An 888,818-nucleotide genomic window follows, 5' to 3' on the forward strand; every position below is an offset into this window, starting at 1 on the left:
ACCATCACCAAAATAATATTGCGCGAGTCTGGAGCCTGCTAATATACGCGCTCGAGTCGCAAAAGCGTTATTAGGCAATTAAAAGAAAGTATCCAAGTCTAATATATACACGACGGGATGCACACGGCTGTTTGTGAACGGACTGGTTCGCGAAAACGCCTTTATAATGCAAAGTGTAGCAACACGGGAAGCTATAATAATGTGGCGTAATTTATCGTGCACGTCCTTTTGTTTATATGTATTTATTTATATTGTCGTATGCCGTAATGCGTGCCGTACACCCCAATCTCAGAGCATAGCAATTGAGCTCTCAAACAACAACCATCAGTTGAACAATAAACGGAGTGAGATTAATATAAACTCGCTCAAAGACTCGTACACAACGCTGGACCCAAAACCCTTTTGCCGCCGACGCCGCGTACCGCGGTCACGAGACCATGGCTGCGTTCCAATACCTCGTGCAAGCGAAGCCGCCTGACTAGGCAGCTGAGTAGACCCCTTGGCTTGTCACTATTGGATTGGATTGCATTAACATGGCTGCACTTCCGGTTAGACCACTAGGCAGTCGACTAACCGGGGTATTGGAACGCAGCCCATAACAACGCCGTGGAGAGCCGCCACCGCGACATCAATGACGTCATCCGCGGAATGCGACAGCAGCGGCCCCTAGTGCTGAAGCGTCGCTCGTAGCGCCCTCTAATGGTGTACCCTACACAATGGCTAATCCTTCTATTCATCGGAGATAATCCGTCTATTGGGGGCTGCATTGGAAACAACACCCGGGAAACTTTCGGAGTGAGTTTGCCGGACTTCGTGCCCCTGACAAGATTTTTTTTTTTGCGTCTTTTATATTTCTCTCTACGTTGTCCGTTATGACTTGTACTTGAAACTAACAGCGAGATTGTATTGAGGAAGTTAATGAAGATGTATGGAGAAAGAAGTTATCAGGACTGCGCCTGGTTTCGTATAAATTATATGCAGAAAAATGAGGTACAGGTGGGGGCAGGTGAATTCGTCCTCACAAGGTGCTGCGAGTGTTCCAGGTTGACACCCTGAGGATGTGCAGGTGATATGACCGGGAGTCCCACTTTAACACGAAGGTAACACTAGGATGACCAGTTGATAACTGCGTGAGGATGTCATCGTCGTCCGGGGTTGACATCCTGGGGACGATCGCAGGGCGTTTCTGTGTTGTTGGGGGAGTCAGTTCCATATGGGCCGGTGCTGCGTTCCTCGCTGTCGAGGCAACAACGACTCTGGCCCAACAGTGCATGTGCTCTCGTTCCCAAAGGATGAAGCTCTCAAGGTATCATAGCTGAAAGCGATTCCACGCGCACGTTTTAAACTGAGCATTCGTTCCAACGGTATGTAAGTAAACTTGAAGCCACTGCCGCTGAAATGCGCTGTGGGATCTTGCTTGCATGTTGATTGTAATGAGGTCGTCCTCATTCTCTCGCAGGTTTGCGAACTGCATTTCAGCAATCAGAATTGTCGCCAAACCGATGGGGCCACTGGGAAGACGACTGAAATCGAAAGCGATCGACTACGATTGGCGCTAGGGGCTGTGCCTTCAGTTTATTCAAACTGCCCGGCCTACAGGTCATCTACACGTGCTCGTAGCGAATCAACGAATTCCAAACGCGCCAGGATGAAGAACACGGCCCTTCAGAAAGCCCTAGAAAATTCACTAGGAACCAGAAGAGAAGAAGCGATGAAGAATTCAGTGTCTTCTATGACGACCTAAAAAGCAAGTTAGGAGGCATCTGCAACACTAATTTTGGACAATGAGTGTGACCGACAACTGTGTGATCGAATGCAACAACTCATGTTACATGTTTGTGCCGTCCCTAAGTGTGGTCCGCCTCGGCCAAATCTCGTTGTTTAAGTGTGTGATGTTTGTCCACATTGAAAGCATCCCATCATCGCACTTAAGGTTTTATGTAACCGTTTAAGTGTTCGAAGGGGTAATGTAGTATTTTCAACGTTCAGATAAATATATAAACTTAGAAGTGCTTCATTCATCAGTTGGCCTTGTTCCCGAGTTGATGCTAAGTCCCATTACATTCGTAAAAAACGTCGCTTTCAAGGATAACAGCGCGACGTCTCTTGCTTAGGTACGCTCTGGCGAAAAACCCGGGCTGAGCCTCTACTGCAAAGAAAAAACACACACAAAAAAAAATCCCGTCAACAGTGGCGTGGTGGCGCATTGCCCAGAAACGCGTCATGCGCATAGCCACTTCTGGTTTTGGCGCGCGACGTCCTGCGTACTAGTCACTGTATAAGTGACTGTAGTCGTGCGCATAGCAACAGTCATTTATTGTGTGTTTTTTTTTTTGACAGGGCGTGCATAGAATCATCACTATGCCATCGTCGAACCTGTGGGCTGTTAATAATACTGGTAATGCGTTTACACTGAGCACAGCTGGAAACTGCTGGCGCGAGCTGCCACACCCGGGTGTCGACCTTCAACGCGTCTCCGCTGTGCAATCGGCTGCCTGGGGAATCGGCAGTGACCAGCATGTCTACACGTTTGTTCCATACGGCGATAAAATTCGTGTCCCCGAGGTCACCTACGAGAACCAGGTATACTACATTAGAAGCTGGTGGCGGCTTGTCGTGTGCACGCTATAATACAGTGTGATCATGTTATGTTTCCAGCGCTGGGGTATCAAAGAGGGATACTGCACACCGTTCCTACCGACGGACAGGCCCCACTGGAGCAGCGAAGATGGCTTATCTGCTCGACCTAAAGAGAGCATTACACTACGTTCCGGTAACTGGGAGTGGGAAGACTGCTGGCACATAGACGGCAAGCTTGACGGGGTACCATTAAAACCAGAGGTAAGACTCGACCCTTGTCCAACCAACACCACCTAGGTATAAAGCGCGGACCCCATAACACGCGACGCGCTGCAGAATTTGTCGCTGTCGCGTCTGGTCATGGCGCGACCAGGCCCCTATATAGCTCCCCCACTTCGCGGCTCTAAAAAAATGTTTGCACGTCATAAACACGTGGTATTACTCCGTCAGGCATCATAGTTGATACCCATTGGCCGAAGGACATTGCGCGCTCCGCTATTGGTTGGCAAAGTTTCAAAAGCGCATTCTTTCGCGGGCTGCCTGTCTGGCGGGCAGGTACGAGAAGAGAAGTGGCAGCGGCGTTTCGCCGGTTTCGCGACTCGACGATGTCAGTTGACACCACGACACCAACGTATGATGGCATTGTTCAAAGAGAAGACCCAGATTTGTTAGTGTGTCAGAGTGACTCAGCGCGTGTTGTGATGTTTCCCGACAGAAGTATCCTACGTACGAACAGTCTCTCGAGTTCAGAACTGGAATGCAGTGGTGAGCTGACGCGTGAGGAACACTTGTGAGCGCCGTCGCATTTTCATATGCAGTCACAACGGAGACAGGATTCGGTGTCCGTGCGACAAGCATTGCCCGCTTCGTTGAAACCTTCGCCAAGGGCCCGAAACTCGCCAGTTCCTTTGCGGGATAAAGTGAGGCGCTTCATGCGTTTCACGTCATCGGACGTCAGAAAACGTCACAAATTGAACGTCATGCAGACATCCGCTGGCTAGTGATTACTGATTGGTTCCCATGAGGATGAATTCGTTTTCTTGGCGATGATTGGCTGTTTTCAAATTTGTTCGCGAGCGCTCGAACAGGCGACAGCGCCAGCCGCCGGCTCTAAAGCGAAACGCACCGCCTCGAAAATATTGTCGCCACCGGCGTGCCAGCTCGGAAGATCTCTCATTGGCTGCGCATTATATGTATAAATATTTGGATGCTCATTGGTCTAAAAAACTGGCGTCAGTTTCCTTCGCGCTGATTGGGCGAGAGTCATTTGACTGAGGAGCGAGGAGCGAGCATCCGAACGCGCGAACCGCTCAACGGAAGACGGAAGCAGAGAGGAAGTCTGCACTCTTTCCGACGTACTGCAGGTGAACGGTAAGACAAGTTTGATTACTTTTTTGTGACTGAAGGAAGTAATGCAGGTTTATCACGTTAAGTGTATTACGTACAGCATTTACGAGTCACTCGGTACGTTAGCGGCGTTTCATTGTGCAGTGCATTGCCGTAACTTGTACGTTTCTGATATGCCGTTAATCAAAATATGTGTGGTTATGCTAGTTGCCCCTCATGCGCGTCTCAGCCGTTCATTCACTGTGATCTCCGAACATTCGTGACAAATGCCATGGTGTTCAAATACGAAATCAAGATAGATTGCCTATCATAGCAGTGATTTTCGTGCAGAGTTACTGATCATCAATATATTTTTTGTTTTGTTTTAGTTCTCCCGCAACCATCGGCAACAACGACGCACATAGCTCAGCATTGGCTTTTGAACGGCCCTTGGATGTCGAAGTACCTAAAGCTCCAGTGAAGCCTGTTACAAGACGTAAAAAGATATGTACTGTAGCTTTTTCGAGGCAGTTCCCAAGGACAAATAAAGTTGATTTGTCATACATCATTGCTTTTTGATTGTCTGCTTCGGGACAGCATGATCGTTGCTCTACAGCAAGACAACAAGCGCCGAAGACCACCGAAGACAAACCACAAACGGACGAGTCTGGGGGGGTAGGGGGGACGAGAGGAGAGACGAAAAACGAAAAACCCGAGAAGAGAAGGGGAAGGAGGTTGGGAAAGGAGGTCGGTCTACGCATGCGCACTGGGCCCCAGCTTTTTTCCCGCGCTGCAGCTCTGTGAGTGGCTCAGTGACGCTGTGAGTGGCTCCTCAAGATCACGTGGTTTGGGCGCCCGCCATTTTCCCTGGACCATTGCGTAAACGGCAGCTTCCGGCGGATGACAGCGCGGCGGCTGTGCCGGTTGGAACCGGCGTCCGTTTCGGACGGCTCGTATTGTGTAGCGGTTGTGTTGGACTATGAGTTCTGATTTTTCCTGTTTAAAAACGCAAGCTGTATCATGTGAGCATCCTCGAACAGTCACAGCTGCCAGGGAAGATGCCTGCGCAACATTTGTGCTCTGCTTCTTGGTGTAGAAAATATTCGAGCGTCCGAACGCCTCGTACCCGATACCTGGTCGACGACTGCCGAGAGGTAAGTCATTTGTCGTTGCTTGTTGCCTTACAACACCGCACTCACTTCGTGTATTGTGAATAAGTTGCTTAGCAGTTACCGGAATACGCGGTGACCGAGACAGAGAGCGTAGCTTTGCAGATACGATGGTAGACTATATTTCTTTTCGTAAAACAATATCATCTAAACGTTATGATTAAATACCCGTTCACGTCGTACTGTATAAAGGTATGACGCTACTGTAAGTCTGATTCTTCGTGATTTCGCTCGACAAGTTTCGTCAGAGGCGTTGACTTAGTAGCTGTTCTGTACGTAGCGCCAAAGCCAAGATTGTCAGGCTAATCGGTCCGAATATATAATTATGAAGTAGCGCAATAAGAAGTATTTTCGTACTAAGGTCGCCCATCACACCCCATGACTGCGAGCTTCTCACAACCCTACCACCGTTCTTATTTTTCGCGTTCAATAGCACCTTTATTCTTTCTATTTACATTGCAAGTTTCACATGCGTAACCGTATATCTGATACCAATTGTTTTCATCTTCCAGCCACTGAGCTCCAGTTCCCAGTAGCAGTCCTTGCCAGAGGAAGTTCGACATCATCAGGCTTCTTCAAGCAAATTCTGGAGCAATTTTAATGTCATCCTGTGTACGTCTTGCTTGCATAACCGTATGTCGCACAATAAAATACTTCATGTGACAAAAACAACCAAGGCTCAGTCGTATTCCTGTAACTCCCACTGCATTCCGACAAACGCGAACAAAAAAAAACACAAAAAAACAGTGCATGTAAGAAAAAAAGGAACAACAAAAGAGGACGGGAAGCAGAGCAGAGAGGAGGAAAGTAGTAAGAGAGAAACGGATAACACGTCATTTACGTCATTCGCGACATAATCAAAAAAGAAAAAAAAATAGGGTGGCTAGTCCTCAGTCATTGGTCGAGCTCCGGAGGTCACGTGAGTTTTCTGCTACAATAGATTTCTACTACAGCTTCGTACCCCTGCCTTCGCACTGCAACCAACGTAAGGAGATGCTCAGCGTGAAATCGCATGCACTCGTGTGAGCGTCGCTCACTTCTGGGAGTAGAGTGTGTGAGTGTTTTTCGAGTTCGAACTTGGTCAACGAACGCAGCGATTTGGACTCTGTACGCACGGTGAATATTTGTGTCAGACTATTGAATCAGTGTGATGTTTGAAATAAATGTGTATTTTGTCAAACATTTGCCTAGTTGTTCTGGAATACGGAATAACGAGCGTCGGGCATGAAAACCAGTAAAAGTAAAAGCCGATGGTAGCCAGTGCCGGGCCGAAAGGCGAGCCAAACTGAGAGACTCCTGATTGGCCGAATGGTAGGCATCATAGTTCATTTTCATTGGTTGCATGTCCAGTGTTGCCTGAATTATCTCAAACTATGGGCTTTATGGGGAGCTGTGGGAGCCTGGCGCGGCCGGGCGTTCCGTTTGCCGCGAAGCAAACGGAACGCTAAGTGAAAAAATGCGAAGTAGAGCTGTAGCCCGCTGTAACCTAACTACTGCGGTAAAAAAAAAAGAGTTTAACTAGCAGTTGTAGCTAGCATTTTTGCAAGTAGTTTCTAAATACTTTTTAAAGGGACTATGAAAAGATTTTTTTCTTCGTTTCGTTCGAAAGAAGACATTTTTCTGATTCTAGAACCGAAATTTTACTTTCGTCGCGCGAGCGGATTTCTCGGGAGCGAATTTAAACGGAGCGGCGAAGGGAGGACAGCTGGCGCCGCGCCGTGACGAGCTGCCGAGCGGAGACACAACGGGTAACTTGACGCGACCACGGCCGGCTCAGCAACACGTCATCGTGACGTGTTGCCGAGCCGAGGAATCCCGCCAGGAGCATGCGCCGTAGGACCCCGCGTATGCGTTCATCGGAAGTGGAAATCTGCAAGACAGCAGCTTTCGCGCGATCGGAAGATTTCGGCAGTGGCGGCAGCCACAGCGCGAGCTCGCGGCATTACTTGCCATTGTGCAACACCGGTGACGTAACGGGGAACCGAAGAGCGGTCCGTACAGTTACACCATCGGCAGGGAAATATGCGCGGGAGAGGAGGAACGCGGAAGAGACATTTCCAGCGCGCGCTCCTCGCAGAGTGGAGCGATTTCGTCCGGAAAAAATTGTGGCATATTAGTTTCTCTGCGGGAAGAACAGTTTCCATCGAAAAAAAGTATGGGGGTTCGGGAAATTTCATAGTCCCTTTAACTACAAGTACTTAAGTACTGCACACCCCTAGTATTTAGTCCCCCAGGCTCAATATTGAGGGTAAATGTCTCGCAGACAACAGAGGGATGAACTTCCTGCGAGAAGGTTGCATCCTTGTCTCGCAGAACTGCGTTTTACCTGGGGAGGACTTTAACACCTTCTCCTTTTATAGGGCTGGGCATATTGCTTGGGTTTTCCATACACATACACCCCTAGAAAGAAATGGAACTCGTTTGTTCGTCGCCGGAAGTGGATCAGGAACAGGCATTACACCGCCTTTGACAAATGGGCTAAGGTAACTGAACATCTACCGCATTCTGCCGACATAGTTCTCTTGGCTATAAAGTGTTTATATCGATGGTTTTTGATATCGCTCTTAAAGGAGCCCAGAAAGCCATCCAAAGATTTTCTGTTTCTGGCGAATTACGAAAGGACGTAACTTGACGTGACAACTAACACACAAAAAAATTCTCTGTACCCAGTATTTTTCTTGGAATAAAGCGCCCACGAACATCGACGCGCGCGTTCCCGCTCGACTCGCACTGCAGGCCAAAACGAGGAGGAGGAGGATTATGATGTCATCGCGGTTCCGAGAGAGACAGCGCTCCAATCGGGGCCGGCGGTTTTCGCACTTTTTTTTTTTGCTTTCTTCGTTTCTATACTTCCAGTTCTCTCTCTGTGTAGCAGACGACGCTTCTCCAAACAAGCAAACCAGTTAGCGGGTTGTAGCGCGATGACGTCAAAGCGACTCTGTCGGCTGGTTGCGGGCATTGCCACCGTTGCGCGCAGTCGCGATTTTCAGAATCGAATTCCGCAATATGTATGCATCTGTCGAGTGAATCACTTCGCATGGTGCGTTTTAGCAGTCAGGTTGACGGCTTGGTTTGAAAAATGGGCGTGACTGAAGCGCTTTCTGTGCTCCTTTAAAGATCGCCAACGGGGATCTGCTTGTCGACGTTGCTGCAGGCGGCGAGAGAGTTCCTGGTAGTGAACCAGACAGTTATGCTGTGTGGGTTGTAAACGATCAAGGCAAAGTAAGTTCGGAGAAATATCTCTACTACCGCGCGTGGCAGCCTCCAACCATTCACGTTTTCATGACATACACGCATTTCCCGTCTAGGCAGCATTTCGTTCAGGAGTCAGTCGTCTGAATCCGGAAGGCGACAGCTGGATTGATGCAGTTGGTCCGCAAAACATGGACGTGATCCAAATATCAGTTGGACTAACTGGGTTGACATGGGCTGTCGCAGGAAACGGCAGTGCCCTCGTGCGGACTGGCGTGTCCAAAGACAACTACATGGGTAAGTCCCAGTTTTTTCGTGGTTCTCTCATGTCTTTGACACGCGGTAAAAGTATGAATAGTACAATAATGTGAAGTTCTGTGACTTTTTCATCCGAGGCACGGGTTGGACTGAAGTACCAGCGCCCCAAGTTGACCAGAAGCTTGCACAAGTTGCTGTCGGGCCCAGTTCAGTGTGGGCCATCAGCCGCTATGGCACAGTGAGCATTTTTGTGAGATCCCCATAGTATACGTTTCTGAAGCTCCTGTCTGTTATTGTAAAGGTATGGTTTCGGTATGGAATAGAAGGAGAAGATCTTGGTTGCCTGAAATCGATTACAGGATCAGGTTGGATTGAGGTAGCTACGAAGATGGTTGCCATCACCGTAGGACCTAACAACCAGGTAAGCTGTCGTAGTAGCTTTAGATAATTGCTGAAAGATATTCGTATGCTGAAATCCATGGTGTCTGCGACCGTTCAGTGTCATCAAGGGCAGTTAGATGGCTGAACAGCAAACTATGGAATCACAGCATATACATAGATGCACAGCTGTATAGTTCCAATGCTGTGCAAACATGGTACACAGCATCGTGTATACATAGCATGGCAACATATACTAGCATATGTTACAAGAATACACAAGCAGCCCAAAGAAAGGAAAGGCTAAGGTGCCTGAATACGCCATTAGATGGCTGAGTACTAAGATGCCCTCTGTTCTGTGTGGGGTACTAGCACCCTTACTGGCAGCCGAACCCCTGTCCCCAAAGCACTATAATACCACCCTTTGCAGAAGTGATGCACCTCATGTCGCCATTTTGGCGCTTTCGGTCACCACGCCTGAATGCTGTGTTCCGCTTCCACCAAGTTCACTTACTGCAATAGTGTAGTGTGTAGACAGCTTTGTCAGCCCGATGCCTCCTGTGCTTTGGAGTCAAAATGGCGGATATCGTAGCAGACGACGGGGTTGCCCTTACGCTACATAGAGGGATCTAATATTCACGTACCCTAAGATGGGCACAGCAGAAGCAACAGTAGCGTCGTGTATTCAGCATCGTCTCATTCGGGGTAGCTCTAAGGTCATGCTGAAGACTAGTGGTTCGAAAGGTACCACCGGCCGAATACATCTGGGGCTGAATACGTCGGCCAAAAAATCCCATCGTGTGTAGCATAGACGCAACGTCAGTGAACAATGCAGGAATCAGGAAGGGGGTCATTGAAACCACCGTAGGATGCGTCAACCTATCTATCTATCTCCCTCCCGAGGCCGCTGCCCCGGGGCGTCTGACCTGGGTGATCTGGGGGCTTAATCGCTGCGCGAGCGAAACGAACCGGCATAAGGAATCGTTAGCTTACCGAAACGCAGAATGATAACGAAGTTGCACGCATAACGAGGAAACGAGTCTGTGCCAGCGGGTCTAGAGGGCCCGTGATTTGCTCCTCGTGACGCGTGACGTAACTTCCTCGTTTTCGTTAAAAGTGGCGCAATCTTTGGCTTAGGCGAACTGCGTATCGTGATCGGTATTATACGAGAGGGTAACCCAGGTGAAAAGACGTTAACGTTGCATGCGCCCACAGAGAACAAGAAAATGGCGGAAGGTTTCTTTGCCTGGAAGATAACGGAAGCTGCGAACCGTGAACCATGCAGCCGTAACGGTCAAGATGGATTTCAGTTAGATGAAGTAGATTTTACGAAGAGCAGCCCACGTACTATACTGTTAGAAAATTTTATGCCTTTTAGGGTATAAACGGCTTGTCCCAGGTAAAGTAGTTTGTCCCGGTGTCTGAGGTAAAGTAATTTTATACCTCCCTGAAGGTATATTATTTGCACCTAATCGTATAAACATATATCCCCTTGAAAGCGTATTTTCAAACCCGGGGTCAAATCTGGAAAACTGGTATATTCGATTTATTTCAGCGCTTTATACAGGGTGTCCACGCTAAGTGTGAACAGATTTTTTAAAAATATATCAATCACTTTTTCCGAGATGAAATCAATTGCAATATAGCATATGCTGAATGGCACTCCTTAGGGGGGCATTAACAGACTCCTAAGGCAATGTCTTAATTAACTTTCAATGATTACATTTTTAATTATAAAAGCTACGAAGTTGCTCCAATGAGAACATCTGATCTCTTCGGTCACCAGATACCAAAACCGTTTTCAGAACAAAAATCCGTTCGGTAGATCGTCCGCAAAAAATTCGTGAAGGAACGCCATTTTTTTCTTTATTTGGTTTATTGCGCATCTTCAAAGAAGCGGCTTTCCTTTACCCCCAGTGTGAGAGAGTGAAAGAGCACAGTGCCACCTCATGCGTCGAAGATTAGCTTTAACTTGCGGAAACAAAACAAAAACACAAATCTACCGGGTGACTCAATCGCGACTGCCCTTGTCTTTGGCTGCACTTTCTGTTTTCTTTTCATCTTTTTCCAGGACGCAAGAGGCGATAGTGTGCTCTTTCATCCTCTCGTATTGGGGGCGAAGGAAAGACGCGTCTCTAGAGATGCGCAATGAATAAAATAAAGAAAAAATGGCGTTCCATCACGATTTTTTTGCGGACGATTTATCGAACGGATTTTTGTTCTGAAAACGGCTTTGGTATCTGGTGACCGAAGAGATCAGATGTTCTCATTGGTGCAACTTCGTAGCTTTTATAATTAAAAAGTTAATTATTGAAAGTTAATTAAGACATTGCCTTAGGAGTCTGTTAATGCCCCCCTAGGGAGCAACCTTCAGCATATGCTATATTGCAATTGATTTCATCTCGGAAAAAGTGATTGATATATTTTTTAAAAACCTGTTCACACTTAGCGTGGACACCCTGTATAAGAGTGGCACTTTCATGATCTAGCTCGTAACAAAATTAGAACAAAATAATATTGAGCGACAAGTGCTTTAATAACATCAGCTACCGCGAGAAGGAAAGAAATGCCTGGAGACGAACGCACACAAACGTGCCCACAAACTCAATTCACAATGTGCAATGTGTAAAACGTAGAGGGGAGCTCTTGCAGATTACTCGCTATACAATCAGATGGGGTTGTTGAAATGCATATAAAAATGTTCTAGTCCACGGAGTTTTATAATTCTTACATTTCTATATCCAGTATATGAGCTTCTTCCACTTCTCTGCAATATTTACCTTCCTAACTCCTTCACTAATTTTTAAAAACGAGTGGTCCCGATACGAAACTACACCCTAAAATACCGGTGGTTTGCATGCATCGGGCCATAACCTCGAATTGCTGGACAGTTGTTCGAGCACTGCGAGAACCACGCGACGACGGCATGTTTGCTGCCTTCCAAAGCATAGTCGAAAAACTGAAGAAGTGAAGTGACGGAAATGACGTTGACGCGCTCGAGCGCAGGCGTAGTCAGCTAATACCACGTGCACGGCCGTATCGACACCGACAGCTTAACGACATCGGTTCAAATCGTCGTTACGTTTGTTCTATTGGGTAGCCTCTTGCTTCGCTTGCCGTGTTAGGGACGGAGAAGAGGATGAGAAGGACCGCGCGCATCGCTCGGGTTCTGTACCTTCCCCCATTTCGGTATGCATATGCAGCCGAGTATGTTCGGTCGAAGTTGTGGTCAGAGATTACGCCACTGTCCCATTGACGAAGCGAGCACGAAATAACGATAACGATACACGATGCTTTATTGCAACTTCCAGATAACGAACACAATCAGGGGGAAGCCAAAAAGCAGCACGAGGCTGCTTGACAAGGGCATTACCCCTTTAATATAATCGTCGCGACGGCGTTCAGCGAATGAACAAAATCATCTATGTAGTGTGAAATATGGAACGCTATTTTAAAACTAACCTACCTAACTACCTAATCTTTAAACACAACCTTTAAAACTAGCACAACCATGACAAAATACTACAATGTGTGCAGTTCGGTATGTACAATACTGCATAATACTACACAATACAATATGCACAACACAATACAATATACACAATTGTGTATAAAATAACAAGAAATTGAACTCCTATCCCGAAATATCAAATTAAATAAACAACGATCTTAAAGAAGAAAAGGAGAGGTCATTGATATATACCTTCTGCGTATGAAAACTATTCAAACCGTAGGGAAGGGTATAAGACAGGGACTGATGGCCGTAGTTGGTCCTAAACCAGGGTATTGTCCATTTGTCACAGTGACGAGTACGTTGTGATAAGTGTCGTAACGCAAACAAGGATAACATATAATTATTATTTTGTCGTGTGGCAACTAGAAAAGACTTGAACATATGATAGTTGTACATACTGGTTATCTTCATTATCTTGAAAGTGGTAAACAAAGGCTGTGTGTGTGCATCGTAAGGTACATCGGCTATTATACGCACTGCCCGTGCCCCGTGAAACAATGCCCGATGGAACATGGAACAATGCCCCGTGAAAAATATGCCCCGTGAAACCCGTCTCGGGCTAGTTTTAACGGTCGCCGTTGTCGTGTTCGGCTGATATCGGCAGATAAACGATCGCCCCTGGCAACTGTGGGATATTGCGCAACACAGTGTAACACGCTCTCAACGCGTCAGTCGCGCACAGACTCCCGTAATGGAAACTATGCTCCTATGTACTCTGATGTAATATCAATTAAACAGTTGGAAAATACAACAAATGGCGACGAGGATGGGATCTCTCACACCGATGGGATCTCCGACATCGATGGACGACTGATCGCATGTGTCTTATGACGTAGAATCATCGATCTGCCAACTGTGAGTACAGGAATTTGCTACTAAAATGAGTGCACCCCTTGTCGGAAGACTTGATGCCTTTGATGAAAATGTCGAGAGCTGGACCTCGTACGTTGAACGTGTAGAGGAGTATTTTGTCCTCAACAATCTTCAAGAAGACAAGAAAGTGGCAGCGCTTATAACCAGCATGGGAGCGAAAACATATAACACTCTCCGCAAATTGACATGCCCAAAGAAGCCTTCGGAGTTAAAGTTCAACGAGATCAAAAAGTACCTCACGGACTATTTCTCTCCGACGCCGTTGGAAATGTCAGAGCGGCATCGTTTCTACAATCGTGTTCAAGGACAGTCCGAATCAGCAAGTGAGTTTTTGGCTGAGTTACGTAAACTCTCCGAACATTGCAATTTTGGCACATTCCTTGACGAAGCCCTTAGAGACAAATTTGTCTGTGGCCTGCGAAGCACCTCTGTTCAACAGCGCATGCTCACCATGAAGGATTTGACACTGACAAAGGCGCTTCAAGAAGCGGTGTCATGTGAGCTCGCAGCCAAAGGTGTGGAGGTGTGGTACATACCAAAAGAGAAAGCATAAACGGAGCCGCGTCTAGTGTTTCGAAAGTTCGAGACGAGGAAAAGAAGTGCTTCCGCTGCAACAAGAAGGGTCATGTTCCTTCGAAATGCCGATACCTCGACGCTGTATGCCTCCACTGCAACAAGAAGGGTCATATACGTCCCGCCTGCAGAAATCTTGCAGCAAACAAGTCGTCCACTGAAGCTAAAACGAAGCAAACAAAAAAGAAGGACACTACAAATGCTTCAAAGGCTGAAAATGTTGGAACCATTCGCCAGGATGTTGACTCAGAGCTACTTGCGCATGTCACTGGTGGTGGATGTGAGCCCATTTGGTTAAAACCAGAAATTGAGGGCCATGTAATTCCAATGGAAATGGACACAGGGTCAAAGTATACTATTGTACCCCAAGTTGTCTACTCGAAGCATTTCAGCCACATTCCACTGGAACCTACCTCCATGAAATTTCGAACTGTGACAAGTGAATGCTTCGTACCTGATGGCGTAGCCACAGTTCAAGTAAAATTTCGAGAGAAATGTTCAAGGCTCCAACTCTATGTTGCAAGAACCCCAGGACCAGCACTGTTTGGCCGAGAGTGGATTCAAGAATTCAAGTTGCTTGAAGAAACAAATGGAATCTTCAAGACGTCGACTGCGACGAAAGCTTCTCAAGAAGAAGTCAAAAATAAGCTGAACCAGATTCTAGAAACTCACAAGGTCGTATTTGAAGACTCCATCGGGAAGTTGAATGGAATCAAGGCAACCTTAAACCTGAAGGAAAATGTTCAGCCCAAGTTCCTTCGTGCTCGTCAAGTTCCATACGCACTCAAGGAAAAAGTCTTTGCCGAATTGGACCGGCTAGAATCGGAAGGTATTCTGACCAAAGTCAATGTCAGTGAATGGGCTACTCCCATAGTTCCTGTAGTAAAACCCAATGGGACAGTCAGGATATGTGGAGATTTCAAGAGCACCATCAATCAACACTTAGTCGTGGATCAGTATCCTCTACCACTGGTTGAGGACATTTTCGCGAAGTTATCTGGTGGTCAGAAATATACAAAAATTGACCTCCGGCAAGCATTCCTTCAAATGGAAGTGGATGAGAAGTCCAAGCATTTGCTAACTATCAATACAGAAAAGGGACTCTTCCGGTATAACAGGATGGTGTTTGGCATTGCTCCCGCACCTGCGATCTGGCAACGCACCATCGAACAAGTTCTACAGGGTGTTCCTATGACACATGCAACGCAAGACGACATATTAGTGAGTGGTACTACTGAAGAGGATCATCTAGAAAATCTTTCAAAAGTCCTCATACGCCTGGAATCGTTTGGACTAAAAGCAAACCTGCAGAAGTGCTCCTTCTTCCAGGACAGCATTGTGTACTGCGGATACAAGATCAGCAGCGAAGGTTTACACAAGACCCAAGACAAGATCCGTGCTGTACTTGAAGCTCCAGCACCGCAAAACGTCAGCCAGCTGCGTTCCTTTCTTGGGCTAATCAACTACTACGGAAAATTTATTCCGGACAGCGCAAATCTTTTGCGACCTTTGCACGCACTTTTGGAAAAATCTGCAAAGTGGAAATGGACAAAAGACTGCAAAGTAGCCTTCCAAAAAGCTAAAGAAATTATTGCGTCTGACACAGTCCTTGTCCACTACAATCCGCAGCTACCACTCCGTCTCGCTTGTGATGCCGGACCACATGGTCTCGGCGTAGTTCTTTCTCACGAAATGCCTGATGGGACGGAAAGGCCAATCGCATTTTCCTCGAGAACCCTCAAAACGGCAGAAAAGAACTACTCACAAATTGACAAAGAGGCCCTGGCCATTGTCTGGGGAGTACAGAAGTTCTACGCTTATTTATATGGCCGACATTTCAGACTTATAACGGACCATCAACCATTGACGCAGATCTTCTCGCCAATGAAGGGTATACCTGCAATGCAAGCAGCACGTCTCCAACGCTATGCTCTCTTTCTCTCCGGCATGGACTACGACATAGTGTATAAGAGGTCAGAAGACAACGGCAATGCTGACAGTTTGTCACGGTTACCTCTACCGGATGTTCCACCGGAGGGCCCAGATGAAGCTGAGCTTTACCATTTAAGCCAGTTTGAGCAACTTCCTGTTACTCATTCACAACTGCGAGACGCAACCCGACGAGATGTTATTCTGTCCAAAGTATACTGGAATGTCATGAATGGCTGGGACAGTTCTAACTCGGACGAAGATCTTGTGCCTTACATCCGACGCAAAGATGAACTATCTGTGCAACAAGGAGTTCTAACATGGGGCACTCGCACCGTCATTCCCGCGAAACTCGTACAGTCAATTCTTGACGAACTTCACCGTGGTCACATAGGAATCGTTAAAATGAAAGCTTTGGCACGATCCTACGTATGGTGGCCAAACATCGATCGTGACATCGAAGCTGTTGCAAAGAATTGCGGAGGTTGTCTGAAGAACCAAAATGAGCCACCTAAGGCTCCATATCATCCGTGGGAAATTCCTAACGGACCATGGAAACGAGTCTATTTGGACTTCGCCGGGCCATTCCAAGATAAAATGTTCCTGGTAGTTGTGGACGCCTTCTCCAAATGGCCTGAAGTAATCGTCATGAGCTCTACTGCTGCTTCTTACACTGTAGATGTCCTACGGACGATCTTTGCCAGAAACGGCATACCCGAACGTATCGTCACTGACAATGGACCACAGTTCACATCAAGCGTGTTCAGGGAGTTCATGAGGAACAATGGAATTCAACATTCCTTGACAGCACCATACCACCCAGCAACCAATGGACTTGCTGAGCGTTTTGTCCAGACACTCAAATCAAGCCTGAAATCTATGCAGGGGGAAGGGAGTATCCACGAGAATCTCGCAAAGTTCCTTATTGCATATCGCACTTGCCCCCACACAACTACTGGGGAAACTCCATCAAAACTCTTCCTGGGACGCGAAATTCGCACCCGCCTGTCACTTATCAGGACAAGTGTTCAAGACAGTATACGAGACAAGCAAGATAAATTGTTCGAGCGGAACCATGGAAGAGAACGTTACTTTGAACCGGGACAACATGTTTCTGTTCGTGACTACAGGGGAACCGATAAGTGGACCACTGGTCTTGTCCTCAGACGCCACGGACCATTGTCCTATGAAGTAAAGGTTGGTGACAAAGTCTGGCGCCGGCACATCGACCAGCTGAAACCGGGTGCCTGCGAACGTCAAAACGCTCGAGAAGAAAACCGCGGACCAACTTCAAATGACTCTGCTGTTCCAGAGCCCATGGTAGCGGATCGACCACACCAACCAGAAGCAGAAGATACTCCTCCGAGCGAGTTGCACACGACTCCTGAGAATGTGCACACTCCGAATACAGCAGTCCCTGATCTAGGAAATGGGAATGCACAAGTCGCAAAGACGCCCCGTCCCCAACGAAAAAGAAGACCTCCGGAAAGGCTGATTGTGGGACTGGACTAAAGAATTTGGCGGGGAGGAGATGTCGTGTTCGGCTGATATCGGCAGATAAACGATCGCCCCTGGCAACTGTGGGATATTGCGCAACACAGTGTAACACGCTCTCAACGCGTCAGTCGCGCACAGACTCCCGTAATGGAAACTATGCTCCTATGTACTCTGATGTAATATCAATTAAACAGTTGGAAAATACAACAGCCGTTGCTCTCGTTAGCTCGTGAGGTGGACTCGCGATGAAGCCCCCTTGTCTCAATAGAGCTGGTTCCGAGCCCGTAAAGGACACAAATGCACACACGCAAGTGTGTGTGTGCGTGTCCTTTTCGTCCTCATGGTAAAGTTTCCATTGTGTTGCTACCCCCGGCCGCCTGAGGTTGTCTGTGGATTTTCCGGACAGATATCACCACAGTTCCCCCGAAGTCGGTCCAGGTCTCATACAATTTCTCCTATCTCCTTCCGGATGTTACTGTCCCATCCGTCCAATTCTGCACGCCACTCATGGGCACAGTTGCTTCTCGGCGCTGAGACGGAACGAAAAAAAACCCCCCCCCCGTTTTTTATAAAGTCCGAATGACACGTTTTTTGAAACACCCTGTATACAGAGTGTTTCAAAATACGTGTCATTCAGACTTTATAAAAAAAAAAAAAAAACGTGCGACGGAAAAATACGGGGTAAACGGCACTTTTGTGGCAACTGCATTTGTCATCTTGCAAAAATATTTTCATTTGATTTTAAATTAAAAGAAATTGAATTTCTTTAATTGAACTTCAAAATTTCCCAAGTCAACCTGACGTTTTTTTTACAGAATTAGAGAGCCTGTAGCGAACTTAGTCAGATCCACCAAGAAATCCGCTCGATATTGAAAGGGAACTGCCCAAAAAAAGTCCCGAAGTTGAGGCTTCAGAGTTTAGGGTATTCAACAGCGCACCAAATCAGTCGCAAAGATGCGCGGAGGGCAGGACATGCTCCTGGTCCCATGAAGCTAGAACAGTTTATCGCCGGACCGGCGTGCAGCACAAGACGCGCCGATAACAAGGCGGGGGACATTCCACCATACGTTGATAAGCGGCAAACAAAAATGATTCCGCCTCTTTTTTCCCGCCCTGTTTTTTTTCGACCTTCTATCTTTCATGGGGGCAGGAGCATGTCATCCTCTCCACGAACCTTTGCGTCTCATTTGGTGCGCCGTTGAATACCCGAAACTTTGAAGCCTCAATTTCGGGACTTTTTTGGGGCATTTCCATTTGCAATATCGATCGGATTTCTTGGTGGATCTGACTAAGTTAGCTAGGGGCCCGATAATTCTGTAGAAAAAACGTTAGGTTGACTTGGGAAATTTTGGAGTTCAATTAAAGAAATTTAATTTATTTTAATTCAAATCAAATTAAAATATTTTTGCAAGATGGCAGATTCAGTTCCCGCACAAGTGCCATTTACCGCGTATTTTTTCGTCGCCCCGTTTTTTTTGCAAAGTCCGAATGACACGTTTCTTGAAACACCCTGTATACCGGGTGTCTCGGTTAAATCCCCGGGCTAAATAATTCGCGAACGGGTGCACCAATCGACGAACTTTCTTTTTTACAAGTATCTGTCCGATACCACCTACAGGCTGCGCACCGTGTGAATGAGTGGGAGGCGCTCTTTATTTAAATAAAAGTTCGAAGGAGTTTCGTAAAAGAAAAAAAAAAAAACTTCTAAAGCATGGCGCTGCCGGCATTAAAATGGGTACTACCCCTTTTCTGACATTCAGTGGACACCTTTTAAAGAAAAATCTGCTACCGAAGCGGGTCATTTGTTGTTGTAGTTAATTGGTTTCGGTTTACATATTTTGTCGCAGCTGGTCGCTGTGAAGCGCAAAAGGACGTAATTCATTGGTGTATAATCCATTCGTGTAAGGACATAATTCGTTGGTGGATAAGGGAGTGGAAGAGCGTCCTTTTGCGCTTCACAAAAATATGTAATGATGAGAGATAGATGGCTTTGTACGTATTTGTCCTTTCTATATGTGCTCCAGTCTTAGAACATCAATTGTCTCATGTAAAAATATGTAAACCAAAACCAATTAATTACTGCAACAAATGACCCGCTCCGGTGGCAGATGTTTCTCTAAAAGGTGTCCACTGAAGGTCACAAAGGGTCGTACCCATTTTAATGCCGAGAGCGCTCCGCTTTAGAAGTTGTTTTTTATAGAAGTTGTAAATAATGAGCGCCTCCCACCCATTCACACGGTGCGCAGCTTGTAGGTGGTATCGGACAGACACTTGTAAAAGGGAAGTTCGCTGATTGGTGCACCCGTTCCCGAATTATTGAGCACAGGGATTTAGCTGAGACACCCTGTATATTGTCGTTTCAAATATACATATTCGTGAGGAACAAAATAACAAAAAGAGAGATTCTGCAGAGAGAGAGAGAGAGAGAGAGAGAGATTCTGCAATATTTCTTGCTGTAGGATTGGAAGACTCCTTCTGAGATTTCACGGGAGTTTTACGCTACTTGAGGGCTGCTCTCCGCCATGGCTTGCGTAGTTCACACGAGTCATCAGCTAACGTCGTTGTAATGTGTGGTGGACGACAAGGTTGGTTCGGTTTCGAAATGCAAATGATATTTTTCGGGGAAGGGACGCTTGAAACAAAAAAGTCGGTTGAACACCGCTCTTTCCCTTTCACTCGTACCACCGAATATTTGTATACTTGTTGTCAAGAAAGCCGAAATTTATAATCCCGGGGTTTCGGGAAATGAAGTTATACTGAAATCCGGGATTTTGGGATCTCGGGCTTCGTACCCTAGTCACAACTAGGGTTGCCACCAGGCCGGCCGGTCATTTGCTTGCTGCCGGTAGGAAGGTGATACCGGCAGCCTTTTGCCGGTATTTGTGGCTCAACACCTTTCATAGGGGTTTTAACGGGGCTTTGCTTTCAACGTTCCACTACAGCTTGAATAAATCTGGAGCACAGACCCAACTCCGTAGTCGACAGTCGTTTTCTTAGTTATTCATTATTAGTATCATTGTTGTCTTGAGCGAGTACGCTCGTTCTTTCTTTCTCTCTCTCTGTATACTCTCACCGCTCACCCACTTTCCCTTCCCCGCGAATATTTCCTCCTTTCTCTCTATTCCACCTCCTCTCCCTCAGCCGGTATTTGGCACTCCGAAAGGTGGCAACCCTAGTCACAACTAAAATATTTGCTATGAAAACATACGTACAATGAAGGGTTCTTTTCTTTCGTGTTAGCGCCGCGAAGCACCTGTGGCCATGGGCGGCGTAAAGACGTGGACACATGGAGAGAGGAATGTAGGGAGGAGACAGGGAGATTCCTAAATTCGTAGACTCGAACAGGCTTCAGGCTCTGCCCGACAGGCAGAACAGGGCTTGATATCAAGTCACATTGTTAAAGAGAAGGAATGAGAACGGAACGGGGTCGTCACCGAGGCACATCGTGTCATGCTATGGGCCTGGCACCATATGTACCCGTGTTCAGCTTAAGAACGGCACGAAAGCCTGTCTCCCTCAACAAAGTTACTCCGCTGAATAAATTTTACTGCAGCGCCACCAGGTGCCGCTTACAGGGCCCCAATAGTATTGGAGTCGTCGCACTACTTCTCGCGAGATGGAGTGATGCAGCTAGCTGTTGCAGCCAATAGGAAGAATTAAGCGTAGAAACAGCAGGCATACTGTATTCATGAGAGAACTGATGTTCTGAGGCTGGAACAACGTAGAAGGGACAAATAGAAGCAAAGCCCAAATTGAGGCTTTGTTTGTATTTGTCCCTTTGTGGGCTTCGGTAGAAAAAACGGTGGTGGCGGTAATCCCGACATTGTAGACGGTGAACGGAGAACGTGGAGGAGAATTGAAGCCGAAAGTCAGTATTCAGGAGAAGTTTTCCAATCGTCGCCAAATTAGGTAGCCTGTGGTATCGTTGGAAGTACGCATCCACCACCCGTTCCTCATTCCACACTTTTCTCTTCCCTGCCCCATGACGATGAGGCTGTCCCAAAACTCACGTGCACATTATATCACACCCTTCTATGTTGTTCCAGCCTCAGAACATCAGTTCTCTCATGTTCAGCATTTGCCGCTTCCGTCGATCAAGTCGTATGAATGTGTGTGTATGAGTGAGCAAAAATGTAAGAGGGAAAGGGAGGATGAGTGAGAGAGAGTGGCTGGTTTGTCCCTTCAGATGACGCACCCCGAAAGTCGCTGGGGAGGCTTAGCTCAATTTGTAGAGCCCTGGACCGGTAATCCAGAGGATGTGGGTTCGAGTCCTACAGCTGGCTAACCTTCTCAGTGACTTTCATCTTTCATCATACTGTGTTCGCTCTCTCCACTGTGTTGCGTGACAGGTGTGGGGTATAAGGCGATCTGACCATCGCATCTGTCTGCGAACCGGCGTAACTCGTGAAGAGCTAAGCGGACGAGGATGGAAGGAGTTAACCGTGACAACCGGAAAGCCTCAGAGCACGACCAGCAGCTTGCAGGAGCAGCAATCTGATCCAGATTCGGGTTTCTTTTTCGTCGTTGGAAGGTCACCACAGGTAACAACATTTCAGGGAACTTAAGTATCACACACCATTCATCGGAATATGTAAGTACAAAAATATTGACAGTTCGTCCGTTTGTGTGTTTCTGCCTCAGAACGTCTACCGACGGCGGGGTGCAGACTAAAACAGCGAGAATGGAAATTGACAATTCAAATTATTCTAATTTCATATTAATCGCCTTCATGTGGTGTTGGCGTCAAGCACATGCTGGTTTCCGTCCATGCCTGAGCATGTGCATGTCGAAATATTGAACACAGGGGGAAAGCCATTGTATAAAGACACGAAAACTATCAAATTTTCAAAGGATCTGCACACACGCCACGTATCGAAACAAAAACGATAATACAAGAAGGGGACGGCTGCGTGAGCAAATCAACAGCGCTTCTCACAGATAAGCAACTTGGCCTTATCATCTCAAAAACCTGGTATGGATAACACTGCCATTGGATAATCGGATGATACATGTTTGTGCCTATGAAGATCTTTCACATTTATTGTAATAAACCTGGTTGAAAGTGTAGCGTGCCTTCTGTGTCCGTCCTTGTTCCTGTTTCGCTGCATGGAGGGATCATGTACCAACCTGTCCATCTACACTCTGAGAAAAAAGGGAGTCAAAAACACTCCTTTGTCGGGGCAAAAAGCTGTAACTCCCAGGTGCAAAATTTTAGGCTTCTGAGGAGTTACCTTAACTCCAGGACAAGAGGGAGTAAGGTTAAAAACCCACAGCGGAGTTCCGTTAACCCCCTGTTGCGGAGTATATTAAGCACCTCTGAGGGAGTTGAGCTAAACCCTGTCACAGAGTATAATAAACACCCCCCATGGTGTAGGGTTCAACCTGTGACAGAGTATACTGAACACCTCTGACAGAGTTGGGTTAATCCATATGCTGGAGTATGATGGACCCCTCCAATGGTGTTGGGTTAACCCTTGTCACAGAGTATATTAAACACCTCTGATGGACTCAGGTTAAACCATGTGATGGAGTACACTAAACACCTTCAATGGAGTTAGGCTAACTCCCATGGAAGAGCATACTAAAAGCCTGTGAGGGAGCTTATCAAACACTTGTGGGGGAGTATATGAAATGCCAGTGAGGGAGTATAGTAAGCTCTGATGATGGAGTTATGTTAACCCCGATAGTGGAGTCCAACTAACCCCCAATAGACGATATGCATAAATCCCAGGCGCCAGTGCGATGCAGTGTCTTGGGAGCCTGTTCATTCCCTGGCGCTTCCTTCTCCTTCCTGATGGCATCAGGTTCGGAATGAGGGAGAGAAGGATGGTGCCAAAGGAACGAACAGGCTCACAAGATGTACCGCATTGCACTGGCATCTGGGATTTATGCATATCGTCTATTACAGGGTGAAAATAAACCTCTAATGACGACTAGCTTCCTCAAATTCTTCCAGGACGCACAGCATGACCCTACAGTGCACTCAAAAGCACCACCGCAGTCTTTAATTTTGAAAGAACGTTCCCAAGCAGCACAAAGGACCGGGGCGAAGCCGGTCCAGCATCGGGAAAGAATCCTACAAAGTCGGGGGCATGCCACCAGCCGATACCGGTCCTTCCTCCAGTTTGCAACACCGGGATGATTAAGGACCGACATCGGCAGCAAGTATTCGGTCCCAGCAGGTCCCCGGCGGATCCACGATAATGCTGGCAGGGGCTCCCCCCATGCATATTTACCCCCCCCATGCATATTTTGGCATTAATATGCTTATTTTTAATAATTACAATAATTTTGAGTGTAAACAGTGTGTGTAGAGCCCAACATTTTATTTTCGGAGAGGAAATAGACTGACACAACACTTGGAGCACCTCAATAGACTAAACGACGAGTGGTGTACACTAAGCAGTCTGCCTGCATCATCCAATGCATGCCAATTGTGTCTGAAATGAAAAACAAAAAAAGAGGGGTATACAGAAATATGCAGCATGTCCGCATAACTACTGTCATTGCCAATGTAGCCTGAAAAGAAAAGGGTGGAAATGGTCTACCGTAATATCCAGCCTGCCTGCGTAACCACTGGCCCTTCAATGGTGTCTCAAAAGGGGGGGGGAACGTACACAGTAAGAGGTGGTCTCTGAAAGGAAACAAAAAAGGTATGCAGTAGTAGGCAGTCTGCCTAACCACTTGCACTTCGGCAATGGCCCTGGAAGAAATGAACGGCTTGTAGCATTAATATTAGACGTAACGGTAAAATTGCTGCATGGTGGGAAATGGTATACAGTAATATGCAGCCTGCCTGCGTAACCACTCGCACGTCAACAGTGTCTCAAAAGAAAGAAAAAGTATACAGCAAGAGGCGGTCTGCCTGTCCAAGTGGTGGTGCCTCAAAGAAAACGAAGTTATGCAGTAATAGGCAGTCTGCCTATCTGCTCACGCTTCAGTACTGCCCAGACACAAAAATGAATGGCATGTAACATTAGACGTAACGAAACAATTGCTGCACTTCAGCACAAAATAGTATGTGCACGGTACGTGGAATGAGCTTTATCAAAAATGGTAAAATGCACAGCGTAGGGATTACGAAACTCAAGAGTTACCAAGAGAAAATTTAAATTATGAAAAAATGACAAAGCCAACGACTGGGAGAAATGCAAGTCCAGGAAAGAGAAAATAGTTCACATCCAGCGCCTTTGGTGCAAATGACTAGCAATTACTACAACGAAAACTGTAAAAAATGACAGCTGACCGGGACTAGAGCTGACAGTCAATGGTGTGCGCATATTCAGCGTTCCTTCACAAAAACGTCAATAAGCAAAAAAAAAAACATGGTCAAGGAGAAGCATCCCTATTGAAAAAAAAAGCGACATCAGGTCTGATGTTAACATCACAGCTGCTCTGATGATGTTAACATCAGAGCTGCGCTGGCTGATGCTCACATCAGAGCTGTCTTGATGCTGATGTTGACATGAGAGCTGCATTGATGCTGGTTATGGCAATCTTGAAAATGCTGCAGTCTTGGTTTACTGAAATGTTCTGCAAAGAAAGCCCCTCATGCCTGCGGTATATGAGTACCGACAAGAACCCTCACGAAACAGGAGATAGCAGCAACGAATCACTTCACCAGAACAATTCACCACTCCGGAGTACGTACCTTTTAACGCATATCCATTTATCATCAACATACCTAAGCGTTGAACTCACGGGGGCACAAAAACTGGTAATGATCGAACGGTGAACAACAGCGCAAAAGAGCACACCTAGGTCCTCATTTCCGGTCCAACTTGTCCTTCTTCCGAAAAAGCACTTCTAAGCGTTGTCATGGCCAGCAAGAGTCCCCACTGCATTTGAACACGGTGCTTGAGTTTCTCTTGCTGAAGGCCGCTGCGTCATACACGCTGAACCTGCAAGAAATATCGTTCCAGAAAATACGATGGCAGGACACCTATATGTAGAGCAGTGTAGAGACATATGACATACCGTCTGCACAAAGTACACAGTCGACTTCACTTGGCGTTCTATCTCCCTGTCGTTGCGCAGATCCCTGCAAATAGAGTAAAACGAACAATGAGAATGCATGGCGCAGTCGAACATATTACTTCAGAGTTATATTAATTACACACCTGAAACGGCAATAATCCTGAAGGCGAAGAACGATTTGGCTTCACATGCAAGGTAGCGTCTTCACTCTTTGACATGTCAAACGAGACCGACTGGTTTGCTCGCGGTTAGAAGAAACGCTTCCACTTACAGACAGTTGCAATATCAGACGGGTTGCAAGAACGACAGCACCAGGTGAGAACAACAATACAAAGCCTCTAAAACGCTTTAGACTTGCTGGAACGCTCGCAATTACGCGAACTACACGCGGCGACGAGAAACGACCGTTACAGCAGCCAAAGCGAAGCCAACAAGAACAGCGCATGCGCGACAGGCAGCGCGCAGCGCTGGCTGGTGGCATGGAAGACAAGCGACGACGCGCGAGCGAGCGCGGGTGAGCCTGTGTTGAAATGGGCATGGAGCCAACATCTCCGCGCAATGGCTTGGCGGACGAAATATGACGACGGGTAGAATCGTACTACCTCTTGAGATTGTGGCCGTTCCAGGATCTTTCAGAAATGCTGCTGTTTTCATAAGAATCCCTGAATGTTGTGTTTGAAGCAAAATTGCAACATGAGATTGGCCAAAGCTAAGGTATTAGTTAGTTATGATTGTGAACAGATCGGCAGTGCAACCTGACAGTGAGAGATCAATAGAATCAAAAACAACAAAACACTCACTGTTTTGCCGACCCTTTCTCTAGTGTTCTTTCTTTCTTTCTTTTTTTTTGTTTGTTATAATGAAGGAAAGCAAGGTTAAATGCTACATTTTTCTTGACTGTGTGCGATGGTGTACATCGCAGGTTCCTCATGTGCCATGAATCTACTTAAAAGCTGCTGATGGTGGCAGGGATTCACATTTATAACAGTGACCAGAATGCGGCAGGAGTACTTTTGAGGCACTCTGGCCACGTTGACCACAAAACGGCGTTCCATACTCCCTCCGAACCAAACTTTGCAAAACTTGTTGCTCAGAAACATTAAGAACACACACGCCGGCCATTTGCACCCAGCAATGACAACCAAAACAAAGATGATGGCGATGGCAGTCGCGGTAGCCCAAATGCAGGGAGCTCCAGCGTAGTCTTTGCGGGTTTCGGTGCAGCGGTTTTCGTCCGATCAGTTCGACTTGCTAAAGCTCTCTTCGTTTCGTTTCACGTGAGTTTTTCGATTCGGGAGATTCGGTCGTTTCGTTCGGGCGTGGCCGACTCTTCCCGAGTATCTTGTACTTGCGTGCTTTGCAGTGAGGCTCCATTAATACTTCTGTTCAGGGTGCTGCGTGTGCATGTTTTCCGTCATACAACACAACACAACACAACACATGAAGTGAACTGCAGCCCAATGTTTGAAAGAGTTACCTCATACCAGACAGCCAAATTCCTTCCTGAAGGGATGCTTCACTGTCTCGTACAGCTTGGGACAAAAGTTTCTGAAACACGGGTGTTTTGTATTTCACTTCTCTACGCCTCCCCTGCGGCCTAAGGGGAACACTTGTTGAACAGAATCCCCAAGGATTCTGCTCAACAAGCATTTCCCAAAGGTGGCTGGGAAAAGTCCAATACAGAAAACCCGTGTTTCAGAAACTTTGTCTCGAGCTGTACCATCCGATCACGTGTTACCGAATCTGCATAAACATCGGGAGACGAGCGGGAAGAAATACTTAGCCAGTACACCACAGCAGATCGGGACGTTAACGGGGATCCATCGGGAAAGAATCCTGGCCGGGACGCAAACGGGAATCTATCGGGAAAGAATTCTGACCGGGACACGAACGGGGATCTATCGGGAAATAATTTTATGTAGTTTCCCTCTCCCTCAATTCTTCCCCCTCACATAGTCGGGAAGCAGTCGGGCTCGTGACGGCGATATCGGCCACCTCGAACCCATCATCCCCGTTACGTTCCCAGCCGAATCCCAGTCCTTTGTGCTGCTTGGGTTTATTTAGTAGCCTCACCGTGAGGAAAATATCACAAGACAGCAGATACAGGTCTCAAACTCACTCGTATGGTATACATATCAAATGACCTACTTTCCTTCCACTTGGTTCATGCATGCTACAGATGCACAGAACAGACAAGAGGTCACATTTTGGGAAAATTGTTTGAAGTACGAGACAAACACGAAATGCTGCTATTATGTTGAGCCAAGGAATTTTCTTTTCGTCTACTCTCCTTTGCACACTTCCCATTTGAATTTTTTCAATTTGAACCCTGTCCCAGGGAAAGTAATAAGCTTCACATTGAACAGCCAGAGCAGAGGTACTTGCAGTAAGTCAAACCTGGTTCGCGCCATTCTCGTCCATTCTCAGGATTGGCGGCAACCCGAATTCTGGGAACGGGGACAAAATCTCGTCGGCGTAATATCGAAACCTTTATGTCATATGCAAGACAGCGACACAGTAATCGTGAAACAGGTTGCGCACCTTGCTAAAAGGCACTGCACTGAAAATCACGACAGAGCACAGTTTCGGTTTCTTTCTCATAGGCTACCATGTATAATTTTTTATTCGCCAGGGGAACAACAGAGATTAGAGGTAGGTGTGTGCTCCGTATTTTATTAAGTAAGTTACACGTCGAGGTAACCGAATCTGCTTGCGCACTTGCAAAAATTCTAACCGCTTTTCGCGAAAACGCGTTGTTAAGGAGCATTGCAGGGGAAGCACGCTTCCAGGCGAAATTGGCCGCCGATCCTGCTCGTTTATTATACTCTCATGACGGAGTACAGAAAGGGTCGAAGGAGTTACGATAACAGCAAGACGGAGTAACCGCGAGCGTGGGACTTTTCAATGGAGTTATCTTGACCCGGTGGGAGTAAAATAAACTTTTACTCCTGCTTAACTCCAGCTTGACTCCCTTTTTTCTCAGAGTGTACTAACGAGTTTAATTACTCAATTTGCGTTTAATTGTCGTTAATTACCTTTAATTAACTCTGGTAAGCTGCTGTTGCCTTCGGTAATCTTCAATTTTATTTAATCTTTCTCTTAATTACATATACGAGGGGTGTACAATGAACTTACAGGCGAGAAATTAGTTTTATTTTCCAACGTAATCTCCAGCAGCACTAATGCACTTGTCCCAGCGTTTCACGAGGGCTTGAATGCCAGCAGCGTAGAAATCCTTACCGGCGCGTAGCCGCCATGATCGGACCGCATTCTTGACCTCGTCGTCGCAGCTGATGTTGCGGCGTCCAAGGAACGCCTTCAGTGGCCCGAAGAGATGGAAATCGCTTGGGGAGAGGTCTGGACTGTAAGGGGGATGTGGCAGCAACTCCCAGCCAACTTCCTGTAAGGTACGTGTCGTGAGATGCGCGGTATGCGGGCGTGCATTGTCCTGTAGGAGGAGGACTCCTCTGGTGATGTGGCCCGGCCGCTTTTGCTTCAGCGCCTTATGCACATACCTGAGAACCTGGCAGTAATATGCACCAGTGATCGTGGTACCACTGGGCAGAAAATCAACATGAACAATTCTGGCCTTGTCCCAGAAAACCGTGGCCATGACCTTACCCGCAGATGGGGTGCTTCGGAACTTCTTGGGAGCTGGTGAGCCCGGATGCTTTCACTGTTTTGATGCGTGTTTAGACTCAGGAGTGAAATGGTTCACCCACGTTTCATCGCACGTGATGATCCGATCAAGGAACGGCTGTCCTTCGGTGTCGAAACGGTACCTTAGCTCTTGGGAGATATCCAGTCTTCTCTGTCGGATAAACACGGAGAACTGCCTCGGGGCACAACGGGCACTAACTTTCCAAAACTGGAGGTGTTCATGAACGATAGTGTTCAACGTTCCCACAGAAAGGTCCGTCTTTGCAGTCAGTTCGAGACATGTTATCCGTCAGTCCTTGAGGATCAGGTGCTCCACAAGTTGGATGTTCTGAGGAACTCTGACACGGAGCTGTTAGCCGCCCCGGCCTGATCGTCCTGCACTGATGTACGGCGGTCTCGGAACCGTTTGCACCACTCAAACGCTCTGCTGGGGCTAAGTGTATCGTGGCCATACTGAGCCTCAAGCATTCTGTGAATTTCAGATGACTTTACGCCTTCATTAGCGAGAAACTCCATGGGAATTCGCTGTTCGATGTGCGCGCTCACGTCGTTGTCGGCCTTCTTGTCCAGCACGTGTCTTCTGCTTTGCAGAAACTTTGGACCACCACGTGGTCAACGTGGAGGCCTGTCACGTGTGAAAATGACGAAAAAGAAGTAGAGCGAGCCACTTTGTACACATACGAGACAAAAAGTCCCGGTTTGACTTGAACACCCCTCGTATATCTTACATTCATTACCTTTAAACTCAACTTTCTTGTTTTATTTGCCTTAAATTACTCTTACCTCTTACTCTTAATTACCTTCAACTACTTCAATTTCAAATGATTTACCTCCATTTACATTTACCCTCTTATATCCCTTTTACACGTCCACTTATACCTCTGCCTCGGTGGGGCTTCACCATCTCATACACAGACACGCACGCACACACACACACACATACACAAACATACATACAGCTTTTTCCATTTTGACACTCCTAATGCTAACGGATTAGCAACTGTCCCGAGGCTGAAACACATGAACAGGCGAACACAACACAAGGCTAAAGGTGCCCAAGTACATGGACAATTGAAAGATGACATTGGCAGTAGTCGAACAAGCCAGACAGCGGTAGGATATGAACCACACATCTTTCGATTGCCACATACACGCACGCACGCACGCACGCACGCAAAAAAAAAACAAAAAACAAAAAACAACACACACTATGAGGCAGCGGCATCTGGAGAACGCGATGGAAAGTAATTGTTCTGATACTGAACACAAGCTTCAACGTGCATAAGATCATGAACATTTAAGGATGGCAGTCGTCGTTATTTTCGTCGTTTATGTGTTTCAGCCTCAGAACAGTTACTTTCCACCGTGTTCATCAGATGCCGCTGCCTCGTAATATGTTGTACCCACTGATCTCTATGTATAAAGGCTGGATCCCGCTTGGGAGAGGGGCTCGTGGGGGAGAGGCGTGCCTTCGGGCCGCCATGTTGGGAGGCCCTAAAGCGAAGTGTGCGCCCATAGAAAACAATGGGAGGCAACAGAGATTGTGAGTATTTATTGCGCTGCTAGCATTGATCGTTGTTTGTCATCACACAATTTTGTAAGGTAGCAGTATACTGATGTATCCTAACAGTGTTTCACAGGTGTCCTGCCGTTCGATTCGTAATTACGTTATGTTTTGCATTCCGAAACTAGACCGTCACTGCAGTGCAGCGCTGAGGATTGTACAACAGCACGTTTCCCAGCCAATATTTCAATAAGAGACGACTTGAGGTTAACAACAACCTTGTATATAATATCCCGTACTGCGTTCTGGACAAAAATTGTTCCATAAAGAACGGTCCGGGAAAAGATATACTCGCATGGCAGAAAGAGATCGTTCTGTAGAATCACAGCCGTTGTTTTAGCCGTGTATGCGTTTAGTATGATTTATATCAAGCATCGCCTTAGAAAGAATCTTTTAGTAAACGACAGCGGTGCTTTGCCTCGCAAATATGGACACACCGAAGCAGCCCAAATAATTACTTCACGCAATTAGATCACACTCGTTAGGACAGTTAATCGGAAGCTTAATCAACTAAGTTACTTAGAAAGTGGTAACACCTCCTTGAGACACAGGACTTATCTCTTTTTGAAGTACAGCCCTTCTATGTTTGTTTGCTTCTTCCTTTATTTGTTCTGATTATTTGCAGGCGCGGTTGTGCCAAACTGAATGTCCTTCTCCAGCACTCACATGCTTTTGTTGAATACAACTGCAGCGTGAGAAACGCTGCTTGGGGACGGGGTCCTGCTATCCAGTGCTGACTTTGTCATGCTTGTTATGTGGAGCATGTTCCAAAAGATGCAGCTTCACGCATGGTCTTCAAATTGCAACAGGACTATTTGGAGGTTGAAACAGTTGTGATTTTGTCATTTTGGCCCTCGTGTACCCAGTCTGTGAAACGCAAACAAAAAAGTCTAACACGATATGCTTTTGTAATGAAGATCACTGATGATGAGTAAAGAGAATATATGAGTTCAGGTTTATTCAATATTTTATATCATTCATTATATTATTCAACATTTTATGTCAAGTTTATACAACATCAAGTTTATTCAAGTTCAAGATTTATTTCTTGCACTTATGCGTTTCAGGATACAATGAACGTGCAGGGAGGTCACAAAAGACTACATTTATTGTTTTGTGCCCTTGCTACAATGGCAATATATATGTTAGGAATGACAATGGTCAGGTACGCTCTCTAAATTTGTAGCACTCAATTTTAGGTTGGAATGAGCAATGAATAGCAACTTCCCCACTGATATTTTCTCATATATGCTAAATACTAAATTTAATGTGATCGAATATGTGATAATATAATAATAATATATAAGAATATAATATGTGATAAATGAATGTGATCAACAGTAGATGTAAACAACATGAGTAGCCAGAGAAGTGCATTCTCAATAAATAATTGTCTTCTTATAGCGTATGTGTGCATGCCTATTAACTGAAACAATTATCACAGTTCCCTGACAAGTTTTAATTTCTGAGAGTGTACTGTAGAAGCTGCTTAGATCTACAACAGTTCATACAAGGTATTATATACTGTGAATGCCTTTAAAAATCCCATGTGACACATATCCCTTTACTTTCTGGAGGTGCTGCGGTAGTCAAAGTTTGCGGGCATTACGCAGGTTCTGCACCCATTTCTTGAGTATGTTGAGGCAGCTGTGAAGTAACCTGCATTGATGATGATTATTCCAACTTTTATGGTGCATCGACAACAAAGGAAATAATACATCAGAACATTGGTTTAGGTGCAACCAGTTAAAAATGAATATGTTGTTTAATAAATGCATTGGACAAATGTTAAAACATCAGTTTAAAACATGGTTTACAATCCCTGTATCTTCTAATAACTAAAAAGATTAAAAACTATTCTAAAAAGAATATGGGGAACTCTTCTAAAAAGAATTATAATCTCTAATTATTATATTGCTGGGTGAACGAGCCTAAAGTGTAAGGTGTGTTTCTGATGTGAACATGTAAGAAAATATGCAAAACTGAGAGAGGCTAACCACAGTGCGTGCACTGAGGTTGTTCCTTCCTGTAAAGTAGAAACCAGTGGATGAGGAACGTGATACTTACCTGTACACCCAGCCGTATCACACTGCACAGATTATTCACTGGGCAGCCCTCATGACGAAACCTGTATTGAGAGACCACTTTTGCCTTAAAACTGCTACAAATAGCGCGACACGCTACAAATTATTACTATCGTAACAAGCTGACGATACAGCTCAGACACAAAGGCGTTATTCAAGTCGCGCCACACCACCGTTACGTAGGATTCACAAATCAAACTTTGTCACAAATAAAAAAAAAAAGTCACAAAAAATAATCTTTGTCACAAATCAAACCAAGGCACAAAACAATACCAATACATGAAAAAAATGTGACAATCGTGGTCTTATTATGACGTAATACCGAACTTGTGCGCGAAGGTAATTCAAAGAAATGACTGTGGCACTTGCTTCCGCAGAGAACACCGTGTACCATGCTAGCAACGCATGCAAAAAAGCGCTCGAGTGCTCGCACATATATTGATGACAACACTACCTGTGTAGTATAACATGTTCTTTCAAGCATATTATGCACTCAAACTGTATTTGCCGCCGGGTAAAATGCAAGTGTGCTCGATTGAACGTCGGAAGAGCGATCAAGCAACCTGCATCCAGTGCTCGTTTTGGGCAAAAAAAAAAAACACTTCATAATGGTCAAATAAATGTACAGAATGGACGCCTATTTATTCCTTGATGAAGAGTGACTCACCTGTATAAGTTTAGGCCCTGTAACCTTGCCAGTACGGTTGGTACGACCGTAATTGCAAGAAGTTGCCATGATCGCTGCGGCGGCTGTTGTGGGCACCGTAAGATGGCGGTCGGTTTCTTCACGCTCGCGCTCCCTATCCGCGATCCAGCCTTTTACAATCGAGATCAGTGGTTGTACCTGTGTGTGTGTGTGAGACGAAGAAGAAATGTTGGACGGAATGTGATGAGAGTGAGTGGGTGTCCCGTTAGTTACATGAAATCCCTTGGTAAGCAGATGCCAGTGTAGCGTAATTGGTTATTAAAGGGGCCACCAAACATTTCTGAAATAATGACACCTCATGAAAGAACACAGGTCATAATACCCAAATATACATTTCGTTCGGCTATTGACTAATCGATCGGCTAATCGATCTTGCTTTCAGTCGACGTATACGCCCATGTAAACGCGCCTATTGACCCATATAACTGCTTTCAAAGATGAGTAACCAGCGAGCCCCTCTCCACCACGCATACGTCACATGGCTACGTAGTGTTTTGCCGTCCAATCGGGGGGCCGAGCTGCGCACATGACGTTTCGAATTAGCAGCCAATAAACATGTGAGTCGGAGCCACTGATCTCTATGTATAAAGGCTGGATCGCGCATGGGAGAGGGGCTCGTGGGGGAGAGGCACGCATTCGGGCCGCCATATTGGGAGGCCCTAAAGCGCTGTGTCTGCCCATAGAAAACAATGGGAGGCAACAGAGATTGTGAGTATTTATTGCGCTGCAGGCGTTGATCGTTGTTCGTCGTCACACAATTTTGTAAGGTGCCAGTATACTGATGTATCCTAACAGTGTTTCACAGGTGTCCTGCCGTTCGATTCTTAATTACGTTATGTTTTGCATTCCGAAACTAGACCGTCACTGCATGCAGCGCTGGGGATTGTACTACAGCACGTTTCCCAGCCAATATTTCAATAAGAAACGATGTGAGATTAACAACGACCATGTAATAATCTCCCGTGCTGCGTTGTGGACAAAAATTGTCCCACAAAGAACGGTCCCAGAAAGGATATACCCGCATGGCAGAAACAAATCGCCCCGTAGAATCACAGCCGTTGTTTTAGACAGGCGTATGCGTTGTGATTTATATCAAGCAAGAAAGGGTCTTTTAGTGAACGACAGTGGTGTGTTCGACGTAATGCCTCGCAAATATGGACACACCGAAGCATCCCAAACAATTACTTCACGCAATTATCACGCTTAGGCCAGTTAATCTAGGTAAATGTATGTAAACTTAGTCAAGTTACTTAGTAAGTGGTAACACCTCCTTGAGACACAAGACATATCTCCTTTTCAAGTACAGCACTTCTTTTTTTGTTTGTTTCTTCCTTCATTTGCTCTGATTATTTGCAGGTGAAATTGAATGTCCTTCTCGCGTACTCCCATGCTTTTGCTGAATAGAGCTGCAGCGTGAACAAAGCTGCGTAGGGACGGGGGCCTGCCATCCACTGCTGACTTTGTCATGCTTGTTATGTGGAGCACGTTTCAAAAAAATGCAACTGCACATCTGAAACTCCAATCATTATCATCGTCATCTAAAAGGGAGTGTGGTAGCACTGCCGTGAAACCAGGCATGATTTCTGAAGATCTCCTCTATGACACTTTCCGCAGTTTGCACACTTTTCTTCAGCGTGAGTCTCTCTCATAGGAGTCCAGTCTTCCATTTTAATGTGCGAGGGCTCTCTTGCACTACGAATATACGGTTTCCAAACTGCAACATGACGATTTGGAGCTTGAAACTGGAGCCCTGGTGTACACTGTCTATGAAATGATACTAACTGAATCATGTCAAACGTGATGTTTAGTGGAAGATGGCTTTCTTGGTTGTGCATTCTGCATGACAAAGATGTAACACGATATGCTCTTGTAAAGAAGATAAGTGATGTTATGCTCTGTGAATAAAGTGAATATACATTTTTCAAGTTCAACATTTATTCTTGCATATATGCATTTCAAGATACAATGAATGTGCAGGGAGGTGACAAAACAATACGTTTATTGTTTTGTGACCTCCCTGCAATGACAATATATATCTCAGGAATAACAATGTACAGGTAGACTATGTAAATTTGTTGCACCCAATTTTCATACATGCTGAATTTTAAATTTTTGTTTTGCTGCCTATGTGTTCAGTGTATTACAAATTGCTTAATGCAATCCACACTTTGTTAATTTCAAGGACATAAGTAGAGTAGACAAGCGAGCTGGTGTATACGATTGAACGGAAACATCTCCTTGAGTCTGAGGAGCAACGAAGGGGGGGGAAAACTACACAGGACGGACACGCTCCCATCTACGATATTCCTACCTTGAAGGAACCGCCACTTCGACACCATAAAATATTCAGTACAGAGAGTTCCAAAACTACAGAGAGTTCCAAGAGGCCGAAGGTAAACCTACAGCTGCATGAATGTTATCAAGAGTAGTGCATTCTCAAGAAATAATTTTCTTATAGCATATATGTGCATGCCTATTAACTGAAACAATGATCACAGTTCCCCAACAAGTTTTAATTCCTGAGGGTGTATACTGTAGAGGTGGGCTAGATCTACAACAGTTAATACAAGGTATTATATACTATGAATACCTTTAAAAATCTCATGTGACACATATGCTTTTACCTTTTGGAGGTGCTGCGGTGATCGAAGTTTGTGGGCACTGCTCAGGTTTTGCACCCATTTCTTGAGTATGTCGAGGCAGCTCTGAAGGAGAGAACACTGGTTAGGATGCAACTAGTTAAAAATAAATATGTTGTTTAGCAAAAGCATTGCATAAATGTTTAAAACATCAGTTTAAAACGGGCTTTACAATCCCGATTTCTTTTAGAAATTGCAACGTCTAAACGCTGTTTTAAAAAGAATTATAGCTTCATCACCAAGACAATGCTGGGTGAAGGGGCCTAAGGTGCATATAAAACTCTCTCAAGTGATGTGATTCATGATGTGAACATGTAGAGAGAATGGGCAAAATTGAGAGAGGCTCATCACAGTGCGTGCACTGAGATGATTCCTCCCCGTAAAGTAGGAACCCGTGGATGAGGAACACATGATACTTATCTGCATGCTCGATCGCATCACACTGCACAGACGATCCTCTGGGTAGCCCCCGTGAGGAAACTTGTATTGAGAGACCACTTTTGAAACACTGCTACAAATAACATAAGAAGCTACAAACTATTATTAACATTATTAATTATTAATAAAAATTATTATTATCGCAACAAGCTTACAACATAGCTCAGACACAAAGGCGGTATCTATAAGTCACACCACACCAACGTTACGTAGGATTCTTTGTCACAAATCAAACCAAGGCACAAAACAATACCAATACATGAAAAAGATTGACTCTCTTGGTCTCATTACGTCGTAATACTGAACTTGTGCGCGAAAGTGGTTCAAAGAAATGACTGTGCACTTGCATCCGTAGAGAACACCGTGTATACCGTGCTAGCAATGCATGCAGAAAAGCGCTCGAGTGCTCGCACATATTGATGACAACACTATCAGTGTAGTGTAACATGTTCTCTCCAGCATATTATGCACTGAAACTGTATTTGCCGCCGGGTAAAATGCAAGTGTGTTCGATTGAACCTCGGAAGAGCGATCAAACAACTTGCACCCAGTGCTGGTTTTGGGCAAAAAAACACTTCATAATTGTCAAATAAATGTACAAAATGGACGCCTATTTATTCCTTGATAAAGAATGACTCACCTGTAGAAATTTCAGCCCTGTATCCTTGCCGTTACGGTTGGTACGACCGTAATTGGAAAAAGTTGCCATGATCGCTGCAGCGACTGTTTTGGGTACAGTAAGATGGCGGCCGGTTGCCGCACGCTCGCGCTCCCTATCCGCGATCCAGCCTTTTACAATCGAGATCAGTGGTCGGAGCGCTCAGTTTGTTTGTGTGAAACGACGTTTTGCGCTCCATGGTTCCGAAATTCAACGTCATGACATCTTCAACATCTCCGGCTGGCGGAAACGTCAACAGTTGGGCTGCTATCACATGACGCGATTCGAACCCGGGCTCCTCCCAGTCACGACGTGACATGGCCAGCACGCTATCCACTGTACCACGCAAGCTGGTGACGCGATGCCGCGTAGCTCAAACCAAAGCACGGCAGCCCAGTTGTCAGAACCATTCGAAGATGACGAAGATGTTCCGTCGCGAACTGTAGTCCCGGATATTCATTCGCACTCGTGGCGTGCTGCGTGCTACTGCCCAGAAAACGTAGTGCGCGTATGATTCCTAAATTGAACTCATTTCTTTTTCAGTTTGAAGCTGTAACTGTTTAGATGTTGAATAGAAGAGGATCCAAGTTCATCTAGTCCAATTCCGCATTTGAGATAAAATCATACGTGGAACACTCGATCGTAATTGGTGAGGAAAGCGCGACGTCAAAATGATGTAAAGTTAGAGCGCGGGGCGGAGCTAAAATGCGGAAGAGTGCAGTGAATATTTCATCCGTATGCAAGCGCCTTTTGTTTTTGAGCGTTAGTAATTGCAAGGGGTTTTCACTGCATAAGTTTCAATAATATAACACAAAGAAATGTGCACCTTTTGTACCTGTTTACGGCCCTTTTAACACACTCGACTGGCAATCGAGAACTGCGTGACTCATAATCCGTCGCTGTCTGGCTTTTTCGACAACTGCCACATATCAACTTACATCTATAGGGTGCTGAGGACGTTGGCGACGATTCTGCTAATGCGTACGGGACCTCTGAACTTCAAGGTAATCTACGCTCCAGAATCCGCGATGACGGCAACATCACTGGGTAATACACCTATCTTGCTGCTGTCTTATCATTGTCTTAAAAATCACCTGTTATCACTGTATCACCTTCGATTTTACAGCAGCACTGGCAAGTTTGACCCTGCTGATTGCGTGGGTTCGATTAATTGGACGTGGGTCAGTGGAAGTGCTTGCACAATCGACTACCTTGCAGCTCCAAGTGCATGGTTTACTTCAGGTACCGTACCTCATATTGCCACTTCCGAATTGATGCAGACAGGTCATAAGGACAAATATTGAAATATCGAAATTCTCGAGAAGGAAATGTAATAAGAAACGACATCGCACGTTACTTTTGTCCTTCGTTGCAGTCATGTCGCTCGTTACTTGTGCTTCCTAATGTCGTTATATTGCTCGTTACCTTCGTTCTATGTAATGCCGTTGCTTTGTTTTTTAATACCCTTACGTGTTGGTCATGGTCATAATTGTCTCGCTGTGTTGAACACCGAATCTATTATTATTTTTTCGGCATTTTTGCCGGCACTCGGCATTTTTGTTTTCCAATGCCTGTCTTTGGTCATTTACTTTCGTTTTGATGGTATTTCTTTATGTCGCTACTTTGATTATATAACGTTTTGTTGTACGTTACAGCCGTTTCACAATGCCTTGAAGTCGCTCGCTATACTTTCGTTCCCTAGTGCCTTCGTGTCCCTTCCGTTCCTTAACGTTGCTATGTCCCTGGATACTTTCGCTCCTTTATGTTCTTATGTCGTTCCTTACCTTCGTTCCTGAATGCCCTTATGCGGCTCGTTAATTCCGTTCCCTAATGCACATGTATCGCTCGTTATTTTCGTTCATTTATGCCCTCATGGTGCTGTTTACTTTCGTTCATTGATACCCTTACGTCACTCATTAGCTCCGTTCCCTATAATGCCCCTGTGTCACTCCTTATTCTTGCGTCCCATAATGCACTAAAGTTTCTGTTCACCTTCGTTTTTTAATGCGCTTATGTCACTCGTTGCTTCCGTTCATCTATGCCCTTATGGTGTTTGTTACTTTCGTTGCTTGATGCCCTTATGTCGCTATTTACTTTCGTTCCCTAATACCGATATATCGCTCGTTACTTTTGTTCCTTAATCCCCGATGTCGCTCGTTACTTTTGTTCCTATATGTCCGGGTGTTGCTCATTCCTTTCGTTCCATAACGCCCTTATGTTACTCTACCTTCGTTCCACGATGCAGCTCGTTAGTCCCATTCCCCAATGCTGATATATCACTCGTTACTTTCCTATTCTCATATTTACCTATGTCCCTTAATGCCCTATTGTCACTGTCTACCTGTGTTCCTTAATGCTTTCATGTCGCTCTTTACTTTCGTTCCCCAATTCTGATATATCACTCGACACCTTCGTTCTCAGATGCTGATATATTCATCGTTACTTTCGTTCCCAAATGCTGATATACCACTCATGAGTTTCGTTCCCAAATGCTGATATATTACTCGTTAGTTTCGTTCCCTAATGCTTACATATCACTCGTTACCTTCGTTCCCAAATGCTGGTATATTACTCGTTACTTTCGTTTCCTAACGCTGTATATCACCCGTTACTTTCGTTCCGTAACGCTGATATATCACTCGTTATTTTCGTTCCTAATGCCTTACTATCACTGTTTACCTTCGTTCCTTAACGTCTTACTATCACTAATGCCCCTTCGCTGCTTAATGCCTTTCTGTCGCTATTTACTTGCTTTCCCTGGTGCCATATGTTTCTCGTTACTTTCTTTCCTTAAGGCCCTAATACCGCTGTTTACCTTAATGTCCTCATGTCTTTCGTTCCTCGCGTTCCTCGATACCCTTTGTCGCTCGTTAAATCCGTTTCCTAATGCCCATATATATCGCTCGTTATTTTCCTTCTGTTATGTCCTGATGTCACTCGCTATTTTCGTTCTGTTGTCGTTCTGTTACTTTCGTACCTTTGTGCACTTATGTCGCCGTTACTTTAGTTCCTCAATGGTCTAATCTCGTTGTTTACCTTCGTTCCTTAAAGGGGTTGGGACACTTTCATAGATATGGTTCATTATACCATGGACGAATTGAAAAAAAAAAGAATTCTTTTACATTTCGTCCTCGGCGAGATACAAGCCCTCGAAGACACTCCAGAGCAAAGCGCAGACGCCAGAGAGCTCAGAGTTGCGTCCATACTCATTGGCAGCCGTAAGCACGTCACTTCCAGTGCGCTGCCTCACAGGCGGCGGCGAGGGCTGTGACGTCAGAACTGCATGAGTTTCGGTACTTGCGGTGCCATGGAGGAAGGAAACACAGGAGCGGCCGTTTCGAACTGATTTCCGTGGGGCCACTCTGGCGGTCGCTGCTGTAAAAACAGCCATTACTTCCTGTCCACCATATTATCCTCTCTAAAGTTTCGGTTTAGCAACGCTTTGTTCCTCGCGCTGCTTTCCATGCTTTTATACTTTTCCAAAGTCATTTACTTGTACAATGTGAACACCATTGCGGAATCAACGTTCTGTTAACGTGTTCTTACCGCGGTTGCGGCTGTCATTCATCAGAAAGCAGCTCTGCCACGGGAATAACGTTTTCTTCGTAAGTACGTACTTGATCGGTTGTTTCGAACCCCTGTCTGCGAGAGAGTCATCTTGAATCGTTCGTTTGCAAGCTGGCGCTGTGCTACAGCTGCAGATTCATTTGATTCCCTCCATTGTTGTACAAGTTTGATTACTGGCATGCTTTAGCTCTTCAGCAAGAAACACACGAAACGCGGCCACGTCGTCACGCAAACGTCGCTGCCACGAATGATGTTTCTAGTCCTGCGTGCTTGTCCTGCAGACCGTGGCTGGTCTTTTAGAAGAAGGGTAAACCAAGAGTAAACATCCGAACACACACAAATAAAACTGGACGCGCGGCATTCATCACAATGCAGATATCTGAACTGCAAAACAATCACGACTCCCGTCGTCTGCTTTGGGAGCTGGCCTGCGCATGCTCTTGGGGTCACGTGAGCGGTCACATGGTAGACAGGAGCACCCCAGAATGCAATGCGAAGGCTTGCACGCCCGTCCCAATGGCAAACAGTTGGAAGGGCCTCTCCTATGTTTCTTTCCTCCATGCGCGGTGACCACTTTCCCCGCTTCTATTGCACTCTTCGCTGTGAAACTTTCAATGCACGTTCATATCAATGCAAAGAAACGTCTTTTATGTTGATCTGGAGTAACCTGGAATGACCTGTCGCAACCCCTTTTTTCATTGCCCGCATGTCGCTTGTTGCTTCCGCTCCCTAATGCCGTATACCGCTGCTTTCTTTCGAACCTCGATGCCCTTCTGTCACCTATTAGTTCCGTTCCCTATAATGCCCTTCTGTCACTCGTTACTTTGATCCTTGATGTCTCTTCTTACCTTCGTTTTTTGAATGCCCGTTCATCGCTTGTTACTTTCGTTTATCAATGCCATTATGCCGCTCGTTCTTTTCTTACTCGTTGACACCAATCGTGGGGGCAAAAGTTGCTGTGTCAACGGAATTTTTCGCAAGGCAACACAGGAGAACAGTGGGAAATGAGGATGCGACCATCTCTCAACCTGCCACGGGACGGTCAGGGGTGTGGGAGCAGCCCCGCGTTCAGTTCGACAGAACTGCTTTTAAGGTCCCAGGGTTTAAATCCAATTCCGAGGAACGCAATACATAACAATCAGACACCAAGCTGAAACTTCAAACCTATACGCCTGAAGCGGGACCCCTCAACCAATTGTCGTGTAAATGTTTGTGCTTTTTCTTCCTTATATGCTCTGATGTCACTCGCTACTTTCGGTCAGTTGTCTAATGTTCGTTACTTTCGTATCTTTATTCCATTGTGTCGCCGTTACTTTCGCCGTTGCAGGTGACCCTAGTAATAAAAGAGCTCAAGAAAGGCCACCGGGCAGAATCGCCGTCTTATGCCGTTTAGCGCAACGGCGCATCAGGGTAACGGATGCCTTAAAGGATGGCGACGCTGTGGATATGGTAACACTATTGCCTGACGCTCCTACCAGTTGATAACTCACGGCATTATGACGGCCAATGCTATTTCAGCAATCAATATGGGTGAAAACAGCGAGACCGCTCATCTGTACCAATCCACTAGAGCAAGTCCAGTGCACGTTGGAACTGGAAAGTTCGATCGTGGAAGGTGTGGAGTCTGTAGCGATACGACTGGAGTACACCAAGGGTGAACGAGAAGAGAAGGTATGGGCATAAGTTGTAGTTTTTACGTTTGTTTGTCTGTTTGTCTCGTAGTGTTCATGCATTGGCACGGGTCCAAATTCCCATTGAGCACGATTACAGCAAGCACTCGTTGTGACCATATTAACCAGTGGAGTGCAGCTGTAGCTTCCACAGTTTCGCCACGAAAACCACCGCCCCTCTTGACCACGTGATCATCCGTAACGAATCACGACAAATTAGCCGGAAAACGGCGGCAAAAAGCGCGCGCTGGCTGATCGAACTGCGCATGTGCGCTGCGTGCCCTCTCCATACCCTCTCACTCGAATTCTCCCCCCCCCCTCTGTTCCGAGCGCTTCGTCAGGCCATCTGCTAATATTATCGAGAAGCAGATAATGAAAATCCAGAAGGCGAAGGAATTCACGTGTACAAATTTATTGACACGGTAAACATATAAACAAGAAGCAACATTTGAATGCAAGTAAATGTACACGATTATTACAGAATACTGTAGCATAAATAAAGAATAAATAGTGCCGAGCAACAGCAAGCGTGACTATCATGTTATACAATCCTTAAGGGAACCTATTAGGTTTGGAGAAAGTAGATATTATTACACACATACATAGCACGTGATGAGTCGCAGAAGCCATCCTCTTCATCCCAGCACAAATGTAGAATTTTCAGGTGACAGGGGCCACATGCTCGCGAATCGCAAGGCCACGAACAGCTGTCGGCGTCTAAATTAAAAAACAGGAACCTGTTAATGATATGGTAAACCCGAGCACAGGCAACGTTAATTGGCTGAATACGCTATGTAAGACACGCTATCGTTACGCGCCTAATGACAAAATTCGAGGAGCCCGGCGTACGCGTTGCATGCTGTTTTCCTTTTCATGCACACCAGTGTATTAAACATAAGCATTCAAATCGCGCAACAAAACGCAACAAGTAACGCCACGCATAATCATCTAACAGATCATGAGTGATAACCGGCAGAAAGTGATGTAAAACGGGACAAGGCGTACCTCCATACACACAGTTAGGCGACAGTATTAAACGTCTGATCACTGACATGCATCATACGTTTGTATGCTTACCTTTCATTCAGGCGTTCGTCCATGGCTCGAACATCTTCGAAATCCACGAAACGAAATCACCGACTCCTCACATACGTAGACGCAGCTACACAACGGTCAGACGGGTCGGCGCCTTGGAGAAACGAACGCGGGAGAATCCACCGGTTAAATGAGCCTCAGCCAATCATGATCGAGAAAGGTCACGTGAGGAACCGGAGTCAATGGAAAGTAAATAGCCGGAATTTGGCGGGAAATGCCAGCGGCGACACTATTTTCGCGGCGGCGAAACCCGCTTACTGTGCCTCCTCTGATATTAACGACGTGATTTGGAACCTGCACCAAAGGAAGGTTTCGACATAAACGGTAGTTCGATAAAAGTGGCAGGAAAATGGAGACTCGAGAACATGACGATGGCTTTAGAACAAGTGCTGAAGCAAGCAAACACACCCTGTAGCGATGAGCGCCTTGGTAGCCTTTTAATTGATGTGTAAAAGAAAGAACGAAACGTCTGCATCTTTGGACATTCGGCTGAACTATATTTAAATGTGTTAACTTCATGGGGCCATCGTTGGCGGAAAATTCTTGGCAAAATTTGACACCTTGAAAGGGACTTCAACGTAATACGCTAGTCATAACAAAGCCATAGTCTAGTTGACACCTTCAAAGAGAATATAACGTAAAACGCTAGTCATAACAAAGCACATGTCTATTTGACACCTTGAAAGGGAATACAACGTAAAACGCTAGTCATAACAAAGCACATGTCTATTTGACACCTTGAAAGGGACTTAAACGTAATATCTAGTCATAACAAAGCACATGTCTAGTTGACACCTTGAAAGAGAATATAACGCAAAACGCTAGTCATAACAAACCACATGTCTATTTGACACCTTGAAAGGGAATACAACGTAAAACGCTAGTCATAACAAAGCACATGTCTAGTTGACACCTTGAAAGGGAATACAACGTAAAACGCTAGTCATAACATAGCACATGTCTAGTTGACACCTTGAAAGGGAATACATCGTAAAACGCTAGTCACAACAAAGCACATGTCTAGTTGACACCTTGAAAGAGAATATAACGTAAAACGCCAGTCATAACAAAGCACATGTCTATTTGACACATTGAAAGGGACTTCAACGTAATATCTAGTCACAACAAAGCACATGTCTATTTGACACCTTGAAAGGGACTTCAACGTAATATCTAGTCATAACAAAGCACATGTCTAGTTGACACCTTGAAAGGGAATACAACGTAAAACGCTAGTCATAACAAAGCACATGTCTATTTGACACCTTGAAAGGGAATACAACGTAAAACGCTAGTCATAACAAAGCACATGTCTAGTTGACACCTTGAAAGGGAATACAACGTAAAACGCTACTCATAACAAAGCACATGTCTATTTGACACCTTGAAAGGGAATACAACGTAAAACGCTAGTCATAACAAAGCGCATGTCTAGTTGACACCTTGAAAGAGAATATAACGTATAACGCTAGTCATAACAAAGCACATGTCTATTTGACACCTTGAAAGGGACTTCAACGTAATATCTAGTCATAACAAAGCACATGTCTAGTTGACACCTTGAAAGGGACTTCAACGTAATATCTAGTCATAACAAAGCACATGTCTAGTTGACACCTTGAAAGGGACTTCAACGTAATATCTAGTCATAACAAAGCACATGTCTAGTTGACACCTTGAAAGGGACTTCAACGTAACATCTAGTCATAACAAAGCACATGTCTAGTTGACACCTTGAAAGGGAACACAACGTAAAACGCAAGTCATAACAAAGCACGTGTTATTTGGCAACCTGAAAGGGAATTCAACATAACAAGCTAGTCATAACAAAGCACATGTCTAGTTGACACCTTGAAAGGGAATACAACTTAAAACGCTAGTCATAACAAAGCACATGTCTAGTTGACACCTTGAAAGGGAATACAACGTAAAACGCTAGTCATAACAAAGCACATGTCTATTTGACACGTTGAAAGGGAATACAACGTAAAACGCTAGTCATAACAAAGCACATGTCTAGTTGACACCTTGAAAGAGAATATAACGTAAAACGCTAGTCATAACAAAGCACATGTCTATTTGACACCTTGAAAGGGACTTCAACGTAATATCTAGTCATAACAAAGCACATGTCTAGTTGACACCTTGAAAGGGACTTCAACGTAATATCTAGTCATAACAAAGCACACGTCTAGTTGACACCTTGAAAGAGAATATAACGTAAAACGCTAGTCATAACAAAGCACATGTCTATTTGACACCTTGAAAGGGACTTCAACGTAATATCTAGTCATAACAAAGCACATGTCTAGTTGACACCTTGAAAGGGACTTCAACGTAATATCTAGTAATAACAAAGCACATGTCTAGTTGACACCTTGAAAGGGACTTCAACGTAATATCTAGTCATAACAAAGCACATGTCTAGTTGACACCTTGAAAGGGACTTCAACGTAATATCTAGTCATAACAAAGCACATGTCTAGTTGACACCTTGAAAGAGAATATAACGCAAAACGCTAGTCATAACAAACCACATGTCTATTTGACACCTTGAAAGGGAATACAACGTAATATCTAGTCATAACAAAGCACATGTCTAGTTGACACCTTGAAAGGGAATACAACGTAAAACGCTAGTCATAACAAAGCACATGTCTATTTGACACCTTGAAAGGGAATACAACGTAAAACGCTAGTCATAACAAAGCACATGTCTAGTTGACACCTTGAAAGGGAATACAACGTAAAACGCTACTCATAACAAAGCACATGTCTATTTGACACCTTGAAAGGGAATACAACGTAAAACGCTAGTCATAACAAAGCGCATGTCTAGTTGACACCTTGAAAGAGAATATAACGTATAACGCTAGTCATAACAAAGCACATGTCTATTTGACACCTTGAAAGGGACTTCAACGTAATATCTAGTCATAACAAAGCACATGTCTAGTTGACACCTTGAAAGGGACTTCAACGTAATATCTAGTCATAACAAAGCACATGTCTACTTGACACCTTGAAAGAGAATATAACGTAAAACGCTAGTCATAACAAAGCACATGTCTATTTGACACCTTGAAAGGGAATACAACATAAAACGTTAGTCATAACAAAGCACATGTCTAGTTGACACCTTGAAAGAGAATATAACGTAAAACGCTAGTCATAACAAAGCACATGTCTATTTGACACCTTGAAAGGGACTTCAACGTAATATCTAGTCATAACAAAGCACATGTCTATTTGACACCTTGAAAGGGACTTCAACGTAATATCTAGTCATAACAAAGCACATGTCTAGTTGACACCTTGAAAGGGACTTCAACGTAATATCTAGTCATAACAAAGCACACGTCTAGTTGACACCTTGAAAGAGAATATAACGTAAAACGCTAGTCATAACAAAGCACATGTCTATTTGACACATTGAAAGGGACTTCAACGTAATATCTAGTCACAACAAAGCACATGTCTATTTGACACCTTGAAAGGGACTTCAACGTAATATCTAGTCATAACAAAGCACATGTCTAGTTGACACCTTGAAAGGGAATACAACGTAAAACGCTAGTCATAACAAAGCACATGTCTATTTGACACCTTGAAAGGGAATACAACGTAAAACGCTAGTCATAACAAAGCACATGTCTAGTTGACACCTGGAAAGGGAATACAACGTAAAACGCTACTCGTAACAAAGCACATGTCTATTTGACACCTTGAAAGGGAATACAACGTAAAACGCTAGTCATAACAAAGCGCATGTCTAGTTGACACCTTGAAAGAGAATATAACGTATAACGCTAGTCATAACAAAGCACATGTCTATTTGACACCTTGAAAGGGACTTCAACGTAATATCTAGTCATAACAAAGCACATGTCTAGTTGACACCTTGAAAGGGACTTCAACGTAATATCTAGTCATAACAAAGCACATGTCTAGTTGACACCTTGAAAGGGACTTCAACGTAATATCTAGTCATAACAAAGCACATGTCTAGTTGACACCTTGAAAGGGAACACAACGTAAAACGCAAGTCATAACAAAGCACGTGTTATTTGGCAACCTGAAAGGGAATTCAACATAACAAGCTAGTCATAACAAAGCACATGTCTAGTTGACACCTTGAAAGGGAATACAACGTAAAACGCTAGTCATAACAAAGCACATGTCTAGTTGACACCTTGAAAGGGAATACAACGTAAAACGCTAGTCATAACAAAGCACATGTCTATTTGACACGTTGAAGGGGAATACAACGTAAAACGCTAGTCATAACAAAGCACATGTCTAGTTGACACCTTGAAAGAGAATATAACGTAAAACGCTAGTCATAACAAAGCACATGTCTATTTGACACCTTGAAAGGGACTTCAACGTAATATCTAGTCATAACAAAGCACATGTCTAGTTGACACCTTGAAAGGGACTTCAACGTAATATCTAGTCATAACAAAGCACATGTCTACTTGACACCTTGAAAGAGAATATAACGTAAAACGCTAGTCATAACAAAGCACATGTCTATTTGACACCTTGAAAGGGAATACAACGTAAAACGTTAGTCATAACAAAGCACATGTCTAGTTGACACCTTGAAAGAGAATATAACGTAAAACGCTAGTCATAACAAAGCACATGTCTATTTGACACCTTGAAAGGGACTTCAACGTAATATCTAGTCATAACAAAGCACATGTCTATTTGACACCTTGAAAGGGGCTTCAACGTAATATCTAGTCATAACAAAGCACATGTCTAGTTGACACCTTGAAAGGGACTTCAACGTAATATCTAGTCATAACAAAGCACACGTCTAGTTGACACCTTGAAAGAGAATATAACGTAAAACGCTAGTCATAACAAAGCACATGTCTATTTGACACCTTGAAAGAGAATATAACGCAAAACGCTAGTCATAACAAACCACATGTCTATTTGACACCTTGAAAGGGAATACAACGTAATATCTAGTCATAACAAAGCACATGTCTATTTGACACCTTGAAAGGGAATACAACGTAAAACGCTAGTCATAACAAAGCGCATGTCTAGTTGACACCTTGAAAGAGAATATAACGTATAACGCTAGTCATAACAAAGCACATGTCTATTTGACACCTTGAAAGGGACTTCAACGTAATATCTAGTCATAACAAAGCACATGTCTAGTTGACACCTTGAAAGGGACTTCAACGTAATATCTAGTCATAACAAAGCACATGTCTATTTGACACCTTGAAAGGGACTTAAACGTAATATCTAGTCATAACAAAGCACATGTCTAGTTGACACCTTGAAAGAGAATATAACGCAAAACGCTAGTCATAACAAACCACATGTCTATTTGACACCTTGAAAGGGAATACAACGTAAAACGCTAGTCATAACAAAGCACATGTCTAGTTGACACCTTGAAAGGGAATACAACGTAAAACGCTAGTCATAACAAAGCACATGTCTAGTTGACACCTTGAAAGGGAATACATCGTAAAACGCTAGTCACAACAAAGCACATGTCTAGTTGACACCTTGAAAGAGAATATAACGTAAAACGCCAGTCATAACAAAGCACATGTCTATTTGACACATTGAAAGGGACTTCAACGTAATATCTAGTCACAACAAAGCACATGTCTATTTGACACCTTGAAAGGGACTTCAACGTAATATCTAGTCATAACAAAGCACATGTCTAGTTGACACCTTGAAAGGGAATACAACGTAAAACGGTAGTCATAACAAAGCACATGTCTATTTGACACCTTGAAAGGGAATACAACGTAAAACGCTAGTCATAACAAAGCACATGTCTAGTTGACACCTTGAAAGGGAATACAACGTAAAACGCTACTCATAACAAAGCACATGTCTATTTGACACCTTGAAAGGGAATACAACGTAAAACGCTAGTCATAACAAAGCGCATGTCTAGTTGACACCTTGAAAGAGAATATAACGTATAACGCTAGTCATAACAAAGCACATGTCTATTTGACACCTTGAAAGGGACTTCAACGTAATATCTAGTCATAACAAAGCACAGGTCTAGTTGACACCTTGAAAGGGACTTCAACGTAATATCTAGTCATAACAAAGCACATGTCTAGTTGACACCTTGAAAGGGACTTCAACGTAATATCTAGTCATAACAAAGCACATGTCTAGTTGACACCTTGAAAGGGACTTCAACGTAACATCTAGTCATAACAAAGCACATGTCTAGTTGACACCTTGAAAGGGAACACAACGTAAAACGCAAGTCATAACAAAGCACGTGTTATTTGGCAACCTGAAAGGGAATTCAACATAACAAGCTAGTCATAACAAAGCACATGTCTAGTTGACACCTTGAAAGGGAATACAACTTAAAACGCTAGTCATAACAAAGCACATGTCTAGTTGACACCTTGAAAGGGAATACAACGTAAAACGCTAGTCATAACAAAGCACATGTCTATTTGACACGTTGAAAGGGAATACAACGTAAAACGCTAGTCATAACAAAGCACATGTCTAGTTGACACCTTGAAAGAGAATATAACGTAAAACGCTAGTCATAACAAAGCACATGTCTATTGGACACCTTGAAAGGGACTTCAACGTAATATCTAGTCATAACAAAGCACATGTCTAGTTGACACCTTGAAAGGGACTTCAACGTAATATCTAGTCATAACAAAGCACACGTCTAGTTGACACCTTGAAAGAGAATATAACGTAAAACGCTAGTCATAACAAAGCACATGTCTATTTGACACCTTGAAAGGGACTTCAACGTAATATCTAGTCATAACAAAGCACATGTCTAGTTGACACCTTGAAAGGGACTTCAACGTAATATCTAGTAATAACAAAGCACATGTCTAGTTGACACCTTGAAAGGGACTTCAACGTAATATCTAGTCATAACAAAGCACATGTCTAGTTGACACCTTGAAAGGGACTTCAACGTAATATCTAGTCATAACAAAGCACATGTCTAGTTGACACCTTGAAAGAGAATATAACGCAAAACGCTAGTCATAACAAACCACATGTCTATTTGACACCTTGAAAGGGAATACAACGTAATATCTAGTCATAACAAAGCACATGTCTAGTTGACACCTTGAAAGGGAATACAACGTAAAACGCTAGTCATAACAAAGCACATGTCTATTTGACACCTTGAAAGGGAATACAACGTAAAACGCTAGTCATAACAAAGCACATGTCTAGTTGACACCTTGAAAGGGAATACAACGTAAAACGCTACTCATAACAAAGCACATGTCTATTTGACACCTTGAAAGGGAATACAACGTAAAACGCTAGTCATAACAAAGCGCATGTCTAGTTGACACCTTGAAAGAGAATATAACGTATAACGCTAGTCATAACAAAGCACATGTCTATTTGACACCTTGAAAGGGACTTCAACGTAATATCTAGTCATAACAAAGCACATGTCTAGTTGACACCTTGAAAGGGACTTCAACGTAATATCTAGTCATAACAAAGCACATGTCTACTTGACACCTTGAAAGAGAATATAACGTAAAACGCTAGTCATAACAAAGCACATGTCTATTTGACACCTTGAAAGGGAATACAACGTAAAACGTTAGTCATAACAAAGCACATGTCTAGTTGACACCTTGAAAGAGAATATAACGTAAAACGCTAGTCATAACAAAGCACATGTCTATTTGACACCTTGAAAGGGACTTCAACGTAATATCTAGTCATAACAAAGCACATGTCTATTTGACACCTTGAAAGGGACTTCAACGTAATATCTAGTCATAACAAAGCACATGTCTAGTTGACACCTTGAAAGGGACTTCAACGTAATATCTAGTCATAACAAAGCACACGTCTAGTTGACACCTTGAAAGAGAATATAACGTAAAACGCTAGTCATAACAAAGCACATGTCTATTTGACACATTGAAAGGGACTTCAACGTAATATCTAGTCACAACAAAGCACATGTCTATTTGACACCTTGAAAGGGACTTCAACGTAATATCTAGTCATAACAAAGCACATGTCTAGTTGACACCTTGAAAGGGAATACAACGTAAAACGCTAGTCATAACAAAGCACATGTCTATTTGACACCTTGAAAGGGAATACAACGTAAAACGCTAGTCATAACAAAGCACATGTCTAGTTGACACCTGGAAAGGGAATACAACGTAAAACGCTACTCATAACAAAGCACATGTCTATTTGACACCTTGAAAGGGAATACAACGTAAAACGCTAGTCATAACAAAGCGCATGTCTAGTTGACACCTTGAAAGAGAATATAACGTATAACGCTAGTCATAACAAAGCACATGTCTATTTGACACCTTGAAAGGGACTTCAACGTAATATCTAGTCATAACAAAGCACATGTCTAGTTGACACCTTGAAAGGGACTTCAACGTAATATCTAGTCATAACAAAGCACATGTCTAGTTGACACCTTGAAAGGGACTTCAACGTAATATCTAGTCATAACAAAGCACATGTCTAGTTGACACCTTGAAAGGGAACACAACGTAAAACGCAAGTCATAACAAAGCACGTGTTATTTGGCAACCTGAAAGGGAATTCAACATAACAAGCTAGTCATAACAAAGCACATGTCTAGTTGACACCTTGAAAGGGAATACAACGTAAAACGCTAGTCATAACAAAGCACATGTCTAGTTGACACCTTGAAAGGGAATACAACGTAAAACGCTAGTCATAACAAAGCACATGTCTATTTGACACGTTGAAAGGGAATACAACGTAAAACGCTAGTCATAACAAAGCACATGTCTAGTTGACACCTTGAAAGAGAATATAACGTAAAACGCTAGTCATAACAAAGCACATGTCTATTTGACACCTTGAAAGGGACTTCAACGTAATATCTAGTCATAACAAAGCACATGTCTAGTTGACACCTTGAAAGGGACTTCAACGTAATATCTAGTCATAACAAAGCACATGTCTACTTGACACCTTGAAAGAGAATATAACGTAAAACGCTAGTCATAACAAAGCACATGTCTATTTGACACCTTGAAAGGGAATACAACGTAAAACGTTAGTCATAACAAAGCACATGTCTAGTTGACACCTTGAAAGAGAATATAACGTAAAACGCCAGTCATAACAAAGCACATGTCTATTTGACACATTGAAAGGGACTTCAACGTAATATCTAGTCACAACAAAGCACATGTCTATTTGACACCTTGAAAGGGACTTCAACGTAATATCTAGTCATAACAAAGCACATGTCTAGTTGACACCTTGAAAGGGAATACAACGTAAAACGCTAGTCATAACAAAGCACATGTCTATTTGACACCTTGAAAGGGAATACAACGTAAAACGCTAGTCATAACAAAGCACATGTCTAGTTGACACCTTGAAAGGGAATACAACGTAAAACGCTACTCATAACAAAGCACATGTCTATTTGACACCTTGAAAGGGAATACAACGTAAAACGCTAGTCATAACAAAGCGCATGTCTAGTTGACACCTTGAAAGAGAATATAACGTATAACGCTAGTCATAACAAAGCACATGTCTATTTGACACCTTGAAAGGGACTTCAACGTAATATCTAGTCATAACAAAGCACATGTCTAGTTGACACCTTGAAAGGGACTTCAACGTAATATCTAGTCATAACAAAGCACATGTCTAGTTGACACCTTGAAAGGGACTTCAACGTAATATCTAGTCATAACAAAGCACATGTCTAGTTGACACCTTGAAAGGGACTTCAACGTAACATCTAGTCATAACAAAGCACATGTCTAGTTGACACCTTGAAAGGGAACACAACGTAAAACGCAAGTCATAACAAAGCACGTGTTATTTGGCAACCTGAAAGGGAATTCAACATAACAAGCTAGTCATAACAAAGCACATGTCTAGTTGACACCTTGAAAGGGAATACAACTTAAAACGCTAGTCATAACAAAGCACATGTCTAGTTGACACCTTGAAAGGGAATACAACGTAAAACGCTAGTCATAACAAAGCACATGTCTATTTGACACGTTGAAAGGGAATACAACGTAAAACGCTAGTCATAACAAAGCACATGTCTAGTTGACACCTTGAAAGAGAATATAACGTAAAACGCTAGTCATAACAAAGCACATGTCTATTTGACACCTTGAAAGGGACTTCAACGTAATATCTAGTCATAACAAAGCACATGTCTAGTTGACACCTTGAAAGGGACTTCAACGTAATATCTAGTCATAACAAAGCACACGTCTAGTTGACACCTTGAAAGAGAATATAACGTAAAACGCTAGTCATAACAAAGCACATGTCTATTTGACACCTTGAAAGGGACTTCAACGTAATATCTAGTCATAACAAAGCACATGTCTAGTTGACACCTTGAAAGGGACTTCAACGTAATATCTAGTAATAACAAAGCACATGTCTAGTTGACACCTTGAAAGGGACTTCAACGTAATATCTAGTCATAACAAAGCACATGTCTAGTTGACACCTTGAAAGAGAATATAACGTAAAACGCTAGTCATAACAAAGCACATGTCTATTTGACACCTTGAAAGGGACTTCAACGTAATATCTAGTCATAACAAAGCACATGTCTATTTGACACCTTGAAAGGGACTTCAACGTAATATCTAGTCATAACAAAGCACATGTCTAGTTGACACCTTGAAAGGGACTTCAACGTAATATCTAGTCATAACAAAGCACACGTCTAGTTGACACCTTGAAAGAGAATATAACGTAAAACGCTAGTCATAACAAAGCACATGTCTATTTGACACATTGAAAGGGACTTCAACGTAATATCTAGTCACAACAAAGCACATGTCTATTTGACACCTTGAAAGGGACTTCAACGTAATATCTAGTCATAACAAAGCACATGTCTAGTTGACACCTTGAAAGGGAATACAACGTAAAACGCTAGTCATAACAAAGCACATGTCTATTTGACACCTTGAAAGGGAATACAACGTAAAACGCTAGTCATAACAAAGCACATGTCTAGTTGACACCTGGAAAGGGAATACAACGTAAAACGCTACTCATAACAAAGCACATGTCTATTTGACACCTTGAAAGGGAATACAACGTAAAACGCTAGTCATAACAAAGCGCATGTCTAGTTGACACCTTGAAAGAGAATATAACGTATAACGCTAGTCATAACAAAGCACATGTCTATTTGACACCTTGAAAGGGACTTCAACGTAATATCTAGTCATAACAAAGCACATGTCTAGTTGACACCTTGAAAGGGACTTCAACGTAATATCTAGTCATAACAAAGCACATGTCTAGTTGACACCTTGAAAGGGACTTCAACGTAATATCTAGTCATAACAAAGCACATGTCTAGTTGACACCTTGAAAGGGAACACAACGTAAAACGCAAGTCATAACAAAGCACGTGTTATTTGGCAACCTGAAAGGGAATTCAACATAACAAGCTAGTCATAACAAAGCACATGTCTAATTGACACCTTGAAAGGGAATACAACGTAATATCTAGTAATAACAAAGCACATGTCTAGTTGACACCTTGAAAGGGACTTCAACGTAATATCTAGTCATAACAAAGCACATGTCTAGTTGACACCTTGAAAGAGAATATAACGTAAAACGCTAGTCATAACAAAGCACATGTCTATTTGACACCTTGAAAGGGACTTCAACGTAATATCTAGTCATAACAAAGCACATGTCTATTTGACACCTTGAAAGGGACTTCAACGTAATATCTAGTCATAACAAAGCACATGTCTAGTTGACACCTTGAAAGGGACTTCAACGTAATATCTAGTCATAACAAAGCACACGTCTAGTTGACACCTTGAAAGAGAATATAACGTAAAACGCTAGTCATAACAAAGCACATGTCTATTTGACACATTGAAAGGGACTTCAACGTAATATCTAGTCACAACAAAGCACATGTCTATTTGACACCTTGAAAGGGACTTCAACGTAATATCTAGTCATAACAAAGCACATGTCTAGTTGACACCTTGAAAGGGAATACAACGTAAAACGCTAGTCATAACAAAGCACATGTCTATTTGACACCTTGAAAGGGAATACAACGTAAAACGCTAGTCATAACAAAGCACATGTCTAGTTGACACCTGGAAAGGGAATACAACGTAAAACGCTACTCATAACAAAGCACATGTCTATTTGACACCTTGAAAGGGAATACAACGTAAAACGCAAGTCATAACAAAGCACGTGTTATTTGACACCTTGAAAGGGACTTCAACGTAATATCTAGTCATAACAAAGCACATGTCTAGTTGACACCTTGAAAGGGACTTCAACGTAATATCTAGTAATAACAAAGCACATGTCTAGTTGACACCTTGAAAGGGACTTCAACGTAATATCTAGTCATAACAAAGCACATGTCTAGTTGACACCTTGAAAGAGAATATAACGTAAAACGCTAGTCATAACAAAGCACATGTCTATTTGACACCTTGAAAGGGACTTCAACGTAATATCTAGTCATAACAAAGCACATGTCTATTTGACACCTTGAAAGGGACTTCAACGTAATATCTAGTCATAACAAAGCACATGTCTAGTTGACACCTTGAAAGGGACTTCAACGTAATATCTAGTCATAACAAAGCACACGTCTAGTTGACACCTTGAAAGAGAATATAACGTAAAACGCTAGTCATAACAAAGCACATGTCTATTTGACACATTGAAAGGGACTTCAACGTAATATCTAGTCACAACAAAGCACATGTCTATTTGACACCTTGAAAGGGACTTCAACGTAATATCTAGTCATAACAAAGCACATGTCTAGTTGACACCTTGAAAGGGACTTCAACGTAATATCTAGTCATAACAAAGCACATGTCTAGTTGACACCTTGAAAGGGACTTCAACGTAATATCTAGTCATAACAAAGCACATGTCTAGTTGACACCTTGAAAGGGAACACAACGTAAAACGCAAGTCATAACAAAGCACGTGTTATTTGGCAACCTGAAAGGGAATTCAACATAACAAGCTAGTCATAACAAAGCACATGTCTAGTTGACACCTTGAAAGGGAATACAACGTAAAACGCTAGTCATAACAAAGCACATGTCTAGTTGACACCTTGAAAGGGAATACAACGTAAAACGCTAGTCATAACAAAGCACATGTCTATTTGACACGTTGAAAGGGAATACAACGTAAAACGCTAGTCATAACAAAGCACATGTCTAGTTGACACCTTGAAAGAGAATATAACGTAAAACGCTAGTCATAACAAAGCACATGTCTATTTGACACCTTGAAAGGGACTTCAACGTAATATCTAGTCATAACAAAGCACATGTCTAGTTGACACCTTGAAAGGGACTTCAACGTAATATCTAGTCATAACAAAGCACATGTCTACTTGACACCTTGAAAGAGAATATAACGTAAAACGCTAGTCATAACAAAGCACATGTCTATTTGACACCTTGAAAGGGAATACAACGTAAAACGTTAGTCATAACAAAGCACATGTCTAGTTGACACCTTGAAAGAGAATATAACGTAAAACGCTAGTCATAACAAAGCACATGTCTATTTGACACCTTGAAAGGGACTTCAACGTAATATCTAGTCATAACAAAGCACATGTCTATTTGACACCTTGAAAGGGGCTTCAACGTAATATCTAGTCATAACAAAGCACATGTCTAGTTGACACCTTGAAAGGGACTTCAACGTAATATCTAGTCATAACAAAGCACACGTCTAGTTGACACCTTGAAAGAGAATATAACGTAAAACGCTAGTCATAACAAAGCACATGTCTATTTGACACCTTGAAAGAGAATATAACGCAAAACGCTAGTCATAACAAACCACATGTCTATTTGACACCTTGAAAGGGAATACAACGTAATATCTAGTCATAACAAAGCACATGTCTATTTGACACCTTGAAAGGGAATACAACGTAAAACGCTAGTCATAACAAAGCGCATGTCTAGTTGACACCTTGAAAGAGAATATAACGTATAACGCTAGTCATAACAAAGCACATGTCTATTTGACACCTTGAAAGGGACTTCAACGTAATATCTAGTCATAACAAAGCACATGTCTAGTTGACACCTTGAAAGGGACTTCAACGTAATATCTAGTCATAACAAAGCACATGTCTAGTTGACACCTTGAAAGGGACTTCAACGTAATATCTAGTCATAACAAAGCACATGTCTAGTTGACACCTTGAAAGGGACTTCAACGTAACATCTAGTCATAACAAAGCACATGTCTAGTTGACACCTTGAAAGGGAACACAACGTAAAACGCAAGTCATAACAAAGCACGTGTTATTTGGCAACCTGAAAGGGAATTCAACATAACAAGCTAGTCATAACAAAGCACATGTCTAGTTGACACCTTGAAAGGGAATACAACGTAAAACGCTAGTCATAACAAAGCACATGTCTAGTTGACACCTTGAAAGGGAATACAACGTAAAACGCTAGTCATAACAAAGCACATGTCTATTTGACACGTTGAAAGGGAATACAACGTAAAACGCTAGTCATAACAAAGCACATGTCTAGTTGACACCTTGAAAGAGAATATAACGTAAAACGCTAGTCATAACAAAGCACATGTCTATTTGACACCTTGAAAGGGACTTCAACGTAATATCTAGTCATAACAAAGCACATGTCTAGTTGACACCTTGAAAGGGACTTCAACGTAATATCTAGTCATAACAAAGCACATGTCTACTTGACACCTTGAAAGAGAATATAACGTAAAACGCTAGTCATAACAAAGCACATGTCTATTTGACACCTTGAAAGGGAATACAACGTAAAACGTTAGTCATAACAAAGCACATGTCTAGTTGACACCTTGAAAGAGAATATAACGTAAAACGCTAGTCATAACAAAGCACATGTCTATTTGACACCTTGAAAGGGACTTCAACGTAATATCTAGTCATAACAAAGCACATGTCTATTTGACACCTTGAAGGGACTTCAACGTAATATCTAGTCATAACAAAGCACATGTCTAGTTGACACCTTGAAAGGGACTTCAACGTAATATCTAGTCATAACAAAGCACACGTCTAGTTGACACCTTGAAAGAGAATATAACGTAAAACGCTAGTCATAACAAAGCACATGTCTATTTGACACCTTGAAAGGGACTTCAACGTAATATCTAGTCATAAGAAAGCACATGTCTAGTTGACACCTTGAAAGGGACTTCAACGTAATATCTAGTAATAACAAAGCACATGTCTAGTTGACACCTTGAAAGGGACTTCAACGTAATATCTAGTCATAACAAAGCACATGTCTAGTTGACACCTTGAAAAGGGACTTCAACGTAACATCTAGTCATAACAAAGCACATGTCTAGTTGACACCTTGAAAGGGAACACAACGTAAAACGCAAGTCATAACAAAGCACGTGTTATTTGGCAACCTGAAAGGGAATTCAACATAACAAGCTAGTCATAACAAAATACATGTCTATTTGATACATTGAAAGGGAATTCAACGTAAAACGCTAGTCATAACAAAGCACATGTCTATTTGACACCTTGAAAGGGAATTCAACATAACAAGCTAGTCATAACAAAGCACGTGTTATTTGACACCTTGAAAGGGAATTCAACGTAAAACGCTAGTATAATAAAGCACATGTCTATTTGACACCTTGAAAGGGGTTTCAAAGTAACATGCTAGTGAGATAGCAGGTTGATAGACTATATTCGTTGAACGCCATTACGCGTCTAAAAAATCCCCAAACACGCACGTGCGTTAAAATATCCATCGCCGAATTTTCATATGCAAATGGGCCGAAATCGAAAAGAGACCTGTGGAGCACATCACCCTCACCGATGGTGGCTTATCGGGCCGGAAAGCGGTTTATCTGGCCGCCCGGTGGCACCTACTTCAATCATCTCCACCGCTCCAAATCACGTGACCGCTGACGTAAAATCTGACGTGAAATGAGCACTATACGGCATGACGGTGGTGTACCGGGCAATTTGGTATGGATCCATCTTAGTAAACTAGCATTGCAACGAGGACAGACAGGGCTGTGCTAGACTTCCAACAACCGAAAATTTATTGACACCTAAACATGGTCCTTTTATGAATATCTCCGTTGTAATCAACCACTTGTCACATTCTCGTCTACACATCCGATCCCTTTGTCCCACTTCTCCAGGAACATTACCTCCTTATCAAATAACGTCACGGATGTCTGGTGACCCCCTTTTTCTTATTTGAAAGGCGTCTACTATCTCTCTGGTGCGCTGATCTGCTGAACGCCCTTAAGCACTGTGTTATGAAATTGTGGAGTGTAACTGCACTTACTGCAGTGGACGGCCAAGTGGCCTGATAATGTTCCTCTCAAGGAGGCAGCGTGTTCTCTTAGCCTTACAGTAAGGCATCGACTCGTTTGCCCAATGTATGGTTTTCCACATGACAGCCCGATGTCATAGATCACATTAGTTTTGCATTCCGCATACATAGTAAGATGTTTTATGCTACACTGACTGGTATTCCTGGTGCCGCCGGTGATCTTGCACAATTTTCCAATCTTTCCGGCGCAGAGAACGCAACCGGGACGTTGTACGTATCTCCCAGCAACTTTCTTGAGATTGTACGACACTCTGTCCAAATAAGGCACAACAACCGACCGTCCTTTGTGAGGTCTCCTTTCCTTTTCGTTCCCCACCTGTAATAGACTTCAGGAGTGCCTCATTAACAACTACGAGTAGTTCTTGCGGGTATCCTGCCTTCCGAGCGCGTTCCATCTGGCTTTCGTACGCTTCCTTGACACGGTAATAGCAGGACCTGTCCAAGGCATTTTTTAAAGCAGTTATGTAAAATACCCCTCTTCACTATTTTTGAATGTGCTGATAAGTGAGGCAACAGCCCTTTCTTACTTCTGGGTGCATACTGCCAACACACGTGCTAGTCCTCAACGTGTAGCCTGATGTCTAGGTACTGCAGAGAGCCGTCCTCCGGGAGCTCACTTGTAAAGGTGAGACCTCCTCCATGCTTGTGGAATATTTGACGAATATGTTCGTCATTCAGTGGAAGAGAACTGCATCTGTTGTTTTTCCTGCACCACACTAGATAGTCATCTACGTATGTAGACAAGTGAACATCACCCAGAGGCGCCAAGGCCGTGCTCAGTTGACGGTCTACACGTGCTAAAAAGATATCGCTCAGAATAGGTGTCACGCACGACCCTATGCATATTCCTCTTGCCTAAATAAACAGGTCTTCGTTGTCCCTGATGTAAGTAGAGGTTAAATACATCTGTGAAATGCCCAAGAAGTTTTCCACAGATATATCGCACCGGTTTTGGAATGTGACCCTGTCGTTCAGTTCTATGCACTCCCTCACCGCCTGAAAGAGTGCCTCATGAGGAATGGAGTAATATAAATCGCATACATCGACAGACATGATGAACGGCGTGTCTTCACATGCTTCAGACACAAATTCAATGATCGGGAGAGAGTTCCGAATTACAAATGGGTCACTGACTTTCAGCTTACCTAAGTGCTTTTGCAGGTACAAGGAGACACGTTTCAGCCATGTATTCCTCACTGTTACTCTCGACCTCAGCGAGAGCTCGTCCTTGTGCGTTTTCACCGCAAAAAAAATATGTATAAGCAGTCTTTTTCTCTTGCACAGATGTTCTTAGCAAGTCGCTCCTCACCAGCCTGTCGGCATAATTCCAGAGCACGTGTCCGGATGTTCCTAAGGGACATGCTATCAGCCTTCGTGAACTTTTTCTTCAAAGTATCTTTTCTTTTCTTTTTTTTCTTGAGGAACTCTTCGTGGGACACAACAACAAACCCTCCTTCTTTGTCTGTAAGTAGGAGGGCATCGTTTTTTCCGACGAAGTCTTTTACCACATTGTATTCTCCTCTCTTACTCTGGGGTTTGTATAGCCTACAGAGCACATCCACACAATCGAGAATGCGTCGCACTTGTTCCTGGTGCTGTGCACTTGAAGCTATACTCCGAAGCAGGCTGATGCATTCCGCACATGTCGTCTTCGGGGGCAAAAGCACTCAGGAGACGCAAAGTCCCAGTTTGACTTGAACACCCCTCGTACCTAACATTAGCGCTATGTAGTCGTCTCTGCGTGTCTTCTCTTATTGCTTCCCAAGTGTCCTTGCGGTCATACGAGCAGGCCGGATGTTCAAATAGTACAACGCCACTATCAACTGTGTGTCTCTATAGGGTGATTGCGCTGAGAAAAAAAAAGAAGCAACAAAAACAACATAGAACTTTTTCATTTCATTTGCCGTCAACGAACGGTGCTCTTCATCACTTTTGCTATCAACTAATGGTGCTCTTAATCACATTTGCCATCAACAAACTGTGCTCTTCATCACATTTGATATCAACTGGTGGTGCTCCTCATCACTGGTAAGATACGGGGTCGTTGGTGAACATCCATCACAATCGCCACTAACTAGGACCACGCAGACGAAGGTTTCAGAACACATAAACGGCCGCAGCCACACATAAATATGTACATAGCAAACGTGTTGTTTTCGTGGACTAACCTCTCCATATTTTTCTTTCTTTTTCCAATCCAATTCCACGTGTTCTGTAACTCTTGTCTGCGTGTTCCTGCTGTCTGTCAACTGTGACGGCTCTTCATCACATTTGATATAAACTAACGGTGTTCTTCATCACATTTACTATAACCTAACGCAGATGACAATTAACGTCGCCGATGTCACGTGCGTCGCCATCCTGTCCCCTCGTGACCAGCGCACTCTTGGAGTCTGGATCAAGGAACTCAGTAAGGAGGCGTCATTCCTGAGATTTGTTTTCCTGTCGGATGCGGAGCTGGAGGACTGGGTAAGTTAGTGAGAATTGGGCGACTGAATCGTAACGCGTATCCGCTAAGACTTGTCACATATATGTCTTTCATAGACGGCGACACTTAACCTAGCAGCGAACAACTTGCGCGGCGATTCTGGTCCTGTCACGGAGAGAGCAATTTGGGGCCTCACACACTGTGGCGATGTTTACGTACAATCTATCCGCTTTGTGGGTAAGGCAGGACCTTCACTGAGCGGCAGGTGAGTGTGAGTTGTAACATCGTGTTGGGCTCGGTTTAAGAGGAGGAAGTGACATTCACGGCCGTATTCTTAAACGATCCTCGGCTCGACATCCCGCCTCTACTGCTGTGAAGGGGGCAAGAAACGTTCCTCCACTTGACGAGCCATTGGGCTAAGCGGAAACAAGGCGCTACCGCGAAGGATTTCCTCCGCTCGGAGGACGTTTCGTGTCAAAGGCGATTTTTGAAGCACACAACGGGTCCCCAGGAGCAGCTCGAGTGGTGGATAGAGTCGAGGGGAGATTTATCTGCAGGAAAAAAAAAAAGAAAAAGAAAATGAAAAGGAAAGAAGGTCCAGCACGCTGGCTTGCTATTCCCTAAGCAAAAAAAAAAAAAAAAAGAAAGAGAAAACACCCGGCTCACAGGGAGCCCAGGAGGCCCGTATCACGCAGAAAGCGGAGCATCGCCTTCGTGACACTCCACTAGCTACCTCGCTGTACGGGGCCAAGGAGCGTTGCGAGGGAAACGTCCGTGCACAACAAGCTCTGAGAGGCGTTGCCAGAGCACGGCCCGATAATGAAGGTGACGCCGACAGGTGACGCCGACCTTTCTGAAGACTGATTTTCTGGAAAGCGTGTTGTACTTTTTGTCTTCAGACTCAGGTATACAGATCCCAAGTTAGCTGCAATCCTTTGGGAGTTCTTCAATTTCGCAGAAGGGCGAATTGCACTATAGCGACCAATTCTGACTTTATATGTCCACGTGGCAAAGGAGGGGGAGGAGGGAATAAGCAGGCCTTCTGAAACCTAGGTGGCGTTGGCTAGAGGTGAATACTCCTGTTTCTCTTTCCCAGGCTGTGGCGTCACTTAGGGGGTGGTCATTTCCGTGTCGTCGAGTCATGCCCACATGGGATCACGTGGGCCCTGGGACACGACAACAGGCCGTGGGTATACACCGGGGGATACGGGGGTGGTGTTTATCAAGGTTAGTGCCCATACATGACAATTCCATTCGCAGCGAAACGATGATGTGTCACATTTTGAGTGCATTGAAGACACGGCTGTGTGGGCATTGTCTCCTTACACTTCTCAACGGCATTGGATCTTACTGCTTGCCGCGATGTTTGCCACGTAACAGGATTTCAGAATCAGGGCAACAACGTTCACCCGATGACGGACAGAAAGACCACTTATGTCTACGAGAACCAGCGCTGGAGTAGAATTTCTGGCTTTGCGGCAAAACATCTTCCAAAGTCGAGGCCCGAATGGAGTGATGACACAGGACTTGTGGAGTGCACTAAAGACAGCGTGAAGCTCGATTCAATTCATTGGCTGTGGGTGAGCGAATTATTTCCCTAGACGGTCCATTTGCGACGTCCGTCCTGTATCGAATTCCATTCTGCTGTACTTAGTCGTATGCGTATACAAATGCATTTATATATAGATTTAAATAGATATATTAGTGTGCATCAAATGCGACTTGATGTGGCTTTTACAGCTCAGTGGCGTTACCGCTTGAGTTTCAGTTACTATTTTTGCTGGAACTTTTTAGTAACTTGCCATGACTGGTGCGTACGATATACTAACCCACACTAATAACAACAACTTTATTTTGAGATGAGGAATGGGGAGTTTCATCGCCAGGGGCGATACTCTATATCCCATTGCTGTTGGTGAAGTAGGGAATGAAATAATAAGCACCTTCACAATAAGGATCGAAGTCCTGTGGTGTCCCAGAGCGTTGGGGGACTGGATTTAGCCAGGGACCAAGCAATTTTGAGAGACAGAAAGGGGGGGGGGAGGGTAACGTCATGGGTAGGTTACAGTTCCTGCAGGAATGGTAACAGAGTTACAGTTACTGTTTCTGCAGTGTAACTTAATTATCGTTACTTTACAGTTAGGCAGTTTAAAAAGTTGAATAAGTGTAACTAAAAAATGTCACGGCGATTGTTCTGCCCAAGGGTAATTACACCAAGTTATAAGCAGAGGTCTTCTCATGAGCGACTAGGGTAGGCCATGGGGATTAGTAAGCCCACCCTGGGTGCGTATGAGATGATAAAATTCGTGAAATTCTTGGAATTGCTTGGAAAAAAATTGCGTGGAAAATATTGCGGTACCCTAGTAACGTAGCTACAGTTGCTTTAACCCAAAGTGGTAACCAGTTAGTTATTTATGTAGGAAAGAAACTACATTCTTAAAAATGAAGTTCACCACATAGCACGCTCCTAGCCAACTATCACCCCGAATGACAACGTTCTCGCCCTAGATTTGTTGAAAACAGGAGGAGGAGCCTATTTTGTGCCGTGCATAATGGGCACAAAATAGGCTCCTCCTCCCGTTTTCAACAAATCAGGGGCGAGAACGTTGTCATTCGGGATGATGGTTGGCTAGGAGCGTGCTGTGTGGGGAAGTTCATTTCTAAGAGTGTAGTTACTGTAACTTAGTTACTACTCAGGGCTGGTACGTACACTACATAGACACCATGCTCACAGCGAGACAGCCTGACAAGCAAAGCGAGCTTTGCCTTTGGCAAAGTTTTGACTCAATGACGAAGTTCTTACAACTATGGTCCACTTAAAAAAAAGAAAGAAAAGAAATCTAGTCCGTCAACTACATACGCCGTTGGAGATAAGGAAACGGAATGGCGCGCCAGAAGAAATACTGCAGCGCCACCATGCGCCATCAGTAGGGGAGCCACATTCTGCTGCGCAGTGTCATGTGGCCAATCTTAGCATCCAATACGTAAACAGAGTGAGTACGATGGATCAGATTATCTGGTGCAGAGAGAAAGCGTGACCTCTCTGCGTTCAGCCATCTGACCTGCGGTGCAGTAATATTTTGAGAGCTGACAGACTAGATTTCTTTTCCTTCCTAGGTTGAACACGACTATAGTTCCATCGGCTGGGACGACGGAAGAGGCGATCGAGGGGCCACATAAAATCGAGATCTCTGGTCCGACACTTTATTTTGCATCGCTCTACGAGTATTGGAATACACTGCGCCATCTAACGATTCCAAAATGACTTGGTTACGGCTATATTTGACCGAAGGTTTCTTTAGTATAGACCTCTACCCGAGAAACGTCATCGTGACGTTGGTAGACAGACTGAAACCGAAACAAATCTGACGGGGAAGGCTGGGTTGCACGAATGGGCACTTGTTCGCTGGCTCCTATTGAAAGAAAGGTAGGATCGAAGGTCGCGTCACTTTCAGGGACCATCGTAATCCCCTCAAGACCGTGGATCTCGGGCGCGACTTTGTTCGCCCATAGCTTCGAGAGTAGTTCAGCTCTACCAAATTGATGGCGCTGTCAAACACTATGACGTCATCGTCATTTGTTTACAAAGAGGGAGAGTTCTATTGTGTCTATATTTCAGACTACAGACTGGGCAGTTGACAACAACGTTCCCGGAGGTGCCGACGACGATGGCTGGCAATATGCTTGCGCGTCATTTTTAACTGGTTACGTGGGTTCATATCATTCTGGTATGAGGAGTAACGACACTTACAGACGACGGCGCTGGTTCAGGTGAGAAAAAATAAAATCCATATCTTGCCCAGTTGAGAACCTCAAGGGGAAAGCCGTCGATATTTCGAACATAGACTAGTCTTCTTCAGGACCCTGCAGAAGAGCAAGTCTCTCGTCCTAAGCATTCCCTCGCCCCTTCGCAGGATTATTTATACAGGGTGTCCACGCTAAGTGTGAACAGATTTTTTAAAAAATATATCAATCACTTTTTCCGAGATGAAATCAATTGCAATACGGCATATGATATAGCATAAATAAATGAAATATGCTGAAGGGCACTCCCTAGGGGGCATTAACAGACTCCTAAGGCAATGTCTTAATTAACTTTCAATAATTAACTTTTTAATTATAAAAGCTACGAAGTTGCTCCAATGAGAACATCTGATCTCTTCGGTCACCAGATACCAAAACCGTTTTCAGAACAAAAATCCGTTCGGTAGATCGTCCGCAAGAAATTCGTGAAGGAACGCCATTTTTTTCCTTATTTGGTTTATTGCGCATCTTCAAAGAAGCGGCTTTCCTTTACCCCAGTGTGAGAGAGTGAAAGAGCACAGTACCGCCTCATGCGTCGAAGATTAGCTTTAACTTGCGGAAACAAAACAAAAACACAAATCTATCGGGTGACTCTATCGCGACTGCCCTTATCTTGGGCTGCATTTTCTGTTTTCTTTTAATCTTTTTCCAGGACGCTAGAGGCGATAGTGTGCTCTTTCATCCTCTCGTATTGGGGGCGAATGAAAGACGCGTCTCTAGAGATGCGCAATGAATAAAATAAAGAAAAAAATGGCGTTCCTTCACGAATTTTTTGCGGACGATCTATCGAACGGATTTTTGTTCTGAAAACGGCTTTGGTATCTGGTAACCGAAGAGATCAGATGTTCTCATTGGAGCAACTTCGTAGCTTTTATAATTAAAAAGTTAATTATTGAAAGTTAATTAAGACATTGCCTTAGGAGTCTGTTAATGCCCCCTAGGGAGTGCCCTTCAGCATATGCTATATTGCAATTGATTTCATCTCGGAAAAAGTGATTGATATATTTTTAAAAAATCTGGTCACACTTAGCGTGGACACCCTGTATAGTTGGATTATCATTTCTTTACGCTGCACAGAACGACTACTAAGTTTGTTCACATGCGTCGTAACAGGCTGAGCAAGTTGAATACCTCTGGGCCATGGCGCGAGGTCGAAGCGTCTCCGGGACCTATTAGAGATGTGACCCTGAAGTCCATTTCACTTCAAATGGACTACGGCAGCACTTCACAAGGTTCTGTAGCATTGTGGGCCGTGACTACCGATGGACGGGTCCTGTACCGTGGTGGAGTCACACGTCAGTGTCCTCAGGTAACTGGAGGTCTTCTTACTTCGTCTTTACGTATTCTTCTCCGTGAGTTTTCGCCATGTATTCAGGGCGAGCTGTGGCGCCACGTGCCTTTTGAGGTAGACTTCGAGTCCATCAGCGTCGGGTCTGGTTCCCTTGTCTTGGCAATAGACAGACACGGCATTGGCTACGTCAGGCGCGGCATTTCGGACGCAGAGCCAATTGGTACGTGTAATGTTCTTGGTTCTTATATCAGGGTTTCGTCTTCGTCGTGGTGCTCACCGAATTGTTCTGTGAAGTGCGTAAGTGACGAGCATCTCGTATATGCAGGGTGACCCAACCACAGGGGTACTCCAGCAAACGTTACATCTTTCGATCGCGCACAATACCAGGCGTTGCGCAGTGCGTTGTTTTCTTGTGTGTCACTTTGTGTGTTACTTTATATTACTGCGTATTGTTACACTGTGTTTTTGTATTTTGTATTGTAGAGAGAAAAAGACACTTAAGACACACACAAAAAAAGAGAGAAAAAAGTACACTTGCCAAGAGGACACAGAAACGCATACGTTGCAATTCATTGCTTGAGCTGAGCCGAAATGCTTCTCTTGCGATTGCCTTAGTCACTGCATCCCTGCTGCGAACTACAGTTTTTCGCGACACATGTGATAGGGCGTTATTACAAATTTATCCACGTATTAAACGAAACATAACTTGCTATGTTACTGAGATATGATCTGAGCTTTGGCGCATTATGGCCATAGATGTTGTTGCGCCATTACACCTCAAACATTTCGATCGCATTGTAAAAGCGGAAGACGAGGTTTATCCAACCGCAAACTCTGCAGACTGGTAGCGGCAATTTTTTGTGAACGTGTCATGGTCCCGTAGAAGAAAAATTAAAACCAAGCAAATTTTCACTGTGTGCATTTCCCATGGCCCATCGCACTCAAAAGCCGCAGTTTTCTCCTGTGTGCACAGGACCGGCGTCTATTTTTTGGTCCGGAACGCCAACGTGCAGTAGTAAGAGTAACAGCAGCACTTGACAGTGATAGGCAGATGCGAATTTGTTGTTGCAAAATGCCAGAGTGAAGAGTGCCGCCGAGTCTAGCAATGCGAAACCCCGAAAAAAAAAAAAAAAAACTGAAATTTTTGGGAAATAAAGTTTTGTTCGTTTTTTTTTCCTCGTCTCCGGTAAAATAGCCCAAACTTTCCAAGCGACAAAATTCAAAAATGTAAATTTTCGTGCCTCTGATGCGTTCCAGTCCGCCAATAGTACCTTAGGTGCCTCTAATCCGCCAATAACTATCAACTTAGAGCTCCGTCTGGCCGCTCCAAGCGATCGCCATCGCGTTCACGTAATGTCGGAGCAATGGTCGGAGTGTGCTGAATGGGCTGAGTAGACAGCAGTCTCATGGCATGCTCTGCTCTGCATTTATGCCTAGAGAATGAACACTAGTAACGTTTCTAGCTCATTGTATGCTGTGGTTTGGCCGGGAATGCTTCGACACAGCAGTAACCGCCTTTGCTTCCATTTTATCAAATTTTTCGAAAAAACCTTGAAAGACACGTTTCCTTTCCTTTTTTTTTTTTTTTTTTAGCGATTCAAAATTTGCGGAAATTTTGCATCTCTAGCCGAGACGCCTTCTGGTTGCTACGATGGCTGTATTCCGAAACAATAGCGGTGACCACGGCGCGAGTGGCAGCAATAGCAAAAGATTCTAAGGAGCTGGTATACAGGAGAAAACTACAAACTGTAGGCTGTCACATGGATCGAGAACAAACATTTTTCCTTCATCTACCACGTACTCACGTTGGTTTAGAACAGCGTGCATTTTATGGACCACTGCCATCGGTGTGACGGACGCCAAACACCGCGAACTCGCAGCCACTTTTGCGCCCCCTCGGCGGACGTCTGGAGGGGGGGGGGGGTGCTCTCGGGTTCCTTCTATGTTGTTCCAGCCTCAGAACATCAGTTCTTTCATGTTCAACAGTTGCCGCCTGCGTCAATCCCGTCGTATGAATGTGTGTATGAGTGAGCAAAAATGTAAGGGTGAAAGGAGGATGAGTGAGAGAGAGTGGATCGTTTGTCCCTTCAGATGACGCACCCTGGAAGTCGCTGAGAGGGCGTGTTAGCTTAGCTCAATTGGTAGCGCCCTGGACCGGCAATCCAGAAGATGTGGGTTCGAGTTCTACAGCTAGCTAACCTTTTCAGTGACTTTCATCTTTCATCGTTAATTTCTTAGGCAAATTGAGGCTTTGTATGTATTGGTCCCTTCTATGTTGTTCCAGCCTCAGAACATCAGTTCTTTCATATCAGAATGGGCATCTCACATCGTTGTAGGGAGCGCCGCCTATGTGAAGTGACTTGAATGTGAAGCAGACACAAGGAAAACTAGCACTGCTTGTGCGGGATGGGCAATTAAAAATGCATGGGGCGGGATTTTGCTCGATTTTTTCATTTTCTTTCTACATGACTAGAGCGCCTACAAACGTGCGGCCGCGTTTCAGGATTTTAAAGAAACCAAGTCGCTTTCCTACAATTCTGCTATCTCACATTTCTCTGGAAAAGAAAATATCTCTCTTAATTAGCCACCTTACTGCACAAGCAACCCTATGCCTAATGGTCACAAGGTCGACTGAGTTAATGACAAAATTGAAATTGCTCAACTGTATCCTTTTGAAAATTTTGTGCAGAAAAAACAATGACCAAGAAACACACACACGCACGCACACACACAAAACAGGCCGACTAGAGCGGCGTTTACATGAACTCCACAGGAGGGGGTCGAGTTGAGCTGTCGACTCATGTCGAGTCAACTCGCTCATGTAAACGCTGTCGGGCCTAGTTGACTCCGTGTCGAGTCGAATCGAGTCAACCCGACAGCAGAGGGTTGGTCGAGTTCAACTTGGTTCGACAGTCACCTCGACCCGCTCTGTCGAGTTCATGGAAACGCGGCTTAGGTTGCACGACCGCCAACATCTTTCCCTGTAATGTCTCCAGCAAGTTGTTGATATGGTACAAGTCGCTTAGTCTCGTTAGTAGTGAGGGAAGCTAAACAACTGCGGCGTTTATTGAAGTTCGCATAGAGTACTTACGGCCCGAGATTTCAGCGCAAGAACCAAACTATTCCAGTGACCGACCACTGTCTCGACGCACGTTATCATGGTAACCCCCCCCTAAGTTCATGAAGCCCCAAAATATTGGTCTCATTACTGTCGTGTAAGGCTATATTTACCAATTATGCAAACGTGATCAACAGGTACTATCTGGTCCGAAGTGCAACCGCCAACAGGATCGAGACTAAGCCAGGTCTCAGCAGGACATTCTGGGGTATGTGCAGTAGACACTGTCCGTCGCCTCTGGTACCACGCTGATGTGACGCAGACAGTTCCCGAAGGTGATACCTGGCATCTAGTCTCCGAAGGCGTGTCCCGTGTCTCTGTGGGACCGAACGATCAGGTATAGAAACTAGTGAGCTCAGCGAGGAGGCAATTCAAATGACATTTTCATTCCATCTGCTCTCATTGTAGGTCTTGGCCATCATAGATGTTGTGGAATCTGGGACGGCACTGACCAATGTTGTAGCTCGGCGGCTAGGAATGACGAGAGCGTGCCCTTCCGGAACGGGGTGGGAAACTGGTTTTGCGGTATGTATCGGTTATATCGATCCCTCATACAACGATGTAAGTTTTAGAAGGAGGGCTATCAGAGAAGTGTGGGTTAGAGTCCCGCCATAGGCACTCGCTGACTTTTCGTCAACCGTCATCTTTCCGATCATTGCTCGAACGTTGGCGACGATTAAAGGGGCACTAAAATGCAAAAAACACTTGCTGTCAAATGAAAGTCCGTGTTCCAATTAGTAAAGTCCAAACAAAATTAGTTCACACAGCGCTATAGTTAAGAAGAAAAACGCAATGAAAACAGAGCCGTTTTTGGCGGCATATCCATATCCCCAGGAGGCAAAGATTAGCAGCATCCAATCAGACAACAGGAGAAGCGAGCCCATACCTATCGTGCGTGTGTGGATTTGGAACGGGTCCGATCGTATTGTGTTCCGTATATGCACGGCATAACGCGCACTGCTGCATTTTTCTATAGCGATTCACTGAATTGTAGCCGACAACAGTTTTCACGAATGTTCCACTCACAACATTTATCTTCACGTCCATCGGACAGCGATGCCAGTCCGCTTCGCCAACGCGCACTATGTTTTTCACCGGAGCTGCTCCATGGCGTGGCCACGCGCATGTTGGACTAAAAACGCCGAAGCGTCGTTCATTTCTAAGCGCCGAATCACAAAAGAGCCCGTTATAATTTTGATTGCACCTTCGTAACGAAATTAACATAGCGTGTAGCGTAATTTGAGGTGAACTTGTTTTTGCATTTTATTGCCTCTTTAAAGGGACGGTCGTATCGAGAACCCATTTATGAAACCAATACCACTGTGTTCGGCATCGGCCGACAATCCACTTGGCTAATTTTTTCGTCAGAAAAGTGCTCAGATATTAAACAAACGAACTTTAAAAATCACCGCTGCTTCCGCAGCTGCGGAGGCTCCGGCGACAACGAGATCAGCGTGACGTCACTGCTACGTATCAAGTCACGCGTGGAGTCTCAACGGTCATTTAAAGCAAAGGCCATTCGACATAGGGTATCGAGGCACCCTAATTCGACGTAATTCGACATGTCTGTTAGTGCCACCTAATGTATGACGTGTCAACCTCTCAAGGAGCATTGGATCCATTGCTCCTTGAGAGGTTGACACGTCATATACCGGGTGGCGCTAACGCACACGTTCAATGGCCGTTAGTTTAAATGACCATTGAGACTCCCCGTGTAACCCCGGTGTAAGTCTCATCTAACTTGTCAACTTGTCTTTTAGGTTGAATGGAGCTACATATCTGCGCGAGGGTGTTCCTACTAGGAGGGCAAGCGGCAGACTTGTGACGTTTCGCGCCTCAACGGTGATGCCGTGACTCCTCCTGTGCCGCCACCTATTACCAAATGCCCCATGCTCAAAGTACATTTGTAATGTTTACGTCCAGTTTTTCTCTAGTGCCGTGCATAAAGCCCCCTTGGAGACATTTGCTTCTTTCTGTGACGTACCGTGTGACCACAGATGCCGCGAGTATGGTGTAGTGTTGATAAATCGTGTAAAAGCCCCAGCCTTGTTCCTGATGAGCAAGAAATAAACTGCACCCTTGTACACACTGTCCGTTCCGCAGACATCTTTCAGCATATTGGGGAATCGCTGCCATTGCTCTAGAAGGCACGTTCACTAAAGATGTCACACACACAAGAGAGAAAACACAATAGGGTGTTCCAGAATAGCGTACCCAAGCGGGCTTGGGACCCGAAAGAACTAAGGGGTCGTCACTGCGCATGCACGGAACGCATTCTTATTAACTACATAAATGAGGTTAGATGCCGAGACAGCAATATAACCCGCGTACGCACGAGGATCAGCAGCAGTGGTGGTTCCAAGGGAGGGCTTGGGCGATCTCTCCCCACAAATCATCAGGTTAAACATTAGGTTTCCCCCTCTCCCATTCCCCAATATGCGCTTCAATAAAGAAACTGCCCCGCCCCTCAGTTGAAGGTCTGGATACGCCCCTGCAGTAGTGGATACGAACCATTCGGCATTTTCACAATGTGTGAACGTCTACCGACATATTGGACGCGTGGTAAAAACGTTATCGTCTAACGATGAAATACAGTGAGTGAGTCCAACCACGTCGTGGCGTTAAGTACGTGACATGTATTTGCGAGAAACAGCGTGAGTCCAGGCGAAACAGCAGGGGCGTTATGACAGTCAGTCTTTCCACGGAACACAGAAGGGCCACTAGGTGCATCTTCCATTTCGACACTTGCCACTTTGCATCCATTTGTTGCGATCGTTGGCTCTCTGCAAAGAGGAAGAATCAAAGGAGCTGGAACGTGTCACATCTCGCTAATGTGACGCAGGCGAACAGTCGTCCCACTCTTGATCACTGCACGAGCCGCTTTCAGAGGACCAGGTCCGAGCCGAGCCCAGCCTTCCTTTGATTTAATCCTCCGAGCCTAGCGCGACGGCTCTATACCTGGCCCGGGTCCGACCCATGCCCGAGGAATTTATGGGTTATCCCGACCCGCCCGGCCCGGCCCAGTGTAGCGGGCTGTAGAAGTTGATCTAAGCGTGTGTTCTTTGGGTTAGCGCATTACAGTCCTGCTGCGCTTGCGCCGTACGCATTTCTTGCGTGAGCAACGAGATGGCGCCACAGGCGCCTCGGCTAGGCAAGCCTGTTCCAATAGTGACAAGCAAAGGGGTCTACTCAGTTGCCTAGTCAGGCGGCTTCGCGAGCGCGAGGTGTTGGAACGCAGCCCGAATCATCAGCACGCTCATCAATATCGATGTCTTTGGACAAGAAAGCAGCATCCTACATATCTCATTCTGCTCTGGTGCGGATGTAATATTGATTGACACAGGGGAGTCGATGCCAGGAATTTAATACGAGAACTCAAGCTTGTAACAGAAGTTGATGACACTTTCTGTAATAAATTTGCATGCTCATGCAGCATGTTTTAATCGTGGGTTTTATTTCCATACTTTCCTATAGGTGGCGTGCATATGACGTCACATCATAGTTTTACGCGTGCTTTCCCTCTTTCTGGTGAACCGGCGCACCCCGCCTATACGCGTGCTTCTTTTCACTCTTTCTTTGAGAACCGGCGCCCGCCCGCGCACCCCACCTATAGCCATGTTGACAATTAGCTAGCACGTTAAATTGGTTTTGTGGTGTGCTCAAATGCCAAACAAAGTTCCTCCAGGTTTTAAAGCTACACCAGGCATGGAAGCTATAGGCTGCGTTCCAATACCTCGCGCACGCGAAGCCGCCTGACTAGGCAGCTGAGTAGACCCCTTTGCGCCTGTGGCGCCATCTCGTTGCTCACGCAAGAAATGCGTACGGCGCAAGCGCAGCAGGACAGTAATGCGCTAAGTTTGTAGGACATCGTGCATAAACTGTCACCTTCACAACTAAACGTGTGTTGCAACTCTCTACGCAGTTTTAAAAAACATACCACTATGTGCAAGTTTACATTTAAAGCCAGCAGAAACAGCGGGCACGCTGGTACCGTCAACGCGCGTCTCCATCCCGGCTGTCAGATGGTCAGGCGTATAACTAGACTGCATCGATGCGCACTAGGCGGTAGCCGACTGAATAGCGGACTTGGCGAGATTTGGAACGAGACTTAACATGGCGGCACTTCCGGTTAGATCGCTAGGCAGCCGACTAACCGGGGTATTGGAACGCAGCCATAGTGTAGAGCAGGCGACAATAGCCGCAAAGAACGAGTGCAGAGCGACATCAGAAGGGGTTGTCTTACTCACTGGGAATGGGCCATTAAGCCTTGGGGGGGGGGGGCATCCGAGGCAGCGGATGACAAGGGAAATCGTTCAGTACGTTGTGCTGGGCAGGACTGACGCATCAGCCAGGCGTCAGTTCACCCCTGTGCTGCAACAACCATACTTAATTTTGTGGACGAGCGGGTCGTTTCGTGGCGACACGCCGCCTTTAAACCAAGGAAGTTGATTTCCTGGACAAAAACATAGACGACCCTCTGTTTACAAACAGGTGACGTCACCAGAAGACCGGTTCGGGGTATATATTTTGCTGTGGTGGGAAAGAAGCGGGAAAAATCCGTCGGCTGACAGACTGAAAAAGCTGATAATGCCCACCAGCATGCTTTGCGCGGCGGCGAAACGTAATCGACAATGTTGGGGCTCAGGTCGTCTGATAGGTAGAGACGGTGTGTGTTAGGGGGGATCGTCCCCAAAGCACCAGATTATCCGTTAGGTTTCCTCCTGTTCCCTCTCCCGTAACGTGGTTCGACAAAGACACCGCCTCCTCCCCTCCAATGGCGGACAGGATAGGCACATGACAGTCCTCCTTTACAATTGCATGTGTCTCCGGACTATGGTCACATACGCGTACATTCTGGGTGACCCCCTTTATGAGATCTCGTTTGGGTATTTGTTGAAATTCAGTCCGTCACCTTATGTGTCACCTGTTCCTCGGCTATGGCACATCCCGTTCGCGGCTTGATGATTGAGGTTTTATGGCGCACAAGCAACACACCCTTCGCGGCATCGGGACGAATCTGTATGTTCAATTGCGTGCGCTTATGGGTGAAGAGTTACAGTAAGAAACAAGATTTTTTTTTTTTTTTTGCTACAACCCAGTTTCCTTCTCATGAATGTTGTCTTACCTGCACTGGGTGCAGAACTGAATAAACCTCTGCCCGAGAAACGTCATCATGACGTTGGTAGACACACCGAAACCAAAACAGATCGGAAGGTGAGAGCTGGGTTCCACGAATGGGCAATTGCTCCCTGCCTCCTATTGAAAGAAAAGTAGGATCGAAGGTCGCGTCCTTTTCAGAGACCATCGTAATCCCCTCAAGACCGTGGCTTTCGGCGCGACCTTGTTCGCCACTAGCTTTGAACGTAGTTCAACTCTACCAAACTTGTGGCGCTGTCGGACATTATGACGTCATTTGTTTACAAACAGTACAAACAGGTAGAAGTCTATTGCAAGCAACGGAAGTTTATGCATATTGATTCTCTCTCCGATAAATGACGGTATTGTCCTTTGACCCTGTGCAGAGGATAGAAGCCCATTGCATTCATTGTCCTTTGCAAGCGCTTTTAAAGACAGCTACTTTGCTGGATATTCTTCAATATTGGCATCAGATAAGGTATGGCAAGTCCACTCCGTTACCTAGGGCTTTGGCCAGTTCATAATCGTTCTGTGACACTGACCTTTGTTGCATGCTTTTCCAAGCTCAGGCAAGATAAGCCGCACGGCAAGCACTTTCTTGAGCGTCTGTCATTGCCCCAGGCTTTGTCCAGTTCATCATTGGACCTTGGAACAAGCGGTGCCGCGCGCTCTAGCAAGGTACCTCGGGCTTTGGCCAGTACATCTTTCTTACCACGGCCCTTGGATTGCGTGTTTTGCCAAACTCACCACAGGATAGTCTGTCAGGCAAGCACCTGGCGCTACCTCGGGCTTTGGACAGTTCATCGTTCCTTGACACAGGCGTTAGTTGCGTGCTTTGCTAAACTACCCACAGGACAACTCCCACAGGCAACTCCCTTCCTACATCGCTACCGGTTCGCTGGATTTCTACCCATCTACCCACAGGACAGTCTGTCAGGCCAGCACCTGCTGTCACGTCGGGCTTTGGTCAGTTCATCGTTACTTGACACGGACCTTGGTTGCGTGCTTTGCAAAACTCATCACAGGATAGTCTGTCAGGCAAGCACCTGCCGCTACCTCGGGCTTTGGCCAGTTCATCGTTCCTTGACACGGACATTGGTTTGCTTGCTTTGCTAAACTAGCCACAGGATAGTCTGCCAGGAAAGCACCTGGCGCTACCTCGGGCTTTGGACAACTCATCGTTCCTTGACACGGGCGTTAGTTGCGTGCTTTGCTGAACTACGCACACGATAGTCTGTCAGGCCAGCACCAGCTGTCACGTCGGGCTTTGGTCAGTTCATCGTTACTTGACACGGACCTTGGTTGCGTGCTTTGCAAAACTCATCACAGGATAGTCTGTCAGGCAAGCACCTGCCGCTACCTCGGGCTTTGGCCAGTTCATCATTCCTTGACACGGACATTGGTTTGCTGGCTTTGCTAAACTAGCCACAGGATAGTCTGCCAGGAAAGCACCTGCCGCTACCTCGGGCTTTGGCCAGTTCATCGTTCCTTGACACGGACATTGGTTTGCTTGCTTTGGTAAACTAGCCACAGGATAGTCTGCCAGGAAAGCACCTGCCGCTACCTCGGGCTTTGGCCAGTTCGTCGTTCCTTGACACGGACATTGGTTTGCTTGCTTTGCTAAACTAGCCACAGGATAGTCTGCCAGGAAAGCACCTGGCGCTACCTCGGGCTTTGGACAGCCCATCGTTCCTTGATACGGGCGTTAGTTGCGTGCTTTGCTGAACTACGCACACGATAGTCTGCCAGGAAAGCACCTGCCGCTACCTCGGGCTTTGGCCAGTTCATCGTTCCTTGACACGGACATTGGTTTGCTTGCTTTGCTAACCTAGCCACAGGATAGTATGCCAGGAAAGCACCTGGCGCTACCTCGGGCTTTGGACAGCTCATCGTTCCTTGACACGGGCGTTAGTTGCGCGCTTTGCTGAACTACGCACACGATAGTCTGTCACCAGCACCTGCTGTCACGTCAGGCTTTGGTCAGTTCATCGTTACTTGACACGGACCTTGGTTGCGTGCTTTGCAAAACTCATCACAGGATAGTCTGCCAGGAAAGCACCTGCCGCTACCTCGGGCTTTTGCCAGTTCATCGTTCCTTGACACGGACATTGGTTTGCTTGATTTGCTAAACTATCCACAGGATAGTCTCCCAAGAAAGCACCTGGCGCTACCTCGGGCTTTGGACAGCTCATCGTTCCTTGACACGGGCGTTAGTTGCGTGCTTTGCTGAACTACGCACACGATAGCCTGTCAGGCCAGCACCTGCTGTCACGTCGGGCTTTGGTCAGTTCATCGTTACTTGACACGGACCTTGTTTGCGTGTTTTGCAAAACTCATCACAGGATAGTCTGTCAGGCAAGCACCTGCCGCTACCTCGGGCTTTGGCCAGTTCATCGTTCCTTGACACGGACATTGGTTTGCTTGCTTTGCTAATCTAGCCACAGGATAGTCTGCCAGGAAAGCACCTGGCGCTACCTCGGGCTTTGGATAACTCATCGTTCCTTGACACGGGCGTTAGTTGCGTGCTTTGCTGAACTACGCACACGATAGTCTGTCAGGCCAGCACCAGCTGTCACGTCGGGCTTTGGTCAGTTCATCGTTACTTGACACGGACTTTGGTTGCGTGCTTTGCAAAACTCATCACAGGATAGTCTGTCAGGCAAGCACCTGCCGCTACCTCGGGCTTTGGCCAGTTCATCATTCCTTGACACGGACATTGGTTTGCTTGCTGTGCTAAACTAGCCACAGGATAGTCTGCCAGGAAAGCACCTGCCGCTACCTCGGGCTTTGGCCAGTTCATCGTTCCTTGACACGGACATTGGTTTGCTTGCTTTGCTAAACTAGCCACAGGATAGTCTGCCAGGAATGCACCTGCCGCTACCTCGGGCTTTGGCCAGTTCGTCGTTCCTTGACACGGACATTGGTTTGCTTGCTTTGCTAAACTAGCCACAGGATAGTCTGCCAGGAAAGCACCTGGCGCTACCTCGGGCTTTGGACAGCCCATCGTTCCTTGATACGGGCGTTAGTTGCGTGCTTTGCTGAACTACGCACACGATAGTCTGCCAGGAAAGCACCTGCCGCTACCTCGGGCTTTGGCCAGTTCATCGTTCTTTGACACGGACATTGGTTTGCTTGCTTTGCTAACCTAGCCACAGGATAGTATGCCAGGAGAGCACCTGGCGCTACCTCGGGCTTTGGACAGCTCATCGTTCCTTGACACGGGCGTTAGTTGCGCGCTTTGCTGAACTACGCACACGATAGTCTGTCAGGCCAGCACCTGCTGTCACGTCAGGCTTTGGTCAGTTCATCGTTACTTGACACGGACCTTGGTTGCGTGCTTTGCAAAACTCATCACAGGATAGTCTGCCAGGAAAGCACCTGCCGCTACCTCGGGCTTTTGCCAGTTCATCGTTCCTTGACACGGACATTGGTTTGCTTGATTTGCTAAACTATCCACAGGATAGTCTCCCAAGAAAGCACCTGGCGCTACCTCGGGCTTTGGACAGCTCATCGTTCCTTGACACGGGCGTTAGTTGCGTGCTTTGCTGAACTACGCACACGATAGCCTGTCAGGCCAGCACCTGCTGTCACGTCGGGCTTTGGTCAGTTCATCGTTACTTGACACGGACCTTGTTTGCGTGCTTTGCAAAACTCATCACAGGATAGTCTGTCAGGCAAGCACCTGCCGCTACCTCGGGCTTTGGCCAGTTCATCGTTCCTTGACACGGACATTGGTTTGCTTGCTTTCCTAAACTAGCCACAGGATAGTCTGCCAGGAAAGCACCTGGCGCTACCTCGGGCTTTGGACAACTCATCGTTCCTTGACACGGGCGTTAGTTGCGTGCTTTGCTGAACTACGCACACGATAGTCTGTCAGGCCAGCACCAGCTGTCACGTCGGGCTTTGGTCAGTTCATCGTTACTTGACACGGACTTTGGTTGCGTGCTTTGCAAAACTCATCACAGGATAGTCTGTCAGGCAAGCACCTGCCGCTACCTCGGGCTTTGGCCAGTTCATCATTCCTTGACACGGACATTGGTTTGCTTGCTTTGCTAAACTAGCCACAGGATAGTCTGCCAGGAAAGCACCTGCCGCTACCTCGGGCTTTGGCCAGTTCATCGTTCCTTGACACGGACATTGGTTTGCTTGCTTTGCTAAACTAGCCACAGGATAGTCTGCCAGGAAAGCACCTGGCGCTACCTCGGGCTTTGGACAGCCCATCGTTCCTTGATACGGGCGTTAGTTGCGTGCTTTGCTGAACTACGCACACGATAGTCTGCCAGGAAAGCACCTGCCGCTACCTCGGGCTTTGGCCAGTTCATCGTTCCTTGACACGGACATTGGTTTGCTTGCTTTGCTAACCTAGCCACAGGATAGTATGCCAGGAAAGCACCTGGCGCTACCTCGGGCTTTGGACAGCTCATCGTTCCTTGACACGGGCGTTAGTTGCGTGCTTTGCTGAACTACGCACACGATAGCCTTGTCAGGCCAGCACCTGCTGTCACGTCGGGCTTTGGTCAGTTCATCGTTACTTGACACGGACCTTGTTTGCGTGCTTTGCAAAACTCATCACAGGATAGTCTGTGAGGCAAGCACCTGCCGCTACCTCGGGCTTTGGCCAGTTCATCGTTCCTTGACACAGACATTCGTTTGCTTGCTTAGCTAAACTAGCCACAGGATAGTGTGCCAGGAAAGCACCTGCCGCTACCTCGGGCTTTGGTCAGTTCATCGTTCCTTGACACGGACATTGGTTTGCTTGCTTTGCTAAACTAGCCACAGGAAAGTCTGCCAGGAAAGCACCTGCCGCTACCTCGGGTTTTGGCCAGTTCATCGTTCCTTGACATGGACATTGGTTTGCTTGCTTTGCTAAACTAGCCACAGGATAGTCTGCCAGGCAAGCACCTGCCGCTACCTCGGGCTTTGGCCAGTTCATCGTTCCTTGACACGGACATTCGTTTGCTTGCTTTGCTAAACTAGCCACAGGATAGTCTGCCAGGCAAGCACCTGCCGCTACCTCGGGCTTTGGCCAGTTCATCGTTCCTTGACACGGACATTGGTTTGCTTGCTTTTCTAACCTAGCCACAGGATAGTCTGCCAGGAAAGCACCTGCCGCTACCTCGGGCTTTGGTCAGTTCATCGTTCCTTGACACGGACATTGGTTTGCTTGCTTTGCTAACCTAGCCAAAGGATAGTCTGCAAGGCAAGCACCTGCCGCTACCTCGGGCTTTGGCCAGTTCATCGTTCCTTGACACGGACATTGGTTTGCTTGCTTTGCTAAACTAGCCACAGGATAGTCTGCCAGGAAAGCACCTGCCGCTACCTCGGGCTTTGGCCAGTTCGTTGTTCCTTGACACGGACATTGGTTTGCTTGCTTTGCTAAACTAGCCACAGGATAGTCTGCCAGGAAAGCACCTGGCGCTACCTCGGGCTTTGGACAGCCCATCGTTCCTTGATACGGGCGTTAGTTGCGTGCTTTGCTGAACTACGCACACGATAGTCTGCCAGGAAAGCACCTGCCGCTACCTCGGGCTTTGGCCAGTTCATCGTTCCTTGACACGGACATTGGTTTGCTTGCTTTGCTAACCTAGCCACAGGATAGTATGCCAGGAGAGCACCTGGCGCTACCTCGGGCTTTGGACAGCTCATCGTTCCTTGACACGGGCGTTAGTTGCGCGCTTTGCTGAACTACGCACACGATAGTCTGTCAGGCCAGCACCTGCTGTCACGTCAGGCTTTGGTCAGTTCATCGTTACTTGACACGGACCTTGGTTGCGTGCTTTGCAAAACTCATCACAGGATAGTCTGCCAGGAAAGCACCTGCCGCTACCTCGGGCTTTTGCCAGTTCATCGTTCCTTGACACGGACATTGGTTTGCTTGATTTTCTAAACTATCCACAGGATAGTCTCCCAAGAAAGCACCTGGCGCTACCTCGGGCTTTGGACAGCTCATCGTTCCTTGACACGGGCGTTAGTTGCGTGCTTTGCTGAACTACGCACACGATAGCCTGTCAGGCCAGCACCTGCTGTCACGTCGGGCTTTGGTCAGTTCATCGTTACTTGACACGGACCTTGTTTGCGTGCTTTGCAAAACTCATCACAGGATAGTCTGTCAGGCAAGCACCTGCCGCTACCTCGGGCTTTGGCCAGTTCATCGTTCCTTGACACGGACATTGGTTTGCTTGCTTTGCTAAACTAGCCACAGGATAGTCTGCCAGGAAAGCACCTGGCGCTACCTCGGGCTTTGGACAACTCATCGTTCCTTGACACGGGCGTTAGTTGCGTGCTTTGCTGAACTACGCACACGATAGTCTGTCAGGCCAGCACCAGCTGTCACGTCGGGCTTTGGTCAGTTCATCGTTACTTGACACGGACTTTGGTTGCGTGCTTTGCAAAACTCATCACAGGATAGTCTGTCAGGCAAGCACCTGCCGCTACCTCGGGCTTTGGCCAGTTCATCATTCCTTGACACGGACATTGGTTTGCTTGCTTTGCTAAACTAGCCACAGGATAGTCTGCCAGGAAAGCACCTGCCGCTACCTCGGGCTTTGGCCAGTTCGTCGTTCCTTGACACGGACATTGGTTTGCTTGCTTTGCTAAACTAGCCACAGGATAGTCTGCCAGGAAAGCACCTGGCGCTACCTCGGGCTTTGGACAGCCCATCGTTCCTTGATACGGGCGTTAGTTGCGTGCTTTGCTGAACTACGCACACGATAGTCTGCCAGGAAAGCACCTGCCGCTACCTCGGGCTTTGGCCAGTTCATCGTTCCTTGACACGGACCTTGTTTGCGTGCTTTGCAAAACTCATCACAGGATAGTCTGTGAGGCAAGCACCTGCCGCTACCTCGGGCTTTGGCCAGTTCATCGTTCCTTGACACAGACATTCGTTTGCTTGCTTAGCTAAACTAGCCACAGGATAGTGTGCCAGGAAAGCACCTGCCGCTACCTCGGGCTTTGGTCAGTTCATCGTTCCTTGACACGGACATTGGTTTGCTTGCTTTGCTAAACTAGCCACAGGAAAGTCTGCCAGGAAAGCACCTGCCGCTACCTCGGGTTTTGGCCAGTTCATCGTTCCTTGACATGGACATTGGTTTGCTTGCTTTGCTAAACTAGCCACAGGATAGTCTGCCAGGCAAGCACCTGCCGCTACCTCGGGCTTTGGCCAGTTCATCGTTCCTTGACACGGACATTCGTTTGCTTGCTTTGCTAAACTAGCCACAGGATAGTCTGCCAGGCAAGCACCTGCCGCTACCTCGGGCTTTGGCCAGTTCATCGTTCCTTGACACGGACATTGGTTTGCTTGCTTTTCTAACCTAGCCACAGGATAGTCTGCCAGGAAAGCACCTGCCGCTACCTCGGGCTTTGGTCAGTTCATCGTTCCTTGACACGGACATTGGTTTGCTTGCTTTGCTAACCTAGCCAAAGGATAGTCTGCAAGGCAAGCACCTGCCGCTACCTCGGGCTTTGGCCAGTTCATCGTTCCTTGACACGGACATTGGTTTGCTTGCTTTGCTAAACTAGCCACAGGATAGTCTGCCAGGAAAGCACCTGCCGCTACCTCGGGCTTTGGCCAGTTCATCGTTCCTTGACACGGACATTGGTTTGCTTGCTTTGCTAACCTAGCCACAGGGTAGTCTGCCAGGCAAGCACCTGCCGCTACCTCGGGCTTTGGTCAGTTCATCGTTCCTTGACACGGACATTGGTTTGCTTGCTTTGCTAAACTAGCCACAGGAAAGTCTGCCAGGAAAGCACCTGCCGCTACCTCGGGTTTTGGCCAGTTCATCGTTCCTTGACATGGACATTGGTTTGCTTGCTTTGCTAAACTAGCCACAGGATAGTCTGCCAGGCAAGCACCTGCCGCTACCTCGGGCTTTGGCCAGTTCGTCGTTCCTTGACACGGACATTGGTTTGCTTGCTTTGCTAAACTAGCCACAGGATAGTCTGCCAGGAAAGCACCTGGCGCTACCTCGGGCTTTGGACAGCCCATCGTTCCTTGATACGGGCGTTAGTTGCGTGCTTTGCTGAACTACGCACACGATAGTCTGCCAGGAAAGCACCTGCCGCTACCTCGGGCTTTGGCCAGTTCATCGTTCCTTGACACGGACCTTGTTTGCGTGCTTTGCAAAACTCATCACAGGATAGTCTGTGAGGCAAGCACCTGCCGCTACCTCGGGCTTTGGCCAGTTCATCGTTCCTTGACACAGACATTCGTTTGCTTGCTTAGCTAAACTAGCCACAGGATAGTGTGCCAGGAAAGCACCTGCCGCTACCTCGGGCTTTGGTCAGTTCATCGTTCCTTGACACGGACATTGGTTTGCTTGCTTTGCTAAACTAGCCACAGGAAAGTCTGCCAGGAAAGCACCTGCCGCTACCTCGGGTTTTGGCCAGTTCATCGTTCCTTGACATGGACATTGGTTTGCTTGCTTTGCTAAACTAGCCACAGGATAGTCTGCCAGGCAAGCACCTGCCGCTACCTCGGGCTTTGGCCAGTTCATCGTTCCTTGACACGGACATTCGTTTGCTTGCTTTGCTAAACTAGCCACAGGATAGTCTGCCAGGCAAGCACCTGCCGCTACCTCGGGCTTTGGCCAGTTCATCGTTCCTTGACACGGACATTGGTTTGCTTGCTTTTCTAACCTAGCCACAGGATAGTCTGCCAGGAAAGCACCTGCCGCTACCTCGGGCTTTGGTCAGTTCATCGTTCCTTGACACGGACATTGGTTTGCTTGCTTTGCTAACCTAGCCAAAGGATAGTCTGCAAGGCAAGCACCTGCCGCTACCTCGGGCTTTGGCCAGTTCATCGTTCCTTGACACGGACATTGGTTTGCTTGCTTTGCTAAACTAGCCACAGGATAGTCTGCCAGGAAAGCACCTGCCGCTACCTCGGGCTTTGGCCAGTTCATCGTTCCTTGACACGGACATTGGTTTGCTTGCTTTGCTAACCTAGCCACAGGGTAGTCTGCCAGGCAAGCACCTGCCGCTACCTCGGGCTTTGGTCAGTTCATCGTTCCTTGACACGGACATTGGTTTGCTTGCTTTGCTAAACTAGCCACAGGAAAGTCTGCCAGGAAAGCACCTGCCGCTACCTCGGGTTTTGGCCAGTTCATCGTTCCTTGACATGGACATTGGTTTGCTTGCTTTGCTAAACTAGCCACAGGATAGTCTGCCAGGCAAGCACCTGCCGCTACCTCAGGCTTTGGCCAGTTCATCGTTCCTTGACACGGACATTCGTTTGCTTGCTTTGCTAAACTAGCCACAGGATAGTCTGCCAGGCAAGCACCTGCCGCTACCTCAGGCTTTGGCCAGTTCATCGTTCCTTGACACGGACATTGGTTTGCTTGCTTTGCTAAACTAGCCACAGGATAGTCTGCCAGGAAAGCACCTGCCGCTACCTCGGGCTTTGGCCAGTTCATCGTTCCTTGACACAGACATTGGTTTGCTTGCTTTGCTAAACTAGCCACAGGATAGTCTGTCAGGAAAGCACCTGCCGCTATCTCGGGCTTTGGCCAGTTCATCGTAGCTTGACACGGACATTGGTTTGCTTGCTTTGCTAACCTAGCCACAGGATAGTCTGCCAGGAAAGCAGCTGGCGCTACCTCGGGCTTTGGACAGCTCATCGTTCCTTGACACGGGCGTTAGTTGCGTGCTTTGCTGAACTACGCACACGGTAGTCTGTCAGGCCAGCACCTGCTGTCACGTCGGGCTTTGGTCAGTTCATCGTTACTTGACACGGACCTTGGTTGCATGCTTTGCAAAACTCATCACAGGATAGTCTGTCAGGCAAGTACCTGCCGCTACCTCGGGCTTTGGCCAGTTCATCGTTCCTTGACACGGACATTCGTTTGGTTGCTTTGCTAAACTAGCCACAGGATAGTCTGCCAGGAAAGCACCTGCCGCTACCTCGGGCTTTGGCCAGTTCATCGTTCCTTGACACGGACACTGGTTTGCATGCTTTGCTAAACTAGCCACAGGATAGTCTGCCAGGAAAGCACCTGCCGCTACCTCGGGCTTTGGCCAGTTCATCGTTCCTTGACACGGACATTCGTTTTCTTGCTTTGCTAAACTAGCCACAGGATAGTCTGCCAGGAAAGCACCTGCCGCTACCTCGGGCTTTGGCCAGTTCATCGTTCCTTGACACTGGTTTGCTTGCTTTGCTAACCTAGCCACAGGATAGTATGCCAGGAAAGCACCTGGCGCTACCTCGGGCTTTGGACAGCTCATCGTTCCTTGACACGGGCGTTAGTTGCGCGCTTTGCTGAACTACGCACACGATAGTCTGTCAGGCCAGCACCTGCTGTCACGTCAGGCTTTGGTCAGTTCATCGTTACTTGACACGGACCTTGGTTGCGTGCTTTGCAAAACTCATCATAGGATATTCTACCAGGAAAGCACCTGCCGCTACCTCGGGCTTTTGCCAGTTCATCGTTCCTTGACACGGACATTGGTTTGCTTGATTTGCTAAACTATCCACAGGATAGTCTCCCAAGAAAGCACCTGGCGCTACCTCGGGCTTTGGACAGCTCATCGTTCCTTGACACGGGCGTTAGTTGCGTGCTTTGCTGAACTACGCACACGATAGCCTTGTCAGGCCAGCACCTGCTGTCACGTCGGGCTTTGGTCAGTTCATCGTTACTTGACACGGACCTTGTTTGCGTGCTTTGCAAAACTCATCACAGGATAGTCTGTGAGGCAAGCACCTGCCGCTACCTCGGGCTTTGGCCAGTTCATCGTTCCTTGACACAGACATTCGTTTGCTTGCTTAGCTAAACTAGCCACAGGATAGACTGCCAGGAAAGCACCTCCCGCTACCTCGGGCTTTGGCCAGTTCATCGTTCCTTGACACGGACATTGGTTTGCTTGCTTTGCTAACCTAGCCACAGCATAGTCTGCCAGGCAAGCACCTGCCGCTACCTCGGGCTTTGGCCAGTTCATCGTTCCTTGACATGGACATTGGTTTGCTTGCTTTGCTAACCTACCCACAGGGTAGTCTGCCAGGAAAGCACCTGCCGCTACCTCGGGCTTTGGCCACTTCATCGTTCCTTGACACGGACATTGGTTTGCTTGCTTTGCTAACCTAGCCACAGGGTAGTCTGCCAGGCAAGCACCTGCCGCTACCTCGGGCTTTGGTCAGTTCATCGTTCCTTGACACGGACATTGCTTTGCTTACTTTGCTAAACTAGCCACAGGAAAGTCTGCCAGGAAAGCACCTGCCGCTACCTCGGGTTTTGGCCAGTTCATCGTTCCTTGACACGGACATTGGTTTGCTTGCTTTGCTAAACTAGCCACAGGATAGTCTGCCAGGCAAGCACCTGCCGCTACCTCGGGCTTTGGCCAGTTCATCGTTCCTTGACACGGGCGTTAGTTGCGCGCTTTGCTGAACTACGCACACGATAGTCTGTCAGGCCAGCACCTGCTGTCACGTCAGGCTTTGGTCAGTTCATCGTTACTTGACACGGACCTTGGTTGCGTGCTTTGCAAAACTCATCACAGGATATAGATGGGTAGAAATCCAGCGAACCGGTAGAGATGTAGGAAGGGAGTTGCCTCAGGACAGAAGCCGCCGATATTTCGAACAGAGACTGTTCTTCTTCTGGGCACCGTCCTCATCATTGGCATGGTATTTAAAGGGTTAGGTGTGACGTGTTTAAAGGTTCATGCGAATTGTGGGTCAACAGCCCGGAGGGAAGAAAGGTCCGTACGGGTTTTTACAGCGGGAGTGAATGGCTGCTTTGTTAGAGTGTGGAGGGGATTATGTGAACTACGTTCACATAATCCCCTCCACACTCTAACAAAGCAGCCATTCACTCCCGCTGTAAAAACCCGTACGGACCTTTCTTCCCTCCGGGCTGTTGACCCACAATTCGCATGAACCTTTAAACACGTCACACCTAACCCTTTAAATACCATGCCAATGATGAGGACGGTGCCCAGAAGAAGAACAGTCTCTGTTCGAAATATCGGCGGCTTCTGTCCTGAGGCAACTCCCTTCCTTCATCACAGGATAGTCTGCCAGGAAAGCACCTGCCGCTACCTCGGGCTTTTGCCAGTTCATTGTTCCTTGACACGGACATTGGTTTGCTTGATTTGCTAAACTATCCACAGGATAGTCTCCCAAGAAAGCACCTGGCGCTACCTCGGGCTTTGGACAGCTCATCGTTCCTTGACACGGGCGTTAGTTGCGTGCTTTGCTGAACTACGCACACGATAGCCTGTCAGGCCAGCACCTGCTGTCACGTCGGGCTTTGGTCAGTTCATCGTTACTTGACACGGACCTTGTTTGCGTGCTTTGCAAAACTCATCACAGGATAGTCTGTCAGGCAAGCACCTGCCGCTACCTCGGGCTTTGGCCAGTTCATCGTTCCTTGACACGGACATTGGTTTGCTTGCTTTGCTAAACTAGCCACAGGATAGTCTGCCAGGAAAGCACCTGGCGCTACCTCGGGCTTTGGACAACTCATCGTTCCTTGACACGGGCGTTAGTTGCGTGCTTTGCTGAACTACGCACACGATAGTCTGTCAGGCCAGCACCAGCTGTCACGTCGGGCTTTGGTCAGTTCATCGTTACTTGACACGGACTTTGGTTGCGTGCTTTGCAAAACTCATCACAGGATAATCTGTCAGGCAAGCACCTGCCGCTACCTCGGGCTTTGGCCAGTTCATCATTCCTTGACACGGACATTGGTTTGCTTGCTTTGCTAAACTAGCCACAGGATAGTCTGCCAGGAAAGCACCTGCCGCTACCTCGGGCTTTGGCCAGTTCATCGTTCCTTGACACGGACATTGGTTTGCTTGCTTTGCTAAACTAGCCACAGGATAGTCTGCCAGGAAAGCACCTGCCGCTACCTCGGGCTTTGGCCAGTTCGTCGTTCCTTGACACGGACATTGGTTTGCTTGCTTTGCTAAACTAGCCACAGGATAGTCTGCCAGAAAAGCACCTGGCGCTACGTCGGGCTTTGGACAGCCCATCGTTCCTTGATACGGGCGTTAGTTGCGTGCTTTGCTGAACTACGCACACGATAGTCTGCCAGGAAAGCACCTGCCGCTACCTCGGGCTTTGGCCAGTTCATCGTTCCTTAACACGGACATTGGTTTGCTTGCTTTGCTAACCTAGCCACAGGATAGTATGCCAGGAAAGCACCTGGCGCTACCTCGGGCTTTGGACAGCTCATCGTTCCTTGACACGGGCGTTAGTTGCGCGCTTTGCTGAACTACGCACACGATAGTCTGTCAGGCCAGCACCTGCTGTCACGTCAGGCTTTGGTCAGTTCATCGTTACTTGACACGGACCTTGGTTGCGTGCTTTGCAAAACTCATCACAGGATAGTCTGCCAGGAAAGCACCTGCCGCTACCTCGGGCTTTTGCAAGTTCATCGTTCCTTGACACGGACATTGGTTTGCTTGATTTGCTAAACTATCCACAGGATAGTCTCCCAAGAAAGCACCTGGCGCTACCTCGGGCTTTGGACAGCTCATCGTTCCTTGACACGGGCGTTAGTTGCGTGCTTTGCTGAACTACGCACACGATAGCCTGTCAGGCCAGCACCTGCTGTCACGTCGGGCTTTGGTCAGTTCATCGTTACTTGACACGGACCTTGTTTGCGTGCTTTGCAAAACTCATCACAGGATAGTCTGTCAGGCAAGCACCTGCCGCTACCTCGGGCTTTGGCCAGTTCATCGTTCCTTGACACGGACATTGGTTTGCTTGCTTTGCTAAACTAGCCACAGGATAGTCTGCCAGGAAAGCACCTGGCGCTACCTCGGGCTTTGGACAACTCATCGTTCCTTGACACGGGCGTTAGTTGCGTGCTTTGCTGAACTACGCACACGATAGTCTGTCAGGCCAGCACCAGCTGTCACGTCGGGCTTTGGTCAGTTCATCGTTACTTGACACGGACTTTGGTTGCGTGCTTTGCAAAACTCATCACAGGATAGTCTGTCAGGCAAGCACCTGCCGCTACCTCGGGCTTTGGCCAGTTCATCATTCCTTGACACGGACATTGGTTTGCTTGCTTTGCTAAACTAGCCACAGGATAGTCTGCCAGGAAAGCACCTGCCGCTACCTCGGGCTTTGGCCAGTTCGTCGTTCCTTGACACGGACATTGGTTTGCTTGCTTTGCTAAACTAGCCACAGGATAGTCTGCCAGGAAAGCACCTGGCGCTACCTCGGGCTTTGGACAGCCCATCGTTCCTTGATACGGGCGTTAGTTGCGTGCTTTGCTGAACTACGCACACGATAGTCTGCCAGGAAAGCACCTGCCGCTACCTCGGGCTTTGGCCAGTTCATCGTTCCTTAACACGGACATTGGTTTGCTTGCTTTGCTAACCTAGCCACAGGATAGTATGCCAGGAAAGCACCTGGCGCTACCTCGGGCTTTGGACAGCTCATCGTTCCTTGACACGGGCGTTAGTTGCGCGCTTTGCTGAACTACGCACACGATAGTCTGTCAGGCCAGCACGTGCTGTCACGTCAGGCTTTGGTCAGTTCATCGTTACTTGACACGGACCTTGGTTGCGTGCTTTGCAAAACTCATCAAAGGATAGTCTGCCAGGAAAGCACCTTCCGCTACCTCGGGCTTTTGCCAGTTCATCGTTCCTTGACACGGACATTGGTTTGCTTGATTTGCTAAACTATCCACAGGATAGTCTCCCAAGAAAGCACCTGGCGCTACCTCGGGCTTTGGACAGCTCATCGTTCCTTGACACGGGCGTTAGTTGCGTGCTTTGCTGAACTACGCACACGATAGCCTTGTCAGGCCAGCACCTGCTGTCACGTCGGGCTTTGGTCAGTTCATCGTTACTTGACACGGACCTTGTTTGCGTGCTTTGCAAAACTCATCACAGGATAGTCTGTGAGGCAAGCACCTGCCGCTACCTCGGGCTTTGGCCAGTTCATCGTTCCTTGACACAGACATTCGTTTGCTTGCTTAGCTAAACGAGCCACAGGATAGTCTGCCAGGAAAGCACCTGCCGCTACCTCGGGCTTTGGCCAGTTCATCGTTCCTTGACACGGACATTGGTTTGCTTGCTTTGCTAACCTAGCCACAGGATAGTCTGCCAGGCAAGCACCTGCCGCTACCTCGGGCTTTGGCCAGTTCATCGTTCCTTGACATGGACATTGGTTTGCTTGCTTTGCTAACCTACCCACAGGGTAGTCTGCCAGGAAAGCACCTGCCGCTACCTCGGGCTTTGGCCAGTTCATCGTTCCTTGACACGGACATTGGTTTGCTTGCTTTGCTAACCTAGCCACAGGGTAGTCTGCCAGGCAAGCACCTGCCGCTACCTCGGGCTTTGGTCAGTTCATCGTTCCTTGACACGGACATTGGTTTGCTTGCTTTGCTAAACTAGCCACAGGAAAGTCTGCCAGGAAAGCACCTGCCGCTACCTTGTGTTTTGGCCAGTTCATCGTTCCTTGACATGGACATTGGTTCGCTTGCTTTGCTAAACTAGCCACAGGATAGTCTGCCAGGCAAGCACCTGCCGCTACCTCGGGCTTTGGCCAGTTCATCGTTCCTTGACACGGACATTCGTTTGCTTGCTTTGCTAAACTAGCCACAGGATAGTCTGCCAGGCAAGCACCTGCCGCTACCTCGGGCTTTGGCCAGTTCGTCGTTCCTTGACACGGACATTGGTTTGCTTGCTTTCCTAACCTAGCCACAGGATAGTCTGCCAGGAAAGCACCTGCCGCTACCTCGGGCTTTGGTCAGTTCATCGTTCCTTGACACGGACATTGGTTTGCTTGCTTTGCTAACCTAGCCAAAGGATAGTCTGCAAGGCAAGCACCTGCCGCTACCTCGGGCTTTGGCCAGTTCATCGTTCCTTGACACGGACATTGGTTTGCTTGGTTTGCTAAACTAGCCACAGGATAGTCTGCCAGGAAAGCACCTGCCGCTACCTCGGGCTTTGGCCAGTTCATCGTTCCTTGACACGGACATTGGTTTGCTTGCTTTGCTAAACTAGCCACAGGATAGTCTGCCAGGCAAGCACCTGCCGCTACCTCGGGCTTTGGCCAGTTCATCGTTCCTTGACACGGACATTCGTTTGCTTGCTTTGCTAAACTAGCCACAGGATAGTCTGCCAGGAAAGCACCTGCCGCTACCTCGGGCTTTGGCCAGTTCATCGTTCCTTGACACAGACATTGGTTTGCTTGCTTTGCTAAACTAGCCACAGGATAGTCTGTCAGGAAAGCACCTGCCGCTATCTCGGGCTTTGGCCAGTTCATCGTAGCTTGACACGGACATTGGTTTGCTTGCTTTGCTAACCTAGCCACAGGATAGTCTGCCAGGAAAGCAGCTGGCGCTACCTCGGGCTTTGGACAGCTCATCGTTCCTTGACACGGGCGTTAGTTGCGTGCTTTGCTGAACTACGCACACGGTAGTCTGTCAGGCCAGCACCTGCTGTCACGTCGGGCTTTGGTCAGTTCATCGTTACTTGACACGGACCTTGGTTGCATGCTTTGCAAAACTCATCACAGGATAGTCTGTCAGGCAAGCACCTGCCGCTACCTCGGGCTTTGGCCAGTTCATCGTTCCTTGACACGGACATTCGTTTGCTTGCTTTGCTAAACTAGCCACAGGATAGTCTGCCAGGAAAGCACCTGCCGCTACCTCGGGCTTTGGCCAGTTCATCGTTCCTTGACACGGACACTGGTTTGCATGCTTTGCTAAACTAGCCACAGGATAGTCTGCCAGGAAAGCACCTGCCGCTACCTCGGGATTTGGCCAGTTCATCGTTCCTTGACACGGACATTCGTTTTCTTGCTTTGCTAAACTAGCCACAGGATAGTCTGCCAGGAAAGCACCTGCCGCTACCTCGGGCTTTGGCCAGTTCATCGTTCCTTGACACAGACATTGGTTTGCTTGCTTTGCTAACCTAGCCACAGGGTAGTCTGCCAGGCAAGCACCTGCCGCTACCTCGGGCTTTGGTCAGTTCATCGTTCCTTGACACGGACATTGGTTTGCTTGCTTTGCTAAACTAGCCACAGGAAAGTCTGCCAGGAAAGCACCTGCCGCTACCTCGGGTTTTGGCCAGTTCATCGTTCCTTGACATGGACATTGGTTTGCTTGCTTTGCTAAACTAGCCACAGGATAGTCTGGCAGGCAAGCACCTGCCGCTACCTCGGGCTTTGGCCAGTTCATCGTTCCTTGACACGGACATTCGTTTGCTTGCTTTGCTAAACTAGCCACAGGATAGTCTGCCAGGCAAGCACCTGCCGCTACCTCGGGCTTTGGCCAGTTCATCGTTCCTTGACACGGACATTGGTTTGCTTGCTTTCCTAACCTAGCCACAGGATAGTCTGCCAGGAAAGCACCTGCCGCTACCTCGGGCTTTGGTCAGTTCATCGTTCCTTGACACGGACATTGGTTTGCTTGCTTTGCTAACCTAGCCAAAGGATAGTCTGCAAGGCAAGCACCTGCCGCTACCTCGGGCTTTGGCCAGTTCATCGTTCCTTGACACGGACATTGGTTTGCTTGGTTTGCTAAACTAGCCACAGGATAGTCTGCCAGGAAAGCACCTGCCGCTACCTCGGGCTTTGGCCAGTTCATCGTTCCTTGACACGGACATTGGTTTGCTTGCTTTGCTAAACTAGCCACAGGATAGTCTGCCAGGCAAGCACCTGCCGCTACCTCGGGCTTTGGCCAGTTCATCGTTCCTTGACACGGACATTGGTTTGCTTGCTTTGCTAAACTAGCCACAGGATAGTCTGCCAGGAAAGCACCTGCCGCTACCTCGGGCTTTGGCCAGTTCATCGTTCCTTGACACAGACATTGGTTTGCTTGCTTTGCTAAACTAGCCACAGGATAGTCTGTCAGGAAAGCACCTGCCGCTATCTCGGGCTTTGGCCAGTTCATCGTAGCTTGACACGGACATTGGTTTGCTTGCTTGGCTAACCTAGCCACAGGATAGTCTGCCAGGAAAGCAGCTGGCGCTACCTCGGGCTTTGGACAGCTCATCGTTCCTTGACACGGGCGTTAGTTGCGTGCTTTGCTGAACTACGCACACGATAGTCTGTCAGGCCAGCACCTGCTGTCACGTCGGGCTTTGGTCAGTTCATCGTTACTTGACACGGACCTTGGTTGCGTGCTTTGCAAAACTCATCACAGGATAGTCTCTCAGGCAAGCACCTGCCGCTACCTCGGGCTTTGGCCAGTTCGTCGTTCCTTGACACGGACATTGGTTTGCTTGCTTTGCTAAACTAGCCACAGGATAGTCTGACAGGAAAGCAGCTGGGCGATTCCACGCGAAATGATCCAACGGACCTGCTCGGCCCCCACAAAACGATCCGAAATTTTTACGAAAAATTTTTTAGCACTCCCTAATAGTGCAAAACGACACACCACGAAACATTTCTTCCCAAATCTCAATGTGGCGGGTGCTATACACGAGCAAAGTTCGCAGCGCTGGCGAAAACCGTGCCTGGCGTGAACGGCAACTGCGGTTCATAGAAAGCACCTAGAACTGTGCGGTTTTCTTTTGCGTATAGAGGAAGCTATGCTCTACACAGCGTCCAAATCCCGGTTGTCGTGCTGTAATCGCTGCAGGTATACAAAGGCCGGAAGTTTCGCAATTTTCCTCCTACTTTGCGATTTTTTTGTGGAAAATCAAACCATTAAATTATAATGAATATTTTTTCCTGTCAAGGCCCCAAGGAATACTTCAACAGGAAAAATCGCCAGACACGTAACTTTCATAGTCATTGCAGGAAAAAAAGAGGAAGTATGCGATTTTTCCAAAATTCGCTACAATCGAGCGTAAAACACGCAATGAAGAGGTCGGAAGAGACGCCTGAAACCAACGCAGTTTTATAGAACGAGCCTTCCTCTACAACATATTAAAAAATCTCGAGGGTGTTTTTTCGTATTCGGGAGAAAATAATTTTTTTTTTGTAGTAGAGGGTATTACGACCACAGTGACCCACGTTGCATGTGTCCAGTAGGGTGCTATATTTGTTTCTTGGACTCCTGTTTTAATTCTTTTTATTTTAAATTTTTCTCTAGTCTGGTTGTGTTTTAATGAGCAAGTAATATGCTGTGGCACAGCCATCTGCAAGGTTACCATAGCCTTTGCTTCTGTAGCACAACACGCGTATTGCAATCCTGGGTGGTTAAGTTTATGGCATTGTTTCCGGTGTGCACGGTGCCGGCAACGGAGATTAGGGATTAGCGGTGATGGGCAGGTCTAAGTAATACTTTTTGTCGTGTGAGCTAAAGCCCTGCGCGGATGAGCTTTTTCACATCCGCATCCTATCCGAAAAATCCGCGTCACGCAGCAATAGTTCAGTTTCTATGCTCGATATATCAGGCCAATTTTCCAGGAAATAAACGTTATTTCCCGTCAGCACAAAAGAGCAAAAAAAAAAAAAGAGGGGGAGGGGCAACAAAAAAGCTGTCACCAAACTTCATCCACACGGGCGACTTCCTCTCTCTCGTTCCGACAGTGAAAACCCTTAGCGGTATAGCTTTTGTAGCGAGGACAGGTCCTGAGCGTCCATGATGCTACCAAAGGATACACGACAGCAAGTACAGATTTAACTTCCACGAAAGATTATACGGCACCAAGCACAGCAACACATTTTGCACCAAACGGGATAAGTAGAGTTTATTGCAAGTGAAACGCAAGATCGGCGCTGAACGCGCACCTCGACTCGAGACGCCAAAGCCAGAGATCTCTCTCAGATGCGCGAGTGGCTTTCGTACACCTTGTACTCTATCTTCTGTACCTAGTGTGAAGCAAACTGATGGCAATCTCGCGGTTTATCCGAGTCTGACCCGCTCCTGATGCGGCGCCATCCACGTCCGATCCGCGGATCACAACAAGCGTCATCGTATTTCATCGTCGTATTTCATCCGAACCCAGAAGTTTCTTGCGGATATACGCGGGTATAGGCTTCTATACGCGAGTGGTGCAAGGCTTTATATAGCTGTGAGCCTCACTGGAACCTAGGACAGCATGGACGATGAACCACCACCACGAGATTCCGTCGTTTCCAGTGCTGCCATGTAAATGACATTTTTGCACGTTCGTCTTTTCCTCTAGCGTTATAATTTGTTAGACTTTTCGTGGTTAATATTTTTGCTGAATTGTTCAGCATTTAAATGTGGGTGTTAAAGGAAAGTTTCATCAACTGAACTTGCATCCATGCGCCTATAATATTCATACTGGTGAATTGGAACTCCACAGCGCTGAACTGGAGCCATGTTCCTTTGGTCCGGGTGGCTGTCATATTGAAAACCAACCAGAAAAAAAATCGGAAATACGAAGAATTAAAAAGGGAGCCCAAGAAACAAATATAGCACCCCACCGGATACATGCAATGTGGGTCAGTGTGGCCGTAATACCCTCTACTACAAAAAAAAAAATATTTTCTCCCGTATACGAAAAAACACCCTCGAGATTTTTTAATATGTTGTAGAGGAAGGCTCGTTCTATAAAACTGCGTTGGTTTCAGGCGTCTCTTCCGACCTCTTCATTGCGTGTTTTACGCTCGATTGTAGCGAATTTTGGGAAAATCGCATACTTCCTCTTTTTTTCCTGCAATGACTACAAGAATTACATGTCTTGCGATTTTTCCTGTTGAAGTATTCCACGAGGCCTTGTCACGGAAAAATATTCATTAAAATTTAATGGTTTGATTTTCCACAAAAAAATCGCGAAGTAGGAGGAAAATTGCGAAACTTCCGGCCTTTGTATACCAGCACCGATTACAGTACGACAACCGGGATTTGAACGCTGTGTAGAGCATGGTTTCCTCTATGCGCAAAAGAAAACCGCGCAGTTCTAGGTGTTTTCTATGAGCCGCAGCTGTCGTTCACGCCAGGCACGGTTTTCGCCAGCGTTGCGAACTTTGATCGTGTGTAGCACCCGCCACATTGAGATTTGGGAAGAAATGTTTCGTGGTGTGTCGTTTTGCACTATTAGGGAGTGCTAAAAAAAATTTCGTAAAAATGCGCGATAGTTTTGTGAGGACTGAGCAGGTCCACTGGATCATTTCGCGTGGAATCGCCCAGCTGCCGCTACCTCGGGCTTTGGCCAGTTCATCGTTCCTTGACACGGACATTGGTTTGCTTGCTTTGCTAAACTAGCCACAGGATAGTCTGCCAGGAAAGCACCTGCCGCTACCTCGGGCTTTTGGGTTTTCAAATCTCGGATTTGATTTAAATCCGGATTTAAATCCACAAAAGAGACTGGTAGGTTTGATTTGTATTTGATTGACAGCTTCATTATGAACAGAATATGAAAGTATCGTTCCAAGTTGGTACATGTGAAATCAATACGTTTTCGTTGTTCCTGGTGAAGGTTGAAGTTGAGCTGAAGTGTAGAAATAAGTGAAGGTGTACATTTTCCAACATGGGACACCACGCGTACCTGTCGACAAGGAAGCTGAGGAACCCAAGAAGGGAACTATGACAAGAGGACGCATCCCCTCCTAAGCGTTGCACATATTTGACTCGTGCTGCTTGTGTCGCGTGCTTGCTGTCCCCGACTTCTCATACTTTATGGTCAGAAACAGTCGTTCCGAGGGAACAAATTCACGAGAAATAGGATACCTATTGAGATTAGCCAGGGGCCTTCATTTTAGCCATCACAAGGAATGCTCGAGGGCACACTTTAAATGAGTTCAGGGGTCACCTTATCGAAACATTTATTTTCTCGCTCAAGTGTGTCATCCAAAGTGTGGCTCTTTCCCGTTCATTTTATTTTTCAAGCATGTCAAGCACTCTACGCCTGTACTTGTACGACCAATACAACATGTCCCATTAGAAATAATGATAGGAGGAACCTCGCGGTTGACACATGGCTCGAAAAAGACCTTTCCTGAATTGAAATGCTTTCAGTCGTTCGAGCACGTCCCGTCAACATTTTTATCTTTCCCAGACGAGGAGGACATTCTATTCTAGCATTTCGCGATAGATTAGCAGACTATGATAAGCGATGCCACGCCACCGAAGGCGGGCTGGAACAGCGCCATTTGGAAGCCAATCAAATTTTCCTTACCTGCTGAAGAGAAAATCTGACCTGGGGCTTTAAGGGTGGCGACGCCTGTACGTCAGTCACAACGATTGCTACTTAGATCGCGACCGGACGAAACCACTGCGATGTCATTACTTCTTGGTATTCAGACTGAGTGCAAGAACGCTTAGAATGGCTCGAAGAATCTAAGAGAAAAGTGAAAATAAAGGAATATGCATCCTTGCTAGTTGTTGTTGCTTTGTGGTAAATTAACTGAGAGGACGTGTCTAGTCAATTAGATGACTCTTTATTCGTGGGTAATTTTTTTAGCGATTTTTTTTCGTGGTCGCAAATAAAAATACGTTTACAGCTATCTTCGTATTGCATACAGAAGTTCAATTATGCGTTAAAACGACGAAAGAGGGCAAACAAAATAACGTATAATGGTTGCTATATTTCTCCTGACGTACGTTGAGGAGAAAAATATAGCAACCATTATATGTAATACGTCCCGGACATCCTGGTTCATTCGCAGCCGTACGGCATTACATTACACTAGTGAAATCAAGCACTCGTAGTTCGAGGAACCTCTTATCTCCCGCCTGAACGCAGGTGTTGTTATCGACACAGCTTTTGTTACGGAGGACGATATTGTTCCCCGTGCTAAGGATCATTCTTCGTTTAATCTGGATTCAGTAAAACCCTGAAAATCGACCGTCTCTCTCTCTCTGGCTCCTTCCTCTACTCTAACAGCTCTGTTTGCGTGACAAGCCTCGTGCGACAGGGCACGTGAACCGAACAGGAGCATCGCACACAACGATCAGGTAATGTTAATCCACCTTCGGCTTTCTTTCTGAAGCACCATGTGTAGCAATTTATTTTGTGTTTCTTTTGACAGGGCGTGCACCACTATGCCACCGTCGAACCTGTGGGCTGTTAATAAGACCGGTAATGCGTTCACACTGAGCACAGCCGAAAACTGCTGGTGCGAGCTGCCACACTCGGGTGTCGACCTTCAACGCGTCTCCGCTGTGCAATCGGCTGCCTGGGGAATCGGCAGTGACCATCATGTCTACACGTTTGTTCCAAACGGCGATAAAATTCGTGTCCCCGAGGTCACCTACGAGAACCAGGTATACACTGCGTTAGCAGCTGGTGGCGGCTTGACGTGTGCACGCTATAATACAGTGTGATCATGTTATGTTTCCAGCGCTGGCAAATCAGAGGCGGATACGGCACATGGCTCCTGCCGACGGACTGGCACCTCTGGAGCAGCAAAGATGGCTTATCTGCTCGACCTAAAGAGAGCATTACACTACCTTCTGGTAACTGGAAGTGGGAAGACTCCTGGCACATAGACGGCGAGCTTGACGGGGTACCATTGGAACCCGAGGTAAGACTCGACCCTTGTCCGACCAACACCACCTAGGTATAAGGCCGTTTGACGCGCGCCGTGACGTGACGCTAGTTGTCCGTCGGGCGCTTCCCTTCTCACCGGAGGTTACCCGTCGCAGTCAAAGGATGCATCCTAGAGGGTCGTTTGCCGCGCAAAACGGTTAGGTAGACCAGAAGAATAAAAGATAATAAAAAAATAAAAAATACAGGACGGTTACGATTGTGTAACGTGAATTTCAGCGGTAGCTGTTGTGCGTGGATGTTGACAGATTTATTGCTGATATACAGGGTGTCCCAGGAAAAGTGCCATTGAATTATAATTAAAAAAAAAAAACTACACCACCTAGAATCATGCGGTCAACGGCATTTGTTCTTACAAGGTTTTTGCCACCTCCTGATGTGAATATCGTGTAACGTAAGTTTAATTATGTAAATTTTTGCGAAATGAACTCTGAAATTTGCCAAGTAAAGGTCACTAGAGTAGCTTGATGGGGTTGTTGGTACATGACTCGGAGAACAAGGAGCAGTCAAAAACAGGGACAACGACACAAGAAGACACACAAACAGAGGCTCCACTATCAACAAGGTTTTACTGAACTACACAAGCACATTTATAACCAATGGTGTAGAGGGGGAAAAAAGGAGGCAAAAACGGAACATTCTGTGCTTACATACGGTGCTTACATTCAGAAAGGGCTACGTAGTTTACAGTTCGTGGATCCGTTTAGAGTACGTGACTCCATGGAAGTTGTGAAATTTTTGAAGGAAAATGAAGGGGTCGCTTTCAAATTTATGTCGGTTGATGTAAATGACTTATATTACTCCCTTCCTACTGAAGGTTTGAAGCACTGTGTAAAGCTTTGCATTGAACAGAGTGGTGTTGTCGGCTTTCAAGATGAGTGCGGCGTTAGTGTTGATGACTTTGTAGAGTTACTCATGCTGTATTTAAAGTCGTTAAGGGTCTCTTTTGGCGAGCAGATTTATACTCAGACATCAGGGATGTGTATTGGTTCCAGCATTGCTCCGCTTCTGTCAGATATTTTTTTGGGGCAATTTGATGTTAGCATTAATGAATCTTTGCAGAATTTAGGTGTAAAGAAGGTTTTTAGATTTGTAGACGATTTTCTTCTGTTTTTTGATAGTGAGTTGGAAGAGAATGCAGTTCTGAATGTGTTTTACTCTTTTGGACAGGGTTTGGAATTTACACATGAGAAACCTGTGGGTGGCAAACTCCAGTTTCTTGACCTATGTATTTCTGAAGGTTCAGAACATACTTGTTGGCAGTACAAACAAAGGTCCAGGAAACCTGTGTTACCCTTTGGGTCGAACCATTCAAAAGTAGTAAAAAATGGGATAGGATTGACCTGTGTTAGGAAGGCCCTCCAGAAATCTTGTGTGCATACCATGTCTGAAAGCGTTGTGCTACAGTTGAACCGCCTTGAAGAAGCTGGTTTTCCTCGGCAGGTACTGCTGATGATCCTCCGTAGGTTGCTTACAGAGGTTAAGGGTCTAAAGAGGTCCCATGTAAGATTGGAAGGTAGACCGGGGGTGATTCCATATATTCATAAAACGTCGCATCATTTAAAAAAATTGGCAGGGAGGTTCGGTGTAGCTGTAGTTTTTAAGTCTTTTTCTAGGCTATCTTCTCTCGTTAGGTTAACGAATCAAGAACAGGTATCACTAGAGTGCGAGAAGAAGCATAGGTGTCCTCTTGTGGAATGTAAAAGGTCTATTGTTTATGAAATCCCACTTTCGTGTGATAAGGTTTATGTCGGCCAATCTGGCCGGTGCCTAAATGAACGTTTAATGGAACATAAGAATTGTGTAAATAAAACGGGTGGGGGTACCTTGCATGAACACGTTAGGGTCTGCGGTTGCGTTCCAGAGTTTCCGAGAACAAAGATTAGAGGACGATTCAAATCCAAGAATGAAAGGGAAATTTTCGAGGCCTTTTTGATAATGAAGTATGGGTCCAGACTTGTACGTATTTGGAGTATTGTATTTAAAATACCGTATTTTAAATACAATTTGGGGTATTTTGGTACTCTACTCAATACTTTTTGTTTTGTGTATTTGTACTCTATTTAAAATACATTTTATGGTATTTTCTACTCAATACTCTAATTACATATTTTGGATCCGTCCCTCACAAACTTTCTGTGTCTAGTCTTTCAATTATCTTGCTTGTTCAGTGGAAATTTCCTGAGTCTCTCGGACTTGACCCGGACATTGGCCCTTCTTAGCGGTATCATCTCATCTGGCCCAAGTGTGCATAAGGCCCAAGTGACCAGAACGCCCAAATCTTCATAAGACCCGAAAAAAATTTGGGCCTTTTGAGCATTTGGGTCTAGTGAGAAGGGCAGGTTAAGGTGTCCAGAAGGCCGAAATGCCCAGAAGGCCAAAATATTCATAAGGCCCGAATGGTCATATGGCCCGAAAACCAGGAGGGAAGACTAGGAGTGACCTAGATACTGTATTTTCTTTGCACATATGCGCAATATTAATTAAATGCTGAATGCGACAGAAGAGAAAAAGGTAACTGAACTAAAAATATTAATAAAAGTACTGAAATGAAGAAACAAATTTTCAAGCAAATAAGATATAAATGTGACAAAAAGTAAAATACAAATAAATATTGGATCCTTACAGCGTTCAATATTTCGCTCGGTACAGATTGGTAAGCTCTGTGCCTAATATATTTATTGAACAACTGATTCGTTTGCCGCATTAAAAGCTTTTCAACTTTCGCTTGAATACTGCTATGACGCACAATATGTAGCGCTTTTTCTGCGAAGGTATCCAAGCCGGGCACGACAGTAGCGTAGCCAGAAAAAAATATTTCTGGAGGGGTTCAGGAGGAAATTTCCATAGGAGAGAAGGGTTTACTCCTCGTTTCTCTCTTCCAGATGCGCTACCAAAGGTACGATTTCGAGAGGGGTCTGAACGTCGCAAACCACGCCGACGCATGGGACCGTTTTTTCCGCTCTAACCCATCGGTGCAATTTTTTCCGAGACCATTTGTTCCGTCACCAAATTTTCCGGGGCCATTTTTTCGGGGCCGTTCGACCAAATGGCGCTTTATCAAATAGGCGGACACCTTCGAATTGATTCTGTAACTGAACTCTTTGGAGACTACATTTCACAAGGTGGAAAAAGCATTGTTTGTGTTCACGTGAGATGCGCGCTGCAGAAGGAGCATATTTAACTGAGTGACCGAGTGCAATTGTCCAAAATAGGCACTGCTTGATGAACATAATAAATCTCAGTCCCGAGCAAAATACCAAGCCGTAGCGATTCTCGGCAAAGTGTGGAATTCCTGCGAGTCACACCTGAAAAGCGATTTTACAGAAAAAATATTTCTCGCATATAACTCGCACTAATAAAATTACCGCATTTTTCTGTGTACAAGCTCCGTTATATATAAAGAAAAGTTCTCTGAAGAAGTCCTGCGCAGGATTATGACATTAGATGACGCGCAGGACTTCTTCAGAGAACTTCTTTCAATGTATAACGGCGCTTATACACTGAAAAATACGGTCGAAAAATTACACTGTTAGTCTTCCTTTCTGGTTTTCGGGCCATATGACCATTTGGGCCTTCTGGGCGTTAGGGCCTTCTGGACACCTTATCCTGTCCTGCTCATTTGACCCAAATGCGCAAAAGGCCCAATTTTTTTTCCGGGTCTTATGAACATTTGGACGTTTTGGTCACTTGGGCCTTATGCACACTCGGGCCATATGAGATATAACCCTTCTTAGCCGTCTCCATTTAGAGATCTTGCCCCGTGTGTACTAATCCCTGGCCAGTGAGGGTCCTATTATGTGTGCCCTGACGCGGTGACGCCGAATTCTGACCTCGCCGAGCACCTGACCTGCTAGAAGTTTGGTTTGTTCTGGGTCACATATACTTAGTCGAGTTATGTGGTATCTCTCTGTCGTCTTTTTGGGACTTGTGTTCAGATGACTCCTATCACACAGCTGCGGCTAGCGTAGTCCGCGGGGTTTAGGTGATTCATGTCACATAGCGGCGACTTGCCGCATTGACCAGTGACTTTTTGCGTTCAAGGATAATAGTACCTTAATTGTATTTCAAATACTTTTTGAAGTATTTTGTACTGTATCTTAATTACTTTAATTTTCACGTATTTATACACTATCTTAATTACATTCTAACATTAGTATTTATTATCTTATCTTAAATACAGTTTTGAGTATCTTGTACATGTCTGTATGGGTCTGATAGTTAATGAGCCGTCGATATCGCTAACAAGGGAAGAGTTTGGGTTCTTGGAATGCAGACTAAAAGCTGGAGTTGAGTAGTTAGATCCGGTTGTTCCTCGTGTTTTTATGGCCCCCACGTGTGTTCCGTTTTTGCCCCCTTTTTCCCCCTCTACACCATTGGTTATAAATGTGCTTGTGTAGTTCAGTAAAACCTTGTTGATAGTGGAGCCTCTGTTTGTGTGTCTTCTTGTGTCGTTGTCCCTGTTTTTGACTGCTCCTTGTTCTCCGAGAAGTAAAGGTCACCTTTTTATACCACCAATGTGAAGAGCGCGCTGAATTTACTCAAATTCAACGTAATTGACAGGAATATTGAGGAGCTATCCCATCGGGAAAAATAGCCGAATATCATGCTTTACGGAGCGCGCGACGAATTTTTCAGCGCAATCCTTGTCAATCCGACGAAAGGAGGTTGGAAACCCGACCCACACCGGGATAGTAGAAAGAGATAACACAGGCATGGCTTATCGCATAAGGCTTCCGCAGGGATCATGCCTTCCCTTTCCCAATTTCAGGAACTGTCACTTTTTCTCCTATAAAAGGAAAAAATATTGCAGTCACGAAAATAGAAGCGGTAACGGAAATGCGTGTGTTACCCTCAGAAGGCACTGTAACAGATAACCTCACATGGGGCGATGGATCACCATCACTGTGAAAAACATTAAAGACTGGTCGTCCACAATTACTGTCCATACCCCCACTACCACAACGACGTCTACTACTGCTACTACACGGATTGCCAGGGAGATTGCTGACGTCACGCGCTCATCGTTCTTTCGCAAGTGCTCATTTTATTCGTTGGAGAACACTCCGCACAGAAAAAAAAAAAAAAAAAAAGAAAAGAAAAAAAAAGAAAACTAAAGAACGGAAAACACTTTTGAGGGTCACCTCTGTGCTCCTTTAAAGGTGTACAGAACAGAGTCCTCGCGCATGCGGTGCCTGTCAACAGCGCTCGTCGTCGTTTCGGAACGCTCTGCAGCCAGTGGGTTCTTCGCTGCAGAGCGTCAGCGAGACACATACCTTGGAACAGGTGGTGGTGGTGGTACTGGTGAAAGGGCTAACCGTTCTAAGGCCTCATGGAGGCCTTGGAACAGGCCTTTGGCGCCAGTGGCTATAATGTCAGTGGAGGGAGACCTTCGGCCAGTCCTCATTCTTGCAAGCACGTGACCGCTTGGCGCCTCACTAGCAGAGATGTCGCACTAGGATGAGTCTCGGTATTTGTGACGTTGATGATCTATGCATCCATTGAGCTGCCTTCGTCGGTACGATGTTCTTTGCAATGCGCAATGTTCTTTCGGTGCAACGGTGCTGTGATGTCTAAAAAAGTAACTCGATGAACTGTCGTATTTAGCAAGGATGTGCTGTAACTACTTTTTTAGTAGTTTAACTATGGCTACTAACTACTGCGTCAAATTGTAGTTTAACTACTAGTGCAACAACATCATAGCTGCACTAGTTAAAACTACTTTGTAACTACGAGGATGTAGTTATTTAACTACATTTGTAACTACTCCGATATTTTGTGCGTGTTGTTATATCTGTGATCGCTTTAGGCGTAGAAATAGCGGCTGGGTGCATGGGGAGCTCCCACACTGGGAACAATGATAACATAGCACGCGCCCCTCCATACAATACAATGTCATGAAATGATACAGTCATGGCCCCTAATCTGACGACGGAGGGGGCGTGAGCTTCTTGAACGTGCTGTGTGTCGATCGTTATGTACGCTCATTTACACAAAAGACGTACTTTCTCCTCATGTGCCCTTGAAACAGAAAATGATGCAAGTGCGCTCTGTGCTAAGGCCGTGAAGCAAACGGAACGCTAAGCGAAAAAATGCGAAGCATAGCTGTAGCCCGCTGTAACCTAACTACTGCGGTGAAATAAAAAAAAGTTTAACTAGCAGTTGTAACTACCATTTTTGCAAGTAGTTTCTAAATACTTTTTAACTACAAGTAGTTAAGTACTGCACACCCCTAGTATTTAGTCCCACAGGCTCAATATTGAGGGTAAATGTCTCGCAGAACTGCGTTTTACCTGGGGAGGACTTTAACACCTTCTCCTTTTATAGGGCTGGACATATAGCTTGGATTTTCCACGCACATACGCCCCTAAAAAGAAATGGAACTCGTTTGTTCGTCGCCGGAAGTGGATCAGGAACAGGCACTACACCGCCTTTGAGAAATGGGCTAAGGTAACTGAACATCTACCACATTCTGCCGACATAGTTCTCTTGGCTATAAAGTTTTTATATCGATGGTTTTTGATGTTGCTCTTAAAGGAGCACAGAAAGCCATCCAAAGATTTTCTGTTTGTGGCGAATTACGAAAGGACGTAACTTGACGTGACAACTAACACAAAAAGATTTTCTGTACCCAGTATTTTTCTTGGAATAAAGCGCCCCCGAACATCGACGCGCGCGTTCCCGCTCGACTCGCTCTGCAGGCCGAAACGAGGAGGAGGAGGATTGTGATGTCATCGCGGTTACAAGAGAGACCGCGCTCCAATCGAGGCCGGCGGTTTTCCCACTTTTTTTTTCTTTTTCGTTTCTATACTTCCAGTTCTCTCTCTGTGTAGCAGACGACGCTTCTCCAAACAAGCAAACCAGCTAGCGGGTTGTAGCGCGATGACGTCAAAGCGACTCTGCTGGCTAGTTGCGGGCATTGCCACCGTTGCGCGCGGTCGCGATTTTCAAAATCGAATTCCGCAATATGTACGCATCTGTCGAGTGAATCACTTCGCATGGTTTTAGCAGTCAGGTTGATGGCTTGGTTTGAAAAAATGGACGTGACTGAAGCGCTTTCTGTGCTCCTTTAAAGATCGCCCACGGGGATCTGCTTGTCGACGTTGCTGCAGGCGGCGAGAGAGTTCCTGGTAGTGAACCAGACAGTTATGCTGTGTGGGTTGTAAACGATCAAGGCAAAGTAAGTTCGGAGAAATATTTGTACTACCGCGCGTGGCAGCCTCCAACCATTCACGTTTTCATGACATACACGCATTTCCCGTCTAGGCAGCATTTCGTTCAGGAGTCAGTCGTCTGAATCCGGAAGGCGACAGCTGGATTGATGCAGTTGGTCCGCAAAACATGGACGTGATCCAAATATCAGTTGGACTAACTGGGTTGACATGGGCTGTCGCACGAAACGGCAGTGCCCTCGTGCGGACTGGCGTGTCCAAAGACAACTACATGGGTAAGTCCCAGTTTTTTCGTGGTTCTCTCATGTCTTTGACACGCGGTAAAAGTATGAATAGTACAATCATGTGAAGTTCTGTGACTTTTTCATCCGAGGCACGGGTTGGACTGAAGTACCAGCGCCCCAAGTTGACCAGAAGCTTGCACAAGTTGCTGTCGGGCCCAGTTCAGTGTGGGCCATCAGCCGCTATGGCACAGTGAGCATTTTTGTGAGATCCCCATAGTATACGTTTCTGAAGCTCTTGTCTGTTATTGTAAAGGTATGGTTTCGGTATGGAATAGGAGAAGATCTTGGTTGCCTGGAATCGATTACAGGATCAGGGTGGATTGAGGTAGCTACGAAGATGGTTGCCATCACCGTAGGACCTAACAACCAGGTAAGCTGTCGTAGTAGCTTTAGATAATTGCTGAATGATATTCGTATGCTGAAATCCATGGCGTCTGCGACCGTTCCGTGTCATCAAGGGCAGTTAGATGGCTGAACAGCAAATTATGGAATCACAGCATATACATAGACGCACAGCTATATAGTTCCAATACTGTGCAGAACATGGTACACGGCATCGTGTATACATAGCATGGCAACATATAATAGCATATAGTACAAGAATACACCAGCAGCCCATAGAAAGGAAAGGCTAAGGTGCCTGAATACGCCATTAGATGGCTGAGTACTAAGATGCCTTCTGTTCTGTGTGGGGTACTAGCACCCTTACTGGCAGCCGAACCCCTGTCCCCAAAGCACTATAATACCACCCTTTGCAGAAGTGATGCACCTCATGTCGCCATTTTGGCGCTCTCGGTCACCACGCCTGAATGCTGTGTTCCGCTTCCACCAAGTTCACTTAGTGCAATAGTGTCGTGTGTAGACAGCTTTGTCAGCCCGATGCCTCCTGTGCTTTGGAGTCAAAATGGTGGATATCGTAGCAGACGACGGGGTTGCCCTTACGCTACATAGAGGGATCTAATATTCACGTACCCTAAGATGGGCACAGCAGAAGCCACAGTAGCGTCGTGTATTCAGCATCGTCTCATTCGGGGTAGCTCTAAGGTCATCCTGAAGACTAGTGGTTCGATAGCTACCACCGGCCGAATACATCTGGGGCTGAATACGTCGGCCAAAAAATCCCGTCGTGTGTAGCATAGACGCAACGTCAGTGAACAACGCAGGAATCAGGAAGTGGGTCATTGAAACCACCCTAGGATGCGACAACGTATCTATCTCCCTCCCGAGGGCGCTGCCCCGAGGCGTCTGACCTGGGTGATCTGGGGGCTTAATCACTGCGCTAGCGAAACTAAACCGGCATAAGGAATCGTTAGCTTACCGAAACGCAAAATGATAACGAAGTTGCACGCATAATGAGGAAACGAGTCTGTGCCAGCGGGCCTAGCGGGCCCGTGACTTGCTTCTTGTGACGCGTGACGTAACTTGATCGTTTTCGTTAAAAGTGGCGCAATCTTTGGCTTAGGCAAACTACGTATCGTGATCGGTATTATACGAGAGGGTAACCCAGGTGAAAAGACGTTAACGTTGCATGCGCCCACAGAGAACAAGAAAATGGCGGAAGGTTTCTTTGGCTGGAAGATAACGGAAGCTGCGAACCGTGAACCATGCAGCCATAACGGTCAAGATGGATTTCAGTTAGATGAAGTAGATTTTACGAAGAGCAGCCCACGTACTATACTGTTAGAAAATTTTATGCCTTTTAGGGTATAAACTGCTTGTCCCAGGTAAAGTAATTTGTCCCGGTGTCTGAGGTAAAGTAATTTTATACCTCCCTGAAGGTATATTATTTGCACCTAATCGTATAAACATATATCCCCTTGAAATCGTATTTTCAAACCCGGGGTCAAATCTGGAAAACTGGTATATTCGATTTATTTCAGCGCTTTATACAGGGTGTCCACGCTAAGTGTGAACAGATTTTTTAAAAACATATCAATCACTTTTTCCGAGATGAAATCAATTGCAATATAGCATATGCTGAAGGGCACTCCTTAGGGGGTATTAACAGACTCCAAAGGCAATGTCTTAATTAACTTTCAATGATTACCTTTTTAATTATAAAAGCTACGAAGTTGCTCCAGTGAGAACATCTGATCTCTTCGGTCACCAGATACCAAAACCGTTTTCAGAACAAAAATCCGTTCGGTAGATCGTTCGCAAAAAATTCGTGAAGGAACGCCATTTTTTTCTTTATTTGGTTTATTGCGTATCTTCAAAGAAGCGGCTTTCCTTTACCCCCAGTGTCAGAGAGTGAAAGAGCACAGTGCCGCCTCATGCGTCGAAGATTAGCTTTAATTTGCGGAAACAAAACAAAAACACAAATCTACCGGGTGACTCTATCGCGACTGCCCTTGTCTTTGGCTGCATTTTCTGTTTTCTTTTCATTTTTTCCAGGACGCAAGAGGCGATAGTGTGCTCTTTCATCCCCTCGTATTGGGGGCGAAGAAAAGACGCGTCTCTAGAGATGCGCAATGAATAAAATAAAGAAAAAATGGCGTTCCATCACGATTTTTTTGCGGACGATTTATCGAACGGATTTTTGTTCTGAAAACGGCTTTGGTATTTGATGACCGAAGAGATCAGATGTTCTCATTGGTGCAACTTCGTAGCTTTTATAATTAAAAAGTTAATTATTGAAAGTTAATTAAGACATTGCCTTAGGAGTCTGTTAATGCCCCCCTAGGGAGTAACCTTCAGCATATGCTATATTGCGATTGATTTCATCTCGGAAAAAGTGATTGATATATTTTTTAAAAATCTGTTCACACTTAGCGTGGACACCCCTATAAAAGTGGCACTTTCATGATCTAGCTCGTAACAAAATTAGAACAAAATAATATTGAGCGACAAGTGCTTTAATAACATCAGCTACCGCGAGAAGGAAAGAAATGCCTGGAGACGAACGCACACAAACGTGCCCACAAACTCAATTCACAATGTGCAATGTGTAAAACGTAGAGGAGAGCTCTTGCAGATTACTCGCTATACAATCAGATGGGGTTGTTGAAATGCATATAAAAATGTTCTAGTCCACGGAGTTTTATAATTCGTACATTTCTATATCCAGTATATGAGCTTCTTCCACTTCTCTGCAATATTTACCTTCCTAACTCCTTCACTAATTTTTAAAAACGAGTGGTCCCGATACGAAACTACACCCTAAAATACCGGTGGTTTGCATGCATCGGGCCATAACCTCGAATTGCTGGGCAGTTGTTCGAGCACTGCGAGAACCACGCGACGACGGCATGTTTGCTGCCTTCCAAAGCATAGTCGAAAAACTAAAGAAGTGAAGTGACGGAAATGACGTTGACGCGCTCGCGCTACAAGGCGTAGTCAGCTAATATCAATATCACGTGCGCCAGTCGTCAATATCAATATCGTCGTTACGTTTGTCCTATTGGGTAGCCTCCTGCCTCGCTTGCCTTGTGAGGGACGGAGAAGAGGATGAGAAGGACCGCGCGCATCGCTCGGGTTCTGTACCTTCCCCCATTTCGGTATGCAGGGTATGCAGCTGAGTATGTTCGGTCGAAGTTGTGGTCAGAGATTACGCCACTGTCCCATTGACGAAGCGAGCACGAAATATGCCCCGTGAAACCCGTCTCGCGCTAGTTTTAACGGTCGCCGTTGCTCTCGTTAGCTCGTGAGGTGGACTCGCGGTTGGTTATAATTCATTGGTGTATAATCCATTCGTGTAAGGACATAATTCGTTGGTGGATAAGGGAGTAGAAGAGCGTCCTTTTGCGCTTCACAAAAATATGTAATGATGAAAGATAGATGGCTTTGTACGTATTTGTCCTTTCTATATGTGCTCCAGTCTTAGAACATCAATTGTCTCATGTAAAAATATGTAAACCAAAACCAATTAATTACTGCAACAAATGACCCGCTCCGGTGGCAGATTTTTCTCTAAAAGGTGTCCACTGAAGGTCACAAAGGGTCGTACCCATTTTAATGCCGACAGCGCTCCGCTTTAGAAGTTGTTTTTTTTATAGAAGTCGTAAATAATGAGCGCCTCCCACCCGTTCACACGGTGCGCAGCTTGTAGGTGGTATCGGACAGACACTTGTAAAAGGGAAGTTCGCCGATTGGTGCACCCGTTCCCGAATTATTGAGCACAGGGATTTAGCTGAGACACCCTGTATATTGTCGTTTCAAATATACATATTCGTGAGGAACAAAATAACAAAAAGAGAGATTCTGCAGAGAGAGAGAGAGAGAGAGAGAGATTCTGCAATATTTCTTGCTGTAGGATTGGAAGACTCCTTCTGAGATTTCACGGGAGTTTTACGCTACTTGAGGGCTGCTCTCCGCCATGGCTTGCGTAGTTCACACGAGTCATCAGCTAACGTCGTTGTAATGTGTGGTGGACGACAAGGCTGGTTCGGTTTCGAAATGCAAATGATATTTTTCGGGGAAGGGACGCTTGAAACAAAAAGGTCGGTTGAACACCGCTCTTTCCCTTTCACTCGTACCACCGAATATTTGTATATTTGTTGTCAAGAAAGCCGAAATTTATAATCCCGGGGGTTTCGGGACATGAACTTATAGTGAAATCCCGGGATTTTGGGATCTCGGTTTCCGTAGCCTAGTCACAACTAGGGTTGCCACCAGGCCGGTATTATACCGGCAGGGCCGGTTATTTGCTTGCTGCCGGTAGGAAGGTGATACCGGCAGCCTTTTGCCGGTATTTGTGGCTCAACACGTTTCATAGGGGTTTTTACGGGGTTTTGCTTTCAACGTTCCACTACAGCTTGAATAAATCTGGAGCACAGACCCAACTCCGTAGTCGACAGTCGTTTTCTTAGTGATTCATTATTAGTATCATTGTTGTCTTGAGCGAGTGCGCTCGTTCTTTCTTTCTCTCTCTCTCTGTATACTCTCACCGCTCACCCACTTTCCCTTCCCCGCGAACATTTCCTCCTTTCTCTCTATTCCACCTCCTCTCCCTCAGCCGGTATTTGGCACTCCGAAAGGTGGCAACCCTAGTCACAACTGAAATATTTGCTATGAAAACATACGTACAATGAAGGGTCCTTTTCTTTCGTGTTAGCGCCGCGAATCAACTGTGGCCATGGGCGGCGTAAAGACGTGGACACATGGAGAGAGGACAGTAGGGAGGAGACAGGGAGATTCCTAAATTCGTAGACTCGAACAGGCTTGAGGCTCTGCCCGACAGGCAGAACAGGGCTTGATCATCAAGTCACATCGTTAAAGAGAAGGAATGAGAACGGAATGGGGTCGTCACCGAGGCACATCGTGTCATGCTATGGGCCTGGCACGATATGTACCCGTGTTCAGCTTAAGAACGGCACGAAAGCCTGTCTCCCTCAACAAAGTTACTCCGCTGAATAAATTTTACTGCAGCGCCACCAGGTGCCGCTGACAGGGCCCCAATAGTGTCGGAGTCGTCGCACTACTTCTCGCGAGATGGAGTGATGCGGCTAGCTGTTGCAGCCAATAGGAAGAATTAAGCGTAAAAATAGCAGGCATACTGTATTCATGAGAGAACTGATGTTCTGAGGCTGGAACAACGTAGAAGGGACAAATAGAAGCAAAGCCCAAATTGAGGCTTTGTTTGTATTTGTCCCTTTTATGTTGTTACCGCCTCAGAACATCAGTTCTCTTATGTTCAGCATTTGCCGCTTCCGTCGATCAAGTCGTATGAATGTGTGTATGAGTGAGCAAAAATGTAAGAGGGAAAGGGAGGATGAGTGAGAGAGAGTGGCTGGTTTGTCCCTTCAGATGACGCACCCCGAAAGTCGCTGGGAAGGCGTGTTAGCTTAGCTCAATTGGTAGAGCCCTGGACCGGTAGTCCAGAGGATGTGGGTTCGAGTACTACAGCTGGCTAACCTTCTCAGTGACTTTCATCTTTCATCATACTGTGTTCGCTCTCTCCACTGTGTTGCGTGACAGGTGTGGGGTATAAGGCGATCTGACCATCGCATCTGTCTGCGAACCGGCGTAACTCATGAAGAGCCAAGCGGACGAGGATGGAAGGAGTTAACCGTGACAACCGGAAAGCCTCTGAGCATGACCAGCAGCTTGCAGGAGCAGCAATCTGATCCAGATTCGGGTTTCTTTTCCGGCGTTGGAAATTCACCACAGGTAACAACATTTCAGGGAACTCAAGTATCACACACCATTCATCGGAATATGTAAGTACAAAAATATTGACAGTTCGTCCGTTTGTGTGTTTCTGCCTCAGAACGGCTACCGACGGCGGGGTGCAGACTAAAACAGTGAGAATGGAAATTGACAATTCACATTATTCTAATTTCATATTAATCGCCGTCATGTGGTGTTGACGACAAGCGCATGCTCGTTTCCGTCCATGCCTGAGCATGTGCATGTCGAAATATTGAACACAGGGGGAAAGCCATTGTACAAAGACACGAAAACTATCAAATTTTCAAAGGATCTGCACACACGCCACGTATCGAAACAAAAACGATAATACAAGAAGGGGACGGCTGCGTGAGCAAATCAACAGCGCTTCTCACAGATAAGCAACTTGGCCTTATCATCTCAAAAACCTGGTATGGATAACACAGCCATTGGATAATCGGATGATACATGTTTGTGCCTATGAAGATCTTCCACATTTATTGTTGAAAGTGTAGCGCGTCTTCTGTGTCCGTCCTTACCTGTTTCGCTGCATCGAGGGATCATGTACCAACCTGTCCATCTACTAACGAGTTTAATTACTCAATTTGCGTTTAATCGTCGTCAATTACCTTTAATTAACTCTGGTAAGCTGCTGTTGCCTTCGGTAATCTTCAATTTTATTTAATCTTTCTCTTAATTACATATACGAGGGGTGTACAATGAACTTACAGGCGAGAAATTAGTTTTATTTTCCAACGTAATCTCCAGCAGCACTAATGCACTTGTCCCAGCGTTTCACGAGGGCTTGAATGCCAGCAGCGTAGAAATCCTTACCGGCGCGTAGCCGGCATGATCAGACCGCATTCTTGACCTCGTTGCTGCAGCTGAAGTTGCGGCGTCCAAGGAACGCCTTCAGTGGCCCGAAGAGATGGAAATCGCTTGGGGAGAGGTCTGGACTGTAAGGGGGATGTGGCAGCAACTCCCAGCCAAGTTCCTGTAAGGTACGTGTCGTGAGATGCGCGGTATGCGGGCGTGCATTGTCCTGTGGCCCGGCCGCTTTTGCTTCAGCGCCTTATGCACATACCTGAGAACCTGGCAGTAATATGCACCATTGATCGTGGTACCACTGGGCAGAAAATCAACATGAACAACTCTAGCCTTGTCCCAGAAAACCGTGGCCATGACCTTGCCCGCAGACGGGGTGCTTCGGAACTTCTTGGGAGCTGGCGAGCCCGGATGCTTTCACTGTTTTGATGCGTGTTTAGACTCAGGAGTGAAGTGGTTCACCCACGTTTCATCGCACGTGATGATCCGATCAAGGAACGGCTGTCCTTCGGTGTCGAAACGGTACCTTAGCTCTTGGGAGATTTCCAGTCTTCTCCGTCGGATAAATACGGAGAGCTGCCTCGGGGCACAACGGGCACTAACTTTCCAAAACTGGAGGTGTTCATGAACGATAGTGTTCAACGTTCCCACAGAAAGGTCCGTCTTTGCAGTCAGTTCGAGACATGTTATCCGTCGGTCCTTGAGGATCAGGTGCTCCACAAGTTGGATGTTCTGAGGAACTCTGACACGGAGCTGTTAGCCGCCCAGGCCGGGATCGTCCTGCACTGATGTACAGCGGTCTCGGAACCGTTTGTACCACTCAAACGCTTTGCTGGGGCTAAGTGTATCGTGGCCATACTGAGCCTGAAGCCTTCTCTGAATTTCAGATGACTTTACGCCTTCATTCGGGAGAAACTCCATGAGAATTCTCTGTTCGATGTGCGCGCTCACCTCGTTGTCGGCCTTCTTGTCCAGCACGTGTCTTCTGCTTTGCAGAAACTTTGGACCACCACGTGGTCAACGTGGAGGCCTGTCACGTGTGAAAATGACGAAAAAGAAGTAGAGCGAGCCACTTTGTACACATACGAGACAAAAAGTCCCGGTTTGACTTGAACACCCCTCGTATATCTTGCATTCATTACCTTTAAACTCAACTTTCTTGTTTTATTTGCCTTAAATTACTCTTACCTCTTACTCTTAATTACCTTCAACTACTTCAATTTCAAATGATTTACCTCCATTTACATTTACCCTCTTATATCCCTTTTACACGTCCACTTATACCTCTGCCTCGGTGGGGCTTCACCATCTCATACACAGACACGCACGCACACACACACACATACACAAACATACATACAGCTTTTTCCATTTTGACACTCCTAATGCTAACGGAGTAGCAACTGTCCCGAGGCTGAAACACATGAACAGGCGAACACAACACAAGCCTAAAGGTGCCCAAGTACATGGACAATTGAAAGATGACATTGGCAGTAGTCGAACAAGCCAGACAGCGGCAGGATATGAACCACACATCTTTCGATTGCCACATACACGCACACACGCACGCGAAAAAAAAAACACACACACACACACACACACAATGAGGCAGCGACATCTGGAGAACGCGATTGAAAGTAATTGTTCTGATACTGAACACAAGCTTCAACGTGCATAAGATCATGAACATTTAAGGATGGCAGTCGTCGTTGTTTTCGTCTTGATGTGTTTCAGCCTCAGAACAGTTACTTTCCACCGTGTTCATCAGATGCCGCTGCCTCGTAATGTGTTGTACCTGTGTGTGTGTGTGTGTGACGAAGAAGAAATGTTGGACGGAATGTGATGAGAGTGAGTGGGTGTCCCGTTAGTTGAATGAAATCCCTTGGTAAGCAGATGCCAGTGTAGCGTAATTGGTTATTAAAGGGGCCACCAAACATTTCTGAAATAATGACACCCCATGAAAGAACACAGGTCATAATACCCGAATATACATTTCGTTCGGCTATTGACTAATCGATCGGCTAATCGATCTTGCTTTCAGTCGACGTATACGCCCATGTAAACGCGCCTATTGACCCATATAACTGCTTTCAAAGATGAGTAACCAGCGGGCCCCTCTCCACCACGCATACGTCACATGGCTACGTAGTGTTTTGCCGTCCAATCGGGGGGCCGAGCTGCGGACATGACGTTTCGAATTACCAGCCAATAAACATGTGAGTCGGAGCGCTCAGTTTGTTTGTGTGAAACGACGTTTTGCGCTCCATGGTTCCGAAATTCAACGTCATGACATCTTCAACATCTCCGGCTGGCGCAAACGTCAACAGTTGGGCTGCTATCACATGACGCGATTCGAACCCGGGTTCCTCCCAGTCACGACGTGACATGGCCAGCACGCTATCCACTGTACCACGCGAGCTGGTGACGCGATGCCGCGTAGCTCAAACCAAAGCACGGCAGCCCAGTTGTCAGAACCACGAGTCAGAACCACTCGAAGATGACGAAGATGTTCCATCGCGAACTGGAGTCCCGGATATTCATTCGCACTCGTGGCGTGCTGCGTGCTACTGCCAAGAAAACGTAGTGCGCGTATGATACCTAAATTAAACTCATTTCTTTTTCAGTTTGAGGCTGTAACTGTTTAGATGTTGAATAGAAGAGGATTCAAGTTCATCTAGTCCAATTCCGCGTTTGAGATAAAACCATACGTGGAACACTCGATCGTAATTGGCGAGGAAAGCGCTACGTCAAAATGACGTAAAGTTAGAGCGCGGGGCGGAGCTAAAATTCGGAAGAGTGCAGTGAATATTTCATCCGTATGCAAGCGCCTTTTGTTTTAATATAATATAACACAATAATATAACACAAATAAATGTGCACCTTTTGTACCTGTTTACGGCCCCTTTAACACACTCGACTGGCAATCGAGAACTGCGTGACTCATAATCCGTCGCTGTCTGGCTTTTTCGACAACTGCCACATTTCAACTTACATCTATAGGGTGCTGAGAACGTTGGCGACGATTCTGCTTTTGTGTACGGGACCTCTGAACTTCAAGGTAATCTACGCTCCAGAATCCGCGATGACGGCAACATCACTGGGTAATACACCTATCTTGCTGCTGTCTTATCATTGTCTTAAAAATCACCTGTTATCACTGTATCACCTTCGATTTTACAGCAGCACTTGCAAGTTTGACCCTGCTGATTGCGTGGGTTCGATTAATTGGAAGTGGGTCAGTGGAGGTGCTTGCACAATCGACTACCTTGCAGCTCCAAGTGCATGGTTTACTTCAGGTACCGTACCTCATATTGCCACTTCCGAATTGATGCAGACAGGTCATATGGACAAATATTGAAATATCAAAATTCTCGAGAAGAAAATGTAATAAGAAACGACATCGCACGTTACTTTTGTCCTTCGTTGCAGTCACGTCGCTCGTTACTCGTGCTCCCTAATGTCGTTATATTGCTCGTTACCTTCGTTCTATGTAATGCCGTTGCTTTGTTTTTTAATATCCTTACGTGTTGGTCATGGTCATAATTGTCTCGCTGTGTTGAACACCGAATCTATTATTATTTTTTCAGCATTTTTGCCGGCACTCGGCGTTTTTGTTTTTCAATGCTTTTCTTTGGTCATTTACTTTTGTTTTGATGGTATTTCTTTATGTCGCTACTTTGATTATATAATGTTTTGTTGTACGTTACAGCCGTTTCACAATGCCTTGAGGTCGCTCGCTATACTTTCGTTCCCTAGTGCCTTCGTGTCCCTTCCGTTCCTTAACGTTGCTGTGTCCCTGGATACTTTCGCTCCTTATTGTTCTTATGTCGCTCCTTACCTTCGTTCCTGACTGCCCTCATGTGGCTCGTTAATTCCGTTCCCTAATGCACATATATCGCTCGTTATTTTCGTTCTTTTATGCTCTTATGCCACTCGTTTCTTCCGTTCATTTATGCCCTCATGATGCTGTTTACTTTCGTTCATTGATACCCTTACGTCACTCATTAGCTCCGTTCCCTATAATGCCCCTGTGTCACTCCTTATTCTTGCGTGCCATAATGCACTAAAGTTTCTGTTCACCTTCGTTTTTTAATGCGCTTATGTCACTCGTTGCTTCCGTTCATCTATGCCCTTATGGTGTTTGTTACTTTCGTTGCTTGATGCCCTTATGTCGCTATTTACTTTCGTTCCCTAATACCGATATATCGCTCGCTACTTTTGTTCCTTAATCCCCGATGTCGCTCGTTACTTTTGTTCCTATATGTCCTGGTGTTGCTCATTCCTTTCGTTCCATAACGCCCTTATGTTACTCTACCTTCGTTCCACGATGCAGCTCGTTAGTCCCACTCCCCAATGCTGATATATCGGTCGTCACTTTCGTTACTTAATTCCCTGTTATCAGTGTACACCTATGACGTTCCTTAATGCCCTCATGTCGCTCTTTAGTTTCATTTCCTGATGTCAAATGTCGCTCTTCACTTTCGTTCCCTAATGCTGATATATAACTCGTTACTTTCCTATTCTTACATTTACCTATGTCCTTTACTGCCCTATTGTCACTGTTTACCTGTGTTCCTTAATGCCTTCATGTCGATCTTTACTTTCGTTCCCCAATTCGGCTATATCACTTGATACCTCCGTTCTCAGATGCTGATGTATTCATCGTTACTTTCGTTCCCTAATGCTTGCATATCACTCGTTACCTTCGTTCCCAAATGCTGGTATATTACACGTTACTTTCGTTCCCTAAAGCTGATATATCACCCGTTATTTCCGACGCTGACATATCAGTCGTTATTTTCACTCGTTATTTCCTTATATGCTCTGATGTCACTAGCTACTTTTGGTCAGTTGTCTAATGTTCGTTACTTTCGTACCTTTATTCCATTGTGTCGCCGTTACTTTCGCCGTTGCAGGTGACCCTAGTAACATAAGAGCTCAAGAAAGGCCACCGGGCAGAATCGCCGTCTTATGCCGTTTAGCGCAACGGCGCGTCAGGGTAACGGATGCCTTAAAGGATGGCGACGCTGTGGATATGGTAACACTATTGCCTGACGCTCCTACCAGTTGATCACTCACGGCATTATGACGGCCAATGCTATTTCAGCAATCAATATGGGTGAAAACAGCGAGACCGCTCATCTGGACCAATCCACTAGAGCAAGTCCAGTGCACGTTGGAACTGGAAAGTTCGACCCTGGAAGGTGTGGAGTCTGTAGCGATACGACTGGAGTACACCAACGGTGAACGAGAAGAGAAGGTATAGGTATAAGTTGTAGTTTTTACGTTTGTTTGTCTGTTTGTCTCGTAGTGTTCATGCATTGGCACGGGTCCAAATTCCAATTGAGCACGATTACAGCAAGCACTCGTTGTGACCATATTAACGACGTGATTTGGAACCTGCACCAAAGGAAGGTTTCGACATAAATGGTAGTTCGATAAAAGTGGCAGGAAAATGGAGACTCAAGAACATGGCGATGGCTTTAGAACAAGTGCTGAAGCAAGCAAACACCCTGTAGCGATGAGCGCCTTGGTAGCATCTTAATTGATCTGTAAAAGAAAGAACGAAACGTCTGCATCTTTGGACATTCGGTTGAACTATGTTTAAATGTGTTAACTTCTTGGGGCCATCGTTGGCGGAAAATTCTTGGCAAAATTTGACACATTGAAAAGGACTTCAACGTAATACGCTAGTCATAACAAAACACACGTATATTTGACACGTTGAAAGGGAATACAACGTAAAACGCTAGTCATAACAAAGCACACGTATATTTGACACCTTGAAAGGGAATACAACGTAAAACGCTAGTCATAACAAAGCACGTGCTATTTGACACCTTGAAAGGGACTTCAACGTAATACGGTAGTCATAACAAAGCACATGTCTAGTTGACACCTTGAAAGGGAACACAACGTAAAATGCTAGTCATAACAGAGCACATGTCTAGTTGGCACCTTGAAAGGGAATACAACGTAAACGCTAGTCATAACAAAGCACGTGCTATTTGACACCTTGAAAGGGACTCCAACGTAATATCTAGTCATAACAAAGCACATGTCTAGTTGACACCTTGAAAGGGAATACAACGTAAAACGCTAGTCATAACAAAGCACACGTCTATTTGACACCTTGAAAGGGAATACAACGTAAAACGCTAGTCATAACAAAGCACGTGCTATTTGACACCTTGAAAGGAACTTCAACGTAATATCTAGTCATAACAAAGCACATGTCTAGTTGACACCTTGAAAGGGAATACAACGTAAAACGCTAGTCATAACAAAGCACACGTCTATTTGACACCTTGAAAGGGAATACAACGCAAAACGCTAGTCATAACAAAGCACGTGCTATTTGACACCTTGAAATGGACTTCAACGTAATATCTAGTCATAACAAAGCACATGTCTAGTTGACACCTTGAAAGGGAATACAACGTAAAACGCTAGTCATAACAAAGCACACGTCTATTTGACACCTTGAAAGGGAATACAACGTAAAACGCTAGTCATAACAAAGCACGTGCTATTTAACACCTTGAAATGGACTTCAACGTAATATCTAGTCATAACAAAGCACATGTCTAGTTGACACCTTGAAAGGGAACACAACGTAAAACGCTAGTCATAACAAAGCACACGTCTATTTGACACCTTGAAAGGGAACACAACGTAAAACGCTAGTCATAACAAAGCACGTGCTATTTGACACCTTGAAAGGGACTTCAACGTAATACGGTAGTCATAACAAAGCACATGTCTAGTTGACATCTTGAAAGGGAACAGAACGTAAAATGCTAGTCATAACAAAGCACATGTCTAGTTGGCACCTTGGGAGGGAATACAACGTAAAACGCTAGTCGTAACAAAGCACGTGCTATTTGACACCTTGAAAGGGACTTCAACGTAATATCTAGTCATAACAAAGCACATGTCTATTTGACACCTTGAAAGGGAACACAACGTAAAACGCTAGTCATAACAAAGCACATGTCTAGTTGACACCTTGAAAGGGAACACAACGTAAAACGCTAGTCATAACAAAGCACATGTCTAGTTGACACATTGAAAGGGAACACAACGTAAAATGCTAGTCATAACAAAGCACATGTCTAGTTGACACCTTGAAAGGGAATACAACGTAAAATGCTAGTCATAACAAAGCACATGTCTAGTTGACACCTTGAAAGGGAATACAACGTAAAACGCTAGTCATAACAAAGCACATGTCTAGTTGACACCTTGAAAGGGAATACAACGTAAAATGCTAGTCATAACAAAGAAGATGTCTAGTTGACACCTTGAAAGGGAACACAACGTAAAACGCTAGTCATAACAAAGCACATGTCTAGTTGACACCTTGAAAGGGAACACAACGTAAAATGCTAGTCATAACAAAGCACATGTCTAGTTGACACCTTGAAAGGGAACACAACGTAAAACGCTAGTCATAACAAAGCACATGTCTAGTTGACACCTTGAAAGGGAACACAACGTAAAACGCTAGTCATAACAAAGCACATGTCTAGTTGACACCTTGAAAGGGAACACAACGTAAAATGCTAGTCATAACAAAGCACATGTCTAGTTGACACCTTGAAAGGGAATACAACGTAAAACGCTAGTCATAACAAAGCACATGTCTAGTTGACACCTTGAAAGGGAACAGAACGTAAAATGCTAGTCATAACAAAGCACATGTCTAGTTGGCACCTTGGAAGGGAATACAACGTAAAACGCTAGTCATAACAAAGCACATGTCTAGTTGACACCTTGAAAGGGAACACAACGTAAAACGCTAGTCATAACAAAGCACATGTCTAGTTGACACCTTGAAAGGGAACACAACGTAAAATGCTAGTCATAACAAAGCACATGTCTAGTTGACACCTTGAAAGGGAACACAACGTAAAACGCTAGTCATAACAAAGCACATGTCTAGTTGACACCTTGAAAGGGAACACAACGTAAAACGCTAGTCATAACAAAGCACATGTCTAGTTGACACCTTGAAAGGGAATACAACGTAAAACGCTAGTCATAACAAAGCACACGTCTATTTGACACCTTGAAAGGGAATACAACGTAAAACGCTAGTCATAACAAAGCACACGTCTATTTGACACTTTGAAAGGGAATACAACGTAAAACGCTAGTCATAACAAAGCACATGTCTAGTTGACACCTTGAAAGGGAACACAACGTAAAACGCTAGTGATCACAAAGCACATGTCTAGTTGACACCTTGAAAGGGAACACAACGTAAAATGCTAGTCATAACAAAGCACATGTCTAGTTGACACCTTGAAAGGGAATATAACGTAAAACGCTAGTCATAACAAAGCACACGTCTATTTGACACCTTAAAAGGGAATACAACGTAAAACGCTAGTCATAACAAAGCACGTGCTATTTGACACCTTGAAAGGGACTTCAACGTAATATCTAGTCATAACAAAGCACATGTCTAGTTGACACCTTGAAAGGGAACACAACGTAAAACGCTAGTCATAACAAAGCACATGTCTAGTTGACACCTTGAAAGGGAACACAACGTAAAATGCTAGTCATAACAAAGCACATGTCTAGTTGACACCTTGAAAGGGAATACAACGTAAAACGCTAGTCATAACAAAGCACACGTCTATTTGACACCTTGAAAGGGAATACAACGCAAAACGCTAGTCATAACAAAGCACGTGCTATTTGACACCTTGAAATGGACTTCAACGTAATATCTAGTCATAACAAAGCACATGTCTAGTTGACACCTTGAAAGGGAATACAACGTAAAACGCTAGTCATAACAAAGCACACGTCTATTTGACACCTTGAAAGGGAATACAACGTAAAACGCTAGTCATAACAAAGCACGTGCTATTTAACACCTTGAAATGGACTTCAACGTAATATCTAGTCATAACAAAGCACATGTCTAGTTGACACCTTGAAAGGGAACACAACGTAAAACGCTAGTCATAACAAAGCACACGTCTATTTGACACCTTGAAAGGGAACACAACGTAAAACGCTAGTCATAACAAAGCACGTGCTATTTGACACCTTGAAAGGGACTTCAACGTAATACGGTAGTCATAACAAAGCACATGTCTAGTTGACATCTTGAAAGGGAACAGAACGTAAAATGCTAGTCATAACAAAGCACATGTCTAGTTGGCACCTTGGGAGGGAATACAACGTAAAACGCTAGTCGTAACAAAGCACGTGCTATTTGACACCTTGAAAGGGACTTCAACGTAATATCTAGTCATAACAAAGCACATGTCTATTTGACACCTTGAAAGGGAACACAACGTAAAACGCTAGTCATAACAAAGCACATGTCTAGTTGACACCTTGAAAGGGAACACAACGTAAAACGCTAGTCATAACAAAGCACATGTCTAGTTGACACATTGAAAGGGAACACAACGTAAAATGCTAGTCATAACAAAGCACATGTCTAGTTGACACCTTGAAAGGGAATACAACGTAAAATGCTAGTCATAACAAAGCACATGTCTAGTTGACACCTTGAAAGGGAATACAACGTAAAACGCTAGTCATAACAAAGCACATGTCTAGTTGACACCTTGAAAGGGAACACAACGTAAAATGCTAGTCATAACAAAGCACATGTCTAGTTGACACCTTGAAAGGGAATACAACGTAAAACGCTAGTCATAACAAAGCACATGTCTAGTTGACACCTTGAAAGGGAACACAACGTAAAACGCTAGTCATAACAAAGCACATGTCTAGTTGACACCTTGAAAGGGAACACAACGTAAAATGCTAGTCATAACAAAGCACATGTCTAGTTGACACCTTGAAAGGGAATACAACGTAAAATGCTAGTCATAACAAAGAAGATGTCTAGTTGACACCTTGAAAGGGAACACAACGTAAAACGCTAGTCATAACAAAGCACATGTCTAGTTGACACCTTGAAAGGGAACACAACGTAAAATGCTAGTCATAACAAAGCACATGTCTAGTTGACACCTTGAAAGGGAACACAACGTAAAACGCTAGTCATAACAAAGCACATGTCTAGTTGACACCTTGAAAGGGAACACAACGTAAAACGCTAGTCATAACAAAGCACATGTCTAGTTGACACCTTGAAAGGGAACACAACGTAAAATGCTAGTCATAACAAAGCACATGTCTAGTTGACACCTTGAAAGGGAATACAACGTAAAACGCTAGTCATAACAAAGCACATGTCTAGTTGACACCTTGAAAGGGAACAGAACGTAAAATGCTAGTCATAACAAAGCACATGTCTAGTTGGCACCTTGGAAGGGAATACAACGTAAAACGCTAGTCATAACAAAGCACATGTCTAGTTGACACCTTGAAAGGGAACACAACGTAAAACGCTAGTCATAACAAAGCACATGTCTAGTTGACACCTTGAAAGGGAACACAACGTAAAATGCTAGTCATAACAAAGCACATGTCTAGTTGACACCTTGAAAGGGAACACAACGTAAAACGCTAGTCATAACAAAGCACATGTCTAGTTGACACCTTGAAAGGGAACACAACGTAAAACGCTAGTCATAACAAAGCACATGTCTAGTTGACACCTTGAAAGGGAATACAACGTAAAACGCTAGTCATAACAAAGCACACGTCTATTTGACACCTTGAAAGGGAATACAACGTAAAACGCTAGTCATAACAAAGCACACGTCTATTTGACACTTTGAAAGGGAATACAACGTAAAACGCTAGTCATAACAAAGCACATGTCTAGTTGACACCTTGAAAGGGAACACAACGTAAAACGCTAGTGATCACAAAGCACATGTCTAGTTGACACCTTGAAAGGGAACACAACGTAAAATGCTAGTCATAACAAAGCACATGTCTAGTTGACACCTTGAAAGGGAATATAACGTAAAACGCTAGTCATAACAAAGCACACGTCTATTTGACACCTTAAAAGGGAATACAACGTAAAACGCTAGTCATAACAAAGCACGTGCTATTTGACACCTTGAAAGGGACTTCAACGTAATATCTAGTCATAACAAAGCACATGTCTAGTTGACACCTTGAAAGGGAACACAACGTAAAACGCTAGTCATAACAAAGCACATGTCTAGTTGACACCTTGAAAGGGAACACAACGTAAAATGCTAGTCATAACAAAGCACATGTCTAGTTGACACCTTGAAAGGGAATATAACGTAAAACGCTAGTCATAACAAAGCACACGTCTATTTGACACCTTAAAAGGGAATACAACGTAAAACGCTAGTCATAACAAAGCACGTGCTATTTGACACCTTGAAAGGGACTTCAACGTAATATCTAGTCATAACAAAGCACATGTCTAGTTGACACCTTGAAAGGGAACACAACGTAATACGCTAGTCATAACAAAGCACATGTCTAGTTGACACCTTGAAAGGGAACACAACGTAAAATGCTAGTCATAACAAAGCACATGTCTAGTTGACACCTTGAAAGGGAATATAACGTAAAACGCTAGTCATAACAAAGCACACGTCTATTTGACACCTTAAAAGGGAATACAACGTAAAATGCTAGTCTGATGCTAGTCTGATGTCTAGGTACTGCAGAGAGCCGTCCTCCGGTAGCTCACTTGTAAAGGTGAGACCTCCTCCATGGTTGTGGAATATTCGACGAATATGTTCGTCATTGAGTGGAATAGAACTGCATGTGTTGTTTTTCCTGCACCACACTAGATGTTCACTTGTCTACATACGTAGATGACTATCATCCAAAGGCGCCAAGGTCGTGCTCAGTTGACGGTCAACACGTGCTAAAACGATATCGCTCAGAATAGGTGTCACGCACGACCCTATGCATATTCCTCTTGCCTAAATAAACAGGTCTTCGTTGTCCCTGATGTAAGTAGAGGTTAAATACATCTGTGAAATGCCCAAGAAGTTTTCCACAGATATATCGCACCGGTTCTGGAATCTGATCCTATCGTTCAGTTCTATGCACTCCCTCACCGCCTGAAAGAGTGCCTCATGAGGAATGGAGTAATATAAATCGCATACATCGACAGACATGATGAACGGCGTGTCTTCACATGCTTCAGACAAAAATTCAATGATCGGGAGAGAGTTCCGAATTACAAATGGGTCACTGACTTTCAACTCACCTAAGTGCTTTTGCAGGTACAAGGAGACACGTTTCAGCCATGTATTCCTCACTGTTACTCTCGACCTCAGCGAGAGCTCGTCCTTGTGCGTTTTCACCGCAAAAAAATATGTATAAGCAGTCTTTTTCTCTTGCACCGATGTTCTTAGCAAGTCGCTCCTCACCAGCCTGTCGGCATAATTCCAGAGCACGTGTCCGGATGTTCCTAAGGGACATGCTATCAGCCTTCGTGAACTTTTTCTTCAAAGTATCTTTGCTTTTTTTTTTCTTGAGGAACTCTTCGTGGGACATAACAACAAACCCTCCTTCTTTGTCTGTAAGTAGGAGGGTATCGTTTTTTCCGACGAAGTCTTTTACGACATTGTATTCTCCTCTCTTACTCTGGGGTTTGTATAGCCTACAGAGCACATCCACACCATCGAGAATGCATCGCACTTGTTCCTGGTGCTGTGCACTTGAAGCTATACTACGAAGCAGGCTGATGCATTCCGCACATGTCGTCTTCGGGGGCAAAAACACACTTGGAGACACAAAGTCCCGGTTTGACTTGAACACCCCTCGTACCTAACATTAACGCTATGTAGTCGTCTTCAGCGTGTCCTTTCTTATTGGTTCCCAAGTGTCCTTGCGGTCATATGAGCAGGCCGGATGTTCAACAGTACAACGCCACTATCAACTGTGTGTCTCTATATCGTGATTGCGCTGAGAAAAAAAAAAGAAAAGAAGAAAGAAGAAACACAAACAACATAGAACGGTTTTCATTACATTTGCCATCAACGAACGGTGCTCTTCATCACTTTTGTTATCAACTAACGGTGCTCTTAATCACATTTGCCATCAACAAACTGTGCTCTTCATCACATTTGATATCAACTGACGGTGCTCCTCATCATTGGTAAGATACGGGGTCGTTGGTGAACATCCATCACAATCGCCACACACTAGGACCACGCAGACGAGGGTTTCAGAACACATAAACGGCCGCAGCCACTCATAAATACATAGCAAACGTGTTGTTTTCGTGGATTAACCTCTCCATATTTTTCTTTCCTTTTGCAATCCAATTCCACGTGTTCTGTAACCCTTGTCTGCGTGTTCCTGCTGTCTGTCGACTGTGATCGCTCTTCATCACATTTGATATAAACTAATGGTGCTCTTCATCACATTTACTATAAACTAACGCAGAAGAGAATTAACGTCGCCGATGTCACGTGCGTCGCCATCCTGTCCACTCGTGACCAGCGCACTCTTGGAGTCTGGACCAAGGAACTCAGTAAGGAGGCGTCATTCCTGAGATTTGTTTTCGTGTCGTATGCGGAGCTGGAGGACTGGGTAAGTTAGTGAGAATTGGGCGACTGAATCGTAACGCGTATCCGCTAAGACTTGTCACATATATGTCTTTCATAGACGGCGACACTTAACCTAGCAGCGAACAACTTGCGCGGCGATTCTGGTCCGGCCACGGAGAGAGCAATTTGGGGCCTCACACACTGTGGCGATGTTTACGTACAATCTATCCGCGGTGTGGGTAAGGGAGGACCTTCACTGAGCGGCAGGTGAGTGTGAGTTGTAACATCGTGTTGGGCTCGGTTTAAGAGGAGGAAGTGACATTCACGGCCGTATTCTTAAACGATCCTCGGCTCGACATCCCGCCTCTACTGCAGTGAAGGGGGCAAAAAACGTTCCTCCACTTGACGAGCCATTGGGCTAAGCAGAAACAAGGCGCTACCGCGAAGGATTTCCTCCGCTCGGAGGACGTTTCGTGTCAAAGGAGATTTTTGAAGCGCACAACGGGTCCCCAGGAGCAGCTCGAGTGGTATGGATTGAGTCGAAGGGAGATTTATCTGCAGGAAAAAAAAAGAAAAAAGAAAATAAAAAGGAAAGAAGGTCCAGCACGCTGGGTTGCTGCCTAAGCAAAAAAAGAAAACGAAAACACCCGGGTCACAGGGAGCCCAGGAGGCCCGTATCACGCAGAAAGCGGAGCATCGCCTTCGTGACACTCCACTAGCTACCTCGCTGTACGGGGCCAAGGAGCGTTGCGAGGGAAACGTCCGTGCACAACAAGCTCTGAGAGGCGTTGCCAGAGCACGGCCCGATAATGAAGGTGACGCCGACAGGTGACGCCGACAGGTGACGCCGACCTTTCTCAAGACTGATTTTCTGGAAAGCGTGTTGTACTTTTTGTCTTCAGACTCAGGTATACAGATCCCAAGTTAGCTGCAATCCTTTGGGAGTTCTTCAATTTCGCAGAAGGGCGAATTGCACTAGCGACCAATTCTGACTTTATATGTCCACGTGGCAAAGGAGGGGGAGGAGGGAATAAGCAGGCCTTCTCAAACCTAGGTGGCGTTGGCTAGAGGTGAATACTCCTGTTTCTCTTTCCCAGGCTGTGGCGTCACTTAGGGGGTGGTCATTTCCGTGTCGTCGAGTCATGCCCACGTGGGATCACGTGGGCCCTAGGACACGACAACAGGCCGTGGGTGTACACCGGGGGATACGGGGGTGGTGTTTATCAAGGTTAGTGCCCCATACATGACACTTCCATACGCAGCGAAACGATGATGTGTCACATTTTGAGTGCATTGAAGACACGGCTGTGTGTGCATTGTCTCCTTACACTTCTCAACGGCATTGGATCTTACTGCTTGCCGCGATGTTTGTCACGTAACAGGATTTCGGAATCAGGGAAACAACGTTCACCCGATGACGGACAGAAAGACCACTTATGTCTACGAGAACCAGCGCTGGAATGTAGTTTCTGGCTTTGCGGCAAAACATCTTCCAAAGTCGAGGCCCGAATGGAGTGATGACACAGGACTTGTGGAGTGCACTAAAGACAGCGTGAAGCCGGATTCAGTTCATTGGCAGTGGGTGAGCGAATTATTTCCCTAGACGGATCATTTGCGAAGTCCGTCCTGTATGGAATTCCATTCTGCTGTACTTAGTCGTATGCGTATACAAATGCATTTACATATAGATTTAAATAGATATATTAGTGTGCATCAAATGCGACTCGATGTGGCTTTTACAGCTCAGTGGCGTTACCGCTTGAGTTTCAGTTACTATTCTTGCTGGAACTTTTTAGTAACTTGCCATGACTGGTGCGTACGATATACTAGCCCACACTAATAACAACAACTTTATTTTGAGGTGAGGAATCGGGAGTTTCATCGCCAGGGGCGATACGCTATATCCGAGTATGCTGTTGGTGAAGTAGGGAATGAAATAATAAGCACCTTCACAATAAAGATCGAAGTCCTGTGGTGTCCCAGAGCGTTGGGGGACTGGATTTAGCCAGGGACCAAACAATTTTGAGATCCAGAAAGGGGGGAGGGTAACGTTGGGTAGACGAGACTCCAGCTGATTAAGAGACCCGGAAAGTGCGGTTCGGGGAAGGTTGGTATAGTGTGGGCAATGAAGAAGAGTGTGCTCTAGATGTTCTAATTAACCGCAGTGTCAGCGTCTGGGAGAGCCTGACAGAATGGCAACGTTCTCGCCCCAGATTTGTTGAAAACGGGAGGAGGAGCCTATCTTGTGCCGTGCATAATGGCTCCACAAAACACTCAAATGGCTCACAAAATAGGCTCCTCCTCCCGTTTTCAACAAATCAGAGGCGAGTACGTTGTCATTCGGGATGATGGTTGGCTAGGAGCGTGCTATGTGGGGAACTTCATTTCTAAGAGTGTAGTTACTGTAACTTCGTCACTACCCAGGGCTGGTATGTACACTACATAGACCATGCTCACAGTAAGGCAGCCTGACAAACAAAGCGAGCTTTGCCTTTGGCAAGGTTTTGACTCGATGACGAAGTTCTTACAATTATAGTCATGGCCCACTTAAAAAAAGAAAAGAAATCTAGTCCGTCAACTACATACGCCGTTGGAGATAAGGAAACGGAATGGCGCGCCAGAAGAAATACTGCAGCGCCACCGTGCGCCATCAGTAGGGGAGCACACATTCTGCTGCGCAGCGTCATGTGGCCAATCTTAGCATCCAATACGTAAACAGAGTGAGTACGATGGATTAGATTATCTGGCGCAGAGAGAAAGCGTGACCTCTCTGCGTCCAGCCATCTGATCTGCGGTGCAGTAATATTTTGAGAGCTGACAGACTAGATTTCTTTCCCTTCCTAGGTTGAACACGACTATAGTTCCATCGGCTGGGACGACGGAAGAGGCGATCGAGGGGCCACATAAAATCGAGATCTCTGGTCCGACACTTTATTTTGCATCGCTCTACGAGTATTGTAATACACTGCGCCATCTAACGATTCCAAAATGACTAGGTTACGGCTATATTTGACCGAAGTTTGCTGTAATATAGACCTCTACCCGAGAAACGTCATCGTGACGTTGGTAGACAGACTGAAACCGAAACAAATCTGACGGGGAAGGCTGGGTTGCACGAATGGGCACTTGTTCGCTGGCTCCTATTGAAAGAAAAGTAGGATCGAAGGTCGCGTCACTTTCAGGGACCATCGTAATCCCCTCAAGACCGTGGCTCTCGGGCGCGACTTTGTTCGCCCATAGCTTCGAGAGTAGTTCAGCTCTACCAAATTGATGGCGCTGTCAAACACCATGACGTCATTTGTTTACAAACAGGGAGAGTTCTATTGTGTCTATATTTCAGACTACAGACTGGGAAGTTGACAACAACATTCCCGGAGGTGCCGATGGTGATGGCTGGCAATATGCTTGCGAGACACTTTTAACTGGTTGGGTGCACCCATATCATTCTGGTATGAAGATTAACGACACTTACAGACGACGGCGCTGGTTCAGGTGAGGAAAAATAAAATCCATATCTTGCCCAGGGGAGAACCTCAAGGGGAAAGCCGTCGATATTTCGAACATAGACTAGTCTTCTTCAGGACCCTGCAGAAGAGCAAGTCTCTCGTCCTAAGCATTTCCTCGCCACTTCGCAGGATTATCTATATAGTTGGATTATCCTTTCTTTACGCTGCACAGAACGACTACTAAGTTTGTTCACATGCCTCGTAATAGGCTGAGCAAGTTGAATACCTGTGGGCCATGGCGCGAGGTCGAAGCGTCTCCGGGACCTATCGGAGATGGGACCCTGAAGTCCATTTCACTTCAAGTGGACTACGGCAGCACCTCACAAGGTTCTGTAGCATTGTGGGCCGTGACTACTGATGGACGGGTCCTGTACCGTAGTGGAGTCACACGTCAGTGTCCTCAGGTAACTGGAGGTCTTCTTACTTCGTCTTTACGTATTCTTCTCTGTGAGTTTTCGCCACCCAGCAAACCACCGACGTCCTAAGGACATCCTCGCATGATCCTGTGGTCCTGGTCCCTCATGGATGTCCTAAAAATGTCTTTAAGATATCTTTAAAAATGTCCTAATTTTATCCAGTGGGATGTCCGAGCAGTATGTCACTGGGACTTCCTGACAACGTCCTACCTGGATGTCAAACTTAAATTGAAATGCATGCATATTTTTGTGCTGAAACTATTGCAGCTTCATACTACATAACACAGTTTTGAACAGTATGTTGGAAAGGCAGGTCCATAGTGATTTTGAGCATCGAACAAAAAAGTATGAAATCATTATTGAAGCGCACATGGCAGGTAACACATCAAACAACCAATATTTCACGAAATCTGTTCCTCATATCATTTTTCATATCACCTGTTCACGAAAGCAACATTGCAATGCATGGCCCAAGCTTACCTGAATTGAATGAGAGTGAGTTACTTTTGGAATGTAGAAACACATATTTCATGCTTCACTATACAAAAGTCTCGTACTCTGATAAAGTGCACCTATATAGGTCAAGTGACCAGATGTCCCTATTTACGTGGTAACATCCCCGGCTTTTTGTCCATTGTTTCTGTGTCCGAAGTTTGCAATGATCTACTTGTTGATCTAACACAAATACAGGGTCTTCATTTTTATCCTTCACAGCATTTTCTGAAAGGCTATGAGAGCAGCACAGATGCCGTTTTTGCAATTGAGTTATACGGCCATGCGGACATAATCTGGAAGAGTGTATGTCAGTACAAGATGAGTAAATACATAAAATTCATTAATTAACTCTTTAATTAGGGAATTTGACAAAAGCGAGATAGCAGAATAGGAGTCAATCCTCGTTCAAAGCCATTCTATCTTTTAAAAATCCAGAAAAGAGCGCGTGACGTGAAATATTCATCGCTGGATTTTGGTATGCAAATGAGTAAAAACGAAGAACCGCGCCTCAGAGCGCATCATCTATGCCGACGAAGGCTTCTCAGGGCCGGAAAGCGGTTTATCTAGTCAGCATATCGGCCAACTCCAATCATCTCCGTTGCTCCAAATCACGTGGCCTCTGACATGAAATGAGCGCTGTGCTCTCTGCGGTCCCAGTCACTGCGGTTTCGTGTCAAACTTCAGGGATGGATATTTTAACGCACGTGCGTGTTTCAGGAATTGCTAGACGCGGAATGGCTTTTAACAAGCATAGTCTCTCATTCTGCTATCGCGCTTTTGCACAGAATCCCCTAATTGCAGAGTTAATTAATGAATTTTATGTAATTAGTCAACTTGTAGTTTTATACATTCTTCGAGAGGATGTCCGCCTGGTCCTATAATTTGACTGCAAAAATGACATCTGTGCTGTCCTCATAGCGTTTTTTTTTATAAAAATTCTGCAAAGCATCAAAATAAGCACCCTGTATAGTACTTGGGCTTGTTGAAAATGGAATCACGCTAAAACTTTGGCAATCAATCTCACGAAGCTTGTGTTCCTCCAGCTCGGGCGTGATTACTTAGTATACGGGCTGTAGTTCCACAATCCGTGAAATCAATTAATAATGAGAGGATAGAGAGGTAGCAAGCGAGCTGGTGGTATAGATCCATAACTTAAACCCCCGAGACTAGGGGACAAAATTGAGACCTTGTCTGTGTTTGTCGTTTTTTTGTCCCCTAGTCTAGGGTTTTTAAGTTATGGATCAATTAATAATGTTGAAATGCCTTGCGCTGAGTTGAGGGAAGTATTTTGACTGTGAAACTACCCGCCTGCCAACTGCTGCGAAGATAGTGCAAGCATGAAACGGTGGGCCAGCACAAACCCTGCTTACTAAAATCAGTGCTTACTACTACTGCTTTGAATTCAGAGAGTTCTGGTGACGCCACATATATGTGTTCGATGTTGTACATGGCGCTACAGCCCTGTCAGGTCGCAAAAAGACGGTGAAAACGTATTGAAAGACGCACAGTAAAATTATATGAAACAACCTTAACGATCACAATGGTGGTTACGGTGGGTGATATCGCCCAGGTGAAAATCTGAACTGGATTCCGAAGTGGTTCCATTTGTATGCCAAAGTGGTTTGAAGTGGAGTAAACCGTCTCTGGTTCAGAGTAAAGTGCTTCCACTTGATTGCCAAGTGGTTTCCAACTGTTTGTTGGGTCCATATACCAGAAACATTCGCGCAGAGTACCGGAATCGAACTTTGCACAATTTTCACTTGAGTTTGAAACCGAAACTTTAATGGCCTCGTCGTCGACACGAGGAGCAAGACCGAGCGCCATCTGCATCAGTACGTGTTTTGAAATGTCGTTGCTGTTGGTCGTCGAGCTCGTCGGTTCGCAGTTTTCGTCTTTCAACTCTTCAAAACGGGCAAAAACGTGAATATTTAGAATCTCAGTCGTCAGGCACTGCATTATGTACAACTGCTTGTGTTACAACTTATGCACCAGCTCAGTCGGAAGAAACTACAAGCGATGCGCAGGACTGCAATTACGCTGGTAAGTAGTAGTGATTCGATATTTATGTACATATTTATCTCGGTTCTACTCCCCGTTATTACTGTTGTCTAAAATATCGTAAGTGCAGGCTACCTGTTGGGTAATCTCCACGCCTTCCTGCTCAGGCTTCTCTCCCATGGGGTTACTATTATTTATCTGAACTTTGTGTAGCCTGCTAGTGCTTGAATTGGCTTTGTTATGAATTGTCTTGTAGCTTGCAGTTTGTCATACAAATGGAGGAGACTTGCAGGATGCTTACGAATCATACAGAACAAGGGCCAGCTACTGAAAAGAGGTATGTGGCATATGATTGTTGCAGGAAAACATTTACGTGTACTTTTGCGAAAAGTTTTTCTACAGGTTTTCTCACTGAAACTGAATTCCCAGTTTATCGCTTCAATATGCACTACGTTTATGTAATTTTGTCCTCGGATGAGGAAAGAATGGATCCAGTCTCATCTGCCACGAGGTGTCCTTCAGAATGACGTAGGAGCAGCAACACTTCTTACTGGCTATCATGCTGATATAAATATAAACTGTACTTTTTGCACGAAACAGGATTGCAGATACTAAAGTAGCAATGTGGGTAGTTGGTGCTGACGGCTCATCTCAAAGCAGCAACACAAGACAAGGACGACGAGTGAAAAAGCAGTAAGTTCTTATCACTCGTCGTTTCTGTCCTGTGTTACAGCTTCGAGATGAACTGGGCTGCCGACTGTTGGTAAGACCAAATTATCTTCACGTAAAGCAGCATTGCCACTGGTGTGAATTTCTTCTTTTCGGTGATAACAATACATTCGGGTACAGGTGTCGTAGTACAGTCGGCTTGCACTTTTTCTATCATTGACTCCAGACATCATTTATGTCCGATTAACTAGCATATACACAGGAGTGTTATGAGAAATGATCTGAAAGTTGCCATGTTTTACAGATGCGGAGAAAGGTCACTTGCGCCACTCTCACTGCACCGCCGAATTTTATGGCAAGTCGAGTCCTTTCCTTCCAGTTATGCTACTGTCATAATGAACGCCACTTTGCCAGTGCTTAAGTTTTTTCAGTAAGCAAAGTTGCAAAGCAAAGTTCAGTAAAGTCAGTTGTGACTTGGATAGGTGAGCATGCGGATCTGGCTAGTTCTAGACGAGGGTATTATAGCTGTTGGCATTTCAGTATGAAGAACCCCTTGGCTCGGCCTCACATATGCAGTGCTGTTCCGTGAAACGTAGCCAGTACTCAACGTGTTCTTTGTGTGGATTATGGCCGTCGCACAAGAGGAAGATTTTGATGTAGCCGGTGTGTATGTTTCATATGAAATCAGATTAAAACTTGGGCAGGCTGGTGTGACATACTAAAAGCGTATGTTTCCAGGGCGCTGAGGAGCGTGACGTTGCGGGCAACGAGCACGAGCTGTGCAATGACTGCGACGACCTTTATGTGTGGTCTCATCTTGCATCTGACCCAATATGCCATTAAGCGAAACAGAAAACTTCGTGCCACTATTATGTTTGAAGTGGACACTGCGACAAAAAGGCGGCTACGCCACGGCAAAGAACTTGCATCAAAGGAATCAAGAACCGAAGATGCATCTCGCCATTAAATCGAGAACTATAGGGTACTGTGTGCGACTAAGTTAAGAGATAAACATTTTTAAGTGCAATATCAAGAGGTGCCGAAGATGTGTTCCAATATCATCCAGATAAACGTGTGTGACAGTGCGACTAAGTCAAGCCAAGACTGAAACATTTTTAAGTGCAGTATCAGGAGACGTCAAATAATCTGCATCAAAACAATCGGCAGCTGAAGATGTGTCTCAACATTAAATCAAGAGAACCAGGCAACGGTGTGTGACTAAGTCAAGTCAAAGTGAAACATTTTTAAGTACAATATAAAGAGTGAAAGTGTTTTCGTATTGTGTAGCATAAAATAAAGAACTTTTGGAGTCTTGTTATGTTATGTTGCTTGCCTGTGCTGCAGATAGACACTGATGTGCAGAGTTGAGTAGAACAAACCGATGAACTGACGTACAGGCAAGCTACTGGACAATCTATGATAAACATGCCTGAGCAGGTCGTGAACACTGAAGACTGCACAGGACAGCTGTCTTGTATAGTCTCCAGTGTTTACCCATTGCTCAGGCTTGTTTAACATTTCAGCAAGTCTGTCCACCAGATGCCTGTATCTGGCATTTTACCAGCATTCGGGGCACGACATGAAAGAAAACACAGTATGGGAGAAAGATCCATTTCAGGTCCGTGAAATGTAGTTCGGAACGTTATAATGACGTTTTCAGGAGATCCTGGGATGTGACTTTGGCAGTTTACAGGTAGTCCCACAGACGTCCCAGGGATGATAAAGGATGTCCGAAGGACGTTTCTATTGTCCGGAGCTGAACGTTCTGGGGACGTCCACAGGTCATTGTTGGTTTACTGGGCATGTATTCAGGGCAAGCTATGGCGCCTCGTGCCTTTTGAGGTAGACTTCGAGTCCATCAGCGTCGGGTCTGGTTCCCTTGTCTTGGCAATAGACAGACACGGCATTGGCTACGTCAGGCTCGGCATTTCGGACGCAGAGCCCATTGGTACGTGTAATATTCTTGGTTCTTATATCAGGGTTTCGTCTTCGTCGTGGGGCTCACCGAATTGTTCTGTGAAGTGCGTAAGTGACGAGCATCTCGTATATGCAGGGAGACCCAACCACAGGGGTAGTCCAGCAGACGTTACATCTTTCGATTGCGCACAATACCAGGCGTTGCACAGTGCGTTGTTCTATTGTGTATCACTTTGTGTGTTACTTTATATTACTGCGTATTGTTACACTGTGTTTTTGTATTACTAGAAGAAAGAGAGAAAAAAGTACACTTGCGAAGAGGACACAGAAACGCATACGTTGCAATTCATTGCTTGAGCTGAGCTGAAATGCTTCTCTTGCGATTGCCTTAGTCACTGTATCCATGCTGCGAACTACAGTTTTTCCCGACACATGTGATAGGGCGTTATTCCAAATTTAACCACGTATTAAACGAAACATAACTTACCATGTTACTGAGATATGATCAGGGCTTTGGTGCATTATGGCCATAGATGTTGTTGCGCCATTACACCTCAAACATTTCGATCGCATTGTAAAAGCGGAAGACGAGGTTTATCCAACCGCAAACTCTGCAGACTGGTAGCGGCAATTTTTGTGAACCTGTCATGGTCCCGTAGAAGGAAAATTAAAATCAAGCAAATTTTCTCTGTGTGCATTTCCTATGGCCCATCGCACTCAAAAGCCGCAGCTTTCTCCCGTGTGCGCAGGACCGGCGTCTACTTTTTGGTCCGGAACGCCAACGTGCAGTAGTAGGAGTATCAGCAGCACTTGACGGTGAGAGGCAGATGCGAATTTGTTGTTGCCAGAGTGAAGAGTGCCGCCGAGTCTAGCGATGCGTAACCCCGAAAAAAAAATTTTGGGAAAAAAAGTTTTGTTCGTTTTTTTCCTCGTCTCCGGAAATATAGCCCAAACTTTCCAGGCGACAAAATTCAAAAATGTTAAATTTCGTGCCTCTGATGCGTTCCAATCCGCCAATAGTACCTTAGGTGCCTCTAATCCGCCAATAACTATCAACTTAGAGCTCCGTCTGGCCGCTCCAAGCGATCGCCATCGCGTTCACATAATGTCGGAGCAATGGTCGGAGTGGACGGGTTGTTCTAATTACCTATCGCTGAGTAGACAGCAGTCTCATGGCATGCTCTGCTCTGCATTTATGCCTAGAGAATGAACACTACTAACGTTTCTAGCTCATTGTATGCTGTGGTTTGGCCGGAAATGCTTCGACTCGGCAGCAACCGCCTTTGCTTCCATTTTATCCAATTTTTCGGGAAAACCCTGAAAGACACGTTTTCTTTCCTTTTTTTTTTTTTTTAGCGATTCAAAATTTGCGGAAATTTTGCATCTCTAGCCGAGACGCCTTCTGGTTGCTACGATGGTTGTATTCCGAAACAATAGCGGTGACCACGGCGCGAGTGGCAGCAATAGCAAAAGATTCTAAGGAGCTGGTATACAGGAGAAAACTACAAACTGTAGGCTGTCACATGGATCGAGAACAAACATTTTTCCTTCATCTACCACGTACTCACGTTGGTTTAGAACAGCGTGCATTTTATGGACCACTGCCATCGGTGTGACGGACGCCAAACACCGCGAACTCGCAGCCACTTTTGCGCCCCCTCGGCGGACGTCTGGAGGGGGGGGGGGTGCTCTCGGGTCCCTTCTATGTTGTTCCAGCCTCAGAACATCAGCTCTTTCATGTTCAACAGTTGCCGCCTGCGTCGATCCCGTCGTATGAATGTGTGTATGAGTGAGCAAAAATGTAAGGGTGAAAGGAGGATGAGTGAGAGAGAGTGGATCGTTTGTCCCTTCAGATGACGCACCCTGGAAGTCGCTGAGAGGGCGTGTTAGCTTAGCTCAATTGGTAGAGCCCTGGACCGGCAATCCAGAAGATGTGGGTTCGAGTTCTACAGCTAGCTAACCTTTTCAGTGACTTTCATCTTTCATCGTTAATTTCTTAGGCAAATTGAGGCTTTGTATGTATTGGTCCCTTCTATGTTGTTCCAGCCTCAGAACATCAGTTCTTTCATATCAGAATGGGCATCTCACATCGTTGTAGGCAGCGCCGCCTATGTGAAGTGACTTGAATGTGAAGCAGACACAGGGAAAACTAGCACTGCTTGTGCGGGATGGGCAATTAAAAATGCATGGGGCGGGATTTTGCTCGATTTTTTAATTTTCTTTCTACATGACCAGAGCGCTTACAAACGTGCGGGCGCGTTTCAGGATTTTAATGAAACGAAGTCGCTTTCCTACAATTCTGCTATCTCACATTTCTCTGGAAACATATCACTAAAGAGTTAAATGAAAGAAAATATCTCTCTTAATTAGCCACCTTACTGCACAAGCAACCCTATGCCTAATGGTCACAAGGTCGACTGAGTTAATGACAAAATTGAAATTGCTCTACTGTATCATTTTGAAAATTTTGTGCAGAAAAAACAATGACAAAGAAACACACGCACGCACGTGTGCACACACACACACGCACACACACACACACAAAACAGGCCGACTTGAGCGGCGTTTACATGAACTCCACAGGAGGGGGTCGAGTTGAGCTGTCGACTTATGTCGAGTCAACTCGCTCATGTAAACGCTGTCGGGCCTAGTTGTCTCCGTGTCGAGTCGAATCGAGTCAACCCGACAGCAGAGGGATGGTCGAGTTCAACTTGGTTCGACAGTCAACTCGACCCGCTCTGTCGAGTTCATGGAAACGCGGCTTAGGTTGCACGACCGCCAACATCTTTCCCTGTAATGTCTCCAGCAAGTTGTTGATATGGTACAAGTCGCTTAGTCTCGTTAGTAGTGAGGGAAGCTAAACAACTGCGGCGTTTATTGAAGTTCGCATAGAGTACTTACGGCCCGAGATTTCAGCGCAAGAACCAAACTATTCCAGTGACCGACCACTGTCTCGACGCACGTTATCATGGTAACCCCCCCCTAAGTTCATGAAGCCCCAAAATATTGGTCTCATTACTGTCGTGTAAGGCTATATTTACCAATTATGCAAACGTGATCAACAGGTACTATCTGGTCCGAAGTGCAACCGCCAACAGGATCGAGACTAACCCAGGTCTCAGCAGGACGTTCTGGGGTATGTGCAGTAGACGCTCTCCGTCGCCTCTGGTACCACGCTGATGTGACGCAGACAGTTCCCGAAGGTAATACCTGGCATCTAGTCTCCGAAGGCGTGTCCCGTGTCTCTGTGGGACCGAACGATCAGGTATAGAAACTAGTGTGCTCAGCGAGGAGGCAATTCAAATGACATTTTCATTCCATCTGCTCTCATTGTAGGTCTTGGCCATCATAGATGTTGTGGAATCTGGGACGGCACTGACCAACGTTGTAGCTCGGCGGCTAGGAATGACGAGAGTGTGCCCTTCCGGAACGGGGTGGGAAACTGGTTTTGCGGTATGTATCGGTTATATCGATCCCTCATACAACGATGTAAGTTTTAGAAGGAGGGCTATCAGAGAAGTGTGGGTTAGAGTCCCGCCATAGGCACTCGCTGACTTTTCGTCAACTGTCACCTTTCCGATCATTGCTCGAACGTTGACGACGATTAAAGGGGCACTAAAATGCAAAAAACACTTGCTGTCAAATGAAAGTCCGTGTTCCAATCAGTAGAGTCCAAACAAAATTAGTTCAAACAGCGCTATAGTTAAGAAGAAAAACGCAATGAAAACAGAGCCGTCTTTGGCGGCATATCCATATCCCCAGGAGGCAAAGATTGGCAGCATCCAATCAGACAACAGGAGAAGCGAGACCATACCTATCGTGCGTGTGTGGATTTGGAACGGGTCCGATCGTATTGTGTTCCGTATATGCGCGGCATAATGCGCACTGCTGCATTTTTCTATAGCGATTCACTGAATTGTAGCCGACAACAGTTTTCACGAATGTTCCACTCACAACATTTATCTTCACGTCCATCGGACAGCGATGCCAGTCCGCTTCGCAAACGCGCACTATGTTTTTCACCGGAGCTGCTCCATGGCGTGGCACGCGCGTGCACGCGCATGTTGGACTAAAAACACCGATGCACGAGCGTCATCGTCGTTCACTTCTTAGCGTCGAAGCACAAAAGAGTCCGTTATAATTTTGATTGCACCTTCGTAACGAAATTAACATAGCGTGTAACGTTGTTTTTGCATTTTATTGCCTCTTTAAAGGGACGGTCGTATCGAGAACCACTTTATGAAACCAATACCACTGTGTTCGGCATCGGCCGACAATCCACTTGGCTAATTTTTTCGTCCGAAAAGTGCTCAGATATTAAACAAACGAACTTTAAAAATCACCGCTGCTTCCGCAGCTGCGGAGGCTCCGGCGACAACGAGATCAGCGTGACGGCACTGCTACGTATCAAGTCACGCGTGGAGTCTCAATGGTCATTTAAAGCAAAGGCCATTCAACATAGGGTATCGAGGCACCCTAATTCGACATAATTCGACATGTCTGTTAGTGCCACCTAATGTATGACGTGTCAACCTCTCAAGGAGCATTGGATCCATTGCTTCTTGAGAGGTTGACACGTCATACACCGGGTGGCGCTAACGCACACGTTCAATGGCCGTTAGTTTAAATGACCATTGAGAGTCCCCGTGTAACCGCGGTGTAAGTCTCATCTGGCTTGTCAACTTGTCTTTTAGGTTGAATGGAGCTACATATCTGCGCGAGGGTGTTCCTACTAGGAGGGCAAGCGGCAGACTTGTGACGTTTCGCGCCTCAACGGTGATGCCATGACTCGTCCTGCGGCGCCACCTATTACCAAATGCCCCATGCTCAAAGTACACTTGTAATGTTTACGTCCAGTTTTTCTCGAGTGCCGTGCATAAAGACCCCTTGAAGACATTTGCTTCTTTCTGTGACGTACCGTGTGACCACAGATGCCACCAGTATGGTGTAGTGTTGATAAATCGTATAAAAGCCCCAGCCTTGTTCCTGATGAGCAAGAAATAAAAACTGCACCCTCGTACACACTGTCCGTTCCGCAGACATCCTTCAGCATATCGGGGAATTGCTGCCATTGCCCTAGAAGGCATATTCACTAAAGATGTCACGTACACAAGAGACAAAACACAATAGGGTGTTCCAGAATAGCGTACCCAAGCGGCCTAGGACCCGAAAGAACTAAGGGGTCGTCCCTGAGCATACACAGAACGCATTATTTCGGGCTCAAAGGTCTGGGGTATTCTATAGAATTTTTTATTAACTACATACTATAATGAGGTTAGATGCAGAGACAGCAATATAACCCGCGTACGCACGAGGATTAGCAGCAGTGGCGATTCCAGGGGAGGGCTTGGGCGATCTCTCCACACAAATCAGGATAAACATTAGGTTTCCCCCTCTCCCATCCCCCACTATGCGCTTCAATAAAGAAACCGCCCTGCCGCCCAATTGAAGGTCTGGGTCCGCCCCTGCAGAAGTTGATACGAACCATTCGGCATTTTCACAATGTGTGAACGTCTACCGACATATTGGACGCGTGGTATCATCGTTATCGTCTAACGATGAAATACAGTGAGTGAGTCCAACCACGTCGTGGCGTTAAGTACTTGACATGTATTTGCGAGAAACAGCGTGAGTCCAGGCGAAACAGCAGGGGCGTTATGACAGTCAGTCTTTCCACGGAACACAGAAGGGCCACTAGGTGCATCTTCCATTTCGACATTTGCCACTTTGCGTCCATTTGTTGCGATTGTTGGCTCTCTGCAAAGAGGAAACAATCAAAGGAGCTGGAACGTGTCACATCTCGCTAATGTGACGCAGGCGAACAGTCGTCCCACTCTTGATCACTGCACGGACCGCTTTCAGAGGACCAGGCCCGAGCCGAGCCCAGCCTTTTCTTTGATTTAATCCCCCGGGCCTAGCGCGACGGCTCCATACCTGGCCCGGGTCCGACCCATGCCCGAGGAATTTATGGGTTATCCCGACCCGCCCGGCCCGGCCCAGTGTAGCGGGCTGTAGAAGTTGATCGTGGGTAACTAACACTGCGGTAGCGCAGGCTCGATCCCGACCTATTGGCCCGGCAATGTACGGGCCCGGGCCCCATAATGCTCAAACCCCCCAGGGCCCCAAAGACAAGGCTTTATCCAGCCCGGCTCGGCCTTTCGAGTAAGCTCGAGCCCGTGCAGTGCTTTATCCCACTCTCCCACACCGTTAGGCGTGACAGTAGGCTAGAAGGAAGGTAGGGTGTAAGATGGGAGAGTAACTAGAGCTCCTTATAGTCCCATACGTTGCAATTAGCCCCTGGTTGATGCTTCGGAGCCTAAACGTTACTCCCCAGCACCTACAAGCGCGTTTAGTCTCGAAAGGGCCCAATGGTTACATGTTGGTTGCAATGGTTGCATATATGCCATTAAAGTAGCACAGAAGTCATTTTTAACACCCAGTTTTCTTCCTATAAAACTGTTAAGTAGGCCAGTAAGATGCACCATGCGAAGTAATTTACACCACAGAGTCATAATTATCGCAGAAATTGAATTTAAAATACGCCGCAAAAGGCGACCGTGCGCAACGGTGGTGAAGAGCAGTACCAGCCTGTGATCTGCCTGGAAGCTCGCGCTGACGCTATAAGGAGAACGCTCGCTGATTGGCCTAGAGAAATGTCGTCTGCTACTCCGCTGTCGTCTGCTACTCGGCTGTTCGGGGTTCTGATAAAGCCTTTCTCCTTGCTCGGTAATGTTTCGGCCGCTCCTTCTATCCCCAATTCTCCTGGAAAACTGGCAAAACAGGTTTACGGCGGCAAAGGGACAAGGCGCTGACCCCCATTGACTGGCAAACCAGAACGAGTCTCGTTATGTCGTCATCGGTGACGTGCCATCATACCTCCTCATCCTCGTTATAGCTGGAGTGGCAAGTTAAGGGTGAAGGCGCGGAGCTATGTTTATGTGAGTTTTTTTCTGGGAAACAAATTGCACACATCAAAACCTTTCGCGCTATTCGGTATAATGACACACACACTTTCATCAAATGTCTTAATTTGAATTTTTTTTGGATGGCCCTCTGTACTCCTTTAAAGGACTAAAATTACATACCCTCTCTGTTTTTTCTTCTGAGAGTGCATTTTTCGGCACATTTCGGCAGGGCAGGCATTCGTGCAGGATGGGTGTAAAGGGTTCCGTGAGGTGATAAGGTATTAGTGAGCTACTGCTGTTCGTATTCACAAAGGGCAAGTCGTTATCAGCGGTATTACAGTTGGTCATTACAAATGGCAAATGGTTGTGATCGTTCAAAAGGGCGTTGTCATGAGGGTTACTAAAAAAAAAAAAACCTGTTTGATTTGGATTACAATATCAATTGCAGACTTCTCGCTCGTGTACAACATTTTAAATACCTAGGTTTGCTCTTCAGAGACGATTTTAAATAGGGCGGCCATATTAAGAATGTTTTGGCTAAGGCTAATAGCGGTCTATATTACTTAACCGCATATAAAATTCTTCTGTTACATGTAGAACTGTTCCATTGTAGACTATAGTTCCATAATTTGGTTCCCTGGTGGAGTTAAAAAACTGAGCAAATAGAGCAGGTACAAAGAAAAGTCATTTGTTTTGCGTTTAACAAGTATTCTCGATTGGATTCCCTGGCTCACATTCCAACACTAGCACGTAGAGTTAGGGTTCAATGTCTTAAAACACTGTGGTTAACCTTGCATAATCTTCCATGTATCCCCCCCCCCCCCCCCCCCACAGTGATTACATCAGGATGTCGTATGAAGGTTCATCTCGTACTAAACACATAGAACAATAAAATTTTCGCACTAATTGTTTAAGAGATTCTTTTTTCCCCCCGCTGCGATCGCAGACTGGAATCGATTATCCAATAAGGCTGTCGTTGTGTGATACTCTGTCTTCATTTCTCTCCTCCTTTTCAGCCTAATGCCTCACTTCTGACATGTTTCGCGTCCTTGGCATTCTGGCGATGCTCATTGCGCGTGGCGTGATTTGATTTTGCGTGAGTTTGTGTGATTTGTTTTTGGCTATGGTACTGTTGGGGACACGGTTGTCTAAAATCTCCAGCCCGTGACCGAGCAGTATCCTATCGGCGATGTCACGCACGAAAGAACTATACCATTACATAAGGTGTACTCCGTAACAGTACAGTACTCCGAGGTAAGGTCACGCAGCGCCGCCTGTCGGGAGAGAGTACCATCGCATTCTCAGCGTCGTCTGCTAGGGAGAGCTGTTCAGCGCGACCTCCCCTCGGGGAGGGTATACACGAGTTCAGAAAATCCCAGTGCTCTTTGCGCACGCATTGCATCCTGGGCGCTTGCTGAGCGGGGCAACAAAGAATAATCATTCACATTTCGCTTTCGCTGACCTTGACACGTCATGGACAATGGACCGGAAGGGAAGAAATCGGAACAGTTTGGAGGACACCCGTTTCTTTCGTATTAGTAAAGTCCCACAGTTCAAAGCGACGCTAAGCACTCTGGGATTTTCTGAAGTCGTGTATTGGTATAGTTCCATCTTGCGCAACATCGCCGATAGGGGACTGCTCATCACGGGCTGGAGGTTTTAGACAACCGTGTCCCCAACAGTACTGTCCCTCCTTCTACGACATACCACAAGCCAGAAGTATTATAAAAAAAAATCAGAAAAATATGTGTTTGCTGTGTGACATTTCGTGGTGGTGAGGGAGGTTATGGCGGTGTGTGAGGTACTACTACGAAAACACCTGCGGCAGGGCATCGCATTATGGCAATGGGCCAATGCGAAGCGACGTCGTCTACCACCACTATGCGGCCTAGCAGTGGGTTGGCTCCGTACATCCCGCTTGCTTCTGAACTGTTTCGTTCAGCAGCTGGAAAGCACCGCCCTTGGAGAACAGCGAGTCAAGAAAAATTTTTTACCCAGTATCTGCAGTCTTCTCCGTCCCGGTTCCTTCGATGCCATGTTTCTGCCGTCGAATACCTGCACCACTCCACGCAATAGTTGACGCGATCCTGAAAGGAAATGATCAAGTAGTAGTACACTCAAAATCCCACGTGCCGCCATATTCAAATTGTAAGACTATAGTCGTGTTCAACTTAGGAAGGAAAAGAAGTGTAGTCGGTGAGCTCTCAAAATATTACTCCGTTGCAGATAGGATGGCTGGACACGGAGCTCACGCTCGTTCCTCCGCGAACTAATGCACCCCATCATACTCACTCTCCATCCGTATTGGCTGCTGAGCTGGCCACATGACACTACGCTGCGGGGTGGCGCTGCAGTACTTCTCTTGGCACGTTATATGGTCTCCTTATCAGAGCACCGTACGGGCTGCATTCTTAGACCCAGGCCCGGCCCGAGCACGGCCTTCCTTTGATTTACCCGCACGGAACCGGCCCGACGGCTATAGCTAGCCCAGGCAGGGCCCTAAACCCGAAGGGGTCTAGGTTTCTCTGCCCAAGCCCTACTCGGGCCAGAGATCTCTATAGGCTACCCGGCCCCGCCCAGCCCGGACCACACTCTAAAAACTGACTTCACCTCATGGCACGCTCTGCGCCAACCATTGCCACAAATGATAGGTTTATCGCTTCTGATTCGAAGACAGAGGGGGGCGTACGCCTTTTTGTGTCAATTTGGATACATGGTAACTGACACAAAAAGGCGTACGCCTCCCTCTCTCCTCGAATCAGAAGTGATAAGCCTATCATTCCCGACAATGGTTGGCGCAGAGCGTGCTATGAGGTGAAGTTCAGTTTTTAGAGTGCAGTGCATCAGGCTGTAAAATTTGACCGTTGGTAACTCACGCAAGGGTCAGACAGGCTCGAGCCAGACCTAGGTCCGGCAATGTACAGGTCCGGGTCCTACCTGAGCCCAAAAATTTTAAACCCGCGCCCAGCCCAGGCCCTACATGAACGCCCGTAAAACCACACAAACGTCGCGATGGTAACAACAGCTGACGGTAATGCAATGCCGAGTCCACAGCCCACGGCAAGGGAGACACCCCCGTAGCACAAGTGGGACAGTCGAGACACTCCTTCCCCTTATTTCTCCTAACCGCCGCTAGGGTGGCTGTCTTCCCGCTCCGCAGATGGGAGGCGCGTTGAAGTTAACTGTACTTCGAGCTGTACCTATAACGCCGAGTGAAGTATAGAGGTGCTCACACCTTTCAGCGCCTATACGCTACACAAGAAGACCGCCCGATATGCCCTGCTGCGTTGTATATCTGTAGACGCTGCCAAGTCAGATGCTTACCAGTAATGCAGAGCAGGAGAAATAGTCTGAAAATCAGGGCTGCCATGGCACTTTGTTCCGGTTGTTCAAAAATTCATGCGAAGTGAGCTGCTTGAAATTAGTAGGCACGCGTGTGACATAATTTTTTGTCACAGCCATGGCACCCGCTGCGTCACCCTGCTGTTCAAACAACAACAACTTTATTTTCGGCCTTGGAGAGTGGGGAGTTTCATCGCAACAGGCGATACTCTACCCCAGTGCTTGGTGGAATGGGGGGAATAAAATAACGAGCCCCTTTACAATAACGATCGAAGTCCGATGGTGTCCAGAAATGTCAGAAGAGCTTTGAGCGCAGAGCGTTGCTGGGCTGGATTGGGCCAGGGACCAAGCAATTTCGGTAGGGAGAAAGGGCGAGAGTCCAGCTGACGAAGAGACTCGGAGAGTGTGGTTCGGGAAGGTTCGTAGTGAGGGCAATGAAGAAGAATGTGCTCCAGATCCTCAAGAGCACCACAGTGGCAACAGGTGGGAGAATCAATTTGTCTCAAGCGGTAACGCCACTGAGCTGTAAAGGCCACATCGAGGCGCATGCGGTGGATTAATGCAGCATCCTGACGAGATGTGTTTCGTGGCATGCGGAAAGCGAGCATGGGATCAACTCTGTTCAACATAGAGGGGGGAAGAATGTCGGTTGTCCGTTGGCGGGAAGCCAGGGGTGTCACTAGACGTCGCAGAATTGAACGGCGGTCTCCTCTGAGCAGAACAATACGGGTCCGGTTCCGAGACGAGAGTGCTGCTTCTGCGGCGCTGTCGGCCTGCTCGTTCCCCACGACACCACAATGGGCTGGAACCCACTGGAGAACTAGCCTGTGGCCTGCGGCGTAGATAGTGTGGTAAGCCATTAACACGTCGGTGACTAGGGGTGCGGATGGGCCTCGTATGCCGGAAGTTTCAATTGCTTGAAGTGCAGATTTGGAGTCTGTAAAGACTGCCCATTCCCGGGGTGGAAAATCAGCGATGTGTTGTAGAAAGAAAAGGATGGCATAGAGTTCCGCAGCTGTGGAGGAGGTTGGATGTGAAAGGCGTCTTCCGTGCACGACGCCTTCGGATGGAATGACGAAGGCTGAGGCGGACTTGTTGTTTCGGGATGCGCCATCAGTATATGCTGCCGTAAACGTAGAAAACTTCTCGTCTACCAGAGCATGAAAATGGGCTCGGAGGACTTGAGGGGGGACCTGATCTCTTCTTTGCAGAAGGTTTGGGAGGCGTACAAACGTGGGCGGTACCGGGAGAGACCAGGGGGCTTCCGGCGGTATAGTGTCCTTAGTTATGAAGCCAGTGAGAGTCTGGCGTGTCCTCTGCGCTACTCGATAGAAGTCGCTTCCAGGGCGGTATCGAATTTTCCTGAGTAGCGGGTGGCGGGGAATGTGAGCACGCAAACGGAGGTAGTGCCGAGCCGTTTCCCGTTCACGGAGAACTTCAAGCGGGAGCTCACAAGCTTCAGCCAGTACTTGTCGTGTTTCAGCCATTCTGGGAACTCCGAGGCATCGACGAAGGCTTCGAGCAAACAGGGACCGAAGCGTATTTAATGAAGTTGTTGATATCCTGTGCAGAATAGGAAGGCTGTAAAGCACAGTTGCCCTCACCAATGCCGCGTGAACCGCGAGCAGGGAACGCTGATCACAGCCCCATCCTGGGCCAGAAAGATGTTGGATTGCGGGGAGCCATCGCTGCACTTTAGTTTCAAGGTGTTTAATGTGCCGAGCCCAGCGCAAGTCCGAGTCGATTACCACGCCAAGGAAGCGGTGAAAGCGTACTGGTTCTAGCTTCTTTGAGCCAAGCCAAAGTGGGAAATTGGCCATCGAGCCTGCCTGTTCAAAGAAGGGCAAAGTCTCAGAAAGTTGGTCCCGCGCGCATGTTTTTGTCTTTTTGCAAATGTCTTTGCCATAAAGCAGGCGATGCTTTCGGACGGCCTGGACATTGACGTTCGCATGTGGATTTCGCCCGGTGGATACGGGGCACCTCTTCCGCTTATCGTCTACCATCTCTACCGTGTGCCCGCACACACCAAAAGCGAGCGACCTCTGAAGAAAAGGGAGTCAGACAGTACAGAATGCCCCGGTGAGATGTGACCCTTTTCCGGAATAATGCGAACACAGCACATGCCAGGGACAGCGGGCGTTGACACTTTTCCGGATAAGCGAGTCAGAATGACCTAGGCCCTGAAAGATTAGTCCCCGTACTTGCTGTCCGGATACGGCTAACGAATTCCGGATAACTGAGTCGAAATCCAATGGTAGCAGGTTCGTTTCCGGTCATGTAGTCCGGATAACGAGTTTTCCGGATATCTGAACTCCGGATAAGCGAGACACGTTTGCACTCCCATAAGAAGCAGATATTGTTGCACCATGTATTTAGAATGCGAGGTTTCGTTGATTAAGGAACCGCAGTTGAGCAGTACTCCACTATACTCGAATGTTTTCATTGGCTACGAAGCATGCTGTGCCACGAAGTTCCTCTCCCCGTCCATCACACATTGAACATTGCACAACATGTGCTACATTTGCAAATGTAGCACATGGCCGCTCATGCACCACACAACACCGCGGCTGCGTTCCAATACCCCGGTTAGTCGACTGCCTAGTGGTCTAACCGGAAGTTCCGCCATGTTAAGTCTCGTTCCAAATCTCGCCAAGTCCACTAATCAGTCGGCTACCGCCTAATGCGCATCGATGCAGTCTGGTTATACGCCTGACCATCTGACAGCCTGGATGGTGACGAGCGTTGACGGTACCAGCGTGCTCGCTATTTCTGCTGGCTTTAAATGTAAAGTTGCACATAGTTGTATGTTTTTTAAAACTGCGTAGAGAGTTGCAACACATGTTTAGTTGTGAAGGTGACAGTTTATGCACGATGTCCTACAAACTAAGCGCATTAGAGTCCTGCTGCGCTTGCGCCGTACGCATTTCTTGCGTGAGCAACGAGATGGCGCCACTGGCGCCTTGGCTAGGCAAGCCTGTTCCAATAGTGACAAGCAAAGGGGTCTACTCAGCTGCCTCACTGCCTCAGCTGCCCGACCCGGCCCGCGGGCCGGGCCCTATTGCACTAAACTTTCAGTACATTTCAGTACGAGTTCAGGAGATTCTACGTATACGTGGCCAACAGAGTCGAAACTCATCAGGCTGTCAAGTCAACCTGAACAGTGGAACTACGTTCCTTCTGAACAGAACCCTGCCGACATTGGCACCCGAATGGTCCCGGTGGATCGCCTAGCTAAGACGGCCTGGTTAACTGGTCCTGAATTCCTAAGCAGGACTGACGTCGCAAGTGCCGAGAAGGAACATCAAGGATTCGCTCTGATGAGCCCAGAAGCAGACGCGGAAATCCGTCCTGTTGTGACTAGCCTCGCCACCAACGTGTCGACGCGAACACAGCTTGGAGCTCATAGGTTTCAACACTTTTCAAGGTGGACAAGGCTGATTAAAGCTACAGCAAATCTGCAACACATAGCACGCTGCTTCCACCCGGATGATGCCGTGTCAGCATCTTGCGATCACTGGCATCTGTGCAGCAGGCTACGCACGAACGAAGAACTCTCCGCTGCGGAGAAGTTTGTCTTCAAAACAGTGCAAAGCGAATCTTTCTCGAAGGAAATTTACTGCATCGAGAACAAGCAAGATGTACCAAAGAACAGTCCTCTTCGGAGCGTGCACCCCTACATCGACGAAGATGGCCTTCTGAGAATCGGTGGACGGCTTAGCAACTCGACGTTAGATCAAAATAAGCGGCAACCTATCATCATACCGGGTCGACATCACATCGGAACGCTACTGACCCGTCACCATCACGAACGTGTAGCTCACCAACGTCGTTATTTTACCGAAGGAGCAATCCGAGCTGCTGGGCTGTGGATCGTGGGAGCCAAAACTGCGTTCGTTCAGTGATCTACCACTGCGTTAGATGTCGCAAATTGAGAGGCAGACCTCAAGAGCAGATCATGGCTGATCTCCCTCAAAATAGGCTGAGTACGGAACCTCCATTCACCTACGTGGGCCCTGACGTGTTTGGTCCCTGGGCAGTGCGATCGCGGAGAACGAGAGGAGGACTCGCAGCCGGCAAAGGGTGGGCCGTCATCTTTACCTGCATGTCTATACGAGCAGTGCACATTGAGATCATCGAGTCCATGGATTCTTCGAGTTTCATAAATGCTCCGAGGCGCTTCCTGTCCGTCAGAGGTCCCGTCAAGCAGCTGCGATCAGACTGTGGAACTAACTTCGTCGGTGCATGCAAGGCATTGAGGATCAACACGACCTCTGGTGGAAACACTGACATAGACAGATTTCTGCAAGACCAACCTGCACATAGATCTTCAACCCACCACCTCTCACATGGGCTGCGCTTGGGAGCGCATGATAGGTGTGGTCCGCCGCATCCTCAATTCGATGCTCATGGGAACCGACAGGTCAAAGCTGTCGCACGAAATGTTAGTAACGTTCTTGGCGGAGGTTACAGCGATTGTAAACAACAGACCGCTCATCCCTGTATCAACGAACCCGGAGAACCCCGCGGTTCTGACCCCAAACATGATACTGACACAAAAGATGGGTAAACACCATCCACCTGCTGGAGATTTCGATGCAGGTGACATCTATCGGAGGCAATGGAAGCAAGTACAATCCATGGCGAACGCTTTCTGGAACCGCTGGAAGAGAGAGTATCTTCCAACACTCGACGGTCGTCGCATGTGGCAGACACGTCAACGATATATCCACGAGGGAGACATTGTACTTCTCAGGGATAAAGACACGGAGCGCCATGAATGGCCAATGGGTCCTGTTATTAAAACGCTACCTAGCTGTGACGGGCGTGTTCGGAAAGTGGACGTCAAGATCAGTAGTAGGGTGTATCAGCTCAAGTATCCGGAAACTCACATCTTCGTCTGGACGCCATTAATTAGCAATTAGAGCTAATTGGGACCCCCCACATTATTCAGGACCCACCAGGGAGTCATTACACTAATTGGGGATCATCTAATACACGTCCAGACCACTGTGTGAGTTTCCGGCTACTTGAGCTGATAAAAAATAAAAAATAGGTAGAAAATAAAATAAAAAGATAGAGATAGAGTGGAGGGAAGGAGTTTAGTTGAAGATCAACGACGCCATCTTGTAGAAAGCGGTCCGGAACGGCCGCTGACTGTCGCTGGGCGACGGAGCACGGAGGCAGGTTGCAAAGCATCGCAGCACCAGTTCCGGACATCCTGTGACATCATCATGGCATGTCTGGGCAAGTTAGGACAGCTCTGGACATGCAAGGAGAAAAACACTCGTAATACAGAGGCTGGGAAAGCAAGAGTATGCAAACCACTAATAGCTAACAAGAAAATAGAACTAGTTACACAACAAATGATCCCACCACAACAGGAGCGCAGAACGATGCGACTGCTCCATCCGAGAGGCAGGCAGAAACTGACTCGTAATGCTTTTTTGTCCTGTATAAAGCCCCGTAGCTGCACCCCCTAGCGGTTACTTTCTCAACCAATCTCACAACAAAATTATTAAGAATCACGCCAGCGCTACTGCCGTTCCCAAGGCAGAAGATGATAGAAAATGCCGGGGATGCCCGGACAACAGCAACCAGCACTGGCACGAAAATCGCAAACAAAGCGGGAACAAAGTTGACGAAAGCATTAGTTACGCAACAAATCACCTCACCACAGCAGGAGCGCAGACCGATGCGACTGCTCTCCGTGACAACCAGCCAGAAACTGAGCGAGCGCGGGGAGCGCACGTCTGCTTTCTGCGACAGCCGGAGAGAAACTGACTGGGGCGCCGCTCCGCGGCCGCTACGCATAAGCGCTCCTAGCGCCCTCTGGGACGACCACCTCCGAGAGGCTAAGAGTGAACAGCATTCCTGCGCCCCCTGCTTGCCGTTCTCATTGGTCGTGAGGCTAAGAGAGAAGAGCATTCCTGCGCCCCCTGCTGGCCGTGTTTTAAACTGATGTTTTAACATTTGTCCAATGCATTTATTAAACAACATATTCATTTTTAACTGGTTGCACCCAAACCAATGTTCTGATGTAGTATTTCCTTTGTTGTCGATGCACCATAAAAGTTGGAATAATCATCATCAATGCAGGTTACTTCACAGCTGGCTCGACATACTCAAGAAATGGGTGCAGAACCTACGTAATGCCCGCAAACTTCGACTACCACAGCATCTCCAGAAAGTAAAGGGATATGTGTCACATGGGATTTTTAAAGGCATTCACAGTATATAATACCTTGTATGAACTGTTGTAGATCTAAGCAGCTTCTACAGTACACTCTCAGAAATTAAAACTTGTCAGGGAACTGTGCTAATTGTTTCAGTTAATAGGCATGCACATATACGCTATAAGAAGACAATTATTTATTGAGAATGCACTTCTCTGGCTACTCATGTTGTTTACATCTACTGTTGATCACATTCATTTATCACATATTATATTCTTATATATTATTATTATATTATCACATATTCGATCACATTAAATTTAAAATTTAGCATATATGAGAAAATATCAGCGGGGAAGTTGCTATTCATTGCTCATTCCAACCTAAAATTGAGTGCTACAAATTTAGAGAGCGTACCTGACCATTGTCATTCCTAAAATATATATTGCCATTGTAGCAAGGTCACAAAACAATAAATGTAGCCTTTTGCGACCTCCCTGCACGTTCATTGTATCCTGAAACGCATAAGTGCAAGAAATAAATCTTGAACTTGAATAAACTTGATGTTGTATAAACTTGACATAAAATGTTGAATAATATAATGAATGATATAAAATATTGAATAAACTTGAACTCGTATATTCTCTTTACTCATCATCAGTGATCTTCATTACAAAAGCATATCGTGTTAGACTTTTTTGTTTGCGTTTCACAGACTGGGTACACGAGGGCCAAAATGACAAAATCACAACTGTTTCAACCTCCAAATAGTCCTGTTGCAATTTGAAGACCATACGTGGAGCTGCATTGTTTGGAACATGCTCCACATAACAAGCATGACAAAGTCAGCACTGGATACCAGGACCCCGTCCCCAAGCAGCTTTTCTCACACTGCAGTTGTATTCAACAAAAGCATGTGAGTGCTGGAGAAGGACATTCAGTTTGGCACAACCGTGCCTGCAAATAATCAGAACAAATAAAGGAAGAAGCAAACAAACATAGAAGGGCTGTACTTCAAAAAGAGATAAGTCCTGTGTCTCAAGGAGGTGTTACCACTTTCTAAGTAACGTAATTGATTAAGCTTACATCACTACATGATTAACTGTCCTAACGAGCGTGATCTAATTGCGTGAAGTATTTAGGGCTGCTTCGGTGTGTCCATATTTGCGAGGCAAAGCACCGCTGTCGTTTACTAAAAGACTGTTTCTGGGACGCGTACACTGTAGACAGGGGACCTATTATTTATTGAATCACTATCCCATGATTATTTCCTTTATTCTTCTATAACGATTGCATAGGAAACTATTGCAGAAGAGCACCATGCATGAAAGCTGATCGTAGGAATTCCAAAGTCTTACTAAATGAGACTTGCAAAAGAACAAAATATCCTAACACGTAACTCCATCAACGACAAATAAGAGGACTAGACACTCAACAAATCAGCACAGAGTACGGGTAACCAGGAGCGCAGAACTCAGGGCAGCACTATCGTCAAGACAACAATGTTCCTTGTCAAAAGAGAAAAAAATACTAAGTGTCAACAAAGGAAAGCATGCATATCGGGGCATGTCAGGACACGTCAGGACAAATCGTACGACTGCTGGGCAACAGAGGAAAACAAACACTTGAACAGAGTGAAAAAGGCACTCACCATCATTTTTCCCGTTCACAGCATTCCCTCATTGTAAATCCGCTCGTCACAAAATCCACCTGCATCGTCGTACACCATTCACCAGTGACGAACCACACATCCGCACCCCATCAGAGGCAGACAGAACCCCACCGAAGCTACGCTCTTCCACTGACGGCCAACGCCAGGAGCAGAATTTGCGTGTCGAGACCCGTCAGTGTCCAAGAGAGAAGTGAATCCTTGCGCCCCCTGCTGGCGGTTCTCATTGGTCGTGACGTCATCCTATTGTCTCAGGGCTACCCTGTTTTTTTCCACTAATGCTCCTTTGGTCAATCTGCAGTGAAGCCACAGTATGACGTCATCATGCACCTGCGTGGCTCAAGGACGCGTGCGCTCTAGACAGGGGACCTATTATTTATTGAATCACTATCCCAAGATTATTTCCTTTATTCTTCTATAACGATTGCATAGGAAACTATTGCAGAAGAGCACCATAGACAAGAGGAGATTGTAGCATTTCATTCCCAAAGTCTTACTGTACAGGAAAAAAAAATGGTTCAGCAAGACATAAAGTCACACACCTGTCCCCCTCGCGGTTACTCTCTGAACTAAATGAATCGCAAAATTATTAAGAATAGCTCTACTCCCATTCAAGGCAGCACTATCGTCAAGAATATGCCTTGTACAAAAAGAAAAAAACTACATGTAGAAGGAAAGCATGTCAGAACAAGCCCAGGCATGTCAGCACATGTTTGTCAGACGAGGGGGGAAAAAGCGAAAAGAAACAAAGAAGGAAACCAGCATCAAACTATTTCTAAGCACACGCACTCCTCTTATTCAAAAACAGTGCTCATAATAAATCTGCCCAGCACAATACACACTATTTTTCTATTGCCACACTTTTTTCCAGTAACGGTCAATGCATTGCTACAGACCGCGTGACGTCATCACATCCTGTCTGAAGAAGACACCGACAAAGACTCCTATTATTTATTGAATCGCAAGATTATTTCCTTTGTCCTACTCTTAATGACATTGATTCTCTCATTAAAATTCAACAAAAAAGCACCCCGCATATTAACGATTTTCACCCCAAAGGCTCATCATGGTCATTAGAATTACAGTAAACTGCCACTGCTCTTTTAAAATAATAAGTGAGACCACTCAACATCACCTCCAGGCTTATGTAATGCGTGACCCTTTCTATGCTCATACATTCGTTGTCTGAGGCTACACCTGCGAGCAAAAAAGGCGCGGAAGCCGGGTGGGCAAAGTTCCATTCGCGCATTGCGAGCATAAAGGCGGGATAGCCTGGGAGCAAAGTTCTATTCGCGCATTCCAAAGCACAAGACAGAACGCCTTTACGGGAACACGATAGCATTCCTATACTATATTAATGATTATTGCATTGCAATTTAGAAAAACTACAACTAAACTATAATTTTAGGAGCCCATTAAAATTCTACTTTCTATGGAAACTATAATTGCCCTATTACTTGGATCGCTACTAATGAAGCGTTCCAAATTTTTCTCTCTTCCCATTTCAGCCTTGTCATGCAGGGAAGCAGACTCATATCCAAAATAATTAATTTACACTGAGGGTGCCGTGCTTCAGGAATTCCTATCCTGCGCTCAGATGCAAGCATTTCTTCACGGATACCTTTAACAGCTGACTTCCTCAGCATATCGAACACCCAACAAAATCAAACAAACAATCAGAGAAACCCTCTTCTCAGCTGTACCATGCGACTGTCTTCTTCGTAAAATTGGTGATCTGAGGAAGAGAGCAGCGAAAAATTGCGCACACTTGTGCTTGACTTAAAAAAACCTGAAGCATATGCCAATAAACCAAGAAAAAGACACTCATGTCTGGTATCTGATAGTGCCTCATACACAGACGCATTGTCGCAAAGAAAGCACAGGACAGGGATACACAAATTTCCTTAGGTGAGCAGGGAAAAGGCTTAAGACCTCAGGAATAATAGCAGAGTCACTGGACATCGCTACGCGGCTAACACAAGATAACAACAACAAGATAATAGCGGCGGGTAAAATTGCAACACTGCTAAACAAGCCCCAACATGCCATCATGACGTCGCAAACCAGGAAAAAGAAGCACGCGCGCGCACACAGCAGCTCAGGAATGCACAAGGAGAGGTGCTTTATAGGAATTTCTACTCCACACACTCAGATACCAGCATTTCTGCACAAATACCTATAACGGCTGACTTCCTCAACATATCGAGGAAAGCGAATACTAACACTCAACATATAACAAAAAACAAACAAATTCCATTCTCATGAACTCTCTCCTCTGCCGAGCGGCTTTCTCCTGCTCTACCTGGATGCTGACTGTTTCCCCTCATCTACATTCTGAGTAAAAGCCGTGAAAGGAGAAAAGAACCGCGAAAAATTACACGCATGTGTGCTCCAATAGCTGTAACTGCAAGAAACCGTAGCGCACGCCAATACACTGAGAAAAAGACACCTATTTCTGCCACCAGATAATTCTTGCATAATGCCACATACACAGTCGCATTACCCTTGCGTAAAGAAAGCACAGGACAGGGATACACAAATTTCCTTAGGTGAGCAGGGAAAAGGCTTAAGACCTCAGGTCACCACACATCGCCACGCGGCTAGCACAACATGACACCAACAACATACTAGCAGCGGGAAGAACTGCAACACTGCTAAACAAGACCAGACATGCCACGATGACGTCACAAATCAGGGGAAAAAGCACACGCACGCACGCACGCACAGAGGACAACGCATTAAACACACGGAGCGCTCTGGAATAATCGTAGCGTTACCGCACATCGCTACGAAGCTCAACGTCTAACACAAGACGGCAGCAACAAGATATTAGCGAAGGGTAAAAATTGCAACACTACTGAACAAGTCTAGACATGCGACATCGAATGCGAAAACACTGGTGATCGGGGAAAAGGCCTAAGCCTGCGGCGGATCATCATAGAGCATACACAACTTCATTTTTCTATTTTGCGTAAACTAAACGCGGTCTGCTTGGAAAACGACGTACATATTTTCTTAGGGAGCAGAGAAATATATAAATTTGTACTCCGTGCTCAGATACCAGCATTTCTGCTCAAAAACCTGCAAAATTAAGCTCTGCTTACTTCGTCAAGATATCGAACACCCAACAAAATCAAACAAACAACCCCACTTCCACTGGTAGAACACTATTCAGCTTTTACGCAGGAGGCTTTCTTCTACATAAAAAGTAGAGAAAATAAGAAAAGAGCAGCGAAATATTACACGCACTTTTGCTCGCATAGCTATAAGAGAAAATAAATAAATAAAAGAACGACGCACACGCTAATAAACTGCGACAAAGACACCCTTTTCTGCTATCAGATAATTATTGCATAATGCTAAATACTCATTTGCATTGGCCCTGCGTGAAGAAAGCACAGGACAGGGATACACAATCTATCTTAAGCGAGCGCAGAAAGTCACTTCTACTCGAACAGCTTAATACCATAAAGTCTGAATTTTTGCAAAGAAAATAAAGTCTGAACAGCGCTACGAAGGTGACAGACACATACTAACAAACAAACAAACACTTCTCCGAGTCTGTATTATCCTTTAAAAAATAACGAAAGCACACATAAAAAAAATCAAATCGGCTAGGTAGCCTACCAGACGTTGCGCCTTAAAGTTGGCTGCACGCAATGCGCGAAAGCATGCTGTGAAGCCAACTTGCGGTTTTGCTGGATGCACATGAAGTCCGATTCCAATTGGAAATCGCGCTAAGGACGTGCCAAACGTGGAATTTTCGCAAGATTAATCCCAATACCTGGAATTCTGTTCATTTTAGCGGGAATGCTGGCGCTTGTGCTCCATTATTCGAAATTTTCGAATATTCGAATTTCTCGATTATCAAATTTTCGAATGCGAATAAGGTTCGAATATCAACAATATTCGAACAATATTCGAAATTTCGAATATTCGCACACCTCTAGTGAATACTGACACTCAACGATATATAACAAAAAACAAACAAATTCCATTCTCATGAACTCTCCTCTGCCGAGCGGCTTTCTCCTGCTCTACCTGGATGCTGACTTTCCCCCCCCTCACCTACATTCTGAGTAAAAGCAGTGACAGAAGAAAAGAACCGCGAAAAATTACACGCATTTGTGTCACAGGACGGGGATACACAAATTTCCTTAAGTGAGCAGGGAAAAGGCTTAAGTCGTACCGCTCAGGAATAATCGGAGAATCACCGCGTATCGCTACGCGGCTAGCGCTTGAACAGCGCTACGAACGTGACAGATACATACTAACAAACAAACAAACAACAGCAGGACCGGCGTCGGGCACTCATAAAATACCCTGCCCAAAACAAAGACTTCGCCAGGTTCGCAAGGCAATTCCATTAAAAACGCTCGTCCTATCCTACAGATAGCAATGCAAACGCGACTGCCCTTATTTTTTAAACCACTATTTCACGCAATAGTACATAAATGTATCACTCGTGCCACACGAAAAGGCAAACACTTACTTGTCAAGTGGGGTCCCAGCGCGTGCGCGCGCGCGCACACACACACACAGGCACACACACACACACACACTAACATTTTCACACTCACAAACACATAAATCCATATTATTCCTCAGGTCAATAATTATCCTGCCATCGTCAAAAGACGGCACAGACATGTATGCTTACGCAAGACAATCGGTCCTCGTTCCGGATGTAATAGGATATCGTCACTCGGCCGGCGCGAACCAATAAAGAAAGAAAGGAATGCATGTTCGCTACGAAGAAAACGGTGCCGTGCTTCTACGCAGCGATCATTATACAGACGCGTAAATGTGAACATCATTCGCTACACACTGTAGCTCTCATCATTTTTAAACCAAACCGTGTTCATAGGTCTTCACTAAATAGGTGAGCCGATAATGACTCCAAATAAAATAAAATAAAATAATCATTCCAGCATCGCTGGCTGCAAGCTTGGGTACCCAACAGAGCAGCGCGCTCCTATCAACACGCCTTGGGCTGACCTTACACACCCGAAGCCTTTTCTGAATACATTCTGCCGGCGCTGGAATAAAAGATTTATCGCGAGGGTACTACGATGTCAGCTCTGTTGCTGTTTAAGTGATAAAACAGTGCGCTTACTCGGGCAATCGCGCGCGTCCAAACCGCGAGAACGGGTCCGCGTTGCGCTCGCGCCGCGGGGAATCGCACGTGTCGCGAGTCCAAACCGCGAGACCGGGGCCGCGCGCGCGCGCTTCGCGGTTCGTGCGCACTGTTTTATCACTTAAACAGCAACAGAGCTGACATCGTAGTACCCTCGCGATAAATCTTTTATTCCAGCGCCGGCAGAATGTATTCAGAAAAGGCTTCGGGTGTGTAAGGTCAGCCCAAGGCGTGTTGATAGGAGCGCGCTGCTCTGTTGGGTACCCAAGCTTGCAGCCAGCGATGCTGGAATGATTATTTTATTTTATTTTTTTTTGAAGTCATTATCGGCTCACCTATTTAGTGAAGACCTATGAACACGGTTTGGTTTAAAAATGATGAGAGCTACAGTGTGTAGCGAATGATGTTCACATTTACGCGTCTGTATAATGATCGCTGCGTAGAAGCACGGCACCGTTTTCTTCGTAGCGAACATGCATTCCTTTCTTTCTTTATTGGTTCGCGCCGGCCGAGTGACGATATCCTATTACATCCGGAACGAGGACCGATTGTCTTGCGTAAGCATACATGTCTGTGCCGTCTTTTGACGATGGCAGGATAATTATTGACCTGAGGAATAATATGGATTTATGTGTTTGTGAGTGTGAAAATGTTAGTGTGTGTGTGCCTGTGTGTGTGTGTGCGCGCGCGCGCACGCGCTGGGACCCCACTTGACAAGTAAGTGTTTGCCTTTTCGTGTGGCACGAGTGATACATTTATGTACTATTGCGTGAAATAGTGGTTTAAAAAATAAGGGCAGTCGCGTTTGCATTGCTATCTGTAGGATAGGACGAGCGTTTTTAATGGAATTGCCTTGCGAACCTGGCGAAGTCTTTGTCTTGGGCAGGGTATTTTATGAGTGCCCGACGCCGGTCCTGCTGTTGTTTGTTTGTTTGTTAGTATGTATCTGTCACGTTCGTAGCGCTGTTCAAGCGCTAGCCGCGTAGCGATACGCGGTGATTCTCCGATTATTCCTGAGCGGTACGACTTAAGCCTTTTCCCTGCTCACTTAAGGAAATTTGTGTATCCCTGTCCTGTGACACAAATGCGTGTAATTTTTCGCGGTTCTTTTCTTCTGTCACTGCTTTTACTCAGAATGTAGGTGAGGGGGAAAAAGTCAGCATCCAGGTAGAGCAGGAGAAAGCCGCTCGGCAGAGGAGAGTTCATGAGAATGGAATTTGTTTGTTTGTTGTTATATATCGTTGAGTGTCAGTATTCACTAGAGGTGTGCGAATATTCGAAATTTCGAATATTGTTCGAATATTGTTGATATTCGAACCTTATTCGCATTCGAAAATTTGATAATCGAGAAATTCGAATATTCGAAAATTTCGAATAATGGAGCACAAGCGCCAGCATTCCCGCTAAAATGAACAGAATTCCAGGTATTGGGATTAATCTTGCGAAAATTCCACGTTTGGCACGTCCTTAGCGCGATTTCCAATTGGAATCGGACTTCATGTGCATCCAGCAAAACCGCAAGTTGGCTTCACAGCATGCTTTTGCGCATTGCGTGCAGCCAACTTTAAGGCGCAACGTCTGGTAGGCTACCTAGCCGATTTGATTTTTTTTTATGTGTGCTTTCGTTATTTTTTAAAGGATAATACAGACTCGAAGAAGTGTTTGTTTGTTTGTTAGTATGTGTCTGTCACCTTCGTAGCGCTGTTCAGACTTTATTTTCTTTGCAAAAATTCAGACTTTATGGTATTAAGCTGTTCGAGTAGAAGTGACTTTCTGCGCTCGCTTAAGATAGATTGTGTATCCCTGTCCTGTGCTTTCTTCACGCAGGGCCAATGCAAATGAGTATTTAGCATTATGCAATAATTATCTGATAGCAGAAAAGGGTGTCTTTGTCGCAGTTTATTAGCGTGTGCGTCGTTCTTTTATTTATTTATTTTCTCTTATAGCTATGCGAGCAAAAGTGCGTGTAATATTTCGCTGCTCTTTTCTTATTTTCTCTACTTTTTATGTAGAAGAAAGCCTCCTGCGTAAAAGCTGAATAGTGTTCTACCAGTGGAAGTGGGGTTGTTTGTTTGATTTTGTTGGGTGTTCGATATCTTGACGAAGTAAGCAGAGCTTAATTTTGCAGGTTTTTGAGCAGAAATGCTGGTATCTGAGCACGGAGTACAAATTTATATATTTCTCTGCTCCCTAAGAAAATATGTACGTCGTTTTCCAAGCAGACCGCGTTTAGTTTACGCAAAATAGAAAAATGAAGTTGTGTATGCTCTATGATGATCCGCCGCAGGCTTAGGCCTTTTCCCCGATCACCAGTGTTTTCGCATTCGATGTCGCATGTCTAGACTTGTTCAGTAGTGTTGCAATTTTTACCCTTCGCTAATATCTTGTTGCTGCCGTCTTGTGTTAGACGTTGAGCTTCGTAGCGATGTGTGGTAACGCTACGATTATTCCAGAGCGCTCCGTGTGTTTAATGCGTTGTCCTCTGTGCGTGCGTGCGTGCGTGTGCTTTTTCCCCTGATTTGTGACGTCATCGTGGCATGTCTGGTCTTGTTTAGCAGTGTTGCAGTTCTTCCCGCTGCTAGTATGTTGTTGGTGTCATGTTGTGCTAGCCGCGTGGCGATGTGTGGTGACCTGAGGTCTTAAGCCTTTTCCCTGCTCACCTAAGGAAATTTGTGTATCCCTGTCCTGTGCTTTCTTTACGCAAGGGTAATGCGACTGTGTATGTGGCATTATGCAAGAATTATCTGGTGGCAGAAATAGGTGTCTTTTTCTCAGTGTATTGGCGTGCGCTACGGTTTCTTGCAGTTACAGCTATTGGAGCACACATGCGTGTAATTTTTCGCGGTTCTTTTCTCCTTTCACGGCTTTTACTCAGAATGTAGATGAGGGGAAACAGTCAGCATCCAGGTAGAGCAGGAGAAAGCCGCTCGGCAGAGGAGAGAGTTCATGAGAATGGAATTTGTTTGTTTTTTGTTATATGTTGAGTGTTAGTATTCGCTTTCCTCGATATGTTGAGGAAGTCAGCCGTTATAGGTATTTGTGCAGAAATGCTGGTATCTGAGTGTGTGGAGTAGAAATTCCTATAAAGCACCTCTCCTTGTGCATTCCTGAGCTGCTGTGTGCGCGCGCGTGCTTCTTTTTCCTGGTTTGCGACGTCATGATGGCATGTTGGGGCTTGTTTAGCAGTGTTGTAATTTTACCCGCCGCTATTATCTTGTTGTTGTTATCTTGTGTTAGCCGCGTAGCGATGTCCAGTGACTCTGCTATTATTCCTGAGGTCTTAAGCCTTTTCCCTGCTCACCTAAGGAAATTTGTGTATCCCTGTCCTGTGCTTTCTTTGCGACAATGCGTCTGTGTATGAGGCACTATCAGATACCAGACATGAGTGTCTTTTTCTTGGTTTATTGGCATATGCTTCAGGTTTTTTTAAGTCAAGCACAAGTGCGCGCAATTTTTCGCTGCTCTCTTCGTCAGATCACCAATTTTACGAAGAAGACAGTCGCATGGTACAGCTGAGAAGAGGGTTTCTCTGATTGTTTGTTTGATTTTGTTGGGTGTTCGATATGTTGAGGAAGTCAGCTGTTAAAGGTATCCGTGAAGAAATGCTTGCATCTGAGCGCAGGATAGGAATTCCTGAAGCACGGCACCCCCAGTGTAAATTAATTATTTTGGATATGAGTCTGCTTCCCTGCATGACAAGGCTGAAATGGGAAGAGAGAAAAATTTGGAACGCTTCATTAGTAGCGATCCAAGTAATAGGGCAATTATAGTTTCCATAGAAAGTAGAATTTTAATGGGCTCCTAAAATTATAGTTTAGTTGTAGTTTTTCTAAACTGCAATGCAATAATCATTAATATAGTATAGGAATGCTATCGTGTTCCCGTAAAGGCGTTCTGTCTTGTGCTTTGGAATGCGCGAATAGAACTTTGCTCCCAGGCTTTCCCGCCTTTATGCTCGCAATGCGCGAATGGAACTTTGCCCACCCGGCTTCCGCGCCTTTTTTGCTCGCAGGTGTAGCCTCAGACAACGAATGTATGAGCATAGAAAGGGTCACGTATTACATAAGCCTGGAGGTGATGTTGAGTGGTCTCACTTATTATTTTAAAAGAGCAGTGGCAGTTTACTGAAATTCTAATGACCATGATGAGCCTTTGGGGTGAAAATCGTTAATATGCGGGGTGCTTTTTTGTTGAATTTTAATGAGAGAATCAATGTCATTAAGAGTAGGACAAAGGAAATAATCTTGCGCTTCAATAAATAATAGGAGTCTTTGTCGGTGTCTTCTTCAGACAGGATGTGATGACGTCACGCAGTCTGTAGCAATGCATTGACCGTTACTGGAAAAAAGTGTGGCAATAGAAAAATAGTGTGTATTGTCCTGGGCAGATTTATGATGAGCACTGTTTTTGAATAAGAGGAGTGCGTGTGCTTAGAAATAGTTTGATGCTGGTTTCCTTCTTTGTTTCTTTTCGCTTTTTCCTCCCTTGTCTGACAAACATGTGCTGACATGCCTGGGCTTGTTCTGACATGCTTTCCTTCTACATGTAGTTTTTTTCTTTTTGTACAAGGCATATTCTTGACGATAGTGCTGCCTTGAATGGGAGTAGAGCTATTCTTAATAATTTTGCGATTCATTTAGTTCAGAGAGTAACCGCGAGGGGGACAGGTGTGTGACTTTATGTCTTGCTGAACCATTTTTTTTTTCCTGTACAGTAAGACTTTGGGAATGAAATGCTACAATCTCCTCTTGTCTATGGTGCTCTTCTGCAATAGTTTCCTATGCAATCGTTATAGAAGAATAAAGGAAATAATCTTGGGATAGTGATTCAATAAATAATAGGTCCCCTGTCTAGAGCGCACGCGTCCTTGAGCCACGCAGGTGCATGATGACGTCATACTGTGGCTTCACTGCAGATTGACCAAAGGAGCATTAGTGGAAAAAAACAGGGTAGCCCTGAGACAATAGGATGACGTCACGACCAATGAGAACCGCCAGCATGGGGCGCAAGGATTCACTTCTCTCTTGGACACTGACGGGTCTCGACACGCAAATTCTGCTCCTGGCGTTGGCCGTCAGTGGAAGAGCGTAGCTTCGGTGGGGTTCTGTCTGCCTCTGATGGGGTGCGGATGTGTGGTTCGTCACTGGTGAATGGTGTACGACGATGCAGGTGGATTTTGTGACGAGCGGATTTACAATGAGGGAATGCTGTGAACGGGAAAAATGATGGTGAGTGCCTTTTTCACTCTGTTCAAGTGTTTGTTTTCCTCTGTTGCCCAGCAGTCGTACGATTTGTCCTGACGTGTCCTGACATGCCCCGATATGCATGCTTTCCTTTGTTGACACTTAGTATTTTTTTCTCTTTTGACAAGGAACATTGTTGTCTTGACGATAGTGCTGCCCTGAGTTCTGCGCTCCTGGTTACCCGTACTCTGTGCTGATTTGTTGAGTGTCTAGTCCTCTTATTTGTCGTTGATGGAGTTACGTGTTAGGATATTTTGTTCTTTTGCAAGTCTCATTTAGTAAGACTTTGGAATTCCTACGATCAGCTTTCATGCATGGTGCTCTTCTGCAATAGTTTCCTATGCAATCGTTATAGAAGAATAAAGGAAATAATCATGGGATAGTGATTCAATAAATAATAGGTCCCCTGTCTACAGTGTACGCGTCCTTGAGCCACGCAGGTGCATGATGACGTCATACTGTGGCTTCATTGTAGATTGACCAAAGGAGCATTAGTGGAAAAAAAACAGGGTAGCCCTGAGACAATAGGATGACGTCACGACCAATGAGAACGTCCAGCAGGGGGCGCAGGAATGCTGTTCACTCTTAGCCTCTCGGAGGTGGTCGTCCCAGAGGGCGCTAGGAGCGCGTATGCGTAGCGGCCGCGGAGCGGTGCCCCAGTCAGTTTCTCTCTGGCTGTCGCAGAAAGCAGACGTGCGCTCCCCGCGCTCGCTCAGTTTCTGGCTGGTTGTCACGGAGAGCAGTCGCATCGGTCTGCGCTCCTGCTGTGGTGAGGTGATTTGTTGCGTAACTAATGCTTTCGTCAACTTTGTTCCCGCTTTGTTTGCGATTTTCGTGCCAGTGCTGGTTGCTGTTGTCCGGGCATCCCCGGCATTTTCTATCATCTTCTGCCTTGGGAACGGCAGTAGCGCTGGCATTCTTAATAATTTTGTTGTGAGATTAGTTGAGAAAGTAACCGCTAGGGGGTGCAGCTACGGGGCTTTATACAGGACAAAAAAGCATTACGAGTCAGTTTCTGCCTGCCTCTCGGATGGAGCAGTCGCATCGTTCTGCGCTCCTGTTGTGGTGGGATCATTTGTTGTGTAACTAGTTCTATTTTCTTGTTAGCTATTGGTGGTTTGCATACTCTTGCTTTCCCAGCCTCTGTATTACGAGTGTTTTTCTCCTTGAATGTCCAGAGCTGTCCTAACTTGCCCAGACATGCCATGATGACGTCACAGGATGTCCGGAACTGGTGCTGCGATGCTTTGCAACCTGCCTCCTTGCTCCGTCGCCCAGCGACAGTCAGCGGCCGTTCCGGACCGCTTTCTACAAGATGGCGTCGTTGATCTTCAACTAAACTCCTTCTCTCCACTCTATCTTTTTATTTTATTTTCTACCTATTTTTTTATTTTTTATCAGCTCAAGTAGCCGGAAACTCACACAGTGGTCTGGACGTGTCTTAGATGATCCCCAATTAGTGTAATGACTCCCTGGTGGGTCCGGAATAATGTGGGGGGTCCCAATTAGCTCTAATTGCTAATTAATGGCGTCCAGACGAAGATGTGAGTTTCCGGATACTTGAGCTGATACACTACTACTAAGATCTACAAGAACGGTGCGCCGAAGGTGTTCCAGCGACCAATAAGGGAAATTTTCCTCTTACTTCCTACAGAAAACGAGTGAACATTGTATGTGTGGTGGTATCTTGCGATACCAGACGGGGAGTGTTCTGCCTTCGTGGCTATGTGTCCCACTGTAACCAGAGCTACTATTTGAACTCCGTCTCGCCGCCCCTTACGCGGTGCCTCTCCGAGGTGTAAGATGCCTTCATGGGCATGCGCCACCGTAACTGGAGTCACCTTTTGGACCCCGTCTCGGGCGCCCCTTACGCGGTGCTTCTCCGAGGTGTAAGCAGTGTAAGGTGCAAGAATGTCAGTTGTGTTTTGTGAGGCGTGGCGGTAAGTCGCTTCCGAATGCTACAGTCTTTTTACCGCATAGCAACGCATTGCATCGACCGTCATATTGCATGAGCTGGATATAATCACATGTACGTCTATGTATGCTTACGTCGGTTCAAGCTGTTTCATTAAACGTGTGTTTTGCAACAAACGTGTGTTGAGATCGGACGAGAAATGTTTGAGAAATTCCAAAAATACCTAGATGAGCATGACAAATGTGCAAGATGGAACAGCGGTTTGCAACTTGTTGACATGTGGTCTGCCCTATTGTTGCTCATGTTACACCGGCGTGTTCAAGACCCAATACTGGCTCAAATTTTGATTCGATATCAGGTGTTGCACACTAGATGTCCAGCACGTTGAATATAAAAGATGTGGAAATGTTTGAGAAATTTCGAAAATACCAAGATGTACATGACCTACTGAGATGACTGTTGCAACTGCAATAATCTTCATGCTTTCCTTATTGCAAATGTGTTTGACTGCACATATCTGCATTTGTGTAGTTAAAATATGTTACCAGAGGCAAACCCAAGACCCGTTTTTTTTTGTTTCTGAGTGTGTGTAGATGGGGGGGGGGGATGTGGAAGAACTTGTTTTGGATAGCATGCACTACGTTAACATTTCTTCATACCTTGTCATATTGACATTTAGGAATCACAGATGGTATTGTAGAAGGTATCATGTTTATTGAGACTTGTTTGACTATAATCACTCACTTTCCAATATAGCAGACGACCGTCTACATTGAAATTGCCACAACACTTAACTGAATAAAAACGGCGCACTTGCACTTCTACCACTAAACTGAATCCCTATTAGTGACAGTGACCACCACAGAAAAGAAGGCACTAAAATTTTACAGATATCCACCCAGTGATTCCGCAGCCATAAGGTGCTTACAATATATCTTACAGCACTGTAGTGTACTAAGTTGTTTATACTGCAGTATTACTAATCGCTAATTAAATTTAAACTAGTATGTGAGAATGATATACTGAAGTGAATAAATACATAAAGCAAATAGGGGAACAACTTTCCTCCGCTCTTGTCTGAACATATGCACCATCACCAAAATAATATTGCGCGAGTCTGGAGCCTGCTAATATACGCGCTCGAGTCGCAAAAGCTTTATTAGGCAATTAAAAGAAAGTATCCAAGTCTAATATATACACGACGGGATGCACACGGCTGTTTGTGAACGGACTGGTTCGCGAAAACGCCTTTATAATGCAAAGTGTAGCAACACGGGAAGCTATAATAATGTGGCGTAATTTATCGTGCACGTCCTTTTGTTTATACGTATTTATTTATATTGTCGTATGCCGTAATGCGTGCCGTACACCCCAATCTCACAGCATAGCAATTGAGCTCTCAAACAACAACCATCAGTTGAACAATAAACGGAGTGAGATTAATATAAACTCGCTCAAAGACTCGTACACAACGCTGGACCCAAAACCCTTTTGCCGCCGACGCCGCGTACCGCGGTCACGAGACCATGGCTGCGTTCCAATACCTCGTGCCCGCGAAGCCGCCTGACTAGGCAGCTGAGTAGACCCCTTTGCTTGTCACTATTGGATTGGATTGGATTAACATGGCTGCACTTCCGGTTAGACCACTAGGCAGTCGACTAACCGGGGTATTGGAACGCAGCCCATAACAACGCCGTGGAGAGCCGCCACCGCGACATCAATGACGTCATCCGCGGAATGCGACAGCAGCAACCCCTAGTGGTGAAGCGTCGCTCGTAGCGCCCTCTAGTGGTGTACCCTACACAATGGCTAATCCTTCTGTTCATCGGAGATAATCCGTCTATTGGGGGCTGCATTGGAAACAACACCCGGGAAACTTTCGGAGTGGGTTTGCCGGACTTCGTGCCCCTGACAAGATTTTTTTTTGCGTCTTTTATATTTCTCTCTACGTTGTCCGTTATGACTTGTACTTGAAACAACCAGCGAGATTGTATTGAGGAAGTTAATGAAGACGTATGGAGAAAGAAGTTATCAGGACTGCGTCTGGTTTCGTATAAATTATATGCAGAAAAATGAGGTACAGGTGGGGGCAGGTGAATTCGTCCTCACAAGGTGCTGCGAGTGTTCCAGGTTGACACCCTGAGGATGTGCAGGTGATATGACCGGGAGTCCCACTTTAGCACGAAGGTAACACTAGGATGACCAGTTGATAACTGCTTGAGGATGTCATCGTCGTCCGGGGTTGACATCCTGGGGACGATCGCAGGGCGTTTCTGTGTTATTGGGGGAGTCAGTTCCATATGGGCCGGTGCTGCGTTCCTCGCTGTCGAGGCAACAACGACTCTGGCCCAACAGTGCATGTGTTCTCGTTCCCAAAGGATGAAGCTCTCAAGGTATCATAGCTGAAAGCGATTCCACGCGCACGTTTTAAACTGAGCATTCGTTCCAACGGTATGTAAGTAAACTTGAAGCCACTGCCGCTGAAATGCGCTGTGGGATCTTGCTTGCATGTTGATTGTAATGAGGTCGTCCTCATTCTCTCGCAGGTTTGCGAACTGCATTTCAGCAATCGGAATTGTCGCCAAACCGATGGGGCCACTGGGAAGACGACTGAAATAGAAAGCGATCGACTACGATTGGCGCTAGGGGCTGTGCCTTCAGTTTATTCAAACTGCCCGGCCTACAGGTCATCTACACGTGCTCGTAGCGAATCAACGAATTCCAAACGCGCCAGGACGAAGAACACGGCCCTTCAGAAAGCCCTAGAAAATTCACTAGGAACCAGAAGAGAAGAAGCGATAAAGAATTCAGTGTCTTCTATGACGACCTAAAAAGCAAGTTAGGAGGCATCTGCGACACTAATTTTGGACAATGAGTGTGACCGACAAGTGTGTGATCGAATGCAACAACTCATGTTACATGTTTGTGTCGTCCCTAAGTGTGGTCCGCCTCGGCCAAATCTCGTTGTTTAAGTGTGTGATGTTTGTCCACATTGAAAGCATCCCATCATCGCACTTAAGGTTTTATGTAACCGTTTAAGTGTTCGAAGGGGTAATGTAGTATTTTCAACGTTCAGATAAATATATAAACTTAGAAGTGCTTCATTCATCAGTTGGCCTTGTTCCCGAGTTGATGCTAAGTCCCATTACATTCGTAAAAAACGTCGCTTTCAAGGATAACAGCGCGACGTCTCTTGCGTAGGCACGCTCGGCGACTACCCGGGCTGAGCCTCTACTGCAAAGAAAAAAACACAAGAAAAAGAAACAAAACAATCCCGTCAACAGTGGCGTGGTGGCGCAATGCCCAGAAACGCGTCATGCGCATACCCTAGCAGCAAAATGTACTGAAAGTCGAGTGCAATAGGGGTGGCCGGGTAGGTGGAAGTCCTTGAGCAGACTCGTGAAACTAAAGAACACTGATAAGACACATACCGTCCACCCCTATTGCACTCGACTTTCCGTACATTGTGCTGATTGGGTAGTCACTTCCGGTTTTGGCGCGCGACGTCGTGCGTACAGTCACTATATAAGCTACTAGTCACTGTATAAGTGACTGTAGTCGTGCGCATAGCAACAGTCATTTATTGTGTGTTTTTTTGTTTTTTTTTTTGACAGGGCGTGCATAGAATCATCACTATGCCATCGTCGAACCTGTGGGCTGTTAATAATACTGGTAATGCGTTTATACTGAGCACAGCTGGAAACTGCTGGCGCGAGCTGCCACACCCGGGTGTCGACCTTCAACGCGTCTCCGCTGTGCAATCGGCTGCCTGGGGAATCGGCAGTGACCATCATGTCTACACGTTTGTTCCACACGGCGATAAAATTCGTGTCCCTGAGGTCACCTACGAGAACCAGGTATACTACATTAGAAGCTGGTGGCGGCTTGTCGTGTGTACGCTATAATACTGTGTGAGCATGTTATGTTTCCAGCGCTGGAATATCAAAGAGGGATACTGCACACGGTTCCTACCGACGGACAGGCCCCACTGGAGCAGCGAAGATGGCTTATCTGCTCGACCTAAAGAGAGCATTACACTACGTTCCGGTAACTGGGAGTGGGAAGACTGCTGGCACATAGACGGCAAGCTTGACGGGGTACCATTGGAACCAGAGGTAAGACTCGACCCTTGTCCAACCAACACCACCTAGGTATAAAGCGCGGACCCCATAACACGCGACGCGCTGCAGAATTTGTCGCTGTCGCGTCTGGTCATGGCGCGACGCGCGACTTCCTGGTCCATTTGAGCAGCGACATTTCGTCGCCGAGAAATTATGTTTTTCGTGAAGCAATGCTTATTTTATTCGAGCTAAGTTGTAAATTGCCATAAATATATAAAAAATAGTATTTCTTTCGTCGAAACGAGGAGAACTTGTAATGAAGGTGCTATGTAGTATTCCCCGAAACGCAGTGGCGCTGCGGTTGAAGTTCCCAACGCCCCGCCCACTTCTTCGTCTGCTACTTTTTTGGTTGCCCTCTCCACCCTTTCCCTTGCCCACGCGTTCAGTTCTTGTTTCATGCCGCCAAATCTAGCTGGTTTTGTCAAACAACAGGCAAAGAACTCAGCGACGTGCTACAAATATCTACCAAGGTATGTCTAAACTGGTAGCGTAAACAAGCGTAAATACCAAATCAGAGATCAGACCCATCGGCAAAGCCGCCAGCAAGAGGCGCGAGCGATCCTGGGTGTTGACAGTAGAGGTACGGTCGTAAACACAAAAACTTTACAACATGGGCGTGGCTTGTGTATGTACTAATAGGTTATTCATAATTTCAATGTAGAAAAAACTTTCTGTTGCCCTGCCCGTGCACATATACGAAATCATCTACCACCCGGGTACATTTCCGTGTCCTGCTCCTTTTGCGCATGTGTCACAGTGGGAGTGTTTATCCGTGCATTCCCATGCAGCACAATGTACTGAAAGTCGAGTGCAATAGGGGTGGACGGGTAGGTGGAAGGCCTTGAACAGGCTCGTGCAACTAAAGAACATTGATAAGACACATACCGTCCACCCCTATTGCACTCGACTTTCAGTATACATTGTGCTGCTTGGGTTGTGTCCGTGCATTGTAATACTGAGTTCAGTGAGTTGGTGCACGTTTTGGGTTAAACAGGAAACGACGTTCACATCTCGGAGCTGTAGACCAAGAACCACTTGTGTGAACAGATAAATACAATGCATCCCCTGTTGCTGGCCCCGCGAAAAAAAAATTCGTCATGGGACGAGCGGCTATGATAGCGTGAGTGTTAGCAGGAATGAGCTGTGCACCAACGCAATTTACAATAATATTGCAATACAATACAATTTTGCAATTTACCTATAATAGCCACTCACTGGATAAATGCAAACGTCTAACCACTACGTGTACGTGTAGCTCTAAGCAGAGTTCAAGGTAACTCGTTACAAGTAACTCATTACTGTAACTAAGTTCCTTTTTTTGGTAACTTGTAACGTAACTCGGTACTTTTGCGCCGTGGTAACTTTCAGAGGAACTCGTTCCTTTTTTGGTAACTTTGCCAAAGTAACTTAAGTTAAGTTGCAAGTTACTTTTAACTCGCTTTTCACGCACGTCCACACATTTTCTTGCTTTCTCTCCGGTTCCTTCATGACATATTTTGCCATAAAACGTGATATTCAATGAGTGACAGTATTTTATTAAGGAAGTAAGAACTGCTGCCATTGAAATAAAGCTGAACCGTTGTGCGCCCACAGGGGGAAAGATGCAAAGCGTTCGAATAGACCTCTACCAGAGAAACGTCATCATGACATATTGGTAGACAGACTGTAACCGAAACAAAGCGGAAGGACGGCTGGGTTCCACGAACGGGCACTTGTTCGCTGTCTCCCATTGAAAGAAAAGTAGGACCGAGGGTCTCGTCCATTCAAACGATCAGACCGACGATAAATTTAATTTACGATCATGTCGTAATCCCCTCAAGACTGTGGCTTTCGGGCGCGACCTTGTTCACCTCTAGCTTCGAGCGTAGTTCAACTCTACCAAATTTTGGCGCTGTGGAACACTATGACGTCATTTATTTACAAACAGGGAGTGGTCTATTGTTGGGCATAAACGAAAACGACCAAAGCATGTTGCACTCTTCCGCAAGCAACTCAAGGTCTAACTCAACTGCTCGCGCGCTGCACCTGCGTAATGCTATTTTGTGTCCGAAGTAACTTGGAAGTAACTCGTTCTTTTTGTTAAGTAACTCAGTAACTGCGAGTTAGATTTCATGCTGAAGCACTTTGTTATTAACTTAGTTACATTTAGCACGCGGTAACTTAACTTGTAACGAGTTCTTTTTGACGGGTAACTTCTCAATCTATGGCTCTAAGAGAGAAATGGAACTTAAGTGAATCTTCCTAATTACCCCATTGCACTTTTTCCTTTGTTGAACACGGCAGGGAACATAGCCTTAAGTACCTGCAACGTCTTCCCTTGTGACGAATTGTAAAACACTGATTGCCAGTCAAGTTTTTGAACTGCTTGAGCCAATTCCTGCCCAACAAATCTGGAAGCTTTACAGTGCATTGTTTCACCACAACCAGAGGCAATACTTCCATGCCTCGCTTCCCAAGCAGCAAAATGTACTGAAAGTCGAGTGCAATAGGGGTGGACGGGTAGGTGAAAGGCCTTGAACAGACTCGTGAAACTAAAGTACATTGATAGGACACATACCGCCCACCCCTATTGCACTCGACTTTCAGTACATTGTGCTGCTTGGGTTACTTTCAACAGATACATCAATCACTCCGACAAAAGGAACCTTATCTTCCGTGAACGTTTGTAACACAAGGTCACAGTGTTTCATCGTACCAGAAGGCTGCAACTAGCAGTACATTTGCTCCGGCATAAGCGTTACCGCTGAACCCGTACCGACATTTACCTTCGACTTTCAGCATTGATTTCACTGGTGGTATGCCAGTCACCGAATTACAACGAACAATGCTAACATCATGTTTTCTCCTTTGTGGTCTACTAGAAGCTTGCCCCGTAAACATTTCCTTTTAACGTGGCCTTTTTTCCCATACTTAAAACACTTTGCATCTATAAACGGATATCTCTGAGGCGCGTGAGCGGAAGAACCACATCGAGTCGAAGAAGTCCTGTCGTGAGCTGCGTAGACGGTGCACGTCCTCTGTCGTAGACGCCGACGAATGCTGAAGCACTTTAGATTGCTGCACTGCCAGTTCCTTGGCTAGCGCCACTTTGTAGACGTCGTCAAATTTGCTCGTTCCGTCCAGCTTCGGGAGAGATTACTGAATATCGTGTAGACGGCATCCGGCCACGAACATGTCGCGTAGAGATTAGTCGAGAAACGACCCGAATTCGCAGGTGTGGGCTAATCTCTTCAGGGCAACTGCGAAGTCGGCCAAGCTTTCTCCCTCCTGTGGAACCGGGTGCGTTCAGCGATGAGAGACCTCGACGGCGAGTCCTAGTTGCGGGAATGTCCGGCGCCGACAAATTCTTCAGGGTCTTGTAGGCAGTCGTGCCAAGATAATTTAAAAACGTCGCCGCTTTGTTTTCCGCTTTGACATCGTTGACACTGGCATAAATCTGGAATCGTTCCAGATATTCCCCAAGGGATTCTTCCTCGGGCCTGAACACATGAAACCTCGGCATCTGATCCCATCCGTCTTCGCCAATGTTATTCCGCCCAAGCAAGCACAACGACTGCCTCCGATGCCGAACAAGAACGAAGTGTGTCCCCAAGCAGCACAATGTACTGAAAGTCGAGTGCAATAGGGGTGGACGGGTAGGTGGAAGGCCTTGAACAGACTCGTGAAGCTAAAGAGCGCTGATAAGACACATACCGACCACCCCTATTGCGCTCGACTTTCAGTGCATTGTGCTGCTTCCCAAGCAGCACAATGTACTGAAAGTCGGGTGCAATAGGGGTGGACGGGTAGGTGAAAGGCCTTGAACAGGCTCGTGAAACTAAAGAACAGATAAGACACATACCGTCCACCCCTATTGCACTCGACTTTCAGTACAAGACGGGATACGCCCCCTTGTTCCTTATCAGTGGAACCCAAATTAATTTAGACAAACCGTGCCTGTCAACAAACGCGCGGTACAACAAGTTCAAAATCTTGATTTTCGCAAACTTACTCTGAGGGCCTCTTCCTTTTTCGTTCCATCTGGGGTGCCGCGGAAAGACAGAACCGCCCTACGTGGAAAGTGGAGGTGTACGTACTAAAGTATGTGCTGTCGTAACTTCTCCGCTAAACAACTAAAGGCCGGTGACTGAGATCCTACTTGAAGTCACGTCCCTAAAAGGTTCACAAACGCGGTAGGGCACCTACGATGGCAGAAGAATGGGATTCTGACCAGCGCACCAGATCCGGGGCAAAAGAATTGACCCTGGAACACTCAATGTGGGCGCAGCGCAGGTCATCCAGCCATAGAAAATGCCAAGAAAAGAAATGTAATAAAGGAAAGCCTGCTTGGCACGTTGGAACCTTAAACTGGGCACATGCAGCAATTTGTTGAGTTTGAGTTTGATTATAGAAAAAAGAAGAAGAAAGGAAAAGCAATTTGTCTGTCATGGATCCTGGAATGTTCCTCTGTATTCGATGTTTTTTCGATTAAAACCGAAAACGCAGAACCCTAACCATAACACAGCACGCGCCCCTCCATACAATACAATGTCATGAAATGATACAGTCATGGCCCCCAATCTGACGACGGAGGGGGCGTGAGCTTCTTGAACGTGCTGTGTGTGCCGATCCTTATGTAACCTGATTTACACAAAAGACGTACTTTCTGCTCATGTGCCCTTGAAACAGAAAATGGTGCCAGTGCGCTTTGTGCTAAGGCCGTGAAGCAAACGGAACGCTAAGTGAAAAGATGCGAAGTAGAGCTGTAGCCCGCTGTAACCTAACTACTGCGGTGAAATTAAAAAAAAAAAGAGTTTAACTAGCAGTTGTAACTACCATTTTTGCAAGTAGTTTCTAAATACTTTTTAACTACAAGTACTTAAGTACTGCACACCCCTAGTATTTAGTCCCCCAGGCTCAATATTGAGGGTAAATGTCTGGCAGAACTGCGTTTTACCTGGGGAGGACTTTAACACCTTCTCCTTTTATAGGGCTGGACATATTGCTTGGATTTTCCATACACATACGCCCCTAAAAAGAAATGGAACTCGTATGTTCGTCGCCGGAAGTGGATCAGGAACAGGCACTACACCGCCTTTGACAAATGGGCTAAGGTAACTGAACATCTACCGCATTCTGCCGATAGTTCTCTTGGCTATAAAGGTTTTACATCGATGGTTTTTGATATCGCTCTTAAAGGAGCCCAGAAAGCCATCCAAAGATTTTCTGTTTCTGGCGAATTTTCGAAAGGACGTAACTTGACGTGACAACTAACACAAAAAAAATTCTCTGTACCCAGTATTTTTCTTGGAATAAAGCGCCCACGAACATCGACGCGCGCGTTCCCGCTCGACTCGCACTGCAGGCCAAAACGAGGAGGAGGAGGAGGAGGATTATGATGTCATCGCGGTTACGAGAGAGACAGCGCTCCAATCGGGGCCGGCGGTTTTCGCACTTTTTTTTTTGCTTTTTTTCGTTTCTATACTTCCAGTTCTCTCTCTGTGTAGCAGACGACGCTTCTCCAAACAAGCAAACCAGTTAGCGGGTTGTAGCGCGATGACGTCAAAGCGACTCTGCTGGCTAGTTGCGGGCATTGCCACCGTTGCGCGCGGTCGCGATTTTCAAAATCGAATTCCGCAATATGTACGCATCTGTCGAGTGAATCACTTCGCATGGTGCGTTTTAGCAGTCAGGTTGACGGCTTGGTTTGAAAAAATGGGCGTGACTGAAGCGCTTTCTGTGCTCCTTTAAAGATCGCCCACGGGGATCTGCTTGTCGACGTTGCTGCAGGCGGCGAGAGAGTTCCTGGTAGTGAACCAGACAGTTATGCTGTGTGGGTTGTAAACGATCAAGGCAAAGTAAGTTCGGAGAAATATCTCTACTACCGCGCGTGGCAGCCCCCAACCATTCACGTTTTCATGACATACACGCATTTCCCGTCTAGGCAGCATTTCGTTCAGGAGTCAGTCGTCTGAATCCGGAAGGCGACAGCTGGATTGATGCAGTTGGTCCGCAAAACATGGAGGTGATCCAAGTATCAGTTGGACTAACTGGGTTGACATGGGCTGTCGCACGAAACGGCAGTGTCCTCGTGCGGACTGGCGTGTCCAAAGACAACTACATGGGTAAGTCCCAGTTTTTTCGTGGTTCTCTCATGTGTTTGACACACGGTAAAAGTATGAATAGTACAATCATGTGAAGTTCTGTGACTTTTTCATCCGAGGCACGGGTTGGACTGAAGTACCAGCGCCCCAAGTTGACCAGAAGCTTGTACAAGTTGCTGTCGGGCCCAGTTCAGTGTGGGCCATCAGCCGCTATGGCACAGTGAGCATTTTTGTGAGATCCCCATAGTATACGTTTTTGAAGCTCCTGTCTGTTATTGTAAAGGTATGGTTTCGGTATGGAATAGAAGGAGAAGATCTTGGTTGCCTGGAATCGATTACAGGATCAGATTGGATTGAGGTAGCTGTGAAGATGGTTGCCATCACCGTAGGACCTAACAACCAGGTAAGTTGTCGTAGCAGCTTTAGATAATAATTGCTGAAAGATATTCGGATGCTGAAATCCATGATGTCTGTGACCGTTCCGTGTCATCAAGAGCAGTTAGATGGCTGAACAGCAAACTATGGAATCACAACATATACATACCCCAAGAACACGCTGACATCCCTCACTTATCCTGAGGATGTCATTGCGGGACGTCGGTGACATCCTGGGAATATGCCCACATAATCCTCAATTTGTTAGAAAAGTGTTAGAATGAGACTCCAGAGATGGTCCTAGGGACAACATCTGGGGACAAGACTGGGATACTCTCAGGAGCATTATAGGATCATGTCAAATTCAACAGTAAATCTGCTTTCATTTCTCACTTTTAGCAGTGTGCAGACCTTTACAGTGGAAACGGACTCTCTCTCTTGCAGCTTGTCATTTTCCGTCTCTCCTTTTTGATTGTTTTTCGATAACGAACAATGGGTGTCATGGTATAAAAAGCAAAAAATGTAAAAGGTCATGTGCCACTAAGTGTAAGACTAAGACAGCCGACTTTGAAAGGAATATCCAACAGTGGCATTTCCTTTCGCAGATACAACATATACTATGTATTGCTTATCTTGCGAACTCTCGCATGTGCGAGAGTCCTCCTAACATCGCAGTCAAAACCAGTGGTGAGGTACCTAAGTTTAATTCAATATCATGTATAAGTAACACACCAGTAACAAATTCTTTGGAGTATAAGGATACAACCAAGGTAGCGTCCGTGTTTCCTACTTAGTTGATTTAAAACATCCAGCGAAAGTCAAGCACGCGCTGTAATATGCCATCACTTTTGTGTATCTTCCACGGAAATGTTCCGTGCAGAATCCTGTCAGGGACCTTGCACGGATGTTCATGGCAACAAGATCACAATGAAATGTCTAGCAAGCTATATTTTATCGCACATTGAACCCAGTGCATGAAGTATCGGTTGAAATCATTCAGTTTGTATCCGTGTATTTTTGTATTTTCCGTTTCTATTCTACTATTCTCTCTTTGTGGTATTTTGTAGTTTATACATGATCACTGCTGATTTGGTTGCATTTGGTTATGAGAAACAAACCGAAAGACTAATTAATGGGCACAGGCATAGAAATGCACATCGCATTATTAAACTAATTTACTTCTCCTATATATGTCCTCCGGCTGGCGGCCGCAGGATGTACGCAAATGACTATCACTGGAAGATCCTATGATGACACTCTCGGGATCTCCTCCGGACATCCCATCACGGACGAGGACGCGATGACACCTTGAGGACGTCCTGAGGATCGCGAGTGTTCTTAGGGTAGATGCACAGCTCTATAGTTCCACAGCTGTGCGGAACATGGTACACACCATCGTATATACATAGCATGGCAACATATAATAGCATATGGTACAAGAATACACAAGCAGTCCAAAGAAAGGAAAGGCTAAGGTGCCTGAATACGCCATTAGATCGCTTTCAGCATAGTGCGCGTCTAGTGTCAAGGAGCCTACCTCCATAGGTAGCTCTCCTGCTTGATGACAATACACGCCATTAGATGGCTGAGTACTAAGATGCCTTCTGTTCTGTGTGGGGTGCTAGCACCTTTACTGGCAGCCGAACCCCTGTCCCCAAAGCACCATAACACCACCCTTTGCAGAAGTGATCGACCTCATGTCGCCATTTTGGCGCTCTCAGTCACCACGCCTGAATGCTGTGTTCCGCTTCCACCAAGTTCACTTAGTGCAATAGTGTAGTGTGTAGACAGCTTTGTCAGCGCGGTGCCTCCTGTGTTTTGACGTCAAAATGGTGGATATCGTAGCGGACGACAGGGTTGCCCTTACGCTACATAGAGGGATCTAATATTCATGCGCCGCAAGAAGGGCACAGCAGAAGCAACAGTAGCGTAGTGTTTTCAGCATCGTCTCATTCGGGATAGCACCAAGGTCATGCTGAAGACTAGTGGTTGGTGGGTTCGAAAGCTACCACCGGCCGAATACATCTGGCGCTGAATACGTCAGAAGATAACTGAAGATGCGAACCGTGAACCATGCAGCCGTAACGGTCAAGATGGATTTCAGTTAGATGAAGTAGATTTTAGGAAGAGCAGCCCACGTACTATACTGCTAGAAAATATTATGTCTTTTAGGGTATATACGGCTTGTCCCAGGGCGCATACTTTTTGAGGTATAAAAGCGTCGAGCTAAAGTAATTTTATACCTACCTGAAGGTATATTATTTGCACCTCATCGTATAAACATATATCCCCTTGAATGCGTATTTTCAAACCCGGGGTCCAATCTGGAAAACTGGTATATTCGATATATTTCAGCGCTTTATATAAGAGTGGCACTTTCATGATCTAGCTCGTAATAAAATAAGAACAAAATAATATTGAGCGACAAGTGCTTTAATAACATCAACTATCGCGAGAAGGAAAGGGAGAAAGAAATGCCTGGAGACGAACGCACACAAACGTGCCCACAAACTCAATTCACAATGTGCAGGTGTAAAACGTAGAGGGGAGCTCTTGCAGACTACTTGGTACGCAAGAAGCAACGTGGGAGGATTTAATGGAGAACACATGTGTAATACATGGCTTCGGAAAATGTGGGGCCGCTTTCGCCGGCACGGTTTTCACGGCACCTCCAACAGCATTCAGCCTGGCTGCTAAGTCTTCCCAGTTTCTGTCTCGATGTTGGCAAGTATATGGTGGACGAAAATGCTCCTCGGAATATATTACGGACGTAGTTCCGCATCGGGACCACAGGCTTTTTTTAAGGAAAAAAGAATAAAAACAAAAATCAAACGCTTTTGCGTGAAGGAGGAGTTAATTTGTAACGAAATTAAACAGGAATGACCCTCGTATATTGCGCGAAACGTAAAACAATTTAATTTTACCGCCTGATATTCTAATCTTACCCGAGGCACAGTCTCGACGCCCGCACCGCACAGTGTGCCGGGGGGGGGGGGGGCAGACTCCCCCCCGCCCCCCAATCTGTAGAATTTAACCTAGACTAGCCTCACTAAAATGAGGGGGCGATTTAGCTCAATTCAACAACAATACCTCTTGCGAGATGCCAAGTTTATAATTTTACAGTTTAATTTTTATAAGTTTAGAGTTTTATAATTCTTACATTTTTATATTACATATATGACCTTCTTCCACTTCTCTGCAATATTTACCTTCCTAACTCCTTCACTAATTTATAAAAACGAGTGGCCCCGATACGAAACTACACCCTAAAATACCGGTGGTTTGCATGCATCGGGCCATAACCTCGAATTGCTGGGCAGTTGTTCGAGCACTGCGAGAACCACGCGACGACGGCATGTTTGCTGCGTTCCAAAGCATAGTCGAAAAACTGAAGAAGTGAAGTGACGGTAATGACGTTGACGCGTTCGCGCTACAAGGCGTAGTCAGCTAATATCACGTGCGCCAGGGGGATATCGTCGTTACGTTTGTCCTATTGGGTAGCCTCCTGGGGCTAGATTTTGAACTTTTCGCTATCCCGTAACGCTTGCTAAACGCTCGTGCTCTCTTCGTGCTTCGCTTGCCGTGTTAGGGACGGAGAAGAGGATGAGAAGGAGGAAGCCGCACGAGAAGAATAGGAAGCCGCGCGCATCGCTCGGGTTCTGTACCTTCCCCCATTTCGGTATGCAGCCGAGTATGTTCGGTCGAAGTCGTGGTCAGAGATTACGCCACTGTCCCGTTGACGAAGCGAGCACGAAATATGCCCCGTGAAACCCGTCTCGCCGTTGCTCTCGTTAGCTCGTGAGGTGGACTCGCGATGAAGCCCCCTTGTCTCAATAGAGCTGGTTCCGAGCCCGTAAAGGACACAAATGCACACACGCAAGTGTGTGCGTGCGTGTCCTTTTCGTCCTGATGGTAAAGTTTCCATTGTGTTGCTACCCCCGGCCGCCTGAGGTTGTCTGTGGATTTTCCGGACAGATATCACCACAGTTCCCCCGAAGTCGGTCCAGGTCTCATACAATTTCTCCTATCTCCTTCCGGATGTTACTGTCCCATCCGTCCAATTCCGCACACCACTCATGGGCACGGTTGCTTCTCGGCGCTGAGACGGAACTAAAAAAAAAAAAAAAAAAGTAAAAGAGTCGGCGTCACGTGGCACTGCGTTTCTAAAAATGAGACTTCAGGTCACGAGGAAAAGATTGGTATGAGACACACTTGAAAACAAGATCATCATGATTAAAAACCGCCGGACAAAAGGGAGGTCGACGCTGCTGCTGGTCACAACTAGGGTTCAGAATCCCGAGACGTTTTTACAATCCCGGGATTTTGGGATGTTAAAATGTGGATCGCGGGATCCCAGGACCGAATCGAGAGCTTTTCGAAACTATACACAGGATGTCGTACAGGACAACCATGCTGTCACAAATTGGGACATAGTTCGCGTCTTCTGACATCCCCACGGAGCACTCTAGCGGGAAAGAAAGTAAAAAAAAAAAAAAAAACTGCTGCTCACGGGGCAAAACCTGCCTATTATATTGAGCATTCGCACCATGCCGGCAATGAAATGCGTTTCTTCTTGTCGTCTGCTACGGAATATCTTCTGGCTGCACCCCAGAGGCTATTTCCCACAGTCAGTAGTGCACGAGAAGATACACAGCTATGACGCTCAGCAATGCTGCTTACGCAGCCGCTAAAATCAATGACGTTTCTTTGCATCATCCGCTGGAGTATTCTGGGGAACGTCGTATATGTTAATACATGGAACGCGAGTTTTGCTCTTCTTGCCCTTTATTCGTCCACAGTGACTGTTGTGTTCTAGACTGCAGCAGCCGAGTCTACAGTTTTCTGAAAAGGCTGTCTCCATTTTCTCTTTTTACTTTCATATATACAGGGTGTTTCAAAATACGTGTCATTCGGACTTTATAAAAAAAAAAGAAAAAACGGTGCGACGGAAAAATACGGGGTAAACGGCACTTTTGTGGCAACTGCATTTGTCATCTTGCAAAAATATTTTCATTTGATTTTAAATTAAAAGAAATTGAATTTCTTTGATTGAACTTCAAAATTTCCCAAGTCAACCTCACGTTTTTTTTTACAGAATTAGAGAGCCTGTAGCGAACTTAGTCAGATCCACCAAGAAATCCGCTCGATATTGAAAGGGAACTGCCCAAAAAAGTCCCGAAGTTGAGGCTTCAGAGTTTAGGGTATTCAACAGCGCACCAAATCAGTCGCAAAGATGCGCGGCAACAACAACAAATGACCCGCTTCGGTAGCAGATGGAGTGATGCGGCTAGCTGTTGCAGCCAATAGGAAGAATTAAGCGTAAAAACAGCAGGCTGCAGGCATACTGTATTCATGAGAGAACTGATGTTCTGAGGCTGGAACAACGTAGAAGGGACAAATAGAAGCAAAGCCCAAATTGAGGCTTTGTTTGTATTTGTCCCTTTTATGTTGTTCCCGCCTCAGAACATCAGTTCACTCATGTTCAGCATTTGCCGCTTCCGTCGATCAAGTCGTATGAATGTGTGTATGAGTGAGCAAAAATGTAAGAGGGAAAGGGAGGATGAGTGAGAGAGAGTGGCTGGTTTGTCCCTTCAGATGACGCACCCCGAAAGTCGCTGGGGAGGCGTGTTAGCTTAGCTCAATTGGTAGAGCCCTGGACCGGTAGTCCAGAGGATGTGGGTTCGAGTACTACCGCTGGCTAACCTTCTCAGTGACTTTCATCTTTCATCATACTATGTTCGCTCTCTCCACTGTGTTGCGCGACAGGTGTGGGGTATAAGGCGATCTGACCATCGCATCTGTCTGCGAACCGGCGTAACTCGTGAAGAGCCAAGCGGACGAGGATGGAAGGAGTTAACCGTGACAACCGGAAAGCCTCTGAGCATGACCAGCAGCTTGCAGGAGCAGCAATCTGATCCAGATTCGGGTTTCTTTTCCGGCGTTGGAAATTCACCACAGGTAACAACATTTCAGGGAACTCAAGTATCACACACCATTCATCGGAATATGTAAGTACAAAAATATTGACAGTTCGTCCGTTTGTGTGTTTCTGCCTCAGAACGGCTACCGACGGCGGGGTGCAGGCTAAAACAGCGAGAATGGAAATTGACAATTCAAATTATTCTAATTTCATATTAATCGCCGTCATGTGGTGTTGACGTCAAGCGCATGCTCGTTTCCGTCCATGCCTGAGCATGTGCATGTCGAAATATTGAACACAGGGGGAAAGCCATTGTATAAAGACACGAAAACTATCAAATTTTCAAAGGATCTGCACACACGCCACGTATCGAAACAAAAACGATAATACAAGAAGGGGACGGCTGCGTGAGCAAATCAACAGCGCTTCTCACAGATAAGCAACTGGGCCTTATCATTTCAAAAACCTGGTATGGATAACACTGCTGTTACAGGAAGGAAACCCGGAGACCCGCTGTCATGAATATGGTCCCACTTTATTCCAGAGGTGCGGATCCAAACTGCCTGAACGAAGGTACAGGCCCGAGTGCCTGGCTCGCGATCCCTCCTTCTCTTTCGGTACTCGCGTGGGCAGAAGCGTCCTCGTCGATTCCCAACATCCTCCCGGGGGCGGCAGTGGTGTCCTCGTGGGCCTCTAGCAGGTACAGACGCTGAGCAGGACGTGACGTTTCTCTTCCGTTTGCGAGTCTTATAGTGAAGCTCCGGACGATCCCGTCGCGCCCCGGGTGTGTGGCTACAACGATGGCGGTTTTCCACAACAATGGTGGGAGGCGGTCGTCTTCAACGATGACAAGATCACCAGGCTTCAGAGCTGTAGGAGATCCGCCAGCACCTTGGTGCGCAGAACGGAGCTGGAGGAGATATTCCCTTTTCCAGCGCTTCCAGAACACTTCAATGGCTTGCTGGCGTCGTTCGCTCCGTCTGCGTAACGTCAAGGGCGTGCTGTGTTGCTGGACGTTCTCGAGAAGCGGCAGCCTGGCAATACGACTCCCGACGAGGAAATGAGACGGGGTTAGAGGGAGCACCTCTTGAGGATCCGTGGATATGCTAGTGAGGGGTCTGCTGTTTACGGCCGCTTCGACTTCGTGAAGGATGGTGACCAGTTCTTCGAATGTCTTGCGACTATGGCCGAGGGTCAGTCTTAGGGATGATTTCACCGTGCGGATCATGCGCTCCCACCACCCACCCCACCAGGGGGCGGAAGGGGGGTTAAACCTCCAAGTGATGCGAAGATTGCTGGCGAAATCTTGGACGGGTTCCGTGGACAGGAGAGTGAGGAGGTGAGCGCATCGGTGGAACGTGCGGGCGTTGTCGGAGTATACAAGTGATGGAACACCGCGTCGGGCGACGAAACGGCGGAAAGCGAGAAGAAAAGCAGGGGCGGTCATATTTGTGACGAGCTCGAGGTGAATTGCTCGAGTCACCGCACACGTAAAGAGGGCCGCGTATGCTTTAGATGAGGCGCTTGAGCTGACTCGGACATACAGCGGACCGCAGAAGTCCACGCCAGTGACGTCGAAGGCGGTGGTCGGTGTTATCCGCTCGTGAGGTAGTGGGGCGACAGGCGCGGATTCTGGACGAAGTCTCGTGCGGCGGCACCGCAGGCACTGACGAAGTACGCGTTTAACAGTTTGTCGTCCCTTGAGCAGCCAGTATCTGTCGCGGAGATCGAGGAGCGTTGTATGAATGCTTGCATGGCAGAGGTGGAGGTGGGCATACATGATAATGAGGGCCGTGAGGCGGTGATGGCTTGGGAGCAAGATAGGGTGTTTTAGGTCACTTGGGTTGGAGAGGGCTTCAAGGCGGCCACCGACACGGAGAATGCCGTCATCGTCCAGTATAGGTCGGAAGAGTCTGATGGCTGATGATCGAGCGAGCTGCTCGCCGCGCTGAAGCGCGGAAATCTCGCCGACGAAGACGTCACCTTGCGACCGCCGAAGCCAGTAGATTTCTGCCTGATCAAGCTCGCGTGCGGTTAGGGGACCGCGTACGGGCGACGCCGTGTGACGAGCGTTAGCGACGAAGCGGCGTACCCAAGCGGTAATCCGGAGAACCGTGCTTAGATTGCCGTAGCGGTCTAAATCGAAAATAGCCGGTAACCTGAGCGAGGGAGCGGGGCACACAGTGGTCTGCGTGACGCGTTCTTCATCTTGCGGGACTGGAGTTAAGCTTGAAGAGGGCCGAGAAGGCCAGGAGTCTGCCTGCATGGTGAGCCAGTGTGGGCCGTGCCACCACAGGGGTTCGGCGGCGAGTCGCTGAGCAGACACACCGCGAGTGACAAGATCAGCGGGGTTCTCTTGTCCGGGGCAATGACGCCACGTGTGACCGGCAGAGAGGCGTTTGATTTCGGTGACGCGGTGCTGAACAAAGGCAGGTTTGGACGGTGGGTCGGCTGTGATCCAGTTCAATGCTATTGTGGAATCGGTCCAAAAATAAGTGGGTAGAGATGTGAGCAACGAAAGTTGCCGGATGTGAGCGGCGAGCCTTGCGGCGGCGAGGCATCCGATGAGTTCAAGGCGTGGAAGGGAGATGGTCTTGAGCGGAGCCACCCGGCCTTTGCTGATGAGAAGACTGCAGTTCCACTGGCCTTGGGAGGCGATCGTTCGAACGTATAGCGCCGCTCCGTAGGCGCGCGGACTGGCGTCAGCGAAAACGTGAAGCTCGCCAGACGAATTCGCGAGGTCACATACCGCTGTCAGGTGGCGAGGCAAGCGTATGGTGTTGAGGGTTGGTAACTGCGAACACCATTCGGTCCAACCGGAGCGTTGCTGGGGAGCAAGCGGGGCATCCCAACCGTAACCGAGACTCCACAACGACTGAAACAACAGGCGCGCGGATATGGTGAAGGGGGTCAAGTACCCCAGGGGGTCGAAGATGCGGGCTAGTGCGTGGAGAATGGTCCTCTTGGTGACCGGGTGATCGGCGATGTACACGACGACCGAACCGACGTCGAAGGTGATTTCGTCGGTGGGTCGATGCCAGAGGAGTCCTAGCACTTTGATCATAGGCTGAGTCGACACGTTGTCATAGGCAAGGCCGTCGTGTAGAAACTGACTATTCATAGTTGGGGAGTTAGACGCCCATTTGCGGAGCTCCATGCCAGCTTCGGCCAAGATTGAAACGGCGTCCTGATAGAGTCGGAAGGCGTCGTCGTCGGAGGTTGCTCCGACAATGAGGTCGTCGACATAAAAGCCATGTTTTAAGCGTTCGGTGGTATCCGGGTATCGGTCGGCCGCGCCTGCGAGATGATGACGTAGTGTGGCGGCGAGTAAAAATGGACTAGAAGAGGCGCCGAATGGAACTCGAGTCATTCGCCATTCCTGGATGTCCGGTAGGGGTTCTTGAGGTGAAGGTAGCTTCTTGATCCAAAGGAAACGCAAGGCGTCTCGATCCTCGGGACGGATCGCGATCTGCAGATAGGCCTTGCGAATGTCTGCAATCAGTACGACCGGATGGCAGCGGAACGCGATAAGTTGCACGAGGAGGTCAGCGTTGAGATTCGGGCCTTTGTGCAGAACCTGATTCAGCGAGAGTTCGCCGGGCATATGCGAGGAGGCGTCGAAGACTACCCGAACCTTCGTTGTGACGGCATCTTGGCGTATGACTGCATGATGAGGAAGGTAATAGAGGTTCGACGGTCGGCTCGACATGTTGGGCACCTCTTCTGCATGACCTTCTGAGAAGTACTCCGATATCGTGTCATGATATTGCTGCAGGAGATGGGGCTGATCGCGAAGGCGACGAAGCTGCGAAAGGAGTCTGGCCTCTGCAATCGTTCGGTTGTCCGCTAGTTCGCCGAAGTAGGAGTCCTTGATGAGAAGCGGAACTTGATATCGATTGCCTATCTTGGCCACCTGGTGCTCAAACTCATCCAACGCTGGATGCAAGTGCATGGGATCGGAGGGGTCATCGGTGATTCCGATGGCGTCTAACCGCCACATTTCGGCCGGGTCAATGTCGGATTCACATGGCGGTCCTGCGAACGAGAGCGCGGTAGTGACGGCAGTAGAGGCTGAGGCGGAGACGGGGTAGGCTCCTTGGACTAGCCATCCAAAGCGGGTTTCGACTGCGGTGAGACCAGGGGTGAGACGGCGAATATTGCCTGACACGAGTGTCCAGTAAATATCGGATCCGATGAGAACACTGATGTGGGCGTCGGCGACGCTATCGGGAAGCGGGGCATCGGCCGCAGCAAGCCCTAGGTCACGCAGTTTGTCGAGGGCCAGTATGTCAAGAGGCTGGGTAGTGACAGAGCACACTTCCGGAACTTCGAGAGCCTCTATAATGAGAGGACAATGAGCGTGCTGACTAGTCAAGGACAATGCCACTCTCCGGCAGTGGTATCTGGAAGGAGCCTTGCTTCTCCCAAAGGAGTACACAGTGAGGTCCTCGGTTCCGAGGACGGGACAACCGAGTCTGCGGGACAGGTCCTGTCGAACGTAAGTGCGATGGCTGCCGGTATCAAAGAGCGCGCGGACGAGATGGTTGGCTTGCCGTCCAAGTGCCCAGACGCGAGCGGTTTGGAGGAGGACGTGCGTGGCAGGTCGAGTGCACGTAGCCGTCGTGGTGGGGGTGTGCGAGGAGCGTTCAGAGCTGGCGCGTTGGATGTCGCAGAGGAGGGAAAGGTGATGCTCGCCGCAGGTGGAGCACGTTAGGTACCTGAAGGAACGGCATTCGCGTGAGACATGGTTGTATTTGCCGCAGCGGAAACAGCAACGTTTGGCTGAGAGAAGTCTACGCTTGTCGGTGGAAGACACAGCTGCGTGGCAATCTTGAATGGCGTGAGAGGGGCTGTTACACAGCGGACAATTACGAGGACGGTGATTTGTCGAGCGGGCTGCTAGTGAGAGGGCTGTCGGGAAACTGGCAGGCTGCTCCGGGGAGGGGCAGGATCGCTGCTCCCGCGGTTCCCGTTGGGATACACGACGCTGAGCAAACTTGCAATCCTCTAGGCTCTCGATATGACTGCGAAGAAAGGCCAGCAAGCTCGAAACTGTTTCGGAGCGTTCGTCTGACATCTGCCCCTCAGCGCCTGGCGGCTGAAGAGGACTTGAGGGCGCTTTCTCGAGCTGTCGCTGGCGAAACTCGACGGCCAGCTCTTCCGGTATGCAGCGCATCACTACTCGGTGCAACACGACTGCGTAACGGGACTGAGGAACTCCAAGATTCTGTAAGCAACCGGTTCTAAAGATGATGGTGTCGTAGAGTTCTCGCAACTTCTCTACATCTCTGGCCGAGGATACAGGGGGCAAATTGAGCAGCTTATCGATGTGAGCATCTACGAGCGCCGCTGGTCGACCGAATCGATTCTGTAAAGTCGTGATCGCCGTGTCATAATTCGCTTCAGAGATGGAAATTCCCTCGACGGAACGTTTCGCTGGACCCGACAAGTAGGACAGTAGATATTTAAACTTTTCGATTCTGGGCAAAGCTTCGCAGTTATGAATTGTGGTTCGGAAGTGATCCCAAAACGCTTGCCAGTCCTCCGACTTGCCCGCAAATGTGGGGATCTGCAACTTCGGAAGAGCGACCGTTCTAATGCTGGATGGAAGCTGGTGAGGATCACGAGGAGCGGGTGCGACGGTAGGACTGGGCGCGACACTGCGACGAGCTCTTGCCACGGCGAGGTAAATATCGTCCTGGTAACGTGTGGCTGTAGTATACTCATCTTCGAACGCGTCATCGCTGACTTCGTCCTGGATTTTGGAGTCCAGCTCTCGTAACTGTTCAGCCTTTTGTTCCAGCAGATGAGCGTTATCGGTGATCTCGCTGAGGTTTGGATTATCGGAGATGTGCAGGCCTTCCAACTTGTTGAGGAGCCGTGTCACCGCCGCGCGAAGGACGGTACGAGCCTTCTGTGGACGACTCATTGAAGGCTAGGATGGCAGCGATATCCGAGTGATTCCTTGACGGAGGAGAGCGGCAGGAGATTCCCGGGTTTCGGCACCAACACAGGAAGGAAACTCGGAGACCCGCTGTCATGAATATGGTCCCACTTTATTCCAGAGGGGCGGATCCAAACTGCCTGAACGAAGGTACAGGCCCGAGTGCCTGGCTCGCGATCCCTCCTTCTCTTTCGGTACTCGCGTGGGCAGAAACGTCCTCGTCGATTCCCAACACTGCCATTGGATAATCGGATGATACATGTTTGTGCCTGTGAAGATCTTCCACATGTACTGCAATAAACCTGGTTGAACGTGTAGCGTGCCTTCTGTGGCCGTCCTTCTTCCTGTTTCGCTGCATCGAGGGACCATCTACTAACGAGTTTAATTACTCAATTTGCGTTTAATCGTCGTTAATTACCTTTAATTACATTCAATTAACTCTGATAAGCTGCTGTTGCCTTCGGTAATCTTCAATTTTATTTAATCTTTCTCTTAATTACATATACGAGGGGTGTACAATGAACTTACAGGCGAGAAATTAGTTTTATTTTCCAACGTAATCTCCAGCAGCACTAATGCACTTGTCCCAGCGTTTCACGAGGGCTTGAATGCCAGCAGCGTAGAAATCCTTACCGGCGCGTAGCCGCCATGATCGGACCGCATTCTTGACCTCGTCGTCGCAGCTGAAGTTGCGGCGTCCAAGGAACGCCTTCAGTGGCCCGAAGAGATGGAAATCGCTTGGGGAGAGGTCTGGACTGTAAGGGGGATGTGGCAGCAACTCCCAGCCAAGTTCCTGTAAGGTACGTGTCGTGAGATGAGCGGTATGCGGGCGTGCATTGTCCTGTGGCCCGGCCGCTTTTGCTTCAGCGCCTTATGCACATACCTGAGAACCTGGCAGTAATATGCACCATTGATCGTGGTACCACTGGGCAGAAAATCAACATGAACAACTCTAGCCTTGTCCCAGAAAACCGTGGCCATGACCTTGCCCGCAGACGGGGTGCTTTGGAACGTCTTGGGAGCTGGCGAGCCCAGATGCTTCCACTGTTTTGATGCGTGTTCAGACTCAGGAGTGAAGTGGTTCACCCACGTTTCATCGCACGTGATGATCCGATCAAGGAACGGCTGTCCTTCGGTGTCGAAACGGTACCTTAGCTCTTGGGAGATTTCCAGTCTTCTCTGTCGGATAAACACGGAGAACTGCCTCGGGGCACAACCGACACTAACTTTCCAAAACTGGAGGTGTTCATGAACGATAGTGTTCAACATTCCCACAGAAAGGTCCGTCTGTGCAGTCAGTTCGAGACATGTTATCCGTCGGTCCTTGAGGATCAGGTGCTCCACAAGTTGGATGTTCTGAGGAACTCTGACACGGAGCTGTTAGCCGCCCCGGCCTGATCGTCCTGCACTGATGTACGGCGGTCTCGGAACCGTTTGCACAACTCAAACGCTTTGCTGGGGCTAAGTGTATCGTGGCCATACTGAGCCTCAAGCCTTCTGTGAATTTCAGATGACTTTACGCCTTCATTAGCGAGAAACTCCATGAGAATTCGCTGTTCGATGTGCGCGCTCACCTCGTTGTCGGCCTTCTTGTCCAGCACGTGTCTTCTGCTTTGCAGAAACTTTGGACCACCACGTGGTCAACGTGGAGGCCTGTCACGTGTGAAAATGACAAAAAAGAAGTAGAGCGAGCCACTTTGTACACATACGAGACAAAAAGTCCCGGTTTGACTTGAACACCCCTCGTATATCTTACATTCATTACCTTTAAACTCAACTTTCTTGTTTTATTTGCCTTAAATTACTCTTACCTCTTACTCTTAATTACCTTCAACTACTTCAATTTCAAATGATTTACCTCCATTTACATTTACCCTCTTATATCCCTTTTACACGTCCACTTATACCTCTGCCTCGATGGGGCTTCACCATCTCATACACAGACACGCACGCGCACACACACATACACAAACATACATACAGCTTTTTCCATTTTGACACTCCTAATGCTAACGGATTAGCAACTGTCCCGAGGCTGAAACACATGAACAGGCGAACACAACACAAGGCTAAAGGTGCCCAAGTACATGGACAATTGAAAGATGACATTGGCAGTAGTCGAAAAAGCCAGAAAGCGGCAGGATATGAAGCACACATCTTTCGATTGCCACATACACGCACGCATGCACGCGAAAAAAAAAACAAAAAACGCACACTATGAGGCAGCGGCATCTGGAGAACGCGATGGAAAGTAATTGTTCTGATACTGAACACAAGCTTCAACGTGCATAAGATCATGAACATTTAAGGATGGCAGTCGTCGTTTTTTTTCGTCGTTTATGTGTTTCAGCCTCAGAACAGTTACTTTCCACCGTGTTCATCAGATGCCGCTGCCTCTAATGTGTTGTACCTGTGTGAGTGTGTGTGTGAGACGAAGAAGAAATGTTGGACGGAATGTGATGAGAGTGAGTGGGTGTCCCGTTAGTTGAATGAAATCCCTTGGTAAGCAGATGCCAGTGTAGCGTAATTGGTTATTAAAGGGGCCACCAAACATTTCTGAAATAATGACACCCCATGAAAGAACACAGGTCATAATACCCAAATATACATTTCGTTCGGCTATTGACTAATCGATCGGCTAATCGATCTTGCTTTCAGTCGACGTATACGCCCATGTAAACGCGCCTATTGACCCATATAACTGCTTTCAAAGATGAGTAACCAGCGGGCCCCTCTCCACCACGCATACGTCACATGGCTACGTAGTGTTTTGCCGTCCAATCGGGGGGCCGAGCTGCGCACATGACGTTTCGAATTACCAGCCAATAAACATGTGAGTCGGAGCGCTCAGTTTGTTTGTGTGAAACGACGTTTTGCGCTCCATGGTTCCGAAATTCAACGTCATGACATCTTCAACATCTCCGGCTGGCGGAAACGTCAACAGTTGGGCTGCTATCACATGACGCGATTCGAACCCGGGTTCCTCCCAGTCACGACGTGACATGGCCAGCACGCTATCCACTGTACCACGCAAGCTGGTGACGCGATGCCGCGTAGCTCAAACCAAAGCACGGCAGCCCAGTTGTCAGAACCACTCGAAGATGACGAAGATGTTCCACCGCGAACTGTAGTCCCGGATATTCATTCGCACTCGTGGCGTGCTGCGTGCTACTGCCAAGAAAACGTAGTGCGCGTATGATACCTAAATTAAACTCATTTCTTTTTCAGTTTGAGGCTGTAACTGTTTAGATGTTGAATAGAAGAGGATTCAAGTTCATCTAGTCCAATTCCGCGTTTGAGATAAAACCATACGTGGAACACTCGATCGTAATTGGCGAGGAAAGCGCTACGTCAAAATGACGTAAAGTTAGAGCGCGGGGCGGAGCTAAAATTCGGAAGAGTGCAGTGAATATTTCATCCGTATGCAAGCGCCTTTTGTTTTAATATAATATAACACAATAATATAACACAAATAAATGTGCACCTTTTGTACCTGTTTACGGCCCCTTTAACACACTCGACTGGCAATCGAGAACTGCGTGACTCATAATCCGTCGCTGTCTGGGTTTTTCGACAACTGCCACATTTCAACTTACATCTATAGGGTGCTGAGGGCGTTGGCGACGATCCTGCTAATGCGTACGGGACCTCTGAACTTCAAGGTAATCTACGCTCCCGAATCCGCGATGACGGCAACATCACTGGGTAATACACCTATCTTGCTGCTGTCTTATCATTGTCTTAAAAATCACCCATCATCACTGTATCACCTTCGATTTTACAGCAGCACTTGGAAGTTTGACCCTGCTGACTGCGTGGGTTCGATTAATTGGACGTGGGTCAGTGGAAGTGCTTGCACAATCGACTACCTTGCAGCTCCAAGTGCATGGTTTACTTCAGGTACCGTACCTCATATTGCCACTTCCGAATTGATGCAGACAGGTCATATGGACAAATATTGAAATATCAAAATTCTCGAGAAGAAAATGTAATAAGAAACGACATCGCACGTTACTTTTGTCCTTCGTTGCAGTCATGTCGCTGGTTACTCGTGCTTGCTAATGTCGTTATATTGCTCGTTACCTTCGTTCTATGTAATGCCGTCACTCGGCATTTTTGTTTTCCAATGCCTTTCTTTGGTCATTTACTTTTGTTTTGATGGTATTTCTTTATGTCGCTACTTTGATTATATAATGTTTTGTTGTACGTTACAGCCGATGCTTTGAAGTCGCTCGCTATACTTTCGATCCCTAGTGCCTTCGTGTCCCTTCCGTTCCTTAACGTTGCTGTGTCCCTGGATACTTTCGCTCCTTTATATTCTTATGTCGTTCCTTACCTTCGTTCCTGAATGCCCTTATGCGGCTCGTTAATTCCGTTCCCTAATGCACATGTATCGCTCGTTATTTTCGTTCTTTTATGCTCTTATGCCACTCGTTTCTTCCGTTCATCTATGCCCTCATGGTGCTGTTTACTTTCGTTCATTGATACCCTTATGTCACTCATTAGCTCCGTTCCCTATAATGCCCCTGTGTCACTCCTTATTCTTGCGTGCCATAATGCACTAAAGTTTCTGTTCACCTTCGTTTTTTAATGCGCATATGTCACTCGTTGCTTCCGTTCATCTATGCCCTTATGGTGTTTGTTACTTTCGTTGCTTGATGCCCTTATGTCGCTATTTACTTTGGTTCCCTAATAACGATATATCGCTCGTTACTTTTATTCCTTAATCCCCGATGTCGCTCGTTACTTTTGTTCCTATATGTCCTGGTGTTGCTAATTCCTTTCGTTCCATAACGCCCTTATGTCACTCTACCTTCGTTCCACGATGCAGCTCCTTAGTCCCATTCCCCAATGCTGATATATCGGTCGTTACTTTCCTATTCTCATATTTACCTATGTCCCTTAATGCCCTATTTTCACTGTTTACCTGTGTTCCTTAATGCCTTCATGTCGATCTTTACTTCGATCCATTTCCTAATATCATATGTCGCTCTTTACTTTCGTTCCCCAATTCTGATATATCACTCGACACCTTCGTTCTCAGATGCTGATATATTCATCGTTACTTTCGTTCCCTAATGCTGATATACCACTCATGAGTTTCGTTCCCAAATGCTGACACATTACTCGTTATCGTTACTTTCGTTCCCAAATGCTGGTATATTACTCGTTACTTTCGTTCCCTAACGCTGTATATCACCCGTTACTTTCGTTCCGTAACGCTGATATATCACTCGTTATTTTTGTTCCTAATGCCTTACTATCACTGTTTACCTTCGTTCCTTAACGTCTTACTATCACTAATGCCCCTTCGCTGCTTAATGCCCTTTTGTCGCTATTTATTTGCTTTCCCTGATGCCATATGTTTCTCGTTACTTTCTTTTCTTAAGGCCCTAATGCCGCTGTTTACCTTAATGTCCTCATATATTTCGTTCCTCGCGTTCCTCGATACCCTTTGTCGCTCGTTAAATCAGTTTCCTAATGCCCATATATATCGCTCGTTATTTTCCTTCTGTTATGTCCTGGTGTCACTCGCTATTTTCGTTCTGTTGTCGTTCTGTTACTTTCGTACCTTTGTGCACTTATGTCGCCGTTACTTTAGTTCCTTAATGATCTAATCTCGTTGTTTACCTTCGTTCCTTAAAGGGGTTGGGCCACTTTCATAGATATGGTTCATTATACCATGGACGAATTGAAAAAAAAGAATTCTTCTTTTACATTTCGTCCTCGGCGAGATACAAGCCCTCGAAGACACTCCAGAGCAAAGCGCAGACGCCAGAGAGCTCAGAGTTGCGTCCATACTCATTGGCAGCCGTAAGCACGTCACTTCCAGTGCGCTGCCTCACAGGCGGCGGCGAGGGCTGTGACGTCAGAACTGCATGAGTTTCGGTACTTGCGGTGCCATGGAGGAAGGAAACACACGAGCGGCCGTTTCGAACTGATTTCCGTGTGGCCACTCTGGCGGTCGCTCCTGTAAAAACAGCCATTACTTCCTGTCCACCATGTTATCCTCTCTAAAGTTTCGGTTTAGCAACGATTTGTTCCTCGCGCTGCTTTCCATGCTTTTATACTTTTCCAAAGTCATTTACTTGTACAATGTGAGCACCATTGCGGAAACAACGTTCTGTTAACGTGTTCTTACCGCGGTTGCGGCTGTCATTCATCAGAAAGCAGCTCTGCCACGGGAATAACGTTTCATTCGTAAGTACGTACTTGATCGGTTGTTTCGAACCCCTGTCTGCGAGAGAGTCATCTTGAATCGTTCGTTTGCAAGCTACCGCTGTGCTACAGCTGCAGATTCATTTGATTCCCTCCATTGTTGTACAAGTTTGATTACTGGCATGCTTTACCTCTTCAGCAACAAACACACGAAACGTGGCCACGTCGTCACGCAAATGTCGCTGCCACGAATGATGTTTCTGGTCCTGCGTGCTTGTCCTGCAGACCGTGGCTGGTCTTTTAGAAGAAGGGTAAACCAAGAGTAAACATCCGAACACACACAAATAAAACTGGACGCGCGGCATTCATCACAATGCAGATATCTGAACTGCAAAACAATCACGACTCCCGTTGTCTGCTTTGGGAGCTGGCCTGCGCATGCTCTTGGGGTCACGTGAGCGGTCACATGGTAGACAGGAGCACTCCAGAATGCAATGCGAAGGCTGGCACGCCCGTCCCAATGGCAAACAGTTGGAAGGGCCTCTCCTATGTTTCTTTCCTCCATGCGCGGTGACCACTTTCCCCGCTTCTATTGCACTCTTCGCTGTGAAACTTTCAATGCAGGTTCATATCAATGCAAAGAACCGTCTTTTATGTTTACCTGGAGTAACCTGGAATGACCTGTCGCAACCCCTTTTTAATTCCCCGCATGTCGCTTGTTGCTTCCGCTCCCTAATGCCATATACCGCTGCTTTCTTTCGAACCTCGATGCCCTTCTGTCACCTATTAGTTCCGTTCCCTATAATGCCCTTCTGTCACTCGTTACTTTGATCCTTGATGTCTCTTCTTACCTTCGTTTTTTGAATGCCCGTTCATCGCCTTGTTACTTTCGTTTATCAATGCCATTATGCCGCTCGTTCTTTTCTTACTCGTTGACACCAATCGTGGGGGCAAAAGTTGCTGTGTCAACGGAATTTTTCGCAAGGCAACACAGGAGAACAGTGGGAAATGAGGATGCGACCAGCTCTCAACCTGCCACGGGAAGGTCAGGGGTGTGGGAGGAGCCCCGCGTTCGGTTCGACAGAACTGCTTTTAAGGTCCCAGGGTTTAAATCCAATTCCGAGGAACGCTTTACATAACAATCAGACACCAAGCTGAAACTTCAAACCTATACGCCTGAAGCGGGACCCCTCAACCAATTGTCGTGTAAATGTTTGTGCTTTTTCTTCCTTATATGCTCTGATGTCACTCGCTACTTTCGGTCAGTTGTCTAATGTTCGTTACTTTCGTATCTTTATTCCATTGTGTCGCCGTTACTTTCGCCGTTGCAGGTGACCCTAGTAACAAAAGAGCTCAAGAAAGGCCACCGGGCAGAATCGCCGTCTTATGCCGTTTAGCGCAACGGCGCATCAGGGTAACGGATGCCTTAAAGGATGGCGACGCTGTGGATATGGTAACACTATTGCCTGACGCTCCTACCGGTTGATCACTGATCACTCACGGCATTATGACGGCCAATGCTATTTCAGCAATCAATATGGGTGAAAACAGCGAGACCGCTCATCTGTACCAATCCACTAGAGCAAGTCCAGTGCACGTTGGAACTGGAAAGTTCGACCGTGGAAGGTGTGGAGTCTGTAGCGATACGACTGGAGTACACCAACGGTGAACGAGAAGAGAAGGTATGGGCATAAGTTGTAGTTTTTACGTTTGTTTGTCTGTTTGTCTCGTAGTGTTCATGCATTGGCACGGGTCCAAATTCCAATTGAGTACGATTACAGCAAGCACTCGTTGTGACCATATTAACGACGTGATTTGGAACCTGCACCAAAGGAAGGTTTCGACATAAACGGTAGTTCGATAAAAGTGGCAGGAAAATGGAGACTCAAGAACATGGCGATGGCTTTAGAACAAGTGCTGAAGCAAGCAAACACCCTGTAGCAATGAGCGCCTTGGTAGCCTCTTAATTGATCTGTAAAAGAAAGAACGAAACGTCTGCATCTTTGGACATTCGGTTGAACTATGTTTAAATGTGTTAACTTCATGGGGCCATCGTTGGCGGAAAATTCTTGGCAAAATTTGACACGTTGAAAAGGACTTCAACGTAATACGCTAGTCATAACAAAGCACATGTCTAGTTGACACCTTGAAAGGGAATACAACGTAATACGCTAGTCATAACAAAGCACATGTCTAGTTGACACCTTGAAAGGGAATACAACGTAAAACGCTAGTCATAACAAAGCACACGTCTATTTGACACCTTGAAAGGGAATACAACGTAAAACGGTAGTCATAACAAAGCACATGTCTAGTTGACACCTTGAAAGGGAACACAACGTAATACGCTAGTCATAACAAAGCACATGTCTAGTTGACACCTTGAAAGGTAATACAACGTAAAACGCTAGTCTGATGCTAGTCTGATGTCTAGGTACTGCAGAGAGCCGTCCTCCGGTAGCTCACTTGTAAAGGTGAGACCTCGTCCATGGTTGTGGAATATTCGACGAATATGTTCGTCATTGAGTGGAAGAGAACTGCATGTGTTGTTTTTCCTGCACCACACTAGATGTTCACTTGTCTACATACGTAGATGACTATCATCCAAAGGCGCCAAGGTCGTGCTCAGTTGACGGTCAACACGTGCTAAAAAGATATCGCTCAGAATAGGTGTCACGCACGACCCTATCCATATTCCTCTTGCCTAAATAAACAGGTCTTCGTTGTCCCTGATGTAAGTAGAGGTTAAATACATCTGTGAAATGCCCAAGAAGTTTTCCACAGATATATCGCACCGGTTCTGGAATCTGATCCTATCGTTCAGTTCTATGCACTCCCTCACCGCCTGAAAGAGTGCCTCATGAGGAATGGAGTAATATAAATCGCATACATCGACAGACATGATGAACGGCGTGTCTTCACATGCTTCAGACACGAATTCAATGATCGGGAGAGAGTTCCGAATTACAAATGGGTCAGTGACTTTCAACTCACCTAAGTGCTTTTGCAGGTACAAGGAGACACGTTTCAGCCATGTATTCCTCACTGTTACTCTCGACCTCAGCGAGAGCTCGTCCTTGTGCGTTTTCACCGCAAAAAAATATGTATAAGCAGTCATTTTCTCTTGCACCGATGTTCTTAGCAAGTCGCTCCTCACCAGCCTGTCGGCATAATTCCAGAGCACGTGTCCGGATGTTCCTAAGGGACATGCTATCAGCCTTCGTGAACTTTTTCTTCAAAGTATCTTTTCTTTTTTTTTCTTGAGGAACTCTTCGTGGGACATAACAACAAACCCTCCTTCTTTGTCTGTAAGTAGGAGGGCATCGTTTTTTCAGACGAAGTCTTTTACGACATTGTATTCTCCTCTCTTACTCTGGGGTTTGTATAGCCTACAGAGCACATCCACACCATCGAGAATGCATCGCACTTGTTCCTGGTGCTGTGCACTTGAAGCTATACTATGAAGCAGGCTGATGCATTCCGCACATGTCGTCTTCGGGGGCAAAAACACACTTGGAGACACAAAGTCCCGGTTTGACTTGAACACCCCTCGTACCTAACATTAACGCTATGTAGTCGTCTTCTGCGTGTCCTCTCTTATTGGTTCCCAAGTGTCCTTGCGGTCATATGAGCAGGCCGGATGTTCAACAGTACAACGCCACTATCAACTGTGTGTCTCTATATCGTGATTGCGCTGAGAAAAAAAAAAGAAAGAAAGAAAGAAGAAACACAAACAACATAGAACGGTTTTCATTACATTTGCCATCAACGAACGGTGCTCTTCATCACTTTTGCTATCAACTAACGGTGCTCTTAATCACATTTGCCATCGACAAACTGTGCCCTTCATCACATTTGATATCAACTGACGGTGCTCCTCATCATTGGTAAGATACGGGGTCGTTGGTGAACATCCATCACAATCGCCACACACTAGGACCACGCAGACGAGGGTTTCAGAACACATAAACGGCCGCAGCCACACATAAATACATAGCAAACGTGTTGTTTTCGTGGATTAACCTCTCCATATTTTTCTTTCCTTTTGCAATCCAATTCCACGTGTTCTGTAACCCTTGTCTGCGTGTTCCTGCTGTCTGTCGACTGTGATCGCTCTTCATCACATTTGATATAAACTAATGGTGCTCTTCATCACATTTACTATAAACTAACGCAGAAGAGAATTAACGTCGCCGATGTCACGTGCGTCGCCATCCTGTCCACTCGTGACCAGCGCACTCTTGGAGTCTGGACCAAGGAACTCAGTAAGGGGGCGTCATTCCTGAGATTTGTTTTCCTGTCGGATGCGGAGCTGCAGGACTGGGTAAGTTAGTGATAATTGGGCGACTGAATCGTAACGCGTATCCGCTAAGACTTGTCACATATATGTCTTTCATAGACGGCGACACTTAACCTAGCAGCGAACAACTTGCGCGGCGATTCTGGTCCGGTCACGGAGAGAGCAATTTGGGGCCTCACACACTGTGGCGATGTTTACGTACAATCTATCCGCGGTGTGGGTAAGGGAGGACCTTCACTGAGCGGCAGGTGAGTGTGAGTTGTAACATCGTGTTGGGCTCGGTTTAAGAGGAGGAAGTGACATTCACGGCCGTATTCTTAAACGATCCTCCGCTCGACATCCCGCCTCTACTGCAGTGAAGGGGGCAAGAAACGTTCCTCCACTTGACGAGCCATTGGGCTAAGCGGAAACAAGGCGCTACCGCGAAGGATTTCCTCCGCTCGGAGGACGTTTCGTGTCAAAGGCGATTTTTGAAGCACACAACGGGTCCCCAGGAGCAGCTCGAGTGGTGGATCGAGTCGAGGGGAGATTTATCTGCAGAAAAAAAAAAAAAAGAAGAAAATGAAAAGGAAAGATGAAAGGAGGAAGGTCCAGCACGCTGGCTTGCTAGTCCCTAAGCAAAAAAAAAAAGAAAGAGAAAACACCCGGCTCACAGGGAGCCCAGGAGGCCCGTATCACGCGGAAAGCGGAGCATCGCCTTTGTGACACTCCACGAGCTAGCTCGCTGCACGGGGCCAAGGAGTGTTGCGAGGGAAACGTCAGTGCTCTGAGAGGCGTTGCCAGAGCACGGCCAGATAATGAAGGTGACGCCGGCAGGTGACGCCGACCTTTCTCAAGACTGATTTTCTGGAAAGCGTGTTGTACTTTTTGTCTTCAGACTCAGGTCTACAGATCCCAAGTTAGCTGCAATCCTTTGGGAGTTCTTCAATTTCGCAGAAGTGCGAATTGCACTAGCGACCAATTCTGACTTTATATGTCCACGTGGCAAAGGAGGGGGAGGAGGGAATAAGCAGGCCTTCTCAAACCTAGGTGGCGTTGGCTAGATGTGAATACTCCTGTTTCTCTTTCCCAGGCTGTGGCGTCACTTAGGGGGTGGTCATTTCCGTGTCGTCGAATCATGCCCACATGGGATCACGTGGGCCCTAGGACACGACAACAGGCCGTGGGTGTACACCGGGGGATACGGGGGTGGTGTTTATCAAGGTTAGTGCCCCATACATGACACTTCCATACGCAGCGAAACGATGATGTGTCACATATTGAGTGCATTGAAGACACGGCTGTGTGTGCATTGTCTCCTTACACTTCTCAACGGCATTGGATCTTACTGCTTGCCGCGATGTTTGCCACGTAACAGGATTTCAGAATCAGGGCAACAACGTTCACCCGATGACGGACAGAAAGACCACTTATGTCTACGAGAACCAGCGCTGGAAAGTAGTTTCTGGCTTTGCGGCAAAACATCTTCCAAAGTCGAGGCCCGAATGGAGTGATGACACAGGACTTGTGGAGTGCACTAAAGACAGCGTGAAGCTCGATTCAGTTCATTGGCTGTGGGTGAGCGAATTATTTCCCTAGACGGATCATTTGCGAAGTCCGTCCTGTATGGAATTCCATTCTGCTGTACTTAGTCGTATGCATATACAAATGCATTTACATATAGATTTAAATAGATATATTAGTGTGCATCAAATGCGACTCGATGTGGCTTTTGCAGCTCAGTGGCGCTACCGCTTGACTTTCAGTTACTATTTTTGCTGGAACTTTTTAGTAACTTGCCATGACTGGTGCGTACGATATACTAACCCACACTAATAACAACAACTTTATTTTGAGATGAGGAATGGGGAGTTTCACCGCAAGGGCCGATACGCTATATACGACTGCTGTTGGTGAAGTAGGGCATGAAATAATAAGCACCTTCACAATAAGGATCGAAGTCCTGTGGTGTCCCAGAGCGTTGGGGGACTGGACTTAGCCAGGGACCCAACAATTTTGAGATCCAGAAAGGGGGGGGGAGGGTAACGTTGGGTAGACGAGAATCCAGCTGATTAAGAGACCCGGAAAGTGCGGTTCGGGGAAGGTTGGTATAGTGTGGGCAATGAAGAACAGTGTGTTCTAATTAACCGCAGTGTCAGCGTCTGGGAGAGCCTGTCTCAACATGTCTCTTGCGGTAATGCCACTGAGCTGTAAAAGCCACATCTCCCAATGGAACTCCCCAAATATTATCTCAAAATAAACGTGTTGCTGTTATTAGCGTGGGTTAGTATATCGTGCGCACCTGGTGTCATGGTCAGGTTACAGTTCCTGCAAAAATGGTAACAGAGTTACTGTTTCTGCAATGTAACTTAATTATCGTTACTTTACAGTTAGGCAGTTTAAAAAGCTGAATAAGTGTAACTAAACAATGTCACGGCGATTGTTCTGCGCAAGGGTAATTATACCGAGTTATAAGCAGAGGTCTTCTCATGAGCGAGGAGGGTAGGCCATGGGGAGTAGTTAGTAAGCCCACCCTGGGTGCGTATGAGATGATGAAATTCGTGAAATTCTTGGAATTGCTTGAAAAAAAATTGCGTGGAAAATATTGCGGTACCCAAGTAACGTAGCTACAGTTGCTCTAACCGAAAGTGGTAACCAGTTACAGTTATTTATGCAGGAAAGAAACTACACTCTTAAAAACGAACTTCACTACATAGCACGCTCCTAGCCAACCGTCACCCCCGAATGACAACGTTCTCGCCCCAGATTTGTTGAAAACGGGAGGAGGAGCCTATCTTGTGCCGTGCATAATGGCTCCACAAAACACTCAAATGGCTCACAAAATAGGCTCCTCCTCCCGTTTTCAACAAATCAGAGGCGTGAACGTTGTCATTCGGGATGAGGGTTGGCTAGGAGCGTGCTATGTGGGGAACTTCATTTCTAAGAGTATAGTTAATGTAACTTCGTCACTACCCAGGGCTGGTATGTACACTACATAGACCATGCTCACAGTGAGGCAGCCTGACAAACCAAGCGAGCTTTGCCTTTGGCAAGGTTTTGACTCGATGACGAAGTTCTTGCAACTATAGTCATGGTCCACTTAAAAAAAGAAAAGAAATCTAGTCCGTCAACTACATACGCCGTTGGAGATAAGGAAACGGAATAGCGCGCCAGAAGAAATACTGCAGCGCCACCGTGCGCCATCAGTAGGGGAGCGCACATTCTGCTGCGCAGCGTCATGTGGCCAATCTTAGCATCCAATACATAAACAGAGTGAGTACGATGGATTAGATTATCTGGCGCAGAGAGAAAGTGTGACCTCTCTGCGTCCAGCCATCTGATCTGCGGTGCAGTAATATTTTGAGAGCTGACAGACTAGATTTCTTTCCCTTCCTAGGTTGAACACGACTATGGTTCCATCGGCTGGGACGACGGAAGAGGCGATCGAGGGGCCACATAAAATCGAGATCTCTGGTCCGACACTTTATTTTGCATCGCTCTACGAGTATTGTAATACACTGCGCCATCTAACGATTCCAAAATGACTTGGTTACGGCTATATTTGACCGAAGTTTGCTGTAATATAGACCTCTACCCGAGAGACGTCATCGTGACGTTGGTAGACAGACTGAAACCGAAACAAATCTGACGGGGAAGGCTGGGTTGCACGAATGGGCACTTGTTCGCTGGCTCCTATTGAAAGAAGAGTAGGATCGAAGGTCGCGCCACTTTCAGGGACCATCGTAATCCCCTCAAGACCGTGGATCTCGGGCGCGACTTTGTTCGCCCATAGCTTCGAGAGTAGTTCAGCTCTACCAAATTGATGGCGCTGTCAAACACTATGACGTCATTTGTTTACAAACAGGGAGAGTTCTATTGTGTCTATATTTCAGACTACAGACTGGGAAGTTGACAACAACATTCCCGGAGGTGCCGATGGTGATGGCTGGCAATATGCTCGCGAGACACCTTTAACTGGTTGGGTGCACCCATATCATTCTGGTATGAAGATTAACGACACCAACAGACGACGGCGCTGGTTCAGGTGAGAAAAAATAAAATCCATATCTTGCCCAGGGAAGAACCTCAAGGGGAAAGCCGTCGATATTTCGAACATAGACTAGTCTTCTTCAGGACCCTGCAGAAGAGCAAGTCTCTCGTCCTAAGCATTCCCTCGCCCCTTCGCAGGATTATCTATACAGGGTGTCCACGCTAAGTGTGAACAGATTTTTTTAAAAATATATCAATCACTTTTTTTGAGATGAAATCAATTGCAATATAGCATATGCTGAAGGGCACTCCCTAGGGGGGCATTAACAGACTCCTAAGGCAATGTCTTAATTAACTTTCAATAATTAACTTTTTAATTATAAAAGCTACGAAGTTGCTCCAACGAGAACATCTGATCTCTTCGGTCACCAGATACCAAAACCGTTTTCAGAACAAAAATCCGTTCGGTAGATCGTCCGCAAGAAATTCGTGAAGGAACGCCATTTTTTCTTTATTTGGTTTATTGCGCATCTTCAAAGAAGCGGCTTTCCTTTACCCCAGCGTGAGAAAGTGAAAGAGCACAGTACCGCCTCATGCGTCGAAGGTTAGCTTTAACTTGCGGAAACAAAACAAAGACACAAATCTATCGGGGTGACCCTATCGCGACTGCCGTTATCTTGGGCTGCATTTTCTGTTTTCTTTTAATCTTTTTCCAGGACGCTAGAGGCGATAGTGTGCTCTTTCATCCTCTCGTATTGGGGGCGAATGAAAGACGCGTCTCTAGAGATGCGCAATGAATAAAATAAAGAAAAAAATGGCGTTCCTTCACGAATTTTTTGCGGACGATCTATCGAACGGATTTTTGTTCTGAAAACGGCTTTGGTATCTGGTAACCGAAGAGATCAGATGTTCTCATTGGAGCAACTTCGTAGCTTTTATAATTAAAAAGTTAATTATTGAAAGTTAATTAAGACATTGCCTTAGGAGTCTGTTAATGCCCCCTAGGGAGTGCCCTTCAGCATATGCTATATTGCAATTGATTTCATCTCGGAAAAAGTGATTGATATATTTTTAAAAAATCTGGTCACACTTAGCGTGGACACCCTGTATAGTTGGATTATCCTTTCTTTACGCTGCACAGAACGACTACTAAGTTTGTTCACATGCGTCGTAACAGGCTGAGCAAGTTGAATACCTCTGGGCCATGGCGCGAGGTCGAAGCGTCTCCGGGACCTATTGGAGATGTGACCCTGAAGTCCATTTCACTTCAAATGGACTACGGCAGCACTTCACAAGGTTCTGTAGCATTGTGGGCCGTGACTACCGATGGACGGGTCCTGTACCGTGGTGGAGTCACACGTCAGTGTCCTCAGGTAACTGGAGGTCTTCTTACTTCGTCTTTACGTATTCTTCTCCGTGAGTTTTCGCCATGTATTCAGGGCGAGCTGTGGCGCCACGTGCCTTTTGAGGTAGACTTCGAGTCCATCAGCGTCGGGTCCGGTTCCCTTGTCTTGGCAATAGACAGACACGGCATTGGCTACGTCAGGCGCGGCATTTCGGACGCAGAGCCAATTGGTACGTGTAATGTTCTTGGTTCTTATATCAGGGTTTCGTCTTCGTCGTAGGGCTCACGGAATTGTTCTGTGAAGTGCGTAAGTGACGAGCATCTCGTATATGCAGGGTGACCCAACCACAGGGGTACTCCAGCAAACGTTACATCTTTCGATCGCGCACAATACCAGGCGTTGCACAGTGCGTTGTTTTATTGTGTGTCACTTTGTGTGTTACTTTATATTACTGCGTATTGTTACACTGTGTTTTTGTATTTTGTATTGTAGAGAGAAAAAGACACTTGAGACACACACAAAAAAAAAGAGAGAGAAAAAAGTACACTTGCCAAGAGGACACAGAAACGCATGCCTTGCAATTCATTGCTTGAGCTGAGCTGAAATGCTTCTCTTGCGATTGCCTTAGTCACTGCATCCCTGCTGCGAACTACAGTTTTTCGCGACACATGTGATAGGGCGTTATTACAAATTTATCCATGTATTAAACGAAACATAACTTGCTATGTTACTGAGATATTTGTTTATTTATTTATATATGATCAGAGCTTTGGTGCATTATGGCCATAGATGTTGTTGCGCCATTACACCTCAAACATTTCGATCGCATTGTAAAAGCGTAAGACGAGGTTTATCCAACCGCAAGCTCTGCAGACTGGTAGCAGCAATTTTTTGTGAACGTGTCATGGTCCCGTAGAAGAAAAATTAAAACCAAGCAAATTTTCACTGTGTGCATTTCCCATGGCCCATCGCACTCAAAAGCCGCAGTTTTCTCCTGTGTGCGCAGGACCGGCGTCTATTTTTTGGTCCGGAACGCCAACGTGCAGTAGTAGGAGTAACAGCAGCACTTGACAGTGATAGGCAGATGCGAATTTGTTGTTGCAAAATGCCAGAGTGAAGAGTGCCGCCGAGTCTAGCAATGCGAAACCCCGAAAAAAAAAAAAAACCTAAAATTTTTGGGAAATAAAGTTTTGTTCGTTTTTTTTTCCTCGTCTCCGGTAAAATAGCCCAAACTTTCCAAGCGACAAAATTCAAAAATGTAAATTTTCGTGCCTCTGATGCGTTCCAGTCCGGCAATAGTACCTTAGGTGCCTCTAATCCGCCAATAACTATCAACTTAGAGCTCCGTCTGGCCGCTCCAAGCGATCGCCATCGCGTTCACGTAATGTCGGAGCAATGGTCGGAGTGTGCTGAATGGGCTGAGTAGACAGCAGTCTCATGGCATGCTCTGCTCTGCATTTATGCCTAGAGAATGAACACTACTAACGTTTCTAGCTCATTGTAAGCTGTGGTTTGGCCGGGAATGCTTCGACACAGCAGTAACCGCCTTTGCTTCCATTTTATCCAATTTTTCGGAAAAACCCTGAAAGACACGTTTCCTTTCCTTTTCTTTTTGTTTTAGCGATTCAAAATTTGCGGAAATTTTGCATCTCTAGCCGAGACGCCTTCTGGTTGCTACGATGGTTGTATTCCGAAACAATAGCGGTGACCACGGCGCGAGTGGCAGCAAGAGCAAAAGATTCTAAGGAGCTGGTATACAGGAGAAAACTACAAACTGTAGGCTGTCACATGGATCGAGAACAAACATTTTTCCTTCATCTACCACGTACTCACGTTGGTTTAGAACAGCGTGCATTTTATGGACCACTGCCATCGGTGTGACGGACGCCAAACACCGCGAACTCCCAGCCATTTTTGCGCCCCTTCGGCGGACGTCTGGGAGGGGGGGGGGGGGGTGCTCTCGGGTTCCTTCTATGTTGTTCCAGCCTCAGAACATCAGTTCTTTCATGTTCAACAGTTGCCGCCTGCGTCGATCCCGTCGTATGAATGTGTGTATGAGTGAGCAAAAATGTAAGGGTGAAAGGAGGATGAGTGAGAGAGAGTGGCTGGTTTGTCCCTTCAGATGACGCACCCTGGAAGTCACTGAGAAGGCGTGTTAGCTTAGCTCAATTGGTAGAGCCCTGGACCGGCAATCCAGAAGATGTGGGTTCGAGTTCTACAGCTAGCTAACCTTTTCAGTGACTTTCATCTTTCATCGTTAATTTCTTAGGCAAATTGAGGCTTTGTATGTATTGGTCCCTTCTATGTTGTTCCAGCCTCAGAACATCAGTTCTTTCATATCAGAATGGGCATCTCACATCGTTGTAGGCAGCGCCGCCTATGTGAAGTGACTTGAATGTGAAGCAGACACAGGGAAAACTAGCACTGCTTGTGCGGGATGGGCAATTAAAAATGCATGGGGCGGGATTTTGCTCGATTTTTTAATTTTCTTTCTACATGACCAGAGCGCTTACAAACGTGCGGGCGCGTTTCAGGATTTTAATGAAACGAAGTCGCTTTCCTACAATTCTGCTATCTCACATTTCTCTGGAAACATATCACTAAAGAGTTAAATGAAAGAAAATATCTCTCTTAATTAGCCACCTTACTGCACAAGCAACCCTATGCCTAATGGTCACAAGGTCGACTGAGTTAATGACAAAATTGAAATTGCTCTACTGTATCCTTTTGAAAATTTTGTGCAGAAAAAACAATGACAAAGAAACACACACACGCACGTGTGCACACACACACACGCACACACACACACACACACACAAAACAGGCCGACTAGAGCGGCGTGTACATGAACTCCACAGGAGGGGGTCGAGTTGAGCTGTCGACTTATGTCGAGTCAACTCGCTCATGTAAACGCTGTCGGGCCTAGTTGTCTCCGTGTCGAGTCGAATCGAGTCAACCCGACAGCAGAGGGTTGGTCGAGTTCAACTTGGTTCGACAGTCAACTCGACCCGCTCTGTCGAGTTCATGGAAACGCGGCTTAGGTTGCACGACCGCCAACATCTTTCCCTGTAATGTCTCCAGCAAGTTGTTGATATGGTACAAGTCGCTTAGTCTCGTGAGTAGTGAGGGAAGCTAAACAACTGCGGCGTTTATTGAAGTTCGCATAGAGTACTTACGGCCCGAGATTTCAGCGCAAGAACCAAACTATTCCAGTGACCGACCACTGTCTCGACGCACGTTATCGTGGTAACCCCCCCTAAGTTCATGAAGCCCCAAAATATTGGTCTCATTACTGTCGTGTAAGGCTATATTTACCAATTATGCAAACGTGATCAACAGGTACTATCTGGTCCGAAGTGCAACCGCCAAAAGGATCGAGACTAACCCAGGTCTCAGCAGGACGTTCTGGGGTATGTGCAGTAGACGCTCTCCGTCGCCTCTGGTACCACGCTGATGTGACGCAGACAGTTCCCGGAGGTAATACCTGGCATCTAGTCTCCGAAGACGTGTCCCGTGTCTCTGTGGGACCGAACGATCAGGTATAGAAACTAGTGAGCTCAGCGAGGAGGCAATTCAAATGACATTTTCATTCCATCTGCTCTCATTGTAGGTCTGGGCCATCATAAATGTTGTGACATCTGGGACGGCACTGACCAATGTTGTAGCTCGGCGGCTAGGAATGACGAGAGTGTGCCCTACAGGAACGGGGTGGGAATCTAGTTTTGCGGTATGTATCGGTTATATCGATCCCTCATACAACGATGTAAATTTCAGAAAGAGGGCTATCAGAGAAGTGTGGGTTCGAGTCCCGCCATAGGCACTCGCTGACTTTTCGTCAACTGTCATCTTTCCGATCATTGCTTGAGCGTTGGCGAGGATTAAAGGAGCACCGAAATGCAAAAACCACTTGCTGTCAAATGAAAGTCCGTGTTCCAATTAGTAAAGTCCAAACAAAAATAGTTCACACAGCGCTATAGTTCAGAAGAAAAACGCAATAAAAAACAGAGCCGTCTTTAGTGGCAACGAATGGTATCCCCAGGAGGCAAAGATTGGCGGCATCCACTCAGACAACAGGAGAAGCGAGCCCATACCTATCGTGCGTGTGTGGATTTGGAACGGGTCCTATCGTATTGTGTTCCGTATATGCACGGCATAATGCGTACTGCTGCATTTTTCTATAGCGATTCACTGAATTGTAGCCGACAACAGTTTTCACGAATGTTCCACTCACAACATTTATCTTCACGTCCACCAGCTCCCGTGGCATACTGGTTATAGTGATCGCCTTCCACGCCGAGACTGGGAGGTGACACGGGTTCGAATCCTGTCACCGGCTGTGCTGTCTGAGGTTTTCCCTGCGTTTTCCGAAGACTTTCCAGACGAATGTCGGCACAGTTCCCCTTGAAGTCTGCCCAGGACGCATACTAACCCCCTGTCCCCCACTCCTTCTTGCTGTCCTGTCTTCATCTGTCCACGTCTATTCGCCGCTCATAGCCACAATTGCTTCGCGGCGCTAACACGGAATTAAAAAAAAATATAGCTTCACGTCCATCGGACAGCGATGCCAGTCCGCTTCGCCAACGCGCACTATGTTTTTCACCGGAGCTGCTCCATGGCGTGGCCACGCGCATGTTGGACTAAAAACACCGATGCACGAGCCGAAGCATCGTTCACTTCTTAGCGCCGAAGCACAAAAGAGTCCGTTATAATTTTGATTGCACCTTCGTAACGAAATTAACATAGCGTGTAGCGTAATTTGAGGTGGACTTGTTTTTGCATTTTATTGCCTCTTTAAAGGGACGGTCGTATCGAGAACCCGTCTATGAAACCAATACCACTGTGTTCGGCATCGGCCGACAATCCACTTGGCTATCTTTTTCGTCCGAAAAGTGCTTAGATATTGAACAAACGCACTTTAAAACTCACCGCTGCTTCCGCAGCTGCGGAGGCTCCGGCGACAACGAGATCTGCGTGACGTCACTGCTACGTGTCAAGTCACGAGTGGAGTCTCAATGGTCATTTAAAGCAAAGGCCATTCGACATAGGGTATCGAGGCACCCTAATTCGACATAATTCGACATGTCTGTTAGCGCCACCTAATGTATAACGTGTCAGCCTCTCAAGGAGCATTGGATCCATTGCTCCTTGAGAGGTTGACACGTCATACACCTGGTGGCGCTAACGCACACGTTCAATGGCCGTTAGTTTAAATGACGATTGAGACTCCCCGTGTAACTCCGGTGTAAGTCTCATCTAACTTGTCAACTTGTCTTTTAGGTTGAATGGAGCTACATATCTGCGCGAGGGTGTTCCTACTAGGAGGGCAAGCGGCAGACTTGTGACGTTTCGCGCCTCAACGATGATGCCGTGACTCGTCCTGTATCCGCCGGCGCCTGTACTCGTCCGGCGCCACCAATTACCAAATGCCTCAATCTCAAAGTACATTTGCAATGTTTACGTCTAGCTTTTCTCTAGTGCCATGCATAAAGCCCCCTTGGAGACATCTGCTTCTTTCTGTGCGACCACAGATGCCGCGAAAATGGTGTAGTGTTGATAAAGCGTATAAAAGCCCCAGCCTTGTTCCTGATGAGCAAGAAATAAAAACTGCACCCTCGTACACACTGTCCGTTCCGCAGACATCCTTCAGCATATCGGGGAATCGCTGCCATTGCCCTAGAAGGCACATTCACTAAAGATGTCTCATACACAAGAGAGAAAACACAATAGGGTGTTCCAGAATAGCGTACCCAAGCGGCCTTGGGACCCGAAAGAACTAAGGGGTCGTCACTGCGCATGCACGGAACGCATTCTTTCGGGATCAAAGGTCTGGGGTATTCTATAATTTGTTTTTATTAATTACATACTACATATAATGAGGTTAGATGCCGAGACAGCAATATAACCCGCGTACGCACGAGGATCAGCAGCAGTGGCGGTTCCAGGGGAGGGCGTGGGCGATCTCTCCCCACAAATCATCAACATTAGGTTTCCCCCTCTCCCATTCCCCAATATGCGCTTCAATAAAGAACCATGACGAAAACCCGAGACTGGGAAAAAGACGAAAAACAGACGACACAACACAGTCTTGAGTGTGTTGTGTCGTCTGTTTTTCGTCTTTTTCCCAGTCTCGGGTTTTCGTCACGGATCTTAGCCACCAGCTCGCTTGCTTTTTAATCATTTTATCAATAAAGAAACCGCCCCGCCCCCCAATTGAAGGTCTAGGTCCGCCCCTGCAGTAGTGGATACGAACCATTCGGCATTTTCACAATGTGTGAACGTCTACCGACATATTGGACGCGTGGTACCAACGTTATCGTCTAACGATGTAATACAGTGAGTGAGTCCAACCACGTCGTGGCGTTAAGTACGTGACATGTATTTGCGAGAAACAGCATGAGTCCAGGCGAAACAGCAGGGGCGTTATGACAGTCAGTCTCTCCACGGAACATAGAAGGGCCACTAGGTGCATCTTCCATTTCGACATTTGCCACTTTGCATCCATTTGTTGCGATCGTTGGCTCTCTGCAAAGAGGAAACAATCAAAGGAGCTGGAACGTGTCATATCTCGCTAATGTGACGCAGGCGAACAGTCGTCCCACTCTTGATCACTGCACGGGCCGCTTTCAGAGGACCAGGCCCGAGGCGAGCCCAGCCTTCCTTTGACTTAATCCCCCGGGCCTAGCGCGACGGCTCTATACCTGGCCCGGGTCCGACCCATGCCCGAGGAATTTATGGGTTACCCCGACCCACCCAGCCCGGCCCCGTGTAGCGGGCTGTAGAAGTTGATCGTGGGTAACTAACACTGCGGTAGCGCGCAGGCTCGATCCCGACCTATAGGCCCGGCAGTGTACGGGTCCGCGCCCCATAATGCTCAAACCCCCCAGGACCGCAAAGACAAGGCTCTATCCAGCCCGGCTCGGCCTTTCGAGCGAGCTCGAGCCCGTGCAGTGCTTTATCCCACTCTCCCACACCGTTAGGCATGACAGCAGGCTGGAAGGAAGATAGGGTGTAAGATGGGAGAGTAACTAGAGCTCCTTATAGTCCCATACGTTGCAATTAGCCTCTGGTTGATGCTTCGGAGCCTGAAAGTTACTCCCCAGCACTACAAGCGCGTTTAAGGCCAATGGTTACATGTTGGTTGCAATGGTTGCATATATGCCATTACAGGACAAAAATTACATGCCCTTTTTGTTTTTTCTTCTGAGAGTGCATTTCGGCAGGGCAGGCACTCGCGCAGGATGGGTGTAAAGGGTTTCGTGGGGTGATAAGGTATTAGTGAGCTACTGCCGTTCATATTCACAAAGGGCAAGTCGGTATCAGCGGTATTACAGTCGGTCATTACAAATGGCAAATGGTTGTGATCGTTCAAAAGGGCGTTGTCATGAGGGTTACTAAACAAAAAAAAAAAAAAACTGTTTGATTTGGATTACAAGATTAATTGCACACGTCTCGCTCGTGTACAACATTTTAAATACCTAGGTTTGCTCTTCAGAGACGATTTTAAATAGGGCGGCCATATTAAGAATGTTTTGGCTAAGGCTAATAGCGGTCTATATTACTTGAGGAGAACTTTAAAAGATGTCAATTTAGAAAATAAGTTAACCGCATATAAAACTCTTGTCTGGTCCATTGTAAACTATAGTTCCATAATTTGGTTCCCTGGTGGAGTTACAAAAACTAAGCAAATAGAGCAGGTACAAAGGAAAGTCATTCGTTTTGCGTTTAACAAGTGTTCTCGATTGGATTCCCCGACGCGTATGATAGAAATGGCTTACATTCCAACACTAGCACGTAGAGTTGGGGTTCAATGTCTTAAAACACTGTGGTTAACCTTGCATAATCTTCCATGTATCCCCCCCCCCCCCGCGGTGATTACACCAGGATGTCGTATAAAGGTTCATCTCGTACTAAACACATAGAACAATACAATTTTCGCACTAATTGTTTAAGAGATTTTTTCCCCCCGCTGCGATCGCAGACTGGAATCGATTATCCAATAAGGCTGTCGTTGTGTGATACTCTGTATTCATTTCTCTCCTCCATTTCAGCTTAATGCCTCACTTCTGACATGTTTTGCGTCCTTGGCATTCTGGCGATGCTCATTGCGCGTGGCGTGATTTGATTCTGCGTGAGTTTGTGTGATTTGTTTTTGGCTATATACTGCTGGGGACACGTTTGTCTAAAATCTCCAGCCCGTGACCGAGCAGTACCCTATCGGCGATGTCGCGCACGAAGGAACTATACCATTACAGTAAGGTGTGCTCCGTAACAGCACAGTACTCCGAGGTACGGTCACGCAGCGCCGCCTGTCGGGAGCGAGTACCATCACATTCTCAGCGTCGTCTGCTAGGGAGAGCAGTTCAGCGCGGCCTCCCCTCGGGGAGGGTATTGGTATAGTTCCTTCGTGCGCAACATCGCCGATAGGGGACTGCTCGGCCACGGGCTGGAGGTTTGAGACAACCGTGTCCCCAACAGTACTGTCCCTCTTTCTACGACATACCCCATGCCAGAAGTATTATAAATAAAAAAAGAAAAAAAAAATCAGAAAAATATGTGTTTGCTGTGTGACATTTCGTGGTGGTGAGGGAGGTTATGGCGGTGTGTGAGGTACTACTACGAAAACACCTGCGGCAGGGCATCGCATTATGGCAATGGGCCAATGCGAAGCGACGTCGTCTACCACCACTATGCGGCCTAGCAGTGGGTTGGCTCCGTACATCCCGCTTGCTTCTGAACTGTTTCGTTCAGCAGCTGGAAAGCACCGCCCTTGGAGAACAGCGAGTCAAGAAAATTTTTTTACCCAGTATCTGCAGTCTTCTCCGTCCCGGTTCCTTCGATGCCGTGTTTCTGCCGTCGAATACCGGCACCACTCCACGCAATAGTTGACGCGATCCTGAAAGAAAATGATCAAGTAGTAGTACACTCAAAATCCCACGTGCCGCCATATTCAAATTGTACGACTATAGTCATGTTCAACTTGGGAAGGAAAAGAAGTGTAGTCGGTGAGCTCTCAAAATATTACTCGGTTGCAGATAGGATGGCTGGACACGGAGCTCACGCTCGTTCCTCCGCGAACTAATGTACCCCATCATACTCACTCTCCATCCGTATTGGCTGCTGAGCTGGCCACACGACACTACGCTGCGGGGTGGCGCTGCAGTACTTCTCTTGGCACGTTATGTGGTCTCCTTATCAGAGCACCGTATGGACTGCATTCTTGGACCCAGGCCCGGCCCGAGCACGGCCTTCCTTTGATTTACCCGCACGGAACCGGCCCGACGGCTATATACCTAGCCCGCGCAGGGCCCTAAACCCGAAGGGGTCTAGGTTTCTCTGCCCAAGCCTTACCCGGGCCTGAAATCGCTATAGGCTACCCGGCCCCGCGCAGCCCGGACCAGTGCATCAGGCTGTAAAATTTGACCGTGGGCAACTCACGCAAGGGTCACACAGGCTCGAGCCAGACCTAGGTCCGGCAATGTACAGGTCCGGGTTCTACCCGAGCCCAAAAATTTCAAACCCGAGCCCAGCCCAGGCCCCCGAAAATATGGCTTTACCCGGCCCAGCTCGTGGGCCGAAACACCAGAAAGTGTGGTCGACGCAAAGCGTGCTCGCCCTTCGCCCTTGCTCTATATCTGCTGCACACGACGGATGGAAGAGGCTTTACTTTTATGGTTCACTACCACAGGAAGTTAATGCTTCTTGGAACTCACCGCGATGCAGTCAATCTTCCTGGTATTTCCCCTGTCGCGGTAATCTCTGACCCTTGGACGACGTGTTGTCGTCGACGGGATATCCGTCTCGTCCTCGTAGTCCGGCAGTCTTGTCATCGGCGGCGGCTGCGTAATCGGACGCTGTCGCCTTGACGTCTTTACGGGTTCGTAGTCGTCCTCATCCTCGTAGTACTCATCGTCGTCGTCGTCATCTTCATCGTCATCATCGTCCTCACTGCCCTTGCGTTGACCCAATACGGCTGCACGCATCTGTCGAAGCGAAGGATAGCGTAGCTTCACTGCCGAAGCTTGGCGATGCCTTAAAGCGACGGACGCGTTTCCAGTTGGCTTGCAGCGGGCGAGGACCACTTGAGAAAGTGGGGAACGGATTGATTTATTGTATACACGTACACTCCAAAAAGAAATTGCAAAGAACAGTTCCATAGGTACGATCCTAACCAGTGCTGCACATATGAATGATGTATGTGGCACACCGACATAATGATTCTGAATGAAGCATGTGCAAGCGGTCTTGAAAGGCGCAAGTCATTCTCTGCCACACGGACAAGCAGACATGGCAATGAAACACGCGAGCAACCAAAGAAACATACGAGTCCTTAAATACCAATTGTGGCCCTTCCATGGCTACATATGCCCGAAGAACTGCATGGAAGCAGTCGTGAAAGTAGTCTGCGCGTAAGGCACCGTAACGGACCGTACAAGGATGGTTACTTTCGCCAACTTTTATGCAACAATTGCTGGATGAAATCTTCGCAAAGTTTACCGTGTCCAACAAAAATGTCCATAACAAAAAGTCCATACCAGAACAGGCAGGAGAGGCTCTCTCCTGGGCTATACATTGTGTTCCATGGGGGCGTCTCTTCAACAGAACATAAGATACAGAGATAGGTACTCTCAGCGTCAGTCAAGTTTGCAACTAAGCTAAAAATTCAAAAGGTACAGCTCGAAGCAGAGTTAACTAGAACGCGCCTCCCACCTGCGCAGCGGGAAAAGAGCTACCCTAGCGGCGCTTGCGAGAAGTGAAGGGAAAGAGTATTTGGACTGTCCCAGTTGTGCTGCGAGGGTGTCCACATTGCCATGAGCTGTTGACTCCCCAGGCAGCACAATGTACTGAAAGTCGAGTGGAACAGGGGTGGGCGGGTAGGTGGAAGGCCTTGAACGCACTCGTGAAGCAAAAGGACATTGATAAGACAAATACCGTCATCCCCTATTGCACTCGACTTTCAGTACATTGTGCTGCTTGGGATTGTTATCATTGCGACGTTTCTGTGGTTTTGCGGGCGATCACGTAGAGGTGTGTGCTGCAAGATGTCGCAAGGATGCCACGCCGTTATCTCATTGATACACGCGAAGGTGGTCGCGTTCGCTGAGTGGGGAATTTTCAGCATTGTGATAAAACAAATGAGATGCACGGACTCTAGTGGCAAATTCGTTGGATTTACAATAAATTAGAAAAGAACTGAGTGGACCTGTAATGATTAAAATCACTGCTAGTCAAATCGATCTGTCAGGCATCATCGAGATATCATGTCAATGAGATAACGGCATCGTATCCCAAGTAGCACAATGTATTGAAAGTCGAGTGCAATTTGGGTGGACGGTATGTGTCTTATCAATGTTCTTTAGTCCCACGAGTCTGTTCAAGGCCTTCCACCTACCCGTCCACCCCTATCGCACTCAACTTTCAGTACATTGTGCAGCTTGAGATCATTGAATAATGTCCTTGGATATCATCGTATCCTTGCATCGTACACTTGGCATCGTATCCTTGCACTCCTCTACATAGTCATCACAAAACCCAAACAAACGTCGCGATGATAATAACACCTGATGGTAATGCAATGCCGAGTCCACTGCCCATGGCAAGGCAGACACCCCCGCAGCACAAGTGGGACAGTCGAAACACTCCTTCCCTTTATTTCTCCTAACCGCCGCTAGGGTGGCCCTCTTCCCGCTCCGCAGGTGGGAGGCGCATTGAAGTTAACTGTACTTCGAGCTGTACCTGTAACGCCGAGTGAAGTATAGAGGTGCTCACACCTTTCAGCGCCTACACAGGAAGACCGCATGATATGCCCTGCTGCGTTGTATATCGGTAGACGCTTTCAAGTCAGACGCTTACCAGCAATGCAGAGCAGGAGAAATAGTCTGAAAATCAGGGCTGCCATGGCACTTTGTCCCGGGCTTTGCCCCGTCGAAGTCTATGGCCACATCCGTTGTTGAAGCAACCGCGCGAGTCACGAGACCTCGTTGCTTTTCTTCTGCCTTCTTTCATCGTTCACTGTCAGAAGCGTATGCCAAGGCGCTTTCACCTTGGATATGCACCGCCCGTCCATGCTGAATGACACACTATTATAATGCGGCGGAATATCGGGCAATGTCTGAACTGTTCAAAGATGGACGGGAACTATGGTCAGTAATCTACAGCAGAAGATTTCAGCAGATGATTTCAACGCAAATCCGGTCGATTATTGCTTGTTGTATTAGAATATTGATCCGAATATCGGCAGTTAATAGAGTCTCCGCGAACACTTCTGTACCACAGGGGCGATGTCACGGAACAGACTTCCTCCTTCTTTTTCCGTCGTCTGCAATCGAGCAGGTCGCAGACGATCCGTGGCTTCCGAAATCCGCAACTGGCACTTCATGGTCGGCTGAGTCCGTAAGGGATTCTAGCTTTACGTAGCTATGCAAAAAGCGCGCGCGCGCGCGCGCGTCTTAGTTTCTGCTTCCGTTGTCACATGCACTTCCCCGCTTGTTTGTTCTTGTATTTCTGCCGCTACGCGTGCCCGGGCATTGGCGGTGTGGTCTCCGCGTGCGGTTCCGCGTGGCGACGCCGTCTTTTTCTCACAGGGGGTCGCGACAGTCGCACACCCCCTGGTCACCGGGTCTTGGGAACAGTGTGGCACGGAGTCAAGGGTACTGTGGGTGATAGCGCGTTCTCCTGCTTGCGTGACAAATGTTAGCAGAAGGTGGATTGTTTTGGGAGGTAGTTAGGATTCTGAGAAGGAGGAGAAGAAGGAGAATAGTGAGTTCTTGAGGTGTGTCTTTAGGGCACTGTGTCCTTTATAGCGTGTTTGGTTGGATGTATGACTAATTAATGTAGGCAGTTGTAGATTACCTTCCTAACTAGAAACATAGTCCGACACTGCTTGCAAGATACTTGTTTCGTTTGTTACCCCGAACCTCATAGCAAATTCTGAAACTCTGACGGCAACTAACGCATGGTTGCTGTAGAATGTTCAGAAAAAAAAGAAAGAAAGAGAAAAGAAGAAAAAATAAAAATTAACTAACTAATTAAAAATAAAAAAAACATTATGGGATTTAGAGCGCGGACAAATATGCACTAAAAACTCTCAAAATATGCATGCAACTATGGAATGAAAATCTTCGAAATATGCAGTAAAATTCCTGAATACATGCAGTGTTTTTCTTTGTTCTTGGTACGAAAGCAATGCTCCAAATGCTTATATTTTAAAAGAAAGTGGGTATTTTGTTAGGGATGACACGGTAAAACAAAGCCGCCCTCGTTCTGCATCACACAACAATGAATACTTGCTCGCTTTCTACGCCGAGACTGGGAGGTGACACAGTACATGTATGTACTTGTTGGCTTGTACTGCGGCCTCCACAGGTGGCGCCGTCAACGTGGAACATTGACGTCTCTCCGAGACGCACTGTCAGCTCCGACCCAAGATCGTGTCACTTACCTGCACTGGGCTGACGAGCTCCCAGGTAGAGCGAAACAACTGTCCTCGGCTGGGAGTGTACGATCAAATTGTAAACATATGCTCAACGTGCAGCCACAGAGCTTCGGCTATTTTTCCTTTGTATATACGAGGGCTTTGTACAAATTTCTTTCGCTCCTTTTTTTTTTCTATCCAGCGCAGTGCCACAGAAACGATACGTCAGGGGGGTCGCATACTGAGCGGGAGATTCGACGTCCCCGAATGCATCGTTTCTTTTTTCCTTTCACAAATATGTGTGTCGCGCACATGTAGTCGTGTTGTGTGCGGAAAAGCTACTCACGCTCGGAAGTGACATACCACTGGCAGGACTCCTCGCAGTTTCTCCTGGTCTAGTGTTCGGGTAAACTCTCCAGACGCATATCGGAAAGCTTTCTCTTCAGGTCGACTACCCATCAGGAACTACCATAACGGTCTCCCTTCCGAGTTCTCTCTGTCTCTGCACATCAAATGAGCTTAGTTGGATCTCATCACTATAGTGAGTAAAACGACTACTCTTTCGTCCCACGCATACTATAGTTCGAGGAAAACAGCTGAAAGGCGGATACTGGAGTATGTTCCTCAACGAATTCATCAGCGTTTAAATTGCCGAAAGCGCGTTTCCTACCTGGAAAAATCACACCATCTTCCATGAACACGAAGCTGCGTATTTATCCCGCATTCGACGCAGAGACATATAATTCAACCTCAGAGCCTGGGAATCGGAGTAATGATTATGCAGAAAGTGCATATGCTAAGCATGACGGAGACCATCCACACTTTTGTTTCACCGACTTCAATGAGTGCGCTTTCGTACGAAGCATTGCGTTTATCTGGGCGTTTGGACCGGTGATTGTGGGAAGGAAAGTATGAAGCCTATATTGGGCATCCACCCAAAAGTACCACATGCCATAGAGCCCGTTATGTGGAGGTCGACCTATTTTTGGGTGTCCCACCATCAGCTCGACATTTTAACGTATATTCCAGAGTTGATTTTACTAATTTACTGAGCAAGTAACTAACTAATTCATTAATTTTAAAATAGCATTAATTCTACAGCTTTGCGTGGAACCGCGCAGCGGGTTGATTAACGGCACATGATCCCCATTTTTTTCTTCTATCCATCATCATCATGATCGTCATCAACGGCGCATGACAAGTAACATTGTAAAACGACCGTGACCATAAGAAATGAGATAGGTTAACTTTATAAGGTTAATTGCCGAAGCTGAATTAACAATTCCCTTTACTGTTCTTTACTGTTTCTCTCAGTGTGAATGCGAGAAAGCGTTGAAGAGTATGTAAGGTAAAATGGTAGCCGGAGTGAACGTGTATCGGTGTCTTTTTGAACGAGACCTCGGTATATGTAGCCGAAAGAGCTCGATGTCAGCATGTAAGCGTAATGGCAGCACATTTGTCCGGCAGAAATTCCCGCCATCCGACACTCGTTGACTTCTCGTCAACTGACTTCCAAAGAGTTGATGTTGCGCCGGCTGCTGATGCACGGTATAGGTCAGACTCCCAAATCTTCAAAGCGACATGCAGCGCGAAGCTGTAAACAATGCCTCACAATGCAGAACACACGTACGTATGCTGCATGCTGCATGACGTAATGATTATCTGGGCCCCTAATATTGCTTGACTGCTGATGCGTACACAACGGTGATCATCTGTCATCATAAACCACGCCTCGTAATCACGATTTTCAGAGCGCCGCACACGGGGTACTTGAATCGTGGAAGACGTCCTGCGACCTCCCACAAGAACTCTAGACGCCACCTGTATATGGCGAGATCAGGATCTAATAACTATTAATAACTAATAATAATGAGATAATAACAATTCACGTGAGATCTGATCGTCACCATTATCATCATCATCACTCGCGTCACATTTTACTGTCGCGCAAAACAGTTCAATTTTCTTTGCACCCGGGAAGTATTTGGAGTGGACGGTCTTCACGCGAGTCACTTTAGATAGTTATATTTTTTTCCGCTTCAGCACCGCGAGACAACTGTTACTATGAGCGGTGTACATGTATGTACAGACGAGGAGAGAACAGGAAGGAGTGCGAGACATAACGGGTTAGTATGCGTCCTGGGCTGACTTCAGGGGGAACTGTACTTACATTTCCTTGCAAAGTCTGTCAGAAAATGCGGGGGAAAACTTCAGGCAGCACAACGGGTGGTAGGTTTCAAACCCAGGGCCTCCCAGCCTTAAGCATAACCTTGGAAGTGGAGCTTTTGCTGTTCCCACGCGACCAAGACAACCATATTTGGGATTCAACGTGACTTTTCAGGCAGATGTTGCCGCTTTAAGCGTGGAACCCGCTCAGGATGTATCGCTCCTTTTACCCGATGTCGTCGTCTATAGCTTCCTGCGCCCGTATGCTGTCCTGTCCATAGCCCCAGTTACCTCGCCTTACATAAGCGGATAACGGAAAAGTTCCACAGTAAACAGAGCAGGCAGCGACGCCCAGAAAATTTAATTGATGCCTTCTCCCCCGCCGAATAAATCCTTGTACGTACGCCGTCATAAAAGTAGTAACGACGAAGATGTAATGTTGTTTCGTCCATCTTTTAAACAAGCACTCTACGAAAACACAAAACAAGAGGACTACAATGTCCACAAAATGACTCGTTTTATTCTTTTCTCTGAGTGTGCTTTGCCCAAGGTACCCAAGCTAGCTTAATGTACCGAAAGTCGAGTGCAATAGGGGTGGATGGTATGTGTCATATCAATGTTCTTTAGTTTCACCAGTTCGTTCAAGGTCTACCTACCCGTCCACCCCTATTGCACTTGACTTTCAGTACATTGTGCTGCTTGGGTACGGTCCCAAATCGGGGCAACCTTGAACAGACCCACTCCAGAACAAACGTACATTTGCTATCGTGACAGTTACACGGAAGACAATGGAACGCGCGAAAAATACACGAGGCACCTACACTAAAGAGCAGAAGGCGGCATAATCGCCGTGATTATTGCGTTTAAAAGAAAGAAGGATGCGCCAGGTATTTTCTGCGCTAGATACCACACTGTAACAGGAAAGAAATCAGAGCGGAGCCATTTCTATGTATGTATTCGCTTGGCGTTCACGTAGCAGACGCTTTGAGATGCGTTCGTATTGAAAGGCAGATCATTCCGAAACGTCCTCTGAAGAAGAGCGTCACGAATATTCACATTGAAACCTGATTCCGATCGTGCCGTGTTGATCGGTGCTGTCGTCTGCGAGACACTGTACGTGTGTCGTCTGCTTTCACTGATTTTGGGTGTCTGCTACGTTGGCTGCGTGACTACTGCATTTTCCTCTAATCCTGCAACTCGCTCAAAGGACTGCAAGTCACGAAGCTTTATTTGAAATGAAAATAATCTTGAGACTAAGCGCATGTGAAGCTCCCTCAGCAGTTTGAATGACTCGACTCAGCTTGGATCGTGGACGAAGGCGATAGCAAACGCGGTGCTGGTGCGTTCGCAGAAGACATTCGTGCCGGGTGCTGCGTGTGTGTGGATTGTCTTGGTGTTGCTCGGTGCCGTGTGTGGAGGTTGACGTTTCTATTACGTGTGGATTGCAAAGGCTGTGGATGAGGTATGTCTTGCTCGATCTGGTGGAAGAGACTCGCCTGGAGGAGACCCATAGCGCCTGGTGAGTTTCTCCGTTTTCTGCTTTGATGGCACGTTCGGTCAGCAGGAATACTGAAGAAATGCTGACTGCTGGCTTTACTGGAGTTGGTCTAGTATCACTAGAGCCTGGTGTCAGTAATATCGGTAATGACATATAGCTGACTGAGAATACATAACGTCCATATATCTTGTCGCAGCGTGAAAATATCTGAATTAATTGTCGCCGTGAGTGGAGGGACACTACTTTTTTTATGTGCGTCTTGCAGCTAACTGTGTGTATTACAAACGGCTTGTTAGTTGAAAAGCGTGTCAATGCCTTTTGTCAACTATGAGTGAAGGGCTGTATTAAGCTAAGGGCTGCCTTAAGTTGATTTTCATAAGAGCTAGATATTCTTACTGCCTCCGTGCATGTGTAAAACTGTACAAGGTTATTACATCTTGAACGACTTCAGCGTGATTCCACCTGATGCGTACTGTTATAGTACTGGATTCACAAACAGAAATTGCAGAAGGTGGTCTAGAATTCAATTCACAGCAGTTGTGCAGAGATATACAGGGTGTCCCAGAAAACGTGTCATTGAATTATAATAAAAAAACTACGCCACCTAGAATCATGCGTTCAACGGCATTTGTTCTTATTAGGGTTTTGCCACCTTGTAAAGTTAATGCAATGTACCCCAAGTTTAATTATGTAAATATTTGCGAACTGAACTCAGAAATTTGCCAAGGGAATGTCACTTTTTTACCCCACCAATATGAAGAGCGTGCCGAATTCACTCCAATTCACGATAATTGACAGTGATATTCACGAGCTATCCCATCGAAAAAAATAGCCGAATATCATGCTTTTCGGAGCACCGGACCATAACGCGCGATGTCTTTTTGAGCGCAATCGCTCGCAGTGCGACGAAAGGAGGTTCCGTAGCCAGCCCAAAGAGTGATAGTAGAAAAAGTAACAGTTCCTAAAATTGGGAGAGGGAAAGCATTATCCCAGCGAAAGTCGGACGTGATAAGCCATGCCTGCGTTATCTCTTTTTGCGATGCCGGGGTGGGCTGGGTTTCCAACCTCCTTTCGTCGGACTGACAAAGATTGCGCTGAAAAATTCATCGTGCGCTATTCTGTGCGACCTCCGTAGAGCATGATGTTCGGCTATTTTTTCCGATGGGATAGCTCCTGAATATCCCTGTCAATTATCATTAATTTGAGTAAATTAGACACGCTCTTCACATTGGTGAGGTAAAAAAGTGACATTTACTAGGCAAATTTCCGAGTTCAGTTCGCAAAAATTTACATAATTAAACTTACGTTACACGACATTCACATGAGGAGGTGGCAAAAACATAGTAAGAACAAATGCCTTTGACCGCATGACTCTAGGTTGTGTAGTTTTTTATTATAATTCAATGACACGTTTTCTGGGACACCCTGTATACGTGCCCGAGAAAGGCCGCTTTCACACTAACGTTTTTCTCGTCCGTGTTTTTCACGGAGCCAAAACGGACCCTTTCGAACCTACGGGGCTCGATTGCCTTTAGGTTCTATTTTTGAAGTAAACGAACGAGAAAAAATGTTGGTGTGAAATGGGCCACGTTAGCGTGAAACGGCCTAGGGAAGACACCACACACGAGATATCTACTTGCAGGCTGATAAGGGAGCGCCGGTTCATGCGTAAAATCACAGCGCGAGATGAACGGAATCTTATCTCATCTGGTAGGCACCCAAGCAGCACAATGTACCAAAAGTCGAGTGCAATAGGGGTGGACGGTATGTGTTTTATCAATGTTGTTTACTTTCAGGAGTCTGTTCAAGGCCTTCCACCCACCCGTCCACCCCTATTGCACTCCACTTTCAGTACATTGTGCTGCTTGGGCACCGTCTGGCACGATGAATAGTCACGTTAGAATGAAGCCCTGGCTGATAACCAGTATCATCCCAGAAAGAACTAAAAAGATGCAACGTGCTGCTTGGGGAAGCAGCACAATGTACTGAAAGTCGAATTCAATACGGGTGGGCGGTATGTGTCTTATCAATGTTCTTTAGTTTCACGAGTTTGTTCAAGGCCTTCCACCTACCCACCCCTATTGCACTCGACTTTCAGTACATTGTGCTGCTTGGGTACTGAAAGTCGAGTGCAATAGGGGTGGACGGGTAGGTGAAAGGCCTTGAACAGACGCGTGAAACTAAAGAACACTGATAAGACACATACCGCCCACCCGTATTGCACTCGACTTTCAGTACATTGTGCTGTTTGGGAAGTTTTATAGCCCTCGGGGATTACCTAGAACAATCAATGTTATGCGCTACTGAGATTAGAAGGTTTTAGAGCATCGTACACTATCCCTTTTGCGTACGGCAGGGATTGCGTTGATGGCTCGTAACAGAAAGAGAGCTTCGCGCAGTGCGCAGAACCACCAACGCTATCCCTTCCGTACGCAAAGGCGATACCGCACGATGTACCAAAACTCTCTATTGTTGTACCGTACTTTGTGTTTTAATTTTATATCTACATTTACTTTTACTCTTCCCGTCTCACCACTTTCTGGGCCGTGTTTCCAATGGCGCAATGTGTTTCCAGCACCGAGTACCAGAGACTTCGGGCACATGTTACATAACCCCCTACTGGCTGAGAATATCTGCTCCCCTACCGTGCGGCACATATGCGTCTTGTCATCACACAAATACAGGCTACCTCAGCTTAGGTATAAATCTGCTCCGCAATGATGAGAAAAAAAAATTGGGTCGAGCTTAGTCGTGTCCGACCCGTAGAGTTTTATATGAAAACGTCACGATCTCCGATTCCTTTGCGGGATTTTAGTGAAATAAATGCCAGTCTTTATCCATTTATTCGTTCCATTTATTAGTCATTTATTATTAGAGGGTAAGGGCTTGCTGTGCGCGTCGGCAGTCGAATTTGCCTCTGCCGCTAATCTTCTTCGGCGCGCCCCTAAAACGTTCGATCGCTCGGTTCCTGGACTTTGGAGGCTTTTTTGGTTCTTCTTGAACCATCCTTTCGTCTGATTGCCTTTTCCTTCGTTTCTGATCGTACTTTAGTTTCATATTTCCGTCTCTCTCGCACGCGCCTGCCACACCCAGAGATTTCGTTAGCCAGCGCAATGGCCTTGCTGGCTGGAATCTTACACGTGTAAGCTATCTGGATTTGACCGATTGGTTGCTATCGGTTTATTAGTCACCGAGCTATCGCGTCATGAAATCCGGCATAATTTCGTTGCATCGTAAATTTTGATCTGCCAATTACCTTCTTGAAACTCTTGCCGCCATTTAGGAAGGCTTTGGACAGTTCTTAATTGAGGGAAATTATTTTTTTTTTCAATTGGAGGTTTGAAAATTGCCAAGTGAACCTCACTTTTTTTTAACGGAAATATGAAGTCATCCACGGCTAACCACAGACCCAACAGAAACTATGCTCAGTATCGCAACAGAAATAGTCGAAAAAATTAGTAAAAAAATCCGCTTTGGCCCCGCCTGCTTGATTGTCGCAAAGAAGAGCGTGCGGAAGAAGGGGGGAGAGGAAGAAGTGTTCCCGCCTCTGGTTTTACCTTTATTTCCCCCACTTTGACCTTGATGCTGGGGACAACCTCTCCCCATCCCAAAGAAAACAAAACAACCGTTTTATCACAAAGAAGGCGAAACAAATGAAGGCGTGGACACTTAACGCTCTAGACGCACATTTCGCCTGCGCTTCTTTGCGAAAATCAAACAGGCGGGGCTAGCGCGTAATTTTTATTAATTTTTTTCGTCTTTTTCTGTCGCGATAATGTGCATAGTTTTTGTTGGTCCGCAGTTATCCGTGGAGGACTTCATATTTCCGTAAAAAGTAGTGAGGTTCGCTTGGCAATTTTCGAAGTTCAATTGACAAAAATAAATTTTCCGCAATTAAAAAATTTCCAAAACATTCCTCAATGGTGGCAAAAGGTTTCCAGATCGTAATTGCCGAAAGTTCCACAATCCTCCGGCGAGTGCGGCGGCAATGAGAATGTTTCATCACTTTAGGTGAAACGCCCTGTACATGCAGGTCAGGCCATCGTGTCGCTTATGTTTTCTCTTACATCCAGGGATTTCCCTACACCCACCCCCCCCATGGGGGGGGGGGTGTACACCCTCCCTGCATTTTTGCAACCCCCCCCCCCCCTGAAATTTCTCAGGTGACCCCGACCAGCTGGCCACCAACACGTTCTGGTAGTGAGTCCGGCGCAATGAATTACATCCTGTACTGTCAAACTTGGGCTGTAGGACCACAGACATGCAGATGATCGTACCATGCATTTGTCCAAAATCATTTGAAAGTGACTGTTCAATGCACATATTGCGCGCATATACGAGCAAAAATGCGTGCGGGCACGCAAACTCAAGGCGTGGATCATCAAGAACCATTTGCGCCTAACTCAGTCAAGTGAGGTATTCCGCTTTTTTTTTTGTCTAAGGTTTTCACCGTTGATTGCTAGGTATTCATTGAACTTCGTGAGACAAGGCGCTAGTCTTTTTTCTTTGTCGGTCGCGTGATTATGCATCTTAATGTTGAAATGCCGTTCATAATGAATCTGTATTCTAATGTACTGTGTTCTAACGTAATAACATGTGCAAAGAAAATGGGAAAGCTGTCCAGAAATTTCAGCATTGTGCAACGATTATTTCCGTGTCGCGGAAAAATTCCGCATGTGGAACCGTCACCAAGCATACCCCCCCCCCCCTTGAAAGCTCGGCACCCCCCCAGCAGTGAATTTCTGGGGAAATCACTGCTTACATCTCGGTTATCTACGAGTCTCAGAAACAGTGGGAGAAAAAAAAAAAAAAAAGAAGAGAGAAAAGAAGAATGCATTGGGCTTCCTATGAGATAATCTCTTTCAATCGCTTTCAATGCGTAGCGAGCTTCTATTCGAAAACAGGAAAGCATCTCCTACAAAAACAACGACCCTGCCCTGCCCTTGCAAACGGGAACCCGTTCTTCTAATCTTCTCCGAAAAAGAAGCAGCGGCAACATTTCTCATGCTCCGACTTTTAGAGATTACAGTCGAGCTTGCGCGCTCATTAAATTACCTAAGGATAACGGTGTTCTATACATAGCGAATTCGAAATAAAAGAAGAGGGTCAAAGTATCCGTTGAGGACGAGCCTGGCCGTGTATCTAAGAAGGGCGTAAGACGCGCTGCAAGGTTTCTGGAGTGCGTCGGGCCGTTATCTCTTCGTCAGACACAATTTGTTTTTGTTTTTAGGTGTGTGTGTGTGTGTGTGTTTCGGGTGTTTCGTTCGTTATAGGGTGGTGTTCGTTATAGCTAGGGCAGCATACAGAGAGCTTACGATACCGGCGGAGTTTAACAGCTTGTTGCTCGTAAACCCAGCGCTATAAGTTATACATGTGACGAGGAACGCTAAATATTAGTGAATTTTAGGGCATCGTACGCTATCGCCTTTGCGTACGTAACGTTGGTCGCCTTTGCGTACGTACAGGGATAGCGTTGGTGTTTCTGCGCAATGCGCGAAACTCTCTATGTCCTGCGCGTGTGCAGAACCACCAAAGCTAAAACCCACTAAAACGCACGAAAACCCACTATTGTTAATTTGCTACCAGCGGCATGGCCGAGCGAGATAAGGCTTTCCAGACGAACGTTTGTTTTATTTATTAGTGATCTGCACACTGAGGGGACCAAATCCCCGTCTAGGCAGAACATGTCGGCATAGTTCCCCCTGAAGTCGGCCCAGGGCGCATACTAATTCCCCTGTCCCCCACTCCTTCCTGCTGTCCTCTCTCCATCTGTCCACATCTGCACGCCGCTCATATGGCCACAGCTGCTTCGCGGCACTAACACGGAACAAAAAGAAAATGCTAAAAATTGCTGTAAAACGGCTCGGGGCGACGTCTGGTGGGAAATAATTTGTCGAGCAACGTTGATCTATCCGTGTATTCACACGAGCGACATTCCCCCAGAAGCGGAAGATGCGAAAAGTGTCATAGCTTTCTGCAGTCACGTGAGCGCGAGCGCTCAACGTCGTGTCTTCACGTACACTGTGTCGTGGGGAATACCCTCTTACACAGCCACAAGATATTCCGTAACAGACGACAGGAAAACACGCTGACGGTGTCTTCTGCTAAGTGTCGTCTGCTAAGTGCGCAGTACGCCACTCTATTCCGCACCGTGTGAATGCTCAACGTAACACGGGATGGAACTTGGGCTCTGTGAGCAGTGTTTTCGCCTTTTCTTCCACTAGCATCTTTCGTGAGGATGTCACTCGTGGGAATACACGGTGTGACTGGCTTGCTGCTCACGATGGCTACGTAGCCGGCTCCTTTTGGTTCAGACCCAGTGTTATGCGCATGCAGTGTAGTTTTGCCGCTGTTCTAAAAATAAAATAAATAAAAAAATAAACGTAATTCCACGTCACGAGGAAGGTATATTTTCTGGTGAACGCCAATCCAATGACGTTTGATAGCGCTCTCGAAGTTTCATATTTTTGTTTTGACCGTCCTTGCTCTTCGTTACTCCACCTCCATGGTGATAGTGATAGTGACGTGATAAAAAAAAGAAGAAAAAAAAGAAGAAAAAACGGGGATGTGAGTTACGACAAAGTCGAACTGGCTACTCCCAGTACGCTTACACCTCCATGGTCTTTCAGAGCAAGGGGATTCGTTACATTACTGGAACTCCTCCTTTCGCGCGCCGAGGGCACAAACTTGTATAGAGAACGAACTTATCTATTCGTAGATCTAACGAACTCGCGATCCCGAAAGCTAAGACATCTGCATAACGATTTCATACCAATCTCACTCAAGTATAATAACTGTTGGACAGTGAGTTAATGACGCTGTACCGAAACGGCCATAACTCACAAACCGCGTAATACTGAAATCGATCACCCGCCGCAATTAATTGGCAGGACACTCCCATTAATGAAAAGCAATTAATGCGTTCCACTTATTAACGACCACCTGCGAGTTCGCGACAAAAACCTTTTTTTTTTCTTCTATCACGTGACCTTGTTCCCCGAAAGTGCAACTTGGCGAGGAAACAGATGCGATCTCAAATCCTATATGGAGATCCCGGAAACATTTTTTTTTTTTTTTGCGTGCAGAGCCAGATTCAATAGCTGTGGATTATAATAAAATTTGCTGCTCCGAAAATACGATTTCTCACGGCTTTAAACGATATTTTTGCTGTAGGAAATTGAAAAGCGATGAAGCGTGTAGAAGAGTTCGATGTGTCGTGACATTGCTATTTGGCTCTGAATGTATAAATAGAAGAGATATGGGTTTTGCAGGTGCGTAGCGTGTGTGTGCATGTGTGCCTGTGACCTCTTATCTGTATTGTGGGTCTTTTCCTTTATTTGATAGATCGCGTGGAAGCCATTGATGCTTTTTTCTGGGTGTTGTCAGTTGGTTAGGACGGTGGACGTGATCTGGGATTTAGGTAGCTTGGAAAGTTCTTGGAGGCTTATCTGGGATAGGAGGTTAGTATGTGGAGAAAATTGAATTCGCTGACCACATCGAATAGGTTAATGGAGAAAAAGAGTCTATACGCCAGGCTTCAACTACATATATGAAGTGCCACTAGGCCTTAGTTTCAAGATTTTGTAATATATATATATATATATAATGCAGGGGGGAAAGCCATTAAAGGAACAAATAAATGATGCTAGACGTGTTTGTAATTCAAACTTACAGATTAACATGGCTTCTATGGCTGCACGCAGAAAAACAGATACTCATGGAACGATGCGGCAGCACCAGAGAACACGTGTTTCGCCGTGTTTGCGGCTCGTCGTCCCTGGGTAGCTGCGCATCGTTCCGAATTGGCAAACCAGGGGTTGCCCCTGGTTTGCCAATTCGGAACGATGCGCAGCCACCCAGGGCCGACGAGCCGCAAACACGGCGAAACACGTGTCCTCTGGTGCTGCCGCATCGTTCCATGAGTATATATATATATATATATATATATATATATATATATATATATATATATATATATATATATATATATATATATATATATAGAAAACGTTGTGGTTAAAAAGTTTTGACGTTAAATTCGATCGCGAACTCTAGTTTACGCAATTGTTTTGCTGTTTCATTTCATTTCATTTTATTTTATTACCCTCAATCGCTATCACATTACAGGGGGGGGGGGGGGGAGTGAGGCGAAAGAATACACAAAACTGCACATATAAAAATAGTATGAAAATAAGAATACAATAACAAACCACAATGTTATGACAACGGGAGCTGAGAGATTGCTTTGCGGAATGAATCTGGGTTAGTTATCTCAACTATGTTACGTGGAAGGTGGTTCCACTCAGTTGCTGCACGCGGGAAAAATAAATGAAAGTAAGAATTAGCGTTACATGAGGAAATGTGAACTTTAGCAATGTATGCGATTTTAATTGTACCTTTATGTGAATGTGAACAACGATCAGTGCGGGACGAGATGTAGAAGGGGCGAGAAAAAAATAAATCAAATTGTAAAACGTAATATAAACGTAAAAGACGTAAAACGTAAACGTAAAAAGTATAAACGTAAATTGTGTACTCAATTCGGCGTGCTGATAAATTTTATGAAAGAGACAAAGTCAAGATATTTTCCTGCGTATCTGAAGTGGCGGTAAACCCAGAGATTCTTTCATTGATGTGATGCTGCTAGTGCGATTTTGCTTATTTACATTAAAAAAGTTGCTACTTTTTGGAAAAATTATTAATTTCGACCTCGTAGTTTGTTGATTACTGATCAACATACAGCATATTTGTTATACTGAGCGGAGTAATCACTGAAGATCAAAGAATGGCCAAAGTCACACCATAAACGGCTCGGAGATTGAGAAGGTCCACCATGTAATTCACCAGTGTCACCCTGACCAATACTCGGGTCACTAACCAATCAACTCGAGCTCGCCACGACAACGTCCTTTTTACTTTCGAGCTGTCTCGCTTCATGCCTCCAGCCCGAAATTGCCTGAACCCATTGGGCCACGGATGGATTCTCACAAGATAAGCAAATAAATTAGCCCCAGTAAGAGGCCGCAGACTTGCATTCACCCGCTGTGAACTCAATCCATGCCCATTGCGGCCACATTTATTTTCTTCGGTCGCTAAATTGAAACGTTTAAAATCCGTGGAGCACGCCGCCACGGTTATCTCTCGCAGACAGCAAGGAGGAGGAAGGTCCCCGGGGGTCGCTTTGCAATTTTTATCCGCCGATTGCTTTTCCTTTAAGATACCTAGGCGATGCTTAGTTTACAATACATTGCTCGAGAAGTGGGCTACATATTCATCAGGCAATGGCACGCTCCAGGCTAGTTGACCTATGGTGTACGTTGTCGGGAAAGTTTTCGGTTTCACGTGGTCAGTGATATTGACGGAGGAAAGCATTACTCTTAAAAGTGCTATTACAACAGTGATAACAACAGTTGTGCATAGTAACGATAAGGAACACTTCTAATAAAATTTTATACGCATTTTTATTGATTAGTATACCTACAGTACCAAAGGTATTCAGCAGGGAGTACACACACGACACGAATAGACAGAGGTCTACGCAGATGCCGGTATACCAGCAGTTAACCGCGCAATTTTCGGATTTTCGTGTATAGACGATGTCACTTCATGCGGGTCGCAAGTACACCCGTGTTTCCCCAGCGGGTCGTGCGGGTACCCGCGCTACCCGCATCCATGGCAGTGCGGTGCCATGGTAGACCACGATAACGTGTTTCCTTCGTTAGCAGGGGCTGTTGCGTTTGTACACAGTATCCCTGCACCCAGTGCGCCTAGTGAAAGGTCATTTTCTATGGCAGGAGATATACTCCAAGAGAGGAGGACAGCCCTCAAGCCAACTAAAGTGGACGGCATATACGTAGAAGGTTGAATTGGGCCTATTGGTAGGACATCATCGTATTAGAAGCGCTAAAACCGGACGGGGAGACGAAAACACCGACACAGATAGCACAACTGACATCGCCTCAACTGGCATCGTCTTTCTCAAACGCTTTTTTCGTGAAATGAAAGCGGAAAAGACTAGCGTTCCGGAGCGTTTTATAATACAGCAAAACCTCCATAGTCGGACACCTCCCTACCTCGGACAACTCCCCATGTCGGACAAGATGTCATCGCACCGACGGGCTCCTATTGAAAATACATGGGGATGAAATTCCCTATGTCGGGCTCCTAGCTCCTTATCCCGGAAGTAGGACAGGGTTATCCCTGTAAAGTCGGACAGAAGCCTGGCCAAATTATCTCAATCTCGGCTCATCTTTGCACTAAAAAGACCCAAAACGAGCCAGTGCCCTTGACTTTCACATTTTTTTCTTTGCTTGACTAGTCTCAGCATTTTGTTGTTTTAATTTTGGTAGTTCAGAAAGGGGCACTGTCACTCTATATTGTAACTATTCTTTAATGTGAGCACTTGTATTCGGTTCGTCTAGAGCCATACGTGCACTGCACCAGAGAATCAAAAGAGGGCTGACGCTTCAGAGACAAGTTCTTCAGCTTAATTCCAAGTGGGTTTAAACTCTCAAGCAAGCAGCGTGCTGCTCGAAAAGCTCCAGAGGTAATGCCATTTAATGGAATCTGCACAGAATTGCGTCTACCGAAATCAGCAATAGTTATCAGTGTTGAGTGGGTAAGAGGCTCCAGGTGCCACTAATGACCATAAATTGAAGAAGGGGGACATTTCTGGCAACACAGCTGTGTTCTTTTCCATTTTTTGTTTCCCTTATATTCTGTAGCTCGGGCACCTCCGTAAGTAGGACACATTTCGGCTGCACAGCGGGTGTCCAAGATAGGGAGGTTTCACAGTAATTTAATGACAGTTTTTCTCAATACTTATATGTGCATTTTTCAATACAAATTTCAATACAAAACTTCGCGTGTGAATACGCTTTTGCGCTTTCCTATGTTTTGCTGGAGTTTTCTGACTTGTGCTGCTCGCTACACTACCATGTGCAATGCGGGTTCGCACCACCCGCGGGTGCGGAATGAGATGCCTTGTCTGCTGGTGCGGTGCGGGTCGTGATTGACGTACCCGCGCAGACCTCTATGAGTTCACAGAATTATTAACAGGACGACATAAACTACGAGCGCAACTATCGATACAACTTAGAATAAAAAGATGTTAGCGTTCGATCCAGAGACAACATTACTAGACAGACTGTTCCATTGCGATACAGTTCAGGAAAAAAAAAAGAATATTCGAGAACACCTGTTCGACAAGCATTATGATACAACGGGTGTAGATGATAACTAGAATGACTAGCCAAAAGATGGTCGTGCAACAAACACGACAGTGAGCGGTATCCCGTGATGGCTGCACAATGACACAGTGACATAACTAGCAGCGGTATATGACATTTACAATGATTGAGCCATGATCGGTACACATATAAAGATACAAACACTGGCAAGCGTATTGTCATCAAGCAGTTTATTGGCATGAAAATGGTATGCCGACATCTGGGGTCAGCTGAGAGATGGTAAGCGTTATTGTCATCAAGCTGGCAATGTATTGTCATCGAGCAAGAGAGCTACCTATGGAGGTACTCCAGCGTGTATTGTCATCAAGTAGGAGAACTACCTATGGAGGTAGCCCCTTTTACACCGACTCTATCTTACATGCAGGATTACAACGCTTCCAAGGCGAGCAGGAGTATGTATTGTCATCAAGCAGGATTTTAAGAAAAAATCTTCCCTGAAACAACACTGCAAAGGGTACTGCCACGACGAGCGTTTCGAGCAGGAGAACTACCTATGCAGGTAGTCCCCTTTGGACAGACACTAACTTCACGTTTAAAATCCTACACGCTAGATAGCAACATTTTCTAGGAGAGTTTGTTTTGTTTTTCGTGCTGGGCCATACCAAGCGAATAATCCAAACACTGGAGAGTCGCTGCGGAGGACAGTACAGTCCTAGCAAGCTGGCTAGAACGTGACTTGCCACTCACCCTGAACGTGGCGGAAAAGTCGACTAGGCGTCTGCCAGCGGCGAGAGCACCCCAGAGGACCGTACAGTGCTTCTTCACGGACGTTGTGGCTACGAAGACCTGCCCTGACGGCCTGAAATATAGCCGCGTCTCCGAAGTCTGGGCCACCGAAAGCCAGCCGGCAACGACGGATCCAAATTCGAAAGTTTATCGCCGCAATCAACAAAGCCAACTTGTATTGTCATCGAGCAGGAGAGCTACCTATAGAGGTAGGCCCCTTTACAGAAACAGGAACACTAGAAGCGCACTATGCTGAAAGGCAGGATAACAACGCTCCTAAGGGAGATTGCTGTTTGTACGGGCCATACCATGTGAACAATCCATGAGCAAAACCAACTTGTATTGCCAACTGTAGGATGGGACAAGCGTAAGCTTATCCACATATGTGTATTGGCATCATGGTGGAAGACCAGCCATATCTTGGCTGGCTCCCTATAACGCAACAAACGCACTCGTCTACAACGATCGCAACGCCAACACCCGAAGACGAGCTCACGGCAGGTCTGGCATTGATGTACGTGCTAGATGCCACCTCGCAACAAACCAGAACTGAGAGTTGCACGTTACCCACGTCACGCTATATGTATTGGCTGTATGTATTGGCTATATGTATTGTATTGGCATTGTGTATTGGCATCGAGGCGGAAGACAAGTCACAAGGCATGCTAAAGTTGTCTGAGCGTATACTGCAATTTCCGAAACGATTGCCGTAGTCTCAGACAGCCATAATACGTATGTAATCACCGCTTAGTTTTGACGGTTTGCGCGTGGATGCATGGGGTGCCATCGTCAACGACATGGTGGTGGTGGCTGCGTTCACACGGGGCAACTTTTTCCAGCAACTCACCAGCTCGCGTGACTGAGTGGTTACTGGGAAGTACTCTGTGAGGTACCCGGGTTCGAATCCCGGAGCCGGCTGTGGACCTGTGTGGGGTTTTTCCTGGGGTTTCCTCAGACTCTGTCAGACATATGTCGGCACAGTTCCCTTAGAAGTCGATCCGCCTTTGTGAGGCCCACCTTTGCCCACTTTTTTGAGGCCGACGCAGCCCTTTCAGCAGCTGCACCACCAAGCAGCGACTCGGATTCCACGCCGAGACTGGGAGGTGACCCGGCTCGCACCCGGGCATCGGCTGTGTGCTGTCTGCGTGGTCTTCCTGGGTTTTCTTCAGACGGTGTCTCTAAGACAATTGTCGGCACAGCTCGCAGTGAAGTCTGCCCAGGACGCACGTTCCCTCATGCGATAGCCGTGACATTAATTGTCCGCCTGAGCGTGGCTGACTACGGCAAGCAGTTTTATCATCACTACTACTACCACCACCACCACCACCGGGCCTACTCGAACCAATTACTTATGACCAGCTTCGAGACGGTGCAATATGCTCGTTCATATGTACGAACTTAGTAGTTCCACTCACAAGCATCCTTACGGCAATCGGAGGGTGCGGGTTCGAATCCTGCTAATGTTGCTTTTTCTTCAACTGCCATTATTCCAACATAAGTCGGTTTATTTCGCCAAAAGATCATCATTATCTCCAATACATGCCTATTGATATGTTTATGTGGTGTTAGTAAAACTAAAGGAAAAGTATTTCAATCCGTGCACTGTAGTACGGCACAAACGAAGTCACATCACCAACAGCGGCGGATCCATGGCGGGGTGAATCGGCCCCAAACATCAGTTTATCGCGCTCCGGCAAAGAAATCGCACCCCTCCCACACTCACACAAACCGAGGTTCTGGATCCTCCTCTCGCTGATTGACCGGTGCACGAAGAACCTGTCAAGACTCGTGAAGAGAGAAAGCTCTGCAAGCGACTCCCAGCAACACCAGCTTGCGTGACTGCAGCGTGCTGGTCATGTCACATCGAGACTCGGAGGTACCCGGGTTCGAATTCCGGTGCCGGCTGTGCTGTCTGGGGTTTTTCCTGCGTTTTCCTCAGGAGCCTACAGACATATGTCGCCGCGGTTCCCTTAGAAGTCAGCCCCGGACGCAGATTCCCCGATGGCATCAGTCGTGACGTTGCCCACCTCTGTTGTAGACAACCATCACCACCACCAGATAACCAGCATGTCGAGTTGGTGGAGGTTGCTGGTGTCGGCCGACTGCCAACAACTCCAAACAACGTCCCCTGTGAACGCAGCCTGAAGTCGGCCCAGGACGCATACTATTCCACCCTCCCCATATGTCCACTGCTCCTTCCTGCTGTCCTCTTTCCATCTGTCCCCGTCTGTGGTCTCCGCTCATGGTCACATTTCGCGGCGCTAACACGAAATCGCGTTTCCATGGCGGCGTGCACGGGCTAATATGATTTCGCAAGCTTTTCATCGCACGGCGTTCGTCTGGCTGAGACCATTATTTTAGAGTGGAAAATTGAAACCGTCTCTGCCGGTGGCGCGTCAGTCTTGACACCTTTTTTGGAAAAGAAAACGACAGCCTTTCGAGGTTTAATGAACGGCTGTCTTCTGCAGCGCGTTGAAAGGTTCGCCGCCGAAGAAACATCATGGGCTCGGCGCATACGCGCACACCGCGTTTCTGCTTTGTGTGTGGTGCAGTTTGCGAAATAGCACGTGATGGAGTGATGCGGAGCGTACCCGACACCTCGTGATGAAGTATCGCGGGGTCAGGTATCGCTTCTTTTTGTTTCGTTTTAGAGTGGACTGGCAGGTGCTGTTTTTCGGGCTTGTTCGTAGTTGTAAGGGGACTGCTGGTATTACGGGCACAGAAGGAATTTAGAAGGTGAACTGACGATATCCATGGCGATTCATATGAATAGGTTCGTTTACCGAGTCGACAAGCATGCATATATAATAGTCTGAATTCGCGGAGGAGTTCTTGCTACGACTAATTTCGTACTATTCCATATTGGTTGGCGACGTGTTACTGACGAGTGCCTACAGGTGCGGCGGCATGTTGCTCGGGGGATGTCCTGCGTCCTGGGCCGACTTCACAAGGAACACAATACAGACATTTGTTACAATGCGTTCGGCGGAAACCCACGGAAAACAGTCGGACAGCACAGTCTTTGCGGGGACTGGATACCGTGTCACCTCCAAGTGTCGGCGTGGAAAGTGATGGCCTTACCCACTAAGCCACGGGAGTCGAGAGTGACGAGAGCAACATCGCGAGTTATCGATCAACTGATCAATGAGCGAAGACTCTGCTTCCATGGCAGTCGTGACGTGTTTTTGTGGCATTAAATATTTAAATTACACGAGGCCCTAATATTTTGTTCAATTTGTGTCGCTGTTGAGCGTGCCGGGATTATAATGTTTATTTCGAAATATTTGGACTCCTTCCTTAGTATACGCTAGTAACAGTGGGGGAAAATGTGAACGAATTCGGAATGATGGAGTGCCTGAAGTGCCACTACGAACTAAATCTCGTGTCTTCAGAATCCTACCAAAGTTATGTTCCCGAAATCTCTCACTTTACATTCATGCAAAATATTTTGGCTCTGCGTGACGCGGCAGTTAGAGAGAATTATTTTATTTTATTTTTGAGAACTGTGACGTCATGTTAGGCTCCGACGGAGCGCTCGGCTCTCATCTGGCAACGTTGTTGCCCTTCGCGTCTTCCGGGGGGCTCATTTTTTTTGCACTCCGTTAGCGGAGCCCCACGTGACATATCCTCCGATCGCTCCGACCTTCCAGAAAACACAAGCAGGGGGAAGACACCTCCCCAATTTCCCTCTGTTTCGGTCAGCATTACGTGACTTCTCCACCAGGTGGCCTTCCCCGGACGCTGGCGTCGCTGCAAGGAGACGAGCGCTCTCTCCAGAAAATGACATCACTGCAATAGACCTCTACCAGAGAAACGTCATCATCCACGTTGGTAGACAGACTGAAACCGAAACGAATCGGAAGGAGAGAGCTGGGTTCCACGAACGGGCATCTGTTCGCTTTCCTTTCAGGGGCCATCACATAAGCCCCTCAAATATAAGACAGTGGTTTTCGGGCGCGACCTGGTTCACCTGTACCTTGGAGCATAGTTCAACTCTACCAAATTTGTGACGCTGTCGAACACTATGACGTCATTTGTTTACAAACAGGGAGAGGTCTATTGACCTCTCCCTGTTTGTAAACACTTGTCGTTTGTTGTCAACAATTAACAGTTCGACTTCAAGCGCAAGAAGTGCCATGTAGAGGTGCCGCACAGGTCATGATGTTATACCATCATCCGGGAAAGAAGCTTGCAGACTGCGCATTGCCACAACGTGTGCCTCCAGGTGGGGAGCCACGTACTCTGAACGTGAGCGTGTGTGTGTGTCAGCACAGAAAAAATAAAAAAAACGAATGTCGGGCCCTAACAGAAAAGTTAGTAGGCCCCGAGCAGGATGCAGCAATAGGCCGCCATCTACGCGAGGCTGATATATACGACCTCTTGATACCCATTCCACAGAACCCCCCCCCCAGATAAACTGAAACGCTGCACGTGTAGCAACCTGAAGACTAGTCCGCGGAGGGATGGAAATATTGGCTAAATACCAATATTTGCTGAGAAACCAAGACGTAGCAAGATGCGCTCTGCAGATAATGGGGAGTACGAGCTCTTTCAAGTCCCGAAGGACAGGAACACTACGCATATGGATACGTGCCCAGGAGCTGGGAGATACTCCGGGAGGCAGGAAATCATACCCGGGAACGCGCAGAGCATTCTTCACAGGAATACCAAAGGGTGCGGAGCACGACGGGTTGAGGTTAATAAAGAGTAGTGCGCTTTTTTCTCTATTGATCTGTGCATTTTAAACCCTACCGTAGCTCTCGATTACCTGGAGAACATTCCTGATAGCTTCCTCGTCAGTCAGGATGAGAGAGAAGTCGTCTGCATACGCGAAAAGTGGTAACGAGGATGTGCCCGGAAGGGCAAGCATCCGGGATGCATCCGAGGATGCGAGGTACTCCAAAACAGTGGCGGCTCCCGGAGGCGGGGGGCGATCTCCCCCCCCAAAAAAAAACGTCAGTTTATACATTGGATTTCCCTCTGCCCCACTACGCGCTCCGAAAAAGAAACCGCCCCCGACCCAAACCGATGGTCCGGATCCGCCCCTGCTCCAAAAGCGGGCTAAACACTAGGGCATACAGTGCCGGTGATAAGGGGCAGCCCTGGTGGACATCCACCTTTATGGGAAAGTTAGCAGAGGTACCCCCATTGACACAAATGGGGGTACCTCTGCTGACGCACCAGCATACAATGCTCGAAACCCCGATATGATCTCGCAATCAAACCCACTCGCCTCCAACACACGACACGTGTATTCATGAAGCACACGATCAAAGGCCTTCCTTTGGTCAAACGACAGTAGGCCACCGCCGACTATGTGCCCAAAACAAGGCGTCTCGTAAAGCCTGCGTATGAAGCGTGACGGACTGCTCAGGGACAGCACAGGCATGGAAAGGAGGAATAACTGTACCAAGAACTCGCGACCAGCGCTCGGCAGACTGTGCTGCCGCAAACTGGTCCCAGAAACGTAATCTCAGAGAGGCTAGCCTCCCTAGCACGTCCTTTATGACTTGATCATTGCCCGGCCGCGCCAGCCTGACCACGAGGCCTCGCGACCCAGGATGGCGCAAAATATACAGCACTTGCCGGAGGTCCACAAATCCCTCCCTGCTCTCGCTTGCGCCCCTAGCTCTCCACTGACGAAAAAGACTCGCGACTCGTAATTTGGTCTCTTCCCACAATTGCAGCGAGACTGAAGTGTCAGCACAGCGATTAACAAGGTACGCCTTGACGTAGTTACGAATTTCTGTGCCTCACAGCAGCTCGGCACAAAGCCTCCAGCAGCCGGATCCGCAGGGAGAACCTCGCAACCCAGTGAGCAAGAAACACACGCCCTCATGGTCAGAAAGATCTCCAGAGGGAAGCACATCACCATTTCAAAACACGGCTACCCAAACAAGGAGGAACATACAAATGGTCAAGTCGGCTATGTACACCCTGACCATTGAGCACGTGTACTGGTAAACTCTAGGATTTATGTGCGAAAATGCATCTCGTATAAGTCCTAGACCGCCAACAAATAGACCACCTCCTAGACCACCAGGCCCTGGTTTCCGGGCCTGCTTCCACTCCCATGATCGTTAATAGCGCAGTTAAAGTCCCCTGCAACCACCAGATTTGGGTGACCCTCCATGAAATAATCGAGACCCCTAAAAAATTTCGTACGGTCACCGCGGCGGACCGGAGCGTACAATTTCACGGTTCTGAGAACTGTGCCCGCTAGGTTCAACTCAACCGAAATAACGCGACCATCCCAATCGTAATCAAACCACTTTACCACGCCGCGACAAGATGGAAAAATTACTATAATGCCAACTCCTGACCGACGAGGTAAGCCACGACTAAAAAAGACCCTAATATGATGGTTCGCCTCTAAATTCCTGACAGCTTTTGCTGACATAAAATGAGTTTCCTGCAACAAAAGAATATCGATGGAATGACCAGAAGCCCACTGTAATATAGAAAGTTGCTTTGTACAGCCAGAGAACGCCCTACAATTCAGCGTAGCCACAGAAGGCGCAATAATGAGAAATAATGCCCTCACAAAAACTACCATTACACTTGTGTTGCTTGCTCTGGGGCAACAGCTGACGCCTCAGCCTACATGTCAGTGCCACCAGCATTTTGACCCAACGCTTCGTCGTCACTTGAGAGAGGTACGTCGCTCGGGAACCAGCGACCATCACCCATGATAGGCAAGCCTGAGCGATGGGCAAGACACGTAGACAAACACAAATACCGCAGAGTCTTTCTGAGGCACCTTCTCGCCCCCAACTGTTACGACTGCATCACAGTTATCATTGTCGCATTCTTCCTCACTTGAGTCGCTCGGAAGCGGCACAGAAGCTATACGGAGGACATCCCTGCCTCCACCCCATCCACTGTGTTAGGAGCGACAACCGCGACAGGCTCCAATGCCCAGAATCCGTGACCTCCGACACCGCATCCGCAGAAGGCGCACTCTCTGCTGGCGCAGACCCAGCTCCACCGGTCTCCGAGGCATTCGTGAATGCCCACCACACGGGACGCCCAGGTTTTCACCGAGCACGACTTAGCAGCATGGTCTCCTCCACACCTACGGAAGGGTTTCTTACAGGTAGCATGACCTACCTCCCCACACCTAGAGCACGCAGGCACCGAGCAGGACTTTTTAAAATGTCTTGACTGCCCACACCTAAGGCAAGTTCTCCGCATGCCTGGGTAGCGAAATATAAGTCGCCTACCCCTAACGCGGATGAAGTTTGGCACTGGAGACTTCATTTACATAATCACACGGCGGTTGCCGGTCTCTATGAAATTGGGTTCCGGATGGTCATATGTCCCGCGGACAATGTCCTTTACTGTGCCATACCGGCCCAGCACTGAGACACTGTGAGCGTTATCCATACTAGCCGGCGCCTTATGCACTGTAACTACGGTGGGGTTGCTTTCCAAAGAAACCAAAGAAATGGCAACACCATTCACATCTGCAAAGGCCAAACCTTTCAGGGTTGCAGCCACTTGGAGGGACATAGCTTTGAGCTCAAAAACTGACTCATCCTATAGTGCTGAAAAGATCAAGCACAGCCACCAGGAGCCTTCTTCACCGGAGCGAGATGGAATTCCACGCGTGATACTGCCGACGGCTGTGTTCCAACCTCCATGGAGCGAATGTACAGCGAAAAAGCTGCGAACTTCACTCAGCGTCGGACGCCCTGTGCAATGCGTCAAAAATGTGAGCTACATAAGTTTAACTGGGGTGTGGTGTATTGGAGCTAGGTGACTGCCCTTAGGGCGCCTGCAGCTCCAGTTCTTACGCGTTAATATATAGTAATTGGGAGATGATTTAGAAGCAGTCTTTTATACCGCTGTCTTTTAAGAAAGCGCAGTGGACTTTCAGTGCTTTGGATTGTTGTTGCTTTGTGTGCTATCTTCCGGCCATCTTGCAAACGGAGAAAGGCCTGTTGTCCAGTGCCGCTAGAGTCTGTTGGACTTGGTCTGACTTGGCTATATTCCGGGACGTGCATGATTATATGGTGTGTATCCTCTGGGACTTTGCATCGTTTGCAAAGGTTTGAGTCGCAGAGCCTTAGGTAGTGCCTTGTAGTTTCTGAGTACAGCGCTCCAAGTCGTGTATGGTTGTTTTGACTGATCGTTCACCGTTTGGAATTATGATGTCTGCTTCAGGGTCGATGAATACAAGATACTCCTTTGGTCTCATTGTTTGTTTCCATATTGTGTGCGATCTTCTTTCTGTACTTTTACGGAGAAGGCTCTTGGCATCTGACTTTGTAAAGGGGATTGCAGATGTCCTACTTTTGTTAAGGGCTTCCTTTGCAGCTCTGTCTGCGCATTCATTTCCGGGGATGCCGCAGTGAGACGTTATCCATTGGAGTGATATATTTTGTCCTAAGGCTTCGACTTCGCAGTGCGTCATCATGATGTTGATAAATGCGTCATTCATGTTTGTCATCATGATAAACACTAGAAGCGCACTATGCTGAAACACAAATGTATTGTCATCAAGCAAGAGAGCTACCTATGGAGGTAGGATAGCAAAAATCGACGGAAGAAAAATTCTTTCCCGGGACAGCACCGCACGCGGTACTGCCCCGTCGACCTTTCTATCGGCCGTACCAGTCAAAGACACGGCCCACCCGGGGGCGGACCGCGTTATCAAGTGCGTATTGTCATCAAGCAGGAGAGCCACCTATTGAGGTAGTCCCCTTTGGACAGACAATAACTTTACGTTACAGTCCTACAAGCTAGATAACGACACTCTCTAGGAGAGTTTGCTTTTCGTACTGACCATACCAAGCGAACAATCCAAACACGGGAGAGCCGCTGCAGAGTACAGTACGATGCTAGCAAGCTGGCTAGAACATGATTTGCCACTCGTCTTGAACGTGGCGGAAAAAACGAGTAGACGTCAGCCAGCGGCGAGAGCACTCCACAAGACCGTACAGTGCTTGCTCACGGACAATGTGGCTGCGAAGCCCTGCCCTGACAGCCTGAAATATAGCTGCGTCTCCGAAGTCTGGGCCACCGAAAGCCAGCCGGCAACGACGGATCCAAATTTGAAACTTGATATCGGTAATTAATAAAGCCAATTGTTTACGCTGAACGCGCGGAACAGGCAATGGTTCCAGGAACTGTACGGTGGCCCAGGCGACAGCCGACAGCTGAAATATCTGGGTTACTCTGCGCCACAGCAAAAGAGGAACACGACAACGCATGAAACAGTGCTCTGCGGTTTCACACATCCCGCAAGACGGGTAACTGTCAGAACGAGAGATGTGAAAACGGTGTGGTCGCTCGCAAAGAGGAAGAACGTCGTGGGCCAACCAGACTCCAACTCCCGGATAGCTGCATAGAAATCGCTGACAGCCCATAACTGGATGTCAGCGTCCGGAAGCTGGAGTCGCTAACGCCGTACAACATCAACACAAGTATTGATGAGGCAGGACTAGGCCGAAACCTAGGGCTCTCAACGAACCACCTTGTAGCACATCCCAGAGAGTACTAGACTAATGCACACGCTGGGTGTTTGTATTGTTGACTCTATGAGACGAGCCACAGAAGATTGTGTACTCATCTTCCTAAGCTTTTCCTAACCATTTATCCCGCTTGTTACCCCACTTGTTATTCGTATCTCGCCTATTTCTATCCTTGAGTCAACTTTCTTGAGTCAAGCAGAAGAAGTTCGGTGTTCGGGAGTGTGCAATGCCTCGAAAAGCCTCGAAAGTACTGAAAATGAATGTATACAATCACGATTTTGTCACGTCAACAACAAGTATTTCATGCGACCGTCAGTAGTTTCTCATCATTTACTTTGGACGGTGTGCAACGAGCGAAGATCCACTTCCCTGAGTGGTGGTGGTGATGGCGAAAGGGTTCGGTAGGTAGTTGATGATCCGTGTGCCTGGTAAGTAGCCGGATAATGTGCCGTCGTGTCTCTTGATGCCGTAGTGCTTCAACTGGAGTTTCGCGGGCTTCTACTAGGGCTATTGGCGTTCTGGCTGTTCTTGGTAGCCCGAGACAAATCCTGAGGCTTTTTCCCAGTAAGTCGTTAAGCTTAGTTTCTTGTTTAGGAGTTATGCCATGAAGATGCGGGGTGCTGAAGGCAAGTGTTTGTTTTATCACGGCCTGATGAACGTTTCGGATGGCTTTTCCGTTCCCTCGTTTCATGGCTGCCAGCATCCTCATGCCATTTGAGTATGTCTTAGTATTTCGTTGTAGTTTATTTATTTCTGGGGTCCAAGAAAGGTTTTGATGTAGGACTATTCCGAGAAATCTGTGGCTACGTGTCCTCTTGATTTGTTCGCGTCTTATTTCCAGACTGAAGTCCTTTAATTTCTTACGGGTGAAGGCAATGTAAACTGTCTTTTCTGGACAGAGGTCCATTGCACGTTCTTCTAGGAAACAAACGGAAACAGCACTCAATCAAAGCACTCTTCCGCTACGAATCTACAGCAGCTAGGCTGGCTATGCTGTCTTGTCGTCCGCACGTGGTCGTCTGCTCTCGTGAGTCATCGTCGTCGTTGTTGTCGTCCTCTTCTTCTTGCTATGGGATGCTGTTGTCGGCTCGCCTTTCCGCCTACTGCACCGCTAGAACGCTAGGCTTTCTCTGCCAAGAAACAAGTTTTTCTTTCGCAGGAGTGAATATGCCTTTCGGTACATTACTGGGCGCACTGTTGCAGACAGTTGTTTGAGTCAGTTGCAAAATTTGTGACATTAAATGCATTTTTTTCGAGCAACTGATTTCACTAAGCTTCCACCTTGTACTCTGGCAACAGTGACATCAGAGCATGACTTTCCGACGCCGTCCGCTGGTTTTTCGTCCCATGGAGCTGGTGACGGCGAACAACTGGCGGCGGAACGCGCGTGGCAGTTTGCCGCGCGAACTTCGTTGCAAAAAATTCGCTCATTGGAGTTTGCCCTTTAGGCGAAAATCGAGCGGCCGGCTGGCCATGGCACATACACAGGAAAACACGCATGGATATATAGATATTCAGAACAAGGACAGACTCACATAATCACTCACCGTAGCTCAGCTTCGTCGTCGTCCTTCTTCCGCCTTCTTCCGCGACGGCGATTAGACGGTGGTTTTGACGGCTACACAGATAACAACCTGTCATCAAACAGGTTAATTACCTATGGAGGTAGGCTCCTTTTAATTTCCATAAACACTAGAAGCGCACTATGCTGAAACACAGATGTATTGTCATCAAGCAAGAGAGCTACCTATATGGAGGTAGGATAGCAAAAATAAGTCTTGTATTGCCAACTGTAGGATGGGACAAAAATAAGTCGTATTGCCAACTGTAGGGACAAAAATAAGTGTATTGGCATCAAATGGAAGGCCGGCCACAGGGGCAGGCTTCCTGCAGCATCTCAAATAGACTCGAACAACATTCTGAATACCAACTCTCGCCCAGCGACTAAGGCTGGTCAGAGATTGCTATACGTGTCCGTTTCGCCATGCGACAGTCCATGGCATTGGAAAGCCGCAAGAGGGAGAACAACACGAGGATGTGGACATCTCATAGGTTAACATGGAACTTGCCATTGTCCACCCGGAAGAGAATGTTAGGGGTGATCCAGCGGCGGTGAAACTCAACTGATCCAAGCACAGCGCGCTCCCTGCAAAGAACTCCTGCGAATACCGGCGTTAACTAGCTGAATCACCTCCTGCACACTGCGGCTCTCCTGCGCGTGCACTCGTCGACAGCGTGAAATCCACACTTGGTAGTTGATTTCGACCACCAAGAGCACAAAATGCCGCCTATCCCGCTGCGAGACAGGGAGGGGGTACAGACCACGAACTGTGCTCCACTCAACATCCGTCAGGCTATAGAGGCCTGCTACACGATGCCACAGGGCACCCGGCAACAAACATAAACTGAAAGCAAAAATAAGTACTGAGAGAGAGTGTATTGGCATCAAATGGAAGGCCGGCCACAGGGGCAGGCTTCCTGCAGCATCTCAAATAGACTCGAACAACATTCTGAATACCAACTCTCGCCCAGCGACTAAGGCTGGTCAGAGATTGCTATACGCGTCCGTTTCGCCATGCAACAGTCCATGACACTGGAAAGCCGCAAGAGGGAGAACAACACGAGGATGTGGACATCTCATAGGTTAACATGGAACTTGCCATTGTCCACCCGGAAGAGAATGTTAGGGGTGATCCAGCGGCGGTGAAACTCAACTGATCCAAGCACAGCGCGCTCCCTGCAAAGAACTCCTGCGAATACCGGCGTTAACTAGCTGAATCACCTCCTGCACACTGCGGCTCTCCTGCGCGTGCACTCGTCGACAGCGTGAAATCCACACTTGGTAGTTGATTTCGACCACCAAGAGCACAAAATGCCGCCTATCCCGCTGCGAGACAGGGAGGGGGTACAGACCACGAACTGTGCTCCACTCAACATCCGTCAGGCTATAGAGGCCTGCTACACGATGCCACAGGGCACCCGGCAACAAACATAAACTGAAAGCAAAAATAAGTACTGAGAGAGAGTGTATTGGCATCAAATGGAAGGCCGGCCACAGGGGCAGGCTTCCTGCAGCATCTCAAATAGACTCGAACAACATTCTGAATACCAACTCTCGCCCAGCGACTAAGGCTGGTCAGAGATTGCTATACGTGTCCGTTTCGCCATGCAACAGTCCATGACACTGGAAAGCTGCAAGTGGGAGAACAACACGAGGATGTGGACACCTCATAGGTTAACATGGAACTTGCCATTGTCCACCCTGAAGAGGATGTCAGAGGTCATCCAGCGACGGTGAAACTCAACTGCTCCAAGTACCGCACGCTCCCTGCAAAGAACTTTGCGAATACCGGCGTTAACTAGCCGAATCACCTCCTGCACACTGCGGCTCTCCTGCGCGTGCACTCGTCGACAGCGTGAAATCCACACTTGGTAGTTGATTTCGACCACCAAGAGCACAAAATGCCGCCTATCCCGCTGCGAGACAGGGAGGGGGTACAGACCACGAACTGTGCTCCACTCAACATCCGTCAGGCTATAGAGGCCTGCTACACGATGCCACAGGGCACCCGGCAACAAACATAAACTGAAAGCATGTTCTGCTGACTCCCTGTACTCGCTGAGAATAAGTACTGAGAATGAATGTATACTATCACGATTTTGTCACGTCGGCAACAAATATTTCATGTGACCGTCAGTAGTTTCTCATCGTTTACTTTGGACGGTGTGCAACGAGCGAACATCCACTTCTTTGAGTGGTGGTGGTGATGGCGAAAGGGTTCGCCGTTGTCGGTCTCACACACGTGGGCAAGTCACGACTGACGCCCCGGGGGATGTGCGTCCTGGGCCGACTTCTAAGGCAACTGTGCCGACATGGATCTGAAAGCGTCTGCGGAAAACCACAGGAAAAACCCCAGCCGGCACCGGGATTCGAACGCGGGTACCTCCCAGTCTCGACATGACATGACCAGCATGCTAACCATGGAGCCACGGGAGCTGGTGAAGCGTCCCTGAGTGAAGCTTGAGGAAACGTGTGGTCATCCTGCACGGTTCGGTGCGCCGAAGGGAGATGAAGGGTGAAACAGGGAGGTGATGGCGATTGTACGGGACAGGGAGTACCGTGCAGTCCCTACAGCTTTGGGTTTCGGTTAGCGCAGCACGACTATTCACCATGGAAATAACGCCAGATTCCCTCAGTTGCTCGGTTCGTTGGAACGCCCCCTGCACCACGGTATACGGCAGTTTCATCAGCTCCTTGTGTTCGTTTCGGAAAATTTTTCATGCGGCAGAGTGTGAGGAAACTAGAGTGCCATAAAAAAGGAAGAGGGAAAGCTCACTTTTTGCAATGTGCCTGTCTCGCGATAAATTTTCAGTGTTTTTCGTTACGTAATCTCCGTAAATCTCTCAGTATCACTCGGCCCAAGCCGTACGGTTCACAAAGAAGACTCTAGAGCAGCATTTCTCAACCAGGGTTCCACGAACTTCTTCCACGCACTGTTAGGCATCCGCTCTTGTCACACGGGCTAATTTAGTGTCATTTTCGTGAAGTGCACTCCAGTGAAGGGAATGTGACTTTCACTACGTGCTTGCCACACGGCTTAAAGTGCCACTCCTGACACGGAAAACAGCGTTTATTTTATTTACTCCATAAGAAGGTGCCTCAAGGATTCTATACGCGAAATTACAATCCTGTTTACGAACGCTTTGCATTTCTGTCAATTTTTGAAGATCTGTTGAGCCTCCACAAGTTTCGATGGCGCCAGAAGAGGGTGACGTAATCATAACCCCACAAATTGCAATGATGTCATGTTCTGGAGAGGGCACTCGTCTCCTGGCAACGACGCCGGCGTCGGGAGGATCACGTGGTAGAGAATAAGTCACGTGACGCAGATCGAAAGAGGGGTAAATGTGAGAGATATCTTCTCCCTCTTTGTGTTTTCTCGAAGGTCGGAGGGTACGTCACGCGGGGCCCCGCAAACGGAGGGCAAAAAGTGGGCCGTCCAGGAAGACGCGAAGGGCAACAACGTTGCCAGACCAGAGCCGCGTGCTCCGTCGGAGCCTAACATGATGTCAGAGTTCTGAAAAATAAAAATTAATTTTCTCTAGCTTTCGCATCACGTAGAGCCAAAATGTTTTGCAGGAATGTAAACCGAGACAAGAAAATTTCAGTAACGTAACATTGGTAGCATTCTGAAGATACGGGATTTAGTGTTTAGGTAAGTGGCACAAAGGCGATGATGGCAATTACGATAGATAAGAATAAACGGTGGCAAAATTTTTAGGCGTGCGCCACGGTATCTTCCTCAGAATGTCTTTCTTTGAGTTAGAAACACCTCCGGCAAGTATTCTTCCAACATTAAACAAACTGTGCCTCAAACATGTGCCACAACAAAAATCGCCACCGCCGGGTCGCCGAGACAATGACGGCACAACTTTTCGGCACAGTGTCACGCTGTACTAAAATCAAATGAACACGCTGTTGAAAATACTCGTTTAAAAATATTGTGGCGTCGGGGCCCCTCGCTTTTCTTCAATATTTTGACCGGTATTGCAAAGCCTGCCGTCGAGGCTATACACGCTCGTCAGCCGAAGAGAAGGGAAGTGAGTTTGGGGAACTCACTAAATCGTTAGTGCACTTTCTTCCGAGTGTCGCCAAAAGAAGATGCCGTGTGACAGCACACGAATAACACTACATGTATGTGTCACTCCTTGAAAGTGACACTAAGCCCATCTGCTCGCCCAAGCCCATTAGCCCAAAGCTCGTTTCGGACGGCCTAGAGTCTCTCAGTGACTCTAGGACAGCCTTGTTATGGGACCTTGCTCGACATTTGATCGTTAGAATTGGGATTGACACAAAGGTCGCTGGACCAGGTTGCAGAGAGTGACAGTCACTGCAAAGACTTTTCCAAAGACGGACATTGGCTCAACAAGCAGCTCAACACGACAATTTCTCCGCGCTTTTGCTTTTTCTCTTGTGTTTCGAAAGCCCAAGTGACAAGCACTTGGAAAGTCGAAGCTACTTCGAAGAAACTTCGGAGCTACACTCCTGCTTACCTGCTTACGTGATTACTTGGGATGTACAAGCACAACTCACAATCCACAATGCATTATAGCGAGGTGCTATGAAGCAGTCGAATGAATCTGGCAAACCTCAAGCGATATCGTAAATGCGACGAAACAATAAACCATTAAATGAATGAGTATAACTAAACAATTCAATAATTTTTCAAGAATAAGTATTAAATGTGGTAAATAAAAGTAACAAACAATAAGTTTCAAATAACTATTTAATTATATATTTAATTAACTTTGAACAAAAAATTAATTATAACTTTAAAAAATCACTAAAGTAATAATAATTAATAAATAAATAGTAGTTCAAAAATTTAATAATAATAATAATTCACTCACACACTCCTATAAACTTGCCCCACACCAACGCAAGGCAACGGCTTCCACGACCAACGAATGGCGGTTCCCTTGTGGTAATGCTTCCTCGGCCAAGTCCGACACACCTTGCCCAAGCTTGTCGCGAACCACCGTTAGCACCGTCAAAAGACTGACGCCGCCACATTGTGACGCACAGTTGTCCGATCAGAATCGGTAAAGCCCGCTAGTCTTGGCGAAGGTAATCGTACGGGACGCGCACGAAGGAAATAAGAAAAGGAGGAGCCCCCAACGGCTCCTCAACGGCTCTTCGACGGAAGAGAGAAGCGTGGGGCAAGTGACGTGAGTGGGTGTGAGGATAGGAGATGAGCTCTAGCTTCTTTGGAGCCACGCGGGGGTCACGTTAGCAGAATAGCCCAATGAGGTCGCTTTGCACACGCCACTTTAGGGACAACTCCGGCGCGTTGCCAGCACACCTTGGGAGCTCCCATAGAGATGTATGTAACCGGAACCGGAAGGTGAGCGGTGATGTCATTGGAGTGGCCCCCAATCTCGGCTTCACTTCTCAGAGCAATAGGGCTCCTCCTGTGACGGTGATAGGGACCCGGTGACGTGTGTGGTCCCTTCTTCTAGTGCTGATACAAAATAAAATTTTCCAAACTAAGTTAATAAAACGATCAAAGACCACGTTGAGCCGTGCAGTGTTTACAGCTCCGGTGGAGCTTTTAGCGTTGGCTACTCCTGGCCACGGCAGCTCCTGTGCGGTGGAACTTTGATTGGGATATGATCCATAGCACAGTACAATCCGCTGTGTAAACATCGGAGCACAATGTACCCAGAGAAGTCCTGCTTCGACCCCGATTTTGGTGGGGCTAATGATAATGTCGACGGTGTTTCGATCAGTTAAATATGCTTGTCGTGACTTTGAAGACAAAATCCGGTAAGAGGTCTGTCCGGAACACATGCGACACACAGGAGATGCTACTACGAAGCAAACTTCTCCGAGTGGCGAACACCTATCCGTGTTCCTCTATACGTTCCTACTCACTATACCACCGTTTTACTCAAATCTATCACCGACAGGAAGGAGCAAACACTTGTACACCGAGCAATAATCGCCTTCCTTTATTAGAATGCATGCACCAATCACCATAGGTTAAAGGGGTTGGGACAGTTGCATATATGTGGTTCATTACATCGAGGGTGCATTGTACTGCACGCTAGAATACTGAGAAAGAAAGAATTATTCTTCTACGTGTCGTACTTAGCGATATATAAGCCCTCGACCATACTCCCGAGCAAAGCGCCGACGTCACAGAGCTCACAGTTGCGTCCATTCGCATTGGCAGCCGTGAGCACATGACTTCTCGTGCGCTGCCTCACTGGCGGCTGCGAGGACTGTGACGTCAGCGCCACACGCGTTTCGATATTCGCGGTGCCCATTTTCTTCGCTACTATTACCCTCTTCGCGGTGAAACTTTCAATGGAGGTTCACGTCAGCACAAGAGTAGATGCAAAATTTCTGGAAATTTTGAATTGCTCGAAAAAAAAAACAATTCTTTTCGGGTTTTTTCCGAAAAATTGGTAAAAATTGAAATAAACGTGGTTACTGCTGAGTCGAAGCAATGCCGGCCAAAGCACAGCATACAATGAGCTGGAAGCTTTAGTAGTGTTCATCCTCTAGGCATAAATGCAGAGCAGAGCCTCCCGTGAGACTGCTGTCTACTCAGCGATAGGTAATTAGAACAACCCGTCCACTTCGACCAGAACTCCGACATTACGTGAACGCGATGGCGATCGCTTGGAGCGGCCAGAGGAGCTCTAAGTTGGTGGTTGTTGGTGGATTAGAGGCACCTAAGGCACTGTTGGCGGGTTGGAACGCATCAAAGGCACGAAAATTTCCATTTTTGAATTTTGTCGCCCGGAAATTTTGAGCTATTTTTCCGGAGACGATGAAAAAACCGAAAAAGAACTGCTTTTCCCCCAAAATTTCCGGGGTTTTTTTCCCCGGGGCTTCGCATCTGTAGCTGTGACGTCAGCGCCGCATGCGTTTCGGTATTCGCGGTGCCCATTTTCTCAGGTACTGTTTCCCTCTTCACCGTCAAACTTTCAATGCAGGTTCACGTCAGCGCAAGAGACAGTCATTTACGTTTATCCGCGATAACCTGGGATGACCTGTCTCAACCGCTTTAATCAGAACCTGAGGTAACTAGCACGGATCCGAATTTATCCTCGTTCAGCCAGAGAGCCATCTATAAAAGAACCTTGGTAAGAACGCTTCGAAGCAACGCTACAGGTTATCGAGCGTAACATCAACCCGACTCTCGCCTATCGCGATTAAACGGCATTCGTACGCCATGCAATGCGTACTTCCCGTTGGTTCTATGTACCTCTTTGAACCTTTGGGAATTTCTTTACTTATCTTCATGTACTAGAAAAGAGTTTGCACAGAGAAATGTATCAGCCCGTTTTTTTGTGTGTGTGTGTTTTTTTTTCTTTAACTCTCAAGTGAAATTCTTTTCGGTAGCTCTCGTGTTACGCACCTATTTGCTTCGTTTTTTTTTCGTTTTTTTCTTTCCTATATTTCTTATATAGGAGGACAACATAGAATGAAGTTTTGCCTCTTATCGGAAGGATCTATTTGAACGACCCATTTGATTATCAGAAAGAGTACGTTCAGTGACTTTTTTGTATCCTGGAACGTGACTGGCGATAGCTTTCCTCAAAGTCCGGATGCTGCTATGCGTTTGTGTGGATTAAAATGTTCGCGCTGACCACTTTGAAGCGAAAATGTGCTACGCCTTTTAGTATACGGCGCCACGGTTAGTCATGTACAGTGTATGATGAAGCAGAAAGAGTAGTTGGTCCTTTTGAGGACTAGTGCACTGCCAGAACTACCCCTTTGCTGACTAAGTGCACGGAAACTTATGCAACCTTTTAACGGTTATTTTTCGTGGGGAGCATTGCAGACGAAACGTCTAAGATATGCAATTGTTCCCCAATTTACACGTTTTTTTTCTTTTCTTTGTGTGTGTAGGACTGTGGAAATGGTTAGGTGTCATGTGTGCATGAATAAGTTTTCAGTTTTCAGTTATTATTATTATTAATCAGTTTTTCGATTGGTGAGCTCGGTCTTATTTATTTACAGATGCAGGATGACGTGTCGTTTTCTATATGGATCCTCCTTGGTGATCCTGATGGACAATAAAATCCGTCGTGAAATTAATAAATGAAATGCTGGGATATACTCAGGGCGGGACTAGAGTGCTTAAGGTTGCCGTAACTGTGAACGATTATCGCACAATATCCAGATTTCAAATTCCCACGAACGCTGCATTCCATATTGTAATGCTCATGGTGCGCACGCTAATGCAAGACGTACGGATGATAGACATGTTCATGGCGCATATGCTCATGGTAGCCATGTCCGTCATGCAAGTCATATGCCACCGTGGGAGACGTGACATGTCCACCATGCAATTCAAGCTCATTCTAGACATGCTCATGGTAGTCTTGTCCAACATGCAAGACACGCCCATGGTAGCCATAAAAACATCGACTTTAGTTTAATGATGGTGGTTGGGGAGTTTCCCAATCCCAATACTCCCCAGCACTCCAGGCTACTCTCCCAGGGTATACTCCCCAGCAATGGGGAATACCCCATTGCTGGCGGTAACGCGATGATATGGAATAGTGAGTACCTTCACAGTGTGGACCGCGATACTACGGTGACCAAAAAGTGTAGAGGTGCTTTTAGGGCAGGGCGTTGGTGGACTAAATTTGACCAGAGACGAAACAATAGACTTCTCCCTGTTTGCAAATAAACGACGTCATAGTGTTCGACAGCGCCACCAGAGTTGAACTGTGCTCGAAGCTAGGGGGCGAACAAGGTCGCGCCCGAAAGCCACACAGTCTCGAGGGGATTACGATGTCCCTGAAAGGGACACGACCTTCGGTCCTACTTTTCTTTTTAGTAGGAGGTAGCGAACAAGTGTCCACTTGTGGGCCCCAGCCCTCCGCTTCCGTCTTGTTTCGGTTTCAGTCTGTCTGCCAACGTCATGACGACGTTTTTCGGGTAGAGGTTTATTTTAACATTGCGAGAGGGCGAGAGTTCAGACACTGAAAGTGTGGTTCGGGAAGGTACGTATGCAATGGAGAAGGATATGCTGTAGAGCTTCTAGATCATCGCAGTGACGGCATCCGGGAGGGCCAACCTGGTCGCAAGCGCTAATGCCACTGGGCTGTAAAATGTGTCGCATTCAACGAATTCATGCAGCGTCTTGACGAGAGGTGTTTCGTGGCATCCGGAAATCGAGCGTTGGATCAACTCGCGCAAGCATAGGTGGGAGGGAGAATGTCAGTTGTCTATTGGCGGGAAGCCAGTGGTGCCACTAGATGTCCAAGAATGGAGCGACGGTCTCCTGTAAGCAGTGCAATCCTTGAGATGAGAGAGCTGCTTCCGCGGCGCTGTCATCCTGTTCACACCAGAGCCGTCTATAGGGAGAGTTTCGTCATTCTTTGATCTTTCGCCGCCGCGAGGGAGGAGCTTGTTGACACGTCAAACGCGTCGCTTTCCGGCCGAGTAGTTCGCGAAAGTGAACTGAAGCCAAGCTGAGCCAAGTCGAGTTAGGATGGTGCGCTCCAAACCGGATGTTCCGCCATTATGTGACTCCTGTGAATCGGCGCTTCGTAGCCGATTGCTGTAAACGTTCAAAAAGTGGTTTGTGAGCCGTTTTTCCGACCAAAAGTATCGAGTCTATAGAAAAAAAGGGCTCCCTATAAACGGCTCTGGTTCGCCCTGGAGTCACTGAATAGGAGTACAGAGTATCGCATTCCTTTTCCGGGCCGGAGCTGCCGTCCGGTGTCCTCGATTGGTCCGACGTGTCACGTGGTTTCTCCTTCCAAGAACGTGCCGTCCATGTTGAGTTCACACCATCCAAAAGCGGTTTCCTCGGTGCTTAAGATATATACGAGTATGCTGCGCGTAGTTCTCCAGCGGAAAAGGTGGAGATTGGCGTCCCGTTGCTAGGCGACGCAGGCGCGCCGGACCCAATATGGCGGTCTCGCTCGCCGGCGTGGCTCAGTGTCGCTACTCTGCTGCCTATTTAGTGACTCTAGTTCACACGGTATAGCCATGTTCGGTAATCCACGCCCATTATAGACATGTCCTCCAATGATGCCATTAAAAGCCATGACCATGGTAACCCTCCTCGTGGTAGCTAAGTGGCAGCGGTCCCACTATTTACTATCATATCGTGCTCATGACATCATGTTCACAACACGGCTATTTTAATCGAAACTCTCGATGTCAAATATCCTTCACCCCTCAAAGCGTATAAACGAGTCGTTTCTTGCTATAATCGATTAATCCTGAGCATCCGCTTTACAACCCTTCCTTATCTGAAACCCACGAACGGGTGAACTTTTTTTACGACGATTTTATTGTCTCTCTTGTGACGTTTTCGCTCCCGGGATTAAACGTCTCACTCGCCAAAGTTTCGCCCGTTACAACATCCGCGTTCCGCGCGTAAAGTTTTACTGCCTTCTCCAGTTTTTTACTTCTTCCACTGTTTTTACTTACATTTATTCTTGCACGAAGAAAGGCGTAGCCGTCTTTTACACGTGCTTGCTTTACGACATCGGGGTCGCATACCGTTTTCAGGGCTTCAGATTCTCTGAAGTTGTTTTCGTTTTTTTTTTTTTTTTCGTCGACCGGTGCAGGGTTAACCCTTTCGCAGGCCGTTGGCTAATATTTTAACGATGTGGTTTCTCTCTGTTTATTGCATTTTTTTACCGACGTCGAAGGCATTTTGTGTGCTGTCTAATTATGAATGAGCGCACTCGGTGTACCATGCCACAACACCTCTGGTCGCTAGGGAAAGTTGCATAAGATGAATAACAGGGGTCAGGCTGTCCTTGCTTCCTGCAGAAGTTGCTCTAATGTGTTTAGCGGCGTTTAATGCTTTTCAGCACAGGGATTTCATCCCAGGTTCCAGCTTTTATGGGTTAGTTGTTTGTGTGTGCGTTTGTGAAATTAATGGCTCTGAGTATGTTTGTTGGTTGTCACGTGATTTCTGTGCAGCTTTCTTGGTTTTTCTCTCGAATTATAGCGTTCAAATTTACCTTGCTGTAAGGTGATATCTCTCGTGTTGTCAATTTTGTCTTGTATTATGCTCTGATACGCGGAATGTGGGGGTGTGTCTCTAGCGCCTGAGACACGCTCTTTCCAGTGAAGAGCATGCTGCAGAAGGCTTCATATTCTGAGATATCTAATGAGAACTACAGTGAACGAAACTCAAATCTTTTCAAGTTCTTCGACTGATACTCGCTTTTGGTCAGTACATTTGTATGTACTGCTGGGGACACAGTTAGCTAAAATCGCCTGTCAGTACTTCGCCGTCCCATATTACCTCGGTTGCGCTTGAAAATGTTGTGCCAATATTGTATTTGAAGGTGGACTTTGAGAAGAGAGAAACCACGGAGTGTTGATTCTAGACAGGCGAGTCCCCTACAATACATCGGATTGGGAATCACTTTTACGCATTACACTTGCGTGCTCAGTAGACTGAGACAGACATTTGGACAATACATTCGTATGCTGATCACATTGCGACGCACGTCCGGACGCCACAATGACATTTAGTCAGACTGAGACACGCATATGGACAATACATTTACGTGCTCCGCAACACTGAGACTAACCTTTGGACCATACGATCGCATCTTCCTCACATTGATACACAATTTTGAACAATACGTTTTGATGCGCTCGACACATTGAGATGCATACTTGGACAATACACTTGCGTTTTCATAAGCGATCCTTTTCGGTTATATTGGAGGCAGAGTTCAATACCTTCTCGGCGCATCAACTGTGCCAGACCATCTAATCACTAACCAATCCTGCAGTTGGCAATACAAGGTCTATTTCCATTCACTGAAGCCAGTAACGAAGGACAAGGCGGTGATGAAACATGGTAAAGAAACGTCAGTACGACCAGCGTGAACAAAGAAAACAAGAAACGTCAAGAGAGAGAGAGAGAGAGAAAGACGCCACAACATAACGGCCAGCGAAGCGCTCTCGGGCTGTCGAAAACACGGAAGGCGTTTGTGTGCAACAAACGGAACTAACGGTAATGTAGAGAACATCGAAGTCGGCATCTTTATCGCGGGAAAGTTGACGTTTTGAACGCAGCGACATGTTCGTTCTGTTTTCCTAACCTCCCCTCAGGCCCATCAACGCGAGAACTCCCCGTCCGTTACAGATAAAGTTTCCGAAAGAAGCGGCGAGACGGGGACAAGAAAGTCACTCAGGAACTTCACAGACCAGAGGGCGTTGGCTTGGAAAATATGTTGATGATCGATCTATTCCTTACCCCACCCAAAAAGCTGAGCTTCCGCAGTGTTCCGAGCACTATTAGCTATCGTGTTCGTCGACGTTGTGTCCTTTCGAAGCGGAAGGAGGACTTCGGCTTCGCGTGGGAGACACGGCTTTGCGTTACTATCAGCTCTGTTTTTTTTTCTCCCTCAAGTTTTTGGTTTTCAGAGTTCTACCGGAAATTCGGGGGTTGCGTGTGCTTTTGTTTCTTACTTATTTGAAAAAAATATAAAAAAAGAAAAGAAAGAAAAAGATGAAAAGGAAAGCGATTCACCAGTCCGGTGAAAGTGGACTGAAGTAACGGCGATATTATTAGGCTGTAGATAGTTGGACAGCTCAATTGTTGTGCTAACTTCAACTTCATTCTCATATCTCACATGTCATGTTTCGCGTATAATGGGGTAGTGTACTGCTCTCCAGAGGTGAATCATGCCGTAGTCACTATTTATTTGTTGTTGTTGTTGTAGATATTTCGAACCGTTCGGTATTTTGCCGGCTCCCACCCTGGGGCCTCTTCTTAAGTTTAGCTAAAAGAAGTCTCATTTGGCCAGATTGCTTTATTTTATTACAGTGCTATTCTTCAATAGTGAGACACTTCCACAAGATTAATCAGGCGCTTGTTTCGTTATGGGATTTGGTAGAGGAGATGTTGGCCAAGGTTAGCTGGCTTGCTACTCCTGCTGCTCCTGCTTGCCACTCCTGCGGCGCATGGACAACCATTCAAGGTGCGTTACGCTATTTGCTTGAGACCCCTTCGCTCAATTTCGTGCGACTATTTTTCCTTTGCTTTGTTGCTTCATACAAAACAGACACCTGATGTTACTAGTATTTGAACTTGTATCCGGCCCCTCCTTGCGGTCGTGTTTTTAAACTAATTACACATATGTCTCTTCCAGAACAGCATGCACCATAGCAAGCTGTGAAGGGGTGAGCTTAAAGCTCTCCTGAAGACATCCTGAATGTTCATAATATTTTATGACTTGTAGCAAATCGATATTCTGACTATACTGCATCAAAATTTCTGATTTAGAAAGATTCAACATCAGATTGACTGATCATGACTTGACAACAAAAACTGGAGTCCTCTATACACCGTTCATTTCATCCCAATCTTTATTTTGTCGCGTGCATGTAAGCTTTCATAATGGCGTACATGCATAGAAATATAGAAAACAAACCCGAAATATCATGGTTACTTGATGAATGACCGAAAACTGTTAATAATCAAGTAAAAAAGTATTTACATTTGCATAATGTTTAACGTATGGAAGCACAAGCTGTGTCAATGTACATAAACAGTAACGAAAGTTGGCCCGCAATCAGTCCCGCAGAACTACGGACTGTCGCAACCGGAAACATATATTAAACTGATACAACTATGTTTGGCATCGTTCGACAATTGTCCAGCAATCGTCGGGCAATCGTCCGACAATCGTCCAACGATCGTCCAACGATCGTCCGACAATCGTCCGAAAAGCGCTTAGATATCAGATAACCGAGCTTTAGAGATTAGAACTGTTTCCGCAGCTGCAGAGGCTCCGGCGGCGTGACGTCACTCCCTAAGTGGAGGAGTGAAAGGGTGGCACTGAGAGGAGGAAAAGCGCCGTCCAGTCCAGACTGCCCGTAACTCCCTGAGACGTACGCACGGTCGCGGCATTCCTTTTCTCAGTGTCGCGCACTTTATTGGTTCTTATGGGGGGGGGGGGGACGTTTTATCATTGTTCCAGAGAGGGAGCTCCGGAAAATTCTCAACATCCGGCTTCTGCTGTTGTCATGTATTCCATCGAATATCAGTCAGACTACACCGCTCTTTCGCGTGGGGTGGCCCGCGAGAAATCAAATGACACTATAGTCTCGAAAGAGACTGGAACCGATACCACCGCCCCTTTAATAAGCAAACGTTTTGCAACCGATGCGGTCATAGATATGGCATGTGGACACACACACACACACACACACACACACACACACACACACACACACACACACACACACACACACACACACACACACACACACACACAAATGTTCCTCTTTTCGAACACAAGTTTGCTCCTTTGTGCCTGTATTAAACGTTTAATACGTTTAATACGTTTAATAGACCATAATAATGATAATACACGACCAGTATGTGTGCTGTAAAATGTCCCAACAAAACGCTTTTGCGCACGTTTAAGTTTTTTTTTATTTATTGTTCATCCCCAGAAATGGAATTCCAAGACACAGAAGCACACCCACGCTCAGCGAAATTAAGTAAAATCCTCAGATATGGATGCTTTAAATCTGCGGTAACACGACAAACGCTGTCGTGTATTGGATACCTGCGTCTACAATGTAATTCATATGTCGACGGAATTTTAGCGAACAGCTCATGTAAACTCCCAAGTAGCGGGTAATTAAGTGAACTTTTACAATTCCATTTAGTTTAGTATAAATACTGCCATCCAGCAATAGCAGGCAATCTGTCCTCCGTGTGCAAGTCGTTTGTACAGTTTTCTTCAGGTTGACTCGTATCGTGTTCGTGTTACACCATCCCATCAGTATGCGCTTACAGATGCCTATCATCTCGGAGAACGACACGATCAAAATCTCGTGCGCCTGACAAAGAACGAAGACAATCAACGAAATAAATTCAAAAGAATGGGTATCGGAGGAGCGATGTCTTACTTAGACATGTCAAGAGCGCCTTTGACGCGGAGCTCTGTTTCCAAGATAAGTAGCTTAAATGTAAATTATAAGGTATTGTTACGTGCCTTGCGTGCGTGTGCTTCAGGGCTGTATACGCATTCCACCGAAGTCTCTCTCCGTGGAGGGCCAGGTGTTGCGCGCTATTTATTTTTACTGATCTGTACTAACCAATAAGAAAGCTATATGGATACACTATGATTACACATTGATACACTTCACGAGTTCTTCTATCCTTATCAGCATGACAAAGGAGCAGCTGTGAAACGGACTTCAGATTTTCCTTTTCGAAGTACAGTGCCGTGCCATTTCAGTCTTAGCCCGCAAAAAAAATACTTCCTAAAAATTTGTACCTAAACCGGTACACGCTAGAGTAACGTTCAAGCGATGTCGCGGGCGTTCTAGCCCAGAGGACACGCGCGCTCGCGCGCGCGTGCGTGTGTATGTGTCTTTAGGTTCCAAACCCAATTTGTCACGGTAGTTCGCAAGGAAGCTCGCAAGGGGCAGAAGCTTGTGAGCGAAAGAGTCTCTCTATGTCGTTTGCGCTGTTCAACGTCACGGGTGATTGCTCGTTTATGAGAGAGGGGGCGCTTCGCGCATCGTTGGACTTGGCTTGGCTTTTTAGCGAAAACTTGACTGCATTCTAGAGGGGTTGGAGAGGATTTTTCTTTTGTTATTATTTAAAGCGCGTCGCTTGTTCCGGGCTGACCTGCTGAACGCAAAACGTCAGGATGGGTGCTAAGCCATTTTGTGTTGTTTCTGCGGACCTTTTTATTGTTAAGGAAGTGGCTGCAAGGTCAGTCGTCCTCATGCTCTGCAAGGAGGAAGTTTTTGCTATAAAAATCGTTCCCGGTGTGAATGAGCGGCTCGTTTTCTATGAGGAACACGCTTTTTTGAACAATGTTTCGAACATCACGCCTGAATTCATTTCTAGTTCCGGTCTAAAAAAAATGCAACAGGCGAGAACGCCTTTTGTGAAGTTGCGGTCTGACGTCGAGTGGCAGTTTGGCTGCGGACCGTATACGATCATGCACCGAATCTGGCTGTATGACTTCGAACGTTGTGTAGCAGGCCGAAAAAACGTACGGGATTATTCGTCGTCGGAACAAGATGTCCAACCCGTTTTCGAAGCGAGCGCGAGCGCTGAGTCACGGAACCTATGTGTCCCACCGTCCTCGCGATGTTCGTCACGCCCGTTCAGCAACTAGGGGCCGCTACGCTATCCCCCCCCCCCCGCCGAGGGGTGTTCGCGCCCCGCGAAAGGTATCACAAAGGAATTCATATCGGTGAGGCTGTCCACACTCTAAGAAGAAGAAGAAGAAAAAAAAAGGAGTAAAACGGGGAGTAATTGGAGCTTCTAGTCCCCTAAACTGCAGTTACTCCTCATTTTAGTCACCTAACCCCGACATCTACTCTCCAGAACTGCAAATTGTCACTGAACTTTCCAAATGGTCTTCCGAATGCAATAGTCTATACGTAAATCTGCGCTCTTCGTGAATTTGATGGCATAAGGCTCATAACTTAGCCAACTTAGCAATTTCCCACCCACACAGAGCAAGAAACAGTTAGCGCTTCTTTCTTTCGGAAATTGTGCCCTATGTATGCCGCAAGATTTTATATCACTCGATATATCACGGTTGACGGTTTGATTCAAAGTATTTTCATGCATGCACACGAATTATGTACCTGGGACTCTTAGAACAGAGCGTGAAATGCAGTCTCCACTCTGTCACATTCATTTACTCCCACGCATTTACTCCCGAAAGGGACTATTTTTTGTGGCAACGCAATTAGTCCCCAAAAGGAGTAAAATTACTCCTGTTTTTTGTTAGAGTGCGTGGTGTCGGACTGACGGTCAGACGGATCGTCGGGTACTGCGCCGGTGCGATCTGGGGAAACGTCTGTTGAATCAGGAGAGAGTGAAGCATTTCTGGAGGGATCCAGGTTCTGATCCGACGCGGTAGGTGGAGTGTCGAGTTTGAATCTGAAGAGGTACAGGGCTTGAAGGGACCGTGTAATTGTCCTCTTGAGGTAATGTAGACTGTGTGTCGGAGTCAGCGGGAAAGTCGAGGAACAGGTCCGAATTGATATCTGGGACGAGGACCCGTTGGTCGTGAACACTAACTACCTCCATAGCCAAAATAGTCTTGGGCCTCCACAGGGGCATCCTGTACCGTCACCCCTGTATCACCCCAAGTGAGGATCTCGCAGGGCGTTCGTGGATAATACCATAATGGCATGGGACGATAATGACATTTGTTCTGCTGCCCGTGTGACACATTGTATTACACTAAAATAGCTAATGAATTCACCGCAATTCCACAGCTGATTTTTTTAAAAAAACATTTTCTTTGCACAGACATATTCGGAAACGATAAAACTGTTTTTACCCGGCTCCAGGTTTTATCGTAGCCGTGTACCAACTGGCCCATTCTGCACTTTTAATCAATATTCGAGTTGAATGGTGATTGATTGATAGATTATTTAAAAGAAAACCAGGGAGAAATTGAACTTGTCTCCTGACTAGTTGCTACTCCCAAAACAAAACAACAATCTACAAACAACCAAAAACAAACAAAGTACATTCCCCATCCCCAACAATTAGTGTGTTAGTACACTAGGTGCAAGTGAATAAATATCACTAGTGAATCACTATCACTAGTGAATAACTAGTGAATAGTTGAATGGAATTGAATTGAATCCATTCACAGTTTGTCAATGTTCCCTCGTATAATATCCGTTCGACTCCTGCGCGTCTGAAAAACAATACTACTCAGACAGTCGCTGTCAATGAAAATCCGACGTCTCATATTTTTCACGATTTTCTTTCCTATAACGCCGCCCGTCCTTGAGCTGTCGATGCCCGAATGATCGACGACGCTCTTCGGCTGAAGACAAAGCATATGGGCTCACACAGACATGCATGGGTGTGCAACTGGCGTGAAAGTGGCATCTAAGACAGTGTGCGGGTATCAAGAAATGAAGAAAGCCCGCCGTCGTGGGATGTCCGTGTGATGTCATCGAACGCCCATGCCTGAACGGCGGCCAAGGGCGGGGGCTGCTGTCGCTGCGTGGCTTCCGCAAGGGAAGGGTTGGCTGCCCTTTGAAAGGGAGAGGTTAACCACGCGTGTGGTTGTCTTATAGAGTCGAGGGTGTGATGATCTCTGAAAGGACAGCCGTCCTTCAGGAACGCAAGCACTGATGGAAAGGGTGCATCGTAATTGGACTGAACGCGATGTGGAAAGTACAAAGAAGACGTTGTGCAATAAGCCAAGAAAGAATCTAGACCTCACGTGCACCACCGCAATTAAAAGTGATATGCAGCTGGTGTGTAGCCTGGTGAAAATATTGTTCCAAGAGGGGAGTGTCCAGTGTAAAATGCAGACTTCGGATTCTGGAATGTTCCGAAGGTGGTCTTCCCCCCCCCCCCCCCCACCACCACCACCACCACCACCACTTGCAGCAATGGTGCACCAAGATCGTTTTTGTGTGTGTGGCAATAACGCGGCCAGAAAGGAAATATTTCTTTCTTTAATTACTTTCAAGTCTCAAGAAATTACAGAAGGGAGTGGTAACAGAAAAAAAAAGATATATATATATATATATATATATATATAATGCAGGAAAAAAAGCCATTAAAAAACAAATAAATGATACTAGACGTGTTTGAAATTCAAACTTACAGGTTAATATGGCTTCTATGGCTGCACGCAGAGAAACAGATACTCATGGAACGATGCGGCAGCACCAGAGGACACGTGTTTCGCCGTGTTTGCGGCTCATCGGCCCAGGGCCGATCCATCGTATCCATCGCCGGCATCGTTCCATGACTATCTATCTATCTATCTATATATATATATATATATATATATATATATATATGAAGCATACGCTCTGGAAACGTCGCCCACCTACGCATTGCTGATGAAGGCCCAATAAGGCCGAAACAGCTGTCCAATGCTGGTGTGGCTACGTTTGGAACTTATAAACACACACACATATATATATATATATATATATATATATATATATATATATATACATAGTTAAATACGATAATACATTGAAGAAGTCTGCAGAAGTAGAAGCATAATGCCGAATTTTCTTGCGTTCCGGGCAGCAATAAGAGCAGCAGGAAGATGGTTCCAGCCGTGTGCGGTTTTCGGAACAAAGGAGTTGCCGAAACTGTTGGTGCAAAAAGGAATTAGTACCTTCTCGGGGTGGTCCAACTACCAAGCTATGTAGTAAGGAGGGGAAAAGAGTGCTTGTCTAGGAAGAATGTTATTATAATAAAACTTGCGAAATAATTGCAAATGATAAATTTGTCTACGTTCGGATAGAAGCAAAAGTGGAGGTCTTTGTTTAAGGAGTGTAGTCACAGAAAATGAAACTAACGAGAAAATGAAACGAACGTAATTTGTCAGTTCCATAAAAACCTTCACCATTCAAAGGGCAAACAAGTTTGACAGCGTGGAAGAAATGGCCAAGGAGATTAAAGTAACTCGAATCATAAAAATTGGGCTTCAAAAATAATGACACCATTAACGTTTACAGCTCGAATTTTTATATCAGCATTTCCTCGAAGTTTGGTCTCCCCGATTTTCTGCCAGTATTCGATCAAACTTCTCGCACCCGAGGCTGTATACACCCGATCCATTCTGTCAGGTATACAAACGACTGTCTTCAGTCGGGCAAGTGTCGACATCGAAAAGGAAGGAGGGACGCCTAGCACTCTCCCTTCCCCCTCCTTTCTCCAACAGGGCACTCCGAGCGCTCCTCAGGTAGAGCCCAACTTCAAACCAGTCCTCCGCGATCTCACAGCGCGTGCGGACGACGGCTCTCGCATCTTCGTGGCCCCCCTCATCTTTCTCCGCATCATCCAGGATCTTTGACTGCGCCCGTCGGAGCCCAATTACCCCGGTCGACCGCGCAATGCCGCGAAGGGTCCGCCCAGCGTCCAGGACTGGTCTTGACGACGGTCGCGCGGGACTGCTGGCCCCGTGACGCCGACTGCGGCGTTTCGACGGCGGTTTCGCAGCTGAAGTGACTGGTGAAGGTATACAGTGTGGTGGAAACTGGTGAAGACGTTGGAAAGTAGCGGTGTGGGGTGAGGCTAAAGGAGGAGATCGCGCACCAGTGCGTGGCTTGCCCGGAGTTAATTGATTTGACAGTGTGGTAGTGCGGATTTCGAGGAAAGTTTGAGGAAGACGGTTTTTTGTGTGAAGTACTGAAGTTCGCCTAGAGTTCTTTTTCGAGGATTTGAGACTGTCTTTTTGAGGGTAAGTGAAACATTTCTGTACTGGTCCTTTAGTCTTTTAATGCATCGCGCTAGTTTTGTGATCTGTCATAGTTCTTCGACACTTTCAACAAGGATGTGTCGAGTTTTTAAAATTCTAGTTTGGCTATTATGAATTATTTTGTGGCGTGAATTCTACGTTTTGTTGGTTGCAGCTGTCACGTAGAAAAAGAAAAAAAAAGACAGAAAAACAAATGAACGCGGGTGATGCTGAAAAAGTTTGACGCGATGCAATGAGGTTTGTCGCTTTGCTATAGACAACCGGCTTTAGTGGATCAGTTGTGAACACGACCGGTCACTGGTTCCAAGGTTGCGGGTATAAGTGGTACAGTGTAATTTGACATGACATCTTTACGCGAGGGATGCTGAGTACGGAACGGAGTACGGAGTAGTGAAATTTCAGCTCTCATATGGGATAAATTGGATCATTACCATAGATATCATTACGTAAAATCCACAATTATTATTTCCCTTCACAGTCTTTGTCCGCGATAGCCACTAGGTATCTGCTTAATGCCTAAACGAACGTACGTAGGTTTGAATCCAAGCAGCACAACATCTTGACCCAATATTGGACCAATATTGGCAATGCCTGCCCGATATTGGCCCAAGATCGGAGCTATATTGGGCCAGTATTGTGCCAATGTTGGGCCAAGATGTTGTGCTGCTTGAGAAGTTACGTGTGAACGCTAGCAAGTTCAGTCCAGTGAACCACCCTCGGTGGATCAGTTGGCAGCGTGTTCGTCTATACTGAATGGACTGGATGGAAGGGTTCGACCCCGGCTGAGGTCGCCAGCAACCGCCTTCCGCGAGGGACGTTAAATACGGTGTGCCTTGCGCCGATATTTCGAAGCACGTTAGGGAACCCTCAGGTGCGCGAAATTAATTCACAGACTGACCACTATGGCGGCGCTCATGTTCATGGTTGTCTTGCGACGCAAAGACAGGCATTATCAGTCCGAAATTCTCAGCAATTCTGTGCGTAATTCTGCCGAAACTCAGAAATTCTTGCCGTAAAGTCGCTTATCGAAACGTTTTGCAACGTTGCATTGTGAATGTGATGTTTATTACAACGCATATGGTGATGGTGATGTGAGAAAAAAAAAAAAAAAGGGGGAGGGGGTGAGTCGTGACGAAGTCGAACTGGCTACCCCAGGCCGCTTACACACAGAAAATACAAACCGATGAACGATTTAAAGTGATGGAGTTCAACACGCAGTTCGAAAGTTTCAACCAAGCGTGTGTGTGCAAAATGTCGGAATCGCTAGGGGCACACACTCAGCAAGTCATAGAACGTCCGTTAGCCCTGCTGTGCATAGAAAATCTTCAACGCGTATCCTCAATGTCATCACACCCGTTGCATAACAACAGTGAAAACACCGCGCAACATTCGTCTTTGAGAGGCAACAAAACAAAAGCACAATCGTCTCTCTCTCTCTCTTTCCAGTACAGAGACTAACCCGCTAGCGAAACAACCCCCTTCACCCCCCCCCCCCCACACTCTTCCGAATGCCGGAACCTTTTCGTCACAGTGTATTCCTCTCTGTAATCCATTCTCAGCGCTTCTGCGTGTTTTCTTTTATTCGACTTATAGCGCATACTGCATCGCCACACGCGGCCGGAGACGGAACTACATTACCATCGGCGACCTAGACCGAACGCCGCAGTACCTTTTTTTTCTTATGTACACCACGCTGACCCCGGTGCTTGGTCAAGCGTTAACTTTCATACCTGCTCAAGCAGGAGCCCTTGAAATAGATGGCGCCTGGAAAAGAAGAATGCCCGCTATGGGTTTCCATCAACGCCATTTCCTCTCGGCCGTTGCATTCGCAACAAGAGCATTTCGCGAAAGAAACCTCGTACAACAGACTATAAAAAGCAGGCAGGCGCAAGAAACAGGCGTATATCTTTGTTCTCTTTTTTTCGTTTACGGCCTTCGCGTTTAGCGTTACGCACGCACGTACGTACGGTTCGTTGAGTTTTAGCGTAGCCAGCGTATTAGGCGTTATACAGCTTGTTGTTTGGCAGCTTCGTATTGCTTGTTACGGTTTTGAAGGGAAAGGTCACTTTGTTCCTTTATTTTTGCTTCGATATACCGCTGGAATTGGCGGAATTTTCGTAGCGGCTCTGATATCACTGAGGTCAGATCGGGTTTCGATGCCGAAGCCTGTTTAGTACGTGATGCGTACCACCCGGAAATGTGACTTTGATGCAGAAGCTCGACTTTTACGAGGTATCACTTGTCAGAGTGGAGCTAAAATCAGGGACGATAGAGAGCGAATTGATAAGAGAGTACGCGAGGATGGCATATTATACGGAGTAAGTACAGAGTAGGGTAGAGACGTTTCGAAGACGTGGATTGGATGTTGATCTCCAGATAGCTTGGTTAATAGTCGCTTACGCAAATAACGTGACTGAAATTAATTGCGGACTCTGCATGCCCTGACAGAAGAAGTGAAAGTTGAAGAAATGGCACCTTGAATTGGATTGGATTGGATTGTAAAATACAAACAGGGGAACGGAATATGAAGCGGAAATGTGCTGAGGGATAGTACACATGACTCTCTATCTCTTTGTGGGAACAAAACGTGTGGGAAGTTACCTGTAAGGCTTGTGGCAAGGCTTCAGGCCCCAAAGCCCACGGTTAACCCATTTTAAAATTAACCGTGAACCCTGTAGTTAAGGCAAATGTTTTTCGAACTTATCCCGGCTCGTTTAAATTGCAACCCGTGATTTTGTTCCTCGTGAAGTCGGCCCAGAGCGCATACTAACCCCCCTCCTCCTCCTCCTCCTCCTCTCACAGTTGTCATCTCACCATCTATTCACGTCTGCACACCGCTGATGACCATAGATGCTGCGTGGTGCAAACACGGAGCGGAAAACAATGTTAAACAACCGTATTTCAAACTAATGCAGCCCTTACGCGTAAGAGTATAGACATTTGGATCTTATATCAACTCATGGCTACTCTAGCGTCCGCCATCTTTATTCTAGCGACATTCGCTTACAAGGTTGAAGACAAGTACATAACGTGCGAACGAATTAAAAAAAAAAGCATTATCCGGCAAGTAATATATTAGTCGACTCTAGCGTTCCGAACAGCTTTTATATGGTACCGAGCCGCGGCACTTTTTCCTTTTATCCACCCTCATCTAATTGGATGACTGCCATCTTTGTTCCCTAGGCGTTCTGACGCTCCATGTTGAAAGTGAGAAGTGCCCACGTCGAAGCAATAAAACAAGAGCCATACCGCGACAGAAAGCGACTAATATGTGATAGAAGTTTCCGGTTCACGTGGGTGTCGACCTTATTATGACTACATGTTTGTTTCTTTTTCTCTTTTATTCCCCCCTTATTCACGACTTTTGGCAAGATCGCTTCGTTTGCATTTTTTTTTCTCTCTCTCTCTCTCGCACACTTTTTGATAGAGTGCAGTGATATAAGTTTCGCCTTCATAGACCAGACTTTCCTCTACGCAAGAAGCCTTCTAGGTCACGCGTAGGATGTTCGATTTAAGTGAAGTTCTGTGTGTGAATGAATTATGGGCTTCGTGCTGATGCATGGTGCGGTTCCATATATCAAATCTAGCGTACGTGTGTCAAACTTCGAGGAAGGTGTGAGGCAGGTCGATGCTTCCGATGAAAGAGAATAATGAGGATTAGGATAAATGATTGTAAAGTTTAAAGAGAGCGTGTGTTGGCGTTGTAGAACTGCGCGTTCCCCGACAAAGACGTCGTTGGTGCTTATAACGTTGTCGCGTCCGCCCTCAAATTCCGTGGGAGTTTTAGATCCTAGACAGCTAATTACTAGAATGCGCATCAATGTGATACAGTGCGCTGTAGATCAGCGCAAATTAAGTTGGAGAAGCTTTTACGCAGTTGAACTATTAATGTGTTACGTGTTTAGACACAGGAGTCAATGCTCGTATAGTCGTTTGTAGTAAAGTCGATATTTACCGAGCGATTTGTCTGCCGATATGGAGGAGCTTTTCATAATGGGCCGATTTTATATGGCTCTGTGCCGGTACTTACTTTACAGTGTTTGAGGGCTACCAGGAAAACCAGGCCACACAGGCAAGACAACGGAATACAAAAATTGTTCTTCCTTGGCTGGCTATACGTATCTAACGGTGCCTGCCTGAATTGTATCGTAACGCAATTTATGTTGACGAGGGCACAACGTCGACATACAGTATAGAACGGTACAACAAATCAGAGATCCGTCCCCTGCGCCCGCTGACTTTTCGTCAAGCGGCGTCCCTAACTAAACAGCGTTGCAAGTCTGTGGGCTGCTTTCGGCTACAAAATTACAAGACACGTGACGTTTTCTTCAGTTGTTTGCATAAGATCCTCTAAGAAGAAAGAAGTTTCTGTTGTGTCTTTCTTTGCAGACTTTACATGAATCCGTGTCCGATGAGCCATTGACAAAATCAGCCAGACTTGGCCTCCGCTTCGTATTCGCAAAGGATGTCGTACTTCACTTTGTTTTCCGACAACTGGAGTTGAAATTGCGAAAGCAGCCGTCCCTTTCACCTTCACCCGTCTTCACCAGGCACAATGACACCCGTTGCCAAACACAGTCTCGCTGACGTAACTCAAGGTCGTCGCTCCGAAACCATCGTATATACCCACTGAGCAAACATCGTGCCAACTGGCCTTACTTGACAGCATAAAACCGCACTTGAAAGGAAGCAAACATCTCCTTTACAATTCTTAAAAGGTCGTTCAGCTCGCCAGAACATATTTGCACACAGCACGAAAGAGAAGTTTGCGAAGCCCTCCTTTTTAGAACCATCCTTCCTTCCTTCCTGCGCTTGAGTGACAGATACATTTCCATGGTTGTAAGAAGGAATGCCCTTAGAACTGCCAGCTCTCTCTTTCTCTGCGTGTCTTGCACGTACTTCTTTGTTAGTGAGCGCTTGGTCACGTGATGTGCCAGTCGTGTGTCTTGTCCGGCTTCCTCCGCTTTCTGAAAGAGACGTTGCCTTGCCGAGCTCTGAGGTGTTCCTTTTTATACGTTTGCGTGTTTTATACGTACGTCATGTATGTGCATGTTTTTCATTCATTTTTTTCGTGATCCGCATCGAGACCAGCTGTCATGTATTTCTCTCTGTAGTGGGGAGTCTGACTGTGTATTTGGCTGACTTCGAAATGGCTACAATGGACTGGGATAGACTTGTGAAAGAGACGTGCGAATGTTGACAGGAAGACAAACGAAAGGAATAAGTACTTCGATGTAAATAACCTGTATATGTATATTAGCGTGTGATTCAGCATCTCGTACGTATTCTACATATTAATGTGCTGCGCCTAATACCTTGCTGTACTTCATGGACAGAACCGCATAAAAGATGGAGAATGTCTTGGATTGGATAATGCAACACATTTCGCCTCCATACTTTACACTTGTAAGCCAATAAATGCCTTTGTTTCTTGACGTTCTGCAGCTACGTCTACGCATTGGCTCATTCGGGACAATTCCACTCATCTGACGCCACAAAACGTTTCTTTCTCTGACGGGGTCCACTGAGACATTGACCTTTCCAATTGGCTACCGTGTGCAATTTTGCTCCCCCCCCCCTCCCATTATCATGTATGATTGCCATTCAAAGCACACTTTTTGTTTCTTCCCCTGTCAGATTTTTTTTATTTTACTTTCGAGAGCACACGTCGTCCGGCAACCTTGTCTGCGCTCCACTAAACAGCCGGTTGCGTCCCCTAGCGGTCGACCGCTCGCATTACAGCAGTGACAAAGGTAGCCATTATAAACCAAGAAAACGGAAACGAAAAACACAGGGTTGCCAAACGAAATCGTGTTTGAGGATAACTCGCGCCTTCCTTTTTCTTTTTGGTCTGCCGTGTACCTTGTCACGGTTAGTCGGTGGTCCTTCTGCGTAAGAAAGGGTTAGTGATCGGCCTTGAATTTACCTAATGCGCGCCGTCCAATTGCAGGTTTCTTTGGACGACGACGAGCGGTGACTCGGTTTCAATGTAGGATTGCGATATTCTTGCTGGACGAAAGCGTAGATTTGTAGAGGGCGTGGTTGTAGCCTCTTGGGTGGCGCAAGGGGGGGGGGGGGAAGGACAGACAGAAATGAAAGGGAAAATTAAGTTTTCATTGTTGGTTGGGCATTTTTTGGGGAAAAAAATTGCCTGGTCACGTGGTTTTGAGCATTAGTGCGACGCATATTCTGGGCACTGCCAGTGCTTGACGTATAGAAGAAGAAAGACGGCAGTCTAATGTAATGATGGCAAGGCAGCGTCCAATCCACCCTTCGTGTTTCATTCTTCAGCAATGTTGTGTTTATTACATAAGAGCAAATGATCCATTAATGTCTCGCAGACCACCACCGCTCGCTGTTATGTCACCTCCTTAGAAAAAAGAAGAAGAAAACAAAAAAACTTTTTGAGGGGATAACATCAATTAACCTGCTTCTGATGCAAGAAAGCTGATGTAATGTATCTATACCATCAAATTTGATGGGACAGGCTGTCACTTGCCGTAATAGACGGACGCAGGGTGTCACGCATTATATGTATATACCTGTACACGAAAGATATTAAATGAAGTGGACGTCACTTGTTGTGTAATCACCTGACGTCTTGCAGGTTAAGTGACATGTAATTGCTTGGCTTGCAAATGAATGCGGTTCGACGTTAATGTTTCGGATAGCCTTCATTTTTTTTTTTTTTTTTTTTGTACGGGTATTTCGACTCTTATATGGGTAATGCAGGTATATACATGTAGGCAGCTGCATGCTGGATAGGAAATTTTGCGATGCTTATTCGAAGTCGGTTCCAAGTGAGCGTGCCTGTTAGGCCTAGCGTCGGGCTACTAGGTTATGAACTCCTATCATGAATGGCTCTGCGTAAAGTGAACTGCAAGTCTGAAATGCTGTAGTATATGTGGTGTCGCTCAGCGAAAAGCTTAACTGAAATTCTTTCAGAATATTAGGGTATTTTTTTAATTTCCCTTGGTATGTTTTATTCTATACCAATAATTCGTGACTATAGAACATACGTTTCAGTGTATGATTCTATCACTATTGAATTCTGTAGAACTTGCTATTCAACAATAAAGTCCAGTTTCACGCAAAATAGCAAACAATCAGTATTTTCTCTTCTTTGCCTATTCAATTGCAGAATATTTGGTTCAATGTATTTTCTATTGAGTCGTCGTTCACGAGTAAACAACAACAGCAGCAACTTTATTGTATGAGATGATTGTGATTGGGGTGTTTCATCGCAAGGGGGCGACACTCTATCCAAGATTAAAGTATTAAATCTTATATGATCCCACTCAATGTAGCATTTTTATCAATACACTATAATTTATTTAAATCCCTACTCAAGAACAAAAGGTATTCCTTGGTATTCCATTCAACGTAGTTCTATACCTGCATATTCTACGAGCAACCTCTTGTGCTCTAGATCGCTATTCAATAAGGAGACAAAGGCCCCTTTACCGAGGCGACAATGCCGAAATAAATCAATCGGTATCTTCCTATCGTCTCCGAGAAAGCGGTACGGAACGCTATACACTATATACTACACGAACCCTACGATATTTTACAGTAAAAAACGAGACTTCTCTTTCCGGAATGACCCTTCCGTGCTGATCCGGAAGTGAAGCTACTACGTGCACTAAATGGTCGACTCATATTTCTCATAATTCCACAGAACATCAAGGTCATAAATATTCGTACCTCCACACTACAAACCTACAGCGTCGTCAGACGTACTTTTTGTACACGTCGTAAAAAACATCGTTACAGCGATATGTTGAAGCCATTCTTCAATGCAAGGATCGTGATTTAGATGACTCGGACGATCAAGCCGTTTTTGATGCGCGCTATACTGGCAACTATGACACCGGAAGTTGCGTCACGTACGTAACCCTTGATGGCTCAGAGCGCGCCAGTCAGCGTCGTCATTTGCTTGTAATACCTCAATCGTAGGGAACAGTACGGAACAAACGAAAAAGGAAGCAGAACGCTATTGTGCTGCTGAGTATGTTCAGCAATGTTCGTGGCTGATGTTGACCTCTGTCCGTGACCTTGGAGCCATCATGAACGGAACAAGAGGGTGATTCCAAGTTGGCCTTTTGTGATTGCCTGTCGGCCAACCCGTATCCCAAACGATTCGGCTGAGTGCAGTTCCATTGTGTCATGTGGGGGCGCTGCTAACAGCCGTTTTGTTCACCCCAGCCAGAATATCACTGCACGTGCACTGCGCTGCATTTACTGTATTGCCGGTGTTGTGTCCGGTTCCTGCTTGAAGATTGCACGCCAGGTGAAGTTTCATTCCGCAGCTTCTCCTTTTTTTCTTCTTGCGCGGATATCATAGCGGGCTTTTATGTTCAGCGTTTGTTGTCTTCCACAGAAGACGCAAAACACAAAGTGCAACTTAGAGCAACTTACAAATTACAACTTGTACAACTTATTTCAACTTTTTATAAAGTACAAAAGACAGAACACGAGTATCCACCCCAACCTTGAAATGTCGCTCGGTAAAACAGCCAGTATGGGTTACCTGACCGAAGTCCTGAAGTTACTTAACCTAAAGTTAACAAGGAGCGGGAGTGCGACCATTACAACGAGGCAATCTGGAAACTCGCAGGACAGTAAAGAATTTTAACAGGACAGTCTCGTTTGTAGCGAACCGCTTCAAGCACTACCCCCCTCCTTCTCTTTTTTTCCTTCTCTCGTCATGTCTACCCATGGATGTGGCTGTCGTGACACTAGTGCAATGCATATTGCGAAAAAAAACCAAAAAAGCTATGAAATATGAGTGAAAGGGGAGAGAGGGCGCTGGCAAGCTGGTACCGGAGCCCACCATCGAGAGACACGCAGACGAAGGCGTGTGTCCTTGTCTCTGTGCTCCTCGGTTGTCATCATGTTATGAAACATGGAAGAAAACAAATTCATAGCGACATGTTTTATCCCCATGTACCACTAATACATTATGCCACTCGGTCCGCTGTTCTTTTATCCAGTCTCAGCCAAGGATAATGAAGCAACAACGGGAACGGAACAAAAACGGCAGAGGTGGATTTGCGGAGATGATCGTAGACGAACACCGGGCGCAGTTTGCCCTGAAGTCGGCCCACGACGCAAACTAACCCCCTCTGCTCTGTCCCCTATTCCCTCCTGCTGTCCCCTCTCCATCTATCAACCTCTGTACGCGCTAATAGTGAATCAAAAAAATATCGCTGCCACGCCTAACTTAGGATGTGACCCGGCTTCGAAGGAAGGATTAGTGAAGGAGCTGTCTTTACTTGTATTTCTTCATAATTTTGCTGTGTCTCTGCTGCTTTTATCTTCCTTTTGTTTGTTTGCTTGCTTTTGGGAATAGCAAGCCTATGTCATGGCTAACCTTTCCCTTCCCTTTCCTTTCTCTTCCTTTTTTATCAGCATTAAACATATTCCCCTCCCTCGGGTTCGAATCCCGACACCGCTGTGCTGTCTGTGCTGCGCGGCATATGTCGTCAGGGTTCACCGTGAAGTCGTCCCAGGACGCACAATCTCCCTCGAGCAACGTGCAAGCTGATCCTTCGCCAAAGATGGTTTTGGTTTTGGAATAACACGCCACCAAACCAGTATCTCACCAACTTCACCGCTTCCACAACTTAGAGACATGTCAAAGTGAAACAGGAGACGACGACCGCAGTTTCTATTGAGTACAAGTGACGACCTCAGTCGTCATCATCATCATCATCACTGGCAGACGCACAATAGAGGCATCGCCCTCTGTCTGCCACTACGCCCCGGCACCAGGGGGCGTCCGACAAGGTGAAGGCCTTTCTAAACTACCCCAGCATTGTTCTAACCAACTGCGATGACGCCACGAAATAAATGCACGCTCCGTAGGTCGGATGAGTGAGGAAGTTTGCGATGCATGCAATCCTTTCGGTTGAATCCTCGCGACGCGCTGTTGCGTGTGAAGATGAAAGGATAATTTGAATGGCGCCGAATCTAACGGGTCATATTACTGTATTCAGACGAGATTCATGCGCGCAATGGCGTGCAGCACGCACGAAACGCATAATTATTCTGTAATCTCTCTGCGAGGCCTGATGATCATTCATTTTAGTAGTAGTAGTAGTGATTGCTCCGCTTGTAGCTGTCCTTATGCAAAGGCGCTGTCCTTTTAATTTCGTCCCCAGAACTGATGACAAGATTGCGGGAACGCCAGCAGCTTAGCTAGCACGGTAGGCTGCTGCAAGTCCGTACGGTATACCATTCGCTGCTACGTGCCACTCTGAGTAAGGAATGAGCGTGAGCGTGTTCCGTAAACTTTTGTCCAGCGCACTATACAAGACTGCGGGGGACTGTAAAACGGTGTGCAATGTGCTGAGATTTTAATGCCCATTAAAGAAACCTCAGGTGGGCAAAATTAAGTACGCCCCAATCCAACTGTGACACAACAAATATGTTCATATGTGTTATGTAAGATATGCACAAAGTTCCAGCAAGGTTCATTGTGCTCAATTTGCACATGGCGCCAGAGACGACATCACATTATACGCGAAGACGCCATCTGTTGACCGTATACATAGATTGACAAGTCACTTCTATAATGAAGCGACGCATGACATAACCAAGCAGGGGGCATGACTCTTCTCAGAATATGTTATCGGCGGACACGTATTATAGGTGGAGCCACTTGGCGCTCTCAAAAAAGAGAAATAACTTCTTTCAAAAGGGAAAGCCGTTCACCGATGGCTCGTGCGGAAGGATTGAAAGGGGACATTGATGAGTCACGTGGTGTAGAGCTGAAAAAAAGAGAGAGAGAAAGAGAGAGAGAGAGAGAGAGGAAAAAAACAGTTGATTGGCGCTTACACCGCGCCGAGGCGGCGCTCCTTAGAGAGACCACATGCCGACAACGTTTTTATTGATATCACGTCGTATTCGAAGCTTGACAGCTTTTCACGACCGTTTTCTTTCCCCGATAAAAGAGCATTGATAAGATAATTGCGGTGATTCTAAACAATGAGGGCCTCCGGTTTCTTTAATGTACCCTACGGTTCCGAGAGTACGTCGACAGGTATCAAACGCAAAGAAGATATCGCGGCATCATGTTTTGCTTCCCTTCTCCACGTTTTTTTTCTCTTTCCTTGTTCCCTTCGCCATTAAACATTCAGAGGATAATTCGTAGCTTTACGTCGCGAGACAACTAATTCAGAGGCATGACGTAATGACGTACGGTACACAATGTCGTGAGAACAAGTAAAGAAAAAAAGAAAAGGAAAAGAAGTCACGGAATGATGGTTTTCACACTTTTTTTTGTCGCGCACATCATATTTTTCGGTCTGTGTTTGATAATGCTCGCGTAACTGTCGCTGTCACTAATGCTGTCGTAGCTCAGTTCTGTCCACGGCATGCTTCGCGAATTACACGGAACTCTGCTCTCCCTCCCCCCCTTTTTTTTTTCTTTTTCTTGCACAAAAGGAAGGAAAAATGACGCAGACATTAAGCAAATGGACTGCTCTCTAATGTCATACGCTTTACTCTCGCACGGTGATGTGTCACTTTTTACTGAAGAAAAAGACAAAAACGGTGGCACTCAAGGCGCTGTTTCAGGAGAAACATTACGCTAATATTTCTTTTCCTCATTCGTGAGCTTTACTTTCTGAGGCTTCCGCATAGCGCACCCGGATTCTTGCATTCAACGTTTTTTTTTTCTTCTGCTTTTTAAAAATGCTGTCTCGGGCGCGAAACTCCGTACTGATATGTACCCCATTCCCCTCCCTAAACCCCCTCATCCCCTGCCTACCTTTTCACTCTCCTTCGGGCGACGTATACCGTCAATCGAGCAGGTATGGCAGACACATGCTCGTCTGCGTCCCTCTCCACCATAGGTAACCCCAGGAAGAGATTTTTTTGTAACTCTCAGTTCCTGATTTGGTGCTGCCCAGCCTTGTTGGCGCACTTAAAAAAAGGAAAAAAAAAGTTCGTGCTTGAAGAAAGGATGACTCGAAGCAGACGCGTTCCAAGTGAGGATATTTCGTGATGCAGACGATACGTGCGAGCGACTTCCGAAGCGTCGTAATGTGAGGAAAATCATAGTGTGATTCTGTTTTGGCGTGAGCCTCGGTCGTATAAGTTTGGACGTAGAGCGCGTGATTGCCCGTAAAGCGTAAGCTTGGTGCGTAAAGTCTGAAAGAAAGAAAGAAACAGGAAGGAGAGAGTGATAGGACGGATGAATTATTTTCGCATCACGAGGTGAATTCTTTGTCACTGAAGAGCTTCGCTCAGAGTGTTGTATTCCTTTTCCCCGTCACTATGCCGGCAGCCGTCTGGCAACATTGAGAGCGCTGCTCTCCCATTGGACAAAATCTACAACACGGCGGCATTTTGTTGACACGCCAGCGGAACTGCACACTTTTAAAAATGAGCTTCACCGTATAGCACGCTCCTAGCCAACTATCATCCCTACCCAAGCAGCGCAACGTCTTGGCCCAATATTGCAGCAATATTGGCAATGCCGGCCCGCTATTCGACCAAGATTGGAACAATATTGGGCCAGTATTGCCAATATCGGTCTAACATTGGGCCAAGATGTTGTGCTGCTTGGGTAGTGACATCGTTCTCGCCCCTGATTGGTTGTAAAACGGGAGGTGTACGCCTTTTTTGTGCCGCTTATGCAGTACATAATTAGTACAAGAAAGGCGTACGCCTCCCGTTTTACAACCAATCGGGGGCGAGAACGATGTCACTAGCCAAGCAGCACAACATCATGGCCCAATATTGGAGCAATATTGGCAATGCCGGCCCAAGATTGGACCAATATTTGGCCAGTATTGCCGATATCAGTCTAATATTGGGCCAAGATGTTGTGCTGCTTGGGCAGTGACATCGTTCTCGCCCCTGATTGGTTGTAAAACGGGAGGCGTGCGCCTTTCTTGTACTAATTATGTACTGCATAAGCGGCACAAAAAGGGCGTACGCCTCCCGTTTTCAACAAATCAGGGGAGAGACAGATGTGATTCCGGATGATGTTTGACTAGGACCGTGCTATGCGGTGAAGTTCATTTTTAAGAATGCAGCTTCTTTCCGCCCAGGCAAAACGACCGTATGCTGCGGCAAACTTGACGGCGAATTGCAGCGCGTTGACCGTAACAGCACGTGCGATTTTGTTTAGAGGGCCTTGATCCATTGTCGTCAAGGAAGACGCAAAAGCGTGGTCGAATGGAGAAGAAAAAAAAAACGAACGCTTACGGACGAGATCCGTCATTAACATTGCAGACGAACTTAACGGAACCAATATGGCGTCCCTACACGGCGCCGCCTGGCGTAGAACTTGAAACCGTTGATAACGTCTCCATGAAGCTACCGGACCTACCGGAACCAATGACAGCGTGCATGGTTCAGAATCTTATCCGTTGATTGCGTACGGTAGATACGGTTCTTCGGAAGCCAAGTTTTCAACGGTCTACTACACTCACTAATAGAGAGTCGTTTGTAGTGCGTCGTACGATATCGCCTATGCGTACGTAGGAGATAGCACTGGTGACCCTGCGCACGCGCAAAACATAGAGGGCTTCGCGCAGTGTGCAGAACCACCACGCTATCACTACCGTACACAAAGGCGATAGCGTACGATGTACTGAAACTCTTTAATATTTCGTGCGTGAATCAGGTGGACGAAAATGTAAGTGAGTGCAGCGAAGGGACTCGAACCCAGTATTAGTGAGTTTTAGTGCGTCGTATCATCGCATCTTCATTGTAAGCCGCTTCCGGTCCACCATAAACCCTCGTTCCCCGGTGTCGCTTGATGGGCAATTTCCTCCTGTGGAAGTATACCAGCAGTCACTATAGACGGAGCTTTTGTGGGCTTCCTTTAGTTTCATTCTAACGCTAGCGCTGTAAATAACTCGCGTCGCCTACCCTAAATAAGGGTACAAAACATCAACTGCGTCAAAGCAATAAAGCTGAATTCCGGTAGCGATCAATTCACGCCATCTTTAGGAGACCACGCCCGCCATTAAAGTCGAATACTTTCACACCTCCATCCGGAAGCGGAACAACAAAGGGAGCGATGAACGTATATTGGCATTACAAAAAAACGACATAAAGAACCGGAAAGCAAACACACACAAGAAAAAGGTGCATTGAGCACCTCCAGCGTTCGATAAATCGTATAGTTGCTGGCGCTGATGAATGGATCTATTGTCTAGAGAGGGCCGAGAGAAAGCGATACTCGTGAGAAAAATGGCGTGATGATGCCGATGACGATAGTGCCGCGGTGATGATTTGGAGGTGAGGTGTTGATTGGGTCGATAAGGCAAAGGTGGTTTTCTCGGGTTTTGCTGTTCTTGCACGTGCTTATGTGTTGGAATATATCCCTACCTTTCCAGGAGTAATTTCTGCTATGCTGTTGGAGTTCAAAGGTTGTGGTTGAGGTTGAGCCGGAGAAACTCTTTTTTCCGGCCGTGTTAAAGGGAGGAAGAAATTATAGAGGGGTGTAGGTTAGAGTGCGTGATTTCGAACAGTGGATTTGAACAGGTTTTCCTGTAAAAGTTCAGGAAAGTAATCGCCCTTGTCAAGGAAAGGGCATTGTACACTGGGAAAATTGGTCCTTGGGGTCTGAAGTACCCAGGAAGAGAGCATCCCAGCAGGTAGTCAGAGCAAACCTGGTGCTAAGAAGCGGGCGATGAAAAACAGCTGTCGTCACACATTATCACAAGACGTTTTTTCGTATTTAGTTTCATTTATTAGCATGCCCGTAATCAGCTTACAGCCTCACTCATGGCATAAAAGAAATAGCAAAATTCAGGAACAAACATTGCGTGCCGACACCTTGAAATCAGCAGTGCTGGAACAGAACAACGTTACTTTTGAATTGAGTTTATAAGAAAAGAAAAACATGAAGAAATAGGCACTCATTACGAGAGCCGGCTATCTACAATAAAACCAATGAGTGACAAAGACACTCAGTCACTCACTCACACACGCTGTCCACACACGCTGTCAGTCACACTGTGTCCACCAACTTGGAGTCTACGCAAAATCGCACAAACGCCTGCATGGCGCGAGGCTGATGGCCGGGTGTGCAAGGGCCAAGAACTTTAACAACATCAAAGGGTCTGCCGTCCAGCCGAGCTAAGGAAGCTTGTGGAGATCGTCTGTGCTGCTGATACCGTGGACAGGATAATAAGATATGTTCAGTGTCCTCAACAGTCCCACAGGTGCCACTATTGGGTGAATCCGCCCTTCCAAGCTTGTGAAGAAGACGTCGGCTGTATAGGGCACGTTGAGGCGGACCTGGTGCTAAAGTGACGCAAACGGCCTACGGAACGATGTCGGGAAAGTAGAGGCAAGCCCCGGGTCAACGCGGTGCAGCAGCGAGGCGGGAGCCCCGCCAGGGAGCCACTGTGCATCAGCCAGTTGGCGACACAAAGCAGTCAACATGGCTCTACTTACTTACTAAGCGTTACTTTCAATAGTCTCAGTGCGATTCGTTTCTGGTAACGTGGCTGATTCGAAGGTTTCGGGTTCGAATCCGGCTCAGGACGACAGCAACTCGATGGCGTGGCACACGTTACTTATATAGGGGTTCCTCTATGAAGATGTGACAAGTATACACTGTGTCACGCGCTGTGATTTCAACGTACATACTATAGAGGAGCCTCAGGTGGGCAAATCTCCATGTCATTTTTTCCTTAAAATCAAACCAAGTCAAATTGTGGCGTCGCCTATTATCATGCTTGCCTCGCGGAGTAAATCCTCAAACAATATGCTTTTAACATGTTGATCTTTACCACAGGACGGAGTTTCGTCCTGTATACTTTGTGTTCCGTCGTCGTCGTCTTGTATTTTGCCTCAGTCTCAAGGAGATGTGACCTTCTTTGAATCTACACCAGCTTTTGCCTCAGTCTCAAGAAAATGTTGTCTTCTTCGAACGTACATCACCTCAGTCTCAGGAAATGTTACCTTCTTCCAATCTGCACCACATGCTTGCATCCTAATTCTGTGTTAAACGATCTTTTACGTATTTGCCCACAGCAGAGCTCATGCTGAGATCTGTAACTCCACTTCCTGCGTTACCATTCTCATGCTAATCATTCACGTCTGCATAGAATGCATTAGCGGCGCACCTTCCAAATCCCCAGATATACATCTGCATCCTGTCATGTCGCGATGTCCACCGCATCAACCATGACACTACGGCACGAAGCCCTTTTGCTATACACTCCCTGCACATACATACAAATAAACAAACCACGCCACATGGAACTAAATCCTTCCTCCCCAGACAGACAACCCCCCCAAGCCTTAGCCGACATGCTGAAACCAATCAAACGTCACCTTGCCCCAGCATCAAATCGATGCCTTTCTTCCAGCCGCGTTGGTCAACAGACCGTGAGGTGGACACGACCTGACCAAACCTTCCTGCATTAATCGCCTAACGGACTTTAAATGACGTCAGCGACTGGCTCTGTTTTCCCTGCCGGTGGCGAAACGTGCGCTTCGTGATCGCCGGATTGATTGTTTTCTTTGGATTTCTCGGTTATCGAACGGGACGGCGAACACACCCCGAGGGAGATTCTAACCCGTTTCGCTTTAATTTTATTTGGGTCGAACCTCGTGGTCATTCTGCCTTTTCTCGCTTCCTCGCATTGTGCATGCAAGGCGCACGACGAATCCTTTTCAGGTTTGAATATCGATGCGTCCGCCGTGCAGTTTTCCTCGAACGTATACGCATATGCGATTGTATGACAGTTTCACTTTCGGATTCATCCGAGGAGAAAAGTAGCGCTGCGTTTCCTGGTTTCCTGGTTTCTGCAATGGGTTACGCGCACGGGAGATATTTTTAAAAAGGAAGTATTGGAAGTATTTATGAAATCGATTTTGCATTGAGGAAGAATGGAGAAAGCGTAGGGGTCTTACGGAGATGGAAGAAGTATCATATCCGGGTTATCGGTGGGAATGGTGCTGGTGGTGGTGGTGGTGGTGGTGGTGGTGGTGAAGGGGCTAGCCGTTGTCGGCCTCAATCGGTGGGAATGACAAAGTTACAAAGTGGTCACACTACCAATACGATCTCGTTATTATTAACGGGCACCGCATATGTTCTGTACGTGAAGCACGTAAGCTACTTTTGTGTGTAAATCAATATTCCCGGACGTTAATTCTTAGAGATATCTCCATCGCTAAAGAACTTGCAGAGCGTGAGATAACGACAAAGAAAAAAGAAAAAAAAGAAAAAAAAAGCAACACAAATCCTCAACACAGTTATCGGTGTGCTAGGTATCTCAACATTGAAGAATAGAAGGTATACGTCCGTCATTTTGCTTCTTCACAGAGTATAGTATGGTATAGTATATGGTATAGTATAGGTGGTTGCATTGACTGTCCCATTTTGTTATCTGCTGTAAACTTCCATGGCCCACCCAGAGGAGTCAGAAACAATACGTTATTTTATCCTCTTCCTGTCAGTGACATATCGCAGCGATGTCTCGGCTTCAGAATCTTTACAATCGAAATTTATCTCATATTGATATACTTGAACCTTTATAGCAGTTTTAGAAAGCTTGCTAGTAATGAGTACAGATACTTGCGTTAATATTTTTATATGCTTTACCTGGTATGACCAGTGTGCATCACCAGTATCGCATAACCTGTTGGTGAGCACAAGAACGTAAAAAATAAATGTATGATAATTATTATTATAAATGACGCGATAAAAAGATTGTTACGGAATCAATACATAGTCTGTCCACACTGCACACCGGTTCTCGTCTCGTTCGCAAATATTTATGTATTGCTTCGTTGAATACTATAAGAAACATTGTATGTTATTGTCACGCCATTGTCATTGTACGCCAACAACAACAGATGTATGATGACGACAATGTCAAGCAACGAAGACTCAAGAACAACAACAACAACTTTATTTCGAGATGATGCATAGGGAGTTTCACCGCCAGGCGCGATTCTTATGACGTTCTACTATTCTTATGAGGTTTCAATGCATGTCCAAGAACCCTCAGGTGGGCAAAGTCGATCCGCGTTCAGTCCACTGTGGCCTTGCTCATGGGCTTGGTTTCGACGCAAATCGTTCAATTGTTAGTGTTATAGAATTACTACAACGTGAGCACTGGACACGACATTCAGGGTGACCGAACTGCATTCCCTCTGCGTATCGGCAGTTATCATACATGCAAGAGATACAGGCGTGTACGTCTCACTGAAACGCCGCAAGGGAACACCTTTTTGGCTTGATGGTAGGACTCACCCAGGCACCATTTCAGAAAGGGGCTCTCGATGGCCATGTAGTATGCAATACCCTGTCCATAGCCTTAAAAATTTCCGGAAGAATAAGGACAGCTGCTGTTGGAGCAATAATAATAAACCACACGCTAGGGGGCAGTGCGAAAGTGAAATTGAGTTCACAGCGAACGCCCTATAGAGGTGATATAATGCCAACACACTTTGACCCCTGTCGAAACTGCCAACCCATATACTTCTCTTTCTCGACGAGTCAGCGCTTTCGACATCCCCATTCCTAACTCCAAGCAAAGACACTCACAGAGAACCGTTGCACAAAACAGGAAAGCGAAAAAGAGCACCGCCCACACGTGGTGATTGGTTTGATAATCAGATCAGCGACGCAGATAAATCTTATCTCTTCGCCGGGCGTTATTTATTTCCATAAAGATATCTGTCTGGCTCTAATGAAAGTGACACCTTCGCACCTGCTATAATGCGACTGAGTTACGTAAGCGGCATTTATCACAGCATTCGCGCGGAAGGTGCTTTGGATTTCGCGTCACGTAGGAGAAAAGACTCAGTGATTTACAGATGACTCGGCACCGAATGAAGCTTTTCTGTTTAGGGAGTTCGTAGATGCTGTACAATCTCGAACTTCAGGCAATGTATTTTACCGTGTATCCACACAAACACGGAAGATTCTACTGGAAGAAAACGCGAAAACACTGCTCACGGCGTCGAAGTCCCGTCCCGTGTTATGATCAGCATTCAGACGGTGCTGGAATATCGGGAGTGGCGTACTGCGTACTTAGCAGACGACACTTAGCAGACGACGCCGTACGCGTCTTTTCCCGTCGTCTGCTACGGAATATACTGTGACTGTGTCGCACGAAATTCCTCGCGGTTAGCAGTGTCAACGACACCTAGATACAGAAGTCCTGCTTATTGCCTTCTCTCCCTCCTTCGCTACGTGGTCATATAAAGTCAGAATTCCTGCTGCGATTCGCCGTTCTACGAATTCAAGAACTCGCAAATGATTGCACTTAACGTATAACCTCTAGACTTGAATCTGTAGACAAAAAGCGCAACATAATTTAAAGAAAGATATGGGACCGTTTTGCGCTTTATTTTGAAGTTTTTGCCGTTTAGTATACGCGGGGACGTTCAGTCACTACTCGCAGACGACAGTGGCTCGTCTCCATGGCTACAACAGCTGAAAGCACGTTCGTGATTGGCTACGGCCGTTGAAAACACGCGCTCACGTGACAGCAGAAAGCTATGACGTTTTTCGCAGCTTCCGCTGGAGCATTCTGGGGAATGTCGCTCTTCTGAACACACGGTAGCTGACAGGAGGAGCGCACGTCGTTGTAAAATTTAACAACACGTCATTTTATGTCGTATGACAACTAGCGCCACGAGCAACGCCACGGCCGTTTGTGCACTAGTTTAGCTCACCTGAGAGATCTTTTGAAGTGTTTCGTACTTTAACATCTAACGTCTCTCGTTGAGTCGTGACTTGGGTACAAATTTCACCTGTCAAGTTCCCAAAATTTCCCCATCTAGGGCACAGTTCCCTATCATGCAGTTTCAGGGCGCGTGGTACCCCTCAAGCAGCAGGGCGACGTATCACGCAGGAAAACCACCACTGCGACAACGCTTCGAAGGAACACCTATCGTGCCGCTAAGTTGCTCGGGGTGAATGCTGGGTTCGAACCTGCATCATTGGAATTAGTTATAAATACAACATCATTAAGTATTATTTTTTTTATAGAATATAATCGCATGACATTCTATATTATAATTCGACATATTCGATATATTCGAATTCGATATATATAATCGAAGATACCAAACGGTCCATCGGTGCTGGCCGTTCCACAAGACTGACCCTGGAATCCTTTTCTCGCTATCGAATGCACTGCCGCATATTCCAGAAAACGAGCTCTCACTCCGAAAACAAGTTCTCCTAATGAGCGATCTACCTCCCAGAATGAAAGTCATACGTAGATAAAATGAGATCTTATTGCGACCTTCGTCCACATCGTAATGATTGATAACGAACCAATCACTTCCGCGTTGGGTCACCGTTCAGAAAACAAGCACCGCACAATAAAAAGCGAAAACATGTACTGCCGGTCTCCACGTTGATCGAGCCACAACTCGTGGCGCATATTTATCAGACACACACACTTACTCACGCAGGCAATAACACGTATTCCTCCAACCTCCCTCCCCCCCTCGTTCACCTCCCCCCTACCTTAAGGGGTACCATGAATATCGGAGGACTGGTGGTACAATCACGACTATGCTCGCCTCGAATTACACTCGGCACAGTGATTTCTCTCACTATCATTTCCGGGCCGTAATCACGTGCGACGAGCGAGCCAATCGGACGCGTTTGGAGTGAAGCGTCACGCGCCGAAGAGTCAGTTTGAGAGAAAGGGGCGAGGGGGGTTCAGAACGGTGAAAACGAAGCGTCGGAGGTCGACGGCTGCGTTCAGTGGCTGGATGTCCCGTTAGGAATGTCTTGACGGGTCAGTTTTCGGTTTCTGTTTTGATTCATGCCCACTGGCCCGCGGTCGGTCCGCAGGAACCGGTTGGCAGAGCATTCCTCTGCATTATAGGACGTCATCGTTGCAAGTCTCTCTCTCTCTCTTTTTTTTTTTCAGTTTCGGTTTTTGTTTCGTTCTCCATCTTCTCAGACAGCTTTCTCAAAAATGATTTTTTAAATGACAGCTCAGCTAATGGAGAGAGCATTGCCACACCTTTATCTTCGAATTTCCTTTTTCTTTGTTTTCACGATTAGTTTTCAAGCGTTTTCACTTCCTGACAGCAGCACGACAGGTGCCGCTGCACTTAAGACTATCGATGCGTGGTCCTAGATTTTTAATTACTTTTTCTAGTTATTTTCTAACCTTTTACTTGTGATTCGGGGTGAATGTACATTCTTCGTGCACGCAATGTATCATTACATCTGGCTCTGTAGTTCGAATCTCTACCAAGACTTAATTTCTGGTTTTATTTCCCTCATTTTCATTTAAGAGTACTGAAACCTAAACTAAAAAAAAGGAAAAAGAAAAAGCTGAAGAAGAAGCCAGATAAAATCCCGTTACAATATAAACAAAGTTTCGATCAGGGATCGGAACCGTTTTTTTTTTCGGTTCGGTTCGGGTTCAGCTCCACAGCAGCGCAAAATATCGGTTCGAACCCCGTTCAGGAAAGTGAATTTTGAGCAGATTGCTATGGGTTATAAGCAAGCACGGTCTTACGATTCTGAAATAACACCAATGTACTTTTGTTGTTGTTGCCGACACAGCAGTGGTCCACAGCAACACTGCGTGTTACACATCGGCATTTCAGGTGCGACGTATACGGTAGCATACTGTACTGTCTATGTTCACTCATCGTATACACCATGTTACATCCTGCTCGGGGACCGGCAGTTATTTTCACAATCCAAAATGAAAACTTGGGATTGCTGGACGCGTACAAGGAAGCTTACAACAGCCAAAAAGGAAGACCTCAAAACTAACGTGACTGAATGAACGCAATGTAGCTGCGACGAGGAAATACCACACGCACTTGGGGTTGCAGTTTTGTTTTGTTTTATTCAGTTTCGGTTTCCAATAACGCGGCTCAATCCGCTGTGTAAATCGTTCTTACGATCTCTCACAACGCACATTACGTCTGAACCGTTTCACGAACTGGTAACCGCCTAAATTTATTTCGGTTCAGTTCCTGTTCAGTTCAACGTGAGAAAAAAAAATACTTTGGTTCGCTTCAGTTCGGGTTCGCTAAAAACCCGTATTTTTCGCTGGTTTTCGGTTCAGGTTTCGATCTAGATTCACCATATACTTGTGACATCACATGATTTCTCGCAGGTCGTCAATATTTGCATGGTGACGATAAAGAGCGCCTTCTTGACAAATCTTAACTCCTGCACGTGCAAGACACGTAGGAGGCGTGTAGCCCGCGAGATGTTAAATTTCAAAAAAAAAGAAAAAAAGAAAGGAACCAAGAGAACTTTTTGCGCACCTATCACCACTACGTCATTATGACGTCATTGGAAACAGCGGCGAAACATTTATGAAGCGGTATCTTTTTCTCTTATATTTTCTTTTGCTTTTTTTTTCCTCCTGCGTTTTCACACCGGCGGTGCTCACAAACTTTCGCTCACAGCGTATGGCCTAATTATCCGGAAAGACGTTTCGGTCACAGTGAATATTTCCTTAGAAAAAACCTAAATGAAAAAGTAATAGAAAGCTACCCTGAAGCGAGCCCGTTAAGTAGGCGGTGACAGGTCGTTAAAATGTAATTAACCAATTATCATTTTGCGCAATGGACGTTGGCTTCATCAATGTCGGCTTGTCATGTTGTACATCATCCCGTATAATTATTGATGGAGAAATAATTAACGTTTAAGCGACGGTACAGATCGCTTTGCATGGAGGGACCCGCCCGGCCACTAACCTCTGTATTCTTTCCAAAGTGCTGGTGAAAAGACATTCCACGCGAGGTACCTTGTCCAAGGTTGTGGTTAACCATCTCTTTGTGGCGGTATGATTAGATTAGATTTTTGGTTTGCGATGCGGTTGCAAAATACCACAACCTTGCCGCGGAAAAAAATTCTCAAAAAAATTGACGACATGCACGCCACTGTTATATCAGTCTTTGAACAAAAAATCATTACCCGATGCAATGAAACTCGATTCTTATTGCTTCTGATGGTGTCACTGAAGAGCGAGATGGGTCGTATTACTCGACGCTGTTTCGTTCGTTGACAGGGTGCGTAACATGTTACACGATTGAATAACTTTTCCTCATCTTGCAACGTTTCTCTCATTGGAACGAAATGTTTTATTATATTTACATTTTATTTATTTTTGAGCCTATGTGTGTTTTGTGGGTTCTGCTGTTCGACTGTTTGCGTGTTGCGTGTTTGCGCGTTCTGTGACATCTCAGTGTGTGTGGAATTGTTTTCTGTCGGAATCACCACTACCACTAATCATCATCATCAGCATCAGCATCGCCATCATCATTACAGGAGTTTTCTACCAAAATATCACTGGTGCAACTGATGTGGAGTTGCGAGCCTCATACTATAGTGAAGCCAAAATCTCCATTTTATTTTTTTTAAAGCCAAACCAAACCAACCAACATTTTATTTATCAGATCTCAACGTACGAATATATTTTTTTTTTCTGCGAAGGTATTAAATAAAGCGTACTGAATGCGCAAGAGTCAAAAAACAAAACAAAAAAAAATCAAAAGCTCATCTTGTCCCCAGAACTACTTCGTGCTGCTATTATAAACCTCGTTCACTACATTCATTTGTGCTACAAGGTTCATTACAAGAAACAACAACATCATCATCAACGATGAAAAAGCCGAGTACAACCGCCGCCGTTTCCATGGTGATGAAATTTTTCTGGAACACAAAAAGTTTGAGCAATGAATTTTCGCCCCGTGCGACTACAGAAGACGCCCGCTGTGCGTGGAATGGTCTCATGCATAAAACGGCTCTTACGCAACGCTATACGAATAATGCATAATAAGCTCTGCGCTGAAATATTGCTCGCGACAGAACAGTAAAAAGAAAGAAAGAAAGGTCCATTTTTCCGTGCGTCATATCTTTTCCTCCTCCGCAGGTCGGGTTGAAATATGCCTGTAAAGATAAGGCGGAAATAGTAAAAGTGAGAACGATCTAATTTTTCCCGTCATAGGTTAGGGACATAAGTGGGTTAACCATGCAGCATTTCTCGCATGATTTATAGCGACAGATGCGAGGCTGTGGAACATTGTAGCGACCTTCGCCGGTAGCGATTTCTTTGGAAAATTTTTTGTCGTTCGTGATTAACACGAACTCAATATGCACGAAAAGTGTATTGAGTAGAGATATTACGCCATTAGAGATACGAAATAAGTTTTTTAAAATAAATTATGCTATTTCATCCTTGCTATTCGCGTTATCAGGATGCGCACATGTAATTACTGATATAGCGGTGTTATGGGCGGTTCCTAGTTGATCCGAATGTGTCCACGGTAACGTTTCCGAGAACACGATAAGCCAATAAAGCCGATTCCTATCGCTGTCTGGCTTTTTCGACGACTGCCATATTTCAACCAATCGCTTTTTTCCTGTGAATTGGCTGACGTCACGATGCCGGTCCCCGATTTGACGCACAGTTCTCTTAGAAGTCGGCCCAGGACGCACGTTCCCGCAGAGCGTTAGGGGTGACATTGCCCACCTCTGTGAGATCGACAACGGCGACCTCTCTCATTTAGCACAACCCACCATCAACCACCGTAGAGCGCTACTGGATTATAAAACTCGCTATCAGAAACATATAATATGAAGGTCTCCTTCTTTGTTATTTATGAAGCATATTCGTTCCTATACTTTAGTGCCTTAATTGTTTAGTATGTGTACTTTTGAAAAGTACATCTACCACAGTAGGCACATACGAACGTAGATTAGTTCCATAAAAAGTAGACTACTTTATAAATACGCGATAAATGTAATAGATACGTGACAAATGCACATAACACAACGACAATAATAATACAAATATTTTCTCCTGGCGTACAGTATTCCAGAGCCTGTATTCGTGCTGCTATTTTTAATCCGTCATCTTATCATAAAGTCAGCCGCAGTTGCAAACGCACACGTATATGGACGCACGTATAGCTAGCACACAAAGACAGGAAACTGACTTATGCGCTGTCTATAGTCTGGAACAGTGGTGCACGTCCTTCTCGTGGCGCCCTCTATGTAATCTACAGATGAGTGGCCGCCATGACAGGTGATTACAGACGCTTACACACACCGTGATTTTGCCCCCACCAATCATCTCTCTCGTCACTCGCGTGCAGAAAGAACAGCTTTTGTTACTTGCCGTTTTCTCTCTTTCTTTTCTTTTACACTTTTTCTTAAAGAAGTTGAAAGAAAAGCAGGTGAAAGTATAGCCTTAGCTTTGGTGTGGCGGTTGCTTCTTTTGGGGGAGACGCGGTTTTGATGAGTCTCCATTTTTTTTATTTTTCTTCACACAGTTTCGGTTTGTTGTCGTCTGCTCGGCCTTGACCTCTTGTGGAAAGGAGGAAATAATGCGCGTAATGCCACCTGTCGGATGCAAACGGAAGAGCAGGCATTATTTTGTCCTTACGAAAAAGTTGAAAAAAAAAAAAACAAGAAGTCGGCAGGTGTGTTTATGGGGGAACAGGGTATTGGGAGGATTCCAGTGTCCGGTGTTGGTGAGGCTCGCTTTCGGGTCTGTATGTCAGTGGCAACAGGTAGCGCTTTTGCTCGTCCCTGTAGGTCTCGCTGGTAATAGACTCTTTCAAAGTACGTCCCATAGACGTCCACTTATAGATAAAGCATTCCAGTCGCTTTCGATATTTTTCTGTCTTACTTTAAGATTACAAAGCACACAGCATTTTTACCCGTCTGCGTTACGACGACGACGAGCACCATCTCACATGGTTCGTTGAAGTCGCGTAAGCACTGCACTTTCAGGCGAAGTATGCTTTGCGATTTACCCAGAGCAATTCTTTCCGGACGAAATCAAGTTATCATTGCCGTTTCTCCTCTTTATAAGTGACATAGAGCCCCATGCTCTTTTCACTTTGTACGCGTACTTCCACTTGTCTGTTGCTGCAGGGAAAAAACTGCAAGGAAATTGGGTATTGGTGCAGAGTTTTACGTGACATCTAAATTACGGGGAAATATCATTGAGGTCAGTCCATCAGTGTTTGTTAAAGCCCTTAAAGGAGACCTGCTTTTACAGTTTTGTTCTTTGTAAGAGCACTAGAGGAATGGAACGGCCTATACCTCTTAATTTATTTCACTGTGAGCGCAACGATCCTGTTTTCACGAAGGCGCTAGAAGAAATGATGTAAGTTCTTGTGAACTATGCGAAAAGTGACACTTGTACCGCATGTTTGCATCTTATGGTTTCCTATTATATAGTAAGCAACAATAATAAGCATACAAAATAACCACCAAAAACGTGTTGAGGTAACAGTGCGACATCAGTCCGTTCCGTATGATATTTCAGTGAATACAACTTCCCACCCCCAAGTGGCACAGATAACTAGAAAACGAATATTTTCTTTGGAATTTTGCGGACCTCCACGAAAAAGCAGTTCAGCAACACTGGGTATCACCTCACCGGTATTCCTCGTGTACGGCTTTCTGTAGGATTTGCACTTACCGCTGACCAATATTCTAGAAGGAAATCGAGGAAGCAAATGACTGGTCACCCATGTGACACGAAGAAGTTACATAGCAGCGTGCCCGAAAAATAGCCAGTGGCCCATTCGAGACTACCGGTGACGTCACGCATGGTGCAGGAGGTAAGAGAGGGAACCTACAGGAGTTTCGGTTTCGTTTTGAGCTTCCCAGCTCTTTCGGCAACTAACGAGTCACCGACTGCCGAACCAAGTTTATTTCTAAACCATTTCGGAAGAATATATCGAACTTATTTACAAAGCCATTATAATAGTTTCGGATTGTCCCGGAGTCTCTTTTTAAAGAGCGAATCGTACATCGGTTTCCCTTCCCGAGTACGTACTTTCAACTGTCGCCGTGCATGAAAAGCGTCATCCACATTCCCCTCTCACGACCTTTGCACCAGACATAGCGGCGACATGCGCTCAGTGCATCGGCGAACTCGCTCGCGTTGCTACCGTTAATTACGCTCGCAGCGGTTGCATCGCCCAGAAAACGGCGTGAACCTGTTCCAGCTTCTCCCGGCGTCCGTCTCTCCTGCCGCTCCCCGAACTCATCCATTTGAACCAGGAAACGCCGGCTCACGTGCTTAATTAGCGCCGAAAAAACGACGACGGACGAAACGCTAGGTCCCGCGGTGCGGTTAATAAACGGGCCCGGAACCGCACGCCTCGTTCTAGGCCTCGTTAGGCTTAGCTCAAGTTTCGATTTCAAAATCGCACGACACACACGTTCTTTTGTACGTGGATAGGTTGAAAAAGTGCTGTGCACGTAATTGGGTGCGGGTGTTTTGTATCTTGTATGTGTGTGTTGGAGGGGGGGGAGTGTAATAAATGCGGAGTCGATGGCAGCTTTGAAATGAAACTTGTCTTCGGCTCTAAATGACTCGTACTTCTCCGCGGAAGTTTTGTATGCGAGCGCCGTGCTCCACGATTTAGTGCATGTCTCTGGGGCTCTCTGCTGTGTGTGCGTTTGCGTTGGTAATATTTGCTTTGCTCGCTTTCGCGCTGTACTGATGCTATACAGTTCCGACGGAACAGGATTTCGGTAGACAGCAAGATACGTTAGTTCATGTCTTTTTTCACGTTCCGGCAATGACCTCCTATAAACTTCTGTGCATTGAACCTTAAAAGGACGGCCGCATCCGAAAACTCATCTATGAAACCAATACCACTATGACATGTTGGAACACTATGTTCGGCATCGGCCGACAATTAACTTTGGCTAATTGTTTCGTCCGAAAAGTGCTTAGATATTCAATAAACGAACTTTAAAGATCAGCGCTGATTCCGAAGCTGCAGGGGCTCCGGCGGCGTGACGTCACTCCCTAAGCGGGGGAGTGAGAGGGTGGCGATGAGAGGAGGAAAGGCGCCATCTAGACGCCCCATAACTCTGCGAGACGCGCCGCACGGTCGCGGCATTCCATCGCGCCCTCATTGGTTCTTAGGGAGTGACGTTTTCTCGTTTTTCTAGAGAGGGAATTCCGGCATGCTCCCAGCATCCGCCGTCCGCTCTTGTCATGTATAGCATCAATTAAGAGTCAAACTACGCCACTCTTTCGCGTGGAGTTTTCGATGCTGCGGTCAGTTGTCCACAAGGAATAAAGTGACACTATAGTTTCGAAATTGACTGGAACGGATGTGACGGTCCCTTTATTTGTTTATTTTATTTATTTTTTGATTCCGTGTTAGCGCCGCGAAGCAACTGTGGCTATGAACGGCGTACAGAAGTGGGCAGATGGAGAGAGGGCAGCAGGAAGGAATGGGGGACAGGGGGTTAGTATGCGTCCTGGGTAGTCTTCAGGGGAACTGCATGTGCCGATATTCGTCTGGAAAGTCTTTGGGAAAACCCAGGGAAAACCTCGCACAACACAGCCGGTGCTAGGATTCGAACCCACCACCTCCCAGTTTTGAGCACGACCTTTGCTACTACCAACGAGAGGGAACAACATGCCTTTAACATGTAGGTTCTCTTGCTTTTACGGCTCATATGAGAAAGCTGGTTCAGACCGGCCTCTGCAACGCCACCTACAGGTAAATCTTCAATCTTACCACGTTTAAGAGTGATTCTTAAAGAGCAGTATAGTATTTATTCACATGACGTCACTCGTAAATGAGCGCAACAGTTACTAGCGGATTTGCCGCCATGATCTGTGGCGTGAGACAATGACCGTCCACACTCTCACCCTATTCACTGCTCATTTGGTGTTTTTAAGTTGCATTGAATGCTGTCACGGAAACCTGGTGCGTTCCCGGGATGCTATACCACTGGGACCTACTCGCGATCGCACCAGGTGAAATATCCTCCGTCCTTAACCTCTCGATAAAGGTGAGACGAATTCACCGGCGAAAGTTTTCCGGCCGCACAGCGGACACTTAGCAACACCGTTCCGGACAAATAAATGAAGAAGAGTGGTCGGGCTGCCCTATGTCAATCGACACACGCCCCATGCGCCACACAATGAGACAAAGGAGAGATGCTAGTAACGTTAACAGCAACTAATTTAATTAATGCAACAATTTCTATCTAGAATTACGAGAACACTATCAACAGCATGGTTAACATTTGTTCAAATGGAGAACAGACAACGGTAACATCGAAATCACAGGTCGGTTAGAGTTCTAGTACGTATAGGGAAGGAAATGGAATCAAAGTCTTAGCTGATTGATGCTGGCAGTCTTCAGATGATCCTCTTGGTGTGGCTGGTAGACAAAGTCCAAATCGATGATCGCTGCACACACTTCACTTCACCAAACGATATTGACCAACCATCGCAGAGGGAATAACTGTTTTAAAATTGAATTTTGGAGAGCTGGTGCTGAGACGTCTGACTTCTGGTCACATGTTTACCGACTGCCCCGAAACAGGGGTCCTCAAGAGTTTTATTCGGTGTCGCATGGCTTTGACGTCTTTGTCAGTCACCGACGTCGCAGACCTCTGGCGCCTAACACACTCTTGCTACAATGCACTTTAATTGATCACAGAAGTGGAGGGACACAACGGGTAAACAACGGAGGAGGAGGAAACCCCTAAGGTCCACCGCAGACATTGGCTCTTAACTAGTTGCGGGTGTCCAAAGGAACGCCGCTACATGTGTTTTTCATACAGCTACGAGACTTCCGCAATCTCTTGTTACACAGGTAGAAGCCCATCAAAACTCTGTAATAGGTGGCGACGACATAAGCCGTCAGTAACGGCTGGTACCAATTTACACCGTCTACGTGCCTGCCTAAGTGCTTGTCCCGTCAAGACTGAGCATAATACTTCTATTGTACACAACCCTTCTCCGAGCAAACGGACCCATGTGTAGGCGACAATTTTAGCCACTTTGGCTCTGGCCTCGCGGGTCCGGCTCCCCGGGCGTCGTTGGAACATGACAGAAATGCCGCCGAAAAAGGACAAAATTGCCCGATTCCGCGACACCACCCCCTCTTTAAGAATATTGGTAATCTCCAATATTCAAGAACATAGGAAGAATGGCATGTTTTGTCTGGCCTACGAGATACATTTAACTCTGATAACTCAACTACAGCACACTACAATATGCAGAAACAAAGTGATACACCTGTGGTTAATATACAGGAATATCGAAAGGTGCGCAGCACTCCACACAGATAACACCAATGACGTAGGTTACAACATATCGTACCTACACTGTGATACACTTACATATCATCGTTACATGGGTTCTAATAGTACATATAACAGTAACATAACACAACCACCTAACATGAATACTTTTTTTTTTCTTTGACCATTTAGTCGAGTCGGCTCATGTAGTCCGCTCCTACATTTTCCTGGCCCCTGATATGCTCGACCCGAAAGTCATGCTCCTGAAGGGTCAGGGCCCAACGAAGAGCTCTCATGTTGATAAACTTAGCCTCATTTAGGTATCTCAGAGGTTGATGGTCCGTTTGGAGTACAAAGTGAGTACCGTATAGGAACACATGAAATCTTTTTATTGCCCACACAATTGCAAGGCATTCCTTTTCGATAGCGGAATATGCTTGTTCTCGTGGGCATAATTTTCGGCTGGCGTACTCAATAGGGTGCAATCCAGTTTCCCCTTCTTGCAAAAGCACAGCACCTAGTCCAACATCAGAGGCATCTGTTCTAAGTACGAAGGGCTTAGAGAAGTCGGGAGCCCTCAGGATGGGGGGTTCGGACAATGCGCGCTTAAGAGCGTCGAAGGCCGTTTGATGAGTCTCCGTCCACACGACTACATTAGCTGCTCTCTTCTTGGTAAGGTCGGTCAATGGTGCGGCGACCGCTGCGTAATTCGCCATGAAGTCACGGTAGTAACCTGCGAGACCCAAAAAGGAGCGCACCTGCTTTTTAGTCTTTGGTCTCGGCGCGTCCTGGATCCTCTGTAGGATGGAGTGTTGTGGCGTCAGGATTCCTATTCCTATGTTGTGACCCAGGAAAGGAAGCTGGCGAAATCCAATCTCGCATTTTGTGGGTCTTATTGTCAGACCTGCTTTCTCGATTCGATGCAGTACCGTCTGCAAGATGGCAACGTGTTCTTCCCACGTCGTCGTAGCTATGAGCAAATCGTCATAGTAATGGTACACATTCGGGATGTCTTGCAGGATGTGGCGCATCAGCTTCGCAAATACTGCGGGAGCAGTCTTTATCCCGAACGGCATGTTCTTGAAATGATAGTGGCCATTTGCAGTCGAGAATGCGGTGAATTCCTTCGATTCCTCACTCAGAGGCACCTGCCAATAGCCTTTGGTCATGTCCATTTTGGAGAAGTACGTTTGTCTTCCTACTTCCGACAGCAAGGAGTCGGCTCTTGGGATGGGTTCAGCATCGGCTACTAAATGTCGGTTAAGTTGTCTGAAGTCGATGCAGAGTCTGTTGGATCCATCCGGTTTCTTGACTATGATGGTAGGGGAGTTGTATGGAGACTTCGATTTTTCGATGATACCAAGTCGTAGCATCTCCTTTACTTCGTCTTCAATTGTGTGACGCACCGCGAATGGCAGGGGATATTGTTTTACGTTAATAGGCCGGTTCGTGTTCAATTGGAGATGACATTCGATTTCTGTCGTTTTCCCCGGAACATCAGAAAACACCTTTTCATACCTATGTATCACGTTATGCAACGACTTTTTCTGCTCCTGACTTAGGGTCTGTGCAACTTGAATATCCTGGTGGGTTTCCTTGGGCTTGCAGTTGAACTCCGGAATGTCGACGTCGCCGCTGGATTCGTCGAGTTCCAGTACAGTCATGGCTACCGGCGTTGATGTCGATTCGGGAGCCGTCCTTCTCTCTTCGTACTTCTTGAGCAGGTTTATGTGGAAAAGTTTCTTCCTGTGGCCCAAATCGACGAGGTAGTCAACCGCTCCTCGTTTTTCAGCGATGGGAAAAGGCCCTTTCCATTGCATCGTGAGCTTGTTTGCCTCTGTCGGTAGTAAGAGGAGTACCTTATCTCCCTGTTTAAGCAGTCGATTCTGCGACCGTGCATTGAAGTATCGAGAGTATCGCTCGGAGGCTCGCTCGAGTTCTTCGTGCGCAATCTTGCACGTGTCTTCTAGGCGGCTTCGCAGATCGAAAACGTACTGATATGTACTCTTTAGTTCAGGCTCAATTTCTTTTTCGACCCATAATTCTCGCAGGATGGTTAGGGGTCCTCTGACGTTGCGTCCATAGAGAAGCTCAAAAGGGGAGAAGCCTAAGCTTTCCTGTGGAACCTCCCTGTATGCAAAAAGTAAAGGGGAAAGATACCGATCCCAATCACGGGGTCTTTCGGCACACATTCTTTTCAGCATCGTTTTTAGTGTCCCGTTGAATTTTTCCACTAATCCGTTTGTCATCGGATGGTACGGTGTCGTCGTTAGCTGCCGTATTGACAATAGCCTGGCTACTTCTTTCATCAAGCCCGAGGTGAAATTAGTTCCGCGGTCGCTGAGGACTTCTTCGGGAATCCCTACTCGACTGAAGATGTTCACCAGCGCTTCGGCGACCCGTTCTGTTTCAATACTCGGCAATGCTACCGCCTCAGGAAATCGCGTTGCGTAGTCCATGAGGGTTAGGATGAATTTATTCCCTCGTGACGACGGTGGTTGCAATGGACCGATTATATCGATGGCTACCCGTTTGAATGGCGTGTCTATCACGGGCATCTTCTGCAGTGGGGCCCTAGCTGTTTTACCCCTTGGTGTAGTGCGCTGACAAATATCACAGCTGGCTACGAAACGCCTGGTGTCGGCTTGAAGTCCTGGCCAGTAGAATTCGCTGAGAATTCGGTCCGCCGTCTTTCCGCTTCCGAGGTGTCCGGCCATCATTCCGCTATGAGCCAGTTCGAGCACTACCTGTCGGTGCTTTTTAGGTACCACGAGCTGCAGGATTTCTTCTCCGCCTTCATTACTCGTACATTTTCGGTAGAGTTTTTCGTCAATCAGCACGTAGCACGTGCTTCCGCTCCCCTTCTTTCTTCCTTTCTTCGTTACGCCAACTTCCGCGAAACATTTTTGCAGGGTTGCGTCCTCTTTTTGATCTCGGACAAAATATTCTGCATTGAATCCCTCTGCTAATTCGGGGACCTTCAGTCTGCGGAAAACCGTGTCCCTTTCCCTCGCTTGTTTTCTTGTGACGACAGCATGAGTTTCAAAACTACCATTTTCTTCGATCGAGCATGGCGAGTCATTTGCGTCGGCCTTTAGATCGGTGCGCTCGTCGTCACTGGTATGGCCAAGTTCGGCGGAAATGGGTGTAGCTCTGGGAATGGTTTCGATTTTCGCGACCGGCTTCGTCACAACTGTGTCCCAATCGGGATCTGGATTTTCGGCGCTCCGTACCCCTTCAACGTTGCCTAGGACCAGGTCGTACATGGGGTTATCCATGCACCGGGCTTTAATTCGTCCCGTGAAATAGGGAGTTCGCACGAAAATGTCCGCTTCGGGGAGAATTTTCACGGTTTGGTCAATGAGGAATACCGGGTGTACGGCTCCTGTTAGCTCTTCGCTGCTCACCAAATCTTTTCTTACGATCACCGTGTTGCAGCCAGTGTCTCTGAGAACTTGGATAGTTCTTTCGCCGATTTTGCCTTCCGAGACTGGCAACTTGTTTACTCCATATGGGCCCTTACTTCCTGACACGGCCGTCTGTACCACGGGAATCTTCGTGCCGCCTTTTAATTCTACAAAACCTTTTTGTATGCACAAGGATACTGACTCCTGAGACAACCCCTTGTCGGCTGATTTCGCCTCTTCATCGGCCCGAGCTCTGCAGTTCCAGGCGCTGTGTCCCATCCTACCGCATCGTTTGCACTTCGGTGGTGGTGGTGGTCTCGCCGCGGCGCTTCTGCAATCTTGTGGTCGGTGTCCGATCCTGTTACAAATGTAGCATCGCGGTCGGTCCCTTTCACTGAGGTCGCCTCGTTTATGACTGGGCTCATTCCTTCTCTCGACATTGTTCCTGCCTTCCTCTTTTCCTCCTCTTGATTTCTTTCCGAAATTCCTTAGATTATGAGCTTCTACGTACTGCTCTGCTCGCGTTACGAGTTCCTTCAAATCTTCTCCCTTTCGTTCGCGCATATAGAGGGTTAACTTCTCTTCGCTGTGGCTGAACAACTGCTCCTTTAGAAGTAATCGCTTTACTTCGTTGTAGTCCTTTTTAGTGCCGGAGAGTTCCATCCATCTTTCCCAATAATTTTCTAGGCGGGCGATATATTGGGATACTGTCTCGCCATCTTTCGGCGTAGCGTCACGGAATTTCTCGCGGAATCCGTCTTCGGTTAATCTAAACCGGTGCAGCAGGGCCTGTTTTATTTTGTCGTAGTCAATGCAGTCTGCCGGAGACATCCTGCCGTAGACCGCCAATGCCTCGCCTGTCAAACAGATACTAAGGGCACTTGCCCACTGGTCTCTGGCCCACTTTTGACCCTCGGCTACCTTTTCAAACCTGACAAGGTAAGCGTCTAAATCGTCTTTACGATCATCGAAGGGTGGCAACAACTTATGGGGACTCAGCCCATGAAACTTTATGGAATCCATGTGGGGGTCTTCCGTTCCTCCCCGATTACTATTTTCTGCCTTTAGTAGGAGTAGCTCCTTTTCCTTCTCAAGCTGCATCATTTTCCTCTCGAAATCTTCCTTCGCGGCTTCGAGTTCTAATCGTCTCAACCTCTCTGTGGCTTCGGCTTCCTCCTTTCTTCTTTCGCGCTCGGCAGCTCGGTCCTCACGCGCTCTGCCGCGTTCTACTTTGACCCATTCCTGAAGCTCCTTTCCCTCAAAGCCTAGGTTTTTGCCCATAGCAATTAACTTTTCTGTTAGTTCCGTTTCCATTTTGAAACCTTATTCGTCTCGGACGTCAGCACCAACAAGTATACCAAGCACCTTTCCTCTCCGTCTCAGTGTGAGTGGACAGCCCGTCCTGTCGCGGACGCCAGAAATTTTTATATGTCACGGAAACCTGGTGCGTTCCCGGGATGCTATACCACTGGGACCTACTCGCGATCGCACCAGGTGAAATATCCTCCGTCCTTAACCTCTCGATAAAGGTGAGACGAATTCACCGGCGAAAGTTTTCCGGCCGCACAGCGGACACTTAGCAACACCGTTCCGGACAAATAAATGAAGAAGAGTGGTCGGGCTGCCCTATGTCAATCGACACACGCCCCATGCGCCACACAATGAGACAAAGGAGAGATGCTAGTAACGTTAACAGCAACTAATTTAATTAATGCAACAATTTCTATCTAGAATTACGAGAACACTATCAACAGCATGGTTAACATTTGTTCAAATGGAGAACAGACAACGGTAACATCGAAATCACAGGTCGGTTAGAGTTCTAGTACGTATAGGGAAGGAAATGGAATCAAAGTCTTAGCTGATTGATGCTGGCAGTCTTCAGATGATCCTCTTGGTGTGGCTGGTAGACAAAGTCCAAATCGATGATCGCTGCACACACTTCACTTCACCAAACGATATTGACCAACCATCGCAGAGGGAATAACTGTTTTAAAATTGAATTTTGGAGAGCTGGTGCTGAGACGTCTGACTTCTGGTCACATGTTTACCGACTGCCCCGAAACAGGGGTCCTCAAGAGTTTTATTCGGTGTCGCATGGCTTTGACGTCTTTGTCAGTCACCGACGTCGCAGACCTCTGGCGCCTAACACACTCTTGCTACAATGCACTTTAATTGATCACAGAAGTGGAGGGACACAACGGGTAAACAACGGAGGAGGAGGAAACCCCTAAGGTCCACCGCAGACATTGGCTCTTAACTAGTTGCGGGTGTCCAAAGGAACGCCGCTACATGTGTTTTTCATACAGCTACGAGACTTCCGCAATCTCTTGTTACACAGGTAGAAGCCCATCAAAACTCTGTAATAGGTGGCGACGACATAAGCCGTCAGTAACGGCTGGTACCAATTTACACCGTCTACGTGCCTGCCTAAGTGCTTGTCCCGTCAAGACTGAGCATAATACTTCTATTGTACACAACCCTTCTCCGAGCAAACGGACCCATGTGTAGGCGACAATTTTAGCCACTTTGGCTCTGGCCTCGCGGGTCCGGCTCCCCGGGCGTCGTTGGAACATGACAGAAATGCCGCCGAAAAAGGACAAAATTGCCCGATTCCGCGACAAATGCATTGAAATTACTTGAATATGGTATGGATAATATTTACACAGTACGTGTGAATATTATCCATACCATATAATAATTCCAATGCATTTAACGTTCATAACTTTCTACGCATATACGCATAGCATGCCGCGAAACAAAAACCGAAACCAAACTTCGCTGTATAGCGGCAGTCTCGCAATTTTCGGCGCTAGTGCCCTCTATATAGGGCTGGCGCCAGTGAACAAATTATATGATACAGCATCGTGTTTGTACAAGGGAGGAAGCTCCGTACGCAAAGGTCTAGAAGTCGTTCGCCTGTAACGACTTCTGCATCCCTTCCACGTAACAGACGACACAAAAGCAAGCAGACGACACGAAAAGCAATCTGTCTCATTTCTGTCGTATACATGCTCTCTGCACAGTCCGGGAAAGGCAAACAAAGATGACTTTTCTTGCCGGAACGCACGCGGCACGGGACGGCCCTTTTCGCGTATATTCCCTTGCCCTCCCGCGACCTCACGTCAGACGCGAGCTAAACTTGATGTCATTCCGTCCACCGTGCTCGGTTCGCAATTATGGTTGCTGGCACAACAAAACGAGAGTGAATTTCAAGTTCAGCTGTCGTGCGGTATGCAGAAAAGGGGCTTAGGCTAGAGTATATATTCAATTCTGGCTGGCTTGCATTGTGTGCACGCGAAACCCGACGGCGAGTGACCCGCTCGGACGGGTTAGGCCTCGTTAGGCTTAATGACGCGCGCTTTTGTTTCGCGGACGATTGCGCTTGAGTGATAGCTTTCCAGCGATACGTGACTTCGACGACATGGGGCGATAGGTTCGATTGTTTTGTGTCGTAATAGAGGGGTTAGACGGGTTCAAGAAAATGGCGAAAAACAATGAACGGACGAGTGAGACTTCCGTCTCGTTAGGCCTAACGAGTCCGCTCTTGGGGGTTCTTCGATGTGACGTCTTCAGAATGCACCTGCGGTCGTACGTCCGTGGAAGGTCACACGTCGGACGCGTGGAAGTCTTTTGGTTTCCGGATGTTGTTAAAAAAAAAAAGAGGAAGAACAGTGGAGAGGGGGTTGAACGTTTATTACTTTCGGCGTAAAATGTTCATGAATGGCAGTTGTCTCGAAGCGGACGTCGAGCTGGTTGGGGACAGCTTTGTGGTGCTGATATGGGAATCTCGTCGCGTGGTTTTTGAATACTACAACTGAACCGGGTTCGAGTTATCGAGTGACCAGGACGTGTTGCGTTCGGTTCCGCACGTGTGACGTCACGGAAAAGGATGGAGACGTGAGTAGTGCAGCGTTGCTTTGCTTCTTTGCTTCGCATTTTACGAACGGCCACTGCATTGGAGCACGTGCCACGTGCATATATACGTGTCTTGAATGTTCCCGGGAGTTCTTGCAGGCTTTTCTTTCGTCTCGCCATGGCTATATGTATGTCTCGCAAGGCTAACTCTGACGTCATAAGAATGGCGAGTCGAAACCGAAAGTGGCATAAAGAAGCGTGTCTACTCTTTTAGCCGACCTTGGTGTCATTCTACACTTCTTATGTGTACACGTTATGTATACATCAGAGGCTCTTTGGTGCATGTTAAACCAGTGGTCCTTATGTTGGATGCACGATCATAGCTTTAAACGGGTTTAGCGTTTCAATATTCCAACAAGGTATTCATTTTCTACAGTACAACACGTCCTAAAACTAAACGGTGGACGCGAAAACCCTGCAGATAGTTTTTCAGCCGCTAAGGCTTTTTTGGCAACACGAACACAGTCCTGTCATTGGTGTCTTGAAAGACGGCAATATGGTTCGGTAGGCATGCTTATGTAACCGACGTCGGTCGATGTGCTAATTTTGTTAAGCTTATTTGCTTCCAGGTGTCCCAGTATTACAAAGCAACCTGTAAAATCCTTATCGCTGACCGATACATGAAGGTGACCCGCACTGGGACAGAATAGTTGCTCTGAGAAGTTGGTTCTTCTGTGGTAACTTGCCCTCGTACTAATGCCAAGGTCACGGTTCGCAACGGGCAACAAGCGCCAGCAACGCAATGGCATGACACAAAATGCTTGTAGGCAGATTGTCCTAAGGTGGAACCTTATACTCTGGTAAGGAACTTGTATAGGTGGATAAAATGAATCAGGGGCTAGATCACTCTGCTATCGCTCATGATTACATAGCTGTCTCGCAACGTAAAGCTGTCTTTTATGTGAATATCAGACATGTTCTATACTCAATTTCGCATTGAAATTTCACTATTCAATCACGCTTTCCCAACATAATACCTTCCGCTTGCCCGAGCTCAACAAAGAACAACAACAGGAAAAAAACTCGTGCCCTCCGGGCATTTTTTACAGAAGCCGCATTCGACACAATCATAAGCGGGATCACAGCTTGAAATATACTTCTTCCGTGACACCAGTTTTGTACTTTAGTACTTCGTTATGTTTTACCTCGTAATTCTTCTTCGCGTTTTTTATTGTCTCTCCCCTCGGTCCGCGAGGGAGGAGTAGAAAGCGCATACAGAAAAAGTAACTTGGCCCGCGCGCAATTTGTATCGCATCTGGAGCTCGAAACGATACATTTGTGTCGAGGTTGGATAATAAATGCACCAGAAGGAGACTTTAATGGGATGGCGGGCTCAAGAAGTCGTGACTAACGTTTGAGCTGTGCCTGTCTCTTGGATATGTATATAGCTTGTACAGCGGTACGATGTGCATGGTTGTTGGCTAGCATGGCGTTGTGTGTACTACTGCAGCTATGGTTGTTATTGTGATGGTAGCCTGTCGAGACTCCTCTTTTTTTCCTTCCGCAAGGAAAAAAAAATATATTGTGTGGTATAATTACGAACTGATTGCGCTCACAGTGAAAGTACACATGTGGCACAACTGGTTTCGGTTTATCTCTTCATTGCTTTAAGTTAGGATGTAGGAGGTTCTAGTTTAGGCACGGTGATTTGAGAGCTAAGTTTGGACTATTTTCATTCTTGTGTTGCTGTAATGTCTTCCTATAAACGGCAGAGAAAAAGAAGTAGCGCCAGAGGGTCCGTCCAGGCAGTCTAAGGAAACCGCTACGCCGATTAATGATTGCATATATACACAGGCACGAATAATGACATTATTCAGTGCTTAGTGAGTTAAGTCGTGCTGTGATTAATGCTGTACCACACGGACAGTTTTAATGGCATGTGCCTTAATGCCATTTTCTGCATACTGAGTTCGCCACAACTCATTCACCTATGTGAAATGCCTACTCTCGCTCCCATTGTTACTGCCGAGTAGCACTTTTAGTCTACTGTAGAAGGCTATGTGATTTGATAAATGTGAGCATTCTCAAGCATCTTTTGACGGTAGAAGTCCCAAACTGTTAGACATTTTCATCGATAACAGCAGAGGAACTTGAGGTACCGCCATATTGCTTGTTTTCGATTCGGCACCAGTTGGCAAATACGTTAACTGAACATGTTATTCAAGTACGTTAGAACCACTCCACATGAAGACACACTTGATATTATTATTTTTCAAAGTATTACATGCATGTCGAACATATTGAGCTGTGTTAAATTTCTTCAAGGATCATAACATACATTTTATTTATTGAGTGGGCCGCATCGATAACATTTAGTTTACTGCTATTAGAAAGTGACGTAACTTTTCGTTTCAAACGTTTCAATCAAATACCGTTACTTACCGAAACAAATTGTACCATATCGATATGTCGTCTGACAAGAAGCTCCTTCCTTCGCCGTGAGCACGACGTACTGATAGTTCAAGTACACGTAGAAATGGCAGGCAGACAGGCGTCTTTTCAGTGCCGTGCTCGATATCGCAGAGCTGCCTACAAAGAAAAACAACCTCAATCCACGCGTCCAACCGCTATGCATTCGCATTAAACTACTTGGGTTAACTGCAACTGGTTCACAAAATTTCCATTGTCATATTACAACACGGTACGACGGAGTCTTTTCTGCAGACTGGCTGGGGCTCTCACTGTATACTCTGGGGCCCACACGGCTTACAGAAGCAGAGACGACAGTTAATAATCTATTCCGGTGGTAACGCTGTCGAGTGAATATGGTCCAGAACACGGCACAAGCAGATCTTAAAGAGGACGACATCTGGCAAATGTCGTTACGTATACGCAGCAGGTTGTATATAGCATCACAGGTGCTAACGATATCAAGTAAACCGTAACGAAGATGGAAAGCAAACAGAAAAATTGAAGAAAGAAAGTTTTCTTTTTCACTTTCAAGTTGTTTCGCTCGCGCGAACGTTTTCGTGGAACTGTCCGGAACGTTTGCAGACGACAGTTTAGCGTGGAGGTGTTTTGACAGCGTAAGCCTTCGCTACAAGATTAAGTTGATGTCGTTTGTGGTGCAAGTGGTTGTGAAATATCGCCATAATGGATTGCGATACGCCGTGGTATTGTGAAGGTAGGGAGCTTCTCGCTTTTGTGTTTTTTTTTGTTTTGTTTTTTTTGTCTTGCATCGTTTAACAGGTGTTTGTGTACTCTGTCAACGCGTATCGGTTGCTAGGATAGATTCTACGCTGTGGGGCCTCGAATAAAAATAAATAATTTGAAGTTTTGCGTCGTGAGACAACCGCGGCTTACTTTTTGCATGCTGTAGGTTGTTGATAGCGTGCGCCGAAATCTCCGGACCCGACATCCCGTGTTCAGCCTTCCTCGCGGAATACGACGTACTGAAGCAATTTGTACTATGTCATCAACATGCTGACGTTCTCTACCGGGTTCGAACCCGAAACCTTGGGACTTGTAGGACTTAAAAACACATTACTAATTAGCTCACCGAGGCCTATGTGACTCACAGTATACAGGGTGTTCAAAATTAAGCCTTCACTAGCACTTTATAAATACCCTGTATAGCTTCCCTATACAGGGTGTTCAAAATTAAGGTTTCACGAGCGCTATGCAAACACAGCGATGACAGGAAACCGGATGACAACTTCACGCTACTTGTGTAAGAAACAGGTGCTGCTAATTATGTAGCACCTGTTTCTTACCCAAGGAACAGAAAAAATAGCACCAGTTTTCTTTTGTTCGCCTATTTATAAAGTGCTAGTGAAAGCTTAATTTTGAACACCCTGTAGACTCGGTTGATGTTTGGGGGAACATGTTTCGTGGGTGTGCTTGTTAATTTCCCGTAATGTCTCTCTGGACGCCGAATCATCAAATTCGTACCGCACGTATTTTACAAGGAAGATAGTAAGTAAATATTTCTGCAGTAAAAAGTGAGCAGCTGTTAAACTCACCTCTGATAGTGTGTGACCCGTATCACACGGGCATACGACGCAATGTAATACGGTTCACGTGACACGTAGGCTGTACAACTCGACGATAATATATGGCATGATCTGCCTCATCACACGGGATATAGTAAAATCCATGTTATCTTGTATGCACAACATCATGTCATTCCCCGCATCTGCTGTTCACGTAGGAGAGGAGGGCATATTCACGTAAGGCGTCCATCACGGCAATGCATCATTCTCCATCAGGTCCCGGAGAAGGATGCGATGTTGATTGATGGGCTGCGATATGATGCGAAGTTGAAATTGAAGTGGAATGATGGGTTTTTGGGAAGTTATGTCGAATGATGGGTTTCCAAGTTGAAGGGGTACGTTGTGATGTTGATGTCGAATGACGGATTTCGATGCTGATGTGATGAGAGCAGCTGTGAGTAGGGTCCACTATAATATGGCGTCGAACGGGCTTTCCACAAGAGTGCCGACCTGCGTCAAGATGGAACACTGTTCACTGCGCCGACACGTTATTTTATTGATTGATTGATTGACTCATTCATTCGTGCCCAAGAACAGTCACAAGGGCCTTGGTGTTGGTGCACACAAAGAGAGGCAGAGAAATAGCAATTACCACGCAGTGCAAATACCGCAGATACATCCTAAACGCGCAACGTATACAACAACACAACACAATACCGTAACACCGTAAACCACAATACAATACAACACAGTGAGTATTCGCAAATGAACATTTTGTGAATTAATGCAATGGATGAAATCGTGATAGTACAGGTAGCAATCAGTAAATAAAAGACGACGGAATAAAAAAATCAATAGAGAATAGATAGAGAGTAAACAATCAATAGAGAATACGGGTTGCGACAATGCGCTAGACTATTATACGTGTAACCAGAGTGCGCTAAACTATGGTACTACTAACAATGTTAATGATAGGTAACCACAATGCGCTAGGCTATTATACTATACGTCGCTATGGTTCTCGTGTATAGGTACCCGTTCGTAACTCGACGCACATTTTCTCGTTTCTTATTCATTAAATACATCCTACCCGTTCCCCCACTTATCATGCACGTTCGATTTCAGATAACGGCACATTATAATATCCGCTGCTGCTACCTCATTTCGCGTGCAAAACATCATTAACCGCCACGGCGTATCATACAAGCGCGGGGCTTTTTCTGTAATTAAATATGAGAAACGCTCGATCCCCGCGTGGTTCATTTGCCCTTGGCTCTCTGTTGCATTATATCGAGGGATATCGTTAATCATTACATTGGCCCCTCGCTATCACAAAGGCCATGCCATGGAAGCGTGATATTTGTCGCGCCCGATTTGTACGGAACAAGGGTGTTATAAGCGCGTGTATTAGTTGGACATAAAACAGAAAGACGAGATCAAAGTGCGAGATGCAGGTTTGCTGGCATTGTGTTTAGTTTCGGTTTGCCGTAACGCGGATTTGAGTTCATGTCTCGGTCGTGTTTCGTGGAAACAAAGGTGTACGTTTTTTTCTCCTACTGCAAATACACGTGCTCATTGTTCTTCGAATAGGAACGTGGTCATAAAGAAAGGTGAATGGCAATGGCCTAGCTAAGGAAATGATTGAGGAGCATAAACGAATAGGTGATTGACTATAGTTTGTGTGAGGTGACCCGACGTGGGTTTACACGCGTCTTTGCCACCGCTAATCAATAACGGCAGCAGTTGATTGGTCGTGGCCTGATGCACTTGCTCTTAAGCCTACATAAGCGAGGGTTGTGCAAACATAGCCACGCATGCGCGCAAACGTGTAAACAAACGCCACTACCGAACTTGCGTCACCGTGCAGAAAGCGCACGTATTTAACCTGGCGCGCCGCTTGTCCGACCACACTATTTCACCTCTATATCCCCTTCACAGACCACTGGTTGCGAAGAAAGCGTGGCGTCTTCTTAGGGCTAACCTTTATCCCTGTTTTCTACGCTCACAAAAACAAACCGACGAAAAAAGTAAGAAGCGGCGGACGCCTTTTTCGGTTGTATCTCATTAACGTTTCAAGAGCGGAAACACCTGTGGTCGTAATTGCAGCCATTGCACGCTAGTCGCCTTTCTTAAATCTCCCCTTTGTCCGAAACTCGTGGTCAGCGCGTGCGCAGTTTTTACAATCTCTGACCCCCAGTCGGACGCTGTATCTTAAAAGCAGACGACGCAACAAAAGTTGGCCCCTAACCACTAGACCGTGAAATCAAGGTTCCCCTTGTTTCGCCTCAAATGGCCCCCCAACAGCCCTTAAAAACAGTGCCTTCTGCTTCGAGAGTATATGCTAATTGCGATGTTGTGCTGTCGTCTGCTTTGAAAGGGAGCTTATGACTCTCGTCTGCTACGTGCGGCGGGTACATCCTGCTTCGTGCATGTGCACCTGTTAGCAAACCAGTGGCTCTGTTTCATTTTTCGGTTGATGGCCGACACCAAATTTAGTGAAGACGTTTTCACTAAATTCGGTTGCAGACGCGCACCTGTCCCTGGGACGGTGCGTTAATTTCATTCTTCTTCTTCGTTTTTTTTTTTTTTTTTTTTCATGCCGCGTCGGGCTGCCCAATTTAGTCAGACGTTTACACTAAATTTCTTGGCGGCGGACATTACAAAAACGAAAGTCGAAAGCAATGCAGGATGCATGCTTGCTGAATGTAGCATTTGCCTTTTAAATTTTGTCACGAGCCGAAGCGTTTTCGAGTTTTGCGTCAGCTCCCTTCTGCATTATTATTTATTTATGTTTTGGAAGCGGGGGGGGGGGGGGGGGTATGCGTTTGTTTTTTACCGAACATGTTTGCAGCGACAATTTACATCGCAGTACTTTACCTCTTCCAACGTTAATTCGTTCGTTGGCACGGATTTCCTTGTAAACATGATGCACTAGTGAACGTGGTCTAAATTTTCACTCGATTTGTCTTCTTTGTCTTTCAATGCTAAGGCTTCGTCGTTTATTTCGTCAGTGCGTGAAATCTAATTTAGTCTTCGCGTTCTCCACGTGGCGAAATAAAAAAGTGTACTCTGGGCGCTAAGTCAGTAACGCACAAAAACAAATAAACAAGAACAAATAATATCGTAGTAAGCACGCAAAAGAAGCTTTTTTGTTTTTGTTTACTTTGTTTACGCCACCTGCTCGCAAAACGTAGGCGGCGTTATTGCATTTAGGCAGTATTTGCGCACTCCGAACACCGTAATAGGCTCAACTGTGTCACATGTCTGGGCTTCCTTTAGGCAATACCGCACTTTATTCGTTCCTGTACAGTTGGCCCACATTAATATGTATCTGGCCAGGAAAGTAGTCCAAAGAGATTGCCTGGTGGTGTTTTTCTTTTTGTTTTTTTTTCGGGCACGTTTTTCCTCCCCACGTTTTTTTTAAATACCAGTAAATGGTATTGCACGTAGTTATCTCTACAATCAGCTCATGAAACCAACTGTTCTAATTTTAACATCGGTCAGTTAAATCACCACGTGCATAGCGGTTAATTAGCCCATCTTTGCCAGGGAACTCCCGAACGTTTTGTTCCGTATTTAGAGATCACTTTTTAAATAGATAAGCACGAACGATTTTGTTAATTCAAAACAGACGCTGTTTGGTTTCGTGCTGTGTCTACAAGGAACAGCTCGAACCGGCTGATCAACTTTTCAAATCACTATACTATCGCTACAGGTCTGCCTCAATGATCTATTATGGCATGCCCCGTCAACCAACTTTAACACAGCTACTTAAACTGATAACGACACTTCATTGGATAACTAAGAAGAAGTATTTCGGATAGCTTATTTTCACTTGGGAGTGATCTCCATACTGATTACTTTCGCTTTTGCATAGCGCTGATCGCAATTTAGCCGTGGCCCGCTAAATCCAGCGGAATTTCGCTACGTGATTCTCATAACTTTCTTCGATCGTCTGCTAGCGTGGTTGTTGCTATCTCGGCGCATCCGGTTCCGGTTATCGATGTAGTTTCTCTTTCGGCCATTTGAACAAGATGAGCATCCAATAGCCTTGCGTGCGATGGGGTCACGTGACGAGATCGTTGGATGCCTGGCACGTATAGGACTGTCTGTTCCGTGAGAAAAGGAATTGGAAGTACATTTAGCTTTCACCTTCAAGGCATGCAACACAGACGTTTCGGCAATTTGCTTTGGGTCTTTCCCTGTCTTTTCCTTCTTGGTCGGAATGCAGACGTCTAAGCGCTATATAGTTTCAACGGGGCTTTTGCGAATGAGACGCCGCACGTAAGTTCGAAATGGTACTTCGAAAGAGAATGCAGTGGATTATAATTTGCAAGGAATTAACTGCAAGGGAACTTCTTTGCGATAAATGCACGTGCGTTGTTGTCGGTTTTCACAGAAACACGGCTTTCATGAAAGCATGTTCGTAATTGAAGTAAATTTTTGTTCACGTCTTATGTATACCAACTTAACACCGTACACGATGTATTTTTCTAATATGTGTTTTCAAAATCAATGTGCTTTTTGTTTGGATCCGCGGTTGTCATTGTTCCGTATTTGAAAAATAACGACATAACAGCTAGTTGCAAATTATTAATTTACACCTGGTACATATATTACTACTGATCAGAAAAAACAACACACACAGTAAGAACAGAAAATGGTGCATTGAACCAAAGCTAAAACAAAAACAAACAAACAAACAAAAAAGGAACACGTGGGAGGTTCACCACAACTTTCCTACAAGCCAAGACCTCATCTCCAAAACACCTCTCACGGACCACCACAGGTCCCTAATCGATTAATGACGCTGGCACCTTTATTAAGTGACATTCACTCGACCTGATTCACACAGCATCCGCTGAATACCTTTATCGTTGAATCAATTCATCCCGTCCCGTCATGCACATTCACCGCGTACGAACGGTACACCCAATTCCTATATTGCCTTTTCACGAAACCAAGCACACTCCTCAAGGCTAAGGTCACATTCAAAGTGAACGACAAAAAACAAACAGACAAACAAACAAAAAGACCTTACAGCTGAACACACCATTCGCGCCCTATCGAGTGGCGGAGATGGAAAAGTAGAACATCTCTCCGACTTCCTTTTCGAACGGATGCCGGTTGATTACAAACGTGATCCCCCAAGATTTTCCTTCAGTGGTGCGTCTGGAAGGTCAGTGAGAACGACTGATAAATAAAACTATGTCTGTGCTTTGGGATGGGGGGGGGGAAGAGAGGGGGATGCTAGAAAGAAGAATGCAAGGGGTGCGGTGTTCCAATTAAAGGTGGGACGAAGCCCAACATGAATGGGTCTGATTTTTGGCCAGGAGAGTAACAGGTTCCTTCTGGTCCGATGCAATTGAGTCCAGGATGATCAACGGAGACACGGAATACTAATGGGTCTAGTGACACCGTTTGTTCTCGTTGGGCGTGGGAAACTATGCTGGTCCTGCGGTCTGTCGGAAGGGTGGTCAGTATAGGGTGGGTAAGGGTGCTTGTGAGGTTCTGTATGGTACCAGTTTAAGTTGTTAAGCAGTTTCACGGGCTATGATTAGTTAGCTATGTCGGCCAGGTCGAAGTAAATGACCAGCACGCGTGGCTGAGTGGTTAGCGTGCTGGCCACGTCACGTCGGGACTGGGAGGTAACAGGGTTCAGATCCTGGTGCCGTCTGTGCTGTCTGACGTTTTTCCTGGGTTTTCCTCAGACGCTGTTAGAGATATGTCGGCACGGTTCCCTGAGAAGTCCGTCCAGGACGCACATTCCCCCACAGAGCGTTAGTCGTGACGTTGCCCACCTTTGTGAGGCCGTTAACGGTGAGCTCTTCCACCAGCACCTGCACCAAATGACGAGCGAAGTGAGATGAAAGATGATGAAAGATGATGTATCTGCCCCTTCTATGTTGTTCCAGCCTCAGAACATCAGTTTCTCTCTTGAGCGAAGTGAGGTGCTACCTGGTGGTGGTGGTGGTGGTGGTTGTGGTGGTGGTGGTGGTCGTGGTGATGAAACTGCTCGCCATGTTCGGCCACGTTTATAGCGGGCAACGTCACGACTAACGCAGGAGGATGAGGTAGATGATTAGATGAGGAGGTTAGATGAGGTTCCAGGCAGTAGTTCTTCACCTGGCACGGGAAGCGCATCTCGGTGTTTGCATCGTGCATGTCCGTTATGGGCAGAGAGCCCAGGTCAGTCCTTGATCTCCCGGGACATAAACTGGCACAGCACGCGGGTGGGGTTAGTAATTGTCGGAAAGGGGAATTATACACGACAAGACCGATCAATGAAGTTTTGATGCTGGAGATTATGTTATTCATATAATGGCAGATTATTAAGAGACAATAAGATTGTCGAGATAATATTGGACATTTTACGCTGCGCCAGTATTGGCTGTATCTACAATACTAGATGCTGTCATACGTCACCTGCTAGTGCACCGCTGCCAAGCGTTATCACCCTGCTCAAAGTCCTTCCCCCTTTTTTCACAGCGGTCTGTGACCAAAGCAGTTCTCACTTTCTTGAGAGATTCAGGTCTGATGAACAGCCTGTGAACTCAGTCGTGAAATCTCATTCTTCTTCTGTGATTCATCTCATCATTCCTTCACCGTTTGTTAGTCATCTTTTTTTTGTCATCTTTGTCATTAATCTACCTCATCCTTCTTTGATCATCTGTTAGTTTTTCGTTATTTCCAAATTCCTTTTCTTTATTTCTTATTTCTTAATTTTCTTCCTTTAATTCTTTCTTATTCCTTCCTATTTCTTTCTTTCTTATTCCTTCCTATTTCTTTCTTTCTTTAATTCTTATCTTTTCTTTTTATTTATTTATTATTATTTCTTATTTCTGGAATAGCAAGCCGACGTCCCGTTTGGCTGACCTTTCCCCGTTTGTTTTTCCTTTTCGTCTAATAAATATATCCCCCCCCCCTTTTTTCTTCTTCTTTTTTTTAGCAGTTAATTACTACTACTATACTACAAAGTTATAAGCCCTAATGTTCGTCTAAAGCAGTGGTTCTCAACATTTTTGTTGTTGTTGTTGTTGCTCCATCCACCCCATTTGCCATTCATCAAAGCGTTATCACCCCCACAAACACAATATTTCCAAACCAACGCACGCGTAAATATTTGATGTATTTTATTGCTTCCTTCTCCGACTTTCTTGGAAGTATCGTTTGCAGCGAGCGACCTTACCGTTAGATAACCTTCCGGTACCGCGCGCACCCAGGAGTCATCGTGGCACACCGTCGAGTCCTTCCTGGCCAGGGTGATGTCCTGTGAGTGATACGCAACGCAGGGTGCGCGCAAGGGCCGATTGGTGGCGCACGTTACATGGTGTCATCCCCTCCCAGAGGGAATACCCCACTGGTTGAAAATGGTCTATAGTTACCCTGGTCTATAGTTACTCCGAGCACATCGAGGAAGGCAAAGCTGGGAAGCTTTCCCCGTACGGAGCCGAGTTGAACGTCTATATAGCACATTTATGCTCGAATATATATTCATGCTTCGTCTAACTACCTTCCGGGAGTCCGACGACGGAAAGAATCTCACCTTCACGCGATATACCTCGCGATCCTTCTTCCTGGCCACTTCCGGCACGTCCTTCTGGCCTTCCAGTAAACCCTATATGTGCACAAATATTTTCTCTTTTGAGCGAAGGAGAAGGAAACAGACGGAAACCACCATCCAAACAGAGCTTCCTCTATCGCGGCCGGTAATAAAGCGGAAAATTCAGGATCCGCTCATTGTTGCCCGATGCGGACCCTGTAATTTAGCTAGGTGCCACAATACCGCCACCGTCGCCTTTTTGCCGTAAACCACACGGAGAAGCCCACCGTATATCACTTCCAGCGTATATACCCTGAAAGGGACGGACGGAGGCAGACGACCTCCCCAGTGTTGCCGGAATTCGCGTGGATGCTGCATTCGAATGCGTCCACTATTTCGTTGATAGCGTTCCCTTTTGTAATGAAACTTCGTGGCAAATGTGCTTTCCAATTGCCTTTTTGGGTGAATGTCTTTTGGGTGCAGCTTGAAACAATAGCGAGCAGCGTCTGGTTTCCCTTTGTTCTTGTTGGTTTCGGCGTAGGTGGAGGAAGCTATAGGCTTGGATGGAAGTTGCTGTTGTGCAGGGTCCGGAGGCGAAATGATTCTTTGGAAGGAAATTGGCTTTAGATGGTAGTACGGCAACAGAATGGATAGTTCCATCTTTGGAACGCATGGTTGCCGTAATGGTATGCTTCAACTCAATGTTGATGTTACTGGCAGATACGCAAAAACCGGCAGGATTAAGGCTATCTCGATAGAGAGAGAAAGCTTGCTGAAGGATGTCGTCGAGGACAAGCTTGCGCGCATTGATGACTCATTGTGAGCATATCCGTGACAATTATTCCAAACACGCACACGTCCATAAGAGTATACCCTCCGTGATAAGTGTCCACTCCGGTTCAACTTCTCTTATGTTCTAGTTTTATTTGTTTTTTTTTCTTTTTGCTCTGCGTATACCGCTTCTTCGATATTCCTTCCTTTTCAGGGTATTTAATATGACCAAGTAAACTTGTGGAGTACAAGTTCGATACAATTTTAATACAATTTCAATATAATTCCTGTCCTTTCTCAGTACCGTATCCACCGCTGTAACTCCATTACAATCACACTTTGGAATATGTGACAGAGAACTAAACCCAGCACGCGGTACATCCTGGTATGTGCCTAAGTTTCAGCTACGGAACTCGACCGCCAAGCTCGACGTCGTATACCGTCCTTGTCGAGGGATGGTTTCGAGTCCTTCCACAGATATAGTGCTGTCAGAGGCTTTCCCTGGTTTTCCCCTGAGGCCAACCTACGACGTGTACTGTCCCCATCTGTCTTGCACTGCTCCTTGCTGTGTCCTTGAAATCTCCACCTGTCCTCGTCTGTCACCGTTCATGCCCATAGTTGCGTCGCGGCGCGAAAACATCAGTCATCCTCATTGTATTGCTGAGACGACAAGGATGCCGATGTCGTTCCTTGCAGCCACCAAAGACATCGCATGACACCAGCGTACCTTTCTTTGTCCTGTGTTCTCTTTGCACTGTTTCCCTCGAACAACAACAACAATAAATGATGACGATGAGATGGGGTGTTTCACCGCGGTGGTGCGCTACCCTACCCCATTGCACGTGGAACATTATGTGAAGATGGTGAAGGAAGGATGAAAATGCAAGAAAGAACTAAAGCGTCTGGAGCAATCCAGTGGACGACAGGATGTCCGTGGACAGGTGAAGAACTCGACGATGGAGTTCCGTCACTAACTACTACAGCTGGCGTTGTAAGTCATACGCCTTTTCCGCAGCTCAATCTGTCGTCCATACAACTAGCCAGCCAGATAAAATCTCGCAACAAACACAGCCAAGTACACTGACATCTCTGTTTACCCACACGTGCTCCTTTCGCAAGCCATAAACCATCCAGGAGGGGGGCAGACTTTAAGGGGCAAAGCTTTAATACGGGCGAACCTGCTGGGGTGTTTATACATGTAGAAGCACGAGATTACTTACCTTACAGTGGGGCCCCCTAGCAGCAGGCAGGGCCAGAGGTTTTTCGGTAATTTATTACCCACATTCCATCGGCCCATTGAAATTGGTAGACGATAGTCAAGCGGTCCGTACACTTTTTTGTCCCTATCTCTGGGCCTCTGTACTGGCCGAGAAGTTCGCTAACTGCTATGGCATGCCTGTGCTCATGTGAGAATTGTTATTAGAAGAAGGCTTTCGATAAGGGAAAAGTGGCCCGGGATAAGTGCTACCGTGTTTTCCCATCTATAAGGCAAGCACGGTCGTTGGCACATGTGCTCGGCACATTCACTGGTGTTGTAGATCAAAAACATTTTCACCGAGCAGATGTCTGTAGTTTGCGGTTGCTGTAGCATGAATTGACAGTCCGAGACACATGTATATACGTAGGATACTTTACTTATTACACTTTATTTCTTTTTTCCCACTGTACAGAAAAATGCGGGACTCTGGACCAAAATAGCTGAGCCTCAGCATTCAGATGCATACCTATAATAGTGTATATAGTCAATGTTGTATAGTCATAGCATAGGGTTATGGTCATTGCGTTGCGTGTCAGCGCACGATGGAAACACGCGCGAGCTCGAGGATAACCAGAAACATCTTGTAACTTTTTAAAAGTCGTGCTGGGGAGGCTTTGGTTTCCTGTCTGGAAAAGAAATAGGGCTTGGGATATCTCGCATATTATTTTACTTGTCCTCTTGAACGGACTCATTGATAACGGTCTCAAGTTCATAATTTCATTTCATATTTTTTTTTCTGGGCTGCAGACAGCTCTTCTGTCATAAAATGTTGACGCATACATAGTACATAAACCCTAAGAGAAAAAGAAGGGTAAATTTGTAAATTAGTAAAAAGGGAAATTCCAGCTTCTAGTCTCCTAAATCGTAATAACAACTCATTTTACGCCCCTGAACCCGAAATTTACTCCCTATCACTGGAAATAGCTCCTAAGCTTCGTATATACAGCCAACCTTCACGCGTTCAGTCTTCAACGTCACAATGTGATACTGCATCTGAGAGTTACAAACCGAAGGGACCTTACAGGGACCTTCGTACGAAGCACGCAGACTCACCTTGTTCTGTGCCCTTTCTTCCGGCCTTTTTCGGCTTATACGAGAGCGGCTTCGGAACTAGTCGAATACATTCGGCCTGCAAGAAAAATTGATTCGATTCGAAATTCGAATCGAATGCACAATTATTCGCGTCGCTGTTTGAAAAAAACAAAAACAAAAAAAACGGAATATTCGCACAGTCCTAGTGCATATGCTTACTACACTTCTAGTTACTTCTAGTTTTCCCCCCCTTAGATTAGTATTCTCCGTTATTCTTTCCCCTCGTTGTTGCGTTCCCCATTGTTGTCCTAAGGTTAGTTTTTTTTAAATTTAAATTCCAGTTATTTTTCACTCTGTCTCTCGTTATTAGTGTCCTTGGTTATAAGTTAATACGTTAGTGAATTACCTTTCTCGCTTTTCATATTTCTCTCTATTTATTCCTCTTAACCCGCTCTCTTCTCCTTTCTCGGTTCTTTCCCTTTCTTTCACTCTTTCGTACTCTTCCGCCGGTTATCCTTGTAATACCGTTGAGTGGCACACGATAACATGGCTCATCTCCTCCACTACTCCGTCAGTCCTAGTTCATAGTACTTGGACGCCCCATCCACTCTCAGGTTCAGGCATCAAGCTCAGGCTCAGGCATCATCCACTGAAGATGATGCCTGAACAATGGTCAACACAGAGCGACAAAAGACAAACACCACGAAGCTCTTTTTGTTCCCCCGTGTCCGCCTACAAGCTCAGGCTTCAGCTGATGTCGTTCACCAGCTTGCCTGCCTCTATGCCATTTTGTATGACAACACATCTTCCATGAAGTACGTTAAAATATGGTGGGCGAGAACCCTCACACTCTAAGAAAAAAAGGAGTACTTTTACTTCCTTTAGGGACTAATTGCGTTGCCACAAAAAATAGTCCCTTTTGGGATTAAATGCACGGGAGTAAATAAACGTCATAGAGTGGAGACTACATTCCACGCTCTGTTCTAAGAGCCCCGGGTACATAATTCCTGTCTATGCATGAAAGTCCTTTGAATCAAACCGTCAAACGTGATATATCGAGTGATATGAAATCTTGCGACATACATGGGGCACAATCTGCGAAGAAAGAAGAACTGTTTCTTGCTCTGGGTGTGGGTGGAAAATTTCTAAGTCGGCTAAGTTATACAGCCTTATGACATCAAACTGACTAACGGCACATATCTATATAGACTGTTGCATTCGGGAGACCATTTGCGAAGTTCAGTGGCAATTTGCAATCCTGAGGAGTAAATGTCGGGGTTAGGGGACTGAAATTGGGAGTAATTGTAGTCTAGGGGACTACATAGAAGCTGAAATTACTCCGCATTTTATTCCTTTTTTTTTTCCCTTAGAGTGCAGGATTACCGTTCAGACCGCTCGAATCCTCACCCCCATCCGAGAACCTTCCCTTGGGCAAGAATGAATCCCGGGGGCCGATGACCACCCGGTTATCGCCCATGATCGTATTGTACCTGCGATGTAAGGGTAACAGATTATCCCACGAATTATCAACATCCGTTTTTCAATACATTTTACGTGCAGGTCGGACTCGTGTAACGACCTGAACGTTACGAAACATCCTTATTTGCGCACGTGATAGAGAGAAAGGGAGAGGGGGGAGGCGAATTTTGGGAGAGAGGACAAAGGATTCGCTCAATTAATTTAAAGATACCGAGCGCTAATTAATTGCTGCCGAGCGTTCCGCTGACTGCCCTTCCCCGCCCCCTTAAAACAAACGCAGTCGCCCCCAAATGTGGGCCCCCCCACCCCACCCCTCTCGAAAAAAATGGTTCTGTTCCATGTTGTGCATTCTCTCGCAATAGAGGGTTCGTGCCAAAATGGCCTAATCACGAAACGCAAAAAATGAAAGAACTAAAAAAAAAACTACGAAAGAAAGAAACAAGGCTTCGTCATTGATCGTGCTCCTCTTTCTTTTTTTTTTAGCCGTATTTATAGTTAATATGTAATAATTATAAGATCGTTCTTCACTCCAGTACTTAAAAGCGAAAAAAGAAAAAAAATGTCAGAGATAATAGCGGCCCTTCTCTAAAATTAGGCATTTCGCACAGTTTCACAATTTGCAAAAATATAAAAAAAAACACACACATGAAAATACGAAGTACCATTTGGAGTTTGGAGAAAATTTTTTGAGAGACTTTTAATGCTTCGTGAAATCGTTTAATTGTTTTGTTGAGTTAATGTTTTATCATAACTGACTATAGCAATGATGCGTTGTTTAATTGTTTTAGTAGTGATAGTAGTGAATTGATTTGTAGTCAGCCTCCATTACCGAGGCTAATCCCTACATATTTTTCTCCAGCCTAGAATCGAGCCTTTGACGAGGCTTAAGCTCCATATTAATTCTATGTTTGGCAGGGGGAACTATAGATGGTGTGCCTTTAATGGAGATAAGTTACACGAACATGAAAACATACCCGAAACAAGACGAAAGCCACTGCAAACTATATATAGCGCTTATAAAGAGCCTCTTTTTCTTCTTCTACACCATTTTTCATCGAAAATCGTCGTGAGAAGCGACTACGATTTTGAGCGATGATCCCGAAGGAGAAAGCTTCTCGTTACTCTGGTCTTGTTCTTCGCAGGTTTTGCAATCTATATAAAGTCTTCTTCATAAAGAACGTAACCGTGATTCGCCATTCTTGGCTTGAGCGCGTTATAGCATGACGTAAGGTTCGTGCGATTTGGGGGCCCGGACAAATCCCCTTTAACAAACGAGCTTTGAGGTCGGTAATATGTGCGGAGCAGGTCCTGTCATATTTTTATGGCCCGTTAAGATTGCGAGCAAAACGATACGAGAAAAAAAAAAAAAGATGAACGAAAGGGAGAGATGAGAGAGTTTTGTACCGATCTAAATTGCAACACGAGAAAGATCTACCATCGTGATTAAGGCACAGTCAAAGCCTGTTTTGGTACTCATTTTTATTTTTACGTTGATGTTTGTTCTTTGAAACGAGCGCATTGTTTTATATGAAGCTTCGTGTGTTCCTTCTGAGGACAAACGAAATGGGCACAGACAGCATGTACACTATTAATAGAGGGTTTGAGTTTTTAGGAACATCAGCGTGTTTTCTTTTTGTTGTTGTTGGTATGCTCTATACGCGCCCTGGCAACAGAAAGCGACAGTAAAGATTCAAAATCGAACTGACCGTACTTTATGGTGTGTTTGTTGTTCATGTGGACGTTTATTTTAGCAATTTTAAACTTGTGAATCCTTGAGCAATATCCGGTCTAGTTATCGGTGTCTTCTGCAGTCCTAACGCATCGCCGATTAGGCACACCATGTGGGCGTATACTCAGTTGATTAAAGCTTATTGATTGATTGAATTGATTACGGTTGATTGAAATTACAAGCGACGCGGCCGAATGGACGCGGTATACACTTCAAGACAGACTACGAGACGTAGTACCCCCTCCCCCACCTCCGTCGCCATCTGTGCATGCCTGTACACCTGTACGTTCAAAGCTACAGTTGCGTCGAGGTGTCAGGACTAAAGCGGCTTCTTTCCGCTTGTATTCCTGCTTCGCGCCATTTTCTAATCCCCTGCGCGCGCGCCTTTTATCATTTCTTTTTCTGCCTCCATGGACGGTTAAATTATCCCGTTCGGTGACCAAAAATTCCACTGCAAAAATTCAAAAAATTCTCGTATGTCGACTTTCACAACACCAAAACGGCACGTACGAATACTTATTTGAAACCCTTTATGAACTGAAACAAAATAATCCGAGCTCGTTTTTCAGCCGGCCCTCATCAAGCTGCACAAAAGTGTCGTCTGTGATCGTGAAACTCTGGGTAGCAGAAGACAATGACCGCATAACCAGAACGCGCGGAAGGTAATCGCCGTAACCGACATCCTATTTCGTAATGTTGCGCGAGACTTGCAGCCGCTTTTGTCCCCAGATCATTTCAGGCGCGGCACATACACGCTGTGTATTCTCGGAAAGATGTCGCTAGTGTTTAGCAGTCGCGTGAGACATTGTAGAATGCATCCGTGACTGCCACGTCCGGCGATGGCGTAACGACCCATTGTGTACGCGTTCAGGTGTACATAAATAGCTGCGGCGTTGACAGTGTTTTTGGAATCGTCTTCGCTCTTTTCAGAAAAGGAAATTGAGCACTCATCGTCTCTATTTTCTCCTCTGTTGTTCGTAGCTTACGGGACATACTAACTTTGCCCGCATCAAGGTGCAGCGTGATTTTTAAAGTCCTTGGGACAACAACCCTGTACTAAGTGGGCTTTAGAGGTCGCGTGACTAAGTATATGCACTGGTAAGAAGTAGTAGCTTCATGCTGAGCCCTGTTTGAGGAAACACGCGAGAAGGGACAGTGTGTCCAGGCCACGACCTACTAGATTATAGCTACCATGTCATACGAACTCCTCACAGCGCCGCAGTTAGAGGCTAGCGGTGACGCTGCTCATCGGCCCGGTTACTGCTTCCTTAATTTCTACAGTACTCTGTAATTTAGTTTACCTTAGTATTTTTGTAGAAGCGGTGGATGTCCCACGAGAGATGCTTCTTTCTAAAGTTGACTATCATCATCATTTTACACGTTTTCATAGGAGCTGTTGCTGTCGTCTGCTACGGTAATCGCGCGTCCGCTACTGCGCGTTCAAAATTCAAATTTCCCTCGTCCAATAATGTTGCGGATCTCGCGGGCCGATGAGTTGCGCCCCTAGCGTATGGTGCGGACGGGCTCCTCATTGGTTTTGCCGATTATGACATGGTTGCTAGTAGGTCGTGGTCCAGGCATCACACATTTCAGCATCACATAAACTTGTAACATTGGCACGTGAAATATACCGCCTGCCTTAGATGAAAGCAAAAATGGGGATCTATACTCTGTCACTGAGGACGCAGTAAGAGTTCGGAAAAACGCCTTTACCGCGGACGGCGACTCACACTGTTCTTATCAAGCCGGTCTGTGAAAATGCAATGAACCTGCCGCGGAATTTGGTAGAGCTGTGCGCATATTGGCGACTCTGGAACACTGAGGCGGATGATTTGTATATTCGAATACTGTATAAGTGCTTCAATTCGCGGGCTCAATAATTCGCGAATTTGTGAGAAGCCAGGATCAGGCAATTATTCGCGGTACCGCGCTGCGTCCACCCTGCATCTTAGGGGCCATTCACCTTGAACTTCTTGGAAGAAGCTAATAAGAGGTATCACAACTGGGTAACTCGTTCAAGTTGTCTTGCTTTTGAGCACTTCTGACTGCAAGGGATGCGATTAGGGGGTCCTACTCGGCTCGTATCTGTGCCATTGCCCAATTGCCCTGTCTCCCGTCATTCCTGTCATCGCATCGAACAAGTGCGATTGGCACTTGGTAGTGATGCGACAACTTTTCCAAAGGTCTATACGCGTGACAGAGTGCATACGCGCTTTTTGGATGATCCAGGCTTACAAGGAACCGGAATCACGGGAGGCTTACATCCGCGCGGGATTCGTAAGTGAAGCCGGGACTACAGTCTCCAGTTGCAGCGGCGAACTGAACACTTTGCGAGGCAATGCAGCGTTAGAGCGTAAGAAACTCCGTGTACATAAGTTGCCTCAGCGCCCTGGGTCAAATTTCTTACATAGTTCTTTCACGTATTTTTCTGTCATTGGTTCGAATATTTCGCGGGACTTTAAATTCGCGATAAAAGGGCGTTCGCGAATTTCGCGAAAAATATGTCCTCGCGAAAATGACTACTTATACAGTATTGTCCTGAACCTGCACCCATATAGTACAGCTTCAAAGTGCACCAGAAGGGAGGGAATAAAACGAAGTTATTATATGCCGCTTCACGCGGATGTCCGTATGCACATATCATATACGAGGGGGGACCCAAAAGAAACCGGAATTGTCCTCGTGAGGGCGGATCCCATGTAATACAGGCTTCCACCACTAGGTGAGAGTTTTACGAACTGTTTTGCATCAGTGCACAAGATGGCGTTGTTGTGCAACGCTGCGTTCGGCTGCAGTGAATTCTATTGTTAGACCCCTTCAATGCGTTTGCCTATTTCGCGATGGCTGATTTGCACGAACAACGTGCGGCAGTGAAATTTTGTTTCCTATTGGGCAAAAACGCATCAGAAACGGCAGTTATGCGAAACACGGCTTACAAGGAGGCTGCTTTGAGCAAAACACAAGTGTAGGAATTGATTTCTCGATTTAAACGAAGCGAAATGTCGATTGACGATCAACCTCGTTCCAGACGGACTTCGACCAGCCACACTGAATTAAATGTCGACAGAATTCGTCAAGCCCTCTTGCAAGACCGCAGTCGCACCATTGATGAGCTTGTGGAGTTGGCAGGGATGTTGTAGAGCTCATGTCAGCTAATTTTATCGAACGATTTGCACGTGAAACGAGCTGCAGCGAAATTTGGCCTCGACTGCTCACGTCCGAACAGAGAGAGCTGAACATGGCTGCGTGCCGTGCGTTAGAGGACCAGTTGGAGACGGACTCCGACTTTCTTTCTAAAATCATAACAGGAGACGAATCTTGGTGCTACAGTTACGAACCCGAAACGAAACAGCATTCTAGTCAATGGAAAACAGCCAGTTCACCACGTCCCAAGAAAGCACGACCAGTGAAGTCGCACGTCAGGACAATGGTGATCTGTTTCTTTGATGTGAGGGGCTTCTGCACTTGGAATTTGTTCCGCCGGGTGAAACGGTCAACCAAAGCTCTTATTTAGAAGTTTTAAGAAGGTTGCGCCAAGATCTACGGAAGAAACGTCCCCAGCTGTGGCATTCAGGTGACTGGTTCTTTCACCATGACAACGCACCTGCCCACACCACGCTGAGTGTTCAGCAGTTTTTGACCAAAAATGGAATGACCCCTGTGCACGACCCAGCTTACTCATCTGATCTCGCCCCCTGTGACCTTTTTCTGTTCCTCTGGATGAAGAAAGTCTTCAAAGGGAAACATTTTGCCGATGTCGAAGAAGTGAAACAGAAAACGGCACAAGCACTAAAAAGCATCAACGTCGACGAGTTCCAAAACTGTTTTGAGCAGTGGAAAAGACGTCTGGACAGGTGCATTGCATCAAAGGGAGATCACTTTGAAGGTGTTTGAAGTTGGAGCATGCAACAATAAAAACACAATTTTTTAGAAAATAATTCCGGTTTCTTTTGGGTCCACCCTCGTATATGCTGTATAAGCGTACTCGTATACATAGTCATACATGTACATATCCGTATATGCTATATATCCGTCTACTATGCACCGCATATGTGTTCGGTTCCATGCTCAACTATTCGCTTCGTATATTCACGCCGGGTTTAACGTTTTTTTTTTTTTTTACGCAGTCCTGGAATTGGGTAAACGGCACTTGCGTTGTAGGGGGCCTAGAAGTCTGGGGTCGTTTAAATTGCAGTACCCTCCAGCTATAAACCTCTCCCACGTATCAGAAACAGAGTCACCAAATTGGCATAATATAATGAGTAGGCAGCCATTCATCCAAATCGTCTCAGCGTGAGACCAACCACTGCATAGGCGTCCACAGAAACCGTCCTTTCAAAGTTGTACTTTCGCTTTTACTAGCGCGTAGTTTGTGTTGGCGGCGCTTTCCGTCCCACGGCGGACACGGTAAGCCTATTTGAGAAGGACGTGGAATCGCAGCCGTTGCCTAGTGAACGCGAATTTGGGAAAAAAGAAGAAGAAAGACGGAAAGGCGCTGGCGGGGTGCATGGAGTGTCAGCGCGTGGATCGAAAGGGGTAGATGAACTCTGTGACGTTGACGCCCTCCAGTGGCATGGCATGGCATGAGGGGTTCAGATGCGTGGACGAAGTCGGTCAGGATTTACCGGAACGCATCGGGAGTATGTAATAATTCTTATATAGACACAAATATACGTGAATTGTATAACTGCAGGTTAAATTTTGTCACACGTCATGATTGGCAGAGTTAAGGGGCCCATGAAGACAAACGCGCGCTGGAGACCTTAAGGGCATTGGTCGCCAGTAGCGCGCAGGCCAGCCGAATATGTCTATCTTATTTTGTTCGTCAATGCTGTAGTACACAGTACGCGACCAAAGCAGTAGAAATGCCGAGATGCACCTTAAAATAAAATAAAATAAAATAAAAAGAAATACTCGGCGAAATGTGCAGGAACCATTTAAAGCGCCACTTACTTTAAAAGTTAATTACCTACCTTAAAAATAAATAAAAATAAATAAAGAATGAAAAATAACTTTAAATTTAAGCACTTACTTATGAATTTAAAGCAATGGCGCAATGGGTGATGTGCTACTGCGGGTGCTATACTACTACTGGTACTGGCAAGTGCTATGGGTGAAGTGTAGTCGTCCTAGGAGCCTTGCGGGTATTTTGAGCAGCTTGTTAGTAAGTAAGTGCAATTAATAGTATGCTGTAGCAACTTGCTTTAGGGTATGTGCAATTTGCTAGTATACTACAGCAACTAGCGTTTATGCACTTCAGCAGCTTGCTGTTTCGAAACTGACTATTCTGCAAGAGAACAGTGACTTTATTGGAAAATCATAGGCAAAGTAATCCAAGAAGTGTATGTTCCAAGTTAAAAGTCTGAAGAAGCGAATTCGTGTCTGTCCTGACTTACAGCATTTGGCTCCAGCACGCGCAGAAAGGTTGGTTCGGTTTGGTGGAGGAAAAAAATAAAAATAACACGAAGAGAGTGGGCTACTCCAGTTCAATTAAATATCCAGTGAAGTAAAGAAAAATGACAGGAAAGGAAATTCGACCAAGTATGGACGTTGTCTGTAAGACTTCTGAGTCGTCTACTGCGAGCAAGCTCATGATAACGCTAATTGTTCATAATGTGTTGCTTTACATCGCTATATAGACAGCTCTCTGCGAGTCCACAGTAAGACCAATAGAAGATCGCCGAACTCCCGAAGAACATCGCCAGACTCCCAACACTGACTCGACAAAACTGCATCACACTTTGCACGCGTAACCCAGTCGTGTTATCAACAAACCGTTGCCTTCATGCAACATGGCGCACGAACCTTCAATCAAAGCCTCACAATGTCGCGTCCTTGCGCGTTCCTGCACGTATTTTCACACATCTCCACCCCGTCATATGGAGGCCTAATCGTGCACGATATAGGACGTGCGAAGAATAACGGCACAACCGTCTCGAGGAAGCATAGTCACGCCTAGAAGACTGCTTCCCATGCCGGTCGCGTACGGCACCCAATATAAATACACCATGTAACCTGCTTTGTACGTACGCGATGCCTAAATGAAGTGCGTTGACAAAAGGAAATCGCGGACTATATACTTTCGACGTGCACGAGTCGTTGGTCTACATATGTATCACGGGGCCTGTGTACACAAGTAAAGGGCTGTATGTGTATAGGGTTTATAGCGTTGTCGTGATTTCCGTCGACCGGACGCGCAGGGGCGCCTGGTATATAGAACCGGCTTGTATATAGGTACTCTGTATGCGAAGCTTTAACGAAGAGGATTCACACATGATAATCTACTCCCCGTTGTTATTATTAGGACAATCACTACACGTGTAAGAGTCATTGCTCTATACTCTCAGCTAAGCCTGTAAAGTTTATAATGTAGCCGTGGGTTTTGATCGGAAGACGACTGCATTGTTGCTCATTTAGGATGGTCGGTGCAAGTGTAAATACGACCTCGAGACTTCGCAAAACATTTCTAGGAAACAGGAAACACTATATACGCGACCTTCCATAAAAACGGAACAGCAGAGAGAGAAAAAAAAAGAGTAAAATACGAAAGAAAAAACGGTGGTGAAACGTCGCTTCCTCATACTATTTCCCCACAGCACTCAACCAATCACGATTAACGAGCTTATCTCTCTTATTTCGCGCGTTGCGCTTGTCCCTCCGTCGCTAATGCGTTGTCAGACCTTCCCATTAAAGGTATCTTCTATCAAAAGTTGGCTCTTCCCTTCTTCTTTTTTTTTTTCTTCTTTAAAGCTCCGGGCGGCACTGTCTGTTTTGTTAACGCAACTTTCTAGACTTACGTGACTTGAGAGAGAGAGATAATACCTGTTTATTTACAAACATTGGAACTGAGTGACACCCTTGAGGGGTCTGCTGCTCCATTTCTTGAAAGCGTTTCAATAACGCATGAATAAAATATACACACAGAACAGAAAACACATGCGACGACACACGCATACACACAATAAATATATACATGACATGGGATGTGAGGTACATCCCGGTGCTGTTGTGATTTGATTTACATAAGGGTTAGTAACGGGTGATAATACGGGAGTCTTTTAAATAGTTGCAGAATGCTGTTAATGCGGTCGTCTGATGCGATTCATTTTGCCAGGCTCCAATGATCTTCACGAAAGAGAGAGGTCGATCATCCAGCTTAGCGAGCGTGCTCGTGACTTGAGCGTGACTTGACGTAGCGAACGTGACTTGAAACCGCGACCGGTATCGGGTCGTGCATTCTTACGCTGCGACAGCGCTGAGTGAACTACCCGTTGACCGTTTGGTCCGGGGTTGGGGGGGGGGGGGGGGTTATTTTCGGTGTCGGTAATCCGTTTCGTAGACGTTACGAAATTAAGCAGCGTCATCTAAAGAGGGGGGGAGGGGGAATGGTGGAGGATTAATTCGGGGTCGTGTTAGGATTAAGTATTGCCAATTTGGAGGTCGGGAATGTTGTTCAGCTTGATAGAAGGCAATAACGCAACTGTGTAATGATTTTCCCAGTTGTCGCAATTTGTCCGGTGCTCTTATGGCTTGACATGAATGTCGTTGTTTTTTTGTGTATGGAACATGTTGTTCGCTGCAGGATGGTACATCTGCTCTTTTCTTTCTTTTTTTTTCTGAACGCCGCTTTATGTGATTAAATTAAGCGTTAAAATTAAATAACAAAATTATATTGTAGTTAAAATTACGTATCAGCATGATTTAAAAGTCCCTGTGCGCGCTCAAAAGCGCCCTGTGTGTACCGATCTCCTCTGTTTGTCCAGTTTGCGCTGTTTTTTTTTCTTTTTTCTTTTCATTCTTAAAATGGAGTTTGGTGTGTAACGTGCCATTCGAAATGGTACTTTATGCGGAACACACCATTTAGAAGGGTGTTTCGGAAATTGACTTAAAACATACACGAAAAAAAAAAAAAAGAAAGAAAGAAATATGGATGCCACAGGACAAGGCATTTTCACCAGCCAGGTGTAAATGAAATTTACTGGGTACAGCAAAACACCCCTCGTCTTCACTAGAATCTAGTCTTCAGCAACGATGCAGACGACATATGCTTTGTACAGCAGGAGAAAACAGAACCTGATGGTAGGCGGCGCCCTCAGAATGAACGGTGCATATGCAAAAAGCCATGCGCTATACAAAGGCTTCTGTCTTTCCCTCTCCAACAATTACAGCGTTAAGTCAATTACGCCAGGCGAGAAAGCCAACGCGTTCACAAAAAAGGTACCCTCCCTCTCTTGCCTTCTGTTTGACGACGGTCCATTTGCCTGGTTCTCATGGCGGACAATACAGAAAGGTATAATCGCTTCTCACCGCTACGTTCGTTGCAAGATGAAAGTCGCAGTACCGCTCGTATGCTAAGTGTTTATTTTCACGGTCGGGCCGAACAGCGATCTGGTTTGAGCTTCTCTAAAGGTTTTTCCCTTAGCTGTGACGTATGAGGGTGAGGGTAACTCGTTGCGGCTTGAAGTGTAACTTTACTCCTTTTTGAGTGTAACGTGAAGCTTTCAATACGAACTGTCCTGTTGTAAGAATAAGTGAGAAAAGCGCTGAAATGGTTAGTTGTCAGAAGTCCACAAGCAGAAAATTTCTGAGTGCATTTTGTGTCTTCATTATTTCGTTAAGTTGATTATGCACTGCATTCAATGCGCACAAAAAGAGAGGTTAGGAGCTTTGAAATTGTTCAATGGACGCGCAGCTTTTATGAAGATATTAAAGAAAAACACACCGTCAATTAACAGGCACTCCGAAGGGCGTTTTCAAAATCTCCGTCGACGTAATGCGAAAGTCTTGTAACGAGAACTCTAACGTAACGAGAAATCTTCTAATCTTGTAACCCGTGTAACGAGACAGACACGTCATACCACGTATCATGCAGTCGCTTTCACTGAAACTCACTAAAGTCACTTTCCTAAAACGATCAAAAAGCAGACGTTATAGAACCCTCGCGTGACTCGATCCCTGTTTCGGAGAACCGGCTTTCTCTCAATAAAACCAAGACCTAGACACCAACCAAAACAACTCGTCGCGTCCACAAATTCAAACAAAACGCGACCACGTGTTTTTTATTGCCTTTTCGGGGCAAGATTTGTGTAACTTATAGCGCGCTCCTATAGGTTTGAAACACAGGTCTCCGATTCAGTTTCTGTCGTCGTCTGCGAACTTGCCCATTGTTGCCAGATATGTTCAATAGTCCGCTCATTTTACCCTGCCTCAAGTGTGTCCGTTGTGTTCGACCGTAGGTCTCCCGAATCACGTTCGCCTGGTAACTCTCAACGTTGTTGCACTGCAGAACAATGGCCTGACGCTGTTAGACTGAACTAGCAAGGTTTTTTGCTGGTTATGATTGCGGTGATATCGTGATATCGTAGTTGATGGAAAATCGTGTTCGTGAGGAAATTTAATATGGATCGAGGTGATCCGTAATGGGCCACTTTATATTTGTGTCAAGTTCACTACTTGGCGTCGAGCAAGTCGTGTTATTATTCGTCCGCTATCGTGCATATCCGTTAGACAATACGTGTTGCAACTGGTACAGATTAATACTACTCCATTACCGCTTATTCCATTTCGCTTCAAGTATTCAAACAGTGGAATCGTGTGTTTTCTCAGTGGATGTAATAATAGGAGAGCGATCTCGCCTTTTCATAATATACCTATACACAATAATTTATATAACACAATCTATATATAACACAATATAACTATATATAACACAATATAAGACAATCATCTTCGAAGTTTTAGGTTCCGAGACAATATTACAATCAGTGGCCGGTCTGCAGATGATTTTGAACGAATTTACAACGAATTTGCACGTGAGGAGAGCCAGTGTGTACGTGCACGCGTACATGTGCGGCGACATGTTGCATGTGACGCAGGGATAGGACTACGGACTACTTCGACTACCTCGAGTTCTTTAACGTGCAGTGAAATCTCAGCCCACAGCATAGCACAAGGCGAAGACGGCGTGCCTAGGCAACTAAGGGCAATCACGAAGTTGCTGGCATCCTCGACCGGGTTCGAACCCGCTACCTTGGTAGCAGTAAGCGGACACGTCACGTATAGTCGCCCTTGAATCATGCGCCATTGTTTAGAACTAAGGGTTTCTATTGTCATGTTCAATCTTAAGATCTGCACGTTTCGAGTCCCGCCCTGCGCGCTTGTTCTTATTGGCTGCAGCACGACTCTACGCCGCGACAATAAGTAGTGCGCCGTTACCGAAACGCGGCACCTGGTGGCGCTACAGTATACTTTCTCTGGCGCTACAGTATAATTTCTCCGGCGGAGTAATCTTGCTAGGAATGACGCACTACATTTCCTGTCGCTCTTAGGTATAGAACACAAAATAGTCCGCACCTAAAAACAAGCAATAAAAAGCCGCACTTAACACTTTCTCCCGCTTCGAAACACTAGTCCTACAACCGTGACACCCAACGTTCAACGACAAGCAGCATGGCCCAAGTTCGCGTTGTGGACGAGTCAGGACGTCGTCTGAAGTCTCTCTGTCGAGACCCCCACAGAGCGACACGCCTGCGACAACGAGGCCACTGCACATTTTCGCCGAGTCAAGAATGTGACATTAGAACGGAGCGCGTTCTTCACCTGCTTCAGACCTGCAAGGCCACAGTTGAACGACTTCACATGGAGCCGCTTCGTAGAATGATGATTGAAAGGGAGCTTATATGTTTTGCATAATTCTAGTGCCAGCTCCCTGTCGCCCGGGGCGTTACCTCCGCGAATCTCTCGGAAGCAAAAAGAACGCACGCTTTGATCAAGATGGATACGAGCCTGTCTTCCCCCCTTCGAGCTGACCGGCCAAGGTTAGACCGGCCGCACGAGTAGCTTTCTCGCGTACAGTTCGCGCTATGTCTTTGTGCGGAGACTATGTAAGCAGTCTGTACGATGTGCTTTCGCATTGTTGTCGTACACGGAATACAAAAAGTGGAGGACTCGTTGGAGGTGAAGTACTTGACGCAGAATTTGCTGCACAAAGTTTATAGCAGTTTACTTGTACAGTTGTCCGAAAGCCTCCGCAAGTGCCTACGCTCAGCACTCGTACCATTTGCTCCTCAAAAGGAGTAACAATTGCACCGTCTCTCCACCTGAAACCCAAAAGAGACTACTAACGATGGTATACTTCCGACACTCTTTTCCGAGTAAAAGTAAAAGTCTCGCGGCTTTTGGCAATCGCCTGAGAAACTACTCACCTTCAACACGATCTTCCTGGTGACAGCACAACCTTCCTGGTACCAACTTTACTGCTCCATTTCTCTCTTGAAGCACATCGTCAAATTCAGCTTGCCTTCGCGTGCTGCTGTCGTTCAAGCTCGAAGCAACCTTCAATCTAACCTACACTAAACCAGTCACGAGGCGGACTATATCTTCGCGCCGATATCCCGTACCATAGACGCTGCAACTGATGCGTGAACTTCACCTATAAAATGATCGTTTTATTTGATCGAGAGCAAAAAATGATGTAGTATTGTAACGTGTGCACACAACGTCAATCAACAGTCGGATTCTTGAGTGCGTTAAGCTGGCATTGTGCCACTGGTATCACGGGCGAGGTCGGCATATGAGTTCGGCACAGAAACGTACTCACCGCTTCACTGGTCGTTTTCACGCCTGCTTCCGAAGAAACGCACTGATCCGTGAATTTGGTCAAGCAATCGCGAACTTTAGGTTTAGTAGCCTCCTTTTTCTTGTAAGGTTTTGAGGTTACCTTCAAATCAAGCTATTGGAGGTGTTCCAGAACACCTCTTCCATGGTGACTACTACGTAAATTACCCGGGGATAAGACTCGTGTAGTGAGAGTGGGATTCCAGGTTGCTATGAGGACGATATAATGAAAAATGCGGCGAATGATGCGGTTTTGAGTAAAACACTTTTACGCGTTCGTCGCAAGAGCACAGTTCTCGCGGCACGAGTCGGTTGAAAGATAATTGAAGACTGCGTCATGTCTCTGCCCAGTGTAACGGGCTGAAACATTGCACATATATATGTATGCCATTTGATGACAAAATATGCACACACACACACACACATACATTGGATGGTAATGGGCTGGGCGATTCACAAAATATGCAAGTTGACTCATCGGAGCCGTAAAACTGTTGATTGCATTGAAAAAAATGTAATAATGTTTCGGCTTCATTGGAGCGCCGTGAATACTATCTCCCTGTACTACTCGCACCCTAGGTTTCTTACATTGCGCCACCTAGGGAGAGTGCTGTGAACAGCATGCAGATGGCGCCGACGGTGACATTGTCTATCCTATGCAGTTTTGCTTCTCCAGAGCGCATAAGACTTCTGCCAATATGTCGGCACTTCTTCTGCATCGAACTGCCGTCATTAGACTACTATGTTGTGCTGTTATTAGACAAGGCGTTCTGCTTACTACTCTGAGACGCACCGGTGACAAGAACTACCATAAAGAAAAAAAAACTATTTCACAATTCTTAACTATGTAGTATATTATCAACAACGGTGCCCTGGATGCCGCAGGTAGAGCGAGGTGCTTCAGTTGTACAAATGTTAACACGCCCGGAGAATTATTAAACACGTCAGACACTATACTCAAAGACAAACTGGTTGTTGTAGTTCTTCTCGACTCAATAAAGGAGGTACAAAGTAGCCTACTTAGTGGACATAATCTTATACTGATCGACACGGTCACACAGGCATTACAAATGGCAAAGTGGTTATGTCGAAAGGCTGCAATTGTGACGGAATGAAAAACGATAATGACTAACCTAATGAGCCAACAAGACACAATGACGGGGAAAGGGGTGAAAGGAGACCCTGAACTGCAACGTAATGAATGGCTTTACAGTCATATCGCCGATCGTGGTAGGTGTGATGCAATGCAATGTTTTGTGTACTGCCCTCTACGGGGCGAATTTAGCATTTATTTCGATCGCGTCGTAAAAATAGTATATCCTGCCTAAAACTTTACAAACCGGTATCCCAATTGTCTGACGTTTTATTGTATTTCTTTTTCAAAAGTTACTATCTTGTAGCAACAAAACAACAACAACAATAAATGATGGAGAAGTGATGATGAAATAAAAAGCTAATCGTAATGATGCAAAATCTCATTCCGCGTGTTTTGAATGCAGGGATGGGAAGTACTTGAAGTACCCAGTAAACATTAAGTACATTTCACAGTATACCTGTGCTTTACTTAAAGTGCGTTTCAATTTGTGTAATGGGTACTGTAATTTAAGTACTTTTCTTCGGTATTTTCCTTTCAAGTACGCAATTAGCACTACAAACGCGAAACTTGGTCGCCAAATAACTTTGTTCGATTCATATTAATGAGCCAGCTGTAAACTATCCATGTTTTCTAACTATCACTTGGCAAAAAGGCTTGCTAGAAGCATTCTAAAGACAACAGTCGAAACATAATAGTCTCACCTTTTATCACTACAAAGTGTTGAAACGTCCAGCGATACGATCTAAATTTGTAATGTACTTGATCAGTACTGCAAAGTACTTTGCTAAAGGCTTTGTACTTTACTTTAAGTACATGTGTAGTACTTTGTACTGTACTTGAAGGTCAATTTTGAGGTACTTTGCACTGTAATGACGTTTTTCCTTCTTTGTCTGCTGCATGTGCTTGTCACCAGATGGCTCAACACACAGGAGATTAGTCCGTTGTTGTAGATAGCGCCGCCTATGTGTGGTGATGTGAACAATGAAACTCATATAGACAAAAAAAAAAAAAGATCTATCGACAGAGACACGCCATTCAAAGTGCATAGGATGAGATTTTACTTAATTTTGTTTCTTCTTGTCGATAGCATTTGCTCGCTGCTTAAAGCTCAGCTCCGCCGATTTTCGACTGTGACAGAATGGAGCCATGCTTGGGCTGTGCGTTCGTTTCCGCACAGGGAGCATACATGTGAAAATTTTTCACCCATTTGTTTGTAGTTTTTAAGAAAACAATTTTTAAATTTTCCTGGCACGGCGATCCTGTGGTCGGCAAACCCTGACCAATCCCGGCTTCGTCCTGGCTTAGCCGCGCTCGTGGCTTGGCTAACGCCAAATCGTCGATGCGATGGAGGAGATCTATGGCCGAAGGTGAATGTTTTGGGTGTGTTCCGCGATAATTGCTGTCGTTAATAGCCTCAAAGATAGTTTTGCCGGTCTTCTTTAACAAGCTTTACAGGATGGCCTCGTTGTGCAACGACGGCCGTCGTGAGCGGACATTCTGTGCCCGCACTGTGCTTCACGCTACCAACAAGACCTAACACCTAACGTGTGACGTACACTTACGCATTCTCAATAGCTTTGGCAACGCACTATGCGCGGACTTGCTGCGCGTGCAGAAAGCACCACCAAGGCTATTGAGAACGAGAACGTGCTCGAAGACGAAGTATTCCTTATAAGAAACATGATAAAACGGTGCGGTGGTCCCCGATAGCTCGTGACAGCTGTTTCAGCACGATACAGCGGCCATGACGGAGTGTAAACACAAACTGGTTGCCAGGCAGAGCTGGCTAGGTGTGGCTATCCAATCCGCGCAGTTCCAAGTATGACGTCACAAGTGGAACCGCCGCCCGGTAGTTTTTCTCAAATTTCTCACGAAGGGGTATGGAAATTTGGAAAGCAATGTGCGTTTATGAATGAAGTTGGGACCACGGTTCTAAATATCACAAAGTCTTCATACTTTCGGAACAGCAGCGGAGCTGCACTTTAACAATGTACGCATCAGCCAACTTGGCGCAGGGTATTAACCATGAAATTTTCGGTTGTATTTTCAGGGGTGTACTGCAGGGAGTGCCCCGGCGGCAGGATGCTGCCCCCGGGCCATCGGGCCAATGAAGGCCCTGGCGGATTTCACGACCCTGTGGAACCTAAGAACGCATGGGAACTACGCTTTGCGTACAAGGCAAGCTCTTTCATAACACCGACATTTTCAGAGTTTCATTCGTGTGTTCGTATCCGGAGCGATAGTGTGCTATAGTTCGGGACAACGTACGTACGAGCTACAGTATAAGTGACGTTCGCACACACACACACACACACACACACACACACACATACATTGGATAGTAATGGCATTGGATGACGTTCGCAACTTTCTTCATCATTATCCCATTCCAGTGCTTGCTCTTGTAGAGGCTAGAGTCCCTACATCATTTAGAATTGCAAACTACATAAACTATATTTATCCGGGCCAGATTCCAGGTTCTAAAAGCCGTGTTCTTATCGCCGTACGCTGGGACATCCCCATCAGTGTTTTTACAGTCTTCAGTCACATATGCGACGGAATATGTGGCCGTTAAAGTGAAGCTGTCATCAGGAATTCTCACTGTGGTAGCCGTGTACATTCCACCCAAAAAGACAATTGACCCAGTCAAACTCAGGACCCTACTTGGGGCATTACCACCGCCCGCTGTTATCTGTGGTGACATGAACGCGCCCTCCCCACTGTGGGGCAGTAAAACAATGGACAGCAGAGGGCTTAGTAAGCTGGAGAGCCTTTTTATGAGCATGGATTTTGTGTGTCCTGAACGACGGTTCTCCAATATACCTTCGCGGCCCAACGTACTGTAGCTGCATTGATGTGACTGTGTGCACCCATGGAATATCAAGTCAGCTACACTGGACGGTAGACATTGATACAAACAAAGGGCAGTGACCATTTGCCGATCTATGTGACAGATGAACGAGAGCATATCAACCAACTCCAAAGAGGACAGTTACGCTGAACAACTGGAAAGTCTTCAGACACCTTAACACGAAGTCTCTGCAAAACTGCGGATGCCTGACGGATTTTGCAGCGGGAATACTCAAAAATTTAAACCAATCCAGTAAGACTGCATATTGCAGGGTTGATACAGAATTCGAGCATCTCGTGCTCAACGTAGAAGAGCAGAGCGTCGCTATAGGAGATCGGACGACATAACACACTGGAAAGAGGCCAGCACCCTGAAAGACAAGATCCGGAGACATCTCAAGGCATTAGCAGTAAAAAAATGGGCAGATACATATGTAGTGCTCTGAACCCCGCTGTACATCCCTCTAGGTTATGGTGCATAATCAAGGGCTTGAAGGCGCCGCCGTCACCGATATCTCCATTTCGTGCCATAGCCGTCAAAGCTAACGTAGCGGAGAAGACCGTGGCAGAAAGATTTTTGACTTCAATTACCAGACCACCCTACGCAGCAACGAGTCCCCTGCATTGGCAATCAGCGCGCGCTCAGCCAGGGTGTTCATCAATATCACAACGCCCCCTGCGACTCCAGAACTGGATGCAGACTTCACTATCACCGAGCTGCGACAGGCATACACAAGGCCGCAAGCAAGAAGACAGCCCCCGGACCTGACAGGATCATATATAACCATCTGGCAAACCTGGGCCCAACAGCCACGGACAGCCTACTAGCACACTACAACTCCATATGGCAAGTTGGACAGCTCCCCAAGTACTGGAAAACAGCACAAGTGGTCCTAGTCCTCAAACCTGGCAAGCCAACTACAGACATCAGCTCCTATCGTCCCATCAGCCTCACCAGCTGTATGGGGAAAGTGATGGAACGGATTCTGAAAAGAGTGCAGTGGTTCTTAGAAAAGCAAATTTTTTCCCCCGAACAACTTCTTGGATTTCGTAGGGCATGCTCCTCGACTGACTGTGTAATAGACCTCATCTCTGATATTGAGCACTGTAAAGCCCTGTCGTACTTACATGACGGTGGCTGTCTTCCTGGATTTAAGGCGGGCCTTTGACACGGTGAGCTACCCTCATCTTCGGCAAGGTTTGCTGCATGGTGGCGTCGGCGGACGAACTTACCAGTGGATCTCTGACTACCTCACAGATAGGACCATGGGAATGATAACAGCAGACGGAAGAACCAACTGACTGCCAGTTAACCAGGGAGTACCACAAGGGGGAGTACTTAGCCCAACCCTTTTCAATATCGTCATGGCTGGAGTGATACCCCTACTCCTCCAAGGTGTGAAGATCACTGTGTACGCGGACGATGTGTGTATCTGGGCCAGCGGACGAGATGTCAGGCGAATCAAGAACACTTTGGAATATGCCATGGAAACAATCACAACATTCTTCGAAGAGAGCGCTATGGACCTTTCCCCGGAAAAAAATGTGTTCATAGCCCTCACCAGGAAAATGTCAAGGACTTCAGCTTAACAGTAAGGGGCGAAGCAATCAAGAGAACATCCAGCCAGAGACTCTTAGGAATCGTCCTAAACCTGTCGTGGACACAAGAGATTCGAAAACTTCAGCAGAAGACCAAAACCTATATCAACATTATGAAGATCATGGCCGGTGTAAGATGGGGCAACACGAGCATGATCATGAACTTTCATCAGGCACTGGTACGCCAATCACTGGCACATAGCATTCCACACCTACAAAATATCACGGCTCATCAGGAAAGAAAACTGGATGCAATCCTAGGAAGGAGCCTCAGGATTTGCCTCGGAGTGCCAAGAACAACCCGAACGTCTCTTGTTCTCGCAGAAGCACGGGAGCCTCCTGCGGTCGTACTTAGGAGCCAAGAGCTAGAAAGACATCTTATTCGACTCCTCACACGGCACTCCGATCACGAGCTCATCAAAAAAGTGGCAAGTAGGCACAAGAGCAGTGCAGCACGGAACCTAAAGCAACTACTGAGAAGTCTCCCAAAGAAAAGAATACACACCATGAAGGAAGACCGACCTCCTTGGCTCTTGCACGAGCCTAGAGTACACGTGACCTTTCCAGGCATCAATAAGAAGGCTGACACAAACTCATCAGTGCTCCGAACATTGGGCCTCACACATCTAGCAGAAACGTTTCCAGCCAAGACAATGATATATACGGATGGTTCCTGCTCCCAGGCAAAATCTGCGAGTGCTTTTGTTGTCGAAGACGTCAGGAAAGGATACTGGCTCTCCCATGGCACGTCATCGACTATGGCCGAATTGCATGGGATCTTCAAAGCCCTGCGCAATATCAGAAAATCTACACCAAAAAGAATGGATCATCTGCAGCGACTCCTTGTCCTCCCTCCACATGATCAGTCTATAGGGAGTGACACATACGTCGTATACAAAATTCTTACTATTGTCACCGACATCAACCAAGCAGGACACAGCGTTGCCTTTCAGTGGGTTCCTTGCCACTGTGGAATACACGGGAACGAGGCTGCGGACGAAACAGCTAGAGAAGCGCTCGTCAAGAGAACCCTCAGTGGAATTCCTTTCACAAAAGCTGACGCCAAATCATATATCCGACAGCCGACAGCACAAGGATCGGTACACCAGTGGAAAAGAAATCTCAGACTGTCCGACTACTTATCCCACATCGACCCGGAACTAAATGGTATCATCCCTAGAAATCAGCAGAGGTCTATCCAAACAGCCGTCCACAGAATTCGCCTGGGACAACTCTACGCTCAGACAACTCTTTACCGAATGAGGAGATCAGCATCGCCACTATGCGCAACATGTAAGACGCGGGAATATACGCTCCACGTGATCATCCAATGCCCCGTCTTCAAACAGCAAAGAGAAAGGGTGGAAGCTGTCCTAAGCAAGCTCAACTCGCGCCCCTTCAGTTTTTGTAAGCTGCTAGGTAAATGGTCCTGCTCAAAATTGCAAAAGAAAGCGGAGAAAGCCCTTTTCGTTTTTCTTAAAGAAAGCGGCATTGCAGACCGCTTCTAAACCTGGACTCAAAAACATGAGACCCAAAGCGAAAGTGTCACGTGTCATTCACTCAAGAGTGACACATGCTAAAGACTTTTCTGTGGATATCACCTATACAGCCTATACACGAAATGGAGCTGCAGGCGACATATGAAGTCACCACATAGCTCCAGCAAACATCCAGTTAAAAGACGAAGAAGAAGATAAAAGTACTCCGCGCATTCAGAGTGGGGCAGAGTGGACAGACGGGGAAGCCGACTGAGCACAGTAGCGACGATCACGTGGGGTTGAAACGTGACATGTCACGTGGCCATATAAAGAGACGGGTGGACCACCGCGGTAGTTCGCCCCCACGAAGCTACGGCTTTAAAACAAAAGGCACGAAGCAGCTCACAATAATTAATATTGCGCATGTGCACGATACGCCATTCCTAACGGCAAGGGCATGATACGTTCTTGGAAGCTTGAAAAAAAAAAGAAAAAAGAAAAAAAATAAAGGCAAACCGCAAATTGGCGGCCATTACACCCGGGCATTTCGAATTCGGATAAGGACGCCCTCTCAACTCTCACCATACGATCCATTAGGCATGCCACTAACAATTCATACTCTGGAGCAATTACCGTCATAATGATTACATGAGCCCTCATTAGTTTTCTGCCCTTTCATAATCCATACAATCTTTACCATGCATTTGCAGCAGAACGTCATTACATTGTAACGAACCACCGGGTGCACAAAAAACGCACGGAGAAAGGAGCACTCTTCTTGACCCCAGACGCTTGCTCATTGACATTATAAATCTCCACCCATTCTTGCACGACTAGATCTCATCGTAGATCGGATAAGCAGAAGCAGAAGAAGAAGAAGAAAAAAATATATACTATTCAGTCGGAAATAATCTGCAGCGTGAAATACAAGGTGGGAGACCGGCATGCATATATGTGTTCCACCGTGAATGCGAGCCGGAGCTATAAATAAAGAGTCGATCCGCAGACAGGGGTGAGCCCCTTTATAGTATGGAGTGGGTTGGGTAGAGGTAAATCAAGTCGTCTGCTTACGCACAAGGGGTTACCCTTTCGTTGGCACCCGTTCTTTCCTTTGCCTATTTCGCCGAAAGAGGAAGGTCAGTGGCACCACCTAGCGGAAACGGAGGTTGTTGGCCATTGAGTCCCTGATCACGAGGATATTGGTGCGAGGCGTAGGAGCTGCCGTGCAGACTGAACGTCTGTGGGCTGAAGCAGTGTGTCTGCGGAGATAAGGGGCAGCAGAACGCTGGCGGGGGTGGTCGGAAGGCTGTAGATATGCAAGCTCGTTCCTTAAAAATAAAGAAAAATCATGCCGACAAGTTTCAGCACGGTATAGATAGATCGAGAAGTTACCCGTCAAAAAGAACTCATTACGAGTTAAGTTACCGTGTGAAAAAATGTAACTAAGTTAATAACAAAGTTCTTCAGCCTGAAATGTAACTTGCAGTTACGGAGTTCCTTAAAAAAAGACAAAAAGAAAAAAAAACGAACGAGTTGCTTCCAATTTACTTCGAACACAAAATAGCACTACACAGGTGCAGCGTGCGAGAGCAGTTGATTTGGACCATGAGTTGCCTGCGGAGGAGTGCAACAAGCTTAGATCGTTTTCGTTTATGTCTAATAATTCGAACGCTTTTTATCTTAGTCCCTGTGGGCGCATACTCGTTTAGCTTCATTTCAATGGCAGCGGTTCTTACTTCCTGAATAAAGTACTGTCATTGATTGAATATCACGTTTTATGGCAAAAAATGCCATGAACGAACCGGAGAACGAACCGCAAGAAAATATGTGGACGTGAGTGGAAAGCGAATTAAAAGTAACTTGGAACATAGCTTAAGTTACTTTGGCAAAGTTACCTGGAAAAGAAACGAGTTCCTCTGAAAGTTACCACGGCGCAAAAGTACCGAATTAAGTTAAAGTTATAAAAAAAAAAAAGAATGAAAGGAACTTGTAAGTTGTAACGAGTTACCTCGGACTCTGCATGATATACACACCATATTTATTTATACATAACATGTTGTTACTTTCGGAAGCCGAATGACAAACATTTTCTTCTTGCCTTTTTACAGCGTTACGTGCACCTTACGATCCGCGCATAATATATATAGTGTATATATTTGTGTGTGTGTGTGTGTGTGTGTGTGTGTGTGTGTTTGTGGCCGTTGCACTTCCATACAGCATTCTGCTTTACAAACTCTGGCAACACCATATTGGGTCGTCACGTGATATATCCCTCAACCAATGCCGCGCACAAGGTACCAAAGCCAGAAGCAGAGCTTCATTAAACAAAACTGGGCGTGTTACGCCGAATGACGTATTAGAGAGCCCCCTACCGCGTGCGGCGCGAATGCACGTTTGTGCAGTTTACCGATTCATAGACGATCATCGGATAATTTATCATTCATTTGCGCTTTTATTGCTTTTCGGTTACTTTTTTTTTGTGTGTGTGTGTTCTAAAAAAATCACCCTTTCAAGTACGTCATATGTCGAAGTGAAATGTGCTGTCCACTCATTCATTCGGTTTTTTTTCTTTCGTGGCCGCCTTATATTGTGCGTGATCGTTATTAAACCTTTGTGATTGATGTCCCGCCTCTATCTCTGAGGGACAGTTGTCGGTCTTTTATCATTTGATGAACGTTTTTCGCCGAACTGGTGGTATAGTCATTATGCGGTGGTTCTGACATTTTACGCGATTATTTTTATCGAGTGGCGCGTGATCTATAACAAGGAACTGGCGCCTTTGAGATATCATGTGGGTCTGGATCGTAAAATGATTGTAGAGAGGTTGACCGCTCTCTGTTAATTGCTGGGTTCAAGGGTTGTGCGGACGTGATGGTAATTTTTCTTCTTGGAAGTATCGCAGGCCGGATGCCAGTGTGATAGCGGTAGTGAAGAATAGAAACGAGGCCGATAAGGATGTTGTGTTTGATGAAAGGTAACATACGGTAAACGATGACCGCTAGCGTGTCCTATAGGAACGCGTGGCAAGATGAATTGCAAACCACATAGAATTAGCTACTGATGGATGAGGGCTTTGGTATTAAGCGGAATCCCACTTCCCATTTCTTAGTTGTCCTCAAGGCAGATCATCCGTTTCTCTGCAGCACGGTGATGTATTCAGCAGACACCACCAATGTAACTTGAGGAATTGGCCGGAAAACGTCGGAATTAATTGGGGAATTAATGAATTGGCGAGTTAATCGCGAACTCCGCTATAGGCTGTGCTGTACGTTTGAGGTTGTGCCTCTGTTATATAGGGTAGACGTTGTGGAAGGATGTCTGCACAGTTTCCCCTGGTGTGTGATGTGGTGTGAAAGAGGAAGAAAAAATTGGGGGCGTAAGTCACGACAAAGTCAGACTGGCTACTCCAGACCACTCAGCCACAGTTAGTTGAAAAAATGAAAAACGAGAAAACCCAGTAATTGAGGAGGGGGCACAAACATCATGAACCAGTGGGAGCACTTGTCACAAAAGAGGGAGGGACCAGAAAGTGTCACAAAATATCGATCAGGTGCGTTTCTTCAAGGAAACTTCTGAGCGCTTTCAATGCAGCCGCTTGATGATTGAATGGCCGGGGACCTGGTGCGTTTTACAAGGTCAAATGATAGGGCGTTCAGACGAGCCAGACTTGCTTCTAATATAGTGCGACTCTCGGCATACTTGGAGCAACTGAGGAGGACGTGCTCTGGGCCCTTGACAACATGGCACTAACTGGCAGTTTGGAGATGGTGACCTGGCGAGTTTGTAGAGCAGCAGACCTCTGTACGGGACATTCAGCCGGAGCCTATGCAGGAGCCACGCTATTTGTCCAGGAAACAACAGAGGTACCTGGAAACGTAGCCCGCGGTCGACCCTGTACAACAGCGAAGGTCGAGCAGATCTTGTCAGCCAATAGGGGTTGCTCAGTTCACTCCGGGTGGTGTCAGTCCACGTATAATCCTTGTTGCGTCCCCTATGGTGAAGTAAATGGCCTTTACTTGAACGTGACCGTGTTGAAGTGCTCGGTGCGCAGCAGCATCCGTAGCCTCCTTACTAACAACAACAACAACAACAATAGATAATGACGATGAGATGGGGTGCTTCACCGCGGTGGTGCGCTACCCTACCCCATTGCACGTGGAACACTATAGAAGATGATGAAGGAAGGATGAAAATACGTGAAAGAACTAAAGCGCCTGGAGCAATCCAGTGGACGACAGGAAGTCCATGAACAGGTGAAGAACCCGACGATGGAGCACATGATATTAATAGGGGCCAATGAATGCAGCTAAATTGAGCGGCCTCTTGCTGATACGGGCAAGCGCAACACACAGTATCCGCCTTTTCGGGCAGTAGAGTGCACATCCCATAAGAATGTGCTGGGTGGTCGCCACGACACCGCAGGTGGAAAACTTCCTTACCGGCTATACCACAGTGACCACGAAACCACTAAGATATGATGTCATGCCCATGCGAGACTGTGGCATCATACAGGTGCAACACATCATGAACAACTAGGGCTAGACACCCTGTGATGAACATAGACGTACTGCCGAGAGCGCACAACACAATAATTTGGCCAAACTTGACTGTGTTCCTTTCACTGTGTCCTCACAGTTGTACGGATATGAACGGAAAATCTCGCGCCGAACTCGCTGAGCTTGTGCTTCCGTTTCGTTATTATTTTCAACGTCGTGATGATCTACCATTATATCGAGACCACGCTCCCACCGATCGCAAAATCTTTGCGTTCCACAAAATATTGTAAAATGAATGGCTCGTTCACCAACACATCGTAATGTTTCATTGGCAAGATTGTAGAAAGGTATGAGGCGGAAGAAGGCCACGTGGGAGTAGAAACCCTTCGTTTATAGCCACGTTTTTTTTTTGTTTTTTTTTCGGGGATCGTTTCAGCCAAAAGCGGGACAAAACACCGTCCCCAGGCAGACTTCTTGGCACAGCGGGTCATGTCCCGCCTAAATCGGGACACTAGCGGGATGGCCAAGTGGGTTGAGGCGTCCTGCTCGTTGGTGGTAGCTAAGGTCGTGCTGAAAACTCGGAGGTGGTGGGTTCGAATCCTACCACCGGCTGTGCTGTCCGAGGTTTTCCCTGGGTTTTCCGAAGACTTTCCATACGAATGTCGGCACAGTACCCTTGAAGTCGGCACGGTACCCCTGAAGTCGGCCCAGGACGCATACCAACCCCCTGTTGTCCTCTCTCCATCTGTCCACATCTGTACACCGCTCATAGTCACAGTTGCTTCGCGGCGCTCACACGGAATTAAAAAAAAAATCTGGACGTCCGGTCACGAAAGGGCATTGCCCTTTTTTTTTTTCATAAAGCGCGTAAAAGCCATCAATACTGAAAAAAAAAAGAAAAAGAAAAACGGAGTTCAAAAAGCGCGCTTCACAAGTTGTTCTATTCAAGTCCCCGTTTTCTATAAGACTTGAAATATGACACGTGGGTTCTGTAGTATAAAATGTGGTAAGGGAATAGTAATATACAAACGCTAGTCTGAAAGGACTATAAGAAAGGACTATAAAAGTGCGTTCGCCTTTCTCGCCCGCTCGATCTATCACTTCAAAAGACTGGTCACGACGAGAGATTTCGGCAAATAACGCTATCACTGTGAGAGCACTTTCACAGATGATGAAGTGGTCGCAGTGAAGAACCCGAACAACCGCAATATAGGAGAGCAGATAACGGTGCAGCGAAAGTTCCCATCGATTCGAGAGAACTGGTTGCCTGCAACAGATAAGATGCAGATTTCGCGGTGCACGTTCGAAAGCGCAGTAGAGAAAGCAACGGTAACAAAAACGAAATGGAATCTCGTGTTTAAGAATTTTATCTCGTCGCGTCGAACCTGTTTGCATATATCAAACTGTCACCTTCTTTCTGTCTCTCGATACCAACGTTATACGTTTCTTTTTTCTTTGCGAACACCTCATCAGAAAATCCGCTATTTCCCGTTCATCGAGATGATCAGGTTGAGAACCTCTTCTGCGCGTGCAACGCTTACAGAAAAACAGGCGTCACCGAGCGGTCATTTTCTACGTTTTTTTCTTTTCATTCTTTCTCTCTTTCCTTATCATATGTGCGGAAGAAGAAAGAGGCGCTTTAATAAGACAATGGCTCCGTTCCTGCCGTTGTTAATACACCTTAATGGTCATGAAATGCACGCAAAGTCACCCAAGGGCTGCCTCTAATAAGGGGATAGGAATGAAGCGAAGAAAACAGAAAAAAACGTGGCCTCAAGTTCACCAGGGTGGGAACGGGGAACCGAGCCCGAAATAAGGACGGTATGAGGCTGATTATATACACATACTAAACTTGAGATAAAGTTGGTTATCTTTTCTTTATTCTTTCTGCGTTTTTCTTTTTTTTTTTGGTATGTGTTTTGACTTAAGGAGAAAGGAAGTGTATTCTTCTAAGGGGGTTGATTTGATTGTGGTGTGACTCTTTAGGAAGTCCCTGTGCATTATCATCAAATAAGGAAATAACTCGCGGATGATAGGGGATGATAGATAATAACCCCTTTAAACGATGTTTCAATGCGAGGTTGGCGTGTCTGTGTGTTTCTTATATTACTCTGAACATGAGTTAGATGTGCTTGGTTCGCGCGGAGAAAGGTTAACGGGACCCGCAGAGTTCAGAATGAAGAGACCATGGTAGGTGGCTGTTGGATGTGTTCTGGCAGAAAGTTGGAAGTCCCGTAGTCGTGTACAGTAGTTTGGACATTCGTAAAGAAGAACGTGAGAGACACACGCAAAGATGCTAAGAGGTCATTGACCAATTTAGTCCCGAAAAAATTACCACCGAGCCGCGGGTCCTAAAGGGATTACAAAGACATGGTACGCAATACTTGTTACACCCGCGGTGGAACCTTAATTGTTAGTTTCGTCAAGTATCGAAAACTGGGACTGGAAGTATCGAACTGGAAGTGCAGAAGATGCGACTACTGTTATCATGACGTGCAACTTCGGGGGTGCGCATAGTGCCCTCCTGTGTTCATCTTACTAAACATAACCTCATGGAAACGCGTGTCACAAGCCTACTGTATGGCGGAATAGAATGAGACAATAATAATGAATGGTGAATAATGAATGAAATGAATGAAATGAAAAAATAATGGTGAATAATGAATGAAATGAATGAAATGAAAAAATAATGGTGAATAATGAATGAAAAGACAATACTTATGAAGACTGTCATTTTCGTAGCCCGCCATACCTACTGTATAGATCACGCGCATGTGCCTACAGGCGGGAGCGAATGATTTTAACCCGATACTTTACTAAACTCACTAAAAACTCACTAAACACATTTCGTTGATAGAGGGTCCCATCGTAATTCATGTAGTTGTTGTTGTTGTATGTGTATTGAATATATTATTGCAAGAGATGAAAAAAGTCGGATGGGCGCGAAATGATATAAATACAAGATAAACGAGACGTGGACAACAGGAGCAGGAGCACCAAATAAAGAAAAGATTTATTATGGATTAAAAGCAGCCAATCAAAAAGCGCTAAGGGAAATTTACATTCAGTTTACGTTGTGGCGGAGGCTCCGCCTTCGTCAGGACAAAGGTATTAAGGGTATAGAATATATATAAGAATATATTATTGCATATACTTATATGAAACATCAGATGGATAGTGGTCGTTTTAACAAGAAACATCCACAGTCTCGGTCTTCGGAAAGGTACGGAGTTTTCGTCTTTAATAAGGGTCACTGATCATTTCGTATTCCTTCATGAAAGAAAAAAAAGAAGATATAAGAACAAACATCAAAACGGAAAGGCAGAAGATATAATGCAGAATTCAGGCTATAAAGTCAGACGTCCTAAAAAAAACAATAAAAAATCAAGAGGACACATCGGTGAACTTCTGCTAAATTCTAGCTTATTTTGCATCTCATCTGAAGTTCCACCTTCCACTTCGACACAGGGGACTCTCTCTCCTCTGTCCTCTTTGCGTTGCTCCGTCATATCTTCCAGACTAACCATCACGCTCTGCATGCATATTCTTGCACTTCTGACCCCCTACATGAATCCCAGACAATTTCAACAATATACTTTCTGTGGCTTCTGGTGGCTTGTAGTGGCTGTTCATGCGGATGATGACGGCTCGACCCCATGATTACGGCCCCCGAGACACGGTTATGATTGGCGGATTCCTATTTGGGGCGTGCCACTCACGCCGACTATAGCTCTCAGGCCTTATTTGCTCTAGATGGCGTTGGTACTGTACTCCAGCGGTGAAACACTCCATGTCATCGTCATCACACGTTTGTTGTTGTTGTTGTTGTTGTTGACATCGTGAGAAGCTTGATATTTTGCTGGAACTTTTCCTTTCGCCGCATCTCACGGTCTTTCTTCCGCATATACATACTTACAACGAAAACTTAAATACAGGGAGCATATTTTTCTGCACCGTTGACCCTATTTTCGTACGCACTGAAACCATCGATGTAGCGTGCATCAGAGCTACCGCATCACTTCAGCCTGCAGGCTCCGAAACAATACATCATTATTTGCTCACTTTTCCCACCGTTAGTCATACTCTATACGATGCTTCACTCTTGTCATCGTTTTGAATACTCATACGCATGTTAGGTGCTCGTGTGAGCAGAGTACAAAAATAGCAAAAACTAGCGCTGACGCATAAGCATCTATAAACTCCCTTCACAACGCAGCCCTTCAAACAAAACTCTCGAATAAAGAAGACGCGCCCAAGCGTTTTGTTCACCCAGCGCTCATAACCCTTCATCAAGAAGAAAAAACCATTGTTTCTGCTCCGACTCTATGAAACCGAAACTATCGCGATCGAAATCTCGCCCATTAAAAGCAGATGATACTCGTGTCGTCATCGCAGTAACCCTCGCTCGCCTTCAACGTTCATTCAGAGCTCACTTGTCAGAGAGCGTACAGGATGTAGTCTACATTTAGCTTTGAAGATGAGCGGAGCGGTATGTAATTTATCACGGTGATTCTTTAGCAGAAACAGGGGATTAGCATAAAGCAGACGACGCCATTTTTCACGGGGGGTAATACAACGTTGGCTTTGAGCGCGCGTGGGCGTGAGAACTTTGAACCGTTTGAAAGAAACATTTCGTGAAGCAGACGACCTGGTTCTCACGTCGATTGGACTTCTCTTCACGTAGCAGAAGCGTTGTTGTCTCATCGTGTGCAACGGGAAAGTTCGTTAAAAGAGAGTGTCGATGTCAGTGTGGCTGATTGAAGATGAGCGAGGCTTTGGCGCGGGGAGGGGAGGGGTAGGACGAGGTCAAGTAATAGATATGTGTGTGGTTTTCTGCCTTGTTTAGTGTTAATGAAGTGTGGCGAAGTGATTTCAAAACAAGGGGAGTTGCGATGCCGTTATGACTGGTCCGTTATGACTGGTGCCGTTAGTTGTGAAGCGTAGCGTGGTTTATTCTTAGCAATTGCAATTTAATTGGGTTTCACTAGGAAACATTGACCTTGCTTTGGTTCAAAGTTCTCAGAGTCAGAGTGATTGATTTTAGATTGTACCGATTACGAGCATTTATAACCGAGAGAGCGAACTGTATACCAGATACCAAGCAGCAAGGAATGGGACACGTACCAACCAAATGTTATTGAGAATGATAACTGCAGGCATAAAAAGATAAACTGAGTTTTTATCTTTTTTACCATTTGCGTTGACCGTACTTGGAATTCCAAAAGAATTGCTGCGTTGGTTCTGGTACCTCCCCAAGCAGCACGATGCACTGAAAGTCGAGTGCAATAGGGGTGGACGGTATGTGTCTTATCAATGTTCTTTAGTCTCACGAGTCTGTTCAAGGCCTTCCAAATACCCGTCCACCCCCATTGCACTCGACTTTCGGTACATTGTGCTGCTTGGGTCTTTTTATCTTCCGGCTACTTACCTACCTTTATGCACTTGCTTAACTTATTGAACATAAAGGTATAGGATGCAAGCGAACTGGTGATAATCTGGAGATAACATTCCTTTGTATTGAGGGAAGCCAATGACGAACTTCCTGTTCGTCGCCCTCAATCTCAAGGAATGTCATCTCCTGCTTAACTTACTTTCTTCTAACTTTACGATATTAGCGAGGAAAATAAAATCCGCTCTTCAAGTATATACCCTGATGGGCCAACAAGCCTCGATAGCCGTGTAAGTCCGTCCGTAACAGATGTATAGGAAGGGAGGAGAGTGTCAGTAGAAAAGGAGAAGTTACAATGGCAACGAAACTAGTGTGGATGCCCGAAGATAGATCCTAACATGGCCATTGAAAAAGCTACCGTATTTAATCACGTTTGGGAGAATGGCCAGAGATGCCGGCAAGTTTTTGTATATGTTTAAACAAGAACACGCATGACGAAAAGTAGCGTCAGTCTAAGCCCGAGCTGTCAACACACCCCCGACCAAAGGAAAAAAAAAAGAAGAAAAAGAAAAAACCTAAGCTATGCCTTCTCACACCCATGCGCTTCCCACACTTCCAAAAGAACCTAATTTGATTCCGTTAGGCTTAACGGAAGGACCCTGCATTGTAAACATACCCCTCCGTCCACAACTAAGGCACGCGCTAATGTTGCCAGACGGAGAGCACGGCCAATGCACCCTTCGGAGAAACTTCCACCATAGAGCACAAGAGAAGTTCACGATCACAGGAGTCGTTTATTATGCAGGCGAGCGCATTATGGCTTCTCGAACCTTCATTGCAATGAACTGGTTTCTGCGTTTTTAATGCTCGGGTGTGTTTGAGATCGATTACAGAAAGGCAGGTCTCCTTCCTACTTGGGGCTTTCTCCAATGGGCGCAGCGGGCAACTATGTGCGGTTGTTGTTTTTGTATTAGCGTTGGAATGGCGGGCCCAGCCCAGTTGCGGCATCGTCGTCTGCGCTCAGGGTTGCCAGACTTCATCTGTAATTAACTGAAAGCGGGGTGTCCCTGCAGTGGCCATATGAAGACTGTCATGTGGTCGATGACATTCTGATTGGGCACTGCCCCGTGATGTCGATGAACTTCGCATGCCGCGTTCTGAACGAAGAGGGCGAGACGCTAACGGTTAAAATAGGAGACAGTAGCGTACTGTCTCAGTTTCCATGTGTGGTTTATAAGCAGCGGATAAACCAATAAGCAGCTTTTACTTTGAAAGGCCCGCACTAACACACAGCAAATAATTAACAACGCTCCAAGGTGATCTGCTGTTTATACAAGCCATAATCGTAAGAAAAAAATTTACAGACGCCCTAGGTATGCACACGTTCACGGTTCGCCGTCACATGTGCCTTATATGAGAGCCATGTTGCCTGGTGAGCTACAGACAGCCTGCGTAGTCGTGTGTATTGTACTGTACTTGTACTGTCTTGCAGGACGTGCGTATTGTCATCACATAGTGAATATAGTACGTGTGAAAGATGGACCTGTTTGCACAGTGCGAAGTTGCACAACGCGTGGTGTGATATGTGGCTCTCAAGACTCGAAGTCAGCATCTTCTCTTTTTTTTTTTTTTTTTATCCCGTGTTAGAAAGAACTGTGACTATGAGCGACGGACTGAGGTTTTCCCTCGGTTTTTTCCGAAGACTTTGCAGACGAATGTGGGCACAGTTCCCCATGAAGTCGGCCCAGGACACATACTAACCCCCCGGTCCCCCACTGCTTCCTGCTGTCCTCTCTCCATCTGTCCACGTCTGCACGTCGCTCATATAGCCACAGTTGCTCCGCGGCGCTAACACGGAACTGAAAAAAAAAGCAGACGAGGACAGGTGGAGGGAGGACAGCAAGGAGGGGGAGACATGGGGGAGATTACGCGTCCTGGACCGAACCAAGAAAAACCTCAGAAAGCACGGAACGCTTGTCTAGTGATGGCAATGCGTATCAATAATGGCGGCGTGACCACGGCTCCTAGGAATCACAAGCGGCTGTAGTGCCAGGCCACACTAGCAGGTGAGCCCGAAAAGATGTGGGCAAATCAACGAACCTGAGCTGCCGGAGGACAGCTCTGCAACGATTAAACGTGTGTACTGTCATCAAGCAGGAGAGCCACCTATGGAGGTAGTCCCTTTTGGACAGACACTAACTTCACGTTACAGTCCTATATACAAGCTAGACAACAACGCTCCTAAGGAGTGTTTGTTTTTCGCACTGACCATACCAAGCGAACAATCCAAACGCGTGAGGGCCGCTGCGGAGTGCAATACAATCTGAGCAGGCTGGGTAGAACATTACTTGCCACTAACCCTGAGCGTGGCGGAAAAGACGAGTAGGCGTCAACGGCAGATTAAACGTGCGCACCTATGGAGGCAGTCCCGACCCGTAAACGGATCAACTGTGTATTGTCATCAAGCGGATCAACGGATCAACTGTGTATTGTCATCAAGCGGATCAACGGATCAACCTGTATTGTCATCAAGCAGGATCAACATATATATGTATTGGCATCATCGTGGAAGACCAGCCATATTGGCAGGGTCAACCAAGCAGGATCGTGTATTGGCATCGAGGCGGAAGACCAGTCACAAGGACTGGCTCCCATATAACTATCTCAACAAGCTAGGACTAAAACTAGAACTAGTGCAACGCCAACTCCTGCTTGTGAAATCACGTCACGTTAAGGATTGCTGTTCGTGCTTGTCGTCGCCATGCAACAGACCAAGACTGCGGAGAGTTGCGTACGGGATAACGGCACGAAAGAAAGTAACGCTTAGTAATGAACAACATACCTTCCATGCGTTTCTTCAAATAGCACAGATGAAGTTAGCCAGCGCCTTCCGAACTCCATAGCACCGAGGACTGCTCTCTCCCTCTGTAAGACTCTGCGAACACCCGCTCGAACGAGGCTTAGAACGGATCAACAACTGAGTGTTACACAGTTCGATTTCCTGTTCAAATCAGTATAAAAATGTCTGCAACTGGTGCTATTCTTTTGTCACCATTTAGGTTTGACGGTGTTCGCGTACTTCAGCTAACATGCGCTTGGGCGCGCTTCCAGCGTACACACGAAGTAGAGTTCGCATGGTCCTGTTGTGGCAACACGCCCCCACGTACCGAAGAACGTAGGTCCCTTTTACACGTATTCGAGCTTTAACCTGCGTACTGTGGAACGACTGCTCTGAAATAGGATTGCTGTGCGTACCTGTAATGTCCCACTCGCTTTGAACGTGGCGAAAAAGTCGTACAGATGACAACCACCGACGAGATCACTCCAGCGTTCCATGCGGGATCTGCTGACGTCCCAAGTTCGCAGGAAGATCACCGCGGAGGTTTTGATGGCACTGTGCTCTTCTGGAGTGTGGGTCACCTAACGTTAAGCGGCAACTGTTAATCCACATTTGGAAGTTAGTCTCCCTATCCAGCAAAGCCAGCTGCTTCTGTTCGTTCCGTGTGACGGAGGTCTGAGTTGAGGTAAATGGTCTCAAAACCTCACACTGGCCCAGTCAATTGAAGGCAGGTCATACAGTTCCTGTACCCGGCTTGAAAGGCGAAGTGGGGGGTGTCGCATCACGAAAAGACATGCTCTGCGGATTCGAAAGCCCCACATGCGGGGCAGCGGTCAGTGAGGTAGATGTTCAAGCACGACAAGTGGGAACTCACAGGGAGCACCATCTTCCACTGGAGAGTGACACGCCGAGCATCTAACCAACTGGCAGTGATCCTACGCCAGCCACGTTTAGAGGCCCCGAACAAGTCGCTCCTTTGGAGCTCTGCTGATTTCACGCAGTGCGCCCGCACAATAGTCTTACGTTCCGCAGCGAAATATCAGCCTCAGGGAACGTGAGTGCATAGGGCGAACTGCGTTTATACAGTTTAAACGATGCGGAAGGGCTGTTTTCTTTAGTGCATGTACTAGAAGACAACGTATAGTCCAGAGCTTGCCTGGGGCAGCAAAGGGAGTTCCTCAAGGTGAGGATCCTGAAACGACTTTCGCGCAAATGGGCCCTCAGGTCGTTACCTCAGGAACGTCGAGCACTGCGACTTGTTCCCATCCTCCAGGTGGCAATATAAGGTTGCATAATTAAGCATGGTTCACACCTAGTACGTTCTGCTGCGTGCGGGCGCCTGTGTGCGTATGCGTGCGTTGTAAGCAATCCGTTCCACTGCTCACATACCTGCGTCCGAATGCGTGCGTCACCAAGCCGTAAGACAACGTGCACCGAGCGGGATTTTCACTCCGGTGGCCGGCCATGTTGAAAACAGTCTCGCAGAGAGAAGCCTACCGCGCGCGCTCGGAAGGTGGCCTCGCGGTTCGTTCTCCGCTTGCGGGCGGCTGCGTGCGTCGGAAAATGAGCTCGGGCGAACTCCTTGCGTTCTGCTGCGGGAGGTCGCGCACGTATCTGTTGCCACGGTAACCAGCGCCCGCACGCATCCGCACGCAGCAGAACGCACTAGTGTGAACGATGCTTTACGGAGCATGGTGACAACGGAGACATGTGCTCAGAATGCAGCGGCATTCAGCGGGTTAGACTGCAGGGCAAAACAGAACAGCGTTTCACACCTTGTCATCCAACACCGACGGTGCGACAACGGATGACAACAAATCACAACGGACAAACCAAATGACAACGGATTCACTACACATAAAGACGAATTCCATTTGCGCGCTGGTCTTGTATTACTTTTTGTTTCGGCGCGTTACGAAAGGCAGACGGAAGGTCATGATATGTGCACTATATTTGACGTGTGAGAAAATACTTGTCGCGGAGGGACATTAATCGCAGAGCCAGCGAAAATACCCCGTAATTCAGCGAAAAGTAGCAGTTCGCACAACATTTAATGCTACGCGAAATGACACGGTTGAAAAAAAAAGAACTGGGAGGTAGAAAGACTCGCTGCAAATGGCAACGGTGAGAAACTCTTTTCAGGTCAGCGGAACACCGAAGAGAAAGAAAGAAAGAACACAACGTAAAAAGAAACTAACGTTTAGCCATCTTGCACTGTAGCTCCTCCTCTTTCTTGTCTACTTTTCGCATTTCACGCAGTATACTTTAGCACATCGTCTTTCAGGTTTGTTGGTCGATGCCTTTTAGGACGTATTTTTTTGCTTTGCTACACTTTTGAGTCTTCATGTTTTCGTGGAAGTATTTCGCTAAATACCTTCGGGTACCAAAGGGTATGCCGCCGAATAGTTATGCATAATGAAAATATACTCCTGGCAAGAATGGGGCCCAGCGGGTGGGTGAAGGTTAATTTGGGTACCGGACCGACTTCGGCTGAACCTGTGCTGCTGGTAAAGTTCGGACCCGAGGGAAACCCCAGACCCGTTGCGGATTCGATCCCAATAGCATCCAGTCTTCATCAGGATTTTGGGGTCATCACCAGACTAGATTAAATCGGGTTAGAAGAAAAAGGGAAACATACAGTTGTTAGACAGTCAGGGGTCAGTTAAGGGCTACTACCAACGAGAGATGTTTCAGTGTGCTTCAAAGTCAGTGTTTCGCTTGCCATTCCACTTGTGGACATGCTGACCTGTTGTTATGCGTTGACCTCACATCACCTGATAGGTAATAGTCCACAACAGTCACGTGTTGTTGCTCGTCTATTTGCAGACCAATCCTCGCCCTCCGTACCTGACGGCGACCGATTACGTCTTCTACTTGAAGCGCCAATCGCGGAAGGGCCGCGGTGAACGGACGTCACCAGTGAGTCACGAAGACGCCATGGTGGAACTCACAAACTTCACCGAACTCATGAGGCGGCTCAAGGAAGACCTCAGATCATCGTACAGCAGGTAAGGGGCTGACTGATCAGAAAATGTTTCTTACTTTCTGCTATGGGGGAAGGGGGATATATGTTTATTAAAAAACAAGGAGGGAAAGGTTAGCCTGCGCAACGGCTTGCTATTCCCAGCACAGGAAAAAAAAACTCAATAAACTCCCGGAGGACAATGGTTTCTTGTTCGAGTTTGAGGAAAACACATGAAGACGGTGCAGCGTCTGGAAGTTTCTCTTGTTTCGCTACGCTCAAGAGATCACCGTTGTTCACACGGGTAGTTATTTGTGAATGAGAGTCGGCTTTGACGCCGAGTTCTAAAGTTAGGAACCTCACCGAAACGAAGTTGAACTTATCCAGCACTTTATGGTTTCGCAGACTTGTGCGATAGTGATCTCACTCTTCCTCTACCATTTCTTTTTATCTTATTTCTTCTGCTCATTACACTTTCCTTCCTCATATCGCCTTCAATCGAGACAAGTCGCTGAGCAGTCTGATTTGAACGCCATCGATAGACATTTTGTGGAACTGCCAGCTCCATAGAGTTTTCTTTTTTTTTTTTTTAGTACTCATCCATCCCTCCTCTCTGTCAACAACAACATACATACCTCCTAACGCTCTCTTGAGCTAATTTGCCGCGCTGTTAGTAGACGATATGTAGCAGGGAACAAACAGCTGCGAAATGGTTTTCTGCGCTGCTTGGACAGCCTATATTTTTGTCATATTGGGCTGCATTGACCCTCATATTTTCCAAGCTACATGTTTACTTAATCGTCTGTCTGCACCTACAGAGAACAAACAATTTCCAGACAAGGAGTGGTAATTAGACACTTCATAAAAGCCAAAGATAAGTGTGTAGCGACAAAAACAAAGAAATAAAACCAGGCATGACGAAACTTACCATTAAAATGTTTTGCAAAACGAAGGCAAAATGCGTCGTCGTTGCATGCTACTTAAAAAAAAGGATCCAATCCAATCCAATCCTCTGAGACTTTCGCTTAGGGACGCTTAATGCTGGAAAGTCAATTAAATATGCCTGCGCCAACACCGTAATAGAATATATAGAACTAATCGTGAGAATACAAACAATTTTCCTCATTAGCGAGAAGCATTGAATAAGCTCTGTATCTCTTTAATGAACGTAACCATTCTTGTACAAGTACACTCCCTGCATAACAGAGCCAAGCAGAAAAAAAATGAAGGTCACCGTTATTTGCATAGGCAGACGGCGCTACAGACGCTTTTACTTTCTTTCTTTTCTTTTTTCTTCATCGAGTACCTTTTTCCTGGTACCGGACCGCTAATTACTTTTAGCCCACGCTAAGACCACAGTTGCGGTTCGTCTCAGACGCAAGGCGCTAATTTAGAATTTTGAGTTACTCACCTTTGTTCCTCGTTTGGCAACAATGGTGCAGGCTCGCCTATATCTTGACCTTGATTGGGTCGTGATCGTGACGTCATGGTTGTCTGGTGATGGACAGCACACCTGGCGGCTAGACGGGGTCATTACGTACTTCAAGGGAATACGCAGTCACTTCGGTGCTTGATTTGGTGTTGGTTATTGTCCATGATGATTTCAAGGTCATTCAAGGTATGAAGTTGTAGTGTCGCTGAAATCAATTGGTGGGATTCTTTTTTAGTGTATTCACGAGGATGAAACTGGTTTGGTGCACGCTATTACAGAGCAGTGCACGAGATGTCTGCTTGACTTGGGAAAGTTGAGGTGGAGGATGCAACTCGCAGTCCCACATGAGAGGTCATGCAAAATGTATGCTGTAAAGAATTTTTTTTCAATGAAAACGTTGCAACAACAAAAAGTTGTGTTGATGAAATGGGCGCGGTTTGCACTTGAAATGATTTTTGTACCATGAATGTGTACATGACGATGAGGCCTTCATGTGAGCATTGTGTGGCCGAAATTATTAAAGTTATCTACGCACATTGATATGATGAATGCTTATTGCAGTGAAGCATCCATTTTGTGTACAAAACATGTCACGAGCATATTTTTTCTTCTTTGTTTGTGTGTATGTGTGTGTGTTTTGTTATTTCGTAAGGAAGGCAGAGATAGGTGCCAATCCAAAGGCAACATTATCACATTATCGTCATTTTCCGTCTTATTCAAGTATGTCGCATACTCGAGCGTGTTCAAAAAGTAACTAGATTGAACAGCACTAAGCAACTCATAATCAAAGATTAAAGGGTCCTCACCCTACCCGATTGTCCTTATAGCATCCAATACAATGCATTTATCCTTGCCATCCTTCATTTGGAGGCCTAACTACTTCGTCTTGCCTTGTTTAGCAGATAAGGAGTGTGTTATGCACGTGCTCGATATTGCTGCACAAAAAGGACCCTAGCACCTGGTAGCAAATACGTTAGTTATCGTACATACTGAAATTTGGAGTTTTCTTTGACCCTACGTCAGTACCCGCAGTCGTCAAGGTTCGCGCAGCACCCTTCAACCTTCGTTAGCACTTCACTCTGAAGTGGACCACTAACAAGGGAATGGCACGAACTACATCGTATCCGACCTTGCAATCCGCTTTACACTTGGGCTGACGAGTATGAAATGATTTACTGTCCTTTGAATGACAAGGGGAAGTTTGAATGATAAAAAACAAACAAAAAAACACTCAGGTGTAGGAAGACCCTGTAGCGATGGCCTTGAAGTTGCTGCCTTCTTTTGTTGCGTGGCGAAACATGTTGATGAACATGTGCTGCGAGGCAGCCTTGAAAGTGAAATATATGCGCGGTTGTCCAGTGTCATTATAGAGCGCACTTTGACTCCCACGTGAACTGAAGCTTGTGAAGTGAAAAGTCATCGGTCAGACATTCCAAGAGGAATGTTCTCGTGAACGAAGTGTGTTGTCCCTTTATGACCTTATGAATATCAAACAGACAAATTATTTGAGCTAGGGGGACACCAGTTTGGTAGAATGCTGGTATCCGAGAGAGAGAGAGAAAATGTAGCGAGTGCCAGTGGCTGCATTCGAAGCCGCCAGCACAGCACCTTGACGTGGCGTTCTCATCAAAATACTGCGTATCTTTCACAGCGCATTTGCACTGGAGTTTAACTCACAGTAGCCTACACTTACTACAACTGTAATAACACTTAAACTTAACTGCAACTACAAGTTAAATACAACTGTAATAATAAGGACGATGCTAAGAAGAAGTACAGTGCCTGTTCACGACACCATAGCGCGGCTCGCGACCGGAGGCTTCTGCTTCAGTTCGACTTCAACCTCGTTTATTTGAATACATCACGCGCATACATCGTACAAATAGAGCCCCAAGCCAAGCGTGTGAGTCGGCTCAAATATATAGTAATAAATGCAGGTACACAGTGTCCCAAGAGCATAATACACATAGGAAACAGAAAACCCATAGTATACAGACCGCAATTCTCAACACGCGAGTATTGATCAGAACAGACAAACCAATCACTATTCGTTCGATAGAAGAAATAAACTGATCGACGTAAAGTCACGTAGCTGGAAAGGTAGAGTTTCACAACTTGCCGGCAATAAAAAATAAAGAGAAAAGAAGAGAAGACAGAACGTAGTTCGAGCGGCGGCGAGGTAAAGATAACGAACTAAAGGTAAAGTGTTAAACTATCACTACGAAGTATTAGGTATAGTCGTGCAAGTCATAAATAGGTTCGATACGCAAAAGGCAAATGCACATTTTATGTTTAATTGCAAACGTGTTCTTTTATATTAACGACAATTGCTGACAAGAATTAACCGGCGTATATCTACGGCGGTGTAAATCCATTCCCAATTTGATTTTTTTTTTCAATTCTGACAATTACGATGAATTTAACACTTAAACCTCACCAACGTCCAAGCAATGGTCTCATGCACGGCAGGTGGCGAAAAGTCGCTGAGTGGCCGATGGCTGGAATCGGATTCACACCCTTTCTCTGCAGCACGTTAAACCGGCAATCAGATTAGGTGTTTGATTCGACTCCAACGCATATTTGGATTTCCTTCCGCACTGTACATCAATCTGTCTGTTGCCTGACGACATCACGGGTAGTCTACAGTTTTCTAATTTTACCTTAGCTCACAGGTTGCTCGAACACTGTTAGCACATTGTAATCGTAGTCTACATTCGGCGAAAAAGAAAGAAACAATCATCATCGTAAAGTTCTGTGGTTAGTGGCTTCTAGTTTTGATGGTATGCTGCTAACTATCTGAGACTTGTTTTTCAGTTTCGTGGAAGAATTCGTGAGCGAACCCAACGATGGAGTGACGCTGTTGCTGGACCTGCTCAAGTCTTACCGGAAGTCCAGTCAAGATGGCTGTGCCACCCTCCGACCAAGTCACCAACAGCAACTCAAGAAGAAAATAGTAAGCTGTGCATCGGCATGCATCTCCCCCAATGAGCCCTTAACTTTTCTTCAAAAGCAGATAGCGTAAATTAAGGTTGTTATAGTAACGTAAACGAACTGGCTAGTGTGTAGCTTTTGTGGGTCGGTCATAATAACCATGGCCACAAGTGCGGGCGAGCGCGGTTTTTTCGGACATCCGTGCGACACGCGGATCTGCCTAGAAAACAAAAACAACGTTTTGAAATCCCCGCGGATAAAATGCGGATACAATCGCGCGCACCCGCGAGGCGCGCGGATATCTGCGTCGCTATGCGCAAGTGCCCGTTAGTGTCTCTGCCGACGTTGCCAAGGAGGAGCTACCATTAAGATTACTCAAAGTATGCTCCAACTGGGCCGTCCAATAGACCTCTACCCGAAAAACGTCATCATGACGTTGGTAGACAGGCTGAAACAGAAACAAATCAGAAGGGGAGGGCTGGGTTCCACGAATGGACACTTGTTCGCTGCCTCTTATTGAAAGAAAAGTAGGACCGAAGGTCGCATCCCTTTCAGGGACCATCGTAATCCCCTCAAGACCGTGGTTTTCGCGCGCGACCCTATTCGCCTCTAGCTCCGAGTGTACGTAGTTCAACTCTACCAAATTGGTGGCGCTGTCGAACACTATGACGTCATTTGCTTACAAACAGGGAGAGGTCCACTGTCATCCGTTGCGTTTTGCTTTTGTAGTGAGTATTCTACGGTCTACCATTGCACACCGCTAGGTCTAATAGAAGTACCATTGCGTATAACACTTCGGTGATTTGTCCTCTTTATGTCGCCCAGGCTTAGGCTTTTCTCATCGTGGAGCTTATAGCCACCAGCTCATCACTGGTTTTGCCATTTTTGTAGAAAAAAACAAGCAAGAAAGTGGGATGTAGTCAGTAAGGTAAAGCATGTTATATAATGTAATCCGGTGTACACATGGAGTGTAATGTGGTGATGAGGTAAAACATGTGGTCTAAAACAATGTCGGATGATTCAGATGAAGTCGCGGTACTTGACTTGGAAGGGATGCGTTAAATTTGGAGGGGGAGCCGCAGGTTGCAATAAGGGGTCTAAATACCCCTAACGCAAAACGCTCCTAAAAAAGAAGAAAACGAGAGAAACGATTCAGCTGTGTCGACATCCAAATTCTGTCTGTGGCCATCCGAAACGGCATATTCAGGACGAAATGGGATTTGCTAAAGCGTCCCGCGCCAATTAGAATGTAGGTTAAGTGTAAAAAAAAAATGTCGAAAGAAAAAAAAAAAGACTCAGGGTAGCACGCAAACATTCCGCGAATCATTCACACATTTACCTCAGGTTTAATCACATGAGCATCATCCTAAAAGAGAGAGAGAGAAGAAAATAAAACGACAGATAAAAAATGGTTCCAGAAATCTAGGTTGGAAGTTCTCAAGCGAGCAGGCTATTATTTATGTCACTCTGTTTTTTTTTCCCACGCACACACACACACACCGCTGTAACGGAAGACATCGTCTGCGCTCGTTAGGCTTAAGGGCTAGGCCTAGCGGTCGTCGGTATACCCCGTCGCCGTTCGTCCGCACGTACGTCACGCTGTCTATCACGGTCGCAAATCAGCGCCCTTTCACCGAAGCGAAAGACACAAGGAAGAAGATTTTAACATCGCCCTTTCAGAGAGTAACGTCTTTGTCGTCTGCTCGGGTCACAACAGGCAACAAGAAAAAACGAAAACAAAACCGAAAGTTTGAAAGGGTCTTTATGGAAGACATCGTCTGCGTCGATAGCGCGATGATTTTATTTTCTTTTAAGGCCCCGATTTATGGGTTTTTATGGACGTGAGAATATACAGGACGTCATTGTTCCTTCTCCTCCCCCCGTGGGCATCGTAGAGCGTTCATTTAGGCTAAGCTTGTGCGTGAGCGTGATAACCGTACAGGGACTCCTTTATGCAGCGTCCAGACGGGCCACACTGAATAACCTTTTTATGCGAGGGATGAGATAATGTTGATTTTTGTCCGAGTGTGCGAATGGTGCTTCTTTTTTATTTTCACAAAAATGGAAAATGAGGTTAATAGTGTTTCGGTGAGTATGTCTTATCGCTCTGTCGGCGGGCGGCTTTGAGAATGGGCTGGCAACACTGGGTCTCGAGTGACCGTTGATATAAAGCGCTCGCTGTGAAGGCGTTGGTGCGCTTATGTTGGTGCGATGCTTTTCCCAAAATAGATCGTCTGCGGGAACCTTACTTTTTCTTTTCACAGTATAGGAAGCGTTCTTAATTCGCCCACGCACGAGAAAGTGCTTGAACCGCGTGGACACGATGTGTTCATTCTGAAACTTTCTTTTCCAGGCGGAGGAGCAAGACTGCCTGCAGTGTCTCTTGTATTCTTTGCGTTGTCAGGTAAGCTGTTTCATTCTCCGTGGGTCGATATCCATGGGCGCGTTACCAATCTTCACATTTCATCATATATCGAGAGAACAGATAATCGGATGCGGATGATCCTGGTGTTAAAATGCTGCAGAAAGATTTTTGCTTTGCCGCACCAGAAAAAATTCCCCATAAGTCTCTTACTTTATTTATAAGAGCGTGTCAAAGCTTGAGTATCGAATTTTGGTAATTTCTTTGCACTTCAGTAACGTGTTTAGAAAAATGGCTTGAGAAAACCAATAACTTTTTCTGAAGCGACAAAGCGCATTTCCGAATGCTATCCAACAAGACCAGTCTCGTGAAAATCGGTTCATTATTTACCGAAAGAGACTGCAAAGTTTGTCCCATAGAAAATACATGGGGCCGCCGGAGGTGGTATCCCCTCTTAAAATGGGCTCTCTGTACAGAATTAAAAGACCATTGATGCGGGCTTCGCACTTCACTATTTAAGTTCACACATGAGAAGAGAGGGCCACGATCACATTTCACACAAAAATCCCCCCAACACTCCGCGTGACTGCTGGGTAAAATCGAAACTCCTTCGCGGGAACTCTCGAGCGATACCGAAACTACCGCTTGGAGTCGCTACCAGCGCAATCGTATACCCCTCTGAATAGAATAGAATAGAATAGAAGTAGAAAGAAAAAAAATGGAAACGTAAGTGTGCACTGGTGCGACCAGCTGTTCCAGAACGCTTGACATGTGAAGTCACTGAATGACAAACGAGATGCCGCAGGGTACCGGTTCAAGGAAACCATTGCAGCATTCTCTGGTCGTTAACAAAGGCGTTTGTGGAATTAAAATTTGCTCTGAAGCGAATGTTAACGAGTCGAAATAGCTGATATGTGCTTCTTAGAGCGGGGAGATCATTTACAAGATCAGATTTAGTCTGATGAACATTGGGAACATAATTGGTTTTGGGCTTCCAGACCTAACCCTAAGCAGATACGGCAGATTTTGCTCAACCAGGTGCTAAGGAGGATTGCGATTTTTTGGAAAGAAATTGGGGTGTCACTTGTTTAGTGACCGTCTAGCCTCGTATCCATACTTCCCATGCCAATTACTAAGTTTTTTTCTGGTTTGCCTCCAATCGTACGGCATTGAGAACCGTATTGCTTACCCAATGAGCGTTCTTGCGCTTTTATTGATAAGTTTTTAATGATGGGCAGGTTGAAGTCCCCACCTAGAGCGTTAGGAATGTGTCTTAGTCCGCATCGAAGGACGCTTTTGCAGTATACAGATTGTGTCTACTATTTGGCCCCCTTCTGAGACTACATTTAACAATTCTTTGTCGACAGAAGTCCCTGCCGAAAATCATCAACCACAGCACAGGACTATGTACCATAGCGTCCAGCATCATGTCATCATGTACCAAGTCCCGAAAGCTGGCCCTGGAGGTAAGCAACCACACATCGATTTGTCAAAACCTACGGCTGTCGAGTAACTATGTACTGTCTCCACTATTCTCATCTCTAGTACACTGCAGGATTTCTCTTTGAACTCAAAGTCCATGTGTATAATATACATGCTGCTCCCTTTGAATCCTAAAATTAATTGACATCATGCAAGTACACAGAACAATTTGTTGCCCCATATAGTGTGGTTCATTTACTGCACTTCTCTTTACTAAAGCGGTTCATTTAAGCGGTTGGTGACCACTTGAACACAATTTTGCCCGGAATTTTCTATCTTGATTTTCTAAAAAGAATCTGGTTTCAATCGTGACGAAAATTGTGACCTAAGTGTATTGAGGGCTCAGATAAATTTTCTGAAATTACACGTCTACTGCTTTACGGTACCTTTACCCATCACGGCCTGTCTTGTAGCTCTTGGCGAAGACGTGCGACGAGCATCCTGCAGGCCACTCCAAAGTCATCGAAGCCATGTCTTCAGTGCGCCTCATCTACGGGGAACCTGTACGCTTCAAATTCCTGGTTTCTATGCTTCAGAGCGGAGGAAAAATGATACCAGGATTCGAGGTGAGTCTCGGGTCTCGCCAAGCACTTAAAACGATATCTTCCCTATTGAAAATGTGTTCCTGGGGTTACCCCTTTTCATGTATCGTAGCCGTATCTCAATACGTTAGCGTTGGGAATGCATATACGGTACCGTAAGTTACCGCGCAGACAGCTGTCTTACATAACTTTCGAAACAGACTTCGTTGCGCTACTGGATAAAGCACAGCAGAAGCCGAGACAAGCCAGTATAGCACGAACGAGAGAAAGTGAAGGACGTGTCCAGTAACAGCACCTCCTCTTTAGCGGTTGTGAAAGTGCCCTGCAAGACATTTTTTGTCGTTTTTACCTTCCAACTGGTCCGGCTGGTGTTAATGGTGTTTCTGTTTGTATATTCCAGTGGGCTGCTATGTACTTCTTCAACGTCCTCTTGTCGAACAGCAAGGGACCTTCTGAGCGGATAAGGCTGCAGAGTGAACTTGAAGAGGCTGGATTCGATATCAGCATTCTGGAAAAGGTACATAGGTGCCTTTTGCTCCCATATGTTGGAGGGCGCTTACCAGCCCGGCATGACGAGATGAGTAGCGCTCCGTGCATCAAATTTAGCATTGTGTTATGCAACGTTTATCTGAGGTATTGTAGGGCCATATTCACAACAATGCAAAAGGCACCGAATTATATTGTGCAAATAAATGCAGCATGTCCAAAGGCGACATTCATTACCCATTCATTGTTCCAACGAAGAGACCAGAAACGAACACCAGCGGCATGGCCAAGGTCATGCTGAAGACTGGGAGGTAGTGGGTTCGAATCCTACCACCGGCTGTGCTGTCTAAGGTTTTCCCTAGGTTTCCCGAAGTGCTTCCGGACGAATGTCCGTACAGGACGCTTACTAACCTCCCTGTCCCCCACTGCTTCCTGGTGTCCTCTCCCCAGCTGTCCACATCTGTTACGTCGCTCATAGCCACAGTTGCTTCGCTGTGCTAACACGAAATAAAAAAAAAAGAAATCTGACACGAATGATGAGGAGGAGGTGCGTCCCACCGACATCGTGCGATAGCAGTGCCTGTTTCACTCTTCTCGGGCCGATGTCTTTCCGCCTGCTCCAGAGGCGCCTCATTCGCGTCGCTATTGTAACGTGGGATGACTGCCCAGGGAGTGTAAATGAAACCCTGGTTTTCTTGCAGAAGAACACTCGCTGTTATCACTTAAGAGTGTTACTGTGTAACATTTTTAGTGGACCATTGATAACGTGCTTTCCAGGTGGTGGTGGTACTAATGCTAATAAAAGCGCTCGCCGTTGTTGGCCGCACAAAGGTGGGCAACGTCACGACTAACGGCTTGGGGAATGTGCGTCCTGGGCCGACTTCTAAGGGAACTGTGCCGACAAATGTCTGAAAGTCTCTGAGGAAAACTCCCAGGAGAAACCGCAGACAGCACAGCCGGCAGCTGGTTTCGAACCCGAATACTTCCCAGTCTCGACGTTTTCAAAGTACCGTATCTACCTACCGCACCGAATCAACGAATAGGATTCTGAGGCACGCACGATGTCGCAACGTTACGAGACAGTCTATGCTAACACGCCTTGTTATACCCGCGAGTCAATGTCCGAAGGGCAACTGAAGAACGATTTTTACGTGGTCTGCTAAGGATGCTCTGGAGGACGTCTTCGATATTATCTGTTTTGAAGTTGCACTCTGATTGCATGTGCGTAATGTGCATGGCTTTAACGTTGCCAATTTCTGTGCGCACTTTTAAGTTTTCTAGCGACATTCCACGAAAACGACTCTCTGTTCCAGAACCTTCGAGAAAAGAGCGTTCCGTCGACCGACAGCGTGTGGGACGAAATCACTCGGTGGAAGCGGACATACTTGGACGTCGGCACGGCCATAAACGAGCAGAAACGCGTCGGAAACGAAAACGGGAAGCTCAAGACAGAGGTGATTTTAATGGCCGCCACACCCCCTTCTCTTTCAAGGTTACCAGCTTCCCTCCCAATTACGCTGTTCCAGGTGGAGCTGTTGCGGCGAGCGCTGAAGAAGATGGAAGAGGACAAAATTAACCTCATGCAGATCGAACGCGACGTGAGTTCGCTTTCTTTTCCTTTTCCTTTTTCTTTTTTTTTCTCGCATTTGAACTCGCATCAGATGTGTGGGTCTCGTAGTGATTGCAAAAAGAAAATAATAAGAATAATAAAAGACGACGAAGGCTCCATTATGAACTGGCACATCGTTGGAGGGTGAAGAGTACGCCAACTTTGTAGCTGTTACACAACCGAGACAACAAAAGAGCCACATTTTGTGGAACTACCTACCATCTACCCCGCACCGCCACCCTCGTGAAAAGAGGCACAGTGGTATATCTCCGCAGCAGATAATGTAGTCCGCACTGTGGTAGCGGGGTATGCGAGAAGACCGCGGGGTCCAGGCAGACGTGGAAGCAGACTCCCCAAACAGCACAACATCTTGGGCCAACATTGGTCCAATATTGTCAATACTGACCCAATATTGGTTCAAGACATTGGTACGTGGCGTCGCGTGGAGCGCAGTGGGAGGCAACGTGGGGAAAGGTTTTGTGGAGGTTAACGGCTTCCAACGCAAACAGAGGCTTGTTGCGCCTTGAAACGCAACAAGAACATCTACATTACGAAAGGAAAGTTGGGTAGCAAGCGAGCTGGTGGTGACGATCCATGACTTGAAAACCCGAGACGAAATTGAGATTGAGACCGTGTTTGTGTTTTTCTGTTATCGTCCCTACCTCGTCTCGGGTTTTCAAGTCATGGATCTACATTAGTTCCAGTGATTGTTCTAGCTAGCTGGGCAGTGTCGGCGGAAGTGGATTACGGGAGTTACTATAGAGCCCCTGAATTTGTGAAAGGACGCAAAATCCCCCATGGAGGTCAGGCGCCATACTGTTATCTCAGGTGGCGCATGCGAATAAAATGCCATAAACCCTTTTTCCTGAACTGATCAAATTGCCATCAAGTCAAAGCTTTGTCGATCGATGCTGCAGAACTCATGGCGACATGACCTGAATGTGTTCACGGGTTCCAGTATGTTTTACGCAACTCTGAGTCTCATGTGTACCATGAGCTGTAGAATCGAAAGCTGCACCCCTGGCATGAATTGATGGCGGCGGTGGGGGACGGAACGGGGCGCCGGTTGGGATCTGGGGTTCCACTGCATTTAGGATGTTGCGCTGCCCCTGGTTCTAGCGATAGGGGGCAATATTTCAGACTATTTAAAACTGTGCTATTTTTTCAGGCAACGTATATCAGGAGTAACCACACGCAATTTTTCTTTTGTTTTCAGAGCGACCGATCATGATTTCAATACCCGTGGAAGTTACATTGCACATAGTCGGTGCATTCGGTACAATCGCTACATAATCCGTACATCGGCACACTCGCGGATATTATTCTGCATACAATCGTATATAGCGCGAAGTGCTTTTAAGTCTGGGGGGTGAGACGCCACCGTCACGGGGTGCCGGTGTCCACTGGTGCCTCAACTTCACATCACGACCTTTCTGTTTGGCGCCCACATATTTCGTCGCGTGGCCGTTTGAACCACGTGACACACGTGTGCCGTCAGCTGCACGAAGCTGGGAATGACCTTCGCGAGCGTGGGAGTTTGAACGTCTGCTGTGCCCGAGCCAGATGCGCCAGGATCTGCTTCTCGGTCGAAAATGTTATACATGGAGTGATCGGACGCTCCACTGCAGTCGAAAACAGGTTATGTCTTGGGAGCGCCTTGCAATGCTTCTTTCGGTATATTGAGTTCTATATAGATTCCAGTTGAATGCTGGCAGTTGAAGCAAAGGTACCAGAATTGGGATTCGAACCCACACCCTCTGATTGCCGGTCAGAGGTGCTACGAATTACACCACGCTAGCTATACCTTTCTCTTCACCATAGTATCGACATTGTTTAATTACGTCATCCACAACAACGTTACATAGATACCAATTCACGCTAGTAACGCTACAAACAAGCTATGATCCTCTATCCAACATTGAGAAATCCTTGCATTACAGCTCAAAGAAAAGTGCGAGGACCTGCAACAAGAAGTACTGTCCCTCAAGAAGGTCATTGAAGAACCCAAGGCAAGTTGTCGCAATGCCACAATCTGAATCTAGTTATTTATCAACTACCCTGCGATGGCCTGCAAAAGCAGGGCTACAAGCAATTTGGTTAATTGATATAAGACCTTAGTAGCTTGTAGGTATATTGTTCTGATCGAAGTCTTCCTTTGCTTTTTTCATCCCTTCACGCTATGATTAAATGAAGCAGTCGTCGTCGAAGACCTCTGACGCAGAAGACAGCGACCAGAGCGACGCACAGGCAACAGATTCAGGACGTTCTAGTTTTCTAGAGTACTCCACCGAAATCGAACAGCCCACCTCCGACGAGGTCATCATCGACATCCCAACGATACGGCCTCCCGCCGGATTCCAGTCGGACTTCGACGAAATGCTCGTGGACGAACCGCGCGGGCCACTCCAGGTACGTTTTATGAAGTCGCTTATGCGTTCAAGCCTCACCCCTGAGCCTGAGCTTCACTGCGTTCGAAATAATTTTACGTTGGTGGTGTCTTTGGTTTCCTGCCCGCATGACTTGGACGTCGCTTTGCTTTCTAACCGCTTTGCGAAAGATGTGCTTGTTCCAAGTATTCCGTTCTGTCCGTAGGACGGGTCATACTATGAGAACAGATCCCCCTGTTCTGTTACGTGTAAGTAAGGAACAGAAAATTAAATTGTGGAGCGAGGGGAGGGAACCTATTTGTTTTGACAGGAAAAGTCGGCCAGAAGGATGGTTTGCTGTTCCTTGGGACCGCTTATAGCTTCTACTCCCCTGATAATATAAAATATCATATATGAAAAATATATTTCAGGGAAGTGTTCTTCTTGAGGGGTATTCTCCACAGATAATTTATAATTTTCGGGAATCTCTTCAGCTTCCCTTTTAAGTGCGTGTCTAGTAACCTTCTGCTTGCGTTCATGTGGGGGATTCCTAAACATGCTTGCATCGTCGAGAAGTGCTCGCTAAGAGAGTTATACGTATAGCGAATTGAAGATTATACTACCGGGACTTATGCACCCTGGCAAGTAAAAGTAACACGGTGACAGGTAAAAATTTTGTAACTCGCACGCATTCAAATTGATATTAGTTTTGCTAGCGCAATAGATCGGTTTGCTTCTCATGTAAGGTGACTCTTTGTTCCATTTCCCATATCACAACCAGCAATGAGGTAGAGTATCGCTCCTATGAACTCCTATGGCTATAAACTCTCCAATCATCTCCTCAAATAAAGTTGTTGGGGAGATTACACTATATGTAGCACGTTTTTTTGAAATTTATTTTTTAAAATCGGAACGGTTGTTCATGTGCAGCTTTCTGCGCTGTACTCATGAACGTTTTCTTTAATAGACAACACAGTTCTTCCACACTTTCCTAATTAGTTATAATAATTTGCCGATTGATTATAAAACGATGCGAAGCAAGAATTCTACGCGTTGTTCTTATTCATACAGTCTTATACTCCGCAGTCCCCTAATCCTATTGACACTGAAATGTATGCAGTACTTATGCCACCCAGTTTAATAAGTTCGCAGGTCGTTGGAACGGTAGGCGGTTGGAACGGTTGGAACGGTAGGCGAGCTGCGTCTTCGACCAAGTATGCATGTGGATCGACCAACTAATGCATTGCAAAGTCGGTTTATGTCACACACCTGGGATTGCTAAATCAGGGACGGTAGGCACAAACGCTGTTCCCACACTTTGCAACTGGCTACAAACCAGATGCGTGGGTACCCTACGAGAGTAGGGCGTTGATGCATGGCTGTAGCGGCAAGATATTAAGACTTGGGCAATTACACATTCTACTCTCTCTTCTGCACGAGCTCCTTTTCCGCAGCACGTGAATACAAGCATGGAGCTTACGTAACTTGACTTCGCTTGGCTTGGCTTGACTTGACTTGTTTCATGGGCTTGCACTCTGCCTTCTGCATCTCCATTTCCCATCTCTCTGACTTCCTTCTCGACAGATTCCTTCTGGCGTCAACCCCTTCCCCCCCATACCCCTCAATATCCCCAATATGGCTGCTCTTTTCTAAAACCCAGTCACGGCTATAGATCTCGCCCGCAGTCGCTCCGCAAGCCTGTCACCTCACCAGCACCCCAACCGTACCTTACACCGGCTTCTCTCCTCGGACGGACGACATCGAGTGGAACTACCCGGCCCTACCAGAGATGAAGGTCATCCGAAAGAGCAGCAGGGCCGACGAGAAACCTCGGGTCATTGGAGTCCACCGTTTCGACTCGGCGGCTCGCAGAAGAAGCAAGTCTGAGGACAGAAGAAGACTAAACAATTCCTCAACGTACCTAAACAATTCTCCCATTAACCTGAACGGCTCTACGCTAAACCTCAACAGTTCTTCGCTGCTCAACAACACCTCAATGCACGTCACCAGTCAGCAGGAATCAACTCACGAGATCATCAGCAACGGTATCTTGCAGGACCGCAACGGTTCATCTACGGAGTGTTCCCCGCCGCTGAAGTTCGAAGATACGTCCGGGTTTATTTTGAGAAAGCCGTGTGCGTCTATAAACAACAACAACAACACTGCCAAGAAGACAGTAACGTCAACGATGCCACGCAATGTACACCGGGTGAGCAATTCCATTGACAATGATGACAGCGATGATTGGGAAGTTCCTGAGGACCACCAGCAGAGGTCTCTGAATTCGTCGTTCCCAATGGCGTTTTCGTACAAGACCAACTTTATTTTGAAAGGACACGGGAACTGCGGGATGTACTCCAACAAGAAGAAAGCTGAACGCAGTGCTGAATCACCCCCGGCTGATTCGGTTAGTGCTGAAGTTCACCGCGAAATCACGGATGCTGTGCGACAGATCAGTGGCTGGCTCTAGTTACAAACGTTCCCGGTGTGGTGACGTGTTCTTTATTATTATTGTTCTTGCCGAGTATACATTTGATCCGACTTAGCATCGACATCACCACTTCGCATGGCTCGGCGACTTAATGCAGATTGTGGTACGTGTCTGTTTACACCGACGTTCTTCCGTTTTCTGAATGGGTGATGTCATCGGACAAAGCGACCCACAGGGTACGTGTGTACGTTGTTCGAACGTGAACTTGCCACTGCAGCGTCACTCGTGGCTGCTGGTAGAAGCGCCGGTATGCTTCTCAACGCATGCGCGGTCGCGGACACCTGTGGACACCTCTCGCATTCCCCACTTGAAGCAGTCAGGACACGATGCGATGAGTGGCGTAAGATTGCAAGATGTTCATTTTTTAGGGCGTGTCAAGCTCACTTCAAAAATATGCATTAGTATATACCGCCGAGTTTCGGTTGTAGGCCTCGTGCTGCGTGAATGGCCTCGCTGAGCGTGGAGCTGAGCTCTTTTCATCAACATGGATTTTGGGTCAGACTGCTTTATTTCTTCCTTGTATTCTAATGGATATAACATCGACAAAAGACCATAATTACCGCGTTATTGGCCATCCGAAGCGAGCTTGTGTTCCCCAATGTCCAGACATGCCTGTCAACTTGTGAGTTGCGAGTATCAGCTTCACAACATTGAATGATGACCCGGTGCAAACAGAGTGAACAGCTGCATAACAAGGAAATGTTGTTCTGTCTCTTCCGTTAGATTTTTTGTTCTTCTGGGGTTCGTAAATTGTAAAAAAAAAAAATTTAAATTCAGTCACGGGTCGTGACAAGCTCCTGGCTGGCTTACCAGTGCACACTATAGTTCAGCCTGTAATGCGTAATGCTAAGGTGAATGTGCGAATTTATCAACCCTTCAGAACAACAGCACGTAACTTTTGAAGTGTAACGTTTTCCTGTTCGCGAAACCTCTCTTTATTGTCGAATTTTCGTATGCAAGCCTCTAAGCAGAACTGCGCCACGTAATAATAGAGTGTACATAGGTAAACGCAAGCAATATGCGCTGTACAAAGGACCCAAATTATTTACAGGATGACACAGAACATGATCCTTTTGATTCTGGTTTGGTGTGGGAACCTGGGCTGTCCCGGCAACAATGGGTTTCTTGCCGGTCGACTTGGGGTTTGGTGTTACGCGGGCTCGGTGGTGAATGTTTCTCCTCTCTTGACTGAAGATGTACTTGTGCTCATAACACTGGGACCCGGAGGCGGTCATGTCGTCCGCTGGAAGAAGTGAAAAGACTTACACCGCTGAATGATGGGAGTTGTGACGCACCGGTTTTTGAGGAACCGCTTTCTCTCATCTGTGCTTTTGAAGCATTGTAAAACGTGCACGCGTTTGAACAATAAATGATGATATGGAGTAAGGTGGGTATGAGAGTTCATTTGAAGCATCGTGGAAGAGGATAACGTGGCCTCTATTGCAACCGGGATGATGCCCTACGATACTATCAAAGGTGGTCTAAGACTAGTGGGGCCACTAGGAGTTCAGATTAGTGTCAGTAACCGGCCCCAATGATAACACTTTTAACCCTATTGTTAATCTTATTAAGCACTCCCTCGCGTAACGTTGTATGTCGCGAGGGCAAATATGTAAATAAATATGTGCAGAACTTTGCGACCACAAAATGGCGGCACGTCGTCATCCCGACGCAGCGGTCGCGGGCATGACACGATATCCCGGCGTGAAAAATCCCAGACATCAAATTTCACACTATCAAAATACGAAATTGCGCAATGAAAGCTTATATTAGAGTTCTGAGAATGACCGTGTTGAGTGCATAGAACTCTCTTAATAACTAGAAACTAAGCCAGCGAAGGAGGGAATCTCAACAGGTGAGCCGCCATGATCGATACGGTAGGCCTAGCGTGCTACGAACTGTGTCTCCCACGAGTTCCGTGCGCCGTTCTCTCATGTTGCAGTACAAGATTTAAGCAGTGTGATACTCGTTCCTTACGGAATAAGACGTAATCCAAGCAGAGTCGATGAGAGTATACAATTTAAAGAAACAGGCTTCGCACACGGCACGGCACGGAGCCCAGCGGAAGGAAGCATGACTTGGATTGGATTGGATACCATTGCGCCGAATGCGCCTGGCCTTCACACGTGGAGAGGCTGTGGCCGAATCCACATTCTCGATCATGGCGCCCCCCCCCCCTCTCCCCCGAACTTCGATGGGAGGAGGACGAGCCTCTGTACAGCTCCTTTGCGCTTCCCCATCACACTCTCTCCCATCTTTTTTTCTAGCCTCTCTCCTTATGATTTCTATGGTTGAGTGGGATATTCCGAGCAACCTGCCAGCTTCGCGTGTTTTAGATGTTCACCGCAGTTGTTTTAGCGATTGAAATGCACATTTTTGCGGCGGTTAGGCTTAGAAAGGCGGGCGCTGGAGCAATACGATACGAAGCGACATTAGTTAGTTAGTTGGTTAATTGATCACGTACGGGAGACTTATATATAGTGCTGTTGTGAGACCAAGGTTAGATCAGGCTTGTTTACTACAGTTCCCCGTGCGTGCTCTAGGCGGCGCCAGCATCATAGACAGTGCTGGTTTGGATTTTGAACATGCGGATGTAACTGTGGGATATCGTGATATCCCCGCGGTCGCATGACAATCACAAGTGGCTGACAGACAGCGCTAGGGGTTCCGGTAGGTAAGTTTCTTACTCGATGACATTCTACATTTGGGGTTCCGGGCGGGGCCACGGTTTCAAACAGAGAACGCACACACACTGAAGACAGATCTACCTTGATGTCGTGGGAACCCTGGACTGCCCTGTGTCGTCCTGAGAAGAAATGCTGCTTTCCTTTCGCAACACCGATGAGAAAATTTACACAGGTATATAGTTCAAGAAGGTACTCATCGTCAGGTGTACGGCGCAGATTGCTAGATGCATACAGATCACGCGTATGGCGACCGACACTATACTGGCCCCGTTTACATAAAACTTGAGTACGAGTCAGTCTCAATAGCTTTGAGCCCTCGCTCGCTAGTAATGCAGCAAGGGCTGTTAAAGCTATTGAGAATGAGTCTGGGCACGGTCTGAAACTCGCACTCCACTTTTATGCAAACGGGCCCTGGATTCATCAGGGACCCGTCTTTTGGCAGAGACCACTGTTGTGATAGACCCGACAAATCCGCATAGGTCTTCGCTATGTGGAGAAATTGTTCCAGGAAACTGTTTCGAGTACGTCGAGTTTGGTATGCCCGCACCGAAGGAAGCTATATACGCGTATCCTGACACCGGGCGCGGAGACGGGTCCCAAGGAGCAGAGCTACCTGTTCCACTTCGAACGGACATTCTCGCTGTGTTGTAAAGAATAGCCTTTGGGAGCACCACGATAAGCAAAACGCTGTTGCTCTTACAAGTGTCCCTGCCTCACAACTGTGCTTCTTGCTAACAAGTGTACCTACGATGCGGCTCAACGCGCGCTACACCTTCCGTTACTGGACGTCAGCGTTACTCCAGCTGGTCCTCTGGAGCTGACCCAAGTTCCCGGGGTTTGGTACCGGAAATTGTGTGAGGACATGACAATCGCGGATCAAGAAAAGCTCTGATGTGAAAGAATATCGAGTAGTGCTACTAGCTCGGACTAGACCAACCAAAAGCAAAAAAAGAAAGCAAAGCTCAAGTACGCACTTAGGTCCAGACAAAGGCTTACGGAATACGCCAGCGGTCTACTTTGTCTTCAACGCGATAAACTGTTGCCGCGGGGCGGGAACAGCCCTTTCCGCCGGCCGTAAAGCTCACGATTGTTCGAGGCATGCACACATCCTCAACCAACCAGGAGGCTAAAGCAAGTAGCGTGGCGCTCTTGTATTCTTCCGTCGTTGACTGGAAGGTACGTCGCAGCAGGGCTCACGTTTTTCAACCGGGGAATTTATGATGGAAATAAAATGTCATTACTGCCTACATTATAAAGCTTTACATCAAAACGATTTAGTTGGTACGACTTTGCAATAAAATTTGGAAGTACAGGTAAATAAAGTGTAAGATATCAATTGTCATAGTCTCAGGGAGGTGAAAGCTAAACATTGTTTGCCAGAAAAGAATGCCCTGTCGCCACAACGAGTGAACCCAAAGCCTGCGTCCTTGCATCGCTGATGTTGATTTCGCAAGACCTCAGATGTGAGAACGGATACGTCCACTACAGGTCAAAAACTCGGCCGCACTGTCGTTCGCAATCTTGTTCAATCTTTTCAGACGCGGTCTCGGAAGCCCTCGCGTTTGACGAGATCTCCCTGTGGAGAATCGCGGGCGGAGGCTGTATAGCACAGGAGGCATGCATGCGCGCGGCAAACCGCAGTCGGTTCCGCAGATCTCTAAGCCACATGGCTTTTTAGCCCTGATTTCCAACACATTGAATGTGAAATAAAATTATCTATCTATCTATCTATCTATCTATCTATCTATCTACCGTATGTGGGTGCGAGCCCTAACAGGGTCAGACGAGTGAACGAGCCGGCTTCACACAATGGATTGCTGTACATACCGGCCAGACCGCTAACATCCTGAACTCAGTTCTAATCCTGACTAAGTAATCCTGAACTCAGGAAGAGTCGCTTCGGAGGCTAGTACAGTCCTAGCTCGTTGTCTAGAACATGATATCCCACTTATTTTGAACATTGCAAAGGAAACGTGTGGAAGACAACCACCGGGAAGGTCATTCCACGGTTCACTACAGGCGCTGCCCACGTCCCAGGTGCGCACGAAGAGTAGCATAAATGGCTTGATGGCACCCTGCGCTTCCGGAGTCTGAACCACCAAACGCCAAGCGGCACCGGTTAATCCACACTCGGAAGTTAGCTTCCGAAACCAGCAAAGTGAACTGGTTCTGTTCTCAGTACTTCTCAGTCAAGTGGCTGCTCGACTCCTGGCTTTACTTCTGGTACTGCCGATTTCCAGCGCCTGCCTGGCAAGCCAGCGCCACCCACACACGCTCACCAAGGCTCGTCGCAGCCGCTTGCCACTGCTGTGAAGCAAACGGTACCACAAACCGCACGCCAACTGCCCAAGGTCACAGGACGACGTACCCATGGTTCTGCCGCACAGTCGCCCCGCATGACCGAGGGACAGGACACCATGTCTGGCACGACCATAAAAACGCTTTTCACCGCCTTACGAGCCATTGTTCAGCAGCTCCCAACAGCAGCAGACTAGTACTTGCGGTCCATGTTGTGCTTGCAAGTGCCCTTGAATCTCTCTTACGCAAAGGCCCATCCCCCCATACGTACAATGAATAACGGTCGCCCTCGTACTACACTGGCCCACCACCAGACAACCACGATCTTTCAATGGAATTCACGCAGCTTGCCCTCGAAATTATCTGACTTCCGCCAGTTCGTGTGGTGCCATAAATTCCCAGTACTGTGCATTTCAGAGCGTGGCATTAGGGCAGACTTCCGTCTCTCGAACTACCTCACCTTTGTGTCCGTGCCTCGAGAACGGACTAGTCGTGCCGCCATTTTTGTCCGCGCCTACCTCCCAGTGATCCAACGTGACCTGCAGATGGATGAGATCGGGGACTACGTCTGCTGCTCGGTTCGTGTGGGATCCCTTGACCTCACCATAGTCTCTCTATAAATCTCACCCGCAGTCAGATACAATGTGGCCGAGTTGGGATCACTTACCGATGGCCTCCTTTCACCTTTCGTGCTCTGGGGGCATTTCAATGCACACAATGCCGTCATGGGGCAGCACGCGTACGTACATTCGCGACCAGCATCTCGCAGACCTTTTTTGCGGACAGAAATCTCTGCGTGTTAAACGACGGCTCGCCAACCTCCATCCATTCAGCCTACGTTTCCTCCTGCCTCGACCTCACCGTCGCGTCGTCGTCCCTAGCCATCGGCTCCGCTGGTGTGTCGATGTGGACACTCTTGACAGCGATCACTGACCTGTCCTAGTTGTCATCTCACGTGCCCGCCGCTCGCCTATCTCTCACCCCGTCAAGCGGACCGATTGGAGCCACTTCCCTGTGCCGAGCACTGCGTGTTCTCCGGTGATGATCAGCACCCGTAGTCCACCACGAACTGCCTGAAACAGACCCAAACTCCCGCACTCGGGGTCACTGAAGGCTAACCGGCACCGGCGTATCCAAATTTGGAAATTTATTTCCGCAATCAGACATGCCAAATGTTTCCGGTTCCTTGCTGCAACCGGCAACCGTTCCATGAACCTTACAGTGGCTCATTCGACTCTTGGAAGATCAAAAACAACCGCCACCATGCTTCACAGGAGCAGGAGAATTTGACACTGATGGAAGCAGTGCTCCTGCGACTCCGAGATGCTGCAAGACGGGCAATGATCCGTGCGACAGATATGGAAGCGGTGTAAACGTTCACGGAGCGGCAGGACACCATGCGTGAGCTTCCACTGGAGACTCACCCAACGAGCGTTCAACCAGCCAGCCGTGATACGTCGCCAGGAACTCCCGGAAGGACCACCCACGGCACCAGATAGGGAGGGAACCAGCAGTGCCTCCATGATTGCTGCGTAGAAATCTCTGGCTTTCCAGAGAGAGACGTTAGTGTCCGGGGACGTCTCTCGTACGCATCTGACGGCCGCTATGCAAGCTGTGAAAAGGGAGAAAGGAACTTCTACTCCCGGACTGCTGCCAGTGGTATCGGTGGACCACCGGGCGCCATAACCGAGGAAATAGCGCACGCTGGATGATCAGGACTGTGCCCCTCAAAAAGCCCCTCAAACAGAGCACGCATCCGTAGTGCTAGACTCCGTGATAGCCGGCACGACCATCCCGCCCTGATCACGCGTGAGATACATATGTGACCTCGTGTACCATTCAACAGAACCAGCCCACAGGAAACGGAAGGTGTCGCGAGTTATGGGGAGTCGAATTACAGCAGGGGGCAAACATACAGCGGCGAGGAACCATAGACGGCTGTACTACTCTATCTTTGAGTGTATTGTCATCAAGCAAGATAACTACCTATGGAGGAAGCCTCTTTTACACAAACTCTACCTTACATACCAGGTAACAACGCGCCAAAGGGAGATTGCTTTTTGTACGTGCCATACCCTGCGAACAATCCTGAAACTCCGAAAGAGTCGCTACGGGGGAGCAGTACAGTCCTAGTGGGCTTACTAGAACTTGATATGCCACTCACCTTGATCATGATCAAGATCAATCAAAGATCCGAGTCGCTGTAAGCCAGCGGCGACAGCACTCCACAGACCCAAATAATGACTGCTCACGGATGATATGTGCACGCGGTCCGGCTCTCACTGCCTGAAAAATAGCCATGCTCCCAACATCTGGGCCACCAAAGGACAGCCTGCACCGGCGAATCCAAATTTGGAAGACCCGGAAACTGTATTGTTGTATTGTTGACTGATTAGATGAGTCACAAAATTAGTGAGCCCATCTTCCTTATCTTTTAGCCTACCACTCCTTATATCCTTAATTTACTGATTTGCTTTATTTTCCCCAACCAAGTCAGCAACTGAGGCCAGTTCTAAAACTCTGCCCCATTGTCATTGTCTGCCCACTGTATTGTCATCAAGACCCGGAGAACAATTGAGAACAGTTCTAAACACAGTTAAAACACAGGGCTTTGAATAGCAATGCCGAGCCTCCATAAAACAGAGAAAGACGATATATCTGGTGTGGCGACGATGTGTTGGCAGGTCTACCGATGCGAGTTCAGGGAGAACAGCGGGTGAACGTTTACGCACTAATTTACACGAGGATACCCCTATACCATCGAAGACAACACTGAGGATTTTGACTAGGGTTTTTCAGGGTACGCCACAGGGTGCAACGCGAGAAGGTTGCGCATTAATGCAGAGGGCAATGCTCTTAGACCGCTGCTCTGCTCTTAAAGCCTTCAGCACAGGTTCTAGGTAAGCTTCCCCTGGTAGCATGAGAGATATATCATCTGCATACGCGACAACAGGAAGGGGGGGGGCAACCACCAGGCAATCTACGAAGGACGGGGAGGGAGCTTAAACGAACCAGGAGAGGGCTGATTGCAACAGCGTACAATACAGGAGAAAGGGGACAGCTCTGCCGTACACCGCACGTAAGTTCAATCGGACGCGATAGACCTCCACCAACGGAGACCAGGCTTTTCGCACCGAGGTACAACGCTTCCGCGAAGCGAATCCACGCTTCATGAAGGCATAAGCTGTAAGCATGGAAAACAGATACGAATGACGCACTCTGTGAAAAGCTTTTGCCTGGTCGAACGAGGCTAACACCGCTGTTACTTGTCTCAGGTTAGACCACTGGATGGCGTCACGAATGGCCCTCCTGTGGAGAACCGATGACCTGCCAGGGACAGAACAGTCTTGACATAGGTGCGAGACGTTCTCAAACTACGGCAAAACGCGTAGGAGAAGTGCCTTGGCTAGAATTTTGTAGTCGCAAGTCAAAAGTGTTATGGGGCGATACGCATCCGGGTCCTGCTTTCTTGACGAGTCCTTGCAGAGAAGGACATTTACACCACTCTGCATTGTGGAGCAGAGCGCGCCTCGTGTCAAGCATAAAGGAGCGCCAATTACCCTCCAGAAACGTTTGTAGATCTCCACTAGAAGGACATCGATGCCGCGGCACTTCCCATTCGGTAACGACGAAACAGCGGCAAAAAGTTCGTTTTGCGTGAGCGGCCCTGAGTCTGTAAACTTCATTTGTTTCACCGGGAGTGGGCACTCTGGGCTAACCACCTGGTTGTTTAATGATAACTCTTGATAAAGGGCCGCGCACTGCTCACGCATTGCAGCTCGAATATCATCAGGTTGTGAGAGAAGTAAGCCGTCAGCTGACCGGACAACGGCGATATCCGAGGCCGGGTTTCTTGCCACAAAGCGCCGGAGGAGTAAGCGGGAGCAGTATATGCTCCCCGACAGCGGCGTTCGACGTTTCGCTGCGCTGCGAAATTCCGCCAGGAGCGCACTCTCATGACCATCACGCGCCCCTGCACATCCGCGATATCAGGTGCAGTGTCATGGCTGCGAGAGCCGCGGTGGCGTAGAATAGCTAAGGCCTCCCTGAGTGCGTCTCTATGCACTCCTGGTGTTCACGCGCGCGCCGTCTACCCCAACATCGAAAGCGAGCGGCGGCTCCCAGTGATCGGGCCCAAAATCGGGTACGGAACATTGTTCCAACAGCCAATGTTGCATGTCTTCTTTAACTACATTGTCGTCTAGCAAATACGCGTTCAATCGCCGAAGATCTAAGAAAAGACCGTCCCGGAATCGCCAAAAACGTGTATTGTCATCAAGCGGGAGAGCTATCTATGGATACAGGCCCCTTTACACAAACAGGAACACCAGAGTGTATTGGCATAAAATGGAAGGCCGGCCACAGGGGCCGGCTTCCTGTAGCATCTCAAACAGACTCAGACAACATTCTGAATACCAGCCCTTGCTCAGCGACTAAGGATGTTTGGAGATTGCTATACGTGTCAGTTTCGCCATGCAACAGTCCATGACATTGGAAAGCCGCAAGAGGGAGAACAACACGAGGATGTGGCCACCTCATAGGTTAACATGGAACCTGCCATTGTCCACTCGGAAGAGAATGTCAGGGGTCATCCAGCGGCGGTGAAACTTAACTGATCCAAGCACAGGGCGCTCCCTGCAAAGAACTCTGCGAATACCGGCGTTAACTGGCTGAATCACCTTCTGCACACTGCGGCTCTGCTGCACGTGAACTCGTCGACAGCGTGAAATCCACACTTGGTAATTTATTTCGACTACCAAGAGCACAAAATGCCGCCTATCCCGCTGCAAGACAGGGAGGGGTTACAGACCACGAACGGTGCTCCATTCAACATCCGTCAGGCTATAGAGGCGTGCTACACGATGCCATAGGGCACCCGGCAACAAACATAAACTAAAAGCATGTTCTTCTGACTCCCTGTACTCGCAAAAGGGACAGCCGGGTGACGTTACTCCAAAACAGGACAAACGCTCACGCAACGACAAGACGTCATGCGCTGAGCGCCACTGAAGACTGGCCCGGCGGGCGTCAAGCCAGCCAGCAGTGGTCGTACGCCACGCTATGTGGCCATGAATATGCGTCGAGTTCGGGGGTGGCCTATCATGCACAAGAAGTGCCATGTAAAGGCGCCGCGCTGGCCATGAACTCCAAAGACTGCATCGTAATCAAGAAGGAGAGCTATCTATGGAGGTAGGCTCCTTTACACAAACAAGAACACTAGAAGCGCACTATGGTGAAAGGCAGGATACCAACGCTCCTAAGGGAGGTTGCTGTTTTGCTACGGGCCATGCCATGCGAGCAATCCATGATATGCGGGAGAGTCGCAACGAAGGACAGTACAAATCTAGCAAACAGGCTAGAACAGAATGTGCCGCTCACCGTGATCATAACGGAAGATGCGAGTGGAGCAAAGCCAACGACGAGAGCACTCTACTAGGCCGAGCACAGCGTGTTCCCTGGTGATCAGCGCCCGTAGTCCAGTAGGAACTGCCTGAAACAGACCTAAACTCCCGCGGTCGGGCCCACAAAAGGCTAACCGGCACCGGCGTATCCAAATTTGGAAATTTATTTCCGCAATCAGACATGCCAAATGTTTCCGGTTCCTTGCTGCAACCGACAACGGTTTCATGAACCTTACAGTGGCTCATTCGACTCTTCGAAGATCAAAAACAACCGCCACTCTGCTCCACAGGAGCTGCAGAATTTGACACTGATGGAAGCAGTGCTCCTGCGACTCCGAGATGCCGCAAGACGGGCAATGATCCGTGCGACAAATATGGAAGCGGTGTAAACGTTCACGGAGCGGCAGGACACCATGAGTCAGCTTCCACTGGAGACTCGCCCGACAAGCGTCCAACCAGCCAGCCGTGATACGTCGCCAGGCGCTCCCGAAAGGACCACCCACTGCACCAGGCAGGGAGGGAACCAGAAGCGCCTCCATGAGAGCGGCATATAGATATCCCTCCTGGCTTCCCAAAGGGAGACGTTAGCGTCCGGGGACATCTCGCGTACGCGTCTGACGGCAGCTATGCAAGCTGTGAAAAGAGGGGAAGGAACTTCTGCTGGTCGGACGACTGTCAGTGATGTCGGTAAACCATCGGACGGCATGGCCAAAGCGCACGCTGGATGATCAGGACTGTAAAGCCCCTCAAGGAGAGCACGGATCTGCAGTGCTAGACATCGCTTTCGTGATAGCCGGCACGCCCAAACTGCGGCGATCACGCGTGAGATACAGCTGTGACCTCATGGCCCATTCAACTGAACCAGCCCACAGGAACCGGAATGCGTTGCGAGTTACCGCGACTCGAATTGCTGCAGGGGACAGACGTACAGCGGCGAGGAACCACAGACGGCTGTGTTGCCAGGAGGCCAGTAAGCGAGCACGGAAAGTGAGGGGCAGGTCTACAGACTTGAGTTCGCTTAGAACAGCGGATGAACGTATAAGCACTCTAGGCCAGCTTACACGAGATACCTACCACCATGGAAGGCAACACCGAGGATTTGGACTAAAGTTTTTGAGGGCACGTCATAGAGGGCAACAGGCGCCAGACACTGGGACACCAGAGTGTGTATTGTCATCAAGCAGGAGAGCTACCTATGGAGGTAGTCCCCTTTGGACAGACACTAACAAGACACCACCAGACACTACCACACCAGAGTGTGTATTGTCGTGAAAACACAGCCGTGTATTGTCATCAAGCAAGATAACTACCTATGGAGGTAGCCTCTTTTACACAAACTCTATCTTACATACCAGATAACAACGCTCCAAAGGGAGATTGCTTTTTGTACGTGCCATACCCTGCGAACAATCCTGAAACTCCGGAAGAGTCGCTACGGGGGAGCAGTACAGTCCTAGTGGGCTTACTATATGTATTGGCATCATCGTGGAAGACCAACCATACAGCCAGGGATTACTATCTTTAGAAAAAAATCTTCCCGGAAACAATACCGCAAGCGATGCTGCCCCGACGACCGTTTTACGGGCTTATTGTTGTATTGTTGACTGATTAGATGAGTCACAAAATTAGTGAGCCCATCTTCCTTATCTTTTAGCCTACCACTCCCTATATCCTTCATTTACTGATTTGCTTTATTTTCCCCAACCAAGTCAACAACGGGCTTATTATTACGACACAGTGTATGCTGCAATTTCTGAAACGATTGGTGTGGACTCAGACAACCGTAACTACGTTTGTCATCACCCTTTACTTTTGACGGTGTGTGCGTGGATGCTCATCATCAACCAAATGGTGGTGATTGTGCCTTATCGCGTCCCCTCTTCTCCTCCTCCCTTCCTCATCCATCCCCTACCATCCCCTTTCTTTCCTTTTCCTCCTTTTTCTTTTCCATTTTCCCTTTTTCTTCTTTTGAAATAGCAAGCTGGCTATTTGCCTGGCTGACTTTTTCTTTCTTTTTGTCCTTAATAAACATTTACCCTCCCCCAAGCTGCCCTCTTCTCCCTCCCCTAGGTGCACCGAGCCGCCACTCCAGAGGAGGCTGATCGCACCTTCCCCCCTGCATCACCCCATCCACCACAACCATGTCGCAATGAGATCGCGAATGTTTGGGCATAAACATTTCGATAGTTCCACTCGCCAATGTTGTTGACCGTTTGCATGAATTTTTTGTGAGATTACTTTAATGCGCGGACTGGTAGTTGAACTGTCGAGCAATTTTTACGTATGTGTATGTACGACACAGGAGCACAGGGGTAACACAACGTTCAAACCTTGCAACCACCCTCGAGCGGTTGCGTGTGGCACAATCGCCATCTTGTCCTGTCCCCACGTCACAGGGAACGTCATCATTGAGGCCATGTGACCTTGTTTATGTTCCGTTTTTGGCGCGGGCTGACATGTTCTTTCCAGCAGAAAATCGCTAAATGCGCGTGTTTTGGTGATATAAGTTACACGGCGCTTCTTACTCGACGTAGTAGTTTAGTCCTGCGAATTCTCAGTGACACTGGCTGAGTGAATCATACCGACGTCGACCGAGTGAGACCGATGTCGTTATCACATCGTTGCGAATGGCGAGCTGTACAAGGCCACATGTCCGAGCCGACCTGTTTAACTCCACGAATAGCCCCACAACAGCACCGAACACTGTCCGCCACCTTGCTTTCAAAGTTTTCGGGTGATGGAGACACGCACGAAAGGCTTCTGATAAATCTCGAACGAGTCGGAGCACGAAAGCTTCTGGCACTCAACGGAGCATGCGTAGTCGTGGCGGTGACTTATCGAAAGTGCCAAAAGGGGCCATCCATTTAGCCAAAAGAATCCATTTAACGCCCTCCAATTCAGACTCCGTATCGCTGTCAGTCAATCAGATATCAGCCAATTCGTTCAGCCAATTAGCGTCGCGGGCGACATACCCGCAGGCCGACGTCATGCGTGACGTTGCATGAGAGTGAAGCGGAGGTTTCGTAGTCGGCTATTATGGCACGTTTCGACATATTCCTCAAAGACGACTTCGTTATTCTGAATGAAACTTTGACGATTCTATGTGTACAGTACTCGTGAAGATAGTTTTGGCTAAGTTTCGGAATCGCCACTGCTGTATGAGTCCGTCCCCTTAACCCGCTCGGCCATGCCGCTGGTAGAGGTTTATCTCGAACCGCAAGTTTGGAGGTGGGGGGAGGGGGGTCACACTGCTCAGATCACGGTGCGTGAGCATTACTCAAATTCGCTCAAGCTTAGTTCGCCCAATTTGAGCACTATTTCATCTCACTCATGCTCAGCTCATTCGCCAGACGGAGCAAGAATGAGTATTCTCATGAGTGAACTTTGCTCATCCTCGTTTGCTCATTCATGCTCGCTAGTGAGTTTTTTTGCTCATGCTCATATTCTACACAGGCAGATCGCTCGTCTACCCAACGTTACCGCCCCCCCCCCCCATTTCATATTCTCGTATGCTCACTGATGTCCACTCATCTCGCGCTCAGCTCTTCGTTTCTTCAATTATGCTCAGCTGATTCGCCACATTGAACATGAGTAAGAATGAGTGGGCTTTGCCGAGGTATGGAAGAGTGCTCCCTCCCTCTTTTCTGTCAACTCTGTGTACTATTCCAGCAAGTGGACATGGCCTCTAACATCTCTGTTGGTTGAATAGAGCGGCGTCTACTAGCTTTACTTCGAAAATGTCACCATGTGGTCGACTCACATCAGCTTGTTTACATATCTACGTGACATTAATAATTCCATTAGATATAGAAGCAGATGTCCAGTGGAGATCCTGTTTGGTAGTCGCTGGGAAGCTGGGACAATAAAAAATAAAGGCGCCTATTGTGCGAGAGCGCTCGTCGGGAACGCTTTTGTGCGAAGTCCAGATGCTGACATGCTCCTGGAGGATTTCGTAACCCGGACTTCACCGAAGACCATTCCATATAGAATGCTGGAAAGTCGAAACCTTCATCACATTGTTACATTTTGCCTATAGTATACTGCCAAACAAGGCAGAACCACCGTGTCAACCTCGATCCTTGTGTTGTAACTTTAATATTAACATATAACTGAAGTAGCTGACGTCACAAGGTGTTATTACTGAGCAGCCATGCCGAGTAACAACTTGCCCCTCTTCCAATACTACTTTCGTCGGCTCAGACCACTTTCAACCAAAAAGTGTGTGCCCCCTCCCCCCCCTCCCCCCCGCTTGCCTCATTTTATAAGTTCCCGCTGCTTGAGCACGGCAGTTTTCACGTTCTCTCCAACGTGGCGCCACTATACGGCCCACCACAGGGTTCTTCACTTTGCCGCACGAGGACGCAACGAGCGTGTCGCTGTGTTACTCGTTAACCCCTATTACACCTCCTTTCTCGCGCCTCCTCCTTCGAATCCTAAGATGGTTGACCACCTTGGCAGTCGCTACGGCGCCTCACGCCAACGTTTACGGGTGAATTTCGTCTCTGCCTTTGCAACGGAGCTCGTCTGCTTCGAGAAGGGCCTGTCGTCTGCTTTCTCGCGACCTGCTAATTCGTCGTCTGCTGCGGATCAATCTTGCTGCAGCGTGTGTCGGCGCGATGTGCACTGACCTCGGACTTTTGGATCGGTAAACACAGCATGACCGGCGAAGTGTAGAGCAGCAACTCGTGAGGTAAGGAGCCTTTACGACGACGCGTGCGTCTATTTAAGACAGTTGTTTGCGATGTGATGGGTAGTTGACGGGACAAGCGTCTGTCGCATGTGCTTTAGCCGCCTGGTGCGTTTGAATAGAGGCGGCAAAAAGTGTGTGTGCGCGTGTGCTCCGTTGTTTGCGCTGTATCGGAAAGGATGTGCAACTAATAAGCAGGATTCGCGCATGCGGCGCTCTATTATGGGAACTGAAAAAACAACAAAAACAAAACTTCATCTAGAAATTTCTAGGACATGTCTTTATTTCCTTTTTCTTATTGTTGTCGTTTCGGATCACACACGGCGATTAATCGGTTCATGTTGATAGCCACTGTCAGCTTTCAGGATATTTTGTTCCAACTAATATATAATTCGCGGCTTTTAAACTGTTACATTCTGCTTACATTTCTTTTGTAAACATTTGAGTACGTTATTGCCTCCATTCTGCATGTGCTTCTACTCAAGTGGTAAATGACTGAGGGGCATACAGAGTACCGCTTCTACAACTATTTGCTATATGTCATTTGAAATCGGGAAATACCTGCTAAAAATAAACGGGAAAAAAAGCAAGAAAAATGCATTAACGAAACGCTCATAAAGCGCACAGAGCGCTTCCGTCCTGAGCAGATATTAGAATATTCTCAACTGCATATTTAAAGCCGCCGAGCACGCCTACGTCGCCTACGCATCACGAAACCCAGTAAACACCGTCATTGACACAGTCAGGTGTGTGGGCTTGTCGCCGACCTTGTGGATTATGTGTTGAATGTTCTTAACCTTCACTATTTACACGTTTTCGATGTTTTATTTCATTCGAATGAATTAAATAACGCGTGCGCCCTCGACAACGTCAGCATTGTTAGCGAGAGTGCTTTATATTTAATTCCCTCAAACGGTGACACGCACCAATATTTTATAAGAGATGGAACGCTCTATGTAGGAGAACGGAAGCGACTGAATGTTATTAGCAGTCCTGTGTCGTAGCCTTCATTCTTTTTTTTTTTTTTGCATTGTTCCCAATTAAGTAATTGGATAAAACCAACTAGCTAGCGTTTCCAATATTGGTTCAGTGGCCGAGTTGTCAAATAGAATGTTTGGGTGGCTTTCCGCGGCTGCTGCCTTATTGAAAACACATCGTTCTGAAGGCGGTGTGCAACTTTCCAGTTGACACATCCATCCTCAAACCAATCTATCAAAAGTAAACTAATTAGTCTTATGTAATTAACTAACTAGGGACATGACAAAGACACCGTCGGCATGATACTGACACCATGTGCTCATGCCAAGAGGAGTTGGGAGTTGGAATAAACAGAAAAATATGGAGATGGTGGAGATGGTGGAGGAACTTCAACAATTCCGAAACATTTAATGAACGCCCGTTGACCTTCGTAAACAATGTTGTCGCATATGCATACATCACACTATGTCATCAACAACAACAACAATAAATGATGGAGAAGTGATGATGGGATGTTTCCCCGTGGTAGCCACAGAGCCCTACCCAACTTCACGGAGGTTAATATGAGACGATGACTTAATGGGGAACGCGACGGCGAAGACAGGTCGGAGTTCTCTGTAAAGCCCTTCGATGAGGCCGGTGACTTGCACGAAAGCAAAAAGCGAGCGAAGAGCCCGTCACTGATGCGCATGGGAGCTCCATGGGCCAAGTACTTTGGACGAGCTGAATGGTCTATGGTCAAGGAGCTGAAGTTGGCCTCGAAACACACGGCGTTTCACACGTGTACCGGTCACAGTCCTCGATGACATGGGGAATCGTAGCTGGGGTGTGGCAAGCTGGGCACAGCGCCGTGTTACTGTAACCCAGCTTAACCCGGAACACAGGGCTGAAGACGACATTGAGTCGTAGACGCCGAAGAAAAGTGACGTAAGGCCACGAGGGAGCCACCTGGCATCTTAAGTGATAATGACGGGTCCGCTGCACGGAGGAGTGGTCATTGAGTAATGTCATGGCGCCATTGCTGGCGGGCCAAGGGTGACACCAACGGCGACAAGTAGAAGCGTCTTTCTCCGTTGGAGAGGTTACGGTGGGCCGCCCAATCTGCCTCCTCGTTGCACTCCACTCTCAGAAAAAAGGGTTTAGCAGTTACACCTTTTAGGAGGTAATAGTTGTCGCATATGTTGTGCCTAAAAGGTTGCGAAGCTCTACCTGCAACCTCACTTCTCTGCCACGAATGATAGGGTTACCGCTTATGATTCGGTGAGCGAGGGGGGCGTACGCCTTTTTGTAGCAATTTGGGCATATATATGATAATTGCTTTTGCCACCCTCTTATACCCCAGTCAGACGGCATGCTCGAAGGACTTCGGGGAATTTTCATTTGCAAAAAATGACCTCTGACAGCCGTGTCAGACGGCAGCTCAAAGGACCTTTCTAAGAAATGACCATCATCGCGAAAGGAGGCCCCCAACGACATTTGAGGAGCAGAAAGGAGCAATCTCGACAACAGTGTTATGCCATTGTACCCTCGCTACCTTCGCAGCTGAATGTAGGAAAACCTATAAAATGCGGATAATGGAGTGAAACTGTGTAAACGTATTTAGATCCTATTTAGAGAAGTGCATATGGCTTCTGCATCTTGATTTGTGGCGCAAAGACCAATTTCAAATTTCCACAGCAGACAGGGAAACCGAAACCGAAAAAGGGAGCCGGTGAGGGCAGTCACTTGAGGAGCACTCCTTTCCCGCCTGTCTGGCAGGCGCCCCCGAATAAAGGTCATTTGAGAGGCCGAAGGCCATTTCTCGCAATTGACATTTGAAATGCTGTCTGACTAGGGTATTACACCCTTTATCAGACGCTATGTTTTTCTAGGTGGTAACTATAGAAGTTACCACCTTTTTACACCCTGTTTTTTTTCTTAGAGTGTGAATGCCAGTGTGTCCGGTAGTATGTCATCCGTGATACACATAGTACGATATCAACCAACCCACGGTTTCAGTAAACACATTTCACATTCTCAAACTACGCATACGACATCTACGTTTCCGCTATCGTTTCTGAATATTTTATAGCGCACTTTATCCCTACATCTATCGGTCTCGCTTCGACTAAACATCTACAGGTAGTGTTTTGCGACAGTGCGCCAACATTTTTCCCCTTTTGAAATCGCGCAGGCAGAGAGTCCATGTTTTCAAGAAAGAAAAGATTTTCCTGACAAGGCGCGGGGTAATGTTCGCTAATGAACGTAAAGCCTTCATGGGAGCGCTTAGGGTAGCTGGCTCACATACACGATCGCGTGCTCGGGATCGATTTTCGTCCACCCATAAATACTCGTCTGCTCGGGAGAGATGTTTTCGTACAAAGGTACGACAAACCCTTGGGACCATGAGGAAATATTAATTGGATAAAATGATTCTGTTAGTTTAACGCGAGGAATTTGTTTACTTAACATTCCCCCAGTTGCGTCAAGGGTGGCTGTTATCGCGCTGGGAAATGAGACCGAATTTTTTCCAGCGTTATTATTAAGGTTGACGGGAGCTGTACCGTCACAACATCATCGCCAGCAATGGGGTAGAGTATCGCCCTTGGCGATGAAGCTCCACAATAATCGTCATTCGAATGAAGTTGTTGTGTTTTGGTCATACCGCGAATGTTTTTTTTTTGTTTTTTTGTTTTTTTCACGATAGCCAAAGGTAGTCCGTAGGTATGCGCCGTGCTAATGATACGTCGACGGTAGCCCGTAGTACAGCTGATCCCAAATAGGCGATATTTCTTCATCTTGGCAGCGGTCGCTTCCCTTCGTATATGAATGGTATAGGTTGTACGTATATTTAGCAGTCTGTACGCGGCAGTATTACCTGCGACATTAACTGCAGCTGCATTACTGTCATCCTTATGTCGCCATTGAAAATATTAAGTGTACATAATTTATTTACTTCTTCGGGAGCGTAATTATGACAATAAAATATCCCGAATATCAATCACCGATAAGAATATTCTCAACATCGTCCCGTCTTGAATACGGCAATAAAGAAGAAAAAGAAGAAGAAGAAAAAAAAAGACCTTGCGGTGCGGATTGGTTCACCTTCCAGTCTTCAATAGAAGCAATCTAATCTAATCATACGTGAGGCCGACAACGGCAAGCCCTATCACCACCACCACCACCACCACCACCACCACCACCTAATCTAATCGCCAGCTCGCGTGGCCGTGTGGTTAGCGAAGCCGGCCCTGTCACGTCGACATTGGGAAGTACCCCGGAGGTACCCGGTACCCTGGGAAGTATCTCGGTGCTGGCTGTGCTGTCTGCGGTTTTCCGTGGGTCTTCCCTCAGACGCTGTCTGACATATGTTGGCACAGTTCCCATAGAAGTCGGCCCAGGACGCACATTGCCCCAGAGCGTTAGTCGTGACGTTGCCCACCTCTGTGAGGTCGACAACGGCCTGCTCTTTCAGCAGTACATCACCACCACCTAATGTAATGTAATGCAATAGTGTTGGCCACTGGACACAAGTCTTAACAACAACAATTATATTTTGACGATGAAGTGGGGAGGTTTTCCACTCTGGGCTTTTCTACTCTACGCTAATATGAGTGATGATGATGATGACGATGATGATGATCGGAGTTGCGATGGCGATCCTGATCGTGATGGTGGGAATGTCCGAGGGCGCTGTCGGTGTCACAATGGGTCCTTTAGACCAGTCGACTCAAAAAATCCAACTACATCACGTAAGGTCTCTCTGGAGTGGCCCGCGGTGTCCTCAAGGCCCGAAGATTTCGGACAAGTTGAAGAGGCGGCTGCCAAGGGTCGCTGTGATTGCACTGTACGCCTCTGGTTGGTAAAAGGAGTATATGCTCTACATTGGCAAGTACACCACACTTGTTGCAAATTGGGCTAGCCTCACAGCCCAGCTGGTAGCGATAGAACGGAGTGAAGACCACGTTGAGACGTAGCCTGTGGATGAGGGACTTCAGGGAACGTGGCAGCTTTGCAGGCAGCCGGCATGACAGCGTTGGGTCTACACTTCGCAAAGGGAACCTGGTTGGAATGTCGCGTTGCCACTGTAGGGTAGACCAGGAACCAGACAAATGCCTCAGGGGTGGTCTTAAACTGAGCAGAATACTCTGGCATTCGACAGGAAATCAAGAGGTGCCGGTTCGACTTCCATCCGCTGCCTGGTTTTTTTTGGCGACTGGCTTATTTCCATTCTGTTTCAATACTGAGAAGCAGCACCTTCTATGCATAACATTTAGTTAAGTCAACAAAATATTCAAAAGAGCCGACACCCTTCACGCTGTATCATTCATCGCACAAGAGGTTAAAATATTCTCCTCATTCGAGATGTCGTTGGTGAGATAGTTTGACGTTTTTTTTATTTAATGACAATACGAACTAGCACGCTATGTACAAATTCCATGATTGAGGATGCCTGCCATATCATCGTCATCATGTATTTCTCTCTCTCTCTCTCTCTCTCTCTCTCCCTTCCTTAAGACACTAAGCTCACTTGACGGCGCAGCATGTCAAAAGTACTTGAGGCGAACAAACTCTGCGAAACGTTGTAGTACATGGGGCAATTAAATATAGAAGGACAAACACAACACAAGCCAATCAATCACACTCTCGTACTGCACTGACCACACTTCCTTGACATGAGCTTTCTGTGTTTTGCGCTTCGTCATTCATTTCAGGACACTTTCATTCGGCCCTTCAGAAATAAGGTCACCAGCTCAAACGGAGTGGAAGATTAAAACCACCGAAACGACATGTAAAACCCCCTGCGGACAACTTCTCGTTCAATCTATGACAAGGGCCTCCTTATCGGAGCTGCGTCAAACGCTATCTCTTGCACTGACGAGCAAACATTGTCCACTAAGCAAATAACCGCAGGTGGTGAACACGCCCAGCAAACGTGGCGTTCTTTAAATGCAGACGTGCGAACTAGCTGTCCCTCTTCGCGATATAATGACAGAACAGATCATTATACGTAAGCGAGAGCGCGTGATAGTGGAAGAGCCCTGAGGCGACAGAACTGTTCTTGAAAGCCGTCCTCACGCCCACTGGCTTCTTGGTCGCTCCGCGATGGAGCGACGATTGTCTGGCGGGGAAGATGAAATGACGGAGGATTTGGGGGCTCTCTCGGTGCTTTGTACGTCAAGAGTTACTGCACCTGACGTGGGTAGGGTAGGGAGTTGCTGAGAGAGAAGCACGTACGAGTGGTAACGTCGTAGTGGATGAGGCAATAGACCTCTCCCTGTTTACAGTCAAATGACGTGAGATGGTACAGCGTGAGATGGTACAGCGCCGCCAACGTGGTAGAGCGGCACTACTATAGCAAAAAATCAATAAGTCACAAGAAAGCCACGTTGAAATGTGACTTCTCATATTGTTTGATTTTTTTTTTCAATTTTTTACATATTATTAGTTGTATGGCCTTGTTCCGCTCCATTCTACCGAAAGCCCTGTCTGTTCGGTAGCCGTCTCTGAAGGTGGCTACCGTGCTTTTCCATCTTCTGGAGCCTGAAGGGTTTGTCTCTATACAATGCAAGCGCGAACTAAGCCGTAATAACAAACCACATTCCGCGCAGGATTACGACATTGACTTTCAGACGATGCAACTCTTGGGATGAAGCCTTCGTTTTTTTTTTTTTTCCGCGGTGGACCGCGGATGAAGACACGAGAGCGACGGAAAACGTGACCTAGTTTGCGTGTACAACAAAGAAGCCACCTGCGACCCTCGTGAAGGAATATGGCTTCGTGAGACGGCGGGGTTCTCCGCCCGTGGTGTTTCGGTTTCACTGTGTCTACCAACGTCATGATTACGTCACGGTGACGTTTCTTCGGTAGAGGTCCATTAAACATAGAAGGGGGGGGGGGTCGAGGTAGCTTGCCGCACATAGAAGGACAACCACAGCACAAGCCTCACAATGCCCAATTGCGTGGATGATGGCAGTTGAAGAAAACGGCACCTGCAGTGGGATTCGAACCGGCATCCTCTATGCTGTTGCAACCCACGTACACCCTAGATGCCACCTAATTGGTGGGATCTCTGACCGGCGGTCAGAGGGTGTGGATTCGAATGCCACTGCTGGTGCCTTTTCTTCAACTGCCATCGTTCAATTCATGTGTGAGGGTAAGCCGAAAAGGCACAGTTCGCCGGCGAAGTCGGCCCAGGAGGCACGATCCCGGCCCTGCGATAGTCGAGACGTTGCCCTCACGAACGTGGTAGATTACGGAAAGAAATTATTACCACCACCACTACCTACATTTATTTGTCATTTGTTGGATGCTTTAAAATGCTGCTGCATTCTTGACGTCCGACAAAAGTGCTGCCTGATGATAGTTTATCCTCCCCTTTTGAACATGATTTCCATTCGTCTTTCTTATACATGGGCTTAAGGACGCGATTGTGTAAGAGTATAGAACATGCCGTCGAGAGTGTAGGCCTCCGTATGTTCCACTACAACGTGACAATATGTACGTACCATTCAAGAATAGAGCCACGCCCGCTTACAGCGATGCACCTTGCATCAACACACGTCCGCTCTCCTCTAACATTACGGTTACTGTTATGTTTCGCTTGCGTTCCTCTCCAGACGAATGTCGGCACAGTCCGCCTTGAAGTCGGCCCAGGACGCGTACTATCCCTCCCTATCCCCCACTACTGTCCTCTCTCCATCTGTCCGCATCTGTGCGCCGCTCATAGCCGCAGCTGCTTCGCGGCGTTAACCCAAGCAGCACATCATCTGTGCCCAATATCGGCTGCACATTGGTACAGGCCCAATATTGGTCAAATCTTAAACCAGTATTGCCGATATTTAGCCAATATTGGTCCAATATATTTTGCTGCATGGGGCGGAATAATAATAATTAGAAAAACAAACAACATGCCAGCCCCACAAACGAAAGCATAGAACATCGTCCTGTCACAACTCATGACGTATACGTTACGATGTTCTTTGTATGGAAGCTCGGAAATAGTATGATTCGGAAACACAATCCACCCTCTAGTCCCGTTTAATTTTGTGCTTCCACACAGCGTATACATTTGGAGAATTCATTGCCCTCGCTTTAAACGACTCTCCTGTTACGCTAACGATTTGTGGGGCTTTCTTCGCTATAATCTATGGAGTACACAGTTATAGGAAAGAATGTTCGCTGGCATCTCTCGTTTCGTATCGCGGAGGACTTTCACCGAGGTTGGCACTAAAAGAGAATGAATGGAGCTCCGAGACCGAGAACAACAACAATAATAATGTTTTAGCTCGGAGGCTACGTTTTGTTGTAACGATGCGGCAGCGCAGTGCACGATGATGATGGGAAGATTATCGTCACGAACCGCCCTCAGAATGAATTTGTGCGTGCGTTTGCAAGCAGAGGTATTAAGTGCTGTGGTAATTATGAGGTATACAACAAGCGTGAAAATCACCGTGGAGCTGGTGGTGGTGGTTGGGGTATACACTCTTAAAAATGAACTTCACCACATAGCACGCTCCTAGCCAACCATAATCTCGAATGATATCGTTATCTGCCCTGGGGGCTTAATCGCTTCATCGTCGTTACAGTCGTTATGAGCTAACGAGCGGCGGGAAATTCAAAAAGACGGGCGGGAAATTCAAAAACACGGGCACGTGACACATTGCGCGTGACGTATCCCACGCCCTTCACGTATCGCGTGAACAGCGCCGTGCACGTGTTTTATCACGTGCCCTTCTCGACGAGTGCCACGCCTCTCGTTAGCTCCTAACGCGTGCAACTGATTAAGCCCCCTGGTTTGTTGAAAACGGGAGGCGTACGCCTTTTCTGTGACACTTATGCTGTTCATAATTGTCACAGAAAAGGCGTACGCCTCCCGTTTTCAACAAATCAGGGTACATAATGGTATCATTCGAGATTATGGTTGGCTAGGAGCGTGCTATGCGGTGAAGTTCATTTTTAAGAGTGTACGTTTATTAAGAAAAAAGAAAGCAGGCCTTTTTGCGGACTGCTTAAGCACAAGTTGCTGTACTTACATTATTATGATTACTTTATCTTTCGCTTATTTATTTTTTTGTAGCTCGGTATTCTCTTTCCGTCCTGGGTTAAGCCTTGCTGTCTATAGCGAGCTCTATTTTGCTCTCATGGCTTCTATACCCTACACTCTTAAAAATGAACTTCACCGCATAGCACGCTCCTACAGGGAACCATCATCCCAAATGACAACGTTCTCGCCCCTGATTTGTTGAAAACGGGAGGGGGAGCCTATTTTGTGTCCCTCATGCACGGCACAGAATATAGGCTCCGCCTCCAGTTTTCAACAAATCAGGGGCGAGAACGTTGTCATTCGGGATGATGGTTGGCTAGGAGCGTGCTATGTGGTGAAGTTCATTTCTAAGAGTGTATTAACAATGAATAAGTCATCTGCGTCTCATTCTACGTATGCGTGGAAGCATGTTTGTACAAAGGAGCTCAGGTTTCCAAGTCCGGAAAAATGTCACCCAACTTGCTCGTTTGTCTCTGTCAGCGCCATTTACCAAAATGGCGCCACTTTTTTTTTTTAAATTGCATTATACACATATATATATTGTATAATATTAAATTTTTAGATTTTCTCACAGCAAAACGACTAACCCAGGGATAAAACCCAGGGATAAACTAGGGCAGCACAGCCGAGGATGGCATTCGAACCCGTTACCTCACAGCCTTCGTCAGCTATACAACATTCGCTCGTTGGTGGTATGTTCTCGAAGGCCCTGCTTAAGACTGGTAGGTGGCTGGTTCGAATCCCCCAACAATCTGCGCGATGCCTGACGTTTACCCTGCGTTTCGCGGCAGACTTTCGACATACATGTCCAGCAGAGTTCCCTCTGAAGTCTGCCCACGACGCGTACTAACGCATCCTTTGTCTCCTAATCCTTCCTGGTTTCCTGTTTAATAATGTCCTTAATTTTTTTCCTGATGGCCGCAGCTGCTTCGCGGCGCTAACACAGAATAAAAACCTCTTCGCCTTCATAGCACAAACCTGCACTCTTAAAAATGAACTTCACCGCATAGCACGCTCCTAGCCAACCATAATCTCGAACGATATCGTTATCTGCCCTGATTTGTTGAAAACGGGAGGCGTACCCCTTTTTTGTGACACTTATGCTGTTCATAATTGACACAAAAAAGGCGTACGCCTACCGTTTTCAACAAATCAGGGCAGATAACGATATCATTCGAGATTATGGTTGGCTAGGAGCGTGCTATGCGGTGAAGTTCATTTTTAAGAGTGTGGAGCTATACTGCCTGGGGATGCTTTATCCGCTGGTGGGTCACGCTCAGGGGTTTATCCAGGATCTCAAGCATGGAGGGGTGTCGGATAAAATGAGGGGGGCCATTATTATAGTTACGTCATTACAGCTTAACATATCATTATCGACATGTGTCTAAAGCTGAAATCGCAAGGGCACCACCTGTATAGGGGGTACACTGATAAAAAAGATATACGGGTGTCACTTAACATTTGGGGGGGGGTTGTAGGGGGGGGGGTCTGGATAAATCACTGGCCACGCCTCGCCGTCTAGGGTTCGACGTCCTAAGTAACTCCAGTCGAACCTCTAACTGTTACTTGACAAGCTGCCCTTTGATAGACTGAAATCGTGTTAATGTCCTTGCACAGACACTGCGTATCTGAATGGAAGTTCTGTTCACATGGCGCTGTGATTAACGAGCCTTAAACACTTGAAGCCTTTTTTCAAATATTTAGTTCTGGTACGCGGCATGCCCTTTTGCACGAACAAGAATGAATACCCAAGCGTTGTCCGCCGTTGCGTCTGAGTTTCAGTATATCAGGTCATGCGTGGCTTGAGGGACAGCGGTATCGTACTGATAACGACTGGGCGCGGGGTTGGGTTACAAAATCGGACACCAAGACGTTGGTACGCAATAACAACTAAGATAGGGAACAAGTAGGCTGTGAGGACATTTCCGCAAGCCGCTAAGAACGAAAAAATGTTTTCTGGAACCACGGAGTAGCCGTTGAGGATCGACCCAATATAATACCCGTGTTCCACGGGCCCTTTTCAGAGACCATTGAGCCAATGGCGTTTGACCCCAAGTACAGTTGTGCGGCGGTAGACGGCCTACCGAACGAAAATACCCCTGAAGAAATCGAGAAAGACAAGTTTAATTCTGCTTAATCTAGAGTTATCACGTGATCCTGTCACGTGATAGGTACGTCAGCCCATCGACGCACGGAAAAGGCCGTATAGTCACAGCGAATTGCCGTTCAGTTAAAGGGCTGTTGGGGGCTTACTCGGACCCGAAATGCAGGGATAAAGGAGGGTGTTGTCAGTCACCAAATCATAGTCTTTTTTTTTTTTTTTGCCTACACCTTGTGCCGTCTTCCTTTTTGTGTTTCAGGTACTACCTAGCGCGAGCATCAACTATACTTCGACTTGAATATATTTTTGACGTCGAGTACCCTGCCAAGTACCCTTGCACTGGTAAAGTACCTTGCCATTTTTCCCGACCAGGCGTTCCACAAATTTTGTCATCTCAGAAGCAGCCAGGATGTCCTTAGATGCCTAGATGGCAGGGTCCCACCGTGCTCATTCGAAATCCTCCCTTCATAACACTGTATAACTACAGAATAAAAAAAAAACATTACAGCTACATTTTAACAGGTAACTGTAAAGTGACTGAGTTACCTTAACGTTTATAAGTGGTAACATGGTAATATTTCTTCCTTACCGTGTTCGTTCACCTGAGATCTCTCAGCGGTTTTTGTCTCCGGTAACACTCCTACTGTACATCGCCTTCTTTTGTAGTTTTTTTTTTTTTCGCGGCCCTCAGTCCTCTCTATAAGAATTTTTATTTCCTCCTCACCACTTTCTTTGTCCCCTTTCTCTGACGCACATTAATATAAATATCTGTACCAAGTGTTAAATGTATCACACCTGATGAAGGACGGACTCCGTCCGAAAGCTTGTATTTTAGTATTACCCAAATGTTTCAATCTCTACTTATCTTAAGTGTAATTAGTTAGACCTCAAGGAGAGGAATTGTAACTGTAATGCAGTTACAATTTTTGGAGGCTAAGCAACTGTAACTTACTTCATTCATTATTATTATCTTCTTTAGTAACCTTCCCATGGATGACTGCTTTTAGCTCGGTCTGAGGCGATATGTACGTAGATTACAAGCGATGCGCCCAGGAATGACGCAATGTTTAATGGTCCTTTATCAGCGAGAGTGATGCAATGATTTCGCCTGTTGTTTCGTTCGCAACTGTCTGTTACATAAGGAGAGGTCACGTGCCAACCCTCTTCCTTCTATTTACGTAGCACACGTTGCGGACAGATTAGATTAGATACATATGAATGACAGTTGCGTAGTTGCTGGAGTCATGTCACGGTCAGGGCCCGGAATTAAGGACGGAATTGAGCGATGTATTGAGGGCTTCTGGGCAGTCTTATGGGGACTCCACTTTTGCACAATACGGTGTGCAAGTGCGTCTCTGCGCATGAGAGGGAAGAGGGAGGGCGCCGCCGTAGCCAATGGGGCTTCTCGAATGGAGTAACCGGGAGAGGAGGTATGCGCAGAACGCTCGGTTACTTGCAGAGCGTATTGGTGTTGGTTGAAAAGCGGGCAGTTGACATTCAGCTTGTTAAAAGTTTTCCTCAGACGCTTTCAGACATATGTCGGCACAGTTCCCCTAGAAGTTGGCCCAGGACGCACATTTCCCCAGGGCGTCAGTCGTGACGTTGCCCACATACGTGAGGCCGACAACGGCAAGCCCTATCACCATCACCACCACCACCGCTTGTTAAAAGTCACACGTGGCATATTATATATCATATCGCTCTACAGCTTGCAATTTGACACGTCAGTTCTTAAAGCAGCGTTTTAAGCTAGCTAATTATACCTTTCAAATTTTTGTTCTCAGAAATTTTCTTAAAGGGTTTGAGACACTTTCACAGATGCGGTTTCATTACATCGTGGACGCATTGTATGACACGCCAGAATACAGAAAAAAAAAATAATTGTTCTTCTACGTGTGGTACTTAGCGAGATGCAAGCCCTCGAACGCACTCCCGAGCAAAGAGCAGACGTCACAGACCTCCGGGCTGCGTCCATTCCCATTGGCGGTCGTAAGCACGTGACTTCTTGTGCTCTGCCTCATTGGCGGCCGTGAGGTCTGTGATGTCAGAGCCGCATGAGTATCGGTATCCGCGGTACCCGTTTTCTCCGTTTCTCTTGCACTCTTCGCTGTATTACTGTCAATGCAGGTTCGCATCGGTGCGAAGCACTGTTTTCTACGTTCATCTGGGATACCCTGGGAAGACTAGACCCTTAGCAAAAAGCTGAGAAGTACAATGCACTACATAGTAAAATCTGACTTAAATTCCAGGATTACCTAAGTTGTAATACGGTCGTAACTCCAGACAGAAGCATGGTAAACTGATTTATGAGTTTCGTTGCAGGAAAAGCTTTATTTAGTCTTCTTCTTCTTCTTTTGATCGCATAGTCCTGGAGTGGAATAATTTTTATTTCAAACGACACAAGGAAAAGAAGTGCAACCAGAAGCGCCAGGAATCGAACCTGGTTCTTCTAGAGTCACGAGTACCTCAACGTTATCTGCTTTCTCGTTTGCTGACGAGAAATTTCCTAAGAATTACATTGGATAAGTATGCTGGCCGTAATATTGTTCAGATGCCGCACGTTGTTATCATGCTATATCGGCAATAGTCATAAGTCATGTGCGAACGCAATTTCGTAGCGTTTTTTACAGGACGAGAGATCACGCATTACATCAGCACTAAACATAAGCCTTGACAAAATTCACATCGGCCGCTCGAAAAAAATTCGTTAGAAGATATTGCATACACCGATGTTATGCTTGATTACCCATCCAACAGCATATTTACCACAGTACAAGAGAGAACTGATGCTCTGAGGCTGGAACAACATAGAAAGGACAAACACGCATACAAAGCTTTGTACGTGTTTGTCCTTTCTATGTTGTTCCAGCTTCAGAACATCAGTTCTCTCTTTTTCAACAGTTGCCGCTTGCGTCGACCCTGTCGTATGAATGTGTGTATGAGTGAGCAAAAATGTAAGAGTGAAAGGGGGATGAGTGAGAGAGTGGTTGGTTTGTCCCTTCAGATGACGCACCTTTGTAAGTCGCTGAAAAGGCGTGGTTAGCTGAGCTCAATTGGTAGAGCCTAGAGCCTGGACCGGTAATCCAGAAGATGTGAGCTCGAATCCTACAGCTGGCTATAACCTTTTCAGTGACTTTCATCTTTTACCACAGTAGTTAATTCATGCAAGCATGCCTCCGCGCATATCACTTTAAAAAATGCAGTACGCTAAAGCATCTCTAAACGCCGAAGTAAAAAAAGAAAAAGAAAGAAAAACGCTCATGTGCAACGTCTCTGGAGCTGTCGAAACCGTGCTAGCCCCCTCCCTCTCTTTCTCTTCTTTTTCTTTTCTTTTTTTTTTTTTTTTTTTTGAAATTGAAAGTCTAACGCTCTCAGCGAGCCCCTGAAGAGTTTTAAATTCCCCCATGCACTCAGGCTGCCGCTTCCTGTTTTCTTGAACCACCCGTCTATTTTATCTTTCCACCACGCTCCGTTATTCATCTTCTCGGAGTAGTCGAGCCCGGTCTTCGCCTTTACTCATCTCACTGTTGCCGCTGTCGTTGCATTGGACGTGTTCTATTTATAATCCCGACCTCACCCTTGAGAAAAAGCCAAGTAAGAAAGTGTTTCAACATCGACCCTGGGCAGTTCATGGAATGCTGTCTCACACATTTCTCTCTTTACGTAATTTGAATGTACGGAATGAAGTAAGGAGGGGAAGCTAAGTTCGCTCTATTCAGGTGACATATTGACACGTCTTTTGCCTGGCGCACGATGAGATGAGCATGGTATTGTTACACTTTGTGGAATATTTTGTGCGCATAAAATGTACGCAAGCGCGTTTTTTTTTTTTTTTTTTTGTCGCGACTTTTTGAGTCACTATTGTGGTACGCAGGGGCGGATCCGGGATTTTCCTGTGGGGAAGGGAGCTGGCCTATAGGACAACGTCCTTTGAAGCCCTGAAGTGACGACAGAAATAGACGAGCTCAGAAAATTCCCAGTGATCTTTGTGTACGCATTGCATCCTGGGAGCTTGCTGAGCGAAGGAACGAAGAATAATCTTATAATATAATATATAGTAAAATAACTTCTAAAGCGGGGCGCTGTCGGCATTAAAATGGGTACTTTTGAGACCTTCAGTGGACATCTTTCAGAGAAAAATCTACCACCGAAGCGGGTCATTTGTTGCAGTAATATAATTGGTTTCGGTTTACGTATTTTGTCACGGCTGGTCGCAGTGAAGCGCAGAAGGACGCTCTTCCACTCGCTTATCTACCAATGAATTATGTCCTTACACCAATGAATTACACGAATGAATCACGTCCTTTTGCGCTTCACCGCGACCAGCCGCGATAAAATATGTAAACCGAAACCAAGTAATTACAGCAACAAATGACCCCCTTCGGTGGCAGATTCTTCTCTAAAAGGTGTCCACCGAAGGTCCCAACAGGGGTAGTACCCGTTTTAATGCCGACAGCGCCCTGCTTTAGAAGTTATATGTTATTCATACGGAACTCGTTTGAGTTTCTATTTAAATAATGAGCGCCTCCCACTCATTTACACGGTGCGCAGCTTATAGGTGTTATCGGACAGATACTCGTAAAAGGAAAGTTCGACGAATAGTGCAACCGTTCGGCGAATTATTTAGCCCGTGGGATATAACTGAAACACTCGGTATATCTACTCCACGTGAGGGCGCATTGGAAGCCATTGCGGCCATTTCTCAAATTTACTTGCTGGAAATGCCCACCGTCTACTGTTTTCCTTTTATCTATATATACTTTTTTTCTGTGAATCTTGGTTCCCCTGGCACAAGGGAGCACGCACGGAATGCAGATTGTCTTCTTGAGAAGACAGCTAGTCGTTGCAACGCAGACAGTAAGATGGAACGCAAGCGAAAGCTGCCTCGAGAATCTATTAAGGAATATCCGATTCTGAGATGGTTCACGTATACGCCCCCAGGCGGTGGTGATACATATTTCGTAGTCTGCAGTTTTCGCGCATTGTTGTTGTTCCGCGAGGCAGCTTCGAATTCTTTTTGGGAATACGTCTTTTCACAGTCGTCGCTGTTTCTTCGAACTTCAGATACGAACTGAGTTGTAAAAAAGAAGCAAGCGACGAAGGGCTCCGAATTCTCGGGATACAATAAACTCGGATAAAATATAATAATAATATATATATATATATATATAACACTCTTCGGAATATGCCCAAAAATAAACTCCGAAAACTGGGAACCCTAGTCATAAGGGAGTTTTCAGGAACCGGCGCACTGCGTAATTCCCGGTGTTTCACTAAGGTAGCCCGGCTGAATACTGTAATTCGTAAACAGGTGGCGCCACCGAAAAACGTTTCGTTTTGATAACTATCCTTGGGACACCGGCAACGAACTGGGTAGTGAGCGCCTCATGTGCATACGCACACTAATTAAATAAACAACTTTTTAAATTATACTTCGCACGCTTACGGAACCTCTGTTTTATGTATCGGGACCTTCAGCGAAAAATGTTCCAAGGAAAAAAAAACGCGTCGACACTTAGCGAGTTTTTCGAGTAATTAATCGGTTTCTGTTTACATGTTTCTTGCGCCGTGCAGTGCACCAATGCGCTGTTTGGATCGGCTATCCGGCTGTCAATTTCGTGTTCATCCGCATGGTTGGCACATGGGAGTGACGGAAGATAAGGAACAGCAGCAACAGACGCTTTGGTATCCCATCCCAAGCAGCACAATGTATACTAACAGTCGAGTGCAATAGGGGTGGACGGTATGTGTCTTATCAAAGTTCTTTAGTTTCACGAGTCTGTTCAAGGCCTTCCACCTACCCGTCCACCCCTATTGCACTCGACTTTCAGTACATTGTGCTGCTTGGGTTCTCAACGCGACTGGCAAACAGTGCTGACGGTTCTGTCGTTCCGTAGGTGAGATTTCATGCTCTTACAATGGATGATGACGAATGCACCTTCCAGTGCTGTGTACTATAGTCGAGTAGAGAAGGAGAAGGAACACCGTAGCTTCTCTTGCAGTCTTGCACGTCGTGTGGCGTCGACGTGTTGAACACGTCCTAACAGATTGTGAGCTCTACGAAACGGAGAGGCAGCAACTCTCTGCTCAGTTGAATACTGCTAACAGACAGACATTCAACCTGGCTGCAACTATTGGCCCATGTCAGAACCACGTACGCGCAACACCGTCGGTGTCTTCTAATGTTCTCGGAGTTCCTCGTGTCTACGGGTTGGGTCCAGACGCTGTAGTATCATACTCTGTACCCCAATGACCATTGGTACTTGTTTGACCAGCCCGCGTGGCGCAGTGGTTAGCGTGTTGGTCATGTCTCGTTGAGACTGGGAGGTACCCCGGGTTCGAATCCCGGTGCCGGCTGTGCTGTCTGCGGTTTTTCCTGGGTTTTCCTCAGACGAGACATATATGTCGGTACAGTTCCCTTAGAAGGTACAGTCGTCGGTACAGTTCCCTTACATTCCCCCAGGGCGTCAGTCGTGACGTTGCCCACCTCTGTGAGGCCAACAACGGCGAATCCTTTCATCATCCCTCCCTTTTCCCTCTCCACCGAGCAACATGCCACCAGCATAGGCAGACAGACCGCTCGTCTACCCAACGTTACCCCCCACACCCACCCCTTTCACCACCACCACCACCACGGTGCTTCTTTCGTTTTTTTCTTTTTTTTTTTTTTTTAGTTGGAGTTGGACGGACTTTTTTTTCTCTCTCTCTTCCTTTTGATGCGTAGCGCAGCCAGTGGAGGACAGCTCAATTGTTTGTACATAACTTCACTCTCATATCTCACATCTAATGTTTCGCGTGTAATGGGGTAATGTACACTGCTCTCCATGAGTAAATCACCCCCATGTCATATAGTCACGATTTATTTGTTGTTGTTGTTGTGGCTAGAACCATGGATCTGCGCGACATCAATATTATCCGCACTCACCTTTGGTCATAGTCCCTCTCATACAGAATATGCTTTCATACGAAACGCGGGCCAAGCTGGACCCGCATTAATTTTATGCTCCCCACCCCAATTCTATTTCGCGGAACGCACGAAAATGAGCACACACACACATCGAAAGCCATATGCGCATAGGAATAAAGTCCTACGTGACGCGCCAGCTAATTACGCAACTCAACACTGTGCACACATAATAAGCACGTTGGAAGCTTTGCTCCTGCCAACGTGATGCCAACATCAGCCTACAACTTTTCCATTGTCGAGCGGCTTCGGGTATTCCCCTGTGTATTAAGATAATTTCATCCTCCACCCTGTGTGTTTCTTTTTTTTTTTTCTATTACTTCTTCCTCCCAGTCTATAGCCCCCCCCCCCCCCCCACGCCCGCTTTCTTTTCGCGTAGGAATTTCGCTGTCGTCGTCCCTCAGGGCACGCAGGGAATCATCTATCCCCATCAGCAAAGAGATACGCGATATATAATGCATACAGTGTCCTGTCAGGTTTCCTACGCAGTCCGGAGTAGACCAACGGTTTTTGACATATTTTGCGGCATCTGATTTTCGAGAGAGGAAGTTTTTTTTTTTTTTTTCTCGCCTCGGAGGATGACAAATTGCGACAGCGTGCGCGTCTTATCTGTCGGTGCGTGGCGGATGTGTTATCTTTCAGAGTCAACATGGTAGTCTGCCTGATTCGATAACGGAGATAGATGCGTAGCAGAAAAACTGAGCAGTCTAGGGGATTCTAGAAACTCGCTGTATACTGGCAGGGTGAGTGCATAGGCGGCACTTTGCGGTTTCAAGGTTAGGACATCGGAAGAATGCTACGAAAACGGTACGGAAAAGGAAGTTGTCAAATCCAAGCTTAGCAATGTGATGTCACCCGCTTCAAAGAAACAAGCCGATTGGCTTCTGATGTTTTCGGAACCGGTTATCGTGAACTTCTCCCGATCTACTAAAAGTCGCTACCAGCAGTTTTTCTTTTTCTTTTTTTCTTGTCGTTCGCTCAGTGGACAGATAAGGTACATGCCGTCCATGCCCATGTCGAGGGTATCCCAAGGATAAAGTACTACAGAATGGCGTAAATGCAGGCTAGCTGGTGGATAAGTTCCATGATAGGCAAGCCTGGGCTTTGGGCAAGACACGTAAACAAACACAAAGGCCCAAAGAAGCCTTCGTGTTTGTGCTTGTTTACGTGTCTTGCCCATCGCTCAGGCTTGCCTATCATGGGATAAAGTACTACGTTAGAAATGAAACAAAAATTAATGAAAGTGGCTTTCCGCCCCGGAAGAGTTGTCATGCACTGCCATATTGAAATTCTCATTAGATTCAGTACTCCCTCAAGTAATCGTAAAAAGAGAAGAAAAAAAGACCTTCTGTTCCTTGTAACATTTCTAGTTGGCCGCAACGTCTGCTGAGCATCGTGTGTATAAAGGTTTGCGTAGCTTCGTAGCAGCCGAGACGTCGGTACGACATTGCACCGTTGGTTTTTGCGACATTGGTTTTTATTATTATTATTATTATTATTACAATTTCGAAGCATGTCATATACACTTCTGGTGCTCTCTTCTAGTATGCCTTCTATCATTAACTTCAGAGCACTTAATCAAATGTTTAATCAACGCCGACCTGATCGCCTAAGTGTCTTGTTGACCGCCTGCGCCGCTTCTGTGTTACGGTCCGCGCGTTGCGTTGCAGTGGCCCGACGTCAACGGAACACACTTATCTTCTTGCTGGCTCGGCCCGTGCGTGTCTTGTTCACAAAAGTGTTACAGCAAGAACTTCCAGCCTTAGGTGTGCAAGTATTCCAGCGCAAATAGCGGCACCGTCCTTCAATCTTGGTGCGCAGTGAATGTGTGACGACCATCACTGGTGCTCCCCCTTAAGCGTCATTCATCTGTTCGTATATAGAACGAGACTGTACGTGTTTATCACATATAACATCCTATGTTGTGCATAGTCACCAACATCTTGCATAACATCTAAGTTTAGTTTCATGTGTTGAATAAATTTTCCTTATACGACTTCAAAGCGACCATTATTTTCTTTCTAAGATTAGCAATGTGGTGTCAGCCACTTCAGAGTCACGTGATCATAATCAGAATCACGTGATCATAACCGTTATCATGAACGCCTTCCGATCAGCTAAAACTCCTTTCGTGTTCGGTGGTGGTGGTTCGGTGATGGTGTTCGGAAAACACGGTGCACCTATCACGGTTGACCTATCAGTAGAGAGCAATCTTCCACATGCGATTTTGAAGTGCACCGTTATTAAAGGGCAGTTCTGTTCCATCGTCGTTTCTACAACAGTATGTTTATACGACGCAATTAATCGGATCGTTATACGGTATTGTCATTGTAACGGGTGACAGTCTAAGTGCACGCGTTGCAAACGCGTCCCTACTGTGGACAACACATCTACTTAATTAATCTACACTTAATAATAATGTGTACATCAGGGGCAGCGTCCAACATCGTTATACGAGCACTCGGAACCGCGGTCTCCATCGCTGTACGCGGGTCGTTTCGCCATAGAAACAATGTATATCGTGACGGTATTGTGACCACATCATCATCCCATTTATGTGTGTGTGTGCGACGGTAAATTCATAAACCATCGTTATACGAGGGATATCATTATACGAGGTATCGTTATCCACGGGTTTTACTGTAGTAGAATTGTACGTAAGGTACGGCTCTCGTCAGAGTTAACTTGAACACCGCTCAAACCGGCGAAATGGGAAGAGAACCACCATGGCAGCGCCTACACTCTTAAAAATGAACTTCACCGCATAGCACGCTCCTAACCAACCATAATCTCGAATGATATCGTTATCTGCCCTGATTTGTTGAAAACGGTAGGCGTACGCCTTTTTTGTGACAATTATGAACAGCATAAGTGTCACAAAAAAGGCGTACGCCTCCCGTTTTCAACAAATCAGGGCAGATAACGATATCATTCGAGATTATGGTTGGCTAGGAGCGTGCTATGCGGTGAAGTTCATTTTTAAGAGTGTAGCAGAAAACAACGCCTTCGTAACGTGTAAATAGAGGATCACAACACTCTCCGCAGTTATTTCTACTAAGCGCCACCAGGGCCCGAAGGACGGGAAGGCGTTCAAGTTAACTCTGATGCGAGCTGTACGGTGCTCATGCTCTTTATTTGTGTGGCGACGTGGCGCTGGGTGCGACTGCGGATAGTTTCGACCGCCCGGATTCTTTAACGTGCGCCAGAAATGTCCACCACGCGGACACACACACACACACATTGGATGGTGATGGGGTGGGCGATTCACCGCCGCTGAGGCGGTACACTGCCCTACTTCGCGTTGGGGGAGGATGAATTGATGATGGGGCTTTCAAAGAGCCGTCGCCAGACCGGTGGAGCACAAGTACTCCGCCAGAAGACGAAGGCCCTGCGTCTGGTGGGCAGCGTTCGACCATGGACCGAGGATCTTCGCACGCGGACACAATGTTTACACCTCATAGATTGCTATACCGTCCTCGGCGAGGATCGTACAGCTTGCATCAGAGCTAACTTGAACGCGGCCTGCGGACCCTGGCGGTGCTTAGAAGAAATAATGGGCGGAGGGCGTTTGGGTCATCTCATTCCAGAGGGGTGCCAATCCCCCAACAACACCGAATATCCTGTGGATGTACGAATAATGTCCCAACGGACTCGTACGTCCGATGGATGTTCTGAGGATATCCATCGTGCCCGCGAATCTGTGAGGACATTATTCGTACATCCAGAGCATATTCGGCGTTGTTGGGGTCGTTAGGAAGGCGTTGTTTGCTGCTATAGGCGTTGCCGGGGTGGCTCTTCCCGCTTCGTAGGCTGGAGCTGTGTTCAATTTAACTTTGACGCGAGCTGTACCTGTGGTCTTGGGCTCAGTACCTGGCGCCTAATAAATATTGATCTACACTTAATCTATGCTGTAAGTAATAGATAAGTAATCTATCCTTACTAAATGGAGACCTAGACGATCGGCTGAATATAAATGTTTTGAACCAACATGAACCGTACTTAGTCGTTCCACCACGCTCTCTTTCCATGACTCGTCCCACAAACCATGACACTCCTAAACTTCCGAAGAATTCCGCGCTCTTTTTTTCTTTTCCTTCTTTGTTTTACTGCAACAGTCGGATGACGTCGTCACTGAACTGGGGTAATTTTACCTCGCACCTCTTCTTTCTAACCTACTCGCTTCGTTGAGCCTGCGTTGCTTGAAGACACTCGGCTCCTGGAAATAGTAGCTTGCTTCCGTAACGGCTTCTCTTTTCGTTGGTAATTTTCTTTTTTCAGGTGACATATTTACTGTTCCCTCTTCTTCCCGTGCTTTTTCATTTTCTTTTCCCCCTGGGTCCTCGCTCACTGTGACTTCCTTAGGGTTTTCAATCCCAGCAGCTAGAAGGCTCGGCGTCGGCTATCGAGCGCTACAAATTTGTTGCGACGCCAGAAGTTTTGTATTGGAGCCCCTATCCTTTTTGCTTTCGGTGCCGCGGCGAACTGTCGATTGAATTACGGGTTTTTCGCGAAGGCGAAAGCTGCAGTGAGTCTCTTGGAGCAGCTTCAACAATGTAGCTCTGAGTGATATATATATATATATATATTAAGGAAATTTATTGCATTGATCCGATGGTATATACAATGAAACCGTGCAGAACAGTGCTATATACAATGAAAAACAGTGAAACTATGAAGAATGTACAATTAATAGTGAAGGAAAGGTGTACAAGGCTAAAGTCGCGGACAGAGGCTATGAACACACGGAGGTGATCACTTGGGAGGAAAGCTAGAAACGCGCAGTAATACGCGGCAATGCCCACGTGACCGGGCACTCATTGGAAGGACAAAACATGACCATTGGCGCGGAGTCTGTTGTACGTCTGTATGATCAGGCTGGGTATATCCTGCATGAGGTTGGGGCGCGACGACATCAAGAGGTGAGGGGACGCTTTGCTGTCGGTGAGGACGACCCATTTCCCAGGTGGCAAGTCAGCAATGTACTCAAGGGCAGTCAGGATGCCGAAGAGTTCAGCCTCGGTGGACGACATGGGGTAGGACAGTTTGGAGGCCTGTTCATGGTTCATGGAATAGGGGCATTCACGATGTATAGGAGTGAGCGGTTCCTCATCCTAAAGATGAAGCTCAAATCAATCAATTTTTTTTAATGAGGGGGAAAAGCCATTAAAGAAATAAGCATATGACACTAGACGTGTTTGAAATTCAAAATTACAGATTAAGATGGCTTCTATGGCTGCACGCAGAGAAACAGATACTCATGGAACGATGCGACAGCACCAGAGGACACGTGTTTCGCCGTGTTTGCGGCTCGTCAGCTCTGGGTAGCTGCGCATCGTTCGCAATTGGCAAACCAGGGGTCGCTCAGCGATCGATATACACCTGGGAGGGTGACTGAGCACTCCTCAATGCCACAGTGTAAGCCAGTGAATCAGCTACCCAGAGCTGACGAGCCGCAAACACGGCGAAACACGTCTCCTCTGGTGCTGTCGCATCGTTCCATGAGTAGCTGTTTCTTTGCGTGCAGCCATAGACGCCATCTTAATTTTGAATTTCAAACACGTCTAGTGTCATATGCTTATTTCTTTAATGGCATTTTCCCCTCATTATAATTCACTGGCTTGCACTGTGGCATTGAGGAGTGCTCAGTCACCCTCCCAGGTGTATATCGCCCGCCGAGCGACCCCTGGTTTGCCAATTGCGAACGGTGCGCAGCTACCCAGAGCTGACGGGCCGCAAACACGGCGAAACACGTGTCCTCTGCTGCTGTCGCATCGTTCCATGAGTATCTATCTATATATATATTGCTATACGTGCAGCCAAAGAGCTCTGGCTATTTTTTTTTTCCTTTTATACTTCACTGGCTTTGCACTGGGCTTTCAGTGAGTGAGTTATCTCACCCTGACGGGAGGAATCACGTGCTACGTGACCTTCTGACGCCATCCACTCAAACGTTGCCTTCCTGCGTACTGTTGATGAGGCCCAACAAGGCCGAAACAGCTGTCCAGTACTGGCATGGCGACGTTTTAGTTACAAACATATATATATATATGGACCTACAATGCATGGCGTTATTTCTTTGCAGAGCGGAAGAAATACAGTATTTTATCTGGTGCTGCACTGTCTATATTTACGGCGGTGGCTCTGACAGGCGCGCAACAAAGAAGCCCCGCCTGGAAAGACTCGATTGTCTCCGGCAAATGTCGTTAAGGCGACAATGCGGGGCATTTATATCACGCGCTGTTGAACAACGATTTAGTCTTCCCCTCTGCCTTTCTCTCTCTCTTCGCGATGAGTCGTACGTGCTCTGTACCTCTTATGCTATCGACCGCTATTGGCTCTCCCAGAATATAATGTATGGCGATGGTGATGCCCACACTGAGCGCCATTGATTCAGCTGCTCTGGATTGCCAGGCAATGACTCACGAATAGGCATGGACTAAGAACAACCACTTTGTGGCAAACTTTACCCGCAAAAACAACTTTATTAGGAGATGATGAATGGGAAGTTTCATCGCCAGGGGCGATGCTCTACCCCATTGCTGGTGGTTATGCGGAGATTGAAATAATGAGCCCCTTCACAATAAGGATGAAAGTCCTATATCGTATCCACTATCCAGAAAGGTGAAGAGAGCTTTGGTGGCAGAACGTTGGTGGGCTGGATGTGGCCAGGGACCAAGCAATTTTGTGAGAGAGAGGAGGGCGAGAGTCCAACTAGCCAGAACCAGACAGATGAACCAGAATATCTTTCACGTATTTTCGTTATTTGCAAGTTTCAAAACGAAGGAAAGAAGTGATAGAAACAGACGGCCAAGTTTCGTATAGCAGACACAGTCCCGGGTTACCATCTCGCCTCGCGATTCGTTGCTACTCGTGACGTCATGCGTTCTCTAATACGTACGTGTATCCAATCATAACCACGCTTATAGCGACCGTATAGCAGTGGAAACGTGTGGAAATTAAAGGGACGTATACACCATGATTTTCTAGGAAGCACAAGTATTGCGTATCATTGTGAACATCATTTATTGCCGTTTTCAACCTTTATCGCCGACCTTTGGAAGCATCGACGCACCAAGCGGAAAAACTCTGGATTCATTATCAACAAAGGCCGCGCCTAATCAAATAAACTGGCTGTATGCGTAGAGGTACAGCTATGCTACTTTACTAGTCTCTTCCCCTTTTCCGTTCCACTGTTCTCTGTTGGTACACCTGTGCTTTTCCCATCCTGTTGCTCACATCGCAAATGCACTGCTGACCTTGGCGAAAACTTCCAGGTAACGGACGACATCACTGAAATCTCTTGCGCAAATACAAATACCGGTCGACGCACACATACGTACGCCCACACGCCGTCCAAGTGAGACCTGCACAGGCGCACAGGTGGCTCAGACGCTCGTTGAAAGAATCCCGTGTTCCCGAAGCTCTATTGGGCGTTGAAAAGCGTTTGAATTGTTGAATTGGAATTAATGAAAGATAAATGTTATCGAAATGCTTCTTTTTGTGGGTAATGGCAGCTTTCTAGCTGCTAGCGTTTATTGTAAGCAACGCAAAACTGTTAGGACTGTTGCGTAGATGTGAGCTCCATTTGAAGCACGCTTTGTGTCTGACGGAGTTATAGTGTTTGACGTTTGAAGCGTGCAAGCGTGTTTATTTTAGATCCTAGCTCGCTGCAGGTCTTTTTTTTTTCTTTTTGCTTGCGCGTTATATAGAAGCTACCTGCGGCATGCCCGAGTGTGGGTCATCTGAGGATCATCTGCCAGCCTATACAAGCTGTGCTTGAGGGTTTTCCTGAGATTTCCGGCAGATTTTACCAGACGGATGCCGAGATAGATGACTCTGAAGTCGGCCCAGGACTGATCCCCCTGTCCCTCGCTTCTTTCGCCTGCTTCCTCTCTCCATCTCTCCGCGTCTCTACGACGGTCATAGCCACAGCTGCTTCGCGGCGCTGACACGGATTATAAAAAAATAAGAGCTACAATCATTGTCTGTAGGTTTTTCGATGGCTGGTGCGCATTGACTTGTGTCAATGTTGCCCTTGATTTTTCTTTTCTGTATAGTATTGTCGCTGGTACTGATTTAATTCGCACGAGGGGGGCGGGGGATATGTTTATTTAAAAAAAGAAATAATAGGTTAGCCAGGCAAAGGAGCCGGCTGACTGTTCTAAAGAAAAAAGGAGAAAGAAAAACACAAACGGAAAAGAATAAAAAGAAAGGAAAGATAGAAAACAAAAAGGGACACTATAACGACGGGACCAAGTCACATGCAGTTCATGAGTCCTGAGGCTCTGAGAAAATTGAGGAGAACGGGCGGTGACAGCGCACTACTGGTTGGGGTGCAGGACGGGGCCAAGGGAAAGTCATTACAGCCACTCTGGAGCAGACGGCAACGGAGGGTGTTCCGATGGTGAAGGTTCTGTCTCACGAGGCTTTCGTTTCTGGCTTAGCACGGAACTGAAGAGTTAAAGTGGAGAATGCGGCCCTCACGAACAGGTCCAGCTGCTCCAGTTCTCGCAATTCGAAGAAGAAAGAAAATAATTGAAATTGAAAAAAATAAAAGATGACCGGTGGACACAGGAACCCGAGAAGTCACACTAAATTAACCAAATTGTGTCTGTAAACAACGCCCAAGCAGCACAACGTCTTGGCCCAATATTCAACCAATGGGAATATTGGTCCAATATTCCCATTGGTCGACCGATATTATGCTGGCCAATACCGATATTGGCCAGCATTGCCAATATCGGTTCAATATTGGGCGAAGATGTCGTGCTGCTTGGGAAACACAACAGCTTCCAGTACTAGGAGATCATGCCAGGGACCCTGAGCCTTCAAGTTCCTGGAAATGGGTGTCGATGTTGGTGATATCATCCCCAAGAGAGAGCAACATGTTATCTGTCCTCAACACACCCACAGTATCGGCACTATATAGTCGCTGCTCCAGGATACATTTAGGCGAAACCAACGTTACATTTAGGCGAAACCAACGTTACATTTAGGCGAAACCGCTGGTAGAAAAGCGCGGTGAACTTCCGACGCTTCTTTTCTGACACTTTTATTTTAGACTAAATAAGATGTACGAAAGAAAAATCCTTGCTCGGGTGCTAGTGCTGCACTTTCCGTTTTGGTTCGTTTCGGATTTTCAGTCACAGTCTGTTGTTCCACCACTGGCACGACCGAGTAAATGGAGATAATGATGATGATGATGATGATCGTTGTGGTGATAGGAGAAAAAAAATAGAGTGAATGGAGAGTCTGCTCGGTGATTGCAGGTCCAGTGCCATACTAAGGACGTGGGAGGTGGCAAGGTCGGATCCCAGGTTTTCCCTGCTTCTGTGGCAGGGTTATTTTTAGACAGATGCCGGCAGAGTTCCCTCTGAAGTCGGCCAGGGACGGGTGCTACCGTCCCTGTCGCCTCTCTCTCTCTCTCTCTTTCCGACTGTCCACTTTCCATCTGGTACGCCTGTACGTCGTTTATATAGCCACAGGTGTTTCGCGGTGCAAGCACAGTATCATACATAAAAACGATTTGTGGTTTCTTGCCATTTCCTGAAGCCATCGTCAAGCGAAGCCATGGACATTTTTTTTACTTGTTTTTCTTCCGCTCCTGGTGTGCGAAATAAACATTATCTTATCTTCCTCATCTTTATTGCACAGTTATTATCGGATTTTGGATTTGCGTTGAATTCGGATTAACCTGGCTTGACGTCTCGTAATGGTCCAGCCTCTTTGTCTTCTTTTTTTAAGGAGTAGCAAGTCGCTTGCTACTCAAGTGCTTGCTTAGCAAGTCCTTGCTAACCTTTCCTCTTTTTCTTTTTTCAATAAACACATCCCCTCCCTCCCCATAATGGTAACTCGAGGCAGTTCACAATGAAGACAACTCTACTTGTAAGTTCTCCGGCAGAATTTCTATTGCCATGATCATCATCATCTGTTTAGTGCGCCTATGTAAATTTCAATCAGTCTCAAGCCATGCAGGCATTTGTGCGTTTTTTTGTATGGACAGTAAGTCGCAAGACATCCTGTGACACTCTGTGACATTTTATGACATTCTCTGAGCTGTGACTACGAACTAACTCTGATGACAGGTAATGCCGATTGTGTCGCGTGTTATAACCGTGTAAGGGCCCTGGATTAGCCGGCGCTCTTACGAAGTATATACACAACTCTCCATTTTTGTCTTTTATATCTCATCTCTCAACTTGTATCATACAAACGATGTTAAACACGCTTTCTGTGCGCCAGACGGAAAGTACAGCTTTGACAGCAGGATACGGTGAAAGCAGACGACAGCACATCGCTGAAAACAGCGGGACATACTCGGGAACGCCTTGTAGTCATGTTTGTTGCATCAGCCCGGTTCTGATCGCTTCCTGTCGTACGTGTTGAACGCAAGTTCTGTTGAATTCTCGTCGAGTGCTCAGTTTAGCCTAGATTGGTTCCGTTTACGTTACCGCTCTCACTGGTTTGGAGTCTTTGCAAATCGAGCCTGTCTGCTTGTATGTCGACGGGCGCGCTATAAAAGTTTCTGGCACGGTTGCCAGATTGAGTGTATTTTGTAGCTAAATCTGGAGGAATAAATTTTGTTTCGGCTGTCACGGCGACTTGTTTGGGCGTATTTTGAGGCGGGAGCCGCGCGAATATGGTAGAGGTTGAAAGTCGATAATGGTGAAGAAACGGTGATGGTGTGGACACGCCTGATATTGGTAGCCTCGCCATTATGGGCAGCGTCACGGCTGTAGCTGAAAAGTGGCATGAGATTATCGGGGCAGACAAAGTATTTCGACTCTTTGGGTTATTTTTGTTCATTCCTAGAGTGGTCGAAGTAACATCCCTCTTTTAACTATTTTTTCTTGAGTTTATTACCTTCATTATCATGTACATCCCCCGTCGACCTGAACAATAACGCTGAAAAAAAATTCGATCTGATTTCCGAGCACGATAACAGCCACCATGGGGCAACTGTGGTGTTATGTGATCGAAACCCTTGCGTTAAACTAGCAGAATAGTTTTTTTTTTAATTAAGATTTCTTTATGGCCTCAAGGGTTGCTAAAATCGCGCACGGGAACGATGCCATGGTTTTCTTTTTTTCAGTGTTATTATTAAGGTTGACGAGAGTTGTACCTTGTCGTACTACGGAGTAGCTGGCATTCATGCTGACGGAGCCTACCACGTACTTGCTTCTCTTTACAGTTCGATTCATTCGAATCAGATGAAATGAGGGAAAGAAAGGATTACGACGAATCGATCGTCGACCGGCACTCAAAGTCACAGTCTAATAAGTTGATCAAGCTGTGAGAACTCCTTTCAGTTTATCCTGTCGTGAAGAAAATGAACGGAGGTTTCTTTCCTCATGGGCTCGTTGGAAGGCAATATATAGATGAGCACAAATCGCTACCAGTTAAGAAGCTTTTCTTATTCCTATCCTTCCTATTAAGGTAGCAGTCACTCTGCAGACACAATTTGCGATTAGTTCTATTGTCTGCCTGATTTATTTCATGAGATTGGCTAGAACGCGCAGTGGAACAGGTGTTTTATGCCTTCTCTGGCGAATGCGGCTCTACATTCCCGCGCTGCGTTTTTTTTCCCTCCGGCTTTCATCCGGTCTTAGCAGAGAGTACGCTCGCCAGCTGGCAACATTGGAGCGAGGATTGTTTCCGTCCGGAGCACCGGTGGTCCGGAGGCAGTTCTCACGCGAAAACACGCTTGGGAACTGAAGCCATACTCAAGCAATGGCGTTCGACGGACTTTCGAGTTTTGTATAAAGTGCTGGTGGAATATATCATGCTTTGTTGTTAACGATGGGTTGTTGTTGTTTTTGGCGGTGTTGTTAACGATACTGGAGTTTTGATGGCCTTTCAACTAAATTTTTGTCCCAATTTGTAACGTTCCGTTTTTGTTTCCTGGCTTCTAATTTCCTATTTTGTTGTTTCCTCCGTAATTCCAACTATAAACAGTTTTTATTTCAACGGGTCCGACATGCACTTCTCAATTTTTTCTTGAAAGTTCTAACAAAGCTTTCTTAATCTCTGACTAAATAACATAAATAACGTCAGTAATATTGACACACACACATAAATGGGATGATGATGTGGTTAGGAGCCCTGGACGTGGGTTCGAGTCCTCCAGCTGACTAACCTTTTCAGTGACTTCCTTCTTTCAATGATGTGGAGGGTCATTCACCGCCGTTATTGGTGGTACACTGCCCCACTGATGATGATGATGGAATATTGAGACTATAAACATATTTCGTGTACCAAAAGTGCAGCTGAATAAAATCGCAGTGTGGTACACCGTGTTGTGTCGCATGCTAGGCGTGCAATGATTCAACGGGAGCGGGCAAAAGAAGGAAGCTACATCGCAGCAGATTTTAATATCAGAAGTCAATGTTGAAGGAAAGAATCAGGATTAAAATGGAACACACAGATTCGTAATTGAGCTCAGGTTTTTATCAAATAAAAAGGGAAAAGAACGGCGCAGAAGTGCGTTTCAAATTTGAAACAGGAACTATTGCAGGAAGCATGTAGGCTATTTTATTCTGTTGATACACGGTCAATATCAGCGTTGCAGAGTTGCCACTCCGTAGTTGGAATCATTCCGGAATCATTCCAGATTTAGCGGACCCCGGAATGGAATGGAACGAAATTGTCCTATAGGAATGGAATGGAATTAGTCATTTTTCGCTGGAGTGGAATTGGAATAGAATGGTCTGGGTGCCCCGGTGGCAGTTTTGGTTTCATCCCGCTGGTTTCAGCCCTCGCGCCCTTTGCACGCACGCACCACATCTGCACACGGCCAAGAGCGAAATAGCCTTGTCTTTGTGCTTTTTCGGTGCTGGGAAAATGTCAGTCTCCTCTAGCACCGCTGGGCTTGACAGTACGGTTACTGCTCCCGTTTCTTTTATTGATAGAATTAAAGGAATGGAATGGGTTTGCTAAGCCATTCCAGGAGTGGGAACTAACCTTTTCATTCCGAGGAATTGAAAGGAATGGAATTATCGCCAAGCCATGGGAACTGACCATACCCTTTCATTCAGAGGAATTGAAAGGAATAGAATTGGAATGGAATGGGTTTGCTAAGACATTCCAGGGGTAGGAACTAACCTTTTCATTCCGAGGAATTGAAAGGAATGGAATTATCGCCAAGCCATGGGAACTGACCACACCCTTTCATTCAGAGGAATTGAAAGGAATGGAATTATCACAAATCTCCATTCCTCGGAATGGAATGGAATGGGTGATCCCATTCCGGAACCCTGGTCAATACTGATAAAAATCACGAGGTGCGCAAAAATAAACGAGAGCCCGCGCTCAAATCACAGATATAGTAAGACACACGACAGAGGGGAAAGGATACATCTCACGTTGTCACTTAGCGAAATTGAAAATATGCCACAGTGATTTGTCATGTGTATTAACGGAAGTCTTCGGGGAGATAATCCATATAGAAATCGGTTCCATATACTCTGGGGAATGGAGTAGAACAATGTTTGTGTGCGTGCGTGTGCGTGGGAGAGAGATGGCAACCTCTGGAAGGAAATGAGGGAAAAGATTTCCCGCAGGGCGATTGTCTCTCTCCGTAAATGAAGAAGAAGAGGTGAAGAAGGGAGAAAGAGCCAGTCATCGCTTCAAGATATACTGAAAGGAAGGGATGACGTGTGGGAAACAAATAGGTTCGCAGGCTCACCAACGAGACAAGAAAGGTTTTCCTTGATTGCTTCGTCGCAAGAAATAAGGAGAGAAAGGGAGTGATAGGTTTCGCTCTTGCGTTCCCCAGAACCATGGGGTGCAGAGAGTGTTTAAAAAGGTGGTGTCCGGACAAAAAAACGCAGTTTAACTGAAGGTGCTATCGGAATAATAGTTGCATGAAATATATGTAACAGGATTATTTCGTTTTGAAACAGTCAGTTTGAAACAGTGAATTTAATCGGAATCTCGCCGGCAAAGCCCAATTACGTCACCGGAAGAGGCAAAGCTTTGTTTCATTCGTGGAAATGACGTTTCGATGACTGACATCTGGTTCGCCTTTTGGTTCCTGTTGCGTAAAAGGCCGTTCTGCAGCGATGCCGTGGAATTATTTACTTGCGGAATAGCAAGCCGATACTCCGTTTGGCTGACCTTTCCCTTTTCTTTTGTCTGTATCCCCCACTCCCGTGGGAAGTAGCTTAGACATGGCTGGATCAGCGCATAGAGAACAATACAACACCCAATACAATAAAGGACAATACGCGCGGGACTATACTTCCAACAGTAACACTCGTCGTATTGCGCCCTATTAACTAATGCAGGGTTCCTTTCTTCCTCCGCATATAACGGAGTGGAATGCTCTGCCTCCTGACATAACCAACAGTCATTATCTATCTTTTCGTGGGCAAATTAAACGAATATTCTTGTTGACGGATGTAACGGTGTATTTTCGTAATTTGCAAATTCTAAAAAAATGAAATTCCTGCTCCACTGTTGCGAGAGAACAATTCAAGGATTAAGGATTCATGTTTTCTTCTCTATTCTTTACGTCCGCCGCTTATTTTGTATTTTTTTAATCTTCCACTCCTGCAAATGGATGTTGATGGCGATGGTGATGGATAGAAGAAAAAAAATGGGGAAGTAAGTCACGACTAAATCGGACTGGCTACCCCAGTACACCTACGTAAAAGAAAAAAAAAGAAAAGAAAATGGGAATGGCGGTAAGAAGAAGAGAAATGGAATCTTGAAGATGTCGGCACTATCCTATAAATAAATAAATAAACATGTAAATAGCGACGCAGTTATGTCAGAAATGTACAAACTGCCCCGTCCGCGCACAGCCTTGGTTCAGCTGGACGCAGCTTTCAGACTTGTCTAAAACACCGCGACTTTCTCAGTGCCGGGGCTATATAGTGTTTTGTCGCTGTCAGCGACTGGATATCCTACGCAAGCGAGGGTCAACGCGCTCTTTAATGTCCCGCCTGGGCAGTTTTGGCGCCATCTATTTGTGGATCTTACCCCCACTTTCTTCTCCTTCAGGCTGCATTCACAAGCACCGAGCTTTGAAAAAGAAAGAAAACATGGCAACTCGACAGTTGGCGACCAGAGTTGGCGACAGTCGATCAACACTCTCTATACCTGAGCTAACTCGATCCCGTCAGCGGTGGGGGGGATATGTTTATTAAGAAAAAGAAAGGAAAGGTCAGCCAGACGAAGGTCGGCTTGCTATTCCAAACCAAAAAAAGGCAGGGGAAGGGGAAGGAATGAAAAGGGGACGAAAAGAAAAATAAGGAAAGAAAAGGGGAAGGAAAGAAAAATCAGCGGTGGGAATCAGTGTGGATCACTTGATGCAGGTCAGCTCCAGAGCGAAAACCTGTGAAATTTGTTAGTCCTGCAAATCTGCATCGATAAGCCCGCGTTCGAAACTTCTCTCTTTTTTTTTTTTTCGTTTTCCGTTCTTCGGTGCTGGTATACTCTCTCTCACACACACACGTCTCGAACAGTGCACATGCGAGTAAAAAAAAAAGAGAAAAAAAAAACATGTTAGACAACAAAACACGGTAAAATATTTCGGTGTTCAGCAACGCTTTAATGACTAAAACTTCAGGAGTTGGTCAAATTGATTAGCCGCGGCGGGAACGTAACGTTTTAGTTTAGCAACGTCACCTTTATTTTGATGATGAAGGCGATTGTCCACAACATTTTTCAAAAGAACACTTTCACACTATGTTTCTTTACTTATAAGAGAGCCCTGCTTATCATTCGATGCAGTAGCCATCGTATAGGATTTTTAACTCAAACCACCGTACCAAGATGTGAGACGAGCAGACAAATACATACCCTTATACGGGTACAGGACTGGCCTGTCATTTAGTCTAGCCCTATGTTTGGCCCCATTGCAGTGTGGTTGCAATACGTGGTGGTATTCGGGATGACGGGGAAAATGTGCTGACCTCGACTTCGGACTTGCTTGAGGAACAAGTATGGGAATAAGGCGACTGTAATCGATATAGGAAATGTGCGTACGACAGCGGTTCGTGAGGTGCGTGAACAAAGCGATTTTTGCGTGTGTCCGTTCGTTTTTTTTTTTTTTTTTTTTTGTTGAGAAGGCGTTTTCGTTTCGGTGGTGTGAACCCTCAAAGTTAGAGCCAGTTGTGAAGCGAGATAACGATGCACTGAATTAGCAGAAATTTGTACGGGGATACTGGAAGCGATATAGACGCTTTTATTGACTGCGGCGAAGTCGGAGAAAAGTTGCGTAGTTTGTATTGTTGACTGACTGAAAGTACGCAGTTTCGCTGACACATGAAACGAACAAATACGCGGACAAGAAGCGTGGAAGCATGAATGGCCTGCGATTAGGAAACAAACAGTTCTGAAGGAAACGAGGAAGTTCCAAGTGGCTGGTGACTAGCGAGCGTGACTAACGGAGTGGTTGGAAGCACCAGAAGTCTGTCGATAAATTAAGGTACCAGTGCTGGACAAAACTTTACGGAAGGCCCTCCGGCGCATTCCTTCCTCAGAGTGACGCGTCAGCAACGAATGGGTAGCTTGGGTAACCCATACCCATACCCAGTCTATATGGTCCCATTCGCTGCTAGAGTGTCACTCTGAGGAAGGAATGCGCCGGGGCGCATTCCGTAAACTTTCGTCCAGCAGCGCCGTACAAGCTGCCGCGCGAAATATTTTCGCGAACGCGAAATATAAACGGGAAATAGTTTCGCTCTGCTGTGTCCCTCCCCTCCTCCATTCTTACAATCAGTTTTACACAAACTTCCAGAGAAAGACACCGACCCGGCAAGATCTCTTCGCGTGACGTGAGCAGAACGGCCACCGAAATTTCGTCTGCTACTGCTATACGGCGCTTCGCCTTCTTCCTTCTTCTGCGGCTTCTGCGGTCTTTCAGATCGGATGGGTCGCAAATACGTCACGAGTCACCTGATCAGCCCTCCCTTTGGGACTGCGAACGTCACGAACAGACGACACGCCCCCCCCCCCCCCCCCCCCCTAAGTCATCGATTACGTTTCACCGCCGTGCAGCCTATCAGCGTACGTGTTTTTCCCGCTCCTTGCCCACCACAGCAAACTATAACCTCGAACCAGTCTTATTGACGTCACAGGCCTCACGCGAACGCTAGAGGTCAGCAGCGCTCTTCGTTCTTTCGCGAGAGCTCGTAATATTTGTCGCACAACATGGCCGCGGTCAAAAACTAAAATATTTAGGGAGCAGCCGTTTCACTGCACCCTTAAGTCTTGCTCTGTGCTGCAGGTTTTTAAGGGGGGCGTTGCAGTGCTCTTTTGCCAGAGCATATGGTTGTAATATCTTTCAACGCGGTTCACTTCACAAAGAACGCTGCGCGTCCATTCCGAGAATCATGCATATGCGGGTTTGCGGAAGATACGTTGGAACGATTAAAGGGCGGGGAGGACCTCGATATTCCCGGTTGCGAAATCCATGAGCTCGAAATTCACGTTCTCGAATCAAGGAAAATCAATATCGTGCTTCACCCACTCTACTTCTTTCCTGTTTGTTTGTTTTTTCCTTTTTTTGCTGGCTCTATTTTTCCACCCACAAACGCGTTTTGGAGTAGCCAGTTCTGACTGGGTCGGGACTAACATCTCCATATTTTTCTTTCGTTTCCAATTCCAATTCCAAAAATCAAGGGAGAGTGCTCGATTCCTTCGCAAGTTGATATATGCCGCGTTTAAGAAACACGACATCGCTATTTAATCACTCAAAAATCACGGGTTATATGGATGTCTCTCCAGATGGTTTTGGCAAACGAAAGCCGATTTTTTGCAACAGTTAGGCTTAGCAACATCGCCGACCAGCACACTATAGTTAGTTTGTTATCAGGTCACTACATGTTCGGTGTTTGCATTTTGATGTCCAGCTTTGTCTAAGTTCGCTGTTGACAGATTCTCGCGCGCGACTGTGCATTTTATAGTCAGATATAACAATTATTTACGGTAGTTTGTTTTGCAACGGGGATTTCGCTAGCTTTATTTCGAGGTACACCCAAAGGGAACGCCCTACACAACGCAACGTGGTTTCGCGCCTCGTAATCAGACTCCCGCATGCCGTCTCTTCTACACTCGCCGAAAGCCTGCACGAATGTCTCGGGCCACCATTAAAAAAAAAAAAATGATGGCGTGCGAAAAGCAACACCCCCCAAGGACCGCGCGTTGCCCGCCAGTTTGACGCTAATTATGCGCATTCCCCAAAGTTCCCCGCGCGACCTAGTTTCTGTATGAGGTTTCGCGTCGCCCGTAAATCTTGAAGACGACACTTTCCCGAGAACGGAGGAAAATAGTGGGTGTTCAACAGCTTTGTGGTCACACTATAGCGACGATTTACGCAAATTTACGGGGTAATTACGACGCCGAAAGGCTGTTTACGCACACGTGAAGGCTTTCTATCTTGGAATAATCTCCTACCGGGCACGCTGCTAGCTTCCGGGTGCCTGGGTTGAAAAATGTTGAAGATTGGTTACGATGACAATGCAGTTGAGGAAGAAATACGAGGAGAGACGCATATGACATCCAGGGGTCGGAATCGAAACTGAACCCGAACCGAAAACCGCTAAAAACCCGTATTTTTGCTGAACCGGAATTGAACCGAACCAAATAATTTTTTTCTCGCGCGTTGAACCGAACCGGAATTGAACCGAAATAAATTCAGGCGGTTACCGGTTCGCGAAGCGAATAATGTGCGTTGTGCGAGGTCGGAACAGCGAGTTTACACCGCAAATTGAGCCGCGTTGCCGAGCAAATTCGAAACCGAAACTGAACAAAACAAAACTGCAACCCAAGTGCACGAGGTATTTCCTCTAGTTTTGAGGTCGTCCTTATCGCACTTGTAGGCTTAATTGTACGCGATTTTTGTCACCCAGCGACCCCTATGTTTCCATTTTGGGCTGTGAGAATAATAACGGCCAGTCCCTGAGCAGAATGTAACAGGGTGTGTACGATGAGTGAACATATAGAGAGTACCGTAACATTGCACCTGAAATGAAGATCTGTAACACGCAGTGTTGCTGTGAACCACTGCTGTGTCGGCAACAACAACAAAAGTACGTTTGTGTTGTTTGAGAATCGTAAGGATGTGCTTGCCTTTAACCCATGACAACCCGCTCAGGCTTCACTTTCCTGAACCGGTTTGAACCGGTTCGAATCGATATTTGGAGCTGCTGCGGAGCTGAACCCAAACCGAACCGAACCGAAAAAAAATAATGGTTCCGATCTCCCTGATCGTATCGTTTCGCGAACAGTGCGAACCGCCACCTTGCGCGTCGCCTCATGTAAAACACTCTTTGTTACTTGGAGACGCAAATAAGGAATATAAGATACACGATCGCATGACACAGATGACCTTAATGTTTTATTGTACGTTTGTCCACCTGTTCTCTGCTTCCAAGAAACATAACATAATAACATAACACAGTGATTCTCGGTCGTGCATGTGTCAATGACCCCTTTCTCTGCTGTGGGGAGTGATTGGGGACCCCTTGAAGGTCCACACGCAGAAGAGAGCAACGGGTACGAGAACAAACTACATAGTTGCTGCTTGAAAACTGAGATAAATTAGTATTTTTTTTATTGCACAAATATAGCAATGATGATTGATTGATTGATTATTTAAAGAAAACCAGGGAGAAATTGAACTTGTCTCCTGACTAGGTCTGCTACTGCCAAAACAAAACGTAACAAAACAAAACAAACAAAACTACATTCCCCATTCCCAACAATTGGTGTGTCAGTACACTAGGTGCAAGTGAATAAATGTCACTAGAGCATGCAGATGAGAAACAGATACACACTAATGCAAAGATATACACTAATGCACAAGTATTTTTTATTGCACAAGTATAGCAATGAAGGAATGATTAACCTATACGACTGCATTAATTTTGTTACGAGTGCACTGAAGCGTGGAGCAATGTTACTCATAAAGAGTGTCATATACCTGTATCTATATTCGGCAGATGCGCACGCAGGCGTAGTAAGCTCACAGACGAGTGAGAACCTCGCGGAAGTGCCGTTTATGGCCCCCCTGGGATCCTCGTACCGTCGCATTTGAGAACAACTTACATCACATTATAGCACAAGCAATAAAGCTAGTCAAAAAGAAGCACCTTGCCACGTCAGGTGCGGATGAATTTTTCGTAGCGAATGGGAGCACTTAAAACGTTTGACGTCACAGTAATGGAGGAGAGTGGCTCGAGCCTCCGGCCACGGCAACAATTTTGTAATTTGATTGCGCTGCTATATATGTAACACCTTGTTCAGCAAAAAAATATTTTACGTGGATGCTTTTTACACACTGCTTGACAAAGCAAGAACGGTCATAGCGCTGGTAATGCGGGTATATAGAAGTGGAAACACTTCACATAGCGGAGTCGTTCGAAATAGTTCGAAAGGGTGGTATTCTAATAATACTAATTATAATAATACTTATGATAATAAGAATAGTTATAATAATGATAGAGAGTACAGCTACACGTAAGGTATTATCCTATTGAGATCAAAGGCACAGAGAGCGGTGGTGGTGGTGGTGGTTGCTGCTGAAACAGCTCACCGTTGTCGGCCTCACAGAGGTGGACAACGTCAGTACTAACGCTCTGGGGGAAACTGCGTCCTGGGCCGACTTCTAACGGAACTCTGCCGATATATATCCGACAGCGTCTGAGGAAAACCCAGGGGAAAACCCCCCTGACAGCACAGCCACCACCGGGATTCGAACCCCGGTACCTCCCAGTCTCGTCGTGACATGGCTAAACCACTCGGTCACGTGAGCTGACGCGCACAGAGAGCATTTCAACCTGTGAGGTGTGCTCACTGTACTCTACAATTTGTCAAATTACACGCACGCTTGCTTGTTCGGTTTTCGAGAAATATCCCGAAGACGTCCCTCTACCGTACGTGCCCGTTGCCTGCCATTCCCGCCTGTAGCGCGTCTCAGCTGGAAGTGCACGGCGAACAGGACAGTATATGATTAGAGCATCCCCATTACCCAGTTTACCCCATTAAAAATGGGGTAAAACCCGTTTTTACCCTCCGATTCGCACGCACCATCATGGTCCCTTCGAGTAAAACCCGGGAAAAATCAAGAACCAATCTTTCCAAAGTGTAAACTCGACCACTTATGCGGGGGCACGGGTGAGCACTAAAAATACTTCGCACTACCGTCTCGTGTGCACTTCTTTTCATTTTGTTTTATTTACCGCTCGTTTTACAACTTCTAAAGTAGAACTCGAAATCACGAGCGTCCAAATATGGTCCACGCAAGAAAGAGCGAAGCAATTTCGTATCCCAGGCATATTTTCATGCAGAAGACCTGTGGCTTCCTACACAAAGAAGAAGGGGGAAAAAAAAAGAAAAAAAAAACATACTGGCTTCCCAGTCGGTGAGGTAAAAATTGTAATATTCGCTTAGCTTTTTGTGTCATCGACCAGGTCGATGGAAACATAAGCTGCTTATAGTGGAAGAGCATGAAGAAGCCGCTTACATATCCCTGGAAGAGAATACCTTTGGCTCGAGCGCATAGCAACTGAACCTGCAGATGTTTATGGAGCATGTTGACACAACCTGCGTCGTGTGCGCGTTTTTGCGCGACGCAGTTATTTTCATCGATTTCTTTTCGTCAATTATCGTACCCGACATCTCTTTTGCTCTTTTTGAAGTGCAGCTCTCGTTTCGTAATTCTAGGTCTAATTGACGAATTCTAATTTCATCACGAAAAAAAAAAGTAGAGAAAAAGAAAAGAAAACGTTTCATTCCGGTCGCAATTATTGGGTCCTATTAGACATATAGGGGGCACACGTGGGAAGTGTTTTCTGTATTGAAGGTTTCGCAATTGGTTGCAGATTTGCTGTACGCCGCCGTAAAAGCAGTCTCCGGCATACGGGAATGTTCAGCACGCTTTGTGTGGTGCGTAGAGGCCAGCCGCGATGACGTCAGCACTCGCACGTAATCATCAACATCATCTCTGTTTGCGTGCACGCTGAGAAATCATTGCGTTGAGAAAAGAAAAAAACAGGAAAGGAGGGATATGTAAAATTCGCAGGTTATACGCAGGCATGGAGGTTGTTAATGAAAAAAATTAGAACCTGCCGCTGTTCTTTCGTGGGCTGCTGCATGTTAGCTAATGAGCCAGGTGCTATTAAAGAAACCAAACCAAACCAAAAAGAACATGGGGCAAAGTCGTTTTTTTTAAATTAAGTTAAGTTAGTTAAACTAAAATTGTGTAAGTTATTAATTAAATTAATAACATACTGGTCGCTAGGGCAACAGCCGCTGTAAGCCTGGCTGTGGTTGGACGGAGCCTTAATGACTATGTAACGTCAACTAACCGTCACGCCTTGTTCGGCCTGAATGGAGCTGCCCACGCCAGCCTATAGTCGTGTTCAACTTAAGAACGGCTCTTTTTCGCTTGTTCCAGTTGGCTGCAATGGCTCGCTGCATCATTCTACAACGCGACATCGAAAGGGTGGCGCTGCTGTGTAATTTCCCCGGCGGAGTAACTATTGGACTACATTTCGTGTCGTTCTTAGCTCCAACGCGGGTGTATACCACGACCTACTAGATTATAACGACCATGTCATAATCGGCAACCCCTATGAGGATCCCGTCCGGACGATCCGCTAGGGGCGCTACTCATCGGCCTGCGAGCGCTACATCGTGATTGGACAATGGAAATTTGAATTTTGAACGCGCAGAAACGGACGTATCGTACGATTATCGTAGCAGACGGCAGCAACAGCTCCTATGAAAACGCGTAGAATGTTGATGATAATCAACTTTAGAATGAAACATCTTCCGTGAGACATCCACCGCTTGTACAAAAATACTAAGGTAAGCTGAGGTACAAAGTGCTGTAGAAGTTGGGGAAGCAATATCCGGGCCGATGAGTAGCGCCACCGCTAGCTTCCAAATGCGGCGCTGGGAACGGATGCCTATGACATGATCGTTATAATCTGGTAGGTAGTTTTTTATACATTCAGTGGAACAACTAGACGCTGCACAGCATTATCTCCGCACCAGCTCCACGGGAGGCCTGGTCGCAACGATCTATCCACTTTCTACTGTCGGCATCGCACCTTACAGTTCCATTCAATAACTCATCCGTCCTGCGTCTCGTATCTTGGATATGTTCTTCCGCCATATTGTGTTCCTGACAGGTCTAAAACGATCCACAAAAGGACAGCGCGGGGGGGATCACGCAGAAAATCTGGCAAACAAAAGCCCGAAACGACATGGCGCGGCAATTGAAAGAGAGTTTCGTCCATGTATCGTTCTCGATAAGGCGCCCGAGCAATCTGCCCTCTGCCGGCAGCGGCAGCAGCAGCGGGCGTTGTGAAATAGATTGCCGGCAAGATCGTTCGCCATACACGCCTAACGTATACAGTATAGGCGCTGCCGCCTACGCTGCAACCCGCCCATCTCCACCAGACAAATGACTTTCTTATGTGTTCCTTCCGATAGTTTTTGGTGTGTACGATGTGGTTGCTTCCTACGCAACCGCTTTGGAGGCTGGTATTGTTTCTGGTGCGTTGTTCTTTCCGGGTCTTGGAGCTTCTCAGGTTGCAGCTGGTTGTTGCTTGATATATATAGATTGAAAAATGTGTCGTGTGTGCTTCGTTTTTCGTGCCGTATTTCGACATTTCTTTTCTTTTTACGTTGAGCGCGTTAGGAATGGTTGTTACGTTGGTTTCTTGTAGTCGGGGGAAAATTGAAAAGTGAGAGGGTGGTTCGCAGTGGAAGGTATTCGCGTGGTATGAATCTTATCTCGATGGAACGTTCCTAATATGTTTAGTTTTACCCTGTACTGTTGTACGCATTTTTTTCTCGTAGCTATGGAACTAACTGTGTAATTTTGTCATTTGACTATTAAGATGCATACATTTGTCATAGTCGCTTAAACTATCATGCAGTCCTACCGTAATTATGCGACCAATTATGTATATTATTCTCATTATATAGTTGGCTAGGCACGTTTGCCCTGGTTGTCTAATGAATTGTGCAACCCTGGTAAACATAGAATTAAATATGTACTCTCAATAACAACAACAAATTTATTGTGAGATGATGAATGAGGAGTTTCATCGCCAGGGGGCGTACTCTACCCCATTGCTAGTGGTGATGTGGGGAATGAAATAATGAGGGCAATAAGGATCGTTGTCCTATATGGTGTCCAAAAAGGTCAAAAGAGCTTTGAAGGCAGAGCATTGGTGGGCTGGATTTGGCTAGAGGCCAAACAGTCTTGAGAGAGAGAGAGAGAGAAGGGGCGAGAGTGCGGTTCGCGGAAAGGTTGGTAGTGTGGGCAATGAAGAAGAATGTGCTCGAGCCCGAGGTAGTCTCAGGGTGGTTAGTGTATATGACTACATCGTAAATTTGTCACTCATTGTGCACCGTTTCTTTCAAAGACGCCATACCATACTTCGCTGGTCCAATAGTTAGTCCTTGTCAAGCACTTATGCACCTACAGCGCCCTTAGGAAACCCTGTAATCAAGGTACAGACAATAAGTAAGCAGTTTGTTTGTGTCGCTCGTGTTCTTTTCTGTCTGTGTCTTGAGAGTCGCTTTGAAGTACGATTATCAACTACCAGAGTATACCCCAAAAATGACGCCCTTAGTTAGCCGCTTAATCACTTAAGACAGCTCACTTTGAGAAGCCATCTCTAACGGCATGTGCTTTATAAAATACACAAAAAAAATGCGCATTCCAAAGCTCGATTGAGAGAACGCGACGCCAATGGAGGCATTTTCCAGCGGAGGAGCAGACGGTTACCATGGAAACGGGTACGCCTCGCACCTTCCCACGAAGAGCCTGTCTTCTTTTACGATGATAGGTATAGGGGTTGTCGAATACCAACGGGAATAATTATATATTGGATTTGAGTTTCGTATCGAATGTATACTTCTATATCCGAATTTCGAATTCAAGTGATGTCTCTTCCGAACGGAACACACAGGGTGTTTCTTTTTATCCTTTACAGATTTTTGATTAAAAAAAAGCTATGGAACTATGTTGCTCTCATGGTTTTTTACAAAAAGAAAAAAGAAAAATGAACATCTGTAAAGGATAAAAAGGACGCCCTGTATAATTCTATATTCGGATTTCGAATTGAAGCGATGCCCCTTCTAAACCGAATATATATTCAAATAGTTTCAAAGCTTTACTCGTAAGCAAAAAATCGCCAGAAGAGAAGGTATAAAACAAAGTGAGTGCTGCATGATACGAAGATCCGCACGCATGTATTATGTATGGATGCAGCGTATCCGTAAATATACTGTATTATATGTCTGGTCTCCGATGATGTAGCTATTCGCTTCGTTTTTCTTTTTTTTTCTTTATATTTCCGTGAGCAGAGGGAGGGAGCGAAGGCGACCCTCTCGAAGTGCCAGATTTGATTTTCGCTGTGCACTAGCACAATATCATATCCGCATATACCGGGTGTTTCAGTTAAATCCCCGGGCTAAATAATTCGCGAACGGGTGCACCAATCCACGAACTTTCTTTTTTACAAGTATCTGTCCGATACCACCTACAAGCTGCACACCGTGTGAATGAGTGGGAGGCGCTCATTATTAAAATAAAAATGCAAATGAGTTTCGTAAAAAAGCGTAACTTCTGAAGCAGGGCGCTGTCGGCATTAAAATGGGTACTACCCCTTTTGAGACCTTCAATGAGACGCCCTTTTGCGCTTCGCCGCGACCAGCCGCGACAAAAATACGTAAACCGAAACCAATTAATTACTGCAACAAATGACCCGCTTCGGTGGCAGATTTTACTCTAAAAGGTGTCCACTGAAGGTCCCAAAAGGGGTAGTACCCATTTTAATGCCGACAGCGCCCTGCTTTAGAAGATACGCTTTTTGACGAAACTCATTTGCATTTTTATTTTAATAATGAGCGCCTCCCACTCATTCACACGGTGTGCAGCTTGTAGGTGGTATCGGACAGATACCTGTAAAAAAGAAAGTTCGTGGATTGGTGCACCCGTTCGCGAATTATTTAGCCCGGGGATTTAACTGAAACACCCGGTATAGGACTTCGCTAGATATATTCGGGAGATAAATATCCGGATCATCAACACGGTTCCCCCGAAAGCGGGAGAACCGTTTGAGATTCACTTTAATGAAGCCATCCCCATATCATCGTCATCATGTATTTCTCTCTCTCACACACACTTTAATGACTGTAATGACTTAATCAGTGGCGTATAATTAATTTGGCAGTTGACACAATGCACTTGACAATGAGTGATGTAATAAATCGGGATATCTTTATCAAACACTGTCAGCGGTGTGAACGCCTTAGTTACAAGTAAACGTGATAACTCCTTCGAGCTTAACTACGTTCTTCCTGCTGTCATCTCTCCATCTGTGTACGTCTATACGCCGCTCATATAGCCACAGTTGCTTCGCAGCGCTAACACGGAATAAAAAACATTCTAAGAAACAAAGAGCAATTACGACTTCTAGTCCCCCGATTACACCCCGTTTTGGTGCCCTAACCCTAAAATTTACTCGCCCCAGCTGTGTAAATACAGTGAACCTTCGTTAATATGACCCCCGATAATCTGGCATAGTGCTTTACGACCATACTCCTGTGGAACAATGCAGTGAAAGCTCTGCAAATCCCCCCGTTAATATGACAATTGCGCATTATGACCAAAATTTTCGGGAACGACCATGGTCATATAATAACGAGGGTTCACTGTAGTCCCTACACTTCACACAGGAACTACCGTGGTTTAACTCCTCCCATGAGCTAGTGGTTGTGGTAATGAACCTGGTCCCCAAAAAAGACTAATATATGGTCTCATTTACACTATTGGATTAGATGAGAGTCCCCGTACAACAAAATGTGCCCCATTCTTCCTATAGTGTAGCTTTGTTAGCCAGATGGTAATCCACAACGCACACACGTCTCTGAAACAGTTGGCCCGTCGTAATCTCCTTGCACCATAGGAATTCTGAAACTAATCCTTTGTTCCGAGGAACAACTGAATGCGCAGTGTCAACGACGAATTCGCTGCGACTGACAAGCACGTACTCTGCGTAATTACGCGTCCAAAGGAGCACGTCCCGTTGTTCTGACGCCGCGGTTAGCCAATAGTGATGAAGCCAAGTCAAGCTGATAATGTTCACCACAGTTCCTATAGCGTTTGACAGCACGTTGCGCATTCTGGGATGATGTCGCAAGTTCCAGCACCAACGCCACCGAGTGCCTACCATGTGTATACTTCGAGACAGAATAAGCGCTACAGTCGGAAAGGTATATCTCCGCCAGCGGAGAATGTAGTTCGCACGTTGAAATACACGTTTTTCTAATGTGAATATTTTACGTGTTTGCTTTAATAGCAGGCAAATGTACTGTGTTTTCGCAGCACGGTCAGTGTACAAGCATGCGAGCGCACTACGTTGTGATTAGGAAGCGTAATGCGCGCGCCAGCCAATCACAGACATCTTTAGATTTGTTGGCGGAGTTGGGCTGTGGGAGTTAACTTGTCCCGAACTATAGGGCTACTGTAACAGTATAGAAATGATACGATTTTACGCGCTAGGTTCAAACCAAATGTATAGTCGGCGTTCTAGATAGTCTCGACAGTTTAGTATATATAGTAGCTAAAAAAAAAAACTACTTCGCTGACTGCTTATCAATGCTTATTATTTCCTTCTCTGTTGCTGTCATATTAGCATGCATGATTCTGCGCTTACACATTTCCATAGAGGAATATGTCAATCTCACTGAACTTTCCCAGAGGTTAAGCGTTTGAACACATGGCTGGCACATTTGCAGGTTAGAAAACATGCCCAATGCAACGTACTTTCGGTTTTGAGTCCACCCGCCACCGTTCACGTGGGGTAACACCGAAACTCCTGCGAAGTTCACTGCAGAAAATAGGTCACTTTCACTTTCAAAGAAATTTGTCTGGCGTCACCCCTTGGAAGCATATGCTAATTCTATTCTTCGCTCTTCCCACGACAGTATGCATCGGCACAACAAACAGAAGCATCATCAATAATTTTGCATCGACGCGCACTCAAGGACAACATCAAGGTTGCGTGTAAAGGACAGCGCCGTGGTCCATGCAATACAACTGCCATAACCGCTTTATTCGTAACGATGCTCACCGCTCTTATGTGGCGTCTTCCATCGTAAAAAGTAGCAGACGACAGTGAGGTGCCGCCCTTTTCTCTCCCCAAGGTTGCCCAGTTTACGACATACTCTTCTGGGCGCGTTCGCGTGTGTGTCACCGGCGCATTGTGGGCAACCTTTGCAACTTCCTGCCAGATTTGGCGATGAGGCTGTCTTATATGTTCCGTAAACATTGATGTGGGTGCCTTCGCGGGCCTCGTAGGCGCAGAGGCGTAGGATTCTGTTTCCACCGGCGCGATTATATAGTTTCGGTTTTAGTTTCACCTGCAATAAATGTACGTACACTCTTAAAAATGAACTTCACCGCATAGCACGCTCCTAACCAACCATAATCTCGAATGATATCGTTATCTGCCCTGATTTGTTGAAAACGGTAGGCGTACGCCTTTTTTGTGACAATTATGAACAGCATAAGTGTCACAAAAAAGGCGTACGCCTCCCGTTTTCAACAAATCAGGGCAGATAACGATATCATTCGAGATTATGGTTGGCTAGGAGCGTGCTATGCGGTGAAGTTCATTTTTAAGAGTGTATGTTCTCAATCGCTGCATTGTAGATAACTTTGGGTCCTCTTCCGCAACGTTCGGCTGGAAGAGTGGCAGCGCAATGTTTTTAAACGTTGCGCTTCCTATACTTGTGCCGTTATTTTTCTCAATGAACGTTTCCGAATAGTGTTTTTTTTTTTTTTTTCTACGCGTGCGCGAGTATGTCGCTTGCACGGAACTTCAGAGAGGCTTGAAAAACAGAGCTGCATGTGATCCAAACCAAGTCAAGTTATTTTGCCGCGCACTTCCTGTGCGAACTGTGGTGCTAACAAACTACATGAACCCCTTTTTGCCGTTTTCGTCTCATTCCCAGCTTGTCCTGTTTGCCTTCCGCGTAGAAGACCGTAGGAGACAGCCACAGGGGGTAGCATCTGAAATGACTTTCTTCTGTCCACTCAGTGTTCGTGCGATTGTTATTGGGTTTTGCTGTAATTTATTCGCGCTCTGTATTAACCGATTTCTTTCTCTGGAAACGGCAACGGCTTCAGGGAACCAAAAAGGAACACGCGTTCGGCACCGTACTTTTATCACTCATGTTTCATAATAGTTAGCTGGCTCATTGAAAGAAAAAAAAAATGCAGACGATCGCAGAAAGTATGCGATTTTCAGCGACAGCTGTCAGTGACTTTTGCTGACGCTGACGGAACGTTTGACATTGCCGCTAAATGCCTCAACACTTTCCGTAGCGGCCAGCAAAGTTGTTCACGAAATGTTCGTGATGTGTTTGCGGAAAGGTTGTTCAAAGACACTGGACACAGTTTTCGACGCTTTTCAAAATGGTTTCTTTATTTCGTTCACGGCAGCACGTATTATCCTGTTGTAAAAAGCGAGGACGATAAAGCGCCTCAAATGCCTACTATACGTGAAAACCGTTTCGGTATTGGACGGAATTTCAAGGAAGCGACACGATTGGCCATCGCGCGGAAAGCTCGTGACGAATCACAGCGGAGTCACGCGTCAGTTCCCTTAGAAGTCGGGCCAGGACGCACATTCCTCAGGGCGTTAGTCGTGGCGTTGCCAACCTCTGCATGTGATGCCTACCTTTCACCATCCTTTCACCATCATCCCCACCACCACCATTTATCACGTGGTACGGAATAACGAAAAGTTGACCATCTTACCCCATGATACCTTCTCGAGTGGCAGTCAGAAGGTGCGGGTTCGAGTCCCACTAATGCTACATTTCCTTCAGCCGCCGTAATTCAATTGATTTATGCTACGCGATCATCAGTCGTTCTCTCTGACTATTCGAACTCTCTACTTTCCTCCTCTCTGGCTCGGATAGCTAGGCGAGTTTTGTTTTGTTCCACAGACACGGCGATTTCCTGGAACCTTCCCGTTAACGGCTGCCGCTGTAAAAAGCAATTCCCCATTTTGTAAAATTTTGTCCACATTGCTCGGGCCCCCTTTATGTATAGGTATATATGGGAAATGTGTTCTGAACAGAAACCCAGACCTGAACAACCCAGACCAGAATGTAGAGCACAAAAAAGGCAACAAAACACATCATTTGTCGCATCAGGCGTACAAATGACGCCGCAGCGTTGATGGCTTTCCTTGTCGGGGGGTCATTTAGTCGGTTTTGTAATGACATCGCTTTGTCGCGTATCTGCCCTTTCCTCTATCCCGTGCGCCTGCATTTGCACTATCTCGTATAATGACGACGAAACCCAGAACTTAAATGGCCAAAGGAAGGCCCCCACAGATAAGCCTTATGAAGTTAAATGTAACGCGCACGATACGCAACGTTTGCGCAGAGGTCAAATTTTGAACATTGTACAGGTTGGATTGGATTGGATTGGATTGGAAAAAGAAAGAAAAATATGGAGAGGTTAGTCCCGACCGAGTCAGAGCTGGCTACTCCAGAACGCGTTTGTGGGCGTACAGGTTCATCGGTTCATTCTCTCATCCGTTTGGTAGAAAAGACAAAAACGTCCGCACAAATTGAAGGGAATGTGTCGCGATCAGTAGTAGATATAAAAACAATCAGATCAATCAATCAGATATAAAAAACCAACGGTATGGCTCAGCGGGTTAAGGCGTGCTGAAGACATGGGAGGTGGTGGGATCGAATCCTACCACCGACTGTGCTGTCTGAGGTTTTCCCTGGGTTTTCCGAAGTCTCTTCTGGCGAAATGTCGGCACAGTTTCCCCTGAAGTCGGCCTAGGACGCATCCTTACCCTCCTTCCCGTCCCCCACCCCTTCCTGCAGTCCTCTCTCCACCTGTCCATGTCTGTACACCGCTCATAGCCACAGTTGCTTCGCGGCGCCAACACGGAACAAAAAAAAGTAGATATAAGAATGAGAAAGTAAATTTTTACTGCAGAAAAAACAAGCCAACTGCGGTTTAGTAATGGAACACTCCACATTTTACACACGTATAAAGTGGACAGTATAGTTGGAATAGACGAGTTCAGAAAATCCCAGAGTGCTTAGCGCCGCTTTGAACTGTGGGAGTTTACTAATACGAAGGAAACGGGTGACCTCCAAACTGTTCCGATTTCTCCCCTACCGGTCTGTTGTCCACGACGTGTCAAGGTCAGCGAAAGCGAAATGTCAAGGATTATTCTTCGTTTCCCCGCTCAGCAAGCGCCCAGAATGCAATGCGTGCGCGAAGAGCACTGGGATTTTCTGAAGTCGTCTATTGCACAAGAAACGCGCGCACAAACAGCATCGCCTATACCGTTGTAAAGCTAACTAACCGTAAGTAAAAGTTAGAAAGATTCATCAAATATCTGTAGTAATTCTACACAGAGAAATAATCCACGCGGTCTCCGTACACCAAAGAGGTAAAATAATTAGAAGCTAACGGGGTCAGGAACGTATCTCACGTAACCGTAAAACACTTACGTATACAGTTCGAACGATACATAAATCACAACTAACTTCGCCATTTTCGCGCATTCTGGCCTCGGCGTGATATAAACCCTTCACCGAGACAACCGGTCGTCGTATTTTTTCGAGGTATTACAAACTTACACTCCAGCTGTCCCATAATTCATCGTTCGTGACGTAATAGGAAACATGTAACTTACAGAGGTGCTGTCGTGCCTTCATCCTTTTTTTTTTTTTTCTCATCACAGCAAACTCTTTTCCTCGAAGACAAAGAAACGGAACAATCGTTTGTGTCGCTCAGTGCGCCGCGAAAGTTATTTGATAGAATAATGTAAATACGTACATAAATACAAACAACAACAATTAATAGTTCTATAGGAACCCTGAGCTTGGGGGACACGGAAAGGACGACAGGACACGGACGCTCCCAGCCTCCTGTTCTTTTTCTTTCTTTTTTTTTACCCTAGGTGTTGCATCGTCCCTTTTTTTGGTGTCCTTCAAGCTGATGGTTCCGTTGAACATAAAAAAGTAACGTGCAAGTGAGCCGGTGTATACTTGATTTTTTTATTCTGTGTTAGCGCCGCGAAGCAACTGTGGCTATGATCGGCGTACAGATGTGGACAGATGGAGAGAGGACACCAGGAAGAGTGGGTATACTTGACGATGACAACATACTATGTATATCCCCGGTCATGAGGAAGAGTCTTGTGTTGTGCTGTTCGATCTACGTGCGGTACCATTGGTCTTCTCCCCGAGCTGAGGAACATGTTGCCAACGTTCAAGGAACGAATATTCACCAGTTCGCCTCCTTTTTTTTTTTTTTTTTTTCAGTCTTAGTCGAACAACAATAGGCGATTTCAGATATTGCCCTTGTGCTCCGCACGGGGGCCCTCCGTCGCCCAAGTCACGCGCATCGCGCAATGCGTTGTGGGAAATGGTTGCAATTCGTGCTCGTCTGCCTGTTGCTTGAAGGTGCGGGAGGTGAAGGAGAGAGAAAACCGAAACCGTTTGCGCTCTTGTTCTTCTCTCTGACTCACGAAAACTAAATCCCAAGGTGCAGCGGGGCTTTCGCAACACGGCGCTCTCCGGTGGGCCATCCATGCAATTTCTGAAATCGTCTATTACATAATGAATGATGACATTAAACACACTACGCGTGTGAATATAAGAATATTGAACCTGAACACAATGATTTATTCCTACCCCCTATACACCCACTCCAAATGTTCGGCGACACCCCTTCCCTTTCATGGGGTAGTCCATTGTTATTTCAACTTTGGACACATGCCCGCAATTATACGTGTACCGCTACACACTGCAAGTGAAATAACGACCGCAACAATAAGGAATATGTCAAGCTATTTTGTCGGTTTCATTATTAAACGTTATTCTGGATGAACTGCTGCCTATACAAAACGCACGCGTAAGACAAGTGAGTGTGTGATGCACAGCCGCTCTTCAAGAAAACAGCTCTCTTTTAAGAAAACTATCTGACTCGACAGCATGTACAGAAAAAGAAATGCCGGAGAAGTGCAACGGCAAAACGCAACGATCTGACTAAAGGAAGAGCCAACAGGAAAACGACGATGCCCGGTGTCAGGTGTTTTGGAAAGCTTGCGGAGAGTCGACCATTACGCGAGGCACGCTTGATGGGAAACGTTACGGTTAACCGGGTTTTCAGACGAGTCCCCAAAAGATAAAAGAAAGAGAGGGAAATATCTGGCGCAGCGGGACGTCAATCAGTAATGGAGCAGAACTGCTCAATATAGTGTACGGAGAAACTATGTTCGGGTTTGTGTCGCGAGGTTACAGAAGAGTGAACAAAGAGAAGACTATAGTGTGTTTTCGAACGAAAGTTCCAAAGTATAACGGTGTTTCTATAGTCCATGATTTTCTGGCGCACGTTAAAATACCCCAGGTGATCTAAAGTATTCGCCAGTGCCGCACAGTGCTTGTGTACACATTCTGAATGTGAATGCTTTGTCCAGTGGCACACGCCGTTGTGTGCCGCACCATGGAGATGTTGACCCATGGGTACCTTTTGCGAGGAGAGGAAGCACCTGAGTGTGCACATTGTGGCGCAGACCTTTCCATTTTGCATATACTCATTAGTTGCCCTTCTTTTATGACACATCGCCAACGTCATTTTCATGTCTTCTACAAGTACTGTATCCCCCTTCACCCCGCATTATTACTAGGGGATGAGGCTCTCATCCCTTTCGAGGACGTTTTCCTATTTTTAAGAGATATAGGCATTGTGAATGAATTGTAATAGCTTAGTTATCTCATTTTATATGGTGATTTACACACCTATCAAACCGACACCTTTCGATTCCTTTTGATTTTAAACAAATTCAGTCTATTTTTAAGTTAAATTTGTTTTAAACAACAGCAGAGTTTTGGCGCATTATGATCCTAGTTGTCGCTGCGCCACAAAACTCCCAATCATCATCATCATCACCATGGAGATGAGCGTTTCTTTATATGTTTAATTGTGTAGTGTACATCAAGCAGCATTTCAAAGCTCTTAATTCTTCATAAAGCAACATTTCAAAGAGCATATTCTGCAGAAAACACCATTTCAGGGCGTGTATTCTATTTAAAACACGGCTTGAGGTGGGTCTTTTGCAAACATCTTTTTTTAACACTGTTATTACACCTTTCGGCTGAGCCTGCGCTATAAATAAGGGTATACAGAGTTGCTGAAATCTGTTAAAAACATGCGGCCTCGCATTACGTATATACATCTACTCCAGCTTGTATAAGTTTGAAAGGGTTGTTTTGCCTTTTGCGTGTTTTCGCTTTGCAGCGAATGACGTTGGAGCGCATTAATTTTTTATTTTTTTTAGTTTTTGTGCCTGACCTGAATCCGTTCCAGGTTTTCATGGGCTTGCTACTACATATTTTTCTTTACTGACACCATCATCACCGGCTCGGATATTGCGGTTCAGTGGAAATGTTACACCGGTCGTTCACATTACTGGTAGTGGTAGTTTTAAGCGTGCGATATGGGGTTGTTCTTTTTTTATTTTGCTGCTTTAAATGGGGCACGAGGGCTTGAATTTGGAGCTGGACACGTTTTTGCTTCACGACACGGCTCACACGTTTAAGGCGCTATGTTTGCACACGAGAAGTACGTTTTGGTTTCAAGACGCCATAGCTGTGACGTCATATCTTGTCTGGCTCATACTTGTCAACGGCATGAAACTAGAGAGTAAATAAATAACTGTAATAACTAAATAAATAACTGATACACTTGTGACGTCAAGATGGAAGTGAAACACGTAGTTTCGTAGCAGGCACTCTCACCTTGTTACGTTTTACAAAGAGCACTCAAGAGGGCTTCCCACGTAACCTAACCTAGGTTTCCTGTATTCACCTCTCCGCTAGAAGAATGTAGGAACCCTACCCTAAACCGAATAAGAAGAAGAGGAAGAAGAAGAAAAAGAGAGACACGACAACATTCATTTGAAATAAGGTCTACCCCGCAATAAAGAAAAATCCGAAAATTGTGAGAGCACGATCAAAGGATGTTTGTCCGCAAGATGCAATAGACGAATAAATACTTTGCAGTCTTTCGTAATTACTACGCAAGTAGCCCAGTAGTAGTACTACTACGCAACTAAGCCCAACGTTTTTTGTCTTTGTAATTACTTTACGCAAGAATTAGAATTCTGGTTGGATGCGCAGCAAAGCGTGATTCGGATCGGGCTCGAAGTCTCTGTGGTGGAATTAATACATCCCCTTTGTTGAACCGCTATAGTTTCCTTAGAGCATGCAGGTCGCAAACAGAGGATCTACCTGAGGTTTTTGTGCACACACACACACACACAAAAAAAGTACACTCTTTGAAATGAACTTCGCCGCATAGCACGCTCGTAGCCAACCATCATCTCGAATGATATCGTTATCTTCCCTTATTTGTTGAAAACGGGAGGCGTACGCCTTTTTTGTGACAATTATGAACAGCATAAGTGTCACAAAAAAGGTGTACGCCTCCCGTTTTCAACAAATCAAGGCAGATAACGATATCATTCGAGATGATGGTTGGCTACGAGCGTGCTATGCGGTGGAGTTCATTTTTAAGAGTGTAGAACGACTGCCGGCGGAGCAGCTTGCCCTGGTTTTTGTTTGTTCATAAAGTCCCAGCTGGCAGAATTAATGAATAAACACATACTTCACGTACAGCCATATATACAGCTTCAGCTTATTCCTTCTGTGTATGCACCGGAGTTCTCTGAAACCTGACGCAAACTCAAGATTGCAAAATGTGCGCTCTTATAGAAATGGTGGTGGTGGTGGTGGTGATGGTGAAAGGTCTTATAGAAATGGACTTCACTGCATGGCACGATCCTAACCAACCATCATCTCGTAATGGTATCGTCATGTACCCTGATTTATTGAAAATGGAAGGCGTTCGCCTTTTTTATGACACTTATGTTGTTCATAATCGTCAGAAAAAGGTGTACGCCTCCCGTTTTCAACAAATCAGGGCAGGTTAACCGTGTCATTCGAGATTACGGTTGACTACGAGCGTGCTGTGCGGTGAAGTTAATTTTTAAGAGGAACTGTCCTTTTCCTTGGTTTTCCTCAGACGCTTTCGGATATATGTCGGCACAGTTCTTTTAGAAGTCGGCCCAGGACCCACATTCCCAGAGGGCGTCAGTCGTGACGTTGCCCTCCTCTGTGAGGCCGACAACGGCGAGTCCTTTCAACACAATCATCATCATCATCATTTTTAAGAGTGTGTGTAAGCAATCAAAACGGCGTGCAGTCGCTTCTCGTAACGTCGCGCTGCCACTATGGAGCTACTATTTTCGTAATCCTTTTTTGTCTTATTTTTTTTATTTTTTCGGGTCGTTTCACCTGGAACGCATTGCGTCATAAATGCACTCCGTGTGACCTGCACGGTTATCGTGACTGATAACTTTAATCTGGATCATGGTACCGTGTGGTCCATATACGAAGTGTCCAGCGTATAGAATTCCTGTACTGATAATTGGCGATGGGGCCAGTAATTTGGCGGCACGGTACATGTTTCTTGGACAATCTATCTTCCGCGAGGGTCATTAAATGCGCGGTGCCGTTCGATGAGATTCCGGCGCACGTTGAGAGAACCCCCAGGTGGGGGGGCAACATTAATCTGCGCTCAAGCCGCAAAACTCCGACTCATTTTTATAGTTAGTTTGTTAATAAATTAGTAAAATAAAGTAAACCTTGGAGCTTTTTTTAGTAATATTTAATAATTGTCCACCACGTACACTTATATGCTTACAGTCTGTTCATTCCGCATTCTTTGAGCGCCCAGTGCTTCTTTTTGTCACTGTTTGTACGTGGTTGTATTGATGTATTGAAGCACCTCCCCTCTTTTGTGCCCTTGTCGCCCTGAGTGTATTGAAAATAAATAAATAAATAAGTAAATAAATAAACAAATTTCAGCAATCCACCATGGGTGCTACCTGCGCTCCATAATCACCTATGTCACAACCGCAATCAAACGATGAATGATGATGCGATGGGATGTCACAATGTACAACACTATCTGCGCGTCCACGGGAGTTGTCATTCCATGCGCGACACCTATATCCTCGTTATTTGCTTCCGTGCTATAGCACCGCGAAGCAACTCTCGCTATGAGCGATGTATGCATGCGTGGACAGCCGGAGATTGGACAGCAAGAAGGAATGGGAGACAAAGACGTTATACGCGTCCTTGGCCGACTTCAGCAGGAAGTTTGTGTAGATATCCAGCGAGGAAGTCCACAGGGAAAACCGGTGAATAACTGCAGACGGTGCAGCCGGCGGTATAGCAATCGAAATTGCCATCTCTTAAGTCCTCAGAATGGCTATATTAACGAATGCTGCAATCAGTGGGCAATACCTGTGTTTTCGTTTTATCACATTAGTTTTTATTACGGTGCCATCGTGAAAGTATGACTCGATGAATGATAAATTATTTACATTATGTATATCCTACATTTCATTATACAGTATGCTTCAATCAATGTAATAGACTGTCATGCTGCTGGTGCGACGTCTATCGTTGCAGACGAGGTATTATTAAAAATGGCGTTTCATTGCCGCCATGACAAATTACAGCAATAATTCTTAACTTCATTATGGAAATTTTTATGAAATTATGAAATTTTTTTTAAAAATCGGAACATATAGTAATGATAACCGATACAAATCACAGTCAGAAACAACAAAGAAACTCGAACCATCTCGCCCCCGCGTAGCGCCATTACCTATATTTATTTATTTTTGTACCACGAAGTCAATTACTTACGTTCAAATAGTAAAAAAAACTACGCCCGAACACGTGACAGCCCCCGGATATCATCTCGCAGAACCGCGTAACGTTTTCACGGTCACTACAAACCTCACCGTGCCCTTGTTCTTGAAGGAGGAAAAAAGCGCTCCATTCAAGCAGGAAAGTCATCGCCATTTACCTGTGTAATGAATCATAAATAGTCAGTTAGCAAAAAACAAAACCAAAATGATGTCATCAATGACAGCGCCAATTATACAAGCATGTCTGTAGGACTCCCGCGGAAACTGTGTCTGTCGTATAATGACGAAGCAAAATCCACACGACGGAGACAACGCTTTTTGAGAAGCCTTCCCACCTTCTTCGCGGTGGCAGTTTCGTTGCACGCGAAAGAGGTATCCCGCTGTGAACTGTGAATCCGGTTTTCTTTGGTGTCTCAAAGCTACGATGTCAACATCCTCTTACTCTTTTCGGCGTGTTCTTGTTCTTCTTTTTTTTCTTTTTTTTTTTCTTTTAAGGTTTGCTGCTTTAAATGAAGTATTGCAATGGGTTTTGCACTGCTTTATCGCGGCATCAGACTGTCGCCATCCAGCTATATAGTGTACCGCAGACAGGTCTTATGCTCTATGCGAGCGAAGCGAATGAATACGCGTATAGTGAAAGGAAATACGTAGCGAACTTTGTAAAATCGAGTGGAATTACGAAGCGAATAGTCGTTTAAAACCAGACCTCATGCACATGCAGCACATGTACGCATATAAACATGGGTACAGCATGTATACGCGATATATTCATACGGATCGGGGTATGAAGATACATTAAAATTTTAAAGTTTAAAATTTTAAAGTAAAAGTTTAAAAGTAGCGCTCACCTTGTTTGATACCCTCTCTTGTGCCGTTTTCCGCCTTATGTGTGCAGACTGGAATCGATTCGAATGTATTCGTCTCGAGAAAACAAAAAACAAAAAAAAACAAAAAAACACACAAAACAAGAAAACATCGATTCGATTCGAAATTCGGATACGGAATTCCGTGCTCGATGATTCGGAAGTTGTATGGAGTATAGAATTATTCGCTTCGGTGTTCAAAAAAAAAAAAAATCGAATATCCGCACGTGCCTACTTTGTATGCGGTTCGATGCGCTCGTTGCATTCGTTCAAATCTGTGTCAGTGTACTTCACACATACAGCTATTATATCGTATAGTTGTGAGAATAGTCTAAAAGGTTGGGTATTTCACGGCATGGTCGGTTTCGCTTGGCCGCCCATATAACGAACAAAGCGGGTAATACAAGTTTATACGACTCGTATATCAGCTTCATTATTAAAATGTAAGTCTTTGTTGAAGAAAAAAGATCTCCATATTTTTTTTTATATGTCAATCAATCAAGAATTCTTCTTCCACGTATCGCTGTTTTCAAGGTAAAAGGCCTTTTAAGAAACTTCCGCGTCGAACTCTGACGTCAGAGCAAGCGAGAACCTCGGTCATTCCCGTTGGTTCCCGAAATCACGTGACCTCGTTGTCGGCTGCCTCATTGACAGAGATGCTCGCAGTGACGTCAGAGCCCGGTGTGTTTCAGCATTGACGGTGCCGATTTTCTTCGCGTCTGCTAATCCTTTCGGTGTAAATATTACACCGTGTAAACCGGTGTAAGCCGTCTTTTATATATATCAGGCATAACTTGTGGTCTAGGTGTCTGTCACAACCTCTAAAAACAGGTTGTAGTGCATTTTGTTTTTGTTTTTTCGAATAAAGAACAGTATTTGAACAGTAAAAATGAAATATTTTTGCCAAGTGCCACGACGGTATCAATCTCGTGCCGTCAGGATCATACCGAATTTATTTGAATTTGAATTGTAATTTGTTATTGCATTCCACTTGCCTCACGCAGTATTCGTAAATGACGACAATGGCAAACCGAAACCGAAATGCGAAGAGCAGAAAACAGCGCTCCACACTACGGTGGTTCGTCCAGGGAGGAGGATACCGTGACGTCACCCAGCATTGTCGTCTGCTTCGACACCTGCATTCTCCCTTGCCGGATGCCGGAAGATGTCGCCAGTGTGCTGCTTTCAGCGCCCTCTCACTCCACAGGGACGAAGCGCTCGCTACAGCACGAAGACCTCTACCAGAGAAACGTCATCGTGACGTTGGTTGACAGACTGAAACTAAAACAAATCAGAAGGGGAGGGCTGGGTTCCACGAATGGACACTTGTTCGCCGCCTCCTTTTGAAAGAAAAGTAGGACCATCGTAATCCCCTCATGGCCGTGGCTTTCGGGCGCGACCTTATTCGCCCCCTAGCTTTGAGAGTAGTTCAGCTCTACCAAATTGGTGGCGCTGTCGAACACTATATATAACGTAATTTATTTACAAACAGCGAGAGGTCTATAAATTCGTTTTAATCAAATCTGCGCAGCGTTGCAACGAGATATTTCGTACACATGTTCATGACATCCCAAAGGTTACGGATGTACCACGACCTTTGTGGTGATTTTGTTGCGGAGTCCCACATTGGAGGCAGTTTCGCAGCTTTACCCCAACAGCACGAACGAGTCGACGTTAATATATGAGGGAGATTTGGTATGCTAGATAGATTCGGAGATGAAGCCTCCCCCACCACTCCAATGAGGAAGCGACTGACTCGAGCGGGCACGTTTTCTGGCCTTCGGCCAGTCGTTGTTCTAACAACGAACGCCGCACTTTACATGCAGTTCGTGACTGCCGTACGATGGGCACTGGTTTCCCTGAAATGCTTCCTTGCGCGCATCTGATCACGCCAAAAGTTCGTAAGTAGATTAGGTTGTTAATTGCGAGCACCGACGCGTCCCAGGGGATTATTATTATCTTTATTATTATTCATTTGCGTGACTCTCTTTCTCTCTCTCTCTTTCTTTAGAACATCATAGCTGGGAAACTAACGCAGTAAATTCTTGTAGGCCTTTCATTGCGTAAAAGGGGTGTTTTTGGGTTGTCAGCGAACAAACCATCAGATCCATCAAAAGATGGATGTTTTTTTTTGTACACTATTGAAAAGGACTTCCATCTAAAGCAGTGTAGTAGATGAAAAAAAAAAGACACACACAAAGACAACTATCTTTTACGCGGTTAATATTTGTATAACTTACCTGTAACATTGTTGCTTTTTTAAACTAACTTGAACACGATTACTTGGCGAACGACATTTCCTTGGGTTTGAGGACGGGAGAACGGACAGGCGGACACAAGTGGACACGGAGACTGTGGACAGTGGACTGTCCGTTCTCCCGTCCTCAAACTCAAGGAAATGTCGTGTGCCGCCTCGTCTACACACCAGTTCGCTTGCCTTCTTATTTTATTTTTGTTCATCAGTGGTTTCTGGCTGGCACTCACCGTATCTTTCCACGTGGGAGTGGAGAATGAGAATATAGTATATAGTAAAAAGTTATGCAGAGGAGTTGGTCATAAAAAAAAAAATGTTGGCGTGACACTTGAACTTCAGATTGAATTGTAATCGAGGAGATATGGGCACGTCAGCACAGAGCGTATAGGCGACGATTTCATCAAAACTAAGGCACCCCCAGCCCCACAAATGCGGAAGGCCTCAGAATCGCCTACCCGTATATGAAGTCTTGCACGCACATCCCTGAAGGCAACCGCAAACATAGCCAACGAAGATGCTATGAGGGCGCCCTTAATCCCATATTTTTATTCACCCGAACCTCATTACACGATTCTATTTTCATCCGCGCGCAAACAACGCTTCCTGCACGAGCGCTACCTACATGTGTACCGCCGCTCAACGTAAGATGCATGAGTGACAAACGGCGGCTGTCGTCTGCTTTCTGCATAGATATCGTCTGCTATGTCGACCGTGACGGATACGGAGTCGGTCTGCAGCCTACATTTCCTAGCAGACGACCGTCTGTCATTTATCATCGGGCTCCACGTAAGTGCAGCCTGGTTAACGTCTTCGCCCGCGGCCGTTCCGCCTGTGCGACCGGAGGAAGCGATCTCGTGTGTCGTCGGGCTACCCTGTGCGCCTCGATATCGTAAGCAAACGTAAACATAGATGCGAGAATGTTTGCGTCACGAGGGTTGCGGCCGCGACAGTGTCCTGTTAGCTGTGGGTGCTCCTTAAATATCGCGGCAGCTGCTTTCGACATGGTTCTGGATTACGCCGTAGTCTAAATGTTGTTCCTTTCTGTGTGATTCAGATTTGCTCTGGTATTGTTCTTTTTTTTTTTTTTTTTTCAGCTTGTTGGGGAACGATTTAGGATTAGCCATGTCTGCAGATATGCGTATTTCACTTCACCTGTTTTTGTTCCGCTTGACTATATCTCATCACGCCAGGAATTTGTATTACCCACTGTATAGGATGGGACAAGGCACAATAGTTGCCCACATCACATTTCAAAAATAGTACTGCCCTAAAAACGAAGTTAACACACAAAAATACTCACCAAGAGTTACAAACAAAGGAACAGAAATGACAGTAACTGAACACTGCAAGAACTGCACTATCAAAACCTTTGCTGTACAGAACAACCGGTGTAATATACCAATGTTCTGACGATCTCCCCATTTCCTTTCCCCCGTTTTCCTTTATGCTTTATCCTGCTACATCCACTCTACCCCTTTCCAGTTTTGCGTTTTTGGTTGTTTGTTCTTCTCTTTTTCCTAGCTCATCTTTCCTTTATTTTTTTTCACCCACAAACGCGTTTTGGAGTAGCCAGTTCTGACTGTGTGGGGACTAACCCCTCCATATTTTTCTTTATTTTTCCAATCCAATCCTGACAATCTACGCTCACGAGAACACAACACAACTTGATCCCCTATTTCTCTGTTTCTCTCTCGCATATAGATGATGTCATTAACAACCTGAAAAAAATCTGTCCAATTCATGCTTCTACAACCTCGTTCCAAAACTCCTTTTTACCACGAACTATTGACCTCTGGAATAACCTGCCGAACAGCATAGTGACGATCACAGATAACACACGCTTTCAACAGTCTCTGACAGAACACCTGAAAGATTAACACTGAACTAACTTGTTAGATGTTTTCATTATCACTAGACTTACCTTGATAGTTGCAAAGTAGGCTGTACACTAATGAGATGCATCATCATCGTAGTCATTTTTTTTCTAATTTGTTATTGTTATTATTATTGTTATTGTTATTATTATAACTTGTAACATTGTAATTAGCATTACTGTGTTTTGCTTTGCCTATGTCCCTTATGTAATGCCCTCGGGCCTTTAAGGGTTAAATAAATGAAATGAAATGAAATGTCGTGACACGGGTATGTATACCGGTCGTTCTGCATTTGTGCTCAGCTCTTCTTGTGTTGAGTTACTAGGTATGTCCTTTCTTGTTGTGTCTTGGAACACGACCTACGATCGTGGAGGGGTATTGCTACTGGGGAAGATGTTTATTCATCTTTCGGCGTGTATGTGTGTATTCTCCTGGTATGTATACGATGCATTCCTACGTGCTTAGCTTATAGGTACGAAGAGTGGTCAGCTATGTGTGTGTGACTTGATACCCCACCAACAAGCTCACTTTACTTGCGTTAATTGCGTTATCTCGGTCGGCTCCGGCATCCGGCGTGCTTGCTACCAATTTCTGCGTTCACTTTCGGTTTCACTCCTACATTGGACTCCTTTACCCCTTGACGGTGCACCGACTTACCCCCTCCCTTGCTGCATTGACTAATTGCTTCCATTTCTACGGCGCGTTGCGCCCTCGCACTGCTGAGTTACCCTACATTTCCTTGTCCTCCATATTTATTGCCGGTGTATTTTCAAGTCCATCAAGTGCAACTCAACTTCGTCTTCACACTTGGCCTGAACCAGCGCAATAGCCTAGCCTTTTAGCCAATAGCCTTTTCTTCTCTTTTTTTTTTTTTTTTTGGAATAGCAAACCGACACCCTGTCTGGCTGACCTTTCCCTCGTTCCTCTTCTTTGTTATCATTAAACAACCCCCCCCCCCCTAGTGTGTGTGCAACATTCGCTCGCTGGTCGTACCTCGGTCATGCCGAAGACTGGCATGGGGTGGGTTCGAATGCTACCGCCGGCTATGTCGTCTCAGGTTTTCCTCTGTTTCCTTTTTCTTTGTTTGCAGAAGTCGTAATTAAAAAGCGCTAAAAAGACGGACAAAAAGAACGACTCTACGACACCTGAAGTCATCGTTAAAAGCGCCAAAAAGACGGACAAAAAGAACGAGTACACGACACTTTCTTCTATTTCTTTTTTCTTCATTCAGTCCATCTTTTTAGCCTCTTAATGATGACTTCAGTATAGGTTACCAACATGCCCAAGGCACAATTCTAACTTAAATCCTGCAGGCTTTCCAGACAGACAGATGTCGGCACAATTCCCCTGAAGTCGGCCCAGGAACCCCCCCCCCCCCCCGTCCCCTATTCCTTCCTGCTGTCCCCTCTCCACCTATCTGCGTCTGTATGCCGCTCACAGCTACAGTGGCCTCGCTGTGGTAACACGGAATTTAAAAAATCTGACAAGCGTTAAGCGTCCTAGAGTGTCCAAGAAGCAATGAATGATAAGTCGAGTGTATAGCCCACGCGAAATGCAGGTCATTAACACATGCACACCCATGAACCGACGCACACCCGCCGCAACTTAAGGGAACAATAGAACCAACAAGGCGGGTAGAAGAATATGGTCTCGCAGACCCTGACGCAATCTCTTCCTGGCCCGTAACGGTAGCGGGAGCAAGGTTGAGGTCATGTTGGCTCATGCGTTACGATGATCCTTGCGTATGTCCTTTCGCATAGTTTATGCGCGCTACGCGATATAAACACAGACAAAAGGTCTTATGTTCACGCTGTAAGGTTTTCAACATTATACGGCAAGACGTTACACCCTCGTACAAAAGGTACAGGGCTCGACCATTGCACTCAGCAAGCGCGCCTGCGCTGAGGACAGAGGGAACAAGGAGTCATATTTGTCTAGTTCGGTTTGTTACCACGAGAGGCAGATCGCTGGGTAATAACAAGTTACGAGCCACGAGGGTGTTCACGGCATCCAAGACATACTTAAAAATCGCTAAAAAACGAAGGACGGACTACATACATAGACAGACGTGGGCACATTCAACACTGTCTTTTCTCTGTACGCAACCTATATAGCAATGTTTGAGGACATGATAGTCCTTCTCGGAGCAGAAGTCTCATTATTCTATTATTGTTGTGGTATCCCAAAAAATTTGAAAACAATGTGAAGTTACCGGCATGATAGTAATTAAATAAAACAAAGAAAAAAAAAGACAGTTAAAGAGGATGGACCTATTTATTCATTAAAAGACTTTCGTGGCGACTGCACCTCTTCAGAAAGAACCTCAAAAAGTGAAGTTTCGTGCACGAAAGTCTTGTAACTTCTCCGAAACGACTTTTTCTATTATTTTGATTTACTATATTGGAGCAGCCTGTTTGTCTTTAATGGTACATCCAAAATAGCGGTCAGTAGTCTATTTTTCATCTTTATGCAATGAGATGCATCGAGAACACTTTCCCCAAGTCAAGTGAAATACCGTTTTAAATGACTTGTGTTTTTCTCTCTCTCTCTCTCTCTCTCCCCCTCTCTCTCTTTATAAGACAGGTACTCCTATAAGACTTGTATTCCTAGTGGATTCCTACCCGTGGCGTCTAAGTTGGTCGCTGTGTTCCTCCAGCTACAATCTTGCTCGAGACTTCCTGCATACGTTTCCCCCCCCCCCCCCAACGGAACTTTACATTAAATTCTTTTTCTCCTTTTGCGGAACTCTCTCCAGGGACATTTCGACATTCTTCGCTGGTACGCCCTAAAGTAGCTCCGAAATCGCTCTCTGCACCCGTAGATTACATTAGATGACGATGATGATGATGATTCGTGTCTTATTGGCGCAACTGCAACTATAAGGCCGACACATTACATGAAAAAGAAAAGTGAGGCATTGCTGATTGCTCCAATACATCTGCACATATGTGTCTCAGTCATTGTCATTCGTTGCGTGAGCTTCGATATAAATAGACGCGAAGGGCTTCAAAGAAGATAAAAAATCAGTTCTCAGAATAGATAACCTTTCGAAAAAAGGCGCTACGGAAAAATCGCTTTGATGAGGTCTCATCGTAATCGATTGTGTGAAGCACGTCTCTTACTTAATCTTACTGGAACGAATGCGTGGGGGGACGATATTCCACTGCGCAGAAAGCGAAGCTGTACTTGAGGGTTAGTCCTGTGACGTTCACTGTGACTTTTCTGGTCCCGTTTGTGTAGCAGTTTGAAGGTTAGTTTCAGATTCCTGGATATATGTGGTCATTGCGCGTCAAAATGGCCGCCAAAGTGCCGTGTGCAAAACTCTCTCATTTGTCGTCTTGAGATAACATGACACAAATAAGGCTCCAACGAAGCTGCAACTTGTACCCTATTCTTTCGTCGCATGCTCCACGAGTACCGCAGGTTTAAAGGGATAGTCCGCTCACCATCAATTCTCAGATTTTTGTTGCCATGGGAAGTTCCTTTTCTAGTTTACCCGGCAATGGATTGACTTTTCGCCTGTTTGAGTGGTGCGACTTATTATCGGCTTTTCCCCGCAGTTCGAAATTGCCGCGCAGAGTGACGTGTGCGCAACGTCAGTGCTTACGACATTTTGAGGACACGAGGGCATACCTCTGAAGACATGCCTGTTCGGCTTACTAATAGGAGCCGTTTCTCCGCGACCTGAACTGTGAGACGATTCGCCTCGGTCGCTCCTGCCGATAATGAAAATATGTAACGACATTTTGAATCTGCACAGGAGAGAGGGTAAAGTTTGGAGAAACCACATGACTAAGTGTCTGTCCACTCACACGGCAGCACTAAGGGGGTATCCCTGGACTGGCATGGGTCCGGAGAAGAAGCCACGTGTGCCGTGTCAACCTTGAAATGTTACCCCCTTATTGGAGGGAGCGAGACCAATGCGGTCGTTTCACGGACAACAGGGGAGAGATGGAAGCTGGGGAGCTGCGCACATACGTATTTTGCATCGAGTATACGTGAATGGGAAATGTGGGAAACGATATACTCCTACTAGACATATTTATTTAAAAAAAACGTAGTGAACGAACTTTTCCTTTAAGACACCTCTTTATTATCCCGCATCCTCCTCATTCATCATCATCAGTGTATTTGTTGTTGTTGTTGTTGTTGTCCCGTATCCATCTGCGGAAGTCAGTGACGCTGCGTGTCGCTCCGTGTATGTCTTCTAGCCACAGACCACGACTTTGTTTGCACGCGGTCACATGGAAAACAACCACTTGTGTAGACAGTACGTACGGCTGTCTGCCGGAGCGTCGTTCCTCTCTAAACCTTCCAGATTGCAGCTAGTATTTCTTCAGCTTCCTCCTCCTTTCAAGGCGCGCTGCCTGAAAACGTTGAATAATCCATCCAATCTGTCTCCCGTCCTTATGTAACGCAAACGGAAACTCTTTCCGCTTTCTTGCCTTCGACTGACGTCTCGCGCCCTCCAATACGTTTCTCCCTCTCTGCCTATTACGTTTTATTTTGCGAGGCCGGCTATAAATATTTCCTGCGTACGATTCCAGAAACCCCTTTTTCGAGTTGCCGGTGATCGTCTTGAGCAGCACTTTGTGTATCTTTGTTGCCTAGAACGAAGTAAAGCAGCGAGCGCTGCCTTTGAGAAAATACGGCTCCCGAATACTCCCGGGCGAACCGAAGTGCCATACTGAATAGATGAGAAAACCGTTTATCGCAGAAGTCAATAGGAACCGTTTTATGCGTATTTCTTGTGGTGGCGCAAAGGATAGGACAATTAGGTTCGCTGCCAAGAATTACGGGAACTCAGAAAAAGGGCAGGCCAGATAGCGCAATTCTACATTTTGGTCTGTTTCGGGCCAGGACGATCCAAGCAGAACGGTTCTATTCGCTTGCTCTTTTGTAACACCGCGATGCAACTGAGGCCATATGACAGACCCGGAGAAGTGAAGGGAAGGCAGCAGGAATTTGTGTAGTCCGTTCTCGGACAGTGACATCTCCTCTTGGGAGGTGCGAGAGAGCGGAACTTCTGTTCCGTTATCTCCTCCTCCTCCTCCTCCTCCTCCTTCCGTTATCTAGAAACCGGATAGCGGATGCTCAGGCCATTAGTGCAGGTCTTCGTACGTACCCTTGAATGTCCATGCACGGGCTACAGCGGATGTTGAAGACTATGGCTGCCTGAGGATAGTAGTGATTCGAGGTAGATCGTACATAATTTAAGGGTGATCACGAAACAAAGACAGGGAGTGCACAGGAGTGCGCAGACATAGACACAATGGCTTCTGGCTCTGCGTTTCGCAGATCAGTCATTCAAGTATGTACCAACTCCATCTGTGGCATGTACGGACCAAGTATGTACCAACTCCAGACAAAGACGCTCTGTCTTCGTCTGTGTGCCTTCTGTCCAGCAGTCCTGCACTCTAAGAAAAAAAGGAGTACTTTTACTCCTTTTGGGGAGTAATTGCATTGCCACAAAAAATAGTCCCTTTCGGGAGTAAATGCACGGGAGTAAATGAATGTCACAGAGTGAAGACCGCATTTCACGCGTTGTCGTAAGAGTCCCAAGTACATAATTGGTGCGCATGCATGAAAATACTTTGAAGCAAACCGTCAACGGTGATATATCGAGTGATATAAAATCTTGCCCCATACTAGGGCACAATTTGCGAAGAAAGATGCGCTAACTGTTTCTTACTCTGTGTGGCTGGAAAATTGCTACGTTGTCTGAGTTATACAGCCTTTATGCCCTTCAAATTGACCAAGGGCACATATTTACGGTGACTGTTGCATTCAGGAGACCATTCGTGAAGTTTAGTGACAATTTGCAGTCCTGGGGAGTAAATGTCGGGACTAAATGTCGGGTTAGGGGACTAAAATGGGGAGTAATTGCAGACTAGGGGAGTAGAAGCTGCAATTACTCCCCGTTTTACTCCTTTTTTTTCTTAGAGTGTGCGTGCTCCTGTCTTTCTCTGTACTTGGCTGATCAACCATTGAACTTTGGGCTTTCTTGTGCCATGTCGTGGCTGTACTGCACTATCTGTTTTTCTTCCTTTGTTCCTTTACTTTTCCCTTTTCTTTCTTTCTTTTCCTTTCTCTGTTTTGTTTTTAGTTGCTTTTTCTTCCTTCTGCAAGCAACCAATAGTTACTATCAGTTATGAAAAAAAAAGCGTTGGTTTATGCTGAGGGGAAAAAGAAAATAACTGCTGTGCAAAGGGAAGCACTATGGAAGGTTCAAAATAAAATCTCGTCGCGCACAGCATGCTGTGTAGTGTATCGATGACATACCGTGTCAACAAAACAAACTCGGTGCTTTTGAGCCGACAGAAATGGAACGGTTCCACACAAGTATGTCAACGGAAATGTTTACTTCGAAGCGCTTTTCTAACAAAGAGAGCCAAACGTTGGGCGAGCAGAATAAAGTACAGCTCGCGTGTTTACGTTCCAGAGTTGGCACTGTAAGTCATATCGGCTGCAAAAAGAAAGAAAAAGTGACAGCCAGATACGAGAGCAAAACGCCTACAACTCTGCGCGCGAGACGTATTGACCAGCGTTGCGATCGCGCCGGATATCCGGAGATTTTGGGATTCGGGAGTGGGGGGAAATTTATTGGCAGAAAAAAAGGAAAAAGAAAGATAAAAGGGGAAAGGTCAGCCTTGCAGCACGCCGACTTGCTATTCCCTGAACAAAAAAAAGATAAGAATAAATAAATAAAAATAAATAAATAAAAAATGAATAGATGAATAAATAAATAAATACAAAAAGAAGAAACCCGGCTCACAGGGAGCCCAGTAGGCCCGTGTCCCGGCTGTTTTTGACAACCAATGTTTTTCGTGTAATTTTCGGGATCTCAGGACTCGAGTGGGAATACTCCAAAGCTGCTCTTGGTGCAATCGCGGAACAATTACGAGTTTCAAGCGCAGATTTGGGTGGTCTGCAGTTCTTTGTCCTGGGCTTGCCTCTGAAGCAGCCTAATAGGGCACGCGTATTTCCTGTCTTGCGTGGTGCGGTGAGGGGCGCTCGATTGTAAACCCCTGTGACGCCCCAAGCATCACAACATCTTGGCCCAATATTGGTCTAAAGTTGGCAATACCGGCACAATATTGGTCCCCGATTGGACCATTATTGGGACTCTGCTGCCAATATTGGTCCAATGTTGGCAATACCGGCGCAATATTGGTTCCCGATTGGACCATTATTGGACCTATATTGCCAATATTGGTCCAATGTTGGCAATACCGGCACAATATTGGTCCACGATTGGACCATTATTGGACCTGTATTGCCAATATTGGTCCAATGTTGGCAATAACTGCACAATATTGGTCCCCGATTGGACCATTATTGGGCCTCTAGTGCCGATATTGGTCCAATGTTGGCAATACCGGCCCAATATGTGTCCACGATTGGGCCATTATTGGGCATCTATTGCCAATATTGGACCAAGATGTTGTGCTGCTTGGGACACGGGCTGGAGCCCCGTGCATTGCTTGGCGCTATCGAGGGGTATATCCCCGGTGTCGAACGCAGTGTGCGGCGACGTGCCCGTGCACAACGGAAAAACGAAAGCAGAAAGGCTCACAGGTGTCGGTTTAACCTCCACGATGAGAATACACAAACGGAGAACAGCTACTTCCCGCAGAAGCGAGGCGATTCACGGCGATTGTGGTTTTACCTATCGTGTGCCGAAGACGCAACTGGACACTGAGTTCAGGAGATGTTGCTAAACACTGCAAACTTTTGGGGCCCCAAGGTCTGCACACACGTCTCCTTCAACGTAATATGAAGCACTCTGCAAATATATACCAGCGATACCACTTTCGACATCAGCTTTTTCTTCGACATTAAGACGCCGGGAGCATTCATTTCCTGTTGTTCCATCGCCGGGTTCTTCACCTGTTCATGGACATCCTGTCGTCCACTAGGTTGCCCCAGACGCTTTAGTTTGTTATCGTGTTTTCATCCTTGCTTCATCATAACGTTCCGCGTGCAACGGGGTAGGGCACCGCACCGCCGCGGTGAAACACATCTCATCTCATCGTTAGCATCTAGCGTTCTACTTGTTGTTCCTGTTGCTTGGAAGATTTTGATGCTTGTACATGTTTCAGTTTGGTAACGGACGCTTGGTTCCGTCCAGTAATAAGTAAACCGAGTGGCGCTTCACGTGGCGACTGTGCATCAAACTACAGAGCCCCTTATACACTCTCAGAAAAAAGGGTGGAGCAGCTACACCTTTTAGGAGGTAATGGTTGTCGCATATGTTGTGCCTAAAAGGTTGCAAAGGTCTACCTGCTACCTATACGAATCAGGATTTCGTACCGGGTCCGTGTTTTCCTACCCCTGCGGAATGGCGTCTCCCATTCCGTTCCAATTCCATTCCGAGAAATGGAGATTCGCGATGATTCCATTCCTTTCAATTCCTCGGAATGAAAAGGTATGGTCAGTTCCCACTCCTGGAATGGCTTGGCAACCCAATTCCATTCCGTAATTTCCTCAAGAAAAGAAAAGGACCGGTAAACGTACTGACAAGTTCAGCAGTGCTAGAGGAGATTGACATTATCAAGCACGGAAAAAGCACAAAGACAAGGTTATTTCACGCTTCACCATGTGCTGGTGTGGTGCAAAGAGTGCGAGGGCAGAAACCAGCATGTTGAAACCAAAAGTGCCATCGGGGCACCCAGACCATTCCCCATTCCCATTCCAGTTTCCGCCATTCCATTTGAATTCGATTCCGGGCTCTGCTCAATCTGGAATGATTCCGGAATCATTCCAACTTGGGTGTGGCAACTCCGCAACCCTGCTATAGGAATGATAGAGTTGTCGCTTCTGATACGGTGAGCGAGGGGGGCATACGCCTTTTTGTCGCTATTTGGATATATGATAATTTCTTTTAGCACCCTTTTACACCCTTTATCAGACGCTATGTTGACCTAGGTGGTAACTATGGAAGTTACCACCTTTTCACGCTCTTTTTTTCTTAGCGTGCATGAGTAGCACGTAGAAAAAGACGTAGTCAGTTTCCTTTTCTTCTTCTTCTTCTTCTTTTGTTGTTGTTTACAAAAAGCGCATACTAAAATATGGCAGGCACGATCTACTATACTAAATATGGAAAATGCATACAACATGCGCATACTAAAATATGGAAAATGGAAAACACGAATGTTTCTATTGGCATGCACAGAGAGAGCGCCGAGGGCACATGCACACACAAAAGTGTTTACAAAACACATACAGGAAACGTCAGAGTTATTGCACAAATGCTGCTCGTGCGCACATTCTCGGTTTCATCTCAATCCCAAGATCCTGCCCCGGAATCCGGGGAGTGGTCCGGAACATTCCGGAAACAATCCCGAAACCCCTCGGATTGATCAAAAATTACCCTGGATTGCCAATACTTGTATTGCCGAATGCTGTTGGCTAACCGAACAAAGTGTGGATGTTCGCTCAGCGCTTTAAACGTTCGAGACATATGTTGCTTCAATGTACAAGTACTACGGGTAATGGCAGGGCTAAGGAAGGCTGTGCTAAGCGATAACTTATTACATTTACAGTTTTATTATTGCAGCTTAAATCCACGCGAAACTCTAGATATACGTAACGTATCTCAAGATACGTAGCGCTATAGCGTACGCTTCACATTTAATCAGTTTAGAATAGGAAGCGCAATTTTAGCGTACCCAATAAAGGGCAGCACATACGGCAGATGCAAACGAAGGCAGCGGCGAGCGAGAGAGTTTGTGAATAGGTCACCACCACTACAACCCAAAGTGCAAGCACCTTGCGATTGCCCAAAACGCTTCAGTACCTTACTCCAAAACCCTATAATGTCAAACGACGCATAGAACGCTGTAGCGAACGGGACGCAACCTAAATAATTTCATTAACACAGGAGTCAGAGGTCGCGACCAAGTGCATATAGTAACAACCTCAGCCCAGTGGTAGATCCAAGGTCTCTGGAAGGTCGTTGCAGCAAATCCCGCCGGGCTACCTAAGGTTTTTCACATTTGCATTTTCCGGGTAAATGTCGACACAGTTACCCCTGAACCCGGCCCTACATGTGCACTGCCACTCTGTCCTGTTCTCCTCTCTCCTCCTGTCCACGTCAAGACACCGCTAATAACCATACCTGCTTCGCGGTGCTAATGCGGTAGCAAATAAGGCAACTTTCATGGAGGTTTTCGCCGTTCGCTGAATTCTTATTGGACGTCTAATCTGCAAGCTACCGCAACTTGAGACTTTTCAAAATACTACGCCACGAATCTTTACCTGTTTCGCGATTCATTTCAGTCGCTTCATTTAATTCGGTTACTTCATTTCAATACGGCTTCATTACTCCCGTCTATGCCAAAACGAGGTGAACAATGAACCGATGACAGGGTGAGGTTCCGACCGCGAAATATTGACCCGCCAAATGAATTCTGCTTCCCCGCGGTGTCGTGCTCCCAAATGAAGCGGGGATTCTTTGACCGCAGGGGTTTTCGATGCTGCTCCACGATCACCTGCTACTGGAGGAAACCGAGGCGTCGCCATGGAAACGCCAGGACGCCGCTAGCGTTGCCAGCAGCTGGGGAGACATTCGGCCGGGCGAGAGGCTCAGTAGCTTCACGGAGAAGCTCCAAGCTGGTTGGACATGCTCCACGCTCGGCGGCGGCTGTTGAAATGGTGTTCGTCTCATGCACACATGGCTGCACATGCGCATGAATGCCGTGGCGTACATTGCTGTCTCTTGAAGACTGTGGAGGACGGTTTTCGTGAGTACAACGTTTGTGTCCCGCGTGTTTTGCTGTGTTTTTTTGTAGATAGAGAACTTTAGAATCAGAGAGCCAGTACAGTAAGTAAGCCGCGGCTAATCTCTCTTATGGACAACGGTCATATGACAACCGGGGAAGATAGCGAGATTATGGGATAGGTGCGGATGATTAGCACGATAGTTGGTGATCGTGTACAGCACGAAATTCAAATCTTAAGGTATTATACCGTTCACTTTAAATGTTTGTCGAAGGCATGCCGTAAAATATTTTGCAATTTGTAAAAGAGGCACCCCCGTAATTGCATAATTAAAAGGACAAGAACCTCTGAGTGAAACCGGCGTACCTTTAAGGGAACACGTTCATATACTTAATGCAAATCGAATGCAAGCTCGTGTTAAGTGCAACGCTAATAATTCCGCCTTTTTGCCGCTAATTTTCTTGGTGAAAAACTCGATAACGTTGACAGGTGTCGGCAATGTGTTGTATTACGTTTCTCGACGTTTGTATCCTTTTACAAAAAAAACTTACTTTATTTCTTCGCTGCTTTAGCGCTTCATTAAGATCTTCTCGGCCCATCAGTTCCTTAACACAGCCCTGAAAATCTGTTTGCAGCTGACGCGCTCGAGTGTAGTAAACAGGGAGAGGTCACCCCCCTCTCCACCTAAGGGAACATGAGTATCTGCAGTTATAATTTCATAACATGGCAGGGAACGTGAATATCTGCAGTTACAATTGCATAACATGGCATCGTGTCTGCGCTGTAAATTACAGATGGTCAAGTGAGCTGCGCAGTTTATATGCAGTTTGTTATACATTTATTATGGCGATTTATAAGTCCTTATTAGGATAATTGATTATTTAAGTACGCCGCACGATCAACTCAAAGACAAATCGTGTCTGAAAAATGGTGACGGTGTCTTCAAAGTTCAGCGGATGCAGACGGGGCTTGTGATTACTTCCTATACAGCTTAGTTCGCAGAACGATTTCCTAATATGTAATAGAAAATGTGAAACTGTTATAAAATGGTTCCGCACTATCAATCAATCAACTGTCGCACCATTTGTTCGCCTTTAACCGCGGCTACTGTCTGCAAAGACGCAGGTGCCACGAGGAATTGCGGCAGGCTACTACAGGTGGCCAGACGTATATACGAATGCTGTTGACATTTTCAGTTCATATGCCAATGTGTGCAACGTGATTGTATTTTGCAATATATATATATAATTTGCGGCATAGAACAGTGCTGGGATCACTATCTAGATAAGGACCTACCGCGCGAACGGGTCGTGAAAGCCGTATTGATTTTGTGCCATTTAATGGGACGTTATACAATACTATACTAACGCGATACTGTTGGGAACATTGAGCAATGAGCCAATAGATTGCGGATATTCGGTGTGGTGAGTACTATATTTGGGTACTTTTCTTATTGATCCTGCAAAAGCCAGCGATCTTTTTCGATGATTGTCTTAGAAATCTCATTCATTCATCGAGCACCGATATATTGCCAGTGGCATTAGCTTTGCTTGGGCTAGGTTTGGGTAACCGGGTAACTTTGTTTGGGTAGTTTTAGTTGCCAACATAGATATTTGCGCGCACTTCATTTTCATATTTCACATCTCACGCTTCTCGTGTAATGGGGTAGTGTACTGCTCTCAAGCGGTGAATCACCCCAGGCCATAGTCGTGATTTAGTAGTAGTAGTAGTAGTAGTAGTAGTAGTAGTGCGCGCATTTCGGTGTATGTGAAGGCCTGTATTGTCTTTTTGGAATAAATATGGCAACTATTTCGTTGTTTTGCGTTCTGAAAACTCGATAATCGCTCAAAAAAAAAAAAAATAGTAGAACAAGAAAATTTCACCTGTCTCCAACAACAGCCATATGTATTACACACATCATACAGTATAGTATGTAACAGTTAGTATTCTTGGTTGTTTGATCAGGGGCTTTGCGTGTTGAATAAATTTTCCACCACAGGACCTCCATAAGCTGAGCAATAATCCCAATAAAATCTGTAAACTATACATATCCTGATACCGATATCGAAGTACAAAATAAATGAGAACAGTGCAACAGAAGCAAAGAAAAATCAAAAATATGTTTATTAAAGGTTTAACTACTCAAAACGTGTTACAGGGAAGTCCACAAGGATGTCTGTGCTAGGATTAGGTTAGGTTCGAGGACAAAGGCCTGCACACTAAACTTTTTTACACCCTTTCCAGTGTAAAAATGGTGTTTGATAACTCACACCTATTTGGGTGTAAAGTCTGTAGGGTGTAAGCAGTTACACCACCAAGAATGGTGTACCTGGTTCGTCCCATTAATGACCACTGGGAACGTACTAGACAGGGTTTTCCAAGGAAAGTGGCAGATCCCAATGGGCAATCAACGGAAACCTGAGGCTATACTTGTGGTACTTGAGTTACATACAGGTGCACGTCAACAGTAACACCTGTTTAACTCTGGTACCATAAATATATAGCGTCAGGTTTCTGTGTATCGCTCTCTTAGGCACTGGTCCATCTTTCCTGGGCCACACTGTATATATAGGGTCTTGGTAGTTGGCCTGGGTAAGAAGTCGTCTTGCATCATTTGCATATAATTTAATTATGTGCAGTTCTACGTACTGTGCATGATGTTCAGTGCGTCACTTAAAAACATTGGAGTGCATGGACCACCCTCACAGCACAGAACGAACAGAAGCTAAGGTGCATAAGTCCCATCGCTGCTAAAATTACAGAAATGCTGTGTGCAGCTGACCCGCCTTTTACACCCTATGGGCCTGATGACCTTCTCACGGAAGGGTGTAAAAAGCAGGTAGAAGGGCGTCAAAAGCAATATACACCTACTTTACACTCAAATGGGTGTTAGACAGTTAAGTGTGGGGTGTAAATTGTGCAATACGCCCTTTTAACACCTAAAGAGGTGTGAAATTTTTTAGTGTGTGACCTGCTCCGAATTGAAGCGAAAGCCTCAAGTTTGGAGTGGCCGCGATTTGGAACAGACCTTGCTTCTATTGGGCCCATTAGATCGCTGGATCATCCATTTTTAGATGACCTGTTCTAAACTAGTGACACTAGTAGTTAACTCTAAATAAACGTCCCCTTTTTACAATAACCTCTCTGCTTCCGTTGTCTGAACATAAGCTATTTTCTACTGGTATATTTAACTTCGTGGCCGCCCGACCTTTCACCTTTTAACATATCAATATCCATATAGTTAATAAAAAAAATATAATCTAAGATAAGATACAAAATTTTCGTACGTGCCTATATATTCTCTTATTTTTTTCTTCCTTTCTTTCTTGCTTTCGCTATAGCCTATCCATATTCTTCGGCAAAAACGGGGGCGAAATCTAAACAGCTGTCGTCTGCGAGCACTTCCTTTAGCCTTGATCCACGAGCGCAGAAGCCACGCAAGGAAAAAAAAAGAAAAATAAGAAAGAAAAGCAACAAAAGGCTCGCATCGACTGACATTGGTTAAGGTTTACTCAGGCAACTGTGAACGCAGCAAAAATAACGTTACTATGTGAATACAATGCCGAATCTTTTCTATTTTTTATTTTATTTTTCGTACCTACATTCTTCCTTTTGTTTGTTCTTTTTCTTTCTCTGCGTGCGTGCGAAATCATGTAAGGAAAGCAGCGCGTTAACTGCTGCTGGTCGTGACAGGGGGTCCATATATTTCTTCTTTTTTCTTTTGTACTGCCTGTTTGCCGCACAGTGAGCATTAACCGAATCGTGCAGCGTGAATGTTTCCGGAGCACTTTTTCGAACGATTTCGAAAAAGTGCTTCGCAAATGTCGACGGTGTATACGGGGCACGATTTTTAGCGATTTCTAGCCCACGCAGCGCGTGGCTACGAATACACAAGAGCGGCTTCCGGAATCCAACACAACAACAACAACAACATAGATGAATGGATGATGATGATGATGTGGGATGTTTCCCTGCGTTGAGTGCAGGACCCTACCCCATTCCAAAATGGTTCGCATGAAAGGATTCCGGAATCCAAGATGGGCTGGTGGGAAGTTGTTTTTCGATAATCAGTGTTCATTTTGCGAAAATAATGTATAATACGGTCCTAAAAAACGGTAAAACTTCATGTGGTAAATTCCGGATGATAATAAAAGAGTTTCGATAGATCTTCAATTATGATAACGATGATTTAGGGTTTTATGGCGCAAGGGCAGCTTGGGCCATAATGCGCCAAGACCGAGTATGTTCTTATTGAAAGTAAAAACAGATGTTCAATAATTGGCAAGACAGGGAAGTCGGAATGCTGGTGTAGCCGTTGGCTGTTGGTGGAGTCTCACGGGTCACGTCAACAAGTTGTCGCGCTGAAGACTAGAAAAGAATAACACGAAAGCGCCATCATGATTGAGCGGTGACAAGCGTTCGCTTCTTTGCGGTATAGCTCCAACCGAGGTCGTCCTCAAGACTGGGAGGTAGTAGGTTCGAATCACTTCATCGTTCTGCTGTCCAAGGTTTTCCCTGGGACATCCGGCAGGTAAGGTTATTGGGGCAGTTCACCCCGAAGTGGGCCCAGGACGCGCACTATAACTCATCCCACCACTTCATGCTGCACTCCCTCCCTCCATCTGTGCGCCTCTAGGAGGTATCCCGAAATCCAACAGTTAAGAATCCACATGTTTAAAATCCCCGTTCGCTGTATCCATCAAACTTCAACGAGCCTAGATCTCACTCACGGTCGCTATATATAAGTCTCATCTGCTCCTCACTTATCTAGGAACTTTCTAACGTGCGTCTTGGTTTTGTGTTGCTCCAGCGTGTCTGCCCTACTAAGCCTAACTGTGTCTAGAACGTGCATTTCATGCGCTAAAACGACCTCGACATACACGAAGCTCCGACACGTGGCCCAGTGACATCATATTTTGAAACACGGTCATTCCCATGCAGACATCGCAGATTTTAGCTTTGAGGTCGCTAATTAGGATTTTGATATAGTGGGTTTTCAGATCTGCGATTTTGAACGCTGGGACGACGCGGAACTAGAAAAACAAAAGTCGTGAACGTTGCGCCAGTGTGCCGAATTTAGTATTCATTCTCAATGTTGGTCCTTTTTTCCTTTCACTTTAACGAGACACTCTTAACACGTCAACGCATCCTCAGGGAACTTTCCATTAGTGTCAAGAGAGGTGTTGCTAATAGCTCTGCCATTGTCTCTTCTGTCATTCTAACCTGAATTTTCCTCTTGGGTGTCGCAAAGACGTCCTCGTTCAAGACATGAAGGGCCAACTGCGGTGCCTCCTACGAAAGAGTGCCTGTCTTAAGTGCTCTCAAGCTTTCGCTCGCGTTATGGGTCTCGAGTCAGTGGCGTTGGAGTGGCTCATCTCGTTGTGTGATGGGGTCACGTGTTCTTTTGCGCACGGCTCTTACCTTATGCTTGGTTCTCTTTCATTTGCTTTTTTTTTGGGGGGGGGGGCAGGGGATAAAAACTTAGCATATGCAGAATTTACGACCTAACTGGGACGTAGAAGAAACGGACATGACAATGGAAATTGTTGAGGTATAGGTTACATAAGTAAGACAGAAGTCATTTTTGACACCCTGTTTTCGTGCCATAAAACTGTTGAGTAGGCCAGTAAGATGCACCATGAGAAGTAATTCACACCACACAGTAATAATTATCGCAGTACGCCGCAAAAAGCGACTGTGCGCAACGGTGGTGGAGAGCAGTATACCAGCCTGTGATCTGCCTGCGACCTCGCGCTGACGCTACAGAGTCCGTGCTCGCTGATTGCTTCAGACAAATGTTGTCTGCTACTTAGCTGTCGTCTTCTACTCGGCTGTTCGGGGCTAAAAACATTGCTCCTGGCTCCGTCCTGGTTCGGCCGCTCCTTCTATCCCCAATAGACCTCTACCCGAGAAACGTCATGATGACGTCTGGTAGACAGACTGAAACCGAAACAAATCGAAATGGGAGGGCTGGGTTCCACGAATCGGCACTTGTTCGCTGCCTCCTATTGAAAGAAAAGTAGGACCGAGGGTCGCGTTCCTTTCAGGACCATTGTAATCCACTCAAGACCCTGGCTTTCGGGCACGACCTTGTTGGCCCCTACTTCGAGCGTAGCTCAACTCTACCAAATTGGTGGCGCTGTCGAACAGTATGACATCATTTGTTTACAAACAGGGAGAGGTCTAGGGAACTGGCAAAACTGGCTTACGGCGGCAAAGGGACAGGGCACTGACCTCCACTGACCAGCGAACCAGAACACGTGGACCCTGCAACGTCATCGGTGACGTGGCATTACGCTTCTCCTCGTTATACCCGGAGTGGCGAGTTAAGTGTGAACGCGCGGAGCTATGTTTATGTGTTTTTTTTTTTTTTCTGGGACACAAATCGCACACATCAAAACCTTTCGTGCTATTCGATACATTGAAACACACACTTTCGTCAGACGTTTTAATCTGAAACTTTTTGGATGTCCCTCTGTTCTCCTTTAAGAACCTGCATTTTGTTTGTCATTTGCCATTTTTGTGACGTCACAGCTGATGTTTTGCTGATATAGGAAGGGCAGCAATCCAACCATGCGCATATACACTCGAAGCATACTCCCTCTGTGACAAGACCCCGTTACTTTTTCCGTAACTCTCTCTTGTACGCCTTCTACCAGAGCGCCACTACGTGTTGTCAATAGTATAGTGCCATCCGTACCACTGTTGATCGTACAAATGGTACGTACAAATGGTTGACCGTACCCGTGCCAGGCTGGTGTCCGTTACGATCCTTCTGGGACGTATGGACAGAAAATCGTGCGACCTCTTGTGCCTGTTCCGGCACGCAGATATCGACAATAGGCAACACGGAAACAGTTGCCGACCAAGTCAAGGGACACTGAGAGCCCAAAGAAGCCAGTGACCAGTTTTGTTTCTTCTCCATCTTCTCCAATGGTTCCGTCACCTGTAGATGTCCGTATGCAAGTCTGTGAACCTGGTATAGGAAACATTATTCTGGTAATGCAATCCACCTGCACGGCCTGTGAGGCAGTGAACATGACAGAGATTGAGAAAGGACTGAATCATGTCCATGTTGATGTAACGCATTTAATGCGAGGCCATTTCACCGCAGGAGGAAGGAAATTAGTGACAACTGAAGTTGTGAAGAGACCTTCCTTCACTGATCCAGTTGTAAAAGACTTGAGGCTAAGGCCTTAAGGCTAACGAAGTCTGTTACCAAGGACACCCGGGGTGCGTATTTAACGTTCATCGTCCCATTCCCATGAACACAAATGTTCCGAACACAGAATACACTCTCGTTCCACTACGAAGAGACTTGCACGAGACAACTCTTCGAACTTGACCTTAGTCATTCCGCTCTCTGAATTGCGACCCCAAACAATGTCAAGGGAAAAGTACGCGCAACGTACGACGTCATTCTATCTTGAACTACGCAAACCTCAGTAGGGGACGCGAACTTCGTCAGCCTATACTACTAATGAAGCCCCTCATTAGTACGCAGTAAATGAATACAGTAAAACCCCGTGAACCCCGAATGTCATCATGCCCCGGACAGTGCGTTATGTAACCTCTTCCTGGAATGCCCCCTCCAATGTCCAGTCTAGTGTCAGACGCGCTAACAACTTTTTAATTACTCAAATTGGGCGGAAAATTTCCTCCGTGAGGATCGAGGAATCCCTTGGCGGCGGCGGGGTGTGGGAGTTAGTGTCGGTGCTTCGAGCCAATTAGGGTTCCCTATCGAATATGCGGTGGGATGAGTTAAGTTTTGGGTGGTTCTAATTGTTGATAAGCGTGTGCAGGTAACGTGTTGAAGTTTTAAAGGTTGTGCTGAAGTTCGCAAGTCCTAATAGCGTGAAGAAAATGGCGGTTTAAAGCGCGGCATGGTTAATATGCGGTTTCATCGTCAAAATATAATTGTTGTTGTTGTTGTTGGAGTAAGAGCAAGTAGTATAACGAGAGACATTGTGCAGTCGCTATTGACGTCAGGACTGTGCAAGGAATCACGTGACTCTCATGTTGTCTGTGCGGTGCGCTCCGATCAGCTTTGCTGCTCATTCTGTTTTCTATTCCTGTTGTCCATCCTTGTTTGTTTTCTTTCTATTTACATAACAGCGGTCAATGTCTCACCTGAGTAATAGTGCATTTGCAGAGTAATAGTGCATTTCATGCAGTTTTATTACGGTTTAATTATTCGTTGCAGACGTTGTAATGACTCAGGACTGGAACTTTGAGTATTGTCAGTTGCAACCCTTGACATTTGAACTTCGTATTTCGAGCTAGTGAATGTCGTGCTTCATTCGCATTTTTTTTTTTCAATCCAAGCTTGTTTCTTGTTCATAGCATGCCTCCTAGGTGGCGCAGCATTTAAAGATGCTACGTCTCGCCACCTGGAAGCCCTGCATGGCATGAGTAGGGCGAATACAAAGCAGACTATACTTGTTTCACTTGCATGTGCCATAAACAATAAATGAAGAAGTGACGATGACATGGGATGTTTCCCTGTGGTAGCCACAGGACCCTACCCCACTTCACAGTGGTTAATATGAGAGGATGAATTATGGTGAGGTTGAAGCGACGACAGGTCGGAGTTCTGTTTAGTGCTCTTCGAGGAGTCCAGTGGCTTGCATCAAAGCAAAAAGGGAGCGAAGAGCCCGGCACTGATGCGCAGGGGAGCTCCATGGGCCAAGTACTTTGGACAAGCTAAATGGTTTATGGTTGAGGAGTTCCAGTTGGCATCGAAGTACCCGGCGTTCACACGTGTACCGCTCACAGTCCTCGATGATATGGGGGATCGTAGCTGGGGTGTGGCGAGCTAGGCACAGCGCCGTGTGCCTATAAAATGCATATCATGCGACTGAAAAGCCTTTTTCTCTTTCGAAAACTGTTTTTGCCTCGTCGAAGCGTGATCGGCAAAGTGTTCAAAGATTTCATGAATTAAGTTATGCAGGCAAAACGCGTAATAACTTCGGCGAAAGATCAAACTCGAATGCAGCTAACCAGCCGCATACTGAATAGAATATTTATTTCACTTGTATACGAAATGTTCATAACATGACCAAACGTGGCCGAACATGAACTATATCTATGGGCTCGTGAGACAGCTTCCGATACTGCCGAAAAATCTTGGACGTGTATGTTACCCGATTGCCGTCCCTTAGAAATAAAACGATGTCATCCGCCTACGCTGATGGTTTAACTTCTCCAGTCCCAGTATATAAGAAATTACGAGGTACGCACTATAAGTGCGGGTAGCTACCTAACTAAGAGATTTAGACCACCGGTTGTGGAATGGGGTCAACCATTCCATTCCAATTCCATTCCGAGGAATGGACGTTTACGATAATTCCATTCCTTTCAATTCCTCGGAAGGAAAAGGTATGGCCAGTTCCCACTCCTGGAATGGCTTGGCAACCCCATTCCATTCCTCGAATTCCATCAATAAAAGAAAAATGACCGCTAACCGTGCTGGATAGCGCAGCAGTGCTAGAGGAGACTGACATTAGCCAGCACGGAAAAAGCACAACGACAAGGTTATTTCATGGCAGAAGGGGGCAGAGACCACCGGGTTGAAACCAAGACTACCACCGGGGAACCCAGACCATTCCATTCCAATTCCATTGCTGCAAAAAAAAAAAAAAGCCTAATTCCATTCCGTCCCTATACGACATTTTCCGCTATTCCATTCCAATTCCATTCCAATTCCATTCCAGGCTTTCATAAATCTGGAATCATTCCGGAATCATTCCAACTCCGCGGAGTGGCAATTCCGCAACCCTGATTTAGAGTATGGATGGATGAGACTAGAGGTGCAAAATTTCCGGAAATTTTGCATCGTTCGAAAAAAAAAAAAACGTTTTTTTTCGAAAAATTAAAAACAATGCAAACAATGGAAACAATGGAAATTGAAAATTTGGAAACAATGGAAATTGGAAATGGAAATTGGAAACAATGGAAACAATGCAAACTGCTGAGATGAAGCATTGCCGGTCAAGCCACAGCATACAATGAGCTAGAAACTTTAGTAGTGTTCACCCTCTATAGGCATAAATGCGGAGCAGAGCATCCCGGGAGGCTGCTGCCTTATACTCAGAGATAGGTAATTGGAAGTTGGAACAACCCGTCCACTCCGACCAGAACTCCGACATTACGGAGACGGAGCACTAAGTTGGTGGTTGTTGGCGGATTAGAGGCACCCGAAGCACTGTTGGCGGATTGGAACGCATCGAAGGCACGAAAATTTACATTTTTGAATTTTATCGCCTGGAAATTTTGGGCAGCTTTTCCGGAGACGAGAAAAAAAAACCCGAAAGAAACTGTTTTTTTTTTTCCAAAATTTTCGTTTTTTTTTTTTTTTTTCGGGGCTTTGCATCTCTAGATGAGACCCGTCACGCGTACATGTCCGTTGTGAAGAGCAACATGGCGGCAGGACCACTGTCTTAAGACACCTGCTCACCAAACAAAAAAAGTCTGTGTACTAAAGTAGGCTGTTACCAGCTGAGTCCCCATGGGGAGCCTGGGATGCATCAGCCGGTTCCTCCTATTCCTAACTGTATTGCGCAACAAAGTGGGGAAACTAGAAACAACAGCAATATGCAATCGATGCAATTCAAAAGAGCTCTTCTGCTTCCTCTGTGTGCGTGCGTGCGTGTGCCTAAATTGATTACCCATTACAAAACTAGCTAACTGCCCGGGTTGCTGGTGAACAGAAATGGATGTAGAGTCGGGGGAAATAGCATATATACATTAGTTGTCTCTTTATCTATCTGTCTTTCTGTATATTTAGATTTAATACATAAACGTCTCCCGTTTCATTTAGAAAATCCCTGCCGCAGTCGCACACCTGTGACATTGAGATTTTCGCGAAGAGCATTATGATGTCACAAATGCATACTTTATGAGAATGCTACAAGACCTGCTGCGATTCGTTTAGGGACGTGCTAGCACAACTGCTGCGGATAAACCAGACCAGTAGATTTACGTTTCGAGTTTGCATAAAACATTCTGCGGCTGCGTATCTTTTTTGATCTTTTCATTTTCTTTTTCTTTTCTTACAGGTACATCTTTACATTGAGAAGACATCTGTGACGTAGCAAGCGTAAGTGCGCATGAATTTGCTCGTACTCTGTCTATAGCATCGTACGCTCTCAGATGGCAAAGGGGAGGCAACTAACTTTTATAATCTCTTTTTGCTCTTTCCTGACATGCTTTTACCCCCGTTTGCACTGGTTTTCCCGGTATAACGCCAGTAAAATGGCACAGTAGGGAACTCCAATATGAGGAGGTCAATAAAATAGCACAATAAAGTGTAAAAACGTAAAAGAATGCAATTTTTAAAATCGAAATCTGAAGCAGAGGCAGGGCAAGAAAGAAGAAGCTTTTCTGAAGTGTAACAAACCGACTGTCCATCTTTCTTATTATACCTTACCTTTCCGTACCCTACCTTCATTAGCCAACAAGACCTAACTCAACCCAACCTAACACACTGCATAGACGACCCTTTGTTTAGAATTCGAAGAAGAAGTTCGAACCCGACGGACGTGTTCCTTTTCTGCTCTCTTCTCTGATTTGATTCTCTCTGATTTGTTATTACTGAATCTGCTGGTCTACTGCTCATTCCAATCCCGTTGGATGGACGTGGGCAGAGGGAGACGCCGCGCATCAAGCGCCAGCGGCGACTCCCGGAGGTCTGCCCAGCCGCTTGGCGCCCGGAGCCGGTCACCGGTTGCCAGGTGCCAGAGCACCGCTCTTGGGAGCGATAACGGGCCGCGGTCATCGACAACGGAGCTTATGCTCGGCCTCGACGGCGCTCCTGACCTGCAGGGCCCAGACAGCGCCTTACGCACGGAAGGCATGCTCGTCGGCGACCTACAAGGTCACCAACAGGGTGAGCCGCCATTTCAAGTCGTCACCCACAAAAAGAATCGCCCAGGGGGCATCCCGGTAGTCTTCAGGTGCAAGAGCGACTCGGATTCCTTCTGGAATGTGAACCCCGATCTTATAGCCCATGACATCCTAACAGCAACTCAGGAGAAAGTGCTCCATCACCGAATCAATAAGCAGGGCACTCTCATCCTTCATGTCTCCTCCGAGCATTCGGCGCGCAGACTGCTCAGCCTGAAGTCGCTCGCGAATATACCTGTCGAACCCCGTATTCCAGCTTCATACACTCGTACCACGGGCAGAATATCGGGTGTTCCCCGCCATTACAGCGAGGACCAGCTATTGGAGTTCTTCAAACCCCGTGGAGTCACCGCCGTTAAAAGAGAAATGGCCTTCTCCCGTGAAAGCGACGGATCTGCCACCGCAATCACGAAGTCTAGCGTCCTCTTGACTTTCCAGCCGGGCCTTATGCTCCCTGCAGAGATTCCCCTTGGGTTCACGTATTACCGCGTTTCGGAGTACATTGACCCTCCTGTTCAGTGCTTCAACTGCCAAAAGCACGGTCACTATGCAAAGGCCTGTCGTGGGCCACAAAGATGTAAAGTGTGCTCTGGCCCACATGACTATAAAGAGTGCACTGCTCGGCGCGAGCCGAAGTGTGCCAACTGTGCCGGACCACATACTGCGACCTTTCGGGCGTGTAAAGTTGCCAAGGCTGCTGCTGCTGCCCATCGTCGACGGGTCCTGAATGGGAAGGCCAGCTCTGCGCCGCCAGACAAGCGACCGTCCCCTGGTTCTGCGGACCACTTCCCGAGCCTTCCTGAGCCTTCCCGAGTCTTCTCAAGCGTTCTGAGGAGTGAACAACCCTTAAGAGAAATAAACCAAGCACCCCGGTCTCACAAGGCTTACGCTTCAGTTGTCAAGTCAACAGCGCCTCCACCTCCTACAGTACCTGGCCCTCGCACGTCCGATGCCGATCGACCCCAAGTATCTGGGCCTTCTGTAGCAGGCTACTCCCAGCTGCCCAAGGGACAGGACACCCACTTTGACGCTATCCTCCCCATGCTCTTCGCTGTGCTGCGCGCCATCGTTCACCAGTTTCCTGCGTCTGCTGGTCTGTCAGCAGTCCAAGTGCTGCTTGCTCTAGAGCCACTGCTCAACAGTTGCCTTCGTGCCCCTGCCACCCATAATGGATAATTGGATGCACCACTCGACGTCAGTGCGCTACGAAACCACGGCCATCTTCCAGTGGAATTCCAGAGGGCTACGGTCGAAGATATCGGACTTCCGCCAGTTCGCATGGCGTCATAAATTCCCTGTCATGTGTATAGCAGAATGTGGACTCTCGCATGACTTTCGACTGTCTAACTATGTTACTCACCTTTCGGAGCCCCATGGTGCACGAAGCCGCGCTGCCATTTCCGTTCGTTCTGACACTCCGGCCATTCAGCGCGACGTGCAGGCGCAAGGCTTCGGCGAGTACGTCTGCTGTTCAGTCCGCCTGGGCTCCCTGGATGTCACATTAATATCTCTATACCTCCCGCCGGCAGTCAACTACAATGTCGATGATCTGGCCGCGCTCCTCGCCAGCCTTCCCCCGCCTTACGTGCTATGCGGCGATTTCAACGCGCATAATGCCATCTGGGGTAGTACCCACACCGATGCAAGAGGAGAGGGGCTCGCAAGCTTCTTTGCAGACCACAGTCTCTGTGTCCTCAACGACGGCTCACCCACGTTTTTCTACGGTGCGTTCCTCTCGTCGTGCCTGGACCTCACTGTCACCTCAGCGTGCTTAGCGCGGCGGCTGGTCTGGTGCGTGGATGCTGACACACTCGGTAGCGACCATCTCCCCGTTTTGATCGGCGTCAGGGGCATTCGTCAACTCGCCACGTCCCATCCTGTCAGGCGAACGGACTGGCAGAAGTACAAGGCGGCCATCGACTCGGTCCCTCTGAACGGCACGCTGGAAGACGAGCGCATTTTCCGGGACACCGTGACCAACGCTGTACAGGCGGCTACGACGGCTTTCCGTATACCTGCGCAGTTCTCTGCGGTGGACAGCGAATACGCTAGACTCCGTGCCCTACGTCGCCGTGCTGAGAGACGAGCCCGTCGAACCCAACTCCCTGCACACCAGCAAGACGCGCGTCGAATCCAGAAGGCCGTCCAGCGCCATTTACGCAAGCTTGCGCGGGACCGCTGGCGAAGTTTTGCGTCCTCTCTCTCCCCCCGCACCCCCATGACCCGGATCTGGAACGTAATGAAGGGACTATCTTCTCCTGTCACGCTCCGGCACCCATTCCGTGCCCTGTCCCTAGCCACCGCACGCACGGAGCTGGATATTGCTACGGAATATTGCGCTCGCCTCGCAGCCGATCCCTCAGCCGACCAACTATCGGCCCGCGGCATTCCAGTTGCTTTGGCGTCGTCCGCGGAGCCGGCTTTGGATCTTCCGTTCTCGTTCCTGGAGATGGACTCTGCGCTGCGGGACTCCCCTCAGCACACATCCCCCGGGCCGGACCGAGTTACCTATAAAGCGCTTCGGAACCTTCCGGATTCAGGTCGTGCTTGCCTCCTGCGGATGCTCAACGCCAGCTGGCAAAGGGGCCACGTCCCTCAAGTCTGGAAGACCGCTATGGTTGTTCCCCTTCTCAAGCCTGGCCAATCACCCCGCAACATTGACTCCTTCCGTCCGATTGCCCTTACTAGCTGCGTGGGCAAGACGTTGGAACGTATGGTGTTCCGCCGCCTGAGTTGGTACCTCGAGACCGTGCGATTCTTCCCCGAAGTAATGCAAGGCTTTCGGCAGGGTCGGTCGGCGATAGATAATGTTATCGACCTAGTGACTGAGACGCAGCAGGCAAGAGCTGAAGATCGCATGACTGGTGCCGTCTTCCTGGACGTAAAGAAAGCGTACGATAGCGTTTTTCATAGCGCCATCATCGCGACACTGCAAGAAAGTGGTATCGGAGGCGCTCCCCTTCTTCGGATCCAGGACTTCCTGAGCGACCGCTTTTTGTTTGTTCGGACCACTGAGGGAGACACTGACCCCCACCCTGTTAGCCGAGGCGTTCCTCAAGGAAGTGTGCTCAGCCCCCTGCTCTTCAATGTCATCATGGCCTCTCTTCCTGCCCTGCTGCCCCACCACACGCGCCTCACGCTATATGCCGACGACATCTGCTTATGGACATCTGCCGCTCGCCGCGACACCATTCAGCATCGACTGCAGGGAGGCTTAAATATTATCGTCGCGTTTCTCGCCGACCGCGGTCTCTCCGTTTCACCCAGCAAGACTGTGGCCATGGTGTTCACTCGTCGATCATTCACGAGGTTCCCGCTCGACATTGAAGGTTCACCACTGCCATTTGTCCCGTACTGCAAGTACCTGGGCGTGGTACTCGACCGTGACCTTTCCTGGTCTCGCCACATTAAGGCTCTTACAACCAAGATCAACAGTTACGTGGCGGTTCTTCGTTGCCTCGCTGGTTTGCGATGGGGCCCATCCTTCTCTGACCTCCGCCGTGTCCACCAATCCCTCGTGCTGGGTTCTCTCCGGTATAGCCTTCCCATCCTGCACGGTATCAGCCGAAGCAGAAATCGAGATCTGCCCTTTAGCCAAGCCAGGAGCCTCCGCGTCTGCTTGGGAGTCCCTTCGACCACCGAGACATACTCTGTCCTAGCCGAGGCACGTGAACCGTCGATCGATGTTCTGCGGGACGGGGCAACCCTCAGTGTTCTCGCACGGTACCTTACGCGGCACCCTCTCCACTACCTTCGCCACGTCGACGAAGACTGCCCAGCCTCTGACTTCGGTCGTGCTCTCGGTCGCCTCAAAGGGTCCGTCCCTGCACAGTTCTCCCTGCCCTTGCACGCCCCTGCGATGTGGACGCTTGCAAGACCCGAGACCTGTGCCACTATTCCCGGCCTCCAGAGGAAGAACGATGTGCCTGTGACAGTAGCCCGCCAGCTCGCGCTCGAGCATCTCAGTTCGGCCTATCCTCTGAGCCGCGCCATCTATACTGATGGATCGGTAGCGAATGCGTCATCTGCAGCGGCCTACTACGTCTCGCAGGAAAACCGTGACCTCGCCCTCCGACTTCCCTACACAGTGTCCTCCACGGATGCGGAGCTGCTCGGACTGCTGGCCGCTCTGCGGTATATCGCTGAATCTGTGCCTGATGCGTGGGTCGTCCTCACAGACAGCAAGGCGTCTTTGGCGCTCCTGTCCACATACCACCCGAGTGTCGTGAGCGATCTGCGTACCATGGTACTTCAGGAGTACGCCCAACTCTCCTCGGTCGGCCACCGTATCTGCCTTCAGTGGGTACCCGGGCATACAGGGCTACACGGCAACACATGTGCTGACGCGGCTGCGAGACGCGCCGCGCTTGATGCGGCCACGCCGGTGCCCCTACTACCGCTCCCGGTGTCTGCGTGCCGCCTGCTTATACGGCGTCTCTGCGGCGACGGCACCCGCCAGTTTCTTGTAGACGCTATCCGACCTAATGCGTTCCTGCAGTCCATCGACCCCTCACTGGAGTTTGTCATCGGCTGCCGCTGTACCCGCGAGGAGGAGACCCTTCTACATCGTCTCCGGCTGAACGTTGCCCTCACCCGTTCACTCCTGTTCAAAATGGGCCGCGTCTCATCTCCCACTTGCCCCTGCTGCGGTGTAGAAGACGATATTTCTCATCAGCTCCTCCACTGTCAGCGTCACCACCATCATCGGGCCGTGCTCTGGCAACATCTCTCAGAGCTTGGGTGCACGGACGGACGGACAGACGTTTCCCTCGCAACACTCCTTGGCCCTGTGCAGCGAGCTAACCAGTGGAGAGTTACAAAAGCGGTGCTCCGCTTTCTGCGTAACACGGGTCTCCTGGGCTCCCTGTGAGCCCTGAGTTTCTCTCTCGGCCCAGTGGGCAGTCACCACAGCGCTCCTCCTTCGAACCTTGTCAACGCCTTGTGATTGTGTGACTGTGTGTGTGACTTTTCAGTTTTAGTTTTGTGTTTTAGTTTGGTTTTTCTTTTCCTTTTCTTTTCTTCTTTTTCTTTCTTCTTTTCCTTTTCTTTTCTTTTTCTTTCTTCTTTTCCTTTTCGTTTCTTCTTTTCCTTTTCTTTCCTTCTTTTTCTTTCTTCTTTTCCTTTTCGTTTCTTCTTTTTCTTTCTTCTTTTCATTTCTTCTCCTTTCCTTTTCCTTTGCTTTCTTCTTCTCCTTTTCTTTTCTTACTTTCCTTTCTTCCCCTTTTCTCCTTCTTTCTTCCCCTTTTCTTTTCTTACTTTTCTTTTCGTCCCCTTTTCTCCTTCTTTCTTCCCCTTTTCTTTTCTTATTTTTCTTTTCGTCCCCTTCCCTTGCCTTTTTGTTTGGAATAGCAAGCCGACCTTCGTCTGGCTGACCTTTCCTTTCTTTTTCTTAATAAACATATTCCCCCCCCCAACCTAACCTAACCTAACTTCTGGAGATATCGTGCGCGCGACTTCACGTCCAAAGGATACTAGCCATAATAACTTTATCAGTACCCTGTAATCAGATGAACAAGAAGCTGCTGTAACATGATGCATAAACTAAGGACCATTATGTACACACTATATGTACGATTATGTACACACAATAGCCATTATGCACTATTATGTACACAGAATATCCATTATGCACGATGCCTTCTTTGGTAAGTAAAGTTAGATGTTTAGTCAAGCTTCCTCTAGGCTTTCTTTTTCTTGAGCCTGAGCTCTATCATCCCACGACGCTGAGCAGTCGCATAACCGTTTCAGGGCAGTTTGTCCCGCAAAGACGTGCATGCCATTGTATTGTGATGAAAGGCAGTGCGGCGTCATAATGGCGAGTAAGTAATGTCAGTAGGAGCCTTCTAAGGAAATGACAATGACGACGCTAATCCGCCAGGGGTTTATAGGGAAAAGTTTAGAATGTTGCGTAGAAAACCTACGTAACTGAACCGTAGAGGAAAGTTGAGTAACATGTCGTTGCAAGGATATGGTTCCAGTTACGGCATCTTCCGAGTCGCATCTGCACACGGTGCTGCTTCCAATGCGCTGTATTTAAACATTTGTGCGGTCGCTATACAGGGTTTTCTTTTTTATTCGTTACAGAATTTTTATAAAGAGAAAAAACAAACAAACTAGCGGAGCACAATAGCTGTCGCTTTAACAGGCGGTTATACGGCCGGGCGAACATCCTGGAGGACAGCGCTTGCAACCACTGGACGACTAATTAGCTAAAATTCATTAATTTTTATTTTGTTTTTTATTTTTTTAATCTCGTGTTAGCACCGCGAAGCAACTGTGGCTATGAGTGGCGTATAGATGTGGACAGACTGAGAGAGGACAGCAGGAAGGAGTGGGGGACATGGGGGTTAATTAGTATGCGTCCTGGGCGGACTTCAGGAGAAACTGTGCCGACATTCGTGTGGAAACTCATCGGAAAACCCAGGGAAAACCTCAGACAGCAGAGCCGGTGCCAGGATTCGAACCCGTGTCACCTCCCAGTCTCGGCGTTGAAAAGCGATCATCCTAACCACTATGCCGCGGGAGCTGGTTCATTAATTAATTTATTAATTAGAGATGTTTTCTGGGAGATGCGATATAGCAGAATTGGAGCCAGTCATTATTCAAATCTACAGTCCTTATCAAACGCCCTGTGAAGCGAACGTACTTTGGGATACAAAATGGTCAAATTTCCTTATGCAAATGAGCCGAAACCAGAACTACACGCTTTTCGAGAGACGTGACCTTCGCCTTATCGGAGTCGGATAGCCTTGCGACACGCGAAACAACGGTAACGCTGCGCCATCTCTTAGTCGAGAGCAGAGTCTTGGGAAGTGCATGCCCTCCGCGTCCTCCTATTGGCCGCCACCGAGGAGGCGGAGCCTCCCTCGCTCTTGGTCAGCAAACCCAAGGATAGTCCAATCAACTCCATCGCTCCAAAGCACGTGACCGTCTCACATGAATTGCCTGTCGCTCTTTCTGCGCTCGAGGAGTGCGTAGTTCTGGTTTCGGGTCCATTGCACCCCGTATAACGTTGAGCTATTTTTCTCGCATAATTACAAAAGCGACTGCCTGCTCTGATGTAATAAGGAGAACAATATCATGAATTGGTTAGCGCTAGGCAAATTGGGGAGCAATTCCTGCTTCTACTCCGCTAGATTGCAATTACATTTTAGTTCCCCGTCCTCAAATTTGCACCTCAACACTGCACGGCAGTACCAGCTCACGTGGCGTATTGGTTAGGATGGTCGCCTTCCACGCTGAGATCGCGGGAGGTGACACGGGTTTGAATCCCGGCACCCGCTGCGTCGTCTCAGGCAGTCTTTCGAGACGAATGTCGGCGCAGTTCCCCCCCCCCCCGAAGTCGGCCCAGGACGCATACTAACACCCCTCTGTACTAGTACACAGCGCATTCGTCATCATCCATGATAAGAGCTCGCTATCTGGCCAACGGACCGACAGACCCACCAGCGCTGTTTACCATTCGCGTTGAGAAGGGATACCATCCAAGCAGCAAAATGTACTGAAAGTCGGGTGCAATAGGGGTGGACGGGTAGGTGGAAGGCCTTTAACGGACTCGTGAAACTAAGGAACATCGATAAGACACATACCGTCCACCCCTATTGCACTCGACTTTCAGTACATTGTGCTGCTTGGGCAGTCGCGTCTATTGAGGCTGTTCCTAATCTTTCGTCGCACCCTTGCTTGAACCAGGCGGATGAACACGAAATTGACAGCCGGATAGCTGATCCAAACCGCGCATTGGTGCGCTGCTCCGCGCGAGAAATATGTAAACCGAAACCGATTAATTATTCAAAAAAAAAGTCACTAAACGTCGACGCGTTTTTTGTTTCTTGGAATATTTTTCGCTGAAAGTCCCGATATGTAAAACAGATGTTCCGTAAGCGTGCGAAGTAAAATTTAAAAGTTAGGACGTTCATTTAATTAGTGAGCCTATGCAAATGAGCCGCTCACTACTCAGTTCATGGCTGATGTCCCAAGGATCTTCAGCAAATAAAAGAGAAGTTCTTCGATGGCGCCACCTGTTTACGAATTATATCAGCCCGGGAGACTTCGTTGAAACACCCTGCATAATACGTAAACTATAATGTAAGCTCATAGAGCTGAAGGGATGAATAGCTGCACGTATGCCTTGCACAGACGCGACAAACATTTGCATTATGGGGTCTGAGACAAACAAATATGGCCTTCTTTCGGCTCCTAGAAAACGCAAGCGTCGCTACATCTCGTCTAGCTCATTTCATGCGTCTCCTTTCTCTCCGGCTGATCTCGTTACTGTCGTGCCGTAGAATGAGCCATAATTTAATCTCTTTATAGCCGAGTATGCTAACAGGGCGAATCAGGTCCCCCAAACTCACCCGGAAAAGCGTGCAACGAAGAAGGCCGCCGCTAGATACCCCACTGTTGCCGTTCCGCGCTTAGTTTCCAAGTTTAGCGGCAAAATGTTTTTGTTGTTTCTGCGAATGAATCTAGTCTTTATATGTCCAAATAAAACGCGTATAACGACTTTCTGTGTCGTGTTTCACTTTTTGGTCCCGTTTTTAAACGTGTTGAGCGATCGGAAGGATCTAGTGCACGGCTGCGTGCATCACATAGCGTACCTGTCGTACCAGGCGCCGCAGGCGCAGTCGTCCATTTCTCCTTCGGTGACTTGGCATGGCTTGGATTGTGCTTCAACTGGATCTTTAGCGCGCTACAATCAAACGCAAGCCAACGTCTGGTAACAATGGGGTATCTATGGGTGGCCTCCGGCATTGCACGCATCGGGATAGGAACAAATACATGGGAAAATGGCGACCTTGGGGGACCTGGGCGAAGCCAAGAACCACGCGGTGAGCCTCAGCGCTGCCGTCCCATATTGGGGGCGACAACTCCGCGCCTCAGCCCCTGCTGTTTACCACTCCTTCCGGTGCTTCCACAACCGTGTTAAAATGTCTGCTTGATGTTAATTAAAATACAATAAAAGCAAAGTCAAGTGAGGCGTACCCTGCAACCTAAAAATTTCGCCAGGCCTATGAGGAGGTCACTGTCTGCAACCTCACCCCCTCGGTCCGCAAAAAAACAGTGTTAGATGTGCAAATAATAATCTGTAGAGAAGCACAACGTCATCTTTTATGATGTCTACTCTAAAGCGTAGCGTATCTATTTGCTCTCTGTGTAGGTGCCGAATACGTAGGACGAAGAGTGTCGTTAGGGTAGGTACCACGCGTTAATTTATTCACATTTTAACTGCTACTTTTTGCTGTGAGGTTACTGTAGAGAAATCGAACTTGTATCTATCGAACGGATTTTTGTTCTGAAAACGGTTATGGTATCAGGTGAGCGAAGGGAACGGAAGTTCTCATTGGGACCCTTCGTAGCTTTTATAATTTAAAAGTTAATTTACGATTTGTAGGTAATTCGACGGTTGAGCAACAGATGGCCAAGAACGTCCGCCGGCCCAGAGATGATAGAAGTGAAAACAGGATGTCTATAGCCCTTATAGTTTTTTTTTTTTTATGAAAAATCTGTATCGAAAAAAAAAGACACCCTGTATATGTAGCAAAAGATTAGAAGACTCAGGGGCAATGTAATAAAATGGCAGTCGCACATGCACAGAGATACTATGGGGCGGAGAGCTGTAGATGATCCCGCAGGTATATATGCAGCATTTGCACATGCTTCACAGTCGTGCTCAGCTGTAGCCTCATAACCGGATATGTTCCCTGCCTTGCGCAGAACCTGCTGGGACCGGCGGCGTTGGAGACAAACTGGTGCTCCGTGACTTGGAGTCGGGGGCCCTGGGGAGCAAGAACCCTGAAGGGGCCCCCTATCGTGTTCTGCTACCCGCTTCGTCCATCACCGCTACTGAGTCGACTTCTTCGTGGAACCCATTTTACCGGTGCTTGTGTCGCGGAGTCAAACTGAAACAGCGCCTCCTTTCGACGATCTTACTTGTTGCCTGTGCTCTAGTCTTCGTCGGCCTCGTCCACAGGTCACGTGGACCCGATGAGATCTTCCTCAGTCACCAGCGGTTCTTCGCTGCTCCGCCGCTTGATCGTCAGGTAAGAACAGTACGTGAACCCCTTCTCTGTCCCCACTTTTTGCCGAAAGCGTCGCAAACTTCTTAGTGTCGCAAATTCTTACATTTACGGTACGAGACAGCGGAGATCTGGACGACGCCAAGTGGTAGGTTGTGGATTCATTTTCTCTGTTTGGGAGTACCTTAAAGGTACTCCAAAGCAGTACAGCTGCAATCTCAGCAAATCATATTCGATAGCATGAGTCATCGGTAGTCTTACGTACGTCACAATTTTCGTCACAATTGCCCTCATATTTTTTTTTTAAATGGGCAACACTGTGTCCAAGTCGTCACCAACTGCGGATTGCTAGTCAAGTGCGGCAGTAAAACTACATTGCACGCGCATAACACTAGATCGAAAACGCAAGAAGTCGGCTACGTAGTCATCATGAGCAGCAAGCTCAAGCAACTCTTCAGCAATAATAATAATAAGCCAGTCGGGAACGTAGATCACAGTTGCTTTAACAAATTGGGGATTATTTCCCACCAGACGTCGCACCTATCCGTATCACCGCATTTTTTCTGGCAAATTAAAAACAAATTAAAAATACTATTCAGCGTTCCCTGCTGCTATTGCTTTTATTCCCAAAAGAGCGCTTCCCGCGCATTTCTTGTGTTTGTGTGCTTCACGTAACAGAAAATGAGTAACTGGGCGATTACTGAAACCAACAGGCCGCGCCGGATCAGGCGAGGTTTGGCCACAAGAAACTCCTCAACAAAGTATCGCACGAGGGAACGTCTGCAAAGTCCCTGCAAGCAGACGACTCCGGCGCGCATCCTCCTGAATCCCTACGGAAAGCCACTTCTAAAACGTCAAAGCCGACGGTCCAGGAGCTAGCACCAGATCTCTTCGAGGACTTGATGGCCCTTGTGCTGAACCCTCGCGTACGTCACAGTGGCGCCCTGCCGAATACGTCGCGGTACAACCCTACCATCGGGCACCTGCTCGACATTGAGATCACGTAAGTGTTTTTTTTTCTTTCTGGTTTGGTATTAAAGTGTATGGTAGTGTTGCGGTACATATGATGAAGTGGTCACACGGCAGCACGAGAGACTAGTGACTTAATGTGGACTCATGGGGCTTCAGCGGGCCGTATAGCTGGCCAGAGCAGAGACAGGACGGTGTTACACGAAATATGCGACGTGCAACAAGGCTACAACGTCGCAACGTACCTGAATATATTGACACGTTGTGTACACCATGAAGACGGAGTCTGGAGGTTTATGTTAGTGTCGTGTGATCAGGTAGGGAACCTACCACAGGATGTAGTTACTTCATATGGACACCGGCTCTGGAGAACAACGCTATTCCAAGTGGGATTGCTGTGCGTACCCGCGAGATTATGCGAGAAATTCAGATCTCAGGAAGAGTCCCTCCCGAGGCTCGTACAGTCCCAGATCGGCGACCAGAACATGATGTCCCATTCAGCTCGGGCATGGTGAAAAAGACGTGTTGGTGACTACCATCGGCGGCAGCACACTAGGTTCCATACATGCTCTGCTCGCGTGCCAAGTGCACACGGAGATCTGGTCGAATGGTCTCAAGGCAACCCGAGCTAGCATAGACTGGGCCACCGAAGGCTAAGTGGCGCCGGGTTCGCACATGCAAGCTAATTTGCCTAACCAGCAAGGCGAACTACTTCTGGTTGTTCCGTGCGACAAAACTGAATATGGTCCTGTCATTGGAAGGCAGATAATACAGGAAACCCCACATGCTGCACAGCGGTTGAAGCGACACACATCGGAGGTCGACCGCGCAGGAAGCATACCGTGAGCCAGCTTCCACTGGAAGCAGGCACGCCGAGCATCTAACCAAGCTCCAGCAGTGATCATGCGCCAGCCACTCTCCAAGAGACCCTGAAAGAAGTCTCGCCCTCTGGGAGATCTGTTAGTCTCACCAAGTGCTGCAAAGAAGCATGTGGTCGTCTTCGCGTTCTTTCATCATGTAGCCCTATACGTTTAACCAACATGCCCTCTTCGTCCTCTGGTTACCGTGTCTTCACACGGAGGACATCCTCACGGAAGATTCTAGTGGAAGGAAAAGCGAAAACACTGTTCACAGGGTCGACGTTCCGTCCCATCCCATGAGTCCAGCATTCACACGGCGCCATTCATAGCAGACGACACCGTCAGCGTCCTTTCCTGTCGTCTGCTACGAAATATCTTGTGGCTGTGTAGCAGGATATTCCCCACGTGACGACACGGCGTTGAGTGCTCACGCTCACGTAACAGCGAAAGCTATGACGTTTTTTGCATTTTCCGCTGTATTCTGGGGAATGCCCTTTCGTGTGAATACAAGGTTACCATCATGATGTCAACCAGCTCGAGTAGGCTGCCCCATGACGACCACAACGGGCCGTGACGGGGCACTTGTAGTTTCGGGCAGGATTAAAGGGACAGAGACACCAGAAGCATCCGTGTATTGTGTATTGTCACCAAGTAAGGAACATAGCTATGAAGGTAGACCCCTTCACGTGTACCCTAACTCAAACCTACATACTGAAGAACAACTCCAACCGAAGGTAGACCCACGGTGGGTAGACCCATGTGTATGGTCATCAAGCAGGAGAAGTACCTATGGTGGTAGCACACTTTGCACAGACTCTAACCATACCTTACATTACAGTCCCACATGTCAGATAAGAACACTCCCTCGGGGAGTTTGCTTTTCGAACAAGCCGAACCAAGCGAACAATCCAAACACGGGAGAGTCGCTGCGGAGGGCAGTACAGTCCTAGCGAGCTGGCTAGAACACTATTTGCCGCTCACCAAGACGAGAAGTCGAGAGCACTCCGTGAGGCCGTATAGTGCTTCATCACGGATGATGTGACTACGAAGCCCTGCCCTGACAGCCAGAAAACTAGTTGCGTCTTCGAAGTCTGGGTCATCGAAGGATGGCCAACAATGACGGATTCAAACTTGGAAAGATTTTCCCCGCAGTTAATAATGCCAGACAACAGTTATAACAACCGCACGGTAGCCCAGGCGACTGTCGTAACCTGCGCCACAGCAAAAGAGAAACATGGCGACGCCTGAAACAGTGCTCGATCGTTCCACACATCCCGCAAGACGGGTAACCATCCGAGCGAGAGATGTGAAAACGGCGCAGTCGTGGCCAAGATGTATCGTCATCAAGAAGGAGAATCGTGGGCAGTCCTCCTCGGTAGTTTAGTCGGTAACGTGTTGGCTTGCTGAGCTCAAGATCGCGGGTTCAATCCCGGCCGGAGACAGTTGCAATGTGGGGAAGTAAACATTTCTTCCAGCGGCGTGCCTCGGAGACTTCCAACGCACGTGAAAAGAACCTCAGGCGGTCGTTGTATTGCAAACTGTAGCACGGGACAAACGCAAGAAATTATCCTCAGTCCTACCTAATTAGTGCAGCATGTCGTCATACTATGTGTTACATCACGTTGCCATTATTATTAGAAGACAAGAGGCTTTGTCTTCGTCAGTGTTTTTGTGATCAACAGTCACCTTCTCAATAAAACTACTTTATCGCTACAGTTTACTCATGCTTCCGCTCATTACAGTCAGTTCATTTTGTTTTTTTGTTTATTTTTTTCCAAAAAGGCCAAACATGACCTTCTGGGAGAAGTTCCAGACAAGCATATCACGTGACTACCTCTACGCTGCCAATTCGGATTTGGTGGACAACTTACTCCGCGACATAGCAACCATGCCAATCGTTCACGTTGGTAAGCATTCGCTCACCCCCCTCAATCCCCCGACCCGTATTCCGTGTGCTTTCAGAGTGAGCGTCTGGCAACCCTGTACCATGCCGCACAGCTACAACCAGCAAAACAAAACCGAAACGAACTTGCGATGCAGGAAGTAATGCCATTAACCCCTGCCTGATAATACCGTTCCTCTTCCCAAAAGATATGTTGCCAACGCGGAACGGCATAAATTTTTTCAAGGTCGCGCGTTATGCGTCGTCTGCCTAGCAATTAGGAGTGGACTCAGTGTTGCCAGGGCACATTCGTATAATTAATCCCCACGAATCCTTATCGCGTCAGTTCTGCCGCTGTGACCGTTGCTTAGCAGAACGGACGACACGCATGGGCTCATCCGCTATGCAGTACTGTGACTAATGATATGTCCTGGGTGATGACTCTAATGGTCCGCATACAACGTGTGCACAGGATTAAAGGAGGGCGGGACGCAGCTGAAATTGCTGATCGACTACGAAAATGGGGGCCAAGCGCTTTTCAAACCTATGAGGTGAGTGAAAACTGGAGTATATCTTTGTACTTGATGTTTGGGTGCCTCTGAAGAAAGAAAAGAAAAGAAAGAAAAAAGAACTGATACTAAAAATCGTCGAATGTCGTCTGTATCTGATATGATAAGACAATTAGAATTAGAACCGCTGCACTATCGACGCAAGATAGCTTCGTCTAAAAGTTCTGTTCTCTCTGTATGGGCAACTTATACATGAATAAAGATTATTGCTCCTCTTGCCTCTCTTTGCACGACTCTACGAGGATAAGTCATGAAATAATGTATCATACTCCTGCCACAAGGGCTGCCTTCAATGGTCATTAAATCAGTCAATTAATTGTTATCAATCATTATAATTATCATAATGATAATCATTAAAATCATCGTAATTAATTACTAATCCTTAAATCAGTGGCCATAAAATTGGAATTGAACATGAATCTCAGTACTTTCGAGCAGAGCCTTAGCAGAGCCATATTTCCTGAGAATGAACCCTCTCCTGCCTAAACGGCAGTTGCCGTCTGCAGTATTTGCAAATAAATAAATAAAATCAATAAAAATGATGGGGAAATAGAAGAAAATCTGCTGGCAGTGGACAACGCTGTGAACGGTTACGTGTATATCTTAATTTAAAAATAAACCGAAGTACTGCAGCATGTACATCAGAAAGAAAAAAAAAGACATTGGAAAAAGCACAATTTAAACGAAAAGGTGCCGTTGCTACTTATTTCCCATAATATATTGAGTGTCATCATCTGTTTCATCTTCCCTCGCATAGGAAGGTTCAACTTTCAGGTTTCACAACCTTATTCAGCCTGTATGCTGCACGTCACGAGATTAAAAATCTGGAGCACGACGTCTTTAAATGTCAACGTTACCCCATCGCTACGTATAAATAACTAATCACTCCACGCCGTGCAAAGTCACAATTTGAGTAGCCAGACACCATGCACTATAGCATCCAGCACTGTGATGCAGGTGTTGACATTCGGGATGACAGAACGATACACTGAACTTTAAACCCTGAAATAACCCTCGCCGGACGACACTTTCACAACATAGCATGTCGACAGAGCCAGACGAGTTTTTTTTTTTTTTTGTTCCCGTCTCACTTCTTCGCATACCAGTGCAAAGACCCGCAAGAGACCCGAGCGCGCACACACAATAATCAAGCGAATCCCCACTAGAGCCTCTTTTGCTCGCCAGTCCGTTTAGCGCGAAACGTGACCAAGTTCCCATCTACGCCATTTTGTTTTTTGTCGCTTCGTGAATGGTACTTCGACACCATGACCCGAGTGCGTGACTCTCTACTATGACAACATTGTTTGGGTTCCCCGCCATAGTTGTCTGCAGCTAAACAACTTCCCGCCTAATTTGGCGTGCAGGCACGTGTCGGCGAAGGAGCGACCGCATAATGAAGCAAGTGGCCGCTAGGGGTCGTTGCATACAATGTGTTTCATTCGCGTGTACGAGGCCCTTCGTAATGGCGCATATATTAGTGAGGTTTCTTCTTCCTTTTGGGAGGGTGGGTGAGGAAAATAGGCGTGGCGATTAATGAGGAGAGTGGTATCGTTCATACGGGTCATTAACTGAATGTTACTCCACCCTGATTGTACGGTAGACGCTCTCAGTGAGTACTTTTAAACGAGTTTGCCGTTTTGGAGCTGTAGCGTAAGAGAACCCTGTGATAAGATAATGATGAGGTATTTGAAATTCAATGTTTTTAATATGAAGGGAATTGCCTCAGGACGAAAACCGCCGATATTTCGAACAGAGACTGTTCTTCTTGTGGGCACCGTCTCCCTCATTGGCATGTTATTTAAAGGGTTAGGTGTGATGTGTTAAAAGTTCGTGCGAATTGTGGGTCAACAGCCCGGGGTGCTCCGGCCTCAGTAAACACTTCTGGATCACTTCAAAAGACTGTTTGTTAGGGTGTAGATTGCTTTGCTGGAATGATGTGGGTTATGGCCTCCTTCTATAGCACGGTTTAACCCGCGAGTGCTTTATGTCACTGTTTTTATTTCCACTTCCAGATTTCCTCGGGATCGCGAGACAGAACCGAATCATTTTTACTTTGTCGACTTCGAGCGACACAACAGTGAGATTGCAACCTTCCATCTGGACCGGTAAGTCTGAAATACGTGTATGTCATTGCGCACAGGCATAAATACTCGTTGGCCATTGAGCACGTAGACACTGCACAATGACTTGCGAGTTGCGAGAGGACAGCCTGCAGTTACAGCACCAACACATTAGCCATTGGTCATTTTGTGCTGAATGGACAGTGCTGGACAAAAGTTTACGGAACATGCTCCTCATTCCTTCCTCAGAGTGACGCGTTAGCAGCGAAAGGGGCCGTACGGACTTACAGACATGTGCCTAGGTAACCCAGTCACCTGTTTATAAGTCCGTATGGTACCATGTCCATCATTGTACGACATGTTACGTGTGCTATAGAGGGTCACTTGGAGAAAGATGACATTTATTTTACTCCGTATTTTTGAGAAACTTCACTCAAAGTCTCAAGACGTGTCCTCACTATTGCTGTGTGATGTATCCAATACCACTGTCCGTCAGCGACACTTTGATAGGGAAGACTGTTGGCTCTGACAGACCTCTGTGGCTTGGGCAACGTAGTGACAGACGAGAGCTCAAGAGCTGTGTGTCGTGTTTCTTCGTTGCTCAAGTCATCATGGATATGATCCACCAGCTTGCCTGCGGCGATATGCCATCTTGGCTCCTGGCCACACTTGTCTCACGACGTGAATTCCCCGGAATTCCAAAGTATCCCTTAGTTCCCATAGTCCTTCTGATATTCCTTCTGGGACCAGTACGACCTCGTATGATCAGACTCACGTTTAAAGGCATCGTCTCGTACTGGCAGCCGTTCCCGTTACAAGCACGGGCCCCTGAGGAACACCGCACCGTCAACGCGCTGTGTGTTCGTGTCCTGTACTCGCACGAGTGCGTGACAGGTTACGTTGGGTAAAGCTTTGCAGAGAATGGCCCGTGCTCGTTTAGACTGGTATTTGGAGAGCGTTCTTTGGGACGTCGTTTCCGTAAAGTCAACGTCCGCAGAGTCTGTCGACGGTGCAGCGTTCTGGACCTTGAGCGTAACGCCGATCCAACGCTTGAAGAGCCGGTGCAAGATCACCGCACCATTGTTTCTTTACATCTGCAAATCATTCGACCGTGTCACTCGCTTTGCTGTCATAAGAGGTCTCCCTTTCGCAGGAATTCGTGGAGCGACGCACTCTTGGATTCAATATTATCTTAAAAATCACACATTTTTTTCTGCAGACCACCGACGGGTCTATCGACAAATTCTCAGTTACGTGTGGGGTGCCGCGAGGTAGCGTTTATAGCACCTTGTTGACATGGCCGGCATTCCAGATATGATTTCTCTATATGTGAAGTTACCTTTACATGCCAATTACATTTGCGTATGGACTTCAGCATCGTACTAGCGCATTCAACAGAGCGGTCTATTACTCATATGACAGAATAAGTCGCCTGTCGAGGGCTGTCGCCTGAGGAGTTAGTGACGGTCCCGTTTCGACGGCGCAGATATGACAGAGCTCTGCCGTACGCCAATCAACAAGGGTAACCTTGAAGTCATATCATTCATAGTGGCGTCCAGTGATCTGCCGAAGTATACGATCCCTGCGGAACAAGATGCTAGGGTACGTGAACGCGTTACGATGTACGCTTGGCCGGTGCGACCTGGGGTCCACCGCAGAAAGATCTTCGGAACGTTCACAGCGTCCTTGGAGTAAGGACGCTACACCACATCCTTCCTGTTCTCCATGGAAGTAGTCGTAACAGTGGAAAGCAGTTGACTAGTATTGCGATTGCGCGGCCTCAAAATCTGCCTATAGATCCCGAAGGCGACGGCGGCAAAAGCTAATCTCGTTGAAGTCGGCGAATTCCCAACACCACTTCTATACGTACAATTGAAGTGCTTGGGATGAAGAAGCTAAAAATAATAATAAAAATAATTCAACTAAGTGTACCACCTGTGCGGCACTTGCAGGCACTGAGCACTTTCCCCAGCGTGCTGCCCGGGAACGAAAGCGGTTGTGTATGTTTGCTTTCGTCCGTAGGCAAGGCCTGAAAGTGCTACTTAGTCCTTAGGTAAACACTTAGTTGCAGCGTTGCTGGTGCGGTGCATTTCGCTTTATTCCACAAACTGGACACCCCTACTTTTGTGTGTGTGTGTGTACCATCCAGTTCAAATCTTAGCAGCAAAGAAGCCACGTATGCATAGTAGCAGGCCCTACTTTTGTGCGACCAACCTTTCTGCATAACGTTTTTCTCTTATTTGTTTTTTTTTTTGCATATTCTCAAATATAAACACGAGCAGCTGTAAGCAATGCTTCTTAACAAAGAAAAATGTCGTGAAATGGGGCACGGTCTTTTATCGCATGCCGATGCTCTACTCCCAAGCAGCACAATGTACTGAAAGTCGAGTGCAATAGGGGTGGACGGTATGTGTCTTATCAATGTTCTTTAGTTTCACGAGTCTGTTCAAGGACTTCCACCTACACGGCCACCCCTATTGCACTCGACTTTCAGTACATTTTGCTGCTTGGGCTGGTTCGAATGTTACCCCCCCCCCCCCTTTTTTTTCTTTTTCAGGTATAATCGCCTATCTTCATCCTTTCATCCCTCTGAGCGACACGTGATGACAGGTGATTGTCCATTTTGTGTTCACAGGGTGCTGGGATTTCGTCGTGCTCCGCCGGTTGTAGGGAGAGTTCTGAACATGACGTCAGAGATCTACGCCATAGCGGATGACGCTATTCTCAAAACATTCTTCGTTTCGCCTGGTGAGTTATGTCACTACTACTATTATTTACTACTTACCCTATCTCAGTACTCTCTTTGCAGTGATCGTTACACAATGTTCTTGACGCTTATTCTTTTTCCTGAAATTTGAAACTCTCCATGTTGGCTCAGCTATAGCTCGGCACCTTTTTCCCTGTAGCCAATAACTTATGCTTCCATGGACGATGTAGCTACTACTGTGACACGGCCCATGCCATCTGTGGCCATCCAGACACACTAGAAGGCAGCTTTGCGGCATTTCTTCCATCGAAAGAACTAGCGCCCCGTAAGGTGTGGAGGCACCCCTGGAGACGGTAAGTTCAAACTTGGGTACGTACCCTCGTACCGCGTGTTGCCGGTGAGCGACAGTTCTGCGTGAAATGAGTAGGACAACACATTCGAAGCAGGGACCATGCACTGGTATTGTCGGACGAGATTTCACATCAGCCGTACCGCGTCTCTCGCTTTTATTCAGTTAACCTTTTTTTTATTACCTGTGCGCTAACACAGCGAGGGCTTGTCTATCATCGCTCTTCAGGGAGCGACAAGGCATTGATCTGTGGCCCAATATACGCGGCAGCGTTGTCAATTACTTGCCTGTGAGCGATGTTACTTGTACTTTCGTTTGTTTTGGATTACCTTTGTAGCTTTATTGCTGGCGGTCGCTGGCATGGTGGAGGGAGGTCACACCTGCATTTGGACAGCTGGCGCAGAAATACATAAAGGCGGACTGAGTGACCTGAAATAGTACTATATTCGGTTATCCAACATACTGTTCTGTTTCTATCCGTTCTATATCGTTCTATTCTATCTCGTTCTATCCAACGTACTGTACTGTTCTGTTGGATTCAGTTATCCAACATTCTGTTGCGTCAAGCGCGACATCCCGGTTTACACGAGTGCGTTCAACTGCGTGCGAACGCGTGCGTGTTGCCGTGATAGTCAACTTGTGCGTCGCCCCACAGAACGCATTGGCCGCACTTCGGGTAAAAGAGGAATGTTCACGTAGATGCGCGCACGCGTTGGAACGCAATAATGTGAACCAGGCTCAATGGCATGCGAATATGTATATAAGTCCAGTACACACTATTGCGTTCCAATGCGTGCATGCAGCTGCGTGCGTATGCGTGTTCTTCATCCTGGAGCTCAGCCTATGATATGCATCTCTTTGCATTCTGTGGGGCAGCGCGCAGCTGAGTGGCATTCGTGGTCATGTTCAATATGGCAGCTCCGGTATCGCGGTTACGAGAAAAGCACGAGTCCATAGGCAGTTTGAGTAGACAGTTGGTAACGCCACCGTGATGTTATCGCACCAACAAGAACTGGCACAACTGCCACCAACTTGCAGCGCGCGTGATTCAGATTCTTATTTCTCGATTGAGTGCGTTATACCCCACGGGCATTTTCGATCCTGCTCGACCGAACCTGCTTGAACCCAATGCAGATCGGGTGGTGCTACACGGCCGCTTCCAAGCAGGATCGAACTTTGATCCTGCTTGACTCAAGACAGTTCCCATAACAGGATTGAGAATTTCAAGACGGCTCGACGGCCGCCATTTGCATCCTCGATCCCGGTGAACTGTCATAACTTAAGACGGACATGCGCGCGAAGCTACAAATGATGCTTACATCGGTATACGATAAATTACCACTAATATCGCTGTTATATAGGAAAGGCGAAATTAATGAGTTCCGTTTATTCATTTGCACAGGTCAACCATTCAATGCGCATTGAAAGTGGCCGTGTAGCAGCGTCAAAACTCGAGCGTGCTCGGGAAGTTCGATGCAGATCGGATTCGAGAAGGATCGAAATGCCCGTGTGACAGGGGTATTAGATACAGTACTTCGAAGGCCAATTTATCAAATGTGCTTTAACACTGACTATCATAGTGGAAGGCATATCCTGAAGCCTGCTTCAAACCCTTAACGTGATCTCCATGTACATCGCCCTTGTCTACCTTTCCCACCCATTTAACGCTTCCTTTTCGTAAGTAGGAGGAACAGGTATACGAGTTCATGACGTTAATTCGTAGTTCTTGAAAACAGTATCGATGTATTACCGCTCATTGGAGCGCAGAAACCTTTCAGTAAAGGCTTCTGACGTTCCAGTCGTGAACCATTACGATGGCGCTGTGTGGGCTCAAACTTCCTGTTCTGTTGCAGGTCATACCATAAGCGACGGAAAGCTTCGTGGGAGATCGACGATGAGTACTGCAATAAAGTGAGGGAGACGCCACCTTACAACAGAGGTCGTCGGCTACCGGATCTCATGGATATGTCTATACTGGACTTCTTGATAGGTAGGTGCTTGAAAGACCGGACTTTGTTGATAGCCTTTCCGCTTACTGACCCGAGGGCTGCAAACCTGGCAGCACAGAACACCACCAACTTGACAGCATGGTACAAAATGATCAGGCACGTCATCTTCCGCAGGAGACGTTAAGTACCAGTACCGGTGCCGTGTGCTGAGATTGCAATGCTTGATAAAGGATCCCCGTATGAGCAAAATGAATCCGCGGACCGCCCGAACACCGGGGACTCCCTTAATCATGGTAGTTTGCCCGCGACATAGATCCTCCAGGGATTGTTATTGGATATGCGAAAGACTAGAGGCTGCAATACATTTGAGGTGTACAGTGCTGAGCAAAAGTTTACGGAACGCGCCCCGGCGCATTCCTTCCTCAAAGTGGCACGCTAGCAGTGAATGGTACCGTACGGACTTCCAAACAGGTGACTCGGTTACCATTCCCTGCTGCGTGTCACCCTTAGGAAGGAATGCGCCGGAGCGTGTTCAGTAAACTTTCGTCCAGCACTGTACCCAGGTACATACACATAGTAACTGTACAGCTGAACCGTAGCCACGTGACCGTAGCAGACAGATCCCTCTGCACGAATGAATGCCAGCATGCGCCTGCCTTGTACCACCGCTTTTCGACCCCACCTGCCAATCACGGGGATGTGTAACTACCCCTAACTTAGCGGTTGTTTGTGACAAAATCGCCATGTTGTCCTGGTTACACGCTGTAGGTGCTGAGGTCACGTGACCCTGTTTATATTTCGTGTTTGTGCTGGCCGACATTTTGCCATCAGCATGAAACCGAGCGATGAATATATTTTGCCAACGTACATTGCAACGTGCTTCTCAGGCGACAAAGCTTATTCCTCCGAAGTCTGAGTGAATGGCATCGGCTCAGTGAGTCTTGTTGAGTGAGTGCCGTTGAGCTTGCACTATGAGTCTTTACCAGCCATCCGCCATTCTCTCAAATTATATCAGCCGGGGCCGTTAGCTCATCTCTAGGATTGTCGAGCACGATGAGGCTTCCCTCGCAAATATGTTTTACTTGAACTATGTCGGATAAAACGAATTACCGATGCCGCAAGAACTTACAAAAGAACGCACAGAAACATCAATGGCGTTGTCTACAAACGGCCTGGTCACTGTTCATGGACGCGGCCATTTTCGTGGTCACGTGCATGGTGACGTCTCGAATGACGTGCGGTGTGGACCTGTCCAGAATGCATTGCGTTCTACTGGCACTCTACCCTCTGCGGAGCAGTACCTAGCAGGGCACCTCTGTGTAGTTTTGAAACGAGACCGCTGATGATTCTAAATTTCCCCTGTGCGACTTCGGGATTGGTGCCCCTCCCTGAGTGGTGAAATCCTTGATGCCTCACTGGTGGGAGATGCTGGCAGAATAACTCGTCAAGTACTGTGTTTAGAGAAACAAACTTCTTGTTTCAACTCCAGATGCATAACGGTGGAATATGTGCTGAAATGTGGTTATTATGTTGCAGGAAACATGGATCGGCACCATTACGAAGTGTTTCGAATTTTCGGAAACAATTCTTCACCCGTCCATTTAGATCACGGCAGAGGGTAAGCAAGACCTTTCTTGACTGGAGGCGTCCCGTCGAACTGTCACTGTTGATGGAAAGCCGCCTATGTTTTGCATGATGCTCCGTAGCTAGAGGAACAAAATAACACAAACTATGCTTTTGCTAACGGCAAGGATTGCTTTTTAATTCCGCGTTAGCTCCGCGAAGCAACTGGGGCGGCTATGAGCGAGGTACAGACGTGGACAGATGGAGAGTGGACAGCAGGAAGGAGTGGGGGACAGGGGGGATAGTATGCGTCCTGGACCGGCTTCAGGAGGAACATTGCCGACATTCGTCTGGAAAGTCTTCGGAAAAACCAGGGAAAACCTCAGACAGCACAGCCGGCGGTAGGATTCGAACCCACCACCTCCCAGTGTTCAGCACGACCTTGCGTACCACCAACGCTAAGAGCTAAACGCGTTAACGACAGAGACGGTTGAGGTTGAAATCACTTTCTCATCAGTAGCTGTTTGCAACAAAACTCTTACGCCAGCATGTACAGCTTCAGTGTATCGTGCTCGCATATCACTGTTCATGCGCTGACGAATCAGCGTCTCATCTGAGAGTGACATCACAAAACGTCACAGCCGCGTGTAGCTAACACAACGTGATGTCATCACGACGCAGTGAACGGCAGTCAAGCAGTCACTTGTGGCAACAATCATCATCTTGTCGTGCTCACGCGTCCTAGACAACGTAATTTCAGGGTAACGTTATGTCCAGGGTTGGCGCTTTCCGACATACCCCCGCCTGCACAAAACGAATATAGATGAGCGTATTTCGCCGGTGCACAAGACATGGTAGCTCAAAGCAGCAAAACAACTTTCATCGCTGAATGAAAGAGACCGTTCCCTTGACAACAGTACTAAAGGAACCGGACTCATCCGTTGCGTCCTTCGTGGTTGAAGCGCGAACGAAAGCGATATTTCTACTATCACCAGCTGTGCTGTCTGAGGTTTTCCCTGGGTTTTCCGGTAGACTTTCCCAAAAAATGTCCGGCCGTGAAGTAGACCGAGGACACATATTAGGCCCCCTGTCCCCCGCTCCTTCCTGCTGTCTTGTCTCCATGTGCCCACGACTGTACGCCACTCATAGCTACAGTTGCTTCGCGGCGCTAACATGAGGTCAAAAAAAGAGGAGACTGCTGCTGCTGCTGCTGATGGTGGTGGTGGTAAGAGAAAAATTATGGAGATGTGAGCCCGCTTTACGCGGCACAAGCTACTCCGAACTGCACTCCAAAAGAAGACTGCAATTTACGCTTTCCCGCCTCTCTTCTCAAGAAGCAATGAAACTGCTCCAGGGGGGCGCTGGGTAGACGGCGGTTTTAGCCAATTTCGATCAGGTTAGGTGAGGTAAAGAGAGCTTTCGTAAGGTTAGGCCCTGGTTCTGTCACTATTTTTTCCCGTCTGAGCCCCCATGTCGGCATCAAACTGAGTGGTTTTAGCAGGCTTTTCGTGTATAGCTCGCGTGTATGTTATTTTCCTTATTAACTTTTAAAAAAATGTCGTAAATATTGCTAATTTCGGTTTATTCGCGACAAATAATTCAAACGACATTCGTACAAATGCAGTTTTCCGACCTTAAGGCGGGCTCATGCGGTCTAGTTAACGTTCGCTACCGGAGAGAGTCGGCTGCACCGTCGCAAAATTGTTTTCTTCGCCGTGCTTTCCTCCCGCGCGCTTTAAGGAAGTGATGTAACCGGCGCCAGCATGCAGAACATGATAGCAAACGGCAAATCCATTATTTTCGTTCGCAGAGATCTGGAAAACTGCAGTAAGCGTGTCGACTTTGTTGATTGCAATTAATTTCTCGACTGTTACTGTAGGGAATGACATCATTTTTGTTCAAATATCGCGGGCGGGCGTGCCGAGAGAAGCGATCTTTTTTTGCATCTCCCATAGACTTCCACGTTTTGAAAATTTCACAACCTTTAATCAGGCCTTCAAAAATATGTCATTCCCTAGATAAACTTGAGGTGAACACGCCTGTACCTGTTTCGTGTAGAAATTTAGCTAGGTTTACGAGAACGCTGCGAACAAAAATACCCCATAGACTTCTCAAGAAGTGAGTCCACTTTGTTACTTCGAAAAAAAAAATTCATCAGTCACGCTACTATACACTATATATCCAGAAAAAATTGCGCGCTTTAGAGAGTGACGTTGGGGTGTAAGTTTGTGTTGCCTTTTTGGGTCTATATACTGTTATGCTTCCTTGCAGGTTCGGGAAAGCCAACCACGATGAACTGAGCATCCTCGCTCCCGTTTACCAGTGTTGCCTGATGAGGCAGTCGACACTTCGTCGTCTTCTCGAACTTCACAACGGACCTCATCGTCTGAGTGAGGTTATGCGCGAGTCACTCAAAGGTGATCCCGTGGACCCCGTTTTAACGGAACCGCATCTCCTGGCGCTCGATCGACGATTACGTATCGTGCTAGAAGTGATAAGGGAGTGCATATCCGAAAGGACGGCTGAGGAAGTCATCGTATGGGACGTCGCTTAGCCGTCAAATCTGTGTGTTGTGCAACTTTTGAAAATAGACAACTATGGTAATTAATTAAGGTAGTGTAAACAGCCGGCACGAACTGGGACATTCTGCCGCATTGAGCGCGTGCGGGTGAAGCTATCAGCGTGGTCGATATCATCAGTTTGCTGATATGGCGGTTGAAATGTATTGTGGTGGTGATCGTGGTGTGAAGAGACAATGATAGGACGTATCATATCACATCATATCAGTAGACTTAAAGTGTGGATAAGGCCGGTTTCACACTCCCGTATTCGTCGTCCGTTTGCCTCAAGAACAGAACTTGGAAGGCAATCGAGCTCCGTAGGTTCCAGTGGGGCCGTTTTGGCTCCTTTAAAAACACGGTCGAGAGAAACGTCAGTGTGAAATGTAGCCTTCGTAACAGCCGTTACGAATCTTATCGGTATCGCTCGAGATTACAAAATAATTTGTTGTTGACATATGCTACATATCAGGTCAGTACAACGTGTTAAAATTTCGAAATATTTTAATAAGGAACTGGTTAATTTATTGTAAATGTGTTTTAAATGTTGTACGAGATCTTTATCGGCAGGTGTGCAGCTTTCTATTGATAAGACTGCAGCGTTTTAGCTGGTAATAATGGTTGCTGCATTATATGTGTCCAGAGGGGAAGGCTTTCATGAGAAATGAGCTGTCCTAAGTCCCTCCCTATAGCCTTCCTTTTATCAGTTTAGTGATAAGGGTACCCTGCCCTGTTTATGAAGCTGTAAGTTGTTATATTTTATCACATGTTCTCAATATGATATACTTTATTATACAAAGTTGTTTTTGTTTAGATGGGATACGAGGTTTATTGGCAATAATATAGCACCCTTTACAGCTCTACATACATGATAAAGCAACACTGAGGCACGTACACAATGCGTGATGTCGGAAGGAACTGTTTGCAGCACTACTGATTCGTTTTTTGCTTGGAGTGTCACACGTTACCATAGTGATGTAGCAGTTATGCCATGAACATAAACACAGAAGCATCAAATGGAAGCATGCTACTGCAATAGTTATAATGGTAGGAGGATCTATCATGTCAGAAGTGGCGTGAAGAACCTTCTCAGTAAGTTGTAACAAGAATCCTTTGCACGGTCCCTCTAAATCACGACTTCTGTCGACTCCCTTAGATCTGGCTACTGAGGGACTTTCCATTCGGCATGTGGTATTTTTCAAAATGTGCATACTTTTCTTGTGATTAACAATTTCAAGTGGGCATATGTATAAGGAGACAGATAACGAATGCTGTGGTAACGTTACAAGGCATTTGGATCAAAATATGCAGTCGTTGTACAAGCACTAGTACAGCATAGAAGTGTGCAATTACCTAGATCCTTCTTGCGTTTCCGTCACATATCAAGCATGAATATCATGACAGAGTTGCATATCAGTAACATACCAGACCCTTTGGAGACAGTAACAACCATTGGTTGGTGGAAGATTCAACGTTGAAGAGACAGACCAGACAGGACTGACGTATTTAAAAGAATGTTTGTTTGTGTGTCGTGTTTCTTGTTGTTTGCACAAAAAGAAGAAACAGAAGGAAGAGTAAAAAAATATTTATTTAAACAGTAGCTGTTCTTCCTATGTGTCTTTGTTAATGAAATTGGCCTAGACATATCTTTTTACGGATCTTGCAAGTCAGAACAGCGTGTAAGCATCAATCACTTCCAAAGTGCATGCCTTCAACTAGGGTGAAGCAATACATACCTAGGAATTGGATACATGTTTTTTGGTTTTTTATTTTCATATGTTAGCATAATGAGCTCTGCCTCGATTATCTTAAATTAGCATAATGATCCCGCTGCATTGCACATTCCATCCTACATGCGAGAGTACGTTTCTCTTCGAGCCACAATGCTGTTTGGTATACCTGCAGCCGAAGTGCATCCTGTAAAGGACACAAGACTGATCTTGTTAACATGCGTTGTTATGCCTTTATACTCCGTCATACCTGAGAGGGCTAGGGCAAGGTCCACTTCACGCCTTAAAATTTCGAGCACTTTGCTCACACCTTCTTGGCCCTGTGAGGAGATGAACAGACTGTCATGGACTGTAATTAATTAGCTTAAAGAGTGATTGCAGTAATTTCTTAAAGGGGCGGTTCCATCCGGAAACCCATCTGTGAAGCCGATACTACTGTGTATGGCATGGTCGACAATCGACTTGGCTAATTTTTCGTTCGAAAAGTACTTACACATATATTACACATATATAGTGATTATATATATATATCTATAGATATTACAGGTATCGTGCAGTGCATCATGGCCCACCCAGAAAGTCCGCAGTGCTGATAGAGGAGTTAGAAAGAGGACTGTAGCAGCAGCAGCAGCAGCTGCACTTCATTTAGGTGATTATGGGTGAGGCGTTACACTGTGACAGGCGATATACAGCGCCAGAGGTAATTTGGTGGAAGCACATATAATGAGGAACTTCATAGACAGGAGTGCTGCCCTACATTGTCCGGGGAAGGTAAGCACTTTCTTTTTAATGGACACTGTGCGTCGTCTTCGACGCGCGGAACTTGGTCGTTGGTGTAGTACAGCTAATGGAGACGCACCACTCCGCTGTTCCCGGTTCGAAACCAGGTGTGCTCTTAGGAATACGTACGTTGCAAGCGAGTCCCCAGACGACAGGTCTTCCGATGAAGACAGCACGCGCACCCAGTGCTAGGGCTTTCACGACGTCTGTGCCTGTCCTGACACCGCCATCTAGGTAGACCTCGCAACGATCCCCAACAGCTCGAACGACTTCTGGAAGGGCCTCGACCTGTGGGATTTAAATACGGTAAGCCCAGGTTTAAGTCCCGGCCTGAAGCGCACGTGCGGGGACCGGTCTCAGTGGATCACATGGTAGCGCGCCCGTTTTCTCATCCTGAGACAGCGGCTTGAACACGGCAGAGAACGCAGGCAACTTGGGTTGCCTGGAGACATCGTCCACCGCGAAGCACGTTCAATGGACCTTCTTTCACATACGCGTCGTAACCTAGCGGCTCTCCTGCGAACCACGCTCGGAGCGCATCAAACCTGGAACCGCGTGGGTCGCACAAAGGACCAAAACCGGACCAAAGTGGGACCGACGAGCGCGCGCCGCTCGTGCGGTCTCCCCTCTGGTCCGCACTTCCGTCGGCTCCATACTGCGCCATCTAATGAAGACGGAGATAACCCTCCCCGGCGCCTCAAAGAAATGCGCATGCGCATAAGCCGTTGTGAAAAAGGTCCATAGGATGCGCTGTGTGCTGAGATTTCAATTGAGGTTATCGAACCCTCAGGTGGGTAAAATTTATTCAAGGAGTGACCACTGTGGCGTCGCCTGTTATCATGGTTGTCCCGCAATTTAAAGCCACGTACAATCACCGTTAATACATGTCTGGAAAGAAATAAGATTTGTATTGTCGACGTGGGGAAATGTAGTACTATCTCTGTCAGCTTGGTTAGGTTGTGGACGTGGGCCAACCGCCATGAAAGGGACTGTTGTAATTGGCTCAGCGGAGACGCAGGACTACAAAACTGCTACTGCCGGCCTGGATTCAGTCCGCACAAGACACACATTTTTAGTCCTGGCCCGTTTGCGGATAACGTGTGGTAACAATTAACACACTTCTCGAAGGACGCTATACTCTACACGCCCGGCAGTATTCAACTCGATCGAAGCTACAACCAACGAAGAACAGCCAACGAAGGATAACCGGCTATATTCACAGAGTTTAAAGTTGTTTTAGGACGAGCCATACCAGAGTCAAAGACAATGCAGTATGTGAGGAATGCTTCCGTGCGAGTCTGATTACATGCAGAGAGACTTCTAACGGCTGCTGCAATAAATCCAACGATTGTGTTGGTTTTGATATGGATGACACCAGAGGTCGCTGACACTAGGGTTGCATTATCACAATCCGTTGATCTTGCACGATTTTTGGTTTCTATGATCCTGAAAGACAAAGCACTGTCCTGATCGAAGGACGTGGCTCGAAAGTCAGAACACCTCGTAGGTCACTTTTGATATCCTAGAATCAACTGGCCTTAGGAAAAAAGTGTTTTCAATAATTTATTATTTGGGTTCTACGTCGGAACTATGACCATGAGAGCGATGCCACAGAGGCTGGTCTGTCAATTAATGAAAAAATGTTTTCAAGATTGGCAGAATTGGTCTTATGTATTCGTGTCCTCCGTAATATGCCTCTGGTCTGTAGCGTTACGTGCAGTAAGTAGTGAAAGACAGGAGAGGACATTACCGTAGCAGGGACGCCATCAAGTTGTCTTGCTCCGTGGTTTGACACCAGGATAGCATCAGCGCCGTTCTTCACGGCGAAGATTGCGTCCTCAGCTGTTGACGAGGCGATCAGAAAAGGACCAGAAACACAGTGGCACACGGGTACAGCAATAGCAGGTTCAGTGGCAACATAGCAAGGCATGACATTGGAAATTCTGGGCATATGACCTAAGTGTGCTTACAAGCATGAGTTAACATTTAGACACTCGGCATGGTGCACGTGGACTTCAAGCTGAGACGAAGATAGTATTTCGATGTGCTCTTACCAGTTAGTATTCCTTTGATGACAATGGGAAGTGAAGTAAAGCTGCGAAGCCAGCGGACATCCTCCCAGGTCAGTGATGGATCAAAGAGGCCGCTTGCATACTCGTTAAGGCCAGAACCGGACTGAGCCTTGCACACACCGGAACTTTTCGTGTCGTCGCCCACGAAATTCGCCAACCTGTGGGGTGCGCAGGAACTTAGCTTTTGTACTGCTCTCTGCTTGTGTTCGTTTATTCTACTAGCTCGACACGCGAGTCGGAGTTGTGACGTATGAGAGTGCCTACGTCATGTACGTCATAGACCCCGGCGACCCGTTTCGAGAACAGAGTCGCTGGGAGGCGACTCACGAGCGTTGGAGCCTGGAATTTTAGACCGGGAGTCTCTGCCACCATGGGATGACGTCACGAGGCCCAGGCCACGGCATTTTCGACCACCAAGAGTCGAGTCTCTCCACTCTCGGGTCACTCGAGTCCAATAAACGAACGCAGCTACGTTGGTGGTGGTGGTGGTATAATGTTCTACGGAAGAGGAGTGAGGTCTGCCTACTCATACGAGGCGGCAAGTTTCACTCCTTTGTGAAAGGGAAGGAGATTAGGGGTAGAGAAAGGATAGAGGGTCAGCTGTGCTTGTGCCTTCCGAGCAGCAACACATCATCGTCACACCAGATATATCGTCTTTCTCTGTTTTATGGTGGCTCGATATTGCTCTTTAATGCAGGAGTGTGCTACGCATTCTGCGTTTAAACCGTAACTTCCAGCGAGCCGGCGTTTTGCGTTCTCTGTGACACTGCCTCCAATCGTGTCACGGGTAGATTTGCTCCTTCCACTATAGTGAAGACGGTAGGAAAAGTTATGAAGTGCATGCGTCACATTGGAGGTGGGGCATGCGACTTGATAGTGAAGTCAAGGGCTGCTGCTGAAAAGCTGAAAGCCCTTGGTTCACTTACAGTGAAGGGCAGCGTGATTGAGTTGGTCTCGCTCGACTCCAACATGGTCACGGTGACGGTTATTTCGGTACCGGACCCCATTCCCGATACCGCGGTAGAGACTGCACTCACGGGATATGGGCCAGCCACCAAAGTGAGCCGTGAGACATTCCTTCAGAAGGAATTGGAAGGAATCGAAACAGGGAACCGCCGTGTTCTTATGGAAATGCGACCCCCGGTTCCCAATTTCATCAGCGTAAGCGGTAAGCGCTTGACCATCAATTGTGATGGCCTAAAGCGCGTGTGCATGCGTTGCAATGCGGAAGGTCACTTTAAGAAGGACTGTGTGGCTCCGCTTTGTACCCGCTGTGGTCAGGTTGGGCATGAGAGTTGCGATGCCTCGTGTAGGCGTTGCGGTGGAGACCAAACCGTGTCCGAGTGTTCGGCCGCGACGTGGGCTTCCGGTGTTGGGACTGGTTGAGTACCACCGAAAGCACCCGTTGTGCCGGCTGTGCAAGCTGCGCAGGCTGACAGTGCGGACACCCCAACCGTAGTTGTGTCTCGTGAAGATGAACATCCCGTTCTAGAAGCTGTTAGTGTGGCGGCTGGGAATGAACGTGGTGTTGGTGACCCTGACACAGTCGTGGCGTCTCCCGACAATGCTTCTCCCAGTGGTGAGGTCATTGTGAAGGGAGCTGCTGTAGCTCATACTGAGGCAGTGGTCGCAGTTAGTGACGGGGATGCTGGTGGTGATACTGGAGTTGAGGGTGATGGGGACAGTGTAGCGTCTTCTAGCTCCGACAGGTTAGTTATTGACCTAGAGTTAGATGAGGAAGGTGCAGTTGCTGACGCGATGGACTTCATCGAATCTGCTGCGAAACGGAAGCGCCAAGCATCCGAGGGGTCTGCAGTGCGAGATTCCTAACTAGCGTTTTCGCGTTTAATGTCCCTGTTCAGTCTTGCCACACTAAATGTACGTTAGTTCAGCAGGGAGGTGAAGCAGTTAGAAGTTATCGACTGGGCAAGGTCTGCTCGTGTAGACATCCTTCTCCTGCAAGAAACCAGGTCCCTATCCGGTCGGGCTATAAAGTCTTTAGAGGTTTCGCATGGGCTCAAAGCGATCTTTAGCTGTGGTTCGCCCCACAGAGCTGGCGTGGGAATTTTATTTTTTCAGTCGTTTCGGGGATCTATCAGGTGGTTTGACACGGACACCGAGGGAAGGGTGGTGACTGTCGAGCTGGAACATGAGAGTAAAACACTGCGTGTTCTCAATGTTTACGCCCCCGTGCGCCGCGGTGAGCGCTCGGATTTTTTTCGCAGAATTGTCACGTTTTTTTATGGAAATCACAATTTAATTTTTGAAGGCGGTTTTAACTGTACGATAGACAGCCAGCACGGCCAGCAGGCGAAGAGAGAGCTGGAGCGCCTGGTGAATTCGATTGGTTTAATTGATACTTGGTCCCACGTGCATGGTAATGGATATGAGTTCACCTGGGTTAACACACGTGGCCACCACAGCCGACTAGACAGATTTTATGTCTCGCTATGCTTGGCAGACTTCATCTCTAGTTGTGCGACCCGACCTGCTTGGGACCTTACAGATCATCACGGCGTTCTTTTGTCCCTATCTAGCCTGCTCAATTTTCGATCTGGTTGTTGTTTTTGGCGGCTGAACGTGTCCTTGCTCGAGGATCCCGAAATTAACAGTGATATGCAAGATTGGCTATCGGAGCAGTGTTCCGCACCCGATTTCGGGCCAGATCACTGGGAGGCTTTGAAGCAAGGAGCAGCACACCGTCTTCGGCCTTGGGGGAGACAGCGTGCGCGTGAACATCGGCAGTGTAGAGATGCACTCAGGCAGGTATTAGCTATTCTTCGCCAACCTGGCTCTCGCAGCCATGATACTACTTCTGAGATAGAGGATGTGCATAGGCGCCTTGCGTCTCTTCGTATGCACTCTTGGAGCAAGTTCGTAGCGCAAAGAAACGTCGAGCGCTGGTGTCGGGAAATTTGTTGCTCCCGCATGCTATTGCGGTGCTATGTGGCAGGAAATCCGTGCTCGAGTATAGCCGAGCTCCGGCCAGCTGGCGGCTCACTTCTAACCGAACCTGATGACATTCAAGCAGCAATGCGTGAGCATTGCGCGGCCACTTACGAGGAGTCATCACCCGACGAGCCCGTTATCAGCCGAGAGTGCCCACTGTCGGAGGAAAAGATAGAGCATGTAGGCTCGGGGCCGCTCACGTAACAAGAGATTGTGGCAGCTGTCTCCTCAATGCCGAACGGAAAGTGTCCCGGCGTTGATGGCCTCCCAGTTGACTTCTACAAACGTTTCTGGCGGGTAATTGGTAACTCCTTGTCTCGGGTATTTAATCTATGATTGTCCGGAGGATTGATATGTTCTAGCATCCAGAGCGGGGTTGTCGTCCTCTTGTGCAAGGACCCGTCCAGAAAACGAGATCCGGATGCATACCGACCTATCACTCTATTGGCATGCGACTACAAAATCCTAGCCAAGACACTTCTTTTGCGTGTTTCGCCGCACTTAGAAAAGGTGCTACACCCGTGCCAGGCGTGTTCGGTCCCTGGCAGGTCGTCAGACCTCCACAGGATAGCGCTACGTGATGCCATCCATTGGATAATGTGTTCACGCACAGCAGCAATGGTGGCTTCCTTCGATCAGTCGAAGGCATTCGATCGTGTGCGCCACATGTACCTATTTTCAACACTGAGGGCATATGGTTTCGCCGATGGTTGGGTGCGCTTTGTTGAGTTGCTATACAAAGGCGCAGAAAGTGTCGTTTCCGTAGCAGGTTCGTAGCAGAAGGTTCCGTAGCAGAAAGTATCGTCTCCGTTTGACGTTACGTGTGGTGTCCGACAAGTCCTCTCTCCCCCGCCTTGTATGCCCTTGCCATCAACCCTCTCCTCGGGAGGCTGTGTTCCCTCTCAGTTATCCTAAGGCTACCTAGCTAATAGATGCCCACCGCCTGTGTTTGCGTACGCTGATGATGTCTCAGTCATACTACCGCGCGAGAGTTCCCTAGAGCCAGTGTTGAAAGAGTTCGAAGACTACGGTACAGTTTCTGGGGCAAGATTGAATAGATCCAAAAGTGTCGCTCTTTTTTTAAATGTTCAGCCAACCTGTGCTGCACCGTTGCACGTTCCTGTAAGGCCTCAGGTTAATATCCTAGGAGTTGTTTGTGACAGTGCAGGGGTCTCAGCTGTCAACTGGCCTCGAGTATTCAGCCGCTGTAGTGCTGTGCTGCGAGAGCTTTAGTTTGTTGACCTTGTTGAGTTTGTTGACGGCTGCTACCAGCGTGGTACTATTACAGTCGCTTGTGGTTTTTAGCGGCTGTTTCATCCCCGCCAGCGGTAGTACAAGCTGCTATCACTCGACACGCGTTCCGCTTCTTGTGGGGCGGATCCGTTGAATGGGTCTGTAAGTCTCAACTACACGGAAGCCGTGATCTGGGTGGCTTGGGTGTACCAGCTGTGCCAGAAAAGTGCTTGCCGCTTCAATCGCGTATTCTCTTTGAGGCGCTCCGTGCGTCAGAGCACCCGGCCTGCGCATTAGTGGAGTATTTCCTAGGATAGGCCGCCTCCTGCGTCCTCCCACTGCGTGAACGTTTGCACCGTTTTCGGATATGGCGCGCGGACGGTTGTCCGTCTTGCACTCTTAAAAATGAACTTCACCACATAGCACGCTGCTAGCCAACCATCATCTTGAATGATATCGTTATCTGCCCTGATTTGTTGAAAACGGGAGGCGTACGCCTTTTTTTGTGACACTTATGCTGTTCATAATAGGAGAGTCGCTGGAAGGTGACTCTCGAGCGCCAAAGGGGACTACCTCCATAGGTGGCTCTCCTGCTTGATGACAATACACTCTCGAAGTATACCTGGATTCCTGACAATACATGATCTGGAGCCCTGCATCCTTTTAGTTCCTGCGAATGCACGCCTTTTAAAAAGGTAGATACAATATAGAAAAAAAAAGGTTGTTTTATCCGCTTGCGGTGCTGTTCGTGGTGTCGAGACTGAGGCCATGGAGGGGAAGGCAACCTTTTTGAATAACGAGCTAGATTGAACGGTGAAGATGAACCGGAGGAACGTTTCCATTCACGCGTTGGGTAGCGCTGGCGGATCGCGGCTGACGATGCGGCTGCTACACCGGGAAGATTTTTCCTAAAACCTAGCTTCTTGTGTGGACAAGCCTTCGCTTGTCCCATCCTACGATTCTTTTGTATAGGGTTGTGAGCCACAATCCGTTGGTTTTGCTCCATATTTGGCTTCTATGATCCTGCAAGACAAAGCACTGTTCTGATCCAAGGATGTGGCTCGAGAGTCGTAACACCTCGTCCGTCATTTTTGAATTCTTAGAATCAATAGGCCTTGGCGGAGGAAAAGAATCATGTTGCGCTAATCATGTGTCATGTCTCATGTGCATTTGTACTATTGCTACCCTTGTAGAACTGCGTTTACTGGTCCGTTTCAGATCGCCTGGTCAACAACTATAAGGACGCCACCTTCGCCGCGAAGAACGGCGCTGATGCTGCCCTGGTGTCAAACCAAACCATGGAGTAAGACAACTCGATGGTGGCCCTGCTACGGTAATGTCCTGCCCGTGTCTTTGACTACTTACTCTGCACGTAACCCTACAGACCAGAGGCCTGTTACGGAGGGCGCGAATACGTAGGGCCCGCTCTGCCTGTCTTGAGAGCCAATTAGTGCCAAGGGGGGGGGGGGGGGACCGGTGACTGACTAGCCGGCGGGCAGTCAGGGGGACTAGCATGCGTGAAAGAGAGACTGTGTGATGCATCGAAAGCGTCGCGTACACCGCACGTAAGCGCACTTATGAGAAACCTCCGTGTGTGCTGCCACTGGCCTGTTGGTAACACGCAGTAGCGAGCATGACGTGGCCTTTTTTTTTTTTTAATTTATGGCCGCTTTTCGTGTCGTCGCCAGTGAAATTCACCATCCTGTGGGGTGCGCAGGAACTTAGCTTTTGTACTCCTCTGCGCTTGTGTTCGTTTGTTCTACCGGCTCGACCCGCGAGCCGGAGTCGTGACGTATGAGAACGCGTACGTCATGTATGTCATCGACTCCAGGGACCCGTTCCGAGAAGAGAGTCGCTGGAAGGTGACGCTCGAGCGTCACTAGCGTTGAATCCCGGAATTTTAGAACGGGAGTCACTGCGTCACCGCAACCATGGCGATGACGTCACGATACCCATGCCACGGCATTTTCGCCAAAAAAGAGTCGAGTCTCCCCACTCTTGGGTCGCTCGAGTCCAATAAACGCACACAGCTGTGCTGGCGGCGGTTGTAGTCGTGGTGGTGTGGTGTTCTAAGGAAGAAGAGTGAGGTCCGCCTGCTCTGAGAAGGCGGTAAGTTTTACTCCTTTGTGAAAGGGGAAGGGGGAGTAAAAGAGAAAGTATAGAGGGTCATGGGGTCAGCTGTGCTTGTGCCTTCCAAGCGGCAACACGTCATCGTCACACCAGATACATCGTCTTTCTCTGTTTTATGGTGTCTCGATATTGCTCTTCAGTGCGTGAATGTGCTACGCATTTTGCGTTTTAACTGTGTGGAATGCACTCTTTCCGTAGCTGGTGATCTATCGTCTTTCTTTGACGTTACGTGTGGTGTCCGACAAGCATGCCCTCTCTCCCCCGCCTTGTATGCCCTTGCCATCAACCCTCTCCTCGGGAGGCTGTGTTCTCTCTCAGTTATCCTAAGGCTGCCTAATAGATGCCCACCGCCTGTGTTTGCGTACGCTGATGATGTCTCCGTCATACTACCGCGCGAGAGTTCCCTAGAGCCAGTGCTGAAAGCGTTCGTAAACTACGGTACAGTTTCTGGGGCAAGATTGAATAGGTCCAAAAGTGTCGCTCCTTTTTTAAATGTTCAGCCAACCTGTGCTGCACCATTTCAAGTTCCTGTAAGACCTCAGGTTAAAATCCTGGGAGTTGTTTTTGACAGTGCAGGGGTCTCAGCTGGCAACTGGCCTCGAGTATTCAGCCGCTGTAGTGCTGTTCTGCGAGAACTTAAGTTTGTTGAATTGCCGATCACATTCCGGGCACGGCTGTTAGCAGCATGGTATTACAGTCGCTTGTGGTTTTTAGCGGCTGTTTCATCCCCGCCAGCGATAATACAAGCAGCTATCACACGACACGCGTTCCGCTTCCTGTGGGGCGGATCCGTTGAATGGGTCTGTAGGTCTAAACTCCACGGAAGCCGTGATCTGGGTGGCTTGGGAGTACCGGCTGTGCCAGAAAGGTGCTTGGCGCTTCAATCGCGTATTCTCTTTGAGGCGCTCCGTGCATCAGAGCACCCGGCTTGCGCATTAGTGCAGTATTTCCTAGGATACGCCACCAGGTGGTTCCTCGAAAGTCCCGAGCTTCGCCCCAGAGCGGAAGTACTCCCTCCTTATTTGTGTGCGTGTGTTGCTGTCGTGCGGCGCTTGCGTGTCGAATGCCCAGATGAAGACATTTCCTTGTGGAGCGTCCGTGATTTCTACGCCGCCTACAGGGAAATGCGACCGGGTCCCGCAAGGCCAGCAGTGCCAACGAAATTCGCCTGGCGGCGTATCACTGCTGGCTGGCTTGATGCACGGCGCGCTAGTCTCCAGTGGAAGCTGGCCCATGGTGTCCTCCCACTGCGTGAACGTTTGCACCGTTTTCGGATATGTCGGACGGACGGTTGTCCGTCTTGTGGCATGTTTGAGACAGCAGAACATTGTTTTTTGCGATGCCATATTCCACTTTTACTATGGAGTAGGGCGGCGCAAATATTTGGGCTCCCAGCAGTTGATTGGGCCACCGTAAGGTACCTGGAGCCGTTGCCGGTCGCACGCGCAGAGCGAAAGCAACTAGCATTGCTGATTTCGGAAATTAACTTCCAAATTTGGATTCGCCGATGCCGGCTGTCCTTTGGTGGCCCAGATGTTGGGAGCATGGCTATTTTTCAGGCAGTGAGAGCCGGGCTGCGTGCACATATTACCCGTGAGCAGTCATTATTTGGGTCTGTGGAGTGCTGTCGCCGCTGGCTTACAGCGACTCGGCTCTTTGATCATGATCAAGGTGAGTGGCATATCAAGTTCTAGTAAGCCCACTAGGACTGTACTGCTCCCCCGTAGCGACTCTTCCGGAGTTTCAGGATTCTTCGCAGGGTATGGCACGTACAAAAAGCAATCTCCCTTTGGAGCGTTGTTATCTGGTATGTAAGACAGAGTTTGTGTAAAAGAGGCTACCTCCATAGGTAGTTATCTTGCTTGATGACAGTACACACTCCCTCTATACAATACACACTCTCTCCATAGGTCGATGACAATACACACTCTCGGAGTATACCTGGATTCCTGACAATACATGATCTGGAGCCCTGCATCCTTTTAGTTTCTTCGAATGCACGCCTTTTAAAAAGGTAGATACAATGTAGAAAAAAAAAGGACGTCGTATCCGCTTGCGATGCTGTTCCCGATGTCGAGACTGAGGCTCTGGATGGGAAGGCAACCTTTTTAAATAACGAGCTGTAGCTTGAACGGTGAAGATGAACTCGAGGAACGTTTCTACACTGTAAACTTTTTCACACCTTTAAAGGTGTGCGCCATGCACATTAAACCTGGTTGCCCAACATTGTACCTCCAGGTTGATATTTTACAAAATTCAGAAAGCATTACAAAAGATCAGGTGTCAGTTCAAATCTTGCTCTCATTATGTCTTGGATATAGTAGATACGTGCTAATGCATATATGCATCGTAGCGATAATCGAGCACGTGCAAGTGTCTATAATACTGTTCAACAATGTTGAGACTTGAAAGACTGAGTTTTTGGAGGACAGACAGCATGCGAGTAAAGAAAATTAGTGCTAAACCGTACTCCATTATGATGTTACCAAAATTACACCAAAAAGGGCGTGCGCCATGCACATTATTACACCTTTAAAGGTGTGAAAGCGTTTACAGTGTATTCCCGCGTTGGGTAGCGCCAGCGGATCGCGGCTGACGATGCGACTGCTACACCGGGAAGATTTTTCCTAAAATCTAGCTTCTTGTGTGGACAAGCCTTCGCTCGCCCCATCCTACGATTCTTGTGTATAGCGTTGTGAGCCATAATCCGTTGGTGTTGCTCGATCCTTGGCTTCTGTGATCCTGAAGGACAAAGCACTGTTCTGATCGGAGGACGTGGCTCGAGAGTAGTAACACCTCGTCCGTCACTTTTAAAAACTTAGAATCAACAGGCCTTAGCAGAAGGACAAAAATCGTGTGTCCGTCCGTCCGTCCGTTTGAGAGGGCCTGGTCAACAACTATAAGGACGCCACCTTCGCCATGAAGAGCGGCGCGGATGCTATCCTGGTGTCAGACCAAACTATGGAGTACGACAACTTGATGGTGCCCCTGCTACCGTAATGTCCTCCCTTTGTCTTTCACTATACTCTTAGAAATGAACTTCACCACATAGCACGCTCCTAGCCAACCATCATCCCGAATGACAACGTTCTCGCCCCTGATTTGTTGAAAACGGGAGGAGGAGCCTATTTTGTGCCGTGCATAATGGCACAAAATAGGCTCCTCCTCCCGTTTTCAGCAAATCAGGGGCGAGAACGTTGTCATTCGGGATGATGGTTGGCTAAGAGAGTGCATTGTGGTGAAGTTCATTTTTAAGAGTGTACTTACTGTAGGTAACGCTACAGACCGGAGGCCTGTTACGGAGGACGCGAATAAATAAAGCCAGTTCTGCCAATCTTGAGAGCCAATTAGTGCAGGGGGGGGGGGAGCTGGTTGGGTAGTCATGGGGCTACCAAGCGTGAAAGCAAGGCTGAGTGATGCGTCGAAAGCGTCGCGTACACCGCACATAAGGGCATTTATGAGAACGCATCTGCTGCCACGGGCTTCTTAGTACCACGCAATAGCGGGCATGGCGTAGCATTTTTTTATTTTTATTTTTGCATAACACCCTGGGGTCGCGACCCACAGTGTGGGAACCCCTGCTCTATATACTGTTACTGTTACTGTTTCCGTTTGTTTTCTTTTCTTTTTTACTTGTTTGACTGTTCTGACTTTGTGTGACCCTTCGTATCTGAGTGTCTGCATTCCAAGTGTCTAGTGTATGTGTTCAGAGTAGTCTACGTGGTATGTAGTTCCACGTTGGTGGTGCCAATTTTCTCTCTCTTTTTTTTTCTTTTTCATTCATTCACTCACTCACCCTCGCCTTCGGGGTTGTAGACGGACATTCAATTCGTAAGCAGGGCTCATCTGACACTTCTCCTGACAATGAAACAGACACCAGGAGCAACCGCGATGGACACTGCTAGATGTCAAAAATATTGCGCTTGGCTCGAGGCACGGCTCACCGAAGATGCGGTGGAAGAGCAAACTTGTTCCTCGAATCCGCCCTGCGATGGCCGAATATGGGAGTGTCCACGGTCAACACCAGGGCGCGGAAGCCGCTCGCCTCTGCTCGCCTCACTAGCGCTTGCGTCACGCTGCGGTCGCGGTAGATGTACAACTGGAACCATCGTATGCTGTCGGGCTCGGCCTTTGCTAGCTCTTCAACGGAAGTGGTTGCTATGGTGCTCAGGATCATCACCGTCTTTGCCTGGTGTGCAGCTGTAAATGTATGTCGCGCTGTTATACTGGTGAGGCATTTAGTTCGCTCGTAAAACTGATGGTGGTGGTGGTGGTGACGATGAAAGGGCTCATAAAACTGAGCTTCACGACATATAGCACGCTCCTGGCCAACCGTAATCCCAAATTGTGTCGTTCTCTCCCCGATTCGTTGGAAACGGGAGGCGTACGCCTTTTTGTGACACTTGTGGGGAAATGTTAATTGTCACGAAAAGGCGTATGCCCCGCGCTTTGCACAAATCAAGAGTGTGTGGCGGCCCGTGTGTGATGACGAAGACGTGCCTCTGCTGCCACGCGCTACGGCGCTGGCACGGCAGTTCTACCGGCACCGTCCTAGCGTGAGGCCACGACCATCTGCCCGCTGGGACATTCCATCATCGCCGGTCAGGACTCATGTAGAGGGACACCACCTCCTCTACATTTGGTGACCCGAACTATGAACACCATGTTCGGCGTAATTCGGCCCAATACCATCCGAAATTCCTGCAAGCCCACCTCTGAAGTCATCTCCGAAGGTGCGGTGCATCGTTCAACCGAGGAACCGCTAGGCGACGACGCCAATCCACCGCGGCTCTACTCATCGCAACGCCCGGCCGCGAAACACCGTGGTTGTACCCATCTACCCAGCTCACGTCGCAATGGTCCCACACTCCACGTCACGTCGCCACACGCTTCGTGATGGCACTCCTCGGGCTTCCACCAGCGGCACCTTCCCGAGCATCACACTCCTGTACCGGTCGCGGTACGCCGTTGTCGACCGCCCCACCCGCATCTGCTACGCTTGCGGTCCAAGAACCCTGCCCGCCTCGCCTTCCCACCAGGCTTCGATACAGGGTGCTGGCAGCCCATCCAATGGCGCTCAAGAGGCACCGGGACCAACGTTCCACCGGGAACCCGCACGGAGGCCACCGACTTCTACTCCCGGTCTCCCCGTGCTTCGCGATGGTCCTCCCCGGCACTCTCCTTGGCGACAGTACGAGCTCACCGCTCACGAACCGGTCGCGGTTCTGTCGCTCCATCCTACATTACGTTCTGCCTACCTGCCTACTCTGCTCTCCACTTCGGCCCGCCCCTGGAACCCTCCCGGCCAGCTCTTGTCCGCACCGTTCATCCCGCCACTTCTGCCCACTCAGCACAAGATGCAAGACCAGCCGTCCCTGTTCCACCTGTCGCCCGTCTTCCTCCTCTTGATGTATCGACGCGGACCCCAACCGCTAGCTCTACACCGCTCCGCGTCTGAGGGGGGGAGTGATGTGGCGGCCCGTGTGTGATGACGAAGACGTGCCTCTGCTGCCACGCGCTACGGCGCTGGCACGGCAGTTCTACCGGCACCGTCCTAGCGTGAGGCCACGACCATCTGCCCGCTGGGACATTCCATCATCGCCGGTCAGGACTCATGTAGAGGGACACCACCTCCTCTACAAGTGCTAGAAGTGTCACTCTGTACCGTGGTTGACCTTCAGCGTGCTATGTGGTGACGCTTTGTTTTAAGAACATGTATACACAAACATGCGCTTGTTAAACTTCTTATGCACACTTGAAAATGAACTTCACCGAATAGCACGCTCCTAGCCAACCATCATGTCGGGTGATATCGTACCAAACGGGAGGCGTACGCCTCTTTTTGAGGCACTCATGCTCTTCGTAATAGTCACGAAGAAGGCGTACGCCTCCCGCTTTCAACAAATGGTATATACCAACAAATCAACGATATCATTCGAGATTATGGTTGGCCAGGAGCGTGCTATGCGATGAGGTTCATTTTGTGGAGACTTTAAGGGGCGCCTGTAGAAGGCGACGAAGAAGCCGCCACGGGAGGGCGCGATTGCCAAAAGGGTGGAAAGGGAGTGACACAGAAACCGGTAAAAGGGACTGCGCGAGTTGGGACGGGTGTGACTTTGGCGAGCGACACGATCGAGGGGGCGCTGCCGAGGGAGCGGTCTTAGCTTGTCCAGGCGTGGAATAAACCTTTCGGTGTTTGACTGACTTGTTTTGCGTCCCTCCACGCGCTGGATGGACGGGCGCCGATGGGGAAATGGGAAGGAATTCCCATAATTTGTAAGAGTGTGTGCTCCCAGAAAACATGAGCGCTACATCCAAATCCAAATTCACAATCTACATTTTTATTTTTCCTCAAAACCCAATCCAGTCAAATCAAATGAGGGCTATACAGCCACAAAGGTATATCTCCACCAGCGGAGAATGGATTCCGCTCATTGAGAGCAGATTCACATTTTGTGTTAACACCAACAATATTTGTTGAACTGTACATATTTGTGAACATGAATGTTTTATATGTTGGGTTTTAGAAACGTTCAAATGTGCTCTACGCACGCCGCCTCGATCCGACGAGTGTTTTTGCAAGTGACGACTGGATGCAGGCAACTGGTTACGTAAATCATTACGGGCGCACTGCACTGTGACTGGGAAGCGTCATGCCCCCGCCTAAGCCAACCACAGACGTCGTTTTGTGGGAGGAATTAACCTGTAATAGTTAGGGCGGACTCACTTCTTAAGAGAGTCTGTGGGAAATTTTCGTTCGCAGGGTTCCTGTAAACCTCGCTAAATTTCTACACGAAACAAGTACACGTGTGTTCCCATCGAGCTCATCTAGGGAATGACATATTTTTGAAGACCTGACTCGATGCACTGATATTTGGCAAATTAAAGATTGTCGAATCTCCAATACATGGGAGTCTATGGGAGATGCAACAAAATCGCTTCTCTCAGCACGCCCTCCCGAGACATTGGGGCTAAAACTATGTCATTCCCTATAGTAACAGTCGGGGAATTGATTGCAATCAACAAATTCGTCAAGCTTACTGCAGCTTTCCAGATCCCTGCGAACGTAAATAATGGGTGTGTCGTCTGCTATCATGTTCTGCATGCTGGCGCCGATTACATTACTTCCTTAAAGTGCAGGAGGAAATGGAAAGCGAAAAGAACAAGTTTGTGACGCTGCAGCCAACTCTCTCCGGAAGCGAACTTTAACTATAGACCGTATGAGTCCGTCGTAATTGGTCCCGGGGTATACTTAGAGGGAGTGTAGCATCCGTTGCGGTCGATTACTCCGCGTTCATCACTGACAATACCTCACAGAGGCGTGCAACGTCACGCCTGACACCCTGGGGTAATGTGCGTCCTGGGCAGACTTCTAAGGGAAGTGTGCCGACATAACGACAACAACATATGTGCCGGAAGTGTGCCGACATATGTCTGAAAGTGCCTGAGGAAAACCCAAGAAAAACACCAGACAACACAGCCGGCACCGGGATTCGAACCCGGGTACATCCCAGTCTCGACGTCACATGGCCAGCACGCTAAGCCACCACTAAGCCACGGGAGCTGGTGCGAATTAGTAGAGTTTGATCTAACGCGTGACAAAAATTAAAATCAAAAGGATAAATTTCATCGCCCTGTACCATGTTTCATTGCTCCCATGTCGTCTTAGCCAACTGATCAATGTGTAATACTAACTATGCAATATACCTCTGCAGGTCGCGACTTCTCCGTCTGGGTGAGCCATTCGCTGCATAGCCGTCGGCGCGATACCGACTGGGAAGCTGATCTTTTGACCGAGGACCTCCACTTCCAGATTCCTCTTGGAGACATCGGTTAACACCCTCGGACGCAGGTATAATCTGTAAGGTTCCAAGTACACTGTAAACTTTTTCACACCTTTATAGGGGTGTGCGCCGTGCACATTAAATGTGGTTGCCTAACATTTTCATTCCAGGATTATATATATAACGAAATTCAGAAAGCGTTACAAAAGATCAGGTGGCAGCACAAATATTGCTTTCATTATGTCTTAGACATCATAGATACATACTAATGCATATATGCATCGCAACCGATCATCGAGGAGCCCGTGCAAGTGCAGAAACGACATATATTCCCGAAATTGGAGCGGGTCACGGCAACCTTTGCGCTGCTTTGGACTCTTTGACGTCCGCCGCAAATCTCCGGCACGCGGTACTGGAAGCAATGTTTATGCCTTCCACAGCGCTAGACCCTCCTCGGCCGGTACACTTTTAAAAATGAACTTCACCACATAGCACGCTCCTAGCCAACCACCATCCCGAATGACAACGTTCTCGCCCTAGATTTGTTGAAAACGGGAGGAGGAGCCTATTTTGTGCCATTATGCACGGCACAAAATAGGCTCCTCCCGTTTTCAACAAATCAGGGGCGAGAACGTTGTCATTCGGGATGGTGGTTGGCTAGGAGCGTGCTATGTGGTGAAGTTCATTTTTAAGAGTGTAGCGAATCAGCGATCTGGTATTGATGTTGACCATGGTATCTGCTGGCATTGAATACTGGCAATGGCTATAAATGTTATGCAACGCCACAAGTACGTGATCTTTTTCTCTCTTCCTTCCCCTTCCCCCTTTTCTTCGTTTTTATCAGTTAATTACCACCCTCTTAAGAATGAATTTCACCGCATAGCACACTCCTAGCCAACCATGATCTCGAATAATATCGTTATCCTGCCCCGCTTTGTTGAAAACGGGAGGCGTACGCCTTTTTGTGACAATTATGGGCAGCATAAGTGTCACAAAAAGGCGTACGCCCTCCGTTTTCAACAAATCAGGGCAGATAACGATATCAATCGCGGTCATGGTTGGATAGAGCTTGCTATGCGGTGAAGCTCATTCTTAAGAGTGCAGTACTACTACTACTCTCTTCTTGACAGGAGTTTGTTCCCAGTAATACATGCCAAGAATATACCAGGCGACACCATGGAAAACAAAACGTACTGGGATGCATGCGTCGCTCGCTCGCCGCAATCTGCATATCTCCTGAAGATAGATCGACGCAACAGATTCCAAGGGCGAGCACGAGCTCCAACAACGCTTTCATTTAACTTTGCCACGGTGGTGCTGTTTTTGTGGCGTTCATGGTGGGTGCGACCTTGTGAAGCGGTCTGGTAGCATCCCTGTTGAGTTTGTCAACTCTCATTTCAGCAGCATGAAGACATGTTTCTACAGGTTTTCCTTTAAGTGGTAAGGAGATGTATGATTTTAACGGACGCGGAACTGCTTCTGGTGTAGGCTTTATGTAGCAGTCGTTTATCCAGAATCGCGAGAACGGGAGGGTTGTTTCTAAAAATTGGGAGTGAAGTGTCATTGTACTAATAGTTAGGCTAAAGGTGTAACGGTATTACGTATCATTGCCGCCTTGCTTGTGACACTTATGCTATTTATAATTGTCACAAAAAGGGCGTACGCCTCCCGTTTTCAACAAATCAGGGCAGATAACGATATCAATCGCGGTCATGGTTGGATAGAGCTTGCTATGCGGTCAAGCTGATTTTGAAGAGTGTGGCGCTGAAACAATAAAAGATCCCTTTTTAGGGGTACACAGCAGGAAAGGGCGGCCCCCAAGCATTTAGGGGGCGGGGATGTAGGGGTGTCTGTATAAATCACTGCTCTAGAGCCCCACTCAGGTGGAAGGGGACGCTGACAGAGCTGAAGGGGGTTCTCATGCAGGTGCATTTCTATATATAAGAGGAATTTCATTTCCAGAAGCAGGGACGGAAACAAAACTGAAAGACTACACTCTTAAAAATGAACTTCACCGCATAGCACGCTCTCAGCCAACCGTCATCTCGAATGAAATCGTTATTTGCCATGATTTGTTGAAAACGGGAGGCGTACGCCTCTTTTGTGACACTTATGCTGTTCATAATTGTCACAAAAAGGCGTACGCCTCCTGTTTTCAACAAATCAGGGCAGATAACGATATCATTCGAGATGATGGTTGGTTAGGAGTGTGCTATGCGGTGAAGTTCATTTTTAAGAGTGTAGCCTTCTTTTCCCTTTTTTTTGGCTATAGTCGGGACGATGCCCACTTGAGTGCGGCCAACAACGGCAAGCTACCTCGACCCCCCCCCCCCCTCTGTTTTTAGAGTGTAGTATCACAAACGGAAAACGAAAACGCAAATATTTTGAACTGTGAGTTTTAGTGAACCGTTCTCACTGGAATGGTACGCGAACTTTTTCGCCACTGCCCAGCCACAGAATTCCATTCTGAGTCAGTTCCCATTTTCATTGGTCACGTGCCATATCGTTCGCGAACCGTATGAGCGAAAGCTGTATTCACTAAAACTCCCTAATAACGAAAACAGAAACGGTAACGAAAGTACGCCTGTTACCCTTCCCTGCTCCGTCTTCTGCGGAATCACAACAACGTACCTCCGAAAGGCTTTCCTGTTATCGCCGAGCGTTACTTCCTCATCTGCTCCGCTCTTGTAATAATCCCTCGCACAGGAATCTAACTTCGCCAGCGCCAGGGCTTCGATGTCGTCCAAACACACAACTTTCTCCATCGTTCACAGCCAACTTAACTCCGCGCCGTCCTCGGACAAATGCAACACAAAACTCGTTCTCGTCTGTGTAGTATCTGACCTTATCTTTTCGTAATCCTATAGTGGTCGTCTATCGCGACGCTTATACACGTTCGTCTTGTAAAATGGGAAAGGAACATATACAGAGAAATGTACGCTCTACGTTGGCTGATTTCCAGGCTCCGGTGTGGTGCCCAGTAGTGCTGTATATCAGGTTTTCATTTATTGTGGCGCACGCTTGTTTCTCTTGCACACACACAGTTGCATTGACTGTTTGCAAGTCGCTGTCGCTGCCTGAGAAAGTTATTGCGCTGATCACAAGCAGCTGGTGCTTGTCACGGCTTTTCTGAAAGGCTGTTTGTGAGGTCACATACATAGAGTCTGGAACCGTAGAGTCTGGTCACGTGACCTTGAGTGATGTGTAACTGGTGTGTGTATATAGAACTAGACTGAACAGAGCCTTTTTAGGTTTTCGACATAAACGAGAAAAGCGAAACCCATGCACACACACCCGGTTCGGTCTGTGCGATGACGTAAGCTTGAGTAGGCGCACCTTCATATAGGGGTCACAGCTGCGCGAGTCCGAGATGAAGGTGAGGACAACGCAATCAGCATTTTTTTTTTTTTTTTCCTGAATTCGATGGCTTCGATGTTTCGCAAAAGCAGAATACTGAAGTTTCTGATAGTGACATTACGGCAAGTAAACCGCTGCCTACAAAACTTCATATTGTTCATAATCTTGTAAAATCAAGCCATACTGCGGTTTTAGTTTCGGACCCACAGCACTGACTGTGGAGACATGTTGGTTGAGCTTTTACATGTTGGTTGAGTACAGCTTTTTCTCGGTCCTTCTTTCATCACATGATGGAAAATAAAGTGATTGATTGATTGATTGAGTTGCGTTATCGAATATATTTACATAAAGTACGAAATTTACATAGAGTAAAGCACAAAGTGATTGGCAAAGTATTTTATAGTACTCATGAAGTACATCACAAATTTAGATAGTGTCGCTGGACGCTCCAACACGTGGTGGTGATAAAAGGTGCGTTAATTATGCTTCGACTGTTATCTTTGTCAAGTGCAAGTCAGAACACCTGGATAAATTTACGGCTGACTCATTAGTATCGACTGAAACAAAACGAAATCAGTTCTGCGAGTGTAAATTATTATATTTCTCGGTTTATCCAGAGAGCATAAGCCGGGATACTCCACACTCACTCCACAGGGATAGTGTTGCCACAAATCACCAAACGAAGTTCCTTATACGTTAGTTATATATGTATGTTGTTGCTGATATAAATTGCTGCAGCAAATAATAAAATCCATAGATCGAGAAGTTACCGGTCAGGAAGAACTCGACAACAAGCTATAAGTTAGCGTGTGAAAAATGTAACTAAGTTAACAACGAAGTTCTTCAGTCTGAAATGTAACTCGCAGTTACGGAGTTACTTAAAAAAAACGAGTTACTTCCAAGTTACTTCGGACACAAAATTGCACTACACAGGTGCAGCGCGCGTGAGCAGTTGAGTTCGACCTTTAGTTGCCTGCGGAGGAGTGCAACACGCTTAGATCGTTTTCGTTTATGTCCAACAGTTCGAACGCTGTGCATCTTACTGCCTGTGGGCGCACAATGGTTCAGCTTCATTTCAATGGCAGCGGTTCTTAGTTCTTGAATAGAACACTGTCATATAGATTGAATATCACGTTCTGTGGCGTAAATTGCCGTGAAAGAACCCGAGAGAAAGCAAGAAAATATGTGGACGTGAGTGAAAAGCGAATTAACAGTAACTTGAACTTAGTTTAAGTTACTTTGGCAAAGTTACCTGAAAAAGGAACGAGTTCCTCTGAAAGTTACCACGGCGCAAAAGTACCGAGTTAAGTTATAAGTTACCGAAAAAAGGAACTTAGCTACAGTAACGAGTTACCTCGAACTCTGATAAAATCCAAATACACAGGTAGCATGAACCGTTTGGCAAAATCATTATGCATACGCAACCTTGCCTGCCCAAAATCGCCTACTTAAAAACAGAAATAAATGTTTGAAATATGCGAATAAGCGCCATGCGCGATTGCAATACAGAAACACAGGTACCCTATTGGCTAACTTTACAGCATGCTCTCTTGCCTCTGGCGGGGAAAAATAGAAATAAAGATATATTATAACGCAAAACGTCCCGGAAAGCAAGTGCGAACGTGCAGCAGCAATTTGAACATCAACGTCAGACAGCCGCAGCAACAGACAGTCACGCAAGGACAATGATCGCGGACTCACGCGATAATGGCGTTGAAGCGAACGATTTAGTTCGGAGCCGTACACAGTGGTTTCCGTTAGTACCGCTGAGATGAAGGAACCGAGAGACACGGGACACGAAGACAAGCACAAGAGTTCTCGAACTCTTGTGCTTGTCTTCGTGTCCCGGGGCCGTGTCTCATCATGCACCAGTTAGTCTGCGCCCTATCTCTTTTACCGCTGAGAGACGCGAGAGCACTAAGCCAGCTCACGATGAGTGCGATCACAATAAGTAATCGCGGTGCTTGGCGTTGCCATGTCAACGTGATGGCAGATTATCGCGGAGGTGCTGCCACGCGGTGTGAAAACGAGCAGAGCAGAACTTGCGGAGCTGCCGCGAACCTCGCCCTAGCCGTCCTCGCCAATCGCTCCTCGGTACTCTCCCGTGGTTGGCTCTAGTTGGCTGTGATGATTCCGAAACTTTAGAGGACGGGGAAGTCCCGGCCGGGCGAAAGCATGGACTCGCTTCCTTTCTCACTCTCTCCGTCTTTCATTCAAGGGGGGCTCGTAGATCTTGGCGTTTCAAGGTTGTGGACGGGGATATTACCTATTCCGTTTCAATTTTGCCGGGTGCTTCTTTCACAAATCAGTTCGGAGGAGCAGCATGGACCAAGGTAGGTATTTTGCATCTCCAGCTTATTCGGGTTCATTCATATGGTCGTGTGCTTTGCAAAATCTGTGGAAATGTACCTAATGGTTTTCATAACATCCATGTTGATGAGGGCTACATCTCCATGTTTCCTTTTTCCAGTTCAATTCAATTTAATTCGAATTTATCGTAATATCAGAACCAAATGCCTTTTTTTTTTGTTGTTGTTGTTTCCTTTTCAGTCAGTTTGTATGCGTACTATTGTTCATCTGTTGGCTTCGTTCGCAGACAGGTCGTAAATTTTTACTTCTCGCCGAGAAGTTGCAGTAAATCACCGTCACCTGCCGATTTTAATAGGTTTAGAAGAAAACGAAACAACGCAAATCAAACCCGCTTAAAATAATATGATAAACAGATGAACTTAAACCGGTTGTGAAATTGTGTTGGATTTGGTTCATTGAATCATGCACGCGTTGTGTGCAACACGCCGTAGTACTGAGGGAAAAAATATTACTTTTATAGCTGTCGTAGTTGGCGAGAGGGAAACTCTCGAACAAACGGCTCTGTATCAAGATCTGACGTGATAGAAGCTTCGTAACTCCCGTTGATTTTCGAAAGCACGTAACGTCGCTGATAGGTCGGCCTGTCATGACGTCACAGGCGCAGTCGCGGCGCCGATTTTCTTCGAGTCTGTTACCCTTTTTTTGTTGTGAAAATGGGAATGCAGGCTCATAACAACGCAAATGAGACTCCTTCACACGCATTTATTCGTCATAGCTTGGGGCAATGTGTAACAACCAGTGGGACTCCGCAACAAAATCACCACAAAGGTTGTGGTATATCCGTAATCTTTAGAATGTCAGGAACATGTGTGCGAAATATCTCGGTCTGAAGGCAACGCCCTGCTGACATCATCCAGCATCCGGCGAGGGAGAAAGAATGCAGGTTTCGGAAGCAGACGACAATAGAGAGTTTTAGCAGACCGTTGATAGCGTGGCTATCGTCTCACCGTATCCACCGGAACCAATCAGTGGATAAGATTCTGAGTCATGCACGAGTGCGATTGGTTTCGATAGAGACGATAACTTTATCAACGGTATACTAAAACTCACTAATGCTGTGTGTACGTCACGGAATCCTTCTCCAGATGAACTGCAGTATAGTATGGAGCTCTGTTTTCTGCTCTTCGCATTTCGGTTTCGGTTTGCTATTGTCATCATTTACGAATTAATTACTCGCGCAAAATTAATGCGAACGTTGTATTTGGTATCGAGTGGGTGGTTCGTGTTCGATATGATGCTTACCTTTTTTTTTTTTTTTTCGAATCCTTGCGATGTCTCCCTTAACGCACATGACGGCGTGAAATAACTTTACTGGTCCTTGCTGGTGGGATAGACGTTGGGACATTGTATATAGTTCAGTAAGGTTGGTCGAATAATATTTTTATGGACTGCGAGCTCCAGGCTGCTTCTTATCAATGAGACTTTACGATATATGACCCTAATATTAATAATTCCAACATACGGTGCACCGCGTCATGACAGACTAACGTGCATGAGCAACTTGCACCATATATACCGCCATGTTACCGGCGTGTTCGGGCGCGTACGAACCTGTAGGTCTGGGATTAGTGAACGAGCAACAGCTACCAATTGGTCACTGGTCGGAGTGGTATAGTGTGTATACCAGGTATCGATCCACAGATAGCTGTACATTCTGGACATGCCGTGCTCACCTATACCATCAAAAACATATTTATTTCTTATTATATTTACGTGGGCAACCATTGCGTCTTGTCCCATCCCAGTAAAAGAAAAAAGAAAAAAAGACACGTACGCGCACATACACGTGGCTATAAAAATGGCCGCACTCATGGCCAGAAGCCAAACATTTTGTAAACAACGCGATATATCATTTTGATATACTGGCCTGGTTCTCGATATAGGGACTGTTTTCACATACGGCCCTTTTGCTTCGCAGCGCTAAAAAGCTGTCTTTTTTCTCTTCGCACTGCTATGAAGCGCTAGAAAACAGCGCTTGGGAGAGTTGAGCTCCTGTCAACTTTTAAAGCGCTCATATCTAGACTCTTAGAAATGAACTTCACCGCATTGCACGCTCCTAGCCAACCATCACGTCGAATGATATCCTTATGTGCCCTGATTTGCTGAAAATGGGAGGCGTACGCCATTTTTGTGACAATTATCAACCGCATAAGTGTCACAGAAAAGGCGTGCGCCTACCGTTTTGAACAAATCAGGGCACATATCGATATCATTCGAGATAATGGTTGGCTAAAACCGTGCTATGCGGTGAAGTTCATTTTTAAGAGTGTAGCGCTGGTTTGTGATGGCCAATCAAGGCGCTGTTTTACCTATGACGTTGCGGAAGCTGTAGGATTGTTAGAAGTCGGCCCCGGACGTACATTCCCCTCGGGCGTCGGTCGTGACGTTGCCCACCCTCTATGAGGCCGACAATGTGAGCGAGCTCTTTCGCCAACACGACCGCCACCTGGTTTTTTGCGGTGTTGTGAACTGATCATGGCGCCGAACTTCCGGCCTGCCCAACTAATAGATCTTGCTGCTCAATTGATTTCTGCTGCTCAGCTGCTGGTGCTGCAAATAGGATCGTTTTATAATCGCTTGTGCTGCTTGAGCTCTGCTGATGTCGCTTAAATGAAAGATATTGGACCCCGGCCTTGTTCCTTACGGCTGCGGGTGCTGATCCAAACCCTCACTTTCGGGAGCGGGGTGGGGGGGCTCTTTTTCAACGCGCGTAGTGCGGAAAGGGACAGGGGGAAACCTAATGTTTAAACCCCCCCCCCCCCGGATCCCCTACTGTAAGTTTGTCGGTGGATTGACATGTATGCACGCGACATGCGTTCTCGAGTGGTTGATTGATTCATCCGAGGATGGGAAAGGGAGAAGGTCAAGTCGCCACCCAAGGAATTATGCTGCTTCCCTTTCCCATCACTACAAAAAAAAACAAAAAAAAACAAAAAAACTATCATGACGCTACCACAACACCGCCCCTCTTCCCCCATTTACGCCACCTCGAACTTTATCCTGCAAGACTGCGCAGAAACAGGATGACGCAACAAACGTAACGAACTCGCACAGGTAGAACACAAGCGAAGTATTCAATGTAAGTACAAAGCGTCACGATCCCGTCTTCTTGCGCTCCCGAGAACCTTTCATAGATTGAAGCTTCTATCGTCCAAGCGATCGAGAGCAGAGCTCAAGTGGTGTTTCGCGAACGGGCATACATTTCTGTGACCGCGCATGTAAGAGCCTGTCGCATTTATTTCCTCTTCGCAAATCGATATAGTGGCCATTGTTCTGTTATCTGCTTACATCAGTGCGCCGGCAGTTGTGTCCACCGTATTTATTCACAGCGTATATCACGCATGTACGAGGCAAGACCACACAGGCTCAGTGTTGACGCAGTGGTGTCTCAGTCCGGTATTGTCTCTGTGTATATCACTCGTCGTGTTTCGCCAAAATATGGCATCGGCGCCTCGACACAGCTCCATTACAAAAGTATCCGAATGGCCACTTCGGTGTACGCTAGCCACGTCCCATGATACAAGCAAGGAATAGCTAGTCGACCTGTGCTTGACTAACCTTTCCTCCAGTTCTTTTTCCAGTAAACATATCTCCCCATGATACATAAAGAAAAAGGCACATATATTTTTAAATTTAAGAATTTTAAGATTTTTATGTTTGTCCGTGATGCGCTGGTGTCAGTATCGATCAAAAGACGCTTTCTTGCGACCCCATGTCATGTCAGTGGCGTAGCCAGAAAAGTATTTCGAGAGGAGTTTCGGGACCCCATCACCCGTGGCTACGCCACTGCCTTGTGTCATTCTAGAGTGCTTCCTTTTGGATTGCAGGCTCTACCCGGCTCATCACCCACCGAAGTTGTAACAGCTACGCTGAGAAGGCATTTTATATGTTAGGAGTGCCTTTCACCATTTGGGGTAACGTTCTTACACTAGGAGCATGGCCCGCTTGCATGAACGTGTAGCAAATTCCCCATTGCCGTCGTGACTATAGCCTCGTCAGTGCTCTGACGAACACCGTTGAGGAGAGCAGTGCGTTTCGGAAGCACTATACTGCGGCTACTGAGCACACAACTGAGAAATATTTATAAAATATTTTTAATTTGCCATGAAAAATGCGGCGTGGTGGAGCGGTGCGACGCCTGGTGTCAAACAACCCCCTGTACAGCGGGCAACACTGAAAATTGATATTACACACTATTACATCGGAACTTGGTTATTTTAGAAACCATATTATTAGTTTCCATGTTTACCTATGCATTCTGGAACCCCTGTTAACAGTGTTCCTTTTTTTTTTTTTTTTTTTTTTTTTGCGAAGTAACCAGCGCTGGCTGCTGTTCGATGGAGGCTCTCCCTACTTCTCTACTGCGCCTTCGCGCTCCTTCTGTTCGCGGCCTCTTTCGAACGAACAAACTCTCTCTGTGAACCTCTGTGAACAAACAAGTCCCGACGCTGTCTGGCTTCTTGAACGCCTGACACATTTTTTTTCAACGGCTCAGCATTTCATTTCAGTTCGCTTATACGTTTATCCTCAAATGTGGATCGTTGTGTGAATTGCAAGGACGGATCTTATGGTGGATTGTGGTGGATTGTTATGTCGGGCTCAGAGTTATACGCATGCAATGTGGTTGCCGCCGTATGTGGCAGGAGTACGGAATCATTTCGAATACCTAGTACAGTGTAGCCTGTAATCTTTAATCGTAATTTTCTAATTAACTGCACCGTCGATTGGAATGAAACTTGCGCAGTTTTTGTCCTGGTGGCTTGCACTATCGAATAGCCGCACTAAATGACATCTGATCGGTGCTGCTTTACAGTACCTTTAACTGAAGCGCCACCGTAGCAGCGAATGGAAATGGACACATTTGCTGAGAAGTGTATGGCATACCCAGTCACCTCTCTGTAAGTCAATCTGTTCCAGTTTGCTACAAGGGAAGGGTGTCGCGCCGGTGTTCCGTAACGTTTTGTCACGCCCTACAAAAAGGTCGTCGGGGCAGTATCATTTGCCGTGCTGTTCCCGGCAAGATTTTCCCTAAAATCGATACCTTAGGAACCCGCCGACTTGTGCGATGTCTGCCCCCGTGATGTCCAAAGCTTATCTCTACCCGCGCTAGTCTTTCACCTTTTGAGATAAGACGACCATCTCATCACATCACAATACTTCTGTATTTATCCCCTTCCTTCCAGGTCTCCTTCTTCAGAACAACGAAGACTTCTGGAACGGTTTCAACGATGCCGTCGTGCGACGTCGTGACTGGCACGTCCAGAGCTTCGATCACATCTGCATTGAAGACGCCTTCAAGAACGACGTCACGCTTTATGAAGCCAACGCGCGTCAAAGACGAGACTTTGAGCACAGACGTCACGTTGCCGAACGCATGAGACATGATCCCGAAGCCTGGTCTCACTTCGTCGTATCCGCATCTCGAGAGGTTGCCCTTAATCGTTCGGGACCCGGAACGGACTTCCTGAAGGGCGCCCATCTGATGCCCGCGTTTCAAGACTTCATCGTGCACACACAACACTTTCAGGTATAGTGAAACCACTGTGATGTTCGCTGCCCTCACGCAAAATCACGTTTTTATACATAGGGAAAGTGTTATGTAGTTGCACGTGGATTAAAGTCCGACCGATACTGCTGACACACGGGCGGGCTAGAACTCCTTTAAGTAACTTACAGCCGTGAAGGAGCCCTTAGTGAAATGAGCGCGCGTCGGTGACATATATACGACGATGGCGATCTCGCTTTAGTGATTCTCCGGAATTCAGTGCCGCGGCGACGGTGGAGCGACGGGCGTAGACTTCACCATTGTGCGTTCTTTACAGGCACTGCGTCTAACTTGTCTTCCCATAACTTTATAAGAGCCCCACGTATCCCTATACTGTGAAAAACCTGAGTTTGGGTAAAAACGGAGAACGCGCGACACAGAAGGACTCAAAAACGAGCAACAACGTTTATTTCACAACAACGTTATTATTACAAAACAGCTGTAGAGTGCCGAGCTAGCCCGAGAACCTGAGCCCGGCCCGTGGGCCGAAATCGGGCCTCAGAGTCGTTTTGACTGCAGGCTCGTGCCGGGATTGGGTTTAGTCCGAGAGTTCTTGGGCCTCAGTCGAGCCGAGTTTTTGTGTGAGCCATTCTTTCGCATTATTTAATCCTCAATATACGTTCTGAAAACAAAGCAACCATGTGACCTGTGTCTTCCCTTCATCTTTCTGCTAAAACACTTCAACATATAGGCGTCGACTTCGCCATGTTATGGATCTCGCACTCGCTGCGGCTTGCACCGTAGACAGGCGCGCTAGGCTCGACGCCCACGGGTGGCTTGCACAAACCGCATCAAAGGCTGCGCTTGCGCGTTGTATGTGTGGTTTACGCTGTTTGCTGTGTTGTAGATAGAACCTGTTGGACGGATCACATTACACATCCGCCTATGCAGCTGCGAGGCAGGGCCTCGGTCGGGTTGGGTAAGCCTGCGTGGCGTCGGGGACGGGCCGCGCCTGGCTGAGTTTCTCGGCAGCCGGGTCCATACTCCTCTAGGTTGACTTGTTTGACTTGTTCCCCGGCACGGGGTTTTTTATCGCTTTTAAAGTCCTCTAGGTTCCTGCAGTATTGGAATATTCGCTTTCACCACCAGGTCGTACTGCAGTGTATGCAACAAAAAGGCCACCCTGTCGTCATTATGGGTCAGCACGGCTGCGGTGTACACGACATCGACAAGCTGGATCCTGCCATGCTTGTTGGTTACAGTGAACGTTGGGAAGACATGAAAGACACGTCGCTCTGGAAGGCCTGTCTTTTGTCTCACTACGCCACCAACGTCCACCATCAACAGAATCCCATATGGCAACATTTGCCCGACCTAATGGTAGAAGACGTTACCGGAGCATCGCCTGCGACGAGGTAGTACGTTTTCTGATCGTTGAATTGATTGCAGAAAGAGAAGGACGACAAAGAGCTCGCCATCGGTTGTTTGGGTTGCTGTTGCATTTCGCTACAGTTTCCTTTCATAGAAAAATTATCTCTTTTTTTGTTTTGCAGTGACGACCCACGTCTGAAGGCAATGCCTGAACTCCTCTGCGACAAGGTGTCGCGGAAATTACAGAAAGAACTGGGAGGTCGCGTGTCCAGTACTATGTGGCATCTGGAACGGAAGTTCTTCATAGGAATGCAGGACTATTATTACGCGTACGCCGAACGCTTAGCCAAAGCGCTGGAAAAGTCGTAATTTAGTGTGAACTATTGACTATTTTAGTGAAGGAATTCGTCACGACTCTTTCAGTGTCGTTGTCAGTGGTTCAGGACTCTTCACGACTTCTTGGTCATTGGCCGAACACTTTTATTCATTGAAAGGTATCTACAGAAATCAACTGAAACATGCCCAGAAGGCGCATTTTATGAGGTACAGGTCGGTCGCCGATGACGAGACCTAACCTAACCTAAGTATCAAACCTAACACATCACACGCAGGCTATTGTGTTGCAAATGGCATCCATATGATGACGTAATCATGCTTGACGTAATAAGAGCACATCATGACGTAGTCATGATGACGTAATCACGTAATCATGACTACGTCATGATTAACAGTCACCAACTGCCGAGGTTCCTTATATTATAGAGCCTATTCTCACTTACAGCGCTTTGCTCCACGAATAGACCTCTACCTGTTTGTGAACAAACGACGTCATAGTTTTCGACAGCGTCACCAATTTGGTAGAGTTGAACTACGCTCGAACTAGGGGCGAACGAGGTCGCGCCCGAAAGCCACGGTGTTGAGGGGATTACGATGGTCGCTGACAGGGACGCGACCTTCGGTCCTACTTTTCTTTCAGTAGGAGGCAGCGAACAAGTGCTCATTCATGGAATCCAGCCCTCACCTTCCCATTTGTTCATTTGTTTCGGTTTCAGTCTGTCTACCAACGTCATGATGACGTGGTCTATTCTTCACGACTCTTCAGCGGTTGTTCCTTCAACATACTGCATCATACTAACCACACAGAGCATACACGCCGCAAATCTTGAACAGTTCCTTCAAACCTGTAAAGGAAATTCAATAAAGCGAAGCGACGTTCCGAAAGTTCAAATCGGCCCCACATTTTTATTATATTTCAGCCTTATCTGGTATCTCCGGGAAATCCCGCTTGAGCGGGTCTGAGGCTGTATATTTTCAGGTCGTAATAATCGTTTATTCGTTATTTCGGAAGCTTATTGCAAACATGTGAAATATTACAATTATTTTCGTTGGTTTTGCTCGTTCAGCGGGTAAAAGAGGCGGAAACAAACCTCTATTAGCAACACTGTGGTCACTGACGGCTTCGAGACTGGATGCTGCTGGATTCCAATCCAAGTGCAAATCAATCATGGCGGCGCCCATGTTTGTGTGGCGGTTGAGTACGCGACGCTCTATTTGTCCTCTTTTTCCTGCTCAAAATATATCATGGTGCCGTATCAATGTTCTGAAAGGATTTTGCAATGACTCTAGCGGAAGCAAGGTGACACACAAGGTCAGTACATACACACTTTTACCTACTGATGTGGAAATTTGCTCAAGGCTCGTTGGTACCGTGCAACGAAGTTGCAAATTTTCAGCATGGGTGTGAAAATTAAGTGTTCAATAACGCGTTACATTTTATTTAGACTTACATATTTACTGAACGAATGCAATACTATGATGTCATGTGCTTTATTCTGTCGCACTCAGCACCCATCTTCGTTTCAAATACAACCAACCTATCGCGTATTTGAGAAATTACCCTGAGCACGAAACAATTAACCTGCTGTTGTTGTACCCTGAGTGTCTTGGCTCATTCGAATCCTGACAGCATGCTACTGCTGTGCATGTTATTCGCAACTGATTACTATGGCCCAGTTTCACCAATGCCGATTGACTTTTCAATGGGATTAAGGGTCCCTTAAGTTGAATTATATTCTGAACTCCGGTTCACCATAGAGAGTAATTGTCACTGAAACATTCATCATGTCGCCAACCAACGTTTGTAAAAAGGAATTGAATGTAAAACTTGAAGTTTTAGCAATCCTTGACCTAGGTTCAAAGTTTAACTGCATTGGTGAAACTGGGCCATTATGTAACACAATGTTAATGTGCTTTATGTTGCCATCATCTTTACGGATAAACATTTTGCAGGTTGCAGAATCTGACAACACATTTTCTGGCCACATACCAACAAGTAAGTTTTGTTTCTAATGTTGCATACTATCACCGGTGCTACATGTGCATTCCCTCTGATCTCTTTACGTCGATTGTGCTGTGAACTGGAACATCTTCAGCCACTGTCGTGTTAAACGGCAGTGTAGTTGGCGTACATCAGCCATAACTGTGTCAGCACGTTCAGTTAACAAAGGTGACAGAGAAGGCATGACTTTGAGCCAGTGATGGGCAAAATATCTCAAAATTGCACCTAGGGGGAAGTACCTAGTGCCCGACATCACTGGTACTTCAAATAGAGTATGGAGTACCATACTGCAAACAAAAAATGAAAGCATGTGTGTCTTTCAGTTTCTTCTTTTTTTATGATGACTATCAACTGCCAACACAGGATTTATCCAGACCCCCCCTACACCCTCAAAATCTGGAGGAGACCCCCCCCCTAAAATTTTGTGATATTGTGGAATATTTGGTCAAAAGCATGTAAATACACCCCCTTGTGGAGCCCAACACCCCTCCAAGGCCGAAATTCTGGGTAAACCACTGCAGGGAACAACGTAAAAAGCATAATGTAGGTTTACGGGAAACACAAACCTGAGTCGTCGCACTGCCCATCGCACTGTTGCAGTGCATTGTGTTTGTGAATATATATCTTTGTGCTCCCAACATTTGTCACAAAGGTCCCAGTTCCTAGTAACTTGTCAACATTTCAAGCCTGTCAACAATGACTTTTCTTCTTCAAAAATACCCTTTCAGACACGCATACAAAAACATGTTGATGTTTTCCAATCTTGTCTGCAGTCCCAGTTGGGTGTTTGAGTCTCTTACGGGAAAATACCAGCGAAATGAAAAACACTAAATATATGATTTGAAGCATAGATTGAGAAGTTACCTGTCAAAAAGAACTCGTTACAAGTTAAGTTACCGTGTGAAAAATGTAACTAAGTTAATAACGAAGTTCTTCAGCCTGAAATGTAACTCGCAGTTACTGAGTTACCTCAAAAAATGAACGAGTTACTTCCCAAGTTACTGTGGACACAAAATAGCATTACGCAGGTGCAGTGCGCGTGAGCAGTGGAGTTAGACATTGAGTTACCTGCGGAGGAAGCAACACGCCTAGATCGTCTTCGCTTATATCCAACAATAGAAGTATCTCTCTGTTTGTAAACAAATTGTGTCATAGGGTTCGACAGCGCCACAAATTTGGTAGAGTTGAACCACGGACCGTGGTTGAACTACGCTCGAAGCTAGACGTGAACAAGGTCGCGCAGGGTCTTGAGGGGATTACAATGGTCCCTGGAAGGGACGTGACCTTCTGTCCTACTTTTCTTTCAATAGGAGTTAGCGAACAAGTGCCCGTTCGTGGAACCCAGCCCTCTCCTTCCGATTTGTTCCGGTTCCAGTGTGTCTACCAACGTCATGATGGCGTTTCTCTGGTAGACGTCTATTTGAACGCTTTGCATCTTACTCCCTGTGGGCGCACAATGGTTCAGCTTCATTTCAATGGCAGCGGTTCTTACTTCTTGAATAAAATACTGTGATTCACTGAATATCACGTTTTACTGCAAAAAATGCCATGAAGGAACCGGAGATAAAGCAAGAAAATATGCGCACGTGATTGAAAAGCGAATTAAAAGTAACTTCGAACTTAACTTAACTTACATTGGCAAAGTTACCTGAAAAAAGAACGAGTTCCTCTGAAAGTTACCACGGCGTAAAAGTACCGAGTTAAGTTACAAGTTACCAAAAAAAGGAACTTAGTTACAGTAACGAGTTACTTGTAACGAGTTACCTCGAACTCTGATTTGAAGTGTACTTACAGTGCCACTCAGGACTAAGATGGAGACGTTTATTATATTTTGTCTAATGAAGCAAAATCTATATGCCATCAGTGAATATTGCACTGTTCCAAAAATTTTCAAAAAGACCCACAAAATTTCATGATTTCGGGTTTTTCAAAGGTAGGTCACATCATAATTTGCTCTGACATCCATCTTGTAGCAACATCGCAGGCACCTTCCCAGTCCATGTCTCCACCAGAAATTGGAGGACGGACAGCAGCTGTGGTGAGGAGACAGAACGCACGACTTGGAGCAGCAGTGTTGCCAGATGGAAGCAAATTGCACACGTTGTGACATCATGCTTGTCGAAACTAGAAATTAATTTTATGACAATTTGGTGTCGGGTAGAGAGACAATATATTGATTCTGATGACACGAAATTTAGACCGTAATGGTACTCTCAAGTAGCATTTCAGTACTTCATACTTCACATACTCCCCATTACTACACTGACCTGTCAGTTATTTTGATACAGATTATGCCCATGCCTGCCACATGGCTTGATACTCCCCTACCCCTACTGACATTAAGATGCCTAATCAAGAAATGAACTGCTCCAGAATGGTTGCTGTTTGCTTACTGGTTCTACCCTTCCTGTCACATTTCAGAACGACTACAAATTAGTCACTGTAGAAGCAGCGGCCCTGGTGGACAGAATGTGAACAAAGGTACGCAGCACAGCTTGCTCTGCAACTAAAGGTCATCTAGCACGTCCCTTTTGCTCCACACAGTCAACTCAAAGGTAGAGGTTCGCTTTCACGTGAACTCGGCGGACTGGATACCGGAGCCCTGCAGAGAAAAAATGCTGCAAATGGTAAGTGAACTAATTGTGCTAAGTATGCATGTTTCCTGTTCTGTAGTCTTCTTCAACACACAAACATAATGCCAGTCATGGAGAAATGCAGCTTAGAAACAAATAGGGCATTAACTTTGGGAGTTAGAACAATTTGCAGTTTTGGCTCTACCTATAACGTACTAAATAATAATCAGCTTAACACAAAAGCCTCGGGTTGGGAGTCCGCCATTGTTTTGAATACACTCTTTTTCTGCAGGACACTGTCCTAGTGATCGGCAGCATTGTATTTAAAGGGTCAGGGGACTATCAGTTGAAGAACTGGAGGGCATTGTGAATCAACTCTTGCATTAGTGGAAGAACCCATTCGCACTAAGACGAATGACATTCGCCCTTGGGGCGCATAGGAGTGGATAAGTGGGTTACTGCGGAATGTGTATTTACATCAAATATAATTAGAAAAAACAGAAAGCTAATGGGTATATTGCAAGTTTAAAAATAAGCGTAAAATAAGAATTACACATAAGTGTTGATTGTTCAGCCATTTGGTGGGTTGACATTGTGTCAAAACAGTGCAGTAAAAGGGAGGACAAAGAAAGCACACAGAATGAGCGCTAACCTGCATGTGTGATTTTTATTCAGGGTACTGCTCTAGCTCAAGAACCACGCCTCTGCAGCCACCACTTGTCTTAACGTCAAGGCGGGTGATAACATGATCCATGAAGGCGAAAGAAAAAAGGTTGAGAGAGCAACACGCCAAACGTTTTCATCTCATCTTTATTTAGACAGGTTGCTCTGTCAACCTGCGTCATGTGTCTCGACGTAAAGACAAGTGGTAGGTAGCTGTGCATACCAGTTTTCATTTATGTGCAATCTGACATAACATTTGAAACCAACAAGTTGTTGCGGATGGAAAGTAATAAAGATTATGAATGAAGTGGATGCCGGAACACACAAACTGACAAGCACAAAACAGGCCTCTGAATGCCTAGGAACATGAAAGACTGGGGCACCTTGAGGTTTGTATCGTGTTTGTCAGTTTGTGTGTTCCAGCCTCGGAACACTTACTTTCCATCATGTTCACAAGTTGCCGCTGCCTCATCCTGTGTTGTATGTATGTATGTATGTGCATGTACAAGAGAGAATGTGAAAGAGAGTTAGTGCATACCCTCCTACTTGAACAAGGCCTCCTGGCAAGTCAGTAAGCCATGCCAGTGCTTAATGGTTAGCAAAGTCACTTGTAATCCAGACCTTGATGCAGGTTAGATTTTTGCAACTCCAGCATTTTCGACTATTTCCATCTTTCAATTTGTTGCTGAATAAGTTTTCACTGAAATGTATATTGCACCTGTATTATACACGCATATGCCCACTTACTAGTGTCAATGGAATACAAAACATCTTTTTAATTAATTTCACTTTGCACTTTTCCTTACATACAGTACAAACACATGATCAACAAAGAGGGCCACATGATCCTGACATCCGACAGCACACGGAGCCAGTCCCTGAACACAGCTGAATGCATGGAGCGGTTACGAACGTTAGTCCAAGAAGCCTGTAAGCCACCACCTGAAGTCAGCCCTGAGACGTTGCTCAGGATTCAAGCAAGGTAGGCCTCGTCAGGTTGTTTTAAAGGAGCGACGAAATGAAACCTAGCATTGCGAGAAACCCCGTTCCATGCTGTCAGTCTATAAGGAGTCACCATGGAAAATATTTTTGCTGAACTTATTTTTATATTATATATATGTATCATAATTTGAGTTTTTAATTATAATAGATATTATATAATTTTGTAACATATAATAATTTATATAATATTATATGCATTATATAATCATGAAAAATCAGAAGACAACAAAGAGCTTACAGGAAAACATGAAGGGGAGTTTATTAACACATACAGGGATAGGGGTCGACGTTTTGGCAGTCAGTGCTACCTTCGATGGGAGTCCTATCAGAAGGCCCCATCTATACGAGACAGGATGACACCCAGACTATCAATAATGGGATCTCTGAAAGAGTTGAGCAGTATCTCGATTGCGTGTCTATGAAAAACCTCTCTCCCTCATTAGAGTTCAGCTACGGTCACCAAACTTGTGCAGAAGCACATGTTATTTGTTGTACAATCTGCAACAGTCTGTCTATTAGTTTCGAACAGTACAGCAAAGGGCAAGCGAGCTGGTGCAACTGGTTGGGGACATGCCCGCAGAGCCATGCCGAGGTAAATGGAAGACCCCGGCCCAAAAAATACTCACAGCAGTAGTCGGGATGTACCAGGTCAGGAAGTTTTAGCAGTAGAACCTGCATATGTACTCTCCTTCATATTTAGCTAGCTTTAGCATAACAAGCGGTTTATTTTATTGCATTAGTGCTCTGCACTTCAAAGCTGCACTGGAAAATCCTGAGTGATACAGAGTGAGATGGGGAAGCCGAGAAGTTAGTTTCTAAATTCTACAGTGAAAATTCTCTCTGCTTTGCTGAATTGCCCAACCTTATGAGCTCCCAGAACCTGCCACCCGGCACCCTAGGCGTCTACCTCTCTTGCGCCCCCCTTGGAACTGTTCTGCATGTCTGCTTACTGATCTCAGGTTTGCAGGTGGGAGCCAGCTGAGGGCCCCTTCCCCTCATTACTGGCCACTTTACACTGAGCAAAGAACCAAGAGGCAAGCAAGCTGGTGTAATGAACTTCAGGTAACATTTCCTTGTGTATGAAAGGACACGAAATCAAGAGACCTGAAGGGATGAACTCAAACCAGCAAAATGAAACATTTATTCTGCACGAAGCACTCTAGGAATGAGAAAGGAGGTTCACCAATGACACGAGCCGCACTTAAGAGGAATGCTATACACTACCGCCTACCTGCACAGAAATAATGTTTTCGAGTGCTTTAAATCACAACTTTTTCAAGAGGATGGCCATATGAAAGACGTAAGATTTGAAGGTTTGTGACTTACAGGATACCGAACAGAGAGGCGAAGCTAGTTTCGTAGGGAATGCGAAATGTTGTGAAGAAAAAGGTAGGACAATTGCACTTCTGCAAGATTGCGCGGAGGTTGTTTTAGAATGATTTGTAGTTGTAGCATGACTGTTCTAGCCTGGTAATTTGCCATTGAACTGACTTATTGAGGGTATGTAAACAGGCTTTTTTGAGAGCGGAGTTGAGGCAAGATTCGATTAATTACAGACACAGAGGGGAAACTCAGTTTAGAAAGTAACGGTTTCAAATCCACCCTACCGTATTTCCAACATAACCGTCATTTAAGATAAGGGTTAGATCCAAAACCATGGTGAGTTTGCAGAGGGAACTTCAGATGTGAATGTAAGACTCAGTCATTCAGACTGCAGAAGGGGAAGGATTTTACCTATACTAGAGGAGGTGGTTGCTACAACAGAAATGTCATACATGTGTCAACATATACTAGGGCTTGCAAACGCATTTGAAAACATTTGTTCTGTGCGGGAAGGCAGTAGTGTACAGCATTTCTCTTAACTGTGCATTGTGTTACGTTGGGCAGACCAAAGGATGTATCAATGGTCGATTATGCGAACATTGTTTGAACGTAGGAAGAAATACTGAATTTTCGGAACTATAGAGATGCCTACGTTCTTGCTCCAACTGTGTCCCCATTTGATCACAGTGCGAAGTTCTGCACAACCTAAAGGATGATGCATCCCGTGTCATTTTGGAGGCCGTCTAAAATGATCTGCAACCAGCTTTGTATTAACCAGCCACTTGTCAATCTAGCACCACATTTGGTGCACCTCCTTTGTCACACCTAGAGTGCTTCCGGTATAAACGGAATAAACGTCACACTTTGCTGGTTTGAGCTCGTCCATTTATGTCTCTTGTTTTTGTACTCAAGGAAACGTTGCCTACAGGCACTTTACACTATCAGTACATAAAAGTAGATAAGATCGCAAAAAACAGTGGAACTTTTATGTCGTGTAATAGTAAGGTTTTCTTTTCTCAAAGTTTGTGAGGTCGCTGTTGAGAGCTGTTTGTTCTTGATGGGTAGAGTTGTACAAATACCATTACTCCAATGTTACGACGTTATACTAATTGAGTGTATTTTTATTGCACCCCTGCATGCCTTGTAAAAGAGGCTAGAACGTTGTGAAGTGAAACAGCTTTCACTTTTTGCTTCAGGCCTTCCAGTCCACAAAGATTTGAAAATAAACTTTGAATTTGAATTTAGGGGATCAGAATTTAGAGTTCCTTTGCCAGGATGAAGATGAAGCTTCTGTACTTAGAGAATAGAGACAGTTTTACAAATAAAGGGCATAATTACATACAACGTTACTGTTGGAGTGCTACACGTATAGCAAAACCTGTTTCACAGGAAGGCACGAGCGGCAGTGAGGAGGGTGGAGGAAAAACGACGGCAATCCCAGCAGAAGAGACTACGTCAGCCATCTGTTGACATCTAGTCACACTTCATACTTCCATATATACATTTCATATAGGGATGCTTTGTGTACATAATGAGAAAATTGATATAGGTATAATAAAATTGTTCCACACTTCAGTTGACACATAATCCCTTGTGCATTTCTTTATCATCAACCCGCTGATATTGCCAGGCTTGATCAACGAAAACTTCTATATCATGGAGGAACATCGATGTGGATGTGTTTCAGCCTGAATAACACAATTTTTTGTTTGTGTTGCTAGGGGGTTGACCTTATGCCTATGGTTTATGTAATTTTGCCGTAGCCTGAGTAATCCAGTTATGCACCTAGGAAATGACTAAGTCGAGCTCTCGGGCTGCAGCTCTATGCTAATATGTACGCAAATTGTGAACAAGATGAGATGTGTCAGTGAAATTTGTGTATGAAAACAGCGTCAGGAAAGAGAATTACATCGAGCTTTGCACAAACATTGCAGAGACCCACGGGCTTGAAAGGCAGCCAGATCCAGAACGGGGCTGGGTAAGCATAAGGGAAAATTGACAACTGCACAGTAGTATACTAAGAGATTGACAGCAGCATCGAACACAACTGGACGACTAACTGTACATGGCCTTACAGTCTTGCAGTGGTATGCAGGGTTGTGAGCTTAGAATTCAGGAAATAAAGAGAGCTTTTCGTTGGGCTTGTTGGATCTGATGATCCATTCAAATTGGTATTCTAAGCGCTGCTACGATATTACAAAAACAGGACTGGAGAATATAAAGAGTAAGCACACACACCTTGTGCTTACTAAGTGTTTACCTCCCATCGACGGAAAGACGTGTAACAGGAAACAGAAATTCGTCATTGTGTCAAGAATGAAGATACCTGTGTCAGTGCTGGGCAGAACTGGTTGATATTCCTGAAGAGCTAGTGAAGTGTGTGCCCAATGCATGATTAACTTTCTCAATGTTTTCCTTTTACAGCAGTTAACGGGATGGTTTCAGGAGATCGCCGTGTCTGTGGAACAAAAAACCCCTCGCCTCTCTATGCCAGAGAGGAGGAAAACATTGGCTGACAGCGCAGGTGGTGAAAGGGAAAGCAGTGCGAGAGAGCACCGCTAGAGAGAGCACTATGGCGTCAAAGCACATCGGAAGCGTTCCAGGGAAACAAACCAAGAACAAAAAGGAAGCTTTCAAGTCCAAGATCAGCAACGTGATGCCAGCCACTCGAAAGGAATCGGGTGCTTGGCGTACCACATTTTCGGAACCGTTATCGTAAAGACCTTCCAATCTGCTAAATCTCTTCTAATCCTTCTAACCCCCCCCCCTACTGAACTACTGCCGTGATAAGTAAACAAACGAGGGTGAGCGGTGTGACGTCACAGGTACACCAACGCCCCAAAAGCGCGCTTTTGGCATTACCTTGATTCCCTGACGCTTGTACCGTAGCGATAGAGAAAAACACAGAACACAATAAAAGCACAGCAGACCGTTTGAATATTACCGAAGAGTCTCGTCAACCGCGAGACATAGCGTCAAGCTCTTCGCAGTGAGAACCCGAAAAACGTCCCTCGGAGTCGCCATTCGTGCCGTGACTTGGCGTCAGGCGTCTCCAAGTAGAAGCCAGGTATTAGAGAGCTCCTACCCCACGCTTACCTGACCACGTTTCGCGTTTGCCCGACGTGTCTACGTTCGCCGGCAAGGTTCCGGCACTCACAACGTGCCAAGGCTATGTCTACATGCCCAAGCTGACTGATTTGCCGGAGCTAGACTTGGTGAGTGAACGACTGATCTCTCCGCGAATGCCGTTTATGCAGATCCGGCGCGTCGATCATGCCCTCATGCACGGCGGAGGTGAATACAGCATTAAGGGATCAGCCTTAATAACCTTGAAGGAGCGATAAGATGCAGGTTAGCTGGTTGTACATGATGGAAAGGAACTCCGAGACAAGGAAGGGGGGGGGGGGGAGACGTACGAAGAGACGTTGTTGTCCTGTGTACGTCTCTTGTCTCGGAGTTCCCTTCCAGCAATTAATAACCTTCTGCAAACATATCGCAAACATTTTACAAAGAAATTTGCAGACCGTCACAAAGTGTTGCGACATTTAACGGCAATGCCAAAAGTTTCCTCAGCGTCAGTAAAAGTCACAGCTGCCGCTGAAAATCCCAACACCTTCATATCTACGTCTTTCCGTCGATGGGAGGTAAACAGTAGTTAGCAGCGCAAGTTGTGTGTGCATGTTTTGTTTATGTTCTCCGGTCTTGTTTTTGTAATATCGTATATAGAAGTGCACAGAATACCAAGGTTTGAATGGATCACGGAATACCTTTGAGCAGCATGCTGATTTTTGTTCATACAGACCATTGTTTTTCTGCAACAGTGCAAAACGCTTTAGGAAAATACTTTTTTGTCCACTTCCTTGTTAACCTGAAGCAGAATGATCATAAATCGATCCCCACCATGCAGGTTCTACGGCACCAACCGCGCCGAAACCACAAAAGAAAGCGGAATATACGCTTTCCTTTTCCTTCTCAAGAAGGCCGACAATGGGGCCCTCATTGGTCTCCTCAAACGATTTGTCCAGTCATCGCTCGATCTCCCGCGATGGCGGGAGGTCGCCAAAGGCAGGGGTACCGAGGTGCGGCCCGCGTGGCCCCCTAGCAAAAAGACGAAGAAAAAAAAATTCGGTCCAAGCTTCGTGAACGGTTGTGGCGTTATGATTGGGCTGTGTACTCGTGCAGTTTATCTTGCGTTGCTCAGTGGTAGAAAGCTTTTGGCATTAACCTCTAACAACCGATGACTCTCTCAACCTGCCCCTCGCGTCTGATTTTTACTTGATTGACATTACTGCTACCTAGTACACTACTACCAACATTTCTGACTGCATAGCCAATTTGTAATATTGGCTGACTCTAATATTGGTGCATTCAATGCCACCAGACATGGACCATGATTCAATGCGGCCCGCGGACACGAATGAGTTCGGCATCCCTGGTCTAAGGAAACCAATCGGAGGCCTCTCCGCATCGTAGCGCGTCTTCATCGCCGGTGAATCCGTTACTTTTGCGTTGGTATCAAGGTAACGGCATCTCTCATGCCCTTTTATTGTGGGACAGGATTTGTATCGCCAGCATAGTCATGCCTAGTTGCATTCAAGGAGCATCATCATCATCGACATTGCGCATCCATCCATGATGCACCCGTTTCGCTGGGTGAGCGGTACTGGTAGGTCTAAGGAAGAGGAAGAAACTCACGTACTTCACGTGAAATTCATCTCTCTGTGTTTCTGTGGCATCACCCGTCGTCCCCGAACCCGGAGAAAAAATGGAAAGGGATTTCTCCATGAACCGCGGCTTTGTTGGTCCAGTTCATATGACCACCTTTCCCATGAATGGTATGTCGGGCGTTCGCCAAACTTTCGATGGCCCTGATGCCAGGTGGTTGGGTGTGGTGTAGTTCGTTATCGGGACCACTGGCCTTTAAAAATTAGCGAAAGTGTTTGAAAGGTAAATACTGCATACAAGTCAACGACATATACTCAATCTAAAAATATAAGAATTATGTTTCTACCTGAAGGAGGAACAAATCAGGAACGACCCTCTTGCGCTTGCGAGAAGTTGACTCGCCGAGATTCCGTTACTGGAGTGATTTGAAATCTAGAACACATCCTCCTCACTTTCCCCTACTGCCAACCTTCAAGACCGCACTTACGGTGTCTCTAAATCAGCTTGACTCTCGCCCTCTCAATGTGACAAAATTTCTTGGTTCATGGTCGTATCCAGTGCACCAACGCGATGAGACACCCCAACGAAATATCACCAAAATATAGTTGTTGTTTCAATCATATTCGTATGTCAGGCTAACAAAACAGCAGGTCGGTTTTCATGTGGTTGTCAAAACTGTAGTTCCACCAGCGGGCGGCGCCGGTACCGTGAGTCCAGAGGTGAGCACCTCGCCAAGCAGTCCTGGCCCTGACACGCCGTCGCCGGAGTGCCCGGACTTGAACCTGGTTCCTCCACCTCGGCCGTCCAAGACTCACTACGGCTCAATTGCAATGGCGGCGTGTTTCTTCTTCGTGGTGATAGCGTCGCCACTCACCGCGGTGTACGTCACCCACAAGGTATTTGCGAGCACGATTGAAATGATGATTCTGACTGAAGGAAGCGTACTAGTCGCACAACATTGAGCCATGGTTTGTCATGATCATGCTTGGTCCATGGTCAAGTCCAGCTTACCAACGCTCCAAAAGCACTGTTTGTGGACAGCGTAGGACTGTTGGATGAGGGACAGGGTATAGTATCAGATGTCGCGATGAAACAGTAGTCATCGTTGATCAGAAATAAATTATTGTTGTATTGAACTATGTTGCCCAACGCTCAACGTTTAAAAACGCTCAATGAAGAACGTTACAACAACTGAAGGCTGCCGGGGATTGGCGAGAAGTCTGATTTGTTCTGTACGTAGGCCTCTTTATGGTGGCCTATTCCAGGCTTGAAAATCTCGCGAAGCCAAATTTCTCGTATCAAATTCATGTTTTATATGTATGTAAGCAACTGAGGACGTGCTGCTTGGTCACTATAATAATGTACAGCAGAAACGTTCTGCTTTCTTTCCAGCGTGCACAGATTGTAAGCCACGTCGAACCACTCTGCAACGACTCTGTTTGTCACATGGAAGCCCACTACTATGACGATAAGTTGGACGAGAACGTCGACCCTTGCGAAGACTATTACGGCTATGTTTGCTCGAGCGCCTGGTATACCCGAGACCTGCGTTCGGCTTCTTACCTGATCCAGACCTCGGGCTACCTCTACCAGGTCAGATATCACAGCAAGTGTTCTGCGTCCAGACATAATCTTGCGCCTCTGCTTGCAGGCCTTGAAAAAGTTCTCTGCTGAGTACATGAAACAAGACGTGAACCGCGTCCAGCAGAATAGACATCAATTCGGTCACCAGATCATCCTCTTCATTTCTAACTGCGTCAAAGAATCAGCGAAAGATCGACACGAGACGGAAGCGCTGACGAGCGTGTTGAGGTACTTCGGCTTGGCAAACTGGCCGTACTCTGCACCGCTTCGTAGTCGTCAGAATGTGGCCTTTATCGCTGGGAAGGTAGCTGGAGCTCTGGAGATCTTCCCGTTCATCGAGACTCGGCTCCGTTTGGTTCCCGGAGATCGGCCAAAGGTTCTCTTCGGTCAGGCTCAGTTGACGCTTGCTGTGCACGAGTTGTTGGACCAGGGCAGGGCTATGGACTGGTACCGGGAACTCGTGACACGGGCAGTTCGTTTGGTGCGTAGCAGCGAGGGCACCGTCGGTATCGTGGATGGGATTCTTCGAGTGGAGCGTGGTTTGGCATATTCCGTTGAGAATGGTCCAAGACGCGACTCTTTATTCAAGGTGCGTGAGCTTTTCTTCGAAGTGCCGTAGATATGAGATACTTATTTATGTTAGTAGATAGTTATATTAGTAGTAGGTCATTTCGTTGAGGTTGCTATAATGTTTTTCATTCAACCGAGGCGCGTATGTAAACCTGTACAAACTCGTTGCGCTACCTTGTTCTGCAGTTACCAAAGGGTCTGAATGGCTTAAAGGAACAGTGAAAGCCTCCTCCATATATGTTTTTGTCGGCCGCGGCAGGTTGTAGAACAAATATACCTGGCGTGTTTGCACAAGGTCAATGATCATATACGCAGAAATTGGAGCTGTAAGGACAAGGGACATAAAGAACGCACGTACGCGGGACCGGCAGCTCCAATTTCTTCGTATAGCTATGTACCAAACGGCCCACTAAACCATTCTAGTCAATGATCACACCTGACCTACTCCGTCTACGGTGCTGTAACATGATCAGTGAGCGTGACGTCACTCTGTGACGCAGCGGGACCCGATGGAATTGCCGATCAGGTGGCTTCATCACATCTGCTCGCTAGAGAGCTGCTACGTCACTTTGTACTCGCTATACGTCGTTGCAGAAGATCGGGTCGCTCTTTCAAAGGATGCTTTTGTTACCGCTACCATTGCCACGACTTTGTGTCATAACTGTCATTTGTGTCACACCTGTCTTTGTCGTGCCTGCCACGTGCAAATTTCACTAGTCCTGCGGGAAGACAAATCTTCAAGGGTACTTGTCACGTGACGCTAACCTAACCTGGCCTGTAAGCACATTTTGGATGCCTTCTAGGTACGTTTGAACAGTCTGCCCGTTCATCGTAGCTGGGATTGGGTGGCCTACGTGAACGGAGTCTTAAAGGGAATTTCTGCAATCAACGGCCACGAGGAGGTCTTCGTGCGCTCAGTGAGCTTCCTGCAGCGTCTTTCTCAATTGACGAGGGAAGTTCCACCGGAGGCCCTCCTCAACTATCTGGGCTACCGCGTGTTGGTTGCTCTGTCGCCTCTTATTCCAGCGGACTTTCTCGCCCCATTAGCCGTTAAGGGACGTCGGTGGCCCGGCAGTGAGCATCTACAGAGCTGCGTACAACTTGCTGAGAGTGTAAGTTCTATAAAATATGACAAGGAAGCAGGTGAACCGGTGATGACGTACATCCATAATCAACCCTGAAACTGAGGGACTGAGACATTGAGAACTCGTATCGTATCGTGTCGTTTGTTTTGTGTCCCTCAGTCTCAGGGTTGATTATATATATAAGTTATAATGGTGATTGCGAATCCTATACCTCCAGGTTGGGCCCGCGTGTGCTGCGTACCTTGATTGTTGGTGAATATATTACAGTTAATATAGGTGATAGTTGGTGATAGTATGTGACAAGGCGTTGAGAGCAGCACAGATACCGTCTTCGCAACGTGGGTTGTGCGGCCATGCAGGCATTCTTTGCAACGGAGCCTCAATACTAGGTGCGATTCAGATATCTCATAGTGTATAGCAATGCGTGCTCGGTTTAATGCTTCTTTAACTAACGACTAACCTTAAATAACGACAGCCTCCAATTCACGAACCCTGGCACGTGTCAGGAATCCTCTCATTACAATGCTAATTTATGAATATTAGTTTCGGTTTGTCATCTAGTAGTTACATACACACTTGAACAGAATATCCGTCTAAATCCACAACACAACTGCAAAACGACATCTATGCTGCTGTCCTCGAATTTTTTTATAGGAACTATGTATTTGTTTAAAAAAGCACCCTGCATATCAAGGCATGCGAAATATGCCCTAGCCAAGTGACTTCACTTTTCCTTTTTTTTACATTAAAACTCAAACTCTCAATTATGTCCTGCATAATTATTACAAAAAAGGCATACGCCTCCTCTTTTCAACGAATCAAGGGAGAGACCGATGTCATTTGAGATGATGGTTGGTTAGAAGGTGGACTTACTACCATTATTCCGTTTAATGCATTATAAGTTAGCCTTGTGGATAGGGCATAAACCCGCTGATATTTCTTAAAGTTGTTAAATAACGCTATACGGCACGTTACGTATTTCTGAACCGCCCCGCCTTGAGCGTGGTTCAGGCGACATCCTCCGTTCCAGTAGCCTAGATGAGGCACCCTGTCTTGCAGGTATTTGACAAAGCAATGACGCTCGTTATAAAACGAGCCTCGCCGTTTCTGAACGGAACAGACACGAAGCAGAAGCTCTGGGGCCTGCTGTCCAGCATGAACAGCACGCTCGTTCACCTCATAAACGAGACTCGCTGGATGACACCGGTGGACAAGAACGTGACCATAGAGAAACTGGCCAGCGTGTCCGTCAGCCTCCTCGACACCTACGAGTCAGAGCACGACTTGAACCAATACTTGGGCGAGGTGCCCATGGTGAACGAACGGAGCCTGGTAGAGAGCTACTTCCACATGAAGGTCTCTGTGCAGAGGAAGTACTGGAGTGCACTCCACAAGAATCTCTCGCTCTTGATGCATCACGGGATCGGCAACTTCAACCCCGAATACAGGTGAGACTAACGACATTATGAGACATCCACCGGTCTCGATCTGTTCGTAGCGCGTCCGCCTGTTGATCTCAAGGTTGCGGGCTCGAATCCTGTCGAGCACGACAGGCAGCAGACAGGTGGCAGGGTACAAGTTGCTCACATACGCAGACTTCCGCTAGGGGCGTTAAAAGTCGTGTGTGTGTCGTGTGTTGAGATTTCAGCGAACCATCGGGTAATCAACAGACCGACCACTTTGACCTCGTTTATGGTCATAGCTGTCTCGCGACGTAAAGGTACGAATTATCACTGGAAGAGGTCCGCGTCTTCCATGTCTTATCTGGTTTGTGAACGAGGATGATAAGTTTTGAAAGGGCGTCACTCCTTTTTCGACATGTCAGAGGACTAGTGCGGAAGTTTTTTAGCAAGTGTTAAAAACTGGTGTTTACCGAGCTCGGTGCAGAAAGCTTCCATGCTCCCAGATGGCTGCAGTTTCGACAGAGTTCGAACCCGCAAGCCCAGTACCTGTGACTCTATATATTCTTCACTACATACTTGATGAGGTTGTGGGGTTAGGTCAATAAAGAGAGACTGACAAGCTTTCAAGTAGCATTGTCCATGCATTGGCTTAAAAGCGCGGGCATAATGAGCGTTTGCCTGAGAAATTGAACTTTTTGCAGTGTCCTAAACCCGATTCGCGATCGAAGGGGGGGAGGGGACACAAAAAATTCGGGGGTCATTAGTACGGTTACGTGAATAGTAACTAGCAGTTTTATTGTTACTGCTGACGTATAACTGAAGCTGAAATGATAAGTGCATCCCCCTCCCTGTAGAGAGAGAGGGGGAGTAGGGAAGCGGGGTGTCTCCAAAGAATTTGGCTGGATATTGCACAGTCACATCCCTTATTCCACTGACACTGACAGACAGGCCGCCATTTCGGAGAAGGATAGTTCTTGAACGGACTGTACGTCCACTTAACACACGGCAACAGAGAATCTCCTTTTGGATAGCAGAAAGATGAGATCGACCATACTGACTGGAAATTCGTGGCATCGAACTAAGCGCCAGCCGATTGCTGGCAGCAAACGATTACTTAAAGCAAACGTATATTCTTTTAAGGTGAGCTTACATGATTTACATACCCGAACTTCACGCCCATGACGGGCGGTTTGTAATTCAGTACTCCCGCTCGAAGGTAGGCAGTACCTACCGCTAGACTAGAGACGCGCTGTTACATCCATTACCGTTGCTATAGCGGTTAGGATTTCGAGTTGTGCTTTGTGTGTACGTGTTATATATCTCTCAGTACTTGTTTGAACAGCTAGTGCCACATTTCCGGCAGTGTACGCTGAACGAAACACTTAAGGAAGATTAGCTGTGCCGTGTGTCATGCGGCACGAACTGCTTTCAATAACGAGTCCTTGCCGTGTGTCACGGGGTATTAGTCTGAGAGCGTCTCCACTAACACTATATAACACATATTCCAGCTATGAACCGCAATCGAACACCCTATTCCTTCCTTTCGGTGTCGTCGGATTCTTGATGTACTCCAACGACATTCTACCGATGCACGTCCCACGGTTTCTACCATACGCTCTACGTGGCTTCTTCTCCGCCATTGCCAACCTTCAGGCAAGTCCTCCCACAACCATAGCTCAACATGTCCTTTTAATTGAGACACGACGCGATCAAACCTGCAGGCTGTCCACAACGACGACCTCTCCTGGACCAAGACGACCTCCGTGAACTTCGCTCACATGGCCTGGTGCTTCCTGCGGCAATACAATCAAGTCCTCTCCAACGAAATGGACAACGCCGTAGTGGCTAACGAATTCCTCGAAGAGATCGTTCAGGACAACGCCATCCTGGAGCCTCTTTACCGAGTTTACGTGAATTCGTTCCCGGTCTACCGAGGAAAGTCCACCGGCTTCACCCTGCCGACGCTGAAGACCCTCACGAGTGACGAACTTTTCTTTCTAAATTACGCTATCGGCCATTGCGAAGACGTGCGGAACGACACGATGGTGCGACAACTCGTCCTCAAGGAGAGAATACCGGCCAGATACAAAGTGAACTTGCCGTTGAGTAATTATCGGCGTTTCGCAGCTGTGTACGGGTGCAAGACAGGATCACGCATGAATCCTGATAAGTCGTGCTCTGTGTGGGGATTGAACGGTTGATACAGCGCTTCCTCTCTGTACTAATCTGTGTCCCGATGCACTATCTAGACGCCATGATAAAATGTTGATAACAATAATTTCGCATTGTCATGTCATGTGACGAGGGCGCGTCGGGCGACAGGCTTGTCGAGCACGATTGTCCCTAGAAGTGTAGTTGAAGCCAAGACTGCTTTGGGGGGTAACTGGAATTGTCATAAATGGAGGAAGAATGTTATGCAAGACTGTCCGGAACGTCTGCTTGAACTCGATTACGCCACGGAGAACGTTCAAAAACAGGGTGAGTAGCGTTCCAGTTTTACGTCTCGGTGACCTTAGTGTTTGGTTATTCCTTTCTGCGCTTATCACTACGCTGCACGTCTGCTTTTGCGTGGATCGACACACTCTTGAAGAAAATTAGCGGCATTTTTATTCAGCAAAAACTAGACATACAAAACAGTGCTGAACGCTCGTACAACAGGGAGGTTCAATTTTCTCGAACGAAACACAACATCAGGAGTTCACACTGAACAAGCAATCACGACCTCTGCACAAGCACGTGCCTATTACCTGTACCTTTTACGCTTTCCGAAGTGACGGGAAAAACTTGATCGGGTAAAGGAAGTCTCTCATGAGTGAGGCTACCCTCCATTTAGTTTATTTTTTTTACGCGGTCAAAATAATGTCTTGTATCCTACGTGCCGGTGAGTATCACTGCAAGAATAACCGTGACGATTCTGGTCCAGCAAATTTGCAGTGTTTTATTTTCAGCAACGGAGAATCGAATGGTACTGTCAGGGACACTTCTAACTTTCTACTCGTTTCTGTGGCCGCGCTCCGATAAGCGCCACGCTAGCGGCCAAGGTCGCAAATAAAAAGTGGACTCGTCCATGGGTGGCCGGGTGCCGACAAGGTATCGCATTGCCGCACAAAGGCGTTGGAAGGACCGAGGAATTTACAATAAAGAAAAACGTAACAAGGGAAAGCAGACGCGATAACAAAGCGCGATCTTCTTGCTCCTTACAAAACAGGGCACGGCAAGTGACAACCAGATTAAGAGAGTGATAGAATTCCCTCTCACACCGTGTGCTTTCCTTTTGTTACGATTTTCTTTGTTTTTACACGTTCTTTCCAACACCTTCGTGCGGAAACGCGATACCTCGTCGGCACCCGGCCACCCCCGGACGAGTCCACTTTTTGTTTGCGACCTTGCCCGCTAGCGTGGCGCTTATCGGAGCGAGACCACGGAAACGAGTAGAAAGTTAGAAGTGTCCCTGACAGTACACTTTATAAAGGGGCCAAGGTGTACGAGACCGTCCCTTTAAAAGTGAATCAACATATGACTTCACTTATTTCGCCGTTCACATGAAGTACAGAAGCTCCTCTTGTTAGCCCAACGTAAGTGACCTTGAAAATAGTTCCGCGCGATAATTGCAAAGGGAGCAGTGCAGGCCGACCTGAGTGTTTTGCGTGCGATAGGTGAGTGTTACGGTGTGATATGTTAGACGTATACCTATACTATACTGCTTCTTCATTGTCCTCGTCAATCCGCGGCCTCTTGCAGAGGCGTCTGAGGTTCTTCACGAAAAGGAGAGGGGGAGCTCTAACTTAAAAGAGAGCACTAAGGTGCATGGTTCTGGACTGAGAAGTGCGTCAATTACAAAAGTGGGAGCCATTGAGGCGCTTACTGGAAATTTCTCATCCAAGCAAGCCGATGACGGTGGAGGACGCGATGCAGATAGGGAGGACATTTCGTGTCATTTTAATTTTTTTTTTTTTTCATGATCACCTCCAGGCGAAAACGAAATTGACATTACAGCAGCACAAACTGAAACACTTGTTGACGGCTTTATTAAATGCGGTAAGACAAATTTATAGAAGCAAGAGCAGTGGCGTGTTTATTTATTTTTTATTTTTGTTATCGTGAAAAGTACAGTGATTTCGTATGCAAAGGGTGTCATTGCTGCTGCACTAAAAAGACGCTGTCGAATGTTCTGGCATTGGCTTCGGCTAAAACAGCCAGGTATGCCACACTGTCATCAGATGTACCAGGGAACTGCTTAAAAGCTTCATCCACCAGCCAGCCTGCATCTGTGGTATGTATTTTGTCAGCGTCTTAGAAGCCACTCTCCGCAGAATAAGAGCTTTCCCTTCTATAGACGATATGCTTCCCTGTGTTTATCGACAACAAGGCGGCGTCCTTTGCTGAAGAGAAAAATATGGGTTTTGCTGCACCGTCTAAGCCAGGCTATGGCATGGCGTGCCGTTGCTCTTCGCGTATGAGGTTCGCAGGTACCGTATCACGTAGGATAATTGAAGGAAGGGATACTACCTATTGGCGTGAATTTCGTCCTGTACTTTTTAAATCTGTGTTGTTTTCATCCTACGGTAGCAGAGCTGAAAGCGAATCTGTCCCGGTTGAGACTAATGGATGAAAGATGGGGTGTCGGGACCCTGAGAGCGAAAGTTCAGGTGGGGGAAGGAGGAGGGGGGGGGGCGACTGCCCCCGTGGCCCCATCTTCCGACGCTCCTAGCCTCTTGCGAGAGCAGACTGCCCGAGTGAAAGCAAATGGTTACATCGAAATCAATATAATTTTGCTTGGGCGAAAAAGCTTCATGCACTGTGCAGTGCATTGAAGTCTTTGAAGGCTTTCCTGTCCTCAAGTCATGAAAAAAAAAAAAAAGAAAGAAAGCTCCTGCATTACTGTGCGACCTGCACTACCAAAGTCGAGGAAGTCTAATCCGCTACTCATTGCTTGGAGCCCGTGCTTGGAGGGTAATGCATTCACTGTATGTCCTGCAATTCTGCTCCTGGTACGCGTACACCAAGAGTCAAGCGTCCACCTCGTGTTGGAGGTAGACGAGGGTAGAACTTCCTTCCGCATAAATTGTATGCCGTCGGGTGACCTCATTTTTGATAAGATAGCTCTGATTCCCGCACTCACCGCGCGTGTTTGTTCCGTGGGTAAGGCTTGGTAACCCTTTCCCCCCTGGTGTGTCGTGTCAATGTAACCTCCTTTCTTCGCAGCTCCTTTCTTCAAACTACGAGCCGTCAAAAACGAGGCGGAGCCAAGGGCTCATTTCCACGGATTTTCGGTGAATTTATTTCGGCAATTCACATTGTATTACGAGTGGGACTATGTGCTATATACTGCGTAAAATGACAACGGAGAACCCATTTCCGCAAAGAAAACGTTAGGTTGCCTTGGGAAATTTCGGAGTTAAATTCAAGAAATTAACTTTCCGTCAATTCAAATGAAATAAAAATGTTACCAATATGTGGCAAAAGTTATTGGCAGAAAAAATCCCTTGACCGCATGTCTCTCCGGGGCCTACGTTTTTTACTATTAATTTCTATCATAGTTGGTGGACCACCCTGTATACCCTCGTATATAGGAACAACAGCTCATCATTCACGTGTGTAATTTTACAATGAATGAGGTAGAACTACCGTCCCAACGAGGGGTTGAACTGTTCTACCCATGGAGTAGAAATGGGGTGGCTGAACTACTTCTACCCCAAGAGGGTCGAAAATTTGGGACCACACACTTCTTCCCAAAAGGGTAGAAAAACCAAAGCACTTCTTACAACCTATACAGTTTTGTATAGGTTGTAAGCAGTGGTTTGAGCCTTGCCATAGATACAGTATCTGTACGTTATCCCTTTTAATATAGTCTGTGTCGCGCCCGTATGACCCTAAGCTACTTTTCACCTGAAGACACAGGGTTGTGTGCAATAAATTATGGGGGTGGGAGGAAGCGATCATCCAGGTGATGGGGATATTTTTATTTTTTTGGGAAAAAAAGGAATTTGCGCGTTGCATAGCAAGTCTCATTCTGAACGGAAGGTTCCTGCTGGCCTTCATTTTGCCCGAGTGGAATACGACGCTTACTTGATTACATGCCCTTTCTCGTACATGTTAACAACCGTGGACTAAAAGAATAAGCCATTGTTCCAATAGATAATAGCGAATAAGCCAGTGTTGGAGCGTTGTTATTACAACTTTACGAAAACGAACTTCAGGATGCTGTACTCGCTGTTCTCTGTTGTGACTGAAATTAAAAATTACGTTTGTGTCTGTAACGCGACTTCCTAGATTATAACGACCATGTCATAATCGGCAAACACTATGAGGAGTCCGTCCACACGATCCGCTAGGAGCGCTACTCATCGGCCCGCGAGATCTACATCATCATTGGACAATGTAAATTTGAATTGTGAACGCGCAGAAGCGGACGTACGATTACCGTAGCAGACGACAGCAACAGCTCCTATGAAAACGTGTAGAAGCATGGTGATAATGAACTTGGGACATCCACCGCTTGTACCAAAATACTAAGTACAAAGTATTGCAGAAACTGAGGAAGCAATAACCGGGGAAGATGGGTGGCGCCACCGCTAGCTTCCAAATGCGGCGCTGGGAAGGGGCGCCTATCGCATATTATTGCCTATGCTTGCCTATATGATGCCTATCACGATTATGTCGTTATAATCTAGTAGGTCGTGGTTCGTACAGCCCTCGATATCTAGCGTATTTTGAGACGTGTTTAAAAGAGGACCTCACGATATGACACCTCACGTGGCGAGATAAAAAATGAGGCGTCTCCTGCATTCTAGAAATAAGTGTTTGACGTCTAAGAACGGATGTAAATGACATCCTTCTGTGATTTGACATCGTTCTTGACGTAACAGCTTTTCTTCTCTTGAGGAATCATACACATGGAGTCTGTGAGGTGTGACACACCCTTTCCTGTTTAGGTCTGCAGTCGCTTGGGCAACGTTCTAAAACTTAACATCATATAACGCTAGACTTAGCTAGCTAGACTTTGAGGGAAGAGAAAAGTCTGGGGGCAAGTGTCAGATGGACGGGGACAAATTCTAACTACTTGGGGCGGGTCAATCTGAGAACGGCAATAAGAGGGTTTTGCAGACGCCACTTTGGGAACCATTACGTCACGTTACGGGAACGTCTGCGAGGAATCCCGAAACTAACTTTTGAAGGGCAGTGCAGCAAAGTCCAGCAGAAACGGGAAAACTATCGGCGACGCCATATATGGCTAGAGTCTGTTTTCGGTAGCACCTTCTCTCATTCCTTCCTCCATTCCTGTCGCACGCATTTCAACAACCACCTGGTGAGCATTGAACGAACTACACCGGGAACGTCGAATCGATCCACTTTGTGTGAACGGAACTCTGCATAGATGGCGTTTCTTGAAGGCACATTTTTATGGGCTCCCGCATTCTCCTCTCCTTTCCTTTCCGGAGAGGTGTTCGAAGATGAATACGTAACGTTCGCTAATAGCATTTATGTTTCGTATATCGAGTTGCGTCATTTTTACATCACGAGGCAAAAAGCGATAGTTTGACGGCACTTCTAATTCTGGTTTCGCTTTGCGGTGGCTGTGCAGTCATTGGGCATATGTAAGGTATGTAACAGTTCCATAAACGTTTCGATGACATAATGTAGTGGTGGAATAACAAGTATACCACATATCTAACCCCACACAGCACCATAGACGTTCTGATAATACTTTCCATTGACTTTCAGTCATTTCATTCCTAAAGCGCAGACTTTCACTGCCTTCCTGCTTCCTTGTCGACTTCTTCCTTTTAACTTATCGGCGTGCTGCTGGGAGCAACAAAGAAAAGAAGAACGCCACATTAACTGATCGTGGATCTCACGTGTTCCAACATCCTTGTCAATTCTGTCAAGTTGCATCAGTCCGCGCAAAATTTATTCGGCTGTTTTGTAGACGGATCACACAACAAGGTCCTAGTTACAACAAGGTTATAGTTACTTTTTGTTAAAAACCTATGTAACTGCTGTAAAACAAAATAATACCTTTTTTCTATCGCTTTTTTCACTTCAATCTTTCACCGAGCGTACGCGCCACACTGCAAGATGGAAGATTCCTAAGTTGAGGACAGATTACGGACGCCAGTCGCTAACCTATAGCCTTCCACATATACTAAACAGGTTTTCCGCACTGAATTTGCACGTTAATGATGTGTCATTGTCCTTCCTAAGGACACTAAGCATACGTGGTGCATTGTGTAGCTGATTGTGCTGATTTGTTTCCAATGTGCAGTGCAGGTATAGGTTCCTTTATATGTTTTTCTACGGCTAGATTTTGATATAACTATCAATGATGAGTGATAAAGGGTCGTGCCCTAGTCAAGCAGCTTTTTTACTTCTTTTTGGCCACCCTGTGATGTAGATGTTTTTACAAATGTTCCAATAAATGAAATGAAATGAAAATGAAGGTCCAAGTTCGAGGGACGTAGTGTTTCTTCAGTGTTATCGGACCGTTCCTTCGCTTGATGAACGGTGACCTCTGGGGACAAAACATTGCCCTTTCCTCAAACCCCGATTTAGGAACGATTTTTCCAGGAACGTTAACCGTTTATAAATCGAGGGTTGACTGCAATCCGAAAAACTCAGGGCCTCCTCGCACGAGCGTTGAGGAAATTGCTCAGTGGCATCCTCAGTAGCTTCGGTAGGGCATCGGGCACGTGCTATTGTCATGAACGCTGCTCGTGCGTAGAGCACTGTGTTCCCGATCGCTGATCTAACCGTAATGAAGGAATTAACTACCACGCTACATTTGCGTCTGCTGTGCAGGAAGTGACTCAGCCGTCAGCAAAGCGAACGAACGCGTTCGTTGCATTCCGGAAGTTCGTTAGCGGGTCTGAATAATTGGTTGGTGGAGGAAAGGACATTTCACCCTGCGGGAAATAGGACAGAGTCACACCATTCCTAACGTTTTTCTTTAAAAGTCCTCCGTGACAATTCCATGAAACATTCCATGAAATTCCATGAAACATGAAACAATTCCATGAAACATGAAACAATTCCATGAAACAATTCCATGAATGAAACATTTGAAGCTGACGTACGTACGTTTGCGCCGATGTGATCCTTCAAGGTTAGAGAAGAGCAGTAATAGAAAGAGGTGTGCGCGGGTGCGGTTATATGTCCGCGGATCCGCGCAACATCCTCGTTTGTGGAGAGAAATAGGGTAAGGTTAGCCAGGAAGACGCGGGCAAAACGCGACATTTTTTGCGTGACGCAATCTATCTCAGGAACGCTCTTCTCGATGAACTTCACACTTCACTGAGAGATGTCTCTACGTGTCTACTCTATCTGACATGAGAATTGTGGCCATTAGTGCACGCGTTGAAGAGAGAGAGAGAGAGAGAGAGAAATGTTTCTTCATGTCTGCAAGGTGCCGACCACGGCGGTGCAGATTCACCAGAAAGGGGAGAGTTCCTGTGTTCCTTTACTGAGTTCCTGTACTGAGTTCCTGTGTTCCTTTACTGAGTTCCTGGGTTCCTGTACTGGGTTCCTGTACTGAGTTCCTGTACTGAGTTCCTGTACTGAGTTCCTCTACTGAGTTCCTCTACTGAGTTCCTCTACTGAGTTCCTCTACTGAGTTCCTGTACTGAGTTCCTCTACTGAGTTCCTGGGTTCCTGTACTGTGTTCTTGTATTGAGTTCCTGTACTGAGTTCCTCATAGTTCCTGTTTTTCTTTTAATGAGTGCAGTGGCGGTTTACAAGTAAAATTTCTCAAAGTAAGCTCGCATTCTATTTGTTATTTTATATCTAACAACGCTAGCACGAAATATTGGCTCTCCGAGTTTTGTTGTTCTTGAGGAGAAAAAACTATCGAGGCAAGGACACGCGCGGGTCATATAACGCGACAGCGCTTTATTCGAAAAGGCACAAGCCAACCAGTAAGTAGGCTTTACCATGCCTGCCCATGGGGTATCACTTTTTTCACGTATTATCAGGGACATTTGGAACATAAGAGAAACGAACACGTTTAACAAAGCGATATACGAAGACGAAGGAAAACAAAAGCGACAATTGTAGGGAGCGTCACCACAGACCGGTACCTCATTTGCAAATGACCAGTACATCGCACGCCGATAACGGGCTAATTAAGAGTGCCTTTGTGATAATGAACTCCACTTAGCTTGCTTTTATTGCGTGAAATAACGGATACGTGTCATTTTTTTTAAGCTGTCGGATATTTGCTCTCCAGGGTCGGGGCAAAATGAGATGATTGTGACTTTTAAATCTAGCTATATATTTTTGTGTTTTGCTAAACGAGAGACCTCCTGTTTGCATTAGATTAGAGACCAGTAGGAACGCTCCTACTTATTCCGTCTTAGCGCCGCGAAGCAACTGTGGCTATGAGCGGCGTACAGATGTGGACAGATGGAGAGAGGACAGCAGGAAGGAGTGTGAGGATAGGGGGATAGTATGCGTCCTGTGCAGACTTCAGGGGGAACTGAGCGACATTCGTCTGGAAGGTCTTCGGAATACCCGGGGAGAATTTCGGCCAGGTTTCGGCCGGTGGTAGGATTCGAACCCACAACCTCCCAGTTCTCAGCACGACCTTCAGCAAATTCTCGTCTCATCTTGTCCTACTTTGCCGTATATAACGTATTGAATCCGTGTGCTTCTGGCGGATATCCGAACCTTTGTCCGCGAGTAAGCTGTAGTGTTTCAGCGGACGTCACCCAGGGGGAGCCATCATAATTGAGAGCACGTAATCGATCCAAGATGGCGCCAAAGTGTGCCATCCCTTCCATTGCTTTACCACTAACTGCCATTATTCGACAACTGTGGATGACGTACCGTTCCTGGGAAAGTATATATACACTAATAGATAAAAAATGTTTGTGCTAATTAACATTTTTCTCACGGTGATGACTTTCCTCAAATGCAGTAACCGCGGATGTGTGGATATACTCAATACCGCTTGTATCTCGTCAAAGACGACAGTTAGGAAAATGTAGTACGTATTTCTCCCTGTCAGAACCCAATTTCAGTGGCGTTGGTTGAGAGGCACAATAGATACCGGTTTTCTAGTCCATGGTAGCCATTTAGGGTGACGTACGCCGACTCCACCCTCGTTTGAAGCAGGCACCTCATGACTGCCGGTTAAGTGCCCCAGCAATGGACGACTTCAGAAAATCCCAGAGTGCTTAGCGCCGCTTTGAACTGTGGGAGCTTACTAATTCGAAAAGAAACGGGCTACCTCCAAACTGTTTGGATTTCTCCCCTACCGGTCCATTGTCCAAGACGTGTCAAGGTCAGCGAAAGCGAAACGTGAATGATTATTCTTCGTTCCCCCACTCAGTAAGCGCCCAGGATGCAACGCGTGCGCAAGGAGCACTGGGATTTTCTGAAATCGTCTATTAGGGCACGCTGCCATCTCCTTTTCGACGCCTTGCCAAGGAGCCTCATTCAACTATACCCACTCCCATATCACACTCTCTCCTGCGTGTCTTCTCGTACATATATACACGCATGCATACAACACCAGCACGTGTTGCAGCGTCATCTGGTGAACTCGGTGGAAAGTGACTGTTCTGAGACTGGAACACACAAACAGACAAACATTTCAGCCTCAGGACATAGTTACTTTCGAGCGTGACCTAATAATGGGCGGATTCAGGATTTTTCTGAGAGAGATAGGGGTCCAGCCTTGGCCAGCATGGTAATTACACGATTTGGGTCAATTAAACACTCACGCGGAGACACAAATTGAGGAGCGTGTTTCAAATCAAAAGGTGCGTGTTTCAAAACTAATGCATTGAGCCTCGTGTTGTGTTTGTCCGTTTGTGTGCCAGCCTCACAACAGTTACATACCACCGCATGTATGACAGGTTTCACTAAAAGGCGAGCGGAAAGACAGATCTTTAGGGGGACGGTAGATTCCGAAACTAGAGCGCCATTTTGCTCTTCGTTCGTCGCCGACAATACCGCCAAAACATTCGGCGCAAATTAACTGTCTCTGTTGCAATTTGATGTAATGCGCGGCAAGACCAGACGCAGGGTGTTGAGAAACTTCTTGAGAAGGAGAGTGAGAAGGAAAGCGCGCACATAATGCGCTTTCTTTCGCTCGTGGATGACGAACTACGCAACGGGCGTATCCCCTTTCCTTTGCGTGGCACAGTGGAAGTGACCTTAAAGAATATATATGCTCCCGCCAGACGGGAGTGGCGAAATAGGTCACTCATTTAGCTTCCACAGCAGACTTATTGTTTTCCAAAAATACGTCAGGCACTTAACATTTCACAAGTGGTATACCCTGCATTATTTCTAAACGACGGAACAAAAGCATAAGATGCCAGCTTGCGAAAGACATTTATGGAGCCTGACTTACTGTGCTTTCGCAGCTCCGTCTAAAGCGTCCTTTTCACAGCAGGAGCTGTTGGGAAAGCTGTGCTGTTTCCGTCCTTGTGATGATGATGTCGGGCACCGTTAGCAATCAGAAGTTTCTTCTGATGCCCGTGGACGGAAACAGTTATCCCTGGGACGTTTATTTCCGCCCTAGCAGACTCTGTGATGAGCACCAAGCCTTCACTTTACTCTAGCGTTGTTTTGAAGAACGTGTTTGATGGAATATGACATCAGCAATGGGACTCGAACCCATATACCCTAAAATTGCCGACCAGAGACGCTACCTTTATGCCACGCAAGCGCCCTTCTCATTTAGCACACCAAAGGGTGTATAACACCGTTTTCCCGTGGACGCTGTCATATTGAAAGTGCAGCGTCGTCTAGCTGGGAGAAGACGTTGAAAACTGTTTACCGGCCAAGCCAGAGAGAAAGAAAGCACACGTGCCGTGTGCTTCTAGCTCCCTGGTATCTCTTTCCTCCTTTCTGGCTTGTGCTGGCTGCAAAAGCGCTGGCTGTGAGGCTGGCTGGAAAACGTTGTATATACTGAGACACGCGCTGTCCTGGAAGGCAATTGTAGAGCGCCTACAGAAACCTCCAAATTTCACATTCTTGGATTGCTTCTTGAAAGATGCCATCTATACACCTCCCAAAGAGCAGCTCTACAGTGTCGCCTGCAGTCGATCACGGCCGCACCACTCACATTGGCAACCATTCTCGGCCCTGGGTTTAACCAGACTGACCATCGTCAAGTTCTTGAGTATTTCAAGATTTTTCTGCGGGACACTGGTCTCCTGTCTACCCTATGATCTGCCTGCGTACCTGTGTGCTGTGTGTGTAGTATTTTTGTGTGCTGTGGTTTTGCCTACCGTTCTGATGTCATACTGACTCCACTGACTATCCCTATTTAGCATCGTTCATCACCTCATCATCAGGACACATCACATCCTGTCCCATTGTGCCTTGGGGTAGTGGGCCGCACCTCAAGTGGCGAACTTCCCCATTCATTGTCATTAACTTATTTGTTGTTGTTGAAAGATGGATTATTGGACGCCCGTAATGTCGACATATAATATACAGCTATGTTAACAACGATGTTCTGCATATTAGATTCCGTTCTTGTGGACTTGGCACTTAACTACGCCTCACAATACACGTATGCCTTCAAGTATGGTTCCTTGTGTATGACGCACCGTTGTATTGATTGTCTTCGGTAGAAAAAGTACTTCGTGTTTGCGAGATATCCAACAATGGATCGAAATACATATAGAGAACATGACTATGACGAAGCGACGTCACGAGATCATGCCGTGTACATACTTGCTCGCTGCCCCAGCTGTGTTCAGTCAGTGCTATAGACATTTTGCAGGCTGGTTGAATGTGCACAGAGGTAAGAATGGTTTTCTTGTCATTGATTCTGTTGTCACGAAGCGAAATGGGTCGGGGAGTCGTCGAATAAACAGCGAACGGTTTATTAGGAAGGGAGTTGCCTCAGGACAGAAGCCGACGATATTTCGAACAGAGACTGTGTTCGTGAACCTTCCATTTTTCTGTAACCGGTCTGTAGCCTAGATCACTATGTTCACATAATCCCCTCCACACTCTAACAAAGCAGCCATTCACTCCGGCCGTAAAAGCCCGTACGGAACCTTTCTTCCCTCCGGGCTGTTGACCCACAATTCGCATGAACCTTTAAACACGTCACACCTAACCCTTTAAATACCATGCCAATGATGAGGACGGTGCCCAGAAGAAGAACAGTCTCTGTTCGAAATATCGGCGGCTTCTGTCCTGAGGCAACTCCCTTCCTACATTCTACCGGTTCGCTGGATTTCTACCCATCTATGAACGGTTTATTAGACTACTTGGTAGCAAAACACAAGAGTGATAGCTCTCTGAACACAACTGAGTCCAAAGAATGAATGCTCCAGCTTGGAGCGCACAAGCATTTAAGCGTCGCGCCGAAAAGTCTAGAAAGAGCACGTGCGCTTGCCAGACAGCAGGCGATGTGTCTGGAAGCTTCTTGCTTCTTCTTCAGCATGCGCCGGGATGAGATGTACCGTTTCGTGCCTGCCCTGGAAGTTTCGCGATGATGATTCGTGGCACTATCCTCTAGTGCTTTCTTCCACGATCCTGATGCACAGGACGTTACGCTCTCAGTCTGGCTGTAACCAGGAGTTTTGCTTTCATTGCCCCCACACGCGGTTGTGGGCAGTGCTCCCCCAGAAGTCGGACCTGATGGCATAGGAATCGCCGTGTATCCCACTTGTTTTTCGCATTCTCTATTCACCTCGACTCGTCCGACCTAGCCACCCTAATAGTCCGACACGACCGAAGACACCCGTAACTTAGGTACAACGTACGGCCTCCGCGAGTTGTCCTGCGAGGGACGCTAAATACCGTGTGACGTGTCCTCTGATTTTGACGCAATATTAATACACAGATCGTCCACCGTGGCGTGGCTTATCATCATAGTTGCCTCGCAACGGCAGGCCACGAATTATTATTGCTATGCTATGCCATGCTACTCGTACTCTAGAAGATCGTGGGCTGAAGAACTCTATCTCAGTAGAATCAGGAGCGCCGCAGGGATTTTTTCCCGCCGCGGGGAAGAGTGGGGCAGGGCAGAATGTTTGAGGTGGTGGTGCGTCAACTGCGTCCGCAACTACATTGTCTTGGCTCAGATGCCCTACGTTTCTGGAAGCCAGGGGGGAGGCAACGGCCCCCCACCCCCCTTGCTCCCCTGTGACGTCCATGAGTAGGATGATATAGAGAAGCTCTGCTCGGCCAGGTTTGACTGCATAATCGCGGACATTGCTTTACAGCAATCTGTTCGAAACCACGAAGGTGTCTCATTCGGTTTTCTTTGTTCCCTTTCTATCTTTCCAACCTGGACACATCGTTGTTAGCAAAAAAACACACACGAAAAAAAGAAAAGAAAAAGAAAACAAAGCCACTCAATCCGAACGTTTCCTGCTCGGTAGACCACTCGCATATTTACAAGAAGCATCAGCGCCAAATGACTAAACAACGGAATTGGATGAGACGCGCACTGGTGTAACATCACTGCCTACAACATTTTCGCCACTCTAGCATCCGAGTGCCCGCTCAGACAAGGTGCGGTCATCGCCTAGATGTTCCATCCTTCAGCCTTGATGCGTCCCCAGAGGTCTTATACGGTAACGGCTTCCGCCTTTGTTGGCTGAGCCAAGTCTGGCTATTGCTGCCAGTATTTTCCCTGCTGCTGGGGAAGACGGTAATCATGCGGTGTCTAAATAGCAATGCGCGGTGCCTGTCATTCCGAGGTTCTGCGCGCAAAGCCCTTGGGTGGCGACAGCGGAGAGGAGAGCCATTTAGGGAAATGTGGCGTTATGTACGAGATCAAAGGAAGGTGAAGTAACAACCAGAGCTGTGAAGGAATTGGTTACAAGTAATTAAGTTACAGTAATTACCAGTCCCTACATATACTTTCAACAAGGAGTAACTAACCAGTTACCAACAGCATGACCGCGCGGGCTGAGGCGTTCCGCTCGCGGGTGCTTGCCAGGGTCGTGCTGAACACTAGGAGGTGGTGGGTTCGAATCCTGCCACCGTCTGAGGTTCCCCATGGGTTTTCAGAATACTTTCCAGGCGAATGTCGGCACAGTTCCCCCTGAAGTCGGCCCAGGACGCATATTAACCCGGTGTTTCCCACTCCTTCCTGCTATTTTTTTCTCCATCTGTCCACATCTGTACGCCGCTTATGGCCACAGTTGCATCGCGGTGCTAACAAAAAAAACTATAATTAGTTACAATTTGCTCGTAACTTGTACTCTGTAAGGGGCAGTTACTCTCTGCTGCTAAACGACTGTATTAATTTCTGTATGCTGTATGGTGTCATTCTAAAGGGTGAATGGTTTTCTACTGCGGTTAGATTTTTTTATATTTTTCTTATAGCAATTGATCTTTCACAGGTTTTATATAGCGTTCATTTAAAACAGTGGTCCCCAAACTGTGGGCCAAACGAAGCGGCCCACAAATTAAAATACACGCAGTGGCCGCTGCTCTACGTTACCAGCAAGCCCGTGGCAGAAGACCTGAGGCTTAATCGCTTCATCGTCGTTACGGTCTTTACAAGCTAACGAGTGGCGGGAAATTCAAAAAGGTGGGCACGTGACACATTGCGCGTGACGTGTACCACGACCTTCACGTATCGCGCGAAGAGCGCCGTGCACGTGTTTCATCACGTGCACACCTTTTCAAATTTCCCGCCACTCGTTAGCCTGTAACGACCGTAACGACGATGAAGCGATTAAGCCCTTATCGTGAGGCTTATCGGAGGCTTATCGTGAATGCGCTTGCATGCGAGCTGCCCGACTTATATTGCACAGCCGAATTATTCACGCGTCGCTTCCACGCCTGCTTTCACGCCTGCTTTCACTTGTTCACGAGAGCCAAAATCTATGTCGTGATGTCCATAGGCGCCGACTGCGGGGGGGCGCGGGGGCCCTTGCCCCCCCGGAACATGAACTAGGGGGGGCGCCGCCTCCCCCGGGAAGTCCCGCTAAGAGACTGACACCAACCTTTGGGGCTCGGCGCGCCCGGGTCAAAAGAGCGAAGAGGAACCAACCCCAAAAGTGTATCTTGCAATTCGTAAAATACGTATCCGCCCACCATACTCATTATCACAGTAGAAGGTGAGGCGAAGAAACACAGAGGATGACACAACACATAGCTTGAATTTCGCCCAAAGCAATCAGATCAATGAAACGAAGCAGTCGAAAAGGTACCAGCAGCTGCCAGTGAGGTGTAACGGTAGGATCTTCGGAACGCATATCCGTTGGGAGCGGGTTCAACTCCCGCTGCTCCATTCCATTGACCATATTCATAACATTGCGCGCATTTCGGGACAAACACCGAGGATTCAATGCATTTTGTTCCTCTTGCACTCAGTTTTCAAAGGCGTAATGCCTTCAGTTGTGCACATGTTCACTGTTTACGTTCTCTCTGCTTTTTCTTTTTCTTTTTCTTCTGTTCTTCCTTCCTCTTATTTCTATACCAGTTCTGCATACATCATAAGATCCCATCAGAGTGTGTGATTCTTCAGCTTTAGTTTTGTGTTCTTCATTTTTCTTTTCCTTTTCTTTCCGTCTTTGTGTTTTCTGTTGCTTTCTTTTTTCTTTGCCTTTTCACTCTTTTTTTTTGGAATAACATACCGACATCCATCTGGTTTACCTTTCTTTTTTTCTTAATAAACATATCCCCCCCCCCCCGCGAGAGTACTTATTTCGCGGTGCGCCCTTGCCCCCCCTGGGAAAATGAAAACTCTCCGCCTCTGTGTCCACTTACTCCCACTAAAGACCACGGCGTCTCCGTCTATCGCGGCATACACGGACGCCTCGCCTTCATGGTGCACCGCGCAGTGGCGTCTTCTCGAATTACAGCGGACGCCGTTGCGTTGGCGGTGAGCGAAGCATGCAGTTGTGCAGGATGCCGTTGTGGAAGACTTTTTGGCCCAGGGAACTCGCTCTGAATGTAGCTCAAAATAAAATGTCAGTGTATCGCTTTAGCTAACGTTTCATGCGCTGAGATCGGAAGACGCCCGACATCGCGACGAAGGAAACCGGGGGGAGGGGGGGGGGGCACGACGAGGTCGTCTTGGGAACCACTGATTTGAAACGTGACATACTGAAACGAGGCTTTAACTGTTCGTGTCGGAACTCATCACACCAAATCAATTATGTACATTTGCACTGTGTTTTTTTTTCTAATTAATTTGTTTTATGGTGGTGTGCATACACCTCTTCAATGATGAGCACGAAGTTTAGTGTCATGGATGTTGCATGGATGTTGCATGTTGCAATTTAACATGGATGTTGCATGTGCTTTCCTGCTTCTGTTCGGGTGTTCTGCGTAAGGGTTTCGTTGTTCACGTAAATATTTCTATCATAGCTCACTCTGTAAACTATGAACTTTACGCGTGGAAAATATTATTTTTGAACATGTTGTGGGAGACGTTCTAATGTCTGGACACCGCATGAACCGGATGGAGTTGCCCAAGACTAGCTCAATAACATTTCATGAGCTTATGACCTCCGATGTTGTTGCGCAAAAGAAAAAAAAAGAAAGAAAAATCAAACATTTCATGAGCAACTGTAACTGAATTTAAATTCTGGTTTCGGTATCTTTTCCTGTAACTAAATTACTTTCTGGGTCATGCAACCATAACCGAATTACCTTTTCTGAGTAACTTATGCGGCTCTGGTAACAACCACGAAATACGAGATCGTAGTGTAAGAAAGATGTGCAAGAGCTGCCGTCCAATTATGCGTGAAAAAAAAAAACTTTAAGGATGTGGTATTTTGGTAATTTTGATTCATTACAGCAGGTGCCCATTGAACTGCACTACAGAGCATGGAGGAGATAAGTATTTGTTTTGTACGTGTGGGATTTGGCGAGATACAGGCCCTTCAACCAGCGCCACCTGGATACAGAAGGTCCGCTTAATGCCTCCTCTCACTCAGCACGTATAGGCCTCTTTCCGTTTACAAACAAAAGACGCCATTGTTGTGTGGGCAACCACACGAACGCGACTCCTGATTGGCGTATGTAATTGCAGATTGATTCAGGTGTTGTCGAATGGTAATTTCTGGCAAACTGTGTCACATTATTCTCATTGTCCTGGACTCTCTGTTAATTTGTTTTGCCCACACCGCCCTTGTGACGTCACCCGCGGAACAGTCGGGCAGTGGGGCTGTAGCTCTCGGCCAGGCGGCGTTGTGATCAGCAGGCAACAGCGCCGCTTGTGCAAGAAAAATGAACTATTGGTTCGCCTTCAAGAGCGTTTCGGTTTCGCTGGTTTTGCTCTGCGGCAGTATGTTAACTAACTGACAACGGCGACTCATGCACACACGGGACAGAGGTCGGTCATGTCCCAAACGGCCCCGTTCATGTTGTGTTCAATATGTAAACTGTGTATCAATATTATGTAGTATGTGATCACAATAACATTGAACATTTTACTCGCACTGCATGTAACGATGTAACGCGATTCTGGTGCATATATAATGATGATACCCCTGAACTAGCAACGCGAAAAATGTAGTCCCAGGCACTGAAAATAGTCCTTAAATTTCGCCCTTCTGTGCATTTAGTCCCGGAAGGGACTGGTGATATAGTGGCAATTCAGCTACAGTGCCCCCCCCCCCCCCCCAGAATGACTAACGTTACTCTATTTTCTTGGAGTGTTTCTGTTGTTCTTTTTGTTGCGTTTAGCTAAATGGGATAGTCGTGGCACATTTTCTGTTCTTATCTATGCACTGCTGCTACTTTTGGTGACATTGAGCTTCATTAGCAATTCACGCTTTATCTGCACGCGTACTTTTGGGTGAATTGCAGTATGACAGAACTTCAGGTATTCCGCCTACGTGCTAATGCACTTGAGGACTGCATGAACTGTGCATGAACTGTGTGATCCATCCAATATAAACTCCTCTATATCATCTTACCCCCACTTCAGTAGCATCTTTGGCGTTACTTTGGCCGATTGTCCTGATGGTTGCTTGGAAAGTAAAAACATACACAGAACCAGCCACATTATAGCAGAAGACACTTCGTGTCGCAATCTTGGTTTTTGCTAAATGAGCGGACACACTGAGAGTCCACATGAAAGCCATCTTTCGTGTTACGTTACAAGCAAACATATCAAAGTTTTCAGGAAGTTTCATCTCCGTGCTTCTTCATCACAAAAACGAAAATTAAGTTTACTCTCAACTTCCCGGATGTTGAAATATCAATATCTCTCTGCACAGAGTGAATCATTTTGAGACAAGCTCCGTTTACAAAGCTCGAAAGGTATATGACCGTTGCTTCTCCTTTTCCTTCTGCTTTCGGCCCTCAAAAAGCACGGCTTCGCTACCTGAGCCTCCGTCTGTTAGGATAACGAAAAACAGCACGGATGCAGAAGCGCTCTTTCAGGCAAAATCTAAACGGAAACTAGGGATACATGAAGCAGTCATGTTTGCGTAAGAAGACGAAAACGAAAAGGAATAAAAACGTGCAGAAAGAAAACAGGGAAAAAAATGATGATGTTAACGCTCGGATTCTTTCCAACTTTTGAAGTACTTCTGCTAACGAGTCTCGCATATCGTGTCGTCTGCTGCTCTGCACAAGAGAGGTTAGGTTTAGAACGAAGGCAGAGGTTGCATATGAAGAGCAGTGCGCATATTATGCACGCGGCAAGTATAAAGCCGGACTGAAAGAGGAAGCGGAACGCCGAGCGGTTTTGCAGGAGTTTAATGGGGCTGAACGGATAGGTTGCATCAGCATTAGGCCTAAGTGGAGTCGTCTGTTTGCGGCATGCAGGCAGCATTAGAATATGGAATTAGTGTTATTGGTGCTGCGTCATGATTTAACGACGAACATGAGAGCCATGTTTGTGTTCCAGTTGGATGGGTCGGCGTTCTTGATGAGGCGAGCTTTAATTTCTTGGGCATTGAAAGCTGACATGCTGACCTTTTTCTGATGCGGAGTGTGGTTACACAACAATGTGACTCGCTTCTCACTCACGTGTGAGCTATACGAAAGCAAAACTTAAAGAAGAAAAGCAAAAGGGCATAAAATAATGGCTCTTTCGTTTCTTCCTTCCCTGCAGACGTCTTTAACCTGACATGCAGGCATAAGACATGTGTTGATGCAGTGCGCATGGAATACAACGGTCGTTCAAAGTTTGAAGCATCAAACTACGTCAGTATTCGCCGTGTGAAGTATTAAAGTTCGTGAAGTATAGTAAAGTAAGTAAAGTATTCACCGTTCGCATCTAGACACCGCTGCCACCGCCGTGGCGACTCCTTGATGTCTTTGACGTAAAAAGAAGTGGGCTGCTGTCCAAGCTGCTGCAGGACATCTTTACCGGAGGTCTTCATCCGTGCAGAACGTCTTTTCTCCAAGGTGCTCTTCAAGGGGGCCAGACAAATGTTAATCGCTTGGGGCTAAATACGTGCTGTAAGGAGCATTAGACAAAACTTCACAGCGCATATTTCGACCAAGGTTGCTACCGTCAAATATCGTCGTGTGAGGCCGGGCATTGTCATGATGAATAATGACTCCTTGGGACAACATCTGCGTTACGCACGGCACCCTTTAACAACAAGGGGTAGCACTGGGCATTAACCTTGCTCCAAGAAGTCCACATGGATGACACCCCGCATCTCCCAGAAGGCATTTCCCATGGATGTCCCAGCAGACGGCTGCATCTTGGTTTTCTTTGGCGGCGGGAAAGCCTCATATAACCATTCGATGCTGCTGCTTCTTGTCTCTGGGGTGAAACGATGCATCCTGCTTCCATGTCATGTGATGATTGATAGCAAAAATTCGTCACCCTCGGATTAAAACCGGTTCAGCAGCTGCTCAGAGACTGCCATGCGCGCTCCTTTCTGGTCACCAGTGAGGTGTCGTGTAACCCATCTTGCACAGATTTTGCGGAAGAGTAAGTACTCATGAATGATTATCTCCACACTGCCTGGCACTATAATATTACGCTGGGCTGCAATGTCCCGAACTGTTAATTTCGCCAGGTCTCGAGGGTGGCTTGTTCAACGCCTGTGATGTTCACTGGCGCGTGACTGCAGTCGGACGAACGTGTCCACGTGGTTTAGTCGTCACAATATCCAATCCTTCGCAAAACTGTCTCCACCGTTCGTACACTCTTCCTCTTGACATCGTTTGTTCCCCATAACGTGCCTGTAATCTTGGAAAAATGTCATCTGGTTTTATGGTCTCCTTCACAAGGAACTTGTTCGTCGCCCTGATAGCTGCCCCTGCTGCACATGCCGCTGACCTGAGAACACCCGGCCCGAGAATAATCGCGCTTCGTCTTCTGAAAGTTTTATTCAGTGGGCTTCTATCCGAGAAACGTCATCATGACGTTGGTAGACAGACTGAAACCGAAACAAACCGGAAGTGGAGGGCTGGGTACCACGAATGGGCACTTCTTCTCTGCCTCCTATAGAAAAAAAAAGTAAGACCAAAAGTCGCGTCCCTTTCAGGGACCATCGTAAGCCCCTCAAGACCTTGGCTTTCGGGCGAGACTTTGTTCGCCCCCCCCCCCCCCCTAGCTTCGAGCGTAGTTCAACTCTATCAAATTGGTGGCGCTGTCGAACACTATGACGTCATTTATTTACAAACAGGGAGAGGACTATTACATTTACTGACTGAGTTTACTTGAGAACAAGTCTCGGTATACCTTGAGGGACCCTTGTAAAAACAATACTCCTGACATCCTATACGGTAAGGGAAAACATATGCGCTCACTTTATTGCGTTTCCGGAGCATGTCTCATATGTTTGAGTGTCGTGTGTTTAGACGGCTGAGGTTGACATAACAACTGACGTTCTCCCTAGAAATTTTATTTGGTATCTATAGGTACAACATGCCGACGTTCACGTTGTCTGATGTCTCGTCTTCGTACTATAGAAGCTGTTTGCGTTGTATCGTTTTCATGGATGACGCGTTTCAATATTCTAGAAACAGGCCAAGCATCCGTTAACGGAAGCTGACGTTTGACAGCGTTCTTCGTGGATTAACTTTCATGCCTTTTTTTGTGTGTGTGTGTGTGTCTGTACGTTGTAGAGGGCGCTGATAGAACTTACACGGTACCATAATTTCGTAGGTTGAAATACAAATAGAAACGTTTGAACGTTTGCATCCTAAATGCCTCTATTTTGCCGCTCTATGTTCGTCATTCTGCTCTGCTCTAAACATATATCGAGCTTACTCTAACGGGCGATAACATCGTTTGAGCATTCCGGATGACTGCGCACACATCTGTGCGGCACAATGGGAGAAACGCACTCTCTCTGTCCCATATTCGGTTCCTTGTTAAGGGACATGGGGTGTGTTCACGGTTGTGTTACGCAGTTCTCTACTTTGTCGACGAGAAGAGCCTGGATATTGGATCGATTACTGCGAAGGCACGTAGGGACGGCTATCGTACTGTGCGTCACCGGGCTCCCAACGTTCGTTTAAATGCACTCTGGTTTCCTTCCATGCGAAAACGTTGCAGGACGATGTCTGGTTTTTCAGACGTCACTAATGTGCGATATCAGGCACTGTCACCGTCTAGTACCTATAGTTCACTGGTTTGCCGACATGGCTGCGTGCAGCTTGAAACTGGTGGTGTCGTGTAACTTGCTTCGTGGTGTGACGTGGATCTGGTGAACTGGTGGTGCGTCACGAGAAACTGACCAAAATTATCATAAATTAGTTTATCGGTTTCTCTTCGAAGGATTTGATGCATATCGTTATTTCCGATATGGCTTACCTAAGGCAATATTGTATCAGTTATTAGTGCAAGTTTTAATTTACTTTCATAATGAATATCCTTAATTAGTGAGTATATGTTTATAGTCGAATTGCAACTTGTAGAGCACAACCTTTTGAGGTCTCTAATGTGCAAAAATCGAAACTGCAGCGAGCTTCTGTGCTCCAATACAAACGATGCGAGTATGCTAAACTTTCGAGCGTCGTCTTACGGAGTTCTGCTCTGCCACACAATATCGCCTACACCTCCGCAAGTTTCGGAGACACGAGGCGCAGGTGACGTCATGTCTTGCCCACAAATTGCAGTGACGTCATGCTCTGGAGAGGGCGCTCGTCTCTCTGCAACGACGCCGGCGTCCGGTGAAGGTCAAGGCGTGAAGTCACGTGACGCTGACCGAAAGAGGGGAAGTGGGAGATGTGTCTTCCCCTCCTTGTGTTCTCTCGATGGTCGGAGCGGTCGGAGAATATGTCACGTGGGGCTCCGCTAATGGAGTGCAAAAAGTCAGCCCTGCGCAGCAACTTACAACAATGTGAGCGAGAAAGCTTAATATATATGCTACCAAACTTGAGGTAAAACCGAACGGGGCGACGTCTGGTGCGAAATTCTCCCCAATTCGTCAAGCTACAGTGATCTATGTTCCAGACTGGCTTGCTGGTGCTGGTGGCTACGCATGCAACGTCTTTCGTTTTAGACCCAGTGTTGTGACTACGCAATGTTGTCTTCCGCCGTACACCTGATGAGCATTGCGCAGTTGGTGACCACTTGGACACAGTGTTGCCCGTAATTTTCAGTTTAAATTATCGAGAAATCTACCGGTGCACTTGGGACGAAAATTGTGACATAAGAATACTGGCGGCTCAGGGTATCGAATAGATAAATCTAAAGAAACGTTACTCCTTTTCTACAGGAGGTGGGTCTTGCTCAGCGACTCCCCTCTAACACTTTGCACTCCCCGACAGACTCACGCACCCTCTACGCATCTCCACCCTTCATCCTCCAACCGTCTTTTCTTTTCTTTTTGCTATAGTCGTGAAGCAGCTGAAAATACGGGCTTTCAACGTATTGGAGCAGCATCGCCGTTCGTCTGAACAGCTAATTAGCACGCAAATCTAACTTCGACGCAGCGCCACCTGGACTACAACTTCCCTCTTCCTCCCCTCTCTCACAGCGGCGCACGCCGTCCAAATGTGATGCAAAAGCCTGCTTTGAACTGCTCTGGAAACAGAGCAATTTCGCAATCAGTCTCCGTCCAACTCCCTCCTTTCTCTTCACTCACTTTGGCGAACAGGAACGACCGCTGCCCCAACAAGCACTTACGTCACTTCCTTTTACACCACTGTGCCGCATCAGCCAATGTCAACACGCGACGGCGAACAAAAACGCTATTAGCCGTCGCTATTCACGTTTCAATCCGGTCATACGGGTATAGCAGCACGCCAAAGGACGCCGTGTTCCTCAAACAGCGCGCTCTGGCGGTGCGGCTCCTCATTAAGAGAGGGTCCATCCTAATACAACTTAATGAACCAGATTACAGTGTGAACTCAGTGGGAGTGAACGGAAAGGGGGAGAGAGGGGGGAAATCGGCCCTAAGCTTCGAGAGCCACTTTGAGGGTTTGGAACTTTGCGCGGAGTAATTACCGCGTTAATTAATTATGTTCTCTGGGTAACGGCAAAGCAGAGGTCAAAATGTGTGTGGGGGGTAATTCCTGTTTCTCTTAACATATCGCTCGGGAAAAGATGTGCTTTGCCATATCTTGCTTTCGCTTGGCCGGCAATCTCACTTAAAGCAGGTGTGCAGTTCCCCCCCCCTCATACTTATCTTTTAGTGCGGCATATTGCGCAACAAAATAACATCCACACGTGCGTAAGCAGGATGAGTCGAGCATTCTCAACGGAGCGCGCGCGCGCACGCATGCACGCACGCACGCGCACGTACGCACACAACAGCTCCCGTGGCTCCTTTCTGTAAGACTTATTAAGCAGGCCAGTAAAATGCACCATGAGAAAGTTCCCGCCACAGAATCGCGACAGTGGAGGAGAGTAGTACCAACACCACGTAGATAGAGAAGGCCTGCTTACTCGTCGACGTGACGTAACAACGAAGAGTCAGCCAATCAGGATTGTGTTTTCAACGGCGGTAGCCAATCACGATCGTGCTTTCAGCGGCCGTAGCCACGGAGACGAATCACCGTCGTCTGCGAGTAGCGATTGAACGTCCCCGCGTACTAAACGGGAAAGCTTTAACAAAATAAAGCGCAAAACGGTCCCATACCTTTCTCGAGACTAATTTTCTGGAAAGAGGCGTTGCACTTTTTGTCTACAGAGTCACGTCTGCAGGTTCCAAGTAAGATGCACTCATTTGCGAGTTCTCGTATTCGCAGAACGGCGAATCGTAGTAGAAGACGCGAATTCTGACTTTATATGTCCACGTAGCGAAGGAGGGAGAGGAGGCAATAAGGCAGGCCTTCTGTATCGCGGTGGCGTTGGCAGAACCGTCCTCTGACCTTGTGCTGACGTCATGCTTTCAGCACCCACTGACTGGTTCAGAGAAATGTCGTCTCCTATAGGGTCACTAGATAGAATTAGAGTCACTAAATAAGCTACGCTTCAGAGTATCGACACTGAGTTCCAAGAGCGAGCATACGCCATCTTGTTTCCGCGCGACGCTACCCACGCGAACTGCGCATGATGCCATCTATCGTGCGCGGGTGAAATGTTCCTTTCGTTTACAAGCAGCAGTTGACGGCCTTGAGCTCACCTTCACATCTTCGGGACGCTCTGGTGGACAATACATGGATTATCGCACAACAATCGTACACGCTTCTATATCCCACAGGAAGCATTACGTTAGTCGTCTTTTGATCCTTAACTTAGGATGGTACCGGTGTGGTGCGGAAACAAGATGGCGCTACTGCTCTCCCTTGGACCTCAGTGTCTATACTCTGAAGCGAAGCTTATTTAGTGACTCTAGATAGAATCACTGCTATACACCTGTCGTTCACTAAGTCAGCTGTTCAGGGCTCTGAAGAAGCATTGCTCCCAGGGAAACACCGGCGGGCGGGACAATGAAATCCTCCATGCGCAAGGTTACCCTCACAATCCCGAATCCCCCTGAGGGAACAGGTTTACCGGCTACAAAAGGAGAAAGCCCTCGAGACAAAAAGAAAAAGACGGGCGTCGACCTCGACTCACTCACGAAGCGCAGACCCTGCGCGAAAGCTTGTCAGTAAAACCTTTTGAAGCGTTTCATCCTTGTAACTTCATTTTCGAATGACCACCAATGACCGGAAGCGCGCTGACCTCATGCCGTCATCGCTCGTCCTTCTCCTCATCGTTACACGCCGCGCGCGGGGCGAGTCGGTAGTGAACGCGCGCGGCTCTGTTTGTACGTGTTTTTCTGAAAAAAAAAACAAACAAACATCAAAACATTTTGTGCTATTCGACAAATTGACGTACAAACTTTCGTCAGACGTCTTAACCTGAAAATATTCTGGTTGGCATACTGTACTCGTTTAACTTATGCAAAACATGCAAGCTCTTGCTTGTTGCTTACGGTGCTTTTAACTAAGTTGAATGAGTTGCCATCGTCTGGCCATATTTCGTAACACCGCACCAAGTGCGGCATTTTATCCGAGGACACTTTGTGCGCACAATGTCCTCTCCGCCATTTCGAATACATTATTCGCCGCTACGCCACCTGAGCCCCTGGATGCACGGCCTTGGATAGACGGGGAGTTCCTAGCGTTCGCCGTGCAACAACAAGGGAGCCTAGTTTGAGATGCGTGCATGCGCGTGCAACGGGCGCGCTGTCGTTTCATTAGAAACCTAGAAGAGAGGACCGAGGACGCAGCTTGCGTTATTGCGGACCAGAATGGAACAGAAGGAACTTGGAACTTGCCCCTCAGTGACGCCTCATCATGTTTATACATGCACTAATCCGCTCTGTACGTTTATGCACTTTGTGAAGCTGTCTCCTCCTCTTTCTTTTCTTCTTTGAATTATCTGCTTTTTTTGCGTGTTTTGTAAATGCTATTCTCTATTGTCAGGTGATAACCGCCCATCCCCTCTTCAACGCCTCATGGCTCTGTGGGTATTATAAATAAATAATAAATAAATAAATTGCTTTAAAGGAGTACAGAGGGCCATCCAAAAAAAAATTCAGATTAAGACATCTGATGAAAGTGTGTGTGTCATTATACCGAATAGCGCGAAAGGTTTTGATGTGTGCAATTTGATTCCCAGAAAAAAACTCACATAAACATAGCTCCGCGCCTTCACCCTTAACTCGCCACTCCAGTTATAACGAGGATGAGGAGGTATGATGGCACGTCACCGATGACGGCATAAGGAGACTCGTTCTGGTTTGCCGGTCAGTGGGGGTCAGCGCCTTGTCCCTTTGCCGCCGTAAACCTGTTTTTTTCAGTTTTCCCGTTTCTGCTAGATAGAAGGAGCGGCCGAAGCATTACCGAGCAAGGAGAAAGGCTTTATCAGAACCCCGAACAGCCGAGTAGCAGACGACAGCCGAGTAGCAGACAACATTTCTCTAGGCCAATCAGCGAGCGTTCTCCTTATAGCGTCAGCGCGAGGTTCCAGGCAGATCACAGGCTGGTACTGCTCTTTACCACCGTTGCGCACGGTCGCTTTTTGCGGCGTATTTTAAATTCAATTTCTGCGATAATTATGACTCTGTGGTGCAAATTACTTCGCATGGTGCATCTTACTGGCCTACTTAACAGTTTTATAGGAAGAAAACTGGGTGTTAAAAATGACTTCTGTGCTACTTTAAGGAACTTACCTAAAAAAAAAAATGAACTGACACCAAGGAACCCCAAATGTTAACAATAGGTATATAATGTAATTTTTGCAAATATTTACGTTGTTTAGATGCGTTCAAATACGTCCAAATTATTTTTTTAAACTTCTCTTACGATACGACAACACCTTTCAGGTATTTCAGGTAAACAAACTAAATCAAATGACACGCTATGGTTTAAACGTAGCAACAAACAGAACTATTCAAAAAGTTTCACTCGTAATTGAAACACAGTTTGCAAAAGGACAGATAAGAGAGAAAGCGAGAGTTACGGCCATATTACGAGGCTTACTAAATCACTTCCGAGTTTGGCCACATATTGCGCCGTTAACGCGCAACACTAATTACATACGAACGACTCCGAACGCTGCGTGATCCAACCACATTCCGGGCATTCTGAGCGTGCCTCCTCCAGGGAGCTGACCGCCTGATACTGCACTCGAAATACGACACCCCTTTCTTTTTTCGGATTTGGATGGGAAAATAAAAATACGAAGCTGAAATACAATGTTTGCTTTGTAGTATATGGTACGCCGCCGTGGCTGTAATAGAATGCTGCATAGTACAGAGGTGCAATGACACAGCGGCGAAAGATAAGTCGGATTTCATTGTGTGTTCCTGATGTACGTAGCATTACTTTGTCGTCCATGTTTTCATGTCGTTCGGGTTGTTACTCTATGCCCTAAGTGATACAGGATAAATATAAGACGTGGCTGTTTGCGTCCGTGCGAACCGGCAATTCGAAACCAAAACCAAACCCAAAGCAAACCATTAGAGAGTAGAAAACCGGACAGGCAATACCGAAACTCATCCGACTTTTTCATATAACTGCAGACGTGGGAAAGGACATGTGGGAATGGCCGTAGCTGTCACTCCTCTGACCTCAGAGGTTGACGTCATCATGACTTGCGTTCAGTGGTCTGCATCTCGCCAGCTACGACGCGTACGGCGTACCCTGTGTTCACACGAATGACATCCGCGTGGAATATTCTAGAGGAAGAAAAAGTAAGAAAACAAAAAGGTGATGGAACAGAAATTCCGCCACGTCGTGCGTTGAGCATTCGCGCGGCGACACCTGTGGCAGCAGACGACAGCTTTCGCCCTGTCGTCTGCTACGAAATATCTCGTTGCTGAGCCGCAGGATGTTCCCCGTGGTTAGAAGAGCACGAAAAAGGCATAACGTGAGATAAGATTTCCGGCGCACGTCAAAAGAACCCCAGGTGGTCCGAATTATCCGCAGTCTTACCCTGCGGCACGCGCAACGTGTCACCACACTGCGCAGACAAACCTCAGAACCATTATTATTTGAGCGCTCGCGCGGCAGCAGAACGTTTGAATATTCTGGGGAATATCACTCATGTGAATGTACCGAGTAGAAGAATAATTCGTCTTCCTTTGATGCTCCGGCGTGCAGTAAAGTGCGTGGATAATGCAATGAACATACATGAATGTTGTACATAATGTACTTTCCTTTTGTTGGTGTCGCTGTATATATTTTCAGGCTTGCTGTTGCATGTTCTGTTGCGGTTTTATTACACATTGTTGGGTCAATGCCTTGCTGCTGTACATTCTCTATTCCTTTTGTGTGAGAGGTTTTGTTGTAAATATTCTGCTGTCTTGTTGTTGCATGTCGCTTGCGGAGATGTTGCGTGTAATGAACTGTATATAGTCTGATTTTACTGACTTGTGTTCTTTGTAGTTGTGGAGTTTTCTGTATGTATTGCTGTTTGTTTGCTGTGCTAATTGTCCTATTCACACTTGTATGCATTACCACGTTATATTAAATTTTCCTCCAACAACATGAACACATATGCCAAGGTGTGACAAAGGTTTCAAATGGAACGAAAACGCTCTCTTTCTGACACACACGACAATGGAGAACCTCGTATGTTTTTTTTTTTTCTTGGGGGCGGGGGTACTGGGTCACCTCACGAATATGCCAGACTAAAACTTATTAGTTTAGGTTTTTTATGAAATGTTAAACTACTTCCGTAAAGTTATTAGTGTTAGATAAGCGAGTTTTGTTTTACAGCCACAGCTGTTAAGAGGAAGGTTTCAGGAGATCGCCGTGTCTGTGAAACCCAAGGAGGAAAGAAAATAAGGAGCGAGTGTGACGTCATTCCACGCGATTCCAGGAGCTTGGGAGAGGGGAAACAACTGGGACAAACAGTTCTCCTCTCCAAGCTCACCGCAGCTCGCTTTCGCAAACGTTGGTCAACTTCGAATCGAGATAAAGGGTTGCTAAGACTTCAAGTTAAGGCTCAATTCTTTTTCGAGAAGGTTCGTTGGTGACGTAATGAATGTCTCAGTGACAATAACTATCTTTAGTGAAGCCGAGTTAAGCGTTAAATTCATGTAAAAAGACCGTTGATCCCGATTCATATGTTAAACCGGGTCGATCGCGTAGCCTAATTGAGCCGTAATTGTTTCTTTTTATGTTCAAAGCGTGCAGCGACACTGCTACGAAGTTCATCGCATCACTTGTCCGTCGCTGGTATCTCGTATATATATGCCGGTCTATATACCAAAACGGTATACGCCATCTATGCTGGTAGCTGAATTATTCGTCCCAGTTGTGGCGACGTCTCACCGCAGATTTGTCCGCTCTGGTCATCTATTTGACGTGCACTATATGTTGTCACTTCCACTACACCTATCGAAATTATTATTATTATTATTATTATTATATAAGCCCTCACTTTAGAATGTATGTGTATACTGAGATAATGTCATTTCTTAACCTCCAACCCCTCTCAACGCGACGCCGTTTTCATGATATTATGCTCTGTTATAAGATCTTACACAGTTTTCTCGATACACCATCTCTATTACATCAGCTTCATATCGCCGTACCTGTCAATGTAACCCGACACACAATTATATTGTACTTATCCCACCATATGCCTGCAAATCCGATCGTACGTATTCAACAAATGACAAACGTAATTCACGCCTCTGTTGATATCTTTACCTCCCATTCAAACGTTTTTAAATCTCTCCTCTTGCGTTCACTCACTAGCACATGAAGTTGTACAGTTTTTTCCCCTTTTAGTACTATGTACTGTATATCTCCATGTCTGTATTGTGTGTATCACTGTGAATGTCTTCCCGTTACGCTCCTCTTCCTGAATATGTTATGTTATGTTTCGCCTAATCTGTATATGTATGTATATATATATATGTGTGTACTATATATTTGTAAATACTGCATTGTCTGCGTGTGCCAACACCAAGGCTTCGGCTGTTCTTGGGCACATTAATAAAGGTATTATTATTATTATTATTAAAGGTATTATTATTATTATTATTCACCAAGTGCTTGGTGAGGAGTTGGAGGCAAAAGATAGACACCCAAGACTACGAAAAGACCACGGAGTGACGTTGTTGTCCTGTGTGCCTCCCTTCCTTCTCTAAGTTCTCTTAAAGTACCCTTCCAGCAATTAATAACTTTTCCGCAACCATATCACAAACATTTTACAAACAAATCTGCAGACCGTAGCGGAAAGAGTTGCGACATTTAGCTGCATTGCAAGACGTTTCGTCAGCGTCATGAAAAGTCGCTATGCAGCTGCCGCTGAAAATCGCAACGTCTTCCGTGATCATCTGTGATCTTTTTCTTTCATCTTTTTTTTTTTGTGTGTGTGTGACATCGACGTGAGCTGACGTCTTGTTCAATAGCATAACTGTTAGAGCCTCGTAAATACCTAATATACGAACGATTTTTATAACTCAACATTCGTCAGTATCTGCCGCGTTTCCAAGACGACATGGGGTATTTGCTACTATCACTACCAGGTACATGGAATGAGTTATTCGGGATTATTTCCGGCGCGCGTCAAAAGAACCCCTGGTGGTCGAAACTATCCGCAGTCCTACCCTGCGGCACGTGCAGGACGGACTCAACTTATATGTAGTAAATCTGGTAGTCCCTATAGTCCCTATGGTATAGTCCCTATTATTATTATTATTATTTCTTCCTTTCTGTCTCCAGTGTTCTTCTTCATCCGCGTAGTGCAGTTCGTCGTTTTTTTTTGTTTTTTTTTTAATCTCCCCACATGTTGGGAGACCCTGTATAATACAAATTAAACATTCTCGAATCTCAAGGTTGGCACGCGGTTTAGAATTTCAATCGAGCCTAATGAGTCCCTCGGTTCTCTATGGATTGTAATCCCGCAGTAAGTGACCGAATCGCAGGCTATACATAAAGTACAGACGTAGGGTTCTGCCTAGTGTGTTTGTAGTATCTCGCACTGTAGTCCGGCAACCCAGGAACTTCTCGTAAATGAAAATTTCAGAGGCGTATAGGGAATGATTAGCGAAAGCTCGGGAATGATTAATGCGCGGGCTACGAATGAAATGATTGAAAGCAGTTGAAAGCCCCCCGTTTAAATAATCCTGAAATGCGCACCTGCGTTGAAATATCCATCGCCGAATTTCACTATGCAAATTGGCCGAAACCGAAGCCGTGCCGTTTGGGAGCGCAGGGATTGGACAGCGCTGAATTCACGTCAGAGGGCCACGTGCTTTGGAGCGATGGAGGTGGTCGGAGTATAGGTGCGGATCTGCTGGCCAGCTTCACCGCTTTTCGGCCCAGATAAGCCTCCGTCGGCGAAGGTTGCGCGCTCCTGAGGTGCGCGGTTTTGGTTTCGGTTTCGGTTTATTGGCATGGCGAAATTCGGCGATGGATATTTCACGACACGCGCGCTCCCTCCAGGATGTTTATTACGGCTTTCAACGAGGATTGTCTCCCACTCTGCTATCTCGCGCTTTTCCCAACGAAATTGCATCGTTAACGCGCTAATTGTTGAATTTATTACTTATTACTATTTTTATTTTTTATTAATTTAATTTTTTAAATCTTTCATTCATTGAATTTTAATTATAGTCATCTTGTAGTAACGTATTCCCTTCGAGAGTAACGGAGTAAGGAGTAACTTCAGAAACGAGATCTATGCTGCTCGTACGGCCTTCTCATCAAAATATTTTAAAATAACTCAAAAAAAAAAAAAAGAAGAAGAAAGAAAACTCTTGCATATTCAAAAGCCTCCGAAGCGGGGGAAGAGGAACAAGCTTGTGTGTGCTTGCGCAGTCGCCACGTGTCGCCGAAGAGCTCTTTCTTTACGCAAAATGCGGGTTTCTGAGAAGAGGGGCTGACAATAGTTGCATTCACGGATATGATACACGAGTTCGCTTTGAGATATGACTTCTTTCAGTGTAAAGCTTGTGTTCACGAAGAAGACTGTCATTGAAACACCGAGTAGAACCCGAGCCTTGTTGATGTATGCTTTCGAGTCAGCTAAATTTAGCTATAGAAACAGCGAGGCTCTTGAGACAATGAGATGCTCGTTATCGGCCGCTGAAAACAGCCTGCTACACTGGCTCGACAAACTAACACAATAGACTCAAGTTTTAGAGACGGAGGCATTGCGCAGGGACGAAACAAAACACAACTTGGTAATTTTAGAGTGAGAACTAGAATACAGCACGAGGGGTTTAGCTTCGTCTTTGCCGCAACAGCAACAAAGGTCGCTCTGAGAAAGGAGGGTGATACAGAGGAATTTTAGCTTATTATAAGAGGGGGCATTTCGTAGAAAACTTGAGCTCCGGGGCAAGTGTAGTGAGAGTATCATCCAACCGCTCAAGTTAGCAATCTACGGGCCAACAATATGCCACCAGCATTATACGATGCATGAAAATACGGGTTGCGTTATCAAGGACATTCAAGAAGAAAGTAGTCCGGCGTGCATGTCCTCAAAAGGACATAAGCGGACGTAGCGTAATGAGCTGTATAGCGTAGAATCGCAGAAAGAGGTAAAGTTTCATTTAGTTTGAGGAACACCCAAGACGAAGAGGACAGCACAAGAATCTTGAGACACTGATCTTGAGCATTGCGTTGTTTCTCAAACTCAATGAAATGTTACCTCTATTCTACAGTACACCAGCTCGCTTGCGCCATTCTAATTTGATCATCCATAGAATCGTGTCCGACAAGGCGGTGTATACGATTGGGTTCGAGTAGAAGGTTTAAAGTAACGCGTTACTTGTACAGGAGCGAGCTACATATGGCGCTATTTGGCCTTAGTCGCTCGTGTGCCATAAAGCACCAAAACACCTACATATGGCAGCACCGTAGTAACATTACTAGTAGCTATAATACGAATGACTGGACGATGGCCCTCGCTCGGCAACACAGCTGGGAATGTTACTTTGTTACGTTACTTTTCGTTACCCGAACCCTAACTGTGGACTGGTAAAGTTAAAGCTCGTAAAGGCGTAGTGCAAAACTACGATTCTTTTAACGGAGCTTCCATACCCTGAGTGCTATTCGCTGCGAGATCGACGTATAGGAAGCGACACCGTCACCTTAGTGTGGATGACACGCCAGCGTTGATGGTTCTTTTTCGTAATATTTGTGTATATTCACCGGAAGATCACTTGTGCCGCCATGGTACGGTACTGTTCGGTTCCCCAATGCTCTACCTACTGCACCGAACGCGGAAAATAAACGCGTGGAAGCAGACGACGCGAGGAAGCTACCCACACTACGGTAGTTCATCGTTTCTCCGCGGTGCGCCGACACCGTTCGATCTCGGGGCGAATACATGCGCAAGTAGATGACTCCCTAAAGCCGCCCAACCATTTTGACGTGAAAGACGCAGCCTACGCGGCATCTTCACTTATATTTATTCTTCTCTCTATCCAATGAAAGGATTCACATCAGTGAGCGAGAGACCCCTATTATCGTCACCATTCCTCTCGATGGTTTCCCCCTAACTGTTTCCGGTAACGGAAATAGGCTGTTGTTGCTAGTACGGATTCACAGCAGCAGGCTTCGTACTGATTCTCACTTGCCGGTATGTTCTTTCTCGTTTTCAAGTTCAAGTACAACGTCACGGATACGTTGTCGGAAGTGTGTGTGTTCTTACTTTACTTCTATCGTAAATGTAAAGCACGTTTTCAAAGGCATTTTTTTTAAATTTTGAGCGGCGTACAGACGTGGACAGATGGAGAGAGGACAGCAGGAAGGAGTGGGGCACAGGGGGGTTAGTATGCGTCCTGGGCCGACTTCAGGGGGAACTGTGCCGACATCCGCCTGGAAAGTTTTCAGAAAACCCAGGGAAAACCTAAGACACGTCAGCCGGTGACAGGATTCGAACCCGTGTCACCTCCCATCAGTCGCGACGTGGAAAGCGATCATCTTAACCACTATGCCACGGGAGCTGGTTTTTCAAACGCAATGAATAACCTTGTTGGATTTCGGACTACGATATAATGGACTATTTAAGGGGTTGATGGTAGTCGATCTGTGCATATTGAGTTTTTTTTTTTTTTTACGTAGAACTGGAGATGGAAAACTTTGGAGCATTTTGAACCGCAAGAAAAAAGAAAGGAAGAAAACAAGGACTGCGCCTTTCACGTCTTTTTCGGGAAAACAAAAACAAACAAAATTTTCACTCTCGTGCGACTCGATTTCTTCAGAGAACACATCGTAGTGCAGCATAAATTATATAGATTTTTTTTTTGATAACAGCAACAGTAAATATCACAAGTTTAGCTCAATGTGACCAATGAGACTACTAGCGCAACAGAAGGAACGAGTTGGTGCAAGTCTGATCTTACAAGTCTTCCTAGCGCAAGGCTAGATTAGATCCGCTATATGTTACGAAGTACCTGGCGTCTTCGTCCGGCCTCGCCCTCGCAACCTTGGGAACAATAGGCGAATTCACCTTACCAAAGGAGCGATAAAAATTCAACTAATTCAGGAACGACAGGACTCGAACCTGTAGCCTCGTGATTTCCGTTCTGGGAAGCTACCGTCACACCACACCCGCATGAAGTCTGTTGTTAGAATGTAATGTCGTATGTTTTACTTGATCGTACGCTATCGCTTTATGTACGCTATAAGATAGCGTTGTCTCCATTGCGCATGCGCAGCGGTAGCGTCTGCAAGGACCGGTTGCGAGTGAATAGCGACGTACTCTAGAAGTAAGCCACGAAAGGGGCCGTTTGGTACATGACTGAAGATGTAACGACGACGGGAGAGTACAAAGAAACAAAACACGGTGAACGCCGAACTTTAAAGGTTTATTACGATGAATGGCCAGAAAAGGGGGAGGCAAACACACACATACACAAGATCAACAGCGCCTTCCAGCACCCAAGAGATAACACAACACTTTATCAGCCCTTATCGAAACAAAAAAAGGTTCATCGATAAGGGCATATGATTGATAAAGTGTTGTGTTATCTCTTGGGTGCTGGAGGGCGCTGTTGATCTTGTGTGGTTTTTTTCCTTCTTCTGGCCATTCATCGTAATAAAGGTTCACCGTGTTTTGTGTCTTTGTACTCTCCCGTTGTCGTTACGTCTTCAGTTGTTGTCATTACGTTCTTACTTTGTTAGTTACGTTCTAACGTTCTTAGTTCTTACGTTGTCGTTACGTCGTTACGTCTTCTGTACTCTAGAAGGTTTTGCGCTATCATCTCGAAGGATTCCTGCGAGTATCGGCTGCACCCGGACCAAAGTATTCTGAACGTACAAAATGACATCAACATATTACGAAAATATATTTGTACATCTCGCATAGTAGCGTCTTGTCAGTCGTCATTAGATTTCGGCTGTCTCAGTTGCCGAGTCAGTTGCGGACGACAGCTATAGTTGAATGTTGTGCCGAGACCGTTCGCGGAAATAGTCGTGTCGGATGTTGAACGCGTTGCGTACGGAAAACGATAATATGCGATCCACTAAAACAGCCCATTATCCAACGCACGACCGCATGCGATCCACTAAAACTCTCTATTATCCAATGCACTACTGCATGCGATCCACTAAGACTCTGTTATCCAACGCACTACCGCATGAGATCCACTAGAACTCTATTATCCAACGCGGTGCCGCATGCGATCCACTAGAACTCTATAATATCTAACGCACTACCGCATGTGATCCACGAGAACTCTCTATTATCCAACGCACTACCGCATGCGATCCACTAGAACTCTCTATTATCCAACGCACTACCGCATGCGATCCACTAAGACTCTGTATTATCCAACGCACTGCTGCATGCGATCCACTAAGACTCTCTATTATCCAATGCACTACTGCATGCGATCCACTAAGACTCTTTATTATCCAACGCACTACTGCATGCGATCCACTAAAACTCTCTATTATCCAACACACTACTGCATGCGATCCACTAATACTTTCTATTATCCAACGCACTACCGCATGCGATCTACTAAAACTCTCTATTATCCAACACACTACTGCATGCGATCCACTAAGACTTTCTATTATCCAACGCACTACCGCATGCGATCCACTAAAACACCCTATTATCCAACGCACTACCGCATTACCCAACCATTTCCTACCTCGGCATACTGTAGCACACAGTTACTCCGGCATTGCCAAACACTAGCAGTAGTGCGATGGACAACAAATCGAAACTCCCCCACAGCAAGGCTGTAACGCGGTAAAGCAGCGCCGCCTATGACGTCAACGCTGCCAAGATGCGCACGTATTGACAATGTCCAGTTTGCCAGCCTAATTATGCATCCCCGACACGTGACTGCGTCATTATGTTTGCATAAGTCACGTTTCCTCGCCCTCTTTTGTGGGAAGGGACAGTGCATTCGTCCGACAGATTGACACAGATCAGGAAGTCGATTTGATATACCGCGCGGTGGCGTTAATAGTACACGACATCGCGTACCGTCGAGTGGGGGAATATGACATTAATGAGATGATGAACCACGTTCGGACTGCGTGCTGGGTTGCTGCGTGAACGTCTGCTAACTACAGAATGTGGGATTGCGAAGGTTACGCCGCCTCGTGGACCTTGGGGAAAGGATTGAAGGCCAGGACGTGCGTACAACTTAGTCTGTATGGTACTGCGAACTTTTCTGAGACCACGTTTTATAACACGTTTACAACAAAATCTCCAACGTTTTACCAGTCTATGTAAGTTCAACCCTCTTGTTGAGCGGACATGTCTTGAGAAGATGACGAAGAGAACTTGGCTTGAGTCAAGACTGGCCAGAATATGACGAGCTCAGTACCCTGTCGGCACACCGCCATAACATGTCGCCACACTGCGCAGACAAACCTTGCGTTTTAACATCACGGTACCGTTATTATTTCCATTATTATTCAGCAAGACGGACAAGAACGACGACGCTCGACGTTCACCGGTCTCTTGTGCCTCTGTGCACCTTCGTCTCTGTGGTCGTCGTAGTCGTGTACAACTCCCATCAACCTTAATGATAACACCGGAAAAAATTATGGTCTCGTTCCCGAGCGCGATTACAGCTATCCCTGGGGGACATGAGGAAATCATAGTTGAACAAAATTATTCGGTTAGTTTAACGCAAGGATTTTATTCGCGTAACATTCCCACAGTTCCCCCAGGGTGGCTGTTATCGCGCTCGTAAAGGAGGCCATATTTTTTTCCGGTGTTATCATTAAGGTTGATGGGAGCTGTACCAACCGGCCCCTTTTGGTGCTTGCTGGCCAGAATTTTTCCTGTGTTCTCCGCAAGACGTTTCAGACACATATCGGCCAGGGTTCCCCCTGAAGTCAGCCCAGGACACGTACTAACCCCATATCCTCTCTCCAACTGTCTTCTGTTCACATGTTCATGTCTGTTCACCGCTGAGGGCCAAGTTGCTTTGCGGTGATAACAGGGAACATGAACAAAAGAATACGCATACATCAATACTGTAGTGCCCACTATTGAACCCACCCACACCATTGTGATAAAAGATGCAGGAACAGTAGAGAGAAACCCCAATCTTTTAAAGGAGTACAGAGGGCTATCAAAAAAAAAATTCAGATTAAGACATGGTAAGACAGGGTGTGACTACTTCGTCCCGCGGCAGAAACCTTAAAGTAGTCCGCTGACACAGTGCACACAGAACCGTCATAAGCGTTACATGTTTATGAGTAAAGGCCGAATCGCATAGTACGAAAAACTATTCGAAAACTGCCCGAACGGAAATCGAGACCGAACTTTTTTCTGTGCATCATCGCATTCTACCGAAATGCAAGCCGAATTTCGGCCGAAGACTTCTGAACTTGGGGCACATCGCTTCTCAGCCATCCAGCTCAATGAGATAATCCCTTATTCATAGGGGTAGAAGTCTCACACAGGGCAACAATCGATCCGATTGCTACATCATCGTTGCCATGATTCTCCTTCCGGCTGAATGGCCATTGGATGATGCTTCCTACTTTTCGGTTGGCGTCACTTCCCATCTCGGAGGAGAAATCTGTCTTGCTCAGATTGGGCCGAATGCGGCCCGGAATTCTATCCTCCGAAAAAAAAATTCGGTCCCGATTTTGATTCGGTTACATCGAGCGCATTGTGATCGTGTAACCCCTGCAGGTGGTCATGAAGCTGGCTGTAACCTCTGGCCATCAGAGAGTTTCGTCTTTGCTCGTTCCCCATTATGTAACCTCAACAACAGGAGTTATCCGTTTTCAGAGATAACGTGAGAAGTGACCGTTTTAAGGGTGTACATTTAGAGGTAAAAAACGCATATACATATTTTGCCTCTACTATAGAAGTGATCGTTTTAAGAGTGTACTGTCAACGCGAACCCCCCTCACATTATCACCTAAGTGGACGTGCGCAAGAAAGATCGATCCGAATTAATTAAGGGAGGACTCTATTACGAGCTTCACTCGTAACCGGAAACCACACGGTGGCGAGGGCCACCGAAGGGTGATCGGGCTTTTGTCGTGGTCATGGACTGACCAGTGGGTGGAAAGAAGATCTAGAAGTGAAAGTGCAGAAAGGGAGAACGATGGCTGTGTTCCTTGTGTGCGTGCCTTCGCGAGATATTGTTCATTGAGCTCTTAATCTCTGTGCTGTACGTAGGCAAGGTATACGGTTGAGCAACAGTAAAAAAACGGGCAATGGAGTCAAGGGAAGCGGGTACTGATTCAAACATTCTGGAACATTTACATCGATGTAACTGTAGCATTTTCTGTGACGCTCAAGACTTACTTACAATACTTGGACAACACTTACTGCTTTTAGGGTTGAGAAAATGTTCAATACCTGAGATGTCGAGCGAGGCCGTTGTGGCTTTATCGTGCTAAGAAAGTACGCCTAGAGACTCAGTCCTCGCGAATGATGTCAAATCGAACTCTATATCTTCGCTTACCCGAAGAAAAGATAGATCCAAGTGGAATTAATGGATTAGTCCTGTAACAGTACCACTTGTAACCAGAAAGAACGCCATCAAGGACGTGAACGAACCAATCAGAATAGGCTTCTACTATGAAGTGGCTGTGTTCATAAAGAGAGCCAGGGAGAGAGAGAGAGAAAGAGAGGACAAGATGTGGGAGGGAAAGCGGAACTACGGAAGTGCCATAGCGTGTTCCTCCTTTATGGGCTTTCATGAGGTGTTCTTTATTGAGCCGTCGTTGGCGTTTGCATTCCAGCAGCATGGCTGTATAGAAGGGTATGTCCACAATGGAAATGCACGCGTTCAGGGTGTTTTATTTAAGCATATGCTTGCATTTTGCAGCAATAGTAGATTGGGGAAGTGTGCAAAAGATATATGGCGCGCTCTACAAAAGCAGTGCTCAGCAAAAGACACACATACGCATAGTATGCGCAGAGAGCTTGCAAATATATGGTTGCATGTGGTTCATGGAAACTGACCTGACTGCGACGACGATGTGTTCTCCTCGACTTATAACTACAATGTAACCGCGCCTGTCGCACTGTTTTTTTTCTCGAAATTTTGCTTTTTTGTGTGACGCGGAAGTAGCATACGGCAACAAGCGTCTTGAAGTCGTAGCGAAGTCGTAGTCGAAGCGTCTTGAAGCCTGCACTCATAGTCGTAAAGGGGTCACTTTTTTGACTGATAATTTTCGTCCCAGTTTTTCTCTCATAGGTCTTAGAAAATGAAAATTGAGAATTAAGGGCAGCACTGTGTCGATGTGTTCACCCACTACGCATTGCTCGACATATACGGCGGCAAAACTGCATTGAATGCGGACAACACTGTGCCTAAACCGAAAGGCCACAAGCACAGGGGTGACATAAGCCCGTCATATTCGTAACTACCCTCAAGCGGGTGCTTTTCGCACAACCGCCATTTTGCCGTTGTCACACTTACGTCATATAGGCAACAGCATTTTGAGGTCATGTGGCTTTGTTGACATGTCGTCTTAGCGCTTGACGACATACTCCCATTTGCATGTGTACTCCCTTACTTACTCCCGTAAGGTCTCGTGTGCGGTGATGTTCGCTGTGACGTGCGACCATGACCTGTCCAGAATGCATTGCGTTCGCCCAGTACGATTTCGTGTGTGGAGTGTGGATGGTACCCCTGGTGGCCACAAGGACCAGCAAGTCAGTCGGGAACGTACAGATCACCGTTGCTTGACGCAGTTGGAATTATTTACCACCAGACGTGGCTCTGAGCCGTTCTACCTTAGAGTGCCTGAGTAGTAGCTCCCTCTGTGTACCCAGGGGGAGCTTGTATAGGTCACAGGTGATTTCGTGCGGAAATGACGTCAGTGATCAGTGACGTCAGTTTGTATCTGTCCATTCTATGTGTTCCAGCCTCAGAACATCAGTTTCTCTCTTGTATGACGTCAGTGCCCTTGTGACTGCTCGCTTGCGTGTCGAGCGCCTCGCAGGTTCTACAAGGTGTATATGCAATGTGTTTGGTGAAAGCTGCGTGTTTCAAATTTCAAGGGTGGCTGTGGTGAACGGCTGGCAATTACCTTCAGGACTATACAATGCCGGGCATCGGCACAGCGACGGTAATGCTGTGTACTTTTTTGCCACTTATGAATGCGTGCAAGAATATGAAACTTACAGCATGAAAAATGAAAATGTGACAGAATAAATTTAATTCGTACCCGCTTTGACATAGTACATGTATCTAACGACTCGAAGGATCTCATGACCTCCTCATCAACATCGGGACCGTTTACAAAATACGCCTGTAGATCACCACGGGTGACCGTCAGCCGTAGCTGCCGACAGTGATAGTACGTCAGCTTCCTCATGACCTGTCAACTTGTAAATGCTGCAAGGACAGCATTTCGAGAGCTTGTGTGTGCACCTTGTCTACATTTATCTTGCGTGTCTCTAGTCTTTGACTACTAAAAGGTAACAGTACAGAACTAAGCTTTCTGGTCACATCTTAGCGTACACACGTGACGCACGCTTGATATTTGTTTGTTGCAGTCCTTTTACTCAACTTCACACTTAGCGCGTGCTTACCGTTGGTATATTAGTGTATGGACACACGCAGAAAAACATATCTATTAGTCAGGTTCCTGCAATCGCGCTTTACCGCTTATTAAAGGTCAGATATGCCGATTTTGAAGTGCCGCAGAACTGAGCGATACTCGCGCTGTGTGTTCATTACCGAACACTGAATATGTGTGCGAAATATCTTGCTCCAACTGTTCGTAGTTTTTTAGAAAACAGTTTTTTTAGTTCCCACGCCCGGTCGTCAGACCGTCGGCAAACCCTGCGCACGGGCGCACCGACGTCACTGCTCTCGGTTTATCTGTCTTTGGCTTGGCATGGACTCTTGGCTTGGCTGCTTGGCTTCTTTCGTTTCCTCCTCTGTGGATCGTACATAAGCGAACAGCTGTTATGTTGTTGCTAAGCCGGAAACAAAGCATGTGAATGTTTTTTTTTTTTGGCACAGCGTCGTTGGGAAAGTGCACTTCCTTGTTCTGACCTTGCCTTTTATGGGCTGGAGCGATATGAATCGTAAATATGCCACGGCGAAGTTGTCGAAGATGCGAGAGTGCTACGCTGTTAGAACAATTCATCGGTGCATTCAAGTGTTACCTATTATAAGCTGCCAAAAGACCAAGCAGTGCGAAGCTCTTGGCTGACAGTGGTGCCTGCTAATTTCCACTGCAAGGATTTCGTCCACGAATGTTATCATAGGTTACGCGCGACTCCAGAGGCAATTTGGAATCTCGGCACGAAATCGTCTGATGAAAATCTGAGGTGCCCGACGCATAACATTTTGAACGTGCCACGGAGGATCAAGGCAAAAAACGAGAACAAAAAATGGTAAGTCGAGGTTCAGATATAAAAAATAGCAAGCGTAATGAATCGATTGTGCAGCTGTCCTACTGCGCTTACTCTGATATAACCACGATTAACAACACAATAGTACTATTGATAATCTAACTTCTGAATTATCACAGGTGCACGCTGAAGGCGGAAATGAAGCATGATCTGGCTTGCATCTGGTCATGAAGAAATTGCTGACACGTTAGTTGCAGTCCACCTCCACCAACAGGTATGACAATGTGATGTTATAATTTGAGTATTAATCTATGTTCAACTTTTCATGTGCACTTGCATGCAGACATTTTGACACCACTTTTAAATCTGCCCTCAAAGTTACAACCTGTGCTTCCAGGGTGGAAAACAAAGATCGCCATTCCGATTAGCTGCTATCTCCCAGTTCAAGCACTTTTGTGTCTGGACACTGGTTCCTGTGGATGGGGTGTTACAAGCTTTACTGTCTGATATAGAAGGTACGTTACATTAGTTCAGTTAATTTGTCTTTTGCACATTTTTGTTACTGTTAGTTGGATTACTGTTGGACATACAATCCTTTGACACACCGAAGCTGATGTCGCCTCTGATAACATTTTAGAATTTTCAGTGTCATGAACGTCCATTGAGGAAGGTGCCTTTACTATCTGTGAATCTTCAACTGAAGAATAGCCCAGAATTCATGTTAACATTGTCTACTCTTATTAATTCACTGTCTGTTTTCTGAGAGCTAAGAAAAATGGAAGCTATTTATTTGTCACAACTTCACACTGGATACTGGTGTGGTACTGGCTTGACATGTAAGCTAAAATACCTGGATTCTACAATAATTATGTTCAACTTGGTGCATTACCGTGGGCAATGCCACATTCACTACATTTTTAGTGGGTCCGGTGCACAAATACTCTGTGCATACTGAATACATACATACTGTTCGATAGGCAAAAATACCTGAGCAGTGCTGTGTAGTCTTTTTACCCAAAGTCCATACTCTTACTGCAAAGTCACAGTACGTAGAACAGCAATGTGCAGGTATGCTGCGATAGAGATTCATAACAGAAAGAAGACTGTTGAGAGCATCTAAATTTTAATGAGACGAGACTTTTGTGCACAAGGCTGCTCTTGTCAATGTCTGATATGAAGTTACAAAATCCCAGAATACATAAAACATGTTGTAATGTAGAGAGCGAGGGGTGGTACAGACATAAAGATAATTATATAATCATATATAATAAAATAAAAAGGGGGTACGACTGCCCCCTCAACTCAACTCGACAACTCAATAACTCTACTTATTCTCTACCTTACAACATGTCATATATTCTGGAATTTTGTAACTTCATGTTAGACATCAAGAAGTACAGCCTTCTGTGCAAAAGTATTCTTTCTGTTGTGCATAATCATTATGCAGTAAATGCGACTATCCATTTCTTGTCATTAAATGCTTTTCCTTTCTTTCTTTCTTTTTTTCTGCAGTGATGAGCATCCATAAGGACACATGCCAGAAAGGGAGTCTCTTTGGGATGACAAACCCTCATCACCTCATGAGGATACAATGGTTGACGAATGGTTCTCAAGCACATCGAAACTTCCAACAAATAATTCATGAAAAAGCCAGTCAGTGCTAGCACCAGGAATTGAACGTGGGCCATCCTGCTAGCAGTCAGAGATGTTCAGTGGTGTAGCCACGAGGGGGCTAGGGGGTCTCGAGCCCCCCCTACCTGCCACGGACCGACCCACACAAATCGTGCAAATCCGAGAACATAATATATGGGGGGGGGGGACCAGTGTGACTATCGCGAAAGTTCTTGCAGTTCATGGCGTCTATCTAAGAAGCATTCTTGAATGGTTTTCAAAGTATATGAGCTTTTCAAAATACTTCCAATCTCGTGACACCACTTCATTGGTCATGACAGCCTATACATGTAATCGTACTGTGAACGTCTAAATCAACTATTTTCGTTCCCTTTTTTAATCCTCAGTTTGAAGTGTGCACAAGTATGTGTGTGTTGTCGACACAGGATCAGCGGGGGGGGGGAAGTTTTCGTATCGAGCCCCCCCCTACCTTTGAGGTCGGGCTACGCCACTGGCGATGTTACATTTCAGGCGCTCATTGACTTTTGGTGAATTACTTGTTGACTTTGTCCCAAGGTGGAGCTCGCTACAGCTCATTTGCTATCTGTTAATGTTGTGGCGTGTGTTGCGTTTTTTTCTTTGTGTGTTCCAGACTCAGAACGGTTAATTTGGATCAGGTCAGGTACGTTTCATTTAGACATGGCAAACATAAAGTGGTGTTTCTCAACACAACTTAGCAGTGGTCTTCATGCATTACTGATACAGGCGTGAATAGAAACCTAGCCAGAGCAGCTGATACACAGAGAGAACATAGCCCGTGTGTGTTTGTCTTTTCCACCGCAGCCCTTGGGTTTCCTCCCTGATGGCTACACATGTCAGGGATAGGTTTCAGAACCGGTAGTTCCCGCCAAGTGTGAATTGCTTTTCAGGGGATCATCACGCTGGCAGATGAAACATATGGTTTAAATTATTTGCAGGACAGCAATTGCGCAGCTTCACACAAATACTACTACTATGACGTAAGAGTGGTTTAAAATCTATATTTTTTGTGTTCCTGACATTATCGCACAAGATGTAGTATCCACTATGATCCTTTATGTGGGGGGTATGTACAGTGCAATCAACAGATGCTATTTACAAATCTGTGTTTTCTACTGTGTTGAAATGGGGTAGTTTGTATCTGAGAGCCATAGTGAAACACAGGCCCTCGAGAAACATGGCAACACATTGCAGGGACTCTGGATGCTGCCTAAATTTCCAGAACACACAGCTCAAGGCAGCGGTTAAATAACAAGTGGTTAGAGAAATCAAAGATAGTTGCATCCGTAAGCAGTCCACTGTTGGATTTGCTTCTGTCAGAGATACGTTATCTCAAAGGGAACGCACGGACACACTCAGAATGATACTAGGGCTGCCTGTGAAATAGAATGAGGAGAGGGGAAGATATATAACCTTTTTCTTGTCTGTTATTCTATTGGTTAAATTGTCATTTTCTTAGCAGCGTATGTGTGTATATTCCAGAGTCTGCTAATAAATATATCAGTTTAGAGCTAGCAGTCGCATTGTAGATGTCTCATCCTGTCCTTGGTTGCTTGTGATTCACTATGGCCATGCTTGCTAATGCAAAAACAGAAAACAAAAAAAGACAATAGAAAAACACGGAAAGAGCGACCTAAAAAGCTGCCTGTTCTAGTGCTCACATGGAGGCAATGCAATGAGGTAACATGTTCCATTCATGAATTGTGCATAGTAGTACATATCACAACGGCAACCGATTAATCAGATTTTTCTTAAGTACTTTGTTTTTTTTTAGCTTTGTTTGCACAGTCTATTATTGGAGCTTTATGTGATTCCCCTCTTCAGATACTTTAAGATTGCTGATGCTGTGCAGTTTGTTAATTTTGAAACTGTACTGTGCTGAGGTACAAAAACAGAATTGTCATATCTGCATTTGAGCACATTGGAATAATTTGTAAGTACTTTACTTGTTGACATTAATATTTGCACCAGGTCACAACATTGTTGATTTATGGAAAATGTAAATAAATATATTTATTTGCTTGCCAAACAATGCACAAATGTCTTCTTTTCTAGTGAGATATTCCCTGTTCACCAGACATAAATGTGGAAAAGTTAAAGGGGCACAATGATGGTAGAGTCTAGCGTTGCTTTTTGCCACTTCACATATATGCACTGTTATTCATGTGCACATGTAGGAATAGGAAGGTAGAGGATGCGCATAAAACATTTTGTATGCAGCCACACATATGGTTCAGAAGATTAATTAGATGATGTCCAAGCATATATAATTGTGCTTCATGTGCAATGGGTATGCTAACGGATTGCTTCCATGAAGCCTTTTTATTTATTTTTTATAAATTCTTTCTATAAATGTTATTTTTGATTTTATATAAATTTCATATTACATATTGTATACTTATATTTTTATAAATTTTATACTAAAAACTCAAGTTACACGGCCCCTGTAAGAGTGCCCTTTGCAAATGGTTTGATAACGTGTCTCGAACTGTAAAGGTAAGAGGCAATCGAGAATGCTGCAGACAAGGTTGCAACTTACATATTGCTTATCACGTCCTACATACAAAGTGCTTTGTACAATAATTCCTGAGCACGGAATTAATCCCGAGGCTGGCCAGTGATGTCACCCACGACGACAAGTCACATAACTGCCTTTAATACTTTTACACCGCATGGGCTGAGTTGTGAATTGAAAGAGCACTCTACAGAAGGATACGGTGCACCTGATTTCTAGGATCTATGCTATGCCCTAACTCTTCAGACACCACATTTCTAAGTGGCAATATGTGCTCTGGTACTTCTTTTGCGTCTGCATAGTGTGCAACCACATGGCTACTGGAGGTTCCGTGTGCATGTTTTTGTGCGACGGTGTTCATTACAAACAATATCCAGATGTTAGACATAAAATGCAGTAGCTTGTAGCGTACCACACAACGCAGCGTGACATGGGAGTGCGTGATTCAAAGAAAGCTTCTGGAAAATACACAGAATCTCACAAAAAGTTTAAAATGTGATTTGTATTTCGTTTTACGTCTTTCGTCGTTACATACCATCGTCGACGCTGTTGCACATTGATAAATCATACGTAAAACTTGTCCCATAGCAGTATGCGGTTTCTCAAATACATAGCAAAATTTTCCTGCAGTAATAAAACGCTGTCGGCACTTTCTTGCTGACACGGCTGTCGAAACGTCAGCCTCTACAATGGGCAAGTGCTGTAAAGGGGCTAACGCAGACGCGACTTGATACAAATTGTACGTGCTCACAAAACACAAACGACGAATTCCAGTCACAACATCGCACAGAGGTTGGTTCGCGAATGAGTTCGCAGCTGCTGCACTGTTTACTTATCGCGGAACGGTGGAACCGGTGGAACCCGGCTGTCCGCCATCTTCAAGCACAGATACGTGAAGCCGCGAGAAGCCGTAGCTGAAATCCACTGACAAGTACGAAGGCGCGTACACGTCACAATGCCCGTTCGGGCGCATTTACGTCATAAAAATGGCTGCGCCCATGTGTGTTTCGGAATGAATTACCTATTTTTTTGACATGGTACTGTACCGAACTGAGAGAATGAAGGTGTATTTTGGGGAGAGCTGGATGTGGGCTTTCAGAATATCACAACCGTTTCGACTATTTGGGATATCGGCATAGCTGACCTTTAAAGGCGTTTAGAGCCGAACGCGTCCACCTTCAGCAGTCGTAGCGTGCGTCGTCTGCTAGTCGACCCTTCCCATGATGACTAGAAAGTACCAACCCACGCACCCTATTTTACCTCAATTTTACTAGCCAATTAAAAATACTAAGCGACGGTCTCTGTCATATTTGTAACTTCATGCGCTGGGGTTATAGAAGCAACAAGCTGTTATATACTGCGCAATCAACATAAACTGCCTGTCTAGTCTTTAGAGAACCTTTAAGCCTAACTTCGGAGCTGTCGCAGAACACGTCTTCCTTCTTCCACTTCTTCCTTTTCATGGTGGTGGTGATGTGACGCTATAAGGAAGAAGAGCGAGGTCCGCCTGTCCAATGGCCTGTCCTTTTCATGTAAATAGCATAGGTACCTACCTGCGAAGCTCTTCTTCCTCGTTTACAAGCTCCTTTACTCGTATTCCAATTCTAGCTCGTTTGCATAACAAAAGTCGGCAATGGGTATTTAAACGTACGTGTTCATTTCATGACTTTAAAAATGTAGAATGGCTTTGCAAGAGGATGGTCTCCCATTGTGCTGTCTCACTTTCGCTCGAAACCTAATTAGAGCTAAATAATGAGTTTTTTTTAGCTCATTAGTTATCTAGTACGAGGGGCGTCCAAGTCAAACCGGGACTTTCTGTCCCCTGAGTGTACAAATGGCTCGCGCTACTTCTTTTTCGTCATTTTCACACGCGACAGGCCTCCGCGTTCACCACGTAGAGGTCCAAAGTTCATGCAAAACAGAAGACACGTGCTGGACAAGATGACCGATAACGGGGTGAGCGCGCACATCGAACAGCGAATTGTCATGAAGTTTCTCGTGAGTGAAGGCGTAAAGTCATCTAAAATTCACAGAAAACTTCAGGCTGAGTATGGCCACGATACACTTAGCCGCAGCAAAGCGTTTGAGTGGTGCAAACGGTTCCTAGACGGCCGTGCATCAGTGCAGGACGATCTCGGCCGGGGCGGCTCAGAGCCCAGTGTCAGAGCCCAGTGTCAGAGTTCCTGAGAACATCCGACTTGTGGACCGCCTGATCTTCAAGGACTGACGGATAACATGTCTCGAACTGGCTCGAAAGACGGACCTTTCTGTGGGAACGTTGAACACTATCATTCATGAACACCTCTAGTTTCGGAAAGTTAGTGCCCGTTGGGTCCCGAGGCAGCTCTTCGTGTTTGACCGGCAGAGAAGACTGGATATCTTCCAAGAGCTAAGGTACCGTTTCGACACTGAAGGACAGCCGTTCCTTGTTCGGATCATCATGTGCGATGAAACGTGGGTGCACCATTTCACTCCTGAGTCTAAACGCACATCAAAACAGTGGTAGCATCCGGGCTCGCCAGCTCCTAAGAAGTTCCGAAGCACCCCGTCTGCGGGTAAGGTCATGGTCAGGGTTTTCTGGGACAAGGCTGGCGTTGTTCGTGTCGATTGACTGCCCAGTGGTACCACCATCAATAGTGCATATTACTGCCAGGTTCTCAGGGATGTGCATAAGGCGCTGAAGCAAAAGCGGCAGGGCCTCATCACCAAAGGAGTCCTCTCCCTACAGGACAATGCCCGCATACACGCACCTTACAGGAACTTGGCTGGGAGTTGCTGCCACATCCCCCTTACAGTCCAGGCTTCGCCCCCAGCGATTTCCATCTCTTCGGGTCGCTGAAGGCGTTCCTTGGGGGCCGCCACTTCAGCTGCGACGACGAGGTCAAGAATGCGGTCCGATCATGGCTGCTACGCGCCGGTACGGATTTTTAGGCTGCTGGCATCCAAGCCCTCGTGAAACGCTGGGACAAGTGCATTAGTGCAACTGGAGATTACGTAGAAAAATAGAACTAATTTCTCGCCTGTAAGTTAATTTTACTTTTGGGAGAAATGAAAAATCCCGGTTTGACTTGAACACCCCTCGTAGTTACATGTACAGACTGTACGCCTGGCCATATACCCATCTGCGCAGACGACATCTATGCTGTTTCCATAGCTTTTTCATATAAAAAATAAACCTGTAAAGAGTAAAAACGAACGCCCTGTAGACCTGACAGATGTATGGAGCCGGTTGGTACATAGCTGACATATAGCGTCGCAATACGGGGGGGGGGATTTATTTGTAGAAGAAAAGGGGGAAGATAAATGGGAAAGGTCAAGAGCTCAGTAGTCAGGACAGGTATGCGTGCAACACTCTATCAAAGGCACACGGTTGGTCGAATGAAAGACAGACACCAGCGCTGACTCTGCCTGTCGCCGCATGCACTGTAGAAAGTCACGGATTCCTCTCAACATTGTCGTACAGGTAACAGCCACCGACACCGCTTACCCCTCGGTGTACGCACGTAGAAACAGCGGGAGCACCTCGCTGACCTGTAAGCCGTTGCTGCGGTGGAGAGTTTGTAGTTATTGTTGAAGAGGTTCATTGGTCGCCACGATTCCGGGACCGCAGGATTGCCAGCATTGTTTGGCACAAGTATGATAGCTCTCAAGTCAAAAGATGACGGAGGAACTTCAGTCGCGAAGCCTTGGGGAATAACTTCCACAAAGAAGACGCGGCGCACCGGCCAGAACGTGGAATGATTATTCCACCGGCACTCCAGCCGGCGTCAGGCTTGTGCCATGTTTTGCTGTACGGATCACAGCGTCAAACCCTTCAAGATGGACGAAATCTTCTAATATCCTGTTCTCCTCTCATGGCAGAGTTCGGGAGGGGAAGAGCCGAAGGAAACTGTCCGTTACCCCAGTGGGTGTATAGAGTCGAGATAACGGAAGAGGTCGTACCCTGGTGCCCACCTCAGAATAATTTACGGAACTGACGCCGTCCGGTCGCTGAAAACATACGTGAAACTGATGTGTCTCGAAGGTAGTAGTGCACCTCATACACACCTCTGACACTAGCACTAGCGCACTATTCCAACCGAAATCACAGGTTTTTTCAGAAGGTTTGTACAAATACTTGACAGCCGCAAATTCGTCACTTGGCAAGGCGTGCTGCATGAAATTTGCGTTTGCGTGAATGCTGGCTCTGCCTTTATCGAGACAAAGTGGGAACAGCCAAAAACACTGCTCTCTTTCACAGATTTCATCAATGACTGCGACACATAAAAACCTGTCTAAGCGACTTGCGGAGAGAGGCTCGCGACCATGGCACCGGTAAGATATCACTAAGTAATAAAGTCCACGCGTCTACAAGACGAGACACCTAGTCAGCAGTCGCCGGAGTCTTCGAGCATACCGAGTATATATATAGGCAGTCTTGTCAACGTCCATGGAAGCAGTCCGTTGTTTTGTTGGCCTGTTCTCTTCCGACACATTTCCAATAAATTTCACTTCACTCCTCTTCTCCAACCCAGCCCACTCTTCCTCTTTGTCTACAAATATTAGTTTCTGAAATCGTGGATACCTGTATGCACGTAGCCCACCGATACGATCCCCCAAAATGACGCAGTGCAGATAGCGTCCTCTGATTGGCATTTTCGTGCGACGTACGCCTATCTGTAAAGCTAAACCTTATCACCCTTTGGCACAGTAGCTGCCCACACTTTTCGCGTCTCCAATGCACATTAAGGGCTTCCTGTCTCGTCCTTTTATCCGCTATTAGCTTAGTCTCATATAATCGGTCGTTTAGGATGTTTGATGGTTCGGCGTAGAGATCCCTCTTGCCGTCGTACTTCTTTAGAGTGTCCCTGGTGGACCGCTGTCCCTTATGGTTGGATTATCTCATTAATGGACGGTCCTCATCGTTTGCATTCTGTGTTTTCCCACGGATATCCATGACCATCTTCGATATCTCTGTTGGTCGCATAAACACTACAAGAGTTCTGCCGGACGCCGCTCCGTCTATAACAAATCTTCCTGTTGGTCGGTGTGGATGCCGTCCTCCAGCACACGATATGCTCACGGAATGTCGATGTTGTCGGAATTCACATCTCAGAATACCTGGAACGCGTTAATGGCCCATTTATTAGAAGCAACATGCAGTCTAGTATGGTACTGGTAAAGTATTTTCTGTAATATGTGACGCGAATTTACTCTACGCACTTACAGAGTATTCACGTGTCATGTTGCATGCTATGATGCTGTCGATATTGCCCAGTAGACCTCTACCCGAGAAACGTCATCATGACGTTGGTAGACAGACTGAAACCGAAACAAATGGGAAGGGGAGGGCTGGGTTCCACGAATGGGCACTTGTTCGTTGCCTCCAGTTGAAAGTAAAGTAGGACTGAAGGTTGTGTCCCTTTCAGGGACCGTCGTAATCCCCTCAAGACCGCAGCTTTCGGGCGCGACCTTGCTCGCCTCTAGCTTCTAGCGTAGTTCAGCTCTACCAAATTGGTGGCGCTGCCGAACACTATGACGTCATTTCTTTACAAACAGGGAGAGGTATATTATAATCATGGTTGACGGTTGCTCCGCCGACTAATTTCGCCCACCATTTGTGGTACGCTGAAATCCGCACGGCAACTCTTAGTCATCATCCCTCGCGGATCACTCCGTAACATCGAACTTTGGAAGGTGTTTATTTTGAACGTGTACATATTTGTTTTAAAACGCCACGACAAAAGCAGAGATGCCGTTTCTGCAAGTGGGTTACACGAGCATCTAGGCATCCTGCTATCTCACATTTGCACGAACGTGCACACGAAGCTTGGCAAAATTATCTATCACGTAATATCAGACTTTGCCTTTCTTCGTCTAATCTCTCTCTCTCTCTACCCCCTACGGCGAATGAACATATCGAACCCATTCAACACTCACCAGACGGGAGCTCTTTCATGGGAGCCTAGTATCTAATAAATTCTAACAGAACTTCCACATTGAACTGAGGCGCCTATACCATATGCCTGTCCTAAGTCCTAACCCAGTCTGCTGTAATCCACACGGAGGCACATTGATAACGGGAAGGGGCTACCTCAACGACGCACTGTTAACTCTTCCCCTGTTAAACGCCACACGCGTGTCAAACTATTATTGCCAAGTACTTCTACATTGTGTCGCAATCTTGCATTAAGCCCGCTAGAAGCCAGAACGTGCAGGACAAAGTAATCGATGGGGCGGAATGTCGCTCCGAATAACACACGAAGCAGCTGCCGAGGAACTGTTTAAGAACGTCAAGCCAAGCATCTTTCACGGGGCATGTTAGCTCATTTAGTGTTGTGGCGTTTGTTATGTGAAAAGGAATGAGCGCAAGACGTGCCCTAGAGGAATGTCGTTAAACGGTATATTGAGAAGGGCAGGGCAGGACCTTGGGTAATACTTAATGCTCTGTAAACGGAGTAGTCAAGCGACACTGTTTATACAGGCAGCGCTGTCCTCTTGCTCCTGTCATGACCGTAACAATGTCTCTCTTACCAAAGGCTACTCTTTGTTCTCTAAAATCCTTTACACAGAGGAGCGTAACGCCACTTAAAGAATCACATCACTTGTTGCGCTTATGTATATCTGCGCATTTTTAGAGACGATACGACGTATTTCTTTATGCTATAGGGAAACTCTTAGTCACAGTCAGCTTTGTTCCACTTCGAACTCGTCAATGCTTCTGCCACAAGGACACCTGACACTAACCTTATACTGACTTTAGGTTTGTGGACTTTTGTTGTCATAACCCGACACAACAGGGATCAAGATAGCCACACGCGACAAATTATTATCCAGTCCTTACGTGTCCGCTACATTCGCAACAGCGTCTGGAACAAAAGCGCTGCATCTAGAGAGCACTAACAACGCCCCTACCCAGGATTTGTTCAACCGTCTTCTACATTTTCCCGGCATAACACGGAGCGAGGTGTCAGAGATTAGGTAGTACACACCAGAACAGCGCTGCGCCGTCTCCGCGTTCGGCTGGACCGTTTAATATGCCTACACCCTACATGTGTGTACTGCGGCGCCGTGCTGCGGTGATTTATGAAGCGTCCTCTCTCTAATAGAGCGCGCTACATAACTCGTAATATTCCCCTTATTTGCATCGCGACAATTAGAGCGCTCACGACGCACCGATGCATTTGTCTTCATTCGTTTCGTCTCGACGTAGTCCACGGAGTGGGTCGTTTGGAACTCGTTTGTTTTCTCGTGTGTTCCTCCGCGTGTCGTGTTCACAGAGCCCGCATTGTCGCGACAGCCCAGTATGTGCTCGCGGTATTTTTTATTTTTTATTTTTTGTAAATGAATAAGTGGTAATGAAAGGAACACACCCCGCATCGCACAGTCGATTACTGCAGCTATGTTTACATTCAAGGTTCTCAGACGTATGTTTTTTTTTTTTTTTCTCTCTCTGTGGAGCGGAGTGTCTTTCCGTGATAGCAGCGTGGCGTGTTGTTTTTGGTGGTTGAATGAATTATTCTCGCAGTGTCTCGAAAACGTTTCTTCACTACCTTTCTTTCTTTTTTGTTTTTTATTCGAGACGCACAATTATTTTCCTTTATTCGAAGCCGAAATTCCTTCACCGCCTGAAGTACTCGCAGTCGCTGTGCCTTTTTATGCTGTATCTCGCAACGCGTGTCTTTTGGGCGTTTTTTTTTTTTTTTTTTTTCTGCCGTTTAATTAAGAAACGCGCGTTCTTCCTAACGTATAATAGAGTTCTAGTAGAACGTTTTTGTATCTCCAATACGACACCCCGTACGGCGTTGGCTTCCTGGCGCATAGCGCAACGCTATCGGAGGCTACGGTGCCTACGGCGAGGAGCAAGATGGCGGTGCGGACTCCCGTAGCATTTTTCTTTTCTTTTTTTTTTACGCTGATCAATGTGATTGCGAGTAACACTTCCGTGAATGCAACGAAATGGATTGCAATAACGGAACTCCTCAACAGCGTAACATCGAAAGGCTTCGCGGTTGAGAGTTCAGGATTTACCATGAGGGAACGTTACGACGTTAATTAGCGACGTCTCCTTCCACGGTGAACTAAAACCCCAACAGGGTCAGTCTCGCGTATCGTGCGTTTCGAATTATCGTACCGTGTACCGTACCGGGACGTTACACATAGTAGTGAGTTTTAGTAAGCCGTGGTTTACTAAAACTCACTACTATGCGTCCACTATGGAAGACGTGCAATATATCATATAGACCTCTCTCTTTTTGTAAACAGATGACGTCATAGTGTTCGACAGCGCCACCAATTTGGTAGAGTTGAACTACGCTCGAAGCTAGAGGCGAACAATGTCGCGTCCGAAAGCCACGGTCTTGAGGGGATTATGATGGTCCCTGAAAGTCCCTGATGGTCCTTGGCGACCTTCGGTCTTACTTCTCCTTCAGTAGGAGGCAGCGAACAAGTGTCCATTCGTGGAACCCAGACCTCCCCTTCCAATTTGTTTCGGTTTCAGTCTGTCTACTAACGTCATGGTGACGTTTCTCGTGTAGAGGTCTACTGTACCGCTGACGGTATACGAGCAACATCCGTGCACGCTTCTCGCCGAAAACGCGCAACCTCGGGCTGTAGACACCTTACGGTCGTCATCTTCTGCGTTTCTTGACGCCCAGCAACTGGTTTAGCCACTACACGTCTTTTCGTTCTTTGAACGTATGACGCTGTACGCACACTGTACGTACGTGCTGTGCGGTGCAGGACGCATTCTAAATTCTTTGTCCCGCAATCCTTCCTGTTGTTGCTGTGGCCCACCGTCATGGTCGCTGTATGGCCATAGCTGCTTCGCGGTAGTAGCACGGAAATGGGAATAACCGTATCTGACCTCTCTAATCACAGGACGCGCTCCGGCACACTCTAAAAACAGGGCTTCACCGCATAGCACGCTGTGCGCCAATCATTGCCGCGAACGCTAGGGTTATCGCTTTTGATTCGAGGAGAAAGGGAGGCATACGCCTTTTTGTGGCAATTTGGGTACATGGTAATTGCCACAAAAAGGCCTACGCCTCCCTCTCTTCTCGAATGAAAAGCGATAACCCTATCGTTCGCGGCAATGATTGGCGCGCTACGTGCTATGCGGTGAAGTTCTGTTTTTAGAGTGCATCTCGTCGTAGCTGTGAAGCAACACTGGGATCGTGAACACTCTCGTTTTCGTCGTTTTTGATTGTTCTGTGCTGTACATGTAGACACACTTCGCGTTTCTACTTGCTTTCATTTTTCGTCTACGCGTTCTTCGCGCCCCCACATTATCGCCTCGCGTGGAGTGTGTCTCCAATCAAGAAAATGGTATAGCGAAGCTTCAGCAAATACTCTCCTGCGCGTCGTCTTCACCGCACACAGAAAACAGGCAAAAAGACACAAACGAGAACGGCGAAGAAAAATCAAACTTTGAAGTTTGCTTTCGGCGTCTCTCGCCGAGTTTGTCTTGATCTCGTGTAGAACGGTAGTATCTGCATACCCACGTAGTGAGCGTGGCATAGCTGTATGGTACATTATATATTTTCGTGTTCCTCGTGTGTGCCTTCAAAGTTCGTTGTGCTTCGATTCCCCTGCTACAGATCCGGCGAACTTGTCACACATGATTCCCAGTGACGAGCGTCAATAAACTTCGTTTCTAACGCGCATGCGCGACAGTCGGAGAAACATAGGCCCACGCTCGTTCAACATGTATTACGCTGTGCGCCTCCGGTTTTGCCTGTTGAGAGCGTATGCTGGGGCCCGTCCAAGATCGAGCGCTCCAAGAATAGTTCACTGACAAGACGCTAGGTTGCGATGATTGTAGAATGTGGGTGTTGGACCTCTCGATGTTCTACCGAGTGCCTCTGCTTTGGAGGTGGCACATAAAACGCAGGTCAGGTGTCACGACAGTAACAGAAACTCCGGGACACGTGAACATGAAGTGGGACGACGCAGCATAGCCTCGAACACAGGAAAAAAAAAAAAATTATGCACTTTGACCTTCTATGTAAGCGTTTGCAATGAACACGTAAATTACAAACGAATGGAACCCATAATCTCAAAATCAGTCGAGAGCTCTGGACTGTCCCATTAAGGTAGCATCATTTAAGCGTGGTTCCGTGGCATTCCTGGCACTCGCACTGCCCTGGAAATAAATAACAATCAGTCGATAGCTCGTTCAATCGAGGTCGATCTTCTATTATTCCATGGATCACTCCGCTCCACGCACTTCTTCCTAGAAGGGGGGGGGGGGTATATGTTTATTAAGAAAAAAAAAGGAAAGGAAAGGCTAGCCACGCAAAGAGCCGGCTTGCTATTTCGAAAAAAAAAGGGGGAGAAACGAAAAGAAAAGGAAGGAAAGGAAAAGGGGAATCGAAAAAAAAGGAAGGAGAGAAAAAGAAAAAACAGGGAAAAAGAAAAGGAAGGGAGGAAAAAGAAAAAAGAGGAGAAAGAACGAAAGCTAACCCATGCTCTGTTCGGAGTCCTATTTTTACAGTGTCGATCCAAAGAGTTTGTGGATGGCCTTTACTTCCACTATCCAATCCCGGCAGTATACTCGTAATAATAGTAATCTATATTTTTTCATAAATGGCAAGCAAACACTCTACGGGCATGGCTAAGCTTACAGCCAACTCGTTCCCAATCCATTCAGGAGCACTTGTTGTGCTAGCAATGAACTCCATATTACTGGGCGTAGATATTTCGGCTTGGGAAGGCAATTTCGCGATGGGAACCCACGCAGTCCTCTTACAACGCAACTCGCTGTCACTTAATTTGGCAAAATGAAACAAGGGGCCTCCTATAAAGCGTATACAGCTTCCTTCCTGCCTACGCACTCACTGCAAAACAGGCATGCAGTTTCATAAGATTATCGTGTCGCATTCGTTGTGCTTTCAATTCATCAGCCTCTGAAGTGGAGGATTATATAAGCGGTACGAACTCTGTTTCTACGCCCGAGTAGGTTTATTAATGCGGATAAAATTGCGCATATTTTATGCGGGTATAGAGCCAGGCTCTTCTAATGCAGATTTCTATGGGCTCGTCGTCTGGTCGGGAGCTTAGTGAAATAGCTTTAATTAAAGTGTACCTATGTGCCAAATTTGAAACGATTTCGAAAAGAAGCTGTCCTGACTCATTGATTAGCTCTATAGCTGGCTGCTGAATTTTCTCGAAGGTACATTGAAGGCGATTTTCTACGTGTCTGTTACCTAGAAGCTGAAATCGAAATTGAAATGAAATTGAAGTTGAAGTTCTCACTATCGTAAATAGCGGTCCTTTACATTTATCTGGCATAACTTGGGTTCCCATACTGCGTGTACACGTTTTGAAATGATTTTTTTTTTCGCTGGGTTTTTCTTCAGATTTTTCAAACAGATGTCGGCACAGCTTCAGCTGAAGTCAGCCCAGGACGTGTACTAACCATTCCCTCCTCCTGTCCTCTCTTCGCCGTTCGACACATCACAGTTGTTTGGCGGTGCCGAAGGGGAATCGAAGAATAAAAAAAAAATGCGTACGCTTTCACTAATAATAGATCACACGAAAAATGTTAATTTTCCTCCTCTCGCATTTTTAATTTATAATGAGCTATCATAATAATAGGGAGTATTTTCTACTAAAATAGTATTGTCTTCATTCGCTACTGTGTTACGAAGAATTCGAGGGGTAGCTTAATAAGTTTCCTACATATTGCTCCTGGTAATTCCACGGTACATACTGCAAACATGTCGGGCACCACCCCATCCCCGGGAAGTCATCCCCATATCATCGTCATCATGTATTTCTCGCTCTCTCTCTCTCTCTCTCTCTCTCGGGCACCACCACGCCATGCACGTTCCGAATTTAGCGCAATGCCGTTTACCATGATGACCTCCCCAGGTATCACATAATCACATCATCACATAGTCACATCATCGTCATAGTCTACTTGTTAGCGTCCGTGTTTATTACTTGTTAACAAATAAAAGGCAGCTCGCTTACTAAAGAGATGCAATGTTTACTTTTCAGAACGATCACGCATTCATTTCCACACTCATAATTAGAGTCCTGCACGACCCGCGGATGACCCGCACGTTGTTGCGGGTGGCGGGTCCAGATTTCCGGTGCCGTGCGGGTAGCCGGTCGGGTGCTGTTGATACATTTTACCAAAATACTATTAGAAAGAACTCAGAGTTGCTCAATTTTTTACGTGTCTGTACAACAGTCGCTCGAAATATATTAGCATTAACGAAATTGCATAACGCGCATTTGCACCTTCATGTCCCCCCCCCCCCCCTGCGCTGTTGTCGTACCGAAAACCATACACACAGACATATCTAATCATCAGGCATTGGACAGTGAGTACTATCAGTTTACGCGTCAACGTTCTTTCTTTCTTTAATATTGGTTATTAGAGAGGTTAGCCAAGACAGGGCTGGTTTTAAGGGTCAACGTTCGTCGCGTTGCGGGTCAGGTGCGGGTGAGCTTTTGGAAAAAAATATGCGGGTTGCGGGCGGATGCGGATCTCATTTTGTCACGGGACGCGGGCTGCGGGTCGGGTGCTGATTTGAACCTGCGGGTACGATTCGGATGCGGGTCAGATATTTCCAACCCGCACAGGACTCTACTCATAATGCTGTAAAGCTTGTTCTAGTAAATCCACGTTTACAACTTTTACGAGCGCGGTAAACAGTAAAAAAAAATCATTTAGAAACAGAAGGAACAATGACAGTATGCAAATCAGTCAGCGACGACGGTGTACAGACCCGGAAACAAAACCGTGCAATTCGCGTACCTCGATATTCCAATTAACACTGACAGCAGCGAGGCGTTAAAGCTTTTCTTACCGAGCCCGTAAATTGTAAGAGAAATTGGATTGCTGCCTTCGGTAACAACGAGGCCCTTTCCACGCTTGACGGGCGATGAGGCTGTGGGATAGGAATGAAAAGGGGTCGCTGAAAAGGAAGGCGTCGAACCGAGTCCCTTTTGTCGAAATTGGGAAGAAAAGGATGATAGTAGTACTAAAGTCGGAGCAGTCATCGCCAGCTTCCTCGGGGTCCATTGAGTGCGAACTGTATTTGAGTTGTGCTCTGACCAGAAAGATACGATCGATCGCTGTTCGTTGTATCCTGTGTCCTGTGTGTCCTGATGGAGGACATGCGGTGCGTTCGTCACTAACGAGTTGAGAGTAGTATCGTCTCCATATAATGCTTAATATGTGTTGCAGCGCGAGCTTGCTTTTTCTGGCAGAGTTTCAGAAAAAAAAAGAGATTTATTTATTTATTTATTGAAACGGAGAAAAATATGGGGATGTGAGCTCCGACACAGTCGTGACGGGCTACTCCGGTGCACGTAAATTAAATCCACGTATATGGAAGAGAAGGTAGAAAAAAGCGAAACAAATTCGACCCAATTCATTACGGAAAATGTTAACCCTGATGAGTAATTGAGACGCATCGAAGAACGTTCGTTGAAATGGTATACACCAGGGGAGGTATGGAATTGGGAATTGAATTGGGAAGCCCGTCTCATCCATTATCACTATTCATCCGAGAGGCCTAAAGGGATCGGGACACTTCCCTATTCGCTCCGGGATCGAACGGTGTCGCCGCGCTGCGGAGAACGGAGAACTACCGCAGTGTGGACGCGTCGTCTGCTTTTACACGTTGATTCCGCATTCAGTGCAGTAGGTGGAACATTGGGAAACCGAACAGTATCGTACCATCGCGGCATAAGTAATCTTCCGGTGAATATATACAAGAATTACGGAAACCATCTACTCCGAACATCGGTCCAAATGCTATCCACACTACAATGGTGACAGTGTCGCCCCCTATAGATCGATTACATCATGAACGCATTGTACTACACGCCAGAATACGGGGGGGGGGGGAGAATCATTCTTCTACGTGTCGTACTTAGCGAGATACAAGCCCTCGAACACACTCCTGAGCAACGCGCAGACGTCACAGAGCTCAGAGTTGCGTCCATTCCTATTGGCAGCCCTAAGCACGTGACTTTTCGTGCGCTGCCTCACTGGCGGCGGGGAGGGCTGTGACGTCAGAGTCGCACGAGTTTCGGTGTCCGCGGTGCCCATTTTCTCCGCTACTAGTACCCTCTTCGCTGTGAAACTTTCAATGCAGGTTCACATCAGTAAAAAAAATAAAAAAAAGTAAAATAAAAATACAACGTACATTACGTTTTTCTGGGGCAACTTGAAATCAGCTGTCTCAACCCCTTTAAACCATATACATGTTTTCGGTTTTTAACTTCACATGCCGTCCATTCAGCACGTATCGTGTAGCCAGCTGGTGGCTGGACGGCAGGCTTGCATTTTTTTTTTTTTCATTTTTCCTCAGTTCCGATGAAGCGCAAGTGCTCGAGACGTTGACCGCTACTTTTATTCGTTTTTCTTTTTTTCCTATTTTATTGCCCCCAAGTGGTTCTCTCCCCTCTTGGTACCCAATTTCTTTCGTTGTGCTCCTTTCGCATTATACACCTTTGACCGTATACGGCCTTCTTGTTGCTCCCGAACGAACAGTACGAATATACAATACTTGAAATAACGTTTGGGCACATATAGCGGTGGAGTCCGGAGCAAAAAGCTAGATTCTAGCGACGGATGTGAAAGCTAAGGATGACTCTAGCTAAGTACATGATAAACTAATGGAATACGCTGAAAAGCTCGCATGTTTTCGTGTTCGCATTGTGTGTTTTTTACACAGTCACGTGGATTAAGTTGCAAGTAACTAAGCGATAAAAAATAATGGAATTGTGCAGTATACCTGTCCATATATCTTTTGTTTGTTTCTTTCTCTCTTTCTCTCCCTTTTTGGGCAGGTGCTATTTTATGAGGCAGCGAGGAGTGCACAGAAATGCGTAATGCGTATCCTTTGTCCTAAAGCATCTCGTCTTTTATATTATGCACAGCAGTCAGTACTCGAGCGCACTGGGCTAATGTATACGAGATGTATGTAAATGTATGTAGTGTATACTTAAGGACAGACTAATACTTTGCGCTAGCACAGCATATGTGCGCATGCGAATTATGCCGTCTGGTCCAGTTCATCGTATTTCATATTATACACAGCAGTCAGTACTAGAGCGCACTGAGCTAATGTATACGAGATGTATGTAAATATATGTAGTGCATACTTCAGGACATACTATACTTTGTGCTAGCACAGCATATGTTCGCATGCGAATTATGCCGTCTGGTCCAGTTCATATTCGCGAGTATGCAGTGAGCTAGCGACCCTTCATAAAAAGTACCTGCTTAAAAAAAAAAAACGCTTGGTGGAATATTGCCAGAAATTCACCGCATAATAACTTTAATTGAGCTCAAACAACTGAGGTCCAGGTTCGAATACTTACCTGAGTAAGTTTTTCCCGAGTTGTTTAATTTTATTGATTTTTATTGATTGTTGGGCGTTGGAGACTTACATGTTTGTTATGTCTGTATCTCACCTCGGCTAATGTCTCGACTTTTACGTAATTACTTACTAGCTCTCTCTCTCTCTCTCTCTCTCTCTCTCTCACACACACACATATATAGACACATACATTGGATGATGATGAGGTTGGCGATTCACCGCCGCTGAGGCGGTACATTGCCCTATTGCAAATTGGGAACGGATGAAGGGGTGATGATATGGGAGGATCACTTTCAGAGATCCGTCACCAGACCGGTGGAGCGCAAGAACTCCGCAAGAAGACTAAGGCCTTGCACGTGGTGGGCAGCGTTCGACCACGGTTCCAGGATCTTCGCGAGGTTGAACGGCCGTTTGTCGATACGTTGCCTAAAAACTTCCATCAGTGCACGCTCGCGGTGATATTGTCGTATTATCCCAAACGTACGAGAACTTCGTAAATACGTAATTGTAACTTAACTCTTTCTTCGTCTTCACTTCTCACTTGAAACTTACCTCTCCTCTTATGAAATACACCCTGAAGGCATTGAAGGTATTGGAATAAACGTTACAGTTGGCATTACTCAAGAGAGACTCAGAAGAAAGAAGATAACGAAAGGGCAGATCGAGCACCCACAACAACCTTCAGGGTGAGGGACAATTTTCGGTGCTCCAGGATTGTGGCCCACGGGACGGTCCCTGTTCCATGTAGAAAGAGTTTCCACGTCTGATCTACGCACGTGAAAGTGAAAGCGAGCAATTTCGATGATGGTCTACAGGCAAGAGTAAAAAAGTAATCGCAACTCATTTTTCATTTGCATAGTGTTAAAGCCGTCATAAAAAATACTTTGTCTGAAGTCTTTTGCTGAAGGAAAAGTAACAGCGTCAGACAGGCTTCACTAGAGTCCCCCCACCTCGCTTATCTGATTGATATGCGCCCATTGTGTGTTATGATCGTACGGACGAAACACCGCTAATCACATAGTACCTTGATATCACACGCTTTCCACTTTTTCTTCAGCACTCCCCGTTGCGAAGTAAGCTCAATAGCTCGTAATTCATTGGTGGATAAGGGAGTTGTAGCGCATCCTTTTACGCTTCTTCGTTACTGCCATTTCGTTTCGTACATTAAAGTTTGCTGTGTGGCTATACGGTATGATACCCCTGTCACACGGGAAATTGAATGTCATTCCCAGCGAATGACATTCGCACTGAATGACATTCGTTTCGAGCCACACGGTGAAATCAAATGGCAATGCATGCGAATGAGTTCGGGGAACTCATTCGCTTTTCCTTCTCGCATCGACAGCGTACCCTCGCAGCAGAGAGGTGGAAAATACAATTAACGAGGATAAACTGTTCGAAGAAACGAAGGACGAATGAAAAGTTGTACTCCAATATTTTATCACGAATTTGATAACTTTTGACACGAAGGAAGAAGGCTTAACACTGTTCTTCTCGGAACAACCCTCGTTCCCAGTCGCCACGTTGCCAAGTGCGGTGCAGGCCACCACCCCAGGCCATACCCAAGCAGCACAATGTACTGAAAGTCGAGTGCAATAGGGGTGGCCGGTATGTGTCTTATTAATTTTCTCTAGGTTAACAAGTCTGTTCAAGGCCGTCCACCTACCCGTCCACCCCTATTGCACTCGACTTTTAGTACATTGTGCTGCTTGGGTAGTCATGATTTATTTGTTGTTGTTGTTGTTGTTGTTGCGGTGCAGACAGTTTCGATAAAAAAAAAAAAAAACTAATGTTCCCGTATAATGCTTCATATTAGAGATGGAACGAATCCAGAATTTTACGAATCCGAATCCGGATCCAAATCCAAGGAAGGTTCTGCGAATCCACGAATCTCGAATCTTTCGAATCATTTTTTCAAAGAGAGTTTAAAAAGCCAGAAAAAAAAAAACTCTACTGAAAAGTGTTTTGAAGCAGAATATGATACATTTGGAAGATGAAAGTCACTGAAAAGGTTAGCCCATCGTTGATTTCTTAGGCAATTTGAGGCTTTGTTTGTATCTTTGTTTGTATCTGTCCCTTCTATGTTGTTCCAGCCTCAGAATATCAGTTTCTCTCATGATACATTTGCTTAATTAAAAAAAATAAAAATAATAGTGCAGTTTCGAGAGAAAATGTACCCGATAAGTTCTTCTTATAAACGTAATTTATTTAACATGTTGTTCAACGACTGCAAGAAATACATAAATTCTCGAGACTCGATTATTTACATAAAAGTAAGCAAAATTCTATCAATAACAAAACCATGTTACTTTTAAACTTGTAAATGTAACAGTTCCTGCCTGAACTCTGTCAGTCTAGAGCATAATGTCAACAAACAAACAAGAAAACACCGTCGGCCAATGAGGCTTTCGGCGGACTCCGTAGGCGCCAATTTGAAAAAGAAACAAACAAACGTGGTTGGTGGATTCGAAAGATTCGATTCGCCGTATTGGGCACTGGAATTCGGATTCGCGAATCACGAATCCCTGTCTATAGGATTCGCGAACTCGATTGGCACATCCCTACTTCATATGTTCGGCCCTGGTGTCTTAATTATCGACACCGACATCATTTGCCAATGACATCGTGTTTCTTCGTCTAGCTCGATGTACGACAAACGAATGACATTCGGTGCGATTGTCATTCGCTGGGAAGGCCATTCGGTTCGCCGTGTAGCGGGGAGAGAGAGAGAGAGAGATACATGATGACGATGATATGTGGATGACTTCTGCTCATTGAGCAGAATGCTACCCCATTGGTATTGGGGGAAAATGAGAGGATGGTGATGGCGATGATGCTGACGACGCTGACGGGGTCTTAGAGGGAGTCGCTCAGGCCGGTAGTTTCCAGGAATTTGATAAAAGGTCGCAAGACGGACATCTGCTTTCGTTTGTCCCATGGTCCCAAAATGAGTCTGAGATCAAGGGGACGGCTGTCAATCCGCGCAAAGTCGTTTGCCAACAAGTGACGCTCCCTCCTGTAAGTGGCACATGCGATGATCACATGGTCCGCTGTCGCTGGCACACCACACTCCATGCACAGGGGGCTACTGGCACACCCTATCTTGTAACGGTAGTACGGCCTAAAGGCAACATTCAGCCGTAAAGCGATGTAGGAAGGACTTAATAGAGAGTTTTAGTGGGTATCGTACGCTATCGCCTTTGCGTACGTAGGGGATAGCGTACTGGTTCTAGGCAGTGCGCGAAGCTCTCTTTATGTTTTGGTATGTGTATGTTATGTGTTTTGGTGCGCATAACCACCAACGCTATTCCTTACGTACTCAAAGGCGATAGCGTACGATCCACTAAAACTCACTAATAGAGAGTTTTAGTACAGCGTATGCTATCGCCTTCGCGTACGTAGGGGATAGCGTTCATGGTTCTGCGCACGCCCAGAACAGAAAGGGAGCTTCGCGCAGTGCGCAGAACCACCAACGCTATCTGTTGCGTACGCTATCGCCTTTGCGTACGAAGTACTAAAACTCTCTAATGACGCGCGGTTAAGATGACGGGAAGCGGCACGAGAATGTTGGGTCCACCATTCCCAGTATCGTATACTGACGGGGATAACCCGACGCCATTGTTCGACGGATAAGGAGGCAGCCCAGTCACGAAGAAGGGACCGTCTATCCCCCCTTGGGAGTACAATCGGTGACGGGGATATTACACTCTGTCTCGTATTTCAAGAGCGTGGGAAGCAAAGTAGAGTTCAACGTTGGCTTTTGTTTCGTTGTTTCTGTTGGAGCTTCCCTATTCGGTGGTGCGAATCCTTAATCTTGCAAGTCCTTTCCTCGTTAAGGATGGCATTAGCGAGACGAAAAGCGCGGACGTGCGTAACGTAGGTCATCCTCACTTTTTCTTTCTCTCTCTCTTATAAATTAAACGAGATTAGCGGGCAAACTTCGTTCGTTAAGTCAGGGTAATTGGTTCACTACAATGAGTTGCGTTTCTTACTCACCGACGCAATGTCTGACGTCACGAAACTCTGCGGGAAAATTTAAAGTTCCTGAAGTATAGGGGCTTTTACAAAATTCGGTAGACAGCATTACCTATGGGGGGGATTTGACCCCGCGGCCTTTGACATGGTTCTCCGGTCACCACTACCGAATATATGCCGGTGACTGTTGAAACTTATAATGCGTTATGTGCGTTATATGCGTGCGTTATGTGTGTGTACCTTGAGCATACCTACTCAACTACTCTACTCTATTCTACTCTACTCTATTCTACTCTACTCTACTTTGTACTTTCACACTGTGACATGGTATAACCTACATATAACTGATGAAATTTAGATGTATATAGTGTGCATAGTTGTATAGTAGTTATATAGTTGCATAGTGTGTGTATATATTGCCTGTGTTTTGCGTGCCGATAGTCCTTTAGTGTAGCCATCAAATTACTGTGTGCTGAGGACCGCTTGTGTATTTCGTTCATAATAAATTTTCCCTTAACAACAACCTACTCAAAATACACTATTTTAAATACTTTACCTGGCACACACACCGAATTCCAACCCCGTTTTGAAGTAGTCCACGCACTTCAAGGTCTAAAAAGACCGTACTCGGAAAAGACGCTGCTCAGCCTTTTTTTTTTCCTGACCTCAGACAAATCTCGCTTCGGCACGCGACCCGCAACACCCACGACAACAACCAACCCAGCGTCCTATCTGTTACATCAGAGCACTTCATCAAATCAGGCAACCATCATCAAGCACGCAGCACGCTCCGAAGCTTGAGCCGCTCCACGTGATTCCTCTCCTCCAATCAGAGTTTCCTCCCCCCTCGCTCGGCGTGCGCACTCTCAATCCGGCACAGTTGATCCAAACAACGGCGCGAGCTCCTTTCGGAGTCCGTCAGTCTTGTCGATGGCGTTTGTCGGGAGCGGATGAGCTCCAAGTCGACGGCACTCTGTCCTCGCGCAATTTTGCACACTGTCGGACCACCGGTTGGGATGTCCTCGTAATAACTGCTGAACCGTCGCGGCGAAATTTTCCGAGTTGTTGGTGCACTTTCTCGACGTGGTAGTAGTGACCAAGCCCGGATGTGATTGAACGTCGTCTGGACGTCGTCGGGATGAATCTGCGGGATGTGACAGGTTTTCTTGACATTGTGGAAAGTGTTCGTGCGAAGTTTTGGGAAAGAAACGAGTTGTGAAAAGGGCGAGCCAAAGTGTCAACAAACTTTTCGTTTTGAAAGGTAAGTTTGGATGTTTCGCTCTCTGTGGTCGGTGGAGATTAAACGTTATGTGGTGCTGTGCTCCAAGATAGCTATGCGCAAGTTGCGGTAAGAATATAGTTGGCAGTTAGAACTATAGATAACAGCGATATTGCGCTCAAAAGCAGTCGATGTTTGCCCTTGTCTCGAAGTATCACAACGGGAACGTTGGTCAACGTCACTGTCAACTTACAAATCGAGGGAATGGGAGGTTCTTTGTACATCGTTAGAACTGTGATTAATCATTAATAATCAAAAGCATTCATAATATAGAAAGAATGATAATCGCGATGCAATTATTAGGTTTATATAGTACCATGAACACAATCATGAGTGAGGTGTTGGATATCTCAAACGGATGTCCACCACATGCCTCATTTCAAGTCCGTGTTGCGTCAGCGTCATATGCACCGCGATAAGTGTGCACCGAGAATAATTAGTTTATTGCCTATTCAGCTGAACAGTTAAATGTGTAACCTTTAACTGGTTCGAAGCCGCTGCTGATTTGGCGCTGGCAGAGTGACTTGTAGTTTTCTACCTTGAACCGTACAATGACGTGTCACACAAAATAATTTTTCACTTATTATTTCATCATTCAGGCGTGGGGGGCACTGACAAAAAGCGATAAAATTGTGCTGTAAAGTAGAGTTGTAAAGTAGATAATGCCGTACACGTGCCATCCGTCGTGCATTCAGCTACTTTAATGTACGTGGAAATTTTCTATGAATAGTTCCTGACTCTTCGGTGAATACATGCGTTGTGCGCATCAGCCTTCGGTTTTAGTACCAACGTACGGGTATCCGTCGGCGCCGCGACGTAACGAGGAAATTGAACGTGGAGCAGCTGTCTGGCAACGGTACAGGTGGCTCTATACTTAAAACAAGCACTGATTGCACTGGGTAGTCAAGCTGTTGGAAATGCGTCTGGGATAAAGGCATTACTTCGGTTTTCCCAGAGTTAGGGGTCGGGTGATGCCATCATAAGATAACGGCGGCGCGAGGAAGGAATTGGGTAGTCTGCGGTTAGGGGACGCGGGATGAGAAAAGGAACGCGTGATTGCAATTGCGGGAGATGGCAGAAATAATAGGTAATGCGAGGGTAGGGAACGAACGTTGCACAGTGTTGCCTTCCGGTTTGTTCGTTATCACGCTAACAAGGTATTGCCCGCGGTCATCTTGGTAGGGTCGTCTTGCTGAGCGGTACCTTGACCGTACCTGTTTGTTTTTAATCAATGAATTTTAGTATATCGTGCGCTATCCCTCACGTACGCAAAGGCGACAACGTACGTTAAACTAAAACTCGCTATTATCTCGTGTTAGCGCCGGGAAGCAACTATATGGCTACGAGGTGGCGTACAGAAGAGAATAGGGAGGAGAGCGGGACGGAGGGGGTTAGTATGCGCCTTGGGCCGACTTCAGGGGGACTGCACCGACGTCCGTCTGAAAGTCTGCCAGAAAAGCTCTGGCAGCCCAGCTGGTGGCAGGATTCGAACCCACCACCTATTAGTCTTGAGGGTGACCTTGGAGCTGCGACAGACGAGCGGATGCTCTTATCCACTGAATCATGCCGCTGGTAGACCTTACCTTTGGCACTCTTGCACCACGAGGATGATTTATGTAAAGGCGATTTAATGATGTAAAGGTGCGCACTATGGAATAGCCTCGAATGGCAGTGGAGTAGCATTAGTTGATTCAATACATATATGCTGAAGACGAAATCGTCATGTCTTATCACATACCGCGCGATAACTAAGGCTTCCATGACTTCTGTGCGTGCTGCTTATCTTTAAACCTGATAGTGCTCTCACCTGCTGGGTCACTTAGCTAACGGGGAAGCTGTACATAGCCGTGAACCTTTGCCAGACTAGGACTTCATTGCGTCACTTAAAAGCTGCAGAAAAGACATATCCAGCCCTGTGTCCTAGTCACTTCGAGCTGTATCCCCGCACGTTTATCGAAATAAAGGGGGCGAGAGTCTTGAGGGACGGGATCTCCCGCGACCACAGAACACACGATCCTGTCAAGGGCACGGCACACCCTACCTTCCTGCAGTCAACATCGACGGAGCGAGGCAATTCAGATGAACTTGGCACAGTCGGCACGTCACCCTGTATCACTTCAAGAGTCCGAATTGCTCTCCTGTATTATTTGTTGTTTTCGGCTACTACATTTTCCAGTGTCTGGCGAAATTGGAGAATCTGGGAATGACAGTTTCCGATGTGAAGTTGGTATGAAGTTGGTATCCGTTTACATGCTAATATAAGTAATACCCGATCACAAGGGCAGCCGACGTTGTTGTAGTAGAATCTCATGCACGTATTGAGGACACCGTGTAACATGGCACGTGGCCTTCCACATCGTTTTTTACCTCTGGCTTCCTAATAGCCGTGCAGTGTCCCCTCCCCTCTCCACCCCAGTCCATAGCCGCAGAACAATTTACTCCCAGAATTTACACCTGTGCATCTTCCGCCTCATTAGCTACTCACACGGGTCTGCGGTAATTTCACCAAGCCCTTTCACCATCACCACCACCACCACCATCTTCGGTCGCATAAATTATCCGCACTTCCAAGCTCTGCAGAAAAATTGTAACTGAAGAAAGAAAGGAAGAAAAGGTAGAAAGGGGGGGGGGGAAAGAAAGAAGTAGGAAAGGTGAAAAGTGAGTTAGAAAAAGAAAAATCTAAATTCTGCAAGAAAACGTTTCCTCTCTTCTCGTTTGTTACTCAACCGTATGAACTTCCGAAACCCCAGCCGTCCGGCGCCCCCACTGAGGAAAGCACTTGGGGCGGCCGCCCCTCTGGCGTCCCCATCGGAATGGCTCTGCTTAAGATGGCCACTGTTGTCGTCGCTCACGACAATAATTGTCTGGCGACGTAAAGTCAGAAATTATCACTATTACGATCGCCATGATGAATAGACGATTTTTAAAAGATGCGCCCCCCCCCCCTCAAGCGCGCGACGCAAAGCAGCATGGGGACTTTGATAGACACTGCTCTGTCGTCTGCTTCGGTTATGGTTTACCCCTGCTGACGCTGCTGCTGCGCACACCGGAAATGTTGTTGTTCTTCTTCTACATCCGCCTCTAGCCGTCTCATAATGCTGTAAGACGCTTTAAGTTCCGATGACCCCAAAAGTGCCCGAGGTAGCGCTTGCTTTTCTATTGCTTTCAATAGACTTCTCCCTGCTTGTAACTAAATGACGTCATAGTGTTCGACAGAGCCAGCAATTTGGTAGAGTTGAACTACACTCGAAGCTACGAAAGGGACGGGATCTTCGGTCCTACTTTTCTTCCAGTTAGGAGACAGCGAACAAGTGCCCACTCGTGGAACCCAGCCCTCCCCCTTCCGATTTGTTTCGGTTTCAGTCTGTCTACTCACGTCATGATGACGTTTCTCGGCTAGAGATCTACTGCATCTCGGCAGTGGATGTTATTCCACGAAGAAACCCTTTATGCCCAGGTACAGGTGGCGCTTGCTTTGCCACAGGTGGAGCTTTATTTTTAAAGCGTCATGCGGGCAAGCTTACGTTTGTCCCATCCTATACAGTTTGCAATACGAGCTTGTAAGGGGTTGGAGTTGCCGCGGTGACCTTTTCAGGGACTGAAGCACAATACGGTTGTGCCGCATATGTAGACCGGCCGCGATTATGTGATTCGGAACAGCGCAGCGTTGCAATCTATTTGTCCAGGTGTCGCCAGCGGATTTAATTATCCCCGAGGGCCCTCAAAAGGAAGGTTCGCTGTGGCAGAACGGATTCAATAACCTTTGGTTCGCGAGAGAGTTTATGAACTGGAACTGGATCTGGGTCACAGGGAAATCGAATGCCGCGGAGAGGGACGGATTCTTAGAGGTATTCCTCGTGTAAACGAGGATATTTAATTAATGCGTGCACTGTGGCTATGCACTGGACCCCATGCAGGATATCGGCGTTTTGGTTAGTAGTAGTACGTTATCCGTGCTGCGTTACAATATAACTGTTGCTGTGCTAGGGGGATGGGGATTTATTGGCGGAAAAAGGTGAAAGGTAAAGGTAAAAGGGAAATGGCTGGTGCTAGAATTCTCTGATGTGCGGGTTGTTTTCGGTTTCACATGCACACTGAGAGATAGATGATGACGATGACATGGCGTGTTTCACCGCGGGGGAGTAGAACCGCGTATCCCGTTACATGTGAAACATTCGGATGTGACGATGAAGTTTGCAATGAGGTAAGTACAAGTCGAAGTACGAGTACAATATTGTCACCGACCACATGTAGACGTGATCTCATTCCATCCCGTTTCCCAGTTGTCCCAGTAACCGCCTTGGGTGTAACACTCTTCACAGGTGACTTAATTGGAATCTATCCGGCCTTGCCCGGCGAGGCGCGTTTAGGGAGCACGGATAATGACCAATCGATGAGATGACCTTGCCTCTGGCTCCGTAACCGTTTTCTGCTCTATACGGATTAATTAGAAGTTCGCAAAGGGCTGCAATTTAGTCAGTTCCTTAGTCCTGTGAGAGGAGGCCCTAGGTGGGTGGGAGGGGAAGGTTGATTGATAGAGGACAGGGGAGAAGGTCGTACGGGATAACGCCTAGATTTACCTTTAGAGGAGGCGTTTGCGTTGTTTGACAGAAGAGCGCTGCGACTTGGCGATATTGCTCAGGTACGTTGTCTTTTGGGGAGGTACCTTTTGAACTGCTTCCCAAGGGACTTCGTCGTAAGGTGAGGTACCTTTTTAGACGGGCAAAATGACGCCGCCGTAAATCCGAGAAATAAACAATTTGGTGTCACCACCGTTATCGTGATCGTTCTTTCGTCGATTCGGTGAAAACAGCTGCTTTAATTCGTGTGGTGTTATGTACGGTTGGAGCAATTACAGTGTAGCCCGGGATTGATTGATTGATTGATTGATTCCGAGTGTAGCCAGGGATTGGATTCTTTTTGTTGTTGATTGGATTGGATTTGGTGCGGAAAATATATATAGATATTTGTGCCAAAGACCTTTAGGAGGGGCCTGTATTGTAACGCTGGTATTGCAAAGCGTTTCCTGTTTGCAGGTTTGAGCCTTCGTTTTGTGTGGTTTTTCTATTGTTACCTGTAGCTTAGGCTTTCGTCCATAGGGAGTCGAAGAAGGAATACAAAATGCCACCTAGGTTATTTCGACAAGGAATGCAGAATACCGTATTTGAATAAACACAATCGCTTTGCCCCTCAACATTGATGCAGCATTGCGCTTTACGGTCTGACACGTTGGTATACAGTGTGAAGAGAGGTTGGGTGATGGTTATACAGTCGTCTCAGATTAACATCGTAAAAATGGGTAAGAGAGATTAAATGTCATCCCCTGGAAATCCGAAAGAAAAGAAGAAAAAAATAACAGGAACCTTCGGTTATGATGAAGGAACGAATAACCGAGGGACACGGGACACGAAGACAAGCACAAGAGTTCTTCGTGTCCCGTCCTGTCTTTGTGTCCCGTGTCTCTCGGTTATTCGTTCCTTCATCATGCACCAGTTAGTCTGCGCCCTATCCCTTTTATCGACCTTCGGTTATCTTTCGTAAAGTGCTCGGGATGTGCGGATCACGAATAATTTCCGTAAGATAGAGATTATATAAGATAAGATATGATATTTGCATCTGTGCCGTCCCATCACGTGTTACCACTTGTGTGAACGCCAGTAGCTCTTTTAACAATACGTGTCGTGTCGCCTTTTCTTTTTCCAATCAATCAATCAATCAATCAATCGTTGCAGCGTTGGTGACTGATGCGCGAAAAACCTGGAATTGCGAAGTTTCCCCTTTCCCCTCCTTCTCGAGAAGGTGGATAATGCGTATTGCTTCACTCATGAGCGTTGCCAGAATTTTTTCCACGGGGGGCAAGATTGCAAACCCCCACCCCCCTACCACATCTTTTTCTGGAAGCGGACGTTGCGCACTGCGTGGGTGTTCAGAGGTTCTTATTATTACATCTGAGAATAATCATTCATCAATGGGGGGCACTGGCCCCCCTTGTCCGGCCCTCTCGGTATACGATTGGTAAGAGGAAGGCGTTTTTCTACGTTTTTGTTTTTTATGCCGTGTTAGCACCGCGAGGCAAATGTGGCTTGGGAAGGCGTTTGCGAAAGAAAATCCCCCTTTTTTTTTAGAAATGCTCTCGTCGCATTCAACGTGCTGAAGAGTGCTCTGGAAACACTGTGCACTGGAGTGCTGTGGCTTTCACGCAGATATTTGCAAAATACCGAATAGCAAAGCATTGATCGAAGTATACAATTCGTGACAGTTTGTATCATATTAAGTCTGAGGCCGTGCGCGTAACTTTCTTCTTGCACGTATGTCTTTTAAGACCACAATTTTTTCTTTTGTCACGAATTTTTACGAACTTCATAGTTCATGGTGCATTATCATTTTTACTTCGCGACCGTACCTCTGCAAAGACTGACTCAAGCGCATGCTTACTCATGCTCGTTCATGCTCACAAATGGTTATGAATGTGCTGTAGTAACATGAGTGGGGAAACGAAGAGCTTGCGAGAATGAGTGAGCATTAATCGGCAACCCAAGAGCTAAGCGGGAGGTGACCGAGCATAGAGTGAGCCATTGGGGAGGCGAATGGGGAGTGGATGCGGCGCATGACTGAGCAGACGAGGCGCTGAGCAAGAGATGAGTGAACACGAGTGAGGACAAGCGAGTGAGCATAAGAGGAGGAGTCAGAATTGCCGATATGTGTTCGTAGCGGCGTGAAAGCGATAAACGTTCATCGGCGATGTTCTCCGTTCTTCGTATTGTGTGTTCAGAAACCGGGCGTTACCGAGACTGCTTCCTAGAGATTCGTTTGAAAAACCAGCAAAAGCATCCATCCATTTATTGCGAAGATGGGATGACATATTGCCTCTGCCTTTTTCAGAGCGCGAACAATGTACGTGTCATTTTCTTGTTGCGGGTTTCGACAGGTGTAAAAGCCGATCTGATGATCTATTTGTTTCTGCTTCTGGTTTATTCCGTCGTTAAACGCAAGGTTACGTGTCATGCGGCGGCAAAAATCCCCGTGACTAGGGCACAACCCTTCTATATAACTTGTCAATGATAGCTATTACGAAACATGGTCACAAAAAAAAAAAAGGGGGGGGGATAAACACACGCATTCACATTGAAACTGTATAACGATCGAAAGTATTAGCTGAAAGCTTGCAACGGGCACTATGCTAATTACACAATTCACTCCGCGATTCACGAGCACACACCTCATACAAATAGTTTTTTTTTGTTTTAGTTCATTCACGAGCACACACCTCATACGAATAGTTTTTCTTTTTGGTTTAGTTGATTCACGAGCACACACCTCATACGAATAGTTTTTTTTTGTTTTAGTTGATTCACGAGCACACACCTCATACGAATAGTTTTTTTTTGTTTTAGTTGATTCACGAGCACACACCTCATACGAATAGCTTTTTTTTTTGTTTTAGTTGATTCACGAGCACACACCTCATACGAATAGTTTTTCTTTTTGGTTTAGTTGATTCACGAGCACACACCTCATACGAATAGCTTTTTTTTTGTTTTAGTTGATTCACGAGCACACACCTCATACGAATAGTTTTTCTTTTTGGTTTAGTTGATTCACGAGCACACACCTCATACGAATAGTTTTTTTTGTTTTAGTTGATTCACGAGCACACACCTCATACGAATAGTTTTTTTTTGTTTTAGTTGATTCACGAGCACACACCTCATACGAATAGTTTTTTTTGTTTTAGTTGATTCACGAGCACACACCTCATACGAATAGCTTTTTTTTTGTTTTAGTTGATTCACGAGCACACACCTCATACGAATAGCTTTTTTTTTGTTTTAGTTGATTCACGAGCACACACCTCATACGAATAGTTTTTCTTTTTGGTTTAGTTGATTCACGAGCACACACCTCATACGAATAGCTTTTTTTGTTTTAGTTGATTCACGAGCACACACCTCATACGAATAGTTTTTCTTTTTGGTTTAGTTGATTCACGAGCACACACCTCATACGAATAGTTTTTTTTTGTTTTAGTTGATTCACGAGCACACACCTCATACGAATAGTTTTTCTTTTTGGTTTAGTTGATTCACGAGCACACACCTCATACGAATAGCTTTTTTTTGTTTTAGTTGATTCACGAGCACACACCTCATACGAATAGTTTTTCTTTTTGGTTTAGTTGATTCACGAGCACACACCTCATACGAATAGTTTTTTTTTGTTTTAGTTGATTCACGAGCACACACCTCATACGAATAGTTTTTTTTGTTTTAGTTGATTCACGAGCACACACCTCATACGAATAGCTTTTTTTTTGTTTTAGTTGATTCACGAGCACACACCTCATACGAATAGCTTTTTTTTTGTTTTAGTTGATTCACGAGCACACACCTCATACGAATAGCTTTTTTTTTGTTTTAGTTGATTCACGAGCACACACCTCATACGAATAGTTTTTCTTTTTGGTTTAGTTGATTCACGAGCACACACCTCATACGAATAGTTTTTTTTTGTTTTAGTTGATTCACGAGCACACACCTCATACGAATAGTTTTTTTTGTTTTAGTTGATTCACGAGCACACACCTCATACGAATAGCTTTTTTTTTGTTTTAGTTGATTCACGAGCACACACCTCATACGAATAGCTTTTTTTTTGTTTTAGTTGATTCACGAGCACACACCTCATACGAATAGTTTTTCTTTTTGGTTTAGTTGATTCACGAGCACACACCTCATACGAATAGCTTTTTTTTTGTTTTAGTTGATTCACGAGCACACACCTCATACGAATAGTTTTTTTTGTTTTAGTTGATTCACGAGCACACACCTCATACGAATAGCTTTTTTTTGTTTTAGTTGATTCACGAGCACACACCTCATACGAATAGCTTTTTTTTTGTTTTAGTTGATTCACGAGCACACACCTCATACGAATAGCTTTTTTTTTGTTTTAGTTGATTCACGAGCACACACCTCATACGAATAGTTTTTCTTTTTGGTTTAGTTGATTCACGAGCACACACCTCATACGAATAGTTTTTTTTGTTTTAGTTGATTCACGAGCACACACCTCATACGAATAGTTTTTTTTGTTTTAGTTGATTCACGAGCACACACCTCATACGAATAGCTTTTTTTTTGTTTTAGTTGATTCACGAGCACACACCTCATACGAATAGCTTTTTTTTTGTTTTAGTTGATTCACGAGCACACACCTCATACGAATAGTTTTTCTTTTTGGTTTAGTTGATTCACGAGCACACACCTCATACGAATAGCTTTTTTTTGTTTTAGTTGATTCACGAGCACACACCTCATACGAATAGTTTTTCTTTTTGGTTTAGTTGATTCACGAGCACACACCTCATACGAATAGCTTTTTTTTGTTTTAGTTGATTCACGAGCACACACCTCATACGAATAGTTTTTCTTTTTGGTTTAGTTGATTCACGAGCACACACCTCATACGAATAGTTTTTTTTGTTTTAGTTGATTCACGAGCACACACCTCATACGAATAGTTTTTCTTTTTGGTTTAGTTGATTCACGAGCACACACCTCATACGAATAGTTTTTTTTTGTTTTAGTTGATTCACGAGCACACACCTCATACGAATAGTTTTTCTTTTTGGTTTAGTTGATTCACGAGCACACACCTCATACGAATAGTTTTTCTTTTTGGTTTAGTTGATTCACGAGCACACACCTCATACGAATAGTTTTTTTTTGTTTTAGTTGATTCACGAGCACACACCTCATACGAATAGTTTTTCTTTTTGGTTTAGTTGATTCACGAGCACACACCTCATACGAATAGTTTTTTTTTGTTTTAGTTGATTCACGAGCACACACCTCATACGAATAGTTTTTCTTTTTGGTTTAGTTGATTCACGAGCACACACCTCATACGAATAGTTTTTTTTTTGTTTTAGTTGATTCACGAGCACACACCTCATACGAATAGCTTTTTTTTTTGTTTTCGTTAAGTGTTAGCGCCACGAAGCAACTGTGGCTATGAGCGGCGTACAGTTGCGGACAGATGATGGAGAGAGGACAGTAAGAAGGAGTGGGAGACAGGGGGGTTAGTATGCGTCCTGGGCAGACTTCAGGGGGGGGTTGAACTGTGCCGACATTCGTCTGGAAAGTCTTCGTAAAACCTAGAGAAAACCTCGGAGAGCACAGTCGGTGGTATAGGATCGTATGAATAGTGTCTTTAACGAAGACACGAAGACCCAATCACACAGTCGCCTGCTGAGTGGCAAGGCTATTTATTGCGTGTGGGAAACTACAAGTTAGCGACTGGCGTGCGTAATCAGTTCCAAATTTAGGAATCTTCCATCTTGCGGTGTGGCACGCACGCTCGACATATTGGTGCGTCATAGAGAGTTTTAGCATATCGTACGCTAGCGCCTTTGCGTACGCAAGGAATATAGCGTTGGTGGTTCTGCGCATGCGCAGAGCCTATAGATAGCTTTGCGCATTACGCAGAACTACCACGCTATCCCGTTTACGTACGCAAAGGCGACAGCGCACGATACACTAAAACACACTATCGGTAGGAAGAACGGGAACGGAAACTAAATACACTTCGAGGCCTACGTGGTCTTAAAAGGAAACGATGCTTGCGGACTCTAATCGACGAGCGGTTGTCGCGAACTATTTTGTCGATGCTGCTTTGCTGGAACGGAAAAGCACGTATTCGGCACTTCGCTCGTATGCGCAATTATGCGGAGCCCGGTTTAATGTCTCGTGGGAGCACAGCTAAGCCGAAGGAAAGAACCTGCGTTCAGGAGTTATTCGCCCGAGTGAGTTTCGGTTAGACATCCTGGGATAAAATAGGCATACTCATTTGCGCAGGGGGAACGTCTTTGATGTCTCCTACTCTGGAATGAAGATATTTCGGTCTACGGAGGGGGGGGGGGGGTGAGCTTATCACTATCAATTAAGAACTGTGCAATACGGTAGGATCAATAGAACGGAGCTAATGTGTTTATCAGGGATGAAAGAGAGTGGGGTTTGTCGTTGAGACCGGTTATTGAATGTACTGCTTCGCAAGCAGCACAATGTACTGAAAGTCGAGTGCGATAGGGGTGGTCGGGATTTGTCTTATCCATGTTCTTTAGTTTGACGAGTATGTACAAGGTCTGCCACCTACCCGCCTACCCCTATTGCACTCGACTTTCAGTACATTGTGCTGCTTGGGTTGGGTTGGGACACGGTTGTCTGAGGCCAGCACGCTGTGGTTTATCCTATCTGAAATCTCCAGGGGTCACAAGGTCATTTATCTCGAGTAATAAAAACACGCGCCATATGGGCTTTCTTTAAATACAATATTGCTTGGAACAAGATTTCTGAGGGCAACCACGGAAATATGGACTGCAGAACTACTGACAAGGGATTCCAGAAAACCGTGTCGAAAGCAGTACGTACACGATTGTTTCCGTTTTTCTTGTGGATGAGACGGACGCGATAATTCGTTTTATCCGTCACCTGCACAGTTCGCATACTACAATCCCCATGCCTCCCACTTTTTCCTACTGCCTGCAGCACGCGTCTGTGCATCGCAAATAGCCACCGTTGCTTCGCGGTGCGGGCGTGGAATTAACCAAACAAGAAGCAACAACAGTAATTATAATTTGGTGATAATGAGCGGAGCAAAAAAAAGAAAAAAAAAGAAAATGGGGCAACATATACGACCGAGAAACTCAGGTCGTTTTCAGATTTCGATCACCTAACCACACCTGCTGGCTTCCAACGTGAGGTGGAGAGCGGAGATCTTATCTATAGCAGACACTTATGATGGGTCGTTATAACAACCACCCCGCTGGTTACCGTGATGTCTATCTGCCGTTTGCACAACGTAGGAGAAAAATTTCCTTTCATTTTCTCCGTTATCAAAGGATATATGTCTACGATCCTAATCCCGACTCGCCTTTCAAAATCTCCGCATTTAAAGACGTTTTCTCCGCAGCAGCTTTCCAACGAAGATTGGTCTACCGCTTCCAATATCCACTATACGACGTTCCTTTCACCGATTCAAATCTCCTTTCAAAAGCGCCCTTACGATAGGCGGTGAGCGATGAGACCACCCGGGGCGTGGAACCCATCGATCTCCCCTTATACTACCTTCTCTTCCGAGAGTCTCCAAAAATCAATTAGGGAGGGCCAGTTAATTATTGCCGATGCCCTCGTTTTGTGCCGTTCGGGTTAAATGTCCAACCGCGCGCAATTTCTGTCGCCTTTTTCCGGCGACAAACGACCTATAGGGCTCCTAAAGGGTCCTTAAAAGTTTCTTATTTCAACGGGGTAATAGTCGTGCTGAGAGCTGCGACATTGTGTCTCTGCGCAAAAGAAGAGACGAACAGAAGGGAGGCCACGGTCCAAGTCGGCTAGCATGTCGTCGTGGTTTAGGTACAATGAGGCTTGTGCACGTGACGTCACGCGCAGCCTTTGCACGCACGGGACAAAAAATGACATTAGTGTGTGATGTCCGTCGGGTTGCACGAGCTCGCGTGGCTCAGTGGCTAGCATGCTGGCCATGTCACGTCGAGACTGGGAGGTTCCCGGGTTCGAATCCCGGTGCCGACTGTGCTCCCTGGGGTTTTCCTGGGTTTTCCTCAGACGCTTTCAGACATATGTCGGCCCAGTTCCCTTAGAAGTCGGCCCAGGACGCACATTCCCCCAGGGCGTCAGTCGTGACGTTGCCCACCTCTGTGAGGTCGACAACGGCGAGCCCTATCATCACCACCACCACCACCACCACCACCGTCGGGTTCCGAATGCCATTTCTCACGATAGTCGTGTAGACGTCACATTGAAATAACATTAGACGGGATGACGTCGAAGCAGGTCTCCCACTATGCGTAAGAGATGGGGTACTTGAAGAGCGTAAACGAGTTCAAAGAGAGTGAAAATACCCATAATCACCCACAAAATGAGAAAATTTGCTTTATTTCCTAATCGATGGTCTGTGCTGATCCCAAGCAGCACAACATCTTGGCCCAATATTGGACCAATACCGGCCATACTGGCCCGATATTGGTCTAATCTTAGTCCAATATTGAACCAATTTTGGCAATACTGGCCCGATATTGGTCTAATCTTGGTCCAATATTGGACCAATGTTGGCAATACTGGCCCGATATTGGTCTAATCTTGGTCCAATATTGGACCAATGTTGGCAATACTGGCCCAATATTGGTCTAAACTTGGTCCAATATTGAACCGACATTGCGAATACTGGTCCAATATTGGGCCAAGATGTTGTGCTGCTTGGGGTCAGGACGTTGTTTCTTACTCAGGTAGATACTACAAGGTAGACATAACTACATTAAGACACTCACCATCGGACAAACCTAGGGAGAGCAGTAAACATGCACGACCACCCGACCGTTCTTCAGAGAAATATAACGGGCAGACCAACGGTGCGAGAACTTTACTTCACCTATAGCCCCACCAACTGTGCCTCTAAGTGCACCACAATATACTTGTGTAACGACCAGATAAGAGGGAACGACACACGTATGCTGCGACTTTGGGTGACGGCCCTGCACCTGTTGCGCCACAATTGTACTATGTCGGATGTAACTGTTGTCATCTTGCCAAAAGCAATCGTTGACGTAAGCTCTTGATCACCCAGTCGCCCCAGGACACACGCTAACCCTCCTGTCCTCCTCCTTACTCCTTCCTGCTGTCCTCTCTCCATCTGTCCACGTCTATACACCTCTCGTGGCCACAGTTGCTTCGCTAACATAAAACAAGATACCATAATCAGCTTTATTTTTCGATACGCCTCGCATCACTCATACCACACGCATGCCCTGATTCGCTATGCAGCTTTTAAGCTACCGAGGAAACCATACAAAAAAAGCCACGCTGGACGACCCGGATACAGCCGGAAGTGACGCAAGGAGCAGGAAGCTTGGTTGGCGAGACCTCATTTTAAACGTTGGATCGAAAAAGACCGTCGGAGGCGGCGTGGGCCAGCTTTGAAATTGAACTTCCAATATGATGACAGACGGTCGGACTGCACATTCTGCTGGACGACTATATCCTGTCTGCGTCGGAGTTATTTATAGCTATAGGCTATACGTTGTCGGCGAATGTCTGTGTTGCAGCCATTTTTTTTAGCCTTCCGTAGATTGTATTTCGAGCTTGTTTGGCTAAATTGTGATGGGTATACTGCAAAATGCAGTGAATATACTCGGAATGCTATTCTATAATCTTATCATCAAGCGTCCTTAAAGACACTACAAAGAATGAATGTTATGGGAAGCGGCTCAGGACTAAAGGGCCGCCGGTATTCCGAATAACATCGAACTTTGAGCTTGTTGGTATAGTATGATTAAAAAAACAGAGAACATGATGTATTCGAAAACGCACTAGGTGAACACATGCTCCACAAGCACCCGTGTACGTCTCGTCCCTCGCGTATATGTGTGATTGTGAAATATAGTGCGCGCTTTCGAATGCATCATGGTGTTTCGTTCTTCTTCGCATCGTGCCTTCATTGCCATGGCATTGAAAGGGCTAACGCGTTATATAGGATGGGAATAGAGTCACTAAATAGGGGTACAGAGTACGGCATTCCTTTTCCGTGACAGAGCCGCCGTTCGGTGTCCGCGATTGGGCCGTTCGTGTCACGTGGTTTCTCCTTCCAAGAGCCCGCCGTCCATGTTGAGTCACATCCCCGCAAAACTGATTTCCTGGGTTGCGAGCTGGCTCGACTGCGCGTTGTTCGCCACGGGAGAAGGGGGAGATTTTCGTCCCGTTGCTAGGCGACGCAGCCGCGTCTGACTCAAGATGGCGGGCTCGCTCGCTCGCCGGCGTTGCTCAGTGTCTCTACTCTGCTTCCTATTTAGTGACTCAAGATGGGAAAAGCCGAACTAGGCTTTTACGATTCACGTGGGAAACCTTGACGTGGGTCCTTGATACAAAGAATGCAACACCTCAGGGACTAGCTTCCACAGCAGAATTTGCACTTCATCGAGTGACAAAAAAAATGAACCTTACAACGAAATATGCAGCAAATAAGAGGAAGAGGAACAATGAGGCCGTGATAAAAACCTGGCGCGAGTAAGGAACAAAGCGGAAAAACAAAAGCAGACACCGTGTGCACTCAGAAACAAAGGCCCTGTACAGGGTGTCGTAACAGGAGAATAGGCATACGGGAACAAGGGGAAGGAAGGACGGATTTGTTACAGAAACACAATGGGGGGGAGTCAGTGGTATGAGCCGATAAGTGAGGTACGCAGGTGCGGCTGCAGGAAAAGAGGTTGAGTAGGTGATATGGGCGGCATTGACTGTTGGACCCGACCCGGAAGCGCATTACGTGTTGTTTGTTGTCTGCTTTACGCTGTGAAGAGGTCGACCACGTGGTTTCTAATGCCCCCTTCAGCTAGACTGCCCAAGCAGCAAAATGTACTGAAAGTCGGGTGCAATAGGGGTGGACGGGTAGGTGGAAGGCCTTGAACAGACTCGTGAAACTAAGGAACATCGATAAGACACATACCGTCCACCCCTATTGCACTCGACTTTCAGTACATTGTGCTGCTTGGGTGAGCTCTTTTCTTCTTCTGATCATAACATCATATTTTCCCTTATCTTTCTCCCGATTTTTTTTCCTGGTTTTCAAGTTTCACGTTGGAAAACGAAACTATTTTCTTTACAGAAGAAAGAGATAACGTTTTATTGAGTTTCAGGAACACAGATGCAGAACGGCGAAAACGTTTCTGTCGAAAACACTAGCGAAGCCGAAAATCTCAATATTATTTATTCCTCTCTTATCTTATCTCCTTAATCTTTAAATCAATCAATCAAACAATTTTGTCGTCGTCCTCATCGTTTTGTATCCGTGTTACACAGACACGAGGAATTATCTCTTTCTGCAGTGCACCAGCACGCTTGTCCTACTTTAATTTGCTATTTCCTTTATCTTTAACACGACCTGACAAGCATTTCTAATTCTTATAGACCTGTTCCTGAAGCCACATTTTGTGGAAAGACGTGCGTGGAGGTTGTAAGGCGCCTCTTCGTTCTCCTGCTCTTACGAGGGCTGATAGGATTATTGCACTATGATCGAAATGGCCATGTGGTATGTGCCCGTCCATAGCGTTATGCCGCCCGGTAACAGTAATATTAGTGAGTTTTAGTACATCATACGCTATCGCTTTTGCGTACGTAAGGGATCGCGTTGGTGCTTGTGCGCACGCGCAAAACATAGAGGGCTTCGCGCATTGCGCGTAACCACCGCGCTATCCCTTATATACGCAAAGGCGATAGCGTGCGCAACAGTACAACTCACGAATAGTGATTTTTAGTGTAACGTACGCTGTCGCCTTTGCGCGCGTAAGAGATAGCGTTGGTGGTTCTGTGCATGCGCGAGACAAAAGCAGAGCTTTACGCATTGCGCAGAACCACCACACTATCCTTTACGTACGCAAGGGCGATGTTGTACGATGCACTAAAAACTCTGTTACTGTAGAAAAAAATAAAAATAAAACTGAGATGTTATATAGTCCCCAAGTACTCGGGACTGGTTACTCCAGGACGCGTGTTTTTAGGGCTCCACCTGCAAGAATGGCTATGCAATCTCGCACTGTATTTATAGTATATTACGCTGAAAGTGACGTTTGTTCACGGTCTTCCTTTTCCATAATACCTATTAGCCAACCAAGAAATTCGTGAACAAGAGAGAAACTGATGTTCTGAGGCTGGAACAACACAGAAGGGACAGATACAAACAAAGCCTCAAATTGCCTAAGAAATCAACGATGAAAGATGAACTTCTTTCATCGTTGATTTCTTAGGCAATTTGAGGCTTTGTTTGTATCTGTCCCTTCTCTGTTGTTCCAGCCTCTGAACATCAGTTTCTCTCTTGTTCAACAGGTGCCGCTTGCGTCGGTTTCCGTCGTATGAATGTGTGCATCAGTGAGCAAAAAATGTAAGAGTGAAAGGAGGGTGAGAGTGAGTGGCTGGTTTGTCGTCCCTTCAGATGACGCGCCCCGAAAGTCGCTGGAGAGGCGTGTTAGCTTAGCTCAATTGGTAGAGCCCTGGACCGGAAATGCAGAAGATGTGGGTTCGATCCCTACAGCTGGCTAACCTTTTCAGTGACTTTCATCTTTCATCGAAGAAATTCGTTTCCACCATAAGTGCGTAAGTGACGTTCTCCTCCATGCATCCTTGTAACGTGGTAAAGCGTGCAGGCAGGCCGGTCTCAGAGGGCGCAATCCTCCACCGTATATATACAAACCGCTCTCGGCCTCTCTTTCCCGACATGTGTTTCACGAGCGATGTGTCTGCCAAGTCGGTGGCGTGCTGCTAGAGAGAGGGGAGAGGAGGCCACCGGACGTTCTGGGCTGACTTCCTGGTAATGGCTCAGCACAGCTGGACCGGGCATCTCGAAGGGCACTGAAAAATATTGCCCTCCATAGCTTTCTGGGTAGAACGAGTACTTACAGAAATCTGAGTCACCTCTCGTCGCAAATGAACGTGTCGCAGTCATCAGGATTCCTCAGGAATTATTTATACTGCAATTTTCAAAAACAAGGTATTTCATACGTTTAAGTCGCGTGTATTTCTTTATTTGCTCCGCAGTCATCTTACGCTAGGGCATCCCATATTTTATTTTAGTTTTTAGACCAGCACTTTGCTGGTTAACCGAATGGATTATGCGGAAATCTGTTCAACATAGTCTCCATTCCATCCGATCCTTCATTGTCAGCTTCCCTCATTCCTTTGGCACAAGGGACTCCTGATGTCCTTGCAGAATCAGGACTACAAAAATGTGGAAAAGTCTCATTGTAGATCCGGCACTCCTTCACGTCACATATTAAACACAGATCCTTTATGCGCCGCCACCTAGTGTGAGTACGCACCACTTGTCTAATATATATGCATACTTCAGATGATGGATTACTTCTTTCCTAGAGACTACTCGCGCCAACACGTCACAGCGCCACCGTGCGGAGCCCCAGGCGGTAATGAACGAGCCCACTGTTTGGACCCGACAGTTCCTGAAGTCATCGAGTCGAGAAAAGCCGCTCCCCATCTGCTGCTTAGCCCCAGGTGTACCACAAGGTCTCAAGGGATTACGGCGTCCCGATAAATCTCCGCGAAATTGGGAAAACGGGATTTAATGTTGTATTAAGGGTGCAGGAGGAACTGACATGCAAAGGTTTTCGGCTGACACGTTGTTTCGGAAAACCGGGGGCGAGGATTTAAACTTGGCTACTGGAGCCGAGTTTTAAGATTCTGGCTGCTTTAAGATGCATATATATAGAGTGCAGTTGCGACAAACACCGGTATTGAGGTTCTGAGAGGTTAGGCTCAAAGCTGGCGGATGATCCTCCTTTATACCACGGGCTGTGTTTTCGGCAGCACCAGCGGCAATGCCGAGCGCGTTAAGGCGCCCCGCTCGTTGCTGGTAGCCAAGGCCGCGCTGAAGGTGCTGGGTTCGAATCCTACCACCGGCTGTGCTGTCTGAGGTTTTCCCCGGGTTTTCCGAAGACTTTCGGGACGAATGTCGGCACAGTTCCCACTGAAGTCGGCCCAGGACGCATACTCACCCCCCAATGTACCCCACACTCCTTCCTGCTGTCCTCTCGCCACCTGTCCATATCTCTACGCCGTTCATAGCCACTGTTGCTTCGCGGCGCTAACACGTAATAAAAAAAGTTTTCGGCAGCGAAGTCGTCCAAACCCCTTTCTCCCACACATTCCCGTATGTCCTTTCTTAATCTGTACACCTCTGCGCGCGCCGACCACAGACACAGTTGCCACGCGGTTGCAGTGGCAGGTGGTTGCAGTTTCTTTTAAAATCAATCAATCAATCATCGAATGATTGATTTATTTTATAAGAAAAAAATGGAGATGGTAGTCTCGAGCCACTCGGGACATGGTATCGAATCCTGCCACTGTGTCTGAGGTTTTCTCTGTATTTTGAAGCTGGTTTTCCAGATATAGCTGCAATTTTCCTCGAAGGCGGTACAGGATGCATGCTGCCCTTCCTTTCCCTTCCCTTCTTCCAGTCGTCTCTGCTGTCCTCTTTTCGTCTGTACGCAGCTCACAGCCACTACTGCTTCGCGGCGGCAGTGGCAGGCGATGGCTTTGAATCCCATTACTGTGTATTAAGTTTTTTTTTTTCCTGCATTTTCCGGAGGATTTTTTACACATCGTTACAGTTTCCGTTGAGATCAGTGCAGGACGCATGCTCTCTCCCCTGTCTTCCAGACTGTACTTCTGAATTGAATTGAATTGAAACTTTATTTTACATTGTAGCAAGTACAATGTGGAAGGCCCAGTGCAAAAAACTGCAAGAAGCAGCTTGACAAGGCTCTGGGTTCCCACTCTGACCGTGACTGTTGTCAACGATAAACACACAGAAGGCAATGTTCACTATGTCACATATCAAATCATTCTATCAATACTAAATACTGTCTGTCAATACTGTCTCTCTCTCTCTCTGTGTGCACCACTCACAGCTACAGCTACTCAGCGGTGTCAACATCAAAGTAAAAAAAAGAAAAGAAAAGTCACCCTTGCGGGTGAGGCCTCTGTCACTTCCTGCATCACTATATCAGAATCGTTCCATGGAGAATATACGCTCTTAAGCTGGCTTGGAAATAGGGTCACGCCAATATTGAGATTTTTCGAATGCCGAAGGGGAATAATGCTGCATTCAATTTGAATATTTTGAAGCTGAGGAATGTCTCTTTCCAACCGAATATGTTCAAAATAGTTCCGAAGCTGCATGCTTTAGCAACGTGACTGCTGCTTCAATCGAAATTCCGTGTTCACCTACTATCGCGTACATGTGTTGTTCACGTGTTGTTCACGTGTGTACAAGAGGGACGAAGCGGGGTAGTTGGTACTAGTTCGCGTGCGCTTTTATAGTTACAAGAGTTAGTTTTGTACAAGAAGAAGTTTAGTTATAGGAATTAGTTGAGAATCAGCAGGTGGTTTGTCCCATTTATGTTCTGACTCCTTGTCCGCGTCTACTGCTGCAGTAAGCCGATCGCGTGTTCATGTGTGTATTCGAATGTGTTATGTAATTATTCGCTTCATATTTACTTCCATTTTAAAATAAGGGGGATATGTTTATTAAAAAAGAAAAAAAAGAAAAGGAAATGTCAGCCAGACGGAGGTCGGCTTGCTATTGAAAAAAAAAAGGGGGAAAGCGGGAAGAAAAGAAAATGAAAAGAAAAAGGAAGAACACAAAACTAAAACTAAATAATAAATAAAACTAACTAAACTAAATAAAATAAGTATTCGCACAACCCTGTTTGGAAGTGAAATTTGAAAATTGCGTGCTCACACATGGGCATGATGGGCAGAGCTCGGCATGAATTTTATTTGGTGATGTCTCAGCACTTCTGTTTGGTCGCCGCTCGCTGGTCGAGTACCCTCGTGAGTTCTCTTTCACCGTCTGTACTCGTCCATTATCTGAAAAACACTCGCTGCTTATGTCTCGCTGGTTTAATCAAGTTAGCCCCCCAGTAGAAACGCAATAACTTTCACTCTGTACTCCAGTTCTCTCTAAAGTGTTATTGATGCCCTTTGTTTAGAACGGCGTGCCGGCTAGCGCAGTTGACGCGGCCTCTTCCAAATATCATATTTCAACTCCAACAAAACTTTGCAACGATGATAGCGACGAAGACATTTTCTGCAACAACATGTTTACGCGAATCGTCGTGGTATTCTGCCATTTGCTCACGAATTGAATTAAATTCCAATCTAACGTCTCCAGCTTAGAAGTGGCATTTTTGAATCCCTCACCTCATCTCTCACTCACCGCTTGCTCAGCCCTCACTCATCCCTCACTCGCCGCTTGCTCAGCCCTCCGTTTGCCCACTTATGTTCAGCTCGTTCGCCACAGTGAGCACGACTGAGAATGCTCAGCAGCGACTAATGTCCAGATAGTCATGGACCCATACTTTTACCCGGCTTTATTTGCTGCACACAAACGTCAGCTAAGTCCTTCTTGGAGGCTTCGCCAAGGATTTACGTGGTTTGTGGAAAGTCCGATACATCGTTTCAGTTCTCGATGCTACAACACGTTTTGCGTTGCATTACAGTATCGTGTATCATGTCTAGTTTCTCTAATGTTTTTGTATAAAGAAAGAGTGATGCCTTTGGGAACGAAACGTACCTCCCTTTGTAAAAGTGCATCTTGGGTTTAAAAACCAGGCATTACGGTGAAAGGCATTAATGGCGAGCTCGGGCGGTCATATCGTAGCTTTCTTCCTTTTTTTTTTTTTTTTTTTCTGGTCAGATTCTGAGTAGTTATGTTCGCTTGGTCAAAGCGAAGCAATCTCGCATGTTCGCGAGGCGCTTTCCGAGCGCCCGGAATTTGCCAGCAGGCACTTTTTTCTCCCGGTCTCGAAACGACCGAGCCGCGGGTTGCCCAACTACATCCGGTGTCGTCACATCCGCACTGCAAGGGTGGCGAGGGTCCGCATTGGCTGGCGCGCCGAAGTTCACGCGGGTTAGCAGACGACGAGACCCGAAGACGGGCGACCGCGATCCCCTATAGCGTGATCCAAGCGGCTAAACCCGCTAGATCCCTGGCACTCATGTTCGGGTGGCGCAACGGTCACGTGATCCAGCGCGGGCAATTTCCGAGCAATTCCCGAGCGCCGGGCCGTGTTGTCACATGAAATGACCACCCGAATTCGCCATAAGTGGCGAATTTATTCACTCATCGTCACTGCATGAATTTGTTCCTGCTGTTGCTGAAATGAGAGTAGAATGTTCTGAAATATTATTGGGGTACTTCCTGATGAAAAAATCATTGCCATAGTGCCTGTAAAATCTTCCTTTCACTTCAAAAGTTGAGTGGAAGTCTCCTGTAGCGCGCGAAGAGTAGCTAAACAAAGAGCTTTCGTTATTCCTTGAAAAAAGCTTAATGAAAACCATCTTCGTTGCTCGAAAACTGGCACGGAAACCTGTTTTCTTATACGACAGCTTGCGCGAAAATTTTCGAATGCGCTTGAAATTTTTTTGAAAAGTATTTTGTTCTACACACACACACACACAGAGAGAGAGAGAGAGAGAGAACAAAATATATATATCATGCATGAAATTGTCCTGTGTTGCCTGAAGAGCAGCGCAATTATCTTCTTTATTGCATAAAAATTTAAAAACCGTCTTGTCTTGCTCGGAAAGTTGCATAAAAATCATATTTGTTCTCCAAAACGGTGTCGAAACATCCGAAGATAACTTCGTCCCGCACATTCAGCGCCGAAATCAGTGAGGACGCGAGAACGAGCAGAGTCCTCTACCGTCCGCAACTTTTACGACCAGTTAGCGATTACTTTTATATGGGTTAACGGAACGATACCCTCCGCCGAACATATCTAAAAATTATCGTTCCGGCGCTGATAACGCCGCTTACTACTATATTTTGTTCCTCTCTCATTGCGCTTCGATATTATCTGCATAACGTTGGTTATTTTCCCTTTACGAGATGTGGGTCGTGGTACTCATGACCGTTTTTACAAGCGGCAGTAAAACGGAGCGGGGCTCGTAAATAACAGAAAAAAGAAAGAAACAGCGAAAACAAGCGAAAGGATGATAGACTTTTATGGCTGCAGACGCCTCGCCGATTTTTGCCGGTGTGGACTAGCTCTGACGGACGTTTCGCCGATTGATTTTGTCCAAACTAAAGTCGTAGAACGAACGGGAATGGAGCGAAGAAACTTCCGTCCGTTGTTCGGAATTGCTGGACAGTTTGCTCAGTTTTATTGCAGCACTCAGGTATAGAACTTTCCGAGCATTGTGTAGGCAAACAGGAGTGGACGCCACTCCTTCAGATGTGGCTCTGAGGAATTATGGGAATGCGAAGAGTCTCCTGAAAGCAATTCGCGCTCGAGTGGTGGAGGCAGTAAATTTCGGTTCCCCAGGTGAAGTTCTCTGCGAAGGAGTGTGTGCCCGTCTTGAAGGGGAGTGCCCGCGACTTTTATTTAGTTCAGTCTTTGACGCGTGGTTTTCACCGTCATGATGTTCTGCAACGATCTTGTGATCATGATGGCAATTGATGTTCTGATGCTGAAACACATGGAGAGGGCAAATACATACAGAGCCTCAAGTGCCTAAGAAATTAATGAAGAAGGAAGGAAGTCACTGGAAAGGTTAGCCAGCTGTAGGACTCGGACCCACATCTTCTGGATTACAAATGGTAAGAGCCCTGGACCGGTAATTCAGAAGATGTGGGTTTGAGTCCTACAGCTGGGTAACCTTTCCAGTGACTTCCTTCTTTCATCATTGATCTTGTGATGTTGACGACATGCTGATGCAAGATGATGCCCGTTTTCTGGGCTTCTTGAGACGTGGTTTTCGAACTGAAAAGACATGCTTTGAAAATTTTTTTTTTATCATTGACGAATTGCAAAAGAAAAATATGGACACGTGATCGTTCTTATGCACTTGTTTAACTGATCTGATGTACGAGATGTTTCTCTTAGTGCTCGTAACACACTATTCGAGAACCATTCCTCAAAGTACAAAACGAAAACCGCATTGACCTTTGCAGAACCTCTGCCAGGTAGTACGAATAATTCCTTCGAATTTTGATGGCTGGAAAAGGTCTATACTTTGCCTTGTCTCACTATGGGCTACTTTGGTCCCACTCCGTAAATGAAATTTACTAATTCAAAGCTACATATTTTTTTTGCAAGAATCTGAAAGCAAACGTCTAATTTATTGGTATCATATGGAAAAAAAGAGCGACAACCGTTGCTGTGCGAAACAATATTGCGGGTCCGCACTCAGTTCTTCGCAGGATACTGCAAAATGAAAGAAATAAAAAAGGTGCCAAAAAACAAAAAAAAAAAGGTTTTCGCGAGGCTTCCCGTTCAGGCTGCTTTTTTTTCTGTTTGTCTATTTTCGTACGTGCCTACTGATATGTCTACGCCGCAAGTGATGGAGTAGCCATTCCAGATTTCCGCGAGACTGAGAACTGGACATTTTTTTCCCCGTCTAAACTAAACTAACTACAAGGACCCTTCTCTTTTCAATGCGCCTACTGATCACAGCAATGAGATAACTACCATACCGTTACCCGTAAGAACAACGAGGAGATACGCGAAGATGTCGCTTATTTTCGCTGCCTCCTGGCAGACCTATACAGGGTGTTCAAAATTAAGCTTTCACCAGCACTTTATAAATAGGTGAATAAAAGCAAAACTGGTGCTATTTTTCTGTTCCTTGAGTAAGAAACAGGTGCTACATAATTAGCAGCACCTGTTTCTTACACAAGTAGCGTAAAGTTATCATCCGGTTTCCTGTCATCGCTGTGTTTGCGTTGCGCTCGTGAAAGCTTAATTTTGAACACCCTGTATAGGTGCTGCCAAGCAATTGCTCGTCTCCAATCAGCCATTAACGCATGCACTTTTTCATTCACATGCCACCATTACAACTGTGAGACAGTAACACGCCTGTCACACGGCAAATTTAATGTCATTCCCAGCGAATGACATTCGCACCGAATGACATTCGTTCCGTGTCACGCGGTGAAACCAAATGGCAATACATGTGAAAAGGCATTCGCCCAGCGAATGAGATCGGAGCACTCCTTTGTTTTTCCCTCTCGCACCGACTGCGTACCCTCGCAGTAGAGAGGTAGCAAAAACAACAGCGATAAAGCGTTTGAAAAAAATCGGGCTCCGATGAAAAAGTTGTAATTCAATATTTTATCACGAATTTAAGGCAGACTCGCTCCTTAAGAAAGTCTGTGGGGAATTTTCGTTCGCAGGGTTCTCGTAAGCCTCGCTAAATTTCTACGCGAAATAGGTGCGCGCGCGTATTCCCCTCGAGTGTACCTACACTGTAAACTGAAAAACACCCTTATGGGTGTAAATCGCTTGTCCTATAATTGACTCCTCTTTTTACACCGTATGGTCTGGAACACCCTTTTTAGAGGGTGTATCCCGTGTAAAACGCCCTTTGAAAGGGTGCTTTTCCTTGAAAATGCTGTCTTTTGCACCTTTTATACACCTTTTTAGGAGGGTGTTTAACGATCTTACACCCTCCTAAAAGGGTGTTTAAAGGGTGCAAAAGAGGGCATTTTCAAAGAAAAGCGCCCTTTGCAGGGGTGATTTACACGGAATACACCCTCTAAAAAGGGTGTTCCAGACCATATACGGTGTAAAAATAGGTGTCAGTTATAGGACAAGCCATTTACACCCATAAGGGTGGTTTCCAGTTTACAGTGTAGGGAATGACACATATTTGAAGGCTTGACTCGATGCACTGATTTTTTTTTTTTGCGAACTTTGAATACATGGGAGACTATGGTAGATGCAACACAATCGCTTCTCTCGGCACGTCCGCCCGCGATATTTCGGCGGACGTGATGATGTCACTCCTTATACAGTAACAGTCGGGGAAATTCAACAGATTCAATCAGCAGATTCAACCAGCTTACTGAACTTTTGCTCGGAAAAGTTCGGAAATTAAATTTCATGAAACGTCTGTAAATTAGTTGTATGTGTGGTGAAAGTCACTTAGAGACAAATACTATACGCCATGTATTTTCGAATAGTTGTTTTCTTGACTGGATTTCTTGACATATTACATGTGACAATATTGCTGTTCGTAAATACCTGCCACAGTGTGTAAAGTGTAGGCAGTTCCATCACGTTGAACGCAATTCAGCAGGTGCCCTTCGACGTACTCGCGCTACAATCGAATTTCCGCGTAGCAACTTTCGCAGAAACTATTTTTTGTGCAGATGTTCGCCAGAATATTTCACAATGCGCCAGTACGCCAGGGGTTTTCGCCCCGTTTAGCTGCACTTCGCCTTTCCATTGTTGCAGACGACATCTGCGCAGCAGAAGCATATGGACGTGCGAAGCACCTAGACAGGTTTCGGAAGCAGACGGTGAATCAACGCCATGTTGATTTCGAGAAGGTGATAGACATTGAGTGAGACGCAGATGCGACAATGTGCGCTGCATTCTGACAGGGTTGCACGTAATACAGACGTTGTTGCGGAGAGTTTTTGTACGTCGGAGGGTACGCCATTGCCTTCGCGTAAGGGATAGCATTGATGGTTCTGCGCATGCCCTTAACAGAAAGAGAGCTTCCCGCAGCTGCATTTCAGCGGCTGCATTTCGGCATCCGCACATTCACCCTTAAGGTTAAAGGGGCAGTCATTCTGTAGCCGTCTGTGTTAAAGTCACTGGATTGGGAAAGTACCGCCATCCTCTGATCTTTGCCGCCGCGGCCTTGTAACAACAATGGCGGCTGAAGCATACCAATACATGCAGTGGCCGCCATTGTTGTTCCAAGGTCGAGGCGGAAAAGGGCGCTACTTTCCCCAATCCAGTGACTTTATATCATTCAGTGGCCGTTGACTGATTTTGAGATTACAGTCAAGCGTGATTTATGTGTTAATGCCATGTGCAAAATGTTTGCATCGCAGAAAGTCGTAGTTTTTTTAGATAAAGAAAGACAAGAGGGTGCCCACACATGGTTTCGGCTCGGTGGTGACGAAAGCATGTGTTCACATCCGGATTGGGGTTTACGTTGTCGTAAGCATGAGCGCACACCCGCTCGCGGTTTCATTGTGTGGTAAACATGAGGTCACATCCGGTTTTGGTTTCAAGATGGCCGAAGCATAAGCTCACATTCGGTTTTGGTTTCATAGCGATGGTCGTCGTCAGCTCCCGCGCCTCTACAGTCGTCATAGTGTATGCGACCCACGATAAACATGATTGAGGACTAATTTGACATATGCAATAAACCGTAATTCACAAATTGTTATCGTAAACCGGAGGTTTGACTCCTTGGCAGAAAAACGAAAGCGGAAATTACGGCGACGACGCGGTACCGAAAGCGTCGACTGCAGAAACGCCTGGCACACACCGTTGTGTGTTCATGCGTTACGATTGCGACACCGTACGAAATACAGTTACTGTCGCTTTAAGGGTTCGTACTCGGCGTGCAATTTTGCGGCGCGCTACGGATTACTTTCCGTACGTCGTCCGCAGCGAAACTGCACCGCGGCTTCCAAACAAACGTCCTGCGGCCATAATCAATCTACCGTACCGCTATTGCGTCGTTCACGATAGTGGTCGTCTTGAAGCTTTTACGCTAAAAATACTTTACACTACGAACCTGAGACAGAGCGAAGTCAACCTGGATACGCTTCGATCACGATACGCTTTCGCGCACATGGTTCAAAAATCGTCTCTCGCGGATGGGGGACAAAAAAGAGAAGAAACAAAGTAATACCCCTGTCACACGGGCAGTCTTCAATGATCATTGAAACCAATGGTCATTGAAAATGCACGTAGCGCCCCCAAGCGTGTAACGTACCAACCTGTCAGAGAGCAATGGATTCAATGCTCTTTCGGAAGTTGTTACATAACACGCTTAGTGGCGCTACGCGTATGTTCAATGGCCATTGGTTTCAATAATCATTGAAAACTGCCCGTGTGGCAGGGGTATGACTGCTGGTCAGAACTTTCGAATCGATTGAGGCATCCGGTGTTTTCAATGTTATTCGCACGCGCGCAAAAAGGCATAGAGCAGAGCTATACCTGAGTTCTGCTTTCTGTACAGGGTGAGTATTGCTCCACATATTCAGAGGTGTACATTTCGCGAGCGGACCGTGACTGATTCCCGTCTGGGCTCCAGTTGACGTGCATAATACTTTGGTATCTTTTCGGTATCTGCTGGCCATGTCATGTCGAGACTGGAAGGTGCCTGGGTTCGAATCCCGGGGCCGACTGTGCTGTCTGGGTTTTTCCTGGGTTTTCCTCGGACGCTTTCAGAGACGTATGTCAGCAGTTCCCGCATAGAAGTCGGCCTAGGACGCACATTCCCCCAGGGCGTTAGCCGTGACGTTGCCCACCTCTGTGAGGCCAACAAGGGCGAGACCCAGTGATTTATCCACACCACCCTACACCCCATAACACCCCCCAAATGTTCACTGACACGCCCCTAAGTTTTCCACCTGTGTACCCCCTACATGGGGTGCCCTTGCGATTTCAGCTTTAGACACATGTCGGTAATTATATCTTATGCTGTAATGACGTAGTAACTATAATAATGACCCCCGCCCCCAGTTTTTTCCAACACACCTCCGTGCTAGGGATTTTGGATAAACCACTGCACCCACAACCTTATTTTCTTTCTGTATGTCTGTCTCATATTACTGACGTGCTAGAAAGAGAAAAAACAGAAGAATTACACTAATCAAACATGTCGTCAGCTTTCACGCGAGGATGTCATTTATGAGGAAAGCGTTGATCGATCGATATTCGATCCATTTCGGAGAAATTGACACGTTGAAGGTCGAGGGTGTCCTATTATAGGGGGCCTCTTTTGTGGCAACGTTTTTTACTTATACCTTTCTCTGGTGTATCGACACCGAAAGTTCTTTGTACGTTTTGTACTCATTTTGGTTTATCGATTGGACCTCGGTGCCTCTGTCGGTATAGTGTGTTCGCTTGCTGGTCCCAAGGCTGCGGGTTCGAACCCCGCCGAGGACGGCCGCAACTTGGTGGCAGGATGTAAGTTGCTTTGACACGCCCTCTTCCGGGAGGCACGTTAAATAGGATGTGCGGCGCGTGTTGAGATTTCAACGCTCGTTAAAGAACCCACAGGTGGGCAAAAGCAATCCACTGACCGACCACCACTGTGGCGTCGCTCGAGATCACACTTGTCTCGCGACGTAAAGGCACGAATTATTATGATTAAAATTATTGATTGATTGATTGATTGACTTTGTGCCATCGAGCCTGCATTAACACCTATAGCGACCACATGGACATGTTTTCTCCATATTTATTCTTCCGAGCGGGCCCTTCTGGTCGTAGTGATGGCGCCCTCGCTTACTTGCCGGCCTGAAATGGTGGCATGATTCTTGGTAGCGATGATTATACGTCTTGGGCCGACTTCGCAGGAAGATGTACCGACACATGCATTGCGTCTGAGAGAGAAGCGGCAGAGCCTTGCCTGTATTCGAACCCGGTTCTTCGGGTAATTCGTTGCTGCTGTAACTGAGTCGAACCACTGCCTAAACGGTTTTGCGTGACGTTTGTACATGCCAACTCAAAAAAAGAAAGGAAGCGTAGAATTTACTTTGGTGGCATTCAATCTAAATTATTTCAGTTTATTGCATTGATTAAATTAATTGAATGTGTTACGTCGATTTAATTACGTTAACCCTGCACCAAACCGTAAAGCCAAAACGTACGGTACAAGCGATTCCGTGTCATCCAAGCGCTCGAAAATACGAAGTCTACGTATGGCGGGCTAGACGTAGGGCATTCTAGCCCGCTATAGTCTACGCAAAAAATAATCACGAGGCTTGAGTTCGTGTGCGTGTTCAGTGTTAAGTGCGAGCTTATGCCCGTTACCGGCAGGTTCAAGAGCTGGGCACGAGGTACTCGAGGTCCACCTCCTTTTTTCTTCTTGTTTCCACTAATACGGGGTTCCGGAGGAAATCTGACGTGTTCATAGCTTTTATTCGATGATTGATTGATAGATTGATAATTCGAAGCTCGGCAACTCGACACTATATATGATCAAGAGCAACATCACAGTGCACATGGGTGTGTCCTTGTTGCGAGGCTTAAGGTTAAGATTCCGAGGCTCTTGTTCTGTAGCAAAAGAACGGCATTTAGAGATACGGGTTGGACAACACTACCATGTCCTACTGTCGAAAATAGGTGTTCCTCTTTTGTCTGCATTATCTTAGCACCCACGCTCAAGCTCTCTTTATCACACACTCGCCTGCGTTTGCTCCTCTTCATTTGTAAGGAAAAAAAAATAAAATAAACGAAAGAGAAAGGACAAGAATAATACACCAGCTTCACCCCTGCACGACGTCTTCATATCAGAAGCAGCCAAAGAGTTCATTTCTCCATGTTCGTGCTTGCTTGTTTGTTTGCTTGCTGCAGTATACACAGCCACACGAACAAACAAACATACAAGAAAGAGAGAAAAAGACAACACCAAGAGCGAAGCTGCCGATAAAGTGGTCATGACGGGCCCTCCAATAACGTCAGGAGACGGGGAGCGCAAAGCAAAGACAAATCCACAGCCAAATCCAAAGACATATCTCACGCTGTGGTAGGGAACAATAACCGTCGGCGTCCGAGCCGATACGTATGTCCTTTCCCCTTCACGCTACGTCACACACGTTCGTGGGATGCTCGACGCAACGTCAAAAACAATAAAGAAAAATGGACGCGCGCACAAAAGTATCTTCGTGCTTAGCAGACGCGTCCGGTTTGAGAGTGCAAGTAACGCCGCTTTCTGCCGCCACACGGTGCCACATTATATGGGAGTTGATTTGAAGACCAAGTGGTCGGTTTCTGCTTCCGTTTCTCTCGCTGCGGTATTTATTTGCGGGAAGAAAAAAATTGAAGTCGGCAGCATGAAGGGTCTCCGTTTCGAGGCTAAGGGTGAAAAGTGGAGGCGGTTGGCTATTGGGTCGTCCGATGCTTTTGTACTCTGGATAGCAGACGGTGGAGGTCGATGTCTCCGAAAGTGAAACCGTTTCGTGATATATGATGCCAATTTTAGTTGGTCACCGAACCTAGGGAAGAATGAATTGGATGGGGGGAACGGTCTCCTGCTTCTGAAAGGGACAAATTGTCACGTGGGACACTCCTGTCCTCCGTTCCTTGTGTTGCAGTTATTTATGTCCCTCGTGTCCTTTATCTGTTATTTGAAGCCACTTACACCAAGCGTGCCTTCCGCAAAGCGAGTACGAACTTTCTCGAATGCCCCAGAAAATGTTTGCTAAAAACTATTCTTTCTATCGAGAAACGTTCTCCAGAAAATTTTGCCGGTTAAAGTCCGCCACCTTTTTAACCGCGCGCGCGGTTGAAATGGCCTCTGGAACTCTCCTCCACCTTACTCCTCCACTCTAAGGGGAGAAAAAAAAAAAAGGAAAGGAAAACGGGGAGTTCTTGCATCTTCTAGTCCCCTAGACTGCAATTACTCTAAATTTTAGTCCCCTAGCCCCGACATTGTGAACTATAGTGTCGTATTTAACCTTTTACAGACGGATCTCGGCACAATTCCCCCTGAAGTCGGCCCTGGACGCATGCAAACTCCCCTCTCTCCCACCCTCTCCTGGTATACCCTCTCTCGATGTGTCCACCGCTCATAGCACCGGTTACTACGCTGTGCTACCACATAACAGAAACACAACATTTGGGGGTTCTGCCTCAGTCAGTAAGAAAACGATAGTACCAAGACCGAAAGGAAAAGACAGGTCCGAGACGAAAGAAAAGAACATACACTGTTAGCCCCCCATAAAGTATATAGGAGCTTGTCCTGCTCCTCCTCCTCCTCCTCCTCCTTCAGCAAACGAAAGACAACATAAGATTGAGGCCGCAGTTTCGGTGACCACGTGTATTTATCCTCCCATCGAAGACCGTGAAGATGCGCCATAGCACGCAACGATAATGGTACCGTGACGTTACACGTAAAGTTTGTCTGCGCAGTGTGGCGACGTGTTGCACGCACCACAGGGTAGGACAGGGCAGCACGCAACGTCCGAGAGCATCAGTGTTTGTTGTGCCGATGAAAGAACACGTCCTGTTCAGGAATGGCGTGTATCTTCATCAAGTAAGGGAACTACCTATGGTGGTTGTTCATGAAGAAATCCCGAGTATGGGCGTTTTCTTGTTTTTTTTTTCTTGTCTTTCTTTCTTTTCGGTGCAGAATATAGGCGGAAAATTTCGTCATCTGGAGGACGGGACATGTTACGATCCCGCGTCCAAGTGGTAGTATATAGCGAGCGTATAACCAGACAAATCCGCCTGGGGTAAGAACAACAAACGTTTATTACACTGTCCGAGGTATCGAAGAGATATAGACAACGAACCCTAATAGCCTCGTTCACTTAAACACCGCAGGGTGGGAACTGATGTCGATTTTACACGATGACCGTCAAGAAGGGGTAGCCAGTAATGCTCATATTTTCTGTTATTATAGGAATACGTAATACTTCCCAGAAATCAGAATTATCATACTAGTACTGTTGCTTTTGGTGTTTGTGGTGATGTTTTCAATTTTTCATCCACTCCGTTTCAAAATGTATAGATTCGTGTAGTTTCCCTTTCTTTTCTGAATAACGCGTCCTGGAGTAGCCAGTCCCGAGTGGCTCGCGACTAACATCTCCATTTTTCTCTTTTACAAATCAAATTAATACTAGTACATAATGCTTTGATTGTGTGGTATTATACTACATAATATCAATACCTACTTGTATTACAAGAGTAATATTACTAATACATTGACATAACTCGAAGGGGTCAAGTATGACAAAACAGATATTTTACAATTGAATCTCTGTATGCAATACGGGGATAAGTCGAAAAATCCCAAAATGAGAAAAGGGGCCTGATATGATTGTCCGTCCCATTGACACACATGCATTTCCCGTTTTTTATACCATGCTATTGCGGGCCAACAAATCGCAATAAGGTCCTAAGTTTTCATTGGCAGGTGCATACTGGTATGTAGATGTCATTGCAACAAAAATAGTAAAAAGAGGATAAGTCTACTTATCCCCTTATTGCATACAGAGGTTAAATTTTTGTGTACTACTTATCGTGCTTATGGAGCTCCCCTGCGCATCAGTGCCGAACTGATCCGCTTCCTTCTTATACGTTCGTACCAGTACCTGTACCAGTCAACATCCTTCAGACTTAAGATCTATCAGAAAGTAATATGCATTCCAGAGTATTATAATACACATAATGCTTGAATTTTGTGTATTATAATACAGATACACATACTCAAAAGTACTGCAGTAATAACAGTAAGTAACAGTGTAACAGTAAGTAATAATGTTATAATATAAAGTATTACTATTACTGCCCACCACTGTTAGCTCGCTCGTGCGTCAAGTCCGCTGCATGCTCCGGTCCACTTAGCCTCTGGGAAGCGGGCCACGTGTTCCATGTTTCCCGTCGTCAGGTTCGCCTCGCCGGCGGAAAGAATGGGCGCTGTAGTTCTTTTTTTTCTCCCAAATTAGGAACATTATTTCCCAAACAAATTTTGCCAAAGCACTATGCTTATTTTATTTACATTACAATATTTATTTACGTGCCATGCAGAATGTCGAAAGGATGATGGTATGTATACGATGCGGTGTGAAATGTGCAATGCTTAAAGGTCAGCTATGCCGATATCCCAAATAGTCGAAACGGTTGTGATATTCTGAAAGCCCACATCCAGCTCTCCCCAAAATACACCTTCATTCTCTCAGTTCGGTACAGTACCATGTCAAAAAAATAGGTAATTCATTCCGAAACACACATGGGCGCAGCCATTTTTATGACGTAAATGCGCCCGAACGGGCATTGTGACGTGTACGCGCCTTCGTACTTGTCAGTGGATTTCAGCTACGGCTTCTCGCGGCTTCACGTATCTGTGCTTGAAGATGGCGGACAGCCGGGTTCCACCGTTCCGCGATAAGTAAACAGTGCAGCAGCTGCGAACTCATTCGCGAACCAACCTCTGTGCGATGTTGTGACTGGAATTCGTCGTTTGTGTTTTGTGAGCACGTACAATTTGTATCAAGTCGCGTCTGCGTTAGCCCCTTTACAGCACTTGCCCATTGTAGAGGCTGACGTTTCGACAGCCGTGTCAGCAAGAAAGTGCCGACAGCGTTTTATTACTGCAGGAAAATTTTGCTATGTATTTGAGAAACCGCATACTGCTATGGGACAAGTTTTACGTACGATTTATCAATGTGCAACAGCGTCGACGATGGTATGTAACGACGAAAGACGTAAAACGAAATACAAATCACATTTTAAACTTTCTGTGAGATTCTGTGTATTTTCCAGAAGCTTTCTTTGAATCACGCACTCCCATGTCACGCTGCGTTGTGTGGTACGCTACAAGCTACTGCATTTTATGCCTACATCTGGATATTGTTTGTAATGAACACCGTCGCACAAAAACATGCACACGGAACCTCCAGTAGCCATGTGGTTGCACACTATGCAGACGCAAAAGAAGTACCAGAGCACATATTGCCACTTAGAAATGTGGTGTCTGAAGAGTTAGGGCATAGCATAGATCCTAGAAATCAGGTGCACCGTATCCTTCTGTAGAGTGCTCTTTCAATTCACAACTCAGCCCATGCGGTGTAAAAGTATTAAAGGCAGTTATGTGACTTGTCGTCGTGGGTGACATCACTGGCCAGCCTCGGGATTAATTCCGTGCTCAGGAATTATTGTACAAAGCACTTTGTATGTAGGACGTGATAAGCAATATGTAAGTTGCAACCTTGTCTGCAGCATTCTCGATTGCCTCTTACCTTTACAGTTCGAGACACGTTATCAAACCATTTGCAAAGGGCACTCTTACAGGGGCCGTGTAACTTGAGTTTTTAGTATAAAATTTATAAAAATATAAGTATACAATATGTAATATGAAATTTATATAAAATCAAAAATAACATTTATAGAAAGAATTTATAAAAAATAAATAAAAAGGCTTCATGGAAGCAATCCGTTAGCATACCCATTGCACATGAAGCACAATTATATATGCTTGGACATCATCTAATTAATCTTCTGAACCATATGTGTGGCTGCATACAAAATGTTTTATGCGCATCCTCTACCTTCCTATTCCTACATGTGCACACGAATAACAGTGCATATATGTGAAGTGGCAAAAAGCAACGCTAGACTCTACCATCATTGTGCCCCTTTAACTTTTCCACATTTATGTCTGGTGAACAGGGAATATCTCACTAGAAAAGAAGACATTTGTGCATTGTTTGGCAAGCAAATAAATATATTTATTTACATTTTCCATAAATCAACAATGTTGTGACCTGGTGCAAATATTAATGTCAACAAGTAAAGTACTTACAAATTATTCCAATGTGCTCAAATGCAGATATGACAATTCTGTTTTTGTACCTCAGCACAGTACAGTTTCAAAATTAACAAACTGCACAGCATCAGCAATCTTAAAGTATCTGAAGAGGGGAATCACATAAAGCTCCAATAATAGACTGTGCAAACAAAGCTAAAAAAAAAACAAAGTACTTAAGAAAAATCTGATTAATCGGTTGCCGTTGTGATATGTACTACTATGCACAATTCATGAATGGAACATGTTACCTCATTGCATTGCCTCCATGTGAGCACTAGAACAGGCAGCTTTTTAGGTCGCTCTTTCCGTGTTTTTCTATTGTCTTTTTTTGTTTTCTGTTTTTGCATTAGCAAGCATGGCCATAGTGAATCACAAGCAACCAAGGACAGGATGAGACATCTACAATGCGACTGCTAGCTCTAAACTGATATATTTATTAGCAGACTCTGGAATATACACACATACGCTGCTAAGAAAATGACAATTTAACCAATAGAATAACAGACAAGAAAAAGGTTATATATCTTCCCCTCTCCTCATTCTATTCCACAGGCAGCCCTAGTATCATTCTGAGTGTGTCCGTGCGTTCCCTTTGAGATAAGATAACGTATCTCTGACAGAAGCAAATCCAACAGTGGACTGCTTACGGATGCAACTATCTTTGATTTCTCTAACCACTTGTTATTTAACCGCTGCCTTGAGCTGTGTGTTCTGGAAATTTAGGCAGCATCCAGAGTCCCTGCAATGTGTTGCCATGTTTCTCGAGGGCCTGTGTTTCACTATGGCTCTCAGATACAAACTACCCCATTTCAACACAGTAGAAAACACAGATTTGTAAATAGCATCTGTTGATTGCACTGTACATACCCCCCACATAAAGGATCATAGTGGATACTACATCTTGTGCGATAATGTCAGGAACACAAAAAATATAGATTTTAAACCACTCTTACGTCATAGTAGTAGTATTTGTGTGAAGCTGCGCAATTGCTGTCCTGCAAATAATTTAAACCATATGTTTCATCTGCCAGCGTGATGATCCCCTGAAAAGCAATTCACACTTGGCGGGAACTACCGGTTCTGAAACCTATCCCTGACATGTGTAGCCATCAGGGAGGAAACCCAAGGGCTGCGGTGGAAAAGACAAACACACACGGGCTATGTTCTCTCTGTGTATCAGCTGCTCTGGCTAGGTTTCTATTCACGCCTGTATCAGTAATGCATGAAGACCACTGCTAAGTTGTGTTGAGAAACACCACTTTATGTTTGCCATGTCTAAATGAAACGTACCTGACCTGATCCAAATTAACCGTTCTGAGTCTGGAACACACAAAGAAAAAAACGCAACACACGCCACAACATTAACAGATAGCAAATGAGCTGTAGCGAGCTCCACCTTGGGACAAAGTCAACAAGTAATTCACCAAAAGTCAATGAGCGCCTGAAATGTAACATCGCCCGTGGCGTAGCCCGACCTCAAAGGTAGGGGGGGGGGGGGCGGGGGCTCGATACGAAAACTCCCCCCCCCCCCCCACGCTGATCCTGTGTCGACAACACACACATACTTGTGCACACTTCAAACTGAGGATTAAAAAAGGGAACGAAAATAGTTGATTTAGACGTTCACAGTACGATTACATGTATAGGCTGTCATGACCAATGAAGTGGTGTCACGAGATTGGAAGTATTTTGAAAAGCTCATACTTTGAAAACCATTCAAGAATGCTTCTTAGATAGACGCCATGAACTGCAAGAACTTTCGCGATAGTCACACTGGTCCCCCCCCATATATTATGTTCTCGGATTTGCACGATTTGTGTGGGTCGGTCCGTGGCAGGTAGGGGGGGCTCGAGACCCCCTAGCCCCCTCGTGGCTACACCACTGAACATCTCTGACTGCTAGCAGGATGGCCCACGTTCAATTCCTGGTGCTAGCACTGACTGGCTTTTTCATGAATTATTTGTTGGAAGTTTCGATGTGCTTGAGAACCATTCGTCAACCATTGTATCCTCATGAGGTGATGAGGGTTTGTCATCCCAAAGAGACTCCCTTTCTGGCATGTGTCCTTATGGATGCTCATCACTGCAGAAAAAAAGAAAGAAAGAAAGGAAAAGCATTTAATGACAAGAAATGGATAGTCGCATTTACTGCATAATGATTATGCACAACAGAAAGAATACTTTTGCACAGAAGGCTGTACTTCTTGATGTCTAACATCAAGTTACAAAATTCCAGAATATATGACATGTTGTAAGGTAGAGAATAAGTAGAGTTATTGAGTTGTCGAGTTGAGTTGAGGGGGCAGTCGTACCCCCTTTTTATTTTATTATATATGATTATATAATTATCTTTATGTCTGTACCACCCCTCGCTCTCTACATTACAACATGTTTTATGTATTCTGGGATTTTGTAACTTCATGTCAGACATTGACAAGAGCAGCCTTGTGCACAAAAGTCTCGTCTCATTAAAATTTAGATGCTCTCAACAGTCTTCTTTCTGTTGTGAATCTCTATCGCAGCATACCTGCACATTGCTGTTCTACGTACTGTGACTTTGCAGTAAGAGTATGGACTTTGGGTAAAAAGACTACACAGCACTGCTCAGGTATTTTTGCCTATCGAACAGTATGTATGTATTCAGTATGCACAGAGTATTTGTGCACCGGACCCACTAAAAATGTAGTGAATGTGGCATTGCCCACGGTAATGCACCAAGTTGAACATAATTATTGTAGAATCCAGGTATTTTAGCTTACATGTCAAGCCAGTACCACACCAGTATCCAGTGTGAAGTTGTGACAAATAAATAGCTTCCATTTTTCTTAGCTCTCAGAAAACAGACAGTGAATTAATAAGAGTAGACAATGTTAACATGAATTCTGGGCTATTCTTCAGTTGAAGATTCACAGATAGTAAAGGCACCTTCCTCAATGGACGTTCATGACACTGAAAATTCTAAAATGTTATCAGAGGCGACATCAGCTTCGGTGTGTCAAAGGATTGTATGTCCAACAGTAATCCAACTAACAGTAACAAAAATGTGCAAAAGACAAATTAACTGAACTAATGTAACGTACCTCCTACATCAGACAGTAAAGCTTGTAACACCCCATCCACAGGAACCGGTGTCCAGACACAAAAGTGCTTGAACTGGGAGATAGCAGCTAATCAGAATGGCGATCTTTGTTTTCCACCCTGGAAGCACAGGTTGTAACTTTGAGGGCAGATTTAAAAGTGGTGTCAAAATGTCTGCATGCGAGTGCACATGAAAAGTTGAACATAGATTAATACTCAAATTATAACATCACATTGTCATACCTGTTGGTGGAGGTGGACTGCAACTAACGTGTCAGCAATTTCTTCATGACCAGATGCAAGCCAGATCATGCTTCATTTCCGCCTTCAGCGTGCACCTGTGATAATTCAGAAGTTAGATTATCAATAGTACTATTGTGTTGTTAATCGTGGTTATATCAGAGCAAGCGCAGTAGGACAGCTGCACAATCGATTCATTACGCTTGCTATTTTTTATATCTGAACCTCGACTTACCATTTTTTGTTCTCGTTTTTTGCCTTGATCCTCCGTGGCACGTTCAAAATGTTATGCGTCGGGCACCTCAGATTTTCATCAGACGATTTCGTGCCGAGATTCCAAATTGCCTCTGGAGTCGCGCGTAACCTATGATAACATTCGTGGACGAAATCCTTGCAGTGGAAATTAGCAGGCACCACTGTCAGCCAAGAGCTTCGCACTGCTTGGTCTTTTGGCAGCTTATAATAGGTAACACTTGAATGCACCGATGAATTGTTCTAACAGCGTAGCACTCTCGCATCTTCGACAACTTCGCCGTGGCATATTTACGATTCATATCGCTCCAGCCCATAAAAGGCAAGGTCAGAACAAGGAAGTGCACTTCCCAACGACGCTGTGCCAAAAAAAAAACATTCACATGCTTTGTTTCCGGCTTAGCAACAACATAACAGCTGTTCGCTTATGTACGATCCACAGAGGAGGAAACGAAAGAAGCCAAGCAGCCAAGCCAAGAGACCACGCCAAGCCAAAGACAGATAAACCGAGAGCAGTGACGTCGGTGCGCCCGTGCGCAGGGTTTGCCGACGGTCTGACGACCGGGCGTGGGAACTAAAAAAACTGTTTTCTAAAAAACTACGAACAGTTGGAGCAAGATATTTCGCACACATATTCAGTGTTCGGTAATGAACACACAGCGCGAGTATCGCTCAGTTCTGCGGCACTTCAAAATCGGCATATCTGACCTTTAAAGGGGCTGTCTGTACATGACTGTTCCGTCTCTACTTTATTAGTGTGAAAGATGGAAGTCACGAAAGAGTCAAGAAATATGATAGTTCTCTCATGCTTATTAGTGCGTCACATTTTACTTATAGTGTGAGAATTGATATGAGCCCATCTTAATCCTCACAACAGTTATACAGTGGTATTTTTGCAAAGCGCGAGCGAAGACCGGGTTCCTGTATCCATAACTTGTACAGGTAACTAGGGTTCCCGGTCTTCGGTATTTACCGTAAAGCGCCGATAATCGTACGCCGGTAATTTTTTTTTTACAAGTTCGGTTGAAATAATTATTTAGCGATTGTCGTCGAAATGCCGACTTCAAATGTATCGATTTCATTTCCTGTCCATTCGCTTTGAACTGGTTTTACAGCGGACCTTGGACAGAAGGTCGTTCTTGGAAGAACAGATATTCCGTCTTTAGCTTCTCACGGGGTCTTAAAGTGACAGTCCGGTCGAAAACATAGGTCTGGGAAACACCGCCTTATGATTTCTAATACTCCTCACAACAACTGTGCAAAATATTTCAGAAGAAATCGTATCGCACGATTTATAATAGACTTTTTTCTATGCCGCAGTTGGTTCCGAGTAAAGGCCGCAGCGAGCTCTCGCGTGACGTGCATAAGAGCAATGCCGCACGTGACTTGTGCATGCCTGTTTGCGCGATAGTTGATTGTTGCGTGCTAGCATTTGTCCATTATGATGTTTTTGAGTAGCAATCACGCGTTATGTAGACTAAAATGCAGAGTAGCGTCAATGTAAACACAGGTATCACGACGTAGCCTTCTGTTCAGTACACTCATAGACAAAAACACCTCTCTGCATTCCCAGCAACGGCGCAGTCCTCCGCTCCACTTTGTCCATTGAGACGTCATACTCACGTGACGGCTGACGTACATAGAGGACCCTTGGGGCAAGGAGTATGCGAGGGACAAAAACGAAACCGGATGTCTTCAGAGGAGTATTTTTTATTCCATATCTCGAAAACCACGCCGTTTTGTGAGCTGAAACTTTCCACCCAGCATGTAAGCTTCCGTGACAGTTGGAAAAAAATCAACTTCCGGTTTTCCCGGACTGTCCCTTTAATGTTGCCGATAGTCAGGAACCAGGCCAGATAGAAAATAGGTCTGCATAACGAGAATAGGTCTGTTCGGTCTGGAAGCGCCCCAGATGGAGCCTATAGAGACCGTGGAGCGTACCAGTGCTAACTATTCGCCTATTCCATAAACACGGAGAACTACTGGACATTGGAAAAAAACTGGACACTATAGGACTGAAAGATTTGCGTTCCACAAGAAAGCTACGACGCTAATTCCTTACAGTGAAAAGAGCGGTGTGCGATGTCACCTGTATCGCTAACATGTACCTCACAAACTTATCAACTCCTGATTTTAACAGTTGGCATTGTAACGAAAAAAGAAAAAAAAACCTACAAGGACAGAGTGTTGGTTCACTGTATACACGGGAAACTGCCGTCACGTTGTTCGCCGGTTTCCACCCAGTGTCTCCACGTTTCAAAATATTACCACCGAAAGACACCGACTCCTGGTGAGCGAAATAGCCACCGGTTTCTCCCACCGAATCTCTGAAAAACTGGGAGCACCGAAAACCGGGAATCCCTATATCACGACCCACAAGAAGTCCTGCAATATGCTTCCTGGGTGACACTGGGCTCCTGGACTGCCTCTGAGCGGTCGTGTACTCATGCCCCCCCTGCTGCTCATGTGCCGCTTGCGTCTTTCTCCCTTTCTGTTTCTGTATTTTTTTTCTTTTCTTTCTTTTCTTTTTACAAGGAATAGCAAGTCGACTTCTGCCTGGCCGACCTTTCCTTTTTACCTGCCTCTTTTTTTTTCGCAATAAACATATCCCCCCCACAAGAAGTGTTCACATGCGCATTTTCAGCCTAACGTGGAGAGGGCAGCACTACGCAGGGAAAGGGTAAAAACAAGGCCAGAAAATATATTTCTCTTCCTAATTCTTTATTATTATTATTCCTTTTTTTTTTTTTAAGAGGATAGTTTTGTCCAACAGAATACGTCATCGCGGACTCCCAGACCCCTGCTTTAGCTGATCGCGACGACTTATAAGCGTTTGCGCTTCACACCCGTCTCACCGAGCAACTAATTTTCGAGAAACTATACATCTCGATCCAGGAGCCCTATTCCGAGCTACCGATTGCGCGTGACCGACACTGTCAGAAGGCGAGGATCGCTCGCTCTCGATCGACATTGCGGGAACGACGCATGCAACTTCTGATATTCCGACCGCGCGGCGTGCTTGAATCCCGGGGTGCACCGCACGAGATAGCGAGTTGTTTGCAACCGGTGGCACGTGATGCGTGATGTCACGTAACGACGGCACCGAGCATTTGGTATTTCCTTGCCTTCTAAACGTGTCGCTTGTGAACGACGCTATTTGCTGAGTGTCGGTGCACGCGCGACTGCTCAGACTCAAGCGGTAACCGCATACGACGATTTCTCGACGAAAAAACGGCCAACTTCCCCACCGGCATGACAACTCGACGGAAAAACGGCGGGATGAACCGCATGCACAGATTTCCACTGCAGCGGACGGTGGCTTTCCTAGCGGGCGTTTCGTTAGTCCGTGTTAAATTTTGACTTCAAATTAACTGATAAATATTTTGCTACACATAGAAAAGTTATAGTGACACACAGAATAGTTCTTGCGGTCAATGCATATTCTCGAAGCAAGCGCTACAAAAGCGCCCTCAGACAGCAGCGAGCGGACGACAGCATCCTTCCCACTTCCCAGGTTAGCCATACGGGCATCCGAAATGCCCGCCACTGGTCCGGCACATCCGCTCGTGGAACGACAGCGCGCGGAGCGGTCCTATTGGCTGCCGTCGAGCGGCCGCTTCCGCTCTTCGCCGAATTTTTCTGTCCACCGCTGTCGTCGAGAAATCGGTGAAGTTCCCATTGCTCGCGTCGGCTCACCGGAAAAACGGTGACGGTGGCCGTTTTTCCGTCGAGAATTCGTCGTATGCGGTTAGCGCTTCAGTCGTTTGGCCTGTCGATTAGCCAGAGCATTCAACGGAGATGGCTGCAAGTTACTTCACGTGGCTGCTATCAGTGCGCTCGTGCAATCGCTTTGTCGTCGTCGTCGTCTGGGATGCGCGTGACAGTGACGTTGAACACGTCGACAGGCTGAACGATGGTAAATAACCCAAGCGCGCGGTCGTTAGACGTAACCCGAAATACCAGAAGTGGCATGTATCGTTCCCGCCGCCTCGATCGCTTCGCCTACCGACACCGTCGGTGGTCCGGAACTACATGTGGTAGCTGCTCAACGGATAGGGAAGTTGTCAGTGGTTCCGTTGCCTTTGCCTTTCGCACCTCCGACTGCTTTTCACTGCATGTATTCACTGTCAGCCGTGGAAAAATTTGCTACAGCGGGAAGCCGCTATAGAATGTAGCAAAAAAAAAAAAAAAACATTACCCACTTTGCTAGCTTATGAGGGGCGGAACCAGGCGGCAGTCGTCTTCTGGTGGTTCGTGTTGAAAGTTGCTCTTTTTCACTTTCCCTTCTGCTGAGCTCTCCCCGCTGAACAAGCGTGCGCATCGGTCAAACGACAGGATCGTTCACGCGCGGCTCGTCTGGAAGCACGGGAATACCAAATTCTCGGCGCTGTCGTTGGATGACAACACACAACACGTGCCGTCGCTTGCAAACGACTCGATTGCGCGAGCGAGGCACCTCGGGATAGGGCCCCTGTGCGATAGAGTTTTCGTCTATTCTCTTCCGTTTGCTTCCTCACTCCACCAGATCCCGGACTTGCTTAAAAACCCGAATCGAAAGCTTCTTCGCGTACCCCTAAACCTTCCAACTTATGCAACGACTGCTTCCATGACGCAGTGTCCGTTTCTTTTCTTTTCATTTTTGTTTGTCCTTTCTGCATCCATCACATCCACGTACATCGGAGAGCACTCGCGAAAATAAACTCGCGAATACATCAAATATAGTTTCCATATTCGGCTCTTCCAAAGTGACCCAGGTGCCGGCATCACGAAAGCAATATATCCGCAATATTGCTTCCCATATGCCTCATAAATCTGCCATACGTATCACCATGCTGGAAGCTGAAAAGATCGCAAACAAAGAAAAAATAAATAAGAAGAAAATAAGACAGGCGAAAAGAGAGCCGACAGGAGTTTCCAACCGCGTGTGGGCGATCCGTGAATTCTGTAGTGGGGATCAACATCGACTACAATGTACGCAGGTATCCAGAAGTGGGTGTTTTTGAAGTGGGATCTCGAAATGTTTCATGAACGTGTTCCATCCCTCGAAGCTTATCGTGGGAAAATGCTGTCTCCTTCGTAACACGGCTTACAGTTTGACGTCAGTGTAATACGCACGCGAGATAGGACTCTTTTTTTAAAAAAAATATTTATTTATGAGCCCCCGCAGAAAGGACGACTACGTGACGGAAGGTACACTACATGTACAATACAGCAACACACAAATATAACAAAACTTGAAAAACAAAACTTTTTTTTTGACGAGAACTTCAAACAAAATGGATAAAATATAAGAGGAATAGAGGCCTTTGAGATAGAGCCCGTTACAATCTTCAAGAATTCACCAGAAAAAAAAAAAAAATAATGAAAGGAACCAGTGCCGCCGATACACGGCACAGCTCGTGAAACTTTGATACATGCGGTTCATCCTATAGTGCCCACGCTGCACCGCACTTGAGTGTTGAGGAAAAAAAAAAACTATTTTTTTGCGTCTTGTAACTGTCAAGATATAGCAACCCTTGAACACGACCCCCCGCCCCTCGTTATACTTGGACGTCAGTGGAGCAAGAGCATCGACCATTCGTATTGGCTCTCATATGCACGTGACCTCTCCCTCGTGCGCCACACTGGTGGAGATGGGAGCCGTGACGTCACAGCTGAGTGAGATTCGGTATTGGAGGTGCCGTTTTCCTACACGCTTGTTATCCCCTTTGTTGTAAAAACTTGGAATCGGGTTCACATCGATGCGCATAAGTGGGCTTCTAAATTTAGTCGTTAGTGGTGGGTCGCTGAAAGCTCCAAGGTTTACTAATTTATTAACCAACTAGTCGTTATAAGTTAGGGCGATGTCGTCACATCCTCTTTCAAAGGACGGTCGCCTCCGTCCTTATGGATTGCAAAACTATATATGGTGTCACTTCATTCCTCGTCGATCACTGATCATGGTCCCGAAAATCACGTGTGAAATACTGATTGATTGATTGATCTGTAAAAGAAAATACTGACGTAGTTTCGAGTAAATTGATTCAATGCACATCAAGAGCAGACGCGGGATGTTGAGGGCATGATGGGATTCCCTCTCTGGAAAGTCGGAAAAACGTCATACTGTAACCGACCAATGATGGCACGCCTTTCACAAAGGTGAGTCGCCTGAGCGCCTGGAAGGCGCGGAGCAGACGAACTCGGAAATAACCGTCCTCTGGAAGCCAGTCGGCTGCGTGCAGGGCTCTGATTGGTGTACAAAAGTACGTCACTATGATGTCCTTTCCGCTGGGGCTCACCGAGCTGCAGAGGCAGTAACAGCTCATTAAACTCGTTTATTTAACCGTTATTAATAATAAACGCGTTTATTCAAAAACTCCATCGAGTGGAGGAAACAAGCGATCCCCCACTTCAGGAGCCGTGGGGTTCAAGGAATGAGCGGAGCCATCGTCACTGGAGTCACTAAATAGGGGTGCAGAGTATCGCATTCCTTTTCCGCGCCGGAGCCGCTGTGCGGTGACCGCCATATTGGGCCGATCGTGTCACGTGGTTTCTCTTTCTAAGAACGCGCCGTTCATGTTGAGTCCCCTCCATCCAAAACCGGTTTTCTCGATTGCAAGCTGGCTTTACTGCGCGCTGTTCTCGGGCGGAGAAGCGGGAGATGGGCGTCCCGTTGCTAGGCGACGCAGCCACGCCGGACCCAAGATGGCGGTCGCGCTCGCCGGCGTGGCTCAGTGTCGCTACTTCTTATTTGGTGGCTCTAATCGTCACTTACTCGAGGAAAGCGCCAAGGATTTCTTCCGTTCGGGGTCGCGCTTCGTGTCAAGGTCGATTTTTAAAACAGTACAGAACAGGTCTAGAGCAGCAGCTCGAGAGAGGAGGGTCAAGCCGAGGACAGTTTAGGAGTACAGGTTGGGACAAAAGTTTACGGAACACGCGAGCTGCGTACTTTTTCTTCAGTGCGACACCCTAGCGGCTGCAGGAAGCCGGTGAGTTCACTGTTTCGGAGGGGTGGAAGGGTACGCTGTTAGCGACACACAGCGGTAGCTTCCACTTCCCAAACACAACCAGGCGATACCGCAACTACCGTTGTGTCTCTGGCATCGCACGCTTGCACCCCTCCGAAGCAGTGAACTCACCCGCTTCCGCCAGCCGCTAGGGTGTCGTACCGACGAAAAAATACGCCGCTCGCGTGTTCCGTAAACTTTTGTCCCAACCTGTACTGCCCGTAAGACCATTGTGAGGCATCTTCTCACACAGAAGGCTCACAAAATCTCCAGAAAGTGAATAGTGACTCGTTGAAGAGTTCGGGGCTTAATCGCTTCGTCGTCGTTACGGTCGTTACGAGCTAACGAGTGGTGGGAAATTTTAAAAGATGGGCACGTGACACATTGCGCGTGACGTATACCACGGCCTTCACGTATCGCTCGAAGAGCGCCGTGCACGTGCTGTATCACGTGCCCTTCTCGACGAGTGCCCCGCCCTTCGTTAGCTCGTGACGTGTGCTAGCAATTAAGCCGTATTAGTACATCTTATTAGTATTAGCCGCCGTATTATTAACCGCATTAGTATTAGTACGTGGAAAGTAGCCGTATTAGTACGATCAAAGTAACGAGCATCAAGCAGTACTCAAAGCATGGCAGGTACCTTATCCGCGCTGTCCTTAATTCCCTTTTTCAGACTGTTACGCAGATTGCAAAAAAAAAAAAGGAAAAATATTCACCCTCAATGATTAAATTCTCCCTTCGGCGAACATTTTGCGCGAACTTATGCGTATGCGCCCGTCCCTCAGCCCCTGACACGAAGTCTGTGAAGTAATCTGCTAGGCCCATAAACATTCAGGTTCAGTTTATACGATGATGGTTGAAAGAAGTCTGCACGAAGCTTAATCGTTAACCTTTCCTCTACTAAGGACGAGAGTAGAAAAAAAAAAATCCAAAGAACACAAGCAGAAGAGAGGGCTATATAACTCCGCCATCCTTAGGCTTTTCCTTCTTGTGAACGTTTGCCCTTTGCGATTTGCAGAAGTCACGCTCCTTACTTTCTAGCGGATAATCACGAAGAGAACATCTCGGCAGTCGTGTACCTTTGAGATTTCGCTCTTTCTTCCTGTGTTCGCATTTTCGATCGAATTTCAAAAGCTAGAGAGTCGAGCTGGGCTTTGTGTAAGCGTGTAGCTCCTGCGTTGTCCAGCTCTGCGTAGCTCCTTCGTGTCAGGTGTCCACTTTTCGACTACAATGGGACCTCTATAGCTGGCGCAATGTAACAGGAACAATATAATTCTGAATAGCGCTCCTTAGAACAGAGTTTATTGCGTAATACAGGCGGTGAAATAAAATGCGGATGTTATTAGGATCGGCCATGTGTGATTACATGTCGTATCATGTTCCTAAATCCATCATCATCATCTTCTTCTTCTTCATCAAGAACAACGTGTCCTAATCGCTCTCATTGTGTCTCGTGTGATCTGTCCTTTGTCAGTTAATTTGCGTCATTTTCGACGTGAAAGTACATGTTCCTTTACGGCATGTGTGCATGGGGTGTAGAGCGTAAGGTGAAGAGTAGCAAGTATTTCATTGTGGCTAATAACTCTTAACCCGTACGAGGAAGAAGTATGGGATGCCATGACCTGTGAGAGCACGTAACGAAATTGGAGGTAAATTAAAACTGTCATAATATTAAAGAAACAAGGGAAAGGGTGCAGGCTAGCTGGTATAGATCCATGAAGAAGACCGAGAGACACGGACACAGAAGACGACACACGTAGGTTCTCAGACACAGCAATGCATTTATTGGTTCATCTCAACTTAAAAGCTAAAAATCTTCGAAGGGGTGCGAGAGGGATAAAAGACGCATTGCTAACTACGTTTCCCCTGGTGGCAATCTCAAAGGATTCCCGAAACAACCTTCATAATATTAAAACTATTCAAGGTATATTTTTATATGTAAGATATTTTTAATTTTAAAACTATTCAAGATATTCACGTCAAAAGAACCGCAGGTGGTCGAAATTATCCGCTGTGCTACCCTGCGTCACGTGCAGGCATGTCACCACGCTATAGGCTGACACACCTCATACGTCTAAATCTACTGCAGTTACCGTATCAATATGTCATAATGAGTGAGGGGGCGTTGTATAGATAAGGGATAAAAGTTCCACGTGATAATGTACACGTCACGGGCAATGGGGCGGGGGGGGGGAGGAGGGTATGTTGAGCAACTGAAGGGCACGCATGTCGTCCAATAATCACCGCGCGCAGGACACGTACAGTGCTGGACAGAAGTTTACGGGACATGCTCCGACGCATTCCTTCAGCAGAGTGACACGCTAGCAGCAAATGGTACCGTACGGACTTGCAAACGGGTGACTGGGGTTACCTAGGCACATATGCCTGTAAGTCTGTATGGCCCCATTCGCAGCTAGCCGTGTCACTCTGAGGAAAGAATGCACCGGAGCGTGTTCCGTAAACTTTTGTCCAGCACTGTACCATGTATCCTGTTATCCTCGCGCCAGATAAATCGAAATCACTCACACACGTACCGTGTATCACAGCGCCACACATGAGGTGTCAAACGAGCCTTGGCGAGCTCTCTAACCGCAGTATTTTGGAGTTATAAAAATGGCGTTCCGAAATGTTAATTTTCGTACAACGCCGGCACATGTGAGACGAAAATACGACGAAAATCAAAGAAACCGTATCCTATACAGAAAATGGGCGCCGCCATTAGTACTGACACCCCGTGGTAGTCACAGGAACTGTGCACGCGTGGACTGCAGTTCGCCTTGTTCCTTCATTTTCCCGTTTGTGTTTTTGGTCAATTTCGTGCCCGTTCATTTTTCTCTCGCTCGGGAACCGGTGTAGAAAAGATATCCCATGGGCCAGCGCTCCTCGCGTGAACAACTGCGCATATCGCACGCGGAAGCAAGCAATCTTCTTTTTTTTTTATCTTTCGAACGTTGATACGTTACTCAGATGTTTACCGGATGACTAGCTATATGGAACGTTACGTTATCGTCAGTCATACTCATTAAAGACGACGGCCACCAGTTTTCATCCTAATGGGAAGAGCGATTTTGGCAGTCCACCGCTATTCTGTCGTCGCTGGGTACGAGGCTAAGGAGCGAATGGAAAGTGGTCGTTTGACAGTAACGCGCTGCGAGATCGACCTATAGGGGGCGACATATGGTCCCCTTTCTAATGTGGGTAACACGTGGACCAGTGTTCGGAGTTGATTGTTCTTTTCCGTAACTCTTGCGTACACCGGAACATCACTTGTGCCACGATGGCACGATACTGTTCGGTTCCCCAGTGTTCCACCTACTGCACTGAATGCGGAATAGACGTGTAAAAGCAGACGACGCGTCCACACTACGGTAGTTCTCCGTTCTCCGCAGCGCGCCGACACCGTTCGATCTCGGAGCGAATATCGCCCCGCTCCCCCTCGCAGCTTGCGCCTATGCTTGCGTCGGTGATAAAAAAATGGCGTTGTTTGCATTCGTGTATCACAAAACAAGTTTCCGCAATGCTAAAGTTATATTACAGCCGTCATGAACAACCCGTGATTTGCGGCGGACTCTCTACGTCACGGGCCGACGTCATCATGACTCATTCACTTACGGGCTCTCAGAAGGAGGGGAAGGGTTTCTGGAGGGTGTGCAGGTCAAAGGCCCCTCTCTCGCACTTCAAGTCCGCTAGGCTATCGTTCGTCTTATTATTATTATTAATAATAATATTCTGCAGTACATGTGCACGTTTAGATTGAATTAAATTCAGTTACTCGCCAAGCAAAAGGATTGCCGTTACTACCTCGAACTCCGGTAAGCTGAGCGGCGGAGACCTAACAGCAGTAGATGCTGTATCAACAATGGCGGCATGCTGATGTTGAGAGAGGGTGCCGCCTCCATACGCACACTTTGCTTTCTTCCATCTCTTTCTCTCTCTCTCTCTATCTCTTTGCTTTTCTTCTGACCCCTCTTTCAGGATTTCAACCCCCGTGGGCGCAATTACTTCGCAGATCAGGGACCGTAGAGTAAAACAAAAAATGTGGAATAAATCAAAAGCGTCACCGTCAAAAGAGGGGATAGCATATAACCAATTGAACAACAAACAGAAGGAAAATGAAGACCTTCTGCAGCCGCGTGCTCATTAGAAGGGCACGAGGGATTTTGTTTAAAATGTTGACACAGCCCACATTCCAATTCTTTTGTTTCTTTTTCGAGAGGCACGACTTTTAATGATGACAACCGTCAGCCTATTAGGTAAATGTGCTCTGATAATTTTTTTGTTTCTTCGACGCAACACGACTACGCACTATTAACGTGCATTTATGCCTGATCACCGAGTCTGGTGGGTCATATATATATATACTTTTCCGCTGGTTAGCTGCGCACTGGATGCATGTTTTGTGAAACGTGAACGTTTTGCGATGTGTACGTGTATACAGAGGGAGATAAAGTATATTAGTGAAGCGTACACAGCGAGGGTATGCTGCATAAAGCGAACAGGTAAGCCGTTTATTAATCGACAGGGTATAGTGATACTAGTGACGTAAGAGTTGCAGCGGAGGCTCCGCCTTCCTTGTTTTGTATCTTATTTTGCTTTATGACGACACAGAAGAGGGCGGAGCTTACGTTGCTGCGCTGACATGCAGTGTGTTTGTACAAAAATATTATCGATATACGCTCTATCTGCTACACCCTATATTCTCGTTTTGTTTTTGTTTTCTTTCTTTTTGTTTACTTGCGTCACCTTGTGACCACACGACCTTTTATTATTTGGACACACACACGTATGCACGTATCCGTGAATGATATTTAGGCGGAGGCTTGCGGGCAAGAATACAACTTTCGAATAGCGCATTGTAGTAAACGTATATGAATGTAGGAATACAACAACAACAATAACTTAATTATAAATATTGTGAACGAAGAGCCGAGATCGAAGACTCTTATCTAATCTCATTGAACCTTAGTCTTATGAAAGATGGGATAGCCACTCTTAGGCGTTCCTGCGTTTTGAAACTTCTTTACAGCCCGAGGTGCAAAGTTTTTCAATGAAAGTTTATTCGACGCACGAATAAATTAATTAAAGTTAGTATTGGTGACTGTTTTGGTAATTCAACGTGACGAGGAAACAACTAGGGGTGCTACTTAAAATCCGAAACGTCACACTTTAAAGCCTAGCTCTTTTGGGTGCGACCTCACATACTTCCAGTGGGAGCCTCCAGTCCTTGCACTGTTTCCACACATTTTTAATTTCCCCCAATTACTCCCGGTTCATTTTCTATGTCACATAGTGAATCACAGTGAATCATAATAAATAAATAACAAAATTAATTAACGAATACGATATCACCAAAACGAGAAGGTGCAAATATCTCGCGTTCTACAAGCTCGTCTTCCTCTCTCGTTTCCCCAATATTTATTTTATTTATTTATTTATTTATTGTGCTGATCCAAGGGCCTTGTGGCATTACATGGATGAAGCAAAACTGCGACGAAAATGAGAACGGAACAGTAACAAAAAAGTAAAGGAAAATGATTAGGATATGGATTAACACAGCATTGCATAACTGCTTTGGCATTAGCTGACTATTGACTGACGTTAACATTGCCTAACTGCAACGGAAATAGTAATAGAACAGTAATTTAAAAAAAAGGAAATGGATTAACACAGGAAAAAGTAATTCGATGTCACAAACAACTAGTTGCATAACGAGAGATTTCATAACATGGATTGCTAACACTACAAACGAAAAAAAAACTCATTCACTCCTGCGCTTGTATTAGCCTGCGGTATTTCAAAATAAAATAAAGCTAAATAAATAATACATAAAAAGAGCGTGCTTGGTGCTTGCTTCGTTAACAATTTCCTCAGCGACGTTCGAATCGGAATACAAGAAAGAGAGCGAGAGAAAACTACGGGGAAGAGGGGAGCTATTGTTTGTTGAGCAGTAATGCGAGCGAAGGGGCCTAAGGCAAGATAACTTTCCTCAAAACAACAGTCTTATGAAGCGCGATAACGCATAAATTTATTTATAATAAAAAAAAAACAGGACATATAACAATAACTGCAGCTAGGCGTCACGAAAGATGCGGTGAAAATCGCATTGCAGTAATTCAAAAATAAGAATTTACTTTTGTTTTTGTTTATTGTTTTTTTTTTTTCTTTCTCGAGAACAATGCGCTATCGAATGCGCGGGACGTGGTGGTGCGTTTCTTTCGGCCACGAGCTCTTGTGCTTGCGTCTGTGTTGTTGGCATCCGTTGAAACGCAAGGCGACTTAAAAAGTTTTATGATTTTTCGTTCCAATGACGAAACGGTCGGATGGATACTTCGTTTATGGTCGGAGGCTGTCTTTTTTTTTTATGTGTATCTATGTTTATTTCGAGGTTGTGCTTCGTAAAGGATTTTTACGGGTCCCTCGTGTAATTGTGCGACGTATTCGCGGAGCTGTTGAAAAAGCTGAGAAAAACGAGTTGGGGGGAAAAAAGTAGCTGTTTCTGTAGGACGCGCACGTATAATATTGTGAGATTGTTTTGTTTCGTTTTTGTAAGTTAGAACGTCGCTGTGCCTATCGATTTCTTCCTATTATACGTCGAACAGCGCGAGTGAATAATGGTCTTGAGAAACGAGTAGGAAATGCAAATTACGTACTGTTCTGCAAGCAGCCGGGGTAATCAGTCAAGGGTTGTAGCTCCTTGTCAAACGTTATTTCCCAAACATCTCTATCTCCTAATGGACTTCAGCCACCGTCCTTGGGAAAGAACGGGGCGACTTAGAAAGGATGCTTGGGCAGACAGCGGAAATCTCGGGTTCTGGCAACTATATGTAGACCTCTTGTATACACAGTACACGTGAAAGCGTTAGTATCCCTTCATCTCCTTCTTGAGTATAACACTGTATATGTTTGCATAAATCTTCGGCTGTGTTTGAAATTTTGTTGTGTCCGTCCAATTTTCTCCAGTCTCGGGGGTATGAATTATAGAAGTTGTTGCAAGTGGTTCATTTGGAAGTTATGTGTGGAACTGACCATCAGCTTCCACCATCACCATGACCATCACCATCAGCTTATTGGCCTGTTTTTTGTTTTGTTTTTTTGTTTTGCCGTCTTTCTGTTGCTTCTACAGCCGCTGTAGCTCCCGCTTTGAATCGTGAATTGATCAATGTTCTTCAGAGTTTTACATGTAGGCAACGCAGTGTTAAATCTGCATTGAGTGAGTGCTGAGCGTGGCATGCCTTTTATACGGTGATGCACTGTAGAAATCACAACATGCAAAAGCAGTGAACTCTAAAGTAGGCCTATATGCATGTTTCGCAAGCCAGTAGCTGGAGCCGACTGCACCCGAATTCGTTTTTCGCTTTGCGCCCTGGCAGTGCTTAGTCTGGTCTTGCTTAGTCTGGTCTTGGTGCTTAGGCAGGTCTTGCTTAGTCTGGTCTTGGTGCTTAGTCAGTCTTAGTCTGGTCTTGACCACTGTCTTTCTGTAAAGCGAGCTCCGCCGCACGCGCTTCTATATTGCAGAGCAGTCGCCTTTACCTGAGCTCTTTACTGAGGCTTGGGTGTGCCTGTACCCGCGTAGCCCTATTTTTAACCTCAACACTGCCTAACGACCACAACACTTTCATTACGCCTAACAAAAGCCAAGTGGATAAAATACAAAACCAAGTTTAAGTTCACCAGTTTACTGAAGCATGCGGTGCTGTCCTGAGGAATGCGACGAAAGATCACCACGCTCGTTCTGATTTTTTGGTGAATCGATAACGATCAAAAAATTAAAATAAAAAAAAACGCTAATGAGATAGGCAAGTAAAAACGCAACCTCATTAGCGTTGAAGCAGCCCGCAGTAAAGTCCATTAGGCTTTAGCATCACTCGTCAAAAACAGAAGTGGCCAGCCGCTGGCCATTTACTTTTCGCAAAACACATATAACACGAAAGTACGTAAAAGTATGTTCTTTTTTTTGTCCACAAATTGCAGAGTAAACCTACCTAGGAACTTCTTTCTCACGTAGGCTAATGACATTATAAAAGCAGGTTGAAACCAGTACAGCTTTAAGAACCCTCCATACACTGTCTGTAGAGTAAGTCATACCTCAGAAATTTTCTTCTGCTTCTCATATTACATCGAGCGGAAGTAGACTGCTAAGGCCTAACGACGTTCCTTTGGTCTCGAGCAGTTTCGAGTCGGCCAAATGACACTCGAGCGAAAACACCCGCTTTAATCCGAAGCACGCTTTCGCTCCGGCAACATTGGGTAGGGCTTTCCGTGACTTCTTGCCCCTTTTATTCGTCTGCTTTGCGGCGCGTTCGTTTTCTAGCAGATGAACACGTTTCTTCCGCACTATCATCCAAACGGACAAAAATCAGTGCGCAAGGGGGCTACCTCGTTAATTGGCCCCCAAGGGCACGCGAGCTCACGCGGCATCGTCTGCTTCGTTTTGTCGGCCATGTTAGGCTTAGCTGTGCGTCGTCTTCCGTGTTATTAGTGAAAGTCCGCCATTAAAAATGTCACTTTCGCGAAATCTGTTCCTATATAAGCCGCTTATGATCAGAGATTCTGCGTTCGCTGTTCTTTATTCTTCGGTCCTTTTCGCCGCGCACATGCAGAAATGTTCTTATACTGATTTCGAGTAAGGGCGTGCATACAAATAGATTGTATGCTTTGGCGATCCCGCGCGTTTAGGCTTATTTCAGTGGAGAATGAAAACAAGTGAAACGCGGACGTGTAATGGAGCATGAAGACAGGGTCTCTTCCGCGAGAATGATTCCTAATTAGCTTTCTATCAGCTGGCTCATAAGGATTTAAATTGAGATTTCGGCTAATGAATGTTTATTCAGCCTGGATTCTCTTATCGAGCTCTCGGCTGTGGATTAATTCGGATAATTTGCTGCGCGATTCCGGTGGTCTCAATGCAAATGGGATGCGCGCGAGTGTTATTTCTGTCTATGTCCGATATGGTCTCTTAAGTTAGATGAAGTTTTCTTGCTGGACAACTTTCTTGCGAAGTTTGGAAAAAGTGCTAAGTGCAAAGTAAACAATGCTTTCTCCACAAGCGGACGCATTTATACCATCTGTTTATCTTTCTAAACTGAACACATAACATCCGAGCCCCTTGCACCAATGTCGCTACTGAGCCAAGCAACTCTCCGTGGACAGAGTGCCGTTTTCATGCGTGTATATTTTCCCACTATCTTGCTCTCTGTCTTATTCCCTTATGTTCCCATATGGACATCGTCAACCCGACTTTGACTTGCAAATGAATGTAAGTTCGTCTTGATCTATTTTAAAAAATCGATAGCTCCACAGAATGTCTTTCTTCCACTGTCTTTCTAGTCACCTTCTTCATCGATCGGTGCCTTCGTTGCCGATTGATGTGACCTGACGAAATGAAGTGCCGTCTGCAAGGAGCACTGTCAAAGGGTTGTCATCTGCTTTGCCGTCTGCGTGGTAAGGTTGATGAGGATGACGCTGCGGCTAACCTGGCGTTCAGTGGTCTCGTATCCTTCGGTCCCAACCAGGGTGTCGAACCGAACCCGAACCCGAACCGAAAACCGCACCCGAACCGTTATTTTTGCCGGAACCGAACCCGAACCCGAACCGAAATTTTCATGACACTGTTGAACCCGAACCGGAGCAGAACCGTAAAAAATAATAGCGGTAACCGGTTCGCAACAAAACGGTTCGGACATAAAAGAAGTCAGCATAAGAGTTCCTCTCTATCCCCGAACGAAGACACATTGGTATCATCATCACGCGCCTATATCATGGATTTCAGAAATTTTCACCTAGCAGTGAGACGACGACGTATAGTAAGTATACTTTCAGCGTCTTTTTAACATGTTGAAGCGCAGTTGTCCTTGTGAGAGCCGCGGCTAGCGCCCCACGCACGCGGTGCGGCATCTACTCTTCAGAGACGAGGTGCCACGCGGACGAATGAAACAGGAATGGAGTAGGCCAGTTATGTATCTCTACAGGACGAATATGCGATCAAATAAGCGCACAAGATTTCCCTTTACACGTGAGCAGTACAAATTAAATAAGTCAGAAACATGAGAAGTGGAGAAGGAGCGTACGCAGAACGGTGCCTGTTTGATTGGTCGTGGCTTGAAAAGTAAATGTGGTTCTGCTTATTGGTAGTGCAGTTGTGTCGTGACATATTGCCTTTGTGTTGTGGATTAACTAGTACACTGCTGTGAGCTCGGACAGAGTAAGGCTGGCAGGCTTATTTTCGACATGCTTCAGTACGGTTTCAGATCGATTCACGTTGCGAAGGCAGTGTGCCGGCTAGTACTGTCGTCTATGTTACGTTGTCCATCTTATTAGGCTTCCTTTAAGTGTATCTTGCTGGCACTGTGCGTGTGAAAAAAGAGATTTTGGGAACAGAAAGTAGCAGGACTACACCGCTTCAACAGCGTGGACTCTATTTCCAATAAGTGTTCATCCATTCCTCATTTCTCTCGCTAAAGGGCTACCTCACCGCTAGAGACGTCAATGCAGACAACAGCAGTAAGCTATTAGCCACGCATTTCCTGATAAAAGCAGTTTTATGGAACATATAAAACGGAAGCGTTGAACCGGTTCGCGAACCGGTTCGGGGCTGCGAACCGGTTTGCGAACCGGTTCGATTCTTGGCGTGGCCGAACCGGAACCGAACCGGAACGAAATCAAAACAACGCGAACCCGAACCGGAACCGTACCCGTATTTTTTGCGGTTCGACACCCTGGTCCCAACGTTATTTTTTTTTTTCATTATCGGGTTAATTTCACGTGAATGTTCAGTTATGTGGCTATTTAAGTGTCATATCCTGGTACAGGAGCAACATGAACTTGGCGTGCCATTTGCGTATTGTCACAGCTAGAGTCAGTTTCGCTTCGATTGCGCTTTCTCGAAATGGTCAACTAAATGCTTCCTGCAATGTTCTCTATTTACCGTTGGCTGGACAAGGATGGTTTGCAACGTCCACATTTTTGCGGAGAAACTTTCCTTCTTCCGAGCCTTCTTTTTACAGTGGAGGTGCTAGATCTCCACACAAAGCCACATTGTAGTGGCCTTATCGCATTACTCCGTCACCGTTTAGCATTCTATCAGAAAAAAAAATATCGCTCCTATACGACTCTCCAACCATCTAGAACGTTTCCAATACGTGGCAACAAATATCGTCGACTCCTACCGTGCATTGTCGGTCTTCAAACCGTCACTTATCCCGCTAAACCTCCTTTTCGATTCGGTAAATGAGAAGGCACCCATAAAAATCATAAACGCCGTAAATGTCAAGGCAGAGGCAGGCACGAGATGTGACGGGGCAAAAGTATCGACGTTCCGAGTTTCCTGATACGGCGGACGTCCGCTTCCATGCTGTATCTCATTTTTGGGCAAACAGTGCGAGGGGGGATTTGAACGCTGCGGGATCGAAAGTAGTAATATCGTTACATTGAAGGCGCTCAGGCTGCGTTCACCAACGCACGTATACAAACAAGTAGTGCCATGTAGTGCACGTTCTTATTTATTTATTTATTTATTTATATTACATAGAGAAAAACTGCGATTTTGATATTTAGCTTGCGTTTCGATTCGCCATCGGAGTTGAGCTTACGGGTTACGTATGGACTATGTCAAGAAGGAAAGCTGCGTCCATGTTAAGCTTCTCCACTGTCATGCATGTAGGCGGCTTTGTCGCACTGATAGTGAATGGGTGTTACGGATGTCAAAACTACGCTGCACTTGAAACAGTTTAGATGTAATCGCGCGTGTTCTGTTAGCACGAGACATATTTGTTGCTTTCGATTTTGCAAACTAAAGTGTCTAATACCAGCTCCCGTGGCTCTCAGCTGAGCATCAATAGGCAAAAATTTTAGACAAAAATATTTTCCCTTTCTCTGTCGATTCTGTGGCCAATAAATTACTCGGATGCGTTTTTCGTTGTCTCACTTAGTTTTGCGCTAGTTGTATATAATCGTATACCGTCGACACGCGTTAATGTGACACTACTTAGTATGACATCCTCACTTTATGACACATTTTTTGGGGCACCGTTTGTTCTCAATGGAGGTCCTGTGTAAATGCCCCTGGTTATTATGACAACTCGATGATCCGACTATGACCAACATTTCCGGGGACGAACTGGGGAGAAGACGTGTATTCTTCGCCCGTTATTTTGACCGTCCACCACAGGCCGAGTCATCCTCCTGACCCAAAAGTCCAGTGGCCCCGGGAAAACGTACTTGCAGTATGTAATCAGCCATCGCCAGTGCAATTGAGTCAGCGGAAAGGCTACCTAGTGACAGTTTTTTTTAAGTAGGCATGTTTAACGAATTTCTTTCGTCCGTCAATAGCAAATGAATTGTAAAGTTGTAAATAATAAATTGTACTGGTAAAATAAAATGAAATGAATTGAAATACTGTGCCTTCAATATATGCGTCTTCAATAAATGAGGCAGAGCCAAACACACTTCCTTTACGAGGGCATTACCCGGAGTATCATCCATGTTGCTCGTTAACATGATAATTCGCTTTATGATCAACCCTGGTTGATATGACCCCCGTTAATATGACCAACACTCGTTAATATCATATTAATCATATTAACGTGGTTGACTGTATAGAGTATTTGATATTACATTATGTGCGTATTTAATTTACTTGTTCATCGTTTGCGTATTGTTTGTATATGGCTACAGTGATGCTCACCCTCCGTTGTGTAGTACCCCGCTGTGCGGGTCCTTAGCGTATGGACAATAAATAAATAAATAAAACGTTGGAACAAGTGCTGCAGGTTTCCGCATCCCAGCCCTACAAACAAATCGGGCTAGAAGCTACACAGGGGGCACCATCGTCCAGGAACGCTGAAGTGACCGCAATCCTGGCTGTACTGATGAACCATAAAAGCGATCGACTGACGACCTGGGCCTGTGTTAATGGCATCGGGTTCAAAAGCCGCCCTACAGACAACATCCAATACGAAGATTATCGCCTAGCGTTATAGAAATTCTGCGAGCTATAAAGGAACTAAAACTCGAAGGCAATACCATAACCCTATACCTTGGGTACAACCACACAAGGGCATACAGCAGAATAAAAGACCTGATGCACTAGTCAAGCATGCCTGCCATTCTAATACCTGCTACACGGGCACGAAAAATGAGATTAAGTGCTTAACGCCTTCAGTCTTAATGTCATTCGTGCTGTGCACACAGAGATATTTAATGACATTTGTCCGAATGACTGTTCTGTTTAGTAATACCAAGTTACAGCTTAAGTACTTAAGGCCGATATACTTGGGGCTTTATCGCTGTGGCATCGAACGTGTTATTACGCCTCTGCTCGGTGATACAGCTTCGTGCGCATCTGCCTCTAGCTGGAGCTGTGACTTAACTGTGACTGCAAAAAAAAAAAAAAAAAAACACGATTGAGCACTGAACCGTAGCATGCTGTGCAGTGCACTGCGGAAACCGGTACTCTATTTCTAATTTGCCGGACGGAAGAGCATGTGTCTTCATTAAACTCTCAGGTACCCGGCTCTTTCCGCATTGCAGAACGCGAGGCCCGATCTCTCACAAGAACAGACATGTTCCATTAGCCCGTACGCGTGTTCTATCTCCATCTGAGTAAGTGGTTCCCGAGAGACCACTTTGCAGGCGGTATTGGGGTCTCGGCGTGCGTGGGTCTCCGGATTATCATTTCCTGTTATCTAAGCGCAAATAGACCCGGCCAAGTCACATCGCGTAAGAGGGTATTAGGCTGTTGGTTCTCTTCTCGTTTGTTGTCTCCTTCTATGGATGCGGAGTGCATTCTAACGATAGGGGTGACTTTGGAGTTCCGGTGGCACCAATCGCAATACGCTACGCAAGTATAGGTCAGCCTTTCGCACAGCCCCTCAGCTTTTCCCTTTCACCTCGTGCACGTAGAACGGCCTCATTGGATCGCTCTCAAATAAGGTACCAAAGCAGTTGCACATGTGGTCTACGTGACTTCATCTTTTTCGCGGTAGCGTTGTGGTGCGTCTGCGAATGCCCCCTTATTGCTGAAAAACCTTTTGAGTGGACAGACGGTTTGTCACGTACTATCTCCAACGTTTTCTTAAGGCCATGTTACGTCGACACTGGGAGGCAACCAGATTCGAATCCCGGTGCCGGCTGTGCTGTCTCGGGTTTTTCCTGCGTTTTCCGCAGATGCTGTCAGGCATATGTCGGCACAGTTCCCTTAGAAGTCGGCCCATGACGCATATTTTCCCCGGGGCGTTAGTCGTGACATTTCCCACCTCTGTGAGGTCGACAACAGCGAGCTCTTTCACCACCATCACCACCACCACCACTACCGCCAACCTCTTCTTTCTCTCAAAGGCGCAGAGGCAAACTTGCATAGCGGAGCACAATGTCTGTTCTCACTCTGACTTCCCTCTCCACTTGGCCTTTCGGTTCCCGCTCCCTCTCCCACTCGCTTTCCTACGGGTGCTTATGTCATTGGTCAGATGTTCGGTGACGTCACAGCTCACGGGATACACGTCTCAGGAGAGCGCATTTGGTGCGCACTTTCTTTCTGTTCTTCGTAGCATGTGGATGCGTCATGTTCGTTCGTTCTCGAAAATCGGGTTTAATATTTTCTTTTTACTTTCGTGTTTTTCTCTAACGGCTTTTGGTAATCGGGTACATGCATCTAGATTCACAGGAACGACGTGCAGTAACTTCAAATAATGTGGACCCGCATAATGCCTTCGCGGTCCGCTGCTAAATTAGTGATGTAGTCGCCTGTCACGACGACCTCCTACAATACTAGATACCTCTGGACATGCGCAAAGCTCCCAGCACAGGTGTAGTACTTCTGGCCACCGCAACTTCGCTATGGGATTTGGCGCTACTTGTCACTATCTGTTACCGCGTGGTTCGCTGACACCGCGACAATGTATGGTATAGGCCAGGGGTGCCGAACTCATTCGTGTCCGCAGGCCGCATCGAGCCATGGAGGAACTACGCGGACCGCATACGACGACTTTGGATTTGTCTGTGTCTGATATATAGACGACACAACGCAGAACTCAAAACGACATAAAACGACAACATTTGGGTTACTTAGCGTTGCTCAGCCACAGGGTCAGCAATCCTTTTTATTTGCTGCGTGACGAGGAAACTCTTGCTTTTAACTATTGCGTAAACATCGTGTGAAAGTGATTGCGCAATTGCAACGTTGTTGGCGTTCGGTTGTTATAGTTGTGAGCGTAACTTTGACCTATTCAGGTTCATCAATGAAAACGCCTGCTCGCAGGCGTATGTTGACACAGTTGTCTTGCGACGTAGAGCCACAAATTATTAATATTAGACGTATATTGTATCGAACATATACCGGGTGTTTCACTTAAATCCCCGGGCTAAATAATTCGTGAACGGGTGTACCGATCGACGATCTTTCTTGATTGATTGATTTTAAAAGAAAAAAATGGAGATGGTAGTCTCGAGCCACTCGGGACTGGCTACTCCAGGACGCGTTATTAATAAAAGAAAGGGAAACTACACTAACCTCGACGCTTTGAAACGCTTTGAAAGAATAAATGAGAACATCATCACCGAGCTTGTCACCAAAAGCGAAGTCTCAAGGCACTAAAAACAAAGAGTGTCACAATGTGTCAAACAGGTCCGTCGAGACGAGAAATTGCACAAGGGCGCGCATGGCAGGTATGAGCTGATTTGCTGGCCAGCACCCAAGAACCTTTTCGGTGGAGTATGGCCGATTATCCAGGCGAGACAGGGACGACACAAGGGTACATCGGTGTGCACTGTACCTCGGGCAGTCTTGGAGTATATGATCCACGTCCTCAACTACATCACACAGACTGCAGTTGGGGGACGGGACCATGCCGAGCTTAAACAAAAGTCGTCCACTGTATGGCACGTTGAGGCGAAGCCTGTAGATGAGCGACGTGATGGGTCGAGGAAGCGCTGACGGCATATAAAAACGGAGATCTGGGTCCACCCTGCGCAGGAACGACGTAGAAGGGACACTTCTGCGCCAGTGTTCACTGCACAGACGTCCCATGAGAGCACCAATTGCTTGGTTCGCGTCCGCTTGGGTGAAATACGTACGGTGCGTCGGTACGCCTCGTGTCACATGAGCCCGTCTCGCAAGTAGGTCGGCAGCCTCATTCCCAGGGACACCACAATGACCTGGGATCCACTGCAAGGTGATGTTATGTGTCTGTGTGACAGCACATGAATACTCCCTGAGGACGTCACACACCAGTGGAGCGAGGGAGCTCGAGCCCAGGGTGCACTGCAGAGCTTGGAGGGCGGTTTTGGAGTCACTGTATATGGTCCAGTGCATCGGTGGTTGACGGGACACAATGAAGGAAAGCGCCATAAGAATGGAATGCAGCTCGGCCACAGCAACCGACGTCGGGTGCGACAGCTTAGCGCTTCGTTCAATCGACAGCTCAGGGATTACGAATGCACAGGTAGAGCCGGTCTGTGTCGATGAGCCATCAGTAAAGATTTTAATTCTGCCTTCATCGCGATGAAGCAGACTCAGGTTGAGTTGGCGAAGAACAATTGTTGTAGCCGATTTTCTGGAAGTCAAGCCAGGGACATTGACATGCACAGATGGTGCCTGAAGGGCCCATGGAGGGACTGCGGGTAGAACCAGTTTTTTATGCTTTGGAATGAGGCTGCGGTGAGCTAAAACGGCTTGGCAGTACCCGGATGCTGGTCGCCGAAGAATGTCGCGCACTAATGTGTGACGGTAGTGGCGAGTGGAGAGCCTCATGTAGTGCCCAAGAGATTGTGCCGTCCGCATAAAGATCAGCGAAGGCTCCTTTGCTTCAGCCATGACAGGGGCAGTTGACGTTGATTTGTGGACACCAAGGCACTGTTTCATGCTCTTTGCAAGGACGGTTTCCAACACTTGTTCAGACGAAGGACAAAGACTATGCAACACTGGAAGATGGTACATTAACATTTGTCGTATGAGGGACCGGTGCAGACCAAGCAATGCCCTTGTAGAAAGCCCCCAGCGGGCACCACAGAGGTATCGCAGGACACTCAGTCGAGACTCAGCTCTACCTCTCAGACAACGAACCTCCGCTCTCCAGGACAGACAGCGGTCAAGAACCACACCAAGAAACTTATGGTGTGTAACACGCCGCACGACATTCCCACCTATATGAAGCTGAAAGTTCTTCAAATGACGGCGAGTAAAAGGCAAAAAAACAGTCTTCTCATGAGAGAGGTCCATGCCTCTGTTTTCCAGGAAAGCAGCTACAACATCAAGGGCACACTGTAAGCGGCGCTGTAGCGCTTGCCACTGCTTGCCGGATGTCCATATGCATATATCGTCAGCATACAAGCTGATGTTGACGCCCCGTGGCAAGAGAGCTGGTAGAGCAGCCATCACGACATTGAAGAGGAGTGGGCTGAGGACCCCGCCCTGTGGGACACCTGCTGTTGTGCTGTGATGAGACGTTTCACCATCCGAAGTCATCACAAAGACAGTTCTACCACGTAGATAGTTGGCTATCCACCTGAGAGCTCGCCCAGTAACGCTCAGGGAGAAAATCTCATGGAGTACATGGCCGTGGCTTGTAGTGTCATAGGCTCGCTTAATATCAAGGAATGCTGCCACGGTTAGTAGACCATCCGATCTAGACTGTTCTACGTGGGTTACCACATTCAAGACACAATCCATTGTACAACGAGCTCTCCTGAAACCTGCCTGCGCCGGGTGTAGGAGCGTCCGGGACTCCAGAAACCAGTCAAGGCGGTCCAATATTAGCCTTTCCATTACCTTGCCCAAGCAGCTTGTGAGGCTAATGGGACGAAATGAAGCCAGTTCCCTTGGCGACTTCCCTGGCTTCAAAACTGGGATAACTCGAGCCGCTTTCCATACGTCAGGCACGACACCAGTTCTCCAGGAGTCATTAATGAAGCACAGCAGTTTTTCAAGCGACGCATCCCCTAAGGAGGCTATGGCCTGATACGTAATCCCATCGGCCCCAGGTGAGGATCCTTTCCTAGAGTGGGAGATTGCTGACTGCAACTCGTTGATGGTAAAGTCCAGGTCCATGACAGGGTCACAAGCCATGCAGCCAAAATCAACACCACTAAGGGCATCAGCAACCGATTGCTTGTGGGCGTCAGTCGAAGAGGCGCAAGATGGTCGTGTGAGGAGACAGCAGAACTCTTCACCAGCTGTAATTTCTGAGATCTTCAGATGAAGCGCGAGAGCTCTGAAGGGAGCCTCCTGCTCAACAGGGCAACTAAGTGTCTTAACAATCTGCCATATTCTTCCGGTAGGTGTATAAGGGGAAAGCGTGGAACAGAATGACTTCCAGCTTTTGCGACCCAGGCGCTGGAGGTGTTTTCGGATGATGCTACGAAGCCTACATACTTCCTGGTAATCCTGTTGACTTCCAGAACGACGGAACCGGCGCTCTGCTCAGCGTCGTATTGTTCTTAGGCGTTCAAACTCGACATCAACACTTGAATGCGTTGCTGGAATGGGGACCTGTTTTGTTGCGGTAGACACGCTGGACGCCAGAGCACAGTTAATATCGTCCAGACTTGTCGCAGAGCGAAATAAATCTTCAGCTGTCATGTTAAAAACCTTCCAGTTAGTAACTTTCTTGGTCTTACGGGGGCCTCGCAGCCCAGAGTAGCAGACAAGCAGCGGCATGTGGTCACTCCCCATGGTGTCCATATCTACTACCCAGTGAACCTCCCGGGCCAACGAAGGAGAACAAAAGGTGACATCAATACAGCTGGAGTACAAGGGCCCACGAAAAAAGGTCGGAGAGCCATCATTTAAAACGATGGCGTCAAAATCCTCCAAGTATTGCTGTAGCAGCCGGCCCCGTACATCATCATGCGAGCTTCCCCATGCAGTACCATGAGCGTTGAAATCACCACACACGATGAAATGATTATGGAGAAGCCGAAAAAAATCCGTGAACAGATTATCTTCAATGCGTACCGACGGAGCAATGTATACACTAGCAACAGTCATGCGTCTATAGCGCAGACGCACGCTGCACACGACATATTCAAAATCATCATCCGATGACCCACCAAGGAGTACACTTGGAATGTCTTTTCTGACGCACAGCATCGCCCGACTAAGCCCTGTGCGTCTCTCAGAGCGGTATATAACGTAATTTGAAAGTCTGAAAGAAGTCGGCACCCGGGCTTCACAAAGAGCGATGAGGGAAAACTTGTGACGATAGACGAAGTTTCGAAAGTCGCTTAACTTGTTTTGAAGCCCATTACAATTCCACTGGAAGATGCAAGTCCTGGAATAGCTAGTGGCCATCGCTGTTATCCGAGGGGCACGCTTGTTGGTAACGACTCAGAAGGGGCTCCAGCGTGAGTAACGCTTGCACTTCTGGAAGCTCAGTAAAAGAAGGTAACGACTTGAGTATTGAACGTAGGGCAGCTAAGATAAGAGGCAAAATGGCTGTGAGAATGTCACAGTTCTCCCGGACGATCTTTCTTCTTTACAAGTATCTGTCCGATGCCACCTACAAGCTGCGCACCGTGTGAATGAGTGGGAGGCGCTCCTTATTTAAATAACAATTCAAATGAGTTTCGTAAAAAACATGACTTCTAAAGCAGGGCGCCGTCGGCATTAAAATGGGTACTGCCCCTTTTGGGACCTTCAGGGGACACCTTCTAGAGAAAAATCTGCCACCGAAGCGGGCCATTTGTTGCAGTAATTAATTGGTTTCGGTTTACATATTTTTGTCGCGGCTGTTCGCGGTGAAGCGCAAAGGGCATTGGTGTAATTCACTGGTGTAAAGACATAATTCATTGGTGGAAAAGGGAGTGGAAGAGCGTCCTTTTGGCGGTTCACTGCGACCAGCCGCGACAAAAATATGTAAACCGAAACCAATTAGTTACTGCAACGAATGACCCGCTTCGGTGGCAGATTTTTCTCTAGAACGTGTCCACTGAAGGTCCCAAAAGGGGTACAGTCAAACTCCTTTATAGCGAACACCTTTTTAACGAAAATACCACTACAGCAAATTTTTTTTGCGGTCCCGCTGGAGCCTATGGGTCCAATAATAGACATCCTTTTTAACGAAAATACCCTTACTGCGAATTTTTTTTGCTGTCTCCTGAGTTTCGTTGTAAAGGAGTTTGACTAGTACCTATTTTAATGCCGACAGCGCCCTGCTTTAGAAGTTGTTTTTTTTTACGAAACTCATTTGAATTTTTATTTGAATAACGAGCGCTTCCCACTCATGCACACTTTGCGCAGCTTGTAGATGGTGTCGGACAGATACTTGTAAAAAAAAAGTTGGTCGATTGGTGCACCCGTTCGCGAATTACTTAGTCCGGGGATTTAACTGAAACACCCGGTATATAAAGAATGGTAAGGTTGTTAAAGGCAAGTGGCAACAGTTTTCTGTCACTGTCTAGTTTCTGTCGAAAGATAAACTGCACGAGCACAGAGACCAATGGTAACTCCACTACCGTTCATGCAGCTTGGGCCGACTATGTTTTTAATTATTTTGATTAGGGGGCCATGCGGGCTGCCGCTTGGGCCAATAGGCTCGGTTACGGCGTAGAAGAGGGCAGCACGTGCATGACAAGCAGCGTGCCATGTAGTAGAAGAACGACGGTGGCAATGAGTGTACGTGTCATTTTCTCTCTCCAATATTGCTACATGTAGCGCTTCTAGCGGCCACTAGCGTAACTAACACTTGACCAGGCCGTCCCATAGGCGATTACCGCGAGGTCTCTAGTACAGTAGTGGGTCGTGACCGCGACGACCGCAGGGGCTCTCCGCACGTACCTTCATCTTGGTTTTTGTCGTTATTTGCGGGGTTAGGATATATAGGTCAGGATGTACAGTCGTACCTAGTTAATATGAACCGCGTTAATATGGACAACTCGAATTATGACGATTTTTGTGAGGACTAAACATTTTCAATGCGTTGTCGTCTCTCCGTATTGGAAACGCGATTTTCGGAAAATGGACGGTCCAGCAAGGTACACACCATGTGTAGTCCGTGTATTTTCGTCTCGTTATTACCTACGGTATCGGTACCCAAGCAGCACAATGTACTGAAAGTCGAGTGCAATAGGGGTGGAATTGAAGGTGGAAGACCTTGAACGAACTGGTGAAACTAAAGAGCATTGATAAGACACATACCGTCCACCCCTATTGCACTCGGCTTTCGGTACATTGTGCTGCTTGGGTATGAACAGCGAGACTCTTGGCATCCATTTATTTTACAAAGAAAATCGAAGATTTTATCAACGCACGAAACAACAGATTTGCAAGATTAGGCAAGCAGATTTGGAAGAATTCGTTTGTGGTGTATAGCGCTCTCTTTGGTCGATTTTTGCGGGGTGAGAGGGGTGTCACGGGTTTGCTCGAAAAAAGAAAAATAAACTTCACTTGGTTGCAGTTCAGTGCCGGTCCTTGTCCTTTTTTTTATCCTCTGTCCTCGTCCTACCGAGCACAGGTTTTTTTTAATTGCTGTTAATCCAGTTTTAAAGTAGGGCGTTCCGTTGCACAAAGGGAGCTATGCCCTCCCCTTCACAGTCGTCCACAACAACTATAAGGGGAAAGGGGGTTTATTTGTGGACATGAAGGGCCTGAAAATCTTATATGACGTCTGTTCCGAACACGTCGCGCTAGGAGTTGAGACTTTAGTTAAACATAGTGGCAGTCGCTCGGCAGCTTACGAGAACAGAGGCGGTACAGTTGCCGAGGTAAGTTGTTGGGCTCTGGCGTCGACGACTTGAGCAACGCCAAGCCAACGGTCACATCTGCTATGGCTCAAGCAGGACTACAAAGGGCTCTAAGTATCTTGGTGAAAATGGTGACGAGCAGCAAGCTGTACGTGTTGCCGACGTTTTGCTAAGCTTAAATCGATACGCAATATATACCCGCAAGGCAGGCACTAATTCGGGAATTTTTTTCAATAAACGTTCATCATTGTTTTTGTTATTTCCTTGGTATCCGCGATCATATGGACGATTTTGGACGGGCAGGAAAGTGTTCATCTTAACGAGGCACGGCTGTATGTAGGATAGGGTCAGAATATAGGTTATTTAGGGGGTCAGGATATAGAGAACATAGAGGGTCAGGAGGACAGAGACGACATCCGTTCCGACATCGCCGATCACGACTCTCTCACGACGATCTCGCTTCCTCTCGCGACTCTTTTTGCTTCTTCTTCTCATTGCTTTTTTACCACACTTTAAGAAAAAAAGGAGTCCGTTTGGGAGTAATTGCTGTTTCTAGTTTCTAAATTGCAATTACTTCCAAATTTAGACGTCTGACCCCGAAATTTACTCCTCAGCGCACCGCTGGTAGTCGCACAAACATCTCATAAAGGTTACCGTACATTTACTAATCCCGAAAGGGGCCTCATGATTATGACCATGCATCTGTTCCCAAACGGAAGGAAACTAGTCATTTTTTCTTCTCTGTGCGCTGTATTTAAGTACCCCCCCCCCTCCCCGATCTCTTCCACGTACTCTACTTTTACACTGCGTGCGAAGTCTCGTATATGTGTTCCCTATATCCCGCATCTTCTTCAATCAAGCAGAATATCGTGGACAACTTTCGTGGAACGACGTGATTACCGCCGTCCCTCGAAACAGCCTTATTCGCCCCTGCACAGCAATTTCCTGAACTTTCGGTTGCCTTATTGCCTCTTCGCCTTCTTCTTCGTCTTATTTTTTTGTAAAAAAATTGGAAATTTGGGGGGGGGGGGTGATACGGGGAGGGGGTACTGATCATGCATACTTACGCTTATGGGAAGCGCGACATTTCCTAAATTGTTCGAGGTGTTTTTTGGAGCGTTCATATCTCCATACTCTAAAAACTGGACTTCACCGCACGGCACGCTGTGCTCCAACCATTGCCACGAATGGTATCACTACTGATTCGAAGAGAGAGTAGGGCCTACGCCTTTTTGTCTCAGTTTGTATATATATTATAACTGACAGAAAACGCCGTACCCCCCCCCCCCCCTCACTCTTCTCTTCGAATCATAACCCTATCATTCGTGGCAAAGGTTGGCGCACAGCGTGATATGCGGTGATGTTCTGTTTTCTGCGTGTAACTCAGTCCAGGGCTCATTCTCGGCGGAAACGATGGCAACGAAGAACCTTCATTGCAACAAAGGGGCACTCTACCCCCTGGTCTATACCTTTTCCCCAGTACCCTAAACACCGTACGTGCATGGGAGAAGTGGCAAGAAAGCCCCTTCTAACTAAGTTTCTCGCTTTCGAAACTTTCTTCGTAACTTTAACGGCACTCACCGCATGCTCTACCTTCTCATGACAACCAATATCGACACATAGCATAGCATAGCAGTAAGAAAAGGCAATGACACGGCGGGGGGGCAAAAAAGGTGGGAGTGGTACTTTGCTTCCGCAAACGTGGTTAAGCCTAACCCCGCCCTGACGAACTCACTGTAATCGAATTGTGTTTAGTACGTGGGGTGCAGGCGGAGTAAAAATAAGACGATGAAAAGGACATGGCGTGTTCAGTCCTGGAGTGCATGTTCCATCGGCGTTTCGAACACGGCTGTCACGTGATCGATTTCCGGTTCGAATCTGTTCGGCCGCCGGATCAATGATGATCAATATGATGTTCATATCGGGAAGTTCTCGCCTAAAATGGGAAGCCGACGGCAATGTGCATGAGGGAAAGAACTGGTTTGAGGAAGGAGGCTACCGTTCCTAAATGGGGTAGTGCGAAGGAAAGGGTAGTGCGAGAGGAATGGGAGGGGAGAGGGGGCTAAGATAAACGACGAACCGTTTCTGCAAAGTTTTGTAAGGTTGCTCGTGGAAATCTGTCGATATAGTATGTTCGCTGGTCGGCGCTCTTCAAAAGCTGTTCTACGAGTTATTACTGCTTTTTTTTTTTTCTTTTGGGTCCATCGGTGTTCCTTCTTCAAAAAAATTGATGTACGCGAGAATGGTAGAAGTGATGGAGTATGAATACAGCACCGCTTGAAAGGTGCAGTGAATGTTCCACTTAGAGTGCATATTGGTTCGCCGTTCTTTTCTTTCTATCTCTCTCTCTCTCTCTCTCACGTTTTCTAGATGTAGACCGGGAGGTACCAAAATTCGGAAGTGGACAGCGTAGAATAAAAAAACTATAAGGATCTACGACGCGAAAGTGCTTTTGAATTGAACTGGACTGAGAGAAAATAAAAATAGAAAAGGCCAAAATAAAGTACCTGAACGGGTAGTAAGTTGCCGTTTTTCTCGTCCATGAAACGCGTGCATGTTGGGGACGATTTTTTCTTTTCTTTTTTTCTTTCTCGATGACCATCCGTTTGCTCACCGTATTCAAGACGTGTGCCGAAGACGTGTGCCTGTGTTTTTTTTTTTTATTTCTTCTTTTTCTACTTTTCACTGGCTCGACTCGGGTTCATGTATAGGCGATACACACTAGCGTATTTGCTCGCGAGTGGCATGTTCGCGACGATTTTTACGGAACGATTTTTATGGAATAAACTCGTCTTTAACTCCGTGCCTTTTCCGACTACAGAGCTTTTTTTTTTCCCTCTGTGTCATAGCGGAATTTGTAGCGGGCAAAAGACGGACCAGCATTGTTCAAGGCTGCCATTCACACTGTCCGAGCTCTGTGAAAATTACTGCATGTCCGTTTCTAGCTTGTGTTTCCCTGACACTACACCCTCTTCGGATGCGTCTTTGGTCGCTCTCGCTCCTCAACGATATCGGGACATCGGAATTTTGTTACCCCTCTGTTTGAAGTACATATTGTTGTTGCAATATGTACAGTGAAACCTTCCTATGTTGGACACCCGCGGTGCAGCCGAAGCGAAGTCCCACTTATAGAGGTGTCCGAGTTACATAATATGAGGGGAACAAAAAATGGAAAAGATCACAGCTGTGTTGCCAGAAATGTCCCCCTTCTTCAATTTATGGTCCTTCGTGGTGCCTGGTGGTAGTGGTACCTCTACCCATTCTTCACTGATAATTATTACTGATTTTGGTAGATTCAATTCCGTTCAGATTCCACTCAATGGCATTACCTCTGGAGCTTTTCGAGCAGCGAGGACATGTCTCTGAAGCGTCAGCCCGCTTTTCATTGCTTTGGTGCAGTGCGCGTTCAAAGGCTCTAGACAAACCGAAGACAAGTGCTCACACAAAGAATTACAATGTGGACTGACAGCACTTGTTTTTGGACTCAAAAAACTAAAGCAACAAAATGCTGAGACCAGTATAGGGGAAAAAAGGGGCGAAAGTCAAGGCCACTGGCCTATTTTGAGTCTTTGGTGCAAAGATGGGCCGAGATTGAGGTAATTTGGCCAGGGTTTTGTCCGACTTAGCAGGGAAAATCCTGTCCTACTTCCGGGATAGGGAGGTGTCCGACATAGAGAATTTCGTCCCCATGTAGTTTCAATGGGAGCCTGCCTGTGCAATGAAATCTTGTCCGACATGGGGAGTTGTCCGAGGTAGGGAGGTGTCCGACTTTGGAGGTTTTACTGTACTTGAATGTATGCAATATGTATGTTCAAACATATTGCTGTTGCTCTATGAGCGGTGATGTCATGGATATTACGATACTTTTGATATTGTTATAGTTTTACATATATATATTTTTATATGTACAAGTTACATTTTTGCCGCTGTGCTGACAAAAGACTTCCCTGTTTGCAGCACTTCTTGTCGTAAGTCATTTATCACAGCGACGGCAGGCAAAAAATGACGCGGTACGAAGGTCTGAGAGTCATATAGCTCGAAATCACGGAATGGCGAAACGGCAGGACCGAAACGACGAACCTTACAATCCTACAGAAACAGCCGAAACTGGTGTCTCTCCTATCTTGTAAGAACGCTGCCCTTGAGGGTGGCCTCACTCTCAAGGAACACTCTCTTCCTCTTCTTCATTTGTCTCTTATTTTTGTCAGCATCAGGATGGATGAAGAATTCGGTTGTGTGAAAGGGCGCACAGGGGGTGAAACGGCGAGCTGAGTGTGTGAGAAAACGGGCCAGAATAAGATACACCGAGAGTTTCTACGGAGACACTGTCCGTGAACAAATGAGCATGTGTGAATAGCACCATAGACGTTAATGGGTCACTATCCTGCCCGCGAAAAACATTAGTGTGAAACCGGCCCGGGTTATACAACAGCGGGTTAAGGCGTCGCGCTCGTTGGTGGTAGCCAAGGTCGTGCCCAAGACTGGTAGGTGGTGGGTTCGAACCCTACCACAGGCCGTGTGTTGTCTGAGGTTTTCCCTGGGTTTTCCCGAAGACTTTCCAGACGAATGTCGGCACAGTTCCCACTGAAGTCGGCCCAGGACGCATACTAATTCCCCTGTTCCCCGTTCCTTCCTGCTGTCCTCTCTCCATCTGTCCACGTCTGTACGCCGCTCATAGCCACAGTTGCTTCGCGGCGCTAACACGAAAAAAAAAGGAAGGAAAAAAAACACCGCGTCACGACGCGCGCTGTAATCGCGGAGTGTGGGCGTATGTGTCACATGGTATTTTTGTATTTGTCGCGTTATCGGATATGATTTCTTGGAAAATGTCTTGTGTGCGTTCCAGCTTTCCAAGGAACAAAATATTTTTACAAAATACCGCAGCCTTTGACACGTGTAGCCATCGAAGCTGCACTCATGGCTAACGTATCCCAGAGTGCATTAGCGAACCCTCTATCCCCCTTCTATCTGCAACCTCCTCTCTCTCTTGACAATGTCCGAACATTATAGGGACTGTGCGGTAAAATTTCGGAGCGGAGAAAGAAGACGCCAAGAGGTCGTGTAATCTTCCGCAAACGAGAGAGAGTTTGGCCGTCTTTTGATCTTTTGCCGCTTCACGGGCGGAGCCTGTTTTGACGTCAGAGTCGCTGTTGCACCGCTCGAAAACCTGAATCCAAGCGAAATCCGCTTATCAGCCAGCGGGTAGGCGCCATTTTGATGCAGTCCACAGACTGGTTTAGGCTGGTTGACAGGTACTTTTGTCGCGCTCAGTGTAATCTACTAGAATCGCCGGCCCACAGGCGCCTGTGATTAGGGGGTTTTGTTATCAAACTGAAATGATTCAAGCACGAAGGGTTTTCGAACGACGCTATGCGCACGTGTCTTCCCTGTTGCATCGTGAACAACGCTTTGCATCAAGATAGCGTCGGCGACCGCTTGACGACTGGACAGCAATAGAGAACGCCGAGGGAAGTCGTTCAGCCGTGACGTCTGTTGCGGTTCGGGGGTCCGAGCGGTCTTGTGCTGGAGGTAGTCAGGCAGGGGTGCGTCTTCAACAACAACAGATGTTTACTTACATGTTCAGCATCTCAAGAATAGGCAACCAAGCCATCATGGCCGCGCTCTTTTAAAGCAAATTTACAGGATAAGGGAGTCACGTGTTAACCTTGTCCAACCAATCCGGTGACCGGTCACTCCAGACGTCTCGAAGTCGCCAGACGCACCTGTTTGAGATCTCGAAGAGTGGCTGTCTGGGAGATGAATAGGGAGCTTATCCCTACGTGATCTTCTTAGGTGCCCGAAGTTAACAACGACGAAGACTGAGTCCATTCACTAACGTGTTCAGTGATCATATCACAACCCAGACGGTTGGCACCACATAATGAATGGCTTAACCAGGAGTAGCCTTGGTGTCCTCTTTTGGAGTACGTGTCGCGCAGCTGTTGTCTTTGTGTCAGGCGACGATCACATTGTCTGGGCCAGTCGCAACACGTCGCATGACGCGGTTCAAGTTAGGCTCCCCCTAATGGCAGGACTCTCTCTATAAACGGTTCGGAGTGTTCGGCGCGACGCCTGGAGAAGCGCACGTCCTTTATTGTGATGCCCGGTGAACCATTTGATGGCTTTGAGTCTCCATGTGTGTTTTGTACTGTTCAACTCCATGTGCCCCACTCTCCAGGGAATGATTCCTGGACATAACAGAAACAATATACTGACATCGATTTTTCTTTCTTTCGTTTCATCATACGTTATTCCATCCATCACTCATTCCTACGCACTTCCACTGAATCACGTCAAGCGCCAGACCCCCCTCGCCCTCCCGAATTCCCGACCGACACACCCTAGTCAAATTACCGAGTCACTTTGCATTTTAAAGACGTCGCTCAGGGATCCGATTGTCTTCGCGTACTCCGACGAGCTTTTGGGGTGTGTTGTGTTCGTTTCTGTCTGATTCGTTCTTGTCGTAAAAAAATATGAAATTCTGGAAAGCGAATTTTGTCCTCCACCGCCCAATGTGTCTCCGTACCTCCACGGAAAGGTTAACGCTTGACGCGACGCAGCAGAGGTTTGCTTCGTTGCATACTAGATGTGTTCGCGTACGTGAGTCGAGTGCTCATCACTGTTCGAAGGGCGTCACGTCTGATAGCTGCCACTTGTATGTGCGTAAGATTCTGTATCGTATGCGATGGCTACGTGCTCTGTGGGAAGTTACAGGAATAGTCGAGACTCAGACAAGGGCGAAAGAGAGCCCTGGGGACAGATCGTCGTTTTTTTGGCGTTTATTTTGGTTGAAATCGAAGTTGCCGTCTGGCAACTATACGTCATGAAGTCCGGTAATGTACCTAGAGGAGCCCATGAACTGTATGTCTGGATAATAGTGATAAAAATGAGACATGAAAAAGACGAGCGTGAATAGGATCCACAGAAAACAGCCTGGAACACTACATGACGTAACACGAACGTAAAAAAAAAATCGCTGTTTCGCAATAACTCGGCTGCAGCCTACGAGACATCGAAAATATGCAAGTCATGTTTGCTTGCGACCTCTTTGAAAGTAAGCAAGGAGAAGAGGTAGACCACGCTCATGGATGACACAAACACGTAAGCCTCAGACCCAGGTTCGAACTCAAACCCAAAGCCTCGGACCCAGAAGGCCCAGCGTAGGTTCGATTCCTGACGTCAGTACCTCTTTTTCCCTGAGTTGATTGAACTCGTTGTAGGTGTTCAGCATGTAATATTTTGGTCTAGCGTACATCGCTGGGGTACAGCACACGACGGACTCGAAATAGCAACTATGCGAAGGCCATCCGTCCGAATAATTCGTAAAACGGTGAAAAGGTGGCGCTATTGAAAAGCGTTCTTTGCATTAAACATCCCTAGGACATCGACCAAGGGCTGAGAAGTGAGCGGCTCATTTGCATACGCTCATTAATTAAAATAAAAATCCTAGCTTTTAAATGTTACTTCGGAAGCTTTTGAAACCTCTGTTTTACCGATCGGAACTTTCAGCGAAAAATATTCCAGAAAAAAGAAGCCATGCGTTTATTTAGTGATTTTGTCGAGTAATTAATTGGTTTCGGTTTCTTGCGCGGAGCGGCGTACCAATGTATTCCCTCATTGAGTTATCGGGCTGCCAATTACGTGTTGAACTGCCTAGAACATAAGGAACATGACGGAACACGAGGAACAGACGGAACAAATGCTTAGGTATGCCATCTGCCTCCCTGCCCGAGCAGTACGCAGCGCCCGCGGTGCATCCGTCATCATCACGGCACGCGGTCTCGCCTACCAAAAGACAGCACCGAGGGCGCTGTGTACCAGTCGGGGATAGAAGGAGAACAAACATCGAAGCATTTCTCGTGGCCGTGTCACCCCCGTGTGTGAACCAGGCGGATGAACACGTAATTGATAGTTGGATGGCAAAGCGAAAGAGCACATTCGTACGCTGCTCCGCGCAGGAAATACGCAAACCGAAACAAATTAATTGCTGATAAGACTCACTAAGTGGACGCGTTTTTTTCCCCCTGAGTAATTTTCGCTGACGGTTACGATCGATAAAATGAGGCTCCGAGAGCGTCCGAAATAGCGTTTAAGAGTTACGAGTTTCATATAATTAATGGGCACATGCAAATGAGCCGCTGACTGCTCAGCTCTTTGTCTCGTGCCTCAAGGATGTTTACCAAAGGGATATCAATTCAATTCAATTTTATTTGGCACAATATACATAGATACATGGTGCGAGGGGACCGAGCAAAAAGCAGCAGTAAGGCGCTTGACGAGGATCGGCCCCCCACAATGACCAGCAACATGGTGCATACAAAAAGAAGAAAACAAGAATAAAGGACAAAGGGGAGAAGCTATGTCGTTTTACATCAATAATACACAGAAGACAAGTTATACTGAGTATTAACACGTGCATCCAACTTTGTTCGCAAGGAACGGAGGACAAACATACAAAGTAAAAGAGGCAAAACGGGACGACCAATTCATAAATAACTAATCTAAAACATAGTCTCAACTGTATCTGAATTACTCAGCGTGCGGCTTCGTGAAACACCCGATGTTGATAACAGTCAACGCGTTTATGCAAAGGATACAGGATCCAACAGTCGCACGAATTTAGTGTACCGGCAATTTCCTAAATCGACAGCATATATTGCGCATACTTAACGTGCCTGATAATTTGACGAAGAATATTTCCCTACGCATTAAACAGCAAAAGCCTGGACCTTGAGGAGCTCCACGGGCTGCCGTGCTATTCTTTTCGCGAATTATCGAAATCTTGCACTACAGCCTGTAAATGATTGTTCCCTTGGATACAGTTTAATTAATCTTACGACTGCGTTTGTCGGAAACACTCAGCGACGACCTCCGCGGGGAATTGTTCCTTTTTCATTATGTATTCATGGAAAGTGAACGTCAGCCCCGGAGACCGATTGGGAACGTTCCATACTGGTATGAATGCTCTAGTAGAAAACTGCAGAACATTGTAGACTATCGTCGGCTAAGATATCGGCAGATGACACCTCATACAAGACAACTGGAGAATTCCGAGCCGTTTGAAGCCGTTTGAGCCGTTTGTTACGGTTGTTCACATGAGACGTTTTCTCTTGCCCTGTTTATGACAATGGAGGTCTTTTTACTTTCGGTATTCGGTAGTGTTGCCACAGGGAAGAATGAGAATTCCTTGCCTGGGGTTATCATGGCAGGTGACTAAATGTCACGATGCAAGTTGCTTAGACACACCGTTTTTTCAGGACGGAAAGGAGATTAAATACAGTGAGTATTCACTGGAATAAAACACCTAAAACACGTAAAAAGCACGTAAAACAACCTTGGATATGCGGGCCAACTGGTGTCGGCACGGCCTAATCACCGTGACGCCTGTCAGTACCATATTTTTCTCGCGACGGAATGTCCGATATTATTATTTATAACGATCCTGCGTATCCTGATATCGATCCTGGATATAATCTAGTGTACTGTCTCTGTGTACTATTTTTGTGATAATAATTGTCAAACTGAAAATAGCGGTGGTTGAGTACGCTTTTCTGCAGCGCACCCGTGTCGTACAGGCAAAGCACGCTTTACAGACACTTTCACCACACGCACTGGAATCTTTCGAAACGGAACCTGAAGGGAACCACGAAAATCCGTTCCATTTATCAGGAGTTTTGTTCACTGAGCAAATGCGGTGTAGGGTAGTAAATGCTGCCTTCGATCGTTTCGAGAATTACACAAACAGTGAACAACCCTGCAAACATAGTTTACAAAATCGCGAAGTATTGGGAAAAACATAAAATTCATTCTTTTTGCAAACTTTATTATAACATTTAACTCCTGATCTGCCAAAAAAAACGCGCCAATCTTTGTTCGTGAGATCGCTGGGAACCGCTTGTTTGTTTCTTCTAAATGACGCCGTCCATGGCTGAGAGGTTATGGAGAGAGCGTCTTGAATCCATTGTAGTTCAAAGAAAATTGCTGAAAAGTTTTTTGTTCAAGCAACCACTATCTAAATCGTTGATAACATGAATGTTTTCCGCAAATGTGAGCGCATTGTGCGCGTACGCTTCTGTGTCGCCATCCCAAAAGAGCCTAGCCTAGCCTAGCCAAGCCTTGCTTAGCCAAGTAGCATTCATCACGGGAATCGGAACGACTCAAAGTAGCGATACTGCTCGGAAATAGGAGTAGTGAAATCGGAGTAGGGATACTACTCAACGTAGCGATAGTGCGTGGCCTGCTCTGTTCTTTATTCCCTGCGCCATTAAAGGCTTCTGCGGCAACGTTGACACACGCCTCGTCTGCTTGTCTCTCGTATTGCTACGCCTGCGGCTATACCTTAACAAGTGAGATCAGTTTTCAGTTTCGCTCACTGGGAGGTGGCAAAATGTTTTGTTCCGATTAACGGGAATATTTTTGCATTGCATAAATATAAATCCAAACAGCTCCACCAACGTCGTTGGCTTTAACCGTTTCTATTTAGCGAGCTTCCACTGCGTTGGGAAACCATGTCCAACGAGACAGATCTGCAAGCATGTCAAATAGGCGGAAAGGCTCCGTAGCGCATGTCGTCTGCTGCGTCGACACAACGCCGCAGTGTAGGATGTGCTGTGTGCTACGCCCTTTGCAAACGCAGTGTTATTTGCTTGAGCTGCATCTGCATGATACGGACATGTGCTGGCCACGCGTAAAGTATATGAAGGCGGCGCCCGGAAGTTTCGAGCTTACCAGTCTCCTCACTGTCACTATTTTTATCATTCCAGGCAACGCGGAAGGTGCAAACGTTGCGAAAGGTTACTACTACAGCAAAGGTGAGTCTGCATTTAATTTTCTGTATTAATCTGGTCGAGTATTGTCGTTGGTGGTAATGCTGAGAGGGAAGGGAAGTAGGTACATAATACATATTAGGGATATTAGAGCTTGTTTATAGATAGATAGATAGATGGATGGATGGATGGAGATTAGAGCTTTTTTATATTTTATAGATGTAAACGACGGTAACTTGCACTCATGTGAACAGGCGATGCAAATTTAACGGGAAACGGAACAACGGTAGACGTGCAGAAAACAGACAGTGGGAATACAGGAACAGATGCGGTCATGACATGGGCATTGTGACGAATCGCGCGCCTTGAAGAGCCTTCCTTCGTTGACGTCACCGATCTCTCAAGAGGCTGTGTCTTACGAACTACGTCGCGTAAGAAAGTGGTACCTCTTCGATGTTTTCTGAACGTTTTCTGTTATCGGGCAGTATCCGAGATTAACAACTGTTACTAATAGTCGACATCAACGGCCCAGTTGTCTTCGAACCTACAGCATCATTAAGGCATCATTAAGAAAATAACTTTTGCGTGAAACTCCTCAGGTTTTGCATCTTGATGTTGACACTTCCTCACAAGCGCAGCATCTACAATGGTGTGCGCGGGGGGCGTTAGGTAGACGGGTGTCTAGCTCTAGTTTATGTCGCGGTTAGCTCGGCCACGGGGTTAGCGTTTATTTCCACGCGGTGCACCAACGACCACCCACTGAAAGAGTCCATTTATTATTCTTTATAAGCGACGAATAAAAAATACATCGTTCATTATCTACTTCGCTTTGAAGGCGACAATCCATGCTTCAGGAAGCACGGGAAGACAGATTACCCAGGGCACGCCGTTGTTGAAGCCTTTCTCTCTGTCACGCCCCCATTAGCAGACTTATAACAAAGTAATCTTTCGTTAATTGGCCGATCGAAAGGAAAAAAAAGTTTTTATCCCGTCCTTTTTTTTAGTTGCTCTTGTTTCAGGTGTTGGCCGTCGCGTTTTTATTCATTGATTTGCCTTTCTTTTTTTTTTTTTTTTGTCGTCATGTACACTTCGTTTTCTCTTTTGCTTGTTGCTGCTGACAAAACGTTACTCTTTATTCGTGGTCTGGGTATTGGTGCCTCGGGTCTGGCAACATTGTTACGTCGTTATTAGCTTCGTTACCTGAGAAAGGCGCCACCTTCTTCTTCGACCTTCGTTTTTTCCGGTAATGTTCCCCTGCTTCACAGTGCCTGACGCCCAGTGATCCGTACACCATAATTTGGGAGCGTCGATAGTATCAGCGCTTCTGTGTTGGGTAATGAACCAGTGTCACGGGCAAGGTCAGATTGTGAAAGGCTGTGGATGCTTCTGTTTGTTGTCACGAATGTCAGCGCTGTTCAAAGGAACAGTAAGGGGGTGTCGACTGATTTTGGGATCGCGGTTGTATTCTACTGTAAGTTACGCATCGACGACCAATTCATCTAGCAGAATGTCGTAGCTTTTTAGGTAAACATGAAAAGCAAACGGCATGCTTACAAGGTTTCGGTTTCGGTTTGACGGTGACGTAGCGTAAGTTACCTCACTCTACCAGACGTCACAGGCGTACGTGATCGACAGAAGGTGTTTGAGGACTGTTTCTCATTGATTGGTTGATTTGATTTTTGATATCATGTTTCGAGATATTGTAAAGCATAATCAGCTAGCTTTGTCTGGAATTGGTGGCTTGATTGCTCTGCAGGAGAGAAATAGGAAAATACTAACAGTGACGTTAACAACAACGAATGCACTGGCTATAAAATTCAGTTCTAAATATAATAAACCCCGTTGATTTAATTGAAATATTTTGCACGCGGTGACTGCGAGCGTCGTAAGAAGTCGTGCGAGAGCGTTTCCTTGGGTTTGGTTTTCGGTAGGCGGATATTGTGCAGTAGCGCCATCGTGCGGACATGTTTTGCATTAAATCTGGCACGAGCGAAGAAACAGTGTACCTGTTGCCCACGTGTAATATGGCTGCCTTGAAAGCCTTAATGCCTAGAATTTTAATACATCTATACAGCGTACGCCTTGCGGGGATTCGGAATCTCGGATTTGGTTTAAATCCTGGTTTTTAAATGCGCAAAAGAGGCGGCCAGATTTGATTGGGATTTCATTGGCGGCTTCATTATGAACAGAATTTCGATTTGGATTGAATCACATTTCTGCTTAGGGTTCTCGACTTTGGTTGAATCACGTTTTTGCCCGAACACTGCAACAACGGTCTTGCACACTGTTTACGTCAGTTTACGACCAATACTTCATGGACGAAGAAAACAACGAGGAAGATTTACGCCTCATCTTATCCTTCCAACCCTACACAAATTTCTGCAGCGCAGTATCACTATGCTGCTCTCCCATATCTTTAGTTCGCATAGTTCTTTGCATTTATTCGTGTCGTACATACTGCAAAGCAAGAAATGGGTCACGTGGCAGGTGTACCGTACTACGACCAACGACGGGACAATATTCGTCCCGCAATCAAGTTCCCATTTCTTTTTTCCGCAGTATACAGGGTGTTTGCTATAACGTGTCTCTGAATTCTATTTAAAAATCCATACGTTATACAAGAATGCCGCTTGCTGCATTGGTCTCCGAGGCACTTTTGTCACCAGTAAAGACGGATTTTGTTAATTTTAAACTGGAATAAATTAAAGTTTTATTTTATTGAAATACTGTCAGTCCCTTATGGGACCTAAACAGGACAGGAAATAATCACAAAGACAAGTGATACATACAGGTACTTACAGTACAGTGAACCCTCGTTATTATGACCATGGTCGTTCCCGAAAATTTTGGTCATAATGCGGAATTGTCATATTAACGGGGGGGGGGATTTGCAGAGATTTCATTGAACTGTTCCCCAGGAGTATGGTCGTAAAGCGCGTATGTCAGATTATCGGGGGTCATATTAACGAGGGTTCACTGTATATCACCACTGTGACACAGCACTCAAAAATTCGGTGACAGTGTTACATTCAACTACAACAGAAGGCAGTGAATTCCATTTGTCTATGGTTTCTGAAAAAAATGAGTATTTAAAACAGTCTACTCGTGCTTTTAAGGGTCTTACCATTTGGAAGTGTGTTTGTCTTAAAGATCGAGATGCAAACCTAGTAACAAATTTGTCCGCCTCTCTGTTTAATGACCTATATTATACCACGAAAAGAATAATTTTACTCTGTTTGCTTTTCTACGAGCACGCAGGGGATTTAATTCGAACTCGTGGAGCATCTCCGCGACTGAGCTTGACCCGGAATAACGTGACCAAAAAGAAACGAGCGGCAAACCTTTGTACCTTTTCTATTTACTCCCTCAGTGTTAATTGTGTGCGGGTCCCGTACCTCCGCTGCATACTCTAGGCATAGCCTAACGAGAGACTTAATAAGTAGGGAGTGACTTTTTCGGGTTAAATCCCGTTCCCAGATTGTGGGGCTAAAAATCGGACGCTCTTTTTAAATCTGTCATTAGGGAAGAAATCGGGCGATAATTGTGCCTTCCGGTGTTATCGGGTGTTTTAGTTTCTCTTCTTCTCTATTAAGTCCTTTCCTAATCTCTCTCTCTCTTTTTTTTTCTTGTTTTTTGTGGGATCGTGATCTACCAGCGGTAATCCCCGAGGGCGTAGACAGTGTTGACACACATGGGTGTATTGCTGGGAACGTAAGTGACCCATTCTTACACGTGTTACGCGTGGCGACCGTTGTTCGTCTTCAGTGGAAACGTCACTTCAGGATTTCACAGTGACCGGAATTCGGGAAGAAATTGGTCGGAGATATAACCCGAATTGGTCGGAGGTCAGTTCGGGGGGGGGGGGGGGGAGTAATAAGCGGGCGGAATCGGGTTTGACTCGAAAAAGTCACTCCCTACTTATAAGCAGGTAATTGGGCATCCCTTGTTGCAAGCTTTAATTTACGTCGCAACATCCACAAGCGTGCGCGCGCTTTTTTCCATATTTAGCATCGATATGAATGTCCCCATTTAGGTACTTTTTTTAATACAATTTTTAATATTGATCTCGCTAATTTGCCAAGTCAAACCCACATTTTTCCGACCGAAATGGAAAGCGTATGTTCAATTTACCCTGCAACATACGACAAGTCTGTATTCTTGAGCCAGATTGCATTCTGTCTTTCGTATATCGTTTGCAGCGTGGAGGTTAACCGTAACTAGAGTTCGCAATTTTCGTGCTGCTGAGCGTGCATATTGAATTATTAATTAATTAAATTATATTCATTAATTCTGTTTTCTCTGTCATCATACTTTTACGGATATGAACGGAATAGCTCGCCCCGAACTTGCCGAGTGGCTGAACTTCCACTTCCACTCCGTCGTTATCGTCAGCGCCAAGGCCATTCGCCTCCCGCGGAGGCAGCTTGATGAGCAAGGCGTGCGCGGGCAATCTTTTCTTTTTCATTTTTTTTTTCCCAGAGAGTACTGTCATATGGTGGGCTTATTAGCGATCGCATCAGAATATTCCATTGGCGAGAGCGTGAAAAGATGTGAGCCGGAAGAGGGCAACGTGGTAGTGAAAGACCCTCGTCTTGTCACACTATTTTTTTTTTATTCGGAGATCGTTCCAGCCTAAAGCGGGACAAAAAACACCGTACCCAAGTAGGCTGGTGGGACAGCGGCACCACGACCGCAAAAGCGGGATTGTCCCGCCTAAGTCGAGACGTCTGGTCACATTACGTATATATACCCAAGGTCGCATCACGCCACCTTCGCCTCGCGCTGCTTGCGTGACTCACCGCGCCGCGATATCTGCGACGGACAGCGCACGCACGCACGCTATCAGACGCTCAAGTCCGCATATACAGCTGTCGCTGTAAAATGTGCTTGCGTGGTTGTTTCGCATAAAATAATGCAGGCTAGTGGCAAAGAGAGATTTCACTTACGTATAAATCTACTCCTACTTCTTAAACATTTTGTTCACGTGCTTTCCATTCAGACAAAAACTTCGTTCAAAAACGTACCGCACGCAAGAAAAGAAACAAAAATACAACACATCATCATCGAGACATAAAAAGAGAAGAAACGTGACGCACGTGAACCTCCACCACGTACCGGAATACTCACTCACATGCCGCACATTGGATAGCCCGTTCGCATGCCAGAGCTTCTTGGGAACGTGATCCTCCTATTCGCTGCGAGATCGACCTATAGGGGGCGACACTGTCACCATTCTAGTGTGGATAACACGTGGGCCGATGTTCGGATTTGATGGTTCTTTTTCGTAATTCTTGTGTATGTTCACCGGAAGATCACTTGTGCCGCGATGGTACGACACTATTCGGTTCCCTCTACGGTACTGAACGCGGAATAAACGTGTAAAAGCAGACGACGCGTCCACACTGCGATAGTTCTCTGTTCTCCGCAGCGCGCCGACACCGTTCGATCTCGGAGCGAATACCATATTACGAAAGCCGGAAATCTGTCAGGTGCTCTGAATGAGATATCTGTGCAAGTATGATTCATGAGACGGCGATCGGATGTCCATATGCATCATAAAACTGAAAGGTACTCACGAACACCAGTTGCCTGCAAGCTATCGCATTAAGGATGCTTCGTACCTCAATATTTGACAACATTTTCTTTATATATCTGTTACGTGGTGTACGTTCACAGAATGCTAAAGCCCCGAAAGCGTAGTTACCCTTTGATCGCTAGTGTTATAGACACTCTTGCTCCAATGTCCTCATAAAATATGGTACGGCTAGCAGTCGTGCAAGCTGATTTATGGACGAAGTGAACAACATAAAGCTGAGCTTGAGGACGAGCGAGCGACAACCTGAGCCTCGTCTGTCCTCTCCTTCTTGTCCATCCGTCCTCAAGCTCAAGGTTATGTCGCGCAGTTGGTTCATCAAATATGTGTTAAAGCGAGAGGAGGCAATATCAGCACGCGTGTCACGTAGGGTGAACGCTAAAGCAAACGTGTGGCCAGCAGTCAATTAAAGAGCGGGAATCACAAACCTCTTACTGTAAAAGGCCTGACCGTGGCCACACGAAAAACCACGCACAATACAGACGACTGGAAGCAGCGAACACATTTAATTGACACAAATTACCACAAGTTCACGAAATTTAATTTACACAGCACGATAGGGAAATACATATACGAGACATTTCCTTTGATGGCGTATCGTCGACGTAACCTCATGGATGTCCGCTCATTTAATCGAACACCGTTTTATCGAACACCGTTTTATCGAACACCGTTTTATCGAACGCCATTTAATCGAACGCCGTTTCGTCGAACGCCGTTTCGTCGAACGCCGTTTCATCGAACGCCGTTTCATCGAACGCCGTTTCATCGAACGCCGTTCTATCGAACGTTATTTCATCGAAATTCGCTTAACTGAACACGTCACCATGTGGCTTGTAAAAACGTGCATTTCCTTTTCAGGGTTCCTGTTACCGCGCGATAACTTCGATAGTTGACAGTCTATTGCCGATTCAATAGAACACTGTGATAGCGGTGTTCCTAACCCTTGTTACGATCGAGTCGGTAGAGTAAATTACTGTGTGACTGCTTCCATATTATGCCTGTTTTACTGGTCAGTCAAATCGGTTTCTGATAAAAAAAAAAACAAGAGCGGTCGTGATACTGTTACATCATCGGGAGCCAGCAGATGAACCATCCAAAGATTTATTCCAAACCAGAGAGCCCGAAGAAAACCATAGCTTACAGCAAGAATGCGAACACAACAGGACGCGCAGCGCGTGAACAGTTCCGCAACTTTGTCGTCGTCACTATATTACACTTTTCCCCCCCTCAGTCTGAAACTGAATGTCCGAAACGCACAGGTTTCTTGAGTGGTCTACCACGAGATGATGTAGGCCCCGATATGATGTCCCTAGGTGCTGCCGGTAGTGGAGCGTCGTCGTGAGGCGGGTGCTCCGCCGCTGTGGAAAGCCATTGAGGAATATGTCTCGAACGAGCTTGGGAAGTGACGGGGACCACGTCTGCGGGGCAAGGCGAGTCGTTTGGCGGCACCGGTAGCCTTGCAGGTGGCGAATGTATGTCACCAGTGGGGAACCGGAAGCTTGTCGTGAGACGTGGTGGGCTGTCAACCGACGAAGAGGTTGTGAACCGGCTGTCAACCGGCGAAGAGGTTGTGAACCGGCTGTCAACCGGCGAAGAGGACCTGCGCATGTGATCCACATGCCGACGAAGCAGTCGTCCATCCTGTGTGAGGCCCTCGTAGGAACGTTTGCCGACCTTCCTGCAGACCTTCACTTGACACCACTTTCCATTATTGGTGAAAGTCCTGAACCACGCGGTCTGGCCGACCTTGAAGTGGTCGTCAAGCTGGGCTTGGGTGTCGGGGGGCGAGTCCTCGTAGTGCGGGTGAATTGCGTCCAGGGCAGTCCTCAATTCCCTTCCAAACATTTGTTTGGCTGGCGTCTCCTTGGTTACCGCATGCGCTGTGGTGTGCTGGTTCAGAAGGAATCTCGACAGACGACACTGAATACTTCCTTGGGTGTGTTTCTTCAGGGCCCGCTTTAGCTCCTGAACCATCCTCTCCGCCTGGCCGTTTGTAGCGGGATGATATGGGGCGCTGGTTACGTGGCGTATACCATTGCGGCTGAAGAACGACTTCATCTCGCTGGAAACGAAGGCGGTACCATTATCGCTGACCACGAGTTGCGGAAGTCCGAAAGTGGCAAAGATGGCGCGTAGCGCGTCGATGAGGGTGGAGCTTGTTGCGGTGGACACGGGTCGCACCTCGAGCCACTTCGTGACGGCGTCAACTACAACAAGGTAGGATTGGCCGTGAATCGGTCCAGCGAGATCCATGTGGAGGACAGACCAAGCGACGCGAGGACGAGACCACACAGGTGGTGGTTGTCTGGGCAGAGACTTGGCATAGCGCTGACACGTGTGGCAGCTGCTTACGGCGTTCTCGATGGCGGTGTCGAGTTGTGGCCACCAGAAATAACTTCTTGCAGCGTGCTTCATGGCTGTCATTCCTCTGTGGCCAGCGTGGAGCAGGGTGAGAGCTTGCGACTGTAGCGCTGGGGGAATAACCACTCGCGAACCCCAAAGTAAGCAACCTTTGTGGGTAGAAAGTTCGTTTCTTCTTACGTTGAAGGGCAGAAAATCTTTCCCGGTCCAATCTGAGACGTAACCCGACTGTACACCTTGATACACTCTTGAGAGGGTTGTATCCTGTGCAGTTGACTGCGCAATAGCCGAAGGCGTGAGAGGGGGAATGGAAACTGCCTCGATCATGAGCACATCTCCAGGTCCCGCCGGTTCATCCTCTTCTACAGGTAGAGGCAGTCTGCTGAGGGCGTCGGCGTTTTGATGGCGTTTTCCCGGCCTGTAATGTAGTTTATAGCTGTACGCCCCGAGCAACAGGCACCATCTTGTCATACGTGGAGATAAAACTGCAGGAATCGGGCGGTCCGCGCCCATGATGCCCAGTAGGGGTTTGTGGTCGCTGTAGATGATTACTTCTCTCCCTGCGATATACTGGTGGAAGTGTGTCACTGCAAACACGATGGCTAAGCCCTCTTTATCCAACTGTCCATAGTTGCGCTCAGCTTTCCCCAGTGTGCGCGAAGCAAATGCAATGGGAGCTTCGTTTCCTTGATCGTCAGGCTGTGCCAGGACTGCGCCGAGTCCGTACGGCGAGGCGTCACAGGACAGGAACAGGGGTTTCTTCTCGTCATAGTGCTGGAGGACAGGAGCGGACAGCAACCTTCCTTTCAGCTCGTCGAATGCCCTTTGATGTTTTTCTTCCCAACGCCAAGGGGCTTCCGCATCCAAAAGCCTATGCAGACTCTCTGCAATTGTAGCTCGGTCTTTGATGAATTTACAGTAGAATGCCAGCATGCCCAGGAAGGACTGCAGCTGCGCTTTGTTTGTGGGTGGTGGAGCATCGGCGATAGCCTGTATTTTGCTGTGAGAAGGTCGAACGCCTTCTGCGTTGACGATGTGTCCCAAAAACTCAAGCTCTTGCACGCCAAAGATGCATTTCTCCCGTTTTGCTTTTAGCCCAGCTTGCCTGAGCCTCTGTAGTACGGCTGTGAGACGGCCGCTGTGTTCTTCCATGGTTGCGGCGGAAATCAAAATATCATCAAGATAGACGACCACGCCGTCAAGCCCCATGAGGAGTTGATCCATGAATTGCTGAAAAACCAGCGGGGAGACGGAAACTCCGAACGGTAGACGTTTCACCTTGAACAATCCCTTGAGTGTAGTGATTGTTAGTGCTTCCGCCGTGGCATCGTCTACACGAAGCTGTTGATATGCTTGAGTCAGGTCCACTCTTGAAAAAAACTTTCCTCCTCGTAACGTTGACAGAAGCTGGTCTATCGTTGGCAGCGGGTACGACGCCAATTCCACGCTTGCGTTTACTGTCGTTCGGTAATCCCCGCAAATCCGGAGGGTATTATCCTTTTTTCTAACGATCACAATTGGCGTAGCCCATCTTGAAGCTTGCACAGGTTCCAAGATACCTTGTGTTTCGAGCTTCTCGAGTTCCTTAAACACCGCGTCCCGGAGTGCAAAAGGTACAGGCCGAGCTTTCAAGAACTTTGGTGAAGCCTCCTGTTTCATGGTGATGTGCACTGGAGTGCCACTGTGTCCGTTGAAAGCCGGATCGAAGACGTCCGAATACTGTGCCAGTACCGTATCGACTGTCTCAGCCATGCGCATCTGGTTGACCTTGACGGAGATTCCGAGGTACTGGAACCAGTCGCGCCCTAAGAGAGATGAGCCAGCTCCCTTCACTACTCGTAGGGGTAGAACATGCGTGCTGTCGTCCAGCTGAACGGTAACCGAGATCTTCCCCAGAAGTGTCAACGGTTGGCCCGACCAAGTTGACAAAGTTGTTGGTTCTGGCTGAAGCTTTGGACGTCGAGTACGCCATAAGTTCCTGTATGTGTCGTCGCCAATAATCGAAAAAGCGGCGCCTGAATCTACCTCCATTACGTGTGGTACGTCATTGAGCCTCAAAGCCATGGTTATCTTCGGAGCTACTTCGGAGCGTACGTTATGCAGCGTGTAGACTGACGGTACTGTAACGTCTTCGTGCTCTGGCTGCAACTGATTTGTTGTCCGATCCTTCATCTGTGACTTCTTGGACCTACAGGCCTTTTCGATGTGCCCTTTCTTTTTGCAGAAGTGGCAAACGGCGTCCCTGAATCGACAACCCGATGGATCATGCTGTCCATCGCAGCGAAAACATGGCTGAGAATGTTGCCGATCCTTCTTCCGCTTCTTATTGGGAACCTTCTTGGCCATTGCGTTAATTTGCTGAGAGTCCCCCAATCCTTTGATGTGGGCCTGCTGGTTTAAAGCGGATTCTGCAGCCAAGGCTAGGTCCAGAGCGCGTTCGAAGGTAATGTTCCGTTCTGTGAGTAGACGCTGTTGAAGCGCTGGGTCTCGAACTCCGCAAATCAGCCTGTCTCTCAACATTACGTTGAGCGGTAGCGACGTGTCCAAAGCTGGAACGGGGTCGGCCGGCCGGGCTACTGCATCGCCTGACTCTGCAGTGGTTTGCAAATTCGTCGCTGCTGGTGTTCCGAAGTTGCATTCCTTCGCAATACTTCGAAGCTCCGTCACGTACTGTGAAATAGATTCCGAGGGAAGTTGATCCCGTTTGTGGAACTTGCAGCGTCCCAGAAGTTCGGTAGGCTTAGGGTCGAAGTGTCCACTCAGAATTTGCACAAGTTCGGCATAATCCACTTCGGCTGGAAGTCGAGGGTGGACAAGGGCTCGTATGGTCTGATATGTCCGCTCACCACATTGGCTTAGAAGAAACGCCCGTTTCTTCGTGGGTTGGGTGATTTCATTGGCTTCGAAGTAGAACGCCAGGCGTTCGATCCATGACGACCAGTCAGCACCTTCGCTGAATTCGTGTAGCCGCAGAGACATCGTGGAGAATGGAGCCTGCCGTGGGTTGGATTTCTCGTCGCCAGTGTTACATCATCGAGAGCCAGCAGATGAACCATCCAAAGATTTATTCCAAACCAGAGAGCCCGAAGAAAACCATCCGCTTCCAACGGAAGCTTACAGCAAGAATGCGAACACAACAGGACGCGCAGCGCGTGAACAGTTCCGCAACTTTGTCGTCGTCACTATATTACAGATACCATAACCCAGTGGTGCCCAGAATGGTAGATGTTAATTAGTTCTCATCAAACTATCTATTGCCAGACTACAAAAAATATACGGGCATTTTTAAAACACATTGAAGTCCACGGTGTAAGCTATTGAAGAATGTTCGTTATAAATACTTGGCTGTCATGATTAGAAACGATCTAAAATTGCATAGCCATAATAAACACATGTGTTCTAGAGCTAGTAAACGAATTTGGATGTGGAAAATGAAATTTCGCTTTGGAGCAACGAAAGAAATCGCATATAAATCATTAGATCTTCCTTGGAATATATGTGTCAGCAGTGTGGAATCCATAAAATAGTACGCTGTCCGAAAATATGAAGAAAATACAACGGTCTACTGCACGGTTCGTACTGTCCAGGTGTAGAAGGGCTCCCTGGGTAACATCTACACGGTAACTACGTTTAAATATTAACAATGGTGGAATCTTTGTTTCATTTGGAAGGTGACTGCCTCGTGTATGGTCTCCGAAAATTTTAGGTTTAGTACTGCTAAAAAAAGCATCCCCAGAACTATCAATGGAGTAAACAGCTGATATCTAGGTATCGTTCATTGAAATCGTTATCTGTGAGATGAGAAAACGAAGCCTCCTGCAAACGATAGCAGTATACGTACGTACGCCATAAAGAAGGTACGTCATAAAGACTGGGAAAAATTATTGGATTCGCCAGGATTCACCAGCATACGCCTGCGAAAAACCAGACTAAAAATAAAATTTATTATACTGCATGAATGTTATATGATACGCGTATGTCATTTCAGACATTTTATTGCAATAAAAATGTCGTCGCAGTAAATTTACCGTCGCCGTTTTTAAACTAAATTTAGAATCGCTGTTTTCAGAGGTCGTAGAAAAATGTGTGCTTGTCATGGTGGGCCTGTTTCGAGTGGAGTGTGGTCTATTATAGTTCCTAAAACATTTCTACACGATGAACGTGAATGCGCGACTTGTACGAACAGCTGTCCATGGGAAAGATAATCTGTTAACCAGTTAATTATGAGTGTGTTGTCTATTAGCTTGCTAATCTTTAACATAATATTTTTGTGAGACACTCGGTCTAAAGCTCGATCGCGATAGATCAAGGAAGATAACGCCTACTTGACCACGAGAATTTAACTCACTAGAAAAATCGTGAATGGTTTCAATTGGTTAAGTCACTGTAGACAGCCCTTGCCTGAATCCATGTTGGATAGGGCTAAAAAAATTTGTCGTCCTCAAGAAACGATATCAAGTGTTTGTTGACAATATACTTTAACAGTTTTGCGCATGTTGGCAACAGTGATACAGGTCGATAATTAGAAATGTGAGTTACGTCTCCAGCCTTGTATAGGTCCCATAATGTAATGTCTCATAATGTATAGGTCCCTCAAAGTTTGGTTCCGGTTTTCATTCACTGCCATGTGCTATTTAGAGGACTATTAACGTTGAAAACATGGAAATTACTTGGATTGTGGTACAAATAATATTCACACAGTACAATAACTATGAAACACCAAATGCGCGGTGAATGCGATATGGATGAAGGCCCGGACGGTCAAAACCTGAGGACCCACATTATGGCGGGGAAATCTGCTAGCAACAGTGGCGCTCTCTCGCGGATGACGTCATGTGAATAAATCCTATACGTGAATACGACAGACGCATGGGATCCGCATCGGGTAATAGGAATGGTTATGGGAAGAAGTCCATTGCGAGGGTTGTCATTTGGTGCCAGTAAAGTTGAGAATATGGCGACAAGCTCTCAGTCACGTGCTGTTTTTCTCGCATGTACACTCTAAGAAAAAAAGGAGTAAAACGGGGAGTAATTGCAGCTTCCACTCCCCTAGTCTGCAATTACTCCCCATTTTAGTCCCCTAACCCCACATTTAGTCCCGACATTTACTCCCCAGGACTGCAAATTGTCACTAAACTTCGCGAATGGTCTCCTGAATGCGACAGTCTACGTAAATATGTGCCCTTGGTCAATTTGAACGACATAAGGGACATAAGGCTGTATAATTCAGACAATGTAGCAATGTTCCAGCCACACAGAGTAAGAAACAGTTAGCGCATCTTTCCTCGCAAATTGTGCCCTAGTATGGCGCAAGATTTTATATCACTCGATATATCACCGTTGACGGTTTGCTTCAAACTATTTTAATGCATGCGCACCAATTATGTATATGGGACTCTTACAACAGTGCGTGAAATGCGGTCTTCACTCTGTGACATTCCTTTACTCCCGTGCATTTGCTTCCGAAAGGGACTATTTTTTGTGGCAATGCAATTACTCCCCAAAAGGAGTAAAAGTACTCCTTTTTTTTTTTTCTTAGAGTGTAGTATCTCTCTTTATAGTAACCTGAATTCCAGAGGCTGAGTCAGCAAATTGGGCAAACGCAGCGTTTAGGCCTGACCAACGCCGGAGCAATAATCTCAAGCGCGGCAGTAGAGAAAAAGTCAGCGACAACGGCAAGGTGCAGCAGCACCGCCAGCACCATCGTCGCCTACCAGTTCTGGTTACGAATTCAACCGGATACGATTTCCATGTCAACGCGAACTGACAACTTTCATGCAGTGTCTATTTCGGCTACATATCGATATTGGTAATTTTACCCACGTTATCTGCCTCGGGGGTCGTGTTTCAGAAGAATCCATGAAGCATGATATCCTTCCAAACGACCCCGTGCAAGTTGCGTTATTTTTCTGCGCAACTTGCATAATCACCTACAGGATGTCTGCTGTGTATTGATCGCGACATCTATACCGATATTTTTTTTTATTTTCTTCTTTTGTCATTAATGGCGAGTACTAAGAACCGGTTGTCTTACAGAGCGGCATCGCGCTAATTGATTGTTCGATTAACAGATTGTTGGTTTCGTTTGGTCGAGTAAAAATAAAATGCACGAGAGGCTCGCATTCGTGAATTGAGCCGTTCCGCCTTGCAGATTTTGTACTTATATACATGTGCAAGTTAATTATGCTGTGAAAGAACGAACTCGCCCGCCAGGTAGCTCTCTTAGACCATTATGGGCAGAGCCGTATATTAAAAGGGAATCTGGCCATTAATGGGTCATGCCTATAACTGAAGCTCCACCCACTTTTTCAGCTTTCCGACCAATAGAGTTCTGAAATATGAAGCGCTATCAATCAACCTATCCTCACTCTTTGTCCCCGTATCCAACATGGGCAGCGCCATTTTGGGTGGCAAGTGGATTGGATGGGATTGAAATGGATACCTCACGCAATCTGCAAAACTAGTGGATTTTTTTTGCAAATTTGATGTTCGCCACCTAGGGAGCGTAAGGCACATCGGGAAGTGTCGTCTGCTTCCGTCGTTGTACCACTGCCGGCAGAACCACCTGCTGGGACAGATTCTGTCGTCGGTATGTTTTTTAAACAAACCTACATGAATAGTTTGAATATAAAAGGCAAGAGTGTTTATATCCATGAAATCCAGCAATTAAATATGAGCTTGTACAGCACAGCGCCGTTTTGTTATGGTTTCGTTGTGATCGCCGTGTTCACTAGGCCTAACACCGTCGAAAAAACGTATTTTCGGTTACATATCGATGGATGAGCATAAGTTGAAACTGATTTCCGAGAAACTTATATTAGGATGTACATTTGCAGCGTAAAACCAGGTTAGTCTGTGAAAATTTTTTGTCACGAAATCTCCGCTTCACTGTGTTTGTTTTCGTCGCTATTTTGGGTGGCAGTATGGTGTCATGACGACCGGGCCCCCTTGGTAAAAAGCAAACCCATCAGAGGAGCGAAACTGTGATTGACAGGTCGAGCCTCTTTTTGTGACTCCTCCCAATGGCCAGACTCCCTTTTAATATACGGCTCTGATTATGCGCCAGTACCCAGACGCCAACTTTGAAGAAAGCGTATCGTTACGCTCGGGGGGGGGGGGGGAGGACAAGCGATTGATAAGCATTGTGGTACGACGGGCAGTACAATCAGTATCTGAGGCTGAACAAGGCCGAATTGCTTCTCAAAACATGGCGTTCATTTACTATGCCCTTGCAAAGGAGCACTGAACTCCACATCGAGGCAGAGACACATTCTTTTTAACAACACTATCAGGTAATTGGAGTAAATTTATACGTAAGCGAAAAAAATACTATAAGCCAAAAAATCATGGTCTTAAAGGAGCAATGAGGTGACCTTTAACATCGCTCGAAATCCTGCCTCGTCTGTCAAGCTGTCCACCAGGAGTCGCCGTGCAAAATATTTTCGCTCTGCGGTGCGTTATAGCTGTGCAATCGAATTTACAAAAAGCGCTCGGAGAAAGCTGCCGCGGACGGACGACACTAGGCTCTCGTGACGTGGAGAACGCGCCCCGTGCCTTGTTTCTTTGTTGTTGTTTTTTTTCGCAGCTCACGCGACGTTTATGCACGCTTGCCGCTGTACTTCACTGGTCACGTGAGGGGAGTAGCATACGTCACGACGTCCTCTCGTTCTGCGACGCCCTCTTTTCACGAGGAGAAGGATTTCTCAAAGGTGTGCGGAACGAAGCCCTCGCGCTCGCTGTGTAGGTCACCTGCACTCATCGTTCTTTCGCAGGAACTCATTTTATTCGTTGGAGAACACTCTGCATCGAAAAACTAAAAAAAAAAAAATGTGTCACCTCAGTGCTCCTCTAAAGTGCTACTGGAACAGGACGCGGAGAGGTGCACAACACATAGCAACTAGATGATGCATACGTCTATCCATCCTGTTCCAGTAGCGCTTTAAGATCATGATCTCCTACCAATAGGCCTCGTTCTCCTCGTTGCTCAAGAAAAAAAAAAACGAAAGAAAGAAAATCAGAATATAAGATATAAGGCAGGACACAGAACGAAATAGAATGCACAGAATATGAGAATAAAATGAAGAAAGAAAGAAAAGACAGCGAAAGATTATACAAGAAACGCAGTATGATATCACGTGTTATCCGTTGTTTGAACACACGGGCCGAGTTATCTACATGCGACCCTATAATCACGACAACGTTTGTATAGCGGTCGTAGCCATCGCCTTCTGCCGCATACACAGATTGGATTGGATTGGATTGAAAATGAATGTGGAGAGATTGTGGTTACCTTGAATGTGGTTACCTTGAATGTGGAGCCACCTACTCCAGAACGCGTACAGTCGACTGCGCAACGACCATTCGCAAACACACCCCCTCGTAGCGACAGGCTTTTCGTGTCCGAAATCGCCTTCGGTGATACAGGAGTAGCCAGCCAGCTCCGCTGGGTTGACCTTTCCTTATATCCCTTAGCGAAGGAACGGACGAGTGCGAAAAGCAGGCGACACCTGTTTCTGTTTGTCTTTTTGTTTGATAGAAGAAATGTCCCTTAACACGCAACCGAAGTTTTACGTTCGGCAAGCGAACGAATTTAAACGAAGTACCGAAGTTATGCGAAACTAATACACCTGGCGACGTGCTACGGCGAGCGACGGCAGGAGTGTCGTGCGGAGAAACTTGACCTATCACCGCTGTACTTGGTCACGTCGCCCATGACGTCAGCCCGCACCGCATGGTAAGCCCATGATTAACCTACGCTCCTTTCTGCGTACCGTGTGCAAAACCAAATTAACTAGGCACTCAGGGCCACCCGTGTGCACCCGGGTTCAGCCTAAGAACACCACGAAATGTGGTATGTCAACCCTGACAGAGTTTCTCCGCGAGAGGAATTACACTGCAGCGCCACCGGGCGCCCCCTGGTGTTCTGTATTGGTGCACTATTTGTCGCGTCGTAGAGTGACACGGCCAACTATTGCAGCCGATAAGGACAAGTGTAGGGCACGTCTTAAACGTGCTACTCTTATGGTAAACACTACACGACTAAAGCAATATAACAAATAGATAGGCGAACGAGCCGAGGCGAGCTACATCTAGGGACAAACAGAACACGTGGAGCATCAAGGAGCCTAAGGGGACAAAGTAACAAGTCATTGACGAAAAAGCCAATGAGTGTTAGCCCCAGGGGTCTTACCCGGACCCTTCTGATTACCGGTCAGGGATGTTAGGGACTATACCAATGTGGCCTAAGGGTAGCACCCCTGACCAGTAATCAAGAGGTTCTAGGATCAACCCCCCCCCCCCCCCCCCCCGAGCGCTGGCGCTCGCAGTTTTTTTCGTGAATTAGTTGTTGAAGCGATAACAAGCACGCGGAGGAGTGGGCATATGTCGGCACAATTCCCTTAGAAGTCAGCCCAGGACGCACATTCCCCGGGACGTCAGTCGTGACGTTGCCCACCTCTGTGAGGCCGACAATGGCGAGCCCTTTCACCAGCACCACCACCAGCACCACCACCGGAGTAGTGGTTCGGAGGTGATTGTAACCATATATCTGGTTAAGTGTGTGTGCCTGTCTTGTATCCGTACTCAGCACTCTGGTTTTTATGGCTGTCAACTGTTTCCCAGCCCTGATTTTAAAGCTCTTCAACTTCATTTTCTTTCATACTTCGATTTTGTTTGTTTACGCAGCTTGCCTTGTCTTTAGGAGCGCTATCCACTACCACTTCCCTCTTATCATATAGTTACGTGAGTGACGAACACACCTCATCAGCATTTCCCAGATAATATGCCCTAGAAGACATGTACGAGTGATATGTGCATAAAAAGATACTCGTTCCCGAGTGTCGTTCTTTGATGGAGAGCCGACGACAAGTTTGCGGGCCTTCGTGACAGGGTAACGGTCGGAACAGGGCAAAGAGAGCCCTCCCCCCTGAGTGGCGGTTTGTTCCCGTGGGACAACATCTGATTGGAGGATCATCTAGTCAGGCACCAAAGAGGATATAAAGAACGCATCTAAAAAACAGAGATTCTATCGACGCCTGGATCGCGGCAACAGCATAACAGGAGCGTCACGGCGTTGACACTGACACGAGTGACGTGACCTCGTTTCGGCAGGCGTAGATTGGTCGACAACATCAAACGGTGGAGGCGCCGTCATGTGGCTGATCAAGGAAGCTTAGATGCGTGTGTTTCGATTGCAGTGTCTCATAGGTTGTCCCGAGGGATAGGTTCTTTGATGGGCTTCGACGTGACGCGGCAGTGTACTTCTTATCCTTTCTCTCTTTTCGTCTCTCTCTCTCTCTCTCTCGTTTGGGCTGCATTGCAGGGCTGGGGAGGATTTGAGCTTGTTTATTTTTCTGGTCCTCATTTTTGAAGAGTTGGGTGGGGTGTTGGACTGGTGCGCGGTTTATTGGCAGGGAAGGATAACGGGCGTATTTTCGTTGCCGTTTCCATTTTCGTTACTGCAATATTTTCGTTTCCGTTATCCGTTTCTGATACCGGCCTTTCAATTTCGTTTCCGTAGCGTTTCCGTTACGGTTTCCGGTAATGGAACGGCTGTTACAGAGCTGCGGGAGGACAGCCCGTCCGGCTCTATTAGCACTCTGTTTTGCCCAAGTGCTGCTTCGGTGTCACGCGTACACACTACACAATTAATTTTGCGTCGTTGGGAATGCGCACAGCTTGCAAGTCTTAAAATAAATAATGCAGGAACATGTCTTTGGTCACTCGGAGTCCAGCAACTCAAGATGGGCATAACCTTCATCCAATGTCGCATTCATAAGCGGACGCTCTCAGTAGTAAATAATACTGTCATGGCCACGGTGAAATGAAAAATAGTACAAAATAAGAAACTAAAAATTGTAGGTTCTCATCCTCGTGCTATAGTCATGTGTTGATGTCATGGAGTTACGAGGACTGGGACGAGGTAAACGACGGATGCACCCTCGAGATCCAATATTGTTCCTTCTTTCCATGCTCTCGTGTACTATGTAGAGCATTACAGGGAATGGAGTCATCAAAATACAGAAACCAAAACGAAAAGTCACTCAAATGCCATCGCACGACAGGAATAGCCATTACCCGAATTCGATACCGGACGATAATTTTCGTTTCCGTTTCCGTTTCCGGCAGTGGAGGACCGTGGTATGCGTTTCCGTTTCTGTTATCGTTACCATCTCCAATTTCGGTAATATAGCGTTTCTGTTTCCGTTACCATTACCGTTACCCTTCCCTGGTTTTTCGTACTCCAGTGTAGAGTTCCTTGATTGATTGGTTGGTATTTGCGAGTTTTAAGCAGGAAATGGTAACAGCAATGATTGGCTGGCTGGTTTAAAGAAAGACAAATATACCGGATATAGAGCCGGAACTAAATCTGGTAAGGCAAACGGAAACGCATATCACGTTCCTCCTCTACCGGAAACAGGAACTGGAAAGAAAATATTATCGGGTAATGGTCTATTGCTGTTATGCGCTAATATGTGTGACTTCTTAATTTATATTTTCTTCGAGGATTCAATTGCCTTTAACACATGCCCTGAATAGGACGCAAGAGCATGGGACGCGAAACTTCCAGGATGCGTCCTTCGCTCCCTCGTCTCAACTGATGTTGCATATGCGCCCAAAGACATAGGTTTAGACAACGGACTCCACGACACAGCACGAAGAGGCAAGTCAAGGATCTCTTTCATTTCACCTCGGCATGTGGCCAGTATCGTCTGATGGTAGGTCCATTCTTTTCGCTTGCACCGCCCGCACCAGATCTGAACTGGGTTATTTGCGTGCTGCACTTTCCCGTTGAAAAGGAAGGCATTACTAATGAAGTTCCTTTCAGCTGGAAAGTGCAGCTCCCGAAAACCCGTCTTGCGTGGAGTCCAAGCTAGTGCAGTCCAGTGCAAGTGAAAAGAATGCGCTTACTGATGGCGTCCGCATGTAGAGGCAATCTCGGAAGAACGTCTGGTTAAGAGTATCTAGAGTTGGTGGACTCAGAGGTTCCACGGGGCATTCTAGAGGATTAAGGCGCGTTTCTTCAGAATTTCCACAAATCCCGCGAGGTGTACGGGTCCCACCGAAGCGAAATTACCAGTAGCTCAACAGCTTTAAACTTACGTCGCAGGAACGTAATTAAGAAAACGTCTAGAGCCTCGTGGCATTTTTTCAGATACAAACCCAGTGTCCTCCAGAATCGCAATCACGCAAGTGGTTCTCTCCAGCTGACTGATAACCGAGTCAGGGGGAAGGCGGCATGACGCTCGGGGTGCTGCGCGTCCTGGGCCGACTTCACAGGGAGCAATGCCGACATTTGCCCCTCCAGAGGAAAAGCACCCAGACAACAGAGCCGGTGGTCAGAATTCGGACCACTGCTTATTTCCACTCTGGGCGGGGAAGACGACCTTCTCCGTGTATTCACACGAGCGACATCCTCATGAAATATTCTAGTGGAAGAAAAAAAGAAAACGCTGCTCCCACAGCCGAAGTTTCGTCACGTGTTACGTGGAGCATTCACACGGTGCGGAATATCGGGAGTGGCGTACTGCGCATTTAGCAGACGACACCTAGCAGACGACACCGTCAGCGTCTTTTCCTGTCGTCTGCTATGGAGTATCTTGTGGCTGTGTAGCAGGATATTCCAAACGGTTAGCAGAGTACATGAAGACACGTGACACGTGAAGCCAGTGAGCGCAAGCGTCTCACGTGACAGCAGAAAGCTATGACGCTTTTCGCATCTTCCGCTTCTGGGGGAATGTCGTTCGTGTGTATACACGGTCTAAGGCACCAAGTCATGAAAGAGCTGTTCTCTTTTTTTTTTCTTTATTTGAGCTTCGAAACTAATTTTGATGTGGATTATGACATGCATTATGGACGCCCGTTATGGGCACGTGCTCCTTCCTGCTGTCCTTCCTCCATATGTTCACGGCTGCGCACCTGCATCAAGATGGGAGAAAAGAAATCTTCAACTGAAAGAACTTCGCATTCTTTATTGTCTGGTAAGTTACCGCTCGCAAGAAGAAAACGCACTTTTCGAAGCTCTCTTTTCGGTGAGCTCTCACGAAGTAACGGGAGAAGAACTGTTCTCGCAATTTAACGCCATGCATCAAAGCAAGCAACGAATGACGCAACACAAATATCACGGAACACGCTGACAAATGGTCTTCTTCGCACTGGGCCGTGAAAACGACGTCAGATCGAATAGTACCTTCAGTGCATGCAGGCCGGGCCTTTGAAGCGAGAGGATGCAACTATGCATAGACTCCCTTCCTTCTTCTTCTTCCTCTTTTTTTTTTATTATGCTTCTTTCTTCCTGAGTTATTTGCTCCGTTTTAGACGTGCATGACGGGATATTGAGAATTTTCTGCTCCGAGAAGGTTGTGCTAAAACGCGAAGGGGGAAAAAAGTAGGGAAGAAAAATATGGAACTGCCGAAAATATGTATTAAATTGTTCCTGATAAGAACTGTATATTATACTTCCTTACCCCGAGGACCCCTGCGAGGGAAACACAACGGTGAATGAAGGAGAGTCTTTGTCTTTCTTTTTCTCTTTGTGGGTGTACAACAAATACAAAATGGATGTCAAACAAAGAAGCGAAATAAAGAGATGGGGAATATGGGAATTGTGGGCATGATGACAGGGCTATATGGAAAGCATGGCTCTGTCTTTGAGATAGAAACAAAAAGGGCATCTGAGCTGAAGCACTTAGATACTAGTTTTTATTTCGGTCCCGCCATTGGATGGTTAAGGTTCTCGAATGAGATGTGCATCGTGCTCGTTACAGTGAGGGGTCCGGAACCGGAGATCTACCCGGATTAAGCGGATATAAGATAGAAATAAACTTGCGTTCCCGAAAATCTTGAAATTGGAATGTGCTAACAAGCGAGGGAAAGGAGAGGGACAGCAACCTTGATGGTTATGATGATGATGATGATTGGGGTGTTTCGTCGCGAATCCCATGAAGGATAGTAAATAGTGTAAACAGTGCTGTGGAATGTAATTGTTTAGAGTGTGTTACGTCGCGCTCTGTCGCTGTTGCGCCCACGTCCAGGCTTTCGTCGTCATGGACCTTCTCCACCAGCCTGCCTGTGTGGATTCGGTAACATCTCATTACGGACAAAGTCTCATTACGGACAAAGTCTCATTACGGACAAAGTCTCATTACGGACAAAGTCTCATTACGGACAAAGTCTCATTACGGACAAAGTCTCATTACGGACAGAGTCCCATTACGGACAGAGTCCCATTACGGACAGAGTCCCGTTACGGACAGAGTCCCGTTACGGACAGAGTCCCGTTACGGACAGTCGCGTTACGGACAACGTCTCGTTACGGCGGATAATCCTTTAATCCCCAACTGTCTCATTACGCCCAAAATCTCAGGATTATAGGCCGTAATGAGACTTACTGAAGTTTCCCATAACACGTAGAAATCTCAGAATAACTAGAAACCAAGCCAGCGAAGAGGAACGTCTCAACATGTGAGCCGCCATGATCGATACGGTAGGCCTAGCGTGATACGAACGGTGGCACTTAAAAGTTCCCTGCGTTGTTGTTTCATGTTGCAGAACAAGGTTTAAACCGTACGACACTCGTTCCATAGAGAATCCAAGCGCACAGGTGATGACAGACAAAACAAACACGCTTCGCACACGGCATGGCACGCGGAGCAGAGCGGAAGCGACTTGCATTGGATTGAATGCCATTGCGCCGAACGTGCCTGGTCTTCACACGTGGAAGGGCTGTGGCGGAATCCGGCCCAATCCAAAATATCTATCATGGCGCCTCACGGACTTGGACATTGGGAGAGGGTCTTGCCTCGGTACGGTACGTTGCCTTTGCTCTCCCCCATCACTCTCTCTCTCTCCCAGCTTTCCTTCTAGCCTTTCTAATTATGATTTCTATGCCATAACAAGTGGGATGGCGAAAACAAAACTGGGAGACAGGCAAAACAACGTGGGAACAAACACATTCGTACACAATTCCTTACTCGAGTGCGCTTATTCAGTGGTTATAAATAGTGATGTCGTGTGGTTGAACGCGGCATATCATCTTACGAAGCTGCCGAGAATTCTCCTTCGTTATCCCTGTTTCGTGAATTTCGAGATCGGGGATTTCACAACCGGGGATATATAGAGATCCTCCCCGTTGCGGTGGCGACTGAACGATGTCGGCTGCTTACAGTAACGAGAGCTGCGCATAGCTTTATGAAATTCTGTCCGCGTAGTTAAGGACTGTTCTCATAACGCGAACAATTCATTTTCTCGCCGGCTCCCCCCGCGCCTTCTATGATCAATAGCAATAACACACAGCAATCTGCAACGAGATACCCCGACTTAATGACATTTCCCTATCGGTCTTTCCTTTTTCCTGAATTCTTTTTATATTTGACTGTTCGTGACGTAATTCCATCTCGAGAGAATCGCTGTGGGGTGTCTCTCTTCCTCTTTCTCTTGTAAAAAAAAGGAAAACGAAAAGAAATATGGCAAGATTTTAATCTCATACTGTCCATTACTGTACAATTTGCAATTTCATATTCGGCGATGGGAATTTAATAATCGCGGGATCCTGTTTTCTCCGGCTGGATTCCGGCTGGCTTCTCAAATGGATTCAGGGTTAGGTGCTGCTGCCGTCTGGATCGTATTCTATGTAATGTGCGCTTTAGTGCCTGTTATTTCTTTCCGTTTCACGGTATCTCGAGGCATCCAGGAAGCATGTGTGTGTGTGTGTGTGTTTCTCCTTCTTAATATATTTCTCGCTTCAAAGTGGCGTACGGTCCCTAACAACGCGATGTCTGAAGGGTGTCGACTATGGGACGCATGAAATGAAAGGTCTCTTCGATTTGGCTGGCTGCACCAATTCATGCAGCCCAGCACTTTCGCACTCCTTTTTGTAGCGTAACGCACTCCCCGTGCACTTTCCTCTTTGGTTTGAAAAAGTGCGCGCCTAGTTTTCGACGAGGTCACGGCCAGCCCGCACTCAGTGGATAGGAAGTGCAGCAAGTGTGCGAAGACGCCGTGCAGACGATAATGCGGGTCCGCGTCGGCGACACAGGAGAGGGCACACAGCACGAGCACAAGAAGCGGGACGATAGCGACGACGCGGACAGTGGGCGACGCTGCAGAGTCCGTACTTGTTCACTCGTTTTGGAAGCAACCGCGGAGGGCGCTAGTGTCGAAACTGAACTTTCACTGTCTGAATCGGCGCTGCAGGCTCGCAGCACCATCGCGGACATTTTCGGAACTATGCAGCTATGTAGTGGGGCCAAACCGAAGATACCTCAATAGAACGTTTTCTTTTTCCTGTTTATCTTTCTTTTTTTCCGTACGCACGTTTGTTTATGTCTTGTTTACTTATCCGTTCTGCATGCTCTACCACTGTTACGCGTAGTTTGGCGGGCCAAAAGAAGCACAGCAGATGCAAATCTCTTGCCCTATTCAAATACGACGTAAAAAGCTGTCATTCACAATACGAAACGAAACGAAATAGAAAGCAAACATTGCATTCAATGCCTCGACTGCAAAAAGGGATAAGAGCACAATACAAAAAAGCCAGCGTAGAAAGCAAAAACCCATTTCTCTATATTATTTGTTGCCTTGCTTCTAAGGACAAAAAGTTTATACGTTTTTTCGCAACTCAGGTTTTACCCTTTTAAGCCGGCCGTACATTTGCACGTAGCTCACCTTACGTATTGATGATTTAGGCATTGTGTACATATCCGTGAATAAAACATCTCGTGTACATTGCTGCTCTTCATTGCTCGCATCTACATTTATAATTGATGGACGTGCGCCGACTTCACTTTTATCTCCGGCTTTTCTTTTTCTTTCTTTTTTTTTCCGGCGACAGCGTTTCGGGCCGTAACGCGTGACCTATCGTACAGGTGTCGACAAAAGTTTACGGAACACGCGAGCCGCGTATTTTTTCTTCGGTGCGACACCCTAGCAGCCGGCGGAAGCGGGTGAGTTCACTGCTTCGGAGGGGTGGAAGCGTGCGCTGTCAGAGACACACAGTGGTAGTTCCCTTGTCGCTTGGCTGTGTGAGCTGGGAGCTACCGCTATGTGCCGCTAACAGCGCGCCCTTCCACCCCTCGGAAATAGTGAACTCACCCGCTTCCGTCAACCGCTAGGGTGTCGCACCGAGGAAAAAATACGCCGCTCGCGTGTTCCGTAAACTTTTGTCCCAACTTGTACGTCGCCACTCTCTCACCAGCGTCATTGCTGAGCGGACAGAAGAAGCCGCTCGTTAGTTGTAGCTCCAAGGTCGCGCTGCGAGGTGGTGGGTTCGAACCCTACCACCGGTTGCGCTGTCCGAGGTATTCTCTGGATTTTCGCACAGAGACTTCGGCACGCTTCCCCCTGTCTCACAACCCTTCTTTCCTTCCGTGTCGTCTCTCCATCTGTCCACGTCTGCACAAATGTAAAGGTGTTCTCGGTTACTCAAGATGAAGTACGGTATTTCTTCCGCTCGGTAAAAAAAATGCAGAGTCAGCAGTATGTGGAAACTTAGGTCGATGAATCTACGAAGTGCGTAAGAATAGACCTCTTCCTGTTTGTAAACAAATGACGCCATAGTGTTGGACAGCGCCACCAATTTGGTAGACTCTAACTACGCTCGAAGATAAGGGCGAACAAGGCCGCGCCCAAAAGCCACGGTCTTGAGGGGATTACGATGGTCCCTGAAAAGGACGCGACCTTCGGTCCTACTTTTCTTTCAATAGGAGGCAACGAACAAATGCCCATGCGTGGAACCCAGCTCTCCCCTTCCGATTAGTTTCGGTTTCAGCCTGCCTACCAACGTCATAATGGCGTTTCTCGCGTAGAGGTCCATTGTGTAAGAAAAAAAAACATCAGGTTCCAGGTACGTTTCGGTAAATTATAAAATATTCGAAACCACCCGTTCCTATATCATCGTCAATATACGCTCCTGCGCCACTTTCTTGAGCTGTCCAGGAGTTGTTGGGGCTTTGCAAATAACTCTGGGAGGCGTACTTATTAAGGGTTGTACCACAAGAACGCATATTATGCTCCGAAATTGTTAATTACCATAAAAAATTTTTAGGCTCTTACGAAACTACCCAAACTCGTGCACATGCGACGCTTTCGGAGGAGCATGGAGGACACATCGAAACATATATTTTCTTTACCGCGTGACATGGACATAGCACCGTCATGAACTGTCGTCACGTAAAATATTTCCGTCTAGGGAGTGCGAATTCCTTGAGAAAGTTGGCTTGCAAGAATGCACGATGAAGCGGCGACCTAGCTCAGCTAACACCTGGCCTGTGGTGAAGTGAGGTCGGTCGAGACCCGGGACGGCCGCCGCAAATTATGCACAACTGCGACCGGAAAGAAAGAGAGGAAAGAATGCGCGCGGACTCGCTATTGGGTGGATGACGTGACGTCATAGACGGACAACCAATAAGGAATGAGCTTTTCTAACCCGCAAGGTTGAAAGCTCTGTTACACACCAGGATTGCGCGCTGCGCTCATATTTTTGTGCGTTATTTTTTGTATATATTTTTTGTGCGCATACGTGTCCCAGGATTTGTAATCCTAATTTCTACTATTTCTGGCTTTTTTTCTTTGTTGAGTTCTTCCACGCTCCTTCAACAGGTGGTATAAACCTATCGAAATGTTAAGATGGCTGAGTTTCTTTTTTGCTCTCATTTACGATTTTTCTGCAACGAACTCGACCAAGTAGCAATTTTTACACATATTTTTGTCGCATATTACATCCTTCAACGTATAGTTGTAGCTTTTTCAAATCCACATTACTTTTTCTATTACTGAGTATTACTTTTAATGCGACATCATTATTGCGCTACCATCCTCAGAAATCCCTGTGATCTGCGCTGAAAACCCAGCTCGGACGATAGATGGCACCACTGGAACTGTGGGTGCAGAGCGTTTATGTCAGGGTATTCAACGTGACTCCTCTCATAGCACCGGTCGTGTTTGCTAGGTGAGGTTATCACGAGGCAGGTGCGGGCATTGGAATGCTACGTTATAGCACACATAAAATGGCATAGATGCAGGCAAGATGGTGGATAAACTCCATAGTAGACAAGCCTGAGCATTGGCGTTGTATTACCATCATACTTAAAGCCTGAGTCTGAGCAAACAGGCACACACACGAGGAACACACACACACACAAGACTCAGGCTTCAAGTATGATGGAGTTCCTTAACTAGCTAGCGTGCGTCGTACGAGCGTCGTACGCGTGCGTGCGAGGATAACCGTCGTTGTGAAGTGGAACAGCCTTTCGCCCTTAGGCTTTTTCAGAGCCGTTGAAAAAGAAATCGAACCATCACGGACCTCCCGCCGAAATCTGGACGGGAGGTCCAACGTCTCTATGACACTTACCACAGGTCAACAGGTCCCCGTCAGCCCTGCCAAACGCCAACGGGTAGGGAGCCCTTCTTCTGGTGATCCCAACATTCCACAGATCGTGAATGTTCCCGATAACACCATGGACACTTCGGCACCGCCAGCTCCTCAGCAGACAGATGCGATGAACGATAGCAACCTTGCCACTTCACTTCATGACCCGTTCACCACTGTCACCTACAAGAAGAACCGAGCCGGCGGTATTCCCATACTGTTTCGACCAGCAACTACTGACTACTCCTTCTGGAAGGTGAATCCTAATGCGGTCGCTAGTGAGATACGCCTGCTAACCCAACAACAGGTTATGCACCACCGTTTCCACCGAGATGGTTCTCTCTTCGTCTCCGTACGGTCCGAAGCAGCCGCCCGCAACCTTTTGTCTGCTAAGTGCTTAGCTGGCATTCCGGTGATACCATCCATACCCCAATCGTACGCCAGAAATATGGGCAAGATATATGATGTTCCAAGAGAGTATTCGAACGACGACCTCGTGCTCTATCTTAAAGACGCAGGGGTTTTATCAGCACGGCGACAGGTTCGGCATTCCCTAGCAGAAGATGGCAGTGATGTGTTCACCCCGTTACGGAGCGTTATCCTGACCTTTGAACCTACAATCCGTCTTCCTCCCCGAATTGCCCTTGGGTTTCAGACCTTCACAGTCCAAGAGTATATAGAAGGCCCCATACAGTGTTATAACTGCCAACGATTTGGCCATATTGCACGAAATTGCCGAGGTTCTACACGGTGTGGCATCTGCGCCGGACCTCACCGGAGATCAGACTGCAACAATAAAAGAGAGCCAAAGTGTGCTAACTGCAAATCCAGCCATCCCGCATCATTTTCTTTATGTCCTGTCAAGACCGCCGCCACCAAGAGGCACCAAGACCGAACCCTACGACTTCCGTCTGATGCTCCTAGGGATGCTAGTGCCACACTCCCGTCTCGTACAAATGCACAAGAATTTCCTGCACTACCTCCTCGATCTGCACCAGGTAAACGAGGGTCGCTGAACACAGTCGCGGCTACGCCTCTCACAAGCGCACCGCCTCCTCGTCCATCAAGACAGATTACAAACACTTACGCCAGTGTGACGGAACCAGCACCCTCATCAGCCCCCCAATATATGCCTCCTCTGGGACTCTTCTCAGCGGTACTCGCTGCCCTTAAGGCCATTGTCTCTGCTTTTCCTGGTGCGTCTCAACTGCCCGAGGTTCAAGCGCTTCTGGCACTGGAAGCATTATCTTCGCATCAGCATGACGGAATTGTATAAAAAAGCCCTGGCCATGCAGTGGAATCCTCGAAGCCTGCGTAACAAGCTCCCAGATTTTAAATCACATCTCCAACAGTACAAGTTCCCTTTCATAGCTATATGCGAACACGGCATGGATTGTACACATCGTGTTAGTGGATACACAATCTATCGCTCTCATCATTCACCTGAGAGTAGAGTAGCGCTATACGTTCGCAATGACCTCGTTGCTGCACCCATCGGCTCAGTTTGTCATCGCTCTTATGATTACGTCACATGCAGGATCCGCCTTGGCCCCATGCTGTTAACGGTCGTCAGTATCTATATCCGTCCCGCGGTACAGGTCCCGTGGAGTGACCTTGACCGCTTACTTGGTTCTCTGGAAGCCCCGGCGCTTGTGCTAGGGGACTTCAATGCACATCACTCGGCCTGGGGAAGCCGAAGGACGGACAGTAGGGGAAGGAGGTTGTTAGAGGCAATGGAGAATAATAACATGTGCCTGCTGAACAACCGCGAGCCCACTTACATGCGATCCCCACGGTCACTTGATGTATTGGACCTCTCGTGGTCCTCAACCGACATGATCCGCCACTTGTCGTGCGCTACGGACGTCGACACTAGAGGTAGCGATCATTTTCCTCTATATATTTCGCACGACAGACTGCCCCTCTCAGCCACTGCTGGACTGATTTCTTTCACAAACTGGAGACGTTTTCGTGAGGGCCTCAGAACATCTGTGCACACCGGTATGTCCCCAGAGGCTCTCTCTCAAGCAATTACCCGCGGTATTCAGGACGCGGTGGTCATGTCTAAAAGGGTAACAGGCCATATCGGCCATTCCCCCGCTATTAATCACCTTAGAGCATTACGTCGCCGAGCAGAAAGAACGGCTCGTCGGACAGGGCAACTTACGGACATTGTGGAATACCGCCGGATGAAAGCTAAAGTAACACGAGAACTTAAAAACGAGGATAGGAAGCGTTGGCGTAACTTTTGCCACCACCTTTCACCGTTCGATCCGGCCACGAAGATCTGGCGGACAATCCGCTCTCTGAAGGAGGCGCCCCCTCAAAAGAATCCTCTCGCGGCCTTGGCTCTCGTTCAGCGTGTAGACGAGAACACGCTTGCGACGGACTTCTGTGTGGTACTAACGACTCCGGCGGCTGCCTCGACCACGCCCCTACACCGCAGTTTTGTCCACAGTTTGACGGCTGAACTTCACCACGACTGGCCCCGTCCCCCGGAAGTTATGGACCGCGACTTCACACTAATCGAGCTAAAGGCAGCGTTGAAGATTGTGAACGCCAGCTCGTCCCCTGGGCCCGATAAAATCACCTATGCCGCCCTACGAAACCTTGACGGGCGGTCACTCCAAGCTCTCCTTCATGTCTATAACACGTCTTGGCAACAAGGATCTTTACCACATACATGGAAGCAGGCCTTGGTTGTTCCCATCCTGAAACCAGGCAAGCCCCCAAATGCCCTATCCTCCTTTCGTCCGGTGAGCCTGACAAGCTGTATGGGGAAACTGATGGAGAGAATGGTTCTGCATCGCCTCGACTGGTGGCTCGAAAAACGACGTGCGTTCCCTCACGAAATGGCTGGATTTCGTCGCCACCGAAGCTCCATGGATCCAGTTCTCGACCTAGTCTCTACAGTTCAACATGCTCGAGCCCATCGACGGATCGTCCGATCGGTCTTCCTCGACATCAAGCGCGCCTATGATACCGTCTCGCACATTTGTGTGCTACATGCCTTGCGCTCGTTTGGAGTATCCGGTCGGCTCTTCATCTGGCTCCAAGACTTCCTTACGGACCGAACTGTCGCTGTCCGTACGTCCCAAGGCCAAAGCCCTCAGCATCCTGTTCCCCAAGGAGTCCCCCAAGGAAGCATTCTCAGCCCGACACTGTTTAACGTGGTGATGGCCGGCCTACAATCAGTAATTCCTCGCAAAGTGTCGTTCTCCGTGTATGCAGATGACGTCGCCCTTTGGACAGTAGGAAAATCACGCCCGGCTCTCCAGCGCCGCCTGCAGCTCGCTTTAAACAATATCCATACGTACCTGACGCACCTCGGGATGGACCTTTCACCCGAAAAGTGTGTCGAGCTCCCTTTCACGCGTAAAGCTATGGCCAATTTCCCACTTTGGCTTGGCTCAAAGAAGCTAGAACCAGTACGCTTTCACCGCTTCCTTGGCGTGGTAATCGACTCGGACTTGCGCTGGGCTCGGCACATTAAACACCTTGAAACTAAAGTGCAGCGATGGCTCCCCGCAATCCAACATCTTTCTGGCCCAGGATGGGGCTGTGATCAGCGTTCCCTGCTCGCGGTTCACGCGGCATTGGTGAGGGCAACTGTGCTTTACAGCCTTCCTATTCTGCACAGGATATCAACAACTTCATTAAATACGCTTCGGTCCCTGTTTGCTCGAAGCCTTCGTCGATGCCTCGGAGTTCCCAGAATGGCTGAAACACGACAAGTACTGGCTGAAGCTGGTGAGCTCCCGCTTGAAGTTCTCCGTGAACGGGAAACGGCTCGGCACTACCTCCGTTTGCGTGCTCACATTCCCCGCCACCCGCTACTCAGGAAAATTCGATACCGCCCTGGAAGCGACTTCTATCGAGTAGCGCAGAGGACACGCCAGACTCTCACTGGCTTCATAACTAAGGACACTATACCGCCGGAAGCCCCCTGGTCTCTCCCGGTACCGCCCACGTTTGTACGCCTCCCAAACCTTCTGCAAAGAAGAGATCAGGTCCCCCCTCAAGTCCTCCGAGCCCATTTTCATGCTCTGGTAGACGAGAAGTTTTCTACGTTTACGGCAGCATATACTGATGGCGCATCCCGAAACAACAAGTCCGCCTCAGCCTTCGTCATTCCATCCGAAGGCGTCGTGCACGGAAGACGCCTTTCACATCCAACCTCCTCCACAGCTGCGGAACTCTATGCCATCCTTTTCTTTCTACAACACATCGCTGATTTTCCACCCCGGGAATGGGCAGTCTTTACAGACTCCAAATCTGCACTTCAAGCAATTGAAACTTCCGGCATACGAGGCCCATCCGCACCCCTAGTCACCGACGTGTTAATGGCTTACCACACTATCTACGCCGCAGGCCACAGGCTAGTTCTCCAGTGGGTTCCAGCCCATTGTGGTGTCGTGGGGAACGAGCAGGCCGACAGCGCCGCAGAAGCAGCACTCTCGTCTCGGAACCGGACCCGTATTGTTCTGCTCAGAGGAGACCGCCGTTCAATTCTGCGACGTCTAGTGACACCCCTGGCTTCCCGCCAACGGACAACCGACATTCTTCCCCCCTCTATGTTGAACAGAGTTGATCCCATGCTCGCTTTCCGCATGCGACGAAACACATCTCGTCAGGATGCTGCATTAATCCACCGCATGCGCCTCGATGTGGCCTTTACAGCTCAGTGGCGTTACCGCTTGAGACAAATTGATTCTCCCACCTGTTGCCACTGTGGTGCTCTTGAGGATCTGGAGCACATTCTTCTTCATTGCCCTCACTACGAACCTTCCCGAATGACACTCTCCGAGTCTCTTCGTCAGCTGGACTCTCGCCCTTTCTCCCTACCGAAATTGCTTGGTCCCTGGCCCAATCCAGCCCAGCAACGCTCTGCGCTCAAAGCTCTTCTGACATTTCTGGACACCATCGGACTTCGATCGTTATTGTAAAGGGGCTCGTTATTTTATTCCCCCCATTCCACCAAGCACTGGGGTAGAGTATCGCCTGTTGCGATGAAACTCCCCACTCTCCAAGGCCGAAAATAAAGTTGTTGTTGTTGTTAGCGTGCGTATATGCCATCCTATCTGTTAAGCGTTATATTACATCTTGCAAGCGAGGCTGCCAAGGCGGGAGAGCGACGTCTTGCTTCGTCCTTCACACGGCCCTACACAACGCTGACGCAAGACAGCATCCGCAGCCAAACGAGCCTTTCGGGCTTGCTCCGATTCAGCTTGGCAGCGCCGTCTCACAGCCTGAAGATCAATTCACAATACCGCGTTTACGGCTGCGCACAGCGTCTTACGTGTACCTTCGTTCCATCCGGAAGGATGTTCCGTTGCAATGATTCGCTGTCAGCGTGCGTAACATACAAGCGCAACCGTAACCGCAGCTATGTGAATCGGCCTTCAGCCTTCTTTCGCCGCCGCTCCTCCGCGCAGCTTTCATAAAGCATGGCGCTCCCACGCAGACAAGTCTGAACCTGTCGACCACCAGCGCTGCACTGCCGACGCGTCGCGTCGCGTCGCGCGTCGCACTCTCCATGCGCATCTCCTTCCTTCCTTCCTTCCTTCCTTCCTTCCTTCTCCACTCACCGCGCATGCGCGCCTCACGTGGCTGCAGACCGAGACAGACCACGCCGCGATTCTTTCGTAGCGGGGACTCTATGCAGTAGTCGCATGACGTTCACGGGTCCCGCGCAGGAGAGAGAGAGAGAGAGAGAGAGAGAAATACATGATGACGATGATATGGGGATGACTTCCCGCGCAGGAAGCTCGTTTATGACTCCCTAAAAGCATATACGGGCGTAAGCTTGACGGTTGCCGTGTCGTGCAACCTTCAAACCCATTGACTGACAGGGACTAACTGCAAGCTCGAGGTTCCTTCACTTTGACATCGGGCGACTACGTTGCCAGATGGTTACGTGCGCTACTTATATAAGGTACTCATGGTGTGGCCAAAAAGTTTTTCTGCAGGCCGAACCCCGCAGCGCGTTATGCTGTCTGACATTACATCATAGCTCATTGCAGTTCTGCTCCTACATTTGACTCAGATCTGCAAACCATTCTGCGCAATTTAAAATTATCCCCGCACTACATTAGCACTTCAACGAATGCTGTCGCTTTGCTCCTCGAGCCCTCGTTGCATCAGCACGGAGGCCGTTCTTATTATTATTTTTCTTTTCTTGAACCTCTTCCTTTTTCTTTTTTTCTTTTGAGCGTCCGTAACTGCGTGACGAAAGAATGAGAGATTATACTTTCCGTGAAGTTAATATCCTGTCGCGGTCGCAAAATCTTTCCTTTCCCATGAACCCTCAATATTGATTCTTCTCTTCTCCGAAACTAGGATTTTGTGTTCTGTTTCTCCGCAGCCCATGGTTTGCCGTTTTCGTTTAAGATTTCTGGCTTCTGTTGCCTCTTTTGTCGTACAGTTATTTATTTATTTATTTACTTTATGCAGCTTAGGGTGCCTCAATACTACCTGCCTCTGCGTAGCGGTGTGAGCTGGTATTGAGGCACCCCAAAGCAGCTTTGTTCATAACGCCATCTTGTTGCCAGAGAGGAACAAGATTCTGCATTACAATGTTCCCCTAACAATACCGGAAATAGCAGGAAGTTGACGGACGGAGCGACGAATAAAGTATCCGCGCCTTTGCGATAGAGCCAATAAGGCTATGCTAGATACTTCGATATTGAGGGATCTTGCTGTGTGAGTGCTTTCTTCTTCTTTTTTGCTTTGCGGCACAGTTCCCTGTGAAGTAGGCCCAGGGCGTACAAACAGGTCACGTTGGCGGCGTAGTAACAGTTTGTTGCTTGTAAACCCAACGCAACGAGTTATATAGGGAACTCTATATATATTTTTTTAATTTGCCAGTAAAATTGTGGTAAAATAGCTCGAGGCGACGTCTCGGGCTCCAGTTTCTCTAGCAACAGTGATCTATGTTCCCCGACTGGGTTGCTGCTCATGATGACTACGTAGACGACTTATTTCGTTTTAAACACAGCATGATGCGCATGCAATGTAGTTATCCCGCCGCACTTGACGAGCAATACACACTTGGTGGAGACTTCGACACAGTGCTGCGTGTAATTTTTAATTTTAATTTTCAAAAAAAAAAATATTCCACGCTGTCCCATGGTCTCGAGGACGGTAGCCGACGAAAAGTCAGCTTGGGTCGGTGGCGTGCATCGAACCTACACAGCTCTCTGATTGCAGAGCAGATCTGTTCCCAACTATATCAACTTGATATCACTTCAAGAGAAGATCAGACGACCCAGGTTCGATTCTTGGCGTCAGCACCGGTGGTGGTGGTTGTGAAAGGGCTCGCCGTCGTCGGCCTCACAGAGGCGGGCAACGTCACGACTGACGCCCTGGGGGAATGTGCGTCGTGGGCCGACTTCTAAGGGAACTGTGCCGACATATGACTGAAGGGTCTGAGGAAAACCCAGGACAAACCCAAGACAGCACAGACAGCGCCGGGATTCGAACCCGGGTACCTCCCAGTCTCGACGTGACATGGCCAGCTCGCAGCCAGCTTTGCGCAGTGGCGGTGCCGAAGCTTGTGAAGGTCAACTATACCCAATCATATTGACGTGCTGCTTTCTTGCTCCAACGACGTACCCACTCGTACGTGTACCCAGCCACCATTCATCGCAGCGTGAGCCATATTATCCAGTGTTAGTTGACCGTCGATAACGTGGCTTCCGAAGTACCGTGTCTACCCAACAGCTCCTAGATAGCAGAAGGCTTGCCCACGTGACATAGCGTAACACGGGAAGGCATGCTGTGGATGCTGCTATGACGTCAATGAAAGTGCAGCTCGCAAAGCTCACGCAGGCCTCCGTGGGCTGGGCAGTGCGCAGGCCTTCTACTATCTAGGAGGTGTTGGTCTACCGCACCAACACCTCCTGTAGACAACAGGGATGGCCTCAACACGTTTTCAATAACGTCACGCACCTGGCTAGGCTGCCATAGATTTTCAGTGAGGGAGATTTTTCTCTTCTTCGCTCTTTCTGTGACGTCACATCTATCTATCGCCAACAGCCACAGTAGGGCCAGGTGCGTGACGTCAATCGAAAGAGTGCAGAGGCCTTGGGCACGTTAAGCAGCGGCTCTGCAGAGCGCGCGGCGTCCACTCTGTCCCTCCCGCTCTGGAGCCGCTGGTAAACGGGTTTTAATGGCGAATTCGGGTGGCCATTTCGCGGCAGCACGGCCTAACACTCGGAAATTGCTACTTCGGCGCCCGAGCTGGGTCACGTGACCGTTTCCACCCGAACCTGAGTTCCTGGAATCTAGCGGTTTTAGTCACTTGGATTACGCTCACAGCATCCCGGTCGCCCGTCTTCGGGTTCCGTCGTCTGCTAAACCACGTGAACTGTGACGTGCGGGCCAATGAAAGCACTCGCCAGCTTTGTAGTGTGACGTCACCGGATATAATTGGGCAAACCGCTGCTCGATTGTTTCGAGACCGAGCGAAAAAGAGTGCTAGACGGCAAATTTCTGGTGCTCGGAAAGGTGCCACGCAAACATGCGAAATTACTTCGCTTTGACCAAGCGAACATGACAGCTCGGGATCTGGAAAAAATAAAGTTACCACGAAATGGCCACCAGAATTCGCCATAAGCGTAGAGAACGTTGCGTGTGCACGTGACGTGTGCAAAGCGCCTCTAGACCACTGGGTGTCCCTGAATGTTCTTTTCGGGAATGTTCGTCATCTGATCCGGCTGTCTGCAGTCTTAAAAGGATTATTTAAGGTGCAAGTGGGTCTAACCGGAGAGGAGGATGAGGAGCGCGAGAAGCACTCCGACTTGTGAGTAGGAGCGCGGGAGCACCACACTCCTCAAGAGGAAATGTCCCGTTCAGTAAAAGGGAGCGCGCTCCATGCGCTCCGGAGTCCTCCACTGGACGCGCTCCTTCTCTGTTATCTAGAAAGTGTTGATCGCACCCAACGAAAATATAAGATTCTGAGTAAGGCGCACTTCCATATTGGTTCCTGTAGGTATAGTATCTTCCCGGTGACGTTATCAAGCTTCTGCTGATATCGCGTGATACCAGCTCGCGTATAGCTCAGTGCTCGCGTAACGAGACTGGGAGGTACACGGGTTCGAATCCCGGCTTGGCTTGGCTTTCTGTGGTTTTTCTTGGGTCTTCCTCAAACGCTGTCAAGATATAGGTCGGCACAGTTCCCTTAGAAGTCGGCCCAGGACGCACTTCCCCAAGAACGTTAGTCGTGATGTTGCTCACTTCTGTGAGGCCGACAACGGCGCGCTCTTTCACTAGCGTCATCTGCTCATATTCTCTATTATCATCGCACAATGTATGATGGGTTTTGAGGCGTGGGGGATGTCTATTATAAGAGAGGGAGAGATAAAAAAAAGCGACTTCAGATCCACTTCTAATCTCATTCATATCAATACCGCCGCTTCCATGCTTGCCCAGACAAAACCGCAAGATACAAAGAGATCACATCCTCAAATTGTATGCGGGGTTTCTCATATAGATAAGCGAACAACGGCAGCGACTATTGGGCCCTGCAATATTGATCCCCCGATGGGAAGCTTTCACGGGATGATCACGCCAGCGCGGCCGGAGGAGCCGAAAAGAAGATGTGCGCTGAAAAACAACAGGATACATTATTGATATATGGTTTCCATAAGCCCGTAGAATCCACGCAATATCCACAGTAATAACCTTTATGGGAGGAGCCAGTCTAGAGCTCCCGAAAGTTGTTTCCAATTTGCGGAATCGCGTTCGCTCTCGGTTAAATTGTTGGAGCCTTCTTGTCGTTCCTTTGTTTGTTTACTTGTTTGCTTTTCTCCGTCAACAACGGCAGTTCCAACGCTTTATTAAGACCGTCATATATATATATATATATATAAACATTTCAAAATATATTAATCTTTATAGCTACAAGCGTATTGTTGTGGCGGCTTCAAACAATAATTGCACGTTTTGGATAGAAAACACTTTTGTTCGCTTATTACGAACAAAGCATTCGATTTCAGTTTACATTTCAAGTTCGATAGCGTTGGGACCTCAACGATATTACAAGGAAGGTTGAGTTAGCGTTGCAACGAGTAAAGCCTTTATTTTGTGCGAAAACGTAAGGCGGAAATAATGTGCCTTATAAAACGTTACATTGATCTCGGATAAAATTCGTGTTTCTCTAATACATTTTTTAGTAGATGAGGTCTTATCGTAGAATATACAGGGTGTCCACCGTAACTCTAGAAGTAATTTTTAAACATAGAAAAATCACTTTTTCCCAGTTTTAACCAATGGCGATATACTCTACGCCTAAATGCACACCTTAAGTGGGCACAGGCAAGCTTCTGTGCCGATGCATTAATTAACTTTCGCTAATTAACTTTTTAATCATCAACGATAGAAGATTGATCCAATGAGAACATCGAATCCCTTGGAGTCACTGGTAACATTGCCGTTTTCAGAACAAAAATCGAGACAGTTATAGCGCGAGGAAAGGGACTGGAAATAAGGCGATCTGGTGGTCGTTTTTCGACGCTGAAGTGGAAGCGCTCCCGTTTTCCTTTCCTCTGTATGCGGGGGAGGGAAAACACTGTCGCATGGGGGACAGATTGCGTGGGGACAGATTGGATGCGACAGCTTTTTCTCACCCCCGCATACACAGGAAAATGAAAACGGGATGGCTTCTACTTGAGCGCCAAAAAATGACCACCAGAGCACCTTATTTCCAGACCCTTTCCTCGCGCTATAACTGCCTCAGTTGTTGTTCTGAAAACGGTAACGTTACCAGTGTCCCCAAGGGATCCGATGTTCTCATTGGGTCAATCTTCTATCGTTGATAATTAAAAAGTTAATTAACGAACGTTAATTAATGCATCGCCACAGAAGCTTGCCTGGGCCATCTTAAGGTGGGCCTTTAGGCGCAGACTACATTGCCATTGGTTAAAACTAGGAAAACTCGATTTTTCTATTTTTAAAAATTACTTCTAGAGTTACGGTGGACACCCTGTATATTTTATTAAACGAATAACTAACAGCATGGCGGAGTGGATACAAAATTTTGTAATACAGTCTAGACAGCAAGGTGGCGACGAGGAACATCTCGACAGGTGAGCCACCTACGTGAACATCTTAGCTGGCACAAGTACGCTGCTGATGTTATAGACGGAAAACGTTATGCACTATCCAGGACTGGGCATGCCGTCCTACAAATTTACCATGCGTTCATTCATCACATTTAGGTTATGCATTACGGGTACAGTCAACCCTCGATTTATGAACACCCTCGGTTCCCGGAAAAAAATCATTCATAAATCGAGGGATTCATAAATCGAAAGTTCCGTTAAGTCTGTACTATCGAGCTGATGAAACAGTATTTGCGAGTTGGGATTGTGTTTGTAATGCAATATAATGTGTAATTTTGCTTTCGACCACGCCTTCTGCTGTACACTTGGTCATCCCTAATGCGTCCCTGGAAAACCCGTTTGTTGTTCGGATTTCGAGGGGTTAAAAACCCAGGGTGCAATACCTGGAAAAAGTTTCGTTCGTTCCGGCATCATTCCTAAGACCAAGGAGTACTCCCTTTGAAGATTTCTGTTGACCTCGGAACTATCCGTTCATAAATGGAGGGCAAAAACGCTGGGCAACTCCTAGTTGCGTCCCAGAAATTCCATTCATTATTCGGATATCGAGGTTCGTAAAACGAGGGAAAAATATCAGTAAAAAGTTTCGTTCCTCGTACTCTTGTTCATAAAACGAAGGAATTCATAAATCGAAGGTTCATAAAATGAGGGTTGACTGTACATGGGCTAACGTATCGAACCGTCCTTCAACCACTTCAAATAGTTCAAAAGAGAGCTTCGCGGAACATGCTTAAAGATGCCTTCGAACGAAGCAATAGTGAGTTTTAGGATATCGTACGCTGTCGTCTTTGCGTACGCAAACGATAACGTTGGTGGTTCTGAGCACGCGCAAAACACAAGCGGAGCTTTGCGTATGGCGCGGAACCACGTACGCAAAGGCGACAGCGTACTTTATACTAAAACTTAATAACTACTTTCGCGTCTTCTTTGTTGTCGGTACATTTTCACCCTTTTGGAACATAAGGTCCCCTCGCTTGTATATTGTTTCATGTATGGCTCGTACCCCTCACAAAGTTCAGTTGTAACAGTTCGGTTGTTCTCTACGCCGTGTACAAACTACGGACTGCATGAGCTAAGTTACATTCGTAAAAAAAAAAAAAAAAAATGAATTGTCTTCCATTAAGTGTAGGAAAATTAAATCATAATTTTGCATTTCGAAAGCATTTGAAGGAGCTATTTCTGTCTGAGCAATAGCGCTATACTTGTTCAATGATAGTGTGTATTATACATACTCTACGGCTATTTTATTTATATTTTTTATGTGTAGTATCTACGTAAGCCCGTAGTAGCATATTGTTTGTTTGTTTTTTCTTTCTTTTTTTTAAGGTGTGGATTATACATCAGTGTACCTAGTTCTAGTTATTTCCTGTTCCACGTCAATTTTATGTTTAGCTGTTGAAGTGGCAGTGTTGAGATTATTAATCCCTCAGTATATATACCTCGCACATCACTTGCTTTATGTCGTGTATATTCGATGACGATATTCTAGACACATGTGATGCCTAGCCGTCCTACCTTAATATCCGTAATATAAATGAGTACAAATAAATAAAAAAATCCAGAATCCACCATGATAGACACGCTGTTGCCCTAACGTGTTACGACCGGTATCTCGCACAAGTTCCGCGCGCAGTTTTCACATGTAGCAGTAAAAGGTTTACACGATACAGTACCACTTCCTTACGGAATAAGCAGCAGCCCAAACACACTAGATGATAGCAGACACGACGAACTCACATGACACACGGAGCTGAGAAGAAAAGACTCGACTTGGATTGGATTGGATTGGATTGGGTTGGATTGGATGTGAGGAATGCTGAGACGAAGGGGCTTTCATGCGTTGAACGGCCATTGCTGTACCTATCATGGCGGTTCCCGGACGTGGACTTTGAGAGAGGACATCCACTACGCACTATTTTGTTTGTCTCCCCCGAAGTCGGCCCACAACGCGTACCAGCCTCCCCCCACCCGTATGTTCCTCATTCCTGCTGTCCTCTTTCTCTTTCTCTCTCTCTCTTCGAGTCTGCACGTCGCTTATGGTCACATTTGCATCTCGTTGCTAACACGGAATCCATAAGAAAATAAGTAGTAAGAGGGAGAGGAGGCAATAAGCAGGCCTTCTGCATCTAGGTGGCGTTGCCCTTGGCAAGTAGTCCGAAAAGCAGATGCCAGCGTGGTCGAATTGGTCGAGGCGCTCGACCGGTAATCGAGAGAAGCCTGGTTTAAATCCCGTCGCTGTCGCTCGCTTTTTCGATGACTGTCATACCTCAACTGTTCACGTTCCCAGGCAACTCGAGGCTTGTGCTGTGTTTGTCTGTTTGTACACGCCGGCCTCAGGACAATTATTGTCCACCACGTTTCAGTGTACCAACCAACACGTTCTACACCTTCTCACACCCCTAATATATTTTACGAATGCCTCTAGAATGTTCCTTTTTCTTCTTCTTCTTTTTTTTTTCTGAGCACAAATATCACTAAACGGAAATCTTTCCCTCACGAATGTCGCGCAACTGTTGCATTATATCCAGTACGCATATATAAATGTGCGGCGAAGTTATCACTCATGCCAAAAAAGAGAAACCCCCAGTGACTTTAGAGACAATGCATCTTGTCTGGTAGTATCAGGGAACCCGTCATAGAGTCCCCCAGAACAATAACTTATTAACTCCTACACGTATGCTCATGAATGGAGATCACTGGATCGCGCATGAATATGTATCCGCGTGGGCCCAGGGGAGCCATTGGTGCGCGGTTGCGTAATGCCATGGGAGCTCGAGCAGCTGTCCAGGTATTGTGATACGGCGCCGATATTGCTTTTATGTGCTAGCAACACTGGGATTTTTTTTTTTTTCGTGGATTATCAACGAGGAATGCATTTGCATGCCATAGAATATTATGTGCCAGAAATGGAGGAAGCGTCTGGATACATATGAAATATAGTTTGCCGCTCAGGAACGGTGAGTTTCTTTTTCTCTTTTTTAACTCTACCAACGATTGCACGTGCAATTCTGCATTTTGTTCCGCGTGAAAAGGAAAAACCCACGCTTGTGGGTGGTGAAAAAACACTCCGCGCGCTGGAGATTTCCGGAGCACGTTAAAGTAGAGTCACTAAATAAGCTACGCTTCAGAGTATCGACACTGAGGCAAAAAGAGCCGCCATGTTGTTTCGGATGACCTCCAGCCCCACCTCTATTTTGGCAGTAGAAATAGATGAAGATGAAGTTCAGCAGTGGAAGAAGACAACACTTCGAAGAGCGCTAAATGGATGGCGCTGGAGGTCATCCGAAACAACATGGCGGCTCAGTGTCGATACTCTGAAGCGTAGCTTATTTAGTGACTCTACGTTAAAGAATCCCAGGTGGTTGCCTTTCCTTTCTTTTTTTCAATAAACATAACCCCCCCCCCCCCCCCAGGTGGTCGAAATTGTCCGTGATCCCACCCTGTTGCATATGCAGCATGGATAGCAACACAAAGATAGACGAACTAGCATTACGCATAAATCTACTCACAACTATTATTATTATTATTATTATATAACTCACTGCGCCGTGTTTTCACCGGTGCAATCGTGCACTGGGCAAACGTTCTGTGGACGCACTAATTCTCCTCACCTGAGGGTTCTTCGACAAGGCGGTCACGACAGATCGGTTTCATTCAGAAGGTTTTCCTCGGGTTCAGCTTCTTACGTTCATTCCCTTTGCCTTCGAAGTGGGGACGCTAAAGGACTATAGCTACGCTCCTCCCGCTCCTCGCTTACGTTTTGAAGGTAAGACAATCGTAAGAGTTTGAGACGTTGTTGTTGCCAGAACAGTTCGTAGGAAGCTACGCGCCTTTTATGCAATTAATTTATTTGATATTATATGATTTATGATATATGATATGATTTATTTGATAGCCATGGTCTTTGGAGGCTAGATAATTCATATACTGTTTTATTACATGTAAACGACGGAGAATAGAATTCTAGAGTGACTCGAGGTTTCTTTTTTTTTTTGTTTTTTTTTTCTTTTTACTCCGTGTTAGCGCCGCGAAGCAGCGTGGCTGTGAGCGTCGTACGGACGGGGACAGACGTCTCAGCATGTATTTCAAGTGTGATTTCGAATTAAATCCCGCGATCAAATCAAATCAAATCAAATCCTACAGAATTTCTGCCATTAGATCTATACTTGTCTCACACTGTATTCTCCAAAAATGTTATTTCCCTATGTGATGCGAAAGTAATCAAATAAATAATCGAAATTGAACAATTGACTGAATACACAACGAACACAATTGAATACAATGAACAGTTGATCGAAATAATTGATCATAAACTTTATTTCTAGTTTTGAGAGGCATGACGTCTAAGTGTGCGCAAGCTGCCACCCGTCTGATAGCCGTCTCCTGCCGGCGGCCTTTCAACGTGAGGCGGAGAGCGGAGACTGAGAAAGCGCGTGAGCTGTTGCTAGGAGACCGAGACATGAGCTCCCGATGGGGTCACTTTATTCTTGCAGAATCCGAAACTATGAAAGTTCGCCGGGAATTCTTTCAAAAATTCCTTTAAGCGCGTAGTGTCCATTGACGAGCTGACCTTGAGCCAGCTGATTTCTAATACAAAATGAAATAAATATTGTTTTTACTTCGTAGTGGTACTTTAAGGACACTCTCGGATAGACGACGTCCTCCACTAAGCCCTGTCCTTTTATTATGTAGGAACGAGGCGTATTAGCTTCCAACTGCAGCAGTTCGCTCCTTCCGATAGGGGTTTTAGTTTTAGACCTCGAGGGGGGGGGGGGGGAATTTCTTCTCCAGGAAGTATAAAGAAGATCTTATTGGCTGCAGTACGGAAAGAGGATAATAACTGACGAAATCAAAATGAGTAGGGAAAATGAACTCGCAGTGGGCCCTTCTCGAGAAAGGCAGACCCAAACAGATCGCCGCGTTGTTATAATAATAAATAAAATAAGCATTAATAAACTAATAAATAACTAATAAGAAGAAGTAAGGACCGAATTATTATTTGGACCTGGTCCCTGATTATCCTGTCCTACACTGCAGCTAAATTAAAAATCTTTTGCCTACTCACACGTATCCCATCCCGGGGCTTAAATATTGACTGATTTGTTTTTTCTTCGCTATCAAAGGACAGTCTCACGCTGGCCTCTCAGGCCTACGCTATATTGATTTTCCAAAAGCAGCGCAGCGAGGCGTGCACCATTCTACCGCAAAAACTCATCACCAGGTTATCGTGACTAGTAAGCCACGATTGACGGCAGCTCATTGATGCCGAAACTGGTAGTACGAGTACGCAAAAGGTTCTAGTATCACCGCGGCACTGTAGAAGCTACATAGTGTTGTTGTATAAATCATTTGATGGTAAGGGTGTGTACTTCATACATACTTTATAGTTACGCTACGATGCTCTGCATGGTGGCGCAAGAGTCGGCGTTTTAGATTGTGCGTACGTTGTCGTATAAACAAAAACGGGTTGGCGGAAAGGGAGACAGGAGGATCCGAGTTGAAATATTGTGTTCTGATTTTCCCTCGTTTTTCATTAGACGCTTTAAAGGGGGATTAAGGAGACCTCCCAATATTTTTGTTGTTGTTGTTGTCGTTGACTGTTGACTGTTCTGCAACGAATAAAATAGGCTCCTGCTCAGTGCATGTGACCTTCAGCGCCCGGGGGGGGGGGGGGGTAGCTCGGCACACAGCAGTCCACACGTGCACAGTTCCTGTGGCTACCACGGGGTGGCGACACTAATGGCGGCGCCCATTCCTTGAATCGCGTTTTTGTGTGTACCCACGATTGCGCAGGTAACGCCTGCTTACCGGTGGCGCCCCATGGTGGCGCTAACTTCCGGTGGCGCACCGTGACGCATTTATGAGGGTGGAGGAGTTGTTCTCCAGTATGTAGGCAAGAGTTGCAGTACGTTTATAAGGGCCTGCCTTCGTAGACAGGTTCCTTACTCGATGACAATACACATACGATCGATAACCGAGCTGTGTGTAACAAAATAATAGCAAACTTTGCTGCCTGTGCACTTCGAATGGCATCTACCGATGTCAGCACCGCGGTCTCCGGTGCATTATGTGCAGGTACCGCTAGGGGCGCTAACCGTGCCGAAAACGAAATACCAAAAATGATTATCAGTAACACGCACGCAAAAGAAGGTCCGTGACCTGTGCCAGCTAGAGATGAACTGAAGCACGAGCGCTTATTGTGATCTGACCGTGCATATGAGCTTGCCAGCGAGGGCGATACACGTGGATGTGGTACTTCATTTCGGTTTCTGCTCCGATGACGCTGATTTTCCACGGCGAACTCTATCAGGCACGCACGGTTACAGGGGGCCATCGTAGCACGTGCAGCATGCCTTCACATTGACGTTCGCGCTGCAGTGGAACAACACAACGCGAAACAGCTGCAGCAACACGAAACGCTCTACAGTGAACCCTCGTTATTATGACCATGGTCGTTCCCGAAAATTTTGGTCATAATGCGGAATTGTCATATTAACGGGAGGGATTTGCAGAGGCTTCACTGCATTGTTCCCCAGGAGTATGGTCGAATAGCGTGTATGTCAGATTATCGGGGGTCACATTAACGAGAGTTCACTGTAATGCGGAATTGTCATATTAACGGGAGGGATTTGCAGAGGCTTCACTGCATTGTTCCCCAGGAGTATGGTCGAATAGCGTGTATGTCAGATTATCGGGGGTCACATTAACGAGGGTTCACTGTATATTCTTCCTAAAATGAACTGTTCAAGAAGATTCCATTCCTATCTGACTATATACAGCCGTTGGAAAACAAAAGGAATGAACAGCACGGAAAGCAAAAGGGGATATTCGCTCGCAGGTGGCATATATGCATTCACCGCACTCATGAGATCTCACGTTCGCTAACCGCCTCTCTTTTTCTTTTCTTTTTTTTCAAAGAAACCAGTCCGCTGATTGCACCCGACGCCTTCCCTGTGAGAAATATAGAAGAAAACCCGAGAACGAAAAAAGAGAAAAAACAAAACAAGAAACGATATCGTGAAGAATGTCCCTATACGTAGCGCACCCACTGTCTCGGAAGCTTTCGCGGCGATATGTTTCAGGGCGGCGTGACAGATATTCTTTCTCGCTCGCGAACATTTATCTGTGTCGCTGCTGCTTCGGCGCGCTAATGCAGTCCAGGTTGAAGGCTGAGCAATTTTGTGTCCAGGGTCGCGGCGGTTACGGGCGTTCGTTAGAAATAAAACGAAATATTGCGTTTTCGCTCTCTTTGATCTCACAAGTGGGTTCCGTCTTTATGCAACGTGCATTTTAGTTTTGTTTCCTTCTATTACTATTATTTGCTCTGCTTTTCGTGCATCTCTTTGTAAATTTGACGGCACCCGAAGTGCAGGTGTTCCTTATTTCTGTGTACTATTCCTTTTGTTGGGAAAAAGCTGTAGCACCAATCTGTCCCCATGCAATCTGTCGGCCCTGCGACAGTGTTTTCCCTCCACCGCATACAGAAGAAAGGACAACGGGAGCGCTTATACTTGAGCGTCGAAAAACGACCACCAGATCGCCTTATTTCCAGGCCCTTTCCTCGCGCTATAACAGTCTCGATTTTTGTTCTGAAAACTGCAATGTTATACCAGTGACCCCAAGGGATTCGATGTTCTCATTGGGTCAATCTTCTATCGTTGGTAGTTAAAAAGTTAATTAGCGAAAGTTAATTAATGAATTGACACAGAAGCTTGCCTGTGCCCGCTTAAGGTGGGCATTTAGGCCAAGAATACATCGCCATTGGTTAAAACTGGGAAAAGGTGATTTTTATATTTTTAAAAATTACTTCTATACTTACGGTGGACACCCTGTATATCGTTGATAGGTTTCGCGTTAACTAATGCACACGTATTACTGTATTCAGGCCCTGATGCGAAAAATATTCGATTGATTCATTACTGCCTAATATAAAAAGTCAGCTAGATTGGCAACCCTGGCACGCCAGACACGCCAACGGACTTGACAACCCTGTGTCGGAGAAATTACAGCTGCTTTTCCTCTTTCAGGGCTCGTGACCCATTAATGAAGCCCTGAACGCGAAACTGCTCAAGTGAACCAGCTTCCGTGCTAAGGTGTTTCACCCATGAACTTTACGAACGCGCTCGACGACGTCGACACAGATCCCATCAAAGCACGTGAATTTCCATGCAAAGCTTGTCCGCAACCTCTCGTCGCTCCCAATCGAAATGCACGCGTGCGGACGAAAGTCAAAAGCGTGCGAATGCGACGCAGACGACATGTGCGTGCACGTGCTTCCACGGTTGTGTGATCCCCGAAGGGCGACAGCTGCTGTACTGCGGGTCAGGCTTGAGGAAAGGATTTCCGGGTAAACAAGTAGATAGGCCCGTGCTTTTTGTGGCGGAAAATGTCGCTCACGGGGAAATAGTAGGGTTCACAAAGTTCAATTTGTTCCTGATGAAGAGTTTTGTTCTGCTTCTTCTCGTTTCGAAAATGTCGTCTGCTATCATCTCACACTAGTCTTAGCGCGAGCGGATTATGAATCCGTCGTCTGCTACGGAAACTCTGTCGTCTGCTTCGTGAAGCAGATGAGTTTTCAATGGCGGAAAAGTTTCATCGTGCGACAAGACTTTGTTACTTTGTTTCGGTGAAGTGTGATATGTTAGAGTTTATTCTTTATAAACGTTCTTAATATCATTATACAGTGGTTACGCGAAGCGCGTGCTAGCTTGTTGAAACTCACCAGCCGTCAATTGTGTGGTATGCCTTGTGCACAGTTGAGATTCTTGTGTGACGCGGATAAATACTGCTGGTACCAGCACGGTGTGTCACAGATTGACGTGATGCGTGATGTGGCACGTTTAAGCCACGCCCTACGCTTGTTGTTGCACTTGCAATCCAATCTCTACAAGCGACTAGTAGTGCGCCGGAACCGAAACCATAGGAGCTCTATAGGCGGCACCTGGTGGCGCTACGGTATAATTCCCTGGCGGAGTAACTCCGGTTTGACGGACTACATTCCATGCCGTTCTTAGGTTGAATACCGTCGTAGACGATGTCGCATTACATGGAGTGAAGTATGGCGCAGGAAAACACTAGTTTGCAGCAAGGATAACCTCTCCAGGCAGGTTAACATGGGCGCCACCAGGATTTTTTCCAGGGCAGGGCAGAATGTTTTGGCATTCTGGAAGAACTTTTGCGCCCGGGGGCTCAGAAACGCCCCCTTGCCCGCCATGAAGGCGGCCATGGGCACGTAGTTTTCTTGGAGACCCAGCGTGGTACGCTTGGAGAGAGAGGTCCTCCATGGGTGGTCGACACGCTACATTAGTGTTCACCGCGGCCGTCTCTCCTTGCATTGCCACTGGCTTCCCTGAGTGAGTTTCCCTCTGGGTTCTTTGTACATGACTAATATTTCGCGCTGTTTACCTTGTTTGAAGCGTGTCGCTAAGCATTTCGTGCATTCCGTTTGTGTTCCATTGTATTGAAATTGTACTACACAAGTGCACTTTGGCACATTAAATATCCTGAACGGGAAAAGAAGTCGTATCATTTGCACAATCGCACAAACCGATGTCGCATAATCTGGGCTTCATTGCAAAAGTGCACTCTACCAAATAATAATACTACTACTAATTAAACAAAATTTCTGCCACGTAACGGGAGCTTATATCGGCGGCCGGGATCCAATGATGTACAGCTCCCTGCAACCTTAACTTGAACGCCGCTTCGCGTGGCGGAGCAGGAGGAGAGACACCCTAGTGTGATTCACCTGAACTATTTGGAGAGCGCGATTCGGGCTGTTCCACTCGCGTGTAAGGGTGTTTGGTTGTTGCTCAAACGCTTCGAAGGCAGAAGGGGGTTGCTTTCTGAAGACGCTGTTATCGGGATGGCGATTGTTTGTGTTGCTTGTGTGAGATGTACGCTGGATGATATCGGTAATATCGGCGATATTCGAGGCATGGCTGCCGTTGACAGATAAGAATGATTATGTGCACCCGAATGGATTAACAATGATGCTGTATCAACTCGAGACGAAATAAATCAAGTAGAAATTATGTCAGCCGTACTAGGTACGAGGCACTGATCTCCGCATTATGACATAAAGCACCGAAACGGCAATTGAAACAGGACAACTTGTGCATTTTCATGTCGCTACACCTGCGAGTGTTCTTGACAGACAGTACATCCTTGCGTAAAGAGGATCCGCATAGATATAACCTGTAGTCTGCGTAAACTGCTATCACGTTTAACATACGACTTCAGAGAGAAAAGTAACACATACAGCTCCAAAGGACTTGAAGCTCTTTACCCGGCGACGGCTGAATGCCCCAAACTGCTGGGCAGCATCTCAAGGCATGGGTTAATTAGTCCCGGGGCAGTCCGAATATGTGCAAGGATGTATTGACCATCAAGAACACTTGCAAATGTAGCGACATGAAAAGGAAAGGCAAAAGTTGTCTTGTTTCAATTGACACCTACTACGGCTGACTTCATTTCATTCTTTTCTGACTCAAATAAATGTGTGATGCGCTTCTATCCTCGTTTCACCTTGTTATCATCAGCAATGGTGTAGAGCATCGCCACTCAAGGAGATGAAACTTCACAATCACAAAATAAAGTTGTTTCATCCTCGTTTATTTCGTCTCGAGTTGATACAGCATCATTGCTGACCCATTCGGATGCACACAATCATTCTTAGAGGTCAACGCTGCCATGCCTCGAATATCGCCGAGATTACCAATATCCTCGAGCATATACCTCACATAAGCAACACAAACAATCGCAATCCCGATAACAGCGTCTTCGGAAAGCAACGCCCGCCTGCCTTCGAGGCGTTTGAGCAATAACGGACACCCCTTACACGCGAGCGGAACAGTCAGAAACGCGCTCTCCCAATAGTTCAGCTGAATCCCACTAGGGTGTCTCTCCTCCTTCTCCGCCACGCGAAGCGGCGTTCAACTTAAGGTTGCGGGGAGCTGTACTATAACAATCCATGACGAGGAAAAACGGAGCTTAGGCAGGCACGCACAACACACAAACTACGACATGACGACTGATCAACCAACAAAATTCATGGTTCGAGCACTCAGTGTCATACTTTGTGTTGTGTGTGTTGGCCAGGCCCGGTCTTTCCTCGTCATGGATAAAGTGTTGTCGGCACTTATGACCAATAATCTCGAGCTCCAGTAAAGTTTCCGTTTTGAACAAGAGTTTGTGTAATCTAATTTTGTGATACGTTTTATACGTTTTATACATTTGTCATACATTTGTCATACGTACGAATTTTGTAGACGGAGTGTCGAATAACCTTATGTGCCGCCTTCGCAGAAATTCGCGCGCATATATATATATATTGTGTGTGTGTGTGTGTGCCAGCAATATGTACGAGGTCTCGTTCGTCTGCCTGCGAGTTATAATATATTCGCAGACGAAATGCGCGCTGACAGAAGAGAGCTCCAAGAACGCTTTGGGTACTAAAGAATGAAAATAAATAATGAAGACGACGCAGACAGAAATCTACATAAAAACGGTAAAATAAAACGTAAGCGTTGGGTTGGTCGTTATGACTGCCTTTTTGCTACTCACACAGAGTTTTCAGAACTTCAAAAAATGTAAAATACCACAAAATGCATACCTCGCAGAGAGAGAGAAAAAGAAAGAATAAATAAAAGCAAATAAATGTGCGCTTGTGCGGGTTCGTTGTAAAATTCGCGATCCGTTTGCAGATTGCACAAACACTCCACTCAGTGGCATATGCTAACAACCAAGACAGTTTTGTGTATTTTTCTTTCCCTGACGCTCTTTCCTTTCTTTCTCTCCGTCTCTTTTCCAATTTTTTTTCTGTTCTTTGGCTGTATCTGGAGCGGGGTTCACGTGGCGTGCAAAGATTGACTTTACCTTTGCCTACTTTGCCCCCTGCTGCTCGAGACACGACGCAGACGACAGCGGCGAAGCAGAAGACACTTTTGCATCGTCTGCTTCGGAAACTTCGTAGCAGGAGCGACACCTCTGATCGAGAGATCTTGCCGGGAATACTTCCGTCAATTTGCGAGAAAAGGAAAATCACTCCGTCTCTCTTAAAGTACCAGTGCGAACTAAAAAATGACGTTAATAAAATTCCGTATTATAAATCAACCTCGTTCAAATACTCAGTACGCAACACGCAGATGCCGTCAGTAAACATAACGCGCTTCCACGAATTCTCGAGAGAACCCGCAACACTTCACAGTTTCGGATTCTCCAAGCGAAGATGACGTCACCCGGAGTACTTTGGTCTGTCTTCTAGCAACAGCGCGTCTCCGCTCTCCGCGTCATGTTGCAAGATTGCCAGTAGCTGTGGTGAGGAGTCGGAAGTTGGCCTTCTGGGAGAAATGTTGCCAGACGCCTGAGCAGATTGGTGATCTCTTGGCGCCATACCAAGGTATATCTAAACTGGTAGCGAAAACAAGCGAAAATACTAAATCAGACCCATCGGCAAGGCTACCATCATGAGGCGCGAGCGATCCTTGGTGTTGACAGTAGAGGTACGATCGTAAACACAAAAACTTTAGAACGTGGGCATGGGTTGTGTGCGTACTAATAGGTTATTCATAATTTCAATGTAGAAAAAAACTTTATGTTGCCCCACTCGCGCACATATACGAAATCATGTACCTCCCGAGTACGTTTCCGTATCCTACTCCTTTGCGCATGCGTCACAGTGGACGTGTTTATCCGTGCATCTGTGTATCCGTGTCGTGTGTTCGTGCACTGTAATGCGGAATTCGTATACTTTTTGGGTTAAACAGGTAGCGACGTTCGCATCTCGGAGCTGTAGGTCAAAATTCACACGTATGAACTGATGATTACAATGCATCCCCTGTTGCTGGCCCCGCGAAAAAAAATTTCATGGGACGAGCGGCCATGATAGCGTGAGTGTTAGCAGGAATGAGCTGTGCACCAACGATGTCATGTTTTGTTGCAATGGCCACTCGTTGAATGAATGCAAACGTCTAATCACTGTGTGTGCGTATTGCTCTAGGTGAGAAATGGAGCTTAAGTGAACCTTCCTCGTTTCTGTGTGAATATCACGGTGCCCTTCTGTTTGGAATTGTCAAGATATGTGATAACTATATGTATTTCGTATTGATATGTTTCATTAAACCTGATACGATTTATTTGTTCTGTGTTCTCGTCTGGTACTGTTGCACATGTGAGGAAAAGGGAATACAACGCAAACGAAGTGCGCGAACGAAAACGTGCATTGGCCAATTATGCACTACTTATTATTCATACTGCTGACGTCACCTCTGACGCCATTTATTTACAATCGTAGTAGTCCGCGCAACGGATGGATGGCGCTGACCGTCTCTATCATGGCGTCATTCTGAAGACACAGGGGCCTATGGGAGTTGCGCTACCTGTTTAGATATACCTTGGCCATACCCAAAACTAGCATTAATTGATTTCTCGATACTTCCGATTCTAAAGACACGGGGTATGGTCCGTAGTGGTACTATTTAACACACGTACGAAATTGTTTTTTTTTGTTAACACCGCGAAGCAACTGTGCGTACAGACGTGGACAGATGGAGAGAGGACAGCAGGAAGGAGTGGGGGACAGGGGGGGGGGTTAGTATGCGTCCTGGGCCGACGTACAAAAGTATGCATAGATGTACCGGTAGGTATAGAAAGTGTTGTATAGCATATCTCATTTTATGTTAGCGCCGCGAAGCAGCTATGGCTACCAGGGTGTGTCCAGGCTTAGATGGAGACATGATAACCGGAACGAGACAGAGGGCTCAGCGCTCCTGCTGGGCCGGCTTCAAGGACGAACTTTGCCGGCATCTATGTGAAAAGTCTTAGTAATTATGCAAGGGTCAAGAACCAAATATTAGTGCATCATTAGCAAAGTGCGTGTTAACATGAAATGCATATTAGCAGATAACTTGAAATTAGCTCGTTATTTTTGCGAAACAACCTGAGAACTTCATTTCGAATGGTACTCATTTCGCGGCTCTTTTCTTTATTTCATCCTCCTTTTGCTCACTGAACCTCAATTGTTCCGTAAATGACTCGTGCTGACTCACTTCACTCCATCCTCGTATCACACACCTAATGTCTCCCATATAATTGGTTAGGACGCTCCCTAGTCCACACCAACGTTGAAACATGCCACGTCATGGTCACAATTTATTTGTTGCTGCTGCTGTTGTCTCAGGTCGTTGTTGCTTCCCTAGTAATTTCCTTAAACTTTCTACACAGTACTTTATCTGATAACGAATTTATTTTGCCGAGTATGTTTCCCATCTCTGTCAGACTGAGGCGACAACAGAAGTTTCGCTTGGAAACGACTGTTTGCTCCTTTCGCGAAATCAATTTTCTCATCAAATATTTGCGAGTGACTGCAATACTCGAGTTCGCAACATCTGCACAATACTGCTTAACCAGTTCACCCAGTTGTTCCTAATCCAAGCACGGAACGAGATACTTCGCTCGTTTTCAATTAGCGAGTGCATTAACGAAATCTCGGCATACGACCACTGTTGCCTTCATTTCTCAGCATTTTTCTCCCATATAGTCAATGTGTACACAAGTTGAACTCTCTGCATGTGCATACATATTAAATGTCTACAACCGCAGAAAGCTTGTATTCCAAAGTATTCGTTCGCGAAGGGACGTTGTCTTCGCACGCTTATCAAATATTCAACCGCGTCGCTAAAGGAGAAACAAAAAACACGCTTCGCTCTTCTAATTTAATGACCAGCGCTCGCTCGAAAACACTGGGATTTCGTGGGTTTCAAGTTGGGCAAACAAGGACTACTTGCGTGGCACCACAACTGGAATCATTGATGTTGCGCTGAGGTTTTAACGTACTTATCAATTTATTTATTGTTGGCATTAATGTTGTAATATGCATCCACCAGTGAGAGTGTGGATATCTTTTCCTGTGTTACGCGTATCAGTGTCATAACGGCTCGAGCACGGCTCAACTTAGAGCAAGAAGAAGACACCTTGACTACTAAAGCAGTGAAGACAAGGCTACTTATTGAAGAAAAGCGGAAACTACGTCGCGATGAAGAGCTCGTCAGTGAAGATGAGAGTCAGAACAGAGCTTTGATGACCAAAAACTATCCTAAGAAGGACGATAGAAAAGCTCACCAAGGCAACCTGCCATAGCACCAAGGCACGCAGAAGAGGAAAGTACGGTGTTTCGCCTGCCGAAGGGTTGGACACATAGCTAGAGATTGTAATCAGTTCCCTGCTGACGAGAAGGTTTGACAACCTTGGCCAAACGAAGAAAGGAAGCGTGTCACAAGCGAACATAGCAAGGCAGAAGGCTCTTTGTGTCCAGACCGGCCTCGGTGGCTCAGTCGGTAGCGTGTTCGCCTTCTGATCCCGAGATCGCGGGTTCGAACCCGGCCGAGGACTTGGTGGCAGGGTACAAGTACACGCCGTCTTCCGCGAGGGACGTTAAAATACAGGGTGCCGTGTGATGAGCTTTCATCGCACGTTAAAGAACCCTCAGGTGGGCAAAAGCAATCCACAGACCGACCGCTGTGGCGTCGCTCATGATCTCAGTTGTCTCGCGACGTAAACCCCCCAATTATTAATTATCTTTGTGTCCAGGATATTGTATCCGCACAGCCTCACATGTGGCATCTTGACAGCGGTGCTACAGATCACGTGACGTCGCACAAGGCGAAGCTGACTGATTTTAAGCCCTGCGGGTCTACATTAGAGACAGCCAGCACAGAGTTCATGAAAGTTAGGAAGGGACGCGTTCAGATACAATGGTCTGAAAAGTGTGGTGGCACTTACGTCACACTGGAAGATGTTCTCTATACGTGCCAGAGTTGAATTATAACCTACTTTCAGTTGGACGGATCGAGGAGCGAGGGCTGCACGTGACTTTTGCTGAAGGCAGAGCCGAAGTTACCGAAATCACAGGCGAGTTAATCCTCAACGCGACTCGGGAAGGAAGATTGTACCCCGTCGAAGAGGCTCAATAGACCTCTACCTGAGAAACGGCAACGTGATGTCGGTAGACCTACTGAAACCGAAACGAATCGGAAGGGGAGGGGTGGGTTCCACGAATGGGCACTTGTTCGCTGCCTCCTATTCAAAGAAAAGTAGGACCGAAGGTCGCGTCCCTTTCAGGGGCCATCGCAATCCCCTCAAGACCGTGGCTTTCGGGCGTGACCTTGTTCGCCGCTAGCTTCGAGCGTAGTTCAACTCTACCAACTTGGTGGCGCTGTCGAACACTATGACGTCATTTGTTTACAAACAGGGATAGGTCTATTCGCATCCAAGACTGCAAAACTGAAGGACCCGTCATTGTAGCATCGACGCGGCTGGGGCCTCTCCATCGAGATGCTGTACGTCACCTATGTGGAACAAGCGAAGACAAGCAAGGACACATGCAGTATCTGCTATTTGAGAAAGCAGAGGAGGTGCAGTTTCCCAAAAGGTGAAGCAACACGGGCTAGTGCGCCACTGGAGCTGGTACATTCAGACGTAGTTGGAAGAATTACGCCTACGCCCAAGGGAGGTTTGAACTATTTCGCGACTTTCACAGATGATTATTCAAGATACGCCGTCGTGTTCCCTATGAAGACCAAAGGCGAAGTGCTCCAAAGATTCGACGAGTATAGCCGAATGGTGGAAAATCTCCACAATACGACAGTTAAGACTTTGCGCAGTGACAACGAAGGAGAGTACACCAACAAGGAATTCAATGAATACTTAGCTAAGCATGGCATAAGACGCCAGCTGACCATTCCCGGCACTCCCGAGCCGAATGGAGTTTCAGGGAGAATGAATCAGACGTTGGTTGACATATGACGAGGTGTCTCCTTATTGAGTCAGAGATCACCAAAGAACTTTGGGCTGATGCAGTTGTCACCGCAAGTCACACCAGAAATAAGTGTCCATCTAAGGCAATCGAAGGAGAATCGCCAGAAGCTCTGTGGACAGGAGAAGTGAGAATAGACCACTTACGAGTATTTGGATGCCGAGCATGGAGCGTGTAAAGCAGACGATGCAAGGGAAAGAAATTCGACCCGAAGGCTGAAGAATGCATCCTTGCTGGGTATCCAGAAGGCTATAAATTGTGGAACTGGAAGGACGATCGTTCCTTCGTGAGCCGGGACGTCGTTTTTGACGAAAACTGCTTCCCCTATACAAGCTTCATCAGGCTGCGAGCCCCAGTGTTTGGACATGTGACAATGGTCACGTCACTATCGCATTTCATGTCGATGGGCGCACAATACCGGTCAGCAAGACCGCTATCCTATTGACGAGCACAGAGATGGCACAGAAGAAGACCGTCCGCCATCACTCCGTACCCGAGTTCGAATCCCGGTGCCGGCTGAGCTCATTATCTTACAGTAGCTGCCACCAGTGAGAATATGAATATATTTTCCTATATATATCTTACGCGTATCAGTGTCATAACGGCTCGAGCACGACGAGCGCACGTATTAAAAGTTTGAAGCTGGAGGGCCTCGTTCATCTCGTTCCAGCGCTACTATATTTCCATACTATAGAACCGGGTCGCACTGCGTACATGTTTTCAACATTTATAGCAATAGTAGGTTGCAGATTCAAGCGCGCCGTTATAAGGATCGCCGAGTAATGGAACCGGTAATAATTTATGATGAAAATTCACCACACGGCACCCCGTATTTAACGTCCCTCGCGGAAGACGACCTGTCTAAGCAACTTGTACCTTTCTGCATAACCTTCCTTCCGGTTCTTCGTATATTCCTGCAGTAAATCTGCACTTTAAACCGCTTTATCCGATATAACTGCCGAGGCAACCGAACTTGCGAAGAATGAGGAGATGGAATACATAACCAGCTCAACTGTCCAACACTCCTCCTCGTGCTTCTGGTGGTTTTTAAGCGCCCGAGTGCCCGCACCAAACAGCCTATACCTTCAGCGTCCGCTTCTCAAGCGATTGAGCGCAAGCAAATGGCCCGGTAAAACTCGATCAATCTCTTCCGCTCGACGAAATGGAACTCCCCTTTGAAGTGAGGATCCATACAGGATGCCGACGGATCGGGCTAGCTCACGCGCTATTATACGCGCATTTACCCGGTCTTTTTTGGGTTCCCGCTTCTGCGAGTGTTTACTGTTGTGCTGTCTTCTCCGAGTGCTCCTTCTTACCCGGGTTCATGAGTTAAATTTTTTTTCAAACGGGAAGGAAGCAGGCTAGTTTAAACGCTGAGGCTGGGTGAAAATAAGTTCAGGTTCGTCTAACTTTACCCAATCGAACGTAGACGAGTAGAAATCCAGCGATCCCGTAAGGAAGTACGAAATGAATTGCCTCAGAACAGGATCCGCCGATATTTCGAACAGAAACTGTTCTTCTTCTGCAGGTTCTTAAGAAGAACAGTCTCTGTTCGAAATATCGGCAACTCTAGTCCTGAGGCAACTCCCTTCATACTTCCTTACGGGATCGCTGGATTTCTACTCGTCTGCGTTCGATGGGGTAAGTTAGACGAACACGACGAAACCTGAACTTATTTTTCCCTAACCTCAGGGTTGAAAGTATATGAAGGTTCGTCACCTCCAGCTAGCCTGCTTCCTTCCCGTTTGAAATGTAGCCGATATTTCGAACAGAGACTGTGCTTCTTCTTCTGTTCTTCTCCTGAGAACAGTCCCTGTTCGAAATATCGGCAGCTCTCGTCCTGAGACAATTCCCTCCATACTTACCCAATCGAAGGTTTTCCACTATATCCAAGCTCTCGAATTACGTACATCATCTAAACAAGTAGTGGCGCATCATACACCGTAAGTTACCTAAAGCCAAGGGCTTACCCCAAAAGGTTACCTAAAAAGTTTACGAAACCTAAAGTAGCCCAAGAAAGGAATTCCTTCTCAACGTCAAGCCCTCCGTCGCTGCCTAATGCAGCTTGGGTGCAGCGCAATGTCCATGGCCACCACCCTCCTTGGTCCCGTCCCTCGGCCTACCCAGTGGACCGTCACCACAGCCCTGCTCCACTTCCTGCAGGATTCGGGCCTTGCGTCCGCCCTTTGACCGGGCTTTCTCGTGCTATGTCGTACCTTTGCTGCTCTGACTGTTTTTTCTTCTTTTTCTTTTCTTTTTTAATGTTTATTGTTTTGCGTTTTTCTTTCGTTTTCTCACTCTCGCTCTCTTTCTCTCTCTTTTTTTGAATAGCAAGCCGGCATCGGCCTGGCTGACCTTTCGTCTTTCCTTTTCTTTATATTAAACATATCCCCCCCCCCCCCAATTCCTTCTCTCTCTTCAACCCTCCTTCTCTTTCCACAAGTGTGACAGACGGAGCTGCATCGCTGTCGCCATTGATGGGCCCTTTAACAGAAGTAAGAAAGAAAGGAAAACTTCGCGAGCATATCAGGCCGTGTTTGCCATGCGTCAAGGACTGCCTACGAACGAGTTGTATACTAACACTGTCTGACTTGATGAGGGGCTGCTGGAAAGGATGTCACGAAGGAATCCAGTCAATCCAACGCAGAAAGAGCCCGAGATTGGACGACACGGGGGACTAGAAACGCAAACACAGAGAGCTTCGGTGGATTTTCTTCAGCAGCTCGTCTGTCTATATATGCTATTTTAGAAGTCCGGTCAATCATTGCCGTACGAGACGAGCTTTGACGAGATCTCACGAGACAAAGTATGCCGCAACAAAATGAAAGTAACTCGCCCAAAGTGTCTCGGTACAATGTTTTGGCTGGTAAATAACTTGGTTCTGCCTGAGAGAGAAGGTTTGGAACTTTCAACGGAGTCCTTTGGGAGATCAACGCACGGACAAGATGCTAGCAATGTTCAGATTAGACACAAGTTCATTTAGGGGTTCATTATGGGAGTAGCAGAACTCGTAGGGTGAAGAATTCAACGTCTCTTCCCTTTTTTTTTTGTAGATTCAAACTCAAACTAAGCTCCTTCGTTGTCTTTCTTTCTTTCTTTTTTAGCATTCAAACTCAAACTCCTTCGTTACCTTCGCTGTTGTTATGAGTAATTTCTTTTTCGCTTTGTCACACCTGTGCAGCCGCTATAACCGTCCTCTAAAGTGCGTAGCGTCAAGTGTTTCAAATGGAACGGCTGTGTCGTATTTTACCACAGCCGTGGGGCGAGTGGGGCGATGAAACTCCCCACTCTCCTTCTGAAAATAAAGTTGTTGTTGTTGTATTTTACCATGAACCAAACCGCGTGGCAACCGCTTCTTCATTTCGAACAGTAGTCAAAATTCGTTACAGCTAACATCGGATATGCGTGGGTAAGCTGGTAGACAAGACCTGACAACGAAGCATATAGGTTTGGGCACACCAACTATACAAGGACGTAACGTTGTTAACGTTGAAAGATGGACGTCACTGAAAAGGTTAGCCATCTGTAGGTCTCGAACCCACATCTTCTGGATTACCGAGTTCCTAAGCTAACCTTTCCGAGCTAACCGAGCTAACCTTTTCAGTGACTTCCATCTTTCATCGTTAATTTTTTCTTGGGCACTTGAGGCTTTGTATGTATTTGTCCTTTCTATGTGTTCCAGCCTCAGAACATCAGTTCTCTCGTGTTGTTAACGTGTTGTGTTGTCACATACGGCCTTGTAGTTGTTGTGTCCAAGCACAGGCGTCGTCGTCATGGATCTAAAAAAGTCGTTCTTCTCTAGCAGAGGTTGTGACACATACGACGATAAACAAGACACCGTAAAGACCAGGTCCAGCGGGACTCGGTGACTTCGCCGCAGGAGCAGCCAGCATCATACGCTTGCAACAACAACAACAGCAACAACAACATTGGGTGATCTCCCGTCTCGGTTGAGAAAAGGTGGCTGCCGAGCCGTTGGCTGATCGAAGCTGTCAGCACAGGGTTGCGAACATGTTAGCGCTGATGGATGCCACTGGCGGCGGGGGGAGTGGGCGGAAACGCGGGGCAAGAACGCTTTGTGGAACCATCGAAGAAGTGGATTTACACAGAAAGGGTGGCCGTTCTTGTATGGATGAAATGGCGATAGATGGTGAAAGGCTGCAAAGGAAGTGGGATGACAGGGTCAGAATGGAGGTTGAAATAGATGAGGGATATCGGTGAACGATAGATCCTTATTCATTTAAATTAGAGTCACGCTAGGGAGATTATCTGCGCATAAAATATGCGTCGATGAGGAAGAGTGACGTTTTGTTCGCTTTGTTGGGACAGAAGAGGTTTTATTTCCTGAACCCCTTGTGAAGCCATTCTTTGTTAGGTGGGTGACCCCGATTATATATAAGACGCATAAGATGCAAGTGTTTGCTTACTTTTTTTACGTAATGAAGATTCAGAAACTGCCCAAGATGAGAAGCGGTGCGCCTTTTAATGCGTTAACATTAGGAGTGTCAAAATGGAAAAAGCTGTATGTACGTGTGTGTGTGTCCGTGTATGAGATGGTGAAGCCTCACCGAGGCAGAGGTATAAGTGGACATGTAAAGCGGGATATGAAAGGGTGAATGTAACTGGAGGTAAATGATTTGGAATTAAAGTAGTTGAGAGTAATTACGAGTATGAGGTAAGAGTAGTTAAAGGTCATTAGAGGCAAATAAAGGTAATCAAACCAAGAAAGCCGATTTTAAAGGGAATGAGTGTAAGATATATGTAATTAGGAGAGAGATTAAATGAAATTAACGATTACCGAAGGTAACGGCAGGTTAGCCGAGGTAATTAAATGTAATTAACGGTAATTAACGCCAATTAAATGGAAATTGAGAGGAGGACAAGTAAACGTAACTAGAGGGAATTCAATAAAATTCAAGATTACCTCAGGCAACCTGCGATTACCTTCGCTAATTAAATGCTAATTAAAGGGTAATTGATAGTAATTGAGACTAATTAAAGGTTAATTAAATGGACTTACACATGGTAATTGAAAGTGCCGAACCGGAAGTCAAGTTTTGACCGGACGTGGACAACCGGAAGTCAGCTTAGACCGGAAGTGGACAACCGGAAGTTGGGTTTAGACCGGAAGTAGATACCCGGAAGTCAAGTATGGACCGGAAAAGGCGCTTAATTCTAACGCATTTCTCTCGCATTTATTTCGTGCAGGGTGCCACTTACGCTCGTGCGCATGACCACATGGAGCTTCTAACTTGTTGCTCTGCTAATAGACCTCTCCCTGTTTCTAAACAGACGACGCCATAGTGTTCGACAGCGCCACCAATTTGGTAGAGTTGAACTACACTCGAAGCTAGAGGCGAACAAGGCTGGCGCCCGATCTAAAGCCACGGTCTTGAGGGGATTATGATGGTCCCTGACAGGGCCGCGACCATCGACCCTACTTTTCGAGCGAACAAGGGCCGTTCGTGGAACCCAGCCCTCCCCTTCCGATTTTGTTTCGGTTTCAGTCTGTCTACCAACGTCATGATGACGTTTCTCGGGATTAGTGATGCTATAACAATTTATTTTAGTTATTCGCGCCGGTTTTATGTGTTGATCACGTTAGCGCGCCTTTGTGGACTACTGCTCTTTCGTTTACACGTGGACAAAAAACATGGCGTCTCGTCCCTTGGAGCTTCAGCCCCAAAACGTCCAATGTAGACGCAATGACACTTTTCCGTGGTAGCGTATTACATTGATTAGCACATCATAAGGTTCGATTTACAGTCCATCGTTTTCGAGACGTTTTAATTTGATACGTCATTCTTTGGATAAGGCTGCGCATTATTATCCAATTTTACACGTTACTGTGCGCCACATTACTGTTACATGTACATACAAGCACCTATACATTGGATTTAAACATGCCGGTTAATAGTCCTGTTTATATAAACGAGCACCTTTGCCCTGCGTTGAGGCTACTCATGGGTAAGGCGGTATCTAGACGGAAACAACAAGGATGGAGGTACAGTTGGATAAGTCGAGGGAGAGTGTTTGTGCGGAAAGACGAGTCCAGTCCTGCTATAGAAATTGCGTGTGATGATGATTTGTTGCGAATTGCATGAGTGACAAGACGTCACCCTTCTTTTTCATTGTCTGTTCTTAAATGCATTCTGAATCGATTGTACCCATTGATAATCTTCGGGAACGGTTGCCTGCTGGGAATAGTGTAAAATGCTTTCATGTGAATACACAGTCCTTAAGAAACAAGCATGAGAGACTCAATATTTTGTTCAACGATGTTGGTTTCTCATTTGACTGCATTATGTTATCTGAAACATGGTGTGAACAAGAAGATGAATTTCACTTAGATACTTTTGATGCATTTTATTTGAATCGGAAGTGTAGACGTGGAGGTGGAGTAGCAATTTTGACGCAGAAAAACCTAAACTGTCTATATATTAGCGAGTTTACTATGTCTACCGATGACATAGAACTTATCACAGTTCATTCCGGAAAACATTTCTTTTCGACATTATATCGACCACCGCATGGAAATATTCCAAAATTTTTGGACTATTTGGAGAAATACTTATCGTTTATCAATGAAAATGGTTATCACCTATATCTCGGGGGAGATTTTAATGTAAATTTAATGAGCAGTAATACTTCACAACAAAACCTTAGTAGATTGTTGGAATCTAATTTCTGCGTTAACGTTATATCCCATCCAACTCGCATTAACGTTTCGTCGTCAACGCTTATTGATCTATTTGTCACGAATAACGATCAAATGAACGTCTCAGCTGGTGTTATGGCCTGTGACATAGCAGATCACCTACCGATATTTATGTTTGTGGATCTTTGTGTACCTATTAGTAGAAATGCAAAGCAAAATGTATATTCTTCACAACCAATTACTCAAGATGGTCTGAGCAACTTCAGGAGATCCATCGAAGAAATCAACTGGGATTTCTTATATTCTTCTCTTGATGTAAATGTAGTTTATGATAGCTTTCTCAGCCTTGTAAAGGAAGCATATGAAAGGAGTTTTCCAGTAATAACAAAAAAACGCTGCCGAAGAGCTCGTAAACCATGGATGACAACTGAAATAATCAGTATGATCTCTAAACGTAACAAATTATTTCACACGTTCCTTAAATCTCGAAGGCAGCAGGATTATGATCAGTTTAAAGCATGTAGGAATTTTACGAACAAGCTGATACGCCAAACTAAAGAACGATATTATAATTCGCTGTTCGACTCTACATGTGATATCCGAACGGTATGGCGTAATCTTAATCGTCTTATGAATCGCTCTGTGGGAGATCACTCAACTGATGAGCTTACAATTAATGGTGAAACACTCACTGGTAAAACATTGGCAGACGTCTTTAATCAACATTTCAGTAATATAGGGCCTAGTGCTGTGCACTCACAGCCCCCTGCATCGTGTCAATTCATAACATCAAATTCAGTCTATTTTTTTCCAACATCTGAACCTGAAGTGATGTCCGTATTTGCCAATATGAAAAATTCTAAAAGCTATCGTATGTATCGTATCGTATGGTCTTTACGGGGTCTTGTTTATCGTCGTATGTGTCACAACCTCTGCTAGAGAAGAACGACTTTTTAGATCCATGACGACGACGCCTGTGCTTGGACACAACAACTACAAGGCCGTATGTGACAGCACAACACGTTAACAGTACGACAGAACTGATGTTCTGAGGCTGGAACACATAGAAAGGACAAATACATACAAAGCCTCAAGTGCCCAAGATATTAACGATGAAAGATAGAAGTCACTGAAAAGGTTAGCCAGCTGTAGGAGTGGAACTCGGTAATCCAGAAGATGTGGGTTCGAGACCTACAGATGGCTAACCTTTTCAGTGACTTCCATCTTTCAACGTTAACGACGTTACGTCCTTGTATAGATGTTGTGCCCAAGCCTATATGCTTCGTTGTCAGGTCTTGTCTACCAGCTTACCCGCGCATATTTCTGATATTGATGGGCTTCAAATCCTACCTATAAAGTATGTGCTAGACTTAATCACCCCTCACTTGGTTTATATTTACAACTTAGCCTTGTCGTCGGGCACGTTTCCTACCCGGCTGAAGAATGCGAAGGTGGTCGCAGTTTTTAAAGGAGGTGACAGAAATATCTTATCTAATTATCGGCCGATATCAGTGCTTCCCGTATTATCAAAAGGTCTGGAAAGCATCATATTGAATAGGCTAATATCATTTTTTGATAAACACAACATATCTAATTCCCAACACGGTTTTCGTAAAATGCGATCTACAGAAACTGCGCTATCAACTATTAAGGAGCAAATCCTGTTGGATTTTGAGTGTAAGAATATAACATTAGGTATCTTTCTTGATCTAAGTAAGGCTTTTGACATGCTGAACCATGACACACTTTCTTGTAAACTTCAGAATTATGGTATACGTGGAACTCCATTACAGCTCATTATATCATATCTCCAATGGAGGAAACAAAATGTAGCTATAGGGCAATTTATTTCCGACCCTACGGATATCAAAACTGGCGTCCCCCAGGGTAGTATCCTTGGGCCACTGTTATTTAACGTGTATTTAAATGACATAGTTCATACTTGTAAATATGCTAAACTGGTTATTTATGCAGATGACACCACTCTGTTGTTCTCTGGCCAAAATGCTGACTCCCTTATAACTATGGCAAACGAGGATCTGCATAATCTTTACCAATGGACGACAAACAATTCACTTAAGATTAACGCAGGTAAAACCAAGGCAATTCTATTTAGGCCAAAAAATAAGCAGGTCTCCTTAACTATGTCGCTAAAAATTGGTGGTGATAAAATTGAATTTGTTAATAGTCAAAAGTTACTCGGAGTTTATTTTCAGAGCAACGTCACCTGGGACGATCACGTTGAGCACATAAAACGTAAAATATCTAAATCTGTAGGAGTCCTCTGCCGAAATCGCTACATATTACCTACTAGAATAAAGTTAATGGTCTATAATGCTTTAATTCATTCGTACTTAAATTACTGCACTCTAATTTGGGGGACAACGACACATGGTAATTTACACTCTATATTAAGGTTACAGAAAAAGAGCCTGAGGAGTATAGCTCAATTATCGTCTCTAGACCCTGTAGACTGTCTCTTCACCAAGTTTGATATCATACCTGCTCCAAAGTTATACCATTATCGACTACTTACAATATGTAAAAATGCTGTGAAAACTCATAATAGCACTTTTCTTAACTTATTAAAGCTCACAGCCCCCTCCTCCAGTGCTAACACACGTCACAAAGACACCTGGAAAATTCCGTTCTCAAGAACGAACTATGGTAATCAAAAACTATCCTTTCAAGCGCCTGTAATTTTAAATAAATTTCAAATCTATGCAAACACTTCCAACAAGCAGATTCGTCAAATGTTACTTGTCTAAGTGTGTCTGATTATGTTCCACTTGCGTTGGTCATTAGTATTGATAGAATGATTTGATATGTGACACAGTGAACATTGCCTTGTGTGTGTTTATCGTTGACAACTGTCACGGTCAGAGTGGGAACCCAGAGCCTTGTCAAGCTGCTTCTTGCAGCTTTTTGCACTGGGCCTCCCACATTGTACATGCTACAATGTAAAATAAAGTTTCAATTCAATTCAATACATATGCGGCACTACACTTTTTCTCCGCGTCTCCTCTGTGATTTCCAGCATTTTTCTTTTTGCGTTATAATCATCGTTTTTTTTCATCCTATATGAAAACAAGCACCCTCTTTGAAAACAAGCTTACCTGACAATTTCTGAACAGTGTTTTAACCGTCTCCGCTTATGTTTCGTCGTTGTTATTCTCATCTTGTTCTGTACACGACCTGCGCCCCTACGTCATTGATTACGTAACGACGCCGGGCAAAGCATGCTGGTGGGGCTTTATCAGCTTTATCAGCCTATCGCAGCCGACGCGTTTTTCCGGCTTCTTGCCCACCACAGCAAAATATAACCTCGAACCGGTCTTCTCGTGACGTCACATGTTCGTAAACAGAGGGTCGTCTATGCACGTGATGTCTTTGAATCTTTTTCTTCCGCGTAGCCCCGGGCGACAAAGTGCGTCAGTTAGTAACATGCCCTTACAGATCCCAAGGTGCCTCGTTCGACCCCATTCGAAAACGGCCGCGATTTGGTAGCATCCTACAAGTTCTTTTGTTTTCAGCCGAAAAAAAAGAAAAAAGAAGCAAATCTGTGTTACGGGGCGGCTAATACAAGTGAATTTTCGCAGATTGAAAACACACAAGGACAAATCCTGTCCCAGGAATGTAATGTCATCCACTTCACAGAGAGTACGCTTATCGTGAACCTCGTGCGCTCTTCGAAATCTCTCTAAATTATCACGTAGACCCGTCACCCTGCTTCTCTATAGCTCCTATACTTCATATACGGTGTGTACGAAGCTGCACCGCTATTCTACGCAGCTCCAACCTAACATAGTCTGCGAATGAATACGCGGCTCGAGAAGCCTTACGTGACGTTGAATGTCCTCCATCGAAATCCCTCCCAAGGCTTCATGAATTTCTGCCTAATGGCTTTGAGATCCGTTTCACAATGCTGGACGGTTAGGTCATCGGCACGTAACGCTGCTTCTATGTTAAGACCTTCACTTAATTCCGTCACGTAGCATTATTCAGATCACGTTACGCAAATGTTCTTTGTTGTTTGATTGCGTGTCAGCACACTATGAGCGGCTTAGAGACGTTTTTTTTTTTTTGAAATTCCACGTTAGTTCCATCATGCCATGTTAGCAACTATGGCTATGAGCGGCGTACACACGTGGACAGATGGAGAGAGTACAGCAGACCGACCACTATGACGTCGGTCATAATCGTGGTTGTCTCGCAACGCGAAGCCAGGAGAGCTTTAGTGGATAGTGCGCTATCATCTTGCGCAAGCTTACAGGATAACGTTGTCACCATTGCGCATGCGCAGTAGTAGAGTATGCAAGTAGTGTATGTTGCGTACGCTACTTTTGAGGAATAGCGTGCGTACGCTAGAAGCTTTTGCGCAGGCATCTTGCAGGATTCCGTCTAGTGTCGGCTAATGCGTGGACTTCGGCGTTTCATGGTGAAGATCAAGATCGAAAAGCGCAATAATAACCTCAAATATTGCAAATAGAAATCCATACTATACTCGCGTCTTGTCGGTGGGGCTTCTACGCATGCGCAAAACATAGAGAGCTTGGCGCATTGCACAGAATCACCAGGCTATCCCTTGCGTACGCAAAGGTGACAGCGCACGATATACTAAAACCCTCTATTACCTCTGAAGTGATAGCGTTGGTGGAGCTGCGCACTGCGCGAAGCCCTCTTTACGTTTTGCGCGTGCGTAGAACCACCAATGCTATCCATGACGTACGCAAAGCCGATAGCGTACGAATGCACTACAGCTCCCTATTATCTTTCTGAGCTCTCCCTGTTCCTCTGCGTCCACTTACTGCAAACCTTCTCGCTCTCGTATTTCTGTCCATGGCAGTGTTGTCGACATGCATTCCCGCAAGGCGCCCGCCATCTTTCTCGATAAAGGCAAAAATCCTGCCCGCCGCAAAGGACTGCGCTAACATGTTGGCGTTGATTGATGTCGGTCCTCGGCCAAATATCGGATATGTAAAAGCGAAGGTAATGCAAGTTCGCCCCCCCCCGTAATATATACTACGAAAACAGAAACGGCGGAGGCGTAATGGAATGATGTCGGTAAATACACGCGGGCGCGCGAACTCTTTCAGCGAAGCTCGCGGATAGCTGCTGGCAATAGCCTGTCACTCAATGCCGCCGAAGTGATGTCCATTCGATGTGGGTTTCTCTCTCAGCGCGATCGGTTTATGCCAACGAATGCCAGCATCGTCTCTCTATTGCAGAGATGGGATCTTGACTGACCCTCCTGCGACGCCCGTCAACTTAAAATTGATGAGCCGGTATAAAGCGAGATAAGATATTTTTATTTCTTTGGTGGATGTGATGTTTGAGGTTTGTTTATAGGCTGGTTAGGGAGGCCTGGCGGAATAATAGATGTGGAAGTGTGTGTGTGTGGGGGGGGGGGGGAGAATAGTTTGAGCGAGAAAAGTTTGGTGATTTCGAAGATTGATTGATTTGGGCGAGAAGCTGTATTGTTTAGTAATTCGGTGCAAGTATGATGAACGATGTGTTGTGGTGTGGACTGCATTTTCTATCTTTTTTTCTGTTGCGGGAACTGTTTAGCTGCGTTACAGTGTTGGGCCTTCGTTAAAAAAACTGGCGGTGATTAACGTCTGGGCTTCATATATGTGACATAACGGGAGTAGCCAATCGCAGCGCATGCAGATTCGCACTTCTTACCTGCGAAGGATCGTTTGCATGTCGTTCCATCTGCGCGTCAGAACGCTGCGGAGATGCTAGGTCTGTCGAGCTCAAACGTTTCAGCAGTTTCATAACTTCCGCTTTGTCGTATGCAACTAGAATGCAATAAAGCTTTCGCACACTGTTTTCAACTATTTTTTTTCAACTATTAATGGGAACAAAGCATTGCACTGAGAGAGGTAAGAACTCCTATCTGCAGGTGTTTTGTTACGGGTGTAATAGGTGTAATATTATTCTTCTACGCTTAGTAATTCTATTTGCAATTTATTGTTCAATACTTCTCGTTCATAACGTGTGCAGCCTTAATAGAAAAACGCACTTTTTTTTCGGATACGGGCGAGAAGACGTACCGCCACCCAGATACCTCTATCCATTGTCACGTGATTCGAAGAATTGTAGCACCCAATCAGACGCCACGCTCCTAGCCTACCATCATCCCGAATGACAACGTTCTCGTCCATGATTTGTTGAAAACGGGAGGCGGAGCCTATTTTGTAGCCCTAATGCCGTACATAATGTTTACATAATAGGCTCCGCCTCCTTTTATCAACAAATCAAAAGCGAGGACGTTATCATTCGGGATGATGGTTGGCTAGCAGCATGCTGTATGTGGTGAAGATACGGACCTATCAGATTCATCTTTAATTACCTTTAATAACATTTAACTACCTCCGGAAAAACCTGTGGTTACCTTGGGTATTTTTTAATTTCATTTAATCTTTCTGTAAATTACATATACCTTACATTCATTACCTTTAAACTTAACTTTCTTGATGAAGGATGGAAGTCACTCACGTTAACTTGCTTGTTTTAATTCCCTTTAATTGACTCCAATTAGCTTTAGTTACTCTTACCTCCTACTCGTAATTACTTTCGACTGCTTCAATTTCAAATCATTTGCCTCCACTTACATTTACCCTCTTATAACTCCATTGCATGTCCACTTATACCTCGGTGAGTGTGTGTGTGTGTGTGGGGGGGGGGGGGTATGTTTATTGAGAAAAAAAAACAAAAAGAAAACGGAGGAGAGAAGGTTAGTCAGGCATAGGCCGGCTTGTTATTCCTTCAATAAAAAAATAAAAATAAAAGCCTCGGTGTGGCTTCACCATCTCTCTCTCTCTCTCTCTCTCCTCCTCTCCACACACTCCTCTCTCCACACACACACACACTCCTAATGCTAACGCATTAAAAGAGGCACGATGAAGAGACAAATTAAGTTCGGCGACGGACCCTCCACACGCATCTCCTTCAACACAAGGTGAACCACTCGTTTGACGAATAAGTCATCTTGAGCTTATGAAGGCCTCGACAGTTGTCCTATATTTATTTATTTGTTTATTCAAGGTACCCCAAAGGTCGAGGGCCATTACATGGGGGAGTGGGATAACATAAACAATCGTTACACACATACACGCACACATATATAACATAAAATTTATTTATTACAGGAAACCCTACAGCGCCAATTGGCATTACGCAGGGGAGAGAGGACACCATACAGCTCATTAAAACAACAAAAAATAAACAAATAAATATAAACAACACGCACAGTACAAATCAGTGAGCAAACAAAAGAAAGCAATAAGACTAGACAGATACAAATATCACTCGGAATACACGAATGGCAACCTGTTAGCAGGTATGGCGCCAGTCCTTGAGAGAACAAGGTCCGGAGGAAGAAAATATGATATAAAATAACATATATATTAATATAAGTTAATTATATAACTTAATATAACTAACTAAAATATAAAAAGCGCCGCATGTTAAAAAAAAAATAAACAACGTTAAGTTATGACGAACGTGTTTATTGTCATGTAGAGGGAGGCATGTAGTAGGCTGTGTACGTGCGCTGTCTCGGTTTAACATCAATCCCGAAATCCCGTCCTGGAATACAGGGAACCGCAAAGAAAAATACCGAAATCCCAGTACTGAAAAAAAAATTACCCGGTATTCCCAACACAGTCACGATGCGGAAACAGCAAACACAACACGGAGCACATTACACATTTCAACCAACATGCCCGTCGCATTTTAATGTCGCTGACGCACGTGCCATGTCAGAGAACATACTCTTTCAGCATATTTCAGCAGAAGCAACTTCAAAGCAACCGGTTACATTAAAAATATGTCTCTGGCACGCGCGCTTTTCAGCGATTGAAGAGCGTTCGCTTAATTTTCCTCTTATTAAAGTGCACAACAGGCGCTCCCCAAACTTATACTCCGTGCGTTTATTATTCTGGAGTGCGGCAGAACCTTCAATTACTTCTATAAAGCCTCCGAACGCAATCTTCGCGCGCGACAAAGTCTTCCTAATGATTGAGAAAAGGCTCCGCAGCGTTCTCCTGTTTTTGCCGTTTCTCGCTCGGACTCAGCAGATGGTTCGGAAAGCTCATTCGCATCCGACAAAGCGCGTGTGTCCTCGCAGATATTTCGACGGCGAAGTTCTCACTCTGTATAAACGCGCGCGCGGTGTTTTCAACAATGCGAAACTGTGCGCACGTTTGCGGAAGAGTGCGCGCATTAATGTTTCGGTTCGTAAAGTTTCTTAGTTTACTTGCTAATAAAGACAAACAATCTGTTGACTTTTATATTTCATACGGATGTACGTGTGTAATGCGTAAACACACGTAATTCAGTGTGCCTGTGTGATCTGTACATTGATTGGCTACATCGTGTTATAGTTTGTGCTGATAATAACAATGGAATGTTTATAGCGTCTTTCTTTTTTGTATTGTAATCCAAATCAGTTGGAACATTACAAGATTTACATTAGTGTGGATGTCGCAGAATGTAAATTTGTCGTACTGATAAATCTCGTTGTTTTCTCGCTGTTCTAGAATGGAATAGAGATCTATAGCTGTTCCTTGAATCTGAGATTACAGTTGTGTTCATCTAAGTTAACTTCGACGTCGCGCACGCGCACGTAACGTTACGTGCGCGTGCTTTATGCGGTACTTCAACCGGCAGAGGGTGTTAGCTTTTGAGGCAAAGCAGTGCCGTGTATGCCAAAGGGAGTCTGGCCATTAGGAGGAGCCTAAAATAGAGGCTCGACCTGTCAATCAAACTTAGGCGCATTTCATTGGTTACTGTTTTCCATGGGAGCTGCCATGACACCAAATTTTCTCCAAGATGGAGGATGGTGCTTGGAACGGCGAAGCGGAGATTTCGTGACAAAAAATTTTCACGGACTACTTTAATTTCATACTGTGAGTTATATATCCTCATGTACGCATCTGCAAAATCAGCTTCCACTTTCGCTCCGCCATCATTATTTACGTGAAAATGGGATGTTTCGTCGCTAACGTTAGGCCTAGTTAAGATCGTGATACCAAGAAAATAGCAAGAAGGACGACCTTTATACGTAGGATTTTGCATTATATAATTGCATTTTATTTATACATACATCTTTGCTCCTTTTTGATTCAGTGTACTTACATTACGTGATATAAAACTTCATACCGGCTGTCGTCTGCTACGAAGAAGCGGTTGTACCGCCATCCTGGCCAATCACTTCTGCCAGCAACCATTTCTGCATTTCTGAGCCTTCCCAACATGCCTCTCTCCGTGCAGATGGCGTTGATAAAAGTGGGCGCAAAATCCGTCGTTTTGGTCTGTCACCAGTGATATCCGTTTCAATCCAAATCCATCAATTTTCTCCAAAATGCTAGCGCCCAGTAAATAAGGGTGAGGTATAAGTACTGGATGGATGTAACAATAGACAACTGTATTTCGACCTGTGATTGGCTAGATACTTCAAAAAGTGGGTGGAGCCTCAGGTATAGGCAGGTCCCATTAATGGCCAGACTCCCTTTGGCATACACGGCACTGAGGCAAAGAAGGAAAAACGGACATCTTCACATCTGGTTTCGGTTTCTGTTTCGGTTTCTGTTTCGGTTTCTGTTTCACGGTGCCGTAACTATGAGCTACCGCACCTTGGAAGACGTCGCAAGGATGTGTGATCGAGAAGAGGGTGATTGAGGGTCGTTTTGAGACGTAGGGTGACTCTAAGTAGCAGCTCCAGAGCGCAGGGTTCGCGCTTCTTTTTCGGAGCGTGGCGTTCTTCATGTATTCTCACGCTCCATAGTCTGCCAATCGGAGCGCGTAAGTGCTGCTCCTGCTCCGCAACGTATTCAGCTCCTCCTCCACCTCTCTTGCGAGCTGAGCGTGCAGCCGCCGAGCACGACGAATGGGTGAAGATGCTGGAAAACCGTGAAATCACGTTTGGTGACACCTATGAATCTCCTTGTAAATAACGTCTGGGACCGTATACCGCTACTCTGGCTCTGAAAGACCGTTAAGTAGATGCACCAGAGCGCGAGGGACAGAGTGTACTGTATGCACCGAGCGCGTTGGGTACAGTCGCTACGTAACGCGTCCACAGTAGAGTGTAATCAAATAGTTTCGTCTAGAGATTTTTTTTTATCTGGTTTTGTTGTTGTCGAGTTTTTACCTCGAGTTTTGGTGTTGTCTCGAAGTTTTGTCTCGAGTCGAGAAGTTTTATCACGGCAGCGAAAGCACTGGCCATAATTTTTAAACACGAATATTTGGCCGCGAAATTTCGCGAAATGTTTCGCACGGCGACTATGAGAACGGCAAGAATGCATGTGACACACATTTCTTTGGTTACTACACAGGGTGGTGGCAAGTGCCCAACACATCTTTTAATGAACGTCGTTCGCTCCGGAACGCCTCGGGGAAGGCCACCAGACACCGCAGCTGGTGGCCGGAGGTTTCGATCCCAGCACCTCGCAGTGTTTAGCGTGACCACGGAGTAGAAACAAACGACCAGATGCTGCATTCATTAAGCCGCGCCACTTGTGTGTGTGTGTGTGTGTGTGGAGGGGGATGACGTTCAATGAGAGAAGGAGTGAGGTCTGCCTGCTCAGCCTATAGGCGGCAAGTTTAACTCCTGCGGGAAACTGGAGAGGGGGAAGTGGGAGTTAAAGGGAACGGGGAAAAGATGAGAACGGTGATATAATCATGGGAAAAGAAACCTGGCGCATAGTAGTGTTGGAGGGATAGTAGAGACCTCTCTTGCGCAAGAGGCGCAGCATTTCGACATCCCTTTCTGATTGGATGAAAGAACTCTCGCTTAGTCTCCTTTATTATCCGCTTCCATGTGCAACAGCAGGGTTTCGTAGGTACATGTACCGTCATACCTTTCGCGAAGGTTCGCGACGAAAAGAAAGAACGTGTTTCGAAATCTTTCGCACAATTACGTAGTACATCAGAACGGAAATTGTCCGCTGCAGAGGAAAGTTTCAGAACTTGAGGGAATTGATTGTCTTGTTCTCCTCCTTCGTTGTTTTATTTTATTTTTCATTTATTTTTTTATTTTTTGCTCTTGTTCTATATACTCCTTAAGAAACCGAAAAGACAGAGGGTCCCTTTCGAACTCATCAACGTCTGGTTAATGATTTCGCTCAACGGGCTTCGGTTGTACGGATAAATTTCTTGCGAAGCCGCTGCACATATTTTCGCCTAACTTGCCTTCCTTCTGACACGTGTTTTTGAACTGCTTTTCCGTTTGTTCATGTTGATCGTTTCATTTGACCCTGTTTCGAAATCTTCCTTCGCGACGTGATGAACGATATAGTTTAAACCTTCCTTAAAAATTCCATATCATATCACGACGATGAATTAGAAGCAGTCGTTTTCTCTCTCTCTCTCTCTCTCTCTCTCTTCGTTTCGACTGAAGTAACTTTATGGAGAATTGCTTCCGCAAAATGAATAATTCATTACTTTTCTCCTCAAACTTCCGGCAGAGGAAAAAGAAGACAATTAAGAACTCCATCTTGCACAGAGGGAAGACGTACGTGTGCTTTTTATTTCCGAGCTCTTAATTACGAAACTTCCGCGTGTTGTTTTCACGACCCAGTCTTCTGCCACGAGAATAAGGGGGAACGGAAGAACTGTCTCATATTCTTCGGACTCTAACGAACTCGTCCCTCAGGTGCGATTAAACCTGCTGGCATAATGATGCCAGTGCGAATACGGGCATTCTGTGTCGTAACTCGTACAGGCGGCAACAGGGCGCGGCAACTGGGCAACGTGACCTAATGGGGCATCCGTGGGTCAATGCTCTGCCGCCTACAGATCTCTTGTGTATTTTCACGGAGCACAAGCCGGGATTCATGCTGGAGTTTCACCCGATGGGGATTCTGAAATTCCTTACGGGGTGCGTGGCACCCGTACCTGTTGACTTTTCTTTTTTTTTTGCCTTTCTGAACAGGGACCTTTTTTTTTTTTTGTTGTTGTTGTTGTTGTTAGGAGGGGGGAGGAAGGGGTGCTATAAGGTCGCTGTGGGAAGATGTTAGGAGGCTGTGGGTGGTGCTAGAAAAATCCCTGATTTATTTATTTATTGAATGAGCTTTCATTTTGGCACTGGTGCTTGCAACGACTAAGCAGTTGATATAACGAGTACATAAAACTTGACTGACACTGTGACACCTATATCGTCGTCCAAATATTCGGTACATACTCAGTTTTCAATCGTATTTTCGAGACACCAGTTTTATTTCTAGGATTGCACGTAAAAAAAAATAAAGAAAATAGACGACCAATGTTACGACTGTCATCGTCATGAGCCCGAAGGGACGGACAGAAACCGGGCTGCTTGAGGGCCAATCATCGCATTCTTTTAGATTATGTCTTTCTGAAACTTGGTCATCCTCATTCTGTCCTCACTAGAAAAAAAAAAGAAAAAACCGTCCAGAGCACTGGTAAAACCTGGCTCTGAGGGCGAATCGCAACACCGACCAATTGCAATCTGTGCATCGTTCGGTACAAGTGTAGCAGCCAGAATTAAACAACAGTGTGACCGTTAGGTTCTACTGCAATCACCTCGAATAAAACTTCAGCGGTCCCAAACTATTTTTAGTTCCTGCACGAGCGACAGCTTTGGAAGCCGATGTACTCTCGTTCTGCCACACGTACTGCTTTCTAGCCGTCTCGAGCCTGCAGCATTCATTCAAGCTGAAGACTTAAAACCTTCAGGATTCTCGCAGTTCCTTTTCGTCCACGTTAAATATTCGAAATTGTTGCCTTCACGAGCAACCTGTGAAGACATGTGCATGACAGCACACACCAAAACTTCTTAAACTCCATTACTCCAGATTGTGAAGTCTTTTCACCCCCACCCCCCCCCGCACGTGCTCTTGTGTGACGTAACTCACGCGACGCCGGCCGACACCGCCTGGGGCTCTCATTGAATTGCCTTAAGAACCCTCTCGAAACGCCCAGGAACGTCGTATAAACATAGAAGCAACATTCCCTTCGGACGCTGGAGGGCATAAGTCTCGATTTGCCGCACGGAAATGCTTCTTCGCTGGAAACTTCTCGAAGTGCGGTGTTTTGAAAGCGTAAGTGGCCCAACTCCTATAATTTGTGCCGACTGAAATGAAAGGAATCCACTCCCGCTGCGGCTTCCGCATCATACAAAATCCCCACAGCTATATATCGACCATTCACGCGGCGCAGCTCATGCTGTACCAGTTCGAAGGAATGGGAAGGGTAGCCTTCCGGCATAATTCGTGCATAAATGATACATATATGTACGGTGGAAGAAGGCAGCCTATATATCCGTGCTGTTTGTCCTTGCTTTCTCTTGTTTCCATCATCATCAGCATCGTTGTCGTCATCGTTCGAACTGCTCTGCGTTTGTGTTGGTTGTGCTTGCTGTGGAAGAGCCTGTGCAACTTCCCACAGTGTAACTTCCCACCAGGGAAGGGTGATTCCGGCGCTCTTGCTCACCGTTTCCGTCACATTCGTTGCTCAATTTATTTCGTTGCTTGTCCTTTTTTTTCTTTTTTTTTTTTGTCTCGTTTCAATTATTCGATGCGAATATTTCGTTTCCCAAATATTTCCGTTTCCCGTTTTCTGTTGTAATTTCGTTTTCGTTATACTGCTTGTTGTTCCTCAGTCCGTTACTCTTTGCGGCGATGAAAACGGAGCTGTGAAGGGTTACGGAATTGTGGCTGGACGTTCGCTTATCACTCTCTCAGCACCCCTTTTGAAGCGATTGCATTATGGAGCCACCCACCGTGTGTAGGTATGTTCATATAGCACGTAGCATACGTCCAAAAATGCATTACCAATCGATGAATCTAAAAGGATTCCACGTCTTCTTTTGTTTGCTTTGGATGTACGCTATGGAAGCAGTAAAGGGTTCCACCTGTTGGATCTCTTGACTCGGTGGATCTCTTGACCCGTTGGATCTCTTGACCCGTTGGATCTCTTGACCCGTTGGATCTCTTGACTCGGTGGATCTCTTGACTCGGTGAATCTCTTGACTCGGTGGATCTCTTGACCCGTTGGATCTCTTGACCCGTTGGATCTCTTGACCTGGTTGGACCTCTTGACTCGTCTGAGGGCTTGCGTATCGTGACGCGGCAGGGATCTATCTCTCACAGTGCCACTTCCGCGTGAAGAGATTTGAACTATTCAAGTCTTTCGGCCGGTAATGATGAGTCCTAGTGAAATATCCGTTTGAGGTTTCACGTGGTTTCACTCCATCGCCTCGGGACAGTGCGACGGCACAACAACCGAAATGAGACTGGGCGTCCACACGGTAACAGCATCGAGAACCGGAACCGTCCTTATCTTCCTGTTCGTTGACGACTGCCGATATTAGGGACATCGCCCTAATGACCAGTCGCCATCTGAGGAGGTGACCATGGAACATTGATTGGAAACGCGCTGCTCTATGCGTTGTAAGAAACGTTGAGCACGTTGAGTATAGCTACCCCAGAGTCGAAAGGGTCAGGTTCATTCACTAAACGACCAAAGGCACTTCTATAGAGTGCGCACATCGGATCAAACTAGGCGACTCCGTCTCCAAAGAGGGAGCCACGGTGTGAAAGCGATTGAAACGGAAGAACAGTGACGTTAGTTCCACCAGCTCTAAAGTTTGAATTTGCGAACAGCTCGTTCGAGCTTTTTCTCAAACCGCCAGCCTACAACTTTCCAATACCTCGGAATACTTTGATACCTCGGACCTTTACAAATGTTATATAATAATTATAACTAGTCTAATTGTCTAAGCTAATTAGTCTTATCTAAGCAATTGGATAGGGACGAAAATTCGAAAAATATTGGCGGCTATTGCGACTATTAGCAATATTCAGGTGACTCCATTCACGTAGGGATTTCGTTCTTTCTTCTTTCTCGTTTAATCTTGATGATGCACATTACTTGGAATCTCCTCTATACACCTGCATGTCCGCATTCCGTGTCATTTTGACAACCTCATTCCAGACAGGCCTTTTGTAACCGCTCCTATCTATCTAGCCGCCCCGACACAAAACCAAGGAAGAAGACAAAAGAACGAGAGGAACCCGACCCCATCCTAGGGGAAAAACAAGCGAAAGTTAGGGTCTCATTGGTGTTACGTAAAGAGAGAGCTATCATTCAGGCTCGGGTTTCCGAGAGACAAATTTTCTCTCGTCTGCATCGCGCTGCACGATTGCATAGAGGGCGACACTGCTGGCTGCGCACAATAGTGGACACACTCTAATCAATGAATGGTGTCGCTCCAATTTCACTTTGTTAATGGCCTCGCGGCCGAACGGAAAGGCCGTGGTTGATTCTTCTCTCTTTCCCTTTTATTTAAATATTGCCGTTACCGACGGTAGTGCCCTCCGCATCATTTACCGTATTTTCACGCGTATTAGCCGCGGCTTATGCGCGATTTTTTTTCTCACGGGCGCCCTGCGGCTTATCCACCGGTGCGGCTTATCTGATGACTATTTTTTCCTGGTATTTTCCCCATACGCCGATTTTAACGAAAGGGCCGACAGTGTCTCTGGAACAGCACTGCCCTGCCGATGCACGAACCGTGCATAACAGGGACGGGTCCACATTCGAGTAGATTGATCTTCCTGGTGCATTCCCCCAAGCAGCTTTAAGGAAAGTGGTGACAGTGATTCACGTCTTCTGGAAGATCACTGACCCATCAGCCCACGAAAAACACCCGACAAGGGCACAATCCGATCTTGGTAGAACTCCAGAACTGACCTCCTCTGTTGTACACTGTGCCGATCCCGGAGTATGGACCACATGGTTTATGGCCTTCTTTCTGGTCTCCTTTGTCGCACAAATCAGTCGTCTCGTATTGCCCGCGGCTTATCTGCGGGTGCGGCTTATCTGCCAGAAAATTTTCAAAACGTCCCAAAAAACGCGTCCTGCGGCTTATCTGCGGTGCGGCTTATACGCGTGAAATTACGGTATGTTCCAAGGTATAGCTGTAGAGACTTTGTTCAAAATAAAACTGGTGAGCGGAGTCGTATAGCGAGTACATGATTACCCAGTATAACGAAAGGAAAGTTAGGTAGCAAGCGAGCTGGTGGTGACGATCCATGACTTGAAAACCCGAGACGAGGTAGGGACAAAAACGGACAAACATAAACACGGTCTCAAACTCAGCTGAGTTTGAGACCGTGTATGTGTTTGTCTGTTTTTGTCCCTACCTCGTCTCGGGTTTTCAAGTCATGGATACCCAGTATGTCATGGACGAATTGATCGCTGCGTGAGGCCTTTGCTGATTGTGTGATTTCAGATGGCGTGATGTGCAGTGTCGTGTATGAAGCTCCTCTTACGAACATGCTCACTTCAAATCCTTAAAAAAAAAATATATATATATATTTTTGTTTTTTTTGTGTTAGCGCCGCGAAGCAACTGTGACTGTGGGCGCCGTATATAAGACGTTGGCAGATGGAGAGGGGACATCACGAGGAAGTTGAGAGACAGGAGACGGGTATGCGTCCTAGGCCGAGTTCACGGAGAATTCTGTCGACTTCCGCCTGGAAACTCTGCCAGAAAACCCAGGGAAAACCTCAGTCGTGGGATTCGAACCCACCACCTCGCAGTCTTCAGTACGACCCTGTCTACCACCAAAACCAAAAAGCGGATCGATTTCATCAATTATCCCACAACGTCACCGGACATATTGTTCTTCCTTGTAAGATCAATGCGCTCGTAAGCTTGTCACTCCGGGTGGCCTCTTACTCCCACACTCTGTATAGAGTCCCAGAAAACGTGTCATTGAATTATAACAAAAAAAAAAAAAGAAAACTACACCACCTAGAATCATGCGGTCAACGACATTTGTTCTTACTAGGTTTTTGCCACCTCCTGATGTGAATGTCATGTAACGTAAGTTTAACTATGTAAATTTTTGCGAACTGAACTCGGAAAGTTACCAAGTAAAGGTCACTTTTTTACCCCACCTATGTGAAGAGCGTGCCGAACTTACTCAAATTCATGATAACTGACGGGGATATTCAGGAGCTATCCCATCGGAAAAAATAGCCGAACATCATGCTTTACGGAGCACCCCGGAGCATAGCGCGCGACGAATTTTTCAGCGCAATCGTTGTCAGTCCGACGAAAGGAGGTTGGAAACCCGGCCCACACCGGGCTAGTAGAAAGAGATAACACAGGCATGGCTCTATGGCATCTGGCTTCCGCTGGGATCATGCCTTGCCTTTGCCAATTTCAGGAACTGGCGCTTTTTGTACCATCACTCTGTGGGCTGGGTTTCCAACCTCCTTTCGTGGGACTGACAGCGATTGCGCTCAAAAAGTCGCCGCGCGCAAAGCTCGTGGTACTCCGAGAAGCATGATAGTCAGCTATTGTTTTCGATGGGATAGCTCCTCAATACACCTGTCAATTATAATGAATTTGAGTAAATTCGGCACGCTACTCACATTGATGAGGCAAAGAAGGGACATTTACTTGGCCAATTTCCGAGTTCAGTTCGCAAAAAAAAAAAAATTACATAACTTACATTACATGACATTCACATCAGGAGGTGGCAAAAACCTAGTAAGAACAAATACCGTTGACCGCATGGTTCTGGTGTCGTAGTCTTTTTTTTTTTTACTATAATTCAGCGACACGTTCTGTGGGACACCCTGTATGTGCGTCCTCTTGTCACCGTTGGAATTACATCTCCTACACAATATACTTTGATCTCAGAACAAAGACCTTATACTGTTAAAATCCCCCCCCCCCCCCAACTCGAGCTACACATGCCTTGAGGACAATGTCTCCAATAAAAAGCAGAGGCACCACCTTACTCTATAGAAGCAGAATCGAGTGATGGCAGACATCGTGCTAACGGGGCGGCGTGCTACGAATAACTCGCGAACCTTATCGGCCGCTTGGCAGCCCCTCGCGACCGCTAAGAATATTCCGAGAACCTAAATTGCATTTTGAACGACGGTAAAGAAAGGAAATAACAAATACTAAAATGTTGCGGTGTAAAAGAAAAAGAAAACCCAATACCAGTTCCGTGAGGTACTCTCGAAGAAGAGGGTTTATTAAGAAGAGGATAGGAGGAAAGTGTCGTCTATGATGTCGGTGATACTGGTGGGATCTTCCTTCCGGTGGTAGCTGTCAAGGCGCCGTTTACGAGTTTTAGGAAGCGCTCGTGGATTGAGGAGTAAATTTACTGGTTTTACGACGCGCGAAATTGCACCTTTCTTTTTTTTGCACGCGTCCGTCGTGCCGAATTACGGCATTGCCCCGTGCTATTGTTTCTGCTGCGGCGCCCGCAAGCGTGACAACGCCTGACGCGGTTGTTCTTTAGAAGCACGGTGGATGCATTCTTTTTTATTTATGCCTATAAAGAGCTTTGTTTGAAGTTTGCAGTTTCTGTTCAGAATATTTTATTAACATAATTATCTAATTACACAAGTAACTGCCCAGATTACACTTTGCAGTTTCTTGTTTCTGTTGTAACTGAAACAATGTCGTAACTGTCCAAGTCGATCCTGCTATCCAATCGAATCGAATCCAAGTCGTGTTTCCCCCGGGCTCCATGTGTGAAGTGTCTTTTCTGCTATCATTGAATGTGTTTGGGCTGCTTCTCTCTCTCTCTCTCTTTCAATTCCGTGTTAGCGCCGCGGAGCAACTGTAGCTATGAGAGGCGTGCAGACGTGGACAGATGGAGAGAGCACAGCAGGAAGGAGTGTGGGACAGGGGCGTTAGTATGCGTCCTGGGCCGACTTCAGGGGGAACTCTGCCGACATTCGCCTGAAAAGCCTGCCGGAAAACCCAGGCAAAAACCTCAGACAACACATCCGGTGCACGGGATTCAAACCCGCCTCACCTTCCAGTCTCGGCGTGGAAAGCGACCATCCTAACCACTATGTCATGGTAGCCGGTAGGTTGTTTACTATCCCGTAAGGAATATATATATATATATATTGTACCGCGTAAACCTTTTACTGCCGCGCGCATGTATGAACGGCATAAGGAGCTTGCAGGGGATGCCACCCGTATAGCACGTTAGGACTACCGTACGTATATAGATGTCCCTCTTCGCCGACTTAGTTTCTTGGTCTTACTTCTTATTAGTAGCAAGGCTTTCTACGTATTGTGAGAGTTGTATGCCTCTGGACACAAATGGTGCGTAACCTGTTCGCCTGTTGACCCACTATCCGTGTCCACCTCTGCCCTTGTACCTGACTTAGGAAACTTTGGTGTGTGTGTGTGTGGGGGGGGGGGATTCTTCCAGGCAAGAAATACGTAAAAGTGTAGCCTCGACAACAACCGGCACTTCGTCTTAACGCGTTCGCCCGTCCATTAATTCAATTATATCAGCCTTCCAAATGCCCGTCTATACGGTGTACAGTGAAAGTGCCTCGCGCACAAAAGCAGACGACAAGAAAAGACAAGCCTAAACGCTCCCACTTCGGTCCCGCAGAACAGCGGTTTGTACCGAAACGCAGATGCCGACGGGCCCTCTTTATTAAATTATACGCGTCTCCTGAAGGTGCGAAACCAAATACCACGCGCGTGAATGCCGCGCCTGGCCTATACCAATTTCTGGAAGACAGCTTGCGCCCCCTACCCGGACACAACTAGAAATACAGTCGTGCATAGCGAGCGCTGAATATGCAAATAAAGCGGCGTTTTAGAGGTTCTGAAAGGAACCCGGGAAAATAGTTTGCTCGCTTGTGCATGACAAGGTAAACATTCATGCGGGGTTTCTGTAGGAGCTGCGCAAAAAAGAAGTGGGCGAAAAGTTTGGCGCTGGGCGATTCCGCTTTTTTACGCCCACGTCTGCAAGGCCGGGTGCTGATTGGCCGCGAGAAGGAACGTGGCGCTCTGTGATGAATAATATTTTTCGTCATTAGCAGAAATGGAATGTAAACACTGTTTGTAGAAAGCCGGCGATAATGAAATTTTGCTGTTGTCGTTGTGTGAGGTTTAGAACACGATAGCTTCGGGGCCCGCATTAGAAATGAGTGCCGTCATTGCGCATGCTCAGGACTGTCATTGCGCATACGGCTAATACGCGTATTGGGTAGTGGGACAGCAGGCTATTTTTGAAAAAAAAAAAAAAAGGAGCATAAGTGGTTAAACAACGCCCCTAAGTGAGCTTGCAAGTTCTTCGCAGAGGGATTCGCGTTGCGGTGAAAGACTTGAGCATAATGTTTCCGTGGAAAATTGTTTTCCATAGGCCCGTAACGATCTGCCATCGTAATTGCGAAGCTAAGCTATCGGTCACGGCGTAGTCCTGGATTTGCAGTAACTGTTGTGCTACTTAACTATAAACAAATAACTTTATTTTGAGATGATGAATCGGGAGTTTCATTGCAAAACACGATGTGAATGCGCGCATCCTGCTATGCTATCAGGTGTATGGTGTTGTAAGGCAACAAGCAATGGGAAACGACTTTCTTGTCGTTGACCGGGCATCGGAAAAAAAAAAGAAGAAGAAGAAACGAGGCGTTCGACTTCACGAATCGCTACATCAAGAAGCTCAGCAGAAATGCCGCGCAGGCATTTCCCCTGGCGACTGCGACTTTTGAAAGACACTGACATGGTGCAGCCAGGTTTTTTTTTTAGACAAGAAACATCGAAATTCATGGACACTATCAACCGCTATATAGGCCATGAGCCACCCAAGAGAGACGCCGGCGCAGCCGACGAGGGGTCGCCTGTTTGAGCGCTCGCGCGCAAATTTGAAAACAGCCAATCATCGCCGAGAAGACAAATTCATCCTCATGGGAACCGATTAATGTAAAACGTAAAATTTATGACGTTTCCTGACGTCCGATGACGCGAGAAGCATGGAGCGCCTCATACCCTTCGTATACCCTTAGAGTAACGTGGCCTTTCAGCCACAAGACATTCGGTAGCAGACGACAGGGCACATGGTGTCGTCTGCTATGTGCGCAGTACGTCTGTCCCTGTATGCTGGAGCCCAGGAATTTTCCCAAAGCCAGAAAAGCACCAAATATGGGCGTCACATCCCACAGGACACCAACACCCCGTGACGAAAACCATGGGAACATCTCTGCTGGCGCCGTGCGCATGCTCAGGACAAGACCGTTTGGAGCTTCCGCCCCGCGAGCAGTTTTTTCTTTCTTCTTTTACTTCCACTAGAATATTCCGTGGCGACGACGCTCACGCGAATACGCGATAGATGACATCACAGCAAAGTTCGATAACATTCACCATCATGAACGGCTGTTCAGCCGCCTACCATTTTGTCCGCGAATTTGAAGGCTGTTTCGCGGTTTCTGCTTGTTTACGCCGTTCTTTTACGCAAGAACCCAGCGTGGAAGAGGCTTGTTTACAAAATATCAATATGCAGAGCAAAGTGGAAGCGCTGAAGCGATATTCCTCACGCGTAACAGTTGTAAACCTCGCAGCACTTCGGTGTTGCATTGCAGCTCTTCAAACACGCGAACTTTCCTCGAACAACCAACAGCAGTATTCGCAGGACTCTTGCAAGTTCAACACGGGGAACTCGGAAGCTCTACTAGACATGCTTAGCAATAAATATCAGATGATACAAGGGCTCATGCTTGTCTCTGAAGCGGATCCTTTTGAAGGTTGGAGTGATTTTGAGTCTATTGAGCTGTATAGATATATATAGGTATATAAAATTCTGTCTCCCATTTATCTCAACGTTCACTATATATACATAAAGAAGAAAAATGAGCGGCATTTACAACCCGTTTAGGTTTGACACCATATATAGATTTACGGCGACGCAGCAGGAGGTACAGCGACTTAGTCGACGTCACAGAGATGTGCAACTGGGATAAAGGAGATTGAGAACTGTCTTCGGACAGGATAAAACGTAATCAGGAAGCTTTGTGTCGGACCCGTCGCTTGACTGCTTGGTGGGAAGAAGAAACGGAGCCCGCTGTACTTGGAAAGCCATTACAGCGAAAGAACTGGATACAAAATTTGTTATTAATAATTGGCATCTAACTTAATTATTACTTGGCACCGTGATTGTGAGCGTCAGAAGAAAACGTGTGACAGCATTTTTTTAAAGCTTTGGTTTGGACCTGGAACGACCGCCGTAAATACCGCCTGGACTACCGCCGTAAAGGAGCATTAAAGCGGTATCCAGCATGGCCAAAACTGCTGTCACCTCGTAATGCAATATGTCCAAAGCGTCCCGACAAAATATTTCTTCCCAAAGTTGTTTCACCGCGACGCAAATCATTTGCAAAATCGCTGCCGCGGTGAGAGGTCCGAGAGCTCGAACTGTAGACCACACCCCTTCTAGTGTGACGCTTGTGGGAGCCCTCTCATTGGTTGGTAGAAAAAATCGTCTGTTACAAACATTGCGAGCTGTTCCTTGTTAACTGCTAGTCATTCATTATACGATTTATATCACGTTCTCCGGAAAAACAAAGCATATATGCAGCCCGCCAAGATAGCATTGCGATCACTATCGTAACATCCGTGCCTTCTGCGCCATCCTTCGTTGCAAGTCTTCAGCGGAGAGCGACGTACGTGTCAGTGCGGCGTTCAAAGCGAGAATACTTCCGAGGTGTTTGCTGTAGGTCGTCTCAACGACGTATTCGCTAATTCCCAGTCACGGCAAAGTCTGTTTGATCTGTCGTGTCCCCACACCAGTGAAGTGCGTGGTCGTATACGGCTCACCGTTGACGCAGCGCGGAGTTCAGAGTTGCGTGAATGAGCGAGACAACGCCTCGGACGGTTTCTTGCACGACGTTCCGTCGAATAAGCCAGGAAGAAGCAAGAGAGTCGTCTTATAATTCAACGTCAGGACAGTAAGTCTGATGGAATAACCGTGGAATATGCAGTCGGCACTTCAGCGAGAGCGATTACCAATCGCGACCAGCAGCTCTCGTGGCATAGTGGTTATAGGATGATCGCTTTCCACGCCGAGACTGGGTGGTGACACGGGTTCGAATCCTGTCACCGGCTGTGCATGTCTGAGGTTTTCCCCCTAGGTTTTCCGAAGACTTTCCAGACGAATGTCGGCACAGTTCCCCCTGAAGTCGGCCCAGGACGCATATTAACCCCCTGTCCCGCACTCCTTCCTGCTGTCCTCTCTCCATCTGTCCACGTCTGTACGCCGCTCATAGCCATAGTTGCTTCGCGGCGCTAACGCGGAATTAAAATAAATAAATAAAATATTATCAATTACCGCAGAGCGTTCTTGTCGTTATACGTCAAGGATGGAACAGCAGCGGATATTCTCCCGCTCGGTCGGCATGGCGATGCAGCTGCCGCACGTAAATTTAGCAAACACATCTCCGTACAGTTCGATTCTAATGTCGAGGTTGCCAGATCAGTTGTCACGTCCTGGTAACGTCCTGATCACGTCCTGAATCACCGAAGTGATTTCTGATGCGACTAGAGATGTGAAGCCCCGAAAAAAAAAAACGGAAACTTTGGGGGAAAAAAACATTTTTCTTCGGGTTTTTTTTTCCTCGTTTCGGGAAGAATTGACCAAAATTTCCAGGTGATAAAATTCAAAAATGTAAATTTTCGTGCCTCCGATGCGTTCCAACCCACCAACAGTGCCTTAGGTGCCTCTAATCCGGCAACAACCACAAACTTAGAGCTCCGTCTGGCTATTCCAATCGATCGCCATCGCGTTCACATAATGTCGGAGTTCTGGTCGGAGTGGACGGGTTGTTCCAATTAACTATCGCTGAGTAGACAGCAGTCTCATGGGATGCTCTGCTCTGCATTTATGCCTAGAGGGTGAACACTACTAAGGTTTCTAGCTCATTGTATGCTGCGGCTTGGCCGGCAATGCTTCGACTCAGCAGTAACCGCGCTTGTTTCTATTTTCACCGATTCGAGCCGGAAACTTGTACGTTTTATCATATCTCAATCACCATCATCTCTGCCGCACTAACTTGTGTGGTCCACCAAGGTGACGTTAGTGATGTCATGCGACACCGCAAAACCGACACCGAATGTGAAAATGACGTTCGTTTTTCTCCCTCATCTCTAAAATTACGGTGCCATATCTGGTGGAATGAAATTTCGCTGATCATATCTACACAAAACTCACACTGAGTCGGACGCGACTCTAATCTCGAAATCAGTCGGCAACCCCGGCCGTGGTTCATCCACAATCGCAGGCGACTTTACGCAACAACCTTACCATATACCTCGATGTGTTTCACCAATCGCAACTACACCTCCTCTTTCAACTCTCTTTGCAGCACAACAATGGCATATTGAAAGGAACAAAGCACGCTTGTCCACTAATGCCCCCCCGGATATAGTTCCAGCGACGCGCCTGCTTGCGCGCTCATCATCGTGTCAGTAATACGGGCTAGGAAAGTCAGATTACCGGATCTCATGACGACGCGACATATCTCGGATGTTCCCGGGAGGCACTCGCTCAGGAAAGCAGGTCTGCTAGGTGTCCAAATTGACGGATGCTTGAGGCTATCATCTGCGTATATTTTCCCGGGGATGCTGGAGATGGTAATCTTGTATCGACCTCGTGGCAGTGACAAAAAGCTGGATACATCGTTACGACAATGCAGGCGCGGGTTTCCGATGTTATTGTCTTCTTCGTGCTAGATGTGTAATCACCTTTCGCAATGCTTTATGAGGTCGTCGACTTGCGTGAAAGTGCCAGGTATAGCATGTTGGGATATTTTGTTGAAGGGGTCATAACCCGGCCGAGGACGCCAGCAATTTGGTGCCAGGGTACAGGTCCCGACAAAAGTTTACGGAACACGTGAGTGGTGCGTTTTGTCTTCGGTGCGACACCCTAGCGGCAAGCAGAAGCGGGCTTGTGCGGAAGCGGGCAGTGTAGATCATAGTTGGCTGCCGACGTAATGCCACGGATTACCCATGCGACGAGGAATTAAGCGTCATACAATTAATATCTAGTTTTGCGAAGTATGACATCATGTAGTGCGCAGTCTGGCACGCGTCTGGCAACATTGCTCCTTTACGGTCGGTTTCCTTCTCCTCACCACAGCTGCTGGCGGTCTTCCAGCGTGGGGTGGAGACCGGGAAGGTGTGCGAGTCGCTATAGGAGCTCGCCGTGACGTCATCCGCTCTTCGAGAATCCGAAACTATGAAGTTTTGCGTGTTGTCTCAAAAGTTCGTGGGACGCCCGTAATATTCACTGAGGGCATTCTGATTTAGCGTAGTTAATGTTTGAGCGTGGTTGATTAATTGATAATACGTAATGAAATATTTCATTTCTAGTGCGTTCTAGCACTTTAATCCACAGTTTGTAATATTGTAATGGATATATGCAATACACAAAGCAATACTTGTATCTGGAGCACGCTGCTTTTGTAATAGCATTTACAAAGCATGCGCTTTCCAAAGCTCGAGAGGCAGAGCGCCATTCGAAACGAGGGTTTCTCCTGTGGAGGAGCCGGCAGTTGCTATGGGAACAGGTATGCCTACGGCTTCCGACGAAGGTGCGCAGGCGTCTTTCTTGGTGGCGCATTATAGCCTCCGTTGCTGCTGCGCCATTAAAATACCAATCATCGTCTTTCTTGGACGATAATGCGTGTTACATTTGTGAGAATTATCAACAGCTCTTGCCTCGGGTCTGTCATTTCGATGTTTAACGGAGAAAAGCTGGAAGCTGCTCACAGTGACGTAACGGGTTGCAGACCACTGTGATTGGCTGTGAATTTTACTAAAATATTTCGTATGGCGATATTAAACATCATAAATATTCGTGCGATGGCTCTTTTTTAGCATGGTCTAAGAGCCTTCTAGTCTTTCTTTTTTACTTTTTTATGAGATTCTAACTACCGATGAGGGTGAGCAAGAACTAAATAAGTATTCGTTGAAAGTACCTTTAAGTAATTGCAGAGGCGCTTAGCGGAACATCACCGCAAAATATCGGAGCCTGCACTGACGTCCTCGAGACTCTATGTTCCCCTCCTGATCCTACGTTCCCATAAAACGCAACTTAGCCCTAAGACTCTGGCAACCGCGGCAACATAGGCGTGTTGGGAGCACTAAATTATTGCTAATCCACCGATCCTTTAACGTAACTAGAGCCACAAGTGGCGGTCGCGGAGTCTAAGTACAATTTATGTATCCTAATACGAACTAATGTTCTACATCGCGAATGGCCGTTTCAGCAAAAGGGGCAATCTCTATTGCTTGCGAGTCGTTAAGAAATAAGGCGGGCACAAATGGCTGTTCGTTTATGGGCTTGAGCGAGGGCAAGCAAGTACTAATCCAACTTGAACGCGGGTTCGATCTACAAGATAGACCAATTATAACCCTACAGGGAATAAGAGTTTCAAGGGCTTTGAATGTGCATGGTTGGCGCGAGACATAATGGAGAATTAGAAGCGGGTTTCTGCGAAAGACCTGCTTTCTTTTTTCCGCCAGGGGTAATGAGCCCGGGGTAATGTGTATCCCTATGTCTGTGGATGTTCCAATGGGCCCCTTTCATAATTGCCCATGGGAATGCGCCTGTGACCTTGAAGGCGCCAGGTAACATTCTTTCTGCGCTCGAAAGATGGCGTTTTGCACATTCCATTCACGCGGAAACCTGTCTCCTATATACGACGCATTCTCAGCAGACACGACGCTTCGACAGCTCCTGCGGGTGCAGCTTCCAGACATGTTTTGTGACTGGGTGCTATATACGCGTGGGTTTATTTTTGCGCGCGACAAGAATGGTTCGCCGTAGAGCCGCTAGGTTGCGATGTGACTAGGAAAGAGGTCTGTCTTGGTGAGGTGGGCACTCTCTCATTGACCTGCGCATGCGCAGTGTCTTCGGGGGCCGACGTGTCAAGGTTACGTACAGACTGGAGGGGGGGGATGATACATGCGAACTGGCTCGTGCTGTCTGCACTATTTTGCGGCTTCTCTGCGGACGACCGTTGGCGAATGTCGGTGAAGTTCCTTATGAAGTGCATGTGCTCCTCCCTACCTATAGGGTAGCGTGCCTGTAGATTGGAGGAGCAAATTTCATGGGACTTTAGTTGGGTCACTGCCGTTAGCGTTGCTGTAGGATGGATGGATCGATAACGGCCTTCCCTTTTTATCTGCCGGTAGCATACGCCACCTATCTTGCTAGAAAATACAAGAGAGCTATACAATTTTGTTAATTAATGATTAATTAACAGTGATTGAGCGCGCCCCCTGGCCGAGGCGTTCCTTCCTATGCAGCATGTCCCCATCCTGCAGCCATAGTTACCTTTGTAAAATTACGTATATGCAGAGAAATAAAGAGCGAGAAAGAGAGTGGTGAGCTCAGTGTAGTCCAAACAAAAAAAAAAAAAAACAAAAAAAAACTTAAAGCCTCCGAATCTCAGTAAAACAAAGTTCTTAAATGTCAGCGCAGCTTCGAGTACAAAGCGGAACTTGCGGCTCCAGAGAGCGATTCAGTATCATTACATTATCCAACAAAGTTTCAATTCAGCTGAGTAGAATGCCAAGTAGGCTGAGTAGAATGTCAAGTTTAGCACGTGCTGCCATCTATTCCCTCCATGACGTGTGTCACAGCTTATACACGTGGATGCTGTTTCGGATAGACAACAACAACAACAATATGTAGATGAGGTGACGACGAATGAGCAAAACTTGCCACTTAATTCAGGTCTCACTACTCCAAGGCACCTTTGTCAGTATATGTGACATAAAATAATGACGCGATAGGTAAATAATGATCCTCGTCCTTGTATATGTCCTGTCGCCGTCCTGTAATCAGGCCCTGATATGACATGATAACACATGTCCATGCATGCCCGAGGTTGCGTATCTACTGCGTACCAGCCGTAACGCACACCCGACATATACCCCCATGGACCCCCATAACGGATAGACATCAGCAAACGCATCACTATGGAACTATATCATTTTAGACACCCGCACACACTTTCGAGCCCGTCGACAAAGTTTCAAAACATACACTGTCATACTATAGTGTGACGTCGATGTCGTTATAAACTCTTCGTTCGACGTGTTCGGGTTCGACGTGTAGCAAAATGTATTTCGCGCCGTAATTGCCCAAAGGCCCGTGATGATTTTCTCTCGCGGGCCTCCAACCGCGGGTGAGTTATCTGTCAATATTTACCGTGATTATCTCCGAGCTCGGCCCAATATTTATTATATACCGTTCCAGCGCTCGCACCTCTATATATTTTTGTGCTGTTAGTACGTAATAAGCGGCGAGACGAGGGTTCCCGTTAATATTGAAGGACGTCGTACACATGGTTGTTAGAGGCCTTCTGTGAGGTTCACCCGAGAGTGGAGAAAGTTTGTTGGCCATCACGATGATATGTTATGCGTGTGAGACGTTACTTTGTTACTTTGTAGGTAGTTGCATTACTGCATGCGACTGACGTGCGCGTGCACGTAAGTTATCTTGCTTTTGCCTGCATTACCGGAACGTGGTGTGCGGTGGGAGAAGGGAGGTTAGGGTTAATATTTTTCTTTGCAGGTCTCACGTGCGCGTAGTAATGAAGAAGGTGACGTCAAACAGTGCTTTTCGCGAAACTTTCACTTGTCAACTTTTATACACTATTGAAGTTATGAATTGCGCTGCATATCAATGTATCAGTTTCTGATTTAATTTAACTTATTAGTACCCTAAGCACCAGTATGAGGAGTATTATGTGACGGACTGGACTTTTTGTTTGTTGCATTTCCGCTTTGTTAAACAGCACTAAACATACCGTAACAGAGAATAACCTAATAAATAGTATGAATAATGTACCTTTCAGACTAAACATTAAGCTATACTAAAATAAGATCAAGCATACCGTAATGATACATAACCGATTTTTATGCGTTATAGCCAGTGCATAAAAATCGAAAGGTCAACGTTTGCTAGCAGCTCTTCGGCGAGCTATGATTTGGAGCGAGTCAGCTCCTATTGGTCAAGTCCGCCCCTAAATCTAAAGACATCTGTGATTGGTTGCCATGACATGCGCAACAGATATTGCGAACTATTTGACTCAGGAGACACTTGACTCACTATGGACCAATGAGTCTCATGAGATTAGACAAATTCAATCTGCAGCCGCTCACCCGCTGAGATTAAAATGGTGGTCGATCCGGGAATGCATTCGCAGACAGTATATATGTATACAAAGTGTCTTTTAGTACAGATAGTCTCGTGGCAAATAAAAAAACATCGGCCACTGTACACCAGATTTCGATTTTTAGCGGCCACGTTATTACTACATTGTGAATCGTCATAGCGTCACGTGACCGAGGTAAAAAACTACCGAAGATCTTTTGGACAATCGCTAGGACATCCTTAACAGCAGTTTATTTTATTTTTTTCCAATCCATGCTGTGGTCCTGTACTTTATGTCAAAAACGAATTGCTGCTGACGATGACAGTGTAGGAGATACACTGCAAAATCTATGCAATGAATGAATGAATATAAAAAATTCATCTCAGCTAGCTTTTACGGTGACTTTATAAACGTATTCTTGGTCTTGATTTCGGTATGTCTCCACAGACGATATTAACGCTCACGGCTCGCTGTTACTGCACACTGCAGTATCGCCATCCATATCATATTGATAAGTTTACATGCACTCCCAGCCGAGGACAGCTGTTTCGCTCTACTTGGAGCTCGTCAGCCCGGCGCAGGGAAGTGACACCATCTTGCGTCGGCGCTAGCAGTGCGTCTCAGCGAGACGTCAATGTTCCACGGTGACGGCGCCACCTGTGGAGGCCGCAGCGCGAGCCTCCAACTACATACACAGAGGAAAATTAGCCGAAGCTCTGTGGCTGCACGTTGAGCATGTGTTTACAATTTGATCAAATTATAAACACGCGCTCAACGTGCAGCCACGGAGCTTCGGCTAATTTTCCTTTGTATGTATCATATTTATAGTTTGGTATATAAAAAGGGGGGACCGTAGAAACCTAGCTGTCACGCCGTCCATCGCCCACCCAGTTTAGCGGTTCCACAAAGGAAAGCGTCAAAATACACGGAGCAAGCGCAAATCCTAACCTGGTTCCCTTGAGCGTGAAGCATAACATCCCCCATTGCTCACTCTCATTTCTATTTCTCAAAAGCGACAGCTGCGACGTTCCTCTGAGACAGAGTAAAGGTGCTCAACTGTACGGGGATGCTTTCTTTACGCTTTGCTATTCATCTTTTTATTTCTTTTTCTCCCTCTCTCTCTCTCTCTCACTGTCGTCTTCGATCGGTCCCGCTTTACCCTATCCATAAACATGACCGCTTCCAACCGACCGCAGGTGCGTCCAAGTGCGGGAAGCCGCGCGCAGCGTCTTGGGAATACGCTTCTCTCAACGTTTAGGCTTTCGTCTTCCTCATCTCTCATCCACTCACGGTTCTGACTCGTATAAATAAATAAACAAAAACAATATAGTCTCGTGGTCTAAAGGAGGACGCTCACTGTTTTTCTTTGTTTGTTTGTCTTGGTATACTGTGACAGTATATCGGCGCTTGCTGATACGCGCGTATTATTGAAAGGGCGCAATCATTCCTTTTTTTTTTTTTTTTTCGCTCTGCCTTCAGCGAGTGGATTGGCCGTCCTCGACTTGGAAAGTGGTTTCGGTTTCTTGCAGCGTCGTCTGCTAGTTTTATCGAGTTTTCTCCTAGGCGTTGTTTCGTATCTTGTTTTTTTGCGGCGCCCCAAGGCCAGAAGAAAGAAAAAATATGGAGAGGTTGCAAGCTGTCTTGCTGTAGTGTTGTATTGTTTTCGTGTGTTGGGAAATCGCAAATTGAATTGCAGGTGAAAATGATTTGTTTTTGTTTTTTGTTTTTGTCTTCTGCCACAATCGATACTGAAAGATGTCTATAGGATTTGTCTAGCATCACCTGTGTTTTGTTCGGGAACGAGTACGGTGCAAAGGTTCTTGTACCTAACACGGAATAAAAGAAAAAAAAAAGGTTATTGTAGGCATTCTGTGACACAAATAAAATTGGCGTTGCATTTGCTGTTACAAAACAAGTATCTTAAATAGCCTTTGTGAGAGATATAAGAAGACGTGAATCATATTAAGCTTAAAAAGAGCAACCATATAGGAGCTATATTTTGCAGTGGAACTTCGATGCAATAATGTGCGTGATATCTAACCTAAAAATCATGAAAACTAACCATTTCAAATAAAATCACCGCACTGGTTGTACACAAGCCACAGACTGCGTGACGGGGAAGAAAAGTATTTTCCTTGAACGGCTTGAAGTATGGACGCGACCCTAATTCAAACATGATAGGAAATGGGTCTCAACTTATGTGTTGAGTTGCACCGCAGAACAACGCGCATTCCGAAAAAAAATATATATATATATTGCGTGATGCATATTGTTCGGGAGAAAGCAATGCAGGAAGTAATGCAGGAATTATTTCTTGAATTTGCCTACTTCGGACGTTCCTCGCATGTCTCGTGACGCCGTGATTAATATCGATGATAATGGCTCAATTAACCTAAAAAATGAGTACATACGTATATGAAGAGCTACGCTGTAATTAATAATTCATGAAAGGAGGACAGTAATTCTTAGGTAGTCAGCGCTGTCATTCTCTTGGGGAAACGCGGTTTACATTTTTACAAGTCGTTGCTATACTACGTAATCTCATGTTCTGTTGCAGCGTGACCCCATGACCACCCACACGAAGTAATTATATATACAGTCAAACTCCTTTATAGCGAACACCTTTTTAACGAAAATACCACTACAGCAAATTTTTTTTGCGGTCCCGCCGGAGCCTATAGGTCCAATAAGAGACATCCTTTTTAACGAAAAAAACCTTTACTGCGAATTTTTTTTTGCTGTCCTCTGACTTTCGTTGTAAAGGAGTTTGACTGTATATATATATATATATATTATTGCTGTTGTAGTACCATACTTCCATCTCATTATCACCCTACAATATCCTGAATGTTCCGTCCTTTAGTTTTTTTTTGTTTTTTTTTCTTCTAAATGCATGTTCCCAGAGTGCGTTATGGTCCTGCAACATGGTTCCTTTCCAGAATCTCGCGTGAACAGGAAACTTTGCCATTGTTCCTTCCCACAGCTCATCCTGAAATAAAAGCCGCATCGTGGCCCCTTCCGGGAACATACCGCCATGGGTTTACCATCATGATTTACATTGTGGGATCCTATTCCCACTCTCGGGGGCAAAGCCCGTCCATTCGATCCCAGTGGAAGGCGAAGCACAGATGCAAACACAAGATATACTAAGCAACCGCTATTTTAATAACTTACATATTACAGTCTCTTTCTTGTCTGCTTCCACGTCCACCCTGACCCAAAACCCCTTCGTCGTCCTCCTTTTTACTACCAGTCCTTCACCTCTTCGTAGTCCTCCAACGTCCCAACTTCGTCCACTTCTCCTTACACTTCCCCCACCGCAAAACATCGCACACAGTTTCACAACCAAAAACAACTACAATGCAGTAATGCAGCAACCCAAACAACTACAATGTTTCCTGTAGAGGTCGTCGTCGTCGTCGTCGAACTCCAGGACTACGTCGTCTCCAGAATTCGGTGGAGTTGAAAGCCTTAAGAGGTCGGGCATATGCCTCCTCAATGTATTTTGCGCTGAGGCTACGTCCCCGCTGTTGGACTGTTGTTTAGCACGGTGAAGTGGTCCTTGTCGATGCGTTCGACGGTGCAGGTCGGGGACTTGACACAGAGGACATAGAAGTCGCCTTTCCTCCTCAGTCAGCGGAATCGGGGGATCGTTGAGGTGTCGGTCTGTCAGCAACAGGCCTCTGAAAGGTTGAGGCACTCTCGCCGGGTCGTCGGTGCGAAGCGGGCGGGGTTGAGAGGTCCACCGAGAGCGGGAGGCCCACGATACAGGTCTGTCTCCCGCTACGACGGTCCATGTAGCCACTGCACCGGTGAGTTGGTGGCTTCGATCGGCTCAGACCCTGAGGCCGGGCGGTAGACGAACTAGCTCCTGGAGAGCGTCCAGGCCCGCGACCACTCCTACTCCCCACCATAGTCGCTTACCACAAACACAATGCCACAACCCACCACACCTCTTCAAACGCCCCCAGCGGACTCTTCCTACATCGCACAGTGGTCCTTCCTACAGTTCACTGTGCTCCTGAAAACACCACCGCAAATCATTTCCACTACCCTCCGCTACTCCTCAAACCTCAACCGTAGCCGCTTCTCCAAACTGACCGGAGCTATTCAATCCCAGATTGTGGCCACTTTTTGCATCCCACCGTATACACTTAAGCAACCCTCCTCTTGGACGCAACCCAACTTGGACTTTCTGCAACCCACCGCTGCTATTCATTTGTCCACCGTGACCACTTCCCCAAACCAAACAGAGTTCCTCAGGTCTTCCCTGTGACCTCCTTCCAACGTTCCTCCACCTCTCGCACCTCTCGTTCCAACAACGTTCAACCTCTCGCAACCCACCGCCTCTCTTCACAATCTCCACCGTAACCAGTCAGCTTCCGTTGATCAAGCGTAGTTCCTCAAGCCTCCATTGTCGCTTCTTAACGCAGCTGACAGTGTGCTCCCTAGAAACCCCACCACATTTTCGTTGATGCAGTCTACCGCAGCCTCAAACAAAGTTCTTATCCTGCTCCATTCCAGTTTCCATTACAGTCGATGCCACACTTCCGCCTGGAACAGTGACAACCAACATCCTATATCCCATCGATTTCTCCCTCGTTGTCTTTTATTTTTACTTCATATAATCCGTGACCCTTACATGCGTTACTTTTCAATCACGCTTCCTCAACGTCGTTTCCAAGTCGCCCAATGATCGAACCTGGTCACGCACGCATATCAACGACGACGTTGTTACAGATTTTGGAAGCAGAACGAAACGGCAAATAAGGAAGCAAGTCGGAAAATCACTACAGCAGGCGTAGCTGTAGTATCTGTCACGTGCTTGGAACAACAATTCGGGGAACAGCGAAGGAGAGCGAGAAAGGAAGAAAAGAAGACGAAGGAGAAGGAAGGTGAGGGAGATGAGGTCGAAGAAGAAAGACAAAGCGGGATGAAAGCAAATACGGCGGAGATCTGTAACGAAAACCCTAGACTATATATGGGCGGTATAGGGACAGCAAACACGAGCGGGGTTTTTATTCTTTCGCTTGTCAGATACGACGGGTCGAGTTCGGCGTTGACAGTATAGAGACAGATATGAAATTCCACCGGACCACTTGATATCTGTGGCAACGATAGTAATTCGTTCCTTTACATCGCCAGGGAAGTATTTATCATGAATGACGGTCGGTTGATTGATTGATTTGTAAAAGAAAAAAATGGAGATGTTAGTCCCGAACCACTCGGGACTGGCTACTACAGGACGCGTTATTCAGAAAAGAAAGGGAAACTACACAAATTTACGACGAAAGATGAAAGTCACTGAAAAGGTTAGCCTGCTGTAGGACTCGAACCCACATCTTCTGGATTACCGGTCCATGCCTCTACCAATTGAGCTGAGCTAACACACCTCCCCAGCGACTTCCAAGGGCGCGTCATCTGAAGGGACAAACCAGCCACTCTCTCTCACTCGTCCTCCTTTCACTCTTACATTTTTGCTCACTCATACACACAATCATACGACGGGATCGACGCAAGCGGCAACTGTTGAACATGAGAGAACTGATGTTCTGAGGCTGGAACGACATAGAAAGGACAAATACATACAAAGCCTCAAAATCTGTACACTTTGAAACAGAAGGGATGAAAACATCACCGCAAAACTTGGCACCAAAAGCAACAGTGTAGGAGAGTCCACGTGCGAAATCTCGATACACAGAAAACAAAGAGCGTGACAAAGTGTCAAAGAGGTCCGTCGAGACTAGAAATTGCGCAAGTGCACGCATGGCAGGTTATGTGCTGATCTCCGGGCCAGCACCCAAGAACCTTTTCGGTCGGTTCGCAGGTAATTATTGCCCGCTTCAGGGTTGAGAAACCACGCGGATGGAACTTTATCTCTGGCAGGGTCTGTATATACGGCTCACTCCACGCGCTTCGTACGCAAAGTCCCGCCTCCCACATCCTATTATTCCACATCCTCCTATTGTTATGCAGGTGAGTACATTAGGCTATTCGGGTAACGTGACCCCCGCGTGCCTTCAAAGAAGCTACAGCTCATCTCCTATCGTTACGTCACTTGCCCTACGGTTCTCTGTTCCGTCGAAGGGCCGCTGAGGCGCCTCTTTTTCTTCCTTCCTCTATGGTACACAGCCACGTATCGCCTAGACCGCGGCTCGGAAAAATCGTGGTGCAATGATTTCCACAAAAAAAAGGGTGACGTTTCCGGTACAGCGGTATAAGGCAGGGAACACGCCGGATAAGATCGTCTAGTAATGGTGCTATGCACGTGAGGATGGAATTGGCGCTGCGGTTGCCGGGCGAAACTTTAGTGCAACAGGCTAATATCTATCATGGCGGCTCCTGGGCTTGGGCGTTGGGAGAGGGCGTCACTTTCTTCCAAGTCGATTGCCCTTTCCCCCATTTTATCTCTCTCCTAGCTTTTCTTGTATCCTCTCCCCTTACGAATGCTATGCTGTTCTATGAATAGGTATACGCGGACAGAAGCGACATAAATTTCGCGATGAAATATATGGATACTGAATACGAATAAAGTGCAGAAGTAGCTGCGCCGACTCCAACTTGTGTTGCCGACGACATCGCTTCGCCGTGGCTATATTTTTCGTTTTAGTTGAACCCGAGTGTCTGAACCAGAAGAACCTTATACGCCCATAGGCTACGCAAGTGGCACGAGGACAAACAAAAATTAATAAATAAATAAGAAGCACGCACCAATTGAGCTCTCCTTAGACGTGTATCCCGTGAGCTGTGACGTCGCCATGCACCTAGCCAACAAGGCGGAAGTCGCGCCATGCCAAGTCACGCGAACTCCAGAGTCACTCCGGCAGATCGAATGGGTTCTTCTGTTAGTTTCCTATTTGTCATCATCACGCTGTCCAATACAACTCTCGGTTTCCTTTTCATTTTGTCCATTATTCACCCATCAGCTCTGTCCATTCTTTGGGAGGGAAACTTTAATTAACTTCCTCCCTCGCGCGCGCCCATTCTTTCTTGAGCTGATCAGTTCTTCCTGTTTTCATTTCCTGCGCGTGACACAAACACATTACGAAAACGATATTTTCCGAAAACAAAGGGTCCACTCGTGTGTCGAAAGCAAAAATGGGTTGTGTCCCCCGGGCGGAGTTCAGTCGCCCTAAAACTAAAAGAAAATCCATACCGTGACGTAATTCATTCAGTTTGTTCTATAAATAATGGGCCGATAGAGGATAGGGCGATTAATATATGTTACAGGATATTGGATAATTTGCACTTCGAGAGCTGTTCTGAAGTAACGGACATTAAGTTTTCCCCTAAAATGGCCGAATACTTTCCTAATTTCCCTCAAAAATTGCCTAATGGGCTATAGTCACGCGTAAATGTTGCTACTGCACCACTTCGAGGACCCTTCTGAAGTAACTTACAGTTTTCCCTGTTAAGTTTATAAGTCGTTTCCCTGAAATGACTTCCCAAATATCCCTAAAAATGCCATGCAGTAACGTTGTATTCACGCAGTGCGCGGGTGCAACCAAAAGTCGTTATCGCGACCCCACCTCGAATCATGACATTACGCCAACATGCCACCTCTTTTCACGAACATGTCTCAGATGGAGTTATTCAAAGCACATCCCACTTCCCCAACAGCACGTAAGCGCGCAACGGGGCATAACGCGCGACGCAAAACGTGTTCCCTTCGCAACATATCTGTATCAGCACAACAGTGTGGGCCTCTGTGTGACCACCATAAAACACGAGGCGTAATAATAACATATGGCAGTAAAATAGGGCAACGTTGCGCCCCCCCCCCCCCTGCCGTAGTCCATACTGCTCACGTTAGGCCTCGCTCTCGCGTTATACCACGGGAGTGTTTATGGGCAGGCAGTTTACGAGGCTCACTCGAAGGTTTACGGTGATATACAACATGTATGTGGCGCAGTTTAACAGGGTTTGCAGTTTCTCTGGCGTGCTGCGAAGGGGTTACTGATGGAAACATATATTGGGTTGCAATATGGATAGACATCGGAAAGGTCTTCTGGAACGAGAATGCCCTGTTATGGCAGCAGTTGTTCGTGCAGTATAGACTCAAGTTGAGAAGGATGGATTTGCGTTTAGGAAATATTTATTCCTTTCGTGTATATTTCCGGGATTTGTCGGGAGATGTCAGGCTTCCGTTGTTGCGTAGCTGGAGATAAGACAAGATTGAGCAGATGGTGATTAGATAACGGAGTGAGCATTTAGAAGTAAAGTTGGAGTCAATAATTATTCAAAATCGCTGATTCGATAAAAAAGGTTGCGCCGATAAGATAGTGTTTTCTTCCTCATTGATTTATTCCTCATCAGCGAGATCCTCAGCATGGAGGATGGAAACATGCTCAGCAGTACAAGACTACAAACTGCACCAACTGTGAACAACAAACCTGTGACCAACTAATGTGACCACCAAAGCTATTATGGTGAACTGTATGGCGTGAACCGAAGGTGACCACCAGAATGGCACAGCCACCGAGCTTTGCACTCAACGTATCATCGCTGTTTGTCGTGTGTTTTGTTGGTGTGTCCCGTTTTTTCGTGTTTCCCCCTTTTTTTTCTTATCTTCTTTTATATATATATCGCTCTGTGGCAACTTGCCGCCCGTCTCTGCAGGCAGACCGCCCTCTCGTTCTTATTGTTCTGTTCTTTCTTTCGGTACACGATATCCCCCCAGCGAGATTAGTTCTTTCGAATTTTGATCGCTCTATTTATCTCTCATAAGTGATCTCGAATCACATTTAATAGGGATGGGACACTTCGTCCCACGTTATCCAATATAAATGTATTATTGTTGTTTGGGGAAATTTATTGAACGATTAACAGTATCGACTAACTATGGTGATCAATTGCGTTGCATGTGAATCTCCATTCCAAATTTTACACCAAAAGGGAGTAATGAAAATGAAGGGAGTAATCCGGCTCCTACGTCACTTCAGGCGTCCCCATGCCATTGAGCCAACGAAACAGAGAAGTCACGTGCTTGCAGCAGCCAGTGGGAATGGTTGTAAATTTCGCGCCCCTGATGTCAAGGCTGGGCGCATGCGTGTGTTTGAGGATTAACGTCTCGTCGAGTACGACGTGTGCATTTAAAAACAAGGGCTACATAAACTTTAGGGCAGTTACACCTTCTAGATCCTTGGCAGTATTGCACTGCTGAGAGGAGACCGTCGTTCCATTCTTGACACCCCTGGGCTTCCCGCCAATGCACAACCGACATTCTCTCACCCCCCCCCCCCCCCCCCAATCTATGCTGAGCAGAGTTGATCCAACGCTCGCTTTCCGCATGCCACGAAACACCTGTCGTCAAGATGCTGCAGCAGTGTAGATAATCGAATGCGACTCGATGTGTCTGTTACAGCTCAGTGGCGTTACCGCTTGAGACAAGTTGTCTCTCCCGGATGCTGTCACTGCGGTGCTCTAGATGCTCTGGAGCACTTTCTTCTTCATTGCCCACACTACCAACCTTCCCGGACCGCACTCTCCGGGTTTCTTAATCAGCTGGGCTCTCGCCCTTCTCTCCATCAAAATTGTTTGGCCCCTTGCCAAATCTAGCCCACCAATGCTCTGCGCTCAAAGCTCTTTTGACCTTTTTGGACTTCGATCCTTATTGTGAAGGGGCTCATTCTTTCATTCCCCACATCACCACCAGGAATGGGGTAGAGCATCGCCCCTCGCGATGAAACTCCCAATTCCTTTAAGTACATTCCTTACCTTAAAAATAAAGTTGTTGTTGTTGTTAGATCTTTAGATTGTAATCACTACCTATTTTAGTCTGAAACGTACTCCACAGCACTGAAAGTAGTCCTTAAACTTCGCATATAACCGGATGTATCGTCCAGGATGGATCACACTAAAAAGATCGAACGACTCCGTTTTTCAACGAGTGTTTTTAGGCAATCTTCTTGTTCTACCATTCCAGAGTGGAATTCTCTGCCCCAAGAAGCTGTTAATGTTGCCAATAACTCTTTATTTATGGTTAAGATTAGGTCTCTTATGCTTTGATTCGTAGTTTTTTGTTGTTATTCTTTTTTGCAATACCGTGTGTTTGACCTGCTGAGAATGATGCAAGTAGCATCACTATTGTATTACCTCACTCCTCTGCTGTAATGCCTTACAGCGCTGCAGAGCTCTCTGAATTAAATTTAAAAAAAAGCTCTCTGAAGTAAATAAATAAGTACTTTCGTATAATCACTCCTCTTTTTTTTTTTTTTTTTTTTTTCTAAGAGCGGTAGTAAAGTAATTATTTTTTTCCCTGGTACTCTAGCGTGCATGATGTAGTAAACTACATATATATCTGCGTCACAACACCTTCAATGGATCTAGAGGCTCGACTAGAATGGTTGAGTGGGCCCGTTGGTACATAGCTATACGAAGAAATTTGAGCTGTAAAGACGTGGTACATAGACCGGCTGCTCCATTACGACAAATTTGACATACTTGTAACGATAGTTTGCACGCAGAACATCTACGTTGTCATTGTGTTACTTAAAAGCAAAGTGTAATCTGAGCAGTTACTTGTGCATACTTAGATAATTATGTTAATGATATAATCTAAGTTACTTATTTGTCATGACAACTGCTATTATACAGGTTTCTCGTGTGACCAGATGGGGAACAAATAAACACACACGGGAACAACACAAAGATATGCAATCTGTTCTGTGTTGTTCCGGTGTGCGTTTATTTGTTCCCCTCTGGTCACGTGACAAACCTGTACAAAAGCAGTTACCTCGACAAATAAATGACTTGTTGTAGTGGAACAGCCGGTCCTGTGTACGTGTGTTTTTTTTATGTCCCCTGTCCTTACAGCTCCAATTTCTCCGTATAGTCTGAAGGCTTCGGCGTTTTGCCTCTTCTATTTTATTTTTAAATTCCGCGTAAGCGCCGCGAAGCAACCGTGGCTGTGAGCCGCGTACGAATAGACGGATAGAAGACAGCAGGAAGGAGTGAGGGAGGGGGAGGGGGGGTTAGCATGCGCCCTAGGCCCACTTCAGAGGGAACTATGCTGACATATTATCGTCAGTCTTCGAAAAACGCAGGGAAATAAACCTCAGACAGCACGGCCGGTGTCAGCATTTGTACTGTTTCACCTCCTAGTCTCGGCGTGGGAAGCGATCATACTAACCACTACGCCATGGAAGCTGGTGCCTCCTCCTGTTTTACTCCCCTTTATATTCATTTTTCTACGTTTCTACCAGTGCCGTGTATGCCAAAGGGAGTCTGGCCATTAGGAGGAGCCTAAAATAGAGGCTGGACCTGTCAATCAAACTTAGGCGCATTTCATTGGTTACCGTTTTCCATGGGAGCTGCCATGACACCAAATTTTCTCCAAGATGGAGGATGGTGCTTGGAACGGCGAAGTGGTGATTTCGTGACAAAAATTTTCATGGACTACTTTAATTTCATACTGTGAGTATATATCCTCATGTACGCATCTGCAAAATCAGCTTCCACTTTCGCTCCGCCATCATTATTTACGTGAAAATGGGATGTTTCGTCGCTAACGTTAGGCCTAGTTAAGATCGTGATACCAAGAAAATAGCAAGAAGGACGACCTTTATACGTAGGATTTTGCATTATATAATTGCATTTTATTTATACATACATCTTTGCTCCTTTTTGATTCAGTGTACTTACATTACGTGATATAAAACTTCATACCGGCTGTCGTCTGCTACGAAGAAGCGGTTGCACCGCCATCCTGGCCAATCACTTCTGCCAGCAACCATTTCTGCATTTCTGAGCCTTCCCAACATGCCTCTCTCCGTGCAGATGGCGTTGATAAAAGTGGGCGCAAAATTCGTCGCTTTGGTCTATCACCAGTGATATCCGTTTCAATCCAAATCCACCAATTTTCTCCAAAATGCTAGCGCCCAGTAAATAAGGGTGAGGTATAAGTACTGGATGGATGTAACAATAGACAACTGTATTTCGACCTGTGATTGGCTAGATACTTCAAAATGTGGGTGGAGCCTCAGGTATAGGCAGGTGCCATTAATGGCCAGACTCCCTTTGGCATACACGGCACTGGTTTCTACCGTTTCTTGTGACTTTTTTTTTACTCCCTTTCTTTCTCTTATACTCCTGCGTTCTTACTCCTTTTTTTTATAAGAAAGTATAGGTTACCCACTTTTAAGCGTTCATCTATTTTTCATAATGTATTCCGGCAGGACGAATGGCCTCTGCAGGAGACAGTATAGAAGTTTTGAGTTACAGGCCCTCTCCCTAAAAGGTGACGTAAATGAATGCATGGAAGCACAGAGAGGGCGTAAGTACGTATATACGGCTGCGTGAGTTACTGTCAGGTAAAAGAAGAGAAGAAGAAGAAGAAGCACTCTGGGCGACGTTAAGCTAGACAGATCGGTGTCCCCTTTCAGCGGCAATGAAAATTGCAAGAATGAAACCTTTAACGTAAATTTCAGCGCTGCTGGGATAAAAAGACAAGCGCGCAAGTTGAAAATGTAGATTTCTCTGAAACAGGGAGAAATGACGGCGGAGAAATAAGTAACGAAGTCAAGAAACTGGCGGCCGAGAAGAACTTGTGTAGAAAAAAGCGGACGTCCTAAATTGAAGGGTATCCAGTCCCACTTCCTATAGAGCATGCGGTTCCAGTTTTCTTTTTCTTTCTTTCTGCTGCTGATCTATTTCGTCATCCTTCAAGCACGGAAAAGACATGCCATAGACTCACTTCACTGCGTGACGTCATAGCGATGCGGTGGCGCTGCTGCTGTTCTGTTTGGTGGGCAAAAATCGCGCGATCATCCAGTCACTGGGTGTTTTCGGAGGTTATTAAAGGCATGCGCCCCAAAGTGCTATTGGTCGTGCTACGCGGTACAGTAAGGTCAAATACGTCGTGCACGCCATGCGGTTTCCTACTCCTTTTGCCCACCAGCGACTGCTCTATGCGCATGCGCAGATGCCCCCTCTTGCTTAGAACTAGAAGTGGGACCTATACACGACCTGCACCCCTACGTCATATCATCATCGATTACGTTTCGCCGCCGCGCAAAGCATACTGGTAGGCAGACCTCAACCTTATCAGCCTTTTTGTGCCTATCAGTGGACGCGTTTTACCCGCTTCTTGCCCACCACAGCAAAATGTATAACCCCGAACCAGTCTCATCGTGACGTCACATGTTTGTAAGACGGGAAGACCGGTTCGAGGTTATATTTTGCTGTATACACTAGAATGGTGACAGTGTCGCCCCCTATAGGTCGATCTCGCAGCGAATAGGTGGCTGTACTCTATCCACGCGATACATCACTGTTACAATACAACGCAATATCAATACCCAAGCGACAACACCCCTTCGTTGGTGGTAGCGCTAACGTCGTGCTTAAGAGACCGACTGCTGCCCGGATCGAATCCGACCACGTGGGCACAATTCCCCGTGAAGTCGACCGAAGACGTGAGCTCATACTAGCGTAGTCGATAGCACCGTGAAAGCAGCTCTCGTGCCTAAGCCGATCGCCTTCCTTGCCGAGACAGGGAGGTGTCCCGGATTCTCCTCCGATGCCCTGAGCTAAATGTGGGCACAGTTCCCTGTGAAGTCGGCCCATGACGCGCGATGCCGCGAGAAACACGCCGCGACTCCGGCAGGCAGACCGCACTGTAAAAACAGGCCCACCCAACGAACCAAACATGGCCAGAAATCGAATGATGTCGCTTTGCAATAATAAATAGCTAAATAGTATCTAATAAATGATATCTCCCTCGCGATCCCTGGGGTTTCGGTTTCAGCTCATTTGCATAGCAAAATTCGGCGGTGGGTATTTCAAGATATACGTGCTCGTTTCAGTATTAAATTCAATATTATAGAATAATCAATATTAAAGAATGGCTTTCAACAAGTGCTGTGTCCCATTCGGCTATATCTCACATTCCCCGAAAGCCTCAGATTAAATAGTTAATGAGTTTTATGCAATAGTTACATACTCTCTCGGAGAGGACATACGTCCCCGTGGCCGTATAACTCAACTGCCAAAACGTCATCCGTGGTGCTCTGATAGATTTTTCCTTTTTATAATCTGCTGCGGATAAAAGAAGAAAGAAAAAAAAAATAAACACCCTACATAGATGAAACATGCGTTAGACGAGGAATGCCGAGGAAATAAGTCTGGAGCACAAGCCTGCAGGGCATTACGCATTATTGGTTTATTTTAAGCGAATACGTTTCTAATTGTCTCTGTCTCTCGTGAATAAGTTAGAGGGGAGGGGAGGCAAAGCGATTACTTGCATACTTCTAGGAGAACGCACTTTTGTCGTCTCTCTTTACATATTTCTAAGAGCCTTTTTCCTCGGAGGTTTACAGTTGTTCCGCTAAGATTACAATTACACATTACACAACCTCTTCCCTATGTGATCTATCGAAATGAATGACCGACTTCCTACTTCTCCGCAAAGCCCACGTATCGTGTATTCATCTTCGGCGTATTTATGCACGTGCGTGTTCCTTGTGTAAAACGTAACCCGTATAACGAACTTCCCAACGTTTCCCTGTGACAAATGCGCCTTCCGAAAATGTATTCGCGTCCGTTCGTTTAGCGCAAAATAACGTGGTGAAGACGAACCGTCGCGGAGCAACCATTCATCTTCTTTCGAGTCCCCGGAATGAAATAAGACGGCGGGAATACGGCTTGTTTCTTCAGCGCTCCTGTCTCGAACAATTCATAATAACGTGGCTTTTAAGGCGTATAATTACGCGAACCGTCGCACGCGCTCTTGAATATCGGTAACAAAAATAAGGCCTTTGTATCGAGTTATATGCAACATAAGATATGCGTTACAAGTAGCCTGCAATTAGGTTGGATGTGGAAGCAGTCGTTCCTGAAAAAGATATAAAAAAATAAAGAAAGTTGTTTCCTTCGACGTGCATCAGTTAAGACAACGACGGCAATATTTTGTTTTGATGAGGATGATGATTGGGCGTTTCCATCGCCTGCCCTGTATAGTGAGGCTAAATCACACAAACCGACGAACGCACCACATCCGAAGCAGCACAACATGTTGTCGCAATATTGGCAATACCGGCCCAATCTTGAACCGATATTGGGCCGACATTGCCAATATTGGCTCAATATTGGATCAACATGCTGTGCTGCTTGGGTTAAGCCTCAAGGTGAGAATCTTATAAAGCAGCAAGATAAGCAGATGCTAAGCCTCAAGGTGCCTAAATACACCTGACATATACGGGCACGTTTGAACTCCTTTACACAAAGAGATTCCTAACAGAAACGCGTGACGTAACACACGGCAAAGGAGCATCTCCTTTTACGAAGCGGTCCTTTTTTTGGGAAGCTGAGATCGGCGATCTTGATTGGCTGACTCTTAGTCGTTACGTCACGTCTATGTTAAACAGGCTTTCTCTATCTATAGGTGGCATTAGTGCGGGCAATGGAAAAGGACGTGCTCCAGGTTTTCCGAGTCACCGCGGTGACGGGCGTCTCGGAGGGAGCCACTATACAGTCGCAGGCGATAGCTCAACTGGGCAGTAAAAGTGACATTGATTAGATAAGTTTTGGGATCTCTTTATCGCCCCATAATCATACTTCAAGCTCCAATAAATGTGTGAGCCGAAGGTGACCACCAGATGGCACAGCCACCGAACTTTGTACTGAACGTATTATCGCCATGTGTCTAGTTGCTTTGTCCCGTTTTTTCTCTTCTTATTTTTTTTTCTTGCCTTTTCTCGCTCTTTCTCTCTCTGTGGCTACTTGCCGCCCGTCCCGGCAGGCAGACCGCCCTCTCTTTCTTATTTTTTTATTTCTTTAGATAAACAATACTCCCCCCCCCCCCCAATAAATGTGAAAGAGCGGGTCTGCATCGATAATTTCGGGCGATGCAACATTAAGACATTTGGAAAACAGCGCCGTTATTGTATCCCGAAATAGAAAATGAAGCATGCATGACATTAATTTTTTTCTTCCGTATTCCTTATTCGACGTTTCCTTCATCTCGCCACACTGTGCTAATCGACTGTAAATTTTAATAACGATGGGATTCATTAAAGCTAGGAGAACTAATTATTCAGCTATCTTATCTGTAAATTAATTATCGACGCATTGAAGGCACGCGGAATCCTCCGCGAAGTAGAACACTCCGGTTTAAATCCGCCCCTATGTTGACATAATTCGTGCCAGAAGAGAATTTTATTGGGGTTACGTAGAAGCAGTTTTTCTTATACTCTCTGAGATAAAGTACGTCCATTCACAGCCGGAACACGTCGAGCTGCAGTATGTGATGACTATAGATCACCCCCTATCAATCGTGTACTTTAGATGACCCTTGGATCTAGCACGGAATATTTTGATTTAGCCGTTTCGCTTATGTTAGTTTGCCGAATCGACTGTTTCAAGCACTTACTGCCATTTTGGGGTACTGATGAGAAACATACACTGTAAACTGAAAAACACCCTTATTGGTGTAAATGGCTTGTCCTATAACTGACACCTCTTTTTACACCATATGGTCTTAGAACACCCTTTTCAGAGGGTGTATTCTGTGTAAGACACCCTTTGAAAGGGTGCTTTTCCTTGAAAATGCCTTCTTTTGCACCCTTTAGACACCCTTTTAGGAGGGTGTTTAACAACTTTACACCCTCCTAAAAGGGTGTTTAAAGGGTGCAAAAGAAAGCATTTTCAAGGAAAAGCACCCTTTCAAAGGGTGCCTTACACAGAATACACCCTCTGAAAAGGGTGTTCTAAGACCATATGGTGTAAAAAGAGGTGTCAGTTATAGGACAAGCCATTTACACCAATAAGGGTGTTTTTCAGTTTACAGTGTATATAAAATACAGTACATTCTATTTACTCCGTGTTACCGCCGCGAAGCAAATATGGCTATGAGCGCGGCGTACTGACACGGGCAGATGGAGAGGGTACAGCAGGGAGGTGTGGGTGACAGAGGGGTTAGTATCCGTCCTGGGTCGACTACAGGGGGGAACTGTACCGACATCCGCCGGGAAAGCCTGCCGAAAAACCCAGGGAGAACCTGAGACAGCACGGCCGGTGGTGGGATTCGAACCCAACACCTTCCAGACTACAGCGCGACTTTGGCATTAAATTTTTGCTGCTGTATAATCTTGTCCTGTGTTGTACGTTTGTTTGTTCGTCCTTTTTGGTGGTTGCACTCTAAACTGAAAAACACCCTTATGGGTGTAAAGGGCGTGTCCTATAACTCACACTACTTTTTACACCGTATGGTCTGGAACACACTTTTTTGAGGTTGTATTCTGTGTAAAACACCCTTTGAAATGGTGCTTTTGCTTGAAAATGCCTTCTTTTGCACCCTTTAAACACCCTTTTAGGATGGTGTAAGATTGTTAAGCACCCTCATGAAAGGGTGCATAAAGGGTTCAAAAGACGGAGTTTTCAAGGAAAAGCACTATTTCAAAGGGTGTTTTACATAGAATACACCCTCAAAAAAGGGTGTTCCAGACCATACGGTGTAAAAAGTGGTGTGAGTGATAGGAGAGGCCATTTACACCCATAAGGGTGTTTTTCAGTTTACAGTGTGGTTGAAAAAAAAAAAAAAAGAATAGAGAGATGTTGACCCAACTCTACATTTGGCCGGCTGCTCCAGTACAATTATGGTATAGCGAGGTGTGGCTACCAAGGAGTCTAAAAGGATGTTTGTTCCACGCACGACCAACTATAGATTATAACGACCATGTCATAATCGGCAACCCCTATGAGGATCCCGTCTGCACGATCTGCTAGGGGCGCCACTCATCGGCCCGCGAGACCTACATCATGATTGGACAATGGAAATTTGAATTTTGAACGCGCAGAAGCGGACGTATACGACTACCGTAGCAGACGACAGCAACAACTCCTATGAAAACGCGTAGAATGATGATGATAATGAACTTTTGAAAGAAGCATCTCCTGTGGGACATCAACCGCTTGTACAAAAATACTAAGGTAAGCTGAGGTACAACGTTTTGCAGAAATTGAGGAAGTAATAACCAGAGTTCGAGGTAACTCGTTACAAGTAACTCGTTACTGTAACTAAGTTCCTTTTTTTGGTAACTTGCAACTTAACTCGGTACTTTTGAGCCGTGGTAACTTTCAGAGGAACTCGTTCCTTTTTCAGGTAACTTTGCCAAAGTAACTTAAGTTAAGTTCCAAGTTACTTTTAACTCGCTTTTCGATCACGTCCACATATTTTCTTGCTTTCTCTCCGGTTCCTTCATGGTATTTTTTGCCATAAAACGTGATATTCAATCAATGACAGTATTTTATTGAGGAAGTAAGAACGGCTGCCATTGAAATAAAGCCGAACCATTGTGCGCCCACGGGGAGTAAGATGCAAAGCGTTCGAATAGACCTCTACCAGAGAAACGTCATCATGACATTGGTAGACAGACTGAAACCGAAACAAATCGGAAGGAGAGGGCTGGGTTCCACGAACGAGCACTTGTTCGCTGCCTCCCATTGAAAGAAAAGCAGGACCGGGGGTCGCGTCCCTTTCAGGGACCATATCGTAATCTCCTCAAGACCCGTGACTTTCGGGCGTGACCTTGTTCACCTCTAACTTCGAGCGTAGTTCAATTCTACCAAATTTGTGGCGCTGTCGAACACTATGACGTCATTTGTTTACAAACAGGGAGAGGTCTATTGTTGGACATAAACGAAAACGTGTCTAAGCGTGTTGCACTCCTCCGCAGGCAACTCAAGGTCTAACTCAACTGCTCACGCGCGCTGCACCTGCGTAATGCTATTTTGTGTCCGAAGTAACTTGGAAGTAACTCGTTCTTTTTTTTAAGTAACTCAGTAACTGCGAGTTACATTTCAGGTTGAAGAACTTCGTTATTAACTTAGTTACATTTTGCACACGGTAACTTAACTTGTAACGAGTTCTTTTTGACGAGTAACTTCTCAATCTATGGTAATAACCGGGCCGGCGCCACCGCTAGCTTCCAAATGCGGCGCTTGGACGGGGTGCCTATGACATGGTCGTTATAATCTAGTAGGTCGTGGTCTTCACCCCAAACTTGGGGTTATGTTGCCCACGTCAAATTTACACCAGCTCGCTTGCATTATCCTTTTATGCTCAACGTAGTTAATCAGTTACCCAATATTGTTACGAGGTGAACATTATTAAAAATACAGACTAAAATGAAACGTAAAAACACAAGAGGCAGTTGGGACTCTTACCCAAGCAGCACAATGTACCGAAAATAGAGTGCAATAGGGGTGGACGGTATGTGTGTTATCAATGTTCTTTAGTTTCACGAGTCTGTTCAAGGCCTTCCATCTACCCGTCCACCCCTATTGCACTCGACTTTCAGTGCATTGTGCTGCTTGGGTAGGGCAAGCCCTGTAACGCAGTTCCTGAAGCGAACGATCTATATCAGTGAGGCACGAAGATATTCATGCAACCTTCATGTAGAAACCGTCATCTTTCAAGCGAGAGCGGTGCTTTGGCGGCGACGTATCACTATGACATACCGCACGGATCAGCGAGTTTTCGGTGGGAGTGTCCTGCCCAGCTGTGGCGTGACAGTAAACTGATACAGTGGAGTTGTTCCGAAGGGACAAGTGTCATTTACCTATATGTAGGACGTTTTACGGTAGACAATCTTTAAAGTATATAATGCCGTCTATATTTAATCAATTTACCGATTTGAGCGTTGATCCCTTTTTACTAAACGAAACATGACTTTTCTTTTTACTGAACATCCCTGAGACATCGGCTAAAAACTGAGCACTGAGCGACTCATTAGCGTACGCTAATTAGTTAAATAAAAATTCGAGCTTTTAAATAGACGCTTTCGGGACCTCTGTTTTACGGAATAGGACAATCAGCGAAAAACATTTAAAAACAAACGAACCAATAATTAAAATAACCGCGTCTATACACCTGGTACTTTTTTCGAGTACTTGGTTGGTTTCGGTTCACATATATTTTTCTTTTCTTTCTTGCACGGAGCAACGCACCAATGCGCTTTCTCGGTTCGCTATCAGGCTGTGAATTATACGTCTTCATCCGCCTGGTGCGCACACGGGGTGACGGAAGATAAGGAACAGAGGGAAGAGACGCTGCGGTACATGCCCTCCCAAGCAGCACAATGTACTGAAAGTCGAGTGCAATAGGGGTGGATGGTATGTGTCTTATCAACGTTCTTTAGCTTCACGAATCTGTTCGAGGCCTTCCACCTACCCGTCCACCCCTATTGCACCCGACTTTCAGCGCATTGTGCTGTTTGGGCTGTTAGTCGTTTGCGTAATCTTTTGGCTTTTTTTCTCAGCTCCTCTGTCAGTGAAAATAGCCGACAGCACATTCCAATCTCAAATTCTTGGCTCGAAGACCCTGATACATCTATGGTGGAGGCTGACTCCAGTAGCCACAGCCAAAGAAAAGACGACGGTAATTTCTTTCGTTTTCCGCAACACGCAGACTCGGACAGCGCGCGATCGTATGCTGCTGGTGGTGGTGATGATGGACCTACTTCCTGTAGTCGACGATGGGCAAATGCATTTGTTCTACGTCTGCGCCGTGGCATCGATGCTATAATGCAACTTCCGTGACCGGCTACGATGGAAATTGATGTTCGAAGTCTGGACCACAGAAGAAAGGACAAACACACAAAGCCTCAAGTGCCTAAGAACAATTAACGAAGAAAGAAGGTGTGGGTTTGAGTCCCGCAGCTGGCTATAACCTTTTCAGTGACTTCCTTCTTTCTTCATTAAGGACTTCGCTCTTCCGCCGGTTCTGATTCTTTTGTCTACCAGCGGCACGCGCGAGTCCGCTTGTTGATGGCCGTGCTGAAGACTATAGGAGGTGGTGGGTTCGAACCTTACCACCGGCTGTGCTGTCTGAGGGTTTTCATTGGCTTTCCGAAGATTTTCCCGACGAATGTCGGCACAGTTCCCTCTGAAGGTCGGCCTAGGACGCGTACTACTGACGCATCCCTTGTCTCCTACTCCTTCTTGTTGTCCTCTCTCCATCTGTTCACGTTTGTCGCTCATAGCCACAGTTGCTTCGCGGCGCTAACACTGAACGAAAAAAAGTATGGACGAAGGCGGCCCTCCTGCAAAAAGAGAGGCGCTTTCTGTGGAGACCATGGTTTTGACGTAATCAAAGGGTAAAGACGTGCCAAAGTATTCTGCCATGAAGCCGACACGGCGCAAATAAGTCTCTCCGGCAAAAAACCGTGACGGTCTTACGCTTCCATTCCACCTGTGGACAATTGAGAAACCTTCCGTCGTCACGCCTATAGATATTCTATCACGGATATTCTATCGAAAGCAGATGGAACGCACAGCTATAATGGGGGGACGGCGGGTCCGCAGGTGAAGCCGTCTTTAAGAAGTGGTGTCCTTCAACTTTGGGAATACGATCTCCTGAACAAGGGAATAGGAGAATGACGCCTTGCTGTTTGAGGAATGTACGAGAGCCAGACCCTTGTTGTCTCATTAACGTTGCATTCAAGCGGTGGAAGGGATGCACACGTGCTCATCAGCTCACATGTGGGCCGACAGCACCTTTTCTTACCTTTCCCTTCTCCTTTCCCTCGTTTTGTACAAGTCTTTTCCTTCGTTGTCGTCATACATCCCAAGACGTCCTCACTTGGATAACAAGGGCACTAATCCCTCTCTAATTCGTGCTTCGGCAGCCTCACCTGTAGCTGTATCGACGCAGGAACGACGCTTGCGCCATCTTAATGAGAATACTTCAGCCGAACTTTTCCTTTCATTTCTAAGAGAAGTGGAAGCCTTCTTTCTGCCAAAGTCTTTCCTTATATCTAACTACACATTTCACAACAAATCACATTCAAGCAAGTCTAAGCTAGCAAATTATCCGCGAATCCCCAACGCAAGAAAATAAAACATCTTCTTTTCCATCAGTCCTCGCAGAGAACAAAAAAGCCTCTCTTCACAAAAAAAAAAAGGAAGAAAGAAAAAAACCAGACGGAACACTAGGACGGATAAAAGAAAGTTACATTAAAGTTCTCCTTTGCTCTAGATTTCCCGCATCTTCCTCTATTCCCTAGAGTACACAATAATACTCCGAGCACGATTTTCTTCCCTGTGTGTGTTCTTATATGGCCGCCTTTCCAATTTTTTTTTTTTGTTCCCGCAGCATCTTCTTGAGGGGCTTTATGTTGCAGGTATGGAGTATTGGCCCGGGCGCACCCGGGAGCTATTACGCGCTCGCTCTCTTGTTCGTGACCCGTTCGCAATCGTTTATTAGTTTTATTAACGAGGCTAATGAACGTCGCTCCCGCATAGGGGTCTGTTAGTCTAATGATGGGAGGAGGGGGGGGCAATAATGATGTGGGGGGAACTTTGACCCATCTGCGTTGTACCAGTCGCGATGTGGGATGGTTTTAATTGAAATTAACTCACCTCTCTCGCGTCGGTGATGGTGTTCTGTGCACTCGTAACGAGACATATGTACGTGCCATGTGAGTTTTAACTGTGGAATTCGTTAGTCTCTAAGCACTGCGTAATTTTTGGAGGAAGCTTTCGAGATCGTATTTTCGTCCGGACATGGTCATTATACGACTGCGAAGCCATTTTTATTATTATTATCGTTGTTGTTGTTGTTTCTATGCACGCGCCTGCTTTGTGCTTTTGTTGCGAAAATTTGGTATGACGGTTAGTGTAAGATTTGTTGTTGTTGTTGTTGTTGTTGTAGAGTCTAGACGAATGATTGACGTGGTGAGCGACACCTAGCGCGTATCTCGCCAATTGGTGCTGACTTCTTCCACTTTTCACAAATATGCCCGTTTCATAAATAACCGTATACACAAGCCAGACTGGTTTTCTGTATCACATAAGCATATAGCACAGCTGTCTGTGTCAAAGGAAATTTTTATTGAAAGCGGTATACACCGCGACGGGTACCATATATCGCAATGGATCCTGTGAGATTGCACCTTAGAGTACGCCCTCTCGGCTTAGTTATCGTGTATGCACGGAAAATAACGAAGAGACTCTGCACTGTTGTTTTTTCTCGTGCGGAGCAAGGTGAACGAACTTTTTGGATTGTAAGCTGGGGTTTTGTTCGTCGCAAAGTCACTTGGTGGAGGGCGACTATATGGCGGACTATATGAAGAGGACTATATACGGCGAGCAGTTTCATCACTATCATCACTGCCACCAGCTCCACCGCCACCAAAGACGTTCGTACTTACAGAGCTGCGTGGGGTCAGTTTATACCTGCAGAGTGGAAATCCCACGGGCACAAGCTATTAGCGCCGCGCTCAGCGCTAACCAAATTTACGTGCATTATCAACGTCGTTCACATTGATTGATTGATTTTTACCTGCTTACCTGCTTCCGCTTCGTTTTATACAGTATAGAGCAGGGTTGCGGAATGGGATGTCCCATTCCATTCCAATTCCATTCCCAGGAATGGAGATTTGCGATAATTTCATTTTCTTTCAATTCCTCGGAATAAAAAGGTATGGTCAGTTCCCACTCCTGGAATGGCTTGGCAACCCAATTCCATTCCGTTAATTCCCCCAATAAAAGAAAAGGACCGGTAACCGTACTGGGAAGTCCAGCAGTGCTAGAAAAGATTGACATTACCAAGCACGGAAAAAGCACAGAGACAAGGTTATTTCACTCTTGACCGTGTGCGGGTGCGGTGCAGAGGGTGCGAGGGCAGAAACCAGCACGCGTTGAATCCAAAACCGCCACCGGAGCACCCAGACCATTCCATTCCCATTCCTAGGACAGTTTCCGCCATTCTATTCCAATTCCATTTTCGGGCTTTGCTAAATCTGGAATGATTCCAGGAATCATTCCAACTCCGGAGTGGCAACTCCGAACTCCTCCACACTCGCGAATTCAGCTGGTCGTTCGAGTGCAGGCCAGTGTAGTGCGGCGGTGCAGGGCGTGTGCAGGAAAACCGCGCCAGTGCTGCTCACACCGATCCGCCCAGCAGACAATGCTAGATAGTGCCAGTGTTGACCAGAAACGCGCTGCGCGGCGCTGTCAACGCCGGCAGCGGGAGGACTCATGCAACTCGTGCACAAGATGGAGTCGCGGCCGCAGGACAACCACTTTGAAAACCAATTTAAACATAAAATACCTGGCAATGCCAGAATCCATACTCACAACCCACCTTCATAACCACACACCACATCCGAGTAGCGCGAACCAGTGCCCACGACGTATAGTCACAAGGGGGTGCACAAGGGGGTGCTCCGCAAGAGGGTGCTCCGCAAGGGGGGGCTCCGCAAGAGGGTGCATTTGCATGCTTCTGACGAAAGATTGCGAAAATATTGCAAATGAAGAAATTCACAAAATTTTAAGGGGTGCTCCTCCACATTTTGGGGGGGTGTGGGTGGTGGTGTTATACTAGGGGGTGTAGGGGGGGCGGTCTTTATAAAGAAATCTGCCGAACACGTCATCATAAATCGAGGTGTAACTAACTGCTCTGAACTCGACGAACTTGACTCATCCAAAGCGTCCAACATCTGCAGTGGGTCTGCTGGTTCCATGGCGGCCATGTTGAGCAAGTGTAAACCATGGAAAGGAGGGTGAGAAGGAGCGGAAAGCGGAACTTGAGAGCTCGTGTTTCGGTCCACACCGCAGATATTCTCGGCGTGGACCGGAACGCTGGTGCTACCAGCACCAGCTAACGGTGTGTTACGACCAGCGGAACATGTTGCATGTCGCCCTAAAACGACCAGCAGAACAAGCGCGTTCGAGCCAGTGCAGCTTTTCTTGCACCAGAACGACCAGCTGAATTCACAGCATCAGTTGAACGAGAAAAACTTAACTTCTTTGTCTCATTCCCTCGTGTGCAGCGTGTATTTTATGTTTTCCTGCAAGACTAATGTCTTGAGGCTTAACTCATTACGTGCCATATGCCCTCGGGTTGACCTTTCTACCTCCCACCCCCTTTCCCGCCATGGGAGTCCCCTGGAGTGAGTCTGCTTGTAATTGCCTCGGAACGCGCAGGATTCTTTTTCTGTCTTTTTTTTTTTACTTCTTCTTCTGCTTCCTTGTCCTCCTCCTTTTCATTAGGGTCTGTCCTCAGCCTTCGGAAAACAAGAGGCGACAACAACCGCTTGGCACTTTCACTTTCCCCCTACCCTTTCCACTTTCTTTTTTCGCGTTCGCGTTCGCTTTTCCCCCGCTGTATAACGAGGTTTTGTATTACGGGTAGTTCGCTAACTCGCCGACGATGGCGCCTCTCTGAACGACGGTGACAGCGTCCCGAAGAAGACACGTCCGTGTATTTTTCCTTTTTTTTTTATTGCTATATATCTATCTTTTCTTCCGTAGGATGTTCGCTTTGTGAGTGGGTCGTTACGTTCCCAAAGAGGTGTCGGATAAAGCGCTCCATTTAATGGGTTAACCGCCGCGGGGCTTCGCGTGTTGAGTTGAGAAAGGAATTCGTAGCTTCGATTTGGCAGACGACAACCTCGTAGGCTGCGTGCTGTCTCTGGCTGTCTCTTACTGTCGAGCGCCACCGTTCGTCGATTGTGTTCACTACTGGTGGGAACTTCGCACCTTTTGTCGCAGTCGACGTACTATTTTTGGGGGGCACGTCTCTCCGTGCGAGTTTAACGGTTCATGCAAGACATCGAGTTTTGTGAGTCTTGTTTGTTTTTGTTTTATAGTCTACAATAAACGCGGAAAAGGGTAGAGCAAGTTGGAAATGTCACTTCACGGGGTTTAGTTTTCGTCCGTTTATAGATCATGACTACGAGAACGATAAATCCGTGGCGTTTCGTCGAAATAAGACGGAGACGGGGGGGTATATGTTTATTCACACAAAAGGAGATGTCAGCCAGGCAAGTGCCGGCTTGCTACTCCTTAAAAAAAAGAAAGAGAGAAAAGAAGAGAAAACAGGTGCGGAGACGGGGAAAACGAGAAACGTGTGGTGGTGTCGGCGATCACCTTTTTAATTAACTGACCGTACAAATTAAGTAATCAAATAAACGTTTAGAAATTGTTTGATTCTTTTTTGTTTCTTCTTCTTTATGTCAATACACTCTTTGATTCTTCATTCACGACCTAGCCATATGCGTTTTGAAATTTCACCGCTCTGGCAAGTTTCGAATGTAAGTTTTGTAACTGGCGGTGTACCAGCTAAATCAAGCAACTAAGCCACGTTTTTTTATGTATACTGACAGTAATAACAACAATATTTTTATCGAAATCGTTAGCCTGTGAAGAAGTAACTAATCCTTACTTGTCCTTTCACAGGTTGTTTCTAGCTGTGCAGAATGAGTGAAGACAGCGAGTACAGAATTCGTCTAGTAACCCTGGGCGGGGGCGGCGTTGGAAAGAGTTCCATCGTGAAGCGGTTCCTGTTCAACACGTACTGCGACCGGTACAGACCAACGGTGGAAGATCTCTTCTGCAAGGAATTTGACCTTGAAACTATGACCCTAAAGGTGCGTACCAAGTGTACAGTGGAGCTAGATCATCAGTTTTTGGCGTTCCTCCTGAGAAATATCTGGTAACAAAACGTGAAGAACTATAGTGCTGACAGAGTGCACATAGAGGAGCAGGAAGTGCGCATAGAGAAGCAGGTTTCAAATTGTGAAAGACGGGATGTATATATATAAAAAAAAAACAATTCAGTGGCGATTTAGCAGTAAATGCGAGAGAAATGTGTTAGCATTAAGCGCCTTTTCGGTCCATACTTGACCTTCCGGGTATCCACTTCCGGTCTAAACCCAACTTCCGGTCTAAACCCAACTTCCGGTCTAACCTGACTTCCGGTTGTCCATTTCCTGTCCTATACTTGACTTTCGGTCCGACACTTTCAATTACTATATGAAAGTCAATTTAATTATCCTTTAATTGGCCTCAATTACGTTTAATTACCCTTTAATTGCGGAGGTAACCGTAGGTTACCTGAAGTAATCTTGAATTTCATTTAATTTCTTTTAATTACGTTTCCATCCCTTACGTCCAATACGTTTCCATCCCTTTACTTGACGTTAATTGTCTTTTATTACATTTAATATTTCTCTTAATTACATATATTTTAGACTCACTACCTTCCAACTCATGAATGTAAGATATATGTACCTTTACCATTATATGTTTATAAAAGCGATAAAAATACACACGACGTACAGCTTGGGACAAAAGTTTACGGAACACGCGAGCCACGTACTTTTTCTTCGGTGCGACACCCTGGCGGCTGCCGGAATCGGGTGAGTCCACTGTTTCGAAGGGGTGGACGGATGCGCTGTTAGCGACACACAGTGGTGGTTCCCGGTTCCAGTGTCGCTTATGCGTGCCTGGGAAGTACAAGTTACCGCTGTGTGTCGTTAACAGCGCACCCTTCCACCCCTCCGAAACAGTGAACTCACTCGCTTCCGGCAGCCGCTAGGGTGTCGCACAGGAGAAAGAGTACGTCGCTCGCGTGTTCCGTAAACTTTTGTCTCAACCTGTACACAACGAATTAAAATTTTAACAACATACATTGACGTTTCGGAGCCTATGCAGACCCCCTCATCGGAATGAAACAGGAGGCGGTTACCCGGTACTGTTTATGTAGCAAGGGGGCGTAGCAGTCGGGTAGTGGTCCTGGGTGCTTGTTCAAAGCATTATTGGTTCTTTTGATGAACCAGGATTCAAGTTGTTTGCGCACTCCCCAACGACTTTCACGTGCCAAAATAACAGGGTTATCTAAATCCACGTGGTGGCCTGTCTTGTGGGCATGTTCACACAGTTCTGTGTGCTTATCTGTGCTCTTGTAGATATCAGCGTAGTGTTCCTTCATCCTCGTGCCCGTCTTCCTCCCCGTCTCGCCTACATACACGTTCTGGCAATCGCTGCATGAGATCTGATATACGACGCCACGTTCGTCGCTGGTTGTGGTCCTGTCTTTGGGGTGACATAGAAGATTTCTAATTGTAGACTGGGGGCGGAAGGCTGTTCGTATTCCAACTTGCATCAAAGCCCGCCTGATCTGTTCCGCGGCCGAGGACGCCAGCAACTTGGTGGCAGGGTACAAGTTGCTTAGACACGCCGTCTTCCGCGAGGGACGTTAAATACAGGGTGCCGTGTTATGAGCTTTCATCGCACGTTAAAGAACCCTCAGGTCGACAAAAGCAATCCACAGACCGACCGCTGTGGCGTCGCTCATGATCTCAGTTGTCTCGCGACGTAAACCCCCAATTATTATTATTATTATTATTATTATTATTATTATTATCTGTTCCGAGATACCTTTGATGTACGGAAGTGTCACAAACGCTTGTTCCTGATATGCTGGAGTCGCTTGTTTCTTCGTCCTCATACGGCGGCACGTATCATCAATAAAGTTCTGCGGATATGATCTGGTCATCAGACGTTTCCTGGTAATATCCATCTCCTTCTGTCTCGAGTTGGGGCTTGAGGGAATGTTAAGCGAACGTGACGCTAAGGAACGAACCACTGCCCTTTTGTGCTCCGAAGAGTGCGCTGAGTCGAAACGCAGCACCTGTCCAGTGTCACGTGGCTTCCTATAGACCGATGTCGATATGACTCCACTGGCGTCCCTTTTGACCAGAACGTCGAGAAATGGGATTTCACCGCAGGTCTCTTCTTCCGATGTGAAGCGGATGTTCTGATGGACACTGTTCAGGATATCTGAGAAGGTCTCTGTACAATCCCTCCTTATAATCACAAACCCAAGCAGCACAATGTACTGAAAGTCGAGTGCAATAGGGGTGGACGGGTAGGTGGAAGACCCTGAACGAACTGGTGAAACAAAAGAACATTGATAAGACACATACGGTCCACCCTTATCGCACTCGATTTTCGGTACATTGTGCTGCTTGGGAAGGTATCATCGACATATCTTCTATAACGATAACGGCTATCTCGCTAACGATAACAAGTTATCACTCTAGATAACGACGTTGTGATCCGCATTACATCGAGCTGCGCCTCTCACTTGCGTTCTCATAAGGAGAGACTTCTTGATGTCGCCTCCAGCAACATGATGAGACACTCCGGTCTGGCTGAGGCACTCCTCCCTGAGGCACTGTGCACTCTCACATGCTTCTTTATGCTTTGTTCCGGCTTTGGCCGTGGTGTGGAACATAGTTCGAGAAGTTACCCGTCAAAAAGATGTCGTTACGAGTTAAGTTGCCGTGTGAAAAATGTAGCTAAGTTAATAACCAAGTTCTTCAGCCTGAAATGTAACTCGCAGTTACGGAGTTACTTAAAAAAAAGAACGAGTTACTTCTAAGTTACTGCGGACGCAAAGTATAGCACTACACAGGTGCAGCGCGCGTGAGCAGTTGAGTTGGATATTGAGTTGCCTGCGGAGGAGTGCAACACGCTTATATCGTTTTCGTTTATGTCAACAATTCGAACGCTTTGCATTTTACTCCCTGCGGGCACGCAATGATTCCGCTTCATTTCAATGGCAGCAGTTGTTACTTCCTGAATAGAATACTGTCATTGATTGAATATAACGTTTTATGGAATAAAATGCCACGAAAGAACCGGAAAGAAAGCAAGAAAATATGTGAACGTGAGTGAAAAGCGAATTAAAATAACTTGGAACTTAGCTTAAGTTACTTTGGCAAAGTTACCTGAAAAAGAAACGAGTTCCTCTGAAAGTTACCACGGCGCAAAAGTACCGAGTTAAGTTACAAGTTACCAAAAAAAGGAACTTAGTTACAGTAACGAGTTACCTCGAACTCTGGTGTGGAAACTTAAAAAGCGTTTTTCGGCACTGTATGTACAGCTTGAAGCACACTTAGCAACAACGTAGTTGCGACAGTCGAAGCTAAGTCCTGGCTGAATAGAAGCCAGCGCCGCTTATCCGCAAGTTTCAAGTACGTCCTCGGCCGCCACGCCTGGATGCTGAGTTCCACTTGCAATGACTTCTTCAAACCTCCCCTGCTACTTATTTACTCAACGGGATTTATTTTCTTCGACGAGTTTGGTTTCTCTGACTTTTCCGCAGTGCAGTGTATGGCTAAGTGTACAGCTCCAACTTCGTCTGAATACTAGCTGTAGTACGCAGGCGCCCTAGCCGGTGGCAGAGCCGTTTATTGGGAGAGTTTGGCCATTGGGAGGAGCCTGTTTTAAGGCGGACTCACTTCTTCATAGCAACTCTATGGGGAAATTTTATTCGCAGGGACCTCGTAAACCTCTCTAAATTTCTACACGAAAGAGGTACGGGCGTGTTCCCCACGAGTTTATCTAGGGAATGACGCATTTTTGAAGGCGCTGACGCAATCCACTGATTATTGGCGAATTAAAGTTTGTCAAATTTTAATTACTTGGGAGTCTATGGGAGATGTAACAAAATCGATTCCCGAGGCACGCCCGTCCGCGATATTCGGGCCAAAATGATGTCATTCCCTACAGTAACAGTCTGGGAATTGATTGCAACCGACGAATTCGACAAGCTCACTGCAGTTTTCCAGATCCCTGCGAATGAAAATAGTGGCCTTGTCGTTTGATAGAGCGCAGGAGGAAAGCAAAGCGAAGAAAACAGTTTTGCGACGGCGCAGCCAACTCTCTCAGGAAGCCAATGTTAACTAGATCGCATGAGTCCGCCTTAAAGCGCGTCATTTGACGTCACACGATGGGCGGCACCAAGGTCAGTGCCGGTATTGGAGCCTCCACGCTCCACGTCCAAAACTGGGACGTACGGGCGAGGGGCGCGCCATATTGAATCAGCCAGCGTTGCCGCGGCAGCGCTCTGCTCCGCCGCTAAGCTTAGCGGATAGCATAACGTGTATACACAGCACACTAATTATTTGAAAACAAGACCTGTGCACAAAGATAAAACACGTAGACGGTACATACACCAAACGTTCATGTACATTACGCATAGCTGTTGTATAGGGAGCTGAGAAGGTATACGCACCGCATGCAAAAAAGAATCCGGTAAGCACACCACACCACCTCCCACTGCCACCGCCGCTGCCTCGACCAGCCTTGGCTACAAGCTTGGACAGGAAGGGACAGGGACAAAATCCGTAGCCAATGGAAGCAGCGGACCAAGCGTTGCCAGCAGTTTTCGGAATTGCGCCTGTTTTCACGGGTTAAAAATACGCAACGTCCCCTCGGCTGATTCAATATGGCTGCCTCCGGAAGCAGAGAGAGGGAAGAGCCCCGTTCAACTCCTTTGCTCTCCTCCTATCCTCCTCCTCGCGAAGCTACCGCCTTGAAATCTTCCCGTGCCTTTCATCCCGCCATTTTGGAGCGGAGGTACAGCCTTGAAATCTCCCCGTACTACCGCGGTTCGCCTTTGACTTCGGCCAAGTGGGCGGAGCGATGTCGAATATGACGTCACGACAAGCGCCATCTCCGGTAGGCGAAAGATCAAAGATTGGCCGGACTCTCCCCATAGACGGCTCTGGCCAGAGGTGGAGCAGAGCCACCCTAGCAGGCAGCGTTTGGAAAACACGAAGGAAGTGATGATCTGTTCTACGCTACTCCTAGTAGCGTTGTAAGCACGACAACCGCAACAAAAGGCGGAACTCTCCTCCATTCCCAGATCATGTTATCTGGCTCGCGACATGCTCTCCTCTTGCAGGAATAGCCTTGCCCGTACCCTCTGTCGTCTGGTTTCCCCAAGTCCCGCTAGGGTGACTCTCTTCGCGCTCTGACTAGGGTGCCTGAATACTAGCTCCCTCTGTGTCGGGCGGAGTACCACTTTGCTGAAGCCAATGCCGCAAAGCCGCCATCTTTACGCCCACGCTTACTGTGCATGAATGATGGGTTCCGATTTCACCTATACTTTTTCAAACCTCATGTGCTATGTATCTACTCAACTCCAAAATGGTACTGTGGATAAGTGTATAGCTACACTTTTGTGAACGCACCACGAGCTGTACGTGGGCGTAAAGATGGCGGAAATTCGTACGACGCGGTAGTCTTCACCCTATGCAGAGGGATCTAGTATTGAGGCACCCTAGCTAACGAAAACAACGTTATTGGCACGCATCCTTCGAGCTGTTCCTCTATGTTCTCTATTATCGCTTTCAGAGGCTGACACGTACAGCTGGCATCACAGTTAACTTGAACGCCATTCCGGCCTGCTGGTGCTTAGAAGCAATAACGGCGGAGGGTGTTTGGGTCATCCCATTCCGGCCATCGTTATGAAGGCATTGCCTTCTGCTAGGCGCTGCCAGGGTGGCTCTCTCTGCGCTTCGCATGTTGGAGGAGGCGTTAAAGTTAGCTTCGATGCCAGCTGTACATTTTCAGACACCCTGAACGATTGCTTAGAACCGCTTCAAACAAGTTCGATCGCACACGTCTGCACTTCAGGCGTCCTCCAATTATCTATCGTTGAAAAAAATAAGTATAAAACTAAAAAAAATAGCAACGCAAACAAAGGGAGTGCAATTTATAGTGCAGACTATTGAACCCGATTGGCGTGTTAACGCTTCAGCTGAACGGAGTACCGATCTTTCCGCTAAATCACGCACAATGCAGCTTGCTGTGCGTTTTTTTTTTCAATCGCTTTTCTAATCTTGCACTAAAAAAGCAGCCGACAGGAGCCGAAAAGAAAGGGAGCAAAATCGATCAGGCATTGATTCGGTCGCTGCTCTGTTTGACGAGCCAGACACAATTGCAGGTTGCAGTTGGAGCTGAGGCAGAATAATGGTGGCTTGTGTGTTTTTAAGTCATTCTATAGAAAAAAATATAAATGTGGGTGAAATGACAAGTCTCCATAAAAAGCGATTGTGTCAGCGCGGAACGCATTGTAAAACTGTAGATGTGTATTCGGAAGCTTTTTGTTTATTCATGATTGGTTTTATTTATGTATTTAATTATTTATTGTGGGGCTCCAAGGGTCTTGCGGCGTTACATGGAGAAAGCATATAAAGTAAAACACTGGCAGTAGACCTCTCCCAGTTTGTAAGCAAATGACGTCATGGTGTTCGACAGCGCCACCAATTTGGTAGAGTTGAACTAGGCTCAAAGGTAGGGGCGAACAAGGTCGTGCCCGAAAGTCACGATCTTGAGGGGTTTACGATGGTCCTGAAAGGGACGCCATCCTACTTTTCTTTCAATAGGAGACAGCGAACAAGTGCTCATTCGTGGAACACAGCTCTCCCCTTCCGATCTGTTTTGGTTTCGGTTTGTCTACCAACGTCATGATGACGTTTCTCCGATAGAGATCTATAGTCCAACAAAAGAACAAGGAATACAGCAGGAATACAGTACCACAATAGTGGCATGGAATAGTAACACTATAGTGGTACAGCTTGGGACAAAAGTTTACGGAACAGCGGGATGTGACATTTCTCCACTTGAGCAGCACCCTAGCAGCATACGGGAGCAGACACACATACTAAAAGGTGGAGAGAACAGCTGGTCACCTGTTTCTTATTCAAGCTATTCTTGGCAGGTATGACGGGCCCGCTCCGATGAAGAAATACCCCAACGCCGTGTTCCGTAAACTTTTGTCCCAAGCTGTACCACTACTATATGGAAACAGAATGAACGGAGAACAGTTTTAGATTATATAGGACCTATAACTAAGGTGATAGATGGGGACAAATAATTCCGCAGTCTAACAGCACGCGGGAGAAAAGAAAAGTGAAAAGAGTTTCTGTGGGAGATGTACGATTCGTATCTAGGCGAATTGTCTAACTCAAAGCTCTGGGCGAATGTATGGAAAAGCCAAGAGGCGGCGAGTGAAAAAGTCTGTGAAGCATATAGAGTGTTTGGAGAGTTTGGCGGTGATCTAATGGATTCAGGTCGAAGGCCGACTTGAAAGCGGTGACACTTGTGCTGCGGGAGTAATCAGGAGAGATGAATCGAGCAGTGCGACTTTTGAATTTTTTGAATTGATTCAGTGGTCCTGGAAAGGAAGGATTGATGAGGGTACTTAATGCAGCCTTGCAGATTCTAACTTAGGCCGAATGAAAGTGAGGTACATGCCAACCGTTTGACATCAGGGGGAAGGTAAGACGGAGTTAATATGGGTACGCCATTGAGGAGTGGACTTGATGTGACCAAGACCAACGTACTTGTAAGAGAGTGTGTGACCGATTGTGAAGCTGCAGAATTTGTAAGGGTTGATATTTTCGTGTCTGCGACGTGAAGGTCGGAACATTTAGATGTGTTTAGAGGCATCAACCACGTGAAAAGCACTGAAAAGCACGTCGTGATTGGCGGACTCTTAATGACTATACCCTTATACCCAACTATACCCTACTATACCCTTTACACAGCGATGCAGAAGACGGTAGGAAAAAAAGAAAAAGAAAGAAAACGATACTAATGGTGACGTCACATGGCTGAACCCTGATTATCAGCTTCACTTTTCGATGGAACGCTGGCGGTTTTTCCCAGCATTCCCTCCTTCATGCCGCAAGAGTACTGTGGATGTCTCATAATGGAAAGAGCCGTGTAACCACCACTCAGTAGTTTCTTCTTCCGTCACCAGGTGGACATTTTAGACACCGCCGGTGACCATCAGTTCCCAGCGATGCGTCGCCTCTCTATTGCTAACGGCCATGCCTTCCTCCTGGTCTACAGCATAGACTCTCTAGCCTCTTTCAACATCATCAAACAGTGCTTCGAAGAGATACGAGAACAGAAACCCGACTTTCAGGTAAGAGCCTGTTGATGTACGTGCAGTCCAACGTGGATGTATTGAATATTTTACTATCACAGAAGACTCTCTCTCTTAGCGTGGCTTTCGACGATGTCCACAGAAGATGCTCAGAATAAGTGAAGAGCAACAAAGTGACGACTGAATGGCCCCGCTTGGCTTCTTATGTTGCGAGTTATTTATGCCTTGCTACGTATTGCCATGGCTTTGCTGCAGAATGTACGCCGGTATGATTGATGAGAAACAGAAATTTACGGAGGGTCTCGGCTTCTTCAGGGCACATGAAGCTGTCTTTCCTCCACCAGGATCTGTCGTCGAAACATGGTCGAAGCATGCTACGGCTTGTTTCTAAATAGTATTTTCAAGTTATGAACTTGCATGAGTATTTTTTTTAAATTCAAACGTCTAGTTGACTACGTGTACGTACCTCTGCAGTTGTCCGAACCCAGCTGAGGCGACACACTGATTCTGCCGACTCTTCGCGTTATTGCCTTTGGTTCAACCGCCAGTATAACATACTGCGCTTAGTTATTGACCTGCAATGTCAGTGTACGTACATTCTCCTTTACAGAGTGTTTCACCTAGAGTGTCACAAAAATATGTTTTGAAATATACTTGTCTGAAAATTATACGGTCAACGGTATGTTTATTAAAACGGAACTTTTGTCGTTGCTTAAGAGCACTTTGACCAATTTTCAGTTGCGAGAAACTGAATTTCCTGAAATAATGTCCGAAGTTTGCCAAGTCAACGTAACGTTTTCTTCTTTTTCTTCTTTTTCTTCTTCTTCTTCTTCTTCTTCTTCTTCTTCTTTTGCCTGAAACAGGAAGTGCATGTCAGATTTACGTGCATCCCACGACAAAATACATTCCCTGCTCCCAGGCCGTTTCCACCGCACATTCCCGAAGTTTCCAGACGCACACACTGTAATTGTTTAAGATAACTGCGGCGTTTTAACCACGGTATAGAAGAAAGAGGTACTCTTCCAAGCAACACACACCAGTATTGGACAAATATTTTGCCAATGTGGCAATTGCAATTCGGCCACATATTGGACCAATATTGGGAACCGATCTTGTCCAGACAGTTTTCTCAATGCAAAGAGTAATCCAATGACAAATGTAAAAGTGTCCTAAGGCAACTCCCCTTTTATGAAAATTTGTTGCAGCTAAAAAGAAACACCCTGTATATCATTTTACATGTGTTAGTTGGCAGTACGTTCCCGAACAACACAATGACGTCCAGAGGACATCCTAGTGATATACGCGCTTAAATGCGATGTTTAGCCGTTAGGCTTGAAACATAAATGGGATAATGTACCAAAAGCTCACTTAGAGAGGCAGCGCCATTTCCTGTCTCCTAGAATTTATTGAAATCACATCTGACAACATGAACATAATAGAAAATAGATATTACACATTGCTTGTTGTACGAGCTTCCCCAACTTCGAGTGTCCTAGTCGCCTTCAGAGTCAAAAAGCACGGTAAGGTGTATAAGTTTAATTTGATTACATACACACAAAAAGCATTGAAGTGAGGAATAGCTTGGAGTATTAACTGACCGTCAATATAACATATGTGTTCCTTACTGCTTTGTTTTGAGACATTCGATAGATGTATCAGAAATTTTCTTTTCATGTATCTCTTTTCCAGTTATTCAGCAATTGCCTTTATTTCTAATACATAGCCAATACTAGAAGTGCCTCGGTAATATTGGGCCAATATGCCCAGTCTCTAGCCAATATTGGTGGAATGTTTAGCATACTGGTTAATTATGCCCAATAAACAGACAATGTTGGGTAAATATTGGGAATATAGGACCAATATTGGACCAATTTTATCGACGTCTAGCCAATATTGGGTCAAGATCCTGTGCTGCTTGGGCGGTTTCTAGCACGGTGTGGGTTTAACCCTTCTGTCGTTACCAGCAGACGCAAGGGACCGTGACAGACACATGGACAACAAAACTGGAGGGGAGGGCTAACGTTTTTTGTTTTTGTTTTTTCCTTTACGCTTGTATTAATGGAGAACTGAGGTCGGCCGATATTGGCCGGTCTTGGAAGGGCGGGTATTGCAATACTCTTTCAGCTAATACATTTGTAGTGGAGAATATATATTGTATAGGATATGGGTAAATCTAACATGGCGCTTTCTGTTTCTGGCAAAAAACGTTCTGTTGAGTTGGTAAATTACGGACTGCAATTCAGAAAATTCGATTTCTGGCGACTGACAAGCTGATCAAAGAGCTCTTAAGTCGTGGCAAATCTCCCCCGAAGGCATATACCGTTGACCCCATAATTTTCGGACAAGCAGACTTTTAAACATTTTTTTTCTGACACATTCGTCGGAACACCCTGTAATATGGTTGTGCATGATATTTGCATTTTTACACGGAGATTCGCGGCCACTGCAACGCACTGTGTCCGTCGTGTCGTCTTTCGTCATGGCTCTCTCGGCCTCACTATGCCCTCTTTGGTGTGAGCCACTCCCCAGTGCATTATTGTAACGGTAGACGGGCCTTCCATGCTTGCGGACTTCCTGGCTTTTCTTTTGTGGACACAGATGTGTTTTCGCGTGTAAAATGCCGAAGCAACCTGATGCCACTGTAGGAAGAAGCAAGAAGACCGAGCACGGCGCTGCAGAAGCAGCGCGTACGCTGTCTTTAGCATTGATTTTCCAGGCTTGTCAGCCTCTTCGTAAATGCTATGAAAGAGCGCTTCTTGCGGAAACGTGACACCAGTGGCGTCGTTAAAGTCACTGGATTGGTGAAAGTACCGACATCTTCGCCGCCGCGACTTTGGACCAACAATGGCGGCCGTAGCATACCAACGCACGCAGCGGCCGCCATTGTTGCTCCAATGCCGAAGCGGGAAAGGAAAAGCATGACGTTACTTTCCCAATCCAGTGACTTTAGTCGTCGTCGGAGCCTAATGCTGCTCGTGCTCTTGGTGATTGCATGCTTCTTGCATGCAATTTTTGAAGTTTTGAATTTTTCAAGTTTTGAATTATGATAACAGATACGAAATCAAGGCGGACTCACTTCTTAAGAAATCTATAGGGAATTTTTGTTCGCAGGGTTCTCGTAAGCCTCGCTAGATTTCTACACGAAACAGGTACAGGCGTGTTCCCCCCGAGTTTATCTAGGGAATGACACGTATTTTGGAAGCCCTGACGCAATCCATTAATTTTTGGCTAATTAAAGTTCGTCGAAGTTTCAATACATGGGAGTCTATATGGGAGATGCAGCCAAAACGCTTCTCTCGACACGGCCGCCCGCGATATTTGGGCCTAAATGATGTCATTCCCTACAGTAACAGTCGGGGAATACACCTTTTCCACAATGGCCTATGCGCATGACCTTGAGGCGCCGGAGAGGATTATCTCCGTCTTCACTAGATGGCGCACTATGGGAACGACAGAGGTGGGGACCAGTGGGGAGACCGCACGAATGGCGCGAGCTTGTCGGCTCCACTCCGAACCGGATTTGGGGGCTCAATCGCTTCACCATCGTTACGGTCGTTACAAGCTAACGAGTGGCGGGAAATTCAAAAAGGCGGGCGGGAAATTTAAAAAGGTGGGCACGTGATAAAACACGTGCACGGCGCTCTTCGCGCGATACGTAAAGGCCGTGGTATACGTCACGCGCAATGTGTCACGTGCCCACCTTTTTGAATTTCCCGCCACTCGTTTGCTTGTAACGACCGTAACGACGATGAAGCGATTAAGCCTTTGTGCTACCCACGTGGATTTGTTTTGACGTGCGCCGAGCGTGGTTCGTTGGAGAGCCGCGTTGGCACGACTCGTATGTGAAAAAGGTCCATTGATTGCAATGAACAAATTTGACAAGCTTACTGCAGTTTTCCAGATCCCTGCGAATGAAAATAATGACTTTGTCGTTTGCTATCATGTTCCGATATCATGTTTGCTATCATGTTCTGCTGGCGCCGGTTACATTACTTCCTTAAATCGCGGGAGGAAAGCAAAGGGAATAAAACCATTTCGCGATGGTGCAGCCAACTCGCTCCGGAAGCGAACGTTAACTAGACCGTATGAGTCCACCTTAACGTAGCGTGTATAACGTAATTTGAAGTGAACTTGTTTTTGCATTTTAGTGCCCCTTTAAGTAAGATAACAATAACTTACGTTTCGTTTACTTTCAGGAAATCCCCATAATAGTGGCCGGAAACAAACTGGACCTCACCGAGGACCAGCGCCAGGTCAGCAAAGAAGATGTTGCCGAGTGGCTCTTTTGCGAACTTCCACGCCTCAGGGCGAAACTAATCGAGTGCTCAGCGAAGGACAACATCAACATCCGCGACATATTCAGGACCTATCTTCAACTTGCCAGGATTCCCATGCCATGCGAACAGACGGGCGTCAAAAGGAGGTTGAGCGTCAGGGCCCCTCCGAAGTCAAGGCAGGCCACGAATCTACAGAGGGAATTCGGAGCCAGTTCCACGTCAGACCTGCATTCGTCATCGTCCTCTATGCTAGATGGCGCCTGTAGTCAAAAGTCGAAGCCAAGAAGCCGGTCGCTAATACGGAGGACAAGCAAGAAGACGTCCAGGTTAAAAGAGCAAGGTGGCGCTGACGCAGATGATTGCACCGTGTCCTGATTGGGTGGCATACATTTAAATTTTTTCAATTTATTCTGGGATTTCTTCTGGTTTGTAATATAAGGTGGCACTGGGGGTATATGGGACTCGAAGTATGTCAGTGACTCGACTCTCAATGCAGGATATCCACGCAGTACGGTTGGTGTGACGTGTCGCATGGGATTGATTTGGTCTTTAGTTCGGCCGCTGACATAAAATAGAAGACAGTGTAGCGCAGCTATTGTCACGAAGATTTTGCTGATAAGAGAACTAAGGAAGCATGACATTGTCAATGTCGGTTGAGTGACATCAGCATTGCCATCCGTTCCCAACCATCCGAGTTTTGGGATGGACGAATCAAGCGAGAAGAGTGACCTTGCCAGAATTCTGGCGTTTGTTGTCCGAATGATATTCGAAACGTGCGTTATGACCACGTGATAATCTACTGCGTTGAACGATTACAGCCTTCAGTGCGCACAGCTCCACCTGGAGGAAGAGTCGCATAAACGTCCATTCCTGTACAGATGGTTTCGCACCCTCTTTGGGATTCCTTCTTTCACACGAAGGAAGGGCAGTGCGCATGCATGGTTTCACGTAAATGTAGTGATGTTACATGTTTTTGTGGAGAGCGAGTCCAATGGTCGTCGTTATGGTATCGACAAAGTGTTGATTCACAGTGTGTTTTATATTTCTAGTCTTAGCACATATCAATTTAGAATGCATTTCAATTGAAAGTGTCGTTGGTGTTGTTGTGAGAGGGACGTGATGTTTGTACTGGACCCGTGTTACGGTTGGTTGTTGGGAACATTAGGATAGCATCTCTCTCAATTCGTCATGTGTTGAATTCAGTGTCGTTGCTTGGCGACGACGAGAAGCTGGCATGCTATGTACCTTTTAGTTGAAGACGAACTTGGCGATGAAGCCGTTTACCAAATTGTGTCCCTAGTGTGTGCTCACATTGTACAAGAAATACTGCGCGCACATCGCTCAAGCGCCTTTCTTTCTTCTTCTTTTTCTCTTCTTCTTTTTTTCTTCTTCTTTTTTCTTCTTCTTTTTTCTTCTTCTTTTTCTTCCTCGCACGTTTAGGGACGTACAGCAGCAGCACATACTTCACCTTTGTTCATTTTGACATGACATTTCGTGCACCATGCTCGCCTCCGCTTCATTCAAGACATTAGCAATAGTACATTGACACTAGAGCTTCTCAACAGTAATATATCCATGCGTATAACACTTTGGAACAAAGATATTCGAGAGGTTTTAGCAGATTGGTAGATGTTCACAGTACAGGTGACATCATGTCGCTAAGCTTGGATTTGATAACTTCCTTTGTCATATCGTTTTCGTAGAGCTCTTCCGATGTACTAATCGCTATTGTTGGCGCACCGTTAGTTCCGGATCCAAGATATGTAGATAACGCTTCTAAAGTCAAACGAATATGTTCATTTGTAGCACCAGTTCTTTAGCCTCAAGGACTGTGGAATCACAGAAGACAAAGAGAGCGTTAAGTGGCGGCTCTAACCAACGCGGGCCGGTGTGTTCTGTCCCTCGTACTCTGGTGCCTCTACTAAACGGTCTTTCAGAACCACGAGCGCGATACGCGCCTCGGCAGAGTTTGCAAGGCAGCTCATTGGTCTCCCGTTCCTCCAAACGTCAAGAAGCAGGAGCAGAACTTAGCGCGCTCCGACTTGCTAGCTGGAGCGTGAGAGTTCACCAAGAGCACCACGCTCCGGTAAAGGAGTGACACCGTTTAGTAAAAAGGAGCAGCTCCCTGCCTTCTGGAGCCACTACTTAACGCGCACATCATGTCGGCTTGTCTCGAAAACATCACAGTATCAACGATGGAAGATGAAAGATTGAATCCTTTCTATGTTGTTCCAGCCTCAGAACATCAGTTCTGTCATGATCACACTATCACTTCGGACATTTTTCACAGTTTGTTGTGGCCGTTAAATCGCATTAGAAAGCAATGACTTGCGATAACAGAGTGACTCAACCACTTTCCCTGCTTGTGGCATATGACTTGCTTGGTTGCACTGCTATCACGTGTTATTTCCTCGTCTGCTACATTTCTATTGGTGCAAATCTTCTGGTTCCCCACAGCATGAGGTCTTAAGGCATTCTGGGACGTTTGGGGTAGCCCAGGGCCCTAGGGTAACCCTATCCACTGGGGTAACTCTGGGCACTGGGCCTAGGGCTACCCCAGGGCCTAGGGTTACTTCAAACGTCCCGTAATACCAAAAGACCTCAGGCTCTCGGGTAATCCCAGGAGCAAACTTTCAATAGGGTCTTGAACATTTACACACAGAACACTTTAGGGTAACCACATGGTGTCTTAGGTTAGCCACAGGACGTCTTGAAGTAACCCTATGGCGTCTTGGGGCAACCCTAGGACGTGTTGGGGTAACCTTAGGAGTGGCTGGGGTTGCCCCAGCAGAACCGCAGGATTTCTGAGGTCGCCTTAAGATTCTCCGATGTTACCTCAGACCTTTTTGCATTAGTTTCAGACCTTTAACAGCTTCAAGGATACTTTAACAGCAACAAAGACACTTTAGCATCTCCAAAAACAGCATCGCAAACCCCCGCATAGCTACCTGGCATTTTGCTTCCTGCACCGTGTGTCCGAGGTTTCTCGCGTACGTTAAGGGGACTGTCGCATCCGCCTCTGTCGTTTCCGGAACTATAGCGCCGTTTCAGCCCTCGTTCACCACCGACAACAACGCCGCAAATCGGACGCGAATTAGTGTAGTGGTTCCTGTATAATTTGATGCGATTAACGGCAAGCGCAGAAACCGGATCTTGAGAATATGCCGGAATTCCCTCTCTGAGAATCGAAGTAAACCGTCACTCGGACAAGGCCAATCAGGGAGCGCGGTTTCGCGCTGACAAGTTCAATCGGAGAGCGGCCGGAGGGCGCGTTGGACGACGTTCTGCAGGTCACGGAGATTCTGTGATGGGCTTGTGGAATCTTGTTACTGGTTGGCGTCGGACGTTTTCGTACAGCCAGGATTAACACCGTGGTCCACGCGACATGGTCGCTTCAGAACTCACACTGGTATGCGAAAGGCGGAGTAGTTACCGAGGACTTTTCGCTAGGTACATTGCAGTGGCAAACAGAATGGACCTTTTTCAATGGACCTTCTTCGTATCCTAGCGGCTGTCCAGCGAAACACGATCGGCGCGCGCGCCAAAGCACAGCTTTGCAAAGCACAGTAGCGTAAGTATCGAGGGACCATACGGCCTTCGCCATATTGGCGCCATCTATTGAATATGTAGGGGAACCTTTTCTGGCGCCGCCTGGGTCGCAGAGCATGCGCAGAAGCGTGGTGAAAAAGCTGTATTAGACGCGTTCGGAGACAGTCGGCTGCGCTGCGCTCCCATTCGTGTGCTTAGTTTACATCATCGTGATGGCACTGTCGCTGGGGCTTCCTTAGCTGAAGAAGGTGGTGCGAATCTTTAAATCTCGTTTATTTAATATGTAAGCTATTTTCGGAAGATATACCTGGCTAAGTAGACCGTGAAGAGGCGCAGGAACATTGCCGTACATCGGTCCCAGACACACGTTTCCGGATGCGATGGTCCCTTTAAGAGTACGGTCGTAGCACACGGCACGTTGCAGCATGTCACCATACACATAAAGGCTTACTCACCTCACCTTCAAACATCATGGCTTCTCATTGAGCTGCAAGTTTAATGGACCGTTTTCACGTACGCGTCGCATCCTAGCGGTTCCCCAGTGAACCACGCTCGGATCGCGTCAAAACAAATCCACGTGGCCAGCACAAAGGACCAAAACCGGTCCCGAGAGCGACCGACGAGCTCGCGCGGTTCGTGCGGTGTCCCCACTGGTCCCCACTTCTTTCGTCCCCATACTGCGCCATCTAATGAAGACGGAGGTAACCCTCTCCGGCGCCTCCAAAGGTCATGCGCATGCGCATAAGCCGTTGTGAAAAAGGTCCATTAAGACAGCAGGAAAATCAGTCTGGGCATGGCCCATTCTGCATGCGTTCTACGCGTAAATAAAAGAGGTTTTATGTATTTTTTTATTTTGCGAAATGTTTTTTTTTTTTCGTGATATTAAAAGAAAACCGTTCTGCATGTAAGTGTGGAAATTTAGGCCTGTTTATTTCTGCAGTCATATACGTACATACATGACAGGTACAAAACCACGGTAGCCCGTCCCTTTCGCACTTCTTTCCCTTCGTTTTTTCCTGCGACGTACGATACCCGCTTTCCAATGCTCCGTTATTCTTTATAGTTACAATATGGAAATCGCAGGATGTGCTCCCTCCTCTTTCTTCAGGCTCCAACACTAGTCCTAGCGCCTGAGCGACTTTTAAGGTCTAGATGACGACTCAGTCTGTACCGGAGTCATATATTCACATACCGTGCTACTTCCGCGGGACCAGCACCGGTATCCGGCGCGCAACGACCTGTAAATGGGCGACTTTGTCGGTACGGTTGCTCTGTAGAAACTTTGATGTAATATACATATTTGTGCACAATTTATCGGTACGTGTATACAACAGGGTTATAAATATATATATATATATATATATATCTGAAGGTCAGAGTGTCATATCAGCAGGGTTCGCAGCACGTGCTGCAGTTGTTGCTGTCGGGAGCATATCATTGTAGCGGCTTGGGCTGTACAGGATAGAAGTTCATATATTGCTGCATTTTCATTAACATTCATGAGATATGAGAATATCTTCATATCGAGTGAGGGATCATGTGTTAGTGACATTGTTACCATAGTGAAAGGCAGATAGAAGTCTTATTTCCTATCATTCATTCTGTATCATCGTTTTCGTTGTTTGCTGACATTAACATTTAGGCTCTCAATTCTTTTCTATACCATGAATATCATTGGTGAGCTGGCGATGTTTTTGATAATAGAACGTTTATTCGACTTCAGTTAATGTGTTCGGTTCATGATGAACATTTATTATTTCGATTTTCTTAATGCTTGTACCTGACGTTTTTTTAGCCGTTAATTCGACGTTAATACGTGCACTGGACATTTTTGGTTATGAAATGCTAATTCGAGTTCTGTTAATGAGCTCACTCGATGATAGTCGCAGAACGTGATTTATAAAAGCACAGCAGACGCGCAGACGCAACGTGACGCACAGCAGAACGATGATTTATAAAACATGTGCTGAGAATGCACATTCTGTTAACAAAGTGCAACTGCTCTTTTTATTCATGGGATGTTAACTAGAACTTGTTAGTGCGTTATTTGATGTTTGGTGGTGAATATTAATTGGAGTTCTGCTGATGTGCAGAATCTGCTGCTCCGGTTTCTTTTGTGTTCGCTAAGATTTTAGTCAGTAACCGACACGAGTGCCCTTTCATCTGGGAGATTCTTTTTTGGTTTGTTGTTCTTTCCTGCATAACAAGTGTGGCCGAAAATTCGAGCTTCCACGAGTTTACATATCGAAATGTCGTTTTCAAATTATTTACGCACCAGCACTAAACTGTCATTTCGTTTTATTGTTGTCCGATTATCGACATACGGCTTCTTTCGTAATTGTTGAACATTGCGCAGTGAGTTAACAATTGTTTTGACATTTTCAATGTTTTAATTTGGTGAGTTTTACAAGGTGCTATCGGAAATTTTCCGGACTTCTTTAAATGAAATACGTTAGGCTCGGTTTATTGAGTCTCGATAACCTTTGCGACTTCCGGTTGCAAGTTTCAAACGCTTCCTAAGAACATTTCCGCTCTAGCACGGGAAACATGGCTTTTTTGAGAATAAACGTAAGTCCATATTTTTATTTTTATTTTTCAGGTGCCCATGAACACCCAAAGGGCCTCCCTAAAGGTGCACCATACAAACAATCAGCAGTACAGAATTTATAATGGACGATAAATTTAAAACACAACATAGTTACATAGCGATAGAACAAAATGATTGACACCGACAAAAGACAAACTATGAAGTTAGTAAAGCGTCAGCTGGCTTAGCTGAGGACCTGCCATCGAAGTTGGTGTACGACACCAAATGAGTCAGCATTGAAAAGATCAAAAACCCTCGAATGAGAATTATACAAAATATGGAGCCTCAAAGTAGGCGATTTCTCGTAACTACTACCAGAGAGATAACCGAATTAATAGGGATAACAAGCGATTTGTAGAGAACAAGCGGACAAGAGGGACTTTTAAAACTTCTAGACAACCTTATAATTTCTTCATTAACCGAGTAGGCCTTTTTGACGATCACACGCGACTGGAAGATTAAATGTAATAAGTCTGCTATCTAGGATCACACCAAGATCCCGGGCTGAAAACACACGATGTAACACGTACTACTTGGTCAATGTAGTATGTGAACACCATGGGTGACGTCTCGTTCTTTTTTTTTTTTTTGTGAAGGTTAACACCTTTGTTTCGAACAAGTTCAGTGTTGGGCCGTTATCCTCACACCATAAAACGCGGCTCATATCTCCCTGCAGGGGGGTTCAGTCTGCAAATGCAGTGATCGAAATAGTTTAATATCGTCAGCGAACTGTAGCAGTTGAGAATGCTTTATTACAGAACTCGCGGTATCGTTCACATAGACGTTGAATTGGAAAGGTCCCAGAATGGAGCCTTGAAGCACCCCAGAAACAGCTGTATAGACATTAGAACGCCATTCGGTTAAGAAGCTCAGAAACCAAGAACGAAATTGATCCCATAGACCGTAGCACCCGAACCTAGATATTAAGTAGTATCTGCTTGGCGTCCGAAACTAACATGAGCTGCAGTACAACCAGGTTTCAGGTACAAATACAGAGGCCGCAGTACAACCAGGTTTCAGTCGATGTTGTCGGGTGCTGTGCATGGTGCGTTGCCGCTCGGTTTGCCTGTCCTTGCCTACGGAAGAAGCCACGACTTGGTTTCTTCTTCGGAAATGGCCAAACTTGGCCACTTCCGAAAAATGTCGCTCGAAATATCGTATACGGCTGTTGCAGCAAAGTTTGCACAGCGCCATTTCGGGCCCAAGCGGCCACGGACCCAAACGCTAGGGCGTTTTATAGCGGGTTCTGCGTGGTGTGTCAAGCGGTTTGCGTTACGGAAAGCTACAGAATCTCTGGGAAATCTACAGAGAAAGCGGTGCATCTTGCCAAGTGCGCACAAGTCGAACAACCATGTATTTGAAAGGGCCGCGTCGTCTGCTAAACTACTGCGTGTTGCATATTTTGGGGTGCTGACGTTTCTGCTCGCTCGCCCGCGCCACCTGACCCGCGGAAACAGGTCTAATAGGCCTAGAGCGCCGTTACAGGGCTGGCGGATCATTACGAGAGTCTCGATAGCTAACATTCTGAGTTTGACACAAAACGTGATGCGCTGATGATTGTCAGCCATCACGGAGTATCGGAACAACATCTGCTATTCGCTTGCTGCACCTTCACCCACGCCACCAGCCATCGTAATCAAGCAGCGTATTTCGTTACACTCAGGTGGTGGGCTCTAATTGGCCGCACAAAAGTCGCCGTACAGTCCGGAAGATTCCCGATAGCACATTGTACTCATAACGGCGTGCTATTGTACATCAGTGCCTATAGATTGTCTTAGTGTTTGCCATCTTCTAATTAGCGTTGGTTAGTGTTCATTATTTATCCTGTTAATTCCGTGAAAAGCCAGAGGTTTACATAAGACTACATTAACCGTTACGTTACTGTACTGTACTGTATTGTACTTTACCAATTTCTATTTCGGTAAAGTAGCGTAGTAATTAGGTTAGACGCGTCAGATTGTTAAACGCATGTACAGGTCATGGTTACTTCCAAAAGCTCAGTTCATTGCACAGAATGCGTACATGCGCTGTTACCTTAGGATATATCGCATTGTACCTTGTACATATCTCAACGGGAGAATGCATTGGTTTTTTGAGGACATCTCGAGCATTTATTTTTCGAATATAGCGTATAGCGTTTTGAACTGTCCAAATATATCATCTGAGTGTCTTTCAGCTCTTTCACATTTTACGTCTTGTAGCGTGAGTATGCTGTTGAAATAAAATCAAACATCGAATTAACATTGACTGCTGCGTGTCTTTGTGTAATTGCTGGCAGGCAACAGGGTACAGGATAGCACCTGTGGTGGGCTCTGCACAGGAACAGTTCTCAAGGCACCCACGTGGTCTCCATAAGGATATATTTTTCATTCCCTCGTTGTACTTGACCGGGTTCGTGTGCTGCATCCCGGAACCGCGATATAAAAGGTTAGTGATCGAACATGAGGATGTCGATACGGTGCCCCCCGCTTAGCGTACCGAAAACTTTCGCGGACTCCTACAGGCCCCGATACGGGGTGTCTTTTTTTTAAGCGCTACACATTTCTTTATAAAAACAGCTATGAGGACAGCAGAGATACCGTTTTTGCGGATGAGTTATACGGCCAAGCGATCATTCTGTCGTAAAGAGCAACTTCTAGACGACTTTACCTAAAATTCGTAACTTTTTAATTAGATGTTTTCCAGGAAATGCGGGATGGCAGAATTGAAGCCAACCAATATATATATATATACAGTCAACCCTCGATTTATGAATTCCCTCGTTTTATGAACACGAGCACGGGGAACCAAACTTTTTCCATTAATTTTTCCCTCGTTTTATGAACCTCGATATTCGAATAATGAATGGAATTTCTGGGAACCAACTAGGAGCTGCCCAGCGTTTTTGCCCTCAATTTATGAACGGATCGTTCCGAGGTCAACAGAAACCTTCAAAGGGATAATTCCGTGGTCTTATGAGTGACGCCCGAACGGAGGAAACGTTTTCCAGGTATTGCACCCTCGGTTCTTAACCCCTCAAAATCCGAACAACAAACGGGTTTTCCGGGGTCGCACAAGGTGCGATAAAGTGTTCCTGACCTCAGTTGATGAATAAGGTGGTCGCTGTCATCCGGAGATTAATAAACGGAGGTTAAAAATCCCGGAGGAAATCCGAGACCAGTCCAGTGCGAATGTGGTGACATCTCTTATTTCCAAGTTTGACACAGCGGAAGGCATGGTCCAAAGCCAGTCGGAAGTTCCAGGAGTTGCAGATACTCTTCAAAGGGGGTGTTATTTTGCACCCCGGAGTTAGGACGTTTTACCCCCGTAAAGGAGTCGGTACGACCCCTTTTTTTTTTTTCAGAGTGTAGGAAGAAAAAGGGAGTAATGACTGAGACCAGGAGGTAAAATAGGGTAAGAGTGGGAAGTTACTCCCCTGCTACTCCTTTGTTTCTCAGGGTGTAGGGTATACGAAAGAGACGTGACCTTTCGTGTGCCAAAGGAACTGGGTTTAACGCTTTTAAAATGGTCTCGCCAACTCGCCGAGGTTGAGTGAGCAAAAGAGCAGCTGAATGAACATGACTCTCAAAATACCTGAAATGAGGATGACTGAGCAGCACTGTGCTAACCAGGAAAAGAGCGGGTATCCCAAGTACTGTCCACTAGTGCTTACATGACATATCGCATGTATCGCTAAATCAAGTCGAGAATATCGTTGCAGATTCTTTACATTATAGATCATTTTAGGTTCGTATAGCGAGATCACGTGGAAGTGCTGTACAGGGGCGTTGTGGCAAGACGAGGCGTAGGTACTTCGAGGGGTAGGTACTTTCGAGGGGTAGGTACTTTCGAGGTAGCGGCTAGTGCTTTACTATTTTTCTTCTTATGCAGTTCTCCCCTCAAGATGCCGCATTAGTTTATCGAATGCGCCTCGTTGTGGCTTTTACAGCTCAGTGGCGTTACCGCTTGAGACAAGTCGAGTCTCCCCAATGCAGTCACTGCGGTGCTGTAGAAGATCTAGAGCCCATTCTTCTCCATTGCCCACGCAACCAACCTTCCCGAACCGTACTCTCCGGATCCCTTAACAAGCTAGACTCTCGCCCCTCCTCTCACACAAAATTGCTTGGTCCCTGGCCACATACAGCCCACCAACGGTTTCCCCTCAAAGCTCTCTTCACCTCCATAGGACCTTGATCCTTATTGTGAAGGGGCTCATTATTTCATTCCCCGCATCACCACCAGCAATGGGGTAGAGCATCGCCCCTGGCGATGAAACACCGCGTTCATCATTTGGCAATAACGTTGTTGTTGTTCTATTTCGCAAGTGGAGCTTCGCTGTCATCGTGAGCATTAGTGCATGGCCCGTTCTTCCTTCAAGTGTGCAGAGCGTTCCCGTAGTTCTTCCATTAAGCGCTCCTAATTATTTTACCGGTGTTTCGCTGTGTCTCTCGCAGAGGAACAACAATCTTTCCATGTGAAACAACGTTCGTGCTTGCAGCTGCAGAAGCAGCGATGTTCTTTACAGCTCGTATATTATTAGAAGAGAGCGCACGAGACTCGCAAGCTCAACATCACGAACAAATAAATCATGACACCGCTCAGGGTGAAACATAGTTCGTGACTCAGTTTTCAGACTTTCGAAGACCACAACCTTCACAAATGCTGTTTAAGCGCGTAGTCTGCGATCACATTTGGAGACAAATATTAACATCGCGCACTTGTAGATGATTTCTGTTTATTTCTTGCCAGCGTGGTTTTGTGAATAGGTCGTGCCACGCATGTAATTGGCTCGTCCTTTCATCCTAAGTGATTCTACAGATTGTGTAAAACATTTTTTTGCATGGCGAATGCGTATCCATTTGTACACCGCATCCGTAGCAATACATATAGCTTCAATGTTTGGCACACCACCGACCAATCCAGATGACCTGTCAGGCCTTTTGTGCCTGGACCACACTCCATTAAAGCTGAAACGAAGTGAATGAGATAAAGGGAAAATAAACAGTACGTACATTGAATCTGCACCGCCTCATAACGGGACATGAACTTGCCCAATTGGCACTTAGTTCATCGAATTCGCCTCGATGTGGCTTTTACAGCGCAGTGGCGTTACCGCTTGAGGCAAGTTGACTCTCCCCAATGCAGTCGCTGCGGTGCTGTAGAAGATCTCGAGCACATTCTTCTCCATTGTCCACACTATACCAACCTTTCCGAACCGTACTCTCCGGATCCCTTAATGAGCTGGACTCTCGCCCTCCCCCCCCGTCCCTCTCTCCCAAAATTGCTTGGTCCCTGGCATAGGTGGGGAAGTTACTTTTATTTTGTAGTGCACTACCGTTACTCACTACTTTTTCGAAAAGTAACGCGTTACGTTATTCGTTACTGTTGCGGTAGTAGGTAACGCGTTACTAACGCCGTTACTTCTGATAAGTAATGCATGTTACTTTTGCATTACTTCACCAGTTGTCCTTATAATATGTACCATTTTTGGTTGAGTCACATAAGTGCATTCCGCAAATCAATACAAGCAATGTTAGGCACAAACAAGGGTCACGCATGAACACAACTTATATGTACGATTTATTGCAACGCAGAAGTAGTTGCTGTTCAAAATTTTCATCGGTGAGCTTCGCCCGGTGGGCTGAGAGGACGCCTAATGACCAGTGAGTGCTCCTTGTCAAGGTTGATAGACACGGTGACCTTTTATCTCATACAGTATCCAAACAGCCAATTCCTTGGTACTTTGTTACTTGTTCAGAGGGTAGAGGCTATTTTTCTGCCGCTTTTGCCCCATTCGTCCGAAAAATACCAGAGGGAGTGAAAAACAGAGGTGGTAAACAAAGGTGACACCTCAACCAGGGTAGGTCAACAACCCTTCTTTTGTGTTCTTCGTGGGTGTCGATGTGACCTTCTCGTCATTGTTGAAGACGAGGAGGAGGAGGAGGAGTGTCGTTGGGAGGAACCCGAGAGGTCTGCCTGCCTGATTAGGCGGCATGTTTCTCGGGAAGGGAAAGGTGGTGGAGAGGAGGAGAGGAAAGGGTGAAGTGGAAGACCGAGCGGAATCCGCTCGGGGGGAGGATAGCTGCGTCCATGGGCCGACTTCAGGGGAACTGTGCCGGCATACGCCTATTACACATCTGAGGGAAACCCAGGAAAAACCCCAGACGGCACAGCCGGCCCGCGGATTCGAACCGCGGACCTCCCAGTCTCCAAGCGCACGCGTTACCGCTGCGCCACCGGAGCTGGTCTTGTTGAAGACGAATAGAAAAAAATCGGGGATTTTCCCGGATTCTGCAGGCACGGTCCTCGCTCAAGCTTTCAAGTTCCCGAACACGCAGTAACGCATAACGCCGTTACGCGTTAGTTGTTAAAAATGTAATGACGTTACGTTACTCATTACTTTTCTCCCAAATGTAATGCGTTACCATATTTCACTACTCGAATGTAACGCGTTACCGGTAACGCACTACTTTGTAACGCGTTACTCCCCACTTATGGTCCCTGGCCACATCCAGCCCACCAGCGCTCTGCCCTCAAAGCTCTCTTCACCTTTCTGGATACCATAGGACTTCGGTCCTTATTGTGAAGGGGCTCATTATTTCATTCCTCGCATCACCACCAGCAATGGGGTAGAGCATCGCCCCTGACGACGAAACTCCCCATTCATCATCTCGAAATAAAGTTGTTGTTGTTGTTGTGTCGTTGTCTGTAGGAAGTTCACTTTAGATGACACCATTTATTTTTTGCATAGCTATACGGATATGCTGAACTGAACAGCACGGCAAAACTCTCAAGGTCACGCACGCCATGCTGCTCGACGTGTTTTAATTGTTCCTTCTTCATGACGGGTAACGTGTGGCTGAACAACGGCGACGCAGAACGGGCTCTGTGTGTGCACAGATCCCTTTAAGTCCTAAGACATTCGACAATCTCGTATACACTTAGCCAGTCGCTGCGATAAACCACAGCCTAACTATAAACCGAAGTAGCCTGTGACACGTCTGCTTCGGTAAGATAGGTCTTAAAGCTGTTAGGCGAGCGGCATCCTATAGCATTTACACAAAGAACTGTCAAGCAGAACAGCACCAAACTTGACTTTTCTGGGCACTATAAGGCTTATCTGACATCTTCTTTGACAGCTCGAATACACGCAGTTTTTTGTTAAACTTCCGCTCCGCTAAATGCTTTGTTCGACATGACAGCGGAGTATGGAGGGATTTTACGTTTGCGCGGTATAGAATATTTGACACGGTTAGCAAAAAGTGACAAACTGTCGCCTTCGCCAGTGCAAGCAGCCTTCGCTAGTGCTTGCCAGCTGCCAGTCCTGCAATAATAACTTGACAAATGCCTCCCCTATGCGTGAAATATGGAAATTCAATATTGTCGGATAGTATTTTCTTTGTGATACCGCTCCCTCGAACAAGCTCGAGGGTTCTGTTTTGAAGTACGTGTTCCTCCAATACACATCTATCAATAAAACACAGTGTAAGATACAGGCCAGAAGGGCTATAGTAACCAGCGTGCAGCGTTGGGCAATATAGCTACGACTATTTCTAGACCAACTGAGCAGCCAATTACACACATGTGGCCAAACCATGAACAATTCGCCCATCGCTATCTTCGCGAAATAGGACTAGAAAAGAGCACACAGACTCAGCTGAATTTCCACTTCAATTGGAGTACAAATTTGAGCTCAAACTTGCGCCCTAAAAAGGCCCAGCGGCTTTTTTTTTTCTCATTTTTTGTTGAAAAAAATTTTTTGTACTAAAAATCAGCAAACAGACTCCACAGAACATGAGCATTAGCTAAACCAAAAATCAAATTTGACAAAGGAATACAACCTTCCAAATTTCGACCTCAAAACACCACTGTAAAACTCCAAGAGGCTTAGATTAACTTTTTCTCATTTTTTTTTTCTCATTTTCCACGAAAAAATAAAAGTGTTCAAATCGATCTAGAAATGAGCAACCAGACTCAGCAGGACCTGGGCTTTTATTTAAGGTAAGATTTGACAGAGAAATAGAACTTCAGAATTTTTGCTCCGAAAAACACCAAGGGGTTAGGCTTACCTTTTTTCTCATTTTCCACGAAAAAATAAAAGTGTTCAAATGGATCTAGAAATGAGAAATCAGACTCAGCTGGACCTGGGCTTTTATTTAAGGTCAAACTTGACAGAGAAATAGAACTTCAGAATTTTTGCTCCGAAAAACACCAAGGGGTTAGGCTTACCTTTTTTCTCATTTTCCACGAAAAAATAAAAGTGTTCAAATCGATCTAGAAATCAGCAACCAGACTCAGCAGGACCTGGGCTTATACTTAAGGTCTAACTTGACAGAGAAATAGAACTTCAGAATTTTTGCTCCGAAAAACACCAAGGGGTTAGGCTTACCTTTTTTCTCATTTTCCACGAAAAAATAAAAGTGTTCAAATCGATCTAGAAATGAGCAACCAGACTCAGCAGGACCTGGGCTTTTATTTAAGGTAAGATTTGACAGAGAAATAGAATTTCAGAATTTTTGCTCCGAAAAACACCAAGGGGTTAGGCTTACCTTTTTTTCTCATTTTCCACGAAAAAATAAAAGTGTTCAAATCGATCTAGAAATGAGCAACCAGACTCAGCAGGACCTGGGCTTATATTTAAGGTCAAACTTGACAGAGAAATAGAACTTCAGAATTTTTGCTCCGAAAAACACCAAGGGGTTAGGCTTACCTTTTTTTCTCATTTTCCACGAAAAAATAAAAGTGTTCAAATCGATCTAGAAATGAGCAACCAGACTCAGCTGGACCTGGGCTTTTATTTAAGGACAAACTTGACAGAGAAATAGAACTTCAGAATTTTTGCTCCGAAAAACACCAAGGGGTTAGGCTTAGCTTTTTTCTCATTTTCCACGAAAAAATAAAAGTGTTCAAAGAAATGAGCAACCAGACTCAGCAGGACCTGGGCTTTTATTTAAGGTAAGATTTGACAGAGAAATAGAACTTCAGAATTTTTGCTCCGAAAAACACCAAGGGGTTAGGCATACCTTTTTTCTCATTTTCCACGAAAAAATAAAAGTGTTCAAATCGATCTAGAAATGAGCAACCAGAATCAGCAGGACCTGGGCTTTTATTTAAGGTCAAGTTTGACAGAGAAATAGAAGCTCTCGAACAGAGAATAGAAAAATCTCGAGGAGCCGTGGGAAACATATCCACCATTGGCCATGGTCCAGCACCAACTTCTGCCCGATGATGAACTCTCTGCCCAAGATAATAGGAACTGCCAGGCCAGGAAGGTGCAGGGAGCGTTGATTTCGTCGTCTCCCATCGAAACGAATCCGGAGCACAACTGCAGCCTGTGCTGGGATGGCGTCATTGGAAGCAGGACGCACAGTGACATCTGTGGATTGCAATTCTACATGCCGTGATACGCAATGCTCGTACACACTGTCGCCGATAAGCAAAACGTAGCTCCCGTGTCGATAAGGACGATGTAATCTCTACCCAAAATTCGAACGGCGCTGTTTCCCAAGCAGCACAATGTACCGAGTGCAATCGCTGCAACCGAGTGCTACCGGGGTGAGCGGGTAGCTGGAAGGCCTTGAAGGGATTCGTGGAATAAAACACATGCCGTCCACCTGTGCTTGCTACACTCGACTTTCAGTACATTGTGTTGCTTGGGTTGGTTCCTTATGCTCAATGAAATCTCTGACAGAAAAACCAAGAGGAGCCAAAGCATCTCTCTGCTGACGAAAGTTAACTTGCTGCTGCAGCTTTTGACTGGTCAAGGCCACGGATAGTAACCGTTTGCTCGCTTTTTTCGCAACTTGCCGACGCCAGTGAGCGAGAGTTCATGGACGCCGGTTGGCGACCGTTTCCCGATGGCACATTACGGGGGTTTGGTCCTTGGCGCGGGCATTCCCGACGACAATGATCAGGGCTGCTGCTCAGGGCTGCTCTTCCCCGCCGCGGAACTGACGAGCTCGTACCCAAAAGATTGCGCGCCAGTTAGGAAGCCTACGTTCCCACAACCCAGGGCGTCAGCGCGTCCGTTCCGCGCGCAGGGGAACAAGCAGCACAACGAAGACACGGTCCACAAAGCCATACCGCATTAAAGGAGCAATGAGATGGCATTTAACGTCGCTCGAAATCCTGCTAATGGGCTGTGTCGACTATTTATTGGAGAAGGAAGAGGATGGTATAACGTTCTACAGCTGTTGACGAGGTTTGATTCGAAAATCGTCGCCCCTTGCACAACACCCATCTACTACAATTACAATCCAATCCAACTCGTGTTTCCTCTGTGGGCTGTGGAAGCGGGCTGCGTTTCTTCTTGCCGTTTGTCATCGAGTGCATAGCGACTACGTCGTTTACTTTGACGGCAATAACACAGCTGTATTTTTGCGCTCTGCTTCAAACCGCGCTGTACTTGATGTTTCACGAAGGTTCCCCGGCCGAATAATTCGTAAACAGAAGGCGCTGTCGAAAAGCTTTCCTTTCAGTGAGCCTTGGCCAAGAAGTGAGCAGTGAGTGGCTCATTTGCATACGCTCATTAATTAAATAGAACCCCTAACTTTTTTAATTTTTCTTCGGGCGCTTTCGGAACCTCTGGTTTAACGATGAGAACGTTGAAGCGAAAAGTATTACAGAAAAAGAAAAAAGAAGAAAAGAAAAGCTCGCGTCGAGAATTAGTGATTTTTTAGTAATTAATTGGTCTCTATTTACATATTTCTTGCGCGGAGGAGTGTACCTAGACGCTTTTTCGCTCGACTATCCGGCTGCCAATTACGTTTTACGTCCGCCTGGTTCAATCACGGGGCTGACGGAAGATAAGTAGGGTCTAACTTTTTTTTCAATTTCAATCCGGTTCTCCTTCCGAATCAGTTTAGGACGAAACTTTTTTTCAATTTTAATCCGGTTCTCCTTCCGAATCAGTTTAGGACGAATTCGGCTTTTGCTCGATTTGTTCCCGGGTTCTAATCACGTGTCGGGCTGTACTATACGTATCACATTCGCTATTTTTTGGCAATTTATGCACTTTAACCGCGGGCTGGCTTGCTGGACAGAAAGCAAAACAGAATAATCCGATAACACACAAATGTATCAGTAGCGCCCCATTTTCATCCCTAATTATATATTTAAAAACAGCAAGCGATCTTTCCCTCCCGAATCCGATGAGTCGATAAATTTCGACTTCACCGGAAGGGTCAGACCCAAAAGAATAGGGTGTCTCAATACTAGCTCCCTCTGCCCATAGGGAACTACATTCTATCAAAAAAGGGCGTGAAAAGGTGATAACTTCTATAGTTACCACCTAGGTCAACATAGCGTCTGATAGGGGATGTAAAAGGGTGGTAAAAGCAATTATCATATACCCAAATTGCTACAAAAAGGGAGGGGGGTTCGCCCGCCTCGCTTTGCAACCTCAACATATGCGAAAACTACTACCTCCTAAAAGGTGTAACTCCTCCACCCTTTTTTTCTAACAGTGTACTATTCAGGCACCCTATAATATGGAACACCCTCAAGAGACGCTTCGGTATTCCCTCTCCTTCTTTACTCGATGCTCGCTGTGCTGTCGTTCGGCAGGCGAGGTCGCGTGCCTTTATCGTGATGATGACGAAATGCACCGCGAGCGCTGTCTACTACTAGTCGGCTAAAGAAGGAGAAGGGCCCGCGGATGGACACGCACTGCTGGGGACACGGTTGTCTAAAATCTCCGACCCGTGGCCGAGCACTCTCCTATCGACGATGCCGTGCACGAAGGAGCTATACCATTACAGTCTCCAAGGGAAGGCCGCGCAGCGCCGCCTGTCGGGAGAGAGTACCATCGCAGTATCAGCGTCGGCTGCTAGGGAGAGTACTTCAGCGCGACCTCCCCTCGGGGAGCGTATTGGTATAGTTCCTTCGTGCGCGACATCGCCGGTAGGGGATCGCTCCGCCACGGGCTGGTGATATTAGACCACCGTGTCCCCAACAGTACTTGGCAGCCGGACTGCAGAGCGAAAGAGCGCATTGGTACGTTGCTCCGCGCAATAAATATGTAATCCGAAACCAATCAATTACCCGAAAAATCACGAAGTGTCGACGCATTTGTGTGTGTGTGTGTGTGTGCGCGCGTGCGTTTAATATATATTTTTCGCTGATGGTCGCGATCGGTTAAAACAGCGTTTCCCAAAACGTGCGACGTAAAGTTTAAAAATTAGGAGTTTTCCTTAATTAATGAGCTAATGCGAATGAGCCCCTCACTGCTAAGTTCTTGACCAATGAGACAGGGATGATCCTTGAAAAAGCTTTTCGACAGCGCCACCTGTTCACGAATTATTCAGCTGGGAGCACATCGTACCTCGAGAAGCCTATACCAGACGCGGCCTATTTCGTCCTATTCATAACCTACGCAACCGGCACGGTATTGGCGCCGAGAAGTTTGGGTGACGCCCCCTAGTGTTCACTGAACGAACCGTGTCGTGGGGATGTCCCCGGGCAGTATTCGCATATTGCATTGCGTATCAAAGCATTGCACGTGTAAGAGGCTGTTCAGCGTTGATATTTCCTGGTGATTCATGACGAAAACGACATATGTGTTTTAAGTAAGTCGCATTTTCGTTCCAATATGACAGTTTTTACTGTAAGTAACAGAAACGAAACCGAAACGGGGATCCCCACCAAGAGGCGGCACAGTGGCGCCCCTAGTGAGGGTCTCGCCGCCAATACAGCGCAGTGAACTTTATTCGCCGGCAACTTTCCGATGCAGGCTCCAAAGGCACGCGCATGCGAAAGCCGGCGCTCTTCGCGTATGGCCGTCGATGAATGTGAAACACGAGAACCTTCTTTCCGCGGCAAAGAAAAACCGCAACGAGCGCGGAAAAACATTGGGTTTTTCGAGATAGAACCGAGACACCGGAAAAGAAGAAAATGAAAAATTCGAAGGAAGAAAGAAAAACCTGCACAGCGTCAGTAAAGTAGGTTGTCTTCGCCTTGCGGTGAAGTATATTTCGATACCAAAAGCTGGTAGTTAGGAACATGAGTGCGGAAAGATTTGATGTCGAGAGGAAAGACTGAAATGGCTGCTGTTGCGATGATTGAACCGAGGGATCGTTTACAATAATTTCGAAAAATGAGGCTCATGTATTGTTGTTGTCTGCGTCAGCCTTTATAGCTATTGCGTCTTTTGTTTCCTGTTATCCTACTTTTTTTTTCGGAGAAGGGGCACTGATATGGAAAATGTGATGGGGTAGGATATCACCTCTGGCGATGAAACTCTCCAGTCATCATCATCAAATAAAGTTGTTGTTGTTGTTGAAACTATGACGTTTTAGTGGGTCACGTGGGGCTATAGCCTTCGCGTACGTAAGGGATGGCGTGAGGAATCCGCGCATGATTTATGCGGGGCGCACAACGACCAACGTTATGTGCCCAAAGGTAATAGTGTATGAAGCACTAATATCACTGTCGGACGATATTCTAAATGATAATACAAAGGGCCTTCCGATTATGAAATGTATTCTTGAAGTAGCCGGCTCATAGTTCTTTCGCAGGAACTCGTTTTATTCGTTGGAGAACACTCTGCACCGAAAAACGAAAAAAAAAAGGGGGGGGGGGTCACCTCAGTGCTCCTCTAAGAACTAACGATAACGATAACTAAGGATAACGATAACGCTTGCTATGCACGAACTCAAGTTTTGTGGCTCAGTAGGGCGGGCCCAATCTTGAACTCCTGCAATTTGAACTACATTGAGCGGAGGAGTATGTCGCGATATCCCAGCGTTCAAAATCCCAATGCTCAAAATCCAATATACAAAAATCCCAAATTGCAATATTAAAGTTTATACCTGCATGTATTTATATGAACGGCTGAGACTAACACCAGAGCGACCGGCGGCAGCCAGAGTGATAAGCTGTCAACGTTTAGTGACAGTAACAGAAACTTTAGTATCCATCCCGTGGCTTGTTAAAAAGGAAACGAACAGAAGAACCCCACGCGTGAAGGCTCACAGCGACTGTTTTTACAGGATAAAAGGATTAAAAGAGGATTTCCGGGAATCCCGGAGGAAATCCCGGGATTTTTCCTTTGGTTCCTTCAGTTCTATGATAATTGTATGCATTGTATGAATGAATGAAATAAAAATGATTGATTGATTGATTGAAAGGAAAGTGAAAAAGGCCTTACACCCCACGACTCTTGGAACAAATGCAGCGTATAACCTGATCTCGTGGCCCCGTATAGAAGTTAGCAGAGTCCAAAAGCCGAATTCCCTAATGACCCCTGTTACCGGGGGCACGGCAAAAAGCGGCACAAAGTGATCGCTCAAGTCAAGAAAACATCGTTATGCGGACGAGGCCCGACCCTCTCGGGTATTGGGTACTCGGGCTGGGGAACGCCGAAGGTAAGATGAACGCCGCAATAAGAATAGAACAGTCTAAGCGTGGACGATAGGTTAGATTGGAAAGGCACGAAGACAGCTTCCAAGGCAGCTTCCCCGTGTTTTCTCTTCATCCAATTGACCTGTCGCCCACGCTCAGGTGTTTTTCATCATGGACTTTACCCTCCTCCTCGCCCGCGGTTACGCAATTTCATCCGCATTACGAGAAGGGAAGGGTGTAATTAAGGTTGCGAAGTCAGTTGGGTAGTTGCTATCCATAGGGCATCACTGCAAACAGACACGGCCGACAGACTAACGGGACAAGAGAAGGAGCTAACTGGGACGCCGTGGGCGCAATGAACGGCCGAAGCTAACACCAGGATACTCTCTTGGTTACGCCAAACTGTGCAAGTAAACACACCGCAGCACGACTGACAACTTGTCGCCATTTAATGACGGTGATAGATAGGAAAAAAAAAATACTTTAGTACCGAGTGCCAGGTTTTAGAAAAGAAAAATTAACAAGAAGCTACAAAAGGGCGCCATGCGTGAGGGCTCACGGCAAGAGTTTACTTACTTACTTTATTTATATATTTATTTATTGTCCCGCCCCAAAGCTCTTGCGGCATTACATGGGGCAGAAACACTTTGTAAAATTAATTCGCTAACATTACCACTTTACGAGGCAAAAATATTCGAAGAGTTTTTTTTTTTTTTCAATTTCTATTATGAAATTAACTTCAGCGGCACTAGCAAAAAACAAAAACAAAAGAGCGCGCGAGGGGGGGGGGGTGAAGGGGGGTTGCGTCCCCCTACCCCGGAGACATTAGTGAACTTGGACTAACATAGGTCTCACCTGGCCGTAAACTAACCAACACTGCTTCACTTGTGTTGCTCCAGGCGCCACGCCTGCTTCACTCCGACGTAGCAACGATGTCGTCTGGCAACAATGACAACATCGTATCTAAACTATATCAAACACCCATCCTCCGAAATTCCGTCTGCGCGAGATCGTTTGCGCGGTACCGCCAAATATATGTACACTGATGGTATTGAACTTTATGGGATGGTAAATATCCGAATATCCGACGTCGGGCGACGAGTCGCACCGCCATTACATACTGCGGTGGCGCCACCTACACACAGTGGTGCCGATGGGTATGTCAGCTCACGATGACAATGACGCTGACAACATGGAACACATGAAGACTTTACGCTGCTACTTTTATGTTGAGCTCACTTTTAGTCGTGGCTACCTTGAACGTGGTAAACGACTTGCAGCCTCTGACTCGTAAGGGACTCGCTTAGTCCCTGCGTAATATAACATATTACTGCGTTTAGCTAGCGGTAAATTTCATGGTAAATAGGCCGGCAATTTCCGACCCTCTTAATCCACGGCCACTAACTAGTTGGTGGGACGACCTTCATCACGTTACAGAGCGGTGCCCCTAATTACCGTAATGAAGATTTAATGATAATTCGTGGACTCCCATCGCGAGGCAGCTGCGATCATGGCTGACACCAAGATGGGCGTTCCAATTTCGTCACGGGACAGTTCCTTAACGTGGGCACACGACCGCCGTATAGAATGTCCCTCGAGGATGACGGCGTGTATATATACTATATAGTGCATGGGTGTCTCAGCTAAATAATCCCGCCTGGGCTAAATAATTCGCGAACCGGTGCACCAATCGAAGAACTTGCTTTTTTACAAGAATCTATCCGATATCGCCTACAACGTGCGCACCGTGTGAATGAGTTGGCGTCGCTCATTATTTAAATAAAAATTCAAATGAGTTCGGTGAAAAAAAAAAAAAAACTTCTAAAAGCAGGGCGCCGTCGGCATTAAAATGGGTACTACCCCTTTGGGGCATTCAGTGGACACCTTTTAGAGAAAAATCTGGCACCGAATCGTGTCATTTGTTGCAGTAATTAATTGGTTTCAGCTAACATATTTTTGTCGCGGTTGGTCACGGTGAAGCGCAAAAAGGCGCTCTTCCACTCTCATGTCCACCAATGAATTACGTCCTTTTGCACTTCGCCGCAACCAGTCGCGACAAAAATATGTAAGCCGAATCGACCCTGAAGTCGGCCCTGTAAAGTCGGCAACGACGGATGCTGTATGAAGCCAGTAGCCCGAGGATAAACTAACTAAATTTCTGTCAAACTGACAAATTCTGATCCCGCATGTCGTCCCAATTAGAACCCGCTTCTCATAAAGGAAAAGTAAAAGATTACCATAAAGTTTCCGCTGATCACCGTAAAGTTTCCACGAACCATTTCGAACACCACCGAAGACCAAGTATAGAAGCATGTGCGTACCACGAAAAGAAGGAAAGACTAAGCATAGAAGTACGGGACTGCGATCAACCACGACGGAGCATCAAGATGAAAACGTCAAAATTCAACTCTCCCCCGAACCGACAGAGACCTTCCCGACACTACAGGTACCTGGACGCAAATAAAACGAAAGCGTGGAAGTTTTAGACCCACCCTGTTTTGCCTCCTAGTCGTAGTGAAATAAAGCTGAGCTGTCAAATTCTCGTTAGACGGAAAACTTCAGCATCACACGAGGATTAAAGGAGGAGAACATAACCCTCCCCCGAAGGAAAAGCGTGGATTAAAGCGTCACTGCTAATTAGCGGTGCGAAGTTGGAATTTAATGCGCGCGTGCAAACCGCGTCCGCGCTCCCCGCGTTCATTTCTTCCAGTTTGGAGAGGAGAGTTCGACGGGGACAACTCCCACAAATTTGAAAGCTGCTTTTTCCGTTTCTTTCTTTCTTTTTTTTTTTTCTACTTCATATGTTTTTGGGTGCGGACGATGCGTTCTAGAGTAGTCTGTGTTTCGAAGTGAGTGGAGCTGAAAAGATATAACGATCATTGCCTGCACCTTGGGAGAGACAATATACCCTCGTTGCATGGACGGCTTTAACCACGGTGCCGTTAGCCGACCAAAGCGCAGTTACCGTGGATCACGGTTCGCACGTGTTAGACGTGCTTTCGCCTTTTTGACGTACCCGCCATACACTGTTTAGGAACCCGGTTGTGCGTATACAGTTACCATGGCTACCGGAACGCTCCGTGATGCATTGCCGCGCAACCCGTTGTACGCGATTGACGCTCATAATCGCCAAGCTGTCCGTTAATTAGCTAGTAATTAGCTAAGCGCAACCGCGCTGCGCCGTCAATCTAGAGGTGTGGGTTCGACTCCCGTCGTTGTCTTGCTTCTTCTGTGACTCACTTCTTTAACCATTGATTCGATCGATTAGGCAAACGACACTGACGGAATATAGGCTGTGTTGGAGATGATATATGTGTACGATCTTTTTTTTTTGCGAATGATCGAAGGGCAAAGCTTTGCATCAAATCCGCTTAAAGGAGTACAGAGGGCCATCCAAAAAAATTTCAGATTAAGACATCTGCTGAAAGTGTGTGTGTCATTATACCGAATAGCGCGAAAGGTTTTGATGTGTGCAATTTGTTTCCCAGAAAAAAACTCACATAAACATAGCTCCGCGCCTTCACCCTTAACTCGCCACTCCAGCTATAACGAGGATGAGGAGGTATGATGGCACGTCACCGATGACGGCATAAGGAGACTCGTTCTGGTTTGCCGGTCAGTGGGGGTCAGCGCATTGTCCCTTTGCCGCCGTAAACCTGTTTTGCCAGTTTTGCCGGAGAATTGGGGATAGAAAGAGCGGCCGAAGCATTACCGAGCAAGGAGAAAGGCTCTATCAGAACCCCGAACAGCCGAGTAGCAGACGACAGCGGAGTAGCAGACAACATTTCTCTAGGCCAATCAGCGAGCGTTCTCCTTATAGCGTCAGCGCGAGGTTCCAGGCAGATCACAGGCTGGTACTGCTCTTCACCACCGTTGCGCACGGTTGCTTTTTGCGGCGTATTTTAAATTCAATTTCTGCGATAATTATGACTCTGTGGTGTAAATTACTTCGCATGGTGCATCTTACTGGCAAACTTAACAGTTTTATAGGAAGAAAACTGAGTGTTAAAAATGACTTCTGTGCTACTTTAAGGCCACTTCTCCAGAAATCTATCGGCGATTTTCGTTCGCACAAGACACGTGAACGCTCTAAACGATCATCATAACATTGGTACTGCATGTTCTCTTGGCTTTTCTCTAGTCAATCACGTATTTTTTAGAGGACAGGGTTGAGCCGTTGATTTTTAATAAATTAAAGTTTTGTGCGTCTCGAACATGTGCTGCCATCCCGATAGAGTGTCGAACACTAAAATATTTGCGAATACAATACTCAATACAAATCAACGGATAGTCCTGGAATTCTACAAAATGTGTCATTGACGAGGGTAGTACAAGGAGAACACGCCAGTACTTCTGTTTTGACGATATTTCACGCCGTTTCTGAGCGCTGTGCGAACAAACATTCTCCATTGTCTAGCGAAGAAGTGATTCTCCCTTAATAGGTACGGAGAGCCCGTTTCGATTGCGCACACTCTTTGAAACGGTTGTGGCAGCCGTTACTGCGCAGACGTTAAAACTAAAAGTCGTGTTCACCTTGATAAAAGAGGCTTACCCCCGAATTCGTAGAATGTGACTAGATCTCGACTTGACGTGCAAATACCTTGGGAGAGCGCACACTGCTCGACTTGACACGTGTGCTGAAAATGTCAAGTCAGCGCTCGGGCTATGCCTTGAACCCGACTTGGATCCAGTACGGCAGCTTCGCGAAGCCACATGACATGACACTCCGAATCTTGCCTTGGCATGGCTTTACACGCGCTAATGTGTCATCGATTTGTTTACCTGGACTTTGCACAAGCATTGGTGCCGGATAACAGGTGTGACACATATTGTAGGTCCTGACGCTAAGAAAGGTCACGTTTTCACACTGGAAAGCAAATCTTATGTGCATACTTGAACGAAAATCTCGCTCCCAGACGCAGTTAAAGTTAGCGGACTGCAGCTTGACGAAGTAACGATCCATGAACGACGCAAACCGTCTTGAGCGAGGACAGGTCTCGGCTCAGTCTTGCACAAGTCAAGATGCGGCTTCAAGTCAAGTGACATCTATGAATTCGGAGGTAACCGGGGGTAGAATAGGGGCTCTTTTTTTTTTTTCTTTTTTTTTTACGTATCCAATAAACGGGGTCTATGGCGGACGCAAACACAGGCAACGTGAGAGAGGTTTAGAAGAAAGGTTCTCCATCATAACCACCTCCTCCAAAAACGCACACACACACACTAAGCGGTAGCCACAGTATTAATTTTCTGTACGACATCAATTTAATTTGAAGTATATACGCCATGTTTAAATCATTCTTGCTGCATTTACGTTACGCTCAACGATGCGTGCTTCCCTCGCTTATTTTACGTGGTTCGAGCTCTCTCAGCACTGTATAGATATATGGGGTAGTTGGCAACGTGACGGGGTATAGACATATCGCAGCAATTTAACGAGGGACACGACAGACAAGACGACAAGACACGATGAGTGCAAACTCACACAACTGGGGGAATTTGATGACAGGAAACAGCGAAACTGGTGGTGGTGCACCTCTCTTCTCCCTTCCCCTCATTTTTGCTGTTTCCTCTCATGAAATTCTCCAGTTGCGAATTTGCAGTCATCGTGACTTGTATTCTTCTGTGTTGTGTCCCTCGTTAAATTGCTGCGACATGTCTATACCATCTAGCTAGCTACTCTCTCGCAACATTTGGTGTATAGCGTAAGGGCGACCAAGTTCACTTCACGTACACTGCGGGTAAACCCACGCTACTAATGCGTTAGCATTAGAATGTCACAATGGAAAAACTGTGGGTATCTGTGTGGGTATGAGATGGTGAAGCCTCACCGAGGCGGAGGTATAGGTTGACATGCAAATGGGAGACTAAAGGATAAATTTAAATGAAGGTAAATGATCTGAAATTGAAGTAGTTGAAGGTAATTAGGAGCAAGAGTATTTAAGTGACTATGAGCGGCGTACAGATATGGACAGACGGAGAGAGGACAGCGGGAAGGTGTGGGGGACAGGGGAATTAGTACGCGTCCTGGGCCGACTTCAGGGGGAACTGTGCCCACATTCGTCTGGAAAGTCTTCGGAAAACCCAAGGAACACCTCGGACAGCACAGCCGGCGGTAGGGTTCGAACACGCCACCTTCCAGTCTTCAGCATGACCTTGGTTACCACCAGCGAGCGGACGCCTTAGCCCACTCGGCCACGCCGCTGGTGAAAGCTGAGTTTAAAGGTAATGATAAAGGTAATGAGATATCTGTAATTTTGAGGAAGATTAAATGAAATTAAAGATGGACCGAAGGTAACCGCAGTTTACCGGATGTAATTAAATGTAAATAACGTCAATTAAACGGAAACTGAGTTATGAAATTAAATATAAAAAAAGGAAATTAAATTTAAAAAAGTTATTACGGAAAATGATTAATACCAGTCAACGTCATTAACGGGAATTATATGAATTTCGAAGTAACCTCAGACAACCTGCCGTTATCTTCGGTAATTAAATGGTAATTACAAGTAACTGAGGCTAATTAAAGGTTAATTAAATGGACGTACTAATGGTACCTGAAAGTGCCGAACGGGAAGTCAGGTATAGACAGGAAGTGGATGCCAGAAGTCGGGCGTAGACGGGAAGTGGACAACCGGAAGTGAGGTTAGACCGACAATGGACAACCGGAACTCGAGTTTAGTCCGAAAACGGCGCTGAGTGCTAACGCATTTCACTCGCATTTACCGCTAAATAGTCACTTATTGCTACTTTTTTTTTTTTTTTTTTGAAAAGTAGCGTGCCCTTAAAACCGGAACGCACAAATCGGTTTCTGGGCATGCGCAGTGATGACCCGCTTCTAAAACGCTCTATTGGGTGATGACGTGCCGGACGCGTATGTATCAGACGACCGATTATGAGAACACCCACGATGAGCCTGGGCTGCACGAAGACAAACGACACGACCAACAGACGGCGCACAGACGGCAAGATGGCTCCTCTACGCCATCTTTTGTGTCGGATGGCAATCCATGTTTTCCAAGGCGATAGTGGTGACGTTCGTCGGCTGGGTGTTGGATTCTACGCGACTCTCATCGACGAACCGTTAATTAATCTACATACTTAGCTCTGTTTAAAGCGATCCTCAATCACAAAAAGTGCGCCCAGGTAACAAAATTATCAGACAGAAAAGAGCTAAACTCCTTATCAATGCATCTGACAAAACAACGTTGAATATCCATCATGATAAACTAGCACTGTGCTAGAGGCACGCCACACGACTCCAGCGCACAAAAACACACATATAGGGAAATATTTAAGCCGCTGTTTAACGGAGTGCACACTGAAGATATAGGCCCGACGAACAAGAAAGGAACTGCATAACGGTGGTGAACCGGGCAAGTTGGTATGAATCAATCATGATAAACTAGCGCTGCACAAGAGAGGGCAGACAGGGGAGAGGACAAACACTGTGCTAGCACACACACACAACACTTGCACATAAACGTTAGCACAGTGTTTGTCCTCTCCCTTGTCTGTCCTCATTTTCAGTGCTAGTTTATCACGATTGATTCATCCCAACTTGCCCGGCTCACCACCGTTATGTTGAATCCTCACCCTCTCCACGCGCGTTGACATTGCGCCCGCTAGCTATCAAAAAACTTTCACGCCAGTTCACCATCGCGAAAGGAACATCCATTCCGCTCCCCATGCAGGCCACAATCCCCCTTCACAGCAACGCTCTGTGGCAGACGTGTAAATGTTGATCCTCGCAACACCGGTCACTAGTGTCCTCGCGGCCAGAGACCTAAATCCACAGACGCTGAAGAAATAGAATGAACTCCGCATGCGCGGGGTACAAATCCGATCCGTGTCCGTTGGGCCGTTCCCGGGATTAAAAGACGCCCGTTTCATTTCGCCTTGTTTGACGAGCGACTTGTTTGTAGACGAGAAAAGTTCGTGCTAGGATTAATCACCGGCACTCTTGTATACGTACTTGCCACTGTTGGAAGAGGAACTGGTGACGGGATAAGATAAGGTTGGATGCGCAGCGTATTCGTGTCTGGCCACTAAGCGATGGTATGAGCTTCATTCGCTGGAGGACAAACATACTAGTCTAGTGTCCGATGCCTGCCACGGTACGATATAGGAGCTACGTCCATTAGGCAGGACGTTACACAGTCAGCACGGTTAGTATTGACTATCCACAGGCGGCCCAGCGTATCCGCACGTTGGCGTGTATAGGTCCCAAGGGCATCCTGAAGACTGCAGGTAAGCTTTCGAATGACACCGCAAGATGCGTTGTCTGTGGTATTCCTGTGGCCATCGTCAAGACATGCTAGACGAATGTTGAAGCAACTCGAGATGTTTTTTTTTATTTGGTTTCATTTATTTTACAAAATCGCGATACAATATACGAAAGGTGTAAACAGGTGGAGGAATAAGAGGGCTTTGCGCTATTGAAGTCTTTTTCCTAGTGAGTGTGAAAGGCGTACTAATGAGAAGTTGTTTCTGAAGTCGGCCCAGGACGCATACTAACCTCGCTTTTACCACTCCTTTTTACTAACCCTCACTCCATCTACCCACGTCTGTACACAGCTTCTAGGCACTGTTACGGAATAAAAGGAAATTTAAAAAATATAGTATAGAAAAGGAAGTTGTAAGGACAAACATTAACAAGACAAATTGGGGGAGAGTGAGAGAGAGAGAGAAATGGAGGGAACCGACGTATTTGTAAAGAGACGGTGCCCTTTCTCCCTGCGTCCAGGGCCAGAAGACGCCAGAGAGATAAGTACAATTAACCGTCAATGCTGCAACGCTTGGTATGCCCATAGCTAAAGTTAGCGGATTTCGGATGTCTATTATCAGCATCCCATAAATGCCAAGCTATTTCGCCGATTGGCCTTACCTTTGAGTTTTTCTTCTTTCTTTCTTTTTCTGTTTTTGCTCGAAGCGTATTCGGTTTTTACTTGTTCCCTGGAGCACTACAGTAAAGAGGTCTCAACACCCAAAGAGTCGCAGTTTTCATTCTAAATCTTAGTTCTTTATCTGCTATGCAGGATGACATAAAAAGTGTTTTCAACACCCCCTCCCCCCGCTCTGGGAGATTTCGAAGCTCCCTACACCACCTGTCCCAGCGAGGTAAAAGCACGTACCCGCTTGCTTCTGGTAGCCGAGGTGGTGCTGAGGACTTCGAGGTGGTGGGTTCGAATCCCATCACCGGCTGTGTTGTCTGAGATTGTCTCTCAGTTTTCCGGCTGACTTTTCACACGAACGTCGTCACAGTTCCCCTGAAGTCGGCCCGGGACGCACATTAACCCTCCGTCCTCCACTCCTTCCTGCTGTTCCCTCTGCGTCCGTCCGCGCCTGCATACGGCTCATAGCCACCGTTGCTTCGCGGCGCTGACAGAATAAAAAAATACCTGTTTCTTAATACATTTTTAACGCATAATTTACACTAGAGAGACTTAGTGGTCCATCATTATGCGGACGTCAACGATAGAACGCGCGGATAATGAAAGAGGATACTGCGAGAAGTTGTTCCATGTTTACCGGGTAATCTCGTACCTGTGCCGGAAATTTTCGGCAAAGCGGTCGAAATTGTCCGCAGCTCTACCCTGGCAGTAGTTTCGGTACGTCGTCACACACATGTTTTATGGGTTATAGAGGCCTACTCAGCTCATGGGTAAATCTACTCCAAATCCCTTTTGAGAACCCCTTTCCTGCGGTGCACATACTGTGGTTCTTCTGCACATTGACGTCGAGACCTCGGGAACAGACTTCGTCGCGTGACTTGCTTGCCAACAGTAATGGTTGTTGTCAATGGATTAGGCATCTGAAAAGATACCATGGTGGGGAACGCACAGGAAAACGCCGACAGACAAGGGTAGTTTTACCAAGGGTAGCACCATGGTGGCTTTAAACGAACACGCTCTACATTTGCCTTGATTTCTGGAAATATAGTTCGTGGCTTTGCTGTATACTGTTAGTATATCACTTATCATATGTCTTACCACGACGTTGTACATTATTCACATTTTTAAAAAATGCAACGAGCTACCTATACCGTATTACAAATAAGAACAAAATTCTGCTTGCATTCGCGCATGTTCGGGTCTCCCTGCAAGCAGTCTATAGCAGGACTATGCAAGGACTCTGAAGTCGGGCAGATCGCACGCTGTGGTTAAGACTCGGTGGCTGGCTGAAAACGAAAACACTATGCAGCGCTAGCTTTGACGTTTAGCTTTAGCATCAGACTGCTACATGTTCAAGGCAGCGGAGCCGCTTGTGGACGTTCTTTCAGTGCAGTTTTGCACATTCCAGTGGTTTATTATGTGGTGCAACACTTCGCCCCAAGTGATGCCAAGGAAATGTTGAAGACAATTATTTTATCTATTGAGAACCTATCTCAAAAAGTATGATACAAAACAGGGCATTTAGGAAAATTCACATTTTGTCTTTGCGTAACGGCCTGGTGTGTGGTTGAATGAACTTTTATTATTAACTTATTTTCATAGTTAGCTAATCATTAATTTAAAATAAATGAAGTCACCGAAGCAAATATTGGCCCCCCAAAACCTCGCAGACTTCTCCGATAGAGAAGGCTCCCCGGCACATTCCGCTGTCCAAATGACTTCCAAATTTCGGCGAGTGTCTTTCTGGCAACCATGATAGCGAAAAACCGCGAGACGAGGGACAAAAAGGGACACACAGCAGGCGTTGTGTCCCTTTTGTCCTCCGTTGTGTCCCTTTCGTTGTTGTGTCCCTTTTGTCCTTATTCGTACTTTGCCCTTTTGTGACAATTTTGTCCCTTCAACGCAGTAAAGATATGCAAGGAACTTTATCACTACTTCCACTGCTATGGATACTACTTACATTACTTCGTTGCTCGGATAACCACCACCAATGTGGACTACCATTTGAAAGCTACAGATTTGTAATCGAACAAGTTTGGAAATACCTCCTCTAACGCTTCAACAGACCGCGTCGCGCCATCTACAAGGAGTCACTTCATATACTGGTATTGATCCCCTGAGTCCAAGCGGTATAACGTACGGCGCGCTCACCAGGTGGCCCCAGCCGAACGATGAGAATTGGTAGAACGTGTCCTTGTCCCTGTCAGGGTTGCCGGATTGGGCTACCTGTAACAAAATTGGGCTACTTTCGGTTTCGTTTGGCGTCTTAAGAACGGACAATTGTTTGGACAACATTTGCCGCTTGAGTCGATCCCTGTCGTATGAATGTGTGTATGAGTGTGCCAAAATGTAAGAGTGAAAGGAGGATGAGCGAGTGAGAGTGACTAGTTTGGCCTAGAGTCACTAAATAAGCTACGCTTCATCTTAGCTTATTTAGTGACTCTAGTTTGGCCCTTCAGATGACGCGCCCTTGGAAGTCGATGGGGGAGGTGTGTTAGCTTAGCTCAATTGGTAGAGCCCTGGACCGGTAATCCAGAAGATGTGGGTTCGAGTCCTACAGCTGGCTTTCATCGTCTTAAGAACGGATTTGGCTACTAGGCTATTTTTGGCTACTCTTCTGGGTTCCTACTGAGCAATCCCGCATAACGCAAGGAAAAGATATTTACGGGTTTGTAAAGCACTCTGAGGAGCTCTGAACATATTACTCTTTAACTTCATATCTTTCTGCTAGCCGCCCTCTTGTATATTTCATACTCCTTTTTCATTCACTATATCATACTCTATACTAAATGCTACCTCAGTGTAATCTATATTATTATATACAACATCACGTCATATAAAGTCAACCCTCGATTTATGAACACCCTCGGTTCCCCGAAAAATCGTTCATAAATCGAGGGATTCATAAATGGAAAATTCCGTTAACTGAGTACTATCGAGCAAATGGAACAGTATTTCCGAGTTATTGTGTTTATAATGCCATATATTGTGTAATTTTGCTTTTGACCATGCCTTCTGCTGTATCAATCTCACATAGAACAGACGTTAGCGCATTCACACTCTGTTTATTATGCAATACTAAATTGTTTCATTGGAGAGGAGAGATGTCACCCGGAAAACCCGTTTGCTGTTCGGCTTTGGAGGGGTTAAGAACCGAGGGTGCAATACCTGGAAAACGTTTTGTCCGTTCAGGCGTCATTCATAAGACCACGGAATAATCCCTTTGAAGGTTTCTGTTGACCTCGGAACGACCCGTTCATAAATTGAGGGCAAAAACGCTGGGCAACTCCTAGTTGGTTCCCAGAAATTCCGTTCATTATTCGAATATCGAGGTTCATAAAACGAGGTAAAAATGAATGGAAAAGGTTTGGTTCCCCGTGCTCGTGTTCATAAAACGAGGGAGTTCATAAATCGAAGGTTCATAAATCGAGGGTTGACTGTATACTACATGTAATAAATTCCATAATTCCACATATAGGGCGCATTCCCTGTGTAGAGTTCGGGAGAACAGTTTCCTACAACCGGTGGGACTTGATCAGTACTAGGAACCAGGGTTGCGGAATGGGGCCACCAATTCCATTCTGAGGAATGGAGATTGGTGATAATTCCATTCATTTCAATTCCTCGGAATGAAAAGGTATGGCCAATTCCCACTTCTGGAATGGGCTTGACAACCCCATTCCATTCCGTTAATTCCATCAATAAAAGAAAAGGGACCCGTAGCCGCACTGGCTAGCCCAGCAGCCACAGGGGCGCCCAGATCATTCCATTCGAATTCCATTCCTGCGACAAACTGCCTACTTCCATTTCCATTCCATTCCTAGGACAGTTTCCGCATTCCATTCAAACTCCATTCCGAGCTGTGATAAATCTGGAATCATTCCGGAATCATTCCAACTCCGGAGTGGCAACTGCGCAACCCTGCTAGGAACGTGGATCGCAATCATTTCAGGCATTTGGTCAGTCAAACTCGCCACAAGAGGCAAGGTGAAACAGCAAAGGTAAACGTTGTGAACCGTTGGCTACTTTTTGGCTACAAAAAATATGCCTGGTTGGCAACATGTTGGTTACCCGAGCTAAAAAAATTGGCTACGTGCAGCTTGTGCTATCTGGCAACCCTGGTCCCTGTGCGTTCTCAATCATGGCTAGAATTCTAGGGCCAACCCAAAGGCGGTAACTTCACTGAGACTCCTCCTCAACAGTAGCTCAGGACACAAAATAAAATCCGACATATTTTATCATGTATCACCGCACGGAATACTTTTCTTATCACCAAACATTGCACGACCTGACGGGATTCATTCGCGACCCGTTCTTGCACTTGTACACCGCAGCGAACCGCCGATAATTACTCAGCGGCAAGTTCACTTTATATCTGGCTGGTATTTTCTCTTTGAAGATAAGCTGCCGAACCATCGTTTCGTTCCGCACGTCTTCGCAATATCCGATGGCGTAATTTATGAAAAACAGTTCGTCGCTGGTCAAGGTCGTCAGGGTCGGTAAACGGAACCCCGCAGGCTTCCCCCGCTGAGCAGGGAAGGAGTTTACGTAGACACGATAAAGCGGCTCCAGGACAGCGTTGTCCCGCAGGATGTCTTCGAGGAACACGTCAGTGTCTACGGCATGGTCGATTTCATTGGAGATCACGTCGCTGTACTGCCGTAGAAAGCAGAAAGACGTGTGGGCGAAGTTGAGGGCGGTCTTTCTGCTCCACGACATGCCGTTGTCGTGGGCAACCTGGGTATTGTTATGGACGTTGCAAAAGAGATTGGTGTATGTCCTTGTGTCGGGGCTTACCTTTAGTGTCATAACAGCAGAAAACAGTCCGCGTATGGCGTAGGGTAAAAATCGAGGGACGTGCATCGGTAGAACGTCCTTGGAATGCATCAAGAACCCCACCACGCCGTAGGGGAGAAACAGCGCATTGGATACGGGGTCATACCTGGAATACAGATTTCCAAGTTCAGAGAAAATTAAACCCTCATGGTCCGAACGAACTGTAGCTATGGTTTCACACCACGTGAGGAGAGGTTCCGCGTTTCAGCCTCTGTTTCCACGTTCCATTAATAGGGGCCCAGGGAAGGCTGGCTACACTGCTCTCGGACAAGTGCATGTGATGTCACGTGACTTCAGCATAAAACAGGGTTGACGTTGGAGCGTTTAGAGGCAAGACGACGAAACATGTCTAACATGCTATGCAGGAAGGGAGTTGCCTCAGGACAGAAGCCGCCGATATTTCGAACATAGACTGTTCTTCTTCTGGGCACAGTCCTCATCATTGGCATGGTATTTAAAGGCTTAGGGGTGACGTGTTTAAAGGTTCATGCGAATTGTGGGTCAACAGCCCGGAGGGAAGAAAGGTTCCGTACGGGCTTCTACGGCCGGAGTGAATGGCCGCTTTGTTAGAGTGTGGAGGGGATTATGTGAACGTAGTGATCTAGGCTACAGACCGGTTAGAGAAAAATGGAAGGTTCACGAACACGTGGGCGAAACGGGACAACAGGCAAGAATTGGCGAGCATAGCGAAAGATAAGGAGGTTAGTGGTTACGTGGGGATGCGTGGGGTTACGTGGGGACATGCTATGCAGTTCGTCTTTTTGGCCTGCGACGAATCTTCTTTTCCTTTTTAGCTTTGGCTCATTTTTTCGTGACATATTCCGCTCACCTGTATTCCGGAAGTAGGTTGCTGATATCGTGATGCATCAAGTAGGACATATTCTTGTGGAACGCGTTCCAGTACTTCCTTTGCACCGAGACCTTCATGTGGAAGTAGCTCTCGACAAGACTTCGCTCGTTCAGCATGGGTACCTCGACGAAGTACTGGTTCAAGTCCTGCTCGGACTCGTGGGCATCGAGGAAGCTGACAGACACGTTCGCAAGTTTCTGGAGGGTTACGTTCTTGTCCTGGGATGTCATCCAGCGAGACCCGCTCAGCAGCCTGATAAGGGCGTTGTCCAGGCTGGACATCAAGCCCCGCAGTTTCTGCTTTGTGTCCACGTCATTAAGAAAAGGAGACGTTCGTTGGAGAACGAAAGTCAACGCTCGGTCGAACACCTGGAAAACATAGAAGCCCATTCCTTCTCCATACTATATCTTGTGAATACAATGGACGTTCTATGGAGATTCTATAGAGGGCGTTTTTTAGAGCATTTACAGGTCTTCATAAAAAGAGGTACGAGAGCAACGTAGATGTCGTTTTTGCAGTTGAGTTACACGGCCATGCAGACAACCTCTTGAAGAGAGTATGTAACTACGAGATGACTGATTACAAATTCATTAATTAACACTAATTACAGGATTTCAGGCAACAGCGAGACAGCAGAATGGGAGACAATCCTCTATTCAATTCTTAAACAAATCATGGAACGCGCGCGTTAGTTGAAATAGTCGTCGCCAAATTTTGAGATGCAAATGAGCCGAAACCGAAACCGTGCCCACCGGGAGCACAGGGAACACAGCTCTCGTGCTACGTCAGAGGGTCACGTGCTCACCTGGTGGCAAGCCCAACCGCTTTGCGACCCAGATAGGCCTCCGTCGACGAAGATGATGCGCTTCAGAGCTGGGCTGTTTTGGTTTCGGCTCATTTGCATTTGTGTAGCGAAATTGGATGTTTCATGACACGTGTTCGTTTGAGTATATAGATGGGTAGAAATCCAGCGAACCGGTAGACATGTAGGAAGGAAGTTGCCGCAGGACAGAAGCCGCCGATATTTCGAACAGAGACTGTTCTTCTTGTGGGCACCGTCCTCATCATTGGCATGGTATTTAAAGGGTTAGGTGTGACGTGTTAAACACGTTAAACACGTCACACCTAACCCTTTAAATACCATGCCAATGATGAGGACGGTGCCCACAAGAAGAACAGTCTCTGTTCGAAATATCGGCGGCTTCTGCAATGAGGCAACTCCCTTCCTACGTGTTCGTTTGAAGATAAGAATGGTTTCCAACAAGGATTGTGCGCCATTCTGCAATCTTGCCTTTGCCCGAAATTCCTTAATTAAAGCGTTCATTCATGAATTTTAGGCAATTAGTCCTCTTGTAGCTACATACTACCTTCGAGGCGATGTCGGCCTGGCTGTGCAACTCAACTGCAAAGACGACACCTATGCTGCTCCTCACAGCTTTTTTTTATAAAAAATTCTGTAAATATCGAAAAAAATGCCCTGTATAACGACAACGTTCGATGACATACACAGTGGACCTGGAGCTAGATGGGTACAAAGCGAATGTCAGCACAGTTCCCCCTGAAGTCTGCCCAGGACGCATACTAACCCCCTGTCCCCCACTCCTTCCTGCTGTCCTCTCTCCATCTGTCCACGTCTGTACGCCGCTCATAGCCACAGTTGCTTCGCGGCCCTAACACGGAATTTAAAAAAAATAGATGGGTACAAACGCTGACTGCACATGTGAGGGATACACAGACACCATAGGCATGGTGCGGAAAGAAACAAACAGGGTGATAAGAAAAAAAATGAAAAAAAAACGTGCGCGTCGTCTCCGTTCCTTCCTTGCGTTTGTCCCATGCTGCTTGTTTCTTTCCACTCCATGTGAACGTACTAGCTACACTGCATTTTTACGCTTGTCCTTTCAAGATACGAAGATACCTCCAGACAGGTGCGATAACCTAAAAGGATAGAATAACGACAATTTCTTTTGAGTCAGTACGGGAATGTGATGCAGAAGCGCGGCATAATTATGACGTCGGGGCATCTGCATCCATACACTTCAAGGTTGTTTTCGATCGCCTCGTTTCTATCCATTCAATTATTCACATATCTCCCCTCATTAATTATTGAACGCCGCTCAAACTTTCAATTCGAAAACGCGGAATTCATGAAAATAGCTCTCACATTCTCAACTAGTTGTACACAGCTCTGAACGCGTTCAGAGCCATGCCAGCGCCGCCCCTTGACAGCCAAAGGCACCAGGAAATCGGCCGGCAGTAGCGGTGACAGAGCCAACACGAGCCGGTACCCCAGATAGTTCAGCAGGGCCTCCACAGGAAAACCTCTAGTGAGTCGAGAAAGGCGTTGTAGGAAGCTCACAGATCGCACGACGACTTCTTCGTTGCCGCTGACTGCTGAAGTCCCTTTCAGGACTCCGTTCATGTAGGTCACCCAGTCCCAACGACGATGCACGGGCAAACTGCTCAGACGCACCTATTAAGCAAACGCGGTGTAAGCCTTGTTAGTTGTGTGAAAGTTGATGAGCACTTGTTACACGTGCAAGTTGCTCGCGTGGTGATATTAGGTGGCGCTATGTGCATACTGATATCAGGCAGCAGAAAACCCAGACCACGTGGCGGAACCCTCTCTCGCTGCCTCTTTTGGTGTACGCTTAATGTCGTGCAAAGAAAACTTCGTACTCTGGATCGTGCCAATATTTCGATTCATGTTCTATACTAATTTGTGACTCCCAAGCCTCCATGGCGAAAGCAGCAGCGCACAGGTGATTGTGGAGACGGTATAGCACAGGTGCAAGACAGTCGACGCCCTGCCAAGACGCTAGCAATTAAAGACCTGTGCCCATGAGGCGTTCTGAGGGGGGCGAGAGGGGCAGTCGCCCCGGGCACCTTCCCTATAAGGGGGCGGCAGACGGAAAGTATGGACAGCACGATGGGCAATAAAGGGACAGCCGGCATAATTGTCACCCGCAACCCCCAAAAATGGGGTTCAGTGTTGCTCCTATCAGCTACTGAAACTAAAAAAAAAGAAGAAGGGCGGTGTTGTAAAAAAACGCACATGTATCCTCATTGTTTCACACTAGAATTGTGCGACCAACTACTGCAATTCACACGGATACAATTTTTCCTTTCGAAGTTGTTTCGAACAATTGTTTCTCACGATAAAGCAGTTGTTGTTGTAGTCGTTGCTGAGCGCGTTATTTTGGTGCGCCGAGCGCGCGACTGCAACGCACGAGACACCGGCGACGGTAAGGCTCAGTCAACTGGCCCCTCACCCGTCTTCACCTCGAAAGAGCATTTTATCTGAAGTACAAAGGCGGGAGGGAGGGGTGGGCTTCAGGTTTATCTTGCCCGATGTGGACTTCGAGATCGCGACGGCTCTGCCTGTATCTAAGAAAAGCCGAAAGATCTGAAACCTACCTGGAATAATGTGTTGTCGTTCGGCACAGCCTCAACTGCACGACTCAATGCTCGCTCCACCTCCAGGATCCCGTCCACAATACCGACAAACCGCTTTCCGCCATGGACCAAGCGAACGGCTCGTGTGACCAGATCCCTGTACCAGTCCATGGCCTTGCTCTCGTCCATCAACTCGTGAACAGGCAGAACCAACTCCGCCTGGCCAAGGAGCACCTTAGGCCTAGCTCCAGGAGACAGGTGAAGACGGGTCTCAAGAAATGGAAAGAGCGCCAAAGAGCCTGCAAGCTTCCCGGCAACATGAGCCACGTTCTGGCGTGAGCGTATCGACTTTTGGTACGGCCACATCTCCAAGTTGAAGTACCTCAACACGCTCGCCAACGATGCATTCTCGTGTCGACCTTTCGCCGAATCCCTGACACAGTTTTCAATGAAGAGGACGATCTGGTGGCCGAAGTGATGTCTGTTCTGTTGGATATGGTTCCTATCTTGCTTGAGGTAAGCCGCACCAAATTGCTTTAAACCCTACAAGAGCAGGTGGGGAAAGCTGCTCAAATTATTTCTATTTGACCGCTCATCGTCAGCTTCGTGAGGTGTTTACGTAGTAGTAACCACTTACCACCACTTAACCACTGTTCAACAAAACGGAAGTTCCGTCGAATAAACCATCTGCCGAAGTATTTATGTAGTCAAGTCTACAGGGTACAGCTCGCATCAGATTCAACTTGAACGTCATTCCGGCCTGCGGACCCTGGCGGCGCTTAGTAGAAATAACGGCGCAGGGTGTTTGTCATCTATTTAGAGTTACAGGGGGTGACACTCGATATGAAGGCATTGTTTTCTGCTAGGCGCTGCCAGGGTGGCTCTGTTCCTGCTTCGCAGGCTGAAGCAGTGTTCAAGTTAACTATGACGCGAGCCGTATTACAAGGTATGTACGCGCTCACAGTGGATAGGTATTTCTAAAATGAAAAAAAAAAAGGTGTTTGAATTACATTTTCTCGTCGCCCCAGGGACCTCTGTAGCAGCTCTTTCTTCCTGGTATTCAAGGAAAGCAGGACGGAGAAAGCACATCTTTTTAAAATCGTGTACTGAAGGAGGCATTTCCTTCTTTTAAAAAAAATTCTGCCCACAGTCAGCGCGGACAACTTGGTTGAAGTACCATGAATAATATGGTAGCGTTCTATGGAACATCAGCTCTTCAGGGCTAATTATCTATCAGGTCACCATCGTCTCAGTGAATCCGTCCCGTATACCTGGTAGAGGTATCCGGATGTCTGGCTCAGGTAGGGCGCGGAGCGCAAGTCTCCGGCATACCAAGAGCTGGAACATACGTAACCATAATAGTCTTCGCAAGGGTCGACGCTACTGTCCAGCTTGTCCTCATAGTAGTGGGCTTCCATGTGACAGACGGAGTCATTGCACAGTAGGTGAATGTTGTCTGTGTTCTGTGCACCCTAGAAAGAAAACAGAACGTCCCGATTGGTGTCTCGTGCGCATTATTACGCAGTCGTTCCAGGTAAAGCGGACAACAAGATATTTTGACCAACAGCTGTGCGTATATGGTAACTTTAGTAACTATACTATAGTACTATAGTAACTTTATGCTACCCCTGTTCTAGCACCTCATGGGTCACCAATAAAGGTGCATGGTTGCGCTTGACCACGTCTATTCTAGTGGAAACCTGGTCTTCCGCTGAGTGCCTTTCCGGGTTGAAGAAGATCAGGTAGTCGTCAACGAAGCGAAAGACCTGGAGTTTTCCATCTGTGAGGTGTTGGTGCACAGCTCTATCGAGCTTGCCGAAAAAAAGATCACTTAGGATGGGATTCAACAGGACCTAATGCACACTCGGCATTTTTGTAGGTAGGAACGACCTCCCAACGAATGTCGGTGAACTTAAGTGGACCACTATGGAATCGTAAGTTGTGAGAAACGGTTCTTGCCTTGCGCGTGACATATACGGCTGTTAGAGGCGCCGTTACCACTACGAAAACGAAGGAAACCGCCACAGCAATTTCTCCAAAGGGGCGGTTGGGCGGCCGTGGTGGAGGGACAAGGTTCAAGTCGGCGCACTCTGGAGCGTCCACACCTGGACTGCGGGTCGCGGGACTCATCGCGGGGCTCACGGCCTCGCTAGCAGTTGGACATTCACCCTCGTTTGTGTCAACTGGAGCGTCTGAAAAAAATAAAAAAAGAAAATTACCCTCGCGTTTAAATACGACCTACCAGGCTACAGAGCACTTTCTGGTGACAAAATATTCTTTCCACGTTTCACCGACCGTTTAGGGGAGACGCTGCCATTCGGGTGGGATCGTGACTCGAAGAGGGACCACCTTCCATGCTATTCATCGAGGAGCAGAACCGTTGATGTACGGAACAATTTCTTCTTCTTCTTTGGGAAGGTGCAATTATCCTTCACATATTCCTTCTTCCTCTGTGACCAGCGATGCTCGTGACGACGGCGCTGTCTAACATTCACAATGAAAACACCGCCCTTGGTAAAAAAAAATATCCTCTGGTGGATGAAGGTCAGAGAGAGAGGAAGAGGAAGATGAAAATATGGACGTGTTGAACGTGTTGAAGACAAATAAACACAATGGAACAAATGATTTTATCAGAAGGAAGAGAAAACAATGGATAAACGTACAAAATTAAAATTACTTTGCTCAGGAGGCGGGGCAGGAAAGTCTTAGGCCTGAACCACCTAGAACGCCTTGACGGTTGTGGTACGCTTGCGCCCTCTTTGCAAAGCGGGCGCAAGTATCGAGGCACCCTAGCCGGCTGTGCTTTGCCGCGTGCCGATCGTATTTCACTGGACAGCCGCTAGGATACGACAGGCCTGTGTGGTGTTTGTCCTACGTTTAATTACCTCATTCACTACGTTTCTCGCTTCCCCCCAGTAGCGGAACACCCGTGGGCGGTGTTGGATTGCCTCTTTGATGACTATCCTTCTGCCTTCCGGTACGGTGACTTAACAATCGGGAGACACGAACTGTGCATCCAGCATAAGGAACTGTACCGCCATGTCTCCGTACGCCATCGAGGAAATCCCAAGAGAGGTATCTGTCTCACCACGCTCAAGACATAGCGTGGTCTTGAAATCAATTCCAACCAGCAGATAGTTCAGCTCGTGCGTCACTCTTTAGGCGATAATCTCAGAAACACTGCTTGCGAAACGCTTGAAGAGCGGCAATCAGTGCCTTAACAGCTGCCTCGATAACGCAACGGCAACGTAGGCGATGTTACTAATGACATCTTCGACTGGCAGCCCCCGATCGCTCTGGAGCGCTCCCTCTGTCTTTGGCAGGTCGAAGAGAACGCTCTGACAAGAGCTTCGGCAGTTGTTTCTTTCCTCCATCTTCTTTGTTCCTACAGCTAGGAGTGCTCTGGCTTAGAGCATTGGTACCGCCAGTCGGAGTTCAACATGGTACGACAGTCAGAACATGGAACCGAAAAGATAAGAGGAAAGTACCCGCCCGAAGGGCGGAGAGCTCGTGAAGGACGCACTTGGTGGCGCAGACGGGGGACTGGCAAGAGCTCTAGGAGACAAGCAGCTGGAATGGTTTGGTTGGCGTGGCATTAGAGCTTCGTTTGGTTTGGCTCTTGCAATAACCCTTGCTTTAGGTTCTGGTTGTGTAAGTTTGACCTCTCTTATCTTGGCCTATTGGCAACGTACTTGGAACAGCCGAGTGGGAGGATTTTCCCACAATTGGCGCCCAACGTGAGGGCGTTCCCTGTTTGCAAAATGCTCCGGGAAGAGAGGCCAAACTCCAGTGCCCGGTGCGAGCGACCAAGTGCGTGCATCCTCTTTCTCCGTTCCTTCTTTTTTGACCCTGCAATCTTGGCTGAAAAGGTTATACCTTGACAAGACAGGAGTTTCGTCTATAGTGTGGCCCTGGACCTTGTGTTGTCTGTGCTACAAGTGAAGCTCAAGGAATATACGTATACTAAAATAATACTAAAAAAACTAAAAATGAATATACATATAGACAAAAATGCAGGCAAATCTTTTAGGGGTTGCGACACCTTTCAGCCTCTGTTGGATTCCCCATCGAATTAATTTCATTAGGCACCACCAAAATAGTCAATGCATCAAACAATATTTCGTGTACGTTAAGCCGTCTACCCGCTACACAGTTTTCTGTTAGCTATATGTGGTTAACCCACAAGGCTTTCTATAAAGTTTCTGTTTCAAGCTATGTGCAAGGGGTAACATAGTGACATAGCAGGTACATGACAAATAGCAGGCTAGTAGCATCCCCCTTGTCCTGCGTGGTTAGAGAAACAAGGATGGGCAGGGAACATATTGTCGAACATTGATGATATTTGAGCAGGAACGTGGATCCCAACAAGGCACAAGTCCAGGCAAAATAAAAATGCGACAACAGAGCTTTAATGTGGATGACACGCTACAAGCACAATGACTAGACCCGTTCCTTCAAATTACCAGTGGATCGCAAACGGCTGTACCATGGGGTGAGAGTATCCCTTCACAAACATGGTCTGCAAAACACAAGGTTAGACAATTACAAGACAAAACAATTAGACCCGTATCAACGTAAGCATTGGTATGAAAACTAGGTTTAATTGCGATCTAGGGCACTAGAAGCCCAAGAATCGCACCCCAGTTTACTGCTCCTTGCTTAGAATGCATCCTGCGCTACTTGTAGCACGTTCCATCCTTCTAGATCATTTTTTATACGTACTAATCTTTCCATCTAATGTACTAACCCTGTTTGAAATGCACCAACCCTTTAAACTTCGCTCCCTTACCCCCTGCTGAGAGGAGTCACTAAATAGGGGTACAGAGTATCGCCTTCCTTTTCCGCGCCGGAGCCGCCGTTCGGTGTCCGCGATTGGGCCGATCGTGTCACGAGGTTTCTCTTTCCAAAGACGCACCGTCCATGTTGAGTCCCCTCCATTCAAAACCGGTTTCCTCGGTTGCGAGTTCTCCACTGCGCGCTGTTCTCCGGCAAAGGAGGAGGAGATTGTCATCCCGTTGCTAGGCGACGCAGGGTCGCCGTACCCAACATGGCGGGCTCGTTCGCCGGCGCGGCTCAGTGTCGCTACTCTGCTTCGTATTCAGTGACTCTAAGTGGAACTGAAGTGAGACTGACTCGGGGTCTTACCGTTCTCGCCTTCTTTCTCTTAACAGGATTTCCGTTAAGAAACGCTTTTCTCGGAAAGCTTTTCATCGAGAAGAGTGTGACCGCAGTCAGAGTTTCACTGCCGGGATAGTTGCATGGAGAGCAGTAACCTGTGACATGGTTCTGAAAGAAGAAACGGGAAATCGGGGTAGTGAAACAAAGCTGGCTACCAGGCGTGTCGAATCGAAACGTTTTTCGTTTTTCGTTTCCGAGCAGAGAAAGCGGTTCAGCTCCTCAGTAAAGAAATAACGGTTCGAACCGGTTCGGTTTCCCGTGATGCAAGGAGAACTGACTGCAGCGAAATTAACCTCGTTTAGGCTCTCCAGGATGTACAGAGAGAGCAAAAAAAAAAAAGCGAGGGGAAACAAAGAGCGAGGTTACGAGGTCCCACCAAGTGGCTTACAGACAAGCGACGAGCTCGTCTTGCGCTGAGGCACATTGTTGTGGTGTGAGGTCCGTACACGTAATCGCAGTGGGGTTCGCTACGTAATAGCAAGTCGTCGAGTATTTCCGAGGAAACACGGGACCATTAATGCGAGGGAATGAATTTCAGAGTGTCTTATACCTAAACACCGATGGATCTCATGCGCTGTGCACTTGACCTCTTGCGGTATACTGTCTTGGGTCCAAGTAGTTAAATTTCCCCCATAAAGGCAAAATCGTTTTTTTTTTTCGGTTTTCGATTAACTTCGGAACCCTGACGACTACGATAAAATGTCTGCTTTTTTTTTCTCATGTTTTTTAACGATCACGGTTAAGCGGCTGTGTACAGCCCGTATATAAGGCACGAAAAAACACGACAGGGCAAAGAAGCCACAGAACACGCACTCGTGTTCTGCGTAGTCTTTGTCCTGTCTTTCGTTACACTCGCTTATCATGCATAGTAACTCCCAACATGCAATGCCTGTTGCCATTTTTAAGTGCTTTTCTGTTCGTGTTACCTCGCACCTAACCCTCTCCCATATAAGTACATGCAATGCACATCGCGCAATTATCCCTCGTCACTGTTCTAACAACTTCAGAGCACTTGCCTTCACGAAGGTGAACCGGAATATGCTGTAGTTCTCTCGCTTTATTGAATCTGCAAATAAAAACAACAGCGTTCTTCTGACACTTGTTCAACACATCGGGCGGACTGACGCAGAGGGGACTCACTGATGCTGATCCCGTCGTCAATATACATCTCCCCAGAGGCCGACTGATCCGTATCCGGAGCCACCACTAGCCGTATATTCCTGCGCAGAAACCTTGAATGCTTGACGACGCATCGTAACTGCCATAAGGCTCGCACGTAAGCAACGCCTCCTAGATAGCATCAGGCCCGCGGCTCACGTGACACAGCGTCAGACACGGAGGTCTGCTGTGGATGCTGCTATGACGTCAATGAACGAGCGAACAAGAGGAGAGCTCGAAGCATATCTCGCAAAGCTCACGCAGGCCTCCGTGAGTTCGGCAGTGCGCAGCAGGGTTGCGGAGTTGCCATTCCGCGGTTGGAATAATTCCGGAATCGTTCCAGATTTATCAGAGCCCGAAATGGAATTGGAATGGAATAGAATTAGGCATTTTTTCGCAGGCGGAATGGAATTGGAATGGACTGGTCTGGCTGCCACACTGGGTACTGTCGATCTCCTCTATAGCAGTGCCGGGCTACCCAGCAGAGTTACCGGTCCCTTTTCTTTTATTGATGGAATTAAAGGAATGGAATGGGGTTGCCAAGCCATTCCAGGAGTGGGAATTGACCATACCCTTTCATTCCGAGGGATTGAAAGGAATGGAATTGGAATGGAATGGGTGATCCCATTCCGCAACCCTGGTGCGCAGGCCTTCTACTATCTAAGCGAGGTGTTGATGTAAGGCTACACCATGTTGTCATAGCAGTCTGATATGTATGCTCCAAGTGGCAACACGGTCTTGACTTGGTCAGACTTTTTCTGTCCCATTTAATTGCGTTGTAACTGCGAATCTCACGTAAAAAAATATACTGTTGAAGTGCGCATCTCAACGTCTGGTTCCGTTCTTTGTGTGTGTGTGTGTGTGTTTGTGCTTTCTTCCTTTCTCTTGTTTCTTCTTTTTGTCGTTCCGCTTCTCGACGAGGATTGTTACCATGGATGCATGATGTAGCCCGGGCGGCTTGCCGAGCGCAGACACTATGTGGCTGTTACTCGGGTAACGAACACTACAAAGTTCACTATATAAGCATTATGCCCTTCCGCCTTATTCGAAATATTTCGCGTTGTGGTCTTGAACAGCATTAGAAACAGACTGCTCATGTGCTCTGTATGCACGTCTGGCTCGTACCAACACGCGGCTCTAGAGCAGGGTTTCGGAATGGGATCACCCATTCCATTCAAATTCCATTCCGAGAAATGGAGATTCGCGATAATTCCATCCCTTTCAATTCCTCGTAATGAAAAGGTATGGCCAATTCCCACTCCTGGAATGGCTTGGCAACCCCATTCCATTCCTTTAATTCCACCAATAAAAGAAACGGGACCGGTAACCGTACTAGCTAACCCAGCACTGCTATAGAGGACATTGACATTACCCAGCACGGAAAAAGCACAAAGACAAGGTTATTTCGCCCTTGACCGTGTGGCACCCAGACCATTCCATTCCAATTCCATTCCACCTGCGAAAGAAACTCCATTCCTATTCCAATCCAATGACAGTTTCCGCCATTCCATTCCAATTCCATTCTGGGCTCTCATAAATATGGAATAGTTCCGGAATCATTCCAACCCCGAAGTGGCAACCCTGCTGTAGAGCTCTTCTTCTACGAGCAAGGTCATGGGAAGAAACGAACTGGTTTGGTGAGCGACGAACAAGATACAAGCGCCAGTGGACCTTGGTGATTGGCCAGTGCACGACCATCTATAGACCTCGCTCTGCTACCGATTCCTCAAGGGTTCGAGTTGCCCTTTATTGGCGGTGTCAGCAGACTCGCCACGACTACAAAGTTAGTCGAAGACTGGTCCAGAAAGTTGACCCTTGCGAACTTTTAAAACGGCAAGTTACCTGTGGGGAAAATTGGGTGGAGATTCTATAGGGACTATTGTCCCCGCACGCTGGAAGATCATTTTGTAGACGTCATTCACCGGGACGTAGATCTTCTCACCACTGCTTCGGATACGCCTTCCGTTGTACCAGTCATACCACAGCCCTTCCGGGAAGTAAACCGAGGTGATATTGGTACCCTGCCAGGAATAGAGGGAGAGCCTTCACCGGAAGCCAACTTCCACAGAGATTACTGTCACGATAAAATACTGTCAATGTCCATGAAAGACGCGGAGAAATGAGTAATGGTCCCGCGGAATATGCGCAGAACGTCACCGCTTTCTGTTGTCACGTGAGCGCGAATGACCAATGATATGTCTTTACTTGCTCTTCTAACCAAGAGGGATATCATATAGTACGGCTCCGCAGAAGATATTTCGCAGCAGACTACAGGGCCGGTGGTGTCGTCTGCTACGTGCGCAGTATATGTTCCGCGCGGACTCTCAACATAGGACGCGGCGGAACTTCTGCCTCGTGAGCAGTTTTCTGCTTTTACTTCCACTAGAATATTCCATGGGATGTCACTCGTGCGAATACCCGGATAAACTCACCAATTCCTGGATGGGTGCTACGAGCAGCGCTGACCCAAACATGAACTGCCGTTCCACTTCCCTTGCTTTCGTGTCGTTCTGAAATCTAAAGCGTACCGTCCAGCACAAGAAGGTTCGTTGTAGAGACAAAGGAGAACACGTTTGACTTTCGCTTACTCAAACACAATTGGCCTGGCAACCATGTCTCCAAAACGGCTGTTCTTGTAGTACAACGTGTACGAATAAGGCCGCAAGTAGCAGTGCGTATAGAACGTGAACCTGGTGGTGTTGAACACTGCCAGTGTAGGCTGTAACAGTTATACCTGGTTTAAACTACGCTAGTCGTGATTCCGGGGCACTCAGAAATTCAGCTGAAGATACTCACAGACGGTATCTTCATATAGACAGGGAAGTACGCTGCCAGGATAAACCACTTGATGCACAGATTTTCTCCGTCATCCGAGACATCAATCTCGGAGCACCACGGCTTCGTTCCATATATGGGCATGCCGTACATGTTGTAAAGCAGAAACTCTGCAAGAACACAGACCCTCAGGCACGTGCACCACACCATTGACCAGAATTCATCAAGCGCGCGTTAAGAGAAACCGTTGTACGTTTTACCTCCCAGGATGTTTGTTAAACCTCTCTGGCCTCGACCTTCATCCGAATTCCAGTAGCCGCTAAACCTGCCTTGACCCGGGAAAGATTTGTGCCACAGCAGCGCCCTTCGTTTCTTCCAGCCGCTGGTCAATACCCTTTAACGAATAGAAAGCGGTCGGTGCACAAAATTCAATATATGATTAAAGGAGCAGGGAAAGGCTCGAGAACAAACATGTCGGGAGAACTATAGAGATTAGGATTACAAGCCCCAAGGACGCATATTGGCATGAGCACGACCAGTGTAGCCAGTATTCCTGGAACTACTAGGGTTAACTTAGAGTCACTAAATAATCTACGCTGCTTCTTTCTTTCTTTTTTGATTGCGTGTTAGCGCCGCGAAGCAACTGTGGCTATGAGCTGCGTACAGATGTGGACAGATGGAGAGAGGACAGCAGGAAGGAGTGGGGGACAGAGGGATCAGTATGCGTCCTGGGCCGACTTCAGGGGGAACTGTTCCGACATTCGTCTCGAAAGTCTTCGGAAAACCCCGGGAAAACCTCAGACTAATATCTACGCTTCAGAGTATCGACACTGAGTTCCAAGAGCGAGCATGCCCCATCTTGCGCACGCGCACTTCAGAGTACTTTTGTGCATGGCGCCATCTGTCGTGCGGGGGTGAAATGTTCCATTCGTTTCCAAACAGCTCATCAAGGCCGACGGCCTTGAGCTCACCCCGACTCCGGTTGACAATACATGGAATATCGCACAACAATAATACACACTTCTCTGTCACAGGAAGCATTACGTTTTTGATCCTCGAAGGGGGTGGTACCGGTTGTGGTGTGGGAACAAGATGGCGCTCCTGCCTCAACCTGCCTTGAACCTCAGTGCTGATACTCTGAAGCGAAGCTTGTTTAGTGACTCTAGGTTAACTGTGCCATTAAATGAGACTGCACACTCCACTTACTCGTAAGTGAGCCTGGCTTGAAAGTATGGATAAGCACGGCGCAAGTTCCTGAAGGGGGAGACGTGGTGTAAGTGTTCCGGGCAGCGGTCGTCGTCTGTGGCGTTCCGGCAACAAGGGTCCGTGAAGTCATGGATGTTTTCGGCGAGCTGTGCAAGACAAAGGAAACGAAGTAAGTGGGAGAGCTCGTGATAATGTCAACGATAAGCTGGAATCCGCATGTGCTATACTCGTATTGAACTCAAGCATGAAAGGACTACGACTAGGCATGACTAGGCTACGACGTTTGAAATAGGGAGGCTCAATACCGCGCCAGGAGAAATACTGCAGTGCCACCAAGCAGCGTAGTGTCACGTGGCCAGTTTAAACAACCAATAAGAAAGGAGAGCGAGTACGATGGACTACATTATCTGGCGGAGGAGCGACCGTGACCTCTGTGTCAACCCATCCTACGTGCGGCGCGGTAATATTTTGAGAGCTGACGGACTGATTTCTTTTCCTTCGAAAGTTGGACACGTCTATAGTGCAAGAGAAGATCATGTCCTTCACACAAAAGTCCTCATAGGTGATGGACTAAGCGTCCCGAGGGTGTCCGATATCCTCCTGAAAGCAACACCCTGACGATACGAAAATCTCGGGCTTACATAGTGCAAAAACAAAGCCTTACGGCAAAGGGAGTACTTCAGGTACGCCCGATTAAAAACACGTGAGAAAATATCTCGTACACGTAATCCGGAGGGAAAGCTCGGCTTCGATTAAATTAGTTCCCAGGAATGCTGAGCAATGCCATTACCGAACCTATTGCCGAACATTGGCGACGGAAACCTAGTGTAGGTGTTCGCGATATTAGACAGGGTTTCTGTACCGGCACATTTACATAGGAGGATTCACTGACGTGTATTTCAAAGTATACGCACGTTTCAGGATTATCTTTTAAAATAATAGAATGGCTTTGAACGAGAATTATCTCAAATATCTCCAGTTTCAATTAGTATAATGGAAGCAAAAACTAGTTCACACAGCTCTACCGTTTAGAAGAAAAGCGCAATGAAAACACAGCAGTCTTTGGCGGCAACCAATTGGGTCCCCAGGTGGCAAAGACAGGCGGCTCGGCATCCAATGAGACTCGGCGGCATCCAATGAGAAAGCAGGAGAAGCGCGCGCTTATATACCGTGACCGTGTGGACTTGGAACGGGTCCGACCGTAATGTCCCGTATTTTTGCGCGCCATGGTTCGTATTGCTGCATTTTTTAATACCGATTTGCTGAATTGTAGCCCACAGCAGTTCTCGCGAGTGTTACACTGACAACATTTATCTTGATGTCCTTCGGACAACGACGTCAGTTCGCTTTGCAACGCGCACTATGTTTTTTATCGTAGCTAGCTCCATGGCGTGGAACGCGAGTGCACGCGCAGCATGAACTAAAAACACCGATGCGCGGGCTGAAACGACGTTCACTGTTTAGCGCCGAAGCAAAAAAGAGCCCGGTATAATTATACATAACTATTATACATTCAACTGGTTCTTTTCGAGCGCTCCGGGTTTAAGTGGCCCACACTGTCCGAGCCGTTGGAAGACATGGCAGGATACCGCTTAGGCATGTGCTCCTGCTGCGAAGTCTTCTCGGGCCGTCGTGAATTAAGTGTGGCTTCGTCTCGTACATGACTCCACCGGTTCTCTCTGATCCCAGTCTGCGCGCTCAGAGTCAGGGGATCGCTGCGACCAGCTGAAGATATCGGCAGGCTCATCTATCCACCAGAGCTCGAGACTGTTACACAAACGCGCTTAAATGCACACTAGATCGCAAAAGCAAGTTCACTTCAAGTTACGTTAAACGCTATGTTAGTTTCCACCTTGTTATCATAATTCAAAACCTTGATTTCGTTACGGATCTACAATCGAAATTATACCGGACTATTTCTTGCTTTGGCGTTTCAGCACGTGCATCGGTGTTTTAAGTCCATGCCGCGCGTGCTACGTCATGGAGCGGCCCGGTGAGAAACAGTGCTGGCTGCGCAGTGGACCGGCGTCGCTGTGCGAAGGACGTGAAAAATAACGTTGTCAGTGGAACTGTTGTGGGGTACAATTCAGTGAATCGGCATTGAAACATGCAGCAGTGCGCATCATGCCGCGCATGTACGAAACACTACGATCGTACCCGTTCCAAGTCCACACGGCCACGATAAGTATGCGCGCTCCTCTCCAGGCGTCTCATTGGATGACGCCATTAGCTGCCCACTGGGTATCCCATTTTGTTACCACCAAAGACGGCTTCGTTTTCATTGCGTTTTTCTTCTAACTGGAAGCGCTCTGTGAACTTTGTTGTCATACATGCAGGGCAAGGGAAACCCCTTATCGTGCACAAGTCTGCGCCCCTCCCCTCTGTCCCCAACTCCTTTCTGCAGTCCTCTCTTCATCTGTCCACATCTGTGCATTGCTATTAGCTACAGCTACTTCGCACGGAATTAAAAGAAGAAAAAACGCCTGTGTCTGGGCATAGAACCGTGGGTCGATACCAACTCAAGACTTTCGCTTGTTCGACTCTTGCGCTCGCGTCGTCCTACTGTTGGTGCCCAGGCGCAGGCAATTGCACTACGGTAATCGCTACTTACAGCTGTCTAGGCAAATGGGTGTTTTAACTTACCACGATGGTCCTGGTGCTCCTGGTCAAAAGGCCGGTTCTGTTTAGAGCGTCAGACAGGAACGTCCCGGCCGCCGGGGAGGAGAAATCCAGGAGCCAGTGAGCGTCAGGACTCTGAAAGAGTTGAAGCATCGTGCGAGGGCTACCAACGGAAAACTTGCCGGAAGTCCAATTTCCTAATCGGTAGCCATGAAAATAGTAGTGAGTAGCGAGTGTTAATGGTAAACAGTGTGCGGTGGTTAAAGAGGTCGTCGCTGTCACATCACGGAGGTGGGCGACGCCACGACTGTCATCCTGGGCAGACATGTGCGTCCTCGGCCGACCTCTAACCGTGTATTCACACGAGCGACATCCTCGCGGAATATTCTAGTAGAAGAAACAGCGACAGCACTGCTCACAGAGCCGAATATTGGGAGTGGCGAGCTGCGCATTTGGCAGACGACACTTAGCAGACGACACCGCCAGCGTGTTTTCCTGTCGTCTGCTACGAAATATCTTTTGGCTGTGTAGCAGGATATTCCCCACGGTTAGCAGTGTACGTGATGACACCATATTGAGCTCTCGCGCTCGCGTGACAGCAGAAAGCTATGACGCTTTTCGCATACTCCGCTTCTCGGGGAATGTCGCTCGTATGAATGCACGGTAAGGGAACTGTGCCGACATATGTCTTGACAGCGTCCGAGGAAAACCCAGGAAAAACCGCAGACAGCACAGCCGAAACCGAGCTTCGAACCCGTGTACCTCCCAGTCTCGAGGTGACATGGCCTGCGCGCTAACCACTGAGACACGCGAGCTGGTGAGTGTTAATAGACAGTGATAACGTGGTTTCTGAAGTACCGTATATCCACCGCACCCCATCGACTGATAAAATTATGAGTAATGCACACTGAAGTAATTGAATGGCATTCCCAGCGAGTGATAGTCGCACCGAATGTCATTGGTCAGTAATTGCATCGAGCTACAGGAAGAAACAATGTCATTCGCAAATGATGTCACCGTCGATAATTAGGACACCCTGGCTGAACATATGAAGCATTACATAGGTACATTATATCTTTATTTATGGCTCTCGAAACTAGGGCTCTTCGACTACACGTCACAAGTCAAGACAAACAAGAAGCCTATTTGCACCACACTTGGCAACATGGAGACTGGGAACGAGGGAATAGTTCTCCGAGAAAAACAGTGTTAAGCCATCCTTCCTTCGTGCCTTCAGAAGTTACCACAAATAAATAAATAAGTAAGTAAGTAAGTAAATAAATAAGTAAATAAGTAAGTAAGTAAATAAATAAGTAAATAAGTAAGTAAGTAAATAAATAAGTAAGTAAGTAAGTAAATAAATAAGTAAATAAGTAAGTAAATAAGTAAGTAAGTAAATAAATAAGCAAATAAATAAGTAAGTAAGTAAGTAAATAAGCAAATAAGCAAGTAAGTAGGTAAGTAGGTAAGTAAATAAGTAGGTAGGTAGGTAGGTAAGTAGGTATGTAGGTAAGTAAATAAATAAATAAATAAATAATGGGGCGAGTATCGTACCCGGCGATGAAACTCGCCAATCATCATCATTATAGAGGTGTTATGCGCCTGGTGTCCCTTCTACCTCGCTGACCCCGCTAGTATTCTCGGCAGCCAATGAAAGAGGAAAGGGATAAGGTGTAGGCAAGCTGGTAAAGGTACATGACAAAAAAAAAAGACAATGAAGAAAAACGGGAGGCACGGATACACAAAAAGGACAGATACACAGGTCCCTCACAGATCTTGTGTGTGTCCGTGCCTCCCGCCTTTCATTTATTTTGATTCGTGGTCATGGTAGCCGATGAAAGAACTCGTATGATGAGACGTCGCAACACATCAGGAGGAGCTGGTGTATTCCATGCTTCTTTTGAGCAATACTATAAAATTAAATAATTACTGAAAAAGTAATCGTAAGCAATAAAAAGAGAGACATTGTTGGGAAAAATGAAAGAATCACCGGCGACTATACAATATACATGCATCTACTTCCGTAAGCGCAGACAACGTTGAGAACATATAGCGGCTCAGCGACCTCAGAACTATGAGCGTGCCTCCATAGTTGCAGAGAACGATCCTTGGGACAGTAAAATTCTTCGAATGTGTAAACCGTAGGCATGTGAAATGACACTTACGTTTCCACAAGATACCCTTGTGCCGTTCCATGTAAGAACAAAAGCTTCACCAGCTCCTGCTAGTTGTACAAGGTCGTTGAGGGTCACCTGTGGCGACAGGGTATAAATTAACATAAGATATTCAAATGAGAATACTACGAGAACTAGCTGAGAAGAGAGACATTCGCGAGCTGCAGTCTAGACGAGAAACACTCTTCGAGCACGTGTGATCAATAAAGATCGGGAATGTGTCGAATGATTATCAGCGCTTTTTGTTTATCTTGTCTTCGTGTTTATTGTGAACGTCTTCTTATTCACTAAAACTCTTTATTGACATGATACATCACTGGTAAAACTTTATCAGGGTCACTTCGACCAGGTATGTCTACAACATGTTTTTTCCTATCGGCAACATAATCATTCGAAAGATACCGAATTTGAATTCTGACACTAACAAAACAACGCGTTATATAATCACGCATTTCCCTACTAGATTCAATACCTCATGTGACGTTCCACAGCAGTCATTTATAAATACAGGAAACCATTGGTCCAGGTCCTCGTTCTCTGCGAATATTTTCTAAGAGAGCACATAGCGATAGCGGAACCTAAGGCACCTCGGAATTTTGTGCTTCTGAACATGGACGTGGAAACACGGGGGTTAACTCCCACGCCGTCCATATGTGTGTGTAATGTCTCGCCTATCCGGAGAACTCGTTGTCCGGTCTACGTTACCGGGGATGGATTTTATCTCATTTATCCGTTAATTCGTTGTCCGTATCCGGACAGCAAGTACGGGGACCAAGCTTCACAGCCTAGGTCATTCCGATTCGCTTATCCGGAAAAGTGTCAGCGTCCGCAGTCCCCAGCATGTGCTGTGTTCGCGTTATTCCGGAAAAGGGCCACATCTCACCGGGGCATTCAGTATATACTATTTGACTCCCCTTTTTTCAGAGGCCACTCCTTCTCGGAGTGTGCGGGCTCACGGCAGACATGGTAGACTATAAGCGGAAGAGGTGCCCCGTACCCACAGGGCGCAAGAAATCCTCGTGTGAACGTCAATGTCCAGGCCGTCCTAAAGCATCGCCTGCTTTATGCCATTTGCTAAAAGACAAAGACATGTGCGCGGAACCAACTTTCGGAGACATTACCTTTCTTCGGACAGTATATAGCGTGGCGCAGCGGGTGCCATGACTGTGACTATAATTTTGTAACTCCCGCGTGCATACTAATTTCAGGCAGCTCGCTTCCCATGAATTTCTGAAGTAACGATTTTTTTTTCCTTATTTCCTTTTCTGGATCCATAAATAGGTGTCCCAAATTTTTGGCTTTCCCCGGAAGTTTGCTTGCTTCCGCTGTCCGGAAATTCGTTATCCGAAGGAGTTGGGATAATCTAGACATGACTATTTCAGGATGAGCATAGGTCCCGTGAATGGACACTCAGTCAACAAACCGGCATGCAACGCTACGTATACGCCATGTCCCTAGGGCCGTTGTAAGACTTCCCTATCGTCCTTAGGTTCACGCGAGCCATTGCTGGAAGTGAACTTACGTTCTTAGACATGAAGTATCTGCCATTGTATTGGTGCACCTCGCTGTCGCTCTTAATACCGAACAGCTCTCGCGGAGGCATTGCGGGAAAGCCCACCACTCGCTGGTAGTCTCGGACGACCCCCGCCAGGGTTGGAGCCAGGAACAGGAAAAAATCCATGGCGCCACCGTCAGTTCTGAAGGTAAGTGACCTGTCCTTCCCCAGTGTCATGCCTGATTGAAACGGGAAATTTCATTTCAGTTGATGAAGCTGTTAGCTTCCAGGACACAAGCGTCATTTTAAGATGGCGGATCCTCGCCCGCCAATATACACTGCCGCAGAACAGATGAACGTTATTTTCGGGCCTTCAGCACGACACCTCAACAGTCCGCTTGCCTCCGCGGAGGTATCTGTCCAGCTCCATACATCCACATCTAGCGCCTGCGGCTTAGTCATAATGATTCTCGGAACATAAATGTAAAGGTTAACGTATGGTAAGAGTCGTACAGTATATGACCCGCCTACTGAGACGTACCACAAAACACTTCAGTTCTGTCAGTCACGCCCAGATCTGAAGTCAGGGCGTGCTAAGAAGTTCCCCAGAACTTCTGGCTCTCCATGGCATTCGATCATCGCGTATCGGTACATACAGGGTGTCCCAGAAAACGTGTCATTGAATTATAAGTAAAAAAAACAAAGAACTACGCCACGTAGAATCATGCGGTCAACGGCATTTGTTCTTACTAAGTGTTTGCTGCCATCTGATGTGAATGACATGTAACTGATGTTCAATTATGTAAATATTTGCGAACTCAACTCGGAAAGTAGAGGTCACTCTTTTACGACACCAATATGAGGAGCGTGCCGAATTTACTCAGTTCACGTTAATTAACACTAAGATTCATGAGCTATCTCATCGGAAAAAATAGCCGAACATCACGCTTTTCGTAGCATCCGAGCATAACGTGCGACCACTTTTCGAGCGCAATCGCTGCCAGTCCGACGAAAGGAGGTCGCAAACCCAGCCCACAAAGTGATAGTAGAAAAGGTGTCAGTTCCTGAAATAGGCCACCGGTACTTTCTAAGAATCATGGCAAAAGGGTCGATTTCAGTGTCTAAATTAGCAAACGACGCATGCTATGTGTGCTGGAGGTGAATGTGCCTGCCTCTAGAAACATTTTCAGGAAGCGGTAAAGCGCGACTGTCAGCACCTGCCTTATAAACTGTTTTTGTGCGTGTGTGTGTGTGTGGAGTAATTTACCGGCGGCAAGCACGCACGTAATGTAACACTGAGTATAACGGCTGCAACAATAAGCAATACCTTGCATTGTAGTCCTGAAGGGAATAGTCAGCCCTTAACAACAGCGCAACACACTCTCATGCTGCTTCTGAAGCGACTGGGAAACCAATTTTAAACAAGCAGCGATCACAAAGCACCTTGCCTATCGGTTCATGTGAGGGGCTTGGCACGGAAGCGAAAACACTGACGTCATTTCCGCACGAAATTGCCGGCGACCAATTGGGGTAGGGGAGGCATGATCCCACCGGAAGCGGGATAAGCCATGCCTGTGTTGTCTCTTTCTACGACACCGGTATGGCCTGGTTTCCAACCTCCTTTCGTCGGACTGACAACGATTGCGCTAAAAAATTTGTCGCGTGCTATCTCTCTGGGATCTTCGTGGAGCGTGATGTTTGGACATTTTTTCCCGATGGGGCAGCCCCTCAATATCCCTGTCAATAATCATTAACTGACTAAATTCGGCACGCTCTTCACACTGGTAGGGTGAAAAAGTGACCTTTACGTGGCAAATTTCCGAGTTCAGTTCGCAAAAATTTACATAATTAAACTTACGTTACATGAAATTCACATCAGCAGGTGGCAAAAACCTAGTGAGAACAAATGCCGTTGACCGCATGATTCTAGGTCGTGTAATTTTGTAATTATAATTCAATGACACGTTTTCTGGGACACCCTGTATGTGCCCAATACAGTTCTTCTATAACAGCGGTTCTTTAGGGACATCTATATGACGCCTCTTGCTGAAGACCCCATTGTCACAAACCGCGCTGTTGTCAGGCACTGTTCTCTATTTTACCTTTCCCAAGTCCAAGACCATAAAACTTGAAGTCATGATCTCAGTTGTCTCGCGACGTAAACACCCAATTATTAACCCAATTATTAATTATTATAAAACTTAAAGCAATATTGTACGATATTGGTGCGGTGCCCGTCGCTGCCCGTTGCAGTGGCAACCTATGGAGGAAGTTCGTGGCAAACTCACTTATGCTGCTCGAAGTCAACAGAAATATTCCAGACGCGGTGTTGTTGTCACCGTCGAGCAGAGGCATGAAGGGATGGCCTCCGAACGATACTGGCACTTTTTCCTGCACGGCAAGTATAGATGTCTGCATGAATAGTCTGACGGATTAATAAAATGAGAGAGGAAGGAGCAACGGGACACCTATCATGGCTCAGCACCCTGCAGCCAGTCTGTGAATATGTAGTAGTAGTAGAGAGTGAGTAGTAGAGAGTAGTAGCAGTTGTGTGACGCCCAGCCCTGGCATGACGTCATCACATCATGACGCAGCGCCAGCGTATAGCGAACAGCCACGAGTTCTCAATTCCCATTGAAAATCCGTGTACTTTGCACAGGACGCGGTGCCACTATCGGCCTACTGAGTGCGTTTACAGAGTGACGTCAACATCATTTACGGGCCTCTGAAGTAGGAAGAGTAGAGCGGACTTTTAGGGGTGTGCACATGTTAACTACGACTGCGGTGTGACTACCGACTATGCGACTACTATGTAGGCGTGAAGCTACTACGATCACCTTGGGCAATAGCGCGATCAGTTCGTGCGCACAATTTACCCTGATCCTTTAAAACATCTTCGTGGTTCAATCAGCGGCCAGTGTCTTCCTTCTATAGGACGAGATATCGCCAGGGGCATATACTCGTCAAAGTAATCGAACCCTGATTACTTTGTGTCTCGCGTGACGTTGGTCGTTACATGAAGAGGGCGTGAAGAACAGAAATAAATTTCACGCGCCCTCAACCAATAGTCAAGCTCTTGATCCTACAATCTGCGTGATAAAGTATATAAAGCATGAAGAGTGCGGGACCAAGTGACCAAGACTACTGCTTGAGGGCGCGTGATGTTCATCCCTGTTCTTCTCGCCTTCTTCACGTAAAGACCAATGACAAGCGAGACACAAAAGCAATCAAGGTCGATTGCTTTGACAAGAATAGGGCTCCTGGAGAACGGAATCAACATGGGCACGTTGTCAAGTCACTTTGTAATAGCTACGACGTGCCTGTACCGACTTCATAAAGGGTAGGGGGCTCATTCTAACCACAACCATCATCGTGTTGTGCATCGCTTACTCTCACTTCTCTTACGTGATCCTTGCAGGTAATGCTGAGGGCACAGCAGGTGTCGCTCATGACATTGCAAAACGTGGATCACCTGTGAGTACGATGGGATGTCGCCAGCTTGAAAGGAGTAAAACCTGTGTGCAGTTTGTTCGGTGAATTTGGCAAAGTACGAGCCATACTTCGACTGCAGGCCATAGACCATGGTTGCCGGAACTCGAACCTTAATTTGGTTGAGAGTTGTGCTGTAGATGAGGCTGTTGAGGTGGAACACGAAAGGTTTTCTGGAGAAAGAGAGTTTAGCGTTTTAGCGGTACCTTTTGTCGTTGGTCAAGTCCCGCATTTGCAGGAGCACTGAAGAGTTCAAGAAATAGTCAGGAGGAGCAGAGATTAGAATTGCTAACCCAGGGACATATATTCAATTTTTCTTTTTTCCGTTGTGTTTGGGACAGCGCGTCTGACACAGAGCTGTCGAACTGAGGCGTAGTTACTGCACTGTAGCAGGCAGTACTCGTTAACCAATAGAAGTGCTCGGATGAGCTGACGTCGCAGCATACTAAAGGAGCTAGGAGAGAACGCCTCCGCTTTGTGCATTCTGGTAAACTCATATTCAGAGGAAACGCGTTTCCGAATGAAAATATTTTGCATGGGAGTTCCTGAACATCACACGTGAAAAACGTTTAGGAAATTCCTTAGTGGCAGGAAGGAGTGGGAGAAAGGGGGGTTACTATGCCGACCTCGACATTAAATTCTGCCGTTCTCGTAGACCATTCGCTTGCATCTCCAGAGCGCCAGTTCAGTACTTGGGGCAATCTGTTAAAAAAATGGCGAAGGTTGCCAGATAGAAATTTTGAAAGTGGTTGTTCTTGCAAGTTAATAAAGCTTTCTGGCAATGTCACGTTGAACTTCCCGATCTTCATATCAGAGTATGTCGAAAATAACGAGTTACTTCTCAAGGTACTTAATATTCTATGTTAAATAATTTTTTAACAGTTTAGGTATTCAGTACTCTACTCAGTAACTTTTTTTTGGGCCAGTACTAAGTAACTCAACTTAAATACTTTTTAGGAGTGTCTTGTACAAGCCTGGTCCTTTACTCTATCCTACGCTCCTTTACTCTATCAGTGCATGTTGTACGCAAAACTTCGACAGCCACTCGGTGGTGGCGAAGTCTGTTGAACTCACCTGTTAGGTCCAGCGCCGACAATAATGGTCCTCCTGTCGGTTTTAATAGAAGGACGCAGAGTAAACCTTAGATGTGCAGCATTTGATACGGGTGGCACAAGCGGTTCGTACTTCTCGTTGTTCGTACTCCGTATCTGTAACGAAGAACAAGTAACGCATGCCACCAACGCCATCTACAGTCAATTTTTTTCATTTAATCGCACACCACGTACGCTTGTACACGAGAAAAGCAGGAAATTGACAATCATAGTAGAAACACTATCTCCGAAGTGATGTGACCACTCACATGTGACCCTATGACAAAAGTCTTAAGGGTTTGAGACTGATCGAAATATGTCGAAAGTTTGCAAAAATTACGTTCATTAACCTTCAGTATGGCATTCTAGCAGTCTTTACATCATTACCAATAAAGAAGCACCTGTTATTCGTATGCAGCATATTCAGCACGTCGGGATTGCCACTGTGACGGTCATTACTTGGAGTTGGACTGTCGTTAGTTGGGCTGCAGTGGCCACTGCAAGACCAGTTAGAGAGAGTTGGCAATCCAATCATCGATTCATAGTTCCCCATTGTCCCTGCTTCACTTTTCGCCAACAGGAGCTGTATAATTTATGAGTGGCATTGTTCTTGGAGTTTGAAATTCGCAAGGTTTGAAACCCGCCCTCAGAAACACATATTTGCGGCCTGAGGGTCAGGACATGAGGGCGTTCCCATTAGCGCCTGACTTCATTCGCTCTTCCTGCACAATTAATTGCACCCCACTTGACAGAAGACGTGGGAGAGGATTCCAGCACGTCACCGTCGTAGCAACAATGACACGGAAACGTCACGCGAGGCCCTAGAGAGCTGCGCCATGCAAGTAGGTCAGCTGTCTGCACAGCTCCCCCGTTTTCCACTCTTCCCTAGTGTCCGTGTAGCGACTGCAGGGCCTTCACCCGGATAATGGGGTGGTTCTTTCGTGGTTTCTTGCCCAAAGTCGTCTCGTACCCTCCCATGCTCCTCCCATCACGTGCATGTTCGTTGCCTGCTGTCAGGACAAATACAAGGAGGAAGAAGTGCATGCAAGCTGGTAACGTTGCACTCGAGTCGTTTTCTTCTGTCCGTCCTTCCATGTTCCGTGCCCTGTCGCTTCCCTCTACTGCAAGTATGGACAGCTCTAGACATTTCGTAATTTCGAACGAAAGGCCACCCGAAAGAGTTGTTCGGAGTCAAATGTTCCGGCAAGATGTACTTATTGCAGCAACGTCTGGGAGCGCGTTTCCCCTTTGAGGCTTCTCAATAAAATGTTACGACCTGGCATTCACCGCGAACTCTCCATGCTATATGAAACAAAGTAGTAAAACAGGGAGTAAATGCAGCCTCTATAGTCCCCTGGATCCCCGCTTTAGTGCCCTAACCCCAACATTTACTCTCCAGGACTGCAAAATGTCACGGAGCTTCGCAAATAAGCTTCCGAATGCGACAGTCTACGTACGTATGTGGTCTCGGTTACTTTGATAGAATAAGGCTGTATGACTCAGTCACCTTAGCAATTGTCCTCCCACACAGAGTAAGAAACAGCGCAAAAATTCCCTATGTATGTCATATCACTCGATATCTCACTGTTGACGGTTTGATTCAAAGTATGTTCACGCATGCGCACGAATTATGTACGTGGGACTGTTAGAAACACAACGTCAAATGCAGTCTCCACTCTGGCATTCATTTACTCCCGCGCATTTAATCCCAAAAGGCACTATTTTGTATATTTAGTCCCCAAAAGGAGCAAAATGACTATTCTCCCGCCCTCATAGAGGATATATATCTGACAAAAAAAGAGCTGTACCTTAATGCGAACGACGTCGTCATCATAGTGATAGACGAGCAGCTTAAGCTGCATTGCGCTGCCCGAAACACTGTTCAGACGGATGCGTTGCAGCGTCATCTCCAAACCTGAGGCGGTCGTTCTGTACGAGACCTCGTAAGGCGTGTGCTCTTCGGTCATGTAGCAGGGCGGCGCCGTTCCTGTGTCTGTTTAGATGCAAAAGACGAGAGGTTAATTTCACTTATCTTGCGAATCCGGACGGGTTGCAGCAAAATTGTTCCCTCACGCAGAGTGGCCAAATCCCAGCAACAGCCACGCTGTCGGCATCGCTCTTCCGTGACGCCCTCTTCGGGGTGACAGTCCAGACGTGCGCTTATCCTCGTGGAACTGCAAGTTTCCGTTTTTTCCTTCGTTGACTGCTGTACAGGAACACGCATGCGTTAGTTTTATATGTATATACACAGGGTGTCCACGCTAAGTGTGAACAGACTTTTTAAAAATATATCAATCACTTTTTCCGAGATGAAATCAATTGCAATATAGCATATGCTGAAGGGCACTCCCTAGGGTGGCATTAACATACTCCTAAGGCAATGTCTTAATTAACTTTCAATAATTAACTTTTTAATTATAAAAGCTACGAAGTTGCTCCAATGAGAACATCTGATCTCTTCGGTCACCAGATACCAAAGCCGTTTTCAGAACAAAAATCCGTTCGATAGATCGTCCGCAAAAAGTTCGTGAAGGAACGCTATTTTTTTTATTCATTGCGCATCTCTAGAGACGCGTCTTTCCTTCGCCCCCAATACGAGAGGATGAAAAAGCACACTATCGCCTCTTGCGTCCTGGAAAAAGATTAAAAGAAAACAGAAAATGCAGCCCAAGATAAGGGCAGTCGCGATAGAGTCACCCGATAGATTTGTGTTTTTGTTTTGTTTCCGCAAGTTAAAGCTAATCTTCGACGCATGAGGCGGCACTGTGCTCTTTCACTCTCTCACACTGGGGGTAAAGGAAAGCCGCTTCTTTGAAGATGCGCATTAAGCCAAATAAAGAAAAAAATGGCATTCCTTCACGAATTTTTTGCGGACGATCTACCGAACGGATTTTTGTTCTGAAAACGGTTTTGGTATCTGGTGACCGAAGAAATCAGATGTTCTCATTGGAGCAACTTCGTAGCTTTTATAATTAAAAAGTTAATTATTGAAAGTTAATTAAGACATTGCCTTAGGAGTCTGTTAATGCCCCCCTAGGGAGTGCCCTTCAGCATATGCTATATTGCAATAGATTTCATCTCGGAAAAAGTGATTGATATATTTTTAAAGAATCTGTTTACACTTAGCGTGGACACCCTGTATATATATACATATATATATAAGGAGATAAAAATTTGCAGGAGCTCTTTGGCTGCACGTATAGCATATGCTATACGTGCAGCCAAAGAGCTCCTGCTAGTTTTTATCCCCTTATACACTTGACTGGCTTTGCACTGGGCTTTCAGAGGTGTCTTAGGACACCCTGACGGGAGGCATCACGTGCCACGTGACCTTCTGACGCCATCCGCTCAAACGTTGCCTGCCTGCGTACTGTTGATGAGGTCCAAGGAGGCCGAAACAGCTGTCCAGTACTGGCATGGCGACGTTTACAAACATATATAAATATATATATATATATATATTGAATAGATGTTCTATTAACACAACGACAGTGACAAGTGGGGAGTGTCATACAGCCAAGAGCGATATTCTACCGCATTCCTGACGGTAAAGGGGGTGGTAGGGTAATTTCTAGAACGCCCCATAAAATGGACACCCCACGTAAAATAGAGGTTCCGAAAGCTTCCGAAGTAAAATTTTTGAAAGTTTATAGATTTTTATTCAATTAATGAGCGTATGCAAATGATACGTTCACTGCTCCGGCCGCCGCCGATGTCTCAAGGACCTTTGACAGAGAAAACATTCTTCGATAACGCCACCTGTGTGCGAAATGTTCATGCCAAGGAATCTATGTGGAACACCCGGTCTCGACGCCCATCTTAACGGTGCCCATCATGAAACGCTACGAACTACGAAGTTAAGGCGTAACCGCATGAGGCGTTTCTCCAGCGTTTTATCCAGCGTCCTGCCGCGGCGTTTCACGAGCGAATACATGTAAGTACGAGGCGAATTCAGCGAACGAAGAAAGAAGGAAGTCAACGAAAAGCGTTGGGCGACGGAGTAGCTGGGACGACGCGCGGAAGTGGCCAATCAGGGATTAGCCTCGGAAATAGGTCTATCCGGTCGCGCCAGTTTCCGGGAGCCCCTATAGATGGCAGCACGCCGAACTGCTCAGAAGAACAGAAGATTGTTGACGGAGTTAAAAACGTAATTCATGTGTGATCGTCCAACATACAAAGCACAAGCAGAAGAACGAAACAGCTTCTTGAAGGTGTTAACCGGAATGCAGCGTTCGCTCCGTGTATTTGGGTACCTTGTGAATAGCGCGACCGGCATTCACAACAGATGGCTTCGTGAATGGGCATTGTTGCAGTATCTTGTTCGTTATAACATGGTATGTATCACTCAGACGCACCCGTGTTTGGGATTCTTTCACAAGTAATAAAAGTATTTATCAAGTGCTTTCCATGAGAGACTATGGAAACATTCGCATGAGGTGCCGTCCATCCGCCGTTGTAGAAAGCTCTGCATGCGGTTGCCTCTAGGCGTGTTTCGCAAAACGCCTCACGCGGTTGAGCGCTTACAAGATGGCGATCCCAATGTGCGCTCTCTCTCTTTTTATCAACGATCCACTTTTTCCAGTCACGTGATATATTTGTGTGAATTATTCTTCGTGGCCGCCTAATGGACCTTTTTCATACTCGCGTCTTATCCTAGCGGCTGTCCAGCGTAAAACAATCGGCGCGCGACAAAGCACGGCCGGCTATAGGGTGCCTCGATGTTTGCGCCCTCTTTGCAAAGAAGGCGCAACTAGCACAAGTATCGAGGCACCCTGCAGCCGGCGCGATATTGGCGCCATCTATTGAATATGTAGGGAACCTTTCTTGGCGCCGCCGGGGCCACACAGCATGTGCAGAGGCGTTCTGAAAAAGATGCATCTGCGTGGAGAACATGGTTACGAAAGACGCGTACTGGCTGACACTTCCATGCCCGCATGTATGCCGTCTAGCGGATCGCTTGTGTTGCGCGCATGCGTACTGCACAAATCGCTTGCGAAGAAACAGTCCTTTTCACATTCTCGCCCTTCTTGGGAAAGAGAGGAAGAGCGAAAATGTCGGTTTCTCTCATAAATCTCGTAAGAAGCAACGAATAAATCGCGTTCCTTTTGTCTCTGGGTAACATGTTATCAAGGTGACATCTGTTGTTGTCGAGGTAACATCGCTCATTCCGCAAGAACACACATTTTACACTTGACCGTGTATTCATACGAGCGACATCCTCACGGAATATTCTAGTGGAAGAAAAAGCGAAAACACTGCTCACACAGCCTAAGTTTCGTCACGTGTTATGTTGAGCATTCACACGGTGCGGCATATCGGGAGTGGCGTACTGCGCATTTAGCAGACTACACTTAGCAGACGACGCCGTCAGCGTGTTTTCCTGTCGTCTGCTACGGAATATCTTGTGGCTGTGTAGCAGGATATTCCCCACGGTTAGCAGCGTACGTGATGACACGACGTTGAGCGCTCGAGCTCACGTGACACCAGAAAGCTATGGTGCTTTTCGCATCTTCCGCTTCTGGGGGAATGTCGCTCGTGTGAATACACGGTTAGTCTCCCATTAAGTTGTCTCGTGAGAGAAGTGTCCGCCTGATGGACACTAAACTCCGGTTTTCTGTTCAGGAACATGGCACATAAACGAGGTACACATCGTTTCGGGATACCTTTAAAGATGCCCCGCTGCGTCAGTTCCAGCGCAGAGCGTCATTGCCTATGGTTGCTTTCACGAATTCGCTCATAATTCGGTAACCGTGCGCTTCTGCCGAAGCATGACCTAGCAAAGTATATCTGAAAGAATCCACTAACCAAGTTGTCACTTGAAAGGGTGTGGTCCTCGATGTCGTGAACAGCACCTTCCAGGTGTCGTTGCGACTCTTGTCGGTCGCTGCGTGGATTGAATTATCTGATTTTACCACAACAGCACACTGCAACAGGGGGTTCTAGACCGGGGTACTCAGGTGCTTTGGGATCCCCAAGGAGATCAGCGATCGGCGTTGCACATTTCGCAAAATGCACTTCGGGTTCTGCGCATGCGCAGTGACCACGACGTTGTTCCTTTTGGGGGCCTCAAAGCGCGTGGGCGCCATAGTCTAAAAACTGCCTAAGATGGTATTTCGTGGCGGGTTATCCACGAGGCGGTCGGCTGTTCCGAGACGTCGTATCCTCACTGGGAACGTTTGTTTTGTTTTCGTTTTCTTCTTGCGCGTTCACACCGCGAGTCGACTACAGCTCAGAGCGTCGTGCACACGTGGACTCACCTGGACGGGACAGCCATCCATAGAGCCGCACAGGCCAAGATGACCAGAATAATCAAGGGCCACTTGGCGATGGGCCCGTGTGGGAGGAGTCGCCGAAGCGACATCTGGCGTGTCTGTCAGAAACAGTGGTGCGTCAACTGAAAGACTCGTGCATGGCCCCTAGGCAATAATGATGTTTGTGCCCGAGACGGTCAGATGCCGACGAAGTCACACTGGCGTTTCATTCTCAACGTAGTTAAAACGTCTCGCTGAACATTCTGTACTGAACGCGGCTTACCGAGACAAAGGACTCGGAAAATTATGACAACAGCGCGCAGCTTTAAATCTCCCGGGTCAAGGAAGCTCCTTCCATTGGCTGCCGGTCTGCCACGTCATGTCATTCACCCAATAGCAAGTCTTCCTCCTTTCTTTCTTTGCTAATTTGCATTTCAAGAGCGGATAACTCTTTGCATTGCAGGGAAGCCTCGCTTGTCCGTGTCCTGAATAGCTGAGGCAGCGTCGCACGGGGCAACTTTTTCCAGCAACTATGAGAACTTTCAAGTTGCTAGTAGTCGACCAACACCGGCAACCTCCAGCAACTCGAGTTGCTCGTAATCGCTCCCCGACCGAAAACTCGAGAAGTTGTTCGCGCACCGGCCAATCAGCGAGGGGAGCATTGCCACGTGACTCCCGACGGCGTGGTGGATTTAGTTGGATTCATGGGTTGGAATCCTGCAGGTGCAGCTGAGAAATAACTTTTTTTTTTCATTAACGCCACGAAAATATGTCAATTGTTATTTTTTTCAGGTAATAAGGACTCATTCGCGTGCAAAAAAAAAAAGAGAATGACTAAATTTGACAAACAGCAGCTATAGAAAACACTACCAGTTCGATTTCAATTTACATCCTCCGGTCGCCGTAAGGTTGCTTGTGGGAGGAGCTACCGAGCTGCTGCATGTGAACGCGGACTCGAAATTGCTCTTAAAACGTTGGTTCGAGTCGCTGGGAAAAGTTGCCCCTTGTAAACGCCGGCTGGGGATGTGTGTTCACAGCGTCGTCATATTTACATTCTATATCTTTTTTACACTGGCCATCTACGATTTCCGTCATTTTGCAAGCAGACAATGACTGTGCAACACGTTTCCACATCTGCACAGAAGGTACTGTGGTGTACGGTAGGAACAAAAAACAAGAGGGAGCTCACCTGCGGAGAACGTCGAAACAGAAATGGTTCTCGGACTTCTTCTTCCTCCTCTAACACTCTGGGCTCTTCTTTCACGCGACTTAATACAATTGTAGAGGGAAAAAAAGCATTCAAAGATGCATTCCTAAGTTATTTTATGGCAAAAAAATGCCTTTTTACGGACATATTTGGCATCATGAAGCGTAGACGACAGTAGCAGAGTCTTCGGAATTTCGAGTATTACACTATACTGTGTACACTCTATGGTGGTGGTGGTGGTGGTGATGATAGGGCTTGCCGTTGTCGGCCTCACGTATGTGGGCAACGGCACAGTTCCCTTAGAAGTCGGCCCAGGACGCACATTCCCCCAGGGCGTGAGTCGTGTACACTCTATACTGTGTGGTAGCAAGTATACGACGTTAGCCTACGCACCCCTCCCCTCCTGTTACGTACCACAACTTCCTGGATAGAGAAAGCCTGCCTACTCGTCGACGTGACGAAACAATGCAGAGTCAGCCAATCAGGACCGTGTCTTGAGCAGCAGCATCCAATCACGAACGTGCTTTCAGCGGTCGTGGCCATGAAGACAAACCACCGTCGTCTGCGAGTTGTTATTGAACGCCCCCGTGTACTAAATGGGAAAACTTGGAATAAAATGGAAATAAAGCGCAAAAAAGTAACACTGTTTCTCAAAGCTGGCTTTCTCGAAGGCGTCTTGCACTTTTTTTTATTATATATTTAGATTTGCAGGTTCCATGTGAGTTGCAGTCATTTGCGGGTTCTTGAACTCGCAGAACGGTCTATCGCAGTAGCAGACGGATTCTGACTGTTATCGTCCGCGTAGCGAAAGATGGAGATGAGGAAAAGAGCAGCCTTTATGCAGGCGGCGTTGCACGTACCCACGCACGCGATATACTGGGAGGAAGGGGTGTGTGTTTACGTACCACGAATACATACCACAAAATACGAGAATCATCATTAAAATAACATCGCCATTAAAATAAAGTTGTTGTTCGATACTGAAGACTCAATATTGGCGATTACTGGCGATTATTGGCGAATATTGCGTACCTTACGACGTTAACTTTGATATATATTATCTTCCCTATAACTATGATTATGCCATGTGACTGTGGCAGGCTACCATTCTACCATGGGTTACCATACTATAACGGCATGAAAGATCTTACAAGCGGGCCCAAATGTAGCCCGAACGATATGTACGGTCTGCGGGAAATTGTCCTCTCCGTCGTCCTTTCTCTTCCCGCGAACACATTATTTATATATTTATTTGTAATCACTGCGCCATTTATTTCCGGAGAACACTTCTGTCACTAGCGGTGTATCGTTTCTCGACTTCTTGGCACCCGATTATGCACCGCTGACGCAAGACAGCACCGACGTTCTGGACTGGCAATCGAATCCACATTTCGAAACCTGAGCGATAAGGATATGGGCACAAAGCCAGAGAAAACCAAAGTTCCAAAACCCAAACGCTTAAATATGATCTTGCGAGTCGAGTATGTCCAGATTCTACGAACACAGGCAGCTTAATCGTAGTAAACTTTGATGTCGAACTGCTCAGCATCCACAGTTTATCGTCTATCATGTTCTAGTAACCACCGATGTCACGTGTGCTTTGCAAGTTCCAGATTGACAACTGGCTGGTCTCTTTCGTTAACGTGTTTGTCGTTGTCGAATTCTGCGTCATGTGCTCCGGGTAAGACCACGTCAATTCCCCCTAATTACATGACCCGTCAGACGGAAGCTCCGCTCCAAAGCAGATTTAAAAAAAAAAATGCAGGGTGTTTCGTCTACAGTGATAAACAAAATCTAACTGGCGAGGTAATCGAGGGATGATTGTAGGACTTTCGGCAATAGAACTCTATCCGAGAATGATCGTTATGACATTCGTAGGCAGACTGAAAGCGAAAAAAAATCGAAAGGGAAGGGCTGGGTTTCACAAATGGGCATCTGTTTGCTTCCTCTATTGAAAGAAAAGTAGGGCCGAAGTTCGCCCCTTCAGTTATCCCCTCAAAGTCGAGGCTTTCGGGCGCAGCTTTGTTCGCCTCTAGCTTCGAGCATAGTTCAACTCTACCAAGTTGGTGGCGCTGTCGAACACTATGACGCAATTTGTTTACAAGCAAGAAGAGGTCTATTACCTTGTGGAAACTTTTGCCACCATGGAGGACGGCTTTGGAAAATTCTGAATTGCGAGAATTTTTTTTTTTCAAGAGGATACACATGTAGCAAGTGAGCTGGTGGTATTATATTTTTCTTATACTTTTTATTTTTTCAACTAAACTTTGAAAATTTCCCTAGCGAAAATTACTTTTGGTATACGTAAATATTAAGTCTTCCGTGGACAACCGCAGACCCAATAAGAACCACAGAAAAGGTAGAAAAAAATTAGTAAAAATTACGCTTTAGCCCCGCCGGTTTGATTTTCGCAAAGTGCACGCGAAATGGGCGTCTAGAGGAGGAAGTGTCCCCGCCTTCATCTGTTCAGTGCCTTCTCGTTGTTGGTTGTCTCCAGACGGTTGTCCCCGGCATCAAGGTCAAAGCGGGGGAAATAAAGGTAAAACGAAAAGAGGCTGGGACACTTCATCCTCTCCCCGCACCTGTCTTTCGCTCTTCTTTGCAACAATCAAGCAGGCGGGGTTAAAGCGGAATTTTTACTAATTATTTAGACAATTTCCGTTGCCGTGCTGTGCATAGCTTTTGTTGGGTCTCTCTGGTTGTCCGTGGAGGACTTCTTATTTCTGTACAAATAAAAAAGTCGCGGTTCGCTCGGCAATTTTGGAGGTTCAGTTTTAAAAAAATCAATTTCTCTCAATTAAAAACTGTCGAAGGTCTTCCTAAGCGGCGGCAAAAGTTCCGAGAAGGTAATTGCCGAGAGTCCTACAACCCTCCGGCGAGTACGTCGCCAGGCGGAATCTCTTGTCACGTTAGGCGAAACACCCTGTATATCTGTCAAGAGCGTCTGGCCACTGCGAACCCCTTACCAAAAAAAAAAAAAAGACCCTAATGTGGACATAGGGGGAAGCGGCAGTTCCTCCCTATGCCCAGGCTCTGGTTTTTTTTTTTTTCAGTATTGTCTTTCAGTGTACAGGGTGTTTCTTGATTCGTTTTCAATCATTCGTTTCGATGATTCGGTTTGATTCCCCTATAAAAAAAAAAAAGAAGAAACTAGCACAGCAAAGCAGATCCCGTTTTTTCAGTTGAGCTAAATGAAAAGACGAACATTCTCTCGAAGAACATATGTAACTGCAAGACATTTTACATTTGCATGGGTTTTACATTATGTAATAATTAATGAATTTTAGGCAGTTAGTTACCTTGCAGTTGCATACCTTCTCCGAGAGAACGTACGCCTCGACGTATAACTCAACTGCAAAAACGGCACCTATTTCGCTCTACTAGTTGTTTTTTAATAAAAATTCCGTAACGAATGAAAAAAACACCCTGTATATAACCGCAACAGTTCGCGTATTGTTATCGGGCTCCTATACGCAGGCCACCTATTCGCACGAATACGACGTATGTCCAAAGTTCCCGGCACGGGGGTTTTATCGCTTTTAAAGTCCAAAGTTACATGTCCTGATGTCCTTGAGAGCCAGCAGCGGGCCCTTACCACGGAGAAAGCAAGTAGGAGTTCCTCCTGAGGAGGAGCTCGAAGAAACTTAAAATCCTAATCCAGTTAATACTGTATACAGCAACCAGATAACTTCTAGCATTAAAACAGGTAGACCTGGTTACCTTTTGCAGTAACTGGTTATTTTTCTAGAAAAGTAACTTCTT

The 888,818-nt window shown here is 46.5% G+C and overlaps 14 protein-coding genes and 4 long non-coding RNA genes across 32 annotated transcripts; 11 read left to right on the forward strand and 7 right to left on the reverse strand.

Moving 5' to 3' along the window:
* The first annotated feature begins 2,242 nt into the window (after positions 1-2,242).
* Positions 2,243-72,511, forward strand: LOC135391883 (tectonin beta-propeller repeat-containing protein 1-like). Of its 3 annotated transcripts, none has more exons than XM_064622411.1 (23): positions 2,243-2,583; positions 2,659-2,841; positions 7,436-7,558; positions 8,193-8,297; positions 8,384-8,564; positions 8,663-8,763; positions 8,827-8,946; positions 21,639-21,830; positions 37,962-38,062; positions 38,145-38,257; positions 41,910-42,031; positions 42,101-42,253; positions 61,062-61,241; positions 62,100-62,246; positions 62,322-62,470; positions 63,302-63,432; positions 63,586-63,785; positions 65,825-65,976; positions 67,123-67,318; positions 67,385-67,520; positions 70,556-70,755; positions 70,827-70,943; positions 72,179-72,511. In XM_064622411.1, exons 1-23 carry the CDS (start codon positions 2,362-2,364, stop codon positions 72,218-72,220), a joined length of 3,366 nt encoding a protein of 1,121 aa, XP_064478481.1. In that variant the 5' UTR covers positions 2,243-2,361; the 3' UTR covers positions 72,221-72,511. The 3 variants fall into 3 exon arrangements, with proteins under 3 accessions (XP_064478481.1, XP_064478480.1, XP_064478482.1); XM_064622410.1 differs by having other exon boundaries at positions 2,244-2,583; positions 38,142-38,257; XM_064622412.1 differs by lacking the exon at positions 61,062-61,241 and having other exon boundaries at positions 2,245-2,583; positions 38,142-38,257.
* On the reverse strand, positions 23,599-28,187 carry LOC135391884 (uncharacterized). 3 transcript variants are annotated; one of them, XR_010422134.1, is made up of 4 exons: positions 25,410-28,187; positions 25,267-25,330; positions 23,838-25,190; positions 23,599-23,729 (listed from the first exon to the last, which is right to left on the reverse strand). It is a non-coding gene; the product is annotated as an uncharacterized LOC135391884 (long non-coding RNA). The 3 variants fall into 3 exon arrangements; XR_010422135.1 differs by having other exon boundaries at positions 23,599-23,923; positions 24,726-25,190; positions 25,410-28,177; XR_010422133.1 differs by having other exon boundaries at positions 23,599-25,190; positions 25,410-27,862.
* Positions 72,512-98,130: 25,619 nt separating the features above from the next.
* On the forward strand, positions 98,131-140,764 carry LOC135391886 (tectonin beta-propeller repeat-containing protein 1-like). Of its 3 annotated transcripts, none has more exons than XM_064622414.1 (23): positions 98,131-98,323; positions 98,398-98,632; positions 98,710-98,892; positions 105,243-105,365; positions 105,991-106,095; positions 106,182-106,362; positions 106,461-106,561; positions 106,625-106,741; positions 112,288-112,479; positions 116,305-116,405; positions 116,485-116,600; positions 118,221-118,342; positions 118,412-118,564; positions 126,640-126,786; positions 126,862-127,010; positions 127,841-127,971; positions 128,126-128,325; positions 130,084-130,235; positions 130,458-130,653; positions 135,640-135,775; positions 138,810-139,009; positions 139,081-139,197; positions 140,439-140,764. In XM_064622414.1, the coding sequence occupies exons 2-23, from the start codon at positions 98,411-98,413 to the stop codon at positions 140,478-140,480; spliced, it is 3,186 nt and encodes a 1,061-aa protein (XP_064478484.1). In that variant the 5' UTR covers positions 98,131-98,323; positions 98,398-98,410; the 3' UTR covers positions 140,481-140,764. The 3 variants fall into 3 exon arrangements, with proteins under 3 accessions (XP_064478484.1, XP_064478485.1, XP_064478486.1); XM_064622415.1 differs by having other exon boundaries at positions 116,488-116,600; XM_064622416.1 differs by lacking the exons at positions 135,640-135,775; positions 139,081-139,197; positions 140,439-140,764 and having other exon boundaries at positions 138,810-138,952.
* Positions 131,541-135,145, forward strand: LOC135391889 (uncharacterized). Its single transcript, XR_010422136.1, has 2 exons — positions 131,541-134,490; positions 134,566-135,145. It is a non-coding gene; the product is annotated as an uncharacterized LOC135391889 (long non-coding RNA).
* A 572-nt stretch (positions 140,765-141,336) lies between the features above and the next one.
* Positions 141,337-145,215, reverse strand: LOC135391890 (uncharacterized). The gene is made up of 2 exons (XR_010422137.1): positions 144,644-145,215; positions 141,337-141,501 (listed from the first exon to the last, which is right to left on the reverse strand). It is a non-coding gene; the product is annotated as an uncharacterized LOC135391890 (long non-coding RNA).
* A 24,463-nt stretch (positions 145,216-169,678) lies between these two features.
* Positions 169,679-209,962, forward strand: LOC135391885 (tectonin beta-propeller repeat-containing protein 1-like). Its single transcript, XM_064622413.1, has 22 exons — positions 169,679-169,985; positions 170,061-170,243; positions 175,220-175,342; positions 175,982-176,086; positions 176,173-176,353; positions 176,452-176,552; positions 176,616-176,735; positions 182,474-182,665; positions 192,176-192,276; positions 192,356-192,471; positions 196,062-196,183; positions 196,260-196,412; positions 198,908-199,054; positions 199,130-199,278; positions 200,103-200,233; positions 200,388-200,587; positions 202,903-203,054; positions 204,177-204,372; positions 204,439-204,574; positions 207,685-207,884; positions 207,956-208,072; positions 209,623-209,962. Exons 1-22 carry the CDS (start codon positions 169,764-169,766, stop codon positions 209,662-209,664), a joined length of 3,189 nt encoding a protein of 1,062 aa, XP_064478483.1. The 5' UTR covers positions 169,679-169,763; the 3' UTR covers positions 209,665-209,962.
* A 738-nt stretch (positions 209,963-210,700) lies between these two features.
* Positions 210,701-216,324, reverse strand: LOC135391888 (uncharacterized protein DDB_G0283697-like). Its single transcript, XM_064622417.1, has 4 exons — positions 216,196-216,324; positions 214,056-214,423; positions 213,146-213,238; positions 210,701-210,867 (listed from the first exon to the last, which is right to left on the reverse strand). Exons 1-4 carry the CDS (start codon positions 216,239-216,241, stop codon positions 210,805-210,807), a joined length of 570 nt encoding a protein of 189 aa, XP_064478487.1. The 5' UTR covers positions 216,242-216,324; the 3' UTR covers positions 210,701-210,804.
* Positions 216,325-220,951: 4,627 nt separating this feature from the next.
* LOC135391892 (uncharacterized) lies at positions 220,952-370,880 on the forward strand. Of its 3 annotated transcripts, none has more exons than XM_064622419.1 (13): positions 220,952-221,441; positions 334,457-334,584; positions 353,884-354,065; positions 358,266-358,404; positions 360,736-360,786; positions 362,112-362,210; positions 362,640-362,792; positions 363,169-363,285; positions 364,568-364,708; positions 364,781-364,852; positions 366,804-366,872; positions 367,060-367,272; positions 368,902-370,880. In XM_064622419.1, exons 1-13 carry the CDS (start codon positions 221,387-221,389, stop codon positions 369,697-369,699), a joined length of 2,217 nt encoding a protein of 738 aa, XP_064478489.1. In that variant the 5' UTR covers positions 220,952-221,386; the 3' UTR covers positions 369,700-370,880. The 3 variants fall into 3 exon arrangements, with proteins under 3 accessions (XP_064478489.1, XP_064478491.1, XP_064478490.1); XM_064622421.1 differs by having other exon boundaries at positions 220,953-221,441; positions 368,890-368,967; XM_064622420.1 differs by lacking the exon at positions 220,952-221,441 and adding an exon at positions 264,149-264,600.
* A 13,646-nt stretch (positions 370,881-384,526) lies between these two features.
* On the forward strand, positions 384,527-495,370 carry LOC135391893 (extracellular serine/threonine protein CG31145-like). 3 transcript variants are annotated; one of them, XM_064622423.1, is made up of 12 exons: positions 384,527-384,797; positions 467,439-467,479; positions 478,003-478,328; positions 479,018-479,307; positions 481,916-482,040; positions 482,488-482,566; positions 484,597-484,689; positions 487,280-487,392; positions 487,551-487,704; positions 489,554-489,690; positions 491,186-491,267; positions 493,484-495,370. In XM_064622423.1, the coding sequence occupies exons 4-12, from the start codon at positions 479,207-479,209 to the stop codon at positions 493,764-493,766; spliced, it is 1,167 nt and encodes a 388-aa protein (XP_064478493.1). In that variant the 5' UTR covers positions 384,527-384,797; positions 467,439-467,479; positions 478,003-478,328; positions 479,018-479,206; the 3' UTR covers positions 493,767-495,370. The 3 variants fall into 3 exon arrangements, with proteins under 3 accessions (XP_064478493.1, XP_064478492.1, XP_064478494.1); XM_064622422.1 differs by lacking the exon at positions 384,527-384,797 and adding an exon at positions 456,308-456,404; XM_064622424.1 differs by lacking the exon at positions 384,527-384,797 and adding an exon at positions 457,688-457,805.
* Positions 495,340-515,352, reverse strand: LOC135391894 (2-Hydroxyacid oxidase 1-like). The gene is made up of 8 exons (XM_064622425.1): positions 515,080-515,352; positions 512,372-512,523; positions 508,609-508,864; positions 498,335-498,510; positions 498,031-498,122; positions 496,410-496,568; positions 495,751-495,820; positions 495,340-495,687 (listed from the first exon to the last, which is right to left on the reverse strand). The coding sequence occupies exons 1-8, from the start codon at positions 515,211-515,213 to the stop codon at positions 495,620-495,622; spliced, it is 1,107 nt and encodes a 368-aa protein (XP_064478495.1). The 5' UTR covers positions 515,214-515,352; the 3' UTR covers positions 495,340-495,619.
* Positions 515,353-517,820: 2,468 nt separating this feature from the next.
* Positions 517,821-526,190, forward strand: LOC135391895 (uncharacterized). Its single transcript, XM_064622426.1, has 4 exons — positions 517,821-518,138; positions 523,359-523,702; positions 524,810-525,075; positions 525,214-526,190. Exons 1-4 carry the CDS (start codon positions 518,129-518,131, stop codon positions 525,398-525,400), a joined length of 807 nt encoding a protein of 268 aa, XP_064478496.1. The 5' UTR covers positions 517,821-518,128; the 3' UTR covers positions 525,401-526,190.
* Positions 526,191-526,452: 262 nt separating this feature from the next.
* LOC135391896 (large ribosomal subunit protein mL62-like) lies at positions 526,453-534,505 on the forward strand. Of its 3 annotated transcripts, none has more exons than XM_064622428.1 (6): positions 526,453-526,679; positions 527,321-527,363; positions 529,791-529,850; positions 529,914-529,996; positions 531,418-531,587; positions 534,320-534,505. In XM_064622428.1, the coding sequence occupies exons 1-6, from the start codon at positions 526,536-526,538 to the stop codon at positions 534,405-534,407; spliced, it is 588 nt and encodes a 195-aa protein (XP_064478498.1). In that variant the 5' UTR covers positions 526,453-526,535; the 3' UTR covers positions 534,408-534,505. The 3 variants fall into 3 exon arrangements, with proteins under 3 accessions (XP_064478498.1, XP_064478497.1, XP_064478499.1); XM_064622427.1 differs by having other exon boundaries at positions 526,453-526,678; positions 527,305-527,363; XM_064622429.1 differs by lacking the exon at positions 534,320-534,505 and adding an exon at positions 532,575-532,721 and having other exon boundaries at positions 526,453-526,678; positions 527,305-527,363.
* Positions 534,506-536,355: 1,850 nt separating this feature from the next.
* Positions 536,356-544,509, forward strand: LOC135391891 (neprilysin-1-like). The gene is made up of 9 exons (XM_064622418.1): positions 536,356-537,450; positions 537,529-537,765; positions 538,277-538,491; positions 538,988-539,188; positions 539,247-539,768; positions 540,553-540,861; positions 541,894-542,282; positions 543,746-543,884; positions 543,953-544,509. The coding sequence occupies exons 2-9, from the start codon at positions 537,696-537,698 to the stop codon at positions 544,436-544,438; spliced, it is 2,331 nt and encodes a 776-aa protein (XP_064478488.1). The 5' UTR covers positions 536,356-537,450; positions 537,529-537,695; the 3' UTR covers positions 544,439-544,509.
* Positions 544,510-544,592: 83 nt separating this feature from the next.
* LOC135391897 (ras-related protein Rap-1A-like) lies at positions 544,593-819,273 on the forward strand. 2 transcript variants are annotated; one of them, XM_064622431.1, is made up of 5 exons: positions 544,593-544,715; positions 688,345-688,392; positions 805,416-805,606; positions 813,580-813,747; positions 817,905-819,273. In XM_064622431.1, exons 3-5 carry the CDS (start codon positions 805,436-805,438, stop codon positions 818,358-818,360), a joined length of 795 nt encoding a protein of 264 aa, XP_064478501.1. In that variant the 5' UTR covers positions 544,593-544,715; positions 688,345-688,392; positions 805,416-805,435; the 3' UTR covers positions 818,361-819,273. The 2 variants fall into 2 exon arrangements, with proteins under 2 accessions (XP_064478501.1, XP_064478500.1); XM_064622430.1 differs by lacking the exon at positions 544,593-544,715 and adding an exon at positions 610,087-610,471.
* Positions 585,891-587,808, forward strand: LOC135393492 (uncharacterized). Its single transcript, XR_010422660.1, has 3 exons — positions 585,891-586,018; positions 586,142-586,259; positions 587,257-587,808. It is a non-coding gene; the product is annotated as an uncharacterized LOC135393492 (long non-coding RNA).
* LOC135392569 (uncharacterized protein K02A2.6-like) lies at positions 695,171-699,283 on the reverse strand. The gene has a single exon (XM_064623275.1). The coding sequence runs from the start codon at positions 699,281-699,283 to the stop codon at positions 695,171-695,173; it is 4,113 nt and encodes a 1,370-aa protein (XP_064479345.1).
* A 32,277-nt stretch (positions 819,274-851,550) lies between the features above and the next one.
* Positions 851,551-858,975, reverse strand: LOC135393493 (neprilysin-21-like). Of its 2 annotated transcripts, XM_064623902.1 has the most exons (8): positions 858,709-858,975; positions 858,373-858,605; positions 857,685-857,885; positions 856,435-856,956; positions 855,182-855,490; positions 852,997-853,385; positions 852,129-852,273; positions 851,551-852,068 (listed from the first exon to the last, which is right to left on the reverse strand). In XM_064623902.1, the coding sequence occupies exons 1-8, from the start codon at positions 858,776-858,778 to the stop codon at positions 851,601-851,603; spliced, it is 2,337 nt and encodes a 778-aa protein (XP_064479972.1). In that variant the 5' UTR covers positions 858,779-858,975; the 3' UTR covers positions 851,551-851,600. The 2 variants fall into 2 exon arrangements, with proteins under 2 accessions (XP_064479972.1, XP_064479973.1); XM_064623903.1 differs by lacking the exon at positions 858,709-858,975 and having other exon boundaries at positions 857,768-857,885; positions 858,373-858,473.
* A 1,825-nt stretch (positions 858,976-860,800) lies between these two features.
* Positions 860,801-885,143, reverse strand: LOC135391898 (sucrase-isomaltase, intestinal-like). The gene is made up of 21 exons (XM_064622432.1): positions 885,039-885,143; positions 883,856-883,968; positions 883,404-883,482; positions 879,672-879,804; positions 879,407-879,591; positions 877,582-877,715; positions 876,491-876,680; positions 875,307-875,409; positions 873,046-873,257; positions 871,515-871,601; positions 869,374-869,484; positions 866,731-866,876; positions 865,785-865,918; positions 865,546-865,694; positions 865,338-865,468; positions 865,182-865,266; positions 864,592-864,770; positions 862,732-862,811; positions 862,608-862,657; positions 861,559-861,699; positions 860,801-860,932 (listed from the first exon to the last, which is right to left on the reverse strand). Exons 2-21 carry the CDS (start codon positions 883,957-883,959, stop codon positions 860,873-860,875), a joined length of 2,493 nt encoding a protein of 830 aa, XP_064478502.1. The 5' UTR covers positions 883,960-883,968; positions 885,039-885,143; the 3' UTR covers positions 860,801-860,872.
* Between the last annotated feature and the right edge of the window lie 3,675 nt (positions 885,144-888,818).

The sequence above is a fragment of the Ornithodoros turicata genome, chromosome 4 (assembly GCF_037126465.1).
Source record: "Ornithodoros turicata isolate Travis chromosome 4, ASM3712646v1, whole genome shotgun sequence".
Taxonomy (NCBI): domain Eukaryota; kingdom Metazoa; phylum Arthropoda; class Arachnida; order Ixodida; family Argasidae; genus Ornithodoros; species Ornithodoros turicata.

Excerpts from the sequence above, each read along its gene's own strand:
- LOC135391883 (XM_064622410.1), top strand. The coding sequence starts at position 2,362 with ATGCCATCGTCGAACCTGTGGGCTGTTAATAATACTGGTAATGCGTTT. Across the intron at positions 42,254-61,061 it reads AGGGTGAACGAGAAGAGAAG|ATGTTCTTAGCAAGTCGCTC; the intron begins GTATGGGCATAA and ends TCTCTTGCACAG. Across the intron at positions 70,944-72,178 it reads GGTGGGAAACTGGTTTTGCG|GTTGAATGGAGCTACATATC; the intron begins GTATGTATCGGT and ends CTTGTCTTTTAG.
- LOC135391886 (XM_064622414.1), top strand. The coding sequence starts at position 98,411 with ATGCCACCGTCGAACCTGTGGGCTGTTAATAAGACCGGTAATGCGTTC. Across the intron at positions 112,480-116,304 it reads GCGTTGGAAATTCACCACAG|GGTGCTGAGAACGTTGGCGA; the intron begins GTAACAACATTT and ends TTACATCTATAG. Across the intron at positions 139,198-140,438 it reads GGTGGGAAACTGGTTTTGCG|GTTGAATGGAGCTACATATC; the intron begins GTATGTATCGGT and ends CTTGTCTTTTAG.
- LOC135391885 (XM_064622413.1), top strand. The coding sequence starts at position 169,764 with ATGCCATCGTCGAACCTGTGGGCTGTTAATAATACTGGTAATGCGTTT. Across the intron at positions 170,244-175,219 it reads GGGTACCATTGGAACCAGAG|GGCTGGACATATTGCTTGGA; the intron begins GTAAGACTCGAC and ends CTCCTTTTATAG. Across the intron at positions 200,588-202,902 it reads ATTCAGTTCATTGGCTGTGG|ACTACAGACTGGGAAGTTGA; the intron begins GTGAGCGAATTA and ends TCTATATTTCAG.
- LOC135391888 (XM_064622417.1), bottom strand. The coding sequence starts at position 216,241 with ATGGCAGCCCTGATTTTCAGACTATTTCTCCTGCTCTGCATTGCTG. Across the intron at positions 214,424-216,195 it reads TCTCCTGCTCTGCATTGCTG|TGGTCCTCGCCCGCTGCAAG; the intron begins GTAAGCGTCTGA and ends CACTTTCTCAAG. Across the intron at positions 210,868-213,145 it reads GAGAAGACTGCAGATACTGG|AGAGCCAACGATCGCAACAA; the intron begins GTAAAAAAATTT and ends TCCTCTTTGCAG.
- LOC135391892 (XM_064622419.1), top strand. The coding sequence starts at position 221,387 with ATGTCTTGCTCGATCTGGTGGAAGAGACTCGCCTGGAGGAGACCCATA. Across the intron at positions 221,442-334,456 it reads GAGGAGACCCATAGCGCCTG|GGGTGTACTGCAGGGAGTGC; the intron begins GTGAGTTTCTCC and ends TTGTATTTTCAG. Across the intron at positions 367,273-368,901 it reads AACCGCGCGGGCCACTCCAG|ATCTCGCCCGCAGTCGCTCC; the intron begins GTACGTTTTATG and ends TCACGGCTATAG.
- LOC135391893 (XM_064622423.1), top strand. The coding sequence starts at position 479,207 with ATGGCCCTTGTGCTGAACCCTCGCGTACGTCACAGTGGCGCCCTGCCG. Across the intron at positions 482,041-482,487 it reads CATGCCAATCGTTCACGTTG|GATTAAAGGAGGGCGGGACG; the intron begins GTAAGCATTCGC and ends ACGTGTGCACAG. Across the intron at positions 487,705-489,553 it reads TGGAGGCACCCCTGGAGACG|GTCATACCATAAGCGACGGA; the intron begins GTAAGTTCAAAC and ends GTTCTGTTGCAG.
- LOC135391894 (XM_064622425.1), bottom strand. The coding sequence starts at position 515,213 with ATGGAGAAAGTTGTGTGTTTGGACGACATCGAAGCCCTGGCGCTGGCG. Across the intron at positions 498,511-508,608 it reads GCTCTTCCACCGCATCTTCG|GTTGGCGAATTTCGTGGGCG; the intron begins GTGAGCCGTGCC and ends CGCACCCCACAG. Across the intron at positions 495,821-496,409 it reads TCTGGGGACTCGCTTGCAAC|GGCCAAGAAGGTGTGAGCAA; the intron begins GTACGTATTCCT and ends ATCTCCTCACAG.
- LOC135391895 (XM_064622426.1), top strand. Across the intron at positions 523,703-524,809 it reads TGCACACACAACACTTTCAG|GTCGTACTGCAGTGTATGCA; the intron begins GTATAGTGAAAC and ends TTTCACCACCAG. Across the intron at positions 525,076-525,213 it reads GGAGCATCGCCTGCGACGAG|TGACGACCCACGTCTGAAGG; the intron begins GTAGTACGTTTT and ends TTTGTTTTGCAG.
- LOC135391896 (XM_064622427.1), top strand. The coding sequence starts at position 526,536 with ATGGCGGCGCCCATGTTTGTGTGGCGGTTGAGTACGCGACGCTCTATT. Across the intron at positions 529,997-531,417 it reads GAGAAAAAATGCTGCAAATG|TACAAACACATGATCAACAA; the intron begins GTAAGTGAACTA and ends CCTTACATACAG. Across the intron at positions 531,588-534,319 it reads TTGCTCAGGATTCAAGCAAG|GAAGGCACGAGCGGCAGTGA; the intron begins GTAGGCCTCGTC and ends CCTGTTTCACAG.
- LOC135391891 (XM_064622418.1), top strand. The coding sequence starts at position 537,696 with ATGGAAAGGGATTTCTCCATGAACCGCGGCTTTGTTGGTCCAGTTCAT. Across the intron at positions 539,189-539,246 it reads CCTCGGGCTACCTCTACCAG|GCCTTGAAAAAGTTCTCTGC; the intron begins GTCAGATATCAC and ends CTCTGCTTGCAG. Across the intron at positions 540,862-541,893 it reads GCGTACAACTTGCTGAGAGT|GTATTTGACAAAGCAATGAC; the intron begins GTAAGTTCTATA and ends CCTGTCTTGCAG.
- LOC135392569 (XM_064623275.1), bottom strand. The coding sequence starts at position 699,283 with ATGTCTCTGCGGCTACACGAATTCAGCGAAGGTGCTGACTGGTCGTCA.
- LOC135391897 (XM_064622431.1), top strand. The coding sequence starts at position 805,436 with ATGAGTGAAGACAGCGAGTACAGAATTCGTCTAGTAACCCTGGGCGGG. Across the intron at positions 805,607-813,579 it reads TTGAAACTATGACCCTAAAG|GTGGACATTTTAGACACCGC; the intron begins GTGCGTACCAAG and ends TTCCGTCACCAG. Across the intron at positions 813,748-817,904 it reads AACAGAAACCCGACTTTCAG|GAAATCCCCATAATAGTGGC; the intron begins GTAAGAGCCTGT and ends GTTTACTTTCAG.
- LOC135393493 (XM_064623902.1), bottom strand. The coding sequence starts at position 858,778 with ATGAATAGCATGGAAGGTGGTCCCTCTTCGAGTCACGATCCCACCCGA. Across the intron at positions 855,491-856,434 it reads ACGACAACACATTATTCCAG|GTGCGTCTGAGCAGTTTGCC; the intron begins GTAGGTTTCAGA and ends TTTGCTTAATAG. Across the intron at positions 853,386-855,181 it reads GTGTACAACTAGTTGAGAAT|GTGTTCGACCGAGCGTTGAC; the intron begins GTGAGAGCTATT and ends TATGTTTTCCAG.
- LOC135391898 (XM_064622432.1), bottom strand. The coding sequence starts at position 883,959 with ATGTCGCTTCGGCGACTCCTCCCACACGGGCCCATCGCCAAGTGGCCC. Across the intron at positions 876,681-877,581 it reads GTCGGCGCTGGACCTAACAG|AAAACCTTTCGTGTTCCACC; the intron begins GTGAGTTCAACA and ends CTCTTTCTCCAG. Across the intron at positions 873,258-875,306 it reads GTTGACTTCGAGCAGCATAA|GCATGACACTGGGGAAGGAC; the intron begins GTGAGTTTGCCA and ends CGTTTCAATCAG.